At 37.0% G+C, this 1024231-nt stretch overlaps 5 protein-coding genes and 1 long non-coding RNA gene across 18 annotated transcripts; 2 read left to right on the top strand and 4 right to left on the bottom strand.

The window, feature by feature from the left end:
* Nucleotides 1-391756: 391756 nt before the first annotated feature.
* On the top strand, nucleotides 391757-463139 carry POC5 (POC5 centriolar protein). Of its 3 annotated transcripts, XM_007486560.3 has the most exons (12): nucleotides 391757-391935; nucleotides 404974-405063; nucleotides 410835-410970; nucleotides 414279-414365; nucleotides 419970-420175; nucleotides 427744-427920; nucleotides 430026-430130; nucleotides 433906-434085; nucleotides 437553-437706; nucleotides 442588-443555; nucleotides 453105-453284; nucleotides 462683-463139. In XM_007486560.3, the coding sequence occupies exons 2-12, from the start codon at nucleotides 404986-404988 to the stop codon at nucleotides 462818-462820; spliced, it is 2409 nt and encodes an 802-aa protein (XP_007486622.2). In that variant the 5' UTR covers nucleotides 391757-391935; nucleotides 404974-404985; the 3' UTR covers nucleotides 462821-463139. The 3 variants fall into 3 exon arrangements, with proteins under 3 accessions (XP_007486622.2, XP_007486625.2, XP_007486627.2); XM_007486563.3 differs by lacking the exon at nucleotides 414279-414365; XM_007486565.2 differs by lacking the exons at nucleotides 391757-391935; nucleotides 410835-410970; nucleotides 414279-414365.
* Nucleotides 410965-448792, bottom strand: LOC103098133 (uncharacterized). The gene is made up of 4 exons (XR_008917919.1): nucleotides 445748-448792; nucleotides 417688-417829; nucleotides 417182-417326; nucleotides 410965-411945 (listed from the first exon to the last, which is right to left on the bottom strand). It is a non-coding gene; the product is annotated as an uncharacterized LOC103098133 (long non-coding RNA).
* Nucleotides 458325-554530, bottom strand: ANKDD1B (ankyrin repeat and death domain containing 1B). Of its 4 annotated transcripts, XM_007486538.3 has the most exons (15): nucleotides 554353-554530; nucleotides 540832-540935; nucleotides 534083-534181; nucleotides 526287-526385; nucleotides 526087-526191; nucleotides 517629-517727; nucleotides 515961-516059; nucleotides 507810-507908; nucleotides 501431-501529; nucleotides 495873-495968; nucleotides 492853-492951; nucleotides 489527-489622; nucleotides 476201-476402; nucleotides 474270-474401; nucleotides 458325-469189 (listed from the first exon to the last, which is right to left on the bottom strand). In XM_007486538.3, the coding sequence occupies exons 1-15, from the start codon at nucleotides 554528-554530 to the stop codon at nucleotides 469128-469130; spliced, it is 1668 nt and encodes a 555-aa protein (XP_007486600.2). In that variant the 3' UTR covers nucleotides 458325-469127. The 4 variants fall into 4 exon arrangements, with proteins under 4 accessions (XP_007486600.2, XP_007486603.2, XP_056680738.1 ...); XM_007486541.2 differs by lacking the exon at nucleotides 517629-517727; XM_056824760.1 differs by lacking the exons at nucleotides 474270-474401; nucleotides 517629-517727.
* Nucleotides 554531-570975: 16445 nt separating this feature from the next.
* Nucleotides 570976-662278, bottom strand: POLK (DNA polymerase kappa). 5 transcript variants are annotated; one of them, XM_007486551.3, is made up of 16 exons: nucleotides 662152-662238; nucleotides 647478-647629; nucleotides 623241-623382; nucleotides 620222-620341; nucleotides 605184-605336; nucleotides 599251-599382; nucleotides 595899-596052; nucleotides 593129-593383; nucleotides 585175-585299; nucleotides 583468-583634; nucleotides 581556-581588; nucleotides 577167-577263; nucleotides 576179-576350; nucleotides 574065-574991; nucleotides 573230-573281; nucleotides 570976-573038 (listed from the first exon to the last, which is right to left on the bottom strand). In XM_007486551.3, the coding sequence occupies exons 3-16, from the start codon at nucleotides 623346-623348 to the stop codon at nucleotides 572954-572956; spliced, it is 2580 nt and encodes an 859-aa protein (XP_007486613.2). In that variant the 5' UTR covers nucleotides 623349-623382; nucleotides 647478-647629; nucleotides 662152-662238; the 3' UTR covers nucleotides 570976-572953. The 5 variants fall into 5 exon arrangements, with proteins under 5 accessions (XP_007486613.2, XP_007486614.2, XP_007486612.2 ...); XM_007486552.3 differs by lacking the exon at nucleotides 662152-662238 and adding an exon at nucleotides 661735-662075; XM_007486550.3 differs by lacking the exon at nucleotides 647478-647629 and having other exon boundaries at nucleotides 662152-662278.
* A 469-nt stretch (nucleotides 662279-662747) lies between these two features.
* Nucleotides 662748-841107, top strand: CERT1 (ceramide transporter 1). 3 transcript variants are annotated; one of them, XM_007486558.3, is made up of 18 exons: nucleotides 662748-662961; nucleotides 670639-670773; nucleotides 717844-717960; nucleotides 758368-758475; nucleotides 762820-762958; nucleotides 778771-778854; nucleotides 782945-783102; nucleotides 793221-793313; nucleotides 801192-801278; nucleotides 803918-804013; nucleotides 804579-804656; nucleotides 819082-819177; nucleotides 825376-825508; nucleotides 828946-829016; nucleotides 832765-832893; nucleotides 833575-833704; nucleotides 837050-837186; nucleotides 837959-841107. In XM_007486558.3, the coding sequence occupies exons 1-17, from the start codon at nucleotides 662866-662868 to the stop codon at nucleotides 837175-837177; spliced, it is 1878 nt and encodes a 625-aa protein (XP_007486620.1). In that variant the 5' UTR covers nucleotides 662748-662865; the 3' UTR covers nucleotides 837178-837186; nucleotides 837959-841107. The 3 variants fall into 3 exon arrangements, with proteins under 3 accessions (XP_007486620.1, XP_007486619.1, XP_007486621.1); XM_007486557.3 differs by lacking the exon at nucleotides 804579-804656; XM_007486559.2 differs by lacking the exons at nucleotides 662748-662961; nucleotides 670639-670773 and adding an exon at nucleotides 715235-715316.
* Nucleotides 841108-854423: 13316 nt separating this feature from the next.
* HMGCR (3-hydroxy-3-methylglutaryl-CoA reductase) lies at nucleotides 854424-883438 on the bottom strand. Of its 2 annotated transcripts, none has more exons than XM_056824758.1 (20): nucleotides 883320-883438; nucleotides 874903-875090; nucleotides 874100-874211; nucleotides 872629-872716; nucleotides 872203-872287; nucleotides 870838-870943; nucleotides 867484-867590; nucleotides 867266-867382; nucleotides 866596-866756; nucleotides 865768-866015; nucleotides 865487-865653; nucleotides 863664-863858; nucleotides 861809-861967; nucleotides 861519-861676; nucleotides 860311-860416; nucleotides 857946-858116; nucleotides 857508-857648; nucleotides 857261-857419; nucleotides 856551-856705; nucleotides 854424-856427 (listed from the first exon to the last, which is right to left on the bottom strand). In XM_056824758.1, the coding sequence occupies exons 1-20, from the start codon at nucleotides 883405-883407 to the stop codon at nucleotides 856373-856375; spliced, it is 2766 nt and encodes a 921-aa protein (XP_056680736.1). In that variant the 5' UTR covers nucleotides 883408-883438; the 3' UTR covers nucleotides 854424-856372. The 2 variants fall into 2 exon arrangements, with proteins under 2 accessions (XP_056680736.1, XP_001368743.2); XM_001368706.5 differs by lacking the exon at nucleotides 883320-883438 and adding an exon at nucleotides 879945-880100.
* Nucleotides 883439-1024231: the final 140793 nt, after the last annotated feature.

Raw genomic sequence — 1024231 nt, 5'->3', positions numbered from 1 at the left:
GATCTTTTGTTCTTCCAAATGAACTTTGTTATGGTTTTTTCTAAATCAGTGAAGAAGTATTTTGGTAGTTCAATGGGTATGGCACTAAATAGATAAATAAGTTTGGGTAGGATGGTCATTTTTATTATATTGGCTCGTCCTATCCATGAGCAGTTAATGTTTTTCCAGTTGTTCAAGTCTAGTTTTAGTTGTGTGGCGAGTGTTTTGTAGTTGTGTTCATATAGTTCCTGTGTTTGTCTTGGGAGATAGATTCCTAGGTATTTTATTTTGTCTAAGGTGATTTTGAATGGGATTTCTCTTTCTAGTTCTTGCTGCTGAGCTGTGTTGGAGATATATAGAAAAGCTGATGATTTATGTGGGTTTATTTTGTATCCTGCAACTTTCCTAAAGTTGTTGATTATTTCAATTAGCTTTTTGGTTGAATCTCTAGGATTCTTTAAGTAGACCATCATGTCATCCGCAAAGAGTGATAACTTGGTCTCCTCCTTGCCTATTCTGATGCCTTCAATTTCTTTATCTTCTCTAATTGCTACTGCTAGTGTTTCTAGTACAATGTCAAATAGTAGAGGTGATAATGGGCATCCTTGTTTCACTCCTGATCTTATTGGGAATGCATCTAGTTTATCCCCATTGCAGATGATATTAGCTGTTGGTTTTAGATATATACTGTTTATTATTTTTAGGAATGACCCTTCTATTCCTATGCTTTCTAGTGTTTTTAATAGGAATGGGTGTTGTATTTTATCAAAGGCTTTTTCTGCATCTATTGAGATAATCATGTGGTTCTTGCTAGTTTGCTTGTTGATGTGGTCAATTATGTGGATGGTTTTCCTAATGTTGAACCAGCCCTGCATCCCTGGTATGAATCCTACTTGATCATGGTGAATGATCCTTCTGATCACTTGCTGGAGTCTTTTTGCTAGTATCCTATTTAAAATTTTTGCATCTATATTCATTAGGGAGATTGGTCTATAGTTTTCTTTCTCTGTTTTTGACCTGCCTGGTTTTGGAATCAGTACCATGTTTGTGTCGTAAAAGGAGTTTGGTAGAACTCCCTCTTTGCTTATTATGTCAAATAGTTTGTATAGTATTGGGGTTAACTGTTCTCTGAATGTTTGATAGAATTCACAGGTGAATCCATCAGGCCCTGGGGATTTTTTCTTAGGAAGTTCTTTGATGGCTTGATGGATTTCAATTTCTGATATGGGATTATTTAAGAATTCTATTTCCTCTTCTGTTAGTCTAGGCAGTTTGTATTTTTGTATATATTCATCCATTTCTCCTAAATTGGTGTATTTATTGCCATATAATTGGGCAAAGTAATTTCTAATGATTGCCTTAATTTCCTCCTCATTGGAGGTGCTGTCCCCCTTTTCATCTTTAATGCTGTGAATTTGCTTTTCTTCCTTCCTTTTTTTAATTAGATTGACCAGTACTTTGTCTATTTTGTTTGTTTTTTCAAAGTACCAGCTTCTTGTCTTATTTATTAAATCAATAGTTCTATCACTTTCGATTTTATTAATTTCTCCCTTAATTTTTAGGATTTCTAATTTGGTTTTCTGCTGGGGGTTTTTAATTTGATCGCTTTCGAGTTTTTTCAATTGCATTTCCAATTGATTGATCTCTGCTCTCCCTTGTTTGTTAATATGAGCTTTCAGGGATATGAATTTGCCTCTGATTACCGCTTTGGCTGCATCCCAAAAGGTTTGAAAGGATGTTTCGCCATTGTCATTTTCCTTGATGAAATTATTAATTGTTTCTATGATTTCTTCTTTAGCTAAACGGTTTTGGAGTATCATATTGTTTAATTTCCAATTGGTTTTAGATTTGGTTTTCCATGTACCATTACTAATCATTATTTTTATTGCCTTGTGATCTGAGAAGGCTGCATTCATTATTTCTGCTTTTTTGCATTTGTGTGCTATGTTTCTGTGACCTAATGTATGGTCAATTTTTGTGAATGTGCCATGTGGTGCTGAGAAGAAGGTGTATTCCTTTTTATCCCTATTTATTTTTCTCCATATGTCTATTAATTCTAATTTTTCTAAGATTTCATTCACTTCTTTTACCTCTTTCTTATTTATTTTTTGATTTGATTTATCTAAATTTGATAATGGTTGGTTTAAGTCTCCCACTAGTATGGTTTTATTGTCTATTTCTTCCTTCAATTCTCCTAGTTTCTCCATTAGAAATTTGGGTGCTATATTATTTGGTGCATACATGTTGATTAATGATATTTCCTCATTGTCTAGAGTCCCTTTTAACAAAATATAATTACCTTCCCTATCCCTTTTGATCAGGTCTATTTTTGCATTGGCTTTATCAGATATCATGATTACCACTCCTGCCTTCTTTCTATCAGTTGAGGCCCAGAAGGTCTTACTCCATCCTTTAATTCTGACCTTGTGGGTGTCAACCCGCCTCATGTGTGTTTCTTGAAGACAACATATGGTAGGGTTTTGGATTCTAATCCATTCAGCTATTCGTCTACGTTTTATGGGTGAGTTCATCCCATTCACGTTCAAAGTTATGATTGTCATTTGTGGACTCCCTGGCATTTTGATTGCCTTCCCTAATTCTAACCTTTTCTTCTTCGGCTCTACCTTTTAGTCCAGTGATTTACTTTGAATCAGTCCCCCTTGTCCCCTCCCTTGATGTTTCCCTTTTTAGTCCCTCCCTTTTTGTTCCCTCCCCCTCCCCCCTCTCTTTCCCTCCCTTTTTGTTCTCCCTCTCCCCCTCCCCCCCTTGGTTTTCCCTTCTCCTTACCCTTGTTGGGTAAGATAGAATTCAAGATCCCAATGGATCTGGATGTTTTTCCCTCTCAGAGTTGATTTCCCTGAGATTGAGGTTTAAGTAAACCCCCCCCCCTCTCTTCCTCTCCTTCTTATAGGAGTTTTCTTCCCCTCCCCTTCCCCTGTGAATCTTTGTGTGAGAATGATTATTCTATTTGGTCTTTCTTTACCCCCTATTTATACATTACATTTTCCCCACATATTAGTATACATAGGTTGATATAAATGTAGTCCTTATAGAAGAGAGTTTGAGTAAAAGAAGATAACATTTTCCCCTTTCCTTAATATTTACCTTTTCAGGTATTCCTTGCTCTTTGATTTTCGGTATCAAACTTTCCACAGAGCTCTGGTCTTTTCTTTGCAAAAAGTTGGAAGTCTTCTATTTTGTTGAATGCCCATACTTTCCCTTGGAAGTATATAGTCAGTTTTGCTGGGTAGCTGATTCTTGGTTGGAGACCCAGCTCTCTTGCCTTTCTGAAGATCATGTTCCATGCCTTACGATCATTCAGCGTAGAACTTGCAAGGTCTTGTGTGACCCTGATTGGCATTCCTTTATATCTAAATTGTCTTTTTCTGGCTTCCTGTAGGATTTTTTCTTTTGTTTGATAGCTTTGGAATTTGGCAATTACATTCCTGGGAGTTGTCTTTTGGGGGTTTAGTGTAGAAGGTGTTCTGTGAGCTCTGTCAGTGGCTGTATTGCCCCCTTGTTCTAGAATCTCTGGGCAATTTTCTTTGATTATATCTTGTATCACCATGTCCAGTTTGGTGTTTATTTCTGGCTTTTCTGGGAGTCCAATTATTCTTAAATTTTCTCTTCTCCCCCTGTTTTCCAGATCTATCACCTTGTCGGTGAGATATTTTATGTTCTCTTCTAATTTCTTGGTGTTTTGGCTTTGCTTTATTAGTTCTTGCTTTAAAGCCTGGTTTTCTTTTACAGTTTGGTCAAACTGGTTTTGTAGATGCGTGAATTTCTTTTGCATCATTTCCCACTTTTCCTCCCAGAGGGCTTCCATCTTTTTGGTCCTTTCTGATTCCAATTCTTCATGGGTTTGTGGAGAGTTTCTATTTCCTTTGGAAGATTTTGGAGAATTTTCTTGTATATCTTCTTCTATCTGCTCTGTATTTTGTATTTTGGCTCCATAGAATGTGTCCAGAGTCGCCCCTTTCTTCTTATTTTTCTTGGTATTTTGGGGCTTCTGTGCTTCTGTGGAGTTTGTCATCTCTGAACGTGGAGGATTGGCTTTTCTTGTCTTTGTCTGGTGATCAGAGGCTTTAGTCCTGGGCAGATGGTTCTATGACTTTCCCTGGGTTAAACTGAATATGCCTCACTGGAACTGGAATGGAAGGGTCGGACCACGAGGCCACACTCTCCCCCTGGCTCGATTTCCGGAAGTTGCCTTCAGAATCCCTGGCCGTGAGGCTGTTTCGTCGGCCTGCGGGGGGGATGGGCTGCCGCTTCCCCAAGCTCCGAGAGCACAGACTTTCACTGAGACTTGGATAGCAGGATCCAGCCTGTGAGGCTGTCTTGCCCGCCCTGAGGGTTGCTGTTGTTTTGACCAGCTCTCTGCAGCGGAGGCCCCAGGCAGTAACTTTCACCCGGACTGGGACTTGGGTAGAAGACCCTGAGGGTTGTTGTTCCTCAGACCCTGCTCTCTGAGCCCGGCGTGGCTGCCGCTTCCGGGAGCCTTGGACTCTGCGCTCCTACCCCTGAGGTCCGAGGGATCTCGGGTTCTGGCTTTTAAGGGGAGCCGTACCTTTTGAACCGGGTCCAGGTGCAGGAGGAGGGTTCCCAGGGTCTGTGCTGTTGATCGTTTTGAATTTCGGAGCCTTAGGAGCTTCTAGTTTGAGATCGGTCGGGAAGGGTTTTCCGGAGATCTGAACTTCAGCTTTCTCTAAGCCGCCATCTTAACCGGAAGTCCGATTTTAAGGATTTTTGAAAAAAATATCATCGCTTTGTCAAAGGATAGATTCCTTCCTCTGTGAAAAGAATGGAATTTAGAAATAAGCAATTGCTTCTGTAAAATCACAAAGGCAAAAGAGAAAGGCAAAAGCAATGGTGGATTTTTTTCTTTTAACATGTAAGTCTGAGGATCTATTTGCAAGGTTAGACAAACCAGTGCAAATCAAAAGAGATATTGCTTTGTTCTCACTGTCTCATTCATAGCTTATTTGGGTTTAGCTAAAAGCAAATATGGCTTCTAGGAATATAATATTATCTTTGGTGTTTTCATCTTCAAATTGATGTAAATATATGATGTGGATCTCCAAAAAGATTCTTAGACTGCCCTGATAAACTATCATAGCAGAGAGTTCTAAAGCAATGATAGGAGTAGGCTAGATATCAATAGATATCTAGACCTACTATGTGCCAGACCATGGATTCAGAATCAGGAACACTAATATAAAGAATGAAACTGAGATTAAAATTGACCCTGTATTCCTATTGTTTTTATTTATGAGTAACTGATTTTGTTTTGTAACAGCTTAAGTCATGGTCCTTTGTCTCTGAACATGGTTTAGAGATTGAGCTGGCATGTAAGTAATCAGAAGAAGTAAATATTGATTTGGTGTTCTATAATCAATTCTGTCATCCTATTTTGTATTTCATATTTTATTCTGCTTTGTAAGCAATTCTACTCTGTAACCAGTCTGTATTTTATGTGCAGCCCAATCTTTCTCTTTGTCTCTGAGCAAAGCAATCACCCTCTCTGTGGCTAGATGTATAAACAATAGCTCTTCCACAAACACTATTAATTAAAGAGAAACTCTGTTTTTTCATTAACTCCTTTAATATTATTAACCTTTTGTAATTATTTTTTCTAGTTCAATAAAATAACTTTTTGGTAATTTAATTGGGATCACGCTGAAAAAGTAGATTAGGTTAGGTAGGTCAGATTGTCATTTTCATTATATTGGCTCTGCCCACTCATGAATAATTAATATCATTATTAATTGATTAATTATTAATGTTTATTTATTGATGTTATATATAATATAGAATTAATATTATTATTTCTTTTGACTTTATTTGCTTAAAAAGCGTTTTATAATTATGTTCCTTTAGTTCTGGGTTTCTTTTGGCAGGTATTTTATTTTATTTATTTTAATTTATTTTTTAAACCCTTACCTTCCATCTTGGAATCAATACTGTGTATGTTCCAAGGCAGACAGGGGTAAGGGCTAGGCAATGAGGCTCAAGTGACTTGCCTAGGGTCACACAGCTGAGAAGTGTCTGAGGCCAGATTTGAACCTAGCACCTCCCATCCCTAGGCCTGGCTCTGTGAATTTTAAAATCTCCATCTTGCTTGGTCTAACACCCAAAATTGTGCACACCCACACTACACGGGCATGTGCTAGTCAATGACAAATCAGAAATAACTAACTGCCCACTTGGGCTGTCCTAAGCCAAGCTTGAGCTTGTGAGGCACAGGAAGTGAGGTAGGGAACAGCCTCTGGAATTCGCTTACTTCCTGTGGACAGAGTAAGATACCAGTTCATGCTAGGAACTGGAGCAGAGAGGAGGCCGGCAGACAGCTTTCCTTCAGATAGGTCACGTGAGTCAAGGAATGATTTTTTCCTTTCTACCTTGGCCTTTGGGCCTAATCTCCCTCTGGCTTGGCCAGAAGGTTGAGTTAACCCTTTTCCCTTTCCTCCTCTCTCCTTTACTCCCTGTCCTGTTTCCTTACTCCCATTGTGATTAAACCACCATAAAGTCCATTCTGACTTGAGTGTTTCATTTTAGGAATTTCATAAGTAAATTCCTTGGTGACCATGAATTAATATTATAACAATCTTTAAGGTGATTTTTCACCACAATAGCTCTCAATCCACTGAGCTACCCAGCTGTCCCCTGTCTATGGTTATTTTAAATGTGTTATCTCTTATTTTCTTTTCCTGAAGGAGTTTGTTGGTACAATATAGAAATGTTGATGATGTATATGTATGTGAGTTTATTTTATATCTTGCTACTTTGCTAAAATTATTGATGTTTTCAGCTAACTTTTTAGCTGAATCTCTAGAATTCTTCCACATCTACTATCATATTGTCTGCAAAAAGAGATGGTTTTATTACCTTTTTGCTCATTCAGAAATCTTTGATTTTTTTCTTCTCATTGCTACTGTGAGCATTTTTGTTACAATATTAAATAATACTAGTGATAATGGGCATCTTGGTTCCACTCCTCCTGATCTTAAATGGAAGGTTTCTTACCTATTTCCATTAGAGAAGATGTTTGCTGAGTACCAGATTTTAAACTGTTATAAAGCAGTAATTATTCAAACTATCTGGTACTGGCTAACAGATAAAAAAAAAAGGAATTCAGACATACAACAAACAATAATAAAATATTATAGTTACCTTGTTTTTAACAAAAGTAAAGATCTTGACTTTTGAGATAAGAATGAACTATTTGGTTATTTGGTAAAGGAAAAAAATTTTTTTTGAAAACTGGAAATCATTTTGGCAGAAATGAGGTATAGACCAATATCATACACCATGACATAAACAGAGATATGTTAAGCAAATTAGTAGAACAGGAAATATATTACCTATCAGCTTTATGGAAATGAGAAGAATTTATGAGTAAACAAAATAGAAAGCATTGTAAGATGTAAAATGACTTGTTGATAATTTTGATTACATTAAATTTAAAATATTTTGTAAAAATAAAAATGGAAGCAGAAAATTGAGTAGGGGAGTTTATGGCCAGTTATAGCATAGAGGCCTCAAATCTCACAAATTTAGAGAACTTGGTCAAATTCACAAGAATATGAGCCATTCATTGATTGATAAATGGTCTAAGGATATGAACAGAGAGATTTTGGATAAAGAAATCAAATCTATATATACAACCATATAAAAATGCTCTAAATCGTTATTTTCAAGGCATTATATTTTATTTTCTGCCCAATTACACATAAAAAGCTTCCAACATTTTTTTCAAAGAATATTGAGTCTCACATGCTTACCCTTCCCCAACCCATCATCCCCCTTGAGATATTAAGTAATCTCATATTGATTTTACATGTTCAATGATATAAAAAAAATTCCTATATCATTCCTTTTGTGGAAAGAAATTCAAATAGAAAAAAATTAAGAAAGTGAAAAAAGTTTGTTTTGTATTAAGACTCAGTTCTTTTTCTCTGGAAGTTAGTGAGATTGTTTATCATGAATCCTTTGGGAAAGCTTTGGATTGTTGTATTGATGAGAATAGCTGTTATTCACAGTTGCTCATTGTAAAGTATTCCTGTCCCTGTACAATGTTCTCCTGGTTCTGCTTATTTCCCTCTGCTTCAGGTCATGTAAGTCTTTCCAGGTTTTTCTGAGCTCCTCCTGCTTGTCATTTCTTACAGTACAATAGTATTCCATTATTTAATATAACAAACAAACTGACTAATTAACTAATTAGAAAAAAGAAACTGAATATTAGTATAGTTCTGAGTATGGCAATTATTATCTTAGAAACATTTATAAATCAGATCTGCCAAGGTAGATTTGTTACTTCACAAAAATTCAGACTTAGAGAAGCTGAATGATATCTGTGTGCCATCCTTCAAAACTAGACCAAGCTGAATTTCCTCCATCTTAATCTTCCATCCTTATAAATTTCAGGTGACCTAATTTTATGCCAGGGGACCTACAAGACTCCTGTCTGCTGTCTATGACTTTGAGATGCATCTAGACACCATAAATTCACAGAGATATTCTTTTAGAGATAGAGAGGAGTGAGCCCAATCCATCATGTGCCCACCTTCCTTATGTAACCAATCATCATTTCTTAAATCCGTAATGTTACCAGTCTCACAACCAATGATGTAAATTTTTTCTATTCTTTGTTCTATGATTATTAAAGTTTATTTCACCCCAAGTTGGCATCTTTTGGCTACTCAAGGTGTTAAGATCTGCATTATTGGTAGGTAGTACCCCTATTAATAAAACATAACTTTGATCAGAGAAATTTGCCTCTATTTGCCAGTTTTCTCTAAATTCAACAGAAACAAAGCAATCCTTGTTATCAAGGTGCTCAGATACCTACATGACAAAGTAAAATTAATATCTTTCTTCAGAAAAATGAAAAATTCAGCTATCTCAGAAGAGGCACAAGGGAAAGGAACAATAAAAAGTTTTACAATTGTCCGTCTCATTTATCTTAAGACTTTGGACTGGGTAGAGGAATATTATAGAGGTTTTTTAAACATAATATAAACTAAAATGCCTTATATGTATATATATTTGTGAAATAACCAACAGTATTGGTTCTTGCCTTCTAATCCATACATAATATTTTATCACAAAGCAACCCTGCCTTCTTTAAAGTAGGCAAAGATGGAAATAAACTTAATTAATATTTTCAAGAGCATTTGTCAATTTAGCTATTTCATAGTGACAGATAAAGCTTCTTATTATTTGTCCTGATACAGGTAAACATTTATGCCTATGATTTATACACATACATACATATATAGACATATACATATAGCTATGTATTCAGTGATCAGATTCAGTGATTGCCAATGGCACGCTTTAAAACTAGCTACATATAAAAGGCACTCATGATGACAATGATGTGTTTATATCCCTCTAATGACAGTATAATGCAGTGGTTCTTTAAAAAAAATCAATTTTAGTAATGATTATAACATGGAAGACTAGCAAGGGTTAGACATTTGGGGTCAAGTGACTTGCCCAGGGTCACACAACTAGGAAGGCTAGATTTGAATGCAGGTCCTCCTGGCTCCAGGCTGAAAACTGTTACCTAATTGCCCCAATGCAATGGTTCTTAAAGTGAAGTCTAGGGACCCCTGGAAATCCTTGAGACCCTTTTAGGGAGACTACAAAGGTAAAGACTATTTTCATAATAATATTAAGAAATTTTCATTTCTATTATGGTAAACATCAAAAGATATAGCCTTCATAAACAAAGGCTCTTTGGGGGCAGCCTTCCATAATTTTTAATTATATAAATGAGTCTTGAGACAAAAAAAGTTTAAGAACCACTGGTATAGAGTTTCAACTGTGGACTTGGTTTGCTGTCCCATGAAGTTCTAAAATTTCTTAATACATGACACTTACAAAGAAAAAATGTTTATACTTTCTGAATACTGTCTCTACAATAGAACTATTTTCTAGAAGAAGGAAGGCAAAAAGACCTCCCGGAGGGAGTAAAAGTTAGTATTTAATTAAACAAACCTAAAGAAATTATTCTGTACCTTTTGCTTTTTGAAAGAGTGTGCTGCAAAGTGCCTTTCAAGTCCCTCTGGAAAGCCAGGTTTACCTGTGTGAAGGGCTTGGCATTTGGCTAGGTGGATAGAAAAGGCAATGACCACCACGCTTTCTTTTCCTTTTTTTCCCTTTGTCCTTTCCCCAACTCACTCATTTACATGAAAGAACAAAAGAGATATTTGTTTTGTAGTTACTGGCAAATAACCTTGACCTATATCATAGTTGAGTTTTCTGAGATGAATGCTCATCATGAGTTAGATAGAGGTTGCCTAATGGGCAGCCAGGTGGTTCAGTGGATTGAAAGTCAGGCTTAGAGATGGGAAGTCCTGGGTTCAAATCTGCCAAGAAAACCCCAAATACAGTCATGAAGAAGAATTGGACACAATTGAAAAAAGACCGAACAATGATGAATAAGAGAAAATGAGTCAAGAAGGTGTATGTCCTTGCTAATCCAGGACAAGGGATATGAAAACTTAAAGATAAAAAATTATGACACTTTCTGTTCTCCCCTTGAAGAAAATTATACTGTACAAAGATTTCACGGGAGCCAGAAGCTATAGCCAGCTGAGTGATGATCTGAGCAGCAGCATCAGGATTCTAGTGGAGGCCAGTGGAACTCTGCACTGAGCAAACCTGGTTGGAGCAGCAGAATGGTATCATAGCATCAGAGGTCTAAGTTGCCCCTCTACACATCTACCCTGGCCATATGTGCTCTTTTTTCCCTTCTGTGTGATGCCTGGCTAACATATATCCTTTTCCCCTTTTTTTTTCCACTTATATGTCCTGACCAAAAATAAGAGGTCAGATGGGGAGAAGGAAATGATTTATTTGGCACAAACTATGTGCCAGGCACGGTGCTAAGTGGTTTATAAATATCTCATTTGAACCTCAAAACAACTCTATGAAGTAGGTGATATTATCTCCATTTCATAGTCGAGGAAACCAAGGCATCAGGTTAGCCTTGGTAAGGAGAAAAGCCTTCTTAAAGTGAAACAGAGAGGAAGGAGGAGGTAATGGCAGAAGGTATCTGAGTGATACCCTCCCTCTCATATTTACCTATCCTGCCCCCAATCTTTCTACTGATCTCCAATCTTGTATCTCTAATTGATTTTCAGACATCCCCAACTGGGTTCTGGTAAATATCTTAGACTCAATATGTCCAAAATGGAACTTATTTTTCTTTCCCTTTAACCCTTCCCAACTCCTACCTTCTTTATGACTGTAGAGAGCAATGCCATTCTCCCAATCCCTCAGATATACAACCTAAGAGTCATTCTGGACTCCTCACTATCTCACACAACTCATATCCAACCTGCTGCTAAGAACTGTCAGTTTCACTTTTGAAATATCTTTCTAATATGCCTCCTTCTCTACTCTGACATTGCCCCCACCCTGGTGCTGGACCTCATCTCTTTATATTTAGAGTATTTCAATAGCCTACTAGTGGGTCTGACTGCCTCAAGTCTTTCCCCTCTAATCCATTGCCCAGTGATTTATTTTAGAGGTGATGGGTTGAATTTTTCACCCTGGATTTTCTCAGCAGGTCATCTACATTAATCAAAGTCAATAAAGCACTAGACAATTATTTCCTTCCTAGAATGTCCTTTTATTTCATACCAGCCTCTTAGAATCCACCATTCCTCTCAAATGTCTGCTCCTTCTACATGAAACTTTCTCTATTATCTCAGCTGCTTCGACCCTCCCCTGTCCTAAAAAATTACCTTTTAAAAATTTCCCTATTCATATATGTGTTGTTTCTCACAATTGAATATAGATTCTTTAGAGCGGAGACTTTCATTTTGGTCTTTGTATTGATTATATCCAGTACAGTAACTGGATGAAAGACTTTATAACTTATTGATTAATGGGTTGATTCCTTTCATTTAAACTACATTGACACAGTTTATAAATACAAGATTATAGTGATATAATAGCAAATTTATTTTATTGAATAGTATTTCCTACTTCAATAATAAAAAAATTGCTTTTATGTCAGATTTTGCTTAAAGGGTAACAGGCTTATAGAGAAGCAAAACTAAATTGTTTGGAAGGTAGACATTCTAAATATATTTGGCCAAAATGATGATTTCAAAATAGAACTAGAGATAAAACCCATTTTAAAATGATTTTTTCAGTAAAAAAATTAAAATACTTGATTTCCTCAAAAACATTAAAAAAATTAGAAAGTCACAACCTGCTTTCTCCTTGTCTCATCCAGATAAAAATTGACCACCCCAAAGCCCCATAATTTTCATCGATTCATTTTCCTCAAGCTGATCTATGGCTGAAAGGTTGGACAAGACAAAAATTTGTGCCATTTAAACTGACTCTGGGTATGATTGAGACACAAAATGACTGTCTTTCATTTCAATTTCACTGACATGCTATGACTATGTGTGTCATAGCTCTTGTGTCAGTTGCTGGTTTACATTGAATGATGTGACATGGGCTTGTGACCTCAAGGGAGTAAGCTGAAAAGACACATGACAACTAAAATTGAAGAGATCAACTCTCCTTCCTTTGGGAGTGAAGGCTTACTACATATTTTAGAATCTACAGTAGTGTATATGAAATCTGTGATGAGTTTAGGCTGTCTTGATCTATACCAAAAAGCTAAGACATTAGAGTGTTTTGCATTTTTCCCAAGCTTACAATATTATGAATACGGATTATACATTATCTTTCATAAACCAACAAATGGCAAATACCCATCCTACAAATATAGACTTCAAAAGGTCCTTGAGAAGTATTTATATTGATTCTTCTTCCATGTCATGCCCAATGACTCATTTGTCAAGGTTATTTTTCTAAACAATAGATGTGATTGTCATGCTCATTCACACCACCCAAATATTACACAAGAAGAGCTTCCACATTAGAAGACTTAGAATTTCAGTAGCTTTTTATTACCTCCAGAATCAAGTGGAAAATCCTATATTTAACATCTAGAGCTCTTTATAATCTGTCCCCTTTCTACCTGTTCAATTTTCTCATGCTTATCTACCTTCTAGCTATTGACTTTAGTTTTCTATTGAGTCCTATGGTGATACCTCTTTGTGACATAGAAGCATCTCTAGGTTCTCAGTGGTGCTTTAGCTCTGGAACATTCTTTCATGCCAGAACGGCTTCAAGTTTGGTCTCAATAATTGCCTTTGTTTTTGAAGTACAAAGTAGATAAGTACAAAGAGGTTAATTGCCAGTAGAATGGTCACTCGATGACAAATTTCTTAGTGAAGATAACTCATGCATCAAAGAAATATGCAAAATAGCTCTCAGTTGTTTATGGCCCTCCTCTGCATCTATAGCAATGATGTAAGAGTTGCAGAAAGGAGGTCAAAGGTTATGAGTCATGATTTTCAGACCACAAGTATTAATTTAACTTCTAGTACTCTCAATGTGAGATTCAGGCCCAGTGATCAATGAATAGGTATACTACTTTGCCAATTGAATCATATCAATCTTGACATACCATCAATAAAACCAGAAGACAAAAGGAAATTACAGCTAACTGGAAAAATGACTCATAGTTTCTCTCCAAAGAGGCAAATAAAGGAAATTGGCAGAGTTAGTTTTATCAACCAAAAGAAACATAATTTCATGGGATTCTTGGTTAACTCATCTTTCATTATTTGTTATGACCATTTTTAAAAGAACATCAAGATCATAGAAGCTCATATGCCCACATCTGTTACAGAGGTTGAGGAATCAGACAAAATTGTTTTTGACTGAATTTCCCAGACTTCACCACTATGACTCAATTGCTCTTCTCCCTTCTATCTGATATTCTTATATTCCCCCCCAATCCATGTACCTCTTTCTTCCATTAGTGAGTTCTTCCTGGAACTCTTATTTTAAGGAGGATCCTAGAACAGACATTCTTCATTCTACAGATTTCACCATCATGCCCCAGAATGGATATCTCAATCCCTACTCCACCTCCACTTTTTAGCTTAATTTTATATATTAGATTAGATTATATATTCCATGATTAGAATGTATGCTACTTAAAGGCAGTAACTGTCATTCTTTTTATTTGTAATTGTATCCCCATGTCTAGCATAGGGTCTGGCATATAGTAAATATCTAAAAAATGCTTATTGACTTGATTTGCTAAGACCCTTCAAATTAAATTAGCATATACTTTAATCCATGGTGACTTCAATGAAAATAGGAATAGGACAGGTCCATGGAGAATATGATGGAAAGCATAGTGGAGGAATAAAAAATAGAGTTTGTAGACTATAAAGAGGACTTATACCTATAATATAATTAATATTTTATTTAGTCATAAGTCAGTGAACATAACGAGCTCCTACATAGTATAAAAGATGAAATTATTTATCCTCTAATGAATGGGAAACTATTGAAAACCAATGTAAGTCATTCTGTGAATAGTCAAACAGAGAAGTTCGATGAAAATCCAAATCAATATCAAATAATAATAAATAATAGAAAATTAGAAGATATGTTGTGTACTTGAGGCAATTTTAGTTGGTCTTATTTAGGCAAGCTGCCTCTTTGACTCTGAGCAAATTATTTAACCTCACATTTCTCTAGGAAACCAAGAGTCTAAATTGCAAAGAAGATCCTGGCTTATATTTGTTAAAAAGGAGTTTCCTCGTTCTGGAGTTTCTATATCTATGAAAATAGAGTTCAAAATACTATTTCTACTGATGCAAAAAAATGTGGAAAATGAACAAATGAACAGACTATCACTCTTTTCAAGGGAAGTTAAACCAATGTAATTTGTTTAAAAACAATGTGGAGATAGAAAAAAACTAAGAATTTATTTAGTCAGCTAGTATTTTATTTTCTTGCCAGTCAGCTTAGGACCAGGGCTTAAAATATAAAATCATACATAAAACACTTTAGAAGAAGATAGTGGAAGAGTATAATTTGTACTTTCTCATAAAAAGTAAAAAGTGATGGAGAGAAAAACAAATATACTGAAATATACTGAAAGACCCAATTAAGCTTTATTGTCCTAAGAACATTAAGGATAAAACTGGAATGATCACAAAGAGATGAAAAATAGAAAATATCTGCTAGGATTTCTATAATGGTCTAGAAAACTGGAGCCACCGTATTTTTGATCTATTATCATAATTCTTAATGAGTTTAATGTGGAAGTAACCATAGAATACCATAGAGATCTAGGTTCAGTTCTTCCAAAAGACATCAAAGAGGTGAATCAAAGGCATGGGTAATATGAGACATAATACAATTAAATAAGTTCCAGAGAAAATCATTAGAGAAACTCAATACTAGAAAAAGAAATAGGCTGGTCACACAGAGAAAATAAAGTATAATTAATGGTTAACCTTTAAAACTTGCTTAGTGGCCACATGTTATCAAAGAGATTACAAGAATGACCTCCAGAATGTGAGGTGCAGTTAATCTATTGCAGAATTAGGGGAAGATAAGGATACTGGTCATTTGGAATAATAAAATATGAATGATATTTGATCTGTATCACAAAAAGGACTACCCACATCAGTGATATCAAAAATCAACACAAAATTAAATCACTTGCCAATGAGAGAATCACAGAATCCCTGAGTTTGGAGGAATATCTGAGGCCATCAGCTACAACTCATAAATGAACATACTTTAGTAATATACTCAAGTGGTCATTCATACTCCTCTGGCAAAACTTCATTGATAGAGATCTCGGTGTTTCTTGAGGAATTTAATTCAATATTTTGAAAGTTCAAGTAATTAGGAAGTTCTTCCTCATGAACTCAAATCTATATCTATAACTTCCAAGCATTGGTCCTATCATAAATCATACATAATCATATTTCACTTCTCTAGTTTGATAATCTCCTCCTCTTTCAGTCAATCTTCATATGACATGGTTTCTAGACCCATTACATTACCATCTTGATCAGTCTCCTCTGGGAGATTCTCTGGTTTATCAATGACTCTCTTAAATTGTAGCATCTAGACCTAAACACTCTTCTCTAGATTTGGCCTGGGTATATAGGAACCATTGTCTCCATTTGTCTAGAGTCTATTTTCTATTTTGATGAGAACCAATTGTATCAAGTAAGCAGTAGCTATAGAGTGTTATAGTGAACCCTCATATATGAATTGTTCTTGAACTATGTAGTCTCTATCCTGTGTTTGGATAATTAATTTTTTCTAAATGTAAGTGTAGGATTTTTCATTTATTCTTATTAGGTTTTATCTTGATGACTTGAGTCCATTATTCTAGCCTGTTCAGGATCTTTTTAAATCTTGATTCTTTCATCTAATGTATAAGCTATCTTTTCTAGCTTTGCACAATTTCCAAATTTGATTAATTTGCCTTCTCTGCTTTTTTCCAGGGTCCTTATAAAAATGTTGACTGATGTAGGGATAAATATGGAAGCCTGTGGGACTTAAATAGTGGTCTTTCTTTCAGATTGTCATTGATAGTCTAATCAATCATGTCTGTACAGTTGCCTAACTAGATCTGAATTCACCCAGCTGTACTACCATTCAGTTCATATTTCTCTTTTCCTTGTCCACAAGAGTATCATAAGAAAATAGTTCAAGAACCTTGAAGAATTCCTCAGATACTATATCTGCAACATTTCCGTAATCTTCCAGTTTAGTATCTTTTTCAAAAAGAGAAATAACTTACTTTAGTAAGATTTGTTTTTATGAATCTATGATGTGTCCTAGAAATCTCTAATCTTTTTTTCTAAGTATAGTCTAGGATCCTAAGTCCTTGCAAACCATCTACCTCATAATCCATTCTAGAATTGTTTTTTACATAAATCTCCTACCTATAGTCTATGGAATTTATCCACATCTTCTTTTAAAAGATTAAGGAGAAAGTAAAATATTAAAACATTTCATTCTCTTTCAAAAATTTTTTTTATCAAATTAGTGTGCCTATAGCTGTATTCGGTTCACACCAAAGTAAAAGGGCTGTATCTAATTTAAGCTTCCACTTACATGGAGAATAAAGTATATTAACAATTACATGTAGACTGATTTATAGTCAAGTAATCTCAGCCAAATCCCATTTGAATCATAGTTCCAGCTGCTGAGGGAGGAATTTGTGAATTTCTTTATAGAATTCTGGAGTAATAAAATTGACCATAGCTTAGGTATGAAAATTGGGAAGCCATAGAATTTGAGGAAAGATTAAGTAACACAGAAAAACATGAGATGTGCACTCTCCTCTAGATTTTTTTTTATAACCCATGACCTAGCAATGGGCAAAGAAGTCCTGGGTTTGATATCTCCCCTTCACAGCTGTTAGATCCCCACTAAGACATGCAGTCTCCTTAGGTTTCATACATACCTAATATTTTTCTTAACAACTTGGTTATTCCTTCATTATAAGTTGTTTTTTTCTTGTCTTCTCATTTGTATATCTATTTGATACAGGTAAACTATTTAATTATGTATAGGTCATTGCTAGAGTTTAATAGACTTATAAAAGAGGAGAACTGAAAATTCAGTAATTTAATATCTTTTCATATTTGTGGGTCAATTAGGTAGCACAGTGGGTAGAATGCCAGACCTGAAATAAAGAAGTCTCAATTTCTTGAGTTCAAATAAGGTTTCAAACATTTACTAGCCCACCCACATTTCAAATATACTTGATATGCCTGACTTTATACTTAGGAATAAAAAAGTATGTATTAAATTATTTAAATTTGTTTTACTAAGTTATATATCCCTGATAATTCTTTTTGGTTTAAAAATAGAATCTTGCTTATTGTGGTATTTAATTCTAATAAAAGAAATACAGAATATATAAATGTAAATAAAACAAATACAGAAAAGAAATAAAAGAAAAACAGAAAACAAGAGCTGAATGAGGCCCAAGAGGACACCTCAATCAACACAAATCTCAGAGTTGGTTTAATAATTTTTTTCAAAAAATTTGTTTGTTTTTTATGTTAAAGTTCCCAGAGATCTCTCTTCCTTCATCCCTTCCCTTATGAACCTATATGAAGTGACACAAAGTGAAGTGAGCAGAACCAGGACAACATTGTACACAGTAACAACAATAATGTATGATTATGAACTGTGAATGACTCAACTATTATCCAAGAGGTAAGGATCCAGGACAACTAAAAGCGATTCATGATGAAAAAGGCTATCCACCACCATAGAAGGAATAGATGGAGTTCTAATGCAGATTGAAACATACCATTCTTCACTTTATTTCCTCCATGAATTTTTCTCTAGTGTAAACAATACATATCTTGTTTAACATGAAGAACAGGGAAATATGTGTTATATGATAATAAATGTATAACCTATAAAAAAAACAATAAGTGACAATACAGACTCCACTTGAAAACCTCCATGAAAGGAACTCTGCCTCTTAGAAGACATCCATTTCACTTTTATACATCACTAATTATTACCCAAGTTTGCCCCCACATCAAGCCTAGATTTCTTTCTTCTACCTCCATCAATATCTCTTTATTCTACCCTCAAGGGACAAGGAAGACAGATCTAGTCTTTCTTCTACATTATAGTCCTTCACACACTAGAAAAGAGTTATTATGTCCTGTCCCACCCCCATCTTAATTTTTTCTTCTCTTCTCTAGGATATACAGCTTCCATTTCCTTAATTAATCCTTGAATTACCTTATTTATATTCCTTTCACCAGCCTCTAGAAGCATCCCTATTTATCAACATCCTCCCTAAATTATAGTGTGCAGGACTAAATAGAACATTCCATATGTGGTTTAATTAGAGCAGAATACAGAAATAACTCCATTATTTTTAATGTTAGACAGTCAATGAACATTTATTTAACACCTACTAAGTGCCAGACACCATACTAACTGCTAGAGATCTGAATATGAAAAAGAGCAATGGCCCCTGACATTAAGGATTTGATAAACTAATAGGACACAACAGCTCCAAAAAGGAAACTGGGTAGAAGGGGAAGGTACCCAGATGGAGATGGAAGATGATGATAGAGAAAGTATAGCTAGAAGAAACCAAGAGACTGTTGGGCTAGTTTGAATGAAGGATTTGTGAGTAGTTTTCCACTGTCCACCCTCCAATCAGAAGGACCCCAGAGGTAGAGGTATTGATGAGGTTTGAGTTCCAGGACTGATGAGATCCTCCTGGATGAGGGCTGGAACATAGTGCTGGATGGGAGGGACATAATGAAAACCAAAAGAAAACAGTGGGGCAAGGAATTAATAAATCTCTTAATCCAGCCTATGAAAACATTATAATTTTTTAGATGTCACATCAAACTGTTGACATATATAAATCTTGCAATCCAAAATGATTCCAAGACATTTTTCACAAACACTTTGATCTAGCCATTCCTCCCTCATTCTGTATTTATGAAACATTTTTCTTTAACTGCAATGTAGACTCCCTATTACATTCATCTTAATTTATTCATTTGGTCATCGAAATTCTTTTACCAGTAAAGATCTTTTGGGCTCTTTACTCTGACATAAAACATGCTAACTATCCTTCCAATATTTAGTCAACAGCAAATAGAATTTCAGTTATGGATATACCTTTAATTGATAACTTCAAATATCAATATGCTTTTATTGAAGTCATTGATAAAATATGAATAAACACAGATTTCAGATGCTCTAGATTAGTCTACTAGAGACATTCTTCCAAGTCAATATCAACCCATTAATGATCTCTTTGGGTCCGTTTATTTAACTAGGTCTGAAACCACAAAATTATATTATTATCTAGACTACATTTGTCCATCATCCATAAGAACAGTACTGTTTTTGTTCAGTTCTATCTAACTCTTTATGACCTCAAGGATCATACCATCCATGGGATTTTCTTGGCAGTGGTTTGCCATTTTACTGGAATGGCTTGCCATTTCTTTCTCCAGTGGCTAAGAGAAGTTTAGTGTCTTTCTCTGGGTCACATAATAGTAAGTTACTGAGGTCAGATTTGAATTCAGGTCTCCCTAAATCCAGGTCCAGCTTTCTATCCACTGAGCCACTTCATCACCTGAGATAGAAAGGAATACTATAAATCAAATGCCAAAATAATCATTAAAGGTCAGGTAGGTAGTACCTTAGACAGTAGCTGAAATTTTTAAAGATTGGTACAAGATGCTATGAATTCTTAAGAAGTAGAAAGTATCAAGCAAATTGAATGATGGGGCAGGGGGAGTCTAGAAGGGAGAAAGTAATGTACTAACTTTTTCTCCTTATCCTCTGAATAATGATGAAGAGAACCAGGTGGCAAGAATTTGGAGTCAGCCTAGGGGTGTACTGGACATAAGAGAGCCCATTGTTAAATTTTCATTGTAAGCATTTATAGCTCAGTGATCTTAATTACTATAAATCAAGTTCAAATCTGGCCTTAGGCACTTCCTAGCTGTGTGACTCTGGGCAAGTCACTAAATGCCAATTGCCTAGGCTCTACAGCTCTTCTGTCTTATATTGATACTCAGAATGAAAAAAAAAATGAATTAAAACTTGGAAAGAGTTCTAAGATAAAATAAAAAAAATTAAAAAAAATAAATCAGGGCTTGATTTATTATTTGTTGATTTTCTAGCCTTAAGAAAGCATTAATGAATATTAAACTTAAAAGTGTGTATGCTTACACCCTCCTCCCTTGCTAGACATTTGTCTGCACACTCTATAAACCCTGTTTTGCTCTATAAACCCTGTTTATGTTTAGTAGGAGCTTAGTAGAAGGCTCAAAGAATGAAATTATTACCAGACTGGAGGCTTAGTAATAGAAGCCAACAACAACAACAATAATAATGATTATTACTATTAATGTGAATGTTGATAATAATAACAGGCATTTACATAGTATTTTTAATGTTTCCAAAGTGCTTTACTTCTTTTTTTTTTTAACATTATTTTATTTGGTCGTTTTCATACATTATTCACTGGAAACAAAGATCATTTTCTTTTCCTCCCCCCCTCCCCCCCCTCCCCCCGCCTTTCCCTCTCCCATAGCCGACGCATGATTCCACTGGTTATCACATGTGTTCTTGACTCGAACCCATTTCCCTGTTGTTGGTATTTGCATTAGAGTGTTCATTTAGAGTCTCTCCTCAGTCTTATCCCCTCCAACCCTGTAGTCAAGCAGTTGCTTTTCATCGGTGTTTTTACTCCCACAGTTTATCCTCTGCTTGTGGGTAGTATTTTTTTTAGATCCCTGCAGATTGTTCAGGGAAATTGCATTGATACTAATGGAGAAGTCCATCACCTTCGATTGTACCACAATGTATCAGTCTCTGTGTATAATGTTTTCCTGGTTCTGCTCCTTTCGCTCTGCATCACTTCCTGGAGGTTGTTCCAGTCTCCATGGAATTCCTCCACTTTATTATTCCTTTTAGCACAATAGTATTCCATCACCAACATATACCACAATTTGTTCAGCCATTCCCCAATTGAAGGGCATCCCCTCGTTTTCCAATTTTTGGCCACCACAAAGAGCGCAGCTATGAATATTTTTGTACAAGTCTTTTTCCTTATTATCTCTTTGGGGTACAAGCCCAGCAGTGCTATGGCTGGATCAAAGGGTAGACATTCTTTTATCGCCCTTTGGGCATAGTTCCAAATTGCCCTCCAGAATGGTTGGATCAATTCACAACTCCACCAGCAATGAATTAATGTCCCCACTTTGCTGCATCCCCTCCAGCATTCATTACTTTCCATAGCTGTCATGTTAGCCAATCTGCTAGGTGTGAGGTGATACCTCAGAGTTGTTTTGATTTGCATCTCTCTGATTATAAGAGATGTAGAGCACTTTTTCATGTGCTTATTAATAGTTTTGATTTCTTTGGCTGAGAACTGCCTGTTCATGTCCCTTGCCCATTTGTCAATTGGAGAATGGCTTGATTTTTTGTACAATTGATTTAGTTCTTTATAAATTTGAGTAATTAAACCTTTGTCAGAGGTTTTTATGAAGATTGTTTCCCAATTTGTTGCTCCCCTTCTGATTTTGGTTACATTGGTTTTGTTTGTACAAAAACTTTTTAATTTGATGTAATCTAGATTATTTATTTTGCACAAAGTGCTTTACTTCTGTTATTGCATTTGAGTTTCACAACAACCCTCGTCCAAAGAAACCAGGATTCAAATCTGATCCCTTATACATATCTGTGGTTATGAACAAATCACTTCATCTTTCTTGGACTCTGCTTCCTTACTTGTAAAATAATAATAATTCTTGTATCTATTTCACGGGGTTGTTGGGAAGTTTGAGAGAATTTAATGTAGGTAAAATGCTTTTCAAATATTTAAGCTGTTAAATGTCAGTTGTTTTTATTCTTCCTGGACTCTACCATTGATGTTAAAAGGCCCTCTTCATTTACAATCATAAAATGGGGACGGGGAAGCCAATTTTAAAATCCTTTATTCTTTAAATTTTAAAATCCTTTAAAATCTCTTATTCAGTTATCATTTGCATATCTGCTATGAAAGGGATTTGACTAAACTTACTGTCTCTGGAAGACATAAGGCAACTTGCTTTATTATATTAAAAACATTTTCACATTGAGTGAAATTGCTCTTTCAATATACACTCTTAGTTGATCAGAGTAAAATGAGTCCTTTGATTTTTGACAATGGTAGTGATGATAATTTCCTAAGAGAGGGCATAAATGCTCCTTGGTGGGGAGCAAGGAGGGAAAAAGAAGACAAAGTGTTTCTTCCTTTAATGAAAAATGTTCTTAAGAGAATGCTTATATTTCAATCTTTAGTTCATTAAATGAAAACGTTTCAGTGAGTTAGCTAACAGTGATTAACTTCACTTAGGGACTAAATTTCAGGAAATCCCTGACCCTTTTGGCATAGTGGTATCCCAGACAAATACAGCTTCTAAAACTTGGGGAAGAAACTTGAATATCACATGATTAGCTTCTCTTTTCTTGTTTCTTTTATTTCTTCCTTTACTTGAAGCTTGGAATGGGGCCATTTCTCCAAAGAAGCCCATTCTTCTTAGTAACCCTACATGGACTTCCTTCCTTCCTATCTTTCTATCTTCCTTCCTTCCTATCTTCCTCCCTTCCTATCTTCCTCCCTTCCTTCCTTCCTATCTTCCTTCCTTCCTATCTTCCTCCCTTCCTATCTTCCTACCTTCCTCCCTTCCTATCTTCCTACCTTCCTTCCTTCCTATCTTCCTTCCTATCTTTCTATCTTCCTTCCTTCCTATTTTCCTCCCTTCCTTCCTTCCTTCCTTCCTATCTTCCTAGCTTTCTTCCTTCCTTCCTACCTTCCTATCTTCTTATCTTCCTTCCTTCTTTCCTTCCTTCCTGACTTTCTTCCCTTCTTCCTTTGTTTCTTTTTCTCTGTCTCTCTTTTTCTCAATTTGAAACTGATTTTTTTTATTTGTCTTCCATTCCCATTTCCCTCTCTTTTTAATGTACATGAAAAACAAAATCTACACAAACTATATGGTGTTTCTAATATTCAGTTCAGTTATATATTTATTAAGTGTCTATATGTCAATCAATCCCTAAACATTTATTGAATGCCTGCCATGTCTTCAGAGTTTGTTGAGTACTTTCAATGGAAAGACAAAATCAAAGCAGTCCCTCTCCTAAATAGCTCACATATGTTGAGAGAAATATGAACACATTAATTAGGTTTAAAATATATATAAATTAAATACAAGATAATTTTGGTGAGGGAGGGATAGTGAACTTAGGTGGGGGGGATTGGGGATCAGAAAAGGCTTAATGTAGGTGCTGGAGTAGATCTTTGAAGGAAAATAAGGATTCTAAGAAATAGAGAGTAAATCTAGCCATGGGTGGGGCAGCATGTACAAAGTAAGCATGTTTGTCTATCTAAACCATACAGTACATGAAGGGGAGCAATGTTGAATATGTCTAAAAAATTTAGGTAGGAACTAGATTGTGAAGGGCATTGTGCTCAACACTGATGACTAAAAAATTGTTCTTGCAAGATCTGCATGAAGTGATACAGAGTGAAATAAATGAAATCAGGAAAATGTACACAGTAACAACAATATTGTACAATGATCAACTGTGAAAACTTGGCTACTCTCAACAATGCAAGGATCTGGGACAATCCTGAAAGATTTGTGATGGGGAAAGCTACCTACCCTCAGAGAAAGAACTGTGAGAGTTGGATGACTGCAGATCAAAATATACTATCTTTCACATCAGTTTATTTATGGTTTTATTTTGGGGATTTGGTTATATATGACTTTGCTCTTATAACAATGACCAATTGGGAAGTGTGTTTTGCATAACAATAAAAATAAAAACAAAAAGTTCCTGCCTTCAAGAAGCTTGCCTTGGGGGAGGAGAGAATAAAATAGGTACATAGATAAGGAAATACAATGTCTATAGGATATCTTGTTATATATTATTTTGTATAAAAATGATACAAGGTGATAGCAAGGAGATATAATATGAACTGGGCAAATATTTTAATATTTCAGTGAATTTGTGACTTCATTGATATGGGCACTCTCTCCCACAGGATATAACCTCACCTTCCCAACCTGTCTAATTTTTTTTATCCATGTTCATTCAAAGACCGTCCACAGAGGACACTTCCAAATGGGTTGGATGTCTATTTGAGTCTTTCTATACTCCGTGTGTAATAATGCAACATTTTAAATCTCTGTTAGCATAGGATCTTAATCTTGTTACCAGTCTGTTTCTTTTTCCATTTGGATATTCACTTACCATCCTTTATGAAATGGAGATTATCTTTGGAAATATGCTGGAGTCAACTTTTACCCATTATGCATCTCTCCATTGCCTTTTAAGCCTCCCACAAAGTTGACTCTTCAGATATTGTGGTAGTCTAGGATCTATGGTCTTACAGCATCAATGGGAGAACATTTATGTTTAAAAGTTGGGGAATAAGCATGGAATTGTTTTGCTTTTAATTTATTTTTTAAGTATAAAGATATTTTATTTTACCAATTACATGTAATAGATTTCCATCTAAGTTCCCTTCCCTCTCCCCTCCTGGAGTTGGCAAGCAATTCAATCTGGGTTTTACATATATTGTCATGCTAAACATATTTCCATATTGTTCATTTTTGTAAGATAATAATCATATAAAACCAAAATTCATAAACAAAAACCCAAATAAACAAGTGAAAAATTGCATGCATGATCTGCTTTCTGACTCCATCAGTTCTTTCTTTGGAGGTGGTTAGTATTCTTTGTCAGAAGTCCCTCAGAATTGTCCTGGATTGTTATATTGCTGAGAAGAGATAAGTCTATCAATTAATCATTTCACAATATTGTTGTTACTATGTACAATGTTCTCCTGGTTCTACTTGTTTCATTCTACATCAGTTCATGTAGGTCTTTCTCAGCTCTTTCAGAAATCATACTGTCTATCATTTCTTACAGCACAATATATTTCATCACCATCATATAGCACAGTTTGTTCAGCCATTCTGCAATTGATGGACATCCCTTCAATTTCTAATTCTTTGCTACCACAAAAAGAGCAGCTATAAATGTTTTTGTATAAATAGTCCTTTCCCCTTTTTAAAAAATTTCTTTGGAATATAGACCTAGTAGTGGCATTTATGGAATTGTTAAAATTAAAATTTTTTTTTAAAAACACAATTTTCAATGTAATCCATCCTACTCTCTTCCTCCAATTCCATTCTGGGCCCAAGGCATTGTTTAAATGCAATTAGCCTCAGATTAGTACTGTTGTACTAATATAATGGAATGATACTCAAACTTCATGCCAATGCTTGTACAGTTGACATTTTTTATTCACTAATTTTTTCCTATGTGAATAATTAGGACACTCTGGATTTCAATGGACAGGAACTATAAAGTTTTAGGACTCAATTTAATCCACATGGTACCACCAACAAAGAGGTATATTTGGAGATCATTGCCAGGTGTGCCACATTCCATTTTTATCTTCTTGCCTTTTTGAAAGCGGTCCCCAATGACTCAAATATGGTCTCTCCTTATCTTTTCTTGGAATGCCTAGTTCCTTTCAAGACTGAACTCAAGCATAACCTTGTAGACAAGACCTTTGCTGATGCTCCCAATGATTAGTGCCTTCCCTTATTTTGCGCCTAAAAATATTTGGTATTTACTCCTTTGTTTACATATTGTCTTTCACAAGAGAATGTAAAGTCCTTGAGAGAAGGGAATATTTTATTTTTTTCTTTGTATCTCTAGTAACCTTATCTTCCTATTTCTACTAGAAAATTACTTTGCAATCTGCATTTAGTATTTACAAAGTTTTTTGAACTGAATTGAATTTGGATCTTACTGAAGACATTGTACGTGACAGAGGCAGACATTTTAGACCAGTATACATCTCCCTGTTTTATGCCGAGTTTGATATTAATAGTCAGAAGGTCATGACACCTTCCCATTTTTTTTTCTTTAATTGAGTCTATAAATGAATCTTGTATTATTTTAACATATTTTCATGAATCACTTTTTTTTAGGAGAGCCATTAAGGATGCATATTGGAATATTAGTCAAATACTTTCTGTAATCAACAAACAACACAGTAGGATCTTGTATTCTCTGTGTCATGTGAGATGTTTTTCTCTAGAGAATTTTTTTTAATATTCCTGTTTCTTTTTCATATTTTCATCAAGAATATTTCAATATACACTCTCATAATAATTTCACACAAAGAAGACAAAGACAAAGATGTCAGTTATTATTTATCTTTCAATTGCCTTTTGAAATCATTCATCTTTGTTATTTTTCTCTCATTCTTAATAGAATCTTTCCTTCAGAAATTCTGTAAAATAATACCTCAACTGATTCAAGATTATTTTGCTTTCAGCATGAGTTTCCCTGGTGTATATTTTACTTGGTCCAATTCACCTTCCTAGGAGCCTTTGTCTTAATTATAATTCCTAATTCTTATAGGATAAGAAGTATTGATGTTTTGCAGTCTAAATGTAGTCATTTTCTGTCATTGTTGATAAAAATAGGTTATTATATACATTTTAATATTTGTTTCATTTTTGTTTAGTTTTTTACTGCTATAAATTTCTTCTATGAATACTTATTCAATGATGTGATTTCAGTTAATTCTAATCCCAAGCATTTTGGGACCTCGTATTTACTTCAACTGATTTTTATTGTTTAATGAAACAATATAGCTTTTGATCTTCCGCTCCCCAGTTCCATGCTGTTATTTATACATATGAGTTCATAAACTAAAAGTGTGTTGCCCTTAGCAATCATCTCTCTATTTGGCAAAGGCATTAAGCGTTTGCTTGCTTGGATGGTTTCTAGGATTCTCTTTGTGGCAACTTTTTGGCCTCCTCTTTGTGACAACTGTAAGCTTTTGAAAGAAATAGTTATAATCAAGCTCATTATCTATTCCTTTTTCTTTTTCTCACAATAAGACTTCTACAGCAATGGTGACAGAGGGGGGAAAAAGAATGTATGGGAAGAATCAGACAATTTTTGACTCTTTTTAAATACAAACTTAACTATAAGTATTAATCTTTGTCTAATAAACAGTAAATTGATATGTTATGGGAGGAATTAAAACATATCAGTATAACTATTTCCAAGAGAAACAAAACAAGAAGACTAAAGAAAGTTATTTCTAAACCAAAGAATGTCTCTTAGGTTTTTTGTTGTGCCTCAAAATACAATAAGAAATTTTATTTCATTGAATATTTAGTCATCCTATCTTATAGTCTGCATGAAAAGATTAAAGAGGATGACCACCAAGAAGACATTTTCAGTTTGCCTACCAACACATAATTTCTCTGGTTCTTCTAATAGAGAAAAATCCTAAATTTCAACCCAGGTTTGAGGTTAACAAATGAGATCAGCAATATTGGCTATCTATAACATCAAATATGTGAGTTGATAGGGAACTTAGCAAAGATTTCTAATTAGGATATTTCCAGATGTTCATAAAATTAACATATTTTTTTAATAACTGCTAAGTTCTCAATTTAATTTGTTGGTTAAATATATATGTATACCATATGTTTATGGTATATATGTTAACACCAGGGAAAGATTTCTAGTCCTTTAGAAAATAGTTTCTGTTATAAACAGAAAAGTTTGGCCACCCTTCCTGTCTGTTCCAAGGCATTATGCAGCAACCATCACACTCATCATCTTCAGTGTTTCTCTCCAGGATCATATTCTCATAGGGGCTATTCACTAATGCTTACTTAGTGCAATTCCTGGCACATAGTAGCTACAATATAAATGCTTATTCTCTTCTCCCATCAGAACATCTCTACCTAGATGAACATCTCAATGGAACCTCAAATTCCACATACACAAAACCTTACCTGCTCCTCCCACACTGATCCTCCATTAGCCTTCACTTTTTCTGTAAGTGGCACACCATTCATGTAGCCTCCCTTTGACTCTTCCTATTCTCTCACCTCATAACTAGTTCAATTTAATAAACATTTGCTAAGCATTTATTATGTGCAAGGAAGACACCAAGGAGATTAACACAGAAAATAAATTATTTCCTATCCTCAGGAAGTTTTCAGTCTACTTAGACATTATATATCTATATCTATATTATATTATGTATATTAGATATGTCATATCTAATATATGTATATATTCATATATAAGATATATCTATCTCTCTGTGTATCTATGTATATATACACACACATGCAAATATATATAGTACAAGGAAAATTGAGAGAAAAAGTGCTAGGAACTGGGGAAGTGGGGTTTGTTGGGAGACATGCTATGGAAAGTTTCACAAAGGAGACAGCATATGAATTGAGATTAGAAGACAACATTGCTGAGAGCCACTAATGAAAGAGGAATATATCGCAGGTATGTAGAATGACACATGGAGATGGAGTGTTGAGTTTAGGGAATGGATGTCTAGCTAGAAAATATAATCAGTAAAGAACAATAGTTCATCTGAGTGAAATAATATATAGCTGAAAGGGTAGATGGAAGCCAGATGATCAGCCTTAAGTTCCAGGTTAAGGTACTTCTTTTTACCCCAGAAGGGATCAGAACCAAATGAAGGGTTTTGAACAGAAGAAAGACATGGTCATATCTGTCCATGCTTTTAGTAAATTATTTTGGTGTTTGTATGCTAGATGGATTGGAGGCGGAGAGACTTGAATCTGTTACAATTATTGAGTTGTTTGTTTGTTTTTTTACTATGTCCCTCTATAGTATTTCTGGTACCCTTCTCTCATCTATTCCTAATGTCATCACCTTAATCTAAGATTTCATGACCACTCAACAAAGAGATGTTTCCATCATCAGTCCTTTCTCTACTCCAAACTAACTTTCATACTATTGCCAGGCTTGACTTAAATTGGCATGAATCTTATGCCACTTTTCTATTCAAAACCCTTTGATGACTAGCTCCATATTTTGTCCCGAGTTAAGCTTAAACAATCAAAGTCTGGCATTTAATTACCTCCACAATCTGGCACCTATCTCTTCAAATGAGGTAGAGCTTGAGCTATCCCCCTCTATGTGCAAAGAAAACACAGGACAGTTTATTCATCATCCCCTTTTAAAACTCTGATCTTTGCTACTTTCATGCTTCTGTCCTAAAATGCCTAGAATATCCTTCTCTTCCCCATTGCCTCACTCTGACTGTTGAATTGCTACCCATTTGTTAAAGTCCAAGTCAGGTATTATCTTATCAAGGAAGTCTTTTCTGAGTCCCCCTTCTCCATAGTCAATAAGGGTCATCTCTCTGCCTCCCCCCTTAAATCTCACTTAGCATTTTGCATCTTTCTCATATATTTATATACTGTTTCAGGCTATAGTTATCTGTGTATGGGCCATAATGTTCTACTGTAGACTGTAAGTTCCATGGGGTAAGATTTATGACTTATGTAAATTTCCTATTTCCATCAGCTTCTGGTATAAAGTTCAATGTTCAGTTGGTACCCTGTGAACACTTGTTGAATTAAAGTCTTTGGAGTTAAACTTGGAAGGATCTGATTTGAAGTTAGTTGAAACAAGAATTTGGATGAAGCCCAAGGATGAAATAAATATTGGAGTAAACAGTGTCTGAAAGTAGTAAAGGATTAATGATAATAATAAACTTAAATTTATTTTCTTTTGAAAATTTGCTATTTAATATTGTCTGTTTTATTGGATAAGGTATGCTTATCTTTTTTGTTTTTAAGAAACAGCACTGTTTTTTTTAAATTGATTTCACAGGATTGCAAATGGCTGATCAAGAAGTAAAAACTTCATTGGAATGACTAAGTGGTTTCAATTTTTAGACAAAGAATCATCAATTCATTAATTCAATGGGTATTTTCATCATAAAGAGCAATAGGAAATTTACATATAGATGTAAATGGTATTGGGAAAGTGGACTAATCTTTGCTAACTAGATCTATGAGAAATCTAATTGTTCACCTAAGAAGTAATAATTAATGTACCATTAGTGATCCAGTGACAATATACCGTAATTAAAGGATAAAGGATGAGGAATGTAAAGGGAGACAGAACCTATTCAAGAAGAAGGAGAACAATGGCTATAAAGTGTCACATATGGAGAGACTTCCGGTCAAGATGGCAGCTTAGAGAAAGCTAAAGTTCAGAGCTCCAGAAACTCTTCCTTACCGATCTCAAACTGAATGCTCCTAAGGCACTGAAATTCAAAACAAACAACAGAATAGACCCTGGGAACACTCCTCCTGGACCTGGATCAAAAGGTACGGCCCCTCAAAAGTCAGAACCCGAGATCACTGGATCTAAGGGGTAGGCAAAAGGAAGGTCCCAGGACCCATCCCCCCGAACCCAGAGCGCTGAATCTGAGGCAGCAGCAGGAACCTCAGGGCTGGCAAAAGGGCCTCGGGAGCCAGCTATTCTGAAGGCCGCACCCTGAAAACAACCTGACCCAGTCGAGGGGGCACCCAGACAGCAGGGAAACAGAGAGAGAGAGACAAGAGGAGCTTGCAGCCCCCTGACCAGATCCTTCCATCTGAGTCTCACCAAAGGTCCCTGCCTCAGGGCATACTCAGTCTGAGGTTAATCCTATCACCAGCCCTCAGAGCTCCTGGAAGCCACGGATCCTCCCCCTCAGAGTGCAGGGTCGTCTGAAACAACAGTAACCCTTAGGGCTGGCAAAAGGGCCTCAGGAGCTGGCTATTCTGAAGGCCACATCCTAAAAACAACCTGACCCATTCGCAGGAGCACCCAGAAAGCAAGGAAACAGAGAGAGATGGGGGGAGCCTGTAGCCCCCTGACCAGATCCTTCCATCTGAGTCTCACCAAAGGTCCCTGCCTCAGGGCATACTCAGTCTGAGGTTAATCCTATCACCAGCCCTTGGAGCTCCAGGAAGCCATGGCCCCTCCCCCTCAGAGTGCAGGCTCCTCTGGCCAGCAAAGGCATTGAAATACATCTGAGAGTGTCAAGCCAGGGGCAGAGCATAGAAGTAAGGCAACAGAGAAACATCGGGAGGGAACTGACGAGGATAGTAACACTGAAACACCGAAACACCAGCAATTCCGGGCTTCCTGGGGAAGACAGACAATTTGCCTGGTATTAAAGCCACTGAACACCAGACAGATAACAGAAGAGTCAGCCCCCCTCACTCAGATAGAGATGGCAAATAGCACAGAAGCAAAAAAGCCTAAAAACAAGAAAAACAAGAAGGGGGCAACTTTGGACACATTTTGTGGAGCAAAAATACAAAATACAGAGGAGATAGAAGAGGAAACACAAGCAAATGCGCCAAAACCTTCCAAAGGAAATGGAAACTCTCCACAAACTTTTGAAGAATTTGAAGCAAAAATGATAAAAAAGATGGAAGCCTTCTGGCAGGAAAAGTGGGAATTAATGCAAAAGAATTTCACGCAACTACAAAACCTGTTTGACCAAACTGAAAAGGAAAACCAGGTTTTAAAGGTCAGAATTAGCCAACTGGAAGACAACGAGCAGGTAAAAGAGCAAGAATTAATAAAGGAAAGCCAAAAGATCAAGAAATTAGAAGAGAACATAAAATATCTCACTGTCAAGGTGACAGACTTGGAAAATAGAGGAAGAAGAGATAATTTAAGAATAATTGGACTTCCAGAAAAGCCAGAAATAAACAGCAAACTCGACATCGTAATACAAGATATAATCAAAGAAAATTGCCCAGAGATTCTAGAACAAGGGGGCAATACAGCCACTGAAAGAGCTCACAGAACACCCTCTACACTAAATCCCCAAAAGACAACTCCCAGGAATGTAATGGCCAAATTCCAAAGCTGTCAAGCAAAAGAAAAAATCCTACAAGAAGCCAGAAAAAGACAATTAAGATATAAAGGAATGCCAATCAGGGTCACACAAGACCTTGCAAGTTCCACTCTGAATGATCATAAGGCATGGAACACGATTTTCAGAAAAGCAAGAGAGTTGAGTCTTCAACCAAGAATCAGCTATCCAGCAAAACTGACTATATACTTCCAAGGGAAAGTATGGGCATTCAACAAAATAGAAGATTTCCAACTTTTTGCAAAGAAAAGACCAGAGCTCTGTGGAAAGCTCGATATCAAAAAAAAAAGAGCATGGAATACCTGAAAAGGTAAATATGATGGAAAGGGAAAAGGAGAAAATTGCTATCTTTTCATTTATTCAAACTCTCTTCTAGAAGGACTACATTTATATCAATCTATATATATTAATATATGGAAAATGTAATGTGTAAATAGGGGGAAAAGAAAAATCAAATAGAATAATCTTTCTCACCCAAAGATTCACACAGGAAGGGGAGGGGAAGAAAACTCCTATAAGAAGGAGAGGAAGAGAGTTTTTACTTAAACTTTACTCTCAGGGAAATCAACTCTGAGAGGGAAAAACATCCAGATCCATTGGGATCTTGAATTCTATCTTACTCAACAAGGGTAGGGAGAAGGGAAAACCAAGGGGGGGAGGGGGAGGGAAAACAAAAGGGGAGGGAAGGAGAGGGGGGAGGTGCAGGGAACAAAAAGGGAGGGGACAAGGGGGACTGATTTAAAGTAAATCACTGGGTTAAAAGGTTAGAGCTAAAGAAGAAAGGTTAGAATTAGGGAAGAATATCAAAATGCCAGAGAATTCACAAGTCACAATCATAACTTTGAATGTGAATGGGATGAACTCACCCATAAAACGTAGACGAATCGCAGAATGGGTTAGAATCCAAAACCCTACCATATGTTGTCTTCAAGAAACACACATGAGGCGGGTAGACACCCACAAGGTCAGAATTAAAGGATGGAGTAAGACCTTCTGGGCCTCAATTGATAGAAAGAAGGCAGGAGTGGCAATCATGATATCTGATAAAGCCAAAGCAAAAATAGACCTGATTAAAAGGGATAGGGAAGGTAATTATATTTTGTTAAAAGGGACTTTAGATAATGAGGAAATATCACTAATCAACTTGTATGCACCAAATAATATAGCACCCAAATTTCTAATGGAGAAACTAGGAGAATTGAAGGAAGAAATAGACAGTAAAACAATATTAGTGGGAGATTTGAACCAACCATTATCAAATTTAGATAAATCAAATCAAAAAATAAATAAGAAAGAGGTAAAAGAAGTGAATGAAATCTTAGAAAAATTAGAGTTAAAAGACATATGGAGAAAAATAAATAGGGACAAAAAGGAATATACCTTCTTCTTCTTCAAAAGAAATTGAAGGCATCAAAATAGGCAAGGAGGAGACCAAGTTATCACTCTTTGCAGATGACATGATGGTCTACTTAAAGAATCCTAGAGATTCAACCAATAAGCTAATTGAAATAATCAACAACTTTAGCAAAGTTGCAGGATACAAAATAAACCAGCATAAGTCATCAGCCTTTCTATACATCTCCAACATAGTTCAGCAGCAAAAACTAGAAAGAGAAATTCCATTCAAAATCACCTTAGACAAAATAAAATACCTAGGAATCTATCTCCGGAGACAAACACAGGAACTATATGAACACAACTACAAAACACTCTCCACACAACTAAAACTAGACTTGAGCAATTGGAAAAACATTAACTGCTCATGGGTAGGACGAGCCAATATAATAAAAATGACCATCCTACCCAAACTTATCTATCTATTTAGTGCCATACCCATAGAACTTCCAAAAAATTTCTTTACTGATTTAGAAAAAACCATAACAAAGTTCATTTAGAATAACAAAAGATCAAGGATATCCAGGGAAATAATGGAAAAAAATACAAAGGAAGGGGGCCTTGCAGTCCCAGATCTCAAACTATATAACAAAGCAGCAGTCATCAAAACAATTTGGTACTGGCTAAGAGACAGAAAGGAGGATCAGTGGAATATACTTGGGGCAAGTGACCTCAGCAAGACAATATATGATAAACCCAAAGATCCCAGCTTTTGGGTCAAAAATCCACTATTCAATAAAAACTGCTGGGAAAACTGGAAGACAGTGTGGGAGAGATTAGGAATTGATCAACACCTCACACCCTATACAAAGATAAATTCAAAATGGGTGAAAGACTTGAACATAAAGAAAGAAACTGTAAATAAATTAGGTAAACACAGAATAGTATACATGTCAGACCTTTGGGAAAGGAAGGACTTTAAAACCAAGCAAGACATAGAAAGACTCACAAAATGTAAAATAAATAATTTCGACTATCTCAAATTAAAAAGCTTTTGTACAAACAAAACCAATATAACTAAAATCAGAAGGAAAGCAACAAATTGGGAAGCAATCTTCATAAAAACCTCTGACAAAGGTTTAGTTACTCAAATTTACAAAGAACTAAATCAATTGTACAAAAAATCAAGCCATTCTCCAATTGATGAATGGGCAAAGGGACATGAACAGGCAGTTCTCAGTCAAAGAAATCAAAACTATTAATAAGCACATGAAAAAGTGCTCTAAATCTCTGATAATCAGAGAGATGCAAATCAAAACAACTCTGAGGTATCACCTCACACCTAGCAGATTGGCTAACATGACAGCTATGGAAAGTAATGAATGCTGGAGGGGATGCGGCAAAATAGGGACATTAATTCATTGCTGGTGGAGTTGTGAACTGATCCAACCATTCTGGAGGGCAATTTGGAACTATGCCCAAAGGGTGATAAAAGACTGTCTGCCCTTTGATCCAGCTATAGCACTGCTGGGTTTGTACCCCAAAGAGATAATAAGGAAAAAGACTTGTACAAGAATATTCATAGCTGCACTCTTTGTGGTGGCGAAAAATTGGAAAATGAGGGGATGCTCGTCAATTGGGGAATGGCTGAACAAATTGTTGTATATGTTGGTGATGGAATACTATTGTGCTAAAAGGAATAATAAAGTGGAGGAATTCCACGGAGACTGGAACAACCTCCAGGAAGTGATGCAGAGCAAAAGGATCAGAACCAGGAAAACATTGTACACAGAGACTGATACACTGTGGTAGAATCGAAGGTAATGGACTCCTCCACTAGGGACAATGCAATGTCTCTGAACAATCTTCAGAGATCAAAAAACACTATCCACAAGCAGAGGATAAACTGTGGGAGTAAAAACACCGAGGAAAAGCAACTGCTTGACTACAGGGGCTGAGAGGAAATGACTGAGGAGAGACTCTAAATGAACACTCTAGTGCAAATACCAACAACATGTAAATGGGTTCGAATCAAGAACACATGTGATAACCAGTGGAATCATGCGTCGGCTATGGGAGAAGAGGTGGGAGGGGGTGGGGGAGGAAAAGATAATGATCATTGTTTCCAATGAAAAATGTTTGTAAATAACCAAATAAAATAATGTTTAAAAAAGAAAAAAGAAAAAAAGTGTCACATATGGTGAAGGAGGAGACAGTATCAAGAAGGATAGATTAATTATAGTGCCAAATATTACAAAAAAGATCACGGAAGTTAAGACCAGAAAGGAAGACATTGGTTTTATGAATAAAAACCCCATTAATGTCCTTGGTCCTTGAGCAGGGCTATTTTTAGTAGAGTTAGATATTTGATTACTCACAAGTAAATATCAATTTACACTCCATGTAGGGATGGACAATGGATGATGGTTAGAAGCTTTCTGTGCATATGAGAATCTCTGTAAGTCATTAAATCTGTCATATCAGCAGGGAAGGCATAGTTACTTCTCTTACTGACCAAAAGAATCATCCAGCACAAATGGACATATTATGTGCAACAATTGTCTTCCAACGCCTCAAACTTACGAATGATATTGATAAAAAGATCATCCTTCCTAATCAGTTGGAATATTGCCATGGGAGATTAGAGATAAAATCTGGGTTATTTTTTACAAAATCAAATGAGCTATTGACTGATTAAAAGGTATATGAAAATATTATATGAAATATTATATATAACGATTATAAACTTTCTCCTTATTTCTCTGTTGTTTTGAGTAAGGAGGTTAAAAGTTGGAATGGCATGCACAGAACATCAAAGATCCTAGATGAATGGGGAGATGAGCAGTCCTTCTGGTTGTGATCCACCCAATAGGAATCCTTGGACCTTGAATAAAGGATTATAGCAAGAGCAATCAGACTGGAGACCTTCCAGATAATGTTTCACTCTGTAGGCTTCAAGACTAACTTAAAGGTGGATCCCTATTGACTGTCTGTAAAATCAATGATGTATGGCATTCATTCAGTAAGAAAGAACAGATGATAGAAAGTTTAAGAAGGGAACTTCAACACATTAAGAGTGATTTGGGTGGACCATGTCATCCAGGGTCTAATAGTCAGCTGGTCTTAGAGTAAGGGAGATCTGGGTTCTATTTCTGCTTCTGGTTCATGTTCTAGGAAAGTCATTTAAACTTCACAGTGGCCTAGTCAACTAAGACTATAAACCTCAATGTAATTTTTGTATGTATTATTCTAATACTCTTTTCTTCTTTTTTCATCTCTTCATATATTCCCCTTATTTTCTTTATATTTCCAAAATTTGTCATGTCTAATAACAATACAACCCATTACATTCAAATATCACAGTCTATTCAATCATTTCTTCCAGTCATTGCAATTGTGTTATTTCTAGGTTTTTGGTCATTACAAAGCTTCCATAAATATTTTCATATATACACAGCTTTTCCCCCTCTTAATAATGTCCTTATGGCTTAGTCCTAGTAATCATATCCCTAGGTCAATGAGCATGTACACATCAACAGTTCTTAACATATAAACAGTTCTCTTGTTTCCTAAAAAAACAATTCACAGCTGCTCTAGCAATTTAATACTAGGCCTGTTTTTCCATGTTCCTATCAGCATTTAGTTTGATCATCTTAGTCCATGTGGTTCTCAGTTAACATGATTTGTTTATTTGTTATTTTTTGTTTGTTATTATTAAACATTATTTATTATATAACAAGACTATATTTAGCTAGATTGGTTCTTGGGCAGCAGACACAATCTGTTAACAGGACCATGGCTTTTCCCAAACTGAGTCTTTCCAGCTTGGTCATACCCAAAGTTCCAATACTGGGGTTGGGGGGCAGGCAGAGCCAAGATGGTAGCACAGTAGCAAGAGCCTTCTGAATCTTCTAACCAATCATTACAAAGTATCTCAAAAGGAAATCAAAACTGAATGAGTTAAGGGCCTCTCCCATTAGACACAGCATGAAAGATAGGCAGAGTGGGGATTCTCACACTATAAGGGGGCAAAACTACACTAATCAAAGCACACTCTGATCACCCCTCCCTGGTACCACCTAGACTTAGACAACTAGAGTTAGAGCAAAGGCCAGGGCAATCTTTAAATTCTCGGTGGCTGGCTTAAAGCACCAGACTTACCCCTGAGGTCTGTGCCAGGCCTTGGTAGTGAGACTTGAGGTTGAAGAGCATGGAGCTAGGGCAGCAGAGCAGCTGCCATAGCTGAGGCAGCAGGGGCTTGGAAGATAGCTTCAGGGCAAAATGCTTTAAAGCCCATGATACACAAAGAACATCACAGAGCTACCTGCCCTCACTCAGGCTTCTGAAAGAAAAGGGAAGATAATACTAAGGCAAAGCCAAAGACAGAAGCTAAGAAAGCAATAACCACCAATAGGCAGGAACTCCAATTCTCTATCAGTAAAAGGAATAAACAACAGTCAAAAAAGCTCTTGACCCTGGAAAATTTCTATGGAGAAAAAGAACAAAATACAGAAGCAACAGTAGAGAGTGAGAAACAAGCAAACACAACCAAACTTTCCCCAAAAGTAGAAATTGGTCATAAGCTCTGGAGGAACTAAAAAAGGGGTTTAAGAACCAAGTAAGAAAGATAGAAGAAAAATGAGAAGAAAAGTGGGAACAAGAAATGAAAGTAATGCAAAAAAGAAGATAACAGCTTAAAAGACAGAATTGTCCATATGGAAAAAGAGGCACAGAAATCAAATGAAGTAGTGAGCAAATTGGAGACCAGAATTTACCTGCTGGAATCCATGAAAATCAGGATAGATCAACCAAAAAGGGAAACCAAAAGATCACAGCTGAAAGTCAGTCTTTAAAGACCAAAGTTCCAAAATCATAACTTTTCAGGATGCAGAATTATCTCCATAGTATGACGAGTGTTAAACTAAGATGTTTAAAGAATATTTATGAACTCCAAATCTTTGTTGTCCCACCAGGAACTGTTTGGAGTATGTATATTCTCAGGCTTAAATCTACTACTAGCTTTGTGCAAGGTGTGGAACTCTCCAGATATCTGTCCTATTTAACTGATTTAAGGTTTTATTCATCACTTTAACTCCTTTAAAATTTATTTTTGGTTAGATTTTTCCAGTTCTGAAAGGGGAAAATTAAAGTCATTTGCTATTATTATTTTGTTATTATTTCAATCTTTATTTCATTTGATAATATATAATAATAATAAATAAAAATAAATTAATTTAATAAAATTAACATTTTGTGCATATAGGTCCAATAATGATAAAACTTCAATATCCATATCCATAGTACTTTCCCCAAAACATAATGTAGTTGCTCTGTTCATCCCTTCAAATTTTAACCAGTTTAGCACTAACTCTGTCAGAGATCAGGATGCTCCCCCTGTCTTCTCTGGATCAGCTGAGGCATAGTATATTCTGCTCCAGCCCTTCACCTTCATTCTATGTGTGTATCTAATTTTCAATGTGTTTCTTACAAATCACATTATCAGGTCTTGGTTTTTAGTCTTTTCTGTTATCCATTTTCTTTCCATAGGTGAATTTATCCCATTTACCCTCAATGTCATAGTTGCTAGCTATGTATTCCAATCTATTCCACTCCTTTTCTCTGTCCCTGTTCCTTTATTTCTGCCATATCCCTCCTTGGGTGTGCAATTTAATCCCTCTCCAATTCACAGCTCCTCCTGAAAATCTTCATTTATTTTCTCCTCTTGGCCCCATAGTTCTAAATTGGCCCCCTTTTACAAAGGTCACTCTCTTATCCCTTCCTCCTTTCCCTTTCCTTTTAATTCTTTTTCTATCTACTTTTCCAAAATTCCTTCCTTATCCACCCTACTGTACTCTTCTACTTCTTGATTCATTTAACCCCTCACCTTAGCCCCCTACTTCTTGATATGTAGTCCCCTGTGGGTATCCCTCTTTTTCTTTCCTTTCCTTTCCTTTCCTTTCCTTATCTCCTTGTCTTCCTTTCTCTTATCCTACCCACAGTCTATCCCTTATCTCATCCCCCTTCCCTCCTGTTTCTCTGTACATTAAGAAAAAAATATCCTAGTTGTGTATAATGTTCTCTTTATCCTAGGTCTGATAAGAGTAGGCTTTTAGTACTACCCCCTGCTCCCCTTCTCTATGACAGTTCCTCCACTAATTCCCCCTCTACATACACCCTACCTCCTCCTGGTGTATTCCATTACCATTTCATCTCATTCCACTACATTCATCTTGGCCTTGAATCTTTCATCCTTATATGCCCCCTTCTAAATTCCCAGGCAACAATGCCATTCCCAGGGTCCATAGATGACATTTTCCCATACAATCAAACCAAAGAATCAAACACTTTGATGCTTTCAGTTGCTTATGATTAATCTTTCATTGCCTTTGTATGTTTTTTAGATAATTTCTGCTGAGTTCTGGGTTTTCCTCCAAGAAGAGTTGGAACTCCTTGAGTTTGTTAAATATTCATTTTCTTATCTTTTATAATTTTGCTTTTCTTTGCTGGATATGTTCTTCTTGATTATAAGCCCAGCTCTTTTGCTCTATAAAATTCTGTGTTCCAAGTTCTGCATTCTGCTAATGTTGTGGCTTCTAACTCTTATATTATTCTGACTATGCTCCACAGTATTTAAATTGTTTTTATTTTTTCTTGTTTCTGGTCAGTTTTATTTGATGATTTCTTGGAGTATGGTGTCTAAACGCATTTTTTGGTAATAACTGTCTAGAAGTCCAACTATTCTTATATTGTCTTTCCTTGATCTATTTCCCATGTCAGTTGTTTTTGTGATAATGTTTCATATTCTTTTCTTTTATTTCATTCTTTTGATTTTGCTTTATTTCTTCTTATTTTAGGAAATTGTTTGCTTCTCCTTGTCCATTTCTCATTCTTAATATATTATTTTCTTCTGTGATTTTCTGGCTTTCTTTTCCCATTGGGTGGTCTTTCATAATTTTCTTAGATTTCTTGCCTTGCTCTTATTTTTTTCTGATTTTTCCTTAACTTCTCTCATTTGGTTTTTGAGGTCTTTCAAGTTCTTCCAAAAACTCTTTTTGAGCTTGTGGCCTTTTATTGTATTTCTTTGCTGTTTTTGAAGTAGATGTTTTTACTTCACTATCCTCTGAGTTTGATCCCTGATCTTCTCTGTCTCCATAATAGCTATAAGTAGTTAGGTACCTTATATTTTTCTTATTCTTTCTTTTTTATTTATTTATTTCATTTTAATGGCCAGGCCATGAATTTAATTATTGACTTTTTAAGGGGCTTTCAGTGTTCCTAATGCACTGAGGTATTTTAACCCAGGCTTCAGTATTTTTTTGGCATGTTTGCTTTACCTGGGACATATTTAGTTTTCCCAGATTTTATAGACATGGGTCTGATGTAGTCCTGGTCCCTCACTCAAGCTCCAGTCTGTGATTGACTTCTGTTCTACCCAGAACCAGTGAATAGTACTACTACTGCTGCTACCAGCAGCCAGTCTGCCTACCCCTATGGTGGTTTCCAGGGACTCCACTTTCCTGGGAGTGACTATAGATTATGGGGCTCTAGACTCTCTATAACCACACTCACCAGTGTGTGCTCCTTCCTCACTCCTCCTCTTCTGCCACCATAGCCTGAAACAGAGCCAGTGTGTAGTCTGTGCCTCCAAAGTCCCTTCTTCATTTTTTTTTTAGAAAGAAAATTTTGTTGGAACTTTGGAATAGAATAGAAGACTCCCTGTAGTAGACTCCATGCTCTCAAACTCTGAGGTATCCACTACTTTAATCTCCAGCTGTGAGCCAATGGGGATCTCAGGAGACACTGCTTCTCCCAGAGTCTTCCATCTGTTGATTCTGGGGATGCAGGCAAACAAGATGGGGTTGCTAATCCTACCCCCAGAAGTTAGCTGGTTGTTTCAACTCTATTTGCTCTCTTCCTGTAAGCAGGGCCTAAGGAGGTCAGAAACTTTCCTCCCTAACTGTTCAGTTTCATTCCAGACAAAGCCTAGCCATTTTTTTTGGTGCCACTTTTAGCTTTAAATCCATAGAGTTATTTGGGGGGGGGGGTATTAGAAGAGTGAGAAAGCATTATTCCCTTCTCTGCTATCTTCCACAATATATCTCTAACACTAAATTTCAGATAAGGTGCTGATCTGCATGAGTAGAATTTCTTCAATGGCAACTACTACACAGATGATAAGCCTAACCAAAAAAAAGTTAAAAATATATGTGTGTAATATGTGTCTATCTTTTATATAAATACATATATGCATATTTGTATATACAAATTTATATGCACATTTATTTATGTATATATATAAAGTTTATGTAGTGGTATGCATGTATTTACATATAATATAGATTTGTATAGAGATAGAGAAACAAAGAGAGACAGCTGAAGTTTGCAAAGTACCTTCTTCATAATAATCATGAAGTTCAAATACAGTCATTTCTTCTATAGAGCTAGTCTTGAAAATGAGAATTTGTTCCAGCAAATTTGTTCCAATTGATATGACAGGAACAATTTGAACATGATTTCTTCAGAGAGATACATTGAGAATGTAGAAAATGGCACCATTTCATAATGATTCACAAGCTGCAATGCTTCTGACATTCACTTCCCAAAGCAACTTGGTCTTTTTTCAAGGCAAAGTACCATATTTATTGTACAAGTAGTAGAATCTGTGGGGGGAGAGGAGGTGGTCCTCTATGCACTCAACAAATTCCTCCTTCCTCCAATACCACTCCCACCAAGGCTTTTGACCTCTAGTCAGCCCCTTGGATATGTGGGCAAAATGGTCAAGGTCATGGATGCTGCTATTTATCATTGTATGGATGTATTTCTCAATATTCAACATGTATAAAATTATACTACCATTTTTGAAGGTTCCAGTCTTTATATGTGTCACTGATCAAGTTTTGGGGTATTATTCCACATCCCCATTTCCCCCATAATCCCTATGGTTTCTGTTTTGCAATTTCGCATAATATAGTGGTAGTTTTTAGTAACCCATATTTTTTGCTATAGCAGATTTTACCATATTATTATTACTACTGTTCTGATTTTATGAATGAGGAAACCAAAGCTCAGAGAATGTATATGAATTATTTCTGGAATCATAGCTAAGAAATATAAGAGCTGGAAATGGAACCTAAGACTGTTGCATTTTCCATTATGCCATATTTCCTTAAATGAGACTTTATGGATTGGATCTCATGTTTTATCATTGTAGGGAGCATCCAGGAAGAAAAGTTCTCCCATGAATTCAGATCATTAACTACTTTGAAACTTATATATGTAATAATCATATAAATCAGTTTAAAACAAGATGACATAAGTGTTAGGAAAGTAAGCAACTCAATGCCTGTGGGCAAGTATAAAAGGCTCTAGGGAAAATGGAATACAGAAAATACAAGTGTGTTGAAAAGCATAACAACAAACTATTAGTTATCTTTAAAAATACTCATGAGAAGTATTACTACATTGTTAGAAGCTATATAACCCCTGAAGCTATGCAGGTCATGAATGGTCTCGTCATCTCCTTAAGATCATTACAAGCAATCAAAACCTCAAAGAGTTTTAAAATATTCAGTTATGTTATCAAAAATGAGATATGAAAGGTACGTCTTTAACACACACTAACAGTTTTATACTTGCATTTCTTTCTTTATAGTAGAGGTAGGAGCCAAATAGAATAGAATACTGTATACATTTTCTGACATTTCCTTAAGTGTTCTGTTTATGAGACAAGTTTCTGGGAGTCCAATTATTCTTAAATTATCTCTTCTCCCTCTATTTTCCAGATCTATCACCTTGTCGGTGAGATATTTTATGTTCTCTTCTAATTTCTTGGTGTTTTGGCTTTGCTTTATTAGTTCTTGCTTTAAAGCCTGGTTTTCTTTTACAGTTTGGTCAAACTGGTTTTGTAGATGCGTGAATTTCTTTTGCATTATTTCCCACTTTTCCTCCCAGAAGGCTTCCATCTTTTTGGTCATTTCTGATTCAAATTCTTCATGGGTTTGTGGAGAGTTTCCATTTCCTTTGGAAGATTTTGGAGCATTTTCTTGTATATCTTCTTCTATCTGCTCTGTATTTTGTATTTTGGCTCCATAGAATGTGTCCAAAGTCGCCCCTTTCTTCTTATTTTTCTTGGTATTTTGGGGCTTCTGTGCTTCTGTGGAGTTTGCCATCTCTGAATGTGGAGGATTAGCTTTTCTTATCTCTGTCTGGTGTTCAGAGGCTTTAGTCCTGGGCAGATTGTCGGTTCTATGAGCTTTCCCTGGGTTAAACTGAATATGCCTCACTGGAACTGGAATGGAAGGGTCGGACCACGAGGCCACACTCTCCCCCTGGCTCTCTGGGTCGGGTTGCTTTCCGGAAGTTGCCTTCAGAATCGCTGACCGTGAGGCTGTTTCGTAGGCCTGCGGGGGGATGGGCTGCAGCTTCCCCAAGCTCCGAGGGCAGGGACTTTCACTGAGACTTGGATAGCAGGATCCAGCCTGTGAGGCTGTCTTGCCCGCCCTGAGGGTTGCTGTTGTTTCGACCCTGCTCTCTGCAGCGGGAGCTCCAGGCAGTGACTTTCACTGGGACTCGGATAGAAGGCCCTGAGGGTTGTTGTTCCGAGGACCCTGCTCTCTGAGCCGGGCCGGGCTGCGGCTTCCCAGAGCCTTGGACTCTGCGCTCCTACCCCTTAGGTCCGAGTGATCTCGGGTTCTGGCTTTTGAGGGGAGCCGTACCTTTTGATCCGGGTCCAGGTCCAGGAGGAGGGTTCCCAGGGTCTGTGCTGTTGATTGTTTTGAATTTCGGCGCCTTAGGAGCTTATAGTTTGAGATCGGTTGGGAAGGGTTTTCCGGAGATCTGAACTTTAGCTTTCTCTAAGCCGCCATCTTAACCGGAAGTCTATGAGACAAGTTTCAATGAAAAGGTTAGGAAAAAACGGACATAAAATTAAAATGCATCAATAAAATGTATGTACACATAAAAATGCACAAATGTACATATAAACATGTATATACATATAAATACGCAAATATGTGTGTAGGGGGATATTCAGGTGAAAAGTAGTGCCTCTGGAATGAGGACTCACCAAGCCCTTTTCAGGAGTTTTCATTCACCTTTGGTGTCTACCTTTTACTCAATTCTTACACGAGACTTTAGCATATGCAGCAGCCAGGCAGGCTAAACCAGGTAACTGACAGGCTTCAAATCTGTCAATGAGTTGAGGGTGGGGGAGTGTCTACGCCTAGCATATAAAGATTTCCTCTAGTAGAATGGATGAATGAGAACAATATGTTCCAACAGTCATGAAGGTGGCTGACACAGGCACTGTGGAGCACTTCAAGCTTGGTTAGACACTGAAGACATCGTGATCATCCATTGCATCCTTGGGCATCACTACTCCTGACTTTTGTCTTGCCACTGGACTTCATTGACTCTGCGAGAGATTGAAGCTGAAAACTTGGTGGAACTTTGACCCCCTTAAATCCAATTCATACACAAGTTAATATATTACCCTCATGATGTCACTGACCCTCCTTCAAAATGAAGAATGAATAACAAAAAACAAGGCATATTAAAAATATTCATAATCAAGCATAAGGGAAAATTCAAGCTACATTCCCTAGTCAAGGCTTCATTTAGCCACTGAGTTTAGAAAACTACTTGGAAAGTTGCCAATCCAATACCATTAATAAAGATAAGCCTGAAAAACAGCCCCATATGCTTTAATTTCCATAATGAGAAAAGTCATTAGAATTATTTATAGTGTATAAAATGAATGACCAAGGACAGTCACATTTCCAGAACTTTACTTAAGATCTTGAAAGATATTGCTGCAGAGACCATTTTAGAGAATATGGCCAATATCTTGGTGATGGCTCCCTTTGGCTCCATGCCATTAAGTGCATTTTTAAAATGCTGACTCATCAACTCTTTCCTTCAATCTCTGTATTTTTTTTTTACTTTTATATATTTGCATTTTCCTGGAATCCAGCAGTCTTAAAGAATGAATACTGACTTGTAGAAAGAAATTTGAGCTCTAAAACTGGTAAACGTTTAATTATGTGAAATCAGCATACAACCATTGCTAGGTAGTGTAATAGACAGAGCACAAAGCCTGGAGTTAAAAAGAATCATCTTCCCGAGTTCAAATTTGGCCTCAGATATTTATTAGCCATGTGACCCTGAGCAAATTGCTTCACCCTGTTTGCCTCCATTTTCTTATCTGTCCAATTAGCTGGAGATGGAAATTGCAAAACTCTCTGGTACCTCTGCCAAGAAAATTCTAAATAGAGACATGACTGAAAAATTACTGAATAAAAACAACAAAAAACACCCAACCATATATTTGTATGGGAATTTGGTACAAAATTGACATGATGGGATAGTTTTATGATAAAAGCATCTTTATTGTGTATCAAATTTGACATATAAATATTCTCCCTAAAAATTCATTCCTCTTAGCTGACCTCAGGGTCAGTCCCTGAATTATTCCTTTGGTCTAAGTTTTTCTGCTTTGCTGGACTCTGAGAATTTTGTTACTGGCTGAGCCAACTAAAAGTCACATACTAAGTCTATGACTGAATCCCTGAGAAACCTCCTACCACATGTCTTGGTACTCTGCCTCTGATTGCTTAGCCCTACTTTTCCTGCCTTATTCCTCATCCTGATCCATAGAGAACATATCTACCTTTCCAGAAGCATTTATTACTAAGGGTAAAAAAGTGCTTATAGAAATAACAAAAATGGGATCAGATAAACCCCTTTATTACAATAAGGACAATCCATTCCTTGAAAACCATCCCTGGGCAAAAATCTATATGCTGGGGAAAGTGGGCTGGTGCCCAGAGAATAACCTACCTGCAGATACCAGTAGGCTAGGAGAAAAGTGAGCACTACCCACAGAAACTGGGCTCTGAAGAGAATGGGGAGAGGACACATGAGAAAAGGATACTACCAAACTGGATATGTGGGGGGGAAGAGGGGGTTGGGGGCAGGAGGGAGACTGTGAAATAGGGTAGAGCAGAAATAAGTCTTTTCCCCTGGGGATGTTCACTTCTCTTCAGAGGAATATGTTTATAATGGAAATAAATCACTTATATACTGGGGAAGGGGGCTGGGGTGTAAGTTGCTATTGTTTGTCAAAATGAAGCAAAGTATCAATTTTAAAAATTATCAGTAAAGTAAGTATCAGTCTAGTGAGGAATATCCATCCAGGGCAACAAAAAGAATTTTATACTGTTATTCATATTAATTACCTGAATTCTTCCCAAACTATCCAAATTAGTTTACCAATTCTGCCAGCAATAATTCCCACTTGGGTGCTAATGCATTGAGTTTCTGTCTTCTCCAAAAGAAGACTTATGTCTATCCTCCATAATACTTCTACTCCACTGACCTGGGACCAACTTAGTCAGATACTCTAAATGAAATAAATTCATTAAAATCCCACCCTGAACTTTTTCAGTCAATCAGGGAACTTCCTGATTCATGGGGCTTTTGGCATTCCAACCTACTCAGATGATAATCAAGAAACTGCAATTTCATTTCCCTACAGAACAGCATTGCACCACCAAGGATGTAGCAAAATAGGCCAAGATAGTATGCAATTCCAAAGTAGGGTCAAACAAAACAAATTCTCAACTTTAACTATATCCAAAATAAACAAATGATCGAATGAATAAAAAGATAGGTGGATAGATAAATGAATAAGTAAATAAATGTGTGAATAAATAAATATCTGAGTCTACACTGCTTGCATCACCTCTTTTTTAGGAAGTGGATAGCATGTTTCACCATGAGACTTTTGGAATTATGTTAATCAGAGTTCTTAAGTCTTTCAAAGTTGTTTGACTTCATATCATTGTTGTTATAAAAATTGTTCTCCTAGTTCTGCTCATTTTGCTCTGCATCAATTCATTCAAGTCTTCACAGGTTTTTCTGAAGCTCTCCCTTTCATCATTTCTTACAACACATTGGTATTCTATTACCTTCTTATACCATAACTTGTTTAGACTTTCTCCAATTGATGGGTATCCTCTCAGATTTAAATTCTTTGCCACAATGAAAAGAGCTGCTATGAATATTTTTGTACATGCCTCCCACATGTTTTAAAATTTTAAATCAAACAATTAACATCAGAAACATTTAAACTTTGGCAATTGCTACATAAACTCATCACAAAAACATCACTTAGTAAATGAACATAATCTATAATGCAGACACAGATTAGACTGGGTAGTTATGACTCATAATGACTGAGATTCATACTTGGGCATATAAATAAAAGTGTGATTGTGACTATAATAAATAAAAAGAAGTGAAAAAGAATGTTGATGTGCTTGTCAAAGGTGGGGCAAATTTTCCATTTTCTCATTTTAAAAAGATTTCAACCAGAATAAGATTCATTTGAAGAAACAAAATATAAAATAACTCAAAATGAAGAAAAAGAGACAAAAGATGGATGTATTGTACAAAAATGAGGGTTACAATGAATGAAGTTTGACAGAATAAATCACCTTTTAAACAGGAAAATTATAGAGCAATCAGAATACAACTCCATATAATCTTCATCATTGGTGCTTTTCATCTCTGGCTCTAATAAGCTCTTAATGAGCAAGTATTTGAGTCCTTGCATTGGGTACCCATTGCCATAGTATTCAAGTGCTGTTTCAGCCTAATTAAGCCCATTACAATTTCCACTGTGATGAAAAGAAAATGTGTCCTTTCCCCCCATCACTTCACATTCTATACAATGCTTACTAATGAGATGGGGAGGTTCAGGAAGTATTCCTAACATTAACTCTTATGTCAGATCCACAAGTAAGGTGGTCATGTTTCTTGTATCATCAGTATCAGTATCTTTGTCACTGTTATCAGCATTCATTATAAGTTATTGGTTGTTTTTCCTTCATTCTATTTATCATTGTTAATGCTATAAGAAACATGAAGAAACACACTTAAAGGGATTACTGTTATTATTAATAAAATATTTATGAAAGATGTGCAAATTCACATCACTGTTCACTTTTCCAGAAAATAATAGATGATGTAGGTATCAAGAAGATATATTTTCTTCCTTTTCTTTAAAGTAAATCATATACTTTGCTAGAATTTGAGATAAGTGTTGTTTATAGAGGAAACATGTAAAAAGAAGGATAAGACACCATCAAGGACAGTGATACCAAACCTTTTAGAGGGGGAAGGAAGCAGCCCAGTCCCGTGACTCTCTGACTTTCTAGTAACGAACTCTGGTTAACTCTGTGCTAGGGTGACAGTGGGCATGCCCACAGAGAAGACTCTGAGTACTCCCTCTGGCACACATGCCATAGGTTCACCACCATGGAACCAGGAAATGTATGATTACAGAAGGAGATGGTTCAGCCATGCAGTAGGGTAAATGTTGATAGATATTCCTGTGGTGGAACTTATGCCCATATAATGTAAAAAGACATGAAGAAAAGCCTCTAGCTTGCTGACTGGGGACTTTCTATGACGGATTTGTAAGAAGAAACAGACAACAGTCATATGAAATGAGAGAGTGGGAATTAATTTTGATGTTAACTCTGGTGGGAACATCCATATGTACAAAACAATTGATAAGTTATTATATCAATTATAATATGATAAATTTAATAAATAATTTTATTTAGATTGATAATTTCATTTGTTAGAGGATTTCAAACATGGAAATTCATTCCATTGATAGTGATTGGCTACCTCTCTGTGACTTAGAATGTGAAAAAGTTGTTTGGGACATTGAAGATTTAGGTGATCCTCCCCTGGTCAAAGAGCCAGTATGTATTAGATGTAGGATTTCATCTTCTGACTCCAAGGTTGGACAGAAGTCTTTTATACCACATTGAATTTTATTTTATTTTAGGCCCTTACATTCTGTTTTAGAACTGATACTAGTTATCAATTCCCTGGCAAAAGAGTAGTAATGGTTAGGCATTTGGGTAAAGTGACTTGCATCTAAGAATTGTCTGAGGCCAAATTTGAACCTAGGACTTTTCATCTGTAGACATGGCTCTCCATCCACTAAGCCACCTACTTGGCCCCACCCCAACTTGTATAAAAATAATAACATAGAAGCAAAAGAGTTTATAAAAGTGATTCAGTACCAGGTCATTGCCATCCAAAATTATAGATAGGCAGGTCTACAGCACTAAAGATGGTACCTATTGATTAATGCAGATTTAGCAAGAAGTAGAAACTGTAATAAGTCACTGAAAGTATTGGCAATTGCAAAATATAAAAAACTACTGAATACTTAGAAAGATACAAACAAGGAGACAGAATTATATTTGAAGCTCACAATCCTTCACAAATTAACATATGATAATCTCTGTATCATGAATACAAACCTTAAATTATACTTGTGAATTCAACTAATATATTGTACTATAGACAGTTGCCCACAGTCCAGAAAAAAGAAATTATTCATAAAAAATTTGGAATAATATTTTAGTAAGTGTTAGCTTACCGAATACTCATAATCCCCAAAATTCATGGGATTAAAAACTAATATATGTATATATATGTATATATATATATATATATAAAGTCTACTCTATTTGTTAAAAAATATTGATAGCAGCCTTTTTTGTTGCAGCAAAGAATTGGAAATTGAATGAATGTCCATCAGTTGGGGAATGACTGAATAAGTTGTAGTATATGATTGTAATGAAATACTATTGTGATATAAGAAGTGATGAAGGAATGATTTCAGAAAAAATCTGCGAAGATTCAGATGAACTGATACAAAGTGAAATGAGGAGAACATTGCATACAGTAAAAACAATATAGTATGATGATCAACTGTGAATGACTTAGCTATTCTCAGCAATAAAATGATCCAAGACAACTCCAAAAGACTCAGGATGAAAAATGCTATCTAGAGAAAGAATGTAGAATAGTTTATCTGGCATATCTTTGGAGAAGGTAAAATTTATGACCAAACAGGAGAGATAATATTATAAGATGTAAAATGAATAATGCTGATTATATTAAATTTAAAAGCTTTTGTGTACAAAACAAAACTAATCCAACCAAGCTTAGAAGGGAAACAAGAAACTGGGAAATTTTTTTTTTATAATAAATGTCTCTGATAAAGGTCTAATTTATCAAATGTTTAAAGAACTAAGCCAAATGTATAAGAATATAAGCCATTCCCCAATTGACAAATGGTCAATATTTATGAAAGAGCAATTTTCAGATGAAGAAATCCTTGTTGCTTCTTTCACTTCTTTTTTTGTTTTGTTTTGTTTTGTGGCATTATTTTAAGATTGGTTGGAGAGATTGGTGGTTTTGAGCTTCCCTGCTTCAAGTCTGCCATCTTGGCTCTGGAACCAGAAATCAACTCCAATATTCTTATTCAATTACAAAATGACTATTTTTATTCACCTTCACAATGATCCATAGAGCATGAAATTTAAAAAAAATAATATTAGCATAGTGGCTCATCCAAGGACTATTTATATCTAAATTTCATAAAAAAATATGAGGATGAGATAATAAATATAACTATTATTCTATATTTGCTACAATTGCACATAATCTTAATGATAGTAAAATCTGTTTTCTGTGGCATAATAGTGTTTACTTTGTAAAAACAAATCATATGAGTTATTTGGACAAAGCATCCAGTAGACAGTGATAAACTATGTGTAGGTTTAAAGGATAATGAATTCTACTCATTTAACTATTCTTACAAATAGTTTACTATGCTCAGTTTCTGGCCTTTCCTAGCCCTCAACTAGCCTAATCCTGGAGATGATCTTGTTCCTGACCATACACCATGTAATAGAGGCATTGTTCCCTGGCAGAGAGAGATTATGAATTTGCAGCATCTGGGTCCTTGTCCTATCTTTGGTGGATGTATAATGGTTTTGTGATTTCTTGGCACCCCAGGCAATGTTTAAAATAACTTCTAATCCATATTGGTAGAAAAAGCTTCCTCGCCATCAGTTCCCCACATAGGAAATTACAGGCATAGATTTTTTTAAAAGTCTTCCTATCAAGTGATAATTGACTCTGTTTTGGGAACCAGTTTTCCCATTATCCTTTTCAGAAATTTTCTTCTTATTCCCTGGTTGTCTAATACAACCACTAATGTCTCCACAAGGAACACTTTGAACCTAGTAGTTTCCTGATAAATGTTTACTAAATTAATCAAACACTCATGATTGCCTAAAGGAAATTTACCTTATTTCACTCCAAATGATCATGAAGAGTCATTCATTTACACTATGTCATTTGTCTTACATGAACTGATGCAAAGCTATGTGAGCAGAACCAAAACACGGTACACAGTGACAGCAATATTTTTTGTTGGGCAACTGTGAATGACCTAGTTATTTTCAGCAATGCAGTGATCTAAGACAGTACCAGAGATTCATGATGAAAAATGCCATCTGCCCTCCAAGAAAGAACTGATGGAGTCTGAACGCAGATTGAAACATGCAACATTTTACCTTCTTCCATCTTCTTCCTTTTTTCATTTGAGATCTCTTCCCCAAAATGACTACTATGGAAAAATTTACATAAAATCTGTATCAGATTGCTTAGAACATGGAATTCCTGAATAAATCACCTAGAATATGAAATATTACCTGTCATGACATCTCCCCATGCACCTTCAGAGTCCCTTTCTTTCTGTCTTTTCTACCTGGCACTAAGTGCAATTTTGGCACACTAGGCATTTGACATTGCCAAACATTGACATTCTGAGGATTAAAGGAGTAGTCTTATAGATGAGGGAGGAGCTTTCATTGAAGGATTGGAGATGTAGGTTTAAATATACATCCGTGCTTCAGTTCATCAAATAAAATTGGACAGTTCAAATTTTCTCTGGCAAGAAAATATAATATGTTGATGAAAGCCAGTCTCTGGGGCTTTGAGATACCACATCTTCTATTCTTAGTTTAGAATAAAAACCCTTACTTCTCTCTTATAATCAATACTAAGTATTGGTTCCAAGGCAGAAAAGCAGTAAGGACTAGACCATCAGGGTTAAGTGACTTGCCCAGAGTCATACTGCTAGGAAGTATCTGAAGCAAGATTTAACCCCAGGACCTGCTGACCAGCCCCATTCTTAGTTTTTACTTTATTCTGTAAGCGTATTTAATTTCTTTGAATCTCCAACTATCTACCTGAAAGAAAAAGAATAGCTATGACTTTGCACCTATATCTCACAGCTTAATGACTTTCTTCTCCCCAGACCTCCCAACCTTCCCCTGCTTCTTGCAACCCTTTGACTCCCATCACAAGAGCTGTCTCCTCAAGCTTATGACTTTTTCTCTGATGTTATGGCTCTTGCTATCTTATTGGAAATCTTCATGTAGACTACTTGTATAGACAAGTGAAATAAAGTAAAGGATTCACCATATATCCCTCCCTCTCAGCCCAGTAGACAGTGTACTGCAATGGAAAGAAGAACTGGAGGCAGCCCATGTGTTGAAGCTGACCCAACTTTGGAGATGGTCAAGGGATCTGTTACAACCTGCTTAGGAGATGGTTACTTATTCTTCCTAACTGGCCACTTGCACAGTGTCAGATATCGGTATGGGAGATATCACAGAGAGAACCGTGGCAGAGAGCAAGAATTCCTAATCTAAATGATCACTGAACTTCACTGAACAGACACAGCAAAATTAGTTCCAATTTGTCCTTCCTTTGTTGTGCTCTGCTACAGAACTCTTTATTAATGAAGTGGGCAACAGCATGTGTAAATAGTCTGATCTGATTGATTGAAGGCATTTCATCTTCTCAAAACTATTTCAAGAGAGGTTGAAGAGACATACAAAATAGAAAAGAATTTAATTCTAAATTCCAAATCTGCAAACTATGCAGTGTATATTTGGTGGTCTCTCTTTGGGTCCTGTTACAAACATACTAAAATGAGAAATGAAATTCTGAGGGAAATTATTCACACTTGAACAAATGGGGCATTTCATGAAACAGAAACAAATGAGGGCAATTACCATTATAGAAGTGATATCTACTTTCTTAGATGTGTCAGCCAGTGGATCTATGATTTATTCTCAACACAGTGGTGTTTTAGGATTTTTTTACTGTTTACTCTTTCAGGAATATAAGCAAAATATATTGAGATCTCTCAAATGTTGTGATGATAGCTTTATATTTATGCCTTTTTTAAAAATTCCTTACCTTCTATCTTAGAATCAATTCCAAGATAGAAGAACAGCAAGGGTTGGGTAAATGGGACTAAGTGGCTTGCCTAGGGTCAGACAGGTAGGAAGCATCTGAGACTAAATTTGAATTCAGGTCCTTCTGACTCTAGGCCTGGCATTTTATCTACTGCACTATGACCTAGCTGCCCTATATTTATATATTGAGGGTAAATAGTCACTTTAACTTTTACTTATCCCAGGTTAATAAGAGTATGGAAAAAGGGTCTTTCCAAGCAGGACATTCAGATAAGAAAACCACTAGCAGTTTTGCAGTATTGATGGGAACTATTAAATGATCTCCTATTAAAGGAGATTGTTTAAAACCATTAAATGATCTCCTGTCCTCTGAGCCTGGTATAAACATTACTACAGAATTAGAGTTCATAGTTCTTACATGATTGAAGGACTCTGGTTAATTAAGTGTCTAAAAAGGCCTGATTGTGGAAGAACTGAAGTGCCCACAAGGACCTTAATTTCATTTGCCATGTGATGGTGGAATGGAGACATTCTTTTCTCCCAAGCTCTCTTTTATAGACCTTTCCACCCTGGTGCTAAAGTTAATATTCTAGTTGTTTTGAATCTCTTCCCTAAAATGGGAAGAGAAAGGAGAGAGAAAGGCTAAATTGTTCATGAGATAAGGAGGCTGGAAAGGAAAATACAATTCTGTTCAAGTGAATATCTATTATAAGAGGGGCATCCCATACTCCTCAACCCCATTGCATGTAACTAACAAGATGCTCCATGCCATTATGCCTCTTTCATTTGAAAGCATCCTCTTGATTTAGTTATACAGTGTACCAAAGGGAGGGACAATTCCTGGATACCTCTATTAAATCAGCCAGTCATTCCCACCACTCCCAATTCATGAGTACAGAGAGTCCAGGTCTCTACTCAATCATTCAGTCAATAAGGATATAAATTCGATGTAAACACAGGAAAAGTGTTGGAATTAGTTGAAAGAACTAGACATACCCAAAGATCTGTGTATGTCAAGAGAAATGATTTTTTTTAAAAAGACAATCAGGTTTTAAGATCACTTAGAGAAATCTAACCTTTGGGTCTGTAACTAGAAAGCAAGAAATGGGAAATGGTGTTGGGGGTGGAAGATTGAGCCCAGAAGCAATGTCACATTCCACCCAACCCCAATGGTTGTCCATCAGAGAGACTGAACCAGTAATAAACAGTACATCCAACCAGGAACTGAGAGAAAACAAATTAAACCCATTGAATAAAGGGCATCTCCAGACAGAATGATTTTTTTTTTGACATGGAAAGAAGTGCAGCTTCAGAACTCTGCAATCATCCCAGGTAGTACACTGATATATCCCCTTAAAAGCAACTGCATGAAGACTTGTAGGAGGACAAAAACATTTCCATCAACTAAAATCTGAGTTATCCTTTTACCACATGTGCTTGAGTCCACTTTCCTCTGAACTATGTATATATTTGTGGTAACAGTATAACATGGCCTTTGGGGGGAAGAGATATTTTTGTACCAAATCTTTTTATTACACTTATTTTAGTGTTAAAGGTGATTGAAACAGGTGACTGGGATTTTACTTAACTCAGTCAAAGAAAGATGATCTCAGGCTCAGAGAGCAAAATGGCTCCTCTCTGTCTAAAATCCACATACATGCACTCTGACTAGCTGTTTCACACTAACAGATTTATTGATGAGGATAGTGTGGGTTGGTTGAGGGTTCGGAGACTCCCCAACACTAATAAATCTACCTTTTCCCAAATCACTGACCTTACAAAAGGTCTCTTTGGCCCCCAACAAATGTTGGGGCTACACTCACTGCCTCACTATCTAGAATTCCCACTTCCTACCTTATTACTTAAGCTAAGCCCACACCAAAATTGAATCCTTGATGAAAAACCAGAGGTAACAGATGAGTCAGTGGATGGTGTCAACAGTGACCTAGTCACCCCCAGTGTTGGCAGAGTCCACTGAGATAACTTAACAGTTCAGGTCACTATCAAATCAAGATCTTCTTGAATATTCTTGAGATGTTGTGTCAGTGTCTGTGAGTGCAGAGGAATCACAGGAAACACACGATATGGTTTGGATGGGTTTTCCACAGGATCAGTAGGGAGAGATCAATAATGGGAGAGAGCTGGGTTTTGGAGCTGTTTAAGTCTCCAGAGTTCAAACCCCTCTCCTTGATGACTATTACTCAATTCAGAATCCTACCCCAGGATTCCAAGCTCTTTTCCCTGTACTTCCTGGTTTCCTTCATTCCATTCACCTGCTGTGTCTCCACTCTAGTCCATGACTTCCTTGCCCAAATCTCCTTAACCCTTTCTAAAAGCTAATTAAGTCTGTCTGGTTATTCAATGGCATTAGAAGTGGCAGTATATGGGATGGGAGGGCTTAGGGTCAATACTGCTTAAAATCAATTCCAATTACTCAAATGTAACCCCAAGAACTCTAAGAATAAAAGTAGTCTGTCACAGTCTAAGGACATAACCTGCCAATACAAGTAGAACTTTGAGAAATAGCTCTAGCACATACAACATTGTCTCAGAGATTTCTGTGCTATTGACCTATGATTAAAAGAGCTTTGCTTTGCTTATTTTTCACTGTCTTAGTAAAAAAAAATATTCTCAGTGAGAAAATAGGATAAGAGTTCCTGTGGAAAGCAATCCTCATCAGAATATTGACCCCACTAGAGAACCAAAGTTCATTTCCTACTGACTCAATTTTTAACTTTCCTTCCAACTTCTATTCCTATAGGAAACTAAGCGGTGCAATGGATAGAGTGCCAAGCTTGAAGTCAGGAAGATTTGAGTTTGAATACAGCCTCAGCCATTTACCAGCTGGGTGACTCTCAGCAATAACTTCATATCTGTTTGCCCTTGTTTCTTCCACTTTAAAATAAGTACGATAATAGCACATACCTCCGAAAGAAGCTGTAAGGATTAAATGAATTAAAATTTGTAATGTACTTAGCATATTACCTGGAACACACTAGGTACTTAATAAATATTTCTTTCCATTCATAGGTTGGTATAATGAGCTTAGAATATTTTAGGAAACTGTGGAAAGTAAAACTCCTAAGAGCAGTAGGAGAATTGTTTTTGTAGTTTATGGTCCTTTTATGTGTTTTCTCCCTATGGTTGGGGATGGGGTGGGGGTAGAGGTAAAATAAAAACTCTCTTGCACCCAAAATATGTCAAATTATATGAGATATGGGAGACCCTTGTACTAACAAACCTAGACACAATCTTCTTAGATTTCCCATGAAGTAAATTCTGCTTAGGGGTTGTTCGAATCAAAGACAATGTGATTTCTTGGTATAAAAAAATCCGAAGACTATACCTTGTCTTTATGAACCCAGAGGCTACAAGAAGCCATGAGTTACATGTACACAGAGTGACATTTTAAATTACTGCACATAAAAATCACTTAATCTCTTTGGGCTATCTTTTCTCATTTGCTTGAAAAAAGAGGGAATTAAACTTGACACCCTCTTAATTTCTTTCCAGCTCTAAGTCTTGGTTCTATGATTTAATACACCTCTAATAATAAATTCATTAGCTTGAGGAGGTCCTCAAATGAAAATAACATATAGTGATCAGTAGAACAGATTAGGGACACAACACATAGAAATGAACCAATCTAGTGTTCACATAGACAGCAGATACTGAAATAAGGCCTCCTAATTTGACAAAAACTATACTGGAACATAACTTAGCAGAAATTAGGCTTATACAAATGTGTCACATCATATACTAAAAGCTCTCAAGAGATAAATGACATACCATATAAAATGTCATACCATAAAAAAGTAAAAAGTCAAGGAAGAAAATTTTGCATCCATGGATAAAGAACTCCTAACCAAACAAAGGTTGGAAAGGATCACAAAAGATTAAAAAGGACAATTCTGATTGCATATAAATAAAGATTTGGCATAAACGAAACCAATGGAAAATAGAAGAGAACATGCAACTGGGAAAATTTCTTTGCAGCAAGTTCCTCAGATAAAAGCCTCATTTCTAAAATATATAAATTACTGCTTCAATTTTGTAATAAAATGCATTTCTTGGTAGATAATTTATGATGAAAAGTTATTAAGTCAGGTATCAAAAAAGTAATATTAAACTATCATCAGCCAAATTAAAAAAATGCTTAAAATTTCTAATAAATGTTGTCATTGCTCTTGTTTGTTTGACTCTCTGTGACTATTTGAAGTTTTATTGGCAAAAGATACTAGAGTGGCTTCCTGTTTCCTTCTCCATCTCATTTTACAGTTGAGGAAATTGAGACAAATATGGTTAAATATGGGTTAGGAGATGGGAATCATTACTAAGTGTGCATGTTTGAACTCATTTACTCATATTCTTTGATTTCTGTTAGCTTCTTTTTCATTGGCTCTGAAAGAGTCATCTCTGAGTCTCAAGGTTATTATAAAAGATGAGTAATTTCCCATCCTTCCATTTTTTCATTATCTACTGCTCTTTATGGATGAATATTATAATCTAAATAGGCTTCCCAAAAAGAGTAAGGAAATACAATAGTGACTCAGTATGATATATTGTCTGATATTCACATTTCTCAATATGGCATACTAAAAAAACCATTTTCTGTTAAGTCCTCTCATATCTCATTGTGCAATGGAGGTGACCCTGGATTCTCAAAGACTATGCCAAGCAAAATTCATGATCTGGCAGCTCTTGCCAAGCTGGAAAGACTTCACAGGCAGGCCCAGCCACAGACTTTGTCTGTGCCTATTATCCAAATACCAGCCTGTCTAAGTGCAGAAAGCCTTACTTACAACCAGAGGGTCAGCCATGTCATGAATTTTTTGATGACAGCATCTCAGGAAAAAGTGATCCGTGTTGACAGGAGGGAGTTGATGAAATCTCTCTTTTTTCTCAAGTTTGTAAAGCATCTTTTTTGAGCTCTACAATAACCCTTAAGAAATCTGTAAACATATTATTAGCTCCATTTTACATATGAGAAAACTGAATCTGAGAGATGTTAGGTGACTTGTCCAGGCTCACAGGGTAACAAAACACAGTTCTTTTAAAGCAATAGTTTTCAGATTGGTCCACAGATCTCTGGGGTCCCTAAGATCTTCTCAGGGAATACTCAAGGTCAAAACTATTCTCACAACAATAGTAAGATGTTATTTGCCTTTTTCATTTTCATTTGTTCATTGATATTGATTCAGATTCTACATTGTATCTAACATTTTCACTTTTAACCATTAACTTCTCTCTTAGCATCAATTCTAAGAAGAGCAATAAGGGCTAGGCAATCGGGTTAAAGTGATTTGCTCAGGATCACACAGCTAGGAAAGGTCTGAGACTTGATTTGAACTCAGGTCCGCCCGACTCCAGATCGCATATTCTATCCATTCTCCTACCTACATGCCCCACTACTAATCTTTAAGAAACTACCATTTGTGGAGTTTAGATATAGTATCAAAATAAATATACATAGTTATTTTAAAAGACCACTAAGATTCTCCTCCCTTTTGCAGTTACATATCATATATTTCAACCAAAAGAATACATTATAACAGATTGAATGCAGAAGCCAATAGAAGTCTAATTGCTTTTTATTAACCTAGGCAGTGAAGAGATTTGTAAAAATATAAACCAAAGCTACTCTTCTCAAGAATATTTTCTGTTTTGGAAATATCATTATTTTTCATAAAATTGCTTACATTTGATGGACAAGGAGATTGAGTCAAACAGGGTTAAGTAACTTGCCCAGGGTCACATAGCTAGTAAGAGTCTAAGATCAGATTTTGGAGGACTTGCACCTCCGGTCTGAAGGTTTGACAAGCCCTTTCCAAAGCTGCTTGTCCACCTTTGATGTCCACCTTTTACCCAACTCTCACCATTGGATACAAGAAGTTAGAGCATGAGTAATGGCCACATCCCTGTAAAACTGTCTCAAAAGATAGGCTAAATCAAGTTGAGGGTAATTAACAGGTCTCAAATCCATTAGTGAATTGGAATATCAACCCTAGAATGTGAAGACTTCTCCCAGTGGAATGGGTAGATGAGAATCATTTATTCTAATGGCCATAAAGGTGCCTGAAGCAGGCCCTGTAGAGCCCTTAAAGTTTGGTCAGACATCAAAGAAGCCAAAGTCATCCACTATATCCCAGGCCATGACCAGCTGTCCTGATTTTTGTCTTGCATTTGAATTTTTAAAATGCTTGCCTTCCATCTTAGAATCAATTGCAAGGTTGCAAGGTAGAAGAACAGTGAGGGAGGGCTAGGCAATGGGGGTTAAGTGACTTGCCCAGGGTCACACATTTAAGAAGTATATGAGGTCAGATTTAAACCCAAGACCTTCCATCTCTGGATCTGATTTTCAATCCCTAAGTTACCTCACTACCTGCCTTGTCACTAAATTTTGATAACTCTGGTAAAGAGAGTGAGGCTGATGACTTTGTGTGATTTTCCTTTATTTCAATTCAATTCATATGTGAGTTGATTATTCTGGGATGTCATCAATCCTTTCCAAAAACAAAGTATGAATAACAACAGTTTGGTCACACAAAAAGATTTTTACAAAACTCCATGGTTCTTACGGTTTTAGGTACAGGTTCTAAAAGTCCAAGCTTTTGAGAACTAGTATGGAACTGCATCAGATGAATAAAGGGCACTCTGCCAGCTCAAAAACATCAGTTTCTTTTCTATATTCACCTAAACTATCCATGTACCTCCTTCCTGAATTTATTGCTGGCAGAACTCCTAGTCAGGAATGTCTCACCAGCCATCTACTCTCTGGTAGCATGCTTGAGAAACAAAGGAATAAATAAGCTATAAATGAGCATTATTTAATAAATATCAAAGCCTCTGACCAACCATCCTTTATTCATAAAAGGGACAAACCAAAAATAAACAAAATTGTGTTCACATGTTATGAAGTTTATTTTCTTATACTTTGGTATAAGTTTTGTGCAGCATTTATATAAACTAATAGAAAACTGTTGTCACCAGTTATCAAATAATTCTCCCTCGCTTATCTAAACAAAAATTCTAAAGAAGGCTAGCACACATGTAAAGTGGGTTTGTTGGGGAATGGATTTTCTGAGAAAGTATGCTATATAATAAAAAGAGCGCCAAAGTGGGAGTTAGAATACTGGGGTTTCTGTTACCAATCAACCTTGGACAAGTCATCTCTCCATTGGTTTTCAGTCTTGTCATCTTTTAAATGAGAAGGTTATTCTAGGTCAGTGATGGCAAACCTTTTAGAGTTTAAGTGCCCAAACTGCAATCCTTATGCTGTATGTGAGCTCCCCACCTTGCCCCAGATATGGGAGGGAGGAAGCACTCCCAATGAGCTGCTGGCTACAGAAGTGGGTGATATAAAAATTGTCCTCCTGCATGTGTGGAGAAGGGGAAGGGAGCAGCACCCTCTGGTGGTGCTCCAGCATGTGTTCCATAGGTTCACCAACATGGGACTAGGTAATCCCATTTTATTCTGACCTTTTTTGTTTTGGTGGATGAAATAGGGTATCTATGAATCCTAACTTGGCTTCCTACATAGCCCCATAATAATTTTAAAGGGTTGTGACTTGAGATGAAGCACAGAGAAGGCCAACAATAAAATAATCCCCCCCCCACTCCAATGTTTAATGGAAAAGCCTAAATAAACAGAAAAAATGAGAAGTGGGTAAAGTCTTTTCTTTCTTCCCTTGGCCCACCTATCTCCTTCTCTATACCTGATAGATACACAATGTTACTCTAGATAAATCAGCTTCAATATTAGATGTGTTTCCCATAATGTTAACGAAATATTTGCTGCCTGGTAGTAGTCAAGGGGAATAAAAAAAAAAACAGCTTGAAACCTGGACCTTAAGAACCTTATATTTTAATGTAACTTTTTATTTTTCCCTTTTTTGAGGTAGTCCTCTTCTTCCTCATCTTTTAAGAACCATTTGCAATCTCACTTTGCAAAACTTAAAATATTATATAAATGCTATCTATTATTGTAACTTGTAGAGAAGAGATCAGCCTACTTGTAGCAAAGGTAACCTATTGGTATAGGGAGTTTCCTAATTTTGAAGTTCTCAAAAATAACAAAATCAAAAGTCTGGTACCTATTTTATTCCTTTTAGGAGACTAACATGAACTTCAACACAACTAACTAAACTTTCTTGGTAACAATTTATATTTAAATTATTTAAATACATAAAATATCATAATTATTTCAGAGCATCTCCCCCTAAGTACTTAGAATTCTTTGTCCATTCATTCTCATTATTTCAGTGATTTTCCTTATATAGTTGTGATTGTGTACTCTGTATTCTTTCTTTTTAATTAAATGGTAAACACTGTTGAATGTACCCTTCTCTGATTTTTCCATATAACATAGAAATTAAAGAATATCTTATGTCTCAAAGACCATATTGGTGGTATGTGAACTCTAATAAGTCATACAGAAGGAAGAAGGGTCCAACAAAGGTCTCTATGTCTATTTCTGACTACTGAAATGGCTAAATTTGGAGAATCTTGTAATTAATAGGCTCGTTACCTGGGGATAAATTTCTCTGGCCTTTTAAAATTCATGAAGTCATCTACTAAGGTGTGGAGGAAATATGAGTAGCATCAGTAGAGGAATAATCACATCAATTAAATTACTTTTAATTTTAAAAAAATATTTTTTCATTTGTAATATTAAGATGGAGTCATTAAAAGGTACAAACAAGAGGGATTAGTTTTCAGGTAAGGTAAGTCTGCTGTAATAGCTTCAGAGAAGGTAATTCTACTAACATTTTGTTCCATCACTTCAAAAAACTAGCTTAAGTTGAGGTGATGATATTTTCATGACCTAATGTCATTGCTACAACAATTGGCATTTTTTTTTTTGTATTTGAAGGCTTATGGCCAATCATCAATTCAACCAGGTGTAAGTCTAAGTTCCCAGGATACAAATATTAAAAAAAAATTAAACAGTTTTCACCTTCAAGTTGATTGTAACCAGCTTTTAGCATCAGTGGGGGTAAATCCCTTTTCTCTGTTTCAATTGGTACCAAATTCTTCTGTTTTCTGGGAATTTCTATTTAAATAATCAACTCCCCCAGCTACAACTGCCAAATGTCAGTTTTTCATAAATATCTTTTTGGCTTCACGTTGCCTGTCTGTGACTTATTTTCCCTTTTAATGTTGCCCTTGATATTTCTATTTGACTCATATTTCACCTATATCAAAATGCTGGGGATTGCCACACAGTAAAATTTGCCTCCATTAGGTAATTGACCATGGGTCCAAATATAGTAATGAAATATAATATGATGTTTATGTTTACTCATTTTGTGGCAAAGTAAAAGGTTAGATGAAAGAATAATAATAATATATTTCTAATATTTTTCTGTTACTTGTTTATCAGTTAGGACTGTCTGGTCCTGATTTTCCTGCAGACAGAACTGGTTAATTATAGAAGACATATTAATCATAATAAAATGGCTTGTGCATCCACTCAGAAAAAAGAAGCTAATATATTTTGATTGGACTTATTTATAGCTTTTGTCTATATATTCTGTTCCCTTACAAGAACCAAAAAACCCAAGTCATAGAACATGAACAGATTTATTACACTTTATAAAAAATACCCCAAAGATTTTTATCCAAGCCCATATACAGTCAAGATGACTTTTCATTTTGGTGAGTCCCATCTTCCCCAAAGATTTATATAGCCACTTCATACATAAAAGTACTATACAGATATGAAGCCCCAATGGGGAAAAAGATCTTGGGGTTGCTAGAGAGTCAAGAAATCTACCCCTATGATGAACCACACCTTCTCAGAGACCAATCTAGTTGTTTAGTATTTATAAACACACCTTGAGGTTGAGGCTATACAACCCCTTCCAGTGGGTAAAGAACCTGGGTTTTCTTGAGAGTTGTCACACTCTTCCCCAACTTGTATGGTCTGCATGATTCACAGTATCATTGAAAGATACCTCTAAGTTTGCTTCTCCACACCATTGGTCTGTATCTTATCTTTCCTTGATTTGATCCAAAATTTTACCACTTTGGGAATTCTCCTTGATTCAGGTGTTCCCTCATCACTCCCCTTTACTCTTTGATCTTGGTTTAGAAACTTTTATCATATATCTAAGGACAATTATTATTATTAGTTTTTTCACTTTAAACATTATTTTATTTGGTCATTTCCAAACATTATTCATTGGAAACAAAGATCATTTTCTTTTCCTTCCCCACCCCTTCCCACCACCTCTCCCATAGCCGATGCACAATTCCACTGGGTAACACATGCGTTCTTGGTTCAAACCCATTTCCATGTTGTTGGTATTTGCATTAGAGTGTTCATTTAGAGTCTCTCCTCAGTCGTATCCCCTTCCCCCCTGTAGTCAAGCAGTTGCTTTTCCTCAGTGTTTTTATTTCCATACTTTATCCTCTGCTTATGGATAGTGTTTTTTAGATCCCTGCAGATTGTTCAGGGACATTGCATTGGCACTAATGGAGAAGTCCATTATCTTCGATTGTACCACAGTGTATTGGTCTCTGTGTACAATGTTTTCCTGGTTCTGCTCCTTTTGTTCTGCATCACTTCCTGGAGGTTGTTCCAGTCTCCATGGAATACTTTATTATTCCTTTAAGCACAATAGTATTCCATCACCAACATATACCACAATTTCTTCAGCCATTCTCCAATTGAAGGGCATCCCCTCATTTTCCAATTTTTGGCCACCACAAAGAGTGCAGCTATGAATATTCTTGTACAAGTCTTTTTACTTATTGTCTCTTTGGGGTACAAACCCAGCAGTGCTATAGCTGGATCAAAGGGCAGACAGTCTTTTATCACCCTTTGGGCATAGTTCCAAATTGCCCTCCAGAATGGTTGGATCAATTCACAACTCCACCAGCAATGAATTAATGTCCCCACTTTGCCACATCCCCTCCAGCATTCATTACTTTCCATAGCTGTTATGTTAGCCAATCTGCTAGGTGTGAGGTGATACCTCAGAGTTGTTTTGATTTGCATCTCTCTGATTATAAGAGATGTAGAACACTTTTTCATGTGCTTATTAATAGTTTTGATTTCCTTGGCTGAGAACTGCCTGTTCATGTCCCTTGCCCACTTATCAATTGGAGAATGGCTTGATTTTTTGTACAATTGATTTAGCTCTTTATAAATTTGAGTAATTAAACCTTTGTCAGAGGTTTTTATGAAGATTGTTTCCCAATTTGTTGCTTCCCTTATGATTTTAGTTACATTGGTTTTGTTTGTACAAAAACTTTTAAATTTGATGTATTCCAGATCATTTATTTTGCATTTTGTGACTCTTTCTAAGTCTTGCTTGGTTTTAAAGCCTCTCCCTTCCCAAAGGTCTGACATGTATACTATTCTGTGTTTGCCTCATTTTCTTATAGTTTCCTTCTTTATGTTCAAGTCATTCACCCATTTTGAATTTATCTTGGTGTAGGATGTGAGGTGTTGATCTAAACCTAATCTTTCCCACACTGTCCTCCAATTTTCCCAGCAGTTTTTATGAAATAGTGGATTTTTGTCCCAAAAGCTGGGATTTTTGGTTTTGTCATATACTGTCTTGCTGAGGTCACTTACCCCGAGTCTATTCCACTGATCCTCCTTTCTGTCTTTTAGCCAGTACCAAATTGTTTTGATGACCGCTGCTTTATAATATAGTCTGAGATCTGGGACTGCAAGGCCACCTTCCTTTGTATTTTTTTTTTCATAATTTCCCTGGATATCCTTGATCCTTTGTTCTTCCAAATGAACTTTGTTATGGTTTTTTCTAGATCAGTAAAAAAACTTTTTAGAAGTTCCATGGGTATGGCACTAAATAGATAGATGAGTTTGGGTAGGATGGTCATTTTTATTATATTGGCTCATCCTACCCACGAGCAGTTAATGTTTTTCCAATTGTTCAAGTCTAGTATTATTTGTATGGAGAGTCTTTTGTAGTTGTGTTCATAAAGTTCCTGTGTTTGTCTTGGGAGATGCATTCCTAAGTATTTTATTTTGTCTAAGGTAATTTTGAATGGGATTTCTCTTTCTAGTTCTTGCTGCTGAGCTGTGTTGGAAATATATAGAAGTGCTGATGACTTATGTGGGTTTATTTTGTATCCTGCAACTTTGCTAAAGTTGTTGATTATTTCAATTAGCTTTTTGGTTGAATCTCTTGGATTCTTTAAGTAGACGATCATGTCACCTGCAAAGAGTGATAACTTGGTCTCCTCATTGCCAATTTTAATGCCTTCAATTTCTTTTTCTTCTCTAATTGCTATTGCTAGTGTTTCAAGTACAATGTCAAATAGTAGAGATGATAATGGGCATCCTTGTTTCACTCCTGATCTTAATGGGAATGCATCTAGTTTATCCCCATTGCAAATGATATTAGTTGATGGTTTTAGATATATACTGTTTATTATTTTTTTAGGAACGGCCCTTCTATTCCTATGCTTTCTAGTGTTTTTAATAGTATTATTATTTTTTTGAGCTAAATCAATTGTACAAAAAATCAAGCCATTCTCCAATTGATAAATGGGCAAGGGAAATGGATAGGCAGTTCTCAGATAAAGAAATCAAAACTATTAACAAGCACATGAAGAAGTGTTCTAAATCTCTTATAATCAGAGAGATGCAAATCAAAACAACTCTGAGGTATCACCTCACACCTAGCAGATTGGCTAACATAACAGCAAAGGAAAGTAATGAATGCTGGAGGGGATGTGGCAAAGTAGGGACATTAATTCATTGCTGGTGGAGCTGTGAACTGATCCAACCATTCTGGAGGGCAATTTGGAACTATGCCCAAAGGGCGACAAAAGAATATCTACCCTTTGATCCAGCCATAGCACTGCTGGGTCTGTACCCCAAAGAGATAATGGAAACAAAGACTTGTACAAAAATATTCATAGCTGCGCTCTTTGTGGTGGCCAAAAACTGGAAAACGAGGGGATGCCCGTCAATTGGGGAATGGCTGAACAAACTGTGGTATATGTTGGTGATGGAATACTATTGTGCTAAAAGGAATAATAAAGTGGAGGAGTTCCATGGAGACTGGAACAACCTCCAGGAAGTGATGCAGAGCGAGAGGAGCAGAACCAGGAGAACATTATACACAGAGACTAATACACTGTGGTATAATCGAACGTAATGGACTTCTCCATTAGTGGCGGTGTAATGTCCCTGAACAACTTGCAGGGATCCAGGAGAAAAAAACACCATTCATAAGCAAAGGATAAACTATGGGAGTGGAAACCCCGAGAAAAAGCAACTGCCTGAATACAGAGGTTGAGGGGACATGACAGAGGATAGACTTTAAATGAACACTCTAATGCAAATACTATCAACAAAGCAATGGGTTCAAATCAAGAAAACATCTAATGCCCAGTGGACTTACGTGTCGGCTATGGGGGGTGGGGGGGAAGGAAAAGAAAATGATCTATGTCTTTAACGAATAATGCTTGGAAATGATCAAATAAAATATATTTTAAAATAGTATTATTATTTTTTAACTAATGTATTTATTTAGAATATTTTTCCATGGTTGCATGATTCATGTTCTTTCCTTCCCCCCTTTCCTCCCCCCTCCCTGAGCTGATGAGCAATTCCACTGGGTTATACATGTATCATTGTTCAAAACCTGTTTCCCGATCAGTCTATTATTTAACTGTTCATGAAGAAAACAAAACCAATTGGAAATGTATTTTTTAATCCTGGTATTCTCCATTTGACACAGCTTTTAGAGATTTTTCTGTTGGCTTTTTTTAGTATTATAATACACTTGAAAAAAGGAATCAAGTCCATGAGTATTCATGAGGTGACTTTGTTCCAAAGGTACACATAGTCTTGAAAAACATTTGCTTCATTGTCTCTGCTTTTCTGCATTTCCCAAGAGACCCAGCAATTTAGAGGAGAAGGGGAAATATGAGATCATTTCTGGAGTTTTTATACCCATAATGAACTCCCTGTGGAGTGGGTCCTAATCTCTTATATATTAGAGGGAATTATAAAAGGGATGGTGGCTATAATTTAGGCCAGATTTGCAGCTGAATCTCAAATGGCAATCAGGGTGGTCAGGAGGAAGAAAGGGTTCCAAAACTCCATGAAACCAATCTGGACCTTATGCCAAAATAAGGTAAAGATGAACTATTTTTCAACATTTGCTTGTTCCCAGCTCTGAGCCTAGAGATTAACTAGCATCAGGCTAGAAGAGGCATGAGACCTTACCCTTGGGGAATACTGCTAGCACCTCCCTTCCCCATCCAGCGCCCTACTATTCACATGAGTACCAGGAGTGCTGGGGTTGGGGGTTGGGGGAAACCCTGGTATAGAAGAGCAGTTGGCAGAAGAATCAGTCACCAAGAATTTATTGACTCTTTACTGTATGCTAAGCACCGGGGATACAAAGACAAAATAGAAAAATTTCTCCCTTTAAAGAGCATATATTCTAATGATGAAGGCACTGTGTGTATGCAGAAATGGGGGAGTGATGAATTAGAAAAGGCCTGATGCAGAAGGTGGAATTTAAACTGACCCCTGAAAGAAACCATATCCCCAAACCCTCCCTCTCAACTGTCAGGACCCTTGGCAGAGACCACAAAGCTAAGTTTCCCCCCATGGACACTGACACAAACTGTCCTTACTATCAGACAACACAGAATAACTCCGTGTCAGTGCAGGTTTTCTCTTAAGTAATTATATATCCCATAGAAATAATATCTAAATCAGATTATCTAGAATATCTAAATTAGAAATAATAATTAGGCTGCAACACCTAATCAGGTCATTTGTTGTGGTTGTGATGGTGGTGATTGGGTTAATGTTTATAATCATATTAAATACAACTCTCCATTCTTTGCTTTCCATTTTGCTACTCAAAGATATAAACAAGTGTGACAAGGCTTGTGACGTGGTCAGAGAGATGCATCTGCCCTGCTTGTAGGAGGTTGTTGGGATGACGCAGATGAAATGCATCAGCTCCTCTTCCAGTGGATCACGCACTGTGGCTAACAGCCAACTGCAAAAGAAAGAAATGCCTCTCAGTCTTTCCAGAATGTTTGCTTTCTCCCTTAGTCACGTAAAGATTCCAGATCATGGGAAGACACATCCACTTATATATTTTACAGAAGAGGAAAATGCATATGAGCTTTCTCAGCTTGCTTTACACAAAGTAACCCACAGAAAACACTTTGGAATTCCACAGGGAAATACAAATGAGGCTTCACACAAAAAAAGACAGTTCACAGAAAATGGGACCTGCTTAAATTATGGAAACATGCAAATGATTTGCACAAAGATATACCACTAAGGTATTTTTTTTAAATGTCAGTTAAGAAACGGATTTTATTTATATATACTATAAATGCATAGGTACATATTTATGACTTATAAATGCCTTAGAAGAATTCATAAGATTGTTTATGATACTTGCATATAATAGAAGCTTATCCCTTTCCTGAGAAATTATTCTACATTATATCTCAAGTCTTTGATAAATGAAGTAATATATTAATCAAAATTTTAAAGCTGAGAAAAAAAATTGGTCCTTAAGCATAGTTTCTATTTTGTTAATTTTCTTTATCTCTAGGAGCCAGATGTTTTACTATTTCCTCAAAGAATTGGATCCAAGGATGATGCACAATCCTGCAGCACAGTCATGCTGCATAATGCAGTCAGCCCACGCTAGGTTCAACATAAAGCAGTCATAGGGCAACAGTCTGGGATGTGCAGGTGGGAGTGAGGGAAGCATTGTATAAAAGGTGAGAGCCCTGGATTGGCTTAGAGGACTTGAGATCAAGTTCAGTCATAAGATTTCTGTGGCCTATGGCACGTGGCATTACCTCTTTGTTGTTGGTTGAGTTGTTTTTTAGTCTCCATGACCCCATTTGGAGTTTTCTTGTCAAAGATACTAGAGTGCTTTGCCATTTCCTTCTCCAGCTCATTTTACAGATGAGGAAACTGAGGTAAACAGAGTGGAGTGACTTACCCAAGGTCACAAAGGTGGTGGTAAGTGTCTGAGGCCAGACATGAATTCAAGTAGACTCCAGTCCCTACTTTCTATCTACTGAGCCACCAACTCTGTAAGACTCAGTAAAATGAAGATGATGTTGGTAACTAACTAGTGGGTCCCTAAGTGGCACAGCATCTGGCCTAAAGTAAAGAAGACCTCAGTACACATTTGGCCTCAGACACTAGATATATGACCCTAGGCAAGTCACTTCATCCTCTTTGCCTCCATCTGTAAAAATTGTATCTGGAAAATGAGCTGGAAAATAAAATGTCAAACCTCTCCAGTATCTTTGCCAAGAAAACCCCAAATGGGGTCACAACGAGCCAGATAATGCTGAAATGTCTGAGCAATGAGTTATACAGGGCTCTTATGAGGATCAAATGAGATCAGCTATTCCAAATACTTTGCAAAACTTAAACTTCAAACAACATGTAAATGGCATTTATTGCTTTTTTGTCACCAGAATCATTCTAACTCTCCTAGGGGATGACTCAACCATAGAATTAACAATAATTCTACACAAATCACATCATTAAAGGCACTGGGGTAAGTGCTCGTGTGGTATAGTGGAAAATCAACCAGATTTGAAGTCAGAAGACTAGATCTGAATTCCACCTGTATGACAATAGGCAAGTCATTTAACCACAATGTGGTTCACTTTCCATATCCATAAAAGAAAAGGATGAGATTGGGGGCAGCTGGGTAGCTCAGTGTATTGAGAGCTAAGCATAGAGATGGGAGGTCCTGGGTTCAAATATGGCCTCTGATACTTCCCAGCTGTGTGACCCTGGGCAAGTCACTTGACCCCCATTGCCTAGCTTGACAGTATTGATTCCAAGATGGAAGGTAAGGGTTTTAAAAAAAAAAAGGATGAGGTTGATCTACATGGCCTGTAAAGTTCCTTCTAACTCTAAATCCATGATCATGATTATGTCTTCTCAAGTCCAACTAAGCTACAGATTTTGAATTAAGTCAAACTTGGGGACCCAGATGACTTCTTTATAATCAAACAAGTAACTGGTGTCACTATATAAATAGATAATTTTAATTGTTTAATCATTTTTCAGTTGTGTCTGACTCTTCATGCACTCATGTAGAGTTTTCTTGGCAAAGATATTGGAGTGGCTTGCCATTTCCTTCTCCAGCTCATTTCACAGATGAAGAAATATATAAAGAGGTGATAGATAGGTAGATAGATAATTAGAGATGACATAAATAGGGCATTTATTTAGCTCTTTCTATGTTCCAGGCAATATGCTAAGTTTGGGGAATATAAAAACAAGCAAAAAGAAAAACTATCCTTATCCTCAAGTATCTTGTCTTCTAATGGAGGAAGATAAAACATATACAGGAGCTAAAAATTAGGTAGAGAAGAAGGCGATCTGGAGAGTTAGGAGAGTAGAGGAGTTTGGATGCATAGCCTGGGCATTCTTCAAATGGAGATTCCAAGGAGGAATTTATGTACTGATGGGCAGAACCATTGGGACAGAAGTGTCTTCCAAAGGGAGAAGGTCTCTATTTTTAAGTCTTTTATTCCTTTTTAACTATACAGATATGACTTGAGGCAGCATGCTAGCGTGAGAAATGAATTGTACTTGATGGCAGAAGACCTGGATTTGAGTGGGTCCACAGACAAGCATCTCTGAGGCAATTTTACAAAGTTGTAAAGAGGGTAGTTATCCCTCCCATGGTGCCAGGGGTAGAAACATGGTACCACATGATTTCATACTGGAGAAGTCTGAGGTTTTTTTTTCTTTTAGGGGGTGTTTAAAACAAAAGAAATTGTATATGTATCTATGGTATTAAAAGAAAAAATATCTTGATATTATACAATATTATAGACATATTTTAAGCACTTCTGAGTTTCTAAACTTTTTTGTGACTTCTATTGCCTTTTCTGTGTTATCTGCAGTTTCCATGATACTCTATAAAAAATTTCCATTTAATTTCTTATGCTGACCCATAATATATCAAAACCACAATGGAGAAAGTTGCAATGTGGAAGGAATACCTGTACTTTGTAAGTAAGTGATCAAGTGGGCTAGTAAATACTCTTAGATGAGAAATCATTCCATCAGCAAGAATTCTTTTAAGCATCTAACCTGTGCCAGGCACTAGAGATGCAAAAAACAAAAACTTATGATATTTTCCATCATGATATTCTATCATGGGAGATATGCATGTATATATACATGCTTATATGCATATGTACCTACACATTGGGATTTAATCCAAACTCCTCTGACTTGAATCGCAGTAGATTTTTGTTATGTCACATGAGTTGTCACCATATTTTTAAAATTATGTAATCTGTGCAGAACTGTTCCTATTTCTGTAGTTGGATCCCTCTCCTATGTTTATGTTAGGTATATACATACATATGTGGACATCTAGCAATCAACATTAATTAAGCACTTAGTATGTGCCAGACACTGTTATCTCTATACATATGTATGCATGTTCAAAATAAATATAAGGTCACTTTTCTAGGGAGGGCACTAGCCAACTAGAGGACTGGGTACCAGTAGCTCCACAGTTCCTTACCTCTAGTTTGGTTCTCTCTTAGTTCTGCTCATACTTCTGTAGGAAATCTTGGAAGTTAGAGGGCTAGGATGCTGCATAAGAGCTTGTCTGCTATATGTTTTACAGTGACCTGAAAGGAAAAAAAAAAAATCTTTGTTATGCTGGTTCTACCTTGAAAAACTGGTGTGAGCCTGACATTTCAGGAGTTCATTGTTATTATCGTTGCTATCTTTATTATTATTATTAAATATTGACAAATACAGAATCATTCATCAGTGCATGTTAAAGCTCAAGATTGAACAGCTGGATGCCAGAGCCTCAGAACCTGGGAGATTTCACTTAGTAATGCCAGGATGTCCGGCTCCTTTATTCTCCTTAGGTGGGAGGAAATTGATTTTCCCATAGCTTGGAAAGGCATTGTCATTTGGGCTGAATGAGGACAATGCTCATATCACTTGGTTGACATAGCCAGAATACCCAGGATTTCTTTGTCAGAGCTTCTCAATCAGCTCTCATCTGCTTTTTCTGTCTTGAAGGGTTCGCTTCAGCTGAGCACACCTGACAAGCTAGCAATGCATGGTTCACTTACCCAGAAACTTTCCCTGTATTGTAGAGCTGATTCACTGTTCTCTCCCTTCAAAATATTATCTTCTTGATGTAGGCAAAATTGCTTTAGGGCCAGGGAGAAAATATCCTTTTCCTAGCTTAGCATTGGACTTGAAGTCAAGGAAGACTAGAGGTTGAATGAATCCTGTCTGGTAGAGCTACTGGCTATGTGACCCTAGATAAGTCTCTCTAGGTTTCTGTTTCCCTTTCAATAAAAAAGGGAATAATAATTGCATCTACTAAATAAGGTGATTGTGAATATCAAGTGAGACAATATATATGTGCATATATATTTGGATATGCACATATATCTATTTGTAAGTGATAAAGTGAGGAAATAATACTTTTATAGGAAAATCAATCCATCAGCATTGTTTTAAGCACCTATGGTAACAAAATTTAATGATACCTTCTTTGATACATTCTATCACAAGAGAAACATGTATGCAGACATACAATGTGTGTGTGTATATAATATGAAACATTTTAAGGTTTTCAAAGAATATATTGAAGAGCCAGCTCCCAAACCCCTTCTTTCCCCTCCCTGGCCCCCTAACCCTAGGAGTTCCTGTCACTCCCCCTCCTGACATATGCCAGGAGCCATAATGACTCCCAACCCCAGAAGTTCCTGTCCCTCCCTCTCCTGACATATGCCAGGAACTGATAACATCTCAGCCCCAGGAGTTCCTGTTCACTCCCCCCACCCCAGGAATTTCTGTGCACTCCCTCTACCACAAAAGTGTATAAAAAGCCTGCAAGCCCCAGACTCAGGGCCAGCCATTTTTAGAGTGCTGAGTCCAAACTGCAGTTTGTTTAATAAACTCCCTCCTGTCTGTTACATTGTTGGTCTTGTTTCATCCTTGGGATCAATAACCGGGCACTTCAATATATGTATATACATACATGTGTGTACTTTGCAAACTTTAAAGTGCTATATAAATATTTGTTATTATTAGTGATCTGGGATTAATGTGGTTTTATTGGTCAAAAAAGACTCACTAGGGTTCAAAGTATGGTCAACCTAATTTCAATAGTTTTAGAATTTGTCAGTTCTTCTGTAATTCAATTGGATCCAATACTTAATGAAAAGGGGGATCCAAAAAAGAGGGAGATCCCAACTCCTGTCTGACCCCATGTTGACTACTTGGACATTTTCTTATCTTTTCTTATTTTATTTTTCAGTATGGTGGGAAGTTCATCTCCTCCCCCTCCTGGAGGGCCAACCCAGTTCATCACACAATCCTCACATGCCAAAGTTAGGTCCCTGAATGTTAATTAAAGAAAGTGGGTGGAGCATACCTGGGTCTTTTGGCATGGATGGATGGCTGGAAGAGACAGGTGAGGGAGAGAGAAAAGATGCCAATAGAATAGTGACACATGGTCTGAGAACTTAGAGTAATGAAGAGATTTAAATCTAAGCTTATCTACCTTTTCTATTCTATTAATAAACTTTATGAAAAATAATAACTGATAGATATATTAATTTTAAATGTAACATTTCTATATAATAAACAATTATTGGGTCTGAGACTCCAACATGCTACTCAGGTTTAACCCTGGAAAGCACCAATAGAATATTTTACAATCAAAACACACAGAATAACCAAACTGATCTTTGTTTTCACCTCATTAATTCTTTTGAGAGCAAAACAATATAGCATTTAAAGGATTAAGGGGACTGCAAACAAAAAGGGAAAGACAGGTAGTAAAGTTCTCAAGTGAAAATTATTCCATCCTTTGTCCTTTTCATTTTAAAACTGCCTTGACCACTCTAGGGATTTCCTCCCACAAAACTGAGGCTTAGAATATAGTGAATTTTACCTCCCCCCTCCTACCCCCAACTCTTTAAACATTTACTGATTTTAAGTAATATGCTGTTGTTTTGCCAAAGCTGTCTTAGTCCCAGCCCTTTTTTGTTCCTTACTTAGCAGAATGTGTGTCCTATCCAAGATGAGCCTGTAACCTTGCAAGGACCCCTGACATCTTCACTGAATCTTCTCTTCTAATATATTGCTATATACAAAATTAGCAAATTGGAAAGAGCCAGTGGTATGTCAATGTATAGACAGATCCTCTGTTGGAGAAACACTCCAGTAGAAAATCTCTAAAAGCCATAGGATTAGTATAGAAGCTGGCAGGTTTTCCTGCCATTCTTTGTCATTCTTTTTCAGCCATTTTCAAAGATTCTTAATTGTCTTCAAATTTAATTAAATTTCCTGGCGGTGGGTTTTAAAATTTTAACTAACAGGTTGATGGAGACATCAGAATTTTTTCTGTGCTAGGAGCTTCCAGGGAGGAAATGCTCTCCACTGATGTATATTAGCTCCTGCTATATTATGCATGGCGAGTATAGAGTTGGATGGGACACTCAGAAATGAAATCACTTGAACGGAATCATGTAGCCAGTATATATTGGAGGTAAAACTTGAACCCAGGTTCTTCTGCCTCCAAGGCTGACCATCCATTCACTATTTCACATTGCCTTTCAAGTACAATAGGACTTCATTTTTTCAAAACCAATACATTCCAAGCCCCCTTGTGTAGGTTGAAAATCATGAATCTAATTATTTAATAAGTATTTCTTATACTAACATCCCTAGGCACTTTACAACTTTTCTTAGGCTTATCAGAGTCACCAGCATCACTACTCATACTTTGGGGCCATTATTAATGACTTAAGTAGCTTTACTGAACCAGAGAAGCACTGCTCTGACCCACACAAGACTTGTTACAAGCAAGAACTCCAGACAGAGCTCCCTGGTAAACATGACTGCAGTTTAGACACAGGAATCTACCTCTCCTTGTCACCTACCAATATAGACTACCTCAAAAGGTCAAAAAAACCAAATTCATATGAACAAAGGGACTCCACAGTAAGGCATAACATTGGAGGTACATGTGACTTGGACATTTCCACACTATAAGGGGATGAAATAGCTTCCACCAAAATGGGAGCTGATCGATTCTCCCCCACCCCACCTACGGAGCCAGTGTGCTAGACTCAGAGCCAACACATGATAGAATCAGTGAGTGAGCATGGGACACCTATAGGTCCTTGGCAGCTAACAAAGACCTACCCCTGAGAGCAGCTGGACTTGAGATCCCAACAGGTGGAAGAGCTCAGACCTTGGGCGAGGATATAGCACAGAGAAGGGCTGCAAAGAGTAGAAGTTGTGTACACTGGAAAGGTGGCCTCAGACAAAAACTGCACTCCTTAGCTCCATACACAAAGAGCCTACCCTCCTCACTCTGACTCCTGACTGGAAAGGGGAGGAAAACCCAGCTTAGCAATGGCAAACAAGGCCCAGAAAATACAACTTCCAACCACCAAGAAGATCAAGAAGAAGGCTTTGACACTGGATAAATTTTATGGAGAAAAAATCCAGACTACAGAGGAAGCAGCAGAGGACAACAAATAATTAAATGCATCCAAACCTTCCAAAATAAATGGAAATTGGCCACAAACTCTTGAAGAATTTAAATCTGATATTTTGAGAAAAAAATGGAGGAGTTTGGGCAAGAAAACTTAGAAATAGTTCAAAAAGAAAATAACAGTCTAAAAGATAGGAACTCCCAATTGGAGAAAGAAGCCCAGAAATCAAATGAAATGAATAATAAACTGGATAACACAATTAAATAGCTGGAAGCCATGAAAAGCAGGATAGACCAAGCCGAAAAGGAAAATCAAAAGATAATCACAGAAAACCAAAAGATTATAATGGAAAGCCAGTCTTTAAAGACCAGAATTGGGCAGTTGGAAGCCAATGATCTCACAAAGCAGCAAGAACTAATAAAGCAAAGTCAAAAGACTGACAAAATAGAAGAAAACATAAAATATCTCACTAAAAAGATGATGGATCAGGACAACAGAGCATGAAGAGACACTTTGAGTCATTGGTCTACCTGAAAACCCAGAAATGAGCATTGACATCATACTACAAGAAATTATCCAAGAAAACTACCCTAATATTCTTGAACAAAAGGGCAAAATAGGCGTTGAAATAGTTCATAGAACACCCTCTACACTAAATCCTCAAAAGACAACACCCAGGAATGTAATTGCCAAATTCAAGAGCTTCCAAGCTAAAGAGAAAATTTTACAATAAGTCAGAAGATGACATGTGAGATATCAAGGAGCATCAATCAGGATTACACAAGATCTGGCTGCTTCCAGTCTAAAGAACCACAAGGCTTAGAATATGATATTCAGACAGGCAAGAAAATTGGGTCTTCAACCAAGGATCACCTACTCATCAAAACTGACTATATACTTCCAGGAGAAAGTATACATATTCAACAAAATAGAAGATTTCCAAGTATTTGTAAATAAAAGACCAGAACTAAGTGGAAAGTTTACATCCAAACATAAAAATCAAGAAAAGCATAAAAAGATAAATAACAAAGTGAGGGGAAAGAAAAAATTGTTTTTATTTAAATTTCCTTCTTTAAGGGCTTCAATAAGAACAAATTGCTTATATTAATATATGGAAAATGTTATTTGTAACTCTCAAAAACTATATTCACTATTATAATAATTAGAAGAATCATTAATGGGTAGATATTGGGGTAATAAGTGGTCTAAGATGACATGTTTTAAAAGGGAGGGAGGGGAATAGAACATGGCACCAAGAGAAACTTGAAGGAATAAGATAAATAGGACAATCTATATCACACAAAGAGGCACATGGGAAGGGGAGGGGAAGAATACTATTATAAGAAGGAAAGGAAGAGAGGGCTAATAGGTAGTACTTAAACCTTACTCTCAGTGGAATCAAGTCTGAGAGGGAAGAGCATCTAGATCCCTTGGGGTATCGAATTCTATCTTACCCTATAGGGAGAGTGAGAAGGGAAAAACTAAGAGGGGGGAATGGGACAGGGAGTACAAAAAGGGAGGGGAAACATAATGGGGAGGGAATTTAATAGACCCTAAAAAATAATAAGAAGGGAACAAAAAGGGAGGGGATGGAAAGGGAAGTAAAATAAGAGTGGGGATAAGGGGGACTGATTAAAAGCAAACCATTGGTTTAAAAGGAAATAGCAAAAAAGAAAGGGCAGAATTAGGAGAGGATATCAAAATGTTGGGGAACACAGAGGTGACAATCATAACTCTAAATGTGAATGGGATGAACGCATCCATAAAACAAAAGCAAATAGCAGAGTGGATTAGAAATAAAAACCTACCATATGTTGTCTATAAAAAACTGCACGAGGCAGGTAGACACATACAGAATGAGTGTCAAAGGCTGGAGCAAAAATCTATTGGGCTTCAAATGAGAAAACCAAGGAAGGAGTTGCAATCATGATATCTAACAAAACCAAAGTAAAAATAGATCTGATTAAAAGAGATAGGAAAGGTTATTACATTCTGATAAAAGGTAGTATATAAAATGAGGAAATATCAGTAATCAACATATATGCACCAAATGGTATAGTATCTGAATTTCTAAAGGAGAAATTAGTGGAATTGAAGGCAGAAATAGATAGTAAAACTACATTAGTGGGAGACCTGAACCTTCCTCTATCAGATCTATATAAATCAAACCAAAAAGTAAATAAGAAAGAGGTAAGAGATGTGAATGAAATCTTAGAAAAATTAGAGTTAATAGATATATGGAGAAAAATAAATAGGGGCAAAAAAGAATACACCTTCTTTTCAGCAGCACGTGGTACATCACAAAGATTGACCATGTACTAGAGGATAAAAACATGGCAAACAAGTTCCAAAAAGCAGAAATAATAAATGTAACCTTTTCAGATAATAATGCAATAAAAATAATAATCAGTAAGGGTACATGGAGAGGCAAATCAAAAATTAATTAGAAATTAAATACTATGATTCTCCAAAACCTGTTAAAGAACAAATTAAAGAAATAATTAATAATTTCATTGAAGAAAATAACAATGATGAGAGACATCTTTTCAAAATCTATGGGATGCAGTCAAAGCAGTAGTGTAATGGATGGATATTTGAGGGTGTATTTTGATTGTATATTTGATAACTAATGGATTGAGGTTTGCCTACCCTCTCTCTCATAGGCTTCAGTGAGATTATGCCTTTCAATCAGAGAGAAATTCAGCACATAGTGTGGTCCAAACCTTGAAGGGTATTTTGATGTTATGTCTACTCTGTCATTCCCTAGGGAGGTTCTGTCCTTTCCATTAGTATGTACCTTACAACAGATTATGGCTATCTCTTTAGGAAAGTCTACAGCACTTATAATATGGTATTAGTTTGCCATATGCAATTGGTTTCCCAGCTGAAGTTTTATACCCTCTGTTTTTCCATATGTAGGACAACCAGTGTACAGTGGAGAAAGCATAGTGTGAGTCCAGAAAAATATTAGCTCTTTCCCCTCTAGTTAATTCTAAGGCCATAAGCAGAGCCTTGAGCTTGGCTCCTTGGGTACTGACGTCTTTTCAGGGATTCAAGTTCCTGTGATGGAAACTGTCTGTGCACTTTAGATTGTAGCATACCAGTTGTACTCAAAAGCTTGGTGACCTCCTTTAATGGACAAATTTTTTTCTGGTTCACTATCAGATTTAGTGTCCTTGTCACTTCATTTCCCTTAGCATTGACCTTTGATTTCTTTGCCTTTCTTTCTTTTTCTTTGGGTGCACTATCTGCCTGGCCATTGTTCTTGTTATTAATCTTTTAATCAATTCCTCAAATAAGTTCTTAATAATGTTTTCCAGGTTATTATCTACCACCAGTATCTCTTCTGCCTTCTTGGGAATGATAAATCTATGAATATTTTTCAAATAAGCCAGAGTCTGAATGACTGCCATAGCAATGATGTACATTTGAGTCAAAACCTGCCAGAGTATGGTTTCAGTTTGAAATGGCAACTGCAGTATAAACATTGTTGTGTTGCCAATATAATCCAGAGAATCAAAAATCATGGGGGTCATTCTGCTATAGAGTATATTGTACACCCAGAATGCAGTAATGGCTGCCAGTACCACAGATCCACAGATAATTTGTTTAAACATCTTTCCTACTGTTGTTTCTAAGGATTATGTAGTTCAGTCGTTAAGGGGTGCCAATCTGTAATAGATATATTTCTGAGGGTGTCTATTGATTGATTGGATTGATGGATAACTAATGGATCAAGGTTTGCCTACCCTCCTTCCTCTTCTTCCCATTTCCTCCCTCTCTTCAGAAGCCTTTCAGCTTCCCCTTCCCATTTTCCTTCAACCTTCTTCTAAGTCACTCGGGGTGGACTATGATGCTTTAGAGAAAATACCCTTTCTCTTATTCAAATCAAGTAAGGGTTTATTGAGGAAAACAGGAAAGGATGGAGGATAAGGTAAGAGGTCTGGGGTTTCCCCTATTATCTATGGGGAGCCTTGGTTAGGAGGATATGGGGAAAATGGCTATCCCGTCACTCTTGTGAAACAGAGTCAGTCAGAGAGATATGAGGACAACTGTCTTTCTTCTTTTTTCTTCTTCTGCCAATCAGCCAGATCAGTTGAAGAGATACAAATAGGTTCTTCTCCATCCATCAGAAGCCAAAAGCCCAGTTCAGCCATTGGCTTGGCTTCATTCCGGTAACATTCCAAAATGGAATGTTCACTTGACTGACAGATGATGTCCTCTGCATGCATGCCTCTTCAACAGTACTCAAGGGGAAATTTATATCCTTGAGTTCATATATTAACAAATTATGGAGGGCAGAGGTCAATAAATTGGACTTGCAAATTAAAAAAACTTGAAAGTGAACAAATTTAAAAGTCCCCAGATAAAAACTAAATTAGAGATCCTAAAAATTATAGGAGAAATTATAAAATTGGAAGTAAAAGGACTATTGAATTAATAAATAAGACTAGGAGCTAGTATTTTGAAGAAAAAAACAAAATAGACAAAGTACTGGTAAATCTAATAAAAAAAAAAGGACAGAAGAAAATCAAATTAACAGTATCTAAGATGAAAAGGGAGACCTCACCTCTAATGATGAGAAATTTAAGGCAGTCATTAAAAACTATTTTGCCCAATTATATGGCAACAAATCTGGTAATATAGGTAACATGGATGGATATTTACAAAAATATAAATTGCCTAGATTAACAGAAGAAGAAATAGAATACTTAAATAATTCCATATCAGAAAAAAGAAATTGAACAAGCCATCAAAGAACTCTCTAAGAAAAAATTCCCAGGACCAGATGGATTCACAAATGAATTCTATCAAACATTCAAAGAGCAACTAATCCCAATACTATTCAAATTATTCAACATAATAAGCAAAGAAGGAGTTCTACCAAATTCCTTTCATGACACAAATATGGTACTGATTCCAAAGCCAGGCAGGTCAAAAATGGAGAAAGAAAACTATAGACTAATATTCTTAATGAACATAGATGCAAAAAATCTTAAATAGAATACTGGCAAAAAGACTCCAGCAAGTGATTATGAGGGTTATTCATTATGATCAGGTGGGATTTATACCAGGAATGCAAGGATAAAAAAAAAATTGGAAAATGAGGGGTTGCCTTCCAATTGGGGAATGGCTAAACAAATTGTGTTATATGTTGGTGATGGAATACTATTGTGCTCAAAGGAATAATGAACTGGAGGAATTGCATTTGAACTAGAAGTGATGCAGAGTGAAAGGAACAGAACCAGTAGAACATTGTATCAGAGACTGATAAACTGTGGTACAATCAACTGTAATGGACTTCTCTACTGTAGCAATGCAATGATCCAGAACAATTCAAAGGGACTTATGAGAAAGAATACTATTCACATGGGTCGATGGGAATATGATTGGGGATGTAGATTCTAAACGATCACCCTAGTTCAAATATCAATAATATGGAAATAATTCTTGATCAATGACACATGTAAAACCCAGTGGAACTGCACATCAGCTATGGGAGGGTATTGGTGGGAAGGGAAGGAAAGAATATGAATCTTGTAAACATGGAAAAATATTCTAAATTAACTAATTAAATAAAATTTAAAAAAAATAAGAACTCCAAACAAAGACCTGGGGGTGGTGGGAAAGAGCTAATGTTTGGTCCAAAACAATGTAATGACTCATACTAAGGCTTCTCAGGTTGAGAGTGAGTGTGATTGGGCAAACTGTTCTGAAACTTTATACTGCTTGCTGAAAGGTGTGGATTTATTTTCTGTATGTTTTTACCTTTCATTGTCAGTTGCAAACACCTGAATTTGCATATGTTCAGTTCACATAAAATGATGTCCAACTGTAACAAGTTATTTTACCTAAATAACTTGATGCAATTCAGCAGATAATTAGTGTCTAACATTCTATTCTCTGTATAGAATTTAATATGAGCAATGATACACACAAGGTGTATCCTCAAGGAAACGAAAATCTAGTTTGGTTGGGATTCAAACAAAAATCTACCCTGTATCACTGTCACAAATAACTATAACATATATGACAAGTAACATTGGAATGGAATAGATCATCTGGGAGTTCAGAGAAGCTCAGATCAGCAGGATAGCTCTGAAAGCTACAAGTTTATACATCAGATTATTTACCACTTTTCAGAAGAGGGAAAGAATTTGGATTACAAAATATCTGAAAATGAATGTTAAAAATGATTTATATATATACAATTCTGAATATATATATATATATATATATATATATATATATATATATATAAAAAGAGAAAGAAAGCTACAGATGATTATATAGTGAAATAGAAAAGGCACATGTACACATTAGAGGCTTTCAGTTTCTTGTTTCATGTCCAATACTCTTATTCTTCCCTTTCAATGTATATGGAAATATTTATTTTATTTGGTGTTTGTTATGTTCAGAATAAAAATAAAATTACAAAAGAAACAGTCTCTGCCTTCGAAGAACTTGTATTAATTCTATTGAGGGAAATAACATGCATACTTATAAGTACATACAAAATACTTACAAGATAATTTTGAGGACCATTATCACCTGATTGTTGTTATTGAGTTGTTTCAGTCTCCTTCTTTGTGACCCTATTCCAGGTTTTCCTGGCAAAGGTACTAGAGACATTTGCCATTTCTTTCTCCAGTTTCATCCATTCCTTCAGCCTTGGTGAGATCTTCCTCTCCCACTGCAGAATTATTTAAATGGGAAACCCTCTATAGCAGTAGATCGATGTTTGTAGCCAATCTTACCCTGAGAGGGGCAGGCATTGACTGGAATCCTATGCAATCTTGCCCCTGACCTTCCATAAATCCCCTAGACTGGAGGAGCTACCCAAAGTACTAAAGACTTTCTCTTAATCTCTTAGTATTTGGTAGACATGAGTGCTTTTGTTACTTGACCAGACTACCTCTTATTTAGTTGTTGTCCCTAATCATGTCTCTTATACAGTTTCTTGCAATAGTGCTTTAACCTGCCCATACCAACTATATATCTATTTGCCTTTTGGGTTCCCACACCACTAATTCTTAAGAGATCAAGTATTCCATGATTTGACCTTACAATAATAGCTCCCAATTATAGTGATTTCGGGTTTGAAATTGTTCCTTAGGAAGTTTTAGTAGATAAAGTATTAGGGTAACTAAGGTATACAATGGATCAAATGTTGCGCTTGTATTCAAGAACATTTCTTCCTGAGTTCAAATCTGCATCAGACACTTACTGGCTGTGTGACCCTGGGTAAGTCACTTAACATTGTTTCAGTTTCCTCACTTATCAAAAGAGCTGAAGAAGGAAATAACAAACCACTCCAATATCTTTACCAAGCAAATCCAAAAGGGGTCCCAAAAAGTTGGACATGACTGAAAAAGACTGAATAACAATATAGAATATGAGATTTGGAGTCATGAAAACTTGCATTCAAATCTAACCTTACATACTCACCAGTTGTGGGATCTTGGGAAAATTATTTAACCTTCTTTTCTGTTTCTTCATCTGTAAAATTGAGGTAATAAAAGCACCTTCCTCACAGATTTGTTATGAGCATCAAATGAAGCAATATCAAATGAAGCACTTAGCATAGTGTCTAGCACATAATAAGTATTGTATAAATGTTAGCTATTATTATCTATTATATTTTCTCCATATTGTGGATGAGGGAAGAAAGAAGTAGAAAAGTATAATCATTTGCCTGAGGTTACACAGATGCCAGGAGATCAAAATAAGTGTGAGTCCAAGTCATTTAACTCCAAGTCCAAAGCTTTTTTCAAGAAATACCACTCTTTCGTAGGTAACAGTTCTTCTATACCTCCATCATTGGTCTTGACTATAGTAGTAGTCTCTCGGTAACCAAGGATGATGATTGTCTTTGTGCGTTTTCATCTATATGTTGGAACCAGAGTAAGCAATACAAAGATCTTTATTTAACTATTCCTTCTGGTTCATGTCATAAATTAATGCTTTATTTGTTTTTATTTTCTATTATAGCAAATATTTCAACATAAATGTTAAAGGTACATGTAATTCTCTCCTACTTTCCATATGGAATAAATCCAGATGGCCACCCATTGCTCTCTCCTCTATGCAAATATCAGTTTTAAATGACTCTCTCTGGGCAAAGTTGGAAATTAGGGGCCATCCTTATGAACAAGACAGAAAATGTGAGCAAAGGGATTGTTTCCCTGTGAATTAATTATCTGGAATGGATATGAGAGTGGTCCCAAGTTGAATAGATAATTACATTCCCCTATGATTCCATCTGACTCCGTAGACATAGCCAGAGAGTACTTTTAGACCTAAAGGCTTCTAAATATCTTCCCTGGATATTTGAGCCAGAGGACCAGAGTAAGAAGTCAGTCCATAATGATGTTAACACAGAACTACTGTCTTGGCTAATGAAGGTTGCAATCACTTTAAATAACACAGATCTTTTTCTGAGTCATCCAAAGCCCACAGTCTCTGTGGTCTTCACAAGTTCACAGCTCTTAATGGGCACTTTTTTTCCCTCAGGTATTTCATTTTTTAATTTTCAAATGGGGCCAATCAGTCATTTTAAAGGAATACGAGCAGAGAGAAAACATTTACATGGCAACATTGCTGCTAAAATGATTCATAAAGCCACAGGCTCTCTGCTGGAATCCAGAAACAAGGAAATTTACCTATATTCCCACAAGATAAAGCAAATGGCTGTGTTCAGATCCAGGTCCTTACAATGTTATTTTTTAAACTATTTAGCCTGTTTGGGGCAAGGTCAACATTTTTCTCTTGTTAAAATTCTCTGAGACTGTATTTTAATTTTTATTCATTTATTAAATAATTTTAAAAGTGGATCAGAGAAAGAAAATGCACCAGCCATATCTAACCAGCGGTTCCCTTCTCAAGTCTCTTCCCCCAGCCAGTGGTACCAACTTCTCAGCCAGACCTCTGGCATGCTGGGGTACTCTCCTGAGCAGTTCAGAGCCCAACCATGTGTGGGCACCTGGGTTCTCCTAGCCAGCACTCACCTGCATTGGCTCTCTCTTAGCTGCCTCTCCCTGAGTCAGCAGCCACACTACAGGCGTGCCACTGCTCTGATAGCCACTTTCTTTCTCCATGGTTTCAAGGCCAAAGAGAAATTCCATCTTTTCCATAATCTAATTTACTCTCCTTGTGACACTGCTGATTTGTCAGACTCCTACCTCAGTCTGGATCAGAGGCAGGTCTTCCAAATGCCAGGAGTCATGATAGACAAGAAGCAAGAATCTTCTGAGCTCCAGGGAGCCACGAGGCCTCGCAGACCGAGGAATCCCCCCCAACACCCCCCCAGCACAGGTGCATGTCTCCCACTCTCTCAAGTACTTTGGTCAGATAAACACCAGGCTTTGTTCTTAATTCAATCAAAGGGCAGGACTGAATTGCAACTCAATCAGAAAGTAGGTTATTTCAAACTTGATATGAAACTCTGCCCTTTTTAAAAATTAAAGTCAGTCTTGGGATACAAGTGAAAAGGGTATGGGCTAGTGTTAAATTATGTTTAGACACCATTATTGAATTGAGGTTTGTTTTTGTTTTTTTTTTTTTAGTCTAGCTTTTGTTGGGCAAGATCAACATTTCTCCCCCTTGCTGGCCCGAATTAAGCCTAATATCCCAGGCTTTCCTGTGCTTGCTAATGTTCTTTTCAGACAACAATGGGATCCAGTCCAAGATGAAAACAGTATTTGTTGCAATTCAAAAGCATTAGACTTGAGGTGAATAAGTCAGAAGTCCCATGTACATACAGAATGGATGGAGTATGGGTTTGTCACACTTTGGAGTAAGTAGTTGGTCCCCTAAGGGAAAGTAAATGGACCAATGGCAAACTTGACCTGCTCTACAAATGACTATACTTAAGTTCCAGTCTTTCTTAAAGGCTTAGCCGTTTTATAGTCAGGAAGAGCCAATTTTGTGAGTTCAAATTCAGCCTCAGACACTTACTAGACCCTGAGTAAGTCACTGAATACATTTGCCTCAGTTTCCTTACCTGTAAAATGATCTGGAGAACAAAATGGCAAAGCAATCCACTACCTTTGCCAAGAAAATCTTAATGGAGTCATGGAGAGTAAGACACAACTGAGACAATTCAGCAACAATTTTGGACAAGTCACTTCCCTTAACTAGTTCTCTTTTCTTCATCTATAAAATGGGAGTAAACAACCTACCAACCTCACAGGACTGTCATGAGGACCAAATGAGATAATATAGTTCAAAAAATTTACAGGGTTGTTTTTTTGCTTGCAGTCTTGTCTCTCCCCTCTCCAATCCATACTCCCTAGAATTGCCAATATAATCCAAGCCACTACCCTTCTCAAGATTCTTCAGTGACCCCCCCCCCCACCACCACCTATTACCTCTAGGAGAAAATATACATTTCCCAGCATGGCATTTAAAAACTTTTTAGAGTCTAATTCTGGTCTAGCTTTCTAGCCTTATTTTATATTCCAGTCAAACTGGCCCACTTATTCTCTGAATACAGCATTTCATATCCCACTTTTGTCTGTGCCTTTGTACAGGCCATCCTTCATCACTGGAGAATACACAGGTACCAACTCCTGCAGGAAGTCTTTTCTGATCCCTCCAATTTTTAGAATTCTTTCTCTACTCTGATTCTCTCTCATTTCTCTATGTACAGAAACGTTACTTCATATGTAAGCTCCTTGATGTTGTTTTGTCTTCATATCCCCAGAACAGAGTGTACATAGTAAATACTTAATAAATATTCAAATCGAATTGAATACCTATTGGAGGGCAATAAAGCAGCCCAAGCTATGTGAGGATCTATTGAATGAACAAGGGTTATTTAGCTAGAAGATGAGAAAACTTTGAGTGGATAGCTATCTTCAAGTATTTAAAGATCTGTCATGTGGAAGAAGCATTAAAGTTATTGTGTTTGGCTACGGAAGTTGAAAGCCCAATTAAGGAATGGATAATGTGAAGAGGACAATGCAAGTATAATATAATAAATAACTTCCCAAAACAAGAATTGTCCAAGAGTGGAATAGGCTGGCTAGAGGCGGCACAATGGCTAGAGCAATGGACCTTGGGTGAAGAAGACCTATGTTCAAAGCTGGAGTCAGACACCATCTGTGTAACTTGTGGTGAATCATTCAACCACTGACTGCCTCAGTTTCCTTAATTGTAATGGAGACGGTAGCATCACCTGTCTCCCAGAGCTTTTTGGAGGATACAATGAGATAATATTTGTAAAGCTCTTAGCACAGTACTTGGCACACAGTAGGCTCCTAATAAACATTTGTTTCCTTTCTTTCTTGAAAGCCAAATGTTTTCTAGGAAAGACCAGTTCAACACTTGTTGACAATGTTCTAAAGGGAATTCTTTTTGAGATACTAGTTGAAATAAATAGATGGCCTTGGAGATCCCATCCGCCATTGCCATTTTGGAATATTATTAACCCATTGGCAAAGAATAAACCACATGACTGAGAAATTTCAAAGCTAGAATTCAAATTCAAGTTTTATGATGTCAAGTTCAGTGGTCTTTCATTCTGGTCTTTTCCATAAAGAATTGCAAATGTAAAGCAGATTGACTATTTTTACAAAAGATTATTAGTAAATTATTAACAAATATAAGTTATGCCTTCTCAAGGGGGAAGGGAGGAAGTGAGAAAGTTTGGAACTGAATTTTTTTAAGTGAATGCTAAAAATCTTTCACATGTAATTAGGAAATATTCAACAAAACAAAAATATATTTTTTAAAAAAATAAATGCAAGCTAACATTACTATAAACTGAGTATAGCACTGCTGAAGGGACACAAGGTAATAAAGTAAAAATCCAAATGATTTTTATATAATCATACATATGGTTATATAATCACCTAACTATATAAAATTATATTATTTATATATACATGTAATTATATGATTATATAACCATGAAACTATGGAAGGCTTCCTACATGACATGAATTTTAAAGACCATGGCTTAATGAGAAAAAGAGAAAAAACATCTCACATAGAGGGAATAAACCAGTTAAAGGCACAGAGGCAGAAATAGGCAAATTCTATTTCAATGATGATAACTATTTAGATTAGCCTAGAAAGACTAAGACATTTAGCCAGCCCTCAAAGGGAGAATATGAATAACTGACTTTATCATAGAAGTCATGAAAAAATAAAGGATACTGATAGATTTGTTCAACAAAGGTGAGCATTTTGTTTTGGAAGTACCATTTGAAGTCTAGAAAGGGTTGTTTTAAGCTGAATAAATTCAATTACTTATTTTCATAGTAAGGACTAAACTTTAGCAAATCATAAGTTCAAGAAATGGTTAAATAAATTTATAGATGGTCTATTGATGATTAAAGGAAGCAAGAGAGAGTTTGGGGCTATGATAACAGCTACATTTCAGGATAATGTCTGAGCTAGAAGAGAAGGGTATGGCTGCAAAAGAGGCTCTCCCAAAGACCACCTTTGTGAAGACAGATTCCTAGATTAGAAATACCACTGATCTACCTTGGTTGGCATTTTCTAAATAGGTCTAAGACTCATGAGTCATTGTTTACTAACCCAGTGAATTCATATATGCTAATGAAGACAGGAGTAGGACACAGAAAACTCTAATGGATAGGGTAGTAAACAAGCCTACCTCCCTGTAGAGAACTTAGTGACTAATGAAGTCAATGATTTCTATTGATAATGAAGATTCATGCAAGGAATAGCAAGCCTTACGATGAGCATGTGCTCGTGGAGCTTCTGAATATGACAACTGAGATTTATATTCCTTGTCTAGCTCATTCATCTCATGTTTTCTCTAAACATTTTCCCTTGGTAATCTCATAAACTTTCATGTTGTCTTTACCCAGAGACTCAAAGATCTATGTCCATCCCTAGTCTCTATCCTGAATCTCCTCTACCCCAATATCATGGACTATATATTGGGCATGTCAATCTTCACATTCCATAAGCATCTCAAACTCAATATTTCTAAAACATAACTCTTTTCCCCCTCCAAGTCCACCTTTCTTCCGCACCATCCTTCCAATCATGCAGGTTCCCATAATTAGAATTTACCCAATTCTTTATCCTCTGTAACAAGCTCTTCAACTCATTCAATCAATTGTTAATTCTCATCATTTCTACTTCCATAATGTCTCTCTCCCTCTGTTAACATAGCCACCACCTTATTATGTACTACTATAATAGCTTTCTAATCAGTCCTCTTGCTTCAAGGCTTTTCTCTTAAGTAATATTCCTAAAGCACATCAGGACATATTATCTCCTTCCCTTTACCCTCACTCAAAAAAAAATTTCTTATTGCTTCTAGAAGAAAATGAAAGTTATTCCCTTGGGCATTTAAGGATCTTTGTCATCTAGATTCACCCTCCCTCTCCATATTTACTACATTACTTCCTTTCTTATCCTTTGTGTTACAATCACACCGGCCCTCATATTTGGCCTCCTTAGGTATGACATTGCATCCCTGGTCTCCATGTCTTTATGAATGCTGTCACCTATATCTGGAATACAATCTCTCCTCACTTCTATATAAAAACAGCAGTCAGTTAGTCAATAAACCTTACATGCCTACTATGTGCAAAGCACTTCTCTAAGCTGAAGGAATATAAAGATAAAGATAGTCCTTGCTCTCTAAAACTCAGTCTATTTTCTTTTAAAATTCAGCTCAATTAACACTTCTATTTTGGACCTTTTCCCTTCACTCAAGCTGCTATATCTCCTGCATTCCACTCTGTAATCATTTAGGATATATCATATATTTATTTCCATGAGTACAAATTATTTCCTCCTAATAAGTATAAGCAACTTGAAGGCAGGAACTGCTTTGTTTTTTATTCTCAATATTTAACAAAGTGCTTGGCACATAGTAGGTACTTGATAAGTTCTTTTTGATTGATCAGTCTTCTAACACTGAACTCCTGTACAATGAAATGCAGACATTATACCTTCATTTGTCACATATCTTAATCTTCTTGTGATTCTGGGTTTGACCCTTCTACCACCTCCAACAATTAAATTCAACAACCATTTGCTGAGTGCTTACTATATGCAAGGCATTATGCTAGGTACTGTGGATATGAGAATTAAAAAGAATAAAAGAGTCCTGTCATAAATTTTATATTCTATTGGTAGCATCCAACATGTAAACAAATAGATAAACATAAAGGATTTAAGAGTAACTTCAAAGGAGATCAAGAAAATCTTCATGTGGCATGTTGAACCTAACCTGAGACTAAAAGGAATAAAGGGATTTTATGAGGGGATGATGAGGAAAGAGAGTGTACCAGACATTCAGGAATGCTTTTTTTTTTAAGATACAGAAGTGAGAAATGAAATGCAAGATGCAGGGAACAGCTAGTAGACAAAATTAACTAGAAAGAACAGCATGTTATGTGAAATGACTTCAAAGGTAGAGGGAAGGCATACATTACCTCCTTGCTTCTGACCCTATCCAGCTCATCATCTCACCCAGTGATCTCCTGGTATCATTGTGTTTTTCTACAATCTTGACCTTCATTTGCAACTCTCCCTGGTACCATTCCCTTTACCACTTCCAGAAGAGCTATGAATTCTGCCAGCTAGGCTTTGGGGTTATTGTTCATATCAAAGGGATCAATACAGCTATAAATGATACCAAACAGTCTTAGGGAGCATAATGGCATTGACAGGGAATTTACCTAATATTCATAAGCATATGTCTTAGAACCATAGGCACTCCTTATGAGAGAGAGAGAGAGAGAGAGAGAGAGAGAGAGAGAGAGAGAGAGAGAGAGAGAGAGAGAGAGAGAGAGAGAGAGAGAGAGAGAGAAGGCCGTGGAATTATTGTAAGAGAACCTGGGATCAAGTCTTAGCTCAAATGTTTATTTTACTCTTGGCAAAATAAGCTGCATAGATTTTGCACAAGTGACTATTGACTTGATTGGCTATTTATTTGGATCTTGACCTCAAGCCCAGATGTGCCAGAGAAACTAGGTTTTTATCTAGGGATCTAGAGAAAACTTCTACTAGGCAAAACTCCACAACAATGACCAAGGGCTACATGCCCAACCATTTTGGAATCCCCAAGGATGTTTTCCATACATTAACTAGTTATTTCTTTATTATAAAAATTAGCACATTTTATTCTACACAATGTCTTCCCAAAGATAACTCCATGAAGTTGGTAATACAAACATCATTTTCCAGATAAGGAAGTTAAGGCCCAAAAAGAGTAAGTCATCTGCTGATGGTCACATAGTTTAGTGTTTGGACCTAAAATTTGAATCAAGGTTTCCTGGCTCCAAACTTAATGCTTCTACCACTTTACTGAACTCATTCCCACCAGTGAAACACTGAAAATTTTCTACTTTTCAGATATCATGATTTCAATTCCCGCCTTCTTTCTGTCATTTGAGGCCCAATAGGTCTTGCTCCACCCTTTAATTCTGACCTTGTGAGTATCTACTCGCCTCATGTGTGTCTCTTGTAGACAACATATGGCAGGATTCTGGATTCTAATCCACTCTCCTATTCATCTACGTTTTATGGGTGAGTTCATGCCATTCACGTTCAAAGTTATGATTGTCACTTTTGAATTCCCTAGAATTTTGATATCCTCTCCTAATTCTGACCTTTCTTCTTGTGCTATATCCTTTTAGTCCAGTGGTTTACTTTTAGTCAGTCCCCCCTATTCCCTTCCCTTGTTATGCTTCCCTTTCTGTCCCCTCCCTTTTTGTTCCCTTCTTGTTGTTTAGTGTCTGTTAGGTACCCTCCTCCCTCTCCTTCCCTCCCCTTTTTTATTTTTTGAGTTCCTTCCTCCTGCCCCCCCCTTAGTTTCCCCTTCTTCCTTACCCTGTAAGATAAGATAGACTTTAAGATCCCAATGGGTCTAGATGTTCTTCCCTCTCAGAATTGATTTCACTGAGAGTAATATTCGGGTATCACCTATTAGCACTCTCTTCCTCTCCCTCTTATAAGAGTATTCTTCCCCTCCCCTTCCCATGTGTGTCTTTGTGTGACAAAGATTATTCTATTTATTTTATTTCTTAAAGTATCTCTTAGTACCATCAATCCCCCCTCGCCCCTTTTCTCCCCCTTATCATTTTATAGCCTTTAATGCCCCAATGTTTTCTTATGAATGATTCTTCTATTTACTATAATAATGAAAATATTTTTGAGAGTTACAAATAACATTTTCCCCATATATTTATATATATATGTATATATATATATATATATATATATATATATATATATGTGTGTGTATATATATATATATATATATATATATATAATTTGATCTAATTGTAGCCCTTAAGGAAGATAGTTTGAATAAAAAAATAAAAAAGAGAAAAAAAGAAGTATTTTTCTCCTTTTCCCTTTCTTTCATAATTACCTTTTCATGTTTCTCTTGATCTTTGTGTTTGGATGTCAAACTTTCCACTTAGTTCTGGTCTTTCCCTTATAAATACTTGGAAATCTTCTATTTTGTTGAATGCCCATACTTTCTCCTGGAAGTATATAGTCAGTTTTGATGGATAGGTGATTTTTAGTTGAAGACCCAGTTCTCTTGCCTTTCTGAATATCGTGTTTCAGGCCTTGCAGTCCATCAGTATGGAAGCTGCCAGGTCTTGTGTGATCCTGATTGGTGTTCCTTTGTATTTGAATTGTTTCTTTTAGGTTTCTTGAAGGATTCTCTCCTTAGCTTGAAAGCTCTGGAATTTGGCAATTACATTTCTGGGAGTTGTTTTGGGGGACTTTAGTGTAGAGGTTGTTCTATGAACTCTTTCAATGTTAATTTTGCCCCCTTGTTCAAGAATTTCAGGGCAGTTTTCTTGGATGATCTCTTGTAGTATGGTGTCAAGGTTCCTGTTTATTTCTGGCTTTTCAGGTAGACCAATTATTCTTAAATTGTCTCTCCTTCCTCTGTTTTCCTGATCTGTCACCTTGTCAGTGAGATATTTTATGCTTTCTTCTATTGTATGTCTTTTGACTTTGCTTTATTAATTCTTGCTGTTTTGCAAGATCATTGGTTTCCAGTTGCTCAATTCTGGTCCTTAAAGCCTGGTTTTCTGCTTTAATCTTTTAGCATTCAGCTGTAATTTTTTTGTTCTCTAATATAATTTGTTGATTTTATTTTTGAATCATTTCCCATTTCTCTTTCCAGAGGGCTTCCATCTTTCTAATGATAAGCTCCATTTGAGACTCTTCCAGGGCTTGTGGACAATTTTCATTTTTTTTGTTTTTTTCTGCTTGTTTTTCCAGTTTTGCCTTTGTTTGAGTTTCGTCCAATATTTCCTCTGTAGCCTGGGTTTTTCCTCCATAAAAATTTTCGAGGGTGACAGTTTTCTTTTTTGATTTCTTGGAGGGATTTTGAGGCTCCTGTGCACAGTTAGCCATTTTTTTCTGGATGTTTTCAGTTCCCTCTTTAGTCAGAAATCAGAGTCTGCTGGGCAGGTTTTTAGTGTATGGAGTTAATGAGCAGGCTCTCAATTCTCTGCAGTCCTTTGCAGCTTTTCTTGGTGCCTCCCTCCAGGGGGCACTCAATGTCTGCACTCTCTTGCCCACCTGGTTTTCCAGTTTAGCTGCTTTCGGGGGTGGGTCCCCTGCAATCCTAGTCAATTCCCAAGGACCCAAAAATTCTCCCTGTTTGTTCCAGAGCCACTCCTGGCTCACTCCCTGGCTCTGGCAGGTGCTCTGGCTCTGGGCACCTGAGGTCTGTGCTCTCTCATGTGTTGGGGTTTTCTGCCTAGCTGCCTTCAGGGGGTGGTCCCCTGCTTTCCTACTCATCTCCCAAGAGCACAGATGTGTCCTCTCCTCGCTTCAGAGGTGCCCCTTGCTCATTCATCTCGGTGTGCACTGGCCCTGGCTCTGGCCCTGTAGATGGGGGTGGGGGAGGGTGTGGATCCACTCACGTTTGGGTGGAAGCCCTTTCACCCTCTTATAGGATGGTAAAGCCATGATCCAATGCACCTTCACTGCTGCACCCTGCTTTACAGCTCCTCTGCTCCTGTGATGAAAATTCTTAAGGTGTTTTGGGGTGATCCTTGTCGGTGTATGTTGGGGTGAGTGAGTAAGCCACATTTAGCTAGCCACCATGATTACCCAGAAGTCAAATTTTCTACTTTTCAAAAAATGATCTACTCCAGTCCCTTTCTCCCCAAACCCCAACACCTAGGATAGTCCATTTTGCAGAGTTCATATGAAAAATATTTCTTTAATGAATGAAATAAGTGGAAAATTATCAGATAATCTATTAATACATATCTGTTCTGCCAGACCAAACCAAGATCCAAGGATACCCAGGATCCAAAAGCCATGAAACTGACAGTGAGCATATGACAACAACTAAAGTCATTAGGGAATCCTAGAAGTAGAGTCAGAGGAATATGGGATCTTGTATTCTTCCATGTGTAGTGACCAAGTTTGTCATATAAGAAGAGAGAGCATGTGAATTAATAAGTAAGAAGGAAATAGAAAAAGATAAAAGTTCTATCATGGAATAAACTAAAATGATGTTCTCAGAGTACAGTAGGACCAAAGACAGTAAAATACTTCAAGTTCTTGCATATGCTTTTTCACCACCTTATCATACCCTTGAATTTAAGACTTAGAAAGAAGTAAGGTGTCCATAGCTACTCAATATCAAAGCTGGGATTTAAGCCCTGTCTCCAGAGACCCAAGTCAGTGCTCTTCCCACTGCACCATGATCCTTATTCATTATAATGTGCTTTCAAATATATATAAAATAAGCCAAAAAAGGGAATGGTACCTGCCAGAGTATTTAAAATAGCTCATGTCAGGGGTCAAGTTATAAAACTACAAACAAATATATACAAAATAAGGTATACGTAGGATAAAAAGGAAATAATTAAGAGGTAGAAGGCATTAGAATTAAGAAAGCTTCCTAAATGGCAGAGCCAAGATTCAAACTTAAGTCTAATATCTACCATTAAAGAATTATTTCTATTTTACTATAGTGTTTCTCCTCAACTTCCTTCTTCTCTTCTAGTCCTGAAGTAGATACTTTGCTTAGAGTTCAGAACCTTTCTCATAGGGCTTACAAATAATCAACCAAAATTCTATCCCAAAAAGTTATGGATAAATAATTATCATAGTTCCTGACATTTATATAGCATTTTAAGATTCACAAAATGTTTTACCTGTAGTACTTCATTTCATCCTTACACAACCGGGATAGGTGAAGAGCAATTGGTATATCAGAACCATGGACAGAGGTAATGGCTAAACAGTTATTGGCTGCTTCAATAAGCAATATTCTCATCATACTGTTTTTGGATACTGCAATAAGAGGAAGTATTGTTATCAAGATTAATTGGCTTACTCTGGTTCAACTGCATCTTTTGATAGCATGGATTATTCACTGAGGAAAAAGAAGATCCAATTGAACTTCTAGGGCAGTGGAAGTAGCTGATGCATTGTGGGGGTTTTCTGAAAAAGCCTGCCTCACATGGATATGTCTTTAATCTCTTCTGTGGTTTGCCAACTGGCAGAGAACTAGGTGAAGAAAGTGTTTATGTCTATGTTCTCTCTCCTGGGTATCTGGTATCTTGCCACTGCCCCATATGGCAAAAGGTCAATGTTTCATTACAGTCTGAGCCTGTGATGAAGAAGTCTTCCAGAGACATACTTGATGACATTTCTGACAGTGCTGGTTCTGAGACTCTTCCCAATCACCTTAAAGGCTTTCATATAAACAGGGATTTGGGGGATTTCAGATTTGACAGGAAGAAAATCCTTGTTTTGTGTCCTTTCTCTATAAATGCCCTGGCTATGAAATCACACAGAGTTCTTGCTTTGCAGTAACTTGTCTCAGCAAGCCTAAGCAAGATGGCTTTCTTACATGCAATGAATCATGAGCAACAAAAGAGCTCCTGGTGCTTCAAGACCCAGACTACTTGCTTCCAATAGGGGATCTCTGCTGAGAGAAAACCCCTTAGACTATGTAATCAGCAGCTTTGCTTTTATTCTGACATATGTCTGCACCTTCACTTTTCCTCAGTGTCTAAGAGGTGACAGATAGCATAGTAGACCTAATTTCAGCTGAATATCTGTGGGTTGTTTACTTCACATTCTTTGTCTATCTTTCTTCATCTTGGGGTATATCCCAGCCTGCCACAGAGCTGCTGACACTGCCATTTAGCCAGAGGCAGGTCCCAAAAAGAATAATAGGGCAATGAAGAAGTAAATGGCCTTATGTGCACTAGTCCTATAATATCTACTTGTAAAAAAGATAATAAACTTCATACTTGATTCAATGTTCTTAAGAATAGTTATGTATTTTAAATGAACAAGTATCAGTAAAGTATTTCTTTTTTTTAAATCCTTACCTTCCTTCTTGGAATCAATACTGTGTGTTGGTTCCAAGGAAGAAGAGTGGTAAGGGTTAGGCAATGAAGGTCAAGTGACTTGCCCAGGGTTACACAGCTGAGAAGTGTCTGAGACCAGACTTGAATCCAGGACCTCCCATCTCTAGGCCTGGCTCTCAATCCACTGAGCTACCCAGCTGCTCCCTCAGTAAAGTATTTCTTATGTATCTTCTTGTGTCCATCCCTTCTGCCAAGTGCTGGCGATAGAAACGTAATGAACCAAAGAGTCTCTACTCTCAAGGATCTTACATTTTAAAGATGAAAAACAACAAAGGCATATGTAGGAAATGTAGAATAAAGATAAAGATGATAAATACAAGCTAATTTGTGATTAAAGGCATTATCAATTAAAGAGATTGAGAAAGAGATGCTTGAGATGAATTTTGAAGAAAGAAAGAAACTCTAAGGAGTAGGCAGTCCATTCCAGGCATACAGAGTGCCCAGTTTTAAGATATGGCATCAGGAAATGGAGAGTCATGTGTGAGAAACAGGGGGAATGCCAAATTAACTGGACCACAAAGTGTAGGAGGGGTATTAATTATAGTTGAGTGTGAAAATAAAAGTTGGAGCAAACGGGTGAAGGTGTTTAAAACCTAAATGGAGGAGTTTATCCTAGAGGCAATTGGGAACCACTGGCACTGATTGAGAAGGGAACTGACAGAGTTAGAACTGAATCTAAGTAAAATCACTTTGACAAGGATGTATAGAATAGACTAAAGTAGTGAGAAACAAGGCAAGGAGACCAGTTAAAGGTCACTGAAGTAATCTGGGCAAGAAGCAACGAGTGGCTAAATGAAAGTGGTAATTGTATTAGATGAAAGAAGGGGCTGGATATGAGAGGTATTGTGAAAGATCTGATTGGATATGGGGGTATGGTAAGGGAGAGTGAGCAATGGAGGATGTGGAAATTTAATACTAACCCATAACCCTTTTTGGCACCCCAAGACAACCTTTGGACTTTAGAGGGGGAAAAAACTTAATCTTAAAATTGAAATTACAACTTGCTTCTTCCCTATTTTCTAAATGAGGGTAGAGACAAGTTCTCTTTTTATCTGTAAATAAGCCTCTTATAGTGAAGCAACTAAATAAGCTAGGCAAAGTCAGGTAGAGAAAAGTGGACATGTACACTCTGCAGCCATTTAAAATGTTGCATCATCTGAAAGACTCTCCTCTTGTCCAAAATGATGTCAAAGTACTACAATCAAAAAGGCTTGGGAAAGGGACATCATGAAGAGAATAACTTGGAACACTGGAAGAAAGACTCTCTTTCCTTAGAATCCCAATTTGAGTAGATGTACTGTCAGACTTGGAAATCCCACCTCTGGGGATGGGGAGAAAGGCAGTTAAGGGAGCTTCCAGCCACATGTAACTGGTGCCTTTTCTTTCTCTTGTCTGCTTTTTATTATTTGATACAATTTAAGATGTGGTCTCCAGAGAATTTTAATCATAAAAATGTCAATGCCAAGTTTATGAACCTGGAGACTGGAATAGTTGTAGTGCCTCCAAAATAAATAGAGGAATTAAAAAAGGGATGGGTTTTTGGGAAAAGATAATAAGTTCTATTTTGGACATATTGAATCTAAGATGTCTCTGAAACACTCAGTTTGAAATGTCTAAAAGGCAATTGATGGTGCAGGATAGAAATTCAGAGAAGAAATTGGGACTATGAGTCATTGGCATAGAGATGGTAATTAAAGCTGTGGGAGTTGATGAGATCACCAATAGACAGAGTGCAGAGAAAGAAGATCAGGAGTCCTAAGAGAGATCCAGACTTGGGAATCCTTGCACCATAGAAGTTATATCTGAAAGAGACCTCAAAGATCAACTACTCTAGTGGCCTTATTTTGTAGAAGAATAAATTGAAGCCCAGAGAGGTTAAAAGGCTTCCCCAAAGTCATACAATTAATCAGTGGCATAGCAATGTACAAAATAAAAAATTTAGTGGCTGAGATAATTTGGGTGAGGCAAGCCTCTCCAGTTTACTTCCCAAAGTAGCAAAGAAACTCTTGCTTACTCTGCTCACCTTTAAGACCAATCCTAACTTCTAGCAAAGTTCAACCAAGGGATGTGTAAAAATTCCATTAGCTCTCCCTCCACTCATTTCAATCCTTGGCTCAGAATATCTCCCTTGTTTGAATCACATATTTCAGTTGGGATCACATTTCACACATACTATTTTAATTTGATTGTGAATCCTCTAGGATACTGAAAGTAGCAATGGGCCCATGTAAAGCAGTAACACAAAGGCTACTATGAAGTTCAAACAAGATCCACCTAGATCATAAATCATCATCCATAGCATCATTGGTTATGGATTGGATTTTATGATTTTTTTAACCTTTGCTTTTAATCCAGAGTGAAGCCATATTTCTTTGGAGACCAACCATTCTTGTTTGGGCTTGAAAAAAGTCTCTGTGCTTTTTCCTTCCCTCTTTAAACCAGGCTGACAATCAATGCATGGCTATCAGCCCAAGAGAGATGGGTCTTGAACCCATTAAGCAGAAAGGGTTTCATTGTGTATTGCACTGACAAATTAAGAAGCCTGGCTGACTTTAGATGAAAGGACCTAAATTAGAATCATCCTGCTCATTCACATGAGCCACTGGCAAGAACCAAGAGTGCACTTTCCCGACTAGAGAAATCTTCCTTAGAAAAGAAATCCAATAGACATGTGACTATGGGTCCAAAGATAAAAATCATTGTCTTCACTCAGGAGCAAAAGTATCAGAGAAATATTTTTTCAAAAGGCAAATTTTAGGAAGTGATGTTCTCAAGTTTCCACTGCCCAAGCTTAACCTGCTAATAGTTCTGTCATTCCTCAGGCGTGCTGTATTCTCACACTTGGCTGATTTTGCTTAAAGGGATGAGTACAGTGACCTGTTTCCCCCTCTTGCTGTCTATTCTCAGCCAGAAGGCTCTAAGCCTGTCATCTCAGAGTGATCTCTGCCTCCCTGTTTTCCTTATTAAATATACACCAATATTTCAATAGCATTTAAAATTGTGACGTGTGAGTGCTCATCATACTTCTATAGAGAATATGAATAGAAAATTAACTAAACAATTCTTCATCCTACCTCCCTAGCCTAGAATATGCCTTCTGTCTCTTTCTCATTACACTCACCCACCACCATCCAACAAGAAGCAAAGGCCATTATTTCTCTTAGATTTCTCTTAGATGAATAAAATAAGGTAATCTTATGCCTTTAAAGAATTGTTCCTCAGCTATCATCAAGGATAGACAAGGAATGTTGTCATTCCCTTATATAACAAACACAATGCAAATTTATTAATTTGATATCTAATATTTCCAAATGTATAATAACTTAGATACTTCAGATGACATTTTCCTTTGCTTAGCAAACTCTTTTTGTCCAGACCTTTTATTTCATTGATGTAGTAAATTCTATCCATCAATTCAGACGACCAGGTGAGTGCTAATAATAAAAAGTATTTCAGGGATGGGAAGGTTTAAAATATTTAAGAATAAGTTGTTTTTTGAGGGTCCCATAAATATTTTTAAATTATATGTCTTATTTTTAATTTTATTTTTATAACTTAATCAGACCATCTGCTCTGATTATAGCACAATTCCCATAACCATAACTGATAAGAGCAACCTTGATGGAGAACGGACCTCTCATCTCACTACCAATTGTCAACCAATTGCCGCCTACATGCAGATAAATTCAAGAACTCTGGAAAAAGCAAGGCCCCTAAGACCCTCTATTCTGCATTCTGTCTACTCCTTTTGACCAATACACAGGGGAATAAACACTGTAGAAATGTGACCTGGCAAATTTCTCTGTCAGTGCGGCAGTCTCTTTTTCCTTAGCAGCTGCAGCTATTGAAGAATGAGAAAATACTGTTGTAAATCCCATAGTCCTTGGAACCATCAAATGGTTCAATGGATGTAGTTCAATCAGTGAAAGTGAATCTAAAGAAGAGGCATTACCATTTGCTATATGACTACATTCTGAGGATCACTTCCTATATGGTGCAGAATGTGAACTTTGTGAGAATAAGGGTGGTCTTATTTTTCTCTTTTTTCATATTTTTCTCCTAGCACTTAATACAGTATTTTATACATGTTAAACATTTAATAAACACTTTTTCTGTCTTTCCCATTAATTCAAACATCAACAAACACAAACATTCCAATATGCAAAGAAGATTGTCTGAAACTATGCGCAACTATTACATTGGGGTTTTTAAATGTATATTAAACTTAATACAAGTGGTAACAAAATTCTCTTGTCTATTTCCTTTTCTGAATTTTTTTGTTTTATTATTTATATTCATTTGCTTTTTATTAATACTCCTTTCTCTTTGTAACTTCATTCCTAACTCATTATCTAGTTTTAAAATAGATTACTAATATATCTATTAAGTGATTATTTATGGATTTAAGCAAGTCCCCTAAAGCAGTTTAGCAGGTAGCTAAATTAGTTAAAATTAGAACTGAAAAATAAAAATTGGAAGGATCTTAGAGGTTATTGCTCCATACTCACCTTCCAGAATCTTTACCATCATTGGAATTGGTTATCCTGTGCTATCCCTTCTACTTAGGGAGTTTACTCCCCTGTGCTTTTTCTTCTTGGGCATCATCCTTTGGATGCAATCCAGGTTGCTACTGTTTTTAAATAAAGAAATTCTTTATTTCACTGGTATATAGGCAATTTCCATTAAGAAAATTACTTATATCTATGCATATTGGCAACTGAGTTGAAATTAGAATCTGAGAGGATCTGAGAGGTACTGAGAAGTTAAGAGACTTGCCCAAGATCACACAGCCATTATATGTCAGAGGTGTGGTTTGAGCACAAGCATTCTTAATTCTGAATCTACATATCTATCTGCTATGCCACATTGCCTCCCAGTAAGACTTTACATATATTCTTAATAAGCACCATCTCATTAGCTTTGGTCCAATGTTCCAGTCTACCAAGATCTTTTTGTTTCCTTACCCCACCATTTCATGTGTTAGCCATCCCTTCCAGTCTCATGTCATCTGCAAATTTGACAAGTTTGATAGCTATGCCTTTGGCCAAGTCATAGATAAAAATGTTAAATAACACAGAGCCAAGTACAGATCTTATGGAGCTCTCTTTTACTCATTACATGTCAAATACACTAATGTAAACTATTTTTTGGCCATTCAAGAAGTTACAAGTTTGTTTAACTGAAAATTTATCTAGCCAACATCTCTAGATCTTATCCACAAAAATATGAGCTACTTTATCAAAAGCTTTGCTAAAATCCAGGTACATTATGAATACATCATTCTCCTGCCTAATGTGGATGATGAGTATCAAAGAAGGTTGATCATCAAACATGGAGAGGAAACCAGGAGAAAGTAGTATTATGAAAATCCATAGTGGAAAAATATCCAGTAGGATATGGTATTTGACAGTGCCAAACACAAAAGATAGGTTGAGCTGGATTAGGACTAAGAAAAGACATTCTGTCACCTAAGAGATCATTCATAGTTTTGGAATGAAGCCTGAGATAACAGAAAACTTTCTTAGGAAGTTTGAGAGAGAAGAGAGAGAAAGGACAATAGCACAGGGGATCATAGGATCTAGTGAAATTTATTTGGGTTATTTTTTAAATGGAAGGAGATAAGCATGTTTGAAAGGAATAGAGAAGGAATATCAATGGTCCTTTTGATTAGATTTGTATGACTAGACAAATATATCTTTGCCAATGCTTGTTAGGTATGCTTCATCCCTTTTTAGTTGTGCTTCATTTCTATATAAGAATTCATTTCTTTATTTTAAGTCATGGTCCAGGAATTCAAAACGTATTCTCAGGGACTATATATTTTTTTAAAAATTTTAACATTTAAATATCCACTTAACTCCCTCCCTCCTTCTCCTCTCCCTATTAGAGGTATCATGTGACAAAAAAAGATATATACATATGCATATATATATATATATATATATAACTGACATTTGTTTATGTTTATCAGCTCTTTCTCTAGAGGTGGACATACACAAGTATTCTTCAAACACTATTTCTGTTGCTGTATATAATGTTCTCTTGGTTCTGCTCATTTCACTCTTCATAATTTCATGTTGATATTTCCATGTTCTTCAAAATTAACCTGTTCATCATTTCTTACAATGCAGTAGTATTCCATCACAATCATATGCCACAACTTCAGGATATGTTTTCTTAATGAGTTATTTACTTCACATTTTAGCCTTTCTTCTTGTACAACACTCACTAATCTTGGCTATGTCTAGGGTCTCTTCTGGCAGGATTGTTTGTACCCACGTGAATCACCAGAAATAGGTAGTTGTCATCCACTTTGAGAAATTTTTGCACTAAAAGCAACCCAAGATTGTACTTGCTTTTTTAATTAGCCTTATTGCATTACTGTCATATATTGAACTTGGAGTTTATCTAAATGAACATCTTTTTAACTTATTTTTCTAACAGTCAGATTGACCTCTTCCTGTATTTTTGTAACTGAATCTTTTTTTCAGCCTAAATGAAGAAGTCCAACCTGTTGCTTCAGTCCAGTTGTCTAGCTGGTAAGATATTTGGATAGGACAGTTCAAGTTACTTGGTATACATAAAAATTATAATTTAATAATGAGAAATCAAATTAATGTGAAATCATTATTAAGCATTTCCCATGAACAGAGCACTACGCATGAAGGAATGAAGCATTTTTTAAGTGTTTACTATGTACAAAGCTTTGTGCCATGCTCTGAAAGTGGGGGGGGGGGAATACAGCTCCTATTATCAGCGTCCTCACATTCTAATCAGGGAGATAGCAAGTGTAGGAAGTTTCAGTTGGAAAGGTTACATGGTCCTAAGAGTGCAGGAATAAAGAAGATGGTAATGCTTCATTATTGACATTATTTCCATTGAAAGAATCATATTAGTTTCCAATTTTCAACCATTAAACAGTGCCAGGGACTTCGGTGGCAAGACCTCTCTCTTTCCTGGTTCTTCAGTAGAGGTGTCTGTAGCACACACAAGAGCAGTTGCCAGGCTACATTTCCACAGAGTTTACTTTCCAAAATGATGGTTGCAGGAGCTATTCTTCCATTGCAATTCCAAAGGTTCCTTCCTGGTTCTGGTCTGGGTTCAGGGTTCTGACATGTCTCTATCAAGTTCTCTTCAGGAGCTGATCAAGGTAATGGTTATGGTTCAACTTGCCTGGTATGGGATGCCACCTATCTCTCCCCGAGGTGCCCTGCTACTTTAGATAGGCTGGAATGACTACTGTGTCAGTTGTAATTGCCTGTCAGCTAGTGAGAATGGTTGGCCCCCTCTCACTGGAGTTGTTTCCCAAAATGTGAGAGCAGGATTTAGAGCATTATGTTAATAACAAGCATTTACATATTGTTTTAAGGTTTTCAACGTACTTTACATATATTATCTCATTTAATTATCATGTTTCTTTGAGAAACATCCTATAATTCAAAGTTTTCACCAATTAAAATCATTTTCCTTTCACTTATCCCATATTATAAAATTTTGACTATATAATATAGTATTACCTTCCTGGGATTGGGAGGGGTTAGGAGAAATGTACATATGCTAATTTATTTTAATGCTCAGTTAATGATTATATAACAGCCAGACTCACTTCTCTATCTTTAATTTGGTTTGTTAGTTGGTACTTAAGTGGATTGAGTGGGCTGACCCACTTTCCCCTGGCACTAAAAGGGGAAAATATACTTGTTAGTTCCTGATTCAGAAAAGAAGGCAGATCAGTTCTTTATGAACTGGCTAGAGTTGAGCCCCGAAATGATCCTGCCAATGCAAAATGAGAAATTTCTCTATCCTCAAACTGCTAGAGCCTATGGATACTCACTGAGCTGCTGGCAATGTCACAGAGAGACCCAACAGGACCGAGAATTATTATTGCATGTTATCACTGTTGAATACTGAAAACCACAGATAGTAGTTATCTGGCTTTGTCTAACATTTTTGTAATGCATCACTTTTGTTAATTACTGTGCTTCTTTGTGGTAATAATAATAGCAATAATACTGCCACCAATTAGCAAATCATTTTAATGAAAACTCTCAGATGGCATCATAGTCCAAGCATCAGGTCCACCTGTATGTAGGCTTCTAGCTCTGGTCTTTTCTTTTGTTATGACTCAGAAATATATCATTCAGGTTTCCAAAGTCTGACTCAACTCTCTGATCCTTGTTTCCCAACAACAATATCAAAAATTAAAAAAAGACACTTGAACTCATAGTCCTCCCATAGCATCAACTTAAAGCACAAGCAATGTGTGCCAGCATCTGCCTCACCATAGCAACCTATCATTCAACAAACATATCAACTACTACTGGATGCCAGTTTCTGTGCTGAGTGACAGGGATATAAAGGAAAAGAAGAGTTTCAATCCTCAAAGAACTAATAGTCTAAAATCAGACAATGTGTCTACATTTTCATGTGTATGACTATATGTTGAGTGCATGTACATATATGTGGCATATTTGGAGCAAAACATGCCCAAAATAAATAGAGGAAGTCATTTTCTTCATGCTTTCCCAAATCAAAGCTCTAGTCTTGTAGTCTAGGGGCAAAAATAATGATCCAGTACTCCCTCTCTACTGTGTTCATTTACAGATCTTCAGAGTCCCATACCCAGATACACTCTCACTCATTAACATTGCCTCCAAGTCACTTTTAATTTTCTTCCCTTCTATTTGTATTCCTATTCTCTTCAGGCATCAATCTTACTTTCATTACTTTTTTACTCCCAGATTTTCCATTCAAGGATCACCAGAATAATGGGCAGATGTGTGGTGGGCTGAAAGCAATGGAGAGATGAGTGATGGGCTTAAGTAGGATAGAACTTCTTGCCAATAATGCCTCACATTCAAGAAGCAGACATGAAAGGCATTATCAAGGTCAACAATAATCAGAAAAAAACCTAAAATGGGGGGCAGCTGGGTAGCTCAGTGTATAGAGATCCAGGCCTAGAGATGGCAGGTCCTGGGTTCAAATCTGGCCTCAAACACTTCCCAGGTGTATGACCCTGGGCAAGTAACTTAACCCCCATTGCCTACCCCTTACCATGCTTCTGTCTTGGAATCAATACATAGTATTATGTAAGGGTTTAAAAAAAAAACTTAAAATGGTTGTGCAGCAATAAGGGAAAATATATAGGAAACCTAAGCAATCCTCTGATACCCACAAATTTTTGAAAGATTATTGAGAAGTCTCCAAAGAATTTGAAAAATAGGGGGAAAAATTAAAGCAACAGGGAATAATTGAAAAAGCATAAGGCCTAATATCAGAAACTGATTTCTGACACTTATCTCTGTGATCAGGAAAGTGACCTAACTTCCATGGACCTTAGTTTCCTTCTCAGTAAAATGAAGAATTCTTTTGAAATCCCTTAGATAATCATAATCTCAAAAGCATGGACAAGTGTCACCTAGGATTAAAAGACATACATGGGGATATAAGATTAAGAATTTCTTTCATATATAAGGTATACAAAATATCTCTTATAAAATTAACATTTAAAATTTTGTTTACATTCTCTATGCACTTAGATTTGTGAGTTTTAAAGAATAAACATTTAATTTTAAGATACATTACAAGCACAATAGTATCTAGACAACATTTTCTCAAACCAGTGGATGGTCTAAGTGGATTAACAGAGGAAGTCCTCTTGCATGGCCACCCACAAACACCTGATCTATATTTATCAAAATTTTTCTTGTGGGTCACATCAAAACAATCATGTGTGCATCAAAACAGAGAGCAACCAGGTGGCATAGTGGATAGTGTGCCAGGCATGGAGTCAGGAAGGCTCTTCTTCCTGAGTTCAAGTCTGACTTCAGACACATAATGGATGTGTGACCCTGTTGGCTTTAGTTTTCTCCTCTGTTAAGTGATCTGGAGAAATAAATGGCAAGCCCCTCCATTATCTTTGCTAAGAAAAACCCAAATGAGGTCACTAAGAAAAATTGAACAACAAATGCATCAAAATCTTTCATATGCTTTTTGTTGTTTGTTGCATTTATATATCTGATGTTATTAAAGTTTTAAATTACTTTCAGACTTTAGGGACATCTTGTGTATAAGTGTGTGTGTGTGTGTGTGTGTGTGAGAGAGAGAGAGAGAGAGAGAGAGAGAGAGAGAGAGAGAGAAAGGGGGTGGGGTGGGGAGAGAGAAAGAGAGAGGGAGAGAGAGAGGGAGAGAGAGAGAGACAGAGAGAGAGAGAAGAGAGAGAGAGAGAGAGAGAGAGAGAGAGAGAGAGAGAGAGAGAGAGAGAGAGAGAGAGAGAGAGAGAGAGAAGGAGGGAGGGAGCGAGAGAGAGAGAAAGAGTGAGAGAAAGAGAGACAGAGATTTTTGCCATGTCCTAAGTTGTTTTATTCAAAAGGCATACTCTGATTTCTGAGAAACCTGAAGAACCAATGATCTTTATATTCATGACTAATATGAATATCTCATCTTCTTATCTACATGGTCTCTGATATTTGACATACTGATCATTCATATAGTCTGTTAGAAAGCAGATATGTCCATTTTTCTAATAACAGTAAGTTATTTATATAATGCTTTAAGGTTTATAGTGTGCTTACAAATATTATCTTGTTTTATCCTCACAACTCTGGGAGGTAGGCATTATCATTATTCCCTAGAGTTGGGACAGAGATGAAATAACTTGCCTAGGTCACAGAACTAGTAGATATTTGAGGCTGGATTTGAACTCAGATCTTCTTTATTCTTATTCCAGCATATTATCCACATTCCCACCAAGGCACCTTAAAGCTCACCACTGTTTGTATCTTTTTCTTTCAGAATTATAGCTTGGGGGAATACCTCTGTTCAAAATCAGCCAGAAGTCAACACCTATTTCACCTTACTTATTGCTCTTCAAGACCTCTTATAATATTTCCTAAAGGATATGATGTTTTTGACTCATTAGATCGCAAACATCTTCAGTTACAACCAATATATGTATCTTGTAGTGATGCTGCAGATGGCCAGCAAATGGGCCCCAGAATTAAATAGCAGGAGCAAATAGGCCTGGAAGGCATATGGGAAAATGTATGGTACTTTCAATGATCTCAAGCTGTTCAATGCTGCAAAGCCTTAATCCTCCTTTATTTCAAAATTCTTCTATTGCCACAATTCTTCCACTGATGTTCCATGAGAGTAGAAAGAACACTGACTCAAGGGTAAGAAATTCCTGGTTTCAAGATCTATTCTTGACCTTTACTATCTGTATAACCTCGAACAAGTGACAACATGTATAGCCCTCAGTTTCTTTATCTATAAAAATGAGACGACTGAACTAGACAGTCAATGAAGTGCTTTCCAGCTTTAGAACCCTGATTTCATATAACTGCAAATCATGGAAAAACCACCAACTCAGAAAAATCTAAAATATAATCAATCTGAAAATTGATCCAAATCTATATAATGAGGTATAAGCAATTTGCATCATGTTACCTGTGATAAATTGGACATAAGGGGTTTAAAAGACTTTGCGAAGAACATACATGACTGGAAAAGATGGTAGATGAGTCACAAAGACAAAACAGGATATAATAATAACTGACCTCTATAGAGCACTTTAAAATATATACTTGACATCCATTATCTAATTGGAGACAATAGATGAATAGACAACCTGCTTGATGGGTGCATTATTACCACTAAGATGTTCAAAGAACAAGAAAGAGACTCCAGTACATTGTGTAGACTCTCTGGTGCATTTTGGAGAAAGCACAAACCAGAATCACCAGGAATTAAAAAGGATTTCGATCTGTACCTGTAAGGGGTAAGCTTTTATTGATCTGCTCACTACAAACCAGATAAGCTGGAGCCATGAGGGGGCAAAGGCTGTGCAGGAACAGGAAAAATGCTAACAGAAGACCCACTGCTTATGCCTCTTACTACTTTACTAGAGATGTGGCACATCCTTGGGACCAATCAAAGCTTCAAGATTATTTGCATGACAGATCATCAGGGGATTGAAAGGATCAACAAAGAGAATTGTCTTGCTAATTTCCTGTCCCAGAAAAACACAACAGAAAAAAAACAACAGGCTCCTAAGGTATATAAAGTAAATTATAATGCAATGGGTATAGTATAAGGCATGCTGTCTTTTTCTCTCCAAACAAAGAAGAGATGAGAGAAGGTTGAAGGTTGTTCTAATGGAAAAGTTATTATGAAATAGCTCAGTCTTATACTATGTATTATAATATCTTGTAAGCAATTGTCACTTCAAGAACCTTTAGCAATGATGATGAAAAGGAAGAAATAGGGACCACTGTGTTTGCTGTCTGACTCAGATAACTTGACTCTTCAAGTAAATCTTGCCTTCTAATGTGGGTAGAGCAATGTACTTGAGTACAAAAACAGACTTTGAATATTTCACTTGATGGTGGTGGTAGTTGAGATAACTTTGGGAGGGTTTCTGGAGAAAATCAGGAAGACATCACCATTTCAATTTTATTCTATAAAAGGCTGTGATTACCATGTAGGCTGAATCTCATTTCCATTCTTACCCACCATGAGGTACCTCTGGCCAAGTACTTATCCCTATACACTGCTGAGAGCCAATCTGTCTTATTAGCTTAGTTATACAATATGCATTGATTTATCAAAGTAGACTCATATAGTGAGCATAAGTAGGTTGCATCATGTCACCTTGATGAGTCGGTCATAAGTGGTGACTTTATGAAAGATGTACATGACTGGAATAGGTGGTAGGTGAGTCACAAAGGCAAAATATGAGATAATAATAATAATTGACATCTATACAGCACTTTAAAGTACATACTTGACATCCATTATTTAATTTGAGACAACAGATGAACAGAAAACCTACTCTATGGGCACATAATTACCACTAAGATGTTCAAAGAACAAGAAAGAGACTCCAGTACATTGTGTAGTCTCTGTATGAAGCGTTGGGAAAGTACAGACAAAAACCACCAGGAATTAAAAAGTGTCTCTATACCTACCCGGAAACTCTACCTTCTTCCCTTGATTACTGAGTTTTGATGGAATTCAATGAAAGGCTAAGGAAAAAGAGGATTGTTCCTTTCCCAAGTACTTTCACAGAGATACTTGCAGAGTTCTGATACTCTAAAATGGGGAAGAAAAGAGAGAGCCAAAGGGCAAACTCTCTCTTTTTTAAGGTCCACAGAGGAGCAGCTCTTTTAGCTCAATTGCCAGTAAGAGAATTTGACTTTGTCATCTTAAAGCACAAGCGCTTCAGTGTTGAGCTACATGTGTCCTTATTAAATGCCAGGGGATGAAATTCAGTGCAAACTACATGGCAAAGCACATACAGCTCCCTATCCCCATCTAGTTCCAGTAAGTATACTCTGCTCCAACCTCTGGTACACACATATAGCATCCTAGCCTCCTTTCAAAGGGAATTATGCATTAGCACCATTTAACGTGGAAGCATGATCCAGTTACAAAAAGGATAAAATGTCTAGGTCCTATGGTTAGGTGCATAATGGGAAGTCTTCCTCACATTCACTACATTCCATACAAAGGGAGCAATTCTAGATACCCATTTCTGAGAAGTGTTGCTTTTTAATATGAAATCTTGTCATTAAAATCAGTGAAAGAGGATTAGAAAAAATAGAAAAACAACAACTGTGCATCAATTCCTTGATTTTCAAGAAGCAATTAAACAAAAACTCAGTTGTGTTTTCCCCTTCACCATTCAATTTTCATTTACTCTATACCTATTGTTCAAAGGTACTACTCAAATGAGCCTTTCCATAGTGATCTCTCCTCTGATGTATTAAGTACTCTTGCATCATAGGTTTGTTTGTTTGGTTTTTTTTTGGTGGTATTTGTTTAAAGCTAGTGGCATCTGATGAGAAAGCAAATGAAGTGCTGAAAAGTAAAGCAAGCAGAACTATACCCAAGAATTAGAACAATATAAATGGAAAAAAAACCAAGCCTGACCCTACCTTTTCCCATGAAACACCCTCAAATATCCTATAACTACATGACCAAACTTGGTCCTGAAAAAGAAATGAGAAAATATATCTCCCTTCCTTCTTAGGGACATTGCACATATGGTCAAATTCTGTTGATATAATGCTTAGTTTTGTTGAATTCCTTTTTCCCTCTATTTCTTTTCTTATTCTTTATAATAAGGGGGAAATACTTGTGTAGGAGAGGAGGAAGGAACCTATTTGGAAGTGAAAATGAAATAAAAGCAAAATATATTAAAATGTTTAAGAATAAATAAAATAGATGGCTTGGAATGATCTGACCAACCCCATCAAGCCTTGGTTTAGAACAAGGAAGTCAAATCCAAGCATTTTCTCTTGTTGGGGAACTGAAAGCAGTGCTGCCAAAGACAGAGATGAATACTCTACTGCTGCAGTCCACAATACTCTTCTGGGTTTATTGTGTTGCTCTGTTTCAAAACAGCTGTGATCTGAGACTTATCACAGAGCCTCGCCAAACCAATCCAATCTCCATTTTATAGAGTCTTTAATGTATGCATCCCAAAGCATTGCACATAAAACATAATTAAAACAGGCATTACTCCCAATAAGATTTTGGAAACCAAATGTCCTTTTATTGCCAATCTCCAGAACCAGAGGGAGAGGCCACTCGATTCAGATCTCTGTAAATAAAAAACCTTTACTACTACAATGGAGCTTGGGAATATTTAAAAGCTTCATTTCTAATATGTATGAAGAATCACGTTCTTCATTTTGACCTTGAGTTGGGGGAACCAGAAAACAGAGGTGCTTATACAGTTACCAAACCTTAGAACCATTTTCTGAAGGAGCAGGAATGACATGTGACTGAATGAGGGTAACAGGAATTGGGTCATGTGGAATGAGCTCATGTACAGCATTCCAATGAATGGATTGTGATAGTTCATATTTGTGATCTATTTAAAGTTTACCAAGCATTTCCCTTTCAACAAACCCACAAAACTGAGAGTTCAAGTTTTCTTCCTCCTATTTTCCAGATAAGGAAATAGTATGTCCATAGTTTCAATAGCTCAGAAATATAAAACTTTGGGCTCTAATGCAATTCTAGAGATACTAACTAGTGTCTAGTTTTCACTCATGTAAAAATTAAATGTATATCTCTAGTAACAAAAATATTATATTTTATGAGATTTATTAAGGATCATTAGAAATCAAGGAATAAAGAGGATACAAAATAAAAACCACGTGCCCATGGCTGATTAGCCCATTTAATATCCCTGCACTTAGCTTACCACTATACTTGCTACATCACTGCAAAGGAAGAGAGTGTGGGAGGCATTACTGCCAATTAAATACCAATTGTGATCTCACCACCGTGGAGACTCAGGAGAGATTATAGGGAAATATGGGAAATACCAAGGACTTCTGGGGAATAAAGTCTAGGGTTCAACATCTCCATTTATACACTCATACATACATAACCCACAACCTAGAACAAGTCTAAACTCATATGGATCTGAATTCACTGCTGTGGGGCTTTTCTTTCTTTTTTTTTTTTAATTCTATTGTTCCAACCCAGGATTTCCTCGGGCACATCAGAATTTGATTCATCTTGGCTACCATATAAGGTTTCCTTTAAAAATGTCAAATTTTGGGGATAGCTGGGTGGCTCAGTGGGTTGAGAGTCAGGCCTAGAGATGAGAGATACTGAGTTAAAATCTGACCTCAAACACTTCCTAGCTGTGTGACCCTGGACAAGTCACTTAACCCCCTCTGCCTAGCTCTTACCATTCTTCTGGCTTGGAACCACACAGTACTGATTCTAAGACAGAAGGTAAGGATTTTATTTAAGAAAAATAATATCAAATCTGAAACCCAAACTCCTGGATAAAGGAGGGAAAATCCTGGGCAGCACTAGCCTCGAGGGTATAATCTCTCTAGCAACTCCAAGCTCAAAACTTCAAAGAGTCAAACTTCTAAATGTAGAAATGGATTTCTGAGTAGTGTCAGTGTCTTAAATGCAGGAGAGTTTTGCCTATGGTCCCTGGGGAAGGAAGAGAAGCAGGAATTTTTGAGTCATAACATGAGGGAACCCCAGACTGCAGGTCTCATGGGAAACAGGTTGCCTCTTTAGTAATCCCAAGTTTATCTCCTTCCCTAAAAGGAGTCCAAAAACAGAACAGTTTTATAAAAATGGAAACCTTGAGTGGAGGGAAGCAATACAAGGGAGGGAGAGGGTGGGGGGTAGTTTAAAAAGACTAAAGAAAATAAGAGGGGAATAAGAAGGAAGGGGGTAGAAAGAGAAGTAAAATAAGGGTGGGAACTAGGGGGACTGATTAAAAACAAAAATTGGTGTAGAAGGAAATAGTGAAAGAAGAAAAGGCAGGAACAGGAGTAGAAATCAAAATGCTGGGTAATACACAGCTAGTAATCATAACTCTGAATGTGAATGGAATGAACTCACCCATAAAACACAAGCGAATAGCAGAGTGTATTAGAACCCAAAACCCTACCATATGCTGTCTACAAGAAACACACATGAGGAAGGTAGATATGCATAGGGTAAAAGTAAGAGGGTGGAGCCAAATCTATTGGGCATCAACTGATAAAAAGAAGGCAGGAGTCACAATCATGATATCCAACAAAGCCAAAATAAAAATAAATCTAGTTAAAAGAGATAGGGAAGGTAATTACATCCTGATAAAAGGCAGTATAGACAATGAGGAAATATATGTACTCAATATGTATGCATCAAATAGCATAGGATCCAAATCTCTAAAGGAGAAACTAGGGGAGCTCAAGGATGAAATAGATAGAAAAACTACATTAGTGGGAGATCTGAACCTTCCTCTAGCAGAACTAGATAAATCAAACCAAAAAATAAATGAGAAAGAAGTAAGAGAAGTTAATATAATCTTAGAAAAATTAGAGTTAGGAGATATGTGGAGAAAAATAATTAGGGACAAAAAGGAAGACACCTTCTTTTCAGCAGCACATGGTACATTCACAAAGATCGACCATGTACTAGGGAATAAAAACATTGCAAACAAGTGCAAAAGAGCAGAATAATGAATGCAACCTTCTCAGACAACAATGCAATGAAAATAATAATTAGAAAGGGTACATGGAGAGGCAAATCAAAAATTAATTGGAAATTAAACAATACGATTCTCCAAAATTTGTTAAAGAACAAATCATATAAATAATTAATAATTTCATTGAATAAAATAACAATAATGAGACATCCTTTCAAAATCTATGGGATGCAGCCAAAGCAGTACTCGGGGAATTTATATCCTTGACAAATTAACAAATTAGGGAGGACAGAGGTCAATGAATTGAGCATTTAAATTACATAACTAGAAAGTGAACAAATTAAAAATCCTCAGATCAAGACTAAATTAGGGATCTTAAAAATCAAAGGAGAAATTAATAAAATGGAAAGTCAAAGAACTATTGATTTAATAAATAAGACTAGAAGCTGGTACTTTGAAAAAAAACAAATAAAGTAGACAAAGTACTGGTCAATCTAATTTAAAAAAGGAAAGAAGAAAACCAAATTGACATTATCAAAGATGGAAAGGGAGACCTCACCTCTAATGAAGAGGAAATTAAGGCAATCATTAAAAACTATTATGCCCAATTATATGGCAATAAATATGACAATCTAGGTGATATGGATGAATATTTACAAAAATATAAATTGCCTAGGCAAACAGAGGAAGAAATAGAATACCTAAACAACCCCATATCAGAAAAAGAAATTGAATAAGCCATCAATGAACTCCCTAAGAAAAAATTCCCAGGACCAGATGGATTCACAAATGAATTCTATCAAACATTCAAAGAACAACTAATCCCAATATTATACAAACTATTTGACAGAATAAGCAAATAAGTTCTACCAAATTCCTTTTATGACACAAATATGGTACTGATCCCAAAGCCAGGCAAGTCAAAAACGGAAAAAGAAAACTACAGACCAATCTCCCTAATGAACATAGATGCAAAAATCTTAAATAGGATACTAGCAAAAAGACTCCAGCAAGTGATCACAAGGGTTATTCACTGTGATCAGATAGGATTTATACCAGGAATGCAAGGATGGTTCAATATAAGGAAAACCATTCACATAATTGACCATATTAACAAGCAAACTGACAAAAATCACATGATTATCTCAATAGATGCAGAAAAAGCCTTTGACAAAATACAATATCCATTCCTATTGAAAACACTAGAAAATATAGGAATAGAAGGGCCTTTCCCAAAAATAATAAACAGTATATATCTAAAACCATCAGTAACATCATCTGCAATGGGGATAAACTAGAAGCCTTCCCAATAAGATCAGGAGTGAAACAAGGATGCCCATTATCACTTCTATTATTTAACACTGTACTAGAAACACTAGCTATAGCAATTAGAGAAGAAAAAAAAATTGAAGATATTAAAATATGCAATGAGGAGACCAAGCTATCACTATTTCCAGATAATATGATGGTCCACTTAAAGAATTTTAGAGAATCCACTAAAAAGCTACTGGAAATAATCAACAACTTTAGCAAAGTTTCAGGATACAAAATAAACCCATATAAGTCATCAGCATTTCCATATATTTCCAACACATCTCAACAGTAAGAATTAGAAAGAGAAATTCCATTTAAAATCACCCTAGACAATATAAAATACTTGGGAGTCTATCTGCCAAGACAAACACAGTAACTATATGAACACAACTACACTTTTCACATAATTAAAACCAGATCTAAATAATTGGAATGACAATCCTACCCAAAATAATTTACTTATTTAGTGCCATACCCATCAAACTACCAAGAAACTTTTTTTACTGAATTAGAAAAAAACATAAGAAAGTTCATTTGGAAGAACAAAACATCAAGGATATCCAGGGAAATCATGAAAAAAAAAATGTGAAGGAAGGTGGCCTAGCAGTACCATACCTCAAACTATACTATAAAGCAGTGGTTATCAAAACAATGTGGTACTGGCTAAGAGACAGAAAGAAGGATCAGTGGAATAGACTAGGGGTAAGTGACCTCAGCAAGACAGTCTATTAGAAGCCCAAAGATCCCAGCTTTTGGAACTAAAATACCCAATTTGATAAAAACTGCCAGGAAAATTGGAAGACAGTATGGGAGAGATTAGGTTTGGATCAACACTTCACACCCTACGCCAAGATAAACTCAGAATGGGTGAATGACTTGAATATAAAGAAGGAAACTATAATAAAGTTAGGTGAACATAGAATAGTATGTATGTCAGGTCTTTGGGAAAGGAAAGATTTTAAAACTAAGCAAGAGCTAGAAAAAAAATGTAAAGTAAATAATTTTGATTACATCAAATTAAAAAGGTTTAGTACAAACAAAACCAATGCAGCCAAAATTACAAGGGAAGCAGCAAATTGGGGAACAATCTTTATAATAAAAACCTCTGACAAAGGTCTAATTACTCAAATTTATAAAGAGCTAAATCAACTGTACAAAAAATCAAGCCATTCCCCAATTGATAAATGGGCAAGGGACACGAATAGGCAATTTTCAGTTAAAGAAATCAAAACTATTAACAAGCACATGAAAATGTGTTCTGAATCTCTTATAATCAGAGTTCTGAATCTCTTATAATCTTTGTGCACACTTGATAATCAGAGAGATGAAAATTAAAGCAACTCTTGAGTTATCTCCTCATACCTAGCAGATTGGCTAACATGACAACAATGAAAAGTAATGAATGCTGGAGGAGATATGGCAAAGTTGGGACATTAATGAATTGCTGATGGAGTTGTGAATTGATCCAACCATTCTGGAGGGCAATTTGGAACTATGCCCAAAGGGTGCTAAAAGACTGTCTGCCCTTTGATCCAGCCATAGCACTGCTGGGCTTGTACACCAAAGAGATAATAAGGGAAAAGACTTGTACAAGAATATTTATAGCTGCACTCTTTGTGGAGGCCGAAATTGGAAAATGAGGGGATGCCCTTCAATTGAGGAGTGGCTAAACAAATTGTGGTATATGTTGGTGATGGAATACTATTGTGCTCAAAGGAATAATGAACTGGAGGAATACCATGTGAACTGGAGTGACCTCCAGGAAGTGATGCAGAGTGAAAGTAGCAGAACCAGGAGAACATTGTACACAGAGACTGATACACTGTGGTACAAACAAATGTGATGGACTTCTCCATTAGTGGCAATGCAGTGATCCTGAACAACTCAGAGAGATCTACAAGAAAGAACGCTATCCACATTCAGAGGAAAAACTGTGGGAATAGAAACACAGAAGAAAAACAACTGCTTGATTACATGAGTGGAGGGGGATATGATTAGGGATATAGATACTAAAGGAACATCCTAGTGCAAACATCAACAACATGGAAATAGGTTCTGATCAAGGACACATGTAATACCCAGTAGAATTGCACATCAGCTACAGGAAGGATGGGGGGAGGGAAGGGAGGAAAAGAATATGATTCTTGTAACCAAGGAATAATGTTCTAAATTGACTAAAAAAATAAAAATTAAAAATAAAAATAATTTTTATAATGGAAAACGAGAGTTGTAGGAAAAGTACAACTTCCTGGCAAAGGAGGAGAATTTTATTTAGCATTTATATAGTGTTTGAATGTTTGCACAGCTCTCAACATGCTTAATCTCATTTGATCCTCCCCAAAACCCTTTGATGGAGCTCCTATTATTATCCCCAGTTGACACATGAGGAAACATGACTAATTACTTCCTGAAGCAGTATTTGTGTTCACATCTTTTTTTGACTTCAAACTCTATCCACTGTTGCCACCTAGCAGATTATTTATGGGCTCTATGATTCCAAACTATGTCTTCTGCATTTTCTGCAGGATATAATAAAGGTTATTCTATACTAAATATATTCCTTATTACTTCAAATGCTTGTACATGATTCATGAAGCCTTTCCCCACATCTATAGAGAGCTACATTCAAGGTACATACAAATAATTTTGTGGAGGAGCAGCCTCAATGAAAGAGATGATGACTTTGCCAGATAATGACATGAGGAAATCTCCAACGTGGGAAAGGTCCATACACACAGAGTACAGTGTTCTAGGTATTGTTCTATGTTGGTTTTGAAAAAAAGGATCAGAGCAGGACAGATTTCTTCCTGTTTCTATAATATTGTTTCCTGTATTAAATTAATGCCATCAAAATACACTTTTTCTCTCTATTTTCTTCTGTCCTACACATTCAAAATATTATGCACAGGGCAAATTTCACTGTGTTACAAATACTTCCCTTTAAATTAGGAGGTTCTTCATTTTTGAGACTAGACACTTATAATAGTCAACCTACTACCTCATGATTTTGGAATGATTTTATTTGTTTGTATATTTTCAGTTGAGACTTTGTGTAGTCTCTAAAACCACACTTTACTCCCTGAAGACAATAATCACATCTATTATATTCAAATGGACATTATGTGCCTCATATATGCATACCATGTACACACTCACTAGAGCTTGTCATCGAGGCTGGCCCTGTCTAAACCAATAGTGCTTTCTCTGCTTATTGAAATCTTCAGCCCTATTTTCTGAAGAGCTGATTCAGTATTATCAGTCACAAGATGCAAAACTTCTTTCAACTAGCTTCTTAGCAAGTAATAGAAGCTTTAACCCTCGGACCTGGCAGGCTTCCTGGATGATAATGAGATGTGAAATCTCTAAGATGTTTTGAAAAGGAGGCTGCAGATTCATCTGCGAAAGACTTCCAGGAGAAAGACTAAAATGGACTTGAAACCAAACACCCTTTTTCCTGTCCTTATTTTTAGACACTTCTCTCAGAAATCACAAAAACAAATTGCCATCACTTTCCCTCTGCTTTCCAGGCCAGCATGCTTCAGTCATTGGAGAGAACTCCCTCCTCACTCATATTCACTCTGTAGGAGCGTCAGGTCTATGTTATCCAGCTGTACATACTGGAGCAGGGTGAGGGAGGGGAAGAGAAAAACAACTTACACTTCTACAGTGCTACAAGGTTTATGAAAATGTGGTTTTTTTTTTACAACCCAATCTAGGAATATTACTATTCCCATTTTCAGCTGAGAAAACTGAGACTCAGAACTCTAAAAGTGAATTTGCTAAAGTTATATGGCAAATAAAGGAGATGGGAGTTAAACCTGGAAGCCATTCTTCTTTCTATAGATCCAGGATCCCACCTAACAAGGACCACTGCTAGAATAACAGTGGTATTGTAGCAAGGCTCTCCTTCTCCCTGCAAGTCTGTACCACTAGAGGAAGATGAAGAATGTTAGGAGTGAGCTTTGTTTACCCAAAGGAAAGAAATTCAAAGTTTCCAAAAATCTGGGTTCCTTTGGGGGTCATTGGATTCCCATTCAATTCCTATCCAATATTGATTTGGCTTCATGCATACAGATATAAAACAAAAATTAACATCTTTCCCATCCCTTGCCAGGCCTCCCACCATCATAAGATACTAAGAGAGACAAAATTATCCTGTCATCTGACCATGGAATCAGACATGTGCATTTCCCCAGATCCACAGTAATACAAGGGTCCCCTTTCATGAATAGCTGGAGTTATTCTCTCACTTCTTGCATATTCCCAAACCTAATGTCTTTGACCTCATCACTGTCCCAACATTTATAATCAGTTCTGGCTCTAGGATGAACTGGGAAGTAAGTAAAGTTGGTGTGGCTTGTCTCTTCTGGTGCGCCTACCCCACCTCTGGGACCTTCTATTACCTTCTGTCTTACTGGGGTCTCACATGCCTCTAGTCTGCTTCACCGGGGAAGTCCTCCATGGCCCCAATCTTTCCAGTCTCTCCGCCAATATAACAAAAATATAGACTATTAAAACTGAGAGAGATCCTAAAGGTTATCTGATTTAATTTCTACCCATAATACTCTTTCTAATCATAGCTTGATAAAATATAGCATACATTGGACTTGGAATCAGGAAAATACAGATTCAAATTCTACCTTAAACATTTAATATCTGTGTGATCCTGGATAAGTCACTTAAAGTCCTTAACCCTTAATTTTCTCATCTTTAAATTAAGAATGATAAACTTAGTGGTCTGTAAATTGTCTTCTATTTCTAAGTATATGATTCTATGATCTTATAATTATGAATATCAAGCAAAATATGAAACAATTAGATAGATATAAACTCATGGAAGATGGTGGCCAATATCATGGGTAAAGTCTATCATGGACAGTCAAAGAGGGATCCTCTATAGATGGTGAGTTTTTCCAGATGCTCCTATTTATAAGTGATATGAATTAAACTTCCTGGCATGCAAAACTTACATTAGATCCATAATCACTTATAATAGTCTGACTTCACTCTTCATACAGGAAAAATCAAGTGGATGAAGAATGTCTACTGAGCAGAATATGAAATGCAATTACATGGATAGTCTACAGCCGTGTTGGCGAACCTATGGCATGTGTACCAAAGCATGTCAGAGGGGGCTGCTCCCCTCCCCCTCTCCACAGCACCTGAAGACATTTATCCCATCACCCACCCCCTATCCAGTAGCCCAATGGGAGTGCTTTCTCCCTCCCCTGTCTGGAGTAAGGGGAAGGCTCACATGCAGCATGAGGGTTGCAGTTTGGGCACTCTGTCTCTAAGGTCTCTAAAAGGTTCACCATCACTGGGATATATTCCATCAGGGAATATATCTCAAATGGGCCCAACAGCTTTTAAACTCCAACATTATTTAGATGATGTCATAGACTATTAGGCTTGGATTTCTATTATCTCTAAGGGATTTAAATTAATGATCTCTTAAAGAACACTTGCCCAAAAGCACATGAGTTTACATGTTTATATCTGAGCCAATATTCAAACCCAAGTTCTCTGACTCAAACCCAATACCCTTTTTACTGTACTATCCTGTGCTGCCTCAGGTCAAAAGTTCTAGGTTTGAGTACTGCTTCTGATGTTTTATTAACTGTGCCACTTTACTTAGCTTAAACTTGGTTTCCTCATTGGTAAAATGGGGACAGTGATCACTTTGCTTCCCAGAATTGTTGTAAGAAAAGTTTAGGCAACCAGTCAATAGGTTCTTTGTAAACCATAAAGCACTGTATGTGCATACTATTGTATAATTAGAATTTTGTACCTTTGGACTTCATTTCCCAGCATCCCACTTTCATCCTCATGTTGCATCCTTATGTTTTGAAGATAAGTTTGTGTAGCTCCTCCCTCTCGCTCTCTCTTCTCTTGCTTGCCTGATCCAGGAAACTGCTCTTTACTGACAGTTTTTCTTTCCTCTACTTCAAGAGATTATAAACAAATATTATAAAATATAATACTTGGAGTATTGGATGTTAATTTTTAATCTTACACTATATGAAGATGGTATAGTAGAAAGAGCAGTGGGTGTAAAGTCAGAAAACTCGAGTTCCAATCTGGCTTTAGATACTTACTAGCCATGTGATCCTGAGCAAGTTACTTGAACTCTATTTGCCTCAGTGCCTTTAGCTGTACAATAGGGATAATAATAACACCTACATCCCAGTTGTAAGGTAGTCTAGTGCCTTCCTTCTGTCAATTATTTCCTTTTATCCTGCATATAACATGCTTTTATATATTTGTTTGTATGTTAGATTGCCCATTAGATTTGGAAGCTCTTTGAGGACAGGGGCTGTCTTTTGTCTCTTTTTGTATACTCAAAGCTTAGCACAATATCTGACACATAGTAGGTACTCAATAAATGTTTATTTCCTCCTTTTCTATACAAAGAGCTATCATTATTTTTATGATAAGATCCATATGTAAGATAAATGAATCAATTTTAAAACATCTATCATTTTCCTTCCTTTGCTCTTTTTAAATAGCCCTAGTTTCTTCTACAGTTCCTTATATGACATGATTTCTAGATGCTTCACCCATTATTCACACCATTATTGTCACCTTCCTCTGCTCTTTGGTTCACAGTCTTAATTTCATAACTATATCCTAAGAAATAGAAGCGAATATATGAAATCATAAGCTTCTAACATGTATAGTTTATTTTATTAAAGTATGCATTGAATGAAATAAGGTAGTAAGTTCTTTCTGTTGTTCAGTCATATTTGACTTTGTGTGACCTCATTCGGGATTTTATTGGCAAATATCCTAGAGTAGTTTGCCATTTCCTTCTCTAATTCATTTTAAAGAGAAGGAAATTGAGACAAGGTCAAATGGCTTGTCCAGGATCACACAGCTAGTAAGTATCAGATTTGAATGCAGTTAGATGAGTCTTTCTGACTGAAGGCTTTGCATATATCCATTATGCCACCCAGCTACCCTACACAAGGGAGTAATACAGTTTCCCTATTTGTGTTTCCTTTGAAGGTATTTTCCAAGTCACTTGCAGGAGGAGCTACCACAACTTAGTTATTTTCGATGAACAAGATCCGGTACTTCCACACTCTCATGATTAATATATGAGGAGATTTGCAAAATGGAAAAAGAACCATTTGAGTCAACAAACATGCATAAAGGGCTAGCTCTATCAATGCACAATCCAAAAGCACTTTGAGATCTCCTTTGTGTAATGCATGGGGCTGGGCTGAAATTCTTGGTAATCTAGCATTCAGAAGATAGTTTTCCCCTCATGATCTGAGGCAGCTCAACCCAAAGGTTCAATTTCAGAAATAAAAAAAAACAGTCCTAGAACACTGGACACTTTACACATTGGAAATTAAGCTGTTTCTTCACCTTAAATTACCTTATTGCATAGCACAAGGACTTTGATGTTTAGCACATATCAGTGGCAAAGGCAGTATATTGGTATATTACAGCATAGGGAGTATTTGGGGAAGACCAGTACATCTGGTGTGAAGTCCTGCCGACCCCTTTTCTGGACTACTCATCTTCTTTGGTGTCCACTTGCCACCCAGTTCTCACTTGTGGCTCCAAGATGCTATAGCACACATAGTGGCTATCTGTTGGTAAAAAACCATCTCAGTAGATGGGCTAAATGAGATTGAGGGTAACCAACAGGCCACAGAACTGTCAGTGAGTCAGGGGAACATCTACCCTAAACATGTGAAGATTTCCCCCTGCAGCATGAGTAGATGAAAACAATTTGTCTCAACCACCACCGAGGCAGCTGAAGTCGGTACTGTGGAACACTTAGAGCTTGGTTAGACGTCAAAGAAACCAAGGTCATTCCCTGCATCCTGAGCCATCGCCAGTCCTCTCACTTTAATCTTGCCACTGGATTTCAGTGACTCTGGAGGAAAAAATGTAACTTTGTGCAAATCTGCCTCATTTAAATCCAGTTTGTGCACAAGTCAGAAGACTTCACTCAGTAAGGCCATTTTGGTCATCTTCGAGTAGGAAGGGCAACAACCAACCAACCAATGTTATGGTACCTGGGGCTAGAAGGGAGTAGTTGTGACCATTTATGTTTGGAAAGTATACCAGTGTTTCAGCCCAGGCAAGGTTCTTGTGCAGCTAATGTATTTAGGAAAGAATACACAATACAAAGAGGCATGAGGGAATAGTATGATATAGTGGCAAGACTTCTAGACTTGGAGTTAGGAAATGTAGCTTCAAGTCCTGAATCTGATGCTTGTACAAGTAAATTTATCTGCATGCTTAAAGTTTCATTATCTACAGAATGGGAATAATGATACTGTACTTGCACAACCTACCCCAGTTGCCATTTATTAGCTATGTAGGCTTGGGCAAATAGTTTATCCCTGTCCCTCAGTTTATGGAGCTGTAGAATGGGAATATTAATATTTACAATACATACCTCACAGAAATATTGTGTTGAAAGTAGTTTCTAATCATTAAAAGAAGTATTTAAATGCAAGTCATTTTAATTATTATTATTGATATGGGAAGACTAGCCCTTCTATCACTACAGACATAGAGTGATTAAATACAAAGAAAGAAGGGATGAAAGGCAGGTAGGATTTTGTTGCATCAAGGCAGTATGATTATAATAATTTACAGAATCCAGGGGTTTTCTTTTCTATGTGTCCCACGAATGCACTGCCAAGTCTAGAGGTAGGTAGATAATGCTGAAAAATATGTCTTGTGTATCTTTCCCACAAGGGCATCTTCCACATTTGTGTTGATATTACGAAAATGTATCGGTCAGGACAGTTAGCATCTTTAGGGAATTGGTTTGCCATGATTCCATGCCTTCAGGCTCAATTAAACTGCTAAGTACCTTCAGAGACCATTCCCTCCCACTGAGGTATGCTACACTTGAGACACCGTATACCATGAGTCTCTTAGAACTCATTTTTTTTTCAAACACAAAACTACAGAATTAATCAAGATCAGAATAAGATAAGCACAAGAAAACTTATATATATAAAGATTAGGTGTCATGACAATCCCACAGAAGGAATTTTGGTCTGGTCATTTGTAATCCTCAGATGATAAATAATGAATATGGAACACAGGTTCTTTATAACTGTCATATGTCATTGATCAACAGATTATATTGAAAACACAAATTCATACAAATCGAAGTCCTTCCCACAACTACTACCTTTTGTGCAACCCAGTTGAGACTCTTAGCATGGAGACAACTTGAGTCCTATCTTACTGGCTCTTTGAAAGTTTATGATCTGGAAAAGATTTAAAATGGAAATGTTCATCTTTTCCTATTCTTTGGATGTGAGTGATTTTGACTGTAAATTGAATCTATGGGAACTCCGTAATTGAGTTTTCATGTTTTCTCTTTACAATCTTTCAGTATTAGAGTGGCTATAGTATCTTTTCTTCCTCGTATCCCTAGCAACATAACTACAGCTTGCTACATCAAAGAATACAGTCTAATATAAATGTGTCAAAACCACACTCAGGATATGAATCAGTAAGTCATACTTTACAGTCACGTTCAAATTGGCCATAAGCTGGAAATTACAATCTTGTTAGTTAGGGCATGGCACTGAGGAACACAAAGTAGTGGGTCTGAGTTTCCCAGAGTACACTTAATTTTCCTCCATCATCATATAGCTTCTTATGAAATAGCAAATTTCCACTTAAAACTCAAAACTGTTTCCATCAGAGCTTTTGTACTGACTTCTTTTATTGACCTTTCTTCATTTTACTGAGGCAAAGAAAAATTCCTGAGCTCTTCTCTCATTCTCTAATCAAATCATTTGACTAAGTTGATCTTAGAATGAATTCCTTGGTATAAAAAATAATTCTAATAAAATAAATCATGGCTAAACAAGTTAAGAGAAGTTGCGCAAAGGAGAAAAGGAATGAATGTTTCTTAATGGATAATTGGCACAGATAACAAACACATCCTTCCCTTGATCTTCACATAGTACAGTTGTGTTTGTCAATTATAATATATTTAGGTTGCAATGATGTGGACTATATCAATCTTATTTGCATTTCATGGCCCTCACCCAATTAAACATAAGAGTCAAAAAGGATCAGGAGGCCAGATATTTGGAGCCATAAGGGGCCTTATATGTCACTTAGTTTAGCTCCCTCATTTTGGAAATGAAAAAACTAAGTTCTAGAGAAATTGAGTGACTCACCCTATATCATACCGGTAATAAGTACAACTGGGTCAGGATTCGAGACAAAGTCATCAATTCCAAATACAGAATGTTTCATGAAGACAGGACTTTATCTTTCCTATATGTTCACTCTCTCCTAGTGTATCAATGTTCCACATAGAGTAGGTGCTAAATAAGTGTTTTTTAAATTTACCACACAACAGAAAATATATTCACCAAAGCAAGAATATAGATATCACTAATAAAAAATTTTTATGCATTGAGGACATCAAGGAGGAAAGAAGGGTTATATATTCAGAGCTGGAAGAAACTGAGGCTTAGTTAGAGTGACTTAATGGCTTGCTGAAGGCAGCTAGGTCATGCAGTGGATAGAGCCCTAGCCCTGGAGTCAGGAAGACCTAACCTCAGACACTTACTAGCTATATGACCCTGGACAAGTCACTTAGCTCTGTTTGCCTCAGTTTCCTCATCTGTAAAATGACCTGGAGAAGGAAATAGCAAACCATTCCAGTATCTGCCAAGAAAATCCCAATTGGGGTCGCAAAGAGATAGACATGACTGAAACAACCAAATAGGAGGTTACATGGTTAATAAAGTGACAAAGTTGGAATTTGAACATATAGGTCTTCTGATTACAAAACTAGCAGGCTTTTTGCTGCACCATGTTGCTTCCCTACTAAAAATTGAGATAAAATTTCATCAATTTCCACTAATCCAAATACCATGACAATACAGGTGTGGAATAAACTGAGGCTAATTTTTGCTGTCTGTGAATAACACCATGGGAATAAATGTCCAAATAATAGCATGAAAAAGGTTGTTAGAATTCTTGGTTTTCTTCAAGATTCATCTTAGGTACCACCTTTCCCAAGTCAACTGCTATTGCCCTCCTTGCAATAACTATGCTGGATTCGTTTTGTATATATTTAATGGGAGAAGCAGCATCATATAGTGTGTAAAAAGCTGGGTTTGAAATCAGGAAGGCTTGGACTCAAGTACTGCCTTTGTGACCCTAGATATGTCGTTTAACCCCTCAGTACTCTAAGAAACTCTCTAACAGTGTAAGTTACCTAGAAGGTGCTGATCTACTATTATAGTGTATACTATTAGAGTATACACTCCCTACTATGTTTGTATCCCAAAGAATTTAAGAAAAGGTAAATGGACCTATTTGTACTAAAATATTGCCCTGACTGCCTTATCTATCTCACATCTATATTCCTCTAGCCTCCATTCTCCTTCTCAGGTCACCATCCACAGATAAATTATATTGGAATGGCTGGCGGATCCTATAGGGTGAGTGGCAAGGAGAGAGAAAATTTGGAACTCAATTTTTTTAAAAATGTTAAAAATTGTTTTTATGAGTATTTGGGGAAAGAATAAAATATTCTTTTAAAAAAGAGTGATCTTCCTTTTGTATATAAACTGTTTCATTTTCCCTTTGTGTCCTCTGGGCTTAGTACAATTCCCAGCACATAGTAGGTGCTTAAAAGGTTTTTCAATTAATTGATAACTTAAATACACTTTTATTAAACACCTACTAAGTTGCTGGGTAACAAATAAGAAAGACAGTTCCTTCCCTCAAGGATTTTACATTTGTGTTGAGGAAGACAACACACAAAAGAAAGTTGGAAGGTTAGGGGAGCAAATGGAGTTTGAGGAAGTGGGAAGGTGCTGAATATTCAAAAGTGAGTCAGTCTGGCCTGAAGTGATCCATTTATAATGGGAGGATCATCTAGGTCCCTGGAGTTGAAACCAAGCAAAGCTACAGATATAGTGGAACGAGCTGAAGCCCCAAATCCTGCCCTTGATAAAGGAAAGCAAATTAATTGCTAATAGGCAAGTGGATATTATTACTAAAGCATTTGAAACATATCTTAGTAATAATATGTGATATGTTAATATGCAAGTGGATATTATTACTGTTACATATGCTTTTTAACAACATCTTCTGGGAGTTTGAAAGAGACATTTGGAGTGGAGCTGCTGGAGTTGAGGCTGATGAAAGAAGCTGCTGATTGAACTAACAATTGGTGTGTATAAAGGCTGACTTCCTTCCTTGCCCTTTCTCCAGAGCGCTCTCTCTCTCTCTCTCTGTCTCCTTTTTTCTCTTCCTTAATATCTTCCCTCTATTGTAAAATAAACTACCATAAATTCCATTTTACTTCAGCAATTCATTTTGGGATTTAGAAATTAAATCCCTGGCAACCAATTAAATATTCAGTCCAACCATAAAATTAACAACTCTAATGCCAGATCTAATGGCCACTTCTCAGGCCTCATCCTTCTTGACTTCTCTACAACATTTGATACTATTGACCACTCTTTGGTCAGTCAGTCAGTCAATTAGTTAGTTAGACAACAACTATTTATTAAGCACTTGATATATACCAGGTGTGGGGGCAGCTAGATAGTGCAGTAGATAGAGCACCAAGCCTGAAGTCAGGAAAGGCTGAATTCAAATCCATCCCCTGACACTTACTAGGTATGTGACTCTGGGAGAGTCATTTAACTCTTCTTTGCCTCAGTTCTTAATTTGTAAAATGGTGGGACACTGGAAGCAAATGACAATCTACTCCATTATTTTTACCAAAAAACCTTCATGGATAAGTAAATGTCCATGGAGTCACATAGAGTCAGACAAGACTGAACAACAACAATGAATGTACTAAGAACCATGTAGAGCATTAGGAGAGCACAAATAGAAGTAGAAAGAAAGATAGTCCTTGTCGTTATAGAGCTTACAATCTAATGAGAAAAGATAATATGTAAGAGGGGGATGAAAGGGATTTGGGGACAAGGCCAATGGAGAAGAATCAACAGTGCACCCAGAGAGGGAAAAGACATTTTTTGGTGCACAGTTCCCCTTTCAATTGGAGGTTCTAGCATTCAATCATAAGGTGAAGCCTTGGGAGTTGTAAGTACTTCTAATGTGAGTAGGAGCCCAGAGGTGGAGTGAGCTTACAGGGCTGATGAGGTTTCTATAGGCTGATAAACCATCTTGTTGAGAATAGTGCAAATGCAGGCTGGGAAGGAGAACTTCTAGAGATTCTCTCTTCTCTGAGTTTTCATGATAATACTCTAGCTTGGATGCTCTACCTGTCTGACTGCTCCTTCTCAGCTCCTTCACTGTATCATCATTCATTTCATAGCCACTGAGGGAATACCACAAGGCTCTTTTCTAGAGCCTCTTCTCTTTTTCTCTGTATACTCTAGCCGTTCAGGCAAATGACATAAGTCTCTCACCAAAACACAGTACGGACTCCAAGACAGAAGGTAAGGGTTTAAAAAAATTATTTTTTAAAAAAGACTTTAGGCCAAGGCAAGCAATAAATAAATAAAAGAAGGAAAATGGGTTCCTAAAAATTTCCAGGTCCATAACTCAGTGCAGCCACTCATGGAATGGAACTATCCAGAAATTCCTTTAAAGTTGTACATTCACATTTCCTCATTTGTTCTTTACATTTCATAAATAAATTCATTCTTCTATTGAAGACAGAAATAAGATAAACTCACTGAGCTAGTCTTACACCTCTTATCTACAATTATCTAAATAATTCAGATAAACATAAAACCACATCTCTAAAAGTTAGGAAAAGTTCATCTTTTAATTTTAATTATTTACTTTACTTGTCTACACTGATCAAATTCACCAAGTAATCTCTAACTTTCTTTTGCACTGTCAGTATTATATACCCTAGTTTTCACCACAGGTTCAACCTCAACAATTGGAGCAGTACTTGGGTCAAATCATTAATGCCTAAGAAAATAATAGCACTAAGACAATGAACTGCATAATATGGGTCAAAAACCTCTTTTCTCCTGAATTATCCACATTTTTTCCAGTTAATATTCAATTCCCTTCTTTACTATGGTGAAGAAAACAAGGATTCTTAGATTAAATTGAACCACTAGAATCATGGTCTACTGTTTTCCTCACACAAATTACATTCATTTGGAGCTATATGTGACTTGGAAGGACTATAGGAATCTTAGTAGAAGCACACTCTGTCTGAGCTGCCAAGTAACACTTTTTTTCAGGCTTAGTTTCACCAACTTTGTGGTCAAAATACAATGAAAATGGACAATATTACATTCATAACTAATGGATAATCTTGGTTTGATAAAGATCTGTAAATTTTCTACTGTCGTGAGCAACTGTTTGTATTGGGTTATTATCGTATGCTCCAATGAAGTTAGTGATTTAAAAAAAAAATGGTCCGAACAACCTCCAGGAAGTGATGCAGAGTGAAAGAAGCAGAACCAGGAAAACATTGTACACAGAGACTGAAACACTGTGGTACAATCAAATGTAATGGACTTCTCCATTAGTGTCAATACAATGTCCCTAAACATTCTGCAGGAATCTAGGAGAAAAAACACTATCCACAACCAGAGGACTAACTGCGGGAGTAAAAACACCGAGGAAAAGCAACTGCTTGACTACAGAGGTTGAGGGGACATGATTGAGGAGAGACTCTAAATGAACACCCTAATGCAAATACCAACATCATGGAAATGGGTTCAAATCAAGGACACGTGATACACAGTGTAATTGCGTGTCAGCTATGGGAGGGGTGGTGGGAGGGAGGGGGAAGAAAATGACCTTTGTTTCCAATGAATAATGTTTGAAAATGACCAAATAAAATAATGTTTAAAAAAAGAAATAGTAAAATGTTCATAAAGAAGCAAGCTTAAGAATGACTGTAAATTGTTTTGCCATATATTTAGAAGAGGTTGATTATATTGGCCTTTCTACTAAACCTAACTAACCAATCAGATTAATTTTTACTCTTTAAAAGGGTGGAGTAAGCTATTCCTGGTCATTCTTGTTTATTTCAGGGGTGTCATGTGGAGAATGTCTTCTAAATCAAACTATGCACAAGTTCAGTGTTGCTCTGATAGAATATCATATTTGCATACATCTGTGGTGTGCTCCACATGGAGATGCTTGAGCTCTAAGTAACATGAATGAAGAACAAAAGTGGAGAGAGAAAAGGATCAAAGTTTCAGAATAAAATATTTGTAAGGGCTCTCAAAAAAATGGTCCACATGCCCCTCAATATTTATAGCAGCAATTTTTGTTTTAGCAAACAACTGGAAACAAAGTAGATGCCAATCAATGGAGTATGATAGAATACTATCATGCTGCTAAAGGGAAGATGAATGTGGAGAAGCATCAAAAGATGTATGTGAGCTAATGCACAATTAAGTAAGAAGAACAAGGAAAATAATATACACTATGATTATAACAATGTAACTGGATAACATTATCATTCTGGGTGCTATAAAATTATAAACTTGACCCTGAAGAGCAGATTTGAAAACACTCCTCTTTCCATTCTTTGCAGAAATGGTTTATAAAAATCAGGTTCTTGCTATTCTCTTGAATACTTTTTTCTAGTTAAACCTAGAGGTAACAGAAAACACAGGTAGAAATATTAATTTTGTGTAGGAAAGCAGGATTGATGTTCCAAAGCTTGAGTATTGATTTCTCAAAACAGACTCTCATTTCTATGTGAATGGGTTCACCTTACATTTCCTCTCCCCTGTAGCATATTTGACAAGCTTCTACTCCACAGGAGAAGAAATTAAATTGGAAAAATCAGTAGTTTCTATGTTCTTGGTCAGAGGTAGAACAGTAATAGTGTAGGTTTGTATGCTGCTGACAAGAACAAGCAAGGGGACACAATGAAATGCTGTGAAATTATATCATTGGCAGTGCATCCAACATTCTCTGCTAGATTTATCTTTTTGAGATTTCTCCAAATAAATGTAGAAGCTAGTTTCCTTGACTAATTTTTATTTTGCAGGATTCCATAATTTTTTACCTATGATTTCATTGAAAACATTTAGGGAAATTATAAAAATTATAGAGTTCTATAGGTAGCAGCTAGGTCTTTGCTTTTATAAGAGTGGTGGGGAATGTCTTCCCCTTCACAAGTTCAAATTAAATCATGAAAAACATATTTCAGTAACTTGGGACATATAAAGAGCATGTACAGAGCAGATAGAGTGTGGGTATTGGAGTCAGGAAGATATGGGTTCAAATTTAACTTCAGATACTTAATGACTTGTATGGCCCTGGTCAAATCACTTAATTTCTGAATATCTCAGGAAATTCTTCAGACTCATTTGGATTTGGAAACACAACCTAGAAAACACTCCAGACCAAATTCACCTTGAGAAAATCAAGAAAACTTCAGAGCAAGTCATTTTTCCAGACCAGGGCAGCTAAGGAAGGTAGATATGTCTGTGGATGCTGAAATGGGGACTGGCCAAGAACATGGAGAAGTGGCAGTGGCAGCAGAGTTGTAGAAAGGGGCATGCCAACATGCAAAGACAAAGGACAAAGGAACCAAGAGAGCACTAGTACCCAAAAACAAAAAAGAAACTGAGACAAAAGACTAAGGCAAGACACACTAGGGCAGAAAAAAATACCAGCAGACTCCTGAATGAGTAGGGATGACATGAATAGATGTCCCCTCACAGCTCTGTCACCCATTACCTAGTTCTAGGTGAAGAAGACTAGCTACAAAGAGTACGGACGGACCCAGTTTAAACTAGCAAGCTAACAGTAACAGAAGCCAGCAATGGTCTACTGAAATTCAACTACACACAAGCCAAGAGACCCAAAAATGCATAGAACTAAGACAAAGAGGGTAGTGAACAAATCTCTCCTAGGATTACACTATATTAGAAGCTCTGACTTTAGTCAATTTGCTGCCAAAGTAAGCCTGACACACTGGAAGCTCTGAACACTTGTGAACTCTCAAACTGAGCTGTGAAAGCAACAGAATCTTAGACCAGATATTTCCTCCAGAGGTAAGTAGAGTTCAACAAATATGAAGTTCACAATTTTTAAGTAGGTTAGCAGAATGAGCAAACAAACAAACAAACAAACAAAAAAGAATCCAACCATAAATAACAACTATGGTGACAGGGAAACTCAAGATACATGGAAGATAACTGCTTGAAAAATCTATAAGAAAAACCTCAAATGTAGAATTATGACATGAGCCCAAAAAAATTCCTAGAAGAGCTAAAGATATAAAAAATCAACAACAAAAATTTAAAAACAAATGAGTGATAGAGAAAAGAATGTAAAAAGGTATAGAAACAAGAGCTATCCAAGAAAGTTAGTGTATATTAAAATCTTGGTTTTTAAAAATATGCAAAATAAATGGGAATGAAATAATTCCTTAAATATTAAAATTGAGCAAAAGGGAGTTAATGTTTCCACAAGACATCAAGAAATAATAAAAGCAAAATCAAAAGACTAAAAAATAAAATATGAAATATCTGTTAGGAAAAACAACTTGTCCAGAAAGTAGATCAAGGAGAAATGATTTAAGAATCACTGGTTAATCACTGATTTAGAAAAAACCATAAAAAAGTTCATTTGGAAGAACAAAAGATCAAGGATATCCAGGGAAATAATGAAAAAAAACACATATGATGGGGGTCTTGCAGTCCCTGACCTAAAACTATATTACAAAGCAGCAGTCATCAAAACAATTTGGTACTGGCTAAGAAACAGAAAGGAAGATCAGTGGAATAGACTGGGGGAAAGCGACCTCAGCAAGACAGTATACGATAAACCCAAAGATCCCAGCTTTTGGGACAAAAATCCACTATTTGATAAAAACTGTTGGGAAAATTGGAAGACAGTGTGGGAGAGACTAGGAATAGATCAACACCTCACACCCTACACCAAGATAAATTCAAAATGGGTGAGTGACTTAAACATAAAGAAGGAAACCATAAGTTGGGTAAACACAGAATAGTATACATGTCAGACCTTTGGGAGGGGAAAGGCTTTAAAACCAAGCAAGATATAGAAAGAATCACAAAATGTAAAATAAATAATTTTGACTACATCAAACTAAAAAGCTTTTGTACAAACAAAACCAATGTAACTAAAATCAGAAGGGAAACAACAAATTGGGAAAAAATCTTCATAGAAACCTCTGACAAAGGTTTAATTACTCATATTTATAATGAGCTAAATCAATTGTACAAAAAATCAAGCCATTCTCCAATTGATAAATGGGCAAGGGAAATGGATAGGCAGTTCTCAGATAAAGAAATCAAAACTATTAACAAGCACATGAAGAAGTGTTCTACATCTCTTATAATCAGAGAGATGCAAATCAAAACAACTCTGAGGTATCACCTCACACCTAGCAGATTGGCTAACATAACAGCAAAGGAAAGTAATGAATGCTGGAGGGGATGTGGCGAAGTAGGGACATTAATTCATTGCTGGTGGAGTTGTGAACTGATCCAACCATTCTGGAGGGCAATTTGGAACTATGCCCAAAGGGCAACAAAAGAATATCTACCCTTTGACCCAGCCATAGCACTGCTGGGTCTGTACCCCAAAGAGATAATGGACAAAAAGACTTGTACAAAAATATTCATAGCTGCGCTCTTTGTGGTGGCCAAAAACTGGAAAACGAGGGGATGCCCATCAATTGGGGAATGGCTGAGCAAATTGTGGTATATGTTGGTGATGGAATACTATTGTGCTAAAAGGAATAATAAAGTGGAGGAGTTCCATGGAGACTGGAACAACCTCCAGGAAGTGATGCAGAGCGAGAGGAGCAGAACCAGGAGAACATTGTACACAGAGACTAATACACTGTGGTATAATCGAACGTAATGGACTTCTCCATTAGTGGCGGTGTAATGTCCCTGAACAACTTGCAGGGATCCAGGAGAAAAAAACACCATTCATAAGCAAAGGATAAACTATGGGAGTGGAAACACCAAGGAAAAGCAACTGCCTGAATACAGAGGTTGAGGGGACATGACAGAGGAGAGACTCTAAATGAACACTCTAATGCAAATACTATCAATAAAGCAATGGGTTCAAATCAAGAAAACATCTAATGCCCAGTGGACTTACGCGTCGGCTATGGAGGGTGGGGGGGAGGAAAAGAAAATGATCTATGTCTTTAACGAATAATGCTTGGAAATGATCAAATAAAATATATTTAAAAAAAAAAGAATCACTGGTTAAACTAAAAGTCATGAATAAAAAGAGCCTAGACATAAGATTTCAAAAAATTATTGAGGAAAGCTGCCCAGATTTCTGGAGCCAAAGGGCAAAGTAGAAACTCCATCTTGTTTAGATGGTCTTGAAAAGAGAGAGGGTGAGGAAAAGAAATGTACTGTGGAGGGGAAAAGGAAAGGGAGAATGAGGAAAATGTTCTCACATGAAAAAATAAAGAGGGTAGTGGAGGAGGGGAAAAGAGTGAGCAATACTTTAACTTACTATCTTCTGACCTGGCCCAAGGATGGAAAACTACATATTCACCCATACAAACACACATACATTTGGGAACAGAAATTCATCTTACCCAACAGAGAAGTAGAAGGGAAAGGAGTTAAGAGAAAGCAGAAAGAGAAAAGAGTAAAAGCAGATTAAGGAAAATGGTGGTCAAAAGCTAAATAGACTCTTAAAGAGGAAATAGAGAGGGAAAAAGGACATGAGAGAATAGGATGGAGAGAATTACACAGTACTCATAACTACGAATGTGAACAGGATGGACTGGTCAATAAAATGGAACAGGATAGGAAAATGAATAAGAAACCAAAATTCAATAATAAGATTTTTACAAGAAGCACATTTGAAACAAAAAGATAAACAGAATCAAAACAAGGGATTGGAACAGAATCTTTTTTGTCTCAACTGGAGTTTTTTTTTAAAAAGGCAAGAATGACAATCAAAATCCCACCCACCCCCAAACCACATGCCATGTCCTTCCCTCCCCATGAGTGCCAAGCATGCCCTGTACCCCCCCCCCTTTAAGCCACACAGGAAAGGGAGAAAGCACTCTCATTGAGCTGCTGTGCAGAGGAGTAGGTAATATGAAAAAAAATGTCATTAGGCACAGTGGAGAGGGGAAAGGGAGCAGCAATGTCCGAGCCCCTATGCCTTTTTAGAAATGAGCTGGAAGGGGCAGGGGGGGGGAGGAAGGGGAGGAGGGTTGTGTGCCCACAGAAAGCATTCTGCATGCCATCTTTCGTACCTGTGCCATAGGTTCATCATCACTGGTACAGACCAATATCTCACACTCTAAACCAAGATAAGGTAAAAATGGATATGTGATTTAGATATAAAGAGTGATACCCTAATTAAATGAGTGGAGCACAGAATGGTTTACCTGGCAGATCTTTGGAGAAGGGAAGAATTTATGACTAAACAAGAGAAAGAGTGTATTATAAGATGTAAAATGAATAATTTTGAATGTTAAATTAAAAAGCTTTTGTACAAACAAAACTAATGTAATCAAGTTTAGAAAGGAAACAACAAACTGGGGGAAATGTTTTATAACATTTTTCTGAGAACTTTTCTCAAATTTATAGAGAACTAAGTCGAATTTATAAGAATACAAGTCATTTCAATTGACAAATGGTCAAAGGATATGAACAAGCATTCTCAGATGAAGAAATCAAAACCATCAATAACCATATTAAAAAATGTTCTAAATCACTCTTCATCAGAGAAATGCAAATTAAAATAACTCGGAGATACCAATTCACACCTTTCACACTAGCCAATATGTCAGTAAAAGAAAATAAGTGTTGGAGAGGATGTGGCAAAATTAGGATGCTAATGCATTATTGGTAGAATTGTGGACTGATCCAACCATTCTGGAGGGCAATTTGGAAATATGCTCAAAGGGCTATAAAACTGTGCATATCCTTTAATCCACTACTGCGTCCCTATCCTAAAGAGAGAATAAGAAAAGGACATACTGGTACAAAAATATTTATAACAACTCTTTTTGTAGTGTCAAAGAATTAGAAATTGTAAGGACGTCCATCAGTTGAGGAAGGGCTGAACAAATTGTGGTACATGTTGGTGATGGAATGCGATTGTGCTATATGAAATGATAAGCAAGATGATTTCAGCAAAAGCTGGAAAGATCTGCAGGAACTGATGCAGAGTAAAACAAGCAGAATTGGAAGAACATTGTACACAATAACAGTAATATGATACAATAATTATCTGTGAAAACTTAGATACTCTCATCAATGCAGTGATCTAGGACAATCCTTATGAAGGAAATGCTATCCACCTACAGAGAAAAAAAAAACTTGGAGTTATCTTTCACATCAGTGTATTTGTGATCCTATTTTGGAGTTTCGATTAGGTATGAATGTGCTCTTACAACAATGACCAATATGGAAGTGTGTTTTGCATGACAATAAAAATAATTTTTTTCCAAAAGTAAAAGTAAAAGGAATTCTGCCAAATTCCTTCTATGAAACAAATACAGTCTTGATACCTAAACCAGAGAGAATCAACATAGAGACAATTTTCCTAATTAATATTGTTGTTAAAAATTTTACATAAAATACTAGCAAGGAGATTACAGCAATATACTATAAAGATTATACACTATAAACTAGACTGGATTTATGCCAGGAATGTAGGGCTGGTTAGTATTAGGAAAACTAATTATAATTGACTATATTGAAAACAAAACCAACAAAAATCACATGATTATTTTGAAATAGAAACAGAAAAGCTTTTGATACATTCCTGTTAAGAAAGATTAGAAAGCATAGGAATAAATTGAGCTTTCATTAAAATAAGTAGTATCCAACTAAAATCATGAGCAAACATTATCTATAATAGGGATAAGCCAGAAGCCTTTCCAATAAGATTGGGAAGTGTAGTAAATATGCCCATTATCACCATTGCTATTGAATATTGTCCTGGAAATGTTAACTATAACAATAAGACTAGAAAACGATATTGAAGAAATCACAGAGGCACTAAAGAAACAAAACTAGCATTCTTTACTTCCTTAGAGAATTCTAGAGTCAACTAAAAACACTAATGAAAACGATCAGCAAAGTTGTAGGATAGAAATGAAACCCACACAAATTATCAGCACTTCTAGTGAGCACAGACATACCCAGGAATTATATGAACCCAATTACAAAATACTTAAGTCAAATAAAGCCATCTAATTGGAGAAATATTAATTGCTCAAAGGTAGGCTGAGCCAATATGGCACAATTTGATCTGAATTACTTATTTGGCACCATGTTATCAAATTACAAAAGAATTAATTTATAGAGCTAGAAAACATCATAACATAATTCATCTGTAGGAATAAAAGGTCAAGAATATCAAGGGAATCAAAGAAAAAATAGGAAGGAAGGGAGCCTCAGATCTCAGACTATACTGCAATGCTATAATCATCAAAACAATTTGGTATTGGATAGAATGGCTGATTAATAGAATACATTACACAGTATATGGGAGCAAATGAACATGGTAACCTACAGTTTGATAAATCTAAAGTCTCCAGCTTATTGGAGTAAGAACACTGTCTTTGACAAAACCTGCAGGGAAAACTGGAAAGTAATCTTAGCATGAATTAGGCATAGACCAACATCTCACACTATATACCAAGATAAGCTCAAAATGATATGTGATTTAAACATATAAGGAAATATCATACGCCAATTAGTAAAAGAGGGAAGAGGGGGAAAAGTTCATGAACAAAAAGAGATGGAGATTTCCAAAAAATAATTAAATTCTACATATCCCTTGACCTAGAAATACTGCTATAAGGTCTATATCTCAAAAAGATCTAAGAAAAGGGGGAAAGGATCTATATGTAGAGAAATATTTATAACAGCTCTTTTTATAATGACAAAGAATTAAAAATTGAAGAGATATTCATCAATTGGGAAATGAATGGCTTGTACAAATTATGATACATGAATGTGATAGACTGTATTATTTTTACTTATATATATATACATATATATAATAATATAATTATTAGACTGTAAGAAATGATGAAGGAAATGGTTTCAGAAAAACCCAGAAAGACTTATATGAACTGATTCAAAGTGAAATGAGCAGAACCAAGAAAACAATTTATATGGTAACAGTAATATTATAAAGCAACAATGTGCAATGATTTTAAATCAACTTTAAGGACACATATGATATCCAGTGGAATTGCGTGTCAGCTATCGTAGGCTAGGGGAGGGGTGGCGGGAGGGGAGGGAGGAAAAGAAAATGGTTTTTGTATTCAGTGAATAATGTTTGAAATTGACCAAATAAAATGTTTAAATTGAAAAATAATTCAACTTTGAAAGGCTTAGAAACTGATTAATACAAAAACCAACCTCCATTCCAGAGGATTCATTATGAAATATGTTGTCCACTCCAGAAAGAGAACTGATAGACTCATAGTGTCAAGTGAAACCTATTTTCTACAGTTTATTTCTTTTTCATGGTTTTTTAGGGACATGAATAATACAGAAATTAGGTTTGCATTTCAATACATATTTGTTTTAGGCTTTATTTTTCTTCCTTTCTCTATGGGTGGGGGAGAGGAAACAAATTCGGAAATGAAAATAAAACTGATTTTTTAAGAATTTACCTAATCCTTCATAATGCAATGGACTTTTTGCCAACTATTCTTCTGGGTAAGAATTCAACCCAGAAAATTATTGGTGGGTGAGAAAGACAGACAGACAAAATAAGATTGTAGAACTTTCAGTGCTTTACTAAATATTACTAATCATCATCATTATCAGACATCAATCACTTACTATGTACAGACAATGGGCTAAGATCTGGGGAAACTAAGAAAAGTAGAAACGTGCTCACTTCCCTCAAGGGTCTTACATTCTGAGGGGAAAGACAACATACATACAACTAAGTACCTAACAAGGTAGATAGAGTAAATGAGAGATTACTCAGAGTATATATATAAAGGGCATTTTCCAAATTATATTATGATAATAGCATCTTTTTAATTCATCTGGACCTAGGATTTAATCCTTCTAGGGGTCCAAGCTTCCTGGAATGGAAGCTCCCTCCATTAATACATATTGGCAACTCATCCATAACTTTAGTTCTGCAAGTTCTCAGTTCCCTTCATCACACTCTCTCTTAATATAATGACCCTTTTTTATTTTTATCGGTGAAGGTCTTATTCATCCCAACAATAAATGAATCTGAACGACTGAGTTCTTCTTGCTGCACTACTAAATAGTCAAGTTTACTTCATTTCTCTGTACCTGAGTCTCACTACTTACTTTACTGGCAGAATGAAATAGCCATGCCTCTCCCCACCCCACTGGGTATTTACAGACTTCCTTATGTACAGAAAAGTTCTAATGAAAAACAAACACAGTTTTTATTTTTGCTACTCTATCAACACAGAATATATTCTCTCTCACCTTGGAGTATTTTAATTCTTAGCTTTCATCTACCAGTGATGGTGAAACTTTTAGAGACCAAGTGCCCAAACTGCAACCCTCACACCGCATGTGAGCACCCCATCCCTCACCTTACCACAGACAGGGGAAGGAACAAGTGCTCCCATTGGGCTACTGGGTAGACGGGTGGGTGATGTGATACATTTTTCCTTAGGCATGTGTGAGGAGGGGGAATGGAGCAGCCCCTTCCAGCACAAGTTCTATAGGTTCACCAACATGGACCTAGACTCAGCAGCTCAGATGCTTCCTCTGATATGTATCTTATCTTGATTTCCTTATTTGTTAACATTCCCTCTCTCCTCAAGTTATGGTGTGTTTACTTAACTGAGTACACAGCATTACCACCCCCACATACCCCCAGAATGCAAGCTCCTTGTGGGGAGGGATTGTTCTGTATTTTTTCTTTGAAGACTCAGCTTCATCCACTTCAAGAGAGAAAACTAATAGTCTCTGAGTACAAAGTGAAGTATAATTTTCTCACTTTATTTTTCTTGCTTTTTTGTAAATATGTCTAATATGGAAATAAGTTTTACATGATTTTCACATATGTAATTGATATATTTCTTGTCTTCTCAGTGGGTGGGGGAGGTAATAAGAGGGAGAGCAAAAGAGATTATGAAATTTAAAAAGTCTTTAAAAGAACATTAGAAACAAATAAATAATAAATGTTTTTAAAAATTAGATAGCTCCTAGCACAATACTTAACACACTGAAGGCACTTAATAATTGCCTATTGAATGAAAATGAATATAAGAATTCATCACTGCTTATTGAACCAAATTGATCCAAACACATTTCCTCTACTAGAAATATACAAAAGAGCAAATAATTTCCCACTACTCAAGGCAAAGAAAAGAAAATAAGGTTTTCAAGCTGTATTCCAAAGAATTCCTGGTTTCCAAAAGGTATCTAGATATTCATTGAATTAATTGTGCCAAAGTAAATACATTTGATCAGTACCTCTTAGTGTCTCATCACTTACAGCTTGGCCCCAACTTAATCATCCACCCAGTGGATGTGAGTGAGATTCCTAAGCCTGAGAAATGTAGCCCAGAAAGGTGCCACAATCCCAAAAAGTTTGAGTCTTTCTGATCAGGAAGGCTTTTCCCAGAAACTCTGCTGAAAATGAATGGTCTTTCCATTCAGCTCTAGAGACACTGCCAGTTCCCATTTCACAACAGGTGAAAGGATGATGACAAATTTGAAACAGCACCTCTACTGAGAGCATTTTAATCAACAAGAATGAAGACTGCTTAGTTGGCTTTCTTCCCAAAAGTTGCAGCCAGTTTTGCATCCAGTTGGTAACTAAACATTAGGCAGGATGCCAGATCCATTTCTGAGTCAGAAAGAGATTTGAGAAGCAAGTCAGCCTCTGCCCCTCCCAACTTCCACACTCCATATAGACACAAGAACTCCAACTGACCCTCACTCCATTTCCCAAATCACATTTTTTATATTATGAATTTTGCTTCCAACGCACTTTTTGCAGCTACATATATAGAGATATATTTGTCTAGACCTCTGATTTCAATCAATGTAGGGAGCACCCCCATGAGGAAACTCCCTCTACAAATGCAAGGTAACTACTGTGTAGTAACCTGTAGTCTTAAAGAATAAAAGTCTCTTGGGGCAGCTAAGTGGCACAGTGGATAGAGTGCCAGATCCAGAGTCAGGAAAATCCATTTCCCTGAGTTCATCTTTGGACCTTGAGCAAGTCACTTAACCATGTTTGCCTCAGTTTCCTCATCTGTAAAATGACCTGGAGAAGAAACTAATACTCAGTATCAATTCTAAAACAGAAGGTAAAGTTTTAAAATAATATATCCCAGCTCCACTGCTACATCTAATCATCTCCTTCTATTAAGTACATTGATCTTTGTGCTTCCTTGTTCTAGCTTCAGATCTGCTGACTAGATTTGCTTGCTCGGGTAGAACAACTTTTGTTAAGTGACGTAGGTTTACTGATTTTCTGTTAAACACCCTAGTGTCAGGGCATAAAGGAAGCTCTCTGACTTCATTCATGAAGGTTTATTTCATTTTCAGATTCTAACAAAACAACTATTTCAGTAAGTGGATAAAGAATATTCTGGTATATAGCATAAAGCCAAAAGTGCTAGTATTTGAAGTCTATCTAAGAAGTCATGTGATTAATTAAAAACAAATATTTTGTGTTTTGTTCAGTCACTGCAGCTATGTCCTATTCTTCATGACTCTATTTGAGAGTTGTCTTGGCAGAGACACTGGTGTGTTTTGTCATTTATTTTCTAGCTCATTTTACAGATGAGAAGACTGAGGTAAACAGGGTTTAGTGACTTGCATAGGGTCACACCGTACTAAGTATCCAAGGCCAAATTTAAGCTCAGAAAGATGAGGCATCCTGACTTCAGGCCTGGCATTTTATCCACTGAGCCACCTACTTGCCTAAAAATAAATACATAAAAATTCACATTCCCAAATGAGTTTTAACCTTCAAAGCAGTAATCTCAGGAAATTGTTCCCTTCTTCCAATGTTAATGCCATCACTCCTGGGTGGTACAGTATAAAACATTAAGACAGAGCATTAAACATGGAGTCAGAAAAATCTAAGATCAAGTCCAGCTTCTCATGTTTACTGACTCTATGACCTTGGGCAAATAATTTAAACTCTGTTTGACTCAGTTACCTCAACTGCAAAATGGAAGTAATATCATCTATCTCCCATAGTTGGTATGAGGATCAAATAAGGTAAAATTTCTAATTCATCCATTACATAGTAGGTGCTCTATAAATGTTGGCTATTATCATTATTATTGAAGCTTCTCTTTGTAAATATCCTTCAGAAACAACTTACAGTCAAATAAGAAAATAAATCATATTGGTATCTACCATCTTATCATACAACTTGTGATTGGCTTTGGATCATTTCCAAAATATATATGCACCTTTGACAGATGAATCTTTTTTTTTTTTACTGAGCATATTCAAAAGAATGTATGCTGGCCCCATTCATAAGCATGTTCTTCAAGGAGATCAAAGACTGAAATAAAGATCCAGTATATATCATAATATTCTTGGAAACATTTTTTTTTTACAAAAAAAAAGCCTAGAAACAAAGTGGGTGCTCATCAGTTGGAAATGACTGAACAAATACTATTGCGTTATCAGAAATTAAAACTACAAGGAATTCAGAGAACCCTAGAATGACATTTGAACTGATGTAGAATTAAGAAAGCAGAACCAAATGAGGAATATACACAATGGCTATGATAATTCAAATATAAACCCCAGTGAAAGCTATGGATAAGACACATGAAACACACCTTGCTACTTTCAGTAGAGAAACATGTAGGGGTGGCTGGATTGGGGATGAATAGGGATTCTAGAAATTTAATGCTCTCAGTGCCCTGGCAGATGAAAACATAATGTTAGTTGGTTTTCCCTCACTAATTTTCTTGGTGTGGTTGAGAATACTAATGGCAAAAAATGTGAAGGATGGATATTTTTGGAAATTACTAGGGTGTGTGGTTTTTAGAATCCATGACAAGACATGCCTCAAAGAAGAGCTACTCAAAAGTTTTGAACAATGATGATATTCTTAGAATAAATTGCCAGCCTTCCAAATGGTCAATTTTTCAGGGGACTACTGTCATTTGGATATATATATGTTCTGGTATTGAGTTTTTTGTAATTTTTCTAGAAATCAGCCTGATTAATTTATAACACCTTCTTCTCCCTGATCCACCTCCACCTTGTAAAAGGAAAATGAACTGCTATGATGTCCAACTGTCAAAGGGAGAGGACACTTCCTGAGGCCTCTTTTCCATATGTGCCCTTTTTATTCCCCATGATATATTTGGCTATACTCCAATTCTTTTGATGACAATCTGTTTGGCAGACATGTGACTGATGCCATCTTCTCAACACTGCCAGTCTCATTATTTGAAAAGGATCCAAGTCTTTAATTTGACCATTATGCAAATTCAGTAATAATTTCATTTTGGTCTTTATAATTACTGGTTTCTGCCTCCAATTGATAGCAGTTGGTGAATAATTATGTGACATTTACCCTCTTTGCCCCCATTTTTTCTGAACTTCATATACAATTTGAAAGGGCATCTATTGCATACAGTTGAATTAAAAGATACTAAACTGAAGAATTTTTTAGAAATCATTTAGTCTAACTCCCTCCTTTTCAGATGAGAAAACTAAAACCTTAAAAGGGGGAACTGATTTGTATCACTGGAATAACAAATTGAACATTTTGTCTAGCTCTGAGAGTTCTTAGATATACAACATAAACGTGTACTAATTATGATTCTTACTAACATTCACTTGAAAATTTGCCATGAAATACCCTGGTGGGTAGTAAATAATAGGTACTTTTAATGCTTGTTGGTTGATTGATTGCTCTGTGTTCAAAAAAGATTCCAGATGGAATTCCAGTGTGACTTATTCAATAATGTGTGCAAAGATCAATGAGAATCTAGCCCTATGGTAAACAATTTCTTCATTAGATAATACAAGGATTGTCTTTTGGTACTAGAAAAGTCTAATACAGGAGATTTCTGCATATATTTTATTTGTTAAAATTATTGCCTTTGCTAGATTTCCCTCATACAATTTCTGTTGTTGCTTTCTTTAAGCCCTTTGCTCTTTCCAGAGAAGACAAGACAAATAATATGGTTAGAGAACAGGAAAGATAGCACTTGCTCAATTCTTCCCAACTTCCTCTTGCCTCCTTCATTATCTCTGCCTCCATTTTTCTTGTTCATCTTTGGTTTCAAATAGGACCAATGATATCAGGGAGTGATGTCCTGTCTTGCTTTTCAATTAGATTTAAATGAAGCAGAGTTGCACAGAGTTGCCAGCCTTACTCTCTCTTCCAGAGTTACTGAAGTCCAGGGCAAGACAAAAGTCAAGATCACTGGCAAAGGATGGGATGCAGAGGATGATAGCATCTTCAGTGTCTGATGGCAACTTCAGCACTCCATAGTTCTTCATAGTTCTCCTGCTTCCGCCTCCTTCAGTGGTCAGCCACACATTCCACCAGGGGAAGTCTTCACATGCTTGAGTAGATAACCCTCTAACTCACCAACACATTTGAAGCCTGTCACTAATTCTCAACTTGGTTTAGCCCATCTACCAAGAGAGTTTGCCAGTCTACTACAACTGCTTGGAGCAAAATAGTAAGAGTTGTATGAAATGTTGACACCAAAAATGGATGAGCAGCCTTGAAAATGGCAGGAAAGCCCTCATGCCAGAGGTATTAATCTTCCTTGAACAGCTCATGAACCTGTCTCTACTTTACTTTCCCTAGTACGACAGTACAGAGCTACTGATGTCCCAATACACTTCCAATTCTATGAGAAAGCTGGAAATAGTGAGTAAGGGCTACAAACCATCACCAGTTTCTTCTCCCTCCACCCCCCCAAAAAAAAAGAATCATCTACCCCGATGTGACAAAAGAAATCCTAAATGTGAGCAAAAATTATTTCTAGCTAGCCTTTACGTAGTATTTACAAATATTACTTCATTTTATTCTTACAACAAACTTGAAAGGTAAGCATTATTATTATCCTCATTTGAAAGATCATATGACAAGGGTCTTGCTGCCTCCAGGCCCAATGCTCTCTCTACTACACCACCTAGAAGCATCACCCATCTCTCAATTTCCCTCTCTATTTCTTTTACATCTAGTCTTCACAACCCTGCTTAAAGATATTTTTCACCCAAAGATGCACTTTTTCGTTGCTAAAATTGCTAAAGAAACATTTAGCTTCTAGGGCATACCTTGCCCACCTCCTGAAATTTTTTCAGTGATTAGAGCCCTGGTATTATTGTTCAATGCTAGACTCATCCTTATTGTTGTGCACCCCAAAACAGGGGACACTTGGAGAGAACTGGGTCTCAAGTAGTTACTACCTCTGTGTGTCTTTTCTTCCCTGCTGTGGGAGGCAGCTGCTAACCTCTTTAGTCTGGTCATAAAATATAGGGTCAGAATGACTTTATTCAATTACAATCTTGGCTTAAGTCGACACCCACCAAGAAAATTTTAATCCTCCTTAATCTACTGTATTTCATTGAATTCTAATCATATGAACATAGTACTTAGAGCCAATCACACAAGTGTGGCTTAATTGTATGTCTTGTATGACCAAAGAAGTAAAATAAATTTAATTAAATTTATAAACTTTTTCTTTAAAAAATAGCATATACTGTATTTGTTCAGTTTCTCCTAGATCCAGGTCACTTATAACCTTTCTATACACATGCCCCAAATTCAGGAGGTCCCAAAAACAGTTTAGAAACCTAGATTCACCTTAACCCAAGAGGAGTCACAAATATCCCAAATATTGTATTTATCATATGTTCTCCATACTAATTGCTAATAATAATAATAATGTCCCCCATTGCTAATATGCGCTTCACATCCTTCTTCTCATTTACGGATTCCTGAAGGATCACGGTCTAGTTAATTGAGGAACTCAGAAATCTATGATGGTTCAGTGGGAAAACCATTACTTTTAGATTCAAAAAAAACTTGTCATTTATAAAGCTGTCCCTTGAATTTTAAAAATAGAGAAGAAAAAGGGGGGAACTGGGCGTAATTCGGAGGTAGAAATAAGATATAGGAGAATCTCTAAGTTATAAGAAAGGCACCCATTGCGCTATTTGGCATTCCCAAGATGAAATTTCCATGATGTCAACATGTATTTGTGTGCTTTCTGACCAAGAAACAACTGGGGAAAAGATTGTGTGTCTATGTGTCCTTTCCCAGTTATTTGGTGTCTTGTAACAGCAGTTGGTACCATCTCTATATGGTAAAGAGTCTATATTCTAGTAAGAGCTAAGTTTGTGGTGAAAAGGGTTTTCAGAGACACTTTGAGTCAAATTTCTATATCACTGCTTCTGCAACTATAGCCCAAAGCCTACGCACATATTCTGAGACCCCAGACATAACAAGGCAGAAGACAGTGGAAGCATCTTGGAAGCATCATTTCAAATTCAAAAGCCAACATTAATTTAGGAAAAGAATTATTTCATCAATGGTGGGAAATAGAAAAATTCTTCAAAATAGGAACTATAATTTTTCAATGTTCTAACATTTTTTCTTCATTTTTCTATGCCACAAAGTAAATGTATGAAAAAAATTAATGGATTTACAAAAGAAATAGAAAGACAGCAATATGTAGGGAAAATATATTAATATTTAAATAAAAATAGAAAATATATTTAAGACTCTCTCATATGACAATTGATAATTAAAGCAAAAAGTTTGAAATAGGAATGTTAGGAAAGAAACTACAGACTTAAAGAGAGTGAAGATATTTTATTGGAAAAAACATGGAGATAATTGAGAAAAACTTACCATAGCACTCCAAATGACCTGGACATTTCAGGTTTCTGTGACTCATAAATATACTTTTAATAGAGCGCTCCTGTTTCATGATTCAGCACATCCTCATTCATGGACACACACACATACACATGTGCACACACACACAAACACATTTCTGGAATTTCTTCTTTTTGTATTTGTATATCTTGTTCAATAAGGATTTTTTTTTTAATTCTAAGGGTGGGGGGCAGCTAGGTGGCTCAGTGGATTGAAAGCCAGGCCTAGAGATTGGATGTGTTGGGTTCAAATCTGGCCTCAAGAACTTCCTAGCTGTATGACCCTGGGCAAGTCACTTAACCCCCACTGCCTAGTCCTTACCACTCTTCTGCCTTAGAACCAGTACACAATATTGATTCTAAGACAGAAGGTAAGGGTTTTAAAAAAAATTCCAAGGAGAAATACCACTTTCAGACCTCAAACTACATTATAAAGCAGCAGTCATCAAAACCACTTTGTGTTGGTTAAAAATAGAAAACTAGATCAATGAAATAAACTGGACAACAGAATCAGAAATAATAGAACTCCACGGAGTATTAAGGAAATCTGAAAACAAGCATCATTTAGGAAAGAGCCATTTATTTGACAAGAACTACAGGGAAAACTGGAAAACAGTTTGGTAGAATTTAAGCATAGAACATCATCTCACACCCTGTTTTTCACATAAAATACAAAATAGAAAGGCATAATATGTCTTTTATATGTATGGGCAAGAGGGGAATTCTTAAACAAAGGAGGGAATTTCAAAAACAAGCTTATTTTGATAACATTAATTTGAAAAACTTTTTTCATAAATAAAAAAATAAATAATTCTTTGACTCAGAGATTTCACTATGAGGTACATATTAGTCATTGAAATTTTTAAAGGGGGTCCATACCCACCAAAGTAGTTATAACATCATTTTTTTTAAAGCAAAGAACTAGAAACAAAGTAGATGCCCATGGAATAAGAAAGGACTAAACAAATTTCATTAAATTTTTGTACTGAAATATTATTGGGCCAAAAGAAATAATAAATATGATGAATACAGAAAGGTAAGAGAGAAAAAAACTTCCATGAACTGATAAAAAGTGAGTTATGTGCAACAACTATAACAATGCAAATGGAAAGAATAGTAACCACAATTTTTTTAATGTTACAAAATTGCTAAGAATGAGGTTGACCCCAAAGAAGAGATATGAGAAGATGTTTCTCACTACTCCTTTATAAAGGAGTCAGATTTTTTTCAAAGCATTCATTGGTTTTGCTGATTTGTTTTCTCCTCTTTCCCTTTTTCTTTTTTCTTTTTGTTTTTTTTAGTCTTCACTATAAGAGCTCACTGGGAGGAGGAGAGGAAATTTACAGGTTGAAATTTAGGTAACATAAAAGACCCGCATTCCAAGGCAGATGGAACTTCTCCTTCCTTGAATAAGATGAACTATAATTCTATAATCTGATCTAGTATTTTTACAAAAGCACTGAACGGACATCACAGTTCTCCCCAGTCAGTACCTTATTTGATAAACTTCTCTGAGCACCCTCTTCCTTATTCTGACAGGGCCCTTCTTCATTCTCCAAGGCCTCTATTCTCTAGTGGAGAATTGGGAAAGATCTGATAAATTTAATTCTTCATTCTTGTCATCAGCATCAGATACCCCATTGATATCCATTTAGTGCTTTAAACTTTTTTAAATCCTTCACATATCTTACTGATAACATCTAAATGCCCACTCCATTTAGGGGCATATTTGCATTTCAACAGGAAATTCCACCCCAAGACAATTTTAATCTGAAGGAGTTATTTCAAATATCAAAATGGGCTAAGGGGAAAAATACTTTTGGTTGAATGGTTTTTATTATCTTATTAAATATTAAATATTAAATTGGTTGAATGGTATTTTATTATTTTATTAAATAAAAACTTTTGGTTTTTATTTAATGTAATCAAAATTATTTATTTTGCATTTTGTAATATTTTTTAACTCTTCCTTGGTCTTCAAATCTTTCCTTCCCCAAAGATCTGACAAGTATACTAGTCTGTGTTCACCTAATTTACTTATTGTTTCCTTTATGTTCAAGTCATTCACCCATTCTGAGTTTATCTTGATATAGGGTGTGAGATGTTGCTCTAAATCTAATCTCTCCCATATTGTTTTCCAATTTTCCCAGCAGTTTTTGCCAAATAGTGGATTTTTGTCTCCAAAGCTGGGATCTTTGGATTTGTCATTGACTGTCTTTCTGAGGTCACTTACCCCAAGTCTATTCCACTGATCCTCTCTTCTATTTCTTAGCCAGTACCAAGATCTGGTACTGTTAGGCTACCTTCCTTCACATTTTTTTTCATTATTTCCCTTGATATTCTTGATCTTTTGTTCTTCCAAATAAACTTTGTTATTGTTTTTTCTAATTCTGTAAAAAAGTTTTTTGGTAGTTCAATGAGTATGGCACCCTTACCTTCTGTCTTGGAACCAATGCACAGTATTGATCCTAAGGTGGAAGTTAGAGGTTTAAAAAAAAAATTACCAAAGGTCACAAACAAAATAGAGTTGGAAAGGAATAAGATTAGAGTTAGACAGGACCTTATATTATCATTTTACACATTTACATATTATTTTGCATATATATATACATGCACAATTTACAGTTATTTTACTGACTTTACTTATCTGACTTTATCAGTTCATGTAATTTTTCCTATGTTTCTTTGTGTTCATCATATTCATAATTCCTTACAGCATAACATTACATTACACTTTTATAGTGGAATGTGTTTAGCCATCATTATACTTTATCTTATTTATTTCATATATTTTGGTATTAAAAATTAAAAAACACATATCAGTAGATCATGAAGGAGATCATAGGTTTTAGAATTAGGGAGGATTAATTACTCAAATTCTTTCATTTTATTTCATACTTTGAAGGAGGCATTAGTTATTTCTTTAAAGTTTTACTGACACTTCTTGGTTTTCACATTAAATTCATCTTAAGACTTGATCCCTCTCTAATTTACTTCCATGAATTTTCCCATAAAACAAATTAAAAAATTGGCTAAGCAAAAGTAAATACATTGACTTCATCTAATAATATATGCAACTCTCCATACACATAATCCCCCTATCTTTCCACTGAATGCAGGGAAAGGTATTTCCTCATCTCTTCTCTGGGGCAAAACTAAGTATTTTAATTACACTGAGTCAACTTTTTTCCTCTGCTGTCCTTTCATTTATATTCTTTTTCATTTACACTACATTATTTGGTTTGGAGGTTTTTCGTTTTGTTTATACTTACTCCACTCTGCCTCAACTCATACAACTCTTTCCTCATTTCCCTGAATTTATCGTATTTAGGGATGTTCTGGTAAACATTTGACAACTATCTCCCCAAACATTTGACAGTCTTTTAAGTTTATTATTAACATTTTCTCTATCACTTAACTCGAGGTGATAAGTCAAAAAAAAAATCAAGCTTTGATTTGTAGGATTTGCTGATTTCTAAGGCATGTTTAAAACTAGGGATGATAATTTAACAGTCAACATTCCTGAGTTATTATTAATTGACTCCAGTACACCCTTACATATTTATTATAACTCATATTGTGGAAATATTCCATTATATTAATATACCATTTCAAGTCCCCCTCATTTTACTGACAGAAAAACTGAGGTCCAGTTATGGGAGGTGTTTGGTTCAAGGTCATGCAGGTGGTACCAGTAAAAAAATAATATTTCAGATTCTGACCTGGGTTCTTTGTGACCTTTAAAATAAGTGACCTTTCCAATAAACCACATAAAGCTATTTGTTATCACTAAATATTTACTTCCTGCTAGAACACATTGCAATATACCACAGTAATCGTATGGAAAAAAGAGAGAGAAATGATGCTTTTTATCAAGGATATTTCCTTAAATTCCCTGAAAAGATAGCCTTTCTAATCTTCTGAAAAATAATGGAAAGGTTGGTATTTTTCCATTTTGATGTTTGAATCTTGTTTCAATTCAAATAGGCAAAAACTCTTATCTCCTTTTTCTCTACTACAACTGAAATGGAAGCTGTATCGGGTCAGCGGGGAAATGTTCCTGGGTCCAAAGAGCTAGAAGCATCACCCAGAGAGGAATCATTTAGAAAGAAATTAGTACAGCATATGAAATCCCATGCAAAGTCCATCTGGGCAATACCATTTATTATAGTCTTGTGGTGCTCAATATTCTATGTCAATCCTCTGAGAAATCAATGATAATTTCCCCTTACACAGCTAAACAAAGAAAGCTATTTGTTTTCCTTTTTAATAGCTTTACATCTGAGTTACTGCCCCCATGATATGGTAGAGTGTAGGGTCTTTCAATAATAACAAAGCAAAGCAAAGGTAGCTATTGCAGAGCACCCAGACTCACCTGCCTAACTTAAAAGGGAGCAAAAAAAGCAAGGACCTCTTGAGCTTTAAATCAGCTTAGTCATTAACCTGACAGCCTTGTTTTCTCCCCATGAAATAGCATTTTAACTAGGGAAAGTCTTATTTAACCTTTCCCCTTAATTCTGTGCTATTGATTGGGGTCAATACAGACTCTACAGTCATAGAAAATGGTTGAGAACCCATGATAAAAAAAATCTCCAAAAATAAATAAGTCAAAAGAGGCTAATGCTTCTATTGTGAGGGGTTGTAGTAATATCTGCTAAGTTTACAAATTTTGCTCCTGCCCCAAATGACCACTGACTAATGGCAAAAGGAAAAAATGTAGAGTTTTGACCAAAGGTTCTTGAGGTGATGATACAACACACCCCAATCCTCTCCAGTGTCTATAAAAAATGTTATCAGAGCTAAAGAAAAACAAACCTAAATCTTAAAAAAGAAACACATCCAAAATCCCATGAGTAAATGTCCATTTCAGCCTTATGCAAGGCTCAGATAATATCAGCTATATCTCCTTCCATGCAATTCTAAGTCAAAATGTCTAGACTTCAAAAATAATAGTCATTCCTGGGAATCCTGCTTCTTGTGTCCTTAAGATTATCACCTTCCAAGTCTGAAAGCCAGGGTTCTTAAACAAGATTTCAAGGGATCCTTGAAAATGGATAGGGAGAAGAAATTACATTCTTATTTCAATATAGTTGGTTTAATTCATAATCCAATGTATTTTATTTCATGTAATTTGTGAATTTTAGATTTACTCCACCCTGCTTAGTCTTTAGAATTCTAGCAACCAGGAATGTATACACCCCCACTTAAGGATTAATGGTAGGGGAGGATGGTCTGTGACCTGTGTGTGCTAGCAAGTGCCAAATCAGAAACAACTGACTGACAGCCCAGGGGCTGTCCTAAGCCAAGTTTAAGCCACCATTGGTACATGTGAGACACAGGAAGTGATATAAAGAATTGCCTTTATATTTCTCATCACTTCCTGTGACAGGGTCCTTGGGGCTTTTGCAGCTTTTGGTGGCTTTGGTGGACTTGGACCTGGAACTCAAGCCTGGAGGAGCTCAGTGTGAGACCTCAGACTGCTTTCCTTGAAGGGACCATTTGGTGAGTGTTAAGGCTGAATCCTCTTTCCCTGACTTGCTGAAGGCCCCTCATCTTGGAGGAGGCCTCTTAGCTGGAAGTCAAGTTAGATTTAATCTTCTGGGAGGGCCCCTTGGCTGAGATGCCTCTGAACTCCCCCTTGCTCAGGCCAGGTCAGAGTAGATCTTTACCCTTTTCCCTCTTTCTCCTTCTTCTTAATTTCTTCCTTCTATTATAAATAGTAGTAGTCCCTTGGTAACCAAGGATGACGATTGTCTTTGTGCGTTTTCATCTATGATAGATGAGTGTGCACAAAGACACTTGTGCATGAAGGAGATTTAAGTGGAAAAGCCGATGCACAGAGACAGTCCCACTCTCTCGGCGTTGGAAGCCTGGGTCCAGTGGCATGAAAAATCGTTACACCTAGAGACTTCCTCAGCTGCATTGGATGGCCGTGTTGTCTTTTGTGCTCCAACACGCCCTAAGCACTCCACAGTGCTTTGCTGCGTTGCCATCTCAGCCATTGAACCTTCTTATTGGTTTTTTCCATCTGTTCCGCCAAAGCAGTCTTCACATGCTGGGTGAGCAAAGCCCTGGTTCACCAGGGATCGCCGACCCGATGGCTACGCTCACAAGGTTTAGCCAGCCCGTTGAAGCCATTGCCCAGGGTGTGGCCGCTGTCACATGCTAGCAGCTACTGGGAGCCACAAGTGAGAGCTGGGTGTCAGGTTAGGGTCAGAGGCTGGAGAGCTGCCCTATGAGGGCACGACAAGCCCTCCATACCAGAGATACTACCCCTCCCTGAACACCCCATACACCCCAGAAGAGTGGTATGGGCTAGGCAATGGGAGTCAAGTGACTTGCCCAGGGTCACACAGCTGGGAAGTGTCTGAGTCAGATTTGAACCTAGGACCTCCTGTCTCTAGGCCTGGCTCTCAATCCACTGAGCTACCCAGCTGCCCATCTATTATAAATAAACCACCATAAAATCCCATTCTTACTTGAGTATTTAATTGGGATTTATAATTTAAATCCCTGGTGACCACTAAATAATATATTCAGTCTCAACCCAAAATTTACCCTTAACAACTTAAAAGCATGATTCTGAGAAGGGATCCAAAAGGTTTCCCCCAGTTGTCAGGCTAGTTCACATAATAGGTCAAGAACCTTGACTTTATAGGAAGTTCCTTGACTACATTCTTTTTGGCTGCATCTTGTAATGCTGTCCAACAATCCTTACATTGAAGGGAGTAATACCTATACACTTGCATTTTAATATTACACAAGGTTCTTGGTCCTTTAACAGACTCCCTACATAAAATAAAGTATGTCTATATTACAGTTAGGAAATAAATTCTCTGGAGTCATGCTTTTCTCTTTCACTTCTCTCTCCCTCTTTATCTTCCACCCCCTACAAAAGACCTATGACGTAAGTAGAGAAGTTGGAGAAGTACTCCACAGAAGTATCCCTACCAAGACTAGTCACAGGCAAAATTATGGAATCAGAAAAGTATGTGTTTGGTAAGTTGTCAACCCTTACTTTCAGTGCCCCAAAACCAGGTGCTGAAGTCACCAACCTAAAACCTGAGGCCCTTCTATTTACTGATTGAAACATACTCTAATAATAATTTTTGGTAGTGGTGGTGCTTTTGATTATTTTAATCTACTTCATACTGTATTATGAAGAAGTCATTTAATGACATGATTGCTATATGGAAGTTCTCAAATATGCAAGTAGATCTACTATCTCATCTTATTTGACTATTCTTCCCCCTCATCCATGCCTGACTAAAATCTGTGCCTTCCTATGTTTGCCACAAGAAATCCACAAGACATTCTGGGACCTTATTTGCTTTCTCTTGAATGCAACATGAGACAATATTTGTAAGTCACTTAGTGTGCATGGCATGTAGTAGACTCCTGATAAATATTTCCTTCCTTCCTTCTTGAGATTCTGAGGCTACCAATGACACTCATGGATTGGCCATTTATACCTTTCCTTTGCCACATGATTTGTTCTTCTTCAGATAGACTTCTTCCTGACAACATCCTTCACTTTGGTTCTTCATAATTCCTTTTTTCTTATCTATTACAGCCTGCTTATACCTATCTATCATATGCCTCTCCAGTGCCCTCTACAAGACTGCTAGATTCTGTTATTGACCTCTTAAGCAGGAAGGGGAGCTATCTAGAGATTCCTGATGAAATAACAAGAGTAGAGAAGGCAATCTACTCAATTTGATTAACATGGGGACTGGTTGCCTTAGGATGTCAATTTTTCACATCATCTTTCAGACTATATTCCAACACAATCTAATGCATTTAAGCATTCACCTGAATATAACTCAAATTCTTGTTATAATGAAATTGCTATTTTAGTACTAGCATCCAAATAGGCTGCATGTTTGAAGTCTGAAGATCTAAATATAAACAAAATCAATATTAGAACTTCATAGGATCAAGAACATCAATAAATGCATCAGAGTATGAGTTAATAAATGAGCCCAAAACTAGGTATTAAATGCAATAAAGCACAAAGAATGAATTCCTCCCATGGCCAAATGCACCATCTCATTCATGGTTCAATTATAGTCACATCTATAGAAATAAGGCCAAGTCATTTATATATGTGTGTGTGTGTGTGTGTGTGTGTGTATTACTGAGAAACAGATAATAGAATCATAGGTTTAGAGTTGAAAGTGATCTTAAAGTTCTAGTCCAATCCCTTAATTTTATAGAAAAAGGAAATTGAGGCTCAAAGAAGTCAAATGATTTACTCTGGGTCATACAAATAGATTCATTTGATATACTGATTGGTTTCCTAAGGGTGCCATGTGTCAGAAAGCTGGAAAGACCAGGCCTATGGCTTTCATGTCTTTAGAAGAACCTGTGGAATACTACATAGCACTATAAGAAATAACAAAACAAGATGATCACAAAAAAAAAAAACCTGGAAGTTCTTGTATGAATTGATGCAGAGTGAAATAAACAGAACCAGGAGAATATCATATACTGTGATAGCTATAAAATATGATGATCAACTGTGAATGACAACTTTTATCAGCAATACAAAGATTCAGGACAACTCCAAGGGACTTAAGATGAAAAAGGCTAAGCACTACTACAGAAAGAACTGACAGAGTCTGAATGCAGATTGAAGCATGCTGTTATTCAATTTATTTCCTACATGAATTTTTCTTGAGAATAAGTGATCTAAATCTTCTTTCACATGATGAACTTAGAAATATCTATTATATAATAACACATGCACAACCTATACTATCTTGGGGAAGGGAGAAGGATAGAAGGAAGGGAAAGAACATGGATCAAAAAAATGTTAGAAAATGATTATTGAAAATTATCCTGACATGTAATCTGGGGAAAAAAGTGTAAAAGAAAAAAGAACCTCATCTGCAACCCAAGCCATCACTAGTTACATTGACTTTTGTTTTTTCATTGGATTTTTATAACCATGGAAGAATGATATTGATGGCTTCGTACAATTCTGCTTCACTTAAATCTAATTAATTGGGAACTAATGGCATTATCCCTCCATGGCATTTGTCCTCTTCAAAAATGAAGAAAAAGCAATAATATTAACCTGTAGCAGTATAATTGATGTTTTCAACTGTAAGGGGTAAATTTAGGGGTTGTGACTAATATATTAAACTAATGGTCACAAGTGATTGATTCAAATCCCAATAAAAATATTCAAGTCAGTTTTGGAATTTTATGGTGGTTTAATTAATATAGAGGGAAAGAAAGGAGGACCTTACCTCCAATGAAGGGGAAATTAAGGCAATCATTAAAAAGTTCTTTGCCCAATTATATGGCAATAAATATGCCAATCTAGGCAATATGGATGAATATCTACAAAAATATAAATTGCCTAGACTAACAGAAGAAGAAATAGAATTCTTAAATAATCCCATATCAGAAAAAAGAAATACAACAGGCTATCAAAGAACTCCCCAAGAAAAAATCCCCAGGGCCTGATGGATTCACAAGTGAATTCTATCAAACATTCAAAGAACAGCTAATCCCAATACTATACAAACTATTTGACATAATAAGCAAAGAGGGAGTACTACCAAATTCCTTCTATGATACAAATATGGTACTGATTCCAAAGCCAGGCAGGTCAAAAACAGAGAAAGAAAACTACAGACCAATCTCCCTAATGAACATAGATGCAAAAATCTTAAACAGGATACTAACAAAAAGATTCCAGCAAGTGATCAGGAGGGTCATTCACTATGATCAAGTAGGATTTATACCAGGAATGCAAGGATCGTTCAATATTAGGAAAACCATCCACATAATTGACCATATGACCAGGCAATCCAACAAAAACCACATGATTATCTCAATAGATGCAGAAAAAGCTTTTGATAAAATACAACACCCCTTCCTTTTAAAAAAAAAACTAGAAAGCATAGGAATAGCTGGGTCTTTCCTAAAAATAATAAACAGTATCTCTCTAAAACCATCAGCAAACATCATCTGCAATGGGGATAAACTAGATGCATTCCCAATAAGCTCAGGAGTGAAACAAGGATACCCATTATCTCCTCTATTATTTGACATTGTACTAGACACCCTAGCAGTAGCAATTAGACACACTAGCAATAGCAATTCAAGAAGAAAAAGAAATTGAAGGTATTAAAATTGGCAATGAGGAGACCAAACTATCACTCTTTGCAGATGATATGATGGTCTACTTAAAGAATCCTAGAGAATCAACTAAAAAACTAGTGGAAACAATCAACAACTTTAGCAAAGTAGCAGGATACAAAATAAACCCGCATAAGTCATCAGCATTTCTATATATCTCCAACACAGCTCAGCAGCAAAAACTAGAAAGAGAAATCCTATTCAAAATTACCCTAGACAAAATAAAATACTTAGGAATCTATCTCCCGAGACAAACACAGGATCTATATGAACACAACTACAAAACACTTTCCACACAACTAAAACTAGACTTGAACAATTGGAAAAACATTAACTGCTCATGAGTAGGATGAGCCAATATAATAAAAATGACCATCCTACCCAAACTCATCTATCTATTTAGTGGCCATACCCACTGAACTTCCATAAAACTTTTTTACTGAATTAGAAAAAAACCATAAAAAAGTTCATTTGGAAGAACAAAAGATCAAGGATATTCAGGGAAATCATGAAAAAAAAAATACAAAGGAGGGTTGCCTTGCAGTCCCAGATCTCAAACTATATTATAAAGCAGTGGTCATCAAAACAATTTGGTATTGGCTAAGAGACAGAAGGGAGGATCAGTGGAATAGACTTGCGGTAAGTGACCTCAGCTAGAAAGTCTATGACAAACCCAAAGACCCCAGCTTTTGGGACAAAAATCCACTATTTCATAAAAACTGCTGGGAAAATTGGAAGGCAGTGTGGGAGAGATTAGGTTTGGATCAACACCTCACACACTACACCAAGATAAACTCAGAATGGGTGAATGACTTGAATATAAAGAAGGATACTATAAGTAAATTAGGTGAACACAGAAGAGTATACATGTCAGACCTTTGGGAAGGGAAAGATTTTAAAACCAAGCAAAACTTAGAAAGAGTCACAAAATGTAAAATAAATAATTTTGACTACATCAAATTAAAAAGTTTTTGTACAAACAAAACCAATGTAACTAAAATCAGAAAGGAAGCAACAAATTGGGAAACAATCCTCATAACAAAAACCTCTGACAAAGGTCTAATTACTCAAATTTACAAAGAGCTAAATCAATTGTACCAAAAATCAAGCCATTCTCCAATTGATAAATGGGCAAGGGACATGAACAGGCAGTTTCCGGCCAAAGAAATTAAAAGAAATCAAAACTTTTAATAAGCACATGAAAAAGTGCTCTAAATCTCTTATAATCAGAGAGATGCAAATCAAAACAACTCTGAGCTATCACCTCACACCTAGCAGATTGGCTAACATGACAGCAAAGGAAAGTAATGAATGCTGGAGGGGATGTGGCAAAGTTGGGACATTAATGCATTGCTGGTGGAATTGTGAATTGATCCAACCATTCTGGAGGGCAATTTGGAACTATGCCCAAAGGGCGATAAAAGACTGCCCTTTGATCCAGCCATAGTACTGCTGGGTTTGTACCCCAAAGAGATAATAAGGAAAAAAACTTGTGCAAGAATATTCATAGCTGTGCTCTTTGTGGTAGCAAAAAAAATGGAAAATGAGGGGATGCCCTTCAATTTGGGAATGGCTGAACAAATTGTGGTATATGTTGGTGATGGAATACTATTGTGCTAAAAGGAATAATTAAGTGGAGGAATTCCATGGAGACTGGAACAACCTCCAGGAAGTGATGCAGAGTTAAAGGAGCAGAACCAGGAAAACGTTTTACACAGAGACTGAAACACTGTGGTTCAATAGAATGTAATGGATTCCTCCATTAGTGTCAATGCAATGTCCCTGAACAACCTACAGGGATCTAGGAAAAAAAAACACTGCCCACAAGCAGAGGATAAACGATGGGAATAAAAACACTGAGGAAAGGCAACTGCTTGACTACAGGGGTTAAGGGGATGTGATTGAGGAGAGACTCTAAATGAATATCCTAATGCAAATATCAACAACATGGAAATGGGTTCAGATCAAGGACACATGTGATACCCAGAGGAATCACACGTCAGCTATGGGAGGGGTGGCGGAAGGCAGGGGAGGGGGGAAGAAAAAGAAAATGATCTTTGTTTCCAATGAATAATGTTTGAAAATGACCAAATAAAATAATATTTAAAAGGAAAAAATATAGAGAGAGAGGGAAGGAATTAAGAAGAAGAAGAGAGAGAAAGGGATATAAGATTTCTCTGACCTAGCCTAAACCAAGGGAAGTTCAGAGACTTCAACCATGAGGTCTCCTCCAAGATTAAAACTAGCTCGGCTTCTAGCCACAAGGTCTACTCCAAGATGAGGGTCCTCCTAAGAGGATAGCATTTTAGGAAAGGTAAAGGAAAAAAGGAATCAGCCTAAACTCCTAGAGAGCTCAGGGAAGACGCCTCACCTGACCCATGCCAAGATGCCAAAACACCAAAAGGCTGCCACCAGCACTCCGCTGTCGAAACCAATGTCTAGGAGAGAGAGACCCAGAGCTCAACACCTCCACCACCAAAGAGAGTGTGGCAAGAGGAAGTCATGCGAATATATAGACTTTTTTTTTGCATCACTTCCTGTGTCTCACATGAACCAATGGTAGCTTAAGCTTGACTTAGGACAGCCCAGGGGGTCTGTCAATTGTTTCTTATTTGCCATTTGCTAGCACTTGTCTGTCAAAGGCCATCCTTCTCAACACTTAATCCTTAAGGAGGGGTGTGTACATTCCTGATAGCTAGACTAAGCAGGATGGAGTAAATCTAGAATTCACAGGGCCCAGTTCAGCTGCCACTGCATAGAATTAGCCTCTGGCAATATCTTTGGCACCACTGAAATTATTTCAACTAGCCACCATCCTCCTAAACTGATAGCAAACAATCATCAAAAAGAATAATTGGGAGGATACCTGCCACCAAGACATCAGTCCTCAATGCAATGTCCATTTGATAGCACAAATAATTAGCCTTTATTAAAAACTTTTCTGAAATCCAAATAATTTTAATCCATGAGGAGCTAAGAATAATTTCCAAAATCCCAAACAGTTCTAATAGCATGTGCTTTAAAACCTGAATCACGCATATATGTTTTTGCCTTTAAAATAAAAAGGACTTAGAAGAAACTAAAATCAGAATTCCGTGGAATTAAGAGATTTCTATAAGAGTTTAAGTTGGGAGGGGGTTTGGAATTGTTAAATTTTTTTATTTTAATAACAAATTTCCACATAAGTTTTCCAAGGTCATATGATCCAAACTGTCTAAATCCCTTCTTCCTTTTCCCCTCCCAGAGCTGACAAGCAATTCCATCTGGGTTATACAGATAATAGTCATGCAAAGCACATTTGCATATTTTTCCATTTTTGTAAGCAAATAATCTTATAGAACCAAAACCCCCAAATATATACCCAAATAAACAAATGATAAATCATATGTTTTCATCTGTATTTCTACTCCAAAAAGAGGTAGATAGCATTATTTTTCATAAGTCCTCAGAAATGTCCTAGATCATTGTATTGCTATTAGTAGAAAAGTCTGTCACATTTGATCATTTCACAAAATTGTAGTTACTGTATATAATGATCTTCTGGTTCTGCTTATTTTACTCTGCATCAGTTCATTTAGGTCTTTCCAGATCTTTCTGAAAGCATTCTGTTTGTCATTTCTTATAGCACAATAGTATTCCATAACCATCATATACCACAATTTGTTCAGTCATTCCCCAATTGAGGGACTTCCTTTTAGTTTCCAATTCTTTGCCACCACAAAAAGAGCAGCTAAAAATATTTTCATACAAACAATCCTTTCTCATCTTAAAAATCTCTTTGGGATACAAACTAGTAGTGGTATTACTGGATTGAAAGGTATGCATTCTTTTAGAACCCTTTGGACCCAATTCCAAATTGCCCTCCAGAATAGTTGAATCAGTTCACAACTCCACTGGCAATACATTGGTGTCCAAATTTGACCACATTCTCTCCAACATTTATCATTTTCCTTTGCTGTCATATTAACCACTCTGATAGGTGTGAAGTAGTAGCAAAGAGTTCTTTTCATTTGCATTTCTCTAATCAAGAGGGATTTAAAACATTTTTTCATATGATTATTGATAACTTTGATTTCTTCATCTGAAAACTGCCTATTCGTATCCGTTGACCATTTATCATTGGGGAATGACTTGGATTCTTATAAATTTGACTTAATTCTTTATAAATTTGAGAAATGAGACTTTTATCAGAGAAATCTAAAAGGTTTCCCCCCCCAGTTTGCTGTTTCCCTTCTAATCTTGGTTACTTTAGTTTTGTTTGTACAAAGCCTTTTAAATCTAATATAATCAAAATCATTCATTTTACATCTTGTAATGTTCTCTATCTCTTGTTTGATCATAAATTCTTCCCTTCTCCAAAGATATGCCAGGTAAATTATTCCATGACCCCTGATTTACTTATGATATCACTCTTTATTTTTAAATCATATACCCATTTTGACTTTATCTTGGTATATTGATATTGAGATCAATATTGAGATATTGATCTAAATCTAATTTTTGCCAGACTTTTCTTAGCAGTTTTTGTCAAATAGTTCTTATCCCAAAATCTGGGGTCTTTAAGTTTATCAAACACTAGATTGCTGAGGTCTTTTATTCCTAATCTATCTCATTGATACACCCTTCTATTTCTTAGCCAGTAAGAACTTAATTTGGTGAATGCTGCTTTACAGTACAGTTTAAGATCTGGTACTTTGAAGCCACCAGTCTTCACATTTTTTTTTCATTAGTTCCCTTGATATTCCTCACCTTTTTGTTTTTCCAGTTGAATTTTGTTATTATTTTTTCTAATTCTATAAAATAGTTTTCTGGTCATTTGATTGGTATGGCACTGAATAAGTAATTAATGTAGGTAGGATTGTCCTTTTTATTATATTATCTCATCCTACACATGAGCAACTAATGTTTTTCCAATTGTTTAGATCTAAATTTATTTGCATGAAAAGTGTTTTGTAATTGTGTTCATATAGTGCCTGTGTTTGTCTTGGCAAATAGATTCCCAAGCATTTTATATTGCCTACAATTATTTTAAATGGAATTTCTCTTTATAATTCTTGCTATTGAACTTTATTGAAAATATATAGAAAAGCTGATGATTTATGTGGGCTGACTTTGTATCTTGCAACTTTGCTACAGTTATTCATTATTTCAACTAGTTGTTTTTAGTTGATGTTCTAGGATTCTCTAATTACACTATTCATATCATCGGCAAAGAGTGATAGTTTAGTTTCCTTACTGCCTGCTTTAATTTCCTTGATTTCTTTTTTCTTTTTTGACTGCTAAAACTAGCATTTCTGGCACAATATTAAATAATTGTGGTGATAATGGGCATCCTTGCTTCATTCCTCAATTTATTAGGAAGATTTCTAACTTATCTCCATTGCAGATAATACTTGATGATAGTTTTAAATAAGTACTACTTGTTATTTTTTTAAAAGGCCCTTTTATTCCTATGGTTTCTTGTGTTTTCAACAGGAATGAGAGTTGTATTTTATCAAAGGCTTTTTCTGTATCTATTGAGATAATCATGTGATTTTTGTTAGCTTGATTATTGATATGGTCAATTATGCTAATGATTTTCCTAATATTAAACCAACCTTGCATTCCTGGTATAAATCCCATCTGGTTATAGTGAACAATCTTTGATATATTGCTATAGTCTCTTTGCTAGCATTTTATTTAAGATTTTTGTATCAATATTCATTAAGGAAATTGGTTTGTAATTTTTTCTCTCTTTTTGGTCTTTCTTGCTTAGGCATCAGCATCATATTAGTGTCATAAAAAGAATTTGGTAGGATTCCTTCTTTGCTTATTTTGCCAAAGAGTTTGTATAATATTGGGATTGACTATTCTTTAGATGTTTTATAAAACTCACTTTTGAATCCACCTGGCCCTGGGGATTTTTCTTAGAGAGTTCATAGATAAATTTTTCAATTTCTTTTTCTAAGATGAAATTATATAAGTATTCTATTTTCTCTTTTCCTAATCTAGGCAATTTATATTTTTGTAAATCTTCAACCATTTCACCTAGATTATCATATTTACTGTCATATAATTAGATGAAATAGCTCCCAATAATTGCTTTTATTTCCTCTTCATTAGAGGTAAAATCACTCATTTCATTTTTGATACTTGTAATTTGAATCTCTTCTTCCTTTTTTAATCAAATTAACCAATAAACTATCTATTTTATGTTTTTATAGAACCAGATCCTAGTCTTATTTATTAGTTCAATAGTTCTTTTACTTTCAATTTTATTAATTTTTCCTGTGATTTTTAGGATTTCCAATTTAGTCTTTAATTGGGTTTCTTATTTCTTCTCTTTTCTAGTTTTCTTAGTTGCATGCCCAATTCATTGATCTGCCTTTTCTCTATTTTATTGATATAAGCATCCAGGGATATATGTTTTTCCCTGAATACTGCTTTGGGTATATCACATAAATTTTTGATATGTTGATGCTTCATTATCATTCTCTTTAATGAAAGCAGGGATCTGATTTATTCTTTTTTCCACCAGTTCTGAAGAATTAGATTATTTAGTTTCAATTGATTTTTAATTTGTCTTTGCATGAACCCTTATAAATTATCATTTTTATTGCATTATGTTAAGTCAGGATTTTTTTTTTTTTTAAGTTTTAATATTATTTTATTTGGTCGTTTTCATACATTATTCACTGGAAACAAAGATCGTTTTCTTTTCCTCCCCTCCCCCCCCCCCCCCCCCCGCCTTTCCCTCTCCCATAGCCGACGCATGATTCCACTGGTTATCACATGTGTTCTTGACTCGAACCCTTTTCCCTGTTGTTGGAGTTTGCATTATAGTGTTCATTTAGAGTCTCTCCTCAGTCTTATCTCCTCCAACCCTGTGGTCGAGCAGTTGCTTTTCAGCGGTGTTTTTACTCCCACAGTTTATCCTCTGCTTGTGGGTAGTATTTTTTTTTTTTAGATCCCTGCAGATTGTTCAGGGAAATTGCATTGATACTTATGGAGAAGTCCATCACCTTCGATTGTACCACAATGTATCAGTCTCTGTGTATAATGTTTTCCTGGTTCTGCTCCTTTCGCTCTGCATCACTTCCTGGAGGTTGTTCCAGTTCACATGGAATTCCTCCACTTTATTATTCCTTTTAGCACAATAATATTCCATCACCAACATATACCACAATTTGTTTAGCCATTCCCCAATTGAGGGGCATCCCCTCATTTTCCAATTTTTGGCCACCACAAAGAGCGCAGCTATGAATATTTTTGTACAAGTCTTTTTGTCCATTATCTCTTTGGGGTACAAGCCCAGCAGTGCTATGGCTGGATCAAAGGGCAGACAGTCTTTTATCGCCCTTTGGGCATAGTTCCAAATTGCCCTCCAGAATGGTTGGATCAATTCACAACTCCACCAGCAATGAATTAATGTCCCCACTTTGCCACATCCCCTCCAGCATTCATTACTTTGCATAGCTGTCATGTTAGCCAATCTGCTAGGTGTGAGATGATACCTCAGAGTTGTTTTGATTTGCATCTCTCTGATTATAAGAGATGTAGAGCACTTTTTCATGTGCTTATTAATAGTTTTGATTTCTTTGGCTGAGAATTGCCTGTTCATGTCCCTTGCCCATTTGTCAATTGGAGAATGGCTTGATTTTTTGTACAATTGATTTAGTTCTTTATAAATTTTAGTAATTAAACCCTTGTCAGAGGTTTTTATGAAGATTGTTTCCCAATTTGTTGCTACCCTTCTGATTTTGGTTACATTGGTTTTGTTTGTACAAAAACTTTTTAATTTGATGTAATCCAGATTATTTATTTTGCATTTTGTAATTCTTTCTAATTCTTGCTTGGTTTTGAAGTATTTCCCTTCCCAAAGGTCTGACATGTATACTATTCTGTGTTCGCCTAATTTTCTTATAGTTTCTTTCTTTATGTTCAAGTCATTCATCCATTTTGAATTTATCTTGGTGTAGGGTGTGAGGTGTTGATCTAAGCCTAATCTTTCCCACACTGTCCTCCAATTTTCCCAACAGTTTTTATGAAATAGTGGGTTTTTGTCCCAAAAGCTGGGATCTTTGGGTTTGTCATATACTGTCTTGCTGAGGTTGCTTGCCCCCAGTCTATTCCACTGATCCTCCTTTCTGTCTCTTAGCCAGTACCAAATTGTTTTGATGACCGCTGCTTTATAATATAGTCTGAGATCTGGGACTGCAAGACCCCCTTCCTTTGTATTTTTTTTCATTAATTCCCTGGGTATCCTTGATCTTTTGTTTTTCCAAATGAACTTTGTTATGTTTTTTTCTAAATCAGTAAAAAAAATTTTTGGGAGTTCCATGGGTATGGCACTAAATAGATAGATGAGTTTGGGTAGGATGGTCATTTTTATTATATTGGCTCGTCCTACCCATGAGCAGTTAATGTTCTTCCAATTGTTCAAGTCTAGTTTTAGTTGTGTGGAAAGTGTTTTGTAGTTGTGTTCATATAGATCCTGTGTTTGTCTCGGGAGATAGATTCCTAAGTATTTTATTTTGTCTTGGGTAATTTTGAATGGGATTTCTCTTTCTAGTTCTTGCTGCTGAGCTGTGTTGGAATTATATAGAAATGCTGATGACTTATGTGGGTTTATTTTGTATCCTGCAACTTTGCTAAAGTTGTTGATTATTTCAATTAGCTTTTTGGTTGAATCTCTAGGATTCTTTAAGTAGACCATCATGTCATCTGCAAAGAGTGATAATTTGGTCTCCTCCTTGCCTATTTTGATGCCTTCAATTTCTTTTTCTTCTCTAATTGCTACTGCTAGTGTTTCTAATACAATGTCAAATAATAGAGGTGATAATGGGCATCCTTGTTTCACTCCTGATCTTAATGGGAATGGATTTAGTTTATCCCCATTGCAGATGATATTAGCTGATGGTTTTAGATATATACTGTTTATTATTTTTAGGAATGACCCTTCTATTCCTATGCTTTCTAGTGTTTTTAGTAGGAATGGGTGTTGTATTTTATCAAAGGCTTTTTCTGCATCTATTGAGATAATCATGTGATTCTTGTTGGTTTGCTTGTTGATGTGGTCAATTATGTGGATAGTTTTCCTAATGTTGAACCAGCCCTGCATCCCTGGTATGAATCCTACTTGATCATGGTGGATGACCCTTCTAATCACTTGCTGGAGTCTTTTTGCTAGTATCCTATTTAAGATTTTTGCATCTATATTCATTAGGGAGATTGGCCTATAGTTTTCTTTCTCTGTTTTTGGCCTGCCTGGCTTTGGAATTAGTACCATGCTTGTGTCATAAAAGGAGTTTGGTAGGACTCCCTCTTTGCTTATTATGTCGAATAGTTTGTGTAATATTGGGGTTAACTGTTCTCTGAATGTTTGATAGAATTCACTGGTGAATCCATCAGGCCCTGGGGATTTTTTCTTAGGCAGTTCTTTGATGGCTTGATGGATTTCAATTTCTGATATGGGATTATTTAAGAAAACTATTTCTTCTTCTGTTAGTCTAGGCAATTTATATTTTTGTAAATATTCATCCATATCACCTAGATTGGTAAATTTATTGCCATATAGTTGGGCAAAGTAGTTTTTAATGATTGCCTTAATTTCCTCTTCATTTGAGGTGAGGTCCCCCTTTTCATCCTTGATGCTATTAATTTGCCTTTCTTCTTTCCTTTTTTTAATTAAATTAACCAGTACTTTGTCTATTTTGTCTGTTTTTTCAAAGTACCAGCTTCTAGTCTTGTTTATTAGCTCAATAGTTCTGTCAGTTTCTATTTTATTAATTTCTCCCTTAATTTTTAGGATCTCTAGTATGGTTTTCTTCTGGGGGTTTTTAATTTGTTCATTCTCAAGTTTTTTGATTTGCATTTCCAATTCCTTGGTCTCTGTCCTCCCTAATTTGTTAATATATGCACTCAGGGATATGAATTTTCCTCTAAGTACTGCCTTGGCTGCATCCCATAAGGTTTGAAAGGATGTTTCGCCGTTGTCATTTTCTTCAACGAAATTGTTAATTGTTTCAATGATTTCTTCTCTAACTAAATGATTTTGGAGTATCATGTTATTTAATTTCCAATTAATTTTTGATTTGGGTCTCCATGTACCCTTGCCGATCAATATTTTAATTGCCTTGTGATCTGAAAAGGCTGCAGTTAATATTTCTGCTTTTCTGCATTTAAGTGCCATGTTTCTATGACCTAGTGTATGATCTATTTTTGTGAATGTGCCATGTGGTGCTGAAAAGAAGGTGTATTCTTTTTTGTCCCTATTTATTTTTCTCCATATGTCTATTAATTCTAATTTTTCTAAGATTTCATTCACCTCTTTTACCTCTTTCTTATTTATTTTTTGATTTGATTTATCTAAATTTGATAGTGGTTGGTTCAAGTCTCCCACTAATATGGTTTTACTGTCTAATTCCTCCTTCAATTCTCCTAGTTTCTCTATTAAAAATTTGGATGCTATACCATTTGGTGCATACATGTTGATTAGTGATATTTCCTCATTGTCTATACTTCCTTTTAGCAGAATATATTTACCTTCCCTGTCCCTTTTGATCAGGTCTATTTGTACTTTGGCTTTGTCAGATATCATGATTGCAACTCCTGCCTTCTTTCTATCGGTTGAGGCCCAAAAGGTCTTACTCCAACCTTTAATTCTAACCTTGTGAGTGTCAACCCGTCTCATATGTGTTTCTTGAAGGCAACATATGGTAGGGTTTTGTGTTCTAATCCAGTCTGCTATTTGTCTGCGTTTTATGGGTGAGTTCATCCCATTCACGTTCAAAGTTATGATTGTTATTTGTGGATTCGCTGGCATTTTGATGTCTTCCCCTAGTTCTGACCTTTCTTCTTTAGCTTTCTCCTTTTGAACCAGTGATTTACTTTAGGTCGGTCCCCCTAGTCCCCTCCCTTGAGATGCTTCCCTTTCTAGCCCGTCCCTTTTTATGCTCCCTTCCCCTCCCCCCTCTCCTTCCCTCCCTTTTTGTGCTCCCTCCCCCCTCCCCCTCCTTAATTTTCCTTTCTTTCTTGCCCTAATGGATAAGATAGAAATCAGGATCCCACTGGATCTAGATGTTCTTCCCTCTCAGATTTGATTTCACTGAGAGTAAGGTTTAAGTAATTCCACTTCACACTCTCTTCCTCTCCTTCTCATATGAGAGTTCTTCCCCTCCCCTTCCCATGTGTATCTTTATATGGGAAAGTTTATTCTATTGATTCCCCCCCTATTTCTTGAAGTTAATCTTAGTATTATCACGGTTCCCCCCTCCCTTTTCCTTTTTTTGCCCCAACTTTCCCCAAATCTTCTTGATTCCCCAATCTTTCCCTATGCATGTTTCTTCTAACTACTCTTATGATGATACAATTTATGAGAGTTACACAAAACATTTTCCCCACATATTAATATATATAATTAGATGTAAATGTAGTCCTTATAGAAGAGAGTTTGACTTAAAGAGAAAGATAAGATTTATCTCCTTTTCCCTTTCTTTCATATTTACCTTTTCATGTTTCTCTTGCTTTCTGTGCTTGGATATCGAACTTTCCACAGAGCTCTGGTCTTTTCTTAGCAAATGCTTGGAAATCTTCTATTTTGTTGAATGCCCATACTTTCCCCTGGAAGTATATAGTCAGTTTTGCTGGGTAGTTGATTCTTGGTTGGAGACCCAGCTCTCTTGCCTTTCTAAATATCGTGTTCCATGCTTTGCGGTCTCTTAGTGTGTTAGCCGCTAAGTCATGTGTGATCCTTATGGGAGCCCCCTTATATCTGAAGCTCTTCTTCTTGGCTTCTTGTAGGATTTTCTCCTTTACTTGGAAACTCTTGAATTTGGCAATTACATTCCTAGGCGTTGTCTTTTGGGGATTTAGTATAGAAGGTGTTCTATGAATCCTCTCTATTTCTATTTTGCCCCCTTGCTCCAGAACGTGGGGGCAATTTTCTTTTATAATCTCCTCTAGAATAAAATCCAATTTGTTGTTTACCTCTGGTTTTTCTGGGAGACCGATGATACGGAGATTTTCTCGTCTTCCTCTGTTCTCCAGGTCCGTGACCTTCTCAGTGAGATATTTTCTGTTTTCTTCCAATTCATTAATTGTTTGGGTTTGCTTTATTGATTCTTGCTGTTTTATCATCTCACTTTCTTCGAGGTCCTTAATTCTGGTCATTAGGGACTGGATTTGCTTTTCAGCCTTGTCTGCCCTTGTATTGGCTGCTTCGAGTTCTTTTTCCAATTGAGCAGTCTTATCTGTCAGACAGCTGATCTCTTTCTCCCATTTTTCTTTCCAGAAGGTTTCCATCTTTTGGATAAGTTCCAGTTTGAGATCTTCCAGAGCTTGTTGATAGTTTCCATTTTGGGAGGCGTGTTCTGAATTTTTTTGGATTTCCTCTTCATTCTCCTCTTTCCCTTGGGTACTTCCACCATAAAAGTTTTCAATAGTCACTTTTTTCCCTTTCTTCCTGGAGGCTTGATTTTGGGCCATGTGAGCCATCCCTTTGGTGGTTTTATTTCCCTTTCCTTTTTGGTCTGGGGTCTGGGTTATAAGAGTGGTTTTTCTGTGAATTTAGGTTGCTTCAGACTAGTTCTTCCCAGCCTCCGAGCCCAGGTATTCAGCTCCGCCCAGATAATCCGTGCGCCTTGTTCAGCGCAGCCCGCCCAAAGTCCGCTGGCTTCTCCAGTGAAAGCGCCCTGAGATGTTTTTTCCTGGCAGTCCCCAGATCCCAAGGACCCTGGAGTGCCCCCCCAGACAGAGACGCTCCCCACTCACTCGCTGTCCTGGTGAACGCTCAGGTAGCTCACTCTGGTTTAGTGGGGGAGGTGGGGTGGGGGAAGGGCGGCTCAGTTCACTTTTCTGTGCAAGCTTTTCCTTCTTATTTTAGTGTGGAAATGTTCAAGCCCCACGTACCTTTGCCTCTGTGGGGTACTGGGGAGTCCTTCTGTTCCTCCAAAGGTGATTTTATGCTCCTTTGATGTAGTCTATTTCGTTCGGTGCTGGGGAGAGGAAACGTGCGGCGTCTAGATTGCAGCCATGATTACCCGGAAGTCCCCTCACCTTAAGTCAGGATTTTAAGAGGGTATGTAGGTAAAACATATAAGGGATAACGTTTAAATAGTAATTTTTTTTAGAACATATTTATTTATTTATTTATTTTTAACATTATTTTATTTGGTCATTTCCAAACATTATTCACTGGAAACAAAGATCATTTTCTTTTCCTCCCCCACCCCTCCCACCACCTTTCCCTCTCCCATAGCCGATGCACAATTCCACTGGTTATCACATGTGTTCCTATTTCTAACCCATTTCCATGATGTTGGTATTTGCATTAGAGTGTTCATTTAGAGTCTCTCCTCAGTTCTATCACCTCCACCCCTGTAGTCAGGCAGTTGCTTTTCCTCGGTGTTTTTACTCTCACAGTTTATCCTCTGCTTGTGGATAGTATTTTTTAGATCCCTGCAGATTGTTCAGGGACATTGCATTGACACTAATGGAGAAGTCCATTACCTTCGATTCTACCACAGTGTATCAGTCTCTGTGTACAATGTTTTCCTGGTTCTGCTCCTTTCACTCTGCATCACTTCTTGGAGGTTGTTCGAGTTTCCATGGAATTCCTCTACTTTATTATTCCTTTTAGCACAATAGTATTCCATCACCAACATATGCCACAATTTGTTCAGCCATTCCCCAATTGATGGGCATCTCCTTGTTTTCCAATTTTTGGCCACCACAAAGAGTGCAGCTATGAATATTCTTATACAAGTCTTTTTCCTTATTATCTCTTTGGGGTACAAACCCAGCAGTGCTATAGCTGGATCAAAGGGCAGACAGTCTTTTATCACCCTTTGGGCATAGTTCCAAATTGCCCTCCAGAATGGTTGGATCAAATCACAACTCCACCAGCAATGAATTAGTGTCCCTACTTTGCCACATCCCCTCCAGCATTCATTACTTTCCATAGCTGTCATATTAGTCAATCTGCTAGGTGTGAGGTGATACCTCAGAGTTGTTTTGATTTGCATCTCTCTGATTATAAGAGATATAGAGCACTTTTTCATGTGCTTATTAATAGTTTTCATTTCTTTGGCTGAGAACTGCCTGTTCATGTCCCTTGCCCACTTATCAATTGGAGAATGGCTTGATTTTTTAGTACAATTGATTTAGTTCTTTGTAAATTTGAGTAATTAAACCTTTGTCAGAGGTTTTTATGAAGATTGTTTCCCAATTTGTTACTTCCCTTCTGATTTTAGTTACATTGGTTTTGTTTGTACAAAAACTTTTAAATTTGATGTATTCCAGATTATTTATTTTGCATTTTGTAACTCTTTCTAAGTCTTGCTTGGTTTTGAAGTCTTTCCCTTCCCAAAGGTCTGACATGTGTACTATTCTGTGTTGACCTAATTTTCTTATAGTTTCCTTCTTTATGTTCAAGTCATTCACCCATTTTGAATTTATCTTGGTGTATGGTGTAGGGTGTTGATCTAAACCTAATCTTTCCCACACTGTCCTCCAATTTTCCCAGCAGTTTTTATGAAATAGTGGATTTTTGTCCCAAAAGCTGGAATCTTTGGGTTTGTCATATACTGTCTTGCTGAGGTCACTTATCCCGAGTCTGTTCCATTGATCCTCCTTTCTGTCTCTTAGCCAGTACCAGATTGTTTTGGTGACCCCTGCTTTATAATATAGTCTGAGATCTGGGACTGCAAGGCCACCTTCCTTTGTATTTTTTTTTCATTATTTCCCTGGATATCCTTGATCCTTTGTTCTTCCAAATGAAATTTGTCATCGTTTTTTCTAAATCAGTAAAAAAAATTTTTGGAAGTTCCATGGGTATGGCACTAAATAGATAGATGAGTTTGGGTAGGATGGTCATTTTTATTATATTGGCTCATCCTACCCATGAGCAGTTAATGTTTTTCCAATTGTTCAAGTCTAGTTTTAGTTGTGTGGAGAGTGTTTTGTTGTTGTATTCATATAGTTCCTGTGTTTGTTTCGGGTGATAGATTCCTAAGTATTTTATTTTGTCTAAGGTAATTTTGAATGGGATTTCTCTTTCTAGTTTTTGCTGCTGAGCTGTGTTGGAATTATATAGAAATGCTGATGACTTATGTGGGTTTATTTTGTATCCTGCAACTTTGCTAAAGTTGTTGATTATTTCGATTAGCTTTTTGGTTGACTCTCTAGGATTCTTTAAGTAAACCATCATGTCCTCTGCAAAGAGAGATAATTTGGTCTCCTCCTTGCCTATTTTAATGCCTTCAATTTCTTTTTCTTCTCTAATTGCTACTGCTAGTGTGTCTAGTACAATGTCAAATAATGGAGGTGATAATGGGCATCCTTGTTTCACTCCTGATCTTAATGGGAATTGATCTAGTTTATCCCCATTGCAGATGATATTAGTTGATGGTTTTAGATATATACTGTTTATTATTTTTTAGGAATGGCCCTTCTATACCTATGCTTTCCAGTGTTTTCCCCCTCTTTTTTAATTACCTTTTGATGATTCTCTTGAGTTCTGTGGTTGGACATCAAATTTTCTGTTCAGGTCTGGTCTTTTATTTATGAATGCTTGGAACTCTTCTGTTGTGTTGAATGACCATACTTTCCCCTGTAAGAATATAGTCAGTTTTGATGGGTATTTTATTCTTGGTTGTAGACCTAGTTCCATTGCTTTCCGGAATATCTTTTTCCATGCCTTTCGGTCCTTCAGTGTGGATGCAGCCAGATCCTGTGTTAACCTCACCGTGTTTCCATGGTATCTCAATGGCTTCTTCTTGGTAGCTTGTAATATCTTTTCTTTCATCTGATTGTTTTTGAATTTGGCTATAACATTTCTTGGTGTTGTCAGTTGGGGATTAAATACAGGGGGTGATCTGTGGATTCTTTCAATCTCCACTTTCCCCTCTTGTTCTAGGATCTCAGGACAGTTTTCCTGGATAATTTCCTCTAGTATTATGTCCAGGCTTTTTCTTTTGACGTGGTCTTCTGGTAGTCCAATTATTCTTAAATTGTCTCTTCTTGAACGATTTTCTAAATCGTCTGTTTTGTGAATGAGATGCTTCACATTTTCTTCAATTTTTTCATTCTTTTTGTTTTGTTTTATAGTGTCCTGCTACCTTGTGAGGTCACTTGATTCTAGTTGTTTTACTCTGGTTCTTAAAGATTGGATTTCATCTCTGGCTTTTTGTTCGTCTTTTTCCTTCTGGTCTGATTTTCTTTGAAGATCGTCTTTCATCCTCTTTACCTCATTTTTCATCTCCTTTGCCTCATTTTACAGCTGGTTGATTTTGGCTTTCAAGACACTATTTTCTTGTTTTAGTTCAAGTACCTCTGTTTCCAGATGGCTTATCTTAATTTTTAAGTTCTTTCCCCAATTGTCTTCAGCCTCTCTTAGTTGTGTTTTGAGTTCTTCCACAGCCTATATCCAATTTGCTGGGATTTCTGGTTTATCGTTTGCTGATCTCTCCCCCTCTGTTCCATTTGCTGAGTAGTAGCTGTCTATTGTAGTTTCTTTCTTCTTTTTCTGTTGTTTGCTCAAATTCACCCCTTCTTTACTCCCCGTATTTGTCTGTGCTCTTGTTCCTCTCATTTTCTTTGTTTTGGGGGGGACTTCTATCAGTCTCCCCTCTTGGAGCTTTAACAGAAGATCTCTTGGTGTAGTTTCTAGGGGAGGGTTGTTGGGGGTTTGAGCTTCCCTGTCCTCTGGAGGCTTTTGATTGGCTTAAAGTCCAGCAGTCAATGAGGATGGGTGGGGAGCCTGGGCTTCCCTGAGGTCTGGAGACTTTTGATGGGATTAGATCCAGCTGGTTCTTTCAGAAGACTCTACTTTCTAAGGGGGGGAAGGGTCGTGGCCTCTCTGGGCTCTGGGGGCTCCTGATGGGATTAGGTTCAGCTTGTTTGTACTGAATGATCCCTAAAGCAAAAAACCTCCTCCTCCACAATCTGTGTTGAATGCCTAGAGACTGGCTCAGGTTGCTTTCAAGGTGAGTCCTTCAAAATAGCCAGCCCTGGGGCCCTTTTGCTGACCCTGAAGTTCCCACTGCTGCCATGGGCTCAGCACTCTGGGTTGGGGGGGATGGGTCCTGGGACCTTCCTTCTGCCTCCCCCTTAGATCCAAGTGATCTAGTGTTTTGGCTTTTGGGGGGCCGTACCTTTTGATCCAGGTCCGGGAGGAGGGTTCCCTGGGTCTGTCCTGTTGTTCAGCTTGAATTTTGGTGTCCTAGGAGCTCTCAGTTTGTGCTCGGTAAGGAAGGGTTTCTGAAGTCTGAACTTTTGCAGCTTCTAAGTTGCCATCTTGACTGGAAGAGTCCAGTGTTTTTAATAGGAATGGGTGTTGTATTTTATCAAAGGCTTTTTCTGCATCTATTGAAATAATCATGTGATTTTTGTTGGTTTGCTTGTTGATGTGGTAAGTTATGTGGATGGTTTTCCTAATATTGAACCAGCCATGCATCCCTGGTATGAATCCTACTTGATCACTGGTGAATGATTCTTCTGATCACTTGCTGGAATCTTTTTGCTAGTATCCTATTTAAGATTTTTGCATCTATATTCATTAGGGAGATTGGTCTATAATTTTCTTTCTCTGTTTTTGGCCTGTCTGGCTTTGGAATTAGTACCATATTTGTGTCATCAAAGGAATTTGGTAGAACTCCCTCTTTGCTTATTATGTCAAATACTTTGTATAGTATTGGAGTTAGCTGTTCTTTGAATGTTTGATAGAATTAACTGGTGAATCCATCAGGCCCTGGGGATTTTTTCTTAGGAAATTCTTTGATGGCCTGTTGGATTTCTTTTTCTGATATGGGATTATATAAGAAATCTATTTCTTCTTCTGTTAGTCTAGGCAATTTATATTTTTGTAAATATTCATCCATATCACCTAGGTTGGTATATTTATTGCCATATAGTTGGGCAAAGTAGTTTTTAATGATTGCCTTAATTTCCTCTTCATTGGCGGTGAGATCCCCCTTTTCATTTTTGATGCTGTTAATTTGCCTTACTCCTTTCCTTTTTTTAATTAGATTGACCAGTACTTTGTCTATTTTGTCTGTTTTTTTTCAAAGTACCAGCTTCTAGTCTTGTTTATTAGCTCAATAGTTCTATCACTTCCATTTTTATTAATTTCTCCCTTAATTTTTAGGATCTCTAGTTTGGTTTTCTTCTGGGAGGTTTTAATTTGTTTGTTCTCAAGTTTTTTGATTTGCATTTCCAATTCCTTGATCTCTGTCCTCCCTAGTTTGTTAATATATGCACTCAGGGATATGAATTTTCCTCTAAGTACTGCCTTGGCTGCATCCCATAAGGTCTGAAAGGATGTCTCGCCATTGTCATTTTCCTCAATGAAATTATTAATTGTTTCTATGATTTCTTCTCTAACTAACTGATTTTGGAGTATCATATTATTTAATTTCCAATTAATTTTGATTTGGCTCTCCATGTACCCTTACCGATCAAAATTTTTATTGCCTTGTGATCTGAAAAGGCTGCATTTATTATTTCTGCTTTTCTGCATTTGAGTGCCATGTTTCTGTGACCTAGTGTATGATCTATTTTTGTGAATGTGCCATGTGGTGCTGAAAAGAAGGTGTATTCCTTTTTGTCCCTATTTATTTTTCTCCATATGTCTATTAACTCTAATTTTTCTAAGATTTCATTCACCTCTTTTACCTCTTTCTTGTTTATTTTTTGGTTTGATTTATCTAAACTTGATAGTGGTTGGTTCAAGTCTCCCACTAATATGGTTTTACTGTCTATTTCCTCCTTCAAGTCTCCTAGTTTCTCCATTAAAAATTTGGATGCTATACCATTTGGTCCATACATGTTGATTAGTGACATTTCCTCATTGTCTATACTCCCTTTTAACGGAATATATTTACCTTCCCTATCCCTTTTGATCAGGTCTATTTTTGCTTTGGCTTTGTCAGATATCATGATTGCAACTCCTGCCTTCTTTCTATCAGTTGAGGCCCAAAAGGTCTTACTCCAACCTTTAATTCTAACCTTGTGAGTGTCAACCCGCCTCATATGTGTTTCTTGAAGACAACAAATGGTAGGGTTTTGGGTTCTGATCCAATCTGCTATTTGTCTACCTTTTATGGGTAAGTTCATCCCATTCACGTTCAAAGTTATGATTGTCACTTCTGTTCCTCCAAAGGTGATTTTTATGCTCCTTTGATGTAGTCTATTTCGTTTGGTGCCAGGGAGATGAAGCATGAGGCATCTAGATTGCAGCCATGTTTACCCGGAAGTCCTTAAATAGTAATATTTTATTGGAGATTGAGGAAAGGGTTTTGGGGAAGAGAATGAGGGAGGAGGAGACCTTATCTTTTAAAACCCTTAATATTGTAACTAATAATTAATAAACCTATCTGACTACAATGCTATTCTAAAGGACAGTCCACCAAAGACACAGAAATCTTACATAAACAAGTCCTGGCAGGAGGTTGTTGAGGTCCAAAGTATGGATGAGTTGTTCCTCTATATTCTCTTTAGTCCAGATAAAAGAATTGGGTTGCTTTCTCTTGATAGTAGATCTGCCTGTCCAAAATCCAATGGAGTCCAGGAGAAAGAGATAGATTTTTTTTGTTAAATCAAATATCAAGATGGGGCTAACTCTCTGTGTAACAGCTTCAGAAACTTAACCCTGTCAGCTCAGAAAAGATTCTCTGGGGTTCTGTGTCTCATGGCCACATGGACATGCCTGTCACTCTTATTCCCTTGCAGTAATTCCCATTGCAACAATTATGATCTGAAAAATTCACATTTATTATTTCTGCTTTTCTGCATTTGGTTGTGAAGTTTTTAGTGCCCTAGTACATTGCCAATTATTTACATAGACCATGTGCTGTTAAAAAGAAAGTATGTTCATTTTTATCCCCATTCAATTTTCCCTAAAGATCTATTAAATCTAACTTTTATGAAATTTCATTCACTTCCTTTACTGTGTTCTTATTTATTTTTTTAGTTAGATTTATCTAGCTTTGATAGGGGAAGATTGAGATCCCCTCTAGTATAGTTTTCCTCCTTAAACTCCTTTAGTTTCTCCTTTAAAAATATGGAAGCTATGCCATTTGGTACATATATGTTAAATCCTGACATTTCTTCATTGTCTATGCTACAACCTTTTATCATTATGTAATAAATTTCTAATAAACATTGGAGAGGATGTGGCAAAATTGGTACACTAATGCATTGCTGGTGGAGTTGTGAATTGATTCAACCTTTCTGGAAGGCAACTTGGAATTATGAGCAAAGAACTTTAAAAGAATGCCTGCCCTTTGACCAGCTATACCAGCTGGTTTTGTACTCCAAAAGATAAGGAAAAATACTTGTACAAAAATATTTATAGCTACACTGTGGTGGCAAAAAAAAATTGGAAAATGAGGGGTAATGGATGAACAAATTATGGTATCTGATGGTGATGGAATACTATTGTGGTAAAAGGAATGATGAACTAGAGGATTCTATGTGAACTGGAAAGACCCCCAGGAATTGATGCAGAGCAAAAGGAGTAGAACCAGGAGAACATTTTATACAGAGACTGATACACTGTGACACAATGAAACATAATAGACTTTTCTACTAGCAGCAATGCAATGATCCAGGACAATCTGGAGGAACTTATGAGAAAGATTGCTATTCATATCCAGAGAAAGAACTGTGGGAACAGAAATGCAAAAAAAAAAAGAATATAGGATGAATCACATGGTTTGATGGAGCTATGATTGGGGTTCTGATGTTAAAAGATCACTCTATTGCAAATATGAATAACATGGAAATAGGTTTTGAGCAATGGAGCATGTATAAGCCAGTGGAATTGCTTGTCATCTCAGGGAGGGGGGAAGGGAAAAAGAGGTGGGAAAAATCATGAATCATGTAACCATGGAAAAATATTCTAAATAAAAAAATTTTAAGATGTAATTACTTTCCTTATCTCTTTTAATTACGTCTATTTTTGCTTTAGTTTTGTTTGATTGCTACTCATGGTTTTGATTCTGCTCCAGCCTCTTACCTTTACTCTGTGTGTGTCTACCTGGCTCAAATATGTTTCTTGTAAACAACACATAGTAGGATTCTCTCTTTTAATCCGCTCTGCTATGTGCTTCTGTTTTATGGATAAGTTCGTCTCACTTACATTCATAGTTGTGATTACTATCTTTGTATTTTCCTTCCATTTTGATTTCCTCTTTTAATCCTGCCCTTTCTCCTTTCACTCTTTCCTTCCACACCAGTATTTTGCTTTTAGTCACTCCCCACCTTTCTCTCCCCACCACCCCTTATGTTACTCTCCTCCCCACTACCCTCTTTCTTATTCACCTCCTGTTTCTCTTTTGGATACAATAGGATTCTATACCCCCAATGAATCTATCTGTTCTTCCCTCCCTGAGTCAATTCCAATGAGAGTAAGGTTTAAATACTACCTTTCACTACCCTCATCCTTCCCTCCAGTGTAATAATATTTCCCCCTTTCCTCTTTATGTGATATAATTTACCCCATTTTACTTCTCTTTTTCCATTTCTCTTAGTTCAATCCTCCTTTTCACACCTAGTTTTTTTTTTACATATCATCCTAAACAGCTTATTACCACAACCTCTGACTACGTATACTAACTTCTATGATAATGATGACAATTATTAAGAGTTATAGTTATGATCTTTCTATATAGGAATATAAACAATTTGATCTTATTGAAGCCCTTAAATTTTTTTTCTCTTTCTTATTTACCTTTCTATGCTTCTCTTGAATTTCATATTTGGACATCAAATTTTCTGTTTAAGTCTGGTCTTTTCTTCAGTAATGATTGGAAATCTTCTATTTTATTAATTGACCATACTTTCCCCTGAAAGAATATAGTCAATTTTGATGAGTATGTTATTCTTGGTTATAAACACAGTTCCCTTGCCTGGTGGAATATCATATTCCAAGCCTTCCAGTCCTTCAGTGTGGAAGATGCCAGATCTTTTGTAATTCTAGGGCTCCATGATATTTCAATTGTTTCTTTCTGGATGTTTGAAGTATTTTCTCTTTGACCTGGGAACTCTTGAGGATATAACATTCATGGGAGTTGCCTTTTGGGGATTTATTACAGGAAGTGATCTGTGAATTCTTTCAATTTCTTTTTTTACCCTCTTGTTCAAGAATATCAGAACTATTTTCTTGTATAATTTCTTATAATATGGCATCTAGGATTTTTTATCATGACTTTCAAGTAGCCCAATAACTCTTAAACTGTCTCTCTTGGATCTATTTTTCAGTTGTTTTTTCAATGAGATAGTTCATATTTTCTTCTATTTTTTCATTCTTTTAATTTTGTTTTATTGTTTCTTTATGACTCATAAAATCATTGGCTTCTATTTGTCCAATTCTTGTTCTTAAAGACTGGATTTCTTCCATGACCTTTTGATCCTCATTTTCATTTGATCCATTCTACTTTTCATGGAACTCTTTTCTTCACTGGATTTTTCTACCTCTTTTCCCAGTTGACCAATTTTTATTTTTAAATTATCATTTTCTTTTTGTATTACTTTTGTTTCTTTTCCCCATTTTTCTTCCCTTTTTTTACCTGCCTTATTCAATTTTTGATTTCCCTTTTTGAGTTCTTCCAGCACTTGAGACCAATTTCCATTTTTCTTTGAAGTTTTACATGTGGTTGCTTGGATCTCACAATCCCCTGTTGATTCTGTGCTTTGCCTTCTGTTGCCAGAGAAATTTTCAAGGGTTAGGAGTTTCTTTTGTTGTTTGCTCATTTTCCAAGTTTTTTTTTTGGGGGGGGGGGTTGCCTATGGACTGGGAATTCTTAAAGCTTCTGATTCTGCCTCCTCTGCTGGCTTGCAGGGATTGGCACTGTGAGCTATTTTACCCTGAGGCTAGGTCTTCGTTATAACCATGCAGGCTTGAAAGGGCCCAGTGCTATGGACTTTGTGGCCTCACTGAATGCTAGTCCCAGGGCTTGGGACTTCAAGAATTGGACCTGAGATGCTTTTTTTTTTTGGTTGGTGTAGCCTGGGTCCTGGAATCCTGAAGTTGGCTTATGCCCAGGTAGAGAATCTGGCACAGCAAGGGTGGGGTTGGCCACCAATCCTCTAGGTGCAGTTCCCCCTTAATTTATGAAACTCAGTTCTCTCTCTCTCCCTGACTACCTTTCAAGTTGTGTTGAGTGGGAGAGCCCCCTCACTCCATCTTGCTGTTGGTTCTTCATCCCTATAATTTTGAGGCACTTTTTAAAAATTGGTTTGGAAGGATTATCAAAGAGTTTTCAGCTTTGGCTTCTACTAAGCTGCCACCTTGGCTCATAAAAAAGGGTTTAAATTTTATAAAGTGACATGAATAAAATATAAAAAGAGACATTAATGCATTCTGAGAATTTTTTAAATAGAATCAGTAGTAGGAATGGAAACACTACACTCTAGAATCACTTATAAATTCTTGTTCAAAGATATCTGTCCTCTTAAGTGAATTGCATAAAACCAAATGACCGTAGCATTCATTCATGGATGTTTTCCTCATATAATTAAGTCATAATCATACAAGGAATCAGCTAAATGATGCAAGGCCTAGAATCATGAAGACCTGAATTCACTTAGACACTTATATTTAAACATTTAGACACTAGACAAGTTGCTTAATGTAAACCTCAAAATTCCTTAGACTTATAAATGTTGGAAATTTCACCATTGGGAAATTTCATACTTGGAAAATTTCTTACTGATAGTCTATTGGAATGGGAACCCCATTGGCATAGAAGGTTCCTTCTCTTCCCTTCTTAAGATTACTTTAGGACAGAAACCTTTTGCTGAACAATGGAAAGGACTTTGACCTATGCTTAAGCATAGAACAGGAATTTCTTTGAGTCATGATTGATTTTAGAATTGATACAATGGAGATACTTGGAATCAATCTCCACCCTATTCAGTCCTAACAGGATTGAGTAAGGGCTGCAGCCTAGATCAAAATTTAATTATTCCAATCTCTACCCTACTTAACAGGATTTAGAAAGGGCTGTAGCAAAGGAGCAAAGATTTAATCATTTGAAAATATGACCTTCAACAGACATGTGCAAAGCCTCTGGGCGGTCCTGGGTTAAGCTAGAGCCTCCATTGGCACAGGGAAATTGATGAACAGTGATTGGTAGATGTGAGAACTGAGGGGAGGCAACTTGGATGGTTTCCTTAAAGATCAGGGGGGTCTGGAGACTCGTGGGGGGTGGTTGAGGAGTTGATCGGAGTGGTGGCAGTGTACTCTGAGAAGCTTGCTCTGAAGGAAGCTGAAGGTGGGGGCCTCTGAGACTGTTTCTCCATTTTGGTCACGTGAGTAATAGGGACTGATCTCCTTTCTTTGCCCCAGCTATCTAAGGGCTTGGGCCTTTTGGCCCAGCCTAAACAGAAGGAGTATTTAAGCCCTATTCCTTTCTCTCCCTTTTTCTCTCTCTCTATCTCTAATTCCTTTCTTCCTCCTATTGTAATTAAACTCCATAAAAGATTGACTGCAAACTTGAGTTTTCATTTAGGAATTACATAGCTGAATTCCTTGGCGACCTTAATTAATATATATCAGTCTTTTAAAGTGATTCCCTTGTAACATTAACCTTTTGCCTCAGTTTCCTCATCTGTAAAAATGAGCTGGAAAAGGAAATAACAAACCACTCAAGTACCTTTGCCAAAAAAAAATGTGGTCACAAAGAGTCAAACATGACTAAACAACAACAACAAAACTATATAGAGGAAACCAATTCTTTGATGTCTCTTTTAGTTTCTCCATTCACTTTTTTGAGTTACAATCTTTTATGTATGGCATAATACAATATGTAATATAACATAATATACATAATTTGTTATGGGTATATCATTAAATATAATATGCATGGTCTGTTATAAATATGTAATAAGTTATAATAAATATATTTACCTAAGAAAAACAAATTTTCACATTAGCTATGACCAAAATTCTACGTCTCATTCTTTCTTTTTCCACCCTCTCTCTCACCCCTCTGCCCTTCCCAAGAAGGCAGGTCATATGATATAGGTTATACATATATTATTACATTATATGTATATATATATATATTTCCCTGCTTATCATGTTGTAAAATGAAACATATTGCTTACATTAGAGAAAAATTCATGGAGGAAATAAAGTGAAGAATGATGTGTTTCAATCTTCATTTGGACTCTGTCTATTTCTTCTATGATGGTGCATATCCTTTTTCATCATAAGTCCTTTAATGTTATCCTGGATCCTTGCCTTATTGACAATAATTAAGCCATTCACAGTTGGTCATAATCCAATTACTTAAAAAAAAAAAGAAATAGCATCTCTTTTCTATTTCTATTCCAAATAAATATATTTATTTTACCTTTCATATCTATGGCATCATATTCTAAAAATACTAATTTAGTCTGTATTGTCATGCATACTATCCTTTTTCAAGTAAGCCCTCTAGAAAAGCTATCCCAGTCAATTTGAAGTCAGCCTTTATTAAGTATTTACTCTTTGCCAGGCACTGTTCTAAGCATTGAGGATATTAAGAAAGAGTATAGGGAAGTCCCTAATCTTAAGGAACTCAGTCTAATAGAGGAGATAACATGCAAACAAATACATACAAATATATATATATATATGTATATGAAAAATTATAGATAATCAACAGAAACAAGTACTCCATTTTAAGGGGAATTGGGAAAGGCTTCCTACAGAAAGGAGATTTTAGCTGGAACTTGAAGGAAGTCAAGAAAAGGAGATACTAGAAATGAGATGAGAGTGAATTCCTGGTACAAGGAACAACCAGAGAAAAATGCATGCAGTCAATAGAGAGTACTTTATATGAGAGAAGAATATCAAAGAGACTAGTGTCACTGGATCACAGAGTACCTGACAGTAAGATATAAGAAGGCTAGAAAAGTAGGGGGGGTGGGGCGGCAAAGGCCAAAAGGTTTGGAGGATTCTGTGGGTTTGCATTCACTAAAAATCATAGTTCAGAAGGCAGAAATATGTTTACCTTTGACAGTTCTCAAAAAAACATAATAAATTCAGAACAAAAGTAATTAACAAAAAAAAGCATAGAAAAAAGTAACAGGCATATATTTCTTTCATAAATCTGTAAATTATTTTCCCATAAACACAACATCACCAAGAATAAAGGGTAGTCATGTATGGAAAGGATACACACAAATAGAGAACACATGAAGGTACACAAAGAACATATATGGCAAGAATCTATACATGAAGGGGAACACATGAATGCATGTTTGGTGATGGAATTTTGACTTGGGGAAAATGAGTAGTGATCTAATTTCATTGTAAACATCACCAATATATGGATATTTGGGTTTTTTAAAATAAATAATAAACCAGACATATTTAACACATCTGCCTTCAGAATCTAATTGTTCATAGTAGTCAATCTTCTGTCCCTCCCCTATCTCACCCCCAGACAAAGAGAATCCTATTTTAAAGCTGAGACTTAGAGATCAGCTAATCTAATTCCTAGATTTAACTCAACAACACATCAAGTTCTGAAACAACTTTTTAATCACTCAATAAACATTTGTTTTAACTGAATTGAATTGGATTTTTATGCTTAAACTTAGAACATATTGAATGGTAAACACAAATTTCACTTGCAAAAAAAAAAGTCTTTTAATTTAAGGCAATATGTAGAATTCTTGTAGGGATGAAGAACATATAAATGCAGTATAAGTAAACTTGCAAATACATATAGGAGTTAACACTGACCTCGGCATCTGAATATTATGCAAGTATCTTTGTCATTATAATGTTTCTGCAATAAAAGATAGGTTGGTTAAATAGAAAAAAGGAAATAGGGTAGTTTAAAATGGGGCAGAGTCTATACTTGTGACAGAATTATGGGTATAAATATATGCTGACTTTTCTGCATTGTGCATAGTAATCTATAGGGATCAGATCTAGATAATAACAATCATAATAACTAGCACATGTATTATGCTTTAAGGTTTGCAGAATTCTTCACTAGTACAGAAAGTATTTCCCATATAGCTATCTAATAAGTGACAAGTAATAATAATGATATTTAATGGATCATATTTTTCCAGGCCTAAATTGTTTCCATTTCTCTGTTCATTGTTTCATAAAGTTCCACTTAAGGACCAGAAATTTAGATCTGAAAGAGATGTCAGAGGTCATCTTGTCCAGTCCTCTCCTAGTGATGAAGAAACTCAACACAGAAAGATTGTACATATAAGCAAGCAGCAGAGATAAGATTTGAACTCAGGACCTCTGACTTCAGAGGTATTTCTATTGTTCCACACTCTCCAGTATTTTAAGAGTGAATTTAGAAAGCAAAATGAAGACAAGTCTCAAGGCAAGAGAACTGATCACACATCTTCAACAGCTGAACTCCCCAGGAAATCAATGAAATATCACCCTATGCTCTCAGGGTCCTATGACTCAAATAGCTAGGATGGTCCCAAGGTACTAGGAAAGGAAATGAAGTAGGCAAATAAAAAATGACATATTAAATGGAAGAGGGAAGGAAGATCATGAAATTACCCAGTTTGTTATATTTTTTCATTGAGGGAAAAGATAAGAAACAGAGTTATAAGTGGCCTCTGGGCACAGAGATAATTTATTTAATCATTATAAAAACGAGGTGGCATAGTGGATAAAGTAATGGATCTGGAATCAAGGAGACCTGAGTTCAAATGTGAACTCAGACACATACTAGCTGTGTGAACCTGAACAACTTTCTTAATCCTTTTTGCCTTAGTTCCTCATCTGTCAGATGAGCTAGAGAGGAAATAGCAAACCACTCCAATTTTTTTTTTTTTTGGCAAGAAAATAAATCAGTCAGAAAGGGTCAGAAACAACTGAAAAACAACTAGATATAAAAACCCTACTGGCACATTACGGGAGGAAAGCAGAATTTATAAGGTTTTTGACAAAAGAAATATTTGCTAGTGTGATTAATTTCTTGTTAGCAAGGTAAAGATATTTTCTCTTTTAAAATTATACTTTTTGTTGTCTCTTTAAGAGGAAAATTGAAAGTATAATGCTATGCCACAGGTCACTGAAGGGTTCAATAAAAATATTCTTTCAGATATAGGCTTTTCCGTTTTCTGACTAAGTTTCCCTAAATAATAACGTAATGGTCTTTAGACACGACCTTGAACCTGTCAGTGTTCCAAGAACCAATTAGGCTAACGAAGCCCCAACTTGTCATCTATCTAACACTGACATGATAGGTTAGCTACTGATTTGCCCTATGAAAACTGATCTAAGCATATCAACAAAAAATTGGACAGGACAAAGTCAATTTGGAGAGCAAGAAATTGTCAGAGAAGGAGAACTATCACTCATCTGGTCAGGAATAAAAAGGAAGGCAATGAATAAGGGGTGAGCTTATAAATTATTTAATAATTGCCTCTCCAAACAACAACAAAATGCATATACAACACACGTTTAAGTTTAATCTGCATTATTACCATTTTTCCAATATTCTCGTCAGTCAAACAATTAATATAACAACAAAACAAGCCTTGATACAAAGAATTTATCAATTTCTGATCTGTAAATGCTCATGCTGGGATTTTATAATCACCTCTCCTGAGTTGGCTTGATCTAGCTCTCTAATACACCTTTACCATAATGACTAATGAGTTTATGTTATAAAAGATCAAATAATCACTTTTATAACACTTACCTGAAAAGCAGGTATGTGAAATTTCTCCATTCCCCCACACACACCATGATTCTGTTAGGTTTTTTGGGGGGGAGGGTGGAATCTAAGCTTTCTTTCATTGTCTGTAGGGTATAAATTCCCTGTACCCTTATTCTATTTTACAATTAACAATCTGATTAACTTTTACACAGAAATATGTACTTCAAAAAAATCACAAATAGGGTCAACTATGGTTGGTAGATGGTACAGTGGTGAGAGAGCCAGGTTTGAATTGAGGAGGACCTGGGTTCAAATCTGGCCTTAGATACTTCTTAGCTGTGTGGCTGTGGGCAAGTCACTTTAACCCCATTTGCCTGGCCCTTACCCATCTGTCTTAGGGTTGTAATTAGGACAGAAAGTGAGGATTTAAAAAGAAGAAGAATCACAAGTATATAAACTTATTCTCTCCAACACATGAGTAGCATAGTTTTCCTGTCCCCTTACACCTAGGGGAAGGGAAGAGAAGAGGTTCACAACTTTACTCAGTTCCAAAAGGGTATATAGTTCTAGTTCCAAATCCAAATACCCTTCTTGGATTCAAGTCCCGGGTACTCTGTCTTCTCAAGAATTCTATCTGACTCCAAAGACCTCATAGTTCAAATTACCAGGTCCCATAGGAATCACTTCTGACACCTGTAACTGAGGATGGTGAATAATATAGAACAGAAACAATCACACACTTCCCTCACCCCAAGTCCATTTCTTGAAGCTAAAATAAAAGAAAGAGAAAGGAAAGTCCTTGCTTTCTCAGTGGTTCAGCTCATGGTGTCCATGCAGTAGGTGAACTTTGATCTTCATTCTCAAAACATGGCAGATAAGAGTCACTAAAAAGAGTGCCTCATCCCCACCTCCTGACTTTCCTGGTTTCCTATAAGACTCAGATCAGATTTCAGCTTCTGCAAGGGACCTTTCCTGTGTTCCCTAAACATTAGTGTCTTTCCTCTGAGATTACTTCTAATTTACCATGTATATTTTTGTATATAATTATCTGGATGTTGTCTCATGCATTAGATTGTCTCTCGCATTAGAGATCCATGAGGGAAGAGACTTTCTTGGTACCTCCATCACAACAGTGTCTGACATACAGGAAATACTTATTAAGAACTTGTTGATTTGGCTTGGGGTGTGTACTCCAGTCCACATATCAGAATCTTTATTCAGAACCTGGGACAGCGCCTTACACATAGAACACATTTAATAAAATTTGATGAAACTAAATTGAAATCTAATGAGATAATTGGATTTCTAGTTATGGAAAGGCTTCTTTGTGCCTCAGCAATATACTAATGGTCAGTTTAAGGGAGGAAAAGAGAAGTCTGCCCTAAATAAATTAGGCCTCCTTCAGTAGCCCCTGGGGAGTTAATGAACAGACACTGTTTTTAAGCCTTAGGTTCTGATGCTTATTTGTACTAAAGTATAAAATGACTAATATCAGATCAGTCTCAGCATATGGGAGAAGGGGAGACAGTCAAGAAAGCACTAGTTTCCAGTGAAGACTCACAACTGCTTACAGAAGTAACCAGACTTCTGAATTGGGTTCCCTTCCTCTCTGATTCTCTTCCTGAAGATATATCCTGCCTAGCTCAGTTATCTACTGGTTCCTTGATAACACAGCAAAATTCTGTCTTACTATAATGTGTGAATGATGGAATCCTGTGATATATGAGACAAAGTATACAAAGTATATGAGGTATGGCTACATGTTACTTGTCCCTCCACCGCCACATGTCTTATGTTGTATAGCCTTAAACAGCAACCCCCCAGAGGCAGATGGTGCAGAGAGGAGAAAAAGAAACAATAAGGAGGGAGAATCCTTGTTCCAAGCTTCTCCACGTCCAAATGGACTACTGGAATAAGGAAGCACAAGAAATGGCAGTAACTTCAAAACTCTACAGATTCTTCATCAACTTTTCTGATTGATGAGTAGGTCTCCCAAAGCCTATTGTTCTCAGACACAGGCTAACTAGAAGAACCTCTCTTTCCATGATGCAGGACGCCCTATTTTCTCACAGTTCAAGCAATCCTGGGAACACAGTGTGTCCTGGACACAAGAATTTGCCAAGCCTGTGGTCCCAGGGGAATCTTTTATAATGGAACAGAACTGGGGAGAAAATGTATTTTCTGTTCTTTTCACTAATTATTCTCACTAGTCCACTTATGCTTATAGGCACACATACATACAAATACATGTATACAGCCCTGTCTTGGCTGCTAAATTTGCTCTGAGGCTTCTCTCTTTTCAGCCACATCATCCCTCCAAAAGCGTCCACAGATCCTCAGCCTATTGAATAGATTGAATAGATTTCAGAGAATCTGTGACCCATATCACAAAATTGTGAAATATTTAATAGCTATATTTTAGTAGAATTTGACTTCCTTCATAATCATAGCTATTCAATTTTACACACTTAAAAACATTGGTCTCAGAAAAAAAATCCCATCCATAAATTTCATCAGATTACCAAAAGGGCCCATGAGACAATAAACTGAAGAATCCTTGCTCTCAGGGATGTATCTGCCTTCTCTAGTCTCTCTATTGACCTGGCAGTGAAGATTTACTGCTAAATTAAGATCCTTATTCATCAGTATTCAGTGTGGTTCTACAATAATACCTAGCATTTAAGTAGTGCTTTAAAGTTTGCAAAGTACTTTATAAATATTATCTCATTTGATAATCACAATAACCCTGAGAGGTAGGTGCCATCATTATCCCTATTTTATAGATGAGGAAAATGAAGCAGACAGGGGTGAAATAACTTGCCCAAGAATATATGTATTAATAAGTGTCTGAGGTTATATTTGAATTCAAGGTTTTTTTTTCTTCAGGTAAATGCTATTTTTTACAGAAATTTAAATTTTTATATGGAAATATAAATATATCATGCCATCTAGCTATCAAAAATCAGTTATTGCTTATTTGTTTTTTAAACTCTTACCTTCTGTCTTAAAATCAATACTAAGTATCAGTTTTGAGGCAGAAGAATGGGATTGAAAAAATATTTTTTGAGAATGAGAAGGGACAGGCAATAGAGTTTAAGTGACTTATCCAGGGTCACACAACTAGGAAGTGACTGAGACCATATTTGAACCCAGGACTGGTTTTCTATCCACTGAGCCACCTAGTTGCCCCCTTGATGTTGTTTGTTATTGTTGGTGATGATTGTTACTACAATTATTATTAACATTTAAAGGGAAAGAATTCTCTGACTATGGTAAAGGACACAGAAAGATGCATCTGACAGTGCCAAAGATAAACTTCCCCTTCTTTCCAATTTTTCTGAGGATCATCCCATTTGCCTCCAGTTGTGGTATAATACTTTTTCTATATCCCTTAGAATTTCTAGGCTAACAGAGTAGAAAATCAGTATTCATTCATTCATCAAACATTTGCTGAACTCTATATTTCCTGTGAGTCTCTGTGCTAGTACTAAATCCTAGCTCTCAAGGAGAGTATAGTCTTATAGATGATATGCAATCATGAAAAAGTCACAACCTCTCAGAGCCTCGGTTTCTACATTTGCAAAATGGGAACATAATTCATTATTGTACTACCTACCATATAAGGTTGTTGGGAGCAAAGTAATTTGTAAACCTTAAGAATTAAATAAATGCAAGTCGTTGTCTATAATAAAAAGTACAATGTTTCTGTGAGGAAAATCCTAAATTTTGAGTCAAAAAACTTGAGTCAGTAGTCCCACCCTGACACTAACTAGGCAATCTCAACCAAGTTACTTCTCCTCTATGCACCTGAGCTCAAGCATCCCCAAAATGTGTGGGAGTAAAGATAAGAAAGGATTGGATGACATATCAAATAATATAAATTTGAAACTAGAAGAGACCTCAAGTCATAGTTCAACCCCCTTTTTATTTTATGGGTATAAGACAACTGAGACACTGAGAGGTCAAATTACCTCCAAAGTCAATCAAGGTAAGTTCATGACAAAGCAAGGATATCCACAAGAGTTTTCAGATCCCAACTCCAGCTCTTATTTCCTTCTACTACAATATTTCTCTAGTCTGTTTTAGCTTTAGATTCCATGCTCCTCTTTAAGCAATTCAAATAACAGCTGTGTTTGTAGTCATTTTATTCTTGTTGAGCTCCAAATATGGTCAGCTTAGTGGGAACTCTCTTTATGGGTCCTCCGCTGAATCACAAAAATGTTGGTAGAGCTCCACTAGTGAAATCTGGCTATCCTCATACTTATTAAAGCATTTTCATTTGTGATGCTCACCTCCCATCTTTTTTTCATGTGACATTTTTATAGGCAGGTACCTATAACATTTATTTTTTTATTTTAAATTTTAAAATTCTTAAATAAATTTTTTATTTTACATTTATAAAATTATTTATTTATTTGGGTGATTTACCCAAAGTTACAAGCCAAAAAGAATGGCATCTTGGGATGAAACAGACGTAGTCTCTTTAGATTCCATCTCAAGCAATTCTAGCACCAAGTAAACAAGGAAATGATGAGTTTTATAGAATTAGAAACCAGGGAGAATGATTTAGATAATTTTTTTCAACAGATGAAGTTCTGTTGGTCTTTGTGCTCTTATTTTTTTTAATTTTCAGTTGTGCCTAACTCTTTGTGACCCCATTTGGGGTTTTCTTGACAGAGATTCTGGAGTGGTTTGCTATTTCCTTCTCACCTCATTTTATAGATGAGGATACAGGGCAAAGTGACTTGCACAGGGTCACATAGCTAGTAAGTACCTGAGGCCATATTTGAATTCAGGAAGATGAGCCTTCCCAACTCCAGGTCTGACACTTTATCCTGTGCTACCTAGCTGCCCCTGCTATCTTTCTAGGTGCATTATATTATCCACAATGCATTTATTTTATCTGAACAAACTAAAAGAAAACATTAAAAATTGAACCTCTAGTTTGGAATGTGGGATCCAGTGTAAGACCAATGCAGAGAAGATGATGTGACAAATTTACCTATTTTTTGTCTCACCCTAAAAGACTGGAAGAATTTCAAAGTTTAGCTGATATCTCTTCTCTGTTGATCAATGAATCAAGCAACAAGCTTGTATTAAACAGTGTATGCCAGGCACTATTGCACACTAGGAATCTCAAGATAAAAATGAAACAATCCCCTCAAGAGACATTCTTTTGAAGGAAACAACACACACCTATATAAACATATGCCAAATGTGAGATATGGACTGCACTTGTGATTTCATTGGTGTAATGAACTCCTGGGTGGGGAAACTTTCTCCATCAATTCAGGTCACCATCTTGTGAATCTTAAAAAGCTACTCAGACTGTTCTTTAGAAGATTTGGTTTAGCTATTCCCTTATTGTAACAATGGAGATACTTGGTCTAACAAGAATCAAGAATGTATTAGGAGCTTTTAAAATTATTCCACCCTACTCAGACAGTGCCTTAGTGGAAGATAAAGTTGTAAACTCCTGATTGAACAATGAAAGTTCCTAAGTCATACCTTATAGTAAAGCTAGAACCTTAAGATAGGTCTGTTTTTAGATCTAATACAAAAAGGTGTTAAGTACCTATAAAGGTTAAATTAATCACAAAAAGGTCAAGTAACTTACAAAAGGCAAGCTTAACAAAAGAGGTATGAAGTACTCAGAAGATATAATCTAACCAGAGAAGGTGAGAACCAAAGAAGGTGAGAACTAAGAATGGGCAGACCTGGAAAAAAGCATCTACTGAGATTGGTAGACGTGAAAATTTAGGGGAGGTGACATAAGAGAAATTTTCTTTAAAAGGAAGGGGTAAAAAGTCAGGAGGCAATTGAGTTGAATTGAGTTCTGAACTCAGTTCAAGAGATTCAGTGAAGGACTGAATTGCTTGGAGATGGTCTTGTGGTGAGTAATAAGACTGATTCTCCCTCTCCCTTAGGCTCAGGGAGGCCACTTTGGCCAAGGCCTTTAACTACTACTTGGCTCAGCCTGAACCAGAGCAATTTAGATTAATTCTCTCTCTCTCTCTCTCTCTCTCTCTCTCTCTCTCTCTCTCTCTCTCTCTCTCTCTCTCTCTCTCTCTCTCTCTCTCTCTCTCTTTCTCTCTCTCTCTCTCTCTCTCTCTCTCTCTCTCTCTCTCTCTCTCTCTCTCTCTCTCTCTCTCTCCCCCCCCCCCCTCTTCCCTTAATTCCTTCTCTCTTCATTAATTAAAACCTCCATAAATCCCCAGCTGACTTGGGTATTTTTGATATTTGGGAATTTCCCATGGCAACCACTTATTTAGATTTCAAGTCACAACACTAAAAATTATCCTTACAATCTTCTCTGCAATTTATATTCTTAGCCCTCTAGAGCACTGAGATTATCCTTGATTTACCCAAAGTTACAAATCAACAAACAAGTGTCAGAATCAGGACTTGAACTCAGATCTCCCTGGCTATAAAGGCAAATTTCTATATACATAATGCCACACTGGCAATATGACCAAAATGTATACAGAATAAATTTGGGTTGATTTTTAGGGGTAGTAGGTGGCACAATGGATAGAGGGCCAGGAATGGAATCAGAAAAACTTGAGTTCAAATCTGGCTTCAGATATTTATTAGATATGTGACCCTGGAAAAGTCACTTGATCCCCATTGCCCAGCCCTTACCACTCCTCTGCCTTAGAACCAACACATATTATTGAATCTAAGATGGAAGATAAGGGTTTTTTTTTAAAAAAGGTATAGGAAGCCACTGGTGTCTATTGAGAAACTAATTGTTTATTATTAAACCTGTGTGCCACTATCTGTTATCACTCATCCTTCCACTTTAAGCAGGGGATCTATCCTTTTTTTTAATCTTCCTCCTACTTTCAACATGAGCCCATCCTAGCCCTCCCCCCCATCCTTTTGGTTGTCATTAGTAGTAAGCATTTATCTCAGGTCGTTCTGGATTTTAAGTACTATTGCTATAATTCTTATGGGACCATTGTTTTGTATTCATCCTAAGTTACCTGTCCTTCTTTCCTTTAGAGGATTTTTAAATATGAAGGTAACATGTTCTCAGCATATCTACATTGGATTCTTTAGACAAATTCCTTTTTTCATTCTCATTGGAATTGTTTTTAGCCCAGGTTTTCATTTTTAACAGCATGCCATCTCCCCTGTGTTGACTTTCCTTGAGGAATTTTATGTCATGGGATCTTACTCATCGTTGTTCTGACTTTGAAATCAGCTCTTCTGATACTACAGTGCTTGTTGGACCATGCCTAACTTTCTCCTTCTTGTGTTTATCACAAACTCAAAAAAGAGGTTGTCACTTCTAATAGTTTACATCATTTCAATATCTATATCCTCTTCTTTGTTAATTATTCGGTTCCAGGCACTACTTTATTTCACCAGTTCCTAACATTTGAAGAATGAAATTATTACAATAATTCAAAAATTTGTCATGTTCTCTGGTTTCAGCAGAGAGAGCTCCAATAGATGCCTGCATAGAAGTTTCATATCATTGTTATATCATGCCTCTATGCCAAGTTTGTGATGTGTTTTCCAAATTAATCATATATATTACTCTCTCTGAACTGTTGGCATGTAGTATATACCCAGTATAATATTCAAATGGCCCTCTTTCTTGGATATAATTTACCTGTTAATTACTAAACTTCTTTGCTATTCTTCTTATATTGTACATGTATTAGTTATACTATCTGGATCAATTGATATTTATTAAAAATATATGTCTAGGGGCAGCTAGATGGCTCAGTGGCTAAAGAAGGGAAGTTCTGCTTCAAATCTTGCCTCAGATACTTCCTAGGTGTGTGATCCGGAGAAAGTCACTTAACTGCAATTTCCTAGACCTTGCTTCTCTTCTTCTTTGCAACTAATACTTAGCATTTATTCAAAGACAGAAGTTAGGGTTAGAAACATATTATTTATACATATATAGGTATATGAAAGTAAGTATGTGTATATGTGTTTACTAACTCCCCACACATACTTTTTCCCTACTCCATTTTTTATTTCTTTAAAGTCCTGTTGATCAGATTCTCAAATATCTAGGGAAATATGTCTTTATTAGTATTTAATTAGGTGAACTCATCTCCAGACAAGAGTTCTTTCCTATATCTTAAAATGTTTCAGAATTCCAAGACTGGTTTTAGACACCATCATCTTAGCTAACTCTATTTTTTAAACCTGTCTTTCTTTTCTAAAGTTCTTCTCTTCAACTGACATCCATTCTGAAAATACAAATAAAATCCTTCCTTTCTATCAATTCTTCAGCTACTTGCATAGACTTTCATGATCCCCAGATTTCTGGATTCCTTCTAATGGCTTTGTTTGTCAAGAACTAAATTACCAGAATTGAATAGTGTTCAGGATTATTAAGCCTCAATTTGCTATCACATCTTGAATATGCACCCCAAGAAGACAGTCGGCTCTCTGTTGTCTCTGTTGTTAATTCTTCTGTTGTCATGTCAACACATGGCCACCTCAGTACCACTCGATGGGGAAATACCAACTACAACTACAATAACTTGTCTTTATCTTATGATAAAGATTACTGAATAAGCTTTCTTTTTAGTAATAGCAGACGCTTGTTCTCAATATTGAAAGTAAAGAAACTACTTCTTCATCAGAGGTTCTAGTTCTACCATCTTTAGAAAGCTATTCTCACCTATTGTAAAGTTCAAAAGGTTCAATAGTTCTTACCTTTTTTCCCCTATATCACATTCAGTTAGTCTTCCAACATTGGTTAGAAATCTACTACTCATTCCCCTTTGAAGCTCTGACTTTGTATTTTCAAGAAACATTTCATCCTCCTTGATTACCTGAAGAAGAGAGACAAGAAGGTTGATATTTTTAAATGGTCCTCTAAATAATCCTCAACTCTAAGAAATATTTAATAGTGAGAATTTTAGGCAATATGTAAGAGAAGTGGAGGATATATTTTGAGGGAGTAAAAACAAACCATTGCCTGGACCAGAGCAAATGACACCAATCAAGTACTCATCCCCACTTGTCATCTATACTATATATACCATTAGAAGATGCTCTGGGGATAACCATGCTCTCTTTGACACCCTTAATGAGTAGTATCACTTTTCTTGTTTCTTTAAGGTTTGTTGTAGATAATCCAATCAGAACATAGCTTTCTTGCCCTCATCTCACTTTAGGAAAACTCTTCCCCCTCACTGTGATCCTTACTGAATTCTAATTTCTCTGTGAGCAGTTGGAAAAAATGCTGGATTCAATTAGTAAAATAATAGAATAAATGAGGTTTAGTGTCATCTCTCATTAACCTATTAAAGCATAAATTTAATCTCCTAACTTGAGCCATCTCATGCTAATGAGTACCACCAGACACATATGGAAGTACATAAGTAGAGTCAGAATTCTGAGATTCTCTTACCCTTTCTAACAGAAGATGAGGCATTTGTACAACCTGAAAATTACTTCATGTTGTCATCTGAATTCTGCTCATTGGGGTCCCTACCAAACTCTGCTTGTGGTAGTTTCTAACTTCCACCCTGCTAGCTGCCTCAATTTCCAATCACTCTTTGGCTCATCTTATTCCATGTTTGAGTCTGCTTCATGTCCAAAAGGCTGTGTATGTGTCCTCACTACTAACATTTTAGCACTGATAAGTGCCTGGAAGGTACAAGTGGCATGGCCAACTTGGATTTATCATGTTTTCTTCTCTCCTCTCATCATTTTCCAAAGTCTCTGTGCTTCTCCAATAAACAATATTCTCTTCTTCTATCCTGTACACACCTCCAGTGGCAAGTGAAATCAATATCAGCACATCAAGGATCCTGGCAGGGTTTCTCAGTGTCCCTCAAACATACCACAGCAAGGGCTAATACTAAATCTATAGCTGCCTGCAATCTTGTATATGAACCCTAAACATTAACAGCAACTGATGATCCCCAGAAATGGCCACAAGCAGATAATGGTTCATAATGACTTGTCTCCAAGAATCAAAGCATACTTACAACAGTGTCATCTAGAGAAAACTACTCTAGAACAGAGACCTTATGAGGTGTCACTTCTCATTTGTTTGATTCCTACAACTAAACTGTTATTGTCCCTGAAGCCTATGTTCTTTCAACAAGAAGTTGCATTTGCTTAATTAAAAAGTCAAATCAATAAGGTCCTTGTCTCTGAAAAAGCAATAAATATGCCACTATCACTCTGCTCAATTGCCCATAAATAACATTACATATATTCAACCAGAGAAAAATGGATGTTTTAATTTCTCCTAAAGACATTACAGATTTGTTTGGGCTTGTATTTTTAGAAGAAATTTCAATGATGCCCCGGGCACTTGTGAGAAAAATATTCTTCCTTTGACTCCATTATAGTTATCCAGACACCTCAGGTTACATGCTGTTTCCATCCCAGAATTTCTGAAATTGAAGGCAAATAGAGAGGCTTAAAGGTCGCATAAGCCCATTAGTTATCCATGCTGTCTTAAAATTCCCATTCAGTAAAAGGGAAAAGAAGAAGAAAAAAGAAATATTCTGCCCATCTTTTTATTATGCAGTAAAAACTAGCCATTCTTTTAGCTCCAAAATGTTTGGAACAGTTATGCCAAATCACAATGTTAAATACAAACATCAGTTTCTCGTGCTACAACAATAAAACAAGAATCTATTAAGTACTTCACTATGTATAGAGTACTGTGCTAGGAATGGTAGAGGAGATCCAAATTTTCCCTACAACATGATCTCTTCCCTCAAGCAATTTACATTCTAGTAGGGGAATAAGATATCATTACAGAAAACTGAAAACAGCATTATAAAATGTACGTTAGGGAGTTATAAAACAAAGTACTATACTGAATATAAAGGGGCAATATGGTTGTCAAGCCAGGAGGATTGGGGAAGGCTTCACAGAATAGGTGACATTTGAGATAGTCTGGAAAGCAGGGTTCTTACATTATTTTTTTGTATCATGAAGTCCTTTGGTATTTTGGTGAAGCCTGTGGTAAGAAATGATGGCAGAAGGAGGTCAGAAAATCCTGGAAAAACACAAACTGAGGCAGAAGGAAATCATCAGAACCAGAACATTGTATGCAGTGATAGGCATACTTTACAATGAACAACTGTGCACAACCTAGCTATTCTCAGCAATAAAATGATCCAAAGGACTCATAATTTTGAAATGCCATCTGCTTCCAGAAAAAAGAATTGGTGGAGTCTGAATCCAGTCCACAGCAAACTTTTTTCATTTCCTTATTTTTTTAATTCAAGTTTCCTTCCACAAAAGGATTAATATAGAAAAATGTTTTACATACATGATTGCACATGTAAAATCAACATAAGATCATTTATCATTGGGAAGAGAGAAAGAAGAAAAGAATTCAAAACTCAAGATTCTATTTTCAGCACTAGAAACTTTTTTTATATTTAGTTGGGGAAAAAGACAATTTAATTAATTAATTAATTATACTGAAGGACTAAACATGATGTTTCAGATATGCTTCATTAGAGTTCATATATCTTGGTTTCTGGATGCTCTGCCTCTCCATGTCTATTTAAGTGTCATCTTTGAAATATAAGAAGACTCTGAGTTAGCAATATCTTGTATCTTGAAATTCTAAATGGGTCATTTAAAACTTAGAATTCATTTTCCCATAGAAATGCTATAAATGGTAATCAGTCCACTTAGCATGGAGTGTCACTGAAATATTCCACATTTTCAGTGAAGAAAAAGTAGACAGCCATAGGAATAAAATACCTGAGACAGAGAGTTGATAGAATTGAGTGACCTGAAGGAAAAAAAATTATCTTAAGGACCTATGTTGAAGAAAAGACAAGATTAATTAGAAGTTGTCGATGGACTACTCCTGGCTTTTTCCTTTTTCCCAAATGGAAATGCAGAATATTCCACACAGTGTATTAGTAACATTATTTTCACACTTCTCAGTCATGATTAGGAACATTTGTTGTTTCACAGCTATAAGACACAAAGAGAAAGGAAGAGATATTTCCTGAAATAACTATACAGAAATTGAAAAAGAGAAGACTAAAGATAATTCCGAAAGAAGTGTTTGATTGCCCAAGGTGGATTTAATGGACTATTGAACAGTCAAAGACAGAGGGGAAAGGTGTGAAATGAAAAATGTGAATTATTTATTCCTTTGAAGGAAAAAGAAATATGAGGGTGATGATGGTGAGAACATTGGCCAGACACTCAACCATACTGCCTTTCAAGAGTCACCTTTGGTTCAGGACAATTTATATTTTGTTTGAAGGAAAGAAAATATGAGGAAGGAAAATACTGGACTATTCTGATGGAAATTGAAAAAAATAGTGTTCAACCAGTCTCTCATATATAAATAGTATTTCCATTAATAATAAAAGCTGACATATATCTCAAGCTCTAAAGTTTACAAAGCACTTTGTGGGCATTAGTTTATTTGATCCTGACAATAATATTGTGAGATAAGTGTCTCATTATACTCATTTGATAGATAGGAAAATTAAGGCTTAAAGAAATGAAATGATTTCTCCAAGGCCACATGATCTGAGTCCCCACCTCCAAAATTATTCAACATTTTATTGCATCCTAACAGAGATACTTCCCTCCCCTCCACCTAATGCCTCCGCCATAGAAGACCATGGGACAGTAGAGTGGTGCAGTGGACTTGGACTGGAGTCAGGAAGATCTGAGTTCAAATCAGACCTCAGATACTAGCTATATGACTCTGGGCAAGTTGTTTAACTTCTGTTTACCTTAATCCATTAAAGAAGGAAATGACAAACCACTCCAGTATCTTTGCCAAGCAAACCTGTCCATGGGGGTCTCAAAGAGCCAATTACAACTGAACAACAACATAGAAAAACAGCTATAGAGCCATGTTACTTTCCCATGTTTTCATAGAATTTTCTAAGATATAAATGCTATGGGAATTTTGAGAAAGAAGTTTAATAATAGCCTGAAAATAAAGGTCCCAGGCTTCACGCTGGGCAGAAGCATTGATTCTACCTCCAACCATCTGATCCACTCGGACAACGATTTAACACGTGCAGGGGGGGAATCTAATGACACTTTCAGAATGATTTTTAAATTTCCTTGGATCTATATATAAGCCTAGAATAGTGTTTATGACTGGAAAAAGAGTGACAGGGCCACTGTGTACTGAGCCTAAAAAATAATAGTCCTGGTGAAACATATGACATTCTTTTCCTCCCTTTTCTAGTTCCCTTCTGACTTAACTTACATGAACATCTGTATACATGGGGAAGAGAGGAGCATATTTGTTGCAGGTGGGTGACTATGAGGCATGAGGAATAAAATAATACCCCCAAATGGCCATGTCGCCAAAGCAGGTAAGACCAACACAAATGGGAATGTACTACAGTTTAACGTTTTTATAAATTGTATTTATGCCAAACTAAGTCAAATATCTAAGACACATACATCTCAATATTTTCCTCTTGTGGGTCCCTTTTGGAATATTTTACCAAAGAATGGAGAAAATATATATTTGTTGATAATAAAAAAGTAGAGAACATTTTGCCTTCCTTTATTCATGCCTTTATTTTTAATTCACTTTTAGATTGCTAATCAAATAATATCCATCCCATAATCTATATATTCTTTGAATTTTCTTTTTTCCTTTTTCTCCAAGGAAAGAATTGATAAGTAGAAGTAAGTAATGCATAGATTTGTACATATATCTATCTTTTTGTCAAATGATTCCTTCTCTAATGGGGGTTAGGGAGGGAGTTAACTGGGTTTTTTTAATGTAACAAACAAATTAATTTTTTTAAAAACATATCTATTTTTCCACAACTGAAAAACAAATTCTTTATTTTAAACCCTCACCATTCATCTTAGAATGAATACTGTATGTTCGTTCTAAGGCAGAATATGGTAAGGGGTAGGCAATGGAGGTTAAGTGACTTGCTCAAGGTCGCACAGCTGTGAAGTGTATGAAGTCAGATTTGAACCTAGGACCTACCATTTTTAGGCCTGGCTCTCAATCCACTGAGCCACCCAGCTTTCCCCCTCAAAATTTTTTTTTAATTTATCAGGAAATAGAACTGCTTTAGCAATTTTTTTTTAAATGGGCCAGGTCAATGAATCATATATTTCTTAAGCAAGACAAGAAAAATGTGAAAAAACAGAGTATGGTAAAGTAGGTGGTGATCTGGATTGGTAGTAAGACCTGAATTCTCATTTTTACCAGTACCTAGTTGTGTGATCCTGGACAAGTCACTTCCTCTCTGTGGGCCAAAGGTACCTATCAAATGAGGATGTGGACTAGACCATAGGAAAATAGACTTAGAGATAGAATAGACCTTGGAAAGGAACTAGTTCAGCCCCTTAATTAATAAAAACAAACAAACCACCCTTATTTTCCATCCTAGAATCAATATTGTGATTAAATTTAAAAGCTTCAGTACAAACAAAACCAAGGTAACTGAGTTCATTTTCTCCTAAAATGCAGGGAAGCTGTCCCCAAGGCTTGATGGGTCCAGAAGGCTAATCTCAAGTCATGGACAAGGCTTCCCAGTCTCCTACTGCAGAAAAAAGGCAGCCTACAAGGAGCCAGTTCTCCTCAGACTTGACCCAAGCTTCCTGCTTGACCAAAGCTACACTGCAGTATGAGTCAGCATCCTCTTCTGACCAGACGTTTCCAAAGGAAGACAAGGAGGACAACATCCACCTGAAGCACCCTCAGATTCCCTCTAACTATCCTTTCCAGGTTATGGATTAGGAACATGCTTTTTCTTAAGAGTCAAGAAGTCATTTATTTACAGTTCAGAAACTGAATGGACAGATTGGCCTGAGTTAGGCCTGACCTAACTCAATAAAAGTTGAAAGAAAAAAAGAAGGCAGAGAAGCAAAATTTAGTCCATTTGAACACTTAATTGTAGCACAGGTTTAGTGAAGAAGATTAGTAGACAATAAGGGCTAAGGAGGCAACTAGGTGGATTGAAAGCCAAGCCTAGACATGAGAGATCCTGGGTCCAAATTTTACTCTTACAAAAGGAAATTTTACTCTTACAAAATCTGACCTCAGACACTTCCTAGCTGTGTGACCCTGGGCAAGTCACTTAACTCCCATTCCCTAACCCTTACTGCTCTTCTGCCTTGGAACCAATAGAAAATATTGATTCTAAGACAGAAGGTAAGGGTTGTGTTTTGTTTTGTTTTTTAAAGAAAGGAAAACATGACTGAAATCAGGTTTAGGGTTTGTGACTATCACTGTGAATTTGGATAATCCACACTGAACTAAATATCCACTATTATGAAAATAACTTAATCTACCATTAAGTCACTGAACTTAGAGTCCATGCTAAATTAACGAACTGGACAATTCGATTAACTAAATATTTAGTAATGACCTACTATGTAAACATTCCTATTCTTGGCTTGATTGTGTGAGGACAAATGTGGGTAATAATCACATATAAAAGAAAAATAGTATGGTTTAGTAGATAACACTGAACTTGAAATCAGTAGAGCCTGGGTTCAAAGTCCATCTCCAACACTTACCATGTTACCATAAGCAAGTTACTTCAAGCCTCATTTTTCTCATGTTTAAAATAGGGAAAAAAATATCTTCAAATATTTATCTCATAGAATTGTTGTGGGAAAAGAGGGAGGGGAAAAATCTGAATCCTAAAATATCAGAAAACTATTGTCAAAAGTTTCTACATGTAACTGAAATAATTTTTAAAATAATTTTTATATTTTTATATTATTTTGTCTTTGACAATATTATATATGTGTGCATATATATTATTTATATAAAAATAAATAGCTGGAGAAGAAAAATGCTAACTACTTCAGTAGCATTGCCAAGTAAATCCAAAATAGTGTCACAAAGAGCCAATTAACAACAATAACAACAAGATTGTGCGACAAGAATGCAATGGAATATTACTATGTGTGAAAATTAAATTATGTTTCTAGTAATAAAAATATTATATTTTATGAGGTTTATTAAGGATTATTAGAAATCAAGGAATAAAGAAGATAGAAATAGGCTGCTTAGCTTATTCAAAATCCCCATGCTTAGTTTACTTACAACATCATTGCAATGGCATGGAAAAGAAAGAGGGAGGTGTTACTGCCAGTTAAATACCAATTGTGATCTCGCCAACCTGGGGACTCAGGTAAGATTATGGGGAATTCTGGGAAACATCAAGGACTTCTGGGGTTTGAAGTCTGGGGTTCAAAATCTCCATTTATACATATGCCATAAGAAATGATGAAAATGAAGACTACAGAGAAACCTGAGAAGACTTATATGATCTGGAGTAAGGTGAAGTAAGCAGAACCAAAAAAACAACATACTTGATGGCTATGACAATGTAAATGTAAAGAACAAAAGAAGAAATTGACTACTCTTCAATTATATTGATCTGGCCTAGAGAAGAGATAAGAAAATGTACCTTGCCTCTTCTTTCAAAGGAGAAGGACCATGGGTATAGATTATTAAATATTGTCAAACTAAGGTGTTGATTAATTTTGAAGAAGTTTTTTTTTCCCTTTTTTTGTTGTTGTTATAAGAGATGACTCTTTGTATAGGGGTTAAGATATACATTCTGAACTGAAAGTATTGTTAAAAGATATATTTAAATTCTAAATTTAAAAAGGGGGGGGGGAATGACCAAAAAAGATAAATTTAAAATATTATTTTTAAATGTTAGGTATTATTTTTGAGGCATTTCCTTCCCCCAAGACTTCTTCTATGCTAGGGAGATTTTTTTTTGCTTTAGTTCTTAAGCCTTATGTCTACCTATTACTTCTAATTCTTGTCTCTCCTTCTCTCTACGTGGTTCCTGCAGACTTCCTCATACTCCCACAGTGTCTCAGCTGAAACAAGAACAGCATTCTGGCTCTACAATTAACCAGTCACCCAAACTCTGGGTGCACATACATTCAACTCCCCCAGCTAGACAATGACATTAAAATACACCTACAACACGTACTTCTGCCATTTCCAAATATAAGAACAAAAAATAAATGCCGCTTCTAGGAAGTAGCATCCAGATTCAGAGCCCTGAACTTTGAAGGCAACTGAATTTCATCTATAAACCAAGCCTAGTTCTTGTGGAAGGATATGGCATGTGAAAGGAGGATCATGTGAAAGAGTAACAGATTAGGAGCCAGGAATCCTGGATGCAGATACTGTATCACTTTGAGAAAGTAACTTGACTTCTCAGCCTCAATTTTCTCTCTGTAATACCACTTCTACTTGCCTCCCAAGATGGTCCTGAAAATAAAACAAGATCCTGAAAAAAAAAAAGAAAGAAATCATTACTAAACCATTTAAAGGGCTATTCAAATGAGAGGATTTATGTATTCAGGCACTCTTGTCATTGAATACTTGGAAAGCTGTGCCTACCATGTTGAGCATTGCTGGACAGAGGAAATTGAACAGATATTTATTAATAACTAGTTATTTTGGGGATGTTGTCATCAGCCTGGAATTGGAAGAAAAAGGCAACATTTGACAATAGTAGAATGGAAGATTCTTGAGGTCGGGGCCATTTTCCTTTTGCTTCTTACCTAAAGTATCCCCAGAGTCTAGCATAGTAAGTGTTTTTGATGGAGTAGGTACACAAATATTTGTGGGACTGGATTGTTGAGAGCTTAACAGGAGCAAGGGTATAGATCCAATTAGACATTTTCCAAGGTGACAGGGAGGGAGGATAATAAAGGATCGGTGTTCATAATTAAATCCACATACTCAAGCCTTTAAACCCCAATGAAACCTTGTAACATAGAAGTAGAAAATAAAACTCCATTTGTCAGTTTTACCTTCTTTTCTTCTAGCTACCATGTGGCTGACAAATGTTTAATAATCAGGCCCTTCCTCTGTTTACAAAGATGACATTATTAATTTTGAAGAAACCATTCTAAGTCCACTGACTTGGAGATCTGTCCACACTTCCTGTTCTGCCTCTAGACATGCTGACGTTTAATGAAGAAGACCTAGGCTCCCTGTTCTACCATACTTCAAACTATTAAATGTCCACCCTGGCATCCCAAAAATTATTTTACTAGGGCACAGTCTATGGTTCCATCTCAAAAAAAAAAAACAGAGGAGGGGGTAAAAAAGTATTCAATATGGAATAACAATCAGGTATGGGACAGGTACTTTATTCCTATACATGAAATTCCAAAAAGCAAACTTAAAACGCAAATTAAGAGAACAACTCAAGATTTTAGAATTTAATTTACAACTATTGTTATAATCTTCTGAGAATAGTACTTAAATCCTCTCAAGTAATAAAATAGTTTGCAGTACTGTTAACTAGTCATTTTACATTTTACATTGTCTTTGTACTCTTCTAACTACTGCTAATACACATCTGCCAGTGAAGTAGGTAGGCTTGAGTCGGTTTTCTTATTGATGTCCATCTTCTCCAAAAGAGATAAAATAGTTGCTGGGAATTCTTTTCCTTTTGCCATTCCCAACCTACCCAGGAGGATCTCTAAACCGCTAAAACTCACAAGGTCACTTCTAAGCCTGGACATATCTGTCTTGGGAGAGGTACTCATCTGGATAAGTTCAGAAAAGAAAACACACCAAAAAAGCAACTCAAACCAAGCTTAGCAGTGTTGAGGCAGGACATATGTTACAAATGGCATTTGCTTAAAAGGGCAGCCACTTCCGTGGAGACTAGGGGTAGATGGTAGAATAAGGCAAGCCACAGTCACACCCCCAAAAAGTCTTATATCAACAGCATCACACAATTAATATATCCCCTGATATATTCAGCAGACCCTAACGTATTCCTACTTCCAACAAAAAATGAAGGATTCAGAGATCCCTTCACTGAAGCAACACAAAACAAGACTGACAAGATTTGCACCCAGAAAAGAAGATGGGGGCACTAAGTAGTTGAGTCTTTCTTTAATCCAATGAGTTATTGGCTTTTCCAGCTCCAGAGTCAATAAGAGAACCATTTATCTTCTCAATGTGTGAGCCCTTAAACCCTGAGCCACATATGGCTGGGCAAAGACTCCAAAGCTCAGAACCCAGAAGGACAACTCTAAGAATGCTTCATGTCAACCCTCCTGTATACTACTACTGCTACTACTCACCCATTCTTCAATGTCAACTCAGCAAAGATCAACAGCATCACACAGTTCTTATATCCCCTCGTGCTAATTGTTTCAGCAGATTCTAAAGAATTTCGACTAACAACAAAAATAAAAACCCAGAGTCAGACAGCCAAAAGCTATCCTGTGTTGGATAATAAATGACCCCTGACTGAAAAGTAATTGGAGTTCCTGCTAGCAGTCCTTGAACTAAACTTCCTCAGAGCATTTTTAATAGACTTGTTTCTATTCAATTAGTAAAACTTAACAATCGTGTTTCCATCAACTACCCTTCTGGCCCTACTTTCATACTAAATGTTCCAATATTGTAGTTTTCAAAATCTTAGAAGAGGAAAAACCCTTTCCTCTTTTTCCAGTATTATTAAGAAATCAAACCAATGATCTCATTTAAAGGGAATCACATGTTCTAGGACCTTTCTGGATGAGAGACAATTGTTCTTTTTTTTTTTCCAAGCTCACCATTCTCAAGCCCACAACTGGAATCAGTTATTCATTTAATGTTACAGAGAAGAATGATAACTTTTGTTGAATCTGTGAGTGTACTCCCCTTGGATCCCAGTTCTGATGCTTTCTCACGATATGACCCTGAGCAAGTCACATCACCTCTAAGAGTCCCAATTTCTTTCTCTGTGAAATGAGGATGATAATTGTCTCACCAACTACCCCATAGGGGTGTCCTGGACTGGAAAAATGACTCACTATTTTCTCCTATTACTTCTAAAAGATTACTTGGTCTAGTGCTCTTCTTAGATCTTTGTTGGCGTAGTTGTGGGGAGCAATGGACTGTATTACTTCCTCCTACTCCACCATCTTGGTTGCTGTGCCCTAGAGGGTTGCCAGGAGGAAACTGCTTTGTAATCTTTGTTATTGTTGTTGTCATTGTTATTCTGTCAGCTGACTTTTCATGACCCCATTTGGCATTTTATTGGCAAAGATACTGGAATGGTTTGCCATTTCCTTCACCAGCTCATTTAACAGATGAGGAAACTGAAGCAAAACAGGGTTAAATGGATTGGCCAGGATCACACAGATAAACTTAGGTCTCCCTGCCTCCAGGCCAGGTACTCTATCCACTATGCCTTTGTAAGACTTACTATATATTACAATGAGTTTCAATTCTTATATGAAAAACTAAAAGAATTCCTTCCAGATAATATAAATGACCATGTCCTGTGGCCATCAGCATTCATTGTACTGAAAGTATGCTGAGGTTAAGATGGAGCACAATGCCTCCATCTGGATCCCTCCAAACTAAAGTCCAAAAATCTTTAAACAGACAGATTAAGCCATTAACCTTCCTCTCTGGAGCCCAGATCAGAACTGGTCTCCCCCATCAGTGTCAGCATGATGCTTACTTCACGGCTCTCACTCCACAATATTTTTTATTTGCATGTCTCTGTCCATATTGTCTTCCCTCCTCCCTCATCCTTCAAAAAGTGGAAAGCATGCCATCATGTATTCTTTCTTTGTGGTCACCATTTATACATGTATATGTATATACATATATATAGCATAACAATAATATAATACATATAACTCATAAGTATGTAATAAGTTGTAATAAACATACTTATCCAACAGAGACAAATTCTCACATTAGCTATGTCCAAAAATCTGTCTCATTCTTTTTTTTTCCTCTTCCTCCTAATCCTCCTCCTCCCCAGAATGTAATATGAGACTAGTCGCACATATATTATCATATAACACATTATTTCCCTGTTCATCGTGTTATGAAACAAGACACATATTGCTTACATTAGAGAAAAATTCACAAAGGAAATAAAGTGAAGAATGACATGTTTCCATCTACATTCAGACTCCATTTGTTCTTTCTATGGCAATGGATAGTCTTTATCTTGAGTCTCTTGAAGCTGTCCTGGATCTTTGCCTTGTTGAAAATAGTTGCCATGGCGGGGCAACCGGGTGGCTCAGTGGATTGAGAGTCAAGCCCAGAGATGGGAGGTCCTGGGTTAAAATATGACCTCAAACACTTCCCAGCTGTGTGACCCTGGGCAAGTCACTCAATGCCCATTGCCTAGCCCTTACACAGTGTTGATTCCAAGAAGAAAGGTAAGGGTTTTAATTTTTAAAAAAAATAGTTGCCATGCATTCCTGAAGGCAACAATTATCTCCCTTTTTTATTGTATTCCCCCATTACAGAGGCAATTAACTAGCTCAGAGGATAGAATACTGTGGATCTGGAGTCAGGAAGATCCAAGTTCAAATCCAGCCTCAAAGACTTATTAGATGTGTGACCCTTTCCCACTTAAACTCTGCTTCAGTTTCCTCAAATATAAAATGGGAATAATTATAGCGCCACCTCCCAAGGTATTGTGAATATCAAACAAAACAGAATTTGTAAGGTACTTAGCACAGTGCCTGGCACACAGTAAACAAAAAATTTCTCCTTCCCTTCGTCTATGGAATTCCAACCAGAGCTGGTATCCCTTGTTTGATCAATATCTGTATAGTATTTTCCTGTAGGATTCTTCTCCGATATTTTGTATAATAGAACGTGTGCTCCCCAAAGGCAGCAGATCTTTTCTTTTTGTCATTGTACTCCCCAGATCTAGCACGGTGCCTCGGATGTAATAGACAGTAAATGCTTATTGAATGAATGAATGAATGAATAGGTGATCATGAGGGTTAACAATGAGAGAGTCAGTCTCCAAACCTATTATCCTATGACTATTTATTTTGTGTGCCAAAATGGCACATTGCAGTATTGCTGCATACTGACTGTGTATACACATTAGCTTCTGATAGATAACATAGATTTAGAACAGAGAAGGACTTAGTCCAAACCTCGATTTATAAATGAGGAAAGTGAGGCTTAGGGAGGTTATGATATGCCAAAGTCACATAAGTCATCAAGTAGCAGAGCTGGGATTTAAAGTCAGATCATCTGGCTCTATATTTCAGCAACACTCATGTCTGTCCCATATACACTTGCTTGCTGCTGCCCCTTTGTCCTTTAAAGGATTAGACTGCCCCCAAAATGCACCATGGCAGCATCTAGGTGGCAGACTGAATAGAGTGCCAAGCCTGGAATCAGAAAGACTTGAATTCAAATCCAGCCTGCCTCAGACATTTACTAGCTCTGTGTTACTTTGAATAAGTCAGTCGTTTAACCCTGTTTGCCTCAGTTTCCTCATCCATAAAATAAACTAGCGAAGGAAATGGCAAACCACTCCAGTATCTTTGCCATGAAAACCCCAAAATGGGGTTGGGAAGAGTCAGAAATAAATGAAAAGACAACAACAAGTGCAATGCCATTTCACCTGTCCCTTCCACCAAACCTGCCCTTCTATACACCATATTTCCACCTTTTTTCCTATAATCTGTTTGTTATTTTAAGTGAGGGCTCTGAATGCCCTGGAAACTACAAGTTAGCTTTATGGAGTGGTGGTGAGGGAAGGTGAAAGCATCCAGTAATAACCCTGTCCTGAGGACAAGTTACCCACACAATATGTACTTTTGCATGACTGTGACAAACAGTACGCTGAAGGAAAATTATACAGTTTCTAAAAGAGCAACGGCAAAACAGATTATTATAGCTGTGGGGAAAGCATTTCCCCCAAGGAGGCTAGGGAGCCAATAAAAAGAATATCTATGATAAATACCACTTTTTACATGAGGATACGGTTAGAGGCTAAAGACCCAAATCAAGCAAAGTCAGACAACTGACCATCAAAGATAGTGGTGAAAGGAAATTTGCTGCACGGTGAAGAAGGATTTCAGTCAAAGGAGTAATCAGAAGGGTCAAGAAGGTTAGAACAAGAAGGATCTTAGAAATGGTCTTGTCCAATCCCTTCATCATATGACTGAGAAAACAGAGATTCACAAGGGTGAAGTGACTGGCCGATTACGGACTGAGGAAGATTTCTTCAAAGACTTCTTAATCCTGAGAGCTTCCAGAACTGGTACTCATGTGTTATCCCAAGGCTTCTGGGAAAGCTCTTTGTCCCCAGTGACATCCATCACCTGTTTCCTGTTTGAAAGGGGCCAACCAGACCCACACAGATTTCTCAGTTCCTGTTTAAGAACCCAAGAGATGCTAGAAAGGGACCAAAACTTAATCTAGGATCCCAAGGGGAGGCAATAATAAAAGTGAATGTTCATTTTTAAGCTATTCATTTAATTGGGAAACAGCATGGTCTAGTGGGGGTTACCAACCTCAAAGCTGGAAGGTTCTTGGTTCGAGTCCTGCCTCTGACACATATTTCAGTCATCTAGGAAACTCAGAGTGTGAATTATGAAGTACAGACCTCCATTGGTAGAGGGAGTTTTCTTGTCGGGGATATCCCTGTACCAATGGAACCCCAGTCCCAGTCCCTAAGCCTATTGAATGTTTGCACAGTAATGTACATCCTTATTTATCACTGCCAACTGGACTATGTGGTGCTCGTGGCTTCTGTAACATGAGGCAGATATTTTTATTCCTGTTTCTGGGAAGGCAAGCGGGACAGAGTGGACAATGGCGAGATCAAGAATTTCAGTCAATGATATTCCAGTAAGCAAAGAGATTGATAGACGCTTATGACGAGTAGATGGATTTATTCCCAGAATTCCTGAAGATTATTCCCAGACTGACGGCAACAAAGCTTCTGAAGCCACTCTGCAGCGAATCATTCTGCAATGCACAACTAATGACTCTTCCTTCTCTTCAATCAATATAATCCCAGGTTAAGCTTATATTGTGATGGGGGAGGGCACTTCACCTGCATTCTTTATGCAGACCCACAACACGATGCAGTAGTAGCTACAGATATCATCATTTTTATAACAGAGGCTGGAGTTTAGAGAGCTGAAATGATTTACTCGTGTCTCGTCCCTACCTCACACTTAGGGTGGAGTGGGGAGAGAGTCAAACCCGAGTATTCCTGAGTGAAAATATTCTATCACATGATGCATGTGGGACATCACACAACACATGTGTGTCATTCCGTGAGGCAGACATGGTGCTGTCATCCTACATGTGTCGTGTGTATGTTGACCTGTTCTGTGCCTTGATGGCATGACACCAATAGGTGTGATGTGTCATCATGCATCACCTCCTGGTGTGTGTCATTATGTGGCATCATGTGATGTTGACATTCCACACATGACACCTGTGTCATGGTGAGATACAGGTGTGTCATCACATGTAGTTGTGTGGCTCAGGCTTGCCAGTATGTCAACACATAGCACAGGTTGCTGTTCCACTCCCCTCATGATAAGACATGTCACTGCTGTTGTCACATGATACAAATGTGTTATCATGTGAATAAGATTGTTGTGGCATGTTGTTGCATGGTTACACAGCCAGGTATGTCACTTAGTTTCAATAAATGACACATGTGTGTCATGGCATAACAATGTGTGTCTTTGTTCATTGTCACTTGACACATACATGTTCTGGTGTGTTGTATGGATGATCATAGAAGGGTTGTCTTGTATCATCATATGATGCAAGTGTTATTGTATGTTGCTGTGAGAGGGATGACCTTTCACATGACTGTGGCTCCTACATATGTCATCACATGACATAGCCGTGCCATCATGTGATGCAAGTTTTAATTGTGTATTTTTGCATTGCAGGAGTATCTTTTCACATGCATTTGTCACCTGACCTGGCTGCATCATCACTTGATGCAAATGTGTCATTTATTGATATGTATGTCCTTCATATGACTTTGACACACATGTTATCACATGTTTATTTGATATGGCATTTCCCCATGTGGCCCATATTGTCACCTGGAGCCATTGTGTCATCATGTGAGATATATATATATGTGTGTCATGTGTTGCCATGTGTGCAGGTGTCCCTTTTCACATGATTGTGGCACATGCATAATGTCATGGGATGCATACAATATAGCTGTGTCATGTGTTTGCTTAAGATGGTGTCTTCTTTCATGTCATCATGTGATGTGTATGGGTCATGTGTTACTGTATATGCAGGTGTGCTCTTTCACATGACTTTGACACATGTCTATTGTCATTTGATGCACTTGATATGGCTGTGTCATGTGTTTGCTTTCAATAGACACCATTGTGTCATCATTTAACGTATATGGGTTATGTGTTGCTGTGTGCCCTTTCATATGACTATGGCCCGTGTATATTTTCATGTGATACGTTTGTGTCAGTCACACAACATAGCTGTGTCATGTGTTTGCTTGTGATGGTGTCTTCTTCCATGTGGTACATATTGTCACTGGACATCATTTTGTTGTCATGTGATATATATGGGTCATGTGTTGCTTTGTGTGCAGATGTGCCCGTTCACATGACTGTATCACATGTGTATTGTCATGCCATGCACATGATATAGTTGTCACATGTTTGCTTGCAATGGTGTCTTCTTTCATGTGGCCCATATTGTCACCTGACACCATTGTGTCATCATGTGATATATATGTGTGTCATGTGTTGCCATGTGTGCAGGTGTCCCTTTTCACATGATTGTGGCACATGCATAATGTCATGGGATGCATACAATATAGCTGTGTCATGTGTTTGCTTAAGATGGTGTCTTCTTTCATGTCATCATGTGATGTGTATGGGTCATGTGTTACTGTGTATGCAGGTGTGCTCTTTCACATGACTGTGACACATGTCTATTGTCATTTGATGCACTTGATATGGCTGTGTCATGTGTTTGCTTTTAATAGTGTCTTCTTCCATGTGGCATATATTGTCACCTGGCACCATTGTGTTGTCATGTGACATATATGGGTCATGTGTTACTGGGTGTGCAGGTATCCCCTTTCATATGACTGTGGCACATGTCTATTGTCTTGTGATGCAAACAATATAGCTGTGTCATGTGTTTGCTTGTGATGGTGTCTTCTTCCATGTGACACATATTGTCACCTGACACCATTTTGTCATCATGTGATATATATGGGTCCTTGGTTGCTATGTGTGCAGGTGTGCCCTTTCACATGACTGTGGCACATATATATTGTCATGTGATGCATTTGTGTTGTTGCCTGGTGCAATTGTGTTGCTTCATGGCACCAGTATATTTTCCCATGATGCACCCACTGACAGGACTTGTCTATTGATGGCTTCAGCGATAGCAGTTCTTTCTCCAGAACAGGGTGGTGTTTCCATCAATTCATTTGGGGGCAGCTGGGTAGCTCAGTAGATCATCTCTAGGCCTGGTTCTCAATCCACTGAGCTACCCAGCTCCCCCCCCCCCTTTTTTTAATTAAAACCCTTACCTTCCATCTTGGAGTCAATAGTGGTAAGGGCTAGGCAATGGGGGTCAAGTGACTTGCCTAGGGTCACACAGCTGGGAAGTGTCTGAGGCCAGATTTGAAGCCAGGACCTCCCATCTCTAGGCCTGGCTCTCAATCCACTGAGCTACCCAGGCTGCCCAAAGGCACCTTTCATGCAAATCCCTTTCCACCAGGACAGAAACTTCTTGAGAATTTGGCCTTCTCTAATCCCTATATGATAGATAAGTTACATAGGAAAGAAGGAAGAAAATGAACATTCCTAAGCACCTAATGTTTGCCAGACAGTGTGCTAAGTACTTTATAAATATTATCTCATTTGACTCTCATAATAATCCTATTTTAAATTTGAGGAAACTGAGGCAGGTAGAAGGTAAGTGACTTTCCCAAGGACACATGGCTATTAAATGTCTGAAGCTGAATTTGAATTTGGGTCTTCTTGACCCCAGACACAACATTCAATCAATTAGCTGCCAAAAATAACAATAGAAAGAATATTTTCATGCTGCCCAGACCAAACATTTGCTAAATTGCCAGGGGGGAATATATCATTTCTGTTAGAGGGGAAAAGCTGAAAGAAACTAGGAGCAGATTGTTTATTGGCAAGAAAATGGGATAATTAAGAGATGGTTTGAGAGGTTTCATAGGGGAGGGAAATGAAGCTATTTTAAAATATGAGATTTCAGACCTGAAATGGGGCACTAGGGGTGTGGGGTGGGGGACAGGGTTAGGGTAAGGTGGGGAGGGCAACCTCAGGGTCACAAAATCCAAGAGTTGGAAGGCACCACAGAGATCATCTTGTCCAACCTGGCCCTGAATGAGAATTCCTTCTACAAATTGTCCCAAAATGGGTGATCTCGGGGGATGGGGGGAGGGGAGAAAGCTCCTACCCAGGTAGGCAGCCCATTCTGCTGCTAGGCAGCTCCCAGTGGGAAGGTTTTTTCCTTACTGTAAGCCTAACTGTGTACCCTTTGCAGCTTTTATCCACTGGCCTATTTTCCCTATAACTCCTGAGCTATGACAATAAAGAGGATAAATTCCTCCCACACTGTCAAACAGATCTGATCTCAGTGATTTTAGAGTCCCCTCAAGTGATATAGAACCCATGGTTCCAGTTGTCCCTAAAGTCCCTCACAGGAAGTCTATCCATTGGGCCAGAAGTCTTCCCCTCTTCCTCCCCACATGAAGAGGGTTCCATCGGAGCATTCTGCCACTCTCTTCTCTGGTCACACAACCAACGTCACTTCTCTTCCTCGATGACATCCTTTACTAACGTCCCGCTCCAGGTTTCCTCTCTGTTCATATAAAGTTGCAACGTGACCATACATATACTGTGCCTTTCCATTGCTCTCTTTAGTTCTCCAAAGTCAGTTTTGTTCCTGATCTCACTATGTGACAAAAGCACCCCAAAATGCATGGAAAACATGTGTCTTTGTTTTCACGGCAAGCTCGAGTCATTAAAAGGCCCTGCAATTTCTCCCAAACAACCCTGGCTGCTCCCCTTCTATTCAGCTCTGGCATTGTGCATCTCTTCGATCTGTGCTATTTGTCCCAGACATAAATTTGGAGACAGACTCCATAGGACATCCATCCAAATTCACAATGCAATCAGATCAATAGATATTTTTCATCCACTTGACCTTTGCTATGTGGATGCTTCGATTAAACCCCTTAAGACAATTACGTGTACAAACGGAACCATCCAGAAGTCATCCACCAAAAAAACCTCCTCCTCAATCCCACATTGCTATTCTGGATTCAATTCATTAAACTCTTTGAGGAAAAGCACTACAAGTGGAGGAGAGAAGATCTGATCAGAGAAAGGGGAAGAATAAGAAAAAACTCTAAAATAAAGCCTTTATTCATAATATGGAAATAGATCTTCCCGTCAGATACAGGAAGGGGCTGGGAGATGGGAGGGAAAGAACATAAATCTTATAACTGTGGGAAAATATTCTAAATCATCTAATTAAATAATGTTTTTAAATTAAAAAATAAAATAAAACAAAGCCTTGCTTAGCCCAGGAAAACAAATTTGCACTTTAAGCGTATCTGAAAATATAAGTCTCTTTAAAAAAAAAAAAATCTTTACCTCTCATTGTAGAATCAATATTGTCTATAGGTTCCAAGGCAGAAGAGTGGTAAGGTCTAGGCAATGGGGGTTAAGTCACTTGCCCAGAGTCACACAGCTAGGAAGTGTCTAAGGTTAGATTTGAACCCAGGACCTCCTGTCTCTAAGCCTGACTCTCAGGCTACTGAGCCATCTAGCTGCTTCTTTATGTGCTTTCTAACAATATTTATCACTCCTTTGGCAAGAAGAGAGGGGTGTATTCCATCTTCATTCTTTTGAACTCATGGCTTATTATTGTGTTGATAAGTATTCTAAAATCTTTAAAAGTTGTTTTTCTCTTTCATGTCCTTATCATTATGTAAATTATTCTCCTAGTTCTGCTCTCTTCACACTACATCAAGTCATAGGAGTACTCTCAATTCCTTCATTTCACATGGCATATATTCCATTAATTTGTATACAAATGTATTTTTATGCATGTGTTTATATTTTATATTATAATTTATATTTGTTTAGCCATTCTACAATAGGAGGCTATTTATATATTATTTATACTTATTTTTATATATTTATATAAATGTATAATACATATACATAAATATATATTATATATAATATATTATTATATTTACTTATATATTTATGTATATTTATGTTACAAATTTTAAACTGAACCTTGTATAGTTTGGACATAAGTTTTTATCAGATAAACTTGCTACAAAACTTTTTCTCCCAATTACTTGTTGTGAACTTTAGATTACTCCACCCTACTTAGTCTAACAAAATCAGAAATATCTACACCCATACTTAAGGATTAAGTATTTAGGAGGATGGCCTATGACAGACATGTGCTAGCACATGACAAATGAGAAACAACTGACAGACCCCTGGGCTGTTCTAAGTCAAGCCTAAGATATCATTGGTACATGTGAGATGCAGGAAAGTGATGTAAAACCATCTATATATTTCGTGTCACTTCTTCTCTCCGGCCTCTTTGACGGCAGAGAGGTGGCTGGCATGTTGGCATCTTGGCGTGGCAGCTGCTATTGTCTGGGTTTAGTGATGAATTTTCCTTGATGCCATACTGAAGGAAGCCTAGTAACCTAGTTCAGGTGAGGCTCTTCTCTTAGATCTCTGGGAGTTTAGGCTGATTTTTCTCTCCTTTACCCTCCAAATACTATCTTCTTAGAGAAAGCCTCTAATCCTCAAGGACCTCGTGGCGGAGGACTTTGAACTCGCCTATCACAGGCCAGGCAGGAGAAATCCTATACCTTTCCCTCTCTCTTCTCCTTGATTTCTTCCCTATATATTGATTAAACCACCATATATTTCCAAACTGACTTGGGTATTTTATTTGGGATATCCCCTGGCGACCAAAAATCAAATTTAGATTAGGTCACATCCCTAAATTATCCTTACATTGTTCCACAATAACTTGTAGCATTGGCAGGGGAATCAGGGCAGAGAATTAGGAAAGGCCTCCTGCAGAAAGTAGTATTTGAACTTAGTCTTGAAAATGACAAGGGAAACTAGGCAAGGAAGGTAAAGAGGAAAAGCATTCTCGGCAAAGGAGACAGAAACCACTGAAGACAAAAGTTTTCCTTCTATCTTGCACAAATCCAAGTCTAATAATATATAAAAGGAGTCTTAGGACCCAATGTTTTGCTTGGAAGCAGAGAGGCACAGGTACTGCAATCTCTTGTCCTCCTTCCAAATTATGGTGCCTGAGGGCACAAGTTCTCCAAAATTGATCAAGCGTTATGAAACTTAACCTTCTACAAGATATTCCCAGAAATGAATCTCTATAATACAAAAAACAAAATTGGTCATTGCAAACGTATTATTTTCATTCCAGGTACAATCTGTCCTTGACCCAAGTTTCTAGTCACCAGAATAAAATACTTAGGAATCTATCTGCTAAGACAAACAGAGGAACTATATGAACACAACTACAAACACTTTCCACATAATTAAAATTAGATCTAAATAATTAGAGTATCACTAATTGTTTATGGGTAAGATGAGCTAACATAATAAAAAAAATCCTACCCAAAATTATTTATTTAGTGCTATACCCATCAAACTACCAAGAAGCTTTTTTTTTAATGAATTAGAAAAAACTATATAACAAAGTTCATTTGGAAGAATAAAAGATCAAGGATATCCAGGGAAATCATGAAAAAAAAATGTGAAGGAAGGAGGCCTTGTAGTACCAGACCTCAAACTATACTATAAAGCAGTGGTCATCAAAACAATATGGTACTGGCTAAGAGACAGAAAGAAGGATCAGTGGAATAGACTTGGGATAAGTAACCTCAGCAAGACAGTCTATGATAAACCCAAAGATCTCAGATTTGGGGACAAAAATCCACTAGTTGACAAAAAACTGCTGGAAGACAATATGGGAGAGATTGGGTCTGGATCAACACCTCACACCCTACACCAAGATAAATTCAGAATAGGTGAATGCCTTGAATAAAAAGAAGGAAACTATAAGTAAATTAGGTGAACACAGAATAGTATACTTGCCAGATCATTGAGAAAGGAAAGATTTTAAGACCAACCAAGAGTTAGAAAAAATTACAAAATGTGAAATAAATAATTTTGATTACATTAAATTAAAAAGGTTTTGTACAAACAAAACCAATGAAACCAAAATAAGAAGAGAAGCAACAAATTTGGGAGGGGGGGGTCTTCATAACAAAAACCTCTGACAAATGTCTAATCACTCAAATTTATAAGGAACTAAATCAATTGTACAAAAACTCAAGTCATTCCCCAATGGATAAATAGGCAAGGGACATGAATAGGCAATTTTCAGTTAAAGAAATCAAAACTATTAATGAGCACATGAAAAAGTGTTCTGAATCTCTTATAATCAGAGAAATGAAAATCAAAACAACTCTGAGGTATCACCTCACACCTAGCAGATTGGCTAACATGACACCAAAGGAAAGTAATGAATGCTGGAGGGGATGTGGCAAAATTGAGACATTAATGCATTGCTGGTGAAGATGTGAATTGATCCAAACATTCTGGAGGGCAATTTGGAACTATGCCCAAAGGGTGATAAAAGACTGTCTGCCCTTTGATCCAGTCATTCCACTGCTGGGTTTGTACCCCAAAGAGATAATAAGGAAAAAGACTTGTACAAGAATAGTCATAGCTGCGCTCTTTGTGGTGACAAAAAAAAAATTGGAAAATGAGGGGATGCCCATCAATTGGGGAATGGCTGAACAAATTGTGGTATATGTTGGTTATGGAATACTACTGTGCTCAAAGGAATAATGAACTGGAGGAATTCTATGGGGACTGAAAAGACCTCCAAGAATTGAGCAGAACCAGGAGAATATTGTACACAGAGACTGATACACTGTGGTACAGTCGAATGTAATGGGCTTCTCTAGTAGTAGCAATGCAATGATCCAGAACAATTCAGAGGGATTTACAAGAAAACACTATTCACATCCAAAAGAAGAACTGTGAGAGCAGAAACACAGAAGAAAAACAAGTGCTTAATCACAGGGGTTGATGAGGATATGACTGGGGATGTAGACTCTAAATGATCACCCTAGTGCAAACATCAACAATATGGAAATAGGTTTTCATCAAGGACACATGTAAAACCCAGTGGAATTGTGCATTGGCTACGGGAGGGGGTGGGGGGAAAGAGGGAAAGAACATGACTTGTAAGCTAGGAAAAATATTCTAAATTGACTAAATAAATTTTTTAAACAATAAGTTAAAAGGCTAAAATGTGGTCCAACCTATGATTCAGTGAGGACGACCTGATTTCTGAGATGCCAATATTTTAATTATACATCAGCTTTATTGCAAAAGGAGATTGTACTGTTGGCTGAAATACAAAAGCAGTTTGTCTGCTAAGGACAAGGGAAGTAAGAAAGAATTTCATTAACTTATGAACTCAGAAGATAATAGAAAAGGGGCATGAAGGTCTAGCTTTAGACATAGGAAGTGATGTGGTGCAGTAGAAAGAGCACTGGATTCAGAGTCAGAATTTGGAGTCAAAGAATTCTATTTCTAATTCTATTTCTTGGCTTTATTGCCTTCTAATATAACATTGGCTCAGCCACAACTTCTGGTACCTCTTCAACTGTAAAACAATAAATTGACTTTAAAAATCCCTACCAGCACTAATTTCATGATCCTGAGCAGATAGTTACCTACATAATGAAATTTGAGGAATGATGAAAATAACTCTAGGACACATTAAAAACAAAAAAAAACTTCTTTCTGGGACTTAAAAGTCAAATGAAGACTAGAAGTTAATCAATTATTATGCCACAATTAACTAACCTACACTAAGCTGAGTGATGCTATTTTTTAAAATAACCCTTACTTTCTGTCTTAGTAACAACTCTAACACAGAAGGAAAAGGGCTAGGCAAACAAGGTTAAGTGACTTGCCCAGGGTCACATAACTAGAAAGTATGTGAGGTCGCATTTGAATCCAAGTCCTCCTGACTCCAGGCCTGGCTCTCCATCTACTGTGCCTTCCACATGTCCCTATTTTTTCTGAAAATATGATTCTGTATTTCTCAAAAGGAGCTTTTTGAATTGTTGTAGAGTCATTAAAAGAACTAAGTCGAATATAAAATAAGACAGTGTAGAATCACATGCTGAATTACCTAGTATAGCTTGGAATCCCACAAAAAAGGAGAGATCCAGACAAAAAAACTCTTGTGTTCTATTGCAAAGGAAGGAAGGAAGAAGCAAGAGAAGACAGGGCAGATGGTGGCACTGTTGGGAGGCTGGGGGTATCCTAGAAGCCTCTGGCATAGCGTGGGAGGACAGAATTTCAGAGGAGTCCAACATAGAAGGGCAGGAGTCCTATTTTCTATCTACAGGATCTGGAGTGGAAAGAGCCCAAACCACCCTGTCTATCACTGAATAAAGAGAAGAGAAAAAATGCTCTGTTTCTCACTAAGGGGATACATGAGGAGATGAACAGGGGAAGGGGAAGCCGAAGGAAGGTGTCCACCACCACCACCCCTTACCTTCTCTTGACTCTCCAGTCTCTTCATAGCTTTCTTTTATAATTTTGGATTTTAGATAAATTATTTGGGAAACAGGGAGGGGGTATGCTAAAACGTGAGAGGCAAGGACCGGGAAAGGGAGTGAAAGGACAATCCCTCTTCAGATATAGCTTGCACCAGATGGCCTCTGAGGTCCCTTCCAAAGTTGAGATTCAGGGATTCAGCAATTGCCTTACTTAGTGGCAGGACAGTGAACTCTGACTGATGCGGCGGAAACAACCCTTCTGCACACACATCTCTCTTCCAGTTCAAGCAATTGACCAGTCTGCCAGAGGTCAAAGACTAGCAGGGAGGCTCGTGGTTAGATTCTTTGTAGTAATTCTGAAGTCTGTCACAGCCAGATTTGGGGGGGAGGACTTTCTGGGGGCCCCAGCGTGCATCCAGCTGTGGCTGTGTTATCCAGAGCCTTATGAGAAAAGGTTTACTGAAACAAATTTATAGTGAGTCTAAAGGAAAGGCCAGCCTACTTAAGGGAAAGCCGTTAGTACCAGTATTCGTGTTCACATAATGAATCCTATCATTATAAATGATTGTTCTGTCTCAGTCTTCCTCAGGCAGCAATTACTATGATGAAACGGAATTTTTTTTTGGGGGGGGGAATGTTATATTACTCAGACTGCTTATCAATTCAGACTGCCCATCTCTATCTCCAACTTCCCCACACCCCCCTTACTCTAGACAATTAAAAGACTAAGGTAAAAACAAACCTGCCCCTGCCCGCCCCCCCCCCCCGAAAAAGGAGTCAAAAATGGAAAAGAAAAAAGATCAAAATACCAGAAGCAGACAAAACAGATCAAAAGGTTAAAAAGCTGAAAGAGAAAAAGGGACATTTAAGGAGTGAGTCTGAAATATAAAAGGTTAGAAGATGAATAAGGAAGAAGCAACAGTGAGTGGGGAAGCATAGTAATTAGTGATGGACTTGGATTCAAGAAGATCTGAGATTAAATCTTGGGGCACTAATTAGTTATTACATGACCTTGGGCAAATCATTTAACCTCAGTTTCCTCATCTGTAGGAATAGAGATACAAATAGTACCTCCTTACAATATTGTCATTAGTATCAAGTGAGATAACATATAAAGTGCTTTGCCAATGTGGCTGTACTATGTAAATGTTAGCTATTATTATGTATAAGGGGTCAGAGGAGATAATCAGGGCCAAAAAAGATTTGGCTAGAAAGAGAGGTATGGTAATAGAAGACTAAGGGAAATTTTTAGGAAAATGTAAGGGATGTCATTAGAGAGAAATAACAGACAAGGAAAGTGGCAGGTTTAAGGGGCATTGTACTACAGAAATATGCCTTATGTTTCCATGAATAAAAGTTCAAAATTAAACTAATGAAGATTTTGTATAAAACTTTTTCTTTCAAATAAAATGAAGAGTAAATACAAGATTATGGCAAGAAATAGGAGGGGTGGGAAAGGAACATTAAAGATAAATTTTATTGATTGTTCATTGAAAAATGCAGCAAAAGCCTAAAAAAGCAAAATATGTTAACATAGGCAGAAAATTGGACCTAGCAGAAGAATAAAAATGATGTTACCCTTTGATCATAGCTTTTGTTTCTCTGTCTCTTCCTTCATTTTCCTGGGAAAACAAAGAAATTTAAGCTTAAGAAAATTAGTGGGCTTCAAAATTAGAGGACTTGAAAATTTGCTGGAAGGATAGTTTCTATAGCGATGCTAAATGGATTCAGATTGGCAATAGAATATTAAGCAAGTAGATAAAAGGATTTTCTAATTCTAAGTCAAATGGATACTGTAGACAGATACATTGACCTTACTAGCTGGCTAGCTACATTACATTCCATAGAATTTGGCGCTTGGGATGGAGTCTCTTTGAAGAGGAACATCCAATCAAAGTCAAGGTTCTGAGAACAAACTCTCCTTATTAGAAAATGAGAGAAGAGTAGATAAAAGCAGGGAGCTTTTTTTTTTTTCTGGTCTAGTGACTGGATGTGTGAAGGCTTTGCTTTTATAAAAGAACTAGAACTTAAATCTTTGGCCTGAAGTGGAAAAAGAAATGGTAGAGTCCATTCTTCCTCTTATAGGGAAGAGCTGGAAGTAGAGAGCAGTTTTACAACCTGATAGAGCCACATAACCAGTAATTATGGGACCAGCAAGTCACTTTCAAAAAGTAGCCATAAAGGGAGTGGCTAGGTTGCTAAATGGATAGAGAGCTGGACCTGAAGATGAGAGAGTCCTGGATTCAAATTTAGCTATTATTTTCTTATATTTTAAATTAGCAGTTATTTTCTAACTAAATAATCCTAGGTAACTCACTTAACCCCAACTGACTAGCCCTTACCATTCTTTTGCCTTAGCTTAGTATCAATTCTGAGACAGAAAGTAAGGGTTTAATTTTTTTTAAGTAGTTATAGAAGACAAACTGAAAGCAATTCCCTAACAATTTTTTCTATGCTAGTTCCTTAAAGATTATTGTTTTGAATTAATCATGTCTTCTAGAAAACTGTTAAAAATTTAATTTAAAATAAATTTTAAAAATAACCGTTAAAAAATAAAATAAATGAGAAATGGTTTTGGAGAAATTGTAGACCTAAATAGTACCTTGAAACTGGAAGAGGTTCTCTGGATAGGAGATTGCACTCCTAGGAATCTATACTGGGTTGGGTATTTCCAGGTATTATACTATTTGCCTAAGGGCAAGGCTGGGGGAAAAAAACCTACTGATTTACAGAGCTACAAAACAGAAGATGCTTAATGACACTTGATTTCTTTCTCCAGCCTCCAGACAAACTGCATCCCCCCAAAATAGTCCTTAATTCTATGATTAAGTAACACCAATTGCCCTGAGCAATCACAGACACTCTCAACAGGTCATAAAAGTTTGCCAAATGGGGGATTTTGCTTTATCTTCCATTTTAAAAAATTCTCCTTATTTAAAAGTTTTGGTTTGAATTGGGTTGAGTCCAGATCAAGAATGTGCAACCCAAACATGGTGACCCTGGGAAAAGAATCAGAATGTTAAGATGTATTGGCTCCCAGGTTTTGTTCATTTCTTTTTACTTTCATTTGCAACCAATAACAAAACTGGTAAAGATTCACAAGGCTGCATGTCCCACGTTTGAAAGCCTAATTACTGTATATTTATATATTTATTTTATATATTTATATATACTGTATATATATATATATATATATATATATATACTGAATACTTGTATTGATCAGCCAAGCACCATACAGTTAGTTATAAAATACCTAGTATATGCCAAGAACTGTGCTGACTGCTAGGAATAAAGAAGCAAAGTTGAAAGTCGTTGCCTTCAAGAGTTTATATTCTCTCCAGTAAAAATACAACTACAGATATATATCAATCCAAATATATACAATGAAAATAAAAGGTAATTTGGGGGGTGGGGAAGATTAAAGACTGCTGGAGCCAGCTCAGAGGCAAATGTTAAAATTTCATTATGAGATTTATGCATCAGAAATTGGCAAACACTACAAATCAAGGCTTGATTTGTTGTTTTGTTGATTGCCTAGATTTAGGAAAGTGTTAACAGTGCAGTTAGTCTTTTATATGAGTTCTACAGTACTTTTCCCCTGGAGAGCCAGTTGTTAAATATTTCTTTTTTTTTTTAACCCTTACCTTCTGTCTTGGAATCAATACTGTATTGGTTCCAAGGCAGAAGAGTGGTTAGGGCTAGGCAATGGGGGTTAAGTGACTTGCCCAGGGCCACACAGGTAGGAAGTGTCTGAGGTCAAATTTGAACCTAGGACCTGGTTCTTAATCCACTGAGCTACCCAGCTGCCCCTGTTAAACATTTCTAGTACACCCCTGGGAGGCTTTAGCATCTTAGAGGAGGAGGAAAGATCTGATGGTGGTGTTTGAGCTGATGTTTGAAGGAAGCAAAGAATTCAAAAAGTAAAAACGAGGAGAGATGCTTCCAGGCACGCTTCCAGGCACATGCTGCTGAGCAAAGTATGGCTGAAATGATGTCAGAAACATTGAAGCCTGTCTAAGAAAATCATCAAGACAACAACAGTAACAAAAAATGCCATTGAAGCTCTAGAGAGCACTGCACTAATAGCCTGGTGTGAAGAACACAAAGAAGGAACTTGGTCCCTTTCCTAAAAGAGCTTCCAGTCTAGTTAGGAACCCGGATAGACCATGGAAATAATGCTGTGGAGTCTTCATTCTCCTCCCAAGGACCACCAAGCTTTCAGGCACATCCTATAAATTTGAAAAAGGAATAACACTTTGAAAATCGGTGACTAATATCTCTCCAGTTGCCCAGAAATAACTTTTGTTCATCTCAAGAATTAGCTGACAGGCTGAAGGAGTGACTGGCAGGTAACAGGTGACAGAATTTGAGATGAATAATACCCCCACCTCCCTCCCTGAGTTTCTGGTTTCAAAGAAATAAATTGGATTTAAACAAGTCAAATTGTCCTTTGTTGCCTCCACCCTGGATCCAGATTAAATCTGTTGCTTTGCTTCCCTACAAATTTATGGAAATAAGCCAGCTTCCATTCGTTGGAAGTAAGGAGACAGAGCTTGGGGGGCAGCAGACCAAGTCAGCCTTGGTTCTAAGGCAGAGGGGTGTTAAGGACTAGACAACTGAGATTAAGTGACTTGACTAAGGTGACACAGCTAGGAAGTATCCAAGGTCAAATTTGAACCCAAGTCCTCCCAAATGGTTCTCTTTCTACTGAGCCACCTAGCTTCCCCCTCACCTAGGATATTTTGCATTCTCTGTTTTTCAAATCTCTAGATAATAGAAAGCAGGCAGGATAAATGGGAAGGGAAGATGGGAATGATCAGGAAAAAAAAGGATAATTCCCCATCCTCCTCACTTGCAAACCAATCCAAAATTTCTGCTTTAGGATTTGTCTATGCCTCCAGACAGATGTTACACACTAGGGGGATACAAAGGAGGAAACAGATTATCTGTAGTCTGAGAAAGATCAATAAGTACAGATGTTCTGAGCGTCAGTTCTGTGCCTGACCTGCACTAAGAACTGGGGGTGGGGAGCAAGAGAGACACAAGGGGCTACCCTAGGCAAAGTTGCAAGGCTGGAGAAGTTGGTCTTCTGAGTCAAAGCTTTCCTCTTTTTCTCTTTGGTGTGTTTCCACTCTGCCCACTAAGAAACGGTGTCCTCCCACTTTCTCAACCTACTTCTCAGTGAAAACCTGCAGTTAGGAAAGGATCCAGGGCATAAAGAAGTGATGGGGCTTAATGTGTTACTTTCCCCAGAGATATTTGCATTTTGATGGAAGAAACAAAACTTTTGACTTAACCCAAAGGAATAAAGCCCTGAAGAATTTAGTCATCCTTGAGCTGGAGTATAAGAGGGAAGCATTTTTTTTTTTTAGGCAGGAGGCCTTGCTGGCACTTCTAAAATCACAACCTACTTCATCACAGTGTCAGTTTTAGGATTACAAAAGATATGTAGGACATAGCCAGAGTACTTACCTTTGGACTTCCCACCTTCAGAAGCTGGTTCTTGAAGGCAGCTAGAAGTCCGGATGAGGGGGGCAGCTGGGTAGCTCAGTGAACTGAGAGTCAGGTCTAGAGATGGGAGTTCCTGGGTTCAAATCTGGCTTCAGAAACGTCCCAGCTGTGTGACCCTGGGCAAGTCACTTGACCCCCATTGCCTAGCCCTTACCACTCCTCTGCCTTGGAACCAATACACAGTATTGATTCCAAGACAGAAGGTAAGAGTTAAAAAAACAAAAAACAAAAAAAGAAGTAGAGGTGAGGAAGCAGAGCATTTCAGATATGGGAGGTGATAAATGCAAAGGCATGGAAATGGTTGATGGACCACAAACAACTAGGTGACTCAGTGAATAAGCCTCTGGACTTGGAGTCAGGAAGATCTGATTTCTAATCCTACCTCAGATACTTAAAGAGATGTGTGGGTAGCCCTGGGCAAATTCTTCTTCTGGAAATGAAAAAAAGTGAGATGACACAAGTGAGGTGATGAGGTCCTTAATTAGGGCAGTGGTAGCTTTGTGGCTAGAAATAAGGGAAGATGGGCAGAAAGAAACAAAATTTGCCATCTGTTGAGATAGAGAGAGTGAAGTGTTGAAGTCATGGACCTGGGTGGAGGAAGGATGGTGGTTTCCGCAAACAAAAGAAAGAATTTCAGAAGAGGGAGAATGAGTTCTGGCTTTGGACTTGTTGAGTTCGAGATGCCTACAGGCTATTCAATTTTACATATGCATAGACAAGACAACTGGTGATGTGGATTCAGGAAAGAGACTAGGATTGGATCCATAAATCTGGGAGCTATCCATGTGGAAATGATCATTGTAACCAGGGAAGTTAATGAACCAACTAAGATAATGTAGACAAAAGAAAAGACTCAGGACCTAGCCTTTGATGATGCCCACCTTTAAGTGGATAGAATATAACTGAAAATTCTGCCAAAAAAAAGCTGAGCACCTGGTCACACAGGTAGGAGGAGTACCCAGAGGGAGGGTCATGAAAACCCAAAGAGGAGAAAATAGTCAGCAGTGGTCAGCAGTGTCAAGTGTTTCACAAACGTGAAGAAGGATGAGTCTGAGAAGAGATCATTAGCTGTGACAATAAAGAGATCACTGGTAACTTTGGAGAGAATAATTTCAGTTAAATGATGTCAAAAAGCAGGTTGCAGGAAATTTAGAAGAGAGTAAGAGGATAGAAGGAAGAGTAAAGATTTGTTTTCCGAGAGTATACCTTAGGAGAGGAGAGAGGTAGAGTGACAGGTGGCAGAGGGGTTAGGATCTAGTAATTTTTTTTTTAAGGATTTGGTTAGATTCCGGCATGTAAACAGATAGCAGAGAAAGAACCAATTGACAGAGAGAGATCAAAGGAAGTAAATGTTTTTTTTTTTAAGTTATCCTTAAAACTAATGAAAATCCTGGAATTAGAATAGATTTCAAAAGTCATCTGGTAAACATCTGATGTTTATACCTGTTTGGAAATGCTCTCTATAGTGTCCCCAACATGCCATCCAGGCACACAGACACTGGAGTGGTTTGACATTTCCTTCTCCAGCTCATTTTACAGATGATAAATAGAGTTGAGTGACTTGCCCACAATCACACAATAAATATATTAATATTATTATATATAACATATATAATATAACTAATAGATTATCTGAGGCCATATTTGAATTCATGAAGGTGAGTCTTCCTGACTCCAAGCCCCCTGCTCTCTCCACTATCCCACCTAACAGTGAGGAAATAACTTTAGTCAGTTGCAGAGCGAATTGGCAGCACCATTACGCCTGCAGGCCAACTTCCTCATTTTGAGGCCAGTGCTTTTAGTAGTTACTTCCCTTAGGAAATTTATAATGTTATTGGGAAACACATAAAAACATAATTCACAGCATACAGTTTGTATGACTGTGATGTTTTCCATCATTTCAAAGGTTTAGGAATACTAAAGTAGTGCCAGCTCCTCCAGACTTCATGATTTCCTCCTAGGCACTGAGCCTACAAACACAGTTGCCTCCTTTCTGATTACATTAACCAAACTGTCAGGTTTCTTGCCCTTTTAGAAATTGGCTTCTACCAGTGGTTTCTTCAAGTAACCATGCCTTTTATTCAAAACATATTTTAAAACACAGTTGAAAAGAACGTTGTGAACGGACAGCACACTGATGAACTGTTGGTGGAGCTGAGAATGAGTGGAATCATTCTGGAAAGCAAATTGGAAATATGCTAAGAAAATAATTAAAATGTTCCTATGGTTTGCTCTAGATATCTCTCTACTAGCAACAAATATGTTCCAAGGGCAAAGAAAAGATGTATATACATCGAAATAATATACCACTTTTTGTAATAGCAAAGAACTTTTATATTAGTACTTCTTGGTGGACATTAAAACACTCCTTGGCTCTTCTCTTTTTTGCTGGGAGGTGGTATTCTTCCATTACATTCATGTACCATAATCAATTTGTCCATTAGCCAAGCAGTGGGCATCTATGTTATTTCCAATTCTTTTCTATTACATAGCATATTACTAAATTGCTTTCTAGAGTCCTAAGGGATTTGTAAGCTCAACCTAGACTCCTTTGTAGGCTCAGTACCTAGGAAGAAATGATGAAGCTTGGAGGAGCTAGCAATGAATGCCTAAACCTTTAAAATGATGGAAAATATCAGTCATACAATGTGGTTCTGAATGATAGATTGTCAATTTTGTTTTTATGTGTCTTCCCACTGACATCACAAATTACTGTGTGCCAGACAGTGTACTAGGGTTACAAACACAAGCACAAATAGACAGTTCCTGCCTTCAAGGACTAATGGAGGGAAACAACACATAAAAAAGGAGTTAAGTGGGTAAAGAGTAAAGTACCTATAGTAGTGATGTGTGAAGAATCAGAAACACAACCAAGAAGGGAATGAAGCAAAGCAGACTGGTTGTTTCCCCAAAATGGAGTCCTTGGAAGAACTCACCAGGAGGAGACATGATTCACCTAGCTGCTACTGGAAGTTTCAAGGTGAGAAGGCAACTGTAAATGGTGGTCAGGTTCAGAAAATTAAAGGTAAATGCAAAGAGGATATCCTGTACCCACTCATTACTTTCAAAATCAGGGATAAAGTTATTTTAGGCATTTTAGTTAAATTAATTTGATGATCGACTGACTCAATGACTCCTTGGTTGGCGTTGCATCAAAACTGTTATAGATTTTTAGGCTCAGAAGTTCATTTGAAATATAACTTGGACTGTGGCATATTATTAGGGGTGTCAGTGCCAAGACTAAATGCTCTAAGGTCCTGATTTCAGTTTCTATACTTACTTAGCTCAATCACATGAATTGAATCAAATTACCTAAGTGACTACGGCCCTTTCATTTGAAAATTAGCTAAGTTGGGATGCTGCAGAAGTTCTCTTGGGGTCTTCAGGAATAGCACATAACTTAGAGCTCCCAAAAGATAGAAGTACCTCCCTTCACATCTTTATATCAACATAATTTTGGAAAGTTTATTATTTAAGTTGATGCAAAATACTTACTGCCACTGCTACCACAAGTTTTGACTTCTTGAATTATAAGAATTTACTAAGTAGCAGAGTTTTTGATAAAGTATCTCATACTATTCTCATAAGTGAGGCAATGTGGGCTGGTCTATAAGATAATTAAATGGATGGGACCAGTTGAATAGCCACTCAAAGAATAATTGGTAATGGCTCAGCATCTCTGAGGTCAATAGAAGATCCCAGTCATCAAATATCACCTGATATTTCACATTTTTGACTTTGACTTTAAAAAAGCCATAGATGCGGAGGTTTTATTGTGCTGTAAGCTCAATATGAATCAGCAGAGTGATATGAGAGTCAAAAAAAGCTAATACAATGGTGGATTCCATTAAGAGGAACAGAGCTTTTATGAATGAGGAAGTGATGACCCTTCAGTACTCTGCTAGACAACTACTTGTCAGTTATCTCATCTCAGAGAATCCTTTCTTGTTTGAGTTGGTCTGGATGGTGCCTGCATTTCCCTCCAACTCTTCGGTTCTATGAAAAGTGTTCATTAAGTGAAACAGCAAACAACAGCAGAAAGAGTTCTGACCTTTAAGCTCATTTTACAGATAAAGAAACAAAGACAAATTGGATTAAAAATGACTTGCCCAAGTTCACATAATGAGTAAATGTCTGACACCAGATTTGAACTCAGGAAGATGACTCCAGACTTGGCACTCTATCTCCTATGCCATCTAGCTGGCCCAAGTTGCTTACTGCTAGGATTCTTCTTGCTTTTTAGCTGTTGTTCACAGAATGATGACAGCTTTACTACGGGGGATGGGGGGGTGGGGGGGAGGGATTTTTTTTTTTTATCATTTCCCTCTGTAATCTGATCCAGTCCTCTGGAACTAGCACTTTTCCTTCTGTGGTAAATTATTTCTTATAATGAGAAATGATACATTCTTGCATTATACTCATTTCCTAGGAGACGAAAATGTATTTTAGATAACACAATAATTTGCTCCTTAGGCATTGTGGGGAAACCATTATGTGAGTTCCTATCAAGTTCCATTGATGGAATTGTTCATCTCTCAGCATCCACTGGTTGGCACTTGCCTAGTGTGGTAGGATTGACCAAGATATGTTCAACTGTTCATTTATAAACTAGTTAAGTGATTACAATCATCATAAGAGTCGCAGAATCATCCAGATAGATCTGGAAGGACTCTTAGAGATTACATGATCTCTTACAGATTAGAAAACCAAAACCCAGAAAAAGTTGCCCAAGGTCATGCATCTAGGAGACGTGCAAAGAGTCCTATGATAGCTCTGCTGTGTGTCAAGAGCCCATAGCCAACATCTTCACACAGATGTCTCTGATCTACATCTCAAAATATTTAGCCCTAGTAGTTTCATTTAAATAAAAACTTCATATATAATCCTGGGTATGCCTGTCCAATCATCAATACCAGACTCAACTTTGTAAAAAAAAAAAGCAGAAAAGGAAGTGGGAGCCTTTCTATTTCCTTTATGAAGAGACAGTTTGATTTGTTCCAATGTTCTCTGAAAGCCAGTTCCATTTGGGGCAAAGTATTCAGGAGCTCATGAAAACAGTTTATAGAGCTTTTACCTTAAGAAACCTTCCTAACATGGAAAGAAACTGAACTCTGGGCTGCTTGTTGATTACAAAGCATGTTCCATTATATCTTAAGGGCTTTTACTTTGTCACAGAAAGAAGAATATTAAGTTCTGTGGTCTTTGTGTACGGGGCACATTGAAAATTATAGGACACACTAAAGAGATGTGAGAAAGACATTCAAGATGGGTGTGGGTGTGAATATCTTCCTTTATCCAACTCTTCCTAGCTGGGTGACCCTGGGCAAGTTACTTAGCCCCTGATTACCTAACCCTTATCACTCTTCTGCCTTGGAACCAATACTTAGTAGTGATTCTGAGACAGAAGGTATTTTTTTTAATCTACATATAGAATTTCTTTGAGTTGGAGATGTGGGAAGCCAGTGCTAGCAAGGGTGAGCAATGGAGGGAAAAGAAAGGATGATAAAAATAACTTATTAAGCACCTACTATGAGTCAGACTAAGCTTTTTACAATTATTACTTCATTTCATCTTCACAATAACCAGGGGAGGCAGGTGTTATTAATATCTCTATTTTGCAGTTGGGGAAAACAAGGCAGATAAAAGGTAAATGATTTACCCAGGTTCACACAGCTAGTAGATGTCTAAGACCAGATTTGAACTGAGTTCTTCTTGACCTTGGGCCCAATGCCCAATACTTTGTGCCACCTACATGCCTATGATAGTGGAATCATTCAATAAATTAATTTATAAACATATGTATGTAGAAAGAGTGTGTGTCTACTACATGAAGGCATGAATCAGTCCTATTGTTATTGTTGATGTTATCAAAAGCCAACCCTAGTGGGGGCAGCTGGGTGGCTCAGTGGATTGAGAGCCATGCCTAGAGAGGGGAGGTCCTGGGTTCAAATCTGGCCTCAGACACTTCCTATCTGTGTGGCACTGGGCAAGTCACTTAACCCCCATTGCCTAGCCCTTATCACTCTTCAGCCTTAGAACCAATACACAGTATTGATTCCAAGATGGAAGGTAAGATTTTTTTTTAAAAAGCCAACCCTAGTATTACTGTCCCATAGCCAAGGATAAAGACAGAAGAAAAAGGTCAGATGGAATCATTACAGGGTTATTGGTGACCTTTGAGGGAGTAATTTCTTTAGAGAAGGGGGAGTAGAGAACACATTGCAAGGAAGTCAGAAGTGGAATAGAGGTATTGGGTATAGAAAAAAATAGTTATCAGGCATAGGTTGACTCCTAAGAAATTTGGCAATGTCACAGAAGATAGAGGGAATTATAAATGCATGGTGGAATGGGCCAAGAGGGCAAGGAACCAAATTTGAGTGGGTCTGGAGTGGAACATAGTTGATCTGAACAGAGACCAGACATTAGAGAAGCAGTAGACAGAGGCAACTTACATCTAAGTTAGTAATGCTGGATGATGGAGGCCTCTTTCCCAGACTAAATCTGAGGGAAATGGATGGGGAGAGAGGTATCATATTTGAAGTCTCTAATCACTGCAGAGTTTTCCTAGTTTTGTTTCTGCAACACATTTGATGGGTACACAACTGTGTGTTTTAGTTTGATGCACTTAGGCATAGAAGCCCATATGTCAGAGATCTAGACAGAAATGGATAAAAGATGGACAAGAGTAGGGAATAATTTGGCAACCTATATAAAAGCCAGAGAGTAAAATTGGAATTCCATTTGCTCTCTCCTATACAGACAGAACTTACTCATGACTCTGATATTCTTTCACTTCATGTCTCTGTCTTTAAAGCTATTATCACAATTTAGGGAGGGATAATTGAGCTGTAGGAGCAGAAAGTCAGCCACTATTGCCATTAACCCTAATAAGTCTAAGGCTCTCAGATCATCACTAAGTCAGTGTGGAACCTCAGCTAAGAGCTCTAACAAAGGTCTTATCATTACAGACTCATTTACTATCAGAAGATTGACTTCCCTACTCTACCCTAAGCCAACATGGAGTTACTAATAATGTCACAAATGTCAGACAACCAATCAGAGAGAATGTTCTCTATATGGTCCTTATACTGTTACTTTAAAGCTGATAATATAGAAGGTAGGGTTAAGGGGAGGGGAGAAAAGAGAATTAGGTGAGATCCTATAGCAGAACAGAGCAATTCTGGTAAATCTGGGTTATTTCCCTTCTATATGTAAATATTCATTTTCCCAGTTGTTGAATCTTTCAATGGTTTCTTTTATTGTTTGATTTTTTTTTCAGCTCCTTTTCAAGTTCTTCCACAAGTTCTTTTAGAACCTGACATCCTTTCCCTTTTTCCTCTGGGGCTTCAGATGTTTCCTTTTGTCACTGTTTGTGTATTTGTTTTCAATAGCATTGTGCATGTCCCTTGGAAAGGCCTTCTTTCTTGATCCCTAAATTGAATGACATCTTAAGCATAGGATACATGAAGATGGCAACTGCATCACAAGACCATCACCAACTGGGAATCTTAAAACCTTCTTTTCCCTTCCCTATCCTTTTTGGGCATGCCTGCATCACATGTCACAGAATCCCCTGAAATTACTCATTTAGATTTCTCCTTAGATTTTTGTTGACACTTTGATTTCTTTTAACCTCTGCTGTAAGAACCCAGAATTTTTATTATTATCAAGACTGTTGAACTGAATAGGTTAAATGATTAGAGCACTGAGGACCACTAAATCCATAGAAAACTGGATAAGTTGTTACCTTATTCTCTAGTGGTGTCATGGAAAGAACATTGAATTTGGGCAAGAGACTCTGAGTTTGAATCATAGTTCTAATATTTACTGTTGTCATGATCTTGGTTCAGAAGAGAAGGGCAGAGAGAAATTAAGATACAAACAGCCAAGAGATATTTAAGCATAAGCACTCTAGATGGAAGCTCAGGATTCTGCCAGGGACCAAAAAACTGACAAACAAACAGAGAATGGAGAGGATATGAAATGAAGAGATCTAAAATAAAGGGGAATTTGTTAAGAATAGAGCAAGAATCTCAGGGGGTACAATGGGATAGAAAGCCTCTCTTTCCTGCCTGTCTAATTTGAAAGAAAGATTGCTAAGAGAGAGTTGACATGTTATCCATGTATATGGCTATGATCTTAACAGCTTTAAAAAGTGAAGAGAGCCCTTTGATCCAGCCATGCCACTGGTGGGTTTATACCCCAAAGAGATAATAAGGAAAAAGACTTGTACAAAAATATTTATAACTGCACCCTTTGTGGTGGCAAAAAACTGGAAAATGAAGGGGTGCCCTTTGATTGGGGAATGACTGAACAAATTGTAGTATCTGTTGGGGATGGAATACTACTGTGCTTAAAGGAATAATGAAGTGAGGAATTCCATGGGAACTGGAACAACCTCCAGAAATTGATGCAGAGTGAAAGGAGAAGAACCAGGGGAACATTGTACACTGATACACTGTAGTACAATCGAATGTAATGGACTTCTCCACTAGTAGCAATGCAATGATCTAGGACAATTCTGAAGGACTTATAAGAAAGAACACTATCCACATTCAGAGAAAGAACTGTGAGAGTAGAAAAACAGAGAAGAAAAACAACTGCTTGATCACATGAGTTGATGGGGATATGATTGGGGATGTAGACTCTAAACGATCACCCCAGTACAAATATCAATAATATGGAAATAGGTCTGGATCAATGACACATGTAAAACCCAGTGGAATTGTGGGTTGCCTGAGGGGAGGGGAGGGAAAGAACATGAATCGTGTAATAATGGAAAAATATTCTAAATTAATTAAATAAAATTTTTCAATAAAAATAAAAAGTGAACAGAGTCACCAGAAGCTGAGGAGTTGGAGTCCAGGCTAGGGTTTATGGCCATCTGAACTAGTCCATCCTACAAACATAGCCCTATGGAGGAACCTGGCTATAGTGGGCAATGAATAAACCCTGAAGCCAAGTACCCAATCCTAACAGGTGAGGAGAGGGGGATAAAGAGACTCTTCCTTCAGCCATGCCACATTTGGGCATGAACAAGATGGAGCAAATGCTTTCTATAATTGAGACCACTCTCCCCAGTAAGCAAGGTAGCATAGGGAAGAGTGTGACTCTATTTGAAGGAATGTTTTCTACTTCTGTTCTTGCTATATCTTCTCAGCAAATATCCCTTGGCAAAAGCTATAAATACAGAGTTGTGATGGTAGAGTGAGATTGGATTGTTGTATGGAAGGACTAAGATGGATAAGGATGAGAGTATGGAGAGAAGTAGAGAGAAGGACTTTCTCTTCAGCATTTTGAAAGTTTGAATCATAAGGAAAAAAGGGAGGAGATGAGAATTTGCCCAACATAAAATGAAGGAAAACTAATTAATAAGGACCCCAACCTTCCCAATAATAACAATAATAACAATAATAAACTGACAACTAGTTTGTATATAGAATTTCAAGATTTGCAAAGTGCTTAACAAATATCTATTTTAGCTCCAAGTAGGTGCTATTATTGTCTTCACTTTACAAATAAGGAAACTGAGGCTAAGTGACTCACCCAGGGTCACATAGTGATTGAGATTACATTTGAATTCCACTCTTTCTGGTACCAAATCCAATGCACTATTTATTCTACCATCTCATTGTTTAGATAGCATGGCATCAGTTAATGAAGGGTAGTGTCAACTTCCATGGCTTATGGCTCAAAAAAGGAAAAGGGGAACCGAGAACATGTACACGAGGTAGGGTTCTGCCCTCAGATCTGCGGTCATAAACAACTAGTTTTCAGGTCCTGGCTGTACTGAATTTACACTCAGTCCCAGTCCCAGAGCCTTATCCCAAGATGATAGAGATTGAGGCTTACCAAGCAGAGTGCCTTGCATGTGCAATAAGCTCCTAACGGAGTCTTCAGAAACCTTTATTCTCTGATTCCTCTAGCACCCAGAGGCCTGCAGTCTATGATGTATGGTCCTCTCCATTGTAGTCTCCATCCATTGATGGATGGAATGGTCCTCTCCATTGTAGTCTCCTTCCTCTGGCTCCCTGAGTCTTGAGATATTTTTTATGTTCTGTGATTACTGTAGTGGCAGATTTAAGTTGTAGCAATGGTGACTCTGGATGTTAGACTTAATTGATGCTCAGTCAGTCTATAGACTTGTCTCATGATGCCACAGCATATGAAGCAGCACTTGGTTCCTGATCTCGGAGTCCCAGAAGTAGAATCCTTCTAGGAGCCTTTTACCCTAAAGTCCAGGATTTCTCATGGATTTAAATGTTCAGGATCTCCGAACAGTGAAGGCATCCTTTGTTGCCTCCACCAATGCAACATTAAATCATTTTATTGTTTGCTGTTCAGTCACATCCATTGTGTCCCCATTTGGGGTTCTCTTTGGCAAAGATACTGGAATGGTTTGCCTTTTTTTTCTCCAGCTCATTTTACAGATGAGGAACTAAAGTAAATAGGGTGAAGTGACTTGCCCAGGGTCATATAATTAGTAAATGTCTGAAACTGGATTTGAACTCAGGAAGATGAGTCTTCCTGACTCCAGGTCTTTAGTTTAACATACATATTAAAGTGAGAGACAGCATGGCAGAATAGATACAGAGCTAGCCTTGAAGTTAGGAAGACCTGGGCTCAAGTCTTGTCTTTGGAACATATTGGTTGTGTGTCCTAGGATGAGCCCCTTCACCCCTCAGTGCCCCTTGAGAGGTAAAGATATATTGCTGAACAAATCCTAATCTTTATGCATAAAGAGAGATTGCCCCCTAAGAGCTGCTTAGGTCTACAAAATCTCAAGTTCGGTCTCTATACTAAAGCAAGAAAGAGAATAAAGTAATATTAGAACAAAGCTTGACAAATCTGCTTTCCATGAGCTAACCTTCCAATACATTTTGTAGCTTTCAAGAAAGGAAAATCAAAAAGAGGAAACAAGAATCCAGCATGTTACCAATGTCATTGGTTACCATTCATAGCTCAGACCCAAAATTAGGGTCACTGAAAACCTCCAGCAAGATCTTCAAGAAATCTCCTGAAAACTCAGAACAGCAGATGAGCTATCTGAGTCACATACTTGCTGCTACATTTAAGGGATGAGTGGAAAACCCTGGGACCATCTTCTCTCTGCTCAACCCTTTTCAATTATTTCCCTTCCTTTATTTTCTTTTTCCTTGCCCTGAGCACGAATTTCAGGCCCCACAAAGACCCAGACCAAGTGATGCTGCAAACTTCGATGACTACTCGTAAGCAAAAAAGGTCCATTTATGTTGTGTTGTATAACTGTGCTGAAAATACTCAACAATAGGATGAAACAGTTAAAAATCCATAGTGACCCAATACAAAAGATTTCTTGAATCCTGTTTGAGAGAGATTTTTGATATTAAAAAATTGTTCAAGAATGAAAGGATTTCTCATTAACCTTGACTTAATCAGAAAATTAAATTCACCATCCCCTAAGCATTCCTGTTGATCAAGGTTTTACCATAGTATAATTTACCACCCATTCCAGAGATGAAGAAATAAATGAGATTTAAAATTACAAAAAATTTCAATTAACAAAAACAAAGGCTTCGCCTCTTTGTGGAGTTTGTGAGACCCAACAGGATTGATTAGAGCCTCATTATAATTGGAACGTTGAAACCAGGAAAGGATCAGGCTGTGAGTTTAAGATACACCTCGTGTGGCCATGAGCACTTCACCAAGGGGGATAATGTCAATATAGTATCTGATTGGCCTTAGTAGTCAAACTAATGAATGCTTGACTTTTGCAAAAGTGGAAATATTGGAAATAAGTGGAAGCTGCCAAGAATGTTATTTTGCTTGATTACACCATAATTGCTTTTATATCATTGATATCAAGCTGTGCGTGATTAGAGGCTATTTCAACTCTAATGACAAATAATGTGCTTTGTTTTTGTATGACCAAAATAACATTGTACAGAAGCAGCTTACTCATGTCTCACAATAATGCACTAATCTGTCAGTCCACAGGAATCAAGCTATAGTTTCTCATTGCTGTTATTTGTAAGCACAGCTAATAACAACTCTAACTGAAATGTATAGAGCTCTTTAAAGTTTTCAGTCTTTTACACATTTTAGCTCATTTGAACCTAACAACAACCCTGTGGAGCACGTATTACCATTTTTTAAAATTATCCCCATTTTAGAATTGAGGAAACTGAGTCAGAGGCTAAATGATCAGAGAGAGCTAATCAATATCTGAGTCAGGATTTGAACTCATCTTCCTGACCAGGCTGCCTTTCCGTGGGATTTGTATTTTTAAATTTTCCAGTAATCTTCCCATCTCTAAATTTGGGGCAAGGTGGGGTGTAAGGGAGGGAGCTGCACTTATCGGCAATACTGCATACGTATAAAAAGACAGAATTCATGCTGTATTAGCAGAACCGAATAGGCAAACACTTGTTTCTAGGTAGAACATTGGATATCTAGAAACATCAATATAAATAACAAAAATTCATACCAGGGCACTAGTAAATGTTAGTTATCATTATTGTTCTTGTTACTAGTGTGCAAGTAGTTTTAGGTCTTGCTGGAAACATCAATATTATTAACAAGAATGAATTCCGAATCAGCATCATTTCAAGTTTTTAAAATTAGCAATGGTAGCAATGGATATTTTTCAAAATTACTGCAATACTGCAAGTTCAAAGCAAAAGAAAAGACAAAAATATGTGTGCCTGTATATATAGAGATGGATATAGATAGATAGATTCAAAATTCAATTCAATTCAAAGCAAAAGATAAGAATGTACATGTGCATATACATGTCACTTAGAATAATTTGCCAATGGCTTCTATCTAATCTTTGTAAGATGGGCAGAAATATTCTCATGCAACTTCTCCAACATCATAGATGTTCTGCTTAGCCTCATAAATAAATGAGACGGCACTGCAATAAGCAAGCTCTCACCAGGAGTGTGTTAAGGGGATGTCAACTGTCCTGGTATTGACCAATAGGAGTACAGATAGAGCTAAAGCATCTACCACCTCTAGCTAAACTGTATATGTGGATTACAAGCATAGCTGCAGAACAAGCAAGCACAGAACCAATACATTCCACTTCTTATTTATCAGACACATCAAATACTATATGGCCAATCAAGAACTATGAATGTTTTCCTTTACTCTTTTATTGGTACTTTTTATTATACCACTAGATCAAGAACATCATAAATGGCTCATAGGTATTTCCAACAAAAAGAAGATACCACATGATGCAAACACACAGTCTTCCCACAATGGAGTGCAGCTCGATCCAAATTAAAATGTTATTGTGAAATATTTAATGCAATAAATAAAAACAGATAACATATGATTGATTCAATAAATTTATAGTGGCAAGGATCCTTAACAGAGGATTCAGTGGCCCTTATCTCTATTTAAATGACCCCACTGGGGTAGTTGATTGTAACCTAACCTTCCTTTTAGGAAGACAAATGGTCTTTCTGTTTTATGTTTCTGTTTATGTTACCTTAGACAAGTCATTTTCACCACAGTGAATGACTCAATTTCACAATTAGAATTAACTCCCAAATCTGAATGAAATATTAAGGAAACTAGGTTTTTAAGTCATCTTAGCTTTTCCCAAGACTTCAAATAGTCCCTAAGAGTCATATGGATTAGTTACTGTAAAGGATAATTTTAGCATTGTAACCTAAACTATATTAATTATTGGTCGCCATGGATATCCCAAATAAAAAAAAATACCCAAGTCAGCTGGAAATTTATGGTGATTTAATTAATATAGTGGAAAGAAATTAAGAAGAAGGGAGAAGGAAAGGGTGTAGGATTTCTCCTGCCTGGCTTGTGCCAGGGGGCCGAGTAGATGCTTTAGGAAGGTAAGGTTTTGGAGAGTAAAAGAGGAAGGAGTCAGCCTGAACTCCAAGAGGGATCAGCCAAAATGCCTGATCCTGAATTAGCTTAAGGGCAAACTCACCGCCAAAACCCAGACAAATAGCTGCCACCACACCAAGATGTCAGAATACTTAGCACGCTGCCAGCCAGAGCCACCTCTCTGGGAAAAGGGCCAAAGTTAGGAAGTGACATGCCCTATATAGACGGTTTTATGTCACTTTCCTGCATCTCATCTATACCAATGTTAGCTTAGCTTGACCTAGGACAGCCCAGGGGTCTGTCAGCTGTTTCTGCACATGTCTGTTGAAGGCCATCTTCTTAGATACTTAATCCTTGAGTATGGGTGCAGACATTCCTGACCTTGTTAAACTAAGTAGGGTGGAGCAATGTCGAGATCCCAAGACCTGATTCTCTTAGACCAAGTATCTTCATTGTTACAAATCAGGAAATAGCTAAATCAAATCTTCTAAAGTACAATCTGAGTAGGGTGGAGTAGTTTTAAAATTCATATTACTCAGGCAGTATATAATTTTCCCTCTGTCACTCAACCCCACAAAGGTGTTATACCTTTTTTCAAGGTATAACTTTTAAGTTCTCTTTCTTTCCTCATCATTTTTGCTATCAATCAATCACTAAACATATATTAAGTACCTATTATGTGCCAGGTACTGTGCTAAGTGCCAGGGATAAAAAATAAAAATTTTTAAGGCAAAAGACAATCTGTGCCCTCAAGGAGCTCATAATCCAATAAGGGGGACAATATGCAAACAAATTTAAAACAAACAAGTTACATTCAGAATAAATAACAAATAATTAATAGAGAGAAGGCTCCGGAATTAAGAAGTGTTGAGAAAATCATCTTGTAGAAGCTGATATTTTAGTTGGGACTTAAAGGAATCCAAGAAAGGCAGAAGAACAACTTGAGGAAGGAGAGCATCCCAGGCATCAGGGATGACCAAAAAAATGACCAGAGCTGAGAGATAAAGTGTCCTGTTTGTCGAAGAGCCAAGCCAGTGTTGCTAGATTGAAGGCTATGTGGCTAGGGGTAAGTTACAGGAAGACTGGAAAAGTAGGAAAGGGCTAGATTATTAAGTATTTTTAATGCCAAATAGAGGATTCATGTTTGACTCTGGAAACAATAAGGAGCCATTGGGGTCTATTCAAAAAGAATGACATAATCAGACCTATGCTTCAGTAAAATCACTTTTGTGGATGGATTAGAGTGGGAAGGAGACTTGAGGTAGGCAGACCTGCAAGCTGGCTATGGCAGTAATCCAGGCAGGGGGCGATAAGGGGCTTCACTAGAATGGTGGCAGCTTCAGAGGAAAGGAGGCATATACAAGAGTTAGCGCAAAGATTGACAACCCTTGGCAATGGATTGGACATTGTGAGGTTGAGAGACAGTGAAGCATCTTAGGTTTCAAACTTGAAGAATCAGGAATATGTTCTTGCCCTCTACAATAACAATAAAAAAGCAAGAACAGATGAGAGCTTAGAGAGAAGGATAATGAGTCTCTTTTGGACATGTTTAATTTAAGATATTTATTGAATGTTCAGTTCAAGGTGTCACAAAGGCAGTTGGGAATGTGAGACTGAAAGTCAGCAGAGAAGTTGGGACAAAATAGGCAGATTTGAGAATCATTCTCATAGAGGTCATAAATCTGTGGGAGTTGGTAAGATCACCATGCAAAGTAGTAAAGTGGGAGAAGATAGAGCCCTGAAGGACACGTATTGTTAGAGGGCATGATCTGGATGAAGATCCAGCAAAGGATACAGAAGAAATGATCAGACAGGTAAGAGGAGAACCTGGGAGAATAGTATCCCAAAAACCTAGAAAGAAGAGAAGATCAAGGAGGGACGAGTGGTCAACAGTCTCAAAGGCTGTTGAGAAGTCAATGAGAATAAGGATTAATAAAAGGCCATTGGATGTGGCAACTAAGAGATCATTGGTAACGGAGAGAGCAGTTGTGAGGAATGATAAGAGAAGTCAAACTGTAAGGGATTAAGAAGAGATAGAGAGGAGAGAAAGTGGAAGTACCTAAGTAAGAATTCTTTTCGAAGATTTTAGCTGCAAAGGGCAGAAGATATATAGTACGATAGTCGGTGAGAATGAAAGGATCAAATGTAGGTTTTTTTTCTGGATTAGTAAGACATGAGTATGATTGTAGACAGCAGGGAAGAAGCCAGTACAGAGGGAGAGATTGAAAATAAGTGATAAAATGGGGATGACAGAGGGACACTCTATTGGAGAAGACAACCAGAATGGCATTGCTAGAACAGGTAGAGGGGTTAGCCTTGGTAAGGATTAAGACCATCTCATTATGTGAAACAAGGGTGAAGAAGAAGAAAGTGTAAGTAAACACCAAAATTATGGGAGATGAGGAAGAAGGGAAAAGAGAGAGCTCATAGTGTGTGGCCTCAGTTTCTTCTGTTTTCTTGATGTTTTTGCTAGTTAATATATCAGTGATTTAGAGCTAGAAGGCACCTTAGAGGTCATCATTTTACAGGAAGGTAAATTTATTTGTGAGGGGCTTACTGTGTGTCACTGTGAGAAAATGAAGATCAAGAGATAATAAATTATTTGCCTAGGGTGACATAGCTAGTAAGTACAAAGGCAGGGTTCAAAGCCTAGCACTGGACTCCAGGAAGATTCTTCCCCACCCCCCACCCCCCTTGCCTAAGGTCAGGCTGTTAGATTATTTGCCTTCCTCTTTGTCTTACATCACTAAACTGATCATTGTCTGGGAGCAGGAGCCATGCATTTCTGAATGATTGCTGTTCTTCATTTTATTCCCCCAGAGAGGTGATATTACTTCAGTTTTACAATTATCGAAGGTCTACTAGCTCTACTAGCTTCCCCTTCATCTGGACAATCAGAATGGTTCCAAGACATTGGAGAGGGGAGTCAATGTACAGTTTATCCCAATGACTCAATGTATCTACTCCTATGATATAGTTGATGGTTGATGTGATTACTACAGTATGGAAGCTGAGACCCACTGGCCCTATGGTGAAGTGGACTCTCCCCATTATTCCTTTTTGTCCCACCCCAGCCTAAACTCAATTCCCAGCCTAACGATGGAGTCCAGGGTCTCCCTTCTTTTTAAAGGTCCACAGAATCAGTTATTTCTAAATCAGTAACTAGAAGATTCCAAATGCCTGATTATTTTTTTCATTGCTCTGGTGCAAGTTTGTGGGTGATAATGGCCTTAGGTCTCTGCAATGATGAAGCAAGAATTCCACTTCCCTTACCAGGTCTCAGCCTTACTCTGAACATGCTCTCTTAAACTGGTTAAGATCAGGGGCAGCTAGTGGCTCCCTGGATAGAGCACCAGGCCTGAAGATGGGAAGTCCTGGTTCAAATATGACCTCAGACACTGCCTAGGTGTGTGACCCTAGGTAAGTCACTTAACCTCAATTGCTTAGACTTTATAGCTCTTCTGCCTTGGAACCAATACTTAGTATCAATTCCAAGAGAGAAGGTAAAGATTTAAAAAAACTAGCTAAGATTAGGATACAACTAAAGGGTTGACAACAAGAAACCAGTTGATTCGAGGTTTTCTGCCTTGACCACCTTTCCCGTAACAACCTCCCAAGTGCTTTGGACCTGGAACTATCCAGAGGACTTTGAAAAGTTCAGTATTTATAGAGATTCACATCTCTTCCTGCATCCTAAAAATTACATTGTAGGAAACAAATTCATTTTTCCCTAATATGAGGACAATCTATATTTAATAACGGGGATGAGCCCTGATCCATCTGTTTGGGTATAAGTAGAACCTGTATGCATAGGATGGTTCTATATTTTATATCCATTCCAGCAAGGGGAAATCCAAGAGAAGTTCACTGTAGGTAAACTTTCACAGTTGGAGTCAGAAATTGAAATGATACGTCCTATATGACAGAGACAAAGAATGAATAGAGAAGCTGAGATTGCAAGAAGCATGGACACAACCTGAGATTCTGAGTGAGGATCCTTTAATTTCTAAGCAGGGTAGAAAACACAGGTGGGGAACATTGTCAATATCAGAATTCTTTTTGAAGAGACCTTTTCACAATTCTTTTATCCTGTTGGTATTTGATAAATCAACAGTTAATTATTTATCATAACTTCTCCCTAGTTCTTTGTTATTGTTTATCCCTCTGTTTTCAGCAATGACAACAAAAAAGATAAATCAGGAAGTGGTAAATAGAACATAAAGCATTATTAAAATGATGTTCCACATCTGGTGAATAGAAGGAGTTTTGTGGTCTATGACTGTGGGAACTACTGTTTTAGCTTTTCTGGCTACACATTGAGCAAGGAGGTAACCATGTAACTGACTTCATTGTTTTGCCCCATGTTGTAATGAAAACTTGATCCATTTTAAACATAGAGAACAGAACAAAATGAATCCATAGCACCAATGAACAGAGAAGTAGAGTTTCATATCTTGGAATAAAGCAATAAAAGGAGACATTTGTGACCTGAGTGAGCCATATCTTTCCCCATCTACAAAATTAAGATGTAGGGATAGATCCTCTAAGGTACTTTCCAATTCCAAATCTTTGAACCTATGATGCTGTAAGTTCAAGAGGATCTTTAAACACAAAACTTTGTTTCAAAAATTAATTATAATTATGTTGTTAAAATATTAGATGTCGGACATTTTCCTAGTGTCACCTTTATTTTCAAACCACCAAATATTCAAGTATATGTTAACCTAATTTAGAAAGTTTTCCTGAGTTTTGGGTTGAGTTTCTCTACCATATCATCCCATGACAGACAATAGCAAATACATGCAATTGTCTTCATGGTGGCTTTTTTTTTTCAATGCTTAACCTGAGTGCCACAATACAGTATGATCAAGTATTCCATTAAGTGATATTTCTTATTGCCTTTGGACACACAATAAAATCAGCTCTACCAGGTCCTTTATTGGAGAATATATGAGCCATCCTTGCATTTAACTTTAATATATTTTGTTATTTGGTTAGCAAACATGGCAATGAAATCCTCCTTTGTAAGACACAAATTTGGTACAAATGTGGGAGGATTCATCGTGGCACCTTTCCTATAAATGACTTCTATATGAAAATCTCCTTTTAAGACTTTTTCACAAGTTAGACTATTTCCACATGCCATACACACACAGCAGTCTCATTTCTTGAATAGTCAGTCACACTTCATATATCCAGAGATCCCTGTCCATATCAACGGAAGACGTAAGTTAATTTGAATAAATCACTTAAATTCTGCATCTGACACATTGTATGTGCTCATTGAATTGCATTAAATCTGTTTCTCCATCTGTAAAAGGAGGACCATTACAGTGCTTAACTCACAGGGTTGCTGTAGAGATCAGATGAGAGAGACAGACAGACAGACAGACAGACAGATAAGGAAGGAAGGGGAAAGAGAGAGAGAGAGAGGGAGGGAGGGAAGGAGAGAGAAAATGCATGTATGTATATATACACAAATTCATACATATATGTATAAGTATCTCTGTAATGCTTTGCAAACTGCAGAATACTGTATAAATGCTATTAATATTATTGTAAAATAAATTTTAACCTGCTTTTACATGTAATGGATCACATACATTTAATTTAGCATAAAAGTGATTGTGATTTAGAAAAGTCTTTGCAAATAAACTTACAATAACTTGTTATTATGTAGAAGAAAGGGGAAAAATAAGTTTATGTTACATTCAATCCCTAGATTGGGTCTAAATAATGAGCAATTTGCTGATTATAAGTGCTTTATAAAAGAAATAGCTATTAGATGTCATGCTATGGTCATAGTGGGGATCTTGATTAGAGTGAGCATAGCTTTATAGTCATAAGGGCAGCCCACTGAAATCAAAGTTAGTGACAAAACATTCCTACCATCCTCTGTGAGTAGATAACAAGCCAATAGATGCCCAACTTGACTCTTACAAATATTGTTCAGAATGCAAACTGAGACAAAAAAATTATTTTAACATGTTCAGTGTGGAAATTTGTTTTGAAATATTATAAGTGTTTGTAGTGAATTTGGTTTTTCTTAGTTTCTCAGTTTAGGTGGTGTTATAAAGATAGATTTGGGCTGATTGAAACCCCTTTTAAAAATAAATTGAACTAAGGGGAAAAAAATGTTCTTTTTAATCCTTATCTTCTGTCTTAGAATTGATACTAAGTATTGGATCCAAGGCAGAAGACTGGTAAAAGCTAGGCAATTGGGGTTAAGTGACTTGCCCAGGGTCACACAGCTGGGTAGTATCTGAGGCCAGATTTGAACCCAGGACCTCCCATCTCCAGATCTGGTGCTCTATCCACTGAGCTACCTAGCTGCCCCCTAAGCTTTTAGCACATTATTCATGAGGAAGCAGAAGTGAAACAAAGGATATTATTAGAGAAACATAACTGGAAAAAGATGGCCATTTATGTGGTAAATGTGAGAAATAATTAATGGACAGCCTGTTTCTCCATTAGTATATTCAAAGTATCAAAAGAAGTTGAAGAAGACCCATAGTTTTTTGGGTGGCAGTGATCTTAAAGACATTTACAAAATTCACACAGAATGAAAAGCTGTTGATCCCTTGTGATCAGTGTCACTGGAGGGGATATCCACACTGAAAAAATACTCTTCTGCCTTGGAACATAGTATTCATTCGAAAAGAGAAGGTAAGGGTTTAAAAAAATAAAATGAAAGCTTAGCAATTTCCTTTGAGTCATTCCACATTTCGGGTATATTCCCCTCCTTCAGATACCAAGAGAATTGAACTCTCAATACTTTTTAAATTGTGTGGCCCCAGCATGGATCTTTTCTGAGCATATCAATCTAATATAGATCCTTTTCCATCTTTGTATTCATTGGCATCATTTCTACTTCCTCCTACAGTATACCTATGACCATAATATTAGAGGTCAAAAAATGGTGTCTCCACCATCCTCAAAGTTGAAAAAAAAAATTGGCCATACCTGTCTTTGAAGATCTTTTCCATTTTTCACCTGCTTTTTTTCCTTTACTTTCATCTGTTAGTGTCCTCAAAAATGACTTTGCTTAATTGGACTCTTCAAGTTTCCTTTAATATATTTTTTCCTCTATTTTATAGAACAATACTACTCATAATCTTGTATCATCCTTATTGGAAATATATATTATATATATGCATATACTTTCACATATTACACATATTTATTTAGCAAATGTTTTGCCGAAATCTAGACAAATTATATCCACAGCATTCTCATCTACAAGTTTAGTAGTTCCATAATAACATGTGTATACCTGTGGAAAGGAAATTAGACTGACAGTTTGTGGGGGAAGGGGCCAACTGGGAGTGGCAGTTGGGTCTTGTGACTAGCACTTCCTTCCTGCCAGGTGGGACTTGCGTCCTGGTGTTGGAGGAGAGAGGAGCTTGTTCAGCCCAGTCTGGAGTGGCATGCTCTTCTTGGTTCAGCCCAAAGACACAGGCTTCTAGAGGTTAGAATTGTTCTTGTTTGCTTTCTGTGTACTGCTAAGATTCTGAATTAGAACGAGAGTAGACGGGAGTGGGACAAACTGTCCCCCAGCCTCTGTGGCCTGGCCTCAGGTCTGAAGCTGAGAAAAACTCCAATCCCAACTAGTTATTAAACTTTATGTTATTTGAATTCGCAATCAGATAAGTGGACTATCTTTTCTGGTCATAGAGGGAGCTGAACTTCAGTTCAGTCATCAAGGCAATAAAAAACCTTATCGGACCTCTGCTGTTTCCTCTCAGCAGGGGGCATCTCCCTCCCTTGCCTCACCTAGCACTATTCCCTCTCTCTCCTTACCCCTATACAAACCTCCCATTATCCCCATTTTTCCAATCCTATTTCCTTTCCCAATAACTATTACATACCATATATTTTGATATGTTGCTGCCTTTACCAAATATAGCCCTATTTACTACATATGTACACTGATAATTTGCAATTATTTGACATATACAATATGGATGTATCTACATATACTATACAGATACATATATACTATATAGTAGCACCTCATCTTATGTGCACTCAACACATGCAAATTCAGGCATGTCTGACCAGCAATCAAAGAATATAAAGGCAAAGAAATATATAAGAGAAAAAATTTTAATTACTCACTAGATTGTCACCATTTTTCTAAGCAGTGCAGGCTCCCAGCAGTTTGCCCAATCATGCTCATCTCACTCTGAGAAGCATTCATGCATCATTACATTGTTTTGCACCAAACATTAGCTCCCCCATCAGTCTTTGTCTAAAGATCACCCTTTTAACAAATCATGTCTGTGTCAGAGCATTGCTTCTCTTTGTTTCATGAACACTGTTTAGTTATTAATTATGGTCCCAAAGGGCAAGAATTATGGTACTGGTAGCTCTGATAAGCTTAGAAAAGCCATAAATTAATTGCCTGGGTATATTCCTATAAAAATATTTATTAAATGTAAAAAGTATGATTTTAAACTTACACAAAAGGCCTTGGAATGTACTGGTCATGTAAAACAAGGTCCTGCTCTATAAAGCATTTATCTATATATAGTATATGCACTATAATAATATATACCATATTTACCCTATATATGTGTGCACCATAGATGTTATATTACATATATATATATAAAATAACTGCAACATATAAAATATATGTATTTATACATATATTTCTAAGGGATTACTAAACTTGCAGATGAGGATGTTGTGGATATAGTTTGCTTGAATTGTGCCAATCATATGATAGTAAAACTATGAGTTTTTGTGAAATATCACAGACAAAATCTTATATGTCTACCATTAATATCCTCACTGAGAATGTCTTTGATGTATGCATTATTCTCATAAAATGTTTACATTGGGGGGGTAAGTATTGGTAATCAGTAAATCATATTGCACAGTCACAGTTTTCAGTATTAATATGGTCTGATCATTTTTTTCCATAGCTTTGGTTTCTCCCTTTTTTTTATAGCTACATTGTGAAAAAAAGTTCCTCAACACCCTCACATTTGTGCCATTTCTAGAAATGATCTCTTCTAGGTAATTTGCCTAATCCAACTGATTCTTACCAGTATTATTTCTACTTCCTCTAAAAGCATATCCAGACCTGTAATATTAGAAGCTAAGTATGATGGTTCCACTGTACTTGTCTTCCATCTCTTTTTCTTCCATTTTCATCCTTAAACATACTAAGAATGATGGACTTAGTTAGGTCTCTCACCAAACTTTCTTTAATCTGGTTTTCTCCTCCACAATTTAACTCTATTTACGAAATAATGTTACTCATAATTTTCCATTATACTTCTATATATATACGATTTGAGAAATAAATTTATATTCTACAGCAGGATTGCCCATGATTGCCATATATATCTGTTGGGCAAATGTGTCACATTTGCTAACTTTGGGGCCTTTTAGTCTCCTCTTTATGACAATGGATTTGCATCAGTTACACCTATGAACTAAATTGTTGTAGTCAGTATCAACATCCTATTTTCCATCCACAGCCCATTTTTGTCATCAATTACTTCTTTAAGGTCAGGGTGAGTCATTTTAATTTCATATCATATCTCTTTCTCATTTTTATTCATTCCAACATGTCACTAATTTTTATTATTGATCTAGCCAATCAGTAATCTAACTGTGCACAGATACCTGATTCAGGATTAACTTCCATATTGGGAGTGAGTCGTTTCCTAGTTAAAATATAACCCATTTCTTTGTGTATATGTATATCTGATGCTATTCAGTTTGTGGCATGTCTAGTGTTATTAGATTCTTTTCTTGAAGAAATTCTTTATAGTGTGATATATCTCTTTAGTCTTCAAGTCTTTGGCCTTTTTAACATTTTTTACCCTCTTAAAAATAGTTTATTGCTGCTTTCTTCTTTTTTATGCATCTTTGTTAATTTCCAATGACTCTTCTTTTTTGTAAAACCTTCCCTGTAGTAAAAAGTCAATTAAAACAAATAAACATATTGAACATATCTGAAAATACAAACCTCATCCTACACCTACTATCCCCCACCTCTTCACCAAAAAGAAAAATATATTTCTATTTTCCAGTCTTTTAAAGTCATGTTTTAAAAGTTACTTAAGTTGCTGTACTACATCAAAACAGCACTGAGGTACCACCTCACTCCAGAAGATTGATCAATATGGAAGCAAAGGAAAGTGATAAATGTTGGAGGTGATGTGGCAAAATGGGGACACTAACACATTGCTGATGTTGAGAATTGGTCCAAAAATTCTGGAGGGCAATTTGAAATTATGAGCAAAGGGTTTTAAAAAGAATGCCTGCCCTTTGATCCAGCCATAGCACCCCAAAGAGATAATAAGGAAAAAGACTTGTACAAGAATATTTATAGCTACACTCTTTGTGGTGGCAAAAAAACTGGAAAATGAGGGAGTGTCCATTGATTGAGGAATGGCTGAACAAATCGTGGTATATGTTGGTGATGGAATACTATTGTGCTAAAAGGAATAATAAAGTAGAGGAATTTCATGAGAACTGGAAAGATCTCCAGGAATTGATGCAGAGCAAAAGGAGAAGAACCAGAAGCATATCATGCACAAAGACTAAGTACTCTATGGCATAATTGAACATAATGGACTTCTCTACTAGCAGCAATGCAATGATCCAGGACAATCCAGAGGAACTTATGAGAAAGAACCATATCCACATCCAGAGAAAGAACTGTGGAACTAGAAATGCAGAAGAAAAACATATAACTGAGCACATGGTTTGATAAGGATATAATCAGGGTTTTGATGTTACAAGATCACTCTAGAGAAAGTATGAATAGCATGGAAATAGGTTTTGAATAATGATATATGCATAACCCAGTGGAATTGCTTGTCAGCTCTGAAAGGGGGGAGGAAAAAGGATGGGAAAATCACAAATCATGTAACCATGGAAAAATATTCTAAATAAATAAATAATTTTAAGTTACTGCATTGATCAGAGTTTAATTACCAATTATTAATCTATATTTTCTAACATTTTAGCATCAGAGAATATGTTGAAGAGTCCTGTTAACTTCTGCATAGAATTTTATTCCTCTTCATTCTCTACCATAGATGTTGCCACATATGCTACAATTATTTTCATGACAAATTTTTTGTAAAAAATAATTTGGCATTTGGGGGCAAATATTTATCCTGATCATTGAAGTTCAAGATGACCACATCTCCTAGCCATATATATAATAGGAATAGAGATATAGAGAGAAACTATATCAGTAATTTCATTGATATAAGGAACTCCAAAATGAGGAAACTCCCTCTACCAATTCAAGTTGGTAACTTCTCTGAAACTAAAGTCTTAGACAGAGTTTAAGTGATTTTCCCAATCATGAAATAATGATAACACTATAACATAACAATAACAAATTATAAAGCATTTTATGGTTTGCAAAGTGCTTCACAATGATCTTATTTTACCCTTGAAAAAACTCCATGAGGTAGCTGCTGTTATTATCCTCATATTACAGTAGGGAAAATTGAGGCATACAGAAGTTAAATGAGTCTCCCCAAGTCACAGCTAGGAAGTATTTGAGGCCATGTTTGAATTCAGATCACCCTGGTTCTCAGTCCAACACTATTTCTACTCTGCCACTTCACTGCATCCAGTGCCTGTCAATTATACTAATGTATATTAATAAAAATAAATATACAAAATTAGGAATAAAATATAACACAAATCCTTATCTTCTAATAATGCAGAAGCAAATGAGTGAATGAGCAAACAATTTTTCTTCTCTATATCCCTTTCCAAATCTGTCTAAAGTTCTTTTTCTTTGACCTTTCTTGTCCTTTTTCATATACATAATTGTAGCAGTTGTTTATGTATTTCCAATTCTGTTGAACTCTGGTTTTGTACAACTTCATATAGGTCTTTTCATATATTTTATATGGTTCATATTTATTCTTTTCATGTCCCCAGTATTCCATTACCTTAATCTACCACAATTTAATTAGCCATTCTCCAATCATTAAAAATACAGGTTGTAGCCAAATGTGGATAGTATAAATAACTCACTATAAAAGTGATAGCACAGCTGGGTGTTTTCTTCTTTTCATAATTTTTAGGAAGGTCTAGCAATAGAATCAATGAATCAAAAGGAAAAAAAAGCTTTGTGACATTTAATGTATATTATTATATCATCCTCTAAAATGTTTGTACCAGTTCCAATAAAAATATATCAAAGTGCCTGTTTCCCAGTAGTTCTGCCAACATTGAATCAAAATTACATTTGTTGTATTTCATTGATTTATTGATCAGTTCCCAGAAAACCCAAAGTAAGACATCTCATACGCTGTTCAAAGCCCAGAACTATGTGGAATATAATGCAATGCAGTAGTCCTTGTCCTTGAAGTTCTCACCCATTTCACTGGAGACACAAGATTAAATGTCAGGAAACAACTGCAGACTAATACTAGACAGTAGATAATCAAGAATTATTGAGTTTGCTATAACAGAAGTCCTGAAAGAGAGAGATTAGTCTGCAGTGAACTGAGAAAGCGTCATTAAGAAAAGTAGGTCTTCTTCTGGATTTTGGAAAATGGGAAGGAATTCTCCCATTTCTCTTCTTCCATGGCATCAAAAGCTCTTGTCTCTGACGATACCCCCAACACTCTCATGGAGTGCCTTAAAACTCTGGTAAATTCAAGGTTGGGAGATTTTAAAAGAACTTTCTCAGTATGAAGAGCAGGAGTGTTGGATAGTAGATAGAAGACCAGTCCTAGATTCAGGAAGACTTGGTTTCAAGTACCACTTCTGATGTATTTACTCACTGGGCAATTCGTTTTATCTTTCAGTACTCCCCCAAGCAAAACCTTAAGATTATAAGTTAAACAATAATTATTTATCTGTATTAGTAGAGGAAGTTTCCTTACTGGGAGTTCCAGACACTGATGAAATAGCAGGTCTTGTTTGTCTTTTGTTTCATGTTATTTTAAATATCCACGATAACCTCTAAGTCAAGGAGCACAAATAATATCACCTCTTCTAAATGAGTAAAGGCTTAGTAACCAGAGTTGAGATTCAAACCCAGGTCTCTTGGCTCTAGCCTAGGGCTCTTCTCCTGCTTAGGTGACTTTGCAGAAAACCAGGACCAACCAAAATCGGGGAATAGCTCCAGTGATTATGAATGTGAGCCAAGAGATGCACCAGCAACTGGTCTTCAGCGCAATTCTCTTCTTCTCCCTGATTATTTGAGAATGAGAGGAAAAGGGTTAGAGAGAGAGAGTTGGGAATGGCCAAAGTGTTCCTGGGAGGTCCTCAACCTTAAGGCTTTCCACCTATGTGTCAAGAGTAACATTTGTTACCGGCAACCTGAGAGGACATCCTGGCTTGGATTTACTTTGAACAGATGGAGAAACAGGATTTCTAAGAAATGGTAAGCACTGAAAAATCTTCAGAGTAGTCTGTAGCTAGCCAGCACCCTGGGCGGATTTTATGGGGCATTCAGGAAGGACCAGCACTTGTGGTGTTAGGACTTGCTCAGCCTTTTCCAGGGCTGTTCATCTTCCTTCGGTGTCCACCTGTCACCCAACTTTTCTCACTTGCCTCCAGGAAACATAGAATGTGCAGTGGCCGTACTGTGAAAAAAGTCATCTCAGGAGATAGGCTAAACCAGGTTGAAAGCAACTGAAAAGCCTTAAACCCTCCAGTGAGTCAGGAAATGATCTAGCCCAAACATGTAAAGGCTTTCCCCAGAGGAATGAACAAATTAGAACAATTTGTTCCAAAGGTCATTGATCGAGATAGAATTGCATGTACTATTCTCAGGGACAAGCTTGGGAGGGAGGCTGATAGAAGACAGAAAGAGCAATGAATAGCTTCATCATCCCCCTTACCTCATCTGAACTGGTCACAGGTGTTTTAGATTGTGAGTCAAGGCTCAGTGCCTTCTGTATATAATGCCTGCTTGCTGCCTACTCAATTGGCATCATTGAAGTGCCCCCTTTCATGAAGGCAATACATTGCCTTTTTTTTTTACTCCTACCTTCTTCTGACTCCAAGTTTGTTTATTTGAGTGAGTCATCATTTTTCTCTCTCACACACCATGAAAGCAGTTCAAGCAAGCACCATGGAGGACTTAGTTTGGTTAGACTTTGAAGACGTCAAGGTCATCCATTGCATCTCAGGTCAACACCGCTCATCCTCACTTTGGTCCTGCCACTAGTCTTCAAAGACTCTGGAAGAGGCAGTGAGGCTGATGACTTTGTGCAACTCTGCCTCACTTCAATCCAATTTACATGCAAGTCAAGACATTACCCTATGATGTCATTGGTCCACTTTAAAACAAAAGACAAACAAGAAGTTCCTAATAGACTACATTCATTTAGTAGGGTTTTTATCTTGATTTTTTTTTTTGGGGGGGGGGAGATATCTGACATTCAAATGCAAACTTGCAAGGAATTAAGGTGTAAGGTTTCTTTCCCTATTTCCAGCAAGCCTTAACAGAAAGAAATATAGAGACATTTTCATAGAAAGGGAGAAAGGAGGAAGAGAATAAACATAAAGCACCTAATATATGCCAGGCACTGTGCTAAGTGCTTTACAAATATCTCATTTCATCTTCACAACAACTCTCTGAGGTAGGTAGTTGTATTATTCCCATTTTACAGGTGGGGAAACTGAGGCAAATTGCTATTAAAGTGACTTGCCCAGAGTCATACAGCTAGTAAGTGTCTGAGGCCAGATTTGACCTCCAATATTTCTGGCTCCAAACCTAACCCTGTATCACCAATCTGTCTCAAAGAATGCTGCCTCTGGAGTCAGAGGGCCTGTGTTCAATTCCCAGCTCCATCACTTACAAACTGTAGGATCTCAGTGATGTCATTTAACCTGATCCTAAGTTTCTTCATCTGTAAAATGAGATGATTAGAATAAATGGCCTTTTTAGCACCTTTCAGATATATCTCAGACAGATTTTTCCCTGTCTTCCATCATCAATGTTTCCCCATTTCTTAAGGATATCATGTATGCATTCAATAGCCAGTGTTCTATCACCTGTGATAGGCCAGAAATGACCCAGGCTTTTCATCCAAGTTCCATGATGCTATCCTCTGCTTTGCTTTGAGAAGGACGAAATACATGGAGTAAATAGAACAAAATTGTTGGCCATCAAGACTATGTAGAAAAGTTAGTATCAAAACTACAATCAGAATGCACAATAATCTTAACACAGGAATGAGGGGACATCAAACCTTTTCTTAATAATAATAATTCTAATTCATATTTATATGATACTTTAGAGTTCACAGGACACTTTCCTCATGATGAAGTAAGTACCTTAATACTCAGTTGAATTGTGGCCTCATCAACATGGCCACCCCCTCCAATGCAGCAAATTGTGACACCTCCATGACTTTTTTTTTTTAAAAAACTCTTACCTTCCATCTTGGAGTCAATACTGTGTATTGGCTCCAAGGCAGAAGAGAGGTAAGGGCTAGGCAATGGGGGTTAAGTGACTTACCCAGGGTCACATAGCTGTGAAGTGTCTGAAGCCAGATTTTAACCTAGGACCTCCCTTCTCTAGGACTGGCTCTCAATCCACTGAGCTACCCAGCTGCCCCCTCCATGGCTTCTTATTACAGGTAACTCTTGAGAGCAATGTTCCCCTTGAATGCATCCAGAAGTATGCAAGGGGCCTTCATTTAGATCTCTTGCCATTACATGAGTTCTAATATAGCAATAACACTGTCCATCTATTATCCTTGCTTTTGTTATATGATTGGCTCGCTTCCTTTTCTAGTCACAAATCTCTTTGATGACATCTTTTCTGCTGATTAAATCTCAAATTCATCAATAATAACAGGAAGCACTTTACTCATCACCACCTTGCATTTCACTTTGCTCTTTGGGTAACCCACTTTTATTTCTTGGAAATCATTGTATGCCATGATTTGCATCATGAGAAAAATGGGGATATTTTAAAAGGATTATGTTTTAGGTAGAAGCATTGGGTCATCAAAAGAACAATATAATTTCCTAACCACAATCTCTCTTCATCCTGTTCATTCCTAGACCCTTCTTTTTGTTCATTTGCAGTGTCTTCCTAGTATATTTGTATTGATGGACAAGATTTCTGGTCTGCATATATCGTAATCTGAACAACAGGCATTTATCATCCACTTGGTTATTCATAGATGGATGGTAAGTAAGGTTGATCTCATCTAAGATGAGATGTTCTGTGGTTTGTTGCAAGGGGCACCATGTCATCTATAAGGGTTAAAAAATAGCTTAATGGTTCTTAGGAGTACACTCCATGGTAGATGGCAAGGATTGAACAAATATCATTACCTGGGTATCTATAAGGCAGCAGAGTAGGTAGTAGTAAGTCATGGTAGTCCTTCTGTTCATCAAGATCATGTCTAATAGTAGCCAGGAGTATGAAGGGCCCCAGACCCACATCAGTCAGGAAAGGGAGACACCCCTGGGCTTCAGACAGAGAACAGGTTATAATGAGGAAAGGGGCTCATGTGGACTGGCACATCCAACCTCTGGAACCAGATAGGATGTGTGGAATTAGGTAGGTGGGGCATTGGGAGAGAACTCCCCATAGGTTCTGCCCTTCTAGGCTAAATGAGATCTGTGCATTGGAGAATGGTTGGATTTTATTGTATTGAATGGAATTGAACTGAACTGAATTCCATATATATATATATATGTGTATATATATATGTATATAATAGCCATATTATGAAATAAGATGGCTAAGGCAATGACTGGATCACTCTGAATCCACGTGTTCCAACTGCCTCACAGAAATACCTTCTCAAGACCCAACAACAAGTTATATAGGTAAGACACTTTAAGATATTTGGGTGAGCTGAACAATATAAGCTAGAAAGTTAAGCTTTTTTTTTTTTGCTGGGTTTTTTTTAAACCCTTTACCTTCCATCTTGGAATCAATACTGTATATTGGCTCTAAGGCAAAAGAGTGGTAAGGGCTAGGCAGTGAGGGTTAATGACTTTTTTTCCATTTGAATTAGTTTATTTAGTCAATTTAGAACATTATTGCTTGGTTACAAAAATCCTCCCTCCCCTCCACCCATCCTTCCCATAGTTGATGCACAATTCCATTGGGTATTACTTATGTCCTTGATCAGAACCTATTTCCATGTTGATGTTTGCATTAGAATGTTCATTTAGAATCTACATCCCCAACCATATCCCTTCAACCCATGTATTCAAGCAGCTGTTTTTCTTCAGTGGGGAGCCAGATTTGAACCTAGCACCTCCCGTCTCTAAGCCTGGCTCTCAATTCACTGAACTACCCAGCTGCCCCTTTTGCTGGTTTTTTCCCAGATTTTTTTTTCCTTCTGCTTCCCTGGCAATCATCTAATAATGATGATACCCAGCCCCTTGTTGCTTCTTCCCACACTATAGTTCCATCAGTGGGAGATTATCTACATTCAGACACTGAGTGTATTTCATTTCCAGTATGTTCTAGTATATTATCATTTTATGTATTATTTTATGTATTAGAGACTAAAGTGTTTCACAGTGTCTGACACGTCAAAAATAAAAGACTTTGAAACAGTTGCCAAACACATATACTTTTGAAAAATTCAAAAAGTCTGATAACTCATCCTGACTTCATAACTATTCTTAGGAGTATTAATTTCATCAAGTGTTTTCTCCCTTCTTTTTTAAATGGCAGTAATATTTGCAATGTTACCTGGTTTCCTCTTTCACATAATATTTTGCATTCAACGAATTAAAAAGTATTGACTGACCCATTTTGCTCAACCATATAATTTGCTGACAGCATCCTTTGCACCATGTCTCCTATTTAACTCCTCATTTACATGCTGTAACCTGTTCATGCCCACTATATGTCCCTAAATTATCCTTTGGATTATCACCATCTTAAATTCTTTGGTGACGAGAGAATTCCACGACTTGAAGCCATACACTGCCATTAAGAAGGAATTCATGTTAAAAAACTGGGCTTTTGTTCCGAGGACAAGCTTGGGATCATTAAACCACTGTGCAGGTTCCCAAAGGCAATCCTAGCCTGTTTTCCTCTGCCTAGTTAAGTCTGGGCCCAGCTCACTGTCCATTTGCATCTGACTCTGACAGAAGGTGATGGATGAGTTCTATAGGTTATCCATTTAACTATCTATCATAGTCTGAACAACAGGCAATTTTCATCCAATTGTTGTTGTTTTCCTGCATGCATAGTTAAACCAACCTCTTTTGAGTGATTACAAACCTCATTTAGAAGGCTCTATAGTGGTGCTGGGATTTATGTAAGCAGCACAATGTCATGCATAAACAGGAGCTTCTGGAAGATCACATTCTCTTTAGGGAATCTCTTTGACCTGTATTCTGTGTTGGTAATCATCCATGACATGGGGCAAACACTTCTGATGGGCATATACCTCCCTGTGTTTGTCTCAGTTGATAGATACTATGCAGAGGGTTCCAAAGAAACTGTTGTTACATCTTCTAAGGGATCATGCTTGATTTGGGCTAAGACATAGAAAAATCCTTAAAAAGGAGGTGTTTTCACAAAATCAAATGCTTTTTTTGTCACGTACAAACCACAAACTGGCACACTAAGATCTTAAATTCTCTGTAGCAGTCGGTCTATTAAATATCTGTAAAGATGTGGACACCTGTAGAATACTGCTTGTGAAAGTCTATCTGATCCATTTTGATACTTTCATAGAGGACACCCTTAATCATTATATAAATTATTCCAATAAAAGGTTTGTGTCAATAAAGCATCTTAGAGACATGATCTCATTCACACTCCTCAATAACCCTGTGAAATAGGGACTACAATAATTGTTATTGTGATTTTACAGATAAAGAAACTGAGTCTTATGGGGCCAATGGTTATTTACCAATTTTTACTTATTTGCCAATGGTTGCTTTCTAGTCAGAATCATAGATGGGATCTGAACTGAGTACTTCTTCACTCCAAGTACACGTTCTATCTACTATGCCACATAGCTACATAGAATGTCCATGTGTCTATGAGTCAGTGCACAGTAAAGGAAGTTTGGGCATGCTGAATAATCTTTCAATCATCATTTAAGATGACCATTCTATGGTTGAATGACTTGAATATAAAGAAGGAAACTATAAGTAAATTAGGTGAACACAGAATAGTATACATGTCAAATCTTTGGGAAAGGAAAGATTTTAAGACCAAGCAAGAGTTAGGAAAAAAAATGCAAAATGTAAAATAAATAATTTTGATTACATTAAGTTAAAAAGGTTTTGTACAAACAAAACCAATGCAACCAAAATTAGAAGGGAAACAGCAAATTGGGGAAAATCTTCATAACAAAAACCTCTAACAAAGGTCTAATTATTCAAATTTATAAGAGCTAAATCAATTGTACAAAAAATCAAACCATTCTCCAATTAATAAATGAGCAAGGGACATGAATAGGCAATTTTTAGATTAAAAAATCAAAACTACCAATAAACATATGAAAAAATGTTCTCAATTTCTTGTAATCAGAGAAATGCAAATCAAAACAACTCTGAGGTATCACCTCACACCTAGCAAATTAGCTAACATGACAGCAAAGGAAAGTAATGAATGCTGAAGGGATGTGGCAAAGTAGGGACATTAATCCATTGCTGGTGGAGTTGTGAATTGATCCAAACATTCTGGAGAGCAATTTGGAACTGTGCCCAAAGGGTGCTAAAAGACTGTCTGCCCTTTGATCCAGCCATAGCACTGCTGGGTTTATACCCCAAAGAGATAATAAGGGAAAAGACTTGTACAAGAATATTCATAGCTGCGCTCTTTGTGGTGGCCAAAAATTGGAAAATGAGGGGATGCCCTTCAATTGGGGAATAGCTGAACAAATTGTGATACATGTTGGTGATGGAATACTATTGTGCTCAGAGGAATAATGAACTGGAGGAATTCCATGGGGACTGGAATAACCTCCAAGAATTGATACAGAGCAAGTGGAGCAGAACCAGGAGAACATTGTACACAGAGACTGATACACTGTGGTACAATCGAATATAGTGGAATTCTCCATTCATAGCAATGCAGTGATCCTGAACAACTCAGAGGGATCTACGAGAAAGAACACTATCCACATTCAGAGGGAAAACTGTGGGAGTAGAAACACAGAAGAAAAACAACTGCTTGATTACATGGGTCATGGTGATATGGTTGGGGATGTAGACTCTAAATGAACATCCTAATGCAAACAACAACAACATGGAAATAGGTTTTGATCAAGTACACATGTAATACCCAGTAAAATTGTGCGTCTGCCATGGGAAGGGTGGGGAACGGGGGAGGTAAATAATATGATTCTTATAAGCAAGGAATAATGTTCTAAAATGACTCGATAAATAAATTTTTAAAAAATTAAATTTAAAAATTAATTTTGAAAAAAAGGGAATGGTAGGTTTAGGAAAGAGGGAAAACTAGGAAGTCCCTAATTAATTTTAATCTAAATTAAATCATGGGTTGAGGGCTCAGGTCTGGGTGACATGGGCATTGTACCTCCAGAAGCTCAGGCAAACTATTATCAGGGAAATTCCTTTGCTTCATTACACCCTCATGACTCCTAGCCTAAAACATCTAATGACCCCTATAGAACCCTGAGATGATCCTTCTTTAGATTTAAGATGGACAAAGAGTTGCACCTCCAGGCTATACCTCAGTTCTATCAGGCTACATCTCAGACATCTGTCTGTCCTCTAAAACTAAGGACTATTTTATGAGGATCATTCCCTATGTCTCCAGAGAGACCCCAGTCAGATAACCAAACCCCTAACTGAATGCCTAAGGGTTTACCACTCTAGTCACATCCACACCATGACATAGCATGTTGTAAAGAGTATAAAATCCCCAGAACTGATGTCGTCTGGGGAATAGCCTTTCCATTCATGCTGTCCTCCCAAGGAGCAGCCTACCATCTTGCTGTTCCACCTGTACCATCCTCCTGGCCATTCTCAGCATTACTCTCTAAATTAATAAATTTCTCTTTTTATTTTTAAGCTAAGTTTTGGAGTCTTGAATTCTTGCAAAAGGTATCCTTCCCAAACCCTAGGGGTGCACCTCTTCACCCCCACAACATGGGGATTTGAGTTCCTGAGGAGATTATGGAGTCAGGCTGTTGTATTTTCCTAATATGAAAAGATGTACAGTTATTGAAGAGATCAATGGAAAATCTTCTTGGGTGGATAGTCTCTTATCTTTCCCAAAGGGAAAAAGTCTCTGTCCACCAGTACTAAGGAAGGATGGCTAATCCAATCTCTTCAAATAGATGAGGGATCACAGTAGGTTGAGCCCAACAATATGCTCCTCTCCTTTTCAGTTCAAAAGAGAGAAGAACCCCTATTCAACTGTCCATCTGCTTTTCTTGGCTAGAGGTTCTAGCCTCATCCCCCATTGTCAGCAGAATTCCATTTTCTTCCTGCATGAGGTTTTCCTTCAAACCAAGTCTTTGCAATGTAGTCTGTAACTCTTTCATCCACAGTACTCCAGGATCTACCTCTATTAGTTAAAGGCTAATGACTACACCAAGACCTAAACTATTAGTGGATGTTAGTGACTGCTATAGAAATAGGGGGAGGGGGAGAGGGGGAGGAAGCTATGTGGCTCACTGGATTGAAAACCAAGCCTAGAGTCAGGAGATCCTAGGTTCAAATCTGGCCTCAAACATTCCCTAGCTATGTGACCCTAGGCAAGTCATTTAACTCCCATTGTCTAGTCTTTCCCAAGCTTGTGCCTTAGAACCAATACAAAGTACTGATTCTAAGACCGAAGTTAAGGTTTGTTTGTTTTTTAAATGATGGAGGAAGGCTCCAATTGCAGTGGAATAGGAGATAAAGGCCCTTTTCAGGCAGAATTGCCTTGTTTCTTGGTGACCCAGTAAGAATTCTGTATTTGCTTCTCTACTAGCAGCAATGCAATGATCCAGAACAATTCTGAGGGACTATGAGAAAGAACACTATCCACATTCAGAGGAAGAACTATGGGAGTAGAAACACCGAAGAAAAACAACTGCTTGATCACATGGGTTGATGAGGATATGATTGGGGATATAGACTCTAAAAGATCACTCTAGTGTAAATATCAATAATAAGGAAATAGGTCTTGATCAATGACACATGTAAAACCCAGTGGAATTGTCCATGGGTTATGGGGGTAAGGAGGGAAAATGGGAAGGAAATAACATGAATTATGTAACCATGGAAATTTTTTCTAAATTAATTAAATAAAATTTTTCAATTCAAAAAAATCTGCATTTGTAGTCAGGAAATCTGAATTCAAATCCAGCCTCAGATAGTTAATAATGGTGTGACCCTGGGAAGGATTCTTAACCTCCTTTGTCTTCAGTGTTTTCGCTGGTGAAATGAGAATAATACTATCTACCTCAAAGGGTTGTTGTAAAGATCAAATAAAATATAATTCTTTGCAAATCTTAAAAATTATATAAATGCTAACTATCTTTAAGAGTTTATAGATGTGGATTGTCTCTATCCTATTGGCTTCTCTTATTAATGACAATTGATTATGTACTTCATAGATTTCCATGAAACATTGCAAGCAACCTAATCAGAGACATCAATTAAATATTTCAAATTAGAGGCCTTGGATTCAAATATGGAAATCTAGAGAACTGAATCAGGAATGAAGCAAAGCATGGTTAGATGCCCTCCTGAAAAAGTGGTCCAGGTAGGTATTGCCCAATCTGGTCAGTGGGTCTTCCAGAGGGAAGTTTCTCCTAAGTTGAAAGACAGTTTGTGAGATGGAGGAAAAGAAACCTATGTTCCTTTTATTTCAGTATCTATCATATCTTTAAATATAATGTAATTTCTTTATTTACACTATCTTTTAATCATGTTTGCTTTTACTGTTGCATTGTTGACAACAAGGCTGACACCCTTGGGGTTTTTTTTTTTAATTCATTTAAGGCAAAATAAGTTCTATTTAATTCCTCACTTTACCTGTCAGTGAATCTTTATAATTCCCTGATGCTTCCTGTCAACAACATGTTGTTGAATTCTGCTTTCTAATAAATTCTGCAATCCTCTTCTCTTTTATGAATTCATACTATTGACAACCCATGGTTTTGATTGCCTACTTAATTTTTTCTCCATCTTTTCCTCCATATCTTTATTTTTAGAAATGTCTTAGTGTCAGCTAGGTGGTTCAGTAGATTGAGAGCCAAGTCAAGAAATGGGAGGTTCTGGGTTCAAATTTGACTTCAGACACTGCCTAGTTGTGTGACCCTGGACAAGTCACTTAAGCCCCATTGCTTGGTCTTTACTGCTCTTTTGCCTTGGAGCCAATACACAATATTGATCCCAAGATGGAAGGTAAAGATTTAGACATTTTTTATTGTTGCTTCCTTCCTTAGTCTTTATAAAGAAAAAGATAAAGAATGAAATTAAGTAAATCAACACAATTTATAAATGAAGTTGCCTCATACCATTTCTCTTCTTCATCCAGCCTAGATCTCAGTCACTGATTCTTACATTTTCTTCCCTTTTAATTCCCCCTTTATGATCCAAAATACAAAGTTGAAGCTTTTTTGCAATTCTACCCAGCCTCTTAAATCATCTTCTTGTGAAGATTGGATTTAGATATCTCCTGATTATAACAATGAAGGTACTTAGCTCTTCCTTTATTGTGAAGATTAAATTGTAATCCCCTATCTTTTTTCTTTAGATTTTAATCCCCAAAAGTTTTAACTCAGTATTTAAAGTAGATCTACCCATTTTAACCACAAAAGGTGTGAACTACAAAAGGTGTGAACTAACCACAAAAAAAGGTGTGAACACCCATTTCATACATTTATTGGGAGGTCTGTGACCCACCTGTGAAAGAATGGGCAGTCCTGGAGAGGAGTGTTTGCTGTGATTGGTAGACATATAATTTAGGGGATGTGACACAAGAGAAAAAGATCTTTAAATAGAGGAAATGGAGGCACACTGGATGGATATAGATCAGAATGAAGGATTCAGTCACTCAGAGGAGAGACTGGAAGATCAGTCACTCAGAGTTGGACTGGAAGACAGACACTTGAGGACAAACTGGAAGACATGCACTCAGACTTGGACTGAAGACACTTGGCTGTGGAACTGGACCCCTGGAGGAACTCATGCAAGAGACCTTAGTCTGCTTTCCTTTTAGATGATCACTTTGGTGAGTGAAAGGCTGACTTAGCTTCCTTGCCCTTTCTGGAGGTGTGAACCTCTGAGAAAGGACCATCATCTTGATATTCCTTTCCCCTGGCTGGGACTTAGAATTTCTATCTGGTTCTGAGGAAGCCAGAGCTCTCTCTCCCTCTCTCTCTCTCCTCTTTTATCTCTTCCTTAATATCTTCCTTCTATTGTAAAATAAATTGCCATAAATTACATTTTATTTTAGTAATTCATTTTGGGATTTAGTAATTAAATTCCTGGTGACCACTAATTTAATTCAAGTCCAATCACAATATAAATCTAACATTCTCCACCTTTCTAATCCTAATTTCCCTATTGAATATAATATATTTCATTTCTACAACAAACTTCTTGTGTATATATGTATTTTTTAACTCTCCTTTGCCAAGTTTATAAAAAGTAAAGTTCAAGAGATTCCCATTTCTCCTACCATTGATTCTAGATTTATATACACTCCTTTTTTTCTCTTTTAGAGTCAATTCTGAACATCAATTCCGAGACAGAAGAATAGTAAGGGCTAGGCAATTTGGGTTTAAATGATTTGCCTAGGATCACAGAGCTAGGAAGTGTCTGAGGCCAGATGTGAATCTAGGTCCTCCTGAGTCCAGGTCTGGCACTCTATCCACTGTGCTATCTAGTTGCCCCACTAAAGCTACATTTTGCAGAGCTAGTGTCCTACATGAGTAGAGGAAGTTCCTCAACACCTATCACAGGTGTGGTTAACAAAAAATATTAATACAAGAAAATATCACTGGAAAAAAGAAAAAAATCTCAAGTGCCCAGCCTAGTAGACCTGGTAGGTGCTGATTGAACTGAATTAAGATTGTGGCAAAAATCTTTTACTGAAACATAAATTTACAGGAAAAGCTACTATAGATTGACATCAACAGCCAAACCTCTGACACAGGGGTCAGAAAATGGAGCTGTTTTCATTTTTGGAATCATTCTGGATGAAATTAGCCTTTTTCATTACCCATCACCCCCATCTCCTTCTTTAACTCTGAAAATCCTCAGAGGGGAAAACAAGACAGGAAAAATGACAAAGTCAGGATAACCATTTGAAAGTAACACTTTGTTCTAACCTGAATAACGATCATAATAAAGGCAATTTAGCTTAACACAACTTGAATACTAAATCGTTTGATACCTGAAGCAAGCCAGGATTTTATTTATTATAAAGTGCCTAGAAAAGTTAAATGTAAATGTGATGCATTTGAATCAAAAGAAATTAAGCTAATCAATGTTTCCCTGGTACAGAAAGTTTAAAAAGATGGTTACCAAGCAACTACATTCCTCCTCCGTACATTGTCTACTCATAATCTCTGGTAAATTAGAGAAGATGACAGGCTGTCACTATAGAATAGGGACATACAGAATTATAGCATTGTTATTTTATGTTCCTCCTCCAGGAGAAAAAGTAATTATATCCTTCATATACTGATTAGGTTAAATAACTACAATAATTATGAAATGTTAGGTTCTCCGGGTGTGAGCCTGTGAAAAGTCCAGAGAATAACCATTCTAGGCAGAGAGATCCCTTCCCTGCCCACATTGAACATTTGAGCTTTCTATTCACAGTGGGAGCTCTCCCAAACACTGCATTTTACCTGCAGTATTCTCTGAGCTCTCCTGAAGAAAAATCCTGTGCCAAGAGAAAACATTATTGCTATTATTCACACTTAGAAAAGCTTTCACTTCTCACATGCAAAAATAAATGATGATACTCTTGGTTAGCCAGACTTTTCCCACTGACCTCCAAAATATTCCTTGGGAAGAGAAGGCTAGCAAGCAAGACTAGAAAAAATGAAACCTATTTGATCTAAGCATCTTGAGGACAGCGATTTTTATTCCTGGTATCTAGCACAACTTCTTGCAGGCAGTAGGTACTTGATGACTTTGTTAACCTAAGTTGAAAAACAAAGACATTCCTAGAGTCTTGGATAATTAACTCCTTCCTAAAAAATACTAGGGCGATAAATCATTTTCCTGAGTCGGGTCTATACTGGTCAGCTGATTTGGATTTTGTATTTTCAGAGGAAATATATAGCAGAATCTCTCCTCCTCCCCGGAAGTTTAGAAATATTTCTCAATGTGTTCAAATTTAGACTTCTACTAATTATGACAATTCATTCATTCACATAATAAGCATTTATTAAGCACCTACTCTTTGAAAGGTACTGTGCTTCCTGTTAGAAAGGAAGTCAAGCAAATAGGGAGACAAAAAGACAGATGGAAGGACTGAACTTGGATTTTTTTAAACTCTTACCTTCTCTCTTAGAAGAAATACTGTGTATTGGTTCCAAGGCAGAAGAGTTCTATGGGTTGGGAGTTCATTGAGGGTTAACTGACTTGCCCAGGGTCACACAGCTAGGGAATGACTGAGGTCAGATTGGAACCCAGGACCAGGCAAGCTATCCACTAAGCCACCTAGTGGCCCCTCTGGAGCTAAATTTGAACTGTAACACATATCAATTGCTTTAGAAAACTTAAAGAAGGGAATCTCCATTAATACAGCAAATAAATGCGAAATAGCAAGCTAAATAATTTGTTGGGGAATGCCACTAATAGCCAGAGGATGAGAAAAAAGGTGTTTTTTTTTAAGGAAATAATACTAAAGGTATTTGAAGAAGGCTAGTAATTCTAAAACAGGAAAATGAGAAGTGAGTCTATTCCAGACAGTAGAGATAACGTGGAAAGATACCAAGGTGTGAGATGGAATATCATATATAGGGACTAGCAAGTCAGTCACCATGACTAGAATACATGAAGGGTAGAAATGTGCCACAGCCCTGGGACATTCAGCTGGAGACCAACTATGAAAGACTTAAAATGTCAGACTCATTTGTATTTTATCCCAGAGGCAATCAGAAGCCACTGAACCCTCTTGATGCAGAAAGTGTCTTGACTGGACTCATTTCTATTTCAATCTGCATCATATAACATAAAGACATAAATCATACCACCTTTCTGTCCTCTTGTTCCCCTCCACTTACCACTGGACAATAATCTGCTTAGCACAATGTCTGGCACATAGTACGCATTTAATAAATGTTTTTTCATTATTCATTCATTCATTCATTCTTATGAAACCAAAGCAGATCTTGGTAATTATTCAGTCTCAGTCTCAATTCCCTCTCTGTAAAATAGGGATAATAATAATATTGTAAAAAATAGACTCAAATCCCCAGAATTCCTTGCTCCACTTTCCCAGAATGCTTTGTAAAACCTCACGTGGGCCTAGAACAAGATGGGGTATTTAACCTGATTGCAAAGGCTTTTGTGTCTCTTTTTTCTTCCCTGTTTTCCGCTTGCAAGCAGACGTGGCTCTTTTCATAATGTGGGTGAGGTTGTCTAGGCCCCTGGGCCTAGACACGTGCTTTCTTATCCTGTATTTTCTTCAATCCTTAATCTTCAATAAACCTCTAAAAATATAATACTCCTTGCAGAGAGAAACTAATTTCTACCTGCCTCAGTTTCCTAAATTTTTAACTGTTACAGTATGTATCTCCCAGGGTTATTATGAAGATTAAATGAGATGACATATGTAAAACACATTGCAAACACTAAAGTGCTATATAAATGGTTTTTTATCATTGAAGACAGGAGCTGTTTTACTTTTTCCATTCATATCCTGACCACTATTTCCAAATTATGCTGCTTGCATTCCTGCCATCATTTTCCTCTGCATGAGTATCTTGGACTCTGACCCTGGGATTGCAGTGACTTACCCCCCACAATTTTAACTTAGTGAATTATTTCTCATAATTCTAAATCTCTAACATTAAACTAGAATTTTTAAGAAATGATGGTCTATACCAATAGTTTACAATTTTTCTCATTCATAAAATGTTTTTGAGCATCTATCCTAAGTATATTTATATTTATTTTTATAATTATATATACATACTACTATGTTAACAGTAATGCATATAAAAGTATAAAATGTTATATAAAATCTATTTTTAAAGGATACTATAAAGATGAAATAATATTTGGTGCTAGAGTCAATAGGGAAGTTCATTAATTAGGGAAGTGACATGGTCAGATCTGAGTTTTAGGAAAAATCACTTTAGCAATCAAGTGAAAAATGGATTGGAGAGAGAAGAAATCTGAGGCATGGAGACCAATAATGGAATAACTACAATAGTCCAAGGGACAATTGATGACATTATGAATAAGGATAGTTGCTATGCAGAAAGAAGAGATTAGAAGAAAGAGATGCTATAGGGAAGTGATGGTGAACCTTTCAGAGGGGTGGCTGATGTGAGAAATGTCCTCAGACTCACATGGAGAGAGAGAGGAGAGTAGCCTAGCCCTACATCGCGCTGCCTTTCTAAGTAATGAACTCTGGAGAATTCTGTGCTGAGGTGACAGATTGTGTGCCCACAGAGAGGGTTCTGAATGTCCCCTCTAGCATGTGTACCATAAGTTCACCACCTGGGCTATGGGGAAGAAATGTCAAGATTTGACCATTGATTAAATATACTGGGTGAGGGATGGGGAGGAATGAAAGATAATAATGAGGTTTTGAATCAAGGCGAATAGAAAAAATGGTAATAGTCTCAATAGACATAAGTCAGAAGAAGGGTAGATTGGGAAGAATGGGGAAGAAATAATGTATAATTTAGGTGGGATTGTCATTTTTACTCTATTGACTCATCCTACCTATGAGTAATTAATTTTTTCCCAATTGTTTATATCTGACTTTATTTGTTTAAATAGTGTTTTGTAGTTGAAGGAGATTACATTCTAATGCCAGAATTAACATAGATATATGTAGGTATATACAAAATATCTACAGAGGAGATCCAAGATAGTCATATTAGGGAAGGTATTAATGGCTGGGTAGATCAGAAAAGGCTTAATATGGAAAGTAATGCTTAAGCTGGATCTCAAAGGAAGCCAACAATTCCAAAAGGCATAGACGAGGAAGAACACTCCAGGCCTGGGTAAAAGCACAGAGATGAGAGATAGAGAAGAATAGGAAGTAGGGCAATAAATCTGATATCTAGGGTATGTGGAAAGGATAAACATTTATGAAGTTTGAAAAGGTGAGATGAGAACAGGTTATAAAGCAGTTTAATAAGGTCAAAAATCCAAATTTTGGGAATAATAATTCATTATTTGTTAAAAATTATTGAGAAACTAGAAAACAATTTGGCAGAAACTGTGTGTGTGTGTGTGTGTGTGTGTGTGTGTCTCAGATTGAGAATATAAAGTTTTGTTTAAACTTGAATGGAGATACTCATCTCATTGTTCTGCAGAATTAATGGTTCTTTTGACCTGTGGACTTATTATCCTGTTTCCTGTACTTATCCATAATAATAGAGTATTGATCAATGCAGTTTGTTTAGCACTGTCCCACTTAGTAGTTTAGGAAAGGTCTTCAGGTAACTTCTATAAACCTTGTGAAACTATAAAAATATTTTTTTTAATTTTTAAACATTATTTTATTTGGTCGTTTCCATACATTATTCACTGGAAACAAAGATCATTTTCTTTTCCTCCCCTCCCCCCCCACCTTTCCCTCTCCCATAGCCGACACACGATTCCACTGGTTATCACATGTGTTCTTGACTCGAACCCATTTCCCTGTTGTTGGAATTTGCATTATAGTGTTCATTTAGAGTCTCTCCTCAGTCTTATCCCCTCCAACTCTGTAGTCAAGCAGTTGCTTTTCATCAGTGTTTTCACTCCCACAGTTTATCCTCTGCTTGTGGGTAGTATTTTTTAGATCCCTGCAGATTGTTCAGGGACATTGCATTGCCACTAATGGAGAAGTCCATCGCCTTCAATTGTACCACAATGTATCAGTCTCTGTGTACAATGTTTTCCTGGTTCTGCTCCTTTCGCTTTGCATCACTTCCTGGACCTTGTTCCAGTCTCCATGGAATTCCTCTACTTTATTATTCCTTTTAGCACAATAGTATTCCATCGCCAACTATAAAAATATTTTTAATAACATGGGAAGGAAAGAAGGAAAGAACGAAGAATGTATGTTTCAGTCTACTCTACACTCAGAGTTCATCAATTCTCTTTGGTTCATCATTTCTCTCACTTCATTTTGTATCAGTTAATATGTCTTCCCAAATTTTTTCTAAAACTATTCCCTTTGATTATTCCTGTTTTTGTTTCTTGTTTTTATGTATTTATTTTGTTCAGCCCCTCCCTACCCTTGCTATAAATATTTTTATACATATCTGTCCTTTCCTTTTTCTTTGATACTTGGAGTACAAAATTAGTAGTAGTATTGTTGGGTTAAAGGTTATGTCCCATCAATCTGATGAATATAAAGTGATATCTCAGAGTTGTTTTAATTTGTGGTTCTCTAGGTTCTCTATTAGTGGTTATCTATTAGTGATTTAAAGCATTTTTTTGTATGATTCTTGATAGCTTTGATTTCCTTTGAAAACTTCCTGTTGCTATCCTTTGACCATTTATCATTTGGGGAATATATCTTATTTTTATAAATTTGGTTCAATTTTCTATATATCTGAGAAATGAGGCCCTGAGAGAAACTTGCTATAATTTTTCCCCATTTTCTTGCTTTTCTTCTAATTTTGGCTGCATTAGTTTTGTTTGTGTAAAAAATTTTTAATTTAATGTAATTAAAATTATACATTTTACTTCTTATGATGTTCTCTATCTCATATTTGGTCATGAACTCTTCACTTATCTATAGATATGACAGGTAATTTTTTTCCATTTTTCACTAACTGGCTTGTGATATCATTCTTTATATCTAAATCATGTATCTGATTTGAGTTTATTTCAGTATATGGTCTCTATGCCTAGTTTCTGCTAGTCTAGTTTCCAATTTTCCCACATAATGAGTTCTTGACCTAATAGTTTGGATCTTTGGATTTATCAAACACTAGGTGGCTATAATATCCATCTTTTAAAAGTCAATATTTTACCAGAATGTCAGATCACAAATCCATTGAGGTACTCAAATCTTAATAATAATGTTATATGGCTGAGAATTTTGAACCACACTTTGCTTAGAACAATTAGCCTAAAGAGCAATAAAAAAGACAGAGTATAAATAGGCTGCAGCATATTACCAAAAATTATTTTAATGTGAGTGAAAAATTTTGAGTATAAGTCTGTCTAAGGAACAGCCTAGCTGCATTCACAAATGTTCATCACCAGTAGGTTAACCAGGAGTTTGAAACATTTTTTAACCAGGACTGCTCATGAATTAAAGAAAATTACAAAATGGGCAATACTTGTGTTTAGCCTTCTTCTTGCTTCCTCATTTACTGTGGTGGGGCAGAAAAAGAAGAGAAGGATAATATTCAGAGGGGCTATTTTTATCATCTAAAAACATTTAATTTAATTGTTGATGCTCTAAATCTTTGCTCAGTTACTAATAGATGGATATATTATTAGAAGATCTAAATTACATCAATAGTGGTATTCTCTCAGTAAACAAAACTAGAAAACAAAAGACAAATTGCAGCTAAATGAAAGAACGACTCGCAAGTTCTTCTTGTCAACATGAACATCTAATGAATATATGAGTCTAATTAGCTTGATGTTGTTGAATTCATCACATGCCCAAGGATAATAAAAAACATGATTTCATAATATACTTAGCACTATACTGTATTTCATGATGAATCATACTAGATTTATGATGAATCAAAACAAAAAGACCATTGTAAAAAGAATTCTAATTTATTGCCCAATTTTACCACAGATGATAAAGAGGTAAATAAATTCTATAAAGAATTGGCAATATGCTCAAAGTCAAGAAAACTTAAACTGTGATGCTTTGTTGCAAATGTGGGTAGAAGCAAGGATGACAAAATCTTAGTTGGACAATATGGTTCAGGTTTAAGAAACAACAACAAAAAAAGAGCAATGTCACACTCTGCAAAGAAAGCTCATTTCAATAAATCATGAAAAGTTTCTTCATGAGAAGAGTTAAAAGATACTAGACATGATAAGGACTAAATAACCTGACCAAAAAATTAAACTGACTTTTTTAACAGAAAGGAGACAAGGGGCTATTGTAGTTCAAGTCATTTTAGAATCAGCCATTTAAAAGAAGTTAAAACATGAACTAGTTAAAGTAAATGTTAAAAATCAAAGTCAAATTAAAGGAAAAGGTGAGAAAAAAGACAATCATGCAATTTCAACCACTTTAAACTGGCCTGTTTCCAAAATCTAGTGAAACCAATATATGGGAAATGGACAAAGAAAAATATAGCTTTTATTTTCACAATTTCTTGGAAAAGTTTACTGGATGTCAAAGCAGTCCACAAGAGGATCAAAAAAGCCAATAAACCATATTAGCCAGCAAACACTCAACCTTTTTGCCAAATGGAAAATTATAAGCAATTTCACTTTACAAATCAGCTCAATGCTAAAATAAAAACAAACCTGTAAAAAAGTTTGGTATATGCCTCAGGTCAGAAGATGGTGACTTGTTAGGACTTACTTGAATCCCAGGTCCTCCACAAACACTCTCAATAAAGCTCTGAAAATATGTGAGGAGGAACAATGATTCTTTTAAAAGCCAGAGAAAAATAGCTGTAAGTTCCTCCATCCAGTCCAAAAATGCATTTAAAAGACTACCATAATTCTGAGGAAACTCAGAGCAGAGAAAAACCTAGGTAAGTGGAAGGCATGGCCAGCAAACAATGCTTCCCCAGAGCAAGAAACAGACTGGAGGAAAATAGAATACATTTTTCACTCTTTCTATGATGATCTATTTTTGTCCTCAGGTGCAATGAGACTACTTCATATGAACTCTAACTCTTCAGTGCCTGTTCTGTTAAATGAGGAAATACAAATGCGATTAAGAAAATACAACTGGAGAAGGTGACTGAGACCTATCAAGGATGATCTGAAGAAATCAGTTCAGTGGCAGCTATCTTTAAAACATTGAGGGATCATTTTAACAGAAACCTTAGGGAAGGGAAACTACCCAAAGGAATATTTTAAAATTGACAATATCAAAAAAGGTGATCAAGAGAACATCAATAAATACCAAACTATACACTTGCTTTCTTATCTTCAAGATCTTAATGATAAGGATCTACATGCACATTAAAATGACTTAACCTGGCCTCAGATACTTCCTAGTTATGTGACTGGACCACTCATTTAACCTCAATTGCCTACTCCTTGCTGCTCTTCGGTCTTGTCATTGATAATAAGAAAGCAAACAAGAAAGAAAGAAAGAAAGAAAGAAAGAAAGAAAGAAAGAAAGAAAGAAAGAAAGAAAGAAAGAAAGAAAGAAAGAAAGAAAGAAAGAAAGAAAGAAAGAAAGAAAGAAAGAAAGAAAGAAAGAAAGAAAGAAAGAAAGAAAGAAAGAAAGAAAGAAAGAAAGAAAGAAAGAAAGAAAGAAAGAAAGAAAGAAAGAAAGAAAAAGATTAGCTGTGATCAGCTAATCAAGACTGGAGGTAGTCAAAGAATTATGGTGAGGATCCAATGAGATATTTATGGAGTGCTTAGAACAATGCCTGATATACAATAAAATGCTTGCTCCTTTCTTCAAAGGATCTGAGCCAATAAGTAGACAATTTAGACCAAGAAAGGAGAAACATTCATTAATTTCCAGGGCATACCAGATGAGTTCCAGGTCCCAGGCTGAGCTGAAATCCCAAGTCCAAAGTTTCTGCCTCTCCAATGGATGACTGACTGTTCCTGCTGGATGTGAGAATAAAACCTACTATGAAAACTCTTGTTTAAACTCTACATAACAAATTCATAATTTTATATACAACTTCCTTTTCTGTTCTCTTTTTGAAGTGTTCATGCATGTGTTTATTAAGTTCATAATTTTTTTAACTTAAAGAACAAACTGTTGTTTACAATTCTTTTCCCACTCAAAGCAAAACCCAAATTATATATTTTCTAAAACTTATGGTTACAGATCAGTCCTATGTCTTAGATCCTAGGGTCTAGGAGAGTAGAATACATATAGATACTTGGCAAATGTTTATTATGAATGTTATAAAGTTGTAGAATACTCATTTGCTCATTAATTCTATACTAGGAACAAAAACAACTATATGCAATTCCAAAGGATGTTTCTCTGCTTCTGTGGAGAGCCAACTATGTTATGCTAAAACCACATGACTAGAATTTACTGAACTCCAGCATGTTCAAGAAAAATTTGGTCAGTAGGCTATAAGGGTTAAAATAGGGAGTTTGACAAAATAAGAGAGCAGCTTTTAATAATTTAAGTTTTAATGAGAATATAGTAGAGTTGTAAATTAATATTATCCCTTTAAGCCAGAGAAAAAACTTCTAGCAGCTTTTAACAATCAACAATTTAGTTTAATTAAAATAGAGATAGTGAAAGAATATAGTAAAGGAGGGAAAGATAGAAAGATAGATTACTAATCTTATACCCTATAAATATACCTAAAATTCCTAATACTACCTAAAATTTCTAAAAATCCTACTCTAACTCTCTTCAAGGACTAGGTTCTTCTGCCTGGCCAGACCAGGCCTAATCTAACCTACTCTATCTAAAATTGATTCATTAACTACCTATCTACACTAATTAATAAACAGCCACCACCCATGACCTCCTTAAATAAGGTTTATCCTTCAGCTGCCAGTGTTTAATTCCCAGTTGCCCCTTGCCTCAGAGACAGACTCCTCCCTCAAGGTCCAGAAGCAAAAAACCCTCTAAAGGCTAAAATCAAAAGCCCTCTCAGTAAACTCAGGCCAGCCATTATATTCCAGCAATTCAACATCAACCCACACTACCAGCAACCACCCCACAATGACCAACTCACACCCAGCAGCCCATTTTCCCCAAACTGCCAGCTCTAACTGCCAGCAACTGATTCACCAACTGCCAGCAACTGATATCCTGCAACTGATGCTGGCTCAGCAGGGGACTCCCTATTTCCTACTTCCTGACACTGTGGGTTGGTTAATCCCTATACATCTCTATGGTAAGAGGATCTCCAGGTCCCCCATTAAATTAAAAAATTTTAAAAATTCCTTTTTACAAGGCAAAGGCTAAGTTTTCATTGAGTAAATCTATAATTCACAAAGTCTTTGATAACAAGTCAGAGCCTAGAAAGTCCCTACCTCTCTTAGAATTAAGCAACTCAGCACTTACTCAGCAATGCCACCCAACAGAGAAAGCATAAGCCTCTAGGATTAGCATGGTAATTCCCCTGCCCCAGATTCATTTTGCTGAACAGATTCAGGTGAGTAACTGTCAATGCTAACTGAGTGCTCAAAAATGTAACTATTGGAATGTCTCTGTTTCATCCTTTCTAATTAGTAATGATATCAAAGAAAAGAATAGGGGTAACCAAACATAATAGAAATTCCCTAGAGATGGTAACAGTCCCCAAGTTATTCCTTTTTAGAAACTATATTGTGCTCATTTCCTCAAATCCCAGAACATTTTAAATCTTCCTCAATGATATGCAAAATTATTTAAAAGAATTTTGCCTAGCAACTTATACATGAAAAAATGGATGAAAAAAATTCATTGTCTAAACTATGGTATTTAATTGGATAGCTGATTGAATTAGTATTGTAATACAAATATCATAAATAAGTACTATAGATGAACAATTATGTGGGACCAGGATTTAATAGGAGAAAGAGAACTGGTTGAACAGCATTCAAGAAATCAAGTAGTGCTTTTAACCATCCCAAGTTTAACCATCCCCTGGAATGCACAAATACAAACCACAAAATAATTTTACATAAATGTTCTCCCAGGAATGCTATATGGTTGTCACCTTTAAACAGCAACAATCTCTGAAGAATTGGAGTGACAGAGTATCAAAAGGGTAATGGAGGTATATAGTAAGTGAACGGGGTGTATGGGGTGCTCAGGGAGGGGTAGTATCTCTGGTATGGAGGGTTTGTCATGCCCTTCTAGGGCAGCTCTCCAGCCTCTGACCCTCACCTGACCTCCAGCTCTCCCTTGTGGCTCCCAGTAGCTGCTAGCATGTGGCAGTGGCCACACCCCGGGCAACGGCTTTGACAGGCTGGCTAAACCTTGTGAGGGTAGCCATCGGGTCGTCAACCCCTGGTGAACCAGGGCTTTGCTCACCCAGCATGTGAAGACTGCTTTGGCCGAACAGACGGAAGAAACCAACAAGAAGGTTCAACGGCTGAGATGGCGATGCAGCAAAGCACTGTGGAGTGCTTAGGGCATGATGGAGCACAAAAGACAACACGGCCATCCAATGCAGCTGAGGAAGTCTCCAGGTGTAATGACTTTTCGTGCCACTGGACCCAGGCTTCCAAAGCCAAGAGAGTGGGACTGTCTCTGTGCATTGACTCTTCCACTTAAATCTTCACGCACAAGTGTCTGTGCACAAAAATGCACAAAGATAATCGTCATCCTCGATTCGAGAGACAACCAACAAGTAAGTGAACCCAGACTACAACACTTACCTCTACAACATGAAGGAAGTAGAGAATATTCTGAATAAGAAATAGGCAGATTAGTGGCTAGAGAGCCATACCTAGAGGAGGAAAGTCCTGGTGTTCAAATCTGACCTCAGTCACTTCCTGGCTGTGTGACTCTGGACAAGTCATTTAACTAGCCCTTACCTCTCTTCCACCCTAGAACCAATACACAGTATTAATTCTAAGGCAAAAGGCAAGGGATTTTTTTTAATTACTTAAAAAAAAAGTAAGACAATAATGTAGTGAGTGAGGATTATCCAGCATGATGGCACAAACTTGTAATGTCCGCTACTGAAGGCTGAGACTGATGATTCTCTTGAGCTCAGAAGTTCTGATCTTTATTAAGCTAAGCCAGTTGGATGTGCACCCTGAGTCCAGCATCAGTGTGGTAAGCCCTGAGGAATGGCACTTGGAGGCGGGGAGGTCAAGGTCATCAAGTTGTCAAAGCAGAAGCAAATTGACCCAGGTTGGAAATGGAGTCAGGCAAAGCTCCCATGCTAAGTAGCAATGATATCAAGCCTGTGAAATGCCTCTCTGCTTTCAGCTTGGGTGGAATAAGGAGATCCAATCTTAAAAAAAAAAGAGTAAGGAATAATAAGTCAGCAATCCAAGGGTTGCCCTAGTACCCATAGAATGGGTTGGAGAAGGGGCCTAAAGGAAGGAATGCTAACATATTAGGTAGATCTTATTTGGTTGCTCTGTGGGAGAATATGGCCAAAAATCACACAAAATGAGAGGGTATGAATAGATTACATTCTGCACAGTGTCAAGAATGCACACCTCAATAAGTTCATAAGTTCATTGACTTTCATGCAAGAAGAGGCATAAAACATTACTCAAGGTCATGTATTACTCAATATAAAGAAATGAAAAATAATGTGAGCTTTTTAGACCTGATTGGATCAGCCCTTCCATCATTTTACATAATTTTACAAAGAGCAGTCTTCTGTGATGTATGAAGGAGAGAAAATAAAACTCCGTGCTATGTTCCTACATTATGTCAAGACATACTGCCATAACACTAGAGTGTATATACTAGGTAATAACCTTTAAAAAAAAAAAAAGATTGGAGGCAGCTGTGTGGCTCAGTGGATTGAGAGCCAGGCCCAATTCAGGTTCAAATCTGACCTCAGACACTCCCTAGCTGTGTGACTCTGGACAAGTCATTTAACCCCCATTGCCTAACCACTCTTCTGCCTTGGAACCAATACCTAGTATTGATTCCAAGACGGAAGGTAAGGGTTTAAAAAAATAAAATAAAAATAAATTTTAAATTTTTTTTTAATTTTTAAAAAGATTGTTTGAATGGAACAGAAAAAAAAGTCAAAGTCACCATTATGTTCTCAGGTTCCATTCTGCAATTCTAACAGTACTTTTATGCATAATAGAGAAGAAACAACTGAGTGCTATTCATTTTCTTTTTTCTCCTCTTTCCATTCTAACAGTGCTTAGTAATATCTTGCTAACATTCACTTTCCTCCTATCCACTCTCCTGGATGTGTTGAGAAGCAGCCCTTGGTAATTTGAATAGCTCCTCCCAGTTTTCCCAGAGCAACTTATGGTGCTCAAAAGACAATTGGAAGCTGTTTTGCCAAGATTCTTGATATGGAAAATGATAATTTAAGAAAAAACCTGCCCAGGTGCTTAGGAGGAAAAGGCATCAGACTTAAAAGTCATTAAGTCTGAACCTGAAATCCCTCACTTTCTAGCACAAGTTATTTAAAATCATGCACTAGACATAATAGTTGACACTAATATAACATTTTTAAGGTCCAAAAAATATTTTAAGTGATATCTCTTCAATAACTCCTCCCACAAAAGATCTTAATACTATTAATGTGTCTTTAAGAGGGAATAGACTCTTAGGGAAAACTATAATTTGTCATTTGAAGAGACATCGTCCTGCCTGGAACCTGCAGGAATATAGAGGAAAAGAATTAAGAAAATGTCTTTCAGGAGAAATTAAAGGAATAAACTATCATTTTTTAAACTTCTTTATTAATTATTTTATTTTAATAAAATGTCACATAAGTTTTCCAAAGTTATATGCTCCATGTTGTCTCCCTCCCTTCTTCCTTCCTCCTCCTGGAGAGAATGAACAACTCAATGTGGGTTATACATGTATTATCACACAAAACATATTCCCATATTATACATTTTTGTGATATTCTTATGAAACCAAAACCCCAAATCATATTCTCAGATGTCTACTCCAGCAGTTCTTTCTCTGGAGGTAGATAGCATTCTTTCTCATAAGTCCCTCAGAACTGTCCTAGGTCATTGTATTGCTGTTAGTAGCAAAATCTATCACATTTGATCGTTCCACAATATTGCAGTCACTGTGTACAGTGTTCTTCTGCTTCTGCTTATTTCATTCTACATCAGTTCACTTAGGTCTTTCCAGTTCTTTCTGAGATCATCCTGTTTATCATTCCTTATAGAACGATAATATGCCATCATCATCATATACCACAATTTGTTCAGCCATTTCCCAAATGAAAGATGCTTTTAATTCCCATTTTTTTTGCCACCGCAAAAAAAGAGCAGCTATAAATATTTTCATACAAACAGGTCTTTCTCAATTTTTTTCAATCTCTTAGGGATACAGACCTAAAAGTTGTATTATTGGATCCAAAGGTATGCATTATTTTATAGCCATTTTGTTATAATTCCAATTGCCCTCCAGAATGATTGGATCAGTTCACAATTCCACCAGCAACACATTAGTGTCCCAATTTTGCCACATTCCCTGCAACATTTATCATTTTCCTTTACTGTCATACTGGACAATCAGATCTAAGGTGGTACCTGAGATTTATTTAATTTGCATTTCTCTAATCAAGAGGGATTTAGAACATTTTTTCATATGATTATTGATAACTTTGATTTCTTCATCTGAAAACTGCCTATTCATATCCTTTGGTCATTTTTCAATTGAGTAATGACTTAAATTCTTATAAATTTGACTTAGTTCTTTATATATTAAAGAAATGCAACCTTCATCAGAGAAATTTGTTATAAAAAGTTTTTTCCAGTTTGGTTTCCCTTCTAATCTTGAGTGCACTGGTTTTGTTTGTACAAACCATTTTTAATTTAATATAATCAAAATTATTCATTTTACTTATGTTCCCTGTAATGTTCCCTGTCTCTTTGGTCATGAATTCTTCCCTTCTCCATAGATCTGACAGTTAAACTATTCTATGTTTTATTAATTTACTGATAATATAACTCTTTATGTTTCATATACCCATTTTGGTATTATCTTGGTATAAGGTGTAAGATATTGATTTAACCCTAATTTTTGCCATACTGTTTTCCAGTATTCCCAAAAGCTTTTGTCAAATAGTTAGATCCTATACCAAAAGCTTAGACCTTAGTTTATCAAGCACAATATTGCTGAGGTCATTTACCCCTAATCTATTTCACTGATCTACCCTTTTATTTCTTAGTAAATATCAACTTGTTTTAATGATTACTGCTTTATGGTACACTTTTAACATCTAGTACTGCTAGGTCACCATCCTTCACATTTTTTTTTCATTAGTTCCCTTGATATTCTTGACCTTTTGTTCTTCCAGATAAATTTTGCTATTATTTTTTCTGGTTTTGATAGTTTGATTGGTATGGCACTAGATAAGAAAATTAATTTAGGAAGGATATCATTTATATTAACTCAACCTACACATGAGCAGTTATTGTTTTTTCCAATTGTTTAGACCTAACTTTATATATGTGAAAAGTGTTTTGTAATTATGTTCATATAATTCCTGTGTTTGCCTGGACAAATAGATTCCCACATATTTTATATTGCCTAGAGTGATTTTAAATGGAATTTCTCTTTATAACTCTTGTTCTTGAGCTTTATTGGAAATATATAGAAAAGCTAATGATTTATGTGGATTTGTTTTGTATCCTGCAACTTTGCTAATATTATTAATTAAACTAACTTTTTAGTGGATTCTCTAAGTATTATATCAGATCATCCTCAAAGAGTGATAGTTTAGTTTCCTTATTGCCTATTTTAATTCCAGAAATTTCTTTTTCTTCTCTAATTGCTAAAGCTAGCATTTCTAATACAATATTAAATAATGGTGGTGATAATAGATATCCTTACTTCACTCCTGCTCTTATTAGGAAGGCTTCTAACTTATCTCCATGATAGATGATACTTGCTGATGGTTTTAAATAAATACTTATTATTTTAAGGAAAGGCCCTTTTATTATGCCTTCTAGTGTTTTCTATAAGAATGGGTGGTGTATTTGGGTCAAAGGGTTTTTCTGTATCTATTGAAATAATCATGTGATTTATGTTAGTTTGATAATTGATATAGTCAATTATGCTAATAGTTTTCCTAATATTAAACTAGCCTCACATTCTTGATATAAATCCCACCTGGTTATCATAAATAATCCTTATGACGTATTGCTGTGGACTCTTTGCTAGTATTTTATTTAAGATTTTTGCATCAATGTTCATTAAGGAGGAGATTGGTCTATAATTTTTCTTTCTCTGTTTTTGGTCTTCCTGGCTTGGGTATCAACATCATATTTCTGTCATAAAAAGAATTTGGTAGGATTCCTTCTTTACTTATTTTGCCAAATAGTTTATATAGTATCGGGAGCCATCAAAGACCAAGCTGTTTGATATGGTCCACATGGAAACTGGGGACTGCAAAGCAGCCCCCAGGAAGGATGGAAACATCCATTGAAACCCCTCTAAGTGACTTTCATTATTAACATCCCCTTATTATTGGAATTGCCATGATTATTATTCTTACTTAGCCCCAGGAAAAATAGATGAAAGCAATATGCTTGCAAGGTTAATACAGATGTCCCACTCTGACTCCCCAGGATATTACCAGGAAAGCCTACTCACAAATTAAACCTAAGGATTCATATACCCACTTAGATAGGACCCTCTTTTCTAGGTATGAAAACTTCTGGCAAATCTGTGCTCTTGAATTCCCTAACCTATATCTGAGTCATACTGATTCTATCCAATGATCCTACCCTTAGCAACAATGTTTCATTGACTATCTCCCTAGGCTTCCTGTCTGTTGTTAGGTTCCATGGAAACATGTATGTTGAGAATGAAACTGTGTGCCAATTAGATGTGTTATCATGAGCGTATAAAATAAAGCCAGGCCTCAGCCAAAGTGGATCAATTTATCCTGTGAAACCTGTGTTGTAGGTTGAATACGAAAGCTGTGTCCCATCCATCATTTCACTGACACTGTCCCACCTCCAAGATCCCATCACCTGTGGGAGGCTGGTCTACCCCACAGCAGTATAGTACTGGAATTAGTTGTTCTTTAAATTTTTGATAGAATTCACTTGTGAATCCATCTGGCCCTGGGGATTTTTTCTTAAGGAGTTCATTGATGGCTTATTCCATTTCTTTTTGTTATATGGGATTATTTAAATATTCTATTTCTTCTTTTGTTAACCAAGGCAACTTATATTTTTGTAAATATTCATCCATTTCACCTAGATTATCAGATTTATTGTCATATAATTGGACAAAATAACCCCTAATTATTGCTTTTATTTCCTCTTCATTAGAGGTGAAATCACTCTTTTCATTTTTGATACTGGTGATTTGATTCTCTTCTTTCTTTTTTTAATAAAAGCAATACTCTATCAATTTTATTTGTTTTTCATAGAACCAACTCCTAGTCTTACTAATTCAGTAGGGTTTGTTTTTTTTTTACTTTAAATTTTATTAACTTCTCCTTTGATTTTTGGATTTCCAATTTAGTCTTTAATTAGGGATTTTTATTTGTTCTATTTTCTAGTTTTTTTAGTTGCATGCCCAATTCATTGATCTGCTTTTTCCCCCTATTTTATTGATATAAGCATTCAGAGATATAAATTTTCCCCTCATTTGCTACTCTTTTTTTTGTCTCATTTGAAGCCCAATAGATTCTGTTCCAGCCTCTTATCTTTACTCTGTGTTTGTCCACCTGCCTTAAATGTGTTTCTTGTTTTTAATCCACTCTGCTATATGCTTCCATTTTGTGGATAAGTTCATCCCATTTACATTCACAGTAAATGTCTTGCTGTTGGTTTTTGACTCCTATTGTTTTGAGGGGCTTCTTAAAGATTGGTTTGGAAGGATTGTCAGAGTGGTTTCAGATTTCACTGCTACTAAATCAACATCTTTAAACTGTTTAAAATTTTTGAGAAAGGTTGAAGAAATATTTAATGAGAGAAATAACTTTGCTTCATGCTATGGAGAAGGTACACAATAGATAATACTTGAGAGGCTTCAATTGTCATCCTGAGAGATCTAAAACTGATGGACTGTGTTTCCAGAACTGAGTGATTAGAACTTTCAGTTGATGAGTACTATCAACCCTGACTATGACCTTCTTACTCTAAGTAGCTGAAATATTTAAAAACATCTTTGCATTATGTTAACATGTGAATGAATTGCATATTTAATAATACAGATGATTATTTAAGCCTATAAGACTAACAAGGTTAATATCAAGAGAGAGATAAGAAAAATCTTATTGGAAAAGAGGTCTCTTCAGCTTAGTTAATACACTAAGGTGGTACTCATACCTATCTGATTAATTAATGATTGTGCATTTCTATTAATTTGTGAAGAAATATCAATATTTACCCTTTAATTTGCTTCATACCTAAGATGAGAATAAAGCAGCAAGTCAAGTCTGAGGGGTTTCAATATGCATCTTTCATCACCCACTTTGTTTTTGCAATGTAGATGGTTTGACCAATCTCATGTTACTATGAATTATACTAATACTTTGTAGTATTCCTGGCTCAATTTGGTTAATATAATTTCATCTACAAATAGGAACATTTGAAGAACCTCACCATCAATAAATCCTTCATTTGATTGGATCTTATACAGAACATCTTCCATAACAATGGTGAATATCTTTATTAAATATATTTTCCTGTTTAATGCCTTTTTATGCCAATATACCAATATTCTTTAAGTGATACTCTATAGCTATAAATCATGAAATACCACAATTCCTTAAGAATTATTCATGAAGGGCTTAAGTAAGCTCTAATATTTGGTGACTTGCATCCATGAAGTTATATAAAAGATATTAAGATAAATGTGTGATTAGAAAAATTGTTATACTATACATATATTAAGACACAAGAAGGATAGCCTGAAGTATCCCAGAAATTTTAAAAGGTGAAGTAAGAAGCTTTCAGCTCACTAATTATCAGTCTAGAAAGGAGTTCATTTGTGTGTGTGTGTGTGTGTGTGTGTGTGTGTTATGGATCCATTTGACAGTCTGATAAAACCAACAGATCTCTTCTCAGAATCATGTTTTTAAATATTAAAAATGAAATATGTAGGATTACAATGGAAATCAATCATATTGAAATAGCTATAAAAATAACTGTTCTATGCTGACATGATCAGATTTAAGAAAGAGAAGTCCTGATCTTTAGTTGAACTTGTAATTTGACTATCTCTTCCTTTATGAAGCTGATAATTTTATGCCCTATTTACCCTATTTATCTATAGAGATGTAAATGTGGTTTTTATTTTGCTTTACTAAGTAGAATTTTATATGAAGATTGTCATATGAAAGGACCTTCTCAATGGAAACCCACCTAGATTTTACTGGATTGAACTAATTTGTGTCCCAAAAGCTCCAACTATAACAAGTTGTGTAGGAGGACTGAAGTGAACAATGGCAATGGAGTAGTGTGGGAGTCCTTTAGAGAAATCCCCTCCCCATCCCATTTTTCATGTAAGTCAATTCTCACCTATACTTTATGATCTTAGACATAAACAACATAGACAATGGTGCAACTATGAATTAGGAGAATCCAAGGTCTTCTGGTCCATGTTTGTTAGATATCTAAATAGCAATTTTCGTACCTGGAATAAATGGTGGTTGGGAAGGACAGGGGCAGCTTCTTCTGGAGTACAGTCAGGGGAAAGAAGCCTACATCAAGACACAGAAGATTTCTAAGTTGATAGAGGGAAGCATATAATTTAAGAGTGAGGCTGTTGCCTTGGGAAAGAGGCAGGGCAAAGAAACGAAGGAAATATGCACTAGGAAAATGTCACCTCTGTTAAGGGGGCGGGCCAGTCAGGGTAGAAAACTCACTCCGGAGAATTTGTCATTGTTTCCATCCCAGGGAAAAGTTGTAATAGCCTAATGCTAGTTATAACTCAGCTATTGGCTATAGACTGACCTCTTGCAACCTTTCTCCCTCAATTCTGTGGTTTCCAGAGTCTTCTGGGTAAGCATGGCGGCAATCTAGACATGACTTGCTTCCTCTCCCCTGCACCCAACGAAATAGACTACCTCAAAAGAACATAAAAACCATCTTCAGAAGAATGGAGAGACTCTACAGTAGGCCGCAGCATTGAAAGTACATGGGGTTTGAGCATTTCCACATCAAAAGAAGGAGAAAAAGCTCCCACCCAAATGTAAGCCAATCTACCCTCCCCCACCTCACCTCCAGAGCCAGAGTCAGAACCAGAGTGCACCAGAAACAGCGACTGAGGGAAAAACACCTCTAGAGTGAGCAAGGGGCACCCCTAGGTCCTTGGGAGAAGATTAGGACTGCTGGGGATCTACCCCTGAGAGCAGATACACCGGAAACCTCTGCGCACTGGAGAGCACAGACCGCAGTCAGTTGCTCTAGTGAACAGCAGAGGCCACAGAGATTCTTGCCTCAGACAAAAGACTTGCCCCTCAACTCCAAAAAAAAGAGAACTTGCCCATCTCACTCAGACTTCTGACTAAAAAGGAAAGGGAAAACCACCAAAGGGATGGCTCATTGTGACCAAGACCAACCCTCCAAGAAAAGCAGAAAGAAGACAGTGACCCTTGAAAATTTTTACTGAGGGAAAAACCAGGTTACAGAGGAAAAAGAGAATGAAATTCAAACAAAATCAAAACTTTCACCAAAAAATGGAAATTGTCCACAAGCCCTGGAAGAATTCAAATTGGAGCTTATCCAAAAGATGAAAACCTTCTGGCAAAAAAAAAATGGGAATTAATTCAAAAAGAGATCAACAGTCTGAAAGACAAGAACTCCACACAAAAAAAAGGGCAGACCAAACTGAAAAGGAAAACCAGTCTTTAAAGACCAGAATTAGACAACTGGAAGACATTGATCTTGCAAAACAGCAAGAATTAATAAAGCAAAGTCAAAAGACTAACAAATTAGAAGATAGCATAAAATAGCTCACTGACAAAGTGACAGATCATGAAAACAGGTCACGGAGAGACAATCTGAGAATCATTGGTCTACCTGAAAAAAACAGAAATAAACAGAAATCTTGACACCACACTACAAGAAATCATCCAAGAAAATTTCCCTGAAGTTCTTGAACAAGGGGGAAAAATAGACATCGAAAGAGTTCATAGAACACCCTCTATACTAAATCTCCGAAAGACAACTCCCAGGAATGTAATTGCCAAATTCAAGAGCTTCCAAGATGAGGAGAAAGTTTTACAAGAAGCCAAAAAGAGACAATTCAGATATCAAGGAGAACCAATCAGGATCACACAAGACCTGGCAGCTCCCACCCTAAAGGACCTCAAGGCCTCGAACATGATATTCAGAAAGCCAAGAGAACTGGGTCTTCAACCAAGAATCACCTATCCATCAAAACTGACTATATACTTCCAGGGGAAAGTATGGGCATTAAACAAAATAGAAGATTTCCAAGTATTTATAAAGAAAAAAGCCAGAACTCAGTGGAAAGTTTGATATCCAAACACAAAGAACAAGAGAAACATGAAAAGGTAAATATGAAAGGGAAAAGGAGAAAAGTGTTTTTTTTCAAACTCTCTTCTATAAGGGCTTCAATTAGATCAAATTATATATATTAATATATGGGGAAATGTTATTTATAACTCTCAAAAATTGTATTCATTATTAGAGTAATTAGAAGAATCACACATAGGGAAAGATTGGGGCATTAAGATGATATTTTAAAAAAGAAAAAGAGTGGGGAGGAATAAAAGATGGTACAAAGAGACACTTGAAGAAATTGAAATAAATTAAATAGAATAATCTTTTTCACACAAAGATACACATGGGAAGGGGAGGGGAAGAATACTCTCATAAGAAGGAGAGGAAGAGAGTGCTAATAGGTAATACTTAAACCTTACTCTCATTGAAATCAACTCTGATGATCCATTGGGTCTTGAATTCTATCTTATTCAACAGGGTAAGGGAGAAGGTAAAAACTAAGGGGGTAGGGGAGAGGGAGTACAAATAGGGAGGGAAAGAAAGGGGGGAGGGAAATTAACAGACCCTAAAACAAGAAGGGAACAAAAAGGGAGGGACCAGAAAGGGAAGCACATCAAGGGAGGGGATTAGGAGGATTGATTAAAAGTAAACCACTGGTTTAAAAGGATATAGCAAAAGAAGAAAGGTCAGAACTAGGAAAGGATATCAAAATCCTAGGGAATTCATAAGTGACAATCATAACTTTGAACGTGAATGGGATGAACTCACCCATAAAATGTAGACAAATAGCAGATTGGATTAGAACCCAAAACCCTACCATATGTTGTCCACAAGAAACACACCTGAGGCAGGTAGATACTCACAAGGTCAGAATTAAAGGTTGGAGTAAGACCTATTGGGCCTCAACTGACAGAAAGAAGGCAGGAGTTGCAATCATGATATCTGATAAAGCCAAAGCAAAAATAAACCTGATTAAAAGAGATAGGGAAGGTAAATACAAAAGGGGGTATAGACAATGAGTAAATATCAGTAATCAACATGTATGCACCAAATGGTATAGCACCCAAATTTCTATGGAGAAACTAGGAGGAGGAAATAGATAGTGAAACTATACTAGTGGGAGACCTGAACCTACCACTATCAAATTTAGATAAATCAAATCAAAAAATAAATAAGAGGTAAGAGAGCTGAATGAAATCTTGGAAAAATTAGAGTTAATAGATATATGGAGAAAAATAAATAGGGACAAAAAGGAATATACCTTTTCAGCAGCACATAGCACATTCACAAAGATTGACCATATACTAGGTCATAAAAACATGGCATACAAATGCAGAAAAGCAGAAATAATAAATGCAACCTTTTTAGATCATAATGCAATAAAAATAATGATCAGTAAGGGTACATGGAGAGCAAAATCAAAAACCAATTGGAAATTAAATAATATGATTCTCCAAAATCAGTTAGTTAGAGAACAAATCATAGAAACAATCAATAATTTCACTGAATAAAATGAGAATGGTGAGACATCCTTTCAAAACTTTTGGGATGCAGCCAAAGAAGTACTCAGAGGAAAATTTATATACTTGAGTTCATATATTAACAAATTAGGGAGGGAAGAGGTCAATGAATTGGACATGCAAATCAAAAACCTTGAAAGTGAACAAATTAAAAACCCCCAGAAGAAAACCAAATTAGAGATCCTAAAAATTAAGGGAGAAATTAATAAAATTGAAAGTGAAAGAACTATTGAACCAATAAATAAGACTAGAAGCTGGTATTTTGAAAAACAAACAAAATAGACAAAGTACTGGTCAGTCTAATTAAAAAAAGGAAAAAAGAAAAGCAAATTAACAGTATCGTAGATGAAGAGGGGAACCTCACCCCCAATGAAGAGGAAATTAAGGCAATCATTAAAAATTATTTTGCCCAATTATATGGCAATAAATATGCCAATCTATGCAATATGGATAAATATTTACAAAAATATAAATTGCCTAGACTAACAGAAGAAGAAATAGATTTCTTAAATAACCCCATATCAGAAAGAGAAATCGAACAGGCCATCAAAGAACTCCCTAAGGAAAAATCCCCACGGTCTGATAGACTCACAAGTGAATTCTATCAAACATTCAAAGAATAGCTACTACCAATACTATACAAACTATTTGGCATGATAAGCAAAGAGAGAGTTCTACCAAATTCCTTTTACGACACAAACATGGTACTGATCCCAAAGCCAGGCAGGTTAAAAACAGAGAGAGAAAACCATAGGCCAATCTCCCTAATGAATATAGATGCAACCCGGGCCAATTTCCGGGCATTCAACACAGACTGTGGAAGAGGAGGTTGCTGCTTTTTTTTTCTTCCTTTTTTTGGCTCGGGGATCATACGGCCCACACCACCTGAACCTAATCCCATCAGGAGCCCTCAGAGCTTCTGAAAGAACAAAAACCTCAGGGCCAGTGAAGGGCTTACCTTGAAAACACCCCAGGCCAGTCTCCAGGCATTCAACACAGATTTTGGAGGAGGAGGCTTTTTGTATCAGGGCTCATTCAGCCCAAACCAGATGAACCTAATCCCATCAGGAGCCCTCAGAGCCCAGGCAAGCCACGACCCCTCCCCCCTTAGAGAGCAGGGTCTTCTGAAAAAACAGAAACCTAGAGGCGAGGTCAAGATGGCAGCCTAGAAGGAGCATAGACCTGGCAGCCTGGCCAGAGCTTTGGAGATCTTCCATATATGCTCCAGCCTTCCAGGAAGTTTAAAACTCAGAGTAAACCCAGCCCAACTAAACTGAACTCAATCCCATCAAAAGTCTCCAGAACACAGGGAAGCCCAGGCTCCCCATCCATCCTCATTGACTGCTGGACTTTAAGCCAATCAAAAGCCTCCAGAGGACAGGGAAGCTCAAACCCCCAACAACCCTCCCCCAGAGATTACACCAAGAGATCCTCTGTTAAAGCTCCAAGAGGGGAGACTGATAGAAGTCCCCAAAAAACAAAAAAAATGAGAGGAACAAGAGCACAGACAAATACGAGGAGGAAAGAAGGGGTGAATTTGAACAAACAACAGAAACAGAAGAAAGGAACTATAATAGACAGCTACTACTCACCAAATGGAACAGAGGGGGAGAGATCAGCAAACGATAAACCAGAAATCCCAGCAAATTGGATACAGGCTGTGGAAGAACTCAAAACACAACTAAGAGAGGCTGAAGACAATTGGGGAAAGAACTTAAAAATTAAGATAAGTCATCTGGAAACAGAGGCACTTGAACTAAAACAAGAAAATAGTGTCCTGAAAGCCAAAATCATCCAGCTAGAAAATGAGGCAAAGGAGATGAAAGATGAGGCAAAGGAGATGAAAGACGAGATAAAGAGGATGAAAGACGATCTTCAAAGAAAATCAGACCAGAAGGAAAAAGACGACCAAAAAGCCAGAGATGAAATCCAATCTTTAAGAACCAGCGTAAAACAACTAGAATCAAGTGACCTCACAAGGCAGCAGGACACTATAAAACAAAACAAAAAGAATGAAAAAATTGAGGAAAATGTGAAGCATCTCATTCACAAAACAGACGATTTAGAAAATCGTTCAAGAATAGACAATTTAAGAATAATTGGACTACCAGAAGACCACGACAAAAGAAAATGCCTGGACATAATACTAGAGGAAATTATCCAGGAAAACTGTCCCGAGATCCTAGAACACGAGGGGAAAGTGGAGATTGAAAGAATCCACAGATCACCCCCTGTATTTAATCCCCAACTGACAACACCAAGAAATGTTATAGCCAAATTCAAAAACAATCAGATGAAAGAACAGGTATTACAAGCTGCCAAGAAGAAACCATTCAGATACCATGGAAACATGGTGAGGATAACACAGGATCTGTCTGCATCCACACTGAAGGTCCAAAAGGCATGGAATATGATATTCCAGAAAGCAAGGGAACTAGGCCTACAGCCAAGAATAAAATACCCATCAAAACTGACTATATTCTTACAGGGGAAAGTATGGTCATTTAACACAACAGAAGAGTTCCAAGCATTCATAAATAAAAGACCAGACCTGAACAGAAAATTTGAAGTCCAACCACAGAACTCAAGAGAATCATCAAAAGGTAATTAAAAAAGAGGGGAAAAACAACAACAACAACAAAATCTTTTTAAGAGACTCAATAAGTTAAAATTATATGTATCCCTATAAGAAAAGAGGTCATTGGCAACTCTTAAAAACTGTTGCTATCACCTAAGAAGCTAGAAGAACTACACTCAGAGGGAACAGTGACAAACTGTATAGGATGAAAGGACAAGACATAAATAGGTATATAGATATATGCATGCATAAATACATATACATGTGTATGTATATATATATACACATGACTAACACTAAAAAAGAAAAGAGGTTATGACTAAAAGAAATGGGAAAAGAAACAAATGGGAGTAAATTTATATGTCACAAAGAAGCTCATGGCGGGAGCGGGGAGAACATCGATACACTGGAAGGGTAAAGAGGTTGGAGATAGGAAATATTCAACTCTTACGTACTTTGAAACTGACCCAAAGAGGGAAGAACAATCCAATCCATTGGGGAAGAGAATAGATTTGCGCCCTATAGGGGAGTAGAAGGGTAAAAAACAGACTGGTGGGGAGGGAAGCAGTACAAGGGAGGGAGAGGGTGGGGGGGAAATTTTAAAAAGACTACAGGGGAAAATAAGGGAGGGAATAAGAAGGGAGGGGGGTAAAACGGGAAATACAAGGGGGACTGATTTAAAGTAAATCACTGGACTAAAAGGTAGGGCTGAAGAAGAAAGGTTAGAATTAGGGAAGGATATCAAAATGCCAGGGAGTCCACAAGTGACAGTCATAACGTTGAACGTGAATGGGATGAACTCACCCATAAAACGTAGACGAATAGAAGAATGGATTTGAATCCAAAACCCTACCATATGTTGTCTCCAAGAAACACAAATGAGGCAGGTAGACACCCACAAGGTCAGAATTAAAGGATGGAGTAAGACCTTCTGGGCCTCAACTGACAGAAAGAAGGCAGGAGTGGCAATCATGATATCTGATAAAGCCAAAGCAAAAATAGACCTGATCAAAAGGGATAGGGAAGGTAACTATATTTTTTTAAAAGGAACTTTAGATAATGAGGAAATATCACTAATCAACATGTATGCACCAAATAATATAGCACCCAAATTTCTAATGGAGAAACTAGGAGAATTGAAGGAAGAAATAGACAGTAAAACCATATTAGTGGGAGACTTGAACCAACCATTATCAAATTTAGATAAATCAAATCAGAAAATAAATAAGAAAGAGGTAAAAGAAGTGAATGAAATCTTAGAAAAATTAGAATTAATAGACATAGGGAGAAAAATAAATAGGGATAAAAAGGAATACACATTCTTCTCAGCACCACATGGCACATTCACAAAGATTGACCATACATTAGGTCACAGAAACATGGCACACAAATGCAGAAAAGCAGAAATAATAAATGCAGCCTTTTCAGACCACAAGGCAATAAAAATAACGATCAGTAATGGTACATGGAAAACCAAATCAAAAACTAATTGGAAACTAAACAATATGATACTCCAAAATCGTTTAGTTAGAGAAGAAATCATAGAAACAATAATTTCATCGAGGAAAATGACAATGGTGAGACATCCTTTCAAACCTTTTGGGATGCAGCCAAAGTGGTAATCAGAGGTAAATTCATATCCCTGAGTGCATATATTAACAAACTAGGGAGAGCAGAGATCAATCAATTGGAAATGCAAATAAAAAAACTCGAAAGTGACCAAATTAAAACCCCCAGCAGAAAACCAAACTAGAAATCCTAAAAATTAAGGGAGAAATGAATAAAATCGAAAGTGATAGAACTATTGATTTAATAAATAAGACAAGAAGCTGGTACTTTGAAAAAACAAACAAAATAGACAAAGTACTGGTAAATCTAATTAAAAAAAGGAAGGAAGAAAAGCAAATTAACAGCATCAAAGATGAAAAGGGGGACATCACCTCTGAGGAAGAGGAAATTAAGGCAATCATTAAAAATTACTTTGCCCAATTATATGGCAATAAATATACCAATTTAAGTGATATGGATGAATATATACAAAAATACAAACTGCCTAGACTAACAGAAGAAGAAATAGAATTCTTAAATAATCCCATATCAGAAAATGAAATCCAACAGGCCATCAAAGAACTCTCTAAGAAAAAATCCCCAGGGCCTGATGGATTCACCAGTGAATTCTATCAAACATTCAGAGAACAGTTAATCCCAATACTATACGAACTATTTGACATAATAAGCAAAGAGGGAGTTCTACCAAACTCCTTTTATAACACAAACATGGTACTGATTCCAAAATCAGGCAGGTCAAAAACGGAGAAAGAAAACTATAGACCAATCTCCCTAATGAATATAGATCTTAAATAGGATACTAGCAAAAAGACTCCAGCAAGTGATCAGAAGGGTCATCCACCATGATCAAGTAGGATTTATACCAGGGATGCAGGGCTGGTTCAATATTAGGAAAACCATCCACATAATTGACCACATCAACAAGCAACCCAACAAGAACCACATGATTATCTCAATAGACACAGAAAAAGCCTTTGATAAAAATACAACACCCATTCCTATTAAAAACACTAGAAAGCATAGGAATAGAAGGGTTGTTCCTAAAAAAAAAATAAACAGTATATATCTAAAACCATCAGCTAATATCATCTGCAATGGGGATAATCTAGATGCATTCCCAATAAGATCAGGAGTGAAACAAGGATGCCCATTATCACCTCTACTATTTGACATTGTACTAGAAACACTAGCAGTAGCAATTAGAGAAGACAAAGAAATTGAAGGCATCAAAATAGGCAAGGAGGAGACCAAGTTATCACTCTTTGCAGATGACATGATGGTCTACTTAAAGAATCCTAGAGATTCAACCAAAAAGCTAATTGAAATAATCCACAACTTTAGCAAAGTTGCAGGATACAAAATAAACCCACATAAGTCATCAGCTTTTCTATATATCTCCAACACAGCTCAGCAGCAAAAACTAGAAAGAGAAATCCCATTCAAAATCACCTGAGACAAAATAAAATACCTAGGAATCTACCTCTCGAGACAAAAATAGGAACTATATGAACATAACTACAAAACACTTGCCACACAACTAAAACTAGACTTGAGCAATTGGAAAAAAATTAACTGCTCATGGATAGGACAAGTCAATATAATAAAAATGACCATCCTACCCAAACTTATTTATCTATTTAGTGCCATACCCATGGAACTCAGAAAAAATTTCTTTACTGATTTAGAAAAAACCATAACAAAGTTCATTTGGAATAACAAAAGATCAAGGATATCCAGGGAAATAATGAAAAAAAAAAACACAAATGAGGGGGCCTTGCAGTCCCAGACCTCAAACTATATTACAAAGCAGCAGTCATCAAAATAATTTGGTACTGGCTAAGAGACAGAAAGGAGGATCAGTGGAATAGCCTGGGGGAAAGCGACCTCAGCAAGACAGTATACGACAAACCCAAAGATCCCAGCTTTTGGGACAAAAATCCACTATTCGATAAAAACTGCTGGGAAAATTAGAAGACAGTGTGGGAGAGATTAGGAATTGATCAACACCTCACACTCTACACCAAGATAAATTCAAAATGGGTGAAAGACTTAAACATAAAGAAGGAAACCATAAGTAAATTGGGTAAACACAGAATAGTATACATGTCAGACCTTTGGGAGGGGAAAGACTTTAAAACCAAGCAAGACATAGAAAGAATCACAAAATGTAAAATAAATAATTTCGACTACATCAAATTAAAAAGCTTTTGTACAAACAAAACCAATGTAACTAAAATCAGAAGGAAAACAACAAATTGGGAAAAAAATATTCATAGAAACCTCTGACAAAGGTTTAATTACTCAAATTTATAAAGAGCTAAATCAATTGTACAAAAAATCAAGCCATTCACCAATTGACAAATGGGCAAGGGACATGGATAGGCAGTTTTCAGATAAAGAAATCAAAACTATTAATAAGCACATGAAGAAGTGTTCTAAATCTCTTATAATCAGAGAGATGCAAATCAAAACAACTCTGAGGTATCATCTCACACCTAGCAGATTGGCTAACATGACAGCTATGGAAAGTAATGAATGCTGGAGGGGATGTGGCAAAGTAGGGACATTAATTCATTGCTGGTGGAGTTGTGAATTGATCCAACCATTCTGGAGGGCAATCTGGAACTATGCACAAAGGGCAACAAAAGAATGTCTACCCTTTGATCCAGCCATAGCACTGCTGGGTCTGTACCCCAAAGAGATAATGGACAAAAAGACTTGTACAAAAATATTCATAGCTGCGCTCTTTGTGGTGGCCAAAAATTGGAAAATGAGGGGATGCCCATCAATTGGGGAATGGCTGAACAAATTGTGGTATATGTTGGTGATGGAATATTATTGTGCAAAAAGGAATAATAAAGTGGAGGAATTCCATGGAGACTGGAACAACCTCCAGGAAGTCATGCAGAGCGAGAGGAGCAGAACCAGGAGAACATTGTACACAGAGACAAACACACTGTGGTATAATCGAACGTAATGGACTTCTCCATTAGTGGCGGTGTAATGTCCCTGAACAATCTGCAGGGATCTAGGAGAAAAAACACTATCCATAAGCAAAGGACAAACTGTGGGAGTAGAAACACTGAGGAAAAGCAACTGCCTGACTACAGCGGTTGAGGGGACATGACAGAGGAGAGACTCTAAACGAACACTCTAATGCAAATATTAACAACATGGCAATGGGTTCGAATCAAGAACACATGTGATACCCAGTGGAATCACGCATCAGCTATGGGAGAGGTGGCGGGAAAGGGTGGTGAGGAAAAGAAAATGATTTTTGTATCCAATGAATAATGTTTGAAAATGACCAAATAAAATAATGTTTAAAAGTTAAAAAAAAAATTCTGTGGTTTCCACAAAGTCATTTACTCAAGCCTATTGGAGTTCTGTTTATTGATACTAAGAAGGTAAACAGCTTTTATCCTCTCTAACTTTTTATTGCTCCATGAACTTCACTTTCATATAACTCTAAGAAACAAGTTCTTGCATAAGACTTTTTATTTCATAAGGAAGATCATATTATTCAGTAACTTCCTTAGAGAAAGCTATTACCAATGGTATGGTCAAGCTCACTTAGTGCCAGTATCAATAAAAGAGTCCCTGAATCACACAATTCAATGGGGGGGGGTGGATTTTGGTAACCATCTTGTCCAATTTATTCTCAAGAGGAATTCTCGTTATAACATACCCAACTGGTGGTTATCCAGTCTTTGCTTAAAGACCTCCAAGGAAGAGAAACCAATCATCTTTCAAGACAGTTCCTTCCCTTTTATGAAGAGGAGCCAATGATAAGAAGAAATAAGTGGAAACCCACATTTTAAATGAGCCATCTCCTGAGAGTGACATCCTATAAACATCTGGATTCAGGATAATTCCCCAACTTGTTCCACAAAGAAATATGCAGTAGACTTTTTTGGATGTCTTACCTCTTGTTTCACTTGGGGGGAGAGGGGGAGGGTGTGGACACTCCTGATATAGAAACTTCCTCCATCAATATAGACCAACAATTCTTTTGTAAATTATAATTTTAGAGTTGCCAAGAGCCATGAGAATTTGAGTGATTTGTTCAGCAACTCAGTCAAGAAACACTTATTAACAGTCTACTGTGTACCTGGCACTGTCCTAAGGAATGAGGATACAAAGAAAAGCAAAAATCAGTTCCTGCTCTCAAGGAGCCCATGCTCCAATCAGTGGAGGCAACATGCAAACAACTTTGTGCAAACAAAATCAATACCAAACCAAGATACATAGCATACATTGGAAATAATCAACAGAGGGAAGACAACAACATTAGATGCATTTTGTAGGACGTAAGATGTTATAAGGGACTTGTTCTGGGTCACACTGCCTGAATGGATCAAGACAGGATTTCAATAAAATCTTAGCTTGAAAGAACCCCCAGTGGATTTATATTTTCAAAAATCTAAGCACTTCATATGCTTCCCTACTCAATGCAGGACATTACCCAAATAAGCTAGAGTGGTAATTGTGCTTTGAATAGCAAGAAATGAAAAATACATAAAGGCTAATGTCTTAAGTTAAAGATTTCCTCATCTTTTTTAATTTATTCACAGAAAAGCTCCATAAGGGTAAGAACTGTCATACTCTTATTTGTAACTCCCAGAACCCCTAGCACAGGACCTTGTGCTGTAATGTTTACATAATGCTTTATACACCTTATCTCATTGGATCCCCATATAATAATTATTGTTTGTCCTTGGTTTTCAAAAAGAACAAATTATATCACAAGACAAAGTCTTAACTCAAGCATGAATTGGATTTAAATGAGGCAGAGTTGCACAAAGTCATCAGCTTCACTTTTTCTTCTAAAGTCATCAAAATCCAGTGGCAAATCAAAGGTCAAGATGACTAGTAATGGTCCAAGATGCAGTGGATGACCATGGCATCTTCAATACCTAGCGAAGGTTTAAGCACTCCACAGCACCAGATTCAGCTACCTTTCTGGACATTTTGTTCTCATCTACCTATCCATCTGGGGAAAGTCTTCACATGCTTGGGGTAGGCATCCCCCTAATTCATGGACAGGTCTGAGGCCAATCAGTTGCTCTTAACCTAGTTAAGCTCATGTGCCATGATGACTTACCAGGGTGTGATTGCTGGGCATTCTAGAGCTTCCTGGAGTGACAGGTGAGAGTTGGGTGACAGATGAAAACTAAAAGTGGATGGGCTGTCCTGAAAAGAGCTCAGCAAGCACCAGAGGTACTAATTCTCCCTGAATATGCCATAGACTCCCATATTACAGTGGTCACCCTATAGAGTGAGGATAGGTTGAGGCCCTGGCCCCTTCCATGACCAAGGCACATGCTCATTATTCCAAGGACATGAGTTCCAGCTAGAATGAATTATCAAAAATGGACTCTGAGAACAACTGAGTTAAATATTACACATTTTATTACTAACATTTTACAAAGGATCAATCACAGGCTGAGGCTCAACTTGTAGGATAAAGTAGGATTAGAACCCAGGCCATCCTAACTCCAAACCCAGAACTCTATCCGCTAGGACACAGCTGACATACCAAGACACTATTCACAAAAACTTTCATGAAAGAAGGTAAAGGGTGGCCATGAATAATTTTGCAGTGAAATAAATATGGGATAAAGGTTCATAGGATCGTTTCTCTATAGCTAGAAAGGATCACATAGACAATCCAGAACAATTTTCTTATTTTACAGATGAGGAAACTGAAGACCAGGGAGATTAATTGGACTTAAGTAGTAAAGCTTAAGGTCACTTAAGTAGAAAGCATCAGAGAAGAGTTTTTAACCCAGGTTCTCTATGCCTAGAGGCAATGAACTTTCCACTTTACTACAAAGCAAGTACAAAACAAACAAATAAACCACTGAGTAAAATTCCTAGGTCTGGACTCCAGATGTAATATCTTATTCATTGAACCACTATGTCCTTCCCTTTTTTTTTTTTTTTTGGCAACCTGGATTCTTTCTGCAAACAGAAAGACTCTTATCATCTCCAGAACAAAACAATATCCCAGCTCAAAGCACCAAGGCTAGACTAGAAGCATGGGTTTGGGGTAGAGAGAAAGCTTTCTGTTGATCCAGGATTTCAGAATGGAACAACAGGCTGAATCAATAGAAAAGAATAAATATCAGTGTTGGGAGAAGCCTGACCACAGAAAACAGTTTGTCAGGAAGAAATCATTTATCAGGAAGCAAGTGAGATCTAAAACTAGTTAAATAGATAAAATTAACATAAGTTTCTGAATAACTTTCCCTCTTTGTGCTGAGGAAAACCCAGAGCTAAAGCCCAACAAAAGAAATCAAGAGTGGGATTCATGCCACAAAAATACAAAGACCACTGAGCCTGAAATAAAATGAGAACAGAATATCACCAGATCTCAATTAGATTATTTAAAGGGCAATGATTTGCTTTAATTGTTTAGTCCGATAATACCCTTCGTTTAGAAGAGATCTGGTAGCCTCCATATAACAGATCAGTAACAGCATTTAAGAATTTACTATGTGCCTGGCAGTAGCTAGATGGTGCAGTGGATAGTCAGGAAGACTCATCTTCCTAAATACAAAAGGAGCCTCAGACACTTACTAGATGTGTGACCCTATGCAAGTCATTTAATCCTATCTGCCTCAGTTTTCTCATCTGTAAAATGACCTGGTGAAGGAAATGGCAAACCATTACAATATCTTTGCCATGAAAACCCCAAATGGGGTCATGAAGAGATAGACACAACTGAAATAACTCAACAAGGCACTGTGATAAGTGCTGAAAATACGAATATAAGCAAAAGGAAAGCCAGTTCCTAACCTCACAGAACTTACTTTTTTTAAACCCCAACTTTCCATCTTAACATCAGTTCTGTGTATTGGTTCCAAGGCAGAAGAGTGGTAAGGGCTAGGCAGTGAGGGTTGTGACTTGCCCAAGGGCACACAGCTAGGAAATGTCTGAGGCAAAATTTGAACCCAAGACTCCCCATCTCAGTCTAGCTCTCAAGCCCCTGAGACACAGAGCTGTCCCCAGAGCTTACTTTCTAATGAGGAAACAAGACACATAAAACAAAGATGTTTGGGTAAAGGGGGGGCTGGGGTGGGGGAGAGAGAGAGAGAGAGAGAGACAGAGACAGAGACAGAGAGAGAGGTGAGTTATCAGCATACAGATATGGTGGCAAAAGCTGGACAATCAGAAGCATACCTGGGAGGAGGGAAATGAAACATGATCAATCTGGACAAATCTTCAAAATGGGGTGCCCTAACCCAGTGCACTCCACTGTGGGAAAAGGGGCAGCATAGTTGTGGGATGTACCATAGAGAGAAAGCACTTTGGTGAGAAGGGTAGTCCAAAGTGAAAAGGCATCTGAGTCACAGTGGCAAAATCCATACAGGAGTGTAGCCAGCTGGGAAAAGAAATAGAACAATGAAATTCAACCTCCAACCCCTTGCATACATGCATACATACATACATACATACATACATTTATATATTCACCATGATTCCATTTTTTAAAAATCAATCAACATTAAGCACCTACTATGTGGCATGCACCATAAAGCACTAAAGAAAAGAAAAGCATGAAACAATCCTAATTCTCAGGGAAAGACTATTGGTGGACATTTAAAGTTCAAATTCTTTGGCATTTAGATAACTTTTTACTTGTTTAATTACACATTTATCTGGCCCTCCTATTTCTTCCCTCTCTCAAATATGCCAATTTTCAAAAAAAAAAAAATTAAAACCTTTAAAGCAAATATGTATGGTCCAACAAAACAAATTCCCACACTGGCCACATCCAAAAGGGTAGCATATTTCATGTTCAGATCCCTGGCATTGTAGTTTTTCATTGCACTGAGTAAAATCCCAAAGTCTTAAAAAAAAATGTTGTATAATGCTCCTATCATTGAATAAACTGTTCAGTTCTGTTTTCTTCACTCTGCATCAATGTTTAAATGTCTTTCCGGTTTCTTCTGAAACTATCCATTTCACCATTTTTTTCTGGTGCAATAATCACAATCATATCTTGTTCAGCCATCCCCCAAGAAGTGACTGTCCCCTTCATTTCTAGTTTGAGCCTACCTTGAAGAGTTACATAGCCCATTTTGTTTCTGAATCCACTTTATGACATTCCTCATGAAATAACCATTCTTTCTCCACTTTAAGAACTCCAGTGATTGAGCACCTGATGCTCAATCAATCAATAAACATTTATTAAGCACCTACAAGGTGCCTGGTTTTGTGCTAAGTGCTAGGGATACAAATAAGGCAAAAGACAATCCCTGCTCCCAAGGAGCATACGCTCCATTGGGGGAGACAACATGAAAACAAATATATGCAAAGCAAGCTAAGTACAGGATAAAAAGGAAATAATTAGCAGGAAGAAAGCAGTAGAATTAAAAGATGTTGGGAAAGGTTTACTGTAAGAGATGAGATATAGATGGGACTTAAAGGAAACCAAGGAAGTCAATGATTGAGGAGGAAGTATTTGAGACTAAAGCAGACCCACCTCACTTGTCGCCAACATGCTTCCTTTCAGAAATATGCAAAGATATCCTTAGTAAACCCACTCAAGTTCACATTAATTCTTGTAAGACTGCCCATGTGATCTGTCTTCCCATTAGCCTGGTTACTTAAGAGGACACTAAACAGCAGCATTAATGAGCTGTTCAAGCTGTTCATTCTACCTATAGTGAAATTTGCTTGTGAAAACTTTTTGTAAAATCAGTTATTTTCTGATGACTGAAATTTTCAGAATTGCCTTAAATAGCTCAAAACTTTTCCTGGGGTGATGACTATGGAGCATATAAGTGGGGTACTCGGAAAAGATGGTAGAAAAATATTCAAGCACTTTAAGTAGGTTGGGGAGTACTAAAAGAAAAACAGATGGAATTGAATTGATTCAAAATGCTCACAAAGCCTTCTCCCTCTTTAATTCCCAGACTTCAACTCAAAACAGTAAGGTACTTAACAAAAAGTAATTTTCATTATTAAATAAAATAGGTAGACTAGGTGATGTCCAGTGTGTTTTCTATCTCTCTAAGATCCTATAATTCTCTGTGTTGTTTCATATGGGCTTATTTAGGTCACACACACACACACACACACACACACACACACACACACACACACACACACACCATTTCTTTGTCTAGTAATGATGTGATATTGTGCTGATGAGCAAGGTTGCCACTCACTCTTACTTCTTTCCTTTCTGTGTGCATGGCTACTCCTCCCCAGTCACTACTGTGGCTCTTTCCATTTGGGAAGAGCTTTCCTCCTTAACCAAACCCAGAGAGAATTATGGTATAGCGACTTCTCAGTATTGGTTCAAGTATTTAAAACCCACCTCCACCTTGCCCCTTCCGGTCACTGCTGACTCATTCATTGTCTGAGTCTCAATCAATACATGTATTCTTTCTATCCTGGAAAGCTGCATAATCGAATTAGTAATTTTCTTTTATTGAACATATGTACTCTTCTCTCTGTCTCTATATTTCCTTGTCTTCCTTTGACATCTTTTGCTCAGGCATGGCTGAAGACCATCAATCCTTCACCTCCCAGCATGCTTCATAGGAACTAAACCAGAAACTAAGACTAAAAAAGGGAAGAATTGAGGTAAATTTATTTGCAAGAGTCTTTGGAGGAATTTTCTGACTCCAAGCAGTTAATCCTAGGCATGCTTTTATTAGGTATGGCAGGTGATAGGAGAACTGAATACAATGATGTAGTAGAGGACCCAGGACTCTGAAGAGAGAGCCATAGGATTAGAGGAGAAAATAAGCATTTATTATGTAACAGGCATTGTGCTAAGTGCTCTACAGATATCACATGTGATCCTCACAACAAGCTTGTAAGGTAGGTGCTCTTATTATCCCCAATATACAGTTGTAGAAACTAAGACAGAGGTTAAGCAAATTGTCACACAACTTATGAGATGGATTTGAATTCCATTCTACTTGACTTCACCATCATTCTATCCACTGCACCATCCTAGCTGCCTCTGTTTGGAAAGTGTCCAAATGAGGAAATAGTGGCACTGAAGGTAAACTTTACTTTCTGAATAATTTTTCCTAGAATTGGGCATCAGAGTAAAAAATGTATGTTAGTTGGGACAAAGGGAGAAATATATTTTGAACTAACTGATAATCACATAGGAAGAATCGTAGCTTCAAAGTACAATTTCCTAATTCTCCAGCCACAAAGAACAATTCAACTAAACTTAAACATCTCTTAAGGACCTGTGTCATGGCATAGGAGCATTGTTCATTTTTGTTCTTTGTTTTCTTTTTTAACTAATGTATTTGTTTGTTACATTAAAATTCCCAGGTGTCTTCCTGCCCTCCCCATAGTAGAGAAAGTATCATTTAACAAAAAGATATATGTATATATAAATAATGTCTTGCTATGTTTCTATTTATCAGCTCTTTCTCTGAAGGTGGACATACACAAGTCATTCTTCAAACAGAAGTTCTGGTGCTATATATAATGTTCTCTTGGTCCTGCTCATTTCACTTTCATATGTTAAATTTAGAGAAAGCCCTTGTATTCATGGAGCTTAGTGTCTAGTAGAGGGATAAAACAATACAGAGACAATTATAATACAAAAGAGAACAAGAGAAATACATGAGGGAGGCATAAAACAGGTATAAGAATATTATGTGTAAGCCCCAAGGGAAAAATAGTCATTATCACCTACAGAATCAGTAAGTGTCCTGAACTTACAGAATCCAGAAAGGAGACAAAGGGAGATTTTTCTCCTCCCTAATAAAGTGAATAATCTGACATAATAATATTTGATATGGTATATATAAAAGACAACCAAAAGAAAGAATAATTACTAATGAGCTTTAGGGAAACTTAAAAAAATGAAAACCTATTTCATTTCTACAATGTAGTTCAGAGCAATTCACATTTTTAATTATCTCCTGCCATTTAGATTTTTATTATTCAAAATGTTTTTAAGGCATATCACATCGGTTTCTCAAATTTTAAAAGGAAAAAAGGTAAAAATACAATCATTTCAATTCAGCCCTCCATTAGAGTGGGTTCCATTCCCTCTTATTTAATAGTATTTACCATATCCCAAAAAGGCACTCTTGTATAGTGAGTAGAAGGATGCCCTTGGAATCAGGAAGCCCTGACTTCAAATATATCCTCCTACTATACTAGCTAAATGACCATATGCAAGTCACAAAACCCTCTAATACTAAAAGTCACAAGTTAGTTGCCTATTCATATCAAGGGGGGGAGTTTCTACATTGGAAGCTTCTCACAAAAAGGAATCACAGAATCAAACAAACAAAAAAAGTTCAACTTGCTCTAGTTATGTGAGGTGCAAAGTCTCTTCCAGTTCTAATGTCCTTTCCAACTTTATTTCAAATGACTTATTGTGGGCACTTGACACTCCACACAAAACTATTTCAAGCACATACTTGGGACTGCTATTATTCAGAGGTTGAATCATATCCAAGTCTTCATGACTCCAGGCTAAGCTCTTCTATCCTCCACTATCTCTCAAAGTCTATCCACGTTCGTGTTCATTATTTCCATGACATTATCTATAAATTTTATCCTTTGCTGCCCCATTTTCCTTTTGCTTTAAATCTTTCCCAACATCAGGGTCTTTTCCAATGAGTCTTGTCTTCTCATTATGAGGACAAATTTGAAATACAGAATTTGAATATTGGAGCTTCAGCTTCAGTAATTGACCTTCCAGTATCTACTTAGGATTAGAAGTCATATTTGATCCTTCCCTATGAGAGGTTCCTGCTACAGACTGAACCAAAATTGCACAGGCTCTCTTAGGGAGGCTTGAAATAAACTATAGACAGTAGTAGACCAAAGGCAGAATAGACAATAGCAGAAACACCATTTATATTGCGTTGATAATAATGATGATAAGTCATAATAACAGCTAAGTCCAGAGGTAAGAGGGTGAAGCAAAAAGGCATAATTACTTATGTCACTCCACTTCTCTTAGACTTTGACAGTTGAACTTTTTCAAACTCAATACTTTCTAAATATGGTCAGTAGAAAAGTAGAGATCTGTTTTGCTATTCCCATTTCAAAGATGAGAACTATCAGCAATACAATGATCTAGAATAATTCTGAGGGACTTATGACAAAGAATACTATTCACCTCCAGAGAAAGAACTGTTGGGGTAGGAATGTGTATAAAAGCATACAATTTTTCACTTGTTTATTTGGGTTTTTGTTTTGGAGTTTTGGTTTGCACTTACAAAAATGAACAATATGGAAATATGTTCTGCAAAGTAATACATGTATAACCCAGAATGAATTGCTTGCCAGCTCTGGGAGGGTAGCGAGAAGGAGGGGGGGAGACAATTTGGATCATGTAACTTCAGAACATTTATGTGGAAATTTATTATTACATATAATTAGTTAAATAAATAAATGAAAATAAAAATGAGCCGACATCCTCCCCATATTGAATCATTTGGTGATATATTAACTACATCAGGAATGGGACTTAAGTCTCCTTATTCCCATTGTTGTCACCAACAGACTACTAGACTACACTAAACAAATAATTCAGGTTTTCAATCAAGAACATAATGACTCATCTATCAAATATATTGATCAATCAATAAGTATTTGTTAAGGATTTATCTTGTACCAGGAGTTTCAAAGAGTTAGACTAAATGACTAAAATGATTCAACAGCAATAAATCTCTAGTAGTGTCACCTATATAGATGTATTACTATTTCTTTAGGTTCACTTATAACATCATAAGTTGTCCTACTGACTCATTTTATTGGTCTAGTTCCAATATCACTGTCAGATCTTGAACTCTAAAAAGTCTAGAATTTGTTATAATCAGTGTTGATACACCAGTGAATGTTAGAGGGTCTGGACATACTGTATCCATGTTTCTGTTGATAACAACACCTTCCTTTGGAAATCTCAAGATCCCCTAGATGAGCACAGATAGCCTTTATCACTCATACAAAGTCCAAGTCTTATTGTAGGCTTTTGAGGTATTTTTCTCATATATTTGTCATTAAAAGTTTGAGAAATGATGATAACTTGAGATCTACTACTTGGGACATAATTATGGTTCACATTCTCAATTTTTACCCAACACCTAAGCATGTAGTCTTAGGACTTCAAGTAGAATGGACTATAGGACTTATTTTATAAGATTTATTATTAATCCCTTGAAATAGAAGAAATAAAAAATGGAAATACAAAGCTCAGGTATGACCACGTGAGTAACTTTCCTGCCAAGTTCTCCCCCGCCCCCCCAGGTTCCACAGCTGCATTCTGGGAAGAAGAGAGAGAGGGAGGAGCTATACCCACAACTTCATCTTCAAAGCATAAGCATGTAATGTGAGAATGAAAATGGGAAACTGGGAAAGAGAACTCTGGGGATAAGATTCTAATTACACAATCTCCCCTGTGATTCCACTGGGAAACGAGCATGTAGAAATTTCCCAGATTTACATGCCTAGTTTCCCCAAAGAATCATTACACATAACCAAGTTATATCTCTAAAGATCTTTACCTAAAGGTACATATAATATTGCACTTTCTAGGGGGAAATTATAATAATGTGGGGATAAGAGGGAAGTGAAAGAGAACAAGACCAATGATTGCTAGGCTCATTGGCAAAAAGTCAATTAGGGGGCAATTCCCTTTGGCATAAGAGTTTACATTCAAAATAAATGTGTTCAACATCCCACAGTTCAATTCACTACATCCCAAAGTTCATTCTGGATCTTTTGGTGCAGTGTGTGGTTCTGCAGACTTCTTTATGGTGCCTTCTCCAAACAGTTCACTTTCTTAATTAGGGGAGGTAGCAAATTTCTTATCCTAAAATTACTCTCATACAAGAAAATTTTTTTATAAATCTAGAATTTTATGACAATAATACAATCCCCCTGAGTAATGTGTTGACCAACACATGAATCACCCCAGGATACATGGCTGAGTGATAAGGTATATGAATCAATTGTCTAAAGAAAATTAAAAACATCAAAAAAAACAAATAAAAGAGAAAAAAGTAACTTCTGGATGAAACATAAAATATCAAAGTCTCATGTGTAAAAATTCTAAGGAAGAATAAGCCCATAACAAGTTCTTGAATCAGGGCCCAATTAAAGTGATTTTGCCCCACAAGCCTGTAGGACTGTTGCAGCAATGTGCATTTCCCCAGTCAGCAGCCAGGACTAGAGAAGATTGCCATACTATGAAAGAGAGAAAAGGGACTAGACTTTGAAGCAAAAGGGAAATAGCATTCCTTGGTCTGATTTTACCTTTGCTCTCAGGGATAGGGGAGCCAAAATGGCAGCCAAACTGAAATACTTGGTAGAAGTCTGGATCTGGCACAAGGGAATCCAGTGTTTAAGAGTGTCAAACAGCCACTTCCTCAAACCCCAAAATAAGTTCAAGTCCCCTGTCTTGGCACAGAATCTCATCAATCCCATTGGGATTGGTTGATGTCCTTGACCTTATGCTCCTAGGCACTGTGCAGATTAACTTTGTGCTCCTTGGCACTGTGCAGTGATCCCTTCTCCTAGAATCAGACACAATTATCAATCAAAATCCCATAATATTTAACAATCAATGACAGGTTTCCATAGTCTGAAGTTTCGGGGTATTCATTGACATTAGGGCTAATGAACATTTTAAATTTATCCTAGTTCAAAATCAAAAACCCATTAATATTGGTAATATGTGCTTCAAGTACAAAAAAATGAGAGAAAAAAGAAAACTCAAATACTCTTATTGGACATACAGAGAAAAACAATAATAATTTTTTAAATCAAAAATATATAGTTCACATTCCATGAAAAGGTGTCAGCCAAGCAGAGGCACAACACAAAAATTTCTCAATCAAAAATAAGATCTATTGCCTTTTAACTTAGCCATGATCCACAATGTGAGTGTACATAATTATTTACCAGGTAACAGCTTTATAAAAAACAGTAGTACAACAGCGAATGCACAGTCTAAGAAATACCCAAATCCCCAAAATCACAAGAGCTCATCTGATGACAACTACAAACAAACCCTCTATCATTAGGATTCACATGATTCTCTATAGCCACTTGTCATGTGTCATTTAAAAACCTTTGAAATTCGTGGACATTTGTCACAAGTTCTCCAGATCGATTTGCATAAGAAAATAGAACTTTTGTCCTGTAGGAAAGGGATGGCCTAAGTAGTTTGGGTGGCTTGAGCTGATTTTGTCCTATAACTGCTTTTGTCCTGTAATAGTTTAGGTCATGAGTCTCTGCCTCTGAACTTAGTTCAGAATTCATTTAGCCAATAATGGGTTAATTCTAGAAATTCGACTCTCCAGATAATCATTGATCTCTTCTTGCTTCAAAGAATTTAGCTGACCTCAGGGAATGTGTTTGAACATTAGGGTGTTGGGCCTAACCTCTTTAAACCACCAAGCCATCCTTCCTTGCAGGTACTCTAAAACAACAAACATTTCTTAGTCACAGGGAAGGAAAGAGCTGTTAGCTCCCCATTACCAAACTTCCAACCAATCACAATGTCCCCCATGCCTCAGCTATGTAACTAATCATGTGTCTCTAATCTCATGATGCCACCTACCCTGTTCTGTTCTTTGTTCTATATTCCCCAAAACCTATAAAATAAAACTGTCCCCCTCATTCAGGGGGTCAATTTATTGGGAAAGCTGAGATCTTATTTAATGGTAAAGTCACACTTTAACAAAAAATTGATCACATGCTCAGAAACTTTGTGCCTCGGTTTAGCTTATTTTTAATTGTTACATGACCAAGAATTATCCATACAATAAAGCTGACAAGTGGCCATCCAGACTCTAACTTAGAACCTTGAAGTGAAAGTTTGTCTCTCTGCACCTTCCACCCATTGTTCCTAGTTGTATCCAAGAATCTATGGGGTGTACCCAGAAGACTAGTATATCTAGGGTGAAGGCTAGTGTTCTGTGCACTATTGTGCCACCTAGGTGTCCAGGGAAGACTAGCATCTCTGGTATGAGACTGCTAAGTCCTTTTCAAGGTTACTCATGCACCTTTGGTATCCACTTGTCACCTAACTCTCACCTGTGGCTCCAAGAAGTTCTAGTATGTGCAGCAACCACATCCTGGTAAATGGTCTTGGCAGATGGGCTACCATGTTGAGGGTAACTGACAGGTCTCATACCCATTGGTGGCTTAGTGGAGCATGTGAAAACTTCTCCTGGTGGAATGTGCAGATGAGAACAATTTGTTGATGAGATCAATAACCAGAAAGGTGGCTGGAGAAGGTGCCAAGAGGCACTTAAACTTGACCAGAATTGAATACACCAGGAGTCATCTTGACTTTTGTCTTGCCACTGAACTTGGATGAATCTGGAAGACAGAGTGAGACTCATAACTGTGCAACTCTGCCTCACTTAACCGAATTCATTCAAAAATAAAGACCTCACCTTATGATGTAATTAGTCTTTTGAAATAAAGGAGAAATAATAATAATAATAATAATAATAATAGTTGTACCCTCTAAAACCAAGGAGAACAAGTCTAATCCCTTATCCACTAAATAGATTCAAGTACTTGAAGACAACTACCACAGATTGAAAACTCTAAGGGATTTCAGAGGTCATTTTGCTGCTCCCTTTCATTTTTAAAATGAGGAAATTGAGAACCCAAGAAAATATAGCTGAGAATATGAACTCTCCCTCTTACAGTAAGCCCCCATTGACTGAGGCTAAAAGGCCTCATGAATTGCCCAAGATCACCCAGTTAGTGTCTGAAGCAGGATTTAAAACTCAAGTCTTTCTCCCTCCTAGTTGTGACAAGGAAATCACTTTTAAAAGACTGATATATATTAATTTAAGGTCGCCAAGGAATTCAGCTATGTAATTCCTTAATGAAAACTCAAGTCAGCCGTCAACCTTTTATGGAGTTTTAATTACAAACAGGAGGAAGAAAGGAATTAGAGATAGAGAGAGAGAAAGGGGAGAGAAGGGAATAGGGCTTAAATACCCCTTCTGTTTAGGCTGGGCCAAAAGGCCCAAGCCCTTAGATAGCTGGGGCAATGAAAGGAGATCAGTCCCTATTACTCACGTGACCAAAAATGGAGAAACAGTCTCCGGGGCCCCCACCTTCAGCTTCCTTCAGCGCAAGCTTCTCAGAGCACACCGCAACCACTCCCACAAACTCCTCCACCACCACCTTCTGTCTTCAGACCCCCCTATCCTTAAGGAAACCATCCAAGTTCCCTCCCCTCAGTCCTCACATCTACCAATCACCTGTCCATCAATTTCCCTGTGCCAATGGAGGCTCTAGCTTAACCCAGGACTGCCCAGAGGTCTCTGGCTTTGCACATGTCTGTTGAAGGTCATATTTTCAAATAATTAAATCTTTGATCCTTTGCTACAGCCCTTTCTAAATCCTGTTAACCTGAGTAGGGTAGAGATTGGAATAATTAAATTTTGATCTAGGCTGCAGCCCTTACTCAATCCTGTTAGGACTGAATAGGGTGGAGATTGATTCCAAGTATCTTCATTGTATCAATTCTAAAATCAATCATGACTCAAAGAAATTCCTGTTCTATGCTTAAGCATAGGTCAAAGTCCTTTCCATTGTTCAGCAAAAGGTTTCTGTCCTAAAGTAATCTTAAGAAGGGAGGAGAAGGAACCTCCCATGCCAATGGGGTTCACATTCCAATAGTCAAGACCCACTATCAATAGGAAATTTTTCAAGTATGAAATTTCCCAATGGTGAAATTTCCAACATTTATAAGTCTAAGAAATTTTGAGGTTTACATAGTCCAACACTATAGCTAGTTGGACTCAAGGCTTGTTTCTGAAGCATCTTATTGATAACAGCCCACTTCATAAAGCACACAGGTATAACTATTGTTACATGGTAACAAAAGAGTTATGAGTGAAGTATTTCTCAACATATAAGTTCCCTACCTGGGTTCCCTAAGTTTGAATGACCTCCCTGCTCCTCTCCACATATGTGATCTATCCTGCAAAGCTCATTTCTCATTTCCTCTGGGAAGGCTTTCCTTGCCCGTTCTCAATGATTTCTCTAGCCTTTGAACTCTTAAATTACTTACTGTTTCTCCCACTCATTTGGCATTCCCTTAGCTAAAGTTTATATTATTTTAATTCTCAGGCCCATATATGTTATCTCCAAGTGAGACTGCAAACTCCTTAAGGTCAGGAGACTTGTCTTTAACATTTTTGTATTGTCCCTAGAATCTAGAGCAATATTAGATTTGTAAAGGAACTTAATATATAATTGGCAAATGAAGGGGCAAATGAATGAATGGAGTCTTCTAGAATGGAAGTCCTGGGGGAAAAGATTAATACTCCAATTTTATGTCAATAGAAAATTATAATTTTAATTAATTTTTAGAAAGAGTAAAAATGAGTTGGAAAACCTATTTTAAAAGTAAAGCTTTAGATTTAATTGTATTTCAGTGTATCATTGCTGTGCTTGTTTTTAATTATCCCCTTTGCTTTTCTTTTGCTGATTCAGAACCTGGTAATAAGGTGAATTTTCTTAACAATTGTGTTATTGTTTCTCTAAGGAAGTAAAAAAGCCCTCAGGTATTTATAGAAATAAGAAAATACCTGGGTGACAGGAGATAGCAAAGTGAGTTATTGATTTCCAAGAATTTAAATTAATCACACAAAATATCATAATTAATCATTGTTCCCAAGGCTGACTGACTTTCTTCTTTTATTCCCATCTGTTTTTAAATAAAAGTTCAGGGCTTATATTGTTGAGCTTCAAACAGGAGCCTGGGGCCAAAGTTTAGTCTGGGCTCACCCCTGCTGACAGCTGCATGTAACATGATTGTCCCCTGAGAATCTCCAACCTGCAATAGCATCTTTGAACCAATGCAACCCCACAATAGAAGCCTTCTGCCACAGAATCTCACTGGTAAGATAACCCTCCCCCAAACAATGGAAATATCTCCTGATTAGGAACATGAACCCACATCTCTACTATAAGGGATGAAGAAGGCAGATCTTCATTACTTCAGTTATCTTGGTCCTGCCAAATACTCCATCTACAGGGAAAACCAGGGATACAAATAAATAACCTCATGAAGAGGAAGAGGAAGAATATGTGGATGGAATGATTACCAATGGTTGGATAGTTTCTCTGGGATTCTCGCTCTCCATGCCATTCAAGTATCTCAGTGAAAATTTTATCAAAGAGAGAAAAAAGGTATATCCATGGCAACTCATAAAATAAGAGAGAATAATAAAAATATAGTATTTGTATATATGATACTTAATATATAACTTTAAAAGATTCTAAAACTATAAATCAAGTATGGTCATCTTCTGTTTCTATAATAATGGTGTCACACTAACAGAAAAGATGACAGAAGGTTCCAAAAGTCTCAATTTTTAGACAACCTACAAATATTCATTAGTTCACCAAATGTGAACTCTTTGTCAGTGATCAACAAATGGAAAAGTGACTGAGGGATGAATCATATTATTCTTGACCTCTATATAGATGAAACCAGAAGACAATAGAAAATGCACCTAAATGGAAGGATAGTTCACAGATTCTCTTTGTAGGGACAAATGGACTTGCCAAACTTGGTTTTAAGTGTATCCAAAGCCAAGAAATACTATTTCATGAGGCTTTTGATAATACTGTATGCTCATCTTTAGTATTTACTAAGAGACCACCATGAAAACAATAGCCCTTTTTACATCAGCATCTATTACATAGAACAAAGTGGTAGGGAACTTTTACAAAGAACTTGATAAGGTCCTCCAAATTGTATCAAGATACTTTAACATTTGATGTCTAGAGCAGAGATGGACATAGGGAAGGAAAGTAAAAATTATTTTGAAAAACATCTTTCAGGAGCAATGTTATAAGTATAATTGATCTAATGTTGGTATTGAGTATTGATAGCCAGTTGGTAATGCCCAGCTGTTATAATAAACTAGAGCTGATGAGATCACCAAGTAAGAGAGTATAAAGAGAAAAGAGGCAAGAGGTTCAAAACCAAGCTATGAGAGACATCATGTGTATTCTAAATAAAGAACCAACAAATTTACATTTGCATTAAAACACAGCAAAGGAGACTAAGGAATTATCAGATGGATAGGAGAACCAAGAGAAAGTAGTGTTATGAAACCCTGGGGAGGAGAGAGTATTCAGGAAGAGAAAAGGACAAAACTGTGTCAATTGCTAAGAAGAGGCCATTAGATTTGACACATAGGAAATCAATGGTAATTTTGGAGAAAGTTGTTGAGTTGAAAGATGAGATCAGAATCCAGATTACAGAGGACTGAAAAGAGAGTGGGAGGATTTATCTTATTTTTTAATCATCCAATCATATTTAATTTATATAGTTAACACATTTTCTTGGCTTCCCTAAACTATCTATATAGACATTCATCACTGGGATTTTATATCAATTAATCTTTACCGCTTAGAAATTCATAGATGATCATAAATTGCAGATAGAAAATAAAAGATCAAGAATGGATCCCATTCTAAGAAGGTCCTGTCCCCTATACCCATTGGTTTACTAGTCCTTTGGATGATGAGCTTTTATTATAAAGCCAAGACTGAAAATACTAATAAATTTCTCTTCATCACCCTGGGAGGATTATGATGCTGAAAGTGACTGCATCAGCATGAGCCAACCTGTGGGAAAATTCATTGTCTGCCCCTTATCTCTCTATCATCCTTTGAATCCATAAATTGATGTCAAGACCAATCCTATAAGTGTCAAGATTTTGCAGACTTCTATTCATCCTTCCCGGGGAATTCGGTGCACTCTATCTCATAAAACTACTGTGTTAGCATATGTTATTAAGTTGTTCCCAAACCTCAAACCTAGAGCTCTCACGTGAAAAGGATTTTTGTCTCAATCTTCTCACTAAATAAAAGCTGAGAGAGACTTCAGATATGGTAATAATACTTAGGATTTACATGGTACTTTGTATTATCAGAAGTACTATAGCTTACAGATATTTTTTCACACTATCATTAGTAATAGTTATCATCTCTGTTAGAATTACTGATGGTACTTGATATGATATTATTGAAAAAGGATTATAGTACTGTAATGTAAGATTCCAGTACAAAATGTTACGTAGTCTCAATTGGACCTTCACTGTGGCAAGACAAACATGCAAGACAAATGTTCCATTCCTTCCTAATCAATTCACTTACTTTCCACTATTGTTTTTTAAACATGTTTTTCTCTCCTCAAGTCATTCTCAGTGCTCCCTCTGACCCACACCCAATTCTCTCAATTAAAAAAATTTATCTCGTACTTTATAAAAAAAAAATTATGCCATTTTCTGAGAGCTTTCCCTTCTCTCCTCCACATCTCATATTATCCAGATATCATTCCCTCTCTCTTCGTTCAAACTTGTCTATTGGCCTAGCCACTAAATCTTAAATAAAGTAATGTAAATAAGCAAGCAAATAAGAAAGAACATAACTACTGATATCTATTATGGGGGAATAGTGCAGTGGGACAAAGAGATGGATGGATAGACGATGGATCAGTGGATCCATCAATTGAAGAGTAAGCATTAAATATGCACTTAGTATGTGTAAAACATGGACTAAGTAGTTTTAGAGAATATTAGGAAATTATGGAATATGCCAAAAAGTTCACTGTCATGATACATTCTTTATACCCACCCAGACCATACTTTATGAGGTTCATGGCATGAAAGATGCTGATGGTCTGTGACGTGTCAGTTTTGCTTGCTGCATGCAACATCCTCCCCATCATCAAACTCAGTTGAAAACCTTTATGGTCCAATTCAAATGCAACCTCCTTCAAGAACTTTCCCAGATAGAAGTGAACTCTGCTTCTTCTGAACACTCACAACTTTGTATTTCTCCAATATATTTGCCAATCTCTAGTAGATGATCATAAAATCATAGATTTGGAGCTAAAAGCACCCCCCAGGAGCCATCTAGTTCAACCTCTTGATTTAATAGATGAGGAAACTAAGGTTCAGGAGGATAAGTGACTTGTCCAAAGTCACAGAAGCAGTGTCAGAGACTGAATTTGAACTCAGATTCTTCTTCCCTCCTTTCCCCCTCCCTCCCCCCCTATTTCTCTCTCCAGCAATTATTATCTTACAATCTTTTTTTAATAAGCCTTCCACTAAGTTCTTATCCCACAATGCATTATAACAGAGATGGCCCTGTGTTTTCAAAGCCTTGATAGCAAAGTACCAATTCTTTACATTATAATGATCCCAGTAATGAAAACTCCCTGCCCAAATAAATTAAGAAGGTCTAAGGAAATTCACAACACCAGTCACTTTGTCAGAATATGACCAAAAATAATGGCCCAAAGACTCTGGCTCATCACCTGGGAGTTTGAATGTCAACTAGTTGTCATTTCCCAGGAGTCTTCCCTCCCCCCATTACCATGAATCAGCACTAGTCCCCAGATTTAGGCTCCATGATCCCTTCCTCCAAATGCTCGTTCTATTAAAAAGAGCTGTATAAAAACCCACCGAAATTTATTGTTTGAGGTGCTGCATTTGGGGGGGGGGGGACCCCAATGAGTATTAAGGGAGTTATCCAGGCTCTAAGAGATCTGGCCTTTTATCTCCCTGTCTACCTTTGATATTGTAAATATGTAACCTCAATAAAGATGGCTTACTTTACAATCTTAATTCCTGTTTCATATTTCCTTATACTAGACCTTTCTAAATCTGAATTAAGACATAGACTGACTCATTTCTTAAATATATAGAGAATTGTGTCAAATCTATAGAAATACAAATCACTCTCCCATTGATAAATGGTCAAAGAATATGAACAGGTAGTTTTCAGAAAAAGAAATCAAAGCTATCTATATTCATATGAAAAAGTGTTCTAGGCATTATGAGAAGATGGGACCAAGGCCCTATCAGTTGTGGTCGCTTTCAGCAGAGAAAAGTCCCTGACCACTGCCACAGGGGGAGTGGACTATCTAAATGTAGTTGTAGTGACAGAGCTGCCCTTAGGCTCCAGTTGGAGCACCTAAGCTCAATCACAGACTGGAGACCTGGAGTACATCTGACCCTAAATTATAAAAATTGCAGTAACTAAATAGGACCCAGGAAAAAAAACAAATATACACAAAAAGTAACCCTGAAACCTGTCAAAATATTAGGAACCATGGGACTCCAACAAAAAGCCAACAATTAAATCTATTGGCCTGGCTACTAAATCTTTAAAAAAATAAATAAATAAATATGAGTTTAGTACTCCAAGAAATATTCTAAGAAATCATCAAGAAAAATTACCCAGAAATTCTAGAATCTGAGAGTAAAAATAGGCATTGAAAGAATCTGCCAATCACCACTTCAAAGAGACCCAAAGATGAAAATGCTCAGGAACATCATTGCTAAGTTGCTAAGTTTCATAGCTTCCAGGTTAAAAAAAAATACTACAAGCTATGGGGGGGGGGGGCAAAATTTAAATACTTTAGGACTACTGTCAGAATAACACATAACTTAACAACCACAACATGAAGAGAATGCTGGACATGGAACATGGCATTTTGAAGAACAAAATAATTGGGAAAATATTTGTGTTCTCTAACTCATTGTCATCTCATCAGAAACTATGTTTGGATTATGTGTATTCTCAGTGAGACAACAATGAGTTAGAGAGCATAAATATTTTGCAAAAGTCTTAGTTTAATACTCTTCATACTATGGAGGTAATCCTGCATTCCTGATGGAATTGGAACATTGGAACATTGGAACAAAAGTTCCACTGGGTATAACCAAGCTAGAAGATTTGGTTTTGGAAAGAATATGGTCCTAGCAACAAATTGTGTCTGCTGCCTAAGGACCAATCTAGTTCAATATGGCTCTGGTAATGTATGTTAACTGAGAACCAGATAGGTTAAGGTGATCAAATTATATGCTGATAGGAACAAGGAGATTGCTATAGTAGCTGTGAATTGTTTTCCTAGAAAAAAATGATAGAAATATACACAAAGAGCTATAAAACTGCTCATGCTATAAGGGGGGGAAAGGGATTAATTTTTAAAGGGTTGGACCTGATTATTTAAGAGTTTGGTTGCCAGGGATTTAATTACTAAATCCCAAATGAATTACTAAAGTCAGAATGGACCTTATGGTAGTTTATTTTACAGTAAAGAGGGACGATATTAAGGAAGAGAGAAAGAGAGGAAAAAGAAAGAGATCCTCTTGAGCTAGGCAGAAGTTCAGAGGTCCCTGCCAAGGGAAAGGAGTCTCAAGATGGTGGGCCTTTCCAGAGCCTGATGCCACCAGAAAGGCCAAGGGAAAGGGAGTCAGTCCAGTCAGCAGATCCTTCTGCCCCTCTTCACCAGTCTCAACTCGAAAGCATGAAGAATTCCTCCTATCTCTACTTCCAAAAATGAAAAACTGTCCTCTCACAGGAGGTTTGACTTCAAGTGTCTCCAAGCTGAACTCCCAGAAGAACTCAGTTCAGGCCCTTGTCTCTTTCTTTTAAAGACCATTTTTCTTGCATCACTTCCCCTAATTCTATGTCTACCAATCACAGCTGATGCTCTGTTCTAGAACTGCCCAGAATGCAGTTAGTCTATTCTGATTTGTTATCCACTATCTCACACATGGGTCACAGACCTCCCACTTCATGATTAAGTGGGATTAAAATCAAAAAATAGACATGAGTTATAATTTAATTTAAAAAGCTAAGTACCTCTGTATATATGAAAATATTTGTGGAAATTTTGTGTATAATGACAAAATAACTTGAAATAACATAAATACAATGATTGGGAAATATGACTGAATAGATTGTGATATTTCAATGAAATATATTATGTTATTAGAAATGACAAATATTGAAAATATAAAGAAAATAAGAGAAATATATAAGGAGATGAAAAGAGTAATACATACTATGATTAAATTTTTAAAAAAATAATAGCCACAAAATCAAGAGAAAAAAGAATCAAAGTAAAACAAATCCAAAGGGAACTTAAAAGTAGAGGATATAGATATATTAGCACATATATATAACTTACATGTTTTAAACAAATTGTAAACAATGTAGAATTTATGGCTTTGCACATAATTTTTATTCATTTAAAGTGGTTTTATTTTTTGGTTGTGGTAGTTACTAAGCATGTAAAAAAAAGAAAAATCTTCTAAGTCACTATTAATTAAAGTAACTCTGAGGTATAATCTCACACCTATCAGATTGGCTATGACAGAAGAGAGAAATGACAAATGTTGGCAGGGATGTGGAGAAATTGAGACACTAATGCACTGTTGGAATTGTGGAATTGATCCTACTATTCTGCAGAACAATTTGGAACTCTGCCCCAAAGGCTACAAAACTGTGCCTATTCTTTGACCCAGTAATACCACTGCTGTATCCCCAAAAGATAAAAAAGAAAAAGATCTGTATATGTACAAATATATTTATAGCATCTCCTTTTTAGTGACAAAGAATTGGAAAGTAATAGGATGCCCAGCAATTGGGAAATGACTGAACAAGATATGATATATGATTGTAGTGGAATACTATTGTGATATAAGAAATGATGAGCAGGCTACTTTCAGAAAAAAAAAACCTGTAAAAGCTACATGAACTGATGCAAAGCAAAGTGAGCAGAACCAAAAGAATACTGTACAAAGTGAAAGCAATATTGCACAATGATCATGATAGATGATGATTTAGCTATTTCCAACAATACAATGATCCAAGACAATTCCAAAAAACTCATGATGAAAGATGCTATCCACCTCCAGAGAAAGAACTACTGGAGTCTGAATGAAAATTGAAACATACTTTTTAAAATTTTGCCTCTTTATTGGGGGGGAGGGGTTTTTTCTTCATTTTCTTTTACAAGATGGCTAATATAAAATGTAATGACTGCATATGTAAAGTCTGTACCAAATTGCTTGCCTTCTCAAAAAGGGAAGAGGGAGAGAGAATTTGAAGCTCAAAATCTTAAAAACAGATATTAGCATTTTTATATGTAATTGGAAAAATAAATATAAAATGTTTAAAGAAATAAGTAAAAAGGGCTTTAAGTATAGGTCTAGCAATGAATTCTGTATCTGTTACCTAAGGACCATTCTAACTAAATTTGAAGGTTCTTATCACCAAAATTTGGCTGTCAGGCAAATTTTTTTCAGCCATAGTAACACATGAAGACTGGGACATGGGGGGATTCCTGTATGCAACATTAGAGAGAGTGCACAATGTACTTTGTACATTTTATCAAATCCTTGAAGCATTTTATCAAAAATTTAAATTTAGGAACATTATTAAGAATTCTTTGAGACTAGTTATCCTTCAAGTATCTTTCAAGACTCTAAAACATGCTGGTATTAATTCATTTTTGGATAATACCATATAATCAAAGAATAAGTAAAATGGTGTCTAAAATCCAATTTTTCTTTTACCAGAGACCTGTCTTGGAGATTGCCTACTAATTCTTGTATTTCCTCAGATCAAGGTTTCATCTGCAATGCAGAAGTTCCCATGTTTCACCTCATACAGATATGATCTCATCTAAGCTTTCCATGGAGGTTTTGCAGATTTAGCTGGAGACAGTATGGTACATGATTTTCCTTGATTTTTTCTCTTCCTTTTCAAAGACATCTTTCCCCTTTTATCTACAACCACCCAAACATATGAGAATTCATTTCTAAATCTGATCTAAAACATCCTTTCCTATTGCTTTCATCATTATATATAAAATATAGATCAGAACAAACTTTCAGTTAGGGTTGGTTTTTAAAGATCAAGCCGACAAGCACTTATTAAACACTTACTATGTGTCACGGACTGTGTTAAGCTTCAGGGATATAAAAAAAAAGAAACAATTCCTGCTCTCATGCAGCTCAAAGTTTAATGGAATATCCAAAAAACCACCATCTGAATATTTCAGGTGGAATTTTATAGGGTTGAATTATTTAACAAATTGCCTCAGTTCTTTGACTCAAAGGATAGACAACCAAAAGTCTCACAGAGGACTGTCAATCACTAATGCAATTCTACTGTTAACCAACAGCCCTCATTCTCTACTGTCTTCTTTTTCAGGACATTATATTTGCCCTACAAAGTGCATTCTGTATTTGGGATAATTGATTCAAGACTGCATTGAAGGAGTTAAATTGATTGTCCATATATAAAGCCAGTATTTTTTTTTCAAAAACTCTCTCTCTCTCCCAAATACAGAATGTGGGAACAGTAACTGGGAACAAAGGCTACAGGGAATAGAGTTTAATGGATTGTGGTTACTGTGCTGGAACAGATTGAACCTCCTCATAGCCTATGAGAGGGTTGTATGTGAACTGAATTCAGAGGAAGCAGATAATGGATTTCACTGCAAGCTATACTTTTTCAGGGAGGAGGAGGGAGAGCTTTCCTCTAGCTTACAACTATGGAGGGGCTTTCAAATCAAAAGATTTGCAGTAACTAAAAGATATGCTATCTTTACCCTAGCCTCCATCTCCCATATCTCTGATTTGTGTGTTTCTTCTTCGTGCAAGACACATACACACACATCCTTTAAAAATGATATTTTTGAGCCATTACCATGCTTTATTCAGATTTCTTGGCATTAATAAATAAGTGTTTTCAATCAATGTCTCTGTACCTATAACAGTAGTAAACACAGTTATCTATTACTACTGCTAAGATAAATCCATTGGACTTAATGCTTTACTATTAACAATAATAATAATAGATAATATTTATCTAGTGTTTCAAAGCATGAAAAGTGCTTTGCATTAATTATCTCATTGGCCCTCAAAACAGTCTTACTGGATAGGTTCTTATTATCTCAGTTTTACAGGTATGGAAACTGAGGCTGAGAGAGGTTAAGCCATTTGCTTAAGATCACAAAAGAAAGGTATAATCAATAAATGTCCTTTGTTTCTTTCTCTCTTTTTTCCAAATACAGCATTGACACATTCTCTTCTCATCAGCCTTCCTCCTCTCCCACTCCCCAGACTTATTATCTGTGGAATAAATGAGCAGATGTTTTCCCCTGTGGTCCATAATGGTCCCTTTCCTTGCTCTGTGAAAATGCCTACCTCTCACTGGGTGCAGGGACACTCCTCCACTGGATTAAATTTGTCAGACTATGTGACATGCTCAGCCTCAGTGGGTTCTTAATGAACAGAAACCTCCCTATATCCTTGAAGATCACACTCCTTCATACTGCCTAGGGTATCATCCTATAATCCCCTACCAAAGGATGAAAAAGGAAATTGACTTTAAGGAAAGTAAGGGTCAAGAAATTGTCATTTGGTAATATCATCTTGCTATAGAAGTGGGGAGCTCCTCCCCCTGGAAAACTTGGAGTGCTGTATGGTGACATTTTCACTGGTCACATAGCCGTGTCTTTAGGGACCATTACAGGAATGCATTAACCCACCAACACATCCCTCTGGCCATGTTATCCCACAAGGATGCTAGCAGGATACAGAGAGGACTTTTCCAAGAGCATCATTAAAAATGTCTATATAGAACCCTCATCTATAGTCAGTGAACTTGATTTGCATGTGTTCATAGGATTCATTCTTCCATTTCACATTTTCCTAGCAATAAAGGCAAAAAAAAGTAATTCCTCCTGCACAACCCTTCTCCTCTCTGCCTGGATCCTCCCATGCACCACCCACGCACTCCTGAGCTTTTTGTACTGAGTGCACAACAGACATCTTTAGGACAATGGCTTAATGGTGCAGAACGAGCACTGGCAGCCCTCTCTGTTGTGTGCCCCATCTCAGCACGGAGTGCTCTGTGTGATTCAGAATAAGTCAGACTGAAGGGGGGGAAACCCAACAATACAGAACTACAGCATCAGAAGTAAACAGCAGCCATGAAGGCAGTTGAAGCAAGACATTCACATTACCTGATCATCATTACCCAAAGGCTGGTTGCCCTGTGCACTCACTGTGTCCCTCACAGATGTGGAATGGAAAGCCTACTGTTGGGCTTTTAAATGAGATTCTGGGAAAGAAGGAGAAAATGTGCTTGATTACAAACACAGAACCAATTGTGCCTCTTTCTACTGTCGCAAAATTATATGTTTTGTCAAAAACAAAATAGGAGACTGTCCAAAAGTCTATTTTTCACATTGACATTTTTACTGAACAAATGTTAAGACCAATATAAAGTCAAGATAATTGGAATAGACAAAAAATCAGAGAAAAAGAAAGTATTTGATTGTGTACTCACTCCTTTCTATGTCTTGGTTTTCTGCTTGGGAATATAGCCAGTCATATCTCCCATATTCTTTATACATGAAGACACATCTGGTGACCAAGATCTCTTTTTCTCTTTCCTGATATGACTTTCACTTCCATATTTTTCTCTCTTTCTTTATTACATTTTGGGATATATTACCACTCCAATTCCAATGCTTCTTGGAATCCTTGTCACCATTCTTTGTTCTATCCAAGCCCTGATCCTCATTATTCACCTCAACAGAGTGCCAGTCAGCAGCAAGGGTCTGTGGCTGCAGGACATCATCATGGGAAGGAGGAAATAGGAGGAAAATATGCTTGTCTCCATCCCCTCAATAGGACCTATCTTTCTCTAAAATTAACAAAGTTGTCTACAGTACTGGACAAACTTATAATAGAGATGTGTTCATCTACACAGTGCGAGAATAAGAGAAAGGGCTTCAGGTGACATAAAATCCCATCCTGACATTGATCTATCTACTTTCTTCTCATGGCTACTTGACTCTTAGCCAATGGAGTTTTAGAAGAAGGAAGCAAAGAAAGATGGGAGGAAAGGTGAAAGGATTCATCTAATTCTCTTTACTGCCCTCATCCCTTATCCAAACAGTGTGATATAATGAATGGAAAGGGCATAGGAATAAAGGTCAAAGGATCTGTGTTTGAATTCTACCTCTGTTACTTGCCTGTGATATGGCTTTGGACAAATTACACAAACTTTTTGGCATCTACTTCTCCATGTATAAAATGAACATCCTTCCATTTTCTTTTCTATGTATTTTATAAAATGTTTGGAGCATCAGCATTGTTAACCCTTCTCTTTCCCTTCTATAACCTCCCAATTAAAACTACAAGAGAAAATATCTTTACAACATTTTGTTAATGTACAAATTACTCTTCATGTTCCATTTACTTCACTTTTCATCAGTTCATACAAATCTTCTTCCCAGGTTTCTCAGAAGCCATATAGAGGTAATTAGGTGACACATTGGATAAAGTGGTAAGTCTGGAGCTAAGAAGACTCAAGCTCATATTTAGCCTTAAATATTTATTAGCCATTTGGTGCTTGACAAATCACTTTATCTTTATTTGCCTCAGCTTCCTTGACTATAAAATGATAATATATATTAATGTTATATAAATCTATGATAATATATGTAATGTTATATAAAATATATAAATAAAAGAAAATTTATATATTTTATATAATGTTATATATAATATAAATTATATAAAATAAATGATAGCATCTACCTCCTAGTGCTGTTATGACGATCAAATGAGATATCTGTCAAGCCCTTATGTGCCTGACACAAAGAAGGCACTTAAAAATGCTTATTTATGTCCTCCCTTCCTGGCATATTTGTACTTAAAGTGCCAGCAGGTTTCAGTGTCTCTGTCAAAGTTCTGTGTTTTTCTCATCCTCTTGTGGCACTCACAGGGGAATGCCACTGTGGTCTTACTTCACACCTAAGGTGACTCTGGTCAGGGCTATGCTATTTTCTTCTAGCTCCTGTGAGTCATCACTGAAAGGGATGGGATCAAGGGTAAATCATAGAGGAGTTTGCCTCGATAAGGGAAAGAGTTACCTCTTCATGTGAGCCAGAGGCAGTAATATGTTGAAGTTAACTCAAACCAACTTGCAAAATCTGGTTGTCAAATTGTCAACTTCAGCATTTTTACCTTAGAAATTGGTGAAGGCTACAAATCAAGGCTAGATTTATTATTTTGTTGATTGTTTAGACTTAATGAAATAATGAAGAAAATGTTAATAATGCATATTAAACTTAAGTGATATCTTGCATCTTTTTTTTTTTGGAGAATCAGTTGTTAAACATTTACCAACACAACTCCAGTTAGAGGCAAAGGATAAGTTAGCAACAGAAGGCATCTGAATTTTGTGGGTGGCGGAAGAGGGAAAGAGGAGGGAGTTCTCCACAAATTGCCTCAATATTTTCTATTTTTTAAACTCTTACTTTTCCTTTTAATATTAATTCTAAGGCAGAAGAATGACAAGAGCTAGCAAATGGGGTTAAATGGCTTGACCAGAGTCACACAGTTGAGAAATACTCCTGACTACAGGATTAGCTTTATGTACCATGCTACCACCTAGCTGCTCCTGACCTCAATACTTTCAACAAAATATGAAGAGGTGGGGCAGCTGAGTAGCTCAGTGGACTGAGAGCCAGGCCTAGATACAGGAGGTCCTAGGTTCAAATCTGGCCTCAGACATTTCCCAGCTGTGTGACCCTGGGCAAGTCATTTAACCCCCATTGCTTAGATCTTTCCACTCTTCCACCTTGGAACCAATACACAAACAATACATAATAAAAAAAATATGGGAAGGTTTACAATGGTAGGAGGTGGCATATCATGGGAAATTTAAGGAGGTATGAAAATGTTTGGAAAAGCTACTGTGATGAATGAGTTAGTGAATCAATTAAAAAGAGATAAAAGAATTGCTTTGCTGAAATGATAGCCCCATTGAGATTATATAACAAATTTTTAGTGAAACAGTGTGCTTTTGTGAATTTCTCCAGCTTCATTGGATAATAAAAGTGAAGGCAGTCAATGATGAAAGCAAAATCAAGTCTAAAGCTTAGCAAAGCATGATCAGCAATAAGATAAGGGATGCAACCCAGCTTTTGGGACAAAAATCCACTATTCAATAAAAACTGTTGGGAAAATTGGAAGACAGTGTGGGAGAGACTAGGAATAGATCAACACCTCACACCCTACACCAAGATAAATTCAAAATGGGTGAGTGACTTAAACATAAAGAAGGAAACCATAAGTAAATTGGGTAAACACAGAATAGTATACATGTCAGACCTTTGGGAGGGGAAAGGCTTTAAAACCAAGCAAGATATAGAAAGAATCACAAAATGTAAAATAAATAATTTTGACTACATCAAACTAAAAAGCTTTTGTACAAACAAAACCAATGTAACTAAAATCAGAAGGGAAACAACAAATTGGGAAACAATCTTCATAGAAACCTCTGACAAAGGTTTAATTACTCATATTTATAATGAGCTAAATAAATTGTACAAAAAATCAAGCCATTCTCCAATTGATAAATGGGCAAGGGAAATGGATAGGCAGTTCTCAGATAAAGAAATCAAAACTATTAACAAGCACATAAAGAAGTGTTCTACATCTCTTATAATCAGAGAGATGCAAATCAAAACAACTCTGAGGTATCACCTCACACCTAGCAGATTGGCTAACATAACAGCAAAGGAAAGTAATGAATGCTGGAGGGGATGTGGCAAAGTAGGGACATTAATTCATTGCTGGTGGAGCTGTGAACTGATCCAACCATTCTGGAGGGCAATTTGGAACTATGCTCAAAGGGTGACAAAAGAATATCTACCCTTGGACCCAGCCATAGCACTGCTGGGTCTGTACCCCAAAGAGATAATGGACACAAAGACTTGTACAAAAATGTTCATAGCTGCACTCTTTGTGGTGGCCAAAAACTGGAAAACGAGGGGATGCCCATCAATTGGGGAATGGCTGAGCAAATTGTGGTATATGTTGGTGATGGAATATTATTGTGCTAAAAGGAATAATAAAGTGGAGGAGTTCCATGGAGACTGGAACAACCTCCAGGAAGTGATGCAGAGCGAGAGGAGCAGAACCAGGAGAACATTGTACACAGAGACTAATACACTGTGGTATAATCGAACGTAATGGACTTCTCCATTAGTGGTGGTGTAATGTCCCTGAACAACTTGCAGGGATCCAGGAGAAAAAAACACCATTCATAAGCAAAGGATAAACTATGGGAGTGGAAACACCAAGGAAAAGCAACTGCCTGAATACAAAGGTTGAGGGGACATGACAGAGGAGAGACTCTAAATGAACACTCTAATGCAAATACTATCAACAAAGCAATGGGTTCAAATCAAGAAAACATCTAATGCCCAATGGACTTACGCGTCGGCTATGGGGGGTGGGGGGGAGGAAAAGAAAATGATCTATGTCTTTAACGAATAATGCTTGGAAATGATCAAATAAAATATATTTAAAAAAAAAAAAGATAAGGGATGCAAGTGTAGCAGGTAATACCGAAGGGGGCAACTAGGTAGCTCAGAGGATAGAGAGCCAGACCTAGAGATGAGAGGTTTGGGATTTAAAACTCACCTCATATATTTCCTCTCTGTGTGACTTGGGGAAAATCACTTAACTTCCACTGCCTAGCCCTTACCACCAATACACAGTGTTGATTCTAAGAAAGAAAATAAAGATAAAAGAAAGGAAAAGGATAAAGATTAAAAAGAAAAAAAATATTAAGAAGGAAGGAATGGAAGAAGAAGAAGAAGAAGAAGAAGAAGAAGAAGAAGAAAGAAAGAAAGAAAGAAAGAAAGAAAGAAAGAAAGAAAGAAAGAAAGAAAGAAAGAAAGAAAGAAAGAAAGAAAGAAAGAAAGAAAGAAAGAAAGAAAGAAAGAAAGAAAGAAAGAAAGAAAGAAAGAAAGAAAGAAAGAAAGAAAGAAAGAAAGAAAGAAAGAAAGAAAGAAAGAAAGAAAGAAAGAAAGAAAGAAAGAAAGAAAGAAAGAAAGAAAGAAAGAAAGAAAGAAAGAAAGAAGAAGAAGGAGGAGGAGGAGGAGGAGGAAAAGACACTAGACAGCAGAAAATGAACACATTAGCCAAACATTCTATTAGTTTCCAAGGCAGACACCCTTCAGAACACTGAAATCCACTTAAAAACTCTCAGGAAAATTCAGTTGTTGATTTTTCCCAGTTGAAAATTTAATAAAAAGGTTCTCCTACCCCTCTCTCAGTCTTCAGCATCTAGAATCTGACCTCCTTTCAGTAGAGATATCTCAGAGCTCCCTAGGAACCTCTTCTGAAAACAGTATGCCTAGTACGCATGGAGCAACATAAGATCCCAGGCACAAGGTTCTCTAGTCATTGGTCTTTTTTCTTATGTCTCTGTTTTTAGTCTTGGAACTAAGCATATTGGTCTTCCTCAAAAGGAAAAGCTACTTATAACTATACCCATAGCTAGTTTAAGAACAAATGGCACAAAAAGGAGATGAAGGGAAGGAAATAGTTGCTTTGTGAGGCTATCTTCTGTGACACATCTCCTTGAAAAGACAGAATGCTATGATTTTATATATATAATATATACATATTATATATATATATATATGTATGTATGTATGTATGTATGTATGTATAACCGAAATCAAGTTGCCAGGGAGCAGAGAGAGAGGGAAGGAATTTGGAACTCAAAATTATAGAAAACAAATGTTAAAAATTGTTATTATACTTAATTAGAAAAAATTTAAATTTTGTAAAAGACAGAAAACCAGTCATACCTTAAGCACAAGACTTTCATTTTATCTTTCCTAAAAACTAGAACTCTCCTTCATATCCTAAACACCAGCTCCAAACCATATTATAATTCCCTATTCCCCTCAAGAGTCAGAAATGACTTCTTTTTGGGTTGTCTTCCTGTTAGAATTTCTAAGTTAAAATGTAAGAAATGTACTATTTTGATTTCTTGTATTTTTACTCTTTACTCTTAATTCAATGCCTGTCACAGAAATGCTTAATAAAGTATCTGTCTGTCTGTCTGTCCATCTATTATCTATCCAAAAACGTCAAATTTTCGACTCTCAGCCAGAACTAAATTAAAATTTAATGGGGAAATATTTTTTCACATTCTTTTTTTTCTTTTCTTAATTTTATTTAATTAGATGATTTAAAATATTTTTCCATGGTTATAAGACTCATGTTCTTTCCTTCCCCCCCCCCTCACCCCCTTCCCATATCTGACACACAATTCTACTGGGTTTAACATGTGTCTTTGATCAAGACCCATTTTCATATTATTAATATTTATACTAGGGTGATCTTTCAGAGTCTACTTTCCCAGTCACAGCCCTATCGACCCGTGTGATCAAGCAGTTGTTTTTCTTCTGTGTTTCTACTCCCACAGTTCTTCCTCTGGATGTGGATAGTGTTCTTTCTCATATGTCCCTCTGAATAGTTCTGGATCATTGCATTGCTACTAGTAGAGAAGTCCATTACATTTTATTTTACCAGAGTGTATCAGTCTCTGTGTACAGTGTTCTCCTGGTTCTGCTCCTTTCATTCTGCATCAATTCCTGGAGGTCATTCCAGTTTACATGGAATTCCTCCTGAGCACAATAGTATTCCATCACCAACATATATCCACAATTTGTTCAGCCATTCCCCAATTGGAGGGCATCCCCTCATTTTCCAATTTTTTGCCACCACAAACAGCATGGCTATGAATATTCTTGTACAAGTCTTTTTCCTTATTATCTCTTTGGGGTACAAACCCAGCAGTGCTATGGCTGTATCAAACGGCAGACAGTCTTTTAGTGCCCTTTGGGCATAGTTCCAAATTGCCTTCCAGAATGGTTTAACAATTAACAACTCCACCAGAAGTGCATTTATATCTCAATTTTGCCACATCCCCTCCAACATTCATTACTTTCCTTTGTTGTCATATTAGCCAATCTGCTAGGTGTGAGGTGATACTTCAGAGTTGTTTTGATTTGCATTTCTCTGATTATAAGAGATTTAGAACATTTTTTCATGTGCTTATTAATAGTTTTGATTTCTTTATCTGAAAATTGCCTATTCATGTCCCTTGCCCATTTATCAATTGGAGAACGGCTTGATTTTTTGTACAATTGATTTAGTTCCTTATAAATTTGAGTGATTAGACCTTTGTCAGAGGTTTTTGTTATAAAGATTGTTTCCCAATTTGTTGCTTTCCTTCTGATTTTTATTGCATTGGTTTTGTTTGTACAAAAGCTTTTTAATTTAAATTACATTTGATTACATTTAATCAAAATTATTTATTTTGTATTTTGGAATTTTGTCTAACTCTTGCTTGGTCTTAAAATCTTTCCTTTCCCAAAGATCTGACAAGTATACTATTCTGTGTTCACTTAATTTACTTACAGTTTCCTTCTTTATATTCAAGTCATTCACCCATTCTGAGTTTATCTTGGTGCAGGGTGTGAGATGTTGATCTAAACCTAATCTCTCCCATACTGTTTTCCCATTTTCCAAGCAGTTTTTGTCAAATAGTGGATTTTTGTCCCAAAAGCTTTGGGTTTATAATAGACTGTTTTACTGAGTCTCTTACCCCAAGTCTATTCCACTGATCCTCCCTTCTGTCTCTTAGCCAGTACCATATTGTTTTGATGATGACTGCTTTATAGTATAGTTTGAGGTCTGGTACTGCTAGGCCACCTTCCTTCACTTTTTTTTTCATTATTTCCCTGGATATCCTTGATCTTTTGTTCTTCCAAATGAACTTTGTTATGGTTTTTTCTAATTCTGTAAAAATGTTTTTTGGTAGTTCAATGGGTATTGCACCAAATAAGTAAATTAGTTTGGGTAGGATTCTCATTTTATTATGTTAGTTCATCCTACTCATAAGCAATTAATGTTTTTTCAATTATTTAGACCTAGTTTTAATTATGTGCAGAGTGTTTTGTAGTTATGTTCAAATAGTTCCTGTATTTGTCTTGGCAGATAGATTCCTAAATAGTTTCTATTGTCTAGGGTGATTTTAAATGGAATTTCTCTTTCTAATTCATGCTGCTGAAATGGGTTGGAGATATACAGAAGTGCTGATGACTTATGTGGGTTTATTTTGTATCCTGCAACTTTGCTAAAGTTGTTAATTATTTCGACTAGCTTTTTGGTTGATTCTCTAGGATTCTTTAAATAGACAAAGAGTGATAACTTGGTCTCCTTATTGCCTCTTTTAATTCCTTCAATTTCTTTTTCTTCTCTAATTGCTACTGCTAGTGTTTCTAGTGCAATGTTAAATAATAGAGGTAATAATGGGCATCCTTGTTTCACTCCTGATCTTATTGGGAAGGCTTCTAATTCATCCCCATTGCAGATGATGCTTGCTGATGGTTTTAAATATATACTGTTTATTATTTTTAGGAAAGTCCCTTTTATTTCTATGCTTTCTAGTGTTGTATTTTTGCCAAAGGCTTTCTCTGCATTTATTGAGATAATTATGTGATTTTTGTTGGTTTGCTTATTGATATGGTTAATTATGTGAATGGGGAAATATTTTAACAAAATATTTTAACAAAATAAAAACTTTAAAATGCAATACAATAATGTTAATTTTTGTTTTTCAAAGGCAATAATACATGGCTCATAGAAATTTGTTTTTATTTAAGTTTGACACCACTGTAAAGAGCTGATTGTTAAATTTTCAGTATCAGAAATTACACCGTGGAATTCTCAGATGCTTAGAATTTGAGTCATTGCTTTGTTTATTGTCTAGACTTAAGAAGTAATGGAAAAAAATGTTAATAATGCAGATTAAACTGAAAAGTATTTCATCCATAAGGCTTTTTTCTGGAAAACTATTTGTAAAACATTTACCAGAAAATTCATCTATCTGTCTACCAATCTTTTTTTCTTTCTTTCTATTACCCTATGAACAGATCAAGCTGTTAATGAAACAGCTATCTTGGGTAAAGTGTTATCTATGATTGTAAAGGAAGAAGACCCAGACTTGAAGGGAAAGTGAGAGTTAACAATTGTATTGCCTTGGTATTATGCTGATAGGGAGGCAGAAGAAAGATCCCAGAGACAAGAGTAAATCCTCTGAAAATGTATGGGATTGCATAGGCAAAGATGGCATAAAATGAGAATGCCTGGATGAGTTGTTATTTAGTATCAACAAAGGGCATATTCACATCTGTAAGACCATGGATCAGTTGAATTATTGAAATAACTCCGAAAGATACGGTATCTATAAAAAGTCACAGAAACTGATGAGACCCACAGGACTCAAAATGTTCTCTTCTCTTCCCACAATGTAATCTTCCAAATATCCAGTCCAAATCTCCTGCTCTTTTCTTCTATTCCCACTTCTCCAGTCTTAAAAAAAATTATTTTTGAGAATGTCTCTAATTATAGAATTATCAATCTATTGTTGGAAGGGACGTTGAATGGTCACCTAATCCAACCCTCTTCACTTTATAGATAAGAAAACAGTCCCAGAGATATTATGATTCAGGAGGTACATATGAGCCATGTAGTATTAACTCTAAATCTAGCACTACTCTGTGACATACTGTCACTCTAAGTTAAACATCTTGCCCAAGTTCATCCATGTAAACATGTCAAAGCATAACATATTAAGAGCATGTAGGGGCCCTAGAGCCTCCTAATCTATCTCCCACATTCTACAGATGAAGAAATAGACCCAGCAAGGAGTAGCAACATGTAAGAAAGGTTAGTCTATCAGCAGCTTGAAGAGATGGAACAGAATAAGAGTTAGAGGTGGGAAGATCTATAAGACAGGTAAGTGATAATGAGTTTTTAGACTTGGTTGGTAGTGTTTATCTGTAGTATTACTCATGAGGGTTCTTCTTTAGCCTCTTTATTTGCTATGATATGTAATTAAATGTCTTTTGTTTTGAACTAGTATATCCTCTGACTGACTGGAAAAGTAAACACCATTCTAGGGACTTGTGAGCTGTGGTTTTGAGTCCCTTGACCCTGAATTTAGCTTTTCTAAGCAATCTGTTGTGATGGGGTCTCCTGAGGTACATTAATGATATGATGATGAGCCCCAACAGCAATAGCCAATGCTTCTCAGTTTATATGTTAAATGGCTTCTTTTTTTATATCACTATCTAATAATTTTTGAGTCTGGGCTGCTCCTGTACCTACACTAATCTCCAAGGCTTGGAAATAGTATTCATGCATTTATAATTATATCTTTTACCAGAATAAATACAGCACTCATTCATGTGCCAACATTAACCAACCTCTAGCTAATTAGACACTGGTGAGCAGAAGTGGGGACCAAGGAAACACCCAAAAGTAATTTTCCATTCTACTACTTGCCACCTGGCTCTGTTTCCCAAGAGTGTTGCAGGAGTAAACAATAGCACTTGCAAAACTTTGTCATAGTTTTCCTCATACACTCTAATTTGGTACCAAAACAAAGAATAAATTCCAAAAGAGTTTACACTAAACCTGTTGTGGGCCTCTAAAGAAAGGATTTTTTCTTCTTCCTACTCTATCTTCCAAAATATTTCCTCTAAAGCCATCCATCTCTTTCTTGGTTTTCACTTCTCGGCATCTCATTAAACATGGAGCTCAAAACAGATTCCATTTTATTTGCACTCCCCTCACTCAGGGCCAAGCACCCTGGGAATAATAGAGAAAGATTCTCATGCAAATGATACGCAATTTATTGGATCTTTTCTTTTTTCATTTTTTAAATATTTAAATTTTATTTTAGTCCCTTTGCCAGTGGCATAACAATCAGATTGAAAGCCCAAAGAGACCTTAAAGGTAATCGAATACAACCCTTTCATTATACACATGAGGAAACTAAATTCTAAAGATGTTAAGGAAGTTGTCTAAAGTCATAGAGATGATAGGTGAGAGAGAGATAGGATTAGAATTCAAGCCCACAAACTCCAAATGGAACACTCTTTACACCACTACCATCACCACCACTACTACCCTGCAGCCATCAGTCCCAGCAGCAGCATTAGTAAAAAGAACTAAGGTACTAAAAAATGATTCTATCTTTCCCGTTTTCCAACTCCTATCATCCCCTATCTCAACCCCTACAGGGGTGCTTAAAATATCTGTACTAAACATTTGTAAAAATCTTTGTTGTTCAGTCCTGTCTGACCCTTTGTAGCCCCATTTGGTGTTTTCCTGGCAGAGATACTAGAGGGGTTTGCCATTTCCTTCTTCCATTCAATTTACAGATGAGGAATCTGAGGGTAACAAAGCTAATAAATATATGAGGCCAGATTTGAACTCAGGTCTTCATGATTCTAAGCCTGGCACTCTAGCCACTGATCCACCTAGCTGCCCTATATCTGGTATAGTAAGATTTAAACTAAAATTATATCAGGAGAAAATCTATTCTCAACAGGAGCAAAAAGAAAGCAACTGCCCTTTGGGGTTTTTTTGAAGGTGGGGAACAATACTTTACATAACTGGGTGACAGCTAGAAAGGCTCAGTGGATAAAGTCAGGCCTGAAAATGGGAGGTCCTGGGTTCAAATCTAATCTGAGAAACTTCCTAACTGTGTGGTCCTGGGCAAGTCACTTAACCCCAATTGCCTAGCCCTTACTGCTCTTCTACTTTGGAACTGATACTTAGTATTGATTCTAAGACAGAAGGTAAGGGCTTAAAATAACTCTATCACTGGGAGTATGAGGATCACTATTGTTGAAAGACTAGAGAAAAACAGGCAAGAATGAAACAAGCCATCCTTTGAATTCATAGGTATGTTCTCCATTCTTTTAAACTACGTAGATTTTAATAAAGAGTGGCCATTCTTATCCAGAAACCAGACTTCTGGCAAACTCAATTGTCTGAAAAATAGCCTTGAACTCAGAAATGAAAGACAAAGGCATTTTTACTTTTGTGAAGTTGGAAAGAAAATAGCTACCCATTAGGTCATGCCCTGTGAGTAGCAGGGAGACCTCCTGCCAGAGCCAGCAACTCTGGTAACCAGAGCAAGCACTGAAATCTCCCAGACCAGGATTGGGGAGTTTGGGGAGGTGGAGAAGACCTGTGGGGGAAGATCTCAAAAGTTTTCAGGGGGAAATTCCCATCTGGTAGTTTCCTATCTTGATTAATAATTGTTCCTAAATAAATCCCAAGCTCATTTGTTTTTATCTTCTGCAGAAACATAATGCTGTCAATATCTTCTCATCTAAGTGGTTGCCCTAGTTTCACTAAGGCTCTGCTACTGCATTAGAAATGTATACAATGAAGTTCCGTATTTAATAAGCTTGGTCATTAGAATTCCCTTCAGCTCTTCAAAGAGTGGTCAGCAGATCAGCAGCAGCAGCAGCAGCAAAACATTAGGGCTGATGGGATCAGAAACCCTGATAGCAGTGAGAGATGGCAGCCAGAATCCAGGAAGAAATAGGAAGGTCCAACAGATTGGGACCATTCCGTAGAGGAACAAATAGTCCTAGGTTTGTATAGCAATGACTACAGCTTATAACAACAGCCCTGAATCATCTGGAAAACACTAAATTAATTCTCAATTAAACTGTGTCTAAGGAGGCAAGGAAGTACATAATACATTTTTAGAAAGACTTTCATTTGAATGGTTGATTTTTTTTCCAACATGACTGTGTTCAAGGAAGTAAACTTCCATTATCTGGATGATGAACTGGTGAATCAGTTTACTTCCAAGGACATTGGATAAGTTGTCATTATTGTTCATCCTTTGTTTTTGAAGAGGACAAATGATATCACAGAGTGATGTTTTGACTTTCTCATAAGCTGGATTTAAATGCAGCAGAATTGCAAAATGGTGTCAGCCTCATTCTCTCTTGAAGGGTTATTATAGTCCAGGGGCAAGACCAAAGTCAGGATGATTGTCAATGGGCTGAGTGTCATGGATAAGTAAGGCATTACCTTCAGATTCTCCAAGAATCTTTTATTTCAAGTGTTTGAAATACCTATTTTAAAGAAAACTTGAGAAATTTTCCATTTCATTCATAGGTATTTCAAGGCTGAGACAGATAGAAGTTAAGACTTGCCCAGAGTCATACAGCTAGTAAGAACCTGAGGCTGAATTTGAACTCAGGTCTTTTGAACTCTAGACCCAGAATTGTGCCACCCAACTTGGCATTGTGGGTACAGGTTATTAATTTTAATGAGATATTTTATTCACCTTTGTTCACATTACACAATAGAATTGAGCTTATGTAAATACACAAACAGGAGCATCTAACCATAATAGACAAAATATACACATGTACACACACATAATGCCTATTTTTTAACAGAGCCATGATGTAATAGAAAGAGCACTAGGTTTGAGTCTAGTTTTGGATTTAAATGCTGACTCTGCTGTTTATTATCCTCTTTGACCTTGGACAACTCACCTAACCTCTCAGAGTCTCAGTTTCCACATCTATAAAAGGAAGGGATTGGACTAGATGCCCTCTGAGTTCCCTTGAACCTCCAGTTTTATAACATTAATATTCCACATAGTCAGGAAAGTATTTAAATGAGTCATGAGTATGTGTACTTTTTAATATCATATATCTTTATTCATTAAGGAGGCAATAGGAGATAGTGGATAGGAGGTAGTTGCTGGAATCAGAAAGGCTTGAGTTCAAATCCTGCTTCTGATGTATATAGCAGCTTTCTGGCCATGGGCACATCTAAATTTCTCAGTGTCCCCCAGAAACTCTTTAAGACCATAAGCTACAGAGGAGTTGCTAATATAAATAAGTGGAGAATTTCCATACCAAGAGTTCATTACATCAATGAAATCATAGGTCTAAATTTCACCCAAAAAATCGTCTGCTAAAGTCCTGCTCAGGGTAACTAGGTGGTGCAGTAGATAGAATAATAATATAGATAGAATAATACTGGGCTTGGGATAAGGAAGACTCATCTTCCTGAGTTCAAATCTAGTCTCAAAACACTTGTAAGCTATGTGACCCTTGTGAAATTAGAGTCTGTTACCCTAAAAACTATGATTCCCAACAAAACTACGATCCCCAGCAAAAACCACAATTCCCAGAACTCCACAGGATATAAATTGGGTGGAGTTCTGTGTCTAGCAGGTCTTGTCTTCCTGTCACAGCTTTGGTGGAGTGGGCATTTTTGAGCAGGTAGAAAACTTGGTCACATGCTTCTATTTTGTCAAATAATAAACTTTAGAAAAATAATACTTGAAGTATTAGGCATTTAATTTAACTCTTATACTCTTAATACTCATTGCCTCAGTTTCCTCATCTGTAAAATGAGCTGGAAAAGGAAATGGAAAATCATTCCAGTGTCTTTGCCAAGAAAACCCTGAAAGGGGTCACAAAGATTTGAATACAACTTAAAAAAAAAAAACTCAACTGATCCAACCATTCTGGAGGGCAGTTTGTAACTATGCCCAAAGTACTATAAAACTGTGCATACCATTTGATCCTATAATACCACTACTAGATCTGCATTCCAAAGAAACAATAAAAAGGGGGAAAGGACCTGCTTACACACAAATATTTATAGGAGCTCTTTTTGTAGTGTGGAAATTGAGAGGATGTCCATCAGTTGGAGAATGGCTGAACAAATGTTGGTGATGGAATACTATTGTACTATAAGAAATGATAAGCAAGATGATTTCAGAAAAAGCTGGAAAGATATGCAGGAACTGATACAGAGCAAAATAAGTAGAATTTGGAGAACACAATAACAACAATAATGGATGATGATTCTCTGTGAAAACTTGGCTACTCTCAGCAATGCAATGATCTGGGACAATCCTGAAAATCCTATGCTGGGGAATTCTATCCACCTCCAGAGAAAGAAATGTTAGAGCTGTCTTTCACATCTGTGTATTTATGGTGTTATTGTGGGACTTTGGTTTTGTGTAAGTGTGCTTTTATAATAATGACCAATAGGGAAGTGTGTTTTCCATGACAATAAAAATAAAATTAAAAAACTCAACAATAACAACAAAACATCCCACCTAGATTTTCCATTCTTGCCCAGAGATGCCAATACTGTGCTGGTGAGTGTTTAGAACCATCTGTTTTCCACAGAATGATACAGTTAGGTTGAATCTGTATTATCAACATTTTCTCCATCACTTTCTTTAAAAAAAAAAACCCTTACGTTCAGTCTTAGAATTCTGGGAATACTGGACCTAGAGTCAGGAATACCTGAGGTCAAATCTACCCTCAAATATAACTGTGTGACCCTGGTCAAATCACAGAATCCTCTATAGGCTCAGTTTCTTCATTTGTAAAATGAAGATAATAATACCAACCTTGTGGTGTTGTTACAAGAAGCAAATGAGATATATGCAAAGCATTTTGTTAATTTAAACACTATTTACATGATAACTATTACATTATAGCCCAATGGATGATTTTGGTCTTTGTATAACAGTGTCTCTAGCACCGTGTCGGACACATAGGAAGGGCATTTAATAAATGGTTGGTTGATTGAGAGTACTGGAGAGATGCTTGAGGCACTGGAGGCTTAACTGACAAGTTACATAAACTAGTTTACCCAGTTCTAGTTCTGTTTTTGGAGGATCTAACCCCAACATCAGCCCTTTCCCCAATTTATCACCATGCCTCTTATTATTAACTTAAATATTCACAAGAAGATTTGTTTGCTGCTTAGAGGCAGTGAGATGGCATAGTGGATAAAACACAAAACAGAGACAGAAGTTCAAATCTTTCCTCAGACCTGCACTAATAAAAACATTTTTAATATAATGCATGCAATGTGTCAGGCACTGTGTTAAGTAATTACAAACATTATTTTATATGATCCTGAAACCATGGTCATTCTTCATTTTGAAGACTAATGACATCACTGGTGATGTCTTTTGACTCAAGCCCAAGTTGGATTTAAGTGAGGCAGAGTTGTACAAAGTCATCTTTTTCTTTCAGGGTCAAAGAAGTCCAGCAGCAAGAAAAGTCAGGATGATTAGAAATGGTCCGTGATACCTTGGCTTCTTTGACATCTGACCAAGCTCTAAGCAGCCAGTAGTGCTTGCTTCTATGTCCTTCTTGGCCATTGGAATAAATTGTTCTCATCCACCCATTCCACAGGAGAGATGTCTTCACATGGTTGAGGTAGATATCTCCCTAACTCATCAAGTTTGAGACCTGTCAATTACCCTCAACCTGGTTTAATTCATCTGCCAGAGGGTGGCTACAGTACGTTACAAGTGAAAATTGAATGTCAGATGCCTACCAAACAGCAGCCTTGAAAAGTGTGTGGCAAACACTTGAAGCAGAGGCTTTAGTCCTCCAACAATAACCTATATACCCCTTGATCCTCAAAATAATCCTATGAGATAGGTCCTATTATTATAGCCATTTTACAAATGAGGAAATTAAGGCAAACAGAAGTTAGTGTCTACTAGTAAGTGTGTGAATTCAGATTTGAACTCAAACATTCTTGACTTTAAAGCCCAGTGCTCTGTCCATTCTACCACCTAGCTTCCCCTAGCACTAATTGTGTAACCCTGAGAAAATTATTTAACTGCTCACAGGTTCATTTTCCTCAACTATGAAAATAGGGATAATAATAGCAGTTACCACTCAGAGTTGTTGTGAGTATCATATAAGCTAATATATATAAAACATGTTTCAAATTTTAAAGTGATAAACACTGTCTACTGTTATTTGGAATTACTAATTTATGAGTTACTTCAAGATCTTGATTAAAAATGTGAACAAAATTCTCCAACAGAGACTCCATAATATGTCACTAACTTGGGGATAAATCAAATGTAGTTCACAAAATCACAGTTCTTATGTCGTATGTACCTCTTTCACACCTTTGGGGACAATGGGACCAGGTTGGCAGCTTGCATGCTTTAAAAATAAAAACACTAAAAACCAATAAAATAAACCATCAATTAATGTGACCAAAAAATAAAGAAGAAAACCAAGTTACCAACAGTGAAGCAAGGATGCCCATCATCACCTCTATTACCCAATATTGTCTTGCTATAGCAATAAGAGAAAAAGAAATTAGAGGAATTCAAATGGGCAATGAGGAAATAAAGCTATCACTCTTTGCAGATGATATGATTATATTAATTATAAAATCAATCAAAAAACCTAATTGAAACAATTAATAACTTTAGTAAAGACATGGGATATAAAATAAATGCACCTGAACCATTAGCATTTCTTTATACTACCAATAAAGTCCAACAGCAAGAAATAGAAAGGGTAATCCCATTTAAAATAATGATAAACAACATAAAAAGCCTGGAAGTCTATCTGCCAAGACAAAACTAGGAACTAGGAACTAAAAACATTTTTTACTCAGTCAGATCTAAACACCTGGAAAAAACATTAATTGTTCATAGGTAAACTGTATAAAAATAACAACTCTACATACGTTAATTTCTCATACCAATCAAACTACCCAAAAATTATCTCATTGAGCTAGAAAAAATAATAGTAAAATTCACCTGGAAGAACAAAAGGCCAAGAATCTCAGGAGAAATATTGAAAAAAATACAAAGGAAGGGGACCTACCTGTACCATTAACTCAAACAATATTATAAAGTGGCAACCATAAAAATAATCTATTACTAGCTAAGAAATAAAGTAATTGATCAGTGAAATAGATTAGGCACTCAACATTCAATAGCAAATTACCATAATAGTCTAATGTTTGACAAACCCCAAAGATCCAAGCCTTTGGAAGAACTCACTATTTGACAAAACTGCTGGGAAAACTGGGAGTGGGGGGGGGAGCACAGTAGAATTAGGCATAAATCAATATTTCATGCCATATACCAAGAAAAGTCAAAATGGATATATGATTTCAAAATTAAGGGAGATACCATAAACAAATTAGGATGGCTCAAAATAGTTTTCCTGTCATATCTATGGATAAAGAAAGAGCTTGTAACCAAATAAGACATAAAGAACATTACAAGTTATAAAATAGATAACTTTGACCGCATTAAATTTAAAAGGTTTTGCACAAACAAAACCAATGCAACCAAGATTGGAAGAAAAACAACAAACTGGGGAAAATATTTGCAGCAAGTGTCTCTGATGAAGGCCTTATTTCTGAGATATATAGAGAATTGAGTCAAATTTATAAGAATACAAGTCATTCCCCAATTGATAAATGGTCAAAATATATGAATAGGCAGTTCTCAAATGAAGAAATCAAAACTATCTTAAGTCATAAGAAAAAATTCTCTAAATCATTATTAATTAGATAAATGCAAATTAAAATAATTCTATGACAAAAAAAGAAAATTATAAGTGTTGGAGGGGATGTGGTAAAAAAAAATGGGACATTAATACCCTTGGTGAAGCTGTAAACTGATATGACTAAGATATTTTTATAACAACTCTTTTGTGGTGGCAAAGAATTGGAAACTGAAGGGATGTCCATCAATTGAGGAATGGCTGGCTGAACAAGTTTTGGTATATGATTGTAATGGAATATTATTGTGCCATAAGAAATGATGAACAGGATGATCACAAACATGCTTGGGAAAATGTATATGAAGCAATACAAAGTGAAGTGAGCAGAGCTAGGAGAACATTTTACATAGAAACAGCAATAATGTACAATGATCAACTGTGAATGACAACTATTATCAGCAATGCAAGGATCCAGAAAAATTCCAAGAGTCTCATGAAAAAGGCTATCCATTGCCATAGAAGTAACTGATGGAGTCTGAATACAGATTGAAGCAGACCACATTTAATTTTCTTCATGAGTTTTTTCTAGTATAAACAATATGTTTCTTCTTTCATATAACAAACATGGAAATACATATTGCATGATAGCACATGTACAGCCTATCTCATATTGCTTACTATCTCAAGAGGGGGGGAAGGTAGAAAGGAGGGAAAGAACAATGAATCACAAAATGTCAGAAAATGATTATTAAAAATTGTGTCTACATGTAGCCTGGGGGGGAAAAAACACAGAAAGGAGGAAGGAAGGAAGGAAGGAAGGAAGGAAGGAAGGAAGGAAGGAAGGAAGGAAGGAAGGAAGGAAGGAAGGAAGGAAGGAAGGAAGGAAGGAAGGAAGGAAGGAAGGAAGGAAGGAAGGAAGGAAGAAGGAATGGCTAATTCAAGTGCTCTCATTACAGCAATACTCTGTCTTTCTTTAAAAAAAAAATTTTTTTTAACCCTTACCTTCTGTCTTAGGATCAATACTGGATATTGATTCCAAGGCAAAAGAGTGATAAGGGTTAGGCAATGGGAGTTAAGTTACTTGCCCATGGTCTCTCTGCTATGAAGTATCTGAAGCCAGATTTAAACCAAGGACTTCCTGCCTTTAAGCCTGGTTCTCAATCCACTGAGCCACCTAACTGCCTCCTCTATCTTTCTTAAATACCTAGTCAACACAATTTTCATGAACTCAAAACTAAAATAATAAACTGAGCTGTCTACAGAGAATAGCAAAGACAAGTTGAATAAAGAAACTGTTGCACTTCCTGGTTAGTTTTTGATGCATTGTATTTGTGTAGGAAAATGTATGAGTTGGGTATTAGCAAGGGGGACTTTAAAGAAGAGGAACCAATGTTCAGCTATTGGGGAATTGAATACAACTGATGACACTTCCTTCCTTCCTTCCTCCCCCTTCCCCAAATTGAGCTGTTTACCAATGGAGTCAGTCTGACAAGACTAAAGGGTAAATCAGATTTTCCCTCAGCCTCCTTCTTAACTTATGGGTTTGAAGTTCCCCTCCTAACACGTGGACTCTGATTCAAGTTCTATTTTAAATCAAGATGTCTAATTTATTTGGATATAAAAGGTTGAAAAGGTAATGAAAGGACAGGGGAAAGAGGAAATCCCTAATGTATCTTTCCTATATAGATGTTGAGGATTTGACCTAGTGAATCTTCTTTAGAAATAAGCTCTGGGTTCCTTTAAGGGAAAAAGAGAGTCTTTATCTCAAAGATTGCCACCAGTTGAGAACTGAGATATTCTTTCTTCTGCTCAGGTAAAAGATAGAGAGATTTGGGTATCTTAACAGCCAAGTAGTTCTCCCTCCCAGCTCCAAAGAGCCCAACACCAAAAGAACCTTGGTTTTTATCCTCCAACTGCTTTTGAGCCTGGCTGGAATTCCATCCCATCCCCTCAGACCTTGTAGGGTTCTATCTGCTCATCTTCTGAAGCATCTCTTCAAAAATCAAATTTTCTTTGCTTGTGGTCATTCCCTTGTTCACAGTTCCTGATGGAAATTAGGAACCAGAATAGAATAGACTACTCATTTAAAGATAGAAAAGTTCTTTAGAAAAGTTGGGTGTTAATAAAACTATTAGAAAAGGGAAGCTGCTTGATAGACCTGGAGGAAAATATTCCAAGAAGAAACAACATGAGATAAGAATTATTACAGGGCATGAGATTGTTGGTTTAGGGTTGGAAGAACAATTTAGGAATCAAAGGAAGAAAATTAAAGGGAAAAAATTTTAAAGGTCATGGCTTTGGATTTAAATTCTGCTTTTCCTTTTTTACCTTGGACAAAGCTTCATACAACATCACTAGGCTATAGCTTCCTATTCAGTGAAATGAGGGATTTAGATTGCATGATTTTAAATCTCTTCCAGTTCTTAAGCAAAGATCTAGTCCAATACCTTCATTTTATACATACAAACCATAGCTCAGGGATGAGGAAGGAATGGGGTACTCCTTTTCTATTAAGGGGTTCCAATTTTATATGCACATAGACCAGTTTCAGATATGGAAGGAAGGACAAGATTTGACTCTAATGAAAAAAATTCTGTTTTTTCTCTCTGGCTCATTATATCCCCTCTCCCTCTTCTTGAGAAGAACTCTGAGAAGAGTGAAAAGTTTCGTTGTGTCTAGAGTGTTCCCAAAAGGGGATTAATAGGTTCCTTCTAGGAAACAGGTAACTGAGGGGAAATCTTTTAAGCATGTTCTTCTGATAAATGATAAATATTCAAGAGATATGAACAGGCTTTAAAGGAAGAAATTCAAGCCATCAAAAACCAGATAAAAATACTCTAAGTCACTAATAATTAAAGAAATGCAAAGTAAAGCAGTTCTTCCTCAAATCCAACTGATTGGTAAAGATGATGTGAAAAAAAGGAAAATTATAATTGTTGGAGGAGATGGTGGGGGGGAGCCACATTAACACTGGGAGATCTGAAAACTAACCCAGCTATTCTGGAAATCAACTTGAAACTATTCCCCAAAGTCTAAACTATGCATACCCTCTGACCCTGGGAAATCACTACTGTGCACATACCCCAAAGAGATCCAACAGAGAAGGAAAGGATCCATATGTACAAAACTATTTATAGTAGCACTTTTTGTTTTAGTAAAAAACTAGAAACTAATGGAATTACCATCATTTGGAGAATGGCTGAATACTTAATTGCATATAAATGTATTGGAATAATACTAGGTCATCAGGACTGGTGATAGGGAATAGGTGATAGGGTTCAGAGAAACCTGGGAAAACTTAAGTGAGCTGATGCAGAGTAAAATGTACAAAATCTGAGAGAACAATTTATATTATAGCATTATAAATAAAAGCAATTTTTAAATATTTGTAAGAATTCTGATTAATGTAATGTAATGACATGTGTAAGAGAGGAACTGGATTTAATCTGCCAGTGGAACAGAGAGAAGTAGATCTGGCAAGCTAGAGAATTCTGCAGAAATGGGGGAAGGGCAGGAAGGAGAGAGAGAATTCTGGGAGAAAAGGAGAGGAAGTGAGCTGGTCTGGACAGTTGGAAAAGTTCTCCTCTCAGAGAAGCCTTCAGGAAGGTGTACTGGGTGGATCTCTGAACCAGTACTTATCTCCTCCTGTGAAAGTTTGACCCAATACCCTAAGAAGATAATTAATGGAATAGGACTTCAATTGATTTTCTCCACATCTCCTGAAGTCCTGGACTGGTTAAAGTGGCTAAGGCAGTTGGAGGGCCAGGGCTTCTTCTAACTGACCCCAGGGTCAGTTCAGTCAGATCAAAGCCTGATCTGCCAGACTTCTGGGAGAAGGGGTTTCAGTTATTCTAGGGACCCCCTGCTCCCTCTTCCCTTCTGCCTCATTCCTAAACTCAGCTTAAGCTTCCTTACCTTGTTCCTTACCTTAAAATAAACAGTTTAATAAGAACAAGTGACTGACTCCATTACATCTAGAGAGAGGCTTGAAGTTGGGGGGAGGGAAGTGGCATCTCTCTCCCCAGGGAGAGGGAAGCTAACTGTATCAAGCCTGTTTAGCCAGAGTCTCTGAGGGAACAGCAGTTAAGGTCCTGAAAGGCAACCAGAGTGGGTTTGTCAGAGAGAGCTGGGAGGAAAGTCAATCAATCCATCCTCTCTACTTGACTCAACTCCATCTTTACCTCACTCTGGTCCTGACCCAGCAGGGAGGGAAGAATCCATTCTCTCCCTGCCCTCACATTAAAACTAGAGAGCAAATCAAGAAATACTTAGAAATTTCTTAGCATGTAGTTATGGAATGGGAGTAGAGAGCAAAAAGAATTATAGCAAATCCTCCAATCAAAAACAGCACCATGAAACAATATTAACAATGGAGGGGCATTGCAGTGATTCTCTAAACCCCAGAGACAAAGTAGTAAACAAGAGCAGTGAAACAATCCAAATAGAATTCAAAATAACAAACCTCACCATAAACCCACGAGCTACAGAGCAGGTACATACATCAACATCAAAAGAACAAGAGAAGCTAGAGGAGAATGTAAATAGATCAAAATTAAACCCAACAGCAAAAGATTTTGACCCACAGCATCCAGAAATAAATGACCCTAAATCATCTAAACACACACATGAAAGCAAGGGAAGGGATTAGCACAAGTCAAAAACTATTCCACAACGACACGCTTTCCCTTGAACCAGACACTTTAAAACAATCTAGGGAGATGGTTAAGAAAGCAAAGAATACAGAGTTAACAGCACTCTCTAAGCAGTTTTGAGCTTCAGAATTCCAACATTCTAAATGCAGGGAGACTCTGACCCACCTGTCACAGCCTGTCAGCATGGCTCTGCTCAAGGTCCTAAAGGTCACACTCTAGCTCTTTCACATCAAGGGGCAGAGAATCAGAAACTAATAGAAGGGGAATCAGATATACTAATACATAACACAGAATTACAGCATATCCTGGGGCAAGAGATAGGAGAAGATATGGGGAAAATAGAACAATTAAACACAATGGTACCAGTTTTGCAAGAAGAACAAACACAAGAACATTATGTGTGGATAACAGTTGGGGAACAAAACTATAAAGCTCTCATTGACACCAGGGCAACAAGATCCATTTTGAAATCATTCCTAGGGGACAGCAACATAGAGGGATCAGTCACAGTGGCTGGAGCAACAGCAGAAATACAGCAAGTTCCTAAACTTGAACCTAAGATGGTGAAGCTAGGTCTGTTATCCATAGATCACACATTCCTACTGCTACCCAGGTGCCCAGATAACCTTCTGGGGACAGACTTCCTTTGTAAAATTGGAACAACCATTCATTGTGAGCAGTCAGGAAAATTTTATCTACACTTACCAAAGCATTCTTTGAAACACTACCCATTATTCTTCTTAGGGCAACTAGGGCAATAGCACCTCTAGCATTTTTTGGAAGAACGCCATTTTTTATATATTGTTATTGGGCATTGTGTTAGGTATTATCATTTTCTTCATTTGAAACACCGTCACTATTTTCCCAATTCCTATTTCTATAATTTTGATTTCTAAAGTTTTTATTTCTATAGTCATTATAGTTATTTCTATAATTTCTAAAATTCTGGTTTCTATGATCATCATAGTCATTTCTATAGTTATTATTTCTAAAGCTGTGGTTTCCATTGTCATTATTATAGTTATTTCTATAATTATCACTTCTGTAGTTGTTATTAAACTGTGTATTCCTTCCTATAATCTTGAGAAAAGTTCTACATTCTATCATTTTGTGGCCCTTCTTCTCACAGAAGTGGCAGGTTACTAATTTATCTGTGGATTCCTGTAAAGGGGCTATGGTCTCTCCCTTATTTTTCAATTGTCTCTTTAACATTTTAATTTCTTTAAGTCTTCCACTAACATATTGTGTTCCTCAGGTCTTTTTACACAACCCTTATAAACACAGGTTGCTACTCTCCTCAATTCTTCAAGGTCCATAGAGTCCCAATTAGGACAGCTAGTTTTAAAGTAGTCTTTTACCACTGAACAACAATTCTCAATGAATTGCCTACGTATTTGCCTAATGTCCCTTTCTCTGGATAAATCAAGGTCCATATATGTATTTCCTACATCAATAAGTCTATCCATAAACTGGAAAGGGGTCTCATCAATTTCTTGTTAGGTTCTTTCAAATTTTGACCATTTTTCAGGTCTATCAGAGCATGTTCTCATGGCTGTCAATAATGCTTCTCTGCCCTGGTTTAGTTTTGTGTGATCTAGTTCAACATTGGGGTTCCAATGTGGATCTTCAGTTGGCCAGTAATGTCCTCTTCTACCTAGCTTCTGATTAGCCAGATAGATGACATCGTTTTTCTCTCTCTGTCAGAAATTTTTCTAATAAATTTTCAACATCCATCCAAGTGGGGTCAAAAGTTCTGAATATGTTCTCCAATCTTTTTAATAATTAATATTGGTTCTTCCTCAAATTATGAAAGATCTTTCTTGAATTTATTTAAGTCTTCAGGGTTAAAAGGTGTGTGGTGTCTTACAGATATCAAGTTTCCATTTTTATTAAAAGTGGGTACTTCCCTTAAAGGGAATAAATGATCTGAATTATTTGGTACTCCTGTTTCTGCTTCTAGGCTTCTTGCTTCATTCTAAATGGGGTAGGTATGAGAAAGGGAAGGGCTGGGCACACTGAGGGAGAGAGTTTGTTGTTGTCCCATAATGCCAGAAGGATCAGAGGTAGGAAGGGTATGGGAATTGAATTGGGCAGGGTGGGAAGGAGGGGCAAAGGAAGAAGGGTCATTAGCTGGGGGGAAGGATGCAAAGAGGTTAGGGTTGGAGGAATGAGTATGGTGTGAACTTAGGGTGAAGGCATTAGGGTGGTCAGTATGAGTGGGGTGTGAACTTTGAGTGGAGGGTATGGGGTAGGAGGCATGAGTAGGGTGTGAACTTAGGGCAGAAGGGTTAGGTTGGGAGGCATGGGTAGGGGGGAACTGGGGCTGAGCAGGTTGGGCAGGGGGAGGGATGGGTTGGTTAAGAGTAGGGGGTTCTGGGGCTGAGGGGGCAGGGGGAGTAGTGGGTTGGTTAGGAGGGATAGTGTCAGTATGGGTGGGGGGGAGAAATGGGTTGGGTGTGGGAGGGGCATGTTTGTGAACTAGGAGTCATATTGTGCAGAGCATGGTGGGACAGAGATTCTGATAATGTTCTTAACTCTCTTTTAATGTTTCTCATGAAAGCTATGATCTCCCCAAAACTTTCTTCCATAAACTCAAGCCAAGTATTTATTTCTGCATTTTGTCGAATAGTAGAAGGAGCAATCAGTTGGTTTGATTGAGAAGTGGGTTTTTAAAGAAGATACAATATTACAGCTATAACAATCAAAATCCCAAGGGAGGGTAGCGTGTCAATTATACTTTGCCATAAGCTCCATGGAATGAGCCATTTCAGAGAGACAAGGAATACAAAATTTACAAGTTTGGTCATGGAGCTGATAAGCCATTTGTTAAGTAAGTTGTGAACTGACTATAGCCACATATTTATAAAGTAACCACTTGGGGAGCAGGACAAGGAAAAAGCTTTCTCCAGGTTTCCCTTAATTCTAATCTAGGCAGTTGTTCCCTAAAGGAAAGGAGATTTAGAAACAGCTCTCCTAGCCAGGACCTTAGGGCCCTGTTGCTAAGATTTAAAACAATTGTGTTCTATTTAATTTAAGGAGAAATTAAAATGTTTTTTACTCACCCACTATTGCAGCTGTGTTTTGAAGCCAAGTTAGCATGTTGAAAAAGACTGACTGATTTGAGCAAGTAATAAAGATAGAAAGAAAAGAGATTTCACAGAAATTTGAGGGTTTTCATCACAACCGACGTGGTCAGCCAAAACTGTGAATGTTAAAAACTGTAAATGCCAAAACTGTAAAGGGTTTGGCCTAACTGTAAAGGATAATTTTTAGTGTTTTGACTTAAAATCTAAAATAAGTGGTCGCCATGGGAAATTCCCAAATATGCAATACCCAAGTCAGCTGGGATTTATGGAGATTTTAACTAATAAAGACAGAAGAAATTAAGGGAAGGAGAGAGAGAGAGAGAGAGAGAGAGAGAGAGAGAGAGAGAGAGAGAGAGAGAGAGAGAGAGAGAGAGAGATTTATCTAAATTTGATAGTGGTTGGTTCAGATCTCCCATTAATATGGTTTTACTGTCTATTTCCTCCTTCAATTCTCTTAGTTTCTCCATTAGAAATTTGGGTGCTATAACATTTGGTGCATGTTGATTAGTGATATTTCCTCATTGTCTATAGTCCCTTTTAGCAAAATATATTTACCTTCCTTATCCCTTTTAATCAGGTCTGTTTTTGTTTTGGCTTTGTCAGATATCATGATTGCAACTCCTGCCTTCTTTCTATCAGTTGAGGCCCAAAAGGTCTTACTCCATCCTTTAATTCTGACCTTGTGAGTGTCTACCCGCCTCACGTGTGTTTCTTGAAGACAATATATGGCAGGGTTTTGGACTCTTATCCATTCTGCTATTTGTCTATGTTTTATGGGTGAGTTTATCCCATTCACGTTCAAAGTTATGATTGTCACTTGTGGATTCCCTGGTATTTTGATATACTCCCCTAATTCTAACCTTCCTTCTTTAGCTATAACCTTTTAAGCCAGTGATTTACTTTAAATCAGTCCCCCTAGTCCCCTCCCTTGATATGTTTCCCTTTGTAGCCCCTCCCTTTTTGTTCCCTTCCCCTTCCCCCTCTCTTTCCCTCCCTTTTTGTGTTCCCTCCCCCGCTCCCCCCTTGGTTTTCCCTTATCCCTTACCCTGTTGGATAAGATAGAATTCAAGATCCCAATGGATCTAGATGCTCTTCCCTCTCAGAGTTGATTTCACTGAGAGTAAGGTTTAAGTAAAAATTCTCTTCCTCTCCTTCTTATAGGAGAATTCTTCCCCTCACCTTCCCATGCGTATCTTTGTGTGAGAAAGATTATTCTATTTAGTTGTTTTTTTCTATTTCTTGGAGTATATCTTAGTACCATCAATGATTCCTCCCCTCCTTTTTTCTTTCTATCCCCCCCTTTCTCCATATCATCTTGATGCCCCAAACTTTCCCTATGTGTTATTCTTCTTACTACTCTAATGATGCATACAATTTTCGAGAGTTACACATTACATTTTCCCCACATATTCATATATATAATTTGATATAAATGTAGTCCTTATAGAAGAGAGTTTGAATAAAAGAACAAGATAACATTTTTCTCCTTTTTCCTTTCCTTCATATTTAGCTTTTCAAGTTTCTCTTGCTCTTTGTGTTTGGATGTCAAACTTTCCACAGAGCTCTGGTCTTTTCTTTACAAATACTTGGAAATCTTGTATTTTGTTGAATGCCCATACTTTTCCCTGGAAGTATATAATCAGTTTTGATGGATAGCTGATTCTTGGTTGAAGACCCAGCTCTCTTGCTTTTCTGAATATCATATTCCATGCCTTATGGTCGTTCAGAGTGGAAATTGCTTGGTCCTCTGTGACCCTGATTGGTGTTCCTTTATATCTAAATTGTCTTTTTCTGGCTTCTTGTAAGATTTTTTCTTTTGCTTGGAAGCTTTGGAATTTGGCAATTACATTCCTGGGAGTTGTCTTTTGGGAATTTAGTGTAGAGTGTGTTCTATGAACTCTTTCAATGCAAATTTTGTCCCCTTGTTCTAGAATCTCTGGGCAATTTTCTTTGATGATATCAAGTATTATGATATCAAGATTATTGTTTATTTCTGGCTTTTCTGGTAGACCAATGATTCTCAGATTGTCTTTCCTTCCTCTGTTTTCCAGATCTGTCACCTTGTCAGTGAGATATTTTATGTTATCTTCTAATTCTTTAGTCTTTTGACTTTGCTTTATTAATTCTTGCTCTTTTGCAAGATCATTATCTTCTAGTTGCCTGAGTCTGACCTTTAAAGACTGGTTTTCCTTTTCAGTTTGGTCTGACCTGTTTTTTGAGGCTTCGAGCTGTTTCTGCATTTGCATATTTTGGTCCCTCAGATTGCTGAGTTCCTTTTGCATTGTTTCCCATTTTTCCTGCCAGAAGGCTTTCATTTTTTTTTTGTAATTTCCAATTTAAATTCTTCAAGAGCTTGTGGAGAATTTCCATTTCTTTTGGAAGGTTTTGGAGCATTTGTTTCTGTCTATCTCCTCTGTATTTTGTGTTTTTGCTCCATAAAATGTGTCCAAAGTCACCCCCTTCTTCTTGCTTTTCTTGGTGTTTGGAGGCTGTTGCACCTCTGCACTGTTTGCCATCTCTATGGTTTTTCCTCCCCTTTCCAGTCAAAAATCTGAGTGAGGAGGGCTGGCTCTCAGTGTATGGGTTTGATGATCCAAGGCTTTAGCCCCAAGCAAATTGTCCATTCTCTGCAGCTGTGCTGTCTTCCCGGGGAAGCTCAGGGTCTGCCCTCCCCTGCCTGCCAGTGTTTCGGGTGTTACTGCTCTCAGTTCTCTCCAGCTGCTTCTCCACTGCCTTACTTCCACATTCTGAGCCTGACACAGCACTCTACGCAAGGTACCCCAGTGCCTTTGCCCGCCCTGAGGTTCCTGTCCTTTTGGGAGGCCCTGCACTCTAGGGGGGGATGGGTCCTGGCCTCCCTGAGCTCTGAGGACTCCTGATGGGATTATGTTCAATTTGGTTGGTCTGGATGTGCCCCGAGGCAAAAGCCTCCATTGAGACTCCAATGGAAGGACACAGCCATGGGGCTGCAGGCTCCCCCCATCTCTCTCCCTGCCATCTGTGTTGGACGCCCCAAGCCTGGCCCGGGTTGCTTTCCAGGTGCACCCTTGAGAACAGCACCTTTGCCAGCCCAGAGGTTCCTGTCCTTTCGGGAGGCCCTGTACTCTTGGGCGGGAGGGGTCCTGGCCTCCCTGAGCTCTGAAGACTCCTGATGGGATTATGTTTAACTGGGTTGGTCTGGATGTGTCCCAAGGGTAAGACTCCAATGGAAGGACCCAGCCATGCAGCACCCCCCCATCTCTATCCAGCTGCTTCCCTGCTGTCTGTGTTGGACACCCCGAGCCTGGCTCAGGTTTCTTTCAAAGTGCACCCTTCAGAACAGCACCTTTGCTGGCCCAGAGGTTCCTCCTGCTGCTGGGGGCTCAGCGCTCTGGGTTAAGGATGAGGGGTCCTGGGACCTTCCTTCTGCCTTCCCCTTAGACCCAAGTGTTCTCAGATTCTGGCTTTTGGGGGGCATACCTTTTTATTTGAGTCCAGAAGGAGGGTTCCCTGCCTCTGTCCTGTTGTTAAAGTTTGAATTTCAGTCCCCTAGGAGCATTCAGTTTGTGATCGGTAAGGAAGGGTTTTCAGAGGTCTGAACTTTTGCTGCTTCTAAGCCGCCATCTTGACCTGAAGTCCTAAGCTTGCCTTTTGTAAGTTACTTGACCTTTTTTGTGATTAATTTAACCTTTACAGGTACTTAACACCTTTTTGTATTAGCTTTTTTGTGATTAATTTAACCTTTACAGGTACTTAACACCTTTTTGTATTAGATCTATAAATAGACCTATTTTAATGTTCTAGCTTTACTATAAGGTATGAAGTAGGGACTTTCATTGTTCAATCAGGAGTTTACAACTTTATCTTCCCCTAAGGCACTATCTTAGCAGGGTGGAGTAATTTTAAAAATTCTCAATACATTCCTGATTAAGTATCTTCATTGTTAAAAATGGAGAATATCTTAATCAAATCTTCTAAAGTAGAGTCTGAGTAGTTTTAAGATTCACAATACAGTTATCAACCTCGCAAATGTCTATTTTATGGTCCCACTACACCCCAATAGCCAGAATATTTTTGCATTCCAATGGGGGGGGAATGATAAACTCTGTTGGACTCGGTTAGTCCAAGGTTGCTGCAAAAGCACCTCAATATTTCGTCAGCTATTAAAGAGATCTAGAATACATTAAGTTCAAGCATAGCAAGGTAGTGCACTATGTAAATGATCTGCTTCTTGCATCCCCAGATGCTAAAACATGCTTGCAAGACTCAAAAACTCTGTTCCATAGAATTATACAAGAGAGGGCATAAGGTCTAAAAGAAAAAATTACAATGGGTCTCACCTAGAGTAGAATATCTTGGATTCATCCTAGAAAAGGGCACTAGGAAAATCTCTAATAAAAGGATAGCTGACACCCAAAAACTGGGAATCCCTAGAACAAAAAGACAACTTAGGGCATTTCTTGGGATTTGTGGGTTTTCGAGACAGTGGGTCATAGGTTTTTCCAACATTTCCAAATGCCTCACTGATTTGACAAAAAATGAATAAGAACCCCTGTAACTCACAAGCAGCACTTGCATGCTTTATCACAACTAAACCAAGCAATTTTATTGGCCCCCGCTTTAGGAATATGTAATTATTCAAAAGATTTCCACCTATTAGTCTGTGAAGCAAAAGGGATAGCTTCTGGAGTCCTAGCCCAGAACTTTGAACTACAAATGAGACTGATAGCTTATTATATTACTATTCTAGACACAGTAGCCCAAGGCATGGTCCATTGTCTGAGAAGCATAGCTGCTGCAACTCTTATGGTCAAGAAGGCAAATTAATTAGTGCTGCGATGCAGATTACATGTCCATTCTGCCCATCAAATTGAAAAACTACTCAAAGTGAAGGACATGCATGCATTTACACCTGCAAGATTATCCCAGTATGAGATAATATTACTAGGAAATGAAAATCTATCTCTACATTGATGTGTTCCATTAAACCCAGCAACTCTGATACCTGACTTGCCCTTTGGAGAGGAACTATTGCATGACTGTACACAAGTTATAGACATAGTACATAAGTCTAGTCAGGACTTGAAAGGCATTCCAATCATTGATCCAGAATTAGAGCTATTTTCAGATGGATCCTCCTACATACATGAAGGCAAAAGAGTTACAGGTGCATCTGTGGTCTTACAAGATAAGACACTCTGACATGCTGCTCTGCCTAGCCATGTCAGTGCCCAAGGAGCAGAATTGAAAGCCCTTACCAGGGCTCTCGAATTGAGAAGAGATAAAAGAATTAATGTTTATTGTGACTCCCAGTATACATTTTCCGTGGTTCATGAAACAGCAAACATATGGAAGAACAGGGGGTTCGTTACAACAGCTGGGAATAAAATTGCATATGGAAAACATATCTCAACTCTTAGAAGCAGCATTATTGCCAAAAGAAGTAGCAGTCATACATTGTAGAGCTCACTCTTATGGCAAAGACAGGATATCCCAGGGTAACTACAAAGCCCATATTACAGCAAAATACACCGCTAGATTTGGTCCCATACATGTGCTGAACTTCTCTCTAGTTGAAAAGCACAATATCACACATGCTTACAACAAAGAGGAATTTGTCATGGAAACAACTAGGAGTAAAATTAGTAAATGAAATATGGATAGCGGAAGGAAGGAAACCCATTCTGTCCAAGATATTGTACCAACATCTCTGCAATGTCACAAACTCCAGAGGACATTATGGGGTGAAGGCATTGTTAGACAAAATGAGAAGATTTTTGGCAGCCCCAGGGATATCCACACATGCAATAAGAGTGTGTCAGGCATGTGACCTTTGCAGACAATTCAACCAAGGTCATTTCAAGAGCAAGGCATTGGGGGGAGACCTCTAGCTTACACACCCTTCAAATGCTTGCAGATAGATTACATCAACATGCCTAGTGACAGAGGATATAAATATGCATTAGTGGTAGTAGACAGATTAACACGGTGGACAGAGGCATATCCGGCTAAAAAGAATAATACAGCCTTTGTAGTAAAGACACTCCTGAAAGAAATAATCCCCATACATGGCATTCCAAATAGTATCAACTCAGATAGAAGAACTCACTTTACATCCAAGATCTGGTCCTGACCCAGCAGAGAGGGAATATTCCATTCTCTCCCTGTCCTCATATTACACTTATATTACACATATTTCCAAAGGGCTGATGATGAAGCATGCTACCTATCTGTTGCATGAAAAGTCTATTAGCCATTGTCAATAAACTAGGACAAGTCAAAGATTTTGCTTCCGTTTATTCACTTAGGCTGTGGCATACTCCAAGGTACTTTATGGAAATATGTGTCATTCACAATTCAGCTAGTGGTATATATGTTTCATGAGACAAATCAGCAAGATGACTATTCATTATAATATAGCAGGGAATACAGAGAGGGAAAGGGTGTGCTCATTAAGAAGAACAGAATATATGTGAGGGGGGAGTTATATTATGTGTGCAATATACGAAATAGTATATATATAATTAGCTATGGAAGAGTAAGAGGAGATTTGTCCTTGTTTGTATAGCTAGTTGACTAAATAAACAAAATTATATATCATCTATCAAACTACTTAAGGGAGGGAAACTTTTAAACTCTTTAAAAATATTTTTTTACAACAACTAAGTCTTTTGGTATCAATTAGAGAAACAAACAGTAAAGGAAGTCATTTATTGAAGTTAGTCTTGCAGTTCATTCAAAGGTCATTGTGTCAAGGAAGCTCATCCCCTCCCCCTCCCTGAGTAACTTTACATGTCCATCAAACATTCCTGACATGCTACAGTTGTGCCAGGTTTGCGTTGGCTTGTGTCTGTATGTCAATAAAAGTGAAGGTTTGGGGCAGGACGGGGGAGACCAACAAGAGAACGGGGGAGACCAACGAGAAAAAGGGAGAGATGGATGAGAAGACCATGAGGGAAGCCTCAGGAGAAAGGACAGTGCAGAAGGTGAGGGGGAAATGAGAAAGGAACTGGCAGGCTAGGCTCCATGCAGCCAGGTTACTTAGGAATGATTGTCTACCCTTCATAATAAATTTTATAAAATATATACCCCTGGGTAGCAAGAAATATTATTTATTTTTAATTATTAGACCATACACAGAAAAATGGCAAATATTAAACAAAATGGAGTCAGATATATCTTCCCAAAGGTCCATTTTCATCACTTCCCTCATCCCTCTCCAGTTTGTTGTCATGTCTTTACCCATTAGGTCCTTGTTCCTTGAGGGCAAGAACTGCTTTTTAAAAAATTTAATCCCAATTATTTAGCAACGTACTTAGCACATAGTTAATGTTTACTAAATGTTTTATTGACTGACTGACTTTTAAAATCTCCTAGGTGTGCAGTGGTCAATTCTGTTTGGCCAATTCCTTCCACCCTCCACACTGGACCTAATCAGAGGGATCAAGGAACCAAACAGAAAACTCTAGTCATGCGTGAGACTAGAGTACATGTGGAACCAGCGTTAGCCCAGCCACAAAGTCACCAGAATCTTGACCAACGTGTAAGTTCAGCTCTACACGTGTTCCATGGGGAAACTCCCAAAGACCTCAGTGCAGCAGAACAAAATGGCACCCCTCATTTCTCCCATTACATACAGATAAGGAAACTGGCACGTAAAGAGATTTAGTGATTTACCAAAGTCACACAAGTAACACCCAGGTGTTTTGTGTCTAAACTGATACTTTTTGTATTATGCCTTACGGATGGTTCTTCCTTCACTGGTATGTTTTAGTTCTCCATTCTATAGCCAGTGTTTTACTGATGACTGGATAATATGTGTGAAGATTTTCTAACTGGTTTGGGTAAACCTAGAGAAAGAATCTTTTTCTACTGATTGTGTAGCTTGAACTGTCAGGATCTCCAAAAGGGCCTGAATCAGGGCTCTTTGCTGAATTCCCCCCTTTGGTAATTAATTGATTCCCTCATTCATTGTTGGATGAGAGAACCAAGTTGTAAAAAGAAGGGCCCGGGGAACTGACTCTCCTCCTCCCAGGTCATACAGCCCCTGAGAAATGGGACTGAGGTTTTGGTCTTTTTATTGATTTTTTTTTCTGTTCTAGGTACAGGAAGTAAAGTAGCCATCCTTGAGCATTTCAAAGACCTACAGTGTGAGCCCTAGGAATTCAAGAGTCCAGAAATCCAGGCCAGGTGTTGCAGCCAGCCCAGTACAGAGCTGTCAACTGCATTGACCTTCAGGACTCCAGCCAGGGAAGCCTGCAATGCTATATAGTTCAGCCTGTGTAGGGGGCATTATGTCCCCAAAGGTGTTAAGGGAAATGTTTTTCACATTTGTCCTTGCTATATCATTTAAGTAAATATCCCTATGTAAAAGGGACCTGATTTTTTAAATGGTTAAATGAAACTAAGGTGCCAGCCACTGAGATCCTTAAAAATGAGTGAAGCATAGCCGGAGGGGAATCGAGGCAGTAGAAAAGAAACATCCCCAAATCCTTTAGGGTACCTGGAAGTCTGCGGGGCAATATAGTCTGTCTGGTCTTGAGAAAGTATAGCCAAAGAACATATATTGCATATGTATCTGGTTAATTCCAATCACCAAACTCTTAATTTAACATGACACCCCTTTAAACATGCTAGATGTACCAAAAATGGTTAATTAACTATAAGAGAGCTGACCTCACAGGCATGAAGTCCTGGGTTCAAGTTCAGCCTCTAGCAAATCCTGGCTATGTGCCCCCTTACCCATCTACAAGTGTCCTCAGGTAACTCTTTAAGCCTGCAAATTGCTGAACAGAGAGGGACTTTTCTGTGCTTGAGTCTCCTGGTGAATGACTGCACCAGTCAGATCACTGGGAAGAAGAGAGGGGAACAGCAATTGTATGCTAAGGATTTATAGACTTTCTTGTATTCCAATCCTACTCTGATACTTTATTACAGCAAGCTCATCAAAGACTCTTTTAGCAAAATGAGAGCTTTAGTGTGTCTTACCAGAGTGAAAAGGCTTTCCATGTGGATTTAGTGATAGATTCTGTCTGCTCTCTGAGAGGCAGCCTAGCCATGCCGAAGCAGGCTCAACAGGCTGGCTGGAGGGTGATGAATGTTCCGGCTGTAGCAACTCTCAAGAACCATCTATTAATCTATTAAGCTGTAGACACATGATGATCGGCTAGGTAGAGAGCACCAGCTTTCCTGAGACCGTGGAGCCTCAAGGTAAGCATCAACTTTCCACTAGAGATTGGCCTGAAATCAGTTTAGTATCTGTCTGATGCCATGCTGTTTATGGCTATTCATCGTGTTATGCCTCTTTCGATGAAGAAAAGGACTACGTTCCTTATTTTCAACCACCTCTTATGTTGATGAGAGGGAAAACCTCACACTGATGTCTTTCAGGCATGCTTTATCAAGTTATCTCCTTGTTACAGGTCAATTCCAAGAATGATCAGAGAACAAATTGCCTCCTTGGTGCATTCATACTGCCTACCCACAAACTAAGGAGAGTCACCATTGATGAATCTGTTTGATCTCAACTAAGGGTACTTAACTATTTTGTTGTTGTTTTATGTTATGGATTGCTTGGGTAGTCTGGTAAAGCCTGTGGAAAACCTTCTCAGATAATTTTCAAATAATTGAAGGAAATCAGACAGAAATCAGAAAGAAATCAGAAAAGAAAGATTTGATTTTTTCCACATGCGTGTTCAAGGTCCTCATGAAAACAGTGGACCCCAGATTAAAAACTTCTATCAAAAACAGACAAATGAGGGTAGCTCAGTGGATTGAGAGCTAAGCCTAGAGATGGGAGGTCGTAGGTTCAAATCTGGCCTCAGACACTTCCCAGCTGTGTGACCCTGGGCAAGTCACTTGACCCCCATTGCCTAGCCCTTACCACTATTCTGCCTTGGAGCCAATACATAGTATTGACTCCAAGACAGAAGGTAAGGGTTTAAAAAAAAAAACAGACAAATGTAATAAAATGATTTAATTCCAGACCCTTTCAGTGTGAACTACAGGAATTCACATGACCTTACACATAAAGGTGAATAGGAGTAGATACTCAAGAACATATGACTATAAGAACTACTTTAGTCCCACAATTCTAGCTCCCTATCCCCAGTAAAATATCTTTTTTAGTTGTGTTACTTTCTGTCCTAGAATCAAGATAGTCCCAAATTACCAACATCAGCAGAGGTTCTGACTTAAATATTTAGCCTGGTCTTAAATAGTCCTATGTTTATTTTTTCTACAAATAATATTTATTTTTAACAGTTTATTTACAGTTGATATTTTATTTATTTAATGCTTATTGATTTCTTAATATTTCTAATAATTTCTATTAATAATGTAATGAATTCTATACATCTGTATAACAAAATAATTTGTATATTTATTAATATTTAATGTTTAATAAAACAAATTATGTTTATTATTATTATCTCATTGGCCATGTCCTACAGCTATTACTGTGCTTGGGTTAGAGATATTTTAACTTCCTCTGAACCAGCTTCACTCAACACCAACTCCTTCCATTATTGTAATAAATACAGTAAATAGAAGATCCTTTGTATCATGGTTGTTTCTGTACCAGGAAGCATTTTCCCTTGTGCAAAAGCAAGGGTGGCCTTATCATTACCCACTATAATTCAATCAATATGCATTATTGAGCCCTGGGTTCTTTTTAAACTCTGCAGCTGTTCTGCCAGGGCTTTTGACAATCCCATGATTTTTCTTCATTTCTATCATCTTCACTCACATTGACCATATTAAATTTTTTCCTCATTTTTACTATTATTCATCTCCACTTAGGAGCATAGCTTTCAAGTTGGACCTTAAAGGTCACATAATGCACCTCTTTTAAGATAAGGAAACTGAGTCTACAAGGCATGAAATGATTTTCCCAAGGTCACACAAGTAACAAGCATCAAAATCAAGACTTAAACCCAGGTTCTCTGGATCTATATCCAGGATTTTCCCCTTCCCCACTGCTTCAACTTCTTCATCACACTCAAAATAAACATCTTTAGCTCTTCCAGTGGTTTTTTTTTATTCTTTTAAAAAATATATTCATTTATTACACTAAAATTTCCTGGTATTTCCCTTCCTTCCCTCCCCACACTAGAGAAGACATCATTTGACAAAAAAAGATATGTGTATATATAAAACTAAGTCTTGTTTCTTCAAGCACTATTTCTGTTGTCATATGTAATGTTCTCTTGGTTCTGCTCATTTCACTCTTTACAATATTGTGTAGATATTTCCCTTTTTTAAATAACCTGTTCATTATTTCTTTTGGCTCAGTAATAGTCCATCACAATTAAATGCCACAACTTGTTCAGCCATTCCCCAATTGATGGGCATCCCTTCAAATTCCAGTTCTTTGCCACCACAAAGAATATTGCTCTAAATATTTTATAACATATATTATTTTCCTTTTTCCCTTATCACTTTAGGAAACAGAGAATTTCTTTAATTCTCTAATAGAAAACTTCTTAAATCCCCAAGCTTCTGAATCTGCCACGTCCCACATTCTTTTATTGTAATGTTAAAACAATATTTTGCCAGCCTTTCTTCTTTCTTGCTTGCTTTCTTTTCTTTTCTTTTTCTTTTTGCACATAGGAATTAGTGCATGATCTGCTCCATATGGAACCACCTTGAGTTGAAATTTTGCATAGGAGCATCTCTTTCTACATTTCAGTATTCTTTTTACCATGATTCCTTTCATCTCCATACCACAGGGGCCCATGAAATGTTAGGAAACTGTGAAGTCATCTAATCCAGCCCTTTATTTTACATGATCCATCATTTCACAATCCATTTATAACAGTCAGGGAGGCTCGTAAAATTCTGCCCCAAATCAATAGGATTTAATGAAATACTGCACAAGCTTTGGAGAAAAGCAGAAATAATGACAGGTCACAGTTTCCTGACTTTTTTTAAGGAGGGAGGGAAGAATGGCTTATTACTTTAAGGTTTCCCTTCTTTATCTACTGATCAAGCAGGAATTTAAGATGACTCCTAGTTTTTAAATTAAACTACTTGGAAGGAAAGAATTCACCTCTTTTTTTCAGGTAAATATAATAATCAGGCTCAATTTTTTTGAGTGCCTAAGTTACAGTCCTAGCAAGTCAGAATCTTAGGAGGTTACTAATAACCCTTTCACGATCCTCAATGGAAAAAATAGGGTTTTATGCCAGAAACTCTAATCCAAAAAATCCTATCAATATACCTACCTTACAACTGATGTTTTAGGCACTATTGAGAACCTACTTCATGACTTAAGTAGCTTTTTCTTTGGAAACAAGATAAAATTACTGAACTCTGAAAACATCCTGCTATGATTCTATTATCTCCTTGCTATAGAGAAATAATGGTGAACCTTTTAGAGACAGAGTTCCAGGTTCCACCCCACCACACCCTCTAGACCAAGTGCCATATCAGCCCCCCACTCAACCCCTTACCCCAACAGGGTGGGGAGGAAACATTCCCACTGAGTTGCTGGGCAGATGATGTGAAAAAATGTCATCAGGCACAGTGGACGGGGAGGGGAGCAGCTCTACCCAAGTCCTTCTACGTTTCTAGTAAAGGGGTGGCAACACATGCCATCTTTGGTACCCATGCCATAGGTTCACCATCACTGTTATAGAGTACTGTATTTCTGGCATGGAAATTCTTTCCACTGAAACAGATCTGTAATTTATATATAATTTGTAACCTTATAGAGTTTCCTGGAGCACTGAGAGTTTAAATGAATTCCCTCAGGCCACACAGACAGTAGTCTTAGCTGTAGAATTTGAATCCAGTTCTGTTTCACTCTAAGGCCAGCCCTCCTCCCATTATACCATGCTACTGATGCCATTCAATATAAAGCATTAACAAAAGTAAATGGAAAGAACAATGACACACAAAAAATATCAGAAGTAAATATAATAAAATTATAAAGATCAAGCAGGACTTGAATGAAGAAATATGAGAACACACCCTTTCACACTGCACATGTTTTCTGACTTCCTCAACATATTGATCAGTTATGCTGATTTTTCTTTCCACTCTAAAAAACAAAAACTATCATTTGTCACTTAGTGACTTAGAATGGCACTTGGGGAGGGGAAGGCATACATGAGAGACTATGGCGATATAAGTAACAAACAAAAAAAATCAATGAAAGTTATTTTTGAAAAAGAAAACAAGTAAGAGCCTGAAATGGTAACTATAGGATAGTGAGAAGGCTTCCCTTGATCCTTTTTATATATTGAAATTGCTTATTTTAAAATCCTTCATTCAAAAATTTCTCAAAGCAATTCCAATTCAGAAAACTGTCCTTCCCAAAATGGATCATATATAATCTCCTAGCTCATTAGAATTCTTAATTGATCTTTTCAAAGTAAAACAACTTGGCAAGAATTTTTTTAACTTCCCATTTGACAAGTACTGGAAATACAAATACAAGCAAAAGGAAAGGGAATACTTTCCCTCTAGGAACTTATATTGAAATGGGAGAAGACAGCCCACAAAAGGAGCAAAATGGGAGGGAGTTGGAGGAGCCAAGAAATACCCAGGCAAAAATATAGTGACAAAATCTGGAGTGTCAGAATGGAGCCAGGGGAAGAACACTTACTCAAAATGGAGATTTGGAGAAGAAATCACCAATGAAAGGAGGAGACTGCAAAGATGGAGGAATTTTCCAGGGTAAGAAAGCAACTGGTAACATATTCCAGATAATCCGAAGAGGAACTGGAGCAAGAGTGAAGTAAAAAAAAAAATATATATATATATATATATATATTTCAGTGATTGCCCTCTTTACTCAACATGAGGTGCTTCAGACTCTCAAAGTTGTCATACGTGTCATATATTGACAAGCAAATTTCAAAAATGCTGAAAAAAGCTAAACTATTTCACAAAATGTTATCTTTATTTCATGATTCAGATGGCCTCTGAAAAGATTCTATACATGCAATGAAGTCTTAGAATAAAACACAAAGAAAGATAATTTAATGCAAAATCTCCTTTATCTCTCCTGTGTGAAATTATTTGTTAGCATTTTCTTGGCAGAATTCCACGCGAATACTAGGTTTTTGCTGCGGGATTTTCTTTTTAACATCTAGATTTGTGGTAGAGCAATGGTAAGCTATACTGCCACCTGGTGTGGAGATGGCAAATACACTTTTATCCATCTCTTATACTAGAGACCAAAATAGCTCACTTGAAAAGGAAGGTGTTCAGCTTACTTACAAATACTGACATATTCAGTTGCAAGCATAAGTCAGGTCTGAGGAAAAAACCTTAACCATATAAACATTGATTCTCAGGGCCATAGCAAAATGAAAATTGATAGAAGAAAAAATATATAGGAAGGAGGAGCAAACTCATACCAAAACAGAAAATGATTTGTAAAATATCTCACTCTAATACTTAAAATTGAGGTGCAAGAAAAAAATTATACTTTATGTGAGAATGTCCTTACTAAAAGAATGAAAGACATTTTGCCAAAAGTTTCCACAGTTTTGGATACCCTGGGCCAGATAGGTGGCACAGTGGATAGAGCACCAGACCCAACATTAGGAAGACTCACTCTTTGAATTCAAATCTCACTTCAGATATTTATTAGCTAGTGTGACCCTGGGCAAGTCATTTAATCCTGCCTGTCTCAGTTTCCTCAACTATAAAATGAGTTGAGGAAGGAAATAGCAAACCACTCCAGTATCTTTGCCAAAAAAATCCCAAATCAGATCATGAAGTCTGACACAACTGAAAAATAACACAACTATATATTTCTGTGTATGTATATGGGTATGGTGAATTAACTATAGTTTAAAAATATGTTTGAAAAGGAAAAAGAAGATAAAGGAAGTCTTTTCAAATACAAAATGCTATTTTTTCTGCTTTCCCAATAAATCACTGCAATCCTGTGATAATGATCATTATGAAGGAGGAGGAAGAGGAATATGGGAGTAGTTGGGTGGCTCAGTGAATTGAGAGCCAGATCCAGAGACAGGAGGTCCTGGGTTCAAATTTGGATTCAGACACTTCCTAGCTGTTGTGATCCTGGGCAAGTCACTTGACCCCCATTACCTAGCTCTTACCACTCTTCTGCCTTGGGACTAATACACAGTATTTATTCTAAGACAGAAGGCAAGGATTTTTTTTTATTTTAAGGAGGAGAAAGAGAAAAGAAAGAAGAAATTACTTAGGTTCAAAATTAGTTTGCATTTCACTTGAGGGGCCTTGATCCTAGAAAGTCTAAAGATGAGTGCAGGGGAGGATTTTTGGAACCCTGATATCAGGACTAAAGCAGAGTCTGTGTCAATTGGAGAGAGCAGAGGATTCTGGGAAGGAAATGGACCTGGGCAAGTTCTAAGGAGCTTCTTGGAGCTTTTGAGCTAAGTCCTTGACCTGTATCTTGACCTGAGGTAGTATCCAGGAACTCTCAGAAGGCCTAAATCTTCAAGGTGATTTGTAAAATAATAATAAAAAAAAATAATGCCTTATTGGAATAAGAGCCTTAAGCATTGAATTTATGGCTCAACAAAAGTCTTGGAGTAGGAGTGGGAGCAACCCGGATCTACTATAAGCAAAATACATTCATGGATACCTAGTACTGGCTGGTGATCAGTATACCAGGTTCAAATACTTGGACAAGATAGAATAACTACTGAAATGGTTTAGTGTCCATGTATATGGACCTGAATGTATTTTTCCTTGCACCTGTAGTAAATAATAATAAGGTACTATAATTGATTGGTGATAGATAACTAAAGATCAGGCAATTATCTTATTTCTTCTGTCTTTCCCTCCTCCCTATATTCCTCCTTTCCTCCCTTTTCCTCCCTCTCTTCAGCCTCTTCAGCCTCCCTCCCCCTTTCTTCTTCTTTCTAAATCACTCGGGGTGAGTTTATGATCTTTCACATGAAATACTCTTTCTCTTCTTTATCTTAAGTAAGGGAATTATTTGGGGAAGACAGGAAAGATAGAGAATGGAGGTAAGAAGGTTGGGGATTTCCCTGATACCACAATGAGTCTTTGGAGTATGGTGAATATATAGTTCAAATTGAGAGAAATGTCTTTTATCAACAGAGCAAGTCAGAGAGATATCTGGACTTCTTCCTTCCCTGATACAAGGCAGCAAGGATAACTAGAGTTCAGCCAGCAGTTGGCTTTGCCTCCAACTGTTTTCCCCGTAACATTCCAAATCAGAACCTTCGTTTGACTGACAGGTCACCACTGACAGGTCAGCCTCCACTGCTTCTGTCTTTTGCATGCTTCCCAATTTCTCTCTTCCACAATCCTCCCTTTTCATCTTGGAAAAAAATGCAACCAGCATTTTTTGAATGATACTTATTTTTTAGATATATTTTGTTGTATTTCTAACTATCTAATCCTTAACCCTGTACTATATTAAATATTCCTTTACCCTCCCAAAACAACAAATCCTAATCTTATCTTAGCTATTCTATCATAAGGATAATTTTAGCATTGGGACTTAAGATCTCTTTAATTGGTCGCCAGGGAAAATCCCAAATAATAAAATACCCAAGTCAACTGGAAATTATGGTGATTTTAATTAATATAGAGAGAAGGAATTAAGGAGGAGAGAGAGAGAGGAAAGAGTTAATTTAAACTGCTCCGGCTCAGGCTGAGCCAGACAGGAGTTAAAGGCCTTTGCCAAAGTGCCTCCCATTGAGCCCAAGGGAAAGGAAGTCAGTCTTACCCAAGTCACCATGAGACCATCTCAAAGAACTTGTCTGAGGAATCTCCTCCAGGATAAGTTCCTCCTCTGAACTGAACCCCAGGCTGCTCATATATATCTTTTCACCCTTGTGGCTCCTCTAAATTTTCACATCTATCAATCACATCAAAGGCTTTCTCCAGGACTGCCCATGCTTCTAGTTCTCATGTTCTTTGATTAGTTTATATCTTTTGAGTTACTTCACACCTCTTTGTTAAGTTCACCTTTTGTTAGTTACTTGACCTTTTTGTGATAAATTTAACCTTTATAGGTACTTAACATCTTTTTATATTAAGGTCTAAAAACAGACTTAACATTCTAGCTTCACTATAAGGAAAGAACTAAGTACCTTCATTGTTCAATCAGGAGATTACAACTTTATCTTCCACTAAAGTACTGTCTAAGTAGGGTGGAGTAATTTTAAAGTTCACAATCCCCCCTGATGATCATTGGGAGTCTAGTCTCCCCATTGAACATTTAACATAATCATCTTGTAATCCTAAAGCACTTCTAACTACAGATACAGAAAATATCCAATTTCTAAGAGGAAATTACAATAGTTAGGGAAAAAAAGAAAAGAGAAAAAGCAAAAACAATATTTTGCTAGGTGCGTTGACAAAAAGCCAAATTAGGGGCAGTCCCCTTTTGGCATAAAAATATACATTTACAATACATGTTCAACCAAACTTCAGTTCAATCAACCACACCCAAAGTTTGTTCTGGATCTTCTTGATGTAATGCAGGTTTTTCTGGCATCTTTCTGCAACAATTCATTCTCTGGATTTAGGAGTTAGCAAGCTTCTTCCTTGAAGATCTTTTCTCAAACAAAATTCAAAATCTTGGATTTTTATTAAAATATAATTCCCCCCGGAAGTGGGTGTTAAAAAAAAAACATCCAGTTCAGCTCAGGATGCAATGTTGACTTATGGGGGTGTATGAGTTAATTATCAAAAAAAGAGAGAGAGAGAAACAACCAAAAATATAAGGAAAAGGAAAAAATGGGAAGAAAAAAGAAAAATCCAAAATAGGCCCATATTTGGGTTTAATAAATTTCTAACAGACCCTTGTATAGGTCCAATTTAAAGTAATTTCTATCCCACAAGTCTGTAGGACAGAATGCAGTAATATTTCACTTACCCATTTGCAGCCAAGACTATAGGATGTTGCCATACTATAAGAAGAAAAGATACTAGAATTTTATTTTGATAGGGAAGTGTCATTCACTGGTCTGATTTTTTGTCATTCTTAGGGTTATGGGGAGCCAGGATAATAGTCAAACTTTGGAACTTGTCTGAGTATTTCACAAACAGTGTAGATACAAGGAAGTCCTACAACTTAAAATATGTCAAGCGTTGCAACCTTGAGTCTCACACTAGTTCTTCCTATGTGCCCTTTTTGGCACTATCCAGGTTAAGTCTGTGCTCCTTGGTTTTTATCCCATTTCCTAGAATCAGATACAAACATTAATCACAGTTCCATAACATATATCAATAAATGGTGTGTTCCCACAGTTTAAAGTTTTTGGGTATGCATTGATATTATAGCAAGCATATATATATATCTTAAACTTACATTACTGCAGAAAAAAATAATATTAATTATATGTGCCTTTAATACAAGACATGAAAAAAAGGAAAAATCAAATATTCTAATCAAAAGAAAAGAAAAGCAATAATAAAAATAAGGGGAGGAAATCATGAATTCAATGTGTTCTCGAAAAACAGCATCCAATTGTCAATGGATTATTATCTCCAATGCATGTGATAGGGTACAGTCAATCAGACTCAACAGAAGATGCTCTCTTTACATGTGAGCAATGAATCCAAGAGTCCTTCTCTCCAATCTTTATAGATGTTGAAGTAGTTAACAATATTTGGAATGGTCCTTCCCAGGAAGGCTGAGTTGCTCCTGTACGCTGGAAATTGTTAATATACACTTTGTCTCCTGGGTTCAGGTCATGAAGTGAAAATTCTAGTGGTCTGGCTTGTACTGCAGCTCCAGATTCATGAAGTTCACCCAGTTTGTGCTGTAATTCCTGTATATAGGAAGCAATAGTAGTATCTTCCCCTAATAGTGATGTATATGCAGGGGAGAAAGGCTTAGCCTGTATAGGTGGATGTCCAAAAAGCATCTCAAATGGTGACAAAGTAGATGCCCATTGATTGGGATAAGGCTAAGCAAACTATGATACATAGATGTAATGGAATATTATTGTGCCATAAGAAATGACAAATATGAGCACAAAGAAACATGGAAAGACATGAACTAAGGCAGTGAAGTAAGCAGAGCTAGGATAACAATATGCACAGTAGCTACAACTATATAAAAGGAAATGGCTTCAAAACAATTGTGTGGATGTTGCAAAATATGAAAGAATAGGCATAGCACCAAAGAAGAAATAGGAGAAGATAATCCCATCTCTGTCCTTTGAAGAAGTGGTAGATCCACAGATGTAGCACACTGCATATATTTTTAGAAAGTTTTTGATGCATTGATCTGTTTTGCTGATGCTTTCTCTTTTCTTTCTTTAAAAATGTGCACTCAATTCTGCACTATCAACATTTTCCCACCACTTTCTTAAGTCCAGGCAATCAATAAAACAACAAATCAAGCCCTGATTTGTAGTATTCACCAATTTCTGAAGATGCTAACACTGAAAATTTAACAAATGCTCCCCTGAATTGATCAGATTCCAATACACCCTGGATTCAGGAAGAAATTTAGCTGATATAGAAATAAAAGCTATTGATACAAATTTATTTTTTAAATCTTCCCTTCCACCTTAGAATCAACATTATGTGTTGGTTCCAAGGCAAAAGAGTGATAAAGGCTAGGCAATGAGGATTAAGTGACTTGCCCAGGGTCACACAGCTGAGAAGTATCTGAAAATAGATTTAAACCTGGGACCTCTCATCTCAAGGCCTGGCTCTCAATCCACTGAGTTACCCAGCTGCCTCCTTATACAAAAATTTTTAATAGGCTTACATATATCAATCCTGAATGTAAACACCTTCTGACCAATAACTTTTTAACCAGCACCTAGTATGATATCTGGCACATAGTACTCAGTAACTACTGATTGAATTGAATTACTTGTCCTTATCTTCTGTTCTTTTAATAATAGATAAAGGTATGTCTAACAGGCTATGAGGCTCTTCTAGACTCTACCAAGTTGGAAAGATTTTGCATTCTTGCCTCATGAAAGAGGCTATGTCTGTGAGGAGCACAGTAGAAAAGTTTAGGAGAAGCTCATCATCAGATTGGCTGCAGAGTAAAGAATTTGCATGATAGAAACTCTAGATTTACAAAAAGATCATAAGCTCAATAAAAGGGATTGCCCATATGGAGAAAATCATTGACCATGTCAGTCTTTCTACTTAATAAAATCCAATGCATCTCTATTACCTCCAGAATCAAAGATAAGATATTGTTTGGCTTTTAAAGTCTTTTACCATCTGGTTTCTTCTTACCTTTCCAGTCTTCTTATTCTTTACTCCTTTACATGTACTCTATGATTCAGGGAGAATGGCCTTCTTGCCATTCCCACTCTATTCTTTATCTACTGACTCCATGCCTTTCTGTCTCTCTGTCTCTCTCTCTGTTTCTCTGTCTCTGTCTGTCTCTGTCTCTGTCTCTCTGTCTCTCTCTGTCTCTCTCTGTCTCTCTCTCTCTCTCTCTCTCTCTGTTGGTCTGTCTATCTCTTCTCTCTTCTTTCCTTCTTTTGTTTTTACTTTCTTTGCTCCTTCCTTCCTTTTCTTTCCTTCATTCTTTCCTTCTTTCTTTTTTCCTTTCTTTGCTCCTTGTGAAGATGAAATTTTACTCTCCACTGATTGTGAAAATGAAATTAATTGGGACTTCCGGCTAAACATGGCAGCAGTCTAGACACAAGACTCTTCCTCTCCTCTGCACCCACTGATATAGACTACCTCAAAAAAATTAAAAAACCAAATTCATAAGAAAAAAGGGACTCTACAGTAGGGTGCAGCATTGAAGGTACGTGGGATTTGGGCATTTCCACACTATAAGGGGGTGAAAAGCTCCCACCAAAACCACAAGCTGATCTACCTTCCCCCACCCCACCTATGGAGCCAATGGCAGAGCCAGTGTGCTTCAGAATTAGTGAGTGAGGAGCACCTCTAGAGTGAGTAAGGGACACCTCTAGGTCCTTGGCAGCTGATTAAGACCACCAAGGACCTATCCATGAGAGCAGCTACACCTGAAACCCCAGCAGGCTGGGGAGTGCAGACCATGGGCGCTCTCCAGAAGGTGGCACAGAGAAGGGGAGCGAACAGCGGAGGCTGTGGAAATTTGAGATCTTGCCTCAGGCAAAATTCTTGCTCCTTACCTCCATACACAGAGAGCCTGCCCATCTCACTCAGATTTCTGACTAAAAATGGAAGGAAAACCCTCCACAGTGATGGCAAATTGTTCCCAGGAGCAACAAGCTCCCTCCAAGAAAAACAGGACAAAGGGATTGACTCTCAATAAATTTTTATGGAGGAAAAACCCAGGCTACAGAGGAAATTCAAATTGTAGCAGTCCACCCCTAGCTATGGGCAAGGGGAACAGTTGGTATGTGCAGATTGCCTTAAAAGAGAGCATGCTCAGTCTTGAGCATGCTCAGTATTGCACATAGCTGGGAAGGCCTCTGACCCTTGACCCCAGCTTCCCCCAGGTTAGGAGGGAAAACAGGTTTCTTTGTGCTTGCCTGGTTAAGAGAAACCACACCTATGCCTTGTCATTAACCAATGAGGATCATCCCTATGTACTGTGTATATTTGCATATCAAAGGGTATATGTAGCCCAGCAAGCTCCACCTCTAGCTCTCTCTCTCCCTCTCTCTCTCTCTCTCTCTCTCTCTTTCAGGAGCTGATGGCTGTCTTTAAATCTTCTCTATCTCTCTTTCATCTCTCCGACCTGTGTGGTATTAAATGTGGATCTCTGAACTGGTAAAAGCCTACGGAAGGGTCCTTTGAACAGAGCTTAGCTGTGGCTCATGGAAAATTAATAAAGACTCATTCCTGCCACCTCATATCTCTAATTTGACTCCGTCATCCCCCTCGTGGCATCTAAAACTTCTATCCTGTCTCTATCTTCCTACCTTAAAGCTTCTCTCCCCTCTGAGGAAGCTTTACAAATAAACCCAAAACCTTCCCCAAAAAATGGAAATTGTCCACAAGCTCTTGAAGAACTTAAATTGAAGCTTATCAAAAAGATGGAAGCTTCTGGCAAGAAAAGTGGGAAATATTTCAAAGAGAAAATATCAGTTTAAAGGACAAGAATTCCCAAATGGATAGACAGCTGAAAGCCACGAAAAGCAGAATAGACCAAACTGAAAAGGAAAACCAGTCTTTAAAGACCAGAATTAGGCAACTAGAAGACAATGTTCTTGAAAAACAGCAAGAATTAATAAAGCAAAGTCAAAAGACTGAAAAAATAAAAGAAAACATAAAATATCTCACTGACAAGATGAGAGATCAGGAAAAAAGAGCAAGGAGAGACAATTTGAGAATCATTGGTCTACCTGAAAAGCCAAAAATAAATGGAAATCTTGACATCATACTACAAGAAATCATCCAAGAAAACTGCCCTGATATCCTTGAACAAGGGGGCAAAATAGACATTGAAAGAGTTCATAGAACACCCTCTATGCTAATCCTCAAAAGACAACTCCCAGAAATGTAATTGCCAAATTCCAGAGCTTTCAAGCTAAGGGGAAAATTCTACAAGAAGCCAAAAAGAGACAATTCAGATACCAAGGACCACCAATCAGGATCACACAAGCCCTGGCAGCTTCCACACTAAAGGAACGCAAGTCCTTGAACATGATATTCAGAAAGGCAAGAGAATTGGGTCTTCAACCAAGGATCACCTATCCATTAAAAGTGACTATATGCTTCCAGGGGAAAGTATGGACATTCAACAAAATAGAAGATTTCCAAATATTTATAAAGAAAAGACCAGAACTAAGTGGAAATTTTGATATCCAAACACAAAGATCAAGAGAAACATGAAAAGGTAAATAAGAAAGAAAGGGGAAAACTCTTCTTTAAGGTCTACAACTAGATCAAATTATATATTAATATAAGGGGAAAATGTTATTTGTAACTCTCAAAAATTATATTCACTATTACAGTAATTAGAAGAATAATTCACAGGAAGACATTGGGGCATTAAAGGCTATAAGATGATATGAAAAAAGAAAAAGGGGGGAATCGAAGATGGCACCAAGACATACTTGAAGAAATAAAATAAATAGGATAATCTATATCACACAAAGACACATGGGAAGGTAGGGGAAGGGGAAGAATACTCTTATAAGAAGGAGAAGAGAGTGCTAATATATAATACTTAAACCTTACTCTCACTGGTATCAATTCTGAGAGGGAAGAGGATCTAGATTCATTGAGGTCTTGAATTTGTGGGGTAGAGGAGGGAGTACAAAAAGGGAGGGAAAGAGAGGTGGGAGGGAACTTAACAGACCCTAAAAAAACAAGAAGGGAACAAAAAGGGAGGAGACAGAAAGAGAAGCATATTAAGGGAGCGAATTAGGGGGATTGATTAAAAGTAAACCACTGTTTTAAAAGGATATAACAAAGGAAGAAAAGACAGAACTAGGAGAGGATATCAAAATGCTGGGGAATACACAAGTGACAATCATAACTTTAAAAGTGAATGGGATGTACTCACCCATAAATATATTAACAAATATTAGGTTTGGATCAACACCTCACATCCTACACCAAGACAGACTCAGAATGGGTAAAAGACTTGAACATAGAGAAGGAAACTATAAGTAAATTAGGTGAACACAGAATAGTATACATGTCAGACCTTTAAGAAAGGAAAGATTTTAAAACCAAGCAAGACTTAGAAAAAGTCACAAAATGTAAAATAAATAATTTTGATTCACATCAAATTAAAAAGGTTTTGTTCAAACAAAACCAATGTAACCAAAATTAGAAGGGAAGAAACAAATTTGGAAACAATCTTCATAACAAAAACCTCTAACAAAGGTCTAATTACTCAAATTTACAAAGAGCTAAATCAATTGTACAAAAAACCAAGCCATTCTCCAATTGATAAATGAGCAAGGGACATGAATAGGCAATTTTCAATCAAAGAAAGCAAAACTATTAATAAGCACATGAAGAAGTGTTCTAAATCTCTTATAATCAGAGAAATGCAAATTAGAACAACTCTGAGGTATTACCTCACACTTAGCAGATTGGCTAACATGACAGCAAAGGAAAGTAATGAATGCTGATGGGGATGTGGCAAAGTTGGGACATTAATTCATTGCTGGTAGAGTTGTGAATTGATCCAACCATTTTGGAGGGCAATTTGGAACTATGCCAAAAGGGCACTTAAAGACTATCACCCTTTGATCCAGATATAGCACTGCTGGGTTTATACCCCAAAGAGATAATAAGGAAAAATACATGTACAAAAATTTCCATAGCTGTGCTCTTTGTGGTGGCAAAAAAATTGGAGAGGCCCTTCAGTTGGGGAATGGCTGAACAAATTGTGGTATATGTTGGTGGTGGAATACTATTGTGCTCAAAGGAATAATAAAGTGGAGGAATTCCATGGGAACTGGAACAACCTCCTGGAAGTGATGCAGTGAAAGGATCAGAACCAGGAGAACATTGTACTGTGGTACAATTGAATGTAAAGGATTTCTCCATTAGTGGCAATGCAGTGATCCTGAACAACCCAGAGGGATCTATGAGAAAGAACATTATCCACATTCAGAGGAAAAACTGTGGGAGTAGAAACACAGAAGAAAAACAACTGCTTGATTACATGGATTGAGGGGGATATGATTAGGGATATAGACACTAAAGGAACATCCTAGTGCAAACATCAACAGCATGGAAATAGGTTCTGATCAAGGAGTGGAGTTGCACATCGGCAATGGGAAGGGTGGGTGGAGGGGACAGAGGAATAAAATATGATTTTTGTAACCAAGGAATAATGTTTGAAATTGACCAAATAAAATTTAAAAAATAAAAGTTAAAAAAATAATATAAAATAAAAGTTAAAAAAAGAAAATGAAATTAACTCTCCCCTGATTGTGAAGATTCTAATTGTAACCCAGGCCTATTTTTAGATTTTAATTCCCAAAAGTGTAAACACTCTACTTAACCGTTGAGTATGGGGGGTGGGGGGGAAGATGAGTAGCTCAGTGAATTGAGAGCTAGGCCTAGAGATGGGAGGTCCTAGGTTCAAATCTGGCCTCAGACACTTCTCAGCTGTGTGACCCTGGGCAAGTCATTTGATCCCCATTGCCTAGCCCTTACCACTCTTCTGCCTTGGAGCCAATATATAGTATTGATTCCAAGATGTAAGGTAAGGGTTTACTTTTAAAAAAAAATAGTTGAGTATGAAGATCTGCCCATTTTAGATTTAATCACCAAAGTTACAAATACCCCATTCACACTTGAGTGGGGTGGTCTGTGACCCATGTGTGCAATAGTGGGTGACGAATCAGAATCAACTGACTGCCTTCTGGGCAGTCCTACAGCAGAGCGTCAACTGTGATTGGTAGACATAGAATTAGGGGAAGGCAGAGGAAATGATGCAAGAGAAGATGTCTTTAAAAGGGAGTGACAACTTCCTGAAAGGAGTTCAATTCTTCATGCTTTCGAATTGAGGCTGGTGAAGAGGGGCAGACGGATCTGCTGACTGAACCTGAGACCCTCTTCCTTTAGACTGACACATGGTGAGTGAAAAGGTGACTCTTAACTGCTGGATTTTCAGAAGAGACTAACCTCAGGAGAGATCTATGCTCTTGAGAGAGATTCTCTGCATTCCTAGGGTCTTGTATCCAAGGCCCCTCTGTAACTCTCCCTGCCCAGAGGCCAGGAGTAAATTTAGGCTAGATATCTTACCTTATCCTCTCTCTGATTTCTTACTTCATTCTTTCTACATTTTGTAAATAAATTATAAATAAAATTAATTAATTAAAATTAAATAAAATTTAATTAAAATTAAATTTAAAATTTAAATTAAATTTAAATTAAAATTAAAATTAAAAAAAATTAAATAAAAATTAATTAAATTCCTGGTGACCAAACTCTTAAATAATCAAGTCCAACCCTTTAAAAATTAACCCCATTTCCCCCTCACATGCTTCCTTCCTTTTCTTTTTTTCTTTCTTTCACAAAAAAAAAAATTAATCTTGGAGACTTTGTACTTAATTTAAAAGTATGTATTAATAAAGAGAAAGAAATAAGGAAAGGTTACCAGCCTAACTATTCAAAGTATCTGGCTACATAGCTTCTGCTTCATTAAGTCCTAGATTCTCAATGAGACCTGGTCCATTTCAAAAGGGGGAGGAGGGGCCAACTAACCACAGGGTTCGGCTAGACAAATTAAAGCCAGTCAAGGAATGGGCTTGAGTTCAGGAAGTGACTGGGGCCAAAAAAAAAAAAATTGAGTTCCTGTTTGTCCTGCTCTTCTTATATCCCCTGTGATTTATATCTAGTTGGCTTTTAATTGGACAATCTGGGTCATGTGTTCTGACATCGTATGCCACGAGGTCAGAGGCTGAACAGGAGAGGTTCTATCAGCCCATTCTAGAAGTCAGAAACCCCACTGTCACTCTGCATCTTACCTTAGTGTGCATGTGACAGCTATGAGTTATATTGTAAAAATGGAGATTTGAACCCTAGATTTTAATCCCCAGAAGTCCTTGGTATTTCCCAGAATTTTCTATAATCTCACCTGAGTCTCCACCTGAGCGAGATCACAACGAGTATTTAACTGGCAGTAATGCGTACCTCTCTCTCTCTTCCATTGCAATGATGTAGTAAGTAAGCTAAGCATGGGGGTTCTGAATTGGCTAATCAGCCATGGGCATGTGAGTTATTATTTTGTATCTTCTTTATTCCTTGATTTCTAATAATCCTTAATAAACCTCATAAAATATAATATTTTTATTAGAGACATAATTTAATTTTTACAGTTAGTGTCAACCACTCAGACCAGAACTTCTCAAAAAAAATTTTTTTAAGATAGCCTAGATAATTTTTTTAAATCCATGTTTCTCCTGCCAAGGCTTTTCAGCAAAGCTGATTCTGATTCAGCTTTTCGGCCCCCCTCACAAGCTTCTGATGTACTCACTCCTGCTGCCTGCTTCTGTGCACCAGCAATTTGCTCCTGCCTGCAGTCATCTGCTCCAGACCTGCTTGACCCAGATTGCTCTCCAGGTCCCGACCTGCCCCGGCCCCGACCCCAGCCACAGGATCCAGGCTGCTGGTACCTACTGTGTCTTCGGAATCACAAACCAGCTGGTAAAAACTGGGATGTCCTTTCCTTAGGCAACAATTAGCTTCCATGTGGCAGGGGACCTCAGAGGGGTAGAACAAGAAGGAAGAGACTTTTCCAAACAGGAAGTTATAAGTATAGCATATTCTATGAGAGAGATGTTCATTTCCTATTTCAAAGGATATTTTTGAGTGCACTGATACTTTTATTTATCTCACCTGAGATTCAAGAGAGAAATTCATCTCCCTGCAACTCTTTGCCATTTGGACCTGCCCAATTTGAGATGCCAAAAACCCACCCTCATTATGGGAGACAAAAGGAATCTAAATGGATAAAAAAAAAACCAACAAACTTTAAAGAGACTGGAGGTTATGTTTTTAAGGCTTTTCAGACTCCAATGTTTTATAAAAATCTGTATTTTATTGCATTTTGCTGATTGTTTTGTTTAAGATTTAATTTTGTTGGTTTTAAGTTCATATATTAATGTATTCAATAATATTCTGTTACACTGAATCATTTTAATGTACTGGATTTTAACTACTGTTATATTTTGTTGCTTTTCCCCTATAACTACACTGAACAAATATTATTAAATATGCCCATATTTAAAAAAACAGCCTTTTTTCTATTTTGACTTTGTAAATTGTCACATAGGGGATGGATGGTCTTTGTCAAAACTGGTTACAATTGTATAACAACTTTTGGAAAATTTAATGAGATAAATATCTCCAATTGATTTTAAGGGGTCTTTTAGACATGATTTTTAGATTTTTTTTTTCTTCAACTATTCATTTTGCCTGCCTCTAACAGGAGGTAAGGTCCATTTTAGTAGCTGAAGTGAAATACAATTATAATCCCCATCTCCCACATTTATAAAAATGTGAATGGATGGGGCATCGCAGTCTCATACCAAAGGAGCTGGGAAGTTAATCCCAGGGCATGGTACCCCTGAATGACTCCCAAAAGAGGAGCATCGCTCATTTATAACTCTTCAACTCACTTTACTTCCACCAAAATGATCTCTAGATTTCTTGATGATGACCTAGACCCAAATATGTTTTCCTTTGTTTAAAAATGTATTTGCCAAACTTTAAATATTGCTACACCTGAAAATCTTGTGACACGTATCCATTTTCTTTAAATGTCATATAACAGACTCATGTAAAAAATGATAAGTGTGTTTGTTTGCTATTGTATTTAACTGGGCTATTGTGAATTTTGGGGATATTGATACCTTTTTGAATGTGCATTACATGTGGTACTACTCTTCTTTATTTAAAAAAAACAAACTGTTACCTTGTGAAACTCATTTGCTTGCACTCACAGTGGATCATGGCCAGGTATGAAGACGAAATGGATCTCATTTTTAGTGAGAAAGCCTTGTATTCTATATTTCCTTAGCTGGCACAGTGTGTCGATGATTATAAGTTATATTTTTTTATTTAAAAACTCTTTTATTATTATATTTTCCTTGCATGTGCTATTTCAGTTTTTTATTTTTCTCTCCTTTTTATATTTGAAGCACATGTCACCAGTATTAAGGATTTCTTTAACTTTTTTTATTTAGCAGTAATATAAGTTTAAAATATATTTGCCATAATGTCAATGCATGCCCCAAAAGCTTGAGACTATAAAAATGATGCCACTGATTATTTTAAAAAAATTTATGGGACTTTGCTTAATGAATTCTGTCTGATTCCAGGACAAGAGAATTTAAAACAAACAAACAAACAAACAAATAAATAAACAAACAAACAAATAAATAAATAAATAAATGAATAAATAAATGAATGAATGAATGAATAAATAAAGCTAAACTGCATAGTGCCAAAGGAGCACAGATTTAACCTGAATAGTGCCAAAAGAGCACATAGGTCAAAAAAAAAAAAAGAAGAAACCAATCCAGGTAGGATTGATGCACTTCTAAGTCTATACTAAGGTCTTGAACCTAGTGTGAGACTCAAGGTTGCGATGCTTGACATATGTTAAGACACGGGCCTTCCTTGTATCCACACTCTGCGTGAAAATACTTACAGACAAGTACCAAAGTTTGGCTATCATCCTGGCTCCCTCTATCCCTGAGAATGAAGGTAAAATCAGACCAGGGAATGACACTTCCCTATCAAAATAAAAATCTAGTCCCTTTTCTGTCTTTCATAATGTGGCAATTTTCTGTACTCCTGGCTACTGATGGGGTAAATGCATAAATGTTTATATCATTTTAATTGGGCCCTGATTCAAGGACCTGTTATAGATTTGTTTTTCCTTTACTTGGAATTTTTACACATAAGACACCCAGGAATTATCTTTATTCAGATTTTTAAAAATATTTTTTATTTCTCTTGCCAATTGATTCATATACCTCATAACTCAGCCATGCATTCCTAAATGATCCCTGTGTTTTTCAATCGCCCTCTTCAGGGGAGAATGTATAAATATTATTATTTTAAATTGCAGAGTCTAAATTCCTTTTGAGAGTAATTTTAGGTTAAGAAACATGCTACCTCTCCGAATCCAGAAACTGAACTGTCTGAAGAAGACACCATGAAGATGCCTCCACAGACCACAAGCTGCACGAGAAGATCCAGAGTGAACTTTGGGATGTGGTGATTTGAACTGTGTGGGGTTTGAATGCATTTGTTTTGTATGTATACTCTTATGCCAAAGGGGACTGCTCCCTAACTGGCTTTTTGTCAATGCACCTAGCAATTATTGGTTTTGTTCTCTTTTCCTCTTATCCTCAAATTATTGTAATTTCAAAGTTGGTATGTTTACAAGACCCATCAGAGAGACTAGTCTTCCTCAGGCCTCAGGGGGAGGAGAATGTAAAAATGGAAATTTGAACCCTAGACTTCAATCCCCAGAAGTCCTTGGTATTCCCCAGAATTCCCTATAATCTCACCTGAGTCTCCACCTGGGTGAGATCACAATGAGTATTTAACTGGCAGTAACGCGTACCTCTCTCTCTCTCTTCCATTGCAATGATGTAGTAAGTAAGCTAAGCATGGGGGTTCTGAATTGGCTAATCAGCCATGGGTATGTGAGTTATTATTTTGTATCTTCTTTGTTCCTTGATTTCTAATAATCCTTAATAAACCTCATAAAATATAATATTTTTATTAGAGACAATTTAATTTTTACAATATGTTCATGTTAATTTCACACACCTTTTCTTTATTTCTTTTTTCTCTTTTTCTTTCTTTCTTGCTCTTTTTTCCCCTTCATTCTTTGCCTCTTTCTTCCTTTCTTGTACCCCAAGCTTGGAATGCCCTGCCTCTTGGTCTCCATCTCCTGGTTCCTTCAAGACAGCTCATATTCCACCTTCTGAAAAAGATCTCTCCAGTTACCTCCAATGGTAGTAGCTTTCCTTTAAGAGATTCTCTTTTTTTCATATATATACATAATTGTTTGTGTGTCTCTCCCATTATAATGTGTGCTCTTTAAGACCATAAAGAAGACAAAGACCATGTTTTTTCCTTTCTTGGCTTGCCATTTCCTTCTCCGGTGATAAATGGAGGTTAAGTGACTTACCCAGGGTCACAGAGCTAGAATGTATCTAAGACCAAATTTGATTTCAGGTCTACTTGACTCCTGGCCCAATACTCTCTCCATTGGGCCATCTAGTTGCCTCTACTTAGCACATAGTAAACATTCAATAAATGTGTACTTTTGATGATAACCTTTGGAAGTACTGAACTAGAGTTCTGTCATACTCATACCATAGATGACTACATGCTCTTTAAGGCCTAATTCCCTGTACCTTAGCTAGAGGGCCATTGCAGGACTGAAATTGTTTATCAACTGTTGTTATTGTTACTGTAATCTAAGACTCATACACTGGTGAAATCAATGTGGAAAAATGCTCACAAGGAAACCCCCTCTATTTTGGAAGACTAGAAATTCACCTGAGAGGTTGTGACTTGCCCATGATCACTCAGCAATAATGTATCAGAGGTAATTCCTGAACCCTGCTATGTCTGCCTCCAAGGTCCAATTCTCTAATCACTATACTTCTGTACTAGAAGCACATTGATAAGTCAATGAAATTGAGAATTTTTAAATAAGTCATTTCAATATAAGATCAACAGAGAAAAAGGTGCTTTGTCACTCCTATTTCACTTCCAATTAGTGCTTAAAAAAAAAAACAAAAAAAAACTTACCTTCCATCTTAGAATTAATGTTGTGTATTGGTTCCAAGACAGAAGAGTAGTAAGAATTAAGCAATGGGAGTTAAATTACTTGCCCAGGGTCACACAGCTAGGAAGTGTCTGAGGCTAGATATGAACCCAGATTTATCCCTCTCTCAGTCTGGCTCTCAAAAATACACTAACCCACCTTGCTGCCCCCTAGTGCTTTAATTCTAATAACAGCAGTACTACATAATTCATGAAGCTATAAATTAGAAAGGAATAGACCAGTGATGGTGAACCTTACCTTGAACCATGCCCCACCCCCTCCTAGAGACCAAGTGCTGCCCCCTTCTTAACCCAGACAGGAGAGGGAGGAGGAAGTGCTCCCATTGGGATGCTAGTCAGAGGCATGGGCCAAATGAAAAAATGTTCTCAGGAGCATGAAGATGGGGAAAGGAGCAGCCCAGCCCAAGTCCCTCTGCTTTTCTAGTAATGAACTCAGGTGAGCAATGGTGTGCTTGTCCACAGAGAGGGTTCTGCATGCCCTCTCTGGCACACATGCCATAGGTTCACTGCCATAGGAATAGACTGCTATGATGGAAAGAGCTTCTACAATGGTAGTCCTCCACACTGATGAAAATATAAGTCTATGCCCCACCACGAAATTGTCTAGTGTATTCTAATTGCTGTAATAACTTCACATTTACATAACATTTAGTTTGCTTGACAATTCATTTACCTAGTGCGATAAAGCAGAGCTTCCCTACTTTCTTTTACACATAAGCAACTCAAAATTTTCAAAGCACTTTCCCCACCACAGGGAGACTTTATATGGGAATTAGTGTCATAGAATTGAGGTACAGTGGAGAGCCCTCCCTGGAGTCAGAAAACCATTTTTCACAATCCACCTCTCATGCATACTACCTCTATGATCTAAGGCCATTCATTTAGCTTCCCTGAGCCCCAGTTTCTATAACTATAAAATGAGATACTTAGACTAGCTAATTTCTCAGGTCTCTCTAACTCCCTCTTGAATGAATGAATGAATGAATGAAAAAGCATTCATTTAGTGCTGGGGATACAAATTAAAAAAAAAAAGATATTCACATGTTAATAATAATAAAATTCTAACAATTCTTCCCATCTGTGTATACTATTATTGCCAGACATTCTGCTTAAATAGATTTGTGCTAAGCAATTAAATATAGAAGTTTATACATCATTTCCTTCTGTTTCTAATTCCAATTCATAAAAACTCAGGCAATAGTCTTCCAGTTTCAGGCTCAGATCTGCCTCACTCTGTCAACTATTCAACTTTGTCTTCTTCAAGTTATATCTTCTATGGCTCAATTGCAAATTTATTCAAAAGACAGAGATCAAGATTTCCAACAGCTGGACATAGCTGAATGTCTTCCCATGCTAATTCTTCCATCAGCATTTCTTTCTAGCTCATCCTCTTGATATAGCAGGTACTCACTGACTGGAAAAACAAGATTACATTGATTATGGAAGACCCAGAAGTGTTTTCAAATGTCCTAGTAAAGTTCCCTCTTTCTTAACTGTTTCTTTTGAAGATCTGCTCATTAAGAACTATTTAATCTACCACTCTGCTAACATTCCAGCTGTCTTTTTTCCCCTCTGGGCCCACTGCTCAGGTTACAGATGTCTAGTGAGTATCACTTTCCTCCCACAATTGTATTTTATTTGCATGATTGCATTTGATTGTTGTACCCAATAGAGCTGCTAAGTGAGAATCTTACTGAATAAAATACCTTTAAGGCCTAAGGGTATGAATTCTTCTATTTCTATTACTTTAAAACATCAACTTGACCTCTTACCCACAGGGTGAAAGACTGAATATTGGTTTTCTCTACATTGTGAAACAGGATAGAATGAAAATTTAGCAATCCAGGGGATGTTATTAAATTGCTTGCTGTACTGAGTTTTTTTTTGTACAAGTAGACCCCAAAAGGCTAGACTTTTAAAGTAAACCATAGGGGGATCTGGGTGGCTCAGTGGATAGAGAGCCAGACTTAGAGACAGGAGGTCCTGAGAGCAAATTTGACCTCAGACACTTAGCTCAGTGACACTTAGTAAGTCACTTAACCCCAATTGCCTAGCCCTTACCACTCTTCTGCCTTAGAACCAATATTGGTTCTAAAATGGAAGGTAAGGGCTTGAGAATATAAAATAAAATAAACCACAGACTGGCATATGCCTATTTTACAGCATAAATTGTGTTCACTTAAAAGGCCAGGGGCATTTTTCAAACTGGATGAATTTTCAAAGATCTCCTAAAAGCGAGTCTTAGAGTTCAAGTCCAGATTAGCATAGATCATGGTGGCAAATCTTTTAGAGACAGTGAGCTGTGCCCCACACCCCTCAGATCAAGTGCACCAGACAGAGGAGGGAGGAAGCACTCCCACTGGGCTGCTGAGTAGAGGGGCAGGTCATGTGAGAAATGTCCTCAGGCCCACATGAAGAGGGAGAGGGGAGCAGCTCTGCCAAGTCCCTCTGCCTTTCTAGTTAGAAACTGTGGCAGACAATGGCACAAGTGCCCACAGAGAGGTCTCTGTGTTCCTTCTTTGGCACATATGCCATAGGTTTGCCACCACTGGCATAGGTCATTTGAATTTAAGGATTTTCACAGGTGATCTGAACTAAATCTAACATGGGTCCAGAAATCATCTAAAAATGGTTTAATTCCAAGAATGGTTTGATTCCATAGCTCAATGAGAACTGAACTAGAGATACGCTACATAGATGTTAAACAATTAGCTTTCCAAAAATGCATAACATAAACTTTTAAGTTTTAGCTGCATTTTTAACATTTTCTCCATCACTTTCTTAAATATAAACAACAAACTAAACAATAAATTATATCCTGATTTGTAGAATTTGCCTATTGTTTGTTGTTCAGCTGTGCCATTTCCTTCCTCAACTTATTTTATGCATAAGGAACTAAGACAACAAAGTTAAATGACTTGCCCAGGGTCACAAAGTTATTATGTCTTAGGTCAGATTTGAACACAAGAGATGAGTTTCTTGATTACAAGCCCAGTGTACTACCTAGTTGCCCCCATTTGCATATTTCCAAGGTATAAATGCTTACAGTAAAAATTTAACCATCATATGAGCTGGTTCCACCTCCAGAATATGACCCTTCTTAAGATAAACCCTTTAAGCTAATAGATCCCTTAATCTTTTTCCATAAAAAGTGAGATGAGTTTTTCTATTTGTGGAGCAGATAAAGAAAGTGTTTGGGAAGTCAGTTATTAGGTCTAACCTGACAACCAAAACTAGGAAGTAGATTTTGAATTATTATATTTTATTTTCCAGCTTCCTGATAAGCCCTCTCTGTTCCTGGTGGGGAAAGATTCAGTCCATCTGAAAGACTTAATGTATCTCAAATGGAAGACTTCTGAATTTTTAAGTGAATAATCTAGACCAATTCCAGATTAGAGCAAGTAACTAAGCATCATACCTCCAAAGCATCCTTAGAGATTCTAAAATATATCTAGGTCCAGACACTGTACTAAGTGATTTACAATTATTATTTCAGTTGATCCTCACAACAACTCTGCCAGATAAGTACTGTTATTAGCCCTATTTTACAAATGAGGCAAACTGAAAGCAAAGAAAATCTAAGTAGACACATGGATAGTAAATGCTTAAGGCAGTATATAAAATTAGGTCTTCTTGATTCCCAAGTCTAGTAGTTCATCCATTGTGTGAATAAATATCAAATTACGGATCTTTCCTAAGCTCTCTAGATGCTAGTGCTTCCCCTTAACACTTAGTCTCTATTTTATACATACATATGCACATCTTGTTTGCCCCTAGTAAATGTAAGTTTCTTGAAGTTAGGGACTTTCATTTTCTGTGTATTCCTAGCACCTAGGGCAGTGCCTATCCCACTGTAGAAATTGAATAAATGATTGTTGCTTGATACACCAAAATATCCATAGCAACACTTTTTGTGATAGCAAATAACTGGGAAAAAATAGGTTCATATCATTTAGGGAAAGATAAGCAAATTATGGTATATGTATGCAATGGAATATTATTGAGCCTTAAGAAATAGACAATATGGGGGCAGTTGGGTAGCTCAGTGGGAGCCAGGCCAAGAGATGAGAGGTACTGTGTTCAAATTTGACCTAATGACACTTCCTAGCTGTGTGATCCCGGGCAAGTCACTAAACTCCCTTTGTCTAGCCCTTACCATTCTTCTGCCTTGGAACCAATTGATTGATTCTAAGATGAACAGTAAGGGTTAAAAAGAAAGTCAATCTCAGTGATTCAAAAAACAATGAGAACCTTTGCAGAGAAGCAAAATCAGGGAAACAATGTATATATAATGACTACAACAATGTAAATGTAAAGAATAAAACAAAAACTTGAATCTAGTATAATATATAATATAATAAATATTATTTATTTAATATATAATTTAGTTATATATTTATATATAAAATATACATGTATATTTTATATATAAAAATATAAATAAATAATATAAATATATAAATAATATATATGTATAAATATATATAAATATATAAATAAAATAAAAATATATAAAAATATATTTAATATAAAATAAAAATATATATTTAAAAAGGTATAATTCTAATGGATACATAGCCCTAGAAAATTAAAAACATTGAGAAAAACTTCCCTCTCTTCATTGCAATGGTAATTGACTACAGGTGTGAAATATTATATATACTAACAGGCATATTTATTAGTTGATCTTTATAAATGATTATTTTAATCTGTTACAATTTATAATTACCTATTATTATATAATTATAATATAATAAAATAATATAACTTATATAAATAATCTATAATTATAATTACAATCTATAAATTACCAGGATAGTAAGTGGAAAAGGCATATATTTGGAAACAAATATGAAGTCAAAACAAAAAAAATCAAGAAAAATAAGGTGTTTCGTTGTGTTGTGTTGTTGGTTTTTTTAAAGAAAACAAGTAGCCATACATACACGCAAAAAGAAAATATTAGTTAATGGTGCTCCAAACTCATCATATCAGAAATTGAGTTCAGAAAAACTTCTTGTAGAGGATGTCCCCAAGTCAATATATACTCAATCCAATTTTTGAATCCTTATACATCTGAGGTATTTTACAATGTGAATTGATTCACAAAATGATAACTTTGGGGCACTGGAAGCTCCTGAGTCAAAGAAAGATTAAATTACTTTCAATTATGTTTTAGAAGGGTTTTTAATAACAAGGATTGAAATAAAAACAGCTCTCTGTTATCTGAGTGAGCCAGAAAATTAATCAAAATGCTCTATTCCTCATGCATGTTGATTAAAGTTCTGCTAATTTGCCTGTTTTGCCTCCATCTTAAACTTTCTCCATGTTTTTTACTCAATTTTTTACTCAAATCTATTAAAAGATTCTTTCTTCCATAAAGCATAAGTGCACTTTTAAAATAAAAATATACATAAAAATGTGATTCACTTCATAATTATTTTTGCCCTGAAACACATTAGTTGGTACAAAAGCTGTTTCAGCCCAGGCCCCTGGTCAGAGTGTCTGCACCTTCATAGGATCACCACAGGATCAGCCTCTGGTTCTCAGCTTCAAATGCTTGAAGATTTTATCCATATATTATATTATATCCATATTTTTATATGATTTTTATCCATTCCTTCGTGAGACTGGTCTCTAGGTGATGGAATACTAACTAACCTCAGGTATCAGTCATTAATCACTACACAGCAGAAACTCAATGCAAATTACATTCCTTACTGGTCAAATGAGTTCCTAATGTGGCATTCCTTTTCCCGATAGATCTCACTCCCAGAAATTCTTTCCTCTATCTTCTAGCTTCCTTCTTTTAAGAGTTCTTTCTTAATTCTCATGGTTGTTAATGACATTTTTCCTCTCTCAATTACTTTGTGGTTTGGGTTTTTTTTTTTTTAGATATACCATACCTTCACTTATCTACAAACATATTGCTCTACATAATTGTAATGTAAGTTTTTGATGGTGGGTACTATCTCACTTCTATATTTGTTTTGTTTCAGTATTTGTGTGTCTGACACACAGTGGGAGCTTAATAAATGTTTGTGGGTGTATTGATAATTAAAGATATAGCCTTTCTAAATCCTAAAACAAGGTACTCTCTTCCCAGTATTAAGATAATTAGAAAACAAAATCAGTAACCAGAGTTGCAGGATAAGTCTCCAATCAAAGAGAACTAAATAATCTTGTGATAAATTTCATCCAGCTATAGCTGAACCCATAGAATTAGCCTTCCTCCATTAAAGTATATATTATAAGTGATAATACCTGCCAGGTGGTATTCCTTTTCTTAGAACAGTGCTAGATAAACAAATTCTTACTAACTGCCCCATTTGTAATACTGATCTCTCAGGATTATCTTCTGTCAAAGTATTTCCTTCTGATAAACATGTAACTGTTTCTAAGATTATAGTTCTTCTTACATTCTATTTTAAATGGATGCTTTCCTTTTTATGGTAATACCCCAAAACCTTTTTGTTAAGATTTAGAAATCATTCTATTTTATCAGTAACATTTTTCCAAATCAATAAAAGATAAATAAAATACTAGCAGTTTGGTCATTCCTTGGGAACATGCCCACAACTAGTTAAGTATAATCCATTTATTTTGTGATAGTCAAAATATCACTTCTTATTCTTTTCCCCAATTCTTAGAGGTCACCCTGTTTGAGGCCTGAAGCCTCAATAAGCTAGTCTGAGCTAATAAAACATTGATTCCATCAATTGATAATATTTATACTGCACAGTTTGGCAGATCTCACAAATAGCAGATACTCCAATCTTAGAAATCATCTTCTCTGGTCAGTTAAGTACTAAACATCACACTGGGTGAATTATTAAAACACCAGAGAGATTCATTCAAGGCAAATTTCCCTCAAGCATTGGAGCTGATGAAAAAATGCATTCCACATGACAAGGGCATGGCACAACCTAGTCTGTTTTACTCAGTGAATAATTATTGAAAACCTACTATGTATATAAAACACTGTGCTTAGTGCTAAGGGAGAGGGAGACAAAAGAGATCAGTAGTGCTTGCCCTCTAAAAACTTACAATGGAAGTGAAATGAACAAAAAATCATTTCCAGAGGAAAGTAACAACAAAGAAAGGATGGAAAGTAGGTCATTGACAGAACTATGATGGGCCATATGCAAAATTTATCTGCCATAAATACTCAAATTTATTAAGCACCAAATATATGTGTGTGTGTTTTCATATATACATACATATATATACACACACATATATGTTGTTGTTTAGTCATTCAGTCATGTCAGCTTCAGGGGTGTATGGGGTGCTCAGGGAGAGGTAATATCTCTGGTATGGAGGGCTTGTCGTGCCCTTCTAGGGCAGCTCTCCAGCCTCTCGCCCTCACCTGACACCCAGCTCTCACTTGTGGCTCCTAGTAGCTGCTAGCATGCGGCAGCGGCCACACCCCGGGCAATGGCTTCAACAGGCCGGCTAAACCTTGTGAGGGTAGCCACTGGGTCGACGTCGACCCCTGGTGAACTAGGGCTTTGCTCACCCAGCATGTGAAGACTGCTTCGGCGGAACAGGCGGAAGAAACCAACAAGAAGGTTCAATGGCTGAGATGGTGATGCAGCAAGGCACTGTGGAGTGCTTAGGGCGTGATGGAGCACAAAAGACAACACGGCCATCCAATGCAGCTGAGGAAGTCTCCAGGTGTAACGACTTTTCGTGCCACTGGACCAAGGCTTCCAGCACCAAGAGAGTGAGACTGTCTCTGTGCATCGACTTTTCCACTTAAATCGTCATGCACAGGTGTCTTTGGGCACAAAAACACACAAAGACAATCGTCATCCTCGGTTCGAGAGACAACCAACATGTCAGCTTCTCTGTGACCCTATTAGGGATTTCCTTGGCAAAGATACTAGAGTGGTTTGCCATTTCATTCTTTAGCTCATTTTACAGAAGAGGAACCTGAGATAAATGGGGTTAAGTGATTTGACCAGGGTCACACAGCTAGTGTCTTAGACCAGACTTGAACTCAGGAAGATGAGTGTTCCTGATTCCAAGCCAAGTACTCTGTCCACTGTGCCACCTAGAACTATATACATGACACTGTGCTAAGCACTAGAGATATAAAAACAAAAATAAATCAATAGACTAAACTGAAGAATCTCATTAGATTGTTCAGTCACTGTCCAGGCATATGGATGGAATGATAGCCTAAAAAGCATGTCTGAAAGGCTTTTCTGCATTGAATTTTCCAGCCACTGAATGCTTCTAGTATAGTTTCAATGTCCCAATGGTCAACTGGAGTAACAACACAAATTTGCACAAGACAAAGGAATAAGAGGCACCAAAGTGAAGATTCTCAGCAGGAAAAATATGAAACTGGGGAGAAAGAGAACAGCTGATATGATTGGGGGAAACCATGAGTTTCATCTCAAGCTGGTTTATTATAGTTATGGACTTTTTTTGTTCTTGCCAATGACAAACTCAAGGGCTGATGTAGTAGGCAGCACATAGCAGAGCAATGGGGCTTCTTCTATTCCTACTGACATAGGACTCATGGGATTAATCTGACCACATATCTCTCAAGACCTTACCTTATCCTTTTTTGTGAAATATTGTGGCTATAAGACCTGGGAGATTCACTCATACAGTGGAAAGAGATACCTGAGGTACAAAGCAATAATCAAGACTATTTAGTATTGGGGAAGAGGGGAATAAATAAATCAGTGGAACAAACCAGCTAAGAATTAGAAATTTAACTTAATAAGTATTTGATAAATTCTGAAATATAAATTGCTTGGGAAAGAATCTCCTATTTGACTAGAACTGCTGGACAAAGGAGAAGCATCATGACAAAAATTAGTTTTAGATGAACTTTTTACATTATATACCACAATTAGCTCAGAATGGATGTGACTTGAATATAAAATAGTCAAAATAAATAAGAAGAGTTACAGATCAGATATCACATCTATGGCCAGGGGAAAAGTTTTTGTTGTTGTTCAGTCATGACTGAATCTTTTTAATCCCTTTTGGGGTTTTCTTGGCAAAGATACCAGAGTGGTTTGTAATTTTCTCCTCCAGCTCATTTTACAGATGAGGCAGAGTTAAGTGACTTGCCCAGGGTTGCACAGCTTATATATGTCTGGTTTTCCTGACTCTAGGCCTGATTCCCTATGCCACCTACCTGCCCTGGAGAAATGTAGATGATGTAAAAATAAAAGACAATAATAAAGTTTATTTTTAATAAATATGAATGATACAGAGAAGCAGGGAAATACTGATATGTATTGATATAAAGGAAGCAGAATCAGAAAAAGTATCTACTAAGTTACAATAGAAAAGGAAATAGAAGTAAAAATGTATAATCCTAATGACTAAGTATGGCCCAAAGAAGACATTAGAATGAGCTTCCCTACCTTTTTTCCAGAGGTGAGGGGACTCTGAGTGTGGAATACTGCACATGCTGTCAGTTGGTTGATATGTTGGTTAGTTTTGTTTGTCTTTTATTCCCCTCTATTCTTTGTTGTAAGTAACAAGTAGCACACACTTTCTGAATGTGGAAGAAGGCAGAAAATACTGGAAAATTAAGGTGTTATAAAGGCAAAACACTAAATTAATTATTCAAAACACCATTAGCACAGGCAGCAAGAGACAGCAACATTAGTGATAACCTGTGACAATTCATCTCATATCTCCCCTTTTCCCTACAGATTGAGGATCTAATTTAGGTACTGCTACATTGCCCTATGACTCCACTCACAATCCTTGTGAAGCTCTTATCCATAACTTCCAGGCTATCATTTCCCTATATGTTGTCTCTGTATTAGGATGTAACACTAACATTGATGCACTATTGGTAGAGTTGTTAACTGGTTCATTCTAAAAAACAATTTGGAGCTATGCTCAAAAGGTTATAAAACTGTGCATACTCTTTGATCCAGCAATACCACTACTTGGTCTGTATCCCCAAAAGATTAAAGAAAAATTAAATGGAACTATATTTATATTTTTGTGGTAACAAAGAATTGAACAATGAGGGGATATCTATCATTTGGGGAGTGGCTGAAGAAGTTGTGAAATATTGTGATAGATTATTATTGTGTTATTAAGAAATAATAAAAGAAATGGTTTCAGAAAAACCTGGAAAGACTTATACAAACTGATACAAAGTGAAACGGGGAGAACTAAAAGAAAATGTTACATAGTTTAAAAAAAAAAACCATTGTAACAATGATCAATTGTGATTTAGCTACCCTGATCAAAGCAAAGATCCAAGATAAATCCAAAGGACTCATTATGAAAAATGCTATCCACCTTGGACAGAAAATCAATAGGCTCTTAAGTACAAATTGAAGCATAATTTTTCATTTTCTTTTTCTTTTTCTGCAACATGATTGACATAGAAATGTTTTGCAAGACTTCACATGTATGATATCATATATCATTACTTTCTCAATGGATAATGAAAAGGCTGAAGCTAGAAACAATTTGGATCTCAAAAATGAATGTTAAAACTAAAGTTTTAATTTAAAAAAAGGGAAATTCAAAAATAATATAACCAGTAGAATGTAAACTCTTTGTGGGCAAAAACTCAGTTTTATTTGTATCCCCCAGAATTTTTCCAGTGCACATAGCAAGCTCATTCATTCTTCACCAAACTATTTTTTACTTGACTAAGAGACACCCTGAAGGTAATTTTGTAAATAAAGAAATATGACTATCATCCAGAAGCACATTTTTATTGTAGAATAAAGTTTGATTGAGAGTAATGATACAATATCTCTAACATATGGCCCCTTTCTCATCCCATTGCCACTGCTTTAGTACAGATGCTCATTACTATTTATTTGCCTGAACTGTTGCAATCTAAGCATTCTTCAAATTTTCTGTCTCTTCCTTCCCCCAGCCCCCACATATTATCCTTCAAATTGCTATGATATATATGTTTGAAAACATACCTATATATTATGGACAGATATAACTTTCATTTCTCCCTTTGTTCTTAACTCTTCATTGGTTCTTTTACCTCCATTTCAATGGCCTTCTTATGCTAACAATACCTTTACTGACATATCCTCCTCTTTTGATTGGTGAATTCTTTCCCATAACTTCCATATGAAGAAGTATCCATGATAGCCATACTCACTTCAAGCCTGGACTAACCCATGAATCCCCAGATTACTTCTCTACTTTGTCCACTACCTTTCCCCGTCTTCTTTTTTCAACTTTTTTTTAAATATTGTCTTACCTGATTAGACTGTAAGGTGCTTGAGGACAAAGACTCTCTTTTTGCTTGGGTTTATATTCCTAGTACTTACCATAATGCAGCCATTGTTTTGATCCACTCAGTTATCGTTTTCTGATCTAGGAGTCGGTGATAAATCCCCATTAGACCTAGGAGCTCAAGCTATGATGACCCTCGGAGCCAGGATTTCAGGCTAGCTGTGCACTCAGTCAGCCATAGGAAAGCCCTGAGAGCCAGGGTGCCTGAGATTTAAGCCCAATATAGGGCTTTGGCTTGGAACAGAGCTAAACTATGATTCTGATGTTCTTTCCTTCCTCAGAGTATGAAATGGTAGAGGAGATTATGCTTCTAGGAACTGGAACATTTGTAGGTTGTTCTTGCTATACCTCTGAGGTATATTCCTTTGCAAAAGCTAATCTACTAGGGGATTAAATGTAACTGGGGTACAGGGGACTCTTATGATTAGAAGTACACCATCACTGAAAGTTGAAGACAATGATGGAACCTAGACCTCTGAATCTATGGAGAATCATGAGTAGAGGGAAACGAGTCAAATCTGGCCTTCAGGAAGTAGGGACAGTGTAATCACTGTTACATACCTATTAGCTATCAAACTGAAACTCAATCTGGCATTCTAGGCCCTCCACAATCTGGCTCCATCCTATCTTTACCAAATTTACCGCATACTTTTCTTCTCTTCCTAGTCTATGTTCCAGCCAAACTAGATTGTACACACTGTGCCTTTGCTCATATTACTTCTTATGTCTAAAATGCCTAGAATGTCTTTGCTCACAGTTTAAGATTAGGGGCAAACATAAAGGCCAGAAAATCCTTTATTTATCTTAAACAATTTATGTAGGGCATTCACTGAGATAGTGTTTGATACTAGAAATATAAGGGACAGTGGGCATACTTTATGTTTAACAAGCTGGGTTTGAACCAAGATCACTAAGGTCTCTTGTGATTTAGTCAATTCACTTAATTTGCTTCATCTATTAAAAAAAAAAAGGAAGTTGAAATAAAGTACTTTATCTGCACTACAGTACTAATGATTTTGGAACTACTTGCCTTACAAAGCTGTTATGAGTTAGCTTTATAGAAATGTATATTATTATTATTATTATAAGACTGTCCTGGTATATGGTGGTGACTATTGTGCTCAAAGGAATAATGAAGTGGAAGGATTCCATGTGAACTGGAATGACCTCCAGGAATTGATGCAGAGTGAAAGGAGCAGAACCAGGATAACATTGTACACAGAGATGGATACACTGTGGTACAATCAAATGTAATGGACTTCTCCATTAGTGGCAAAGCAGTGATCCTGAACAACCCTGAGGGATCTATGAGAAAGAACACTATCCACATTCATAGAAAAAACAATTGCTTGAATACATGGGTCAAGGGGATATGGCTGGGGATGTAGACTCTAAATGATCATCCTAGTGCAAACATGAACAACACGGAAATAGGTTCTGATCAAGGACACATGTAAAACCCAATGGAATTGCACCTCTATGGGAAGGGGTGAGGGAGGGGAAGGAGGGAAAGAATATGATTCTTGTAACCAAGAAATAATGCTCCAAATTGACTAAATAAAGTTATATTTAAAAAAAGACTGTCCCCCACATATGGTATGGGGATGTCATTGCATGACTTGAAGGGAGGTATTTTAGACATCTCTAGTCTCTTCTTTCCCTACTCTTCTCCAAGGAATATTTGAATTCCTGCCAAGGAGGAGAAGCAGGAACTGGGGGTCAGAAGTTTTGACCACTCTGCTCTCCTCAGACAGAGGAAGTACTAGAATTTTATCTATCCACTCCATTAAATATTATTAGTCTAGGAGATGTGGTTTTCAGGTTCAAACTAAACTTGTATTTGTTCATTTATGGGAGATGAGTCTTCAGACTTGAAGCTCCTCAATTCTTTTTGAGTCTTTTTGGACTCAGTAGTCACTTCATGGGCTTCTGGCTTCCAACTTCAAGAAAATGAAAGATATCAACCCCACTCCTGGTTACTTAAGGAAAAAACTATGGGAAGAAGCTGAAATGAGAGGGTTGGCATTCTCCATCATGTCCCTATCCCTGGCTAATTACATTAAAGATACCAAGGAACTTTACTCTGGGTGAGATCTAGGATTCTCTCTCTACTGAAATGAGTTCTCAGTCCCAATGAGTGGACTCCTTAATTCTGTATTGTCTGTATATATTCTCCTATGTATACTTTCTTTGATTTGATTTGTTACTGACTTGGACAAATGGGTTTCCTTATTATTTGCCATATATGTATTCATTGTGAAACTGATATTTGGTGGCAAGTCAAGCCTTGGATATTGAACTCAGGGTCCTTCTTTTCAATCATCATGCCAGGAGTCTCCCTATAATTTGCCTTTCGCCTTCACATTAGTTTAAAGGGTAAATTCTAGTGTTTTTTTTTAAACATTAGTCATCAACATTTTTATTTACCAAAGACATATTGTGGCAATCCCTTCCCATCTTTGTTCTCACTTTACTTTTTCCTTGCTTTGCTTTCCTATACTGTGCCCTCTTGCTTCCCCGTCTCTCTGCTATCTTTATCCTATTTTCCTTACTTTTTCCTCAGATAGAGCAGAAATGGGGGAGAAAAGCAGGGTATGAGTAAGCCTCTGGGAACTATGAAGAGAAAAGTGGGGGAAATGACTGGAATTTCTTCAATTCAAAGGATATTTCTTTTCCTTGCTTTTTTTACAAATGGAAGAAAAGTAAAAAGTCTAAATGTATTTGCTGCCAATTTAAATGCAAATGGATATTAGAAATACATATGGGTTTTCCGTCAGGGAAATCTGTACTCTGCTATTTACTCCCTCTCTGCCTTTGACTAAATTACTTCACTTGTCATTTTTCTCATGTAAAATGAGAGGGTTGGACTCTTTTCCAGCTGTAAAATACTATGATTACATCCATGACCTTGCCTCCTACCTAACACTCAACTTTTCCCTTTGAAATCAAGAATATAGGAAATGTACTGTTGAAACATGGATTAGGACAAAAAATTAATACCCCATCTTCCCCTACAAAAGACAAACTAGAAGCAAAAAAGAATCAGAAAGGAAGACTACCACCATGGAAATATGTCCAAAGCAGTCAGAAGCACAGGGAATATAGGTCATTCAGTGACCCAGAGCTGAAACACCAGGTTTTAATACTCAGTCAGAAATAAGTGATTATGAATTAAGTAGCAGCAAACATGTCACCATACAAAGGGAGTGACAAGAATGGGAACCATTAATTAGAGCTAAGAGATAGGTCACATCTGATCTTAGCCCTAATTAGGTAGAGAACTGCTCATCTGTTTTGTAAATCTAGAAACACTTCCTGGCAACAACACTTTGAAATAGGTGTATTATATTTGTTTTACTGTGGTAGGATCTGTGATTCAATTTGGTAAGCATTAAGCACCTAGGTTCTAGGAACTAGGCTCTGTAGATACAAATTGCCCCTGCCCTCATGGAGCTTACATTCTACTGGGTCTTAAGCTTTAATAAATGCCTGTCAAATTTAACTGCATTTAAAAGTCTTACTTTCCTAGCTGTGTGACCCTGAGCAAGTCACTCACTTAACCCCCATTACCTAGCTCCTACCATCCTTCTGCCTGGGAACCAATACACAGTATTGATGCTAAGAGATAGGTAAGAATTTTAAAAACTTTTTAAAACCTTACTTAATTTGTATTATTGGGTGAGTGGGGGTGGGGGGTGGGGGAGGAGCCAACCCGATTTCATTAATTTAATACATTTCCTCTACCAATGCAATCTGAAACTGTTTTACAATTTATAATCTTAGAATCAGGGGAACTGAGAGACTAAGGGTCACAGTCAGGATTGAGCAAAGTGGGGACCTGAACTCATGTCTTATTAGGACCATAGATTTAAAACCAGAAAGGACCTTAGAAGCCATGAGGTCCTCATTTTACAACCCAGACACGAAGTTTTCCCCAGGGTTTCACAAGTAAATAAGTATCTGAAGAAGGACTCCAATCCAGATCTTCCTGACCTTTAATCTACCCCACTCTGAAGGCCAAGTCTCTATTTGACCACACCACAAGGCTTCTCCTCCTCCCACAAACTGAAGGGCTCCCCAATCTAGTTCAATTCCCTCATTTGACAGGCAAGGAAACTGAGGCAAGTCTTGCATAGTCATATACATGGTGCCAGAGCTCTTTCTCCCTCAGAAGAGGAAGAGTTCATCTTCATATGTGTCTTGAAAAATTTAGACAGTGGATGGAATACCGTGCCTGGAGTGGGAAAGCTTTTGTCTTCTGTAGTTCAAACTCAGCCACAGACACTTATCTGCTGTGTGACCCTAGACAAGTCCTTTCAGCCTAATGCCTCAGTTTCCTCATCTATAAAATAAGCTGGAGTAAAGAAATAGCAAACCACTCCAAGAAAATCCTAAATGAGGTCTCGAAGAATCGGACACGACTGGGGAAAAAAAAAACGGCGCCCACATTCCTCCTCCCACCGAGCAGCCAGCAAAGACCAAGAATACAGAATCCCATTCTCTAGACTAAAGCATTTAGGAGGAACTGAACTGAACAAGCGCAGCAGTAAAGCCAAGCTAAAGTCCGTTGAGGCCCTTCAGAGCTTCCTTAGTAACGTTTAGGACTGGGAATTCCGAAATCGAGCCCAACGGGTGCTCGCTTCCTTTCCCTATTGGCTGAGGCCGGGCCAAGTGATAAAAGGAGTTGGAATAAGACACCGCCCCTGAATAAATTGACCAATCCTACGATGACTTACTGAAAGGACAGAGCCAACCAGCAGGAGCCTCCTTAACTCCTCCTAGCAATTTGAAACTGTTAGGTGGCAATTTAGGGGCTGGGGCTTATTCTGCAGGAATTAACGCCTGTCCGCAGCCATATCCGGAACCCGAGCTAGAGTAGGAGCTGAAAACCGAGGGCTAGAGCTGACAGGTGAGTGGTTCAGCTGCTCTGAAGCCGCATCTGTCTGGTCACATGGCCGGGGGCAGAGGGGGGAGAAAGGGGAACTTATCGGAGGATTTAAAGTCCCGCTCTCCTGGGGTGCGGTTCGGAAAGTCAGCAGCTGTGACTGCTCCGTGGCGGGGTAGAGAAGCGCTGCCCTTATCCGGCCCCAGGGAGCACTTTTCTCCATTCCCCACCTCTCCTGCCTGTCTCGGGAGGGACACCGTCCGTTCCCGGGGTAAAGGGAAAAGATCCTGTTTAGGGAAGCTTGATGATGTCACCTCGCAGCTGTTAGGTTTCATTTAAATCCCCTGAACTCCCCCCCCCCCTTCGGGCTCTTACCTTTGGAAGTTCTCTACGGTCATTGTTTTATTGAGCTACATTTTTTTTCTCTGTTTCCGTCTTGAAAACTTTCAGCTTTTTCCTAACATCTTGGGTTAGGACTGGACTCTTTAGTCATTTTTCTGGTATCGTGAACCCTTTTGGCAGCTGTCGAAACCTCAGAATATTGTTTTTGTTTTTTTAATGCATGATTATAAAGGAAATCATGTTGAGATAGTTATCAAAATCTATTTTTATCTCTATTCTTATTTTATTTGTTTAAACCCATACCTTCCGTCTTAGAATCAATACTGTGTATTGGTTCTAAGGCAGAGGAGCGGTAAAGGCTAGGCAATAGGGATTGTGATTTGCCAAGGATTACAGTTAGGAAGTGTCTGAGGCCAAATCTGAACCTAGAACCTCCCGTCGCTAGGCCTGATTCAGTCCACTGAGCCACCCAGCTGCCCCTTTGTCTTTATTTTTAACATTTTTTTTAATTCTAAGTTCCAAATTCTCCTTTTGGCCCCTACCGCACCCATTTGTGAAGGCAAACAATATATGCGTACGTGTGAAGTTCGTCTATATTTTTTAAAACCAAAGTTTATGGACCCCAAGTTAAGAACCCTTGGGTGAGGGAAAACTGTTGAAGCTTCATATTTCGCCATTCCCTTTCTTTCTTTGTTTTGGAAGTTAAGATAGACTACAGAAATTTATACTTGTAGCTTTTTGATCTGGAGACCTGGGTTCAAATTTAACATCTGGCAGTAACTTAGCTTTGTGCCCTAGGCAAAAATCACTTAGCCTCTGTCTACTTCAGTTTCCTCAGCTGTAAAATGGAAATGATAACAACACCTCCGTAGCATCAAGGATTGTTTTGAGAATAAAATGAAATGTTTATAAAACTCTTAATACAGTGCCTGGCACATAGTAGGCACACTTAATAAAATGCTTGTTTCTTTTCTTCCTTTTGGTGTTTTTAATAAAATTTTGATATTACATCGCCTACATTTCCCAAAAGCCCATAATCAATACTCATTTATTATGTGCCAGGCATTGTGCTAAACATATAGAGTACAAATATGAAAAAGAATGCTTGCCCTCTAGGACCTCACAGTCTAATGAAGGAAGACAGTACATAAAAGCTGAAAATTGGAATGGGGGGGGGGGGTGGAAGAAGGGTAGGAGTGCTGGGTCCTGGTGGAGAAAAGGCAAAGAAATCCATATTAAGTACAGATGGGCAAAATGAGATGTCTTCCTCTCCCTTTTCCTTAAATGGAAGTGTGTATGGCTCTACCCTCCAATCAGAGAGACAGAAGGTACCGATAAGTTGTGGATAACTAGGCTGATAGAATCTTTCAAGATGATGAGATTTCCCAAGGATAAGCTTATTGGAGCCATAGTTGAGAAGATGTAGAAGTCCAAAATGAGGTCTCTATTCTTTCTCCCTCCCATAATAATAATATTCAAGTGAATATTGTACTTTAAGGTTTTTAAATCACTTTACAAATATCTCATTTCATCCTCACAACAATCCTAGGAGATAGGAGCTATTATTATCCCCATTTTACAGATGAGGAAACTAGGCCCAGAGAGGTCAATTGATTCACCCAATGTCATACAGTTAGCAAGTTGCAGGTCTGAAATTTAAACCAACAACTTTAAACTTACATTTTAGACATGTTTAGTTTGAGGTACTGAAACAACATCTAGCAGGCAATTAGAAATAAGGAAGAATCACAGAAATTGGTGGGGTGAAGTTGTGTGGAGATGTGTAAGAATATATGTATGTTTATGCATAGATAATTGAAAAATTGGGAAAGTACAAGATGACCAAGTAAGAGGTAAGAAAGAGTGAAGAGAAACATTCACATTTTAGGAGCAGAAGTAGATTAAAGAAACAATTCCCTCCCCAAGGCCATCACTACAGAAGAAATGAACAGAAAAAGTAAAAGAAACAAAAGGATGTCTTAGAGGAAAGGGAAGGAATTTCAATAAAGATATGATTCATAGTCTCATATTTAGAGGCATCTAAGTATCTCAATGGATAGAGTACCTAGCTTAGTAAGACTGGAGTTCAGATTTGGCCTCAGATACCATCTAGCTGTATAATACTGAGAAAGTCACTCATCTTTGTTTGCCTCCATTTCTTCATCTGTATAAATAAATCACCTACCTCCTAAGGTTGTTTTGAGAATCAAACGAGATAATTGTAAAGGGTTTAACATGCCTTGCACATAGTAATGCTAAATAAACATAAACTATTTTTCCTATAGAGAGAGAAGTCAAAGATGAGGATAGAAAAAAGACCAATAGGTATGGTGATAGGGAGGTCATTATTTATCTTGAAGAGGATGGTTTTGCTTGTCATAAGTACAAAAGAAGCAGATTTCATAGTATTGAAGGAAAAAATTTTTTTAAGGTAGAGCCCTGGGATTTTATTTGTTAACTCTAGGTAGTGATAAAGTAGTGAGGAAGTAAGGGCAACAAGCATAGTCTGCTTTTTCTAGAAGTTTAGGATAATTCCTTGGGCATGGGATGCCACAGTAGGGTGAAGGGAAGATTTTTTTAGGACAGGTGAAAGCCAACTATATTTATAGGTAAGACTAAAGAATTCAGAGAAAGAAGCAGAGAATGATTGATGGAATGAAATCACATAAGAGACAGGAAGGGATGAAATCAGAAATACCTAGCATACTGCCCAGATTAAGCCTCTTTATGAAAGGGGGATTAGCAAATGTTTAGGGAGGCTAGCACAAAGAGAAAAGTCATCAACTGGGAGATTCATTTTAAAAATTTTAAGCAAGACATCTTTCTAGTAAATAAATGCCTATAGAACAAGTTAGCATGATATAAACCAAGTACATTGAAGATTTAGAAAAGAGGGAGATTAATTTTTTATTGTTTGGGAGATCTGGGAAGGTTCTCATCTGAAAGTATGTGAGCTGAACTTTAAAGACAAATAGGATTTAGTTAGATGAAGTGGGGGAGGGCATTCCTGGCAGAAAGAACAACAAAAACAAAGACATAGAAGTGGGGAAAGCATGAGCTGTATTTAGGATAAAATGAATAATGCATTTTAGCTCAAGTTTATGTGTATCTTTTAGAGAAAGTAGGAGATGAGGCCTAAAAATAAACAGAACTTATTTTAGAGAACCTTGAATACTACATTCAAAAGTTTAGAACTTTAATTGGTAGACACTAGGGAGGTATTTTGGGCAAGAAAGTGATATGACTGAAATTATACTTTAGGAAGATTAAATTATGTCAAATAGATTAGAAAGTTAAGAGATTGGATTCTGTTGAACCAGTGAAGAAACAACTGTAGTAATTGTTGTGAAAGGCAATGAGGACCAGAACAAGACTGGTAGTGAAAATGAAAAAGACACAAATCCAAAAGACATTGTTGAATTTAAAGAGAATGGATTTGGCTAATAAATAAACTATAAAATAACTATATGTAAGAGGTAGAAAAAGAGGGGTCAGGGAAAGACTCGTCAAAAGGAATAGTTACTACCGAGAAATGGAAATAAAAGACTTGGAGGATTTCAGGGATAATTAGTCATTAGGAAGACCTTTTCCGTTTGGATAGATAGAAGCCAGAATGTTAGAGATTTTCATAGAGTTGCCTAAGACTTGCTTCTTCTCAAGTCAGTGCCAGAATCTGTTGCTGTAGATATCCCCCTCCCTGAGAATAGATGATGAAGGTCGGAGTCAATGGATTTGGCTACATTGTGTTCCTGGTAGCCAGGATTACATTCATCTCAGGCAGAATGGCATTGTGGACATTAGTGACATCAGCTACATGGTTTATACATTCCAGTGTAGTAACCCTCATGGCAAGTTCAAGGGCACTATCAAGGCAGAGAGTAGAAAGTTGGTGATCAGTGGAAAAGCCTTTACTATCTTCCAGGAATATGATTCTCCCAATATTAAATGGTGAGATGCTGGAGCCCAGTATTTAATAGAGTCCTCTGGTATCCTTACCAGTGTAGGAAAAGCTGGGGGTCACTTGAAGGATAGAGCTAAATGTATCATTTATCTCTGCTTCTGCTAATTCTCCCATGTTCCTGACAGGAATGAACCATGAGAAATATAATACTTCTCTTAAAATTGTTAGTAATGCTTCTTATTCTTATCAACTGCTTGGTCCCCTTGGCGCCAAGGTCATTCATGACAACTTTGGCATTGTGGAAGAACTCTTGACCATAGTCCATGCTATTACTGTGCCCAGAAGATAGTAGATGGCCTCTCTGGCAATTTGCAGTCCCAATTGCCTAGCCTTTACCACTCTTCTCCCTTGGAAATGATACTTAGCATCACTTTTAAGATAGAAGGGAAGATTAAAAAAAAAAATTATGGTTATTAGACCTTTTTTGAGCCAAAACTATGCCAGGTAGAAATGAGTATGAAACTAACTTAGATTCTAAAACAGGCTCCATGCTAACTAGCCCAGGAAACACTTAGAATCTATGAGATGTTACTGCAATCTTTAAATTACTAACTTTAAAGACAGAAGTGAAAAATCATCTACAAAGCAGAAAAAGTAACAAGCCTTAGAAGATTAATACATGATAATTTCAAACAGAAGACTTCCCTGTCTTATCACCCCAAACCCTGAAATACCAATTTTTTTTTCCTATTCTGAACTTAACACCAAATAAAATGAGCATTTCTATATATAACTTAGCATAGGAAAAGAGGATTATATAAGAAACCATGACATTATTGTAGTCTTTATTTTTCTTTTAAAGAAATTTAACCCTTGACTTTTTAAAAATGTAAAACCCTTACTTTCTGTCTTAGTAACAACTTTAAGATAGAAGTTTGGCAAGGGGGCTAGGTAATGTGGGTTAAATGACTTGTCCCTGGGTTACATAACTAGGAAGTATCTAAGGCCAGATTTAAATTCTGGTCCTCCTGACTCTAGGCCTGGCATTCTATTAACTGAACCACCTTGCTGCTTCTCAACATTTAACTTTAACTTTTTTGTCTTAGAGAAAGTCTGCATTGCCCTCTGTCTTTTTTTTCTGTGCTTGTAAAAGATTTTTTTTTAAATAGAAGATGGGGATAGAAAGGAGGAGTGATTAGTTTTCTTTTTCCTTCATTTTTTTTTAAACCTTTGTGACAAATGTACAGTAAAGAACCCAGGATGAGTTTAAGGGGAAAGATAATGAGTTCCTCTGGTATGGAGGGCTTGTCGTGCCCTTCTAGGGCAGCTCTCCAGCCACTGACCCTCACCTGACACCCAGCTCTCACTTGTGGCTCCTAGTAGCTGCTAGCATGCAGCAGTGGCCACACCCCGGGCAATGGCTTCAATAGGCCGGCTAAACCTTGTGAGAGTAGCCATCAGGTCATAGACCCCTGGTGAACCAGGGCCTTGCTCACCTAGCATGTGAAGACTGCTTCAGCTGAACAGATGGAAGAAACCAATAAGAAGGTTCAACGGCTGAGATGGCGACGCAGCAAAGCACTGTGGAGTGCTTAGGGCGTGTTGGAGCACAAAAGACAACAGGGCCATCCAATGCAGCTGAGGAAGTCTCCAGATGTAACGACTTTTTGTGCCACTGGACCCAGGCTTCCAACACCAAGAGAGTGGGACTGTCTCTGTGCATGGACTTTTCCACTTAAATCTCCTTCATGCACAAGTGTCTTTGTGCACACTCATCTATCATAGATGAAAACGCAAAAAGACAATCATCATCCTCGGTTACCGAGAGACTGCTACTACTACTACTACTAATGAGTTCCATTTTAGGCACAATGAGAGCTGATGAGATCACCAAGTAGTATTGTGGGAGAAGAGGGTACAGGACAGAACCCTGAGGGACACCTGTGCTTAGTTAGAGGGCATGATCTAGAAGAGAATTCAACAAAGGAGAAAGAGAACCAGGAGAGAGTAGTATCCCAAAAATCTAGAAGAGAACAAAACAAATTCCCACTATGCCCCCAAATCTGTCATTCTATACCTTGAGCTGATCCTTCAAGGTGCAAGAGGCTCACTTTGTCTTTGCATTGATCAGAATTCTTAAATCTTTCAAAGTTGCTTTTATTTACATTGTCATAATTATATAAATTGTTCTGGTGCTGTTCACTTTTTCTCTTTATCAGAACACAAGTCCTTGCTAGATTTCTCTGAAGCCATTGTTTCCTGTGACAAAAAGATTACATTACAGTCACCTATAAACATTGAACATGTGTAGAATAAATTTATGCATTAGTCAGTGCCCTCAGAAAAAGGGGAAGGGTATTTCCATTCCTAAACATGTCAGATTCCATCTTTCCCTTTTTTGTTTCTAGAGGGACTGAGAACAGAAGAGTTCTGATAAGTGACTCCTATGGTTTTTTGACTTGACTCGAACATTTATGAAATATTATTTTCCTCTTTTAGAGGGCAAGACTAAAATGTGTAATTATGCATTCTACTGCCACACTAATCTTGTTTATTTAGAGTTCTTATGATCCTAGGATGGGAAAAGAAAGGAAGCAATTCATTTATAAGTTACTAATTGACCTATCTCAAAGTTCCTATGAAAAATCAGTCTGATCCCTTCCCAACTGAGAGATGTTTGTTACACAGTGCAGTTGAACTGTTTGAAACAGTTCCCAATATCCTTTGTTGAAGCTTCTTATACTGACTTTTTGGATTCACTGAAAGCTTTTTGTACAACTCTGTTTCAAGACTGAAATACGGTTAACTTCAGGTTGATTGACTATGTCTTCTGTCTTGTTTTAAACCCAATTCCTGTTTTTGAGAGTTCAAATTTATATGACCAGCCAGGTAAATGAACAAAGTGTGTCCCTCAGTTTAGCACATCTGGAAAATGGTATTTACCATTATTTGAATGGCACTGCCAGTTTGCTTATTATCATTCCACTAAAACTCTGCCCTCCAAATACTGATGATCTTAGTTGCCAAATTCAATGGCCTTTTCTCAATACTCATTCTCTTTGACTTCCCTTTGTTCTTTGTCACTTCCTCCTCCTTCATTCTCTCTTCTAGGTTTTTGGGATACTACTCTCTCCTGGTTCTGTCTCCTTTGCTGGATTCTCTTCTAAATCATGCCCTCTAAGCACAGGTGTCCATCAGGGTTCTGTCCTGTACCCTCTTCTCCCACAATACTACTTGGTAATCTCAACAGCTCCCATTGTGCCTAAAATAGAACTCATTATCTTTCCCCCTACATTCTGCCTACCTCCTGCCTTCCCTGTTAATATAGAGGGCAAATACCTTCGACCTAGTCCCTCAGTCTCCTGACCTAGGAGTCATCCTGAGTTCTTCACTGTTTCTCACCACCTCCATTCCCCATATCTAATCTGTTGCCAGTGCTGGTCAATTTACAAAACTGCTTGTATGTGCCCCACTTCCTCTGACACTGCTACTGTCCCACTTCCTCTGACACTGCTACTCCTCTAGTATAGGCCCTGATGCCTGAATTCTTGCAACAATTTGCTGGTGGGGCTGCCTGCCTCAAGTCTCTTTCTACTCCAGTCCATCGTCCTTCCATTTAGTCACCAAGGTAATTTTCATAAAATGCAAATCCAGGCATGTCATCCCCTACTTGATAAACACTAATGGCTTCCAGATTCCTCCAGGAGCAAATGAAAAGTGCTTTGTATGACATTATTAATGGATAAATTGGGATTTTAACTAAATAAGAGAGTTATTAAAAAAAGTGGTTACTGATTATTAACCCTTAGGTCAAGAAAACTGTTAGCAGCTTTTAGCAATTTTGTTTGATTGGAATATTAGTAAAAAAGGGGGGGAAAGAAGTATGGAAACTTCCTTGCCTACCCTAAATGCTAATCCAGTGAAATGGAGCTTGTTCCCCAACAGAATTCCAGTCTCCACGTGAGAACTCTAGTCACTCACCAGTAAGCCAGGAAGGATCCAGACAAGGTCCCAATGCAGAAAAACCCTTGTGAGCTAAGCTCACCAAGGCAGCAGCGAACCAAACAAGAAAGTCCCCAAGCTGAAAGTTGAAGTCCCGAAAACTCCAGTCAAAAGGCCTTTAGCTCCAAGTGGAAGTTGAAGTCCAAAAGCCCCAAGGAGCAGAGACTCCAAAGAACTCCAAAGGAGAAGTCCCTTGGACAGGAGGTTCAAGACTCTTTATAGTCTTTTTCCCATATCACTTCCTATCTCTTCCCCACTTTATGGGAACCAATTACAGTCTTTCAGTTTGCCTAGCACTGCCAGGGGAGGGGAGTTGTAAAGGTGGGGGACCCCCACAGTAGCCTCTGGGGTTGTCACCCACTACACATATTCTTTGATTCAGTGATCCTGATCCCCTTGATGTTCCACACATGAGACATTCCATCTTTTGCTCTCAACTCCTGGCATTTTCTCTGGCAGTTTCCTATGCCTGGAACACTCATATTCCTCTGCTCTGTCTACTGACCTCCCTGACTTCTTTAAGTACCAACTAACATCCTGACTTTTAATGGAAGACTTCTCCGACCCTTATTAATTCTAGGGCCTTCCCTCTGTTGATCATTTCTTATTTATCTTTATATTGGTTTCTTTGTACAAATTTGGTTACATGTCTCCCTTATTAGACTATAAATTCCTTGAGGACAGGGACTCTCTTTTGCCTCTTTTTGGTATCAGTCTCTTAGCACAGTATTGTAAAGGCTAATTTTAGCGTTGTGACCTAAACTATATTAATTATTGGTCGCCATGAGATATCCCAAATAAAATACCCAAGATAACTGGAAATTTATGGTGATTTTAATTGATATAGAGGAAAGAAATTAAGGAGAAGAGAGAGGGAAAAGGTGTAGGATTTCTCCCACCTGGCCTGTGCCAGGAGGAAGATTAGAGGCTTCTAGGAAGATAAAGTTTAGAGAGTAAAGGAAGAAGGAATCAGCCTGAACTCCAAGAGGGCTCAGCTAAGATGCCTGAACCTGAATTAGCTCAAGGGCAAACTCACTGCCAAAATCCAGACAAATAGCTGCCAACACGCCAAGATGTCGGAACGCTTAGCATACTGCCAGCCAGAGCCACATCTCCGGGGAAAGAGGCCGAATAGAGGAAGTGACGCAAAATATATGGACGGTTTTACATCACTTTCCTGCGTCTCATGTGTACCAATGGTAGCTTAGCTTGACTTAGAACAGCCCAGGGGTCTGTCAGCTGTTTCTGCACATGTTTGTTAAAGACCATCCTCCTGAATAATTAATCCTTAAGTATGGTTGTAGACATTCCTGATTTTGTTAAAGAGAGTGTCTTCATTGTTACAATCAGGAAATGGCTAAATCCAATCTTCACAGTATCTAGCACATATTGGGTGCATATTTACTTGATTACTATATAATAATTATGTCACTTCCCTTTAATGAGATTTTTTCTTTCCATCAAAGACACAAAATATCTCTTGAGGATTGGTTGCTAATGCAAGATAGACCTTCTTTCAGGAGCTTGTTCTAATATTAGCCTGAATCTACAAAAGCCCACTCCAGGTCTTGAACATAAGAAAAAAATGACCTTAAAGAGTCATGTTATGATTAGTTAGGCTAATTAAAGAGATGCTTGTCTCCTACTTATTCTGATGGTAAAGTAGAAAATTTTACTTATTGGAATCAATGTGGAATTTCTCTTCCTTTCTACCATTAGTGACAAATGTCATATATAATTGAATTTTCATTTTATAAGGCAGGACAGCAGCTCTGGTTTGACTTGTGTTGAATTAGATACTTCAGGGCTTCTTTATTTGAATATTAAATTAATATTGAACAAAATCAGATATCTATGTGTCCATATTCTTAGTAATATGTAGGTCTTCCTAAAGAGGTAGTTAGAATACCAACTATAAGAAAACTCATTTACTCCCTCCCCCTGCTACAGAGTTGCATATGGCATTTCTGATTAGTGATACTCCCCAAAAATGACCAACTAAAAGCATGTTTTCTTGTCCTGATGTTGCAAAAGATAGATAAAAAGAATTTTCACAATGAAACAAGATAATTTTATAGTTTTTAGAACATATAAAAAAGACTAACAAGGATGGGGATGAAATCAGCAGGGAAATAGAGAGTATTTTGGAGTCTATGGAGGATGGTTTTTGGTTTGGTCTCATTTGGCTTCCTATGCACCCACTTGTTTAGCAGAGCAGAGTCACCTAGTATGGTATCAGTAACAAAAAGCAGTGGACTTGGTTTCTGGAAAATCTGGATTTGAATCTTGTCTCAGATATTTAATAGATATATTACCCTGAGCAAGTCACTTAATCTCTCCAAGCCCTAATTTCCTCATTTGTAAAACATAGATAATAATAGCATTTATCTCACAGGATTTTTTTGTAGAATCAAACAAGAATGTCGAACTCTTTTTCAATACTAAAAGTACTCTATAGATGATAGCTGTTAATTTGAAAAGGATTGTTATTGCTGTTGAACACACCTTAAATGGGTGCTTAGAGACAAAAGAGGCAGAATAGTGTAAGGAAAAGAACAGCCAAATATCAAAAAATGGGTTTTAGGCTTGACTTTGTCATTACCCTTCTATGAAATCTTAAGCAAGTTAATTCATCTTGTGAATGTTAAAAATTGTAAATGCCAAACACTGTAAAGGTTTTGGCCAAACTGTAAAGATAATTTTAGTGTTTTGACTTAAAATCTAAATAAGTGGTCGCCATGGGAAATTCCCATATATGAAAAATACCCAAGTCAGCTGGGATTTATGGAGATTTTAATTAATATAAAGAAGGAATTAAGGAAAGGAGAAAGAGAGAGAATAGCCAAGCAGTAGAAAAGGGCCTAGGCCATAGGCCTGAGCTTAAGGGAGAGAGAGCGAGTCAGTCTTTATCACTCACCTCAAGATCATCTCCAAGCTGGGTTCAATTGCGAACTCCATTCAAAATGTCCCTCACTTCAACTCCAAACTCCAACTCCATCCCAAACTGACCTCCAATCCAAAAAACTGAATTACCTGAACTGACTTCTCCTTTTAAAGAAATTTTCTCTTATGTCACCTCTCTTAAATTTTCACTTCTACCAATCATAGCTTTTTCCCAGGACTGTCCATTCTTAGTTCTCATCTTCTTTTGTTCTCACCTTCTCTGGTTAGATTAAATTCTCTGAGTACTTCACACCTCGTTTGTTAAGCTTGCCTTTTTTAAGTTGCTTGACCTTTTAGGTACTAATTTAACCTTTATAGGTACTTAGCACCCTTTTGTATTAGATCTAAAAATAGACCTAGCTTAAGGTTCTAGCTTTACTATGAGTTAGGGACTTTTCATTGTTCAGTCAGGAGTTTGCAACTTTATCTTCCCCTAGGGCACTGTCTGAGTAAGGTGGAGTAATTTTAAAAGTTCTCAATAAGTTCCTGATCAAGTACTACATTGTTAAAAATGGGGAATAGCTTAATCAAATCTTCTGAAGTAGAGTCTGAGTAGTTTTAAGATTCACAATCTCAATTGCTAAAATAAGAAAATTAAAACTAGAGAGTCTCTAAGAGTATTCTCAGCTTTAGAATCCTGTGATTCTGCATAGGTTTGACTGGGAAAAGAGGAAGGAGGCCACAGGCAGAGGCAGGTGATTCTCTCCATTAGCAGTAGGAGGAGGGGAATATGTTAGTGCTTTGCCTATCTTTGGCCAACAGCTGTCTTCTGTCTTGCTGACACCTGATTAACATTTTTTAACATATGCCCAGGTGTGTTCATGAAATACATTATTTGTCAGTCTTCCTGTTGTAAATTTATTTTGCTCTCTGACCTTTTATCACACACTGCCCAGACCATTTCAGCAGCACTCTAGTTAGTCATCCTTCCTACTTCAGTATCCCTATTCTACTCTCTGATGCCAGACTGACCTATCACTTTGATCAGGTCACTTCCTCTACTCAGAAAACCTTCAGTGATTTCCCCGTTGCCTGTTAGGACAAAGACCAAATTGCTTCACCTTAACATTCAGACTAGAATATGTTTCTCTAAACTACCCTGTACAAGAATCTACTTTGTACTCTTCTAATTGTCCCATGAATGTATTTCCCCTCTTTTAAAGTTCTCTAAAGTGTTCTTGTGCTTTCTAATCTGCCCATCTCCCAAGACCCAGTTTGAATTCTACTTTGTCATCCTATAAAGTCCACATATGATATCTCCCATTACTTTGTGTCTTGTTTTGAATTTTTGTTTCTACTTATTATTACTTCCCTAATTGCTTTGGTGCCTCATTGTGGTGTGGATAGTCTTAAGGTTATGCCAGGTTAGTTCTGTAAAGTTCAGCCAAGCTGGAAAAGTTTCAAATACAATTCTAACATTAAATTCCCTGTCTGTCATCTAAGGATACTAATCGGTTCTAAAAGGCTCATCACTGTATTGATAAGGTAACAAACCACTTAGCCAATATAACTCTTCAGGATTTTTTATTATGTTACAGAGCATATTTGATCTGAGTACCCACACTGAAAAAATTAGTCTTGTTAAGTATTGACAAAATTTCACTCTTTATAGTGGTAGTTTTTATATCCCCACTAGATGCCTTTATTTCTATATAACTAGAACATAAGCCACTAGAGTTTAAACTCTTTGAGGGCAAGAACTTTTTCTAATAACCCTTTGTTTCCCCTTCTTGGAGCCTAGCACAGTACTTTATGCATAATGAATTGTTTAACTTTCGCCACAATTCTTGGGAATTAGTTGTTATATACAATTTCACTGAAAATGTTTTATTTAAACACAGAGGGAACTAAGGTTCTACCCTACTCTTTTCCAGTTTTTTTGCAGGATGTCCTCAGACGAAGAGAAACCTTTGGTTGCAGCAAGAGAACCTGATCCAGATAGTTCAGTTTCTTCAGATCTCCAGGTAGGTCAGAATTAATGTCATCTGAATCTTTAATGGCTCTTATAGGAATGATATCGTGAAAGAAGACTAACTTAAATTTGTTCATACAACAAATCCCAAGTATTAGGTTACTGTGGCATTTTGTATTTGGAGCAGATATTCTATTTGGCATAGTGGTAATATCTACTAGGGGATAACTTCACTCCTAACACACAGCCAAGGAAAAACTATTGTTGTTTTTCAAAAATGAGGTAGAAAAGCAAGCATGTAAGAAAAAAAGGTGCAAGGAAGTGTGTTGATTCCATTCAGACTCAGCAGTATTGCTCTATCTATTCCCTTCTTTTTAGTGTTACTTCTATAATTCAGACCTTAATTAGCTTTTGCCTGATCAATAATAATAGTTCCCTTTCTAACAATAGTTTCCCCCCATATTCATCATATTTGTTCTGCTGCCAAGTCTCTTCCCTACCTCCCCACCATCTCCCTAACAAAATACAAACTCCCTTCCTTGTGTTCAAAACTCTCCAAAGCAGGGCTGCCTTCTTATAGCCAGGTAGTAATGTCTGATGTTCCCTGGTCTGGCGCTCTCTCCTTTTCTTACTTTTTAAAATTCTTTCATCAGTGATAATAGGCACATCTGAGGAGCCTTGCCTGATTTCTACTCCAGCTAAAAAAGATCTGTATCTCTATGAATCTGACATAGCACTTTTTTTTTTTAACTTTTCCTATACACCTGTCTCATTCTACTTAGTACTGTTATTATTTACATGGGAGTCTTATCTCCCCCACTTAATTTCTGGATCTTTGAGGAAAGGAACTGCATCTTATTTTTATCTTTGTCTTGTCCATTGTAGATTATGAACATTTGTTGAATGAACCTCTCACGGTAAATGTATTCCTACTTCCTTGGAGAAGTCAGGAATCTTCAATTCACATTTTTCTTCTAAAAGAGGAGAAAGTCATCATATACAGTGAGGAAAAGAAACTCCAACAGGTTAAAGTGGTGGGGCAGTCCTCTTATGCATATTCAAAATACCGTGTTCATTGACATAGAAAATCTAATTTACCTCATTGACTAGTGGTACAAGAACATTTTTTTTTTGCCTTCATTAAGCCACAAACTCCTTAAAAGACAGAAGATTCACCTGCCTTCTAAATCCTTTGATCCAAACCAGTTGTCCATTTCAGCTTTATCTACTACTATAATTTATAGCTCAGTAAACTACTCAGTAAACATTCAGGGTAATTTAAGAAGCACCATGACCTAGAGCATTGGGCCTAAAGTCAGAAAGACCTGGGTTAAAATCTGGCTTCAGGCACTTACTAACTGTTGATCCTGACCAAATCACTTAACCCTCTTTGCTTCAGTTTCCTCATCTGTAAAATGATCTAGAGAAGGAAATTCCAGTATCTATGCAAAGAAAACGTCAAAAGAATCAGTCACAACTGAAACAACTAAACAACAAACTACCCATTAAACTTCAAAATCTTTGTTTTTTATTTTTCAGAAGAAAACATGACATCTACACTCTTTCCCTTTAGGGGCGTAAATTGATAAATTGGGAGAACCTAGCACAGTACCTGTCACATAGCAGGGAATTAATGCTTGTTAATTAATTTGAGAGTCCTGAGACATTACAGTATATGATATGCAAAGAAATTTAGTTTTGTCAGAAATGCTACTTTGACTTTTAGTGCAAATGAAAATTTTAAAAAATGTCAAACAGCCCAAAGCTGTGATGTCACAAATTCTAAGAGTGTTCTAGCTTTACATTCTGATCTCTGTTGCTGGGATACTGAACACATTCTGCTGTCTAAGGCAACGGATTCAAAAGAGAGATCATATAAATTTTAAAGGATGTGACTTTGTGTAAAATATTTTACTTTTCTAAATTTCTAAATATAGGTTGGTGCCTCTGTGGCACCAATTAAAATGACACCAAAATAGAATTTTAAAACGAAGTGCTTTTGTCATTATACATTTATCCCAGTGAAACATGTAAGTGTCATGGCTTCCACAGATACATAAGACTTGGTTACAAATTATGTGGAAAGGAGCTTCCTTTGGCCCTGTAAAATAAGCAAGAGCTGTAGAAGGATCTTTGTGGACGTGAAATTATTCTCTTGGTTGCTGTTGTTGATTTGGAAACTTGGGGAATAGTAAATAGACCTCTGTATTACTAAACAACTTAATGAAATGGTAAAATTAAACTTGAACTGTATGGGAGGCAACTCAGAATAACACTTTAATTCACAGTTTTTCTAGAATTTCTTTCTGGTAAGTCAGTTCACCTCCCTGGGCCTCTGTTACTTGGTCAGTAAAACTGGGATAATACTTAACATTTGTACTACCTAATCCATTGGGTTCTTCTGAGGGAAGTGCTTTGTAAACCTTAAAATATTGCTTAAACAGAGCCTTCCTCCTTTCTTCATCTTCCTGTTTGGCTGGGGAAAAAAATATAATTATCCCATTGTTTACATGACTAAAGCTTACATGACTTATAAGATTTCAGGCATATTTCACCTTCACAGGCAGCAAAGCCACCTTACAAGAAAGAAAGGGATCTCTAATTGGAAAACTGGAGAATCAGCAAACTAGGAAACCAGGTAGAAAAAAAAGCAACTTTCTTGACAATCCTAAAATCATTCATACTGTGTGAACAATAGCCAACCTTCCTAGGAGGTTCTTATCAAAATTACAGTAGTGATGACTTAATTTTTTGGGATCCTCGTTGATTATTGTATATACATGAATGCATAAGAAAGCAAAAGGTTGGGACATCTGAGTGGCACATCAGATAGAGTGCTAGCCCTGGAATCAGGAGGTCCTATGTTCAAATCTGGTCTCAAACATTTCATAGCTATGTGACCCTGGTCAAGACACTTACCCCCAATTGCCTAGCCCTTGTCCTTCTGCCTTAGTGTTTAGTAACTAAGACAGAAAGTAACAGTTTAAAAATCTAGTTCTCCTTAAATTCAAAAAGTTAAAACATTAATTCATTTATTGAACCCTGGTGGTCTGTACCTTTTGAGTTCCGTTTAATATATAATACCTTGTTCTTGATACCATTTTCCTTATCACTGTCTCAAAATAAGTCATAACCATCAAGATCTCTATTGTACAGAAGACCCTCTAAAGGTCTGGGAAAGTTTAATTCATTCTAAATTCAACAAGAAGTAAGTTGGAGGAGAGCAGCTAGGTGGCTCAGTAGATTGAGAGCTAGGCCTAGAGACGGGAGGTACTAGATTCAAATATGGCCTCATACACTTCCTAGCTGTGTGACCTTGGGCGAGTCACTTAACCCCCATTGCCTAGCCCTTACTGCTCTTCTGTCTTAGAACCAATACATAATAGTTGTTGTTTTTTTAGGGTTTAAAAAAAAAAAGAAATTTGATCTTATACCACAAAAAAAGGCTTTTCCCCATAGAAACACATAGAAATCTGTATTCAAAGAGGTGATTATCACTCTGTCCTGGTGGAATATTTGTTGTGTTCAATTCTAGCTACAACCTTTTTTGGGGAACTTTTCAAGCTAGCAAGGTGGTGCTGGGGCTGGAGTCAGGAAGACCTGAGTTCAAATTTACCTTCAGACATTTACTAGCTATATAATGTGGGCAGGTTATTTAGCCTTTGTAGGTCTTAGTTTTCTCATCTGTAAAATGGGAGTAATAACAACACCTACCTCCCAGGTTTACCTTGAGGATCAAATGAAATAATAAAGTACTTAACACAATGCCTAGCGCGTAGTAAATGCTATATAAATGTCAGTTATTATTTTAAGAAGAATTTTGACAAATTAAAGTGTTTACAGAAGATATCAGCCAGAACAGTGAAGAGACTAGAAGCCATCTCATGTCATAATGAAATCAGTTGAAGAAACTGGAAGCGTCAATGGAAATATCTATCATTGCAGTCTTCAAATATTTGAAGGGTTGTCATATGGAAAAGGAATCAAACTTATGCTACCTGACCCTAGAGTACAGAATTGGAAACGATGGATGGGAACTAGCAATTTAAGCTCGATACAAGGACAAATTTATCAATAATGGATGAAAACTGACCAAAAGTAGAATGAGCGACCTCAGAAATTAGTTTGTTGGAGCAGTAGGTGGCTCAGTGGATAGAGTGCCAGGCCTGGACACAGAAGGTCTTAGGTTCAAAACTGGCCTCAGACACTTCCTAGCTGGGTGACCCTGGGCAAGTCACTTAATTCCCATTGTTTAGCCTTTATATTCTTCTGCCTTGGAACCAATAGTATAAATTCTAAGACAGACAATAAGAGTTTTTTAAACAACAACCAAAAAAAATTAGTTTCTCTTTACTGAAAGTCTTCAATAGGGACTAGATGACCACTTCTTAGAAAAGATGTAGAGGAGTCATCTAATCCCATATAGTGCCTGCATCTCTTAAGTTCCTTCCAATCCAGGAAATTCATATCTATAGTATAGCAAGACCTCATTTATCAGGCAATATTAAAGAATGGACTATTGTGTGGGGGGAGGGTGTGTGGGGGGTGTAAACCTTTATATTTTCTTAAAACATCAAAAGCAAATACTGAACCATTTTTATGGTAATATTTCTAAAATGAATTACACAGTTGCCTGCTTTAAACTTTTCTTAGTGACTCAAGGTTTTTATTAATATGAATTTTATTGTATCCTGATGTAATATAGTGATGCCTTCAGGAGTCCTGAGCATATATAGAGTTCTTTGCCCCTATACTAAATTGCCCCCAACTGCCATAATTTTTACAGGTCATATTCCTATTCTTTTAGTTTTTCCATCTTATCTCTTGAGTTACCATTTCATCCTTTTTATGTACCTGTTTATAATAGTCAGCTTCCCCCATCTTCACTGTTTCTAGAGGGCCATAAATTTGCAAATTACATACTCAGGCTTGCCAGATTAGTATTTATAAGTTTAAAAAAACAGCTCTGAGTAAGCACCCAGGGATCTTTTTTAAGTGAAGTGCCTTGATTTTGTGACACTGATTTTTATTTATCAGAGACCTAGTTTATCTTTCTGATTCTTTGGCTAATCCAGATAATTCAGGTTACCAAATAAGTTGTATATCAAAAGCCAGATTTGCACTCTATAAATGAAATTTTTGACTGTGTGTTTTTGGTTCATTTCTGCAGAGAATTGAAATAGTTGTCAGGTTCACTTTATTCAAAGTAAAATTTCATAGCTCTTAAATTTCATGTTGCTCAAGAAACTTTCTACTTTGATTAAAAAGAAAAGGCCACTTGGCTTCACACAAGGCAGTATGGAACACAAGAAGATTCCCTTTCTGCCTTGCAGTGACAACCACAGTGGTTGACAAGCTATAGATAAGCTATTTCAATATGGAGCACTCTTGGGCAATGTCTGGTAAGTATCATCCTTAAGATGGCATGATATAGATATTCAGAAACCTAACTAAACTTGAGACTCTATTGTATAAGGTAGTTAGAAGGATTTTATAGATAAAATTTTTCTCCAGAGGAAATTTATTTACTATGATATGACTGAAAATTAATGAAAAATCTGATCCCAAATGTCATTTTAAAGTTTCAAGGTAGAAGATCCTTCTTTTTAAAAACAAATATTTACCCAGGCCGAGAGATGGGAGATTTGGCCTCAGACACTTCCTAGCTATGTGACTTTAGGCAAGTCCCTTTGCTAAGCCCTTACAACTCTTCTGCCTTGGAACCAATTCACAGTAATGAATCTAAGACAGAAGGTGAGGATTTAAAAGAAATATTTAAAACATAATTCCATCATACTGTTATTGATAACTGTTTTCTCATAGACCGAATACGAAGAGCTTCTTCGATATGCTGTGGTGACACCAAAGAGTGATACAATTGCCTCAAGGCAATCTCATTCCAAGTTACTGGGGGGAACAGATGACAAGATATTGAATGCTGAAGAGCCACATGCTTCAGGTGAGAGAGAGAGAGAGAGCACCTTTAATGTAAAAAATTACTACATCATAGTATACATCTGTGGGAAAGAAGGAATTTAAGACCAAGCAAGATATAGAAAACATTGCAAAATGTAAAATGATTGACTTTAATTATATCAAATTTAAAAAAAAAAATTGTACAAACAAAATCAATGCAACAAACATTAGAAGGAAAGCAACAAACTGGGAGGACATTTTTATAACAAAACTCTCTGAGAAAGGTTTAATTTCCCAAATATATCAGGAACTAAGTCAAATTTACAAAAAATCAAGCCATTCCCCAATCGACAAATGGTCAAGGGACATGAATAGGCAGTTTTCACATGATGAAATCAAAACTATTAATAAGCACATGAAAAAGTAGTCTAAATCCCTCCTGATTAGAGAAATGCAAATTAAAACAACTCTGAAGTACCACCTCACACCTAGCAGATTGGTCAATATGACAGCAAAGGAAAGTGATAAATGTGGGAGGGGATGTGGTGAAATTGGAACACCAAGGCACTGCTGGTGGAGTTGTGAATTGACCCAACCATTCTGGAGGGCAATTTGGAATTATGTGCAAAGGGCTTTAAAATACTGCCTGCCCTTTGATCCAGCCATACTACTGCTTGGTTTGTATCCCAAAGAGATAATAAGGAAAAAAGACTTGTACAAGAATATTCATACCCATGCTCTTTGTGGTGACAAAAAAATTGGAAAATGAGGGGGTGTCCATCAATTGGGGAGTATCTGTTGGTGATGGAATATTCTTGTGCTGAAAGGAATTAAGAAATGGAGGAATTCCATGTGAATTGGAATGACCCCCAGGAACTGATGTAGAGCAAAAGGAGCAGAACCAGGAAAACATTATACACAGAGACTGATACACTGTGGTCCAATCGAATGTAATGGACTTTTCTATCAGCAGCAATGCAACGACCCAGGACAATCCAGAGGAACTTATGAGAAAGACCTGTGGAACCAGAAATGCATTAGAAAAATATATAAAATGTAAAAATTAAAATTAATCTCAATAATAAGGATATTATATTTTAGAAGATTTATTAATGATCATTAGAAATAAAGGAATAAAAGGGATATAAAATAAAGACCACGTGCCCATGGCTAATTAGCCCATTTAAAATCCCTGTTCTTACCACTGCCACCATGTTATTTGCAAGCCAAAGAGCCAGAGAGGAGGCCCACCCACTCAATCCCAGGAGATGTAGTTCTTTTTCAGGGTAACAGATTTTCAATTATACAGATCAACCATGTAGTGCGATAGGGATATGATTGGGGTTTTGATGTTAACCACTCTACTGCAAATATGAATAACATAGTAATATGTTTTGAACAATGACCTCAGAGGCCACCTAATCATAACCTTCTTATTTTACAGATCAGGAAATATAAGACCCAGAATGGTTATTGACTTCCCCAGGGTTTCCATAAGTAGTATCTTATATGAATCTGGGCCTTCCCAGTCCATTGCCTTATCCCTCACACTATACCACCTCTCAAAGATTTAACACAAAAAACTCTAATAATTACCTCTAATTCTATTAAAAAAAAAAGTTTTTTGGTTGTTTGATAGGTATGGCACTGAATAAGTAATATAAGTAGACTAGTAGAGTAAATAGTATAAGTAGGAAATTTGTAGAAATGCTGATGATTTGTGTGGGTTTATCTTGTATCCTACAACTCTGCTAAAGTTAATTATTTAATTTGGGTAGGATTGTCATTTTTATTATGTTAGCTCATCCTACCCCAGAGCAATTAATGTTTTTCCAGTTATTTAGATCTAGTTTCAATTGTGTGAAAAGTGTTTTGTAGTTGTGTTCACATAATTCCTGTGTTTGTCTTGGTAATAAATTCCTAAACATTTTCTATTGTCTAGAGTGATTTTAAATGAAGTTTCTCTTTCTAATTCCTGCTGCTGAATTTTTTTGGAAACATATAGAAATGCTGATGATTTATGTGGGTTTATCTTGTACCTTACAACTTTGCTAAAGTTGTTAATTATTTGCAATAGACTTTTAATTGATTTTCTTCTTTTACCTAGTCCGTTGCATTATTTTACAGAAGAAGAAAGTGAACCCTAGAGATTTAGTTACTAAGGTTCCACAAGTAATATGTGGAAAAAATAGGAATTTAAACTCAGTTTCTGTGACTCCCTATTTCTTACTCTTTCTGATGTAGTAGGCTGCCAACATAGAGCAAAGTGAATCTGGAAATAGCTGAGTGATCAGATCCAAAGAATACTCATCAATTGATTGAAGTTATCTTGGAAGAGTTAGTCTCTGGTAACATGCTCCCAGTCCCAGTCTTGGCCACATACTACTTAGAATTTTTATCAGAAACTTGAATGAAGGCTTAAATGATATACCATCAAATCCACAGATGAAACAAATCTTGGCAGGAAAGTTCATCATATAACAGATCTGAGATATAAAATTATTTCTACAAACTTCAACACAAAACCTGAATCCATTCTGCTTCATTTTGGATGTCTGCTGCTAGAAACTGGGTGAAAGGTGTAGAGGCTGATTTAGGCCTAATGTAAAGAAAAACAATTAGAGCTGGTTTAGAAGTATAGGGGTCTCTCTTGGTAGCAGTGAGTTTCCCTTTACTAGAAATCTTTAAAAAGAGACTAGATAGGGGACAACTAGGTGACTCAGTAATAAATAAATAAATAAATAAAAATGCGTGGCAGAAGATGAACTCTATGAGGTCCCTTCAGGCTATATATTTGTTATCTCATTTTATTTGAATTCCCAGTGAATGGCTCAATGATTATTAAGTGTTGATTACTTTCTTCCTTGATCCTGGGCTTAAAAACATCATGTGTTTTGCTTTTTGAGATGCATTGATATAAATTCTTTTTCTTTTCTTTTTTTTTTTTGGTTGCAACAAGTATTGTTTTATATTGTGAGCATTTTACTCAAGAGTGTCTAATGCTAGTTCCCATTTAATGTGATTGAGTTCCCTAAATGATTGTATTATTCAATTTCCCCTCTATTTCTAAGGAGTAAGAACCAATTATCATATTTTATATGATTAATAACTCAAATAGTGTGGATTCAAATACATCGTTCCACTTTAAGGGATTCATTATTCATACTATTAAAGACCTAACTGTATATGCATCACATTTGTTTTCCTTTACTTATCATCCTTCTTTGCTTATCATCTCCAAGAGAGTGGAATCTTATAATTTTGGAAAACATGTGGAAAATTGTTATTTCATGTAATTGGAAAAATAAACTTTGAATTAGAAAATAAATAAATAAAAAGTTATGTTTTTAGGAAAGGGCCCCACAGGAAGAGAACACAGAATTGAACCTGGAAGAAATAAAGAAATCAGTGGTAGTTCAAGTATTTCCAAAGAAGAAGGTATGATTATCTTAAAATAGTTGGATTTTTAATATTACATATTCTCTTCCTCCCCTACCCACATCCCATACATGCCACATACCCCCATAAGAAATTGTCTCATATTACAAAAAAAGAGCTAAGCAAGACAATGCAATAATATTGATACTGTTTACAACATTCTGTACCCATAGTTCCCCATCTCTTCTACCAAGAAGAGCAGTTTCATCATCAGTTACTTCTCATAAGATTGGACATTTCTTTAATCTGACTTTTGTGTGTTTCCTTTTTTGTGGAACATTATTATGGTTATTGTATATATTCTCCTAGTTCTGCTTACTTTATTATGTATCATTTCATATGATCTTCTAGGAATTTTTATCAAAAGTATACTTATGAGTAGTTTATACAACTACTTTTGGCTTTAGAATTACCACGGGTACTTAGTGGTAACATTTTAAAATGTCTGTTTCTAGCTTATCTAAATTATAGTTTTCATATTTCAAATATTATAAGGATACTAATTAGACTAGTAAGTGAAGTAGTGCCATATGACATCTTGATCTGCTTATGAAGTTGAAGAGGATAAATATTAAAACAATTTTGTGATAAAATTTGGTCATTGGAAAATGTTTGGGTTTTGTTTTGTTTTTTTTAACCCTTTCCTTCCATCTTAGAATCAATACTGTGCATTGGTTCCAAAGCAGAAGAGTGGTAAGGACTAGGCAATGGGGGATAAGTGACTGGCCCAGGGACACACAACTAGAAAGTGTCTGAGGCAAGATTTGAACCTGGGACCTTCCATCTCTGGACCTGGCTCTCAATCCACTGAACCACTTAGCTGCCCCCTAGAAACCTTTTTTAATTAACAAAAATCAGAAGCTAACGGAGCACTAAACTTGTATATTGGAATTATGGACTAAGAGTTAACTGCTATGTATCCTATAATAGCACTGAACTGAAGAGTCAGAAAGGGGAGAGAGTTGTAATGGTGACCTTACATACCATACAATCATACATGACCATACAGAACCATACAATCAGCCTTTAAAAGGAATTTACTAATCATCTAGTCCAAATTCCATCCAGTAGAGAAAATAATAATATTTTGAGAAATGACTGTGACTATTCAGCCTCTCTTTGAATATTTCTAGCGATAGGGAATGCTTTACTTCAGAAAATAGTTAATTTCATTGATTACCATCTCTGATCATCAGAGATTTCTTACAATGAGTTGAATGAAATATGCTTCCCCTAATTTCTATAGCCATACCTGAAAGATACTGTGGATTTGGTTCTAGGCTACCACAATAAAATGAATATCACAATAAAACAAGTCACGCAAATTTTGGGGTTTCCCAATATACATAAAAGTTATGTTTATGATAATACATGTAAAATTCAGATCAAATTGCTTAACATCTCCAAAAGGAAGGAGGGAGAAAATTTGGATCTTGTAATTTCAGAAAATGTTGAAAACTGTCATTACTTGTAACTGGGAAAATAAAATATCTTTGAATTTAAAAACAAATAAAAGTTATAATTATAGTATACTGTATTCTCTTAAGTGTACAACAGCATTATTTCTAAAACTACAATGTACATTAATTTAAAATGTTTTTGCCAAAAAAATGCTATCATCTGAGCCTTCAGCAAATCATAATCTTTTGCTGGTGACAGTCTTGCCTCTATTGCTGTTGATGGCTGTAGACTGATCAGGGTGGTGGTTGCTGAAAGTTGCGATGGCTGTAGGAATTTCTTAAAATAAGGCAGCATTGAAGTTTGCCACATCAGTTGACTATTCCTTTCACTTGAACACTTAAAGGCCATCATAGTGTTATTAATTGGCCTAATTTCAATATTGTTTTGTCTCAGAGATTGCAGTGGTTCTCAACCTCTCAATTTGTAGCAGTGAGAATACAGAATGCATATCAGGTATTTACATTCCGAATCATAACTGTAGCAAAATTACAGTTTTGAAGTAGCCACCAAAATAATTTTTTGGTTTGGGGTCACCGCAACATGATGAACTGTATTGCGGGGTCACGGCATTAGAAAGGTTGAGAACCACTGGATTAGGGAGACCCAAGAAGAGGGAAAGAGATAAAGAAAGGCTGGTCAGTGCAATAAAAGATAGAATTTATACATTATGTTTCACTGTCTTCTGTGGGCATGGTACATGGAGCCACAGAACAATTACAACAGTAACAAAGATCACTGATCACAGACCACCATAACAAATATAATAATAATGAAAAAATTTGAAATATTTCAAGAATTACCAAAATGTGACATGTGACAGACATGTGAGCACATGCTATTGGGAAAATGACACCAAAAACTTACTTAATGCAAGGTTGCCACAAGCTTTCAATTGGTTAGAAAATTTTTTCATTAAAAAAATCAATAAAATGAGAAATGCCTGAATTCCATTGTCCCAGTTCTGCCATATGGAGCAATACAAAACAAATTACCCTTTTCTTACCTTGCAATAGCCTTCCAAATATTTGAAGATAACTAGCATGGTTCTCCTTAGTTTCTTTTCCAAGCTAAACATTCCTAGGACCTTCAAGCCCTCATGATATAGGTTCCAGATTCCTTAACATTCTGGTCATTTTGTAAGGCAGCCTTTCTCAAGAGAAGAACAGTGGTGTTACACCTCTCTCCTGCCTCAGATTACTTTCTATTTATGTATCTTTGTTTGCCTGGCACAGATTCTTACAAAGATGATAAAATGTTGAATTGAGTTAGGAGAGTAAGAGTAGGTAGAATAAAGGTCAAGTGTATAATCTGGGAGTTGTCCTATATCCCAGAAGTATTTACAAAAGGATACATACCTGAGAAAGACCTCTCCAGTGTGGTTCTCTGATTATGCTCCACTTTTGTGAATGTTCTTCTTAGCATGTGGCAACCCAAATGCATGCGATATTCTAGGCACATTCTAGTATTCTAGAATACAAGAGGATTGTAGTTTCTAATGATCTAGAATACAAGAAGATGGTTGTTTCTCATGATCAGGACACTATACATTTAATGGGACAGATTAAGATTTATGCTGGCATTTTTTCACTATCACCCCTGCAGTGAACCCAAACTGTTCTCTAAAACAAAAGCCGATCTGATTTTTACTCTAATGTTATCCCAATGATGTTGAGTATTTTGTGTCTCGAAACACTCTATTCTTAAAAAAATCAAAATTGGGGGTAAGCCAAAGGACAGTGGAAAGATACATTGTAAACAAGTAAACTTCATCTTAGTTCTAGTTATAAACACTACACAAGAAATAGTATAATAAGTATCATCCAGGAAAGTGTATGATTGGAAAAGTATGCAGGCTACTCACATAGTTCCAAGTTTGAAATAACAGGTGTACTAGTACTGATGAAATGTGAAGACTTCAAAGAAGGAATACATTTGCTAGATGGTCTTTGAAGGTTCTTTTGAAGAATATGGCCCAGAATCATATAGTGTGAAAAACCATAGATCTGTTGCAAAGGAAAAAGCAGTCCAACTTAATTTTTCTTCTTTTCCTTTATTATGAAAATGTAGATACTGATATGATTTACTTCTCTTAATGATGCCAGTTAAGTTGACCAGATAAAGATATAAAATACCAACACTCAGTATTATAAATGATCGGGAAAAAAATGTGATTATTGGTACTCTCTTTTCTCCCTTTCCTACCTTCTGGTGTAATCACTGCAGAAAGGGACTACACAGAACTGATACATTTTTAATTTTTCATTCATAGGTTGTAGTGGTCAAAGACCTAAATCTCCTAAAAGCCCACCTACTGGCAATAAACTGTAACTGGTTGTTCTGAGATAATAATAGCAGACCTATTTTACCACTGGAATTGTATTTAAAATCTTTTCAAATTGATAGAAGCTGGAGCTTATGTCTTCCTAGGGTAGTCTTCAGGAACTCAAGGTCATCATCTTGTCACAGTAAAAATCAAAGTAGGACTTTGAGCGCATATTCCTCCACAGAAAATACAAAATTTAATTCCAATTAAAATTCTAACATAAAATTTAAAATATTTTCAAATAATCTTATTTTGGGGGCTTATTACTTATTAGGTGGTTCAATAGATAGATAGCCAGGCGTGTTGTAAGGAGGATCTGGGTTCAAATCCAACCTCAGATACTTCCTAGATGTGTGACCCTGGGCAAGTCACTTAACCCCAGTTGCCTAGCCAATACCAAATATTGGTTCTAAAACAGAAAGTAAGAGTTTTAAAAATATAAATATATTAGAAAAAAGACCTCAGTCATTTGTACTTTGCAATGATAGGATCATGAAAGTTCTGTTACAGTTTTTAGACTATCTCTAAACATTAACTTAGTCCTTAGCTTTCTAAATTGTATGGGTAAATTTAGGGTTGAGACTGAATATAAATTTAATTGGTTGCCAGGGATTTAATTCAAAATCCCAAATAAAATACTCAAGTCAGTTTGGAAATTTTATGGCTTAATTAATATAGAGGGAAGGAATTAAGAAGAAGAGAGAGGAAAAAGGGTATAGGATTTCTCCAGCCTAGCCTGAGCCAAGGGGAGTTCAGAGATCTTCCAGCCACGAGGCCTCCTCCGAGATGAGGGGCCTCATAGGAGGATGGCATTTTTAGAAAAACTAAAGGAGCAAAAAAAAAAAGAATCAGCCTAAACTCTGAGAGAACTCAGTGAAGATGCCTCACCTGAACTAGGCTACTAAGCTTCTCCCAGTATTGTATCAAGTATGCTTACCGCCAAACCCAGACAATAGCTGCAGCCACACTAAGATGCCAAGACTCCCAGCGCGCTGCCACCAGCCACAAGAGCCAGAGTCACCTTTCCACAAAAAAAGAACCAGAGAGAGGAAGTAACGCAAAATATATAGACCGTTTTTATATCACTTCCTGTGTCTCACATGTACCAATGGTAGCTTAGGACATCCCAGTTGTTTCTGATTTGTTATTTGTTAGCACATGTCTGTCATAGGCCATCCTTCTCAACACTTGATTCTTAAGTAGGAGTGTAGGCATTCCTGTTTTGTTAAACTAAGCAGGGTGGAGTAAATCTAAAACTCACAAAATGTAAATTCCTTGGCCAGTGGGCATGATTAAATCCTGGGAAAAACAGAATTTTATTGATTTTGATCTCACTTAAAAATTAAACCTGAATACTAAAGAAAGCAACAGCTGACACAGACTTTTCTTGAAGACTCAAAGATTTGATAGTTTGAATAAGAAATGCCAGTTTTAAAGAATTCTTTATTATTTACCAAGAAAGCTACCATGAAGATAAAGTAGGTTATGAACCAACATCTTTGGCAGAGGATAAAGAGGAGAAATCCTATCAAAGTAAATAAGACTCTAGCAGCCAAAACTAAGCCTAAATTTCACTAAGCATTGGTAAGGTAGAAAGAGGAAGTTGATAATTTTCATGATCTGCAAAAACAATTCTAATTATTATAATCAATACCAAAAAAGAAAAATGTTCTTGTATACTTTTAGTATGCCCATAATTAGCAGGGATAAAGAATGTATAATTTTTTCATCAGCAACTGACTTCCCAATGTAAGCCAATACTGAATTGGGGTATTTTAACATTGTTTGACTAATAAAGAATTTTCTATTTGTATTTGTAGTTCCTTCATTTTCACCATCAAAGAGACCCAGTCATCCAATCATGGACTTTTTCAGCTCACAGCATTTCAATGACACTTCCTCACCAGGAACTTCTAGTCCCAAGGAAAAAGAATGTTGTGAAAAAGTTGTGACTGAATCATTTATTACTGATGAAAACCTTCGAAAGATAGAAAGCATAATTGAACTCTGGTGTTCAGGTCTTAAGGTATGATATTTGTAAAAAAGTTGTAATTTATTTGTTGTTCACCATTCTGTTTTTCCATCCTGAATTCATGGTTATTTTGTTTCATGTTTCACCTTTCTAGATAGACTGAATAACTTCCTCAAATGGTTTCTAGACTGTCCCAATTTATTTTGCTGAATTCCAAAGTACCTAGAAGCTTTGTGACCTATTTGGGCACCCTACTGATTTTTTTTTAAGCACAGAACTACATTATTTTTTAACTTTGATCATAGCAGATCAAGGATTGCATTGAAGCCAGTCAAGCTCTGAAGCCTTATTCCAAAGGCACAGAGGTGAAACATGCCAATTTGAGGAAGGCATGTCATTCTTTTCATTGCAATATTTGCTTTTTGGGGCCTCTAGTGTAAAATAAATAAATAAATAATGGTGAGCTACACAAAATAGATAGAAAAACTGTTCAAAACTGTTCAAAAAATATTCAGATACTTTTGATAGAGGTAAGACCAGATTTTTCTTTGGTCTTCTCAGAGTTAAACAATCTATAAAAACCACAATAGATAGTTAATAATGTTTCCCAAGTTGGGAAAGAAAAACACTGAGCTCCTTCAGACAGAGAGGCAAAGATGTTACCTCTTCCAGCCCTGAGAGAGAGTCTCTGAGTGTGTGTCTGCCAACTGCCAGAGAGAGTAATTGACACAGAAAAACAGTTATAACTGTCCACATCTGAAATCAACATGTCCTCTCAGCTCTGCTTCAAACTCCAGTTCTTTTCTCGAGCAGCCACTTTACAGCTTATCTCTAAACTAATAAAACAACTTATTTTCTAATATCATCCTTATAGTAGGTATTATAATAGATCATAGGATCATAGTTTTTTAGAGCTAGAAGAGAACTTAAAAACCAATGGGTTCAACCCCTTCATTTTATAAATGAGAAAACTCAAAAAAAACTTAGGTTGAGTAATTTGCTTATGTCTACACAGCTAGTAAACCTCTGAGATAGTCTATAAACCCAGGTATTTCTGACTGCAAATCCTATTACTACCCATTACACCATGCTACTTCTCAAATTAAGTTGACAAACCTCAATTTAAAATGTTAGTGTGAGGGAGAAGCTGAGTAGCTCAGTGGATTGAGAACCAGGCATGGAAACAGGTCCTAGGTTCAAATCTGGCCTCAGACACTTCCCAGCTGTCTGACACTGGGCAAGTCACTTGACCCCTCATTGCCTAGCCCTTACCACTCTTCTGCCTTGGAACCAATACACAGTGTTGATTCCAAGACAGAAGTTAAAGGTTTAAAAAAAATGTTAGTGTATTATCTTTCTGACTAAATGGAAATAGCACCTACATCAAAGAAAAATCTTAGACATCCTCTTGATTTCTAGTTTTTATTTAAAAAAATATAGTCCATAATAAACAAACCTAGCAAAATTAATATACTATTTTGCATATAGTATATTATATACTGCTGTTGTCATAACATAGAATGTCTATGGTATTCAGATGAATAAATTAATACTTATGTAGTAAAAAATTGCTGGAAGTATGATTCCCCAAGCTTTGCATTTTTGTTTATAATTACATTTGCATAAATATGTATGTATATAAGCACACACATTGATAAATAGTTCTTTTTTTATTTTAAAAGTATGTGAAGCCATCAATGAACTACCTAAGAAAAAATCCCCAGGGCCAGGTGTATTCATAAGTACCAAACTATAAACTATTTGGAAAAATAGACCCAAAAAAATCCCCAATACTATTAAATTCCTTTTATGACACAGATGTGGTATTGACACATAACCAAGAAGAGCAATAGCAGAGAAAGAAAACTATCAACTAATTTCCCTTAATGAATATTGATAGAAAATTTTTAAATTAAATATTGACAAGGAGATTGCAGCAATATATCACAAGAATCAGATTAGATTTATATCAGGAATGTAGGGTGGTTTCAGTATTAGGAAAACTATCAGTGTAATTGGACATATCAATAACAAAATCAACAGAAAACTTATGATTCAGATGTAGAAAAGGCTTTGACAAAATACAAACCCATTCCTATTAGAAACACTAGAGAGTGTAGGAATAAATAAAGCTTTTCTTAAAATGACAAGTAGTATCTATCTAAAGTCATCAGCATAAGCATTATCTATAATGAGGATAAGATAGAAATCTTCCCAATAAAATTAGGAAATAGGAATACCCATTATCAAATATATTATTCAATATTGTACCAGAAATGTTAGCTGTAGCAAAAAGAGAAGAAAAAATATTGAAGGAATTAGAATAAGCAGTGAGGAAACAAAATTCATTGTAGATAATATGGAAGTATACTCAGAAAATCCTAGAAAATCAACCAAAAACCTAATTGAAATAATTGATGACTTAGCAAAATTGCAGAATAAAACAAACCCATACAAATCACCAGCATTGCCAACAAAGTCCAAAAGCAAGAGATAGAAAGACAAATTCCCTTTAATATAACTAGAAAAAATATTTGTAGCAACTCTTATTTATCTTTTTTTTTTATGGCAAAGAATTGGAAATTGAAGAAATGTCCATTAACTGGGGAATGGCTGAACAAGTTGTGGCATATGCTTGTAATAGAATACTATTGTACTGTAAGAAGTGATGAATTGTCTGATTTCATAAAAACCTGCAAAGATTTACATGAACTCATACAAAGTGAAGTGAGCAGAACCAGGAGAATATTATACACAATAATAGCAAAATTATATGATGATCAATTATGAATGACTTAACTATTCTCAGCAGTAATCTAAGACCATTCCAAAGGTCTCATGATGAAAAATTCCTTCCACTTCCAGAGAAAGAACTGATGGAGCCTAAATGCAGATTAAAGAATACTATTTTTCATTTTCTTTTTTTGTTTTAAGCACATTTCTTACAAAATATGAACAATATGGAATTTTTAAAAAACTAATGAATTAAATAAAATAACTCTAAACAATATAAAATACATGGGAGTCTGCCCAGACCAACCCAAGAACCCTTTGATGTGAATGTTAAAAACTGTAAATGCCAAACTGTAAAGGTTTTGGCCAAACTGTAAAGGATAATTTTTAGTGTTTTGACTTAAAATCTAAAATAAGTGGTTGCCATGGGAAATTCCCAAATATGAAATACCCAAGTCAGTTGGGATTTATGGAGGTTTTTAATTAATAAAGAATGAAGGAAGTAAGGGACGGAGAGAAAGAGAGAATTAATTGCTCTGGCTCAGGCTGAGCCAAGCCTAGGGGCCTAGTCCTGAGCTTAAGGGAGAGGGAGTCAGTCTTTATCACTCACCACAAGATTGTCTCCAAGCAAGGCTCCAGTCCTTCACTGAATCTCCTGAACTGAGTTCAGGCCCCCACTCAATTCAACTGACCTCCTTTTAAAGAGAATTTTCTCTTATGTCACCTCCCCTAAATTTTCACATCTACCAATCACACGCTTTTTCCCAGTACTGCCCATTCTTAGTTCTCACCTTCTCTGGGTAGATTATATCTTCTGAGTACTTAACACCTCTTTGTTAAGCTTGCCTTTTATAGGTTACTTGACCTTTTAGGCACTAACTTAACCTTTACAGGTACTTAACACCCTTTTGTATTAGATCTAAAAATAGACCTAGCTTAAGGTTCTAGCTTTACTATAAGGTATGAGTTGGGGACTTTCATTGTTCAATCAGGAGTTTACAACTTTATCTTTCCCTAAGGCACTGTCTGAGTAGGGTGGAGTAATTTTAAAAGTTCCCAATACATTCCTGATTCTTAAGTATCTCCAGTGTTACAGTAGGGAATAGCTAGACCAAATCTTCTAAGGTACAGTCTGAGTAGTTTTAAGATTCACCCTGAACAAAAATTACATTACATTTTTCACATAAATCAAATCAAATCCAAACAATTGGAAAAATATTAATTACTCAGGGGTAGGCCAAACCAATATAATGAAACTGATAATTCTGCCCAAATTAATTTACTTAGTATCATACCAGTCAACCAACCAATTATTTTATAGAGATAGAAAAAATAATAACAAAATTCATTTGGAAGAACAAAAGGTCAAGAATATGAAGGAAATTTTAAAAATATGAAAGAAGGTGGCCATACCAGATCTCAAACTGAATTATAAAGCATCAAAACAAGTTGGTACTGACTAAGAAATAGAGTGGTAGATCAGTGGAACAAACTAGGTATACAATACACAGTAGCAAAAAACCATAGTAATCTAGTGTTTTTATAAACCCAGAGATCCAAGCTTTTGGAACAAGAACTCACTATTTGACAAAAAGTGTTGGGAAAACTGGAAAACGGTATGGCAGAAAGTATGCATAGATCAGCATCTCCATATACCAAGCTAAGGTCAAAATGGGTACTTGGTTTAGTTAGAAAGAGTGCTACCATAAGTAAATTTGGGGGATTTCGAATAGTTTATCTCTGAACTCTTGATATTGTAAGAATTTATGATGAAATAAGAGAAAGAGAGCATTATAAGAAAAATGGGTAATTTTGATTATATTAAATTTGAGAGGTTTTACATAAACAAAACCAATACAACCAAGATCAGAAGGAAATCAGAAAGGGGGGGGGGGGGTGTTACACTAAGTGTCTCTGATAAAGGCCTCATTTCTGAAATACACAGGGAGCTGAGTCAAATTTATAAGAATACAAATCATTCCCCAATTAATAGGTGGTCAAAGGATATGGAATGGCAGCTTTTAAAAAAAGAAACCAAAGCTATCTATAGTCACATGAAAAATGCTCTAAATCACTATTAATTAGAGAAATGTAAATTAAAACAACTGAGATACCACTTCATACTTATCAGATTAGCTAATATGACAGTAAAGGAAAATGATAATTGTTAGAGGGGATGTGGGAAAATTGAGACACTGATGCACTGTTGGCCAAATTGTCAACTGATCTAACCATTCTGGAGAACAATTTGGAACTATGCCCAAGGGCTGTAAAAAAAAGTTATATAAGCTTTGATCCAGAAATACCACTACCAGGTCCATATCCCAAAGAGATTCACAAGGAGAAAGGACCTATTTGTACAAAAATATTTATAGCAGCCCTTCTTTGTGGCAGCAAAAGAATGGAAACCGAAGAGATCTTCATCGGTTGGGGAATAGATGAACAAGTTGTAGCATAGATTGAAATAGAATAATATTGTGCTACTAAGAAATGATGAGCAGGATGATTTCAGAAAAATTTACATGAACATCAGCAAAGTAAAGTGAGCAGAATCAGGAGAATATACATAGTAACAGCAATATTGTATGATGATCAGTTGTGAATGACTTACCTATTCTTTTTTTTTTTAAACATTATTTGGACATTTTCAAACATTATTCATTGGAAACAAAGGTCATTTTCTTTTCCTCCCCTCCCTCCTACCACCCCTCCCATAGCCAACACGCGATTCCAATGTGTATCACATGTCCTTGATTTGAACCCATTTCCATGTTGTTGGTATATTTGCATTAGGGTGTTCATTTAGAGTCTCTCCTCAATCATGTCCCCTCAACCCCTGTAGTCAAGCAGTTGCTTTTCCTCAGTGTTTTTACTCCCTCAGTTTGTCCTCTGCTTGAGGATAGTTGTTTTTTTTGTTTGTTTTTTTTTCTCATAGATCGCTGCAGATTGTTCAGGGACATTGTAACGCCATTACTGGAGAAGTCCATTACGTTCTCTTGTACCACAATGTGTCAGTCTCTGTGTACAGTGTTCTCCTGGTTCTGCTCCTCTCACTCTGCATCACTTCCTGGAGGTTGTTCCAGTCTCCATGGAATTCTTCCATGTTATTATTCCTTTTAGCACAATAGTATTCCATCACTAACATATACCACAATCTGTTCAGTCATTCCCCAATTGAAGGGCATCCCCTCGTTTTCCAATTTTTGGCCACCACAAAGAGCGCAGCTATGAATATTCCTGTACAAGTCTTTTTCCTTATTATCTCTTTGGGGTACAAACCCAGCAGTGCTATGGCTGGATCAAAGAGCAGACAGTCTTTTATCACCCTTTGGGCATAGTTCTAGATTGCTCTCCAGAATGGTTAGATCATAACTCCAATGACTCACCTATTCTTAACAATACAATGATCCAAGACAATTCCAAAGGACTCATGATGAACAGAGGAATCTGAATATTAATCAAAGCATACTATTTTTCATCTTACTTTCCTTGTGGGTTTACTTTTTTTAATATGTGTCTTCTATAACACGACTACTATGAAAATATGTTCTGAATGATTTTACAAGTATAATCTATGTATCACATTGCTTACTACTTGGGTGGGGTAGAAGGGAGCTAATTGGAACAAAAAAAATTTAAACATGTTAAAAATTGTTTTTCCATGTAATTGAGGAAAAAAATGTATATGTGTGAGAGAAAGAGAGATCTGAACCACCAAAAATATAATTACGGCTATGGAGAAACTTTGGTCCCTGTATGTTCTGGTATAGTTTTGTTTTGTTATTCTTTGGAGTCATACAGTCTAGAAATGATCATCTTTTTTTAAATTCTACTACTTCCCTAAATATAGTCAGTGGCTTCAAATAGCTGTACCCCACAAAGGCTTAATTCTTGCCTCCTTCCCTACCTAATTAATGAAATTTCAACCATTTAAAATGTCCAGCCCCTGACCTACTTGTCAAAATCCTACTAAACTCCAATGATACCTTCTTTGACGATCCCCGCCAAAAGAGACCTCTCCTAAGCTTCTCATCCCAGGTATTATCCAGACTTCCCACATGTGATTTATCATATTTTTCCTTATGTTGTAGTTAAATTATGAGGCATAGCTTATTGCCTCTTCTGGATTATAAGTTTCTGTGTCATTGTCCTCCAACCACCCTATAGCCTGTAACATAATACTATATATATAGAATATGTTCAGTAAATATTTGAATAAAAATGAACGATTTGATTCTTCAGACTCCATTTTTTTCCACATTTAGTATAGCTGTTTACCATGAATAAGCACATGGACTGCACTCAGAGTGAACAGAGAATCTTTTTTTACTAAAACCCTTAACTTCCATCTTATAATCAATCCTATGTGTTGGTTCCAAGGCAGAAGAATGGTAAGGGTTAGACAATTGGGGGGAGGGGGGAAGGGGTGTTAAGTGACTTGCCCAGGGTCCCACAGCTAAGTTCAGATTTTGAACCATTTGTAGGCCTGGCTCTCAATCTACTGAGCCACCTAACTGTCCCCTGAACAGAGTCTTTCAATTTTAAGGGGAAAAATGTTTCATGTGCTAAATGTTTGGAGTAGAATAAGTTAATTTCTTTAGCATGACTGTTGATTACTTGATAGGTTTGCATGTTCGTATTATGTTTTGGAGAAATAATGGTTTGATAAAGGGAAAATGCCAAATTTCAGTATTTGCATTAGAAGACTGAATTTTTTTGTTTTGCCTTTAGCTCTCATCTTGAGCCACAGTAACAAGTTGGATTGAATTTCACTAAAGTGTGGTTTTTTGGAACAAGTGTCTGGCAATAGATGAACCATGCTTTAAAAACAAAGTTTTAAAATCTCTAAATACTCATATATATTGACTGTCAATTTTCTTGTTCCTCAGAAAAATGTTCTTGCTGAACTAAGCAAATGGAAACTTAATTTTATTGATTGGCATAGAGGAGAAATGAAAAAAGAGAAGGATAAAAGTGCAACGCAATTAGAAAAATTGCAGAACCAGGTAGATGACTTGACTGAGCTGCAGCAAACTTATGAAACTTCAGCTGGGAGAAAAGATGAGGTAATTTTGCTTCTATTTCCTTCATTTTAAATTTCAGATCCATTCAAAATTTGGAAATTATTTTTGATCGTGTAACATGTAAGAGAAAAAACTGCCTCCAAAATCCAAAGAGAAATATCTATCTACCCACAAGACTTTTTACATGTACTAATACAACATATAAATAAGGAACTTCTCCATAGGCTCCAGGAAATCAACTGTTAACTGGTTCTTGGCTGGCACTAATATTTCATGAAATGTAACATCTTGAAGGCCTTTATCAGGAAACTACTGCGAGACCTCCTGAGCCTCAAGGAAGAGATCCAAGATCACACAGCTAGTAAATGTCTGAGGTCAAATTTGAACCCAGGACCTCCTGTCTCTAGTCCTGACCCTCAATCCACTGAGCCACCTAGCTACCCCCAAGCATATCATATATTAAAGAATGAAACTTATATATATTCAATTAAATTATTTGCATGCAATTCTTTTTTTCCATTTTTAAAATTGATGCCTTTTGAGATTTTTTCCTTGATATTAATCATTTCCATTTTCCCCTCCCCCTCTCTAAAACTTTATATAAAACCTACTGGCAAAACAATATTCTCTACCCATGGTAAAAATTTTTGTGTATTAACAGAACTCTGATCCTTGTTTAGCACCCATTTCCATCACCACCCTGAAGAAGCAGTAGCAAGGTATATCAGAGACAGAGAGATGGCCAGCTTGGCTGAATCTCAGTGTAGAGGAAGAGTAATATTAAGTTGGAACCTGGTTGTTTAGGCCTTTAAAAACTAAACAGAGGGAAGAAATTCTTATAACAAAATTCTTTGACAGAGGTCTAATTTCTCAAATATACGAAGAACTAAGCCAAATTCATAAGAAATTAAATCATTTCCCAATTGACAAATGGTCAAGGGATATGAATAAGCAGTTTTCAGATGAAAAAAATAAAAACTATCAATAATCATATGAAAAAAATGTTCTGAATCCCTCCTGTTTAGAGAAAATGCAAATCAAAACACCTCTGAGGTACCACCTTATACCTAACTGGCTGGCCAATATGTCAGTAAAGTAAAATAATGTTGGAGGGACTGTGACAAAATTGGGACGCTACTGCATTGCTGATGGAGTTGTGAACTGATCCAACCATTCTGGAGGGCAATTTGGAATTATGTCCAAAGGGCGATAAAAGAATGCATGCTCTTTGATCCAACCATAGCACTACTAGGTTTGTATCCCAAAAAGATTTTTTTTAAATGGAAAAGGTTCTATTTGTACAAAAATATTTATAGCTGCGCTTTTTGTAGTGGCAAAAAGTTGGAAAATGGGAGTGGGGGGTGTCCCTCGATTGGGGAATGTTGTTGAACTAATTGTGGTATCTGATGGTGATGGAATATTATATAGTGCTATAAAGAATGATGAACTACTTGATTTCTATAAGAACTGAAAAGACCTTCATGAATTGATGCAGAATAAAATGAGCAGAACCAGGAGAACATTGTACACAGTAACTGAAACATTATGAGATGATCAAATATAATTGACTACTAAAAGCAATGCAACGATCCAGACAATTCTGAGGGACTTATGAAAAGAATGTTATCCACATCTAGAAAAAGAAATGTGGGAGTAGAAATCCAGAAAACAGCATATGATTTATCACTTGTTTATATGGATATATGATTTGGGGTTTTAGTTTTAAAAGATTACCCTATTACAAAAATGACTAATATGGAAATAAGTTTTGAGTAATGGCATATGTATAATCCAGTGAAATTGCCTGTCAACTCTAGGAGTGGGAGAGGGAAGAAAAACGGGAGACAAAAAGATTTTTTTTAATAAATTTTAGAAAAGAAAAGAAAAAGAAAAACCAAGAAATATCATCTGCCAAAAAAAAACTAAACAGAGAAATTTACTTTTTATCCTATGGGAAACCACTGGAGTTGATTGAGTAGGGAAATAAAATCAAGGATTTTTTAAAGTATTGATAAAAATGTATGATTATGTTTTAATAGTAATATAAAATTATCCAATCTAAGCATATAGTTCAATCCCTTTATTATTCATATAACAGTTACATTAGTACAAATTGTTAATGTGATAAATGTTCATTGTTTTTATAGGTAATTTCTACCTTGACTGAAGCTTCAAATAAGCAGAAGGAAAGAGCAGATGTATTGAAAATATTCTTCCACTGGCGAATTGAACAACTCAAGGCCAAACAGGAGGTATGTATAAAAAGACAGTTTAATAAATGTCTGTGCTTGGATGGGGATAGAGTGATATAGTGAAGCTTTCATTGGAGTCACGGGGGTTTATTTCATAATTTTGGCAAAAACTTAAGTTACTGACTTTATGTGACCTTATTTAGAAGACATTTACATGCCTCATTCCTCATGAATGTGTTTATCATATATTGAAAGAAATTCCTCTTAAGTGTAATGCTGCCCTGGAATATGTTAATGCCGATCATTTTTTTCTGACAATTAGGTTTTTGACTTTGGGAAGTTTTTACGCTCTCAGTGCCCCAGGCACTTCTCTAAGTCTATAAATTAAAAAACAGATTAGCCTTGATAGAAAAAGCTTGCTCAATGAAGTTTCCTACTTTAGTGAAGTGACAGGTCATGGACTGTCAAAAGACTGCAAATGTTAATTAAAGGGAAAATGTCATTCATTTCTATTTGTTCATTTTGGTGCTAATGATACTACCTGGGCAAATTGAGGTTAACCATATTGATTGTCACATTGAAAGGGTTGAAATCATTACACTAGATATATATGTGTGTGTGTGTGTGTGTGTGTGTGTGTGTGTGTGTATATATATATATATATATATATATAGTTCTCTCAAGTTCAACCTATCCAAAACAAATTCATTATCTTTCTCTCCTAATCCATCTCTCTTCCAGACTTCTGTTGAAGGCATGACCATCTTCCCAGACACTCAGATTCACATCCTTGGTCATCCTCAATTCCTCACTTTCAACACATGTCCAGTTAGTTTCCTAGACTTTTCATTTCTGCCTCCACAAAATCTCTTCCATCTGTCCCTTTATCTCTACTCTCAAGGCCACCAATCTAATTCCAGCCTTAACGTGTACCTAGGCTTTTATAATAACATCTTAATCCATCCAGCTGCCATAGTGATTTACCTAAAGAGTAGGTATAGGGGGAAGCTAGGATAAAGAGCCAGTCCTAGAGATGGGTGGTCCTAGAGGAATGCAAATTAAAACAACTCTTGACTTCACACCTAGCAGACTGGCCAATATGGCAGCAAAGGAAAGTGATAAATGTTGGAGGGAATGTGGCAAAATTGGGACACTTAAGACACTGCTGGTGGAGTTGTGAATTGGTCCAACCATTCTGAAGGGCAATTTGTAATTATGCCCAAAGAGCTTTAAAAGAATGTCTGCCCTTTGATCCAGTCATATACCATTGCTGGGTTTGTACTCCAATGAGAGAGAGAGGGAGGAAAAAGACTTGTAAAAGAATATTTATAGCCATACTCTTTGTAGTGGCAAAAAACTGGAAAATTGGGGTGTCCATCAATTGGGGAATGGCAGAATAAATTGTGGTTTCTGATGGCAATGGAATACAATTGTGCTGAAAGGAATAATGAACTAGAAGAATTCCATGTGAACTGGAATGACCTCCAGGAATTGATGCAGAGTGAAAGGAGCAGAACCAGGAGAATATTGTACACAGAAGCTGAGACATTATGGCACAATTGAATGTGATAGACTTTTCTACTAGCAGCAATGCAATGACCCAGGACAATCTAGAGGAACTTAAAAGAAAGAACACTATCTACATTCAGAGGAAGAACTGTGGGAGTGAAAAGGCAAAAGAAAAAACATATAATCAATCATGTGGTTCAATGGGGATATGATTGGGGTTTTGATGTTAAAAGATCACCCTATTTCAAATATGAACAACATGGAAATACGTTTTGAACAATAATACATGTATAATCCAGTGAAATTGCTTGTCAGCTCTGGGAGGGGGCAGGGAAGAGGGGTGGGGAAAATCATGAATCATGGAACCATGGAAAAAATATTCTAAATTTAAAAAAATAAAAGATTACTGGTAGAGATGGGAAGACCTGGGTTCAAATGTGACCTCACACATTTCCTAACTGTATGACTTTGGACAAGTCTCTTAACCCTCATTGCCTAGCCCTTATTGCTCTTCTGCCTCGGAGCTAATATATAGTATTGATGCTAAGATAGAAGGTAAGGTTTAAAAAAAAGACAGGCCTAACCATGTGACTGTACTACTCGGTAAACTCCAGGGTCTTCCTCTTACCTCACAGGACAAATAAATACTACCCCTTGGGGCATTTAAAGTCCTTTACAACCTGACTCATTGAAAGTGAGATGCCTGACTCCTATCTGCCTTATGAACCTTATTATATATTAATCCCCTCATGCATCCTAGAGTCCAGCCAAATTGGCCTCCCACCTACAACACTCCATCTCCCCCACTCTGTTTCTTTGTTTAGGCTCATCCCCATGCCTGGAATATACTTTCTCCCTGCCCCTACCTCTTAGAATCCCTAGTTTCCATCAAAACTCAAGCATTACCTGCTAGAAGGAATCATTTCCTCATCCTTCCAGATGCTAGTGTCTTCTCCCTGCATCTAAGCATTTGTTTTATACATATGTATACAGTATATGTTGCCTCTCATAATAAGCTCCTTGGCCTAGCAGAATGCTTTTCTCTGTTCCTTCTCACTCAGCCTCTACTATTCTATTGACCCTATTTTCATTTTAAGAAGTATCAGGTGAGTCTGTTGTTGATATGAAACATGGATTTATGAATTGTTTTTTTCCCTTCCAACATCATGGTGAAAGTAGAAAGAGCACCCACTGTGTTGGGAAGCAAACAACTTATCTTCATGTTCCAGCCTTATCACTAATTTCTCATGTGACTAATGTGGAAGAGAAATGAAGAGAGAGGACTTGCAAGCCAGGTCATGCAAGAAACAAGGCTGGGGACCTGTCTGGCAATCAAGATGAAGATTCCAAACGGAATGTTCCCAGGAGGAGGAGACAGTTGAAGCTGACCAGGGGGAGAGAAACTGTTTTCTGTCTCTCTCTCTCTCTGGGGGTGACTGACTAAAAAAGGAGACTTTGATTCTCTGGGGTTTTTCTGACCAAGGGAGGCAAGCCTGGCTGTAGGGGGAGGAAGCTGAACTGATCTTGTTAGTTTTTGGCCCAGGCTGAAGGACCCTTGAGAAGGGGGGCTTCTGGAGTTAAGCTGAGAGACCTTGGTGGTTTTGTGAATTGAAAGAAGAAAAGAAGATTTTAAACAGTTGTCCTCTATCTCTCTGGCTGTCTTGGAGTCACAGCTGTGACTGGACTGACTTCCCAAACCCTCAAATTCTCCTTATAGATTAGGGAAACCCTCATTCCCTCTCCCCTCAGTTCTCTATCCTGTTGTTTCCCAATAAACCCCTTACCTGAGAAAGAAAACAAGTATTTTATGGTCCACTCAGGGGGGGGGGGGGCAGCCAAAAGGCTTCAAGAAGTGGGTGGTTAAGGGAGGGAGGGAGGGAGGAAGAGGGTAGGAAATAGATTGATCCATTGGCCATCAAATAGGGATCAATAGACAAACCCCAGGGCATTCCCCTGTAGCAGCATCTCTCTGCATCTCTGTCTATCTCTCAAAATACATCTATCCCCATTATAACTAAGCAGCCTCAAGTGTTCCCCTATTAGCAGCCCTCTAGTCACAAGCCAAGAGTACCCAGTTACAACAACCAGAAATAGTTTCCACACAGATCATCTATTTTATTACACTAAGAGGAAGTAACAACATCTCCCTCAGTGTTCTCATTTACAACATGGGGTACTACAGACCTCACAAACTGTTTATGACGAGGTATTTTTAATATAAATGCATAAAGCCACAGTACATATATTTTTAAAGCAACAGTTTACATATATTGTCTATGAACTTTGAGAATTCTTTCATTTTCCTTTTGGTGTTACTTTCATTAAGATATATGAAGCTAAGCTAGCTGACCAGCACTATAACAGAGCTTTGATGAAGAGAGTTTGGAAGGCCTGGCGCTCCATACTGCAATCACAGTGGAAAAATACATTCGAAAGAGCTTGTCAAACCAGAGCCGAAGAAATTTGTCTTCAGATTTCCAGGGATTATGAAACTCAAATTGTATCAGTAAGTTCTTTTCCATTTAAGCTTTTTAACCCATTGTATGATAAAGAAAATAAGCAAGGTAGCTTACTTCAACAGATATCCCTTATAATATGAATTTGAATAGTACGTTTGAAAGCAGAATACTCCAAATAATGGGCAGTCCAAAGAATCAGATTTCTTAATTATCTTTAAATTGGGCCTCTAAATTTTTATCCTTTTTATATATGCATTTCTTTTTTTAATTATTTATTTATTAAATATTAAAAATGCAAATTATGTATTTACTCAACAACATTTAAGTATCCATTACAGTATTCTATGTTAAACATGATGAGAGAAACCTTTATGGAACCTGCATCCTCTTGAGATGATTTGATCTTAGGGCATGAAGACTTTAAAGTTACCCTTCAAAATATACATGGATGTTAGCCAAAATAAAATTAACAGATATTTTGTTGTTCACTTATTACAGTCATGTCCAATTCTTCATGACCCAATTCAGGGTGTACTTGGAAAAGACACTAGAGTGATTTACTTTTTCCTTCTCCAGATCATTTTACCATTGAGGAAACCAAGGCAAATAGGATTAGGTGATTTGTCCAGGGTTACACAGCCAGTAAGTGTCTGAGGTCTTCTTGACCTCAGCATTCCATCCATTGTGTCACCTAGCTGCCCTAATAATACAAATAAACCTTTGATTAATTAATAAAATATGTACCTTTGGAACAGCGTTGCTTGTTAAGTTTTTCCTTATATTAAGTCAAAAATTAATCTCTCCATCTTCAACCCTTCATTCATGACTGTCCCCTATCAACTAACCAAGCAGAACAAAGCTCTCTTTCACATGACAGCTTTTCAGGTACTTCAAGTATATATATCATATCCTCCCAAACTTTCTTTTCCTAAAGCTTTATGTCCCGTGTCATTTTTGTGAAACCTCATGTAGCATGGACTGCAGGGACCTCAGCCTTCTGGTGCCCTTCTCTATATGCACTCCAGTTTAAATGTAGCAGATCTGAACTCCATATTCTAAATGCAATCTGACTGAGGCAGAGTACAACAGGGCTATCATGTCCCTTGTTTGGGCTCAGTATTTTGCTTTGATTTAAGTTTTAGCAATGCCTTTTGTTTTTACATAACTCATTTTTGGAAAATTCTTTACAACAGAGAAAAATTTAAGCAAGAATGTGTTATATACTGTGACCACATCTAGCAATGTAGACTGTGCTTTGTATTGTGCATTGTATCCTTTTCCAGTTAATCTGGGAATGAAGCTCACTCTCCCCATTATTTATTTTTAAACCCCTACTTTCTATCTTGGAATCAGTTCTAAGACAGAAGAGCAGTTAGGACTAGCCAGTTGGGGTTAAATGAACTACCCAGGGTCACATAGCTGGATGTGTCTGTGTCTCCTATCACCAGGCCTGGCTCTAAACACAGAGCCACCTCACTGTCCATGCCCCCTACTGACATAGTTCTGAAAATGCTAGCAACAACAAAACAAGAGAAAGAAGTTAAAGGCATAAAGATAAGTAAAGATGTAAAACTATCCCTATTTGCTGATGATATGATAGTACACTTGGAAAGTCATAGGGAATCAGCAAGATACTAATTGAGACAATACCTTCAGCAGAGTTTCAGACTACAAAACAAATACTCAAAAATCAGATGAATTTCAATATAATAATAGGAAAATCTAAGAAGGAATAAAAGAAAAAGAAAAATCTTATTCTGAATTATTATACAATGCATTGATCCATCAAAGCACACAAAAGACTTGTATAGATTAAATTATAAAGTGCTCCTTGAAAAAATAAAGAATAAGTAACTGGAGGGATATTCAGGGTTTATATATGGGCCATGCCCATATATTTAAAAAGGCAATACTATCAAAATTAATTTGCACTTTGATACTATGCCAATCAAAGGGATTCATCCATAGAACTTGATAAAATAGTAACACAATTCATTTAGGGGAAATGGTTAAAAGGGAAAATAATAAACACATCTAGACCTCAAACTATATTGTAAAGCAATAGTCATCAAAACCATCTGGTCTTGCTTAAAAAAATAGAATCAGTGGAATAGACTGCACAGGGAAAAATAAGAAACATGATGTACTGAGGATTATTTAAATATTTATGTATTAAGGAACTTAATGTACCTTTTTCTTTTGGTCTTGAATCTTTTAATAAGTTCTTGAAATAATGATTTTTAAAAAGTAATTTTTTAAAACCTCCATACTGTTGAAAATTTCTATTTAGTATGAATCTTCTTAACCATTCAAACTTAGAATAGTGCAAATTTTGTGGATTAATTTTTACAAACTCAAATCCCCTTGATTTGTTTACTTGCTACAAGTACTGGCAAAAACTGAACTTCAGATTCACATTTTTGGCTGTCTAATTTTAGCTTTATATCACTTAATATCATTGTTTTCTATCCCAAATGTTCAAAAGTCTCTGATGGCAGAACCATCAGCCATTATCCGATACACTGTACATTGACCCCCAACATTATGATGTCATTTTGGTCCTCTTTGAATATGGAGAACAACAAACAATATCATTCGTTTAGTGTCTTTTGTAAGTTCTCAAGTGAAAAAAGGCATCTATTTCTGCAAAGTTAAACTGTTGGTAGTTTGGAAGTGTCTGAGATTCCAACGTCTATTAAAAAACAAGTAAAATTTAATATTTAATCTCAAATAATAAAAATATTATATTTTAGGAGGTTTATTAATTGATCATTAGAAATCAAGGAATAAAGAGGATACAAAATAAAAACCATGGGCCCATGGCTGGTTATCCATTTTCAAAATTCCTACCTTACCACCATCACCTCTAGCTGCAAGCCAAAGAGTGCGTGGGAGGAGTTATCACCAGTTAAATACCAATAACGAGATCTTGCCAACATGGAGACACAGGAGAGATTATAGGGAATTTGGGGAAATACTAAGGACTTCTGGGGAATGAAGTCAAAGGTTCAAAATCTCCATTTATACAACCAAAAGGATAATTTAATGGACACATCAGAAGAGCTACATGGAGGGCAATTGGGTGGCAGCTAGGTGACTCAGTGGATTGAGAGCCAGACCTAGAGACAGGAGGTGCCAGGTTCAAATCTAATCTCAGATACTTCCTAACTATGTGACCCTGGACAAGTCACTTAACCCTGATTGCCTATCCCTTACCGCTCTTCCGCCTTAGAACCAATACCCACTATTGATTCTTAAGACTGAAGGGTAAGGGTTTAAAAAAAAAAAAGTAGAGGCACATGATAGGTATATAGATATATGTATGTATATGTACATATGTGTGTATACAAATACATTTTAAACATTACCTATTTTAAATTAAGAACACTAAAAGAAGGGATGTTTATGATTACCTTTAAAAACATTCATAAATGGGAAGTTGTTTCTATGGAACAGCTAAATAATTTTCTTTCTGATATCTCAAATCTTTATCATTCTTTTTTTTCTGTTTTAGTTAAATGATGCTTTGGAAGCTGCAAAAACTGAGATCCAAAAGCTCCAATATGAAAAAGATCAATATCAAGAGTCCTTGAAAAAAGCTTTCATGCGAGGCGTGTGTGCATTAAATCTAGAAGCCCTGAGTATCTTTCAGAGTAGACATGACAATGGTTAGTATGGCAAATAATGTTAAAATACTATTTTATTGCTTTTATATCTCTTGCCAAAACAATATTGTCTGACTTCATGATATTATAGAACGTAAATTTCATGAGGGCAGACACTGCTTTTTGTATTCTTTGTAATATAAGCACTTAGCACTGTACCTTTGCACATAATGAATGAATGAATGCCTACATGAAAAAGCACTTGCAGTCAATCCTCATTATCTAAGTATTCTTAGGATTTAAGGATTCTAAGTATTACTTATAAATTCACCTCCCCCAAATTTATTTGTTAACCCCACAATCAATACTTAGTGATGCTTTTGAGTACATGTGCAGAGCAGCAAAAAAATTTGAGTTGCCCAGCATGCAGTCTGAGGTCAGACAAGGCAATAAATGCCTCCTTGTTTTAGCTGTCATATTAAATAAGTGTTCTTTTATTGCTCTATTGCTTTTTTTGCCTTTTTCGGATACTTATTGGTGATTTCACTGTTTAAAATAGCCCCCAAGTGTAGTGTTAAAATGCTCTCTGGTGTTCATCAGCACAAGACTGTGATATGCCTTACAGAAAAAAATACCTGTGTTAGATAAGCTTCATTCAGGTATGACTTATTGGCCCTGAGTTCAGTGTTAAGGGTACGTCCAGGAAAAGGAAAAAGAAATTGACTAATCTATACATGATGCCACAATGGTTAAATATTCACTCATTGGTGTTTGCAGCAATTTTATAAAACATAACTGTCACAGGTGACTAGAATCAATTGTATTAAATGCATACTGTGGACCACACAATGTGCTAAGTGCTGGTTGCACAAATAAAAAAAGAATGACTAACAATTCCTATTCCCAAGAAGCTTACATTCTAATAGGGATAGAAAACATTTAGGGAAGTAGTGGCCAGGGAAGGATATTTTGTTTGGAAAGTTACAGGGCTAATAAGTGCAGCCATATGAGAGCTGATTACCATTCTCTTTCCAAGAACAATGACAAATTGATTTAATTTAATTAATGCTTCCTACCTGTGTGACCCTGGGCAAGTCACTTAACCCCATTGCCAACCTTTTAGCACTCTTCTGCCTTGGAACAGATACTTAGTATAAAAGCAGAAGATAAGGATTTTTAAAAATCTAATTGCTTCTCCATTCTGCTTTTAGGAGCTTCTACAACTAAACTCTCATTCCAGACAAATGTAAAAATTATGGCAGTTGAGTTCTTTCTTAGTAGTCAGTAAATAGAATTACTTCAAAGAAATATTCAGTGACTTTTTCCAGTAGTAAAGCATTGTCATTGTAATATAATGTGAAAAAGCATCCAACTATAGCCAAAAGACCTAATTTCTTGTCCTGGCATTGCTTCAAACTTGTTTTTTAATATTAATTTATTATCTCTACCTGTTTTATTTTTCTATCAAATGGAAAATTATTGTACAAAGGCATGTCAGAATTGAGCAATACCTTGAGAATCATGAAATCTAGAAGGATGAGTTGGAGCCTAATTTTGCACTTTAAATACCAGGCTACTACCCTGAAGACAATAGGGAGCTCTGATCACCCTCTCCTATCCTGCTTCTTCCAATTGATTGATTCTTCTTAAACCTCTTCATCCAATCTCTCAATCCTTCCTTTTCCTCACAATCTATTTAGCCCTCTTCTGGCCTGACTAGCCTTTCTTCAATCTAGGGACACTGGTTAACCTGTTTAACAGGCACACTCCTTTTTATCCTTGAATCCTTTATCCGCTTGTCCTCCCACATTCAACCCCTGCTTAATCCTCAAGCTAAGGTCACCCCCCACCATCTGCCTTACTTCTTCCTACTCTTGATCTATGTAACACTGTTGGAAGAAAGAAGAAAAAAAAACATGCCAACTTCATCCTCTATAATTTCAAATTTCAAGTGAACTTGCATTTCTTATTCATCTCCTATTGCCACCTGTCTCTACAACATCCCAGCAAGTAATCATTTGGCCTTTCCTTGAAGACCTCAGTAAGTGTGAACCCACTACCTCCTGAGATAGTCCATTCCACTTTGGGGCAGTTCTAATTGTTGGAAGGTTTTTTCCCTCCCTTGAGCCTAACTGCAACGTCCATCCATTGCTACCACTTTTACTGCCTCGGGACAAGCAGAACAAGCCTAGTTCCCTCTTCACGAGAGAGCCCTTCAAATTCTTGAAGAAAGCTGTCTTTTCTCAATCTTGTACTTGTGCCACTGGGTTTTTTTTTTTAATCTAAATATCTGCCTAATTTATGTTTATATCTTTAAATTTTCATTTTAGGCAATCATTTTAGCCTTTTAGTCTTTTTCAAATCCTAATGCCCGTTCGAGTGCACTATCACTCCTAGCCTTGCATCATCAGCAAATGGGATTAGAATACCATCTGTGCATTTAACCATATCCCTGACAACAATGTCACTCAACACATGGCTAAGACCAGATCCCTTGAGATCTGTGCTCTAGCACGCACCTGGAGACACCTTTATAAGTGTGCTGTTAATGACTTCTCTTTGGTCATTCACCAGTTCTGAATCCACCAAACTGTACTAGGGTTCTCAAGACATCTTGTTAGGAGTTCCTCATCTCACTGTATCATAGAATCTTTGAATTAAAAGGGAACTCCCAAGGACAGCTACACCAGTGCATATGTGAACTAGAATCCCCCTTAACATTGTAACCTTTAAGCTTTTCTTGAAGACTTTCAGTAAAGAAGAATCCCGTGGCATTTCTACTTTTCAGTAGCTTTCATAGTTAGTAAGTTTCTCCATCAATCCTAAATTTCCCTCTTTGCCACTTCCCCCCAATTCTATGCTATAGAACCACATAGAATATTAAAGCTCATAGCTTTTACAGAATACTTTTTTTTTAATAATTCTGTGAGTCATATAGTCCATGCAATGTTAGCCCTACTTCATAGATGAGAAAACTGAGGCAATTTGTAGTCATCGGATCTATTGGGTCTTTACTTTAGGTCTTGAACTCAGAACTTCAGATCCCAAGTCCCAGGGCACTGTCTGCTATATTGAGCTGCCTCCCAAGACCACTTATTAATAAACCTGCAAGTTTAATTAAGCTTTTCCATTGATCTTATTTCAGTATTAGGACTTAGCCTGGAAATGTAATTAATTCTTTTAAGAACTTGCTTTTTCAAGTATAATTTCCACACAGCAAGTAGCTTCTCTTTGCCTTCAATTTCCATACTTTTAAGATGATGGTAAAGAAAAACATTCTAGAAAAAGTAATGGGTTTTTCAAATTATCCACATGAAGTGATTGGATTTATGTGGTTTATAAAGTAAAAATATGTTGTTATTAAATGACAGGTTTAAAATTTTAAATGACAATTTGATGGTATAATGGAAGAAACCACTGGCATAAGAACGAAGACACAGATTTTAGGTCCAGCTCTACCTCTAACTTTGCTTGTGTTTATTAAACTTCCCATTGCCTCCACATCCACATCCCCATGTGAAAAAGAGGTTGAATCTTAGATTCAGAAAGTTATTACAAATTTTTTTTGTCCAGACTTGTAATTTAATTGGCTTTGGGAATACCTAATGAAGAAACCCCACACACATACCCATCAACTTCCTTTCACCTTATGTAGTCTTAGAAAGTTACCTATCATGGCAGCTAGGTGGCTCAGTGAACTGAGTCAGGCCTAGAGACAGGAGGTCTTAGGTTCAAATCTGACCTCAGAAACTTCCTAGCTATGTGACCCTAGGCAAGTCATTTGAGCCCATTGCCTAACCCTTACCACTCTTCTGCTTTAGAACCAATCCATAGTATTGATTCTAAGACAGAAGGTAAAGGTTTAAAAGAGGAGGGGGGGAGAGAGAAAGTTTCCTAGCACTAGAACATGTGTCCTAAATTTTATGTCATTTACAAAAGAAAAGAAACCTATATCTAATTAAATGAGAATAAGTTAATGTTTGCTTCCTATCCTAAAATAGTATTAAATTTTCTATTCAAATATTTGGTTTGGATTGCTATAATTACTTTCTATACATTAATATTACATGGCTAAATTCATTATAAAAATAATAGGTTTTAGATATCTTAAGTTGGACATCTCTGTTTATTGTGAAGTGATTTTAACAACTGTTACTTTTGTCTAAGGATAATTTGTTTTTTCATATGTACTTGAAGTGTTTTCCTGAATATAAATGATATATTTGTCAAAATGGAGACTTAGACTTGGAACTGGGGGACCTAGACCAAATCTCACCCTTGCCATTTCCTGCTTCTGGCAATAACAAAAAAAAAACCCTAAAAGTCAAGGAAGTTTGACCAACTGACTTCTAAAACATCTTGCAGTTATAAATATTAATGACAAAGATAAAAATCTAAGGGACTACTTCCCTAGGTTTCCAGCTATTTGATTACATTATTTTCATTTCCTGCTTTTAGCACTTTAATATTACAATACCAAAGATAATATTATAAGATGACAGAACAAGAAAAAAACAGAATTTCTTTTCCATTTCAATTCCAGCCAAGTACAGAGAATAGTTTTTACTTTTTATTTAATAAATGAGAAGGAGGCTATTTAGATCTATTAAACAGGGAAAGGAAACTTAATCTCAACAATGACTAAATATGGGCATTAGCCAGGTATTTTGATCCCAATCATATTAATGTAGCCATATCTACTGTGTTTAAGAATTCTGTTATCCTCAATTTAGCCCATTTTATTGGCTTCAGTTCCCTTGATATTTTAAATAATTTTGGGGTTTTTTCTCTTAACTATTTTAATTAATATCATTTTGGGCAGGTTGTGATTTTAGCCATTCTGTCTGTATCTGTGTCATTGGTGAGTAACATGGTAATCAAAGAATAGTGAAGTGTTTTAATAGTGTTCATCTTTGGTTTTTGTTTTGTTTTGACTTTTTTTAGGAATAGAGAGCACAAATAAGAAAGATGACTATGGCCCCGGTGATTCAGGGAAAGATGGTCCTCTTCATTTTGACCCTTCACTTCTTTCAGTAACAGCACTAGCACCAGGAGCATCAGTATCAGCACAGGCATCATCTCAGGCACCATCACACATACATTCACAGATACCATCACACTTACATTCACAAGTACCATCGCAGGTATTATCACAAGTACCATCACACTTACATTCACAGGGACCACCACAGGGACCATCACACTTACATTCGCAGGGACCATCACACTTACATTCACAGGGACCATCACAGGGACCACCACACTTACATTCACAGGGACCATCACAGGGACCACCACACTTACACTCACAGGGACCATCGCAGGGACCATCACAGGGACCACCACACTTACATTCACAGGGACCATCACAGGGACCATCATACTTACATTCACAGGGACCATCACAGGGACCACCACACTTACATTCACAGGGACCATCGCAGGGACCACCACACTTACATTCACAGGGACCATCGCAGGGACCACCACACTTACATTCGCAGGGACCATCACAGGGACCACCACACTTACATTCACAGGGGCAATCTTACTTACATTCACAGGGACCATCACAGGGACCATCACATTTACATTCACAGGGACCATCGCAGGGACCATCACAGGGACCATCACAGGGACCATCACACTTAAATTCACAGGGACCGTCACAGGGACCACCATACTTACACTCACAGGGATCATCGCAGGGACCATCACAGGGACCACCACATTTACATTCACAGGGACCATTATATTTAAATTCACAAGTACCGTCACACTTACATTCGCAGGTACCATCTCAGGTACCATCACACTTACATTCGCAGGTACCATCACAGGTAACATCACACTTACATTCGCAGGTACCATCACAGGTACCATCACACATACCAGCAGTAAAAGATGAAATGGTGAGTATAATTTTGTGGAGTCCCTAATTTATGAACAATTCAATTCTAACCAAAATTTAGGTTTGGGAGGGAATTGTTGTTATTGTTTTTGTTTTTTTATAGGAACGGGAAAGAGGACAAACTCAGAATGCACTTTCCCATAGAAATAGTGTTGTAAGAGGCTATTAGGGAGCAGCTAGGTGGCTTAATGAATAGATAAGCAAGCTTGGAGATGGGAGGTTCAAATCTGGCCTCAGATACTCCCTAGCTGTGTGACCCTGGGCAAGTCACTTCACCTTAGTTGCCTAGCCTTTACCATTTTTCTGTCTTGGACCTGATACTTAGTATCCATTAGTCTTTTTATTACCTATTAATTGTTAGATTCCAGGCAAACCCACAGAAATCTTGATCAGTTTACTATGTAGCTAAAAATATTATCAGTTCTTAATAGGTAGTAAAACACATTGATGTTAAAACAAAAAATGCATAGGGATAAAATAGTACTTTTATAATAATAATTGTTAAACCAAATACAAAGTAAGGAAATTGGTTAAGAAAAAGATTTTTATATTTCTCAAATGTTGAAAAGAAAGAGGATTATGAAAAGGGTTTTAAAAGTAGATATTGTTGATACTTTTACTGTCAGTTTTCACTTAAGCTTTCATTACTACATTTGTAGTACCAGCTCACCATTGATATGTTAGTTTTTGATTCGCATGGAATCTAGTGAAGAAAACAAAGTGGCTTTCCCACACAAACTGGACAAGAGTCCTAAATTCTTTTTAGATGGGATTAAGATGGAAATGTCACTACATAAGAGAAAGATTACGTGACTGATGGCTGTGACTGACAGATAAGAAGAGGACAGCTTGGTACCAGAGATGGAAGAGAAAGGGCATGAGCAACTTCCGAAGCTTGGCCATAAGGTGGTGCCATTTTCCCAGAATAGATTAGTTTTATTCCACAAACACGTACTATGTTCTAAGCAAAGCATGAATAATTGTGGAATTCAGAATAGATTTAGCTACAGAAGAAACATTTAAATATGTGCAGAAATACTTTTTTTTGGAAATTATAACCTTATGTTTCCTTGCCCTTTTTGTGGTTTTTCTTTATAAATTATCAGCTTATTGAAATACATATATATATATGAAACATGATACAGTACCATAAAAAATACGGCTGTGTTAATGACACATTTTGATATCCTACATATTTAGATTATTTAAATCATCATGAGCATGTTTGTTTAAATCTTTTACTTGAAATTTATGCTATAGTTCTGGGTAAAATCCAGTTAGATTTTTTCAGATTAGCTGCTTATCATGTTACCACACCAATATCAGTATTCTTACCTTTCTATGAATCTTTAACTGGGTATGAATAATTCATAAATCATTAGTAGCAATGATGATGAAAGTACTTGGTCAACTTCTTATCCTCAAAATAGAAACACTTCTGTGCAAATACACACATTTGAAAAGAAAATCCATTTTGCTTACATTCAAATCACTTAAATCATGAAGTGAGACAGCCTACATTAAGGTGAAAGTGAGATACTGATATCTAGAGTACGGCTTAAATATAAGAATGACAGTCTCCAGGCCAGAAATGAACTTCACCAAACAGGTTTATTTGCCTGGAATCTTGCAAATCACAAAAGGAAGGGGGAACAAGAAAACTGTCTGGGTCTACCACTAAGATACCACAGTATAGGGAGGAGAATGGTAATTACTACATCTAAAAAGTCAAAATAGACAGAAGTCCAAGAGAGGATTCAGTTAAGACCTCAACATTCAGAAAATATGACTGTCAAGCAAATTTGACCTCCTAAGTAATAGAAACAACTAATCATATAAGGTTTTAAGTCTCATAACTAAAATCCATTTTATAGTGGAGGAAATTGTAACAAATTAAATGGCTTGTCAATGGTTAGAGAACAGCAGATATCAGAGGCCAGATCTGACCCTGGGCCTTATGACTCTAGCCAGACACATCTCTGTCCTTTAGTATACATGCTCTTTTGATGGGATTTGGGGTGAGAAAAGAACAAAAGGGAACATTAAAATAAATTCAAATTTATTAATTGGAAGGGTAGGAAGGAATAGGGGTTTTAGGAGTAAATTATACTTCTCTTAAAAGCTAAATTTTATAAACTAACTAAACTATCTTATTAAGCTAAATATTAACTTTCTAATATCCAAGTCTCATACCAGGAGTCCAATCAAATGGGCCAGGATCTTCAGTTGGTTGATATACAAGAAGGTCCAGAGATCTTATTGATGCTGCCAGTAGCCAGATCCAAAAACCTCTTTCCTCTGCCGGTCTCAGGAGCAAAATCTTCTTCAAGCCTTAGGTCCTTCCAGAACAGACTCCAAGAATGAAGCAACTGTTGGGCATAGAATTTTCCCAGATCCCAAGGCTCAGGCTCCCATGTGACCCTTAGTCACCTGCTCCTATCAATCATTCTCTGAGGTTTGCATCTCTCAGTTTTTGCAACAGTTTTTGCAAACCTTTCATCCTTTATCACAATGCTACCTAGAGACTTGATGGGACCACTTCCATGCCTAGAATATGGCTCTGGGACTCCCAAAAAAAAAGGACAGGTGAGGTGAGGTGGTAGGTGCTGAGACAGGAAGGGTGGAAATAAAGTATAGCTTGGCTATAAGTGGGACTGGATTCCTTTAAAAGGCTAAGCAGTATCTAGGAATCTTCCTTCTTTTTCCCTCTCCCTTCTCTTGGTATCGAAGAGACTGGAGAACCTCTCTGTAGTAGTAGGGTATATCCAAACAGACATCAATGGGATATGAAAGAATAAAGGTGCTAGGGTCTCAGCAGGTGTTTGAAGATACAGACAAGAAAGTGAAAAGCAGGGCATAGAAAGCTCAGAACAGATAAGAAAACATACAGATTTGAGTTTATTTAGTAGAAGATCAGTAGAGGAAGGCAGAAATGACGTTGCCATCAGAGTATGCTGCTGTAGATTACCAGTGCAGAGAAGGGTTAGAAATAGGTTTGAGAAAGAAATCACAAGCATGATGTAGTAGTGATGGAAATTTCATCAATATGGACATCAGTCAGAATATTCTCTGCCCTAAGAGAACAACTATTAATTTCTTGGTTTGCCTTAATTTGAGTTGCAGCTTTCAAAATATCAAGTTTATTCAAGGCAACAGGGAAGCACTGGTTGCTATGTAGAAATGATAAGAATCTTTGAGGGGATCTATGTTTCCTCTTAGGATTTGTGGTAGAAAGATGACAAAAGCTGAGGATAGATTTTAGGAGAGCAGATTTCAAAGAGTCTAAGATTCTGTGACCTAAAATCTTACAAAGGAAGTCAGCTCAGGAGGGATGGAAAGCTCTCAGGAAAAAAATTTTTGGAGAAGAGAAAAAAAAAGAAACATTACTTTGTTTAGACCAGTGGTTCTCAACCTTTCTAATGCCGTGACCCCGCAATACAGTTCCTCATGTTGCGGTGACCCCAAACCAAAAAATTATTTTGGTGGCTACTTCAAAACTAATTTTGCTACAGTTATTATTCAGAATGTAAATACCTGATATGCATTATGTATTCTCATTGCTACAAATCAAACATAATTTAAACAGTGATTAATCACAAAAACTATTTAATTATATGTTGAGAAATATTAATCCAGCAGGAGGCAGCCTGAGTGCTGGGGCGGGAGGTAAGTCCTGCCTGGGGAGGGGGTCTGCAGATGCTGCCTTCTTCCTGTCATCTCCCTCCAGCTCAAGCTGAGGCTTCACTTTGCTGGGGTTACTCGGCTCTGTTATCCGCTCTAGGAGTTATCCGCCCCAGGACTCGTACTTAACCCCTCTGGAGCCAGCGCCCCGGTGCTCTCTCTGGGTCAGTTTGAGTCCAGTCTCCAGGCAACAGGGTAAATCCATCACCCCCTCATAGGGGGAGGGCTGCTGATAGGTAACTAATATCAGTACAATGTGTGGGCAGCAGGGTCTCCATTCTTTCCAAGATCTTACTGTAAAATAGCGCGATTTCTCAGCGGCTAAAGCCATCAGAAATATTTTATTTTCCAATGATTTTAGGCAACCCCTGTGTTTTGGTCATTCGACCCCTGCCAGGGTCGCATCCCTCAGGTTGAGAACCACTGGTTTAGACAGAAAAGGGATAGTTAATTAAAGAGAGTCACATGGTATACAGGGAATTCACCAACCAACTTAGGTTTTTTTAAACATCCATGCCAGAAGGTGGAATCATGTGCAAGTAATAGAAATGCATGTTCCTCTATTTCGCAAAAAAGGCAACAAAGCTGTCCCTGGGAATTGATTGCCCTCTGCTTCCCTTTATTATGCTGCTTCCCAGTCACCTAAGGATATAAAAATTCCCTTCTGGAGGGAGTTATTTCCCCTCTGATATATGTCTGAAGATTACTTACCCTAACCTGAGACACTTTTCTTGGTGGAGACAAGTCATCCAGGGAAGTGCCAGTATCTGTCACATAACTCTATGTTAAGGCAAAGTAAACCTTTTGTTAACAGTGACATTTTGTCCCAACGTGAACCTGAAAAAACAGGGAGCTGGTGTTAAGCCCACCCCTAACAAGAGGGCAAATACCAAAATATGACAGTTTAAAGAATTGTATCAAAAAAAAAAAAAGAATTGTATCAGAAATTCTAGATCTTCAAAAAAGGTAAGGATAGTAGCAAGGAAAGCTGAAGAAGGCAAAAAGAGTTGCATATTGGGATAAAGAGAACAATCAAAAAAGAAATCAGACTACCAGTTTGAACTTGATATACAAGCAGTGATGACTGACAACTAAAAGAAGGGCAAGGTGCCAAATAATTACTTTGCTTTTTTCTGTGCCAAGGAAAATTATATTGGGCCTGGAAGGGACAGATTTTTTTTTAATAGCTAATAGAGTTGATACCCAAGATAAGTAAGGAGAGAGTAAAAATTTAAGTGGCATAGTGGTGGGTTCAAATTTGATCTCTAACATTTACATAACTCTGTGACTGTGCTAGTCACTTAACCTTAAAACCTGTTTCTTATTTACTTCTAAGTTCTCTTTCAGCTGTAAGTCTACCTAATTGGCCTTGAAGAGTACAAGTCACAACTCTAAAGAACAGAGTTCCTTGGGTCGTGAAAAGTACTAAAGGACTGAAGAAGGGCAAATTTCTTGACTTTCAAAAGAGGAATGAGAAGAGAATAAGCAAACTATAGACCAGTGAAGTTTAATTTCTTGAGGAATTCTAGAATGTGTTACTTTTTAAATAGATGGGAAGTATCTAGAAAGAGAAGCAGCTATCAGGACTATCATGGTCTATCAAGAGCAGGTCTATTAAAAACATGGTTTATCAGGTCCTGACTTCCTTTCTTCTTTGACAAAGATAATAGATTACTAAATCAAGGGAATTGAGATATATATATCTATATCTATATATAGATATAGATATAGATATCTATATCTATATATATATATAGATAGATATATACTATAGATATATCTTACCTAGATTTTAGCAAAATATCTTTAAAGTATTCCATGCACTTTTAGTGGATAAGTTAGCTATAAGCTGGACACTAGTTCAGTTGTACAAATTTGGAACTGGTTGAAATACCAGCTGTGACAAGTAATCATTAATGGCTTGGTATCAGCTTGGAAGGAAGTACCTGGTGTCAGGGATCTGTGCTGTTTAACTTTTTTATCAGTGATTTAAATAAAGGCATATATGGCACACTGATTTGAATTTAAAGGTGGCACAAAACTAGAGGAATATAGTTGGCACACTTGTTGATAGAATTGGGATTCAAACAGATCTTGAAAGACTTCTACATTGGGTAAAATAAAATGAAATTCAGTAAGTATAAACATATCTTATATTTGTATCCAAAAGCCACCTTCCCAAGAACAAGGTGAGAGAAGCATAGTAGTTCTTCTGAGAAAGATCTGGGGGACTTAGTGGATCATAAGCTCAGTAGGAGTTAGTAATATAATGTGACTGCCAAGAAAGCCAATGTGATTTTAGGCTACATTTTTTTGGAGGTCTTAGTCTTCTTTACTCAGGCCTGATCAGACCAAATATATAGAATTGGGTCCTCTTTTGGATGCTACATTTTAAGAAGGTAATTGATAAGCTAAAGACTATCTAGAGAAGGGCAACCAAGATGTTGAAAGGCCTTAGGTTCATGCCATATGAAGATGAGTTTAGAGAAGACTTGGGAGAGACACCCTTATTCAACATGAGAGCTGTCCCATATTACCACCTTTCCGCTAGGCTTCTTCCCCTCAATTTCACAATTTCACAGAGGCATCTTGTACTTAACATGTCTAAAACAAAACTCATTATCATCTTCCTAAAATTCACCCCTCTTCTAGACTTTCCTATTTTTATTGAGGGCATCACTATCTTCCAGACACACAAATTCAATACCTTTGAGTTGTGCTCAACACTTCCCTCTCCCTCATCCCCCATATCTAATCAGTTGCCAAATCTTATCAACTCTACTTTACCACAAATCTTGCATCTTTCCCTTCCCTCTATTCATATACCTGCCACTTTCATCATCTATCACCTCTAATGCTTGGTCTCCCTGCTTCCATTCTTTTTTTTTTTTAAACATTATTTTATTTGGTCATTTCTGAACATTATTCATTGGAGACAAAGATCATTTTCTTTTCCTCTCCCCCCCATAGCCGACGCGCGATTCCACTGGGTTTCACATGTGTTCTTGATTCGAACCCATTTCCATGTTGTTGGTATTTGCATTAGAGTGTTCATTTAGAGTCTCTCCTCAATCATGTCCCCTCAACCCCTGTAGTCAAGCAGTTGCCTTTCCTCGGTGTTTTTACTCCCAGTTTGTCCTCTGCTTATGGATAGTATTTTTCCTCCTAGATCCCTGCAGATTGTTCAGGGACACTGCATTGACATTAATGGAGAAGTCCATTACGTTCGATTGTACCACAGTGTTTCAGTCTCTGTGTACAATGTTTTCCTGGTTTTGCTCCTTTCGCTCTGCATCACTTCCTGGAGCCTGCTTCCATTCTTAGCCGTCACTAAACCATTCCCCGTATAACTTACAAATTTCTATTACTAAATTGCAGGTCTGCCATGACATTTCCTTTGCTCCCAGAGGCTCCTTACTATCTCTAGGATGACACAAAATTACCTTGTCAGCTTTTAACTTTTTTCACAATTCAGGACCATTCTGGCTTTCCAGGCTTATTTTTTTATCATTCTAGCTCACACCCTCCAAGTTATAACCACATTGGTTTTCTTGCCAGTATTTCTCTCCTTTTTGCTATTGCACAGGTTGTTCCCTAGGCTTGGATTATTCTCTTCATCTCTCAGTCTTATTCAAGGCGTTACAAGTGCCATCTTCTTCAAGAGACCTATTCCCCTCCCCACCCCATTGCTGTTTCTTCCAAAATTGCTTTTTTTTTTAATTTTGTATATATTTGGCATTTAGTATCTATTTACATTTTGTTTCTGAAACCCCAGTAGAATACAAGCTTCTTGAGGGCAGGAACTATTTTCATTTTTGTTGTATTCCCTTACCTCGTCCAGAACATATACATATACTCCCTACTACTAACCATTGAATCTATGTTTCAGTCAAATTAAACTACTATTCTCATATCTCTGGGCCTTTGCTCACATTCCTTCTACTCCCTACCCCCCAACAGCCCCACCAGAATATTTCCTATCCTTTCCTTTCAAGCATAGCTTATACTACGGGAGCAGCACAAGAAGATCAGGGACTTCCATGCCCAGTGCACCCAAGATGTAAAACTTCTGGGTAGATAGGAAGTCAGGGGCTTTCCATTCAGCAAGGCTGTGGAAATAAGCCCAGAACACCTTAGAATGCAAGGCATTCAGTGTAACCATTAACTTAGAAGCAGTAAGACACATAGCTTTTCCCCTTAGCATGAACTCAATCCATTTTTGTTACAAAGAAAAAATCAGGAAAATGGAGACTATTACAAGACTTGAGAGCCATGAATGCTATGATGGAAATCGGGCCTACCAGCAATTTCTGCCATCCTAAAAGATTTTCACATCATAGTTATAGATTGTTTCTTTAGCATTCCCCTATATCCAGATGACTGCAAGTATTTTGCTTTAGCCTGTCCTCGGAAAATCTTAGAGCTAAACAAAAGTTATACCTGGTTGAATCTCCCACAAGGCATGGCCAATTGCCCTGCCTTGTGTCAGAAGTATCATAGACAGTAAATCCAATTCAAGAAAATATCCCACTTTGTACTTAATCCATTACATGGTTGATTTTCTCTTAGCATAACCAGACAAACAGGTTTTGCAAGAGATTCATCATGAACTTTTGCAATCCTTTGAAATTTTTCATTTAATTGTAGCTTATACCACCTCTCATATTTATCTATTTACACATCTTATGGTCCCTATTAGGCTCTTGCCCTCAAGAAGATATATAGAGAGGGTATAAAACACTTTTACAAATAAATACAATAGAAGGTACATATCAAAGTTATTCATCTTAACCTTCCCCATCACATTTATATAAAATCTTGCAACCTAGTAGGTACTGTTTATAGAATTAACTTCATAACTGGGTTATTCCAACAAGATCACAGAAGACAAATATGAGGAACCCTGATGCTAAGAATCAAAGCATTAGCTGTTCCATATTTATTTGATTCCCATTGACTCAAATTGTACCCTTGTTATTGGTGTATCCAGTAATCAGAAAGCTTCACTGGGAGGAAAAAAAACTGCATTTTAACAGAGTGAGAAGCAGGCAAGGACAAATATTAGTTTAATAGTACTATGGAAACAAGACCTACAGCTGGGAATCTGACTCCTTTGGGAAAAGCCACAATAGTGTTCAACTAAATAAAGGGAAAATATTTGGAAACCACTACATAGTATTGATTCTAAGATAGAAGGTTTGGGTTTAAAAAAAAAAAGAAAATCTCAAATACCAGTTTTATATAAGCAGATGCCACGTGCAGTTGGTTCGTGTTGGCCGGTAGATGGCATTCTAATCTCTACTAATTCTGATTCTAGAATTATTGAAAAATTTCCCTATACTTTTGTTTCTACTTATTTAGATATTTTCTTCTGTTGGGCTGAGTTGAAAGGAAAAGGAAGGGAACAAGAGCTACATATGTCTTGAGTTGACATGACAATGTCATGTCAATGACATGTCAATGAAAAAACTTGAGCAGTGATTTGAAAATCTGAGCTTGTCATTTTTCCCCCTACTTTCCTTTGAGAAATTTTTCTTATCATTTCTAGAACCCCAGGAATTTTTATTTCTGGGCTTTGAAAATTTTTTAAACCTTATTTTGTGCTGAAGTACACTTGTATCTTTTTGAAAATGCCTCTCACTGTTCAAAAAAGATTTGGCTTATTCATAATTTTTGTAATGCTGTTACTTACGAAAGTATAAAGCAAAGTTTTTGTTCTTCATTACTTGTTTGAAAGTAGGGTTTTAACTATAATTAGACATAATACTACATAGACTATAGAGCAATAATTCAATTGAGTGTTATATGTAGAATGTTATATGTCATTTATCCAAAGTGATTATCTCCTTGTTATTTCCTCTTCATCCAGTTTGAGCCAAAAGTTGTGACATCTGTTCAGCAGAAGGCAGGAAGAACAATTACCGCTCGAATTGCAGGGAGATCTGATTTGCCTCTGAAAGCCAGTAGAAATTGTGGTGGTTTAGCGATAATGGGAGTCTTGCCTCCCATGAGTTCTGTTGTTATAGAAAAACATCATCCAGTCACACAGGTAAGTCCTTATTCAATGACTTTTTGTGAAAAATATTCATGCAACCCAAAAAGAATTTTTCCCCCCAGAGGGTTCCTTTTCCAATAAACACTTTTAAAAGGTGACATGCTGAAGCTGTCAACAACACTGATAAAAAGTCCTTTGTTTACATCTTCCCACATGTTCTCAAAATTTTGATTTGCTCCATTGTTCTATGTCAACTTTTCCTCCAATTTAGAAAGTCATTTTTTATAGAATCATTGCCTACATGATATTGTGAATACATATAAAGCTTTTATATGAATTGATCAATGTAGCAAATAGAGAAAGAACTGGGAGTGTCCTGGCAATAAGGGCAAATAATAACATCATTGATTTCTAATTTTTCTAATGGTTATGTTATCAATCAGAAAAAATGAATCACAAAACAGATTCAAGAGATGAAAAATTTTCCCTATTTTCTCAGTTTTTATTCCCTTCTCAGGTAAACAGTTAAATGTGTATTTAGCTAAGTTGCATTCCTTTAGCAAAGCTAGCCATGCCTGTAAATAGAAATTTGTGAGAAAGAGAATAATTTCTACATCCATTCTTAGTATTACATGATCTTCTTGTGAACTACAGAAACCAAAGTGATGATGATTTAATTATCTTCCTTCCTGAATGATGCTGCCTGATAGAATATCTAAATTAAGGATTCAGATTAATAAAATTAAGGAGAAATTTGATAATATAACTTCAACTGTAATGAATTCTAGTGAGGCTGAAGACCAGAGCCAAGGAGGAAGCCAGGGAGGAAAAAGCTCAAAGCACCTGGAGGAGTTGGTACTGTTATCTTAAGTTTAATTAGTTGAACAAAATTATGGTTAACTTTCAAATGTACGGGGTTTTTTCTTTCATTTTGAACAGTGGGCCAAATGATGAGATTGACATATTAGCCATTGTTTTTTGTCTAGTCCTGCTCAACAAATTACTTGTGGGTCAGCAAGCCAGAATGAGAAAAATGATTCTGGGATTTCAGGAGAGTCGAACTGACAGAAAAACATGCAGAATCTTCTTGCTGAACAGTGAAAAAGTTTAATGATTTGGGGTACATGCTTTATCGGGAAAATGACATAGGCTAAGGGATTAGGTAAGCTTCTTGCAGAGACAGTGGTTAGTAATGATTTACAAGATAGAGACAATGGATTTAGATTACCTCAGTGGTTCTAAACAGTTTTCTATAGATGATAAGTCAATATGTCAATGTGTACCCATAGAATTCTTGCACCAGTGATTTCTTCGAAGAACATAGTTTTTGTAAAGGGGGAAAGTTTGGTTTTCTCATGCTGAGGAGCAGGCTGCTTGTTTGGCAATTCCTATACTATGGCTACCCGGAGGACTTGCATTCTTGGGGTAATAGGTTTATTGTTGGTCTCAGAAAGTCAAGCCAATAACAAAATTAGAGAAGGACAAATGTTTGGCTCTATTGGGAATAATCTAATAACTAGAGCTCTGAGAATGGAATGGGCTGCATTGGATGGGTAACTGTATAACTGAAGACCTTTACTCATCTTTTTTTTCTTTTTAAACCCTTACTTCCATCTTGGAGTCAATACTGTGTATTGGCTCCAAGTCAGAAGAGTGGTAAGGACTAGGCAATGGGGTTATGTGACTTGCCCAGGGTCACACAGCTGGGAAGTGTCTGAGGCCAGATTTGAACCTGGTTCTCCTGTGTCTAGGCCTGACTCTCAATCCACTGAGCTACCCAGCTCCCCTCTTCACTCATTTTCTAGGAAATCTTGACAGTCCTTTCTCAATTAGACATTTCACTAATATTTTATCGTTTTGAAAAAAGGTCTGGAATACACTCTAGCCCTTCACTTCAAACCCCTTACCTTTTTTATTTACATAATTATGAACTGAAGTGGTCTTCTTAGCAACCAGTAATTTTTATACTTTGTAACTGATACAGAGCTTGGAGTTTCAAAATTTCAGCTTATACCAGAAATTGTTTCCTTAAAATGACCATTATCTCATCCATTTTAAAAGCAGTATCTGAACAGAAGATATTGGCAGAGTTTTCAAATAGAGATAGAAAATGGTTCACAACAAAGTAATATGTCACCTTGACCTAGCATCTCCTATCAGAATTTTTTTCTTTGTTAGTAAGAATATGAATGTTTCTCAACCACTTAATGCTAATATATTTCCTTTTTCTTTTATGTAGAAAGCATATCAAAAAAGTTATCTTGTTTCTAAGAACAGACATTTTTCCAATTCAAATGCCATCTTAGATGTGATAAAGTATCCAAAATCACTAACCATATTTCCTTCAACATCTCAGAATATTTCTGTGCTCTTTCTGACTTGTCCATCACTATATATATAATTCTCTAAAGAATCTTTAGAGAATGTGTACTTTGTCAGTAATTTCTGCCTTCAGTGTATTACAGATCGGTATCAGTAGTCATAAACTTGGGTCATAGTTTTATAGCTGATGAAAATAGGATAGTTCAAAATATAATGCAAATTATCAGAAACTGCACTTCAGGAATGCTTCACAAAAGTAGTTGCCTTATCTGAGAATTTCAGCTATACAGAACACAGCTGAGAACCAGGAAATACACAAAATCTGAACAGCAAAAATAAGAGCCACAGAGCCCATGAAACCCTGGTCTCATGAATGGAAAAAGCTCTTGGGCCACATTTGGTACCTTTTTACTCTTTAAGTGGAATTCTAAAAAGCTTACTTTTCTGGAGGAGAGTGATTTCTAGCGAAAAGAAAGTTTAAATCATAGCTAACGACCTGATAGTGAGAAAAGACAGAAAAAATCATGAAATTTTAAACTAGAAAAATTATAAAAGGCAGACAAACATGTAATTGGGTTGACAATTTAGGGCCATTAAAAGAAAAAGATAAATGCATTCAACCAAGCACAAGCACATCCTAAAATGATCATTGCTATTCAAACTATGACCTTCTGAGTCATCAAGTATAATTTTTCTAAGAAGGCAAGGGAATGCAAAATACATTGTAGAAAAAGTCTCAACTAAAATTACTCATCCAATTTGTTTTGGCACATAATGAAATATATTATCATTTATCTGAAAAACTTGTGTGGAATACTTCCTTTCCTATTACTTCTTCAGTTCTTCAAAGACCTCTGATTTCATCAATTTGTGGTAATCGGCACCAAAACAAACTATAATCTCTTTTTGCAATAGGAAACTGTTTTTGAGTTGTTGCTGAAACAAATCATTGCAGTGGCCTTTTTGATAAATTTAGCTAGGCCGGTCCTAGATGAATACAACATATCCACCAGGCCCATGCTCAAAGCCTTAAAAGAGTTTGCATTCTTCTGGTACAGCCTTTGAGAATCTGTGGTCCCTTCTATGCCAGAATATGGGATCAAACTATTCCATTAGTAATGGTTCTGCATAAACAAGGAAGTCAATAATGCTACTTTTCTCTAATAGCACCTAAAGGGCTTTGCAGATTTTTTGACATATTAATATAATCCCTGTTATATTCCTAAAGCATATGACAACAAACAATACACTCATTTTACCTGTGAGGAAGCAAGCTCAGAGAGATCGAGGTGACTTAAAATTACAAAATGAATCAATTCATAGGATTGTGGATGTGGAAGAGGAAGACAAAGCCTAGACATGAGCTGGTACAGTCTCTTCATTTTATAGATAAGGAAGCCAAGGCCCTAGAGAGGTTATATGACTTGCCCAAAGTCACGCAAGTATAATAAGTGACAAAGATGAGACTTGAATCCAGGTCCCCTGATTCCAAATCCAGTACTCTTTCTATTGTACCAAAAGTTGGAAATAAAATTCCAATACCCTGCCTTGAAATTTAAATACTTTTCTAATTTAACTTTGCTATAATTTTCCCTCTTTGTTGTTTTTCCCATTCTTGTAGTGAATAACAAATAAGGAAAGAATATGTCATGGTCTATGTTTATTCAAAACAATTGTGAATTCTGCACCCACCATCTTAATCCTTCTTTCCAGGCTTTTTGCTTTACCTTTTAGAAATTAACTTTTTATTTGCTACTTTTATTTACTAATTTTTTTTTCCTGCTTATCTTTGGTCTGGTTTCTTTTGCCACCAAATTCATCATTTATTAAATGCCAACTTTGTGTAGCACATGCATGTAGTAGAAAGAACTAAGATTACAAAGATTTTTTTTTTTAATTCATAGTCCCTAACTTCAAATAGCCTGAAATATCCAATAGGGATGAATCCAACACAATTAGGTACAGGGAAGGTAGAGTATGATTTTTTTTTTTAATGAAAGGATTAGGCCAAGTGCTATAAGAAATTTAATAAGGGAGAGATACTTTGAGCTCAAGCATCAGGGAAAGTTTCATGCAGAAGGTGCTACCTGAACTGGGCCTTGAAGAAAGAGGATTTCATTAGACATGGATGTGGAGGGAGCACATTTCAGGTATGGTTAAATCATTTGTGTGAATGTAGAGATAAGCAGCTAGTGGCCCAATTTGGCCCAAACATGGAATATACAGAGCAGAAATAGTGGGAACAAGAATCTGGAAGTTGAAGTCAGATATTATGAAGGAAGGACTTCAAAACCAAGCTAAAGAGTTTTTATTTTTGTCTACTAAGCATTGGGGAGCCACTGAAGGTTTTTGAGCAAAGAATAAGTGATAAATTAAATTGGGAAATCAAGGGCCCAGAGATCGGGAAAAATGTAAAAAGGGAGAAGTATAAGGACAGGAGGTTGTATTTATAGAAGAGAATTTCAGGGGTTCACAAACTCCACTGAGCTTATTTGTCTCTTCCCACAATTCCTATGTGCTCTGACCTGTGGTGATAAGGTAGAGAATGGGCCTGTGATTTCATTGGGATAGGGAACTCGCAGATGGAAAACATTCTAACAGTGCAGGTTGGCACCTTTTCTGTAACTTAGATTCTTACAGAGTTGCCAGGGGCACTGAAAGAATAAATGACTTGCCCAGAGTCAGAAAGTCAGCATGTGTGAGAAGCAGGACTTGAATGCTAGTTCTGTCTGCCATACCACACAGCTTCCTTCCTCCTGTTCTGTAGATTTCTTTTTTTTTTTAGTGCTTGAAAAAAAAGTTTTATTGAAGTTCACTTTCACATTACAATCTTTTATAGTTAACTCCTACTTATAACAAAGTAAAACAGTCAAGTACAAGTAATAATGTGGCAACTTCCTCAGAAAGTGCATGCGACATTTAACATAGGGAACAATTCCACCTCTATTTAAGAAAAAAGGAAAGGTCTGATCTATTTTCTCTCCCTTCCAACATTTGCCCCATCGGGAAGAAAAAGAAATTTCTTATATAACAAATATGTAGTTAAGCAAAACAAATTCTTTCAGTGGCTCTACACAAAAATATACATACTCCTGGGGAAGGGAAAGATGTAGGGAATTAGCGAAAGCTTTAGTGTCAGACTGGATCCCATTTTGCTCTTCTGTAAGTTGGGGAAAGGAAATTAACATCTAGAAGGCTTCTAGAACATCTTTTAGACCTAAATGTTATGATCTTTAATGCCAGGATGTGCAGAGAATTATTCAGTGCTGGAGGAGAAAAATAGATAAGATACTTTACTTTTTTTCTGTTCTCTTTTTTTCCCAGTTTACTCTAGAACTGGGAAAGATTAATGTCATAAGCCAGTTCTGCATACATGATACAGTACTTTCTCCAGACTTCTTCACATCATTTTACAGGAGATATAACTGAGCTCCATCTAGCTGACGTGACTTGCCTGTTATCACCCAAACCAGGGGCTCAAATGCCAGGCATCTGATTTTAATTATAGCACGCACTCATTCTCATTCACTATGCTGCCTCACCATACAAGCAATACATGAAAGCAGAGGAACGTAACTCCTGTGTTTACCTTCCCCAACAATGTGAGAATTTACATTCTTACAAAGAGACTTCTCGCATCCCTTTCATGGGCTAGACAGCAAAGTCAAACAAGGAACTTCATTGGCCCAAAAGGAATTAATGGCCTAGTATTGAAGAGGCCTAGAAAAGAGGTCTCTTCAAACTAGGCCTGGGATCCATTTGCATGTAATGGATAGAAGTGGCGTAGGAGAGAGTACAAATGTCTTTTTCAGAGGGACAAGGCCTTTTTTTGACATTATGCTTGCAGCAAAAAATAAATAAATAAATGATTGGCATTTTCTAGGTAAAAAACAACTGATGCACCAAAAAGCACATTATTTACACCAGCTCCCATTAAGACTTGTCTGCCATGATGTTCCCTTTCAGGAATGTGTTATGCATCTTCATTTAACAGGTTATGGATTATTCAGAGCCATAAATTACTTCTGTTTTGTATAATACGGGGTATGTAAACAAATTTACACTAGTCTGGCTGCATTTCTAAAGGATTTTTGTTTTGTTTGCAGAACCAGGATCTGTGTTCTCAGGTATAGTAAATAATTGGAGCATCTAGACGGTATGGTAGACAAGCCTGAAGTCAGGATAGCTCCTGTTCCTGATTTCAAATTTCTCCTCAGATGCTAGCAAGTCATTTAATCTTATTTGCCTCAGTTTCCTCATTTATAAAATGGGCTCAAGAAGGAAATGGCAAACCACCCTAGTATCTCTGCCAAATGGGGTCTAGAAGAGTCAAACATGACCAAAAAATGACAACAATGAATAGTTAATGATATTAAACTAGGAATCATTCTTGATGCACTAGCCCCATTTGCTAGGTAAGTGATGTCTCTCCTCCAACTTTTTATCCTGTTTGAAGATCAGTTTACAGGAGATTCAAAGGCACAAAACTAGAGACAACTTTTATCTGCTCATGTTTTTTCTCTTACCCCTCTTCCACAAGAGGAAAGTAAAGTTCTTTGAAATAGTCTATCAAATAAATTTAGTAGCAAGTAAGTTTTATAAGCAACTTACTGTCCAGTAGTTCACTGTATTTTAGGCTCCCTTTAGGGCAAGATCAATGTTATTCTTCAGCTTATGCCCCTCAATGTGGTAGTAGTAGTAGTCTCTCGGTAACCGTGCTTTCATACTAATAAGCATTCAATAAATACTTTTCTGAAAGAGCAAATCACATTTTTTCCCTAATTTTTAGAACTCTTACCTTTTGTCTTAGTATCAATTCTAAAACAAGAGTGGTAAGGCTTGGCGATTTGGGTTAGGTGACTTCCCCAGAGTCATACAACTAGAAAGTGTCTGAGGTTGGATTTGAACTCAGATCTTTTTGACTCCAGGTCTGGGCCTCTATCCACTGTGTTACTCAGTTGCCCCTCAGCAAATAGCATTATAAAAGGCTTTGAAGTTTGTTGAATATAAACTCCCATGAAATTGTGTTTTAAGAAAAACTTTCAAGGGTAGTGATTTTGAAGTTTTAATTGTTTTTGTCACTTAGGATTACAAGATCAAATTTAGAGCTGATGGGGGACTTTGGAGATCAACCACAAATCCAACCCCATCTATTTTTTCTTTTCATTTCTTTTTTTTTTAAACCCTTACCTTCTGACTGAATCAATAGTAAGTATTGTCCCAAGGCAAAAGAGTAGTAAGGGCTAGACAACCGGGGTAAAGTGATTTGCAAGATCACACAGCTAAGAAATATCTGGGGCCAGATTTAAAACTAGGACCTCCCATCTCCAGGTCTGGCTGTCTATCCATTGAACCACCCAGCTGCCCCCCAATCCCATCATTTTTTGCAATATGAGGAACAGAAGCTCCAAAAAGTGAAATGGCCTGGCCAAAGGCACTTTTAATTAGAATGTTTAAATATCTTTAATGGAGTCAAACATAAGGGAAAATATTATTTTTAACTGAGTCAAATTACTTTAAGCACATTTTCAGCTTTGTAAAGCTTATGTTAAAAAATTTGATAACATTTATTTTAAATGTTTAGCTCAAAAATATTTAAGTATAAATATCAGTAGGAGAATATAATAGAAATATGTTTGTAGTGAACAGTGATGCTTTTTCTTGCAGGCAACCATTTTATTAAAAACCACATTAACAGTAAATCCTCCTGCTAACCTCCAGAAATAACTATTGTATATTTTAAGTATCCTAACTATAGAGTTATAGGTTATTCCCATTAAATATCCAGTGCTTGAGGTGGCTCAGTGGATAGAGAGCCAGGCTTGGAGTCAGGAGGATCTGGGGTCAAATCTGACCCTAGACACTTCTGTGGGCAAGCTACTTAATCCCCATTGCCTAGTCCTTACCATTCTTCTGCCTTGGAACCAGTACTTAATATCACTTCTAAGACAAAACTTAAGAGTTTGGGGGCTGTCAGAGGGGAGACAATCCAGTGCCAGATATGTGATCTAACAAGCTATATGTACTGCCCTAATGGCAGTAGTTAAGAATTTACATCTGGGGGCAGCTGGGTAGCTCAGTGGATTGAGAGCCAGGCCTAGAGACGGGAGGTCCTAGGTTCAAATCTAGCCTCAGACACTTCCCAGCTGTGTGACCCTGGGCAAGTCACTTGACTCCCTTTGCCTAATCCTTACCACTCCTCTGCCTTGGAGCCAATACACAGTGTTGATTCCAAGACGGAAGGTAAGGGATAAAAAAAAAAAGAATTTACATCTTTTCTCATTTGGGATATCTCTTCTCTCTTGTCGAAAAAAAGTATAAAATACAAAATTAACCACATTTGGATCCTTCACCCCTTAAGCTTGTACAACATACCAACTTGTACTATAAGCATCGGTATTCCCCCCTGTTCTTCCTCTGATGCTTCATTGTGACAGGAAGCTGAGCCAAGGAGTTTGAAGGCTGTGTCAGTGATCTCAAGACAAGTTCCAACAGGTCTTAACAGCAGGAAAGGTTTGGAAGCAATAACAACACAAAGATTGGACCTCCATGTTGTAATGGAGATTGTGATTTATATTACTAGGGGGAACATGCACAGCAGTGAAATCACAGACGGTGGAAGCAGCATCTTAAATTTATTTCTATTTCTGCATTAAGTACTTTCTGTACAACAATGCCCAGGCAAGGGTTGGGTATTGCAGGGTCGCAGGCATTATTTTCCCCATTTTACAGAAAACGATTCAGTATCCACATTAGTAGAACAGTCCTACCTTCAAGTGAAAATAAGCTAAGGTGATGAAAAAAATAGGAATCCTTTGCAAAGCAATGCTTCTTTTTTTCCTGAATACTGTGGTATTCCACATGTGCCCATTGTTGTATCTTTTGAGGCATATGGCAATCCTTCCACCAGAGGATGCCTGTGGATCTCTGATGCGGTAGCAGGGAGTCCATTCTGATCTGACTGCCTCTTCCCTCCCTGAACCTCCTCTCTCGGCTTCCCAGCACTGGAACTACTTCCTAGCTTCGAATTCATAGAAATTGGAAGATGTTATTTTCTTGACAGCTTCAGCACCACAAGCATGATATGAAATTATATTGCATTTTCACTAGAGCAGATTTTTCTCTTTCAGCAAACCATTCCTCAGGCTCTTGCAGCAAAATACCCTCGAACTGTACACTATGAAACAAGCAGTACATCGTCAAGACACCCAGGACACGGTGGAAAAGCATCTGCCCAATCTTGTCACTCCATAAAGGTGGTTGACTAAATTGAGTGGAGATGTTTATAGAAAGGGGATGATTTTTTTTCACTTTCTGATTTCCCGTGCTGAAAAACTCCTATGGATGTGCTATCGTGGAATTTCCCGGTAATGCTTAGGCTGGCACAGCAGAACACTGAATAACATCATGTTCACCTTTTTATGATCATCCAAAGACTGATTCAATGGAAAAATTATTTCAAGGAAAGTAAAATGTCCTTTGTAACTTTATGCAGTAATTATTTTAATGTTGATGAATGTTTATTTAAGAAATAAATTGAATATGTACCATTTTTGATTAAAAAAATGTCTATATGTTTGTTGACCATATGTTGAACTGTCATTACTTCCATATGTATAAATTATGATTCTCTTGACAATTAGAATTCTAGGTTCTTTTGCTACATCATTATTTTCAAAGTTTTTAGCTACAATGAAATCTCTGAAGTGTGAAAACTGTTTGGCATCACTTTTAGATACCCAATCCTTAATCTATTGATATTTCCAGGGATCTGTGAATTCCCGGAAGCATTTTCCTAGATCCTCCTTACCACCAACTGGTAAAGCTTTGTTATGGCATTGAAGATGCCTTGATCAACATGCATGAAGTGCCTCATATCTTACACACTGTGCTGTGTTCTAGGGATCCAGAGACAAGGAATAAAACAATCTTTGCCCTTAAGGAGATATATTCTCCCTCCATTTACAAGGTGACAAGTAACACCATTAGCACCACATATGAAGACATTTGAATATTGTCTAGTTATCACCTGAATTGTGTGCTTGGAATTGGCCTTTAACAAGGAGAACAGGCACAGAGAAAGCCAAGGCTAAGAGGGACCTCACACACTTATCCTTGGTTTCCTGAAAAAGCCTGCACGTCTACAAAAACCCTCCAGGGAAACACATGGGCCTAGAGATATCAGAAGAGGAGCAGTAAGGAGAGTTCTTGGGATAAGCTGGGAATTGTGGTAATATTATACATTTAAAGAGTACCTGAAGAAAAAAAAACCACCTGGAGAAAAAAAATCTTTCCTTAAGGAGGTAGAAACAACTTTATGCCATAAGAATATTATGTGGGAGAAGGAACAAGAGAGTAACTTGAGCTAATGAAGAAATCATGAGGATTTAGAGTATTTTGGAATTAGACATAAAAATTGAATTTGGAGGACTTGAGTGGTTGAAGGAGAACAGCTAGGACTGATGGAAGAGATGGATTTAAGTCAAATATGGAGAACAGGGAGAATTTTTCAATTACTCTCCTAAAAAGTTCTGTGTTTTTATTTTGGGTGTGGCCAAATGGCTGGTCTCTGTTCAAAGATCTTTGTCTTCTCTCCCTCCTAAGAAAGAAGATAAAGGGGCATATGGAATGTCTCTCCTCACTCCAGATATGTCAATGTTAAAGGGAGAAATTGAATATGAAACAGCAGAGGGGGATCCTGAGCGTTATCTGGATCTGAGAAAGTAGAAGAAGGTCACATAGGGAGAAAGAGAAGAAAAACCATTCAGCACTTAAAGCTAAGCAAGAGATAAATACTAACAATCCTACAACCATAAACACTTTTCATATAGTCTTTTTTGAGTGGTCATTATTTGAACATTAGCACCTTACAGGATAAAATGGAATTGCACAGCCTAAAAATTTACAGGTTTAGACAGTCTAAGCAGGGAAGGAAACTCAAGAATGAAATGTGAAGACAACTATTGAGGAGGAAGGGGAGTTAACATTTTTAATATAAAGGCATGGGATGGTCCTGTAGAATTGTGTCAGAAATTCTAATACTTAGAATAAGCCAAGCCTAATAAGGAAAGCTATGGAAAACAAAAAGCATGTCGTAGTGATTTAAGGAAGAAATGATCAAAGGGATCAAACCACTATTAGGAGTAGGTAGGATGAGGATAACCAATGACAAGCTAACTATTCAACTCTTGTTGATTTCTATTCCAAGGAGAATGATATTGGACCAGATAAGACAAAACCCCTAAAGTATGGCCAATAGGAAGCTGATACGTAAGGTAAAGACACTTAGGGGATGCAGTGGGTATAGCATTGGGCCTGAATTCAGTAGACCAATCTTGAGTTCAAATCTGGCCTCAGCCACTTGCTATCTGTTACACTGAGCGAGTCACTTGGCTCTGTTGGCCTCAGATTCCTCATCTATAAAGTGAGCTGGAGAAGGAAATGACAAAGCATTCTAGTATCTTTGCCAAGAAAACTAGAGTCATGAAGAGTTGGACATGACTGAAAAATGACTAACACCCAAGGTAAGTATTTAGATAATGAAAGAGTGCCTAATTGACTTCGATGAACTCAAGTGACCTGACCCAGGTAAACTATATCCCCCAATACTGAAAGACCTGCAGATATGACTACTAGAACACTGATAGTGATTTAGTAAAGATCGTGGGAGATAGAAGTATCGCCTGACTAAACAAGAGGATAGGTAGATCTCATCCAAAAAAAAGAATGGAATCAAAAAAATCAGGAGAGAGCTTGACCTCAACCCTTTGAAAGGTTTCTGAGGGATTTTTAAAAGTTAGGAAACCTCTATAAGGAAGCAGTAATCAAAAAGAAGCTTCATCAAGAGCATGCCATGCCAGACTAACCTCCTTTCCTTTTTTGACCTGCTTAATAAACTGGTAGTACAAGAGACTACTATAGACATATTACCTAGATCTTAGGAAAGGATTTAACAAATGATTCCATTCTTCCATTCCATTCCATTCTAACAAATGATTCCAAAGCATAGACGTAGGTTAGATCAGGTTTGATAATCTATGACTTATGGACTAAATCCAACCCATTACCTGTTTTATATTGCCCATGAGCAATATAAATATGCTTTTTTGCATTTTTAAAATAAAGTTCCATACCAAAAAAACATGGTAGGCTGGATTGTTCATAGTTTGCTGACTCTTGGTCTAGAAGATAAATGCTTTGAAACCAAGTGAATAGCCAGATCCAGTGTTTCAGTGTCAGTTTGGAAGAAAGTCTCTAATGACTAGAATCTAAAGATTCTAATACCCATGTGCTTTTATACCATGTTATCAATGATTTAATTAAAGGCAAGCTTATCAAATTTGCCGATGACATAAGGCTAGGAGATACATTCACATTGGGTGATGAGCCCCCCAAAAAAATCTTGACAGCTAAAACATTAAATCAGAGCTGATGAGATGATTTTATAGTTGAGTTCAAAAAGTCAACTTTACGAGTACAAGGTGGGGAATGGGGTAGGGGATAGGAGGACATCATCTCAACTGAAAAAGATCCTAAGAGGGGACATGGAAAGGAAAAGAGCAACAGATCAGATAAGCAAGATCCAGAAGCACAGTATTTGATGAAAACAACAAAAAGCTACCAGGAGAACTCCCTCTTCAACAAGAATTCTGGACAATGCAAGGTAGCAATTTGGCAGAAAATAGTTTTAGGTCAACATCTTACACCATTATGTGTAAATTGATACAAGACCTAAATCCTAAATATAAAAGGTTACTCTTATTTTAATAAAGGAGAATGAAAGGAAGGAACTTGCCTAATCTATGGTTAGGGAAGGATTTTTAACCAAAAGAGATTATCATAAAATATATGGATAGTTTTCATTACATAAGTTTTTTCATGAAAAAATTATTGTAGCTAGAAGAAACTTCAATAAAAAAGTAATTATCAAATATCTTTTATGCAGTTACATAGAAGACAATCTTTTGACAAAACTATATAATATTCTCCAAATAAGTGGTCAAATGTGATATTTTCACAAGAATGCAGATTGTCACAATTATGAAAAATTCTCCAAATCATTAGCAATGAGAGATTAAAACAACTGAAGTTTTACTGCACACATAAAATTGAAAAGGATAAAAGAGTGGAAATAGTTAATGTTGAAGAGGCTGTGGAGAGACAAGTAAAATTACAATGTCAGCACATTTATGAATTGGTCCAACCATTATACTGTGAATACAATGAGTCAATAGGGTAATATGGCAGTTTAAACAAACAAAAAAAGAGAATGTAATCTTGGGCCACATTGGGAGGTATAGAATAAGAAGGAATATAGTCCTGGAGTCCTACCCACATCAGATCACCCATTTATGATATTCAGTTCAATGTACCATATTCTAAAAAGAATACTAAAAAAGTAGAGAAAATCAAAAGGAAGGCAACCCTGATGACAAAGGTGAAGGAACTGAAGGAGCAAGGGATGTTTAGTTTGATTTTGGATATAATATGCATAGTCAAGTGTGTGGAAAGGAAACTAAAACAAGTTCTGGACTTTCTGCCACTGTGTCAGAACAAGCAACAGTGGGAATATTAGAGAGAGAAGAAATTGACAAGACTGACAGTTGGTGGGGGGAGGGGCAACTGGGAGTGGCAGTTGGTCTTGTGACTAGCACTTCCTTCCTGGTGTGGGAAGTGGGAGGAGTTTTTTCCTTCCCAGTCTGTAGATAGAGGTGCCTCTATTTTCTTCAGCCCAAAGAGACAGGCCCAAGCAGCTCTAAAAGTCAGAACTTTTCTTGTTGCTTGCTGTCTACTGCTAAAATTTTGAAATTAAGAAAACTAGCACAGATATAGTGTAGACAGGAATAAGAGAAACCCTCCATCAGCCTGTGAGGCCTGGTGTCAGCTCCAAAGCTGAGAAAGACTCAAACATTATCTAGAGCAGCGGTTCTCAACCTGCGGGTCATGACCCCAGTGGGGGTTGAACAACCAAAATACAGGGGTCCCCTAAAGCCATCGAAAAACACATTTCCGATGGCTTTATCCGCTGAGAAATCGTGCTACTTTACAGCAAGATCTCGGAAAGAATGGGGACCCTGCTGTCCGCACATTGTACTAATATTAGTTACCTATCAGCAGCCCTCCCCCTATGAGGGGCGATGGATTTACCCTGTTGCCTGGAGACCAGACTCAAACTGACCCAGAGAGAGCACCCAGGCACTGGCTCCGCAGGAGTTAAGAATGAGTCCTGGAGCGGATAATGGAGCCGAGTAACCCCAGCAAAGGAAGCCTCAGCTCGAGCTGGAGGGAGACGACAGGAATAAGAAGGCAGCATCTGCGGACCCCCTCCCCAGGCAGGACTTACCTCCTGTCCCAGTGTTCAGGCTGCCTCCTGCTGGATTAATATTTCTCAACATATAATTAAATATTGTTTTTGTGATTAATCACTATGTTTTAATTATGTTTGATTTGTAGCAATGAGAACACATAATGCATATCAGGTATTTACATTCCGAATTATAACTGTAGAAAAATTACAGTTTTGAAGTAGCCACCAAAATAATTTTTTGGTTTGGGGTCACCGCAACACGAGGAACTGTATTGCAGGGTCACGGCATTAGAAAGGTTGAGAACCACTGATCTAGGGAATATCCCTCTTCCCTGATACCTCTCCAATCCGAACTGGTTATTAAAATTTATCTTATTTGAATATCGCAGTCAGATAAGAGGACTATCTTTTCAGGGGCATAGAGCAAGCTGAACCTCAGTTCAGTCATTCAACTACAAAAGATCCTTATTGGACCCCCTCTGGGTGACCAAAGTCTGGGGAAAGGCTTGTCCCTCAGGAGGGTCCATGTTTACCTGCTCTGGGGCATCTTTGACATCCATTCATAGAAAAGAGAGGCCCTGCAGGCTATCATAAGTGGCTCATTTCTTGGACACCCCATTTTGTTCAAAAATAACCTCTTGGCAGGGGGCATCTCTCTCTTTTTGCCTCCCTGGCAGCCATATTCCTTCTCTCCCTTCAACTCCTCCATTCCCTGTTATAAACCTTCCATATCCCCTGTTCTTCATATCCACCCATCTTTCCCTATAAATATTACAAGTGAAACAAAACCTTTCATTAACCATGTCTGAAAATATGTGTCATTCTATACCTTGAGTACCTTGGTGTACCATTCTATACCTTGAGTAGCATATTTCATCACCATTTCTTTGGAATTCTGGATGGTCATTACATTGATCAGAGTTCCGACGTCTCTCGAGGTTGTTTCTCATGGCAATGTTATTCTATTAATTGTTCTCATGGTTCTGCTCTCCTTACTCCATATCAGTTCATAAATATTTTCTCAGGTTTGTTGGAAACTTCCACTTTTTTCATTTCTTATATCACAATAATATCCCTTATATTCAGATAACCTAATTTATTGAGCCACTTCCCAATTGATAGGTACCCCCCTTAGTTTCTAGTTCTTTGCCACAACAAGGGAATTTGCTGTAATTTTGGATATCTTTTCTTCTTTCTTTGATCTTACTGTAGTACAGGCCTAGTCGTTTTATCGCGGGGTCAAAGGGTATACACATAGCTTTGAGAAGCTATGAAACTGCACATCTCTTAGAGCTTGCATCTGTACTGCTTTGCAGTTGGCGAATCTTTTCTGAAAAGAAAATACTTTTATTAGAGATAGGTTGCTAAAAGCTGATTTTTTAAAAAACATCAAAATATCACATATTGAAGAATTGTTAAAAATGTGATCAATACTCAACAAAAAATGTACATTTTTCTATTAGCCAGATTCAATGAAAGAAAAAAACTCTGAAATAGCAAAGATGTAGTCATCAGCTTGGTACAAAATATGGCTTTGAGGGGGGGGGGGGGGGGAGGCTTTGACTCATTGAATTTTAGCCATACCAATTCTAACAAGTACAATTTCTATTTATGTGACAAGCTTCATATACTAAGGTCCCTGCCACATAAGCTAGGCTAGTTTTTCCCCTAAAAGATAGTGAGACTCCCTTTGAAAAGGAATTGGTCCAGGGGACTAAAGCAATGTACCTAATTATTTAAAAAATGGCACAAGAAGACTCAAAACTTCTTAGACTTCCTGCGCATTTTTGCTCAGGTTTTTCACTGTGGCAAATGCAAAGGCAAGGGAGTTACACCAGACAGAACTGATGTGATATCCTGGCTGAATATCCTTCCACTTAACCATAGTTAAGTTAACGTTCTTTTTTAAAACATTAAAATGTCTGCAAATGTTTCATTTTGTTCTAATCCCAAACCAGAATCACCGGGACCAGCCCAAGTCAGACCTGGGCCAGAATGCTATTCTTACTTAGATGTGGATTATCGCCATCTCTGGAAGGCCATCTCTGATATTCTGAGGTTTCTTAAAACTTTGCCCTGTGATACTTTCTGATGCACAATCATTCTAAATCATCATCGGATTTAAAAAGAAAACTGGAATAAGTTCCTCAAATTCAAGGCCTGAGTACCTAGCCAACCCACTCCAATGTCAACTAGAATGACTGCTAAGATAAGCAGGATCGAAGCTGCTTGGTATAGTGGATTAGAACGTAAGTTTCTTGAGAGCAACGATTATTTTTCTTCTTATTTATTATATCTCTAGCACTTAGCACAGTTCCTGGCATGTAAACTAGTGAATGTTTATTAACTTGAATTGTTTAATGGATACAGTATTGGATTTTGTTCAAGAAGACTGAAGTTCATAGTCTGTCTCAGTGCTTACTAGCTGTGTGGACCTCTTTCAGCCCCAGTTTCACCATCTGCAAAATGAGGATAATAATAGGGCCTATCTCACAGGGTTGTTGTGATAATTAAGTGAGATATGCCTGATATATGTAAAGTATTTTGTAAATCTCAAAACATAAATTTTAGCTATTATTTTTTTTGTTACATCCAATAATAATAAGACAGCCATTATTTAGGATGTCACCTACAAACAAGTCCTATTGGTTCTGGTTTTATTTGGTTTAGAATAATCAACCATTGCTGTTGCTCTAGGATTAACTACGGGATTCTGATTAAGGGAAAAAATAATCTAGGCATTCTCGAATTTAGGAATACCCAGGGGTATGCTTGAACTGGCTCAAAGCCACTAAGAAAACCAATTCTTACATTTTTGGCGTGGGCACTTGTACGTTGGTAATCAGCAAAGCGAAAAATCAGGGTTTGATTTATTGTTTTGTTGATTGTTTAGACTGAAGAAAATATTAAGGATGCAGATTAGATTTAAAAGTTTATCATAGGAGGTTATTAAACATTTGCCAGCAGATTCTTACGAATTCCCATCTTACATGTAAATGGGCAACAAGAGAAGAGAAAAGGCTTCCCTCAACGTCTAGGCATTTTCCCTAAGCTTTGGCAAAAGAAGAAAGGTGCTTTCTGCACTCTCTCCTCACCACACACAGAGAATTCATGTCTTCATAAAACACCTAGCATTAAGAATTGTTCCCTGCCTCACGCACAAAAGTCCATTAATCCATGATGTGGAATGGAAATTCTAGCCCTAATAAATCATGCCTGTTATTTTGTTGTTGTGCCTCGAGAAGCTTGGAACAACTGCAAAAGCCTATTGCTAGCTGAAGAACTAAAGGAAAGCGTTTTCCCATGGGAAACCTCAATGCCTTCAGGAAGAACAATCAGAGATGCTTAACTTGCCAAAATCAATTTCTCATTAATATTTGACACTTTTCTCAGAGTATTCCCCCAAAATGCACTGACCCTCAATGACTCAACTCCATATACCGTCATTATTAATCTCCCAACTTCATACCATGCTCATGTCATTATATTTTATTTTTCTCAAAAGATTATAAAATGTTCCACCAGGCTCCTTTGCCACTTCTTCACAGACCCTCGGGATCTGTGTCTTTGTTGAATGCTTTCCCCCTTGTTGCAATAAGAATAAAACTGCTTTGAGTAAGCAGGAGACAGGAGCTCCTGGGTTCAGATCCTACCTTAGACACTTCAAGCTATGTGACCCTGAGCAAGTCACTCACCTCCAATTACCTAGCCCTTGCTGTTTTTCTGCCTCAAAACTAATACTTAGTACCAATTCTTTTTTTTTAAACCCTTACCTTCCGTCTTGGAGTCAATACTGTGTATTGGCTCCAAGGCAGAAGAGTGGTAAGGGTAGGCAATGGGGATCAAGTGACTTGCCCAGGGTCACACAGCTGGGACGTGTCTGAGGCCAGATTTGAACCTAGAACCTCCCGTCTCTAGGACTGGCTCTCAATCCACTGAGCTACCCAGCTGCCCCTACTTAGTACCAATTCTAAGACAGAAGGGTTTTTAAAAAATCAAAGGCTTTCAATTTTTCACATCAGCAGCCTGTTTCTTTACCTTCATACTTTCTTCTTAAAGAAAATATTTTTATTCGAATATGTGGAGAGTTATGAATGCACACAGCAGACATGAAGGATAGAAAAACAAAAAGATTTGGGGGAGAAAAAATAGGTTACAATCAACACTAGTGAAGATGGTACCACCATTAGCAAGATGACAGATATATAGAATATATATATAGAATAGAAACAGGGGACAGCTGGGTAGCTCAGTAGACTGAGATCCAGCCCTAGAGACGGGAGGTCCTAGGTTCAAATCTGGCCTCAGACACGTCCCAGCTGTGTGACCCTGGGCAAGTCACTTGACCCCCATTGCCTAGCCCTTACCACTTTTCTGCCTTGGAGCCAATATACAGTATTGACTCCAAGACAGAAGGTAAGGGTTTAAAAAAAAAGAATAGAAACAAATTTTCTCATAAATATCCCCTGGGGATATGATTAGAGTTTTGATGTTAAAGATGACTCTATTGCAAATATGAATAACATGGAAATGGGTTTTGAACAATGAATCCTGAATCAGTAAGTGATGGGGATGTCCCCTACATTTAGCTACAATGAGTGAATTCACTAATAAGTGTCAGCATATCTATTATGTGAGGAAGGCTACTCCCGGTCTAAGGCACCAGAAAGGCAGGTCAGCTCAGAAGCACAAAGGACCCCGTTGCTAGAGGGAATCCATGACATCATTAGTGGGGTACTCTAGCAAGGAAGACTTCAGACAGGACTATTTATAAATAGAGAGTCTACTAGTAAAGCCTCTTTCTGTCTCCCTTCCGTTTCTATCTGACTGAAGACAACTCTTGGTTGGGATCATGGATTTTAGACCTGGAAGAGATTTTTTTTTTCTTTTTTAAACCCTTCCTTTCTGTCTTAATATCAGTTCTGAGACAGCAGAGCAATGAGGGCTAGACAATCAGAATTATGTGACTTGACTAGGATCAAACAGAGGAACTATCTGAGGTCAGATTTGAATCCAGAACTCCCATCTCTAGACCTGGAATTCTATCTACTGAGCCACCTAGCTGCTTCCCCCTGGAAGAGATTTTAAAGGTAACTTGTCATGTCCAACTCTTCCTAACCCCATTGGGGATCTTCTTGGCAAAGATCTTAGAGTCATTTGCCATTTTCTTCTCCAATTCATGGATGAGGAAACTGAGGGAAACAAGATGAAGGATCTAATGTATAATTGAAATTCTGTTAGCCTAAAAAAAGAACTACATTTCCCAGGAGCCCACTGACTTCCTGTTATTACATACTTCCTGTAGACAGAGGATTAAAGTGAGTGGGCATTGAGGCTCTTCCTCCTCTTTTGGCATGCTGCAGCAATCAGCAGTGATAGTGGTAAGGTAGGGATTTTGAAAATGGCTAACCAGCCATGAGCACTTGGTTTTTATTTTGTATCCTCTTTATTCCTTGATTTCTAATGATCATTTAATAGATCCCTTAAAAGATAATATATTTTTATTATTTGAGATTTAATTTTAATTTTTACAGTTGCCTAGGGTCACACAGATAGTAAGTGTCCTAAACCGGATTTAAAGCTCAGGAAGATGAGTCCTCTTAACTCTAGGCCCACATTCTCTCCACTGGGCTTCCCAGCTGTCCTTATAAACTCCATACACCAAGGCAGTTCTCAATAACATAACTGAATATAGTTGGTGGTGTTGTAAAGGAAAAGCAAGAAGTCCTAGCCTGAAGTCTTATAATAGTTTCCTCACAATAACCCTATGAGGCTGGCAGTTCAAATATAATTACCCCCATTTTATAGATGCGAAGCTGAAATCCATAGGGATCATGTGACTCATGTGTAGGACACCTGGTACGTGTCGGAGTCAATAATTGAAGCTGGGTCATTGCATCATGGAGCTGGAAGAGACCTTGGGGCCAACTAGTCTGACCTCCTTATTCTACAGACAAGTAAAGGGAGGCCCAGGGAGATTAAGTGACTTGCCCAAGGCCACACAGGTAGTAAGCCTCTGAGGAGGGGTAGGAACCCAGATCCTTTGATGCCAGAGCCAATGCCCTTTCCACTGTATCATGCTGCCTTACTGATGATAATTCTTACCTCTGTCCTCTGCCATTTATGCAGAAGTACCACCTGCAGGGTGTGGAAGGAAGAAAAAGTAGTGATAATAGTTTATTTTTAAAACTCTTTGTTTGGAGGCAGCTAAGTGGCTCAGTGGATAGAGAGGAGGGCCTAGAGATGAGTTCAAATCTGGCCTCAGACACTTCCCAGCTGTGTGACCCTGGGCAAGTCACCTAATCTCCATTGCCTAACCTTTACCCCTCTTCTGCCTTGGAACCAATACACAGTATTGATTGTGAGATGGAATGTAAAAAAAAAATGTAATGAAAAAAATCTTTGCTCACCTGCTAGTTCTGGGAACCCTGCCTTGACCAGATCTTCGTATAAGCGTCTCTCGGGGTTCTCACGTCTCATCAGGATCCCATGTAACCAGATGAGCAGCATTCTGTGGCCATGCTCACAAGAGCTCTTGCTTCCTATGCAACACACATGTTTCCTTTGATGCAAGATCTTCAGGTTTGCTAAATATTCTCTAGCTTTACATATCCTCATTCATTTATTTTCTGTTCTAAGCCAGAGTAGAGGGCAAAGGGAGAGAAAAGACTAATACTGTCCCTTTGAACTGTACTTGATTCCTTGGTAGGATGATCGCTCTCTGACAGAGGCTTCCTTGAGTGTTTGCTGGGACCCCACAAAACATGCTCTCTCCCCCTAGAATTGACAAATATAAACATAGACCACCTTGGGCTCCCTTTGCCTAAAGGCCAAGCTAGGTTGGATCCCACTCTCCCCCCTGGGTTCTCCAGTGGGCTTGAAGGGTTTGGGGTGTCTAGGCTCTTCGCCATTGGCTCCAACTCCCATCAATCATCTTCCCTCGTGTATAGGGGATGCATGGGCTCCATGCTAGGGAAATTGGACATGCTGGAAAGGCTCCTCAATGCTATCTCCATATTAAGAGAACTTGACCTGCCCAGAGAAGCATCGCTGACGCAGTCAAACCGTGAGGTTTGGGACTTCAAACTTCTTATTTTCTGCTATAAATCCAATCTAAACATAGGGGGCCTTCAAAGTAAACACATCATTCATATGAGATTGTTGTGGGGGGGTTTAAACCCTTACCTTGGGATCCATCCTGTCTCTAGGCCTGGCTCTCAATCACTGAACTTCCCCCATATGAACTTTTGAAATAATAACAAATGTCTATGTAACCCAGGGGGCAGTTAGGTGGCTCCATTGAAAGCAAGATCTAGCAACAGGGCTTCAAGTCTGATCTCAGACAGTTCCTAGCTGTGTGACCCTGGGCAAGTCACCTGACCCCCATTGCCTAGTCCCTTAGTGCTTTTCTGCCTTGGAACCAATACGTCGTATTGATTCTAAGATGGGAGGTAAAGGTTTAAAAAAAAGATTATATGAGAGGCACCCAAGTTTGAATCTAGTCTATGTAAGTGCAAAGCTAATTTCCTTTAGGAGTGGGTTTAGCACCTTGCAGGTGGTACTTCTGTGGGTATGGCAGATGACAGGGGCAAGAATTATCATCAGTAAAGCATCCTGATACAGTGGAAAGGGCATTGGCTCTGGCATCAAAGAATCTAGGTTCATACCTCTCCTCAGAGGCTTACTACCTGAGTGGCCTTGGGCAAGTCACTTAATCTCCCTGGGCCTCAGTTTCCTTGTCTACAGAATAGAGGTCAGAATAGATGGCCTCTGAGGTCCCTTCCTCAGATTATGGTAATGAATGGAGACCAGCCTGTTCTCTAACTCTGACAAATGTAGTTTAGTTTCAATCCTTTAATTCCTGTGAAGGACTATCTTTCAGTAATTGCTGTAGAACATTTTGTAGAAACCAGAGATGCCAGAATACATGAGCCTATTCACCACAGAGCAGTCCTAAGAAATATTCTTTAGCTGCCCTTCTTGTGGTGGCCATTTATCGATCACTGGTGGCCAACCAGTCACAGAACTACTAGGTAAGGATGGAGGGCATTTCTTTTGGTACCCATTCTACTCTGCATTTATTCAGTCAGAAAATATCAATTCCTTTTTAAGATAAAGGCCCCTTTATGACTACTCAAAAAAGAAATAACCATTTACAAGAATTGTTTTCAAAGGGATCCTCCTTAAAGAGTCATTGGCTGAAAATACCTAAAAACCTCAGTAATCTTCTTTCACAGGATGAAAGTAGCTGCTAAATGCTGGTCCCCAGTAATTAATCAGACTTCTAGTTTCATCCTTCCTTGCTCCCCTTTTCTTCCAGTAAATTCCACTGGGTTATTACCTGACCACTGTTCTTCAATAGCTTTGATCTGTTCATCCAAAAATTCCCAGGAGCGAGCCAACTTCCGCCACTCTTGGGCTTTTAGTTGATGGTAAGCCAACTTCCAGAGGCTAGAGCGGATCTGCTTTGTCTCCAAACTGTGATCTTGTTTGAATGTCAGCGCAGGGCCTATGGGTGAGTCATAGTTCTTTTCTTTATGGTCCTAATTTGAAAATAAAGATAACAGACAATTTCAGATGTACTGTGTTTATAGTCTTAATGGGAGTGGTTTTCTCCCTTGATAAAACTGATAAAGGGCCAGTCCAAATGAATTTGTTCAGGGACATTTGTTTTCAGGCCAAATTTTATCATCCAGAATGCAAGGGGATATCTCTAACAAAAAATATCAAACACTGCCTGTCTGACCTTGGGATGTGGGGATTCTGCAACATGTGACAGCATGTTTTCACCCCAGGACTGACCTGATTGAGGTTAGAATGCCCAAAGGGAGAATGAGAACAGCTCAGCCAGAGCAATGCCACTTAACAGATAACCTTCAGCACACTGACTCTCTTCCCACTCCCTTGGGCAGCTCCTCCCTGAACTTTCTAGTTTGGTTTCATTCTTCAAGGTTGAGTCTCTCTCAGGGTTGTAATCTTGAAATCTTTCATAGTCAGGGTAGTTTTTTTCAGGTGACCTTGTAAAAGCTCATTTGTTTTTTTCCTTCTCCCTGGTCACAAAGTACAAGGTTGTGGGGAAAGGGGGAAAGGAATGAGAGAATCACAAAAAGAGATGGACGGGAATTCGGAAACCATCTCTCCTAAACCTCTTTTCTTCCAGATGAGAAAACTTAGGACTAAAGAATTCAAAACAAAAAATGAATGAAAACCTCCCCAACATTAGCTCTGAAAGCTATGAAGATCTAGGTTTGAATCCTATCCTTGGTACATGTTTAGACAGCTAGACAAAGGTTAGTGTAATTGGAGCAAACAGAATAGTGAAAGTCAACTGAAAAGTACCCCGGACCCCAAAAGCATGAGCCCGGGCCACTTCTGGTAGGCTATGTATGCTCTGACTCAGAGTTGAAGGATTTGGCACTTTGAGAGGAGAATATCTCAGAGCTGAGTCATAGGTCAGCTACCCATCAGTAGACCTTAATAGGAATAACTCTACCTCCTCCTGGGACTTTCTCCTTTCCTTCCTTCTAGAATGTATGGCATGGAATTTTCTCAGGAACTTCTCAGGACACGTCTGAAATGTAGCCGACACATATAAGTAGAGCACTTGTTTGGCTAGGAAAGTGTGAGGATGGACTTCAGGTCTTTGGCTGCATCATCTGCCTTTCCCTGAGCAAAGATTACTAAATAGTGACCCTGAAAAGTCACAGCCTTGGAAGCTACCTGATGAGTGTGAGAGGTTAGTGACCCCCTGGGCCCTTCAATCAATGCTAGATACAGTATGGGAGGTGCTCCCTAAAGTTACTAGGGTACCACCTGGGCGAGAAGATAACCAAGATAAACCAAGAGGAAGAGCCAAACACCTGCAGAGTCTGACTTACTAGATGTGAATCCTGAGTGCAAAGATGAGTCAAAGATGAAGTAAATTCTGATTCGTTATTTCCAAAAAAATGTTTTGTGTCTTAAAGTTTTAAATATCAACTTCTTAGGAGAGTAGAACAGTAATTATAAGTTACTGCTTCACATTTTTCTTTGTCAGTGTGCATTTTTGTATTTTCTAATATTTCTTTTGTGTGAAAGAAAGAAATAGCTATTCTATGGCTTATTTACTTTGTATATTGACTACTTTTCCACTTCTCCATTTGGGAAGAGGTTAGATCTAGCAACAAATCTAAGCTTTAAGTTATTTCCCTGGGGCTATAGGATTGGGAGCAAGAGGCAATGAAAAAAGGAATCTAAATCCTCTCTATAGAGACCAGGCTTCCCCAGGACTGATCCATGCATGTGGTTTGACACACATGCAGTTCCCATGAAGAGGAAAGGATGAGTACCTTGGGCCACCTAGACCCAGTGGGTCTACCCATAAGAATAAATTGTGGCATATTCATGTCAGATCCAAAAGAGGTTAACATTGTTCTAAAAAGAATACTCACAAACTTCATTTAAAATCACCCTAGACAAAATAAAATATTTGGGAATCTACCTGCCAAGATAAACACAGGAATTATATGAACACAATTACAAAACATTTTTCATGCAAATAAAACTAAATCTAAACAATTAGAAAAGCATTAATTGCTCATGGATAGCATGAGCTAATATAACAAAAAATGACAACCTACCTAAATTAATTTACTTATTCAGAGCCATGCCTATCAAACTACCAAAAAAACTATTTTATAGAATTAGAAAAAATAGTAACAAAATTTATCTGGAAGAACAAAAGATCGAGAATATCAAGGGAACTAATGAAACAAAGTGTGAAGAATGCTGGCCTAGTTGTACTAGATCTTAAACTGTACTATAAAGCAATGATCATCAAAACAATCTGGGACTCTGCTAGGTCTGTACTCCAAAGAGATAATAAGGAAAAATACTTGTACAAGAATATTCATAGCTGTGCTCTTTGTGGTGGTAAAAAATTGGAAAATGAGGGGATGCCCGTCAATTGGGGATTGGCTGAACAAATTGTGGTATCTGTTGGTGATGGAATACTATTGTGCTCAAAGGAATAACGAACTGGAGAAATTCCATGTGAACTGGAATGACCTCCAGGAATCAAAGCAAAGCAAAAGGAGCAGAACCAGGAGAACATTGTACACAGAGACTGATACACTGTGGCACAATTGAACATAATGGACTTCTCTACTAGCAGCAATGCAATGATCCGGGACAATTCTGAGAGACTTATGAGAAAGAACACTATCCACATTCAGAGGAAGAACTGTGGGAGTAGAAACACAGAAGAAAAAAACATCTCCTTGACCACATGATTCAATGGGGATATGATTGGGAATGTAGACTCTAAATGACCACCCTATTGCAAATATTAATAATATGGAAATAGGTCTTGATCAATGATACATGTAAAACCCAATTGAATTTCTCATTGGCTACAGGAGGGGGGAGGAAAGAGGAGAGAGAAAGAATATGAATATGTAACCATGGGAAAATATTCTAAATTAATTAATTATTTTTTTAAAAGATCAAGATGGTACTGACTAAGTGATAGAAGGGGGATCAATAGAATAGACTAGGGGTAAATGACCTCAGCAGCCTAGTATCCAATAAACCCAAAGATCCCAGCTCTGGGTATAAGAACCCACTATTTGACAAAAACTGCTTGGAAAATTGGGGGGAAAGTATGGCAAAAATTAGGTTTAAATCAATATCTCACATCTTATACCAAGATAAATTCAAAATGGGCATATGACTTAAACACAAAGACTGATACTTTGAGTAAATTAGGGGAACATGGAATAGTTGACCTGTCAGATCTATGAAGGGAAGAATTTATGACTAAAGACCAAGCAAGAGACAGAGAATATGAAAAGATATAAAATGAATAAATTTGATTATATTAAATTAAAGAGTTTTTGTACAAATAAACCAAATGCAAACAAAATTAGAAGGTAAGCAACAAAGTGGGGCGAAATTTATAACAAATTTCTCTGACAAAGGTCTAATTTCTCAAATATACAAAGAACTAAGTCAAATTTATAAGAAATCAAATCATTCCCCAACTCACAAATGGTCAAGTAACATGAATAGGCAGTTTTCAAATGAAGAAATCAAAACTATCAATAACCATATGAAAAAATGTTCTAAATCCCTCCTGATTAGAGAAATGCAAATCAAAACAACTCTGAGGTACCACCTTATACCTAATAGAGTGACCAATATGACAGTAAAGGAAAATAATAAGTGTTGGAGGGGATGTGGCAAAAGTTGGGACACTAATGCATTGCTGGTGGAGTTGTGAAATGATCTGACCATTCTGGAGGGCAATTTGTAATCATGCCCAAAGGGCCTTAAAACAATGCATGTGTTTTGATCCAGCAATACCACTACTGGGTTTATATCCCAAAGAAATTTTTTTTAAAAATCTGGGCAAGGATCTGTCTGTACACAAATTTTTTTAGTTGCACTTTTTGTGTTGGCAAAAAATTGGAAAATAAGGAGGTGTCCCTCAATTTGGAAATGGCTGAACAAATTGTGGTATCTGATGGTGATGGAATACTATTGTGCTATAAGGACTGATGAATTGATGCATCTATAAGAACTGAAAAGACCTACATGATCTATGTGGGATGATCTTAGACTGTATTGCTTTTACATTTTCATCTCCAGCTCATTTAACAGATGAGAAAACTGCATCAAACAGGGTTCAATGACTTGCCCAGAGTTACACAGCTAGGTACTGTCTGAGGCCAGATTTGAATTCAGATTTTCCTAACTCTAAACCTGGAGTATAAACACACACAGACACAGATTTATATACAAATATTATATATGTGTATACATATATGTACATATATTCATACTATCTGTATTCACTTAAATATTAGGTAATTGACTTCGCCACTAAAAGCAATGCAATGATCCAGGACAATCCTCAGGGAGTTATGAGAAAGAATGTTATTCATATCTAGAGAAAAAACTTTGGGAGTAAAAATCCAGAAAGAAAATGTATGATTTATCACTTAGTTGTGGGATTTGGGATTTTGGTTTTAAAGGATTACTATTTTACAAAAATGAATAATATGGAAATGGGTTCAAGTGATGTGTAACCCTGTAGAACTGTTTGTCAACTCCAGGAAGGGGTAGGAATGAGAGGAGGGAGAAAACATAAATCATGGAATCATGGGAATAAATAAATAAATAAATAAATAAATAAATAAATAAATAAATAAATAAATAAATGAAAGAATACTCACCCTTCTGTTTCAATTCTTAAATCGATGAGTTTTCTCTGCTCCCCCCTAAGAAGACTAAAGTTTCCAAAATAACCACTTCATTTCATAAACCTTTCCAAGGCTCTTCTATCTAATAATAACTCCCATTTATAAAATGTTCCAAGGTACAACTAAGTGATAAATAGTGTACTATTATAGTACCTTCTTAACAGTTAGAAAAAATAAGGCTCATAGGTAATCCCACAACTGATTAAGTATCAAAGGGGAGAACCGGACCCAGGTTACCTGACCTTAGGCTCAGTGTTCTTTCTACCACATCGCTTGTGAAATTCATCCCAAAGGTTTCATTACAAAAGCCCATCTGTCTCTAAAGATGCTGCTCGGTCACTCAAACTCAATGCCACAACAGGGCATAAGAAGCAGGAATTAAGGGAAAAGTTAAGTGTCGTATCGCTCTGTCCAAGTTCTTTGTACATTGAACAGTTTTATCGTAATGAGCATCTATCTCTGAGTAGCAGAGGAATAGTTCTATTTTCTGAGTACAGCCCTTTGTACTGCTAGGCATATCTATCAAGACTGCTGGGGCAGCTTAGCTATACAGTCCTTTCAGCATCCTTTAGAAAAGCTTGAGTAGGACACCAAAGCCCTAATCTCTCTTTCTCATTTTCAACAGGCAAGAGAAGCACAAAGCTGCCTGCCTGCCAAAAAGCATGCTGTCAGCAAGTGCAGTGGCCAGGCAGAACTGGAGGAAATCAAAGGATGAGGAAATGAGCAGGCTTTAGGAGGCTCTCATTATCCTCAAAAGCACAGAATTTTGCTAACTTATATGAAAAGAAATTTCTTTCTACACTTTTATCAGTTTCTCAGAAATTGAGGACAAAATATGACATTTCTTTTTCAAACTTTCATTAAATTCTCAGATTCTGAAGCTTTGTTGTAATGGAGAATTCATTTTTTCAGGAGAAATATGTTTAGTGAATAAAGAACTGGCCTTGAAACTGTGCAGACTTAGGTCCCAAACTCTGCCTCTGACATATGTTGGCTGTATAAACCCAGGTAAATCATTGCACTTCTCAGGGCTCTCGGCATCTCTCATAGTAGAAACTGAAAAGAAGATTCTGATTTTCATCAAGGCAGAGGAGGGTTTTTTTTTTTGCCTGGGCATAATCTAAATCATAGGTTATGGGGCCACATAGGGCCACATGAATTCCTACAAGTAATGCAACAAGAACTAAAAAATTAAACAAAAGCTCTTCAGGAAAGAATGGGAAGGAGAATAAAAACCTTAGAAGAGAATGTAGTAAACTCTACCAGAGGAATGGACTCCTTGAAAACTAAAATAGAGCAAATAGAAATCAATGACTCCATGAGCCAACAAGAAATATTAAAACAAAATCAAGATTGAAAATATAGAAGAAAATGTAAGATTTCTGATATTTAAAATCTGACCCAAATAATATGACAAAGATATATAACTTAAGAATACTTCGATTCTCTGAAAACCATGATTATTAAAAACCTAGACATTTTCAGTATAATCCAAACATCATAAGTTTTAAGCTTTTGGCTTCATTAAAAGTTATTGAACTTCATATATAATAAACCCATTAAAGTTTGAAACTGCATGAAGACTTTTGGGACACTCTATATTTCAAGAAATCATAATGGAAAACTGGCCATATTTTAAATAAAATACTAACAAGAAAATTATAGTAGTGTATCACAAAGATTATACACTATGACCAAGTAGGATTTTGTGGCATCCCAGGTATATTCTAATCTTGAAAGTATTATTGATTTACTAACATTATAACCTGTGTGCTCATGTATCAGACCATTCAATACTCCTTTTATATCTAAATCATGTATCCATTTTGATTTAAACAATTGGAAGGGGTTGTATGGTGATGTAGTGCTAACATTCTAAAAGGGGGGGAAAATTGTCCTCTGAGCACATTAATGTCTTCAAATGTTAACTGAGGAAATTGTGTAAGAAAAATGGAACCAAGGATTCAAGAAGTAGATTGTTTGTGTTCTTAGGGTTTTTAGGGGAAAGAGAAGAAAGACCAAGTGAGTAGAAAAGAAATACACCTTTGTAGCGAAGGGTGGGTAGCGCTTGCTATTTCTTCTTAGTTGTGGAGCCTGAAAAGAATATACAAAGATGGAGGAAGGGGTGGGGGAATGGTCAACATTGGTTTGTTTGAATTGACTATGTTTGTTTGTTCCAAGTGTCATAAAAGAATTTTTTGGGTTTGATTCTGTTTTTGCCATTTTCTTGAGGCAGCAGATCATTTCACTAGCTAAAGGCTGAAGAATTTAGCTAAGACATCATCCTTTATTTAGTTCAGATGACTAACTGGTTAATGATAAGAGATTTTCTGGCTCAACTTTATTACCTCTAATTGTTTAAAACAAGAATGTCATATCACCAGATACAACTCTGATGTTAATGGTTAATCTGCAAGTTCCAATTATATTCCCAGTGTTTACTGACCAATTTATTATTTTATCTGATGCATATCTGCATCTTCTGCTGCTCATGTTTTTATGTGTAAATCTTTATCTTCCCCTTTTTCCCTCTACAAAATAAAAATTACATTGTATCTATCCTATGTAACCAAATCTTTGCAGAGCATATAACAATTTGGTTATTAAAAAGTCTCTGAGTTGATAAGTATGATTAGCAGCAATATCTATCAATGAATCCCTGGACAATTTTTATGTCACAAAAATGATTTTTCCATATATTTTTAATTAGATGGGAGAGATAAAGAAAGGGAAGAGAAGTTAGCTATTGTGATAACAACAACAAAAAAGAGCTATTGAAACATTTCAAAATATGCATGGGTGGGAAAAGAAGTTCAGGAGAGAGAACAAGCAGACAGGAAGGATCATTTCAAAAATAATTTGGATTTTTTACATTTTTTTAAAAGAAAGCTATACAAAATGGAAGTTAAGGAGCAGCTAAGTGGCTCAAGAGATACAGAGCCAGATCTGAAGATAGGAGGTCCTGGTTCAAATCTGTCCTCAAATTCATCCATCCTAGCTATGTGATCCTAGGCAAGTCACATAAATAACCCCAGTAGCTTAGCCCTTATTTCTCTTCTGCCTTGGGACCCATATTTTAAATTGATACTAAGAAGGTAAGGGTTTGTGTTTTTATAATACAGATTAATCATTTCACTTATAATTTCTGTGCATTCCAGCATTTATTAGGAAATACTTTTTGATGGCATTAAGTTCAGCATAAAAATAAATAATTTTACAATCTGTTTTACTTTGACTTTCATAAAACAACATTAGCTCAAGACAAAGGTATTTTACTAAAATAGCATAGTGGCATTGTGGATATAGCACTAGACTTAGAGTCAGAAAGACCTGGGTTCAAATCCTTCCTCAGCTATTTTCTAGGTATGTAACTGGCCAAATCACTTAACTCTTCCTCAGCCTTTTTTTTCCTCATCTGCAAAATGGGGATAATAATATCACCAACCCACAGGGTTGTGGTAAGGACCAAATGTGATACAAGTGAAGTACTTTTCAAAAGTACTTTAAAACACTGAGGGGTGAAGAACAAACATTCATTAAGCATCTACTATCCAGATACTTGTTAAGTGCTTTACAAATTTTATCTCATTTGATCTGTATATAAATGCAGTAATAATATATATGTATTACATAAATTAAGCAATTCTTATAAATAATAATAATATGTCTTTCCCACAAACCTAGCTATACTTCTGTAAAGGGTAGAGTCATTGAATTGATGACCTAGCAGGTCTCAGGAGAGACAGATCAAACATTTTTTGTTCTTTTCTTTTAAACCCTCACCTTCCGTCTTAGAATCAATACTGTATATTGGCTCCAAGGCAGAAGAGTGGTAAGGGCTAGGCAATGGGGGTCAAGTGACTTGCCCAAGGTCACACAGCTGGGAAGTGTCTACCTAGCTGCCCCCAGATCAAGTTTTGAAAAGATGATTAAGTAGAAATTAAGGAGGTCAAAAAGCTGGGGATTCCAAAATGGTGTGGTACAGTGTCCTGCTGAGAGTTTGGAACTTGAGATTTCCCCTCCTTTCCTGCTGAGATAAAGAACCATTGAGGTTGCTGATTCCTGATTGGGTGTCTTTATGTAATCCATGCTCTGCTAGACCCTGGGCAAACTTCCCCTCTCCAGAAACAAGAGCATGTTCAGCTATTGAAGGCTGGTTCCCATATCCTGCAGATGCAGTGGCCTGGCTTTGAGAGACACATTGCTATCCCCTTTCTGGCTTCCCCAAGACTCAGATTCACAAGCTTCCGTGGCTGGGGATGGGCAGGAAGTAGGGAGAAAAGGTGTTGTGGGGAGGCTACCATGGTTTGCTTGGTCAGTGTGTGTCAGCAATGTTAGTGGGTGATTTTCTGGATGTCCCCAAACCTTGTTATGTTAAATAAACTTCTTGGTTTCTTTTTGCTGTGATATCACATGGTTAGCAGTAAATTAGTTGTTCTTTCCAGGGAGGGAACTTCAGAGAGCAAATGAGTCATTCGAATAAAGGGCTGAGTAGAATCTTGGAGAGACAATTTGGGTCATTTGTCACATCCAGAACTATTGAAATGGAGCTCCCCCTCCCTCAGCACCAGAAGCATCCATTATGCCGGGCAAGAGAAACAACAAGAAAATAAACTTAAATATGAGATTTGGGTTCCAGGCTCAGAGAGCATCTTTAGGAGTCCAAATGTATTGAGGCTGCCTCCTCTACCCAGTCCTAAATAGGGAGATTTTATGAGAAGCAAGGGACGTTCTTAGACTCAAAAGACCTAGAATTGCCCACTCAGTAATTATGTGATCTTGGGCATGTGGCTCACCTGTGCTACATCTCAGTTCCCTCATGTATAAAATAAGGTAGGAGTAAATAATGATGATGATAAGTTAGTTAGGTGGTGCAGTGTGTAGAATGCTTAGCCTGGAGTCAGGAGGACCTGAGTTCAAATCCCACCTCAGACATTTAACAGCTGTGTGACCCTAGAAGAGTAACTCAACCCTGTTTGCCTCAGTTTCCTCATCTGTAAAATGAGCTGGAGAAAGGAAAACACTTCAGGATCTTTGCCAAGGAAACATCAGACATGACCAAAACAACTGAATGACAACAATGCATTTGTATATATACATATATGGTAAATAACAGATTTTATTATTATATGATTTTTTAAAATACCTGCTTTACTTATCTTACAAAGGTAGGATGAAGATCATTTGCCTCCATGGGATGGGAGTGGGGAGAAGGAGGAGCAGACCAGTGATTTAATTAGTATAGAAAACTCAGTGAGAAAATATTCTATCTACCAATTTGGATCACCAACTATGCTGCAACTTATATCCTTAGAGGTCATGGAGACATTAAGTGACTCACCCAAGGTCACACAGTCATTAAGTGTCAGATTCAGGCTCTGATCCCAGGTCTTTCTGAGGTGTCTGTCTGACCACTGACACCAGGCTGCCTCCTTCTATTTGTAACCATTAAGCAATAGGCTCTGTGCCCAGATGATGACTGAGGAAATGTATAAAATACATTATGCTGAGACCTGAAAGTGGTGGCACCCTTCCCTTTCCCCCAAACCACCAGTCTTGCCTCAGCCCAGTCATCATTCTGGGAATGGAGCTGGAGTCTGGCAACTGTTCCTCCAGGTGCTCTGTCCCTATCTACTGAAGATGGACAAAAGAAAGTTCTTGCAACCTAAGGGCTTGGCACTGTCCATCGGTTCAGCAGTTTTGCTATGATCTGATCAGTGGAAATAATATTAAAGAAGAAGCGTTACCTTCCATTTGCTGCAGTGCCCTAAGAACCCTGGAGCATCTCCATCTGTGTGGCAGCTGACATCTTCTTTGTGCATTTTGTCCACCATGACAATGTGAGCTCCTGGAAAGGAGGGACTGTGTTCCTTGTTTCTTTGTATCCCCAGTGCTTTCCACAAACCAAGCAACAATAATGATAATATCTAACATTTATGTTATGCTTATAACGTGCTAGGTGCTCTGCTAGCTCTTTACAATTATCATCTCATATGATTCTCACAACAGTCCTGTGAGATTATCATCATAATGATAGCTGACATTTATCCAGCACCTACTATGTGCCAGGCTCTGGGCTAAGCACTTTATAAATACTATCTCATTTGATCCTTAAAACAACCTTGAGAGGCAGGTGTTAGTATTATCTCCATCTTACAGAAGAGGAAACTGAGGCAAATGAGGATTCAGTGACTTGCCCATTGTCACACAGCTAGTAAGCACATGAGATGGGATTTGAATTTAGGTCTTTCTTCCTGACTCCTAGCTGGTCATTCTCTCCACTGTGCCACATATCAGAAATAAGTGCTCCATTTATTTCTTTGTTCATTTAGAAAGAGTTTTTCAACCATAATGGATTTCCAGTTAACGTCCATTTAAGGAAGAAGTACATTTGACCAGAGAAAACAATTTCTCAACCAGTAATTCCATTTCCCACCAAGGTTTTTTGGTTTGGTTTTAACGGTTTTGCCCTTTGCAAGTTTTCCATTTTATTAATATGTTTCTCTTTTACCAATCTTTAATAGGGCATAGGTCATCACAATGACATTCAGCTAAATTACAGTGGAAATAAAGCAATAATAGAATATTTTCCTTTTAAACCCTTAACTGACTATCTCACAAATACAGTCACAATAGGAAGAGTAGCTCTTTCCAAGAATACATGGGAGATATCATCTAGATTTCCCACCAAGTTAAGGAAGAAATAGCATAGAAAACAGAACTCAGCTACTATCCCAGCTACCCCATTTTCCCTGAGGCGTAGTTTGGCATGCCATCCATCCTACTGCTTCCTCAGAAGATGAATGATACATTCATTTACCTAAGAGGAAACCAAAGGGAAACTAGAGAGGCAGGAAGGTAGGGAAGAAAGAAAAAGGAGGAAGAAGCAAAACAAGGAAAAGAGGAGGACATTTCGGTCAGGATTTTTTGAAGACTCCCTTTTAAAACTCTGTACCAGACTGAGTGGTGTATGTTTATAACTCTGTGTGGTGACTCAGGGGACCAGGCCTGGCCTGTATATAAATTGTGAAACAGATACAATTCTTGGTCTTTCTTATTCCCCAATGCAACCCTACTTTATGCTCTTTCTTTCCTTGTAGAGGTCTCTAGCTTCTCCCTTTCTCCCCCTAATAATTAAAAAAAAAAAGAAAATGGCCCGGGTCCTAATTAATGACTTGTTCTTTGTAACTACTTTAGTGGTCCTGTGTTTTTCCATGTAGACAGGGAAATTTTCTTAGCAAAGATTCTTAAGTTGCTGTGTCATTTCCTTCTTCAGTTCATTTTACAAATGAGGAAACTGAGGGAAACAAGAGTTAAGTGACTTGCCCAGGGTCACACAGCTTAGTGTCTGAGACTGGATTTAAACTCAGTTCCTCCAGTCTTCTATTGGCTGTGCCCCCCCTCTTATGCATGGAATACAAATATCTTAAAGGAATTTTCTAGCCAGCAGGAAGAAGGTGGCATTTCAAAAAAACTAAAAGAGCCTCAGGCTGTGAATTTTGCACAGCTGAGATCCCTGCAGCTACCAAGGCAGCTCCGCATAGAATCCTGTCATGGCCAGCAGATGGTAGCAGAGAGCAGCACAAGGCTATCTCCAGAAGTCACCTTGAGGAGTCCCTAAATATGTAGTCTTCTACATGTATGCCCCTTCGATGCATGTTCCCTGGCCATAAGGATTCCCTTTCCTCACTGAGAATGTGCCGTGCTGTGCAAGAGTATTGGGAATCCTGTCGTATATTTTACTGTTCTTTATTCAATGCCTTTTGTTTTTACTTCATATGTCCTATGGTCGATCTAGTAAAAGACTCAGCTGTGGGGGCTCAGGGGGCTGGGACTTTGATAGAAACTGCCCCACAAGTTGTCTTGAATAAGGTGCTAAAGCTTTCGTGTGCGTGCGTGCGTGCGTGTGTGTGGAGGGGAGACTAGGGGAGCGGAGCTGATGTGATTTGGGCTCTTTCCTCTACATGGTTAGCAGTTGTGGAAAGGAACAAAACCTAAGAAGGTCCCATAGGCGTGAAAGCAGCTTTTGTTGTTCAGTTGGGTTCATCTCTTCGGGATTCTGCTTACACACAGCATGCCACTGGAGTGGTGTGCATTTCCTTCTCCGGCGCATTAAGGCAAACCGAGATTAAGGGACTTGCCTTGGGTCGTGGAATAAGGGTCGGAGGCTGCATCGGAACTCAGGTCTTCCAGACTCAGAACCCAGAATTTTCTCCACTGAGCCACCTAGCTTCCTCTGAGAGCCTCTTTGGTCACCTCTGAACCTCCTAGGCAAAGAGAGGTTCAAGAACTTGCCCAAGGTCATACAGCTGAAAGCATCTCAGGCTGGATTTGAGAGCAACTTTAAGGGATCTCTTTTAAAGAAATACCCCCAACTTCCTTGTAGGGAGCCCCACAGATGAGTCACAACCCTTCTCTTTCCTTACCTTTTTCCAAGCGTAATATCTTTCTGCTTTGATGATCATGTCTACGATGAGAGAATGGTGGCTCCTGGATGCTACAGCTAATGCTGTCTTTCCTTGCTGAGAACAAAAGACGTCATGACTGATAGTGGCTCTGAGAACCGCCATTCATTTCCAAGCATACCATTGCAAGGATGTCATGTGGGAAGGGGAGATTTGGGCTATTGGGTTGCCTCATCAAAAAAGAAACCAAAAAAGTCTCAGGACTTCCCTCAATCTCTCCAGTCTGCCCTGTGGTGGAGAAGTTCAGCTCAGCATGAACAAAACCACATCACTTTCTCCCACTTAACCCCGCCCCTCTCCCCAAACAGGGTAGACCAGGACTCCGGGTCCCCACTGTTGGGCCTGCCTCCCATTTTCTCCTAGCTTCCCGACCCTTGGCAGCTCATGAGGCTTTTCTGTGCCTCCCCATTCCCTCTTCTGTAAACTCAGGGGATTGAGCTCTAAAATCTGTCGAGGCTCGGACCCTGGGACCCACTACCCCCTTTCAGCTCTGATTGGAGTCTCCTAAAGTAATTTGAGCAAAGATATTAGTGGTAGGACTTTCCTCCGGGACCAGTCTCAGACATTTACTAGCCGGGTGCCCCTTAGGCAAGTCTTTTCCCCATGCCTTAATTTCCTCGTCTGTAAAATGAGCCGGAGAGGGAAATGGCAAACCACTCCAGTATCTTTGCCAAGAAAACCCCCTGTGGGGTCACAAAGAGTCAGACACGGCTGGAAAATGGCACAGTAACAATGGCTTCTAGGGGAGTTCATTTTTAAAAACGGAAAACTCGGAAGCCGACTGGTGACTGGCGCTTATGAAGTTGGAGCCATAATGGTCACACGTGCCCTTCAGGAGAATCTCTGACTGCCCAGCAAAGGACACGGCTGGAGTGACTAGAGACCAGGGCAGAGACCAATGACAGGGCAATAACCCACGTGATAAGGGCCTGGCTGCAGGGGCAGGCTGGTCTGAGCAGAAAGGACGGAGAAGATGCTAAGAAGAAAAAAGCTTCTGCTTGACAAAGCAAGAACCAGAGAAGGGTCGTCGGGTACAAAGAACATTTCCATGACCCAGCACCGCCTTTTACTTTGGTAGAGGAACACAGCAACCTCACGGACTAGAACCACCAACAAAGGAAATGGGTTTGCTTTTATTGCGTTTCCTCGTTGGGGAGATGTTCATGGGAAGAGCTGTTGGCTATTCTATCTATGTGTTCTAAAGACCAGGCTCCAGGCTGAACTGTCTATGGGATGAATTCAAATATATGGGAGAGATCTACATCCAGAACCCCCGACTGCTATCTCTGAGGACTGGAGCTCTCTAATCTTTGAATGCATCTGGACACTCCCCAGAAGTCCAATCCCCACAGGCACCAGGGTTGGCTGTTTTCCATGTACTGAGAGTCTTAGATGAGTCTGGAAATTAGGGCTGAAAGCAATCAGCCTCTAATCAGGGGCCCAGTAATTGGATTACAAAGTACTGCTACTCTGAGGCCTTTGCACAACCCCCTAATCTCTGCCATCTGAGTGCTGCCTTTCAACACACCATTCACAAGCATGGCAATTAGCCCGTTAGGAGAGAAGCATGCTGGGAGCCAAAGGTTTTTTTGCTCTTAGGAGCACATTTTCCTTAGGAACATTGCTCAAATGGGAATCTGAAGGCTCCTGATATTGGTATTATCATTAAGCCTGTAATACTCTCCAGAGGTTAAACTTAAGGCAGAGGAGAGAGCCACACTGGGTCATAGCTATTACAACGCTTTTCTATTTCTTTTTTCTATCCATTAATAATGTGCCAGGTCCAGGAAGCATCTCATATCTGGGGTGGGTAAAACTGAAATGCTTGTAGAGGAGATTAATGAAGCAACTTGAAAGTGTAATCTCCCTTGGAGGTAAATACTATGGGAATTATTGTCTTTTTTTTTTAACCCTTACTTTCTGTTTTAATTACAACTCTAAGACAGAAGGGCAAGGGCTAGGCAAATGAGGTAAGTGACTTGCTCAGGGTCACACAGCTAGGAAGTGTCTGAGGCCACATTTGAACCCAGGAACTCCTGCCTCCAGCACTACACTGTGTGACCCAGCTGCTCCACCTGGGTATTACTATCCCCAATTTACAGGTGACTCAGTAACTTGTTCTTTGTACAAAGCTCATATCAGAGGCAGGATTCTAACTCTCATCTTTTCTGACCCTTTTCCCTGCACCTGGTATAGCTTAACTTTCAAGGAAAAGGCAGGAGAATGAGGGAGGAAGACAGAGGGGGCTAGATGAGGGCTATTTCCAAACTATTTACTACTGAGGGGACTCCTTGAGGCAAAGCCTTCGGATATCCCAAATCTCTTTGTCAGCATTATCCATTACTTTCAATGCCCTCTAGGGCATGGGTACAACTTCAAGGCTTTAGGTGAAATCCTTCAAGCAGAAAGTAAACTGACTGATTCTTCGCTCAGCTACATTTTCTGGGCCATCATAAGCAGCCTTCCTAAGCCATTTACATGTCTCCCCCTGCTTCAGGACTTTTGGCTAGTTCAAGAAGTAAAGTAAAATGATGATAAAACCACATTCCTTCAGACCTGACTAGTGCAAAGATGGTCATATAGGAAATTGGTGGAGTTGAAGTTCACCTTTGCCCTGTGAAAAAGGATTTCCAAAAAGAACAATAATAAAATTAAATGCTATATATGAGAATCAAACTTGGTTCCAAGTAGAAATGGGAGAAAAAAATTTCCCTCCCTCACCTCCTTGCAGAAGTAGGGGTCTGTGGGTGAGGAATATTATATATATATATGTATTACCAGCAGGGGTTGATGTATTCATTTTGCTGAGCTACTTAAAATTTTTTTTTAATTTTTTGGGGGGTGGGTTTGTTGGGGAAAGGAGAGAGAAAGAATAGATTCAGAAAATGGAAGTTGATGTCAAAAGAAAAGAAGTAAATAATAATTAAAGAAAGGGAGGGGTCTCTAAACAAGTAAATACTTTCAACAAGATTGAAACCAAGGGGTTCCTCCACCCCCTTTAAAGGTCGAAGAATAAGGAAGCTTTCTAGCACCTTAGAAACCAATACTAAGTTATGAGTAATTTGTGCTTTAAAATTCATTTGGAGACTGGCTTTAAGTAATACAAGTTGATATACTTGGAAGATAGAAAGTCTCCTTTTCAAAAATACACAGTTCAGACTTACTCATTTGGCTTCCCCAATGACCCTTGCAAATTCCAAATGGCACTAAAAGACACAAATTTGACATCAAGCTAGCCTTTCATGTGAAGATGTGCTAACGCTGAGCCTGGAGCAGAAGACAGTTACCTTATCAACAGCCTTGAGATCACAGCCTGCCTTCAGCAGGGTTTCCACCAATTCCACATTTCCAAGATCAGCTGCTAAGTGCAGAGGGGTTTGCTGCTTCTGTAACAATAATTTTGATATTCAATCATATATGACTCTCTGTGACTCCATTTGAGGTTTTCTTGGTAAAGATATTGCAGTGGTTACCATTTTCTTCTCCAATTCATTTTACAGATGAGGAAACTGAGGCATACAGGGTTAAATGACTTGCCCAAGGTCACACAGCTAAGAGTATCTTGAATCCAGATTTGAATTCAGGAAGATGAATCTTTCTGCCTCTGGGTCTGATACTCTATCCACATACCACCTAGTTGTCCCTGTTGCATGTTAAACATAAATAACATTAAAAAAAACCTTTCTAAAACAAAAAAATACTGATATTGACATTCTTTTTAATTTTTGCAAATATCTTTAATATCTAGCTTAAAAGGTAACTTGATGCTTATATCTGCTTCTGCATTCAATCTATTGTAATGTGTTGTTTTGGTCAAAGTCTAGAAAGACAATTTGGCCTCCTAAAGATATGGAAAAGGGAGGAGTTTTAATAGGTAAGTTATATTTTAGGATTATTATGAACATTTTCTTGTCCCCTGTGAAAAGGAGAGGAGGGCAACCTTAAGTCTATACATTAAAAACTACTGTTTATCTAGTTCTATGATACTGAACCTGTGGCATATATTCCAAAAAGGGATCCACATCATGGCCTGCCAGACTTGGTTACTAGAAAGGCAGAGGAACTTGAGCAGAGCTGCTCCCTTCCCCTTCTCCACAGCACTTGCAGACATTTTTTTCACCTCACCTGCCCCTCTGCCCGGCTGCCCAATAGGAGTGCTTCCTCCCCTCCCCCTCTCCACCTGGGCCTAAGGACATTTCTCACAGGCCCCTCTCCTCTGCCTAGAAGCCCAATGGGAGCATTTCCTCTCTCCCCTATCTGGGGAAAGGGGAGTAGGACACACTCCATGGTGGGGGGGGAGGGGTATGGCACAGCACTCAGTCTCTAAAAGGTTCGCCAGCACTCATCTAGTCCCAGTCCATCACTTTGCTGATTAGAGAATTGAAGCTCAGAAAGATTGTTATTTGACCAAGTTATGGTATAGTGCTAGTTCTGAGATATGAGAGCATAAAGGTGACCATCCCAACATTCAACAAATATAGATTCAATGAATCAAAGAATAGAAATTAATGCTTTATATAGCTTTAAAAAAAGATAGGAAAAAGCCTTACCTTCTGTCTTAAAAGCAATACTGTGTATTGGTTCCAAGATAGAAGAGCTATAAGGGCCAGGTAACTAGAAATTAAGTGACTTTCCCAGAGTCACACAGCTAGGAAGTCTGGGGTCAGATTTAAAGCCAGGACCTCCAGTCTAGGTCTGGCTCTCAATCCACTGAGTTACCTGGCTGCTCCCTTTTACAAAGCATTTTCAAGTTTTAGGGAGGTTGGTGGCACAGTTACTGTGTGATCCTGGACAAGTCATTTAACCTCTGCCTCAAATGAGTTTGCTCATCTATAAAATTACATTAATAATACCACCTACCTCCCAGGTAGGATAGCTAAGTGCAATGGGTAGAGTGTCATTTCTGGAGTCAGGAAGATTCAGCTTTCTGCATTCAAATTTGGCCTTGGAAACTTGCTAGCCGTGTGATGCCAAGCAAATCACTTAATCCTGTTTGCCTCAGTTTCCTCGTCTGTAAAATGAGTTGGAGAAGGAAATGGCAAACCACTCCACTATCTTTGCCAAGTAAACCCCAAATAGGGTCACAAATAGTTGCACAGGACTGAAACAACTGAACAACAGCAACACCTCCCAGGGTTGTTGTGAGGATAAAAGGAGATCATTTTGTAAAGTGCTTTGAAAACTTTAAAGCACTCAATAAATGTTAGTTGTTATCATCATCTTCTTTGACCTTCACTAATAACTTACTAAAATAGTCCAATTCCGATGCTGAAACTTTAAAATCCCAAACTCAATTTTCTACTTACAGTCATCAGAGAAACATAATTTTCTTTCAAATAAAGGAAAATTTTGTTGGATTTGGAACTTGAATGACCAGAAACAAATATATTTTAATGATTACATGTTGACTTAGTAGGAATTTTCTGGTATTGTGTCCCAGAGGACCTGTGCTTGGTTCAGTGTGTGTGAACATTTTTATTAATTACTTTGGATAAAGACCAGACAACTGGAACTGCTAGGTGACTCAATGAATTAAGAGCAAAGCCCCCAATTGGGAAGTCCTGGGTTCAAATGTGACTTCAAAGCCCCCAAATGGGAGGTCCTGGGTTCAAATGTGACCCCAGACACTTCCCAGCTGTGTGACCCTGGGCAAGTCACTTGACCCTCATTATCTAGCCCTTACCACTCTTTTGCCTTGGAACCAATACACAGTATTGACTTTAAGACTGAAGATGAGGGTTTAAAGAAAAAAAAAGACAATACTCTACTAATCAGATTTACAGATGACCCAAGGCTAGGAGAGATAGCTAACAGTCTCAGATCATACAATCCTGGGACCAGGCAGTTGGAATAAATTTAATATAGAAGATGTGGAAGGTTCCTCCAAGCCCTAGAGTTCTTTGGCTCTAAATCATATTCATGGTTCGGGCTCAGCATTTCCAGATGGAGCCGGTGATAGACTGATCTCGTGGGGGTTTGCTGCTTCTTCAGTTAATTGAATCCAGGTAATTTTACATTCCGTGTGGCCTTTCCGTCTTCAGGCTAAAGGAAGAGCTGAGCACAGAAACAGAGCTTCCTCTTGTGGGAAGGGGCCCTGCCAGGGACAGCGCATCCTCTTTGGGGACTGGCTGCCTCGAAGCCATCGTTTTTCTACTCAGATATGGACAGGTCAAAGGCGAGCCTTCTAATGCTACGCTGGCTCCATCCACCCGCCGGAGGAAGCCTGAGCTCCGCTGTCCTTCCAGACGCCTGGGCCAATGAGATGAAGATGAGGACACCCCAGTGGGTCCGGCCTCTCTTTGCGTACCTGATTTAAGGCATCCACGTTGTGCTTTGCCCCCAGTAAGCGGCTCACTAAGGTGACGTGGTTGTTGGCAATGGCCAAGTGAAGAGGGGAATCCTGCTGCAGAAAGACAGAAAGCAATTCAAAATGGGGATGCTCTTCCTGGCTGTACTACTCGTACGCCTCAGCCATGGGGTATCATGTATTGGCATCAGACTCAGAGGTCATGAGTTCAAGTCTCATTTCTTCCACTTATTAGCTTGGAAACTGGAAAGATGAGAGGATCCCAGATCTAGAGTTACAGGGGACCTAGGAGGCCATCGAATCCCTGGCATAGTGGATAGAGGGAGCTGACTGTGGATTCAGAAAGATCTGGGCCACCTTCTGCTACATCCTGGCTGTGTGGCCATGGGGAAGTAACTTAACTTCCCTGTTCTCTAGGCCAAAAGTATCAAATACCAGTTGAATGGGAGAACAACATTAAAATGTAATTGGCTCAGTGAATTGAGAACCAGGCCTAGAGATGGAAGGTCCTAGGTTCAAATCTGGCCTCTTAGCTATATTGCTCTGAGTAAATCACTGACCCCCCCATTGCCTAGCCCTTTTCTTTTCTTTCTTTCTTTTTTTTTAAGCCCTTACCTTCTGTCTTAGAATCAATTGGTTCCAAAGCAGAAGATTGGTAAGGGCTAGGCAATGGGGGTCAAGTGACTTGTTCAGGGTCACACAGCTGGGAAGTGTCTGAGACTAGATTTGAACCCAGGACCTCCCACCTTTGGCCTAGCTCTCAATCCATTGAGCCACCCATCTGCCCGCTGCCTAGCCCTTTTCTGCCTTGGAACCCATACATAGCATTGATTCTAAGATAGAAAATAAGGGGTTTTTAAAAATGTAATTGGGGGGAAAATACTATTTAAAAATGCAATTGGAAAATTATTAACAAAATAAATAAAAATATACTAAAACAGATAAAGTTATATTTTAAAATTAAGTCTATATATAGCCCACAGGGATACTTACGTAGTAAGTTTGTTATTATCGAGTCTGTTCAGTCAGTGTTAACTCTTTGTGATCTCATCTGGGGTTTTCCTGGCAGAGACACTGGAGTGGTTCACCACTTCCTTCTCCAGCTTATTTTACAGATGAGGAAACTGAGGCAAGTGGAGTGAAGTGACTTGCCCAGACTCACTCGGGCTATGAAGTAGCTGAGGTGTTAAGGGTTAACAAGTTTCTAATGCTTTTGTGATGTTTATAACTGCTTTAGAATATCAAGATTCTGGAATGGTGAAGTATGCTTAGAATAACTTTTCACCCCAAAAGGTCAGCATACCCTGAAGAGTGTCCACACTTCCCTTTATCTTATTGAAGTTAAATCCTACTACATTCCAAAAGATCGATAGTATATTTCCCAATCTTAAAAAAAAAAAAACACCTGTTTGACAGATTTCTCTTGAAACACTATATAAAACCATAACCTCCTCCAGTCTCTTCTGGGGGCCTTGGGTCAATCCCAAACCCACCCCCATCCCATGTGTATTCTAAAATTCTCTCAATGGAAACAGACATCTTTCACTACAGAGCTTCACGCTTGTTTGGTTTTAAGGTTGGCAGAGCCTAGATTTGAACTCATGAAGATGAGTCTGCCTGACCATAGTCCTGGCACTCTGCCCATGACACCACCTAACTACTCCCCAATAAAACATAGATGAATATTATATTTTAAAACGACACCAATATGCAACCCACAATGATACTTAGGTGTGATTTAGTGGTCCCCCTATGCACTTCAGTTTGACAGCCCTGCTCCAGGCAACCCTCAGGTTATCTGATTTGTAGAGGGAGGGTTTTCTCTTGAGGATTCTTGATATCAAAGAAGTCAGATTTTCCCTTGTCCTCCCGTGCCCTGAAATTCCTTTATATTTTTATATTTTATATATTATATAAATATATTTTATATTTTATATTTATATTTATATTATATTTATATATATTTATATATATTTATATTTTATATATTTATATATTTTATATATATATTACATTTATATATATTAATAAATATATATTTATATATTTATATTTTATATTTATATATATATAAAATAATATATATTTTATATTTATATTTATATATATTTATATAAATATTTATATTTATATTTTATATTTATATTATATATATTTGTATTATATATATTTATATATAAATATAAATATTTATATTTTATATTTTATATATAATTATATATATTATATATTTATATTTATATTTTATATTTTATATATTTATATTTATATTTATATATTTATATTTATATTATATAGAAATATTTTATATTTCTAAGCAAAATATATATATTTTGTGCCCATGTTGTACATGGGAACTGCCAGATGATGGGAGTCTCTTGAAGGCAGAGACGTTTGTTTTTGATTCACTTGCCCCTGAATACCTAGAAGCCACTTAATAAATTCTTGCTGAATTGAAGTTAATTGAATTCCTCTTAGAGCACATAGCCATTTCTAAAGTCCAGTTCTAATGTACTACTCAAGATTTGCTAGTTGCTTCCTCCTACCTCAATCTAACCCCCAGTGGCACCCAACCCAACTTGTCCCTCTTCTAGCCTTCTGCTTTCCTACTCCCAAACCATCAACTCCCAACACCCTTAGTTAATACCAGACCATAATGCCCCTTTGGGAACCAGAGGCAAAACAAATTGGAGTGCCAGTGGATGGGGGGCAGGTCATCAAGAAGTGGCAAAGAAGGTGAATAATTAAAAATGAGACCAGGATTGGTAGGAACCTAGAGTTAGTTGTGTGGAAAACTGATACTGAACTCTAGTCATTTTCATAGGAAATGTTTCTTAAACCATGGACTTAGAAGGTCAGCCAGCTCCCAAACCTCAGGGTATCTCATTGAGCTGGCTTTGGTGGAGAGCTGCTCCTTGTTTATCTAAAGAAGAACTCTCTGGGGTGACAAAGTCAACAAGGTCTAACCAACCTACCACAGGGAACCACCATTTTGGACCTCAGTGGCCCACCCACACGGAAGAATGTTTTGGCATTTTTCAGGTCTGTTGACCTTACAATATTGTCCTTACACCTACCATAGGGAACCGCCATTTTGGACCTCAGTGGCCCACCCACACGGAAGAATGTGTTGGCATTTTTCAGGTCTGTTGACCTTACAATATTGTCCTTACTGTAATGGGGAGGAGTTGAGATCTCTAAGTCTAATTCCTTTGTGACTATTTTCCAATAACTGCCCTGGAAGGGAGGGAGGAGACTGAGTGATGACAGTACAAGGGATTGGCTTGTGCCACAGGAAGTAGCTCTCTTTGGCCCCCCTTCTGGCCAGGTTCTCACTCTCTCTGGCCCAGCTCTCCTGCCTGGATGCTCAAACCTTTGCCCTCCCCCCAGGCCCATAGTTTTGCTTCCACTTTTGTTCTTTGGTGTCTATTCAGACTGTGGAGGGAGACCATTAGCTAGTTAGATTTTCTTTGAGCCATCTTTAAAGAAACGAATTTTTTAAATTAAAAAATGGAACCTCCAGAGAATTTCATTCTTTACCCTTGAGATAACCCAAAATGTGGAGAGTCAATGATAATATTTAGGGAAAGGGAAGCGCTAGGTTGGAAAGAATGGGTGATTCAGAGATGTGTCATTGAGGGCAGGTGGATGAGTGGCTAAGCAGGCAGGTGTGCCCACAGGCAGATCAGTGGAAACAGGTGTGGGGTTGGTTGAATAGAAGACTAATTGATCAAGCAAGAAAGATAACTCAGATGGGAGGAAGGCAAAGACTTGAGAGAGGATAAGAGAATGGAAAAGGCATCCAAGTGCCAAGAGGTAGGAGCAAGCACGACATAAGAGAACAGAACACTGAACTGAGTTGGGAGACCTGGGTTCAAGCCTCAGTTGCTACTATTTAGGTATTTTCATGACAGTGGATATTTAAGCCTTCTAATCCTCAGTTCTCTCATATGGAAAAGGAGGGGATCTGGTTAAATTAGAGGCTCTCTGAGCTCCTTTCCAAGGTCTGCCCATCTATGACTCTCTACTCAGGTAGGGAGAATTACTTTAATGGCCAGGAACAGCTAGGCAACTCAGTGGATAGAGAGCCAAGCCCAAAGATGGGAGGTCCTGGGCTCAAATCTGGCCTCAGACACTTCCTAGCTGTGTGACCCTGGGCAAGTCACTCAACCCCCATTGCCTAGCCCTTACTGAACTTCTGTCTTAGAATAAATACGTACAGAAGGTAAGGGTTTAAAAAAAAAGAATTATAGGTCAATGGTGTCAAGCTCAAATAGAAAAAGTGGCCACTAATTCCCTGCAGGCCACAGGATAGTTTTAAAATATAATATTATCTATGTTATATTGTATTTTATATATTTTGTTAAATATTTTTCAATGTATATTTTAATCTGCTTCATGCAACGCAAGGACTGGCCAATATTGAACTCTTCTAATATAAGTCTCTATGTCCAGAACGAACTGGACTGTGTTATCAGACATTTCCCATTTCCCCTTTTACCTTCAAACCTTCTTGAACACTTAAGTAGAAGGAAGAAGAAAAAAAAAATCAGACCAAATAATAAATATTCTTGGAAGGAATGGCCTTCTGCAGGGAAGAAAAGAAAAATTGTAAAAACAATCTAGGACCCATTTCTATAACATGTTAATTTTTTAAAACCTAAGGAAACAGATAGTGACAATATTATCCCCATTTTACAGAATAGAAAACTAGACCCAGGTGGTGTGACTTTTCCAGGGTCACGCAACTAAGGATGAGTCTGAACCAGGACTCAAACTCAGATCTCCTAACCCCAATTTGAAATGGCAGTGAATACCACAACAACCCAACTGACATGCTATCCAAAGCACTTCTGCAAATCAGGAAGTTCTTTGAACTGAACCAAGAAAGTTTCAAGCCAGTTCCAATGAAAACTTTTCATCCAAAACAACCAAACCCAGTTCAAGTCACACCCTCAGTCTGGAATTATCAGAACATATAGTAATAGATAATCAGAATCAGAATGAGTAATATTCTCAGGGGGAAAAAATAGAGTAAAAAATGTGAAAAGATTTTCTTGGTCTATTTCCAACACAGAAGGTCACTGTCAAAATGTTTGCTTTGGGTGTGTTGGGTCTCTGTGAAAGCCAACATGAAATTCCAGAAACCCAGGGTTAGAATGATTGATTGAATTTTAAAGAAAAAAGATAGCTTTGCAGAAGAGACAAATGAAAATTTTTCATAGAGGAGCTATGCATTTAGATACTCTAATAAATGTAGTTTCCTCATCTTCCCAGACAAATTTAATAAGAGAATTGCATCTTGGGCATTTATGAATGTTCTATTGCTCTAAATATTCAAATGTAAAAAAAACAAACAAACAAAAACATTTATTTTTTTCTGCATTAGAACTTGTCATCCCTGCCTCAAAAAAAAATATTTCTAGTCTCCACCATAAATAAATATATCTTTCACAAATGTAGCAATCCATCCTAAAACTAATAATACCTCCTTAGCCACAGCAAAGCATGTTGGTCAGTATGACCCACCAAATGAGTAATTACTATCCCCAACTCACCTCAGCTTTCTGGTCCAGAACAATGTCTTCACTGAGAAGAAACATGACAAGGGATGTGTGCCCATTCTGGATTGCTATTTGCAAAGCATTAATGTTGTTCTGAGAGAAAAACAAGAGTTGAGGAGGGCAAAAGGATTTTGAAGTTAGAAATCATAATGAGGCTTTCAACATGGCAAGGATCTGTAATTTTAACTGTAAATATAAACTTCAAACCTTATTAATAATCATGGCTAACATTCATATATTGCTTCAAGTCTGCAAATTATTTTATTCTGTAGGCAAAAAAAAAAAAAATTATAACCAGGAGGCCAGCCCTCTGATGGTGTGTGCCTCTGAATTTAATGAAGATTGTTTCCCAATTTGTTGCTTCCCTTCTAATTTTGGATGCATTAGTTTTGTTTGTACAAAAAAACATTTTAATTTGATGTAATCAACATTATTGATTTTACGTTTTGTGATTTTTTTCTAGCTCTTGCTTGATTTTAAAGTCTTTCCTTTCCCAAAGATCTGACAAGTATACTATTCTGTGTTCGCCTAATTTACTTATTGTTTCCTTTATGTTCAAGTCATTCGTCCATTCTGAGTTTATCTTGGTATAGGGTGTGAGGTGTTGATCCAAACCTAATTTCTCCCACACTGTCTTCCAATTTTCCCAGCAGTTTTTATCAAATAGTGGGTTTTGGTCCCAAAAACTGGGATCTTTGGGCTGCCTCTGAATTAAGTAAAAGTCCAATGGTGGACCAAAATGTCAGGGCTTCCATTTTGGTCTGACCCACAAACCTGGCAGTTTTCTGCCATGGCCTTAAGAACCAAAGGTGATATCCATGCCAGATGACCCATCAGAGCATAATATTAGAGAATTCATAATGGTTCTAATTATTTTTACAATAGGTATTTCTGGTTGTCTCCCATTCGTAGAGCTATGGCCCAAATGAATCCATGTTCCCCAAGATGCCAGTGAAGCAGAAGCACAATTTCCTTTCTCCCAGGAATAGGAAATAAATTTCTGGCTTTATTTCCTACTAATTCCCACATAAACCCCAATTATTTTACTGGATGTACTTTGAACTCTGCAGTTCCTGAAAGATCCTTTCCATAGTTCTTTTCCCCTGATTCCCCACCATTCTTCAAGATGCAGATTCAAAACCTACTTCCTCCAGGTAGTCTTTTCCCAATAATCCAGTCAGAAGTTTATTCTCACTCTTCTGAACACCTTTAGGCCATATTGTCTGGGTCACCTATAGTTACCCACTGCCTTACACTGTTCCTTCATGTGGTAGGAGCAATATTTGCTAATCTGGTGGGGGCCCAGAGAAGTTGGACATATGGCCATAAAGAGACAGCCAACCCAGCTTCAAAACTTACTTGTTCCTGGGAACTAAGATATTTAGGCAATTTCCTTATCTTGTAAGGCATAAAAAACTAGTGCTAGAATACTTGGCAATTCTCTAGCTTGATGACACTCCTTTGTGGATGGACAGCATTCCGAGTAGACCCACCATCAAAGCAATGGAAGGAAGGGAGCTGCATTCAAAAGATGGGAAAGTGTCTATTATGGGCCAGGCATAGTGCTAACTACTTTATTTCATTTGATCCTCACAGCACTCATAAAGTAGGAACAATATTCCCAATTTACAGCTGAGGAAATTGAGGCACAGATTAAGTCACATAGGTAGGATGTGTCCAAAGCCAGATTTGAACTCACATATTCCTGACTAAGCCCAGCATTTGTTCTGTGCGCTATTTTTTTTTTTTGGATGTGGGTTAATTTATGAAAGATAACAAAAGAGAGTGTGGAATTAAAAAAAAAAAAACTTACCTTCTGTCTTAGAATCAACACAGTATATTGGTTCCAAGGCCAAACTAGAGTAAGGGGTAGTCAAAGGGGGTTAAATGACTTGCCCAGGGTCACATAGCTAGGAAGTTCCTGAGGCTAAATTTGAACCCAGCACCTCCTATCTCTAGGCCTGGCTCTAACTGCCCCATCCATGTAGAGTCTTAAATTGAATGTGAATTAGTGAAAAAAAAAATGAAGCACCAAAATGGCAACGAAATTATTCTAACTAGTCTGTCGTTATTTCCCAGAGTGAATCCGTTTGCTATTTGTTGAGGAAATTTCTTTTGTGAAATGTTACACGGTCTACACGTGGTTCATTTCATTCCAGACCTGGCTTACATCAGGCCTGGGCTAGATGATTTAATAATGCAAATATAGCGTCCAGAACAAGGGAAGTGATAGTCCTCGCAAGGCCAACGGCATCTGGAGTATTATGTCCAATTCTGGGTTCCATATTTGAACCAATTTCCAATTTTCCAATTTTCCCAGCAGTTTTTATCAAATAGTGGATTTTTGTCCCCAAACTGGGATCTTTGGGTTTGTCATAGACTGTCTTGCTGAGGTCACTTACCCCTAGTCTATTTCACTGGTCCTCCCTCCTGTCTCTTAGCCAGTACCAAAAAGCAAGGCCATTTCCAGAGAATAGTGACCAGGAAAAGGCCAAGGCTACACATTGTGCCAAACAAGTCAGTTAGAGGTCGCTTAGAATAGAAAAAAGGCCTTGTGGAGGTCACCATAATGGTTTTCAAGGATTTAAAAAGTTCTCTTCTGGGAGAGGGATTAAAGTTTTAGGATCAGCACCAGAGGGGCTTCCCTAGGAAAAAAAAAAGACCAATGGATTTCACCTTGTTTACTGAATTAAAATTAAGTCCAAAATGACTTTGGGTCTAGCTCTCACTGGGTTTTCTTGGCTCCAAATCCTATCTAGTCTTCCTACCAAATAATCTTCCCAACATTCTGCTCCAATCATGTTATTCTTTAATCTAAAAAAAATTATAATCGTTTCATGACATTTAATAATTCCAAATTGCCAATTTAACAAACAGGAAACATCATCTTCTGGCATCCCAGGCCTTTTGCGATCTGGCTTCCATCTATATTCTTCCGATTTCATATACAATATCTCCAAAGATTTAGTGCCGAGATGGAACAGTTTCTCTCTCCTAGCTGTCCTTTGGGGAGTTCCTTCTTTTCTTGCCTCAAGGTCCAGCTCTGGGCCCGTGCTCCGGAAAGAGCTGGAAGGCTCTGTAGGTTCAGAGCTCCAGGCTTCCCTCTGGCCCTGGGGATTCAGTCACAGACCTCCTCTCCTGCTCAGCCTTCTCTGGCCCTCTTCAGAACTCTGCCTGGATCTTCAGGTACTGTGAATTTTAGCTGGATCTGCCATATCTTGAAGACTTCTAGTCTAGGGGTTTAGCTGCTCGACTCACCTCCTGCTCACTTCCAGGTCCATTCCACCCTAACAGGAGCTGTTTTTCTCATACACTCCCCTTTATGTTTTGTCTTTTCTTATTAGAAAGCAAAGGGGCAGTTGGGTGGCTCAGTGGATTCAAATTCCAGGATTCCTGGGTTCAAATATGGCCTCAGACACTTCCCAGCTGGGTGACCCTGGGCAAGTCACTTGACCCCCATTGCCTAGCCCTTTCCACTCTTCTGCCTTGGAACCAATACACAGTATTGACTCCAAGATGGAAGGGAAGGGTTTAAAAAAAAAAAGAAAACAAAGGCCTCAAAAGCAGGAAGTATTTGGGCAGGTCAATGACTCAGTGGCTAGAGACCGAAGGTCTTGGGTTGAAATGTGGTCTCAGACACTTCCAGCTGTGTGGCCTTGCCTGGCCCTCGATACTCAGAATCAGTTCTAAGACAGAAGATAGCAGTTTTCTCTAAAAGGGTAGGGATTTAGCAGTAATCATCAAAACAATACAATACTGGCTAAGAAATAGAATGGTGGATCAATGGAATAGACTAGGGATGAATGACCTCAGCAGCCTCGTATTTGATAAGCCCAAAGACCCCAGCTTTGGGGACAAACACCCACTCTTTAAAGGGTAGGCGCTGTTTTGTTGTCTTGTTTTTATAACCCCGTCATTTAGCACTGTATCTGGTGCCTAGAAAGTGCTTAATAAATGTTTTCTCTAACGAGCAAGCTTTTTCCCTCTTCCCATGCTCTCCGGAGATGATTTCTTCCTCCTCAAATGTCTTCTTGTTCTTTGCCACCAACTTTTAACTTTGGCACGTTCTCATTGTACTGTGATCCACAGGAGCCTAGAAGGAGAGCCAGAAAGGACCTTAGAAACCATTCAGTCCCCTCTTCTTACAGATGAGGAAACTGAAACCCACAGACATTCTGACTTGCCCAAAGTCACTCAAGTAGTTAGTGAGTCAGAGTCAGTCTCCGGGGTCGGTGCTAGTCCCCTGAACCTCTAAACCCCGTGTTCTTAGTTGGCAAAACCTGCAGAGGCCACCAACCAAAAGTGAGTCAAACTCAGATTGTGTGGAAGAGCAGAGTCACACAGAGAAGCACCAAGTTTCTTGTGTTTTTCTTCATTTTCTCTTTTTTAATGAGCTCAGTCTATGGGCTTGTGGTAGTTCTCAATAACCCCTGAGAAGTACATGAGTGAGTCTCGTTTTGATTCCTCAGATGTTCTGGGAGGAAGTGGCTGTTTGGTTACTGGACATGTACCGCCTCATAGTTCATGTAGCTGAATTTTAGTGTTTTGTACACACCCTTTCCTCACCAGGATGCGGTTTCTTTCCAGAAATTTCTCTTCAGCCATTTGGAACAATGACCAAAGTTCTCTAAACCTTTTGATCCAGTATTACTACTACCTGATCTGTATAGATAAGAAAAAAAGGGGCGGGGGTAAAAGGCCCTATTTGTACAAAAATATTTACTTTGCTTCTTTTTGTGGTGGCAAAGAATTGGAAATTGGAGGATTGTCCATCCTTTGAGGAATGGCTGAACAAGTTGTGGTTGATACGAATAATAAAGGAATATTGTTGTGTTAGAAGAAGTGATGATAAGGATGATTTCAGAAAACTCGGGAAAGACTTAAATGAACTGATGCAAATGAAGTGAAGAGAACCAAAACTACTGTGTATGCAGAGACAGCAATGTTTTTTTTGATAAACAACTGTGAAAAAACTAGTTCTCAGCAATAGTGATCTAAGACAATCCCAGTCTCATGATGAAAAATGCCATTTGCCTTCAGAGAGAGAACTGTTGGAATCTAAATGCAGATTAGAATATAGTTCTTTTTTCCTTCCTTCCTTCCTTCCTTCCTTCCTTCCTTCCTTCCTTCCTTCCTTCCTTCCTTCCTTCCTTCCTTCCTTCCTTCCTTCTTTCCTTCCTTCCTTCCTTTCATTTCTTTCCTTTGTTTCTTTCTTTCTTTTTTCCTTCCTTCCTTCCTTCTTTCTTTCTTTCTTTCTTTCTTTCTTTCTTTCTTTCTTTCTTTCTTTCTTTCTTTCTTTCTTTCTTTCTTTCTTTCTTTCTTTCTTTCTTTCTTTCTTTCTTTCTTTCTTTCTTTCTTTCTTTCTCTTTCCTTCTTCCTTCCTTCCTTCCTTCCTTCCTTCCTTCTTTCCTTCCTTCTTAGATCTCTTCCACAAAATGACTAATATTACAAAATGTTTTACATGTTTCTACATGCAACATTTCTCAGATTGCTTATCTCAGGGAGAGGGGAAGGAGGGAGGATCAGAGGGAGGGAGAGAATATGGAACTCAACAATTTAAAAAAGTGAATGTTAAAAATTATTTTTGTATATAATTGGGGGAAATGAAATAGTATTTAAAATAAAAAGAAGTTTCTCTCTCCTTCCCTACTTATTACTTCAGTGAACATAGCTAAGAGCATTCAGGGAACCTTGAGCTTTCTACCTCAATTTGTTATCAAGTGAGAATATTTTGTTCAGTTTTGTTCCAGCCAGAGTAGAGTGCTTTGGAGAATAGGCTAATGAGCCCTTTCTGGTCTGTGCCTTTGCTTCAGTACTTTCTAATATACTCGAGTGATATAACTTGGAGCAATCACCTTAAATTCAGTCCTCAGATGACATGAAAAGTAAAAAAAAAAGCAAAACCCCCAAACCCAGATATGTCCTCTTGTGCCCATCAGATCCCCAGCAGTGCCATTTGACCTACTGACCTAATCTAGGAAACAGTAGAGCCTTGTCATCTACCCCATCGTTTAGCATTTTTCTAGGACTCTCTCTCTTCTCCTGAACACATATATTCTCTCTCCCAGTTAGAGGATGAGATCCCCAAGAGCAGGGACCAGCTCACATTTTCAATTTGCATTTCCAATACTTAGCACATGGTAGATGTGTAATAAATGCTTGCTTAATTCATTCCTTCATTTTCTATCCTTCTACCAAAAAAGTAACTTCCCCGAAGTGAGCATGAAGAAGGGTGTTCCTTTGGAGTAGACACCAATGGGGATGTGAGAAATCACTCCAACCAAAAGTTCTTCAAAAGGCCAATGCCTAGACTTTCTCTTGTCCCCAGATGACATATGAAGCACCCCCCCCCCGAAAACCCCGTGTTACCTACTTTATTTGGAATGTTGATATCACTTCCCGCATCCAATAACAATTTGCTGCCTTCTTTGTAACCTCCAGCAACAGCCAAAAAGAATGGTGTTTCTCCATCCTGTAATAATAAAGAAATAAGAGTGACAAGAAATACTCTCATCAGTTCCCCATGAGCCAATGCCAGCACTCAAATTCTTTCTTTAAAAAAACAACAACAAAACCATTACCTTCTGCTTTAGAATTGAATTGAAGGGTCATTTCCAAGTCAGAAGAACAGTAATTATTAGGCAACTGAGGTTAAGTGACTTGCCCAGGGTCACACAGCTGGGAAGTGTCTGAGGTCAGATTTGAAACCAAGACCTCCCATCTCTGGGTTTGGCTCCCAATCCACTGAGCTACCCAGCTGCCCCTTTATGATGCCAATAAATGATTTTAGCTTCTAAGAAGTTAAAGACAAGAAAGGATTTACTTTACCATATTTGCTTATGCATGTCCCCCTCTAAAATCTCATCTCTCAGAATCTGGAGGTAGAAATATGTGATTATTCTTGACAAAGTCCCCCTCCAAAGGCCTGTTTTGCTGTTCCCAGCCAGGGAAGCTATTATAAAAGTTTGGCAAAATGGCAATCAAAGAATAAATAGTTCTAGAATTTAGCTATGGATTCAGAAAATATAGGGGGAAAGGAATAGAAATGATGTTCAAGGTTGCAATCCCCAGTTCATCTTTGTCCCAGGGAGAAACCTCCTCAATCTTTCTCCCCTGTCAGCAGGAGAATGTGTTAAGAATGTGAGCGCCTTGAAGGCAAGAATGATTTTTGGGGTGGAGGCTGCATTTCTAGTGTTTAGAACAGTGCCAGCACAGAGTTGGCACTTGGGAAGCAAGTTAGCAGTTGTTGAAGTGAATTAAATTAAGAAAGGAAGTGAGAATTTAACATGCTGGTTTTGATGCCAGTAGAGCATTTCAAGTTTGTTGAATGCCAGGAAAGAACCCTGGTTTTGGAGTCAGAGGACCAGAGTTGGAATGCCAGCTCTTCAATTGATTACTGTATGACCTTTAGAAGTAACTTATACTCCCTGTGCTTTGGTCAGCCAATTTAGATATGAGGGAGTTAGATTAGAAGACCATTAAGGTTCTTTCTACCTAAATCTATGATCCTACAAATAAATGCACCCTAGAGACTCATTGCTAGTGTTTACACTAGAAATAATCCAGAGTAGTAGTCTCCAAACTTCTTTGCCAGTTAAAAAAAATTGAGTATCCCTAATATATGCATATTAATTTATTTATAAGTAAATGTAAATATACTCCTGTTATTCATCCTTTGTTTTCTTCTTTTTTTTAAACCCTTACCTTCCATCTTGTAATTAATATTGTGTATTGGGTCTAAGGAAGAAGAATGGTAAAGGCTAGGCAATGGGGGTTAAGTGACTTGCCCAGGGTCACACAGCTGGGAAGTAACTGAGGTCAGATTTGAACCCAGGCCTGACTCTCAACCCACTGAGTTACCCAGCTACCCCAATATTATTCATTCTTCAACTTACAAGAATTATATATATATGTATATATAGACACATATACATTACACATTCACAATTATATGTATGTGCGTACATATGTGTATACATATACACATTATAAAACACATTTTTTGTTTGTTTGTTTTTTTACTTTTTATTTAGAATATTTTTCCATGGTTACATGATTCATGATCCCCCTCCCTTTCTCTTCCCCCCTCCCAAAGCCAATAAGCAGTTCCACTGGGTTATACATGTATCATTGTTCAAAGCCTATTTCCATATTATTCATATTTGCAGTAGATGATCTTTTAATACCAAAACCCTAATCACATCCCATTACACTACTTCGTTGATTAAATATTTTCCACAGTTCTTCCTCTGGATGTGGATAGCATTCTTTCTCATGAGTCCCTCAGAATTGTCCTGGATCATTGCATTGCTGCTAGTAGAGAAGTCCATTCTGTTCAATTGTGCCCAGTGTATCAGTCTCTGTGTATAATGATTTCCTGGTTCTGCTCCTTTCGCTCTGCATCACTTCCTGGAGGTTGTTCCAGTCTCCATGGAATTCCTCCACTTAATTGTTCCTTTGAGCACAATAGTATTCCATCACCAACATATACCACAATTTGTTCAGCCATTCCCCAATTGATGGGCATCCCCTCATTTTCCAAATTTTTGCCACCACAAAGAGCGCAGCTATGAATATTCTTGTACATGTCTTTTTCCTTATTATCTCTTTGGGCTACAAACCCAGCAGTGCTATGGCTGGATCAAAGGGCAGACAGTCTTTTAGCGCCCTTTGGGCATAGTCCCAAATTGCACCCCAAAATGGTTGGATCAAATTCACAATTCCACCAGCAATGAATTAATGTCCCTACTTTGCCACATCCCCTCCAGCATTCATTACTTTCCATAGCTGTCATGTTAGCCAATCTGCTAGGTGTGAGGTGATACCTCAGAGTTGTCATGATTTGCATTTCTCTTATCAAGAGAGATTTAGAACACTTTTTCCTGTGCTTGTTGATACTTTTGATTTCATCACATGAAAACTGCCTATTTATTCCCTTGACCATTTGTCGATTGGGGAATGGCTTGATTTTTTGTAAATTTGACTTAGTTCCTTATGTATTTGGGAAATTAAACCTTTGTCAGAGAGTTTTGTTATTAAAATGTTCTCCCAGTTTGCTGCTTTCCTTCTAATTTTGGTTGCATTGGTAAAACACATTATTTCTAAAGAATGAGATAAAGATGAAATAATATTTAGTCCCAGGGATAGTAGGGAGCCATTGGAATTTATTGAATCATAGAGTAACATGATCAGAATGACACTTTAGGAAAAACACTTTGGTATCTGCCCAAAGGATGGATTACAGAGAGGAGAGTTTGGAGAGAGAAAGCCAGTTAGAAGATGACAGTAATAGTTCAGGTCAGAGATGAAGAAGTCCAGTATTAGGGTGATAGTAGTGCGATTAGAAGAAAAGGACCAAGGCTGAAAATAGACAAGATTTGACTACTGATGGAGAGTGAGGATGCTGCTGAGATTGCAAACCAGAATGATACTAAGGATTGGTGGTGTCCTTAGACAGGGAGAGGGAAGCTAGAGAGAGGGATGGGTTAGAACAATCTAATGAGATCTATGATGCAGGTAGCAGCCCATTCTTGCTCATACCTTACAAGTCACTTTGAAAAACCAAAACAAAAAAGGGGGGGACCTGACTCTTACCAGCCACTACCCAGGGACATAGGACCGGTTAAGGAGCAAACATTCAGCTGAAATAGACTAGGGGAAAAGGTATGGGTATACTATTGGGGAAAGGAGAAGAGAAATTTTCCCAGTGGAACCTGTGTAACTGTTGGTACGAGTCATCAGGGTGCAGTTAAGTTATAATGTCCCCGAGAGGGCCATATCCTGCACAGAATGGGAGGAATTGGGAGCTTGTACAACCTCAAGAAAAGACAGAATAGGGAGCAGAGGGGAATGATGGATGATAAGGGAGAAGAAAGTAGAGAGCCCTGCTTGATTAGAGACAAACCCTGTGACTGACTACTGCAAAGAAGGGGGGGTATGATTTTCCTTTGGGGTTCCCTGGACTTCAGAGTCCCTAATTTGGTGATCTCAATATGAATGAAGACTTTCATAGGCATTAATCCATCTCTACCCTGGCAATCTGTTTAATTAAGAAAACAGCAATTTTTAAAAGGCTCACAGGAGCTCATGACTGAATTAGAATTATTGGCTTTGTGGAGTAGGACAATGTAGTCATTGTATAACTTATATATATAACTTATATATAACTTATATTGTATAGAGGAAATTGATCATAAATGGCGATTATGGCCACTTGGACTTTATGCGTTTTCTCTAGCATGCTTTTTTTTCCTGTAAATAGCTAAAAAAGAATTGAAATCCAGCTGTGCACATTTCTAATAGTAAAGCATTAAAACTTAAACTTGAATAAAGCTATTCAATACTCAGAACTAAGCTGCTGATTAATAACTCTCACCCCCCAACCCCCTCTTACATAGCATTCTGCTTGTACCTCTCTTCTGGACTTAGATCTGTGTAACATATCATACAAGAATGAAAGCTCCCTGTGGACAAGTCAGATCTTATCTAACTAAGCCTTGTATCTCTTCCAGGGACTAGTCCAGTTCTTTCCATAGAACTTTGAACCTTCATAAATGTTTGTTGTTTGTTGAATGAGATTTAATTATGTAGCTAGCTAATTTTTAAAGGTTAATCTTTCCTAATAACTATTCTAGGAGTAAATGGACTCCATTTCTAAGCATCACAATAAATCTGTGTTTATATGATACTTAAAGGATTTCCTGCCCCACTTAAATTCCCCCCCCTGAATTTTTGCTCAGAGCTAATTCCTCCATCTTCCCCTCACTACATGCATAAACCAGAAGAGAGTAACTAGGGAGGATATAAACCAAGAAACACAAGAACCCATTTGTTTACTCAACAAACATATATTTTGGACCAAGTACTGCATATGGAGCACCAGGCTAAGCACTACATCAAGATGCAAAGTTTGGAAAAGATATTGTCCCTTCCCTTATGAAGACTAATAGAGGGATAACTGAAATAACAAGACAATTATAATCAACTGCTACATGACCAGTGCATTGGAGAGTGTAGGGTTCCAGGTATAAACAGATCATGAAAGTATCAAAGCTGTATTCAAAAGCTGACACTTATGAGCAAAGTGCTCATGTATCAGACTTATGGATAGATTTCTAATATTTCACATGATTGATCTGGATCCTTGAACTGAACTTGTGGTATTCTAACCCCTGCCCACAGCTGCAGTCCAGAAGGCTGGCTACCTAGCTCTCTAGCCTCTTTGTAATGTCAAAGGCACTCAATTAGCATTTGTATGACATATGACCTGTGTGGGGAGGTGAAATGAACTTCTGGGCTGGGCGTTGGCTAATCCATTGTCTTAGAATCTTGTCCTTGATTACAGATAGGATGCTAGTTTCTTGGCTAAGTCACCTGTTTGATTAACCTTCCCACATCCCCATTCCTAAAAACCCTCAATAAAAATCCAGTCTGTTTGTCTGTCTAAAGAAGAAAAAGCTCTAACGCCATCCGAGCTAGACAGCACAGGTTTGACATTATGCTGAAGTATCCTCATTTGCTTCCCTTCCTTAATCTTTAAGCCCTTCACCCTCAGTTCCCAGCTTCCCTTGCAGGTGGTCAACAAGAATATTTTGTGGCTGCTGGTCAGCTACAGAGAGTTTTCAGTAAATGGTACCCTCTGCTACCAGCTGAATAGATCTCTTCATATGTACATTCTAGATCTAAAATGAGTCTAGCCCAATCAATAACAAGCATATGGGCCAAGGCAGTTTGTCCACTCAAAGAGACAGCCCCAGAGATTGTGACCATTATTTATTATGTACACAATGATCAAGCACTTACTAAATGCTGACAATGTCCCAGGAATTTTCAGTTTAGCAAAATAGTCCCTGTCCTCAAGGAGTTTGCCTTATATGGGGGAAAACAACACATTCACATATAAACACACACTCAAACAAAATTATAAGGCGCAGTCATAGTGAATCAGGAACTGACCTCAAAGTCAGGAAGTCCTATTGAAGTCTTGTCTAGGACACATGCTGATCCTGAAGAAATTACTTAACCAACTTTAAATTATAGCAAATACCTTAACCTGGACTGGTAGAGAAAGTTTCCTCACCTGGGAGTTCCCTCCACCATTTAAAATAAGTGTATGAACATAGTAACTGAAACATTATGGAATGATCAAATGTAATTGACTTTGCTACTAAAAGTAATGCAATGATCCAGGACAACCCTGTGGGACTTATGAGAAAGAATGCTATCCACCTCTAGAGAAAGAACTGTGGGAGTAGAAATCTGGGAAAAAAAATATGATTTATCACTTGTTTATATGGGTTTATGATTTGGGGTTTGAGTTTTAAAAGATTCCTCTATTATAAAAATAAAATTAATATGGAAATAAGATTTGAGTGATAACATAGGTATAACCGAGTGAAATTGCTTGTCAACTCCAGGAACAGGGAGGGAAGAGGAGAGGGAGACAACAAGAATCATGTAACCATGGAAACATTTTTTAAACTAAATAATTAAAATCAAAATTTAAAGAATATATGAGGTATTCAGTAAAGACTAAAACCTCTGGTATGAGGGCTTGCTGAGCCCTTTTCAGTTTGCTCAAACATCTTTGTTGTCCACCTGTTACCCAGCTCTTACCTGTGGCTCCAAGAAACTGTAGTATGTACAGAAGCCACACTCCAGTAAAACTCTCTCAAGGGATACCAGGTTTTGAGTAATCAACAGTGGGTTAGGTGAATGTTTCCCCCAAGCTTCAACAGATCTGAAAGTGGCTGAAGCAGGTGCTGTGAGGCACTCAGAGCTTGGTCATCTTTATGGACATAATTCTGGCAAGCAGCAATAAGGGTCTGCACGAGAGGAGTGCTTGTGTGAGGAGAAAGAAGAAAATAATTCAGAAATGATGTTGAGATAGAAATGTCAAGATTTGGAACTAATTGGAAATGTGGAATGAGAGGGAATAAGAAGAGGTTAAGACCAAAATGTTGATAAAGAGGGATTAAAGAAAACAAAGGTTGAAAATTAATCAGATTGAATACAGCTTTCTTGAGACATCATCAGAACCATCAGAGGGACATTAGGAATCGTTGACATAAACTCCTGGAGGGTGTTAAGTGATACTGAATTGGAAAATTGTCATGCAATATTTAAGAAAAAATTAATATTTCTCTTTTTTTAGAACCTTTACCTTCTTAGAATTAATACTAAATATTGGGTCCAAGGCAATGGGTTAGGCACCCAGCTGTCCCTAAATTTCTTTTAATGGTATATAATTTGTACAGCCAGAAAGAGGAGATTTTTTTCTTCTTCCTGGAATCTTTCCTTAAAAGTCATTGCAGGGGCAACTAAATGACTCAGTGGGTAAACAGCCAGGCCTGGAGACAGGAGGTCCTGGGTTCAAATGTGACCTCAGACACTTCCTAACTGTGTGACCCTGGGCAAGACACAAACTCAATTGCCTAGCCTTGGCAATGATATTATATTTCCATTCTAAGACAGAAAGTAAGGTTTTTTAAAAAAAAGTTATTGCTGTATGTCTTTGATGTCATCACACCCTTACCCTTCTATGGCTAGTGTAAACCTCAAATTTCCTTAGACTTATAAATGTTGGAAATTTCACCATTGGGATATTTCATACTTGGAAAATTTCTTACTGATAGTCTATTGGAATGGGAACCCCATTGGCATGGGAGGTTCCTTCTCTTCCCTTCTTAAGATTACTTTAGGACAGAAACCCTTTGCTGAACAATGGAAAGGACTTTGACCTATGCTTAAGCATAGAACAGGAATTTCTTTGAGTCTTGATTGATTTTAGAATTGATACAATGGAGATACTTGGAATAAATCTCCACCCTATTCAGTCCTAATAGGATTGAGTAAGGGCTGCAGCCTAGATCAAAATTTAATTATTCCAATCTCTACCCTACTCAAGTTAACAGGATTTAGAAAGGGCTGTAGCAAAGGAGTAAAGATTTAATCATTTGAAAATATGACCTTCAACAGACATGTGCAAAAGCCAGAAACCTCTGGGCGGTCCTGGGTTAAGCTAGAGCCTCCATTGACAGGGAAATTGATGAACAGTGATTGGTAGATGTGAGGACTGAGGGGAGGCAACTTGGAGGGTTTCCTTAAAGATAGGGGGTCTGAAGACTCTGGGAGGTTGTTGAGGTTTTGGTCGGTGTGGTTCCTGGGCTCTGAGAAGGCTTGCTCTGAAGGAAGCTGAAGGTGGGGGCCTCTGAGACTGTTTCTCCATTTTGGACACGTGAGTAATAGGGACTGATCTCTTTTCTTTGCCCCAGCTATCTAAGGGCTTGGGCCTTTTGGCCCAGCCTAAACAGAAGGGGTATTTAAGCCCTATTCCCTTCTCTCCCTTTTTCTCTCTCTCTATCTCTAATTCCTTTCTTACTCCTATTGTAATTAAACTCCAAAAAAGGCTGATGGCTGACTTGAGTTTTTCATTTAGGAATTACATAGCTGATTCCTTGGCGACCTTAAATTAATATATATCAGTCCTTTTAAAGTGATTCCCTTGTAACACTAGGACACTCACCTCATTGGGTTGATTTATTTCTTGCCACTGGGTTATCAGCATCTCTACAATACTGGTGTGACCATGCTTTGCTGCTAGGTGCAAGGCTGTATTTCCTTCCTACAATTAGAAACATAGGAGGTAAAATCCCAAGGAAGGGAAAACAAGGCCCTCCGATATCTGGATCTTCTAAAAGATTTAATCTGATTTCATTTGACATTCAAAATAAGATTATTCCACATATACAGTTGCCAATCGCTTTTTTTTTAACCCACTCTTGGGTGAAGATGCTATTGACTGGGTAAGTGGCTCAGATTTATAATAGAAAAAAATTACCAAAGAAAGCTTGTTCTGGATATTTCAACCAGAATAATTAAGTTCTGGACTAAGTCAAATTTATAAGAAAATGTCATTTCCCCAATTGACAAATGGTCAAAGGATATGAGTGGGCAGTTTTCAGAGGAAGAAGTCAAAGCTATTAATAATCATACAAAAAATGTTCTAAACCCCTTTTGATTAGAAAAATGCAAAATAAACACCTCTGAGGTACCACCTTGGACCAATCAGATTGGCCAATCTGTCAGTAAAGGAAAATGATAAATGTTGTAAGGGATGTGGCAAAGTTGGGACACTAATGCCTTGCTGGTGGAGTTGCAAACTTATCCATTCTTCTTGGAGAGGAGTTCAGAACTATGCCCAAAGAGCTATAAAGCAGTGCATCCCCTCTGATCCAATAATATGACTACTAGGTCTGTATCCCAAAGAGATTAAAAAAGAGAGAGAGAGAAAGACTTGCTTGTACAAAAATAAGTTCTGGCTATGCCACTCAATAGCATCTTCTGCTTGAAAACTTTTCTGATCTCCCCAGCTGCTAATGAACTTTGTATTTATGCTGTATATTTTATAAATACCTGTTATCTCTCTTATTAGAATGTAAGTTCATTGTAAGTAAAGATTGTTTCCTTTTTTTTGTTTTTGCATTTGGGACTTGTACATGGTAGGTGCTTAATAAAGTTAGTAGTAAGTGCTTAATACAGAATAAAAAGTTATCTAAAAGTAGATAATTCTTCAGAATATTCTGCCAAAATTTGGATTTAATCTCCACTATGCTTTTTGGTGATGCTTTTCCTACTACTTAATCATGAAAAATAAAGGCAAAGAGAGAAGAAGGCATGTACAGACTATTTTAGAATTATAGAATGTTAAAAATGGAAGGGATATTGGAAGTCCAATCTCTCACTAATGCAGTCATCCTCCCTCTAGCTAGCTGTCCATTTGTTATTAGCTTAGGGGTAGCAATAATACAATGAGAAACAGCAAGGAGGCCAGTTTGTCTGAGCTGTAGAGCTCACTGAGTGGATCATACCACATTGTGCTGCCTTAACCTAATAAAATCTAGAGAAAGAACTGTGGGAGTAGAAATTCAGAAGAAAACATGATTTATCACTTGTTTAAATGGAGATAGCATTTGGGGTTTGGTTTTAAAAGATTATTAATGAATAATATGGAAATAGGATTTGAGTGATAATATATGAATAACCCAGTGAAATTGACTGTCAACTCTGGGAGGGGGAGGGAAGAAGGGAGGGAGACGACAAGAATCATGGGAAAAATATTTTTTTAAAAAGCTGCTGATTGCTGATTGTCACTTCAAAGGGTTCCGCCAACGATATGGAAAAAGTAAGTCACCTTGTCTTTTTCTGAAGTGAGCAAATTGAGCTCAATGAGTTTTTCTATCATTTCAACATGTCCCCTTTCAGCAGCCAAAAGGAATGGCTTTCTTCCTTTCTGAAAAGCAATCACAAGACTTGTATTTTTATTTGATCTCTCAAATGCTATGAGCTTGTGTGTTAGGTGCTTTACAATTATAATCTCATCAGATCTTGGGAGGTAGGTGCTATTATTATTTCCCCTTTATGGATGAAGAAACTGAGGCAAGATGTAATTGGCTCCAGCACTAAAGCTTCTTCTTTACCAGAGGACAAAAGAGCCCGGACAAAGAGCTGAGGCTTCTGACTGGCAGAGGAGCATCATGACCAACACCTATCCAGGGAAGCTGCCTTTAGCTGAATCCTCAGGGATTAGCCTGACCCTGTTTAAATGTACTTTCCTTGCTTTGGCTAAGGAAACTTCTTTCAATGAACTGCAAAGGTTGACAAGTCCCTTAACCCTGTTGGCCTCAGTTTCCTTATCTGTAAAAATAGCTGGAGAAGGAAATTGAGAACTATTCCAATATCTCCACTAAATCAGGAAGAGTTAGGGAAGTACACAATTGCTACTCTTTCCCTCTCCTGTGTCCTGAGGTCTTTGTCCCACTCTATCCCTCAGCAGAGTCATATCCAGCTCCCCTACTATGCCAAGAACAACCTTGGTGATGCTTACCATATTTATTTATTTATTTTAAACCCTCTTCAGTCTTGGAACCAATACTGGGTATGGGTTCTAAGGCAGAAGAGCAGTAAGGTCTAGGCAATGGGGGTTAAGTGACTTGCCCAGGGTCACACAGCTGGAAGTGTCTCAGCCCACATTTGAACTCAGGACCTCCCATCTCTAGGCCTGGCTCTCAATTTATTGAGTCACCCTGCTGCCCCCACTTATCCCATTAAAAATTTCTAGCTACAGTTCTAGGTGCTGGAATATCAGCAACTCCTTTTTAGTCTCTGAGCTTACTTGTGCATACATTTTCAACATGCCTTGATAATGCACATGAATGAAAAATGCCATCTCCCCTCCAAGAAAGGGCAGGGATCTAAATACAGACTGAAATATACTACATTTAATTTTCTTTTTTTTCCATTTAAGTATTCTTCCACAAAACAACTAATATGGAAAAATGTTTTACATGTTTATACATGTAAAATCTATATCAGATTGTTTGCTGTCTCAAGGAAGGGGGAAAGTCAGAAGAAGGAAGAGAATTTAGAACTCAAAACTTAAAAAAAAAAAGAATGCTGAAACATTGTAACAGGGAAAAAATAAAATATTATTTAAAAAAAAAAGAAAATATACATGGATCTGCTTATTACCACAAAGTAAAATAGAGGAAACTATCCAGCCAATCCAAGCCACAAAAAAGGTTTTGCTGAGTGTGGGTTGTTTTTATTTTTGTTTTAATACAGGATTTTCTGGTCACGGTAATTGCCCCAACTCTCACTTGGCCCACTTTGAGACAGCTAAGATGGTATCAGCAAAGTTGAGAGACTCTGAAAATGCTTTTCCAACTCAAGGGATTAAAGAGAGGTTAGAGTTCGTTCCTGGGAGTAGGGGGGTTGGGGCTAGTTTAAAGGGAAAACATTTACAATTTGGTCTAGTATTCTATAACCGCAACCATAGTAAGAATAGACAAAAGCATGTATTATTTAGTAAGGGATAATGGGAGGAGGGGAGAGGAAGAGAGAAGGAGGAAGGAAAGCCTTTTTATGGAAGGTTCCTGAAGCCAGAGCTTCGAATTCTCCCCTTCTAGACTGAATCAACTGCTTACTCTTCATGGTTTTCCAATAACTAAAGCAAGAAGATGAGGTAGTGGGAAACCTGTAAAGATAAAAATGGCATAAATTTCTGTGGGAAGCAGTTCTATGAAGCTTCACAACACACCTTATTTTCCTTTAGCAAAAAGAGAGAAAAGTCTAGAACCATTCTCCCTGCTCTGTTTAAATTCATTTTCAATAGGATTTAAATAGGAAGATATTTCCTGGAATCCTTCTTTTACTTGGCATGGTAGAAAGCACCAGTGTGGGAATCAGGAGATTTGGGTCCTTATCCCAACTCTGATGCTAGCTAGCAATGTAACCTTGGGCCTATGTAACCTTTCTATGCCTCAGTTTCCCCTCAGGAAAATGAGGAAAATAGCCTAGGTGACCTATAAAATGCCTTCTAGAATGGTACAAAGGAAAGCATTCCAGATTTGGGGGGAAGATACGGATTTAAATAGTCACCAGTAGACAGGGAGAAGATGAAAAAAAAATGAATGAGTAGAGATGACAGAAGAGGCAATCTACCCGGGAAAAGGAAATAGATTGGATCACTTGTTCCTGGGGGGGGGGGGGGGGGTGACCTTGGCAAGGAGAATGATGTGACAAGGCAATCAAGGAAGAGATAATGGCAGAAGGGCAACTGAGTGATAAGTATTAAGAAGGAGGGAGAAAGGGATAGTTGTTGGCAAATCACTTCCATTTTTTCAATGAAATATGAGGCAAAGTTTGCCTGGTAAAATCAAGAACATGATATACAAAATGACTATAATAATGGAAAAAGAAGGAATAAAAAGAGAAACTGAATAGTGTGTCATTATGACCAAAACTGGCCCCAGAGAGAAAACTCTGTCCCTTTGCAGAGATCTGGAACTATGGATATAGAATACTAAAAATACATATTAAAATTAATTTTTAATTTGTATGCCTCACTTCACAAATACCAAGGGACAATGGGCATTTACATATATACTGTAGAACAGAAAAAAATAAGAGGATCGATTGTATATGAAACTGCAGGTCTCTATCATGTACACTTGTTTTTCTTTTTAAGATCAACTTGTAGCTATCAAAACTATTCTGTTTGTCTGGCCTTCCTTTGGTTCTTTTCTCTTCACTTCAAAAAAAAATGCCTCAGTGATTACTTTTTCTTTCTGCTTATGCTTTCAGATACAGTTGATAGGTTTGTTGGTTTTGCTGAGCTGGATTTTTCCACCTTGTTTTTAAATCTTTGTTACAGGGAATGATTACTGAATAAGGGAGAGATCAAAAGATGTGTCCATTACTAATTGTGAAATAAAAACAAAAAACATCCAACAAACAAATAGAGCTAGAAGGTGAATTAAACTAACCCCCTCTTTTTTACATTTTCTGTTGCTTGTCTTTTGTTTTCAAAGAGGACCAGTGATATCATAGGGGGATGCCTTGACTTTCTCATGTAAAAATGGAGATTTGAATCCTGGACTTCAATTCCCAGAAGTCCTTGGTAGCTCCCAGAATTCACTATAATCCCACCTGAATTCCCACCTGGGCCGAGAACAGAGATTGTATTTAAGCTGACTCTCCGCCTACTTCGGGTCTCTCTGCTTCTGCTTCTAGGGACATGGGTCTCCCAAGATGTAGTAAATGAAATTGAATGGGCCTGTCGGCCCTCCTAGGCACGTGCTTTCTTATTTTGTATTTTCTTTACTTCTTAATCTTTAATAAACTACATAAAAATATAATACTTTTAGCAGAGAGACTAATTTTAACTGCTACACTCATGAACTGAATTTAAGTGAAGCACAGTTACACAGTCATTGGCCTCACTCTCTCTTCCAGAGTCATCCGAGTCTTGTGTCAAGACAAAAGTCAGGACAACTGGCAATGGCCCAAGAGGGAGTTGACAACCTCAGCATCTGACCAAGATCTGGGTACTCCATAGTGTCTGCTTCAGCTTTCTTCATGGCTATGGGAACAAAGTGTTCTCGTCTATCCATTCCATTGGGGAAGGTCTACATCCCCCTAATTCCTGATGGATTTGAGGCCTGATGGTTACCTTCAACCTGGTTTAGGCCACAGCATATGCTACAGCTTCTTGGATCCACAGGTAAGAGGTAGATAAAAGGTGGACACTTAAGGTGGATGAACAGCTAGTCCTCCCTGAACACCCCACATACCCTGCCTCTACTCAAATTGCATATTACCTGGGGCCCAGAGAAATGATCTAGTACTCTGTGACTTGAGGTGAATAATTAAACTTTCCTGGACCTCAGCGGTTTTTTAATCTGTAAAACCAAAGGAGTCTTGCCAGCATGATATCTATCATCCTAAGTCTGATTCTTTTTCTCCTTCTTTTGAATATGCTGCAGAAGGGCAGGAGAGCCAGTTCCTTGGTGTCTTTTTTGCTCAGTGGCCTGTTCAGTTTTAATTTTATGTGCACTATAGATAAGGGACTTTCATTATGTCGGGGAAAGTCTGGGAGGCTGAGATTTCCTGTTCATTTTTTTTTTCTTTTAAAAAATACATTACAGATCTGTGAACCATCAAAGCTAGCAACGATTATGTAAACAATCGCTGTTGCCATTGAAACCTAAGCCGGTCACTTTCTTCTCATTGGAATTACCCTTTTCAAACCCAAGCATTTCCATGAGTTGAATTTATAGGGAGGCCCCTTTCCATCAAATTCAGCTTCCTTCCCACAGTCCCTTATGTTCATTCTGATACTTCCTCACCAGATTCGAGGATCCAGAATAGAAACAAGAACCGCCACAGAAGGAAAAGATAATTAGCTCTAAAAACAAGCGGGAGATTTGAGGAAAGAGAGGTTGGGGTGGGAACGAGGCAGCTGGTTGTGTGTTTTGCATATATTCGTGTATGAGTATATGCTGGATCCTTAGTCATCTGGTCCCACCAGACGAGGACACTACAGCCCAAGGTTAAATGATTTGTCCCAAGTAGTCACAGAGCTGATACTTTAACCTCACCCCTTTGAATTCAAATCCAGATATGCACATGTGGAGGGAGGTGGGGTGTGTGTGTGTCTCAACCTAAGGAAAACTTTCTGTACATAATAAAATCACTTAAAAATGCGGTTAGATCAACTCTGATGAGAGGCCCGTTGGGTCAGCTTTGCCCTTTCTGACTGAGGTTAAAGTGTTTGACTTCATTTATGCTGTTTGTATAATTGAAACTGTAGTTATCCTCCCTTAACCAAGCTAGCTGGCCTTTTCCCCTTGACTGAAGTCTTCCGGCCTTTAAATTATATGCCATTCCTAAGCTTTTAAAAAATGTTAAAATCGTCTTCCAAGATGTATATACATTATTAAAGTTATTCAATTCCTGTTCCAAGATGAATCTTCCGCAGACTCTAAAGGAGTCCATTCTCTTCTCTAATGGACTTAAAGTCTTGATAGTTTCACCCCCATTTACTGGGAAAATCCTCCACTTAAATTGATTGCTGTATTGACTGTTGACCTCAGTTCCATAAAACAACTCACATTTCTTCTCAGGGACCTTCATGCTCATTATTTTCCCCCTCCACAAGGCCTCCCTCCTCCAAGACCTCACACATCTTTCCTCTTTGGGGCCAACAGAATCTCCCATTATTTGAATCTGACCCAAGATTGTAAAGCCATATAAACATTCACAAATGCTCAGCAATTTATGGATATCCCCCAAGGCCTTTCCTTATGCCTTTTCTCAAATATTTTTGCACATTTCTTTTTCTAGAGCCAGAAGGGAGTTTGCACATTGATACAGGATGTCTATATATCATTACAAACGTGTCCTCCCTTTCTCTGTCCTCTCTGGTAGAGCAACTTGAGAATGGGAGAATTGGGAGGGACCTCTAGACTCTCCCATCACTCCTTGCCCATGCCCTATCTTTCCAGGAGGGGAAGGGTCCTATTAATTTTCAAGTGACCCAGTCTAATCTGTAGCGTGGGGAGCTCCCTCTAGGCAAACACCTTTTTATCTTTATCTTCCCAGTCCAGAGCAAATATTCTGCCGCCTATTATTTTCTGTTTACAATAGAATGGGGGTGAAGGTGACACATCTCTTTCTATCTGATTAGGTTTATGAACAAAATGTTCCTGATTTCACAATCCCTTTTAAGCTGAGCAAAGGTAAAAGCTGCATTTGATCTGCTCAACCCCAACTCACAGACCTCAGATGCTGACTAATAAAAGCAGGACTCCAGGAGAGCAGGGACCAAACTAAGGTGCTGTTCAGGGATGGGCAATTCATTTTGGCTAGGAGAAGGCACAGGTGATACCACAGGCCATAGACCTAGGATTGAAAGATAACTCAGACACCATTTGGTCCAACCCACTTATTGTATGAATGAGGGAACAGAGGGGACACAGGCTAAATCATTTGACAAAAGTGAAATAAGTAGTTCAGTGATAGTGCTATTGGACTGGATCTCGGACAAGTACATTTTATGGTTGTTGTTCTGAGACAGCCTCAATAATGCAAGATTCCAACAAGGAGGTAAAGCTCGGTATTGCTCAGGGAGTCCCCAGTCTTTTCAAATTCCCCAGTGACAGAGAGAGGAGAGACTGTAAGCAGAGCCTCTGCGTGTTATAAAAAGAGGCAGGAAAAGTGGCACAAAGGTTTTCTTGGTCACCAAACCTGCTCTGTATATTTGACTCTCTAGCAGCCGGACTAATGGGTCAGCCCTATCTAATGCTCACCACCCAGACTTCCTTGATATACATGAGAGCACTACAAGACTCCATGCAGAGAGCACACCAGTTCCATATTGGGAGACTTCTTCAGTGACATGTAACAACTATATTGATTATCCCTGTGATATGTATTGTTGTTCAGTTATGTTCAATACTTGGTGACTCCATCTGGGGTTTTCTTGGCAAAGATCACGAGTGTTTTGCCATTTCCTTCTCCAGCTCATTTTACAGATAAGGAAACTAAGGTAAATAGGATTAAGTGACTTGCCTAGGACCATACAACTAGTAAGTATCTGGGGCCAGATTCAAACTCAGGGAGATGAGTCTTTCTGACTCTAGGACCAGCACTCTCTCCACCGTGCCACTAGTTGCCCCTATAATGAGATGAGGTCAAAAAAACCCAAACCCAACTATTGCTTGAGAAAATCAGATACCCAGTAGAAGGCAGCAAAAATAACTAAATTAATTTTAAAAGGAATTTAATTGAATTGAAATTAAAACAGGAAGCTAGGAGCAACTAGATGGCTCAGTAGATAGAGAGCCAGACCTAGAGATGGCAGGTCATGGGTTCAAATTTGGCCTCAAATATTTTCTAGCTGTGTGACCCTATGAATGTCATTTAACCCTTACTGCCTATCCCTTACCACTCTTCTGCCTTAGAACCAATATATAGTTCTAAGACAGAAGGTAGGGTTTTAAAGAAAAACTAAAAAAAAAACAATAAAAATACACACACATACACACCCTTCTCGGTCAACAGGAACTGGTATCCAGAGGTCTTTGTTTTCTCCCCTCAGTTGAATTGGTCTTAAAAAGTTAATTTGTGGACACTTACACTGCTGACCCTAGCTGCATATTATGAAAGGCCGGGAGGAGATCAAGGCAAGGTTTTTAAGTATAAAATCAAAAGTATATGATTTTTAGGTTTTCTCCATCTTGCTTGGTCTAGCACCCAGGAATGTGCACACCCACACTACATAGGCATATGTTAGCAAATGACAAATCAGAAACAATTGACTGCCCCCCTGGGCTGTCCTAAGCCAAGCTTGAGCCACCATTGGCACATGTGAGATGCAGGAAGTGAGGTAGAGAACTGCCTTTGGAGTTCTTGTGACTTCCTGTGGAGAGGGCTAGACATGGGTTCGATCCTGGAACTCGAGCTTGGAGGAGCCCCACAGACAGCTTTCCTTCAGATTGGTCACGTGAGTGATAAGGACTGACTCCCTTCTTTACCTTGGCTCTCCAAGGACTTAAACTCCTGCCTGGCTCACCTTGAGCCAGAGCGGTTTTGAGTTAACTCCTTTCCCTCTCTCCCTCTCTCTCTCTCTTAATTTCTTCCTCCTGTTGTAATTAAATCACCATAAACTCCATTCTGACTTGAGTGTTTTCATTTTAGGATTTCATAAATAAAATCCTTGGTGACCAAATCATTGTTACATTCAGTCTCAACCCTAAATTTAACCTTTACAAGTGGCATGGTTTGATTTATTTAGATATTGGCCACATTTATTTAGATATTGTCACCAGAGTATAGGGCACAGGGCAGGGAAGGATCCACAAACCAGCCTCTACCCCTTCCAAGGGGCCCATGGATAAATTTTCAGAGCATCTGTCAACTTAGGAAAAAGAACATCTTTATTTTAACAAAATTATTTTCCTTTGAATCCTATATGTCTTTACTACTTATATTTTTAGTGTTTATGCATCTAAAAACATTATTCTGAGAAGGGTTCCTAGACTTCATTAGACTACCAAAGGAGTCCATGGCAGAGAGAAAAAGTTAAGAACCTCTGATCTAGTTAGCTATTGTTTCTGCCTTCCCCATATAGGGGTATACTACAGGCTGCTCTCACTGCCAACCCTATCCTTACTTACCTCCTAGTTCCCAGTCCCAGTTCTGCTAATACATAAGCTTAGGCCCCTTCATGATGGTTGAACAGGCTCTGGCTGGACAGAGAGTAGGAATCAGACCCATGAGAAGCTTATCCAACATCTGCAGACACATACCTCATCTTGCTGATTTAGTTCTCTCAGATGAAGATCCTGGATAAGGTAATCCACAATTCTCACATTATTGTTCTGAGCTGCAAAATGGAGTATGGTCATCCCATCCTAAAGAAAGTCGAACAAGATTAAGGATCAGAAGTTCCCAGCACCAATAGGGCAGGTGCTTATTTGACGCAAGTGACCAAGTAGGGCAGACATACCTGATTCTTGGCTTTCTGATCGGCTCCAGCTTTCACTAACATTAGCATGATTTCTAGACTCCCAAACCAGGCTGCAAGATGAAGGACGGTCAAGCCATGCTTCCAAAAAAAATCAATGAGAGACAAGATATAAACTTTCTTATATTTCATGGTACCATATATATTGTCATTATAGAAAAAGGTGACTAACTCGGGTTTTTACAAATGAGAAAACTGAGGCAAAGAGCGTTAAAGTGACTTGCTCAAGGTGACACAGTAGTCAGTGTCTGAAGTCGGTTTTGAACTACAGTCTTCCTGACTCTAGGTCTGACACTCTTCCAATGAATAGAGATTCATTGGACTACCTACCTGTTCCACAAGACATTTGTATAAAGAGTCAAGTAGTATCTCAAGTAAAAATCCATCCTCTACCACACCATTCCCCACCCCCAAATAATCCCTAATCTCAAATCTATCATTATTTAGAAGCTTCATAGATATGTAGAAAACAAAAACTAGGAAAAATGGATCACAGTCAAAATTACGTTACAAAAAGCTTGACTTTCCATAACCAAAAGGTCAGACTTTAGTCATTTTTTGAAATTAATGAATAGATTTCAGAAACTTCAGAACAAAGTCTTTAACAAATTTCATATGGTTTGGTGAGATACAAAATTGATGAGCCAAAGTTGTTAAGGGCATGAGTTATTATTAATCATTAGAATCGCATCATTGGGAATCAGGTTGACAGCTATTCTTATTATTATTATATAAGATAATCAGGATAGTTATAAGATTATATAAGATGATAATGATATTTATATAAGATAATTATTATTCTATAAGATAATAGTTATAAGATTGTTTAAGATAATAATTATTATTATGTAAGATAATAATAATTAACATTTCTATAGTACTTACTATGTACCAGGCACTATACAAAATGCTTTGCAAGGGGAAACTGGGTACTTCCATGGATTGAGAACCAGGCCTAGAGATGGGAGCTCCTAGTTCAAATCTGGCCTCAGATACTTCTTAGCTGTGTGACCCTGAGCAAGTCACTTAACCCCATTGCCTAGAGCTTACTACTCTTCTGCCTTAGAACCAATACACAGTATTTATTCTAAGGTGGAAGGTAAGGGTTTAAAAGAAAGTGCTGTGCAATTATTCTGTCATTTGATCCTCACAATAATTCTGAAAGGTATGTATTATGATCCCCATTTTACAAATGAGGAAATGGAGACAAATAGAAATTGATATTTTGCCCAGAATCACACAGCTAATAAGTGTCTGAGAGCAGATTTGAACTCAAGTCTTTCTTACTCCAGACATGCTACTCTATCAACTATAGCCCTTTTAGGGAAAATGAATCCCTGTGGTGAGAAATACGAGAGCTCTGGTCACATTATTTACCTTCATCCATTGGTTCACTGTGATCTCCAGATCTAACTTTGACATTTTCAATGTCTATATTCCATTGACATACATTAAGAATTTTATGTATTTAAAAACATTATTCTGAGCGGGTATTTATTTTTAAATCTTTGGACAAAGATTTATGATGAAGGAGCTATTTTTAATTTGCTTTTCAGTGGAATCATATAACTTAATGTCATTCATCTACATCAAAGGGTTAATAAAGTGTTTTTGTTTGACTCCTTTAAAAAAAATAAAACCCTTACCTTCCATCTTAGAATCAATATCATGTATTGGTTCCAAGACAGAAGAACAGTAAGGGCTAGGCAATTGGAGTTGTGATCTGCTCAGGGTCACATAGCTAGGAAGTATCTGAGGCCACATTTGAACCCAGGAGTTCCTGTCTCTAGGACTGGCTCTCTATCCACTGAGCCATCTAGCTTCCCCTTGAATTCTTTTTAAAGGAGAAATTAGAAATTGTTAGGAAATATAGTAGAAGAAGTAGAATATCATTTAATGAGACTAGAAAGGTAGTCTGGATTCAGATTATGAGAGACCTTGTATGCCAAACAGGAGACTTTCTGCCTTCTATCCCAGAGGCAATAGGAGGTCACTAGAATTTCTTTTTTGTTGTTATTGTGGTTATTGTAATACTATATACATAAATTTATTTTAAGGAATTATATGTAATAACAAATTTCCACAAAAGTTTTCTGAAATTATATGATCCAAATTGTCTTCCTTCCTCCCTTCTCTCCCTGCTCTCAGAGCTGGCAAGCAATTTGTTCTGAGTTATACATTTTATTATCATGCAAAACATTTCCATATTGTTCAAAATACTTATATAAATCCCAAACCCCCAAACAAAAATCCAAATAAATAAATTCAAAATCATGTGCTTTGATCTGCATTCTGATTCCAATAGTTCTTCCTCTGGAGTTCAATAGTAGTCTTTGTTGTAAGTCCCTCAGAATTGTTCTAGACTGTTGTGTTGTTAGTAGCAAAGTCTATCACATTTGATCATTCCACAATGTTGCTGTTACTGTGCACAATGTTCTTCTGGTCCTGCTTATTTCACCCTGCATCAGTTCATGTAGGTCTTTCCAGCTCTTTCTGAAATCATCCTTTTCATCATTCCTTAGAGCACATTGGTATTCTATCACATACCACAATTTGTTCAGCCATTCCCTAACTGAGGGATATCCCTTTTGTTTCCAATTCTTGGCCTCCATAAAAAAGAACAGCTATAAATATTTTTGTACAAATAGGTCCTTTCTCCCTTTTTAAAAAAATCTCTTTGGGATACAAAACTAGTAGTGGTATTACTGGAACAAAAAGTAACCTTAGTGCTAATATCTTCTAGCTGATGGTAAAAGTGCTAATATGTTTACAGACTCTCGTTATGCATTTTCAATATGTCATGCAACAGGGGAGATCTGGAAACAATGAGATCTTATTACTACATCAGGAAAACCAATTGCACATGCAGAAATAATAACTGAGTTGTTGGATACTATCCCAAAACCTAAACAGCTAGCAATGATCCATTGTAGAAGTCATATTTGTGGCAGAGATTCAGTTTCTAAAGGAAAGTTTGCAGCCTGGAATGCTCCAGTGTATGTAATGAATTTGTCAACTATTGAGTCTGATGATTTAGAAAGAGCTTATGTAGATTCAGAAATTCAGAAGTGGAAGGAGAAATTTGGAGCAAGGAAAGAACATGAAATATGGGTTGCAGACACAGGAAAACCACTGTTACCAAAAGATTTATATACCTATTTGTGTCAAGCCATTCACACAAAAGGTCATTTTGGTACTCAAGCTGTAGTAGACTATGTAAAAAGTATATGGGTAGCACTGGAAATAAGTGCTGTTGCAAATAAGATCTGTACTAGTTCTGTTTGCCAAAAATTCAATCAAGGTGCATTCAGAAAGAAAGGTTTGGGTGGTAGACCTTTGGCATACTGTCCATTTGAGAGTTTGCAAATTGATTACAACAGCATGCCAAAAGCTGGGAAATCAAGTTTTGTCTGGTAATTGTGGACAGGTTAACTAAATGGCCTGAAGCTTTTCCATTTAATAGTAATACAGATAGCTTTGTGGTGAAAGTGTTGCTTAAGGAAATTGTTCCTAGGTTTGGTGTACTAATTATCATAGATTCTGATAAAGGATCTCATTTTACACAAGATATCCTGAAAAGAATCTATGAGAATCTAGGAATAACACCTAAATATCATATTCCTTAGCATCTACAAAGGTCAAGTGGAGTGTGAATAGGAAGCTCAAGACTGGGGGTGGGGGGGCGGGGAATTTGTACTGAAACTTATCTAAAATGGCCAGATATTCTTCCCATTGCTTTGTTTTACCTACTACAAGACCAAGAGCAGATTTACATATATCATCTTATGAAATGCTCTTTGGACATGTTCTATTGCAGGCAAAAACTTGTAGGCTGTTTATACATCTCTTAGTTTGTCAACTTGCTTCATATTTAAGTGCATTACAACAACGACTTAGAGAACTGCATGATATGGGAGTATTGATCCAATCTGGTCCATTGGATTATTCTTTTCATAATTTTCAACCAGGTGATATGGTGTATATGAAAAATGTTGCAAAAACATCAGCAACACAAGAGAGTTGGGTAGGTCCTTATGCAATTGTGTTAGTTTCACCATCTTCTGTGAAAGTATTAGGAAGAGATTTGTGACTTTATTGATCACATATTAAATTGTCTCATGGAATTAATAATGAAAATGTAGAAATTTTAGAATAAGGAAATGAAGAATAATGAATTGTGGGAATCTGAGATTCATCAATCAAACAGAATCTGCAGTCAAAAAGATCAATAAGGAGAGAACCATTCCAGTGGAAGAGGACATTCAAATGGAAGAGAACATTGCAGAGGAAGAGAAGGATTCAGAAAATTAATGGACATTGTACAAAGAATGAGACTTATAAATACTAAGCAGATAAAGTTTTTGAAGGGAATTTTCAATGAAGAGGATCAAGTGATTGATGGACTAATGGTTCTAAGGAATTTGGTTAATGTAATATAACACAACATAACATATATTCACAAGCATTCATTAATACATTTTACTACCATGGATTTTTGAGAGGAAGAATTCTTCAAACAAGATGAGAAGAGAAGAAAAATCTTAAATTGTGGTATATTGCATGGAACAGAAACACAACACTAACACAATAGTAATACTGTCATAACACTAACAAAACAACATAACATAGCTTGAATAACAACATGACAAAAACAAATACACAAAAATATAAACATGGTTAGGATACATTGAATCACTAGTTGAATGAGTGAAACAATGTATAGTTAGATATTAACAATGTTATAGTTAGTTATAAAGTAGTTACTAACAAAAAATACTTAGCTACTTGGTTTAGAATGTTAGTATAGGTAGATAAGATTAGTTTTAGGAGATTTTAGGAAGATAGGGCTACAGATAGATAGATTAGAGTTTAAGATTGATAAGATAAGGTAAGACACTGAATTGCATTACAAAATACATTGCAACATACATAACATACATTATATAGTATATATGGCATATAACATTACACATCACAAAAATGTAAATACATATATTAATATATGTAAATAATATGTATAAATATGAAGTGTATGTGTGTTTTAGCATACATGTATATATGTATATATGTAAAATTATGTAAATAGACAATTTATGTTTGCTTTTCATCTATTGTTAAATGTATTTTGCATAAGTAAGTTTGATGATTTGGTTTATTTTTTTTTTAAACTTATACAATGTTGGGCTTATTGTATTTTTTCAAAATTTTACCTTAGTTTGCTGTTTATACATTGCACCATAGTAGAATTTTCTGTATTAGTTGATAAGAGTAATATTTTATGATTTTAATGTTTTACATGAATGTACATTTGTATTTTGATTTTGATGTTATTTTCTTGTTTTGCTTTTGTATATGTTGGATCTGTATTTTGAACTTTGTAATTGTTTATTGTCTACTTTCCCATTTTCCTTTCCTTGATCAAAATTCCTAGAATAGGATAGTATTAGATAGGATAAGATAGTTGAGTGTAGGTTGTTTATTATTTTGGATAGAAATTTTAATTTAAGGAAAATATAAGTATGTTAGTGCACAAATGCCAAAATCGTGTTTTCAACATGATTTTGGCTTTGTGCAAAGGGGGGACCATAGTAAGGGATTTTAACAGGGACAAGTTGACAGTAAGAGATCTTGCAAACCAACATTCCACACAGAACTCTCAGGAGCTGGGGAACTGAACACACAGGCAGTTTCTGAGAGCAATTGGTGAACTCCTCTGGAAGAGAGAAAGAGGATGCTGCTTTTCCCCTAGCAGTCAGGAGAGCCAAGAGGCTCTTTGGTATTTCTGGGGTGGACCCAGAGTGCCAGTGATTTCCTCTTCTTTGGCTTTCTTGATATGCTGCCTGTCCTTGGTGTTGTCAGTGCTGCTGCTGCTGTCAAGTGGATTTCAACAGAGCTGTAACTGGTACTATTGCTTGACTCAAAGAGGACTCCTGGTTGTGAGATTCTTTGGCCCTTGTCCTTGTTCCTACAAAACCCCCTGGCCTTAATTACTACTGTAAAGAATTTAGTTTAGAATAATTATAGAAGGTATAAGGGTTTTAATCTCTCTTTGGGTTGAGTTAGTTATTCCCTAATTCCCTTTTTTCCCCTCCTCCCATTAGCTAAATAAACCTGTTATTTATATATATGTAGTTAATTAGTTAGTTAGTTTTGAACCCTTCTTTTAACCCACCTATTATACTACTTACTCAATGTGAAATAGACATGGACTGAATTTAAATGATTCTCTACAACTGGGCCAATTTCACGTCTACTTATAAAAAAAAAAAAAGTAAAATTTGGAACAGCCAGTGAATGCAACTTTTTCCATCACCAAAAAGGAAAGACAGGCTAATCTCATTGAGAATCATTAGCAAAGCCTCCTGGGAACAGGATAACTAGGGTTGACATAAATAAGAAATGTTTCCCGGTACTATAAAGTACTGGACCTGGAATCAGGAAGATTCATCTTTCTGAGTTCAGTTCTGGCTACAAGCCTTTACCAGCTATGTGACCCTGGGTAAGTCACTTCACCCTGATTACCTCAGTCTCCAGCACTGTCAAATGAGTTGGAGAAGGAAATGGTAAACCACTCTGGTATCTTTGCTAAGAAACCCAGAAATGGATTAATGAATAATCCGATACAACTGAACAACTTCAATGAGTAATAGTAGTTAAAATTAGAAAGGGAAGTTGGCATCTGATTTCTGTTCAAGTATGACTACAGCCAGATGGCACAGTGGACCTGGAATTAGGAAGATTTATCTTCCTAAGTTCAAATATGGCCTCAGACATTTACTACCTATGGGACCCTGGGCAAATCCATTAATCCTGTTGGCCACAGTTTTTTAAATCCATACCTTCTGTTTTAAGAATTAATATGAAGTATTTGGTTCCAAGGCAGAAGAGCAGTAAGGGCTAGCCAATGGGGGTTAAGTAACTTACCCAGGGTCACACAGCTAGGATGTGTCTGAGGTCAGATTTGAACCCAGGACTTTCTGACTCTAGAACTGGGTCTCTATCCTTTAATTCATCTCCTTGCTCCTCTTGCTTACTTTCAATGTCACTCTGGACAAGTCAATCTAGGTATCTGTTCCTCTGTAAAATGAAGGGGTTAGATTTTATTATCATAAAGGTTCCTCCTAGTTCTTAATCCCATGACTTTATTAGCATGATATGGGGTAACCCCACCCTCCACGCGCGCCCGCACACACACACACACACACACACACACACACATATACATGCACACATTAATTCCTTGAACTTGGTACTGAGCAGTAATACAAAGGAGAAACAGGGTAGGTGGGCAGGAAGCATTGTGGGTAGGACAGTTTGTGTATATAAGGAGACATGTCTGTGGTTTATTAGCTCAGGTGACTGGTACATTTTTATCTCAAGAGCAAAGTCATGGGTTCAGTCCCTCTGAACTAATTTGCTAAAGGCTGTTCCATAGCCATAGACTGTATTTTTTGCTTTCTTGCAAATAAATATGAGCTATTGGTCCCAAGGGTCACTTGTGGAATTCATCACCATCACGGAACAAACAGTCCAAAGCTTAGCTCCTGTCTGTGGTGGGTTAGGAGTGTCATTTCTGCCTATAAAGGACATTCAATATCTATGTGAAGATGTTGCAAGTAAACCTTATATATTACTACCACCAGAAAAAAAAAAAAAGACAATTCATTAGGGATAAAAGACCATCTTTTTTTTTTTAAATCAGTAGCTTTTTTTTTCTACGATACTAGTTGTTTCATGGAAATGTTTCAAATGATTCTATTAGGGGAAGATGAGCTTACCTTATCAGCAATGTCCACTCTGGCCTTGTGATTGAGAAGGAATTCTACTGCTGATAAATGGTTTCCACCCACAGCAAAATGCAGGGCTGTGCGCTTCATCTAAGTAAACATAATTTATAAGAAATGCTTATTGAGGGTTTGGTATAGTAAGGAGTAAAAACTTGTGTTTTTTAATGATATAGCTAGAAATGAAAAGCTTGGTAATCTCATCAAAATAGTGTTTGCTCCTTATAAAAAAATATTTTTATTTCTGGAATAGCCACATTTACTCAGGGATATTAGTACATTTTTAAAATATTCAACTCAATTTCTTCTTCCTCTTTTTTTCCTTTAAAAATATTATTTGTTATATGGGATGACTTTCTAGAGGGGGCAAGGGAAGGAATTGGGAGAAACTATGGTAATTTAAACTATAAAAGATAGCAATAAAAATTATTTTAAAAATTATTCATCTCTGTACTTTTAGTTTGACATGAAAGTACTATGTATTATTTCCAGCATAATGGGAAATGCATTAGGGAAAACATAGCTTTGGAGAGCTTTATAGCCCCCTGGGATGTATGCCAGAAACATAAGGAATATAAAATTTAATAGGAAGAACTGAAACCCAACACGGAGCTAGTCATTCTTGTAATATAACAAAAATGTTAGCTTGTAACAGATGCTATTTCTTTTTCTTAGCACAAAATCCTTGATAGAGCTTAGGAATTTTTTTAAATTTAATTTAAAATTTTTTCCATTGTTACAGGATTCATGTTGTCTCTCTCTCCCCTCCCAGAGATGACAATCAGTTCCACTGTATCACCAGGAATTTTAATACAATAAAAAATGTAAATGTATGGAAGAAATTTTCCTAGGCATATTTTTTTTTGCCAATACAGCTTATTTTGAAAAATCTTAATTTTTTTTTTCTTTAAGAACATATATTCTATGCTCTTGAGCTTTTAGGAATGATGCACAGAACGATTTCAGAAGCAGCTGCAAAGACCTTCCTGAACTCATGCAGAGTAAAATAAGCAGAACCAGGGGAACATTATACACAGAGCTACTCTCAGCAATGCAATGATCCAGGACAATTCTGAGGGACTTACAACAAAGACTGCTATCAACCTCCAGAGAAAGACCTGGTGGAGTCAGAATGCAATCAAAGTAATGATTTATCACTTGTTTATTTGGGTTTATGTTTGGGGGTTTTGGTTTTATAAGATTATTCTCTAACAAAAATGAACAATATGGAAATACATTTTGCATGACAATACATGCATAACCCAGACCTAATCTACTGCCAGCAGAGGGAGGGGGAAGGGAAGGAGGGAAATAAGTTCAATTGTATAACTTGGGAAAATTTGTGGGGAAACTTAATACATGTAATTGTCAATTTTAAAAATATTAAAGAATATATATTCTGTCTATTATTTAGGAGGGAATATATGATGTGGTAATCCAGAACTAAAATACACAATCTAAGGATAGCATCAGTGTTACCCAGTTGATTGACTGATGTAAAAGTAGTTAGTTATCCCCATAGACTAGTTTAAAAATTGAACCAATTATAAACACCATAAAAATAGAAATCTCCATATATAGAATAATAGAACAAGAAGATTGTACAGAAATTTTAAATTATATTTACCTTGCTTTCTTATATATAATACAATCACACATACACCCCCATACATCGGGCAGTTAGGGAGACTCATCTTCCTGATTTCAAATCTGGCCTCAGATACTTCCTAGCTGTGTGACCCTGGCAAAATCATTTAACCCTTTTTGCCCCAGTTTCCTCATTGGTAAAATGAACTGGAGAAGGAAAAGGCAAACCACTCCAATATCCCTGCCAAGAAAATCCCAAAATGGGGTCTTGAAAAGTCAGATATGATTGAAACAACCGAATGACAGCAAAAATCTCTCTCTCTCTCTCTCTCTCTCTCTCTCTCTCTCTCTCTCTCTCTCTCTCTCTCTCTCTCTTCTCTCTCTCTCTCTCTCTCTCTCTCTCTCTCTCTCTCTCTCTCTCTCTCTCTGTCTCTCTCTCTCTGTCTCTGTCTCTCTCTGTCTCTCTCTTTCTCTCTCCCTTTTTCTCTATCTCCCTCTCTGTAGCTAAAGCTGTCTTACTTGGCTGATTCTTTCTGGCCTTCCTTCCCTACTGTTTTCTTCTGTACAATTTTTTAAAATGCTTCTTTTCATTTTCTCTCCCCCCCAACCCCATTCTTATTTCCCCTTTCCCTCTTATCCCCTACCAGTGGGGGTGGGGGTGGAGGGAGAATGAAAACAAAGCTTTTGTAACAAATATTTTATCCTACTTTTTAATAATGCTACCACCTATCTATCTCTGAGGACACCTACAGTTAACTTCAATGCCCCATAGAAATCCACATGAAAGGAAGAATGGCAATGGGCCTCTGAGTCAGAAAGATGCATGTTCAATTCCTGCCTCTGACACATACCAGCTGTTTGACCTTGAGCAAATCACTTAATGTCTCAGTGTGTCAAGTGGCTCTCTAAGATTTGCTTTTGTAAAGCAGTCAGTGATCTGCACTGGAAGGGGAGGACGGTGCTCCCTAACTGGGAGTTTCTTACACCAATGAAATCGTAAGGCCAGACCAGAAAAAAAACAAAACAAAAAAAAGAGAAAGAAAGAAAACCTTCAGAGAGAGGGAGAAAGAAAGAAAGAAAGAAAGAAAGAAAGAAAGAAAGAAAGAAAGAAAGAAAGAAAGAAAGAAAGAAAGAAAGAAAGAAAGAAAGAAAGAAAGAAAGAAAGAAAGAAAGAAAGAAAGAAAGAAAGAAAGAAAGAAAGAAAGAAAGAGAGAAAGAAAGAAAGAAAGAGAGAAAGAAAGAAAGAAAGAGAGAAAGAAAGAAAGAGAGAAAGAGAGAAAGAAAGAAAGAAAGAAAGAAAGAAAGAAAGAAAGAAAGAAAGAAAGAAAGAAAGAAAGAAAGAAAGAAAGAAAGAAAGAAAGAAAGAAAGAAAGAAAGAAAGAAAGAAAGAAAGAAAGAAAGAAAGAAAAGAAAAGAGAGAGAGAAAGAAAGAAAGAAAGAGAGAAAGAGAGAAAGAGAGAAAGAGAGAAAGAGAGAAAGAGAGAAGAAAGAGAGAAAGAGAGAAAGAGAGAAAGAGAGAAAGAGAGAAAGAGAGAAAGAGAGAAAGAGAGAAAGAGAGAAAGAGAGAAAGAGAGAAAGAGAGAAAGAGAGAAAGAGAGAAAGAGAAGAAAGAAAGAAAGAAAGAAAGAAAGAAAGAAAGAAAGAAAGAAAGAAAGAAAGAAAGAAAGAAAGAAAGAAAGAAAGAAAGAAAGAAAGAAAGAAAGAAAGAAAACCTTCAGAGGGAGAGGGGGTGGAGAGAGAGAGAGAGAGAGAGAGTGAGTTAGCCTTGGAGTCAGAAGACCTTGAGGCAGGTCTTGCCTGTGACATATATTGGCAGTGAGACCAAGGCCAAATCCTTTTATCTTCTTGGTGTCCCTGGCCAACTCCCTAAGATTTCCAGTTACTTTTACAAGTTGTTGAGCAACATACCTAGATAAGAAATTCTGTGCTAGAAGTTCTCCTATGCTGATAAAAACACAAGGCCTGTCCTTCCTCTTAAAAAAAAGCAAAAACGAATCTTCATTGGGGGCTGAGGAAAGAAGCTTATCAGTTTTTATGGAAATTGCTAGCAGCAAACAATCATTTGGTATTCTGTGCTTTAGTTTCTTTTCTTTTTTAAACCTTTACTTTCTTTCTTAGAAATGATACTAAGGATCCATTCCAACACAGAAGAGCAGTAAGGGGTAGTAGGCAACTGGGGTTAAGTGACTTGCCCAGGGTCACACAGCTAGGAAGTGTCTGAGACTAGATTTAAACCTTCCCTTCCATCTCCAAGCCTGCTTCTATCCATTGAGCCACCTAGCTATTATGACACTGACATACACACATATACACACACACATGAACATGTGTGCATGCACACAGAGACCCACTCACACATTTTGAAATGCTCCCAGACTACCATAAGCACCTGGCCCTCTCCATGCCCTTTCTTTCCTCTGCCCCTGTCCCCCTTTCAGAAACATTATTAGAGGCAACCAGAGATTTCCATCAAGAAGAGTTTCAGGAAATCCACAGAAACAGGAGACCCATATTTCTAGCAATGGACCCATTTAGCCATCCCCTGCTCTCTGAAACCTGACACCAGAGAGATAGAAGCTAAAATGGAAAGGTTTCTGGCCAAACAGGAACTCAGCAACAATGCCATTAAAGAAGTCATTTTTTTCCCTAAAGATTTCAGCTTCAGAGGAACCTAGCTACAAATGACATTCCTTGGAAGAAAATCAACTAAGATCAAATAGCCAAGGATGTTCTGACTTTCCAGAATTTGAGAGACCCAGAAGATAAACAGACTGTGTTGACTTACCACACACCCACAATGGATTAAGTTTGGCAGAGGAGATTAAAAAGCAAGCAAACACCCTACATCCCTGCCCAAAGATAAGATAAGATAAACTCATTCTCAGGGAAGGTGGTACCCTCTGATTTCATCTTTTCAATTTCATTAAACCAACAAACTTTTTTAATATAATAAAAACAATTGACATTCATATAGCTCTTGAAGGTCTAACTAGTTCTTGTTTCTATGGCCTCTAGTGCAAATATGAATGCCTGTATTTTAGAAAAAGAGACGACTTGAAGGACTTGTCTATGGCTAGATGATGGAAGTGTTAGAACAGGAATTCAATCAAAGCACTGGATTCTTGATTTTAAATCCAGTTCACTTTCTTCTACTCACATTAAACCTTACTTGCTTTGGTGGAGGGAATGCAAAGAGAACTACCATATGGAACAATGAGAATTTCTTTTTCAGATATTATATTAATTCTTATATGAGGAACACGGAGTAGAAGAGCTCCAGTTCCTGTATATTAGAGAGAATTACTGTGTATTCCTGTATCTGGGGTCTAAGTCACAGATTTCATGCAGTCTGCAGTTTTTTGCATTTTCTTTTGCTTAGAAATCCCCAAGAATGTATTTCTTTCACAGATTCTGGCTTACAGGAAGATTCTTTAAAATTATTCTGTGGGGACAGGGAAGAATGGATAGTTTGATGGACCACTTCCTAATTACCTACTTACCAATTAGAGATGGCTTGGATTATTCAAGGGAAGGGCTGAATAATAAGCTCTTAAAATTCTATTTATTAAGCTGCCTTACCAGGATTCAGAGTCTCTGGTCATTCAAGAGGGCTCTTGGCCTTTATGTTGATTATGATCCTGATCTAACCAATAAATTGACATAATCAATAAAGTGATATTTCTTACCCAGAATCAACAGATCCGCCTCCCAAGGAGTTGCTCTCTAAATGGAAAGAGGCCATCCACCGACACACCAATGCTACAGGAGAAGATCAAGGCTGAGGATAGTTTAGTGTGCTTTGAGGAGTTTGAAAAGGGAGAGATTTCTTTTCCCTGTGATTGGGAGTGTCATGAGAGCCTTCACTGAGGAAGTGAGCTAGGAAGGAAGGAGTGGGATTCCAATAGATGGAGGTGAGGCGGGGAGCAGCCCATGCCAGGCAAGGCTGATGTAAGTAAAAGTGTGATAATATTTCAGGCAGCAAAGGAAGAGGGCAGGCACAAGGCATGGTTCAACTGGGCTGTACAAGTAGAGTGAATGAGACAAGAAGACTGAATCCAGGTGGCGGAGGACCTGGACTGTCAAAGTCAGGAGTTTATATAGTATTTGGCATATAATGGGGAACTACTAAAAGTTCTTGAGTGATTAGAGTAACAGATTAAGAGGATTATTCTAGCAACAGTGTGAAGCATAGCCTGGGGAAAGGTGAGGAAAACAGGTGAGAATTGATGAAGCTATGACCATAATTCAAGATGATTTGAACAAAGGAGGATGAGATAAGGAGGTAGAATTGGAACTGGTAACTGACTTGATGGAGGAGAGGAGGGCATTGTAAAATGGAGATTTGAACCCCGGACTTCAATTCCCAGAAGTCCTTGGTAGTTCCCAGAATTCCCTGAAATCTCACCGGAGGTCCTCACCTGGGCCAAGAGCAAAAGGGGCATTTAAACTGACTGTACTGCCTGGCTGGCTCCTCTCTCTCCCTGCTTCCCCTTCCAAACACACACCTCTCTCAAGATGTAGAGTAAGTGAAATTGAGTGGGCCTTTCGGCCCTCCTAGGCACGTGCTTTCTCATTTTGTATTTTCTTTATTTCTTAATCTTTCATAAACCTTATGAAAATATACTTTTAGCAGAGAAACTAATTTTAAATGTTACAGAGTGTAGATGGTATGAAGCAGGAAAAAGAACATTGATGCTGGAGTCAGAGGCCCTGGGTTCAAATCCTATCTTTGAAATTTATTACCAGTGTGACCTTGACCAAATCATTTAATATCCCTGGTTTCAGTTTCCTCAACTATAAAATGAAGAGTTGGACTAGACCAGCTCCGAGGGGTCCTTTTGAGCTCTAGATCTAAGAGTTTTTGAGTCAAAAATGACAGTTTATGGACTTGGGTATTTGGAAAGTATGGCAGTATTATCAAGAGGAAGAGAAAAATTATAAGGAGTAGGCATAGGGGAGAAGGGGATGAATTCAATTTTAGATAGGATGAATTTAATTTCATACTGCAAGCTTTTGGTGGTCATCCTGTTGGAGAGATCCAGAAAGTTGGAAATAGGGATGGAATGCCAGGGATGTTTGCTAGGCCTGCTGAGAGAATTCTCAGCATCAACCATCACTCTCAACGATATTCTACTATGTGTATGGTCTCTACTCACACTGTTCATGGCATTAATGTTAACCTTCTTTTCAACCAGCTGCTCCATGATATCCAGATTGTTTCTTTTAGCAGCAGCATGAAAGCTTCTCTCATTTGGCAGCACTGGAGAAAGAACAAGCAGGAATGAGAAAGGGGATTTGAGGGTATATATATATATTTTTTTTAAGCCATAATCCAATTTATTTATTTTTAAATTGTATTTAATTGATTAATTTAGAGCATTTTTCCAGGATTACAAAAATCATGTTCTTTCCCTCCCCTCCCTCCAACTCTCTCCCATATCCAACACATAATTCCACTGGGTTTTACATGTGTCTTTGGTCAAGACCTATTTCCATCTATAATCCAATTTAAAAATACATTTATGAAGCATGAACTATATGTAGGGAACTGGGGTAGTTGGGGATAATGGAAAGAACTATGATTTTGCCAGCCTTGAGAGCTCCCCATCAAGGTGTTACAGGGATTTTCTTAGTCTCTCCCTCTGTCTAGCTTGAGAGGGGAGAGAGCAGGTTTTCTCAGTGGATCAGAGAACTGATAGGTTCAGTAAGCAGTGAGCCAGAGCTAAAGATTCCATTACCAAAGAGACCAGGACACTGAGGAGAGGAAGTCGGAACAGCTTTCTGGCAGGAAGGTGGTAAAGAGGCAGTTGGCCAGTGAGGAGATAAAGGAAGCAGCTGCTGAGGGAAGGAAATCTCTTCACTGATGCAGATCACAACTCATCTATGATTTAGTTGATATGTCTCAGATATGGAGTAATGTGATTTTCCCAAGACTCCTTAGCTAGTAAGGGTTAGGATTGTTATTTGGATCCATGTCTTCCTAATTCCAAAGTTAGAACTCTAGTTAAGCTACCTCTTACTGGAAATCTAAAAACCAAAAGGGAATTAGTGCCTGCCCTTAAGCAGCATATATTCTACTGGATACAAACTTAATAAAGTATTATTAAACTTAAATTATAGCTTTCCCACCTTGTAATCTAGGATAAATGAGCTCCTCTCCCTTCCTTTCCTTTCTTCCCTTTTTCATTTCCTTCCTTTCTTTTCTTTTGCTTTCCTTCTTTTCTTCTTCCCTTCTCTCTCCTTCCCTCCCTTCCTACCAACACAATTTTTATAACATAAAGCAAAAAGCAGGGCTCACCAGACTACCCAGAAGATGATAATGCATTCTCCATCCTGAGACATCACATGAGAGCCCCTGATTTCTTGGGAAGAGTCTAGAGAGGCAGGACCAGGAGGAAAGAGAGAGGGGGATCTTTGATAACTACTTTGGCCAGGATGAAAGAGGAGGAGCCCAGCTTCACTAATATAAACTGATTGAGAGAAAAGATCCACCTGCAAAAAAAATGCCTCCTGACTAGGGCTGCTTTAAAAACAACACATTGCATAAATATGAGCAACATCTGTGTCTAATAATAATGTTTTATTGCTTTATTTGTGCAGCAGGGTGACCCTCAACCATGTATTATCCAAGGACTTGAAGCTTTCAAAATGGTAGCACTGGTCACTGAACACCTTGACTAGGAACACTTTTGTGTCCCAGCATTATGGGAAAGTACTTCAGGGATTGTTCTGCTTTTCTATAACACTAAAGCTTGTCTGGCATAAATGAGGCAGTCCCATTCTTCTAAACACAAAGAGATAATGCTGATATTTAAGTTCTCATGCTGGACTTCTAAGTCAAGAAGTTTTGGGTTTTAATCCTGCCTCTGATACTTACTAGCTCTTTGGCCATGATCAAGTCATTTAACCTGAGCCTCGGTTTCCTTAAATGTAAAATGGTGGGGAGGCAGGGTACAGGAATCACTTTCGGATTTCTTCTATCCTCCATCTGGAAGGACTTCCAAGAATGCTCTTAGAATGGTAAGGCTGCCTTTCTTGGATTTCAGAAACTATGAAACCCTTGTGGTCTCAGGATTATTAGTCTCTGTCTTTTCTCTTTCCTACCACAGCTCAGTCAATAATGTGAAGAGGCAAACCCTTAAAGAAGTTTCTTAGATAGGAGGTTGACAACCTAAATGGCACTTGATCCATTGTACCAGGGATTAATCTAAGACCTATAAACTTGGTTTTGTTTGTTTGATATTTGATAACTATGTTTCCATATAACTAGTTTCCTTTCTTTATACATTTTACTTTATGCATTTAAAAACATTATTCTGAGAGGAATCCATGGCACTAAAAAGATAACTTCTGCATTAAACTAATATGGTATTTTCAGTATTTTGGGAAGGCAGAGCTAAAATGGCAGAATAGAGGCCCAGAAAGTTGGAACCATTCTAAGAATCTACTCCAACCAACTGTAAAGTAATGTTTCAAAATGAATCCTGGAGTGATAGGACCAACAAGGGGACCAAGAGAAACAACTCTCCTCAAGAAAGCAACTTGAAAAAAGTAGGCAGAGAGGGTCCATTTTCACTGGGGTGAGAGGGGAATGTAACTGACAGCAAAGCCACACCAAGGAATATGGACCCAAACCAAAAGAAAGTTGCCCACCCCCCACATACTACTCCAGGTTCTAATCCTGGGTTCACTCCAACTTGAGTATTTTGGTTTTTGACTGAGAAAGTGAGATGTCGGATTTCATGGACCAAGACTACAGCCCATGGGCTAATTATGGCCCCTGCCTGAGCTCATGGGCCTTATAAAAATAACCAACAGGTTGTAGTTTGCTGACCCTTGGACTAAGGGAACATTTGATTCAAAAACAAACTCCTCTTTCTCAGGCAAAAGGCCAGAGAACCCAGAGGAAGATATTGAGTGCAGAGATCTTGATTTCTTTGTGTCCCTATGAAGGAAGGAGGGAAGAAGAAGAAGGAAGGAAGAAAAGAAAGAAGGAAGGACTTTCTTTTCCACTGAATGCCTTCTATGTGCTAAGCACTGTAAGGGAGAAAAGGGGTTTATTTTTAAAAGGGTTGGATTTTATATTTTAAGAGGGTGGTCACCAGGAATTTAATTAATTCCAAAGAGAATTTTTTTACAATTTATTTACAAAATGTAGAAAGAGTGAAACAAAAAATCAGAGAGAGGATAAGGTAAGATATCTAGGCTGAGCACTAAGCAATTTACTCCCGGCCCCTCCAGGCAGGGAGAATTAGTTTCAGCCAGCCTCAGCAAAGCTGAGAACCCAGAAAGTGTCTCTCAAGAGTAGGTCTCTCCAGCGGATAGTTTTTCCAGAAAAATCCAGTTAGGAGTCAGCTTTTCACTCATCATGTGTCAGTCTAACAGCAGATCAAAGAATGAAGAATTCCTCCAGTCTCCACTTCCAAAAAACAAATAATTCAATCTCACAGGAAGTAACAGCTCCTTTTCAAGATGCTTCTTTTACATCACTTCCTATGTCTTCCCCTAATTTTACATCTACCAATCACAGTTGATGCTTTGTTTTAGGACTGCCCAAAAAGCAGTCAGTCGACTCTGATTCGTCATCCACTATCACACATGTGAGTCACAGATCTTCCCCACTCAATGTGTGAAATGAGATGTTTGCACCTTTGAAGAATAAATCTAAAAATGGGTAGATCTCCATACTTAACTTTTAAGTACTGTGTTCTAAAAATAGATAGGGGTTACAATTTAATCTTCACAATCAGGGAAGAGTTAAGTATTTTCATTGTTATAATCAGGGGAGTTAAATTTAATCTTCACAGCACTATGCTAAACACTTTGCGGAATATTATCTCATTTATTCTTATAGCACTCCTTGTGGTAAGAAGTAGGTGCTATTAGTATCCCCATTTTACAGTCAGGGAAACTGAGGCAAACAGAGATTATTTTTTGTTTGTTTGTTTGTTTTTAAATGACCTGCCCAAAGTCACCCAACCAGTAAGTGTCTGAGGCCAGATTTGAGCTCAGATCTTTCTGACTCCAGGTCCAGTACTATACCCATTATGCTACCTAGTTGTACACATCCATAAATATAAATCCACACAAAGTAAATGCCAGCTCATGGGGCAGGAGAAAACACTAATGGCTAGCAGAGATAGAAAAGACCTCTTCTAGGAGAGGCACTTAAGCCTTGAAGAACCCACAGGATTCTAAGAAATCAAAAGGTGAAGAGGGAAAGCCCTCTTTCAACCTGTCCCCAAATGACCAATAGCCTGTGATTTCCCTAGTATAGGGACCTCCTGGGTGAGGAAACTCCTGCCATTGTCAACTTACAGTGCCAGAGAGCTGCCTTGAGCATTAGCAGGTCAAGGGTCGTACAGTCAAGATTTGTCAGAAGTGGGTCTTGGGGCTTTCTGGTTCCAAGACTGTCCAAGCACTGTGCTGTGCTGCTTCTTCAACAGAAGCTTTAACGAGGGTAACAAGCTGATGACCTTGGTGGGCTTTACTGGCACATTCTCTGGCCTAACCAAGATAAGCCCCCCTGACAGTTTCACAATGTCATATGAAAGAAACACTTAGCCCAGCCTGATTCTTTTCTTTATGATTCCCTTGCATATATACTCTCTCTGGGATCAGAAAGTTCTTCAAGACTACTGGGAAATGATGACTGGCCTCCCTGGCACAGAATAAACTTCAACTCTCTGAAGTCACTCTTTCCTCTTTGCTGTTTTTCATCCCTAGGGTCAGAGCCAATTAGGAGACTTGGTCAACTGTTGTGCTCTCTACAAGCAGCTTTCATTCAGGAAGCTGGAGGTGGAACATTTTGAAATGTGAAACATGCTAGAGAACATTCCATCCAATATTCTCTCCAAAATGACCTCCTCAACCAGCACTAACCCAAAACTGTTTGCCTCCTTCCCAAGTCAGTGGCTATTAGAATTTGCCTTCCCATTCCCCATAACATCTTGGCACTAACGAATAGCAGTGTTGGGATGAAACAAAAGTTCCCATTGCCTGTATGCATGAACATTTGTCGCTTTTAAAAGGATATTTCCATTATTTTTATTAAATTAAAGGAGGAAGCAGCCAGAAGAGTTTATCGTGACATTGAACACAATGAACACAGCTCTCTTCTCTAGTTCAGATCCTTCTCCATAGCTCTGCTGTGCAGAGAAGTTTTCGGATATTTTTCTTAGGGCAGATCATCCAACTGATGTAGAGCATGCAATAAAAATACAAGGTCTTTCCAAGTTCTGAAAGTAGCCCAGGGAGAGTGCTGGGTGAAGGGATGACAACAGGGAACCTGACCTGCTGAGACCACTGGCTCAACCTCTGATCACCCTAGAGCTAGCTTTGGCTTGGTTCTTCCCTCTCTGCCAAACCTGTGATTTCATTGGTGTAGAGAACTACTAATAACGAAATTCCTTCTACCAAAAGAGGTCTGCAATTCTTCTACAATTTAAAAAGTTCTCAAAGGAGATTCTACTTACCCAGGCTTCTACCCTAAGGAGGTCCAGAGAGATCATGGCTTCAGGAAAGGAGAAAAGTTTTCCCCAAACATTTTGAAGTACTTTCACATGTTTTATTAAGCTTAGATTTATGATATCTTTGAAATAGACTGGGACAGGTATGCTGGTCCTTTTTGAATTTGAAAGAAACCTTTGTAACTCAATAGACATCCAATGAAAACCAGTGAAATCATAACTGCGAGGGATGCTATGGACCACATAAAAGAAGCAATGCACACACACACACACACACACACACACACACACATACACACACCCTCATCTAGATAGAAAGACAAAAGAATATAACACTATTGATGAACCAATTAGAGAATAATTCTAAGGCAATCCACAGATCTGGTAGTAGAAAATGTACAAATTCAAAAGGCTCTCATTGCTCTAAGGCTGAGTAGAAATATTATCTGAGATACAGCTACGAGACTCGGAATCAGAAGGAATTAAGTTCAAATGCAGTCTCATATATTTACTAGCTATGTGACCTTGGTCAAGTCACTTACCTTGTTTGTCTCAGTTTCCTCATCTGTAAAATGAGCTGGAGAAGGATATGACAAACCATTCCAGTACTTTTAATTAGAAAACTCCAAATGGGGTCACAGAGAGTTAGAAAAACAACTGAACAACAAATTTTCCTGCCTTCCCCCCCAGCCCTTTATCTACCACTATAGTACTGCTATGATTTATGTAAAAAGGCATTCACAGTGTACACAAATGACAGGAATTATCTGATCCATTGCTTTAAGGATGTTCCTTAGAAAGAACATCTATCTACACCAACAGGTAGCATGATATGCCTTCCATTTCCTTTCCTCTGACTTCTTACTCCCTTCCCAGCTGACCCTGTCCCTCATTTTTCAGTTGAAACTGCTCTCTCCAAAGTTGTCAATGACCCCTCCTCCCCTTAAAAAACAAACAAACAACAACAACAAAAAAACCCTCTTACCTTCAGTCTTAGAATGAATACTAAACATTGGCCAGGCAATTGGAGTGACTTGCCCAGGATCACATAGCTAGAAAGTATGTGAGGTCAAATTTGAACTCAGGACTTCCTCTATGCTTGACTCTCTATCCACTGAGCCACCTAACTGTCCCTCTTTTTAACCCTCTTTATAAAGAAAAGGATTTTTTAATTGATATTTTTCTTACACTGCTGTAGCTACCCCCAGTATCTCCATTTTCCATTCCCCTTCCCAGAATGCATTCCTTATGGCAAGTAGTATTTTTTTTTGAGAAGAAAAAAAAGTCAATAAACTGTTCAATACATTGAAGAAGTCTGAAAACACATGTAGTGTGTACCACCTGTGGACCCCAATCTCCCCAAAGTGGTAGTTTAGGAATTTCTTCTCACCATTCTTCATTTGAGTCTTACTTGATGTTGTTTATACTTTTGTTACATTTACTTTTTTTTTTTTTAACCCTTACCTTCCTTCTTGGAATCAATATGGTGTATTGGTTCCACAGCAGAAGAAAAGTAAGAGCTTGGCAATGGAGGGTTAAATGACTTGCCCAGGCTCACACAGCTCCCATCTCCTAGTCTGACTCTCAAAGCACTGAGTCACCTAACATTTACTTTTTGAATTTTTGGTGTGTAGTTGTTCATCCCACTTCCCTTGTTGTAGTTACTGTGTATATTATTTTCTTGACTCTGCTTATCTTACTCTGCTTCATTTCATATAGATATTTCCATGTTTCTCTGTATTCATCATCATTTCTTATAATACAACAATATTCCATTACATTCATATGCCGCATTTTGGTTAGCATTTTCTTGTTAATGGGCTTCTACTTTGTTTCCAATTCTGAGCTATCCTAAAAGGTGCTGCTCTAAATATTTTGGAATATATGGGGAATTTTTTTTCTAATTAATGGTTTTCTTGGGATATAAGCCCAGTAATGAGATCTCTGGTTCAAAGAATATGGGAGTTACATTCCCTTTGTTTGCATAATTCCAAAATGGTTGCACCATTTCACAGCTCTATCTACATTACCTTCCTACGCCCCTCCAACACTGACTGCTGCCATTTTGTCTCATTTTTGCCTGTTTGCAGGGTGTGGCCAATGGCCTCTTGATGGTCAAGTCCAGCAACCTTTCTTCAGTTCTCATCCTTCCTGCTATGTGCATCTACTCTCCTGGGGAATGTCTCCTCTCTTCGTTTTCAGCGCCCTGCCCTCTCTTGGCACTTTTCCTACCTGACGGACCACTTCTCAGCTTCTTTTGCTGGGTCATCACGCAGACTCTGCCATCTAACTGCAGTTATATTCTAAAACTTGTTCTATATCTTCCCTTAACAGTAAGTTTGTGCCATGTCAATTGAGAGCCAGACCTAGAAGCAGGAGGTCCTGAGTTCAAACGTAGCCTTAGCCACTTCCTAGTTGTGTAACTCTGGGCAAGTCACTTAAATCCCATTGCCCAGCCCTTCTGCCTGCAAAACAAGATATTGATTCTAAAACGGAAGATAAGAGTTTTGAAAGAAAAAAAAGATTTTGCTTTATTGTATAATCTGAAAGAATAAGAAAATAAGAGTGATTCAGTCTGGTTTCCTATCTCCGATCTCATCAGCTCCCATGGGTTTATTTATCATCTCCCAGATGTATTTATCCAGGTCCAGACTCTCTCCTTAGTTCTAGTCCCATACCTTCTGCAGCCCCTTCCCCGGTGTAAGACTAAAATTAATATCTAATAACTCCAAGTATTATATTTTATAAAGTTTATCATAATCACTTAAAGTAGAAGAAATAAAAAGAACAAAAGCAAAACCTGAGTAAAAAACACCTGAGTAAAATCCTCCTGCCTCTCACCATACCCCACCTCCACAGGGGAAGAGAGGGAGAACGGAGCTACCCAAAACTTATATCTTCCCTATGTTAGTTTACCTAAAGTAGACATGGAAATGGAATGCTGGGAAAGAGTAAAATCCTAATTATGCCCCTGGGTATTTCTACTTGTTCTATCTTTATTTTTTAAAATAATTTTATAATTATAACATAATTATAATAATATAATAAATAGATAATTACATATATTATAATTTTAATAATATATAATATATATTTAATATAATAATAAAATTTAAAAATTTTAAATTATTTCCACATAAGTTTTCCAAATATGATTCCTGTTTTCTCCCTCCCTTCTTCCCTTCCCACTCCCAGAGTTGACAAACAATTTAGTCTGGGTTGTACTTATAAGGGTATTTCTACTTGAATGTTCCATTGATACCTCAACACATCCAAAGTGGAACCCGTTACCTTCCCCTAAACTCACCTTCCTCCAAACTTTCCTATTTTTATGTTTCATTGTAAAAGATCCATCCTATCCATCTATCCCCTTGGAGTTTATGCTGATCTTCAAATATTCTTCCTGCTCTGGGGGGTGGGGTCCACATAGGAGCAGAAGCAAGAATAAGCAGGCTTCTGTCTCTGTCTGACTCCTTGCAGTTGGGTTAAGGAAGCTAGAAAGGCGGATGATGCCGGATGCCACATTTGGAAGAAGAAGGTGGCATCTGGCTGGTTCTTAGCTCCAGCTCTCCAGCTAGCATGATATGATTTCAGCAAGAGAATCAGAAGTAGATGCTTCTCTATCTTTGAATAATGAGAGGGATTTCAAGGAGAGGAAAGTGTAGAATCCTGCATCTTTTCTGCATTTTCTTTCTTTTTCATCAGCTTTTTTGTTGTTTTGTTCAGGGGTTTTGGTTGTATTCAACTCTGTGACTCAATTTGGGATTTTCTTGGGAAATGTACTGGAGTGGTTTGCCATTTTCTTCTCCAAGTTCAGAAGAAGAAACTGAGGCAACAAGGTAAAGTGACTTGCACACAGTCACATCGCTAGGCTGCTTTTGAACTCAGGACTTCCTGACTACAGGACCTGAGTGCTATCCAGTGTTCCACCTACCTGTCAAAAGACCTTAGAGTCCTAGAAAGAAATAGCAGCATATCAAATGACTGGGCAACAGCATAAAGGAGAGCTGCAGGCAGAGAGAGGCCGTGAGAAAACTTGGCTATTTGACCCAGCACTGCCAGGTCAGAGAGACGGAATATCAAATAGCCATCTTGCAAACATTATTTGTGCTCCCTTGAGACCTACATATTCTGTTTGCCTTCCAGATGATGGCAGAAGTAGTGATAAGCTGGTCCCTCTGAAGTGTACATCATGCCTCTTTGTTTTGCATCCCCCTCTTCCACGTCTGATTCATGCTTGAACTTTGGGTTATTGTTACTGTTCTTCCTTTGCTTCAAAGAGGACCAAAGACATCAAGGGGTGGGGCTTTGATTCTAGTTTGAAATGGATTTAAGTGAGGCTGAATAATGGTTAGCCTCATTCTCTTGCAGAATCCTCAAAATCGAGCAGCAAGACAATAGTCCTGACCTTGGTGTCTTTGATGTCTGAGCAAGCTCTAAGTACCCCATAGTACCTGCTTCAGCCCCCTCCAAGGCTGTCGGAATGAATTGTTCTCATCTACCCCATTCTGCCAGAGTCCTCACCCTAAGTCACTGATGGGCATTAGCCCATCTTTTGAGATGGTTTTGTCTGAATGTGAGAGTTGTACGTGCTGCAACTTTTTTTTTTTTTTGCAAAAAGGCTTTAAATATTTTTTAGGTGTTTATTCAAAGATATTTTATTTTCCCAATTACATGTAATAACAATTTTCTAAATACATTTTCTGAAATTATAAGATCCAAATTGTCTCCTTTCTTCACTTCCCTCCCCCCTCTTGGAGATGGTAAGCAATTTGATCTGGATTATACATGTATTATCATGCAAAACATACTTCCATATTGGTCATTGTTGTAAGAATCCTCATATAGAATCAAAATTCTAAAATAATACTGTAAATAGACTAATATGAAAAATAGCATGCTTTGATCTGTCTTCTAACTCTAACTGTTCTTTCTCTGGAGGTGAATAGCATCCTTTGTCGTAAGTCCCTCAGAATTGTCCTGGATCATTGCATTGAGAGAGTAGCTAGTCTATCACAGTTGATCGTCCCACAATAGTGCTGTTACTGTGTACAATGTTCTCCTGGTTCTGCTTATTTCACTCTGCATCAGTTCCTGCAGATCTTTCCAGCTTTTTCTGAGATCATCCTGCTTATCATTTCTTATAGTACAATAGTATTTCATCACCAACACGCACCACAATTTGTTCAGTCATCACCCAATTGATGGACATTCCCTCAATGTCAATTTCTTTGTCATCACAAAAAGAGCTGTTATAAATGTTTGTGTACAAGTAGGTCCTTTCCCCTTTTTTATAATCTCTTTGGTATACATACCCAGTAGCGGTATTATAGGATCAAAGAGTATGCACAGTTTTATATATGCTACAGCTTCTTGGAGCTACAGGCAAGGGTTGGGTGAAAGGTGGACACCAAAGTTGGGTACCTTGCTTGCATTTCCTCCTTTTGAAGGAAACCCTAGACCAGAGCTAAATGTAACACCCTTAGAATTTGCAGCTTTCCTTGGGAGAGAGTATGAGGTAGGGAAGAATAAGTGAATGTGTGAATGGGAAAGCCTGCTTCTCTCATTGAAAAATCAACCCACCACAGAGCAATGAACCAAGGACAAACCAGGATGGCAGGTAAAGGATGGGGATTGGCATGGATTGCCAGTCCCTATGGTTTCAGCAGAGTGGTGTCTTGCTAGCCACTGGCCTGGTCACATCAGTTGGCAATCTTAGAGTGATCTTCAACTCTCCCCATGTCAAATTAAGTCTTGATGAGTTTACTTCCACGATATCTCTCACATCAGGACCCTTCTCTCTCTTTACTTGGACATCAGCCTAGTTCTGACTCTTAAAAACTCTAGCCTGCATCATTATTATAGATTCCTAATAAGTCTCCATGATTTCAGTCTATATCCCCTCTAATCCATCCTCTACACAGCTTCCAAAATAATCTTCTTAAAGCATGGTTCCTTACTCAATAATCTTTGGTGGCTCCCAATTACATTGAAAAAAAGAAAAAAAAACTTTACCTCTGTCTTAGAATGAATACTAAGAAAAGTGCTAAGGCCTAGACAATTGGGGTTATGTGACTTATCTAGGGGCACACAGCTAGGAAGTGTCTGAGGCCATATTTGAATCCAAGACCTCCCATCTCTAGGCCTGCCTCTTAATCCACTGAGCCACCTAACTGCTCCTTTCCCAATTGCTTTTAATTATTTTTTTTTTGGTCTTGGCCCTTTCCACTCTTCCAACATCACAGAAAGTATCATCTGGGAGACAGACATGTTCATATAAATTAAGACTTGCATGTTTTCACCTTTTATTTCACTCTCTGAAGATAGCATTCACAATTTATTCTCCAAGTATTAATTCCATAGCTGTGTATAATGCTCTCTTGGCTCTATTCATTTCACTATTTATTATCCCGTGTAGTTCTTTGCAAGCTTTAAAAAATTTAGCCTGCTCATCACTCCTTATGGCGCAGTAGTATTTTATCACAACCATATACCACAATTTGTTTAGTCATTCCCCAATTAATGGGCATCCCCTCATTCTAGTTCATTGCACTACAAATAGAACTGCTATAAATATTTTGGAACAGATGGGTTCCTTTCCTTTTCCCTTGATCTCCTTGGGAAACAGACCCAGTAATGGCATTGCTGGGTGTAAGGGTATACACAGTTTTATGTTTCTCCCATTTGCTTTTCAAATTAAACAAAACAAAACAAAATTCAGCCTGACAAGACCTCATACTCAAGCTTTAGTTTTCTTTTCCTGTCTTATCTAACAGTATTCCCCTCTATGAAATTCTAGCCAAACTAGATTACTTGCTGAAACTCCATACCTGCATCACGGTGCTTTTCCACAGGTTATTGCCATCACTGCAAATGTGTTCCCTCCTCAAATGTGACTATTAGAATTACTAGTTTCCTTGAAGGTTCAGCTCAGATGCATCTCTAGCAAGTCTTTTCTGATATTTCCCTCTCAAATGATCAAACTCTCAGTCTTTTCCTCTCCCTTTCTCTCTCCCCCAATTGTCTTGTATTTACTTATCTTATAAAAACTATATTCAGGGGCAGCTAAGTGGATAGTGGCTAGAGAACCAGGACTCAAGATAGTAGGTTCTGGGTTCAAATCTAGCCTCAGATATTTGCTAGTTGTGTGACCCCAGGGAAATAACTTAATTCCAGTTGCCCAAATCTTACCGCTCTTCTGTCTTGGAATTGGTATTGGTATCAATTCGAAGACAGAAGGTAAGGGTTAAAAAAAAAGAAGTGTTCCCATTCTCAGTAGAACATTAGCTTCTTAAGGATAAGAACTGTTCCTTTTTCTTTGTTTCCCTATCAATTAGCACAGAGCCTTTCATATGGTAGGTACTTAGCAAATCCTTATTGCATACTTTTTTGGAGTACTGGAACATAAAAAGATTAAATTATTTGCTTAAAGTCATGTAATAAGTCAACAGGTGAGTAAGAAGTAGACTTCAAGATATAAATGATATTGAATTTTTTCTCAAAACACTCCTGAATCTTAAGGTCTAGTTAGAAGGAATCTTGAAAGCCACATAGTCCAACTCTTTCATTTTACAAGGAAGGAAACTGAGGTTGTAAAAAATAGAGTTTCCCCTAAATTTTAATCTTTACAAGGTCCAGGAGGGTTGTGACTTGCCCAAGGTCATACAGGTAGTTAAATATCAAAAGTGGACGTCTTCTGACTCCAGAGACAGTACCCATTCCATTGTAGCACACAAAAGTTCTTCTTTCTTTAAAAAATGAGAGGAGGAAAATAATTGGAAACATTTAAATGTTTCCCAGCCATAAGTACTTTCACTGAATTTCTAATGGAAAAAAAATGAAACATCGTATTTTGTCAGAATTCCAAACTTGGCCTTGAAAATCGGCTATCAGGGTGGAGTGGGGTGGGGGGGAAAGGGAGGCACTGGCAGGAACCATCTGGTCAGTTCCAATAAGCTTCTTCCTTGGGGCCCTAGGTTTATTGTAGGTCTGACTTTTCCTACGTGGGAGTGGTGGGGTGGAGGAGGGAGCCAGAGCAGGGACTGAATAGCTCTCTGCCTTGTGTGCTCCACAGCTGCTAGCTTCCCTCAGTTCTCAAATGCAGCCCTTCTTCCTCCAATCTCAACCTTGTCTAGGTTTGGCGTCGTCTCCCCACCTCCTTCCTCATCTCCTATCTCTCCCCTTCCCCCCTGCCAGTCGAATACTTACAAATGTCGTGTCTGACCAATGCTTCCTTCTCCCAAGCGTCCTCTTTAGCAGTTTTTGAAAGACCCTTCCAGGACCAGGCCAGAGTGGTCCTCAGGTGGTCACTCAGGCCCTGCATCACTCCTTCCAGCCTCCCCTTCTCCGGGGTCCCCGGTTCCGAAGTGACCTCTGCCGGTACCATGCCTTCTCTGCTTCCCTGCTCAGACCCCAGGGCAGAATGCTTGTGGCAGGCACAAGGAAGTGGCCAGGCTTGGCTTTCCCAAAGGTAGGTGTGTGTAGAATGGGTGGGTAAGCTGAGAAGGGAAGTAGCCAAGATTAGCCTCAGCCAGGCCTCTGGATTCCCTCAGGAGGGAACGCTTGGGGTGTCTTGGTGTCCTGAATGCTTAGCACAGAGCTTGGCACTCAGCAGACATTCAGTAAAGGCTGCTTTATTGATTTATGGAGAGAAGAAAATCTTGGAGACTCATATGGGTCTGCAGCTGAGAAAATCTGGTGAATGAAGGTGCTGGGCCCCCGCCATGGAGGAAAAAGGAAGTAGCCTATAACCAAGGACATTGGATGCCTATTTCTTAGTTCTCTGTTCTTCCTCTCAATGGCTTTTCCAGAACGGGGATGATTTTGCCTTAACAGCTGTTATGCAGTGAAACGAATGTTTATCTGACTTTTAAAATTAAACATAAAAATCCCAGGGAATCAGCAAAAAGACCCTGAGATGGTTAATAGCTCCAGCAAAGCTGGAGGCTACACTAAAATCCATAGCCTTTCTAGATAATAAAAACAAAATCCGAGAGACAATAAAGAAAGAAATCACATTCATAATAAGAAAGTTATAAAATCTTTGGAGGTTAAAGCACATTTAATACTTCTATAGTTTTAGTTACAGATTTCTCTTTTTAAATGGAATTGGTTTTGTTTTTCAATTGGCAAAAATAGGTCTTTTCTCCCTTCTTTCTCAACCTCACTCCCACTGAAAAAGAGAAGGGGAAAAAAGAACTGCAAGACTAATTGTCCTATTGGACATGCCCCCCCCCAAATATGACTCAATCTGTACTCTTATCAGGAGATACTGAGGGAGGCCTGAGCAGGAAACTGCCCAGCCTTGGAAGTTCAGAACATCTGTAAGCAGACCCCCGATGGAAAACAAAAACATGTCAAGGTCCCAGCAGCAGTATGTACCAGATAAGAACTTAGGGGCCAAGCAGACTCCCGGCGGAAAACATAAACATGTCAAGCTTCCAACCATAGTATGTACCAGATAAGGACTTGAGGGCCATACATGCTGGTGGGTAGCAGGTATATCAATCTCTGGATTCACGAATTACAATTGGAACTCTTTTGCTGAGCTCCCCTGGTACGCACCAGAGCAATAAATGACCCTTTTGCTTAATTGCATTGTCTATTGGTCTTCTGTGGTGGTGGGTGAAAACCTGAACCCTAACATATGGGGGCTCATCCTCCTAGTCCCCACCTAGGAACCCCTTGACAGAAGGGCTGAAGGCACTGCCTTGGACCAGACCTTCAGGAGGTGAGCCGAGTGGTGTGTGTGTGTGTGTGTGTGTGTGTGTGTGTGTGTGTGTGTGTGTGTGTTGATCACAAGTGTATGGGGGAGAGGAGGACTCTCGATGAACATATGGCTCAGTGGATGATAAAGTAAGGGAGAGACAGGGCAGCCGGCCTCTGACAAGCAGTCGCCGGTATCAGGATTCTTCGAACTCCCCGGTATCACTCCCCTCCTCATCTTCCTCTCTCTGATTTATCTCCTCATCCTCTCCTTAACCTCTCGACCCAATATGGGCCAAGGCCAGTCTACCCCCTTGGATCTGGTCCTCCAACATTATGCTGACTTTAAGTCAAGAGCTGCAAACCTAAGCCTGACAGTTCATAAAGGAAAGTTGCAGACTTTCTGTAATGTAGAATGGCCCTCCTTTGGATGCAGGTGGCCCCGAGGAGGTACTTGGCAGAACAGTGTCATCTCTGCCGTTTGGGGGCAGGTCTTCCTCCCCGACCAGAAGGACACCCAGACCAGGTCCCCTACATCTTGACCTGGCAAGACTTAGCTTTAAACCCCCCACCCTGGTTGAAACCTTACACAGGAGCTGTCCACATCCTTGCGGTTTCTTTAGACAACAGAACTGAGCCCAGGGACTCCCCTGAGAAGCCTAAACTAGAGTCCCTCCCTCCACCCCCAGTTCTTCCTCCTCCCGAGGAACTGCCACCTGACCCTCCTTTACCACTGCCTCCCTACAACCATCAGCTGTATCCTCCTCTTCCCCTTGATGGGAATGAGGCAGCAGCGGTAGGCAGAGCTGACTTGCCCAGCCCTCCCCCAGCTCACCACACCAGAAGCCGGGTGCCCCTAATGCAGCTGCCACCCCCAGATTCATCGGAAGCCCCCTCCTCTACCATTGTTTTACCCCTCCGCACTGTCAGGTCCATGGTGGAAGGGGGTCCCCTTGTTTTCCAGTACTGGCTTTTCACTTCATCTAACCTCTATAATTGGAAACATCAAAACCCCCCTTTCTCTGAGCAGCCCCAGAAACTGATAGACTTGGTTGAGACCGTTTTTCTCACCCACAGTCCCACGTGGGATGACTGTCAGCAATTACTCCACATTCTCTTCACTGGTGAAGAATGTGATCGGATCATCGCTGAAAGCAAAAAATTGGTTCTTGGGGACGATGGGAGGCCCACCACCGACCCTGCACACCTTGCCACAGCGCTCCGCACCAAGGGGCCTGATTGGAACTTCCCCACTGATCAAGGTAGGGAGCGTCTTCAGTCCTACTGCCAGACCCTCCTCCCTGGGCTTCGGGCAGCGGCTGGTAAGCCCACTAATTTGGCTAAAATTGACTGTGAGGCAGGGCCCCGAGGAGACCCCCGTTGTGTTTCTTGAGTAGCTGCAGGAAGCTTTCCGCATCTATTCCCCAGTGGACCCAACAGCACCCAATAGCCAGACAGCTGTTCTCCTTGCTTTTGTCAATCAATCAGCCCCTTACATGCATAGGAAGCTCCAGAGGGGCGGATGCATTTACAGCCCAATCTCTGACTGAGTTACTTAAAGTGGCAGAGAAAGTTTTTAACTCCCATGAAACCCTTGAGGAATGGGCTGACCACCAACTAAGGCAGGAGGACATTACTAGGCAGAAACAGAGACAGAAGGAGGCCAAAGAACAAGAACTCAAATGTTTGCAGGACCTCCAGTTTAGGGAAGAGAAGGCTAGGAAGCAATTGATCCTAACCCAACAGCAGACAACCCGGGTCCTCGTGGCAGCCTTGACCCAGCCCCCTCCCCCTGGTGGGCAGCCATCTGATCAGCGCCCACGGGGCCCCTGTTTCCTTTGTGGTAAAACTGGCCATTGGCAGTGTCACTGCCCCCAGAGAATACAAGGCAGAATGAGACAAGGCCGGCAGGGCCCCCCAAGATGGTGGGATAGCCCCCCCCAAACACTGGCCCAACAGGAATGTTATCGCCTTTGCTGAGGATGACTGAGGGGGACGGGTCTCAGGTCCCCTCCCTGAGTCTTGGGTAACAGCTTACATTGAGGGGAAACCCCTTCCCATGCTTGTAGACACTGGAGCTGAACACTCGGTCCTCCTGTCACCCTTGGGGAAGACCACTTCCAAATCCTCCTTGATCCAAGGGGTGACAGGGTTCAACCGGTACCCCTGGACCACAGCACAGACTGTCAATCTGGGAACTCACCAAGTTTCCCATTCCTTCCTTATTATTCCTGAGAGCCCGGCCCCCCTTATCGGTTGAGACCTCCTCCAAAAGATTGGGGCCCATGTTCATTTTTCCCGTGGGACCGTGTCCCTTACCGATGGCTCAGGAGCCCCTCTCACAGTCCTCACCCTAGCTCTCCAGGATGAACACCTTCTATATTCCAACCCAGCCCCTCTGGACATTGCCCCCCATGTGCGGCCGTGGGTGGACTCCATTCCTAAGGTCTGGGCTGAACTTTCTGGAGTCTGGCTGGCCATAAATCAACCACCCATTATCTTCCCCCTCAAGAGTGGGGCCACCCCCATATGGGTTAAACAATACCCGATGTCATCTAAGGCCAGAGATGGCATTCAACCCCATATTCAGCGCCTCCTGGCCTCTGGGATTCTCACGCCTTGCCAATCTCCATGAAACACCCCACTCTTCCCTGTCCATAAGCCAGGCACGGGGGATTACAGGCTCCTTCAGGACTTGCATGAAGTCAACAAGAGTGTGGAGGATGTTCACCCCACCATCTCAAACCCATATACTCTCCTTAGCAATCTATACCCTTCCTTGACCTGGTACACTACTTTGGACCTAAAAGATGCTTTCTTCTCCCTTCCACTGGCCACTGTTAGCCCATTTTTGCTTTTGAGTGGTTCTCCCCTGAAACTCACTCAACCATTAAATTCACATGGACTCGGCTCCCCCAAGGGCTGAAACTCAGCCCTACCATCTTTAGCAACGCATTGGCGGAGGACTTGAAACCTCTTCGCCAACTCCACCCCACTGTGACTCTCTTACAATATGTAGACGACTTGCTGATCACCTCTCCCACAGAGGAATCCTGCAAGGAGGCTACAAGGGACCTCTTGCTCTGCCTCAAGGATGCTGGCTATCATGTCAGTGCCAAGAAAGCACACATAGCCTGCCAAGAGGTCACCTTCCTTGGCTATCGCCTGCACGATGGTCTCTGCTGGCTCATCCCAGCCAAGACTCAGGCCATCCTCTCCATCCCCACCTCCTCATCACCCCAGCGGGTACGGGAATTCCTGGGGTCTGTGGGATACTGTCGTCTTTGGGTCCCCAACTTTGCAGAGACAGCCAAACCCCTCTACGCTTCCGCCCAGGAAACCTCAAAATGGGTCTGGATGGAGGACATGGAAATCGCCTTCCAGGACCTCCGAAAGGCTATGCTGCAGGCCCCGGCCCTAGCCCTACCTGACCCAGAAAAACCTTACCAGCTGTTCGTTGATGAAAGTCAGGGGGTGGCGAAAGGGGTTCTCACTCAGAAACTGGGACCCTGGGACCGGCCGGTGGCCTACCTGTCCAAACGGCTCGACTCTGTCTCAGCAGGATGGACTTCCTGTTTCCGCATCATCGCAGCATTGGCCCTTCTGGTCAAGGATGCTGACACACTTACACATGGCCAGTCACTGCTCATTGCCACCTCGCACGCCATTGAGAGCGTCCTCCAGGCCAGCCTCCAGCGTGCTGGCTGTCCCAGCCCGGCTGACCCACTACCAATCGCTCCTCCTGAATGAGGCTCGGCTGTCCTTCTGGGTAGTGTCCACCCTGAACCCCGCCACGCTTCTCCCCACAGGGGATGACAACACCGAGACGCACTCCTGCCAGGAGATCCTTGTGGAATCGATATCTGCACGGCCTGACCTTGCGGACCGCCTCTTCTTCACCGACCACAGCAGCTTCATGTCCCTGCAAGGTAGGAGGGCCGGAGCCGCTGTAGTAGATCACACTGGCCAGGTCCTCTGGGACGCCTCCCTCCCCGAGGGGACGTCGGCACAGAAAGCTGAACTGATGGCCTTGGCCGAAGCCTTGCGGGCAGTCACTATATACACTGACAGTCACTATGCCTTTGCGACCCTGCATGTGCATGCACCGATATACCGGGAAAGGGGGTTTGTGGGAAGTTGGTGGCCCACCTTGAGGACATCCAAGATCTCCTCGCAGCAGTATGGGAGCCCCGTGCCGTGGCCGTTGTCCACACCCCTGGACACCAAAGTGGCTCCTCCCTCCCCGCCACGGGGAACCGCTGGGCAGACGAGGCGGCTAAAGCAGCCTCAGTGTGGGACCGAGCCTGTACTCTAGTGCTGCCCATCCAGACTGACCTAGAGCCACATGGCCCCTCATCTCCCATCCAAACCCCCCACCGGACCCTCCACAATATTCAGACAGTGACCGCAAAAAGGGAAGGAAGGACGGCCTGTTGGATCTTTCTTCCAGGATCCTGCTGGTAACTTGCTCTTACCTAGAGTCGCTGGCCAACGCTTGACCACCCACCTCCACCATCTCACACCCATGGGAGCTAACAAACTTCATGAACTACTCGGGAAGGGACGGATTCGCTTTCAAGGCTCCGGGGCCTTCCTGACAGAGTTGGTCCACAAATGTGCTGCTTGCCAGCTGACTCGGCCGGAAAATCTGAACTCGCCCCCCGGGACCCCTCTCCAAGGCACCCAGCCCTGTGAACATTGGGAGCTTGATTTCACTGAAGTGCGGCCTGGAAAGTTTGGATTCCGGTACCTCCTAGTTCTTGTAGACACCTTCACGGGGTGACCTGAGGCTTTTGCAACAAAAACAGAAACTGCCCACGCAGTTGTTAAAATCTTGCTGGAAGAAATAATTCCCCGGTTGGGAGTGTTCTCCTCCCTAGGCTCAGACAATGGCCCTGCGTTTGTGGCCAAGACTCTACAGGCGCTGGCAGGGGGTCTCGGGGTCAAATGGAAATTACGCTGTGAGTATAACCCCCAGAGTTCAGGGCAGGTGGAGAGATGGAATCGGACCCTAAAAGAGACCCTTACTAAACTCTCTTTGGAGACTGGCCGGGATGGGTGACGCTCCTTCCCCTAGCCCTCTTTAAGGCCCACAGTACCCCGGGCCCCTGTCCCTCACCCCTTATGAGATCCTTTATGGTTCAATCCCCCGTCCTCTCCGCTTTCCCAACTGCGACCCTTAGTAGTCCCTCGTGGCGAGGCTTCGTTCTCTCCCTCTCTCAGATCCAGTCTGACCTCTGGCCCAGGCTCCAGGCGCGGTTCCAACCTCCTCCCCATGACCCCCATCCCTTTAAACCCGGGGATTGGGTCTGGGTGAAGCGACACGGCAAGGCCAACCTTCAGCCGCGGTGGAAGGGGCCCTATATAGCCCTCTCTGTCACCCCTTCCGCTCTGAAGGTCGACGGAATCGGCCCTTGGATCCACCACTCGCACGCGAGAACCGCAGACCCACCAGAGGCTACCGGAGTCTGGACAGCCGCGTCCCATCCTGACACTCCCGGACAGCGTGACTTTCCCTTCGCCTCCTTTTCTCTCGCTCGCCTTCTCTCTGTTCTACAGGCAGGCGTCTCCCACCAGCCCTGGAAATGGACCCTCGCCAGCTGGGACACCTCAATAACTATTGCCTCCATCACGGCTCCCGACTCTCCGAGCTTCCTCTTTACACCCTGCCAAGCTCTCCCTTCCATTAACTGTGATGGCCCGGGCATTAGGTCTTTGGTTCTTTTTGATCTGTGCCCGGCCTCGAACCCGGGTCGATCCTATTGTAACTCCCCCAACCAATTTTATTGTACATACTGGGGGTGTGAAACCGCAGCTACTGCATGGCAGGCCCGGCCCCTGATTCCTCGTTACTCCTAACCTGGTCCCCTCCGGGATGTAATCCTCATGGTGTGATTCCTTGGTCCAGTGGAATGGGCCACCAGGGCGTAGTAGAAGTGGCAGGGAACTGCCGGTTCCTGAATATAACCATCCTAAATCCCCAGGACCAGGGCTGGCTCCTAGGGAGGACCTGGGGGTTTAGGGTGTATGTATTAGGAACTGACCCAGGCAATCTCGTATTTAACCCCAGTTCAGCCGGGTCCCCCCAGCCCCCTCCCCTTACAGGACCTCCCCCCTGCAGAGACCACCACTGCTCCCTCCCCGCAAGGGCTCACTCCACCCCTGCTGCCCAAGTTCCCCCTCAACGCCACCCGGTGCGTGACCACCCCCTTTTTCCCCTACTACAAGCCTCCTTTTCAGCCCTCAACCATTCCTCACCCAACCTCACTGAACACTGCTGGCTTTGCCTCGTCCCATCCCCACCCTATTACGAGGCCTTCGGCCTGAATGCTTCCTGTAACATCCCACAGGAAGACAACCCCGCAGTGCCGCTGGAGCGAGCCGGGCCCTGGAAACCCGGGCCATGGCTTAACCCTTTCTGCAGTGATTGGGCGCCGCAACTGTGTAGCGGGAAAATCCAGCCACCCCGACCCCCGCCTTGGCTCAACCTCGGAGTATCCCTCCACCGGGAAATAGCTTATCCCACCCGCAGGAGCGCCCTGGCTGTGCTCCCGCTCTGGCCTGCAGCCCTGTGTCTCCCCTAACTCCCTCGCTGACTGCCGTCACAATAGTGCCTCGAATGACTTACTACACTGAGCAGAACCTCCTTCAAACATGGGGCCACATAGCGTCTGGGCGATGGAGGTGAGAACCTGCCACTATCGCTATCACCGTAGCCACCCTCTCAGCAGCAACAGGGGCGAGCATCGCCGCCCTCCCCACGCAGGCTAAGGGTACCACCACCTCCGCAAGACAGTCAATGAGGATACGGCTAGGCTAGAATCCTCGGTTCACTTCCTTGAGAGGCCCCAGGCCTCCTTAGCCGAGGTTGCCCTTCAAAATCCACGAGGCCTGGACCTGCTCTTCCTTAAGGAAGGGGGCCTCCGTGCAGCCGAAGAATGCTGCTTCTGTGTTAACCACTCGGGGACTCCCCGAGCAAGCTACAAGAAGGTCTAGAAGCCCTGCGGAAGGAGAGGGAAAATGCCAGCCCCTGGTACGCCCACCTTTTTAACTCCTCTCCCTGGCTCACCACCCTAGTCACGTCTCTTATAGGGCCCCTTATAATCTTCATCCTACGCTTAACATTTGGCCCCTGCATTTTTAACCGCCTCGTTTGTGAAAGACCGCCTGGATGCCATCCAGGTGTTGGCCCTCTGACAACAGTATCAACCCCTAGCCACCTTTGAGCCCGGGCCGAGGGCTATGAGCTGTCTCAGCGGGCGGACCTTCCTTCTGCCCCCTAAGAGAAAAAGAAGTGGGGAACGAGGGAGGCCTGAGCAGGAAGCTGCCCAGCCTTGGAAGTTCAGAACATCCCCCGATGGTAAACAAAAACATGCCGAGGTCCCAGCAACAGTATCTACCAGATAAGAACTTAGGGGCCAAGCAGACCCCCAGAGGAAAACATAAACATGTCAAGGTTCCAACAATAGTATGTTAGATAAGGATTTAGGGGCCATACATGCTGGTGGGTAGCAGGTATATCAATCTCTGGATTCATGAATTACAATTGGAACTCTTTTGCTGAGCTCCCCTGGTACGCACCAGAGCAATAAATGACCCTTTTGCTTAATTGCATTGTCTATTGGTCTTCCGTGGTGGTGGGCGAAAGAAAACCCGGACCCTAACAATACCCTAAAATAATAATTGGTCATTGAACTGATTGGAGGTCCTATTTCTTTCAAAGTTTTTACCTTTGCAATATAAGTGTAAATTTTTCTGGTTATGTTCACGTCATTCTGCATTAGTTCATACAAGTCTTCCCATCTTTTTCTGAAACTATGTCTTACAGCACAATAGTATGCTCTCACATTTCTATACCATAACTTATTCAGCCATTCCATAATTGATGATTACCACTTCAGTTTCAAAATCTTTGACATAGCAAAGAAGAGCTGTTACAGATTGACCTTGGTTTGACAAAATTTACAAAAACATGGAAAGAATGCTCCTTGGGTTTTGAGAAATATGAATATTTAATCATGAGAATTTAGATAATAACTTCTTTTGAGATTGTGTGGCATCATTTGTAAATAAAATTTATACTAAGGACTCACTTCTTGATAGTGAAATTTCAAGATGCTTTTGTTTCTTTCTCTCTTAATGATATTGGATTATACTGAGCATGAGATTAAAAAGAATCCAACAGCTGAAAATCATATTAAAACCCATTCAGTTTATTTTATTTCTTTATTTTTTGGAAATTTTTATTTAATTAATTTATAGTATTTTTCCACACTTACAAGAATCATTTTCTTTCCCTTCCTTTTCGCCACCTCCCTCCCATAGCTGAGGCGCAGTTCCACTGGGTTTTACATGTGTCGCTGATCAAGACCTATTTCCATATTATTGATATTTGCTCTAGGGTGATCATTTAGAATCTATATCCCCAATGATATCCCCATCGACTTATGTGATCAAGCAGTTGTTTTAAATTCTGTGTTTCTAATCCCACAGTTCCTCCTCTGAATGTGGATAGTGTTCTTCCTCATAAGTCCCTCTGAATTGTACTGGATCATTGCATCGCTGCTAGTAGAGAAGTCCATTACATTCGATTGTACCATAGTGTATCAGTCTGTGTGTATCATGTTCTCCTGGTTCTGCTCCTTTCACTCTGCATCACTTCCTGGAGCTTGTTCCAGTTCACATGGAATCCCTCCAATTCATTATTCCTTTGAGCACAATAGTATTCCATCACCAACATATACCACAATTTGTTCAGCCATTCCCCAATTGATGGACAACTCCTCATTTTCCAATTTTTGGCCACCACAAAGAGCTTGGCTATGAATATTTTTGTACAAGTCTTTTTCTTTATTATCTCTTTAGGATACAAACCCAGCAGTGCTATGACTGGATTAAAAGAAAGCCCATTCAGTTTAAATGACGAATTATCTGCATAACAAATGATCACCTAGTCTCTGTTCAAAGATGTGTTTCTTATATCAAGTCAAGTCAGCCCCTGTAGCTCATGTCTATTGCTCCTAAATTAGCCCTCTTGGTCTAAGAAGAACAACATTTTTCCATGAGATAGCTCTTCAAAAACAACTATACTTCTTTAAATATAACTATAACATAATTTGTTCAAGCATTCCTTGATAGCAACTACTCTAGTGTGAGGGTCAGCCCAGCCCTTTTCAGGGCTGTTCATTGTTAAGGGTAAAATTTAGGGCTGAGACTGAATATATTTTTTAGGGGTGACCAGGGATTTAAATTCTAAATCCCAATGAAATACTCAAGTCAGAATGGAATTTTATGGTGATTTATTTACAATAGAAGGAAGAAATTAAGAACGAGGGAGTGAGAGAAAGAGAAAGGGAAGAAGTTCTGCTCTGGCCTGGTCTGAGCCAGGGGGAGTTCAGAGGCCTCAGTCAAGGGGCCTTCCCAGAAGATTAAATCTAGCTCGGTTTCCAGCCATAAGGTCTTCTCCAAGATTAGGGGCCTCCTTGGAGGCTAGTGCCTCCAGAAAGAGCCAAGGAAAGGGAAGTCAGCCTTAACACTCAGCACGTGGTTGTCTAAGGGAAGCAGTCTGATATCCCACACTGGAGCCCCTCCAAGTTAAGTTCTACCTCCAAAGTCCCTCTCACAGGAAGTGATGTGAAATATAAAGGCAGTTCTTTACATCACTTCCTGTGCCTCACATGTCCCAATGGTGGCTTAAACTTGACTTTTTTGATCTGATTTTTATTGATACCTCATGCTTTTATATAAATTTCATCACTACCTACATCCTTTTCAACCCTAGTAAGCCATTCTTCATAACACAAATTTTAAAAAGTGGTGAAATCCTTATGACTTTCTTAAGCCTCAGGTTAAGCCTCCTACCTTCTGCAAAAAAGACTTTTCTCATTCTTCTTAACCTTATTGCCTGCCCTTTGATGGTTTCTCAAATTAATCTGCATGTCTTATTTGTACATAGTTGTTTGCATGTATTCTCTCCTTAGATTGTGAGCTCCTTGAGACTTTTGTCTTTCTTTGAGTCCCTAGCACTTAGCACAGTGCCTGATACAAAGTGTCACATTTAATATGTTTGCTGACTTGAGGAGGGCATGGGGGTGGGTGGGTGGGGAAACAGAACAGGTCAGAAAAACTAACCAAGATATCCAAATATGTTTGACAGTATATACTATATTCTAAACCCTAAATCCCCTGCTTCTGGAAAGAAAATAAAAAGATGCATTTTTTTTCAACTCTTCTCCGGGGTTTGAATCACAAAAGAACTAAAATAGACCCAAGGTTGTGGGTTGTTTTATAAAGGATCTGTAACCATTTGAGCCCAGAATGTGCCCTTAATAGCTGCATCATAACAGAAAGGTGATGAATGACACTAGTTTGGTAGAGAATCTACAGATGGCAGTAGCAGCTCAGCAGAGGACTAAATGGGAAGTAGAGAGAGCATTTCAGCTGATGACTTCAGCAGCTCACAATTAGAGGAGAAAGTAACTACCTCAGCAGGAAAGCAGCCAGAGATATTCTAGCTAGGATGCACCTCTAGAAATACAAAATGTCCAGCTCATGTGTATTCTATTTCTCACTTGTGATGTAGGAATAAACTGTAAAAATATGACCTTCTCCATTAGTGGCAATGCAATGTCCCTGAACAATCTGCAGGGATCTAAAAAACACTATCCACAAGCAGAGGATAAACTGTGGGAGTAAAAACACCAATGAAAAGCAACTGTGTGACTACAGGGGTGGAGGGGATATGACTGAGGAGAGACTCTAAATGAACACTCTAATGCAAATACCAACAACATGGAAATGGGTTTGAATCAAGAACACATGTGATACCCAGTGGAATTGTGCGTCCGGCTATGGGAGAGGTGGTGGGAGGGGGGGGAGGGAAGAAAAGAAAATGATCTTTGTTTCCAATGAATAATGTTTGGAAATGACCAAATAAAAATTAAAAAAAAATATGACCTTCTATATATGGGGAGATGTTATTCTCTTGGTTCTGACCACTTTACTCTATAGCAATTCAAATGCTACAAAGATTTTTCCCCATTATGTTTCTCTTCTATTTTTACCTATTAATTGGTTTCGCTTGTACAAAATGTTTTAAATTTTATATAATCAAAACTATATTCAAATTATCTACTATGGTCTTCTCTATTTCCTATTTGGTCATGAATTATTTCCTTATCCATAGATCTGAAAGGAAATTTTTTCCAAGTTGCTCTAAACTGCTTACAATGTTGCCTCTTATTACAGAGCCACATATGGCAGCAGATGGTGATCTATACCTAATTTCTGCCAGTCTGTATTCCAGTGTTCCCAGTACTTTTTGTCAAATAGTCAAATACTGCAGTAGCTGGGGTCTTTAGGTTTATCATTTGCACCTATATGTAGTATATTTAATCAGTTCCATTGATCAATTTTTTTTTTAACCAGTACTAATCACTTTGGAGGTTATTGCAGTAGACTAGTTTGAAATCTGGTAATTAGCCCCCCACCTAACTTCTTGTGTTTTTTCCTCCATTATTTCTCTTGTCATTCTCTACTTTTTTATTCCTCCAGATTAATTTCATTCTTTTTTCTAGCTCCATAAAATAATCTTTGAAAGTTTGATTGGCATGGTATTGAATAATTTGGATAAATTTTTTTATTTTATTGGTATGACCTACCACTGGGCAATTACTCTATTTTTTTAAACCCTTACCTTCTGTCTTAAAATCAGTATGAAGTATCAGTTCCAAGGCAGAAAAGTGGTAAGGGATTGGCAATAGGAGTGAATTGTCTTGCCTGGGAGGGATGTCACAGGGCCAGAAAATGTCTGAGGTCAAATGTGTACTCAGGACCTCTTGTCTCTAGGACTGGCTCTTTGGCCACTATCACCCAACTGCCCCAGCAATTACTGCTTTCCCAAACTTTGTTAATTCTCTAAAGAGTGCTTCCTAGTTACGTTCCTATAGTTCTTGGATATGCTTTGATTGATTCCCAAATATTTTATACATTATTTATTTTTTTAAGTGGAATTTCTCTTTTGTGTTTCTTCCTCCTGAGTTTTATTGGTAATCACAGCAATGCTGATGATTTATGTGAATTTGTTTTATACCCTATGACTGCTCAACATGTTTCAAATTTTTTAGTTGATTGTTTAGGATTCTCCTATGTTGGTAGGAGTCTCGGAGTGTGACAGAGGGGGCTTCTCCCCTCCCGCTCTCCACTTGTGCCTGAGGACATTTCTCTATCACTCACTCCTCAGCCCAGCAGCCCAATGCCAGTGCTTCCTCCCTCCCCTGTCTGGGGTGGGGGGGGGAGGAGGGGTTCACAGGCAGCTTAAGGATTGCAGTTTGGACACTTGGTCTTTAAGGTCTCTAAAAGGTTTACCATCACTGAGATAAGACCCTTGTGTTATCTGTAAAAACTGAATTTTGTTTCCTTTCCTTATTTTTTCTCTGAAAAATTTTCCCTGTTGTATAAATAGACTCGAATCCAGGACTTCAATCCCCAGAAGCCCTTGCTCCACTTCCCCAAAATGCTTTGTAATCTCACTGAATTCTCACGTGGGCCGAGATCGAGAAGGTATTTAACCTGATTGGAAAGGCCCTTTTGCTCTTTTTTTTCTTTCCTGTTTCCGTTTACAAGCAGACGCGGCTTTTTTGATAATGTAGGTGAGGTTGTGTCTAGGCTTCTCTGTGGGCCTAGACACGTGTTTTCTTCTTCTGTAATTTCTTTAATCTTCAACCTTTAATAAACCTCTAAAAATATAATACTCCTTGCAGAAACTAATTTCTTCCTGCCTCAGTCTCCCCTAAATTTTAATCTTTACACTGTTATTGCTAGGGCTAGCATTTCTAGCATTGTTAAGTACTGATGACAATATGTATCCTCACTTTATTCCTAATCTTACTGGAAAGGCTCTTAACTTTTTGCCTATTACACATGTGTGCCCATACCCACACATCTACATACCCATGCACTCTTAGAAAGATCCTACTATTAAGAAGTCCATTTATTCCTGTGCTTTCTAACATTTTTAAGAGAAAAGATTTTGGATTTCATCAAATGCCTTTCCATTTCTATTGATTTAATTGTGCTTTAAAATTATTTTTATCAATATGGTTTTTTGTGCTTTAGTTTCTTTATACTGAACCAAACTTGCTTTCCTAATATAAATCATACATGGTCATAATATGTAATCTTTTAAAAAAGTAATTTATTTGCCACTATTTTATTTTAAAATGTTACTTCAGGAGTCACTAGAGATATAGTTTTATATAGTCTATAGTTTTGTTTCTTCCTGATTTATTCATCAAAATCTTATTTGTGACAGAGTTTGGAAGAGTGATTTAGTGTAGAAGACTGGAAAAGGTACCTGAAGGAGAGACCCTCATTTGGATGAGTGAAAAAAACTAGCAACCTAAACTAAGGTTAAATTGTCATTACACTTGGGCTCTCCCAGTCATGATTACTGTGCAAACACCACGAGAACAAGTGCTTTGTGGACAGACATGGGAACTTGGTGGGAAGTGCAAAAGGTAACCCAAAGGTTTATAATAGGAAGAATTTGCTTCTGATCATGTTGGACTGACTTGACATGATTAAGAGAAACTAACAGGAAAAAAATATTGCTTTCCTTGAAGGCCACAGGATCACTAAGGAAACTAGGCCCAGATAATCCCTCAAAACAATAGTTGGTATTTAAGTATCAGCAAAGAGGCAGAGGCTGTCTTACCTCATTCAAACTAAACAAGTTAAAAAGCTCAGGGTTTTGCAAGAGTAGGATTAGCAAGAAATGGATGTCACTGGGACCTAAAGTAGAGGCAAGAGACCTCTAATAAGGCCTGATGCCCAAGAATTCTTTAGAGTTGACATAATGGAGGGTTTGCCTTTTCTGGGATACCAGGTGGGGAAGGGGCAACATAGGGCATGACTGTTAACGTTACTGTATTGTGTATACTGTATTGACTTTCACTTTCATAATTGCTTATCATGTACAAATATTTAACATTTCTGCCTGTGATCACATTTTATAACTTGCTGTTAAGATACTATTTTGTATCTCTCTTTGGTATTTAGGCTAAGTGAAGTGGGTGGGTAGGGGCAAATTGTGGCATTATATAAAAAATCTCTTTCCAGAGAGGTCTACTGAAGGGGCTACTAACTTAAATCAAAAAACCATTCATAATTCCAAAATGTCCCCCTAACACAAAAAAGATAATTTATTGAAATGCCTCTTATATAATGTAAGAAGTAATCTTCTATCTTATGAGCATACTTTTACTGTTAAGAACATTACCCATAAGCTGTTGGTACCTCCTGAATTGTGCATGTCATAAAAATAACATGTTAAACATATATAATCTTTATGGTGCACTTGTTTTACTTAAGAATTTTTCTGTTTCTTCTAAATGATTAGTTTATCAATAAAATATCTCATTTACTTTCTTTGCTAATTTTAAGAATGTCATGTGTGTTTAAATTTTAAAGTCTAAAAGCAATCAAAGTATACCCCTCTGTCTTCTATCTTTTTAATTGCCAGCCCTCTTTAGAAAGAGGAAAAAAGCATAGCATAATACTTAAAAATCACATACATCTTTTTGCAATTTTTTTAGACAGTTTCAAATCAATTCTGATTTTTAAAATTCAATGACAGAAAAGGAATGTTTAGGCTCAGATCAGTTTTTGTATCTTGAAATTTGAAATGTTGTTGATAACTTTCACCAAGTTGGCTTGTATCAAAGGTCTGTAGTCTAAATAATATCTCAGAGCCTCTATTTGCTCATGAAACATTCTAGCTATCTGCATCTTTTATTTAACCCTCAATACTCTGTGTACTCAAAGCATATCTCTTACAGACTGTGAAGAGACCTTTATAGTTATTCAGAACAGGAGCTATCGATACATGTCAATTTATTCTGGCAAAAATTGAGTAAATGAAGTCAGGTACATTTGTTATAATCTTTTGCCATTAATAATGCATCTAAAGTCCATTCTGTTTTTTTTTTTAAAGTTTTAATGGTTATTTACTATCATTACAAATTTTATGTTGTGATGAAGGCAAGGGTTAGGAGCAAGACCGGCTGTGTAATGATGTCTAGTTTCTATAGTCCACATAAACTAAGATGATTAAAACCAGAGAGTTCATTTACCTGGAAGGCCTACTCTTTATTTCTTGCTGAAACTAATGATAATAGAGGCCACTTCTGAATAACCAAAATGAGTTTTTTTTTTAATGATAAAGAACAATTCATGATACAATGGTAAATTTAAAAATAGAACCAATTACATATAAGGATCAGGAATTTCAGCTACAGAAAACAAGTACAGGATTTGAAATTCAAGCAATTGTAGTTTACTGTCAAAACAAGGAAACTATAGTTCAATTTAGGTCATGCATCAAACCTATGACCCTTTCATGGTGTCTTATCAGTACAGAAAGGTCCAAAGAGACAGAAATCCCATTCTGAAGAGACAGAAATAGCCATTCTGAAAAGCTTTCTTTTTCCTTTTGCCCTGTTTCAGAGTGTGATACATAGCATAGAGAAAGAGGGTCATGGATGAATAACTGCATTTTACTTTCCCTTTATTAAGACATTAACTCTTTGTTCTTGGGGTTTTCCTACGAGATGGATTTTTTTTCCTCATTAAATTGACATTCTAGAAGTGAACAGGTTTCCCAGAATACCAGATATTCTGGTAATAATTTTGAGATCCTAGAACTTTTGTTAATGATAGGATTGGGACTAGACCTATCATTTCACTGACACAGGGTTTTCCCATATGAGTCCCTTTACCAATGTAGGCTAGCATCGTCTCTGAAATCTTGGAGAGTTGTACAGAGAACTGAGAAATTAAGCAATTTTTTTTTCTGGGTCACAAAATCAGTGTAAGAAAAAGCAGCTTGTGAACCCAGGTCTTGCTGGCTTTGAGGATGGCCCTCTAGCCATAATAACAACATGATGCTATTGATCTTTTTTCTCTTAGAATCTATACTAAGTATTGGTTCCAAGGCAAATGAGTGGTAAGGGCTTAATGGGTTAAGTGATTTGCCCAAGGTCACACAGCTAGGAAATGTTTAAGGTCAAATTTGAACTCAGGACCTCTATTCTCCAGGCTTGGCTCTCAACCACTGAGCTAACTAGCTGCTCCAATTTAGAGGTCAAATTTTATTGCTTTTGTTCAAATGCTATTTTGATATGTTATCCCTAAAAAAACTTATGTTCTTTTTATTAATTTATTAGATACTGTACTTAAATTAATTTCTTCAGAAATATAAATTAAATTATTAAACTATATTTAACTAGAGTATTATATAATTAAAGGCTTCAATACATATCATAATATTTATAATTGCACACTTCATCTCAAAGATTTCTCATAAAAATTGTTTTGTAATTCTAGCTCCTGGAGATGTTGATGTTGGCAGATCTCTTCAGCTCTGGAGTTGTGAGTTACAATGGGCTGAGCTAATCAAGTGTCCACACCAAGTTTGACATCAATGTCATGAGTCCCTGGGAAAGGATAGTGAGGAGGGGCTGGACAGACACAAGAATAGACTGCCTAAGGGGGCTCAAACTAGCCCACATCAGAAACAGGGCAGGTCAAAATTCCCATGCTGATCAGCTGTGAGATCAGACCTGTCAGTAGCTCCTGTACTTTCAGCCAGAGCAAGAGAGGGAGGCATTATTAGAAAAGCAAAATTTAAAAAATTAAATGACTTAAAAATACAAAAAAAGATTGATTCAACAGAATATTGCTCTTTTGAGCTGCTATTATATAGGTAGGGAAATACATTAAAATCTTGGGATTAAATTTAATTTAAAAAGTGAAAAAGTGAACTTATGTGCTTATTGAAAGATGTTTAAAAAAAAAAAGGATAAGCAAAATGAGGTTGTTTTTTTTTTTTTGGTTTTAAGAAACCCTTAGGCACAAATGATGTGATTTTCTTCATGTGCCTTCTATAGGTTCCAGTCAAACCAAATTTATAATCTTATTAACATTATTGACAGCAGTACTAGAAGATTCTAGCATCAAGTCATTCTCATTCATTGATTCAATCTGTAATTTTAAAATAAGAATTGAAAAAATTCATAGTTAAGAAATGACTTCTAATTCTTCTTGTTCATTTAAAGAAGGTATCAATGGTGTATTTGGAATTGTTTGGTTTGGTTTTCTTTGATGTTGAATTATTGGTCATCAATCCTGGCCTGGAATAAAAAAGAATATAAACTTAGTCAAAATGCAATGAAGGACTTCCCACCGCACTCCCCACAACTTTCTAGAAAACTGAATTTTGTTTTTACCAAGTTCACTTTTTTATAGAAAAGAGCAAACCAGCTCCTTAAGAGAATGGGCTAAGGTCAGTTTTTTGGCCATCTCTCTGAATGATAGGATTTACCTTTTCATTTTTGCCATGTTATTCCCAGGCCTCTGCATTTTGCCTGAGCTCTCTATCGGAAAAAAAGAAAACAAATTAGAAAATTCTAAAATGAGCAATTTAAATTAAAAAAAAAGAGTTTGTTACAGACTAAAAGAAATTTCAGAAAAACAAAAGTTCCCCTGAATGGATTACTAAAGATGACAAAAACTAGTATGTTTCTTAGTTTTTATTAACATTAGCCAACCAAATTAAGTTCCTGTTCCAATTTCTTTATAATTTACTAGTTGATTTAGTATTTTACTTAATCCTCTTTCTGAAATTTGGCCAGCCACTACTTCTGTGCCCTACATAAGCCATTCTTTTCTTTCTCTTTTACTTTAGCACAATTGTTGATACAGAAATGATTTTCTGTATTAAACCAAACACTGCACATTACTGTATTGTATCCTGCAATTAAGGATAAGTACATAAAGAAGAAGACTTTGAAGTGGGTGAGAACATCCAAAAAGTCAGTGAAGGGCTTTCTGACTGTGCAATTATAACCAATTTACCACTCTGCCTTTGTAAATGTACTTTGAAAGTATTGCCTCTTGAGATAGATTCAACAATTCTTTAAATCCCTGGGTTTTCAGTTCTTTCTGGTCTTGATTAAATGCATTCCAAGTCCTCTTTCCAAAGTTCAAACAATAGCAGTGTCAAATTCATTCAAACTCAGACTAGCACAATTCTATTTTCTTAAATAGAAACACAAATTATTCCTTTATAATTAGATATACTTTGCACTCAATGATCTCAGTCCATTAAATAAGGATAGAAACATTTAGAAAAACAAATTCTTCAAAGGCAAACTTACCAGTAGTATTCTTAGAACTTTCTGTTGAGCAATTCATAACTAGATTAACATTGTCCTCCCTTAGTTCCTTGATAAGACCTTTATTTAAGCAAATATCCACATGACCATTGAACAGCATCAGATCAGAAGTCTTTTGCTCTAAGTTGCAAACAGGACACACCAATGTATATTTATCTTGTGACAAATTGGTCTGGAGGGCTTTTGGTTCACCTGAAGATGTGGCATCAGATCCTTCATTTTCATGTGAAGGATTCTGATAAAAATATTCATCAAGACAAGAGTTGTTCCAGAGGCTAGAGTACTGTTTTTGGTTTTTTTCATTCCCTGCTACTGTGCTCAGAGCTGCTGTATGATGTCCTTTAGAAAGCACATCTACACTTACAGAAGGCACAAAATCTACTAAAGGGCTTTCTATAGTCTTCTGGGGTTTTAAATCTGGATTTACTTCTGAACAAAGAGACTGAGATTGTGGGACAGCAACCATTTTGGGATCACAGTCTATCAGAGTCCTACTGAGACATTCATCCACATGTCGGTTAAGTGCTTCCAGGCAGATCTTTCCTTGTTCCATAAAACAAATAGGACAGGTAAAGACCTGACATTCATCTACATTTTCTGATGTTGCTAAATTTTCATTCATTTCTTCCTTTGAAAGACTAGGTGGCTGTGAAACCTGGAAGTCTTGTTTAGCCTCAGGCTCACATTTAAAGATGACTTGGTGGTTCCAACTCATTTCTGACCGCTTTTTAGTGAAGAAACTCTCCTTGTGAGATGCTTCAGGAGGCTTCACAACTCGATCTCGGTCATTTTTCTCCAGCACAGATCCAACTGTATCTAGGCTGTGGCCTCCGGCTTTTAAGAAGCTAATTATGCTTCTTTGTCGGTTCTTTGGGTCTTCTTCATTGGCAAAGCCTGATATCCGTACACCTGAATATAACCAATAGCCACAGAAATTAGTTTCAACTTCAAGGTACTAAGTCCAATGAAACATCATATAAAACCATTTTTTGTATAATATTTCTTTTATTTTTTTTAAACCTTCTGTCTTGGAACCAATACTGTATATTGGTTCCAAGGCAGAAGAGTGGTAAGGGCTAGGCAATGGGGTTAAGTGACTTGTCCACAGTCACATAGCTGGGAAGTGTCTGAGGCCAGATTTGAACCTGAGACTTCCTGTCTCTAGGCTTGGCTCTGAATCCACTGAGCTACCCAGCTGCCCCCTTGTATAATATTTCTTGACAACACACAGTAACAACAGAAATTGATATTAATTCAAAAATATACTTTTTTCATGACTACTATTAACTGGGAACTTATTGTATTATATAATAAAGAACTGTGAGATTATCTTCCTGAAGTTGGCATGAATGTATAGACTTTTTTGGCTTTTCAATGATCATATTTCATTACATCTTACACAAGTGTGTGTTACCTGTTAATCTGAAAATTATGATGACATGTTTGTAAAGAGGACATGTACTATGAAGTTTTTCCCCAGCATTAGTAATGAATTTAAGCTTATATATCCACTCTCTTCATCTAGTTTCATTTACTTAGGAATTTCAATTAATTGGGAATAATTGTGCAATGGTTGGCTGGATTTTTGAGTGTACCTTATGGCAGAACAGAACATAGTTTACTGGTTCAACTGCCATTGAGCATCATGCTTTGCAACTAAAATAACAGGTAGCAAAGTTAAAAACAATCTAACCAGTTTAAAAAAAACATAGAGGCTGGGGGCAGCTGGGTAGCTCAGTGGATTAAGAGCCAGTCCTAGAGACGGGAGGTCCTAGGTTCAAATCCAGCCTCAGCCACTTCCTAGCTGTGTGACCCTGGGCAAGTCACTTGACCCCCATTGCCTAGCCCTTACCACTCTTCTGCCTTGGAGCCAATACACAGTATTGACTCCAAGAAGGAAGGTAAGGGTTTAAAAAAAAAAACATAGAGGCTAAAACATTCCCAGATTCATTACTTTATGGGAAGGGAACAAGGGAAGAAGCGTTAATTATTAAGTGCCTACTGGTCACCAGGCACTGTGCTAAGCCCTTTACAAATATTATTTCATTTGATAATGTTACCTTAACAAAGTTAGGAAAAACAGAAAAATGTTATACCCATAAGTCTTAGTCTTAAGGGCTGTGGATAATCAGCATCAATTTCTGCTTTTAGCAGTTCCTTAGCAATAGCAAATATTTCTTCTGCAGTAGAAACAACAGCTGCTACAGTAGATGCTCGGGTTTTTACTTCAAAATTTACATTCTTCAGCTTAATAGTAACTGTTTTGCCCTGTAAAACAAACCAAACGTATATGGTATTAGTCTGTATTCACTTGTCTAGATTATGATAAATTGGGATACGATTTATAACTGGTATTATTTTTTCACATATGCTTGTAGATTTCTTTCCTTTCAAAGATTCTTATTCTGGAGTACAGCCGTTATTTAGGACATATCATCAAACTATTTTTTTTAAATTGGAGCTTTTAATAAGTTCATTGCTCCTCTTTACTTTTACTTATCAGTATTTTGTTTGAGGTAGAGGACACATAAGTGGTCTGAGACAGAAAGACCTCTGGCAGAAATCTACCTAAAGGCTCCTTCTTCTTGTTGAGAGACTCCCTCAGAGCCCCAGTAAAAGGGTCACAGAAGGATCTCTCCATTCAGAGAAGCCAATAATGCCTTGCCTTAAATCTTATTCCATGGGATTTTTGTGTGATAAAGAAAAAGCTCTGTGTTAATCTTTGTCTTGCCTTACTTCTGCTAATATGATTTGGGTCTAATCCTTAGGAATTTGGGGCAGACCTAAGTTTCCAATTACATTGAAGTATCTACCTCACTCTCCTTCACCCCCAAATTTCCAACCTCCTCAAAGGTCATCTTGGAGTAGACCCAAACTCAGACTAGACAGACCCCTTTGAGGTCTTTCTGGTCTGCATTTTTACATACAGAGTTAGCTGGAACCTAACTGTGGAAAGGGAATGGGACAGTTTTTCAGGACTTTCCTCACTGGTATTCATTTTGTAAATTGATATCTTCATCTAATCTATACTGTAGAGTGGAATCTTATTTTTTTCGACAAGAACAACAAAGCACAATGAAATACCTTAAGTCCTTCTCTTTGTAGATCCTGAGCTAAATCACTACAAAGTTCTTGGCACAAGCTATACAGTTCTTCTGCTTTACTTATCTCAGTGAATGTTCTAAAGAGAAAGAAATTTCAGAATGCAAAGTTAAGTCCAATTTAAGAAAAGCTGAAGGATGATAATCGATACAAAGTTACATTTCATGTTATTTGCTAAAGTAAAATCTAGTTAAGTAAAACAACCTAACATCCATACTTAAGATCTTGATAACTAAAAGTCAGAGATATTAGCTATTTTTGGACATGGCTAATGTGGGAATTTGCTTTGCTTAACTCTGCATATTATTGCAAGGGTTTGTTTTTCTTTTTCCACTGGGCAAGGGGAGGAGAAAGGATTTGATAGGTAGACAGGTAGACAGATAGATAGATAGATAAATGATGTTAACTGAATTTGCTAAGAGGCACATTTTAGTGACCTTATTCCCTAGTTAGTATTACAGCATGCTTCAAGTCCACTAATAAACAATAATTATGCCATTGGAATACTCAGGCCTATACTACATATCCGTTGCTACAATATACTATAGAATCTTAAGGAGGTAAAGATGATCAATCCAATGATTGCTATGATAAGCAAAAACCACAGGTTCTAAGAAACGGGTAATTACACAATTACTATTAATAACAGACTTACTACAGAGCTACTTGCTCTCTTTCTCTAATAGGTTAGAAAAAATATCATTTTGGTGCACTCACTGATGGATTTTTATCAATTATTAATGTGCTATCAAATTCTAAAGTTAAGTTAGTGGGACCATCCTTTTTGGGTTATAGCCTGGAAACATTCATGGTAGGTAAGCTCAAACTCAAAATATTATCCTTATACAACAGTTAACTATAAATTAACTCTACCTTCTAAGTAACTTCAAATCAGAAGTTTATAACCTAAAATGGAAACACTAAACAACAGAACAAAAATAAGGCTAACTATTTCTTAGACACAAGCAACAATGGGTCAATGACCCAACAGTCAGGTGCCTGTGTCAAGTCAGATCAGTGATTGATATGTGCAAAGCTCACAATCAATAACAGTTCTAACTCTACTAGTTTAAACAATTAACTCTAAAATGAGAAATGGAAAAAAAGTGCCAACCCTGACTGAATTGCCATTTATTAGGAGAAGTTGAAGCAACATAAGATGGGCTTTGCATTGCCACAAATAACTGTAAATTTCACACTTTCAGAAATCTTAAAAAAAAATCACAGAGAGTTCTAAAAGAGCCTACAAATTAACCTGTAAACATTTGCTTTTCTTATCAGGCAGAAAGCCATGATGTTCAAGGGCAAGTTCATCAGTAAAACGTTAAAAAGCATAATGAAAGATTGCCAACAGTCCTGCCTTGCAACACAAGGGAAATGGTTGAGGTTAAATGACCCTGCAGAAAACTTTGTGTGAGACCCTAGTTAAATCAGATCACTCTGAGTGCTCTTGAAGACAAAACTTTAAGGAGGATAATGAATAGGTAGATTTGAAATAGGACAAATTTGTCTTAAGTCTCTTTTGGAATAAGGTTAGATAAGATTACCACAAAGTTAGAGATGCTTTTAGATGATGATTAGTTTTAGAGTAGGCTTGTCCTATGCAGAGTGACCAGGCTCAAATGGAAGGATACCAAAAGATAGATACACTGTGAATGAGGACCTGGCTTTTGGAGGTCTGTATAAGTTCCCAGTTAAGGTAGCCAGTTAATTTTAGCAGGCTTGCCAAGACAGAGTCCTTAAGGGACCTGAATCTACTCTACTTGCCCAGCCTCATTCATCTCCCGTAACAACTATCCCAAACTGCCAAAAATGGATTATCATGAATTGGCATACAAACATACAAAGGATAATAAGACAATAAACAACTATTATAAGTTAGGGTTGCCTTGGAACTCCTGGGCTGATGTAAGGGGTAGAGCTGAATAGGTTATTTTGGAAAGGAAGAACTATTGAGAATGAAAGGCCTCATATGGTTAAAGTATGTTAGCCTGAGTTTTCTCAGGACAATGCTCTTGAGCCTTCTGGTTGTGTCAGATCAGGTGGACAATAAAATAAAGCATGCATAGCAAAAAGATACTCCTATTCTCAATCTGTACATTACTTTGTGACTCCAACCTTATTTAGTGATCTGTACACATAAGTGCTAATGAAAGTAGTACCACATTTGGCTTTTTATCATCTGCATATCTGAGATATGTGGGGAAACAGAAATAGCATTTAAGAATGTGAAGTCTGAAAGAAGAATTAAATATGACCAAATATAATCATTAGAAATTTTTGCCCAAAGTGCCATAATATCCAAGACACTCAAGAATAAAATTTCAAAATATCTCAAAGGGAGAAAATTCTAAAAGAATGAGGAAAAAACTACCAAGAAGAAAGCAGCAAATAAAGCTCAAGTTTGAAGTGTTTAAATTCTATTAGGAAGAGATGACACAAGTATTTCCTCAGAACCCTAACATGTTATCCAAGGTCATTTGTTCAGTTGTTTTAGTTTTGCCTGTCTCTCCCTCCCTCTGTTCCTCCCTGCCCCACCCCCAACACACACAATGGGTATGAGGGCAGAAATACCTTCAACTCAATATGGAAATGGGAGGGAATAGAAAAAGGGAAGGATAAAAATAAAAGAGAAGGTAGATTTTGGGAGGAATTAGTTAAAGGCAAAAATTTTTAACCTCAAAGAAGAGATTATAAAGAGGAGTTTAAAAGGAAAGAATGCAAAGCTCAAAACCTATGCCTGGAAGCAGATTTGCATCAAGTATAAAGCACTTGTGCTGATCACAGAACTTTTCTCTGACTAGTCTCATTCTTTGTAAAGAAAGAGAAAGGCAGTAAGAGTAGAAAATAAAATGGGGGAAACTGACAGTCATATCTGTGAATGTGAATGGAGTAAACTTACCCATAAAATAAAGAGCAGAATAGATCAGAAAGCAGAATACAACAATATGTTGTTTACAAGAAATAGCTGAAACAAAGGATTCAGAATTCAAATAAGGGCTTGAGCAAAATCTATTATGCTTCAGCTGAATTAAAAAAAGAAAATAAAAATAAAATCAACACCACCACCACCACCCTCCACCAAGTTACCAATCATGATCTCAGACAAGTATTAAAGGGATTTCCTTAATCTCTCCCTCTGTCTAGATTCAGAGGGGAGAGAGCAGGGTTTCTTAGTGGATCAGAGAACTGACAGGTTCAGTGAGCAGTGAGCCAGAGCTGAAAAAAAACCCTGCTTTCTTCCCTCTGTACTGTAAGGGTTAAATGTAGGAGTTTGGCAAAGTGAGGAGAGCAGTTTAATAAAAACTTTGTTTAATTTAGAAAGAAGTACAGATGGAAAGACAAAAAAGAGAAAAAGAGATTATTAATCTTATACCCTATAAATCTACCTAAACTAACTCTCACTAATAATTCCCAAGAACTACCTAAAATTTCCTAATTCCTCTGTCTTCTCAGAACAGGTTCTTCTGCCTGGCACACTAGGCTTAATCTACTTTACCTGTAAAATATTCTCTAACTCACTCCCTAAAACAATAGACAATCAACTGTCACCAGCCAACTGCCAGCAGCCCCTTGCCGGAGAGCCAGACCTCCTGCTCTCTAAAGTTACTAGAGGCAAAAAGATCCCTTCCCTCAGCAGCTGCTTCCTTTATCTCCTCACTGGCCAACTGCCTCTTTACCACCTTCCTGCCAGAAAGCTGTTCTGACTTCCTCTCCTCAGTGTCCTGGTCTCTTTGGTAATGGAATCTTTAGCTCTGGCTCACTGCTCACTGAACCTATCAGTTCTCTGATCCACTGAGAAAACCTGCTCTCTCCCCTCTTAAACTAGACAGAGGGAGAGATTAAGAAAATCCCTTAAACAAGGCAACAACAAAAACAGACTTCATTAAAAAAGATAAACAAGGAAAGGACTTCATGTTGAAAAGTGCCAAGGACAATGAATTAATACTTATGTTTAAACGGCGTAGCATCTAAAAAGTTAAAGGAAAGGCTATATGAGTTCCAGGGAGAAATAAGACAATGAAACTATAATACTAGGAGAATTCAATGTGTCCCTTTCAGATGTAGGAAAATCTAAAAAGGAAAATAACAAAAGAGAAAAATTCAGAACCTGAATAGAATTTTAGAAAAATGAGACTGAGGATCCACTAAAGTATTATGCTAAAAGTAGGTCATCAGAACCTAAGCTAACCTATATCAAGCTATCAAATGTAAAATGCACTACATTTTACAAACTGCTGAAAACCATCATGGCTTTTAAATAAATTTTGTATTACAGGATATTTTATACTCAATTTCATTTTAATGCATGATGAATTATGAAGAACAAAAAATTCTGTAAGGTTAATAATAGTAAATTATACACAGTACCTTTCAATGCTCCTACTTTTCCTCTCTCCATCCCTTTAAAACAGAAACAAAAAAAGTATGTTCTCAGAGTAATTTTTTAAAAACAACTAGAAGATTTAAATAAAAGCCAAGCTTTTGAAGATCTAGAAAAATAATTGTTAAATTTAGAAATATAATTTTATTTAAATAATTAAGTGATATATGGCAGATGAAAACTGTACTGAATGTAAAGTGAGGAGAAAAACTGGTTCAAATTCTGCCTGCTACACTTATCTGTGTAGTTTAACCTCTCTAAGCCTGTTCCCTCCATTGTAAAATGGGTAGGGAAAAAGAAAGGTTACACAAATACACAAATAACTATAATACAAAGTATAATTTAAGTATAAGAACAAAGGTACAAGAAGAGGGAGAGATACTTCTGATAGGGACTAGGGATTAATCAGGAGAAGCTTTATAGAAAAAATGACATTTGAGCTTTAAGGTAAGAACTGTGGGAAGAAAAGACATTTTAGAACAGAGGGATTATCATAAGCAAAACTACAGAGGCAGAAAAACATCCAGCATGTTAGAGGAACAGCACATACTATAGTCTGGAGAATGTAAAGGTGAATGACAAATGAAAGAAAAGACTAGAAAGATAAGATGAAGCCATATTGGGGGGGGGGGCCTGAATTCCAGATGAAAGAGTTTGAATGTTTAGTAGAAAGTAGGAAAGGAACAACTTTAAAAAAAAATAAAAATGTGAGAAGATTTATACTGTCTTTCAGGGAGATTAATACTATACTAATATGTAAGAGGAAGTAGAGGGCAGCAGGGGCAGTGAGGGAGTCTACTGAAAGTGACTGGGAAAGAGGTAATTAGGGGCCTGAATAAGATGTAAGTAGTAGTCATGGAGACAAGGGTACATACTGAAAGAGGCACTTAGAAATATCAAAACTTGGAAGGTGTTGGTGGCAAGGGAGGAGTCAAAAATGATTTCCAGGTCAGGTCTTTCTGAGGAAATATATTTCATTTTCCCAGTTGAAGAAAAATGCCAAAGGCATTATCTCTTGCAAAGAAAATTTTCTTTTCTCTTTATTTTTTAAAGAAAGTTTTACTCTTGGTTTTTGTTTTTACACAACTGTCATTTCCCCCTTAATCTTATCCTCCCACTGAGCATCCCATCATAAGAGAGAAAGTCATTTAAGCTCAATCCACAGGCACAGGGAGCACCTAACTACATTTCATTCCACTGACCCTCATCTCTGGACTGGGATGAAGAAGATGTGGTTTCATTAGTTTTCAGTGACTAAAATTAGTCTTTACAAATAATCAGTCTGTCTTTCAGTGTGGTTTTGATTTACATCATTGTCGTCCTTGTATATATTGGTCCCTTAGTTCTGTAGCAGTTTATGCAAGTTTTCCCACTGATGTGAAATTTCTTTTTTCCAGTGTAATGCAATTTTTAAATGCTCAACAGCCAATTATTATTTTAAGGATGTAAATGAAGGCTTTAAGCCTTTAAAACTTCCTAGATTAAATAATTATAGCTCAACAAACCCCATCTAGTCAAGTTAAATAATGAATGATAATTTTCAGAATGTATATGTAAGTGTGCCAAAAATACTAATCCAAGAAATAGGTTCCCCCAAATAGAGCAGAAGTTTGAGAAAGACAGAGGAAGGTAATTCATCACTCTTGTTCTGTATTTTTTAATCTATGGATATAGTGCAATTCTATTTTGCTTTCCTGGTAACACATATTCCAAATACACGGTTAAAAAAAATTAAGGCTCCCTAATCAAGTATAGCTATTAAGGGATTTCACTGTTCTTTCTCTTCCAGCTGAACTGGACTGAAAATTTTTTAAAATACAAACTTTATAACTAATTTATAACACTTGCTGAAACTGTCATTCATCATACAGAGAGGTAAAATGAATAAGTATGGCATACCTTTCCATTTGTGTTGAACCCAGACCAAGGGAAATATGAAGAAAACTGTGCCAAGATGTTTCAGAAAAAAGAAGAGAAAGTAGGGCCCTCTTCTGGTAAAGGTCTGAGCAAGTGATAATTCCAAGCGCTTTTAACATTTTCTCTGTTACTTTCCCTATTCCTGGAACCTAAAAGAGAGTTGATATTATCATTAACCATAAAGAGAAAAAAATCTTAATAACTAACATTGAAACCAATTTTCAAAAGGTCATTTCCTCTGAGGTATGACTATGAAGTAATACCACATGATCATCAATCACAGGGCTGGAAGAGATCTTGGAGATCCTCTAATCTAACCATCCTTCCTCTCTACTCATTTTACAAATGAGCAAATTGAAATCCAGAGAGGTAAGCTAGAATAGAAAGTAGTCCAGGAGCCAAGATTTGAACTCAGATCCTCTGACTCAAAATCCAGGGCTCTTTCCTTCATACCATACCATCAGTCTCATACTTTACCTTGGTCCATATTTAAGAACTACCAGTGTTTAATTAGGTAAAAACTGTAATTAATACTTAGCAAATCTCTTTCTTTGAAAGATCTCAAAGTACTCTCTTTTTTTATTTTTTTTAAATTCTTACCTTCTGTCTTGGAGTCATTTGACTCCAAGGCCGAAGACTGGTAAGGACTAGGCAATGGGGGGTCAAGTGACTTTCCCAGGGTCACACAGCTGGGAAGTGTCTGAGGCCAGATTTGAACCTAGGACCTCCCGCCTCTAGGCCTGGCTCTCAATCCACTGAGCTACCTAGCTGCCCCCTCAGAGTACTTTCTTAATAACATTTTATCATGAATCCCTAGGGAACTCAGTATACAGCAAATAATGCTGATCCATTTTAAGGGTGGTTAAATTGTCATTTTGTTTTCTGATAAAAATATTGAATGAAAATTGTAAAGCTACTTTGTTTGGGGTTCACCAGCCATCAAGGGTTTTGATGGACTGTTGAAAAATTATTTTGTCCATACATATGACTCTTTGTAAGATTACACTAAAGTGTTGAGGCCAGAATCTGATTCAAATGCTTTTACTGTTAAACTGCTTTTCTCCTAATCTTAGAATGTTTGGAAGCCTGGTCAACCCCCCCCCAACAAACAAACAAAAAAATCCTTTAGAAAAATGCTTACTTTTTCTTAGGTACTCATTCCCAAGAAAATCTTTGGGGTTTTACCAAAAAATGGCAGTTGAGGAGTGAAAGGGAAAAGCCTTACTTATTTGAACAAACTCTCTAAATAAAATTATATTTTGTTAGTAAATATAACATTTGAAACTCTGAGAAACATGGTCTCATCTTAAAGCTCTTCAGACCTGAGGAAACTTAGTCTGGGTCATAAATCTGGATTTGCTACAATATCCAAATTCTCTCAAATTTTTCAACCAAAGGGCTGTTACATTTGCAAAGCCTCCCCTATATCATTAAAAAAAAGTAGAGGAGATTCTGAAACCTTATTTCTAGTATTTTGTTATTCAGTCAGAAAAATTTAAAAGTCAAACCTATTTTTTTTCCTACTGTCTACTTTCTCTCCCATTCTATTTTCAGTGAATAGAGAAGAGAAAACAGTTACTCAGCACTATTCAGGACTCAATATAGCTATCTATGTCTCTCTATAACAATATAGGTATAGGTGTGTGTGTGTGTGTGTGCATTTTATATTTTAAACCAAAAAAATCTCACTTTTCTAATGGGTAAATCCTTGATGAAGTCCATCACAGCTTGTCTGGTAGGGGGAATTTGGTATTGTCCATTTGGTTTATTTTTATCACTGCACACTTTTGCCAACACTGTATTTGGAGCAATGCCTAAAAAAAAATCAGAAAATCAAAGATGTATGATAAAAACATATCTTTGTAGAATAAAACAATTATATAAAATGTCTATGAAACCCGAGATTGTATGGAATATATCCCCAAGGCTTCCTGTGGTTTTAGGTCTGGGTATAGAGGAAGAGGAACTGACTGATTTCTATGGAAGCTGATGGGATGGGAGAACAGTCAAGCCACCATGCTGGTAATTTTAGATATATTAGCAGCTTATGCTATCATTCAGAATGAAAGTTTTAAAATTTTTTAGCTTACTTGCTGTTTTCTATAGGAAAAAGGTTGATTGGCTCTATCCTGACTCCTCCAAAAAGACAATCTAAGAGACACACTTATTCAGTGAAAACATCCCTCTTGGCAGTTCCATTTGATCAATTCTGCTGCTGATAGTTAGGCCAAGTCCTCCATGAAGCTCACTTTGATCCAGAGAGCATTGGAATCTATCTCCTGCTCCCCCCCACCCCTTCCTGCCCTCAGAAATCTATAGAAAGTACTTTATTTTGTAACTCAAATTCACTTGTCATATGATACCGTGAATCATAGTAGTTTGTGTTTGTCTTATCCTTGTATTGGACTCCATAAGGCTATAGGCCATGTCTAATATAGAATGTGTTCTTCCAAGTTTCTTAGCAAAGTATTCTACACACAGCATTTTTTTTCAATATATGCTGATGAATTACTGATAGTATACTTGAAAAAGCTATAAGGGTTTGGGGCTATCATAACAATAGTACCCTGATGATGCTCAAATCTTTATTTCTTTTTAATTTTTTTTTGCCTTTGAAAAGTGAAGAAGCTTTTTAATATTAAGAGTCTGAAGATCTCATAGATCAAAATTATATGAAGAAAATTCAATCTTCTCATATCTTATGGGAAGTGCAACACTTGCAACCAAAGGACAGTAAACTCCTTGTGGCTCTTTGAACAAAATATTCCACCTTCAAACTGTAAATTTTCACTGTCCCAATGCTTGGAATTCTTTCTGTCCTTATCTTTCAACTTCCCTGACTTCTTGCAAGTCTTAACTACAATCTATAGTTTGGAAGATGCTTTTCCCAATCCACTTTAAATCTAGTATCTCCTAATTATCTTTGATTTATCTTGTGTGTTTTTGTATTATGTAGTTGTTTGCAGGTAGTTTTCTCTCATTAGACTGCAAGCTCAGTGAGGTCAGGGGCTGCTTTTTTATTTTTCTTTGTATACTGTAAGGATAATTTTAGTGTTTTGACTTAAAATCTAAATAAGTGTTCGCCATGGGAAATTCCCAAATGTGAAAATACCCAAGTCAGCTGGGGATTTATGGAGATTTTAATTAATGTAAATGAAGGAATTAAGGGGGGAGAGAGAGGGAGAGAGAGAGAGAGAGAGAGAGAGAGAGAGAGAGAGAGAGAGAGAGAGAGAGAGAGAGAGAGAGAGAGAGAGAGAGAGAGAGAGAGAGAGAGAGAGAGAGAGAGAGAGAGAGAGAGAATTTAAACTGCTCTGGCTCAGGCTGAGTCAAGCAGTAGTTAAAGGCCTTGGCCAAAGTGGCCTCCCTGAGCCTAAGGGCTTTCCCTAAGGAGTTAGTCTTATAACTCACCACGAGACCGTTTCCAAGAAAGCTTCAGTCCTCCACTGAATCTCCTGAACTGAGTTCAGAATCTAACTCAATTCCACTGACCTCAATTGCTCAACTGACTTTTTACCCCTTCCTTTTAAAGAAATTTCCTCTTATGTCACCTCCCCTAAATTTTTACATCTACCAATCACATTAGATGCTTTTTTCCAGGACTGCCCATTCTTAGTTCTCATATTCTTTGGTTCTCACCTTCTCTGGCTAGATTATATCTTCTGAGTACTTCACAACCCTTGGTTAAGCTTGCCTTTTTGTAAGTTACTTGACCTTTTTAGGTACTAATTTAACTTTTACAGGTACTTAACACTTTTTTGTATTAGATCTAAAAATAGACTTAGCTTAACTAGTTTTACTATAAGGTATGAGTTTCATTGTTCAATCAGGAGTTTACAACTTTATCTTCCCCTAAGGTATGTCTAATTAGGGTGGAGTAATTTTAAAAAGTTCCCAATACATTCCTGATTCTTGTTAGACCAAGTATCTCCATTGTTACAATATGGGAATAGCTAAATAAAATCTTCTAAGGTACAGTCTGAGTAGTTTTGAAGATTCACAATACTCTGCAACTAGTACAGTCCTGGGTACACAGTAAGCACTTCATTAATTCAGGGTGACAACTTGAAAGCCTCAAGACTTTTACAAAATCACTTCTGCTTTCAAAAAAGACCATAGTGGTATAATGCCTTCCCACAGAAAAACAAAGTTCTCAAACCTTCATTTAAGGATGTTTTGTGATACCACACAGAATTCTTATTTGGGGAAATTCCCTTTTTATTATGCTCCACCATGTAACTGAATAATATGAGAAATAAAATTCATTCAATAAGACTTTAAGTACTTACTATGTTCCAGGCATTACGCTAAGTCCTGGGAAAACAAAGAAAGGCCAAAAATACACCAAACCCCAAACCAAACCATCTGCTTCAAGAATCTCAAAGAATAATGAAAAAATTGCACTATTATTTTTTTCAATATGATACTACTTTTAAAGTCTAGGTACCCTATTATAAAGTGCCTTATAGACATATCTTATAGCAAATTCATCAACAGTAGTCAGTAAGGTAGCTCATTATAGTAGAAAGAACACTGAATTTGCATCAGAAGGTCTGGATTTGGGGCCATAACTAGCTGTGTGATGTAGCATTCACAGCTAGGAACTTCAGTTTCCTCATTAAACTCTAGGGAATGGGAGTGCAGACCTGGTCAACTTTAAAGCACTATAGAAATGCGATTGTCAATAAGATCTTAATATTAGCAATTAAAAGCACTTATATCAAATAATATATCATGTATTTAGCAAGCCTATCTACAGTGTGAAAATGAGATACAATCTTATGTTGCATAACAAAAACTATGATAAGACAAAGATGTTTGTTTTCATTTATAATTCAAATCAGAATTTGGAATCATGCCCAGAGAGGAAATAGACCATCTATACCCTAGCTTCAAGATTAAGGATGGAAACAGACTGGTTCCTCATTTATTTGACCTCACTAAGGAAGGAAAGACTCAGATTAAACGAATTTTCCAGGTACCTAAAGAATAATATTTCATCTGACAAATCCAAAGCAAAAATAGACCTGATTAAAAGGGATAGGGAAGGTAAATACATCCTGATAAAAGGGAGTATAGACAAAGAGGAAATACCACTAATCAACATGTATGTACCAACTGGTATAGCACCCAAATTTCTAATGGAGAAACTAGGAGAATTGAAGGAGGAAATAGATAGTAAAACTATACTAAGTGGGAGATCTGAATCAACCACTATCAAATTTAGATAAATCAAATCAAAAAATAAATAAGAAAGAGGTAAAAGAGGTGAATGAAATATTAGAAAAATTAGAGTTAATAGATATATAGAGAAAAATAAATAGGGACAAAAAGGAATACACCTTCTTTTCAGCAGCACATGGCACATTCACAAAGATTGACCATACACTAGATCATAAAAACATGGCATACAAATGCAGAAAAGAAGAAATACTTAATGCAACCTTTTCAGATCATAAGGCAATAAAAATAATGATCAGTAAGGGTACATGAAGAGCAAAATCAAAAATCAATTGGAAATTAAATAATATGATGCTCCAAAATCAGTTAGAGAACAAATCATAGAAACAATTAACAATTTCATTGAAGAAAATGACAATGGTGAGACATCTTTTCAAACCTTATGGGATGCAGCCAAAGCAGTACTCAGAGGAAAATTCATATCCCCGAGTGCATATGGAGGGCAGAGATCAATGAATTGGACATGCAAATCAAAAAACTTGGAAAGTGAACAAATTAAAAACCCCCAGAAGAAAACCAAATTAGAAATTCTAAAAATTAAGGGAGAAATTAATAAAATCGAAAGTGATAGAACTATTGAACTAATAAATAAGACAAGAAGCTGGTACTTTGAAAAAACAAACAAAATAGACAAAGTACTGATCAATCTAATTAAAAAAAGGAAAGAAGAAAAGCAAATTAACAGTATCATAGATGAAAAGGGGGACCTTACCTCCAATGAAGAGGAAGTTGAGACAATCTTTAAAAACTTCTATGCCCAATTATATGGCAATAAATATGCCAATCTAGGCGATATGGATGAATATTTACAAAAATATAAATTGCCTTGATTAACAGAAGAAGAAATAGAATTCTTAAATAATCCTATATCAGAAAAAGAAATCCAACAGGCCATCAAAGAGTTCTCTAAGAAAAAATCCCCAGGGCCTGGATTCACAAGTGAATTCTATCAAACATTCAAAGAACAGCTAATCCCAATACTATACAAACTATTTGACATAATAAGCAAAGAGGGAGCTCTACAAAATTCCTTTTATGACACAAATATGGTACTGATTCCAAAGCCAGGCAGGTCAAAAACTGAGAAAGAAAACTACAGACCAATCTCCCTAATGAACATAGATGCAAAAATCTTAACCAGCATACTAAGCAAAAAGACTCCAGGAAGGGAGCAGGAGGGTCATTCATTATGATCAAGTAGGATTTATACCAGGAATGCAGGGCTGGTTCAATATTAGGAAAACCATACACAAAATTGACCATATCAACAAGCAAACCAACAAAAATCACATGATTATCTCAATAGATGCAGAAAAAGCCTTTGATAAAATACAACACCTATTCCTATTAAAAACACTAGAAAGCATAGGAATAGAAGGGTCTTTCCTAAAAATAATAAATAGTATATACCTAAAACCATCAGCAAACAACATCTGCAATGGGGATAAACTAGATGTATTCCCAATAAGATCAGGAGTGAAACAAGGATGCCCATTATCACCTCTATTATTTAACATTGTACTAGAAACACTAGCAGTAGCAATTAGAGAAGAAAAAGAAATTGAAGGTATTAAAATTGGCAGCGAGGAGACCAAGCTGTCACTCTTTGCGGACAATATGATGGTCTACTTAAAGAATCCTAATCAACTACTTTAGCAAAGTTGCAGGATACAAAATAAACCCACATAAGTCATCAGCATTTCTATATATATCCAACACATCTCAGCAGCAAGATTTAGAAAGAGAAATCCCATTCAAAATCACCTTAGGCAAAATAAAATACTTAGGAATGTATCTGCCGAGACAAATACAGGAACTATATGAACACAACTACAAAAACACTCTCCACACAACTAAAACTAGACTTGAGCAACTGGAAAAACATTAACTGCTCATGGGTAGGAAGAGCTAATATAATAAAAATGACCATCCTACCCAAACTTATCTATTTAGTGCCATACCCATTCAACTTCCAAAAAACTTTTTTACTGAATTAGAAAAAACCATAACAAAGTTCATTTGGAAGAATAAAGGATCAAGAATATCCAGGGAAATAATGAAAAAAAAATACAAAGGAAGGTGGCCTTGCAGTCCCAGATCTCAAACTATATTATAAGGCAGTGGTCATCAAAACAATTTGGTACTGGCTAAGAGACAGAAAGGAGGATCAGTGGAATAGACTTGGGGTAAGTGACCTCAGCAAGACAGTCTATGACAAACCCAAAGACCCCAGCTTTTGGGAGAAAAATCCAAATGGAAGACAGTGTGGGAGAGATTAGGTTTGGATCAACACCTCACACCCTACACCAAGATAAACTCAGAATGGGTGAATGACTTGAACATAAAGAAGGAAACTATAAGTAAATTAGGTGATCACAGAATAATATACATGTCAGACCTGTGGGAAGGGAAAGACTTTAATTTTGATTACATAAAATTAAAAAGTTTTTGTACAAACAAAACCAATGTAATCAAAATTAGAAGGGAAACAACAAATTGGGAAACAATCTTCATAACAAAAACCTCTGACAAAGGTCTAATTACTCAAATTTATAAAGAGCTAAATCAATTGTACAAAAAAGCAAGCCATTTTACAATTGATAAATGGGCAAGGGACATGAATAGGCAGTTTTCAGCTAAAGAAATCAAAACTATTAATAAGCACATGAAAATGTGTTCTAAATCTCTTAAAATCAGAGCGATACAGATCAAAACAACTCTGAGGTATCACCTCACACCTAGCAGATTGTTTCAACATGACAGCAAAGGAAAGTAATGAATGTTGGCAGGGATGTGGCAAAGTGGGGACATTAATGCATTTCTGGTGGAGTTGTGAATTGATCCAACCATTCTGGAGGGCAATTTGGAACTATGCCCAAAGGGCGATAAAAGATTGTCCTTTGACCCAGCCATAGCACTGCTGGGTTTGTATCCCAAAGAGATAATAAGGAAAAAGACTTGTACAAGAATATTCATAGTTGTGGCCAAAAATTGGAAAATGAGGGGATGCCCTTCAATTGGGGAATGGCTGAACAAATTGTGGTATATGTTGGTGATGGAATACTATTGTGCAAAAAGGAATAATAAAGTGGAGGAATTCCATGGAGACTGGAACAACCTCCAGGAAGTGATGCAGAGCGAGAGGAGCAGAACCAGGAGAACATTGTACACAGAGACTGATACACTGTGGTACAATCGAATGTAATGAACTTTTCCATTAGGGTCAATGCAATGTCCCTGAACAATCTGTAGGGATCTAAAAAACACCATCCACAAGCAGAGGACAAACAGTGGGAGTAAAAACACCAAGGAAAGGCAACAGCTTGACTACAGGGGTGGAGGGGATTGATTGAGGAGAGACTCTAAATGAACACCCCAATGCAAATACCAATAACATGGAAATGAGTTCAGATCGAGGACACATGTGATACTGAGAGGAATCACACATTGTCAATGGGAGGGGTGGTGGGGGGAAAATAAAATGATCTTGGTTTCTAATGAATAATATTTGAAAATGACCAAATAAAATAATGTTTAAAAGGAAAACAAAGAATAATATTTCAAATACCAAAATGTATTTTCTTTTGTAAAGCAAATATTTCTAAACTGAGTCATATACTTCTCTGCTTCAGTGAATAAACAGAGCACTCACTACAAAATAGACTCTTTCCTGATGCCTTAGCAATTAGGAATAACAGTTGGTATATTGTGCTTGTAATACAGTGATATCCTTCCAAGGAATGCCAGCTATCTAGCTTTACATTCAATGTCCCTAGTGAATTATGTCAGTATAGTGGGAAATTCTGTCTCCTATCTGATGGCTACCTTTGTTGTCAATGTCATTTCTCACAAGTATCAGTGGGTCTGCTTATGTCTTTCCTGTCCATGAAAAAGGGAATGGAGAAGTGAGAAAAGGAGGGAGAGAAGATAGTCAAGGATTACATATAAAATTCATCAAAATACTATGACTAATTCACATTGATATAATGATATACAGTTTGTATAGCCCTCCCCCCCACCCCCCAAATAACTGTGAGGATGGAAGTCTGGGGAGTATTACCTTCAATACATAGCAGAATTAATTCATACAAGATTATTCAGTTATAATAGCTAGGACTAGAATCAAGAGGCTTTCATCCTAAGGCCAGGCCCCTTTCTCCTCCGCCATACTGTGGAACATATGCCTGAGATGGGCTTTGTTGACTTAAGGGCTTTTTCATTCTTGGGTTTTTGTCCTCAAAGGCCTACAGCTCTTCTGGAAGCCCACGTTGCCAGAAGTTCAGCTGACCCACTGAGCAAAGGCCATATTTTGAAGCAATACTGAAGAAATGAATGCTAATAATTACTGTACTTAATAATCCTGAAAAGGACCCCTGAATTAGTCCCCCAGGATGGTCTAACATACCTGCGCTGGCTGTTAGTGATGTTTTTTGTTTGATTCTGAACCTAATTTCCTTTACTACTTCCTCAGCAGAAGTACCAAAAATAACTGAATTTTGGAGGCCTTGAGGATCTCTCTGTTCTTCAAAGTGCTCCTGGGAAGGAATTTCTGGCTCTGGTTTCTTTAGCTGAGGGGGGCTATCTTCAAAGAGCAAAGGAGAGACGGATAAGGTATCTTCATTTAACTCTGGTGCCCTTGATCCAACAGCTTCTGTTTTATCTGAATTTTACAAAAGGAACACAACTTTAGGATCATGTTAAGGAAAAACATAACTAATGTACAATAATTAACACATAAAGGAAAGAGAAATTCAGAGATTTTAAGTTTCCCACACCATTCCAAGTCAAGTTAGGAAGTTTGACTTTTTTTATAGAACTATATATTCATATATTATATTAACTATGTATACTATTTATAGAACTATATGTAGCAATGAATTATACATTGATTCAGAGATTTTTCTAGAGGGAAAAATATTCTAGAACAAATATATTTAAAATTCTTAACCAAAACAAAGGATACTTTTACTTTTAAATGGTAATATATTTAAAAAATGTTAAGAGACAACATCACAAATATTTTGACTATATTTTCTCTCTTAAAAGTTTAATTGGGTACCAAAGTTAAAATGTGGCTTGTATTCATATTTAAGATAAAAAAAAATTTTCCAAAGCTAAAATTTAGAAGAAAACAATTCAGCATGAACAAAAAAAGGCCATATGTAAGCAAGCTAATTGCATTAACTAAATAAATTGCCAACTGTCAAGTAAAATGCTGAAAAAAACTCTTACAGAGAAGGCTATTCCAAAGTATTATCAAAATAAACTTTCTTTTATAATTTAGGAGACTTTTCATATAACTATTTGGATACAAATTAACACAGTCGCTAAGAACATATCCAATGGATGGAAAGTATCTTAAATTAATTTATACAATTTCAAACACAGAGGTATTAAGATTTTGATAGTTAACCAGAGCATAGTGAAAGTGAGAGAGATAGAGATATTTAAGGTCACAGTGAGGATGAAGAATGATAGTGAGAGCAACGCATAGGAAGAAAAGGAATGAAAGGATTTCAGAGGATTTGGGAATGGATGGTATGATAATAATTAAGGCTAATAATGAGATCAGAAAAGTGACTGTGTGTACCTGAAGTAAAGTGTTAGAATAAGTCAGAGGAGTTGAGCAGATTGAAGAAGAGATTATAGTGTCCTTCCAGTTAGTGCTTCTTCCTTAAAGTAATTTTTGTTCCCCCCCCCTAAAGAATGGAAGCTTCTTGGAGGCAGGGACAGTTGTTTTTGTCTTTGTGTCCCTAGAGTCTAACAGAATTTGCATATAATAGATGCAAAATAAATTAGTAGAATGTTTCTTGAATTGATTTTTGCACTGATCCAAAAAATAAAAGGTGAAAAAACAGTTGCCAAAGAGAGATTGATGAAGTTTATACATAAGGGATCTTTGATGGCCCTCCCTATAGACTTGAGGATAACATTTTTTAAAACTCCTTAGCTTAACATAAAAAAATCTTCCAAAGTTTGCTTTTGGCCTACCTTAAAAAAAAAAAGTTTGGCTTGTTTTTATACTATTTAAACTTCCAGATGAGCAATAATGCTTACCCATCTCAGTGTACCAAAACAAACAAACAAAAAAAACAACAGTGTTGAGCAAAACAAAATCGCATCTTATACCATATATAACATTCAGCATAAGTAACTCCATGGGTAGTCTATTTCATCATCCCAGCTTATCTCTACAGACTTATTTTGTATCACTTCTCTTAACACCTCCTCCATTACAGCCTCAGTGACCTTCTTGTTATTATCTGGAACTCTGAACTCCATCTCCAAAACTCCATTTGGCTGTCTCAAGGGTTGTCCTGTGTGCCTGAAATGCACCTCCCTTCTCCCTTTGGCTTCTTAGAATCCCAATATTTCTTTGAGGCTCTTCTTAGATAATAACAACTAATAGCTAACTTTTCATAGCACTTACTATGTACCAGGAATTATGCTAAGAACTTTACTATCTCATTTGATCCTCAAAGTGACCCACCCTGAGAGTTAGGAGCTATTATTATCCCAATTATACAGATGAGGAAACTGAAATAAATGTGGTTAAAGTGATTTGCTCAGGGTTGCACAGCTAGTTAAGTGTTTGAAACCTCCAGTTCGTACCTGCAACAACCATTCCTGGATCATTCTAGTTGGTTAGTGCTTTTTCTATAATTATTTAGCACTTCCTTATCTGGGTAAATGCTGCATTCCCCTTTAGAACACAAACTCCTTAAGATTCTTTGGCCTTTGTATTTCTAAAACCTAGCACAGTCCCTTGAATATAGTAGACATTTAATAAAAGCTTGAAATACATTAATAAGAAAAGACAAGTAGTAAATTCTCACAGGCAAAATATATTATAGCTTTACTAGAAATTAAAAACATTAAAATAAAAAAATTTAGGGGATTTTATATCAATTAAACAAGGAAAAATGAAATAAAATTATAAAAAACCCCTGTTGGTAATAATATGAACAAAGTTTACATCATATTGCTGGAAGCATAAATTAGCTCAGGCTTTATGGAAAGCAATTTGGCTACATGTAGCAAGAGAAATAAAATTCATTATATCCTCTGAGTTGCTAGATAAAATATAATCTAGCCTGCTCTAGCCTCCACTTATTCTAGTGACAATTTAATTGGGGTGGAGGGAGCAAGGTTACCAGTTTCAATAAATAGCTTACCATTTTCTGAAGGGTTTCCTGTTTTAATGAAATGTCTTCGTTTATCCTCAGGCCAGTTTTGTCTTTCCTCTAAGTGCTTTGTTATATTCAAGTAGGCTTCATCAAGGCTCATGGCCATAAAATTTGGATCATAATCAGCAAGAATTTCCCTAACCTTGACAAATATACAAAAAAGTTTTATATTTTGCTGCTATAGCAAAAGCCTCTGGCATATTTAATTGATACCTACATTAAGAAAATCTTACCTAGCAACTCCATCATGATCCTACAATCAATAGTTCATAGATTTATGGGATAAGTAATTTATTAATATAACACATTTATATAAAATTTCCTTTGCTTTAATATGGACCATTAAGTCAAAAGACCATTAAAAAAAGCTTTTCTCCCTTTTATATAATCCCCCCCCCCTTTTTAATCAACTTATCTAGTTGTGATTAGAGATCCAAATAAATTTTTGATTTCAACTTGGCAGTCTGGTAACCAAGGGAAAACACCTAAGAAATATCATTTTAATTAATGAGGAAAGCATATGAAAGAAATTAGATGACCCTACCTCTTTTTCTTAAGAACAAAAATTAAAAATTATATTTGATTAGAATTGAAATGAATTTCAATTAAAGTATGGACATAAATATATGCATACAATACACAACCAAGCATAAATTCTTGAAGAGGAAACTTCAAAAATGAACATATTGTGGGGAAACCTGCATGTTACTTTAAAAAAGGTCTTTTGTCAAGCTGATGCATTGTGGGATGTTTTTGGTTAATTTAAGTAATGAATATACTTAAAATCAAAGGATACAAATTTACGGTATAAATTAAGATTTATCCAAATAAGAAAATCTATTTATAGGATCAAGGCTGTAAGTTCCAAAACTGGAGCTAATTGGCATTGGTAGAGGGAATTTCCCAGCTAAATTGTTCTCATGACAAATAGCTCTGTCAAGTTGATGCATTGTGGGATGTGACAAAAAGACATGCTGAATTATTAAAAAAAAAAAAAACTACTTTTATTCAAGGCTTGGTGATATTGTTTAGTATGGGTACTTCCTTCATGAACACAAATCACAATCTTTCTGCAAATCAGAACTACTATAGCTAAAAAATTCATCATCTTAGAATCAATATGGTTATGAATTTCTTCCAATTTAGTCAGGATGGTTGTCAGAAGACAAACATAGCCTATTACTGGGATAATAGGCCTTTCCACTTGGTAGGACCTCCTAGAATTTATATATATATATACACTTTATTGTCATAGCCTTCAAACTTCCAGGTAACCCTCATTCCAAGATGAGGCCTTAAATCTGGACAATAGTCCTTTAAAGGAAAAAGAGGCTGTCTATTTGTTGGGATGGTTAGTCTCCTAAAAGGACTTGGGACAAGATGTGATTATTGTCGACAATATGTGAACATTTCTCACAAAGAAGGCGGCTTATACTTATTTTGTACAGTTACAAAGAGCAGACCCAAGCCCAATGAGTAAAAATTAGAAAGACAGACTTTGGCTCTTTGTGAGGAAGCCTTAAAAATTAAATCACTTTTGACAATGAAGTGGTTTATCTAGTGTAGTAATGAGTTACAAGTCGCTCAAGGTAAAATTAGAGTAGGCTGTATTTCTTTATTACATTTATGTACCATTGTGTTTTAGAATTACATAAATATATATCTGTGTATGTGAACTCTATGAAGAGAGGCATTATGGTTTTTTTTTTCTATTTCTTCTTGGTACACAGTAGGTTTCTAATAAATTTTTACTTAAGATGCAATGAGAAAAAAGTTGTCATAAAAAAGAAAGCTTATTTTTTAATGTTGTAAGTTAGTCATTAAAAATCGTGGCATAGGCCTACCAACAAACTTTATTCAGACAACTTTAATCATATCTGTTCTTACAGAAGACAGCATTTGAATAATGTTCTTAAACAGAATATGACCCCACTAGAGATTTTCTTGGCAAAGATACTAGGAAGTGGTATTTTCCTTCTCCAGCTTATTTTATAAGTGAAGAGTGAAGTGATTTGCCCAAGGTGACACAGCTAGTTAATTGTCTGAGGCCAGATTTGAACTCAGGCCTTCCTGACTCCAGACTCAGGGCTCTATCCACTGCACCATCTAGCTGCCCTGAATTCCTTCTACCAATACAGATTGCAACCATTCTATAATTTAATTTTAGAGCTGTCTAGGAGCACTGAGGGATTAAATGACTTGGCCAGTTATATAGCCAGGATGCTTTAGAGTATGGCTTAAGACCTCAATTCTTTCTCACTTTTTCTATGTACTACATAACCAGAAGACTCATCTCAGTAAAATTTTCTCCTATAATGTGTATATATTAAAAAATATTTATGCCACTTAATCTCCTTGCTTCTCCTTCTCTGTCAGTCTTTTGAATGCTTTATTAATCATTAATATCTTCAACCAGGGCTTAGAAAAGGAAAGATACTAAAATAAAGGCAAACCAATTACTTTTGTTACCTGATAAAAGTTTTGAGGAAGACTAGATTAGGCAAGAGTTTGAAAATTGATGACAAAAGTAGATTCTAAGAATTATTTGACTGTCTCTAAATCTTATGACTTGGCATTAGAAGAAAATGAATACTGTTTACTTAAAAATTGAAATTATTAACAATTAAAATAAGTTTCAATGTAATCCCAAAAGTCTTTTCATAACTTCAAAACACAAAAGCTTTACTTCCATTAATGGCAACAGAAATAACAGGCCTAGTCCTAAAAGGAACAGAATGAAATATATATATTTTTTAAATGATTTAACTTTGATGTATAAAAATTAAATTTTTTATTAATGCTCTTTAAAATACAATGCTCTTACTTCCCAATGACTACCCAATCCCTTATCTCATAAAAACTCTTGCTTTCAAGAAAGAAATGTAGCGAAGCAAAACAAATTAACACACTGGCCATGGCAGAAAATATATGTCTCATTTCACATCTATAGTCAGCTTAAATCCAGAGGAGGTAGTATGCTTCAACCCAATACAAACCACATACTTTTTGACACTGCATTAACCTCCCCCTAAGCTTTAAGCTGCCAATTTGTAAATTTGCTCCCCCCCCCCCAAACTCCTTTCTATGGATTTTGACAATCTCATGTTAAAGAAAAGGCATAATGCAGTTTGTAAAATATTTCAGATTGTTTCCCACAGAACAAATTGGTCATTTGCCATCAAAGTACTTTCAGGATTTTAAATCCCCAGGTTATTTATTTGCACACTCTAAGTTTATAAGCAAATTATAACTCACTGTTTTGTCCTTTACTTAGAAAAACTTACATGAAATTAATATTTTGATGCATCACTGAAAATCCCCAATTATTCAGTGTTCTTACCTCTTTGCTTATTTTTTTATATTTGTCAAAATTTGGAGCCACTATGGTTAATTGTGGGCAGAGTCTCTTGGCAATAAATCCAGGCATAGCTGCCCGTACTCCAAACCTTCTTGCATGATAATTTGAAGTGGCCTGAAAATGAAAAATAATCACATTAAAATTCTGTAAATTTAATTGGGTATATATCTAGATATTTATAAGTAACACATCTTTTCTAAAAATGGAAGTTGCCAAGGTAATAGTTCTTTTATAAGCTCAACTTCACAGGATCAAGATTTTATATTACCTACTCATTCTTATCTTTCCCTTCAAACCTTTCCCCTGTTAGGATCGAGTTCACAATATAGGTGTCATTTTCAATTCCTTATTCTCTTATCCTTCTTCCCCCATATCCAATCAGCTGTTAAGGTCCTGTCATTTCTACTTTACTAACATCTCTCATTTCTGATGCTGCTATCACGCTGGAGCAGGTCTTCATCAGCTCATCTACTCAGGTATCAAACCCATAATCATCATCATCTTTTTCTCCAACTTCTTTTTTTAAATTATTATTATTTTTTTATAAAACCCTTACCTTCCTTCTTGGAGTCATTACTGTGTATTGACTCCAAGGCAAAAGAGTGGTAAGGGCTAGGCAATGGGGGTTAAGTGACTTGCCCAGGGTCACACAGCTGGGGAGTGTCTGAGGCCAGATTTGAACCTAGGACCTCCCGTCTCTAGGCCTGTTTCTCAATCCACTGAGCTACCCAGCTGCCCCCTCTCCATCTTCTTAAAAAAAAAAACCCAGTATAAACAAAGCCAATGTAACTAAAATCAGAAGGGAAGCAACAAATTGGGAAACAATCTTCACAAAAACCTCTGACAAAGGTCTAATTACTCAAATTTACAAAGAACTAAATCAATTGTACAAAAAATCAAGCCATTCTCCAATTAATAAATGGGCAAAGGACATGAATAGGCAGTTTTCAGATAAAGAAATCGAAATTATTAATAAGCACATGAAAAAGTATTCTAAATCTCTTATAATCAGAGAGATGCAAATCAAAACAACTCTGAGGTATCACCTCACACCCATCAGACTGGCTAACATGATAGCAAAGGAAAGTAATGAATGCTGGAGGGGATGAGGCAAAGTTGGGACATTAAGGCATTTCTGGTGGAGTTGTGAATTGATCCAACCATTCTGGATGGCAATTTGAAACTATGCCTAAAGGGCTTTAAGATACTGTCTGCCCTTTGATCCAGCCATACCACTGATGGGCATTATTCCCCAAAGAGATCATAGGGAAAAAGACTTGTACAAAAATATTTATATCTGCGCTCTTTGTGGTGGCAAAAAACTGGAAAATGAGGGGATGCCCTTCAATTGGGGAATGGCTGAACAAATTGTGGTATATGTTGGTGATGGAATACTATTGTGCTCAAAGGAATAATAAAGTGAAGGAATTCCATGGGAACTGGAACAACCTCCAGGAATTGATGCAGAGTGAGAGGAGCAGAACCAGGAAAACATTGTACACAGAGACTGATATACTGTGACAGCACAATCGAATGTAATGGACTTCTCTTCTAGCAGCAATGCAATGATCTAGGACAATTCTGAGGAACTTATGAGAAACAATACTATCCATATTCAAAGGAAGAATTGTGGGAATAGAAACACAGAAGGAAAACAACTGCTTGATCACATGGGTTGATGGGGATATAGAGACTCTGAACGATCACCCTAGTGCAATTATCAATAATATGGAAATAGGTCTTGATTAATGACACAAGTAAAAACCCAGTGGAATTGCATATCAGCTACACTATGGGGGAGCCGGGGGGGGGGGGAGGGAAGAGGAGGGGAGGGAAAGAACATGAATTATTTAACCATGGGAAAATATTCTAAATTAATTAAACAAAAATTTTCAATTAAAAAAATTAAGTGAGGCTTAGCTAAATCTTCAAAAGACAATAGTAGAAGAATATGAACAAAAAGATTTTCATAAGAAGTATAAATTACGCATTAAGGAAAAATGTTCCTAGTTCCTAATAAAAATGGAAATTAATTGGCAAAACAAGGCAATGTTGCATAATGGATAAATAGCTAAACTCAAGATCTGGAAGATCTAGATTCACAAACCTTGGGCAAGTGAGTTATCTTTCCAGTGTCTCCAGCAATAGTTGACAATATATGAGTGATAGCAGGAGTTTCTATAATGGAAAAGCTATTTGGATGACACAAGTCTGGGCCCAAAAAAATTAAATAAAACAACTTTAAGGTGAACTCTGAGTCATCATATTGGCAAGATAGTAAAATATGAAAAGAGTCAATTGTGGAATGGAGTAGGAGCAGACAAACATATTAAGAAATTGTTGATGGAACTATGATTTGTTTTAGCTGTTCAAAAATGTTTCGAATTATGAGAAAAGAGACCAAATATTCATAATATTAAGATTCAACAATTCTAATACTAGTTAAAGACAGAATGAAAATCCCCATTTCAAAATATTATTGCAGCACTTTATATGTTTGAGAAAAATGATAATGAAGTAGGGAGTCAATCAATTATGGAATAACTGAAGTTTCTGTGATGTGAATATAATAGAACATTTTTGCTCTATAAGAAATGGGGAACTTAGAGATATACAAAGACTATGGCAGATAAAAGGAAAAGGAATGATGAGAAAATATACTTGCTGACTATAATAATCCAAATGAAGACTAAAAGGTAGCTGGTGTAATGACCAATATTGATCCTAGAAGGCAAATTATGAAACATTTCCCTCTTCTTGTTAGAGAAGTAAACAGGTATAGAGTGCCACAAATGGAATCACATTTATTCCTCTGTTAGTAGGTTTTGCTTAACTGTTTATGTTGTTTTGTTACCAGGGAAGTTCAAGTTAGCTGTGCATATGAAAAATACAAGGAAATGATTTAGTATAAAAGTTAAAAAACTTTTCAAATAAAAAAAAATTAGAAATAATCTTCATATTTAATAATGGTGAGACCTATTGTACTAGTCATTTATGAGAACTTGGAAAGTGGAGATTCTTGTTCTTGGCTGATAATTTGAACTCTAGGTCTAGGACACAGGGAATCTTCTTGGGATTTTTTTTTTTTTAACCCTTACCTTCCATCTTGGAGTCAATACTGTGTATTGGCTCCAAGGCAGAAGAGTGGTAAGGGCTAGGCAATGGGGGTCAAGTGACTTGCCCAGGGTCACACAGCTGGGGAGTGTCTGAGGCCAGATTTGAACCTAGGACCTCCCATCTCTAGGCCTGGCTCTTAATTCACTGAGCCACCCACCTTCCCCCTCTTCTTGGGATTTGGTAGGGAACAAATATGCTTCTATGACTTGCTTTTGCCGTCAAGTTTTGTCCTCACATAGTAGGTTTTTATTTGTGTTTGTCCTCAGGTGAACTTCTGTACACTCACTACAAATAGTAGGGACAGAACCTAATTGTCCTATATGTTATTGTCTTCCTGTTTGTTTGTTTTTTTAAGAAGATGTTAATGCTGTTAAGGTTCCTGGCAAGTAAAATTTTGAATGTGGGCCAGGGAAAAGAATTGGGAAAGGTGGCATCACCCAGAAGCTACCATTCTCCTTGAAATGAATTGATACCCCCTGCCAGAAGATGAGAAAACCCACTATCATAAATATGGACTGTGTCTACAGTCTCAACAAAGAAAGAAAAGCAAATCTGAATTTAACAAAAAGTAGAAATTATTTTTCCCTGACTCCTCCCCAGACCACATCTGATCAACAAAGCTATAATAATAAGATCAAATTGCCAACAATTACCATATTTTTCTACTGACAACTTTTTGTCTTTGTAGTATTTACAATAGCCATATATACTCCATTCAATGGAAGGGGACCATGTAGGAGAGAAATTGGAACAAATTGTACAGGACACATTAGAAGGACACAAAGTGGTTCACATAAGCAAGCATAAAATGATTTCAATGGGGTTGCTATGACAGCTATGCATACAGAAGAATAGAAAGACATGCTGATATGAACTCCTATACTTAAACTGCTTGAGAACTGAATTTTTTAGCAACAATGAATAACAAGGTTTAAGTTATAATTTTGAAATTTCCCTGATGTTCCTTAAAGCAAGACTCTTTTGTAAGCCTACAAATTTTGAAGTCATCTATCAAACTAACAGAATTCTGTTTGAATAAATTTAAAGAATTTGTGATCCAAATTTCATTAAATTAGAAGCCAATTTCTATACCACACCAGGAAAGGACACTGTATTTTTCTAAAACAAATACTTAGCATATGCTGTATCTGCAAACAATAAGAATTTCTTTTTGCCAGAGTAGGGAGTGCTTTTTTTTTCATTTTTCATCTTTTTATTTCAAATGTTTACAAATCCAAACAAAACGATCATTTCCATATATAAAAATAAGATATTATACAAATGAAACCACAGATCTCCCATATGTTTAACTTGCCTTTCTTTGTATCTACATAACAGATTCCGTCCATTAGTGTCCCAACCTCTCTCCACTGCATCACATAGGATACTGTCATGGAGATTAACATGTTCATATAAATTAAATTAAGTTAAATTCTTCTTGTTCTATCTCTCTGTTCACCTTCTGGAAGTAGCATTCTCAGTTTATTCTTCTGGTATTAGTTCTATGGCTGTGAACAATGTTCTCTTGGTTCTATGTTTCACTGTTCATTATCTCATATAGTTCTTTCTAAGTTTTAAAAAAATCAGTTTGTTCATTGTTTATTATGGTGCAGTAGTATTTCATCACAACCATATACCACAATTTGTTTAGCCATTCCCCAACTGATGGGCATCCCTGTAGTTTCCAATTCTTTGCCACTACAATGAGAGCTCTTTTTCTCTTTCCCTAATCTCCATGGGAAACAGACCTAGCAATGGTATTGCTGGGTGAAGTACTGAAATATTGAATGAAGAAGCAAGACTGAGCCTATTTCCAATGAGCCAGAACCAATTACAATATTTACATAATTATTATTTCAAATAGTGTGAATTCAAAAACATGCCTCTACTTTGTAGGATTTGTGTTTCACATTAATTTGGTCCTGCCTGTAATTTGGAGTAGAAAGAACTGTACTTATGAAATTGGGACTTAGCTGTAATTTGGGATAGAAAAAAATTTCCTTGACTTTATTATAACAGCTGTGAAGAGTGAATCAAACTTTCTTTGTCTATCAATCAGCAATTTTTAAATTAATCAGCTAAAAACTTAAATATCCCTTCTTAACACTAAGTAAGGGAGTTCGCAAGCCACTTACTAGAGTGGGTAACAATTTCAGAGGTCACTGACCACCCCTCTGGGCAATGCTAAACAAATTGAAAGACTGCAATTGGTTCCTCTAAAGTGGAGGAAGGGACAGAAAGTGATGGGAAAAAGGACTATAAAAAATACTGAACTTCCTATCTAGGGATCTTTGGCTGGTTATTTGGTTTTTGGAGGTGGCTTTGAACTTGACCTTCGGCTTGGACCTTGACTTTGGCTCTTGGACAGCTTCTTGGAGGACTGCTTCTGGATCTTTTCCTTTGGGTGAGTGAGAAGCTGGCCTTCCTTTCCTGGATTCTGGAGAGATTAGTTCCAGAGTGGCTTTCCTGTCTGGGAGAAGGCAGAATTGGTGGAACCTTTGCACAAGTTACCACCAGGTCCTCTGGCTGAGGGTTACAGAGCTTTGCTGGGGCTGAGTCAGACACTGGAACAACATTTAATGTTTTAGGCTAGACGTTTTCTCTACCTTCTTCTTACATTTCTCTCACTCTTTTCACCTCTTTGTAAGTAAAAGCTACTAAAAGTCATTTTGACTTGTGCTTTAATATTTTTAAATTGGCAACCACAATATTACTTTAGAATTCTTATATTTTAATCAAAACCCTAAATTTAATTTCTTACACAACATTCTTTCTGTCTTGGATCTTTACTGACTTACCAGCATACGCATTGATCCTACTGCAATAGGCTTATCCCTCAGTTCTGGATTGTCTCTCATTTCTACAGCTGCATAAAAAGCATCCATGTCGATGTGTATAATAGTACAGTGCAGGTCACGGCTCTGTTCCAATTCCATTGCAAATTTGTCAACCTAAATGAAAAAAAGAATGGACACTTTAAATATATATTTTGTTACTAAAAGATGCTAGTGCTACCATATTGTTTACTTTCAGAAGAAAAGTTTAAATCTGAGTCAACAGAAAAAGAATACTCATAAGATATATTCAGAACCAGAGTGGTAATATAATGACTTCTTGCATAGTCTCTATTACTTGATAACTTTATTTTTTTAAATTGAATTTTATTTTCGGTTCCAAATTCTCATTCCCTCTACCCGTTTCTCTGTCCATTGAGAAGTCAATGCCTTATGTATATGAAATCATGAAAAAGATACTTCTCCATTATTCATATATTTTTCTTTGGGGAAAAAAGATTTCCTTGCATCAATATCCTATGAAAATTTAAAAACCTAAGTTCCCTTCTCCAAATATGTGTAACTTATCAATATCAACAATGATCGATAGTAAATGTTTTGGATGGCTTTAAACCTGCACACTTGATGGGTAGAAACTGAACAGATTATTGATTATAGGTGATTACAATAAATGTAACCAGTATTCCCATAATAGTGTTGGTGTAAATAACTGCATAGAGTTCAATACTGTTTTCAGCAGTTGAATCAAAATTCAAGATGATTTCTAAGAATAGATCAACAATCATGTTAGAAGCTAGTTTGGCATTTTAATACTTAGCAGTGATTGAAAAAGGAAGTGAAATTGAAGTGTTACAATTCCATCCTTTTGATATATCCATTTCAGTATGGACAATCAATATAAACTGTAAGCTCAGGTGAGAAAATGAAAGCGAATGCAAGATAGAACCATGTATGGAACAGTACTGCCATTTTCTACTTCATAACTAATTTCTCATTCTTAAAAAAGAACATTAGAAGTACTATACAAGCAAGGGCCTATGTTGGTGCAATAATGCAAATACTGTGGTTTTATGTCAGTAATGATATGTTGCTCAGTTTTACTAAATTGCTTTCCCCCTTCTTTTTGGTCTTCTTTGTTACAAGGCATGGATCAAGAAGAAAGAGAAGGAGAAGATTCAGAGATGAAAAGAATATGAAAACAAAATATATCAATAAAAAACTTTTAACTGGAAGAAAACTATTCTTAGCAGGATGGATCTATTAAAAGAAAGGCCAAATATATTAACAGAAAGAATTAGTTCACTTAATCAGAGTCTGTATACTAGAAACATTATGACTATTAAGAATACAAAGACAAAATGATCCCCTTATAATTATGATTCCAATGAAGTTTATACTTGGCATAGCAGCAGGTATTCTATAAACATTGTAATGCGTAAAGAATTAGTTTCCATCAACAATGATGGCATTATCTATATCCTAGACTAGTGATGGTAAGCCTTTTAGAGACTGAGTGCCTAAACTGCAACCCTCACACCCCATGTGAGCCCTCCCATCTTGCCCCAGATAGGGGAGGGAGGAAGTGCTTCCATTGGGCTGCTGGGAAAGGGGTGGGTGATGTGAGAAATGTCCTTAAGTACATGTGGAGAGGGGGAAGGAAGCAGCACCCTTTGGCAAGAGTACCATAGGTTCATCAACATGGTCCTAGATTATGGAATATTCTGCAAAATAGTTTTTGTAAAAAAGATTTTATTGAAATACAAAGACAGATGAAATTAATAGCATTATTGAAAGCTACCCTAAAAGGCAAAGTGCTCTCTGACTTGAACACCTTCAACTAAAAATCATTATCTTAAAAACTATAAGCAGAAATACAGAGAAAGTGAACACTAATTAAGCTTAAAATTTATGCATGTTGCTGTTAGAAAAGGAAAAAAACTGGTGAATTCCACTCAGGCCTTCTTCTGTTTAACAATATCATTTTACCTAAAACAATGATCATTCAAAACAGGGAAATTCAAATTGGGAACATTTGTGCCTTTGGACTGAACAAAATATTATAGTGTATAGTAAAGGACAGGGGACCAGTTCACTGTCCCTCAGACTGTTGGAGGGCCAGACTATAAAAATAAAAACCTAACCCTAACCCTAACAGGGAAGCAGTATACACAGTGTGGAATCCCTTCCCCCAGATCGCTGCTCACCATGCTGACTTCTTCCATTGTGCAGCCACATAATCCTTTGTGTGGCACCTTATTTTAGGTGCCACACAAAGGATTATGTCACCAGAAGCAGTACTGTACATGAGCAACGCCTCGCTTTGTGGCACCACCACATGCAGTATTCCTCTCAGTGACCAGCAATGAAAGAGGTGCCCCTTCCTGAAGTGTGGGGACCCCTGGTAACGGAGGGAAAAAAAAGTTGAGTACAAGGGAGAAATCATTAGACCTTTTTGTACTTTAGTTTTTTAAGTCTTCAAAATGATGTGGTTAAATTAGATTTTCAAACTCCTTTTGAATTCTAAAATGCTGATAGTGCTTTCCCCCTTCCTTTAAAGCTAACTTGCATCTGCTCTATGTTTACCTGTATCAAGGTACTTAAATTTACATAGAAATATACAACACACTTTTTTTACAGACAAATAGTCACAACTCACTAGAATATAAGTTCTTTGAAGGCAAAGATTGCTTTCTGTTTCTGCTTCTTCTTTTTTGGTATCCTCAGGATTTAGCACAGCATCTGGCATATAGTATTTAATAGTTGACTGACTGATTTTCCCTAAGGTCCTAGAAATGAAATCTTCCTTGCTTCTTCCTTGCAAGGAGCAAAGCTTTGCTCCTTCTTAGGATGTATCTTTTTTAGGTCACTATGCTCAATGATTTATCTGTTTGTAAAATTTTCCTTAGGAAGATTTCATTTCTAGGACCTTAGGGAAAATCAGTCAGTCAACTATTAAATACTATATGCCAGATGCTGTGCTAAATCCTGAGGATACCAAAAGAGAAGAAGCAGAAACAGAAAGCAATCTTTGCCTTCAAAGAACCGCACCTTGTCCAAAAAAGGTATAAATGCTAAGTTTCTAGGAAACAAATAACAGTTACCAATTTTAAGCTATGAGACAGGCAGGACCAGGCTGTGCCAAATGACTAGACAAAGGGATAATTTTTTGAGAAATGTCATTGAAGATAAAGACTAAATTCTTTTGTGCAGGACTTCACACATAGTAGGACTATTGAATACAGGAATGAATGTTAAGTAGGAGAAAAACAAGATAATAAGGAAGATCACTAGTCAAGTACAAGGTATTCCCTATGGAGTCCATCATCCAACAGAATGCACTCAAGAGTCTTTTGTGGGAAGGAATTTTAAGTCAGGTCTCTTTGTCAAGTAGAGAAGTTCTAGAATATTGGGGGGGGGGGGTTGTGGCTCATACTCCCAAAGTAAATAGTATTTCATAAAAGAGAAGAAATCACCATCTTAAAATTAGGCAATATAATATAAACAGAAAAATTGCTAAAAGAGGAAAAAAGGTACTCTGTTGTTAATCTTTAGACACTTGAACATTTATTTAAGTAGTAGTATCCTTTAATTCTCCATAGCATAATTCATTCATTACTAAATCATAACATTTCTTTGAGGGACAATCTGTTTTTTTAAAAAAGGCCTATGTAATGTAATGTAATGTAATGTAATGTAATGTAATGTAATGTAATGCAGTATAGGGACAAAACTGAAAAATGTCAACCTACTGTTTAAGAGGCTTGATAATTCACTTGTTTTTAAATTTTATTTACTTATTTAGAATGTTTTCATAGTTTCATGATCCATGATTTTTCCCATTCCTCTTCCCTCCCCCCCTGTAAAGATAATTTTAGGGTATTGTGACTTAAATCTAGATTTAATTGGCCACCAGGGGAAATCCCAAATAAAATACCCAAGTCAGTCTGGAAATTTATGGTAATTTAATTAATATAGAAGGATGGAATTTAAAAAGAAGGAGGGAAGAGGATATAGGATTTCTCCTGCTTGGCCTGTGCCAGGGGAAGTTTAAAATCCCTACCTCTAGGTCTCTGAAGAATATTAGAGGCTTCTAAGAGATAAAGTTTGGAAAAGTAAAGGAGGGAAATAGCCAGAAACTCACCACTGAACTGGACAATAGCTTGTAGCCACGCTAAGATGCTGAAAGGCCCAGTACGCTACTATCAGCCAATTCTCTGCCTCAAAAGGTCCCAGAGAGAGGAAGTGGTCCAAATATATAGATTTTTCACCCTTGTGTCTCCTCCTCTAAATTTTCACATCTACCAATCACACCAAAGGCTTTTCTCCAGGACTGCCCATACTTTTAGTTCTCATCTTCTTTTGATTAATTTATTTATTGATTATCTTTAGAGTTACTTAACCTTTTTGTGATTAATTTAACCTTTATAGATATTTAACACCTTCTTGTATTAAGATCTTAAGATATATTTAACTTAAAGTTCGAGCTTCACTATAAGGTAAGAGTTAAGTACCTTCATTGTTCAACCAGGAGATTACAACTTTTTCTTCCCCTAAAGTGTGGTCTAAGTAGGGTGGAGTAATTTAGAGTTCCCAAGACATTCCTCAGGAAATAGCTAAATCCAATCTTCACAACCCTCCCAGAGCTGATAAGCAATTCTACTGGGTTATGCATGTATCATTATTCAAAACCTATTTCTCTAAGTAATTAGAGATCACACCAAAAAGACTTTTAGTAGCTTTATTTACAAAAAGGTAGAAAGAGTAAAAGTAGAGAAATGCAAAAAGAGGGTAGAGAAGATGTCTACCCTATCACACTAAATATTGCTCCATTGTTCAGCTCAGCCCAGCAAGGCTAGTGTATAAATGGAGATTTTGAACCCTAGACTTCATTCCCCATAAGTCCTTGGTATTTCCCAGAATTCCCTATAATTTCTCCTGAGTCTCCATGTTGGCGAGATCACGATTGGTATTTAACTGGCAGTAACGCCTCCCACGTTCTCTTCCTTTATAATGATGCAGCAAGTATAGTGGTAAGCTAAGTGTGGGGATTTTAAATGGGCTAATCAGCCATGGACATGTGGTTTTTATTTTCTATCCTCCTTATTCCTTGATTTCTAATGATCCTTAATAAACCTCATAAAATATAATATTTTTATTATTGGAGATATAAATTTAATTTTTACACTTGTTAACCCTTGACTGGAGGACCCAAAGTTCCACCCTCCTCCAAGAAAGGAAGGCCTCTCTGAAACTCTCTTCAGATACCAGGAAAGGAAGTCCAGCTACTCATTCACACTAAGAAGTCCCAAGTTACCTCCAAGAGGCAGGTCACCAGTCGAAGACCATTACCAAAGACAATGATGACCTCCAGAAGACTGCTTGCAGAAGACTCTCTCCAGCTGAGGAAGTTCTGGGCTTTTATAGTGACTTCTTGTCCCTTCCCCCCCTTCACAGGGGCCAATCACAGCTTCTAAATTGTCTAGCACTGCCCAGGAGGTGGTGTCTGTGGGATTCATACCTCTCATCCTCTGAAGGTATAAAATTTTATCAAAAGGATTCACAAGTTCCTGACTGATTAAGTTTCTGAGAGTATGAACTCTTTAAGTAAGTGACTTGTGAATTCTTTTACTTGTTGGCTAACAAAGTGTTAAGTAGGGGTGGTTTCAGTTTTTGGTTGATTAAATTAAAAGTTGCTGACTGACAAAGTTTGATTCACACTTCACACTTCCATAACATCAAAACCCCAATTATAAACCTATCAAACCATGTGATCAATCATATATTTTTCTTCTGCATTTCTGCTCCCGCAGTTCTTTCTCTGGATGTGGATAGCATTCTTTCTCCTAATTTCCTCTGGATTGTCCTGGATCATTGCATTGCTGCTAGTAGTCTATTTCTTTTGATTGTGCTATAATGTATCAGTCTCTGTGTACAATTTTCTCCTGGTTCTGCTCCTTTTGCTCTGCATCAATTTCTGGAGGTCTTTCCAGTTCACATGGAATTCCTTCAGTTTATTATTCCTTTCAGCACAATAGTATTCCATTACTATCAGATACCCTTCTAAAATTCTAAAACCTCACTACAACATAGAGGTGACCAAATAAAGGTATGCTGATAGAGCATAAACTTTGGAAACCTTGGAAAGACTAATTAAGGAAAGAACTAGTTTAGCTAAATTTTCAGAGAACACCAATTATATATTGCTGGCCATGGAGATTAAACCATCTAGATTAAGGGAACAGAGGGGTTGAGAGTTGTATCATTGTGCCAACATGGCTGAAATCATGGCTTCCTCAAGTACTGAAGCAATAAGAAATTAATCAAAACTAGGTTACTTTTTACAAAAGACTCTGTATCACAAACTATTGATCAAGAAGACATGAAACTCTTTCTTTGAGGCTACACTGTAAAATAAATGAGAAAATCAATGATTTTTAAGTATGTAATACTCAAATTCATTTTTAAAATGTTAAAGTATTTGAAAGTTGAATAACATGCAAAAAGACACTACTAATAATCTGGGAGCTAATACATTTCAATGAAGATATTCTGAAAAGGGTTGGAACTTCTGATTGCACTTAGTTTCCTATCCCTATCATTATAATAACAAATAAGTCTGCTTGGGATCTTAGCCTGGGCAAGTTTACTCATGTAATGTTGTCTTAGTAGGGCCTTCTAGATGAATGTATGAGAAAGTTCCTTCCTTAACAGCTTACCACTGAGTTTTTTGTTATTGCTTCTTTCCTGTCACTAGTTTCTCAAAAGGAAGGAAAATGACAAATATAAACGATAGCACATTTACAAGACACAAACCCAAAAGGAAATTAGGTAAAGCTGAAAATAAATTTGGCAATTTAAATAAAAAATACAATTATGACCCATTGTAATTAAGACGGCATTTTTTAGGAATAATGTTCCCTTCTGTCATATTAAGTATATATTCATTATGACATTAATAAATGTGAGAAATAGTAGGAACAGTTTTACAAACTAATGAAAAAGGCTTTGTGATGATTTTTAGGTTACATTTGGCAAGGATATAGTCATTTAGGAAAAAAATGGTATTAACTTATAGTTCTTTTGGATATAGCTGTAGGTTGGTACATTAACCTCTATCTTGTCGCAAAGCACATCTTGTCTTCTTTCATTTTAAAAACATAATATTGTTTTTCTCTCACAAAAAGCTATACCCTCTCCTTAGAATGAGAGTTGAATAGTACTTCAGAAGTAAGACAGCCTAACATTTGTTTTCTTTGCCAAACCAAGGAAATATATCTCTTGAGAAACAGGATAAACTATTTAGAGCTGTCAATGTATCACACAAGTTTTTCTTCTATATGAATTTTTTAAAACTGGGAACAATAATGATAAAGCAAATCTTTTGTTACTCTTTCCTTCTATCTTTTATTTAAAAAAAAAAGCATGGAATCATATAATTCTTTATGCCTATAACACTCTCCAATTTCTCAATGTTAAAATGCTAATCTTTCAAAATCCAACCCAGATGCTGTGCCTTCCCTCAATCCCTTCTTGATTCCCCAAGCCAGATGAGATCTCTCACTCTTCTGTATTCCCAAACATTTTGTTTTACATTTGGTCATTTGTGGCAAAAGGAAGAAAAGGAGGAAGAGAAAAACAGGATGGAATGTTGAATAGATTGTAAAATAATCTCTGTTCATTTTCTTTGTCCAAAGGAATGGTTCAATCTGGAGGGAGTGTTGGTGGCTGTGGGGAAAGACTGATATAAAAACAATAACAAAAATCAACAAAAAAATTTTAAAGGAAAGAAGTTTTTCTTTCTCTTGTGGCATTATTTATCACATTCTAACTTGCATTATAGTTACTTGTGTAAGTATCTCATCTTCCCTACTAGATACTGCAAACTTTGATGACAGAAGTTGTTTTTTACTCATTTTTTTTTCATCTCAAGTGGAAAGCAAAAGTAGACACTCAGTACATATTTATGTAATGAGTAAATGGATAGATGGAAGGATGAAATAAATAGAAAAAAGTTAGAGAGCAAATAACAGTATGAATGGAAGCATTAAAACTAGATTTAAAAAAGAAAAAGCAGTTATTGTGGCTAAGCTTCTGAGGTTGGCCTTTAGTAATAAGAAAAATACATACAAATATGAAACAACCGTTTTTATGTAGTTTCTCAATTTTCTTAAAATTATGAAGCTGAAGTGTCAGTGATAAAAAACAAATATATGTATATGTATATATTCAACATATTAATTCAGGAAACAGAAGTTTGAGACATGACTGTCAGATGAAGGAAGGGGTGGGGCGGGATACCTGAAAACACTTAATGATGAATCATTTTCTCGAAAGGGAAATGGTAATAAGTAAAAGCTAAATTTAAAAGTCTGTTCTGTAGAGAAAAATCCTATCTCTTATTCTCATATTATACGAAGAAATTTCCTTTGTATACATAACTACAGTGGAAGTGAGTTGTGACAGTTACCAAAAAGAAACCTTCTCAAATGACATTTTCCTTTCTGACTCAGACATTCCATTTCCCTCTATTACTATTATTTCCCCATACTGAACTCTCATCTTGCTATATCTAGCAGTTCCACAGTATTGCTTTTATAAACTCCCCCTACTGAAATCCTTGCCAATGCTTTTTTCCTTCTGTTTTCCTTACTACAATTTTCCTCTTGAAACATAAATTCTGCTCCAACTATCCAATATGTACATTATCCTGGTTATCTTGCATATAAAAGATAAATTAATTTTAAACATCAACTTTCTATAGCACAATATAATATAAAATATAGATTTTTAAACTTAAAATTCTTCCCAATCTCTTAGATTAAAATAAATAAATTGGGGCAATAGAGCTATACTCTATCATTTCCCTGACAAGTTCTATCTATACATGGTGAGTACACTGGACTACAGCATACAGCACTCTCCTTGATCAATTCTTTAGTCAAATCAATCTTTTTTTGTTGTTGCTTAAATTAAAGAAAAATAATTTTTCAATGAACATTTATTATCTTTACCTACCACCTTCCCTAAAATAAAATAAAGAGAAAAACAAAACCTTTGAAACAAATATGCACTCAAGCAAAACGAATTCCCAAATTTGCCATATATTATTCTGTATCCTAAGTTTGGAGTGTCTATCAGGAGGTGAACAGCATGCTTCTTCAATGGTCCTGTGTCTGGTCTGCCTTAATCAGAATTATTGTCTTTTAAAATTGCTTATTTTTACGTTTTTAGAGTAGATATTGTTCTCTTGGTTCTGTTCACTTTATTACATCAGTTCATAAAGTCTTTCCAAGTCATTTCTTATGGCACAACAGTATTCCATTACTTTCAAATACTATAATTTGTTCAGCTGTTCTCCAACTGATAGGTACTGTCTAAAATTCTCAGTTCTTTGCCATCACAAAAAGAGCTACTATAAATATTTTTGCACATATAGATCTTTTTACTTAGTTAAAAAAATTATTTTATCAAATATCAAGCATTCATTTTCTCTTTCTGCACCTCCCCCCAGCAGTGGAAAAAATAAGTACAGAAACACAGAACCCTGATATCACATAAGCATAATTAAGCAAAAACAAATTTCTCAATTAGTTTTTATTCATATTAGTCTATTATCTCTTTGTCCTAAGGCGAGTAGTGTTTTTTCCCCATTATACTGGAAATATGGTTTTTCATTTAGTTGATTAGAAGAGTTCTTAAGACTTCATTCTACATGAGATAGGATAAGTCTTTCATTGTCTTTTTGAAATCATCTTTCCCCCTCATTTCTTACAGCAAAATAATATTTTATCATATTCATAAACTATAATTTATTCAGTCAGTTAGTTGATAGATATCCCCTTAGTTTCCAGTTTTTTTACCACCACAAATTTCTATAATTTTGTACAAATATTATCATTTCCTCTTTCTTTGACCATCTTTGGTTAGAGGCTAACAGAGTTATTTTTAATTTTTTGTGCATAAAATTGTTTTCCAGAGCATTGTACTTTCACAGCTCATTCAAAAGTGTATGTTTTGTGCTTGATTTCCTATAGCCTCTCTAACATTTGCTATTTTCTTTTTTTGTCATCTTTGCCAATCTGATGGCTGTGATATGGTTACCTCAGAACTGCATTTATTTTTCTAATTAGTAGCAGTTTGGAGCATATTTTTATATGACCATAGATATCCTAGTTTTCTACCCTTGAGAACAGCCTTTTCAAATCCTAAGACTATTTGTCAAGTTGAGAGTGAGTTTTATTCTAATGAATTTGAATTTGTTTTTTATATATCTTAGAAGTGAGTTTTTAATTAGAGAAAAGTCTGCTGCAAAAGATCCCCTCTCCCCACTAGTTAATGTTTTCTTTTCTGATGTTCATCAGCATTTCTGTATAATCCAAAAAAAAAAAAAGAGATAGAGAAATACTATTTAAAATAATTACAGAATATTTAAAATACTTGAGTCCACCTACCAGGAACACAGAAGAACTATAGAACTATAGACATAATTAATTAGAGAAGTATTAATTGACCATGGTTAGGGCAAGTAAAATGAACTCTGACTAAATAAATTTGCTTATTCAATACCATACCAATAATACTACCAACAGATTACTTTAGGGAAATATAAAATATAATAATTAAAGTAATATGGAGGCACAAAAGGTAGGAATCTCCAAGAAAATAATGAAAAAAAGTGGGAATGAAGAGACCCTGGCAGTAACAGATCTCAAATTCTACTATAAACAAGTAATTGAAAAAAAAAATTTGGCATAGGTTAGAAATAGAGATCAATTTGTGGATTTTAAGTACAAAACATACAGAAGTAAATGAATCTAGTAGAAGCTCCCAGGTATTGGGATAATGACTCATTATTTGATAAAACCTGCTTGAGAATATTGGATAGCAATATGTAAGAAACTAATAATTTAAACACCAAGATAAGTTCCCAATGAGAATATGTTTAGATATAAAAGGTCACATCATAAACTAGAAAAACATGGAAAAGAATTAGTTCTCAGATATATGGATAGAGGAAAAGTTCTCTTTCTCTGACCTTTGATCTCCTTTGGGGTATAGACCTAATAATGTAATATGATCAGTGGATTAAATGGAATATACAGTTTAGTAACGTTTTCAAAGTTCCAAATTACTTTCCAAAATTGCTAAACCAATTCATAGATCCACTAACAATGCACTACTGTACCTATTTTTCTCTAGTCTGTCTAACAGCACACATCGCCTTAGTAGACAATAAATGTTTATTGACTTGACATTGGTTACTTTCTTTGTCATCTATGCCAAGATGACAAAGTTTGATGTAGAATTTCAGAGCTGTTTTGAATTTGAATTTCTCTAATTCTTAGTGATTTGGAACATTTTTCATATAGCTATTGATAATTTGTATTTCTCCTTCTGAAAATTGCCTGTTCATATCCAATAACCATTTATTCATTGGAAAATGTTTCTTATACATTTCAATCAATTCCTTGTAAATCTTGGAAATAAGACTTTTTTGTTTTGTAAGAGAAATCTACTTCAGAGATTCTTTCCCAGGTACCTATTAGCACACTTCTGACCTATAGCTCTACTCCTTTTATGTTTTTGGCCTTCTACAATTTACTTTCTTTCTTTCAGAGAAAGTCCAACAAATAGAGCTGATAATCAACATATATAGAATACACACACACACACACACACACACACACACACACACACATTCTTGCAATTCTGCTTTCAAAAATCACAAGAAAACCTACACATAATACTAGAACATGTTCCCAGTTGTTTAAGACTATAAATTCTTTTAGGAACATAGAATTTGTTATTTGTTTAATAGAGATAATAATGCATACAATACTTTGAAATAAATGGTTTTTTTAAACCATGAGATAAAATAAGATCAAAGGACAAAAGTAACAATCAAAAGCCCCAAAATGATGATTGCCTAAGATTTTAAAAAATAATTCTATCATCACTAGATATGGAGTTGGAATACATTATGTATTGATTTTTGTGACAAATGTTTGAGACATCCCATTTTTTCCTCTGGTTTAAAAGAAAATAAATTTTGCCAAACTACCTAAAATATGTTATTTATATTTTTACAATTGTGACTATGTTTTCACAAAAAGAATAGTCCATAATGTTAACAAAAATTTTTTTGCAACCATATGAAAAATATCCTCCAACTCGCCAACAAAGAGAAAAATGCAAATTAAAACAACTTGGGTTTAACCTCACACTCATTTGGTTGGCAACCATGACCAAAAAAAAAAGGAGAAAATGACAACTGTTAAAAGCCATATAGAAAAATAGGCATGCGAATGGACTACAGGTGGAACATGAATTTGTTCAGAAAATCTGGATAGGAATTTGGCATTATATTACCAAAATCAATGAACTGTGTGTGCACCTAAGCAATACCATTACTGGTATAAGATCCAAAGAAATCAAAGAAAGACAAAATGGACTCAGATGTACAAAATTATTTAAAGCAACAATTTTTGTTGGAGCAGAAAACTGAAAACTAAGGAGGTGATCATTAAATAAGGAATGGTTAAACAAATCATGCTTTACAAATATAATGGAATATAATTATTACACTTTAAGAAATGATGAAAAGGATAGATTCCAACATTTAGAACAGTGTATGTATGTAGTGTATTAGTGGAGAAATTGAGAAGGAACCAGAGTTGCCAGATACTTGGGGAATAAATATAAGGTAGCACCACTTTTTCCCTTTCCCCCAAGAAGATTTGTTAACTATGGAGTCAGGTCTGACTAAAGCTGAAAGGGTAAATGAAAATTCCCCTCAGCCTCCTTCTTTAGATGATTTACTTTGTAATTTCCCTCCTAACACACTGAATATGATTGAACCTTTAGTAAAAATCAAAATATCTATTTATTTGGGTAAAAGGCTGAAGTATAATGAGGATAGAGGAAAACAGGAAGTCCCTAGCTATTTCCCTTCTATAGATGATTTCAGGGATTTGAATCAGGGAGTCTTCTTTAGAATAGGCTCTGATTTTCCCCTAAGGGAAAAGTCTCTATTGGATAGAATCTATCCTAAAGGTATCACCAATGAAATGGACAGGATCTTCTGTTTCTCAGGCAAAAGGATTAAGGGATGTATGTAGTCTTCACAGTAAGGATTAGTTCCTTCTCTCTTCAGACCAAGGTGCAAAGAACCTTTAGCTTCTCAACTGCTCCTCCTTTTAGCTTGGCTGGAAAGTTCCATCCCATCCCCCAGATGGCAGCTGGATTCCATCTCATCTCTTCCTGAGACAGTTTTTCAAATCCAGTCTTTTCCATTCCTTCTGGCATTTCCCTCTTACACAGTAGTAGGCATTTAATAGATCTTTATCTATTAATTGATCAGATTAAACCTGTTACAATTTGTGTATAGAAAGATGGAGAATGAAGTGAGTAGAATGAGAACAATTGATAAATGCTATAAAGAAAAATGATTTGAAAGACTTAAGAACGTGCAGTGAAAAAGCATGTCTTTGGAATACCAATGATTAAATGTGTTTTCTAATTTCTGACAAAGAGGTTGTGGAATAGAACTGTAAAATGAGACAATTAAAAATAAACCTTCATTATTACAAATGAAGGTTTATTTTTAATTCTGAGGTAGAGGAGAATTGAATAGGATGGAATGGGTTAACAATAAAGATGCCTTCCCTCCCCCCAAAAGAACAATAAAAGAAAGAAGCACTATTAAGTCATTGAATGAACATAAGAGAAAAGAAATTCAGAAGGAGAAACAGTAGCATTGAAACTAACATATCTAATTTATTAATATCCTTTATTAAAAAGCATAATGTAAAAACTGAATAATGAAAATTAATTGTTTCAGATACAACTGTCTTTTTTTGTTGTTCTTTAAACATGAAAATGCTTTTGTTTGTTGGTGTTTGTCAAGTTCAGAATAACCAAATAATAATAATAACCAAAAAAGGGAAATCAAAAAGGTCAACTTTAACCACGATCAAAATTTGACAGTTTTATTTTAATTGTTAGAAGTGTATATCTTAAATTTATATAATCAACAAATGAATTAAAAATATTTTTCAATGTACAACCATGAATATTCAAGAGACTATTATTATTACTACTATAAAGGAAAGAGAATAAACAAAGGGAAGCCTTTAAGTGGAATTCTTCCAGCAAACTTCATGATTGTCATGCTGCACCCCTCTCCTCCTTATACATATATCCTCCAACCTGCTTGGTGTCTCCTTCCTGTTGTGACTATAGTAATTAAATCAACATTATTACTGTTGGAAGGACATGACAATCATTTGCCTTAGAACTCTATTCACTGACTCTGTGACCTGGTCACCACATACACAGTATGTTCTTTCTTGCTAAAAGAATGAATGTAAGCTTCTTAAGGGCAGTTGTCTTGCCTTTCAAATTCTTATGTGCCTCGACTTGACATACATTAAGGACTTAATAAATGCTTTTTTATTCATTTATAATATGGGACTGTAAGAGGAGTTTTCTTCATCAGGTATTTTCAATTTAGTCTCTATCATCTTTTTCTTTCCAAATGATTATCTTAGGTTTAAACATCAGGAAAATTAGGTGCAGAAGTTTCAAGAAGCTAGGCAAAGGCTTCATAATAATTGCAGAGTCAATGGACACAGGCTTTAACCCTGGAAAGAGTCTTCCAAACAAAGTAGAACATATATTTTGATTTTTAAAAATCCTCAACTTGAGTACTTATGTCATGAGATAAGATTTTATTATAATTTGAAATTCTTTATAATTTCAAGTTTACAAGAAAGCCTCTCTTTGGGTCAAATTTGAAGAAATAATTGCTTGGTTATGCTTTTCAGATAAATGAACTCTCTCAAAAAATACTAATACGTATGAAGCCTGGCTCAATTTTCTGCTTCGTGATTTAAAGGGTATGAGACAAAAGTCATCTTTGTGAGACAATATTTGAATATAATGCACCATAAAAATGCAAGATGTGCTATTTTTCTCTCAACTCTTCTCCATCCCCAAAGCACAAAGAGATCACTATTAAATAACAACAATTTAATTATTACCTGTAATTGTGCTTTCCAGAGCTGCTTTGTAGTAATTTGAGATTTTTGTTGCATCATATTTTCAATTCGTTGGTTTACTTGTTTTTCCTTTTTGAGCTCATTTTCATAAAATCTAGATCCCTATAACAAAAACAAAAAGAACAGAAAAATATTTTCAGAAGCTCATTTTATTTCCTTGCAATTTATATTAAGAGATTAACAAAACTCTTAAAGACAACCCCTTATTTTTTTATGTAGCATAACTTTAAAAGCAATCTAAAGGAAGTTCATAAGCTATAATAACTCTCATCTTAAAGAACAATTAATATAATCTTTACGTTAATGCTGAGTGATATCTACAGCAGTTAAGACAAGAAACAGGTTGGTTGGTTGTACTTCTATTCTTAGTGTCATTCATTTTGCTTGCTGAATTGGGCTTTTTACTTTGGTGAAAGGGTAAATTTTTGTTAAATTTAAATCCCTGGTGGAAATTCAAGCATTTTCAGTTGTCATTTAAATTAGAGCAAAGCTGTACTCTGTTTAAATAAAATATTCTATTCCAAACTATTAAGTTTGGAAAACAGTGATAAACAGAAACAATCTATTCATTTATTCTCTACTGTGAATATAGCAAAATGCCTACGTAAAAAAAGGCAAGATAAAGACAAATCTAGTTTGGTTTGTGTAAGGCAAATGAAACTTAGTTCAGCTATCTGTATTGTTATTAACATTTCCTTGGAGAAGAAAAGGGAAGGAAATTATTTTAACACCATATGTGTGTGTATATATATATGCAGTATGCAGGCACTGGGCTAATTAGCTTTTTTTTTTTTTAAGCAAATGTTATCTCATTTGAGTCTTACAACAACCCTGAATGATAGGGACTATTATTAATCTTATTTTACAGATGAGGAAAATGAGGCACAAAGAGGCATCAGGATCACATAGATAGTAACCGAGGCCACATTAGAACTCAGGGCATCCTGATTCCAGGCCCAGGACTCTATCTATTGTACTGTCAGCTGCCTCTAAAAGAAAAGGAAAAGGAAATTATAAACAAAAGAGAGAAGCATGGAAAGGATACAAGAATGGAAAATTGTTTTAGAGTCAGAAATTCCTGAAGGAGTCAGTGAAGGAAAACCAGGGAATTGAGGAGTCGAGTAAGACAGGGGTACTAACACTTCAGACAATGTTCTCTAACATTTTTTAGAAGGAGGAACTGACATGGTGGTACCACTTACTCCCTGTGTGACCTTGAGCAAATCACTTATAACTGGCTGAGCCTTAGTTTCCTCTTCTTTAAATAAGAGCCTTAGTTTCCTCTTCTTTAAATAAGCGTTGGCCAACAGGATCTCTGGAGTTCCTTCCAGCTTTATGCCTATGGTCTTACGATGCCCAAATGACTACTTCTTAGGCATTGCCCAAACTGGATAGAATTCCTTTAAGTAACTTTAACACCCCCTATAGGTCCCAAGACCCAGGGAAAAATGAGGATTGGAATTGAACCTTGCAAAACATAAAAGGATACTGTGTTTAAGGGACAACAGGAAAAGAGAGGAAGACAACAACCAGATCTGCAATAAGGTGAAACAAGCCTGACCACAAGCTAGAAATAGCTAGAAATACATACGCTGGTAGTAATGAATATGAAGTAAATAAACAGAGCAATCCCTGGAGATGAGAATGAGTTAATTGGATGCTGATCTATAATCAAAAGGCCAAAGAATTATACCTGTCAAAGGAACATGCCTCAACATGAGAGAGATATTACTCCCTTAAATGCTCAGCATGGTGCCTGGTACATAGTAGGAATTTAGTTGAAGATTATTGATTGAAGAGTCTATAATATCTGTGAATCCCCACATCTAGTGGTCACTAGTTGGGCAAAAAGTTAACTAAACACCAAAAGCTGCCCTGACCATCTTGACTCAGTTCTCCAATTTTCCTCAAGCACTGTTCAGCTATGATTTTCTTTGAATCCTAATCATTATTTAATATTTTGTTGCTGTCATATTCCTTGTTAGTTAAATAATTCCAACCTGTTTTTTTCTGGTCCTTTCACTTATTCTGAAAAGGATTGCAGCTCTGTGTGCTGATGGTCCTGACAGAAAAACTGCTCTTAATATCTAGTCTCCTCTCAGTACTGTTTCTCTACTGACCCAATTCAGTTCCAAAGGATCTCCAGTTGCTTCTGTGACCAAATTTTGACAGATTTACTCTCTCTACATAATTTTTCAAGTTCAACGGACAGCTGGGCTTGATAGCCCATTCCCTGTAGTCCTTGTTGCTGGGAAGGCTGAGGCTGATGGCTGTTTGCATTTGGGGAATTCTGAGCTGCAGTAGGGCTAAAAATCTACTGGGTATTTGCACTAAGTCTGCACCATTATAGTGAGTCCCTATGTGCAGAATGCTATCAGACTACTTAAGGAGGGTTTAATAGGCCCAGGTTGGAAAAACAAAGCAGGTCAAAGCTTAAAGCTTCCTTGATGATTGGTATTAGATCCTAGATGTGATTGGAAGATTCAGCACCAAAATAAATAAATAAAGTTCAATCACCTGCACAAAGGCTAGGCCTCCACAGCCAAGTTTAAGACCCTTCGCAATCCATTTTTTTCTTTTGCTAATATTCAACAATATCTCCATAGCACTACTAGATAATTAATGATCCTGTCCACAGATGGAAATCAATAGAACTCCTTTACCAAATATGTTACAAACATAAAATGACTAGAAATTTTTCTATATTTTTAGAAAACAAAAGATACAGATCAATAAGAAAGGGGCAAAAATATGGTTTAATTAAGTAATCAAAATCTGTTGGGTTACAAATTAAGAACAAATAAGTATTACATTCAGTTTGATCTATTCTGTGCTCAAAACTACATTAGAAACAGCAACAACAATAAATTTAAAAACAAATTAAAGTACTTAAAAACATATCTGAAGCTTATTTTTAAAATGAGAGTAAAAATTCTACTGATTTTCTTTTAGAAATGTTTACTTCTATTTAAGGAATTAATGAAGAGAAAGAAAAACATACCTTACTGGCTTCCATGATAATTTTATTTATTTTCTCCTTATCTAATCCTTCCATTCCTGCTTTGTTATCATTCAGTCCCATTCTAAGCAGAAGCCCATCGTTGTCCATTATGCAAATGAATAAATTATTAGTTATTAATCACCTGAAAAAGGATAAAAATTAAGCATTACTTTATAAAAAGGAAAGTCTCAATGTCTTAGGAAAAACATCAGCAGGAAATTGGGTAAACAGAGTTCTTTATCAGCTCTGCCAATGACTCTGTGTAAACTTGGCTAAATCACTTTATTTTTCTTTAGACCTTGATCCTCTTACCTACCTATAAAATAAGAGGACGGAATCTGATGTTCTCTAACATCTCTTTCAGCTGATATTCTGTGCTTCCTATATTTAGTAATATGTTTATTAAGTACATTTTATGATTTTAACAGTTGGAAGATACAACTGTTTTTTTTTAACACTTTATGCTGGGACTACTTTTTGTGTGAACCTCCTTTTTTGAGGAAGAATTCTCTGTTTCTGGCTCAGAGTTCCAATCCCGGATTCTAGGACAATTTTGATACTTGAAAACATCCTGGTACAGTGTATGAGAAGCAGTTATTGACACAAAAGTTAAAAATCCCTTTTTAGAGACTACTTTCTTGTATTTGATCATAGACCCTACCTTTCTCTTTAGTAACACATCATTTGCACTTCATATCCTTACAAGGATTCTTTTTTATCTTGTTTATTTTTTTCAATTAACAATGATTTATTTTCTCTCCTCAACTGGCTCATTTACAAGAAAGAACTCCAGCCCTCCATCAAGGGCTCTTTCTTACTTCCTGTATACTCTAAGAAAACAGAAGACATAAATGCTCCTTCACCACTACCATGATTTAAACACATCCTGACTGTTATGCCAAATTGCTTAAGTACTTCCTGGTACAGTAGGCAGTATCTGGAAAGAAAACAAGAAAGGAGAAACAACATATTTTCTCCTTCTATCCACTTCCAAAACTACTTATATGGAACATAAAGGGGCTCGAACTAGATGATCTTAAAATCTCAGATCTCTTTCCGAATTAAAATTCCATGATTCTTTCATGCCCTCTGAACTTGTTCTCTGTTCTTATTGTGACCATGCAAATTCATACTAGGATCACTACTAAAGCAATGCAAAAACTACAACAATGCCCATGGGCATCTATTTTGTAACTACTCATAGAAAGAACTACCCAGAGGTCCTGAGAAATGAGGTGGCTAGCCTAGGATTACAATTATTAGGCCAGAGGTAGGACCTGAACCCATGTTTTCCTAATTCTGAGGTTGGCTAGCTCTCTATTCCTTTCTCCCAAATAATTATTTATTCTGTATTTAGCATTGGGCTCTCTATAAACATATTTTGAAAAAAGTAATCTCTTTATTTTCATTTTTATTGTCATGCAAAACACACTTCCATATTGGTCATTGTTGTAAGAGCAAATTATGTGAAAGACACCTCCAGCAGTTCTTTCTCCGGAGGTGGATAGCATTACTCGTCATGAGTCTTTCAGGACTGTCCAGATCATTTCACTGCTGAGAGTAGCCAAGTTTTCACAGATAATCATCATTAAATATTGTTATTATGTACAATGTTCTCTTAGTTCCACTTATTTTACTCTGCATCATTTCCTGTGTATCTTTCTAGCTTTTTCTGAAATCATCCTGCTTATTTGTTCAGCCATTCCTCAATTGATGGGCATCCCCTCAATTTCTAATTCTTTGCCACCATAAAAAGAGCAGCTATAAATATTTTTATACAAGTAAGTCCTTTCCCCTTTTTTATTATCTCTTTGGGATATAGACCTAGTAGTGGTATTACAGGATCAAAGAGTATCCACAATTTTATAGCCCTTGGGGTATAGTTCTACATTGTCTTTCTGTGTGGTTGGTTCAATTCAAGACTCCACAGTGTATTAGTGTCCAAATTTGCCACTCTAATATTTACCACTTTACTGCCATATTGGCAATCTGATAGGTGTGAGGTGGTACCTCCAAGTTGTTTTAATTTGCATTTCTCTAATCAAGAGTGATTTAGAACATTTTTTTCACATGATTATTGAAGGCTTTGATTTCTTCATATGAAAATTGCTTGTTCATATCCACTGACCATTTTTCAACTGGGGAACAGTTTCTATTCTTATAATTTTGATAAATTAGACTTTTATCAGAGGTGTTTGTTATATAATTTTGGGAAAAGTAATCTTTCAAAGGTAAAGCAAAAACCGAACCAAAACACCAAAACCTTTCCCCAAACTATGGCTGATATAATATAGTCATATAGCTAATAAATAAAATGTCTGCCACTAGGCCTGCTGCTAAAATCAGAATAACATGAATAATCATTTGTACTGTCTACAGAAGGGTTACTAATTAGTTGTGGTGAGGGAAAAAATTGCTACTTGCCATAAAGTCCTTGCCTAAACAATTTTGGTTCTCATTTGCTACCAGCTTTATTTGTGAAAGGCCCTCCCTTCTGTTGTTTATTTTGAGGGGTTGTGAGTGCATGCACATGTGTCTGACCTATAGCTTGGTATAGCAGAAAGAATTCTGACTCCAGAGTCCAAGGATTTGGGTTCAAATCCCATCTCTGTTGTTATTACTTGTGTGATCTTGCACAGTGAATAGCACAGTAGATAAAGCGCAGGACCTAGAGTCATGAAGACTCATCTTCCTGACTTCACTTAAAAGCTGGGTGATCCTGGGAAAATCATTTAATCCTGTTTGCTTTGGTTCCTCATCTATAAAATGAGCTGGAGAAGGAAATGGAAAACCATTCCAGTACCTTTGCAAAGAAATTCCTCCAAAAGAGTCACAAAGAGAAAAACAACCAAAAAAAATGCCTTGGTATGGAAAGGAAAAGTAAAGCAAGTTCTGGACTTTCTGCCACTGAGTTGGAACAAACAACAGTGGGAATAGTAGAGAGAGAAGATATTGACAAGACTGACAGTTGGTGGGGGAAGGGGCAACTGGGAGTGGCAGTTGGTCTTGTGATGAGTACTTCCTTCTAGGCCCTGGAAGTGGAAGGAGCTCTTTCCCAGTCTCTGGATATAAGTGCCTCTAATTTCCTGATTTTCCCAACTGTGTGCTCTCCCTGGATTCCTGTGATTGTGTCATCAACAAAAGGACTTAAGGGAAGCAGTTTGAACTGGAAGGCTGGTCTTTATGGGCATCAGCCTGAAGAGACAGGCCCAACCAGCTCTGAAAGTCAGAACTTTTCTTCCTCTCACTGTCTACTGCTAAGACTTTTGAAATTAAGAAAGATAGCACAGATATAGCATAGACAGGAATAAGAGAAACCCTCCACCAGCCTGTAAGGCCTGGCCTCAGCTCAAAAGCTGAGAAAGACTCAAACCTCATCTAGGGAATCCCTCTTCCCTCTTCCTTGATAGCCTCCCAATCCAACTTGTCATTAAAATTTATTTTTATTGGATATCGTAGTCAGATAAGAGAACTAACATTTCAGGGGACATAGAGGGAGCTGGACCCCTGATGGGTGACCTTGGCCTGGGGGGAGGCTTGTCCCTCAGGAGGGTCCATGCTTACCTGCTCTGGGGTATCTTTCACATCAATCCATTGAGAAGACGTCCCCTCAGGCTATCATAAGCCCATTTCTCAGGACCCCATTAAAAAAAATAGCCTCTTGGCAGGGGGCATCTCTCTCCTTTTACCTCACCGGCAGCCATATTCCCTCTCTCCCTTCAACTTCTCATTTCCCTGTTATAAAACCTTCAATGTCCCCTATTCTTCATATCCCACCCCATTTTAACAATAAATATTACACTGGACAAGTCACTTAATAGCTCTCTACCTCTGTACACATATGACAAGGGGATAATATGCTCATATCAACATCAGTACTTTGGTTTTTTGAATGCAGAAAAATAGGAAGGGTAATATGTTTGAGGAATCAGGACATGAAAGGTCTCTTTTTGCTTCTTCATATTTTAGCCATCCGATTAATTTGATTTTTTTTTTTTTTACTACACCAGCAATTTCACTCAATGTCCTCTGCTGATGTAGACCGGCCCCATTTGAGAGTCACATGGAGCACTGAGAGCATTAGTGACTTGTAGCAGGTTCTGTAGTCAGTATGAATCCAAGGTGGCACTTGAACTTGGGTATCAGGGACTCCAATGCCACCTTTCTTTCCTTTATATCATGATGCTTTCTCTTGCCCTCACCCGACTCTAAAGAATAAGACATCGAGAAACTCACATCTATATTTGGCTTTAAACATCACCAATACCAATGCAATTATTACTGGCTAGCATGAGGAACCATAGCTTGCAAAGGAACGCTTTCAAGTAACATATCTCAACCCTACATTAGTCTTTTTGACTGACTCTGACTAACTCAAGATTGAGCCCGAGACTCGTTAAAGCTCCTGGATCTGCGTTGGCCACACCTAATCTGTTTTGTGCTTTTGAAGATGATTTTTTAAAAACCAAAGTGTAGGACTCCTCTTGGATGAGATGACCTGTAAGCTTCCGTCTAACTCTAAATCTATTTGGGCATCTTTCATCCCATTAGATTCAACTTTTTTTTTGCTTTTTGAGATCTTTGTGGACTTTTCACTGTCATTGAGTACACTAACATTTCCTCTCAGGAATAACAAACATTTATGTTACCAAAATATCTGATAAATACAAAATAACATGTGGTAAGGAGGCACTCTACTCATGAAGGCAGATGACTAGAAGGCCTAAAGTCTTGGTACTGGCAGTTTTGACTCAGAGGTGGTATTGCATCCTGGAGGAGTCTAAAATTCCACCTTTCTCCAGCAAGCACAAGGGGGCTTGGTGGTGATATGATCTCTAAGGAGGCTACTCAAAAGGTAAGGGGGAGGCAGCATAATATAGTGGAAAGAATTCTTGCTCTCTTGTCTAAGAATTGAGGGTTTCAAATTCTACTCTGGATGCTCACATGTGTGACTGCCAACAATAACAGCCTCTTTGGGCCTCAGTTTCCTCATCTGTAAAAGAAGGAAGTTGTGCTAGAAGTCCCAAAGGTATATTCTAGTTCTATATAAATTAGCACATGAACTAAGAGAGTAGCAATGTGAATGAAGAGTAGGGTCAGATAACCATAGATCCAAGGTAGGAATGACACTTTGCTTATTACCTTGAATGTACTATACCATATCACCACAGTACTGTAGGCTTTCTCACTTAACAGCTCTGTAACTCAGTTTCCTCATCTGTAAAAGGAGGGAGTGGACTAGATAGGCTCTAAGGCCCCCTCCAGCTCTAGTTCAATGATCTTAAGATCTTGAATATGCAGGCTAAGTATATATTTGGGCTTTGCCGAGGGACAGATGAAATTTAAGATACCGATCTCAAACAATTTTCTGCCCAAATGCTTTCAAATTTTCTCAGAAGCTCTTGTTGAATATTGGGTCCTGTACCTTCTAATTTGTGTTTTTTGCTGTGACAGACATTTGCTTTTAGATCTGACTGATTTAATCTGCCCCACTGATCTACTTTTGTATTTTAAAAATTAACACTAGTCTTCTGATCCTATTTTTTTTTCTGGTTTTGAGATCTGAGAGTGCCAATCCCCTTTGATTCCTGCTTCTTTCCCCCATTTCCCATGAGAAGCTAGATGTTTTGCTTTTATAACTGAATTTTATAAGTTTTTTTTTTTTTTAACAACAGCTAGGTTATATTGATCTATTCTTCCTGCCAATTTCTGGGAAAGTGAATAACCTATGAAATGGAAAGAACAGAGCAACAAAAAAGGCTAATAAAGTGCTGCTACCCAAGATAAGGACAGAAGCAGTAAGAGATGAAGTCATCATTGGAGGAAACTGAAACAATGGCTCTTGGCTGTCAGAGATCTTTGACAGACTGCAGGAAGCAGGACAAGTACTGCAGGTCAGAGGGCAAATTTCCTCATCTTCCTAAAAAGGAGGGGAATAGAATCTACAAGCTATAGGACCAATAAACTGAACCTAAAAAATGTCAATAGAATCAAAAGCACAGTTAGTGAACATATGAAAAGGAAGCAGTAATCATAAAAATCACAAAGAGCCAGGAGAGCTTTATTGAGAACAGGTCATGCCAGACCAATTTATTGTGTCCTTTTTTGACAGGGCTAGTAGATTAGAAGATTAGGGGAATACTCTTACTATAGAGTTGACCCAGATTTGAGAAAAGCATATGACAGTCTTTTATTTTGTTCTTGTGAATAATATGAAGAAATCTTGACTAGACAATAGTGCCTTTAGGTAGATTTCAAACTAACTGAATGAACAGACCCCTAAAGTAGTCCTTAGGTGGTTTGATATCAGCTTGGAAGCAGGTGCCCAGTAGAGTGCTCCAGGGATCTATACTTAGCACTCTGCTGTTTAACTTCTTTTTTTTTTTAACCTTTACCTTTCGTCGTGAATTCAAGGCAGAAGAACAGTAAGGGCTAGGCAATGGGGGTTAAGTGACTTGCTTAAGTCACTTAACTTGCTTAAGTTAAGTGGTCACACAGCTAGGAAGTGTCCAAGGCCAGATTTGAACCTAGGACCTCCCATCTCTAGGCTTTGCTCTCATCCACTGAGCCACCCAGCTGCCCCTGCTGTTTAACTTAAAAGGATAAAGGGATATATAACAGCTTATCAAATTCTCAGATGACACAAATGTGGGAGGGATAGATAACATATGGAATGACAACTTCAGGATTTAGAAAGATTCTAATACTAAAATTTATTTGAAAAATTCTTATGGCTATTTTTGTTTTAAATTATCTCCATTTCTGAATTTCTTCCTTTCTCTCCTCTCCCCATCCCTCAAGATCAAATTTAATAGGAAAAATGTATAGTTTTCTAGGAGGTCTTTAAAAAAATCAACTTCAGAGATTCAAGATTAGGGAGCTATGGTTAGGTAGCAATGTGCCTTAAAAAGATCTGCAAGTTGCAGATAATACTTCAAATAATTAATTTAGAAATGACAATATCATTGCCACCATGAAATTTGTTTTGGTCAGGTTCACCTGTGCCAAGATGAGTCAGGTTTCTTGCAAATATACATAAAGTATATGTACAAAAAAGTCCAGTAAGATTTGATTTATAAGGATATGAAATGTTCTACATAGGTTTCCTGGATAACTAAAGCTTTTATTCTTGAAGCATTAAAATGTTTTATTACGTATTATATATTATATCATATATATCATAAATATAATAATTATTATTAATTATATCTTTCAAATATATATTTTCCTTTTTCTTGTCTTCTTAAACATAGAAAACAAGAATGCAATTTAATCAGTTTAATTTATTTGATCTATAGTCCTTATTCTAAATGACAATACTGTACTATAATAACCATGTATGTCCACTGGCTCTACTTAGGTTGAAGGGCTGTTTCCTGCTATACTTCAATGGTCCCCAAATACTATTGTTCTGAGTTTTGTCTGTGTTTAATAAGATTTTTTTTTTTTTGGTCGCTTCCCTTGCAACAAAGCTTTTACCTATCTCAAAATGGATGGTTTTCTGAAGTACAATGAAGCTTATTTTAGGGTTAAAGATTTGAAAAGTTTTTGCTAGAGGTATGAAACCCTTTTTCATTTTCTCCCCCTTCAAACTGAACTAACAAAATAGGAAAATGAAATAGTGCATATACTACATAGGCCAGAGATGGCAAACCTTTGGAGTGAATACCAAAGATGGTATTCAGAGCAGTTTCTGTGGGCATGTAGCTGCCCCTTCCCCACAGAGTTCATTACTAGAAAGGCAGAGGGACCTGGTGGAGCTGCTCCCCTCCCCCTTTCCACCTTGCCCGATGACATTTTTTCACATCCCCCACCTCTCTGCCCAGAAGCCCAATGGGAGCATCCGGGGGATAGTGGGCAGTGTGAAGATTAAGTTTAACTCTTCCCTGATTATAACAATGAAATTAATTAACTCTCCCCTTATTGTGAAGATGAAATTGTAACCCCTGCCTATTTTTAGATTTTAATCACCAAAAGTATAAACAGCCTACTCACAATAGTGGAGAGATCTGCCCATTTTTTAGATTTAATCACCAAAGGTGTAAACACCTCATTTCACACATTAAGTGGGAGGTCTGTGACTCATGTTAAATAGTGGGTGACGAATCAAACTCAATTGACTGCTAAAAGCAAAAGCGTCAACTGTGATTGGTAGATATAAAAAATCAGGGGAAGTGATGCAAAAGAAAGTGCCTTTAAAAGGGAGTGACAACTGCCCAAGTGCAGTTTAACTTGGAACTCTCACTTGGAGTGGAACCTCCTGTGAGAGAGTTCTACTGGGAGCTCTACTGGGAGTTCAACTTGGAGTGAAGGCTGATAAAGAATCTGCTGACTGGACTGACGCGAAGCGAGTGAAAAGCTGACTCTTAACTGCTTGTTTTTTCTCTGAAGAGATCTGCCTCAGGAAAGACCTATCTTCTTGAGAGGCTTCCTAGTCCTCAGCTTTGCTGAGGCTGGCTGAAACTAACTCTCCCTGTCCAGGGGGTGGGAGGGTGTCGAGAATAAATTGCTTAGTGCTTAGGCTAGATATTTTACCCTATCCTCTCTCTGATTTCCTTCTTCATTCTTCTCTATATTTTGAAATAAATTGTAAAATAAATCTCTTTGGAATTAAATTCCTGGTGACCACTCTTATATAATCAAGTCCAACCCTTTTAAAAATAACCCCCTTTTCACCCTTACAGTGGCTCACAGGTGGCAGAGCTGGAGGGGAGCAGAGAGCTCAGACCACTACTCTCCCCCTCTCTATACTCACTGAGGACATTCCTCACTTCACCTACCACTCCACCCAGCAACCCAATGGGAGCACTTTCTCCCTCCCCTGTGTGAGGTAAAGGGGTGAGTGCATGGCCAGCACTTAGTTTGGGGAGGCTCACAGCATGTGGTCTGGGGGGGGAAGGTGAGCATAGTATTTGGTCTGGGGGGTGGGGCCCAGCATTCCAGTCTCTAAAAGGTTCACCATCACTGATCTAGGCTTTTAATAGCTGGATCAATTCATAATTCCAATAACAGTATATCAGCAAACCTGTCTTCTTACATCCTCTCTAACATGGACCACTTTCATCACTTTTCATCTTTGCCCTCATCTTTTTACTCTTAAGGAAATACTTTAAGTTCCCTATAAGAGAGAGCAGGGCCTAGAAATGAATTTTGTTTTTGTTTTTTTAAGAGAGGACAAATTTCTTGCCAAGTGGGATTTCAGTCCATACTGAAACAAGTGGGGTGACATAGTAGATGAAAGGCCAACTTTGGGAATTATGAAAACCTGAATTTGAGTTCTGTCTCTGACAAAAACTAGCCATGTGATCAGGGAGAAAGACACAATATGTATGTATGTATATACATATGCATACATATATACACCTGAATACTTTGAGACATATAGATGAATAACTGTTATTGTGATTTTTAAAAAGTGATTTATTATAAAAGGAAAAGGGATTAAATATTTTGTGATCTAATAGAATGGACTGTTGATTTTTTTATTTCAGTTTTGAGATCTGTTCATTATAATATGTCAACTGAAATTCTGCTTTTTTTGAAAAACCAAATGAGAGAAAAGCATATTTCTTCCAATCTCAAAAGTTTTGCAATTTGAGCCCACCTTTGAATGTTTACATTATTTCCTAAAGAATAAAAAGACGTGGCTAAGATAAAAAAAAAAACAAAACCAATGGACATATTCACTGTTGGAGGGAATGTGAGAAGACAATGTACACTAATAAGCTGTTGATGGAGTCATCAACAGTTGATGCAACCATAGAAAACTTCTAAGTACTCTTCTACTTCTAGATATCTAATCCTATGAAATACTCAAGGCAACTTAGAATTATGCCAAAAAGCTTTTAAAAATACCTATAATCATCGACTTTCAGATCCCACTGCTAAGCAAATATTCCAAATAGGTGAAACTTAAAAAGAAATGTTCTATATATACTAAAATACCCACAACAGTACTTTCTGTCTTAGCAAGAAAAGCCAAAAACAAGTAGATGTCTTCTAAATAGGTTCTCCAGTGGTTCTCCAACTTTTTTTCTCTCTCATAGTTTCAACTGACAATAAAAAAAGATTTTCAAGCAGTTAGGCTTCCAGATGAATTCATTATCTAGGTCTCACTTTCCCTTCCCTTGCTCCTTCACTACCCTTTTTTCCCCATTTTCCTTGTATTTACAACTGAGGAGATGGCACTGTATATCTGAGGATAAAGCTTGTGACTTTATAGATACTAACCCCAGAAGAGCAAGCTACATACTACAGCGAGGGACAAAGAGTGGGAAATGTGGAAGTCTTGGGAAGAGAAATCCAAGGAACAGTTTTTGAAAACGAATGGGCTAGATAAAATGGATGTAATGGAATCTATCTGGGTTGTGAGAAATGACTATAAAGAAGAATTCAGAGATGACTGGAAAGGTTTATACAGATGGATGTTGAATAAAAGCAAGCAGAATGAAGAACAATGAATTAAAATTATATAATTATGTCAATTATATGCTAAAAACAATGCAATTATAATGGCCAGACATGGTCCTATAGAGAAGATATATGTCTCTCTCCATTTGCAGAGAGAGAATATGGATGTGGCATACTGCATATACTGTCAGACTCTAGGTATGTTTGATGAATTATTTTTCTTTATTCTTTGTTATGAGGAAAGGAAGAAGATATTTAGGAATGAAGTAGATTAAAAACAAAAAAAATCAATTATTATTCAATAATAAAAAAGAATAAGGGTGATTATCATTTTGGTTGCAAAAACTAAACAGTAATTAAGAGAAAATTCTCAGTGCAATAGAATAACTGAAACAAAATAGAATATAGAAAATGAATACAACAATCCCCCAAAGATATCAAAGATACAGTATTATGGCCACTAAAGCCACATGACTTTCTAAGATGAATGGAAATGTGGAATAAGTAATTGAAAATATCAATTAAGAAAAATCTACAATCACATAGAGTGGGCCAACTAATCAATCAACAATCATGTATTATGCATTTGCTATATATCAGGCATTGTATTGGTCATAATAGATAGTGATACAAAGAATCAAAGAATCTTTATTTCTAAGAAACTTTTATTCTGAGGAACTTCAATTCTGTAGCATATTTGTTTGGAGGAAGGGGATAGAACTATTCAATGCTGTGATCATATCTATACAAATCTTTCTCAGTATCCATCAGCAGGGAATCCCCAAGTACCACTAATCATTTTCTTCATTTGACCCTTACTGGTTGGATGATATGTCACCAGGAATCCACACCATTATTTCTCAGAGGGTAAATAATTCTTCTTTTTCAGGAAGTCTAACTTCCTCCTCTGGGAAAAGTTTCATGTATGTTTCTTATCTCTCAATGTTTAGTAATCTTTCTTACCTTTCTCTTCTCAATAACATTCTTCTAGCTCCAACTTGCTCTCCATAGTACCATTTTTTCAAATTAGCCCAATAGAAACACAGAGTGCTTATCATTGCTGCTAGTAGCTTCTCTTCTGGACTGCTACAATAAACTGCTTCTTGAGGTCTTCATATTGTTAGTACCCCTATAACCACATTTGACTCCCATTTCCTTTTTATCCTGTTTTACCAAGTATTTTCTTCTTGAGTACACTTCTATTTCTGCCTCCTCAACATAACATGCTCCTTGGGTTTTTACATTCTCTTTCTGTTCCTCTTCCTACCCTGGTCATTTTTGTTCTAGTCTTCCTCCTTCAACTTATTCACAAGTGATCCCGAATTTTCCTTTCCAAATTCAATCTCTGCCCTTCTTCACAATTCTAAATCCCCCTGAATAACCTTTACTCAATAACTGATCCATAGAAGTGAATGAGATCAATAGCAGAGAGTAAATAGAAAAGGGCTCAGGACAGACCACTGAGTAATAGAGGATAAATGATGATCTAGTCCAGAGGACTGAAAAGGTGTGGACAGATAGGAGAACCAAGAAGGCAGTGTAATGAAAATCCAGTGAGGAAGAAGCATATGGAAGTGGCAAATGAAGATCAGACAAGAAGGATGAAGACTAAGAAAAAGGTCACTGGATTTGGCAGTTAAGAGATCACTGGTAATTTTGGAGAGAGCAGTTTTAGTTGGGTAACCAGATTGCAAGAGGATAAGAAGTGAGAAGAGAGAAAGTAGAAGTAATTAATATATACTGTCTTTTCAAAGAATTATTAGTGAAAAGGAAAGTTATATAGGACTGTAACTTAAGGGAATAGTCAGTCAGTCTACAGTTGTTTTTAAGTGTTAAATACTGGGGATACAAACAATCTGTTCTCAAGAAGCTTACAGGCTAATGAAGGAGACAGCATGAAAATCTTGAATCGGTAAAAGACATATATAGTGAAAATAAAAAATCATTTCTGAGATAAAGGACTAGTGGAAGGGGACAGGGGTACCTGGAGAAGCCAGGGGGGAAAAAGTTAAGATTTGAGCTAAGTCTTGAAGGAAGCTAATAGGGAAGCTATGAGTCAGAAGGATTGATCCACGAGAGAGTCAGAACAAATGTACTAATTTGAGAAATAGTACATCATGTGTAAAAAAAATAGGATAGTGTATCTGCATTGGTGCGCATGGAGGGAAGTGAAGTATAAGTTGGCTGGAAAAGGTCAGTTGTGATGGGCTTTATACCCTAAATGGAGCATTTTATATATGACCCAGGAGATAAAAGGGAGCTGTTAAGAGTTTCCTGCGTAAAGACAGTGACATGATTAGATCTGCATTTTGGAAAAATCACTTTGGCAGTGTAGTAGGGGATAGCTTGGAGGGAGAGGTGATGACAACCCATACAAAGGGAGTGTTTGTGTAAGTGGAGAAAAAAAGGAAATACAAGAGAGATATTGTGAAAGTAGAGATGCTAATCTTTGAAAAGATTGGATGTGGGAGGTAAGAGTGAAGAATTGAAGATGACACTGACCCAGGCACCTAAGTGACTGGGAGGACACTGGTACTCTTGACAGTAATAGAAAAGCTGAGAAGGATGAAGGTGAAAGATAATGAATTCTGTTTTAGATGTGTTGAGTTTGGGTTGTCCATGGGGTACCCATTTTGAAATGTGTAAGAGGAAACTGGTACGGTTAGGCTGATTACAGAGATCTGAGAATCACTTGATAAGTTGAAGCCATGAAAGTTGATAGGATCACCAAATGAGACAGTATGTGAAGGGAAAAGAGAAGAGGGCTTAGACACAGCAAGAGTGGTAGAATCTAGAAAGGATTTTTTTTTTTAATGATATGAAGACCTGAGATTGCTTGTGAGCAGCAGAGAATAAGTAAATAGATAGGGAGAGAGCGAATAGTAGAAAGAAAAGGGGTATGATTATACGGGTAATTTGCCAGAGAAGATAGGAGTGGATAGAGTCAGAGTACAAGCAGAAGAACTGAACTTGGAGAGAAGAGTCACTTCTTCATCAGAGACTGGAGAAAAGGAAGAGAAAAGAGGAAAGATATCAAAAGATTTCGAAATACAGAAGAGGCAGCTCAAGAAAAATGACTTCTATTTTCTCAGTCAAAAATAGGATGGAATCTTTAGCTAACAGAGTGAGGATAGGGGAAGGTACGGGAGACTTTAGGTAAGAAAAGAAAATGCCCTATTATTCTTAAAATAGTATGTGGCAGGAAGTAAGGTATAGGAAGACTCGAGAGAAAGGGAGGGGGAGAGAAAGAGAAAGGGTGAGATAAGTAGTAGGCTTATCAAATTTGAAGATGGCAGCAAGCAGGCAAGCAAAGCCTCTATAACTGTCACACTCCAGAAATAGTTGCTAATGAAAGGAATCAAATCTGATTCTCATTTTTCATACCTGTAAAATGAAGGGGTTAGACCAGATGATTCTTAATTTCCCTTTCAGCTTTAAGTCCTAAGGTGCTAATGTCTTTAACACAATTTTTCTGATGTTGTCCTTGGGAGCATGATTTAGCCTGTTTCTGCCTACCTCATATCTTTTAAAAATCATATTGTTCTAAGCCCCAAAGCTATACAGAATTATTAGAATACTACTGGGCTTTTTTCAGTGGCAGGCAGGAAATAGAATTTTGGTTGGAATCATTGAAAGAACTGCTACCATTTCCTTAATCCCAGTCCTTTCACAATATTTATATGATGAGCCTGTTCAAAAATACTCACATGGTTATCAAGATTACATATTATGCTGGGTTGTCCATCCAGTTATATGTCACAATCTGAGCAATATAGCTGAGAAAAAATTTTTTTTTAAAAACATGAGTTACTTAAAAACTGAAGCAAATTACAATTCCTTGACCCATTATATGTTTAAAATATGCCTTGATCTAATTATTATGTACATACGTAATTCAAAAAGCAAGCTACAACTTATATTTGACTTTCACCTCAGTTTAAAAAAACATCTCAAGGATTTAGATGCCCAACAACAGAGCAAATAATTGCAAGTACTCTTATGATTCTAATTTATATGGGTGGAATATCAAATTACATTTCTTCTTTATTTTTGATTAAGCCACAATTTTGCTTTTGCTGTAATCATTATAAAATATTTTGACAACAGCCAAACTAAAAAGAACATGTAGGATAGTAATGGAAAATATGTAGTGCAAGATACAGAGCAGTACAGAAACAAGATTTCTAGGCTGTGAGAAATAAGTATAAAATATTGGAAATCCATTTTTTTAAACTAGTAAAAATATTTAGTAATTTATTATGCTAACTGTAATGTTGTGGAAGAAAGATTTGGAAGGAGAAGTTTACAACAGAGTTGAAGTAGCTGGGACTACTGAGCTGTCACTCAAGAGAACATTCTATTTGGAATGATGACCAGAAAAGACTTGAGAAATGAGGAGACAAACTCTAATCTGGGTCTCTCTTTGCCTTGGAGACAGAAAGGAAGAAGGGTCTCTTGGCTTGGGGACAGAAAGAAAGGACAAAAGTCCAGCCCTCTCTGATTTCTCTGCTGTGCTAAAATGACTGAATTTCCAGACCTGTTAATGAATTTCCCAATCTGAATATATTCCAACATCCTCCAACCTAGGAATTATTCTAGTGTTAGGGAAACTCCAAACCCTCTTTCCTTCCATTTCCTTATCTTTCCCTTCTTCACCAATAAACCCCCTTACTTAACCTTAAAGAAGAGAAAGAATATTTTATTTGAGACATCATAAAACTCACCCTCAGTTGATTTAAAGAGACCAACAAAGGAATAAACTTGAAGGGCAGGGAAGAAGGGAGGAGGGACAAGGAGGGAGGAAAACCAGGGAGGGTAAAGGGAGGAAAAAAGAGAGGAGATTGGCAGATCTGATCTTTACTTATCATTTATCACTCAAATCATCCCCTATTACATGACAGAGGAAAAAGGTTATACATACATATATAAATAAAATGAAAATAAGCAAATTCCCACGAAGCAGTTGCCAACTTGTTTCTGACAAATTGTTCTATCTTATTTTTCAGTCACCTGGTAACAGCTAGTCCTATTTGGTGACACAGGGGCCACAGAAACTTCTCACTCTACCCTGCGCTGCACAGCCCCATCATATCTCTTTACTTGGCACTTCCTCCCTCTATTTCCTCCCTTTTGCTCCTGCTTGGAATCTATAAACTACACCCAGTTTCTGCTTCTTATTTTGTGCTGAGGCTAGTCTTAGGGTTGGTTACATGTCAGGGTTTATAGTAATAGGACTGGCAGTAGCAAAGAAGACAGGAAGGGAAAATGAAAGGCAAGCCCTATTCATTTGGAAGACTATTCAAAAAAGCAAGGGAGAATAGACAAAGTACTGGTCAATCTAATTTAAAGAAGGAAAGAAGAAAACCAAATTAATAGTAGCCAAGATGAAAAGGGAAACCTCACTTCTAATGAAGAGGAAATTAAGGCAATGATTAAAAACTATTATGCCAAATTATATGGCAATAAATATGGCAATCTAGGTGATATGAATGAATATTTACAACAATATAAATTGCTAGATTAACAGAAGAAATAGAATGCCTATATAACCCCAAATCAGAAAAAGAAATTGAACAAGCCATCAAAGAACTCCCTAAGAAAAAATCCCCAGGACCAGATGGAGTCACAAATGAATTCTATCAAACATTCAAAGAACAACTAATGCCAATATTATGCAAACTATTTGACAGAATAAACAAAGAAAGAGTTCTACCAAATTACTTTTATGACACAAATATGGTACTGATTCCAAAGCAAGGCAGGTCAAAAACGGAGAAAGAAAACTATAGACCAATCTCCTTAATGAACATTGATGCAAAAATCTTAAATAGAATACTAGCAAAAAGACTCCAGCAAGTGATCACTAGGGTTATTCATTACAACCACGTAGGATTTATACCAGGAATGCAAGAATGGTTTAATATTAGGAAAACCATTCACATAATTGACCATATTAACAAGCAAACCGACAAAAATCGCATGATTATCTCTATAGATGCAGAAAAAGCCTTTGACAAAATACAACACACATTCCTGTTGAAAACACTACAAAGTATAGGAATAGAAGGGCCTTTCCTAAAAATAATAAACAGTATATATCTAAAACCATCAGCAAACATCATCTGCAATGGGGATAAACTAGAAGTCTTCCCAATAAGATCAAGAGTGAAAAAAGGATGCCCATTATCACCTCTATTATTTAACATTGTTCTAGAAACACTAGTAGTAGCAATTAGAGAAGAAAAAGAAATTTGTGAATTTTAAAACTACTCTACCCTACTCAGACCATACTTTAGAAGATTTGATTTAGCTATTTCCTGATTTGTAACAATGGAGATACTTGGTCTAAGAGAATCAGGTCTTGGGAACGCTACATTGCTCCACCCTTCTTAGTTTAATGAGGTCAGGAATGTCTGCACCCATATTCAAGGATTAAGTATCTAAGAAGATGGCCTTCAACAGACATGTGCAGAAACAGCTGACAGACCCCTGGGCTGTCCTAAGTCAAGCTAAGCTAACATTGGTACAGATGAGATGCAGGAAAGTGACGTAAAACCGTCTATATGGGGCATGTCACTTCCCCTCTTCGGCCCTTTTCCCTAGAGAGTTGGCTCTGGCTGGCAGCGTACTAAGCGTTCCAACATCTTGGCGTGGTGGCACCTATTTGTATGGGTTTTGGCAGTGAGTTTGCCCTTGAGCTAATTCAGGTTCAGGCATCTTGGCTGAGCCCTCTTGGAGTTCAGGCGGATTCCTTCCTTTTTTACTCTCCAAAACTTTACCTTCCTAAAGCCTCTAATCATCCCCCGGGCACAAGCCAGGCGGGAGAAATCCTACACCCTTTCCTTCTCCCTTCTTCTTAATTTCTTTCCACTATACTAATTAAATCACCATAAATTTCTAGCTGACTTGGGTATTTTTTTATTTGGGATATCCATGGTGACCAATAATTAATATAGTTTAGGTCAAAACACTAAAATTACCCTTTACAAATTGAAGGTATTAAAATAGGCAATGAGGAGACCAAGCTATCACTCTTTGCAGATGATATGATGGTCTACTTAAAGAATGCTAGAGAATCAATTAAAAAGCTAGTGAAAATAATCAACAACTTTAGCAAAGTTGCAGGATACAAAATAAACCCACATAAGTCATTAGCATTTCTATATATCTCCAACCCATCTCAGCAGCAAGAATTAGAAAGAGAAATTCCATTTAAAATCACCCTAGACAATATAAAATACTTAGGAATCTATCTGCCAAGACAAACACAGGAACTTTATGAATACAACTACAAAACACTCTCTACACAATTAAAACTAGATCTAAACAATTGGAAAAACATCGATTGCTCATGGGTAGGATGAGTTAACATAATAAAAATGAAAATACTACCCAAATTAATTTACTTATTTAGTGCCATACCTATTGAACTACCAAAAAACTTATTTGCTGAATTAGAAAAAAAATAACAAAGTTCATTTGGAAGAACAAAATATTAAGGATATCTAGGGAAATAATGAAAAAAAATGCGAAGGAAGGTAGCCTTGCAGTCCCAGATCTTAAACTATACTATAAAACAATGGTCATCAAAACAATATGGTACTGGCTAAGAGACAGAATGGAGGATCAGCAGCATAGACTTGGGCTAAGTGACCTCAGCAAGACAGTATATGATAAACCCAAAGATCCCAGCTTTAGGGACAAAAATCCACTATTTGACAAAAACTGCTGGGAAAATTGGAAGACAGTATGGGAGAGATTGGGTTTGGATCAACATCTCATACCCTACACCAAGATAAACTCAGAATGGGTGAAGGACTTGAATATACAGAAGGAAACTAGAAGTAAATTAGGTGAACACAGAGTAGTATACTTGTCAGATCTTTGGGAAAGGAAAGATTTTTAAGACCAAGCAGGAGTTAGAAAAAAATCACAAAACATAAATAATTTTTATTACATCAAATTAGAAAGTTTTTGTACAAACAAAAAATGCAATCAAAATTAGAAGGGAAACAACAAATTGGGAAACAATCTTCATAACAAAAACCTCTGACAAAGGTCTAACTACTCAAATTATAGAGAGCTAAATCAATTTTACAAAAAAAATCAAGCCATTCTCCAATTGATAAATGATCAAGGGACATGAATAGGCAATTTTCAGTCAAAGAAATCAACACCATTAATAAGCACATGAAAAAGTGTTTTAAATCTCTTATAATCAGAAATGCAAATCAAAACAACTCTGAGGTATCACCTCACACCTAGCAGATTGGTTAACATGACAGCAACAGAAAGTAATGAATGTAGGGGGCAGCTGGGTAGCTCAGTGGATTGAGAACAAGGCCTAGAGATGGGAGGTCCTGGGTTCAAATATGACCTCAGCCACTTCCTAGCTTGACTCCAAGATGGAAGGTAAGGGTTTAAAAAAAAAAGAAAGTAATGAATGTTGAAGGGGATGTGGGAAGGGGTTGGGGTAGGGGAGGTAAAGAATATGATGCTTGTAACCAAGGAATAATGTTCTAAATTGACTAATTAAATACCAAAAAATAAAATAAAATAAAAGCAAGGGAGACCTGAGATCAGATCCTCCCCCCTTAGATTTTTTTTAATTTAGGACCTAGGATGGATTCACTAAGAATAAATCTTATATAACTTGTTTAATTTTCTTTTTGTGGCCCAGGTTTCTTTTTCTTTTTTTAAATGTTATTTAATTAATTTAGAGTATTTTTCTAGGATTACAGAAATCCTGTTCTTTTTCTTCCCTCCCCGTAACCCATCCAATAGCTGACCCACAATTCCACTGGGTTTTACATGTGTCTTTGGTCAAGACCTATTTCCATATTATTAATATTTGCACTAGGGTGATCATTTCCCATTACCCAATCATATCCCCATTGACCCATGTGATCAAGGAGTTGTTTTTCTTTGTATTTCTACTCTGTGGGCCATGTTTCTTGACTGGTAGGTTAAAATGCTAAAGAAAAGGCATATTTTGATTTTTAGCAATATCTGGAAAAATCTCTTGAAATAATGAAGAAATGTAAACTAGAACATAGTATCTTCAGAGGGAGATGGAACCGAATGAACAACATTAAACAAATAGTTATGATCAATCGATTGATGTTATCTGAATGGAAATCTCTAGTGGCATGCTGCAGGGTTCCAGTTTTGGCTCCAGGATATACATTTTTTTTTTTAATCATTAACTTGGATAAAAAGATGAGTGCTTATAAAGTTTGAAGAGAGGGCAATCAGGATCTAAAAAGAACTTGACAGTTTGAAACTATAGAAATGATATAAGATTTTCTTTATCCTTGCTAAAGTTAAAGCTTTATATTTAGATTTTTAAAATATAGTCTTTTCATCAGAAACTGCTGAAAGCCCTACATCCCATTAAAGGTCCAATTTTTATTTTCTTCTTGCAGGGTTATTCTCAGCTTTAAAAGGGAAGTGATTCTTGGCTGTAAACTTATCTTTTTTTACCTTTTGGAATGTGTATTCCATGTTCTCCTTGTTTATAGCAGAAGCTGCAAGGTATTATATGATCCTGATGACTTTAGTTTCTAGGCATTTGAATAGCTTCTCTCCTAATGCTTGAAGTATTTCTTTCTTTACTTTTTTTAAACCCTCACCTTCCATCTTAGAATACTGTGTATTGGCTCCAAGGCAGAAGAGTGGTAAGGGCTAGGCAATGGGGGTTAAGTAACTTGCCCAGGGTCACACAGCTGGGAAGTGTCTGAGGTCAAATTTGAACCTAGGACCTCCCTTCTCTAGGCCTGACTCTCAATCCACTGAGCCACCCAGCTGCCCCAAGTATTTCTTATTTGATGTGGGAGGTCTAGATTTTGGGTGTGACATTCCTGAGACTTTCCTTTTTGGGTTCCTCTAAGGACTACATTCTTTCTATTTTCACTTTGTCCTCTGTTTCTAACTGATCTGGGCACTTTTCTTTCTTTTTTTTCCTTGGCAGTTTTCAATTATGATTTCTTATTAAAATATAGTATCCAGGATTTTTAAAAATTATGGTCTTTAGGAAGTCTAGTGATTCTTAAATTATTCTCTTTTACAGGTCAGTCATTTTAGATATCATTTATCTTACATTTTTTTTTGTTTGACTTTGTTCTAATATTCCTTCCCGTGTCTTGAAGTTACTAATTTCTGATTGGTTTGGTGTAGTTTTCAGATGGGGGTTTGCTACTTTTCCTTATTCTAATTTGCCCCTCCTTAGCTTTTATTTAATGTTCTAAAAATCCCTTGTCTAATTTCTTCTAGACATTCATGTAGTCCTTACTATTTTTTTCTTTGAATCAGCTTAATATCTCTTAAGCTAGATTTTCTATTATCTTTAAACATATAATACTTTTTCATATTGTCATTTTCCTCAATTTACTGAACTTTCTAGCTTTAGTTCCTAAATTGGAACTTTGTGACAGGGTCAGGCTCTAGTTCCTCTTCTGGTTTTGGGTGGGGTGGTCACTCTGATTGGTCATTCCCTAGGTTCCTGTGCTGGTGTCTCAGTGTAAGGGCCCTCTAGATCTTTGAGATTCAGGGTACAGAAATTCAGAGTCCTCTCTGTTGTCTTAAAGGAGAGTCCCAGCCTTCTGGGCTCCTGGGTTGTCCTGGTATGAGTGCTGCATAGTTGCACTATTTGCCACTCTTTTTGTTGGTTTATGAGGAGCTGACTTCCCCCACTAGAATGTAAGTGCCTTTAGGGCAGGTACCATCTTGCTTACTTATATTTGTATTCCAAATGCTTAGCACAGTATCTCCCACACAATTATTGTTTGTTCTTCTTTCAAAGAGGACTAATGAAATCACAGAGTGATGTTTTGATTTGTGCACAAATTGCATTTAAGTGAGGCTGAGTTACATCATGTCTTCAGCCTCACTCTCTTCCATAGTCATCAAAGTCCAGTGGCATGACCAAAGTCAGCATGACTGGTGATAAATCGGGATTCAGTGGATGATTATAGTATCTTCCATGTTTGACCAAGTTCTCCTTGTCCCACAGTGCCTGCTTCAGTCACCTACATGGTTACTGGAATAAATTGTTCTCATCTGCCCACTCTGCTAGAGGAAGTCATCACATGCTTATACCCCTCTAATTCATCAATAAGTCTGAAGCCTGGCTGTTACTTTCAACCTTGTTCGGTCCATTTGCCAAGAGAGTTTAATGGAGTGTAGCAGCTGTGAATGCTACAGTTTCTTGGAGCCACAGGTGAGAGTAAATAAATCAGATGGAGCTGATAATACTGTTCACTGATAAGAGAGCTGAATTCCTATTTAGTCTCTATTTTGTGACAAAATATTTTAGCTAATCTTAACAATAGGATAATGCCAGTACTGACTTCTAGCATATAGAAAGCTCTTTATATAAAAATTGTTATATCATGGGGGCAGATGGGTGGTTCAGTGGATTGAGAGCCAGTCCTAGAGACAGGAAGTCCTGGTTCAAATCTGGCCTCAGATACTTCCTAGCTGTGTAACCCTGGGCAAGTCACTTGACCCCCATTGCCTAGTCCTTACTACTCTTCTGCAGTACACAGTATTGATTCCAGGATGGAAGGTAAGGGTTTAAAAAAAATTATATATTACATGTCACATAATACATTATATAATTATGCTATATTGTATATTAAAATTATTTTGAAGAGTGGTATTACTTTGCAATTGCTATGAAATATAGTACACATTTCCAAATGATGTGAGACTGACCAAACATATTATCCTAAGAAGTATCTTATAAAACATTTTTTAAATCCTATATGGGTATAATCAAAAACAGATCAAATAACAATGATTAAAATGACAACTTTATTCCAAGCACAGTGATCAGTGCTGAAGATATAAAGACCAAAATAAAACTATCCCTAATTTCAAGGAATTTAGATACCACTAAAAGGACACTCACTGCTGTTCAAAAGTAAAATAATACAAGATTTATACAAAATAAATAGAAATATAAATCAACTCCATGGAGAGGGAAAGAAAAAACATCAGGGAGAATCAAGAAAGTGTTCAGGTATAGTCTTGAAGGAATTAGGGGTTCCAAGAAAAAGACTGAAGAGAATGAGAATAATAAGCACAGGGGACAGTTTATGCAAAGGCAAGGAGATGGGAGATAGAATGTTATGTCTAGAAAGTAGCAAACAGTTTGGAGGGCCATGGAGTACATGAAGAGATGTATAATCAGTGAGGAAAAAATCGTTTGGAGGCAGATTGTGAAAGGTTTCAAATGCCAGAAAAATGGTATTTTTATCCTAGAGTTAATAGGGAGCCACTAATATTTCTTGGGCTGGGAATAACATGGTCATGTGTCTTCTTTTTCTAAAAAAACAACTAACCAACCAAAAAAACTTCTTGGTTTGGAACAAGGAGGAATACATAACATAATAAAGGCTTGAAGACCAAGCGTTCCCACAGCAAGGCTGAAGATTTAAAACTCTAGTACTTAGAATTGTCCGTAGTTCTCGTTATTTGGGTTGGATAGGTAGCATAGTCCAGTCTTGAACACAAGAATGACAACTTTTTATTACAGCCTTGCAGTCAGGCCAGTGATATTGTCTAGTGGGAATGGAATAGCACAAGGACCCCAAAGATGTAGGTGTGGTCAAAAATTTGGCAGTTAGGTGGAATGTCATTTAGAGAAGGGAGAATCTAGATGCAAGGATACCTGCTTGGAATACTTTGCAATAGCCTAGGCAGTAGAATGAGGATCTAAAGTAAGGTGATTATAGTATAAATGGAGAGAAGAGCAATGATAAAGGAAGCATTATAGAGAAAGACTCAAGATTTCAGTTGATTGGATATAGGTTATAAAAGAGTAGAGGGTCAGAGATGACTCCTAGATGAATGTAGGTAAGAAAGAGTGGTGGTGTCCTTGTCAGAAATACTTAAATTAGAAGGAGAGGGGAGATTAGCTAGAAAGATGATGAGTTGTTTCAGACATAGTAAGTTTTCGATATCTATAGAACATCCAGGTATTTGTGTCCAGCAGGTAGTTGCAGATATGGGATTGAAGCTAAGAAGAGAAATGAGATATAAATATGGAGATTTAGGAGCAAGGTGCCAAAAATTCTCAATAGGTTGTCACTTCAATTCCATAGTTTTCTCTAATGGAGCCCTAAAACAGAAGAGGAGAAATTATATAGTGAAATTATAAAAAGTGAAATTCCAGAGATAACGATTCATAGGTTGAGTGACACAAAGTCAAGAGAACAAGGGATTCAAGGGTAGTAGCATTCCCCTACTCAATAAACTTCAGTAGCTCCTTGTTGCCTCAAGCATCATCTACAAGATCCTCATAACCTTGCCCCTTCCCACCTTTTCAGACTTTATTCCTTTCAGCCTCCTGGCTGTTCTATGAACAAGACACTCCATCTTTCAATTCCTGGGCATTTTCTCTGGTTGCCCCTCATGCCTATAACATTCTCTCTATAACATTGATACCTCCTGACTTCCTTTAAATGCAGAGGACAATGCATCTTCTATAGGAAGCCTTTCCCTGTGTCTCTTAATTTTAGTTCTCTTTTAAATATTTCCTATCCATCCTTTATTTAACTTATTAATCCATATTTGCTTGCTGACTCTCTCATTACATTATGAACTCCTTGAGGGCAAGGACTATCATTTGCCCTCTTTTTTAATTAGCAAAGTACCTGGCACATAGTAAGCACTTAATGTTTATTGTTTGAATGTCCAAAACTTCTTAGTGGAGAGTAGTAAAGTTCTTTGAGAACCTACTAAGAAATTAACCTACTAATGATCTATTTAAGAAAGAGTAATGGTTAAGGTTAGTAAAGTAGTTTAAGTATAAGGAACACTTACATAATAAATATATTTTCTGTAGAATTCTTTGAAGATTCTCAAGGCAATTTCAAATAATCACTTTTGCTGAATATAGAAGTGTATTTGCACCAGAAATCCTTTACCAGATACAGCAAATGAAATCATTTTAGAGAATCTGAATAAATTTTGGCCTACAAATAAAGAATAAAATAAAATAAACTTTATTACTGTTAGCAGTTTCAGGTTTTGTGCACAATTTTATTCTTTTTATTAGACTATTTTTGTTGAGAATGTCATAAAGTCATAAAAAAGGATTTTTAAAAGACTTGACAACAGGGAAGAATTTTGTCAGTGTAGAAATCTTTGATTTTGTTAGTCAAGTTGTTGGATTGCCTGGGTACAAAACCAAAGGATAGAAATAAAAGAAACCATAGCTGCTATTTCATTTAAATGATTTGTAAAACAAACATCACATTTAGGTCTTAATGTTTTAAAAATTCTTTTTGAATATTACAAAGCACCAAAATCTTCCAATCTCTTTAATGTAGGAATATAGGTTAGGACTGTAGCATAGGCTTCTGCTATCTAAACCTTCTTATCCTTACAGTGACTGACATAGTGGTGAAACTCTGGTCTGGGACTTATTGCTTATTTCAGAAACTGCCACTTTTTGCAGTATATGAATGAAATTGAAACAAGAAATAAATATGGAATGGCTAAATGTCCTCATTTCTGTACACTTTTAGTTTAGAGAAGTTCATTAAGATAAACATGTAAGATAAAAACAATCACCTCCCTCAAAAAAACAAAAACCAAAAATGCCCCAATACCTATTGATAAGAAGAGCCAGGAAAGATCAATCTATAAGAATCCCTAAATTGCCCACTATGTACTAGAATCTATGCTGAATTCTGGGAATAAGAAGACAAAAATCAGAGTGGTCTCTCTTGTCCAGGAGCTAAAATGGGACTGATGAGACAAAATTCACCTAGGCAAAAGATGTATTCAATGAGTTTGAGATTTCCCCTATCCCTTTCCTCTCAGACGTCTTTTTAAGAAATAGTTCTCTTTTAAAATGCTTGAAACTAATCCCCCAAAGCATAATAATCTATTTTCCTCTAATGTTGATGGTTGCTTGTGGTCTTAAGTTTCCTTCTGATTTCTCATGAACCTCATAAAATCATTGATGCTAAATTCCTTAAGTCTTAGCAACTCATGTCTTTATTTATAACACAAATTAAAGTATACCATGTTTATTAAAATTATCAAATTTGTAGGTGTCTGAATACTTCCATTTATCCCACAACTGCTTTAAATTCAAAATAATTTAATGAGCAAATTAAACTACTTCAACAAGTTGTTTTCTTGAGCTAATTTAACCAAGTAACCAGGTCTGTAAGGAGTGCTTTTAAATAGGTATTAAATAAATATCAACTTCATTCTTCATGTTTATATTTTAGATTTCTCTGGTGAAAGAAGAATAAAACCTATTTCTATCTCTACAGTCAAAAATCTATTCGTGCTGCATAATAACATCCATAATAATGTTATTAATATCTAAATGGTTTAGATGAATTAAATGAAGACTTGTCAATCTCTAAACTTTATTGTAAAGGAACAAAAGGCTATTCTTTTATTTTTTGGGCTTTTTTACTTTGTAGAAATCTTTTATTTTCTTCAAACAAAAATCATTTGAGCTATTTTAAAAATCATATTTCAGGAGCAACTAAGTGGCTCAGTGGATTGAGACACAGACTTAAAGATGGCCTCAGACACCTCCTAGTTGTATAATCCTGGACAAGTCACTTAATTACCTAGCCTTTACCATTCTTCTGCCATGGAACCAATACTTATTATTGATTCTAAAATGGAAAGTTAAAGAGTTATTTTTTTTTAAATTACATTTCATTTCTTAAATTGGACATGTTTACAACTTAACTCTCAGATTATAAATTTTCAGAGCACTAAACTGGAATAATTCTTATTCTAAACCAGGTCTTCTCCTTGAGGCCAGCTTTTCTGAAAGTGCCTTTGAGTTCATTTCCTTTATTTTCCTCAAACATACTGCCCTTACAATCATTCCCCACCTTCTAATCTTCAATTTTCCCCTATCTGCTGACTACTTGCCTTCTGTCATAAACAGGCCCAGGTATCTCCCAATTATTAAAAAAACCAAACCCATTACTTGACCTTACCATTTCAAGGTATTATTTTATGATGTCCTCTCTTTATAGTTATATTACTAGAGTTACCTGACTCTACCTCCTATCTTTTCATTTACTTCTCAACCCTTTGCACTCTGGCTTCTTATCATTACTCAATTGAAACTGCACTCTTCAGTATTACCCAGATTCTCTTAATTGCCAAAACCAATGGCATTTTCTCAGTGCTATTCTTTCTTGAACTTTTTTGATAATGCTGCCCACCTTCTCTTCCTGATACTCTCTCCTCTTGATTTTTAAAAAGATAATGCTCTCTTCCCTGGTTCTCCTATTTATCTGACCGTTTTCTTAGTTCTCTGCTGAATTATCACATTATGCCATATTCTGCCACTAAACCCAAGACTCTATCCTAGAGCTCTTTTCAGTCTTGGCATGTCATCAGTTCCCTTGGGGTCCATTATTATCTCAATTCAGATGACTCTCAAATCTAGAGATTCAATCCAAGGTTTTCTGATTTCCAGGCTTGCATCACCAACTGCTTATTGGACATTTTGAGCTGGATATCCTCAAGATCTGTGGAACTTATAATCTTTCCTCTCAAATTTCTCTTCTGAACCTCTTCATTTCCATAGATGGCATTACCATTTTGGTCACTTGGGTTCACAACCTCAGTCATCTCCTATCCCCGACACTCCTTAGCTTGTAATGCATATTTAATGAGCTGGTGAATCCTGTCAATTTTACCTATGCCATATCACTCACAACTGTCCTGTTCTCTCCACTAATAAATTAGTTTAGGCCCATATCATCTCTGACCTGAACTACTGGTTTCTAATTCTTCTTCCTTTCTCAAGTTTCTTCAGCAGTTTAGAACATCCTCCATATCTAAGCTAAATTGATACATCTAAAGCACAAGCCTGAATATGCCAACTTTCTACTCAAATTCTCTTATTTTCTTTAGCATCAAATAAATACTCTTCCATGCCGCATGTAAAACCCAATATAACTTGGCTCTATTCCAAGTTTACTGTATTTTGTTCCCTTCATGCACATTGTGGTACAACCAAACTGGCCTTATTGTTTCTCTCAGGTGCCACTCTATAAATTATCTCTGCCACTTGAGACAGGTGTACATATACTTTATGCCTGGAAGGCATTTCCAACTCTCCTCTAAGAATCATTAATTTCCTAGTTTTCTTGAGCTCAGCTCAAGCACTCCCTTCTACAACTGATCATTGTATCTACTTGTGCCTTCCCCCTCAAATTACACAGTACATGTTGTCTCATATAATGTAAGCTCCTTGAGGATAGGAACCGTTTCATTTAGTATCCCAGCACTTTAGTTTAAAGCCTGGGATTAATTTACTAGAGACTGGTACTGAAATTGCTGTTTGATTAATCACTTAGATTGAGACTACATGGCTGCACAATATCTGAATGAAAAGTCAAACATTTTGTGAAATAACTTGGTCTCAGGTATATATCCAAGTTAAAGAAAATGTTATTTAAAACTAAATGTTGATCTCAGAATATGGCAGTCATGATCATTTATCTATGAAGATAAGGATTTTCTATGGATGTTAAATATAGCTAAGAAATGGAATTACATATGAATAACAAAATTTTGATTGCAATATGATTAACTTGATTCAGACTTAAGGGGAATGTATGACTGATGAGATATGAAGTTTCTAACATGCTTTTCTAGTTATTCACTCTAAGAATTGCTCTCTAAGAATAAGAGAATATACAAAAGGATGCACTATGGCTTGTCATGTTTTTTAAAACCTTTACCTCCTGCTGTCTTAAAATTGATACAAGTATCAGTTCCAAGGCAGAGGAACAGTAAGAGCTAGACAGCTGGAGTTAAATGATGTATCCAGGGTGTGAACCTTAAAAATTCCTAGACCCTACTTCATAAGATTGGATTAAGATCATTCCCCATTTGGGCAGTGAACTCTACTTAGATCAGGAATGTGAGAACTCTACTTCACCTACTTAAGTCTGCCCTAGGGGAAGATAAAGTTGTAAACTCTTTTCTGAACAATGAAAAGTACTTAAACCCATACTTATAATAAGGCAAAAAGTTCTTAAGATAAGTACCTATAATGGTCAAGCAAGTTGTGAATTTACAAGGAACAAAACTTACTCAGAGCTTTCCTGGTGTGAATTACTCAAAAATTTACACCTTCTTAGTTGTGGACTAAGAATGGTCTGTCCTTTGAAAAACGTCTACTGTGATTGGTAGATGGAAGATGGAAGAACTTAGGGGAGGTGACATAGGAGAAAATTCCCTATATAAGGAGTCTCTAAGGAGGCTGTTGAGAGAGGGTCTCTAAGGAGGCTCTGAAGGGAGGCTGACTCTGGCTGAAACTCCCTCTGAGGAGACTCTGTCCCTCTGAATCCTTGCTTGAACAGATTTTATGGTGACTGATCTCTCTCTTAAGACTCAGGTCTAGACCTTTCGGCTAAGGCCCTTCATGCTTATTCCTTTCTTATTCTCTCTCATTTTCTTAATTCCACATTTGTATTAAAATCTCTATAAAACCCAGTTGACTTGGGTATATTCATAATTGGGAATATTTCCCTGACAACCACCTTATATATTAAATTAAAAACAAGACACTGTAGTGAAAACATGTTTTCTGCGGTCACAATTTTCTCATCCACTCTTATATCTATCACAATTAAGTCTGCCACTATTGTAATCACTACAATTTATATCTACCAACCATTTTAACTCTTAAAAGGGTCACACAGCTAGGAAGTGTCTGAGGCCACATTTGAACCAGATCTTCTGGTCTAGCTGAGCCACCTACCTGCCCCTTTAAAATTATTTTTAAAGATGAACTTCCTTTGGGGACAACTGCCAAAATTAAATGAGGGAGTCTAGACAACATATATTTTATAATATGTAATCTGACTAAGAAATACTTACTATTCAGAGATGATGAAAATAAACATTTGATAGTGGGGTTAGTTGTTTTTCATGGTTTGAAAAAAGAACCCTTGAAACAGAAATATCCAAATTTTGTTTTTATCATATCTAAAGAGGAGTTAAAAAATATGTTCATTTTGTCCCAAACCAAGTCTAAATATTCAATTACTTTGTGTTTTATTTATGATTTCTTCCTTGGTGATATTTTAAAAAATCAACATGGGAAGAAAAACTTTATCAAATCTCATATGATTTAATTTGAAACATGTTTCCCAATTAACACAAACTTTATTTTCATGAGCTGTGTATTCACCAAACAGCATGTGCACTAGGCAACATTTACAAAACAAACTCCATTTTCTCAATTTTTAGGTAGAAGGGGCCCTAAAATCACAGTAATGTTAAAATAGGAAAAAAGGACACATATGCTAAATTGCTTCCTACCAAAGGAGAAAAAATAATTTTCAGCAATAAATCTGTCAAAGGATTTCTCAATGTAGTAGAAAAAAGGTTAAACGCTAGAGAATTCAAAAATGAACAAACTGAAAGGAAATGTGTATGTGCAAAGACAAATTGGAAAATGACATTACTATTTGCCTAATACTGATACTTTGTGTTTTTCAGTTTAAAAGGATTTCATATGGCTCCAATGGCAATATCAAATTGGTGTAAACAATGACTATGAAATGCTTTTTTGTTTGTAACACATTTTTGTTCTCTGATGAACACCAAGAAACACAAGATGTCACAAGATGAGAGAACAGGAAATTTCCTTTGCAGTTGCTCCCAGAGTGATTCCCAAAGATCTCTAGATTTTGTAGTTTACCCTTGCTGCTGGCTTTGGTGTTTTGCTTTGCATAGACAAGGAAATTGTTGATGGAATTAAAAGTACCACAATTTATTTAAAAAATAAAAATAATTTAAAACCTTGCCTTCTGTCAGTATCAATTCTAAGACAGAAGAGTGGCAAGGGCTAAGCAACTGGGTTAAGTGACTTACCCAGGGTCACATAAGCAGGAAGTATTTGAAGCCACATTTGAACACAGGTCCTCTCAACTCCAGACCTGGTTCTCTATCCACTGAGCCTCCTTGCTGCCCCACATCATGGTTTTACAACCAGAAGAATGTTCTTTATACAGGTATGGTAAGCAGTAACTCAATGACCCAAAGTAAAGTTGTTCGACTCATAACAGAATTTCATTTCTCTATGTAAATACAAATAAATCTGCAGAGATCCCCTTAGAATAGAGGTTCTGTCCATAAACCTTAGGGGGTCCATAAATTTGTAGTTTAAAATTTTTTTTGATAATTATATTTAAAATACTTAATTTCTTTTGTGATTACAAGTATTTTATTTTATGCATTTAAAAACATTTTGAGAAGGGATCTCTAGGATTGGCCTGTCAGAGATCCATTACATAAGGAAGGTCAAAGACCCTTGCCTTAGAGTATCTTAATTGATCAGAATAGACTAAACAATTTGATTTAACAAACATTTATTAAGTGCCTGTTGTGTGCAGAATATTGTGATAGGAGACAGACACAATTCCTAACATTCTAGAGTAGTGAACATTTTGGAACTTTTTAGAAACCCCATGCTATGTACCCCACCCCCACTGCATACTCAGGCTAGCTGCCCATTGCATGTCCCACCCTGCCCCCAACTGTATGTCCCTCCTCTTGATTGAATGCATCCCAGTGTTCAGGGGCAGGGCATAGCTCCATGGGGAGGGTCCAGTGCCCCATACCTTTCACTTGCATTTGGGAGGCGGGGCCAGGACACCAACTCTGGGCAGGCTGTACTGCTCAGGAGTGGGGCTGACTGAGTTTAGCTAGGCTCAGCCCCTGCTATAGTGCAGAGAGGCTACAATGCCCTACCCCTTGTGTTTGGGGGCGGGGCCAGGTTCCCAGAGGGCCAAGTCAGAAGCCTGCAGTGCCCACAGAGAGGTCTCTGGGTGCCATCTTTGGCACATGTGCCATACATTTGCCATCAGGGTTCCAGAGGTTACAATCTAGTAGAATAAGACTGAAATGCAGGTAAATTACACGAAACCAATTAGAAAATTACAGAATTACAGTGAGGTCCTAAGGAGAAGACAGTAATGTGGCTGGGGAATGAAGGGTGGTTTTGTGTAGACAATGGATCACAGAACCATAAATTCAGAGCTGGAAGGGATTTTAGGGACCATTTAGTCTAATCTTGTTTTAGAGACAGTGAAACTTTGGTGCACAGTGGTGAAGAGTCTTGGCCCACTGCTTTTTTCCAGTACACTACACTGATAAACTAGGTTGCAACTGATTTGAGTAAGACATCTGTAACTTACTGAACTTGCCATCTAAGAATCAGCCTAGCCAAGGACAAGAAAGACTCATAATCAGCAAATTGGTTATTAGGAAGTGAATTCTTAAGCCATGGCAACCTATAAAAAAGGAAAAAAGTATAAAAAATGCACCAGCTTCCTGTACTACCCAGTCATGGGAAGTTCCTCCTTCTTCCAAAGCAATGCCGGTACTGTGGCAGAAAAAGTGGAATTTTCTTAAAAATCATAAAGTTAAGACTGTTTATAAACATGAATTTAATTATTAGTACATAAAATTCAAGATTTTTGTTCAGTGATCAATGAATTGATACAATGCTGGAAACATACAAATATTTGTATTTTTATTCTAAGTTGTAATTAGTGGAAGGATGGTTCACAAGTATTCTCTGGAGGGGTGAATAAATATGACGATAGTTTCACTGTATACCTAAAGGGCAACAAAAATATCATTTCATGGGACACTTGAAGACCTTTCCTAGTATGAGTAAATGCAAGGAAATGACTATGAAAAAGTTGCAACTTAAACACTGATATCTGCTGCAAAAGATATGTCCTACCAAAAATGTGAAAAAATCCTCCAAATCAAGTCAAAATTTACTTTCAAAATCCATGATTACAATGTAAAGGTAGGTACAGGTAAGGATGGCAAAAGAATACAAGTGGGAAAAGATCTAAAGCCTTGTACATTACTCAGCAGTCTCCTGCCTATATACACACACACAATCAATGAGTATTTTCTTCAAGAAGGAAATTGAAAAGCATCAAGACAAGGGAAGTTGCCATAAAAAATAAAGCTAATAATCTTAAACCCCAAATCAATTTATGTAGTTTTCTTCCTTTTCGACTCTCAATCCATCTCATTGCCCATGCACAAGTCCTACTAAGTTAAGATAATGTTGGACATACTGTATACCATGTCCATCCAAATACATATTGAAATCTGGGGAATAGATGTTTCCTTTCCACTTGGTTTTTACTGTATCTACTCCAGGATATTCAGCACAAAATGGGACCACGTAGAGAACCTCACCACCCACATTTCAGTTGGACCTATACTTTGGGATGAATCTCTTTTGTTACAGTGATGAATACCTTTGGTGGGCATATATTTCCCCATTTTACACCTGGACTGTTAATTATCAAAGGGTCCATGAAGATGGGGATTTCTTTTGCTATAAGTTTAAAGGTATCTAGAATGATCATGTGGTATGGATGGAGGCTTCTTGCTGTAAAAGAGCCTGCATGGCAACATTTGTTCATTCTTTAAATAGAAGACTAAATTATATAAAATCACACATAACCTTTTCCTACCAAACCTAGTTTTTTTCATTCTTCCCTATTAATTGTAGAAGCATTCTTATTACTCAACTTCATAACATTATCAGTCCCAATTTCTCAGCACTTTATCCTAGTTTTTTTTTTGTTAAAAAAGTACTATTGCTTATGTTTTGCATGATTGCATATATTTAACTTAAATTCAATTGCTTATCATCTTAGGGAAAGGGTAGGAGGAGGGAGAGAATTTAGAACTCAAAATTTTAGAAAACAAATGTTAAAGATAGTTTTTCTATGAAATTGAGAAAAAATAAAATGTTACTTAAAGATACTTATTCTTATTTTTGTTTCTTTCTATTGTCATTGCCAAACATAGGAACTAATTAAAGAGCAGAATTTTCATTGGAAAAAATATTCTTCAAGATTTGTCAAGATTAAGGGAGAAAAAAATTATCTGTTACAAAAGATGAGTCTGGGATGAGAGGGAAGAATGAACACCAGAGGAAATTTGGGCTATAAAAACAAAAATATTTAAAAAATTAAAAGACCTGCAAAAATTTAATTCATATTTAGAAATATGGCTAGGAGGTATGATATGATCATGGGGTTAATTCTATCATTTATGGTCTAACAAGAATTACTTTAAAGTATTTCTTTTAAAAATGCATATATATTTTAATGACAGAAAATCTTGCTGCCTATGGGTCAAAGGCATTTATTTAACAAATTTATTTACATATGAGAAAGTTCAAAGCTTTTCATTACTTATATATTTTAAAGATGTATGATGCCACTTGTTTTTGGCCTGGGCAATACCAATAGGCTCACTAGTCACTCAAGTTCAGAGCCTTAGTCATGCTTGACTGCCCACTTTCCTGTTGCTAAGCCTCTGAATTTAGCTAGGCTTAGTCCTTATAGAACTAATACATAATCCATTGCCAGACTCCTACTCAAAACCTTTCTGGCTTGTTAGAACCTTTAGGGTATATACTCTACTGGCATAGTCTTCAAGGACTGAAGACACCTAAAATGACACAATTTTCAAACTCTGCTTAACATGTAAAAAAAAACCTTGTCAGATTTCTTATATAGTAGCTCCTACCTGTTGAGGACTAGGCTTCATAGTGATAGTAAGAGCTAACCCAGGAAATATGAAATAGAAGTAAAAGAAAGTAAAGTTTTTACCATAAACTAATTGCATATTTCTCTTCCCAAAGATTCTACTTTTATATTGTTTACAAATTTATTTCTTTTTATACTTTTATTGCTTTATGTCTTAAGTGGCAGTCATTAAAATTGTTAGAAAGCACAATAAGCCTCAATCATAGTGATCATTCAGTAAATTTCTTCTGATGATACCAATGGTCATAAACCCAATATTTAAAATCAAAATGTTCATTAACATCATTTTAATTACATATTATTTTTAAATCCTTTAAAACTCACAAAAAATTTTAGACTTTGAATTAGGCAAGAAATTTCATTTCTAAAATAATGTTTTACAAATTTTAAATATTACATATCTACATAATTGCATCATAATATATAATTATTAGTAAACAATATGCAATTATTAGTAAATATGTAGCAATTGCATTTAATTAATAAAAGATCAGCAGTAAGCCTTTTTTTTCCTTATTTAAAAGGCATATGGAGAAAAAATGTTTTTGTTTATTAGAGACAGAAAAAGAAATAACTGTTGTCTATCTAAAACTATATATTTTAACCAATCATATAATTTAAATGCATTTCAAAATTTCAAAACTTACATTTCAAAGTACTTTATAAAATTATTCTAGCTGAACATTTAAGTCTTTCCAATTTCATGCTATTTAATAGTTTGAGAGCATATTACAGGTAGTTAAGTAGAAACAGAAACAAACTTTGATCCAGAAGATCTAATTTTGAGTCACTGCTCTGCTGCTCATTATATATGTAATTTTGGGAGCAAGACCATCTCACCTTACTGGACCTCAGTTTCTTTACCTATATAATGAGGAAGTTGGGCAACATGATCTCCAAGGTCCCTTATAGCTCTAACATTCTCTATGATTAATCAAGAAATCAATACAAGGTAGTCTTAAGTTTATAAGTAGGTTATATTCAAACTTCTAATTGTCTAGTCCTTATAGTTTCCTAGAATCAATAAAATACAAGGTATTAAGTTCTCAGGCTGGCAAAAAGTTTATTTATTGAACCAACAACATCTCTATGATTAATCTTGTACTAATGTTATAGGTCCAAAGTGCTATTTATAACAATGTTTCTATAAGAAAGTATGTTTTCAGTTCCAATTTGTAAAGTTAGGAACTAACTTTCTAAGTCTTTAGACATGACAGCCACAATAGAGATTTCTTTCATTTCTAAGACACAGACATTACCTCCCATGACCTGGGATTGTGACAAATAGGGGCATATATTTAAAACACTTTTTAACAGTTAACACAAGGGTGCAGGGATGTGAATTTCTATTTCTATTATTCTACATGAATAATAGCTGCCTAACTTTTTGCAGCCAAGTATTTTTCAAAGTTACCTACTAGCACATTTTACACAATTGTACATTCTACCTTCTGAAATATACACTCACACATATGTAAATGTCTATAGGTATTTCAATAAATCTTCACAGAATGCCATTATGTATACTGCTTCTCATTCATATAGATAGATACATCTGCCCTCTATAAATTTTCTTTCAGACAATTACATGGCTTTGCCAAGGCAAAAGATAATGCATGCTAAAAGGGATGTAAAAAGACAGGTCCAATGACAAACTGCTGATGTGGTCCAACCATTCTGGATTTTGATTTGGAATTATTTAAGAAGAGTAATTAAACAGTCTATATCTTTGACCTTCCAATCCCACTACTAGCCATTTATCCCAAGGAAGTCAAAGAGAGAGCGAAACAAAGGTTCAATATATGGAAAAATATTTAGAGTGATATTCTGCTACAAATACTGATAGCAAAAAATTAGCAACTGTCGTTCAATTGAGCAATGACTACAAAACTACAAAAATTATGTACATATACATAATAGGACTGTGCTGTAAGAAATGAAGAAGACATTCAGAAAAATGTAGGAACATGGTATTAAATGACCCAGTAAAATACATATAATCAAGAGAACAATGTATACAATGAAGGAAGAGTAATAAAAATGAAAATATTAATAAGAAGTTGAATTCTAATTAATTTTTAAAAATCAAGGTACTGTAGAAGAGATAATGGAATATAAATCCTCACTCATGGCCGAAGTAGGGGAACTATCAGGCCAGAATATTATATTCTTATATATATATGTAGTCAGTCAGTTTCTGTAAAATTGCTTTTCATTGTCACAAAGGAATGTGACTGACTGGTAGAGGGCAGGGGAGGTAGGAAATGACAGTGATATAAAAACAAGAAAATTATTGTGTTTTTTTTAAATCATTATTTTATTTCTCCTTCTAAGTTTAGAAGCTAGAGTTGTTTCAGTGAGAGAGAAAGGAGTGAGAAAGGGCTACTTCTCATAGTATTTGTTCCTTTCCTCCTTTTTTGCCTAGTGTTGGATATGTGATGTTTAGGTGGGGAGGGTCTACCTCCAAGAAACTACAAATCAGGGCCCAGAACAAGCTGTGAGAGCCTGATGAGAGCCAGAGGAAAACTGAAACAAGGTTTGTAGTGATCAGTGAGGAGAAAGTAGAGAGAAAGGAAGCGGTATTACTTTAGTTAGGTTTAGCTAGACTCTAATATAAGAAATACTGTCAATTGGTGTTAGTAAAATAGGAGGCTGCCTGTAGATTCTCCTTTACTATAACATAAAAAAAATCTATATACTACTTTTATTAAGGACAAAAATAATATCCATCTTAAAAGATAATTCAGTTGTAATTTCAAGGTGATGGTAAAGACAGTAATAAATCTTCAATAATAATGTATCATAATCACTGTAAAGAGGCCTTGTACTTGGAAAATTTGAAGGTTAGTTGTATAGAGGGACAAAGTATCAAAAACTTTTAAATTTTTTTCTCATTTTTTTCATAATAGTTTATATATTTTTGTTTCCTCCTATTGTATCAATAAGGTCACTATGTCTTGTCTGGACATATTCAGCATCTTAGAAAGAGAGAAAGAAGCAGGAAGTATTAGAAAGGAAAACATTCTGGGAATAGACTACGTTTCTTTATGGAGAGGAAACTGCCACAGAACAGGATACTTTTGGTTTCATAGCTCCATATAAAAAAGAGAAAGAAACCATTAGCCTTTAGTCCTTTGTTTCTCTTTGTATTTGCTGGTATCTCTGCTGCTATAGTGGCAGCAGATGCATTTGTGCCTTTTTCATTGATCTCCAGGTAAGATGTATGCAAAACTTTGGATAAATACAAAGTTTTGAGCATCCACATTCCAGAAAAGAAACTTCACACTGAGTAAGTAGGCATTACAGCAGTTCTAATTGCTGGTAGTTAACAATGCATTGAATGTAATTTAATAGTAGATTTTAAGGAAATATGTATGAAGCTTCCACAAATTTTAACTGTATTAGGAAATGAATTTCTCAATAATTATTGTCTACCTTAAGAGAAATAATGATTTTCAGTATGAGATTAAAAAAAAAAAACCTCTTATTTTTCTGTCTTAGAATTAATTCTGCCTCAGAAGAGTGGTAAAAGCTAGGCAATTGGGGTTAAGTGACTTTGCCCATGGTCCTACAGCTAGGAAGTTTCTGAGGCCACATTTGAATCCAAGTCCTCCTGACTCCAAGTCCAGCCTCTATCCACTCTGCTATGTAGTTGCCCCAGAGTTTAAAAAACAAAATCCAACTTGTAACAGCATTAATGAATATGGAATTAAAACAAAATTTGATTACAGTATCTCTTAAGTTTCTAAACCATTCTGGATTGTGATTCAATGAAGACAAACAAGTCTTAAGAAGTGATTTTGATGCTCTGGGCAAGTTTCACAAAAAAATACAGCCCAGGTCAACCAGTACCACTTGTACTATCAAATCAAAATCATAAGAAAAAATTTTGGGGAACAAAATGTATCATAAGGTAAAATATATTAGTGCATAAAAAATTTAGGGAATTAGAACCCTAGGCTATAAAGCTTACTGTTCTATGTAGGAGAAAGAGATGAGATATGAGGTGTGGAATTCACCTAAGTTGTAACTTCCTATTTTAACAAATCATTCTTGCTATATAAAGACTTTTTGGCTATGTCATTCTTTTGTAAACTCAGGAGTACTATATAAATGCAAGGGCCCTGGAATCTAACCCAGTCACTTTGTCTTAATTCCAAATTTGTACTTCTTTATTTTTGGTAAACGAGCATGCTGTAGGAAATGGAGGTTGACAATCTCTCCTCTGACTCTATAGAGGCAGACAGGAACTCATCTCATTAGATCATTAGTTTCTGAACTGTAGACACTGTCTATCCCAATTTCCAACATCCTACAACACATTTTACAGAAAAACCTAAGGCTGTCTCAATTCAACTTAATAAAATTTTTCATTGCCCAGAAGATGCAAAGAATTGTGCTGAGACAAAAAGGAACAGAGTGAATGACCCTTTACGAGATGCTTAGTGGTGGGTTTTCTGGTTGGGTACCCCACTCACCTGTGTATCATTTAATTCCTACAGCATCCCTACATGCCCGGGCATCCTGTGCCGCACAAATTTGGGTTCCCCGGGGTGCGCACGCGCGGACTCCCTGACACACAGGGTCAAGCAGCACCGGGCCTACGTTGGGCTTCTCGCCGTCGCTGGGGAGTTGGGGAGCAGAGTGACATAGCTACCTCGAGCCCCCTAAAGGGTGGCTTAGGGTGCTGCGCAGTCTCTCCACGATCTACAGGAAGGAGTTCGAGTTCAAGTCCGGTCCGGTCCGGTCCAGTCGGCAGCCAGGGGGCTCTTCACAAACGCTTTGGGCCCGGGGTTGAGAAGAGGGTATGTATGGGAAGGGAATTCAGGGGCTGCGAAAGGTTGCCTACCCCCAGCCCCCAGTACAAAGAGCCACCCCTCGCCTGACCCACTCACCAAAGGGTCTCAGAACCGTAACTACACCTCCCGGCGGACCGCGCGCACCGCGGAACACTACACCTCCCAACATGCAGTGCGACTAGTCCTCTCTCTTAGACCCATCCCCCGGTTACCAGAAGCTCGGAGAAGGACTTGGGGATTAGGACGCCTCTCCGCCGCAGCAACAGCGAGGCTCCGCCCCCTCCTCGAGCCGTGCGAGTTGCGTCACACGTTGAGGGATGGGCCGAGGGGAGGGCGGGGAGAATGGGAGGGATGTATGGGAGGGGTAAAGAGAAGGGGGAGGGTAAATAGTGGCTTGTGCCAGGAAGATGGCGGCAGCAGAGGTGTGAGTGGACCCCCCAAAGCCTGCAGCTGCGTTTTCTCTTCCCTCTCCTTCCCTTTTCCCTTCTTCCCCTCCGAAATTGGCACCGAAGCGGGAGCGGCTCGGGTGGCGGCGGCGCCCGGCGCAGTCCCGGGGTGACGGCGGCGGCAGCGCCCGACAGTTGGAAGGGCAAGCTCCCTTCACCGCTTGTCCTCCTTCCCGGGTCTGCTCGGTGTCCGGCGGCGCGGCGGCGCCTGGGCGCTCAGGCTCCGTCCCATCTCCTCCTGCCCCCGGCGGCGCCGGGGCGGACCCGCGCTGCGACCCCGGACCCTCCCTCCCGGGGGCTGGGCGTCTGTGCGGGCGCAGCGCAGGCAGCGGGGGCCGCTCTCCTGCTCGGCTGTCGCGCCTCCATGTCGGATAACCAGAGTTGGAACTCGTCGGGCTCGGAGGAGGATCCGGAGACCGAGTCCGGGCCGCCTGTTGAGCTCTGCGGGGTCCTGAGCAAGGTGAGGACTCCAGCCAGACCGGGCCCGGTTGCGAGAAGGGTGGGGTGAGGGTTGGGGTGCTGTTACCTGCCGGACTGGGGGCGTGGGCTGGGCCGGGGTGGGGTCGGGTCAGATCCAGCCTGGGGGCCGCGTAATGTCGCTGCTACCGGGGAAGTTGGGGCCGGGTCGGGCTCGGGGGTGATCGGCTCGGATAGCGGCCCGGGGGCGGAGGGAGGAGGAGAAGGAATGGGGGTTACAGGAATTGTGTCATAGCCAGGACTTGGGAGAGCTGGGGGCGGAGGCCGACGGCCGTAACTGAACAGGTTTACTAGAACGTCGCCTGGGAACGAGGCTTGGAGGGTCGGGACGAACCCCCAAATCGGAGTACGTCGTGTCAGATGAAGGGGGAAGAGGCCGCGGAGGCGCTGAGGTGTGGGCCCGGGGGCGGGGCTGGCGCTTTAGGTGGAACCCTCCGAGACTCCTGCTCCAGGCACAAATCTCGAGTGTGGGGGGAGGGCAGTGGAGGGGGATTTATTCTGGTTAGACTGAGCTAGATCTGAATCTAGGAGAGTGGGGGGAGGGTTTACACAATCTCACCCCCACCGCCCCGGAGCTTTTTCGACCTACACGTGATTGACTACAGAGAAACATTCTTAATAACCTAGGACACGTCAGACAGGAGCCCGACCTTAAGTTCAGGAAGAAATCCCAGGCAGTAAATTCTTTAGCTTAGGCGTTGGAGGAGTTGCAGTACTGGGAAGAGTGATCCCGCTCCTTCCAGGATCTCTTAAATTTTTTTCTAATGGTACAGTATTATCTAGGGTCTCCCCTTGTAAATGTGACTGACCCTTTTTCCTACATTTGTGGTGGAGTAAAGATTTAAAAGATCTTATTGCTTATTAAGTGATGGACATTTCCTAGGGAAAGAGCAAGGAAGTGCTAGTCTGTCCTGACAGTATAGATTTAAATATCTATCTCGAAGTATTAAGTACTAAATTTACTGTTTTCCCAAAACCTTGAGAGAGGAGTGGAGTTATTACTTGTCATACCAGTCATGAGATACTTGGTCATGTGCAGCCCCAGAGTATTAAGAAATTCACAGTACTTCCCAATAGTCCATGGTTTTGATTAACCATTTGGACCCATTTGTGTAATTGTTTCATGAGGTACTTAGACTTTGTCTTTAAGTATTGTCTTTACACCAGATGAACTAATGGGGTAGATCCAAGTTTTAGAAAGGGAGATACAAGCCTGGACATACTAAATATAATATCTTGGGACATTTGGAAGTTTCTTGGGTCTTAGTACTGCCACAATACTTATGATTCAAAGAACAGATTCTTTGATCTCTCATCGCAAAAATTTGCATTGACCATGTTTCTGCACACATTTTAACATAAATAGCCTTTTGAAAAACTTTATCTTGAGATATTTGGATAATAAGAACCAATGGATCCCACCAATCAGTAAGCATTTATTAAGCACCTACTTTTTGTCTGATATTTTGCTGGGCATACCAAAACAAAAATGAAAGAACCCCTCTTCTCTAGCACTCATGTTCAATTTCATATGAATAGAAGAAATGGAATCCTTAAAACAGTTGTTATTATTCTATAACCTTTCTGATCTTGATGAAAGTAGTCAGCAATATAGTTCATTCCATGAGAGGAAAATCTATTTCAAGGCCAAATCTCCATTGTTTTTATATATATAATCTTTTTTTTAGCTCTGTACACACACATACACACATATATGTACACACACACACACATATATATATACACATATATATACACACACATATTTAAACTACATTGTATCCTACCTTGCATCCAAAGTTCTTGATTGTGATTTTATGCTCTCAGGACACAAGCTTTCTTTACTGCTGCCTATTTTAGCTAGATTAGAAGCTTTACCAAACATTAAGTACTCAAAAAATGAAATGTGCAAATGATATTGATGGCCCCTGAATCCCCACATTATCCCTTGTTTACTGAGAATTTTCTCATAAACCTTTTTTACTTCTAATTAAGTATAAGGTTTGGTTTTCAGATTTTAAAAGTAAAAGTTAAAGTCTTAAAAATCTTTGTTTTCCAATTCAGTTTCTATATTGAGTCAACAAGTTTTAGAAATGGAAAGTGCTCCAGAGAGCATCTGCTAAAGTCTTATTTTACAGAGGAGGAAGTAGAGGCCAAAAGCAGAGATTTATTTATGAGCAAGGAGCTAATAAGTAGAAGACCCAAGGTTTTCAAATCCCTTGCCCAGTATAGTCCCAGACTACTGCCTTGTGTTGCATTGGAAGTGGAGGTAATCAAGAAAATGCATTTATTTAGCTGTCAAGAAAGCACATTTCTCATGGAATTGCAGGTAACTTGCTTAAGCAAGTTTTAGGATATCCCTTTGGTATTTTAACAAGGATGCACTTTCCCCTGACACTCCCAACTGTAAATCTGATTATCAGCTGTTATAATGAATATTTCTCCATAGGTGAAATGGGGTTTTTCAGTAGTACAGTGTGGTTTTTCAGTAGTATAAAATTGCAATCCCAGGAGTTTGGGACTTAATAAATGCATTTTTATAAAAGCCCTTACCTTTCATCTTGGAGTCAATACTGTGTATTGGCTCCAAGGCAGAAGAGCTGTAAGGGCTTAGCAATTGGGGTTAAGTGACTTGCTCAGGGTTACACAGCTGGGAAGTGTCTGAGGCCAGATTTGAACCTAGGACCTCCCATCTCTAGGCTTAGCTTTCAATCCACTGAGCTACCCAGCTGCCCCTTTTAATAAATGCATTTTTAAAGCTAGGTGAGTGTCTTATTTGAATTAGTGTCTTGGTAGACTATAGTTTACCTTGCAAGGGATTTGTGGAAGAGGTACAATTCAAGAAGCTTTTGGAGAGCTTTAGGTAATATAGGGGTTATTAAATGTAGATATATTGTGTTTCTCCAGGGAACTGATAAGATTCCCTTGTGAAGGTAAGGCAAATATATTAAACATATATAACAGTATGTGAATGGTCATGTATGATCCAAGTGCAGTATGTGTGGGATACCAAATGAGGTCATCATGTGACATTCAGGAAAATTTTTGAGGTGGAAATTCTTTTGAAGGATAGGTAAGATCTAGGTATATAGAAATTAAGTTCAAGGATATTACAAGCTAGCTGAACATGGGGAAAGGATTAGAAAAGGAGGAGAGAAAGTTTGGATAAATAAAATGGAGTGAGATTATGAAAAACATTGAATGCTGGAATGAGGTGTTTGAACTTGATTCTCTAGGCAATTGGGTTAAGTAGGACCTAAGAAAAAATGTTTTCAAAAAGGCTAATTTGGTAATGGCATTAAAAGTCACTTCTCGGTAACAAATACATATTTATGTGCAAGGTATTGGGGAGACAAAAGGGCAAAATAGCTCCTAGTTTCAAGGAGCTACCAGGAGGGATATAACATGTTCATAGATAAGCAAATATAAAGTTAGTTACAAAATAACTTCAAAAAAATTCTAATAGATACAGGAATGGAGAAGGCCTTATATAAGGAGATGACTAAAATTCTAATAGATGTAGGAATGGAGAAAGCCTTATATAAGGAGATGACCCCTGAGCTCTGCTTTAAATGAAAGGAGGGATTCTACTAAGAGAAAGTAGGGAAAGACATAGGTGGTACCACATCATTTGCTGAACAAAATTCTATCTTTTTTATATCTTTTATATTCTCCTTTCCCACTGTCGCCACTCAAGTCCAGGTTTTACCTTTTTTTCCTTTTTGGGTTATTGTAATACCCTTCTACATTTTCTTTCTGCCTTTGGTATCTCTTTTTACATCAGATCATAGATTTATACTTAGAAGAAACCTCAGAGACAATTTGTTATCTGACAGATGAAGAAACAGGGTTAGGGAGATTGTGACTTGCCTGAAGTTGAGTTGCAAATAACAGAGGTGAACTTTTTTTTTTTAAACCCTTACCTTCTGTCTTGAAGTCTATACTGTGTAATGGCTCCAAGGCAGAAGAGTGGTAAGGGCAAGGCAATGGGGGTTAAGTGACTTGCCCAGGATCACACAGCTGGGAAGTGTCTGAGGTCAGATTTGAACCTAGGATCACTGAGCTACCCAGCTGCCCCCTAGAGGTGAACTTTTAACACAGGTCCTCTTCTCTAGTCAGGTCCTTCTCTCTTCTCCCCTAAACATTTTCCAGTCCATTCTTCATTATTTCCCAAGTAAATTTTTTTAAAGAAATTATTCTAATCACATCACTCCTTTGCTTAAAAACCTTCAGTGACTTATCTATTTAATAATGTAAAATACATTCATATTAATATATTCAAAGACTTTCACAATCTGCAGTTCTTAGTTTTTCAATCTTATTTCAAATTACTTTACATATTCTGTGGTTTGGCAAAACTACTTCTTTTTGCTATTCCCCTACCTTGTTCCTTACCTGTTTTGGCTCTTGAGCTTCAAACTTAGTACTAAGGAGGCAATTAGCAATCTATGGAAGTAGAGCTTGTTTTGGAGGGTGGTTAGTTTAGATGTGATAGTTAAAGCAGTGAATTTAAGTACTATACAGAAAAGTCAGGAGAGGATGGAATCAGAAAGTTGGAAGAAGGGGGAGACTGTAGGAGAGGAGTTTACTTTTTTTAATTGTAAGTATGGAAATTTTGGATTAGGCTGAATTAGACTTGAAAGAGGTGTCAGTCTACATGGTGAAATAGTATTGTTAAATGAGATAACAGGAAATGAGGAGGAAAATACTTGAATAAACTTGTTTTACCTGTATGACCATTACTATTTTTCAACTTTAAATCCCCTGGAAATGTTCATGATATAAATTATAGTCCATAAGTAGTGAATCAGGTAAGAAGAATAGAGGAGAAACATTGTGAAGAAGGTGGCATCCAAATGAAAGAATCAAAGGAGCCCTTGCAAAAAAAAAATCAGAGAAGATGCATCAGAGAAAAACCAAAAATCTCTGCTTCAAGTTGATTTTCTTCCCATTTGTATTGAGGAGTAAAGTTTTAGTGAAATTCATTCAAATAGTGCCTGTTAGAATCTTACAGTTGAAAGGGATTTCAGACTAGCATAATAAAAGCACCAGATGTCAAGTCAAAGGACCTGGGATCAAATTCTGACTTTTATCATGTAAACCTATGTGACTTACCTAATTAATACCCTCTGTAAAATGAGGACAACCATTACTTTAGTTAGCTGGATGGATCTTTTCCATCTCCACCTCTGAACCTAGTTCACCTCTATGTGAAGAGGAATGCCTTCTGCAGAGTATTTGACCAAGTCACTTACTATTAGCCTTTGTTGCAAATTGGCTCCTAATTAGAGGAAAATCATTACAAACCCCAAACCCATCTCTCTGTCTCCTTCCCATCTACATTTGGGTAGCTATAATGGTAATGAAATACTTCCTAGCAAAAGAGCTAGGAATCTTTGGATACAATTTTCAACCTATTCGTTGCTCTTAGTACTGTCCTTTGGGGCTAAGCAGAGCAAGCCTGATCCATTTTTTATTTTTTTTTTATTTCTTACAGTAGATAAAGACAGCTTTCATGTCCTCTTATTCTTCCAGCTAAATATTTCAAATCTCATGACATTTTCTAATTACCCTCTGTTTTTTAATGTCCTTCCTAAAATGTGATGTCCAGAAGTAAACACATTATTCAAGATGTGGTCTTAGCCTAGGGCAGAATACAGCAAGACTTATGATCTCCCTTTTTCAGGAAACCATACTTCTCATTGGACCCTAGGATCCTGTTTAGTATTTTTAGTTTCTATATTGTACTGAATTATATTTAATTTACAGTTCACGAAACCCCCCAAATCTCTTCATATAGACTACTGTCTAACCATGCCTTTTACATGCCTTATACAACATGCTTTGTGAAGTTTATTTTTTCTAAATATAAATGTAAAGACTTCACATCTTTCTTGACTAGTTTTTGTCTCATTAGATTCAACCCAACATTCTTTTTGGATTCCTGTCTCAGTTATCTGTTCTATTAGAAATCTTTCTCAGATTGCTACCAATTTGCTAATCTTTTTCCAATACCATGATTTTTTTTTTTAAACCCTTAACTTCTGTCTTGAAGTCAATGTATTGACTCCAAGGCAGAAGAGTGGTAATAGCTAGATAATGGGGGTTAAGTAACTTGCCTAGGGTCATACAGCTGAGAAGTGTCTGAGGTCACATTTGCACCTAGGACCTCCCATCTATAGGCCTGACTCTCAACCCACTGAGCCACCCAGCTACCCCCCCATACATTGATTTTTAAAAAGATTGAGACCCTAAAAAATTTCTTTCCAAGTTGATAATAAGCCCTTAAAGAATATTTTTAGAATCTTGCTGTTCAATCAGTTTGACATGACCTTAATTATGGTATCTTCTAACCCTGTTTCCTATGTTTTCTGTAAGAATAGCATTAGAGATTTTGTCTTTGCTAAAATATAGATAGGTTGGGCATATTGGGATAATCCAATAATTCTTGCTACTGGGATGGGGAGGCTGAGGCTGGTGCATCGGTGTCAAACTCAAATAGAAATAGAGCTCACTAATCTTTACACAGCATCCTTGTGGCTAGATATTGGCTTAATTTTAAAATGTATTATTATTTTTTTTGTTTTTTAATTTCTTTTGTTAAATATTTCTTAGTTACATGGTATGAGTTTTACTGGGGAGTGTTGTAGATGTCATATGACCTTTCAGGTTTGACCAAACTTCTAGCCTGGTTGATCTCTTGGGCTTTGGGATTTTGAGAATGTGTGCATGAATGCCTATACCATTGCAAAGGTGTAGGTAGGAGTAGGAAATGTAGCATGAAGCTACCTAAGGAGGAGTGAGTCAGCCTAGGTCAGAAATAGATCAGGTCAAAGCTTCAATGACATTCAGTTATGAGATTGGCTTCTACTCTAGAAGACTTTGTCTAAATAAAAAGTGAAATGAGATCTAGATAAATTCTATGTATAGCATTCCCTTGTTCTTAAAAGACTAATAATCCTATCCAAATGAGGAGGAGGTCATTTTTAATAAAATCATGTTGAGGTTTGTGTTCACTTATTGCCTAGATACTTATTATTCCTTTTTTGTTTTTCTCTAGTCATTTAAAAATTTTTTGAGTTCCAAATTCTTTCCCTCTAGTCCCACCCCCACCCATTGACAAGACAAGCAATTTTATCAGTTGTATATGTGAAATCATGTCAAATATTTCCATATTAGCAAATATTTCCATATTTTGCAAAAAAAAAAATTTTAAAACAGCAACAAAAATCAAGTGAAAAAATTATGCTTCAGTTTGCACTCAAGAGTCCATCAGTTCTGGGGGCAGCTGGGTAGCTCAGTGGATTGAGAGTCAGGCTTAGAGACTGGAGATCCTAGGTTCAAATCTGACCTCAGATACTTCCCAGCTTTGTGACCCTGGGCAAGTCACTTTACCCCCATTGCCTAGCCCTTACTACTCTTCTGCAGTACACAGTATTGATTCCAGGATGGAAGGTAAGGGTTTTAAAAACATTAAAAGTTTTCCACTTTCTGACCCTCCTAAGTCATTGTTTTGTGTTCTCATATTTTTTTTATTTCAAAGCTACTAGGGAGAGAGATTTGATTTATTATTATTGCCAAAATTTATATTAACTACTTGTTCAGTAAATTGGTCTTCAATTTTAATTTCAGTTTAATTTTTTCCTCCTCTTTCCCTTAGTGGACAAACTACATTCATGGATGGCAGGATCGTTGGGTGGTTTTGAAAAATAATACTTTGAGTTACTACAAGTCTGAAGATGAGACAGAGTATGGCTGTCGGGGATCCATCTGTCTCAGCAAGGCTGTTATTACAGTAAGTTCACTTTTTAAATAACTATTTTACACTTTAAAAACTTGTGCTACAAACTTTCTGAGCATTTTATAACGTACATAATGTAATTGTTTGTAGTATTAGAAAAGTTTAAGTGCTTTGGGAGGACAGCCAACGCATCATTCTTAATCAGAAATGGTTCTATTAAAGGTTAGAAGTGAATGAATACTTTTTTCTGTTCAAAGAAAACTTTTTTTCTCATCATAGATTTTTACATCACTGTAATTGAAAGGTAAACTTTGGATCTTATGCTAATCACTGAAATCCAACATAATTTTGGTTACAAAGATTAAGGGGAAGAGGTATCATTTGCAGTGTTTCTCAAATACCTTTCTGTGATGTTAAGATTTATGTAGCCTATCTCCATATATGATATAGACTTTAGTTTTTAAAAGAACTTAGGATACTTGGGGGGAGGGGAATGAAAATGGTGTGAAAGTATTTAGAGACAATGATTAATTTGTTTCAAATTTTAAAAAATTTTATCTTTTGCTTTCACATCACATTGATTTCCAAATGTATCACTTCTCCCCCACCCTACCATGAGAATTACCTCTTTTAGCTAAGAGTTAAAAAAAAAAAAGCGGGGAGCAGGAATCAATTTAGCAAGATTATACATTTCCTAAGCAGTGAATCTGTCCACACTTGCTACCACTTGTTTCATGTTTAGGAAATAGTCAGCATCTAATTTGGCTGGTCTGTAATATATTTAAGACTTTAGTTTCAAAGCCTAACATGGGATCAAGTTATTGTTTTGCGTACATTATTTCTCCATTGAGATTAAATAATATATACAAAGTATGCTAAGGGACTAAAGGGTGGTACCACTATATTTCTAACAACTAAAAGACATGATTTTCTTTAGTGGTTAAAGTCCTTGTCTCTGTCAGTTTACTAAATATAAACACTTTTCAGCTTTTTATTTTTATTTTATTTTATTTTATTTTAAACCCATATTGGCTCCAAGGCAGAAGAGTGGTAAGGGCTAGGCAATGGGGGTCAAGTGACTTGCCCAGGATCACACAGCTGGGAAGTGGCTGAAGCCAGATTTGAACCTAGGACCTCCGGTCTCTAGGACTGGCTTTCAATCCACTGAGCTACCCAGCTGCCCCTAGCTTTTTAAATAACTGCATTCTTAGTTCAGGTCTTATCTTAGCAGGATACAGAATAGAAGTAATAAGAGAATGAGGCAATTAGTGGGAATAAAGAGCAATAGAATTTGGAGGAAGGAAAGGCTAGAGAATCAAACATAGATTAATAATTCATTGGGGTAGGAAAGGAGGACATGATCTGGGAATTGTAAGGGTTAACTTGGAGTATTGGACATTAATTTAAATCCTACAGAATGAAATAAAAGAACCTAAGTGGGGATGATATGTTCAAAATAGACAGTAGAAATCAAAATATAAAAACATTTTACTCTTTTTTAAGAACCAGTGGTTTCAGCTATTTTTTATCCATATTCCAATATCCAGTATTCCAAGAGACCAGAAAAAAATATTCCACTACACAGAACTTCTCCCAAGGTGAAAATTATAAATAAAATTTATACATTTTATAAATATATTTTAAAAAGTAACCACACCTTTCAATGTTTAGGCTTTCATTTAAATTTGATTTCAATTTAACAAATACTTTGAAATGTCCTAAAATGGGATTTTTTTTCCTATAGTACAAAGATGCAGGTTTAAGAATTAGTAGATAAATGCTTCTTTATAGGGATGCAGTCTGGAAAAACCCAAGTTTGATAGGATACAAATATGATCCCAGTTTTAAAATATGGGGCGATCAAAGCTTTAAGAGTTAACTTCTGCAATTATGGAGTATTTAATTATGAAGCTGGTGCTAAAGCTGAAGTTTGTTAGTAGTTCTGAATCTACTAGAATATTTATTTTTTTCTTTTTTATATAGAATATTTTCCATGGTGACATGATTCATGATCCCTTATCCCCCACCCCTGCTCTTTCCTTCCCCCTCCTAAAGCTGACAAACAGTTCCATTAAGTTTTTCCATGTTATTCATATTTACAGTAGAGTGATCTTTTAACATAAAAACTCTAATCATATCCCTATTGAACTATGTGTTCAATCATATATTTTTCTAATGCATTTCTGTTTCTGCAGTTCTTTTTCTGGATGGTGTATAGCATTCTTTCTCCTACATTCCTCTGGATTGTCCTGGGTCATCACATTGCTGCTATCCACAAGAATATTTTATTCCAATATTGAGAGTACTTATAATTAATAAGAGTCCATCTCTGTAAACACCTAGAAATAGTTAAGACTTGAAAGGAATAATCAAATTTTCATTGGTTACAAATATGCTCCCTATAATCTTCTCAAATTATCTTCTTTCTTTTCTCTGGCATAGCCAAACTTATGAAGGACTTCTACATTGGATACTTCTACTTGCTCATTTTTTAAGCCTTTGCAGTCTTTGCCACCCCTTGATCCTCCAGTCATGATTCTCCAGACATCCTTAACAAACTGCCCAAAACATCTAAGGCTGTTGGGGAGCCTATGGCATGCATGCTGGAGGAGGCTGCTCCCTTCCCACTCTCTGTCTGCCTCAGGACGTTTCTCATATGACTTGACCCTCTGCCCTGCAAGTCCAATGGGAATGCTTCCTCCCTCGCCCTGTCTGGGGTAAGGAGGGTCGGGTGTCTCACATGCAGAGTGAGGGTTGCAGTTTGGGCGCTCATGCTCTAAGGTCTCTAAAAGGTTTGCTATCACTCCAAGACATAAGACCCTGTTGCTTTCCTGTTCCAAAGCCTACAAGTATCTCCCTATTGTCTCTGGGACAGGTTCTTGACTTAGGATCCGTAAGTAGGTTTCAGGGAGTTTGCGAATATGAATGGAAGAAAAATTTTCATCTTTATTTTAACTTTTATCTGAAATTTAGCATTCAATCATAAATATAGGCAATAAACATTCTGAGAAGGCATTCATAGCCTTAAGCAGACTTCCAGTTGTGTTCATGATGCAAAAAAAAGTTAAGAATCCCTTCTAGGATAAAATAGCAACCCCATAGCCAAACATTTAAGGCCCTTCCAAAGTCTAACTCCATCCTACCTTTCAAGCCTTATTTCATGCTATTCATCATTCTGTACATTAAATTTCAGCCAAACTTGGCAAATCTGTCTCCCCATTTCTTACTATTTATCTAGAATTTCTATTCATTTTCTTCCCCCTTAGCATTTTTCCTTTGAGATTTAGCTCAGTCCCTTTATTATTTCTTTTTCTGTCATATCTTTCCCAGTTTTCTTCAATTTTCATTGTTGTCTCTTTTCCTAAATAGCTTTGTATTTACTTATCTGTATGTTTTTATTCTCATTACCCCTCCCAAACCAGAAGACTAAGTTCCTGGGTGGTAGAACCTATTATTTGTTTTTGGTCTTGGTATCTCTGATATGAAGCACAATGCCTTTGCATAGTAGATACTTTAATAAATGCCAGTTTTATTGCCATCATACAGCAACTGAAAATAACTTTTAATATCATGGGTTTAGTATACATATATTTTTCTTTATGCATATTTAACTTTTTAAATTGATAAGTTGTATTTTGATACTACATTCACTCCAGCAAAAATACTCTCCCTTTTCTCAGTGCATTCCTTGAAAACTTAAGCAAAAACACTTTAAGCATAACTGGTTTTGCTTAAAGACTAATAACTGTTAATTGTGTAAATCCTAAAGCCAAATTAATGTAGAATTTTGTAACTGGTTTCTTTTGAAAATTTGTTATTGAGACATCTGAAGAATTAGCATTCATTTTATACTGGGATGTCATCCTGGAACCTTTTGAGGATTGTTAAATAATTGAAGTTTGGGCAAGTAAAAAAAGTTATTATGTAAGTTTCTCATTGTTATGTATCTTTTTAGGAATGATACATTTATTGGATGAATCCAAATAAAGTTAGTGGAGCGAAAAGTGCTAATTTTATATGGTAGCAAAGCATTTTAAGCTTATCTATTATATTGGTTTAGAAATATTGATTTAGAATCTTGAACCTTAGAGACTACATTTCCCACAATCCCCTTTTCCTGTTTGTGCAGCTCCTTATGTGGGGGGAGTTTGGAGTTTCTGTTTCTGCCCACGAGGGCTCCTGGGAAATGTAGTTCTTTATTAGGGTAACAGATTTTCAATTATACAGTATTCAATTTCTATTCTTATTTCACTCACAAAGATTTGTCTGATTTTATATAATTATGCATACTGACAATATCCCCTGTATTTTTCTTTCCTTATACTGACATTCTCCAGGAGATCTTAAAAGTGTTGTTCATTAGTAACAATATGTGATATTTGATAAACATTGGCCATTGATTAAGTAGATTATAGTTCTAAAAGGAACTGAGATTTGCTTATCATTCTACCTGTTCTTTCAGACTTTATTTTTTGGAGGGTCCAGATCTGTGATGTTATAATTTTAATGAACTCTAGCCACCAGTGCATATCTGCAGGTGGTTTGCAATATATTCTTAGTCCTGAGAGATACTGAGACTTGAAGTGGTCTGCCTCTGCATTCCATAGCCATAGCTTTGGTGGTAGGAGACTTTAACTCTTTACTTTCTTTTCACTAAGCCTTGTAGCATCTTAATATTGCCCGAACAACTACTGTGTCTGCAGTTTATTTGGTTTTCTGGAATATCATATTCCATGCCTTTTGGTCCTTCAGTGTAGATGCAGCCAGATCCTGTGTTATCCTGACTGTAGTTCCATGGTATCTGAATGATTTCTTCTGAGCAGCTTGTAATATTTTTCCCTTGGTCTGGTAGTTCTTGAATTTGGCTATAACATTCCTGGGTGTTGTCAGTTGGGGATTAAGTACAGGAGGTGATCTGTGGATTCTTTCAATCTCCACTTTTCCCTCTTATTCTAGAACATTGGGGCAGTTTTCTTGGATAATTTCCTGTAGGATGATTTCCAGGCTTTTTCTTTTGTCATGGTCTTCTGGTAAACTAATGATTCTTAAATTGTCTCTCCTGGAACGATTTTCTAGATCTTCTGTTTTGTGAATGAGATGGTTCATATTTTCCTCAATTTTTTCAGTTTTTTGTTTTATAGTTTCCTGCTGCCTTGTGAAGTCGCTTGCTTCTAATTGTTGTATTCTGGTTTTTAAATACTGAGTTTCATCCCTGGCTTTTTGTTCATCCTTCTTCTGGTCTGATTTTCTTTGGAGCCCATCTTTCATCCTCTTTGCCTCACTTTTCATCTTTGCCTCATCTTTCATCTCTTTTGCCTCATTTTCAAGCTGATTAATTTTGGTTTTCAAGACACTATTTTCTTATTTTAGTTCAAGTGCCTCTGTTTCCAGATGACTTATCTTTCTTTTTAAGACCTTTTCCCAGTTGTCTTAAGCCTCTCTTAATTGTGTTTTGAATTATATTTTGAGTTCTTCCAAAGCCTGTGTCCAATTTGCTGGAGTTTCTGTGTTTTTGCTTTTGATGTTCCTTGATCTTCCTCTGTTACATTTACTCTTTGTTCATTGCCTGGATAGAAGCTGTTGATTGTAATTTCTTTTTTCTTTTTCTGTTGTTTGCTCATATTTGCCCCTTCTTCCCCCCCTGTAGTTGCCTGAATTCTTGCTCTTCTCATTGTTTGCTGGATCTGTGGATTTGGGCTTTTCTGTCAGCCTTCACCCTTGGAACTTAGCAAGGCACTCAGAGCAGTCTGAGGGTGGAGGGGTGTTGGAGCTTGAGCTTCCCACCCTCAGAAGGCTTAATGAGATTAAGTCCAGCTGAGTTGAACTTGCAGAGCTGGATGTACCCTGAGACCAAAACCTTAGGGGTTGGGGGGGCAATATAGAGGCTCTACTGCCCTGACTAGGCTGCCTCCTCTGTGCTTCTCGAGTTACCTCCCAGCCGCCCATGTTCAAAGCCCTTAGCCTGGCACAGCTTTGCCCACAAGGTACTCCCTCCAGACTAGTGCCCTTGCATGCCCAGAGAGTACTCAGTCCTCAGGTCGGGGAGGGGTCCTGGGACCTTCCTTCTTCCTTCTCCTTAAATCCGAGTGTTCTTGAATTCAGGCTTTTTGGGGAACTGCATACCTTTTAAGTTGAGTCCAGCAGGTGGGCTCCTTAGCTCTGTCCTGTTGTTAGATTTGGTTTTCAGTCCCCTAGGAGCTTTTGATTTTTTTAAATAATGCATTCATTTAATTATTTATTTATTTTGAGTTGATTTATTTAGGCAATTTAGAACGTTATTCCTTGGTTACAAGAGTTATAGTATTTCCCTCCCTCCCCTCCAGCCAGTGCACAATTTCATTGGGAATTACATATGTCCTTGATCAGAACTTCTGTTTTTGATGTTTGCATTAGGATGTTCATTTAGAATCGACATCCCCAGCCATATCCCCTCAACCTATGTATTCAAGCAGTTGTTTTTCTTCTGTGTTTCTACTCCCACAGTTTTTCCTCTGAATGTGGATAGTGTTTTTTCTCATAGATCCCTCCAAGTTGTTCAGGATCACTGCATTGCCACTAATGGAAAAGTCCATTACATTTGATTGTACCACCGTGTATCGGTCTCTGTGTACAATGTTCTCTTGGTTCTAGGAGCATTTGATTTTAATCGGTGAGGAAGGGTTTTCAGAGGTCTGAACTTTCGCTGCCTCTATGCTGCCAGTCTTGACTCCACCTATCTCCCTGTAGTTTATTTGGAAAGAAATAAAACCGCTTTGGACAATTTTCTCATATCAGATGACTCCTAAGGTGCAAATTTTTTAATACTTAATAGTAGATCCTTATTTTCTTGTCTTCCCCAGTCTAAAATGGAATTTCTAATTGTCAGGCTACTATAAACTTTTAAATCTATTTCAGGAGAATTATTGGTCACACATTGCAGAGGACTAAGAGACAGAATAGATAGATATAAGACTCAATATAGTATTGTCTTTAATGGAGCCAATGCTTTACAAGACTGTGTTGGGGAGATATGCAGTATACAAAAATCATTAATATATAAGTAGATAAGTACTCTTAAGTCAGAAGAGAATAAGCCGTTGTTAAATAAGTAGACCATGGGACACAGAAGATGGTATTTGAGCCTAGTTTTAAAGGATACAGGAAGAGTAGGTGGAGGGGAGGGAGGGAAATAATGTGATTATTGTAACCAAGGAATAATGTTCTAAATTGATTAAATAAATTAATTCAAATGGAAAAAAAATAAAAAAACAAAACAAAAATGTAAAAGTAAAAAAAAAAGTATGAGGGAAGGAATGAAAATCCTGTCTATCCAATAAACAATCTCCACTAGTTTATTTATTAAAAACAATATATGTGCTATACATACTCAAAGACTCTTCATCTTTTGATAAAATTTTTTGATGTTTGTTTTGAATATGATAGAATATGTTAATGCTTTCCTCTTATTAAACTAATTGCAATCTTCAATGGGATAAATCCAACTTGTGACATCACGATGATAATTTTTTGACTATATTGCTGTAATATTTTTTGCTAGAATATTTAAAATTTTCACATTAATATATATTAGTGGTATTCTTAGAGTTCTTTTTAAGCTTTGGCCATCCCTGATTCAAGTAGTAGAATCTTATTTTTCCCCCTCAAAAGACAATGGAAAAGTATTTCATTTTGAAAGTAATTTTTTAACATAGATACCAGTTGCTCTTTAGACATTTTCCTAGGCTTCACTTGTAAATATGCCTGGAGCAGATCGGGGTTCTTTTTTTTCTTCTCACTTAGACATTTAACCAGTGTGCTTTAATTAGAGATTCAGCGTAGAAGTATAAAAATTTGCATAGAGTAGGAAAAAGGAGCAAGGGCTCTTTGGGGTTGTGTTTTGTCTGTGCTTTGCTCTTAATTTGTATTGACAATATACATAAAAATGTGGTAAAAATTATTGGATAAATAAGTTAAGCACTTAGTGCTTGTTTATACTGTGTATTTGATAGTGCAAAAGAAAACTCAACAGTAAATGTAAATGATCATTAATTTTTAATTAGGTTTTATAATAGGGAACATGCTTATATTCTGAATTATTAAAAGTAAATTTTGATTGAATTAATGAATCATGGTCATAGAATGTTCATTTGGGAGGGACTTTAAAAGTTATCTAATACATTACTTTTATTTTACAAATTAAAAAGTGAAATGACTTGACCCAGGGTCACACAGCTAGTTGGCATTCAGGACTGTCTTCTGATTCCTAGGCAGTGTTCTTTCTTCCTTACTACTGCTGTTTCAAGTGAACATATTCCCAATTTTATATTAATGTGTTAAATTCTTTGAAGGTATATACTCCATAGGATATGTTTTATTGTTTTGGAATTGTTTATAAAAATATGTTCTAAGGAATCGAATTCTTTTTTAGTATAGGAACTTGCTTCCTACTTTGAAATTTGTAGGAATCTGTAGAAGATGTCATTTTAAGTTCTGTTCTTACCTTCTGGATATTGAGGGCTATTTAGAAGTCATAAGAAACTGAGTAGTAGAAGAACTTCAATTGCCAGTCAGGAGGCTTAAGTTTGAATCTCATCTCATTCTTAAGAGAAATAAAAAGCAATTTGACTTGATATCAGTTCCTTTGTCAGCCTTGTAGTCTGTTGTATACAATTAGTAAATAGAAATAAAGATTGAGAATTTAGAACCTAAATAAAAACTTGTTATAGTTTGTTCAGAAGTACAACAAATACATACAAAATTCTATAAAATAGAAAGGCATTTAGAAAGTTTTTAAAAGCTAACCAAACAAACTCATTTTCCTATAAAAAATATTATAACTAATAGATTTCCAATCCAGACCACTGGAATCTATTTAACCTATCATGTAGTTAAACTGTAGTACTATTCTGGATTTGGGGCTATCCAGTATTGTCAAGGCAAAAGGTAGAAAACAATTCTTAGCCTTTTTTCTGGGTATGAAGTCAATTTGAGGCAAAATTTAGAAGGCATTGGATTTTTTTGGACAACTTTACACTATTTTAGTAACTAGTTTCCTTGACTTCCCATTATTCTCATACAAGTTTCTGAAAATATAGGTTTCTCCATTCTCTTCACTGCCAATTTCCCTCTACCAACACTCTCCAAACAACATTGCCATTTCCTTGATACAGTTGTTAGGAGGATTATTACATCACTATTTTTTTTTAACAAATTTACAAATGGCTACTATTTAACTCTCCCAGAGATTGAAATTTACATGTTAATTTTGAACTTTGGTGATAAATCACTTCTCATCAGAAGGATGGTGATCTTAAAGCCTTGTTTGGAGTACATAACATGCCTTACTATGGGTGTCAATATTTTTTTCCTCATTTCCCCTTTCATTTCCTTTTATTTCTGTATTGTAACTAGTGATTTGGGAAAAATCACTTGAAAAATGAGGAATTGAAAATCATTTCCCTTATCTGAAAGAAATTTCATTTTATGTAAGCCTGTTTTGGTGGTTACTAACAGCCAAATGCAAAAACAAAATTGCTTTGCATAAAACCTTGAACTCCATTTCTTAAAATGTGTTACTATTACACAAAACTAGCAAAAACATTGAAACACTGTTTATTTTCATACCTCATTTTGAACTCTTTTATTCTTTTGTCTTTTTGGGTGGTGGGGGTTTGTCAGTCAACAAAAATTTCAGTATAATTTTCATAAGTCAGGAATTATTTGGATTTTGTCTCCATATGTATTGTGTCCAGAATGTAGTAGGGTAATAAATGCTTCTTGGAATTATTTCATATTCCATCACTGGACTGTGGTTGTATTCAGGGTATTTGGTTCTTTTGGGTTTTTGCTGTTTTTAGTTTTTATTTTTTAGCCATTCTGACTGTTTCTGCTGGGAACTTTTGTCTAAAAAGATATTTTCCTTTTTTTTTCATTAACATCTTTGACCAGTGTTTTAGCATTTAACTGAATATTGCCATATTGTTTTTCCCAATCATGGTACAAATGCAAAAATGCACCAATGATGTAATAGTAAGCCTATTGGTCCATAAATACCATCAACATGGAGTTATAGCTTTGTGTATATGATGGGATACATTTGCTATTTAAGAAATGGATCATACTCTTAAATTTTTCCTTATACATTTTTCTGATTTAAAAAAAATCAAATATTTCTGGGATATATTTTTGCAAATTTGTTTTAATCATTCTGTTAATGAATATTTATTATTGTTACTATTTGCTTTGTTACAAGCAGCATTGAAGGGCTATATACATAAATATATTTTAATAAATTTAATTATAAATATGTATATATTTATAAAGTTGTATAGCTTATATATTTATATTTTATATATATAAAAAGAGGCAAAAAGACAGTCCTTGTCCTCAAGAAGCTCACAGTCTTGGGGAGACAACAGTCAAAAAAATGTGAGTGAACAGTCTATGCTAGGAAATTTTTTTTTAAGTTAATTTATTTAGTCAATTTAGAACATTATTCCTTGGTTACAAGAATTATATTATTTCCCTCCCTCCCCTCTACCCACCCTTCCTGCAGCCAGTGCACAATTTCAGTGGATATTACAGGTGTCCTCGATCAAAACCTATTTCCGTGTTGTTGGTGTTTGTATTAGGATGTTCATTTAGAGTCTACATCTCCAGCCATATCCCCTCAACCCATGTATTGAAGCAGTTGTTTTTTCTTCTGTATTTCTACTCCCACAGTTTTTCCTCTGAATATGCATAATGTTTTTTCTCATAGATTGCTCCAAGTTGTTTGGATCATTGCATTGCCATTAATGGAGAAGTCCATTACATTTGATTGTACCACAGTGTATCAGGCTCTGTATACAATGTTCTCCTGGTTCTGCTCCTTTCTCTCTGCATCAGTTCCTGGAGGTCATTCCAGTTCACATGGAATTCCTCCAGTTCATTATTCCTTTGAGCACAATAGTATTCCATCACCAACATATACCACAATCTGTTCAGTCATTCCCCAATTATAGGGCATTCCCTCATTTTTCAATTTTTTGCCACCACAAAGAGTACAGCTATGAATATTCTTCTACAAGTCTTTTTCCTTATTATCTCTTTGGGGTATAAACCCTGCAATGGTATGCCTGGATCAAAAGGCAGACAGACTTTTAGTACCCTTTGGGCATAGTTCCTAATTGCCCTCCAAAATGATTGGATCAATTCACAATTCCACCAGCAATGCATTAATATCCCAATTTTGCCACATCTCCTCCAACATTAATTACTTCCGTTCGCTGTCATGTTAGCTGCCACGGGCAAGGTCCGGCCTCACTCGCAACTGCAGGGGTTCCCGACAGGTGGTGAAAGATCAGTCAAAAAAAATAACAAACAGAAGACAGCTGTATCTTTACTGCCATGGGAATGCTTTGCATCTGATAGCTACTCCACTATCCCCAGGCTTGATTTTTATTTTTATACCCATTTTCTTGCCACACAGATACATTACCTAACACATATGTCTAAATGGAGATAATTGAAAAAGTGATACATTAACTTTTAACAAATCACTTAATTAACATTCTATATTCTTGTATTGTGATTACAGATTCTTGACAGAATAAAGGTTTCACATAAAATAAATGATTTTGTCACAGGTGGCTTAATTTTCTCATTACCCTGTGAGATGTTTTGAGCTTACAAATAATCAAGGACATTTACTTATTTCTTTTAATAAAAAGGAGTAATTAATCAGAAGTTCTTAAAAGACAATTCAATAATCATATCATTGAGGTTGAGGGGTACTGGGAACACAATTCAGATTTAATATTAGACTGGTCATTTTTCAGGGTTTACTAGGGAGTTTCTGAGTTACTGGTTTGTGAAATCGAGACACTGAGGCATATTGAAGCTTGGTGTACCTGTAGTGTACCTGTGCGTATTGTGTGGGCCTTTATGATTTATTTGTGTGCTGGCTTCATGAGAATAAGTTTCTGTGAGTGGGAATGTTTTGGGCTTGGCCTGTAGCTGCAATTTTGCTGGGAATCATGTACCTAAATAAAAATTAACCCATGATAGTCTTTTGGGTTTGGGCTTGAGGGTCTGATCTTTTGGTGATATTTTAGAGAATTAGGGTACAGGTGTTTTGCTCTTGCATTATTCCTTCTGAGATTAGGGGGAATAGTAATCATGTCAGTTCCATAGGTAAGGGATTTTGATGAGAGAAGTCATGCAAGGGAGACTGAGTGGGCAATCACATCTTGCCAAGGGCCACTCTGTGGCCTCTTTAGCTACCACGTGTGACTCTGTCAAGGCGTCATGGCCTGATGGCTCCCAGAAGTTAGCCAATCTGCTAGGTGTGAGGTGGTACCTCAGAGTTTTTGGATTTGCATCTCTCTTGATTATATGAGATTTAGAACACTTTTTCATGTGCTTATTAATAGTTTTGATTTCTTTAGCTGGAAACTGCCTATTCATGTCCCTTGCCCATTTATCAATTGGAGATTGGCTTGGTTTTTTGTACAATTGATTTAGCTCTTTATAAATTTGAGTAATTGGAACTCTGTCAGCAATTTCTGTTATAAATATTTCCCCCCAATTTGTTGCTTCCCTTCTTATTTTGGTTGCATTGGTTTTGTTTGTACAAAAAGTTTTTAATTTAATGTAATCAAATTATTTATTTTACATTTTGTAATTTTTTCCAACACTTGGTTATTCTTAAAATCTTTCCTTTCCCAAAGATCTGACAAGTATACAATTCTGTGTTCACCTAATTTACTTCTAGTTTCCTTCTTTATATTCAAGTTATTCATACATTCTGAATTTATCTTGGTGTAGGGTGTGGGATGTTGATCCAAACCCAATCTCTCCCAGCCTGTCTTCCAATTTTCCCAGCAGTTTTTGTCAAATAGTGGATTTTTGTCCCCAAAGCTGGGATCTTTGGGCTTATCATAGACTGTCTTGTTGAGGTCACTTACCCCAAGTATATTCCACTGACCCCAAGTATATTCCACTGATCCTCCTTTCTGTCTCTTAGCTAGTACTATATTGTTTTGATGACCACTGCTTTATAGTATAGTTTGAGAACTGGGACTGCAAGTCCTCCTTCATTTGCATTTTTTTCTCATTTCCCTGGATATCCTTCATCTTTTGTTCTTCCAAATGAACTTTGTTATGGTTTTTTCTAATTCAGTAAAAAAGTTTTTTGGTAGTTCAATGGGTATGGCATTAAGTAAATAAATTAATTTGGGTAGGATCGTCCTACCCATGAACAATCAATGTTGTTTTAATTGTGTGAGTGTGTTTTGTAGTTGTGTTCATATAGTTCCTGTGTTTGTCTCAGCAGATAGATTCCTAAGTATTTTATATTGTCTAGGGTGATTTTAAATGGAATTTCTCGTTCTAATTCTTGCTGCTGAACTGGGTTGGAGATATTTAGAAATGCTGATGACTTATATGGGTTTATTTTGTATCCTGCAACTTTGCTAAAGTTGTTGATTATTTTGACTAGCTTTTTGGTTGATTCTCTAGGATTCTTTAAATAGACAAAGAGTGATAGCTTGGTCTCCTTATTGCCTCTTTTAATTCCTTCAATTTCTTTTCCTTCTCTAATTGCTACAGCTAGTGTTTCTAGTAGAATGTTAAATAATAGAGGTGATAATGGGCATCCTTGTTTCACTCCTGATCTTATTGGGAAGGCTTCTAGTTTATCCCCATTGTGGATAATGTTTGCTGATGATTTTAGATACTGTTTATTATTTTTTGGAAAGGCCCTTCTATTCCTATACTTTCTGGTGTTTTCAATAGGAATGGGTGTTGTATTTTATCAAAGGCTTTTTCTGCATCTATTGAGATTATCATGTGGTTCTTGTTGGTTTGCTTGTTAATGTGGTCAATTATGTGGATGGTTTTCCTAATATTGAACCAGCCCTGCATCCCTGGTATAAATCCTACTTGATCATGGTGGATGACCCTTCTGATCACTTGCTGGATTCTTTTTTTTTTTTTAAACCCTTACCTTCCGTCTTGGAGTCAATACTGTGTATTGGCTCCAAGGCAGAAGAGTGGTAAGGGCTAGGCAATGGGAGTCAAGTGACTTGCCCAGGGTCACACAGCTGGGAAGTGTCTGAGGCCAGATTTGAACCTAGGATCTCCCGTCTCTAGGGCTAGCTCTCAATCCACTGAGCTACCCAGCTGCCCCCTGGATTCTTTTTGCTAGTATTCTATTTAAGATTTTTGCATCTATGTTCATTAAGGAGATTGGTCTATAGTTTTCTTTCTCTGTTTTTCACCTGCCTGGCTTTGGAATCAGTTCCATATTTGTGTCATAAAAGGAATTTGGTAAACTCCTTTGCAAATTCTGTCAAATAGTTTGTATAGTATTGGGATTAGATGTTCTTTGAATGTTTGATAGAATTCACTTGTCAATGCATGAGGCCCTGGGTTTTTTTTTCTTAGGGACTTCTTTGATGGCTTGTTCAATTTCTTTTTCTGATATGGCATTATTTAAGTATTCTATTTCTTCTTCCATTAATCTAGGCAATTTATATTTTTTATAATACTCATCCATATTACCTGATTGCCCTATTGCCATATAATTGGGCAAAATTATTATTAATGATTGCCTTAATTTTCCTCTTTATTCGAGGTGTGGTCTCCCTTTTCAACTTCAATACTGTTAATTTGGTTTTCTCATTAACTTTTTTTTTATTAAATTGACTAGTACTTTGTCTATTTTATTTGTTTTTTCAAAATACCAGTTTCTAGTGTTATTTTTTAATTAAATAGTTCTTTCATTTTTATTTTATTAATTTCTCCTTTAATTTTTAGGATCTCTAATTTAGTTTTCAACTGGGGATTTTTAATTTGTTCCCTTTCAAGTTTTTTTTTTATTTGCATGCCCAATTCTTTGACCTCTGCCCTCCCTAATTTGTTAATATATGAACTCAAGGATATAAATTTCCCCCTGAGTACTGCTTTGGCTGCATCTCATAGATTTTGAAAGGATGTCTTATCATTGTCATTTTATTCAATGAAGTTATTGATTGTTTCTTTAATTTTTTTCTTTAGCTGGTTTTAGAGAGTCATATTTAATTTCCAATTAGTTTTTTATTTGGCTCTCCATGTACCCTTACTAATTATTATTTTTATTGCATTTTATGATATGAAAAGGTTGCATTTATTATTTCTGCTCTTTTGCATTTGTTTGCCACGTTTTTATGCCCTAGTACATGGTCAGTCTTTGTGAATTTGCTATGTGCTGCTGAAAAGAAGGTGTTCTCCTTCTTGTCCCTATTTATTTTTCTCCATATATCTATTAACTCTAATTTTTCTAAGATTTCATTCACATTTCTTACCTCTTATTTATTTGTTGGTTTGATTTATCTAGATCTGATAGAGGAAGGTTCAGGTTTCCCAGTTTCTTGCCAATATTCGTCCATCTTTTTCATAAGCTCTGATTGAAATTCTTCAAGAGCTTGTGGTCAATTTCCATATTATTTTGGAAGGTGTGGATGCATTTATTTGTTCCTCCTCTTCTGCTATTTCCTCTGTAGTCTAGATTTTTCTTCCATTATCCAGGGTCAAAGCCTTCTTTTTCTTCTTGGTGTTGGAAAGTTGTTTTTACTAGCCATTGTTTGCCATCAGTATGCTGGTTTTTCCTTCCCTTTCCAGTCAGAAGTCTGAGTGAGCAGGGCAACTCTCTGTATATGGAGCTAAGGAGTGAGGCTTTTGCCTGAGGCCACCTCTTGAATCTCTGGAGCTTCTACTGTTTGCAGCCCTTCTCTGTGAAATCTCCACCCTCAAGGTCTGCACTCTTCTGCCTGTTGAGGTGTCAAGTCTAGTGCTTTCAGGGTTAGGTTTTTGGTGGTCTTAGTCAGCTGCCGAGGACCTTGAGGTACCCCTTGCTCGCTCTCTGATTCTAGCCACTATGGCTGAGTCTAGCGCACTGGCTCTGTAGGTGGCGTGGGGAAGGGTAGATCAGTTTTCACCCACGTATAGTGTGGAAATGCCCAAATCCCACATACCTTCAATGATGCGCTCTACTGTGGAGTCCATTCATATAAATTCAGTTATTTTGGCTTTTTGAGGTAGTCTATATCGGTAGGCAATGAGGAGAGGTATATTCCCTTGTCTAAACTGCAGCCATGTTTACCTGGAAGTCCAGAAAGAACAGTTTTGGTGGAATGCCAACATTAAAAGCTGGATTGTAAGGGATTAAGAGAAAATAATAGCACCTCTATTATAGAATAGGCAGTCTGTTAGAAGAGATTGGATAGAATGAGAATTTTCCCTGGCAATGAATAAAGAAATTAATTTCTCTGTGAGATCGGTGAAGGGAAAATAGTTGCAAAAGGCATACAAGTAATATGAGAGAAAAAGAGGAGACATGGGTGCTTATGTCATGGCCTCAATTTTTCTGTAAAATATGAGGTAAAGTTCTCAGCTGACTGGGTAGGGGAAGGGGGAACCTCATAGGACCTTTGAGAGAGAGAGAGCCTTAAGAGCTCACCTCCCCTAAGTTCTCACATCTACCAATCACGGTAGATGTTTTCACAGGACTGACCATTCTTAATTCACACCTGAGTAGACTAAACTTTTGAGTAATTCACACCTGAGTAGACTAAAACTTCATACCTCTTTTGTTAAGCTTGTCCCTTGCAAGTTTGCAAGTTGCTTGACCTTTTAGTGATTAATTTGCCCTTCATAGGTACTTAGCACCCTTTTGTATTAGATCTAAAAATAGACCTAGCTTAAGGCTTTTGCCTTACTATAAGTATGGGTTAAGTACTTTTTCATTGTTCAATAAGGAGTTTACAACTTTATCTTCCCCTAAAGTATGCTTAAGTATGGGTGAAGTAATGTTAGAGTTCTCACATTTCTGATCAAGTACCTTCATTGTTTAAAATGGGGAATGGTCTTAACCAAATGTTCTAAGGTAGAGTCTGAGAATTTTTAACATTCACAAGTCTGAGAAATTTTAATATTCCCATATTGATGGTAGTATGACAGTATGAAATGTGAATCAAGTACTATTTTATCATATTCTACTATTCAATGAAAATTGTTGGGGAAATTAGTCCATTCCCTTGCCCATTATTTATTTAGCTTGTATTTTGTAGAATATAGGGTAGATGGGACTTCAGAGGCTATCAGTTCCAACCTCTCATTTTTCAGAGTTTCTAAAATGAGAATCTTTGAGGGGATTGAGGCCCAGAAGTTGTGACTTCCCCCAAAAGGCAGGATTTTTTTTTTTAATTCAAATCTCCTCTGTCCATAGTTATTTTCCCCCCCATTCTACCATGCTGTCATAAAATGTATCTTGAATTGTTTCATTCTTTTCTTTTTTCCATTAAATGGTCTTTATTGAGGGTTTCCTAATTTTAATATCTTTAGCAGATACATGCCCGGATATCTTACATTATTTTTGTAAGAAGTATTTCTCAGTTTTCCCAGCTTTTGCTAGTATAGAGAAACAGCAAGCATATAGAAATTGTGATTAATTTTTGTGCATTTCTGATCATCCAGAATTCATTTCCAAGTTTTTTTTTGTTAAATCTTTTAGACTTCCTGAATAATACTTAAATATTATCTGCAAATAGATGTTCTTACTTCTCTGTAATTATTTGCTTCCTTTCTCCTCTACCCTCCCATTTTATTTCCTTTTCTTGTTGCTATTTCCATAAAGTCCTGGAAACTAACTATATCTCCTTCCTGAGCAATCAGTCTTAACTAGATAGAGGTCCATGGTTCATCTCCAATAAACTGGCCATTTGATAATGAAGTCTTTGCCTATAGCAACCCATGAAATAGAGACAAATTGAAAATAGCCCATAGTCTTGTATAGCCTCCTTCTGTTCTACTGTGAAAGAGTTATCATAGGCTTTCACATATCATGAGTGGCTTATGCCAGCACACTCTTGGGAAGTATTTCCATTGAATCCTTGTCCTGAGGGAAAAGAGATTTTTTTTACAAATTACTTCATGTTCTAAACCTAAGCTAAAATTATTTCCCGGGTGGTCTTCCTGTATCTTAGGAACTGTGATACAAAATGACCAAATGTCTCACAAGATGATGATTTTTCTTCTTCCCCACCCAAGGGGAAGAGAAAAATGAGAATACCTTCTCATCTTTAGTAGTATACCTGGCAGCGTTACTCTTTGCATGCTCCTGGACAAAATAGAACAAGCGAGGGAGGGAGAGGTAGAAGGAGAAGAAGGAGAGGGAAAAGGAGAGGGAGAGAAGGAGGGAGGGAGCAGAAGTTGTTAAGAATCACATAGTTTTTGGACTTTGTGGTCAGCCACAATGTGACATGGAAATCACTTTAAAAGACTGATATATATTAATTTAAGGTTGCCAAGGAATTCAGCTATGTAATTCCTAAATGAAAACTCAAATCAGCAGTCAACCTTTTATGGAGTTTTTAATTACAAACAGGAGGAAGAAAGGTATGAGAGAGAGAGAGAGAGAGAGAGAGAGAGAGAGAGAGAGAGAGAGAGAGAGAGAGAGAGAGAGAGAGAGAGGGAAGAGAAGGGAATAGGGCTTAAATACCCCCTCTGTTTAGGCTGGGCCAAAGGCCCAAGCCCTTAGATAGCTGAGGCAAAGAAAAGAGATCAGTCCCTATCACTCACGTGACCAAAATGGAGAAATAGTCTCAGGGGCCTCCACCTTTCATAAGTCTAAGAAATTTTAAGGTTTACAACTTTATATAAAAATTAACCATGAATTTTCAAAATGTACCAACAGTTTAGCAGCTAAGTTGCCCAGTGGATTAAAAACTCTGGACTTGCATTAAGACCCCAGTTCTCAAATCTTGCTTCATACATTACTTATTTATTAGCTGTGTGACCCTAGGCAAGTCCACCAACAAAGTGATTTTCCTAAAGAGGTGATCAAACTATGTTACCAGCCCCCATCCTCTTGTCCCCACTCCTGACATTAATACTGACACCCATATCACCCACCATCAGGACCATATACAAAATCTTCTGTGGCATTCAAAGTGCTTCATAACCAACCCCTTCTTCCCTAACCCACAATTACCTTTCCAATTTTACACTTTATTACCCACCACTTCCTGTGCTCTTCAGTCTAGTACCACTGGCTTCCTTGCCACAAACAAGACAACTGATTTCACAGCTCTGTACGTTTTCTGTGGTTGTCTCTAGTACCTGGAATGTTCTTCCTATCTCCACCTTCTGGCTTTCTTCTAATCCTAACAAAAGTCTCATCTTCTAGGGGAAAGCTTTTACAATGACTCTTAGTTCTAATACCTTTTGTGGTTTTTCAGATCTTTCAGTTGTGTCTGAGTCATGACCCCATTTAGGGTTTTCTCAACAAAGATACTGTAATGATTTGCCATTTCTTTCTCCAGTTCATTTTTTATATGATGGACTAAAACAGACAGGGTTAAGTGACTTGCCTAGAGTTATACAGCTAGTAAGTATCTTAGGTCAGATTTGAACTCAGGAATATGATGAGTCTACCTGATTTCAGGCCCTACACTCTTATCTATTGTGCCTGATAGCTGTCCTCAATTATTTCCTTTTTATCCTGTTTATAGGTTGTTTGGCTGTATTTATTTGCTTGTTGTTTTTCTCCATTAGAATAAAAGGACTGTCTTTTTGACTCTTTTTTTATGCCCAGCACTCAATTGGTAAGGGCTTAATAAGTGTTTATTGTCTGACTTAACCTCTCTAACCTCAGTTTCTTTACCTTTAAAAACAGAATAACAGTAACAACTGCCTTACAAAGTTATTGTAATGATCAAATAAGGTAACATAATTTTGCAAACCTTAAAATGCTATAGAAATTCCAGCTATCATAATTACATGAGAGTAGATTGCAATGACCAATGAGCAGGCATGAAAAATGGAATTGTACTACTCTTGATTTAATAAACCTAAATTACGGCATTATAGATTTAGAGCTGGAAGAAATCTTACAGGACTAGTCAAATTCCTTTTTTTACCAGAAAGGAATCTGAGAGACTCAGATTGGTTATGCAGGTTAAGTTGTAGAGGTATAATTTATCATGGAATCTTCTACCAAAGGCATAGTTTAATTGAATAGAGAACAAGAAGCCATTTCATGGGACATTTGATCCCCTGTGTAAATATTTTCAAAAGACCATAAAGCAATTATAGCTTATGGTTAGAATATAAATTAATTCATAAAATTTAAGGAGAACCGTGAAAGACTGAGCAGTTTCTAATATTTAAAAAACGTAGTTAAGGGGAAAAGAAGTTAACATAACTCTTAGTGACAGATCCAACTATCCAAGTTATTCCAAGGACATTTTAAGAATCAGACCAAAAGGAGAAAAACAGACTAAAAATGCTATTTACTTGAACTAACCAATATTGAGGGCTAGAGGCTTGATGATTGCCTCAATGACCTTTTTTCTGTTATCCATATATGCTAAAGGCATTTTTAACTAGAGAATTGAAAAGTTATCAATTAATTTGAGTTTGCCTCACAAAAGAGGGAGAATATTTATATCAGGGAGGTGGAAAGAACTTATGCCACAGATAGCACTGGAAGTGATTTTATAAAAAATGGGTTCTAGCAAATGATAGTAGCAGTAGTTGACTAGGGAAACAAGATAGGGCAGAGCAACAATTTATGATTGCTGCTGTGATGAAGTAGTGGTAGCAGCCTAGAGTCTGGTGGAACCATGCTTTGGAGGTGCAAGAGAAAGAGTCAAACAGGCAGCACTGAAGCCCAAGCTGGGTTCTGTAAAGGATAATTTTAGCATTGTGACTTAAAATCTATTTAATTGGTCTCCAGGGAAAATCCCAAATAATAAAATACCCAAGTCAGCTGGAAATTATGGTGATTTTAATAAGCTCTGAGTGAGCTCCTCCAAGCTGAGTTCCTCCCTGAACTGAACTCTCAGGCTGCTCATATAGAACTCTTTTTAAAGATCTTTTCTCTTGTTACCTCCCCTAAATTTTTACATCTACCAATCACAGCAGACGCTTTTCTCCAGGACTGCCCATTCTTTAGTTCTCACCTTCTTTGATTAGATTTTTGAGTTACTTAACACTTCTTTGCTAAGTTCACCTTTTATTAGTTACTTGACCTTTTTGTGATTAATTTAGCCTTTATAAGTACTTAACATCTTTTTGTAGTAAGGTCTAAAAGTAGACTTAGCTTAATGGTCTAAGTTTCACTATAAGGTGAGAACTAAGTACCTTCATTGTTCAATCAGGAGATTACAACTTTACCTTCCCCTAAAGTACTGTCTAAGTAGGGTGGAGTAATTTTAAAGTTCACAGTTCTTAGTGGAAGGGCAATGAGACATATTCCACTTTTAGCCAGTCAGTCAGTAGGTCTACTATGTATACTGTGTTAGGCCACAAAATAGTGTGAAGATTGGATTTAGCTATCTCCTGATTGTAACAATGAAGATACTTAGCTCTTCCTTTATTGTGAAGATTAAATTGTAATCCCCTGATTGTAACAATGAAGTTACTTAGCTCTTCCTTTATTGGGAAGATTGAATTGTAATCCAATCTATTTTTAGATTTTAATCTCCAAAAGGTGGTAACTCAGTATTTGAAGTAGATCTGCCCATTTTAACTATAAAAAAGGTGTTAACTAACTCCAAAAGGTGAACTAACAAAAAAAGCTGTTAAGTAACCATAAAAGGTATACTCTAACAAAAGAAGGTGTGAACTAAAGAGTGGGCAGTCCTGGAGAGGAGCGTCTGCTGTGATTGGTAGACATGAAATTTAGGGGAGGTGACACAAGAGAAAAAGATCTTTAAAAAGAGGACTGGAGGCAAGAAGAGTTTATTAAATTCGAGTGAGATCAAAGAACTCTCACTCGGAGGAGGAGAGACTGGAAGATGGACACTCAGACTTGGCTGTGGATCTGGACCCCTGGAGGAACTCATGCAGGAGATCTCAGACTGCTTTCCTTTAAACAATCACTGTTGGTGAGTGAAAGGCTGACTTAGTAACCCTGCCTTTCTTGGAGGTGTAAGCCTCTGAGAAAGGCCCATGTCTTGAGACTTTTTTCCCTGATTAGGGCCTTAGAATTTCCACCTGGCTCAGAGGAAGCCGGAGTTTTGTGTCTCTCTCTCATTCTTTAATATCTTCCCTCTATTGTAAATAAAACTACCATAAATTACATTTTACTTTAATAATTCATTTTAGGATTTAGAAATTAAATCCCTGGCAACCACCTACTTAATATATTTCAGTCTCAACCACAAATAAATTTCACAATAATCACTTGAGAAATATGATGTCATATAAAGAGTACTGATTTGTAGCCAAAAGACCTGGGTTCAACTCTTTAATGCTACTTATTACCTCATTTTACTCATCTAAAATGAAGGAGTTGGACAAAATGATCTCTGAAGTCATTTTCATCTTTCTTTTAATCTTATCTTCTTAGGCTATTTTCTCTCCTACCCATCTCAAATCCCCTCCCTCCAATTGAATATGGGATTTTAAAAAATCTTGTTATATATAGTCTTGTTATATATAGTCAATCTTGTTGTATATAGTCAGAATGAATTTCCACAATGACCATGTCCAAAAAAATCCTATCTTCATTCTGCACTCTTGAGTTCTTTATCTCTTATCAGGGGAGTGGGTAGCATTTTTTATCATTAGTCCTCTGAAATTGTGGTTGCTGATTGCACTGATTAGAGCTCCTAATTTTCTTGAAGTTGTTTGTCTCTACCATATTATTGTTACTGTATAAATTATTTTTCTGGTTGTGTTAACTATACAGAATTTCTTCTAGGTTTCTCTGAAGAGCATCTCTTTCCTTATATAGTATTCTAATAGTTTCCCAACACATTTCTATACCATGACTTTTAGACATACCCTTATTCATATTCAATACCACCTCAGAAAGAGATATAATCTTAATTTGTGCATGTCCTTAAGAGTTTATTTTCTTTAGGATTAACCTCTCCTTAAAATACTCTCCCACTACTAAATTCTGTCTTCTCCCATTTCCCCCTGTTTTATACCCATCTATCTATGTGTGTACTCCTCTTGATTTCTTCAGATGTTGGGTTCAGTCACTGTATGCTTTGATACTGTGCGATAATTTTTCTTAATTCTTTCTCTCTTTACCTCTCTTTTCATTCCTCTTCTTTGGGGAAGAAATCCATTTCAGTTTCTTCAAAGATCATGAAGGCATTACAGAACTACTTTCAGACCTTCTCTGTAATTGGACTCCACCTGTGACACCTAATGATGACAGGATTCAGTATGGAAACATCATGTATCATCTCTCCATGTTAGAATGCAAGCATTTTATCCTTGTTTATTACTTCCTTTTTCTTTATTAATTTATATTTACTTTTTATGTTTCTCTTAACTTCTGTGTTTGAACTTCAGGGCTTCTACACAGCTCTTGTCTTTTCATCAGGAATGCTGGGAAGACCTTTTTTTATTAAAGTTTCATTTTTTTCTCCTGTAGTATTAAATTCACTTTTGCTAGATAAGTTATTTTTGGCTATAAGTTTATATCTTTTGCCTCCTGGAGTATTATTTTCGAAGCTCTCCTTTACAGAGATGACTGCCCAATTATCTATGATCCTGATTGTGGCTCCTTGGTACTTGAATTCTCTCTTTCTGATTGCTTGCATTATCTTTTCATGGACCCTGCTCCGGATTTTGGCTGCATAGCTCTGGAAGTTTTCATTTAGAGATTTCTTCCATTGGGTGACTAATGAGATTTTTTTTTCTACTTTGCACTTTGATTTTAAGAGATTTAAGAAGTTTTCTTTTATGATTTCTTGAAATATGATGTCTCAGTTCTTGTTTTAGCCATGATGTTCAGATAGTCCAAAGAGGCTTAAATTTTCTTTCCTCAATCTGTTTTCAAGCTCATTTATTTCACTATAAGGGATATCTTCTTCTATTTTCTTCAGTCTTTCTATTTTTTTAAATATCATTCTTTTTCAATTTTTTTTCTTGTTGAAAAATTAAAAAAAAATTTTAACTCTTGCATTATCTTTCCAAGAATTTGAATTTAAAATTTGTACCTATTTTGTCTTTTTCATGGAGGTTTTGCTGATAGGTGTTTGGGAGTATTTGTGTTTATGTCTTGAGCATCCATATCTCCATAATAATTTTTTATAATGGCATTTTCTTTTTGTTTGCTCATTCTTCTAACTGATTTCTGACTTTTAAACTTGATGTTAGGGTCAAGTTCTGTACATTTCTAGAGAGAAGACTTAGATTGCCCCTTTTGCTGCTTTCTTGAGAGTATTATTGAATATTCTATTATTTCATGATTTCAGAAAGAACTCAGTCTGAGGATCCTGCCAGCTTTCCGTGGTCCCCAAATAGTCTCCTACAGGGTATAATATCATTGGTGTCCTCTCTGGTCTAAGGTCTAAGAAAGTGAACTGACAATTTGTACTTATCCCAGTCAAGGTACTTCTGGCAGGAGTTTGTGGCCTCCTCTTGCTCTAATGCACAGACTCCCTTTTTCTCCTCAGTGTCTAGAGACCCTCTTTCTTATCTTCTTGTGCTTTTCTGGGTTGGAAAAATTACAGTGATTTTGTCTTGGATTTCCCCCTCAGGATTTCTAGATTTGCTCAGAATAGTTTGGGGAGGGAGGGTTTCTTTTTCTTCAACTCCATTTTGGTTCTCTTTCCCTTTCAACTTTTAATTTTAACTCTCAAGTCTGTTCTCTTCTCTCTTCCCAATCTGTATTAGAGGCTTTAGGGGAAAATATATACTTCTTTTATGGAGGTACTAAAAGAAATGCTGCTTCCTCCACCCCACCTTCTATTTTCTTGCCTTTTTTGTCTATGTTAAATGCTTTGCTATTCGGTTTATGATTTCTATCTCTCTTATCCAGTATGTTTTATTAACTTATTAAATTAACAATTAGGAATTTGCCATCTGGACTTCATTGGGGGGGAACCCATTTCAGTTTCTTCAAAGCCTCTATTGTTTCCTTCCTCTGAGTCCTAAATATCCTCTTCTAATTCTTCGTTTAAGTTGAATAATGCTAGCACGCATACTTCCATTCAGAGTGTAATTGAAGTAGTGTTTTGTTAGCTATTCAATTAATCCTCAACTTACATATGAACTTATCATTTTAATTTATTTGGTTATAGAAATAGGAACTGCAGATTATTATGTTAACTATTTCAATTTGAAAAGGCAAGGTAACATTTTCCTCTTATTTTGTTTCTGTCAAATTTGTAAAATTTCATCATTCTTTTAAGAAAAAATTCTCTTCCTTCTCTTTCCTTCTTGAGAAGGCAAGCAATTTTATATAGATTATACATTTGAAGTTATGCAAAACATATTTCCATATCAGCCATATTGCAAAAAATAAAGTAAAATAACATTTAAAAGTATGCTTCTATAGGTGTAGAGATTCCATCAGCCCTTTTTTTGGAGGTAGAATCATAAGGCCATCAGAATTGTCTTTGATCATTGTATTAATCAGAATACCCCAGTCATTCACAGTTGAGCACCATACAATATTGTTGTTACTGAATACAGTGTTCTCTTGGCCCTGCTTATTTCATTTTGCATCAATTCAAGTAGGTTTTTTGGAAATCATCCGTCTCATCTTTTCTTTTAGAAAAATAGTATTCCATCACAGACATATACCACAATTTATTCAGCCATTCCCCAATTGATGGGCATCCCCTCTGTTTAGAGTTCTTTTCCACCATAAAAAGAGTTGCTATAAATATCTTTGTGCAGGTAGGTCCTTTGACTTTGGCTGTTTCTGGATACAGACCTAGTAGTGCTATTGCTAGATCAAAGAGTATGCACAGATTTATAGACTTCTGGGTATAGTTCTAATTGTCTCTAAAATGGTTGGATCAAATCATACACAACTCCACTAGCAGTTTATGAATGTCTCCATTTCCCCACAGCTCCTACAACATTTACCATTTTCATTTTCTGTCTGTCTAATATATATAATATAATATGTATATTATATATATTTACAATATGAATCTTTCATTTCTTTATGTGAAAACTGCTTAGTTCAATTTTTTGGCCATTTACTATTTGGGGAATGATATTTTTATAAATTTGACTCAGTTTTCTGTACATTTGAGAAATGAGGCCTTTATCAGAGAAATTTGCTGTAAATTTCCCCCCATTTCCTGCTCGCTTTCTACCTTGGCTGCATTGGTTTTTGTATCTCATGATCTTCTCTATCTCATCTGGTCATAAATTCATCCCTTATCCATAGATGACAGTTAAATGTTTCATGCTCCCCTAATTTGTTTATAATATCTTTTATGTCTAAACCATGTATCTGTTTTGACCTCTTGATATATATGGTGTGAGATATTTGTCTATACCTAGTTTCTGCCAAACTGCTTTCTAGTTTCCCCTAGTAATTCTTGTCAAGTAGGATTCTTGTCCCTAAATCTTGGATATTTGGGTTTATTGAACAATAGGTTATTATGATCATATAATACTAATTATTGTATACTTAATGTATTCCACTGATTCATTACTCTATTTCTTATTGTTTTTGTAATACAGTTTGAGATCTGGTATTGCTAGGCCATCTTCCTTTATATATATATATATATATATATATATATATATATATATATATATTTTGTTGTTTTTGTTGTTGTTGTTGATTCCCTTGATTGTCTTGACCTTTTATTCTTCCAGGTGAATTTTTTATTTCTATAAAATAATTTTTGGTAGCTTGATTGGTGTAGCACATCATAATGTACTGTTAGTAAAGCTATGAATTGGTCTAGCCATTCTAGAAAGCAGTTTGGAATTGTCCAAAAAAGTTATCAAATTGTTCATACCATAGTCACTTACTGATTCCACAGAGAAGCTTGAGATTGAGGGAAAGAATGTATATGTACAAAAAAATCTTTTTTCTTTTGGTACCATGGGAGTCCTTTAGAAGCAAAAGTAATGCTAGTCATAATAGCAAATAATCCCTAATATCAGAGTAGACATTCCTTAGTACTAGCACTGCAAAGTTCTTAACTACCAGTGCCATTGTCACCATAAGCATTCAACTAATTCTGAAGGAAAGTAAGCTCTCAAAAACCAGTTATCCACTAAAAAAATCATTTGGGGCAGAGATCCTAGGTTAGAGAAGCATGAATTGCTCAGTTTGGGGTTGACTGAGACTCTTTGGGACCTACAACTAAAGGAAACCACAAATGGAGGGGAGATAATCATTAAGTGAATAGGAGTTTAAAATAGTAGGGGAGATGAGGGGAGAAAGAAAGCAGAAAGTTCAAAAAACCTTGAACATAAGCCAGTAAATCAACAGGGATAACAGTAACAAGAGAAGGAAGTATGGCCTTTAGATCAAGTAAAAGCATTCAGGTATCTATGAAAAAATAATGCCAAAAAAGGAGAAGCAATCCATTGAGGCAGAGGACCTTGTGGACTATGAGGAGAGCATACAACCACAACTTGCTGTTCTGAATGGTTCAAAAAAGAAATAAGAATTATGAGAACAAACTTCATGGTATGGTCTGCAGTGCAAAAATAATGAATAAAATGGAAACACAGGAATCTGCAATGGCAAGCTTTACCAAGGAAACAAAAGAGAAAACAATAGAGTGGTATTACAAATTCACAGAAGTGAAAGGTGTGGGTTTTTAAATTAATGATAACTAAGTATTACATTTTATAAAGTTTTATTAATAATAACTGAAACAAAAGAACTGCCTGACTTCAGCCTGGTTGCAGATCCAAGGGGGGGGGAGTAACAGTCACTTAAATACAATCACGCAAAATGTGGGGACGCAGGAAAATGGAATTTTAGGAAATACAAAGGACTTCTGGGGGATGAAGTCCAAAGGCTCAAAATCTCCATTTATACAAGGGTAATCTAGGAGAAAAGAAGCAAAAAACAGTATTAAAAGAAAATATGCTAGGGACAGCTAGGTAGCACCAGCTACCAGTGCCATTTGGGAGGACCTGGTTTCAAATTTGACACTTCCTAGTTGTGCGACCCTGGGGAAGTTATATATGTATATATGCCCATTATGCAAACAAAATGTACTGATTTCAAAGACATACTGTATAGAGAAAATGTAAGCATCATAGGTTTCCCAGAAGAATACAATATGGTTTAAAAAAAGAAAGAAAGAAAACAATGCAAGAACTGTCCACATGAGATCTTCACAGAACTTCTGAACCCAGAAAATGGATTATCAATTGAAGGAAATTATAGATCTCCAGAAAAAAACTCAAGGCTTTAATCTCTTAAGACACATGGTGATTACAAGTAGCAAATCAATTAAAAAAAATTTGGTAAAGATTTCAAATTTTACCAATTATATGTAATAACAATTTTCCACATAAGTTGTCTGAAGTTCTTTCATCCAAATTGTCTCCCTCCCCACATCCTGGAAAGTTGTAAGCAATTTGATCTAAGTTATACATGTATTATCATGTAAAACATTTACATATTGTTCATTTTTATAAGAGAATAATCATATACAATAAAAACAAATAAACTAATGTGAAAAATGCTATGCTTTGATTTGCATTCTGACGCCAGTTCTTTCTCTGGAGGTAAATAGCATTCTTTGTCATAAGCCCTTGTGCTGGCTGTATTCATGAGAGTAGCTAAGCCTTTACTGGATCATTACACAATTTTGCTGTTAACATGTACAATATTCTCATTTTTCAGTAATTCAATTCTTAGACAAGTTCTGAAAGTGATAAAGTAAAAGACCTTTGAATACAAAAGGAAGGAAATTTGAATAAGAAAACTATTCTATAATTGTAGGAGAACATTGGGAGGAGGATATATACTGTTTCTGAAGAACAGTACATCTCAGGATGCAGCCCAGGGTGACCTACCCAAATCTTGAGCTTAACCATCAATGAAATATGAGTATTGAATAACTTAGATGTTTTTGGACATTTTTTTAGAAAGGAAACCAGAAGTGAAGAGATTACTTCATTCTCTAACCGCCCAGATACTAAAAATTCAGAAATGATTGCATTAGGCAAGGACAGCATGAGTAACAGAGAGATAGCAGAATAAGCAGTGAGAGACTTCTGTCCAAAACTTCACAAGGAAACCGGGAAAGGTAAAAGTGCAGCATAGATCATAGGGAAGAGGCAGGCCTCATTATGTAATCTACTCATATTAACTTTGGAGGTGGAGAGAATTAGAATTCTTGGGGATGCCTGGAACTCAGGGGAGAAGGAAGACATTGGATTGAGGAAGATAGTTTTGCAGCAAATGGGGGAAAAGGTTACCAGGGAGATACGGATGAACTGGTGATACCCTATCTATAGGTAAAACAAGTTTTTTTGTCATCGTTTTGTAGTTCTTTCAGTTGTCTGACCCTTTGACCCGATTTTTTTTTAGACTTGGATACTAGAGTAGTTTGCTGTTTCCTTCTTCAGCTTATTTTTACAGATGAGAAAACTGAGGCAAATAGGGTTGAGTTATTTGCCTATGGTTACATAGCTAGTAAGGGTCATGAGGCTGGATTTGAGCTCAGGTCTTTTGGACTTCGTACCCAGCATTTCATTCACTTGGAATTGGAATTGGGGGGGGGGGGGACACCTGATACCTGGGGGAATGGAAAGGCATTTATCCAGGAAGTTTGAGTAAATAAAAAAAAAAACAGATAATTAAGAAAGGGTAAAGATCATTGGTGGACTATACATAATCAGGGACCAGTGTGTAAGGGAAAGCAGGATAGTAGTATTCTCTGTGTGAAGATAAATTTAGGGTTGTGACTTAAAATTTAGATTTAATTGGCTGCCAGGGGAAATCCCAAATAAAATACCCACGTCGGTCTGGAAATTTATGGTAATTTAATTAATATAGAGGGAAGGAATTTAAGGAGAAGGAGAGAAGAGGATATAGGATTTCTCCTGCCTGGACTGTGCCGGGGGAGTTTAAAATCCCCGCCTCTAAGTCTCTGAAGAAGATTAGAGGCTTCTAAGAAGATAAAGTTGGAAAATAAAGGAAGGAAACTCAGCCAGAAACTCACCACTGAACTGGACAATAGCTTGTAGTCATGCTAAGATGCGGAAAGGCCCAGCACGCTACTATCAGCCAACTCTCCGCTGCCAAAGGTACCAGAGAGAGGAGATGAGCCAATATATAGACCTTTCACCCTTGTGTCTCCTCCTCTAAATTTTCACATCTACCAATCACATCAAAGGCTTTTCTCCAGGACTGCCCATACTTTTAGTTCTTATCTTCTTTTGATTAGATTATAACTTTAGAGTTACTTAACACTTCTTTGTTAAGTTCACCTTTTGTTAGTTACTTGACCTTTTTGTGATTAATTTAACCTTTATAGTTACTTAACACCTTTTTGTATTAAGATCTAAAAATAGACTTAGCTTAAAGTTCTAGTTTCACTATAAGGGTAAGAGGGGAAGTACCTTCATTGTTCAATCAGGAGACTACAACTTTATCTTCCTCTAAAGTAAGGTTTAAGTAGGGTGGAGTAATTTAGAGTTCACATCTATGACACGCCAAGAACTGTTCTGGGAGTGAGGTTGACAGAAAAGACTAATTCCTGAGCAAAACTCTTACAAGGCAGAGATATAAACTGCCTTGAGGGTATTGCCTGGAAATTTTGACTGCATGAGACAAACAGAATAATCAATTGCTCACCATTTATTAAGTGTCTACTATGTGCCAGGCACTGTGCTGAACATTGGGAAAATTTTTTTTAATTTAGTTCATTTATTTATTTATTTTTGAGTATTTTTCCATAGTTACATGATTCATGTTCTTTCCCTCCTCTCTCTCCACCCTCATCCCATGCAATTCCACTGGGTTTTACATGTGTTATTGATGAAGACCTATTTCCGTATTTTTAATATTTGTAGTGGGGTGATTGTTTAGAGTCTACATCCCTGATCATATTCTCATTGAACCATGTGATCAAGCAGTTGTTTTTCTTCTGTGTTTCTATTCCCACAGTTCTTTCTCTAGATGGTTAGAATTCTTTCTCATAAATCCCTCAGAATTGTCTTGGATCATTGCATTGCTGCTAGGAGAGAAGTCCATTACATTTGATTGTACCATAGTATATCAGTCTGTGCATAATGTTCTGTTGGTTCTGCTCCTTTGACTCTGCATCAATTCTTGGAGGTCATTCCAGTTCACATGGAATTCCTCTTGTTCATTATTCCTTTGAGCTCAATAGTATTCCATCACCAACAGATACCACAATTTGTTCAGCCACTCCCCAACTGTAGGGCATTCCCTCATTTTACAATTTTTTGCTACCATAAAGAGTGCAGCTATGAATTATTCCTGTATAAGTCTTTTCCCCTTTTGATTTTGTTAGTGTATAAATCCAGCAGTGGTGTGCCTGGATCAAAGGGCAGGCAGTCTATTAGCGCTCTTTGGACATAGTTCCAAATTGCCCTCCAGAACGGTTGGATCAATTCACAACTCCACCAGCAGTGCATTAATGCCCCAATTTTGCCACATCCCCCCCCAATATTTATTACTTTCCTTTGCCATCATATTAGCCAATCTGCTAAGTGTGAGGTGGTACCTCAGAGTTGTTTTGATTTGCATCTGTCTGATTATCAGAGATTTAGAAGACGTTTTTCATGTACTTATTGATAGTTTTGATTTCATCTGAAAGTTGCCTGTTCATGTCCCTTGCCCATTTATCAATTGGAGAATGGCTTGAGTTTTTGTACAATTGGTTTAGCTTCTTATATATTTGAGTAATTAGACCTTTGTTAGAGGTTTTTGTTATGAAGATTTTTTCCCCAATTTGTTGCTTCCCTTCTAATTTTTGTGCTATTGATTTTGTTTGTATAAACCCTTTTTAATTTAGTGTAATCAAAATTATTTATTTTACACTTTGTAATATTCTCTTGCTTAGTCTTAAAATCTTTCCTTTTCTATAGATCTGACAGGTAAACTATTCTATGTTCAAAAAATTTACTTCCTAGTTTCCTTCTTTATATTAAAGTCATTCACCCATTCTGAATTTATCTTGGTGTAGGGTGTGAGATGTTGATCTAAACCTAATATCTCCCATACTGTTTTCCGATTTTCCCAGCAGTTTTTGTCAAATAGTGGGTTTATTTCCCCAAAGCTGGGATCTTTTGGATTTATTATAGACTGTCTTGCTGAGGTCACTTACCCCAAGTATATTTCAGTGATCCTCCTTCTGTCTCTTAACCAGTACCATATTGTTTTGATGACCACTGCTTTATAGTCCAGTTTAAGATCTGTTACTGCTAGGTCCCCCTCCTTCACATTTTATTTTCATTATTTTTCTTGATATTCTTGACCTTTTGTTCTTCCAAATGAACTTTGTTATATTTTTTCTAATTCAGTAAAAAAAGTTTCTTGGTAGTTTGATAGACATGGCACTGAATAAGTAAATTAACTTGGATAAGATTGGCATTTTTTTATGTTAACTCATCCTACCCATGAGCAACTAATGTTTTTCCAGTTGTTTAGATCGAGTTTTAATAGTGTGGAAAGTGTTTTGTAGTTGTATTCATATAGTTCCTCTTTCTGTCTTGGCAAATAGATTCCTAAATATTTTATATTATCTAGGGTGATTTTAAATGGAATTTCTATTTCTAACTCTTGCTGCTGAGATGTATTGGAAATGTATAGAAATGCTGATGATTTATATGGGTTTGTTTTATATCCTGCAAGTTTACTAAAGTTGCTGATTATTTCTACTAGCTTTTTAGTTGATTCTCCAGGATTCTTTAAGGAGACTATCATATTATCTGCAGAGTGATAGTTTAGCCTCCTCATTGTCTATTCTAATAGCTTCAATTTCTTTTTCTTCTCTGATTGCTACTGCTAGTGTTTCTAGAACTAGGTTAAATAATAGAGGAGATAATGTGTGAAGATGGAATTAACTGTCTCCTGCCCACTTTTAGATTTAGTTATCAGAAGCACATACACCCCAGTTTACACTTGAATGGGGAGAGGTCTATAACCCATGTGTGCTAAAAGTGGGTGACAAATCAGAAATAACTGACTGCCCCCTAGGCAGTCCTAAGAAAATTCTAAGATTGAGTTTGGTCCATGTAAAGTGGATGAAGGCCCAGGAAGTGACGCAAAGAAGTGTCTTTAAAAGGAGTTGTAACTTCCTGTGAGGAAGAAGTCTTTGAAGTTTGAGTTCCAGTTGGAGACTGGTAAAGAATTTGCTTCATGGACTGAGACTCTTGATATTGGTCAGGCAGATCTTGGACCTTCTTTTAGGAATACCACATAGATGAGTGAAAAGGATAACTCCTTTTCCTGACTTTCTGCAGCCTCTGGAGATGCCCTTGTCTTGGAAGAGACTATGTGGCTGGAACCCTTGCTTTATTCATTCAGCTGAGGACCCTTAAGCTGAGGACTAATTAACCCTGCCTGATTGGGTGAAAAATTAAAGGTTGGATCAAATTTATGAGAGATGTGGCCACTGGAATTAATTATTCAAGTCGGAATGACTTTTTATATTTATTTACAAAAGGAGAGAGATTCAAAGTAAGGGAAATGTGAAAGAGGATAGAGTAAGATATTTAACCTAACACATTAAGTATTTTGCTCTGGTCCCTGACTCAACCCAATTTTGGAGAATCATTATTTAATTTCCAATTAATTTTTTATTTGCCTCAATGATGTACCCTTACTAATTATTATTTTTATTGTATTATGATCTGAAAAGGTTCTTTTTATTATTTCTGCTTTTTTGCATTTGTTTGCTGTTTTAAGCTCTAGTACATGGTCAATCTTTGTGAATGTACCATGTGCTATAGAAAAAAAAAGGTGTAGTCCTTTTTGTCCCTATTTATTTTTTCCATATATCTATGGACTCTTAATTTTTCCAAGATATCATTCACATCTCTTACTCTTTCTTATTTATTTGTTTGTTTTATTTATCTGGTTCTGATAGAGGAAGGTTCAGGTCTCCCACTAGTATTGTTTTACTATCTATTTCCTACTTAAGCCCCAATAGTTTTTCCTTTAAAAATTTGGATGCTATACCATTTGGTGCATACATGTTGAGTACTAATATTTATTCATTGTCTATACTGCTTTTTATCAGGATGTAATTACCTTCCCTATCTCTTTTAATTAGATCTATTTTACTTTGGTCTTGTCAGATATCATGATTGTGACTCCTACCTCCTTTTTCTCAGTTGATGCCCAATAGATTTTTCGCCATTCTCTCACCTTTACCTTCCTCATGTGTGTTTCTTGTAGACAACATATGGTAGGATTTTGGTTTCTGATCCACTCTGTTATTTGCTTTCGTTTTATGGATGAGTTCATCCCATTCACATTCAGAGTTATGATTAATACCTGTGTATACCCCAATATTTTGATTTCCTCTCCTAGTCCTGCTTTTTCTTCTTTCATTATTTCCTTCTACACAAGTGTTTGGTTATTTTACTTCCAAAATTTTACTGCAAAAACAGAACATGGGACATCACTTATCATATGTATATATGGGTATGTGTTTGAGGACTAGACTTTTAAAATAAAATTCCTCTGTGGCAAAAATGAATAATATAGAAATAGGTATTAAGTGACAACATTTGTAGAACCCAGTAGAGTTCCTTGTCAGCTCTGGGAGCAGGAAGAGAAGAGGGAAAGAAAATGAATCATTTAAACATGGAAAAATATCCTAAATAAACTTAAAAAAGAGATAGATCCTGCCTTAAGGGTGATTACAATATGATGGGAAAGACAACATACAAAAACCATACAAAGTACAAAAATATATAGAATAAATAGGAAATATTTACGAGGGAAGTCTAGAGTAGAAAAGGTTTGGTCATCAAAGGATATGTTTGAATAGTAAAATCAAAACAATTTATATCTGTGTTGACAAACTCATGGTATGTGTGCTCCTGTGTGCTCAAGGGGACTGCTCCATTCCCCTCTCCATAGAGCTTAAGCACATTTTTCACATGTTCCAGTATGGGCCCAGTAGCCCATTGTGAACACTTCCTTCCTCCCCCGTCTAGGGTACCGAGGGAGACTCAAAGACAGCTTGAGCATGGACACGTGATCTCTAAAAGGATCACCAACACTGATCTATAGTCTTATGAAAAAGTGCTCTAAACCACTATTGATTAGAGAAATACAAATAAAAACACCTCTGAGATACCACTTCACACCTATCACATTTGCTCCACAGAAAAGGGAGGGAATGTGGTTAAATTGGAAGTGCATTAGCACTGTTAAAGTTGTGAATTGATTCAATCATTTTGTAGAGCAATTTGGAATTATACCCAAAGTACTATAAATTTGTGCATATCCTTTGAGCTCTACCAAATCCACTGTGTTTGTATCCCCAAAGATTTTTTTTTTAATAAAAGGAAAAAAGGAAAATGGCCTAGTTGTTCAAAGATATGTTTAGCAATTTTTTTTTTTGTGGGGGCAAACAATTGGAAATGAAGAGAATACCCCTCAGTTAGGAAATAACTGAAAAAGTACTGGTACAATATTGTGATGGAATATTATTTTGTTAAATGATGAACAGGATGATTTCAGAAAAACCTGAGCTCACTTATATGAACTGATGCATCGTGAAGTGGAGAACAGGAGGATATTGTACACATTTACAATTTTATTGTATCATGGTCAACAATGAATGACTTGGATATTCTGATCAATACAATGATCTAATACAGTTACAAGTGACTCATGATAAAAAAATCCCTCTACTTCCAGAGAACTAATGAAATCAGAATACAGATCAAATCATACTGTTTTTCACTTTTTTTTAGTGTTTTATTTTTATTTTACTTTTGGTCTGTTTTTTTCATAATAATTAATATGAAAATGTTTTGAATGATTGTACATGTAATAACCTATACCCATGTTGGTGAACCTATGGCATGTGTACCAGAGAGGGATGCTTCTTTCCCCCTCTCCACATTTTCCAGAGGACATTTCTCACATGACTCACCCCTCTGCCCAGCAGCCCAATGGTAGCGCTTCCTTTCTGGAGTATGCTGGAGGGCTTACATGCAGAGAGAGAGTTGCAGTTTGGTCACTCACTCTCTAAGGTCTCTAAAAGGTTTACCATCCCTGATCTACACCAAATTCCTTACCATTTCAAGGAGGGGCAAGGGAAGGAGATAGGGAGAGAATTTGAAACTCAAAATTAAAAAAAAAGTTTAAAAAGTTACTTGTATGTGGGGAAAAAACAAATATACATATACTCACATAATTTATCTATATTTTTAAGAAGGGTTGGGAAAAGCTTCATATAAAAGATGGAGTTTTAATTGAGACCCAAGGAAAGATAAGGAAATTAGGTGGAGCTGATAAGAGAGTATTCCAGGCATAGGGGATAATTAGAGAAAAGAAAATGTCTGGTCAACAGAGATGACATGTTTTGTTCATGGGATAGTTATAAACCAGAGAATGAAGGTTTAGAATAGACAGAGAAGATGGATGTTGAAGAGAGTGAGAGAAATCCTTTATGGAATAGGTTACACACACACTCTCTCAAGAAATTCTAAAAATTGAAGAAAAAGGAGGGAGAATCTAATTAAATGAGAGGGGGAAAGTAGGATGAAGAAAAACAATCATATTCAAGCTGGAGAGAAAAAGAGTAACAAAAGAGAGGAGGGAATTAGGGATGAAGGGAAGATAGCCAGTATAAATAGGGCCACCTTAAAAAACAATAAGGTAGACTAGACTATCTGAAGGAAAATAGAATTGCATTTACAGAAGAGAAAGGCATCCTAACTTGAAAAAAAAAAACTCAATATGAGAAACAGAGGAAAACAAACTGAATTCATAATGTTAAATATGGATTAAACAATCCAATAAAATGAAAATCAACAGTAGCCTGGATAAGAAAAACAAAATAATTTTCATTTTATAAGATTAGTCACTTACAAAAATGAATAACATGGAAATATATTTTGAATGATAATACATGTATAACCCAGATTGAATTGCTTGTCATCTCCAGGATGGGGGAGGGAAGAAAGGAGGGAGACAATATGGATCATATAACTTCAGAAAACTTACGTGGAAATTTGTTATTTTAAAAAGAGAGAAACAATTCTACAATCTGTCAAAAACATAAAAAATATAAGGCAAAACTGAGGGGATGGTGAAATTTACTATTTATCAAATATATCAAAGAAAAGTGACAGTTGCAACATGCTATATCATAATAACAACAAATAACAAAAACAACCATTCAAAAATTAAAAGGAAGTAAATCATATCATATTGAAATGAGAAATATAGATAACAGACCAATATCAGTAATCATAAACTGCTATTCTTCAAATGCCTTAACATTCAAATTGATAAAGGGAATGTGTAAGCAACCAAAGATGACTCATTTCTTATATTTGATATCTATTCATATCTCATTGAAGATGGGAGGCAATACATTTTAATGAGATGTTTGCCTTACAAACAACTCAAAATTGGGGATATCATACATTTTTTATGCTATAATAATCTATTACATTTATATATCACCATTTGCTAAAGTATCCCCTTTTTCTGTCTTTGTCTGGTTGAGAAGTTTCTTTTGCTTGAATATTCTCTTCATTGTTCTCCCTTTAAAGCCTTCTCATCCTCATTTACTTCCCTATTGAGAATGATATATATATATATTGTATTTTTGTACTTTTCATATAACATTTACCTCATGCCTATTCCTCCTTTTTTTCCATATTTAATTCTTTTCTCATGCATCCTAGTTAGGAGAAATAGCAAGTTCCACTACCCCTTCTACCTCCTTTATTTCCTAGAAAGGAAAAATGCAGAAGTATATTACTTTGTGTGGTGGTGGTGGTGGTGGGGTTCAATAGTATATTCTTTCTACCCTCTTTTCTCATTCATTCCTTCTTCAGAATTTCAAAATAGGGACAGTTGTTTTGTTTCCTTTTATTAGGATGTTAACACTACATAATCATTCAACTCCCTTCCTCATTTGCCTAAATTTACCTTTCTAGGTTTTTCTGAATTTTCTTGTATTTTGAGTTCCTAATTTGGTCTTTTCATTGGAAATACTTGAAATTCCACAATAGGTTCATTTCCCCCTCTGTAAATTATATTCAAATTTGCTAGGAAAGGTATTCTTGTTTTTTAAGTACTTTTCTTTTTTTTTAAACATTATTTTATTTGGTCATTTTCATACATTATTCATTGGAAACAGTTCATTTTCTTCCCCCCTTCCCTTGCCAAGGTGCAATTCCACTGGGTATCACATGTGTCCTTGTTCTGAACCCATTTCCTTGTTGTTGGTATTTGCATTAGGGTGCTCATTTAGCCTCTCTCCTCAATCATATCCCCTTCACCCCTGTAGTCAAACAGTTGCTTTTCCTCGGTATTTTTACTCCCACAGTTTGTCTTCTGCTTGAGGATAGTTTTTTTTTTTCTCATAGATCCTTGCAGATTGTTCAGAGACATTGTATTGCCATTAATGGAGAAGTCCATTATGTTCGATTGAACCACAACATATCAGTCTCTGTGTACATGTTCTCCTGGTTCTGCTCCTTTCACTCTGCATCACTTCCTGGAGTTTGTTCCAGTCTCCATGGAATTCCTCCACTTTATTATTCCTTTTAGCACAATAGTATTCTATCACCAACATATACCACAATTTGTTCAGTCATTCCCCAATTGAAGGGCATCCCCTCATTTTCCAATTTTTGGCCACCATAAAGAGCGCAGCTATGAATATTCTTGTACAAGTCTTTTTCCTTATTATCTCTTTGGGGTACAAACCCAGCAGTGTTATGGCTGGATCAAAGGGCAGACAGTCTTTTATCTCCCTTTGGGCATACTTCCAAATTGCCCTCCAGAATGGTTGGATCAATTCACAACTCCACCAGCAATGAATTAGTGTCCCTACTTTGCCACATCCCCTCCAGCATTCATTACTTTCCTTTGCTGTCATGTTGGCCAATCTGCTAGATGTGAGGTGATACCTCAGAGTTGTTTTGATTTGCATCTCTGATAAGAGATTTAGAGCATTTTTTCATCTGCTTATTAGTAGTTTTGATTTCTTTAACTGAAAACTGCCTATTCATGTCCATTGTCCATTTATCAATTGGAGAATGGCTTGATTTTTTGTACAACTGGTTTAACTCTTTATAAATTTGAGTAATTAGACCTTTGTCAGAGATTTTTGTTATGAAGATTGTTTCCCAATTTGTTGCTTCCCTTCTAATTTAAGTTATATTGGTTTTGTTTGTACAGAAACTTTTTAATTTGATGTAGTCAAAATTATTTATTTTACATTTTGTGACTCTTTCTAAGTCTTCCTTGGTTTTAAAATCTTTCCCTTCCCAAAGGTCTGACCTGTATACTATTCTGTGTTCACCTAGTTTACTTATAGGTTCCTTCTTTATGTTCAGGTCATGCACCCATTCTGAGTTTATCTTGGTATAGGGTGTGAGGTGTTGATCCAAACCTAATCTCTCCCACACTATCTTCCAGTTTTCCCAGCAGTTTTTATGAAATAGTGGATTTTTGACCCAAAAGCTGGGATCTTTGGGTTTGTCATATACTGTCTTGCTGAGGTCACTTACCCCGAATCTATTCCACTGATCCTCCTTTCTGTCTCTTAGCCAGTACCTTGATGACTACTGCTTTGTAATATAGTTTGAGATCTGGGACTGCAAGGCCACCTTCCTTTGTATTTTTTTTTCATTATTTCAAAAACAAAGACAACAGAGAGACTCATCCTGGAAGCTCTCTTTGCAGATGACTGTGCTCTCATGGCCCACCAAGAAAATCATCTTCAAACCATTGTGGACAGGTTCTCTACCGCAACAACACTGTTTGGCCTGACTATCAGCCTCAGCAAAACAGAGGTGCTATTCCAACCTGAACCAGGGAGGCCAACGAACCAGCCATGCATTACAATTGACGGCACGCAGCTTTATAATGTCAACACTTTCAAGTACCTGGGCAGCACCATCGCCAACGACAGGTCCCTAGACCATGAGATCAATGCCAGGATTCAAAAGGCCAGCCAGGCACTCGGGCGGCTACACTGCAAAGTCCTCCAACACAGCGGTGTAAGCACTGCAACGAAGCTCAAAGTGTATAACACAGTGGTCCTCAGCTCGCTCCTGTACGGTTGTGAGACACGGACATTGTACCAGAAGCACATGAAACAGTTGGAGCAATTCCACCAATGCTCCCTCTGGTCAATCATGAGGATCCTATGGCAGGACCGAATCACCAATCAGGAAGTCCTCAACAGAGCCAACTCCACCAGCATTGAAGTAATGGCCCTCAAAACCCAGCTACGATGGTCTGAACACGTCATCCACATGGACCCACAGAGAATACCAAGACAGGTATTGTATGGTGAATTGTTAGCTGGACTCAGGAAACAAGGCCGACCAAAGAAAAGATACAAGGATCAGCTAAAATCAAACTTGAAGTGGGCTGGCATTACACCAAAGCAACTAGAACTTGCTACCTCTGACAGAAGCAGCTAGCGAATCCACATTAACCATGCCGCCGCCACCTTTGAAGATGAACGACGTTGACATTTCACCACTGCGCGTGAACGCCGACACCAGGCCACAGCCGCACCTCCCATAACAACTAGTGTTCCATGCCCCATGTGCCACAAACTTTGCGCAAAGGCAATAGTCATTCTCGGTCACCAAGAGACTACCTGATTTAGAGACTGCTAGATTTCCCTGGATATTCTTGATCCTTTGTTCTTCCAAATGAACTTTGTTATTGTTTTCTCTAATTCAGTAAAAATGTTTTTTGGAAGTTCAATGGGCAAAGCACTAAATAAATAGATAAGTTTGGGTAGGATGGTCATTTTTATCATGTTAGCTCATCCCATCCATGAGCAATCAATGTTTATCCAGTTGTTTAGATCTAGTTTTAATTGTGTGGAGAGGATTTGTAGTTGTGTTCATACAGTTCTTGTGTTTGTCTTGGCAGATAGATTCCTAAGTATTTTATATTGTCTTGGGTGATTTTAATTGGAATTTCTCTTTCTAAATCTTGCTGCCAAACTGGGTTGGAGATATATAGAAAAGCTGATGACTTATGCGGGTTTATTTCATATCCTGCAACTTTGCTAAAGTTGTTGATTATTTGACTGGCTTTTTGGTTGGTTTTCTAGGATTCTTTAAGTAAATCATCATATCATCCGCAAAGAGTGATAGCTTGGTCTCCTCATTGCCAATTTTAATACTTTCAATTTCTTTTTCTTCTCTAATTGCCATTGCTAGTGTTTCTAGTAGAATATTAAATGGTAAAGGTGATAATGGGCATTCTTGTTTTACTCCTGATGTTATTGGGAAGGCTTTGAGTTTATCCCCTTTGCAGATGAAGTTTTCCGATAGTTTAGATATATACTGTTTATTATTTTTAGGAAAGGCCCTTCTATTCCTATACTTTCTAATGTTTTCAATAGGAATGGGTGTTGTATTTTATCAAAGGCTTTTCCTGCATCTATAGAGATAATCATGTCATTTTTGTCGGTTTGCTTGTTAATATGCTCAATTATGTGGATGGTTTTCCTAATATTGAACCATCCTTGCATTCCTGGTATGAACCCTACCTGATCATAGTGGATAACCCTTGTGATGATTTGGTAGAACCCCTTCTTGGCTTATTCTGTCAAATAGTTTGTATAATATTGGGATTAGTTGTTCTTTGAATGTTTGATAGAATTCATTTGTGAATCCATCTGGACCTGGGATTTTTTCTGCGATTTTTTTCTTAGGGAGTTCTTTGATGGCTTGTTCAATTTTTTTCTTTTCAGATATGGGGTTGTTTAGGTAATCTATTTCTTCCTCTTTTAGTCTAGGCAATTTATATTTTGTAAGTATTTATCCATATCACCTAGATTGCCATATTTGTTGTCATATAATTGGGCATAGTAGTTTTTAATGATTGCCTTAATTTTCTCTTCATTAGAGGTTGGGTCTCCCTTTTTATCTTGGATACTGTCAATTTGGTTTATTTCTTTCCTTTTTTGAATTAGACTGACTAGTACTTTGTCTATTTTATTTGTTTTTTCAAAGTACCAGATTCTAGTCTTATTTATTAAATCAATACTTCTTTGACTTTTAGTTTTATTTATTTCTCCTTTGATTTTTAGGATCTCTAATTTAGTCTTCATCTGAGGATTTATAATTTGTTCACTTTCTAGTTTTTTAATTTTCATGCCAAATTCATTGACCTCTGCCCTTTTTAATTTGTTTATATATGAACTCAAGGATATGAATTTCCCCGAGTACTGCTTTGGCTGCATCCCATAGGTTTTGAAAGGATGTCTCCCCATTGTCTTCTTCAATGAAGTTATTGATTGTTTCTACGATTTGTTCTTTAACTAGTCAGTTTTGGAGAATCATATTGTTTAATTTCCAATTAATTTTTTATTTATCTCTCCATGTACACTTACTAATTATTTTCATTGCATTGTGGTCTTAGAAGGTTGCATTTATTATTTCTGCCCTTTTGCACTTGTTTGCAATGTTTTTGTGCCCTAATACATGGTCAATTTTTGTGAATATACCATGTGCTGCTGAAAAGAAGGTGTATTATTCCTTTTTGTCCCTATTTCTTTTTTTCCACATGTCTACTAACTCTAATTTTTCTAAGATTTCATTTGCTTCTCTCACCTCTTTCTTATTTATTTTTTGGTTTGATTTATCTAGTTCGGATAGAGGAAGGTTCACATCTCCCACTAGTATAGTTTTTCTGTCTATTTCATCCTTGAGCTCCTCCTTCAGAAATTTGAATGCTATGCCATTTGGTGCATACATATTGAGTACAGATATTTCCTCATTGTCTATTGCCTTTTATCAGGATGTAGTTACCTTCCCTATCTCTTTTAAGTAGATTTATGTTTACTTTGGCTTTGTCAGATATCATGATTGCGATTCCTGCCTTCTTTTTATCAGTTAATGCCCAATAGATTCATCTCCATCCTCTTACTTTCACCCAATGCGTATCTACCTTCCTCATGTGTGTTTCCTGCAGACAGCATATGGTAGGGTTTTGGATTCTAATCCACTCTGCTATTCACTTGTGTTTTATGAGTTCATTCCATTCACATTCAGAGTTATGATTACTAGCTGTGTATTTCCCAGCATTTTGATTTCTACTCCTGGTCCTGCCTTTTCTTCTTTCACTATTTCCGTCTACACCAGTGTTTGTTTATAATCAGTCCCCCTAGTTCCCACCCTTATTTTACTTCCCTTTCTACCCCCCTCCCTTCTTATTCCCCCCGTTATTTTCCCCTATAGTCTTTTTAAAATTTCCCCACACCTTCTCCCTCCCTTGTACTGCTTCCCTCGCCACCAGTCTGTTTTTTACCCTTCTACTCCCCTATAAGGCGCAAATCTATTCTCTGCCCCAATGGATTGGATTGTTCTTCCCTTTTTGGGTCAGTTTCAAAGCACATAAGAGTTGAGTATTTTCTATCCAACCTCTTTACCCTTCCAATGTATCGATGTCCCCCCCCCCCCCCGCATGAGATACTTTGTGACATATCAATCTACCCCCATTTGTTTCTTTTCCTATTTTTTTTAGTTTTGGCTTTTTTTTTTGTTCTGGTTGTGTGTATATACACACACACACATATACACACATGTATATGTATTTATTCATGCATATATCTATATACCTATTTATGTCTTGTCCTTTCATCCTATATAGTTTGTCACTGTTTCCTCTAAATGTAATTCTTCTAGCTGCCCAGGTGATAGCAACAGTTTTTAAGTGTTACCAATGGCCTATTTTCTTATAGGGATACATATTTTAACTCATTGAGTCTCTTAAAAATTTTTGTTTTTGTTTTTGTTTTTTCTTTTCCCCCTCTTTTTTAATTACCTTTTGATGATTCTCTTGAGTTCTGTGCTTGGACATCAACTTTTCTGTTCAGGCCCGGTCTTTTCTTTACGAATGCTTGGAATTCTTCTATTGTGTTGAATGCCCATACTTCCCCTGTAAGAATATAGTCAGTTTTGATGGGTATTTGATTCTTGGTTGTAGACCTAGTTCCTTTGCTTTCCAGAATATCATATTCCATGCCTTTTGGTCCTTCAGTGTGGATGCAGCCAGATCCTGAGTTATCCTCACTGTGTTTCCGTGGTATCCGAATGGCTTCTTCTTGGCAGCTTGTAATATCTTGTCTGTGTTCTGATAGTTTTTGAGTTTGGCTATAACATTCCTGGGTGTTGTCAGTTGGGGATTAAATATAAGAGGTGATCTGTGGATTCTTTTAATCTCCACTTTCCCCTCTTGTTCTAGGGTATCAGGACAGTTTTCCTGAATATTTTCCTGTAGTATTATGTCCAGGTTTTTTCTTTTGTCATGGTCTTCTGGTAGACCTATGATTCTTAAATCGTCTCTTCTGGAACGATTTTCTAAATCGTCTGTTTTGTGAATGAGATGCTTCAGATTTTCTTCTACTTTTTCATTCTTTTAATTTTCTTTTATAGTGTCCTGCTGCCTTGTGAGGTCACTTAATTCCAGTTGTTGTATTCTGGTTCTTAAAGACTGGATTTCATCCCTAGCTTGTTGGTCATCCCTCTCCTTTTGGTCTGATTTTCTTTGGAGGTCATCTTTCATCCTCTTTACATCGTCTTTCATCTCCTTTTTCTCATCTTTCATCTTTCATTTTCTTTGCTTCATTTTCCAGCTGGTTGATTTTGGTTTTCAAGACACTATTTTCTCTTTTTAGTTCATGTACCTCTGTTTCCAGGTGATCTATCTTAATTTTTAAGTTCTTTCCCCAATTGTCTTCAGCCTCTCTTAATTGTGTTTTGAGTTTCTCCACAGCCTGTATCCAATTCGCTGGGATTTCTGATTTATTGTTTACTGATCTTTCCCCCTCTGTTCTATTTCCTGAGTAGAAGCTGTCTATTGTAGTTTCTTTCTTTTTCTGTTGTTTGCTCAAATTCACCCCTTCTTTACTCCCCGTATTTGTCTGTGCTCTTGCTCCTCTCATTTTTTTTTTTTGGTTTGGGGGCTTCTGTCAGTCTCCCCTCTTGGTGCTTTATCAGGAGATCTCTTGGTGTTATCTATGGTGGAAGTTTGTTGGGGTTTGAGCTTCCCTGTTCTTTGGAGACTTTTGATTGGATTAAAGTCCAGCAGTCAATGAGGATGGATGTGGAGCCTGGGCTTCCCTGAGTTCTGGAGATTTGATGTGATTAAGTTCAGCTTAGTTGGGGTGGGTGTGCTCTGAGTCCAAAACTTCCTGGAAGGCTGGAGTAAATATGGAGGATCTCCACAGCTCTGGCCAGGCTGCCAGGTTTATGCTCCTTCTCCAGCTCCTTCTCTGCCGTCTGTCTTCGACACTCCGCACTTATCACAGCCCTAGTTGCAATGTACGCCCTCCAGACCAGCACCTTTGCCTGCCCAGAAATTCCCGCTGCCGCTGGAGTCTGGGAGTCTCAGCACTCTGGGTGGGAGGGGCGATGGGTCCTGGGACCTTCCTTCGAGTGTTCTCGGATTCCGGCTTTTTGGGCGGCGTACCTTTTGAATTACATCCAGTAGGAGTGTTCCTTGGTTCTGTCTTCTTAAGTTTGTTTTTCAGTTCTCTGGGAGAATTCAGTTTGTGATCGTTTTGGAAGCGTATTCAGAGGTCTGAACTTTTGCTTCTTCTAGGCCGCCATTTTGACTCTGCCCCTTAAGTCTTTCTCTTATGCCTCTGGGAATATTAAATTCTAATATATCTCATTTATAGTAGAAGCTGCCAAATCTTATGTTATCTTAAATGGTTCTTTGTACTTAAGCTGCTTCTTTCTGGCTGTTTGCAACATTTTTTTCTTTGACAGAACAGCTCAGAATTTTGGCCATGACCTTCTTGGGAATTTTCCTTTTGTATTTTTGTTTTTTTAATTAGCAGGTGATGAGTACACTATTTTCTTTTTGCCTTCCTTTTTCTAGTAGATCTGAAAAGTTTTATAGTTTTTTGAACTATCTTATCCAAACTTTTCCCAAGATCATGGTTTAAGAAAGTCCAAAAACGTATTTATTTGTCTTATGAAATTATTTATTTCTGTTTCTATTATAGTTTTTATAAATTGTTTTTTGATGTATACTATCACTTTCTCTTCTAAGTTACTTATTCTCTTATGTTTTTATTTCATCTAGATAATCACTAATCCTTGTGGGAAAATCTATTTTTTTCCTCAGTAAGTGTCTTTTTGAATTGTTACAGAGTTATAGCCTCTTCTTTTGGAGAATAACTAGATCTAAAGTAATTTTTGATACTGGTCTTCTTTTCTTTGATCAGTTCATACAGCTTTAAGTTCCTGATTGGACTTTGTGCCAGGGACTGATTCTACTCCATTCTATGCTTTTGGATGGGGAGGGAGGTCAAATCTACTTGGTCTTACTCTGGGTCTCTTATTTTTCAATAGTGACTCTCTTTCTCTTTCCCACCTAGTCTTAAATATTCAGGAGACTGGATCTGCCCTCTCTGATGTTGGTATCTCAGGACAGAGAATTCATTAAAGGTTTTTTGAGCCCCTCATGTTTTCTGATCAACTTCCTCCCACTTTCTTAGGGGAACCTTCTGCTCGTGTTGCCTCTGGGCATCTCTGAGCCTTTCAGCATAAGAGCATCATTCTCTGGGTATTAATGGCTTTTGCTAGGGAAAAGGGGGTGGGGAAGCAAAGAAGAGACTTTGCTTTTGCCCTTGGGCTTCTGCTTGATTTTTTTTGGTGCAATTGTAGGATGGACAAAATCACTGTAGTTTTTCATTGGATTTATTATTTGCTTATTCATTATTTCGTCTAGGGAGCACTTTAGTGTTTTGCTAGTATATTACGAGTTCTAGGCAGGCTGTCTCATATTCAAGCAGTCATCTTGTTAGAAAGTTCCTTTTTATTTCCATTAAAGATTTATTTTAAAACCATGTGATTGTTCTTAGCTACTCTTTTTAACACATTCAGAATACTTAAAAAAATAAAATCAAGTTGGCATTGTACTAGTAGCGGAGTAAAACTAAATATGATTGGACAAGCTATCAGAAAATAACTGTCTCAAAATATTATACCTGATGATAGATATTAACACTGTTTTATAAATGGAGGCCAGTAGATTGCAGAAAAGTCAGTTGGCAGAAAATAGAATTAAATTTTTGTATTTTTCATAATCTGGAGCACTTTGCCTCCTAGCACAACTTATTTATGTTGGTGTAAAAAAATCTCAAAATGAAGTTCTTATTTTAGTGTACTAAACATAATGAATTTTGATTTTCACTATCTAATTTTCCTCCACAGCCTCATGATTTTGATGAATGCCGATTTGATATTAGTGTAAATGATAGTGTCTGGTATCTACGAGCTCAAGATCCAGATCACAGACAACAATGGATAGATGCTATTGAACAACACAAGGTATAAGTCTTCATTGTTTTATTTTTTTATGGGGAAGATTAAAAATAGAGAAGGAAAAAAACTAACTAAAAGAGTATCTTAGGTTAAAGAATTTTGGGGAGGGTGAAAATGAATGAAATAGTACAATTATTCCTTACTTTACACAATAGATATATAGCCAAAAAATTGTGTATGAAAATTTTGGGGAAATTATTATGGTGAATTCTTGTTAAAGTTAAAATTTATCTAGCAAAGCAACATTTTACCTCTTTAATTTATATGTCTTTGTTAATTCGGATTTTTCTATTTTGTATATGCTTGGGGGGCACTTATACCTGTAATGAACTTAGTCTCCAAACTTTAATGGAAATAAAGCAAAGAGTATAAAAGCTTTAGCCTAGGTTTTTGTAGCAATCCATAATCATCTAGGCCAGTAACTTTTCTTTCTGTGTATTATAGATCCCATTAAATGTTTTTAAATGTATAAAATACATAAATTATGAAGAAAACTAATTATAATGAAATAATTTTTAAAAACTGAAGAGATTAGCTAGTAAATTTTCATTAAGTTTGTAAATAACTTAATCTCTAAACATAAAACCAAATCATTCCAGTAATGTACCAAGTTCCTTTTGTATGCCTAGTGCCATGGAAGGCATTGAAGATAAAAGTACAAGTAATAAAACAACTCATTCTAGTGATGTTGTGAAAACAAGTACATATGAAAATATGTTCAGCCTAAAGTGAATATATGAAAAAAATGTGTGTGTGTGTGCATGCATGTGTGTATGTGTAGCTATATGTAAGATATTTTTAAACTAAGGGTAGAAGTAGAGGGAATTGAAAAGACTTTATGTGGAAGTAGGTACTTGAGCTGCATCTTAAAGAGAAAGGACTCATTGGGGTAGAAGATAAAGGCAGAGTTCATTCTAGGAATCAAGGGTGACCCAGGAAAAGGTGTAGAAATAGAAGATGAAGTTTCAATAGATCACAGGAAGGGGAGAACGTAAAACTCAGGATCCTGGAAAGATAGACTGGGTCAAGATTGTGAAGCTTAAGAATAGTCTGTTTTGTGTAACAGAGGCAGTTGGAAATCACTGGAGTTTGAATAAGGGAATTACCTGGTCAGATTTGTGTTTAAGGAAAGTCCTTTTGGCAACAGTGTATGTATGGGGAGAGACTTGAGTTAAGAAACCAAGTAGTTGCTGTAATCTAGGCAAGAAATAATGGCTTTATATTAAATCATGATTGAAAAGAAGTTGTTTTGAAGGCAAAAGCAGCAAGTTTTAGCAACATAATTTACTAATAATTTGCTTATTAAACTAAAAGAATAATTTTTTTCTGTACAAATTTATACACCCATATTTTTGAAGGTCAGTCTGATGATTCCATTATTGGCTCATCAAATAATTGCAGGGGTAGGAAATAAAGAGGAAAAATTTAAATTACTCTATATTAAAATATTTTTATATGTTCATCTGTTTACTTGCACTTGTTCCTCTTTGTTGGTTTCACAGAGATATAATTTGAAACCTGCTTAATTTACTTATCTGGCAAAAAAAATACAAGAAAAACCAGCCTGTCTTGAGTTGGTTGAAAAACATTCTTTGTAATACTGATCACATGTTAACTTTTCATTGTCCATTTGTTAATCATGAAACTTCTTTAGGCCAGTGGAAAACTAGCTAAAGAGAACTCTTATTTATTTTTTTGAATTTACATTATAGTTTATGTAAATGCATTTAGCAAATAATAGATTTCCCAACATTTGGTCTAATGTCCAGAAAATTATCATAAGGTAAAGAAATAGAATGTGTTTTTCTGTGTCTAAAGATTAATGCTTTGAGAGGTAAATTGAATTTTAATGTTGTGAAATTAAAATTTAAATTAAATTTTATAAGCTAAAGTGAAGAAAAATGACTCATATCATGCTAAGTATTTTCCTGTAGACAAGAATTCTTGCTTGACATGTCCTTGTCAGCATATCTTTCCTAAATTTTGCTTTAAAGCTTGTCTGAAATCTACATTTAAGAATAAGCATGGAGCAGCCAGGTAGTATAATAGTTAAGAGTGGCCAGGTCTAGAATTGGGAGGACCTGGGTTCTAATTTGGCCTCAGAATTGTGAATTTCAAAACTATTCCACCCCTAATCAGACCTTTCTTTAGAAGATCTAATTTAGCTATTTCCTGATCAATAACAATAGAGATACTTGGAATAACAGAATCAGGTCTTGGAAACTACATTTCTCCTCCCTTCTTAGTTTAACAAGATTAAGAAGGTCTGCATTAAACTCATGATTTAATTATCTGAGGAGATGGCCTTCAACAGACATGTGAAAAAAAAGGACAGACCTCTGGGCTGTCCTAAGTCAAGCTTGAGCCACCATTGGCACATGTGAGATGCAGGAAGTGAGGTAGAGAACAGCTTCTGGAGTTCTCATGACTTCCTGAGGAGAGGGCTAGAGTTGAGTTTGATCTTGGAGCTTGAGCTTGGAGGAGCCCCGCAGACAGCTTTCCTTCAGAGTGGTCACATGAGTGATAAGTACTGACCCCTTTCTTTGCCTTGGCTTTCCAAGGCCTTAACACCCGCTTTGGCTCAGCCTGATCCAGAGTGGTTCTGAGTTAAACTCCTTTCCTTTTCTCCCTCTTTCCTTCTCTCCCTCTCTCTCTCTCTCCCTCTAATATTTTCTTCCTCCTGTTGTAATTAAATCACCATAAAAATTTGGCAGCTGACTTGAGTATTTTATTATTTGGGATTTCCCTTGGCGACCATGTAAATTTAGATTTTTTTTCAGTTTCAATCATAATATTCACCCTTTACAGAATCTTATTCCAAGCTGTGTGACCCTGGGCAAGTCTAATGCCCAGTGCTTAAAAAAATAAAAATTAAAATTAAACAACATCATTATAACTCCTCTATGTATGTATAAGCTTTGCCATTTACCAAGTGCTTTTCTTATGAAAACTCTGAGAAGTAACTAGTACAAGTATTATTCCTACTTTACAGATGCTCATACAAAGGATCAAACATTGTAGATTACCTTAGGTCTTTCATTGAATAAAAATGGACTCTAGATGTTCTAACAACTCTTAAATACAGGGCTCTGTTCTCAGGATTATGTTGTAGCTGTGGCAATAGCCAATTTCCTTTTAGTTTCTCTTTAAGGGTTGTACTGTTGCCTGATGCTCCTTTTAATATTAATTTTTAGTTCTATGTAACAGATTTGAATGCAATAATCTTGTATCACATTTCTTTCCAAAAAGTAGAATCCAGGCTTGATAGGCCCAAAGTTTGACAGAACTAACTCTTGAGTTTTAAAACTATACTATGAATATGAAGAATGAAAAGGAGTCATGAAGTAATAGGTTCACAATTTCTTCTACTTATCTACTATGGGTGATATCAGCATAGTTGAGTTTTTATGAGACCATTTTGTGAGTGATACCTAGAAAGAATAGATATAGGAATCTGAGAAGAAAGTCATAGAGGCAAGAACTAGATGGAGAGACTGCAATAAAAGATGGAACTGAAAGAGCATTGGAAGCTCACATACATATAAGCAGGAAGTCAGTAATACAAAATGCCCAAGTTCTTATAGGAATCCATAGAGAAACTGTAAAGCCACAAAAGGATAGAAGAGTGCAAGGAGAGATAGATGTTCATTCCATATACTTCCCTCATGTTAAAATTTAAATCCAGTCTGGAGACATTACTAGGTTGAACCAGGTTTATCTCCATATCCTCAATCTAGTACTTTCAGAGCCATGTCATCGTTTTTAGATTAGAGAGCCATTTCTTGTGAATAAACATTTGTGAGAATACTAATTCTTTAAACTCTTTTTAAACTCAGTAAAACTGAATTGGCATCATAACATAGAAGAATTTTAGGTTTTTTCTTGCCTAATTTGATCTTCATTATATTTGCCTTTAGAGCCCACCTACTCAAATACACTTTAAACAAGTTTGATATATGTCTTGGTTTTTATGTTCTATTCATTCCTGATTTTGTCCCTCTCATCCCTGCCTCCCCACTAACTAAACCAGAATTCCTTTTAATTTTTTTTTTAAGTTCAATGAAAACAAATGGCACATAAACCACATCTGACAGCATTTGCAATGTTCCCCCTCTAAATTTTTCTGTCTCAGCAGAAGGAAAGAGCTGCATTTTCTTCTCTCTTAGTTATTATAATAACACAGTGTTCAGGTGCTTTTTAATTTCTTTGGTTTACACTTGTCAAGTAAATGAGTGCATCATTTTCTTGGTTCTGCTTATTTTACTATGCATTATTTAATATAATTCTTCCCATGCCTTAGTAGAATGTAACCTCCTTGAGAGATCAGACTGTTACATTTTTTTGGTATTTGATTCCCCAGTCAAGCACATTGACTGGCACATAGTAGATACTTCATAAATGTTGGCTGATTGGTGTTAACTCTGAATTTTTCCATATTCAGCATTGCTTACAGTGTATAACATTTAGAAATCTTATATTTATGTAGTTTAACTTCTTTCACATTATATTAATTTTTTTGGTAATGATGCCCTTTTTTCACAGATTTCCAGCAGAACTAATTTAATTTATCATACATTACATGCCTAGCATGTACAAGGTACTCTGCTCACTTTTGAGGATACAAAGAGAAAATAGAAAAAATTTCCTTTCTTCTAAGGAGACTATGTTATTCATTCATAGGTTATATCTCCCAGCATAAACAAACATAACATTCTCAGCAGGATTTTTTCATGCAGTTATTAATGTTTCTTTCTATAATATTACTTTCATGAGTTCTCATCAATCTAATTCCTGGTGGCCTTGGTAATTATCAAGGCGCCTGGTCTTGGTTCTTTATTCTTTTGCTATGCCAGAGTTTTTGCCTCCTAGGCTCTGTAAAAATTAAAAAATTAATTTCTATTAATAAAAATATTATATTTTAGGAGGTTTATTAAATGATTATTAGAAATCAAGGAATAAAGAGGATACAGAATAAATCCAAGTGCCCATGGCTGGTTAGCCAATTTCAAAATCATCACTCCCCACCATTGCTGCTGATTCTACATCATGCCTAAAAAAGAGAGAGGAGGAGCCTCAACGCCCACTTTCTTTAACCTCTGTCTACAGGAAGTATGTAATGACAGGAAGTCACTGGGCTCTTGGGATATGTAGTTTTTTTTTAGGGTAACAGATTTTCAATTATACATTTCCCCCTGAGACCTGAGGAAGACTAGTCTCTCCGATGGGTCTTGTAAACATACCAGCTTTGAAACTACAATAATTTGAGGATAAGAGGAAAAGAGTACAAAACCAATATCTGCTAGGTGCTTTGACAAAAAGCCAGTTGGGGGCAGTCCCCTTTGGCATAAGCATATGCATACAAAATAAATGCATTAAAACCCACAGTTCAAACCACCACATCCCAAAATTCACTCTGGATCTTCTGGAGCAGCATGTGGTCTGTGGAGGCATCTTCATGGTGCCTTCTCCAAACAGTTCACTGTCTGGATTTGGAGAGGTAGCATGTTTCTTATCCTGAAATTACTCTCAAAAAGAATTTAAACTTTGTAATTTAGAATAATTATACATTCTTTTCTGAAGAGGGTGTTGAAAAACACAGGGATCACTTAGGAATGCGTGGCTATGTTATGATGTGTATGAATCAATTGCCAAGAGAAATCAAAAGCAAAAAAAAATCCAAATAAAAGAGAAAATAATTTGTGGATGAAATATAGACTATCAAAGTCTTATGTGTAAAAAAAAAGTAAAAGAAAAATCATGACAGGTCCTTGAATCAGGGCCCAACTAAAATGCTTTTATCTTACAAGTTTGTCGGACAAAATGTAGTAATATTTCACTTACCCATTTGCAGCCAAGACTGCAAGAAGTTGCCGTACATACTATAAGAGAGAACAAAGGACTTTTAGCGAAATGTTATTCCCTGGTCTGATTTTACATATTTTTCTCAGGGATATTGCAGCCAGAACAATTGATGTATATGCATTTGATATAGAGTGTGTATTACAAGGAAGTCCTGAGTCTTAACATATGTCAAGCACTGCAACCTCGAGTCTCACACATGATCAAGTCCTTGCGCTCTTTGAGCAGAATGTCATCAGTCCATGTGATTGGTTTGGTCTCTTTGACCTTGTGCTTGATTGGCACTATGCAAGTAGCTTTGTGCTTCTTTGGCACTGTGCAGTGGCTTTTTTTGTATTCCTTCTGGAATCAGACAGAATCATTAAGCAAAGCCCTATACATTTTTTTTTTCATAATCAGTGACATAATTTTTATAGTCTAAAGCTTTTGGGGTTTGCATTGACATTATAGCAAATATGTTTTAAACTTATATTGCTACAAAATCAAAGAAAGTTAAGGAAAATCTTTTTTTGTTTTTTTTTTTAAAGTATTTATTTATTTAGAATATTTTCCCATGGTTACATAATTAATGTTTTTTCCTTCTGCTCTTCTACCTCCCAGAGCTGACAAGCAATTCCACTGGATTATACATGTGTCATTGTTCAAAACCTTTTCCCATGTTATTCATATTTGCAATAGAGTGATCTTTTAAAGCCAAAACCCCAATCATATACCCATCAAACAATGTGATCAATCATATGTTTTTCTTCTGTGTTTCTACTCCCACAGTTCTTTCTCTGAATGTGGATAGTGTTCTTTCTCCTAAATTCCTCAGAATTGTCCTGGATCTTTGCCTTAGAAAAGTCTGTTAGATTTGTGTGCCACAAAGTTTCAGTTTCTGTATACAATGTTTTCCTGGTTCTACTCATTTCACTCCACATCAGTTCATAGAGGTCTTTCCAGTTCACATGGAATTCCTCCAGTTCATCATTCCTTTCAGCACAATAGTATTCCATCACCAACAGATACCACAATTTGTTCAGCCATTCCCCAATTGATGGACATACCCTCATTTTCCAATTTTTTTTTTTGTCACCACAAGAAGTGCGGCTATAAATATTTTTTTTTTTAATTTAAACATTATTTTATTTGGTCGTTTTCATACATTGTTCATTGGAAACAAAGATCGTTTTCTTTTCCTCCCCTCCCCCCACCCCCCGCCTTTCCCTCTCCCATAGCCGACGCATGATTCCACTGGTTATCACATGTGTTCTTGACTCGAACCCATTTCCCTGTTGTTGGAATTTGCATTATAGTGTTCATTTAGAGTCTCTCCTCAGTCTTATCTCCTCCAACCCTGTAGTCAAGCAGTTGTTTTTCATCGGTGTTTTTACTCCCACAGTTTATCCTCTGCTTGTGGGTAGTATTTTTTTTTAGATCCCTGCAGATTGTTCAGGGAAATTGCATTGATACTAATGGAGAAGTCCATCACCTTCGATTGTACCACAGTGTATCAGTCTCTGTGTATAATGTTTTCCTGGTTCTGCTCCTTTCGCTCTGCATCACTTCGTGGAGGTTGTTCCAGTCTCCATGGAATTTCTCCAGTTCATTATTCCTTTGAGCACAATAGTATTCCATCACCAACATATACCAAAATTTGTTCAGCCATTCCCCAATTGATGGGCATCCCCTCATTTTCCAATTTTTGGACACCACAAAGAGCGCAGCTATGAATATTCTTGTACAAGTCTTTTTGTCCAATATCTCTTTGGGGTACAAACCCAGCAGTGCTATGGCTGGATCAAAGGGCAAACAATCTTTTATCGCCCTTTGGACATAGTTCCAAATTGCCCTCCAGAATGATTGGATCATTTCACAACTCCACCAGCAATGAATTAATGTCCCCACTTTGCCACATCCCCTCCAGCATTCATTACTTTGCATAGCTGTCATGTTAGCCAATCTGCTAGGTGTGAGGTGATACCTCAGAGTTGTTTTGATTTGCATCTCTCTGATTATAAGAGATGTAGAGCACTTTTTCATGTGCTTATTAATAGTTTTGATTTCTTTGGCTGAGAACTGCCTGTTCATGTCCCTTGCCCATTTGTCAATTGGAGAATGGCTTGATTTTTTGTACAATTGATTTAGTTCTTTATAAATTTGAGTAATTAAACCTTTGTCAGAGGTTTTTATGAAGATTGTTTCCCAATTTGTTGCTACCCTTCTGATTTTAGTTACATTGGTTTTGTTTGTACAAAAACTTTTCAATTTGATGTAATCCAGATTATTTATTTTGCATTTCGTAACTCTTTCTAATTCTTGCTTGGTTTTGAAGTATTTCCCTTCCCAAAGGTCTGACATGTATACTATTCTGTGCTCGCCTAATTTTCTTATAGTTTCCTTCTTTATGTTCAAGTCATTCACCCATTTTGAATTTATCTTGGTGTAGGGTGTGAGCTGTTGATCTAAGCCTAATCTTTCCCACACTGTCCTCCAATTTTCCCAGCAGTTTTTATGAAATAGTGGATTTTTGTCCCAAAAGCTGGGATCTTTGGGTTTGTCATATACTGTCTTGCTGAGGTTGCTTGCCCCCAGTCTATTCCACTGATCCTCCTTTCTGTCTCTTAGCCAGTACCAAATTGTTTTGATGACCGCTGCTTTGTAATATAGTCTGAGATCTGGGACTGCAAGACCCCCTTCCTTTGTATTTTTTTTCATTATTTCCCTGGATATCCTTGATCTTTTGTTCTTCCAAATGAACTTTGTTATGTTTTTTTCTAAATCAGTAAAAAAAAATTTTGGAAGTTCCATTGGTATGGCACTAAATAGATGAGTTTGGGTAGGATGGTCATTTTTATTATATTGGCTCGTCCTACCCATGAGCAGTTAATGTTCTTCCAATTGTTCAAGTCTAGTTTTAGTTGTGTGGAAAGTGTTTTGTAGTTGTGTTCATATAGATCCTGTGTTTGTCTCGGGAGATAGATTCCTAAGTATTTTATTTTGTCTAAGGTGATTTTGAATGGGATTTCTCTTTCTAGTTCTTGCTGCTGAGCTGTGTTGGAATTATATAGAAAGGCTGATGACTTATGTGGGTTTATTTTGTATCCTGCAACTTTACTAAAGTTGTTGATTATTTCGATTAGCTTTTTGGTTGAATCTCTAGGATTCTTTAAGTAGACCATCATGTCATCTGCAAAGAGCGATAATTTGGTCTCCTCCTTGCCTATTTTGATGCCTTCAATTTCTTTTTCTTCTCTAATTGCTACTGCTAGTGTTTCTAATACAATGTCAAATAATAGAGGTGATAATGGGCATCCTTGTTTCACTCCTGATCTTAATGGGAATGGATTTAGTTTATCCCCATTGCAGATGATATTAGCTGATGGTTTTAGATATATACTGTTTATTATTTTTAGGAATGACCCTTCTATTCCTATGCTTTCTAGTGTTTTTAGTAGGAATGGGTGTTGTATTTTATCAAAGGCTTTTTCTGCATCTATTGAGATAATCATGTGGTTTTTGTTGGTTTGCTTGTTGATGTGGTCAATTATGTGGATAGTTTTCCTAATGTTGAACCAGCCCTGCATCCCTGGTATAAATCCTACTTGATCATGGTGGATGACCCTTCTAATCACTTGTTGGAGTCTTTTTGCTAGTATCCTATTTAATATTTTTGCATCTATATTCATTAGGGAGATTGGTCTATAATTTTCTTTCTCTGTTTTTGGCCTACCTGGTTTTGGAATCAGTACCATGCTTGTGTCATAAAAGGAGTTTGGTAGAACTCCCTCTTTGCTTATTATGTCAAATAGTTTGTATAGTATTGGGATTAACTGTTCTCTGAATGTTTGATAGAATTCGCTGGTGAATCCATCAGGCCCTGGGGATTTTTTCTTAGGAAGTTCTTTGATGGCCTGTTGGATTTCTTTTTCTGATATGGGATTATTTAAGAAAACTATTTCTTCTTCTGTTAGTCTAGGCAATTTATATTTTTGTAAATATTCATCCATATCACCTAGGTTGGTATATTTATTGCCATATAGTTGGGCAAAGTAGTTTTTAATGATTGCCTTAATTTCCTCTTCATTGGAGGTGAGATCCCCCTTCTCATCCTTGATGCTGTTAATTTGCCTTTCTTCTTTCCTTTTTTAAATTAAATTAACCAGTACTTTGTCTATTTTGTCTGTTTTTTCAAAGTACCAACTTCTAGTCTTGTTTATTAGCTCAATAGTTCTGTCACTTTCGATTTTATTAATTTCTCCCTTAATTTTTAGGATCTCTAGTATGGTTTTCTTCTGGGGGTTTTTAATTTGTTCATTCTCAAGTTTTTTGATTTGCATTTCCAATTCCTTGGTCTCTGTCCTCCCTAATTTGTTAATATATGCACTCAGGGATATGAATTTTCCTCTAAGTACTGCCTTGGCTGCATCCCATAAGGTTTGAAAGGATGTTTCGCCGTTGTCATTTTCTTCAACAAAATTGCTAATTGTTTCTATGATTTCTTCTCTAACTATCCGATTTTGGAGTATCATGTTATTTAATTTCCAATTAATTTTTGATTTGGGTCTCCATGTACCCTTGCCAATCAATATTTTAATTGCCTTGTGGTCTGAAAAGGCTGCAGTTAATATTTCTGCTTTTCTGCATTTGAGTGCCATGTTTCTATGACCTAGTGTATGATCTATTTTTGTGAATGTGCCATGTGGTGCTGAAAAGAAGGTGTATTCTTTTTTGTCCCTATTTATTTTTCTCCATATGTCTATTAACTCTAATTTTTCTAAGATTTAAGTTAAGGAAAATCTTAATACTGTTGACATGTACTTCAAATACAAAAAGGAGAGAAAAAACAACTGAAATAGTATATTGCACATGCAAACAAAAACAATAATAAAAAAGTTTTAAAAATAAAAAATATATAGCTTATAATCATTGATACACTGTTTCAACTAAGGAGATGTAGGATACAAAGATTTCTCACCAAAAATGAGATCCATTTCCTTTTCAAACTTGGCCATGATCCACTGTGAGTGCAGAGGAAATGATTTTCACAAAGTAATAGTTTTTTATAAAGGACAGCAATACAATAAGTAATGCACGTCCAAAAAGTATCAAAATCCCCACAGTTATAATAGCTCATTTAATTACAATGGGAAACAAACTGTAAATCTTGAAATTCCTCAGACTTGTGAATGTTAAAAAATTTCCCCACCGGGGAAATTTCAATTGGAACAATTCCCTACTGGGAACATTCCACATTTGGATGTGTGAACTCTACTTGGATCAGAAATGGGTGGACCTCTGCTCCACCCATACTTGGGACTGCTTTGGGGGAGAGAACTCCTTGCTAAACAATGAAAGTACTTTACCCCATACTTATAACGAGGCAAAAAGTTCTTTAAGACATGCCTATTTTTAGAATTAATACAATGGGGTGATAAGTACCTATTAAAGGTCAGGCAACTTGTAAACTTGCCAGGAGCAAAGAGGTGAAAACTTATTCAGAAGTTTTTCTGGTTCAAACGTACTAAAGGGATTAGTCAACCCAGCAGTGTTTTTTTCTGATTCAAACTTACTAAAGGGATTAGTCAACCCAGCAGTGAATTCAGAATGGGCTGTCCTTTGGAAAACGTCTACTGTGATTGGTAGATGGAAGAACTTAGGGGAGGTGACATAGGAGAAAAGCCCCTATATAAGAAAAAAGAGAATCCTTTTGGAGAATCTCTTGAGAGAGGCTCTGGAGAAGGGAAGCTCTTGGAGGACAATCTCTAAGGAGGTCTCGCTGGAGCTCCTCTGAGGGGCCTGTGTCCCTCTGGAGGCTCTTGAGAGAGGCCCTTTGAAACAGTCTCTGGCTGGAAGGCTCTTTGAGGAGGACTCTGGCTGGAACTCTCTGAGGAGACTGTCACTAGAATCCTTGCTTAGACAGACCTTGTGGTGAGTGATAAAAGACTGACTGACTGATCTCTCTCTCTTAAGACTCAGGTCTAGGCCATATTGGCTTAAGGCCCTTCATACTTATTTCCTTTTTCTCTCTTTTCTTTAATTCCTCATTGTATAATTAATTAAAATCTCTATAAAACCCAGTTGACTTGGGTATATTCATAATTGGGAATATTTCCCTGGTTACCACCTTATATTTGATTTAAAACAAAACACTGTGGTGAAAACATTTTCTGCAGTCAAATTTACTCACCCACTCTTATATCTACTATAATTTATATCTTCCACTATTTTAATCACTACAGGTTAAGAACTCACCTTCTTTTAACTGCCACAGTTTATGACTCCCACTATTTTAATTATAACAAAACCCACTCTCGTATTTCATATAAGTTGCTGTATGACATAAAAAGAACCTATGAATTAATGGATATTTGTCACAATTTTTACAGATTTAGCAAATCTTTCAACCTTGGCAAAAACATCACCAAGAAGTCTAGATTGTTCTGGTAGAAGTAAATTAAACTGAAGAATTTTGCAGGAGCTCTTTTTGGCTTCCTGCTTCATAGAAACACCTTGGTAGGAATATTTCTTTGTTTCTCTACCTTTATATACAACATTCTTTAATATATACATATAAAAAAAATCATCCTTTCAGAAACCACTAGTTAATTAAAATGACTTCTGAAGACTCCTCAGAATTATCATTTAAATTCTTAGCTCATTAAATTCTCCAAAGTTTGTTAGCCAGGGTGAGTTCATACATCATCTATGTGACACTTAACAAATGTAAAATGGAAGAAAAAGCTGTTTATGGGTTTTACAATATTGTGTTCATTATAGTTATAGGAGAAACGTAACAGAATATATCTAATACTTAAAACAAAGTAGATTAAACTGATTCAGTGTAACAAAATAGTATTGAATTCATTAATATGTGAACTTAAAACAACAAAATTAAATTTTAAAGCAAACAATCAGCAAAATACAATAAAATACAGAGACTTTCATAAAACAATGGAGTCTGAAGAGGCTTAAAATTTTCACCTCCAGTCTCTTTAAAGTTACTTCCTCTATCCGTTCAGATTCCTTTTGTCAGAACTGTGGTATTTCCCATAGCAAGGGAGAACATGTGTTTGAGGACTCTCAAATTGGATGAATCTTAGAGGCTGAGCAGGCCAGAATGGCAAAGAGTTGCAGGAAGATGAATTTCTTCCCTGAATCTCAGGCAAGATAAGTGAAAGGATCAGTGCACTCAAGAAAAAAACATCCTAAAGCTAGAAGCTGATTGAAATAGGTAATGCACTGCTCCTTTATAGAATACGCCATGCTTGTAATCAACTTCATGTTTGTAAGAGTCTCTTCCTTCTCCTCGTTCCCCCCATTCCCACCCCCAGGTCCCTTGCTATGTGGAGGATAATTCTTGCCTAAGGAAAGAACACCCCAGTTTTTTACCATCTGCCCTGGCTCCTAGCTTCTCTGTGGCAGCAATCAACAATAGTGGTAGGGATTGGGGTTTGGTCGGAAGATGATTTTAGGAGCAGAGCTAGAGATCAGGAGGAGGATTTCTGGAGGCTGGGGCCTAGGGCCAAGGCTGGGCCAAATGAGTGATCAGGGTTGGGGTCTGGAGGAAGCAGTATCAGCAATGCCAGAGTCAGCAGCGAGGAATTGAGGAACATGGACTCAAGCAGATGGGGAAGAGTCCTCAAACTGAACAAACAGCCAAGTCCATAGGGAAGACAAGCAGCTAGGCAAAAAGTGGGAAAAGAAAAAAAGGCAGAAGTTCCAAAGAGAGTTCAAGTTCTCTTGCAGTTTGCGAGGGTGGGTGGGTGGGTGAGTGGGTCTGTTGGGCAAAAAGCCTTGGCAGGAAAAATGTGGCTTACAAAAAAAATTATCTAGGCTATCTTAAAAAAAAAATTGAGAGATTTTGTTGCTTCTGGTCGCCAACTGTAAAATTTAAATTATATCTTAATAATAAAAATTTTTTAGGAGTTTTATTAAATGATCATTAGAAATCAAGGAATAAAGAGGATACAAAATAAAAATCACGTGCCCATGACTGGTTAGCCAATTTCAAAATCCTCACTCACCACCATCACTGCTGATTCTACATCATGCCTAAAAAAGAGGAGGAGCCTCAATGCCCACTCCCTTTATCCTGTTTACAGGAAGTACGTAATAACAGGAAGTCAGTGGGCTCTCAGGATTTGTAGTTCTTTTTTTTTTTAGGGTAACAAATTTTCAATTATAATGCTCTTATCTACCTGCCTATATTTAGCTTAGAAAATTGTGAGTAATCTTTTGACCAAATAACCTTTTGTCCCCATAATTAGTGTCTTATGAAGGCCTACCACTTTTTTTCTTATGTCTCAATCTTTCTCATCCTTTAGCTCTAGTTCCAGTCTTCATGAATTGTTGTAATTTTAGAATTACCTGTTCTATTACAACAGCTCTTGGTGTATGCCCCAAATTATTTCCTGTTGCTTTGATCATTCCCCTTTCCTCAATGTATTCACTTAACACTTTGATTCTAGAACAGAGCCCTTCTTATTATAGTTTTTCCTTTTGTCAACTTGCTTTTTAATCTCTCACTAACTTTATTACAGGGTGCATGCTGCTTTATATCCTAATGTAAAAGGCCATGTCTAGACATAGCTCTATATTTTTGGCCGAAGAACTGTATCCCCTAGAAGATTGAGTATGAGTTCAGTGTGAGAAGTCTCTAAGAAGGTGTGGTAAATCACTGGGAAAAAATTTGTAACTGAGGTAAAGGGGAGTCATAAAAGAGAGAGGAGGATTAGAAGAAATTGTCTCAATTCTCTTTACAACATGCTCCAATATTTATTCAAATAACACTTTGTCATATGCTACAGGGAGAGGGGCTTAACCTAGTGGCAGGATTACAAAATCACATTCTTAGAGATAGAGGGGATCTTGGAGGAAGACTATGTTGAGAAGCTAATGCTCCTAAGTTTTGCTCTTGTTGGCAGGTAACACCAGTGTTATTATTCTGCTTTGGCTATGTTTTGCTTCTTCTAGGTGACAATTAGGGTGGCAAAAATGTCATTGCTTATTTTGTGTCCTAGATTTACCTTACTCTGTTCATTGAATGTAATTTATTCATGTCATATATCAGATATGACTTGATTTATGATTTAATATACTGGTAGGACTTGAGTTAAAGATTTTAATTCATGCTGATCCAAAACAGCATGGACTAAGGGAAAGTAGTACTCAAGTTTTCAAGTGATCTTGTTTTATAGGGTGGAGAAGGTAAAAAAGTACTGTGACAAGGAAATCACTTTAAAAGACTGATATATATTAATTTAAGGTCGCCAAGGAATTCAGCTATGTAATTCCTAAATGAAAACTCAAGTCAGCAGTCAACCTTTTATGGAGTTTTTAATTACAAACAGGAGGAAGAAAGGTTTGAGAGAGAGAGGGAGAGAGAGGGAGAGAGAGAGGGAGGGAGGGGAGGGGAGGGGTGGGGAGGAGAGAAGGGAATAGGGCTTAAATACCCCCTTCTGTTTAGGCTGGGCCAAAAGGCCCAAGCCCTTAGATAGCTGAGGCAAAGAAAAGAGATCAGTCCCTATCACTCACGTGACCAAAACGGAGAAACAGTCTCAGGGGCCTCCACCTCCAGCCTTCTTCAGAGCAAGCCTTCTCAGAGTACAACCTCTCAGAGCAAAACCTCTCGACCTCCTCTGGTCCTCAGACCTCCGCTATCTTTTAGGAAAGCATCTCAGTTCCCTCCCCTCAGTTCTCACATCTACCAATCACTATCCATGTCTTCCCTGTGCCAATGGTGGTTCTAGCTTAACCCAGGACTGCCTAGAGGTCTGCCCCTTTGCACATGTCTGTTGAAGGTCATATTCTCAAATAATTAAATTTTGATCTATGCTGCAGCCCTTCCTAAATCCTGTTAGGACTGAGTAGGGTGGAGATTGTAAGTTCCAAGACCTGGTTCTGTCATTCCAAATATCTCTATTGTATCAATTCTAAAATCAATCATGACTCAAAGAACTTCCTGTTCTATGCTTAAGCATAGGTCAAAGCCCTTTCCATTGTTCAGCAAAAGGTTTCTGTCCTAAAGTAATCTTAAGTAGGGAGGAGAAGGACCCTCCCATGCCAAGGGGGTTCACATTCCAATAGACTATCAGTAGGAAATTTTTCAAGTATGAATTTCCAACATTTATAAGTCTAAGAAATTTTAACACAGAGACAAACACACTGTGGTATAATCGAATATAATGGACTTCTCCATTAGTGGTGGTGTAATGTCCCTGCACAATCTGCAGGGATCAAGGAGAAAAAAACACTATCCAAAAGCAGAGGACAAACTGAGGGAATAGAAACACCAAGGAAAAGCAACTGCCTGACTACAATGGCTGAGGGGACATGACAGAGGAAACACTCGGAGCGAACACTCTGATGCAAATACTAACAACATGGCAATGGGTTCAAGTCAAGAACACATATGATACCAGTGGAATCACGCGTCGGCCACGGGGGGTGGGAGGGAGGAAAAGAAAATGATCTTTGTCTTTAATGAAAAATGCATGGAAATGAACAAATAAAATACTATAAAATTAAAAAAAAAAAGAAATTTTAAGGTTTACAGTACTGAGTAGTACTACTCTGCTATACTTATTTTAGTTGTATAGCATTTCAAAAGCCATGTTGTTTACTCTAGCCTTTGAAGTCCTTTAATCTTACCACTTCTGTTTCTTCTATTTGACTTACTAGCAGAAAATTCATGGATTTTTCTTGAAACTCCTATCATAATATACATATTAAAATGTTTATATAAAATAATTTTTAACATTTTTAAAAATTTCAAATTTCATATTCTCTCCTTCATTTTCTTCCCTCTCCCTTCCCTCAGATGGCAAGCAGTTTTGTAAAAATAAAACATGTACAGGCATACAAAACATTTCCATATTGGTCATGTTGTGAAAGAACAGAGCCAAAAGGAAACCCTCAAAAAATAAAGAGAAATATTATGCTTCTGTTTGCATTCAGATTCCATCAGCTTTTTGTCTGGAAAGCATTTTTCATCATGAGTTTTTTGGAATTGTCATGGATCATTATATTACTGAAAATAGCTAAGTAATTTTAAGTAAGTAAAAGTAAGTAGTAAGTAAGCTAAATCATGATCATTATATATTTTTGCTATTACTGTGTACAGTGTTCTTCTGGTTCTGCTCCTTTCACTTTTTATGAGTTTATATAAGTTTTTCCAGGTTTTTTAGAAATAATATTGCAAATAATTTCTTATAGTACAATATTCCATTATGATCATATGCCACAACTTATTTAGCCATTGCCCAATTGATGGCATAATTTGCCATGATAGTATGAAGTAGCCTATGGGATTCTTCCTGGGACCCACATTGAGATCTCCTGCTTTAGTCAACTGGCTTTCATCACCCCTGTCTACCCATTTCACACTACTAAAAAGCAGCAATCACTAATTCTGCTGAGGTGGGGAACATGGTGACTTTTGTTAAAGGTGACATCAAAGTTAAGGCTCCCCTGCAGTGACTATCTCTGGAATAGCTTCTCTACCCTATCTTTCCCTATCCCCAACATTATGAAAAATAATAACAGCCCAGCCAGAGGAAAATAGAATGAGGTGCAGAGGGCCAATGTGAGTGGCTAAAAGAGACTAGAATCCATCTAGAGCTACTTCTTTCAGTTTCCTCAGAAACTATGTAGAGTCACAACCCAGATCAAGGAACCATAAATTCCTGTTGGGGGAAAGTGCTGATCTTTCCAGTCTATCACCAAGTTGTTTGCATTGTCAAAATCAGAAGAATCAAAAAGTGAAGAACCAGACAATATGACCAAAAATATAAAGAGGAATATTATGATAAAAAAAATTTTTCAAGAGGAAGAAAATTCAGTTATAACTCAGAGCTAAGCAGAAAAAAATACAGGTCTTTAAACTAGAACTGTGTTGGCGAAGATGTGGCACATATGCTGTGGCGTACTGAAGGGGGCTACTCAGTTCCCCCCTCTCTACCACTCTGGGGGACAATGTTCACATGCCCTGTCCCTCCACCCAGCAGCCCAATGTGAGTACTTCCTCTCTCCACTGTCTGGGGTAATGTGAGGGGTTGACAGGCAGCTTGAAGATGCAGTTTGGGCACATGATCTCTAAAGGGTTCTCCAACGTTGAACTGCTCATTAATTGGGGAGTAAGTGAACAAATTATGTTATATGTGTGTAATGGAATACTGGCATACTGTAAGAAATGAATAAAGTTTTAGGGAGACTTGGGAAGACTTGATGAATTTATGTAATATGATATCAGCCCAAACAGGAGAACAATTTATACTATACTATCAATATTGTAAAAATGAACAATTCTGCCATACTTTAGAACTCTGATTAGTTCAGTGATCAGAATGCTTCCTGAAGATTAATGATGAAGTATATTTGTATACTTCATGACAGAGATGATAGAGTAATGTTGCAGAATGAACAAAATATCTTTGGACAAGGCTAATGTTGGATTATTATTTTCCTTAAATATACTTAGGGTCATATAAGAATTCTGTATTTTTCCCCCAGTGGGGAAAGGCAGGTGTGAGGGAAAAAATGCTTCCTAATTGAAAAAAAAAAGTTTTTCAAAAAAGAAGAGGCACCCCAAAAAAATACCTCAGGAGACAAAAGAAGCAAGAATAGACACCATAAAGTAGAATTTTGTGGAAATTCCAAAAGTGGAATCACTTACCTGAGCGGGGGGTGGGGGGGGGGGGTCAACAATCAACAATCAAATGAAAGAAAAAGTAAAAGGAACAAATAAGTAAAATTCCCAAAGTAGAGAAAAGATTGACAAAACAGGTGGGAGAGGGAGAAAAAAGATAGTTGAGTAGAACAGGACTACTTCAAAATAGATTTTTGTTGTATAGTTGTTTTAATCATGTCTGAATTTTTATGACCCCATTTGGAGTTTTCTTGATAAATATAGAGAAATGGTTTGCCACTTCCTTCTCTAGCTCATTTTACTGATCAAGAAACTGAGGCAAGGTCAAGTGATTTGCTGAGGGTCACACAGCTAAGAAGTGTCTGAAGCAGGATTCAGGTCTTCCTGACTCTTAAGTCCAATGCTCTATCCAGTGTGCTGCATAACTGCCCTTTAAAATAGTTTTAAGCAAAATTAATCATAAGGACAAAGTACTGACTGAAGAGGAAGGGGGATAAACATTTTTTTAAAAATCTCAATTTCATTTTTCCTTTTGTTCATGTTTCCTGCCTTTTAAGTCTCTGCTTCCTCCTAGTCCTAATTCAGATCCTACCTCCACTAGGAAGATTTTCCTTATTACCCTAGGTATTAGCATTGCTTAAATTATCAAGTGTTTACTTATATGTGTACTCTGAACAGAATGTAATAACCCCCTTGAATTCAAGATCTTTTGCTAGGTTGGACTCTGACCCAGGATTGTTGGGAAAGGAGAACTTTCACATTCTATTACTGGGATCAAGGCTTCCTTGCTCCCCCTTCCCAGCTCCCCATGGCTATTTGATTTCTATCATTAGAGTATAAATAAACTCTTTGAAGGCAAGAGCTATCTTTTTTGTTTTATATGTATTCTTAGTGTTTAGCACAATGCTCAGCACATAGTAAGTATTTAATGTTTTATCTAGTTTTCTTCCAATTTAATATTTTCACTGAAGCATAATTACAAAGGATTTAATAAATATTTGATTATTAAATTAAGAAAAGTGCTGAATCCAAGGCTCTTGATCTTAATTCTAAGTCTGACGTTAGTAATATTCATAACTTCCTTATTAACATTAGGAAAAAACATGTACAAACTATTTAAAACATTTTTGGATTTAAGGAGAGTAGTAATTTTATTGCCTTAGATATTTTGAGTTACAAATTATTTGGATGGGGAGGAGTGAGAAGAGTATATTTCAGAACTAAACTGATGTACAGTAGTTATATTATTTGCCATCACTATCACAACTACTACTACTACTCCTTTTACAGAATCTTACTTCTTTATTATCTCCAAAACTGCATTCTAAGTATTATTTATAAGATTAATTTTTGGTTTAAAATGTTATTAATATTGGATCCTTTTATGGCTACATTTTATTAGGACAGTAGGAAAATTAGAAGATAGGCAAAATAAAGTGATGGGAGGAGAGGTACACTAACCACTAGAATAATCAACCAGGAAATGCCTCTGGAAGAAAATAATCTTGAACTTGAACTAGTTTCCTTGAAAGATGAAGAATATTCCAGTGTCATTCTTATAATTTTTAATAAATCCTTAATTCTTAGTGGTTTCTACTCATATGTAATTATAAAATCTATATGATAATTTTAACATTTTAGATTAATTAAGGTGATACTTAGTTTCAACCATGTAACAGTGTTTTCTAATGTTTCTGTAGTCACCAATATTGTTTTGTATACTTAAGGATAGCCCCATTAGTTTGTGACTCTTCAGTATTGTGTAACATGAGGACTAGAGTAATTATTTACCAATGTGAAACTTCAAGTGGTACAGATTTCTAAACTTTGTGAAAGTTTTTTATTTTGCTATAAGAAACCTGTAAAGGGTTTTATATAAGGCTTCTTGGAAAATGAGACAGCAAATTCTCATTTAAAATATTGATTTGTTGTTGAACCATCTAAATATGCTAAGGATAAGGATCTTTGATTTCTTCTAAAGCTTGTTTACTCTTGTCCTTCACCTTTTATAGAACTTGGTGAATCCACAGCTTTATTTTGTTATAGAGTAGTCCCGCTTTTAGGAGGTAGTTTTTGAGGTAGATTCTAGTCTCCCAGTTCTTTCCATGATTCCATTTGACTTAAGCTTATTAGGTATGCTGGTTTCTAAGGAAATCTGTTACTAAATGGTTATGTGACTGAATTTAGCTTCCTTAACTTGAATTTAGCTTATTCCTTAACAGGTTTTAAATGTCAGTTATATAAAGTCACATTCACTATTTTCCAGCTTTGATCACTTACAGTTTTGGCAAATTTTCTAACAGCTACCCAGAGATTCTTTGTTTGCCTGTCTCCTTTACACACAGGATTGTTGCTTAAATTTAATTTTGTGTTATGAATACTAGTTTAAATCTTTTAAGATGGCTTCACTTTTTTGTGTGAGGAATTAGATCAGGTACTTTGTTTTTTGTTTGTTTGTTTTTGTTTTGAAATTTTTATTTAATTAATTAATTTAGAATATTTTTCCATGGCTACAAGATTCATTGAGGGGTGGCTCCCCACTCCTTAACGTGTGTAAAGACCTATTTCCATATTATTTATATTTGCACTAGGGTGATCTTTTAGAGTCTATATCCCCAATCATATCCTCATCAACTCATGTGATCAAGTAGTTGTTTTTCTTCTGTGTTTCTATTCCCACAGTTCTTCCTCTGAATGTGGATAGTGTTCTTCCTCATAAGTCTCTCAGAATTGTCCTGGATCATTGCATTGCTGCTAGTAGATAAGCCTATTACATTAGATTGTGCCACAGTGTTTCACTTTTTGTGTATAATGTTCTCCTGGTTGTGCTCCTTTTGCTCTGCATCACTTCCTGGAAGTCATTCCAGTTCACATGGAATTCCTCCTGTTCTTTTTTCCTTTTAGCATAATAGTATTCCATCACTAACAGATACCACAATTTGTTAGCTGTAAAGATTAAAATTTAGGGAAACGGAAGCAGGTAGAAATTAGTTTCTCTCTTCAAGGAGTATCATATTTTAGAGGTTTATTAAAGTTTGAGAATTTGCTCTTAAGTTTCTTAAAATTGCCTTTCAAAAATTTTTACATAGAAATCAAAGCTTAGCAAACTTGTATAAGAATTTTGATCTATAGTTGGACCTCTGTTATCTTGTCTATTAGACCAAGAAAAGTTTTTTAAGGGAGGAAAGCCATTATTAAATACTTTGCTTTAACTCATAGTTTCTCAGCAAGCAATAGGCCTCTACTACCCCCCACCCCAAAATGCATTCATTCCAGCTTCCTATATCCAAAGCCATTGGAGAAGGCAGTTTCTCTGATAATATAACAATGATAAGGAACATTTACATGATGCCTTAAGTCTTTTTAAATGCTTTATTTCTCATTAGATCTTTACAACAAACATGCCAAAGAGGTGTTGTTATATCCATTTTACAGATGAAATAAAGGCTTGAGGCTGAGAAAGTTAAATGACTTGCCCAGGTCGTACTGCTTTTAGTATAGGATATAAGTTTAGGAGATATGAAAGAAGATAGGATTTCAAATCAGATCTTCCTGATTCCAAGTCTAGCACTATCCACTATGCCAAAGAATAATTTCAAAAGTTTCTGTATCAATAATCAGTCTTGGGCACCTCTGTCTATGTTAGTTTGGATATACTATCATAGCAAGTCAGAATCAAGATGAAAGCATTCTGGAGTACAGAAAGGATGAATCAAGAGAAATGAAGATTTGAGGACATAAACTGAGAGATTCCTTCTCATAACCATTGCTACTCTCACTGGTTTGGGGGTAAGGAGTGGGGAGCCACCCCTCAAATATAATGAAAGTGAAAACCTATATGTTTGAAAGTACAATGGAACCAAAGAAACCTTCCCACACTCCAGGTGAGTTCTTCTTGGACTTGTCCCACCCTTTCTTCTTTCCCAAGACTTAAACTTAGACTTTCCTCAGTTTCTCCCCTGCCTCTTCCTTATTCCAATTGTTGAATTTTAGCATTAGAATTATTATCTCTAGAAATCTCATCAGTGGGTATTGTAGAATGATTTTCTTTATCATAATACTTTAGAGGTATCTAGGCTTGAAGCTCAAGATTATGTTGAATTCATTTTTTAAAAACTGAAAGTATTACAAACTTAAGACATCTCACCACCACCACCACTAATTGTTTTCAGCTGCTTTTGCTAAATTATATTTCCTACTACAAAGCATTTTTATAAAATTCTCAGGTAGTGAACAGGCAACTATCCATGTGATAAGCTGCCTCAGTAACAATATACTTAATAATAATATTTTTTTTAAAAACCTTATCTTTTGTCTTAGAATCAATACTATGTGTTGGTTCTAAAGCAGAAGAATGGTGTGACAAGGAAATCACTTTAAAAGACTGATTTATATTAATTTAAGGTCGCCAAGGAATTCAGCTATGTAATTCCTAAATGAAAACTCAAGTCAGCCGTCAGCCTTTTATAGAGTTTAATTACAAACAGGAGGAAGAAAGGAATTAGAGAGAGAGAGAGAGAGAGAAAGGGGAGAGAAGGGAATAGGGCTTAAATACCCCCTCTGTTTAGGCTGGGCCAAAAGGCCCAAGCCCTTAGATAGCTGGGGCAAAGAAAGGAGATCAGTCCCTATTACTCACGTGACCAAAATGGAGAAACAGTCTCAGGGCCCCCACCTCCAGCTTCCTTCAGAGCAAGCTTCTCAGAGCACCTCTCCAAACACTCAGAGCCAAAACTCTCCAACAACACCCAGTCCTCAGACCCCTCTATCTTTAAGGAAACCATCTCAGTTCCCTCCCCTCAGTTCTCACATCTACCAATCACTGTCCATCATTTTCCCTGTGCCAATGGTGGCTCTAGCTTAACCCAGGACCGCCCAGAGGTCTGTGGCTTTGCACATGTCTGTTGGAGGTCATATTCTCAAATAATTAAATCTTTGATCCTTTGCTACAGCCCTTCCTAAATCCTGTTACCCTGAGTAGGGTAGAGATTGGAATAATTAAATTTTGATCTATGCTGCAGCCCTTCCTAAATCTTGTTAGGACTGAGTGAGGTGGAAATTGTATTTTCCAAGACCTGGTTCTGTCATTCCAAGTATCTCTATTGTATCAATTCTAAAATCAATCATGACTCAAAGAAATTCCTGTTCTGTGCTTAAGCATAGGTCAAAGCCCTTTCCATTGTTCAGCAAAAGGTTTCTGTCCTAAAGTAATCTTAAGAAGGGAGGAGGAGGAACCTCCCTTGTCAATTGGGTTCACATTCCAATAGACTATCACTAAGAAATTTTCCAAGTATGAAATTTCCCAATGGTGAAATTTCCAACATTTATAAGTCTAAGAAATTTTGAGATTTACAATGGTAAGGACTAGACAATGGAGATTAACCCATTGTGACTTTACTCAGGATTACACAATTAGGAAATTCAGATTTGAACCCAGGGTTTTCTATCTCTGAGCTGGCTCTTAATCCACTGAACCACCTACCTGCCCTTTAATAATAGCTTTGATAAAAGTTCAATAATGTTTACTACAAAGGGCTTTATAGATATCTTATTTGATCCTCACAACAACTTTACAAGGTAGATGCCATAATTCCAATTTTACAGATCAGGAATGAGAAATAAAGTTAAATGACTTGCCCAGACCCATACAGACACTAAGTTTCTGTAACAGAATTTGAACTTGGGTCTTATTGACTCCATATCTATGGAATCATATCTATTATGCCACTTTGTTGACTTCTTTTTAACTTCTTCTCTATGAGCCATATCAATGACAACATGGAGAAATTTCTTGACTCAATGGTGAATTGAATTTAGTGAGCACAAAGTTCAAGCCTTACTCTGTTTTCCAGAGTTATCAAAGACCAGGGGCAAGAAAAAGGGTTGGACAGCTGGCTATTGTCTGGAACACAGTAGATGACCTTGTTTTCAGTGTGTGAAAGCTCTAAGCACTCCACAGCACCTGTTTCAGCTGCCTTCATGGCCATTAGAACAAATTGTTCCTATCTACCTATTTCTCTGGAAGTCTTCACACACTTGGGGTAGACATCCTCCAACTCCTGATGGGTTTTTGAAGCCTGACAGTTACCCTCAACTTGATTTAGGACCATTTGCCAAGAGAATTTTACCAGTATGTGGCTGCCATGCATAATATGGTAGCTTCTTGTAGTCACAAGTGAAAGTCACGTAGTAGGTTCTCACCTACCTCCATTCTGTCCCACCCCCCCTTTTAAAAAAATTTTGCCCCTTCCTTCCTCCCCACACCATAGAATGCATCATCTAGCAAAATGTATAAATTATGTCTTTTATATTTCTACTTCTCAGTTCATTCTCTAAAAGTGAACATTCACAATTTATTCTTTTAATATTCACTCTGTAGCTATATGTAATGTTCTCTTGGTTCTACTTGTTTCATTCTTCATTAGCTCATGTAGTTTTTTCCAAGTTTAAAAAAAATTTAATCTCAAAACTTTTTTCCTTAAATATTTTGGTTAAGATTTCCTTCCATAAAAGGATTATTAAGGGGAAATGTTTTAAGTGATTGCACATGTAAAATCTATTTCAGATTGCTTACCATCTTAGTGGAGGGGAGGAGGAAGACGGAGAGAATTTGATACTCAATTCTTTTTAAAATGTTGGAAACTATTCTAAATGTAATTGAGCAAAGAGTAAATTAAATTTAAAAAATTAATTTGCTCATTGTTTCTTACAGCACAGTAATATTCCATTACAGTCATTCATATACTACAATTTGTTTAACCATTCCCCAATTGATGGATATCCCCTTGATTTCCAGTTCTTTGCCACACTCTTCATTCTCTTATAAAATCTATCTCTCGTACTGTCTTATTCATTTATTACCTATTCTGATTGTATGGTTCCACAGCTCAGATGCTTTCATTGGTTCCCCATTACCTATAGAATTACGGTCATATTCCTTAACTAGAAAGAAATTCAGGGTTCTTTACAATATCATTGCAACCTTTCTGCTGTTTTTCCTCTTTATTAGCTTTTACCTGATGCTCAGTTCAGAGCTCTTTCCCTCTCTGTAATTTTCCCCTTTTGGTTGAATTCTTCTCTGCCTATTTACATCCTACTCATCTTTCAATTCTCAACCCAGATGTCACATTCATGAAACTCTTTATTTCCTTACTCTCAAACTTGACGTTACTTATAAATTTGTTTATGTCTACAAATATATTACTAATTAGGCAAGTTATTCTTTATTATAATTATATTCCTTATAACTGGGAAATTTTTATTCCAAAATTCCAGATTCCAAAATTGATTATAGTAAAGTTGCTAGGTCTTATGTGGACCTTGTCACATCTTGCTTTGGCTTTTCTATTCATCCACTGTTGGTAACGTCATTTTCAGCAGGGTCACAATTGAATGTATTGGGCTATTTTGTGCCTAGTTGTTTGAGGTTTTGTTTATTTTGTTGGTTGTTTCTATGCCCTTTATATTTTCCCAACAAACTTATATAGCTCCCAGTTCATTAAAAAGATAAAGTAGTTTATACTCTGACTAGAACTAAAGAGGCTTCTGTTGTTGTTGCTGTTTTCACTTAGAGATGTGTAGTCCTTGATTTACAAGCATACTTCATGTATGACCATGTATTCCAGATGGAAGTGCTGCCATTTCAATAAGAAGTTGAACTAAATAATTAGTATGTTTATTATTAGCTAAGTAAACATATTTATTGTTTATACATTCAGGCCTTTTAGTTGGCTTCTCCCATCTGGCTGTCTTATCTAGCAATCAAATTAAAATAATCATTTATTGTGTCATTTGGCATAGCGCCTTTCCAAATTTCAAAATTCTTCTTGCTGTTGAGAGCCCCTGAATTGTTGCATATTAGCATTCAAGCCTAGTAGTGTTGGGAATGTCTAGTTAAAACTTGCAGTAGTTATTCTGGCTTGTTAATTTACTTTTTCAATAAGGATTTATGGAGAACGTACTCTGTACAGGATGTTCTAGGCCCTCCAGAAAATGAGCATTAGTTTATCTCTTCTAACGAAGTAAAAGTTGTAGCAGTGGTGGCATTTTTATTATTGGTAATATCTTTAGCCAAACCCAACCCCTTGCTCCATTCCTAATGCCCATACCATCTGCTTCTCTCTTTTTTTTTCCCCCTTTGGTAGTTATTCATTACCCTTCTCCCCCCCACCCCCCACTGATTATTGGTATATATACCACAAGAAAATGATGAAAATGAAAAAAGTAAGGATGATTTTTTTTAAAGCTGGAGAGCCAGCATTGGTATGTCAAGATTCATCATGTAATACAAAATCCCAGTCCAGGAAGTTTGTTGGCTGAGATGTTAAAGCAGGGATGGTGTTATCCTACCTTACTGTTTTGGCAGGAGCTGGGATATAAACAAGCACCTAATGTGAACTATTGCACTATACTGAGAGTTTTTTTCTTTTTCCCCCTGATTCTCCTGTACTGAATGAGAATCCAGAAGTCTTATCACTATCCTCCCCAGTGCTCTGATGCCACATCATGGTCTTTTCTAGTCCATTGTTGCTTGCCAGGAGAACTATACACAGCCTTAAGCACTATAATTGCCATTGTCTTATAATCTTCTTAAGATTCAGAAGATCTCAGTATCTTAGGTGGTAAACAAGATATGTAGAGACAGGATAGGGACTCAGTGATGGGTCCCTCAGTTAATAGAATGGAGAAATCTCAGTTATTACAAATGAACTTAAGACCTTTTATAACACGAGGCAGGGTAGATTTAAAGATAAAAAGGACTTTAGAAATCTTAATTCAAATCACTCATTTTACATATAAATAAATGGGATTAAACTCTTAGCAGAAATTATCTGTATCATCTATTTCCAACAATTACAGTTTTACTCTTTTTGACAACATGAGTGTTTTAAACTAAAGACTCCTCCATTTTGTATCATTTTTTGAGTGGTTATTGGATTCTTTATCAATGTATATATCCTGTAGATACTAGAATACTAATGAAAAACAAATTGTACACTTTCTTCCTACTTCCCCCATGGCTTTATAAAAGTAAAAATAGCAACTTACAATTTATATCTAATTACTTTAGTCTGATATAGTGGATAGATACCTTGACTAGAAATAGGAAGGCTTACAGTCAAGTTCTGTCTTCAACATATACTATCAGTGTGATTGTGGACAAATCTCTTAACCTCTCAGGGATCCCAGAATTATATAGGAATTACTGATTTGAATCAAAAACTGGCTTTTTCCACACTGGGAATTAGTTTCCTACACTATAAGGATATTAGAAATTAAGTCTTGTTATATTAGTTTAGAGATAAGAAGTAGAGAAGCTGGCTTAAGAAAGAATTGGAGTTTCAAACAGACCTGAGACAGTGTCAGTTTCAAATCTAATGGTTTTTCTGTGACAGTTACTCTCTGGGTGTGGCAGTTGGCAGAGTTGGTCTCTCTCTGAGGGCTTAGAGGAGGTAAAATCTCCCCACCCCCACCCCCTCTCCCTCTCTCCCTCTCCTGTCTGAGGTAGAAGGAAAGGAGGGAAAGATCTAAAGGAGGTAAGTGTTTTCCTTTCCAACTTGGGAAACACTAGTGACTATCTGTTGTTGTTTTTATACATTGTTTTAACTCTGAGAAGACCAAAGAAAGACCTGGTCTTTGGTTTAGACTCTGAGTCTGCTAAGACTCAGTCTTAACTTGATTCTTGCTGAGGCTCTGCCAACTAACCTTTGTTATTTTTATAACTTGGAGACAAAGTTCAGAATTATAACGATAATAGTGTTAGTTTATTTAGAATGGTAAAATTTGGGTTAGTCAGATCAGGAAGGATCAGTGTAACCTGTGGAAAAAGGAGAGCAGTTCCTTGCAGAACCAAGGAGTTTTATTTGGGTCGAGTTGTATTTTGGTTGCACAAAAATGTATTACATATTATTTAACCCCTCTAGACCTGTTTCCTCATTTTTAAATGAAAGGGTTGAACTAGGTGATCTGAAAGGTCTCTTCCAGATGTAAATTATTAATCCACTATCATGGAAATTATTAGGCTCTTAAAAAGCAGCCTTTCTTTGTTCCTAATAGTGTCACCGTCACCTCTTCAAAACAAAGTGATGATCAAGTATAGAAAATTGCTGATTAAAGTCCCTTCACCCATGACATTTTATTGACCAAAAAAATATTGACATGTAGTAATGAGAAGAATAACACTAATTGTTAATGTTAGTTCTGTTGTTATTTGGAATTTGGGGTCATGGTTGTTGTTTTAACTCTTTCTCTACTGTCAATGTGGAATCTAGAAGTCCCCAGTCTATTTAGTTTGGAAGTAGAAACCCTAGGTTTTGACCTTGTCACACAGATGAGTTTCTCCCTGAGGAAAGGTCCTACTTCACTGGTCTCAGGCTAACAATAGACCTTGAGTTATAGCTCAGTAGGTAGCCTGTCAATCTCATAAACTGAAGGTCCCAAGTTCAACCCTGGAAAGGGGGATGTGGTACAATGGGAGAAGCTTCTAAGGTAAAAAGAGGCATCTGATGGGATTAGCCATCCCCACTCAGAACTAACTCAAGGTCTACCAGTTCAGAATGGAAGAAGTCTCTATAAAAAGCATTTAGTTACATGCTGTTTCCCACAACTGGGCCATCAATCTTTAACCTTAAACATTGAGAAGGGCAGTATTATTAATTTTTAAAAGAAGCCCATATACATCAAATGATTGTTATGCAAGTTATTGTGCTTTTGTAACTAGAAGACAATATAAGAAAAAATAACTGCCTTCATGGAGTAAATTTATAACCTATTTGGAGATCAATAAATTACAGACTTAAAAATATTTATAAAAAAGTAAGAATTTCTAGATGGGAAGAAGAATGTGAGCAAAAGTAATGAGGACAAGAATGTATGCCAAATGTATTCTAGGGACACCAATATGGCTGGAGCACAATGTTTAATAAAGAAGTGAAAACAACTCAGTCATATTTTGGAGAAACTTTAATAAGTAACCTTGGAATCAGTACCTACTATTGATTCTAAGATGGATTAAGAGTGACAAAAAAAGTTGTTTTTTTTAAAAGTCATGGCTTTTGAGACACAAGTTATGAAGAAGTGAATCTAATTACGAACTAGGGAAAGGGAATCAAATGACTAACATGTAAATTTTGAGTGATTTTAAGAATGAAGATGGAGCTAGTTTTGAGGGGTAAGATCAGAAGTATGTGTTAAGAAAGCAATTTTTAAACTTACATTGGTGTTCTTCATACTAATATTCTTTAAAGCAATTTTATTTTTATTCTAAACTTAAACAATAAAAAACCCACCTATATACATGGAAGAAATAAAAAAGTGGATTATTTCTAAAACTGAGTTTCCTATTTCATATACCTCTGGCTTTTTACAAAGCAGTTCCACAAAGTTTTATTTAACAAAATTTCACAAGTTATTTTCAAATTTGCTGCCAAGAGATTTTTTTTTTTGCAGAGATTCTTAAATGATCTCTTTCAGTAGTTTTTGGATAAACTATATCTGTAGGAGTTAGGGGTCATTACATCAAGTATTACTTTGTGGCTAAAAATGGGTAGGAATAACATCTGATTATCTTGTAGTATAAATTATATAATAAAATAAGCCAATTAAAGAAGAAATTTAAGCTATTGGTGTCTTATTTATTTCCAAGTTCAAGTCAAGAGAGATAGTATACTTGGGTAGGCAACAGTTTGAGTATAATAAAGTTTGTTTCTTTGTTTTTTTAACCCTTATCTTCTGTCTGTGTTTTGAGTCTAAGGCAGAAGAGCAGTAAGGGCTAGGCAATGGGGGTTAAGTGACTTGCCCAGGGTCACACATATAATAAAGGTTTGAAACTATGGAGGAACTTAACCGATGTCTCAATTTCCTTGTACTTCCTGTTTCATAGCAAAATTTCACTTACTTCTTTATTTCTCATAATAAATCTGTATGGTCAGTGCTGTGTTATTACCTCTATTTTACAGATGAGGAAATGGAGGCTCTCAGATTATTTGCCCAACATTGCAAAACTATTAAGTGCTTTAGGATAAAAAAAAAAGTCTTCCTAGTTTTATCACTAACATTTTATCCACCATACCATGCTACTTCCTGTGTAATTGCTTTAAAAATATTGATATCTTTTCATGTCATATATACAACTACCATTCCCTTCCTCTACTCCTAAAGCCATCTCTTTAAGTTGCAGTAAAAAAAGAGAGGGAAAAAAAGAAGCAGTTCAAAACTAACCAGCAACTAACTATCTTTGGCATTGTACTCAATGATTTGCACCTATATTTCCTTAACTCTGTAAAGAAGGGAGAAAGGTTGCTTTCTGTACCGTGAGATAAAATTGTATTAAATCAAAATGAAGACAATTTTATGATAGACTGGTTTTACACAAAACGGAATTAGTAAGAAGTATACTCAATAAGTTTTTATTCCCTTTAATTAAATTTATATGTAAGATTTAAATGGAAGTTTAGTGAAATGTTGTACTAGGGACAACAATTAGTGAACTATATGTAATAATAAGGAATCTCCAGTTTAAATTAAGGATATTTCATTAAAAGCATTGCTCATTACTTTTGCATATGAATAAACCTGTCCTATCTTAGATCTTCTGGTTTGTTTGTTTTGTTTGTTTTTTGACTTTAGAATGATTTTTTTCCCTATAGGTCAGCAAACCATTTCTCATATCTACTTGGTTTGCATTTATAATTGTCTTATTAGATGCAAATGTATCTATACATTTTTTCTAAAAGATTATGGAAAATTCCACCACAAAATCAATGAAGTTAAAAGTACACTGTTGCATAGAGCATGTCATAAAAGTAGGATACAGGTTACTATTGTACTTTAACCTATAGTAACCTCAGTACCAACTTACAAAGTCTAGTGTTTTGTACTGGCACCCTCTAGTGGTCATGTGACTACACTTAAAAAATACTATTATAGAAAAAAGAATAAAGTTTCTCTTTAAACAGCTTGATTGTGCATCAGGAACTCTATAAATTTAAAATGGGTATCTTTTGCTGCTATATATAGAATAGGTATGTAGCACATCCTTTATGCTAACTACAAATATGAAGAAGAGTTATTTCCCAAGGGCAACTTATGTAGCTATTTAAAACCAATAGGTCTCAGGGTAAATACTGTTGTTGTCTCTCTTCTCATCCTACCTTCAAGTTAAAGCCAAAAAGTTCATTAACCTTTTAGAAAATCTCTTGGTCTTGCAAACTATTATTGTTTCCTCCTTTTAGTATTCCAAAAATTATCTTTGTGGAAGAATTGGATTTGAACCAGAGAGTAGTACTAGGTCCAAAAGGAGGCAATATTTATTCCAGTGATTGATTAAATCTGTGATCTCATGAACCCAAATTACTCTTCTAGTAGTACTACAGCCCAGTCATGATTTTTACTGGGTGTGATTCTTCTCCGTTTTTTGTAGATGGAGGCCTTTCCTCTGTGTTCTTGATATTGTCTGGGTAACACTGTAATTCCTAAGTGACCAACCCACCTTCTTTTCTAATTATACTTAGTTCATTATATTTTTTTATCCTGTTTATTATATAATTGAGACATTTCTTCTGTGTTTTTTTTTAAACCTTTACCTTCTGTCTTAAAACCAATACTGTGTATTGGTTCTAAGGCAGAAGAATGGTAAGGATTAGGCAAGGTTATGTGATCACATACATGAGGATCACACAGCCGGGAAGTGTCCGAGGCCAAATTTGAACCTAGGACCTCCTTCCTCTGTGTTCTCAATATCGCCTGGGTAACGTAATTCCTAAATGACCAACCTACCTCTTTTCTAATTATATATGGTTCATTGTATTTTTTATCCTATTTCTTATATGCAATTCCTCATCCACAAACAGGAACCATAAGGACTTTTTTTGAGACTTTGGGGTGAGGTAATAAAACCTACTAAAGACTACTTTTGGCTGGCATAGCCTTCAAGAACTCAGGATCGCTTTCATACGTATAGAAGGCATTCATCTATGAATAAGAATTTTGTGGGTAGTTGTGGAGGGAGAAACATAATTACTTTGGAGAAAGAAAGAGATGTTCCTTATTCCTAATATGATGGGATTCATTAAATGGCTATATTCTAGATGACTTCTATGATTCTTTCCAGTGTTAAATCAAACTGAATTACAGTATATTTCAAAATTTCTTAATGATCAATTGGTTGATGTTGTCCTTCATACTTAAAGAAAACCAAAGTGACATCACTATGTATAGTGTGTCTGATGGTTGATCATACCAATACAAGCTTAGAAGATTTTACAAGAGATCAGGCATAAATAGCTCATGTGAACATTTGGGGTGGATGTATCTCTAAATTTGTGCATCTTTGGGGCTATTATAATTCTGCTTTGCTTTCTTCTATGCAGATATGCCATGTGGGATGGTCCTGTGCCAGTGTTTCCCATGTCTCAAAAACAACACCAGAGTTTTCTTCAGAGTGCTCTTGAAAGTGACCTTAAATCATTTTTCTTATCTCCATGTGACTTGCTTACCTTTAGTAGGTTCTCTTTAAGTAGTCTTTTAGGCAAATGTATGATTGGCATACAGACTGGCATACAGGTGGCCAGCCCATCAGAGTTGTGCTCTCTGCATTAGCCTGAATTTTTTGCAGTTCAGATAAACAACCTTGAGAAACAACTTACTACCAGTATATTGACAGGTGATCTTCAGAATCTGGCATGGTACTGTTATACTGTCCAGATTTCATAGGCATACAACAATGATGTTGGCACAGTGGCTCTGTAGACCTTCAATTTGGTCTCCAGTGTAATACCTTTTCTTTCTCATACTTTCCTTCAGAGCTAGTACAGTTGGTAGAATGTGGGGCCTGTAACTAGGACAATGTATCTTTCTGCCTCAGATACTAGCCTTACCACCCAGGGGAAGTCACTTAAATGGTTGATAACATCAAATTGTGAGATAATTTTAAAGTGGTTATATGACTGTCCATAGTGGGAGGTATGTCTATAATGCCTGCACTGAACATTTATTTATTTATTTATTTATTTATTAGTTTTATAGTATTTTATTTGATTGTTTCCATGCTGCACTGAATATTTATAACAAAGGAGATTAACTTTGTTCGGACACATTAAGAATAAGCAGTATATCATCAGGGTGTGGTGACATGCATATTCAGGTACCTACCAACTCTGAGAGACTTACAGTATGTGTGATGATCTTGATTTCCCTGCATTAGGTATCTTCCTGTTCCAACCCATTCTCCTCCCCTTGACTGCCAAAATGATTTTCCTGAAGCAAAGTTCAGACAGTATCTTTTTTCCATCCCTATCCCTAGTAAATCAGTCAAATATAAAATTCTTGATTTGGCATTAAATACCCTTAAGAACCTTCTTCCTACCTTTCTGATCTCCTTGTACTTTTCTCCATGCAGTTTGTGATCCAGTCACACTGGCCTTTCATGCTAGTTCTTGATCTTGACACTTTCCCCTGAATCTATACCTTTTTCATTGATTCTTGCATGCTTGAAATTCTCTCCTTCCTCGCCTCTGCTTTCTGGCTTCCTTCAAAACTTATTAGTTCAAATTCTACTTGCAAGTGGTCTCTACTCTTTGACCCCCCAATACTAACAACTTCATCCTGAAATAGCCTTCCATTTACATGGTATATCTTGTAAATACAGTTTTTTGCAGATTGTTTCTTCCATTATAATGTGTTAGAAGTTAAGTCGCTACTCTAAAGGCATATTTTAGCAAGGAATTGGGGATTGTAACTTTATTTTTATGGCCATGTCAAAACTTTATGACAGTCAGAGAATTCTGTTTAATCATTCAAATGATAATGCCTTAGTGCAAAATTTGCTTTCTGTAACAATTTTCAAAATATGTTTTCTGTAACAATTGGGTACCAAAATAATTTGTTTTAATTTGATTTGCTTGTCTATAAAAGTACCACCTTACTCTAAGGACAAAATAAAATAGGATTTGATTCCACTTAGTGTTAATTAAGTATAAATTGTATTTAAATTTAGAGAAATGAAAATCAAACTATATTGCCTTATAGATGAGGAAGTAACATTTTTATTACATATAGCCATTCAGCTTTTACTAGTGATTTCTTGATGGATTACTAGAATATGCATTACTAGAATGATATGAATATACATTTCTCATATTTATTTTACTATATGCTGAAATTTTCTCAATAACATTGTTTCTCTTTTAAATTTTGTTTTGAGCCATTGATATTCTAGGGAGAAAGATGAAAAAGAAGAGTCTCTCAAGGAGCTACATTGATACAGACTGTAAAGATCAGCATAATATGAAACAGTGTGATTTTAGGAATAAAAGTGATCCAGATAGACTGAGAGGAGAATTTGTGAAAGGAGGAAACAGTTTGGGGCCAAGGGTGGCATTAGAAATGAGAAGGAAACTAAGTTGAACTTTAAAGGAAGAGAATGATTTTAACCAAACAGAGGTTTGAAAACCTCAGTTTAAAGCAAACAGAGGTTTGTTACTTGTTCAGGGTCTTCCTGAAAGACCTACCACTATATCCACTGAGGTATAGATCTCAGATCCTAACTCTTAATACAGCACTCTCTCCATTAGGACATGTTGCCTTAGATCAGAAGCTCTTTTAAAATTTTGCTTAAAAAAAAAATCATCTTCATAGAAACCTTTTTTTCTAGTTCTGCATACTTTTAGATATTTTTTGCCTTTTCTATACAGCTTACATGTCCAAAAGATACTATAAGCCATTTCCCCAGTGTTACAAATTTAATGAATTACTGTTTAGTCTAAATAGATCTTATCTTGCTTATTCTCTCAGTCTAGGCATTTAGATTCCTTTGACTATTCACCTCTTGGGAAAATTATTTAATTCCCCTATGTCTTAGCTAGATCAACTCCTGAATGAAGGACTGTTCCAGTTCTTTTTCAGTCAGTGGTAGAAATATTTTGACACAGAAGCCTGACACCTTTATATCATGAATACTTTCTTTGCAAAAAGAACTGATAGAAAACAAATATTGAGCACAAATAATAAAAGTTTTAAAATTTAGCTATTTTTAAGAATTAGTAATCATTTTCTTTCCCTCTCCCTCTTCCCCATCCCAAACCCCCTTTGAAAAACAAAAACTTGTGACAAATGTGCATAATGAAGAAAAACATTTCCATGTTGTCAATGTCTAAAAATGCTGTATCTCTTGACCTCTGTTATGGTTGTTAGGTAGCCTATTTCATCATTGGTCCTCCAAAATTCGGGTTGGTTTTTGCCTCGATCAACATTTTAAAGTCTTTCAGAGTTGTTAATTTTTACAATGTTGTACTGTCTGCTTCTGCTTACCTCCCTCTATATAACTTCAGATGAGTCTTTGAATATATTTTAATAGACAGAAATAGTCTTGTTACTGCTATACAAATTATCTGAGTCAGCAGTCGCTCAACAGCCAAAACTGATTTGTCAGGACAAATATCAGAATTGGGTGTTTTGGGGGGCTGTTTTTTTTTTTGTTTTGTTTTTAAGGCAAGAAGGGAAAAAACATAATTAGAAAAAACACATGATGTACAATTTTAACAATTTAATCCTGAACCAAATGAGTAATTGGCAGTAAAAAATGAGGCATATATAACAGAAATTATACCAGCACTGATTACAATATGTTAATTTGGTATTAATGAGGTGCCTAGGTGGCATGGTAGATAGAGTGCTATACTTGAAGTCTGGAAGTCTTAAGTCTTCTGATCTTGCCTTAGACTCCTACTAGCTATATCTAAGCTAGCTACTTAACTCAGGGCAACTTAATTAACTGTTCTTAGCTTCAGTTTCTTTATCTGTAAAATGAGAGTAACAGTAACATCTACTTCCCTGAGTTCTGAGGACCAAATGAGATGGCATATGTAAAGAACTGTATAAAAATATAATAATAATTATTCTTATGCACATCTGTTGGTGCTGTAAGCTCAAAAGATCCTAGAAAGTACCTTTTGTCACTAAACATCTGAATGACTTAGAAAGAAATAATAGCTAAAGGCAAATACACTAATTTAGAAAATACATTCATTAGCAAAATATCCTAAAGAATGATGGTCAGTTTTGAGCAGTATCATCCCATAAAACATCAATGATCTTTATTGCTAAATTGGTAAACCTTTCTTGGTTTTCTTAGCTTCTCTGTAGGTTTTGCATCCACCTTCTGAATTCTTTCTTCACCTTGAGTTTTCCTGACACTGCTCTTGCATGATTCTCTTCCTACCCATCTGATCAATCCTTAGCTTCTTTGATGGAATTCTCTATTCAAACATATGTCACCCACAATGTGTGGATGCACTCCAGAGCTATGTTCTGGTTCTTTTTTCTCTTTTTATTCTCATTTTCTTCATTTTACACCAACTACTCTGCTTAGTTTCAATTCCACCATCATCTTTGTTAAGAAATTCTTTTTATGATTAAAAACCATTAAGATGACCCCTTTTTGTGGAAATGTATTTTCCAAGTATTTAGCAATAATGAAAATAACTAGTTACAGACAATATTAATCAATAAGTATTTATAAGCTAAGTACCTGCTAGGTACCAGTCGCTCCTTAGGCATTGGGTATAGAAATACAAAGAATTGGACAGTCCCTCTATTGAGAGTGAGTTTGCATTATAATGTTGGAGGCAAGTATATATAAAAATATATACTGCAGAAATAGGTTAATAAATACAAATATATACAGGGTAGTTTGTAAGAGAGAATACTTGCATTTGAGGTGGATCAGGAAAGGCTTCATGTAAAACAGTGTACTTGATTTGTATCTTAAATGAAGAAGGAAATTTTTCTAGACCTAGTGAATCATAGACATCTGGAATCAGAATGGCCAGTGTAGTATTTGGAGATAGGAAATGGCATGTACTGTGTGGGAAACAGAAAGCCAGTTTGGCTAGATTATAGGGTTAGAGGTGGAAGGGTGTGGTTTAATGAAGCTAGAAAGATAAATTGGGACTCATTTGTGTAAGAGTTTAAAAAAATAAACAGAAGATCTTATATTTGATCCTAAAACAATAAGCTACTGGAGTTGATTGGTCAAAAGGAGTATCATTGTTAAATCTGCACTTAACGACAGTTACTTTGGCAGCTGCAACAGAGTGTTGGATCAACTGGCATGTGAAGAAATTTGCAATAATTGCAATAATTTAGGCAAAGGGTGTAAGAGACTGAAATAAAGTGGTAATTATGTGAAAAGAGAGTTTATTTAGTTGGGTAGATGTTGTAGAGGTAGACGTGAGAATTTGGCAACTGTTTGGATTTGTGGAGTGAGAGAATGAGGAATCTAGAATGATGCTAATTGCTAACTCCAACCCAGGAAGTACATGGCAATGCCTTCTACAGAAATAGTGGCGTTTGGAAGAAGGCAAAGACGGGGTGGGGAAGGGGTAATGAGTTCCAGTTTTAAAAATACTTAATTTGAGCAGTCTTCTGGACTTAGATTTGAAGTGCCAAATTGGCAATAAGTGGCATTCGGTGGAATTTCATTTAAAAAAAAAAATCTAAGGCTGGACATATAGACCTGGGATGATTATCTACTATCTTGAAGACATGAGCATAGGACATTTATGGGCAGGGAAGGAGTCTTTTTCCTCAATAGTTCTTAATATATTATCCCCTTCCTCCATTAAATGCTAAACTCTTAAGATTTGGCCCTGTCTTTAAATTCCCATGCCCAAAACAGTGCCCTGCACACAGTAAGTGCTTAATGTTATAATTTACTGGATTACAAAAACACAGTCCACATTACTTTGACCAAATCTATTTTGTAATAATCTTTGTCCATTTATTATGATTAAATCACACCTTATTTAGGGAAACAGTAGCTTAGCTTGGCTAAATCTCTGAGCCCAGCTTTTGATTTATGCTAAATGACCTACTTTTCCCCTCAGTCCCAGGTATTTATGCCTGCTTCAAGTAGACAAAATAGACAAGATAGACAAAGAAGACAAGATAGACAAGGCCCTGCTCAGCTAACTAAAAAAAGCTAACAACAGGATTGTTGCAAACCCTTGTTATCTAATAAAGATCTATCACAACATACTTCATATAGTAGATAGCTTAGTTAAAATAATCTTTATTAAAGTCCTACTGTGTGCTAGGCCCTATGCTAAGTGTTTAGGATACAAAGACAAAAATGGGATGAGCCTCTGTTCCCAAGGAAATGGAATTCTAAAAAAAAAAAACAAAAACAACACAGACATAGATGAGTCAAATGAAGTAGATACAAAATAATGCTGGGAAGGGAGGCATGAGGTACTAGCTTGAAAGATCTTATAAAGAAGATACTGTTTGAGCTGTCTTGGAGAAAATGAGGAATTTTTAAAATCATAGGTAAGGAGGGATATCATTTCACATATTATTGGTAGCAAATAGAAATAAAATATTTATGTGAGGAACATCAAGTAGTCGATTATAACTGGATAGACCAGAGTAGAATAATGTGTAAAAAAGACTAGAAGTTTGGGGAGGGTTCAGGTAGAAATGAGCTTTAAATGTGAAATAAAAAAATTTATACTTGATCCTTATAGGTAGGTAATAAGGAGCCACTGCATTTTATTATAGAAGTGACATGATTATTACATTAAGCATTAAGAAAATTGCTTCAGTTGGTTTGTGCACAATAGCAAGGCTTGAGGCAGGAGGCTGTTCCTTATCTTGGTTAAAGCATCCATTAGATAGTGTGGAGATGTGGAACTAGAGCTTAGGAGAGAGGCTAAGGATGGACACATAGATCTGAGAATCATCTACTAGAGATCATTGAACTCCTGGGAGTTGATGAGATTACCAAGTGAAAAAATGTAAAAATAAAACCAGAGACCAAGACAAAGATTTGGGATACCCACAATTAGGTAGCATGACATGGATTAAGATCCAGGAAGAGTCTAAAGAATTGTAGTCAGGCAGAGGCAGTAGAACCAAGAGAACAATGTTACCATAAATCAGAAAAGAAAAGTTTTCTGGGAAAAGAACATAGATGGTCTGCAGTGCCACATGCTGCAAAAGTGTTGAGAAAGGGCTTTCAGATTTGGTAATTAAAAGATCATTGGGAACTTTAGAGAGAACAGTTTCATATGAATGATGATGTCAAGAAAATAAGAGCAGAGGAAATACGGGTGCTAACTGGTTATTTTTTTAAAAAAAGGTGTATTAAGAAGAGGAAGAAAGTTAATAAGGTAAGTGATGAGAACAAGCATTTATTAAGTGTCTACTGTGTGTCAGGAGCTATGCTAAGTATTTTGCAGATATCTCATTTGATGCTATTATAGAGTGATGGAGGGGTTAGTAGTATCTGAGAAGAGTTTTTCTTAAGGATGGGGGAAACTTAGGTTATGTTTATAGTAAGCAGAAAAAGATCCCGTAGTTTAGGAAAGCTTGAAGAGAAGAGAAAAATGAGGATATGTCTGAGGGAAATCTACTGGAAAATATGGGAGGGAATAGGATCAAAAGTACAATTAAAGCCTTCAGCACATTAAGTGTACCCTTTCTGGCAAATTTGTAGGAGGACATATACTAGAAGTGTGTGCAGGGGAGACAAGCATAGATGAATTGTGACTTGCTGCAATTGAGGAAATATTCAAACTAATGAGATCACAGATCTGGTTATGTATTAAGTGTTTGAATAGGAAAAATGAAATCAGATTCTTTGACACTATTATTAAATTATCCGTTATATAATTTGAACCTTTTTATCAGACCATTTTTTTAAAGTTTTGGGTTTTTGTTCTGCTTTTCAGTATTTGAATAATATCCTACTTTTTTCTTTAAAGCATTCAGAGATATTAAATAATGTCATAAAAATTGCAGTAGTGTCTTAAATTGTTATCTGTTGCTTAAAATTGCTTGACCAATAAACTAATTCTTTTATTTTAATAAAAATTGGGTTTCTTCCCTTAATTTGTTTCTATTAGAAAATTTATTAATAATTTCTTTTTTAGACTGAATCCGGTTATGGATCAGAATCAAGCTTACGCCGACATGGCTCAATGGTATCACTTGTGTCCGGAGCTAGTGGTTATTCAGCAACATCCACTTCATCATTCAAGGTTAGTTATTACAAATAATTCAAAGGAGTGCAACATACATGAAAAAAAAAAGATTTTTAAAGCTTATCCTTAGGAATAGAACCTCGAATTCATTTATATTTCATGTCAAGGTGAGGAGGAAAACACAATGATATTTGTCTTCTAAATAATTTGAAAATATTAAATTTTATGTTGAGTGAGTATAGAGCACACACTAATTGTGAAAGAAAGGATACTATTGATATGACATTGTTTTTTAAGCTTAAATGATTCAGAATTTGGCCACAAATTATCTAAAACATTATTCTTCCTTCTTTCTCTTACCCTTCCTCTCAAAAAACAAAATCCATATATATCCAGTAGATAAAAATAATTTTAAGTTTTTTATTATTTTTAAGTTAATTTTTATTAATTAAAATTTTAAATTTAAACTATTATTTATGATTAATGATAATTCTATTAGGATAATAAATTGTTGATCTATTTTATTTATTTTTTATATTTAAAATTAATAATATATTGTTATAAATTACTATTAAATTTAAATTACTCAATTTATTTTTATTATTTATTTTAAAATATTTTAAAACAGAATGAAAAGGCTGACATCAGAAGAATGCAGATTATAATTTCTAATGATAGTATAACCTATTTTCAGGTATAATTTCCATGTAGCCTTTTAAAAGCAGTTTTATAAATAGTTCTCAAAAGGTCACTCACTTATTATCCTCAGATAAATTTCTTGTTCTTAGCATCAATACATGGTACCAGAGCCAGCACTTAATTGCTAGAGAATTGAGTTGGTGGTATGAAAGATAATGCTAATGTCATAACAAATGTGCATTTAAAATAAATTATGAATTTTATAAGAAGCATATGTTTGTGGTCTTAAATATAGTTGCAGGAAAACTGGCAGAAATTGCATAAGTGGATTTATCAAAGATTAGTAAATCATAAATGAGATTCTTTTGGCAGTAATAACTTCTGTGAATATATAAAGGATGTTTGATTTCTCTATCTCATTTCCAACTTGCAAGATGATTCTTCTTGTTACATTTAGTGGCTGAAAGAAGAGCCATATTAAGCATTATTTCTCATTCCAACTTGGTAGGAAATCCTATTATAAAAAACAATGACATAATTTTAATGGAAACATTTTAATATTTTTATTAAAATAATGTAGAAAAATTAGAATATGTGAACTTGAGGAAAACTTGTTTTTCAGTTAAAGAAAAGATTGAAATCTATTTTTTGGTACCTATTTTCAGGATTGTAGCTTAAGAATTATAAGGAGCTCTAAAATTAAACTGCCCCAACCCCATAATATTACACCTGAAGCACCTGAGGCCCAAGGAGATTAAAGGTCTCCTTTCCCAACATAATAACTTGCCAGACTATCTCCTATATATCCCAATAATTTCACTTTAGGAAATAATCAATTTCATAAATCTGACTATTGGATCCTGGGAAATAATCATGTAATTTGCTTATTTAAAACATCGTAATATGAAGTGTCACATGAGAAAAGAATCCTTATTCATCTGAGTTTTAAAGAATGTTCTAACATGGAAGGATTCATTTCTTAAAAGAAAATATCCTGTGTACTTTGAAGTAAGAATTCAGTTCTCTAAACCCACCCTGTAGGCTAGTAGAGTGGTTTAAAAAGCCACAAATGGGGGCAGCTGGGTAGCCCAGTGGATTGAGAAATAGGCCTAGAGACGGGAGGTCCTAGGTTCAAATCTGGCCTCAGATATTTCCCAGCTGTGTGACCCAGGGCAAATCACTTGACCCCCATTGCCTAGCCCTTACCACTCTTCTGGAGCCAATACACAGCATTGACATTATATAATAATGTATTTTTGCTTCCCCGGGGAATTGGTGAGGGTGTGTATGTATTTTTTTTCTCTCATCTTCTATCTACATATAGCACATTAGTTTTTCCTCTAAGCTACTACTTTGGCCAGAGACTGGCTTTGAAAGCAAAAGACTGAGCTTGAATGACAGCCCCTGTGTGGTGTTGGGAATGTCATTTCATCTATCTAGGCCTCAATTTTACCATTTTGAAATGACAACTTGGGCTTAATGACCACTTAAGTTTGCTACTCAAGGTCTGTGATCCTTACTTTTTCATCACTTGATAGCTATTTAGCACCATTTTATTTAAAATACAAAGAAGAGGGCAGCTGAGTAGTTCAGTGGATTGAGAGCTAAGCTTAGAGTCAGGGTGTCCTAGGTTCAAATCTGGATTCAAATACTTCTTAGCTTGTGACCCTGGGCAAGTCACTTAACCCCACTTGCCTAGACCATACCACTCTTCTGCCTTAGAACCAATACAAAGTATTGATTCTAAGGTGGAAGGTAAGGGTTTAAAAAAATAAAATATATTACAAAGAAAATATATTTCATGGTCCATGGCCTTGAGGAACTCTTAATAACTTGACAAAGATTTTTCTCTTTTTGTGTGTTCTCCCTAAACTGCCACATGGATTTGTTTTATTGTAATTTTTTTTGTCATTTACCATGTTCCATTGTTTGTATACATTTAACTTAATTCCAAATCTCAATCCTTTTTCTGTATAAAAAAAGGAATATTGAAGTCAGAATGACATTTAACCTTTTTTAAAATTGGGAACTGAATTATTTATATGTTCTAGGCTGATCAAGCTTTAAGCATTGATCAGTCATATTCAAGCTTTCTCTTTCTGGAATAAGAACTTGAAATGGACAACTCTACCTTTTTTAGGAGAAGGCAGATATTCCAAATATGAGAGGACAGCCTATACCAAGGTATGAGGCAGGAGATGGACTATTCTTTTGGAGGAACAATGAATTGTCTATTTTGACTAAATGAAGAGTGTGTGAAGGGGGAAGTAATATAAAACCACATTGGAAAGATGTAGTATGAAGGACTTTAAATGCTCAACAGAGAATTCCATTTTTTTTAAACCCTTACTTTCCATCTTGGAATAAATACTGTGTATTGCTTCCAAGGCAGAAGAGTGGTAAGGGCTAGGCAAATGGGGGTAAGTTAAGTGACTTGCCTAGGGTCACACAGCTGGGAAGTGTCTGAGGCCAAATTTGAACTGAGGACCTCCCGTCTCTAGGCCTGGCTGTCAATGCACTGAACTACTCAACTGCCCCAGAATTCCATATTTTCTAAGCCAAGAGGAAGGTAATATACCTTTTGAACTGGGGGAATAGAATAGTTAGTTTTTTGCTTTACAGGTATTATTGGGCTACTACATGAGTCATGGATTGAGTTAGAGCAGCCAATTAAAAGGCTACAACTGCATTAAGCCAGAGATGATGAGAGCTTGAACCAGAATGTGTGGCCATGTAACTAAAAAGGAAGAAGAGATGTATATGAGAGATGTCATTTCTATGTTCATAATATTTGACAACTAATTGGTCATGAGGATTAAGAGAGAATAGAATAATGAATGACTATGAATTTGGATGACTAGGTAAACTTGAAAAAAATGGGCAAGTAGAAAGAAAGAGGAGGCATGGGCTTGTGAGGGGGAAGAAAATGAGTCTGTGCTTAGGAATGGGGAGTTTCAGATATACCTATGGGACATTTAAATGGAGATATTTAGCACACTATTAGGATTAGATAATGTAGATCTGGAGATACTTGAATCATTAGGAGCTGATGAGATGACTTGAGAATTTAGAGGGAAAAAAAGAAGCCTTGGGAACAGTGATGCCTGAGAATGGGACAAGAATGAATATATTGAAACTACAAGAGAGAATGAAAAATAGTGCTTAAAACATTAGAAGAACCAGAAGAGAATATTGTCAAGAAAATGGAGAAAGTATCCAGGAAGAAGAGATATGATCAATAGTGACACAATGCAGAGTTCAAAAAGAATTTTTAAAATGAGAAAAGTTCTTGTAATTAAGTGAATCAGAAATCATTGTTAATTTGGAAAAAGCAATTCCATTGAGTTGGTGAGATCAAACGCCAGATTATAAGAGATTATTTGAATGTGAGAGATGAGACATATAGAAGGGCCAGGTTGAAAGAGAAACAGAATAAAGAGGTTCCCCCCACCCCTTTTTTGGTTCTGATTTGGGGTTTGTTTGTTGTGCTAAGGCAGATCTTGGCATCTTAGGTAGCAGGGAAGGAATCAAATAGAGATTGATAATGAGAAAGGATGGTCAATAGACAAACTCTGGGAAGAAACTGGAATTGAAGTCACAGTTGCAAGGGTGAGTGGCTCTGATAAGAACAAAGACAATTTTTTCAGAGGAAAACAGTCCAAAAGGTAGATCATGAAAGGTGGCTATAAATAGGCATGACTATTTCATGTGGGTTATTTTCTACTCTTTCCCTTCCCCTTTGTCTTTTTTTTTTCTTTCCAGAAGGGCCACAGTTTGCGTGAGAAATTGGCTGAAATGGAAACCTTTAGAGACATCCTTTGTAGACAAGTTGATACTCTTCAGAAGTACTTTGATGCCTGTGCAGATGCAGTCTCCAAGGATGAACTTCAGAGGGATAAAGGTTAATTAGACAATTGCTGACCCCTATTTCTGCTTATAGCATGCATTGATTAAAAACCAGTTGCCCTAAAGAAAAGGGAAATTTCATTTCTAAGGTAATTGTCAAAATCAGGAGCTATAGCCACATTTATAACAATTCCAAATAAGCCTTTTTTTAACAGCCTAATTTCATGATACATTTCAGAGAAGTCATAAGACAAAGTTTTTCATTTACTTGTTGTCAGAAGTTTAGGATTTATCCTTTTGGTAACAGTGTACTTTATTGGTTCTTTTAATTTTATTCCCATGAAGAGCTAGAACAATGATGGTGAACTTATGGCACGGGTGATAAAGATGGCACATAGAGCATGTGGCTACTCATACCCCGCAACCCCAGAGTTCATTACTAGAAGGGCAGAGGGACTCTGATAGAGCTGCTCCCTTCCCCCTCTCCACCATGCCTCACAACATTTTTTTCACATCTCCTGCCTTTCTGTACACCTGCCTTTCTGCACACAGGGGGTAAGGTGGGCTGTTCACAGGTAGCAGAACTGGAAGGGAATAGAGAATTCAGGCCACTCCCCTCTCTGCACTCACTGAGGACATTCCTCACTTCACCTGCCCCTCTGCCCTGTTTGGGAGTAGGTGGGGTGGGGCATAGCATGACATTCAGTCTCTGGTGGGGGGTGGAGCTGGCACAGTTCTTGGTCTAGGGCTGGCACTCCATCTCTAAAAGGTTCATCATCACTGGTCTAGACTTATTCTAGATAGGGGATAAAGAATCTTTTTCAGTATCATGGCCTATGTCTTTGGGGATAAGTTAATTTGTGCTGCCCAAATGAAAAGCAACTTAATATTTGTCTTTTTCTTTTAAGGAAATAGAAATTCATCTAATTTGTCAAATTATCTACCTCATTAATAGGTTTCATTCTGAGAAGTGACAACTATTAATTAGAATGAGCTTTGGAATTAATTCATAGCTGTATGAGATATTAAATAATAGTAATTTCATTCTTTATAAGTAGCTTTTCTGACATTTTCTTTCTTGTTCTTATGAAATTCTTTGCTCTATGTTCTAATTTTTAAAGGCTTCAATTTTCTCTGAAGCAGCTATCCTTGAAATATGTCATATTTAATAGGCTTAACATTGTAGTGTCTAGAATATATTCAGTTTTTCTCATGAGGGAAATAATTTTTTAATGATGGTCTCATCCCCCACACCCCGCAATAAAAGGTGAAATTTTTTTCCCTTAGATATATCCTTTCCTTCACCCTACTTTTCCCTCCAAGTAGGGATTTTACAAAGTGAGTATATAAGATTGATAATGGTAACTTTTCAATGTGGTAACTTTAAAATAATAATTAACAAAGATTAATGATTAATGATAACCATTGAAATAACAAAAAGAAGTGATTCCATAGAGGATATATGACCATGTTATATAAATATGAAAATATAAAGTTGAAAAATATTTATAAACATGACTACATCGATTTTACCATCAGTGAATCTAAATAACAATGTGAGTAGATTTTATGTACTTTAATGCCATTATAAATAGTGAGAAGTGTTTCAGTTTTTTAGCACTATATGAGTAAAATTAACCAGCCAGCTAGATCTAGTTTGTCTTAAATTAGGCTTTCTTTCAAAAAATTTTTATATCTTCTTTTCCAATTACATGTAAAAAGAATTGCAGTTCCAAAATCTCCCTTCTTTTCTCCCTCCCTATCTCTTCTCCTGTGGTGAAAGAACAGACATATAAAGTATGCTTTGGTCTGCATTCAGACTTCATTGTTTCTTTCTCTTTAGGTAGATAATATTTTCCATTAAAAAAAAATCCTTCAGAACTATCTTGGATCGTTGTACTAGTGAGAATATAGCTAAGTCTTTCACAGATGATTACAATATTGTGTGTACAATACTCTCCTGGTTCCACTCACTTCACTGGGTGTCAGCCTATGTACGACTTTCCAGGCTTTTCTGAAACCATCTTGCTTCGTTATTTCTTAGAGCATAATAGTATTCTATCACAGTCATATACCAATACATAATTTATTATTTTAATCATATCAAAACTTATTCATCCATTCATTCTCCAGTTGACAAAGAAACATCAGTTTCAAGTTCTTTGTCACCACAAAAAGATCTGCTTATAAGTGTTTTGCACACAGGTCTTCCCCCCACCCATTTTTAAAACAATCTCTTTGGGATATAGATCTAGTAATGATATTGATGGGTCAAAGGTCAAATTGACTATATCGACTATCCATTCTTGTATAGTCTACAGATATTAGATTAGACATTGACTGATAATTCATTTAAAAAACATTTTTTAATGACAAATACTAGATAGGTCCTGGGGTGGGGGGATATAAATAAGAATATAGTTTAGCCCTTGATCCATTAGAACTTGCAATCTACAAGTTCTGCAAGTATTATATAATATATAAATATATATAATATAATAATTAAATAATAGTAATATATAATTACATAATAATTCATTAGAGCCCATTTAGTTCTGGTATAAAGTATCAAGAATAAGCTAAGAAAGGAGAGTTATTTCTCAATAGGAGAAATCATCAAAAGATTCATTAAATGTGTCACATTAGAACTAAACTTTAAAGAATAGAAAGGATTTCAACAGAGGGACATGGAGCAATGGATAAGGAAAAATTGGGGAGATAATCCAACCTCATTTCCTTTCCTTCTTCCTCATATTTTGTAATTCAGTTAAGTTATTAATTTATCTTCCAGCTATCTTAGATAAGAAATTATACTATACCAGGGATGCAATAGGTGAAAAAATTGCACTAGCCTTGTTGGAACCCAATGTAGTGGGAAAGATGATCCTTATGGGCAATGAATAATTCTAGAAAGTAGAAGACAAAGTATATAGGAAAGGTTAGACAAAGTGGCATAATAAGTTTATGGATTGGAATATAAAAGATTTCATTGAAGAGTTGATAAAAAGGTAATGAAAGGTTTCAGTAGAGAGTAAAAGGGAGGCCATTCTAGATCAATATAAATGCACACAGTGGGGCAGGGGTAAGGTTTAGAGATGAAGAATGAAGCAAGATAGGAAAGCAAGAAGAATTTTAACTTAACCAAAATATAGAGTGATTCCAGTATGTAATAAAAGCTGGATGAATAAATTGGGACAGGTTGTAGAGAGCTTCAAATGCCAGTTTAAAGAGCTTGTATTTGGCTTGATATAGGTTATGTGGATCCATTAAAATTTTTGTTTTGTTTTTGAGATTTTGCCCAGACCCCATACTTGAGGAAAATTACCATGGGCAGTTCTGTTTTGAAGTATTCTTTGTCACAGAAATTATACACAGCAAATAATACATAGAACGTTGAGTATTTTATTTTTATTGATTTTGTCTTCCTCTAATTATTGCAAATAATCAAAGCTTATTTTAGTTATAATTTTAGTTTTAGAATTGAAATTAGTTGCAGAAAGAATTAAACATCTTTGATGTGCTTAGCTCTGAAAGAGTTTGAATTAGACATGGTTCCTGATCTAAAAGGGAGAGGAAGAGCACATGTATGTTTTCATACATATTCACACAGAAGCAGTGCAGACAGTTGTTGTTTTACATGTAAATAAAGTATTCTAAAGATACTGAAGTAATATTTTTATATCATGCAAATTTTACCCATGGATATAGGGATAGGAGGGAGGGAGGCAGATGGTCTTGGAAGGAGGGGGCCAGCACTTGGTTTAAGGATACATGGAGGTCCCAGAGAACAGGAAGGGGAACAGATCGGGGTCAAGGCTGACCATATGGGTACTAGCTAGGACTGAGAGAAAGAACACTCAAAGGTAGACTTAAAGGGACCAGATACTTCTAGACAGGAGAAGACAGGTAACAAATGGGGGCAGGTATAGACACAGTAGCCAAGCATGGAAGGACAGAATACAGACATTCAGGGTTGTAAAGGTGGACAGAGTGGTGCAAAAGTCTTTCTCAGTACCACAGGTCTCAAGCCAAGTCCCTCATTCAATGGTGGCAATTTCTCAGTGTGTCTATTCTGCTTTCAGTTGGAGAGGTTTGTTTGTTTTTGTTTTTGTTTTTGGTGGGGATGGGTTGGGAGGCCATGGAACTTTAAGCCAAGAGAGAAAGCACAGTAGTAAAGTTAACTTAGAGTTTTGTTTTTTGTTTTTTGGTGTTTTTTTTAATGCCAATTTCCTTCAGAATTCTTTATGTAAGGTCAAATTTTGCATAATTTGAATTTATATAAAGTATTAACTGCATATAAAGATGAGATCATAGTCTATGTTTGTAATGTGCACATAAAAAATTCAGTTGGTCTGCCAAGGTAACAGTATTGATTTAATTTTATCACATGTTAAAATGGAGCTACCTTGCAGACTGAAATGACAATGGAGAAAATACAGTCAGACTGAGCAGTAGGACCAGATCAAGAACACACAAGAACATTCCTTACTGAAAGCAACATAAGTTAAAAAATGTTGAGGGATCAATTTTTTTCAACATATCTGAAAAGCAGGAAATATACCAAATAATTGGGAAGAAACCATAAGTGGCATTATTGCCAAAGAAGTTGTTGAGAACATCAATAATTATCTACCCATATTCTTATTAAAAAAACCTTGAAAACAATCTCCACAGATTTTGTACAAATTCTCATAGAGCTGTAAGGGAATTTGGAGGTCATGGAATCTACCCTCCTCCTTTCTCAGATGAGAACATTGAAACTCAGGGAAGTTAAGTGAGTTGACCACATTAGTAACACAGGCAGTATTGGGTGGAACCCAGAATTGATTATGATGATGAGAGTGATACAATTTAGATATAAACATTTTCACTTTTACTAATCCCAGATTGCTGCTTCACACACAACTCCATCTTCTTTAACAACATTATTATCCCAATGATACTTATCTGGCAGCAAATCACAGACTGTTAGAACCTGCAAGGAATCAAAATTACTAGTTACCCAAAAGGTGGTAGAGATTTGCAAACTGAAGGTATGTAAGCTGCAGCATATTAGCTCTCCATTTAAAGATATATGTGTGTGTATATATAGTAGCATATATAAAAATTGATGTGAGGGGGTCATAGATGGACTGTTCAAGTACTATATTAGTACTTCTATTATTCCTGGAAGACAAATTGAATGGAATTGAGGAATGGACCTCCATACTGCAGGTTATCAAGAATAATGAAGAATTCCTTAAGAAAAATTTAAAAAATGGAAGTAGCACTTCATTGTGAAAAGAAGCAAAAAGGTCTGATGAGGCAGAAGAAAACCCTTCCCTATGATAGAAGCTTATGAATAAGAAGACTGTCACTTAGAAGAACTATAAAACATCTGAAGCTAAAACAATACCCCATATCCCAAGTAGTAGGTCTTTTAAAAGAGATTGCTGTATGTTTTTAGAAAGAAAAATCTGCCTGTCTTCCAAGGAATGATAAAAGTCCACCAGTGCTCTAAAGTGAGAGATGATCCCACAAAGCTCAGTGGGAAAAGAATAATATTTGTTTGTGATTTCCTACTGAGGAGTTCTGAGACAGCTTTCTGTCAATTTAATTTCAGTAAAGATGTATGTTATTTTCCTGGAGCATGCATCAGTATGTGACCAAGAGCTTCCCAATACTGGTCCAAACAGAAGACTACTAGTAAAATTTAGTGATTTATTTGTACATAAATGATCCAGCCAGTTTAAGAAACAACCAATCAACCTAGAAAGCACTGCCAAAGATGACAACGTTTTACTAAAGAAACTGAAGTCTATAGAAGTGTAAGTGGTTCTTTCATCACTGATCCTATCAAAAGGCGATGTATGCAGAAAAGCAGAGCAGATTTGGGAATTAATCATCTGATTAAGAAAATAATGTCTGAGAAAAAAACTTTATATTTTTAGACCACAGTTTAAAATGTAGGATTGACAGCCTCTTGGCCAGGGATGCAATGAATGTAACAAGAGCTGGTGGGAATATATTTTGTTTTGAGACTTGAAAACCTAATTAAAAGAAATTTAAGTTGAAAAGAAAAGAGGGAGAAAATAACCCATCTACAGCCACCAAATTAAATATCATAGAAAGAGATCATCATATAGGATGGAGAATCATAGTTGAGATGGGATGTTCGCAGGAAACAAAGTTAGAAATTAATAATAAAAACCAAAGGTACAATCAGAATAAATGCCTAGAATTATGAGGTTGCATTAGAGACTAGAGAATAATAATGTTGAATAGCTAAATTAGGGTGAATTGATACAAGTTTTTTATAGCAACAATTCTTTATATAACTTTTTTAGAGTTAAAAAAGCAATTGATTTCATTTGATCTCACTGACAAATCTTTAAAATAGTTAAAATGTTTTTATTCCTATTTGATAGTTGAAGAAAAAAGTTCAAAAACTATATAACTTGCCTGAGGCTACTCACAGTAACAGCCAGGATCATAATCTATATTGTCTGATTCTCAAATTCATATAGTATGTTTTTCCAACTCTCATCAATGTCAGGAGCTTGGGCTTAGTACAAAAAATAATGGGCAATTATAATTTCCTAGTAGGAGTATGATGTCATGAAATAGCTATATTAGGAAGATTAATCTAGTATTTGTGGTGCAACATGGATCCAAAAGAGAAGAAAATATAAACAAATACGTTACTAAAATTACCATAATAATCTTGGCATCAAATGCTAAGGACTCAGAATTAAGAATGAAGAGATGTATAATAAGAGCTATGAGAATCCACAAGACTTTGAGAATAAAAAATAAGGATGAGCTAAAGTTGATTCTAAGAGTTTGAGTCTTAAAACCTCAGAGAAATGATAGTATATCTAGGAGATGTGAGATGAAATGGGGAGAAGAGAGAGCTCTTGACTAATGGAACTTTTTTTTTTTAAGTGAAATGAGTGGCAAGGTTCTCAACTGGGGGGGGTATGGAGAAGGAGCTATGGGATGTTTGAGGATCTGAGGTGTAATGAGTCGGATAGTGCATTGTTTTGGGAAGTATAGCTAAGATTAAGTAACATACATTTGTAGTGGATCCTGGACAACACAGTTCTATCGTTTTTTCTTGCTTTGTTCAATAGCATATGAATAAGATTAAAGACAATAGTGGTTTGAAATAATGTAAGGCTGAGGTCTGTTATGCAAGATCAGCATAGTATAAGGGGGCAAAGGACTCCAGAAAAGAAGATAAAATAGAATTGAAGTGATTCAGAAAAGAGCCAAGATGAAGAAAGGAGAGTAGAGCCAGTTCAGATTTGATGGCTTGGAATTTAAAGACTGAAGATTGTGTGGTGTGAAATAGAGGATGAGATGGAATGAACATAATTTGCCAGCATCAAAGCAATGCCTTGATGCCTTTGACCATCTCTCTTGCTGAGGTGGATGGAAAAGGAAGCCATATGAAATCATTCAATTGAAGAACTGAGATATTAGGATGTTTGAGAGAGTATCAAGATATATGTTGAAGTTCCCTTGTATGAATACAGGAGCCAGGAAGAAGAAAGACTGAACTAGGCACTGAGCTTACTGAAGAAAAGTGTCTTTTAGTTCTGTAGAGAAGAGTTGCCAGAATTTTGATTGGAGGGTACATATGTATTGAGCAAACCACAAAGGAGGAGTGGTTACTGAGTGATAGTGATAGAGGAATAAAGTAGCAAATGAAAGACATTATTATAAGCACTTAAAGGTTTAAAACTACCTCCATGGGAATTAATCAAGTAATTAATATTAAATATGTACATATGCAATATAAATTACAACTTCAGTTAACTAATCATCTAACCAAATGTTTTTTTTTGGTTGGAAAAGTTGCAAAGAGGAAATCTAAGTCATTTCTACAAATACATAATATGAAGGTTGGCATACATTCATCTGTTTTTGTTTTTGAACTTAAGAGGTGGAGGTGGAGAGGATGTTAGGGTGGAAGTGTTTATGTAGCATCCCAAGCATATTCACATCTATGAAATATAAATGACTGTATGGTGACTGTGTCTCCAAGCATAAGGTTATACCAATGAGGCTTGTGAATGTAACCTTGAACTGGCCATGCGGCCCTTGGCTAAGACAAACTCATTAACATGCTCGGACTCAATTCCCTGGGAAAGTGCGGTTTGCAATCTACACGCCCAAAGGTGTTCCCTCTACCTTGCCACACAATCTTGATTGTCTATACTTTGTGATGTGGTTACTTTGTGCTTGGGAGTACCGCCCAAGCAGGACAGGAATAAAATCCAGAGGCAATCCCATGAACTTCCTCTTGCCTCTTGGCCTTTCTCCCCTTCCATGGAGCTCCACTGGGCTCCTTATTGACTATTTCTCTCTCCTCTTAACCTTCTCCTTCCCTGAGGCTGTAACCATCTCGGTCTGCATTTCCTACCTTAATCTCCTCCTCCACCTCGTGTTCCTTTGTACTCATACTCTCCTATCAAAGGGAGTATCATAGGGTTTGCCTGCCCTATTCAAACACTGACTTGTCCCGTGTCTTTCATTTCCACCCTGGTTCTGGGTTCCTACCTCTCCTCGAGTCCCATCACAAAGGGGAGCCCCTTCCCTTGTGGGACCCTGCTGGTCAGGGAAGTCCATTAAGGAAAACCCCACAGTTTATCCCAATTGAATATACTTTTGCCAGAAGTTAAAAATCCTCAAAATAAACAAAAATGTTCATGTCTGCTTGTAAGCACAGGTACTTAAAGTCTTTCTTATTGCAGGAAAACCTTTTTCTTTTCTGAAAAAGGTTAGTATAGTTCTTTTATAAGAACCTAACTCCATCTTGTGGGTGTTTGTAGGCTACTGATACTGAAGAACATTTCTTCTTCATGTTCCATGTTTGCAGCTATAAGATCCTACTCTGGAATACCTTCCAACCCCCTAATTTTACAGGCGAGGGAGGAAATGGAAACCCTTACAAGGTTATGACTTGAATGGTAGTACTAAAGTACTACTGAAGATACATTCTCTGATTCTGAATCCATCAATCTTCACATTTCACCATATAAAGAACATTGAAACTTCTGTTATATAAGTAGTTCCATTCTATAGCTGTTATGGTTAACTAAAATGCTAGTATAATAAAATTAGCATGCAATGACAACAAAAAAAAAGTTATCTTGCTGACATGCATACATTTTTAGTAGACAAAGTCTACACTCAATTATAGGGTTTTCCATAGCACACTTTAGACACAGAAAACATTTTCCTTATTTCTCCATATTGACTGTTTGGCGAACCATTTTAGCAATATACCATCCTTTTGTCTTGTGTCCTTTACTGCTCATATCACCACTTGTGTCCTGCCAAATCTCATTGGCTTACTTTCACCATCTCTTGCCTTTTGTTTTTACATATGTGCTACTGTATTTAGGTAGAGAAAAATCCGTTTCTGACTGGGTCCATGACAGATTTGTTATATAACTCCAACTGAACCCTCACTGCTGCTAGGCAATCCTACATTTTAAGGGAAAAGATAGTTTTGAGTATGCTGAGTTTAAGATGTCTAATGGATGGCCAGATTGAGATGATTTAAAGGAAGCTAGAAAGATGAGTCTGGGGGTCAGAAGAGAGATTAGGACTGGATAAGATTGTAGAATCATCAGCTTAGAAATAATAATTAAATCCATATTCTTCAAGTAATATAGAGGGAAAAGAAAAGAGGGACAGGATAGAACTATGTAGGACACTTGTGGTTAGGTGGTATGACCTGGATGAAGATCTAACAAAGGAGCCTGGGCGTCAGATAGAAAGGCTGAGAATCAAGTTAGAACGGTGCCCAAAAAACGTAGAGAGAGGAAAGTATCAAAGAGAAGAGGGACATTGGCAGTGTCAAAGGCTGCAGAAAGGATGAGAATGGAGAAGAGACCATTGGATCTGGCAAAGAGATCATTGGTATCTTGGAGAAAGTAGTTTAGATGGAATGATGAGGTCAAAACCTGTATTGTAGAGTTGAGAAGAGAATAAGAGGGGTGGAGGTGGAGGTACCCTTTGTAGCTGGCTTTTTCAAGAAATTTTGCCACAAAAGACAAAGGAGATTTGGGATGACAACAGGAATTGAAGGAATAAGTGAGTGGTGTTTTGAAGATAGGGGAGGCATAGATGTATTTATAGGTAGTTAGGAAAGCAGCCAGTAGATAGGGAAAGATTGAAGAGAAATGAGAATGTAGGGATAATGGGGGTGGGAGTATAATCTATTGGAAGAGGCAAGATGGAATGCTATCACTAGCCTGATGCAAGCCCTCATCTCCTGATTCCTAGATGATTACAATAGGCCTAAACCCACCACAAGTTTCCACACTCGAGTCCATCCTCCATTTAGCCAGTGAAATAATTTAACTAAAGCATAGTTTTGACTATGTCACCCTCATCCACCATTACCATCCCTACTCAATAAATTTCCTTGGCTTCCTGTCAACCTCCATGATCAAAGACAAAATCCTGTGTTTCACAGTCAAAGCCTTTAATAATTTATCCTTAAGGTCCCCATCCTTCTTTTCACTCATTTTCTCCAATACATATTCTTCTATCCAGTGACCCTGGCTTCCTGACTGTTCACATGGACTCATCCCAGCTTGGGGCATTCTCTCTGGTTATCCCCTATGCCTAGAATGCTTTCCCTCCTCCACTCTTGGCTACTGACCTCTTTGACTTCATATCCCTACTAAATAAATCTACAGAAAACTTTTTCTCAAAACTTCTTAATTCTAGTGCCTTCCCTCTGTTAATTATTTCCTGTTTCTCCTGTATAAAGCTTGTTTGTTCATGTCTGTTTGCTTGTCTCCTTCATTCAATTTTCAGTTCCCTTTGCTGGTAGGAACTGTCTTTTGCCCTTCTTTGTATCTCCAGTACTTAACATACTGCCTGGCTCATGATTATAGCTTAATAAATGCCTAATGACTAACTAGTATAGGATTGTGATATAGTGAAGTTTGTGAAAAGTTATAGATTGAAAGAAATTGGAAATGTAAAGAGAGTATCTGATTGTCAAATCCATAGTCCAGGAAGGAGATATGTATTTCCATACTTAAGATGTGAGTAAAGTATAAGATTGTCATTGAGGTTGAGAATTTTTGAAGGGAGCAGAAATAAGGAGGTGCAATAGGTAAGGAGACTGAGGTCTCGGAAAGAATGTTGAATTGGTGATAGAGTGGGTTTTCATGGATGATTGTTTTTATAAATGGTATAGAGTTTAGATAAAGAACTAAAGTCATCAAAGTATGAGCATTAATGAGATAAGTGTCTGAAAGTGGATATTCAAGACAGCAGAGATGATGGTCTACTCAGTGGACAGGGTCAGCATCAGCCAGGTACCAAAATCTTAGTCCTATTGGAAGATAGAAATGTATCTTAACAGATAATAGATAAGAGAAGTAATGATTTGCAGGAAGAATAGTATTGGGAGATAATATGCATTCCAAGTAACAAAAAGTTGAAAAGGAGAATAGTGGTTTAGGCATTGGGAAAATGCATTGGAGGATTAGAACACTTAAACCATTTACCAGTAATTTTTTTTCATCGAATTAAGAATATGGAAAAAAGGCAAAATATTCTTTCTAAAAAATTAAAACTTATGAAATCAACAAATCTTTATTAAAATTCTATGTGCTTTTGTTATAAGGGAAGGGCTCTCCTGATAAAGTATAGGGAAGAGAAGTTTTAATAAATGAAGTTAATATAAAAACAAGCACAATAAAAAATAATCTATAGCCTTTATACAGAGTATTGTGTTAGGTGCTAGGGTAAATGCAAAGTATAGATTTAAGATGTAATTTTTCTTCACATAGGCTACAGTCTAGACATGTGGGGCCAAAGATTCAACCAGATAGCTATGATATGAAATATTATTTAAGTGCATTCAGTAGGTAACGTGGGGGGAAACTAATAAAAGTCTGATGAGAGGTTCTAAAAGAAATAAATCACCTGAGGCATGACAGGAAAAGGTAGAATCAGAGAATTGATCAACCAGCATTGTTAAAGTACCTACTAGATGCCAACAATGTGTTAGGTATTAGAGATATAAGTACACAGAATAAATTCATCACAAAAATATTAGGTTCTCATGGGGAAGAAAACAAGGACATAAATAAGTATATGCAGAATATTCATAAAGAGAACAAATACTAAGTAGCTAAATACTAAGCTAATTTGAGAGTAAGGGGACAAATAGCTGAGGGAATCAGAAAAGGCTTTTTGTACAAGGTAGTGCTTGAGCTGAGACGTAAAAAAAAATTAAAGATGTACTATGTGAGGAAGGAGTATATTCTAGATATGGAAGGATGCCAGGGCAAAAAAAAAGACTTAATTTGAATGAATTACAAACTGCAGTGAGAGAAATGAGAAAGAGAAGCCTATTAAGGTTGCAAAAATCATTTAGGATAAGTTTATAAAGTGTTTTTAAAACTAAAGAGGTACTTATATTTTATCCTAAAGGCAATAGAAAAGCAAGAGACTGATTAGTATGATGTTGGGGTAATTCAGGAAGGGGTAATGAGAACCAAACTAAGGTGGTAGCTTGATGAGTAGATAGAAATCATATTATGAAAAACACTTCAGAAGTAGAAATAAGATTGTATATCTGATCGGGTATGTGGGATGAATGATAGTGAGGTGTAATGAATAATGCCAAGATATACATTTGGGAAAGTGGAAGAAAGTTGATGCTTTGACAGAAATAGAGAAGTTTGGAAGAGAAATGAGCTATGGACTAAAGAATGTATTATTCACTTTTAGACATCCTTGAAAATAGGTAATGCATCCAAGAGAGAGACTGAGTCTGACTATGTAGATCTGGGAGTCTTCAGTTTATAGTAGATAAAGTCATGGGAACTGATGAATTCACCAACACAGAATGAAGAGTAGCTGGCTTGGGACAGAGCTTTGGAGAAATCCCTATACTTAGAGGGGGCATCAACTGCATGGTAAACTCATGAAAAAGACTAGGAAGGAACTACTGGACAATTTAGGAAGAGAACCAGGAAGGCATAGGGTCATGAAACCCCAAAGAGAAGAGAGAGAATCCAGGAGGAGAATGTGAACAGAACAGATGCAGCAGGTAGGTTGAAAAGAATAAGGATTGGGGGCAGCTGGGTGGCTCAGTGGTTTGAGAGCCAGGCCCAGAGATGGGAGGTCCTGGGTTCAAATATGACCTCAGACATCGCTTAGCTGTGTGACCCTGAGCAAGTCACTTAACACCCCACTCCCCCTTGTCTAGACTATACCACTCTTCTGCCTTAGAACCAATACACAGTATTGGTTCGAAGACAGAAGGTAAAGATTTTTTTTAAAAAGAAAAGAAAAGAATGAAGATTGAAAAATGATTATCAGATTTGCCTATTAAGAAATCATTAATGACTTTGAGGAGAACGGTGTTAGTCAAATGATCTCACTGAAAACTAGGTTACTAAAGGTTGAAGAGTAAGAGGAAAGAAGTGAAGATGATACTTTCAAGGTTTTTTGAGAAAGGACAATAGCTTGAAAGTCTTACTGTTTGTATAGTATTATATATTTTTATTATATATATTTTTACTATATTACTATACTTACTATAAGTGGCTTTTATCTCCTTTTATTCCTACTTGCCCACTCCCACCTGAAAGATGTAAAAAAAATTGGGCATCTGTGAAGGCAGTAGGGAAGAAACTAGTAGAATGATCTTTGAGGGAAAGCAAAGAGTTAGAAAAAGGTAAATCTTGCCAATACAGCCTATATACCGCCATCGTCAGCCCACCTTAAAAAAGATACAAAGTAAGCAAAATTATTCTTCATAAAAACGTTAGGTCAAGGTGTAGCATATGATAGGGAAAGAAATGGGCTACATTATCTAATTTAGATTAAACGAATCACACTATGAAATTAAATGTGCCTGAAGGAGGATTTAGTAGTAAATTAAGAATAGAGTGCTTAATTAAAGTATTGGGCGAGGGAGACATCCTATTCTAAACATGAGGGGTGGTGTGAGCAGAGGTATAGAAATGGGAGATGGCAGGATCAGATCAAGTCATCTCATTTAGTAGTAATATTCATATCTGTATGCCCATTTTAAGGTTTGGAAAGCAGATTGTTACATATACTTCCTCTTCATAAAGTCCTTTTGGAGTTGGTGCTGTAATCCTCATTGTACAGATGTTGCTTGCCTAAGCTCACATAGCTAGTAAATATCCGATAACTTATCCTCAAGGAGAGCAGTTAGGGAAATGATGATATGGACCAGGCAAAAGTAAAATAAGCTTGAGAGGAGTGGAAAAGCAAGAACAGATGTGAAATAAATTGCTGAGATAAAATGAGTTCATCCTCAAGCCCTGTGAGTGCACGTACATACACAGCAACAACAATTATATAAGAAATTTTTGTTTTGTAAGGGGCATATATATGGGTGAGGAGAAGCAGTTATTTTCTTGCCTCCTGCACACTATCATCAGCAAAGACATTTCCCTTCCCCACCTCATATACAAACTTCCTTCTCTTTAAAAGGGTAACCCTTTTTTTTTAAAATGAGAATGGTAGGGATATAGTTGTAGTGGGGTAAAAACACCTATAGCAGCATTCTCGGAGAATCCAGGATTGAGCTCTAGAATAAACAAATGCAATGGAGTTTAGAGGTTTAGAATGAAGTTTCATCTTAGGCAGAATGTAAGTTCCCTGTTGTACAGCATATAGAAATAGTATTATAGAATTATTATTATTATTATTATTATTATTATTATTTATTTTAAACATTATTTTATTTGGTCATTTTCAAACATTATTCACTGGAAACAAAGATCATTTTCTTTTCCTCCCCACCCCCCCCTCCCGCCACCTTTCCCTCTCCCATAGCCGACACACGATTCCACTGGTTATCACATGTGTTCTTGACTCGAACCCATTTCCTTGTTGTTGGTATTTGCATTAGAGTGTTCATTTAGAGTCTCTCCTCAGCCATATCCCCTCAACCCCTGTAGTCAAGCAGTTGCTTTTCATTGGTGTTTTTACTCCCACAGTTTATCCTCTGCTTGTGGATAGTATTTTTTAGATCCCTGCAGATTGTTCAGGGACATTGCATTGCCACTAATGGAGAAGTCCATTACCTTGGATTGTACCACAGTGTATCAGTCTCTGTGTACAATGTTTTCCTGGTTCTGCTCCTTTCGCTCTGCATCACTTCCTGGAGGTTGTTCCAGTATTATAGAATTATTAAAAAGATTGAAAACCAGAGAAATGATATAATTTGGTATGAGACTCTTTGGGTAAAGATAGCAGAAATAAGTTTTTGGCCAAGAGTGAAAAGTATGGAAGATAAATAAGGAATATACCATTTTGGGTGATGGAACTGGGATGTTTTTAGCAATGTTTAGAAGGCAAATATTGAAGAGATAAGATCTTGTCTGCTGTAGAAAGGTTAGAGAGCAGTGCCATAAGCTCATTAAGGAATGTACAGAGAAAAGAAGGACAGTGAAAATACAGGGAGCCAGGTCATTGAGGAGAATCCATTATAATATATGTACAGGTATTCACCCTAGCCATCAATACAGGATTCGACACAAATATATGAAAAGACTATGACTTTGGATTGGAGCCTTTTAAAACTCATCCCTTCTCACCCTATAGAAATCCAAATGATTGCAAGTACCCAACTACTCAACTGTAACGCAATTAACCAAATGATAATGAACCACAGGAAATGGATTTTCAAATGATAGACTAATTGAAAATTGGGATATGATTCTTTGTTAAATGAGAATTGACTATTTTAGTGTAGTTATTTATGTTAAACATGTTCTCAAAGTCGGTTCTGGCAGTTAGGAATAGATAGATGCCAGATGATTACAGTATTCCATAAACCTAATATGTACTATTTCTTTTGTTTAGTGGTAGAAGATGATGAAGATGATTTTCCTACAACACGTTCTGATGGAGAATTATTACATAATACTAATGGCAATAAAGAAAAGTGTAAGTACTGCAAATTTATTAACAACATGAATTTTTTTTTCTTTGAAGAGCAACTTGAATAAAATATTTGGTGCTTCGCTTCATCAGAAAACAGACATTAAATGTTTACTATGTCAAGCACTGTGCTAGGTGCTAGAGATACATACAACAATGAAATAATCTAACCTTCAAAGAGCTTACATTCTGTCAGGAAAGGTATGTGTGTTAAGGAGTAAAGTTAAGGAGTAGGAGTATACCCCAAGGCTTGGAGGATAAGAAAATGAAGACAGGAGTTCAAATATCATGTGTAAGGAGTAGTAAGAATTCAGTTTAAGTGGAGTGAGTGGAGTAATGAACAATACTAGAAATGTAGGTTGGAGCCCAGTGGTTGGAAGGATTTTAAATGCCAAAGAAGGAATTAATACTTGATCCTTGAGGAAATGAGCCACTGGAATTTATTGAGCAGATGACTGACATCCTCAGATTGCTGCTTTAGGATTATCATTTTGACTGCTGTGTGGAAGATGAATTGAAATGGAGAGAGACTCAAAGGCAAAGAAACCATTTTTGTACTAGTTTAGGCTTATTTTTTTAATTAGTAGAAGTTAATTCCTACCCATATAATGTGTGTATGGGATGGGAGAAAATATTCTTTGTAATATAGCTAAGCAAAACAAATTCCCTCATTAGCTATGTTACAAAATATTATATGTCCCTTTTTGTACTATTACTTCATCACCTTTCTGTCAGTAAGTGAAAAGAATGCCTCATGACCTGTTTTATGGAATCATAGATCATCATCAAGTTGTTTTGTTTTGGTTTTTTTGGTTCCGTTCATTATATTCTTCAGTTTATACAAGTTTTCAAATCTGTTCATTTTTATAGCATTGATGTCATAACATAACTTTCTAATTCTGCTTACTTTATATCAGTTCGTACAAATATTTTCATGTCTCTTTGAAATCTTTTCTTCATTTATTATAAGACAATAATATTCTATCATCTATAGACTATCATTTGTTCAGCCATTCTTAATTGATGATCCTATATGATCCTCATAGTTTCCAGTTTTTTGCCACCGTGAAAACCTGTGTGTGTGTGTGTGTGTGTGTGTGTGTGTGTGCGTGCGCGCGCGTGCGCTAAATTTAAGACCTTTTCCTCTTTATCCCTTTTGGTTATTAATCTAGCTAGCAGTGGTATATTAGGGTGAAAAAGCATACACTATATTATATATAATGATTTCTAGATTGTTTTCTAAAACAGATGTACCCATTTTCAGCTCCTTCATCAGTGGTACACCATTGTGCCTCTTTTCCCAAAGTTCCTGTCAATATTTGTCATTTTCCTTTTTTTTTTTGGTCGTCTTTTCTAGTCCAATGGGTGTGAAATACAATCTCAGAATTGTTTGAATTATAGACAGATGTTGAACCATCTTCAATTGCTTTTTGCTTCTTAAAAGATTTTATTAAAGGTTCCATTAAAAATCACCTTATTACAAGATTCAGTTTATTTCTCTTTTGCATATGGTTTTTCTTGATGTTGGTAGTAATTTCACATTTCCATAGTACTTTAACATTCTAAAACATTTTCCAAAACTTAGGAGGTTTTAGTTTTTGGTTTGGTTTGGTACCATGATTTCATAGCTATAAGGAACTCCTGCAATAAGATAATATAATTCCAGTTTTCTTTCCATTTCTCTTTACCTCTTTTTGCCACTTAATTATTTTGAAAGTTTGATCAAGTGATTTAATTTCTCTAGATATCTCTTGCTTCATCTGAAAAAATACAAATAATTATACTTTTTTCCATGCCTTGAAGGCAGAACAATAGATAAATTATTATATGAAATCCATCTTGGCACCAAGATATATGATTATATATTGATCTTTACATACAACTTTCAACAAACAACTATTGTTTGGAATAATCTAAATTCACAAAACAAACACATACACAGATGCACCTCATTTAAATATGAGATTCAGTATGAATCTGAGTCAGAAACTTCTAGACAAGTCACATTTCCTGGGGCTATATTGGAAGTAGTTATCCAGAGCCTGAGGCTTATAATGCCTCAGCCAGAAGTAGTGGCAACAGCTTTACTTTCTTAAAGCCACCTTATTCAAGAGTCACTCTAGGGCAAAGTTTTTTAAAACAGATGTGTAAAATTTAAAAAATTGATAGCTTTATATGAATATAAATTGATTTCCTTTGTAATCTTGTGTGTTTATACATTTAAAAACGTTCTCAGGAATCTTATGTTTTACCAGACTGCCAGAGAAGTCAAAATCACACAAAAAAGTTAAGAACTCCTTCTCTCTCAATGATCTTACTGTTTCCTCCCTGTTTCCCTACCTTCGACTCTCCTTGTTAACAAAGTATAAAATTTATGATATTTCAAACAAAACCAGTATAATTTCTTACTTAAAAAAGGTGGGGCTGGGGTTGGGATTCTGCCCTCAGAATCCTTGATTTTCCAAATAATAAATAGTTTGGATTAGTTTTACTTACATTGATCTTAGCCAAAAGGCTGAGAAGCAATTTTGGATTAGTTTCAAACAGAGTGATGATATTAAAAACTTCCCATTGTTAAAGAGTTTTTTATCTGTTTTCTTATCTTGATGTTTTTAGTCTAAATTCCATAGTTTTCTAGGTGTTTGAAACTTTTTAAAATGTTTTTGATGATTTTATATGGTCAGAATTTAGTTGGCAGATTTTTAACTTAAAATGGTTCTCCCTTTATTTACTCATTGCAAAATCATGTGATCAAAATAGTCTCTCTCCCCTCATTTTTTTTTAAATCCTTACCTTCCATCTTAGAATAAATTCTGTTTATTGGTTCTAAGGCAGAGGAGTGGAAGGGCTAGGCAATAGGGGTTAAGTGACTTAAGATTTCCCGTCTCTAGGCCTGACTCTCATTAAGCCACCTAGCTGCTCCCTCTCACCTCATTCTGCAACTATATAGCAAAATATACTATATTTTTTCCTCAAAGGCAATTAAAGCATTATCTATCAAGAATTTTTTTTGTCCTTAATTTCAACTCACTAGAAAAGATGCTGAGGAAAAAGTATGCAGAACATAAGATACTTGTGGAACATAAAAATCAAAATAATTGAGTAAAGGAAAATTTGTGAAAGTTGAGAACAGATATTATTTATCCCCAAAGTTTAGAGTAGTTAATTAACTCACAGTAAATCAAGCAAATAATTAAACTATAATTATCTTTTGTCTCTAAATTAACTTTAAGATGTGATTGCTCTATGTTTAATAATTTTTAAACCCTTTTGAAATTCTCTTCATTAAACATTTATTAAGAACTTGATATACATGGAACCCTGCTAAGAATGGAAAAAAATATTGGTAGTTCAAATGATGTAGTCCTGACCTGTGTGGAGCTTATGTAATATGCTTTGCTTCTGAAAGTATAATTACTTCTAAGAGGAAGTATACCAAAATATTTCAAGAACACTTTCAAATACCATGCAAGTTCAGCAAGTGTTGATAGGGAAGTTTGATAGTGAGATTTGATATTATGACTGCACAAAGTTTTAAAATCACTTTAAAAATTCTTTATTTAAATCTTAAAACTAGTGGCATGAAAGCAATAAATTTCAGCATAAATTCATTGTGTCAAATAGACTCTATGTTTTTAAAAGCACTGAATATCTATTTAAAACCTTCCTATTACTTTATTTTATTCTATTGCTTCCTTTCATGAGATGCTTTTTTAGAACAAATCCTGTCTTAAAATTTTAAGGTAGTTCTTGCCATAATTAGGTTCCAATCTGTTAGATTGTTCTTGTTAAAGTCTTTCTCCTCTCCCCTCCCCCATGATTCCCTAAGTGCAGATTATGTAGCACAGCCAGTAGATATCAGGAAATAAAGCCCAGCAAAATGAATCTGGACAGATGGATCACAGCCATAGACTTCTTTATTCACAACCTGTAGATGGGAATGGGCAAAATGTTGCCGTTGGGGAAGAAAAATAACAGTCCCAGATCATCACCGATATACTACTGCTGACTCTCATAAAATTTTATAAAGATATTATTTGGGGGTAGAACTTTTCCTTCTTCAAAAGACTTTTGATGACTGAAGTATCTTTTTCAGTATTTCCACATGTGACACCCAAAGGAATTAATGGCATAGACTTTAAAGGGGAAGCAATAACATTTAAAGCAACCACTGCTGGAATACTTGCTACACTTTCTCATTGTATTGAACTCATGGTTAAACGTGAGGACAGCTGGCAAAAGAGACTGGATAAGGTAAGATTGGTTTTTCTTCTCACTTAAAAGAAAAAGCTTTAAAATCTAGTGTAACTTGATAATTTGATTAAAATGATATTTAAATTAAACTGACATCAATAACATCAAAAAGAACTTCTTGAATTTGACCTAAGTAATAGATGGTGTTTTTTTCTGTCAAGATTGTAAAAATAAAAATAGTCTTTTATATAAGAGGTTAAATAAAGATTAACTTTGGGAGAAACAAAAAAATTTCATTTTGATGAAAGTTTTATGTGAGTCAATAAACATTTTTTTAAGGGCCTACTTTTGTGTCAGGCACTGTACTAAGTTCTGGGAATACAAAGATAGGAAAGGACTAAACATTATCTAGCATCTACTTAGCGCCTGGCACCATGTTGAGCACTTTACAGTTACTATCTCAATCCTCACAATAATGCTAAGAAGTAGGTCCTATTATTATCCCCATTTTAGAGTCCAGGAAACTAAGGCAAAAAGTAGTTAAATGACTAAGCTAATAGGTGCCCAAGTCCACATTTGAATTCAAATCTAGAATTCCATCTGCTATGCCTATAGATGCCTTGAGCTTACAGTCTAATCAGAAAGACTATGTAAATAACTAAATCCAAAAAAATCTGTATGCAGTATAAATAAGAAATAATTAGCAGAGTAGGTGTTATAACAATGAGGAATTGGGAAAGGCTTCTGTAGAACTCTCCACTTAATTATAATAATAGTATTTACTAGTTGCCAGCTACTTGATATCTGTGAAGCATGATCTCTTGTGAATAATAATAAAGATTTTTTTAATTTGGTAAAGCATCTAAATTGTACTTCTATGAAATTAAATCCATCTGACCATGGCCTAACACTTAGGTTGTTAACTTTTAATATAGTTCATATGACTTTTAAATGTTCCAACTTTTAAATGCAAAATCTTATTGGTAGTTAATATCTCTATTTGTCAGAATTTATAGTTAAGACTTATTTCAGTTATCAATGTGATGATGTTACATTAAGTATACTTTACAGGTTTTAACTGAACTTTTACTTTTGTTTACACTTTGGTTTAAAATGTGACACTGAAAATAATGCTACTATTCCTTATGATAAATCTTCTTTTTCTGATATGAAATACTGTTCAATATTAAGTGTGAGATTTGATATTTGGCCTACACAAAGTTTTAAAATCACTTGAAGGATTATTTATTTAAATCTTTAAACTAGTGGCATTAAATCATTTTGTAAGCAATACATTTAAGCATAATTCATTGTGGTAAATAGATTCTATATGTTTTTTAAGTCACTGAATATTCATTTAAAAGCTTCATATTAATTACTTTATTTGGTTCTATTGCTTTTTTTTTTTAACCCTTACCTTCCATCTTGAAATCAATATTGTGTATTGGTCCCAAGGCAGAAGAGTAGTAAGGGCTGGGCAGTGGTGGTGAAGTGACTTGCCCATGTTCACATAGCTAGGAAGTGTCTGATGGCAGATTTGAACTCAGACCTGCCATCTCTGGGCCTGGCTCTTAATCTATTGAGCCACCTAGCTGCCCCCTCTCTATTGCTTTTAAGAGATGCTTAAAAAAAAAAAAAATCTGCCCTAAAATTGAAGTGGTTCTTGCCATAATTAGGTTCCACTGTAAGCTGTTTAGTCTTTTTCCTCCCACCTCCCACATGATTCCCTCAATATACCAAACTCTCATAGGTTTCTACTTCTTGTTTATTTTATTTCCAACTAGTGGTTTTATCAGTGTGGAAACTCCTTTGACCTAGCTTGAATTTTTCTGCTTAGAGAATTTCCTAGGATGCTAAAAGGCCAAGTGACTTGCTTCATGTCACACAGTTGATGTGTCAGAGGCAAGATTCACACTTAAACCCAGATCTTAGTCCTTTCGCTGTTTTTGAGTAATATCTGAGTTGTCATTTTTGAGCTCTTGGTGGCTGTGGACCATGGATGAATAGGGCTTTGTAACTCACTGATAAATTCGATTATATTTTTTATTTCTGTATGATTACTCTAAACTTTTTAAAGTTTTATGGTTATCTTTTGCTTTTACATCATGATCAATGTTTTATGATTACTTCCCCATTCCACCACCAAGTTAATCCTTTCCTTGAAGCATAGAAAAATAAGCAAAACTTTAATGTTGTGTCTTGTATATGCAATATGTAAATGTAATCATAATGTGTTTTTATTATTTCTTCCATACAAAACCTGATCATAGCAACTAATTTGGATTTGGCTACTTTTTAGTGTTTTGTAGTTCATATTGTTGTAGTTGGTTTTATTCTGATTCTGCTCTGTTATCTGCTCAGACAACTCTTCTCATTTTTCCCTGAATTACTCATTATTACTTATTTCTTTTAGGATACTGATTTTTCTATTACTTTCATATACCACAATTTGTTAAGATGTTGCCTAATCAATAAACATTCACTTTGTTATTTATTATTGTTCTTTGCTACTACAAAAAAGTATGTATCTCCATTGAATGATAAATATGATCAATGACAAGTGATAACTGTGGAGATATGACACATGATTTTAAGGAATCTCTTTCTCTTTCGCCCTCCCCCTTTTCCTATCACTCTCCCTCTCTCCTTTTCTCTCCTCCCTCAACCCTTCCTCCTTCAATTAATGCTTCAAAATCACACATTCTGTTTGCCCAGATTGTTTCATCTCAATTTTTGGCAGCCCTTCTTGAAATAAGTCTTGGCTAAAAATGCTGTATGTATAATACTAGAGAGTTTACATCAGTCACAAAATTGTCTCCCCACATATCCATTAGGAAAAAAATAGCAATGTGACTTCTACATTCAATAGAATGGTCTAAGAATATTTCAAGCATCCATATTTTGTAATTTTAGTTGACTCAGAAAGATTGGCATGGTATGTAGCACTACTTTTTTTTATGTTCCTTCTTAGCTATAGTGGATGTTAGTAAATGGAAAAAAACTAAATAGCAACTTAAGTTAACTATGTCTTGCTCTACATAAGCCTCCTTTGTTCAGCCAAAGGCACAGATCAAAGGTATGGGTGTTGGTTGATTTTAAGTATTTTATTGAACTCATAAACTGAGACATAGCTCATTGGGTAATAGTTCTTAACATGCTTTATTGACAAAGTCTTTGAGATAGCCTATACAACTAGGAATCAAAAAGTAAATTTAAAGGAAATGTTTTAAGCGTGAGGGAGACAAGAAAAAAATTATGTATTAAAATATGGATTAGATGTTTAGGTATAACTTAAAAGTCAGCACTTTTTATAACTTTATAGTAAAACGTATGAATAACTTGCTAAAGGGAAAAATTATTTTAAAATTTCGTGCATTCTCTTTCATAATTATTCCATTTATTTGACCCTGGGATGTTGGTATCATTTGTCAAATAAATGCCATTATCTCTTCTTATTTTAATACAGAAATAAGTAAATATTTTTATTGCCAAATATAAATGTCAGGTCTTAACTGTACTACATATGAAACAAAAGAATAGAAATAAATACCAACAGAACTGTAAAATATATAATTTTTTACTATTATATTAAAATCTCATAAATCTGGGAGTAAATGTTGGTAAAAGAATACCCATCTGGATTATCGAATATTTTCTAGAAATTGTCATTTGTAACACAAATGTTTTACAAAATAATATTTTATTGCCAAGTTTTAGTACATTTAATATCTCTAGACATCCTTTAATGACTAGTTACCCATGATTTAAATTAGTTGACCTAAGTTTGTCAAGTATCCCTAACCGATTGTACTCTGTTTACATAGCAAAGACTTTTTCATATCAATACATTTGAGCCATGGCTGAATTTAACCCATTTGAGTTTATAGGGTCATTAATCCAAACTTATTCTGTAGTGTAAAAAATAGTCTCGAATACAGGACTACAATCCCCACAAGCCTTTGCTCCACTTCCCCAGAATGCCTTGTAATCTTACCTGGGCCAAGATCCAGAAGGTATTTAAGCTGATTCAAAGGCTTTTGAGGGACTTGGGCTTGGACTTCCATTTTGGGGCAGGCGTGGCTTTTTTTCATAATGTAGGTGAGGTTGTGTCTAGGCCACTCTATGGCCTGGACAGGTGTTTCTTATCCTGTATTTTCTTTAATCCTTAATCTTCAATAAACCTCTAAAAAAATATAATACTCCTTGCAGAGAGAAACTAATTTCTGCCTCAGATGCCTCAGTCTCCCCGTCTCCCCTAAATTTTAACTGTTACAGATGGCAACCTTTGAATCAGCTTAAATACCTTCTCGATCTCGGCCCAGGTGAAATTACAAGGCATTCTGGGGAAGTGGAGCAAAGGCTTGTGGGGATTGTAGTCCTGTATTCGAGTCTATTTTTTACATTTCCCCGTTTGAATCGTTTGGTTGAATCAGCTGACAGTGGTACTAAAGGATATTATATAGAAGAGACTTGTGGTCTTAAGATTGTTAGTGTACATATCCTACAATATCTTAATTATATTCCTAATGTGCCATTAAAATAAATTATCATAATCTTATTGGGATGTATTTATATTTTCATTCATAATCTTATCTTGTGGGAATGAATTATATGTTTGCTGCCAATTTTGTAAAGCAATACCTTTTTATTTGTCGTAAGTCCAGTAACTCCTATAAGTTCCAAATAAGGCCTTGTTTTCATATCCTGTTATTTGCTGAGAACGTGCATGTTTATCCTGTTGTAAAGCTGAGGCATAGTATAATTTTTACTGCTCATCCTTTTAAAAATATTGTAAAAATGGAATTATTTTCTTAAAGAATTTTAGTAGAGCAGGAATGTGGTCCATTTATTAAAACCTAGCCTTTAATGTATAATGATTTTTAATGTTGATTTTGTTTTTAAGGTTTTAATAAATCAAGTTGAATACTGAGTTGAGTATATCAACTACACTAAATGCTTTCTCTCCAAATAGGGCACAGCATTAGAGCTGATTACTAGGCAAATTTTTCAGCCTCAGAGGAGAGACTTCTCAGATAGTACTCTTCACCAGATTTCAGGCCTTTCTTCCCTCTCCTTAGAAACGAGTAGTAAATAGGTATCATCAAGCTTCTTAACTCTTCAGAACTTTAGTCTCTTCATCAGTAATAAAATGGAAATGATATTTTTTTTCTACCTAGCCTTATTAGAATCAGATGATAATAGAGGTATGTATATAATATATATATACACATATATAAAACATTTTGTAAACATGAATCTATAAACCCAAGGTGATATTTTTATTTCTTAAATTTATTTAAATTAATTTTTTTAACCAATTACATGCAATAACAAATTTTCACACAAATTTTCCCAATTTATATAATCGAACTTATCTCCCTCCTTTCCCTTCCCCCAACTGGTGCTGGCAGGCAATTTGACCTGGGTATTAATAATTAAAACATGTATTAACATGCAAAATATATTTTTATACTATTCATTTTGTGAGTAATCTTATAAAACCCAAATCCCAAAACACTTATAAATAATTGAAAAATCATATGTTAAAGAAAGGTATTGCATGATAGATACCTTGAGTCTGACTTATCTGAACCTTTTAACTAAAGCCATCTCTTCCACATGCTCATGTTTTAATATCTATATAATTTAGGGGGCAGCTGAGTGGCTCAGTGGATTGAGAGCCGGGCCTAGAGACAGGAAATCCTAGGTTCAAATCTAACCTCAGACACTGAGTTTTGTGACCCTGGGCTAGTCACTAAACCCCCATTGCCTAACCCTTACTGCTCTTCTGCCTTGGAACCAATACACAGTATTGATTCCAAGACAGAAGGTAAGGGTTTAAAAAAAAAAAAGTAACCAGCATATCAAAGAAGTCAGACTTGTGCTTTAGAAAAATCTCTTGGGCAGCTGATTGAAGGCTATGTTAGAGTGGGGAATAACCTGAGGAAAGGGAGGCCAACCAGAAAATTACAGAATGAATAAGAATAAGAGCGTGCATTAGGGTAGTGGCTGTATGAATAGAGAGCATTTATAAAAGATGTAAAAAGTAGAAACAACAAGACTTGGCAACAACTTAGATATGTGGAATGAATGTAAGAGGAGTCAAGAATGACACTCAGTTTGTAAACCTGTGTACCAGGAAGGATAAAAATGCCCTCCACAAATAGTCATTGGGAAATTTGGAAATAGGGAGGAGGAGGGGGTAAGGCAATGATTTTTGTTGTTTTTTTTAATACTTAGCAATTCCTAAATCACTGGCTGCCTATCTAAATTTGAACAAAAACTACAAATTTATATCTGCTCTAAAATAGAATATTTTTTAAATTATTAATGGAAATAGAAACTTGCCATTGAAGAATATGATTTAAATTTATTGTTACTGATTAAAAATGAATTCTTGACATTGGATAGACTCTTTGACCATTTCCAAGCACCTATTTGCAATATTTTGCTCTATGTATTTTTTTTAAAACATTTTCATTACCTTTTCAGTCTACTAAACCATTTTCTTGTTTCTTTTAGATACATACTAATCTAAGTAAGTATCCAGGTAATATCTAACTTTTTGTGACCCCACTTGGGATTTTCTTGGCAAAGATACTGGAATGGTTTTGATTTCCTCATCCACTTCATTTTATTGATGAACTAACTGAGGCAAACAGGATGAGGCGACTTGCCCAGGATCACACAATTAGTGTCTGAGACCAGATTTGAACTCAGAAAGGTGTGCTTTCCTGACTCCAGGTCCCTGTATGTTCCATTTCATAGCTGGCTGCTTATGGAGTTAGTTGTAGTATGACTAATAGATGAATTTGCACTTGAATTAAAATTAAATTTCCTCCCAATGGTCTACTTATTGGGAAGGGGGAAGAGTTAAGATTTTCTCAGCTTGGTTACTACTACTTGGAGGATATGGTTTGTACATATAAAATGTTGTTTTTGAGCACTGGAGAAATAATAAAAGTTTTCCCAGTAAATACAAAGAGGAGTAGAGCAATGTTACTCTCTATCAATTATTATTTGGCTAGGTCTGGATTAGTACAAATAATGAATTCCCCAGTTTGGTTTCATTATTCTAATTTGCACTACATAGTTCCATTGGACTAGAGACAGTTACCATATTTTTCATAATTATAACTTTGCCAGGTAAATTTGAATACATACAATTCCAGAGGATTTACATACAACATAAATCCATACAAACCCAGAGGATTCACTAATAATTCACTAGTAAGGAACTACCAATAGTTTTAGAAATATTAGCTGTTTCAATAATATGAGAATTAACAAAGACAGCAACTTATTGGCAAGTGGCATGATGCTGTTCTTAGAAGCCTCCATATAATTAATAAAGAATATAAATGAGGAAATATTTTCAGCAAGAATACTCAAATCCACAGAAACCATCAGAATTTTACATATCTGCTAACAAAATGATTCAAGAAATGACAAAAATAATTCATTTAAAATAGTGTGTGTAAACATTTGGGAGTTAACCTATCAAAAGATATACAAGGTTTATAATAAATGCAACTTTAAAATTTATTAATGTAGTGAATGCTCAAATTTAGTACCATACTAATCAAATTACTAAGGCAATACTTTATATAACTAGACAGTCATTGATTTAGAACAGCAAAAGAGGCCTAGAATCTCCAGAGAAATAAAGAAATGGGCATTAACATATTTTACTATATTTTAAAAGTAGTAATCAAAATTATTTGGTACTAATTTTTAAAGCAAAGTAGATCAATAGAAACGAATCAGGAAATATAAGCAGTTGAAAATACTTCAGTGTTTGATAAACCCAAGAATCTAAATTCCTAGGTAAAGAACTCTCTTTTGGTGCTAGAGAGAGGAACTGTGAGCAAATTTGGCAGTAATTGGGTAAATACGTGGGCTGGATATCTTACAGGATATGTCAGATAACTTCAAAAAAAAATTATGCAACCTAAATATTACCTAAAATGTCAGACTATAAAGAAAATGATAAGAGAATAAGATCGAGTTAATTATAAAGTTGTAAATGACACAGTAAGAGAAATGCAGACCAAAGTATTTGAGTCTTCACTTCATGCCATGCAAACTGTAAAGAATGCCAAAGTGAGAATAGATAGACAGTGGGAAAAGTCACACTGGACTTATGAAGCAACCCAACTATTTTTGGTTTTCAGTCATGTAATGAAAATAATTGAACTGTGCATACCCATTGACCAAAATCTCCTTATTGGGCATATGCTCCAAGGAATAAAGATCTCATATACACCAAAATGTTTGTGCCACTTTTTGATACCGGAGAACTGGCACCAAAATATTTGACCATGTTGTAGGGAATTTATGGGGTGAGGGGGAAGTAGTATATGATTATAATGAAATATTTTTCTCCAATAAGAAAAACTGAATATGAATAATTTAAGAAAAGCCAGAAGATTTGGCGAGTGAATTGAGCAGACCCAAGAGGAAAATATACACAGTAATTACAACCATGTAAATGAAAAGATTACTAAAGAATATTTGAACTCCAATGGAAAATCCAATAAACGTCCTATAGAAAAAAATGACATTTCTTCTTTGTTGTAACCAAGAGAAGCAGAATTACTTAAGACAGAATTCTTTATAAAGAACTAAATCAATTTTTCAAAAAAACCAAGCCAATCCCCAATTGATAAATGGGCAAGGGACATGAATAGGCAATTTTCAGATAAAGAAATCAAAACTATTAATAAGCACATGAAATGTGTTCTAAATCTCTTATAATTAGAGAGATGCAAATCAAAACAACTCTGAGGTATCACCTCACACCTAGCAGATTGACTAATATGACAGGAAAGGAAAGGAATGAATGCTGGAGGGGATGTGGCAAAGTTGGAACATTAATGCATTGCTGGTGGAGTTGTGAATTGATCCAACCATTCTGGATGGCAGTGTGGAACTATGCCCAAAGGGAGATAAAAGACTGTCTGCCTTTTGACCCAACCATAGCACTGCTGGGTTTGTACCCCAAAGAGATAATAAGAAAAAAGACTTGTACAAGAATATTCATAGCTGAGCATGTGGTGGCAAAAAAATTGGAAAATGAGAGGATGCCCTTCAATTGGGGAATGGCTGAACAAATTGTGGTATATTTTGGTGATGGAATACTATTGTTATCAAAGGAATAATGAACTGGAGGAATTCCATGTGAACTGGAATGACCTCCAGGAATTGATGCAGAATGAAGAGGAACAGAATCAGGAGAACATTGTACACAGAGACTGATACACTGTGGTACAACAGAATATAATGAACTTCTCCATTAGTGGCAAAGCAGTGACCCTGAACAACTTGGAGGAACCTACAAGAAAAGCCACTATCCACATCCAGAGGAAACACGGTGGGAGTAAAAACACCGAAGAAAAACAACTGCTTGATTACATGGGTTGATGGGGATATGATTGGGGATGTAGACTCTTAATTGATCACCCTGGTGCAAGCATCAATGACATGGAAATAGGTTTTGGTCAAGGACACATGTAGAACTCAGTAGAATTGCGTGTTGGCTATGGGAAGGGGTGGGGAAGGGGAGGGAAAGAATATGATTCTTGTAACCAAGGAAAATTGTTGACTAATTAGTCAATAAAAATTTCAAAAAAAAAAAAAAAAGAATAGACTAGAAAATATTATCTTCATCTTACAAATAAACTTAATGTCAAAAGTGATTTATAAGTAGTTATACAAGAAATTGTTAAGCACTAGATACAAGCACTGATCTTGTGTTCTAACATTTAATAATTGATTTAGTAATATCCAATTTGTTCTTTCTGAGAGCAAATAAGCTTATAGAAAGGTATTTTAGGCCTTTATGTTGTTTCTCACTATTATTTCTGGAGATTTTGGCAATTAAATCCAGTTAACTGCTTATATCATTTTATCTAAGAAAAAATTTTTCTCTCTTACATTTGTATAAATGATTACATTATTGAAAAGTCAGAATAAAATACAACACGTAGTTTACACATGTATTTTTGTTTGGTAGAAACCCAGTGTTCATTCATATATACCTCAGTACCACTTGATCAGATTCTAGATTCAGTGAGGCCCACATGTAAAGTAAAGCATATTATTTATAATAATTTTTAAAACTAACTTATGTATTTCAGAAGATAAAGTATTTATAATTGCCCATTTTTTAAAAACAGGAAATTGAGAAAAAGAGGAGGGTAGAAGAAGCCTACAAAAATGCTGTGACTGAACTTAAGAAAAAATCCCATTTTGGAGGACCAGATTATGAGGTAGGAATTCATACTTTGTGGGGAAAAAATAATAAAGTCTCTCCCAGAAACTATCAATTTTGAAGCTTCTTTTTCAACCTGGTAGACTATTTAATCCTATTGTTGCCATTATCTGAGAATGTTAAGAGGTAATATCAAGTTATTAAATTAAATTTTAGCTTCCAAAATCATTTATGCATTTTAAGTAACCTATGCACATTTAATTCTCTCTAACTGACAAAGATGATTTTCTAATTTAATTTTTTCCCTTTTTCAGAGAGTTTGCATAGGTAAGTGCTCTATTTGGAATCAGGAATACCTAGGTTCAGATTCTACATCGAACACATATAAACTTTGTGGCAGTGGGAAAATCATGCAACTCCCCAAGACTTAATCTACTAAATTAAGCTGATTGCACTTTGTCAATGGAAAGAATTCCCATGACAAACCCTCAGAGCTTTAATATATATTGACTGTCTCCTTTTCAGAATTTGGAATTTTTAAAAATAAAAATAGATATCAGAAAAATCAAGTTGGTGGTTTTTTTCCTTTTATGTATTAACTATTTTTTAATTTTAGATAGATTTAATTAAATATACCTGCTAGCATAGGTTAATTTCTATGGTATAACAAGAGCGTAACAAGTGTAAATTTGCCAAAAACTTTAGCTGATTACTGATTACTTGATCTGTATTTTTAAGTGTTTACCATGTAATCATATGAGAGATTGTTCAAAACACACACTGCAGTTTGCTGTTAAAGTATTTATTTTATGAAAATTATGCAGATCAATTTAACCAGATTTGATTATCAAACAGTTACCAAATTGATTCGCTGTGTCCTCAGAAATTCATGTATAAAATGTTATGTAGCCAATGTATCTATTCTTCAGGCAAAAGAAAAGTAAATTACATAACCTTTATATTCCTACAAATAAGTAATGCTCAAATGCTGGTTTCTTAAATTAGAAAAAATTGGAGAGAAAAAGCATACTAAATCATTATTACAAAGATCAAAAGTATCTAAATAGACCTTTATGATAAATTACTACCAAAATTAATTTATAAATGTTTTTTGCTTTTTTAAACACAATTATCATAACTTTATTTGTAGAAATTGTGATTATTATATATTCCAGTATGTAGTAATTCACATGTTGCCACAGAAAGTGTTCATTAAAAATAAAAATTCATCATAGTTAACTATTACATATACAAGTTCTCTTAAATATCAAGCATTTGTCATCTAGGACCTTTGAATTTAAGAGATTAAAAAATGAAAAGCAAAGGGATGGTTTTTTATTAGAATTAAAATGGTGCATAAATCCAAACCAATAATAACTAAAGTAGTAAGTTACCATGAAAGGAGGATTGAATTTGGAGTCAGAAGACCTTGAAATGAATTCCATATCTGCCATTTACTATTTCTAGGATAAGACAAATAATTTAATGTACCTGATTTCAGTACACTTATACTGATTAGAAGTAATTTTTTATAGGACTTTTTGATAGTTTGGGTTTTTTCTTTGAGATTTATTTACCTGGTCATGGCCTCTGGCCATTTTTCTTTTGGGAAATGGCTCTTGTTTTTTATATATTTGAATCAGTACTTTATATATATTGGATAAAAAACCTTTATCAGAGAAAATTAATGCAAAGATTTTTTTCTCCAGGTAACTGTTTCTCTTCTAATTTTAATTGCAAAAGTTTTGTTTGTGCATAAGTTTTAAATTTTTATGTATTGTCTATTTAATTTCCTGTGATCCTATCTTCCCTGTGTCTGCTGGTGAACCTGAGAAAATCTGTCCATAAAAGAGGTCACTGAGCTATCCAGTTCTGCTGGTGTGCTGCACCAAATGTTTTTTTTTTTTTTAAATAGAAGTAACAAAATTAAATTGCTACCTTTACAGTATAAATTTTTTTTCTGTTATATTGACTTTTTAAAAATTCTATGTAAGAAACCAGAGAGATGATTTTACTTTGCTATGATTTCACAGTACTAATAAAAATTTCCAGTTGATTCCTTCTGGAATGAACAGTACCTGTTTATTAGCTATGTGATATTTTTCTAATTCAGAAGTAACACTTTTTCCATACTTTAGTTAAGCATGTCATTTTAGCATAGGATTCTCATCACTTAAGCAAATTACTTGTATACTAAATTAAGTACCTATGCCTCAATTTTTAGCCTTTATGAAACATTCACAATTTTTTTTTGTAATGTACTAGGCATTGAACAAATACAGTCCTTGTGTTTTGGAGTTAAACTTTTTTTGTCTAAAGTCTGTCTCTTCAACGTTTAAAAAATTATGCCTTTTAAAAAAAATAGTTGCATAGGCTGACCTTGAGCTTTGGATCAAGTATAGCAACTTTTTTTCTTTAATTGATTTTTAAGTGGGGGAAATTATATAGTGCACATAGTCTGATCAGAATCAATTAAACCCATTCTGTCCTTGTCTGGTCATTGTGGACATAGAAGTAGTATTTGTCTGGATTATTGCCAGTATCACAACAATGAAATGAAAAGATGTCACTGATAATGACTTTGGTGACATTTTACATCAACAGTATAGCAGACAATTTTTCCTGCTCGTCATCTTTCCTGCCTATCCTCTTCACCTTTCCATTTCTGCTTTTGGCCCCTAAGGAAAATTGCTTAATGAGATTCTTAGCAACTTTTTTCATGTGCTGATAGAAGAATTCATTATAGTACTGGATGTCTAAATGAGCTATTCTAGACACAGACCTTGGATTCATCATATATGGTATTATATAGGCCATTGATTCATCATATATGGTTGTTTCAAAAAGTTTTGAAAAATTATCTTATATGAAAAGGAAATTGTCTATTAAGCTGAGCCTACCACAAATTGATTCTATATAATGTGAGTAGGTCTTTGATGCTTCCCAGAAATACTTTAATTATCTCTGATTACCCAGACCTACTAGTTGTATCTAAAATTTCTCTACTCTTTTCAAGGACCAATATCCTCCCCATTGCTTCATTCAGTGCAGATAATTTTGCTTCTCTTTTGCAAATGACACTCATACAAACTTTTTTTCATCTTTTCTTTCTGTTTCATAGTATGTTTTTTCCACCAAGACCTTGTCCTTATCCTGTTTATCTTCATTAAAAACACATTTTGCCTTTGCTTGTATTATTCTCTCCATTCCTTTGCCTGCTAAATTCTATTCTTTGAAATACATCTCAAATGTTATCTTTGTGATACCTTCCATAAATCTTCCCTTCTTCATGTCAGTAATGACCCTTCCCTCTTGGGTTTTTTGTAGCTCTTGGATCTGTTCTTTCTTTGATGCAATTATCACGTAATGGTATTTCATAATTATATCTTATCTTCATTTGAAACTTTTCAGCTCCAGGAGCACACAAATTGTATTTCAGCAGAATTTCCTCTTTCTCCCAGAAACTAAACTGAACTATTCATCATACAGCATGTACTTAGTAAATTTTAGAATTGAATTCTTTATATAGAACTGGCCTTGGAGCCAGGAAGACCAAGATTCAGGTATTACCTTTAACACCTACTCTATGTGATACTGAGGAAGTTCTTTAATCTCTCATTGTTCTAGAAAATTGTTATAAATTGCAGAGAAGTACTGATGAAGGGATTTTCCTTACGTAGAAGTTCTCTGTAATGAAATCATGGGTCTAGTCTTTATCTTGTGTACTTTACTTATTTCTAATGTTTCTTCAAATCCCATGGAAAGTGATGTCTCACATATTTTTAAGCCTGATGACCTCTTACCTAGATTCTCAATCCCAACTTTGTTTTACCTACCTATGATCTCTACTCACTTGTCCCTCTCTCCATTCTGACATCATCTTTGGATACTAAACTCCTCATTCCCACATTTTTTTTTTCAGTTTTTCTACCAACTTGACTCTTTTCTTACGTTCTCGCCAGTCAGTCTTATGGACTGTTTCCATATTAATGTTTCTCTGAGACTACTTTAACTATGTCAAAGACATTTACGACCTTCTTTTCTTTGGAGATTCAGTTGCTTTTCAATTGCTTCTTTATTTTCTACTTGTTGATCTTTTTTTACGATATGTTCCTTCAAATTTGGAAAATTTCACTTGTTTTTCTAGATACCAGCTGTAAACTATCCTCTACTTCTTAGAGGCATCATGTAGGGAGTTGAACTCTGGACTTTGAAGTCAGTAAAGGCCTAGTCTCAAATGCTGTCTTTTAGCTGTATGGGCATATATAAGCTGTCTGAATCTGTTTCTTCATCTTTCAAATGGTAATACTAACTGTTTTGCCTACTTCATAGTGCTGTTACTAGGGTTAAGTGAGATAATGTAATGCTTGCAAATCTTAAGATGCTATTTAAATACCATTGTTCTCTCTTACCTTTTGTTGCCAAATATTCAGATATGGCTTAAATTATATTTTAGTTTATAGGCATTTGGGGAACATTAAACATGTTCCATCAATTTAATTATATGTATTGATGGAACATACAGTGAAGAAATGAGAAGTAGAGGCATCATTTCACAACCATAATTAAATTTCTATAATCTAAAATCTCTTCAATCCCCAATAATCATAGTTGGAGTAGTAATGCATCTGATTTCTGATTTCAATGGGTCTTCAGTGGCCCTCTAATCAAAGCTAAACCTGAACAAGAATCCTCTACGATATACTCAACAAGTGGTAATTAGGCTATTGTGAGGTATCTAAAATGTAAGCATGTATTACTTCCCACACAGTTCCACTTTTGAATAGATATAATTGCTTGGAAACTTCCTGGTTAGCCTATATTTTCTTCTTTCCAAATTTTGTTTTCTGTCTTATGTAATGATACTTATTTAATTATAATATGGGTCTAATTCCAAACAGATTTCTCCTGGTTCCTCCTGGAGGCCAAATTAGGCAAATTCATTCTCTACCACATGGCAGCTCATCAGACACTTAAGGCTGGGCATTGTGTGTATCATCTATTTCTCTCATCTCCTCGATCCCTGACATAAAAGCACATTTGTATCAATATTCCCCAGTTCCTTCACTTCTCATAAGGCAAAAATCTTGAGGCCTTTGCCATCCTGGTTGCCTTCCTCCAGAATCTATGTAGCTTATCAAAAGTTTTTCCTAAACTATAATTCACAACTGAAAACTTCTATGTTAAGATTCCAGAGAAAGACCCTGTCCTTATACCTAAAATGTCTGCCTTTTGTCATTCAACCCAGTTGAAATTGGAGTCCACTAAACCTCCCACATCTTTTTCAGGCAGACATATCAAAACATGGCTCTTCCATCTTGCATCTGTGAGGTCTTTTTCTTTATTTTTTAACTCAGAATCATTATTAGTCTTGTAATCCATTGAACTTTTTTATCTTGATTCCATCATCCAGTCAATTACCTATTTCTTCTTTTTTGTGTGTTACCTAAAAATTTGATGAACATGGCACATTATCTAAATCATTGATGAAAAAAGTTATCCAATAGGAGGCCAAGCACAGATCCTTGGTACATTTTGCTGCATATCTTCTTCCATGTTAATATATCATTAGTAAGTTACTCATTCATCCTGTTGCTTGTGTGTCCTCATCTTGTCCACAAGATTGACTTGAGAATCTATATCAGATGAACTACTGAAATCCTGGAAAACTGTATCTGTAGTACTTTTCCTGGTGTACCATTCCAGGAACTCTGCCCAGAAAAGAAGTAAGTTTAACACATTGTGACATGCTCTTGATTAAGTCATGCTGGCTTATTGTGATTACTTTCTTTTCTTTGTATTCACTCATCATCTATATAATAATATGTTCAAGAACTTAAACATTACCAGAAATTTAAATCAAGCTGAGTGTTCTATAGTTCACAGATTTTATTCTCTTCCTTTTTTGAAAATTAGGACTATATTTGCCCTTCTCAAATTGTGCAATATTATGTCCTTTCCCCATGATCTTTCAGATATCATTGCCAGTGGTTCAGCTATCATTTGCTAGTTCTTTAAATATCTAAAGATGAAGTTCTACTGGGCCAGATGACCTGAAGTCACCAAAAGAAGCTAAGTGGTGCTCTCTTAACAACTTACCTGCCATTTATTAGAATTTTCATTCAGTCTTTTCAAATCCAAAGATCACTCTCCTTTGCAGAGAAAACAAGTTAAAAAAGTAATTGAATATCTCTTTCTTCTCTTATCAGTTATTCTACTTTGCATTGTCATGATATCTCTTATTTGAGTTTCTTTTTTCCTCAATATAACTTCAAACTTTTTCCCCCTTGGCTTTCACACTAACGTTAGTTCATTCTGAGCTTATCACTTCTAATGCTCTTACAGAATATATTATTTTTTTAGTCCTATTTCCTTCACCTGCCTATGTATTAAGTACATGTATTTAAAAGCTCAGTTGGTTAATAAGTTCCCTTTCTGTCCACATTGCTATCTTTATTACAGTGATTTCTCTTTTTATCTTGAGAACTTATTACCAAAAGATTAGAAATGTCAAATGAAACTAAAAGATGTTTTCTTAAAAAAGACATAATTGGTAAACCTTTGGCTAACCTAATTAAAAAGAAAAAAGAGAAATAAAATTTTAAATGTTTTAAAAAGGTAAAATCACAGCATAAAAAAAATAAGTTATCAGAACCTACCATATACAGCTAAATGCCAACAAAATTCGGGATTCAAAAGAAGTGTGGTATATTATCTACTAAAAATAACCATTTAAGAAAACAAATAGAGATGTCTTACTCCATTTTCAAAAAAATGATAATTGAACTAGCTGTACTTTTAGGAAAATTCTCTCAAAGTTTATAGAGTTTAAAAGAATTGAAAAGGAAAACATTCTATCAAGTTTTTTTTATGAAACAAATATAGAGATGGACAAAGCTAGGAAAAGCTGAGAGAGCTATAGAGAAATGTCATGAATACATATTTTAAATTAAATCCTGAATTTTTATAGGGACCCCTCTATACCTCTAAAACTTTAGTATCTTTGACCCCCAAATTTTAGAGATATATCAAATTATGCCTGACTTTCCCCTCCCTTACAAATTCTGTTATCGACTGCTTACTTACTCCTGTGGTTCAGATCATTTTTATCCCAGCCTTCGTTTCCTTCCTGTTGCTAAGAATGATCAATAATAGATTGTTCCCTCTTAGTTCCTCTACCTTTTGAAGGTTGTGGTTATTATTTAGACTAGTCAAGAAATAATTAGCTACTCTGATTTTGATGAAGTAACAGTTCCAGCAGTTAGCCAGATAGTTGAAGTTCCCCATGCCTACTATATTATGATTCTGTGTCTGGCTTATGATGTGTTGCCTAAACAGCTGTATCCTCTTTCTACTTTCTGTCCAGGTGGCCTGTAGCATATACTTTATAACACAGTCTTCTTTCTTTCTCCTTGCCTTTGCTCATGTTGATTCTCCTAAAATGGAATTCTTTCAACCCCCTTCCTTTTGAAGGCTAACTCAAGTTTCCGTACTCTTCTTCCATATGATCCTCCTGGTCTTTTTCACAGTAATTTCTTCTGTTCTTTTTCTGAACCCCCAGAGCACTTAACTATTTGACTCATTTAGAGTTTAATCAAATGCTGTTTTTTAAACTCACACACACACACACACACACACACACACACACACACACACACACACACACACACACACACACACACACTGACATCTCCCATAATCTGCCCTAAGTACATATTAGCCTCTAATAAATACTTGGAAAATGACTAAAATTAAACTTTTTTTTTTACAACTCTTACATATGGTACCTTTTAAGAAATTGTTCCTTAAATGTAATTAATGTCATAAATCAGATCTCAGTAGATAAGGTTAGAGTTAAAGTTCTGCAACAACAACAACAAAATGTCTCTAATATTCTTAACCATGCTCTTTCTTTTTACCTGTGTATTGGAAATAGGAAGGTCCAAATAGTCTGATTAATGAGGAGGAATTCTTTGATGCTGTTGAAGCTGCTCTTGACAGACAAGATAAAATAGAAGAACAGGTATTTGTAATATAAATAATTTTTAAGATGAATGTTAATATTGCAAGCACTCTTTCCTAAAGGTAGCATTTGTTATAGCATTATTATTTGAAACTAGTGGATCTGTTCTAGTCAAAATGAACTTTTGTCATCTGTTAAAATATAAGTTTGGGTAAAAAAGTAGGCCATTTCAAACAGTAGTGTGTTCAGGTTCTTGTGCGATTTTTGTTTCAGCAAATATTTTATATTGAATATTGCTTAAAATAGTGTCAAAAGCTTTGGAATTTTGTGATGTTATTTCATCATAATGCTATTTATTATTATGGAATTTAATTTATAGTACTTTTGATAAATATAGCCAAAAAATATAGATGTTTTCATTAAGTGTTGGATAAAAATTGATATAAAGATTTGGCCTCAAAGTCAGGAAGAACCTGGGTTCAAGAATTGCCTCTGACACATATTTGCAGTGTTGAATCTGGGCATGTCACTCAACTTCTCCGAGACCCCTGGCAACTCTGAAACACAAACCTGCAGAAGAATGGCTCCTCTGCTTGCATAGAGGGAATTTCCTTACTGACAGTTATAATGACACTAAGGAAGTCACAGATCTTTCTGGAATGTGTTTTGCATATATGCATGAACACTATCAGTATGTATTGCATAATATAATTAACGCCAAATTAAATAGAAGGAGTAGCATTATTTTGCTTCTCATCCTTTGAAAAGATCCTAATCCGTTCTTCTTTTGTCAGCATTATGCATTTAGTTTCAAAATCCAAACTGGTTGTGTGTTTTACTTAGTAATAATCTAAAAGAAAGATGGCCCTTAATTTATTATAATCAGCACTCTCCTTTCCTCCTCCAAAAAGATTTATAATTTTGTAATATAATTACACAAATTAGTAGGTCTTTGATTGCTGAAATCAATTTTTTGTTTAGACTGTATTACTATAAACTTCGTTTTATACAGAATATTTTAATCCCTGCTGCTTTTTCCTTAAGCTTTTCCTCACCTTTATTCTCTTCATTAATTCTAACCATTGCAATAGTCTCTTAATTGATCTGTTCTTTCCTCTAATTTATCCTTCACAAATTGTGATTCCTGAATCACAGACATTTATCATGTCATTTTTCTCCATTTCATCTAGTATAAACCTTTACCATTTAAAGAACTTCATAGCTAGCTCTCTATGATGGGGAGATTTACATATCACTTCCTATCATACACTCTTATTTCAACTGAACCAGATTACGTGCTTTTTCACATAACTAGTATTCTATCTCCCACCACCATGCCTTTGCATAGATCTTAACATCAGATTTTTCCCTCACTTCTTGAAAGCTCAGGTCCCTTCAAGGCTTAGCTCAGACTCTATGTCCTCCCAAAGTCCCTTTTTAGCATTGCTTAAATACTAGTGCTACATTCACCCCATCCTGTCCCACTACCTCATACTGTGTATTTTGCATATAACTATATTAACTCTTCCCCCCACCTCCCCATTTGTGTAATATTTAGTGTCTATAAGGGTACATGCTAACATACATCACACAATGGATTCTGAATTAGTAAAACAAATGTGTTTGGTACCTTGCCTCAGAAAGTATTGTCATTTATTATTCATAACATTTCTTTTAAAGTTTGCTGATCCCCTGCAGTAGTAGGGCAACTGTCTTCTTTCACCACTAGAAGGCATAAGTATGCCACTTTGAGCTATCCAGTATCATGTATGTATTTTAAATGCCTCAGTAATTAAAAGCGTAAGATACTTAGCAAGTAAATATTTGTTGATTTTTTAAAATGTGTGTATATCATGTAATAATCCTCATCTGTAAAAATAAGGATCATATTTGTACTACCCCAAGTGTTTTTACATTTAAGTAGTCCTTTTTTAAAAGGTTGGTATCACCATCCTCTTTGATTTCCTTGTAATTTAAAACTGACCTTTCTTTTTCCTTTGGCATTTTTATAGCCAGAATTAAAATATTTAAGTTAAGATGGTTTCTTGAGGGCACATAACCAGTTTGTGGCAGAGGCAGGACTTCAGAACCCTATTATTCTTCTTCTGAAGTGCTATATTGTTCACCACATGATGCTGCCTCTTTTACTAATGAGGAAACTGAGGCCCAGAAAAGTAAAGTGACTTGCCTTGCCTAGGTTAAGTGGCTAACTGAATGAAACCTCTCCCCCTCACTCTTTGATCTCTTTAGTACAGTATTCTTTTCCTTATACCATTCTGTCAGTATAAAATAAAAGGTTAAAATAACATGGTGTCTAACATACATTCACATTTGATTATTATGTCATATCTGATAACACAGTGTAAATATTATTGTGAAAAAACCATGACTTAGAGGAGTTAAATAGAACATGCTGAGCAGATCAAAAGAAAAATTAAAGTAGTCCCAACAAAATGACCAATCCATTGACTAAGGCATTGTTGGTTGTAAGGGTTGGCAAGTTAGTAGCAGGTTGAATAAGCATGAAATGTTAGAATTTGGCAAAATAAAGCAGAAACACTTAGATTTTTTTTTTTTATGTATTTATAAACACTGAGTGTTTAGTTACCAGCAATTAGAGAATAGATCTCTTCTTAAGCTATAAAATACTTTTTTTTAATTTTAATTTTTATTTAAAATAATATCTTTTTTCCCTTCAGTCACAGAATGAAAAGAGCAGATTACACTGGCCTACATCCCTACCACCGTCTAGTGATGCTTACTCTTCTGTGGGTACTCATAGATTTGCCCAGCAGGTAAGACAGGCTAACTTTAGAACTTATAGAAAGCTATGCCATATAATTTGTCATGGTTGACAGAAATTTTTCAAAATTGTAAAAGTTCTGGACCTTGATTTGCAAATCTTCCTACTTAAGTAAGCAAAGTCAATTTATCATTGTTTTTTAAATTTCAAAAATTACTTTTCATTATTTGTATTTGTTGTATTCTTTTTCTTCACCTTTTCCTCTTTTTATTCATTCTCCCTACCAAAAAATTCCTCTAAACACAATTTTCTTCTTCCTTTTTTATAAGAGGTTGGCCAAATTAACCAGAATTATAAATCAGGCTAACTTTATTGGTGCTCATCATCATCAGGGTTAAGTGAGATTTTTCTGTCTATTGGAAAAGCTACATTCTTTATAAAACAATATTTAAGCAAAATACATTAATAGGTGCATGAAGTCAGCACTTGTTGCTGTGCTCGTCTCGTATGGTGCTTTGTTTTTCCTTTTCTTTATCTTGTGTTTGGAAGTTGGTACTGAATGCTCTATTGTGCCTTTGTTCTGATTACTTGGTTTTTTCTTTGTCTGTCTCTGGTAGCCTTATAGTCGTTCTTCCTCCATGTCTTCCATTGATCTAGTCAGTGCCTCTGACGATGTTCACAGATTCAGCACACAGGTACTGTACAAATGCATGGAGTGGACTTAAGTTATGTACTATGTTTCATCCTACTTTCTTAGTTCTTGGAATTCTTTGGGTTAGTCACTTGGATTTTTGGTTTTAAATCTGTAACAAGAAGCAATAAAAAGGTATTCTTTGTCTACTAAACAGTTATTTTTCCTTGCATGCATATAGTCTTTTGACCTCCTGGAGCATACATGAACAAGGAATTTGATTGAGTTTTTTTTGTTGTTTGTTTTTTAGTGTGTTTCTTTTGCATTATGTGGTAGCCTTAAATTTAGATAGGATACCACATTTCTAATGGAGGTAATGTTGCACAGGATTAAATGATACAGATTTGGTAAAAGAGGTTCTAGAATAGTATAGTTGGATGTAGCTACTACAGTAACTTCAAAACTGTATTTTGAAGTGGGAAGTTACTTTTTTTGCTAACTTTGGTGTTGCAGTTTCTCACTCATGATCATACTAGCAATATACAACTCTTAAGATACCTTACATTTTACTTATACTATTTTAAAAATATTAAATAAGTTGTCATCCTAATGCTCATGGGATCATAGGATTAGGATCAAAGGAACTTTGGAGATTATCTGGCCCAACCCTATCATTTTATAGGTCAGCAAACTCACTAAATATGTGAGGTTTTTTCCATTATATCTAAAAATAATGACTTCTGAGGTCAGGAATTTAAGAAGAGCTAGTAGCTGTAATTATGTATAACTAAAGTAGAATTCTTTAGAACTGCATTGGGCATATATAATCATTATTTCAATGATGTTCAATTTTTGTAATTTAATTTTTTTGACTTTTCAAAGGTTTATGTATTTTAACTGTTTTAAAGGCCTCACTCCATGATGCCAGTTATTTGCTGCTTAGTAGTGATGGTATAACTTTATAAAGGACAGAAACCACAATTAGCTGTTTGATTTGAGTATGTTGATATCATATCACAAAAGTGTTGTCTGTTCTGGTCATATATGGACAAATATTGTCCAATATAAAATCTCTAATATGTAACATTTCTTTTGTAGATACACACACTTTAAGGTTTCTAAACAACTCCTCCCCCCCTCCTTTTTTTTTTGAGAAAGGGCACCAGCAGAGTAGAAAATCAGATATGCTATTATTTTTGGCACAACTAAGAAAACATTGAAAAAGTCAATTATAATGTTTTAGTCTTCATTTCCAAATACATCCCTCTCTTTCTTACCAGAGAGCCTTGCATTTTAATAAAGAATTTAAAAAGAGGGAGGGAAAAGAGATTGGAAAAAGGAACTCAACACACCAACCACGTCAAACAATTCAGTATTCCTTATTCAGTCCCTCCTCAACACACTCACCTTTGCAATATTGTTCTCTTGTTTTTGTTTTTTAAAAAGTCATTTCTAGCTTATGCTTTTGAGAAGGTCAGTTAGCAAAAATTAGATCCTTGTTTTGTTTGGAGTGAAAATTAAATTGAACTTAATAGTAAAATTATAATGATTACTTAACCTATTTACAGCCATTCACAATAGCATTAATAAACTTTCATTAACTATCTGAGATTGGTTGGGATATGGGTAACTGTTGAAAAAGTCCATACGATATATGGTGAGCATTGGGCAATGAGGAAGAGTGAGAAAAGGACAAAATGGAACAGTCATGGTCTCTTTCACAAATCGGCCAAGCTTAGTTCTGGCAGAAATAATAGTATATTTGATTCTTCTACTCTATTGGTGAACTAACTGCTATTACTGTTATGGTTTCAGTAGCTAAGTAAGTCTATTTTCTTTGTAATTTTTCATAGTCACTAAAGACCATGACTATTCCTGGCCATTTGTCTCGTAAATACACTAGACTTAAGGCTCATGCATTTATTAAACACCCGATAAATGCAAGGCAAGCAGTAAGATATAGAAAATACTCAGTAAATGTTGAATGTACAATTTCCATTGCAAAGCCAGCACCGCTAAAAAGAAAATTCAGTTATCTAGCCTAGTAGATATGTAGTCAATAGTATTTGAGTGCAGTTCTCTCAAGAGTTTTTAAAACTATTTTGGGTGATGCAATACGAAGTCCCTGCTATAGTTATAATTTCTCATATTAGTAACATCAGATAGCATTGTAATAATTTTCCCTTCCATGGGCTAGTGATATAATTTCAGAGAAGTAATGCTAATGGAAGGTATCTATATACATACTTTAAAATTTCCCCCTAGTATTCAAGAAAATTTTAGGTGTGTTAAAAAAAGCAACCTTTGCTGTAGTATGAAACAGGTTTTCTAGTTTAGTTAGAATTTCACGTTTATATCACTTTTTTTCTCTGTGGAATTTAGAACAGGAAAAGAAATTTAAAACTCGTAGTTTTTTAAATAATACATCCTTTTCCTCTAAATGTGAAAGCAGAAGCTGCAAAGAAGAGATGGAAGGTGTAGAGGTATTTGAGTGTGGGAATTTGGTGTGCTTGAGCTCTGCCAGCATGATTCCTTTTCTTATGTTGGTAGCAGTGTCCAGAGTGTATAGTGGTTAGCCATGAGCTAAGAGCCTTTACCCACAGTTATCAGTATTCCTGAGGCAGATATTCAATTTTTTATAAGGCTAATCCTATAAATTAAGTGCATTATTTCCTTTCTTTAATCTGATACAGAGTGAAAGAAGCAGAACCAGGAGAACATTATACATAGTAACAGCAATATTATACAAAGATCAACTGTGATAGACTTTGCTACTCTCTCAATGCAATGATCCAGGACAATTCTGAGAGATTTATGACAAAGAATGCTATCCATCTCCAGAGAAAGAACTATTGGAGTCAAAATGTAGATCAAAGCATACAATTTTTCACTTTAGTTTTTATTTTAGTGTTTGGTTTTATATGAGTATTCTCTTACAAAAATGAGTAACATAGAAATATATTTTCCATGGTTTATATATATATATATGTGTGTGTGTGTGTGTATATATATATATATATATATATGTATATATATACACATCCCAGATCAAATTGCTTGTCAGTTCTGGGAGGGGTGAGGGAAGGGAGAGAGGGAGACAATTTGAAATATATAACATCACAAAATTGATGTGAAAATTTGTTGTTACATGTATTGGTAAAATAAAATAAAGGTCTTTTTAAAAAATAAAGACCTTACTTAAGGGCACTTGACTTACCTTCCAAGGCAACCCACTTAACTTTGGTATAGCTCTTATTTTTAGAAAGACTTTCCCCCCTTAAATCAAACATAAATACTTTACTCTGCAACTTCTAGTTGTTGCTATCAACCCACATAATTAATATATTAGGTACTTTGAATTGCCCTTGTATTAGTAATAGATTTGTGCAGCCATTTGCCCCCCTGAGGCTAAGTAGAACCGCTTTAATCTTTCTGTTTTATGATCCTTCAGATATTTGAAGGAGGCTATCTTGTACCATCTTTCCTTCTCCAAGCTAGTCTACCCCAGTTCCATGTATCCTGTTCATCAGATCTCTCACCATTCTGGTCAGTCTTTGGATGTTTTCCCACATTGTCAGTGTCCACTTTCAAAATGATCCCCATGATAGGTGAAAATCCATGAAATAGTGGTGTTATACTTTTTATTTATATATATATTTAAGGCTTTATAAACCCTTCCCACTCTTCTATAAACCTTTTCCACTCATTATTATTAAACTTTCCCACACTCTTATAAACACTTCATAAGCTCTTAAACACTTTCTGACTATATGGGCACAGTGTGGGAGAGGAAACAGACCGATGCTACAGTCCCTGGGCCAGTCAGTGCCCAAGATACAGAATACAGAGCTGTGGTTGGTTGCTTTTATTCCATCGGCTAATAGCATGCTGTGTACAAATCTCATTTTGGCAAACTTGCACAAGCAGTAGTGGCGTATTGCATTTCCATTGTGTACAGTATGGTATTCATCCACAAAATCCCATGATAGAGCAAAAACTCCATGATATAGAATTAGGTATATATTTTTTTAAAACCCATGATAAAGTGAAGCCACAATAAGTGAATCACAATATGGTGAGCAACAAATGTACATGATACTCAGGGTATCACTTAACTAGGGCAGAATCTAAAAGTCTCAAAAATAATTTTCTGAATAATGGGCCTCTCTTAATATGCAGTTAAGAGTTCATTAGCCTTTTTTTCTGCCTTTAGGCACTGTAATCCATTGAACCTTTCAGATATTTTTTTCAGGAATTTCTTCATACTTCTCTCACCTTACACTTTTTGATCCCAAGCCTAGAATTTGTTTACTCTAGCTTTTTAAATCTGGTCTTAATAGATACAGCTAAATGTTTTGTCTACTTTAGTATCTTTTTGTAGATTGTCGTGACAGCTTACCCATCTTTCCTAGCTTTGGTTGTTCTTAAATTTGATAAGCATTCCATCTATGTTTCAATCTAGATATTTTATTATAGGCTTCGTTATGAATTGACATTAAGCCATTACTCACCACTCTTTTTCTAAGACTGAAAAATCACTTCATCCCAAGAAAGCTCTTAAAGCAACCCAAACATTTTAGTAACAAGAAAAACCTGAAAACTACTACAAAATTCTACTCCTTGCAGAACTAGTCCATTGAATAAATGGAGAAACAAAGGCTGTTTCCTTAGGAATTTAATTTCTTTGTGGTACCAATATGGACTCAGGTTCAGCTCAAAATAAAAATGAATATTACCTCTCTAACCTAAAAAATTACATGATTTGCTCCCCTACAGATGAGTTTCCTAAGTTGTTTTTCATCTGTGTCATTGGTAAGCTCTACTGAAATTGAGGAGTTAAGAACAAAATTACTGGCACCCAAGTCCTGTACAGTAGCCATTTTAACACCCTTTCAATTTGCTGACAGTAACAGTTCTTCTGAAATGGACATGCATGAAAAGTGGCTCATAGGATACCTAAACTGCATAGGAATAAGCAAAGGGAACTTATGGACATGTAGGTTACTGAGAGGAAAGCAACAGCAGATAAACTAATCTGACATGTAGCTGACAGGAATGAAATCATTTTTTTAGCTGCCTCGTTCCTTCATGCTGGGTTCACATCATTTGATATTAGCTCTGTTTTCATCTTCATGTTTAAATCAACCAGAATTATGGTTTCTAAATTTACACTTTTTGTAACAAATTAAAAAGATCATTATTAACCCTTAATGTGTTTTTACATTATAGTCATTTTTATATTTGTCCATCTCCTGCTCAGAGAGCCATTCCACTCTAACAAAGAATTTTAAAACAAGAGGATAAACAAACAGTTGAACAAAACCATTTGAGTCTTTAGTTTGTAAAATATTCTATACCCATATTCCTGTGCCTTACCTTTATAGAAAAAGTTTGGAGGTGTCTTTTCTCATCTCTTTTCTAAGGGTAAGCTTTAATTGATGAGTTTTTAACACCCTTCAGGTAAAGTTGAGTTTTTAGTTCAGATGGGTAAGTTGAGGACAGAACTGTCAATGTAAAAAAAAAAAGTTGAAATGTAAAAGTATGAAGGCATTGATCGTTAATAGGCATGAGCTAATCGTATAATATTATAGTCTTAGAGCTATGAAATCATTTATGGTTGATTAAAGTGGATTTCACTTACATGCTACTTTTGGCTTTGTTCATCTCTAAATACCTATTTGATATGCCTCAGTGAAGAAAAAACTTTTCAATTTATTCTCTTTCTTACTTCCCATCACTTATTGAGCTCCCTTGCTATGTAGCTTTCATCTCTTCCACCAATGATCTCTTAATTGATAAATGTAGTGGTCCTTTTTCAGTTGTCTTTCTCTAGCATCTGACAATTGCCTAAGCCTTCCTTCTGGAAATTCTCTGTTTTCCTGTGGTTTCATGAAACTATGCTCTCCTGTTTATAATCTGTACCTGTCTTGTTATTTTCTTTTTCCTTCAAAGAATTGTATATGCCTGGCACATTGTAACCACTTAATAAATGTTTGTTGGCCGAATAATTGGGAAGATATAACCCATCTAGCTCCATACTCCTTAGAATTTGTATCCTGGGATACAAAGAAAGGCAAATATGTACTCTTTTCCTACAGGTTCTATTGTGGGGAATACCAGAGGTAAACAACTTAGTATGGCTAGGGTAGCTAGAAGATGAAGCATGGATGGAGTGCTAAACTAGGGTTCAGGAAATCCAAAGTTTGAGTCCTTACTCAGACATTTAATAGCTGTGTGATCCTGGACAATTCATTTACCTTTCCCTCACCTCAGTTTTCTCACCTATAATATAGGTATAATAACACTATCTACTTCACAGAATTGTGAAGATTAAATGAGTTAACATATATAAAGCACTTTAAAAACCATATAGCACTAAATAAATGCTAGCTTCACATTACGTAAATGCAAAATATATGTATGTGGAAGGTAATTTCAAAGGAAAGGCCTGGAAGGGGTAATGGAGTGGAATTGAGATTAGGAAAAAGTCTTCCTGCAGAGGAAGATTTGTACTTAAGCTGGAAGGAAACTATGAGAGCCAAAAGGTTAAATGAGTGAATGGGGAGAGCATTCCATGACATCTCCATAACAGGAGACATCCATATCATCGAGTCACTGAGTCCAGAGATGGAATGTGTTACATAGGAAGCAACTGTGGTTCCAAATGTCAAACAGAATGTTTTATATTTATTAACGAGGAGCCGCTTAAAAAAAGTGGGTAATTAAATGACTCTGAATAGAGATTGTGGGTTTTAAAATTAATATTCAATAACTAAGATATTATATTTTATAAAGTTTTATTAATAATAAAAAAACTAGAGTAAACCTGCCTAACTCTACTGGGAGGAAGACTAGAGAGAAAGGGAGGAGTCACAGCAAACTTAAATACAATCACGTTAATATGAGGATGCAAGAAAAGGAAAAAGGATTCTAGGCAATATAGAAAGTAATTTTGGTAATGTAGTTTTTAGGGGTTCAAGAATTTCTAACTATACATTTCTCCCTGTGATCTTATTGGGAGAGCAGTCTCTCCAAAAGGATCATAGAAACACAACTAACTTATAAATTGCAATAATTTGTGGATAAAAGAAAAAGAGAGCAAAACCAATGATTGCTAGTGTAATAAAGGGTTTTTTTGGTGTGTGTGTTGGGGTGGGGGAGAGAGGAGAATTTGGGGGCAGACCCCTTTGGCATAAGAGTATACATTCAAAACAAATAGCATTTCAACCTCCCATAGTTCAATTCACATCCCAAAGTTCACTGGAACTTCTGGTGCAGCATGTGGTCTCTGCAGGCATCTTCATGGTGCCTTTTGAATTCTGGGAGGTAGCAAGTTTCTTATCTTAAAACTGCTCAAATTCAAATCAAAGTTCACAACAATAACATAACCCCCCTGAGGTGGGTAATAACAAACATAGGGATCACTCGGGGATGCATGGCTGAGTTATGAGGTATATGAATCATTTTGCAAAATAAATCCAAAATATCAAAAAATCCAAACAAGAAAAAATAACTTGTGGATAAAAATATAAAATATCAGTCTTATGTCTAAGAAATCTAAGTAATGGAAAAATAAACCTATAACAGGTCCTTGAATCAGGGCCCAATTAAAACGATTTAAGCAATTATGCACTTACCCAATCAGTAGCCAGAACTACAGAAAGTTTGCCACACTATGAAAGACAGAAAAGGAGCTAGAATGGTAGCCAAAGTGATGTGCTTGTTAGGGTGCAGAGGAAGTCCTGCCTCTGACATGTCAAAACAGCAACAACCTTGAACCTCAAGTTCAAATCCTCTTGTCTTGGCTCAAAATTACATCAGTCCCATTGGGATTTAGTCTCTTTGACCTTGTATTCGTAGGCACTATGCAGGTAGCTTTGTGCTTCTTTGGCACTGTGCAGTGGCTCTTTTTGTATTCCCTTCTCTTGGACTCAGACAGAATCATTAAGCAAAGTCCCATAATTTTTAAACAATCAATGGCATCATTTTTATAGTCTAAAGCTTTTTGGGTATGCATTGACATTAGGGCAAATGTATTTTAAACTTCTATAACTGCAAAATCAAAAAAAAAGTTAAAGAAAAATCTTAATATTGTTGACATGTTCTTCAAATACAAAAAAGAGAGAAAAAATAAAGCTCAAATACTATATTGCACATGCAAGAAAAACCAATAATAAAAAATGTTTTAAAAATCAAAAATATATAGCTTATAATCACTGACACACTGTGTAAGCCAAGTAGAGGTAGAATGCAAAGGTTTCTCACCCAAAAATGAGATCCATTTACTTTTTAACTTGGCCATGAACCGCTGTGTGAATGCAAATGATTTTCAGAATAAAACAGCAATACAGTAGTACAGTAGATAATGTACATTCAAAGAAGTACCAAGGACCCCTATGAACTTATTGTGAAATTTACAATAGCTCAGTTAATTACAATAGCAAACAAATCCATGATAATATTTCACATGAGTTGCTGTGTGACATTTTTAAAACCTATGAACTGATTTGTCACAAATTTTATTGACATAGCAATTCTTTTAACTTTAGCAAAGATATGTTTAAACAAAGTATATCACTGCCATTATTTCAAAATTTGGCAGAAGAGTCTAGAAAAAACCAAAACTCTATTGTTGAGGAAAATATATTTGGGGTCTATAACACCACCAAGAAATCTAGATTGTTCTGGTGGAAGTAGATTAAAGAGTATGCATGCAGGAGCTCCTTTTGGCTTCCTGTTTTATATAAGGCTTTTTTTTTCCTCCCCCTCTGGCAAGAACTTCTATTTGGTTCTCTACCTTTAATACAACATTATATATAATCCATTCAGAAACCACTAATTCTCTAAAATTATTTCTGAAGACCCCTTAAAATTACAAATTAAATTCTCTAAAGGTTGTATTCAGTTGTAACCAGTTTTGATGAAGTCCATCTATCATCATTTATGTGATGGCAAAGAAGACCTTTAAGGCAACTTGTGATCTTCTATGGAGCTAGTGACAAGAATTTGGGCAAGAAGTTCATGGGCTTTTACGATGATATTTTGTTCTTCAGCAAAGGTACAAAATAAAGATCAACATAGGCAAAACATAGTAGCTTAAAATGCTTCAGTATAATAGAAAGATATTGATTAGATTAATACAGATAAACTTAAAAAATTTAAACCTTAAAGCAATCAGCAATATCATAGTAAAGCCAAAAAATCTTTTTTTTCCAATCCGAAGACTTGTACACTATTAAGGAGAGTAATAAGTTGAAAATTAGCAAGGAATAAAACAGTGGAGTCTGAAAAGGTTTAAAATTCACCTCCAGATCTCATTGTTTTCTTCCCCTTCCCCCATATTTATTATCCATTTAGATTTTCCTTTGTCACCCCTCTTAAGTTTCTCATACATGCACTGGGTGGAATCTGAAGAAATCTCATATGGGATGTGGTGCAGAAACTGGGCAGGCCAAAATGACAATGGGATATAGGGAGATGCATCTCCCCCTCCAATCTTAAGATTAGTCAAGCTTTCAACTGCAAGGTATCCAATCAGCACAAAAACCTCCAGGATGAGAAGTAAGAAAACACACCCTAAACCTGTAAGCTGTATGAGCTTTATAGGGCTCTGTGGAAATGGAAGCTGTTTGAGGTAGGCAAAAAACTGAGCTATACTTTTTTAACAGCATTATATTCATTAAAAAAAAAAAACTGAATGGGGTCTGTTTACAGAGTAAACAAGTTAGGAGGCAAAATTTAGAGAGAAAACAATAACATATTTGCATCTGAGAGAAAAATTACTCCTCCTTGGTGTTTTGGGTCAAGAGAAAGAAGGAAAAAGCAAACTTGTTCCCTAAAACTAACTTTAAATCTACTGATTTTGAGCTAAATGCCCTCCCTGTGAAAAACCTTTATTAAGAGCCTTCTATACTAGATGTCCAGGGTCATATTTTTTAAAAATCTGCTTGAAAACTAGAAGGGAAGGGGTAGGGCTTAATAATGTAGTTTCACTTTTCCACACTGAAAAATGGCTAGATCAGGCTTGAAAAACCCATGTGGAGTGGGGGGGGGGGTAAATGGGGGAGCCAAAAGGATTGGGGATATCTTGCCCTCTTCCCAGAGACTTTAATCAGAGATAGCAGTGGAAGGCAGCAACAGAGTGGCACACTGGACAGGTGCATATGGGGGAGGCAGGAAGCAGGAAAACAGCAACAGTGGTGGTAACAGCAGGCAGAGAGCAGATTAACAGGGGCCACAATGGCATGAAGGCAGGCAGGCGGGCGGGATGGCCGGTGAAAAACTTCTAAACTTAACTGAAAATCTCTCTTAAAAATATTTGAGAATTCTATTTCTTTGTGGTCATCCATAAATGTGGGTTTTTTAATTAATAGTCGATAACTAAAGTATTATATTTTATAAAGTTTTATTAATTATTTAAAAAAAAAAAACAAAATCTGCCTAACTTGACTGGGAGGAAGAAGAAAGATAGGGAGGAGTCACAATAAACTTAAATACAATCAACGTAAATTCGAGTGCACAGGAAAAGGGGAAAGGATTCTAGGTAATATAGAAAGGAATTTTGGGTAATTTATTTTTAGGGGTTCAGGAATTTCCAACTATATAAGATCCAAACCTGGAGACAGGAGGTCCTGGATTCAGATATGGCCTCAGACACTTCCTGTGTGACCCTGGGCCAGTCATTTAAACCACAATTGACTTACCCTTTCCACTCTTGTGCCTTGGAACCAGTGCACAGTACTGATTCTACAATTAAAGGTAAGAGATTTAAAAAAAAAATCACTTAGGCTCCTGAGTGGAAAATGAATTGGAGTGAAGAGAGATTTGATGCAAGGAGAACAATTAAGAGGTTATTTCAACAGTCCAAGCACAAGGTGATGAGGGCCTGTACAGGTGAGGCAGCTATGTGAGTGGAAGGTAAAGAACAAAAAAAGGAAAGCTTTAAAAGTAGAAAGGACAAGACTTAACAATACATTCACTATGGAGCAAGTGTGAGAGTAAACTCCAGGATGACACCTAGGTTCATGTTCAGATAACTGTGAAGATAATGGTATCCTTATTAGTAATAGGGAATTTTAGAAAAGGAAAGGATTGGTGGGGGCAGGGAGAGCTGTTTTGGAGATGCTAAGTTTGAGATGACTTAATACATTCAATTTGAAATATTCAAGAGGTAGTTGATGAGGCAAGACTGAAGCTTTGGGAATCATTGCTTTAGAGATGATAATTGATCCCATGGAAGCTGAAGAAATACCACATAAGTTAAAAAAGAATGAGTATGAAAGATAAGATCTGGGAACAGAGATTTAGGAAACACTACTGGTTCATTGGCATAACCTGGATGAAGAACTAACAAAGGAGAACAAAAGGAAGTAGACAGATAGGTAGGATGAGAATCAAGAGACAGCTGGATGGTGGCCTGTCATGGAGGTTGTAGGGTGGGAGATCTTGATGAGGCAAGTGTGTGTAGCAGTATGAAAAATTGACAGAGTAAAGATGAGGATGCTGGGCCCCAGAGAATGCAGTGCTCATTGTGATTTTTTTTTAAATTATTAAGTTCTTATACTATTTGTCAAGCTGTAGTAAACATTGGGAATACAAGTAGAAAACCCAGTTGCAACTAAAAATTTAACTTTAATAACCATTCAGTCAAAGAATTGAGAAATATTTGACTTAGGTTTCAGTTTTCATAGTGTCTACCAATTTAATTAGAATCTTTGATAAAAGAGTGCATTTTGTATTTTTGACCTTCCTAGGACTTGTATTTCATTAGTGCTGTGGAGCTTAGTCTATACTTGGATTGCTAATATAGCCATTATCAAAGCAAAAAGTTGGTCAGCAAATGTTAAGCTACCTATTGCATGCCAGACCCTTGTGTTAGGCATTTAAAATGCAAATCTTTTAGAAGGCACAAAAAAATGAAAAAGAAATTTTTTAAAAAGATAACAGTCCCTGCTTTCAGGAGCTTAAGTTTCATTGGAAGAAATAGTATGTACAAATATGAATATATTTAGAATGCATGCAAAATAAGTACATGGGAATTTTGGTAATCCAGCTGCTGATTGGTCAAAAGATGCTTTGAATAACAATGATGCTCAGGGTGAATGTTGAAGGAAGTAAGAGATTCTAAGAAGTAGAGATGAGAGGAATGCATTGCAGGTATGAAGGAGGATAACCAATGTAAAAGGATAGACACAGATGGAATGCTGTGTGGGAGAAATAACAAGAAGGCTAAGCAGACTAGACTGTAGAATGCTAGAAGAATAATTATGAAGCTAGAACGGTAGATTGGGATTCAGGTTTTAAAGGGCTTTAAATGTTTAAATTTGTATATAGAAGCAATATGAGGTCACTAGAGCATATCAAGTATGGTATGATAGGGTCAAATCTGAGCTTCAAGAAAATCATGTTGGCAATTTTGTAGGAGATGGATTGGAATAGGGAAGAAACCTAAGGGAGAGAAATCAATTAGGAAACTATTGCAGTAGTCTAAACAAGAAGTGATAAAGATCTAGGTGTGGTGTCAGTGCAAAGGTACTAAAGAATGACCAAAATATGAGATGTTGTAGAGGTAGAATCTATAAGAATTGACAAATAATTAGGTAGGGTAAACAAGAATGAGATGTTCATAGTAACACCAAAGTGGCGAACAAGATAATGGAAGGATAGGAGTACCCTCAAAAGAAACAAGAGGAATTCAGAAGGATAGTTTGTGGGGTAAAGACCACAAGTTCTGTTTTGGATATATTGAGCTTGAAATGCCTACTAAATGTCTAGTTTTAAATGCCCAATAAGCAGTTGATAAAGAACGCCCCAAGTTCAAGTGAGAAACTGGGGCTGGGATATATAGGTCTAGGAATCATCTTTATAAAAAAGAAGTCACCAAATAAAGGAGTATAGAGGGGTGAGGCAGAGTTTGTAGTATAATATGGATAATGATACAGGGAAAGGTAGCTAAGAACTGATCAGGTAGAAGAAGGCCCAAGAGAGAGGATAACATCATGTTAAAATTCAGAAAAGAGAATTTCCATGTTGTAAGGGTGGTCCTAAGTGTCAGGTGCTAAAGAAAGAACAAGAAGAATAAGGATTAATAAGCTGCCATCCTATTTGTCATTTAGGAGATCATTGGTATAACTATAGAGAGCAGTTTCAGTTGTTTTTGAGGCCAGAAGCTATATTTATATTGTTAAGGATTGAGAAAAGGGGAGGAAGTGAGGGATGATTAATTAGGACTTTTTTTTAATGTCATAATTTGGTTGTGAAAAGGAGGAGGAAGGACTGTAGCTTGAGGGAATGATAGGGCCTTGTGAAGGATTTTTAAGGATGAGGAGAGACTTGGGAACGTTTGTGAGTAGAAAGAAAGGAATCAGTAGATGGAGAGAGACAAGATAAAGAAGTGGGTATGATTGAAGCAGAGGTTCTGCTAGAGAAGATGGAGTATGGTGGTCAAGGATGCATGTAGAGATTGGCACTGACCAGCATAAGAACCACTCCTTTATCAACACCTGGAGTAAAGGAAGAAAAATTGAGAATTGACAGCAAGGACTTTATAGTTGAATTGGAAAAGAAGAGGGAGTTCACAGTACCCGGTCTTGTCTCAGAAAAGATAAGTGAAGTTTCCAAGATTTAAAAAGTTGTCCTTTTAATTACCTATTCCAAACATATCTCCAATAACTTCTGGCACAAATAAGTTTGTCAGGGAATATTATGTGCTGACTTGACCCACTGCAGTTTGGCACAATGGGGCTTGTGTATTTTGTGCAAGTTATGAAACAACTTAATCCTTTTTTTTTGGCTTCAGATAAGTAACTTATGATGAAAACACAGAGATGTTTAAACGTCATGAAGAGAAGTTTTTATATTGTATAACAAAGAATGAATTAGGAATATTGTTTTTACCAATTAACAGAAATATCATTAAAGAAATATTTTATTATCATTCTTGTAATCCTTAATATCTACTCTAGGATATCTTGTTTGTAATTATACCATAAAATGAGGACATATAAGATCATTAGAGGAAGGAGAGAGTACTAAAAATTGTGGACATCATGGAGGGCTTTACAGAGAAAGTGGTACTTCAACTGAGCCTTGAAGGAAGCTTTATTTTCTATATTCATTTTCCTTAAGAATATATCTGAACAAAAGCATTTAATGGGGGAGAATAGATAGCATGGATTTTATTTTTCCTAGAAAACATTGTTAAAGCATGCATAGCGCACATTGAGCAATAAGAAAATATTTTTCCTGTCTGGAATATTTTTCCTTATTTGCATCCTTGCATTCTCTTCCTTGATCCCCAGTTCTTTAATTAACTTGAAATATCTGGAATGTGCTCTAACTCTATAGCAATATATACAAATACTAACTGTAATGCCTGGAGCTCAGCTTCCCAAGAGCACTATATATGGAATTTAGTAAATTAAATAAGGCTATAACTTAATTATTTATGGAATTTGGATTCTCATATTACTTTTATTCTTCATTTAAAGGTTGAAGAGATGGTAAAGAACCACATGACTTACTCATTACAAGATGTAGGTGGGGATGCCAACTGGCAGTTGGTGGTAGAAGAAGGAGAGATGAAGGTAACACCTATTAAATAATTTATAAATCAATGTAAGAATTTATAACTTATTTATAATTTTACTAATATAAAGGGCAAGAACACACATTAGGACATAATGTTTATTAGACTTTGCCTAGAAGTACAAAATTCTTCTTACTAACCTGGAATCAAGTATCCTATCTAAAATGTTTTAGATTCTTTGATTGTAGTGATCTTATATATGCTGTTCAAATAGATCATGTTTCCCTGTCTCCATGAGTCAAAATTACAAAGATTTGGAAAAAACTAAAATTTGGGTTTTAAGCAAATGAGACAATAGGTATCAAGGTTATCTGGTCTAATGTCATAATTTACACATGGGGGGGGGTATTTTATTTTCATGAATCTCTTAGGCATTGCCCCATCCTTCTCTACATAATTATTTCCTTGCCTCTTGTAGCTACACATTTTTCTCTCTCTTTCTGTCTCTTTGTCTGTCTCTGTCTCTGTCTCCCTCCTTCTCCCCCCCCCCCCATATATTGGGGAAATGACATAAATAAAAAGATGAGAAACATTATTAAGTGGCATGATGAATACTATAGATAACATATTCTGGGAGATTCTTTAAGTCTATAAATTAGAGTCACTTTACCCATCTTCATCAGAGGATGATGTTTCCATTTGGGGGATTCCCTACATTAGTAAAATTATAGCTCCAGGCCAGAAAGGAAAACCTATTGGTAATATAAAAAGAGGAAGAGACCAGTGGCAAGGAAATGATTACACTATAGTTTTAAGGTGATGGAGGTTATATTTGGACTTAGGTTGCAAGTGCATAAAGGGAATAAAACTGTCAGAGAGATATGTTATAAAGAAATAGGATAGGGTAGTTCTTAAAGATTGAATGAGAGGAGTCAAATGATAATTTCAAGGTTTTTGAGCTTTGGCATTTAAAAAATAATACTATAATTGATGAATAGGCAGCTGTTTGTGGAGAAAAATGGTCTAAGGCTACAAGGAATGCTCATCATGAGTCAGGAAGATTATTATTAGAGAAAGGCCAAAGATATTGGGAAAATTTATTTTAAAAACCATTTTTAATCTTATTTCTAGACTTGATGAATTTGAAGTAATAGCAAAACATCCTAGATGAAGTATCCAAGAAGCAGTTTCTGAAAAAAAAGACTTTTGAGTCATACATAGAGAAGCATAGTTGAAGCTCATACTAGGGGAGGTCTTTCAAGAGAAGTATATTTAAAGAAAAGAATGCAGAATTGAGCTTGCCATTTCCCAAATTTAAAGGGAAAAAAGAAAGTACAAGAGATGGGAAATAAGTCTTAGATGAAGAACCAACATAATTTTAGTATGAAAGATATCAAAAAAGAAGAGAGTGATTGACAGTTCTTGGTGCTTTAGAAAATTGTAATTAAGAAAAGCTATTGAATTTGACAATTCAAAAGCCATTATGGATCTTAGAGAAGTTTTGAGAAATCGATATATAGGCAGATTATTCCAATCATACCAACTCTGAGCAATAAATACTATTTTCATTCCCATTTTCAAAAGAGGAAATTGAGGCAAATAGAGATAAAGTGTCTTGCCCAGTGTTACACAGCTAGTATCTAAGGATGGATTTGAATTGGTATCTTTCTGACTCTAAACCCAGCACTCTATGCACTATGCCATTGAACTACCTCAGATATAGTTCCTAGAGGGCAAGGAATATTTTCTATTTTATCTTTATATCCCTAGCCAGTGACATATAATAAATCCTTTTGAATTAATGTTTATTAAATTGGGTTAGAATTGAGTAAAGGGGATGTGAATAAAAGAAGACAGTAAGGTATAGTACTTAACAAAAAAGGTAAAAGGAAGAAAAGTATTCTGCAAGCATAGGTTTTTTGTCTTTGTTTTTATTTTTAACAAGATAGAAAAGATCATTTTTGTAATAATTGTTGGAGTCAACAATCAATATAGACAAAGTGATGCTGATGTGATCCTGTACAATCCCTTGCATGTGCTAATCACTCTGCAATTATTTGTAAATTGAGCAAAGAACACAAGTGAAGAAATTAACCTTAAATAGGTTAAATGTTTTCCTTTGAGACAGAGGAGAGGCCTAAGAATATAAAGAAAGAAATATTTTGAAGTAGAGAAGATGAAATGGCATTTAAAGCCTTATATATTTGTATAATTCTTTTAAGCCTACAAAGCATTTTCCTTTGGTCAGAGAACTTGTGCCAAATGTTCTTTTTTTCAATAAAATGGCAAGTGAAATTATTTGTGGAGAGTAAAATAGAGGGATATGAATATTGAAAACTTTTTAGGCAAGGTTTTAAACAGCTGCTGTGGGAGATAGATGCATCAGAGAATTAAAAAGAGATGAATAAAAGAATTGCTGAGCAGCAATGAAGAGTAGTTTTATTGTTTAATTCAAAGAGGACAAAGAATACAGTATCAACATTGTACAATATTTGAGATAGAAAGCCATGACAAATGATCAGACCTTCCTGAATCCAGAATATTAAATTTATTTCCGTTTAGGCTATTTGCAATAAAATTAATTAGATCATGTTTGGACCTCTCTCTTCAACTTGAGATCAGAAAGGGCAAACTTAATTCCTCAGAAGAATAAGTATTTTTCTTCCTTTGATATGCCTACCACCAAGATAACCAAATCATAGTTACAATTTGTCATTTTGCTTTTTAAAATTCTAATCAAAATAGTTGCTGAATATTGTTTTAGTTAGAAAAAGGAGAAAGAGAAACAGGTTAGCTGTTTTGGTATTTAGAGTAATAATGTTTTATTTATGAACAGACCCTGGTGTAACAATTTTTCTACCTCTAGGTTGTTTAAACAGTATTAACTATGTATCTAGTAGCACAATCTTAACTTATTGCCAATTTACTCTTATGTTTATATGCTTCATGGTTATTTCCCCTTGTCTAACATGAGAGTTCTCTTCTCCATTAATAGCCTGGATGGCAAATAATAAAAAGGTAACTAACCCCAGAATCAGGAAAACCAAATTCCTCTAGATACACATATTAGCTCTGTCAACAAAGGGAAAATAATTTAACTTCTCCATGCAGCCTATAAAATGCATGACAACTGGAGATCTTCATTGAACTTCTGTACCCCAGAGCTATGAAACATATCCTAGAAGTATTGAATAAGATTAAAATGTAATTGGGAAATATTTAACAAAATAAATAAAAAATATAGTAGAACATAGATAATGTTAATGTGTCGTTTCTTTCTGAGTGAGTATGCAGCCAGCAAGGGATCTGTAAGTACACTTTATTGGCTCTTTTTAAAATTTGACATCACTGACACCAATGAAATCACTGAAGGTGTTGTTTTAGTTTGTTTTAAGGCAAACGTAAGATCAGGGCATGCCTAATTAAAGAAAAATTCTACAAAATAGATTTCAATAAAATACATCTTTTGGGGGGATGTAAGTAAATTAACATGAATGAATTGAGGCCAAATGATAACAGAGTTAAGCAAAACATTTTTGTTTTGTTTTTTTCTCCATACTCATCTAAAACTTTCTTTTGGCAGCTTAATTTTTTCTTCACTTTAATTTTAAAATGTTTAAAATTTTTTGCAGATTGTTAATTAATTACCACAAATTATACTTTATCATTTATTCTTCTAGAACATGTAAAAGTTTTGTGAACATTTACTAAGTTTTTACCATGTGGAGTATAATGCTAGGTTCTGGTTAAGATACAAAGCTTAGAAAAGGAAAACTGCCTTCAAGGAGCTTATAGACTATTAAAAAAAAGTTAATGTGTATATAAGTAACCTTTATCACCTTGTAAGAGAGAAGTTATATATGTGCAAATATCCATAATTATAACTTAATAAGATATATATATATACACAAATAAATATAACACAAAATAAAACATGTAGGAAGGGGATCAATTCTATTTAAAGTCTCAATAGAAGAAGCATTATTGGATGCAAGAATTTTAGAAGAGTTCATGGAAAAGGTAGTATTCAACTTGGGTTCTTTTAAGGATTGGCAAAATTTCAACAGATAAGATGACAAAAGAGAAGGAGCTCCAGGAATAAGGATAATTAGCCTGAGCTGAATGAATAGAAAGATGGGAAAACTTAAGATTGGTATAGAGGCTGGCAAGAAGTTAATTTTGACTGAAGGTCAAATATTTTGACAGGAATTGCATAAGACAATGAAATGTTTTAAATTCCAAGCTAAAAAGTTAGAACTATTTGGTCAGACTACTGAAGAGTTTTAGACAGGAATGGTATGCCCAAATATAAACATAAGGATAATTCACCTAGCAATGGTAATGAAGGATGACAGCCAAGGAAAATCTAGACACTAGAAGACTTAGTAGAACAATTATAGTGGGAATGGAGAAGAAAGAGACAAATTGCAAGGGATTATTCAGAGCAGATGAGATTATTGTGTTTGAGAAGGTTGTTTTTTTTTTTTTAAATCATGAGGTTGAACATGGACAATTGATGAATGGTGAGAACTAGTTCGGTTAGCTACCTACTGAGCTAGTGAAGTTTGGGGAAAAGGATAATAAGTTTGCTCCGATACATGTTGTATAAGTTGCTAGTAGATAGATTATATTTGATTCTAGAACTTGAAAGAAATGTCAAGATAGAGATACAAATTGAGAACCCTTTCAGGTAGAAGTTCTATTTGAAGCCATCATAGTTAAATGAGATTGATAAGAAAGAAAATGTGAGAGAAAAGTCACAAGAACAAAACAGTGAGGAATATTCCCTTTAAGGAGTCAAAAATTTGACAAGAAGCCAACAAAGGAAATAGAGGGTTTTTTAGGAAGGTAGAAGAACTGAGATATTAGAGGTTTGGGGCAGCAATCCTCTCAGTTTCCATTCTCTCCTCGCAGTTGCCAAAATAATGTTCCTTAAGGCTTATGTTGCCAAATGCACTTATTGTGTCAGTTTTTTTTGTTTTTGTTTTGTTGTTGTTGTTGTTGTTATTGTTTGCTTGGCTGCCCTTTTTTCATAAAAGAGGGTTCTGGTGGGAAAGAGGATTGGTATTAGAAAGTGACAGTGATTTGGGGGGTGGGCAGCGTGGTAAGTATAAGCCAAACATTTTTCGAGGGAAAAGAAATTTGTCTAAGACACAGAAACCAATCTTATGTCACTCTTGCCCAAAGAACTTTACTGGTCTCTTTTGCCACTTAGGTAAAATATCAACTCCTCAGTTTAACACCTAAGGCCCTTCAAAATCAGACTGCCCTCCAAGCATTATTTCACTTTACTCCTTTTCACACTTTTTATTTTGTTTTACTTTGTTTGGCTTGTTTTTAATCCTTAATTTCTGTTTTAGAATTGATCGAAATATCGAATCCATGGCAGAAAAGTGGTAAGGGCTAGGCAAGTGGAGTTAAGTGACTTGCCTGAGGTCACAAAGCTAGGAAGTGAATCCGAGACTTCTCGTCTTCAGACCTAGCTTTGTATCCACTGAGCCACTAGCTTCACATGTTTTTTGTATAAGTCACAATGACATACATCCCATCTTCCATTTCCACTGCTACATATACTGCTCCTTTTTCCTAATGTTTTCTCCTTTCTTACCACTGCCTTTCAGTATCCTCTTCCTCCAGGGCTCAGCTCAGGTACCAGCTCTGTCTCTGGCGTCTTCCTTTGGGAAGTCACATGAGATTCATAGTATATTTATCAGTGTACAACTTTTGTGAGCAAATCTCCATTTACTTTCTATAGATGTAAGCATCTTGAAGATAGAAACACATTTTTTATCTTTGTGTTCCTGGCAGCTAGCATAATGCCTTGCATAGTAGATACTTAATAAATGTTTATTGAATTGTACTAATGCATTATTAATTTATGACTAATCAACTTGCATTGGAATTAATAAACCATCTCAGTTTTCTCAGTTTTTGGTTAGGCAGATGATCTTCTCAGTTATGACAAATCTGTTAGAATTTTAAGTTATGGCTTCTTAATTTAAATGTCCAAAGATTACTCACTAATGGTTCTTGGGACAAAAGTTAATATAAAATTTTGTGATTTTAAAAAAAATTTCATTAACTTGTCATTGAAGATGGATTAGAATTTGATCTGATTTCTATCCTTACCCCAGATTTATTTTAGGAGAATTTAATTTTGAAAATAGGTTCCAAAAGGCAATAGTATTTGAAGGTATAATGTTTTCTTTGGGACTTGATTTTCTTTCTCGGTAAATTTCTTATGTATTCTCTATAGGTTTATAGAAGAGAGGTAGAAGAAAATGGAATTGTTCTGGATCCTTTGAAAGCTACTCATGCAGTTAAAGGAGTGACAGGGCATGAGGTCTGCAGTTACTTCTGGAATGTTGATGTTCGCAATGACTGGGAAAGTAAGATATCACTATTAATCTAATTTGTCTAACTTTTAAAAAATTATTTCATAATCTTGGCTTTTTCTCTGAAATATAATTTGGAAAGATAATGTCTAGAAAGTTCTATGGATGATGAATTAAATTTTTTTAAGTACTGCCTTTATTTGCAAATCACTTAGAGTTTTCAGAATATTTCATGAAAACTGACATTTGCTCTTCAGTGACATGAAATAGTCAGGACAGGTGGCAGAATCTTCATTTTTACAGATAAGGAAGTAGGTTGGAGAATTGATTTGAATAAGATCATATAGCTGGTAAATAGCTGAGCTGAAAATAGAACTCAAGTCTCTTGATCTTTCAGCCCTTCCTTCCATCAGATCATTCTGTCAACCTAGTAGAAACTCTAATGAGCTTTATTATGCATGTATGCATGAGTTCATAAAAAATGTTTCAGCAAGTGTTCAATCTAGACAAATGTTTCTATAAGACATTATTTGGCTTCTTCAAAAACCTGCTTGTCCTAAGCCTTTATGTTCCTGGTTGTCCAATTTCATCAGAAGCATTAGTATCCTAAGGAGTATCAGTGTCATGAAGTCAAGAAACTATTTGAATTACAATTGCTAATATTCCTTTTCTACTATGTATTCATGTCCTTTTGAACCCATATCAGACTTTTGGTTTTTTTTCTGTTCCACATCTCTAGAAGCCCTCAACTCTGCACCTAATCTTTTTTCGGCAGGTGACCTTCCTGCCTTGTTGTTGTCAGGATTGAAGTAATCTGTTGTGACCTTTCAGTCCTTTTCTTTCTTCTTCCACACTTCAAAGTTTGTCTTTCTCCATCCTCTGTTGCTCAGTACCATTATTAGATGTTAGGTGGCCTCTAGGTTCATCAAGGTTGTCTGTAGTCCTCATCCTATCCCTCCACATTCCCAGTTCCTCCAGGACTGGGCTTCATTAATCATTCCATCTACCCATCTTCAACATCTGCCTCTCAATGGATTCTTTACCTTCTGAATATGTATCTGTCTCCCTTGTCCTTAAAAAACAAAACAAAACAAAAAACCTTATTATTAACCTTTATCCTATAGCCCTTTAAACTGTTTTCACAGGATTATCTGTTCAGAGGAGGGAAGGATTTTAGTGGTCATTTAGTACAATCTCATTTTGCAAATGAAGACATTGTCCAGAGATGTTAAATGATTTAAACCCAACTTTTTTTACTCAAAATATAGCATTCTTTCTATGACACCATATATTTCATGTGTCTCATGCCATTCAGTCATAAATTTTTAGGGAGATTAATACTTACTGCCTCTGTTTCTTCATTATTCAGTTACTCTTCAGAGTCTTGCTTTCTGACTTCCTCCTCTACCACTTCACTATTTTCTCCAGTATCAATCTGCAAGCATTTGTTAAACAGATATAAAGGTCTCAGATGTAAAGGATACCTGATGGCCTCCTAATTACCAGATATCATCCTTCTTTGCTTTGACTATCCCTTTCTTCTTGAGGCTACTTTATCATTTGGCTTCCATGATACCTTCTCTTCTTTTTCTCCTAACTAGTCAGGAATAATCAGAAGACCATCCTTTAGTCTTTTATTGGTTCATCTCATATTAATATTCTGATAAGAGTAGATTCCCCCCCCCCCCCCACCAAGAGCTCTGTCCTCAGTCCTTTTATTTTCTGCATTTTCTCATCTACACTCATAGTTTTAGTTATCATCATTTTGTAAATGACTTCCAAATTTTATATATTTAGTCAAGATCTCTTTGACCTCCAGTTTTGCATTTCTGGCTACATGTACAGGGACATCTCTATCTGAATATTCTTCTGGCATATGAAACCATGTCCAAAACTAAACTTTCTCTATCCTTGATATTGGCCCTACTTTACTCTATTCCTATTATTAACACTAATCAGTCATATCCATTGGGCTAACAAGTTCTCTCACTTTTGCCTCTGTAATCTCATGTCTGTGTCCCTCATCTCCTATCTATTCAAACTTCCACTAGTGTTCTTAAGGCACTGTAATAGTCCCCAAATGGTATCTCTGCCTTTAGTATCTCCTATTTTGTATCCTTCACAATGATATGTATTTTTATAACTTTAACCATGTCAAGAACTTTTAGTGGCTTCTGGTTTCCTATAGGATAACTGAGCATTTAAAGCCCTGTAAATACTGACCTCAGCATACATTTCTAGTTTGTTTTTCCTTTTCACATTCTGTATTTCAGCTACATTGGACTATTCCCTGATTTCATTCTTTCCTCTCTTGCTTTCATGCAGAAGGGCCTCATACTCAGTAATACCCCTTTTATTCTAGCCTGTTGGAATCATTCTCTTTAAAAGAGACTAAGCTCAGAAGCCACCTCTTCACATGAAGTCTTTCTTGATCCTTCCTTGTAGAAAACCCTTTATCTCTAATTTGTTTGAATTATTTATGTGTCTTAGCTCCTTTTAAGATTGTATGCCAGTTGACAGAGACGTTGGCTTTGTTCTCTCTCTCTCTCCTTTTTATACCTAGCACCTAGCATGGACCCTTGGGCACTTTTCAAAAATCAGGTGTATGGTTTCCAGCTCCTTCTTCCAATGCAGATGTGGGCGACTGCTATGTCATAGTTTTAAAGTGTTTCTTAAGGCACTGAGAGATTAAACATCATGCTCAGAATCATAGTCAGAGCTGAGTCTCAAATTCAGGTCCCTTTTTCCTCAGGGATATATAATATCAAATAAATACTTGTTGAAAGGAAATAGAGATTTAGGAGTACTAGAAAAATGAGATTATCTAATAATTAATACCAGCAACCATGATTTATTATAGCCTTAGTACAGAGACTATTAAATGCTTTCTATTTGTGTTTGATATAAAGACTGCTGCATTTTACTATATTTAGTAATATATACATGTTGACATTTATTGTTAATTAACCAATAAATTTAGCCTCCTAATTTTGGATTCATTGGTATGCTCATGAAACCTACTCTTAATACAAAAAGATAAAATAATTGCATTTTTTTCACCAAAATAAGAACTTATTGCACTGTTTTGTCTAATCTTATTAAGGTTCTCCTATTTATATACTAAGACAATTCAAAATAATACACTTAGTCTTATGGAGCTTTATTCATTCATGTCCAAATTAAGACATTAGTTGCAAGTTCTTGGATTCTGCTACAAAACAAATCTTGAACATAAATGCATTCTTAAAGTATATAATGTCTTGGAAAAAGAAGGTTCATTGTGGATTCAGTTTTTCTAATAGTGCCACTAATGGGTCTCTGACTTTTAGAATACTTTTAAGGTCTGAGAGGAAGAGGAAGATAATTTATTTGAGAATAATATCAGGCATACACACTAACTCACATACATTCTTATACATATGTGAAATAGTTATGTGATACTAAAAGTAAAAAAAAAATCATTATTATTAATCTTATTTCCTTCATTTCAGCAACTATTGAAAATTTCCATGTCGTGGAAAAGTTAGCCGATAATGCAGTTATCGTTTACCAGACTCACAAGGTACTACCTTTTTTTATCTGTACACTTTTAACATTCTAATGCCAAATCTTGCTCCAGAGAATTCATGTTATCAGAAAGCATTTATTTAAAGCCTGCTATGTGCCAAACATCATTAGACCCTAGAGATAACAAAGATAAATATAAAGATCCCTGCCATCAAGATGTCATGTCCTTCAGGCATGAGGGATAGCCAATACAAATTAAAACACAGAGACAGGAAGTAACTGGTTATGCAAGAGAAAAAGGGGGAAAAAACTAGTTTGTCTAGATGGTAGTATGCAGTGAGGGGAATAATGTGTTATAAGATTGGAAAGGTAGTATGAAGCCAAATACTGAAGCACTTTAATGCCAAAGGAGTTTATGCTTGGTCCTAGAGGGAGCAAAGATCCCCTCCATTTGATTGAGTAGAAAATTCACATGCTGCTAAGATTTCTTCTTTGGAAAATCACTGTAGTAGCCCCAAAGAGAATAGATGAGAGTGGAGAGATATTAGAGGCAGGGAGGCCCAATAGGAGGTTGTCATCCAAGTGAAAAGATGAAGCATGATGGTGGTGGCTGTGTGAGTTGAAAGAAGACATATGCAAGAGATAATGTGGAGATTTAAGAAATAAAAACAAGATTTCATAGCTGATTAAATAAATTGGGTGAGGAAAAAATGAGTAAAAAAAAATAAAACACTGAGGTTACAGATATAGGTGACTAGGCAGATGTTGGTAACCTCAGTAGAAATAAGGAAACTGGAGTGGATTGAGGGAGAAAGACAAGTTCTGTTTTAGAGAAGTTGAGCTTGAAATGTCTTACAGATATTCAATTCAAAAATGTCCTGTAAGTAACTTGATTATATAGAATCAGAGATCAGAAAAGAACCTAGAACTAGATAGACAGATGTAGGAGTCATCTACATAGAGATTGTAATTAAACTCATAGAATAATGAGGTTATCAAATGAAAAAGTAGATAGAAGGCCCAGAACAGCACCTTGGGGTACATACACAGAGAGTACAATATAGATGATGATCCAACAAAGAAGATTGAGAAGGATCAGTAAGTCAGATGTGTGGGAAGAGAATTAAAAGAAAGCAGAGCCATGAAAAACCAGAAAGAAAACCAAGAGGAGACAGTGTGGGGAACAGAATCATGCTTCAGGGGGGACTAGAAGGGATGCAGATTGAGAAAAGACCATCAGGTTCAACAATTCACTTTGGAAGAATTAGTCTCCTTTGAGAGGTATGGGCAGACTTGAGATGACAGGGGTTTGAGGAAGTGAGTGTTAGAGGAGAGGGAAAGTGGAGACAACAAATAGAGATACTATTTTCAGGAAATAGTGGGGATGATAAAATCTAGTGAAAGTTTTTTAAGGATGAAGGAGACTCGGGAATGATTATAAGCAACAAAGAAAGAACCAAATAGGTAGGGAAAAGGTAGGGAAGAAGATTTGAGAGAAGGATAAGGATTATACAGTGAGGGCAGTCATCTGGGAGGTTATGAGTTAAATGGCACACAAAGATTGGCTTAAGAAAAAGGAAAACTTTTATCAGAGACTAGAATAAAAGAGGAGCTAATGGGGATTGATATCAAGAGGTTAGGGCTTTGGGACAACTGGTAGCTCAGTGGAGAGTGCCAGCCCCCCCCCCCCACCCCATTCCTGGCTTTTAATGCTCTTCTGCCTTGGGACCAATACTTGGTATCAATTCTAAGACAAAAGGTACGGGTTTAAAGGGGGGTGGGGGGTAGGGAATAAAAAGAAGATGAGAAGTGGTAGCTCAAAAAAATTGCCCTCTCACTCTCTAAGTATTGCATGAAGTGAGATTCTAAACTCAGAGTTTGACAGGGAGGCACTTTTCAAAAGAGAAGAAAAGGCTCCAAACATTTTCTGTGCAGATGAGATAAAGGATCAATTAGAGAAGAGAAAAAAGATATCCTTTCTCTATTGTGCGGCCAGTTTAAATTGGATAACATAAATTTGTAATGGGGATTAAGGTTATAGGAAGACTCTTAATTATCCCTTAATCTAGTTTTGAAATACTTTGTTTTAAATTCTCTTTTTCAAGAAATTGTGCCTTTCCCATAGTCAAATGCTGCACTGTTCATTTTTAACCAATATGATGGCTAACTGTTATGAGAAGTTCCTTTGTCTGACATAGTCGTTTCCTTGTAAGCTGATCCCCCAAATAAAATAAGACTTTTTTTTTGCAAAAAAAAAAAAAAGAGGGGTGGGTTTAGATAGCTACCGTTAGAATTTGGATTGGGGCATAAAACTGCATAGAACAAACTTCAAAGGAGGGTCTAGAAGTGGCAATGGAGAACAAGGAGTTATTTTGTTGAGAAGAAAGAGAAGAAAGTATTTGCCAAGAAGATATAAGCAAAAGGTATGGTTGTCATGTCAGGGGAAGCCAGGTCTTCCATGAGTGCCCAGAGATTGAAAGATCATGACAACAAGGTCTAAAATGAAGGAAGTTTAATAATAGAATTGGAGTTCTATAGCACACCATAGAAGAGGATACATGAACTTCTTAGTCATGTACTATAATGCTTCCTAGCACTATGAAAGGAAATTAAATATCTCAAAATGTCTAAAAAAATTTTTAGCAATTCATAAATTTTATTCATTTGAGAGTTAATTAAAGCAAGAAAATTTACCAGCAGGACCTGAGTTATAAATAAATATGGACAGTGCACTAACCCAGGTATTTCTTTGTTCTTTTTGAAAGAGGCTTTAAAAAAAAAGATGAAAAAGTTAATAATTTTTAAAGCATGGTATATACATATTATACTTATGAATGTGAAATGAAAAGTATAGAGTGGTAAAAAGGTATAAAGAGGTTTTATAGTGAACATTTGTAAGGCACTTTGTATTAAAGTACATTCATCAGCCACCTCATGAAGTTGGTTAGTGCCAACTTCTTTTGCCAGAAATAGAGAAGTTCTCTTATAGATATTTAACTTTGTTGTGAAAAGTTATTCTGTCCTCTTAAAACCCATTATCCCTGGTTTTAGTTCTTGCTCTTAAGTTGAGGCTTTAAACTAATAATAACTGACCTTTAGATAACACTAAGAGCACTTGGTGTTATCCCAGTTTTACAGGGAAGGAAAGTGAGACTTAGAAAGGCTAAGTAACTTGCCCCTGTGGTCAAATAGCTATTAAATGTTAAATGTGGATTGAAATCCAGATGTTTCTGACTCCAAGCCTAGCACTTTATTTACTAAATTTATTACCTCTTTTCTTTGGAAGCATTAGTGTCCTACCTAGAATCATCATCATGGATCTGTCATTTCATTAATTCAGGAGTTTTGCATCCTCTGATGCAGACCACAACCTGTTCCTGCTTGGCCTGCCAGTGTAATTCTTGTTTGTGTTCTTCCCAAGAATTTGCCATCATTCTTGAGATCTTCCTTTTTTATTCTCAATGTTACAAGGGTACCAGTGGAGCTGTCCTCTAGTCATCTTTTACTCATGACCAGCCCATCTTTTCTTCCTCTCTTAAATTTCTTTATATCCTTTACTCCTGTTCTTTTTTAACTATTCAGTTTTTATAGCTTTGTAAAACCATAAATTCAGTCTCATTTTTAACCCTTTTTAGAGAGAAGTCTCAGCTTTTATTTTATAAGCTTCTATAGTCTGCTTCTTCACAATGTATCAGTAGCCAAAATGCATATTAGTTTGGTTTTCATAGTTATATGTGATTATTAGATTTATTTAGATAGAAAGAATTCTAAATTTTCAGTTAAGTTCTGACTTCTTATACCAGAGGGTGTGGCCTGCTTCTCAGCGTGATGTATTATACCTCTCTGCCATTCGGAAGATAGCAGCATTGACTGAAAATGACCCTGAAACTTGGATTGTGTGTAATTTTTCGGTGGATCATGACAGTGCACCTGTGAGTACCTAAGCGTTTCTATCATGAAAAATGACATAATTTGGAAAGAAAATGAAAATAAAGGGAATAATTATATACTTGCCGGGTATTATTAGCTTGATTCTTTTTTTTCTTTGATGTTGCATTAAACAAACAACCCTACAAGTAAAGTTGTTTCATTCATATATGGTTACAAATTTCTTTAGCTGAGTATGATTTATCAAAGGATACCTCTAGCAATAGTATGAATATGTAACCTTTATCTTCTAATTGGAGTATATTTCCTTACTATTGGAAATATTATTATTCAAAAAACTTTAGTTTCTAAACTAATGACATAGATCATTTGTTAAACTTGGGTCACATTTATAGCTTTAAAGTTATCAGAAAAGCATGGTTAGCCATGTCTTTTGGGGGTAATTATTAATGAGCTACCTGGTAACTACAATCCCACCAGCAGTTCTTAAGCCACCCTGCTTTCTTCCAGGATGACTCTTCCAGAACAAACTTCTATCTAGTTTGCATGCATTGCTAGAAATAGTGTTTACACTCATGTTTACATAACTGCTTCCTTAGATCTATTTAAATGATTTTAAAAGAAAATGAGAAGAAAAATTGACTTTCATTGACATGTTAGGGTAATTATTAACTAGTGTTTTGTTTTGTTTTTTGACTAAAACTTTTGGTTTGGGATTTTTGCAGGTAAACAATCGATGTGTCCGTGCCAAAATAAATATTGCTTTGATATGTCAGACTTTGGTAAGCCCACCAGAGGGAAACCATGAAATAAGCAGGGACAATATTCTATGCAAGATCACATATGTAGCTAATGGTATGTGAATTTTTAGCATTATCTTTACAGCTTGAACAATACGTTTTTTAACTAGAGGATGAAAAAGAAAAATGTGTTAAAGATGTTAATAAGTGACTACAGTACATTTTAGAATGCAAAGAACAGGGAAGGAAATGAACAATTATTTTATCTAACCTTATTGTCAGGCCTTTTGTTTTTCATTATTAGATGTCTGTTAGCTTTCTTCATGTTATTCTCATTTCAGTTGTTTGATGAACAATCTTGATGAACAGCTTGATGAACAATCTATTTACTTCAGCTCAAGTTTCCTGCCATAATGCAAGAGTTAATAAATCCCATTTCTACTTAGCATGTCATCAGTTCATTCAACTTCCCATAGCCCTTTCTTCCTATCAGATAATGTTAATTTCTTTCAGGTAGTGCTTTTGATGTGAACTTGCCTCATTATAAATGTTTTTTCATTCTTCCTGCCTCAAGAAAAAAAAGAGATCTTTTTTTTTAAACCAAGTATAAACACTTGCATTCTTCATTCCATTTCTTCTTTAGTTATCCTTCCTCTTTAGTACTTTGAGACCCTTCCACTCCACTAACCCTATCTCTACCTACAAATATAGTTAGCTTCGCTTTTTTTTTTTTAACCTATTCCCCAACACAAATCTCACAAATGGAGTCCAATCTATGAGCCAAGATCTTCAGAAGAAACTGTCCAAAGCAGGTCCAGTAGAGAAATGGGTCTTTTAGTCCTCTGTCCAGCTGCCAGCAGCCAGTCCAAGCAGGATCCCTCTCACTCAAGCTGGCATCTCCAAAAGACCAGAAACCTGGTAAACCTTCTTCAGGAGAGAGAGTTTTTCTTCAGTTGGAGCCTTAGAATCTTCACCCAGATCTTGACCCTGGCTCCCATGTGACTCTCCATCACAAGTCCCTGCCTGTCAATCACTTGGAAGTTCACATTTCAAAGCTCTTTTGCAATCTTTCTCTTCCTATTACAATTCCCACATTCTAAATTCCTCTCTCCTCCACCATTTGTCTATTGTCTATAGTCTAGTGAACAACTGATTTTGTTTACTGTGGTATTTGTCATCACCTCAAACCTGGTAGAACTTATCTCTTGATTTCCCTGTTTCTTTTATTAGTGCCACCATTTTCCCCATAACCAAGGAGTCATCTTTTGAATCCTCTTCTTCTTTACCCCATACCGAAGCAATTAATTAGTTTCCAGGTCCTGTCGCTGTTTCCTTTTGAATTGTATCATCAGTGCTTTCCTTGTCCATTTATGTTTTTGTCTCTGACCATTCAATTCTAACATGACTGTAGTAGTCTTTTACCTCCTGGGTTTCTCCATTCACTTCTTCCAATGCAACCCTGCTAAATTAAACAGGGTTTTCATCATGTCAGTCCTATACGAACTGTTGTTCTCTATTTCCCATGGAAAAACTATAACTTCATAACCTGGATTTCAAGTGTGCCAGAGTCTGGCTCCAACCTGCTCTTTAAGGTCTACATCTAAAATGGAAAGTTCATTGGATAGGACTGAAACTCACCCTGAGATTTTACTACTTAATACTGGAGTCATGGGAAATTAAATTTTTTTCCTCTGAGTTTCAGTTTCCTCAAGAGTAAAAAATACCATCTTTTGTGATAAACCAGAGAGTAAAAAATACAGGAGTTGGACTTGATTGCATCAAGGATCCTTTCTACCCTCAAACCTATATTCTTTATGCCCTTGGTGAAGTAATGGAGAGAACATTGGGCCTTGGGTCAGGAAAACCTTTAATACAGATCCAGCCTCAGGCATTTACTAGCAGCATGACCCTGGGCAAATCATTTAACCTCTGTCTGTCTCTTGTTTCCTCACCTGTAAAATAAGGATAATAATACCTACTTCCCTAGAGTGTTGTGAAAATAAAATAAGATACTATTTATATATATAAAAGTGTTTTATAAATCAATATACAAATGCTTGTTGTTGTTATTATTATTCTCTTCATCATCACAGCAGTGCCATGCACTTAAATATTACTATGAAACATTTTCAGAGCAGATATTCACTTAATTACACATATATAAAATTAACCATTAAAGCTTTTCCTGTGAAAACAAGTTTTCCTGTGAATAGGCACACACCCAAATTTCATATACATACAACTTCTAAAAATATAGTTGCCAACATTTTAGCAGGTTTGAAGATTAAAGCCAGCTTTTTGCCCATATTGAAAGGAAGAAGAATGTCAGTAGAGGTATTATATTTGGGTAACAGGAAATTGAAATAACCATTCTTGGATGATAATATTTTGTTTGGATATTTGGCAACTGCTTCTCTTAATCTAATTTTAAGACCCATACTAGAGGGCAGTAAACTACTTAAGTCATTATTAGTATATAATATAACTTTATAGAGACATATATTTATGATACTATTCAGCTGGTAAAATTATTGTAAATTAGCAAATATCATTTAGCTTAAATTCAAGTCCAGGAACCAATCACATGTAGGCTACTTTTTTCTCTAGTTATCTAGTCACATTATGACTAGAGGATTTACTTCTCTGTGCTAACATGTTTCTGACTATGAAAATAAGAGTGAGATTTGTTCTGAGGGAAGTAAGTTAAATTGTAAGAGGAAGAAATATGCTGTTTTTAGTGTCTTCAGAGAGCTTACCATGGTGATAACTCTTGCTCTCTCTGAATATTTAGTGTATGCACATCTTTTACACAGTTCATTTATTTGTTCAGAGTTCTTAAAGCCAGGGGAAGGCAAGTAACTTTTAGTTTGCTTTACACAGTAAGTGAGTTCATAGAATCATAGAATTCCAAGACTGAATAGGATCCCAGATCATCTCATTCAACTTCCTCATTTTATAGAAGACCACAGCCAGGTCCAGAGAAGGTAAGCAAATTGACCAAGGTCATTCAGCAAGGTAGTAGTAGCAGAACTGGGATTAAAACCCAACTCCCTTGATTCTTTGTCCAATACTGTTGCCACAAGTTATTGTAATTCCTTACAAGTTATGGGCATAAATGATACTTTTGTAGACTAAATCATATTTTAGATACCCTAAAGCATGTTTTGTCCTGTTGAGGTTGCAGCCTAAATGACTACCAGATAATTATTATTCTGTATTTATAAGGCATAGAGCCCATAATTTGCTGGTACTTAAAATGTTAATATGTGACTATGATATTAATCTTATAATTTTGAGCTCTTAGGAAAAGAATGAATGAATCTAGTCATAGGAAGTCTTGGCTGGATTGAAAGAAGAATCTCAACATAATTTTGAAAGCTTGAATATATGAGTGTTGATGTCAGCTCATACATTGAAGAATATTCTCAATTGTGTTTTTTTCTTTCTTTGTCTGATTTAGTGAACCCTGGAGGATGGGCACCAGCATCAGTGTTAAGAGCAGTGGCAAAACGAGAGTATCCCAAGTTTCTAAAACGTTTCACAGCCTATGTCCAAGAAAAAACCACAGGGAAACCCATTTTGTTCTAGTGTTAACAGGTATTCATATTTCTGTCTGTATTTAGTGGTTTCTCTTTATAAATATTAAAAAATAAATTCAACTATTAATACCAAAATTATTTTCAAAACAAGTCATTTGTCTTTGAAATAAATGAGGCAAGAAATCTTACCATTCCTAGCCTTTTTAAGTGTAAGAAAATTTATGGAATTGAGTTGATCACTTCACTTGAGCTAAATTTTTTATGATAGCAGTGATTAGTATTTGGGTCTGCTTATTTGTTTTATACAGTAGATATTGTGTGTATGTGTGTGTGTGTTTTGTTGTTGTTTTTTGTTTGTTTTTTAAGAAAATGTAGCTTATGTCAGATACTGATATAAGTGTTAAGATATTTTTGATGTCTCAAATTCTCTGTATTGTCCAACCTTTAATAAGGTTTTGTACCCTCCAAGCATCAATTTTGGAAAATTTTGAAAAGTGCTGTCCTTTGGAATGATTTTTGTTCAGCCTTATTGAAATATTTCTTGTTGGTAGTGCTTCTGCTTATTATCTGTCAAATAATTCAAAAACCCATCTCTATTTCTGACCCAAAGAGCTTCTTCTTTTTCTTTTCTACTTTGTCCCATGAGCCTCTTAAGTATTTTCCTCCCATCTGGGCTTCACTTTCCTCATCTGTAAGATGCTTACATTTCCTCTAAGGTCCCTGCCTGCTCTGCATTTATAACTCTGGGATCTCAGCAGTTTCAAGTGGTCTTCTGAAGACTTCCTATTAATATTGTTGCTCAACATTTAAACTTCTTGTACATTTTGCAGTGACTAAAGCAAGGCTGTGTGAACATTCCATGTTGGAGGAATTAACCAAAATGAATGCTCTAAGCTGGAACGTAGGATCTACAGCCCTTTCTGTGGCCCACGACCTTGGCTTTGTACACTGAAATGAAGAAATCCTGCAATACAGTGATGCTGAACATCTGACACTAGCTGTCTCCTGCTAGCTCTCCTTGCTTAGTGTGTAACTACAAGTACATGTAACAGTACATGTATGTGGCTAGAGTTTTATTTGCTTGCTTTAGGGGAGGGGGAAACTTTGAATCACAAACTGGGGATTAATGCTTTAATTTGGGGACATTTTTGCAAAGCTTTTAATTTTACTATGGCCCTGCTTAAGAGCCTCACACATGTGTTGGGTTTTTGTGTGCAAATTTTAAAGCACATAATGCAGACACATAAGGGAAGGACACATATGTGCTTTCTGTGCACCAGACATATTAAGATAGGGTTCTTTTTTTAGGCCTGCAGTCAACTTTTGAGTTGGCCAGGTTTTTCTGATTTTGCTTTGTATAATCATAGAGTCCATTGCTGCTGATTTCTATAATGAATCATCTTGTCATGTAAAATATCTCAATAACGGAGGGTTGTCAATAACCAATGACTTTGCCTTTTCTATTGTCTTACTCTCATGATGAACTTTGGTTCTGATGGAGGAAGTGTGAAAAGCTTTATTTTTTCTCAAGTATCTTTATATTTCTATTGTATTTTTCAGTTGTGTACTATGTGCTCCAGTTTTTTTGGTTTGTTTTTATGAATGCAATCTGGCCATTTCTAGAGTGGTTCTGTTATGAGCCACAAGAGATTGCCTGCCTAAAAATAGCAACAGTACGTATCTGTCTGCCCTCAGTGGGTATAGATAGGACTGTTTTCTGGCAAGATGATTAAAGTTATTGAGCTCATGTTTTCCTGAAATTGCAAAGGGATGCACTGTAATAATCTAAAGTAGATCAGACTACAAGTTTGACATTTGAACATTCCCAGTACTAAAAACAGGTGTGTTTACTGGTCCTTCTGATTCTGGTCATAAAACTGTGTTGTGAAGTTTGCATAGAAAATGTGAGTAACATTATCATTGCCTCTTGGTCAGAATCTTCACTGAACAGTAAAGGATTCTGCTCGTTTTTAATCGCAAAATTCCCTGTAGTTGCTGTGAAAATGTAAATGTAAAATAACTTTTTAGATGACAGTAAACAACTTTGAAGCTTGGAGTTGAGCCAGAAAATGGTACTTACAAGAAGTAGAAATGACTGCTGACTTCAGAATCTTCCTAGTTGATTATGTCTATGAGAGAGAACACAGAGGAGGTGTTTCTTGGGTGTTTTGCTGACTTATGCATCTCAGTAGAAATAGAAATCTGATACTTTTTTGTAAAGTCATATAGTGTGAAACATGTCCTGTATATACTTCATACATGATAATGGATTCTCGATGTTAAATGCAAGCTGATTTAATGACGGGATGAGGCTGATCACAAAAATCTTCGCAGTCCTGGAAGTGAATTACTTGCATCAGATATAATAGTATTTATTATTCTGTACAAAGAAAGAAAATGCTTATATAAATACGTGCTTACATTACATGCACGCAGATCTCATGCTCCATAAGAATTTTTCTATTTTTTAATTTGCCTTTCTCAAAACGATTTGCATGGAATATGCCTTATTACAGAAAAATGCTATTCACGATTTGAATATGTGGAGAAGTGCCTATATGGTGGTAATACTAGTAAGGCAAATGAGACAAAAATGATGATATCTGTTTACATCACCAGTGAACATTTTATATAGTGATGTTACAGAGAGAAAAATTTATACCTCAAATATCTATATTATTTTACAATCTGGTTGGGGGGAGGGAGGAAAAAAGTTTCATTCACCATAGTTACTGAGGGGAACTTGGAAAAAATTCTTTATGCCCAGTTATAAATATTCCATTTCTGATAACTATCATGAATGCAGTCAAATAACTGTTTAGTCATTTAATTGGATAGCTTTATTTTACAAAGATATGGAAAGTTTACAAAAGCAGTATATAAATCTTAATATCATCAGTTCCATTTGCACTAAATGTGATGTACTTTTGCAATTTATTCTGTAAATAAAATGATTACACTAAAGATGCTATTTGTTAAAAAAAAATAAAGAACTTTTCAATGAATGCACTAGTACTTCACTAGTACTTCACAGTGTTTAACCCTGTCCAATCAGAGTTAGAGAAGACTTAGAGAATATGGAATGAGTTCAAAATTCAAAAGAGGTACTGACCTTTTAGTAAATATTCAGGATCTGTAGAACTATTTTCATGAGGCTAATTCCCACATATTGAGTATCAATAATGCTCTCTTGCTGAGATCATTTTTACTTCTCTTACCTAAGAATTAACTTTTAAATTTGTATCCTACTCTCCCCCTCTGTCCCATATTTCTTCTGATGCCCCTTACTGCTGTGATAGAGATACTGCAAGACTCTAAAGTGCAAAATATTGGTGAATCAGGAGATTTGTCCCTATGCAGCACAGCTAATGTACAGAACAGGAGGATGCCATGTTTCACCTGAGATTTGGGACTCTGAATTTCAAGATCAGAGGTGACTATGCAGGACTTTGTCCAGGCTTGATAGAGGGACAGCCAGACTGAAGAGCTCTGTGTGTGTGTGTGTGCGTGCATACATGTGTGTGAAAGTAATAAAAAGGAAGTGTTTTTTGCTGTTTTGTCAGTACCCATCAACTAATTTGTGTACCTTACATCAGTGTCAGTTGCTTTTGAGGAAAATTTCATTATTTCCAGAATGTTTTAATCATTTTGTCAAACTTAATTCCTTTGAGCTGAGCTGGTTCTCCTGTGAAGTTGTGTAGGTTCTCTTTTAGGTAATCAGTTTATCCAGTTAAAAATCATTCACCAATATTTTGTCACAGTTGTACAGATCAAGATATAATAGGATTATTATCATTGTTCATCTGCAGACTCAAAAACATAAATCATTTTCAAGTACCTTGAGAGTGTGTAGAGTGTAACTGTTCTATGATAGCTTTATGATCCTGATGTTAAAAGAAAAATTGGATCTTCCATGTTACAATCAAAAATTAAAACCAGTATTTAAAAGTGGAAAAAGTATTAAAATATTATGGACAAATGTGTTTTCTTGCCTGTTTTTCTTTTTATTGAGCCATTGTTCTCTCAAGATGGATTTAAGAAACCAGGAATCAGTTGCAGCCATTCTTTTTCTCTGGAGCACACTGTGTTTGTTGGGCAAATAAATGAGAGAACTTTTCTTATCAGGCATATTCAAAAGGACAAGTGCTCCAGGAGTTAGTGAAATCTCCCTTAAGAATTATCATTTTAAAGGTCATATGCTGGGAAAATGATCAGTTTTGTGGTTTATATATAAATCAGAACTTTGTGCCACTATTGCATTGTAAAAATGAGTTTTTTATAAACTATAGTTTATATATAAACTATATATTTCTCTTGTAAGGTTTTTTAAGACTGATTGACCACAGAAAGAAATGTTGACTTTCTTTGAGTGTGGCTGGTTACTCTTAAACATCTATAAGTTTTTGGATCCCTTTTAATCATAAATTTAGCTCTGAGGGCACCAGAAATGTCAAACTCAAATAGAAATAGGGGCCATTAATCATTACAGAAGAATCACCAAGGCTTGCATGTGGACTTAGTTTTTAAATATAATATTTATCTGTTTTTATCGTATTTGATTTTATTTTGTCAAATATTTACAAATTTAGTCACAAACATTGTGGCCTACATGTTTGACACCTCTGATGGCAAATTCTCTGAGTGTTTTCACTCCAGTTTGAAAACATATGCCTTTATTTAACTTAGAGTTTCTAGCAGGGCCATTTTTTTAGAATGTTTCCATTTTCTGCCTTTAGTTTAACATTTTCTGAGAATCTCATAATTTCCCACACTTAGAACAAGCCTATTTAACCATAGTGCTAACCTTTCTTGTTATGCTGACCCATGTTCATCTTATGTCTAGTTCACTGAATCATAAGATTCTAGAACTTGAAGGAGCTTTAGCAGTCCTCAATAATGATTATTCCTATACAGTTAGAAAATATCCAAACAGGATTGTCTTGTCATCCAGATTCTTGCTGTGATTCATGTTTTTACAAATTCAGTTAGTACTTTTCCTAACTTATGGACTCAGAGCATGAACATGTATGAATGTTGAGGGGAAATAATAGTTACAGTTGGCATTTGGAAGAGTTCATTAAAAATTACAAAAAAAAATGCTTCAGTACTAAATGTAGTTTGGAAAAACTGCCAGACAATGCAGGAGGAAATGGAATGATGTGTTTCAAAGAGCAGTCCAACTCAGAATGCAGCCCTACCCTACAAGTCTTAGCTTAACTGTAAATGAAAAAAGATGACATTGAAAAATAAAGAGACATTTGAAAGCATTCTGGGTTTGGGAGGATAGCATTGGAGGGCATAGAACTGCTTCTTGAACACCCAAGACAACAATTATAAAAGCAGTGAACAAATGCAACAGCTAAGGACAGCAAAAACAGAATAACAACAAAGATTAGAGACTTATTTCTTAAAAACAGGAAAGGAGAAGGGAAGAGAGATGGTCTTGGGACAGTATGGACAGAACTTGACAATAAATAACCCTATCTACAGGTGAATCACTTTTTTTATGTCAGATGTTAAAAAAATGGATAAGAAAATAAAAAGGAATTTGTGATGTGCCTGGGTCAAATCAAGGCCTAGCATTGAAAGGGTGGTTACCCTTATGGTCTCTCACGAAGAGATGAACTTATTATCAAAAGAATAAACAAGAGTATGTGGCAAGGCTGTCTTTTGGTGGTGGAAGGGGATCCACTCTGAATGTTCATATTGGGGAAGAGAGAAATTCAATGGAGACAGGGAAATATTGTACTGTTGTTTGAGGGACTTGGTATTTGAAAAATTCATTCTTTACCTTTGGAGGGAAGAAATTGGAACTCTGGGGGTACCTAACCCTTGGAGGAGAGTGAGGGCATAAATTTGTGAAAGAGATTATTGAGGCAAATGGAGAAAGAAGGTAATGAGGGACAGGTGTATAGATCATTGGTAGAGTACATGATCAGGATTGTACTGCAGAAACTCTTCATGGGGCAGTGTCCTCTCTGTCAGCTATGAGAATCAGGAATTTTTCTGGGAATGAGGAACAATGGAAAAAGAATATTTGGGACAGTCTACATGGCAGTGGCAGAAACTACCTAAAAGGGAGATCCTAGACCATTGGAAGTTTTTGATCCCATGAGAAATAGAGAGAGAGCATGAACCAGAGAATGAAGAGTAGTAGGATGAATAATGAAGAAATAAAATCTTCTCAGGAAAGGGTGAGAAAAAAAATTTTTTTTTAACTAGTGAACTCAAATACAAGGTGGAAGATCCAAAAGGGTTATTAATAAACACATTGCATGAGTTTTCAGACTTTCAATTGTAATGACTTGTTTCTTCTCCAGAAAAATACTGTTTATTGTATGGGGGTGGCTCTCTGGGAGGGAAATGGAGAAGGGTAATAATAAGCATATGTGGGATACTTGGGTGATATAAGAAATGTAAAATATCACAATCTTATTTTTAAAAAACAAAAACTAATGAACTAGGACTAGAAGGGGAGGAGAGGAAAGAATTGATGGAGGGGAAACGGAGGAGGAATTATCCAGATTAAAACAAAGAAAAAGGAATTAATAAACATAATTTCAAAGAGAAAATGATGTGATTTGGGTTTTGTCCATACCTCTCTACAGAGTTCCTCTCAGAAAATTCTGCTGATAAAACTTTTTTTTCCTGTTCTCACCTTCCTCTGCTTTTCTTTGGAATGCTTTGACATTGCTGGCCATTTCTTCCTTTTGGATACTTTTGTCACTTCTTGCCTCCATTCTCTGCTTCTTTTCTGTCTCCTTCAGAGCATAGTCTTCCTTTTCCTTAACCTTTGATTTTGATATTTGGTCATGGATCTTTCCTCAAGCTACTCTAGCTATACTTTCAAACCCTTTATACCTTCCATGGCCCTAATTTCTTTGGAACTTCAAGTGGATATTCCAAATTTACACGTCAAGCTTTGAGCTGTCCCTTAGCCCCAAGACTTGACATTTTCAGTCATCTACTAGATATTTCTATCTAAAGGCACCAGTGTGTAATGCCCAACATGTCTAAAACTAAATATTCCTTATCCCCATATTCCTCCTAATCTTCCATATTGTTGGCAGTGGGTCACTACAATTTATTCAGTCACATGCCTGAAATCTTAGTGTCATCTTTGATTCTTCCCTCCTCCTTAGCTTCCAAATGCATAATCACCTGCCTGGAAAATTACAGTCTAATTTGCATCCATACTTTCAATCTTTCCTATTATAACCAGATAATCTTTTTTTTTTAATGTTGATTTTCATTTCAAGTTCCCTCCCTTCACTCCTTTTCCCACCTATTAAGAAAGCAAGAAATGCAATACTTATATGAAGTCATGCAAGTACACTTCCACATTAGCCATGCTGTGTGGGAAGCAAGAAAAAAGGGGGGAAAATTTGCTTAAATCTGTACTTAAGAGTTCATCAGTTCTCCATCTGGAGGTGAATAGTATCCCCCCCCCCCCTGAATCCTTTGGAACTGTTCTATCATGTATTGATCAGAATCAGAATTAAGTCTTCCACAGTATATTGCTATTTCTGGGTACACTGTCATCCTGGTTCTGTTCACTTCACTTTGCATCAGCCTATATAAATCTTCCCAGTTTCTTAAGTGTACAATAGGATTCTTTTCCAATCATTCTACCACAACTTGTTCAATCATTTCCCATTTGATGAGCATCCCTCCATTTCCAATTCTTTGCCACTACAAGAAGATCTGCTATAAATATTTTTGTAAAAATAGATCTTTTCCCTTTTTCTTTTATCTCTGGGGAAACAGACCTAGCGGTGATATTGTTGGGTCAAAAGACATGCAGTTTTATAGCCCTTTGGGTGTATTCCAAATTGTTCTTCAGAATTGTTGGATCAGTTCACGATTCCATCAACAGTGGTTTAATGTAGCTATTTTTTGACATCCTCTGTAGCATTTGTCATTTTACTTTTATGTCATTTAGTCTGACAGGCATGTGGTGGGACCTCTGAGTTGTTGATTTTGAGCATTTTTTCATGTGACTACTGATAGCTTCAATTGAAAACTGCCTATTCATTTCCTTAAACCATTTATCAGTTGAAGAATGATTTATAGTCATAAAAATTTGGTTCAATTCTTTATATATTTGAGAAATAAAACTTTTTTATCAGGGAAACTTGCATTACATTTTTTTCCCCCTGCAGCCTCCTGCTTTCCTTCTCATTTTAGCTGAATTAGTTTTGTTTGTGCAAAAACTTAATTTCCTTGTAAAAAAATTTATCAATTTTGACTTGCATGATCCACTCTATATCTTATGTGGTCATGAACAGGAAAATTCCCATCTGTCTATAAATCTAACCAGTAATTTTTCCTATGTTCCCCTACTTTGCTTGTGATACTACCCATTATGTCTAAATCATGTACACATTTTTACCTTCTTTTGGTTTACAGTATAAAATGTTCGTCTATGCCTCCTTTCTGTCAGACTATTCCAGTTTTCTTAGGAGCTTTTGCCAAATAAAGAGTTTCTGCCACAATAGCTGGCGTCTTTGGGTCTATTAAATACTGTTATTGTGCTCACTTACTTCTGTATACTACATATCTAATCTGTTCCACTGATCAGTCCCTCTATTTCTTAACCAGTATAAAATTGTTTTGATGATGACTGCTTTGTGGTATAATTTGAAATTAGGTACTGCTAGTCTCCCTTCATATATTTTAATTGATTCCCATCATAATTTTGATCTATTGTTCTTCCAGATTAATTTTGTTATTTTTTCCAACTCTGAAAAGTAATTCTTTGGTAATTTGATTGGTGTATGGCACTGGATAAGTAAATTAATTTAGGTAGAATTGTCATTCTTAGTCTATTGGCTCAGCCTGTCCATGAGCAATCGTAGGTCTTCAATTGTCTAGATTTGTGGTAAGGAATTCATTTGTGTAAAGTGTTTTATAATTATGTGCATAGAGATTCTGTTCATGTCTTGGTAGGAAGATTGCCAAGAAGAAGTTTATACAGTCTGTAGTTATTTTAAATGGAATTTCTCTTTCTCACTTCCTGTTAGGTTTTGTTAGCAATGTATAGAAATGCTGATGACTTATGTGGTGTTTATTTTATATCCTACAACTTTGCTAAAGTTGTTAGTTGTAGTTTTTTCATTGATTCTCTAGGGTTTTCTATGCCATATCATCAGCAAAATGATAGTTTTGTTTCCTAATATCCTATAATTATTTTTTCAATTTCTTTTTATTAATGCTGTAGCCAGCATTTCTGGTACAATATTGAATAATAAGAATGATAATGGGTAGCCTTGCTTCACCCTTGCTCTTTTGGGGAAAGGCTTCTAGCTTATTTCCATTACATATAATCCCTGATCTTGGTTTTAGATAGATACTACCTATAAATTTAAGAAAACTTCTTTGAATTCCTATGCTTTCTAGTGTTTTTAATAGGAATGGATGCTCTATTTTGCCAGTGCTTTTCCTGCATCTATTGCTATAATCATGATTTTTGTTGATATGAACAGTAATGCTTATAGTTTTCTTGATATTAGATCAGCTCTACATTCCTGGTACTCTACCTGGTTGTAGTGTATATTTGTGATATGTTATTGTAATCTCCTTGAAAGTATTTTGTTTCAATTTTTGCATCAATATTCATTAGGGAACCAACTTTCTTCATGCATATATATGACCCTGACACTTCTTTGTCTTGCAAGTTCCCCATTTCCTGTCAGTAAAGTACAAGTTCCCTAGCCTGGCATTCAGGACTTCTATTACAGAGTGCTTTCCTAACTCTTCCCTTTTAGCTCACACTGATATCAGAACCAAACTGTATTCTCACTGAGGGAATTGATTTTAAGATTCTTTTATCTTTCCCATGACATTATGTGTTGCACACTTAATATTTTTAAATTTAAATTTAAATTTCTTTACATTAACAGGCCTTTGTTTTCTTTACCTTTTCTCCAAAAAAAAAAGAAACTTGTGCAGAAAATATGCCCCATCCCCCCCCAAAATATAAATATGCCCCAACAAGCATTGAATTGAATTTCAAGGAGGTAGTGATCTCTGTTAAATCTTTCAAAAAGGCTGAGGAGAACAGATTGGGGAAGGAGCCGTTAATTTTTTCAGGGTCTGTGTGATGATATCACTCAATGAGAACATTTAAATTTGTTTGAAAAATTATATGACTGCATGTTAAGGAGCAAAAAATGTTGAGGTATATGCAGTCCGCTGGATAGCCAAAAGGGGTAGGGGTTGTGAGTTGTCAGTGGAAAGGTTAAGATTGCCTGAAACTGTTGTACATCATTGAAATGGAGCATATGTGATGGTAATAGCGACGAATTGAAAACGAAGTCAATGCCCACTAATTATGGAAAAGGAATATTATTGTGCTATAAGAAATGACAAATATGATGAAGACAGAGAAGCTTGGAAAGACTTCGGTGACTTTGAAGTAAGTAGAGCCAGGAAAACAACTTGCATAGACTACAACTGTGTTAAGTGGAAAAAATAAACACAATAAAGACATTTTTTTAAAGACCATGAAGGCAGAAGAGAGAGAGAAAGCTTCCAGAGAGGAAAGTGGAGGCACAGAATCATCCAGGATATGAGAAAGTTCCAGAGCCTCAGTGGACAGGTTAGCCTTAGAGAGGAAAAAGAAGAGGGCGGCCATTCTTCTCTTCCTTCTAGGACTTATGTCTTTGAAAAGCAAAAGACTCTGGTATCCTTTTCCTCCAGCGCCTCCAGAGTTAAGGCTGAATCCTGGAGAAGAGGGAAAGACAAACACCAAGGCTGCCTGTGTGACTGGACTGCAGAGAGTTAAGAACAAGCTGGGCAGAGATGATGAAATGGGAGGTGATTGGCTGGGACACCTCTGGTGAGAACAGTCCTTTGTCACTGAGGAGAGAGTACAGCGCTATCTGTTCTTTATAGCCACTAGAAACTGGACTAAATAGAATGAGGTATTGGTTGAAAATAGCTCTATTCCAGTTAGATTAAGCTTTGATTGAACCAGTTAGCCTTTCAACACACCTTTCTACAACACCTCCAGCCAAATTCCCAAAAAGGAGAGGAGAGGGTGCCGCTGGGGGGGCTCAGTGGATGGAGAGCCAGGTCCAGAGATGAGAGAGGTCCTGGGCTCTGGCCTCAGACACTTCCCAGCTGTGTGACCCTGGGCACGTCACTTCACAGTATTGATTCCAAGATGGAAGGGAAGGGATTTTTTTAAAAAAGAAAGAAAAATCAAGCTTCATCTAGATGGTTACTAAAATGATAAAAGTATTTTTTTAATTAATTTTAAAAAGAGGAGGAAAAATATTTTCAAGAATTCTTCTCCTTTCTCCCTTGGATTCGCCTTCCTTTTAGAAAAGTATTTTTCTTTAATATGAAAGCTAGTGATTTCCATAGGCCAGCTTGCTTAAAAGCAGTTCTCAGCATCTACCCATCCTTCGGCTAGCTGCCTTCCTATAGCCTGACCTAAGCGTTGTTGAGAAGGGTAACTTGGGCCCAAGAGTTTCCCCCTCTAAACTGACAGATTACCAGAGCTAAATCAACGAGTTGCCTTCATACAAAACCCATCAAGAGCATTCACAGGATCGTGGGTATAGAAGGGATCTCAGAGGCCATCTAAGTCTAATACTTTCATTTTATAAAGAAACTGAGGACCAAGAAGGTTAAGTGACTTATCATGAACAGGATTTGGACCAACCCTCTTGACTCCAGAGCTAGTTCTCTTTCCACTATGCCACTTGTTATTGTGTTCCTTGAAGGAAATAATAAATAGTTCCCTGCCCAAAACACACTTTCTTTTGTTTTTCTTTATTATAAGGACTAACTTGGAGAGGGGAAAGAGATGAAAAAACATTCAGAAATTAAAGTGAAGGGAAACTCAAGGATTTATTAAACTGAACTATGATGTCTACTGAAAGGAACAGAGGGTGCATTTGAAAATTCTCTAGCACCTCTCTTTGTTGAGGATTATGTTGGGTAAATATTTAATAGCTGACTCTCAAAGCCATGATCTGTGGTCCTTTTTGCCAATATTACAGGTTGTAAATACACTGACAATTTAACAAGTGACTCTCCAGAGCCAGTTCCCCCTGGCTTCAGCACCCTTCTGCTTTAGATCACACCACTCAACAGACCTTAAGGCCAAGTGGTGTGAGGGGGGAGAGGAGGGATTGGGCCAGGAAGACATTCCTCTTTATATTGATCTGCTTCTTCAGAGTCTAGAGTTCATCAACCAGGGGCCTGGGTTGAAGAGCTAATCAGGGAAGGCATCTGGAGATAACCAAGCAAGGTTCTGTTGCTTTCCTCTACTTTAGAGCAGTGATGGCGAACCTTTTAGAAACCAAGTGCCCAAGCTACATCCTCACACCCCATGTCAGCTGTCCCCTTAACCCAGATAGGGTAGGAGGAAGCACTCCCATTGGGCAGAGGGGCAAGTGATGGGAGAAATGTCCTTGGGCATGGTGGAAGGGGGTAGCAGCTCCCTCCGGCACATGTACCACAGGCTCACCAACATGGTCCTAGGCTTTGGCTATAAAGTCTATGTATTACTCCTGCTCGAGTACCAGTTTCGGGGGCTGTTGGGGGAGGAATAGAGGTAGGAGGCTTGTCCTGCTGTCCAGCTTCTAACTTCTTGCCTTTCTTACTGAGATTGAAAGCAGCAGGAGAAGGGAAGGGCCAGGTCCTCTTGTTGCTGGGCAGATGAAACTCCTACAACTTGCTGATTCATTTCATTCATCCTCTTGTTACATACCACATTCAACACCTCAGAAATGGAACCAGAAAGATGCTTCTTGTGGTCAGACTATTCCTACCCCTCTCATGCCATCCCAGGCATGTACAAATAGCCAATTTAGAGTTCTTTGATAATTACAGGCTGAATCAGTAATTTTTTTTTATCCTGTTCATCCTATTTAACTTGTGTGGATGGTACAACCTATTTTCTCTATTTAGATGTTGGGGCACAGTCAATAGAGGAACTGAATTTGGAGTCAGAAAGACCTGGATTCTAGTTCTGCCTCAGATGTTCACTTAAATGTGTGTCTGAGCAAACAGGACAACTAGGATAGAATAAATGACAGGCTTCTGGACCTGAAACGCATCTTCCAGAGTTCAAATCTGGCCTCAGATATACTTCCAATGTGACCCTGGACCCTTTGGGCCTCATTTTCTTCATCTGTAAAATATGCTGAAGAAGGAAATAACAAGGCACCCCAGTACCTCTGCTAAGAAAACTCCCAATGAAGTAATGGCGGGACACAACTGAAAAACAAATGTACAACCTCCAAGGAGAGCAACCTGCATTTATTTGAAATTCTGGCCATCCACCCTCCTTAAACAAATGGAGAATGAGACCTCTCCATTACCCAGCTTTGTGTTTCTGAGTAGATTCAAGGGCTGCAAGATTATCTCTTAGATGGAGATAAAATTGTGACTTATAAAACCACTTTTATCACTCCTTGGGAGGAGAGGCAGCTGGTGGTCTTGTTCTTGTTTGGGTGGCATTTGAATGCCTACAAGGATGACCCTCAGGGAAGGAAGTTATTACTACACCATGACAGGACTGAGTCACCTCTTGCTCGCATCCAAGTGGCAGTGGACGTGCCCAACAAGTGATTTTTCTGGTCAAAATTCGTCGTAATTCATCTTCTCCGCTCTTAGTCCCAACCATCCCATCTAATCTTTCCTTCTTTGGAATACTTGACTACAAACATAAATACTTAAAGAGGAAATTTGGGTCAATAGAACATACTATGTAGAACCAAGTATGGGTCGTCTAGTCCATTCCAGAACAAAATTCTCCATTTTTTTTTTTAAACAAAGCCAGGCACGTGGTTGCGGCACACAGGAATTCCCTCCAAGCTCTGAGCACACCTTTTGTTACTTTTCCCAGCGCTGTAATTGGCATTCGTACAAGGTATATTCTTTTATTGGTCCCCCTCAGTTCCCATCTTCTAAACATTAGTTTCAGAGTAGAGCCACACTCTGTCCAGAGACTTGCTACACCGAGTGATCGCTCTGTTAATTACGTGTCTATTTCAGACACGGAAAAGGACCTCACCGTGTACTTTCTGGTACTATTCAATCTTCCTCTCATTCTCTGAGCCGTTTCCTTCAACTTGCAACTTGTTACTCTGCCCTAGACAGGAAAGAGAACTCCTGAATTCAGGGATGGCCTTCTCCGTTATCCCATCAGATATATCCACCCAGAGCACGGGAGGGGGGGGGGTTCTTTTTGGATTTTTAGACCCAGTTTGGAAAAAAGTGCTAGAAACAATCTAAGGAGAATATGCAAACCAGGGTAAATTCCTAGTGGACCTCTACAGGCCTCTTCTCCAAATACCAATCAAATTGAGCTTTGCATTGCCGTCAATATCCAATCTGTTACCTGTGAGCCATTAGCTGGCTCCATCACTTTCCCCCTCTATCTTAAAGGCTCCACAGTCCTGAGCTACTAGAGTTCTCTTGCACCTTCCCATTGAATTAAGAACTAAAACAAATGGCCCTTTGGGAGTGGGACATCCCATCATTGCTATAGTGATGGACTCTTATTACAAAGTAGTGGGAACACCGGTTCATTTTTTTCCCCCAACACCTTCTGTTTTGGAATATTTAAGTATTGGTTCCCAAGGCAGAAGAGCAGGGAGGGGCTTGCCCGGGGTCAGTTGAAAAGTATCTGAGGTTGAATCTGAACCCAGGTCCTCCCAAATCCAGGCCTGGCAATCCAGCCACGGGGCTACCTGGCTGCCACCATCAATTCCTGTTAGAGAAAAACAAAGTTCAGGCACTAAATGAACCTGACATGTTCGTTTTGCTCCCCTCTCGCCTAATTCTAGAGGAAGAGGCCCTGCGAAGCCTATTCTCATCACCTTGTTCCCTCTTCTAACCCCAATGTGTTTGTTCAGTCACCTCTAACTCTGTGACCCCATTTAGTGGCTTTCTTGGCAACGATACTGGAGTGGTTTGCCATTTCCTCCCCCAGCCCATTTTACAGATGAGGAAACCGAGGCAAACATGGTTAAGTGACTTGTGAAAGTCACTTTCAAAAGGCTAGTGAAAGTGCCTGAGGCCAGATCTGAACTCATGAAGATGTCTTCTGGATACCCCTGGGCTTCCTAGCTGCCTCATCCAGGAGGGGAATGTTTTTCAGCTAGCCTCTTTAAATAAGTGTCTTAGAACAAACAGGTCTGGACAGGCATGGGAGATGTAGGTTGGAATCTCACCTCTGACCCCCTCCCCCCACCCCCTGCCCCAGCCACGACTTTGGGCAAGTTACTGAACCTGCCAGCTAAGCCCTCCTGCCTGAGGTGAGACCTGGAGCACCTACCGCCTGACAGGGTCGTCCTAAGGCTCAGGAGATTGTAGGTGTAAGGAGGTGGGGACAGACACTGGAGATTACGGGAGCCAAATGCACAGACTAGAGTATAGAGTCAAGCTCAAGACTTGGCACTAGGATTTTAATGAAGCCATAATTGCATCAGGAAACCTGAATCCATTTTTAGTGCTAACTAATGAACAGAAGATGGCCAGCGTTACTTTCGAGGTAGCTTTTGCCTTTGAGGGTGCCCATGATAAGATGCCACTTTCTATTTTTTGTAACTTGGAAGAGATAGCAACAGGTGGAGAGGCAGCCTGAAGCAGGAAGAGTTCAGGAGTTCCTTCATCAGTTTACCAAGGAAATCCACCAGGCAGCCAGCCCAGTCTGAGGCAGGAAAGTGGAATCCACCATGAGGGAGTAAAAGGCTGGGTCCCAGGGAAAGGGAAAAGCCTCAGCGCTGGACTGCTACCACTGGCAGACCTCCAGCAGCCGGAGAGGTGGAGACGAATGGGGCAGGGATGCAAGCTCACAGACCCAGTGGCATGTTTGGAGTAAGCAATATTAAAATGCTAATAATTCTTCGTGCTTGGGAGTTCTGGCACTTACAGCAGAGACGTGACAGTGCAGAGGCTCTGAGAAACTTCCCTCCATCATCCCCGTGCCTCGAGATGCTCTGCCCTCTCTAAATTCTTTCCAGATAGCCAAAACCCCAACCTTTGCAGGTTTTTTCTGTCAGCTGCTAGAGGATTCTTTTATAAACTTTATATTTTCTTCTGTACATGGATGTTTCCATGTTAGCTCTCCTCAGAATATATAAGCTCCTTGCATGGAAATATGTGCTTATCAGATATAGTTTGAGGGCAGTGTATGACCAAACAGGAGATGGAAAGGATCACACAGAAGAAAATGAGTAACTTTGATTACATGAAATTAAAGTTTGTACAAACAAAACCAATGCAGCCAAAATTAGAAGAAACACAGAACAAGGGAAAGAATTTTAAGGCAAGTTTCTCTGATAAGAGCCTCATTTCTCAAATATATAGGGAACCAAGCCAAAATTACAAAAACATAAGCCATAATAAATGGTCCAAGAATAAACAGTTTTCAGAAGAAATCAGTTATCGATTCATGTGGGAAAAAATGCTCCAAATTACTACTTATTAGATAAATGTAAATTAAAACAGCTCTGAGATACCACCTCACACTTATCATATTGCCTAATATGAAGAAGGGAAACCAATGCTGGAGGGGATGTGGAAATGGGACACATTAATCCACCCTTGGAGTTCTAAACGAATCCAACCATTCTGGAGAACAATTTGGAGCCATTTCCAAAGGGCTATAAAACTACACAGGAAAACAACTACCACCTAGAATCATTTTGTTGATCAAAGAGATCAACAAAATGTGAAGAGGACTGATTTGTACAAAAATATTGGCAGCAGCTCTTTTTGTATGGCCGTTACAAGTTGAAGGGATGTCCATCAATGGGGGAATGGCTAAGCAAGTGATGGTCATCATATGACTGTGATGGAGTTCTCTTATGCTATAAGAAATGGCCGGCAGCAGTTTCAGAAACACATCAGAAGACACACAAAAATGGATACAAAATGGAAGTGAACAGAACCAGAGCATTGTAACAGCAACAGTGTGAAGATGATCAGCTGTAACTTAGCAACTCTTATTCAAGCCAATTCTCGAGGGCTCATGAAAACAGGGCTCTTGATCTTCTCCAAAGAGAAAGAGTGAAAATTGATGAGTTTTTTGCATGACTTTGCGTAGAATCAATATAATACCCAATTGCTTGCTGGTAGAGAATGTGGAACTCAACATTTTTTTTTAAATGAATAGTAAATCTTTTACATGTTAAGTGGGAAATATTTAATGAAAAGTATTTCATTAAAATAATATAAGTAGCTTTAAGAGCAGAAAAGCTAGTATGCCTAGCACATACAGCACAATGCCTGCCACTTAATAATGACTGTTGACTGAGTACAATAATACAATTAAACTTAACAAAGGTTTATTGAATGCCTACTTTCTTCAAGCCACTGTACTAAATGCTGTCTTTATGTCACTCAATCCTCTGGCCTGGTGTGATTCAATCAATAAAGGTCACTACTTACACTTGATGAGAATTAACTTATAAGTTTTCATTGTTTACTGAAACTGGAAAAAAAAAATTCTGTACCAAAATGTATACAACTTAGTAATTGTACAAAATGTTAATTCTGCAAGACAACGGCTGGTAAGTTACATTCACCAAAATGAACACTGAACTAACCTTTCACTGTCAATCCAATGAAAAGTTCAGATAAATAAGTCAGTCACTGGCTGAAAATAGCCAGTAACAAGAAGCAGCTCTTAAACTCCATGTACAAACTGGGTATTACATGCTACTACAGCATCACTGGAATGTATCACAGTCAATCTCCTACATCAGACATCAGCGTAATAAGACCGACATTTACAACGTTAGAATAGACATAATACAAAATAAGGAGTTTTTTCATTTATATAAAACTTGAATGTTTAAAAAAAAATACACCATCTCTCTTCATCCCCAGACAGGCTTAAACTGCTTTTGTGGGACCACCAAAAAGCCTTGTGTCAAGTGTTCTGCAATTACTAACTTCGAGGCTCCTGGGGGAAAAAAGGTACATTGCCCCTCTGGTGCTCATCCTCGCAGCTACTTCATTGGCTGGAAGGCTCGCTGATTAAGTCCTGTTCATTCTCCCTCATTAGAAATGCTACAACAAGGAGGCCAGGGCCTTTCTGGACAGCATTACATTCGTAGGTTCCCCAAGCTCTAGTATTTTTTTCAATGTACAATTTGATTTGTATTTATTTGACAGTTTCAATAAACTCCCAGCATCAGAGGCATTATTACAACATATACAGTTTGATACAATAGTTTACAAAAAAACTATCTGGAATACTTTAGTTAAATAAATTACAATAACTTTCTTTTAAGAAAACTGGCTTAGAGGAAGAATCTCTTTCCCCCGACAAACGTGTTTCTCAGGCTCTGAGCTGTACAGAGATGCCCTGACCCTACATCTGACCCTATGAAACACCCTCATCTAAACAACTCTACTTTAAAAGTTTGATTTTTTAAAGAGAAACATCTGTTGGAATTGATACGTTTAAATTCTAAGGGAAGTGGCTCAAAGTTTCTCCTGTGTTTGCTAAAGCTTTACACAGACTGGCCTGTAACAGCCAACTGCATCTGGACATAGTAAGTTCTAAAAAGGAACTCGATAGCCTGTATGAGGAAACAGTGATTTTTTTTTGGTACTTCTGACACACAACTGTTACATACTATGTTTAGCACACTATTCTGTAGACTGCCAAGGGGGAAAAGAGAGATCCCCAAAAACTATTTCTTCATAAGTATCATGGTTAAATGTTGTTAAAAATGGAACTAGACCGGCACCAAATGGAATACAATGAAAAACTTTTAACTCTTTCTTAAAGTTAACTTGAGCTTAATAATTAGCATATAAAAAATCAGTGAGATGTTCAGATTTACTATAATGCAAATGAACTCTTTTTAGGTTAAAAGTTCTGTTTTCTACCTGGGAGGGGGGAAATCTCCCATTGATCACCATGAAATTTGCATATTTGTGAATCTCACCAAATTCAAAAATTATTTTTCTAGCTTCAAACATGGTATTCACTAGCTGTGGCACTTTGATGCTTTAATACCCAAGATGATATCTTTTGGTCAAACACAAGTATGCAGAACACTAAACTGTTGTCAGATGTGGAAAAGAAACTCTTCTTAGAGAAGTCATCTTGAACCACTGAAGCCAGCTGCCTCCCTGAACATGTCTCGCTGTCCTCTAGACAAGACATTGCACTGAAGTGTTGTTTTTTTAATTCACAGATTTTCTACATAGTCCTTAAGATCCCATTCTCATGAGAGTGCTTGAGTTCAGAACTTCAGTGACACTCAAGCTACCTTCTTGGTGCAGATTCCTTGGAGATCTTGGAGATTTATTTTTGACCTAGAGTAGAAAGGACAAAAGGATGAGAAACAAGATGCCTGGAACACAAAGATTATTCTCTTTAAACTCCAAATCTGATACGATTTATAAGGGAGAAAGACACACTGGACGTTGCAGTCCTACCTGTTGTGGATCATGTGGCTTTTGACTAGATGTCCTGCTGCCAATGCAGCCATCAGTGATAACTCCCCGGCCATAACTGTACCACACACGATTTTTGCAAGCTGACGGGCATTTTCACCTGGGTTGTCTTTGCATGCTCCTTGAACACCTAGCATCTGTGGCCAGAGAATATATTTTACTGTTATAATCCTACCAAACAGGCCTCATGGAGGCTATGGAGGGTGTCTATTTAAGACATTACAATAGCACAAAAACATGGATCTGACAGTCATGTGAATCCACTTTGTAGCTAGCAATACATTCAAGAGAATTAAAACTATGCTTACTAGTTCTAGAATTTAAGTGATGACACCTCAGGAAGAAGCTTGGTTAGCATGGCATGTGTAAACATGCTTGTTAGGTTTATAGGGAAAAAAATAAGACGGTGATGAAAGTGTTCAGGTGAATCCAGTCTGCTGGAACCTGGCTGCATTCTGTATTCACAAAATAAATTCAGGGAAACTGCTTGGCATACCTTCCATCTTAGAATCAATACCGGCTATTGGTTCCAAGGCAGAAGAATGATAATGGCTGGGCAATGGGGTTTAAGTGACTTGCCCAGGGTCACACAGCTGGGAAATGTATGGTAATCCAGGACCTCCCCTCTCTAGGCCTGGCTCTCAATCCACCAAGACACCTAGCTATACCCCCAATACATGTGGTTTTTATACCTGCAAACAGGCCTGCTGCGGTCGCAGGTTAGTTCCTCCACCAACAGTTCCTATTTCTATGGAAGGCATAGTACAACTGATATACAGATCTTCATTTAAGGGTCCAGTAGCTTCCATAAGAGTGATGCAATTAGAGCTTCCCACATTCTGTGCTGCATCCTTAAAAAGGAAGAGGATTGAGATGTTTAATACCACTTCCCCCAGATTCCAAGTAAAACAGAACCAAAAACCAATTCAGAGAATTTACCTGCCCACACGCAATGAAAATGGCAGTTACAATATTGGCTGCATGTGCGTTATAGCCTCCTATGCTACCAGCCATAGCTGAGCCCACCAAATTCTTGTTTATGTTAACTTCAACCAAAGCTTCTGTAGTAGTTTTTAAAACCTAAGAAAAGAAACAAGTATTTTTAAATTCTCACTCAAGAGATTTCATTATTTGCCTGTTTTTTTGCAAAAGAGATGCCAGTCAAAAGAGTATATTACCCAGGCCCTACGAAGTAGGGAGAGCAGACCTCTATCCCTAATGAATGAATCCCCACCTACACAGAAACCATTATTACATGTCATATGGCCGTACAGGCATAGTAAGAAATTATATATCTTTGGTGTTAAATATTCTCCCACAAATGAATCAAATTTTTCTGAATATAAAATAGCATCTGAATCTGATTCAATTACTTACTTCTCTGACAACCTTTGCTGGAATGACAGCTTCACAAACAACAGACTTCCCTCTTCCCTCTATCCAGTTTATAGCAGCAGGTTTTTTGTCTGTACAGTAGTTGCCACTAACAGCTAGAATTTGCATTTCAGGAAAAAATTCACGTAGTTTTGCAAGTGCATTCTCTGTTCCCTTAATGGAAAAAAAAAATAAAACATTAAGCCACATGTTTGCCTTTTCCTTAGGCTCACTCACAGACTTGCCTTGAAACAATAGTTAAGTACTTCAAGAATCAATCATTGCTGTAAGAAGCCTCCTCCAGAGGCAGAGTAGGATAAGGGACAAAATACTAGCCTTTGGGTCAGGAAAACATGGAATCAAATTCCTCTTTAGTGTACCAAAACCAGAGATGGGCCGAAATTCGTATTCGCCAAGAGCACAGTCCTTCATACTGATGAAATTTGTCTTCCATAAGTGTAGCTCCCCTTTCCCAAAGATCACAACCCTTCTATGAAGACTTAGAACCTGTCTTTGAAAACGGACGTGACTCCCAAATTCTTCCTTCTGGAGCTACTTCAAGGCTACTCCCTGAACAAATCATGCCTGAAGCCTTTGGAGCTTCATAGGACCTGCCAAAGCGTGGGCTTTGCTGTCCAAGCCTTTGAGAGCCCTCAATCCCACACAAAGATGTGAGCACAGGGCTCTAGTGGTGCCAATATTCACAAAAATATTCTTACTGCCTACCCTACCAGGGTACCACCTTAGTGGAAGCAGCACTGTACACATGGCCACCTGAACAAAATATAGTCTGTATATTAATTATGAAGAATAAACAGCTGTTTTTATGAACTATTCCAATAACTAGGCATATAAGCCTGTGTCCATTATTAAATTAAGCTTAAATCACTTTTCTTTTTCTTCCAGGGCAGAGTAAATGTGTCCAACTCTTTGCAGGTAGCTAGGAACACACTTTGAACAGTGACTCAGGAAATACTGCAGTGCTATGTACAAGTGTCACAAAGGAACAAATGACTCGCTTGAACCTAAAAAAATGAGCACTGAATAAATTATATCTTTAAGCCTTTCTATTATCTCCAGGGGCCTGAGCTACGAAGCTTCAAAAAAGTTAAAACTACGGTCTTATTTGTCCCCCGACCCCAGCCTAACCTCCATACCTATACTCAAGCTATCCCCCACTGCCATCTACTGAAATCTGCTCTCCTTTTAAAAGGGGAGTGAAATCGGCAAGTATCTCCTTCATGAATTCTTTCCTGATGCCCCCTACTGGAAGGATCCATCACATTTTCATTTATACTATTATCTGCATTTTTGTCTTCTCTCTCTGACATGACTGTAAATTCCAAGGACTGAATTTTAGTACACAGGAAATATTTCACACATACTAGGTGGCTTATAGGAAAAATAGTCCTATATTTTGACTGATGCTCAGAGTAAATATACACTACTGGCACTTTTAAAGGCCTGTAGACTTAGCTTTTCTATGACTTCATTATGAAATAGGACCAGCAAAAATCAATCATTGGCCCAACCAGCACAGATTTCATTATTAAGTAGAATAAGACATGTTGGGAAAATAAAATGTGAGTCAAATACAGTCTTACAGGGAGGGAATGATATAGGCAAATAGCAACACATGCTGATGACACTTTAAGAACACCTCAAAGTCTCCTAAATCAACATTTACTAAATACTAGCAAAGGCCAAGTTCTGAAGACATAAGGATGTCTACGAAGAATGAAACAACACCCACTTGCAAGAATTTTACATTCTAAGAGGGGACAAGTACTTACAAAAATATATAGTTAAATGCAAATCGATAGTGGTTAAATACAAGGAAGTTTGAAAGAAAGGACACTGGCGGTTGAGACTTCATGCAGAAGATGGTGCAGGAGTTTTATCTTATAAAGGAAGAGAAAGATTCTATATAGTAATAAGAAAGCAGGGACAGCTGACAGAGAGCTAGAGTCTGGAGTTGGAAGGACCTTGGTTCAAATCTGGCCTCAGACTGTGACTCAAGCTTCCTATTTGTGGGGCCCTGGGCAAGTCACTTAACCCTGTTTGCCTAGCCCCCGCCCTTCTGTTCTAGAGTTGTTAAGAGCTAAAAAAAAAAAAAAAGCTATTTGGAGGTTAGTGTCCAAGTTTAAGGAATACAACTATGAAGTATTCACTCCAAAATCCTCTGCCCAATCAGTTTCTGCACAGAGTGCTACTGTGGCTGTGTAGAAATGATACTACATAACGACACAAGTCAAACTCAACAAGTATAAAGAAATTGGAATTGAAGAGGGCCATTTAATGTGCCCCACTAGGTGATGGGTACAGAACTCTGAGGTCAAATATACTGGTCACATTAACTCGAGCATACCTTTGAAATCATGTTCATCCCCATGGCATCACCTGTCCTGGACTGGAAACGGATATAGGCATTGCGACCAGCCAGACTAATGTGAACTTTCTGGAGACGTGCAAATCTATAAATGAAATCACCAAAGAACATTGGAGCTGAAAGGGACCGTAGGACCGATCTACTTCAAACTCTCCTAGACAAGTAACCTGAGGCCCAAAGAAACTCAAACGATCAATAAGCTCTTCTGTAACCAAGTGAGAGCCAGAGACTGCCGCAACTGTGTCTCAATCACAGATGAAGCACACAGACAGATTTTATCAACAAGCAAAGAAAATGAAAAATAGTGGCATCAACTTTGCTTTGTTCCCAAGTATTTACTTTTATACAGAGATTTCATTTTCTAATTTCCATCTTCAATACTAAAAACCGACCAGGCAATCACACAGTAACTGCACAGTACAAATTAAAAAATCAGCTGTGTATTTCCAAATCTGATCTATCACACTCCTCTTTATCTTGTTGACTTTTGCAACATGATACTGCTGACTCTTATACTTTATTTTTTAAAATAATTATATCCTTTGTTTTAATATCACCTAGCCTTTTTCTTTTATCACTCCATCTTTCCACACTCCCAGAGAGCCATCCCTTGTAACAAAGTTTTTCTTAAAAGAAAAAAAAATTAAGCAAATACAATCAATTCATTAAAAAAAAACAAAACTTGACATTATATGCAATGGTTCACACCCATGTAGGACTCCCACCACCACCCCAACCTCTTCCAAGAGAGAGCTTTCAGATTCTTCTTCAGTCTGTTTTCCTTTAGAGGACTACATAGCCTTCGCACTCAACTCTCATGTTTCTCCTACTTCTAAGAGGTGCTTTGCTGTCACATATGCTGGCTCCTTGGCATCCTCTTGCCTTTTAAACACAAGCGTCCATTCTCCAGGGTCTGTTTTGGATCTCTTTCTTTTTCTTATCCTTTTTCACCTGGTATTCTCCCAAGCTTCCTTTATCACCTTTATGCAGATGAAAATGACTCCTCAAGCACTTCCCCCTCACTTCCAATCCATAGTTTCAAGTACCTGTTACTTGCTTCACCTGGCCATCCCAGTGACACCTCCATCAGGCCCCAAACTGAAATAATCCCACCCCCTCCAAAACTGTCTTTCAACACACGTTCTCTCTTCCTCTCCCTCCCCACCCCACCCCACCATCCCCCTCACCTGCTGGTACTGTCAAATGCTTCCTTTATTATTTTAAAGCTTTCAGGACTTTCAAGCCAGGTCTTCATATTTGCAGAGTCACATGCACTAGGAAATCTTACTACAGGACCTCGAGTCATTCCATCTGCTAGAACACAGCTACTTGCACCTCCACCAAGCTAAATCAGGAAATAAGAAACCAATTAGACAATTTATTACTAAAGATCCATGTTAAATAAGGAAAAGAATTCTGCCTATCCCAAAGTTTGCCCTGACTGCCTTGCCAAGGGGCAAATGAAGAAGTTACTTACACATATTGCTCTACAACCCCTGTTGGTACTGGCAACAAGACAGCCTTCTGTTGTGGCCATTGGGACCTGGAATTCTTTACCATCCAGATGGAGGGGCCCTGCTACTCCAACAGGGACAGGCATGTATCCAATAACATTCTCACAGCAAGCTCCCATCACCTAAAAGGTCAAAGGAGGTTATGAAATACTGAAGGGATTGTAGTTACACACATTCAATTATATACTACTGCCATTTTCTGAATATGCACCTTTTTTCAATTTACACTCAATTCAATTTTTACATTAATTTTATTTTAGTTTGTTATTATAGATGTAAACCAGAAAGAATTTGTATGTTCATTTTTACACATCATAGATCCAGAGTATAAAGGCTAAATAGGAATCTAGAGCAACAGCTCCCCCCATTACAGATGGGGAACGAAGTCCAGTCCAATGATTTGCTCAGTCATACAAGTAGTAAATAAGAGCTAGGATTTGAACCCATTTGAGTCCAAAGCCCCATCATTTTTATAGTGGAAGAAACCGAGACCCAGAGAAGTTAAGAAACTTATACAAGTTCCCACAGGTCGTAAGGAACAGAACAGGGGATTTAAAACCAAGTCCTTACTTCAAATAATTTTCTTTGCACTAAGTGTATAGTAAAATAATATACCATAATCATATAAGCCAAGTCCTCCTCACAACTCAAAATGAGGTAACTTCTTGAACCACTTGCTATTTAAATTCTCTAAACTTTGGTGGAGAAAATAGAAAATTTCAAGGATTAGCAATCTATAAGTTTATGTTTCATTTATGTTTCACTTTCTAATCCCAAACCATTTTACATGTAAACTAACTCTCTTAACACTGTAAGAACAGACAGAGAAGAAAAAAGAGATTATTATAAGTGTGATATTCTAACTATTCTCTTTCAACATCTCATTTTTTAAGTCTTCAATCCTGAGGAATTTTCCTAAATCTTAACATTTCATCTAGAAACAATGCCACAGTTGTGAGAAGTATAAGAACAAAAAAAGGTCAAATCATCAACTCTTTAATCTGGTCAAACAATCAGACTCATTAAAAATTAGCTTAGATTTCCATCTAGTTAATGAGCTCTGCCAAAATAACTAGAATGGATTTTTAAAAGGCTAAATATCTTTGGATTAAAATTAAACTTTCCTATTTAAAATATAAGCATGTGTTTTTATATAGATAAATCAATAGATCTACATATAGAAAATGTTCCCCCCTTACTGAATAACATGTATATGTGCATATATACATATATGTAACTGGTATATGCATGTGCATGTATCAGCTAATCAATGAAAGGAAATATGTGCTCAAAAATGTCAGTGTAATATACACATAACGAATACAACTACAATTGATCTATGTACATGATCAGTTACTCAATAACAGAAAATATTTGTTTGAGGTATATATGTAGATATGTATATACCTATATATAATAGTCGTGGAGTGTGGAGAAATACTGTGTTTTTAATGTTGTATCATAGGTACAGTATCAAATGATATCAATACTACTTTAGAGAGTATTTGCTGTTTACACCCAAAAAACTCTACATATAACTTATTTTTAAAACCCTTAAATTCCATCTTAGAATCAATACTGTGTATTGGGTCCAGGACAGAAGAAAAGTGAGGGCTAAACAACAGGGATTAAGTGACTTGCCCAGGGTTACACAGATAGGAAGTAGTCTGAGGTCAAATTTGAACCCAGAACCTCCATATTTAGGCCTGTCCTCCATCCATTGAGTCACCTAGGTGCCCCTTACATATAATTATACTATTTAGTCCAGTTAAGAAGAAAACATTTTTGAAAGCCACAAAACACAGAACATCTACTTACCAAAGAGTAATTGTAATCCCTGTATGGCAAGTACTCCAACGAAGATGGTTCAGGAAGCTTCTTTGACAGCATTTGTCGGCGAATAGATACACCTCGTTCATGTGTTTCCATCAAAGTTTCCAATTTGTAAGATGGAATATGCTTAGCATTGACTAATCTGATGATCTCAGCATCACTGAGGAATTTTGCACCTTTCTAAAAAAATTGGGGGCAGAAAAATTTTAAAAATACACTAAAAAACTTTAAATCTCCTCCCTTACATTATTATCCATAGCAAGCCATTTAATATTGCTGTATAAAAAAGTTTAAAGATTAAAGTGATAACATAGCATAATACTAGCATATAAAAACATCATTGTTATTTTAGAAGTACCTGGCATTTACCAATATACCATTTCTATTCTTTACAAAGAATGATGTACATGGCTTGGCAGTAGTAATATGCATTGGCTATGCTTAAGACTGTGATACCATCTTTGTGTGTTTCCTCTACTGAAGGAAATTACAACCTAACTCAACTGATGGGCTTTGCAAGGTATTCCATCTAAAAATCCTTTCACTTCATTAGCCTGCCGATGGCCTTTGAAATGAGCTAAAGGTGGTTTTAGGGTTAATTTGTTACCAGCTTGGTAGAAGCCACTACAGTTTTTGCTGGCATAGCCTCCCAGAATTCAGGGTGACCTCCACCCCATGAGGAGGCTTTAGAAAAAGATTTCAGGAGTAAAGTATATATATGCATGTTCTGGAGTTTAGATGTTATCCAAGGGGATCTGATGAAGGGGAAGGGAAGACAGAAGGAAAACGCAAAAATTGGGCTACATTTTCACTAAATTAGCACCACTGGAGAGAGTTATTTGGCACTTCAAGTATATGAGTGATGCTCACAGGAATCATGAAGCAGGATAGCCTCTTATCAGACCTTAACAAGATTTAATAGATGATCTTTTTTGGCTAATATCAAGACAGCCATTTAATGGAATTTGGACATCGGACTCACAGTAACGCAAATGAATATAATTTCATACATCATGGCCAGTACCCCTAATTAAAGCATATCCATCAAGTATAAGTTTACCAAAACTGATTCCTGTTTTTAAAGAAAATAAATCTAGCAGCTAAATGACCAACAAACTAGTATATAATGGAAGTCAAAAATCTCAGAATATGTCCTTTTGTGTGACCAAGAAAAAAGGAAACTTACATTCTACTAATTAGTCCAAAGAGTTGGAATCATACTACTAATGCATGCCAGGCTAATGGGTCCAATTCCCCACATGTAATAACAGAAGAGGGAGTATAATGTAGTGTGAATAGAACTAATTTAAGGCTCAAATGAGATTGTGAATGTGAAAAAAAAAATCGAAAAGCATGAAGCATTACAAAAAATGTAGGGTATTATTACCTTATGTTTTTGTTTAAGTACCTAGTAAAATCCATAATTGCACTGTGCTTTTTCCTAGGCCTAGAGATAAGATAGGAAAGATAACTTACACAGGTATTAAAGAAGAAGGCTCCGTGTTTAAGAAAAACTCACCCCCACCAAAATAAACACTATACTGAACATTAGACCCATGATTTGGCTAGAACACAATCTTCTGTCTTATGCATGGCTAGCTTCAAACATGCTGGAAAGACTTTGTGTTCAAAGGGCAGTAAGGGCAAAAAGGTATGCCACTATCAATAAGCAACATTTTGTTTCTGAAATTTCAGGTTTTTACTATATTTATTTGATCTTACACGTTTAAATAACACTTAGCATGGGGTCAAACACACAACACAGTAGACACTCAACTATCTGACGATTTGTGGTGTTTTTTTCTTACCTCTGCATTTTCAAGTATCTGGAGACATTCTTCATTTGGACGTGGCTCGGTGGGTAGTTCAATTTCGGCCTCAGTGTTTGATGTTTGAAGCAGGGAATTGTTACCCACAACAAATGTAACCTTGTTTGATGGTTCAGTTTCTGCCAATAAGGGCTTTATAACTTCAGCTGTTTTAAAATATCAGAGAAAATCCAACAAGATCCAAGTTTAGTTTATAAAAATTAGTAGTAGATAAGAACTTATTATTTACTTAATTCTTAAAAGGACAAAGGTATACATACCTTTTCTCTCTTTGTTACATCCAGATTCCTCTTCCATTTCACTGAATTTCTGGTTATTTCTGGCCAATGCAGGTTCCCGTCTACAGCACGTGTCTGGAGTCTTCTTCTGAATCATCACTGGAGATGTGATGGGATTTTTTAACGAGAGTGTAGATTCTGTTTCTGCTTGTTCAAAGAAGATGTATTTGACAGCCAGGAGGAGAGCTAAACTAAGGGTGATCATCTGTTCAATGTCCATACTGATCATTCTAAATAAAAATAAGAAAATTTGTATTAATCTTCAGTGACAAAGTTTCATTTAATAATGCTATATTAAAAAACAGTGGGGGCAGCTAGGTAGCACAGTGGATAAAGTGTCAGGCCTGAAGTCAGGAGGACCTAGATTCAAACCTGGCCTCAGGACACTTCCTAGTTCTGTCACTCTAGGTACTTAGTTCTGTCACCTTTACTGCTCTTCTGTCTTGGAAAGGATACTGCATATTGATTTTAAGACAGAAGAGTTCAAAAACAATGTAGTGGCATGATAAAAATACATGAGTATATGAGGATCTGTGATTTTCATCAGCCTGAAAAAACTCTTAGCTTGGGAGTTCATTCCCTCTACCAACATGATAAACATGAGATTAAGTCCAAAGGAGTTACCTGAAACACACAGAACTTTAAGTCATTTGGCTGGGTACATAAAACTAATAAGTGTCTGAGGTAGGATTTGAATCCAGGCTTTTTGACTCCAATTCCAGAACTCTAATCAATGTAACAAGCTACCTCTATGAACAAAAATATTAAAAATAAAAAGAAACATAACAATCCTGGCAAATGTTAACTTACTTGGAAAGATAAAATTGCCAGAGAGAAACATTAGGTTCAATTCTTTTGGACACGTTTTCATCAAGTCCTAAAGCAACCTTTGAATTCTCAGCCGTACTGTTCTGAGATGATGGATCAGCTATCCAACGACTATGAGCATGAACAAGCACCAAGCCTAAAGACTGAAATGGGGGAAAATGTTTAAATAGTGAATTACCTTTACCTATGCAGCTAAGTTAGAGACGAATTTTCTAGAGGACTAAAGCAATGTTGCCAGAATGGAGATCCCTGGGGCCCCAAATGAGGTTTTACAAGTAGTTTTAGCCAAAATGCTACACTCTCCCATTTATCATGTACACATTGATGGAGATGACATTTTTCCAATGCTCAATAAATAAGTGGAAAGGCATATATCCTGTGAAAAGAAAATAATAGTCCTCAGACAAACAGGCCTCATCCTGATCCCATCTATATGCTAACTAAAAAACATTTGTACCAGCAAGCTAGTAAAAAGGTCATAGGAAACACAAGAAAGGAGGATTGACAGAATGGTGAAAAGAGAAGAGGGAAAAAAAAGCAAAAACTGGCAAATATGTGTGGGGAGCATGATGAGAATAAAAGGAAAGCCAGAAAGAAGAAAAAAGACCATGTGGAACACAAGTATTTTTCTTTTAAGGGGGAAAAGACTTACCATAATCATCTTGACCCGCTGAGTTACAGGATTTGGTTTATTTTCTTCTTCTTCTAAAACACGGGCAAAGTGACTGAGTTGCCATATTGGACGACCTTCACGACTTTCTCGAGAAAGCTATGAAAAAATCATCAGGTCTCATTACACAGAAAAGACTATTTTTGTAGCTAAAGCTATAAGAAATCTCTTCCTGCTATCACCACAGCAGCCACTCTTACCTCTAGTACCAAGGACACACAAGCTGGAAAGAATGTCATGAACACAAAATAGTTGGCAAGGACTGACATGCAACCAAAGCAGCACATAATTTCAAGTTGTCGAACACCTGTTTGAAGAAAAGGGAAAAGTTTGTATTTTGAAAGTTAATACACCAGATGGACTCTGAGGTTTCTTCCAAGTTTGGACTTTTTTTTAAATCAAACCTGTGATTACATCTGGTTTCATCAACTTTGAAGGCCCTAATCTCTATTGATGTAGACTAACACATATTTGGCACCTCAAAGTCAAATGAACATCCTCTTTACTGGACTGTACAGGAAAGCTTTTCCGGGTCTGGAGTCAGGAAGATTCATCTCCCCAAGTTCAACTCTGGCCTCAGACAATTATTAGTTGTGCAAATCTATTCAAGTCCCTTAACCCTGTTGTCAAAACCATCTGTAAAACGAGTTGGAGAAGGAAATGACAAACTACTCCAGTATCTCTGCCAAGAAAACCCCAAATGACACAACTGAAAAACAACAAATTATGTTGTTTTTATTTATTCTGTTTAGCATTTTCCAATTACATTTGAATGAGTCTGCCAGATTCTATGAATGTGCCCTCTTGGGACTAAGATACTAGTAGTAGACTACCCAGAATCACACAGACTAAAGTCTATGTCAAAGGCAGGATTTGAAACAAGGTCTTCCAGATTCCCAGTCTAGCTATCTACCACTATGCAACAACTACCGGTTTTTTTCTTTTACACTAATAAATTTAAATAATACACTAGAGAGAAGGATTTTCCCCTGTTGCTAAAGAAAAATAAAAGTGTCAAAACAAGCTTTTTCACTGAGGAAGGAACTAGCCACTCAAGTCTGAATGCCAATGTTCAGAACATGGAATGAATAATTCATGTATTCACCAAGGAGCTTCATCAGTCCTTTCACTGAATAATATACTCAATCGTCTCCCTTCATAGCAAGGGTAATCAAATTTTCAGCCTCTGGGCCACTCAAATGAGATAATATTACACCAGAAACACTTTTTATCCCCTTTACCTATTTCTCCCTACAAGTCTCTGAAAACAAAAATCCAAGACAACATGCTGAAACTAAAAAGAACAGATAATTTTAAAAACCTTTACTACTGAATCTAATCAAAAGTACAGCTCAATTCCATGGGGCCTTATGAAATGTATACAATCATAAAAAGATATCTAAGGTTTATTATTATTTAAAAGCAGAATTTTTAAAGGTTCTTCCATTTTAATTATGTGATAAACTACAAGGAAAGTAATGCTAAATATCTACTTAAATTTAATTTCTTCTGCAAATTACTTTGACATGACAATCTCCAAAAATAAAATTGTGATCATGGAAAAAAGCTCATCTTGATGTCCAGTACACAACTTTGCAGGTGAAAATAATTTGAAATGTTAAAAAAAAAAAGTATAATGCTGACATAAGGTACTACAAGAAATGCTTGCAAATGCCTACATTACTACCTAAAATCAAAACCAAATTTTACAGCTTACCATTCTCTGAGGTTAAAACATCAGTTCAACTACCCAACTATGAAATTTTTTTGCACAAAACCAAACCTTACACAAACTTCAGGCAAATCTATTTCAAGCTCCCACTTGCAACCTCAACCTGAATTATGAGCAAATTTAAGCGAATGCTTTTGATACATCTTTATTCTATATAACCAACATCTTTTTAAATGGCATTACCAAAAGCCCTTATTTTTTAAAACTAATACAATCAGAACATAAGAATGCTTTTCACCATTTAAAACATTCCTAATTTAGCCTCAGATGCATTCTAAGCTTTGTGAGCCCTGGGCAAGTTACTTAACCCTGACTGCATAGCCCTTGCTGCTCTTCTATTTTAGAATTGAAATTCAGGCAGAAACAAACCAAACACTAAATTCCTCCTGTATTTCCACACCTACTATATCTATTTTTCACTCTGGATGCCCAGTGCCTTTCCTTTCATTCTCATTATAGTCTGAATATTTCTTCTACAAAGTAAATATAAAAAAAGAGTCAATTTTTCTTCTTCTAAGCCTTGTTCTGCACTTCTTCATTAGTGCCATAGATGCTGCCTGTGCCTTACTGATTTTCACTCTTTTTTACCTTTCAGTTGCTTACAAAAGACTGCTGATTCTGACTTTAATTCTTTAAAATTTGACCTATCCCCTCTATCTCTATAGATAAAAGTTCTGATTAGCTTGTGTTTAGATAACAAGCTCTTTCTCACTTCTCTGACTCTCCCTTTAAAATGCCTCTCCTTTTCCTTACCTACTGCGCTTTGATCCCATAACCAAAACTCTTGCACTGGCTTCCCACTGCTTTTATCAAATTCAAATAAATGATCTTTGGTTTCAAGGTAATCACTAGACCCCTATCCCACTTTCTCATAGTGTACCTTTTATTTCCTTCTTCACAAGTAAGTAAACCTTCCTTGGACTCTTTCAAGGCCTTTCCACCTAAACAAAATCCTCTTGGGCACTTCTCTGCTGGAACAGAATATTTACTGTAACCAGTAACTGGTGAATGAGTGAAAAAAAGCCAATTTTCACAAAAGTAGGAAGGCAAAAGAAGAAAAGAAATTAATGCTTAATACAGTGCCTAGTAAGTCAATAAATATTAAGCAATAATGGTTCCAGCTCTGTTTTCTGAAGGTATAGAAAAACCTTTATTGCCAAGAGGGGATCATTTATACTATACTAGATTAATAGTTTATGAAGTGGGAAGAAAGGAATTCAGACTCAATGATGATGGAAAGTATCACAAATTATGAAAGCATAATCTTGCAAAATTTTTAAGATCAAATTCTTTAATTCTTATCAAATAATATCAAAATCCAGTCCTAGAGGTATTTATCTACCTTCAGCATGAGATAGCTACTCTCCAAGCCTATCTATATATGCCAGTTTCTTAGGCAACTCGATATTTTACACAAGAACTTAAGCCAACAAATGGGCTTCTAATCAATCCCCATCAATAGTATTCTAAGGCAGAAAGAGCAAGAAGCTGACTTAGTTGGTTAATCAATGATTATGAAGGAAAAGGTCGAGAAAAGCAGTCATTAAGTTAACTATTAAAAACGATTCATTTAAAGGTAAATAAACAAGAGTTCATTACACATAAATTCTAGAGTATCAAGCCTGAAACAGTCTAGCCCCATTTCCTATCAAATTGGACAAATATTTACTAAGTATTACTATTTTCAAGACATGCTGATATGTGATCAAATTCTAAATGGTAGACCTCAAGAAAGGGTCTAAATTTTGGTCCAGATAAAGCTAGGAACTTAATAAATTCCATGTAAATTTATTTTAAAATACACTGAAACATAATTACTCACCTGACATGGTACCAACACCAATTACAAGACATTCAACTAGGGCATCAAGTGTGAAAGTCGGGCCTAAGATTGCCATTCCACGGGCAATGTTTTCTCTGACTTCATCCTAAAACACAAAATGCCCCATTAACATTAGCTAGAGGCCAAAAAAAAAAAAAGATGTTTTGTGTTACATAGATATGGACCCAAAAAAACACACAAAAACAACCCTTAAACCAGTCTCATACTTATTTTACAGCTTCTAGAAAGATAATAGCATCTCAATGAACTAATGAAAAACTACAAACCCACTGATATTACAATTCAGAATGCCACAAGAAAAAAGATGGACACTGCCCTCCTTTCTACTGAAAAAAGTAGAAATAACATTTCTGGTTATAATTTGTCTTCTAACAGTACATTAATCCTTTAAGCCAACTTAAAAGGTTAATTTTTTGCTTTTTGGGGAGGAGGAGGAAGGAATGGGAAGGAGATTGGAAGAGACTATACAGAATAAGCAACCTTACAGTTTATCATATTAGTAGGACCTGATTTACAATTTTAGAGTTCTGCACAAGCCTATTATTATGATAAAAGCAGGCCCATATCCCCTGTTAATATGCCAAAATGGAGTATATAGATCTAATAAACCACATATATAAAGAATATCAAAACTAAATTTGGGGAGTAAATGGTCTCTCCTGTAGTGTTATTTTTTTAAGTAAATTAAATTTTAGCTAGATTGACATACAATGAAGTGTCAGATTATCTGAATTCACTAGTTTATCCAAGTTAAGATTTGGACAGGAAAGAATGAAGTGTTTTAGAAAATGAATCAACCTCAAAGGGGCTCCTTTCAATAAGCTGTCCTAACACCCCCACGTCGTTCTCATGAGAAAATGGAGGATTTCAAATTATAGTCAAGCCTGAGTTATGACATAAATGGTCTGATTATAAAAAGCAATGATGGTAATTTTACCAGCTAAAGATCCCAAAATGAAATCCATCTCTGAATTTTCACAGTAAACAGTTGTTACTTTTCACAACTGCTAAATTTCAAGATACCACTCCTTTAGTAGAGGCAGTATGGTATAGTGAATAGTGAGTTGGCAATAGGGTCAGGAAAACCTGGTTTATGTCCCATCTATAATGCATACTAGCTGCCATCCTAGGCAAGTTATATAATTTCTCAGTGTTTTCTAAGACTGTGTGAAGTGGCAGAGTAAATTTTGATCCCTGGGAGTGATCTGGTCTTCTATAACCACCAAAATCACAGAGCTACTTCAAAAGTTCCTTTACTCATGAGCTCCAATGCCCTGAATATTAATCCAACATGCTACACCAAAGAATCATAATACACGCCCCAAACCCCTAGTTAGCACTTACCTGTGAGTTTGAACTGAGGGCAAACTTTGCTAAAGCACTGGCTCGGGAAAGGTCAATCAAGAGCAGAAAAAAGGGCAAAGCTTCACTGAAAAACAATATCAAAAAATCGTTTTCGAAAGGTTTTTTTAGAGACACCATGCTACTTTATTATAGGAATAATGCTAGAGGGCAGAAATCATGTCCTATCTCCTTCTAATACCCTTAAGTTGCACATAATGAGTGCCTGTTCTCACACATTCAGTTGAATAAATGCACATTGACCAATTTATACATGGCCAACACTTGATTCAGAGAATTGTTGTCTGAAAGTGCTATCCTATCCTCCAATGCTATACTCTGCATCTTTGGATTGTCATAGCACAAGATGAATTTTTAAATATTAATTCATATTTAGACACAGTATGTCTTTAGGTAGTAAATACTCACTTCAAGCCAGTCAGCTCTTTATCTAAGAAATGAATAACAACCGTACTAAAGACGAAGCTTGAGAAGATGGTGAAAAGGCCAGCAATGCCTAAAATGAAAAATTATGAAAACCAAAGTTACACATCTTCCCCCTAAAAATTATATCCACAAATTTTTAGTTTTGTATTAAATGCATTAATTTAATAACTACTTGAGTACCTTTTATATGCAAAACATTATGTTAGGTACTAGGGACATAAAAACAAATTAAGATGATCTCCAATTCAAGGAGATTATATTTTAACTGAGTGGTGATAACAAATACAGATCAGTAAATATAAGCATATACAAAGCAATAGAAAAATACTTTCATTAAGGAGGGAGTTCTAATACCTGCAGGGAGGGAGTAAGGAAAGATTTGGGGTTGGAGATTAAGCCTAAACTGTGCTTTGAATCCTTTAAAGCTGCACACTGTAAGAGGCAGAGGTGAGGATGGAGTGCAATGAAGGCCTAGAGGCAAAAGATGAAATGTTGGGTAGAGGGAAAAGTTAACAGCTTACTGTCTCAGGGGGAGAGAGTATGAAAAGAATTATTAAGAACTAAAACTAGAAAGGGAAGGGAGAGAGATTGTGAAAGGGCTTTAAATGCCAGAGTGAAGAGTTTGCATTTTAACTTAGAAACAAAGGAGAATCACTGAAGAGTATGAAAGTGACATGGTTGGAGTTGTGTTTTGGGAATGTCTCTCCAACCACTGTGTGGAGGGTGATTGGGGGGGGGAAGAGACCAGAAACAGACCAATTAGGATATTAATGCAATAGGCCAGGCAATAAATGGTCATATGAATGGAGAATAGGAATAATGCAAGAAATGCTATGGAGTTAATTAAAAGTTGTATAAGGACATGAGGACAATGCCACAGGTTACTGGTTGTGACTTATTAACCTGTGACTAAAAGATGATGATGCACTCAACTGAAATGTAGATACCTAATGGATACTCTGGCGATATCCAGCAAGAAGTTAGTAGTAATGTAAGACTAGAAGAGCTAGGGAGAGAGAATAGGAATGAATGGATAAGCAGACAGAGACAGACAAATAGATTTGTAAGTCATCTGCTCAGAATTGAATTCAGGGAAGCTCATAAGGAGAGAAGGAAGAGCTCTCAGGATAAAGTCTTGGGGGACACCCATACATTACAGGAGATAACAAGACAAGAGTAGTGTTAAGGAAGCCAAAGGAAGATACAGGGTCAGGAGGTCTCAATAGTGTCAGAAGCTACAAAGGAAGATTTGGGGTTGCAATTTTTCCACTATTAATGAGCATCTTTGGCTCATTCCCATTAAAGAATAATAAATATTTCTCATATGTAAAGGTAAAGCATACACAAAACGTATTTGGAATTATAGAGCTAGTGATGGTAAAATACAAAAAAAAGCATGAGAGGATTTGATGATGTTTGAGGAAAGGGAAACTAAAAACAAACAAAAGATTACCCAAAATATATTTTGATCCAAGCTGCCTTAGATTCTGGAACTGGAAGTAGATATAAAGGATTGCTATGCATCGTGTGATTGTCAAAATGATAATATCACTGCTTAAAACATCCTGTTATGGGAAAAGCAGAAAAAAAAATTCATTACTTTAAAAAATAGCCAAAAAAAGACAATTTTTATAGCACATTAGCATGGTCAAGTGAACACATTAAATTTTTGAATAAAAAAAAAAACCTGTTTAAAAAAGGTCTGTTTTGTATCATTCATTTAAGCTATGATAATGCAGAGGTAATTTGATAATGATAAGCATACAAGTCACTTTCCCATATAAATCAAATTATGTATATACTCCAGAGAAAGTTCATCTTTTTTTTATACTTGACAAAACTTCATCTCCACCAAAAATGTTACATATTTCCAGAGTATCAATATAAATGACTTCCTAATAAATGCCTGCATATAATAGTGAAAGCAAGCCAACAATAGTATAGTGGAAAGAGGGCTGGCCTTGAGTAAAGAAGACTTTGGTTCAAGTCCTGCCCCAGACTCAAACTACTCATATAACATAACCCTCTCAAGGCCTTCGTTAAATTTCTCATGACTATCTGCATTAAGGGAAATAAGGAATTATCATACTAGTAATTCCCCACACTAAGGAGTCCAGAATATAGGTCTAGATTTGTTAAAATATTAAAACTACTGTATTCATTATATTTTTAGATTGTTACTAAACAATAGCATCAAGACTATACTTTTTTAAATCTCAAAAATTTACAACCAGCATCAAAACGTATTTAACTTACTTCTTCAAACTTTGGACACTCATAATTCCAGCCGCAGATTTTGTCATTACCAGTAAACATGTTCATGGACATCATGCAGATGGTAAGAGTCACAGTACCCACTATGACTTCCCAAGGATGGGATGCCACAAAGAGGCCATGCATTCGGAAGAGTCTTGACAACATTGTAGCCCCTGAGCCCTTTGATCCTGGAAGACATATCAAATGTGCATTCCTTTTATCTTTCATTACCATGACTAGCAGATGCTTTCAGAGGAAGGTAAAAGAGTTGCTTGTATTTAACATACTTTCACACGTAAAATTAATTAAAATATTATCTGACAGTATTACTTGATGAACTAGAGAAGTATACAAAAGTCAAAAAAGAAAGGTTCCTAATCTGGTCCACTTCTCTCTGTATTAATGCACACAATTCTTTTCAGGTTTCTTTGAATTAGCTATTTTTGCCATTTCCTTGAGAGCAATAATAACATTACATTATATCCATCTGCCATAATTTGTCCAGAATATTATCTACAGACTCACAGATGTTTAGAGCTAGAAAAGACCCTACAAATCTAGTCCCTATGAGACTTCATCTAGTCTGATATCCTCATATTAAAGATGAAGAAACACATGCTTCCTCCTTAAGGTTAATTTTTTTGTCTTAACTAATTAAATTATATCTTTCTTACTAGCTGCTACTTTCCAGAAGTAGAATAAAAAGGCAATTCATAACTCCCTTTATAGAATTTTTTTCTTCTGTGCCTTGGCTCAGTCTCCAATGATTTCCTCTAATGTGCATGAAGATTTTCTAAATACATATATCCGGAGCAGCCATGCAGATATACTCAAATTTCATGCAAAAATTTAATAAAATTTGACAAATGTCCATTATTTTGCCTTTTACAAGTCAAGAATCTCAAGACTAAGTTTAGGACTTGTAAGATTAGAGCAAAAATTTTTTTATGATAAAGTGAACATTTAACCTCAAGAGAAAAAAAATAACTATAATGCCACTAGATTTGGTGCTACTCTTGGTGCTACTAGAGAATGTAAAACATTTATAGCAACAAAAAGAACTGTCATCAAATATATAAGAAAAAATGAAATAAGGGCAGTATGTCTCAGAAGAAAAATAGTTTTTCATATAACTAAAAAAAAAAACCAGCTTAGAAAAAAGCAATTTCAAAGCTCAGTGGATTGAGAGCCAGGCCTAGAGATGGGAGGTTCTAGGTTCAAATGTGGCCTCAGATACTTCCCAGCTGTGTGACCCTGGGCAAGTCACTTAACCCTCATTGCCTAGCCCTTACCACACTTTTGCCTTGGAACCACAGTATTGATTCCAAGACGGAAGGTAAGGGTCAAAAAAAAATTTTCCTGGAGAATTTTGTCACCAATTTATCCTCTGAAAAAGTGATTTTTAAAATCGTCATTAGGATCAAAAATCTACAGCTACTCCTCATTTAAAGGCTGAAGGTGATTTCCATGATCAATAATATTGTAATTTTCTAACAACTCAAACAATTTTTAAGTGAACACACACACACAGACACCCCCCCCACACACACACACACCCCACAGCCTGCTTGGTTTAGAGATAGATGGTAAGCAGGCCTCACAATAAAAAGTTCAAATTCTACCTCTGACCCATGCTGAATGTGTTCATCCTGTTATTTAAACTTTCAGGATCCCAACAACTCTAATAAAAGTTATCAGGAGTTCCCTACCAATGAAATCACAAGTCCAGAAGAAAAACAAAAAATCCCGTTATAAAGCTCTAATTCCTCCACAAAACTACAAGGACAATCCAAAATCACTGAATGAAATGCATGTAAGTTCAGGAAACATAGATAAACACACAATTTATGAACACAAAGTAAGCAAAAGCAAATCTAAGCCATTACAGGATCCAAAGTATTTTGCCATTAACTCTCTCACCTGAATCTTGTCCCACTCTGGAAACAAGAAGGGTTACCTGTAGCAGAAGTGTCAAACTATAGCCTCTAAACTCTCCAATTAGAACCAAATGCCAATAGAATTGAAAAATGTTTAATAAAAATACAATAGTGAATGTTAATTTGTGTTTTTCTAAGTCAATGTCTCCTCTATTTCTATTTAGAATTTGATACTATTAGCAAATCTAATACAATGAATCAAAGAACTTTAGCTCACACTAATTTCTGACATCCTAGAATAACTTGCAGTTTACATCATTTACAATCATTGCTAAGAAAAGTACCTTAAAAATTGCTTGCTGGCAGCTCTTTTTTTATGCTTTTAATTAACAGATTCTAGTAACTCATATATAGGTACAATGTTTCTACAACTTAGAACCTAAAAATGACTATGCCATTTGTTTTCATAACAGAAAAGCATTTATTAAATACTTTATTTAAACACTGATGCTGAGCAAGATGCCTTACGAATTAGATTTTAAATTTTATAATTTATTCAGTGAATGAGACCTAAAAGAGAAAGGTTGAAAAAGAATCTGTAGATGACCTTTAGATTCTGGGGCCAACTTATACTACAATGAGGGTGTTGCGTTATAATTCAAATACTACAGAAATTCCTTAGTATTTGCATTCTTACACTGGGGGATTTTGCCTAAAGTAGTATCTTACATGAATGCTCATTCTTTGAAGTGAACCTATTTTTTTTTGAAGATGGTATATCAAAATGATTCCCAGGCCTCTGAAAAATAAAGAGCAAGCTCTGTAACTTGTTCAACTGTAAGATGAGTTGCTAGCTGTTGAGAATGACCATCTGATGCCACAATTTCTGTAGTAACTTTAGGTTATACTCATTACAAAGAAATTTTTCAGGGATCCCCACCCAAAAAGAAAAAAGGTTTTCAGTTCCTCACAATATTGCAATATTGTCTTCTCTGGCTATAGTCTTTGTAACATTTGTGAAAACAGAAACTGATCTGTACTACATTCTGTACTTCCCACCCCTCCTCATTGAACCTGGTCAATCACTTAATATAAAATTTGTAAACAGATTTATCAGGGAGTGTTATAGAACCCCATAACTGAAAATCACCTATTTGGTACCCATTTCTCATGAGCAACTTGCTGTTACTAATGCATTTACATACCAAAAAATTCATCATCAACCCTGTAAGAAAACTGGTCTACTAAACTACAGAAAACTAGAATGGAGCAAACTCATTATAAAGATCTTATTCAATAAACAGTATGTGCCTTGGTTTAATCAATCAGAGGTCAGCATGAAATACGGTCTCTTTCAGTGTCATAAAATCATATTTTGCTGTAATCAAATGCAGCACCAAATTATGTGGGTCAAAATTGATTTCTTCCATCTCAGATATCCCATAGCATTAATTATCAAACATTAAATTTAATAAATTTTCATTAAGCACTTATAACAAAGCCTACATCCACACAAATAATAATAATATAGCACTTAAAAAGCAGCATAGCATGATATATAGCAAACAGACTGCTGCTTCTGGAGTCAGGAAGATCCAAGTTCAAGCTTTCTTTTAAGGCCTACAATTGGTGATATGATTGGGAAGTCATTTAGCCAGTGTCCCACCAATCAGTCCAATAATTTGTGTAGCATTCATTTCTTCCTACTCCAAAGCATTGACTAGGTAGCAAGGGGCTGTGCTAGATTGTGGAGCTAAAAAGACAAAAAAGATAGTCCTCTGTATTTATTGTTCTGATTATTTAAAGTGGGTGTACCCTGTCTCCTTGAGGAAAAGGAGAACTGTTTTCTTTGTTATCTTCATATCTACCTAATATATATTGCTAGATACCTAAGCATATTGTGGATGCTAAGTAAGTATTTGATGTATTAAAAACAATGGATCTTTCAAACTTCCCACTAAAACGCATTCTAGTAGGTAACTAAATCATGCTACACTAGGATATTTGCTGTGATTGCCAATCTGGATGTGTGTAAAAACACCAAACTGCCTCAGCTAACAGTCCTATCACCTTGAGGTTAGGTCCTGTCTCTGGCCTTCAGCTTCCTTATCTATTAAAAATGAAGGTACTGGGGAGAAAATATCTTTAAGGTAATCAGCAGATGATACTTTCAAAGGAGAAAAAAATTATTTTTGTGACACTGGCATGCATTCATTAATTTTAGAACTAGGACTCAAAAGCTATTCCATGCTAAAATTCAGACTGACCTAGAAATGAAATATGCTGCCTAGGCCTTCAGCCCATCAAGGACTCCAAACCAGATACTTAAAAAAACCTGTCAGATGGTCGAACAATCATTTATTAAGTGTTTACACCATACCAAGCACGGTGCCTCAAAAAGCAAAGGCAAGACAGGTGCAGAAATTCTTCCAAAATGTGACATGACTTATTTGGGAACTTTTAACTAATTTTCTTTTGCTTTGCCCCAACGCCGAATTAATTACAGGAAATCCCCTTCATACCTACACAGATCTTCACTCCCATCCCCTACAAAGAATCATTCGGAGGCCCCAGGCAGTTCCTAGTCATCCACCTTCACAGCTCAAGATAAAGTCGCCGGCACCAGCCCAGGGGTCTCCGCTCGTTTCTGGGTCAAGACAGACGTTTCCCGGGCTCCGAACCCCCCTGTCTGGCAGGATCGGGGGTGGGGGGGGCGGATGCTCAGGGCGTGACCGCTCCTCGCCATCCCTACCCCGGTTCCACCCCAGGGCTCCCTTTCCGCAGGCCCCTGCGCCCACCTCTGCCTGCGGCCACCCTGGAGGTCGAAGGGGAGCCCCTGGCGGTTTTCCTAGCAGGGTTTGAAAAAGGAAGAGCGGGGGACGCGCAACACTGACCACTCGGACTAGGACGCCTCGGCCGCACGCACGCACCCACCGCGTCGGCTCCAGCGGTTGGAACAGTCCCCCGGGGTCTCAAGGACAGAGGGCACCTGCCTCCGCGTCCTCTGGGGTCGGCACCGGCAGCCCCGGCTCCGGTCCACCGCGGACGGTGAGCGGGCTCCTCCCGCACTCCCTCAAGAATACCGAGCGTGACCCTGACCTCCATCCGGCCTCACCCCACTCCGTTCATTCCGCCCCTGACCCCGGGCAGGATCCCCTTCCTCACCTCGCCGTAGCCCTGGAAAACCCCCGGGATCCCAGGCTCGGACGCTCGGACAGCAGTCTCCTTTCAACGGAGACGCGGGGCGGAAGGAACCACCAGTTTACGCACGCAAGGAGCTGAAGAGGCCGCAGCCAATCAGAGAGGATCGTCCGATCGCCCAGCCAATCACAGTGGCGCCTACCGGCCTCACGGCTTTACCTCACCGACGGTCGCCTTAACAACCGCCCACAGCCTTGGGTCGGTTCAGAGAAAGGAGAACGCACCATCTCTCACCATGGCTCGCCAACCAATGGGAAGCCTGGCTCCCGGAGCCGCCGGAGCCCATTGGTCAGTGAGCCCTTGGGAGTATAGGCATCAAAGCAGCCTAGTATAAAGGGATAAAGGATTTGAAGGGTGAGGTTGGGAGGGGCTTGTGAAGATGGGGATGGGGAAATTGGGCTGTGGCTGAGGGAGCTGGGTGACTGACGTAGGCATCGTTTCAGGTCTGGAATATGAAGATACAAGGTGGGGTTGGAGCGGAGGAGTTAAAAAGGACTTGGGTTGCAAAGCCATTTGAAAGGGAGCAGGGGGGATGGAAGGAGAAAAAAGAATGAAGTCGATGGGGGAAGTCAGGTCAAAGCGCTGCAAGTTGTAAAATTCTATCCAAGAATTGTCTTTGAAAATCTTAAGACAGCCAAGGTATTATTGGTAACTTGTACATGGCTCAATCTCTGGAGAGAATTGGAAAGCTAGACTTCTCAGAATTGGCAACCTCCCTGGTTTAAGGACAGATGGGGACTATTGCACCTGAGACCATTAATGCTAAAACTAAAAACTGGGTTATAGGCCTGAAATGTTAGTAGCTAGAAGGTTCCTTAGAGAACTTCTGGCCCAACTTCCAATCTTTTGATATGTAAAGAAACTGAGACCCAAGAGAGCAAAGTAATTTGTATATTATAGACTAGGAACAGAAAATTATAGTTTTCTTGTACTATGTGTACTTAAATAGGAGCCCAAATATATTAGACTTAATTATTGATAGATAAGCTATCATTACCTAGATTTAAAACAATTTATCTGTCTTCAGCAATACACTTTTGATGTATCTCAGTTGTAGCTAATTCATATTTATTACTCTATATCATCTCAAACTCAACAGGTCCAGAAGAGAACCCATTTCCCCCTCTACCCTACCTACTTAATTTTTCTTTATATTGAAGATACCACCAATTTCTGGTCCCTCAGATTTGTAGACCTTGAAGTCATCCTTGACTCTGACCTCTTCTCCACTCCCACCTCCACCCCAGTATCCAATGACTTTTTGGGTCTTATATATTCTTGTAGAGATCCTTGAGGGCAGAGACTTATCTTAGAACCTCCTACTAGACACTTAAAATAAATGCACCTTGATCAAGGAAGACCTTGGGTTCAAATCCTATCACAGACCCTTGATAACTGTAGGACCCTGGGCAGGTCACTTAACTTTCCTATTCTTCAGTTTCTTCATTGGTAATATGACGAGATGGGAGGCAGAGGCCTCTAAAGTGGATCCTTCCAGCTCTAAAACTGATCTTGTTATTTCAATCCATCCTCCACTTTTCCCATGGGATAAAATGCAAACTCTTCGGTTTGGGCATTTTTAACCCTTGACAATCATACTTCATCCTACCCTTCTGGAATGGTTACACATTTCTTTCCTTCATAATCTCCATGCTTCAACCCAACTGGTCTACTTGTTGTTCCCGATACACAGCATTCCATCTCGCTTCTCTGTGATTTTTGCTCAGAGCTCTCCCTCCTCCCTGGAATGTATACCCTCCTCACCTGTGCCTTGTCAGCTCCAGTGCTACTTTCTTTAGGAAATCTATCCTATCCCCCTGTTCCCAACAGCTGATCCTTTTCCCCTACTCCCATCTCCCCATTGGAAGTTACCTTGATTTACTAGATATTTTATATTTATTCATTATTTGTTCAAATCTCACCTTTTGCTCCACTCCACCTCCCAAAGACTGTAAACTCTAGGATCAACACTTTTGTTTTTGTATCCTCTCTTCTTAGAACAGGGCTTTGCCTCTAATAGATGTTTTTGAAATGTCTGTCAAATGATTGAAACTACTCTATACATGTATTTTTTTAAAAATCCCTAATAGAAACCAGCATATTTGAGGGGTAGTGGAGCACAGTGAAAAATACACTATATGGAAAAATCTGACAGGAGACTGGCCACTAATCTAATTTGGTTCAAATCAGCCAAACTAGGCACCAGTTTCTTTGTCTCTCAAATTATAGGATAAACTAATTGGAATTTCTAACTCAAAAATGGTCTAATTCTCTAATTGTGAACACAGACAATAACCCCCCTGAACAAATTATCTGTATACTTCTCTTTTTTCCCCTCCATTAGGAATTCAATATCTCATACTTGCCTTGATTTGTTTGGTTTGTTAAAAGTGTGTCTATTGATCTAAAAGTCTGAGAACATAGCATTTGTAACATTTTCTTTTAGTGTATTACTTTCTAAGGAATTCATAATACTGAAATTTCCTCTCTGAATCTACCCTAATCAATTACTTAACTACAATTGCTCTCCTACCTTCATGTCTCATTTCTTGGCACATTATTGGTTAAAAATGTTCATTTTACTATTGTCAGATAATATTGTCTCTTCATTTAGGACAGATATTAGCACACATCTTATAATTCTGTAAATATTTTGAATTTTATTTTGTAGCAACTATTTTCATATTAATTAAAATATTTTACATATTCATACATACCAGAGATATAGCCTCCATAATTATAGAATTTTCTCTACCTCTTACTAACCTGTAAAGATACCTGTAAAGAAGTCCTACTCCAGAGCATCCAGAGAATTATACAATTCTCCCAGGAGGGACATCTTGGTACAGTAAAACTAAGGGACATGCTCAGGATATACCTAAGGCTTCTCACAGCACAGGAATATATATCATATACTGTTCCAGATGGAGTCTATGATAGCATAGGGCCTAGGGACTCATCAATCCAGATTAAGGTAAAAGCAATTAGGGGGGCAGTGGGGATACCTAGTCTTGAGTACAGAGGAGAAATGGGATTATGGATTTATAGACTTTTTAAAAAGAAAAAAAAAACCCTACCTTTCCTAGAATAAATATTGGCTCCAAAACAGAACAGTGAGAGTTAGGCAACAGGGGTTTAAGTGACTTGCCTAGATTCACACAGATAGGAAGTGTCTGAGGTCATATTTGAATCCAAGATCTCCCATCTCTAGGACTAGCTCTCTCTCTACTAAGCCCCCTTCCTTCCTTCAATTCATCAACTTCTAAGTTAGAAAGACTCCACCAATGTATTTCTTTTATAAGTGAGGAAAGCAAGTCTGAGAAAGGTTGAATGACTTACCCAGAGTTAAATAGGTAGTAAATGGTAGAGTTTGAATTTCTACCCAGATGCTTTGTCTCCAAATCCGATGCCCTTTCCACAGCTCCATGTTGCCTTCTTACTCAGATGCAACCAGGGTAGAAAGTACTTAGCTCTTGTTCTCATCTGATTTTCAAGAGAAAGATAGGGTGTTACTTAAAATATTGGCACACCCTCCACCCACACAAATCCTAAATTACTAGACCTCAGTCCCAGTGGGTTGGAGTGGAGTAGTTCTGAGCACCAATCATGATGAAGACATGTCTCAATAAAAAAGGAGGACATCTGTGAATACTGTGAGCTTTTAGCCTTTTCCCCCTTGTAACCTCCCTTAGTTACATCTTAAAATTCTCATGGGTGGACACCTGAGAAGGAGATTGGAAACTGAGGGAATATGGATAGAGGAGAGAAAGAGAGAGGTATAGGAATAAAGACTCAGAGACAAGGAGTTAAAACATGAGGGATGTAGCAAGCTCCAGTGATGCTTCTCTCAATAGAAAAAAGAAACCAGCTTGCACATACATGTTCCCAAACTTTTATTGGAGAGTTTAGGAGTGTGGAGTGGGAGGTAACCAATGAATATGTGACAGAGCATAGATTTTAACATTGGTTAAATTGACAATCACATAATCAAAGAGGACAAACATGTGACTTGGAAAGGATTGTGGTCTAACAAAGTGGGAGCTAGGACCCCGTGGCAAATAATGCCCTGCTCAGGAATTCTTTTGTCCCTTGGACTGAAGATTTAGAAATGCAATAATCAATAAGTAACACGACCATGAGTCTGGCATATGAACACATAAGATACAATACCAATATATCAATAATACTTTCAAGATGCTAATATGCCTGGTATGCTACACCCCTTCTGTCTTGACTTGAGTTACCTGATATCCAGAAGTTCATAGTACCTTAAAGACAATAATAACAGTTTGCATTTATAGTGTTTTAAGGTTTACACAGCTTTACTTTACAAATAATACCTCATCTGATCCTCACAACAATCCTGTGAAGTAAATGCTATAATTATCATCCCCAATATTACAGAAGAGGAAACTAAGGCAGACAGAAGGCAAGTGACTTGCCAAGATAATATAACTAAGCTAAGCAAGTAACTATGTCTGGATTTGAAATCAGGTCTTGAATCCAAGTTCAGAGCTCTGTCTACTGTGCCACCTAGCTACCTTTAGATGGGATAGAAGGCTCTAAATACTTACTTAACAATTCTATTGAATGTAGAGTATTTGTTCATCTAATTTAAGCACATTTCCCAACTTCTTTCTGATATTGTGAAATGTGTTCAAATTAAGGCAATGGATGTTTTCCTTCTTTATAAGCTACTTGGTCAACATTACGTGACTTTTTTCATATAATTGCTGTAGAAATACTTCAATAAATATTGTTGCTAACCAGTTTGCTAAAAGAATCCTCTACCTTACATCTCAGAGACATGTTGTTGGGTCCTTGGAAGATTGCCATGTCTCCTCAGATCGAGCCTCAAATTCCTAGTGAATATACCCATATTTACAAACGCTCTGAGATTTAGGTAGTTTAGGAAACTTCCAGTGTAGAGACACCTCTCACCAATGAAGATCATCTCTATCCCATTCCAATTTCACAACAAGAAAGGGGGCTCTTCTTTAAACAAGGCTTTGCCTAAGAAATATCCTCAGTGAGACTGTGTCCCAATTTTTGTTTTAGGAGATATGGTCACCACATTGATCAAGTGAGATTAGATTGGTAGTCAACTAAATTGTGAACAATATGGTATATGAACAAACATAATTTTGTATTTTTCTCCCAGAATGTACTCTCTTTCTCTGATTTCCCTATTTCCATCAATGACTCCACCATTCATCCTGCTGCCCATATGTGAAATATTGGGGTTTGATTTTTTCCTATCCTTCATTCCTATTTTTAAAAATAAGAACCTCAAGATTTTGTTAGAAAAACCATAGACACCTACACCATCACTTGTTGTCCCCTTATCTAAGTTAGAATTAGTGTATACTCATCTGGGGGGGAAAAATCCCTAGCCCAAGAATGAGCAGACAAGGGTTGTTTAAGAGGGAGGAATGGGGGATAGCTAAATGGCTCAGTGGATAGAGACAGGAGGTTCTGGGTTCAAATGTGGCCTCAGACACTTCCTAGCTGTGTGCCCTGGAGCAAGTCACAACCCAAGTATTCTACTTATAGATTCAAAATCAGAACGTAAGAATTTAAGAGAGAGAGACAGAAACAGAGACAGAGAGGACAGAGAGAGAAAGAGAGAGAGAGAGAGAGAGAGAGAGAGAGAGAGAGAAGATGGTAAGAAAGAGTAGCTATTAAGTTTCTAGTCTTTGTGGGAGTGAGTTTGAATCCCATTGTAGCCAGTTCTTAAGAGCACTATGGTATATTTGAAAAAGTACTGATTTTTTGAGTCAGAGGAGCTGGGTTTAATCTCAACTCATCTATTGATTAATGGCATGCCATCTAGCAAGTGATTTCACTTCCCTGGATTTCAGAGACCTCTTCTGAGAAATGAAACAGTTGGACTACCATCAGTAGCATCTTTTGAGTCCATTTGGAATTTTCTTGAAAGATACTATTTCCTTCTCAAGCTTATTTTACAGATGAGAAACTGAAGTAAACAGAGTTAAGTGACTGACCCAGTTTCCCACAGAGAGAAAGTATTTGAGGCCAGATTTGAATTTAGGAAGATGAGTCTGTATGACTCCACTCACTCTATCCTAGCCGCTCCTAGATCAGTTTTGTCAACTCAAATAGAAATGGGTGCCACTAAACCATAGATAGGGATCCATGTAGGTCTCACATTGACTTAGAAAACCATGTATTAACATTATCCGTGCTCTGTTGTATTTTCATTTATTTTGTTTAATATTTCCCAATTAAATTTTACTCTTTCTAGCTGAAACTGGGTGGGCCTGTGTTTTATACCTCTGAACTAAATAATCTCTTGAATTTATCATTAGATCTCTTAAATCCTGTGGATCTGTGTACATATGGCTTATCTAAATATATAGATGTGTTTGGGAAGAGGTATGATTTATTCTACTCCATCTCCAAAGTGATAATTTTTCCTCTTTTGGGGGACTAGGAAGAGGACTGAGCCTGCTAGAGTGTAATGAGAGAAAGATGAAATGCTGGGAAACAAAGGTTTGATCTTATAAACATTTTTATTTATTTATTTTTAAACCCTTATCTTTTATTTTAGAATCAATACTGTGTGTTGGTCCCAAGGCAGAAGATCAATAAGGACTAAATAGTGGGGGTTAAGTGACTTGCCTAGGGTCACACAGCCAATAAATATCTGAGCCCAGGACCTACTGTCTCTCAATTCACTGAGCCCTTAGCTGCCCTCTGAATATATTAATTTATTAAGCAATATATGCCAGTTGCCTAATAAATCTGGACTAGACCCCTTCCTTAGTTTAAGGCTGTACCCTGAATATGGGGGGAAACAGACACATTAATTCATTAAAAGGAAATAATACATTAGGTAATCTGATTTCTAATTGGATAAAGATTAGGGACTTTCCAAGTTGGGAGGAGGAAAATGAACAGGTGCAATTCCTTGAATTCAGAAAAAGAAGGGTTGTGTTCCTCCCCGAGTATCTGTAAACAATCAAAGGAACATGGAAATAATAATTGATCAGTATGGGAACAGTTTTTATATAAGACATATATGTTGATTGAGGTAGGCAATTATGGGGAAACTCCTTATATCAGTTTTAGGATCTGAATACATTCCTGGTCATCATAATCTAGGGCGTTGGTTAAGGTCTCTAAACAGCAGGTACTGGGGTCCAGTTTTCTAATCACATTAGTGCTAAATTAAAACAATTTCACAATTTTCACAACTGAATAAAGTTTTCTTACAAAACAGAACTTAGAATAAGTCCATAACTGAACAGAAAGAGAACTAAACTAGCTCCAGAATTGAGTCACAAGCTGGAGTCAGTGTGGTTCATTCAGTTCCCACAATTAACTACTTACTGTCCTAATCCCTTCAATTTCTCATAGAGGGGAGTGACAGGCAAGGTCCAGGACCATGGAAGCTGGTCAGCCTCTCCACCAGGTTTCAGTAGGGATATCTAACCTGCCAAGACATCAAATATATCTTATCTAAGGACTATGATAGATAAAGAACAAAAGGGAGAGTAACCCTTTGCTTATACTTGCTAGCTTAGCCCCTTTGCAAAATATCACAATTAGAGAATAGCAAACTCATTTATCAAAGCAACACAGGACAAAAATCAAAGATGCTCTAGAGATCAGACTATATCAAAGAATACATAAGAGTAAATGGACACTTCAACTCGTAGTGAAGTAAAATCTCATCTCAAATCAGGAGAGAGAAAATTATTTCAGTTAGAAGAGGTCCACTCTCACCAGTCTCTAAAATTGCAAGTCTTCAAAGTAAAGGAACATGATGTGTGCTGTAAAAATTAAAATTTAGGGAAACTGAGGCAGGTAGAAATTAGTTTCTCTCTGCAAGGAGTATTATATTTTTTAGAGGTTTATTAAAAGTTAAGGATTAAAGAAAATACAGGATAAGAAAAACACGTGCCTAGGCCAGAGGCCTAGACAAAATAACCTCACATCATGAAAGAGACACGTCTGCTCCAAAAGGAAGTCCAAAAAGAGACACAAAAGCCTTTGCAATCAGGTTAAATACCTTCTCGATCTTGGCCCACATGAGAATTCAGTGATTTACAAAGCATTTTGGGGAAGTGGAGCAAAGGATTCTGGGGATTGGAGTCCTGAATTCAAGTCTATTTTTACAGTGCTGGTTCTCAAAACATTTGAGACTCCAAAGAGTCTCAAATTGAGTCTTCAATTCTGCCACTGAAAAAAGTCTCTCTCTGGAGTATTAATGGTCCTTTCTGCAAACCAGTTAAGTAAGTCCCTTTCCCAGAACTGAAGCATGAGTCTCGGCATTCTTTCAGCCAATCAGGAATTTTATATAGATAGAGAGGTAGATAGATAGAGTCAAATATGTCTTATCATGAAGAATAAATGTTTTTAGGACACCATTCAAGAGGTGTTAAACTATAATTCCAGAGTCAAGCATAGATTGTGGGTTGGGTATGGACTGGCACATTCTGACCTAAACCCAGTATACCTCTATGTATAATCTTAATCCCTAACACCCAAGATAAGAGGTTGTCATTTTAGCTGTATTGTTAACTTAACTATATGATTCAATTTTTTCCACTCTCTGACTCTCAATTTCCCTATCTTTATAAAGATATGTTTAATCTTGAGTACCTTTTCCCTTTTTGATATTAAAAAAAAGTTCTATGAATCTCTGTCTACCAATTACATTTCAAGTGTAGGCTCTGAAAGGAGAAATAGGGAAGCATGAGACTAAAACAGTGGGTGGTGGGTATGGGACTGGAAGGCTATGAGAAGTTAGAAGAGTGTTGTATCAAAGATCCTAGGAGGACATGGGTCAGGAGATATGTGGGATTGGAGAACTAGAGATTGAAGCAAAATGCCTGGTTGATTTATTGATAGGCACATAGATGAAGGCAGGTCAAACAAACTGAGAGAACATGGAGTTCGTACCTCCAAAATACCTTATTGTTTACCTTCTATGTTTCTGAAATAGAACTAAGAACACTCCAGTTAGGACCTTCTTACTATTAACCACCTGTATTGTTGAAATGACTTCCTACTCAACCTTCTCCACTCATTTCCCTGCACACCCTGCTACCAGACTAAGTATGATCAGAAATTATTTTAATAGGATCATAGATTTTGAGACAGAAGGAACCTTAAAGATCATCTAGTTGAACCCTCCCATTTTAGATGAATAGATAAATAAATAAGACAGTCTTGCTTTCAAGGAGTTTACAATCTTAATAGGAGAAAACAATACATAAAAGTGCACTAGAAAGCTTGGAGAGGGTGGTGGAGAAGGAAGTAAGGATATCTATGTTGGGGCAAAACTATTGGAGAAGAGGTAGTAAAATCTAGAGAACAAATGGTGTGGCTAAGAATGAAGTGACTGGCTTGAGCCAGTTATGATATGGTGATTGGGCCAGTTTTTTCATTTTACAGATGAGGAAACTGAGGCCAGGAAAGGTTAAGTGACTTGGACAAAGTCATACCCCCTTACTTTTCTAATCTGATATTGCACTCTTCTCCTTTATGTGTGCTATGGTCTAACCAAAGTTGATGGTGCTCGATACAATGGAAGTCACCTTGAATTTGGAATTGGAAGTTTGAGGGTTTAAATCCTCACTCTACTACTTACTGTTTGGGTGACTTTGAGCAAATATCATAACTTCTTTGAACCTCAACTTTTTCACCTATAAAATCAGAGAGTTGCATTAGGTCCCCTTTCTCTTCCAGCTCTAAAACCAATCCTGTGCATTCTCACCTTTGTATCATTGCCCTGCCTCCATTTCTCTAGCTTGATGTCCCACCTGTGTTTTAATGCCTTCTCCAAGTCATTTCTCCAATCAGTAAAAATCCTTTCCCTCCCCTTTAGATTTTATATCTCCTTTATCCACTTATATATCATTTTTGTATTATAATTATTTGAGTATCTGAGTATCATTTCTGCCTCCAGGTCTTGGGACTGTTAAATTTATGTTGGATCTGAATATTTAATTGTTGGTCACCAGGGATTTAATTTCTAAAAACCCAAAATGAATTACTAAAATAAATGGAATTATGGTAGTTTTACAATAGAGGGAAGATATTAAGGAAGGGAGGAAAGGGGGAGAGAGAGAGAGAGAGAGAGAGAGAGAGAGAGAGAGAGAGAGAGAGAGAGAGAGAGAGAGAGAGAGAGAGAGAGAGCAAGCTCTGGGCTTCCTCTGAACCAGTTAGAAATTCTAAGGCACCAGTCAGGGGAAAGGAGTCTCAAGTCAATGGGCCTTTCTTAGAGGTTAACACCTCCAGAAAGGGCAAGGAAGGAAGTCAGCCTTTTATACTCAGCATGGTAACCATCTAAAAGGAAAGCAGTCTAAGGTCTCCTGCACAAGCCAAATCCAATCTTCACAGGACTCAGATTACGAATTTGGTGCATGCTGAGACTGTTTTATTTGCATAGTAATTTGTACATTTCCTCTTGGCCTAAAACCATTTAGAGTCCCTCTCAGATGTTTCTAGTTTACCCAGCTGTCATTTTCATATTTCAATTGCATTTTGTTCATTCCTTTTCTAAAGGCAAACTTTAGTTGCAACTTCAAAGAATAAAAAGAAATCAACATATAAAAAAAGTTTATTGAAATGTTATACAGGTTTATGAGTATGTGTCAAGTATATTTTCTCCAGTTTTTCTTGTGGGCATAACTGTGATAACTTTAATTATTGGAGTCACTCTTTTTCTGTTTCAGATAGCATGGCAAGGACAGAGAATATCAGCATAAGCAAATTAGTTTGACCTTTAAAGAATCAACTTCCTAATCTAAGAATTTATCTCTATTCATTACTTTTAAACACTAGTTGTTAAATGCTTTCATAGTCTGTACCACAGTTTTATAGCGTAACAACAGCTTAGCTAATCATCATTTCATGACAAAATTTTGTATCTGATCGGACTCTTCTCAGCACTCAGCAAAAGCCAGGAACAGAATTAAGTACTACATTCCCAAAAAGTTGAGCTAGGCAGAAATACTTGTTTCACCTAGATAACTCAAATTACTCTAGTCATTTAAGTGAGAATACCAAGCCATTTGGTAATAATAATAATAATAATAATAATTACTTATATTTATATAGAAATATATGCATAAATTGACACGGGACTGAGCAGCTAAGTGTATAGAATGTTAGACCTGGAGTCTGGAAAACCTGAGTTCAAATTTGGCCTTAGAAACTTATTGGCTATTTGATCTTGGGCAAGTCACTTAACCCCCAGATTCCTTATCTGTAAAATGATATGGAAAAGGAAATGGCAAACTACTCAAGTATCTTTGCCAAGAAAACCCCAAAGCATTTAAAAGGAAGAGTCTGACACCTCTGAAATGACTAAATAACATACATTTACATATATGGATATATATATAAACATATTGTTATTTTATATATACACATATATAGTCTTTAAGGTTTGTAAAAAGTTTCACATACATTATCTCATTTGATCCATTGAATTATTAACCATCTGTACTGTGAGATAGGTGTGATTATCATCCCCATTTTACAAATGAAGAAACCAAGTCTTCTAGAAGTTAAATAAGTGGCCTCCTCAACTTACACAATTAGCAAGTATTGATGGAAGGTTTTGAATTACACCAGGATGCCTTTTTAAATACTGTTGATTCTGGTACCACAGTTGAGGACCCCAAACAGATGGCACCTTGTAGGAGCCTGACATGTTTCTTGAATGAATAAACAAAATGGTAGAATATCCTTTAAGACCTTCCGTTAGGTGTTCTTACCTCATTTCCATCAAATACATAGTAGAGGTAATAAAGGAAGAAGTTGATTGGGATATAGTGAAATAGCAAAGTGTTTTAAATAAACTAAAAACTCCCAAGTCATCAGAGTGTGCAATTGACTGTTTCCAGTACATGAGCATGGTAGGTATTCAAGAAGAAGAAGAAGAATTTTTGTGATAACTAACACATATAGTGCTTTCAAGTTTACAAAGCACTTTACATATGTCTCAAAACATATTTCTTAGTATCCATAGTGAGTATCATTCTTCAGGGCTGCTTAATGACATGCAAGAATTTCTTTGAATGCTTGGAATGTCACTCACTGCAATTAAATTTACTTCCTCCTACATTCCTTCACTCCCTTCTTCCGTTTGACTGAGGCTGAATGACAGTAAAACTAGCCAGATGAGAAAAACTTTTAGACTTGAAGACAATATAGTTAACAGCTGTTAGTTTAGCATTGTGCCTCATCCCATCTCCTCACCAAGAATTGTTTTAGGAGCTCAGAGAGTATATCTAAATAGAGGATGTGCAGCCTTTTCTTTTAGGGAGTTTCAGTCTAGATCAAGAGACCTGCATGTGTGAAAAGTAGAAGAGTTCAGGGCAGGATATATTGTGACACAAGTATGACACTCATCCAGAGAAGAGAAAGACTATTGTGGACTGAGATAGTTGGGAAAGCTGCACAAAGAAGATAAGATTTGACCTCTTATTTCTACTAGCCCTGAATGATATTTATCCTGTTGGGGCAATACTGTTTCAGAAGAAGGTCTGAAATCATCTTACCCCTTCAAATCACAGCTGAAAACTCATTTCCTCCACAAATCCTTCCTGGAAAAACTCCACTCAGTATTATATGGGTAACCTGAGTTTCTGGCCATTTACATAATATTCTCCTCTTTAATGGAAAGAAAAATTACTTGATACTGGAAGGCTGGCAAGAAAGATGGAGTTGGCACCAGAATTTGAGAGAGAAGAGGTTTTTTTTCTTCTTATTTCAAGAAAGGGCAAATGTTGGGAAAAAATACTTTAGGAAGGAACAGGCATATAGAGGAGCTGGTGCCTTATTATGTTCTTAATTATTTCCAGGTTTCACACTAGAGACTTTGGGGCATTTCCCTCTCTTTCCCTCTCTCTCTTCTTTCTCTCTGTCAGCTGAGCCAATCTATCTTGCTCTTAGTGAGAGAGCTCATTTACTCTTTTTATCTACTGTATTCTGATCTGTAGAACTAATTCTATTTGCTATTGTTGACTGTGTCAACATGGAAATATAGAAATCCCCAGTTTACTTAGTTTAAGGGTAACCCAAGGTCCCACTTCCCCAGACAATAGACATCTGAAGTCAAGTAGCTATTTTGTCTCCAGAAGCCTTTCCCAGTATATCACACCCTCCTTACTGAGGATGGAACTCAGGACCTTCAGCTTTCGAGACTGATGCACTACCTACTAAAGCTAAAGTGGATGTCTATTGTCTGGGGAAGTGGGACCTTCCCTCAGGGGGAAACCTCTCCAGTGACTAGGTCAAAACCTGGGATTTATACCCTTAAACTAAGTAAACTGGGGATTTCTATATTTCCATGTTGACAACTAGAAAAAACACAGAACTATTAAATAGTCAAAATCACTCTTTAATCAAGGGCAAAAGGGGTTCAATGCAATAGTAGGCCTCGACACAGAGCTTCATGCCACACATGACTGTACAAAGTCTGAGGATTGAACTTTGGCTGCCCTGGTTATGTCAAACTTGAGAGAATGATAGTTCCAAGGAACCATTAAAGCCAGGGAGCTTAAATACCTTTCTAGGGGGAACCCAGGGACTAAGGATGAGAGGGACAGTTGAGTGACTTTACAAAGATAATAAAGGAAAATGAGGAGTCCCAGACAGGAATAACAGCGAGGGGCTGATGCTTTTCAATGGGCATAAAGGGGAAAGATCCAGCCCAGGGCTGGGCCACCTTGGTAAAGGACTTTGGCCTAAGGGGAGAAACCACTGGGATAAAAGAGACACTTAACATCTTAAAGTCTATTGTTAATCTGAGATCAGTGAAGTAGGACTTTCCCTCAGGGGGGGAATTCTCCTGTGACAAGGTCAAACCTGGGGTTTCTACCTCCAAACTAAATAAACTGGGGATCACCAAATCCCTCCAAGCTATAAGTCAGGGGCCCTTTAGATTCCATGTTGACACTATCTACTTGAGTACATGGGTCAATTCACTATTTACCATTTATGATACTCTTTTCTAAAAATTGAATTTGGTGGACAGTTACCAAATCTTCAGAAACCTTTTCTTTAAGGGATAGTAACTAGGAAAGCAACTTGAACCTAAAAATGAAATCTTTTCCTCCTAATAATATTTAAGGAGATAGCTAAATCTAAATCTAGTCTGGACCTCCTAGAACTGTGTTGGTGAACCCATGGCATGCATGCCAAAAGAAGCTGCTCCCTTCCCCCTTTCCATGTGAGCCTAAGGATATTTCTCAGAGGCCCTGCCCCTCTACCCAGCAGTCAATGGGAGCACTTCTTCCTTATCCTGTCCAAGGTAAGGAGGGGTGGGGCTCACATGCAGTATGAAGGTTGCAGTTTAGGCAGTGGGACTCTAAAAGGTTCACCATCACTGCCTGAGGAGAATAACCAGACTTGTGGTCCCTTTTCTGGCTCCCCTCTAGGCAGTAATTAAGACTTCTTTAAAGAGGAGTTGGTGAGAGTTCTGAGATGTATGTATATATTTATACCTCCCTGTAGATCACATAAAAAAGCAGTAGAAACACCCTATGTATACATCTGCTTATGTTGAGTTAGTTTGCCACCTTTTTCATATGAGGTCATATAAAGAGAGGAAAGAGCAGCTAAATTTGTAGTTAGAAAATCTGGGGTTCAAATCCCACTACTATTTATGAGTATGTGATTGGAGGCCAGATGGTACCTCTCTGAGTTTATTTTTTCATTCTTAAAATAGGGATGACATTAACATGTACTACCTGTTTTAACAACATGAATTCTATTGTTGAGGCAAGAAGACCTGCGTTCAGATTCTGCTTTTAACAAATACTGGCTCTATGACCCTTGGCATGTCATTCAATCTCTTGGTTCCTTGTGATGATGTTCAGTGGTATTCAACTGTTCGTGACCCTATTGGGGGTTTTCTTGGCAAAGATACTAGTTTGTCACTTCTTTCTCCAGCTCATTTTACAGATGAGGAAACTGAGACAAACAGGGTTAAGTGACTTGTCCTGTGACACAAAGCTAGGAAATTTCTGAGGCCAGATTTGAACACAGGAAGATGAGTCTTCCTGACTCCAGGTAACTCTCAAAGACTGCCAAAAAGCTAACAATCTAGATTAGTAAATGGAGTTTCCTATAAAATATTCCATATAAAAATAAAATCATAGGTGCGGACTGAAAAAGAAAAAACTACAACATGAACCTTCCTGACAGGGTTTTAGCAAAGATCAAATAAGATAATATAGTGTAAGGTGAGGTTACAGAGAACACAGGGAGAGATTCCCTTCCTTGTTTTTAACAAACCACACATGCATTACTCAAGGTTGTGGGGGTTTGTTGCTTTGAAATGATGAAATTATGCTCTCTCATAATTCCCAATATGACTCATCATTGAAAGTCTTGAGTTTTGAGAATATGAAACAACCTACTTATTGGCCTCTGTAAAGGTTAAATTTATGGCTGAGACTGAATGTAATGATATTTTTTGGTCACCAAGGATTTTATTTATAAAATCCTAATGAACACCCAAGTCAGCTGGAAATTTTATGTTGATTTAATTGATAGTGGAGGAGATTAAGGAGAAGGAAGAAGGAAAGGAATAGGTTTTCTTCCCCATCCTCACCCTACCCCCACCTGGCTGGTACCTAGCAGGGAGATTAGGAGATAAGGTTTTGGCGTATGAAGGAGGAAGGAGTCAGGCTTGAACTCCAAAAGGGAAAGGGCTAAACCAAGATGCCCGAACCCAAAATCAGATCCAGGGCAAAACTCACCACCAAACCCAGACAATATCTGCCACCATGCCAAGATGTCAGAACACTTAGCATGCTCCTAGCCAGAGTCATCTCTCCGGGGAAAGAGGAGGAGAAAGGAAGTGACATGCCTTATATAGACAGTTTTACATCATTTTCCTGCATCTCATCTGTACCAATGATGGCTTAGCTTGACTTAGGACAGCCCAGGGAGCTGTCCTTTTTTCTGCACATGTCTATTGAAGGCCATTTCCTCAGATAATTAAATCTTGAGTTTGATGCAGACCTTCCAAATCTTGTTAAACTAAGAAGGGAGGAGAAATATAGATTTTCCAAGACCTGATTCTGTTATTCTCAGTATCTCCATTTTTACTGATCAGGAAATAGCTAAATCAAATCTTCTAAAGAGCGATCTGATTAGGGTGGAATAGTTTTAAGATTCACACCTCTGAGTAGAGAGTCTTTCTGCTCAGAAATGACCCTTCAAAGAGTATGGCACTATTGCCATAGCTCTATCTTCCTTTGACCTTCCAGTTGTCATCAAGCAACTGATGGTGGGGGTAGAGGGCAGTGGCAGGGAAAGCTGCCCCATTTCTCTACTCTAGCATAAATTGTGTACTGTGAGGCTTATACCAGTTTAAAGCACCTATTCATCCTAGATGACTTGGAGCCTGAATTTTGGACAGACATGAGAGACCTAAGCATGGATAAAAGACAGACATACACAGGGCCAAACACGCAAACTGGACATCAGGCAGGTCAAAAGTCTTTTCTCTCAGCAATGGAAGTCAAAAGCCAACCCCCATCCAGTGTTTCCTTTTCCTACTTTTCCTTGGGGAAGGGTTGGGTTTTTTTTGGTGGTGGTGGGGCCATAGAACTCTAAGCCAAGGAGCAGGAGCACAATGCAATACAGTAAGGTTAACACAGGTATTTATTTGAAAGGTAGATTTCCTCCAGAATTCTTTAAGTGTAGTCAAATTTGCATAATGTGAATTTACATAAAGCAAGACACTTACTAGCTGTGTGACCCTGGCAAGTCACTTAATCCACATTCGCCCTTACCACTCTTTTGCCTTGGAACCAATACATAGTATTGACTCTAAGATGGAAGGTGAGGGTTTAAAAAAAAACTGCCTATGACTAAAGATATGAGGTCTAATTACTTGAGGTGCAAAGATAGCAAATGACTTACCCAGGGCCATACAGGTAGTGTCAAAAGCAGTATGTAAACACAGGTCTTTCTGACTCGAAGCTTGGTACTCTATTATTCACTGTGCCACCTAGGCACCCACTACATCATACCTATCAAATGGTCATTCAACCTTTTCTTTTCTTTTCTTTAAAAAAATATCCTTACTTCTGTCTTTGTGAGAACTCTAAGATAGAAGGGTAAGGGCTAGGCAAACAGAGTTAAGTGACTTGCCTAGGAAGTATCTAAGCCCAGATTTGAATCCAGGTCCTCCCAACTCTAGGCCTAGGTCTCTATCTACTATGCCACCTAGTTTCCCCATCCACCTTTTCTTAAAGACCAGAGGTTTGTGGGTAAACATGACAACAGTCTAGATGTAGGACTCTTCCTCTTCTCACCACTTACCAACATAGACTACTTAAAAAGGACAAAAAAAATTCATATGAATGAAGGGACTCTACAGTAGGGTGCAGCATTGAAGGTACATGGTATTTGGGCATTTCCACACTATAAGGGGGTGAAATACTTTCCACCAAAAGATGAGCTGATCTACCCTCCCCTACCCCACCTACGGAGCCAGAGTCAGAGCCAGTGTACCTAGAATGAGTGAGTGAGTGAGGGGGTTCCTCTAGAGCAAGTGAAAGGCACCTTTAGGTCCTTGGCAGTTGACTAAGACCACCAAAGATCTACCCCTGAGAGCAGTCAGACCTGAGACTCCAGCAGATTGAAGAGCACAGTCCTTTGGTGCCTGCATGGAGATAGCACAGAGAAGGGCAGTAAACAGTAGAAGCTACAGAGACTCAAGAGGTGGCCTCAGGCAAAAACCACATGCTTTAGTGCCATACACAGAGAGTCTGACCTCCTCACTCAGACTTCTTACTAGAAAGGGAAGGAAAAATAACCATAGTGATCACAAATAATACCCAGGAAAAACAACTTCCCAACACCAAGAAAAACAAGAAGAAGGCATCGACCCTGGATAATTTTTATGGAGGAAAAATCCAGACTACAGAGGAAATAGCAGAAAAGGACATACAAATAAAGGCATTCAAACCTTCCAAAAAAAAAAAAAGTAAATTGGCCACAAGCTCTTAAAGAATTTAAATCAGAGCTTATCAAAAAGATGGGGAGATTCTGGCAAGAAAAGTAGGAAATAGTTCAAAAAAGAAAATAACAGTTTAAAGGACAGGAACTTCCAATTGGAGTAACAGTTAGAAGCCACAAAAAGCAGGATAGACCAAACTGAAAAGGAAAATCAAAATATAACAGAAAACCAATTCTTAAAGACCAGAATTGGGCAATTAGATGCTAATGATTTTGCAAAAACAGCAAAAATTAATAAAGCAAAGTCAAAAGACTGACAAAATAGAAATATAGGAATAAAAAGGCCTTTCCTAAAGATAATAAACAGTATATATCTAAAACCATCAGCAAGCATCATCTGCAATGGGGAAAAATTAGAAGCATTCCCTATAAGATCAGGAGTGAAACAAGGATGCCCATTTTCAACTCTATTATATAATATTGTACTAGAAACACTAGCAGTAGCAATAAAAGAAGAAAAAGAAATTGAAGGAATTAAAATAGGTAATAAGGAGACCAAACTTTCAATCTTTGCAAATGATATGATGCAAATGATAGAGAATCAACTAAAAAGCTAGTTGAAATAATCAACAACTTTAGCAAAGTTGCAGGATACAAAATAAACCCACATAAGTCATCAGCATTTCTATATATTTCCAACACATCTCAGCATCAAAAATTGGAAAGAGAATTCCATCTAAAATCACCCTAGACAATATAAAATACTTAGGAATCTATATGCTGTAAACCTTAAAATTTCTTAGACTTATAAATGTTGGAAATTTCACCATTGGGAAATTTCATACTTGAAAAATTTCCTACTGATAGTGGGAACTCTATTGGAATGTGAACCCCATTGGCATGGGAGGTTCCTCCTCCTCCCTTCTTAAGATTACTTTAGGACAGAAACCTTTTGCTAAACAATGGAAAGGGCTTTGACCTATGCTTAAGCATAGAACAGGAAGTTCTTTGAGTCATGATTGATTTTAGAATTGTTACCCTACTCAGGGTAACAGGATTTAGGAAGGGCTGTAGCAAAGGATCAAGATTTAATTATTTGAGAATATGACCTTCACCAGACATGTGCAAAGCCACAGACCTCTGGGCGGTCCTGGGTTAAGCTAGAGCCACCATTGGCACAGGGAAGACATGGATAGTGATTGGTAGATGTGAGAACTGAGGGGAGGGAACTGAGATGGTTTCCTTAAAGATAGAGTGGTCTGAGGACTGGGTGTGGTTGGAGAGGTTTTGCTCTGAGAGGTGGTACTCTGAGAAGGCTGGCTCTAAAGGAAGCTGGAGGTGGAGGCCCCTGAGACTGTTTCTCCATCTTGGTCACGTGAGTGATAGGGACTGATCTCTTTTCTTTGCCTCAGCTATCTAAGGGCTTGGGCCTTTTGGCCCAGCCTAAACAGAAGGGGTATTTAAGCCCTATTCCCTTCTCTCTCCTTTCTCTCTCTCTCTCACTCTCTCTCTCTCTCTCTCTCTCTCTCTCTCTCTAATACCTTTCTTCCTCCTGTTTGTAGTTAAACTCCATAAAAGTTGACTGCTGACTTGAGTTTTCATTTAGGAATTTCATAGCTGAATTCCTTGGTGACCTTAAATTAATATTTATCAGTCTTTTAAGTGATTTCCTTCCCACAATGCCAAGACAAACACAGGAACTATATGAATACAACTACAAAACACTTTCCATACAATTAAAACAAGATCTAAATAATTAGAAAAACACTAATTGCTCATGCTTAGGACCAGCTAACATAATAAAAATAACTATCCTTCCCAAACTAATTTACTTATTTAGTGCCATACCCATTAAACTACCAAGAAACATTTTTTATTGCATTAGAAAAAAAAAACATAACAAAGTTCATTTGGAAGAACAAAAGATCAAGGATATCAAGGGAAATAATGAAAAAAGGTGAAGGAAAGTGGCCTAGCAGTACCAGATCTCAAACTATACTATAAAGCAGTGGTCATCAAAACAATATGGTATTGGCTAAGAGACAGAAAGAAGGATCAGTGGAATAGACTTGGGGTAAATGACCTCAGTAAGACTGTCTATGATGAACCCAAATATATCAGCTTTTGGGACAAAAATCCACTATTTGACAAAAAACTGCTGGGAAAATTGGAAGACAGTATGGGAGAAATTAGGTTTGGATCAACATCTCACACCCTACACCAAGATAAATTCAGAATGGGTGAATGACTTGTCAGATTTTTGAGAAAGGAAAGATTTTAAGACTAAGCAAGAGTTAGAAAAAATTACAAAATGCAAAATAAATAATTTTGATTACATTAAATTTAGAAAGTTTTTGTACAAACAAAAGCAATGCAACCAAAATAAGAAGAGAAGCATCAAATTGGGGAAAAACTTCATAACAAAAACCTCTGACAAAGGTCTAATTAATATTTTCAGATAAAGAAATCAAAACTATTAATAAGCACATGTAAAAGTGTTCTAAATCTCTTATTATCAGAGAAATGCAAATCAAAACAACTTTAAGTTACCACTTCACACCCAGCAGATTGGCTAACATGACAGCAAAGGAAAGTAATGAATGCTAGAGGGGATATGGCAAAATTGGGACATTAATACATTGCTGGTGGAGTTGTGAATTGATCCAACCATTTTGGAGGGAAATTTGGAACTATGCCCAAAGGGCATTAAAAGACTGTCTGCCCTTTGATCCAGCCATAGCACTACTGGGTTTGTACCCCAAAGAGATAATAAGGAAAAAAACTTGTACAAGAATATTCATAGATGTGCTCTTTGTGATGGCAAAAAATTGGAAAATGAGGGGATGCCTTTGATTGGGGAATGGCTGAACAAATTGTGGTATATGTTGGTGATGGAATACTATTGTGCTCAAAGGAATAATGTAAACTGGAATGACCTCCAGGAATTGATACAGAGTGAAAGAAGAACCAGGAGAACATTGTACACAGAGACTGATTCACTGTAGTACAATCGAATGTAATGGACTTCTCTATTAACAGCAATGCAATGACCCAGAACAATTTGGAGGAATTTATGAAAAAGAACGCCATCCACATTCAGAGGAAAAACTGTGCGAATAGAAACACAGAAGAAAAACAACTGCTTGATCACATAGGTTGATGGGGATATGATTGGGGATGAAGACTCTAAATGATCACCCTAGTGCAAACATTAACAATATGGAAATAGGTCTTGATCAAGATACATGTAAAACCCAGTGGAATTGAGCATCGGATATGGGAGGGGTTGGGAGGAGGGGAGGGAAAAAATATGTCTCTTGTAACCAAGGAAAAATATTCTAAAATGACTAATTAAATAAAAATTAAAAAAAAAAAGACCAGAGGTCTCATGAGACAACCCATTACACTTTTGGGCAGCTCTAATGATTAAAAAGATTTCCTTCACACCAGACCTAAATCTCAGTGCCTTCTTTCTTATACTAGCCCCAAATTTATCCTGAACACAATTATTTGCATTTTGTTTTCCCCATTAGATTATGAGCTCCTTGAGAGCAGGGACTATTTTTACTTTGTTTTGTTTTCCCCTTTTTATATCTAAGTGCTTGCACTTAGCACAGTATCTACCTAGCATCTAGAAGGTACTTAATAATAAGCGCTAGTTGACTGCTTGCCTAAATTTGCTTCTTTGAAATTTCCCCACCTTATTTTGAGTTGTTTACCAAGCTAAACAAATATAATCCCTCTTCCATGTGTTCTTCTTAAAAATACTTGAAGACAATCATTTCCCTGCCAAATGTTCCCTTTGAAAAGGCTAATCATCCCCAATCCTTTCAGCAGGTTAAGTCCCTCACTGTCCTGATGACCCTCTTTGCAATGTTTTCCAGCTAATCAATTCCTTTCTGAATTAAAGAGGCTGAGAACCAAACCCACCAAGGTGCTCTCATGAGGGCAGAATACAGCAGGACTATCACCTCCCTCCTTCATGACACCATTCTATGCATCTTTTAATGTAGTCTATGTTCCTGTTGGGCATTATGACTGCCATATTATGCTGATGATTTAGATCGAATCTGGAGTCCACTAAAAGCCTTAGGTGCAATGCTTATTAGTCATATTCTCCCATTTATTTATTATTATCATTATTTAAAACCCTTACTTTCCGCTTAGAATCAATACCATGTATTGGTTCCAAGGCAGAAGAGTGGTAAGGCAATGGGGGTTAAGTGACTTGCCCAAGGTCACACAGCTAGAAAGTATCTGAGGTCAGATTTTAATCCAAGACCTCCCATCTCCGGGCCTGGCTCTCAATCCACTGAACTACCCAGCTGCCCCTTCCAGTTGTTTTTTAAAGAACTTGTTTCTGTTATAATGTCTAGAATTACTTAGCCACCAGTATCCTCATGCAAGAACTTCATCCACTTTGTCTTACTTTGGTTGTGGAAAGACCAAAAGGTAGTTGACAATGTAGATGTGAGCCAGCTTGCCATTGTGGAAGTCTGGAGATTGAATACAAATCCCATAGGATCAAAACATTCAGGCAAGAGCCTAGCAAACATTGTAATACAGATTTCATGGAAGGTAGACCTATGCTGCACTGACCTCTGTTTCAAAAAGATTATTTCTGCTAGTATTTTCCATTCAGCAAGTCTGAAGAGGCTGCTGTGTGCAGAGAGGAAGGAGAAGAGAATAATTACTCATTAGTTAGCTAGTGCTTTACAAATATTATCTCATTAGATCCTCACAAGGAAATAGGTGCTTGCTATAATTAGACCTACTTAATGTTGAGGAAACTGAAGCAGACAGGTTGAGTGACTGGCCTAGGGTCACACAACTAGTAAGGTACAAGGTGAATTACACAGTTTAGGCAGCACAGTTCTCATTTCCATGGAGCTTTTAGTCTTTTTTGTTGTTGGTGGTGGTGGTCAACAAGCATTTTATTTTTTATTTTTAAAACTACTTAAATTTTTTCCCCCCAATCACAAGTAAAAACAACCTATAACATTCACTTTTTAAAATTTTGAGTTCCAAATTCTCTCTCTCTTCTTCCTTCCTTCCCACCTCCCTGACACTGAAAGCAATTTGATATTGTTAAACACATATAGTCATGCAAAACAGATTTCCATGTTAGTCGTGTTATGAAAGTCTTATAAAGGACACATTTTTTTTCCTTTTTGACTGGCCATATAATGCAATCAGTGTAGGTAAAGAGAACTTCCTTTGCCAATTTGATGAACACCTCTGCAATTTCCAATCTTAGTTAATTTCCATGAGCATCGAGAACTAAAATGACTTGCCCAAGGTCAGTATGTGTCAGAAACACCTGTTATGCAGCCCAGGTTGTGAGGGACTGTAAAGTGCTGCCATGGCAGACTATTTGAGGTTTAACCCTTCACACACTTATGACCACTTGCACAAAGAACATTCTATTAGACTAACATCTTTAGAGCCTCTCGCTGCCTAGGCTTAAATTAAGTAATGCTTATCTCTACAGTACCAAACTGAGGGAATCAATAAGAATTTTCAACATAAGTGAACATATTTGGTTGGTGACTGGGTTAGTATTTCTAAGGACTGAAATTATAAGAGTTACTTCTTGCCTTTCTGCTTTCAATGAATCTTCTCTTCCTCCTCATTTTCTTCCTCCTCCTCTTCCTTTTCCTCCTCTTCTTTCTTCTCTTCCTTCACCTTCTCTTTCTCTTCCTCCTCCTTCTTTTTCCTTTTCTCTCTCTCTCTCTGCTCCTCTGGTTTTCTGGCAAAAGTGCTGAGACTAATGGAGTCGAGAAGAGGTAGGTTCAAAGGCTGCCTCTGATCCTTACTAACTGGAAGACCTGGGGTAAGTCATTGAATCTCATGTGGAACCTTATATTCTTCATGAAGCTCCATGCTTTCATTTGCAACCTGTTCTTCTCTCATGGCAATTTTCCACATTCAAAATTAGAGGTCCTATAGATATTATAATAATAGCCTTTAGTTATTATTAGACATGCAAATAATACCTATTAAATAATAAACGTGTTCTTGTGAAGGATGATAGAAGGAACAAAACTGAATTTGATGCATTGTAAAGGATATATCTGCTTAGATTGTATTGCTCTAAAATTTCATTTTGTTTTGGATTTGAAAACTTGGCCAGACTTTTACATGTCAGAAAGCCCATCACTGTTCCTGATGAGAGCGAAGTATCAATTTGAGTTCTTTAACTAATTTGATAACATTATAAGGTTTGTGCCCTTTTTTAGAGGCATGTAAGGGATACTTACCTTTGAAAAATATGGGCATAAGCAAAGATGCATTTCTTAGAGGACAAAAAACTGATTGTTTTCCAATAAATGGGAGTGCTTTCAAGATGACTGGCTAACTGATACCCAGGTTAGTTTTCTTCCCCTTTTGCTGACTTCTGACCACCTCTTAACATGGAAGGTGGAGGTTGGGGAGATCTGAACTTACCATCCCTATTAGAAAGGGGATTGCTTATTCAGGAGATGCAAAGTTAACTTTCAAGGGAATCTAAAGCATAGGGTGGTATTATACGGCTTGAGGGCTTATGTAGAATTGCATGAAAGAGAAAACTATCTATCAAAGAGTTGCTTTAATGGGAACTCAAAGTTTAGTTCCTTTCTGGGGAAAACTAATGAAGTTGATGAGTGCCTTGTGTCTTTTCTGTAGCTGTTCATGGATTCCTACAAGCCCTGAATTATCTGGAGAAGAGCTTGCACATATATGGTGGTCTAGACTTGTAATTTCATCAGTGATATGGAAATATCATCTATAAATGCAGATCAGAAATTTCTATGCAACTTATGGTCATGGAGAGTCACCTAGAACATTGAGTTGTTCATTGGGGTCAAATAGCCAATATGTGTCAGAAGTTGAACATTGACATGGGTCTTCTTAATTATGAAATAGGTTCTCTATCCAATATTGCCCAGTATCTCTTAGTTAAAAGCTACCCTATTAATATCCCTAGGAGAGTTTCCTGGAGTAACCCCAGTTGAGTGCAAACTAGAGACATAACTTGGGATCCAATCTGCTTTATCTGATGGGGGACCTGAGCCATGGCTTTTACAAATAATTTATGATCTGGCTTACAGTGTATAATACTCTACTTTTAAAAATTTCCATTACTTTCTTGAAGTCTATCACCATTTACCCTATGCCTTATTTATTTGTCTGTTTACTTTTAAATTGTTGCAATTTATGGAAATTCAACTGAATAAGATGTGGTAGGCAGAACCGAGGTGGTGAAGCGGAGGTATCTAAAGCTAAAATCTCTCTGAGAATTCCCACCAACCAATCTTAAAATAAACCTTCAAAACAGATATTGGCATGATAGACTGAACACAGTGTAAGATTTAAATTAAAATCCAATAATTCCAAGTGTTATACGTATAAAGTTTATTAATAATCACTTGAAGTAGAAAGAAAATAAACTAAAAGAAATAGAAGTTCAAATCTAATTATCTAACAAAAAGTAAACCCACATGAAGAATTTCTCCTGCCTGCACAGCTCCAAGAACGAGGTGGAGCTACACAAAACTTACATCCTCCCTATGTTAGCACATAATATAAGAAGGAACATGGGAAGCTGGGAAAGAGAGTTCTGAGGAGCAGATCCTAATTACACAACAGGGACTGAATGAAGCAATTTTTCTGGACAAAATAACTTTGAAGGTAGGCAGAAATGGTCTGTTCCATTGGAATGGGAAGGGAGCCCAGCCTGTAGCAAGGCTGCTCCAAAGAGTACTGGCACAAGCCAATAGCAACCCTATCCCCATCCCTACTGCTCCAGGTTCTGAACCTGGATTGAAGTCAACTTCAAGACCTTAAGACCTACATAAGCCAATAGTTGAGAACCTCATGCCCACCCCCCTTGAAGTTCTAAGCCCTAGTGTAAGCCTACAGTGAGGCCCCAAGCTGAGCACAAGGCAGTCCATGGTGCACTTGGCCTGTGCAAACCTAAGGGGAGGCCCAGGGCCCCAGGACAAGACTATACAGAGGTCCCAAACCCCAGTACAAGCCAGTCTACAATGCGTTTAGCTGGTGCAAGCTGAAGAAGAAGCCTAAAGCCCCTGACCAAGCCTGCAGTAATAGCCAAAATCCCAATGCAAGGCAGTCCACAGTACATCCGGACAATGTAAGCAGAGGGTGAAGCTCAGAGCCCCTGCCCAGGCCCCAGGTGAGGCCCCAATCCCCAGCACGAGGAAGTTCATAGTGCTCGGAACCTTATGAGTAATCAGTAGGCACTAGAAACTTTCAGAGCTCCCGGCCCACAGACCAACGTGCCTTTTTGAAAGAATTGAAACTTGCATAAACCCAAAACTACAGCTAAAGGTAGCAGCAAGGAAAAACTGAAGTTTAAGTTTAAGAGAATAACTCCTCTATCCCAATAACAGAGCTCACCTTTAAGATGAAGGTAAAAGTCATGAAAAAGGCCAGGGAAATGAGTAAACATGAACAAAAAAAGCCCACCTAACCACAGGAAATTTTGATGGAGACAAAGAAGAACAAGGCACAAACTCAAAGGGAGACAGTGAAATCAAAGCAGTGAATTGGCCTCAGGCTCTGGAAGAGTTCAAAAAGGATTTCAGAAATCAAACAAGAGAGACTGAGGTGGAGGACAGCTGGGTGGCTTAGTGGATTGAGAGCCAGGCCCAGAAATGGGCGGCCCTGGGTTCAAATATGGCCTCAGACACTTACTAGCTGTGTGACCTTGGGCAAGTCACTTGCCTAGCCCTTACCATTATTCTGCTTTGGAGCCAATTAGCTCCAAGACAGATGGTAAGGGTTTAAAAAGAAAAAAAAAGAGGCAGAGGGAAAATGGGAAAATAAATGAAAGTGATGCAAGAAGGAAATAACATCTTAAAAAAGCATAATTAGCCAAATAGAAAAAGAGGAACAAAAATCCAGTGAAGAGTTTCCAAAAAAGTAGACTTGGCCAAATGGAAAAACTCATGGAAGAAAATAATGACTTAAAAATTAGAATTTGGCAAGTAGAAGCTAATGACTTTATTAACAAGAAACAATAAAAACAAAACTAAGAGAATAAAAAAAGAAAATCTGAAATATCACAATGGAAAAACAACTCAACTTGAAAATGGATTCAGGAGAGACAATTTAAGAATTATTGGACTACCTGAAAGCCATGATATGAAAAAAAAATGTGTAGACATCATATTACAAGAAATTACCAAAGAAATCTAGCTGAATGTAAGAAGGGGAGAAGTTTGGTTGCTATCAAAGAGAAATGATAGAAGGAAGAACTGGGTTTGTTTTGATATAGTGCTGATTTTTCCCTTATAAATATTTTCTTTGTAATAATAATAGTTCATATTCATAAAGTATTGTATATCATGTTCTTTTTTTCATACCTACCTTGTAAGGTACCAAATGACACTTTTTGTGTGTGTGAACTTAAGTTATTTCCCTTTACTGTTTGTACATATGTTTCTCCTTATATTACCTTTCTTCCATTTGAGGTGGATTTTTTTTTTATCCTTAAATTGGGTTTAATAGTTAGAGTTTGCAGAATAAAAAGTTTTAGTGTATATGAAATGATGCTAAATAAAGTGGGCAAAACCAAGAAAATAACTCACATAATAACCCTAATAATGTGAAAGAAAACAATTTTGGTCAATGCAATGATTAATCTTGACTTTGAAGGATGAACCTTCTTCCTCGTCTTGGCAGAGAGGTGGTAGAGGAGAGATATAGATTGGGAAAGTTGTTGGCAGACCTGAATAATGTGTTAGTTTGTTTTGCTTAGCTATAATTTTTTTATTGCCATAGTATATTGTATTGCAGGGAGTGGCATGGTAGGAGGGAATTGGAAAGTGACAGTGATATTTTTTTAAACCCATGAATTTATTGTTTTAAAAGGAGAGGGGCATCGAGGTGGCTCAATGGATAAAACACCAGGTCTAGAGAATAGAGGTCCTGGGTTCAAATTTGACCTCATATACTTCCTAGCTGTGTGGCTCTAGGCAAGTCACTTAACACCAATTGCTTAGACCTTAATTATCCTCTACCTTGGAACCAATACTTAGAATCAATTCTAAGACAGAAGGTAAACGTTTAAAAAAAGTAGAATATTTCAAGAGGCACTGTAGAATAGGAGATATAATGTTAGGCTTGAGTCTGACTTAGGCACATAAGTTGGATTTGACTATAAATGTTTAATTTTTTTGAATCTTGTATCCTTATCTGTGAAATGGGGGTAATAAAACTTGCATCCTTTCCTAATAGAGTTGTGAGGAATGTGTTTTGCAAACCTTTACATGCTATGTAAGGTGAACTATTTATAACTGAACAATAATTTTGAAAATGAAAGAGGAAATGGTAATCTCATAAAGTAAAACAATCCTTATCTATACTTGACAGTCCTGTGTGTGTGTTGGAGGAGGGGGAGCATCGTGAAAGTTTAAACCATAATAGTCTTCTCTCCTCTCACTCCTAGAAGGAGAAAGGACTGCCTTTGGACAGACTACCTCCTCTGAGGAACTATGGGATGTTTTTTCAATACTAGACACATAAGGAATGGAAAAGGGCAGCGAGGTAGCACAGTGGATTAAGCATTGGACCCTGGAATCAGAAAGACCTATGTTCCTGAGGACAAATCTGGCCTCAGATACTCACTAGATGTGTGACCTTGGGCTAGTCATTTAATCCTGTTTGCTTCATTTTCCTCATTTGTCAAATGAGCTGGAGAAGAAAATGAGAAACTACTCCAGTATCTTGGCCAAGAAAGTCCTATATGGGATCATGAAGAGTTCAAAAATGACTGAACAACAAAGGAATGGAAAATAGTTGCAGATCAACTTGGTATGTAACAATCATGCAGGTTTCAATCAGGTTCCCATTATCCTGGTAAAGTTTAAAAAGTCTCAATAAAGGTAGTTTCCCACTCCAAACCAAAGGATAAGCTCCTCACCCTTTTAGCTCCATCTGCTCACTCAGGTAGATAAGAGCACCATAAGGGACAATACGGAATATTACCCATTCTATGCTCTGTGGACGTTTACGGTTCTATATTTGTAGTCTTGGTAATTTAACCAAAGCCTTTAAAAAGTTTAAATGCCCCCAAGTGTGGATATTCCCAGATTAGTGACCCCAGGATGATTTAGGAGCTTGAAAGAAGAGATTAGAGTAAATCTTGTGGTAAGCAATGGCTCTCCTGGGTTGGAGGTGGGAAATGAGAAGAAGGATAGGAAGGGGGACGGGAGGAAGATATGAGTGAAAGGGAGCGACTCCCAGAAAGCTCGACCTTCTTGCTTTGTTTTGGAGTAGATTTATATATACTGCCTAAAAGTATAGAAATGTTTCATAGGGAAAACAGAGAAGAAAAGGAGTCCAAATGGACAGAGGAGAATCCCTATTGGTATAACAAGGTTGGAGAGTAGAAGAATGTGACATAGAAGGAAGGGTAGCTTACGTGGTAGCATAATGGATAGAGTATTGGACTTGGAATCAGGAAGACCTCAGTTTGAATCCTGTCTCCTGCATTTATTAGGAGTATGATGGTGGGAAAGTCATTAAATATCAGGGAACCTCAGTTGGTAACATTTCTGAGCCTTAGTTGGACTAAGGTCCCATCTTGTTCTAAATCTATGATCCTAGAATGGAAAGAAAGGGGCAAATTGAATATATTTGGCTATATGACAGATTTGAAGATCTTCTCACAAAGACTATATCTGGATCCTCTGAAGGAAGAGGAAGGAGAAGATGATGAAGAGAAAGGGAATCCCCAAATTAAAGAAGGTTCCAGCTATAATTTTCACAAAATCCTGTTCTAACACCAATTCTTCATTGTGGTGAGGCTATAATCCCTGAGTCTAGAAGTCTATGCCTGCAGAAAGTAAGTTCCACCAATTTCAACCATGTTGGAAAGAATTTGAGTATAGTCCTGGCAATAACCCAAGTCTGTTTTCTGAAGACCTGTCTAGCTAAATATGGATAGGCTCATTGCCAGCCAGCCAGCCATAATTGTTTGGTCATGACAACCCATGAAACAAAAATAGACACAAAATGGTCCTCAGTCTGATATTAACCCTTTCTGCTTCTATAGTATTGGTGTCAAAGGGGCAGAAAAGTGAACAGAGGGTGATAAGAGTTGCATAGTTTTTAGATTTTCTATAAAATTTAACATGACTTGGTTCACTAAATGAAATACCCTTTTCCAGGGATGAATGCTAGGTACATTGATAAAGGAACTAAACCACACCTGCTTTGAATGAAAGAGAAGGGGAAAAGGAGTTTCAACTAAATAGAAGGATATAGATTTTACTTGTAGAGGCAAAGGAAGGAGTTGATTGAGTTGATTTTGTCAATATGCACCCAAGTATCAAAAACATTATCTTATGGCTCATGGTAAGTATTGGCAAAAAAAAAAAACACCCCACCAAAACATGAAAATAAGTGCAGCCTATGATGCACCACCACTTCTTGCAGAGGATGAAAGGGCAGAGAAATTCTATAAAGAAATTAATGACTCCTCCCCAAATTATATCAATATATATCTTGATACTTGTTGATTTTAATGCAAAAGTAGAAATAGGTAAGGATATTAAAAAAGAACAAAGGCTTATTGAATACCCAGAAGCCTCATGTTTTTATATCAGTAATACTTTATAGCAATCACCGAATAAGATTTAAAAATGAAATCTACTACATTTTAACAGATGGGAAATTTGTTATTGATGTGGGAGTTATCTACAGATCAGCTACCTATGTACCTCTGACTTGTTGGAACAAAGGTCAGGGTAAGTAAAAACACTAGGAGAAATAATAATGAGAGAAAGTTATGAGATGACGTTGAAACAACTCAATTCAGAACTATTTAAAAAGTAATTGATAAGAAAAAATGAGAGGGGGCAGCTGGGTAACTCAGTGGATTGAGATCCAGGCCTAGAGATGGGAGATCCTAGGTTCAAATCTGGCCTCATACACTTCCCAGCTGTGTGATCGTGGGGAAATCATTTAACCCTCATTGCCTAGCCCTTACCAGTCTTCTTCTTTGGAACCAATACACAGTATTGATTTCAAGATGGAAGGTAAGGGTTTAAAAAACCACAACAACAAAGAAATGGACAACAGAAATAACATTGACCCAGGTTATAATAATTTTCTGCAAATCTTCAATTATAAATCAATTGGTATAAAAAGAGGCCAAAAAAAGGCTAAAAAGTAACCTAGTCAACAAACACTTGACTAAGCCATATCTTTACCATCTCACAATTGGCTGAAATTATATTACAAGATCCTATTGTGCTTGTTTGTTGATTCTAAAAACATGTGTAGATATATGTATATGCACATAAAGTATGTATAGTCATATATGTGTATTTGTATTATAGAACAGCATGCTACCTTGAAGCTTTTCTAATTAATAGTATCTCCTTCCATATGTCAAAATTATTCAAGATTCCTTCAAATATATAACTACAGAAATAACTTTGTTCAATGACTTTCAGATAATAAATATCAGTCAAGATATAAAATCAGGAAGTGTATAATCTCTACCAAATGGAGTAGATTAATTGCAGGGTTCAAGTTGAAAGGGACTGATTCTCTGTGAAGGGTGAGGTCCTTCAGATACTCCTATTTGTATATACAATTGTGCTGGTTGCATTAGTTCATGAAATATTGATGAGTTTCCTAGAACAATCCATAACCACTCAATAGTTTGGTTTGACTTTTTATATAAGAAAAATCAAACTGATGAAGAACTTCTATTTCCCACATTGTGATATGCAATTGGGTAAACAGCCTATAAAACTTGACTCAGTATGTGTATCTCTGAAAAATCACAGAGAATAGGAAAGGTGAAATGGGACTAGAAATTGGCCAATAGTATTCAAACTATTGACTAATGATCTTGACTTCCATAAAGGGATAATTCTTGAGCATTCAGAAAGAGAAGTGGTAATCATTAAGAATCAAATTTTGACAGCCCCAGCCCTTTGTATCCATGACTATGACAAATAATTCCATCTGTTTGTCCATGAAGCCCAGGGAATAGCTTTAGGCATACTAATGCAAACCCTAGGACCAAAGGCATGATACCTTGTTTGAGAGCAGTCATGGCGGCAGCACTATTGACTCAAAAGTCAACTGATCTAGTGCTAGGATTCAAACTAAGTGTCTATTCTGCTCTCCAGCTGGAAGCAATATTAAAAAGATGTAGCTTGCAAGCATTTACTCAGCAAAGACTCTCCCAATATGAAATCGTGTTGCTGACTAATGAGAACATCACCCTAAAGCAATGTAATATCCTAAATCCTGCAACTATTGTAGCATACCAGGCATGTTAGCATCTTGGAAGTATGATTGATGTATTGATATTGTATCCTATGTATTAATTTACCAGACTCATGGTCAGATCACTTAATGATCATGATATGAAAAGTGACAATCCAAAAGACAGGCAAATTCCTGGGCAGAGCATTGCCGGCCACAGTGTCCTACCTCATGCCTTGTCAGACCACATTCCTTTCCAAGGCACATATCAGATTAATCTCCGCCTCTTTGATTTTGTGATTGTCAATTCAACCAATATTAAAACCTATGTCATGTCATGTATTCATTAATCACCTCCCACTTCACATTCCTAAAATCTCCAATAAAAGTTGGGGAACATGTGTGAGCTGCTCTCTTACATCTCTTGCATTGCCTCTCTTGCCCTTGCCCTAGCTCTCCCTCTTGCCTCTTACATCTCTTGATCTTGGTCTTGCCTATATCGCTCCTCATGTCTGCTTGATTCGCACAACGTAGTTGCCCCACATATCTCCCATTAGTCTTTTGGCTATCTGGCCCATGGGAGGTATCCCGGAGATTTTGGCTCCCCACGTGTTCTCTTGTTTCTCATACTTATAATTTCTCCACTTGTTATCTTCTTCTAGAGAGGTATTAATGGAGCTCACTACTCCCCACGTGTTTTAACTTGTTGTCTGAGTCTTTATTCCAGTGTTTCTCCCTCTATCTATAATCTATTCATTCATATTCCTCCAGCCTCCATTCTCCTTCTCAGGTCACCGCCCACAGGTTCATTATATAGGAACTGCTGACAGTTTCTATAACTGTCCTGCCAGATTTGCCATTACAAGGAGACCCTATTCATAACTGTGAAAATATCATCTCATTAGTAGAGTAAACTAGGATGAATTTGAAAGATACTCCTATAATAAATCCAGAACTAGAGATCTTTACTGATGGTTCCAGTTGTATGAGGGATGGCAAAAGATTTACAGGTGCTGCAGTGGTGACAGAAACAGAAATATTGTATTTTGGATCATTGCCAAACAACATAAGCACTTAACAGCTTGTTGCTCTAGTTCAAGCCTGTAAGATAGGGAAAGGCAAGAGAATAAACATACAGACTCCAAATACGCTTTTTCAGTAATACATGCAACTGGAAAGATCTGGAAAAATCAGAGGTATTTAACTAGCTCAGGAAAGGAAATAGCATATGCCAAAATCATTACTGAACTTCTGGAAGCAATACAATTGCCTGAGGAAGTAGCAGTAATCCACTGTCGAGCTCATAGCTTTGGGACAGACTCTGTGTCTAAGGGAAACCAGTGGGCTGACATCACCGCAAAATTTGCAGCCAGGAAAGGTCCGATGCACATCCTGAACCTTTCAATAATTGAAGAAACCAATCTAACAAATACTTACAATGATTTGGAAGTCCAGGCATGGGGAAAAAAAAAAACTTTGGAGCCAAGGAGATAGGAGGGATATGGTTCTTAGACACAGGGAAACTCATTTTGCCTAAACAACTGTTCTACCCTGCATGCAATTCCACATATGAGAAAAGGCACTTTGGAACCCAGGCTATGATTGATACAGTCTAGAAATTTTGGCTGGCACCTGGGATTACATCGACTGAAATAAGAATCAGTAGTAAATGTAACATTTGAATGAAATACAACCAAGGAGTATTCAAAAAGAAAGGGTTTAGAGGCCGACCATTAGCTTTTACTCCATTTGAAGGCATAGAAATCAATTACACCAAATATTCCAAGAGATAAAGGGTTTAAATATTGTCTAGTAATAGTAGACAGACTCACAAAGTGGTCAGAAATATTTTCTGCCAGAAAGAATAATGCAGTATTTGTAGTGAAAGTGCTATTAAAATTTGGAATTCCAGCTTGTATAGATTCAGACTAGGGATTATACTTTGCTCAATCCATTTTAAGACAGATTTATGAAAACTTGGGAATCAACACCTATTTTCATACACTATACCATCCACAGAGCTCTGGACTGGTAGAAAGATTAAATAGAGAGATTAAAACTTTAATTGGCAAGGTCTGTTCAGAGACTCATCTAAAATGGACTAACATATTACCCCTAATGCTTTTCTACATTTGAACTTGACCAAGTGGGGATTTATATCTTTCTCCATTCAAGATGCTGTACAGACATTCTTCATTACAAGCCCAAATGTGCAAATCAAGCTTCATTTCAATGTTAGAAGGAGATTGCCAGCTGTCAACATACATAAAAGCACTCAAACCAGATTTAAGGAGCTCCATGAGATGGGTGTAATCCAATAAACAATACCCCTGGATTATTTGCTGTACAACATACTACTAGTGACAAGGTCTATGTGAAAAACTTTAATAGAAAATTGGCTACTAACGAAAAATGGGTAGTTCCTTATGAAGTTCTGCTCACAACTCTATCTTCAGTAAAAGATGTAGGTAAAAATGCATGAATTCACTGTTCCAATGCAAAACTACAAAAAGCTCACAGAGATAGGAAAGATCAAAGTGAAAATAGTGATGAAGAAAATAAAAATGAAAGAACAAATCAAACTGAAACAATAGAATTAAGTGAAAGAGAGATACAAGTTCCTGAAAGGAATCCAGAAGAAGATGAAGGTGTAGATGACAGGTGAGTGTAGACAACTGTCAGAAAGCTCATAAGGGGATATATTAAGAGGAAAAAAAGAAGAAAAAGAGAAGAAAAGATAAAATACCAGCCCATTGAGAAAGTGTGAAGGAAAGCTGTAAGAGCAGAAAGGAGACAGAACTTTGGGAGCTGAAATGAACAGTAAAAACAATTACCAGTGTAAATATTTATAAATACAAGAGGACAGACAATACCCAGGACATATGTATGATAAAGTGCACCAAAACTCTGATACACAAACATAAGTTAGGGCATCCAACACAAACACAACCAAGAAGACAAAAGAGAATGCTTCTGTTAACACAGAGAAGTGGATTTCTGAAGAGCAGTAGTAAGTATCACATCCAACATAACATAGACTACACAATTCACAAAATGATGTATATATGTTTTAATGACCCCATGTAGATAAATGGGAGTCTTTTGTCTATGAGAAATGTAATGATAAATGTGTAAATAGTTATGATAGATCCATAAGGTGTTAATTCAATAAGAGAATCTATAATATATAAGTTCTCAGTTTAATTAACATCAGGTCATAGATAGGATTGAAAATGTTTTGTAAATATTATGTACATAAACCTGTATATATTTTTACATACTTGTAACATAGATTCCTTGTAATTATGTATATATTTCTTAAAGGATGTATCATAGTGTAGAAAGACCATGTACAAAATAGGATAAAGAAGTTAATTAAGAGTTATTGTAACAACTTAGATATAGCATTAAGATTTAGCACAGAAACCACAAAAGACTGTTAGAATTGTTCAGAGTAGATTTTAAACTGTATTTACAGAAAAGTTTTCCTGAAAGCCACAGTTATAGTTGTGTTTAATGGAAGATTTTATAGTTTAAATATAGTTCTAGTATATCAGTAGTCATAGATAGAAAGTGTATTAGGTTACTGTTATAAGAATAGTTAGCATTGGCATTAGTAATATTTGTATTAGTGTTTTAGTGTTATAAGAAATTGTAATTTATAATATTCTCAGCATTTGTTGTAGTGAAACTTTGTACCCATTATGTAAACCCTACCCTACCCTATGTCTTCCCTGGGGAAAATCCAAGATTAGGGACAGTAAATTAGAGCCTAGCATACCATAGAGTAGAGGGGGGTTCTTAATTTGGGGTGGGTAGTTAATAAGAATAGGAAACAAGGTAAGTATCAAAGTTCCCAACATTGAAACTTGGGGAGTTCAAAGTTGTGAAATGGGATATCTTGTAAAGGAAGGATTTTGGAAAGAGAAGAAAGAAGGCCACGGAATGTTATGAACCTGCAGAGTGAGAGGTGAATCTGTTTGCAATCTGAAAAGGAGGGGGCTGAGGGAGTTCTAACTGCCAGCCCAGGGGGAGTTGGAGAGGGGCTCTGGAGAGAAAGCCAGCCTTTGGAGCCAGCTTGGATCTCTTGCTAACCCTGGACTGATTGCTGTGAGCCATTCTGCCAAGACCTGAATCCTGCTAAAGCCTAGAAGACCAAAGCTGAGGGAGAGGAGCCAATTGAACTGCCACTGTTGCCTCAGAGAAAGAATAATTCTTTGGGGTGGGCCAGAATCGCTCTTTATTCCATTTTCCCATAGCAAACCTTCTTTATCCTAAAGACATGATATCCTGTGTGGGTTTAGCTTAGGACTAAGACAGACAGCTGGGAACTTTCTAGCGAGTTCAGGAAGACAGAGCAGCCAGAGAAAGAAGAGACTTTAAAGACAAAAGTCAGTTGGAGGGGCCTTAAGGTAGGTAGAAATCATAGAATTAGGGACCCACCTGAAACCTGCACTCCTACCTCCTCTTCCTGTTATTCATAGAATAAAACTCAGCCGGAAAACCCAGTCAGATTGAGATTTGTACTGGCCTAGGACAGAGAGTGTCACCCTCTGTCAGACCAGATTGCGTTAAATCCTGGTCACCCATCTTTACCACCATTACAGAGTCTCCTTCATACGTAACATCCTGAATTTCTCAACTTTTGGTCAGTTTAGCCTTATTTCCTTAATTGGCAGGGTCCCTACTCCAGTAAATCAGTACAATGCCTTTTTATACTATAATTAGGTTTCAAAATATAGAAATGAGGACTAGATGGTAGTAGAATTAGTTGGATTTGTAATTGGTTGAATGACTATACACAAGAAGCAATCTTTTTTAATATATATTTTATTTTCCCAATTACATGTAATAACAATTTTCAACATATGTTTTCTGAAATTATAAGATCCAAATTGTCTCCCTTTCCTCCCCCTCCCCCTCATTAAGAAGATAACCTATTTGATATGCATTATACATGTGTAGTCAAGCAAAATATTTCCATATTTTTCATGTTGTGAAAGCAGATTAAAAAAAAACACCCCAAGATCAATAAAAAAGTAAAAGAAAAGTGTGCATTGATCGGCATTCAGACTCCATTGGTTCTTTCTCTGGAGGTAGTTAGCATTTTCATCATAAGTCCTTCAGAACTGTCTTAGATCATTGTATTGATGAGAATAGTTCAATTATTGACAGTTGGCCATCATACAATATTTCTGTGTGTACAATGCTTTCTTGGTTTTGCTCATTTCACTTTGCATCAGTTCGTGAAAGTCTTTCCAGATTTTTCTGAGAGCATATGACTCATCATTTCTTATGAGACAATAGTCTTCCATGACAATAATATACCACAACTTGGTTTAGCCAATCCCTAGTTGATGGGTATCCCCTTATTTTCCAATTCTTTGACTTCACAAAAAAACATGTTATGAATATTTTTGAACATATAATCCCTTTTCTTTAAAAAAAGAGACCTATTAGTGACTTGGGAATAGATCCAAATTGCTCTCTAGAATGGATGGATACATCAACAGTATGTTAGTGTCTCAATTTTCCCACATCCCCTCCAACATTTTTTGTTTAACTTTTCTATCGAATTAGCCAATCTGATTGGTCATTCAGGCTCAGGATTAGAATAAAATGATGTACAGTTCTATATATAAACAAATCATGAAAGTATTAAAAGATTCATTCAGTAGCTGAGTCTTATGAGCAATGTGCTCAAATGAGCTCAAAATTTTTTAAATTTTTTTTGAAAAATTTAATTTAATTAATTAATTTAGAGTATTTTTCTATGGTTACAAATTCATGTTCTTTCCCTCCCCTCCTCTAAGCCCCTACTGTAGCCTATGCACAATTCCCCTGGGTTTTACATGTGTCATTGATGGAGACTTATTTCCATATTATTGATATTTGCACTAGAGTGATTGTTTAGAGTTTACACTAATGGATATATTTCTACTATTTCACATGACTGATTTCTGGATCCTTGCATTGAATTGGGCCTCAAATCTTGTGGGAATTTGACCCCTCCCCAAGTCAGCAGGCTAGGCACTGGCTACTACATTGTCTTAGCCTCCATCTATTTAATCTTGTTATTTACCAAACTGATGTTAAATTCTCTACCATATCACATGTTTGATTAACTATATCCCATTTCCCACTCCCTGAAACTTCAATACAAATGTTTTCACCTGTAATTCACTCTCTCTCAGAGGAATAATTGAAAGGCTGGATGCTATGCTGATGAACCCCTTGTTTCTGTGCCTCTTTTCTCGCTTTATGTCCTTCCTTCCTTAATCTTTAAACCCTTCAACCCAAATTCCCTCAGGCCCCAGCTTTCCTTTCAGATGGTCAACCCAAGTAAGAATATCTTATAACTGCTGGTCGGCTACAAATGAGATTATGCAACATTTAACAGAAATAAATTTACTTCACAATAACATCAGAAGAATACATATGAAAGACATAAGAATCTCGTTCTGATTTATTCCCAAGGACAGAACTGGAAGAATGGGTGGAAGTTATAGAGGCCAGTTTTCTTTTTATATGAGGAAAATCTTTTTCATTATTTTTGTTGTTGTTCAGATGTGCCAGACTCTTTGCAATCCCTTTTGGGGTTTTCTCAAAAATACTGAAGTGGTTTGCCTTTTCCTTCTTCAGTTCATTTTACAAATGAGGAAAAGGAGGCAAAAAGGGTTAAGTGACTTAGCCAAGGTCACATAGCTAGTACATGTCTGAGCCCAGATTTGAACTAAGGAAGATGAGTTTTCCTGATTCCCAGCACAGTGTTCTATTTACAATTCCACCTGACTACCACAATTTGTTGTTCAAAAGCAGAATGAGCCACACTAGAAGACTGTGAGTTCTTTATCCCTGGATATTTTTAAGAACAGATAATGATAACTTATCCGTGGTATTATGGATTTCTAGTCAGTATAGAGTAGATGAAATGACCTCTGAAGACAATTTCAACTCTGAGGCTTTATATTGTGTATTATATGTAATTCTTTTTTTTATTTTAAACTCCAACAAATAAACATATCTAACAAAGAATAATGTTTTACATGAATTTTTTATATTTACACAGCAGAACAAAGTAATAAACAGATAATAACCAAAAATGAATTTTAGTTAGTATCCCTTTCAAGTCTCTCTGAAATTCCTTTATCTTTGTCTTTGTTTTCTCCCTTTTAAATATAATGCCTGTATGGTACATGGGGTGTCTCCTCCGCCATAGCACTTTACACTTCTTACATGGATATGTGGACACCTGCTTACTCTCTGAGTTTGCTCCCTCCCTCCAACTTGCTTTCACATGAAAAGGTCTGGCTTCCTTGAGAAGGACTACACCAGAGTTATACTAACATTTTCTTAGGTTACTAGGGATAACTTCACTAAAGGAGAATATACTCACCAACTCATTGCTTTAGCTCTTGAATCTTCACTAATGTATTTCCATTCATAAAAGCTAGCCTCCCTCAATGATGTCACTTAGATCTGAAATATAACCACTTACTTAGCATTAAGGGGACCGAAGGGTAGACAAACCCCAAATGTCACATATTCTGATATATTAAAAGTGGTGCATGAATAATAAACTATATCACAACCCATTCATAAACCTGGGTCACACTCTCCCATAAATACAATTAATAAGTGCAAGGGAGTGTGGTTATACACTTACAGAACCCTGGCAGAAAAATAAATGAGGAAAATCTGTGTGATTGGTATAACTGACAGTCATGGGCTTTGGTCTCATTAATCCCTTCAGAAATATCTGCTCTACAAAAAGCTGATTTTCAACTAACTCTTGTCTGCTGGTTCTCACCTCTCTCTAGCTGGACAAATCCTTATCTCTTTTCTTCTCACATAAATGTCTCATTTATAACCTCATCCTTATAAGGATGTTGAGAAAGTGTCACTTTGTAATTTGGCTTCCCAAAGCCCATTAAGATGTCTATCCGTAATGACAAACCAAATCTGCCATCTATTCACTTATCAGGATGCTATGTTATATCCAGTTGGAAACAGGAGTCATAGCAAAGCAATTCAGACAGACTCTTAGGCAAGACAAACTAGCCTGGCCAGCTCATAAAGCCACTCAAGCAGAGTCTGTACTGTCCAATTAAAACTCAATTATTTCTTTCTATACAACAAAGTAGGAACAACTTTCCCCCTTTCTGCTTTTCCCTCTTGTAAAGGATAATTTTAGCGTTGTGACCTAAACTATATTAATTATTGGTTGCCATGGGATATCCTAAATAAAATACCCAAATCAGCTGGAAATTTATGGTGATTTTAATTAATATAGAGGAAAGAAATTAAGGAGAAGGAAGAGGGAAAAGGTGTAGGATTTCTCCCTCCTGGCCTGTGCCAGGAGGAAGATTAGAGGCTTCTAGGAAAATAAAGTTTGGAGAGTAAAGGAGGAAGGAATCAGCCTGAACTCCAAGAGGGCTCAGCCAAGATGCCTGAACCTGAATTAGTTCAAGGGCAAACTCACCACCAAAACCCAGACAAATAGCTGCTACCACACCAAGATGTTGGAATGCTTAGCATGCTGCCAGCCAGAGCCACATCTCCTGGGAAAAAGAGTGATGACAGGAAGTGATGCAAAATATATAGATGATTTTATATCACTTTTCTGCGTCTCATCTGTACCGATGGTAGCTTAAGCTTGACTTAGGACAGCCCAGGGGTCTGTCAGTTATTTCTGATTTGTTATTTTTCTCTATCAAAGGCCATCCTCCTAAATACTTAATCCTTAAGTATGGTTATAGACATTCCTGTTTTTGTTAGACAAAGTAGGGTGGAGTGATGTAAAGTTCCCAATACATCCCTGATTTTGTTAGACTAAGTATCTTCATTGTTACAATCAGGAGATAGCTAAATCACACTCTCAAACTAGAAGAGAAGCAAAGTGCAACCAGTTCTGAGATGCTTCACCTCTCTTTAGCCTTAGGTGCTACTAAAGAATATATATATATTTCAGAATTTCAAGGCAATCAGGTCCCTCATTTCCATGTAACTATTTTAAAACTTAAAAGAATAAAAGTAGAGGGAGAGACGTAAAGACAGGGGGTGGGAGTGGGGAGCGAGAGACAGAGACAGACAGACAGAGAGAAAAGAGACAGAAAGAAGACAAGAGAAGAGGACAAGAGAGAGAGAGAGAAAGAGAGGGAAGGAGAGAGACAGGAAGGGAAGGAGAATTTCCCCCATAAAATCAGCAAAATTTATTTAATGACATCTCAGTCTCCAAATACATTTTTTTTATGCTTTACTCTTATTTTATTTTTTTAAACTCTTACCTTCCAACTTAGAATCAATATTGTGTAGAAGAAAGGAAAGGGTTAGTCATTGTGTGACTTGCCCACGGTCATACAGCTAGGAAGTGTCTGAAAGCAAATTTGAACCCAGGACCTCCCATCTCTAGAAATGACTCTTGATTTACTGAGCCACTCTGCTGCCTTCTACATGGAAATGAGGGACCTGATTGCCCTGAAATTCTTTAGTTTTTGACAATATCCACTATGATTTTCAAACTATGTTTCTTCATATTCACATTTTTCTAGTGTTTAAAAATAAAAGTCATGGCCAATGGGAAATTTGTTTTGCACATCTATACATATTTGTAATGGGTTTTATTTTCTTGTCTTTTTAATGGGTGGCCAAAATGCAGGAAAAAAGGCTGTTTATATTCTTTAATAATTTCTTCTATATTAGTTTTATAGGTATAAAGTTCTTTATGGATTTTGTTAGAATTTTATGATATATTTATTACAAATAATTTTCTGTTTTTGTTTTTAAGTTGTCTCTACTTTACTATTAAATCCAGTTTGTTTAACACTAACACCCTATTCAGTTCTTTCTTTCTTATATACCTTTTTGTTGAACTTATCATATTCTGATAGTGAGGTGCTATGACTTGCTGATACAATTTTTAGGTATCTTTTTCATTTATTAATTGTTTTTAAATTTTTATGCATCAATTTATGTACTCTTATTTTAAAAGATCTTTTTATGCTAACATAGTATCCTTGTTTATCACTTTTAATATTTTCTGGTTTTGCTCAGTATCATTAGTGAAAACTTTGTTCAGTGTAACTAGTGCCACTATGGATTTTTCTAGATTGCTAATAAATTTTAGACCAATCTTTTGTTTTTAATCTATTTAAACATTTATAGTTCAAGAATGTTTCTTTTAAATAGTTTAATGTTATAGTCTCATTTTTATTAAAAATGTAATGTTCCCTCTAGAATCACTTGCCTAAACCACACCACCACTGGCTGTTTGAATCCTGGTAGTGATGGATGTTACTATTCCCAGGATTCTAGGAATGACCCTATGTATGTCTGTTCTCCTAAATACTAGCTCATAACTGTAAAGATTAAAATTTGGGGGAAACTGAGGCATGTAGAAATTAGTTTCCCTCTGCAAGGAGTATTATATTTTTATGAGGTTTATTAAAGGTAAAGGATTAAAGAAAATGCAGAATAAAAAAGCACATGTCTAGGCCCATAGAGGCCTAGACAACCTCACTTACATCATGAAAGAGATGCCTCTGCTGGGAAGTAGAAGCAGGAAAAGGACCCAATAGCCTTTACAGCCAGGCTAAATAGAAGTTCTTGACCTCACCCAGGTGGAAATCTCAGTGAGATTAGAGGGCATTCTGGGAGCTAGCAAGGACTCCTGGGGTTTGGAGTCCAGAGTTCAAGTCTCCATTTTTTACATAAGATACTACTGGTGTGTTTCCTTTAGCATTTAGCCAGTAGATCCAGTTCTTTAGTAAAGGTATTTACTCAAATGATACAAGAACAATAGTTACAAATAATTTTTCTCAAGCCATTGATAGATTTTCCCACAAGTATACCCAGGGTCTAGAAAGGGTTCTAGAATCTAGAAGAGTGGGCTTGGATGTAAAGTACAATGGCAGTGGTAGTGGTTCACCTGCATAGGGAACACATGTGGCCAAGGTAACTCACAGCTCCAGAATTGTGCTTGATGTCCTTTCCAGAACTGCCAAGCCTTGATGTCCTTCTCTCTCCAGATGGTTCTCACCAAGTTCACTATGAGTTGCTCTGCTATTCAGAGGTGTGTCGTTCTTGTAGGGCAGTGTCTCTGTTAGATCGGTGGCTCAGCTGGACTACCCAGGTGGTAGTATCTCAGAGGAATGGACCAATCTAGGTTGGGTGCAGTTAGTCACTTAATGGCAATTCTGGATCCTTACCAGGCCCCAAGGCTGAAGGTTGAGGCTCAGCTAGTAGTTGCTGCCAGACTGTGCAGGGCAGTTTGTTCTGCTGCTGTGTTGCTACTACTAGGCTAATCCAAGCAAATTGCTTAGCTGCTGAACTCTTCTTAGGGTATGGAAACTGCCAAATGAGTCTTTCTGCTAGGCTTTAGGGCTAACTCTTAGATAGGCAGCTGGCGATTTTCCTCATTTTGAGCCATTAGTTTGGCAGAGGGGTCTACATTCTTTTCAGCTGGAGTGCTACAAAGCCCTTTCAGCCAGGACAACAACCCTTAGCTTAGAAGCAACAGGAACATCTTTGACTCCTCTAGAAACTCAATTCTCAGGTTGTTTTCCATCACCTGGCAGGAGATAGGAGAAGCATTAACTCTCTTTTAGAAAAATTTTCCTCTTTCAAAAGTCCCTTGCTACACCATGTTCCCTTAAAGTAATTAATTTCAGTTCTGTAATTTTCACTTCTCATATTTCTTTGGGAGTCTTATGTAGATAAATGGCTAGGGACAAAGGGGGGAATGAATCTGTGCTTTTGAAACCTATTCATGGAAGGCCAAGCTAATATAATAAAAATGATAATCCTACCTAAATTAATTTACCTATTTGGTGCTATAACAATACAACTTCCAAAAAACTATTTTATAGAACTAGAAAAAAAATAACAAAATTCATCTGGAAGAAGAGGTATCAGATCTTAAAACATACTAAAAAGCAGTAATCATTAACACAATCTAGTATTGGCTAAGAGATAGAAGGGTGGATCAATGGAACAGATTAAGGGTAAATGACCCCAGCAATCTAGTGTTCGATAAACCCAAAGATCCCAGCTTTTAGAATAAGAAACTCACCATTTGACAAAAACTCCTAGGAAAATTAGGAAATGATATGGCAAAAATTAGGTATAGATCAATATCTCAGAACCTATACCAAGATAAGGTCAAAATGGGTATATGATTTTGTCATAAATGGTGATTTAGGGGAATATAGAATAGTTTACCTGTCAGATCTATGGAGAAAGGAAGAATTTTTGACCAAATAAGATAGAGATAGAACATTACAAGATGTAAAATTAATAATTTTGATTACATTAAATTAAAAATGTTTTGTACAAACAAAATCAAGGCAATCAAGATTAGGAGGGGAATTACCAACTGGGAAAAAATTTCTCTGATAGAGGTCTCATTTCTCAAAAAACTAAGAACTAAAAGAACTAAGTAAAATTTATAAGAATACAAGTCATTTCCCAACTGACAAAAGTTAAAAGGATGTGAATAAGCAGTTTTCAGATGAAGAAATCAAAGCTATCAATATTCATATGAAAAATATTCTAAATCCTTCTTGATTAGAGAAATGCAAACTAAAACAATTCTGAAGAGGTACTACTTCATATCTATCAGATTTGCCAATATGATAGTAAAGAAAAATTATAAATGTTGAAGGGGATGTGGCAAAATTGGGACACTAATACATTGCTGGTGGAGTTGTGAACTGATTCAACTATTCTGTAGGGCAATTTGGATCTATGCCCAAAGTGTGCTAAAAGTCTGTCTGCCCTTTGATCCAGTAATACCATTACTAGGTTTGTATCACAAAGAGATTTTTTTTAAATGGGAAACAATTTGTTTATACAAAAATATTTGTAGCTACTCTTTTTTTTTGTGGTGGCAAAGAATTGGAAACTAAAGAAATATCCATCAAATGGGGAATGACTAAACAAATTATGGTATATGTTTGTGATAGAATAATATTGTGCCATAAAGAATGATGAACAGGATGATTTCAGAATGATCTAGAAAGACCTATAGGAACTGATGCAAAGCCAAATAAACAGAACTAGAAAAACATGTACCTAGTAACACCAATATTGTAGAATGATCAACTGTGATAGACTAGCTACTCTCAGCAATCCAATTATCCAAGACAATTCTGAAGGGCTTATATCAAAGAATACTATCCACCTTCAGAGAAAGAACTGTTGGAATTAGAATGCAGATGAAAGCATACAATTTTTCACTTGTTTGTTTGGGTTTATGTTTTATGGTTTGGGTTTTAAGGTTATTCACTTACCAAAATGATCAATATGGAAATATATTTTACATGATAATACGTGTATAACCCAGAAAAAAATAAAATTAAAAAAAAAGAATTCCTTCAACATAAAAAAAGAAACCTGTTCATTGCCTTTCTGGCCTCTTCATATGCAATTAAAGTATTCAGACCTCCCACTCTTTCTAAAATGGGGACTATACTTTGTACCAAAAGGTATCTTTCTACCTTACCCTTTTACTGAAGACTCACTTAGAGTATCCATCCTCCTTACACTGAAATATCAAGACTTTTTAGTAGAATTTATTATGCTTATATTTAACTTATTATTAGGTTTGATACAGAATTTTAGGAAGATGATAGAATTTCTCATTTCTTAGTTCTCTTTTATTTTAAAACTTGGATAATGTATCAAAACAATGTCAACTTTCTTCAAGTGAGTTTGTTCATTCTTTTTCATTGAAATATTACATCCTACTCTTGGAAGTCCAGAAAACAGGATCTCCATAAAACTGGGAAATTTTAGGAACAACGGAATTTTTGAACTGAAGTCATAATAGTTTAGATGTTCGCAGTAGCGCCATTGATGAACTAAAGTTGTTCAACTTGTTCAGGGTCAGGTTTTACAAAGACATTTCCCAGAAAGAATAGTTGGATTCAATAGATCACAGTATTAGTAGACATGAGTATTGTTTTAGGGCCTTATTACTATACAAAGGGACAGTGTGGGTTCAATGAAGAATGCTGGATTTGAAGGCAGAGGACCCCAGCCTTGCCCTTGGCAACCTGAATAATCTTGCCTAAATTATTGATTTCTATGACTTTCAGTTTCTTCATCTGTAAAATGGAGGTGATCAGCTACCAAAAAGTTTCTTTCACCTCTAACTGCTATGACCATGGGTCTTTTCTTGCAATCATCTGCCCTGTTTCTACTAAAGTGAAACATGTTCAGTTCATCAATTCTGTAACACAAACAACTTTATGAGGAAATGTGTACCTATAACTTACCTAATTTATATATAATCAATACCTCGAGTTTTTCTGAACATCGGATCTTCTGTTCAACTCTTCTAAGCCATTTTTGCTTTAAAACTTGGCTGACTGTCCTACACAGTTCGAGCCTTTCTTCCTGAGTTTTTGGAATCCATTCCTTGTCTGAAGGACCCACATAGTTTTCACAGTTCAGTCTTTAGAGCTCTGGCTATAGGAAAGGCTGACATTGCTCCCCTGCACAGTATATAAAATCTGGGAATTGAATAGTTTTGAGTCACTGTGCATCAGATCTGTTTTTGAGCCACAGAAGAACATTTTTCCATCCATCAGTTGACTCTGAAGCTAGACCAGCAACCATAGCAACTTGAACAGCTAGGTGGGGCAGTGGGTAGCGTTCCAAGCCTGGAGTCAGGAAGATTCATCTTTCTGGGTTCAAATGGAGCCTTATACCCTCACTAGTTGTTGCCTCACTAGGGCAAATCACTTAATCTTGCTTGACTCAGTTTCATTATCTGTAAAATAAGCTGGAGAAAGAAATGGGAAATCCCTCCAGTATCTTTGCCAAGAAAGCTCCAAATGAAATCACGAAAAGTCAGCCATGACTAAATAACAACTGCAACCTGAATTTCTCCTTTCAAATATCAGGGGTCCCTTTACAAGTTTCTGTAAGGGTCTGCATTGAGTAGTTATTGTGCGGTGAAAAGTACTATAAAATGGTCCTAAATCTTAAGCATGAAGAGATCTCAGAGGCCATCTGCTCCATTTTGTAGTTAAGGAAACTAAGACCAAATGAATGACTTTCTCAGAGTCATACAGGCAGAAGGCACATTTAGACCCAGGTCCTCCAAGTCCAGAGCTCTTTCCACTGTGCCATGCTGGCTTGAGTCAGGAAAACCAGGTATAAATCCTAGATCTGATATTTACTAGCTATGTCTGAACTTCAGTTTTTTTAGTGGTAAAATGAAAATATTTTGGGCAGCTAGGTGGGATATGGCACTGGGCTTGGCATCAGAAAACTCATCTTCATGAATTCAAATCTGGCCTCAGCTACTTATTAGCAATGAGGCTCTGGGCAAGTCACTTAACTTGTTTGTCTCAATTTCCTTATGTATAAAATGATCTCAGAAAGGAAATGGCAAACCACTCCAGTGTCTTTGACAAGAATTATCCAAATATGCTCACGGAGAGGCAGACATGAGTGAAACCATCGATCAACATCAAAATGGGAATAATAATAATAATAATATTACCACCCCATAGACTTTTACTTTTATAACAAAAATACACACTCTTCTTCTGTTTGTCTTTTAAAGCTTTTCAGAGCCTGGCCCCAATCCATCTTACTGTTCTTATTATTTATCACTCCCCATCATGTATTCTCTAATACAGCTAGACAGTTTCTTGGTGTTGCTCATGTACAGCACCCTAGCTCCCACCTCTTCACCTTTGCACTAGCTATCTCCATGACTGAAATGTCCTCTCCTTTCCTTAGAATCCCTAGCTTCCTTCAAAACTCAGATCAAGCATCGACATTTACGTGTAGCCTTTCTTGATTTTCCAAACTGCTAGTGCCTTCTCCCTAAAAATTCTCTCTTCTCTCTTCCTCCCCTTCTCCCTCTCCCTCTCCCTCTTTCTCTGTCTCTGTTTGTCTGTCTCTCTCATGTATATATATATACGCTCCCACTCCCACATTTACGTGTAGTCTCTCCCAGTAGAAAGTAAGATCCTTGGTGGCAGAAACATTTTTAGGGACTGTCTTTGTAACCCTAGTGCCTAGGCAGTGCCTGGCACAGAGTAGGTGCTTTATTAAGCACCTTGTTGCTGTTTGATAAACCATAAAGCATTATATGAAGGTGAGCTATGTTTAGTATCATTATTCTTGTTTCCTGCGTGACAATAAAATTAGAAGAAATGGCTGGGACAGGAAACTGGAGAAGCTTCTTTCTTTTTTCTTGAAGTTAAAGGATCAGTACATACACCTAAAATGTTACCTTTACCTCTGCCTCTGTTTTCATAATGTTCTTATTTGTTGACTTATTTCTGGCATCAGCCAAATGCAATTGGCAACATTACCAAATGACATGGACTCTTTAGGCTATGGCTTTTTGGACCTCTGATGATATGTATATGACAACAATGATAAAAGCTAATATTTATATAGTGATTACTATGTGCCAAACAAATGTCTAATTTAGCCTCACATTAGCCCTGGGAAGTGTGTGTCTGTGGGTTTTTAATAGGTTTTTTTTTTAGTTTTATAGTTGAGGGAACTATGGCAATGGAAGTTAAGTGACTGGCTTCAAGTCATACAACTAGTAAGTCTGAGGCGACATTTGAACCAAGGTATTTCTGACTACAGGCCAAACACTCTTATTCACTGTGCCACCTAGATGTCCCAGGTAAAAATGAGATATTTGTGAAATCTGTCTTCTGACTGATCTGGGTAGATGACAGATTGCCTAGTACCATTACATATCATGGAGATTTTTCTATACTTTTCTCTCTTGTTGGTTCTCTCTCTTTCTTTTTTAATTTGGTCAATTTCAAACCTTATTCCTTGGTTACAAAAATCATATTCTATTCCTCCCTTCCTGTAGCCAAGGCACAATTCCACTGGGTACCTTTTGCTGGTTCTTAATCCTTCTTCTGTTCCTAACAAGCTAATGTTCCCCAAGATTTGGCCCTAAGGTTTCTTCTCTCTCTCTCTACTCTTTCTTGACAATCTATCCAGTCAGCAAGTTTCAGTTATCACGCCATGACACATGACTCAAATCTATTTGTCCAACTCAACATCTCTCTCAAGATTCAGTCCTATATTTCCAGTTGCTTGATGCTTTGAGAGAGCTTTTGAGATGATGTCTTGAATTATTAATCAGTGCCATTCCTACTTATAGCTGTTGGCTCCAGTGTCTGGAAGATGATGGGCAAGGACTCAGGGGTCATGCATCTACTCTCTGAAAGGAAAGTTAAGCTCTTAGAAACACCAACTTTAATAATTTTACATTGAAAACTTCATTCTTCAAGCAGGTAAACCACCTCCTGAAAGAGAAATGATGGACACAACGTGTAGAGATATACATTTTTGGACATGGCTATGCACATATTCCTTCTAAGGGTTTTTAAAAATCATTTTATCTCCTAATATTTAATGGTGCGAAGAAGGTTTGAAGCAATAGTGACGCTAAAAAGAAAAAGAAAGCCAATGAAATATTTTTTAAATGCACAAAAGAGAAATGAAGGAAGTTCAAGAGTCACAAACAAATGAGACAGTTTTGAAGGTAAAATGAACATTTTATTATATCCTATTTATTTATTTATTTGGGGGGGTTCCATGTAGAAGCAATTTTTGACAATTGTTTTCTGACATTTTAGGATTCAGATTTTCTAATGTTTTCCCTTTCCTTCTTCCCCAAGGTAGTAAATAGTTTGAAATAGGTTATACCAGTATTTTCATGCAATACATATTTCCATGCTGCCCCTACCAGAAAACACATACCTCATATACAACAAAAGACTCAGGAAAGAAATAAAGTGGTGTTGCAGGAGAACTTTGAGGTAAAACCCCAGGTTTGCTTAATTTATCACCAAGTCCTCCAGCTGAGGGGGTTAATGGGCCCTGTGTGGGCTGAACGGGAGCAACATTTAGGGTGATAAGTTAGACTTCTTACTCTACCCTCTTTCACATTTATCTACTTTCATTCGTTCCACCTCTTTGTAAGTAAAGCTACTGAAAGTCATGTTGACTTGGGCTATATTCATTTTAAAATTGGTGACCACAGTATTATCTTAAAATTCCCATTTATTTAGTCCAACTATAAAATCCAATTCCTTACAAATACTATGTAAATGGAAAGGGCAATAACCACAAAAGAATTGAAACAATTTTGTGAAACTATGAAGAACAAGGCTGGGCTCTACAGGGATGGAATATCCCATATAAGGTTAATTTGTTGGGTTTTTTTCAATATGTTGATTGGCAGGGCCTGGAGTTAGAAAGACCAGAGTTCAGATCTTGTCTCAGATGTACTTGCAATGGGACTCTGGGTGAATCACTCAACTTCTATTTGCTTCAGTTTCTTCCACTGTAAAATAGAGATAATAATAGCACCTACCTCCCAGTGTTGTTAGGATTAAATGAGATATTGTAAAGCACTTAGCAGTGTCTGACAAATAGTAGGCACTTCATAAGAGCTATTTCTTCCCTTCTTTTCTTCGTTCCTTTCTCCGTCCCTTCCTTCCTTCCCTTCTTTGCTCCATCCTTCCTTCTCTCATTTCTTCCCTTCTTTCTGCCTTCTTTCTTTCCTCCCCTCCTTCCTTCCTTTCCTTTTTCCTTTCTTCCTTCTTTTCTTCTTCTGTCTCTTCTGAGAGGAAGACCATTTACCCAAAAGACTTTTGAATTCAGTGGGGTCAGTGTGTCAAAGCCTCTTTTATTTCATCTTCTGAGAATAGGTCCTCATGAGTCACTGTGACCAGTGTTACAGCACAAGCACAAAATATAAGCAACAAAGACCACCTTTCTATACTGGTCCTCCATGCAAAGATGGTTCTTTCCCTCTTCAATGGCTGGTTACTTGAAAGTTACAATCCTATCTCTAGGAATGCACAATTTACAAACACAATTATCCTAATTATTCAAGCAGTGTTTAACCAATTGAAACAAGGACTATTTCAATCCTATTTTCATAAAGTTTTTTTTTAACCAGAGGAGAAGAAGATTATATACTGCTGTCAACTATATTTCTGGAAACCCCAAGTTTGCCCCTGTCCCTTGGGAACTTGCCTTAAGGGAAGTCCCAAACTGACTTTGTCTCTGACCGAACAATAAACCTCAAAGTACCTAAAGATTAGGATTAGGAGACATAATCAAATCCTAAGTAACCTTTTGTTTTAGAAGTTTCCCCCATTGTATTAGAGATCCATTCCCAGGAAGACCAGCACCTGGCTATAACCTTCCTTTTGTATCCATTACACTCCCTGATACCCCAGCCTCTGGCTACATCCTCTTTCCCAGTTCTACTTGTAGCGGGTTAGTATGTTTTCTGTCCTTAATTCCCCCAAATTGTGAATATGAAATTAACTCTCCCCTGCCCATTTTTAGATTTAATCACTAGAAGTATATACACCCCACTTATCCTTAAGAGAAAGGAGGTCTGTGACCCACCTGTACTAGAGTGAGTGACAGAATCAGAATCAACTGACTGCCCTCTGGGCAGTCCTAAGCAAAGCTTTAGCTGTAATTGGTCCATGTAAAATGGGAGGAAGGCACAGGAAGTGACAAAAGGAATGGTCTTTAAGAGTGGCAAGAACTTCCTGTGAAGTGGTCTTTCTCCTTCACCTGGACCCTGAAGGAGATCTAGCTGAGGACCTTGGACTGTTTCCTATTTTCCCTTAGAACTACCTCATGGTTGAGGAAAAAAGGCTGACCCCCTTCCCTGGCTTGTTCTGGAGGTACTAGCCTCTGGAGAGGCCCCTCATCTTCAAGGAGGCCTTGTGACTAAAACCCTTGTTTAATTTACTTTTGGGTCCCCTTTGCTGACCTCTTAAGCCCTGCCTGGTTCTGACCAGGCTGAAGTAAATATCTACTTTCTCTGATTTTCTTACTTTCACTCTTTCTCTTTTGTAAATAAACTACCACAAAAAAGTCAATCTGATTTGAGATATAATCATTCCTGGAGACCACACTCATAAATTTAGTCCAACCTTTTTATTTTTACCCCTTATATTCTGGCCTTTACAAAATGTATATAAGACCCTCAAATTCTAGAGCTCTTTGGAAAATCATCTTTAGTGGTATGTTTTCCCAGAGTCACTGAGACCAGAGTACCAGAGTTTGAGCTCTGTGTGGTATTAAAGTGCTGACTCTGTTATAGTGGCCAAATATCGAGCATTGACTCTTGTCCTGATTAAAGATTTGGTCTCTCTGACTACTTTAGTGGTTCTGTTTTTCCAGGTTGACACTACTCTTAAGTTTCAGTTTCTACATGTCACTTCTGTTAACTTAGGAAAAACACAGAACTACTAAAGTAGTCAGAAAAACCAAGTATTTAATCAGGAGAGGGATAGGTCCAATAATTGGCCACTACACAGGGCCCAGGGCCAAAGACTTCACAGGTTCTACACCCTGGGGACTCTGAGAAGGTATCCCTGGGAGAAGACACCATTCTAGATGATTTCTCCAAGGAACAATAGAACTTGGGGAACTAAGGGACAGGGAAGTATGACTGATTGACATTACCATGGTTACAAGAAAATGAGAAGTCCAAGACCAGATTATCTGGGAGAGGCTGATGCTTTACAATGGATATAAAAGGGAAGAGTCCAGCCAAGGACTGGGCTTCCTGGAAGAAAACTGATACATGGGAGAAACTTCTAAAATGAAAAGGGTACTTAACCTTTGTTTAGATACCCACCTAAACTGGGATTATCAATTATTTTGAGGTCTCTGAAACTGGTGAGTCTGAGACCCTCCTTAGGGTGAACTCTCAAGGGAACTGGGGCATACTTGGGGTCTCCAGACCAAGTTGACACTTCTTATCTCCTCTGTCAAATGTACTTCCCTGAGAGAAGTCTATGATATCTCTATTCCCCATACTTCTTTCCTCCCTCCCTCCCTCCCTCCCTTCCTTCCTTCCTTCCTTCCTTCCTTCCTTCCTTCCTTCCTTCCTTCCTTCCTTCCTTCCTTCCTTCCTTCCTTCCTTCCTTCCTTCCTTCCTTCCTTCCTTCCTTCCTTCCTTCCTTCCTTCCTTCCTTCCTTCCTTCCTTCCTATTGTACCCCCAGAAACTCAGGCAAACTATCAGGGAAATTATGTTGCTCCCTTACAACCTCTGACTCCCAACCCAAAACATCTGACCCTGAGAGGATTATCTTCCTTTGATTGCACCATTGATTTATTGATTTGAGAAGGACAAAGAGATACACCTCATCCATCTGTCTTCCAAATCAGGAAAACCACCCCCATGCCTTCAGGGAAAACTCCTCCCCAACCCCTTGCCCCAGAGTCAAGTCCTCATTGAATATAAAACCCCCAGCACTGAGGCATTCTGGCAGCAACCTCCCAGGTTGCTCCACTCATGCTGTTTTGCTTGCCAAAAATTCAACATTACTAATAAATCTCTCTTTACTTTTAAGTTAAGTTTTTTAAGTTCGGAGTCTTGCATTCTTGCAAAAGGTATCCTTCCCGAACCCCAGGGGTACACCTCTGCACCCCACAACACTTTCTTCCAGTCATATAATCTCAACCTATTTTCTCACCTCCAAAATGAGAAGAATAATACCTTTACTACAGGGGTCCCCAAACTACGACCCCTGGGCCACATGTGGCCCCCTGAGGCCATATATCTGGCCCCCACCACTCTTTCAGAAGGGGCACCTCTTTCATTGGTGGTCAGTGAGAGGAACACTGTGGTGTTGCTCACGTACAGTACAGTTTCCGGTAACATAATCTTTTGCGGGGTCCCTTAGAACAAGGCACTGGGCAAAGGATTATGTGGCTGCACCATGGAGGACATGGTGAGCAGTGGTCTGGGGGAGGGGATTCCGCATTGTGTATACTGCTGCCCAGTTAGGGTTAGGGTTAGGGTTAGGTTTTTATAGTCCAGCCCTCCAGTGGTCTGAGGGACAGTGAACTGGCCCCTGTGTAAAAAGTGTGGGGACCCCTGCACTACTACTAGGTAGTAACTACCTCCCAAAGTTGTGGTGAGAATTGAATGAGATTATGTATGTGTATGAATATGTATGAATGCCGTTATTTTTATACTTCATTAAGATAAAGAGCCTACCCTCAGGTCAAATTGCCCCCTGGTCTTTTCCATTTTCTGAACAAATGAAGAATAGTATACTACATATCATTCTAAAGTTTACAAAATGTTTTTCTCACATCCCCAAGAAGCCTATAGTGACTCCTTTTTTACTGATTCACAGCTCAGAAAGGTTCACTGATTTGTCCAGGATCACAAGGGGCCCAAGGGAAAGTGGCTTTCCTTATTTTAAAGTGACTGGATGCTGTATTATCCCGATAACTAACAAGCCTCGCTCGGAGGAGTAGATCTATTGGGGGTTGGGGGGGGGGCAGAGGAGCACCCTAGGTCCCGAGAGAGACCATGGGCTCCCAGGAGGAATTGTAACCTGGCAATTGCCAAGGATTGCTCCCACAAAATTCACTCCTGGGTTCAGCTGGTGCCTCCTCATCTGTTCCACTACTGAGCTGAGGTGCCCTGGCTCACCAGGCTTGGCTGAGGCAGCCAGGGTAAACAGAGCAATGGACTCTGGTCTTTGGAGCTCTGAGGGCTCTTTTGAAGTTCCCTGGGTCATGCTCTCTCTGATACACAGTCCTACTAGGACTTAAGCCCTCTGTACGAATGGAGACTCTGTAGACAAAACAAAAGCTCTGCAAGGCGGAGGTTCCCCAGGGACCACTTTGGGGAAAGGCTCCTCAACCGGGAGGCTTAAAGCATTTTCAGGGCTCTGCTGAAGCCTTACGTATGCATACTCAACTCCAATTCAGCAACCATTTGAAAGGCTTTTTGTGACCACAAAGAAAGCTCATAAGGAAATGCTCTAGATCATTATGGATTAGGAAAGTGCAAATCAAAGCAACTCTTAAGAAATCTCCTCTCTCCGATTGGCTAAAATGACCTAAAATCTTGTTTTAGGAAACCCTAATTTTGCCCTTGTCCCACAGGGACAGGCCTTCCAGAAGGCCTTTGTCACACCGTGAACAAAAAGCCATCAACCACCCACAGAGCACCCATAGGAAGTGGGAGCTGTGGGCTCAGTGGTGACCTACCCTTTGGTCTTCTTACTGTATTTGCACCTCTTCCCAGATGCCCTGGCTTCAGGCTACAACCTCTTTCCCAAGCCCTTATGTAATCAGTCCATTGTTTTTCTTGGTTCTATTCCCTAAAACATAAATAGAACCCCAGATGTTTGAAGGATAATCTCAGTCTTTACCAAAAGAAGATATGGCCAGAATCTTGGAGCTGGGGATGTGTGCATGTGGGGTGGCCGCAAGAGCCCTGTCTCACTTGTCCTGATTAAAGATGCGTTCTTTTGTTACTGCTTTAGTGGTTCGGGTTTTTAGGGTGATGTGATAAAAGGACAAAATGACAAATGTTGGAGGGGATATGGAAAAATGGGGAATACTATGCTGAAGTGGGACACACTTCATACTTTAACACACAGACACCCAGAAGTTCAATTTTTTTTTAAACCCTTACCTTCTGTCTTGGCATCATTACTGTGTATTGGTTCCAAGGCAGAAGAGTGGTAAGGGCTAGGCAATGGGGGTTAAGTGGCTTGCCCAGGGTCACACAGCTGGGAAGTGTCTGAGGCTAGATTTGAACCCAGGATCTCCCATCTGTAGGCCTGGCTCTCAATCCACTGAGCTACCCAGCTGCCCCCAGAAGTTCAAATTATAGGAACCGTTTTATTAATAGCTGGTGGGGCTCCCCCTCTTAATAGGGGTCTCTCCAAACAAAGGGTAGGTGCAGACTTTATAGAAGTGTAGAGGGACAAGAAGTCTTCCTTTGGTGGATTTAAACAAAATCATACATGTATATTTCATTATAAGGGTTGTCAAAAGCAAGCAAGCAATAATTGACAGAAGCAAACTGTTTATGCTTTTAGCAATTAGGCAGGATAAGATACATTCCAATGTTATCAGTGGAGGCCTCTGTCCTGCCATAAATTTAACCATGGGCTAAAGCATGTCTGGGCCCTTTACTGTTCCCTGAGGACCCTACAGGCTTCCTGGCTCCCTGGGAACACTATGGAGCTGCTGACTTCCTGGTTCTCTGGGAATACATGTTTTATCTACTTTAATACACTTTTAGTGCAATTGTGAACTGATCCAAACATTTCAGAAAGCAATCCAGAATTCTGCTCAAGGATTTATAAAACTGTATAACCTTTGACCCAGTAATACCATTATTAGATTTATTCCTGAAGATGATCAGAGAAAAAGGAAAATAACTTATATGTCCTAAAATATTTGTAGCGTCTCTCTGTGGTGACAAAGAACTGGAAAAGGAGGGGATGCCCATAGATTGGGGAATGGATCAATAAATTATGGAATAGGATTGTGACAGAATATTATTGTACTGTAAGAAATTATGAGCAGGTCAATTTTAGAAAAACATGGAAAGATTTACATAAATTACGAAAAATGAAATGAGCAGAAACGAGATGTAAGAAATCCAGCCTTACCTAAAAAGAAAATTCCTAATTGTGAAGGAGAAAGACCCCTTTATTAACATCCTTACAAGAATAGGTGCTCACTAGAGTCTGGTAACAGGCACAGCAGGATATATTTCCTAAGCCTAGCCTGGGAAGCTCTTCCCTGTTTCCTTACTGGCTAAGAAAATCCAGAGGTTACAGGCTGTTTCTGAAGAAGTTAACTAAGCCATGTGAGCCCCAACCCTTGATTACTTTTCCCGTTGAGAATCATCTTTCTTTGATGAGCTTTTCTCTAACCCTTGGTCATAAGGCAGAGCTGAGCTCAGATACAGAACAAGCTAAACTGTTTTCTGCTAGGTTTGCTCCTCTCAGATCACAGTTTGGACCAGGGCGGGCTCTTTCTGATTTGCCAAGAGATCAAGGTTGAGGTCCGAAGGAAGAAAAGGTGGGACCCAAACAAATTTGGATGTAGATGTTGCAAATGTAAATCCCCATTTACCTCAAAGAGAACATTATATACAGCAATAGAAATATTGTTTAAGGATGGCTTGTGCATATCCACCTCCAGAGAAAGAATGATGTTTAAAAATCATCAAGACTTATAATAATTAATTTGTAACTCTTTTATATATACATGTATCTTTTTGTTTAAAATGTTGCCTTCTCTAGTGTGGGGAGGGGAGACAGTGTGGGAGACACCTGGGAAGCTTACTAAACAAACAAATCAATCAATTAAAAAAAAAAAGGAATAGTAACTGCTTCAGTTACATTCTCTGAAGCAGAGGGCAGAGTCCTATATTACATATGGCTGGAAACCCGTTATGTGGGCTAACAACAGAGAGAATACCCTTTACATGCTTAAAAAACTGGGCCTTTATTGGACAGTCTTTCATTGCATGCTTATTACATGTGTATTTTTTAGTTGAAAATATGCCTTCTTTCCCTCCCACATCTCCTTCCTTTCCAACTGAGAAAGCAAAAAACCAGAAACTATAGACAAAAAGCAAAATCCTATTACAAACATGTATAGTCAAGCAGAAAAAAATTCCAGAACTGCATACATCTTAATAAAAAAAAAAAGGTTTCGTCTGCACTCTGAGTCCATCACTTCTGTATCTGAGAGATGATTAGCATGTTTCATTTTTGTCTGGAACTGTGGTTGGCCGCTGTGTTGTTCAGAGTTCCTAAGGCTTTCAGATGTTTGTCTTTATAATTTTGTTGCCATTATAGAAATCCTTTTCCTGGTTCTCGCTTCACTCTACATTAGTTTATAAAATCTTCCCAAGTTTCTTTGACTATTCTATAACATTTATACACAGTTTAAATGCTATGACTTGTTCGAGCTTTCCCCAACTGATGAGGACTTCCTCAATTTCTAATCCTTTGCCATCACAAAAAGAGTGGCTATGAATATTTTATACCATATGGGTCCTTTTTCTTTGAGTTCTTTGTATAAACAGTGTTCACAGATTAACAGCTTTTAGGGCATAGTTCCAAATTGCTTTCCAGAATAGAAAGTTCACAGTTCCACCAACATTGCATTAGTGTTCCAAGAAATGAACCTGGGGATATTTGCTTCTGTTCTGTGTTGTTTGTCCAATTCCATTTTCAGTGCCAGGGCATTGATTCTAGTTTGATCCATAATGACCTTGGGTCCAAGAGAGCAAGAGAAAAAGTGAAGGCAACTTACCACAGCCGGGAGACCTGGAGAAACCAAGTTATCGAGGGCTCAAACCCTGAGGAGGCTTTGGACTTGAAATTAGGACTATGCTCTCCATCAGAGGCTAACTCAGCTGTGAAACGAATTCTCTTCCTCCTCCCCAAAGACTAAAGTGGTACAAGGGAGAAGGAGGAGAATTAAGCCTCATGTGTTTGTGTGTGTGTAGGGGAAATCTATATATTTATTAACATACTTTGAAGTAAATATATCTTTGTAAAAGCTAATCTGATAATTAAGTAGCTAAATGGAACTGAGGTATAGGGGATCCATCCCTTCAGTTGAGGAAACATCATTGATGGGGAAGGAGGGCAGCAAGGTGGCACAATGGATAGAATGCCCAACCTGAAGCCAGGAAGACTTTTCTTCCTCAGTTGAAATCTGGCCTCAAACACTTATGAGCTGAGTGACCCTGGGCAAGTCACTTGACCATGTTGGCCTCAGTTTCCTCATCTTTAAAATGAAATGGAGATGCAAATGGCAAACCACTCCAGCATCTTTGCCAGGAAAACCTCAAATGGGGTCTCAAAGGGTCAGGCATGACTGAAATGATTGAACAACAAGTAGCTGGAATGTAGAATGTGTTGAAGGGAATAAAATATAAGAAGACTAAAAAGTTAGGAATTGGCCAGTGTATGAAGGGTTTTAAATGCCAAATAGACTACTTTTGATTTGATCCTGGAGGTAATAGGAAGCCAAGGGTGTTTACTGAGTAGGGGAATAACACTGTCAGACCTACACTTTAGGAAAATCGCTTTGGCAGCTAGGTATAGGATGGATTGGAGAAGGGAGAAAGATGAATCAGGGAGGCCAATTAGGCTATTTCATGCCATTAGGCCAGGAGATTCCATTACTACATTTATACCCTATAGTGAGCCCATTAAGAAGATCTTCATATTTACCAAAATATTGATAACAGCACTTTTTGGGAGAGAAAAGAATTGGAAACAACATAGATAGCCATTGATTGCAGAATGGCTAAACAAAATGTGGTACATAAATGTAATGGAATATTGTTGTTTAGTCATTCATTCATGCCCAATTCTTTGTGACTCATGGGGTTTTCTAGGCAAGGATACTGGAGTGGTTTGACATTTCCTTCTCTAGTAGCCAGAGGATTAAGACAAATAGAAGTTAAATGATTTGCCCAAGCTTACACAGCTAGTGAGTATCTGAGACTGATTTAAGCTTAGCTCTTTCTCACTCCAAGTCCAACATTCTATCCACTAAGCCATCGAGCTGTCTCATGGAATATTACTGTGATAATAAAAAAAATTATCAATGCGATAAATACAGAGAAATGTAAATTAAAATTTTATCTCAAATAATAAAAATATTATATTTTAAGGAGGATTTATTAAATGACCATTAGAAATAAAGGAATGAAGAGGATACAAAATAAAAACCATGTGCCCATAGCTGGTTAGCCATTTTCAAAATCCCCATCTTACCACCATCATCTCTGATTGCTGCATCATGCCAAAGAGAGACTCCGAGTAGGACTGCCCTCTGGATATTTATTTCCTGTCTACAGAAAGTACATAATGACAGGAAGTCAGTGGGCTCTCAGGAAATGTAGTTCCCCTTTAGGGTAATAGATTTTCAATTATACCAAAAGATGGAAAGATATATATGAACTGACACAAAGTGAAGTAAGCAGAGCCAAGAAAACAACATGCACAGTACCTAAAACAATATAAACCAACCATAAACACAAAATTAAAAGTGAATGCTGCAAAATTACAAAGAACAAGCATGGATTAAAAGAAGAAATATTTGAAGACATCCTTAGCAAAACTGGCAGGTTGACACATTTTGCACATTGCTCACATTTTCAGAAATTTTCAATGTATTGATAGTTATGCTGGTTTTTCCTCTTCTTTTTCCTCTTTCTCTTTTGTCTTTAAAATACTGTTTGTTATATGGAATTGCTGTCTGAGGAAGGAAGGGGGAAGGATACTGGAGGAAACTATAGTGATATAAAAAAACAAGAGATATTAAATAAAAACTTATTTAATTAAAAAAAAAAGAAGCCTGTTGGCAGTTGGCTAGGCAAGAAACAATGGGAGTTTGAATCATATTGGTGACTATGTGAATGAAGAGAAGGGAATAAAGACAAGAGATCTCTGTGAAGGTAGAAATGACATGATTTAACAATAGATTATATTTGTCATGGGCGAAAATGAGGAAGCAAATATAACGCTAAGGTTGTGAGCCCAGAAGATAGTAGGGGAGAGGAAGAGAGAGAGAAAAAAAGAAAAAGAGAGACAGAGAGACAGAGACAGAGATAGTAATCATTTATTAAGTGTTCTGGAGTTACAAATGCAAGCATGCAAGGCATTTGCTGCCCTCAAAGAGTTCATATTCTAATGGGAAAAGAACACATAAAGGGGAGGTAAAGGAAAGAGAAGGAGGATTACTCTGTCCATGGCATGGTTGGAACAGGTAGCCAAGAAGTAAGATTGAAAATTGGTTTTGGAACAGATAAAGCTCACCTATCATAGGCCAAAAGGATTCCTAGGACGGAGTCCAAGTTTCTGCATAGGAAGAGATTGCTATGATGGCTAATGTGGAAGAAGCATAATTTGGAGTTACTGGCCATAAAGTAGTGGTGCCTCTAATAGTAAATGGGAATTCTGGAAGAAAGGAGAGAGTTTATGAGAAATGTTCAGTATTCCTCTGACATGTTTGAGATGCCTACAGATAGAGATATCCAAAAGGCAGTTAGAAATTCAAATGACTCCCTCAATCCCCCCAGCTGTAATTGATCTTAATTTTTTTTAAATTTTCAACTAACCTCTTCCCCCCACTACCACCAATAAAATGAACATTTCCATATACAGGGTAGGCAATGAGAATTTGACATGAAATGTATGTAATAAATTCAATGCTTTTTAAGGTTGTTTTGTTTGTCTTTGTTGCCTTCTGAACTTCCTTCTGTTCATTAAAAAGAAGGACTTCAATAACTATCTTTTCCTTCTTTCTTTTAAAAAAAAAATTATCAGTTCCAATGCAGAAGAGCAGTAAAGGCTAGAACAGTGACGGCAGATCTATGGCACGGGTGCCAAAGATGGCACACAGAGTTCCTCATCCCCACCCCCCTCAGTTTGTTACTAGAAAGGCAGAGGGACTCAGGTGGAGCTGCTCCCCTCCCCCTCTCCACTGTGCCTGACAACATTTTTTCACATCACCAGCCCCTCTACCCAGCAACCCAATGGGAGTGCACAGGGGGTAAAGTGGGCATGTCACAGGCAGCAGAGCTGGAGGGGAGAAGAGTGCTTATGCCACTCCCCTCTCTATACTCTCTGAAGACATTCCTTCACCTGCCCCTCTGCTAAGTAGCCTAATGGGGACACTTTCTTCCTCTCCTGTGTGGGGTAAGGAGAGGAGGCAGGGCACTCCCAGCACTCATGGTGGGGAGGAGCACTGCAACCAGTGTCTGGAGAGGGTGGAATGGCACTTAGTCTTGGGGGTGGTGGGGTAGGAGCAGAGCCAAGCACTCCATCTCTAAAAGGTTTGCTGTCACTGGACTAGGCAATGGCTAGGAAGTGTCTGAAGCCAGATTTTAACCCAGGACTTCCCTCTTCTAGCCTGATTCTCAATCCACATAGTCACTGAATGTCAGGCCGCTCCATTACCTTTTATAAAAAATGGTATTATCTTTTGTTTCTTCTTCCCCAGAATCCTCTTCCCCAAACTGAAAGACAAAAAGGAAAAAACAAAATACTTATAACAAATAAATATTGGTTAAGTGTAACAAATTCACAACCTGACCATGTTCATAAATGAATAACTCATTCTAGAACTTGAGACCTATCTTGTACTACCGTTCTCTAGGCACTTGGCTCATTCTCCTCCTAGATTTTAAGGTCTTTGAAATCAGGTACTGCTTGCTTTTCATCTTTGTATTGATCACAGTACTTTTCACAGGGGTTTATGGGGCATTCCAGAAGGACTAGTACCTTTGGTGTGAGGGCTTGCCAAGTTCTCTTCAGGCTGCTTATCCACCTTTGGTGTCCACCATTCACTCAACTCTTATGTGGAGTACCAAGAAGCTGTAGCATGTATAGCAGCCACACTCTGGTAAAACTGTCTTAGCAGGCTGGCTAACCCATCTCAAACCCATTGGTGAGTTAGGTGGATGTCTGCTCCAAGCATGTGAAGACTTCCCCCAGTGGAATGGACAGATGAGAATAATTTGTTTCAATGGCCATGAAGGGAACTGAAGCAGGTGTTGGGAAGTGTTTAGAACTTGGTCAGACATCAAGATATCAAGGTCATTCATTGCATACCTGGCCATTGTCAGTTATCTGGACTTCTGTTTGCCATTGGACTTACAAGACCCTGGAAGACAAAGTGAGGCTGATGACTTTGTGCAACTCTGTTTCACTTAAAATCAGGTCATGCACACTTCAAGACAGCATCCCATTATGTCCCGGGTCCTCTTCAAAAAAAAAAAGGGCAGGACAAGCAAAAATATTTTTCACATGAAAGTGCAAAATAAAAAATCTTAAACTTTTTGGTTCTCTGAATCATGTACTCATATCATTATCAGGTGAGGATAATTTCATTGTCCACATATCATCTAAACACGGTTTTTAGGGAAGGCTACTTACTGTGGTTTTCTACCTTTGAAACACTTGGCTGCTATGATACCTGGTATTTGACAAAGACCTGAGAATGCTAACATTAGAACCACAAACAGACTCTTCAAACAATCTTACTGAAGTTTGAATATAATTTCCTGACACTGTGGCATAAGGCAGTTTTTTCCTAATAATAAAATATCCATGAGTTGCTCACAATCTGCACAGGTGGAGAATTTACTCATATTAATGGGCTCATGTATCTATCAAGCTATTGAAATATGGAAAAGGCTCCCTGCTTTTAATAACTATTTTGTTTTTTGGGCCAGGGTAACATTTATCAAGTCCTGGTTGACAGCATTGCTCTTTTCATTTCCTTCTTCTTTCACCTCCCCCCATTAGTCCTGCTGCCTCCTGCCTAAATGACTGACTGCATGTGCCCAAGACCTGCTTCTTAAAAGACCAGGTCTACCATTGGAAAATTCTCCATTATACATAATCACTTGATGTGCTTTAAAAAATGATCTCACAGGTCATTTAGTCTTGTTTACAGATCTTTTTTAGTCACTCAGAAATAGCCTGTTATCGTGAGTTTAAAAAGTAACTGGACCTGGAAACAGCATTAACCAGCTAAGTAGGTTTGTCCAAATAAATCAGCATCCTCATCCATTTATCATCAGTTCAGTGAATGGCCAGCTGTTCATGGCAAATATTTCTATAAACATCCTGGTGGTGAGAGAGGGAGAAATAAGGGAGGGAGGGAAAGAGAGAAAAAAGAGACAGACTCAGAGACAGAAAAGGAGACGGAGAGAGATGGAAAGACAGCCAAAGATAGAGGGGAGAGACAAGGATGCTACTTATCAGGCTATTGCAATAGTCAAGACATGTGGTAATGAGGGTCTGTCTTAGGGTAACAACTGTGAGAGTGGAGAGAAAGGGGATATATGTGTGATTTGATGGGAGAAAATGAAGTGATGGCAATAGATAGCATATGTACAGAGAGAGGAAGTATAAACTTAGGGATGACACCTGAAGTTATGAGTCTGGTTAGTAGGAAGATGGTAGTATCCTCATCAGTAATTGGAAAGTTCAGAAAGGGGAGGATAATGAGTTCTGTTTTGGGCATAATGAGTTTGAAATGAGTATAGGTTATCCATTTTGAATTGTATAAAAGGTAGTTAGTGATTTAAGACTAGACCTCAGGAGAGAAATTGGGCTAGTTGTAAGGACATGGGAGTCATCTGTTTAAAGGTAAATCCCTGGGAGCTAATGATCTTTCAAGAAAGATAATACAGGGGGCCAGCTAGGTAGTTCAATGGATTGAGAACCAGGCACAGAGATGGAGGGTTCTGGGTTCAAAACCGATTTCAGATAACATGACACTTAACCCCAATTGCCTGGTTCTTACTGTTCTTCTACCTTGGAACCAGTACATATATTAAGATGGAACATAAGGAAAGAAAAAAAGGAAGGAAGGCAGAATGAGAGAGAGGGAGAGGAAGGAAGGAGAAAGAGAGAGAGAGAGAGGAAAGAAGGAAGGAAGGGAGGAAGGAAGAAGAAAGAAAGAAAGAAAGAAAGAAAGAAAGAAAGAAAGAAAGAAAGAAAGAAAGAAAGAAAGAAAGAAAGAAAGAAAGAAAGAAAGAAAGAAAGAAAGAAAGAAAGAAAGAAAGAAAGAAAGAAAGAAAGAAAGAAAGAAAGAAAGAAAGAAAGAAAGAAAGAAAGAAAGAAAGAAAGAAAGAAAGAAATAGCAGAGCAGGGTTTCTTAACCTTGGGGTTCATGAACTTGTTTTTTAAAGATATTTAAAGAACTATTTCAATATAATTGGCTTCTTTTGTAATCATATGTATTTTATGTTATGCATTTAAAAACATTATTTTAAGAAAGGCTCCATAGGTTTCACCAGATCCACAAAGGAGCTCACAATGAGAAAAAGTTAATTATTCCTGGTGAGTAGGAAAAATGGAATGGGGTCCAGGATACAACCTTGTGGAATATCTATGGTTAATGGGTATATAGAAAGTGAATAGACAACCACAAAGTCCCAGAAGAATTTTAGTTTATGGTTTTATTTATTGAAATCATAATATAAGAAATGATTTATTATAATTTCTGGTTGATATTAAATTGGCAGATCAGGAGAATTAAGTTCCATTCACAGTTGTTTATAAGCCATCAGCTGCCTTTGAACAACTAGGAGACTAGCTATGATTAAGTATCTATAATCTCTGGAAGAATAGGCCTTCAAAGAATCTAGGTCAACAGCAGTAGGACATACAGAAAGTAACCCTAGTGGTCTTCTGATTATAATTCCCTATCTCAGTGTACATCCATCCCAGATTTTACTGCCTTCCTCTTCATCAAGAATATACACTGACCTAAGGACAGCTGGATGGCTTGGGAGGACCTGGGTTCAAATCTAATCTCAGACATTTTCTAACTACATGACCCTGGACAAGTCATTTAACCCCAATTGTCTAGTCCTAGAACAATAATTAGTATCAATTCTAAGACAAAAGTTAAGAATTAAAAAAAAAAAAGAATATACTGACTTAGATCTATATCCAGTTGACTAGGAGTTCTTAACTTGTTATCCACAGACATCATCTCCCACCCCTCCAAAGTTTCCATAGATAGATTTCAGGAGGTCTGTGAACTTAGAAGGGAAAATTATTATGACATTATTTCAATATGATTTACTTCTTTTGTAATACTATGTATTTTATTTTATCTGTTTAGAAATATTATTATAAGAAGGGGTCTATAGGCTTCCCAGGACTGACAGAAGGGTCCAAAACATAAGAAAGACTAACAATTCTGACACTACTAGATGCATGTCCCCTTCTGGTGCTGATATAGGAGCAGGAAGGACTCCTCATGAAGGAAGTATATATATTTAAGATACAAGGGCTGTTGTTCTGGAGGGCAATTTGGAATTACACCCAAAGGGCTATAAAAGAATGGATACCTTTTGATCCAGCAATAGCACTACTAAGTCTGTATCCCAAAGAGATTTTAAAAAATGGGAAAGGACCTATTTGTACAAAAATATTTATAGCTGTGCTTTTTGTGGTGTCAAAGAATTGGGATACATATCATTTTAACTTATTGAGTCTCTTAAATTTTGTTTTGTTTTGTTTTTCTTTTTTCCCTCTTTTTTAATTACCTTTTGATGATTCTCTTAAGTTCTGTGCTTGGACATAAAATTTTCTGTTCAGGTCTGGTCTTTTCTTTATGAATTCTTGAAATTCTTCTATTTTGTTGAATGACCATACTTTCCCCTGTAAGAATATAGTCACTTTTGCTGGGTAGTTGATTCTTGATTGTAGACCTAGTTCCCTTGCTTTCTGGAATATCATATTCCATGCCTTTCTTTTTTTCAGTGTGGTTGCAGCCAGATCCTGCATTATCCTCACTGTGGTTCTGTGGTATCTGAATGACTTCTTCTTGGCAGCTTGTAATACCTTTTCTTTGGTCTGATAGTTCTTGAATTGGCTATAACATTCCTGGATGTTGTCAGTTGGGGATTAAGTACAGGAGGTGATCTTTGTATTCTTTCAATCTCCACTTTTCCCTCTTGTTCCAGAATATCGGGGCAGTTTTCCTGAATAATTTCCTGTAGTATTATGTCCAGGCTTTTTCTTTTGTCATGGTCTTCTGATAGACCAATGATTCTTAAATTGTCTCTCCTTGAACGATTTTCTAAATCCTCTGTTTTGTGAATGAGATGCTTCATATTTTCCTCAATTTTTTCATTCTTTTGGTTTTGTTTTATAGTGTCCTGCTGCCTTGTGAAGTCACATGATTCTAGTTGTTGTATTCTGGTTCTTAAAGACTGTATTTCATCCTTGACTTTTTGGTCGTCCTTTTCCTTTTGGTCTGATTTTCTTTGGAGGTCATCTTTCATTCTCTTTACCTCATCTTTCATCTTCTTCACCTCATCTTTCATCTGCTTTGCCTCATCTTTCATCTCCTTTGCCTCATTTTCCAGCTGGTTGATTTTGGCTTTCAAGACACCATTTTCTTGTTTTAGTTCAAGTGCCTCTGTTTCCAGATGATTTATCTTAGTTTTTAAGTTCTTTTCCCAATTGTCTTCAGCCTCTCTTAATTGTGTTTTGAATTGCATTTTGAGTTCTTCCAAAGCCTGTATCCAATTCGCTGGGATTTCTGATTTTTCCTTTGCTGATCCCTCCCTCTCTGTTTCGTTCGCTCTTTGCTCATTATCTGTGCAGAAGCTGTCTATTGTAATTTCTTTCTTCTTTTTCTGTTGTTTGCTTGAGTTTACCCCTTCTTTGCTCCCCCGTATTTGTCTGTGCTCTTGCTCCTCTCATTTTTTTTTGGTTTTGGGGCTCTCAGTCTCCCCTCTTGGATCTTTGTCAGATATCTTGGTACAGTCTCTAGGGGAGGAATGTTAGCTTCCCTGTCCTCTGGAGGCTTTTGATTGGATTAAGTTCAACTGGATTGGGCTGTATGTGCTCTGAGGCTGAAGACTCCTGGAAGGCTGGGCTGCCCAGGCTCTCTCCAGTTCTCTCCAGCTGCTTCTCAGCTATCCGCAAGATTCCCCAGTGCCTTTGCCCGCCCCGAGGTTCCTGTCCTTGCTGGAAGCCCTGCACTCTGGAGGGGGGGGAGGGGTCCTGGCCTCCCTGAGCTCTGAGGAGTTCTGATGGGATTATGTTCAACTGGATTGGTCTGGATGTGCCCTGAGGCAAAAACCTCCTGGTGAGACTGGAGCCAGATGGAAGGAACCAGCCATGGCCCGGTCTCTCCCTGGCTTTCTCCCCGTTGTCCATGCTGGACGCTCTGAGCCCAGCACTCTGCTGCTCACAAGGTAGACCCTCCAAACCAGCACCTTTACCCACCCAGAGGTTCCCGCTGCCACTGGGGGCTCAGCCCTCTGGGTTGGGGAGGAGGGGTCCTAGGACCTTCCCTCTGTCTTTCCCTTAGACCCAAGTGTTCTTGGATTCCGGCTTTTGGGGGTTGTACCTTTTGATTTGAGTCCAGAAGGAGGGTTCCCCGCCTCTGTCCTGTTGTTAAGTTTGAATTTCAGTCCCCTAAGAGCATTCAGTTTATGATCGGTAAGGAAGGGTTTTCAGAGGTCTGAACTTTTGCTGCTGAACTTTTTTCTAAGCCGCCATCGTGACTCCTGGTGTCAAAGAATTGGAAACTAAAGGGAAACTAAACATCAATTGAGGAATGGTTGAACAAAACATGGTATATGATGGTGATGGAATACTCTTGTGCTATAAAGAATGATGAACAGTATAATTTCAGAAAGAACTAGAAAGACCTACATGAACTGGTACAGAGTGAAATCAGCAGAACCAGGAGAACATTGTACATAGTAAATGAAATATTGGGGAACAATCAAATGTGACAGACATTGCTACTAATAGCAATACAATGATCCGGAACAATTCTGAGAGACTTATGAAAAAGAATGCTATCTACCTCCAGAGAAAGAACTGTTGGAATAGAAATGCAGACGAAAACATATGATTTATCACTGGTTTACTTGAGTATATGATTTGGGGGTTTGATTTTATAAGATTATTCACATAAAAAATGAATAATATGGAAATATGTTTTGTTTGATAGTATATTGATAACCCAGAAAGGGAAAAAAAGTTTTAAGGGTTGGGGGAGGTGAAGTCAAGATGGAAGAGAAGATTTATGGATCCTTGTGATTTATACCAAATTACGCTCAAAAAAGCAATGACATGATGCCTCAAAACAAATTCTAAAGTAGCATAACACACAAAAAGACAAGGTGAAGTAATTTTTCAGCCCCAAACAACTTAGAAGGCCAGCACAAAGGATCTAATGCACCAGGGTGGAAATGGGATAATGTGCCAGGGAAGACCCCACCACAGCAACAGGACTTGGGTATAACTGAAGCAGTAGCAAAGGCTTCCAGAACTCTCAGCTACAGACAGTAAGGGGAGGTCAGACAACTGCCCAGAAGGGGATTGCAGGGGTCCCTTTGCTAGCTCTAGCTGCAAGACTTTTGGTACACTGAACACATGCAGAACCAGGTTTCAATCTGTGGGAACAATCTCAAAATGAGGAGAAGCATTAGCAGACACCAGAGCTTAAAGCCACAGGGGAGCAGGGGGACCCTGATCACAGTTCCAATGGGTAAAAGAATGCTTGGGGTTACTCAGAGATCAGGATACAGGACAGGAGAATATTAAACACACTTCTGCTTATATTATACCTCCTGGGAAGAACTAAAAGCATATAAATTCCTAAAACCAGTTCTGAAGGCAGATACACAAAGAACTTCAAACCTCACCACAGTTACAGAACCCATTTTTAAAAATATTAAAACCTTACATACTGTCTTAGAATCAATATGGTGTATTGGTTCTAAGGCAGATGAGCAGTAAGGATTAGGCAATGGAGGTTAAGTGACTTGCCCAGGGTCACACAGCTAGGAAGCTTCTGAGGCCAGATTTGAACATAAGATCTCCTGTCTTTAGGCCTGGCTCTCAATCCAATGAGCTACCTAACTGCCCCAGAACCCAATTTTAAGTTGTTGGGTTTTTTTTAAAACTAAAAGAAAAGAAAAAGGAAGGGAAACAAGCAAACCACACAAAAAAGAAACTGAACATAGTGATTTTTGTGACAGGGTAGACTCAAACTCAGAAGAAGACAACAATGTCACTACTGCTGCATCCAAAGCCTCCAAGAAAAATATGAATTGCTCTCAAATTCCAAAAGAATGGAAGAAGCTCAAAAAGGATTTTAAAAATCAAATAAGAGAGGCAGAAGGAAAATTGGGAAAAGAAATGAGACTGATACAGGAAAATCATGAAAAAAGAGTCAACAGCTTAGTAAAGGAGTCACAAAAAATGCTGAAGAAATTAATCTCTTAAAAAACAGAGTAGGCCAATTGGTAAAAGAGGTACAAAAATCCAAAGAATAGAAGAATTTTTTAAATAGCAGAATTGACCAAATGAAATATATATATATATATATATATATATATATATATATATATATATATATATATATATATATATATATATATAAAGATAAAAACTTCTTGAAAGACAGAATTGGCCCACTGGAAAAAAGAGGTGCAAAAATTCACTGAGGAAAAGTACTCTTTATGAAGTAGAATTAATCAAATGAAAATGGAGGTACAAAATCTCACTCAAGAAAATCATGTTTTAAAGATTAGACTAGGTCAAATGGAAGCTAATGACTCCATGAGACATCAAGAAACAATCAAACAAAATTAAAAGAATGAAAATAAAAAGAAGAAAATGTGAAATATCTCTTGGGAAAACAACTGACCTTGAAAACAAATCCAGTAGAGAGAATCTAAGAATTATTGGACTACCTAAGAGTTATAACCAAAGAAATCCTGAGACATAACCTTTCAAGAAATTATCAAGGAATACTGCCCTGATTTCTAGAAGCAGAGGACAAAATAGGAATGGAAAGAATCCACCAATCACCTCCTAAAAGAGACTCCAAAAGGATAACTCCCAGGAATATTAGGGTCAAATTCCAAAACTTGTCAAGAAGAATATATTGCAAGCAGTTAAAAAGAAACAATTCAAATATTATGGAATCACAGACAGGATAGCACAAGACCTAGCAGCTTCATTCTACATTAAAGATCTAGAAGGTCTGAGAAGGAGATAAGAGAAGGTGGGGTGAGGCTAATAAAAAAGAGGGTAAATTTGGGGAAGGGGAGGTTAGAAACTAAACAGGGAAAAATAGGATGCAAAATAATGCACAGCAGTCTTTTTTTTTTTAAACCTTACCTCCATCTTGCAATCAATACTGTCTATTGGTTCCAAGGCAGAAGAGCAGTAAGGGCTAGGCAATGAGGGTTAAGTGACTTGCCCAGGATCACACAGCTGGAAAGTGTCTGAGACCAGATTTGAACCCAGAACCTCCTGTCTCTGGGTCTGGCTCTCAATCCACTGAGCTACCCAGCTCAATCTTAATTGAGCTACCCCATGGCAATCTTAATGGTGCAAAAAACCTTTACAAATCTCTAGTAAAGTCCTCATTTCTCTAATACATAGAGAAATTAGTTGAATATATAAGTATATCGGTTATCTCCCAACTGATAAATGGTCAAAGAATAAGAATAGGAAGTTCTCAGACAAAGTAATTAAAGCTCTCTATAGCCAGCAAAAAGCAAAAAGCAAAAAAAAAATGCTCTACCTTGGTATTTTTTAGAGAAATGCAAAAGAAAACAACTCTGAGGTACTACCCCACACCTATCAGATTGGCTGGTAGGACAGAAAAGGAAAATGATAAAACTTGGAGGGAAAGTTATAACAGGAATCCATTGTTGAAGAAGTTGTGAACTGATTCAATTATTTAGCCAAGCAATTTGGACTAATCTCAAAGGGATATAAAACAGTATATATCCCCTTTGACCCAGCAATAACATGACCAGATTTGTATCCTAAAGAGATCAAAAACAAAAAGAGAAAGGATCTGTATGTACAAGAAGATTTAAAGCAGCTCTTTTGGGGCAAGCACAGATTTGGCAAGTGAGGTGATATCCATCAACTAGGGAATGGCTGAGTAAGTTGTAGTATATGACTATAATGGAATATTATTGTGCTATAAGAATTGATTGAGCAAGAGGAACTAAAAAAAAAAACCTAGTAAAACTTACCTGAACTGGAGCAGAGTGAAATAAGCAGAACCAGAAGAACATTGTACACAGTGACAGGAATGCTATGACCTACTGTGTATTACAGCTATTTTCTGCAATACAATGATCCCACACCATTCCAAAATATGTCATCTGCTTCCTAGGAAAAACAACTGAATCTGAATTCAGATCAAAGCAAACTTTTTTCACTTTCCTTAATAATTTTTTTTTTTCTCTTTAAGCTTCTTTCCACAAAAGGATTAATATGGGAAAATGTTTTATATGACTGCACATGTAAAATCTATATGAGATTGCTTACCATCTCAATGGGGGTGAGGAGGGTGTGATGGAGGCTGGGAAGGAGAGAATTCAAGACTCAATATTCTTTGAAAAACGTTGGAAATTGTTTTTAAAAGGAAATAAAGTTTAATACAAAAATATATATAAGGGTTACCTCCAGTGCTTGATGGGAGGATTTGGGCAAATAAAAGGACATGGGAAATGAACTTGCTACTTCTATTTCCTTAAAATGATGAAGCCCTTTTAGTGATACTAGCTTAGGACTCTGGACCCAGAGAGGTCCCTGGGCGAACTTAGCCTTTGCCTTAAATAGGAATGGTACAAATGAGTGCATTGGTGAAAGGATTCCTTTTTACACATATACCCATAAACTTAATGAATGAGGCAAATTAAGATGATTCTCACTTGTGTCTTGGCCTGCTTTTTATAGATGTCACCAAGGAGATCAGGGTGCTAGAGATGAAAAAAACAGGAATTCCCCTGTATTCTCTCCTTCAACCTCCTTGAAGGTTTTGTTCTTATCTTGGGACAGGCAGAGAGATTAATTTGGTAGGCTCTAACTTTTGGAATTGTGAAGATCACAGAAGCCAGCGAAAAGGCCTTGGGAGACTACCCACAACATGACTGTTTGCAAAGTGTAGTTGAATCACACACTAATCACACCAAGGCAGGGCATATACAGCCAAAATCTGTTTGGATTACAAACTAAGGCCAATGAATATTTTTACTCCTATTTCCCTCCCTTCTAAGAGGGTGGGTACCAGATTCTCTTGTTTACCTAGGGTGTGAGAAGTGTTATCAGTTTATTTAAAAGTTTGAGGTCCCTTAAATTGTGTTTTTTGCTTACCTTCTCCTAGAAGGGGGAGGAAATGGAAGTAAAGAAAAAAACTGGATCAAATGACTTCTGAAAACCCATGTGGAGAATTATTATTATATGTAATTGGTAAAATAAAATGTCTTTACAAAAAATTTTTAAGTAAGTTTTTTTTTTATGTTAGCACATATAAAGTCACTGGTCAAAGAATTTCTAAACTATGTGTTCTATTGCTTAAAGGCAGCACTGAATGCAGTAGTTGGGGGGGGGGGAGAGAGAGAGAGAGAAAGAGAGAGAGAGAGAATGGGAGAGAGAGAGAGAATGGAGACAGACAGAGAGAGAGAGAGAGAGAGAGAGAGAGAGAGAGAGAGAGAGATTTAAAATTGCTTAATTTGCTAGGAGAAAAATAGGCAGTGGCCTGAAGAGGAAAAAAGGGGGAATTCATTAACTCATTTGTTTGTAGATTCCTGGCATAAAGAGGATACTCCTCATCAAATGAATTAGCAACATGTGACTGACAGCTAATTGGCTGGGTTGGCATTGAGACAGGTATCTGCTATTATATTGCACATGGCCTGAGCTATAGATAAAGTCATATCTCTCAGGGAAGGTGTAACTAGTTCACAAAAAGATGGAATGACTTCCTGCCTCCTTATTAGTTCACTAAATAGTCATCACTATTGTTCTTCATTTTTGGTACCAAACTAATGCAGCCTTTGCCTCAGACCTTGACACTTGCTAGTCATCCTTTGACTCTTGTAATTTCCACTTTTGCCCTTTTTGCTTCCTCTCCAGACAAGCCCTTCCACCTTTGGTCTTTTTGCTTCCATGATTTATATGCCCTGGTGTTGACCAAGGTTTGTTCTCGTGGCAATTCTATCCCCCTCCCTTTGTACTAACTTCTCAGTTGAAACCCTTCCAAGTATCCTAAACAGAAGATTCTTTTAGAACCATAGAACTTTCTCAACCACTCCCAGTCCTTAACTAGATGATCACAACCCCACCCAAGGGAGGGACTAAAAAAACAAGACCCAGGGCTCTCTCCAATGTGCCATACTCCCTCAGAGTAAAATTTAAAACTTGCCCAAAAGGACACAATTCGTTTTTTAGAACCTGGGACTAGAACTTAATTTTTCTGGCCCACCAATCAAATATTAACCATAGTTTGAAGCAAAATATCTCTAAAATTGAGATAACTTATGAAAATATCATTATATGTAGCTTCAGGAACACACCTATGAATTAAAACAAAATTTTTCAGAAACAAAAGGCCTGGTAGTACTTGCTTTGCAAGATGGGTAGTGTAACAGTTAAATTTATAGTTGAGACTGAAAAAAATCAAAATTTAAATGGTTGCCTAGGGAAATCCCAAATAATAAAATACCCAAGTCAGCTGCCAAATTTTTATGGTGACTTAATTACAACAGGAGGAAGAGAATATTAGAGGGAGAGACAGAGAGAGGGAAAGAAGGAAAGAGGGAGAGAAGGAAAGAGGGAGAGAAGGAAAGGAGTTTAACTCAGAACTATTCTGGCTCAGGCTGAGCCAAAGTGGGTGTTAAGGTCTTGGAGAGCCAAAGCAGAGAAAGGGGTTAGTCCTTATCACTCATGTGACTGGTCTGAAGGAAAACTGTCTGCAGGGCTCCTCCAAACTCAAGCTCCAGGATTGAACTGAACTCTAGCCCTCCTCAAAGGAAGTCCTGAGAACTCCAGAGGCTGTTTTCTACCTCATTTCCTGCATCTCACATGTGCCAATGGTGGCTCAAACTTGACTTAGGACCACCCAGAGGTCTGTCCTTTTTTTGCACATGTCTGTTGAAGGCCATTTTCTTAAATAATTAAATCTTGAGTTTGCTGCAGCCCTTCCTAATCTTGTTACACTGAGTAGGATGGAGAATGTGGGTTTCCAAGATCTGATTCTGTTATTCCAAGTATCTCTATTGTTATTTATCAGGAAATAGCTAAATCAGATCTTCTAAAGAATGGTCTGATTAGGGTGGAATAGTTTTGAAATTCACAGAAGCTGTACTTGGAAAAAGTACTGCAGAATGACAGTAGGAAGAGATGTCTCATGATCTATAGTGGATGAAGAGGATCATATTTTAATTTAATTTTAATTTTTTAAACCCTCATCTGTTAGGGGTAAATTTTATGGTTGAGACTGAATATATTTTAGTTGGTCACCAGGGATTTAAATTCTAAATCCCAATGAAATACTCAAGTCAGAATGGAATTTTATGGTGGTTTATTTACAATAGAGAGAAGATATTAAGGAAGAAAGAAAGAGAGAAAGGGAGAGAGATAATTGGCAGGAGTTCAGAGGCCCCAGCCAAGGGGCCAGAAGATTAAATCTAGCTCCAGCCACAAGGCCTCCTCCAAGATGAGGGGCCTCCTTGAAAGCTGGTGCCTCCAGAAAAGCTAAGGAAAGGGAAGTAAGTCTTGCACTTACCACATGACAGTCTAAGGGTATAAAGATAATTTTAGGGTTGTGACTTAAAATCTAATTAATTGGACACCAGGGAAAAATCCCAAATAAAATACCCAAGTCAGTCTGGAAATTTATGGTAATTTTAATTAATATAGAGGGAAGGATTTAAGGAGAAAGAAGGAAGAAGATATAGGATTTCTCCCACCTGGCCTGTGCCAGGGGAGTTCAAGATCTCCACTGCTAGGTCTCTGAAGGAGATTAGAGATTTCTAAGAGGATAAAGTTTGAAAAGTAAAGGAGAAAAACTCAGCCAGAAACTCACCACTGAACCGTACAATAGCTGTAGCCATGCCAAGATGCCGAAAGGCCCAGCACACTGCCACCAGCCAACTCTCTGCCACTGAAGGTACCGGAGAGAGGAAGTGACGTGAAATATATAGACCTTTTACTCTTGTGTCCCCTCCTCTAAATTTTTACGTCTACCAATCACATCAGAGGCTTTTCTCCAGGACTGCCCATTCTTTAGTTCTCATCTTCTTTGATTAGATTATGTATTTTGAGTTACTTAACACTTCTTTGTTAAGTTCACCTTTTGTTAGTTACTTAACCTTTTTGTGATTAATTTACCCTTTATAATTACTTAACACCTTTTTGTATTAAAATCTTAAAATAGACTTAGCTTAAAGTTCTATCTTTACTATAAAGTAAGAACTAAGTACCTTCATTGTTCAATCAGGAGGTTACAATTTCATATTCTCCATAAAGTAAGATCTAAGTAGGGTGGAGTAATCTAAATTTCACAATGGAAGCAGTTTGTGGTTTCATGCTCGAGCTCCTCCACTGTCAATCAAGTTCCACTGCCAAAAACTCTCCCAGGAAGTCACACAAAATATAAAGGTCATTCTTTGCATCACTTCTTATGTCTCACATGTACCAATGGTGGCTTAAACTTAGCTTTGGACAGCCCAGGGGGTCATTCAGCTGTTTCTGATTTGTCACTTGCTAGCACACGTGGTTCATAGACCTTCCTCCCCCACACTTAATCCTTAAGTGGGGGTGTATACATTCCTGGTTGATAAAATTCTAAAGACTTAGCAGGGTGGAATAAATCTAAAATTCACACACCCTATATCTTAGAATCAATACTAAGTATTAGTTAAAAGACAGAAGAGCAGTAAAGGCTGGACAACCAGTTGGGTGACTTGCCCAGGGCCATCCTGCTGGAAGTATCTGATTAGGGATTAAGAGTAATTCTGATTTATGAGAATTCCACATCTACAATTATAAGACACCCCAATAAATTTAAATATATTTATTAGAAAGTCACTTGGCTGTAAGGCAAGATGGATTTTGTCTTCTCAAAGTACCAAAAGATAGAGCTTTTATGTATTTAATGGGACAGCTGGGTATGTGACAGAAAAAAAAGGAGGGAGGGGGTCTGTGACTTCAAGGGCAGGTAGCTTTTTTGGGGAAGGAGTTGGAGAAGGAGGACCAGAGGTGGGGGGATGTTATTTATCTTTGAGATATGCAGATCTCAGAAGTATGGGACTCAAATGCTATCTTTATCCATTTGTTAGTGGTTATCAGGGAGGACATTTCTCTATCCAGGCTGTATTCCTGAGGTCTGAAGCTCAGTGTTCTGTGCTCTTTCTGGTCTGGGATGCTTCTAGAGGCTTAGGGAGTCCAAGGGACCCCATACACTCACTTCATCTCTTCCCTCTGTAATTTCTAAGAAGCAAAAGGTTCTATAACTTCATCAAGACTGAAAAAAATGAAGTATAGAGCTGTCCCCGACTAACAAGGATAGAGAGGGAGAGTAGGTGGGCACAAGGGTCACAGGGGCATGGTTTCAGTGGATGCTTGGGTCCTAGAAGAAATTTGAAGGGTCTGCCTTGGTGACTGTCTCTCCTAATTGATAGTTGGAATGCAGGTGGGGTGATTCAGTCCCAGAGGCAACTGGCAGTAATAGGAAAAAAAACTGAAGCAATAGATATAAACAGAAGAATTTAGTGCAAAAGTGACCAATATCAGGCTCTTTTACATTTGAGTAACTTGTCCCCAAGGCCAAGCAACCCCATCTCAGAAACCCTATTCTGACATTCAGAAACAGTTCTCCTCACTAATTTTGCTCTTTCTGGTTCCAAGTTATTTGTAGAGATTCCTTAGATGTTCTTGCTAAAATCTTTTATTTTTTTATTTTTAATTAAAATTTTTAAATTAATTAATTAAGAATATTCTTCCATGGCTACATGATTCAGGTTATTTTCCTCTCCTCCTCCTTCCCCCCAAGCCAACATGCAATTCCACTGGGTTGTACATGTGTTATTGATCAAGACCTATTTATTAATATTTGCACTAGGGTGATCATTTAGAGTCTACATCCCTGATCATATCCCCATCAAGTCATGTGATCAAGCAGTTGTTTTTCTTCTGTGTTTCTACTCCCACAGTTTTTCCTCTGAATGTGGATAGTGTTCTTTCTCATAAGTCCCACAGATTTGTCCTAGATCACTGCATTGCCACTAATGGAGAAGTCCATTACATTTGATTGTACCACAGTGTATCGGTCTCTGTGTACAATGTTCTCCTGGTTCTGCTCCTCTCACTCTGCATCACTTCCTGGAGGTTGTTCCAGTCTCCATGGAATTCCTTCACTTTATTATTCCTTTGAGCACAATAGTATTCCAACACCAACATATATCACAATTTGTTCAGCCATTCCCCAACTGGAGGGCATCCCCTCATTTTCCAATTTTTTGCTACCACAAAGAGCGCAGCTATGAATATTTTTGTACAAGTCTTTTTTCCCTGCTAAAATCTTTTAGAAAGCAGATGTCAATACAGATTAGTACAGCTGTTGGGAACACATAAGTACAATACTCTTGCAGATAGATTTCTCCACCCCAGGTTCTGTAAGAAATATGGAAATTTCTGGGTTATAATTTTGATCCAGATTTTGATGATGATGATAAATTACAGCTGGAGATCCCAGTGGTTTTCACAACTGTTTCTACAAGCCCCTCTATAACTGAAACAAATCATTGATTAACAAAAACCCACCTACTTAAAGAATATTAGCTAAAAGTTGATAAATTATAGTCTGATGACTGCTACTCTCAGACAATAACTCTTGGGAGGAGACATAAAGGTAAGCAGAGTCATCCCTTTTAGTCACAAAATCTGAGTACCCTGTTATTGACATAAATTTCTAAGAACAGAGATACCATTCCCACTTTTACAACTGACTCTATTGTTGCTTCAGTCAGGATTTAATCAAACTCTGCATTTAGCTTACCAAGATTGGTAACAGAAGCACTAACATATGAGATGACTTGATTTGAAAATGATATGAAATTAAAAAAACCAACAATTTCATCTTTTTTTTTTTCTCAATTCAGTGATCATGTAAATTAAGTTACTTATAAGAGATTAATTGTATTCCCATTGAAACAAAAACTTTGGGTGGGGTGCAGATACCCTTAAGTAATTCCCAATTGCATCCTGTATATCCATTGACTTGCTTATAGTAAGACATAATTGGTTGTTAATCACATTCACATATCAAGGACTGCAACTGCTGTTTCATTTGTTTGGGATATGGAATGTCACATCTTACAATTTGCCTCATGATTTGATTATAGCAATTCTTACATAAAAGGAAAAAATCAGGAAATGGATTAAATGACATCAGCACTGGTCCTTCTAGGCATAAGTCTTAATGGCCCAAGTTGATCTGACTCTGACTGTAGGTACCATTCATGCAGTAACCATTGCACTTCACAGCCAGACTCAGGAATATTCAAAAATATTCTCAGGTGAGAAACATTCCTACCAAGTCTGAAGGATCCTGTCCCAGCTGGGCTGAGATTGTCCTTTCAACTTTTATAAGAATCTGTACCTGTCACATTCATCTGAGTGCCTTGTGGCTTTTCCCTCTAATGGTGCATTACTGCAATGATCCATACAATACCAGAATTCAAAACGAAAAAAATAATATCAGTTGAGAACCCAAGAGTTTCTACCTCAAATGGCAAATCCCACCCAACCACCGTTTAGAGCTGTAAAGTCTGCTTTCTCAGTAATCCAGTTTCATTGACTTGGAATTCCATAACCCAAACAAGCCTTTGTTTTGCAGGGAAGGTGATTCTGCTCACACAGACCCAAAGAGTTAGCCAAAGAAAAATTGGCAAGGGCTTTTCCCCCCCATTAAGTCTTTCTGCACAGTGATTATAACACTACCGTGGATCTATCTGGGAGCTCTCAGGGGCCTTGGGTTTGCCCCACCTTGTCTGTTAAAAGTTGTAGTAGGGAAACAAGACAGTTCCTAAAACTCCAACTAAACAGTTACATAATAGGAGAGTCATTTGCTTTATAGAAATATCTAATTACAACTCTAATGCTTTTTGTTTGATCCCCAATTCATACACTTTCACCCCTTTTCATTGAGTCAGAAAAGGATTAATAATTCTGCAGGCAATCTAACTTACAATTATCTCAAACTTTTCTTTCTATGATTAGTGGTGGCTTCATCTTCCCGGCTGTTTGCTGTACTGGAAGATGAGGAAAATGCTCTTGGTCGCCTTAAATATTGATAATAGCTTAAACTTTGCATCAAAACATTCACACTTTTTACCTTCAAACCCTCTATTTGCTCCAGTAATCCCAACCAATTTAATTCTAGATTTTAAAAGACTGACTGATTTAAATACTATATCTTAGCACATTGCTTTGTTCAATTCTTGTCAGACATTAACTTAGTCCATAGTACAAGTTGTAAACCGAGATAACTTTTTATGATTAAACAAAACCATGATACACACAGTTTTCATTAATTGCATTGATTTGAGCAATGAAACCATTCTTATCCTAATAATATGTATTTCAATGGCATTCTATATAGCGCTTAACTATATTCCATGTAGCTTTTAAGAACATTCTGAAATGATAGATGTTCTGTCTTAAATTTACAGATTTAGAACTTTTGTCTTTTAACTTGTGAGAACTTTTCCTAAATTGTGAAAAATGTTTAGTGTTTCATTGTCTCTTCCTTCTATTAAGGATGGTAATGAATCTCTGCTATTATAGATTATTGAATGATTGCATTTAATTAAGCAGCCTATAATTTAAATTTTTCTCTTATCTGTTTATTGACCTGTCAGTTGCTTGTTGACCTTCAAACAAACTTTATCCTCACTGTGCTGATAACAAGACTTACTTAGTATCTCTATTTATGGCCTTACAATACTAATCAAATGACTTATTTGCATAGATAGTAAAAAATGCATCATATATCATAAACTTCATATGGGAAAATGTTTAAAAATTTCACTTTTTATCATTTATTCTTCAACCTTCAAAATACAGACAATCTTTTGTCTCACAGGAGTAGACTGTGTGTTTAAGGCATGATAAACCATGGTTGATATTACAGAAAATTTTTCAATAGTTTAAGTGACTTTATAACACTTCTAAGGATAATTAACAAGCAAAACAAATTTGCATATAGTTATGAGCCAAAAAATGACCAGAAAGCTACACTTTGACCAACAAATCATCACATTTTAGGACAGGTAACATGATGTTAATAAATACTTGAGGACACAAAATCAAAATTCCACAGATGAAAATTTAAACTTAAATCACAAAGCCTTTTATGATGACTAGAAAGAATTGAGGGTTTTTTTTTTTGTTGTTCTTGTTTATTTGTTTTTGCAAGCAGGAGCTGAAAAGATTCAGGATTTCAACCCCTCAATGAAATGTTTCACAATATCTAACTCTTTTAGAAGGATACTTTAAGAAATAATACCCTGCCTTTGACATTAAGATTATGTAGGTCAAATGATATCCAATTAATCCTTTGCCATAAGTTGGAGTAAAATTTTTTTAAAGAATAATTTTACAAATATAATTATATACTTAATATTTGCTAAATCCATGATCATTACTGAAGATGAAATTTTTGAAACCTGTACAATTAACAGTACACACAGCATCTATAATTCTATGAAATCTGATAGACAATTTGCAATACCTAATTCTGACTTCATATTCAGAATCTGAAACTTCTCTGGTTTCAAAAGCACAATTAAAAGTTAGGATGCTTTTTTTCAAAGCCAAATGTAAATAAAATTTAGGAAATTAAATGTTTATCTCTTCGTCAAATGATTAGTTTCCAATTACTTTATGTCTATTCTTTATTTCCAGTCTCCTTCACTATGGCTTGCATTGAATAAAAGGGGAGGGGACATACATAGGTTTTTTTCACTACTCTTATCATTTGCCTCTGTTTTTAGTTTCTCAGAGAATATAAAAGTTATGTTTATACTATACTCTGGTCTGTTAGGAGCACAATAGAATTATGTCTAAAAACACCTTCATTAAAAATACTTTGTAGCTAAAAATGCTAACCATCATCTGAGCCTTGAGCAAGCCATAATCTTTTTGCTCTTTGGAAGGTCTTGCCTGGATGTTGCTGGCTGCTGACTGATCAGGGTAGTGTTTATAGAAGATTTGGGTGGCTGTGACACTTTATTTTTTATTTATTTTATTTACTTATTTATTTTAAACCCTTACCTTACATCTTGGAATCAATACTGTGTATTGTTCCTTGGCAGATTATCTTTAGGCTGGCTCTCAATCCACTGAGCCACCAGGTTGCTTCCTGAATTTTGTCCATCTATTGACTCTTCCTTTTCCTGGACTAGGTAGAGGCCATTGTAGAGTAATTTCAGTACTGTTGTATTTCAGGGAATTGAAAGGTCAGAAAAAAGGGAGAGACTGGAAGGCCAGTTGAGTGAAGGAGTCAGAACACATACATTTATCAGATAAAACTGTAGTCTTATATGAGTGTAGTTCATGGTACCCAAAATAATTACAATAGTACCATCAATGATCACTGACCACACATCACCATAACAGGTTTAACAATAATGAAAAAAGTTTAAAATAGTATAAGAATGACCAAAATGAAACACAGAGACATCATGTGAGCACACGCTATTGAAAAAACAGCACCAATCAACTTACTAGATCTCCAAAAACCTTCAGTTGGTAAAAAAATGGAATATATGTGTGAAGAGCAATAAAAGAAGGTATGCCTGTGCAAAGAAACAAACAAGCAAACTCAAAACAAACATTTACTAAGAAATCTGTTTCTTGCAACTTTGTTATAGAATACTGTTTGAAATGATTGCATCTCATTAATTTAAAAATATCCATAGAATAATTGTTTTGTAGTAGGAAGGAACTGGAAACAAAGAGTATGGAGGTGCTTTCTATGAAAGGAGGCTTTAGCTTCTATAGACTATATAATCATGGCAACTTCAGAGACTTCCTCATGACATGAAACACTTGATTCCCTTTTGGATTTCTCATTTCTCTGGAAAACTGCCACTACCAAGGAGAATCTGAGACCTTCCATATCTGTCATCCACCCAAAGGTAGGACACCGGGTCCCTCTTAAAAGCTCTCAGGCTTACAAGGATAAAGATATAAAACAATTTTATGTACAAAGCAATAGACAAGAAAGGACTCCTATCCCAGCTTCTAATGTGTCAAATTATATTCCTCATAAGTCACCATTCCTCCAGAGATCTCTATTACTCTGTGATTTAGAGCAGAAGTTTCAAACTTGTGACAGTCTGTGGCCCAAACACTTCCAAGTCAGCCCCAAACTGCAATGGGGAAATATTTAACAAACTAAATAAAATACAGTAAGACAAGCCTCCTGTTATTATATGGTTTTCAGAGTCGATGTGTGGCTGAAGGGATCCTTATTTATGTAAGGTAGTGATTTATGGCCCCCATTTCTATTTGGTTTGACACCATTGATTGATAGTATCCCTGGACAAGGGATTCGAGCAAGGGGGAGGTCTGAGTGTTGCTCTTTCCAATTCTCGCTGCCTCTCAGAAAAGATTCAGTATTGCCCAACATTCTGGACAAGTGTCGTAGCATCACCTTGCTGTAGTCACTGTCCTTGACTTCCAGGACTTGATGAGTTACCTCCAGAATCTGTCAGCAGAATAGAATCATGGCATTGAGTTCTCATTTAACAAGGTGAAAGATCTTTCACACTCTGGGATCCAGAATAGCTCAAGGTATTTGAAACTTTCTGTTCTTTGAGGTTTAAGGAGAACAGTCATATTTATACTACCTGTGTCTCAGGGGAGTTTTAAGGGAACCACCAGATCTGGGAGGGTTGATATTTTTATTAAAAGACAGCTGTGGAAGATAACACTGAATCAACCATCCATGTATAGTTAGACAAATGACTAGTTAGAGAAAAGATAAAAGAGTAGAAAAATAAAAATGAAAATGACACAATTAAAACAACTCTACACTAGCCCATTGGGGTCTATGGGGTGCTCAAGGAGAGGTAGTATCTCTGGTATGGAGGGCCTGTCGTGCCCTCCTAGGGCAGCTCTCCAGCCTCTGACCCTCACCTGACACCCAGCTCTCACTTGTGGCTCCCAGTAGCTGCTAGTATGCGGCAGGGGCCACATCCCGGGCAACGGCTTTGACAGGCCGGCTAAACCTTGTGAGGGTAGCCATCGGGTCGTAGACCCCTGGTGAACCAGGGCTTTGCTCACCCAGCATGTGAAGACTGCTTCAGCCGAACAGACGGAAGAAACCAACAAGAAGGTTCAACGGCTGAGAGGGCGACGCAGCAAAGCACTGTGGAATGCTCAGGGCGTGTTGGAGCACAACACGGCCATCCAATGCAGCTGAGGAAGTCTCCAGGTGTAACGACTTTTTGTGCCACTGGACCCAGGCTTCCAAAGCCGAGAGAGTGGGACTGTCTCTGTGCATCGACTTTTCCACTTAAATCTCTTTCATGCACAAGTGTCTTTGTGCACACTCATCTACATCACAGATGAAAGCGCACAAAGACAATCATCATCCTCGGTTACTGAGAGACTACTACTCTACTAGCCCATTTAAACAAATTATTAACATCAAAAAATGCAAAATGGGGGCAGCTGGGAGGCTCAGTGGATGGAGAGCCAGGCCTAGAGATAGGAGGTCCTGGGTTCAAATCTGACCACAGAGACTTCCCAGCTGTGTGACCCTGGGCAAGTCACTTGACCCCCATTGCCTAGCCCTTACCACTCTTCTGCCTTGGAACTGTAGTAGGCAGAGAAAAGACTGCATTTAATTGACAGGGAGCATTTGACATGGAATCACATGAGAGCCTGAGTCAAGATTCCAAGGGGGTTGTGGTCCCACAACCTGACTTCTTGCTGAAGCTTTTGGAAGTAGCTGTGATTTCTACCTATCTGCAAGACATCCGGCCCTCTATGAGATACCAGCTTGAGGAGAGAGAGAGAGACTTGAACAGGCTGCTGACAGCTAGATTGAAGATCAAAGGAGAACTATCAAATCTCTACTGGACCTAATTTGGACTTTACCACTGGGATCTTGGCCCATTTCTGGACTCATTTTTGTGAGGTTCTGTTTGGGGGGAACTTAACTTACTTAGCATAGATAAGTTAGCCAATAGGATAGTATTAAGGGAAATTAGTTTGGGGATGAGATTAAGAAATTTTCCTTCTCCTTTGTTACCCTCATTCCTAACCCATTTCCCCATCAATAAACTTAAAATATTTAGATGTTTACCTCTTACTCTTCCCCTTAAACATTCCACAATAACAGAATCAATATACAGTATTGATTCCAAGATGGAAGGTAAGGGTTTATTTTTTTTAAAAGTGCAATATGCAAAAAGAAAGGACATTTATATGAATTATAATAATTTCATATTGACATTTAATATATTCAAATTAATTACCAAAAGGAAAGAACAAAGAATCTAAAAATTGCATTAGTCAACAGAATTTGATCTATTTGCCAAACAGAATTAGAGCAATTGGGAGCAATAGCAATCTCTTCCCTCCCCTCTCCACATCTTGGCAATAAATAGTCTGATATACGTTATACTGGGACTTTCATGAAATACATATTTCCACATTGTTCATCCTGTGACAAAAGATACATATCATATATTCAATTAAAAAACTCATGAACGAAATAAAGTGAAAGATGGCATGCTTAGATCTGCAATCACATTCTAACAGTTCCTTCTTTGATAGCATTTTTCATCATGATCCCCTTGTGGTTATCTTGGAGACTTGCTTTGCTGATAACAGTTTAGTCCTTCGTAGTTGATCATCATGTACTATTTCTTTTACTATATACAATATTCTCCCTGTTCTACTCACTGTGCTTTGCATAGTTCATATAAATTTTTTCAGGTTTTTATGAATTGACCCTCTTTGTCATTTCTTATGGTGTAATAGTATTCATTACAACCATATACCATAACTTGTTCATCCATTCTCCAAGTGATGGACAACCCCTCAGTTTCCAATTCTTTGCCACTACAAAAAGAACTACTAAATATATTTTGGTACAGGTAGGTACTTTCACCTTATCTCTGATCTCTTTGACTGGCCCTTTAAATCTGGTTCCATATTGTTCTCCAGAATGGTTGTATCAGTTCACAGTTTCACCAACAGTGTATTAGTGTCTAATTTTCCCACATCCCTATCTATTTGGGTCATATTAGCCAATTTGATAGGTGTTAGGTATACCTCAGAGTAATTTTAATTTGCATTTCTCTAATCAATAGTGATTTGGAACATTTTTTTCATACAACTATGGATAGTTTTACTTTCTTCATCTGAGAATTTCTTGTTCATATTTCTTTGATCATTTATTGATTGGGAAAGGCTTTTTATTCTTATACATTTGAGTCAGTTCTCTATACTTGTGAAAGGAGACCTTTGTCAGAAATACTCGCTATAAAAATCTTTCCCCAATTTGTTGTTTCCCTTCTAATTTAGCTTGCGTTAGTTTTGTTTGTACAGATACCTTTTAATTTAATTTAATAAAAATCATTCATTTCATTTTTTGTAATGTTCTTTATTTCCTGTTTGGTCATAATTCTTCCATTTTCCATAAGTCTGACACGTGAACTCTTCTGTGCTCCCCTAATTTGTTTACAATAGTTATTCATTGTATTATTTCTAGATCAAGTATTCATTTTCGACTTTATCTTAGTGTATGGTAAGAGATGTTGGTCTATGCCTAGTTTCTGCCATACTGTTTTCCAGTTTTCCTAGCAGTTTTTTTTGTCAAATAATGAGTTTTTCCCCCCAAATCTTAGGTCTTTGGATTCATCAAACACTAGGTTACTATGGTCAGCAATAGCAATTTAGAGTGGTGGTTGTTCAGTCATTTCAGTCATATCTTACTCCTCTGGGCCTCCTTTGGAGTTTTCTTGGCAAAGATACTAGAGTGGCTTGTCATTTCCTTCCCTAGCTCATTTTTTAAATGAGGCTCTGAGGCAAATAATTTGCCCAGGGGCACACAGCTAGTAAATATCTGAGACCAGATTTGGGACTCCCTGACTCCAGGTCCAACACTCTATCCACTGTGCCACTTAGCTACACAATGTTTCTTTGCAAGACACTTATTTGTAAAATTCTTTTGGATAAGGATGGTAGATTATACGTCATGCTCTAGTCTGCCCTGGCAACATCACATCTAAAATAATGTGTTTGTTTGGGGTATTGCATTTTAGAAAGGATGTTATGTTCAAGAAGCTTATTGCATAGGTATGTAAGCATCCAGAGGAAGGTAGCCAGAATGGTGAGTGACCTTGAGATCATGACATAGGAGGAGGACCATTTGAAGGAATGAAAGATGTTTAGCCCAGAGAAGAGACTATTTAGTGGGATACTTTTCAAGTGTCTGAAGCAGTGTCAAGAGGACTAGTGACTGTAGTAGTAGTGAGGTGTGGAAATTGCAAAGAATAAATTGAGACTTGATATAAAGAAAACCATTTGAACAATCAGTGGTCCAAAAATTCTACCTTGGAATGTGGTGGGTGGCAGCAGGTTCCCCTGCTCTGAAGGTCTTCAAGCAAAACCTATATGATTATCTGTCCAGTCAATTTTAAAGGAGATTGTTATTCAGGTGTGGGTTGGATTAGATGTTTTCCAATTCTTAGATACTGGGATTCCTCAGCAATTAGTTGGCATTTAAAAGAGTACTTAAGGGGCTCTTTGAAGGCCCTTTGAAACACTGTGATGGTGGTGGGCATTATAGGAACAATAAACGTCTGGGGGGTGGGAAGTAGCCAAAGATGCTATTATTGCAGGGAACACAAATTTTGGTCAGCTCCAGCTATCCTTGTGTAATAAGTAGTAATTGCTAATTGATAACTAACGATCAGACTGTTACCTACTTTCTTCCTCCCTTCCTCCCCTTTCCTCCCTCCTTTCAGCCTCCCTTCTCCTCCCTTCCCCTTCCTTCTTCTTCTCTCTTCTTCTAAATCAACTCAGGGGTGAGTTTATGATATTTCAAATGAAAGTTTTCTCTTCTCTATCTTTTTTTTTTAAACCCTTACCTTCCATCTTGGAGTCAATACTGTGTATTGGCTCCAAGGCAGAAGAGTGGTAAGGGCTAGGCAATGGGGGTCAAGTGACTTGCCCAGGGTCACACAGCTGGGAAGTGGCTGAGGCCAGATTTGAACCTAGGACCTCCCGTCTCTAGGCCTGGTTCTCAATCCTTTGAGCTACCTAGCTGCCCCCATCTCTTCTCTATCTTAAATAAAGGGTTTATTGGGAAAGACAGGGAAGGATAAGGAAATGGAAGGAAAGAGGTTTTGGGGTTTCCCTATCACTAGAATGAGTCTTAGATTGGAGGATGGTGCAATATAGTTCAATTGGGAGAAATGGATGATCGGTCTGGAACACACAACAGAGTAAGTCAGAGAGAGAGAGAGACAGAGACAGAGAGAGACAGAGAGAAAGAAAATGAACTTTTGAATTGCTAAATTACCTTCCTAAAGCACCAATCTGACCACTGGGGTCAGAAGTCATTGGGCTTCCTATCCTCCAGAAACAAATATAACATGCTCTATTTGCCATTTCAAATCCATCAGTCCCTGCTTCTTCCACCTCCACTCCCACTTTCTGGTCTTTTTGTACCTCACTCCCCTCTACCTACTTATCAATCCAGTGACATCAATATCAATGCTATTCTTTGCACATGACACATAATTTCCCAGCTCTGAGAATTTGTATTGGTTGTACCTATATGTGTAAAATTCTTTATCCTGCCTTATACCTGCACCCAGGCTTCCCTGGCTTCCTTCAGTCCCAAGCGAAAATCCACTTTGACAATAATAACCCTTTCTTGAGCGCCTTAGTGCTAGCGTCTTCCTTCTGTTGTTTATCTCCAATTTACCCCATGAGCTCCTGGAGAGCAGAGACTTTTTGTCTTTCATTGTATCCCCAGTGCCTGGCACACTGTAGACATTTAATGAATGCTGTGTCAAGGAAGTTCATTCCCTCCCCCTCCTGAGTAGCTTGACCTGTCCATCAAACATTCCTGACCTAACACAGTTGTGCCAGGTTTGCGTCCCATCCTGGTACATGCTGTACGTCAGTAAAAATCAAGGCTTTGGACTTGAGGGGAGGGAAAAGCTAGAAGAGAACAAAGAAGGAAGAAGCAGGAACAGAGCAGGCAGGGGTGAGAGGGAAGGAGGCAGAGACTCACAGGCTAGGTGCCTCGGGGTCAGGCTACTTAGAGGAATGATTGTCTACCCTTTCTAATAAACTTTATAAAATATATATCTGGGTAGAAATATTATTTCAATTCTTACAATGTTTACTAATTTTTAAATTCAAAACCTGGGAAAAAGAGTATCTGTGAGTATTCTGTTGAAAATGTTCATTAGCTTGTTTTATGAGCAAATCACATGTCAAGTGGGAAGGAAGTGTGTGGTTGCTCAAGAGGTAAAGTAGGGGAATTTTAGGCAGGCTACAGGGGACAATTCTAGTCATTTGAGATTCTAGAGAAATGTTCAAAAAATCATAGCCATAATAGAGCTTTGATGTGGCACTTTGAGGTTTGCAATGTGCTTTACAAATAATATCTCATTTCATCTTCAGAACAACCCTGGGAGGCATTATTATTCCCCACTTGATAGATGAAGATACTGAGGCAGATGGAGCTTAAGTGGTTGCCAAGGGTAAAACAATGAGTAAATATAGGAGTCAAATTTTAACACAAGTCGTCTTGATTTTGAACCTAATGCTTCTTCCACTATGAAACCTAAAGTCAAACAGACCAGTAATGGTTAAAGCAGTAGGTCTTTATTTTGGAATGTTTTTAACATGCCAAGGGAAGCTTAGGGCCTGAAATGAGTCACTCACTGAGCAAGCGAATGGGTACAGAAACAACAACAGAAGGATATAAAACAAGAGAGGTTCTTAAAACTTTGGGCATGATGATCTTGAAGCCATGGTAGGAAGAAGAAAGTTCATGAAGTATTTGCAGAGAACTGATTAAAGGGACACAAATTAAAACAACTCTGAGATACCATCTGATAAAAAATTAGCTAAAGTGACAGAAAAGAAAAATGAGAAATGTTGGAGGGGATGTAGAAAAATAGAGACACCAATGCACTGTTGGTGGAATTTTGATCTGATCCAACTATTCTGGAGGATAATTTAGAATTATGCCCAAAGGGCTAGGAAACTGCATATGCATTGATCAAGCAATATTACTACTAGATCTGTAACCCAAAGACATCGAAGAAATAGGGAAAGGGCCTATATGTACAAAAATATTTATAGCAGCTCTTTTTGTGGTGGCAGAGAGTTATAAATGGAGGGGATGAGGGGGTTAGCTGGGTGGCTAAGTGGATTGAGAGCCAAGCCTAGAGACGGAAGGTCCTAGTTTCAAATCTGGCCTCAGACACTTCCCAGCTGTGTGACCCTGGGCAAGTCACTTAACCCCCATTGCCTAGCCCTTACCACTCTTCTGCCTTGGAACCAATACACAGTATTGTTTCCAAGATGGAGGGGAAGGATTAAAAAAAAAGAAATGGAGGGGATGCCCATTAGTTAGGGAATGGCTGAACAAGTTGTGGCATATGATTGTGATGTAATAATGTTGTGCTATAAGAGGTGATAAGCAGGATGATTTAGAAAAACCTGAAAAGACTTGCTGATGCAAAGTGAGGTGATGTAAAATGGAGATTTGAACCCCAAACTTCAATTCCCAGAAGTCCTTGGTCGCTCCCAGAGTTCCCTATAATCCCACTGAGATCTTCACCTGGGTGAGATCAAAAATTTTATTTAAACTGGCTGTAAAGCCTACTGCTCTCTCTTCCTGTACTCGGAGATTGCAAGGATGTAGGACAGGTGGCTCTCTACCAGGCAGGCAAGATTTAGAGTAAGTGATTGTGAATGGGCTCTGAGCCTAGGCAAGTGCCTTTCTTATTTTGTATTTTATTTATTTCTTAATCTTTAATAAACCTCATAAAAATATAATACTTTTAGTAGAGAAACTAAAATTTAAATTTAACAGTATGGCGAACCATGTGGTTTGTGATGAAATACCCTCAATCTTTTTAACTTTCCTAAATCTTTACTAAATTCAGATTTTAATAGCTAGTGCCTAGATAGTAATTTTTTAAGCCAACTTCCTCCAAGAATTTTCAGAAAAGCCTCTTGATCCAGACCTGTTTGATTCAAATCTCTCCTGCTCCAGCTGCCACTGCTGGTCTCTCGCTCACGTGGCCTGGGGGCAGGGGATAGCAGAGGGGGAAAAAGAGGAGAAGGAAGAGACTTTTCCAAACAGGAACTTACAAGCATGGGATATTTAAGAGGATATCTTTTGACTGTACTGATATTTTTATTTACTTCACCTGAGTGCCAGGGAAAAAATTCAGCTCCCTGCAACTCTTTAGCCAAATTTGAGATTCCTCACTATGAGGAGGCAACTCAGTGGCTCAGTGAATTGAGAGCCAGGCCTAGAGACAGGAGGTCCTTGGTTGAAATCTGGCCTCAGACACTTCCTGGCGGTGTGGCCCTGGACAGGTCATTTAACCCCCATTGCCTAACCATTACCAACCTTCTGCCTTCTGACCACAGGCATCTAAATGGATTAAAAAAAAAAAACCCAAGGAACTTTAAAGAAACTGGAGGTTATATTTTTAAGGCATTTCAGACTCCAATGTTTTATCAAAATCTCTGTATTCTATTGCATTTTGCTGATTGTTTTATTTAAGATTTAACTTATTGGTTTAAGTTCATATATTACTGCATTCAATACTACTCTGTTACACTAGATCATTTTCATGTACTGGGTTTTAACTACTGTTAAATTCGGTTACTTTCCCCCTATAACTATACTGAACACATTATTGAGTAGGTCCATTTAAAAACAGCTTTTCTATTTTTGACTTTGTAAATTGTCACATAGAGGATAGATGGACTCCATCAGAAAATTGGAAAATTTAATGAGCTAAATATCTCAAATTAATTTTAAGGGTTCTTTAGACATGATTTTTAGAATTTTTCTTAACAATCTCTGATCATTTTGCCTGCCCCTAATACGAGGTAAGGCCCATTTTAGTAGCTGGAGTAAAATACAATTATAAATCCCAACTCCCTCATTTATAAAAATGTGAATGGAAGCTGGGACGTTAATCCCAGGGCATATAGTACCCCTGGAACCCCTCCCCCCCAAAAAAGGGAAGCATCTCTCATTTATACTCTTCAGCTAACTTTACAGAGGTTTGGATTTTTCCTAGACTCCTCTGACACATTTTTTGCAATGATATCTAGATTTCTTGATGATGTTCAAAACCCAAAATAAGTTTCACTTTGTTTAAAAATATGTTTACCAAGGTTGAAAGATTTTCTACTTTCGTAAATTGTGACAAATATCCATCAGTTCATAGGCTTTAAAAATGCTATATAGCAACTTATGTGAAATATGATAGTGGGTTTGTTTGCTATTGTAATTAACTGGACTATTGAGAATCTTGGGGACATTGATACTTACATATTTATACTACTGTCCTTTATTAAAAAAAACAATTACCGGACTTCCGGTTAAGATGGCGGCTTAGAGAAAGCTAAAGCTCAGATCTCCTGAAAACCCTTCCCGACCAATCTCAAACTAGAAGCTCCTAAGGCGCCGAAATTCAAAACGATCAACAGCACAGACCCTGGGAACCCTCCTCCTGGACCTGGACCCGGATCAAAAGGTACGGCTCCCCTCAAAAGCCAGAACCCGAGATCCCTCGGACCTCAGGGGTAGGAGCGCAGAGTCCAAGGCTCCCGGAAGCCGCAGCCCGGCCGGGCTCAGAGAGCAGAACCCTCAGGGCCTTCTACAGTCCCGGTGAAAGTTACTGCCTGGGGCTTCCGCTGCAGAGAGCTGGTCAAAACAACAGCAACCCTCAGGGCGGGCAAGACAGCCTCACGAGCTGGATCCTGCTATCCAAGTCTCAGTGAAAGTCCTTGCCCTAGAGCTTGGGAAAGCTGCAGCCCATCCCCCCGCAGGCCGACGAAACAGCCTCACGGCCAGCGATTCTGAAGGCAACTTCCGGAAAGCGAGCCGGGGGGAGAGTGTGGCCTCGTGGTCCGACCCTTCCATTCCAGTTCCAGTGAGGCATATTCAGTTTAACCCAGGGAAAGCTCATAGAACCATCTGCCCAGGACTAAAGCCTCTGAACACCAGACAGAGACAAGAAAAACTAATCCTCCACATTCAGAAATGGCAAACTCCACAGAACCACAGAAGCCCCAAAATACCAAGAAAAATAAGAAGAAAGGGGCGACTTTGGACACATTCTATGGAGCCAAAATACAAAATACAGAGCAGACAGAAGATAATATAAAAGAAAATGCTCCAAAACCTTCCAAAGGAAATGGAAACTCTCCACAAACCTATGAAGAATTTGAATCAGAAATGACCAAAAAGATGGAAGCCCTCTGGGAGGAAAAGTTGGAAATAATGCAAAAGAAATTCACGCATCTACAAAACCAGTTTGACCAAACTGTAAAAGAAAACCAGGCTTTAAAGGCCAGAATCAGGCAGCTGGAAGACAACGATCGTGTAAAAGAGCAAGAATCAATAAAGCAAAGCCAAAATACCAAGAAATTAGAAGAGAACATAAAATATCTCACCGACAAGGTGATAGATCTGGAAAATAGGGGGAGAAGGGATAATTTAAGAATAATTGGACTCCCAGAAAAGCCAGAAATAAACACCAAACTGGACATGGTGATACAAGATATAATCAAAGAAAATTGCCCAGAGATTCTAGAACAAGGGGGCAATACAGCCACTGACAGAGCTCACAGAACTCCTTCTACACTAAACCCCCAAAAGACAACTCCCAGGAATGTAATTGCCAAATTCCAAAGCTATCAAACAAAAGAAAAAATCCTACAGGAAGCCAGAAAAAGACAATTTAGATATAAAGGAATGCCAATCAGGGTCACCCAAGACCTTGCAAGTTCTACTCTGAATGATCGTAAGGCATGGAACATGATCTTCAGAAAGGCAAGAGAGCTGGGTCTCCAACCAAGAATCAGCTACCCAGCAAAACTGACTATATACTTCCAAGGGAAAGTATGGGCATTCAACAAAATAGAAGACTTCCAACTTTTTGCAAAGAAAAGACCAGAGCTCTGTGGAAAGTTTGATACCGAAAATCAAAGAGCAAGGAATACCTGAAAAGGTAAATATTAAGGAAAGGGGAAAATGTTATCTTCTTCTTTAACTCAAACTCTCTTCTATAAGGACTACATTTATATCAACCTGTGTATACTAACATGTGGGGAAAATGTAATGTATAAATAGGGGGTAAAGAAAGACCAAATAGAATAATCATTCTCACACAAAGATTCACATGGGAAGGGGAGGGGAAGAAAACTCCTATAAGAAGGAGAGGAAGAGAGGGGGGGGGTTACTTAAACCTCAATCTCAGGGAAATCAGCTCTGAGAGGGAAAAACATCCAGATCCATTGGGATCTTAAATTCTATCTTACCCAACAAGGGTAAGGAGAAGGGAAAACCAAGGGGGGGAGGGGGAGAGGGAGAACAAAAAGGGAGGGAAAGAGAGGGGGTAGGGGGAGGGAAGAAAAAGGGAGGGACTAAAAAGGGAAACATCAAGGGAGGGGACAAGGGGGACTGTTTCAAAGTAAATCACTGGACTAAAAGGTAGAGCCGAAGAAGAAAAGGTTAGAATTAGGGAAGGCAATCAAAATGCCAGGGAGTCCACAAATGACAATCATAACTTTGAACGTGAATGGGATGAACTCACCCATAAAACGTAGACGAATAGCAGAATGGATTAGAATCCAAAACCCTACCATATGTTGTCTTCAAGAAACACACATGAGGCGGGTTGACACCCACAAGGTCAGAATTAAAGGATGGAGTAAGACCTTCTGGGCTTCAACTGATAGAAAGAAGGCAGGAGTGGTAATCATGATATCTGATAAAGCCAATGCAAAAATAAACCTGATCAAAAGGGATAGGGAAGGTAATTATATTTTGTTAAAAGGGACTATAGACAATGAGGAAATATCATTAATCAATATGTATGCACCAAATAATATAGCACCCAAATTTCTAATGGAGAAACTAGGAGAATTGAAGGAAGAAATAGACAATAAAACCATACTAGTGGGAGACTTAAACCAACCATTATCAAATTTAGATAAATCAAATCAAAAAATAAATAAGAAAGAGGTAAAAGAAGTGAATGAAATCTTAGAAAAATTAGAATTAATAGACATATGGAGAAAAATAAATAGGGATAAAAAGGAATACACCTTCTTCTCAGCACCACATGGCACATTCACAAAAATTGACCATACATTAGGTCACAGAAACATAGCACAGAAATGCAGAAAAGCAGAAATAATGAATGCAGCCTTCTCAGATCACAAGGCAATAAAAATAATGATTAGTAATGGTACATGGAAAACCAAATCTAAAACCAATTGGAAATTAAACAATATGATACTCCAAAACCGTTTAGTTAAAGAAGAAATCATAGAAACAATTAATAATTTCATCGAGGAAAATGACAATGGCGAAACATCCTTTCAAACCTTTTGGGATGCAGCCAAAGCGGTAATCAGAGGTAAATTCATATCCCTGAATGCTTATATTAACAAACAAGGGAGAGCAGAGATCAATCAATTGGAAATGCAAATGAAAAAACTGGAAAGCGATCAAATTAAAAACCCCCAGCAGAAAACCAAATTAGAAATCCTAAAAATTAAGGGAGAAATTAATAAAATCGAAAGTGATAGAACTATTGATTTAATAAATGAGACAAGAAGCTGGTACTTTGAAAAAACAAACAAAATAGACAAGGTACTGGTCAATCTAGTTAAAAAAAGGAAGGAAGAAAAGCAAATTCACAGCATTAAAGATGAAAAGGGGGACAGCACCTCCAATGAGGAGGAAATTAAGGCAATCATTAGAAATTACTTTGCCCAATTATATGGCAATAAATACACCAATTTAGGAGAAATGGATGAATATATACAAAAATACAAACTGCCTAGACTAACAGAAGAGGAAATAGAATTCCTAAATAATCCCATATCAGAAATTGAAATCCAACAAGCCATCAAAGAACTTCCTAAGAAAAAGTCCCCAGGGCCTGATGGATTCACCTGTGAATTCTATCAAACATTCAGAGAACAGTTAATCCCAATACTATACAAACTATTTGACATAATAAGCAAAGAGGGAGTTCTACCAAACTCCTTTTACGACACAAACATGGTACTGATTCCAAAACCAGGCAGGTCAAAAACAGAGAAAGAAAACTATAGGCCAATCTCCCTAATGAATATAGATGCAAAAATCTTAAATAGGATACTAGCAAAAAGACTCCAGCAAGTGATCAGAAGGATCATTCACCATGATCAAGTAGGATTCATACCAGGGATGCAGGGCTGGTTCAACATTAGGAAAACCATCCACATAATTGACCACATCAACAAGCAAACTAGCAAGAATCACATGATTATTTCAATAGATGCAGAAAAAGCCTTTGATAAAATACAACACCCATTCCTATTAAAAACACTAGAAAGCATAGGAATAGAAGGGTCATTCCTAAAAATGATAAACAGTATATATCTAAAACCAACAGCTAATATCATCTGCAATGGGGATAAACTAGATGCATTCCCAATAAGATCAGGAGTGAAACAAGGATGCCCATTATCACCTCTACTATTTGACATTGTACTAGAAACACTAGCAGTAGCAATTAGAGAAGATAAAGGAATTGAAGGCATCAAAATAGGCAAGGAGGAGACCAAGTTATCACTCTTTGCAGATGACATGATGGTCTACTTAAAGAATCCTAGAGATTCAACCAAAAAGCTAATTGAAATAATCAACAACTTTAGCAAAGTTGCAGGATACAAAATAAACCCACATAAATCATCAGCTTTTCTATATATCTCCAACACAGCTTAGCAGCAAGAACTAGAAAGAGAAATCCCATTCAAAATCACCTTAGACAAAATAAAATACCTAGGAATCTACCTCCCAAGACAAACACAGGAACTATATGAACACAACTACAAAACACTCGCCACACAACTAAAACTAGACTTGAACAAATGGAAAAACATTAACTGCTCATGGATAGGACGAGCCAATATAATAAAAATGACCATCCTACCCAAACTTATTTATCTATTTAGTGCCATACCCATTGAACTACCAAAATACTTCTTCACTGATTTAGAAAAAACCATAACAAAGTTCATTTGGAAGAACAAAAGATCAAGGATATCCAGGGAAATAATGAAAAAAAACACATACGATGGGGGCCTTGCAGTCCCTGACCTAAAACTATATTACAAAGCAGCAGTCATCAAAACAATTTGGTACTGGCTAAGAAACAGAAAGGAAGATCAGTGGAATAGACTGGGGGAAAGCGACCTCAGCAAGACAGTATACGATAAACCCAAAGATCCCAGCTTTTGGGACAAAAATCCACTATTCGATAAAAATTGCTGGGAAAATTGGAAGACAGTGTGGGAGAGACTAGGAATAGATCAACACCTCACACCCTACACCAAGATAAATTCAAAATGGGTGAGTTACTTAAACATAAAGAAGGAAACCATAAGCAAATTGGGTAAACACAGAATAGTATACATGTCAGACCTTTGGGAGGGGAAAGGCTTTAAAACCAAGCAACATATAGAAAGAATCACAAAATGTAAAATAAATAATTTTGACTACATCAAACTAAAAAGCTTTTGTACAAACAAAACCAATATAACTAAAATCAGAAGGGAAACAACAAATTGGGAAAAAATCTTCATAGAAACCTCTGACAAAGGTTTAATTACTCATATTTATAATGAGCTAAATCAATTGTACAAAAAATCAAGCCATTCTCCAATTGATAAATGGGCAAGGGAAATGGATAGGCAGTTCTCAGATAAAGAAATCAAAACTATTAACAAGCACATGAAGAAGTGTTCTACATCTCTTATAATCAGAGAGATGCAAATCAAAACAACTCTGAGGTATCACCTCACACCTAGCAGATTGGCTAACATAACAGCAAAGGAAAGTAATGAATGCTGGAGGGGATGTGGCAAAATAGGGACATTAATTCATTGCTGGTGGAGTTGTGAACTGATCCAACCATTCTGGAGGGCAATTTGGAACTATGCCCAAAGGGCGACAAAAGAATATCTACCCTTTGACCCAGCCATAGCACTGCTGGGTCTGTACCCCAAAGAGATAATGGACACAAAGACTTGTACAAAAATATTCATAGCTGCGCTCTTTGTGGTGGCCCAAAACTGGAAAACGAGGGGATGCCCATCAATTGGGGAATGGCTGAACAAACTGTGGTATATGTTGGTGATGGAATACTATTGTGCTCAAAGGAATAATAAAGTGGAGGAATTCCATGGAGACTGGAACAACCTCCAGGAAGTGATGCAGAGCGAGAGGAGCAGAACCAGGAGAACATTGTACACAGAGACTGATACACTGTGGTATAATCGAACGTAATGGACTTCTCCATTAGTGGCGGTGTCATGTCCCTGAACAACTTGCAGGGATCCAGGAGAAAAAAAACACCATTCATAAGCAAAGGATAAACTATGGGAGTGGAAACACCGAGAAAAAGCAACTGCCTGAATACAGAGGTTGAGGGGACATGACAGAGGATAGACTCTAAATGAACACTCTAATGCAAATACTATCAACAAAGCAATGGGTTCAAATCAAGAAAACATCTAATGCCCAGTGGACTTACGCGTCGGCTATGGGGGGTGGGGGGGGAGGAAAAGAAAATGATCTATGTCTTTAACGAATAATGCTTGGAAATGATCAAATAAAATATATTAAAAAAAAAAAACAATTACCTTGTAAAATCCATTCGCTTGTACTCACAGTGGATCATGGCCAGATATGAAGAAGAAATGGATCTCATTTTTGGTGAGAAAGCCTTGTATTCTGTATTTTCTTAGCTGACACAATGTGTCAATGATTATAACTATATTTTTATTTTTAAAACTCTTTTATTATATTTTTCTTGCATGTGCAATGTGCTATTTCAGTTTTTATTTTTTCTTTCCTTTATTTGAAGCACATGTCTCCAGTATTAAGAATTTTCTTTAACTTTTTGATTTAGCAGTACTATAAGTTTAAAATACATTTTCTACGATGTCAATGCATGCCCCAAAAGCTTGAGACTGTAAAAATGATGCCACTAATTGTTTTTAAAAAAAATTATGGTGCTTTGCTTAATGATTCTGTCTGATTCCAAGACAACTTATACAAAAGAGCCATTTCACAGGGCCAATGAAGCACAAAGCTAAGCCTAATTAGTGCCACAAAGAGCACACAGGATATATTAACATACGTTAAGATGTAGGCCTTCTTTGTATCCACACTCACTCTGGAAATACTTACAGATGAGTATCCCAAACTTGGCTCCTACTTGGCTTCTATAATCTAGTCCCTTTTTCTGTCTTTCATAGTGTGATAACTTTCTGTAGTCCTGGCTACTGACTGGGTAAATGTATCATTGCTAAGATCATCTTAATTGGATCCTGATTCAAGGACCTATTATAGATTTACTTTTCCTTTACTTGGAATTTTTACACATAAGACTTTGATAGTCTATATTTTCATCCAGAAATTATCTTTTTTATTTGTATTTTTCTGATGTCTTTTTAAGTTCTCTTACCAATTGATTCATATTCCTCATAACTCAGCCATGCATCCCTAAGTGATATTGTGTTTTTCAATCACCCTCTTCATGGGGAAATGTAAAAATATTATTTTAAATTGCGAAGTTCAAATTCCTTTTAAGAAAAATTTTAGGTTAAGAAAGATGCTACCTCTCTGAATCCAGAAACTGAACTGTTTGGAGAAGACACCATGAAGATGCCTCCAGACCACAAGCTGCATGAGAAGATCAAGAATGAACTTTGGGTATGGTTGATTGAACATTTATTTGTATGTATACTTTCATGCCAAAGGGGACTGCCCCCTAACTGGCTTTTGTCAATGCATCTAGCAATTATTGGTTTTGTTCTTTTTCCCTCTTATCCTCAAATTATTTTAATCTTTAAGTTGATTATATTTTCATGATCCTTTTGGGGGAAATCTTTCCCAATAGGATCAAATGGGAAAATGTAAAAATGGAGATTTGAAACCCAGACTTCAATTCCCAGAAGTCCTTGGTAGCTCCCAGAGTTCCCTATGATTCCACTGAGATCCCCACCTGGGAGAGATAAAAAATTTTATTTAAACTGTCTGTAAAGCCTACTGCTCTCTCTTCCTGTACTCAGAGATTGCAAGGATGTAGGACAGGCATCTCTATACCAGGCAGGCAAGATTTAGAGTAAGTGATTGTGAATGGGCTGTGGGCCTAGGCACGTGCCTTTCTTATTTTGTATTTTCTTTATTTTTTTAATCTTTAATAAACCTCATAAAAATATAATACTTTTAGCAGAGAAACTAATTTTAATCTTAACATTGAGTGAGACCTGGTGAGAGCTTATGAAGTAATAGCAATATTATACAATGATCAACTATGAATGACTTTGTTATACTCAGTAATACAATGATCCAAAACAATTTTAAAGGACTTATGATAAAAATGCTTTTCATCTCCAGAGAAAGAACTGATGGATTTATCTCCCAATTTATATATTTTTATTTATTGACAATGATATATATCATAACAAATTTCCACATAACTTTTCCCAAGTTATATTTTCAAACTTATCTCCCTCCCGTCTTTCCCTTTGAAATAGGTGGGTAGAACAAAGGGTCAAAACTATAAATATATAACAAAATAACAGTTTTATTTAAACTAAAGGAAGAAGGGAAAGGGAATCAGGGAATATCTAATTTTACACCCAATTCAGAGACTAAACCCCTAACAACTTTCTATAACTATTCTAAACTAACTCCTAAATACTATTTAAGATTAGGGAGGGGTTGATAAGAGCAAGAACAAAGGCCAAAGTAAATCTCACAAAACTGGAATCCTCTTTGGGTCTAGCAGAAGTCCCAGTAGGAAGAGTAGCACTTCAGGTCCACACAGGATCAGGAGGGGAATGATGATTTAATACACATACTGTCCACCATCACTCTACCACTCCCTCAAGATGGATAGATTGAAGGAAGGTCCAGTCTCCTGACAGTTTCAAAGTTTCCTTCTTCAGAGAGAGCCAACTCCACACACTCCCTGTCTCCTTCTCATAGAGTAGACTATCAGTCTCAACTCCCACTCTCAGCTCATGAAAGCTATGGAATGTTGGCCCTTCTTTGCCCTGTGGGATCTCTTGCTTTCTGCTTGCTCCTGCTAAAATCCCTTTCAACACCTTCCCCTCTTGGTACTGGAAGGGGATTCCATCTGGGTTATACATGTATTATAAAATAAAACATATTTATATATTGTTCATTTTTGTAAGTGAATAATTACGTAAAACCAAAATCCAAAAACATAAACCCAAATAAAGAAGTGAAAAATTGTACACTGCATTCTGACTCTAATAGTTCTTTCTCTAGAAGTAGATAGCATTCTTTCTTGGAAAGTCCCTTGGAATTGTTCTGGATCCAATTGTGTTGCTGATAACAGCTAAGTCTATCACAGTTGATCATTCCATAATATTGCTATCTCTATGTATGATGTTCTCCTGTTTCTGCTTATTTCACTCTGCATCAGTCCATAAAGGTCTTTCTAGCTCTTTCTGAAATCATACTGTTCATCATCCCTTATAGCATGATAGTATTCCATAAACATCATATACCACAATTTAGGATTGATGGATTTTGAATGTTGATTGAAGGATACTTTTCTTACTTTATTATAAATTTTTTGGTTTGCATTTTCTTTTTTTTTTAACCCTTACTTTCTGTGTTAGAATTGATGCTAAGTATTGGTTCCAAGGCAGAAGAGTGGTGAGTGCTAGGTAACTGGGATTAAGTAACTCATCCAGGGTCACACAGCTAGGAAGTATCTGAGGCTAGATTTGAACCCAGGACCTCCCATCTCCAGACCTGGCTCTCTAGGCACTGAGCCACCTCAATCCCCCTGCATTTTCTTTTGCAATATGATTGATATGGAAATGGTTTTATGACTGTATATATATATATATATATATATATATATATATATATATAATCAATATCAAATTGCTTGTTTTTTCAAGGAAAAAGGAGGTATGGGAGGGAGGGAAAAATTGGAATTCAATTTTTAAAAAAATTAATGTTAAAATTTTTTGTTTGCATATAATTGATAAAAAAATCAAACTTTAAAAAAATCTGCAGAGAGGTTGCCCTTGAACATGGCACACCTGGCTTCAGAAGCTTTCAATCCATCCTTCTATTTGAAGTACAATGTGTCTGACATGAAGGATAGAAAGATCATGTCCACAACAGGGCATCTCACTGAGGCCAATGAGGGCCACAGGAGCAATTGTGTTAAATAAGAAAAGGGTGTGTTTAAGCAGGAGTAGGGATTATACTCAGAGTAGAGATAGCATATAGTAGAAGAGGCTTAATTAAAAAAAAAGTTATAAAAAACAAACAAACAAACAACCTTTACCTTTCTTCTTAGAATCCATACTGTATATAGGTTGAAAAGAAACAGAGCACTAAGGGCTATACAATCAAGGTTAAGTGACTTCTCCAGGGTCATACAACTAGGAAGTATCTGAGGCCAAATTTGAACCCAGAATCTCCCAAATCTAGGGGTTCTCAATTCTCTGAGCCACCCAGCTGTCCCCCATAGTGATTTAAAAAAATTATCACAGGTCCACATGATAGGCTCTTAATATTTGCTAAATGAATGGGTGAAAAAAGGGAATGGGGTGAAGAGTCATACTGATTTCTCAGAAAAATTAATATTTTCATTATATGTCAAAAACAGAATTGAATATGGAAAGTAATGGGGATGCAAAAGGATGATATTTTCTTTTAAAAAAAGATTTTTGTTGAATTTATGTAATGTGTGGTTAATGCCTAGGCATTTGCACAAGACTCTTCTCCCTGTTTGAGACCAAATAAAAGTGGCTTCTTCAGGTCAGTTCTTAGATAGTTGGATAGTTCCTCAATTCTAACCCATGCCTGAATAAGGACAACTCCCATTTATATAGAGCTTTGAGTTCAAATTTGGCCTGAGATATTTACTAATTATGTGACCTTGCACAAGTCACCTAGGCCAGTGATGGGAAACCTTTTGAGCTTGGTGTGTCAAACTTCACCAAAAAACCAAGCATAACTTGGGTGGTGTGTCACTTAGAGAAAAACCCCATAATTTCATGATATTTATAGTTTAAATAACAAAATGAATAATTGTAATATATAACTGTATTTAATAAACCAAAAACTAATTATTTAACTTACCTGATTAATGACTTCTTTGTTCATCTGTCAGTTTCTTTTGTTGGTCTTGATATTATTTAACTTGTGTGGGGTGCCAAGAACTAAGATAGGTGAGGGGGAGGAGGAATTCTTTAACTAACCTACCTATTAGTGACTTATTGTTGCTGAATTTCATTGACTAAATCTTCAATTGAAGGTTGGTATTTTGTACACTTCAAGCCCAAGCAAGCACTACTAACTTCATCTGTCAATCTGTTTCTTTTGTTGGTTTTGATATTATTTAACACTGAGAATAAGGTCTCACAAAAGTACATAGAGGGAAAAATTGTGAGTAAAGCCATTGCTATATTTTTCAGGGTGCTAAAAGTGTCTGGTAATTGGTTCCAGGCACTCCTCTGTTGCACCTGGGCGATAGCCCTGCCCAGTCTTCTGTTGGCCCTGCCCTGCCCTACTCCACCCCTCCCCAGTCAGCTGGTCCAGCCATCCTACCTGCCCACTCAAGCTCCTTCTGTATGTGCTCCTCTTTCCCCGTTCCCTTCCCCCAGGCAAGGCTGGGGCATGGCCACGGCCATGGCTGCAAGTATGTGGCTCCCCAGGTGGCTCTCGGGCCCCAAAGCATGCTGAGCTTGCATATGGCCACGTGTCATAAAAAATGGCTACGTATGTCAGTGCTGACATGAATGTCATAGGTTTGCCATCATGGACTTAGGCTCTGTTTGCATCAGTTTCCTCACCTGTCAAATGGGGGAAATGATAGCACCTACCTCTCAGGGTTGTTTTGAAGACAAAATGAGATATTATTTATAAAGCATTTTGTAGACCTTTAAAGCACCAATAAATGTATAATGTAAAAGTTCTATTAGGATTATTGTTTTGTAAACACTTCTCTAAGACCCCAAACAATTAGATGTTTACAAAGGGTTTCTTTACTTTGTATTCTCTTATTTGGTCCTTACAACCGCCCTATAAGGCAAAGTGGTATTATTATCTTCATCTTGTAGATAAAGAAACCAAGGAACATAGAGATTAAATGAGCTTCTGAGATGGGATTGAGTCGATGTCTTTCTGACTCCAAGTCCAGCACATTATCTTCTGTGATATACAGGAATGCCCTCTACACAATCTCTAGGATATGGTCACAAAAGGTCCAGTGCAGAAGAACTCATTATCTTCCAAGATGGCTCATTGCTTATCTGGACAGCTCTAATTGTTAGGATATTTTTCCCTTTAGTTATGTTTTAAGGGAAGTTTATTTTAGGCTTGTTCAAAGAGAACCTGTTCCAGGAAATACTTTTGACTGTGTTATCTACCTCTCTGAGCTTCAGGCAACTCTCTAGAGTTTATCTACCAAATCATAGATGGGCTGTGATATGTATTGATGGAAGGAGTTCCCTATGGATCCTTCAAATATTTGTGTAATAAATTCCTATGAATTTCTGTTCTACTGATCTAGGCCACAGGTCCTCTACACCTTAGTAGACAGTCTTTATGAGTTGATGTAGTAAAAAAAAAAAGTCACTCTGTGACATCAACATCTGGTGATGTTTTCCAGATTTAGCTAGACTATAATTACAATTAAACATAATATCATAAGTAAAATTATAAAATGATTGCTCCGGTTCTACTCTCTCAAGGCCAAGCCTGTTACACTTTATCTCTACTGGGTTCCCAGGTACTCTGAGAGAGCTAAGGGATCTTTTTTTTTCCATTGATTTAAATCCTGAATGATTGTATTCCCTCTATTATTTAGGGGCTGAGTGACAAGGACCCTAATTCCACTTAACTATTTAACATCAAATAAACATTCTTCTTATTGATTTATTTCATTTCCCCCCTAGAATGATATATTTTAGTTAGAATAAACTGGGTAGCTAATGATAAGGTATCAGTAGGAAGTAGTATGTACATTTTAAATTTGTAATTAATTTTTTCAATCAGAAAAAATTCGCCATCTCTCCCTTCCACCCCAATCTCTCAATTCAAGTAAGAAAGAAAAACAAAGCCCCTGTTATAATGTGTATAGTGAAGTAAAACAAATTTCTGCATGTTTTTTAAAGCCTCATTTTGTATTCTGAATACTTTTTCTCCCTAATAGGAGGTAAGTAGTATGTTTTATTGTGAGACTTCTGGCATCATTATGGGATGAGAATTATGCTGACTAGTAGACCTTGAAAAGTCTTTCAAAGCTGTTTGTCATTACAATATTATTATTTTTATGTAAATTATTCTCCTGATTCTGTTCATAGAAACCTTCCCATGTTTCCCTGAAACCATCCCTTTCATCTTTTCTTGTGTGTTAAAATAATGAGTTACATAAAATAAATGGAAAAAACTGCCAATACAGGTTCAAAACTGTTCAGATACTTTTGATAGATGTAATCAAAAGTATCTTCAGTGATAAAGTGAAGTGAAGCTCAAATGTGAACTTCCCTTCAGGGCCAGGCACAAGGACACTACAGAGACTCTTATTACAAAAATAAAATATTTATTGAAATATATGAGGATAACAAGGATTTCTAACTCTAAGGGATTCTAAATCCACCCGAATAAATTCTCTGATTCCACAAGGAACCGCTTCTCCTGTGTTTCACAGGCTACACTAATCCTCCCTGATCTGACTAACCCAAATTTATACTGTTCTAATTAAAAATCTACCACTATTATCCTTATAATGCTTAACTTCGCCTTACAGTTCTAAAATAACAAAGACAAGCTTGTACAGTCCAAACCAAAGACCAGGTTTTTCTTTGGTCTTCTCAGACTTAAATCAATCTATAAAAACTGCAATAGAGAGTCAATAGTGTTTCCCAAGTTGGGAAAGGAAAACACGGAGCTCCTTCAGAGAGAGAGAGAGGCAAAAATGTTACCTCCTCCAGCCCTGAGAGAGAGTCTATGTGTGTGTGTGTGTGTCTCTGCCAACTGCCAGAGAGAGTAACTGACAGTGAAAAAATGGTTATAACTGTCAACAATTGAAATTAACACGCTTTCTCAGCTCCACTTCAAACTCCAATTCTTTCTCAAGCAGCCACTTTACTTCTTATCTCTAAACTAATAAAATAATATTTATTTTCTAATATCATCCTTACATGTGGCAGAGTAGTATGGCTTAGTCATTCTCCAGTTGCCAGTTGATGGGCATTCTCTCAATTGCCAATTTGTTGCCACTATAAAAAGAGCTATAAATATTTTTGTATGTTCTGAGTTATAATTTATTTTATTTATCATTCCTTTTATTTCCCTTCTCATCTTTGTTTCCCTTGCTCAATTTTTTCTGGGTAAATATTTTTATACCCAACTCTGTGGGTATGTGACCCATTCAAATAAAAATAAGATTGAAAGTGTTAACTGCTCTCCTACCCTTTCCTCCTTGTTTGTATAGATTTCTACTTACATATCCAATTATGTGAGGTAACATGCTTATTTTCCTCTCCTTTTCTAACATTTCAGTACAATTCTTTTCTTTTCCCTTTCCACTTTTCTTTTAAGATCGTCAAGACATAAAAGAACTATTCCTAGGTCATTTGTGTAACTAGATGCCCCCTATGCCTTGATGATAAACTCAGAGGGAACACATATGTCAATCTTCTTATTAGAACATAAACAGTTTAACTTTGTCTAATCCTTTATGCTTATCCATTCAGGTTTACTTTTTAATGTTTCTCTTAACTCCTCTGTTTAAACCAGTTTCTAATCAGTTCTGGTTTTTTTTCATCAGGAATGCTTAGAAGTCTTCAATTTCATTTAAGACCCATTTTTTTCCCTTGTAGAAATATATTCCGTTTTACTGGGTAAGTTATTCTTGGTTATAAGCCTATATCTCATTTTATTCCAAACTCTACAGTTCTTTATTATAATGACTGCTAAATCTTGTTTGATATTAATTGTAGCTCTTTAGAACTTGAAATCCTTCTTTCAGGTTCATTTCAGCACTTTTCTCTTTGACCTGGACATGCTGGATTTTGTTTCTAATATTTCTAGGAGTTTTCATCTTTAAGTTTCTTTTTAAAAGTGACTAACATTATTCTTTCCATTTCTACTTTCCCCTTTGATTCTAAGGACTTGGAGCAGTTGTCTTTTTATGACTCCTTGAAATATGATGTCTATGTTTTTTTTTTTCCTTCAGAGCTTTAAGTAGTACAATGATTTTTGGTCATCCTTCTCCTTCTAGTCTGATTTTCTTTGGAGGTCATCTTTCATCTTCTTTGCCTCATCTTTCATCTCCTTTCCCTCATTTTCAAGCTGATTAATTTTGGCTTTCAAGACACCATTTTCTTGTTTTAGTTCAAGTGCCTCTGTTTCCAGATGACTTATCTTGCTTTTTAAGTTCTTTTCCCAGTTGTCTTCAGCCTCTCTTAATTGTGTTTTGAATTGTATTTTGAGTTCTTCCAAATCCTGTGTCCAATTTGCTGGAGTTTCTTTGTTTTTGCTTGGTGTTTCTTCATCCTTCTTTGTTACACTTGCTCTTTGTTCTTTGCCTGGATAGAAGCTGTCGATTGTAATTTCTTTTTTCTTCTTTTGTTGTTTGCTCATATTTGCTCCCTTTCCACCTCCCCTCCCCCCTGTTGCTGCCTGCACTCTTGCTCCTCTCATTATGTTTTGGATCTGTGGTTTGGGCTTTTCTGTCAACCTTGGAGCTTAGTTAGCAAATCTCTCAGCATAGTCTATGGGGGAGGGGTATTGGTGTAAGAGCTTCCCAGCCCTCTGAAGGCTTTGAAGAGATTAAGTTCAGCTGGTTTGAACTTGCAGAGCTGGATGTGCCCTGAGGCCAAAACCTCAGGAAGGGGGGGGGGGGTGCAATATGGAGTGTTTCTGCTGCAGCAACTAGGCTGGCCACTCTGTGCTTCTTCTCCAACTACTTCCCCACCACCTATGTTCAACGCTATGAGCCTGGCACAGCTTTGCCTTCAAGGTACTCCATCCAGACCAGCACCCTTGTCCACAAGAGGTTCCAGCTACTGCTGGAGGCTCAGTGCTCTAGGTGGGGGAGGGGTCCTGGGACCTTCCTTCTTCCTTCCCCTTAAACCCGAGTATTCCCAAATTCAGGCTTTTAGGGGGCATACCTTTTAAGTTGAGTCCAGCAGGAGGGTTCCTTGGCTCTGTCTTGTTGTTAGGTTTGATTTTCAGTCCCTTAGGAGCATTTAGTTTGTAATCAGTAAGGAAGGGTTTTCAGAGGTCTGAACTTTCTCTACCTCTATGCCGCCATTTTGACTCCACCCCTCAGTACAATGATTTTTACATCATCTCTCCCCAATCTGTTTTCCAAGGCAGACATTTATTCTCTGAGATATCTTTGTACCACCTTCCTGAGACAACTCTCAATGTATCCTGTTTATATTAGTTTGTTTAAAGTTGTTCGTATCTTGTCTCTCCTTTTAGACTGTGAGTACTTGGAGAGAAGGGATTGGCTTTGGAATTTTTTTTTTGCCTTTGTTTCCCCAGTGCTTATCACAATGCCTAGTTCATAGTGGCACTTAATGAATACTACTTGCCTGACATTTTTTCATTGTTTCAGTCTTTTGGCTTTGTTTTAATACTTCTAGTTGTCTCATGGAGGCATTAGTTTCTTTTTGGTCCATTCTAATTTTTAGGGAATTTGTTGCTTGGGCAAGGTTTTATAACTCTTGTGTCAAGTTAGTAAATTCTCTTTCTGATTCTTCTTTATCTCTCATTTCTTTTCTGAATTTTCATCTAACCCTCTTAATTTCATTCTTTATTCTTTTTTTAAATTCTTTTAAAATATTTGCTTTATTTATCTCTTTCAGGAATTTTGTGGAATTTATACTCAAGCTTTGTGTTTCTTAGAGGATTTACCTGTAGATTTTAAAAGTCATTCTCTTCTCAGTTTGTGACCTGCATGTCACTGTCAGTATAATAGAATTTTTTAATGTGGGAATTTTGTTGTTTTTTATTTGTTCTTCTGGCATAACTTATTTTTCAACTATGAATTTGAGGTTAGGGTCTGGTTTTGTATATAGAATTCTGGAGGAAATTCTAGACTGGCCGTATTGCTGATTTTTTGAGGACATTGATTATTGTATTATCCTAGAATCTAAGGTACAGCTCAAGTTGGGACATGTAAATTTTCAGTGAACCCAAAATGGTCTGATCCAAGGCAAAGCCTGAATACTGCCTCTTTGTTCTGAGCTCTGCAAATTTCTCATGTGAGTTTGGATTTGAGCAATAGGCCTATGGGCTTGCCCTATTTGGAGTTCTAAGAGACTGCTGCTGGACTCTGCCAGCTGGAAAAATCTATTGGTCCAGAATAACAGAACTTAAGGCTTCCCATTTATTTAGCAATCTCAACTGGTATTTGGGAATCTCATAGTTCTCACTGGTAATTCTGGCTTTAGACTGGGCTTAGAGCAAGAATTGAGTCCTTGCTCTGTTCCTGAAGTTTGAATCACAATGCTGCTGTGTGTTTCTAAACTGGTTTCTTCCTTTTTACAAAACCTGGAGTCCTCAACTATGCCTCATTCTTCTATGTAACATCTAGGTGAAAGCCATCTATATCTGGGATCTGGAGCTATATTATGAGTAAAAGAGCTGCCAATGGGCACCTGTTCCTACAACCTACATAAATGTAGACCACTCTATACTGAGTCTAGGACCTCTTCTTGCCCTGGAGTACTACCTGTATTTTTGCCAGAATGCTCTATGGGTTGTACGCCTGGCTAGATCTTGTTCCCAGTGTTTATAGACCTTACTGTCTGCCTCTCTACACCAATCTAGTCAGAAAAAATGACCTAAGATTTTTCTTGCATTTCTCAATCAATTCCCAATTAGTTTAGTGTTTTTCCTAGATCTGTTTATAGGAAGCAAGGAGGGGAGAAGAGTTTATTGTATTTTTTCTTGCTACTCCACCATCTTGACTCCACTCTTGGCTGATTAGCTTATTCACTTTCAGGAATTTTGGAGTACATTATAAATGCTTCCTGCCATAAGCAAATCCATGTAGAATGGTTGAAAGAAGAGTCACTCTAAGCTTGGGGGGAAGGGGGAAAGGAAAGCAGAACAACTAGGTGGTTTAGTTGATAGAGAGCCAGACCTGAATTTGGGAGGTCATGGGTTCAAATGTGACCTCAGATACTTCCTAGCTTTGTGACTCTGGGTAAATCATTTAACTCCAACTCTTACCACACTTCAGCATTGAAACCAATACGTATTATCAATTCTAAGATGGAAGTTAAGAGCTTAAAAAAGGAAAAGAGCCTATGCTTGAGTCTGTTTGTTCTCCAAAGATATGGCAGTCAATTGAATAAAAATCCAACAGTAGGAAAGTTTCAATCAACAACCAAAAAAAAAAATTATTGATTAACCATATGAGAGGCACCATGGTAAAATGGGTAGTACGCTCAATTTAAAGTTAGGCCTCTATAAATTTATATTTACTTCAAAGATATAACAAAAAAAATGTAAAAAATTTTCTTCTACCACTTGGAGGATTCAATCCTTCCATATATTATCTCTGTCTATGATAGGAGAGGGATTAGGTTCACAATCCAACTCACCTACTATACAGCATTGGTCTCAGCAAGTCCAAAAGCCATCATCATTGTTGTCTTCAATGGGGCTGCAACAACTCTGCTGGCTTCCTAGACTGCCAGACCTCTGAGACTCATGGTCTTGGCAGAGATTGGAAACTCCACCGCTTGTACCTAGAATGAAAAAGAATGAACAAAATAGCCAAAGACTCAGACATTTTCTGGGACATTATATAAGGAGGAAGTGAAGGAAAAAGGTCCTAATGCCCTTCACTCCTTACAACAAGATATGAGTAAAGGAATCATCTTTTCATCAGATGAAAATACTACAAAAGTCAAGACCACTGTAGGATCAGGTCATTTTAAAGATATGGATAATTCTAGCTATGCAGCTCTGAAGAAAGGCTGCTCCTAATCCCATGGTAGGTCGGTGCAGAACATTTACACATATTGTAGTTCTCTACTTTTCTGGAAACAGCTCTCTAGTTTTTCCTATTTGGATGATGCCATCTTATATGGTCTGGACATGAGTTGATCCCTTGTTACAGAATATAAATCATAGTAAAAACTTTGGCCTTTAAACCATTTTCCATTTTTTAGAGCCAGCACCTTGTTCATTTGGAGCTACTGCCATTTGTGTATCCAGTTCAAAAAGCCTAAAGAAAATTTTGCATAAATCTCAACTAAATCAGATTATTTTAAGCGCATTTGTACATTATATATGATGGGGTACCCTAATCTGTGAGGTCCTGTTCTTAGAGCACAGATATTCTCTCCTTGCTTCTATTGCAATGATTGCAGGTTTCCACTTGGGGAACTGATTTCTGGCCCTACATGACTGGTAACAAAAGTACTAAACAAGTTCCTCAGAAGCAAATTCATTGCCTTTCTCTGACCTCTTGTATACAATGGAGTTTCTGACTATTTCTAAGGTATCCAGCATTTGTTTCTTTTATATCTGAAAGGCCTTGTTTTTTATTTCAGTATCTCAGTATTTTCCCTTCCAATTTTTAGAAAAATGGGACTCAGCACCTCCTTACAAATAGGATTATAGATTAGAAATTTTCTAATCTAGTCTCTTCATTTTGCAGATGAGGATACTGAAACCTAAAGAGGTTGGATGTATAAGAAATGGCTGCTAAATTTTCAATCCCAGGCTCTTTCACTCTAAATCTAATACTCTTTCCATTTGACAATGTTGAATGAAACTGAAAGCAACAAATAGGCAACAAATAGGTGCAAAATGAAACCAATTTCCCAGCATTTATTTATGAACTTTTAAAAAATCAAACAATGACTATAAAATAACTACATTTGGAATACTTCAATATTTGTTACTCTATAAAGATATGGAAGTGGCGCAAAAGAAGATGAAATCCAACAAATGACTGGAATAGACCAGTTATATACAAGAGATTCCTGCTGAAGGTATAACAATTTTGAAAACACCTTGGAATTGACTGATTTTGAATTTATCTCAGAAATGAAAAGATATATTAAAGAAGAGAATGAAAAGGAAACCTTGGAGACTGTTACCAAAAAGAGCTGATCAAGAAGTTATCAACAATTTACCAATCCACAAGCCTACATTCTCATCCCTATTATTTAATTCAATTTAATTTAAGTACCATCTCTATGTCAACAACCATGTTAGATGCTGAGGTTACAAAGACAAATAATGAAATAATACCTGCCCTCATTTAGAATTTACACTCTATAGGAAAATGTACACTGAAAAATTGTACGCGCATAAAGAAATACAAAGTAATTTAAGGAGGGAGAAAACATTAACAACTGAAGGGTCATGAACAATCAGAAGTGGTTCCTGAACTAAGACCTGATTCTTTAAGATAGAGTTTCTGAGAAGTGGAGATGAGAAAGCACTATATTCTTAGTATGTAGGAAACCATGAGTCAGAATAACTATGATGAACAAATGGAATGTTAATGGAGGTCACACAGAAACAAGATGGAGGGAGCAATATTATTCTCTACCCCAAATCTCCATGGGTGTTATATCTTGTAAAGGAAGTATGGCTACTGGCTGGATACAGAGGGTGACCACTCCTATGATCTCATACATAGGCTTACTCTCCTCTTCTTTCTCCATGCTTAAGGAAGTATAGAAAAGAGAGTTTGACTTTCATTCTCCTCATCACCTCACACCCAACAGCCAGCATAGTACATATCTACTATAAAATCCTGTAAATTTTTTAAAATGCTGATTTCTTTTCTTTTCATGTCACCCTCATTTTCCCAATAAACTCCTATCTTTCCTTATCAAGAGAGCTGTCCTTTATAATAAAGAAGAAAAAATTAGTTCAGTCAAATCTTTCTATCCCCAATAGAAAAGGGGCCAATGGATATAAACAAATAGATATTTTCTTGAAAATGTTTTGGTTTGTCATTTCCTTCTCTAGGTTACTTTACAGATGAGGAAACTGAGGCAAACAGAGTTAAGCGACTTACCCAAGAGTGCACAGCTAATAAGGGTCTAACCAGATTTGGACTCATGATGATGAGTCCAGACCCTGTGCTCTATTCATTGTATCACTTAGCTGTTTCATAAACAATGGTTCAAGAAGATAAATGAAAAGAACAACCACCACAAAACAACAGCAAATGAATGTTGAGGAATTTCTGATAAAAACCTTGTTTCCCAAAAAGAGATATGAGAAGAAACCTCCCCATCCTTTGCAGAGGTGGGAGTCCCTGGATATAGAACATATATATGCTATGTTCTATTAGAACTTGTATCATATGTACATATGTATGTGTGTATGGGCACACATACATAATAATGAGCCCAAATATGAACTCATTATTATCTTTTTCCATAAAACCTATCCCTCTTTCTAACTTCCATACTTCTATTGAGTACACCCCCATTCTTCAAGTCTCTCATGTTTGTAATCTTGGAATTCTCTTCAATTCCTCACTCTCCCTTACCTCACATGTCTAATCAGTTGCCTCATTTACCATTTTTTTTCTCCATATTGCTTGCATCGGACACTTTCTTTCTACTTACATAACTACTTGGTTAGTCCAGGACCTTATCATTCCTCATCTAGATTATTTCAACATCCTTTTCGTTAGTCTTTTTGCCTCCTGATTCTCTCATCTTCCACACCACAGTCAATATTATTTTCCTTAAATGAAGACTAATCATGTCACTTTCGTATTCAAATCATCCAAAAGGGCTTCTTATTAGCTCTAGAATCAATTATAAACTCTTCTGTTTTGCCTTTACAGCCCTTCACGACATGACCTCAAACTATCTCTCTAGCTTCAGTAGACATTACTCTCCTTCCAAAACTCTGTAATCCTTCCAAACTGGTCTTTCTGTTCCTTACAGATGACATTAATGACTTTGTACTGGCTGCCTTGCAATCTCAGATTGCACAACTTCCTCATTGCTATTTCACAGAGACCTTTTCTTCTCAGACCTGAAGCACCACCTTCTTTTGCCTGAAGTTTTCAATGATTCTCTCTCACTCAAAGTACCTTGTATTTACACATTTGTTTTATTTGTATTTATTCTGCATGGATGTACATTCACATATACACATATTACATATATGCATATGTTCATACACATACATATATACATCTTTATTATAGTCTTTCTGTTAGAATGTACTCTCCTTAGCAAGAGAGATTATTTCATTCACTGTCTGTATATCACTGGAGCCTAATAAAAATGGTACATTATAAGCATTTTTCATTGGTTGGTTGATTTCAATAAAGTATGAAGGGAGGACCCAGATGAGATGGTAGAGGAAAGAGACTTGAAGAGAAAAGAGAAGGTTTAGATTACTTACTATGGATAGTAAGATAATCAAATTTGTGGTTATTGTTCAGTCATGTCCAACACTTTGTGGCCCATTTTTGGAAGCTTTCTCGGCAAAGATACTGGAATATTTTGACATTTCCTTCTCCAGCTCATTTTATAGATAAGGAACTGAGACAATCAGGGTTAAATGACTTGCCCAGGATCATATAGCTAATAAGTATATGGGGCTCAATCTGAACTTTGGTCTTCCTTATTCCAGATCTGGCACTCTAGCCACTATGCTACTTATCTACCAGATAACCAATTACTGAGGAATAAACCAATTGCCTTGTTGCAGAGAGAATTGAGTTATTGTTAGATAATAAGTTCATAATGGACTTAGTCAATACATAGTACAATTATATTTCCTCCAACATGAAAATAGGGTTAAAGGGGGTAGATGGTGGAAGCAGCCATCCAGGGTTGGGGTTTGGCAAAGCACAAGCATGATAGAGAAGACAAGAGAGCAATAAATTTGAAAGTAGAGCTTAGTGGAGAATTGAGCTAGTTTATCAAAGGGTCAAGATTTGCAAGGTTAGTGTAGCTGGAGCAAGATGGAAGCAGGATTAGGAAACTGCTTCAGATGGATAGTGCAATGATAACTGACAACAGAGAGAAAGCAGAGATCCTCAAGGTTTTTTCCCCCTTCAGTTCTCTTTTAAAAGGAATTGTTAACAAGGAATTGTTTATGATTGTATAGTTAGAAAATCTTGAACTCTTGGCCTGCATCCCCCAGAAATCCTTCAGTATTTCCCAGAATTCTCTCTTCAGCATGTTTGCATGGTCACATTTGTATATATATAATTTGGTGTAAGCTACACCCTCCCTCTCTTCTTTTGTGAGTGGGCTGAGTTTAGGTACTTCTTTTACTTTAGTTATTATTAGTAAAATTTAAAAATATAATAATCATTGTATATTAACTTTAATTTTTACATTATGACTTACCACAAAAAGATAGAATTCTCAAATATTTTAAAAAATAGAACAGATCATTTTTTTGGGCCTGTGCTCCTGCCTGCCTACTTGCTTTCCTGCCATTTGCTTGAGCCAGCACTCTGCCCACTGCTGCTGCTGTTCCTGCCACCACCAACCATGAGAACCTGGGAGCAGTTTCTCATCCTCCTCTGTGCTCTCGGGAAGAGCTGCTCCGCTGCTGCCTTCCACTTCTATCTCTGATTTGAGTCTCTGTGCAGAGGGAAAGATTCCCCAATCCCTTTGACCACTCCCCCACCCCCCAACTCCACGTGGGTTCTCCAGCCTGCCCTAGCCGTTTTTCATTGTGGAGGAGCTAAACCATGCTATTCATTCCCACCCCTAGTTTTTTAAGATGGATTTCTTAAGATGACATTGGATTCCTGGTTAAGAGAGAAATTTATAACTGTCAAAATTTAAATTGTGGTTGTACTTGAATATACTAATTAGGTGGTCACCAGGGATTTAATTTCTAAATCCCAAAAATGAATTACTAAAGTAAATGGAATTTATGGTAGTTTATTTACAATACAGGGAAGATATGAGAGAGAGAGAGAGAGAGAGAGAGAGAGAGAGAGAGAGAGAGAGAGAGAGAGAGAGAGAGAGAGAGAGAGATCTGGCTTCTTCTGATATCAATTATAATTTCTAAGCCTCAGCCAGGGGAAAAATGTCTCAAGACAATGGGCCTTTCCTGGAGGCTTCACACCTCCAGAAAGGTGGGGTCACTAAGTCAGCCTTTCACTCACCAAAGGTGACTGTTTAAAATGGAAAAGCAGTCTGAGGTTTCTTGCACAAGTTCCTCTAGGGGACAGTTCCTCCAGTCCAACTATGAGGCAGAGAATTCTCCATCCAACTTGATTCTCAAATAGAATCCAATCCTTCTTCTGGACTCTGGTCCTTTTTTAAAGATCCTTTTTCTCTTGTGTCACCTCCCCTAAATTTCACATCTACCAATCATAGCACACTTTTCTCCAGGACTGCCCACTCTTTAGTTCACATCTTCTTTGGTTAGATTATACCTTTTTTGGTTATTTAACACCTTGTTTGGTTAGTTCACCTTTTGTAGTTACTTAACACCTTTTTGTAGTTAAAATGGGTAGATCTACTTAAAATACTGAGTTATCATCTTTTATAGATTAAAATCTAAAAATAGATTGTGGATTACAATTCAATCTTCCCAGTAAAGGAAGAACTAAGTACCTTCATTGTTACAATCAGGGGAGTACAATTTAATCATTACAATAAAGGAAGAGCTAAGTATCTTCATTTTAAAATCAGGAGATAGCTAAATACAATCTTCACATAACTCAAGATTTTTCACAGGAAGGAGACTCTCCTGCCATTTTTTTTTCTTTCCACCCTACAACTCAACATAACATGGAGGGCAGTTAGTCCAAATCAGTGGATTTAAAGTCAGAATTTTGGAGAATAAGCCTGATTTTTTTTCTCCTACCCAAAACACTAGGGGTAGCCAGTCCACTTCATATGCAAATATACAATTGTTCTCCCTCTAAAAATTTTGCTTCTTTGTGTTTACTCTATAAATAAACTTTGTTCAATTGTATTTTGGGGACAAAATGCTGTGGCAAAGCATACTTGAAACTCAGGAGTTCATAGAGCAAGTAGACACATATTGGCTCTGTTTGATTTTTTTACTGGTAGTTTGTATTTGCACTGCATATTTACCATTCTGCTTACTTCTCCTCAAGAATATGCAACAAACTAGGCTGCTTAAATTAGAGAGCAAACTGAAATATTTTGACAAAGTTTCAAAAGTCCTAAATACTCTCAACATGCAGAGTGGAGATTCTGCCCAGTGGTTCTATCAAAAGAAATGTGAATGGGTTATAAATACTATGATATTGCTGATTGCTTTAAGGTTTAATCTGTTTATCTGTATTAATCTAATCAATACTATTTTCTTACATGAACATCTTGCCCAAATCTTGTCACTAGATACATCAAAATTACATGTTGCCCTAAAAGCCTTTTTTGCCTTTGTTAATTGTTACCTACATAGATGATGGGTGGACTCCATCAACTGGTTACAACTGTATACAACCTTTGGAAAATTTAATGACTTAAGAATTTAAATTGTAATTTTAAAGGGTCATCAGAGATGATTTTTAGATAACTAGAGGTTTCTGAATGGATGGTTGTGTGTGTGTGTGTGTGTGTGTGTGTGTGTGTGTGTGTGTGTAAAGAATGTTGTATTAAAGATAGAGAACCAAATAGAAGTTCCTGCCAGAGAAAAGAGCTTTATATAAAACAGGAAGCCAAAAGGAGCTCCTGTATACATACCCTTCAGTTTGATTTACTACCACCAGAACAATTTAGATTTCTTGGTGATGTTCTAGAACCCCATATAGGTTTTCCTCAACAATATGGAGGTTGATGTTTTTTTCTAGACTCTTCTGACAAATTTTGCAATAATGGCAGTAATAGACTTTGTTACAATATCTTTTCCAAGGTTGAAAGATTTGCTATATATGTAAAAATTGTGACAAATATCCATCAGTTCATAGGTTTTAAAAAATGTCACACAGCAACTCATGTGAAATATGATAGTGGGTTTGTTTGTTATTGTAATTAACTGGGCTATTGTGAATTTTGGGGACTTTAGTACTTCTTTGAATATGCATTATCTATTGTACCACTGTATTACTGTTTTATTCTGAAAATCATTTGCACTCACACAGTGGCTTATGACCAAGTTAAAAAGGAAATGGATCTCATTTTTGGGTGAGAAACCTTTGTATTCTACCTTTCCTTGGTTGACACAGTGTGTTACTGATTGTAAGCTATATATTTTTTTATTTTTAAAAAATTTTTATTATTTTTTTCCTTGCATGTGCAATATAGTATTTGAATTTTATTTTTTCTCTCCTTTTTGTATTTGAAGAATATGCCAACAGTATTGAGAGGATTTTCTTTAACTTTTTTGATTTTGCAGTAATATAAGTTTAAAACACATTTGTCCTCATTTTAATGCATACCCCCAAAAGCTTTAAACTATAAAAATGATGCCATTGATTAAAAAAAATTATTGGACTTTGCTTAAATGATTCTGTTTGATTCCAAGAGAAGCAATACAAAAAGAGATATTGCACAGTGCCAAAGAAGCACAAAGATCCCTGTATAGTGTCTTTTGAGCACAAGGTCAAAGAGACCAAATCCCAGTAGAATTGATGAGATTTTGAGCCAAGACAAGCAGACTTGAACTTGTTTGGGGTTTGAGGTTGAGGCTGTTTTGACATGTCAGAGGCAGGACTCCCTCTGAGCCCTAACAAGCACCTCACTTTGGCTACCATTTTGACTCCTATGCTCCTATAATCTAGTCCCTTTTCTGTCTTTCATGGTGTGGACAACTTTCTGTAGTCCTGGCTACTGAGTGGGTAAGTGCATAATCGCTTAAATCATTTTAATTGGGCCCTAATTCAAGGACGTGTTATAGGTTTATTTTTCCTTTACTTATATTTTTTAGACATAAGACTTTGACATTTTATATTTCATCCAGAAATTATTTTTTCTCTTTTATTTGGATTTCTTGATGTTTTTAATTTTCTTTTGCCAATTGATTAATATACTTTATAACTCAGCCATGCATTCCTGAGTGATCCCGGTGTTTATTATTATTCTCCTTGGGGGAGGACTATGTTATTGTTTGAACCTTGATTTGAATTTGAGCAATTTTAGTATAAGAAACAAGAGACTACCTCCCAGAAGGTGAACTCTTTGGAGAAGGCATCATGAAGATGCCTTCAGAGACCACATGGTGCCCCAGATGTTCCAGAGTGAACTTTGGGATGTTTTGAACTATAGGGGGTTGAATCCATTTGTTTTGAGTATACTCTTATGCCAAAGAGGACTGCCTCCTAATTTGCTTTTTCTCAATGCATCTAACAATCATTGGTTTTGTTCTCTTTTCCTTTTATCCACAAATTATTGCAATTTATAAGTTAGTGATGTTTCCATGATCCTTTTGGGGAGACTGGTCTCCCAATAGGATCACAGGGGGAATGTATAGTTAGAAAATCTTGAATCCTTGGACTTCATCCCTCAGAAGTTCTTCAGTATTTCCCAGAATCCCTCTCCTTTCTCTGCCACATTTGCATGGTCATGTTTGTATATAATTTGGTGTAAGTCATGCCCTCACTCTCTTCTTTCATAAATGCGCTGGGTTTAGGTAGTTCTTTTGCTTTAGTTATTATTAATAAGACTTTTAAAATATAATAGTTATTGAATACTAATTTTAATCTTTACACGATTTAATATCAATAGGACAAGATACTTCTAGTAGAATACTACAGAAATCTGTGGTTGGTTCTGTGCTGTTTAATATTTTTTTTCATAAAGTGCCTGGAGTAAAAACATAAGTGGTATTCTCATCAAATTTGCAGATGAGACATAGTTAGGATAAACTAACTAACAGGCTAGTTAATAGTAAGGAACCAGAAGGAAGTCAGCCAGTGAGAGGACTGGGCAAAGTTAGTAAGATGAAATATTTTTTCCTTGTGGTTTGTTGCCTCCTTTTCCTCCTTAGAAAAGACTCCAATCCCCCCAAAACCTGCCATCAAAGCTCTCTCAGTCTCCTCTGCCACTTCCTCTGTTTCTAAAGCTTCCATGACTACTGCCACCAGGACCACCCCCACAGTCTCCAAAGCCAGTAGACTTGACCCAGTTCAGCATTACTTTGTTTACATAAATCACCCCATCTTCCATGGCCTCTTTCTCAGCTTTAGCATTCTTTTATCATTTGAAATCTATAAAACAACTCTTTTGATGGCCTTATCTCCTCAGGCTCCCATAGTGTTGAGAAATGAATATTTCAATATCTCTTCTGTGATGTCATTGGACATAGTTTTTACAAACAAGATTTTGTAAGATTGGCTCTGTGGGGCTGCATTAACTGTCTCCTGACCCTTCAGCTCCAGCCAGATGGCCCTATTTTAATTTTCTATATTGTTTCAAGAATTTAAAGCTTCTTCCTTATCTTCCACAGAAGCAAATTCAATTAATGTGCACCCCTTAAGATTGGTGTTCGTTTTTCTGGGGCAAGCTGACAAATATTGCTTCTCAAACACTTCCTACAGACTTTCTTCAGTGGTGCTCTAAGCAAAGTTATTCAGCACCAGTTTTCCATTATTTCTGCTCCAGGGATTATTCTTCCCACCCCTCAAGTTCTCTTGTTCTTGACTTTTCTCCCCTGTATAGTCCAGAATGAACACCCAACCATCTATCTGAGTCCTCTGTTTCTCTTCCAAGGCTTTTTCTATATCTGCTTCTGTCATAAACTCAACACAAACAATTCCTTTGGGTATTAAAATATTAATAAATATTTTTATAAATAATATATATATAATATATATATATTATATAATATATAATAAATAAATAAAAAATAATAAAATATCCTTAATGCAGTTGAATTTGATTTCAGTAGTGTCTCCAAAGACTTCTATAAGCTTATCTTGGATTACTTTATACTATAGATTCTTTTTTTTTTTTGACCCACTGAGTTTCAGAGCCTTTTCAATTTCTTCAACTGATTCAAATTCCTCTTGTCAAACTTCCTGGTAGCTCCAGTGCAAGTGTCCATGACAGTAAGGTCCTTTTTTGCAAAGAAGTCCATGACATCAATTTTAGGCTCAAAAGTACTTTTGTGAGAGACTTCCAGGTAAGCATGGTAGCAGTCTAGACGTGGACGTTTCCTCTCCCCAGCACACACCGATACAGACTACCTCAAAAGACCAAAAAAACCATTCTCATAAGAACGGAGGAACTCAACAGTAGGGCGCAGCATTGAAGGTACATGGGATTTGAGCATTTCCACACTATAAGGGGGTGAAAAAGCTCCCAGCCAAATGTTAGCTGATCTACCCTCCACCACCCCACCTACAGAGCCAGAGTCAGAGCCAACATGTGCCTGAATCAGCAAGTGAGCAAGGGGCACCTCTAGAGCAAGCAAGGGGCACCTCTAGGTCCTTGGGAGAGGACTAAGACTACCAAAGACCTACCCCTGAGAGCAGCTATACCTGAAACCCCAGCAGGCGGGGGAGCGCAGACCGTGGGAACTCCCAAGAAGGTAGCACAGAGAAGAGCCCCAAACAGCAGAGGCTGCAAACTGCAGAGGCTGAGGAGATTCAAGAGCTTGCCTCAGGCAAAATCCTTGCTCCTTAATTCCATAGAGAACCTGCCCAGATCACTCAGATTTCTGACTAAAAAGGGAAGGTAAAACCTCCATCATGATGGCAAATTGCACACAGGACCAACAAACACTCTCCAAGAAAAACAAAAAAAGGCAGTGACCCTCAAAAATTTTTATGGAGGAAAATCCCAGGAAACAGGAAATACAGGAGGAAATTCAAACACAGGCAAAACCTTCTAAAAAATGGAAATTGTCCACAAGCTCTGGAAGAATTTAAATTGGAGCTTATCAAAAAGATGGAAGTCTTCTGGCAAGAGAAGTGGGAACTGGTTCAAAGAGAAAAATCAAAATATTATAACAGAAAATAAAAAAAAAATTAAAGCAGAAAACCAGGCCCTACAGACAAGAATTGAGCAACTGGAAATCAATGATCTGGCAAAACAGCAAAAATTAATAAAGCAAAGTCAAAAGACTGACAAAATAGAAGAAAACATAAAATATCTCACTGACAAGGTGACAGATCAGGAAAATAGAGGAAGGAGAGACAATTTGAGAAATCATTGGTCTACCTGAAAAGCCAGAAATAAACATAAATTTTGACATCATACTACAAGAAATCATCCAAGAAAACTGCCCTGATGTTCTTGAACAAGGAGGCAAAAATAAACATTTAAAGAGTTCACAGAACACCCTCTACACTAAATCCCCAAAAGACAACTCCCAGGAATGTAATTGCCAAATTCCAGAGCTTTCAAGCTAAGGAGAAAATCCTACAAGAAGCCAAAAAAGAGACAATTCAGATTCCAAGGAGCACCAATCAGGATCACACAAGACCTGGCAGCTTCCACACTAAAGGACTGCAAGGCCTAGAACATGATATTCAGAAAGGCAAGAGAACTGGTCTTTTACCAAGAATCACCTATCCATCAAAACTGACTATATACTTCCAGGGGAAAGTATGAGCATTCAACAATATAGAAGATTTCCAAGTATTTGTAGAGAAAGGACCAGAACTAAGTGGAAAGTTTGATATCCAAACACAAAGATCAAGAGAAACATGAAAAGGTAAATAAGAAAGAGAGGGAAAAAGGGAAAAATATTTTTTTATTCAAACTCTCTTCTTTAAGGGCTACAATTAGATCAAATTATATATATATATATATATTAATATATGGGGGAAATGTTATTTGTAACTCTCAAAAATTGTATTCATTATTATAGTAATTAGAAGAATCACTCATAGGAAGAGATTGGGGCATTAAGGGCTATAAGATGATATGCAAAAAAAAGAAAAAGGGTGGGGGGGATTGAAGATGGTACCAAGAGATACTCTAAGAAATATAATAAATAGGATAATCTTTTTCACACAAAGATACACATGGGAAGGGGAGGGAAGAATACTCTCATAAAAATCAGAGGAAGAGAGTTCTAATAGGTAATACTTAAACCTCACTCTCAGTGAAATCAATTCTGAGAGGGAAGAGCATCTAGATCCATTGGGATCTTGAATTCTATCTTATCCTACAGGATAAGTGAGAAGGGAAAACTAAAGGAGGGAAGGGGAGGGAGTACAAAAAGTGAGAGAAGGAGAGGGGGGAGGGAACTTAACAGACCCTAAAAAAAAAACAGAAGGGAACAAAAAGGGAGGGACCAGAAAGGGAAGCATATCAAGGGAGAGGATTAGGGAGATTGATTAAAAGTAAACCACTGGTTTAAAAGGATATAGCAAAAGAAGAAAGGACAGAACTAGGAGAGGATATCAAAAAGCTAGGGAGAATCAAAAGCCTCCAGAGGACAGGAAAGCTCAAACCCCCAACAACCCTCCCTCAGAGATTACACCAAGAGATCCTCTGTTAAAGCTCCAAGAGGGGAGACTGATAGAAGTCCCTAAAAAACAAAAAAAAAATGAGAGGAACAAGAGCACAGACAAATACAGGGAGGAAAGAAGGGGTGAATTTGAACAAACAACAGAAACAGAAGAAAGAAACTACAATAGACAGCTACTACTCACCAAATGGAACAGAGGGGGAGAGATCAGCAAACGATAAACCAGAAATCCCAGAGAATTGGATACAGGCTGTGGAAGAACTCAAAACACAACTAAGAGAGGCTGAAGACAATTGGGAAAATAACTTAAAAATTAAGATAAGTCATCTGGAAACAGAGGCACTTGAACTAAAACAAGAAAATAGTGTCCTGAAAGCCAAAATCATCCAGCTGGAAAATGAGGCAAAGGAGATGAAAGACAAGATAAAGAGGATGAAAGACAATCTTCAAAGAAACTCAGACCAGAAGGAAAAAGACGACCAAAAAGCCAAAGATGAAATCCAATCTTTAAGAACCAGAGTAAAACAATTAGAATCAAGTGACCTCACAAGGCAGCAGGACACTATAAAACAAAACAAAAAGAATGAAAAAATTGAGGAAAATGTGAAGCATCTCATTCACAAAACAGACAATTTAGAAAATCGTTCAAGAAGAGACAATTTAAGAATAATTGGACTACCAGAAGACCACGACAAAAGAAAAAGCCTGGACATAATACCAGAGGAAATTATCCAGGAAAACTGTCCTGAAATCCTAGAACAAGAGGGGAAAGTGGAGATTGAAAGAATCCACAGATCACCCCCTGTTTATAATCCCCAACTGACAACACCAAGAAATGTTATAGCCAAATTAAAAAACAATCAAATAAAAGAACAGGTATTACAAGCTGCCAAAAATAAACCATTCAGATACCATGGAAACATGGTGAGGATAACACAGGATCTGTCTGCATCCACACTGAAGGACCGAAAGGCATGGAATATGATATTCCGGAAAGCAAGGGAACTAGGTCTACAGCCAAGAATAAAATACCCATCAAAACTGACTATATTCTTACAGGGGAAAGTATGGTCATTTAACACAACAGAGGAATTCCAAGCATTCATAAATAAAAGACCAGACCTGAACAGAAAATTCGAAGTCCAACCACAGAACTCAAGAGAATCATCAAAAGGTAATTAAAAAAGAGGGGAAAAACAACAACAACAACAAAGGTTTTTTTTAAGAGACTCAATAAGTTAAAATGATATGTATCCCTATAAGAAAAGAGGTCATTGGCAACTCTTAAAAACTGTTGCTATCACCTAAGCAGCTAGAAGAACTACACTCAGAGGGAACAGTGACAAACTGTATAGGATGAAAGGACAAGACATAAATAGGTATATAGAGATATGCATGCATAAATATATATATACATGTGTATGTATATATATATATATACATGACTAAAGCTAAAAAAGAAAAGAGGTTATGACTAAAAGAAATGGGAAAAGAAACAAATGGGGGTAAATTTATATGTCACAAAGAAGCTCATGGCGGGAGGGGGGAGAACATCGATACACTGGAAGGGTAAAGAGGTTGGAGATAGGAAATATTCAACTCTTACGTACGTTGAAACTGACCCAAAGAGGGAAGAAGAATCCAATCCATTGGGGAAGAGAATAGATTTGCGCCCTATAGGGGAGTAGAAGGGTAAAAAACAGACTGGTGGGGAGGGAAGCAGTACAAGGGAGGGAGAGGGTGTGGGGGGGAATTTTTAAAAAGACTACAGGGGAAAATAAGGGAGGGAATAAGAAGGGAGGGGGGTAGAAAGGGAAATACAAGGGGGACTGATTTAAAGTAAATCACTGGACTAAAAGGTAGAGCTGAAGAAGAAAGGTTAGAATTAGGGAAGGATATCAAAATACCAGGGAGTCTACAAGTGACAGTCATAACATTGAACGTGAATGGGATGAACTCACCCATAAAACGTAGACGAATAGAAGAATGGATTAGAATCCAAAACCTACCATATGTTGTCTCCAAGAAACACACATGAGGCGCGTAGACACCCACAAGGTCAGAATTAAAGGATGGAGTAAGACCTTCTGGGCCTCAACTGACAGAAAGAAGGCAGGAGTGGCAATCATGATATCTGATAAAGCCAAAGCAAAAATAGACCTGATCAAAAGGGATAGGGAAGGTAATTATATTTTGTTAAAAGGGACTTTAGATAATGAGGAAATATCACTAATCAACATGTATGCACCAAATAATATAGCACCCAAATTTCTAATGGAGAAACTAGGAGAATTGAAGGAAGAAATAGACAGTAAAACCATATTAGTGGGAGACTTGAACCAACCATTATCAAATTTAGATAAATCAGATCAAAAAATAAATAAGAAAGAGGTAAAAGAAGTGAACGAAATCTTAGAAAAATTAGAATTAATAGACATATGGAGAAAAATAAATAGGGATAAAAAGGAATACACCTTCTTCTCAGCACCACATGGCACATTCACAAAGATTGACCACACATTAGGTCACAGAAACATGGCACACAAATGCAGAAAAGCAGAAATAATAAATGTAGCCTTTTCAGACCACAAGGCAATAAAAATAACAATCAGTAATGGTACATGGAAAACCAAATCAAAAACTAATTGGAAACTAAACAATATGATACTCCAAAATCGTTTAGTTAAAGAAGAAATCATAGAAACAATTAATAATTTCATCGAGGAAAATGACAATGGCGAGACATACTTTCAAACCTTTTGGGATGCAGCCAAAGCAGTAATCAGAGGTAAATTCATATCCCTGAGTGCATATATTAACAAACTAGGGAGAGCAGAGATCAATCAATTGGAAATGCAAATAAAAAAACTCAAAAGTGACCAAATTAAAACCCCCCAGCAGAAAACCAAACCAGAAATCCTAAAAATTAAGGGAGAAATTAAAAAATTGAAGGTGATAGAACTATTGATTTAATAAATAAGACAAGAAGCTGGTACTTTGAAAAAACAAACAAAATAGACAAAGTACTGGTCAATCTAATTAAAAAAAGGAAGGAAGAAAAGCAAATTAACAGCATCAAAGATGAAAAGGGGGACATCACCTCTGAGGAAGAGGAAATTAACGCAATCATTGAAAATTACTTTGCCCAACTATATGGCAATAAACATACCAATTTAAGTGATATGGATGAATATATACAAAAATACAAACTGCCTAGACTAACAGAAGAGGAAATAGAATTCTTAAATAATCCCATATCAGAAAATGAAATCCAACAGGCCATCAAAGAACTCTCTAAGAAAAAATCCCCAGGGCCTGATGGATTCACCAGTGAATTCTATCAAACATTCAGAGAACAGTTAATCCCAATACTATACAAACTATTTGACATAATAAGCAAAGAGGGAGTTCTACCAAACTCCTTTTACGACACAAACATGGTACTGATTCCAAAACCAGGCAGGTCAAAAACAGAGAAAGAAAACTATAGACCAATCTCCCTAATGAATATAGATGCAAAAATCTTAAATAGGATACTAGCAAAAAGACTCCAGCAAGTGATCAGAACGGTCATCCACCATGATCAAGTAGGATTTATACCAGGGATGCAGGGCTGGTTCAATATTAGGAAAACCATCCACATAATTGACCACATCAACAAGCAAACCAACAAGAACCACATGATTATCTCAATAGACGCAGAAAAAGCCTTTGATAAAATACAACACCCATTCCTATTAAAAACACTAGAAAGCATAGGAATAGAAGGGTCATTCCTAAAAATAATAAACAGTATATATCTAAAACCATCAGCTAATATCATTTGCAATGGGGATAAACTAGATGCATTCCCAATAAGATCAGGAGTGAAACAAGGATGCCCATTCTCACCTCTATTATTTGACATTGTATTAGAAACACTAGCAGTAGCAATTAGAGAAGAAAAAGAAATTGAAGGCATCAAAATAGGCAAGGAGGAGACCAAGTTATCACTCTTTGCAGATGACATGATGGTCTACTTAAAGAATCCTAGAGATTCAACCAAAAAGCTAATTGAAATAATCAACAACTTTAGCAAAGTTGCAGGATTCAAAATAAACCCACATAAGTCATCAGCTTTTCTATATATCTCCAACACAGCTCAGCAGCAAAAACTAGAAAGAGAAATCCCATTCAAAATCACCTTAGACAAAATAAAATACCTAGGAATCTATCTCCCGAGACAAACACAGGAACTATATGAACACAACTACAAAACACTCGCCACACAACTAAAACTAGACTTGAGCAATTGGAAAAACATTAACTGCTTATGGGTAGGACGAGCCAATATAATAAAAATGACCATTCTGCCCAAACTTATTTATCTATTTAGTGCCATACCCATGGAACTCCCAAAAAATTTCTTTACTGATTTGGAAAAAACCATAACAAAGTTCATTTGGAATAACAAAAGATCAAGGATATCCAGGGAAATAATGAAAAAAAAACACTAATGGGGGGGCCTAGCAGTCCCAGATCTCAAACTATATTACAAAGCAGCAGTCATCAAAACAATTTGGTACTGGCTAAAAGACAGAAAGGAGGATCAGTGGAATAGACTGGGGGCAAGTGACCTTAGCCAGATAGTATACGACAAACCCAAAGATCCCAGGTCTTGGGACAAAAATCCACTATTCGATAAGAACTGCTGGGAAAATTGGAAGACAGTGTGGGAGAGATTAGGAATTGATCAACACCTGACACCCTACACCAAGATAAATTCAAAATGGGTGAAAGACTTAAACATAAAGAAGGAAACCATAAGTAAATTGGGTAAACACAGAATAGCATACATGTCAGACCTTTGGGAGGGGAAAGGCTTTAAAACCAAGCAAGACATAGAAAGAATCACAAAATGTAAAATAAATAATTTCGACTACATCAAATTAAAAAGCTTTTGTACAAACAAAACCAATGTAACTAAAATCAGAAGGAAAACAACAAATTGGGAAAAAATCTTCATAAAGACCTCTGACAAAGATTTAATTACTCATATTTATAAAGAGCTAAATCAATTGTACAAAAAATCAAGCCATTCCCCAATTGATAAATGGGCAAGGGACATGGATAGGCAGTTTTCAGATAAAGAAATCAAAACTATTAATAAGCAAATGAAGAAGTGCTCCACATCTCTTATAATCAGAGAGATGCAAATCAAAACCACTCTGAGGTATCACCTCACACCTAGCAGATTGGCTAACGTGACAGTTATGGAAAGTAATGAATGCTGGAGGGGATGTGGCAAAGTAGGGACATTAATTCATTGCTGGTGGAGTTGTGAAGTGATCCAGCCATTCTGGAGGGCAATTTGGAACTATGAACAAAGGGTGATAAAAGAATGTCTACCCTTTGATCCAGCCATAGCACTGCTGGGTCTGTACCCCAAAGAGATAAGGGACAAAAAGACTTGTACAAAAATATTCATAGCTGCGCTCTTTGTGGTGGCCAAAAATTGGAAAATGAGGGGATGCCCATCAATTGGGGAATGGCTGAACAAAATGTGGTATATGTTGGTGATGGATTATTGTGCAAAAAGGAATAATAAAGTGGAGGAGTTCCATGGAGACTGGAACGACCTCCAGGAAGTGATGCAGAGCGAGAGGAGCAGAACCAGGAGAACATTGTACACAGAGACAAACACACTGTGGTATAATCGAACGTAATGGACTTCTCCATTAGTGGCAGTGTAATGTCCCTGCACAATCTGCAAGGATCAAGGAGAAAAAAACACTATCCATAAGCAGAGGACAAACTGAGTTAGTAGAAACACCGAGTAAAAGCAACTGCCTGACTATAATGGCTGAGGGGACATGACAGAGGAAAGACTCTGAGCAAACACTCTGATGCAAATACTAACAACATGGCAATGGGTTCAAGTCAAGAACACATATGATACCAGTGGAATCATGCGTCGGCCACGGGGGGTGGGAGGGAGGAAAAGAAAATGATCTTTGTCTTTAATGAAAAATGCATGGAAATGATCAAATAAAATACTATAAAATTTAAAAAAAAAGCTAGGGAATTCACAAGTGACAATCATAACTTTGAACGTGAATGGGATGAACTCCACCATAAAATGTAGATGAATAGGAGAGTGGATTAGAATCCAAAATCCTACCATATGTTGTCTACAAGAAACACACCTGAAGCGGGTAGAGATACTCACAAGGTCAGAATTAAAGGTTGGAGCAAGACCTATTGGGCCTCAACTGATAGAAAGAAGGCAGGAGTTGCAATCATATCTGACAAAGCCAAAGTAAAAACAGACCTGATTAAAAGGGATAGGGAAGGTAAATACATCTTGATAAAAGGGAGTATAGAAAATGAGGAAATATCACTAATCAACATTTTGCACCAAATGGTAGAGCATCCAAATTTCTAAAGGAGAAACTAGTAGAATTGAAGGAGGAAATAGATAGTAAAACTATACTAGTGGGAGACCTGAACCTACCACTATCAAATTTAGATAAATCAAATAAATAAATAAATAAGAGGTAAAAGAGGTGAATGAAATCTTGAGAAAAATTAGAGTTAATAGGTATGTGGAGAAAAATAAATAGGGACAAAAAGGAATACACCTTCTTTTCGGAAGCATATGGTACATTCACAAAGATTGACCATATATACTAGGTCATAAAAACATGGCATACAAATGCAAAAAAACAGAAATAATAAATGCAACCTTTTCAGATCATAAGGCAATAAAAATAATGATCAATAAGGGTACATGGAGAGCCAAATAAAAAATTAATTGGAAATTAAATAATATGATTCTCCAAAATTGGTTCGTTAGAGAACATATCATAGAAACAATTAACAATTTCATTGAAGAAAATGACTATTATGAGACATCCTTTCAAACTGTATGGGATGCAGCCAAAGAAGTATTCAGGGGAAAATTTATATCCTTGAGTTCATATATTAACAAATTAGGGAGGGCAGAGGTCAATGAATTGGACATGAAAATCAAAAAACTTGAAAATGAACAAATTAAAAGCCCCCCAAAAAAATCTAAATTAGAGATCCTAAAAATTAAGGGAGAAATTAATAAAATTAAAAGTGATAGAACAATTGAACTAATAGACAAGACTAGAAGCTGGTATTTTGAAAAAACAAACAAAATAGACAAAGTACTGGTCAATCTAATAAAAAAAGTAAAGAAGAAAACCAAATTAACAGTATCATAGATGAAAAGGGAGAACTCACCTCCAATAAAGAGGAAATTAAGGCAATCATCAAAAGTACTTTTGTTCAAGTTCAAGTTGCCAGCAAAGAGAATTTATCTTCCAATGTCTGTTTCTTGGCTTTTGAGACTTTCTGTTTGTGGAAGAGCAGTCCTGGTGTTTCTTTGATGGGCAGTTCCTCTTTTTATTTCCTCATCTTTAGCTTCTTCCTTTCCCTCTTCTTCTTTCAATTAATTAGCTTTCCCAATTTTTCCAGGGGCAGTTTTCACAGAAATAGCCTTCCCTCATTTCGGAGTCATCCTGTGAATTTCAAAACTATTCCACCCTAATCAGACCATTCTTTAGAAGATCTGATTTAGCTATTTCCAAATCAATAACAATAGAGATATTTGGAATAACAGAATTGGGTCTTGGAAACTACATTTCTCCTCCCTTCTTAGTTTAACAAGATTAGGAAGGTCTGCATTAAACTCAAGATTTAATTATCTGAGGAGATGGCCTTCAACAGACATGTGCAAAAAAAGGACAGACCTCTGGGTGGTCCTAAGTGAAGCTTGAGCCACCATTGACACATGTGAGATGCAGGAAGTGAGGTAGAGAACAGCCTCTGGAGTGCTCTTGACTTCCTGTGGAGAGGGCTAGAGTTCAGTTCAATCCTGGAGCTTGAGTTTGGAGGAGCCCCACAGACAGCTTTCCTTCAGACCAGTCATGTGAATGATAAGGACTGATCCTTTTTTTTGCCTTGGCTTTCCAAGGCCTTAACGCCCGCTTTGGCTCAGCCTGAGCCAGAGTGGTTCTGAGTTAAACTCCTTTCCTTCTCTCCCCCTCTCCTTCTCTCCCTCTTTCCTTCTCTCCCTCTCTCTCTCTCCCTCTAATATTCCCTTCCTCCTGTTGTAATTAAATCACCATAAAAATTTGGCAGCTGACTTGGGTATCTTATTATTTGGGATTTCCCTTGGTTAACATTTAAATTTCGATTTTTTCAGTCTCAACCATAATATTCACCCTTTACAATCCTCATCTTCCTCCCCATCACTCTCCTCTTCCCTTTTATCCTCTTCTTCTGCATCCTCATAGTCTTGTTTGGCTGGAGCTCCTCCCATTTTTGTGACTTTGGGCTTTTGTGGCTCAAATTCTTCATCCTCTTTTTCACTGTCATTTTTCTTGGTATTTTTCCCATTTTAGGATTTCTCTATGGATCCTTGGGAAAATTATTCCCAACTTTCTTCCTTTCAATGCCCTTGTCTTATGTCCAAAGTCTCTTGGAAAATGCATTTTTCTATTATTCTTTATTGCAAACCCATTCTAAAAATATTGCCATACTCCCTGTCCTATCTCTGTGCACTCACGCAGAGGGACAGGAAGGATGAACAAAGAAAGGTAAGACTTTTTCTAGATGGTTTGATGCCAATGAAGTTCTTGGGAGCATTCTACCACTTACATGTTGATCCCTTTAGACAAGCTGTCCCAAATTCAATGAACTCTGTATGTCCACATTCATTCAAAACCACATCTCATGAGCTCCCACCAGTGTGTTTACTATTATTAGTCAGCTAGAGGAGAAAATTAATCAAAGCAAAAGCTTTTAATGAAATAACATAGTTTAAAAAACACAATAAATTATTTTCTCCTTATACTTAGATCATACTTTTTTTTCTTTTTAAAAACCCTTACCTTCTGCCTTGGAATCAAGATGGTGTTTTGGTTCTAAAGCAGAAGAGAAGGTTAGGCAATGGGTTTTAAGTGACTTGTCAAGAGATACATGGTAAGAAGTAGCTAAGGCCAGATTTGAGCTCATGACCTTTCATCTCTAGGCCTGACTCCCAATCTATTGAGCCACCTAGCTGCCCCACACCATACCTTCCCACAAATCCATATACATTCAATGGGAAGAATGGACACATCCAGGGCACATGTGTGGAAAGGAAAACATAGTATTTCCTACAGAGGGAGGGAACATTTATAGCAGTATAATCATATGTATGGACAAGTCATGCCTCCAGTGATGCAGAGCTGTCAGTATCTTTTGGCAAAGTCATTGTACTTGCTTCACTGGGATTACTCCTACCACCAATTCTCACCATTTCCCTCCCTCCCACCGCAACTCAACTTTGATATGTTGTGCAATCTCTGACAAGTGAGGTATTGTATCAGCAGACTATTGTTCCCTGAGGAATCTACAATGTCCTTTTATTATAGTTCTTTGTTTTCCCCATAATCAAAGTAGTTCCTGTAGAGTGAAGCACCCTTGAGCACAATTGCAGAATTGGTCTCTATTTCAAAACTCTAATTTCAGATACAGTCCTCAGCTAATGTCTTACCTTTTCCCTATAAGACACATTTGCCTTATAGCTTAAAATCCAGAGATTTACGCTTTGGTTCCTTTAGAAATTGTCTTATATTGGGGCAAAAAGACTGCTATTTTTTTCCTTGCAAATATGGGTCATTTACAATTTTCATTCTTTGTAGAACATTCCTGTGAGGATGCTGGTATGAAAAAATGTAGGATTTGGAGCCAGTAAGTGACTTGGTATAAGTGATAGCACTACATGACCTCTCAAATGTAATCCAGGCTACCTTCTTCTTCCTATTCAACTTTGGGCCCAATTCACTACCCAGCTACCTATATGGGTCAGTTCTATGGGAAGTCCATTCACCAGCATGGCATGGCCTAGTCAGCAGGCATTCTACATCTATTTGGATTTTCCTGAGTGGCTAGTAAGGCTAAATACTTTTTTTTAAACCCTTACCTTCCATATTAAAATCAATACTATGTATTGGTTCCAAGGCAGAAGAATGGTAAGGGCTAGGCAATGGGAGTTAAGTGACTTGTCTAGGGTCACACAGCTAGGAAGTGTCTGAGGTCAGATTTGAACCCAGGACCTCCTGTCTCTAGGCCTGGCTCTCAATCCACTGAGCCACCCAGCTGGCCCCAAGGTCAAACTCTTCTGAGTGATTATGGATCCATTTTAGGAGGCTTGGTAGTGTTTCAGGGCTGGATATAATCAGTATAATGTCATCTGCATAGAAGAACATCAGGCAAATCTCACTATCTAATCCCTCTCATTTAACTTCCCTATCAGATATCTTCCATGAAAGTAATAAATATTTTTAGAGAACATATTCTTCCTGTTTTATGCATCCTTTGATATCTGTCATAAGTTTCTGTGTATTAGTGGGAGAAAATGGCTGATCAGAATTTCAAATGATGCTGGAAACTATATATACATAATAGGGTTACTCATTGAACAAAGGAAATGTCACCTGCCCCTACTTAAGGAATTTCTATCATTTAAAAACCAGATGGTTATGATTATCTAGAGTAGGGTATTTTTAATTTTTAGTTTGTTGCTAAAAAATGGAAGCAGTATGGCATAGTAGATAGGCAGTCACAGAACCAGGAAAACTTGGGTTCAAGATTCACCTTTGGTCTTTTGATCCATAGTTGCTTTTGTGAACCCAGAAAAGTCATTTCAATATCTAGGAGTTTTAGGTCAGATTTTTCAAAGTGTGGTCTGTGTACAACTGGGGGTTGCCTGAGACCCTTTCTGGGGGTGCATGAAATCAAAACTCTTTTAATAATAATACTAAGAGATTTTAATTTGTTTTTAAAATTCTTATTATATTATTATAATTAAAAAATTTTAAAAATAAATTTCCACATAAGTTTTCTGAAGTTATATGATCCATATTGTCTCCCTTCCTTTTTCTCTATTCCTTTCACCGTCCCCCCTCCTGGAGCTGACAAGTGATTTAATCTTAATTTAATTTTGCATTATCATGCAAAACATATTTCTATATTATTCATTTTTGAAAGTGAATAATCTTATAAAATCAAAGCCTCAAAACATATACCCAAATAAACAAGTGATATATCATGTTTTCATCCTAATTTATACTCCATTAGTTCTTTCTCTGGAGGTGGATAGTATTCTTTTTCATAAATCCTCAAAGTTGTCCTGTTAGTAGTAAAGTCTGTCACATTTGATTGTTCCACAATATTGCTGTTATTGTGTACATTGTTCTCCTGGTTCTGCTTATTTCACTCTGCATCAATTCACAGGTCTTTCCAGTTTTTTCTGAAATCATCTTGTTCATAATTCCTTATAGCACAATAGTATTTCATCACCATCATGTACCACAATTTATTCAGCCATTCTCCAAATGAGGGACCAATTCTTTGCCACCACAAAAAGAGCAGCTACAAATATTTTTATACAAACAGGTCCTTTCACAGTTTTTTTTTTATCTCTTTGAGATACAGACCTAGTAGTGGTATCACTGGATCAAAAGGTATGCATTCTTTTATAGCCCTTTAGGCATAATTTCAAATTGCCTTCCAGTAGGCTAGATCAGTTTACAACTCCACCATTAATGTCTCAATTTTGCCACGTCCCCCCCAACATTGATCATTTCCCTTTACTGTCATATTGGCCAAGTACCTCAGAGTTGTTTTAATTTGTATTTCTCTAATCAGGAGGGATTTAGAATATTTTTTCATATGATTATTGATAGCTTTGATTTCTTCATCTGAAAACTGCCTATTCCTATATGTTGGCCATTTATCAATTAGGGAATGACTCGAATTCTTATAAATTTGACTTAGTTCTTTGTATATTTGAGAAATGAGACCTTTATCAGAGAAATTTATTATAAATTTTTTCTCTAGTTTGTTGTTTCCCTTCTAATTTTGATTGGACTTGTTTTGTTTGTACAAAAACTTTTAATTTTAATACAATCAAAATTATTCATTTTATATCTTGTAATGTTCTAGAGATTTTAATTTATAACACAATAAATATTAACATATATAAACCACATGAATAAAAGCGTCTTGGAGAGTATTCAATTTGTAAGAGTGTAAAGTATCCGGAGACCAAAAAGTATAAGAACTGCTGCTCTATGAAACTAAGACAGAGAAAGGACTGATTTACATTGGTTCAAGGAGTTTCTTCAGCTGAGATTTCTGCATAACAACAAAATCATAGGTTCTGTTCCTATCCCACTTAAAAAAAAAAAATCCTTATCTACTAAGTATTGATTCCAAGATTGAAGAGTGGCAAAGTATCTCCATATTTACTGTTCCCAAAGTAAAATCCACAACCACTGTTTGCTAAACATAGAGTTCTTCCTTCCTGGCCTCTGATTCCTTTACCTCCATCTACTAAAGAACAGCAGCAGCAAATAACTGCTTTATAGAAACAAAATGTTACTAGAATACTGTAGAGAAAGTGTTAAATAATAAATTACCTCTCCAGGGCATTTTTATGTTGGTAAAGCATTTTGAAGACATTATTTCATTTGTGTTTCATGACAACCTTGGGATGCAAATACTTTTTCTATCCCCATTTTATAGATGAGGAAACTAAAGCTCAGTGACTTATCCATGGACACTGAACTATTTACTTTTTCTCAAAGGCAGGATTTGAATCTGGTGTTCCTCCCTCCAAGTCCAACACTCCTTGTACCAGACTTATCTGGCAGAACATTTACCTTCTCAGATAAAACATTACCCAAAAGCAGAGTTTAAGTCTGATCTCAGACATAAAAGTAAAATGATTTCTTCCAAAGAGCTGGAGTCTACTAGCATCATGCTTACTTGACATATTAATAATAATAATAACTAACGTTTCCATCATGATATGAGCACTTTGTAATTATTATCTCATTTGATCCTCACAACCCTGGGAAGTAAGAGCTATCATTCCCATTTTACAGATGAGGAATCTGAAGCAAACGAGGATTAAGCCACTTGCCCCAACACTCTATCCATTGTACCACCTAGCTACTAATTGTGCATAAAAGGGAGGAAAGTACTACACTTGTTATTAACTAATTAAAAATTGCAATTAGAGGAATATTTCTTTGTGGCAGAAATATGCAAATAAATTTGGTCACAAGACAGGGAAAGGTGTTCTGTATGGAGCTCTGGGAAGCTTTAAAGTGTTACTGTTTCCAGCTGTGTGACCCTGGGCAAATCACTTAACCTTCATTGCCTAGCCCTTACTACTCTTTTGCCTTGGAAAAGACAGAGGGTAAGGATTTTAAAAATAAATAAATAAAGTGATAATGTTTCTAGCTGTGTGACCCTGGGCAAGTCACTTAACCTTCATTGCCTAGCCCTTACTACTCTTTTGCCTTGGAAAAGACAGAGGGTAAGGATTTTAAAAATAAATAAATAAAGTGATAATGTTTCTAGCTGTGTGACCCTGGGCAAGTCACTTAACCCTCATTGCCTAGCCCTTACCACTCTTTTTTGCCTTGGAAAAGACAGAGGGTAAGGGTTTTAAAAATAAATAAATAAACAAACAAACAAACAAACAAATAAATAAATAAAGTGTTACTGTTTCCAGCTGGGTGACCCTGGGCAAGTCACTTAACCCTCATTGCCTAGCCCTTACCACTCTTCTGCCTTGGAAAAGACAGAGGGTAAGGGTTTTAAAAATAAATAAAGTGTTACTGTTTTCTTGGGTTTTACCTATTTTTGTTGCCACCTTCTCTAGACAAGAAAGCAGGTGCTCTATTTATAATCTTCTTACGTTTGATGATGAAATGGTTCTTGCTCTTGCCTTCTATTTTTTGTTCAGTTTAAACAAAATCTTGAGACAGTGGTTGAGGTAAAAGTTGATGAGGAGGGCTGGTAAGGGTCAATGCAGACCTTGCTACCCTTCATCCCAGTAGAACCATAAAACAGGAATCAGAGCGCAGATAGGGAGGTCAGAGATCAGCTGGTCCAACTCCCTCACTTTCAGGGAAACTGAGGTCCACTATAGTAGATCCACTTGCTCACACAACCTGAGACAGTTAGTATCAGAGTCGAGATTAGAGCCCAGGTGTCCTTCCATACATTACCATCCTCTTTTCACCTGATTCCTGTCCTGTATGAAGACAGACTGCATCTCAAATAGGTTCTAAAATTATGATTTGAAAAGGTGGGGAAATGTCCCTCTTCTTGCTGAAGTTTCTAACCTTCTTTAACCCCATTTACCTCAGGCAGGTTTCTGAGAAAGAAAGAGCACAAGAGAAACTCTCCTTCAACACTGCATCTTTAATCCTGAATAGAAGGTCTGCTCAGAAAACTTGTCTTCTTTTCCATCCTGATAAACAGGGCTCAGCAGCTTAGAAGGAAAGTCAAAGGTCCCCTGAGCCAGGAAATTCCTTGAGGTCAAGGATTATTTCATTGTTGTCTTTTTATTCCCACTCTCTGGTACATGCCTGCTTAATGAATGTTTTCTAATTGAATTAATAAAAGCACCAGGTTGTTTTCTGGCCCAAAGGCAAACTTAAGAAAGTGGAGTTGAAGGATGTGGTCCTATGGGTACAGAGCTCTCCTGGGACACACTTTGCCTGGTCTTGAGCCCAATGAATGGACATTTTCTGGGGCACTATCAGGGCCACTCATCCCTTCATATCCTTCTCTTAGTATTAGCTCCCTCTGGACCTTATGTAGGACCTCAGTTACCTTTGCATAAGTAATGTAAAGTTAGAATTATTGACTATTTCTAATTATCTTGATTTGATAAACTCCCTTTTAATTCAAGAAATGATGAAAACTAGGTTGATAGGGGTATGATTGGGGATGAAGACTGCAGATGATCATCCTTGTGTAAACATCAACAACATGAAACAAGATTTTGACCAAAGAGACCCCAGTGGAATTGAGAGTTTGTTACAGGAGGGGCTGGGGAAGGGGAGAAAAAGAATATGATTCTTGTAACCAAGGAATGTTCTAAACTGGCCAATTAAAAAAAAAAACTTAAAAAATGTAATTGAAAAAAATAAATTAAAACCCTTTCAGAATGTAAGATTTAAATTAATGTCCAATACTTCAAGTATTATTTTTTTTATAAAGTTTATTATCTGACAAAAATAGAACCACGCGACTAAGCTTTTCTACCTGCTCAAAAATCCTCGCTCCACCAAAGCCACCACAGGAAGGATGGAGTCCAAGAGATGGAACTCCACCCAATTTATATCCTGTCTATGCCAGCACATAACGACAGGAAGTAAGTAGGGTGCCAGGAATCTCAGTTTTGCTGGGGATCATAGTTTTTAGAGTAACAGATTCAAATTACACAAGAAGTAGGGAACTCTGTCCTGAGTCCTATCTGTTATCACTTTAAAAGCTTTCTCTTCCAGCTTTGTATCATCTGCAAATTTGATGAGCATATCATTTATATCTTAATCCAAGTCATTGATAAAAAAGAGTTTAATAGTACAGAACCAAGTAGAGATTTCTGGGTTACTGTAGTAAAAACCTCCTGCCATGATGTCAGGCATTTATTAAGCATTTGCTATGTGCTATGTAGCACACAGTAAATTCAAGTTGTCCTAGGTGCCATTGTTGTCCCAAGAAGCACTTGATCAGACCACCAGCTGAAAAGCAAAAAGTGTAGAACCAAGAGAACCTTATATACAGCTACAGAGCTAATGTTCGAAGAATAATTTGTGAATGTCTACTTCCAGAGAAAGAACTGTATTAGAAATAGATATTCTGTGGAGATATTTCTGGTAGTAATAACTGTAGATACTCTGGCTTGACTAGAGAGATACTAGGGGAAACCTCAGGGTGCCTATTGTAACAAGACAGAAATACTTCTGAAAGATAGAGAGATAGTACTAGAGGGGATACTCTGGGGTTGCCTATTGGTCACTACTGATGGCTAATAGATCAAGATATTTCCTACCTTCCACCCTTCACCTCCCAGCTTTCCACCCACACCCTCCTGCCTCCCTTCCCCTCTCCCCTGTTAGTCAGCCACCTTTCTATGTAACTCAAAGGTGAACTGTGAAGTTTAGAGAAGATACTTTCACCCTCTTTCTTGGGTAAGGAGGTTTATTGGGAAAAACAGGACAAGGATGAAAATTGAGGTGAGAGGGATAGGGTTATTAGGAGGATTTTGGAAAATGTCAGTCCTGTCCAACTGTGACACAAGAATCTGTCAGGAAGATGAGAGGACAACTGTTTAATCTTCTTTCTTTTTCCTTCAAACTCAAATCTCAGATATACAATCAGTTCTTCACACTCTAAGTCATCAACAAAAGTTAATTTCTTCTCAGCCTGGCTCCAGAAGCCCCTCCCAAGGGTCCTTCAGCCTAGGACAGAAGCTAGCAGGGGATCTGTTCAGAGCTTCTTCCCCCTTCAGCCTGGCTTGACTCTCCAACTCTGGGAACATTTTTGGGAACATTCTATTTGGAATGTTCACCTTGATTGACAGATGATGTCCCCAGTTTTCTGTCTTCCATGCATGAAGTTCTCTCTTCCTTCACGCCTCTTCCATAGAACTGACAAATAGAAATATGATAGCGTGTGTGTGTGTGTGTGTGTGTGTGTGTGTGTGTGTGTGTGTGTGTGTGTATTTCTTGTAAAAAAAAAAATATATATATATATATAACCATGAAGGCAGAGTTTGAGGTGGAAAATGATCACTTTTCTTGACAGTAATGGTCCCAAAAGAAACAATGTTAATATTAGTTTTATTAAACTTTATGTGAATGATTTGAAAGTATATTATCAAATATCAAGCTTTTCAGACACTAAATATTTTTTAGTTAGTAAAATGTGAAAATGACAGCAGTAAACTATACAAAAACTCTTAAAGCTTGGAAAGCCTGCATAAAAGTGACATACAAGATTCAATCTGGATTAGTATACTTCAATATTTCAATGGATCTGTAATCTCATCAATATGAACTCCTCCCTACAAAGGTGAAGAATGCAGTCCTTCTCATCCTGTATGACTCTTCTCCATGTTCTTCCATCAATACTTTACAAGGGTTCCATTTATTGTATTGAGAATAAATAACTTGGGATAATCAATGCCATTTTTTTAACCTCCATTTATAACTAGTTATGTAAATTGTTTGGTTTTTTTTTTAACCTTACCTTCTGTCTTGGAATCAATACTGTGTATAGGCTCCAAGGCAGAAGAGTGGTAAGGGCTAGGCAATGGGAGTTAAGTGACTTGTCCAGGGTCACATAGCTGGGATGTGTCTGAGGCCAGATTTGAACCTAGGACCTCCTATCTCTAGGCCTGGCTCCCAATCTACTGAGCCACCCAGATGCCCCCTTATGTAAATTATTTTTCTATAAAACAAATACTTGTGTGTAGTTTGGCAATATGTCCCCCAAATTTAGCAAACTACTAAGATGTGTGCCTCACCCAATATGATACACGATTACTAATGATTGGCTGTTCCATTACTAAGATACTTCCATCTCTCAGCTCTGGTCATTTTCTCTGGTCATCCTTATGCCTGGAATACTTTTCCTCCTCTGTTCTAGCTTCTGACCTCCCTAGCTTCCTTTAAGTAGCAACTAAAATTCTAACTTTTACAAGAAAATTTCCCTGGTCTATCTTAATCTGGTGGCTTCCATCTATTAACTACTTCCTATTTATCCTATATATCTTTATATATATATATATATATATATATACATATATATATATATATATATATATGCATACTTAGTATGTGAATTTTAAAATTATTCCACCCTACTCAGACAGTACTTTAGGGGAAGATAAAGTTGTAAACTCCTGATTGAACAATGAAGGTACTTAACTCATACCTTATAGTGAAGCTAGAACTTTAAGCTAAGTCCATTTTTAGATCTAATATAAAAAGGTGTTAAGTACCAACAAAGGTTAAATTAATCACAAAAAGGTCAAGTAACTAACAAAAGGTGAATTTAACAAAGAAGTATGAAGTACTCAAAAGATATAATCTAACCAGAGAAGGTGAGACCTAAAGAGTGGACAGTTCTGGAGAAAATCTAGTCAAAGAAGGTGAGAACTAAATAATGGGCAGTCCTGGAGAAAAGTGTCTGCTGTGATTGATAGACGTAAAAATTTAGGGGAGGTGACATACGAGAAAATTTCTTTTAAAGGAGGTCTAGAAGAGGGCAGTTCAGTCAGTTCAGCGGAGGAACTGAGCCTGGAGGATCTCCCTCAGGCAGCTTCCTTGAGACAATCTCATGGTGTGGTGAGTGATAAGACTGACTCCCTTTCCCTTGGGCTCAGGGAGGCCACTTTGGCCAAGTCCTTTAACTACTGCCTGGTTCAGCCTGAGCTGGAGCAGTTTAAATTAACTCTTTCTTCTCCCTCTCTCTTCTCCTTAATTCCTTCCCTCTATATTAATTAAAATCACCATAATTTCCAGCTGACTTGGGATTTTCCCTGGTGACAAAATTAATTTAGATTTTCAAGTCACAATGCTAAAATTATCTTACAAGTATTTGTTTGCATGTTGTCTCCCTCCTTATAGTATAAGATCCTTGAGGGCAGCAACTATCTTTTCCCTCTTTTTATATCCCCAGAGCTTAGCACAGTGCCTGACACATAGTAGGTACTTAACAAATGTTTACGTATTGATTGACTGATTGATTAGTATGTCCCTCCAATTAGGTAAAAAACTAAAAATGATGTGCACCTCCTCCCAAAAAAAGACCTGGTAAATAATTGATAAGTACTAGCTAATGAATTAGCTTTCATGGATAATTTCCTTTCATTATAAACTCAGGTAATCAATTGGAAGTTAGATGTAGCTTGTAAACACTCTTAGTCAGAACCATAATAACACATTAGAGGTCCTAGCTATTTGCTCTAGGGTCATGATCAGGACACCCTCGGCATTCTCCCTGTGCTTAGAAATAATGAGCATCCTGGGTTAGCCTGAGAGAAGGACTGATTAGTGGAAACTTGCCAGAATGTCATCTTTGAGGAAAATACAGGATATCCAGCTGGGCAGGAAAGAAATCTTGTCAGGAAGGACAGTATGAGACAGGCCTAGCAGGACCTCTAGGAATCAGATTGGTGGTTTGATGTTTGTATTACTGAGTAATCAATAAAGTTTGATTGAATGCATTAATGATTGAAAGTCTCATTAGTGTTCCATCAGTCCTGATAAGCATACGTAATAGTAATTTGGGTTTCATGAATGTGCTACCTGAATTGTGCTCAGTGTCTTCCTCTTGGTCTCTTAATATTACATGGATACCAATCCAGCATGTCCAGTGTCCACTTATTATTTCTTACAACCAAATGCCTGGCAAATATAAGATAATAAGTTTAAGGAAAAATAATCAACTGATATCTAATAGATGATGGTCTCTGAGCTAACAATTATGCTGAGGAAAAGGATCTAGGAAGCTATGGTACTACCTCCTGAAAATATTGACCTAGGGTACTATTAGAAATACAAAGTCCAGTAGAGAGTTGGGCTGATATAAAGAAAGAAATGGTTGAATGTATCATCTTGCATTTGTACTGTTCAACTCAATTCAGTAAGCATTGCTTAAGAGCCTACCTTGTGAAAAGCACTTGTACATGGAGTTGCATCAGATAGGCATTTAACTCAGAGATCCCAAGGTTAGGATTCATCTGAGGGAGAGAAAGAGATAAGAGCCAGAGCCAGAGACACACAATGTAAATAGTATATTGACTCTGCCTGTCATTCTCAATTCCATCTAATCTGCTCAGGGAGCATGTCCCCTGGCGTGAGGATATGGGAGCCATGAATCTGTTGTTCCTTTAGTTGTTCTAGTTTTTATTTGCCTCTCTCAGTGACTGTGAATTAGGGATCTCTTCTTATTCTCAGTTTATTTATTCTGCTTAGGCTGGTAGAGTCAGTGAGAAGGATGGCCTTAAGAAGCTTTTCCTTGCCTTCCTGATTAGCTAAACATTTTTTTTTCTTTAAAAAGATTTTGTTAAAATTTAAAAAATTTTAAAAGGCTTCATTACTTCCTTGTACTTTTTAAAATTACTTTTTAAAAATTACTTTTCTCATACTGAAGTAGAAGGGGGGAAAACCATCGTGTGTTGGTTCAATTGTTTTCCAATAAAATCATTCTTAATCATTCTGTCCCACACCCTCCATTTTTATGTTTTCCTGCCAAAGAAGTCTTTACTGTTTTTGTTTTCCTCTGATTAGAAATTGTTTCCTGCCTTTCTTTCTCCTTTGTGGCCAAAGAAAAACAACATTTCTATCTAATTGTTTCTTTAGCCTCAATCTGAAATCCAACTGCTTTCTTCACCTCTTTCCTGACACAATTGCTTAAAAACACTATGCTGTACTTTATGGATAATTAAAAGATTTTCAAGGAAAACTTTGACTATGCCTGATTTTGGCTAATGTATTTACAATTTATCCCTTACATGAGATGCAGCACTACTATTACTAGACATTGCTGATGATACAAAGTTTATGGAAGACACACTCCACTGGAATCATATAAAAAATTAGAGTAGGTCATATTCTGCTCCAACCCCTCACCTTCACGCTCTGTTTGTTTCTGTTTTCAGTGTGTTTCTTGTAAGCACATTGTCAGATCCTAGTTGTTGATCCTTTCTGCCATTCATTTTCTTCCCATGTGAGTATTCATCCCATTACATTCAGTGTTATAGTTAGCTGTGTGTTTCCATTTACTGTTCCTCCTCACTGTTTTTCCCCTTCTTCCTTTCTTTCTACCATATCCAATTTCCTTTGACCAGTACTTCTATTCATCTCCCTTTCCAAAGATTCTCCCATATCCTTTCCCCTTTCCCTTCTAGTTCCAAACTGTCCCACCTTTCCAAAGGTCACTCCTTATCCCTTGTCTCTTACTTTTTATTTCTGATTCTATTCACCCTTCTCAAAATCCCTTCATCTCCCAATTGTACCCTCCTACTTTTCATTCCCTTATCTTCTTGCCTTACCCTACTACCTCATGACGTGTACTCCCTTCTAGGTATCCCTCTTTTCCCTCCCTTTTCTTATCTCCTTGTCCTTCCTTCTCTTCCCAGTTCCTCCCTAATCCCATTTCTGGTCCCTCCTGCTTCTCTGTACATTAAGAAAAAATTTACCCTTTAAAATGTGTATGTTGTTATCTCTTTATCTCAGGTCTGAAGAAGAGTTGGGTTCTAGTACTCCCAGCCCTCTACCCCCTCATCCCTTTCTCCATGGCAGTTCTTCCACTC

Source organism: Monodelphis domestica, chromosome 3 (assembly GCF_027887165.1).
Source record: "Monodelphis domestica isolate mMonDom1 chromosome 3, mMonDom1.pri, whole genome shotgun sequence".
Classification (NCBI taxonomy): domain Eukaryota; kingdom Metazoa; phylum Chordata; class Mammalia; order Didelphimorphia; family Didelphidae; genus Monodelphis; species Monodelphis domestica.
Note: the sequence above shows the minus strand (reverse complement) of the source record. Positions and strands in the feature narration are given on the sequence as shown.

What these genes read in the sequence shown, in the direction of transcription:
- CERT1 (XM_007486558.3), top strand. Translation starts at nt 662,866, where the DNA reads ATGTCGGATAACCAGAGTTGGAACTCGTCGGGCTCGGAGGAGGATCCG. An exon ending in TGAACTTCAGAGGGATAAAG is followed by an intron (nt 762,959 to 778,770) that starts GTTAATTAGACA and finishes TCTTTTGTTTAG; the next exon opens with TGGTAGAAGATGATGAAGAT. An exon ending in TCGTTTACCAGACTCACAAG is followed by an intron (nt 829,017 to 832,764) that starts GTACTACCTTTT and finishes TTCTTATACCAG; the next exon opens with AGGGTGTGGCCTGCTTCTCA.
- POLK (XM_007486550.3), bottom strand. Translation starts at nt 623,348, where the DNA reads ATGGACAACGATGGGCTTCTGCTTAGAATGGGACTGAATGATAACAAA. An exon ending in ATCACTAACAGCCAGCGCAG is followed by an intron (nt 585,300 to 593,128) that starts GTATGTTAGACC and finishes ATTTTTTTTTAG; the next exon opens with GCATTGCTCCAAATACAGTG. An exon ending in AACATGGCAAAAATGAAAAG is followed by an intron (nt 573,039 to 573,229) that starts GTAAATCCTATC and finishes TTTTTATTCCAG; the next exon opens with GCCAGGATTGATGACCAATA.
- POC5 (XM_007486560.3), top strand. Translation starts at nt 404,986, where the DNA reads ATGTCCTCAGACGAAGAGAAACCTTTGGTTGCAGCAAGAGAACCTGAT. An exon ending in TGAAGAGCCACATGCTTCAG is followed by an intron (nt 410,971 to 414,278) that starts GTGAGAGAGAGA and finishes TTATGTTTTTAG; the next exon opens with GAAAGGGCCCCACAGGAAGA. An exon ending in AAGTATTTCCAAAGAAGAAG is followed by an intron (nt 414,366 to 419,969) that starts GTATGATTATCT and finishes TTGTATTTGTAG; the next exon opens with TTCCTTCATTTTCACCATCA.
- HMGCR (XM_056824758.1), bottom strand. Translation starts at nt 883,407, where the DNA reads ATGGAGCTGTGGAAAGGGCATCGGATTTGGAGACAAAGCATCTGGGTA. An exon ending in AGTGTCCAAAGTTTGAAGAA is followed by an intron (nt 874,212 to 874,902) that starts GTAAGTTAAATA and finishes TTCCCATAACAG; the next exon opens with GATGTTTTAAGCAGTGATAT. An exon ending in TGGATCAAAATATATTTTGG is followed by an intron (nt 872,717 to 874,099) that starts GTAATCTTTTGT and finishes TTTTCATTTTAG; the next exon opens with GCATTGCTGGCCTTTTCACC.
- ANKDD1B (XM_007486538.3), bottom strand. Translation starts at nt 554,530, where the DNA reads ATGGTACCGGCAGAGGTCACTTCGGAACCGGGGACCCCGGAGAAGGGG. An exon ending in GAGTGGACATTGCTGATAAG is followed by an intron (nt 526,386 to 534,082) that starts GTAAGCTCATCT and finishes TTTTTTTGGAAG; the next exon opens with CATGGCTTGACCGTCCTTCA. An exon ending in AAATAAATCAACCCAATGAG is followed by an intron (nt 507,909 to 515,960) that starts GTGAGTGTCCTA and finishes TTATTATTACAG; the next exon opens with GATGGAGAAACACCATTCTT.